Here is a 909,304-nt window from a genome sequence, read left to right on the forward strand (position 1 = left end):
TAAAAAACTAAAATGAAATAAAATAGCAGGGTCCTTAATCTGATGAAAGGAGGCTTATAACAAAATAGGCATTAAAAATTGGCACCTGCTCTCCCAGCTGAAATCGGAGGAACATAGAACACATGGTGGAAGTGAAAAGCGTGGACTCGGCATAAAGATACTGGTAACGCCGGCTCAGGGGGTTGTCATTCTCTGCCGGTGCCATCGTCCAATGCAGCGTCTCGCTTTACACCCTCTCTAGCACAGACCTGCGTAAACGAACCTCCCTCACCTCTGCTAGAAAGACTCCGTCGCTGCGTCTTCCCGATGCAGATCAGTGCGAGCGAGGCGGGGGTTTAGTGTACGCTTCAAATAAAATACGAAAATGGACCGTACCCTTCGGAAGCGTTTGGTCCATTTAAAAAGTGAGCATTAAATCAATGCTGTGCTCCCCTGGCATTCCTGAAGGATTGCTTATTGCAGCCACACCAGTGCCGGAAGAATTCATCACGACTGATGCTGCAGCAGTCTGAATGTCAAAAGAAAATCAGCAGTTTGCCCCTGGACTGTGTTGGGAGGTGTTGCTCGTGCGCTTTCGGGGGATGACCCATCAATAATGCTGCACTACGGCGGGATTCCTGCGGAATTACGCGGTGCCGAGTATCAGCCTTCTCACAAAATGGTTCATCATGATTAATGGTATTATTACCTAAACGGAGAAACTAATTAATTCAGCCTTATTCCTTTAAGCCACCCCAGCTGAGCCGCCTTCTGATAAAAAGAACTGGTACAGAAGGACTTCCTGGGTTTTGTGCATTTCTACCACTCTTGAGCTTTCATTTTGTGCAGTTTTTACCATTTTTATTCTCCTTCCGGCCATCTCCGTAGAGGCTTCCCTCAGTCACCGATGAAGGGAGGGATTTAGCAAACAAATGACGGTGGGAGGAAGAGGATGGGAGGTGGGAGGTTCATGGCTTGCCTGGGGCAGCCTGTTTTCACAAAGATGCTCAGGGAAGCGTGAGGGGGGAGCCCAGCTCTTGCACTTGCATTACCTTTTGTCTGAAACGTGATGCCACGTGCCACCATGGCCCAGTGGAATGAGACTTGGTGTGCACCATCTTCAGCCGGTCTCGGCCTGGTCAATAAAACAAATAACCAGGAGAGTGGGGGGGGTGCAGGAAGAAGCCCATCTGTAACGCAGTGATAAATCCTCAGATTGCTTGTCAAAAATATTAACTGTTTTTTAACGGAAAGATCCAGTACTCCCCTAAAAAACAAGCTTTATTGCCTACAATAAGCATATGGGGAGTCTCCATTCCAGCCTTTACAGATACCATAAATATGTAGTTTTGGTGACCCCAGGTTAGATGAAGAAAGGGCCGATGCAGGGGCACCGGAGGACAGCTGTCACCGTCCCACCTGCAGCGCCAGCACCGCCCGGCTCCAGCGGAGGGGGAGCACGAGGAGCCACCCAGACAGAACTGCGACATCCTGAGAGCTTGGGCGAGAGCAAGACACGTCGGCTTCGCTTGGGGCAGGCTGGCAAGCGCCAGGGCGAGAGCAGAGATAATCAGTGCCGCGCAGCTCGGGCTCGAGCCGAGGAGCCCTCGGCAGCGGGGAAAACAGGCGTTTATGTTTAATTGGGCTTGTACCAAGAGAAAAAAACCAAGACCTTTCCTTTACCTCCTTCAGGAGATCCCTTTTTGTCAAAGTCTTAGGAAAACAGTTGTGGTGCAGTTTTGGGGGGGATTTTGGTAACGGTCCTGTGACCGACTGAACTGGCGTCACCCATCGCTGCACCCTGGGCTCCCCATGCTGGGGCTGGGGTCTGTCCCCCCACACCCTGACGGAGCTCCCCCGCTGCTGCGGGGTGTCCCTTTGCAGGAGCACTTCGCTTCGGGAAGAGTCTAGGCCAGGAAATAAAGAGAAATGGAGCTTTGGCAAACAAATTTAGCATTTTTATTCAAATCCTGGGGAGGCGGTGTCCTGGGGTTCAGCCCAGGAACACGGAGCTCTGGGGAGGGTGCGGCAGGTTGTGGGCATCCGGGGGACCTCAATCATGTCCACCCGCCTCCGGCACGACGGCATCCCCTGGCTGGGGCCACAGCTCCTTCATACCACCGAGATTGATGCTGTGTCAGGAAAACGTGTTTCCCAGTAGCGCAATGTATTATGTGAAACGGAATAAAGAGCAGGGAGCAGGGGAGGGCTGCGACGGGCCTGAATTACAGGCTGCCATTTCTGATCACAATGTGGAAAAAGGAAGACCAAATGCTGTTTTGAAGTTTAACTTGGAAAATATTTTTTCGAGGCATTTGCGGAGAGTGTCTGTGAAGGCAAGGGGTCGTCACCCCCAGCCCCTGCTGCTGCGGCACAGCTGGAGCCCTCCCCCGGCAGCGGCTGGGACCTCCTTGCAGGTGTCCGCACAGCAATTTCTTTGTCTTCACACAAAAAACCTTCTGGTCCATTAAGCTTCCTTAATTGCTGCATTTATCATCAGCCATTTTCTGCTTGTTCCCCTCCTCATTCAGCGAGGATGTGTCAAAATAGGGATATACCCGGCCGGTCGGCCCTCCCGCCGAGGACAGGACGCTGCTTGGTGGCACCGGCGGCTCCATTGGCCGCTCAGCAGAAGGTCCCTCATCGCCACCTCGATGGTGACTTGTGCGTGGCACAGATCACAGCAGCAGGGCCGCGCTGGCCGGGTGTCTGGCCCTTTGCACTGAGCCTTGATAAATAGCCGAAAGGAGAAAAATAGAGGGCTTATTTTTTGACGCAAAACCCAACCAGCTTCATCCTCCTCGTCCTCCCGATAGGAATTCACGCAGTGAACTGCAGCTGCCAGCAGCGGGGTGAAGCCTTTCATCTCCCCCCCAGAATCATAGTTTGAATTATAGAATCATCGCCTTGTCTAGGTTGGAAGGGACCTTTCATGTCATTGAGTCCAACCATCCACCTAACACTGACAAAACCATCACTAACCCATGTCCCGCAGCACCACGTCCGCCCGGCTTTTAAACACCTCAAGGGATGTGATTCCACCACTTCCCTGGGCAGCCTGTTCCAATGCTTGACAACCCTTTTGGTGAAGAAATTTTTCCTAATATCCAATCTAACCCTCTCCTGGCGCAACTTGAGGCCACTTCCCCTTGTCCTGTCGCCTGTTACTTGGGAGAAGAGACCGACCCCCACTTTGCTACAGCCTCCTTGAGGAGCAGAGGGTGCAGGAGACACCCAGAGGAGACAGGGCCCAGCTCACACCCCGCGCATCCTGGCCAGGAGCGAGAGCACAGCCGCAGCTGGGCCGGGGCAGGCAGGTTTCTGCTGCTGGTTTGCAGAGGAGCCGTCACAATATAAGAAGTCATAATTAGCTCTTCTGCAGCATTCGCTCACCATTTTGTTAATAAATATTGTTATTTCAGGAAAAGGAAAACACCGTTCGACACTGAAGGAGGTGACCAGCTTTTCATAAATGCTCCGTTCCCCACCGCAGCCTCTCCTCCCGGCAGCGGGGGAGGAAATTGCAAACCAGAACTCTCTGCAAATCCAAATCCAAAGTGCCGGCCAGTGAGAAACACAGTGGTGAGGAACCACTTTGGGAAAGCTTTTAGGTTTCATTATTCAAAAATCTTTCATTTTGAGTGCTATAGTATCACACTCCAAAAATATTTGACTCCAAAAACCCTGAGACGAGAGCGATTTTTGAGAGAAAGGCAGTTTGTTGAAATAAGAAAGGAATGAATAATTTTAACTTGAGAGGGAATGAGCCCAGCTGAGCACCACGTCGGAGCCTTGTGCGGGGTGAGACCAAGCCTCAGGGGGTCGGGATCCCTTCCACGTTGGCTTAATGGTACCAGGAGAGTGGAGATGCTGGAAATTCCTTTATTTAATTGTACCATGAGGCAAAAATCCTCTTTGTCACATGTCCCTCTGTGGCTTGGAAAGTCCTTTCATCCAGGTCAATGGCTCTTAAACAGAAATGCAGGAAGCACCATCACCTGTAAAATCCTTCCTGGGGGCTTGCTGAATTACTGTCACAGACGTGGGGCCAGTGCAATGCTTTGGCAGGAGGATGAAAGGATTTAAGAGGGTCTCCTTAATGGCTTGTTGAATGAAAAAGCTGGAAAAAAAACCCACCTGACCTAAAGCATTTTAGGTTCCCTTCTGGAATCTGTGTTATTCTTTGCACTTCACCAATTCGAGCTGCAAGCTGAAAACCTCCTGCCTGCTTTTAAGGATGCATTCAGCCCCTTGTGTGTAGAGTCCCACAAAACCCATCAGGATGCAGGCAGCCATACCTTGCCTATCAGCCAACAAAGGACTGGCAGAAAGAGAGACAATAAGTGAGCACATTTCCTGCCATATCTCAGTAACACACAGCAATACACGCCACCATCAAGGCCTCTGTGAATATCAGCTGCCGTTCCACCGGCCCGATAACACTGACGGGTACTTGGTCACAGGCACTGAGGGCTTCTACGCCCACTGTGGAGCAAACAAAGGAAACGGGAGGAATTTCATGGGGTATTTTTCAAAACTAAGATGGCTCAGGATTTTTGGTTTGTTGGTGGACATCTAAGAAACTACAGCGTGTGAAAAAATGTCTGACAAGGGAACCTCATCTGATCGGTGGTTCACGCTAAGCCCCTTTGGACAGGGGAGGTGGTACTGCCATAAAATATACTGTTATGGCTTCCATTTAAAAAAGCACACCTTTACTCTGGGCACATACAACTGGTAGCCCTGAGAAGGCTAAAAGCCGTGGACTGCTGCTGTGGGGCTGCACAGGCTCACCATGTGTCTGCAGCCGAGAAAGCAGGGGCCGAAAGCAGTCCAGCTATTCCAGGAATGAATTCAGCTGGCTCTGGAGGTCATGCACAGCCAGATTAGCCTTCCCAGGAGCTCGGCATTTGCTACCGTGTCCTATGGAGTTTCACTGATCAAACTCTGTGGAATTTAAAGGCTGAGCCTCAGGCAGGACCCAGGTACCTGCAGGTCAGATACAGGATCGATATCTCGTCTCTGGCCAGCAAGTCGGGTCACTGGGCTGCCAGTGGCACGTGCCCAGGGCTCGGTGGAGCAACGGGAGGAACCAGCCCCCCGCCCACCTTGGTCCGCAAAATCCACGCTGGCCTATTTGGACCATTACTGACGGATCCTGTGGCAAAGACACGGTACGGTTTTTCTGCACCCTGCCTCCAGTGCGTTCACTGGATGATTTCACGCAGCCAGACATGGCCAAAAATATGCCTCTGTGAACTAATGAATTGGTTTAATTGTCTGCCAAACCTGGGAGCAGCCAAAAGTAACAAATTAAAGTTTACAATCCTGTGGTCTCATTTACAAGGGGATAATACAGCAACTGTTTATTTTGTGAGATGTTGGAGTGAGTCGGGAGAAAATTACAGCCCCTATATAATATTAATAATAATCATCATCATAAAAATACTTTTAATAGGAAACACCGATGGTTGTTTTGCTCCATTAACTTGCACTATTGTTTCAGCCCGTCTGGCTGCCGACTCAGCAGGGCAGGGGGTGTTGATTCCCCGGCGGCAAAACCGGCTCCGCAGCCGCAGCAGCGCACAGCAGCCTCACGCTGCGGCGCGGGAGTTGAACAGTCGCCACGGCTGCAGCCCCCACGGGAGAGCCTGCGGGGCCAGGGGATGCTTCATGGGGCCGTGGAAAGAGCTCCAGGGGAGGAAGGAGATGCCTGGAAGCTGCCGGGAAGACTTTATGGCCAATGTCCCCAGCCCGTCCCCCAGGGGCTGGGGAGGGATGTGGGAGCAGCAGCTCCGCAGTTTTTGGAGGACGTGGAAGCTGCACCCTCAGTGAAGGCAGCGCGGTGCCTAGGGACGGAGGTGCAGCATCAGCGCGGCCTGCGCCACCAGCAGCCTGGCTCCCGCCGACGGGGACGAGCCGGGCAGGCCCAGGGCTGCTGCTCCGGCCCATGCCACAGGAAGACCCCGCTGACAAGCGGTGTGAGCGCGTGGCTCCGTTCCTGCGCCTGCCTGGCGGGTCCCCGCGCTGTGATGCTGGGGAGGGCTGAACGCCCGGTGCTGCGGGCGCTGGCAGGGGCCCACACGCCATGAGCCAGTGAGCAAGCGAAGCCGGTGGCAACGTCTGTGCCAAGCACAGGGAATTTCAGGCTTTCAGCCTATTTCGAGCCACTGCATCAAAAACCCAGGCTACAAATTCCCTCGTGCATGGGCTGCCCAGCGCTGGGGCTCCCCAGGGCTCCGGCAGCCCGTCCCATCCAGCCACGGCTCCAGAGAGCTGGGGGCTCGTGAGAGGGGTTTCGGGATGGGGAAGGGTCCTATATATGGGAAAATTGCTGTAATGGACTCTTTTTTTTCTGCAAAATAGATGAGGCCCATAGGAAGCTCGGCAGCTGGGCAAACGGCTGTGTCGCCAAAGGCAGCTGAATGGGAATGCGAGAGGGGGAAAAATAAATAAATACATCCGTACATCCCCATGAAATGAATCCCTCCCCATTCAGCCATTTCCCTTTATTTCTTCCTTTTAGAAGCAAGGTTATCGGGTCTAACATCACATCCAAACATTTCAGCACTAGCATTATACGGGATGCTCCAAGGTCAGCGCCTGCAGCTGTAAACTCATTAGTCTTGTCTTTTGTGAGAGAAGAAAGCCTCTTCATTCCTCTCTCGCCCCCTTCCCCCCTAATTAAAATTAAAGTATTTCCTGGCCAAAAGTCATTTCTGCATTCATTCATCTCAATTCTTTTCTGTTTGGATAAACCACCCTCTGGTACTCCGAGGGTGTTATGTATACAAACTATAAACTCTTAATGGTCCTGCAGTGTGTTATGGCTGGCCTAAAGAGCTAAAGCAGGCTCCGAAAAAAGTGGTTCTTGGCAACGCCGTGTATGGGGTTCAGGCTCATCAGTCATATGCAATTAGAGATTAAAAGTGCTTGATGGACTATAGGGGAGACCAGCACGGAGGGAGATTAGGAATGTAGGAGAGAAAAGGCAAACAAAAGCTTTTATCTCGGCGCAGCAGTTGCTACTACAAAAGCAGCGGCGAGAGGACAGGCCTCGTGTTTCCCAGGCGCCCGCAGCCTTTGCAGGCTGGAGGGCCGGGATGTGCTGGTTGCGGTGCCCCATCTCCACCCGGGCGACCACCCACGTCTCCAGCGGGGCGACGCGAGGCTTCGGGGACCCCCAGGGCTGGGGCTCGGGGGGAGCGCGGGAGGAGGCTCGCTCCAATGCACAGGCTTTCAGGATGTTGTCACCAGCTTCCCAAGGATGCAGTGCCTGGCAAACCCCTCCCCAGCTGCCAGCAAGGGCCAATCTGCCCAAAACAGAGGCACCTGGGGGGGCATCAGGAGCCTGAAGGGTTTATAGGGGAGGGGAGGGAAAAGCATCCCTTCTTTCTGGAGTAAAGGAGTGCTTCCCAGTTGGGGTCCTGCTGCTTTGAAGCAGAGGAGGTTGGTTGGCACATAAGTGCTTTTGCAAGGTTTGTGACCATTTATCTGCTGTATTTTGCTGAGCGCATGGGGCCTGCTCCATGCTGAAACAGGCTGTTGGAGCAAGGCAGCTCCCTGCTGAGCCCCTTGCTGCCCGCGCACAGCCAAGGACAGGCAGGAGCAGGACACAAGAAGAGGTGAGATAAGCAGTTGGGATTGGCAGGGGTTGTCTTTTTCTTCTCCTTTCCTACCGCCTGTCTACATAGTCTCTCCAGTTCGGGGCAGGTTTAAAACATTGGGCTGATGTGAGCTATAGTGGGGCACAGAAATGTTTTTTGGTTTTGGGGTGGGGTTTTTTTTGCCGGTAGAGGAGTGTTTGGGTTTGCAGTCCAGAAAAGATGAACTTTTTTAGGCTATCCAGGGCGAGCTCAGCTAGAAAGCCCAGCTGATCTAACATTGAACACACCTTGGATGGGCCTGCCACACAATGTATTTTTCCTTGCAGTGAAACACAATTGTTTTGTTAACAAGATTTGTTTTGAGCTAAGAAAATGCTTGGCCCTCACTGGAAGGGAAACGAGCTGGGCTGGGCAGCCTTCATCCCAAGGTGAAATGTAGACCAGTCACCAAGGATTAAGCACCTCTGTGCCATCACTGTACCTGTGCTGGAGGCTTTTCTGGCAACCCTCAGGACTTGGAGCACCTTCAGGGCTCCAGTGCCCTTTGCTGGGTCACTGACTCAGCAGCAAATTAGGGGACGGGCTCCATCAGCTGAGCTGCCGATGTGGCCTGGCAGGTCTTCTATGGAGGCAAGGACACAGCTTAGCCTGCAAAATTGCGTGAGTCTTTCTTCTCTGCCTCTTCAAACACCTTCGTGCTTTGTGTGCAAGGAAGGTGTGAGACAGCTCTTCAGCGCACAGTGGTCACTGCAGTCCAATAAACTCTTTCCTGTGGTATCAGGAGACACAGGTGAGACTCAGCACTTTGTGACCTTCTTGGTGAGGCTACCTGAGAGTGTCAACCGATGGAAAACCAGGAGGCTTCCCTTCTTTCTTCCCGCAGCACATTCATCCTTCCATCCCTTTGCTTTTCCTACCCACAGCGAGCAAGAGAGCCAGGGAGGCACTTGGCCTGCCCAGCCTGAAGGAAGGAACTGACTCTTTATGGAGTTTCGTTATAGAAGTCTCAATCAGCCATTAGAGGTTCATTTAAATGGGTTTTCTTGAGCATTAATAGGTTACAGTAGTGCATTCACAGCCAACTTTCCTCAGGTTTTGCAGAAAGTGGCATAAGTGGATTCCTTCAAGTATGTGTGATTGCTCATAGCTGCTGAAGTTGATTTGAATCACTTGCTACCAAGCTCACCAATTTAGCCTGACAAATTGTGCATTATTAAATGGGGGAAGGGAACAAAGCTGTGTTCTCCCAGGGAAGAAAATGCAGGATTTCTCATCAGTGAAGAATGATTCCTCTCATCAGCACCATCTGAGAAAGGCCATAATGAACCATTTGCAGCTGAGAGCAAAAGCCTTCAGTCTTCTACATTCCTGATCAGTCCTCGTGCTCTGAAATTCTGCCTGGAGCCAGCCATGGGGACAGGTAAATCCAACCAATAGTGCTACATGTGCAGCTAAGAGTGTGCTTATATCAGTGCTCCTTGGCCACCCTCATGAGACATCAGTCCTGTCCTCCGTGCAGCTGACGGTGGCTCTGCCCGTCTGTTCAGGAGCACTTACTGACTGCAAACTGTGCATGGAAGAGGAATTCGGCCCCTCGCCCTGAGCATTTGTACTTGCTAAAGTAACAAACATATTTGGAAGGTTTTTATCTTTGATGTGTTGGATAGAAAGCATCTGCCATGCAGGAAATAACTGTCTGACTCTTCGGGAAGCTGGTCTTACTTTCACCCGCACAAGCTGCTCGCCGCTCACCTGGCTCACTGGAGATCGTGCATGAGGTCATGGTGCTGGTGCTTGGAAAGGGACTGGTCTCCATTACTGCAGTAATGAGATTACTGCTTTGCATTATATTCTGAAATGCATTTTAGGTGCTTTCAATCCAGACACCCCAGCCTCCGACCCCAGCTGCAGCAGTGACTGGGTATGCAAACAACACGCTCTATGTCTGGATGACACTGGAGTATAATTAGTGTTTTTAACGTAGTGCATAAGTACAGGGCTTGCTGGATGCCACTGCTCCATCAAGCCTGGCACCCTGCTTAAGTGTCCCAGCTTGCAGGGGGCTGTGTGATCAGGTGCCACGCTGCGCTCGCAGGCAGGCACGGGGGTTATTAATGCACTGCTATGCGACAGCCCAGCTCCGCGTGCCGGCTGCCGGCTCAGTCCTGGGGGACTGTGGGCACCGTGCGTCTTGCTCTCAGCCTCGTGGCCTGATGGATGGACCCGTGTTAATGAGCTCCGAAGGGAACCGCGTGGAGCCCTCCCTGCTGGAGGCACAAGCCTCCAAGGGAGGGAGTTAAAAGGGGGCAAAAAAGAGCAGTAGAGAAAAGGGATAGACTCCAGATAGCTCCTTGGGGGATGTGAAGGTTGTGCTTGATTAAAAGCAGTGCTTTATGAAAATGTTATTTGCTATGCTTGGAAGATGACATTCAGCGCAATAAGAGTGCACAGCAAAACTAATATGCTCCCTATGGAAAGGGCTGGTGTGTGTGCCTGTGAATGCGTCCTACCCTCTTAGCTTTGATCCCTCGTCTTTAGCAGCTGGGTTTTTCCTCCCAGTGCTGGGAGGTTCCACTTTCTCCCAAATACACAGGCATCCTTCTGCCGTGGCAATGTGCAAGCAACGACGCAGAAAGGGTCTTTGATGAGAAGACTGACAAGAGCACAGAACTGTGACTGCCTCTCCGGGACACATGGGTGACCCGTATCAAAACCTCGGCCCTCAAATCCCGTCCTGAACTCACAGGGTGTATTTGTTTTGGACGCTGTCAGCTTGGCTACACCAGCACGGCTGGAATGAGCCTTTCAGAAGGTGATGCACAGATCTACTTCCAAGTAGTTTGCACTAGACTTTGTCTGGACGTGTTTGGTTTTTAATGCTCTCCCAGAACACTTGTAAATTTTTATTTCTGCTGAGAGCAGGAGAAACTAGCTGCTGTGCACAGAATAAAGTTGATTGTCTACAAAGTTTAATGCTGTTTTCTTGCTCTATTATTTGGCCATTCTGTGTTTGTGCAAAACTGTTTTAAAGCTCACTCAGAGCTCCTGGGCTGTGCAAGGAAGAGAAGGGGGGAAAGCTATTTCTCTGCTTTGCCAAAATATACAAAAGTTTTATGTACCATGATGGAAAGTTAAGGTGAAAAGGGCTGGATCTGAGACAAGAAACATTTCTTTAATTTTCTCTACTTTTTTTTTTTAACAGGATTTGCTGTTGCTTTGAAAGCCTCCTGCTATTTTACAGGCAATAAAAAGGAGAGACTGAAAACATTTATTTCCTGAGACTTGCTCGTTTCTCAAGCTCTGTTAAACTGAGCATGCCTAGCAAAGGGAATGGGACGGCATGAGCCCAGCAGACCCTTCATCCAGCTGGGGACACCAAAGTTTGCCTGCCTGGCCCTAATAACCAAAAGCTTCGTTCTGCTTTGCAGCCCTCCTCCCGTCCCGTGTCCCATGCGGCCCTGGCATCCCCCAAGGACGGGACCTGCCTCCCCAGAGCCGCAGGAGGTCCTGGCTGCCAAGACGGCCGTGCGGGCAAGCAGGCTGCCACCTCGGTTTCTACACCGGTGACTGCTCTTGGCTCACAGGTAAGCCAGAAGATTTTGCACGGACAGGTGCTGGCTGGTGGCAATTGTGTCCCCCTGCTCAGCCAATAATGTCATCTGGCGCCCTTCTCACGGGCTGACAGGTTACAGGTAGTGACAGATCCTCCGGTCTGGCCCGTCTCCTCAGCCCAGCGAGTCTCCCCCCGTGGCACAGCCCGCGCCCAGGGCCCCAGCAGGATGCTCACCCTGCCCTTGGCTTCTCCCAGTGGGTCCTTGCTGGTGGCAAATCCAGGCCATGGACGTGGAGGCCAAACCTGCAGCTGCATGTCAGGGGTCACAGACCGTCTCAGGAGCATGTGCTGTAAATGAGAGGATGTATGAAGTCAGAAATCTTTTCACACGATTCACATAGAGTCTAGCCTTCCTTTGGCCTACAGCTTTACTTTTACTTACTGCCATTGTTTTTGGCTGAAAATTACGAAGCTAAAAGAGCATCTGTTCCAAATAATGCCGGTCAGGCTTCTGGATAACAGCTCAGCAGCTTCCTGTCAGGAGCAGTTGCTGTGGCTTCTTGATTACTCTTAAGATGTATTCAATGTTTTGGGAAGGATAAGGGAGTATAGGAAGATAAGAAATATTTGTTCATAGAAAGCCCAGATACCAAAGGCCCAAACATCTTAGCTAGGGTATGTTTAAAAACAACACAGTTGAAGTGAAATTTCTCAAGGGGAAAGAACATAGTACAGCTTCTGAAGCGCATTAAACAAAGACGATGTTTTTTAAAGTCGGCTGTCAAATACAATGTGAGCACAAAACAGTCTCAGTTGGGGGGAATGTACTTAAAAAACCTGAATCTAAGAACTCTTAATATCTAAAGATACCATCTTTATTTAAGTTGCTGCTCTCTAGGCATGAGACACCTTCTTTATTTGGTTTTGATAGGAAAATGTCCAAAAACGTGTTTGCTTCAGCTCACACCAAGGCAGGCATTAATTAAAAATTTCTGAGCTGTATTTTCAGCTAGGAAGGTAATCCTGTTTGCCTGCACACCTGAACCTCAGAGGATTTTTTTTTTTTTTTAAATATCCTGCAAAGCTTGGGGAAATGCTGTCACTGCAGCAGATCCCCTCTAGCCTGCCTGCCCTCCGCCTGAGCGCTGGCTGGCGGCTTTGGTTCTTCCACGGCCGGGCTGGCTGGGCTTTGGTTGCCGTGGCCCGTTTGCCTGCGGCGCAGCCTGTCCTGCAGCGCGGGCAGGGCCCGTCGGGCAGCAGAGGAGTGCCCGCTGTCACCACACCAGCAACTTGTCCCCGTCTCCCTGGCTTGTTCACAAGGTCACTTAAATAGCAACACGCTTCTAACTTCTCTCTCTTTAGACTAGCCAGCAGTGGGATTGGTGGCTTCGTTTTCCTCGCGGTGGTGCCGCAGGAGAGCTGCTGGGCTGCTGCCAGCCCCTGCCTGCTCCCCCGCTGCTAAACTCCCCTTGCTGGCCGGGCTCCAGCAGCACGTCTCATGTTCAGCCAGCCCCAGTCCCTCCTGAATGCTTCGGTACGATGTTTTTCTTCACTTCTCCTAAATTGGTTGAAGGCTCAACCTCATTTGTACCATTCCTCATGAATCCACCGGTGGTGTGGACCTGTGCCCATCAGAGGTGCATGGCTCCACTCAGACCTCACATGGCATCTGCCTTTCTTTTTAATGAAGTTTTATTTTTGGCAGAGGACAGGGAGGCAATAGCTGGGCGACTACACCCCTTCATACAAGAGGATGAGGCACGTTCCACTCCTGGAGAGCGGCTGGGGCTGGCATGTGCCTGCTGTCCACCCCCACCCCCCCATCCCAATCTCATCCCTATCTCATCCCTTCAGGCTGCTCCTCAGTTTTACTGGGGGCTACACCAAAGCTCCCTATCTCCTCACCTTCGTATTCTTTTCACCGCAGACTCTACATTGTAGCAACTCAGAGCCTTACGATGGGAATTCTCTATTTGAAATGTTGGACTTCAATTGGCATCTTTATTTGTGGCTTTGATTTTAACAGGAGCAAAAGGGTGGCTTTGAGCACGCATGTGAGTGGGTGCCCTGTCACACAAGCAGGGCAGAGGTGAGATGTATGCCACCATGCACACCTGAACTTATTTTGTCAGCCCTGAGTTTCAAAAATGTTAGTTTCTTGAAATTTCTAAAAATACAGAACAAAGCCACAACCTGCCCTCCCCCCGCCCCTTATCCACTCCAAGATATTTATTAGCAAAGACAACAGGTAAGTACAGCCACAAATTCTACAAAAGATAAAATACTAACTTTTAAAGAGAATAAACGGGATGTCAAAGTCTGACCCTGCTCCTGCTAAATTCTTGGCTTCAGTGACACAAGATTAAATCCCAAACTGAAGTTTTCCTTCTAAGTAGGAGGAGGGGGCAATGGCAAGAGCTGCACCTTTGTCACAGTCCGATGGCTCATTGCTGAGTTTGACTTGAACTCCCCACAGCGATAGCTGAGACTGGGGGTTACCGCGTCTGCAAGCCTGGGAGGTTATGGATGGGACCTTGCGTACCCAGATCCTGCGCTGGTCTGCATCGCTGCTGGGTGGAAACGCACAGCAGGTTCCTCGCGTTTCCTGGGGTAAGGTAGGAAGATGGGGTTTTGTCCTGATTTACTTCCCTCCTGGTCTCTCGGGTGACTGTTGCTCGTGAACATGCCTGCATGTTTTGGAGCACTATTTCTCTCCTTTCCTTTAGTTCTGATTATTCCCTGTCTCACAGTACTTTTCTGTTATCTGTTCAGATGGTTAAACTGGAGATTAAATGGAGTAAAAAGTTATTACATTGAAAAAATGAAACTTCTAATTTTTTTTGGCTGAATTCCCTTGACTAAATTATGTGGGTTTTTTATTTGCTATAGCAGGTCCCCAGGCTCCTGACTAATGTTACAAAATGTTAATGGTTTGGGTCACTTCCCTGCACTCCCCCACCCACCCCCCAACCAATATCATGGTCTGTCCACCCTGAGTGGTTGGGATTTTTGTGTTTGATTTTACTTTATTTTTTTTTTAAAGTCTCTGCTTCCCCACTGTAATAATATGAGCGCAGCTCCATTAGTGCTAGCACACATGGGCCCCGTGGTTATCCCTGGGCTGTCTAAATCTGTACCCTAAGCTTCACAGTGTGCAGATCATCAAAGAAATGGTAAGAGGGAAGTGCCAGATTGCCACAGTTGTGTGACAGGGTCACTAATTTATACGTATCTGTAAAGAATAACATTTTCTTGCAATCCCGTTGCTAAGCCTGAAGGTAGACAGCTGAGTCTTTCAAGGATAAAACTGGTATTGCAATGTTGGGCTACAGAACAGCACTGCGAGGAGTGGATTCCTGGGATGTCATGGGGGAGCCGGCTGAGGCACGCCAAGAGGCTTTGTCCAAGCTGGAGGCTGAAGGTTACAACCTCATCTGGAGTATGGGAATAACCAGAGCTTCCATGGCGGAGACCAGCCCTGAGTTAGGGACAGCCACAGGGTGGGAGAAACGCTTCGGGAGACACTTGCCTGAAGCACGATCCCCCATTAATTAACAGGAAGGTTTCCATGTGCTGTAAATTCCAAGAGGCTTTGCTTGGCAGCCCTGTCAATCATTCCCAATGCACTCCAAGAAGGGAAATTTGGCCAGTTTAATAATTCTTTGTTGCCTGCTGTGTATTGAGCACAGACCTTTGCATCTGCCCTGCTGCTAGCGTACCAGGCGAATGCTTTAGGGGGGCTGTTTTGCTTCATTTGTGGTGCCGGCACGTGAACAGCTGGCAAAGCTAAGCTGTATCCCTCCTACTCCCATGTGCTGGAGAGGTTGAAACCTTGCTGAAATGTTCATTTTTCTAACATCCTGCAAGATACGACACAGCCCTGCGTTCTGGGGCCCATCATGCACAAGGCAGCTGCAGGCAGCAAGAGGGCAGATTACAACAGCATCAGTTCAAATCTTTGTCTTTATTCCCACACCAAAAACAACCTACAAACAACCCTCCCCTGGGTTTTCCATGAAATGAAGCTCAATATTCACAAGGCAGTGAAAAGCAAAAAACCTAAAATAAAACAAAAAAAAAAATAATATAAGGGACTTGTTATTCCCCAAACCATGCATTATAAATGCAGGAAACCTGCAATTAGAGTTGCACTTTCTAGACACAGCTCAGAAAAGCCTAAGCAGAATGTGTGCAAAAAAAAAAAGGTGATTGCATGGGTATGACATCCAAGGCAACCTCAACCTGACCCTGTAGTGACCTACATAATGACCACAAATTTGTGATTTAGGCCTGATTACTTCAAACTGAGCTTCAAAGAGCTAACAGAGTGGTAGGGGATTTTTTGTTTTGTTTCCTTGTCCCTTTGCATCAGTGCTGTGGGCAGCTTTGGTGGAAGCGGCTGGACAAAGTGGCCTGGAGGTGCTGTGCAGCCGCAGAACACTTCCATGGGGACAGGGCTCTTAGCAGAGCTAAATGCAGGAGTTTGCTACCACCATCACAGGGTGAGCTCCTGCATGCTGTGCAGCTCCTGCAATGCAGCTGGTACTGGGGGGATGGGGTTCCTGGAGTAAATGGGATGCATTGGTGGACATGGAGCCAAATGTGAGGTTAATTCAGTGATTTACAGGCTGTGCCGGACCCTGCACCGAAGGCTTCTGTGCTTTATAGGAGCTGCATTCCTGCCTCAGCTTCTCCCTACATTAAAGCTGAGCAAATGGTGCAATGGCAAGCCTTAATGTTCAGATTTTGGGCACAAGGTGAAGTTAAAGATGGGGGCAGCTGAGCCAGCTCTGCTACCAAAGCATCTCCTGCCTCGTCCCAGAGAACAGCCTTCCTCCGTGCAGACCATCCGTCACAGGGAGGTGGCGGGTGCCTGAGTTCTTGTGTCACAATAACTCCACTTTTGTTACTTGAGCTTATTTGTAGCCTATATAATCATAGCAATTAGATACAACCGCTCTTAGCTGCATAGCTTAATTACAACTAATGCACATCATTTCAATTAATTTTAATTATATGGAAAATGTGAAGAGTCTGTTACTCCATTGTTAAAATCATTTGGGACAAACAAGACTAAAGTGCTAAATTTCATAAAGGACCTAGTTATTAATTTTAACTCACTAATGAATGGATGTGTCTCTAAACTCTCCAAAGATGTAGTCTCTACTTGAAGAGTCACTGCTGTAGACTTATGGATATACTGAGATTTTGTCCCAGCCTTAAATGCAAAATGGAAATGCCCCATACTGCTGTCTCAAGCAATACTTCTACAAAAGTTATTTCATGTTAATTAAAAGTAACCACCTCAAAATTAACATGCACTGCTGCTGAAATACCACTGTGTGGACACTCCTCTGACAAAATAAATGTAGGCATGACCACTTACTTGGAATAATTTTAGCTTCTAATTAATCCAACAATTTTCTAAGACATTGAAATCTACCTCCTACTAGCTCATTTCTATTTAGTCTTTGAAAGAAATGTTTAATGCTCCTTGGGCAAGTTTGGAAAGTCTTATTTATGCTATGTACTATTTTTATCTGCTTTTATAAATGCCACTCCCTTAGAAATAAAATGTTTCTGGAGTTTGCTACATTAAAAGGAAAGGAAAACATAGCAGAAACTTTGAGTCCTGTTTTAAAGCATAAAAGGGTTTATCTTATCTAGAGCAACCGGTACAGGATAACCAGTGTTATCTTATCACCACATATTGATGTCAGGGTTTAAAAGGACTTGAGGCTGTTATGCTACACGGAGCAGAACTCCTACACTGATAAACACTGATAAAGCCGCAGTGCTCTAATCTAAACTACACCTTCTTTCTGCCCCAAATACACATGAGAAGAGCCAGAAGTGTTTTTCCTAGCACAGCACAATCCTCTGAGCGAGGGTGGGCTCCTTGGCCTGTTGGTGCTGCCGGGGACGGGCCCTTGGGGTTCCTCGAGGAAAAGAGATGAAACCCACCTCCAGGACGAGCTTAGCCCATGGCCATCGCTGAGCTCCAGCCTGACAGGAATCACCTGAACCAAAGGCACAAGGTTTTGCCAACGGGCAATGTTCATGTGAGCAGGTAATGTATGGGCTTAAAACTAATTACCTTCTTCGAGTGGTAGCAGCCCACACTTGCAGCGCTGACTGTACCAGCTTCAGCCCTTCAGCAGCCTGGCTGGAACGGTCTGTAATTTCTTCAGGCAGGGACGTGCCGCCCTAAGGCCTGCACTTGGAGAAAAACAGACACCCACGGAGTGAAGCGGGCCCGGCAAAGTGAGAGCCCGTCAGATGGAGGACGCAGGCTAACAATCCAGGTTGTATACGTGGTTTCTTCTTGCCTGTATAACGTGGATGCCAGTGATTGATGTTAATGTAATTTTCCTATGTTAAGCTATTGAATCAGTTACTTCCACAGGAACAACATGGTTCCCAATTAACAACAGACTGATGTGAGAGTGCCCATGCATGGTAACGGCCTTGGGGTCCCGCTTTGCCCTGCTGCGCTCCAGCGTTGCTCACCCACAAACCCACCAGGCTTTGGGCACGGCCCGGGTTTGCCTCAGGGAGGGGGTTTCTGGAGAGAAACCCTGTGGTAAAGGCATGAGAAGGCAGTGTGACGCTGATGGCATTGGGCATGGTGGAGCCAACAGGAAACCCAGTCATGGACAAGGTCCCTGCGTCACTTCTGCCTGCACACAGCCTCTCAACGGGGGTGGTGCAGCGCGATGAGGCAAAGGGCAGAAGGCAGAAGAAATCTGGATGTACAATACCAGTAACGAACATGAAAGCTCATGGCACGGACCAAAGTACAAGGCTGAGATAGTCATGCTGCAGAGGTTCGAAATGTAGTAGTACATAGGACACCCACATAATCTATGCATGAACTCAGAGCTTGACACCTCTTGCCTGCTTGTGCAATTCCAATTAAATGTCTGTGCATTAATCTCTCTGTTAATAAAAACTCACTTGCTTGCTCTCTCTCACCTCCATTTTCTGCCAACTGCAGATAAAACACCCAGGCAGCCCTCTGCTTATTTGATCCTAAGGTGAAGCGATCAAACAAGCTTGCAACCTCACCGAAGGATCACACAGAATGAGAAAGTGGGCTGCAAGGCAGATTAGTGAAATCGCTTCCATTACAGCTCCAAGCACAGACATATGCTATCTTGGCAAGTTTCTTTTACAACAAGCCTAACTTTCCTCCCTTCTCCTTCAGTTTTGCTGTGGTGTTGAAGTCCCTTTCTCTAGGCGCTCGGGATAAAATCCCGCACTTTGGAAGCACGGCACAGCAGCTTCAAAAGGCCCAACGTTGTGCTACCAGGAGCTGCACGGGCTTCTTTTATTTGAGCATAGCTGCCCCATCCAGATGTAGATGTCACGCTGTGTATGGTACAACATGCATCGTCTCAGTGTTGCCTTGAGCTGACAGAGTGTGATTCCCAGCCGTGTGGCAGCAGAGCCACTGCTGCTACAGTCCTGGGGAACAGAGATTCTGCTCACTCTTGCCATGCTTTTTTATAAACAATAGGTGGCAATTTTACCAATTAAGTGCGTGGGGAAGCAGTGAGTTTGGATCAGATGCACACAGCAGCTGCCACAGCATGACTACGCAGCACAGGGAGGCTGCAAGCACTTAAGCAAGACAGAATTATCATAGCACAAGATTAGTTCAGATATTATAAAGCACTGTTCCACTTCCAACAGCTCCCCACCAGGAAATCTCCACCCATCCCTGCAGTTAAGATGTGTATCTGTCTTGCAGTGTTAATTGTGCTGGCCTGCCACTTTGCCATGGTTTATGTAGGCGGCCCAACTTAACAAACCCGGACAGTAAGGGCATTCCAGTGCTGGGGTAGATAGTCCAAAAATGAATAAATGGAAGTCATGTAGTTCTGCTGAACCTGTGGTTTAAAGCTTCTAATTGCTAACTTTCATCTTTTACCAGCATAAATAATAAATGTGGCATGTTCCCCATTTTCCATCACCACCACATTATTAAAGCAATAAAACAATTTCAAAGGTGTGGTTATCATAAGTTAATGGCACCTCTAGGGGATTAGCAACACCCCAGGAGACTTCTTAGTCTTAAAAAACCCAATACCCCCTGTCAGTCTCTATTAGCTCAGTCGTGTGAGAGTGTGTGCACAGAGCTCCCTGCTCATGCTATGCCACTCAGCACGCAGGCCGAGTGAAGTGACACAACTCCAGGCATAATTAGGTCAGGAGATGCTTCCAGGCAGACGATTAAATAAAAGAGAGGAACCCTGCAATCACAGGCAGCTCAGATTAAGTATACACGCAGGTAACCCAGCTGCCTTCAAGCCAGCTCCAGCATTTTTCAGCCCAATGCAGTGCAAAGGGAGCGTCTCCCCTCTTGGGGAAGGCATGGGGAGCAAGCGCTGCCACGCAGAGCACCACAGCGCGAGTGCAGGGAGCTCTCCTTGCCGCATGCATGAGAGCATGTCCTCAAGATCAGGCTGGTGGGGAGGGAGCAGATGACTTGGAGGTGGCCAGTTGCCTGCCTGGAAGCATCACTTCATGGGGTTTTGCAAAACCCTGCTGAGAGCAGAGCTGGTTGTGAGGACCAGCCCGCCACCTGCCACACCAGGTGACTCGGGAGCAGTCCCTACACACAGCTGTCCTGTGGATGTCCCTCCTCTACCTCTTGCCTCCTGACAGTCTCTGTAATCTGGGCGTGACATCATTGGGAATTACGTTAGTTTTAGTATCTGCTGGGGCGTGAAGACCAAGCTATTTAGCACATCAAAACAACAGTATTAGCAAACAGACCTTCATTTAAGGTAATTACACACGAAGGAGACTGCCTTATCTTTCATCTCCTGTTTATTTTGCTAACAGTCACCCAGGTTCTTTAAGTAATACCTTCCCTGCTATCAGTTATCAAAGCAATGATGGAGGTGGAAGACAGCTGAATGCACTAAGCTCTAACACAGCAGAAGCCTCACAGGTGGAGGGGGAGGAGGAGGTGGAGGGACAGCTGAATAAGGGTGAGAGAGGAGGGCTGTCTAGCTCTGCCTTTGTCTGTCTGTCGGTAATGTTAAGCTGGAAGCCCTGATCCTACAGGGCTTTGTACAGCCTGGAGCAGGGGTGGGGTGTGGAGGACATGTGCTGCACTCTATCATGCCATGGAGGCTTCAGGTGAGCGGGGGCATTTGCTAATTGCTATTGCAAATGATCACAGCGACTCTTCAGCTCCCCCTGTGCCCACACTTCGCTATCATCCTCCATAAAGGTAAAGGGTGCAAGGCTGGGAGGATCTAGAGAATGGGTGTAAGGCAAAGCACAATGGCCTGGAAGATCAGTATCAGGCTGAGCAAGGTCTTTAGATGCATGGTTCCATCCTCACCCATGCGAGGGTGGACCCAGTGTCTGTCACAGTCAGCGGAAGGCACTGGTATGGCCACTGCCTCAGCCAAGAAGCACACTGGGGGCTGAGCTGCTTGATCCCACACTCAGCTTTAAAATAATAACAGACAAAGAACTCTTAGGAACATTTAGATGTCTCTTTCTGTCACAGAATGGCTGGGGGCCAAAAAAAAAGTGAGTCGTGTCACAGTGATGGTGAAGCAATGGAGTGCTTGAGTTTAGGGAAAAGTATTGCAAACTGGACAGTCTTTGTTGTGATTGCTGTGAGGACTTAATCAGTCAATAGGCCAGTTGTAGACGTAAAAATCCTCTTACTGTGACTCATCAGAAGGATACACTACCTGGGTCCTGATTCTCAAGTGCATTCAAAAGAAAAGGGCGATGAAATGCCTTGAGAGCACAAGACCTTGGAATAAATCATATTGCCGTGCTCAAATTGCAAGCCTACCAGGAATAAGCGTGAACATAAGATGTAGGATCTGTCTCTCTCTTAAGAAGAGAAGAGCAGAGGGAAATGGAAGTAGCTCTCACTGAAAGCAATGCTGGGTCATGAAGTAGAAAATAATGCGTGTGCGGTGTAGCTCTCATTGCTTTACCAGCAGGGAGCACGGCAAGTCAGCTCTGAGACTCCTTCCTCTCCTCATTTCTTGGCCAAGTGAAGCTGTATACACCAGAAACACAGTTTCTCCTGCAGTCCCTGGGATGCACTGGCCGGGCACTCCGGGCTGTTTTACCACCTGTATTGTCCTTCAGTGTCACCTTTCTCATATGCTTTGAAGAAGGTGAGCTTCTGGGCTGTGGTAGCCCCAGCTGCTGGCACAGCCACAGCCTCCAGCTCCGTTGTTTTTTCATGACAGGTTGCGTAGTATTTGACCTCAGAGCATCAGCGTCAAAAGAAAAAAAAAAGGGGCATAGCTGGATGCAATACAGGAATCCTGACAAGGGGATGTGTGTTTTGGGGATGCGGTCTACATACACTTTCACCCTGAATTCAGTACCTGACTAAAACAAAGGGCAGAAAACTAAACTCTTTAAATTCATTCACAGTCTCATTTCTTTCTGTTGCCAGATGTGATTGTTGCCTTTCAAAAATTTTTATTTCTTTTATGGGCATATTTATAGAGTTATGTCCATGAATTAAAGGACAAGAAACATTTTCTGCCATTTACAACTAGGCAATGGAAAACTGATTTTGCACAGGCAGAAAATTAAATATCCAAACAATCTTCGAACAGGAATCAATAGTGGTCTGGAAGTTACTGTAAGCTTATATTTAGTAAAATAAAACAGATACTAAGAGGAAAGTCTTGTAACATTCAGAAGTTAATGTAACTATGACTGATAAGCAGAACAATTGAGTGAGTTATTTTGGTATTTATAGCTTTTTCATATGTGTCTGATGGAAACAGTAATTTAAATCCTTTTGGATATTGGCACAATCATGCAGATGACAAAAGCATGAAGTGTAAACAAAGGACTGCAAGAAGTGAATGCATTGTGTTACAGAAGGACATCCAGGAATGTGTAATTCATTCATAGTCTAACACAAAGAGTAAATTGGGATACCAGAGCACTCTGCTGACTCCACTAAATGGGAAGGTTTTGAATGCACCTGGAGGAATAATACCAAAAAAGGACCTAGATAGACTAGAAAGCAACAAAATACAGAGATTTAATGTGGAAAAACTGTAAGTAAATCTGTCTAGGGAAAACTAATCCAAAACACAGATGTTCTCCTGGAGAGAGAAATCTTGAAAGCAATCATGTTAAAGCAGACAAGGAATGACAACGGAGTTAATGGTAAGTCCCTGGTGCAACAGGCAGCACAAATCAGAGTGGGGAGTTTGTGTGCCTGTGCCGGCAGCCCACTGTTCGCCACCGCTCACTCCTGCGGAGCGCTGCTGTAATCTCTGACTCGTGAAACGCTAATTCTAGCAGTGTGATCAGCAGGGAGATAACACAAAGTGGACGCAACTCTAAGCAGTACAACAGAATTACTACAAGTTCAGAGGAAACAACTCATCTAACACATACCACCACTGGGGTAAGGTGTAAGATAGGCGATAAGCCCATTAATACTGAAACTGAAATATTAAATGTTCCATTGCATGGCAGATTTAAAAACTAAACAGAGAACTAGAGACCCAGTGACAGATCATCGCTGGGTTGCAAAGTTCAGGGTGTCCTTTGCCATTCATCTTAAAATTTCTTCTTAAAATCCTGCCCATGACTGACAGACAAAACTCCATCCAAAGGTAAGAACAGAAAAGGGTCTGACTGACGCTTTCTTAAGAAAAATTCTCTCTTCTTAAGAAAAACTCACTGGATTAAGGGTAATTAATAAAATGCCCAGATACAAGCTCTCAGAAATGTTATTCTACACTCAGGAAAGGGAATGTAAACCTCTTCTGGACGGAAAGGCTGCAGGACCCAGCCAGTGTTGGCAGCAGTGACAAGACCGGTGCTTTCCTACCAGTACTGCATGCAGAATTGCAGGTGTGGGTGGCTTGACAATGCCTTGGGCACAAATGCAAAACCAGCACATTTTGCTGCCTGCAGATGAGGTTTCACATCCCACATTGTCTCCCACGGATACTGTGAGTCCCGGTAAGGAGTGGATTAGGCTGGGTTAGGCTGCTGCTCCCCATCCACAGGAATACATGTCCTGGCCAGCACTAGCCAGCCCTGCTGCCAGCTGCAGCTTTTATTTCCAGAGATGGTTAAAATCCAATTTGGGAAGAGAAGCAGTTGTTGGAGGCACAGGGCAACGACAGGCACAGGGGAGCATTTCTTTCCTAGACATTGTGTCTAGGAGACCGCCTGAGGTCTTATGGGGGCTGGGGGAGGGATGCAGAGGGGTGTGCAGGCATGCGGATTGATGCTCAGGGGTACCCACCCCCCGGCCTCCCCCAGGGCTGCCTTCCCACAGCTGCAGAAGACCCACATTGCCATCTAGCGCCAGAGCAGCACAAGGACAGCCGGGAGGCATCGCCTTCCCGCCGGGGCCGGCCCGGGGGCTGAGCCGGGGTCGCCCCCCTGCAGGTCGCGGGTCCCTCTGGAGCCGGCAACTCCTTTCACTGCGGAAGCCTAAGGCGAGGGTGTAAATCCTGTGCTGTTCTGCCGAAGCACGGCAAGTCGCCTGAAACCCTGCCATAGATCCTGCTTTGTCCTCAGGTACGCGCAAGGGCTTAAGAAACATGCAAATAGCTTTGTTTAAGCTCAAAACATTATAGTTACTACTGAGCTCATCCTGAAAAAAAGGTGCAACTAAAGTAAGGTTCAGCAGCGATTGAGGTATCTAATATTTATATATTTCCATAGAGGTTTACATGCTGATACACCTCCCGCCTGCCTGACCTTCAGCCTGGCGGCCGCGGCCCTGCCCTGCCCCAGAAGACAAGCAGGATGGGGGGATCCGGGCTCGGTGCCCCCAGGAGCACCGGGATGCTGCAGAGGGATTTCGTTAGGTATTAATAAACTGTGACAGTTCCGGTGAGAATCGGGGTGTTAAACTTATTGTCCTGGGCAGGATCCAGCCGGGACAGCTCGGCTCTGCCAGCTGCGGTTTGCCCGCAGGGAGAGGGCGAGGGGAAGGAGCGAGGCCGAGCAGGCCGGGTCCTGCCCCTGTTCCCGCTGCAGAGGCTGGGTGTCGGGGCTGGCAGCGCGATGCTGGTCCTGCGCGGGCTGGTACAGCTGCTGATTTCCACCCAGAGGTCATCACGTTGATGTAGTAAATGTCTGCCTCCAAAAGAGTAGGTTGTAATTACAGGATATTTTCTGTGGCATCTTTTCATGCCAAGCACTTTTATATACACAAAGGTAGGTGTGTACTAAATATTTTTCAGGGGACTTCCCACCATAAGAGATTGAACTGTTAAGAGTTGTTATTATTATGTGTGCTACAAGAAGACCTAGAAGCCTCAGATGAGAGAAGGCCTTGACTGTGCTGACAGGGTACACGTTTGATACATCTGACTTGTCGGTGCAGAGCCGGCAATCTGATTGGGACGGGACAGAGGAGTGAGCAAGCAAAGTGATTCGCTCCACACCATAAAGCAGTTCAGTAGCTGACCCAGGTCTCCCAAGTTTCAGCTTGCCAGCCAGTCGTTTCAATTAAATGTTGTACGTGGTGGAATTTGTTTATTTTTTCAGACTGTGGTTATGCGCTTGTAACAAAGGGCTCCCAGAAAAAACAGCCCCTTCATGGTTTCATGAGCTCACTGATAGGAGAGAGACACTGCTCGCTCGCATTCCTTCCCATGCTGTAAGTAGGAACCCTGAGCACCACTTGGCAAAGACACAGAGGGCTGTCACACTCAGCTGGAAGGATTCATTAGTGGATCCTGAAAACTGCACCAAGCAACTTGATGAAGTGGCAATCCAGGACCAGCAAGAGCTTGTGGCCTTCCAGCAGTGTAGGTACAACTAAGCTTTGCCACGGCGAAGATGCGGTGCAGAGCAAGGTCAGCCTGCTCTTGCCACAGGAAGGGTGGCTAGAAGGGGTAAAGCTTGAGGGCAAGTGTCCTCCTTGCACATCTTGGTCTTCTGTCAAGAGACCTCATAAAGAAAAGCACCCCCTGATTGTGATCAGCTGCTCAGCCCTCACTCGAGCTTAAGTGCTCTCAAGGTCACTCATCAGGTGATGGGGAGCAAATATGCTGCTTTGGGAGCTGAAAGTTTGTGCGTGTGTTCCAAGGACTGGAAGAGCATTTCACCTACAGCCCCTGAAATTGCTGCTGCCTGGCAAGACAACATCCACTGGATCAAACTGAGGCCCTGCAAGCAGAACATCCTTTTGCGAAGGCAGGCAAAATTTTAGAGACCCTGTCACCGTAAGATCTTTTCCCCCCTAATACTAAGATCTGAGTGAAATCTATTTATTTTAGGTCTGCTGTGTCACAACAGATCCAAGAGCTGCATTTTCTCATGGAAAGAGAAAGGCTTTGTTTAAAAATATTAGCTTTTCGTGACATGTAGTCTCAGTTTCTGTACAAGCTTTTAAACTCTAGCTCTCCAGTGCAGATGAAGGACCAGCTTCTACCTCAGTGTAATTCTGCCTAAGCCCATGCATTTACACTGAAGGTGAATTTTGTCCATAAGGTTTGTGGTTCTCAGGCAGAGAAGCACTGTGCTGCAGATATTTACATTCAGCAAGGCTCATAAGCCACTGAACATCTGTTCTCTTGTTAGCAGCCTCCTCAGCATTTGCCCTGTAGGCAATAATCTACAGGACAGGTTTCCCGGCACCTAAACTACTGTAGGATAATTCTTTAACTAAATGGAAAGCAAAGCCCAAGGCCCTGGGAATTCGCTTTTGTACAATAATCTTTTGTGTGCGTACAGTGGAAACCAGAGGATTATGGAGTCAAATCATGAGAATTCAGGTCAAGTGAGAGTTGGGGGCGGGGGGGAAGGAGAAGATGACAGTGGGAAGGTAGCGATCCCAGGGGAAGTAACGTGACGCTTGCAGATAAGCCTGTTCTGCTGTCATGGTTTAATTTTACACATCAGTATTAAAATTTCTGAGCATTGCTGAACACCAACTCTCCCTTTACCGCATCAGGTTCTTTTCGTTGGTGGTTTTTTTTTTCCTCTCCTCTAGCAGCTGTGTTATTTTGGAGTATCCCTCTGTCGCAGTTATTTTCTTCTGCCATGCCTCCATCTTCTAGCTCTTTATTTTTTTGCAATCTGAGAGTTTGTGCATTTAAATCCCCTTCCTCCATTCAGCTCCCTGTTATTTTTCTCGTTCCTGCACACTTAGCCTGGATCAAGGATTTCAAAGATCCTCTAGATATACAAAGCAATTCATTTATCTCCCCTGGACATTTGCTTAATGGAAGGAAGGAAATGTCATTAAAGAAAAGCACTATGAAAAATGTGATGCTGCTTTTTCTCTTTTTGGCAAGGGATTGATCTGGATATCCAGACTGACACCCAGAAACTGCATTCAAATGCCTGCCTGCTCTTCCTACAATGCAAAAAGACCCAGCTGAATCCAATCAACTATTTAACATGATCTGGGCTGGTGTAGGCTGCTAAACTGATGGGAGGATGTGCTGTTGGGCGATGACTGCTGAGAAAATAGTGGAATAGAAGTGTTAAATGAGACATAGGAGTAAGCAAAAGAGAAAACTGCACCAAGGAAAATTCACAAGTCTTCTGCAAAACCGAGCAGCTGTACAGCTCATCTAAACGTGAGGATTTTCCTTATCTTTTTAAGAAGGCAGACAATATGGCAGAAAGGTTATGTTCTACTTGTGGCATAAAATCATGTCTCAGTTACCACGTATGAGACTTGGAACAACACACCTTCTCTGCTGCCTTTGCGAAATCTAACATGCCAAGCAAGGCAGGAGTAAGCCACTGCACAAAGCAGCTCCGCTTTCTGCTCTGCAGGGGTGGGGGGAGCAAGGGGGGTTTGAGTCTGTAGGTATTTGTACAGTGAAAGTGCTGCAGGCTGGGAAATGCATTTTGGGTGTTTTTGGGCGTGTGTGTGGTTTTTTTGTTGTTTGTTTTGTTTTGTTTTTTTAATTGTCACAGCATTTTACCACTTCCAGGAAAAGAGTATATATCTGCCCAGACAGGAAATCTTCATTTTATGAGTTACATGTGATGCTGATTATGAATTTATCCTACTTGGTGTACATGCAGTTACTCACTGTCAGGCGATTTCCATAGGTGCTATGTCCTAAGTCAGCTCCACACACAGGCTGTGCCACTTAAGAAGAAGAGCTAAGCACTTTGCTTCCCAGTCATCCTCTGCAAGAGAATATAAACTTAAAGCCTCTCACAGGCAAAAGCAGAAAATGCTTTGTTAGTGCTTGTTTTGATTGAGATTGCTTTAAGGAGTGACACAATCTTGATTGTTGCAAAGTCATATATGTGTCAGGGAAGTCCAGAACTCAGGTTGTCCAAGGAATCGTAATTCAGTCATCTTCTATATGTGCTATGAAAGTTCTGAGCTGCGTGCCTACATGCTGTTTTTCCTAATACCTTTGAGAGATTCTGTGTTCTTGCTATTTTTCCTTTGTGTCCCATTTTCAGTTGGTTAGTTCATATGTTCCAGATGAACACAGACTGCACGAAGGGACAGGGAGGGAGACAGGAGGGATAATGTAAGTCTTTGTGGGAGTAACCTACAGTTTGGACATCATATTTAAAAAGCACGGTACAGAGTACAGATGTTATGGGTCGTATTAACTTGGTCTGCAGGGAATTACATCCTGCATTGGATGAAATGTTTTGACCTCTTCTATTGAAATGCTAATGTTTGACCATTTCCTCCAGCAAAGTGAGTCTCATTATTTCTCATTGTAGCCTACATTTACCCTTCCTCCAGTCTACGCCACCCTGACCCCACAGTTTCTGCTTTTCAAATATGCGCCTAAAATTTGTCTGCTATGTGATCGTTTTATGAGGTGATATCATGAAGTATAAGTATGTGTTCCAGCTGTGTTAGTGACCCTGACTATAAACCAAGGAGGTTGGCTAAGCACACTCTTGCCCTCCTGCTTAATGTGACTCAAGACAAGAAGATGCAGTGATCCAGAGTGCAAAAGTGAAAGAGAGTGAAAAATCCAGATTAGACCCTGGAAAAAGGAAACTCTAAGTGAAACTGACTTTTTATCTCTTTGTGTCTTCATGTTGACACTACATTAGGAAGGCTGACATCAGATACCCCCAGAGGCCCAAATCCAATTTTGAATCAAATGTAAAAGACCAGCTTGTAAAGGCCAACGACGAATTGGTTCTGCCAGAAGAAAAAATTAGCACAGAAACAAGCTTATTTCCAGAGAACCCACTGAAATAACTACATGATGCCTTAATAGGGATTGTCCGTGTCTGATTTTTTTTTTTAACCTGGTGAAAGTGCAGGCTTTGAAATGACCAATCTGTATAAGGAACTCATCGAGCTCCAGATTTGTTACATGCGGTAATCTGTAGTCAAGATTACTTTAGTTAGCACTGAGATGGGCTGGCCTTTTTATTCTCTGAGTCTGTTTTAATGCTAATCCCCGAACAAATACTTACAAAAGCTAAACAGATATGTGTCTGTTCTTCTTGCTTCCAGTTACATCTGTAAGAAGCTGCAGAGATTTTGTGCCGCTTAACTGTCATGTTATTTCTTAGTGCCAAGTTCTCATATTGCTGCAGTTCTAGGCAATTTGCTGTTGCAGGAGAAGATTTAGGTCAGTGGTTTTTCAACCTTTTTTGATTTGTGGACCCCTAAAAAAATTTCCAGCAGTAGTGCAGATTCCTTTAGGAATTTCACATATGTAGAGTGTTGTCTGGCACATATGAATTTGCTTATCCTCAATCACTTTTTGCAGACTTTTTAGAAGTTTTCCATGGGCTTGCCAAGCTCTGCAGACCATAAACTGGAAACCAATGATTTAGGTGATCTCTTGAACCATTACTTCTCCACATATACACTGCTGTAAAAGATGAGAATGCCATAAAACGAGTAACATCAAGGCCACTGTTTTGGGGATATTGTGACTTTCAGTGCTTTACAGTCTGTCAAACTCGAATGCAGGGTGTTTAAGCAACCAGTGTTCACATACGAAAAAATACATGGTGATGGGGTACCAATACCCATGTTGTCCCGCTATCTCAGTGGCTTTGGATGCTGAGCTGTGGGTGTTCCAACACACCTATAAATCATAACCAGTTTCCTCCTGAGCTTTAGCTATAAAATGATATATGCTTTTTTGGCTTCTCTAAGCATAGCCCAAATACGTGTCTACAATATTATTTCTTTAGATTGAGATCAGGCGTAGGAGGAAATGTGGGATAAAGTCTACGCATAAATCAACTTTCTCCCTGCATCACTTTATGCACCATGCCATGAGAACCGTTACTTCTTTAGAACCCATCAAACCCTCTCTCCTCGCTGACTGTTATTAGTAAGCAACAGCATCCTTACGGCAGCAGGCTGAGCTCTTTAGCCTTTCTAGTGCCATTATTTATGCAACAGCAGAGTATTGCATCTTCTCCCACTCATCACTTTGTGTTGGTGAACTGGAGGAGAACAATATCCTTCAGCTTAGAAGTGAGGAAAGACTGGTGTTAATTGTTTGCACTGCTATAGTCCATACATGTCCCTGCATGCTGTAAGTATTGACCGGGTCCCTACTATAGACGGGTTCAGCACACGTGTGAAACAGGAAGAGGGCCTATATGCCAAATATCACTCAAGCCAAGCATGTGACAAGAGATAACAAGTGGGTATCAGGGATAGGCAGATGGAACAGTATGAGAAAACAATATGATAAGATAAAGTTAGGGTATTAGCCTATGGTCTGGGCATGCCATCTAGTCACCTGGTGACAGGTGCTTTTGTAGGTATCACAGCAAAAAAAAAAAAAGCTTTGAAGGATGATGATTAACTTATTTCTGTAGCTGTTACAGAACATTTCTTGAATGGAGGAATGGCAGTTTCGGGACAAAAAAGCATTTGTTAGTTGTCAGAAAATGTAACAAAGAGGTGATACAGACTGGCAATGTGGCTAATCAGAGGTGAGCTCTGACTCCTAAAAGTGAATTTACAATGGTAGGCTGGACGGACATTGGTCAAAACAGGTCTTGGAAATGAATCTAATACCTTTTTCCTTGCCGCAATAGAGAATGCTAAATCAAAGGAGGAATGTAAATAGAAAGTGATCTGGTCAAAGCAGAGCACCGGCTAGGAAAAAGAATGGAGTGAGACATCAAATGACAAAAACAGAGGAGAAAATAATGCAGCAGTGGAGATGCAAAGTGAAGAGAACCCAGTTAAGAGTTCCAGCTGCATGGATGGGGAAAAAAGATTACATATATGTTTTGTTATACAGGAAAAAACTAAAAATGTGGACATTTTTTGACCAGAAGGGCCCAGAACGAGGTCCAAGTTGAAGATGACATCTGACTTGCATTTCCTCTTCCTCTCCTTTACTTGGCATCTGTTGTAAGCCTACTGTTCCCTAGCCTGAGACCAATCTCAAGGTCATTGTTTTGATTCTACTTTTATCCCTCCCACCAAGAGGTTTATAGAGCTTGGTGTTCTTTATAATGAAAGTATAGAGCCCATCAGCCGATACTTCCAGATTTTCAATTTTCTTTTTGGCCTCCTAAGGCTTTAATATGAAACCTTCCATCTCACTGTCCATCAGAACTACTGCTCCTGAATTATGGGCGATTTCCTCTTAATATCCACAGCAGGGATTTTTAAGAAATCAAATAAAAAATAAAAAATGCTGCCCCATCCCCCAGTGTCAATGGATCTAACTCCCTGCCAATAATAAGCCAGACAACATCTAATGGGACCTTTTGTTTTTGCACAGGATGAGAAGAGAGACTCTTCCCTTTCTCAGGAGGAAATTCAGTGTAAACCAGGTGAGTGTGCAAGCCTGCATCTCCAAAGGTAATGCAAAATAAAAATAACAATGTGTGTCTAGACTATAGCATTGAGAGAAAGCAAGGAACAAGATAAAATGTTCCATTAATCCCAGTGTCTAGTCTGAAGATGATGCAATTTAGGGTGTGCTATCATTTACAAAAACAACGACTAGACTTCCAGGTATGTACTGCAGGTGATAGCTAGTTCTTATCTACTTGTCTCTAGTTCAATGCCTACACCAGACAATTTACAGATCACTACACTGTACAATATGTAAAATAAAAATAACTATCACTCCCATTTCCTTCTGTTACCTTTTCTGCCCCTACATTCCTTTTCTCCATATCCGGCTTGAAAAGGGATTTGCCCCCCTTGTGCCAGGGACAGTATTTCCTGGGGCTGCTGTACAGCAAACGTACAACCCATTACAAAGATGTTCAGCTGCGAGGGGCAGAGTACCTGGATGGGTGAGCTGCTTCCCCCTGAACTCCACCAAAGTGTGCTCTCCATCCCCAAGAAGAGCTGAAAACTTTCAGCACCTACTGTCCAGGAGGAAGACTAGGAAAGTCTTCCCTCTGGAGCCCATTGCTACAGCTCCCTATGTGGTCACAGAAACCACTCCCAGCACTCAAGGTTTTGGTTCATGAATTCATTGTGCTTCCACAGCAATCCGAAGCTTTGCCTGGTTTAGACAAGTGCTCATATTCTCAGCTGATGCAAAGCTGCTTATCAGCGACTGCAATGGTGCTCCACTGGTATATGCAGCTGAAAATTCAGTGAGGTGATTTTTTGGAATAACGAGCATGCCTTCTGCATCTCAATACAGCATTAACTGATAGCCCTGGATCTGAGATTGCCCTAATAATGGATTAATATAATATTTAGGGTTTTTTCATTCGAACAATGTCCACACTTACATGATGTTATGGATTAATTATACCGTTTTCCCTGCTAGTGTTGGCTTTCATTGCTAATCTTAAAGTAAGAGAAGTAAACTTGCATTTTAAAATGAGAGGACAAAGTAAGTATATATTGGGGAGTTTGTGTTTTAGCATTGGAGATTTCTACTTAAATTATCATCCAGCAGAGATTTTACTGTCAAGTAGAAGATAACCAGGCACTCTTTCAGTAATATTTCTAATGTGGTGGGTGAAGGATCCAGAATATCTGGACTGTGCGATTATTTTAACTGCTGTGTAGATGAAAGAAAAACATGAGCAGTGAAATGTGGAAAAGGTATATGTATTATTATATTACTTCTCAACAATTTATTTTTCTCTTGCTCCTTTGTCTGGAAACAGTGATTAGATCGATTTTCTCATGTAGTAAATAGACTTCTCGAAGAATAAAGTGGTCGCTTGTTCAAAGCAAGGTTTCTGTTTTAAGTGATAGATCTCTATTTTCTGAGCCAGTGAAACTTCTCTGCTTTAATGACATTTACAGACATCGTACTTGGGGCTGACATTCCCTGCAGACCTGTAGAAAACCTGATGACACTCCTGACCATCTTTTCTTCAGCTTTTTCTGAGTCATTTTAGTTCTTGTGTCCAGGTTTCTGCCCTTATTCATAAGCTGGTTGAAGCTACATCCAGCTGTCACTGCATTTGTAACTTCTCCCCTCCCCAAGGTCTCTCTCTTTGAAAGGCTGAGATGGATGTATTTCTCAGTCGCTCTTAAAGCTCTTTTCTGAGGGATGTGTCCTGTCTGAACTCGGCAGGGAATGTGCATGACATTAATTGCAGGACTAGTTGGCACTGTTTCTGACTTCAAGAGAGGCTCACAAGTGAACGGCTGAGAAATTTCACTCTAAAGACTGGTGCCTTTGGCTCAGGCTGGAGGGGTGCATCACTCGCAAGGTACAGTGAAATGTACAGTATGGACAGTTGTTATGTCCTTGATGTGGGTAATTTATACATTTTTACTTTCCAGTGGTGTTAATTTGGCACCCCCTGGAGGAAATATGTTTGAAAACACTTAAAGAAAGGAAATATTTTAAAAATCCCCTTTGATGCAATCGTTTTAACTAGACTGAAATTTTTCCCAATTATCTATGGAGAGGGAGTCTTCGCAGAAATATTCATGTAATTTTTCTGTAGGCAGTTTTTCATCCTGAGATAATACATGCAATTTTTTTCTTCTTCCTCAGACTAAACATGTCAATCTAAGATTGTGACTGGGGAAGTGCTGGAGAATTTCTCTGACATGAATTAAACAATCAAAAAGAAAACTTGGAATGTCACCTATAAATGACAAGAAGAACCATTAAAAGGCTCCATTTCAACCTGGTCCAATATATCAGTAAGCATTAGTATACTTTCTTATTCTCATGGCTAGGGTGGGCTCATGCCAGGTAAAATGGGGAAAGACCTTACTGTAGGGCTGTGCCTGGATTTACAAAACAGAACAAAACCATGTCTTAGAAAGTCTAAGGCTATTAGAAATACTTCCATTTTGCTAATCAAGTGGAATTCTTTGCTTTCTTAGGCAGAAATGACCATGTGCTGGGCTTGCCAGCTAGCTACAGAGTTTGATGCTCAGAAAGTGAAAAATGCCAAAGGCAAAAATTTAAACTGCTTTTCCCCTCCAGACTGCAAGAAAAGGAGGATGTAAAGAATGCCAAATGTGTATTTACACAGCTTTAAAATTCTATTTGAATGTAACTAAATAACTGGATGTTAGTGGTTTCTAAAAAGAAATGTCAACAGGGTTTTAAAATTATTATTGTTTGCTAGGTCTCATCGTGAAATACCTGGCTGCATTTACAAAGGGGTTTCAAAGAGAAGTGGGAATGTTATCTATCAGTGCTGCATCCAGTGAAGCTAACCTGTGAAGTGTGAATAATAATTGCATTATTTCTGATCTATGTTTGTCAGCTGGGCACAGAGCAGTCTCATCATTGCTCCTTCTGCCCCAGCAGCAAAGCTCAGTCATGGTCCCTGCCGACCGGACCTTCTTCCTGGCAACTGCATTGTTTCATTAGCTCCTGCGTGCATGATTTTGGTGTGTTGGTTTTATTTGTTTTCCTGGAAGGTCCTTTGCATTTCCCAGGGAGTCCTTCCTTTTGACATACTTAAACTCATTGCTGCTTAACCTTGTAACTCATGGGTAATTCAAAGGCTTTGCAGTGGACTAGTAAGGCCAGAGAGTCACAACACAGGAACTGCCATGCTAGTTTCCCCTAGATTAAAGGTTTCCCAAACACTAGCAGTGGTCAGTAGTGGGTGTCTGGATAAACAGCATAAGAAAAAGGACATAAATGATCCTTTTCCTGTTGCTTTCCCATATGATGTCTCTGGCTGTCTTCCTTTCTCTACCACATAATAAGGAAGAGATCTGGGGCTGGCCGCCTGATTCAGAAAACCCTTCGTGTTAATAGTCCACTCTCATTTACAGCATGGCAGCAACATCGATTATCTGCAGGACCGGGCCATCAGTATCTGGAAAAATGCTTGACTAAAAGGCTGTCCTTGGTATGTTTTCTTTTGCACTACATAGTTGTTTTCCCTTACCCACAGACAAGCTGCCAGCAGTAGAAAACCACAACTGAAGATGGCTGTATGATAACATTACTCTTGCTGGCTTAGGATGATCTTTAAATACTTTCTTTTCCATGCAGAACACATAATTATTAGTTTAATCATGAAACGTGTTTTCCATGTTGCATCTGCCAGATCTGATGTTAAGCATTTAATATTAACTTTCACCAGACATGAAAAAAATTGCAGAGAAAATTAAACAGCATCAGTGTTTCTGAATGTTATTTATCACAAGGTGATAGAGGGCTCCAGACGTTAATGCAACACAAATACATTTGAAATTTTACAGCAGGATTTGAGTAGCTGCCTTCAGGTCCTTTTCAATTGGACTGATTTCTATGTTGGTCTTTATCGGGAGCTCCTAAATTTCTTTTGCTAGAACCAGTATCGGAGGTGGCACTTTCTGGCTTGTATGCATCTATGCATCATGGAGTATTTTGAAACTGCTGCTATGTGTACCACTATAGGTAGGGGGAAAAAAAAAAAGCTATATTTGTAGCGGGTTTTTCTCCTGAATCTAATATATGTATACCCACACAATTCAGAGCCTGAAAATTAATTCCATCTAAAACGACCTGGGTTCTAGAAAAAAGAAGAGAGGGAGGTACATTGCTAAAAAAAATATTATTTGATGGATCAGACGGGAAAGACGGACTCTAGAAAAAGATCCTGTCCGTTCTGCCTAACTCAGGAGGGTGACAAGTGAAAAACAGGCCTGTTGAGGGATGGCTTACTTGGAGCATCATATAAAACTACCCCGAGCTGGGAGGGAAATGTCGTCAGTGTACACTGAAAGCAGTTACAGCAGTCTGCTGTTCAACTGCACATAGCAGCAGATCAGTACATCTCTAATTATTATTTGTCTGGCTGGCTAAGCAGCGCAGCATTTAAAACCTAATTTGTTGTATAATTTAATTTTAATTGAGTCTCCTATCCACACAGGACTCGTTAAGCTAGCTGTATGTTTCACTTGCTGTCTTTTTACATGGATACTATGGGAGAGCTGCAAGAGCTGAACCAATCGTTTCCTTGCACTATGCTATCACCGAGGTGCAGTAATTCCTTGGTGTGATTGCAGAGGGATCTCTTGGCAGGAATATTTGGAAAATATGTTTTCTCAATGCCACAATATAACAAAACAACTTCCTCCCTCGTCTAATGTATGGTTTACACAAAAGATTTGGTTGTTGGGCTTTTAGCTGCATCTCCCATGTGCTGGTATTTTCCTCTGCCACTCAGAGATAACAATTACTAGTCACTGTGAGCAGTAATAAAAATGAAGCACCATGACAATGCTTTTGAGCGATTGTAACTTCTGCTGATGTGCCTCTCTTCAAATGTATAAAAGGCACTTGTCCTCAGTGAGGACAAAGTTGAAAATAAGCAGGGTATTTTACAGACAAATGCTTTTGGAGGAATGCAGGCAGTCAGGCCTCAAAGAACCATTTTTTGGTTGTATTATTATTAAGGGAAGACTTACAGACTAAGGACAATAGCGCAAAGCTCTTAAGTGCGTGCATCAATTTTGACTTAACACGTGTGCTTACATTTTCTCCTGAACTGGGGCCCACGGACTGAGAACTGTGAAGCAATACTGTTCATTAGGTATCAGCTAAAACTGCAGATCCGAAACACTTTTGTATTTGAATAGTTTTGCTTGTATCAGTAGTCCCATGCAGCTCTCTCGCACAGGCTGATATTGCTGCGAGATTCATGAGGGGATCTCCAGGGTTTCCAGGAAAGGTTAAGATAAAAGCAAAATCTGAGAGCTCGAGCCTGTGAACCAAGTAGGAGTATCAAAGCAAAGAATTGCAAATGGTTTTGGTTTCAGTGTTTTGTTTCTGTTTTCATGCCTTCTGATTTAATCCAAACTTCAAAATCATTCGAGTGAAGGGGAAAAAAAAAGAGGTTCGCTGCCTCTGTCCATGTTATATGACTAATTTAAGAAGCTAACCAGCAACGAGCAGGGAGATGCAGGATAGCTCAGCTTCTTCCTCCTCTGTTTTGATGAACATAAAACTACTTGAGTCCTTCAGATGAATGCGATACAGTAATTCACAACTAAGAACATTGCTACTGATGTTGTGCAAAAGGACTACAATTCATTTGTCTAAGAAGGCACTTGAAATGGGGTGCTAATTGGCCTAAAAAGATTGTGGTGGTACAAATGTCCCACGAAAACAACAAAACCAATATAGAGAAACAAGCAGACCAACAAGCGGGTAGCAGTGATCACGTTTCACACAAAGGGGGAAGGGACCATCAAATTTCAGGTACTGGCTTTTTGGTAGCCTTTGAAGGACCTGGCTTGTATTAGCTGATTTGGGTTAGGTTGTGGGATTCTCCAATGGACAGATCAAGGGAAGAAAGACTGATGCATAAGAAGTCTTTCAGCAAACCGTGAGGAAAAAGCTCCAACTATTTGGATGGGTCTGGCAGCAGGAGAACGGCAGCTGCCGCTGGAAACCAGGCAGACGCGAGGGGCAACTGCCTGAGGTAGCCCGGCTGTGGGGCCAGCAGGCAAAGGCGGCATGGAGTGCGTGGTGGGGAGAGACGGTGCCGCTCCGCCGGACCCCAGACTGGCCTAAGGTGGGAGTAGATGTAAGCAACCGAGGGAATCGATTTGGTTTTGGTCATTTTAGCTCTCTGAGGTGGCTCCCAGTGGGATGGAGACGGTGGGAAGACATGGTGGGGATTTGGGGAAAGGAGGATGAAGGTGATGGCCCCACAGAGGCAGGCTTGGTGTGATGGGCTGGGGAGCACAGGCCCGGCAAGGCTGCAGGAGACAGGGCTGCTGGTGAGGAATTGAGGAGATCTGCCACTTCCTGATCCGTTTGTGGGGTTTTGTCGCTGTTTGGCATTTTCTTTTTTTTTTTTAGCTATTTTCCAACAACTGTAGAAGAGGGCACTGAAATGAGGTGGTCAGTGGGGCAACAAAGAGCAAAGTGATGCTTTTTAAGGTGCAGAAAGCTCTGCTGCTTGCTCTTGTCCCCGATAACTGAAGGTTCTGGTTTGTAAGAGCCCCCTGATGAGAACTGGGGCTGCCCCCTCCGGGCGCGAACCCCCACCAACGCGCACCAACTGCCTCAGCGTGAACTTTCTTTCCACAGCATGCCCCTGGAACAGCAAGTATGTTTTTATTTAACGGTTACTGCTAAACTAATAACTCCTCAACACCGAAGAGTTAAAACTACGAGTATTTTTCACTGTATGGGGCCGACTAAGAGAGCTCCCCCGGCTGCCGGCACACGTAGCTCGCTGCGAGGCCCTCGATCCGCCCGCAACAAAGATGGCGGCGAGAGCCCTGTCCCGCCTGCTAGCCGGCCCACACCCAAGATGTCCGCCCCGGCGCTCCAGCCTGGCTATGGCGGAAAGCGCGACGCTCTAGCTCGCCGGGCTCTGTGGCGGTGGCCGGAAGGCCCGCCCCTCCCGCCCTGCACCGCCTCCAATGGCAGGTCTGGCCCCGCCCCGCCCTGATCAGCTGATCGGCAATGTCTGTTGACAGGAGCCGCCTGGGCCGCGGGACGGGGTGTAAGGGCCGGCGCCGCGGCGAGGGGGCGGCGGGCCGTCGGGGGGGAGCGGGGGGCGCCGCACCCCCTGCCCGCCCCTCGGCGCCGGGGGAGCGGGGCGAGCTGGAGGCGGAAAGTTGGGGAGAGAAGTGAGCGGAGGGAGGGGAGGAAGGGAAGGAGGGAGGCCGCTCCGGCTCGCTCCCCCTCAGGCCCTGTGGGGTGGGGGCGAAGGGAAAGGGGTGGGCTGGCGGCGGGGGGCCGAGTGGCCTAGGGGAGGGCTTCCCAGCCCAGCTCCACACAAAAGGAAGCGGGCAGGGCAGGGGCCGGGGGAGCCCCCGGGGGTGTGAGGGGCTGCGGCGCGCAGGGCCCGGCCTCCGGGAGGCGGTGGGGGGGCGGCTGCCGGCCCCGAGGGAGCACTCTTTCCCCCCCGCCCCCCGGGTGCTGTGTGACGGTGGGGTTTGGGTTCGCTTTGTTTGTTTTTGTCAGATGTGAATCCAAATGGAGCAGTCGGAAGGAGGCGAGCAGAGCCAGCGGCGGCAGCAGCAGCCCTGGGGGAAGCTGATCCGGCTGGGTGCTGATGAGGCAGAGCCGCACGTCCTGCTGCTGAAAAGAGAGTGGACAATTGGTCGGAAGAAAGGTGGGACAGGGACACGGCGTAGGGCTGGGTTCGGGGGACAGCAGCGGTCCCCTCTCCTGGCCTTTAAAACAGTGGAAGGTGGACTGAAACTAGTTGGGTTTGGTGGTTTCAGCTGTTGGATGTGTTTGCCAGACCATCCCTTGTGCCTGATTTACCTCTTGGCTCTGTGTGATGAGGAAGTTTTACACTGACCTTTTTTACAAACTTGTGCGTGTTTAAAAGTGAATATGCGTTTTAAGTTGTCTGTGACAGTTTGTACAAATAAGAAAAAACAATTGTTGATTCAGAAGGGTTTCTGTGTGTCAGTCCTGTTTATGTTCTCATTTTGTTTCTGTGGTTAAATAAGTTGGAACTGCAATGCAAAATGCTTGTGCTTCACAGAAAAGCAAATGCCCACATAAAAGCCCTTAATTCTTCTGGCCATGTAAAGATTGCTAACAAATGCTGAAAGTTTCTCTGAGAGTGTATTTGAAGGCTTTATTCTCAGAGTCTAGGGCTATTACTGCTTGCCTTTATTTTAAAGGATTTAATGTTTACTCTATTTAAAACAATCATTGCAGTGTTTCATTTTTTTTTTTACTCTGCCATGACAGCGCTAATTTTCAGTTTCCTGTTCATCAGTTCAAGGTATTTGACTGACTGGTAACATTCTGTAAATAGTCTCGAACAAACACCAGATGTTAAAGCTCCATGAGAAATTCAGATAATGCATTGTAGGAAAAACGTTTTGCCTGTTTCCATTTGTTAACATACATTTAGATTGCTTGTCATTATCTAAGCTGTAGGTGAATTCTTCAAATTGCGGTCTAGTTGGGGGTTATCTTGCAGAAAAAGATAATTTTTTGTGTGTGTTCTTTTGCTTCCATAACTGTTTGCTAATGCATTAATAAAATAAGTGGTCACAAGAATACCAAGCTTTGGGTCATAAATATTATTCAGAAAATCTTCAGGAGCACTAGAAATGCTTGTTTAGAGCATTTCATCCTTCCTGCTCTCATGTGAAAGTCCAACTCCATAGAATAGAATGGAAATGTTGGCATGCTCCTGAATAAAATGTAGTCTACTTACTTTCAGTACGCTTGCTAGCATCACAAGTTGTGTGGCAACGGTTAACTCTCTAGCTGTTGATTGTTCCTTGAGTATCAGGAGTAGACTAGTGATAATTTGTCACCAACATATGTAGTGGCTATTACTTTCTTCTGGATACATTGCTCTTGCAGGCTGAGATACAGTGCACCGAAAGCATGAATGGGTGGAAGTGAATCATGTTTGTTAATTATAACTTCTGTGTAAACAAGTACTTTGAGTCATTTGTGAGACAGATTAGTGTCTTAGACAGGGAACCTTGAGCATTGCCTTGAACATTCAATGTTAAAAGGAAGTAAAAATACTAAATTTGCTCAGAGCCCTGGAGTCGCAGGTAGGAAGGTTTCGGTCATGTCAACATTGTCGTTACACTTCTGCTTATCCCTGAATCTTAGTCCTGGATTCTTAATCTCCCTTCAGCTTTATTAATGTAATAGCACTGTCAACAGAGGTGAGGAAACTTTTCCTATTTAAAAAGAAATAGAAGAAAAATACTTTAACATAGAAGGGTGATATTCTCATATTCATCAGCTGTTAATTCCTTCTACTTCCGCCCCCTATACTGTGATGAAGCAGAAGTTAAATCCAATGAAACAGTGTTGCAATGATGTGTAGAAAGAATCACAGAATCATAGAATGTGTTGGGTTGGAAGGAACCTTTAAAGGTCATCTAGTCGAACCCCCAAAAAGAGCTGGTTGCTCTGTGGTGTATGCCTCTAGAATTTAGATTGAACGCTTCAAATATGTGTGAAATTATCTCTGTGCCAATCTAGAACAGAGTAACTGGGATTTGATTTCCATCTGTAAGGACTAGGATTGGGGGGTGGGGGGAATGGGCAGAAAGGGAACTAAAACATCTTGAAATGGTTGAAATAGGCTTATAGCAGCCCATGGAGCTATCTCACTGCTTGTATTTATGTTTTGCATACTAGACTGTATTGCTGCCTATATGCCAGTAGAAGTTTTGAACTATTGCAGATGTACATGAGTCAGTTTGTTGTGCATTTATAGCCATGTAGAATGCTGATCTGTCTGTGTAATGTGTATTTTTAAGCACACTGGAAAATCTGCTCTCTTTTTAAGGTTGTGACTTATCTTTCCCTGGCAACAAGTTAGTGTCTGGAGATCACTGTAAAATCATAGTGGATGAAGAATCTGGTCAAGTGTCATTGGAAGATACAAGGTTTGTTCTTCTGTGAACTTTTACTCTTCTTTTCTTTTTAGTCTGTGAAGTAAAATCTTGTGTATTGCTTGAGGTACCAATAATAAATCCTTCTCTTTATTTGTTTCTTTTTTTTTTTCTCCTGCTTTTACATCTAGGTTTGGAGGTTTTTCGGCTCTTTCTATATATTTTTTTTTTCTCTGCAAAGGAATTCATAATCTACTGGATGAAAAATACTGTTAATGTAATAGTTCTGTAGCATGTTTCTTTAGACTTGTGAAAAAAATTATGCCGGCATTCTTAAGAGCGTGCCTCTCTTCAGACACTTGTGTAGGGAAGAAAATACCTGCAGTGATGATCTCAGACCATAAATAGACGTGGAGTAAAAATCTGTACTTGTTATGCATTTTTCTGGTATTCAAAATATCAGTAGTCTGCATACCATAGATACTGTAGTAGCCTAGCAGTTGTGGTGCGCATGTCAGATGGAGATTGGAGCCTATTCAATCCAATTTAATCATAAAAGATGTTTGCTAAATTTCTACTTTTGATATTTTAGTTTTGTTTTCTTTTGTTTAACCAGAATGATTATTTTCTCTTCTGGGTGTTTCTGTGTTAAGTTAGGGGTGTGAGAACTAAGGCCCTTAATGTGGAAAGATTTAAGCACATACCTCACTGTAGCTACTGTTAAAAAGCTAACAATTTAGTGGAACTACTTTATATACTAAAAGTTAATTACACACTTCGTCATACACTGAAGGCCAGTGAACTTGCTGTACTGGTGAGGCTATTTCCTGTAGAGTTCTAAGGCTACTGTGGGAGTACAAATAGCACTGCAGGGGTTGCGGGTGTTTTCCAATGGACTTTAGTTTGTTTTCTAATCTCCTTTATAGAATTTGAGACAGGAATTTGAATGGAACGGTGTTAGGAGGAGATTGTAACCCTCTTCAAATTCTCATCTGCTTCATTTTTGACAAAAATTTTTTTCTAAGATTGCAGAAAGCTTCTGGTTTATTACATTTCAAGAACCCTGTGACATTTGAAAATGCTTCTGTAAACGACATTATTTTTCTGCCAGGTTATTGCAGTCAGTAAAGAAACTTTTCTGCCAGCTCCCCCCATTTTTCATGTCTGGAAGGTATTTTACCCAAAGACAACATTTCAAAATATATTGATGTACATAAGTGAAGTGAATTTCACATTTGAGGTTATGAAGGGTATCATGCTGAATCCCTGCTCCAGCATCCTAGAATGCAATTAAATATATTGTTCTGGTAGCTCAGGGTTAGTATCAAATACCTGCTGAGCTGTTGACAAAAATCCCTCCAAGAATATTCTGAAAAACCTTTGAACTATCTAATTGAATGGCATGCACATTTTGGGCGGGCACTGGCAGAATGTATGAGCTCTAGTTGATGTATTTCTTGCAGTAGAATTTTTTCAAGTCCGTTCCTTTTCTGTCTCTTGATCAATTAGTAGCTATGTTGCTATTAAAAGGAGTCTTTTTCAGGGTGAGGAACTCACTTCCAGAGATTTACTTGGGCTATGCATTTCTCTTTATTTCCTTGAGTAGAACAGAACATCTAGAATTATTCAGGTTGGAGGAGACCTCAGGAGGTCGCTTAGTTCAAACTCTGTCAAAGATGGGCCACCACTGGATTTGGACTAGGTTGTTTAGGCTTTCTCTAGTCTGGTCATGAAAACCTCCAAGGACAGATATTCTGTAGCCTCTCAGGGCCCTTATTCCAGACCATAATTATGCTCATAGTGATTTTTTTTTTTTCTTTTTTTCCCCCTTGCATCCTGTTTGCGTCTTCCATGTTTCAATTTATGACCTTTGTCACCTCAGCAAAGAACTTTTCTCTGTCTTGTTAACTTCCTCATCGTACTTCTTCTCCCAGGCAAAACAAGCCTGGTTCCCCTAGCCCCGTAGCTTATGAGTCTTGTGCTCCAGCCCTCTGGCTGTGACAGTGGCTATCCACTGACTTGCTCAAGTTTGTCAAGACCTTCCAAGACTACTAGGTGACCCCAAATGTAATATTTTAGATGTGGACTAATGAGTTCCAAGTAAAGGGAAATAATAATCACTTCACTAGAGTTTCTGACTACACCCATGTTAATACAGCCAAGTGTGCTGTAGGCCTTCATCGCTGCCAGGGCATGCTGCTGACTTATGCCTAGGCATAAGTCCAAGGTGTATGATCTTATGCTTATTCATAAGATCCACCAAAAACCCTTGCTGGTTGGTCTCTAGCCTATGCTGTCGCAGGTGGTTATTTCACCCCAGGTGCCAGACTTAGGGTTTGTTCTTGTTGAATGTCATGATGTTCCCATCAGCCCATTCCTCTAGCTTGTTCCCTAAGTGCCTCTGAATGGCAGCCCAGCTCTGCCCCTGCTTTGATGTCATCCACAAGCTCGATGCGGGTGTATTTCCTCCCCATTTCTAGGTTGTAGCTAGGGAAAATAACCAGGGTAACTCCCTGCATAGATCCTTTGAGGCCTTATACTCCCAGAAGCTGTGGGATGGAATGCTCAATTTTGCAGAAGAAATGTGAGGCCTAGCTAGGATGTCTAGGAAATGGCTTATAATTGTCATTCTCCAATGTCATCCCAAATTTCAAGACATTTCAAACAACAGATCAAGCCACGTTTGCCTATCATGGTAGTCTCAGAGCATAGCTGTAAACCTAAGCGTGAGAAACTGTCCCTAGTTTCAGTTGCATGTAGCTGGTAGAATTAGTTTAGACCAATATCATGATAATACAAGCTAAAGGAATTGTAAATGATGCACAAACATTCCTGCTTTTTTTTTTTCTCCTACACACGCACACTCCCCCTCCCCCTGAGGCAGAAGGTGCAGACAGCAGAAAACTAGCAAAGCCAAATTAAAGTTAATTTTCTATATGATATATTCATGGAAAGGTGGGGCTTGTTACCATTTGCTGAATCAAGGGTCTAAATGGGTTGATCTGACTACTTGCAGAAGACTGTCTTTTATTGTGTCTTCCAATGTTTCTGCCAAATATCAGATGAGCTCCATAAAATCAAGCAGGCTGAAAAAAGATTTTTTTTGAATGTTTGAATTGGCAGTGCAGATTCCCAGAGTCCCAGAAAAATACTGCAACGTCAGCTTTTTCTTCTCTGAAGTGGAAAATAGTTTGGAAACATTGCTGTGGTCAAACTCAGATTTTTCTGGTGAAGAGGAATGCATTGAAGGAGGCGGTTAGTGTGGGACAGTTAAACTGAGTGGACCTTGTTTCTGTGTTGTAGCTAACCCAAAGAATATCATCAAACAGCCAACATTGGTTTTTATCTCCCTGGTAGCATAATGAGTTCTTGGATCTACTTTGGAAAAAATAACCATAAATTCACAGGTGAAAGAAAACATGTAGAGAATTCAAAATTGACTAAATAGAAGTTTGCAAGTAACAAAAGCCAAGGGTTTGCAAATAGTACAATAAAATATTCACAGACCCCACCCTTTTTTGGGATATGTTTTTGCTTTACTTTCCAAACCATGTACTAGTTGCTTTATGCTGCTTGAAAGAAAACAAATAATACAAGCTGTCCCAACAGAGTGGAGGCAGTAGTTGACTTGCCCTAAGTAAAAACAATTGTAAGATTCTTCATTTTGAAAAGTAAATTTTAAAGTCAACCAAGTTAATTTTTTTTTAAAGACCTCCTCTTGTTGTCTTCTAGGATTATTCTTTTAGGGATTCTAAGTACTAAGTGATGTTTCAGAGCAGGAAACTACACAAGGCTGATACTCATGTGATAGGCAAGCAGATATTCCCTTTCTGTGGGTAAATCGGGGGCTGATCTTCAGCTGACGCTGGTGGTCTGTCTGCTACTAAATTCTCCACACCCTGCAAGTCAAAACTATTTCTGTAAACATTAGAAGAATGGAGACTGACACAGTACAGAAGAGATTCTCTAGCTTAATGGAATTCAAAACTCATTTCAGTTTACAGCATATTCAGGATAATATGTATTTAAATAGCAGATAACTAGTAAAACTATTAGCCCAGAAGCTTTACCATAGATTACATTGTTTTCCTGGATGGACACTAGTAATTACTAAAAAGTAACAGACTGGCATTTTCTCAGAAGGATAACCAAGGTATGTTGCAACACATAGACTGTTCACCTACTTCAAAAGCAAGCTTGTTCTGAGGGAAATGTAGCTGTCCACATCAGTTCTGCCCAATGGTCAGGATTGGGAAGTAAAGGTAATGTACATTCATTGATCAAACTGTGGAGTCATCAACCACATCGGAATTGAGTCAAGGCCTGACTTTTTTTCTTCCACTCTTTAGAAAAGTGGCATTGGGACCTTTTGTGACATTGTTTCAAAACACAAAATTTATATCCAATAGTATCATTTTGTCTTCACCACCTCAAAAATTATACAGCCAGTTGGTATCGATTCAATATTTACTCCTAATGACTGGCCTTCATATTTGAGATTCTCATTGTGCCTTCTGCTTATTTTATGGAGACCTTGCTTTAATTTGAAACATCAGAGGAGTGTACAAATGCTGTAATTTATCCTGTGTGTCTATTTAAAAAACACCCACAACATTAATAGGATATGTTACTATATCTGCTAAATGCCTCATGCTAAATCCTGCAACTGGACATGAAAGACTAATACAGTTATCTGGGGGAGGTGGATATTTTTTCCCCTTTGATTGTTGGCTGAGATATAAATACAACTACTTCAGTTTGCTAAAGTGTTTAAGAAAAGCTTAATGGTTTTCTGTGTTAAGTGGTATCAGCTTATTCCTACTTCATTTGGGTTCATGGATGCCAAATAATTTGTTAGTCATCTGTCATTGAAGTCTGTATAACTGTGCAGAACTGAAAAGATTTGACTATTTGTAGTCAATTTGACAGTTAGGGTCTTGGGTAGCTATTTCTGCAGCTTGCCTTGTGAGATCAAGTATGACCGGTTGCTAGATGTGTAGTGATATTTTTTTTTCTTTTATTCTTTTTCCAAGAATACCTCACTTGTGTTATTGTCCCTCATAACCATCTTGTGCTTGGCAGTCATGACAAAGCAAGTCATAAAATACATTGTTGTGACATTTTTTTCCCTATGTTTAGTGAAATAATGGGACTAGGAATTGTCTGTAGAAGTTAAACCTTAGCTGTTTTATTACAAAAGAATGTCTAAACCACAGCGGATGGGAGATTTGCCTTCTGGAAAACTAAGGAGGTCAAATTTGTTGTTTCCTAGTTTTGTTAAAGAGCCTCTGACAGGTTTCAGGGATTGTTGTAAGCTTTGCTGTTTCTTTGACAATTGAAGGAGGTGCAATTTTTGCTTTTACATAATATTTTTAATATATTATCACTAGCATCATTGTTAAGTTAAAAATGAGTATAGTTTCTAACAGGCTGACTAGAATTCTTTTTTTCCTCTTAATTGCTAAACATTGTAATTCTTTTAGTAATGTCTCTGTTCTGCTGGTTGTTTGGTCTTTATGTCTTTCAGGCTACTTAACATCTGTATGCCTGAGGTATAAATGGCAAGCTTAAGATAGTTTTGCTTATAGGAGAAGTTTGAAGATAATGGAGCAAATATGAATGTCACCCAAAGATTTTTGTTTGTTTCTTGATGTTTATAGTAGCATTTTTATTTTTTTGTATCTTGTTATTTATGTTGGATTAGTTGATTCAACCATGTAGATAGTGAAAGCAGTTGCAAAGGTAGGAGCAAGAACTCATACCTTGATAAAGACTTGCTGTAGTGATTCTAAAGGGCTTTCTTTTCCTTTTGACTTTCTAATGTAATGCTTTTGACCTTGTGTCCAAAAAAGTCAACAGTAGGAAGTTCTAGTTTTATTTCGCTGTTCATTTTGCTAAATGACAAGAGATTTTTCCAGGTGGATTTTTAAAAGGCAAACAACGAGAAGGAAAGGTGCTTATTTCTAAATAACCATCCCTCTCCTCTACAGAGAAAGTGGTCTGTTTGAGGAAGGCTGTGTTGTGTAGGCACAAGTGGTGACCTCCAGGAGGTGGCGGCAGAGGTTTGCTGTTATTTCATGCAGCAGCTTGTTTTGCTGAGGGAAAGAAGCAGATTTTCTGTTCTTCTATATTTGGTACTAATTGCTGAGAATTTGAATGGCAGAAGTCTGAAATTCTAGAATGCTGCAGCTCTGAAAGAGGCTTATTGCAACTGAGCTGGAATTATTCAATACTTGAATAACTTCACTCCGTTATAAAACACCACCCGTAGTGAAGGAGCAGAGATACTGCCATTAATCAGCAATGCTGTGCATTTTCCTCTTCCTCAATTTAATTTCTTCCATGAGTCTGGGAGCTTTTATCAATATCAAAATAATTCATTCCATCTCCTCTTTTAATTGTGTATAACTGTTTTTCCACCATACTAACTTCTCACTTTTGAGCTGCAGACAATTTAAGTAACCTCAGAATTTTAGTTTTTTTACTATTTGAAGCAAGAGGGGAGAAAAATTAATGTTGTATAACATCCCTGACTGTACAGGAAAAGTTCCTTCATCACAGAATGTCTTAGGAGATTCCCAGTGTTAATTGTAAAACATAACCTAGATCTTTTTGAATAAAACTCCTATTACCCTTTCCTGTTTTATACTTAAAGGGTGGAAATTATTGTACAGAAACAGTCATCTAATTATTTTGAGACATTGCCCAAATGTCAGGGATCTTTTGTCTGTCTATCTGTTTGCCAGCTACCATCTCTTTACCAGTGGCTGCAAATGACTTTGAAGCCCTAGTAGCTCTACATTTCTGACTTTGGGACAAATTTTTTATTTGTTTCTGGATGTTTGGGGGTATTTTTTGATCCTGGCTTGCATTATTTTTATTTTTTTTTTTCCTTAGAGCCAGTGGTTTGATTGAAAGTATCTTCATTAAAAGTATCTTGTGTTTTCCCTTCCTGCTCGCTCCTATGTAATTATGAAAACATTTATGTGAAGTTACCTTTTCTTTCTCTTTACAGTACTAATGGAACAGTAATTAATAAACTGAAAGTGGTGAAGAAGCAGACATACCCTTTACAGACTGGGGATGTGATCTATGTTGTTTACAGAAAAAATGAGCCAGAGAACAGTAAGTAAATGCCATTTAAAAAAAATCATACTTAGTAATTTTTTTGAGTCATGACAGAAAAGAAGTACCAGTACAATTAAAACAGAATTACTCAATTTTAAGACAAATAATTTGTTAATGTTTAAAAACAAGTCTCTATAGAAGACGTCAGGGATGTGCCAGTTTTTACAGGAACAAGTCTGGGCAACTGTCTGAAATTGAAATGTGCCTAGAAGTAGTTTTGGAAGAATTAATGTGTGGAATGGTAACTAATGAGGTCCAGATCATATGCCCAGTGTTTCTTTTAGAAGTCAAATTGCAAAGGTAGTAAGTGATATGTTATATATCACGTTGAAGCAGTTTTTGGCACCGGAAGGAAAGGCTGCAAAAGCTTTTTGTTTTGTGTTAGTTTTGGTGGTTTTTTTTGAAGGGGAAAGAGGCAAAATGAAGGGCAGGTGGGGAAAGCCCTGGAGTGAAAGTAGAAGTAGTAAACCTGGAAAAATATTTGTGTGGCCTTAAAGACGAGTCATGCCTTGCATGCCTGTAATTCTTTTCAGGATGTTGCAACTGAAATAGCATAATTAGGTTTTAAAATTAATAAGTAAATAAAAAAAATAACGGGGGTCCTTCCTCAAAGGTTTGTAAATAAGCCAAGCCGTTGTTAGGCAGGAAATAATGTTTTTTCATGTGTTAACTGGTAGAAGTCAGGGGACGAGGTTTAGGTGTAAATTGCTCGGTTTTTGCAATGGAATGAAATTATTAAGAGATTTCATGAATGATCCGTGTTGGCATCTGTCTTAAAGATGTTCATAAATATTTGGGAAATAATAACTCTTGAGACTTTTGAGCAGAATTTTCATTTCATACCTTCCCATTTCATACCATTTCATTCAGTTATACAGGGTCATTAAATCCAACACTGACTGAAAATATTTACAGAAAGAATGTAATTACTCATTATTATGAAATAAGAGATGGGGCTCAACTTTGATAAATGGGGAGAAAGGCAATGGGCAAGCTCTGTTTTTACATATGTATTGTTGTGCCCCAGCCAACTGCTCTGTCCGTTAGCATGCAGTTCTTCATTTAACTGTGAAATGTGTAATATTTAAATTTTAGTAGAGAGCACTTGCTTTCTGGAAAAGACTTTAGATGAAAGAGGCATTTAAAATGTTAATTCTCATTAATGTATTTGATAGCTCTGATGTGGAACTTTAAGGTGAAAAGACAGTCTTTGTATGTTCACAAGCTCCGCTGTTATTGTGAAGATAATTGCATGTACTGGGAGATAGGAGGGTGTAATATTAGATACGTGTACAGCATGATATTTAATGTAAAACACAAGAGTATTTACAATTTTCGTACAGTAGTAGACATATGAATTGTTAATCTAAAAAAATTCTGGTTATGCATATACTCACTACTGAAATACTTCCTTTATGAAATTATTGTTAATTTCTGTACAGACAGATGAAAATGATTTATGCTGTCTGATGTAGATTTTAAAGGAGGCAGTGATAAGCTCTATTTGTCTGTCTGTATGGCTTGTTTATCTCACAAATCCTTTCTAAGATGGCACTATCACAGTTGATGCTATTTGGAAGAACTCATGTGAATTTTCCAGGTACTTTGTAATGAACTGAGTCACTATTTCTGTTTGGGTTAACAAGTATATGAATTGCCAAGCCTTCAATTTTGCTTTTTCAGCTTCTCCATCTTCCAAGACAAAGAGAAAATTTAGATTTGGCATGCCTATTTGGACGTTCTGAGTAGTTTTGAAGGAGACAATACTCTTAACTTTTCATCAGAAGAAGGGTTGCTACAAACTAAGGAAGTCTCACTTGCTTCTAGGTGGCTGGAGACAAAAAAAAAAAAGTAGCAAGTTAGGCGAATCTTTGGAAGTGTATTAGATTGAAGTCGGATGGAGAAGAAAAGGGATATTATCCAGTTAGTTTTATTAATAGATACTAAATTAGTTTCTGAGTGAAACTTATGGCATATCTTAACCTGTATTTTTGAGAGTTCATGTATCTCACAAAGGAATGAAATGAAATTGATCGAAGAAGTTGAGAAGCGAGCTCGGAAATAATAAGCTGCTTCAAAGATCTTTCATTGAAGTATCAGTAAAAATACAGTTTGTTCTGACACAGAGCAGATTTTAGGTTTAAGAAATTATTAAGCCTCTGGTTCCATGGCTGGCACAAGTTAAACGTCACACAAAAGCTGCTCTGCCTGATTTCCTGAGAAGAAAAGATCTTGCTGTGCTGTTCCTAATTGCCTCCTAAGTAGGAGTATTAACACTGTATTATAGAGGTGACCCCTCGTTTGTCTCTTCCATTGTCAGACACTTTGGGGAAGCAGACACTTTTGAATAGAAGTTGTTTATGTGAGATTAAGGCTAGTGAATTTTTGTTTCAAGATTCTAATCAATATTTTTTAATCTCTTTCAGATGTTGCTTATCTTTATGAATCCTTAAACACAAAGCATGATGCAACTCAAGAACCAGTAGGTAAGGAAGTAAATCAAGATCAGTGAAGAGCAGCTAAGCTCCAATGGATAACAGTAACCCTCTCGAGAGAGTTTGATTGCTTGGAATTTTGAAGCCATGATGTGGTGACTGTCACACAGATCTTTTTTCTTTCCTTTCCCCCCTTCCAACTGTAGAAGTTAATGTAGAAAACCAATGCCATGTGACCAAAGATACCTCAAGTACAGGAAGAAGTAATGATGAGACCCAAATTACCTCATCACCGTCAGCTACTCAGTCTTGCTATGAGGAACCACAGCCATCTACTTCTACATCTAACCTCTTTAATGCTTCTTCTACCTCTCTTATTGAGTCTGCGTCTGTTCAGCAGGATAATCCTTCTACATCTGGTAAGAATTGTGTCAAGTATTTAAAGTTTGATATCCCATCAACTGTTACTCTAGTTTTGAATTTTAACAGATTAATCTTTTACCCCTATCTGGGTCTTTAGCGTTTGCTTTGTTAAGTTCTAGTGAAAATACCAGGTGGATGTGTGCATTTTAACTTTCCCTCTGTGAGTAGGCAGGGTAAATCCTTGTGGATGAGTAAGGCAATTGTGAGAATTGCTTATGCTCAGAGGGGCAGAAAATGTACGTAAATCCCAAACTGTTCTGTCTTTACAGTATGGTTTGGTAGTGGAGCACTGGTGAAAACTTATCAAATCTATGTGGCTCATGTAACAAAGTAAGTAGATATGAGTGCTCGTGCTCATGCAGTCACCCTGAGAAACTACTGTAATTGTCACTGTTACTGCTGCCCATCACCAGTCCCCTTTCCCTTGCTTAGAGCTCTAAGGCCAAAATATACCACATTGGATTCCTAGTCTAGTATCCTGCATTAAGTTGGCAAGTGTAATACTACAATGCTGTGTAACTCTTAAAATAGAACTGGAGCAAGAACAGCTGTCTAGAAAGTGGCATTTGTCGACAGTTCATTGGGGCTTTTTAATCATGCTCCTATGAAAACAAAGCTTTGCCCTCCACTGTGATCCTGACCTGTTATGTGGGATCAACGTTGCATAAATCCTCTGCCTGGCATCTTTTTCAGGAAGACCTGGTGTGGATAATAGTCTTATGAATAAATACTCCACAATTTAAAGAGGAATGGGGATTTTAAGTAAGGTTACACAACTAATAGCTTGTTTTCCCCCAGGTCTTTCCAATTAGTCAGATTGGCTCAGAGTGCACGTAGTATAGCTATGCAGACATTGCTTTTTTGCTCCACTTTTTCCTTTCAGCTGGTTGGATTGATGTGTGTGCATCATCAGTGTTTGAGTACCTGTTGTTGTCACGTGTCCTGCATCTGTATGCAGCTATGTTCATGTTTCTGTTTTTATTTTGCAGGATCACAATCCTCAGTTTTCGCTCCTGTGCCTGCTTTCCCCATCTTAGAATCTGTGTGTCTAAGAGCACTGCATGACGAACATGAAAAGCTGGATATGAATACTGAAACTTCTGCAATCGCTTCAGAAATCACTGACAAAGAAAAAGCAGAATCGGATTCTCAAACAACAGGGGAGGAGGAAGGTTTGGAACCTGCGAAGAAGAAACTAAAAGGAGGCTAGTATACAACAGTATTGCACAACTTACCCTGCACACTATAATGTTACTGTCGAAAGTTGGTTTAAAAAAATTAATTGGAAACTTAAAGCTATGTCCATTTTTCATAGAAGCCCAGTGAGATTAATAGCAACATAAGGTTCTGTGCTTATTTTTCTTCATTAATATGAATAAATTCAAAATGCATATCAAACTTAGAAGGTTGTGAAAGGTTACGTTAGTAGGGGATAGGTAACATTTTTTCCCTACTCAAAATGTTATGATTTAGTACTGTAATAAATAAGAAAAGCAAAACTCCCCTCTTGCTCCCTCCCGCCTCAAGTTGAGTCAGGTCAGCTCTCATCAGTCCTTCTTCAATTTGTTTCTTGCTTCTTACTGATTTGATTTCTGGCCCAGTGAAAAAAATGTCTTCAGTAGCAGAAGCTGTTATGTGTGAAGCAAGAACCTTCAGTGGGACCATTACCAGTGAACACCGAATCAGTATATATCTTTCAGGTTTTTTTAACAGTTAAAAAAAATAAATTTACAAAAAGCTTCAAAAACTACTGTGGAATCTTCTGTCTTTCTAGATGAAGATGCTTGTCCAAATCTTCCACCAGCAGCTCCAAGTGAATGTATAATTAAAATTGGCTCTGAAGATGCAAAAACATCAAATGTGAAGCCCGATAAGATGGAAGAAACACTAACGTGCATTATCTGCCAAGAACTGCTGCATGACTGTGTAAGGTACGTATGACAAAAGCTGTAATCATGTGGTAATAATATATGAAGTTCAGTGACAACTGTTTGAAGCGGCCAGAATATTTAGGGTTTTCACAAGCCCTTCTGAGTCCGTTCCCTCCCCCCCACTCCACCCCAATCTATATGGTCAAATCAATGCTAAACAGTTTTTTTGAGCATTATGAATGTGTCTGATAAATGAAAGATTTGTGGTTTGACTCCTTTTCTTTCCTTGTTTTCATGTTTGTGTTTTCCAGCTTGCAGCCTTGTATGCATACTTTTTGTGCTGCCTGCTACTCAGGATGGATGGAAAGATCTTCTCTATGTCCAACTTGTCGTTGTCCAGTAGAACGTATTTGCAAAAATCACATATTGAACAACTTGGTTGAAGCTTATCTGATTCAGCATCCAGGCAAGTTGAACAGTGCGTGTAACAGAATCTGATGTATTTCACAGATTAGCTGCGCGATTGATGGATGCACAGACTGTTGTCTGTTAAATTTCTATATATGTGTTATTACTCTGCTGTCTTCTCTGACGCAGCTGTAAGAAAACAAGTGCATTTAATATGACAGAATAACTTGTAATGTTTCAAATACTGGGTGAGGATTGAACGTGATTTAATATGTAACGGAGTATGCTAAGAAATCTTAATTTTATTTTCTTGCTTAATCATGAGAAGGATATCAGTTTTATCAAATAGGGGACACTGACTGATTAGGCCATCTAAACTCAGATACTTCTGAAAAATATACTTGAATATAGATTTAATGAACTTTGATCGTGGCCTCTTGAAAACAAAACTTAAGTTGCCTGATACTATACTTCCATTAACTAAGATCTTCTAGAACTCTGTTATCCAAAAATAAATTTTATGGAAATGAAACACAATAATTGTAACTATGCTTATAAAGTAGGGTGGGGACAAGGGATGTGAGCTCTTGAAATTTGAATTTGGTTCTCATGCCAGATAAATGTCGTAATGAAGATGATGTACGTAGCATGGATGCTAGAAACAAAATTACTCAAGACATGTTGCAACCTAAGGTGCGAAGATCTTTTTCAGACGAGGAAGGAAGTTCTGAAGATTTGTTGGAATTGTCAGATGTAGATAGTGAATCTTCAGATATCAGGTATGTCTATTTAAGTTGTGCACTGAATTAGATTTACTTATGTTTGAATGCACAAACCCACAAACGGAGCTAGTTTCACAAACTCTGTTACTGCTGGTAGTGTTTCCATCATCGTTGCCGGAATGAATCTTATTTTTGTTTTCAGGTAAGTTCATTCTTATTGGTAATTATCTTGGCAAGTCTATTGGCTATCCTACTGAATTTTGAGCAGTCAATAAAAAACACAATTAGAACTTCCTTGGGGTCCAGCAAGATTCAGTTAATGACCAATAGTTCTATCTGAACTGTGCAAGAGCTTCATGTGAGATATGTGAAATTACCTTTTCTAATTACAAATTGGCTGTTGCTTTAGAGAAAACAGGTTTCTGATTAGAATCTTGTTGGGAGATAAAGCAGTCCATGACCCTATGAGTGCTGCTGCAATAATTGTACTTATGCATCTGGAACACTGCTTTCACCAGGTGTATGGTACTGAAGCAGCTGGTGCTTAACCTAGGGATTCCCAGGCACCAAAATATCTCCCCTTTACTTCCAGCAGCAAACATTTTTTGCTGTATGTCTAGAGGGGAACAGAAAAGCTCTTCCAGTAGATAATTATTCATAATTTGTTCCTCTGTCTCTTGTACATCTCACTTCCAGTCATACCACTCTTTTTTTTTTTCTTTCCTTTTTTTTTTTAACTACTTGGGGAATACTAGAAAATACAAAGTTTTTATCTGTTACAACTACAGTGATCTTCACAGCTGTTATGAGTTATGTAAATTTCCATATGTTACTGGATGAAGAAATTCCAAATTTAAACTTTGAAAATATGAACAACGCTGTCGAGCATAGAGATATGAGTTATATTTGCATTTGTTGTGTGTGATTTCCTATGACCTTATTTTATTCTTTCAGTCAACCATATATAGTATGCAGACAGTGCCCAGGGTATCGAAGACACTCTGTTCCAACTCTACCTGGCACAGGCCAAGAGACAGAAGCAGGAGGAATGCAAGCGCTGGGAGATGCACCATCTACATCAGCCAACTTCCCTGCGGGTCAGTGTCATGAAATCTTCTCAGTAGTGCGATACCAAAATACCATAACTCATACACCCGTTATGAACTGAGCAAACTCACTCGCACAGTAATGTGAGAGTAACACCACTTCATATAGGTGTCCTTGCAAATATGAGATTTGACCATGGTGGTCATCCAAAATAGATTGCTGATGGTTGATAGTTTTTAAACTGTTCTACACGTTGAAATATTTTGCACCACCGAGTAGTTTAGAAGTCTGAATGACATTTTTCTGCTCTTTTATAGTATCTTTGTCAAAATTATATTGCTTGCTTATTACTTTCAGATTTTTATGTTGCTAATATTCACTAAGATTCCTAGTCCAGATTGCAGTTGTGTATATTGTTCAGTATTCTTTTTTGTTTGTTTGTTTTTAACTTATCTAGCTGTCCAGGAATATGTGTGCCCTGCTCAAGGAAGTCATGTAATATGCACCTGCTGCTTTCAGCCAATGCCCGACCGAAGAGCAGAGCGTGAACAGAATCCTCATGTTGCTCCTCAGCAATGTGTGTACTTTTTTGATTTTGGCTGCAGAACTAAATCTTTCCTTATTTTTAGTTAAACTTAAGTTTACCTTGAAGAGTGTTCTTTGTTTGAATAATATTCTTTATCTGGACTCTTGTAGCGACAGAACGAAAGAATCTTCCTTTATAAAATTTATTATTCCTCTATAAAACGTATTTTAAGAAAGAAAGTTGTACTTTTTTAAAGCAAGTTTCAGGGTTCCATTGTTATTGATTTGTAAGAACAATAACTGTTGAGTTTTGCTGTGTGCAGGTCCTTACAGGGGTTTTCTTTGTTATTTTACAGGTACAGTTTGTCTGCAACCCTTCTGTCATTTATACTGGGGCTGCACTCGGATGGCGTGTTTTGGCTGTTTGGCGCCATTCTGTGGTATTGTGGACTAATATGTTTCTTATGAGTCTGCTCACTTTGCGATAATATCTGTCTGTCTTGAACTTTAGCTAATTTAAGAAATGTAATAGATTAGTTTGTAGCCCAGTCATGCAAAAGGAAACAAAGGCTGTGTCCTTACATCACAAACATAAAAAAATTCTTGAGTGGTAAGTGTCTTAACTTTGAGAGGAATGAACTTCTTGTCTTCAGACCATACTGCCTTTGAAAACTACACTTTTAAGCACAATGTTTTGCCATATAAAAAAGAACTGTGGTGTATTTCAGCCTGGTAAGAGAATCATACAAATCAATGCAAGAGCACGGAACATCTGGTGTTAACTGATTAGAAAAGAACCTTACCTTTTAAACATGTGGACTTCTGAAATTCCAGGTTTTAGACATTTTAAAAAATAAATTAGAACAGTTGAAATGATTTGGCTGCAGTTTGAAGCTAATGGAATGTGCTTTAATAGTAGCAGCATTAATCTGTGCAGATTAGTGGTAGTGTTTGTGGAGTGAAGGTTAAATTGTAAAATCTCGATGTCTTGGTTTTGCCACTGGAAGTTATATATCACATGCTTGAGAAAAGTTGAATACAGTCATTTACTTGGTGCCTATATGAGTTTGTGCACGTTATTTCAGGAAACAGAAGAATCTTCAGGAAATGCATGAGGGCTATGGGATTGGGGCAAGAAATAGTAACTTTTCTTCTTCTTGTTCTGATTAGAAATAAATCTTGGTGATAAGTGTTTAGATGGAGTCCTAAATAACAACCACTACGAGTCAGATATCCTAAAGGTACGTTTAAAAATAGCTATGTATGTTGTGTAATAATAAATGTACAAAGTTTAAGATGTACTCACTCGTGAAATGATAGTGATGTGCTGCCTAACAGTTACAGTGGCAGCACTGTATCACTTGCAGCACCTGATTCTAAAAGGTAAATCTAATGAGCCCCAAATGTTCAGCCGGACCAAAGTTGTAGTTGCTGTGTCTAGACTGGAAGTATCTGGGGGTGATAATTTGGCCCTTTCAGTCTCTGAGTAAGAGATCATTGTATTCTAGAGATGAATTCCATTTAGCATCAGCTCTTTCTGTACCATCCAAATGAACAACAATAACAAAAAACTTCCTTTCGTGCAATCCTGATGTTTAAATTCTCCGACGTGTATGTCTGACAGGTGCCAATAAGGCCAAAATTCTAGATATAACTTCTGAATTTGAGTTTAAATGACTGATAGACACACTGTAGAATTCAGATGTGTTTGGTTGTTAAATCATCAAAGAATTCTACTTGTATGAAGTGTTTGTTAGGGAAGCCAGTTTCTACACGCTAAAGTGTAACATAAAATACTAATTAAAGAGAAAATTAATTCACTAAAAATATACCAAGAAAACAAGATTTGTCAAATATTTTTCCCCAGACAAGTTAAATTTCACGCTAGGTTGCATGGAAAGTATTTTGCCCATACTATAATGGTGTTATCTAAATTAGGTAAACTGGATGAAGTCTTGATTTAAGGTAAATAATTGTGACTGAAACGCGTCTATTTGTGTTCTTTTGGCAAAAGTATGAGTCTTCTGAAAAAAAAAAAGATATTGAGTAAGGTTTTATCAGTGATCTGAAAGTATCATGGTAATTAAGTTAAAGGTATTTAATTTTTACTTGTAATCGGCATCAGCCCATTTTGAAAACCTAATTAGATCTAGATTTGGAAATATTTGAGGGTGAATGACTTGATCACTCTTCAATGTTGGAGATCTTTCGAGATTAAACACTGAAATTGCTCTTTTCAGGATTACCTGGCATCCAGGGGTTTGACATGGAAAAATATGTTAAATGAAAGTCTTTTAGCTCTTCAAAGAGGAGTTTTTATGTTGTCAGGTATGTGTTATGTATATTTGATTTTGTTGATGTGTAACTCTTTGTCTCTATATAACTCAGTAATATTATCAAGAGGTTTAAGTTTTGGGTAAATAACCGGTGCCATCGTGACATTCTTATTAAATCTGATTTCTCAAGCCTTACTCTGACATTATGTACAAACCGGTTTTCTCTTCAGATTACAGAATTACTGGGAACACAGTGCTTTGCTACTGTTGTGGCCTTCGCAGCTTTCGAGAACTTGCCTACCAGTACAGGCAGAATATTCCTGTTGCTGAATTGCCAGGTGGGGATTGCTTCGCACAGTAAGAGGGGAACAGTCGTTTAAGGGAGTTAAAGTCAGTTTCATCCTTGTATCCTTGGATTTTTTTAGTACCTTCATGTAGCCCAGTGCGAATCTCTTTGCAGGGCTAATATCTTATGCTGATTGCTTTACTTTTCAGCTGCTAAGTTTGTGTATAGTTACTGTCAGGCTCCCTAATGCAGTCCTTTCTTTCAGTATGTTTTTTCATCTGTAGAACAATCTGCATAGTGAAAGAAGAATTCAGTAAAATCCAGAATATAGTCAACAGGAACTAGTTGCTGTAATTTGATGCATTTTCCCATTTAAGTACGTGAAATGATGCGCCTCCTGAAAAATTTCACATTTTACCCGCTCTCAGCAAGGAATAAGAATGTTTTCATAAATTAATTCTAAATCTGTTTGCATTTACAGTTTTGGTATAAAATAGCATGCAAGCAGCTGTGCCTCTTTCAATCCTAAATCTGTTGGGAACAGAAGCTCTCCCAACAGTCTACTTTTAAATGTTACTTTTGTTCATCCAGTTTCTGTTGTTAGCAACAGCTTCCCTGTCTTTGATAGTTGAGAACTCTGCTTCTGCTGCTCTGCAGAGTGACAGTCAGTCTTCCTTGTTTCTCCTTAGTATTGCTTTTCATTTTAGCACAACGGCTTCCTGGACAGATGAGTTATAATGTATGTTAAAGTGGGGGACAAACAACAAACTCTATCCAAACTAATAAATTTTTCTTTCCTATGGAAATGTATCTACACATATGCCCAGTGTCTTAAACAGTGAAGTCCATCTCTGTTAAACTAAATGGTAAAATTGCAGTTGACAGCACTGAGAACCAAAGCCTTTCATCATAAGTCTGCATGAACCTAATATTCAGAATTATATTTTTTGTCCTTCATTAAGCGTTTGCTTTGTTTCTAGAAAGGTGAACCAATATAGTTTACAGTCATTACTTGCCAATTGTGTCTTGTTTCTCTACAAAGCTTGCTCTGACGATTAACCACCATTAGTAGTGGTTTAATCTGTGTCACCTTATTTAATGACTTCTGTAATAAATGTAGCATTTCATTTTCTCTTTTTGTAGTGACTGTCACATCACGTCCTGATTGCTACTGGGGGCGCAACTGTCGAACTCAGGTCAAAGCACATCATGCCATGTAAGTTAAACAATTTATAAAGTGCTTTTGAGTTTTGTTTCTTTTAAAAAAAAAAAAAAAAAACAAACAACAACAAAACCCCCAACCTTTGAAGTGCCAGAAATTGCATGAGTAACACTGTCACAGCATAAGCAAACTGGGTGAACTTTGGGTTTTTTGGTCATTTTTGTTTTTAACACAACTTTGAAACGAGCCTTTTGTGTATATCAGAAGGGTACCACTAGCACTTGTAAGGTGATGTAACCCATTGCTGACATTTCTTGAGTTTTGTTTTCCGCCTGTAATTCCCCCTTTATTCCTGTTCTTCTCCCACTGAAGCAGCTTCTCATTTGCTCATGTCTGGGTGCTTCTTAAAAACACCGTATACACAATAATTAGCCCCATGCAATTTCCATTTGAAACTGTAAGAGAGATTCTCCTATTGAAGCGCAACGTACTTTGAAGGGATAAATTGGTGGGAGTAATTTGCGACAAGAGAAGCAATAGAAGTTTGGAACATGTAACATTAGGAACCTGGTGTGACTTAGCAGCTCCTGCTTTTGGAGGAGTTTCTAGATCTTATGCCTCTGACCCAAGCAATCAGACATATGGTGAAAACGAATTACTGAGCCTGAAGAGAGATGAACACTCTACTTATCAAGTGTTTTAATACATCTAGGGAACATGGGCTTCTGGTATCTGGTCATTTATGAGAAATGTCCGTCCAAAATATATCAAGGTCCTTGGTTACAAAAAAAAAAAAGGCCACTAATAACCGATGCAATTTCATTCTTATGAAAAGATGCACATGTGGTAAGACAAATATTAAAGACTTGTAAAACAAAATAAAAATTAACTACCTAAGAGCTAACTGGTAGGGTAGAAAAATCCTTCTTGCTGTATGAATACTTCTCTAAATTCTCAGTGCAATTTAAGATAGAGGAGCTGTTACCCCTTTTGAGAAATTGCTTTAATGAATGGTAGATTCTGCAGTATCTTTCTAACGCTGCAATGAACATACACACTTAGCATAATTCCTTTAATATTTCAGGTACCATGGGTTGAAAATAACCAGTCTGTACAGCTCATGCAAGAGATCATAAGAAAGACTTGTAAAATATTCATCCCCTGCCTCTTATAAATTCAGAGGGTTTTACCAAATAACTTTCAAAAATAATTTGGGATTTAAGTTGCAGAAGTAATTTAAAGCACCACTGCTATCTGTAACTTCGTGTTACAGGACTGTCTGTTTTCCCAGAGGAGATTTTGTTTTGAAATGTTAGCGAGTTAATTCAGTATCAAAGCACTCACCAGTTGTCTTTGTTCATATTGTAATGGGATAATTCCATCTATAATGGAAATGACTCAGAATTTTTTTTTCCTTTTTTGTTTCTCCTTTTTTTTTTTCTTTTTTCTTTCAGGCGTTAGCTGTTCCTAGAACCTTACAGGCTGCTGCTCTTAGTTCCTAAAATCCATAAAAGCAAACAATCCTGTCATATCACTTCTAGATATCTGGGGTTTTTTAATTGATCTAAACTGTTTTGCTAAGTAGTTTGGTTTTGTAAGCAAAGTTTCTTTCTAATCTTTGATCTAATTCAGCAAGAGAAAGAAAATTGATAGTCTCTCTTGCATCATCTCTTCCACATGTATACGTATATACACACTCAACACCCCAGCTCCTGTTTCAGTTACGCATTGGGGGATGCATAACCCACGTAAGACAAAAACAAAGAATGAATAGTGAGATAATTTTTAGAATTGGGAAGAAATGCATTATACAAAATTCTGTTATCTGTTTGATTTGGGAAGATGGGCTTGGCATTCCCGTAAAACCTAAATAATACAGAATGAGAAAAATGTACCTTTTTCTTTCCAGAAGACGATTCTAAGCCAGTGAAAGAACATGTTTATGTATTATCAGCCTGGTTAATTCTAGTTCCTAATGACTTGTGTAATGCTGTCTACTAAAAATTAGCAGTGTCTTACAGGGCAAAATTAATTCACTGGTTCCTGTTTTAATTGCCTTCTGGGTTTGAAGTATGCAGAAGTAGAGAGAAATGCTTTTAATAACAGGTTTTCTGTGTGCATAATAAAACGAACAAGGGTTAGGCAGGAGAGATGTTGAAAATCTTGTTACAGATAACATGGTGGTAGAGTATGATCTAAACAGGTTCTGAAAAACACCCACGTTAGAGTGTAAATGTTCTGCTTTAAACTGTTTAACATTTAAAATACAACATGAAAAACGCTGACAGTTTTTTTGGTTGGTTTTTTTTTGTTGTTGTTGTTGCCTGACTTCTGAGAACTTTGTTACATTTTAATACTTTTTTTTTTTATTTCAGGAAATTCAATCACATTTGTGAACAAACACGATTCAAGAACTGAATACTTGTAGTCGTAGAGAGGGGACAAAAACCTGTTACATGCTTGTACAGTTTAAGGTTTCAGGGGATCTTCTCAGTTCCCCCATAGCAGGGACTCAGTAACTTTTGCATCAGGTAATCTGGTGTGAACTTTTTGATTTGTAGAATTTTACAGCTGTACATGAATAAGGTAGTTTTTCTTTTTTTCCAAGAAAGTCCAGCAAGCATTGCATTCCATCCTCATGACTACAGTGTCCCTGTATCACTTCAGTGAAGAACACAAACCGAAATCACACACACAAAAACCAGCCATATCTTGGGAAGACCTAAGAATAAGGAGTGTATTTGCACTACTTGTGAAGAAACTAAGAAAAATCCTTAGACTTAAAATAGAAATGTTTTGTAAAAGTATCTGATGGATATTTCAAGAGCCATTAATATTTAAGAAGGAAATTGTCAGTGTATATTTGTAACTGCATTTTGCGGTAGCCTGATATTTTGTCACTACCCTTTGCGTTTGGGCTAGAAACCACATTAATACTCACTTAAAAAAAAAAAAATCCGTCCATTAAACAGCTGTTTCAACTTAAAGCTCCTACCATATGTGCAGTGTTATACTGAAAGGAGTACAGTTTCTTTTCTTAGTTTAGTTGTGTTGATGTTTTTATTCATATTAAATTACAAATGTAATTGCACAAAAATTTGAAAATCACCTTTAAAGTTGGGGTAATACTTGAAGCAGAACAGACTTCTGCTAATATTACTTCTTTTAGTGTTTTATATCAGAAGACCAAACAGTGCTTTTGACATAGAGCAGCCAGTAGGACACACTGGTTCGTTTTTTGGTTTTTTTTTTTTTATTTCTTTTTTGGTTTGATATTGTATGCTAAATATGTACCTCTGCCATGCAGCTGTTCTCTAGCATGCAGACACTGGTGAAAATGTAGAAAAAGCTATAACTTAAAACAGAAAATAGCAGCCTTACTGGAAGGAACAATCTTACAGGAAATGATTCAGTTTGGACAAATTGTAGCAATATGGAGGCATTTCTGGATTGATAGAGGGATGATGAAGGGGAACGCTGGTGTCACTGACAAAAAAAAAAAATGTAGATTTTATTTTCATGCCTTCTGTGGAGCTCGTTCAGGAAATGTCCCAAGCATCATTTAAAGAAATAAATTTAAAAAATCCCAGCATAACCCACCACCCCCAAATTCACACGATCTGATCTCTCTCATCATATTCATTATAATCTGTTAGCTAATGTTCACAAACCTCGACTGGGACCAATTTTTCTTTTTCATCATACCTAGAAGAGCGAAACAGAATGAGAAGAAAGCATACAAAGTTACCTCTGTAGATACCATGTTGTTTTTACATATGCCTTATTTTATGAGCAGGATTTATACTGCAATGCTAAAAAGTGTACACACATTATCTTGTGATATAATGGAGCACAAATGATGCAGCACATCGTGTCTACTGGTGTCAGTGAATCAAACAACTATTTCCAGTAATGCACATCTTAATATGAATGCTAATTAGAATGATGCATTTCTGTTTAGATTTTTATTTTTTAAAAGAGCTGTCGCAAGGATGGGTCTGTTGACCATGCCCGTGTGCTATTAAAAATACACTTTGGTGTGGACTTCTCTTGTAATCTCTGGGCATTTTCTCCTGTGAGTAGGATTGAAATTGGATCTGGAATAATACTTGAAACTTCTTTTAACAACAGCAGTGTGTTTCTGTCTTTTATATTATTAACAATGTTCTGTTGCTTCTGTATTTGTATTTTATGTTTAGATTTTTTTTTAATGGTTATTGTATCTTCTCAGGACAACCATTCCCAGCTGGTTTTGATCTCATTTTCATCTCTGGCTGTGCATGTAGCAAATTGAGTGCAGTTGTGGAGATCAAGCCTTTGCACATTATATGCAGAAATGTGCTTTGCGTTCTCATTCACCACTTCCCACACCCCAGATGGGCTTTCAGCATAGACTTGTCACTGTGCTAGTGTTCAAGCCTCTTGTGCTGAATTTTTTTTGATGGTCAAGAATAGTGTGTCTGCAGTACTATGTACAACCTTGCTTGCACTTACTCAAGTTATGTTTGTGTAGGGATGTATTATGTGACTTTAAGAAAAAAAAAATTGGGGGAAAAAAACCAACAAACAACAAAACTCATGTACTTAACATCTTAAACTACCTGTGCAGTAGAGGGTCTTGAAATTCCTTTTATAAACCGCTCTTCCTTTTCCCTGTTACAGATAATTAATCTGCCTTTCTATGCATATAGGGTTGCGGTAGTGCAATGGAACGAAGGGATTTTTTTGGTCATTTATATTGTACCAGGAAGAGATGAGAAATTAACTGGTAGATGGGGAGGGTGAGTGAATCCTGATCTTTATATGCTCTTAAGTAAGTAAGAGTATCTGTCATGGGTATTACATACTCTATACATTAGACCTTTTTAAATGTATGGTTACCAGGTGATAGTTAATGTGATAAATGTATGAACTATGCTTGGTGTAATTGTTTAAATACTGTAAAGGTGCAGCATATTTTTAACCTGTCTAAAGCACACCCCCACCTCCTTTATAAGAGATACTTGGAAGCTGAGCATGAAACGTGGTAGAATAGATGTTGTGAAAACCGAGGTGATTATGGTAGAGTTTGACATAGTGGTGAACAAGGTATATAGTCTCTCTCTTTGAGAAAGCTCTTTTATAAAGAAGGTGGAGCGTAGTTCTTCCAGTTCTCTTTTGTGATTTATTTTTTTTCCTGAACTAAGAAGTTATTAATTAAAAAAAAAAAAAAAAAGATATTCACTGAAGTTGTCTGTTTCTTCTGTGGCATATTCTGTCACCACAGAAATGGATCTGTGCAACACTTTCTAATGCTCGGTCAAGCTATTGGTTATTTTAAAGTTGAGATTTTACAACTAAATATCATCCTTGAATTTGTAGTATCTGAAAATGACAGGAGTTTTTCTGTCATTCCAAGAAATTCTCTCCAACTTTCTTAAGTGTCAGCTCACAAAGGATCATCAGTATCTCTGCAGAGTGATATAAGCCAAAAACTATTAAGTAACAAGATGATTTCAGAGTGCTGAAAGCCAAAACTATTAAGTAACAAGACGATTTCAGGGTGCTAGTAAATAACAAAAGTTTACTACTCTTAAAAAAAGTGGATACCATTTTAATTTCTTGCAACACCATAAACACTGAAGTGAGAAGCATGATAGCACTATTGATTTAACAGCAGGCTGGAGAAAATGATTGTTACATTGTGTTCGTCTTTACAATGATCTAATTTGTGTAAATGATAAGATTTCAAATGGCTACTATTAATAGAGCTTTTTCTGAATAGAACTTTTCCCTTGCTGAGTAAATAGGAGGACTTTTCTGCACCCCGTTCTATCTGAGGTGGAAGACGGCGATGCCAGAGTTGTTAAGCTCCAAATAGCAGCTTAGCATCCCAGGATTTTTGTGCTGCTGCCGTTCCCACAGTTGAAGCTGGATATCCTTTAATGTTGTGGCTAGTCCATGTTGCTGTTCTTAAACCGGCTGTCATTTGTTCTGCAGACTAAAGTTAAGAGAAATTCAAACTCGTGGTTAAGTAATGTATAAGTGAAAGTGCAATGTTTTTCTGTGTGCCATAAAGACAAGCTGGTAGCCCCTAAAACTTGTAATGGTTTTGGCTTGCCCAGCACTTATATTGGTGGGTTTAAGTGTTTTGTACTCCATTATGCCAACAAATGGCTTGTAACTAATAGAGTTTGAGGAATCTACTGATTTTGGATTTATGCCCCATCAAGTGATCAGTTCTGGCACAGCCTAAGCTCTTCCGGGCACTTCCTCCGTAAAGAATAAAGGAAGATGGTAGCATAATTGCGAGAAAGAGAATACAATACATGGCCTTTTGCAGCTGGAATAGCTGACAATATACTCATCTCAACAGTCAGTGTTAATCCAAGAGCCCTCAGCGTGTCTCAAGTATTTGAATCAGCAATTGTGTAAGATAATTTGTGTTTAAGCTCTGATACTGTTTACCTTGAAGTTAATAGAAAAATCTTGGTATTTGACACTCAAAGATCAATCATTAGCTCGCTCATTCTGCAAACAAAATACATCCATTTTATATCAGTTCCTGGTCTTTAGTAGAACCGTGTAGTGCAGATGGTGTAGCCTACAGCAAGAGCTCGGGGAAATAAATGGATTCAAGTAAAAGGAGTTAAGCATTTGAGAAGAGAATGCTCAATTCTAAATTATGCTCTGAAAATCTGGTTTCTTATGGCTTCTTTAAAAATTTCTGCTGGAAGGGGGCCTTATTTTCTACAGTCTGCCCTCTAAAAATAAACCAACAGTCACTGTGTTACTGGAAGTTAGGAAAAGGAGCTCTTGGTTTTAAAAAGAATGTGTGGGGATCTTGCATTTTTTCCACCTATTTTATCTAACATTCTTTCTGCATGATGTTTGGGAGCTGAAATACCACTTACACAATTCCAAGGAATAACTTTTGAAGAAAACTAATTATACTATTTCCCACAGCAATGCTTAATATGCAAAGATTGCTTCTAAATCTGCTTTTCAGGTCATCCCTCTTTTCTTCACACTTTACCATTTTGACTTTCAATGAGGTAATTTCACCCTTAAGCTCATTAGTTTCCATAGGAAATGAATTATAAAAAATGCTAAGTGTGCCATATGAGGTTTAACATCAAAGACATTTCTAGACAGACCATGAATATATGTTGAAGCTATATTTGGTCTCTGTTGGGTTTCTTTTCAGTGCTGCTGAGTTTCAGTCGCTTGCTTTCGTTAGGTAAGTGTTGGCTTAGGACTTATCTTTTTCCCTTGCAATCCAAATTAATCTTTAATTGTTTAGAACAAAATCTAGTAGCTGACTGGGCTAGTTGAGTCAAATGTGTTTTGTTATGGCTCATGTGCCCTTTTCATAGGAAAAAAAAAAACACAAAAAAACAAAAACGCAACAAAACCAAACCCAAATAGTTGAGTAGGATGCTTTGTAACCAACTGCTCTTAAAGTAAAGTTAGATTTCTGAAAGGAAGCCTCAGTTCACGTTTTTGCTAGGAAGTTATAAATGGATTTTTCTCACTACTTTGAATCCTCAAAGTTAGGATGCATTAGCTGCGTGTTAAATCTTTTGGATTGCTTTCCCATTGAGCCTCTGTTCTCAACCGTTTTAACTACCTGACAGCAGGAAACCTGGCACACACAATTCTTGTCGGGACTCTTATGTAGCTTCACAGTTTCATTTTGAAGCTGTGTTTCAACAATGGAAAAATAGGGATTGCCCACATATGTTTGTCCTATTCAATCCATCTAACACATTGGCTAAAGGGATTGCCTACTGTATTCCAGAATAATAAATTTAAAAAAAATGTGAATGTTATTCAAATCTGGTTTTACTGAAAATAATGCTCCTCCTGTTTGTTAGCTCCATAACGCTTTTGGACATTTTTTTCCCCATGCAATTGTGATTGAAATGATTTTCCTCCTCTTCAGCAAGTGTTTAGCATGCGTATCCCATTTGCTGCCTGGTTACAGTATGCAAAACAGCGCGGGAGAGGGACTGCGTTACCACAAAGGTGCGACTGCAGCCAGAGCCCCAGCACGAGTTGTGAGGTTTTCGGTCATTCAAAAGTGGCAGCATAGCCCTCAAAAGTTACATAGCTGTTAGGAACAAAATAAATGCCGTAAGTAATACTATTTAACAACTTATCACAGTCAATATTTACAGCTAAGAGTATTAGGGTGCTTTATTCCACCCACAGCTTTCAGAATCTCTTAAATTTGTGCTATGACGCTCCTGAAGAGTCCGGGTGGAAGCTGTTTCTGTTCTTGGGGGGGGAAAAGAGGAGAATTACAAAACGGTTCCTTTTAGCTTTAAGAGGAGGAAAACATCTTATACATTTTTTGAAGGTAAAAAATAAAGCATAAGTACCTCCGTAGCGGTTAAAAAAATAAGGGACCTTCAAAAGGCAAGTCAGGAATTCAATTCTCGTGTGCGTTGTACTCCCAGCAAGGGGCTGGTTTGTGGAGCTGCTGTGGGCACCAGTTCGGCACTGGGCTCCAGTAAGTAGCCTCTGGTGGCAGGAGACCTCACCTTTGAGCCGTTGGGTGTATCGGCCACATCTGCTCCAAGAATAAGCAGCGTTGGTCAATATTGAGTATTCTTCAAGAACAGGGCCTCTCTCGACGTACGTATGTATATAGTCTGTGCTGAACATACGCTGTCTGATTTAGTGCCTGGTGTTATGATGGGCTACATAGTGCACAGCAGGCAGTGACGGAAGAGGTACACCGCGTTAAGATCTGCGGAAGGAAATCCAGACTGCCAGAGAGACCCGCCTCCGGCAGCGGTCTTCACAGGGCCAGAAAAATCTCCTCTTTGGTTACACAGGTAGCAGAGGAAAGCAAGGTAAACAACCACCTCGTTATCTCGCTAGGTTAACGAGGAGAGATCACCCAGCATATAATCCTCGGGAGGCTGCTGACTGAACGATTCAGCAGCTTTTGTGCTCTTTCCATTGCAGCAACTGGTCATGGGGCTGCTGTACTGGTGCGCACCTCGCCACGTACTGGTGCTCTGAGGCAATGGCCATACAACTTCGTCTTTCAGCAAAATAAACAAAATAAGTGTTGTTACGTTGTAGAAATGCATAGTTAAACACGCTTTTATTGAGAAAGCCACCTTTTCCAGCCCTTCAAATGTAGCTATTGTCAATAACTGAACAGGAGTACTTTTCAAAAGTAGATTTTAGTACTTCAGTCTTTAGAAATGTGGTAGGTAACAGAACATTGATATGAATTTAGTGCAGTGGGAGCTGTTATTAGAGTACTGAAGTTTTCTAAATATTTTCTTAAATCATAAATATATTAATTCTTCCCTTTGAATCATGTAGCATTAATTTAAAAAAAAACAAAACACCCACACAAAAAAACCCCCACCAAACCAAACCCAACAACAAGAGCAAAAAACCCCAACAACAAAAAAAAGCCCAACTCGGAGCCAGACTTTTGTGCTTCAAAACTGCTCGACGCAGTCTGGTAATAACGAATGCGGAGACTTGTTTGCTGTTTGTGTTTGAGTCAACTGCTGAAGGGCATCTATGGTTTTGCTTCCCCTGCTACAACATGCGAGGCTTCTGTGTCTGCCTAGCCACGTAAACACACGCGCCAAATGTAAGGCAAAACCTACAATCCCGTGTTGCCTCTCAGACATTAATGAGTGGCAAATGAAAGCCGTAATAGCAGGTGATATCATAAATAATTCAGTTAAATATTTCAGGAATCAGAGTTAAATGCCTTCACAGAGAAGGATTAAGATGACTCGATGCACACTGTAGCTGATACAGGGGAGGATTTGTACGGAAGATTTCTTTCTGACACCTGTTTTATGACATACTATTGCTTCAGAACAATGTGCCGTGTCGGCTGCAAAATACAGCTTCGTAGGGATTTTCTTTCATTTAAGAAAGCAAAATAACGCTGAGTTTTGGGCTGAATACGCCGAGTCTTGCAAAGATAGGACAATATCACCAGGAGGCAATTAAAATACTGATGGGGTTATTAAAGGCAGTAGGACTAGCAGGCTTCCCTTTGGTTCAGTGTTCCATTGAATGCCCTGGATTTGTAATCAGGGAGGCCCAGCCACTTAGTATTTCATTGCTAAAGAACGCGAGCCCTCAAAGTTTGCCCCACTGAATTTTGTCTTTTAAGTCTTGCCTGCTAAAGGAAGGGAAGTAGCTCTCTAGTCAGTGTGCGTTACCAGCAATAAATAGCTGGTGGATATAGGATCAGAGCAGCTGCAGATATCCAAGTGTCGGATGCTGGAGACTATTCCTAGTATTTCAGTGTTTTTGTACACATGCTCCTGTTGCCATGAGGAGTCACTTAAAAATGTAGTGGACTGAGGTGTTTTAAGCCTATGGAGATCTAGCAAAGATAAAGCTACACCAGACTTTTCTAGAACGAGCATCCAGTATTGGGTTGCTCAGCTTGTCTGTACGCTTCTCTAAAGAGCTAGCATATGAGATAATCGCGCTCTTTAATAGTGGAGATGCTAATGCTTGGCAAACTTTGTGCTAGAGCGTGGAAGTTATGAAATGCTTAAGTTTACAAAACTGTACGCAAACATGCATGATTGAATTCTTACCCTTGGCTTGGCAAGGCTTGGATTGTCCAGGCATACCTACAAAGAGAATTTAACTCCTAGCTCCCAACAGAAAGGCTCCAGCGATACCACAGTGACAGAGGACTGTCAGATACAGGACGTTTCAGATACCAACCACAATGTAACCATCTCGGATGACTTTCATTCAAAAGGTTTTCTGCAGTCTGAAGTACCTTTTCAGAGGATATAAAGTACCTTTTCAGAGGATACCTTTTCTTATATAAACCACATCAAAATTCCATGCAGAAGAAGAGAGGTGAAGTTAGTGAGCGTAAGGGAAGATGGCATTTGTGCTGTGCTATGGTATGTGTAGTCGTAATCCCAATCCCAACAAGTGGGAAGCAAAGACCACTCTTAAAGTTGCATCCACCTATGACCGCCACGCTCAGCTACTTGGCACAGCTCCCACTCCGATCACCGTTGCCTCTGTTTTTGTGAGCCGATGGATGTTTCAGTCTTTCTGAGGGCGTTACTGGACTGAAGCTTGGCAGAGCGTAGGAGCAGCTAGGGTATCACAGTTCTGTGCGGTCTCAGCAGTATTAGCATCTACCACTGAGGAGCTTTGCTGGTCCCTGGAAGAGCTGGGGGCCTTCCCATGACCTTTGTATAAACCAGGGGATTTTGCCCAAAGGGGCAGATTTGACGTGAAGGCGGCAGAGCTGTTCCCCTCAACAGTCAGGGCCACCGGCTGTTTATCTGGCACAGCCGGAGCGTACACAGCATTTTGCTCTGACAGATGATCTCCACATTGACTAAGATGCTCTGCTTGGACCAGAGGTTGCTGATCATCTCCTTCTTCAGAAATAACAAAAACTGGTTTGTTTTTGTCTGTTTCTACCATAAGCTCCTTTGTTTTCGACCCATTAACCAAGCTGATTTTCAGTGGGTTGGAGCTCTCTAGAGGATTTTTGGGGCTTTGGCTGTTAACTGGAGATGCTGCCCCTAGATGTCTTGAGGGATCCAAGGACTTCACGTGTTTGCTGTCAGGGGAATTGGCTAAAAATCCAAAATAAGGATTCCCAAACCTCGATTTCTTCAAATTGCAGGAGCTTAGCTTCCGCTGCCTTTGTGCCGACAGAGTGAGGGGGTAGGAGGCATTACTGGCAGATGAGTCAGAGTACACGGTCTCTGATGCTCCCTCTATCTCGGTGGCTGAGATTACCTTTCTGGTTGGGACACCTTGGGATCTCGCAGCTGGAGGAAAACCCTGCAAAAAATAACAATAAATTAGTAGAGATGCTGTGAAAAGCAGCTGTCGTGAGAAACTTTCATCCCAAGAGAACTAAAAGCTAAAATTCCTTGTTATGTTAGAGGTGAGATGCATTTTTTTTGCAAAACACTATGTTATTACCATAAAAAAAAAAGAAGAAACATCCTCTATTATCTTTGTAACAAGCTGTTGGTTTGATGATTACAGTCAGTGAGACCTAGATATCCCTCCCACACCTACAGATTCCTCACCATGCAATAGTAATACGTCAACTGAAATAAATTTAAGGCATAACCAGCAAAAAAAAGGTACATGTCAGAATGTTCAATGATCTCATCTCATTGCTCATCTCATCAATGATCTCAACCTAGTCTGAAGGCATTTTTTAAATGTTTTTCTGGACCAGAGATCATTTCTTAACCAGGTGTCAACTGCTAGGAAACTCAGCTTCTTCAGGAAAGCCTGAATGAATTACAACAGAGCTGGGTAAAAGAGTTTCCCCCGCACCAAGCAAGATGGACTGAAATGTCTATCACGTTTGCAGGTTGGCAAGGCAAAGCAGGAGTCCACGGGGAAACGTGTCCCATGGGTGAGCAGCCGGGGGCACCGGGGCACGGACCCGCCCACCACGTCCTCCCCTCCTTGCAAGACTTACGCTGTTGTCAACCAGTTTCGTGAATGGGCTGTTGGTGGTCCAGCTGCACCATTTTTTCTGCAGCTGTGGTATGGGGGCCAGGAAGTCGTGGAAAGTGCGGGCACTCCACGTGCGCTGCCTGGGACAGTGGGTGTCCAGCTGGGCGTTCCCCTTCTCCGCAGCGTCTGCCCCTGCAGCTGGGTGGGTGGAAGTCAGCCAGTCAGACACAGAGGCTGGGCTTGTGACACTTCTTTTTAGGTTTTTGTCCTGGAAAAGAGTAAATAGAGATCGTTTATAGCCTCTTTCGTTGAAAGGTTTTTAAAACACTTTAAAAATACGCTGTTGGTGCAAGTGACTGATTTCTTCAGTGGTCCTTTTCTCAGGCCAGGACACTGGAGTGCGGCTGCTCCTCGTTGCTCCTCCAGCGTGCTGCCTGCAGGTCGCTGGCGTCCCCGGAGGGTGGTGTTACCTGGCTTCCCCAGTTTCAGGTTTTGCACTGAATTGGGAAATTTCAGTTGCATAAGAAACAAAAATCCTACTGCCCTCACTAACCAAACACCTCAAATACCTACAGCTTTATTTTACTGGAGGTATCTGACAGAGCACACTAGCAAACTTCACTATAAAGCATAGTGATTTGGTAATATGGTAAAACATAATTCTTCTGCGCTGCTTGGCTCTTGGAAGGCTCCAGATGTGTCTGTCTGGGGAAACAAAACTTCAGTGGGGATGGGGCCCACTGAAAGAAATCCAGAAGCAAGCAATGAAAGAATCAGAAATCTCAAAAACGTATAATTCGGAAGGGAAGACTGAAGTAAGCGGTGCTCTTTATCTTATGTTAGGGAAGAATTAAGAGAAAAACAAAAAGAAAGTGAATAATCTGTTCGTGGTGTCTATGGTGAATAGAACAAGAGGCACAAGGCACAGATTGGAGCCAAGGAGATTTTCATTTCACATAAGAAATGCTTTTCAGCAGGAAAACACGCTTTAGCAGTAGAACCAGATATCCAGACAGGTGTAAAATTGGCAACATCGGAAGGTGAGACCACATTAAACCATTGTCACCCACTGTGTGTATAAGCAGAGTTGTTGTGACATGGGAATGAGCTGTAGATGACTTCTAAAGATCTCTTCCGTATGTACTTTATATGTGTTGATGTTGCATTTAAAATCACAATTTTTGTCTTAATATTGATGTGGGTTTAGGACCAGAGAAGTTAGAATCCCTGACTGTCCTATGAATCTCCTTTTATTCTTACTAATACATCACCTGTTATTTACATAAGCCTCCTATTCCACAACTCTAGATGTATTTTTAATTTTCAGCTGTGCGGATATGGCTGTCATGAGAAGAATGCAAAATCCACATTCCCAAAGTTTACATAGTCTTTAATGAGGGTCTGAAATAAATCCCACACTGCCCTGGATTTAAAAGTCCTGAGAAACCAGAAACTTGTCATTTGATATTTCTCTTAAACGGAATCTCTCAAGTTTCTGCAAATCAAAGAAACTATTTAGTTAAAATGTCATAATGGAAATGGATGGGCAGAGAGACAAGAAATTAGCTACTGCAGCAGAAAAAAAAAACCTCAGTAGGAAGCTGGGAGAGGCTCCAGGGTCTGGAAAAGTTTGTCTCAATATTAAACGCTTAGTCTCAGATTTGATTAAAATAATAATCTTTATTTATAAATTTATAATCCAGCTGTCTTCTCCTGAGAAGCCTCTTCAGCCTGCCTTAGGATTTATTATTCTAATGTTATTATAATTACCTCCAAACTGGTGTAAAAGCTAGCCACTAGTTTTGAGACAGATATACTGGAAGTAACTATGAAGGTGAATAATGTATTTTCCACATTTTTAAAAAAAAGTTGTAGCAAAAAATGTTTCTTAAACCTCCACGGTAATGCTCTTTACTCAGACCTTTGCATCTGAAACTTGTCATGTCTGACTAGAAGTCAGAGGTCAGAGTTATAAGTTAGCCAAAGGTGAGATGGTGACTGAAACCAAATGAGACTTAGAACTCCGCAGCCCTCCTGGAGCGCACCTCAGAAGCCATCTGAAAGCCATCCTGCCCCCGTTTCCTCCCGCTGGTCCATGCACAGAGACGTGTGTTTGCTCTCCCAGCTCTTGCCTCCTGACAGGACACGGATTTCTTCAAAAGGGTTGTAAAAGCTAAAAAGCAGAAGCCATTTTATCCCTGGCTCCTGCCCAGCAGAGCTGAGACTCACGCCTACTGGGGGGCACAAGGCCACCATTTCTCAGTAAAAAGATCCAGGTAATTTTTTTAATGAAAGCTCCTTACAGCTTGCTTTGCCCAGTCCAGCATTTTGGGTGAGGTGAGTCTGACGGCGTTATTTACTGTACTGCAAAGGCTCAGGATTTCACGTGGCTTTTCACACAAGGATAACTTCTCGGCTCCTGCCAAGGAGGCGGCTGCGCTCCAGTGGGTCGCTTGTCCGCCCTGCCTAGTGCTGGGCCACAAAAGCAGCGCTCCGTACCCGCTGCGGGCCTCCCAGGCTAAGGCAGGAGCTGGCCCGCCAGCAGCATTTTACACCCTAAAAATACACATTCAGAAGCGAAACTGCAAACGTGGTTGTATTTCTAACACCCAGTAACTCAAGTGGCCTGGAGAGGCGCCGTTTGAGTGCAGGTTTGTAATTGGCCTCCTGTGCCCAATTTCCACCCTCCTTGAGGAGAATAGTCTTCAGCTGGGGGGAAAGACCCCGGTACTTTTAAAAGGTCCATTTCCCCTTCCTGGGTAGGTTTTCTGCTCCTTAAGGGATTTGGTTGAGAGTTCTGACTGTCTTGTATGCAGTGTGGACATCATTGAGAAGGAGGCGCTACCTGAGCTAATAATGTGGTAAATCACTTTAATTCTTTGGGTTACCTTCACTTAGAACTGTTTTCACATTAAGTATTTTATTTATGTATATAAAAAAATCTCCTCTGATAGGTTTCTTGTAGAAGGGATGGAAGGATAGAAATGTTTTTCTTTAAGTGTATTTGTTCATTCTGACTGGAGTGGAGAAAAAAGGAAGGGAAATGGGTTTCCCTCCTGTCTAGAAGCTGTATTTGTATGTGATTGCCACCAGGTGAAGCTCTCTCCACTGGAAAGAAGGACCAAGGAGTGCAGGTGTCCAAGGGTGCCCAGTTTGGGGACCAACAGCTCTCTTTGTCCTGCTCCTCAAAAGGTGATGTGTTTGGGCAGGGGAATGCATCAGAGCTGCTCTCCCTTTCCCTTTTTCTGTTAATAAGTGTGGCCAACTGGAGGAAAAGCTTAGCATGTGTCTTACACCGGTGTAGGAAAATCCTGACCAGCCTGGCCTCCTGGCTAACTTCCTAATCAAGTGCAGAGATAAAAACTGCTTTTTTTTTTTTGTAAACCATGATGGAAGCATTACACGGACTGCCCTGGGACATGTGAGTTCCTTGTGCTGGTTGTTTCCCCTCTCGTGGGGAAGAAGAGAGAGGGCACTGGAGAGGAGAACGTTGACTTGGGGAAGGCTTTAATATCGACTTGTAACGGATGTGCTGTGTCAGTCACTGGTAGTGTTGAAGAGATGGCAGCCAGACCTGAGACTTCTGAGCTGTCATCTGTTTCTAAACAAATAACTGATGGGGAGTGCAGGGAAAGAGCTAAAATAAGTGAGAACTTATTGAACTGATCCAGGTTTCTCTGTGTGTATCTGAAAGGACCCCAGTGCTTTCACTTGAAGAGCTTGATTTTTTTGGAGCATACACTGTTAATTTTCACCAGCCTGACGAGAGGGTTAAATAGCTTTCTGCCAAGCTGAGGAGGTGTGTGACTCCCCTGACCACTTGGTAGTGGTGGGCAGGAGCAGGTCTGATTCCCAGGTCCTTCCAAGGGAGGGATTGTTACAAGTGATGTTTTCAATGGAACATCATCTTTGCCAATTACTATCTTTCTGAGGGCTTGGTCCTACCACCTGCTGATAGACCTCTGCATTATCGCCTTTCGGATCCAAGGTAGACTTCTGCATTCGCTCTTCTCAAAGCTGGGAAGACACTGTCTCAGGGGATCACAGCCCAGACCATTTGATGGCAGCTCAGCTTGAGGCCTAGGAGAACTGCCTGGCTCAGTCCCTGCCCTTCTTGCAAAGTGGGCAGTAAGCATACGTGGACAGATGTGACACATGCTGCCCAAGAGGGGCATCCCGTAGCTCGCTGGGCTTCTAGAGATGCCAAAGAGCATTCATTCCTACCTGTATTCTGTAGGTGGTAAAGCTCAGCCCACTGGCTCCAGGCCCAGCAGAAATAATAAACACTTCATCGCTCCCAGTCTCGGTGGTCACTGCAGATGTGGAGGAGGGGACGTCTGGGTCAGTGTCCTGAGGAGACCGTTCTGTGCTGCCTCCACAGGAAGTGACTAAGAAAAGAAGAAAATTGATAAAGGCTGCCTGCAAGTGTCCAAAACATCTGTTCCCAACTCCTCCATAACAAACCCTCATCCCTCTCTCCCCAGACAAACTAGAGCAGGCTCTGGCTGTCACACCAGCCAGAACAAAACTCAAGCCAATAGTTTGCTCTCCTGAAACTGCAAGCTTTTAAAAACAAAACAAAAGGGGAAGGGAGGAGCACCCTTGGGTCTGCTTTCTAATAAAGACAGACCCAAACTGAAATCACTCATACTAAATGCGCAGCGATGTGCTTCGGATCAGAAACTTGCAGACTTGCACGACTCATTCTTTATTTGTTTTTACTCACCCCTGTCAACATTGGGAGCTGTGCTTTTTGCTTGAACCCTAGCAATGCTACTCCCACAGGCAGCCTTACACTCCAGGGACCGCTGCAGGGCTGTGTGTGTGCACGTGTCCCCAAGGCCTGTCCATCTGGTCCAGGTCAGGAGGTCTCCTATCCTTATCCACAATCTCCTCAATGGCTTTTCCAAAGAAGGAGATGTGGAAACTGTCATGGTTGGGAGCACAGAACTAGCTTTTCAGGAAGATATCCTTTTGAGAGTTGTGTGTAATGGCTGATGGTTTAGTGGGAAACTGATGGTGTATAGCAACACAACATGAAGTACCTCCCTGTTGGCCTTCACCAAGCAAAAGGGGCAATGGTACAATTCATGTGTTGTGACTCAAAACTGCAGCAGGTGACCTTATCTGCAGCTTGGCTGGGGGGGCTCTTGTTCTCAAAACACACTGTGAAGCAAACATCCTTTAAAGCAGTCTCATCTATAAAGCTCTATAGAAAAAGTTAGCTGCAGGAGTCAAAGTTGCCCAAAGCCAATGTAAGCATTGTAAAACCCATCCTTTCTGGACAAGGTTAGGCACAGGGCAGGTGAAATTCTTCCACAACTTATGGATCTTTACAAGTTGTCTGTAGCAGCCTGAACCAGGCACACTTGCTCTGCTAACCCAGTGTCTCTGCAATGCCATGTGCTGTGACGGCTCTCGTTGGCAGCGTCCTGGAGCCGTGCTTGTGCCTGCTCCTTGCCAGAGGAATTACCCTACCAGCGAGGGGGGAGAGCAGCAAGGGATAGTTCCCACAACAAAGGCTTTCTGCTGTGAAATGGCTCTCCAGCTGTGCATGGGCGAGACAGCAAGGAGGACTGCAAGGAAGAAACGATCTGATTAACTGGCCCTGGGGTGCCCTGACCTGCTCCTGCTGCTGCCCCGCGCTTACCCGCCTGCTCCCGGCTGACAGAGTGGTTGTTGTTTTCATTCTCCCGACTTGGCACCACCAGCTGGAGCTCATTGATATCGACAGCGGAGTTCTGGATCCCGTTCTACAACTCAGAACATGCCCCAGTAAACATCGTCAGATAAACAGTGCAAGAGCCAACATGAAAGAGAGAAACAGAAATTGCTGAAGCCATTAGCACTAACCTCCTGGTCACTGCATGCGTTGGATGAGCTCCTTTTGGGGCACGTTCTCTGCCTGAAAAGGAGAGACAGCAACAACAACAACAAGCCCACAAGTGAGTTAAAGATCTACAGAAGGGAAGGTCTCAGCTGTGTTTGTCCTGCAAGGAGGGGGATCCAGTAGGTTGTGGGCTCTCCTGCCTACAGGAGCATCCAAAACACTTGCCAAGACTCAGGGCAACAAGGCCTGTAGGCCAGGGGAGAAAAAGATAGGCTCATCTAGTGGAAAGAAGAGAAGGACCTGTCGCTTTCTTCCCATGATCACTGCAAAAGCAGGAACAGAGTTCAGACTTCTGCCCAGGCTCCCCCCCACCGGCTGCTCTTGCATGTCTGTAACTAAATACTGGGACCAAAACTGTGCCTTTGGTCTGGGCAGTGAGAGCCTTATCCTGTTATGCAGGACATTTCATCTGCACAGCCGATACTGTGCGCTGGATTATATTTAGCGAGCAGAAAGCATCAGATGTTGGTCATTGGTATGAACACGTTATTAACAGAAAGCGCTCTGGCAGATGATTACTGGGTAACTGTGCCTGTTGGCTGAAGGGAAACAAAAGCATCTTAACCATTTTTTTCACATTTTTTACTAAAACTGACTCTATGAAACAACTAGTGTTGTTTACTTTTGGATGAATAAGACAAAGATGTCACAAAGAAAGGCTGGCAGTAATACGCTTGATAATGACTGAAGCAAGTGTGTTTCATCTTCGTGTACAGCAGTTCTTCACGGGGCACCGCAGAAACTCATGGGAGCATTAAGGCACTGACCAGATAGGATGGGCCCCATGTTACTCTTTTCCCTACTGTCTGTGCTGTTGGCTGGCATTTTTCTTCTTGTTGGAGGCGTTGGTTTGTTTTAAGGCATTTAATCTCCTCCATACAAGTTTTTTTTTTTTCGGTAGTGATGTGTTGAAGCCAAGATTTCAAGTCTCCAGTCACCATTTCGTGACTGTTTATTTTTAAGAATGGGGACTGAGAGGCCACCTGATGAGGCTGGCTGGAAGCCGACATCTGCTCTGTCTCGGGCATGGTGGGTTTCATTCCTTCACCATATCATTGGATCTCTTGAAAAACGCTTATTGACTGACAACTGAATTGAGGGGAGGGAAAAAAACCCCATGGTGCGCCCCCAGCGCCATTCCTAGTGAATACAGAGAAGACTACAGAAAAAGGGGAGAGCAAGTTGGCACTTGAGAATTTAATCCAGAAGAGGTCCAGATGGATAACTGTTACCCCAGGAGGCACAATGGCATTGGCCACCGCTTGAGTTTCTCTGAGGAACTTGGGGCTAAAGCAGGGAAAGCTCTTCCTTAATGCACTGGTTCTGGGAGGGGGAGTAGGGGGAGGCCTCCCAAGCAGGAGTGGTGTTGCCTTAGGAGGAAGATCAAGCCAAGTAGGAAATACTTCAGAGTGGAAAACGTGTATGTAAATATTCCCACACACACCAGAGCTCTTATTGGGCACCATTATTCAAAATAATGGATGAGCATTGTGGTCAAGGCGTTCAGGTAGACGGTGGGAGAATGATGTGCAATTCCCTGCTTTCCCCACATTGCATTTGGGGTTTTTCTTAATCTCTTCCCCTCCTCCCAGCTCTTTCTTGCCAAAACCCATGACAAAAATTCAATCAACTCTGATACATTCCTATGAAATATTCTTGTTTCAAATAACTGGCATGCTACAAGAGAATTTGTTAAAATATTCTCACCCAGGGATTAAGGAACATGAAGGAAATCTTCTCCTTTAAGAAAACAAAACTTAGCACATACTTCTTCCTCGCTGAACACCAGGCATCAGCAACCCAGACTTGTTAGTTATCTGGATGGTCTCACTTTTGGGTTTGTTACTTGAACTTTTAGCATGACTTAACAAACAAAATATTTGAGTTCTCAGAAACACAAATAAAAATGTGTTCCTCGGATTCTTGTATACAGCTATCCCACTTATAAGGTATTCATATTCTCTGGGACAAAGCTGAAAAGATGAAATATCCATTTGAAAAGTCCCAGCAACTGACAGTTATGATAAACCAGGATGGACAGGACAAGTTCTGCATTAAGGAACTGAAACACCTTACATTCATTTGGCTCTTCTCCTTGCCATTCTTTGTAAATGTTGTGCCCTATGATGTTTAGCAGGCGCCATCACTACCTTGAAATCCAGGCTGGAGTTTGGCAGAATGAACCAGAGGGAGAGTAGAGTAAGGTGCCCCCAGCAAATACAGGTTTTCTGTGCCAATATGGTACAATAAGGGGAAATAAGTCCCGAGGTTTAAATTAGGGTTAAAAAATGGTAACTGGCTGCAATGTCCCATTTTAACTTTCTCCCCTCATCAGGCTTTGGGTACTGGGTGTCTGATTCCCACTGAGCAATTTGATTTACTGTTAAAAACCAACACACATAAACATTAAGAGTTTCTAGATTTGGCCAACAATTTTTTTTTTCTTCTGTTTGGCGTTACTGCCACAGTGCCTGGAGAGCTGTGCTTGTTTGCAGGACTTTCTTTATCTTATTCTCCAGTTGAACCACATCTCCTGTGGCATGCTGCAGTGCCTTGCCAACAAGGAGACCAGTGATTTAGATTAGCGCACAGCTCGTGGATATAAAACAGTCAATGTACCAGTTCCCATCATTTAAAAGAAGTTGTAATTAAAAAAAAAAAAAATAATGCTGAAAACTTTTCAAGTAAATGAAAAAAATCAAGTCTGTTGGAAGCTTTATGAAGATTGTCCTGTGCTCCCCAGCAGGCAGCTCCAGCCAGGTCCAGGTCTCTAAACCAGCCTGATGTGTAGAGGGAGAGAAATGGAGGACACAGCTACAAACAGGGGGAGGGATTTCTGGGTTGTGCCCAACACGATGATGGCAGAGGAAACGTCTGGTTTTAGCCCAGCGGTGACGGGGATTCTCTAGGAGGGCACTGTGTGAGGAAGGAGAAGTTTCATCCCCAGGTGACGCTGGGGCTGTGGGCAGGGACTGGCAGGGCAGCATGGAGAGAGATAGCAGCACGCGATGACTTGCTGGAATAGCTGTCCATGTAGGGGGTGTAATTGGAAACAGGTCATTGGCAGGCTGTGCAGTCGTAAAATGCAGTTGCAGTCCGTGTGTTGCAACCATTGAGCAAAAGTCTGACTGCATTGGACAGGATTAAAATTAAATAAGGTGGACATGCCTGTTGTTCTTGGGGCTTGGGAAAGAAAATAAAAAATACCCCATTACTTGAGCCAGGCCTCATGGCCAAAAGTAATTAGAATTATTGGCCAACTAACAACTGAAGCTTTCATTCCCTCCCCAAACAGCAAACAAAAGCTGCAGTGTGGCAGAGACTTGGAGTTTCCCCAGAGAGCTCTGCCCTGGCTGAATGCAATGAGCCCCAGCAGACACTGCTGACGACTTGGTGCATTGGCGTGGCAGCGGGTGCCAAGCCCATCCCGGGCCATTTCTACCCCTGGCAAGGCAGAGCCTGCTACTTTTAGCTGAGCAAGAGCAGCAGATAGAAATCAGGGCCGGGGGCGGGGGGGAAATACAGCTAAACGTACTACCAGAAGAACAAGTAAAGTACGAAGAGAAAAGAAAGTGGATGGCGAGTTTAGGAGGCCAAGAGCTCGAAGGTTGCTGTTGGCACCCTTTGCAATGGCATGCTCCAGCCAGGGTGAGTGTTGTCATGCCTCGGAGAGCCGGTCGCATTTCTGAGCATGCTGTGTTACTAAAGCGTCTTCATTTCTCCCCCCAGCCCACCCCTTGGAGTCCTGATGTTTTCTGCAGTGAGGACAGGCTGTGGCTAATACACATTTGACACCTGATTTCAAGCCCTTATTTAGAGCAAAAAGCATGAAATAAAGTTTTGTGGGCTCAAACTAAAAAGTTTGGATGTGCCTAATGCAATCTTATTCTGAGCTGCATTAAAACTCCACAGCAGGGAAGTGTAGGCAAGCTCCAACTGGGGCCAGACCAATATCCTCGACGCAGTCAGTGCAGTAAAGAGGGGAAAAAAGACTCTCCCAACGCAACACAAGCAAGGTTACTCAGCGCAGGTCATGGCATTGCTTCCACATGTATCGGATCTCCCTTAAAATCAAGACCTCCCTGGAATAGCATGCAGGGAATACAGGCAGCTGGGATAGTAAATGGCCTTTCAAGAGGCTAAAGGACTGGGGATAATCTCTCTTTATATAGAGTCAATAGCTGACTGAGGTATGTCTTTTTTTTTTTTTTTTTTTTAAAAAAAAAAAACAAACAGTAGTAGAGCAATGAAAAGGCATAAACACCAGTGTTAAAAGAAGTGAGTCTAATCCTGGTCCTGCGCCACAGGACCCTGGTAGGATGTATCTGCAGTGCCCAGAACATACAAACATTTGTATGTGGGGGGTGGGGGGGGGGAATGCATTCAGTTTGTCTCCGTTGGTCATCAACAGCAGAATATTACTTTGTTCTAAAAACATCTGCCAAGGAAAAAGCCAAATTGTGCATGTGAGCAACATGGCCTGACTTTCTAAACAGGCTATGCAGAGTAAACTTCAGCCAGTGAAATCTCAGATTGCCGGTGTAATTTTTGGGTTGAATAATACTCTACTTCGTGGATAGTTACAGTGAAATTAAATAGGGGTAACGGAGCAAGCGCAGCGTACTCAACATGTGTATGAGCCCAGGCTGCTGCCACAGCGAAGGGAGTGTGTGTGTTTGTCTCTTTTGAAGATTGGCAATGGTATAAAAATAAAGTATTTGGTATCTGGAAGACATTTTACACCAGACGTTTTCCTTTAGAGCTAGCAAAAAGTTGTGGTCTAAATTAGTGTTCTGCAAGCTTGTTAAAAAGGAAAAAGGTTAGTTAGATGTAACACATGCAAGTTTAACTCTTAACTATGAAAAGCTCAGACCCTGAAAGCAGGAATTTCTATATACAGCAGGAGGGATTATATTTAAGCTTCACCACCTTGCCCGCATTCTCTTATACCCAGTAAGAGAATATATTTTGTATTTATCCAGCAAGAGCTAGAAATGCAGCCTCCAAAAGGACAAGGAAAACAAAGCTCCTCTATCAAACCAGCCTCGCTGACTGTGAACGGCCGGGCAATCCTGAGACCTTCTGGGTTGGAGGATGCACAATAGATGAGGCAGGGGATGAAGGAAGAGAGAAGACAGAGCAGTTGCACGCTGCCACTGGGAAATGGATGCTGTTACCAACACCCAGCCACCACAGTGGAGCCCTGCAAGGGACAGTATTTGTTTCAGTTTACCTGATGTTTTCGTTAAAGTCAAAACATCTGAAAAATACTGTTTGTTTTGACAAAAACCTGGGGAGCCTGGGCTCTGTTTTGAATTTGTTGGAAGGCGGGAACAAAAAAAATCACTGTTTCTACACAAATGTTTTCACTAGGGAGTTAGTAAGAAAAATGCAAACATATGCTGGGGGTGGAGAAGCTTTCTCCTGATAGATATAGATAGATGAAACGGATAAAACAAATGCAATTAACTGCAGAGGTATGCTTCTGTCACTGGCTAGTTTTAGCCATTTAACTAGTTAGCATCAGGACCTGGACATCAGCCACACAGCGTGACCAGCAGCACACTTGACTGTGCCATTTTGGATGACAACTGGGGACGGTCACAGGTACCACAGCATGGCTCTCGGCTCTTCCCTAGCAGTCAAAGGGACGTGCAGGCGACTGCTTAAAACATCACGTGCATTGGAATTAAAATGTCTGCATAGTCTCCTGGATAAAACATGCTACTGACTGGAAAATATTATTTAATCTTAATTCTAAGTGGTAATACTCTTGTTCTTATTTACTTTTCTGCAGAGCTTAGTGATGGTTAGAGTCAGACTGTGGTATCGCTGTGAAAAGACGCAGTGGCTGTCAGCTCAGCCTGCTCGGGAAACGTGGGGAAGGATGATCTTTCTGTTCTGCATTTGTCCATTGGCCAGTTAGTGTCCCAAAACTGAGATTCAAAGGCACCACTGCTATTGAAACAAAATAACGTCCAAGAAAGTCCTCACCCTTCAGGTATTTCCGCAGGGAAAAGACAACAGATTGGAGGCACAGGAGCTGTAGAACTAGGAAAGAAAACTGAGGAGCCTAGGGCAGGAGTAGTGACTGGCAGTGATCTCCTCTCTATCCACACACTTTACTACGTTTAAAGGACAGCAAGCATTAGCAGAGGAAAGGAAACATAATTTTGTTTTCTGGTCTTTTTCCTGTATGGATAACATCAGACACTTCAAAGGCTCAGATATGCATCATCTTACCTGCAAGCTATGCAGAGAGCAGAGAGCAAAGCGAGTGCAAAGAAGGCGATGCCTGTTACGATTGCCAGTATCATCATGTTTTCCTTTCTCTCCTGCCTCACAGCATCTACAGTGCCAGGGTCAGTGATGTTCTTGTATTCGAAGAGCATTGCAAAGCCTCGGCCCCGGTCTGTGGTGGTGATCAGTTCCATGATAACCTCAACCATTTCCAGAGATGAACCAAAGACCATGGTCTTGTTTAAAGGTGAATTTGGTCCACAGAAGCGAGAGGAAAACGTGATGAGATCGGAAACGTATAATACATCATGTGGACAGACATCCACTGCTGACTGTGGGCTGGAGGAGATTTCCACAGGCAATACTGTTGTGGGAAGAGTCCAGCTCTCTACCGTAACTTCTTCTCTCTCACTAGCAGCTAGGTGGGCAAGCAAGATTTTCCCTTTCAAATCTTCTTCTGTTTCCAGGCCACTGGTATTTTGCCTCCGCATTGTGGCACTACCAGCCACAGGGAATGGCAGCTCTTCTGGTTGAGCCTTGATAATCACTTTGGGTTCCTTCATCTGCTTCGACTGGTTTTCTTCAGATGCTTGTTTGGCTTCATCTTTTTTTGAGACAGCTCCTGGAAGTTCATCCAGGTGACTAGCAAGGTCCTTTGACTGATCTCCTGTGCTGCTCAGATTCTGAGTCACCTTTGACATCCAGGTTTGGAGAGAGGGTTTTGTAGTATGGAGAGCAAAGTCCAGGTTTTCTTCAAGAGAAGGCATGTCCTTATTTCCTGCTTTAGCAGGGGCTGAAAAGCCATCCCAGGGGGTTGGAGTTTCACTAGAGCTCTCAAAAATGTCAAAGTCAAAAATTTCCAAGATAAGATGGGTTCTCATGGGAATGAAAAATTGCCAAACGCAGTGTGTCCCCGGGTAGTAGTTGTTTGGAAAACCCGGTGATAAAATCAGGCCTCTTTCCATTGATTCCACCACTGCACCACAGGAATAATATACCTGGGAAACAAAACAGATAAGCTTACAACTTGACAGAGATGATATACAGGGTGCAGCCTGCTAGACCTAGTGAAGGTCCTACTTGTTTCTTGCCCTTCAAGGACTGGTATAAGATAACCTCAAAAAGGGGGAATTCATTAAGCTTGTTCAAGTCTATCTTGTACTTTCCCATTTGGAGCATTAATCTAGTATGTCTAACGTGGACAGCCAGTCTTAGAGGCTATGGAAGTGTATATGGAACAATCAACCTCCACAGAAATATAACCCTGATGAGTAATGCCTATAATTATCACTTTCTACTACTGATCATAGTAGTATCCGTTCGTGTTGCTGACTAACGTGCAACTTTTTGACCATACAAGTGTGTTGTCCTAAACAGTTGGTTGTGTGATTAAAATCTTCAGAAGTTAAAGAAAAACCGTGTCACCACAGCATCTTGAACTCTGTGTTACTTTCATTACAAAAACCTTTTAATGTAAAAAGAACCCCAACCTTGCATTGATGATTACCCATGATCCATCCACCCAACTCATCTGTTTCAAAGACATTTGGTCTTATTTACTTCAATAGGCAGTAAAATCTAGGTGGATTTCATTGGGTAAATTGCCTCTTCTTCAAATGTAAAGCCTCTCAAAATAGCGACAGCAGATATCAGCTCTCGCTAGTAAACTAGCAATCAACATGCACTTTACATAACCCAGCGAGAGTCCCGTGTGAAATTTGCTATTTCTTCTTTCTCCATAAATAGCCTGCAGAATCCAAAGAGGAAGGAAGTCCATAAATGGTGGCACCAGCTACCATGCTGCTGCTTCTCTAAAGGTACATGACTCTGTTTTCACACATTGTATTTACAACTACCATCTCCCAAAGACTGTCAGAGCTTTTTCTCAAGACTTTTTTTCCACAAATTTGGAGAGCACCGAGCCCTGTCTGCACCTTGGGCAATTTTTTCTGAAAAGGAGGAAAAATAAGTCAGAAGTACTTAAGGTCACAAGCCCTGTCTAGGGGCATGCGTTTACAAGCATTAATTGGAAAAGAAAGGGAATGCTTTGGGTTTGGTGGGGGTGGGGGGTGTTGGAAATGATTAGTCGTCTTGGTCTGTTATCTATTTAAACACAAAGGAAGCTTGGCAGTAGAACAAACAAAGCTTATGAAGTCCATATAAAGCCACAAAGATCAAAATACTACAGACTTTTCTTTTCCTCCTAGTCCCTCCCCTTGGCTCATATTGAAATGGAAAGGAAAAAAAAAAAAAAAAAAGCAATGCCAAATGTTAGAAACCTTTAAATAAAAACAAAAAGCCAGACCTGTTCTGCAAGGCATGAACTTTGTTTTCCAGCAGGTGCTTTTTGTATTTGGAGTGATTTCGGGGTGGATGGCAGGGTGGCAATAGAAAAGGACGAAAACAGCAGCGTGGGTGGAAATTGTATTCAACTTGAAATCCAAACTTTGACTTTTAGAAGTGTCATTTAAATTAAAGCTTATGTTAATTACAGTGGAATAAACTACAGGCTTCTCATTTAAGGCACCTGGGCTGGACTGTGCCTTGAAGTCTCAAGTGGAAAAGAAACCACATTCATGTGTCAAAAATATATTATTCTCTGTCTGATGCCTTAGGAGTCCCACAGCGTGTAACACCAAAATAGGTTAATAGAAATTCACTGATCTTTTCTCTAGGAGGTAAAATTCAGGGGTTTAGTCTGAATTAGCTAATTAATGGTAAAAATCCAGGTGAAAACAGGAAAACTTTACACCGCTTTAAGAAGCTATAGATCCTAACATTTACATCCATTTGCTAATTCACATCAGAATTACAGACACATTTGTCATCACTTGGATTTTACTGAAAACTAGCTGGTTTCCAGTGAATATGCTCCTCTTCCCTCAGGGAGAGGATTGCTCCTACACTTGGAAGAAGCAAAAGGGGCTTTCTATGGCTTCCCTCCATCCCAGAATATCAGTGCAGACTTGCCTTTGTCCCATGCTCCTCTCTTGAGCTCGCATTTCAATAAGATATTTTCATAGCAAAAACCAGCAAATAATGCCTAACTTTTCAATTCAACTAAAAAATGTACCCAGTTTTGGAGCCAGAAAGTGCACCAGATCTGTTGCTATTGCAGCGTGGTGCTCCTGGATGTGGGAGGATTACAGATTGGCCCAAACCTCCTTAAATTAGCAATGATTGAGGGTTGAGATTTTATTTTGAGGAATATGTGAACTGATCTAGTTGCCTTCTTTCAGACCCCGAGAAGGCGCCTGGAGGCGTTCACTGTCCCCCCTCTACTACCAGAAGACTTTGTTAACACCCGAAAGCAGCAGCCATCAGCTCAGTGCATCTTGTGGGATTAATCACCAAAGTGCTGAATGGGTAAGTGCATCCCCCCCATAAATCCCTCGCCCCCGCTCCCCGGATAGGCTCCCTTTCCTGCCCGCATTTTCACTTGAATCTGGCATCATTTGGAGAGAAACATCTTGCAGACTCTGTGCCCGTCCAAGGAGTCTCGGATTCAAACTCAAATGCCTCCTGTTCCCCTGCGAGCCATGTTGGTGGCAATATCTAGCTGCATCCCAACAGGTACCCTGCATCCCTGAACCCAGGCCAGGGGGGATTTGTGCCATGTGTGCATTCCAGAAATAGGGCTGAAAGGTCACGGCGGTGGGGGAGTTGTTCATTTATTACGGCTTGGGAGCCTGAAAAGATTCAAGACTTGCTCTGAGACCAGGAAAAAAAAATCCACAAGGGACAGGAAATACAAGACAGATCCAAGGGAGGGGAAAAAGGATTTCTGATGAATTTATAATCCACAACTGAATGACTGACAAAGCTGTTCAGTTCATTTGAATCGTCCATTACGAAGGCTGAGCTTCATGAATTAGACACAGATGTTCCCTTCTGCAGCAAGTTATAGACTCAAGGGCTTTTGACAGAGGCATGCAAAAAATCTGGCACATTTTTAATCTTTGCAAATGATAGGTTGTTGGGTTTTTTTAAAAACAACACTTGATGTATGCCCACACCAATTAGGTCAATTATGAGTAGGGAGAACCAGATTACCAGTCTTGTTCATCTGCTTTTCAGTACTTCCCGCTCTGGCGAGGAGTCTCAAATGTTTAAAACCAGTTGTGTTGAGCTGAACCTCCAGCCCGCTCTGGTCAGGCGTATCCTACCTGCCCTCTGAATTAGGATAACCGGGGAACGGCAGTTAGTAGGCTGCAGAGAAGGAGAAACTCAAATCCCAGCTATTGCTTCCTGGGCAGAAATACAATGGTTGGATATTTCAGAACACGACAAGATGTTGCATTTCCCCTTTTCACAGTACACAACCCACTCAGAAGCTTAAATCTATGCCCATTACTAAACCTGCCCTATGGTCACACATGCGCTTACCTCCTCCTGTGCTGACATTTGGACTCTCTAGAAACGAGCAGTTAATGTTGGCATCAGCTTCGAGCTACTTAAAAAACACACATGTAATGAGTTATAAGGCCTCTGCACCAGGAAACACGGGAGTAAGGAGTACGGGACAGGACCTCGCACTAGTCCCTCATAGGTTTTGCTGAAGCCCAAAAAGGTGAAGTAGTGATAAATTTTCTTCGTTTGTGTTAATGCTAGCTGCAAGTAGCTGCTGTTTGCAGCATCCTGGAGGACGCCGTCCTGCTTGCATCCCATGCACAATCCCAAAGGCTGTTTATTTTTAAAGTGTGTTTATTTCAAAGAAGAGGAAGGAGGACATCCTGTCTTGATGTTTGTCATTCCTCTGTGAGCACAATCTCAGATTCTCTGGCTTGGGGCCTGCCCAGTGTAGTTTGTTTTCTTTTATAACATACTCACCCAAGAAATATCAAGTTTTCTTTGTGCGTACCCAGCGTCAGAGTGAAAGCCTCAGCAGAGGAAACTGGAGACACACAGCAGAGCCACTAAATTTCCAAGACATCCTTGGGGGCCAAGCCACTCACTTAAGAGAGATACGCAACTGCAGGCTTGCAAGGAATTGATGTGCGAAGATCATAACCCACTTTGCCCTTGTTCTTGCCTTATGCACATCTCAGATTCTGTGCATTCCTCGCCTGTATTTCCAGTTTCAGGCAGATTTAAAAATGTCACTTCCACTTCTTTTCAGAAATGACAGAGAAGGAATAATCCACTATGTTTCAAATGGACTGAATATTTAAGAGGTGCTGCATTTATTAGTCTTTTCAGGAACAGACATGTATTATCTCCTTATCCAAGTTAAAGGGCTTTTTGGTCTTTGCTTGAAGACTGTACTAGAAAGATTTAAAACTAGAGTAATGAGGCAAGGTGAGGACAGAAGCTATTTATGCAGACTTTAGGCCCTTAAAAAAAAAATCACTCTGAAGTCAAAACACTTGGTGATGATCCTGTGTTTTGACTGAAAGTTTCTTTTATGTTTTGTCCCTTCCTGTAAAAAAAACCCAAAACCCACTGTATAAATGATCCTTTACTGATTATTTGTTTATTTATTTATTTTTAAGAGTAGGAAAGAGAGATCCCCTCCTCAGGTAGATTTTTTGCTTAATTTAAAACACAAAATCCACTGCAGCTGCCTGGTGCCAGACCAGGACTGCAGGCAGTATATGGCAGTTCTGTAGTAGCCTTATCTCGTCAGCTTAGAGCTGATTCAGCAGCAACCAGAGAGATACGCAATTAGTTTCTGGACAGAGATGGATGCAGTCTTAGAATCCAAGATTGTTCAGTCTGGATGGCTAAATTTAGCCACCTGAGCTCACCATAGTATCAGTGGGGTGAAAATCCAGCAAGCTTTATTTAGGATCCCTCACCCCTCCAAAATTAAAAACATCTTATGTGCACACATGCACGCACATGTGCGTTTCTTTCAAAGGGCTGGCAATGCTTGAGACTACCTCACCAGCTCCTTCACATTTTATTCTGCCCCAGGGACCCCTTTCAAACTCTGGCTCCACCAACGTCTCTGCAATTGCTCAAAACATGCAGGGTGAGGTATGGTATCCCGGCTACTTCCCCCTTCTCCCCTCCAAACACAGGAGGTTCGTTCCAAGTTAAAGATCACTCGGACTCACTAGGACATTTGAACAGAGCCAACCACCGGGGATGAAATATGAAGTGGCCCAAACTTTCAGCCAGCGCAGAAAGAAAATTCTAAACCTAGGGTTTTAAAAAGAAAAGGAGAAGGGCAAAGGGAAAGTGGCCATTCCGCACTCCCAGCTTAAGGGGGGAAAAACAAAATATAGACAAGACTTTACTTGCTGACGTGGCTGGAACTAGCTGCAAAGCTACCAGAAATACAATTCTTGTGGTTCCCAGTGAAAGTCCCAAGTTCTTCTTTCACAGTATTTCCAAGTTAGGGAAGTCTGAGCTTTTTGGATGCTCGTCAAATACAGGATCTGAGGAAAGACTATCCCAAGAGTAAGATATAAAACTCCAGTGTGTTAGTTTAAGAAGTGACCACATTTACTTCACTAGCTGACTGATCTAGAGATCAAAGCTGGTAGGACTTTTTCCAAGTGGAGGACAAAGTTAATCAGAGACTTTATAAAATTAGCGCTCTACTTAATTTTGCATTTTCAGCTCTTCTTTGCATGCAAGGTTTATTTTCTTTCATTAGTGTGAACTAGATACAGCAGCAGCACATATAACCTATTTTTCCACCTGGCAGCATAAGAATTCCTGGAAGTGCCTTGGAATCACCATTTCCCCCTCTGCCAAATTGTCTTTGTTGTTTAAAGCATGAGACAACAGCAAAAGGAGACTCTCTTGTCCTGTTTTAGGACATCTCTTCAAGTATCTCTGGATGCTTGGAAATAACAGAGCTGGCAGAAGTAGATCAGGAATATAACAAAATTTATTAGTTATTAGGAGGGAGTTGTGCCTGTCTCCTTTTTCCAGTCTTTGGGTGTGATTTTTTTTTTCCATATTGATCTCCAAAGGAGTTATCATCAATTATGAGGGTATCCTGCTTGCTAAGGGGTCTCCCTCGCCTTCCCAATAACCCTGACCCAACACAAACCTGCGCACACACTTTGTATTCTCTCCTTCCTCCCTGAGCAAATTCATATAAACAAGCCCTGAACAGGGCTCAGCTGTGGGACTCTGAAACTGGACTGAGCGTACATTTGCTTTTAATACATCTCTGGTATCAGAGCAGTTGCGCTCACATGTTTAAACAAGGGTCTAATATTTCTAGAAGTGAGTGCGACCTGCTGGATTTAAGCAAAACCAAAACTGCATTTTTTAACAGCTGCTCTGTTATTTCAGTGGTGGGTAGCGGCAGTTCCACCACATGAAAGTGATTACGGATGTGACATTTCCACTCTGCAAATCCCATTTTCAGGAAAGAACCCGACTCGTCTTATATTCCTTCTTGGCACACGTCAGAGAGCTTCGCAGGGCCCTGTTTTCACACCTATCACCAAGTTTTCTATTGTTTTTAATGGTTTACAGGACCTTTGAAGAGAACAAATACTATGCAGGTAGAAAGGGAAGGGGACTATGAAAGCCTATTGCTGCAGGAAATGAGGAAAATAACAGTATCGTTAGAAGAGTAGAGGGGGGAAGCAGGACTGCAGTGCAGCAATTAGAGCAAAGAATGCGAAGTCTGAACGAGACTTCAGGACTTGGAGGCCTAAATATGCCTCAGACTGTAGGCATGCTATTTTCTCTTATTCTTTCCATATGTGACTTTGCTGCAGCTGAGCCCGGAGCTCAAGCATCACAAGGAGCTTGCTTGGAAGGCACTGCTTTATTTTAATGGAGAACAGATAACCTTCTCCTTACTTTTTTGGGGAAAAAAACTACCAGGGCAGATGGTAATGTTCACATACCCTTGGACAAAGGCTCTGTCCAGGGCTGGCAGGGCTCAGGATACCCTCACCTGTGCTGGGTTTCCAAGGCCAGCTCCTGGCGCCTGCCTGGAGATGCAGCATTAACGGCGGCAGCTTGCCAAACCGTTAGGCAGACCATTGCCACAACAAATCTCTGTGAATCAAAGCAGCTGCAGAAGAAGTGGCAGGAGAAGGTCAGGGATCTCATTAGAGCCAGGAGGCCCCCCCAGCCACGGCCAGGTCCCAGCTTCACAGCTGCACTGTATTTTGATACCTGGCCCCCAAGCATAATTGCACCATGAGGTCACCATCCCTTGTCCTCCTCCATCCTCTCTGAGAACAGGAGGTGGGGAAAAAAGGATCACAAAAAACCCAAACATGGGCACTACGACAACCGCCAGGCACAGCAGCGCGCTCCTGGTTCTGCAGAGAACAACAGACCTCCTCATTTAACTCCAGAGATGCAATGCCTTTTTCTCCTTACAAAAAAATGCTTGTTCCCAGAGACACAAACAGAGGCTGTTTTCCGAACAATCACCCATGGAACGGCGCAGCTTTCCACAGCATGATCAGCAGCATACGCAGTCTGTGCATACATTCTAACTTGACATTTTGCACTTGCCTTCGGAGCAACCAGAGGAAAGGCAGCCTAGTGCTCTGCTGCTGTGGGGAGGTTCAGGTGAGAAGCAAAACCAGCTTATCCTTATTAGGCCAGAGATGCCAACCTACACTACCATAATGAGCAACAGGCAGTATTTTCTGCAGTAGCCATAGATATTTTGAGCATCTGATGCAAGATTCCTACGTAAGGCCATGAATGTAGATCACCCAGCTCTGGGAGCGGGGCTTTGCTGGCTAATGTGGCTTGTCTCCCTCTGCAGACAAAAGCCAGAGTTGTTTCCTGCAGAGGGAAATTCAGAGCAGGAGCTAGAGGTGGTCTCAACAGCCCTCTGAAAGAATATCTTCCCCTCTCAACAATGGCAGGAGTTCAGAAGGCTCAGCTACCTAAAGCGTCATAGGTGAAGTCTCAGGATATTGAAAAGACAACAAAACCATTCTTGCTCTTTTTCCCCATATCGTAAATAGGCAGAGGTTTTAGTTCTCCTCTTTCCATTCTTTAATTGAGATTGAGTCGGATTCACTTACGTCCTGGTTTGAGGGCCACAACAACCTACAAGATGTCTTGCAAGTTACAGCTATGTAAGTCTGGCTAAGCAGAGTTCTCTCTCCTTATCTGGTTCTTTCTTTGATTTACACTTTTAAGGCTAGACATTCTTAGGATGAATAGCCTTTTCTCTGGGGTTGGCAGCAGCCTGGCGGTTTATGGGTACTTCTGCTACCTGACATTTCCCCAGGTTGAAGTTACCACCACAGGAGTAACCCTGGCATTCACTGATTACTCGGTAATTGTTGTATGCCAAGGTGTAGACATGATCCTGAAGCAGATAAAATATTTGTAGGAGTGTGAAATGCAGGTAGAAATGCCCTGGAAGAGACCTAGGCCAAGGCATAGGACGTTTCTAATTTTTTTCTTTAATTTCATTGATACTCTTACATCCAGGTGCTTTTACTAGAAACTAAGTGGTAGGTCTTGTTCTGAAATCCTCTTCAGCTCTCATTGTAATATTCATTTCCTTCTTCTGATCTTGGTCTGAAAGGGACAAAAGCCAGATTGTTCTTCTACAAAACGGTTTGAAAAATCTATTTAAAATATGCAAATCCAGTGCTTGGAAAGACCCACTCAACTAGGCAGCGTTCCTCTGGGGACTATAACTATTACACTTAGAAGTGTACAAGTAGAACTATTTTAAGCAGAAACCTATCATTAGTATCTCATAAATTTGTCATGCCATGTTCATGCAACAAACGCAAGTGAGACATGTCATTATGAGAGCAGTCTGAACATTGGTTCTCCCCTTTCATCCCAACATTAGCTTCTATGGCTAAGGAAGCATACACAATATCTACGAGAACATCCACCAGGGAGTGCTAGAATTCACATCAACAACCAGCTGCTTCTTGTGGACTTTTCAGACTAATCCTTGGAGGGGGGGAAAAAAGCTAACTCTAGTGACTGGACACTCAACAGACAAATAGAAATTCTCCAATACAGATGCAAGATGCCATACCAAATAAGATCCTACATCTATGCAAAGCTGCCATCCCTGTTCTAGGCTTGGTTGTTTGGGTTTTTTTTGCAGAAAATGCCCTCATTGAAACATACAAAAAAATGTAAAGCTTTAGAAAGAGAAACAAAGGCATCATTTAGTGTGTCTCCTCAGGCAAATAATCATGAATATGATGGGACCATCATAAATAAGAGTAAGGCAGTGTAACGAAGAGCTCAAGATGCCATGGCCATTTGCTTCAGGGTTTAATAGGTCAGCATAGGTCTTTTTTCTACTAGAGCAAGTTCTCATTAACAAAGAGTACAAAACACACCATAGAAAAAATTAACAGTAAACGATAGGGCTGGTGGGAACTGACAGGGGTGATGAGGGAGTTTCTAGAAGATCAATCTGGTTTTCATTTTCTATAAATCGAACAGGCCCAAGCAGTTCAAATTAAAGAGTGGAAAACATGGTTAGATTGTTTGAACTGCTTGGTAACCAGAAGAAATATATCACAAAACAAAAGCTATAGCACTGCAGTAAAAGTTTGCTTGTAGAGTTCAGTATAAAAGTCCGTTGAGCAAGTTATGTATACTCATAGGAATCTGTAAAACTAGCGTTTCTAAATTAACTTCATAAATATAACCTCCCAAATATGCGAGGGAGATTTAAATAATGAAATCCATATGCAGCTTAGGTGCCCAAAACGCTTTGCTTGGCTTTGAAAGTACCAGAAACAGGAGAAAGGGGAACTGAAAGGCAATCCCATGCAAATTTTGCTGGCCACTTCCCAGGAAACAAATTTGGATCTTTAAAGGCCAACAAAACACACACATGTATGTGTAAACTGGCCTTGCAAAAAAGAGAGTTGTTTGTGCTTGGATTTCCAGCTGCATGACCCTATTGTTTCATCCAGACACATCAGATGTTTCACATGTTGGAAGTCTATTGTACAAACAGATGGAGAAGGAAACATTCCACATGTGAAAGCCAAAACCTGCAAATATTCCGTATCGCCACTAGCACGCTGCAGAGTTGTTACCACAACTCTTTGAGAACCAGGTTGTTCTTTCACTAAATGCGACTAGCAGGTGTGAGGGCTTATGCAGAAGACAGGGATAGTGATCCTTAAAAAGCAAACAAAGAAAAAACCCTCTCCCTTTCAGGCAATATTTTTAACTAGGCTTCTAATGGAGCCATTGCTGCAGCTGAGGCTGGCCATTCAGAGGTCTGTTTCGGTCTGAACGCGCATCCCTAGTTTTGGATGGTACACAAACAGCAGCGCTTCTCCCCACCTCGTTGTTCCAGGATTAGTCTCCTCTTGTGCACTCTGCAAAGGGAAATTTCCAAGACTCCGCCTTTGCCAGGATTTCAGAGAGCAGGATGCTTGTAAACTTTACTTTACTGCCTACACATAAGGAGAGACCATGAGGGCACAGCAGGGAGGGTGTAGAAGAAAGCAGAAAAAAGCATCAGATAGTGCAGCCAGAGGAAAAAGTAAGCACTCGGTTTGTTGTTACAGGGTCCCAACCAGTGAGCAGCTTATTTTTCCAACTAAATCTGCTTTGCAGACATCCTTTCTTCTTCCCCATTCAAGTTTCAACCAGGAAACCTGGAATAAGTTACTGTTGATTTTAGAGGCAAATCAAAGTGTTCAGCCTGCTAAGCTTGCATTTAAAGTTAGTCTTGATGAGCAACTCCTTGGGGCCCTCGTATTCAAATAGAGAGGTCTCGGATTCACCTGAGCTGCCCATCCATGCAGATCTATAATACAGGCAGGGAGACAAGGGAATGGGCAGCCTGTGCTTCAAGCCTCAGCTTCAACTAAGTCAAATCCAGAAAAAAAATCCCTTTAATAAAAACTTAAACAGTCAAAGCAGTGGAATATTTACTAACCAAGACCAGGAGAGGGCTGGATTTAGGTAGAGTAAATGGATTAGATCTCCTGAGATGTCCCGTTGCTAATCCCAAACTAAGTACGGTGCAGAGCAGGCACACCCTCCTTGGAAAGGCTGAGAAACCAACTTTCTGGGATTTGGATCAGGTTGGACGGTCAGAGGCGTTCCACCCCAGACCTCCTGTGTTCAGGAAGCTGTCCTTATTGGCATCCTTGGCACCTGACCCTTGCTACAGTCCTGCTACTCCTTAACAGAATAGTGAAACACAAACACTACGGAAACGGGTCAGTAAGAGATGAGCAAACTTCCAAAAGTCCCTTCTTCAGAGCTGACGGTAGTTCTGAATGGACGCTTGTACCAGCCCATTTTGTTTGGCTGGTTTGATGTTGCAACCTGGCTGCTAATATAAAGAAATGAGAAGAATAAAATCCTGGATGAAAATGAGATAGCGCAGCAGGTTATGGCTTGCATAATTTGCTTTTGTTTCGCCCCTTTGAACACCACCCACCTCTACTTTATATTGAAGTGTAATGGTGCTGCCTGTACTCCCCCAGGACCAAGGATTTCACCTAATTTAATACTTTCTGTAATTAGATATTTGTGAAACTCTAAAATCCTCTGATGAAAGGTCCTGTAAATGTATTACCAACTCTTCTACCATGAAAGGACTCCACCCAAACCCAAATACAGATGTTGTCCTCAACGTACATCATTACTAATCCAAGCCAGCAGTACTTATGGCCTGATTTAAATCCTCCTGAAGTCCCAGATAACTTCTGTGAGATCCAGTAGGGCCCTAAGAATTCTAGAAAGGAAATATAGGCAAATTAGCCTTTTCTCCTCTCAAAGTTGGAACCTCCTTTTCATCAGCAACGACATCAGTAAGGATATTCAAAATGAACCATAAGGCCATTTGCCACTGAGAGCTTGTAGGAGGAATTGTAATGTTCTTACATTGAGTTCGAGAACTAAGGCTGCCAGTAACACTTTTCCGTACTGCTGTATAATTGTTCCACATATTAACATAGGACTCTACATTGCCTTGTCCCTACTCCACCCTCCTTCTGCCATGGAGTTGTACAAGTAGAAAAGAATTCTTTTTCTATGTAGTACTTCTTATAGTCAAGGAAGTACCTAACCCCCAAGTTGGATATTTATTATTTATAGACCTGAGAGATCAGTGCATAGAGAGACCTTGTAATAACAATAGTGTGCAAAGGGAAGAGTTGCTATACCAGACCCGCTCTAGCTACAGTACTGCTGGGTAGACGCTCTCTGGTACCAAACATGCCACAAGTTTTTGGGTTTTGTTTTTTTTTTTTTCTAAGAAGAAGGGGAGGCAGGAAGAAAGCCATTTGAAGATTTTACCACCATTCCTGGTCTGTCATGCAAAGAAGCAGATGGGGAGAACAGTAATTGTTTGTTGGTTACCGCAGGGAAGTTTGTTTGCTGGATCTTTTTAAACCAGTGCAACAGGATTGTTTGCTTCAACCTACTTAGATAGTAAAGAAAGAAAAATGACTTCAGCATTTTCATCCCAAGGATGGTTGGCATCTCTAGTGGTACTGCGCTCTTTTAGCTCCTTCTGCATAAAGATTACCCACATCTTCTGCCACTGGCTCACTTCTCTTACCTTGGTTGCTCCTTCCATTGCTGGCCTTGGCAAACGAGAGAACTATGGTTCAGCTCTACAAAGAGAGAGTCCCATGTGCTGTGCAGGACTTGAGGCCAGCCTCGTCCATCTTCCCAGCTTTCAGCTTCTTCAGTGCGTCAGTAATTAGAATTATCAGGACTAAAACACTGTGGACATTATTGCTGCTTAGCGTGAAACTAACAAGAGAGCGCCAGATTTATAACATTCTGGCCAGACAGAGAATTAAAAAAAAAGTTACAAATCATTGCCCAGTTCCAGGGATACGTACTCCAGGAACTTACTTCGCCAGAGACTCCACGTGAACTTCAGCCTCTAGGAGAAATCCGCCTGCATTTTTCTAATTGAAATACCAGTCAGACCAGTGGCGGGATGCAAACTAACATGCATGAAAAATAAAGGTTCAATGACCCAAATCAATCATGTTTTAAGGGCACTGCTCTGGACTCAGTAGGAAATATTTTAAACAGGAAAAAGAACTAAATAGGATCATTCATTGAACTGACCTGGAAATGAGACAGAAATTTGGTAAATAACAAGTTCAGTGCAAGCCAGTTTTATGGACCAAATGTAGTGGATTAAAAAGAAAAAAAAAAAAAAGAAAAACAAGCCCAGATATTTCTTAGGCTCAAATAATGTTTCAGATTTCTGGGTACTAACGTGAACAGTGCAATAAAACAAAGCAAATCTCATGCCTTCCTTGAGCACAGGCAGTGTTATACAGCTTACTTCCAGACATAAAAATAAAAAAGTAGTTTATAGAAATCCTGAAAATGCATCTTTATTAAAATAGGGCAACCTGCAGATCTTCTGTATAAAATACAAATAATAGTTTAAAGCAAAAACAACTTCTGAAGATCAGAACCAGGTACTGTAGCTGGATTTTTAAAGCACATATGCACGAGTTAGGGAGAAACAGCTCTACTGCTTCAGGATGTGTCAATACAGCTGCTCCCCAAACTGGCCAAGCATCCAAACTCTCCGCACAGTAAATATCTGCCAAGGTACATTGTAAACACAATAGGAAGCAGCTATGGCAATTAATCAAGATATAAAGAAAATAGAAAAGACCTATCATTTTTCTACTCCTAAAGAACAAACAGTGGAGAGATTAATAGATATTAAGCTCATTGCCAACAAAACTTTCAGGTTCTTTGAAGGTGTCTTATTTGTCTCGATTGGCTTAGTTTCTTGAGACATACATAGTGTTTTACAGTGACCTATAAAGCAAAAGCTACCTGGACCTAAAAATCTCATTAAAGTGTTACTAAAATAACGCCCACACCTGGCAGCAGCTGGGATCGGAACCAGATGTGCAGTACATCTGGTAAAGAACGGTGCTGCTGCTAGCAGACACTGAGCTGATTGAGGGATATACTTTTCCAGTCCAGCATTTGTCTGGAGAGACTTGATGAAAGTTATATATTTTGCCTCCGCTTTTCTTAAGGCAGAGGTTGACCAGTACCAGACTATCGTGTGTCAATTTAAAACATTAGAGAATTTCCATATCCTTCCCCCCCGCCCCAGTCAGAAGTGCATATTTTGCTGCTCCAGTTGCATAATTCACTGATTCAGTTGCATGCTTGGTTGATCTGGCAGGAGACTAGTACAGTAGTTGAGATTCTGGATACATTGCCAATTGTGCAGCATGCTTTGTTGATCGGGGCCGTAGAATTTAATAGCTGAAATTTCATACACTTTAATAATCAGGCCACATTCTTTGCTAATTGAGGTGCATATTTTAGTAGTTGTTTGTGTTTTTTTTTTAATCCTTCACTGATCTTGGGAAGGATCCTTCTCCCTCTGAAACCAGCGGGAATTTTGCCACAGTCCTCACTGCGAGCAGGACTAAGACTTTCACTAGAGGGTCTAGGATTGCTAAGATTTCTTCTCTTAAAAGGAACAAGAAAGTCTTGATTTTTTTTCTTTAAGCAAGCAAGTGAACAGAAGAATACCAGATGAAGAATGGCACTGGCGTAGAGACCTCCTCCATAGGGATTGGATTAAACAGATAATATTTTATGGACATACAGAGACATAATTTTGACTGTGTTATTCTTTCATCAGGCTTACATTCTTCCTTCAGGATAAACAAGCTGCTTATCTGCACATCTCGTTCCATCTGATACAGACACGCAGGAGGAAACATCACACACCTTATCTTCAAATTTTCTTTCATTTGATCTAACTCCTATTTTTATATTGCTGTAGCAGTCAGTGAAGGATTCCAGAGAGAGCTCTGCTTTGCCACAAAACATGTTTCAAACATCCACACTACCCCACAGCATCCCAAAGTTCCTCCGCTCTGAGTGGCAGAGACCACCTTCCTGGATTAAAAGTGCAATTCAGTTTCCTACACCTTGTGCAGGCTTTGCCCTTGCCAAGGGAGTTTATGTTATGTTTTTATACTGTTAACTCTAAGCCAGAAGACAATTCATTTCTCATAAATCTTTGAATACCTTTTCTTCAACTGCTAAATTGAACTACATTTGAACCATCAACTTAGAGTGGGATGTGTGGTTTTTTTACTAGCATAGCGACACTACCAGAATGTAGCCAAAAAAGATAAAAATAATGAAGCCTACGCAGCATAGTGTAGTCCTTGATGAGTGAAGAGCAAGTGCAACTTACTCAAAAAAATAACAAAAACAGGGAGCTAGAGATGTACACACGTGTCTGTCTGCACACACAGATTTCACTGTCACATTTAGGAAGATAAGCAATAGAAAATGCCTAAGTTTTGCTCTGCAAAAGAAACTGTCCGGTATGTTAAGAGACTATAGACAACACGTGATCAAAGGAACAATTGACACGGCAAGAAGTCAAGTCTGGGAAAGCATGCAGGAGGCTGCGGCTTCTTCGTTAAGGAGGCAGTGTCTTTTCTATAGCGCTGTTGGTCAATACTTAACTAGTTCAGATACTGCCTGATGGGAAATCAGAGAGTCCTGATTTCAGAGTTAGAGAACAACAGAAGCTGTCTAGGAAACAGAAAAAAAAAGGAAAAGAAATCAAGCAAAAATGATACAGCTTGCTGATGCGTTCAGTGTCCCACCATCGCCACTCACACCCAAAGGCACACCACGCAGCTAACATTTGGTCCTTCATGACTGTACAGGCAAAGTTGGAACACAACCAGAACAGGAAGGATGTAATAACTTAGGGCAGCAAGCAAGTTATGTAGTTTAATAAGAGAAGTATGCGGCTGGATGTCAGAGTTGTTCATCTCCAGTAACAAATCCAACAGGAAAGGGTAAGCTTGCAGGTTATGCGATGCAATTCTGAGTTTAGAGAAGCAAAAGACAAAATTCCACAACTCAATAGGTTCAAGTGCACACCTTTGTAAAGTTAATAATACTTCAGTGCCAGAAACATGGCTTAATTAAGAAGTTCTCGCTGTAGCTATCTTCACTAGCATAACAGAGTGAGATAAAACATCTTCATTTCAACCACAAAGTCATTGCTGTGTTCACATGTGCTGTGGCAGGGAGTTGGTGTATCAGGCAGAATTACAATGCTGTTTTCCACCGGACAGAGCACCCCCCTCCTTTTTTTCTTCAGATATACGCATGTATGTAACAAAAGACATAAGTGTATGGAATATCACTTTCTTATAGCGTAGCAGCTCATGTTTTATAGATCTGAGAATCTCTACCAGAAGTGTCAAATCTTGCTCCTATCAGAGTCCACAGGAAAAGTCCCACTCTATCAGTGGGACCAGGACTGCCTGCCCTTCCCAAAATACAAGCTGGTCTGCAGTTGCTCCTAGTTGTGGGGTACTCTGAGCTTCTTCGTCTGCCTTTCCATCACCGCCCTGGTTCCCCCAGCGCTCACCCCGTGGCTCTCAGCCTGTGCCAAGATCCCTGCCCTGAGAGCTGGAGCTGTCACTTGCACTGTTTACCTGCTCCCCGGACTACAGAGGAGGTGCACAAGACCGGCGAGCGTGAGGACAGTGACAGAGCACAGGGTGTTTTGTCTGGGCTCCTTACGCCAGGCTGGCCCTCCTTAGGGATGTCTTTGGGCGAGTGCTCTGATTTCTGCTGGAAACGCTGTTCTACCGGTTTCCGCGGGGCTTGCACCGGATTTCGGGTCCGGCTGTATGGAAGCGGAGAGGGTGATCCGAAGACAGCCCCCCGCAGCACCGTGTCTCCCGGTGCCTTCTGGACTCCGAGGCGAGTCCCCAGCAAGCCCGAAAGAGGCGCACCCGACCCCCGCCGCCGTGTGGGCCCGGGGGGAGCCGGTGGTCCCGGGCAGCGCAGCTCCCCCCGCCCTGGCAGCCCCGCTGCATCCCTTCTCCCGGGACCCGCGGCGCATCCTTCGTCCCGGGAGCCCCGCTGCGTCCCTTCTCCCGGGACCCGCGGCGCATCCTTCGTCCCGGGAGCCCCGCCGTATCTCTCGTCCCGGGTCTCCCGCTACCTCCCCTCGCCCCGGCGGACCTCCCTGCCCGACGCCCGCCGAGCCCCGGGGCACCCCCTCCCCGTCGGGTTTGCCGCTGTCCGCGCCGCGCCGGGAGCCCGCTGCCGCCCTGCCCGGTGCCGGCGTGGGCGGGCAGGGGCTGCCCGGTGCCGGGGGGGTTACCTTGCCTCCCGCCCCGCCGAGGCAGAGCGCGGTGGCCGCCGCCAGGACGAGCCCCGCGCCGGGGGAGCAGCGGAGCATGGCGCGGAGCGCTGCGCTGCGCCGAGCCCAGCGGAGCTTTGCGCTGCCGAGCCGTGCCCCGAGCTGACAGCGACCCCCCCGAGCCCGGCCTCCCCGCCCCTCGCCCCCTCCCCCGGCCGCTCCCGGCCCCTGCCCTCCCCCGGGGGGTCACCTGCGGCGGGGAGCTCGGCGGGGAGCCCGGTCCGAGCCACCCCCCGCCGTAAGCAGGGTCAGAGCGGGGTGCCCAGGGCTGTGTCCTCCCCGGGCTCGGGAAGCGCCGGGGATGGAGGCAGCCCGACCCCTCCGAGCAGCCTGCTTGAGCGGACTCCCGCGGAAGACGCGGCGGGGAGATGGGGCTGCTGGTGCACCGGAACCAGCGACCGCAGCGAACCCGGCCGGGGCTCCGGTCTGCGGCCAGACGCCGAAGCCCAGCCAGGGGAGTGAATTATCAGAGGAATGGGAAATAGGAAAAGGGTTCAGGTGTTTCCAAAGAGGAAAAATCACCCCAGCTTCATCTGAGCGTGGAGCAAAGACAGGGAAGGAATACCATAGAGAGCTGGGGGTCGGTCTCTTCTCCCAGGTAACAAGCCATAGGACAAGAGGAAATGGCCTCAAATTGTGCCGGGGAGATTTAGATTGGGTATTAGGAAAAATTTCTACACTGAAAGGGTTATCAAACGCGGGAACAGGCTGCCCAGGGAAGTGGTGGAATCACATTCCTGGAGGTACTTAAAAGCCGGGCGGACGTGGTGCTGAGGGATATGGGTTAGTGATGGTTTTGTCAGTGTAGGTGGATGGTTGGACTCGATGATCTGAAAGGTCCCTTCCAACCTAGACAATTCTATGATTCTATCTCAGGAAACGCAAAGAAAAGGAGCTGCGCAAGAAACTGGTGGTCAGGGTACAGCAGCCACTTAACCTTTCTGGAGATCAGGGCAGGGGACTGATTCTGGAGGGCAGGGGACACTCCTCACTTCTGAGGTAGTTTTCCGGTTTTCCAGATGAGACCCTTTCCTGTACCCCGTCCAGCCATGCCACGTGCTGCAATGAGGGTCAGACAGCCCCGCGGTCCCCAGCAACCCAAAATTATTGTGTCCTTGCAGATGGCAGCAAACAGACATTGCTAGCTGCAGGTAATTCTTCTATTCTGTAGGAAGAGTTGAAATAATCTCTTTGAAAAGTAAAAAAAAAAAATTGACAAAATACTGTGGTTTTACACCTGGAGCTGCTTTTTTGTAGCTCAGTTGCCCCCTCACAGTAAGCAGCACAAGGAGCCCTCAGAGGTCCAGCTCTAACCGTCTGGCATGGCGGGGGGAATCTGCCAAGTGTCAGGTTGTTACAAGTTTTCTTACACCTTTCCCAGAAAATTCTTGTGTCGGACACTACAGGAAAAGGGACAATGGACTAGCCAGGCTGTTGGGCTACGCTGGCATCCCATTTCCTGAATGCCTCTTTCCCAAAGAGCAGAGATTAACCTGGGTTTCACGGAACAATGTAATCAATGGGGAAAAAAATGGATAATACCTTCACCCTTGATAATACCTTGATAATACCTTGGTGTCCAAGTGGGTGCATATGATAAGCATGAAGTGGGAGGAGTGGTGCCGAAGAAAACCTTTTTTCTTTTTTCATAAATGTATGAATGTATTTTGTATGTGACTTCCCATATTGTCTAAATTGGAAGTAATGTCTTGAATTTATACTTTTTAATGAAAGTGGGAGAGGCTGGGCCCAGGCACGGAGGCAGCAGTCTGGGTTGAGTGCACGCTGGCACTGAGCTCCTGTGTCACCCAGGGCTGGTCACCCACTCTGTGGGTCTGATGGCCTGCCTATAGAAAATAACGCTTGACTCCCAAAGAGGTGATACAGATATTCGTGTAATTCTTGCAGTGCTTGTGAGATGAAGCTGCCTGTTATCCTTCATTGTGCAAACTGGGGACACCTGGAAAAAGTAATGGCATGATTAGCTCATGGCTGAGAGGGAACCAGGAGAAGACTGTGGCTGCTCACTGCCCTCCTGGACCACGCTGTCTCCCTGGGGGATCTGCATTTCTGGTGTAGAAATAGCCCTTCGATGGAAGGACATGTAAGGAACATCTTGATAGCTTAATCGGGTTGCTTATCCTTTTTGCACTGAAGGTAGCAGATGCAAATAATTCTTTGTGTGGCCAATTTTTATTTCACCCTTTTCTTTTCAGGGCAAATTCTGTGTAAATGCTGTTCCTAGGCTATGACCTTGTCAGTTATTTACTGTGATTGCTCATGTTCAAATTTACATTTTGCTCCTTCCGGGTAATATTTTTTTGAGTTACCTGTCAACTGAAAAAGCATATATAACTACATTATGTCTATTCTGGGTAAACACATAACCCAGGAGACTCGGTATCTCCGGCAGGAGGGTTTTTTGAGAGGGAAGGGATTTTTCCAAGCAGAATGCTTCTGCCTGAAGGGCAGTCTGGTCTCTGTAGCATAGCGCTGCGGTGCATTGCTTTTCTTAACACTCACAGTTAAATCTCAGGGCAATGTCACCGTAAACGCGTGTTAAGCTTTGAAAAATCCCTGAAACAAGACATCTACTTTTTTTCCCACATGAGGCTCAGTGTGACAGAAGTAAATACAGAGATTCCATCTGCTGTTTCCTTATGTTAATGCACAGTTGTTGAGGGTGTAAGTCAAGGACCAGCTAGCAGAAAAGGGTATTGAAAAAGTGATTTTTCCTTCACTTGCACAGGGCTGGAATAACAGCATCAAAATATCTAAATGAAAGAGAGAGAACATGCCCAAGCCTAGCAATGCAGCTCTCTTTTTAAGGATCTTACGTTGCTGTTATTTGGATTCCTTTCCAGGGGTCATCTGAGTGCAGGCACCCGTAATCCTTTGGAGGCAAAGCGGCTGCTGTGAGGGCTATGCTGCTGTTCCAAGCTGTAGACCTTGAGTGCATAGCAGACACAAACATATGCTGATTTCTCATCTTTGTGTTTACTCATCTTTGTGTTTACTCCGTTCTTGGCCTAGCAAATTCTGTCAATATGTCTTTGTTCCCTTTTCTCAGCATCCCTCTGCCAGCAGGACCTGTCCACACAACACTTCATCACTATGGCTTCACAATGACTTAGCATCTAGAATTAAGGATCAAACACTCAGCAATCTGCTTGTAAGTATTTTCAGCTCAGATTGATGACTCTTTCAAACTGTGTTTTTTACGAAGGTTATGTTTTATATTTATGAGCTCTTTCCATGAGCAGGCAGTTGGACTTTGTATGGGTATGGACAACTTCCCGCAGCAGGCAGCATGGAAGACTAGCTCCAAAAGGTGTCTAATGGCCCATGGCAAGTAACAGTCATGAAGCCAGGCTCGCGGGTGGTGCACTGAGCCTGCAGGCAGGGCTTCTAATGCCCCTTCCAGGCAACATCTAGCTGGTGAGCTGGCTTCCCATGGTGTCTGGCCCAGCTACCCATGAGACATCTGTGCGAGGCAGCTGGAGGTAGACCAGGGATAGGTCTACTGGAAGAAAGGACACAAGGGTAAAAGGGACCTTGCTTCCTGCTTACTCTTTATTCCCTATCCTACACTTTCTACAGCTCCACCTCTCACATGCTTGCCCCACAGCCCAGATCAGTTGTGCCCCATTCCCACCATGCATTGGGAAGGGAAGATGAAGGTGCAACTGTGCACATCCCTCAACAGCCAAGGCCAAGCTTCTTTCACAGTCACTGAGATACCTTTAAGAAAGCAAACGTTCTGTTCTCTGCATTGGGCTCCCTGTTGAAATTCAAGGTTTCCATGTTCCCTCCGAGGACAGGCCCATGTTACCTACTGTACTGTGCCATTTTGAGGGCTCCTAAAATGCTGAAGCAACTGTTCCACGTTTCAGTGGAACAGTGACATTTATGAAGTTAGTGGACGAGACTTGTGTGTGTCGTGGCAGCACTTTCTTACTTGTGTGTGTCGTGGCAGCACTTTCTTAACCAGTAGCCCCAGGCTGGGAAAGTAATTTCCAGGAAAAAAAAAAAGTAGAAACCTACTGCTTCCAGGCTGGCAGCAAAAATCATTTATTGTGGGAAAGCTAAGCTTAAATCCACTCAAAACCAGTAACTTCCGTCCACTCTCACACACACACTGATACATGGAAAGAGAACTTTCTGATTTTAATTCTAATTTCCTTAAGTATGTAAGGCATGCTGACACCAAAACTAACCCTCCTTGCCCAGGGAGACCATAGTGGAACGTCCCAGAGAAATGAATGCAGCTCTTAGCAGTTTCTGTTTTTCAAAACAGCTGGTGTGACCAAACGGAATCCAGCTTTAAACAGGAGGAGGGCATTGGCAAGATACTTTCAGTAACAAGGCCTTAAATCTTAGTTTATTCTCTGTACTCAAGAGTTCTCATCTGCAAACCTTCTGGTTACACAACACGGCTTTTTATGCTTTCCCAGCCTTCTCTTATGTAGAGGAGAGGTTGATTAAATCCATTCTGAGCAACGCTATTGTATCAGACATGTCACACTTACATCTGCGTGTCTCCCTTGTTTATAGAAATGAGTCAGGAAAGTAACATTTTAAATACTTCTTTACGCTAAAACAGACATGCTAAAAATTGCTTAGGTAGAATGCTGTATAAATGTTTCACATATATAAATAAAATTTATCAGTAAATAAAATATACGAATAAAATATATAAATAAAAAATATAAGGCAGTCTTTAATAAAGCGTTTTTCTGAAGACCCGAATTCTAGTTCCATAGACTGTATTTAACATAAAATTATTTTTTTTCCTTGGTGGCTGTGAGAGAAGAGATGGATGCCTGAGCCTGATTGCAGGCTGCCAGTAATAGAGTTATTTATACGTGGTTATCACAGGTTTCTTTTTTAATGCAGTTTTCACAGACTGAGTGACACCAAATAATGGAAATAAGCAAGCAGAAAAACATGCAATAAGCACAGGGAATTGGAACATGGTGTTGTCAGCAGTTAGAGGAAAAGATCTTTGCTAAGGACCTATTTAGAAAAACATGTTTGTAGCTGTAATAGCTGTAACTGGAAGCACCACGAAGGGGCTCTGTGCTGTGCGGAGAGTGCCACCCTCCGCTTCTGCAGAGTATGGAGCCTTTCTCGGCTACCGGACTTTTCCTCTTTCACTACTGTAATTCTCACACACACAGAGTTACAAAAATACCCTGCTGGATGGGTAACTCTGCAAATGGTCTGTCATTCCCTGTTAATTTTAATTGTTAGCTCAGCTCTTTAATATAGCATTATATGCTTTTTCTTTTTTTTCTTTTTTTTTTTTTTTCAGTCTGAGCAAAGATGAAAAAATTTGCCTTCCCCTTTTAGGGGTGAGGCCCTGTGGGTTCCTGGAAAAGGCAATTCCTATTTAAGCCTGAGAGAGCTTACTTGGAGAGAAGGCAGCACAACAGCTCCTGCACCCAAGCCTAGCTGCGGGGTGAACGAATGCTGCGGCTGGCTGTGGTGAAAGGACCCGTTGTGGTACCTCTGATTTTTATATTTGAAGAACAAAAGAATGAGAGAGGAACTTGAACAGACTTTGGGACAAGCCATGGGTTCTTTCTCTGCTGCAGACAGACTGCAGTTTACACAAACTGGTCTCCTGCAAATTTACGGGAATCCTGCACTTAAAGGCCTCATTTGTGTGTTTGACACTTTTTCTGGCTTTTTAAACAACTACCACAGAATTCCCCTGTTGTGCCAAAACTGGTGTTACTGATGATAGCTATCTTTCAGTATGAAGGATTCTCCTTCTCGTCCAGGCAGCCCTTTTAAGCCTGCTGCAGCTGCGTGCCGTGCTTGGGTGGTAGTCTCTGAACAAGTGGTTATTCCTGTAGCTGGGGGGCTTGGTGCCGTGTCTGGTGGCAGATTAATAAGTAAAAAGAGATACTATGGAGCTTTACCCAAGCCTTAAGTTGTCCTAGAGAGACAGGATCAAAGCCAAGATTAGCAACTCATCAGTTTTGAGTTCTCTGGGGGAGGTGAAACTCCAACTTTTTACATTTTTACAGGAAAAGCAAAGCAACAGATTGAATAAAGACTAGGCGTTCAAGTCTTCCTCATCATATTGTCCTTGACATCTTCCATGGAAGAGCATCCAGTGAAAGTTACTACTGAAGAATTTGAACCATGCATTCATACACACGCGTTCTTGGGGATTCCTCTCAAATCTCACCGAAGGCTCATTTTGTTAATGGCCCTTTCAGCCCAGCTCTCCTTCGCCTGTACAAACCCCATAGATGGTTTACAAGCCCCACGCCAAACATGTGCGTCCAGCCGAGAAGGTCAAACTTCAGTTCACACTGGTGCTGAGCCCCAGCCCGTGATTGTCCGCTCATGCATGCATGGGGCTCAGGCAGCAGGACAGCAGGAGGCTGCTGGTCTCCGAATCCAAGTACGCTTTCTCCAGATACTTGTGCAAATCCCTTAGTGTGACCGTGTTTGTGAAGTTGGGAACAGTAAAAGGTGTTTCATCCAATGAAGTCTCTGAGAAGACTGCGCTGAGGCGCACGCTTCCCAGTCCTTCCTCATCACGCCCATCTCATCCCTATCTCTGATGACCGGGCTTGCTCGCCTCTCTCAGATCCATGCATTTCCACTTGCAAATAAATAGTCCTCCTCCTGAATTAGCTTGTAATGTTCTCTTCCAAATCATGCCTCGAGGGCTACCTCTGCATGATGCACGCGGGAAAACACCCAGTTACTGTCATTAGCAATGTGCCAGGAGCTACAGGTTTGCAATTTAAACAATTCAGGCACGCTGCTGGTTTGGGTTTAACTATCTTCCTGACTTGTTGAGCAGCCTCACATCTTCCTACAGAAACAGCTCTGTGGGTTCATGTTCATATTAAGGATAATTTGGACAGGTTGATAAAAGCAGAGAGGAATACCTGGAAAAGCTGACTACACACGTTTAACTGGCAATTATATTTAGAGTGACAATATGATGTTAGAAGGCATTTTCATTATGAAAATAAAAATGTTCAGAGTTTTCTGAACTCTGGGGGTGGGGCTGCGATGCCACCCTTCACAGAGACGTCTGGTTTTCCATTCCCACTCACTAAACAATATTCTGATCCATATGGAGACTCTAGCAAGTAAAATCTACCCAACCAATAAACTCTCCAGAAACCCCCAAATAATCCCAGTGTAACGAGATAAGCTACTATACTAATGGGAAAAAAATAATCTAGAAAAGTAAAGCCCACCAGTATAAGTGTAGGAGGAAACAGTTGTGTGGAACATCACCCTGATGGGATGGTTCCCAGTACCCCAGAGGATTTCTGGGATGCCAAATGACACAAAGGTGCCAAAACCACGAGGGATTGATTTATGAGGAAGGGCCACGGAGAGGCTGGGAGTGTGACACGAGCAGGACATGTCACTGAGCTCCCCCGACCCTAGGCCAGCCCCTGGTGACACCAATCCAGTGAACGATCAGATGATGACGGCTGCAAGCGGTGCATCGCTTGCACAGACAGATTTAATTGTTAGTGTAGGCACAGATTTAATTTTAATTTACGCAAGCCGGGGTCCTGCACGGAGGCCCGAGGGAGCCGGTGAGTCCCGCCCGGCCGGTCTGGCCCTGCCCCCGCCGCGGGCTCCCCTCAGGGCAGACGAGGCCGCGGGCTGGCGCTGAGGGCAGCCCAGCCCGGCCGGCGGCGGGGGCCGCGGCGGGGAAAGCCGCTCCCCTTCCCTCCCGGAAGGGTCCGTCTGGAAAAGCCGCCGCCTCTCCGGCGGGCCCGACGGCACTGGCCGCCTCTCCGGCAGCGCTAGGCCGCCGCGGTCGCCCGCCGAGGGGCGCGGGGCCCGGCCGTGCGGGGGCGGCGCGGCTGCGGCGCGGAAGATCCGCGCCGGGCCCGGCCCGGCCCTCAGAGGCGCCCGGCCGGCGGGGGAGGGAGAACCGTGTTGCACCGCCGCGCCCTGCCCTCCCCTCCCCTCCCCTTCCCGGCGGAGGCAGCGCCACGTCTCGGGCAGGAGCCGGACGCCGGGCGGGCGGCCCGCCCGTCCCAGGTCTGCGGGGGTCTCGCCGGGAAGCGGGGCGCGGGGGCGGCCGGGCGCGGCTGTAGGCCGGGGGGATTGCGCTGAGGGCTGCCGTCCCTCCCGCGGCCTTCCGGGGTGCCGGGAACCGCCGGCCCGGCCCGGCCCGGCTCGGCTCGGCTCCGCGGGCTGCGGCCCCGGGCCGCCGGGTGCCTCCGCCGGCGCGTCAGAGAGGTGTCCGGGACCCCTCGGGTCTGTCTCCCCGGCGGTGCCTCCGGTCTGCCACCGGGCTCCGCTGCCCTCTTGGTTGTTGGTGTTTTGAGCAAAGTCCGTTGTTTTTGTACAGCTCCTTTCCCTGCGAGGTTATTGCTGAGTTGCCGTGGCGTGTGTGTGGCTGTGTGTGGGGGGTGTGTGTGTCTGCCTGTGCTCAACACAGAGATACAAAAGGGCTTTGAAGCCAAAATACTCTAATATTTGAGAATGGGTTGTACAGGAGAAAACCATTTGTCGTGACCCTGATTATTAAAAGGTGTTTTATGACAAGGATAACAAATCATCCGATGTTGGCTGGATTTTGCCGCGGTGTAAGCAGTCTAAATTGTTCTTGCCTTTTGTGTGTAATTATTCTTTGTGGCCTGTAGTGTAGTATCTATTTGCTGCACAGCGGCTGTTCTTCCAGAAGTTTTATTGTAAGCTTTGTTATACAGAAAAGCTTTTAAAATCAATATCAAATCACAGCGAAGGTATTAATCTTTCTGTTTGGTGGAGGTTTCTCTTTTAGAAATGCTCCTGGTTTCTGTCTCCTTCCCGGCTCCCCTACATAAGGGTCACCTACATAATTGTCAGTCCTGCGTGTCCTGGGCCATTAGCAGCTTCAGTAAGGTTTTGGAGAGGAGTGGTGGTGTTGCTGGGTGACCAGGGCAGTTTGATACAGCAGCAGTTACACAAGTACTCTTGAGATATGGAAGGAATGTTGCTCAAAATGTTTGTGTTCATGTAAAAATGCGATTAAAATACTCGTGGCTTGACATTTTCCCCACAGCTCCCCCCTTTTTTGTTAACCGGTGGTCGTTTCTTTAGTAAATAGGAACCATAACATTTCATAAGCTGAATTCAGCTATCGGTAGCTGTTTGACCAAGATTTAGATGTTTGAAGTGACTGCGTACAACAGCTTCTGTCAGATTGTATTAGTTGGCTGGGTCTATACCCAAAGGTAGGATCTGAATGCCTGGAGAATCATTTGCAAATTCCATAAACTGTGTTTGGAAATCCTCCTCCTTACTCGCCATAGGAGAAGGCAGTGTTGAACTGCAGCCCAGGCCACGTTCTGACTGCCAACACATACTGTCATCAGTAGTTCAGGCTCTGTACAGTGATACATACTTGTTGCTCTGCAGAGAAGTAAACAGTAACGATGTAATTTAATTAAAAAAAAAATATCTGAATTCCATGCCGCATTCTAACTAAAGTTATTGAAACTTAAATGGGAGTAGGTCCTTCAAACAAAATGTATGGTATGAAAGTCCAGACTGTAATTTACAGAGCAAAATGCTCCTCTGAATACTGGCTCGCTTATTAAAGCAGAGGCCGAAGAGGCATTTCCATTAAAAGGGACCATGATCTTAAATCCGTTTTCTTGATGAATATTATCTTGTTCCACCATTATGCTGGTGTATCAATGCCACTAAAAAGTGATAACAAAAAAGCTGTTAAATAAATCACTTCTTATTCACAACAGCGGGATACATGATTGTGTTTCATTGTCTCTCCAATTATCCCATGTCCTGGTTCTGTGTGTTGAAGTTGGACTGCTGGCTTCTGTGGACACTACTTGCTTTTTAACTCATGTTTTCAAAGCTGTAAGAAATGTTTGAAAACTTACTACGCTTTGTTTCTAGAGGATGCATCTCCTTGGTGATTACAACTTTGACGGCGAGCTGTTTTCATGATCTCCTGGAATTACTGGCTGCCTGCTGCACACCAACAGCTGGTGCTCCCGGGTAACATATTGATGCTGCTGTTGCTGATGGAGAGAAACAGGACTTGGTAGTTCACTTGACAGCAAATTATTCAGAAGAAAAACTTTCCAGGGATCTGGATCACTTTTACCATGGACTCCTCATCTGTCCAGCAGGATGTTCACTTGGAGAACAGAAACAGTAATGGGGCCCCTAGCAGCTCTGAAGAACTTCTGGATTGTAAAGCCAAGTCAGATTTGCCAGTTACAGCAGATGAAATTAACAGTAAGTTACTTCATATGCACCAAATCATTTCCTTGCCTTACCCAGGCTTCTGTACAATGCTTACTTTGATGTTCAGGTGATGCTGAAGTACTTTTTTTCCTTGAGATCAGGAATTTTTTGTACAGCAGTTTTAGGCAAGTTTGGTGAAGGCTATGGCTCTGTGTATGGGAAAACTGTCTTTTGTTTTAAAACTTATTCTTTCAAAACAAAACCAAACTCTTAAGTACTACCCGCTATCAGTTGAGTATGTGCTGCTCAGGGTGTTACTCTGTATTCTGACTATGTTTCCATGAGTATATACCTGAAATTCACTAGAACTAATAGTTCTGAAAGGATTGTTGTGGAGTAAGCTCATGACTGGAGTACTTTATTCTGGCAAAAGCAGTTTTCCTGGTAAATCAAATAGGCAAAAATCAAAATGTACTCAAAACGTCTCTCTAAACTTCCATTAATGGAAGAGAGATGCTGGCATGTACTCCCCAAATTATCTCAAAATAACTTTTATATGTAGACAAGCTCTATAATAAAATAATTTTGCAGCTGTTTACAAGAAACTTAAGAGAGCGCTGATCTGAGTAGATTGGAGAATGAAACTTAGGTTGTGAGGGACCTCTATGGGTCATCTAGTCCAACCTCATGCACAGAGCAGACCTAGATCAGGCTGCTCAGGGCCTTCTCCTCTTGAATTCTGAAAATCTCCAGAGAGGGAGGTTCAACAGCTTCTCTACCCATTCCAATATTTAACTGCTTTCTTTGTGAAAATCTTTTCCTTGTATTGAGTTGAAATCTCCGTGTTTCCGCTACAGGTATCTAAGCATATGTTGGTACATAAGGATATGGTGGTAGATGGGTGGAGTGGGTGTATATGTTGCGACTGCGTAGATACACAAAAGTATACAGGTTCCTTACGTAAAAGGAGGTGATCATGTGATGAAGTTAGCCTTCCACCCTCCTCTCATACCGCAGATTTGTCATCCTGACATGAGCAAGAGAGTGGAGTCCTGAGACTTTATTTGCTTTTCTGATGCTGCCCGTTAGCAGACTGGTAGAGTGTAGTTATATGATGATTCATTGACCTTTTATGAAGCTGGAGATCACACGTTCCTGTCTTCTGCTGTGCTGGACATTGTCCAAACAATTGAATTGTGGCTTACAAATAGGTGCTATGTCTTTCTACTGTTTTCAATCTAATTGCATCTCTCCCTCCCCTGCTCTAAAAAGACCGCAGTTGTATTGACACTACTGCAATTAAATTACCTTAATTCAAGGCAGCGTTTAGATTCTGAGTGTCTCATGGCTTCAGGAAGTTGCCAGGAAACCATTCCTCCAGAATTTTGCTTCAGCGTCGCTTTTGTGTATGTATACCACTCACAGTTGTGAAGATAAAAATGTAAATAAAGTATAAACTTGATTCAGTAATAGATGCAGTTTCTGAAAGATGGGCAGAAATAATATTTCTGAATGTGTGAGGTATCTTCTTATTTTCTTGTGGCTATTCTTAGCATTAACTTCTCTTTTAAATGTAGTTTTGACAATCTTTTTGTTTTAAAATGCTCTAAACTCTGACTTAGGTTGGTTAGTCATTAAAAAAACATTCCTGTCCTCTGTCCTTCTTTGCGTCCTTGTTGCACCCATCCCTTCCATCGTGCCTGCAAGTGTTTTTTGTGACCACGTGGTAAACTAAATCAGAAATCCTATTCAGGCTAAAATGGCCTGAAAATCTCTGCGTGACAGATAAGATACTGGGAAGTGTTTCATTCAAATCTTAGAGAGCTGTTAGGTTTTGGCAACCTAAGGCTGAAAACTTTTTATTGTCACTCATATTCAGTTTCCTCATTTAGTTTCCTCTGAGCTGGTTCACTGTACAAACATCTGTGCTGGCTTAAGGGAGGATGTGCCGCAGAGGTGGGAACAAATGGTTAGGGGTGGAAATTTATCTTTTCTTCTTTGAATTACTCTGAAGTGAAATTTGACTGCACTTAAAAGGAAACCTTCTGCTTTCTTCAATAACAAAAGGGAAAACAATTAAAAAGTCCTATCTTCCTACCTATAACTTTTTCCCATGTGGCTTATTTAGTTTCAGGATGCACTTTAATGTTCACCACATACATGAATGATAATAGCTTTATTTTTGAATTCCTTTGCTTTCAGATGTTTGTAGTGATTCATTATATGGGGGGGCGGGGGGGGAGGTTTAATAGCAATATGTTAATGGGCAGGTATAAGTCAATAATTAAAGTTTTATTGAATCATTGTAATCAGTTTCCTGGCTGCAGAATATTTCTGTGTATAAATCTTAGAAACACTTAATTTTGGGAGGATCTGTTTCTCAGTTCTGGTTGCTTGGTTTGTTTTTTTCTTTCCCCCTGCATCATCTTTGAGCAGACTTTAAAAAAAACAAACGCTAAGTCTTTAGCTCTAAGAGGAGGAAAAAATAGAAAGAGGAAACTTGGTTTTTCCAGTTGCAAATACTTTGTGATCATGAATGTTTATTTTTTTCATAAAGATGTTTGAAAATATTTATGAAATCTTCCATATTATCCCAATGAATTCCAGTTACTCCAATGATACATGGTGTGGGAATGAACACAAAGATGGTGGCTATTTCAGTACCCCGCTCTTTTGAGAGCTATAATAATGCATTTAAAGTTGGATACATAGTTTTGTTGCAACAGCAGTTTCATAAAGGTAGTTCCCAACTGAGCGAAGTAGAAATGTGTGAGAAATCCAAAATATAAACCTGTGAAGTGTTTGAACTGGTTTTGAAGATGCATTTTCCTGATGGAAAAGAAAAACCCATTATTAGTAAGTGGGGATGAGATTGGTATTAAAATGGTTGTTAAGTTTCCTTTTAATTAGTAGGTTTGTTATATTGATACATGTGAGCTGTGCTACTGTACTTTTGATGAAGACATCCTATTTGAAAAAAATTTAAACTCAGTTTAAAATTGAGAAACTCTGCTTGGCCCAGGCTGGAAGTGTGATTGTGGATGCTTTCTTCCCAGTGCCCAACAGCATACCAAATAGCTGAATCATTCAGCACAGGCCTGCAGTTTCTGAGTCTTATTTGTAGTAGGTTGCCACTCAGTGTGACACAGATCACGTTGCTTACATTTGGTGTTTCGTGCTTCTAAACCAAACAAGGCTTAAAAACCCATGTGAAGTTTTGGAGATATGTTATGATCGCTTTTGAGGTCCTGCTTGAAGGCACTGTAGTAAAGCAAATTAAAGGTACTTATTCTGGTCTTTTTAAGTGAAGAATCAAAATTTCTTTATAAAATTCTTTCTGCCAGTTGCTGTCATTAGCAATTTCTGTATTCTTACAGTCTAAAAGCAATAGTGGTAGCATTGTATTTGGGTGGAGGTGTAAAGATAAATGGGGTGGCTTGCAGTGTAGCTCACAGAAACTTTCTTTTCCAGCAACCAGTATTGACATCAATGAAGTGCCAAATGAAGAGGGAAGTCTGGAGATAAACAGCAAGGTGGACACCTGCCAGAATGGGCCAGAGTCACTCTTCCCCCACTCTGCTGTATCTTTTGACCCCACCAGCAGTGCGCAGGGTCAAGAGTCGTCCCCAGGTGTGACTGGTTTCCATGACAGCCTAAGGAAGTCTCAGGGAACTAGTGCTGAGGGCATAGTTCTTAGAAAAGAAGCTTTGCAGTCTCTCAAACTAAGTCTTCCCATGCAAGAAACTGAATTGTGTAAGCATCTGTTTACGGTGGTGCCCCTGCTTTCTCTTGCTGCATAAAGCTTTTTACTCTGAGCCTGGCTCTAGAATCCTATAACATCATTTAAGCTTGGACTAAACTTCATTTTTGCAGTAAGCTTTTACTTTGATCTACAATTAATTTTCTTTCAGTAAGCCACCCTCTGCTGCAGCTAAAGCACGTGCCTTACCGTTTAAAAATTGTTCTTGCGCTGGAGAGGAATTTATGCTTTCTGGGGCTGAAGCTATTCTAATCTTCTTGATTATTAGGAGTAACAGGTGACTTCTTTGTGAAGCTTTGTTCTTGCTGCATAATCTCTTGTATGTACATGGAGAAACCACAGCATTTGCAAACTGAACAATGGAAATATGCAGTCTTTATCAGTGCTTACACCAAGGATACATTAGAACAGGGTATTCTGAGGTGCATGCCAATGGGCTTTCCTTGCATTCCTTGCTTAAGCATGAAGCATGTTGCTGATGGTAGAAGGGGCTTTTTCCTTTTGCATCAGATTTGCCTGTGTTGGAGTTTCCTCTTTGACTGTAGAGACACCTTTCACTTACAGGCTCAGTAGAGTCTTCACTCCCATTGGAGAAAGAAGAACAAATCAGACTTCAAGCAAGAAGACGGCTAGAAGAACAGCTCAAGCAATACAGAGTGAAGAGACATCAAGAAAGAGTGAGTACCACACATCAGATCTTCTACACTCAGTGTGTTGTTGATAAATTTGAAAACTTTATCCTTTTTGTGCTCCAAATTACTGTTTTCTCTACTTTGAACATTCAGTAGTTTTCTCAAATGTGAAGAAGCATTTTTTTTTTCTTCTGGACATGCAAAATTTGGTTCTCTGTTACAGTTTACCTTGTTCATGAAATTATGCATATATTTAAATATTAACATAAAAGTTTAGAGCTTTACATATAAAGTTCTACAGCAAAATAAATCTTTGATGCTAGTTCAAATGTAACATTCTGGAATTTATTGTTGACTCTTTTCTTCTTTTAGTCTAACCAGTCTACATCCAAAAACCGGCCCTCCAGCACCCTAGATCCTGAGCTGATGTTAAATCCAGAAATCTTGCCAAGAGCTAGCACTGTAGCCATGACAAAAGAATACTCCTTTATGCGGACCAGTGTGCCCCGGGGGCCAAAACTGGGTAGCTTGGGACTTCCAGCATCCTCAAAAGAGAGAAGAAGTTCAAAATCTAAGCCCAGTAAGATCCGGTCCTTGTCTGACTACAGAACTGAAGATTCAGGCTCTAGAAATGCTCCTGGGAATTTTGTGGCTACTGATCTATCTGGTGGGACTCTGAAGCAAAGCAGAAGTGGTCCAACATCGGTTGTTTCTGAGATTAGTCTGCCCTCTGACATGGATGATCGAATAGAGAATTCGTCCTTGGCAGGAGATAGCATTTCAGAGATTGATGGGAGTGAAGTGGGAATGAGGCTGGATGGAAATGAGAGCGACAGCTCTACCTACAGCAGCGTGTCAGGAAAAGGGCTGTGTAACAGTTTACAGAATGCAGAAGGCAACCACGGTATTCCATATACAATAAACGGTCAGAAGATACATCCTGATGCAATGGGGCAGTTTCCTTCCATCAGTGAGGTGCTACAGGCTGCGGCAGTGGAGCATCAAGCCCAAGAGCAAGAAGTTAATGGGGAAGTACGGAGCAGGAGAGACAGTATTTCAAGCAGGTAAAAAAGGTCATCGTACAGTGAGGCCATTATTAGGCATTATACTTTCTTGGAATAGGTAGGCTATTACTCTTACCTGCTGCTAATTCAGTTTTAACTTGCATTCACTGTGATCAGATCTGTTGTTAACTTACAGATTCTAAAAGAAACTGCAAGGTCACTTCACTGGAGTACCTGTTTACTAAGTGCATCTTTAAAGAAAGATATTTTTGCCACTGATTGTGTTTTAAATGTTCTGCTAGCAGTTGCTTCTGTTGTATTTACTTGGGAAGCAGGTGTTTGTTCACTGAATCACTGATGTGGCATTGGTCTTTAAAGTCTGAAAGCGTAGCTGTAACTGACTCAGATCAGGAAAAGGACGATAATAAACATCACTATGGCACATACCTTTCAGACTTCAAATGGTTATGAAACGCCAAGAGTTTTGTCCTAGATACGCTTATCCTCTTCAGCCCTTCAGAATGAGATTTACTTAGTCTCACAACCATATGTGTATATGGTGGGTATAACTGTGATTCAGCAAGTGAGTGGATGACTGCTGAAGTCCCTAACAATGCAGTTGTGGTTTTTATCGGTTGTTTTATATATGCATGTTTTATACAAGCTAATTGAAAATACCTTTTTTGTTTTATCTTCATTGGAATAAAGTGTAGTACCCTGAGATGTTAAGGTAAATCAGTTGTCAGCAATTATTCCAGCTTAGACTTAATTCTTACAGTAATGAGAGAGAGGAGAAGATCTTGCCCTTTTTCTCTAGACTTCTTGGCATCAGGGAATGCCATCTTGACATCAGGGAAGGAGCATAAGGAATCCCTTATAGCAAATACCTGGTTTTCCTTCTTTTGCAGAAGCTGTTGGTATTTCTCAGGCACATTAAAGCAGACAGTTGCGGACAACAGTTGTGGAGGTTTTGTGCTCCCATTATGTCTGTTTGTCTGCTTATAAAGGGATATTGCAGATACAGAATATAATTGTCAGCCATGGCGCTTCAGTAAAATAACAAATATATGGGTGCCACACTAGATTCTAGTTGCTGCAAATACAGGAAACTAACATATAAAACCTTCACGTGAATATAATTTCTTTATCTCTTTGGATGGTAACAAAGGTTGTTTCACTGTGTTCTGGATCCATCATAAAGCCAGAAAAAATGTCCTAAATTCTAGGTCACATGTAGAGTCTTGAGTACCTCTTAATTTCAGCTTCACTTTTCTTCAACTAGCTGAGTGTTGTATTCTAACCCTTTAACTGTGTATGTGATGTCTCTGTCTCCAGTGTTTCTATGGAAAGCTCTATCGCAGGAACTCATGACGAAATGTTGCAGGTTCTGAAGGAGAAGATGAGACTTGAAGGGCAACTAGAAGCACTCTCACTAGAAGCTAATCAGGTAGAAAATGAATTTGAATTCCTGTATTTGGCAAATCATATTAATATGTTAATTTTCAAGAGGCTTCTACTCATTACTTGTGGGAATTGTGTTTTGTAAAAACATTGTTGAATAAGGTTATACATTAGGAAACTAACATATAAAACTTTACAAGGTACTTTACAAGGATGCCCAAGAGGATAAATATAAAGTTAGTAAAGTCTTGAAAGGGTTTTTTAAAAAAATGTGCTTTTTTTAAAAGAGGGAAGTCAAGTTAAGAGAGATGATATATCCAGAGTAATGCTAGTGATGTCTATATAGCTGTATTTTCTCTTTGTATTGATGGATGGTATGACACTTACAATAGAAAGTGTTCTTCCTGAAGTGTGGAAACATGTCTTATTAAATATCCTAACATGGTTACTGACATATAATACTACACGTGTCTTGTCTGTACTCTCCTCTGTATTTTCTTTGACTATTTGAAATACCTGCTAGGTGAGATGTCACTTTTAAAAAATAATTTTTTACAAGCAAGTGTAAAAAAGGCTTTGCCTTAGCAAAGGCATTTTGCTCGGCATCTTCTTTAGTCAGCCATTAATATATTTTCTCTTAAAACTTCCGTATGATTTTTGGGACACAGGCTCTCAAAGAGAAGACTGAACTACAAGCCCAACTTGCAGCTTTGAACATGAAGCTTCAGGCGCAGGTGGAGCACAGCCAAAACAGCCAGCAGAAGCAGGAATCTCTGAGCTCAGAAGTGGCCACATTAAAGCAGTCTTGCTGGGATCTGGAACGAGCCATGGCTGACCTGCAAAATACTTTGGAAGCAAAGAATGCTAGTTTGGCTTCTTCAAATAATGATTTGCAGTTAGCAGAGGAGCAGTACCAAAGACTCCTGCTGAAGGTTGAAGATATGCAAAAAAATGTTCTCACCAGAGACAGCACAGGTGGGGTGATGTAAATGTCAATCTTTAAAATTTGTTATTCTGTAAGTCATTTTATTTCAACATAATTCTGAAGTCCTGGAGCAAGAAGGAATTTTAATTTGTGCTTTATTGATGTCATACTAATAAAATGGTTTGACTTTTAAGATCATTGGGTGTTATTTGTTGTCACAAAAGTGCTGCGATTTGCAATCTCCACTGACAGCCTGGAGAGGGAAGCATAAATATTTAGTCTAGTAACTGTTTGAGAGTGGACTAATGGTTTTTAGAAAATTGTACAAATACTGGTTTGTAATGATGACTCTACGCGTCAGGCTACCTGCTTCCTGATTTTTAATTAGTTCATATTTTCTGCCACTTAAGGAACTTTGAATGCTTTAAGAAGTGATTAATTTATTTTAATTTTGTCCTGCTTATGACCTGGTACTTTGGATTCTAGTGCTTCCCCTGGCTTTTGCAGGAAAAGCCAATCTTCATGTAATTGGACATAGATGTTTTTGTTCAAAAAGAAAGGAAGAAGAAAAAAAAGAAAAAACTATGAATATAGCAGTAATCCTTGAAAATGCGTGCATAAAAATAGAACAATGGAGTGCGCTAGTCCAAGTTCTTTATTTTTCTTTTTCTAGTTCATGATCTGCGACAGCAGTTGGCTTCCTTACAGAACCAGCTTCAGAAGGTGCAACTGGAACGGACCACACTGACCAATAAGCTAAAGGCATCTGAGACAGAAATCACATCGCTCCAAAATGTGCGGCAGTGGTACCAGCAGCAGCTTGTGCTAGCACAGGAGGCCCGTGTCAGGCTGCAGAGTGAGATGGCCAATATACAGGTATTATGCTTTACTTGCATATGGAAGGACTGAGAATGTGTGCCTTTTTTATGTTAGTTTTATCCAGAGGATGTTGTTCATGGGCTTGGACAAGGGAGCCAGTCTCACTTGGGTAATCTTCAGGTGGAGAGCAGACAGGGATGGTGTTTTGTTTTTTATCATGAGGTGTTAATTCACATTAAGGCTGAGGCATAAATTTAACCAAAGCACTTGCTTTTTGTGGATGAAGATCAGTAGTGCCATGAAAGTCATAGTTGAGATAAGGCACAGGTAGATCCAATGTGATCCCCCCCCCCAAAACTTTTAAATTTGTTGGCCAAATTATGACTGTTGGTATTAATTGGTGATTTTTTTTTTTTTTCCTTCCTTTAGGCTGGGCAAATGACCCAAGCAGGTATGTTGGAACATCTCAAACTAGAGAATGTGGCACTGTCTCAGCAGCTGACTGAAACCCAGCACAGATCCATTAAAGAAAAGGAACGTATTGCAGCACAGCTCCAAAATATTGAGGTACAGTTGTAGGTGGTCTTCATGAATTACGTTCTGACTAGTTTTTGTATTTAGGTTTTGCAAACTCAGGGATATTCTTGTAAAGTAACACTGAATTGTTATGAATTGATTCAAATGCTGCGTTATAAAAACATAAAGTATTTCAGAGCAAATAAATTTGCATGACATTATGAACAGTAAGAGGGAGCAAGGCCGTATGTTTCCTGTTCCAAGGTGATACTTGCATTTTCAGCTCTGGTGTTTGTTTTTAGATTAATTTTAAAGATGGATGTAAATGTTCTGCTTTGCCCGTTCAGAAACGTTTTAAAGAGAAAACATAATTGGAAGTTGAACTAAGTTAGCAAAGTGCTTCTTAAATGTGTGAAATTGCTCAGTACTGAGGTTTGTCCTTCCTGCCCTCCAGTAAGAAAAGATGAGTAAGATCTGAAGTGCAGTATGCTCACTTTCAAAGTACTTAAAACCTTAAATCCCACTGAATTTCAGTGATGTTCCTGCTTCTAAGTCTCAAAGGGCAGTAAAGCAGCAGGTTAGTAGCAGCACTCGATCTCCGGTGTTACTAATAGCAGTCGTCTAAATGACAGGAATTGCTATTTCACAGAGTAGCCACAGCATCCAAGGAATCTCTTGTTTCAGAATTTTCCAAACAGCTTAATTTTAATAAAGATTCATTTTATTTACATCTTGTTTCATCAGTTTAAAAAGGACATGGTGTTATTTAAGAGGAATTCAGATTATCACAAGTATATGACATTCGCTGTTATTCTAAGGTCTCTTATGTATATGAATGGGTGACTTCAGTAAAGACATACGGCTGTCTAAAGGCAGACATCAGAATTCTTTTTGCTTGTGTCTTTTCTCTAGAAACTTCCTTGATAATTTACCTTTTTTTCTTTTTTTTTTTTTCTTTTTCCCACCTTTTCCCTTCCACATAAATTCTAAAAGTTGATTCCTTGCTTTTTCTGTGCAGGCTGACATGTTAGATCAAGAAGCTGCCTTCATGCAAATCCAGGAGGCTAAAACCATGGTGGAAGAAGACTTGCAGAGAAAGCTAGAGGAGTTTGAGGATGAGAAAGAACAGCTTCAGAAAATGGCTGATTCTGCAGCAACATTGGAGCAAGAATTGGAACAGGTAGACTGTTGTTAGGCAAACTTCCAAGAGTTTCAAGGGAAATACTTATTTGGCTGAAAAGGCAATAGGAAATAGATACTGAGCTCTAAACTTTTTTTTTTTCAAAACCTGAAACATTACTGTGAAAAAGTCCGTACCAAAGTCACTCTGTCCTATGTGAAAAGGCTCCCTCTTTTTCAGCCGTCTTAGTAACAGTACTTTTTTGAAATTTCAGAACTACCGTCTTATAGATGTCGGGTTTTCTTAGTGAATTCAGTTTGTGATTATTCTAAGTATAGACAGGAAGCATAGATCCACATTCAAAGTTGTTAGACAGTCAGAATACCATTATATACAACCTCAGTGTAATAAATCTGCACTTCTCTATGGAGTCCTGCTATAACCTTGTAACATTACGAAAGCAGCATGTCAAGGGCTGGAATGAGATGAAGTATGTGATAGCTCAGTATTATATTCCATGTAATTACATGGCATTATCATTAATAACACTGAATATACCTTATATTTCTACTGTGTACACATTTTTCAAATAAAAATTTAGAATACTGTGAATCTTACTTCAGAATATTTTAGGTTTGTCATTCTGGTCATTGCTTAGCCTGTAAGATTACAGATGCTGCAGAATGCAATTAATAGAGCAAACAGAAGTGGCCTAGGAAAGTTAAAAAATATTTTCACCTTCTGCTCTTTTCTCCTATAAGCTGAAATATTAGTTAAAACATTTTATTTTTATTGGAGTGCATTTGCAAAGATAACATTTGTTTTGTATGACTTTTAATCTTAAAACACTTCTTAGGTCAAGTTGACTTTGCATCAGCGAGATCTGCAGCTTGAATCTTTACAGCAAGAGCACCTAGACTTAATGAAGCAATTCACTCTGACCCAAGAGACGTTGCACACCAAAGAGCAGTCCCTGGATGACCTGCAAACACAGTATGATGAACTGAAGGCCAGATTAGAAGAGTTCCAAAGTGATGCTACTTCTAAAGATGACATGATCCAGTATTTGCAGAATGAGAAGATTGTCTTGGAAGTAGCTCTGCAGGCAGCAAAAGCAAGCAAAGAGCAACTTGACCAAGGAGCAATGCGCCTTGGAGAAGATACAGAAGTAGCATCAGAAATCTTGGAACAACTCAGGCAAGAAATGGCTGTCAAGACAAGCCAGGTAATGAATCCCTGAAAGTATCATATTTAAAATAGCTGTTGCAGGGAAGTATTGCCACAGGCACATGATAGAGTCAGTTACATGAGAGGAGATTGGTACACGTGAGTTTGTGTACATCTGTAGTTGCAAGATTCAGCTAGTGGGAATATTTTAATCAATTCTCTTATCTTTCCCTATTGGTAGACTATTAGACTATCTTTACATCCTGTTACGTCATTGATGAGCTTACAGTTTAATATCCCTCGGTATTTATGCATTTGCGTGGTATGGGATGGGAAGCTGAGGTTACTTGATCTTGTTCTATCTGTTTCCAAGAGCCACCATCTTTCTAAAATCTACCAGTTTTAAAAAGTAATAATTTTGAGTACCCATCACATTTTTGGAAGTAATTTTTTAGTGTGCTCCTTTTTTGTGGCACTGTGGGCCAAACATCTTCCTTATGCAGTAATTTGGTCGTGTTTAATTGCGCCTTTTCTCTTGAAACAATATACCAGGGTTTGCTTTTGTGTATTGCTATATACCAACTGAGGCTTTTTTCTAGTCACTGAACTATTTTACAAGAACAAGCCTAATGCACATCCTTATTCTCTTTGTGGCTGTTTCAAATTATGGTGACTCTTCCTTTCACACCGTAGTTTGATAGTCATGTTTGCCTCTGTATCTTTCAGAGCATCCAAGCTCTGTAGCAAGAGCTTTCTTACTTAATCCTGGTAATGATGAGTTCCTGGTAATCTTTTGAAGGTAATAATGGACTTGATAGTATTGCCAACAGAAGTATTGAAGAACTATGGAAATATATTTAACATAAAGATTGTTTGTTTCCTTCAAAGAACCATCTGGTTTCTTCATTTGATCATCATGTATGTGTGAATGGGTGCCATCCAGATAAAACATATACACTAATGATGCATACTAAAACCTTAATGGCAGAATAAGGGGACTTCATGCATTCCTGAGGGCTGACAAGACTCACTGGGTGATGACCTGTGTGAATGTATTTCTGTATAGAATGTTGTGTTATCTAACAGTGCCATTGAGATGCCTACTCAGAAACAGGATCCTCATTACATTAGGCATTTGGTACCACCATAGCAGAAGATACTGTCACTGCTTGAAATAATGTAGAATAGGACATTTGTCGTGTAAAGCAACGTGTTTGCTTTTCTTTCCTCTGGCAGGTAGAAAATCTGCAACAAGAAAATGCTAGCCTTAAAAAACAGGTTCAAAAATTGAAGGAACAGTACCTGCAGCAGAAGGTAAGGAAAAGCAAACTATTTCAAAGAAATAAAACCAAGGAATATACTTTTTTTCACAGTGAAGGCATGTACATCTTAGGGGTTTCTGAGGACACTTGAATCAATTTTCTGTGTGAAAGAACTTTGTGACATAATTATATAGTTTTTGTATTTCATACAGTTGAATTTTTATCTGCAACTAAAGTAAAAGCAGATCCACCAACCAATTCATGCTTTCATTGGACTTCAGGGAGTTTGCCAAATGATCCACCATATAAAATCTCTCTCGTTTGTTGATGCTAGGTTTGCTTTTGCAGAAGCACTTATGAAAATCTTCAAGTGTCCTCATTTTCCTGTTTTGAAAAATGATAGTTGCTTCAGTAATTAGGGTGAAAATAAGTACTTTATTGCAGATTTTATTCTGAATTTACACAGTTTTGAGACAGTAATTTGAAATTGATATGTCATCAGTGTCCTATGTTACTGCTTAATTGCTGACTAAGCTAATGTGAAAGGTTGTTTTAACTTGTTAGGTTTCAGTTTGGGAAGGCTCTTCAAACTGTCAGTCACAGTTAAGCCCTCTTCTCATGGCAAAAGTTATTAATTATGCACATGGGATGGTTAATTTTTTACAATTAGTGTAGTTTAAAAAAGGGGCATGTAATTAGTGCAGTTCCATAAAGAATGTGAAGAAGAGTATCTTGTACTGCTGTAAACACTCTTACTCAGAGGTTTTTTATGAACTGATGATACATAGTGGTATTTGATATCTGAGCTGACATAAAAATCTTTGAACCAGAGTAAATATGTTACAAAAGGTGGTGCTGGTTTGTGTTCTTTGACACCCTCCCCCCAAACTAAAAGAATATCAGTAAGTACTTTGTAGTAAATTACTCTTAAATTTGTCAAGCTGTAACAAGAGGTGACGTTGTCCTCCTGAAACCCTTGTGTCCAAGGTGATGGTGGAAGCTTATCGAAGAGATGCAAGTTCCAAGGACCAGCTGATTAGCGAACTGAAAGCTACAAAGAAGCGGCTGGACTCAGAAGTGAAAGAGTTAAAACGAGAGCTACTGAAAATTCAAGTTGAAAAACAGTCACTTGAATCTGAACACTCAAAACTACAGAAGGAAGTATCTCAGGTTCGCCAGCAGATGGTGGATATAGAAAATCATCTTCAGTCAGTGCAGAAAGAACGAGACGATATGGAAACACGTCTACAGGTATGGAAGGTATTAAGCTTTGGACTTTGAGAGTGTTACATCCAGGATACATTGCTATTTCTTTTTACTTTGGAAATAAACAGAATGACCACCTGCAAGTTAAGGTTCTTGGTTACGTGTTTAATATTGTCTACACCTTTGAGCGTATACCTACCAAAATTCTGTAAATACATGACTGCTTATTAACATTTCATGTAAGTAAGTGGGGAGAACCACGCTACAGGAGTGGTGGACGTGTGATGTGGAAGCAGTTTCTTTGGTCCCAAAGTGAACTCTGAGAGCAAAGACCAAAACAGAACTCTCTTCATACGTGTTATGGTGGTGGCCACAGAGGGAAGAATTAAAGAAGAAAAAAAAGGGAAAGAGAGGGGAGATGGAGACCCTTGGAACACTTTATATTTATAGATGGAAGTAATTTTGAAAATTCATGCTTATTCTTTTATAATCAAATATACAGCAAACATGCTTTTGTTCTTACTCTCATGTGTGTTTTTCTTTCCTTCCTGTTAAGTCTTTGCAGTTCGATAAGGAACAAATGGCATCTCTTGCTGAGGCAAATCAGGCATTAAAACAACAAGTAGAACAAATGCAAGAAGAAGCAAAAAAGTAAGTCCGTTCTTTTAGCACAGACAAAAGAACTAGAGCATTTGTTTTTCATATTCACCTTTTTAGCAATCGCTGTTTTCCTGTTCCCTGGTCTTTCCTTTGGGAAATTTTAAATAGTCAGAGCCATAGGTTAACATCCATGGCAGAGTGTTCGTTGCATGCTACACAGGAGTTGCACTGATTCTCTTATGCATTTAACCAACAGTATATGCCATACCACATGCATATTCAAGCTAATCTTAATTACCATTCACTCGATTTTAGCCCTGACTGGCTTGAGTGTTGGCATTAATAAGAACCACTTTTTTTCTCTTCCACTGGTGATCACAGGGTTTTTATGATACCTGACATAGCCACGAAGGATCTCAGATTAGATTAGATTGTTACTCTAAATTTTGTGTTATTTTTAGAGAGAGTGGTATGTATCCCTTCATATTGGAATTTTAATAATTCTGACAAAGACCTCTTAATTATCATAAGTATTATCTTAGAATGTACCTCACCAACCTGATGGCCTTCTCTGATGAGATGGGTGATTCTGGGACAAGGGGAGAAAAGTGGATGTTGTTTTTTGTTGGAACATGTTAAAAATTAATCTTTTAGTACTGTTTCCAGGCAGTTCTTGTTTTTACCTGATGTTTTGTTTTTCCTTTCACTCCAGGGCCATCACTGAGCAGAAACAGAAAATGAAGCGTCTAGGGTCAGATCTGACGAGTGCTCAGAAAGAGATGAAAGCAAAACATAAAGCCTATGAGAATGCAGTTGGCATTCTTAGTCGTCGGCTACAGGAATCTCTTGCTGCAAAGGAATCTGCTGAAGGAGAGCTGAGCAAACTAAAAGCACAAATCACTGATAGTGGAAACAACCAGATTGCTCAAGTATGCAGATGCCTTTTAACATTTTTGGTACAAAGATACAGCTATCTTGTTATTAAATTTAGGTCTTGAAATATTATTTTACATTGAAGTGATGAAAATATTAGGAATATAAAGCTAGATAAGAACATAGTATCAGTGTTCTGAGCACTGAGAATTTCCTTAACTACATTTGAAAGAGGTGATATGGCAGGCGTTAGTTTGGTTGGTTTTTTGTTTGTTTTTTTTTTAAATTTTACTTGTCTTTCAAATTACCAATTGTAATCCAACCTCAAGAGGATGATGAGCCTTAGTGCTAAATTTACTGATGAATTTTTATTGTTGGTTTGGGGTTTTTTTGTTTTTGTTTTTTGAAAGGCTCGGCATCTGAAGATTTTTCCAATATTGTAACTCTCACTGCTTTTTTTCCCTCTTTGAGAGCTAAAAGTTTTTCAGTGTAGCCATAACTTACTCATATATGTTATGCCTGTGATAAGAAAATTCATTTATTGGGGGAAGCTCCAATTTCTTAGACCAATGGAGCAAGATGTCAAATACACTAACAGCAGTAGCTGGATGCAAGAGTGAAAAGCTCTGAGCAAGACCTTTACATTAAGCACTAGCATCTCATTTAATATTTGCTAGAGAAGTAGACTTTTTAACAAAACCAAAGTTACTTCTGTAGATGGGTGATATATTAATCATGCTTGTGATTCCTTTGTCTTTAGGAAAGGATTCAAGCTCTGGAGACAGAATTGCAAGCTGTTAGCAGCAGTAAGTTAATGCTGGAAAAAGAGTTGCAGGAGGTGATTTCACTTACCAGCCAGGAGCTTGAAGAATACAGAGAGAAAGTGCTGGAACTTGAGGATGAGGTGATTGCTTGAATTTGCACAGTAGGTGGGAAGGTGACAGTAAAAAGTACCTGAGAGGCAGGGGAGAAATTTTAGTACCATAATTTTATTCCAACAGTGCAGGAAATCAGAATCTAACAGTGTTTCTTAGGAAACACTGTGTCAGTGAGACTTGCTAATTTTGCTGCCCCGTGCTGGTTCTTCATGGTTTCATGAATCATTGTTGTACAGGGGAAGAGATGATGAGAGCGAAAAGTAGTTCCTGTATTAGATACCAGCTGTGTCTGGTCATGAGACGGTGAGGATGTATGAATCACTATCTTTTAAAACTATTTGGAGATGTGGACGCTGAGTGATTCTGAGGGCAGGGTGGTGGTGTTCAGTTGTAGAGTTGCATAAAAAATAACACGTATCTACTACTCTTGATCTGCACATGAACGGTACTCCTGGATTCTGCTTTCTAGCACGCATTTTAGTCTTCCAAAAGGAAAAAATACCTAACTGAGCTTATTTTGAAGTGTTCATTTTAAAAAGAAAAGGGAAAAAAAAAAAAAGAAATCCCACTCTGGGAAAGCAAGACATTTAATGAGTTTAGCTCACAACTTTTTTGTGGTAGTAATCTGGAATTGTTTGGCTTTGTTTGCTTGACTTGTTTTTTTCTTTGGCTATAGCTGCAGGAATCTAGAGGCTTCAGGAAGAAGATAAAACGTTTAGAAGAAATTAATAAGAAGTTGGCCCTTGAACTGGAGCATGAACGAGGAAAACTTACAGGTCTTAGTCAGTCCAACGCTGCTTTACGGGAGCACAACAACATCCTAGAAACAGCATTGGCAAAAAGAGAGGCAGACTTGGTACAACTGAATCTACAGGTATTTGACCTTTTGATATGATGCCTTAAGAAAGGCAATAGCTCATATTTCTGATAACAGGATGAAGACATCTTCACTTGTGTGATAGAAAGTTGGTGCATTTTCTCTGGGTCTGAGTCTCCTGTGTGTTGTGTAACAGCAGTAATACAGGGGGCTAAACAAGAGATCAGAAATGAGACTGCACTCAACAGAGCTGTTTCTTTCGGAAAAAAACCAGATCACACTAAAATATTTGCAATAGTGAAAGTGTGGCTTTCTTAAGTTGTTTGGAACGTACCAACTGTGTTACATATGGATTCATTGAGATGAATGATTTTTATGCCAATAGTAATACATTTGTGGGGTGTAAGCAAATGGGAATATAGGCAATGAGCTACCGTTTAACCATAGCTACTTTTAAGGTTGAAGGGTAACATGGGGAAGGAGTTATCAGTGAACAGCAGAGAGAAGTTTTGCAGTCCCTGCATAGGCTTGTGTTTATATTTCCTCCACTGGCATTTCTGGTCTTCCAGTGAGCCCACACAAAACACGTGTTTGTTTTTGTGATTTGATACAGGTTCAGGCAGTCCTAAAGCGGAAAGAGGAAGAGGATCAGCAAATGCAACAACTTATTCAAGCTTTACGGGATTCCTTAGAGAAAGAAAAGTCAAAAGTTAGAGAGCTTAAGAAGCAGGTAAAGGCTCATCTTTCATTTTATTTACTTAAAAGGTGATTTAAATGTAAAGTATTGGAAAAGTAGCTTGAAACAAAATCTCTGCTTTATAATAGACTGCGTCCTGCAGGATCTCTGTCATGATGGCCAGTGGCTGAAAGATGAGTTGATGTCTTTTCTGTTGTGCCCTGTGTTTAGCATACTCATTGACTACCAGGAAAGTTCTATTCTGACTTGTAACGCATGAGACATATCCTGAAGTGATGATACTTCATTCAAAAAATTCACAATGAAAAAGCAGTCTAGCAAACATGCTTCTTCCACTATATATAGTTATTAACTGCTTTTAGCATTAATAAGGATAACACCACCAATAATAAGTTTTGTAGACAAAAAGAGAAGTGTTAACAGCTGTCCAGCTTCCTTCTTGATTTGTTTTGTACCCCTTCAGTCTAGCTTCCTTTATGATGCACCTACAGTGATAAAACAAAAAAAAAGCTTCTTTTTTTTTTCTTTTAGGAAGCAGCAGCCAAAGCAGACGCAGCACACAACCGCCGTCACTACAGAGCTGCTGTGCTTGAGCTCAGTGAAATCAAGAAAGAGCTACATGCCAAAGAACTTCTTGTCCAAGCCCTTCAGGCTGAAGTAGACAAACTGCAGTAAGTAAATGTCTGAGTTCTTAAACAAAAGTAAATAAAACAAATTCTCTGTCAGAGACATACATTAATGAATTCTTGGTTTTGCCGCTCTGGAGTGGATTATGCTGAAATGTACCCCAGCTGAGTATGACCGCAAGATGGAAATTTGGACTCTAGGCGAATACTTGCATTTTTTTATCTGTTTATAATTCAGTTAGACCTGAAGTGCATGCTGTATTTTTACAGTTTCAGCACAGATTTCTACTCCTTAATGTTACTAGTAAGGATTAACACTCATATATGTCCTGTTATTCTTCCCTCTTTCACATCTCTGAGAAACTACATACAGGATAAATTCCATTGTTGAATATATTCCACAATACATTCAAATTCAATTTGTTTTTTTGTATAGAAGGTATTTTCTTGCATTATAAGAAATTATCAGACCTACACGAGAATGGATCTAATGTTAATTTTATTCCTCTTAAAACAAACGCAGAATTGCTGACAGATTTTGTTTGTTTTACTGTGTAATCTGTTGTTTGTAACTGGACTATACCAGTGCTCAAAGATATATATATATATTTTTTTTTTAATATTTAATAACATGTATCGGTCTCATATAAAATCTTTTTTGTTATATAACTCTTGTTGTGAATGTGTGGGCAAAGCCTTCAGTCAAAGCTATAACTAAGCAGGTTCCATGGACTGTCATGTCATTTATGGTTACGTAGCTAACCCAATGAAGTACTTGTTTCAGAGGACAGATTGAATAACTGCTGTGTCTGTTAATCCTGCTGTGCAGGGTGGAGGATGAAAAACATTCCCAGGAGGTATCACAGTTCCAGCAAGAGCTGGCAGAAGCCAGGTCTCAGCTCCAACTTCTGCAGAAAAAGCTGGATGACAAGCTTAGTGAACAGCCTGTAGTAAGCCAAGAGGTAAAAACTGCACTTTTACTGTGTTTATCCTTAGTTATGATACATTGTATGACTTCATTTGTCTTTAATTCAGCATTTTTTAATGAAGTTTTGCTAGGTTTTCTTAGAACCAGGAAGGGCTCATGAGACATAGGTAATAATATATCTCAGATTTTGTGGTTGATTGCACATACAGAGAACTCCAAATCAAATACTTTTTTTTGACTTTTTTTTTTTTTTCCTGGTAGGTGGAAGACCTCAAGTGGGAAGTAGAACAAAAAGAAAGAGAAATTGAAACGCTTAAGCAGCAGCTGGATATGAGCGAACAGCGCAGCCACAAGGAGTTAGAAGGGATACAAGTTGTCTTGCAGGTATTTAATCTAGCTGGTGGAGATTCGGATGGATAACTGTTATTGCTGTAGAGGGATAATTAAAACAATATTTTTATTGTTTAAAAGCATACTTATACTTTTCTGATATTTTTGCTCCAAATTTTAATTCATAAAAGCTTATTCACTATGTGTTTTGCAGTGTCTTTACTTCTCTGTTTCACTTTGACTGTGCTGTTAGCTTTGTATTTCCTTGACCTTACACCATTAAAATAGGCTACTGACATTTTTTTTTAATCTAATTTCTGATTTTCTGTCAGGGCAAATTGGTTTCAAATAGCAGTGTTATGTGTTTCTTTTTCAAGTTTCCCCTGGAAACTGAAAAAAAATGACAAAAACATTAGTTGATGGTAATTTTTATACCGTTTCCCCATATCACGTTGATTCTCTTCTTTTCCCATTTAGAATATAAAGACTGAGCTGGAAGTGGCGAGGGAAGACCTGTCGGTGACTCAGAAGGATAAGTTTATGCTCCAGGCTAAAGTGACTGAACTGAAGAACAGCATGAAGTCGCTGCTGCAGCAGAACCAGCAGCTGAAATTGGACCTGAAGCATGGCAAGATGAAGAAGGTATTTAAATAGGAAGAATGCATGTTGTAGGGTACTGAAAAATACTCTGCTAAAGTACCAGAACATACTCTGCTGCAGGAAACCTGGTGAAAACTCCAAACTGAAATGCCTGCCTGTGATAGAGACCTACTGATGTTCTGATACTTAAATGATACATTTGCCTGCATATTGTCCTGTATTTAACTGTACTGATCTTGACTTCACACCTTTTACTTCAGAAATCTGTGTGTTTAGCATATTATCCTACATTTACATTTTGACTTATAACAATAAAGCAAAAAAGGTAGCACTTAAATAACGAATCATGGGCAAGTATGGAGTTGATGCCTTCTTATAGTTAATACCTTCCTAATGTTCATGTGTCTTTCCTCTCCATACTGTCTAGTCTTTAATTTTTCCACAATTTCAAACGGTGGTTTCTTTTGAGTTTTCTGATTTGCTACTACCACACAGAAAATGCAGTAATAGTAGATCTCTTGCTCTTTCTTTCCCTGAAGTGATATTCTCACTTAGTGAGACAGAATTTTGTGTGGAAGCCTGCGTTTCATTCTTTTAGACATTGGTCCTGATACCTTATGCTTCAGGTTCCAGAATTTCCGAAAGGATTTCTTTGATTGTACTTATTTTATTTTTTTTTCTGAATTGTTCAACTATACTGAAAGAACGTTATTAGAATTTGTGGTGAAGGTCCAAGTCATTTGCTTTAAATCCTTCCTGTTTTATTTCTTTAGTAGGATGAGTTCTTGATTATGTCCTTCTAGATGCTGTTTATTTATGAGCGTGGCTAGCAGATGACATTAGGTTAGGAACGTTTGCTTGTGACCCATGAGACCTAACATGAACGTGCCTCTGTTTCCTGCTCTATAATGCAGATATGTACCAGTGTGTGATGTGAGACTCTTTCTATGTGGTAAAAATGACATTGAGGAAATAACTTAATTGTATTTCTGGCTCTTTTTTTTTTTTTTTTTTTTTTTCCTTTAACCAGAGGAAGGAACTGAAAGGAGAAAATAACTCTTCAAATCCTGTGACTCCAGTCAAGATTCCTGATTGTCCAGTGCCTGCTGCCTTGCTGGAAGAACTGTTGAAACCATCGACAGCTGTGAGCAAGGAGCCTTTAAAAAATCTGAACAGCTGTCTCCGGCAATTAAAGTATGACCTGTTATTTTAAACCATATTAAATAATCTTAAAAATGTTTCCAAGAAAGCAGCTGCCAGCCTAAGGAAAAAAAGATTTCTAAAATGAATTTTTTTCCTCTTACTGGGACTATATTTAGGACAGCAGGATGATTCTGTCATTGTAAATGCTTGCTTAATATGGTAGTGAAATAAGGAAAGAAGCCTTTACCATAAACTAGACAAAATGTCCATCCTAAATCATACACAGGATTTAGCTATTTCTGGTTGTTCTTGCTGGTGGAAAAGCTGGTGTTTCTCTCCCTTCACAGCATCAGAAAGGCTGCTTGTGGTAGGAGCCCAGTCCATGTGTTAATAAGAACCCTTTACAGAGGAAGTTCATTCTGCCAAAAATATGTGCCAGCCTTACATGGTTGCACCTGAGATTCTGAGCAGGAAAGCTACAACTTCAGGGAGACAGGGAGTTCAGGTTATTAGGAGAACTGAGCTGCTATTATCACCTCAGTCGATGTTTGAGGGGAGTGAGCCTGTGATAATGTCCTGTGATCGGTACTAGCAGACTAATCGCTTTGCTAAGTTGGTGTCTGACTAAAATCATAATGTGTTTATCTACTTATTTTTCTGCGCTGCTTTCCTTACCTCTACTTCCCATGTTGTCTTTTGTACCTGCAAGAGTACCATGTTCGTCAGGTTGCAGTCACTTAAGTGCCTTTACTGAGGAAATAGTGCGGCATCATCCCTGGCAACGAGTATGTGCAGCAAAAGGAGCTGCTCCATTGTTGGCCCTTATTTTTTGAATTAAGCGTATTATATTTGTTTTGCTCTTAAATTTAAGACAGATACTTCCTGTAGGCATCCTTCTTTTGTATACAGCTATAGCTTAGATAGTCTTGGAGAAGGTATCAATAATCAGAAAAGTAATTTTCTGATCTTGCATTTAGCAGATAGCTTTTTCTGCTTGTTAATTTTGGCTTTTTTGTTCTCAATATTTTCAAAAGGCAAGAAATGGACAGCCTTCAGCGTCAGATGGAGGAACACACCATTACAGTACATGAATCAATGTCTTCGTGGACTCAGATTGAGGGGCAGCTAATGGACCTTACCTCTACCAGTCCTGCAACTCCATCAGACCAGCGGGAGATTCCTACTGCAGATGAAAAGGAACAGAATTGTAGTGTTAGTGACAAGGAAGCTTTGACACTATAACCTCCTTATCAGTTGTCTTTCTTCCTATTGCTTTAAGTATGTAAACAAATCTTTATCAAAATTATTTATTTATTTCATTTTTAAAAATGGTGTTCAGAGTTGTGCTTTTGCCTGTAGAAGCAAAGGGCACGGACTTGAGAAACTGGTGTAATATTAAATGCAGAATGTGCTATTTCAAGGGTTTGTTTGAAACCTTACCATAATAATTCTGTCATGTTGGGGACTGCCAAGTGGTAAATATGGCTTATTTTGGGGTTTAGTAAGAGATTCAGATGAAGGTTTAAAATGGAGTCAAGAAGAGCATCTGTTTCCAAGTCTGTATTTGTTCAATCTGGGTGAGTTTGTGAAGGAATGTCTGTTAATTATGTAACATCAGGGTTTTGGTGTGTTGTTGGGGTTTTTTTTATCTGGGGGGAAGAAGGGGTGTGTGGTGTTTTCCCCCATCTTGGGTTGTATCTAAATCACAGGGCAAAATAAGTTCTGTTCACGTTCAGCCATTAGCAGTGGTTGAGAACTGGATGTTCCGAGCATCCTCTCTCCTCCCTCCTATAATCTCATACTCTTGAAATTCAGATTACAGATGCCTGTATTTAAAGGAAAAAAATTTCATTTGAAGCCATTTCTAGTTACAAAGATGACTTCTGACCTATAACAAAAGAAACAAGACTGTAAAGACAAGCACTGCAGACCAGCATGTGTCTTTGGCAGATTTGCCTGGGATGTTTTCTGAAGCGTTGCAGTTTTTCTCTTGCAGTTGCAGGCCAGTAGGGAGCTTTGCTTCACTGCACAAACACTTCTTGGCACCTTTTTAGTTCAACTTTTGAAGTAGACACCCTTGAAAAAGGTATGCGTGTAATATATATATATATAAAAAAAAGAAAAAATCATAATTTTCTGACTTTGAATATCTGTTTTAATATGCTTATATACTGTAAGTTAAGGCTGACCACGAGGGTTTTTTGTTACTGTCATTGTTTTAATGTTACATTTAAGTTTGCTGGTTTTTGACATACTGTACAAATGGCTTAGGGAAATTAGCCCCCAAAGCCAGAGCTTTTAGAAATGTAATTATTTTTACTGTAAAAGACAAGATTATAATGCCTATAAAATTATTATTTTTATTAGCTTTATCTTCTCCCATACACTTCCCCTACTTTTTGCACCCTCTATCGCAAGGTGTCCACCGTGATGGGAGATGTTGGTACTGTGGCAGCCCCTCTGCAGAGCACCTTGACTAGATTATTATTAAAGCAGCCCATGTCAGATTCCTTCCCCTTTGGTCCCGTTGCTCCTTGTGGCTCGTAGTGCAGTGATGAGCCTGCCCTTTCCTCATTCAGAAATTCAGCGTGGAGGTGCTGCTTTGCCTAATGTGCAAAGGGCTAAAGCAGAAATAAAAATATGTGTGACAGATTACTTTGAAGATTTAGTGACAACTCATGTACTAATGTGTTTTTGTCTTTAAAACGTAAAGAGAACAGGTCAATTATATCTGCTTTAGGTTGGCATTTAAAAAGCAAAAAAATAATAAGTACAAGTAGATTAAGTGGCTGGGGGGAAAAAAAAGGTCTAGTTCATGTGTTTTTCCAAAGAGACTGTTGCTGCTTTTGGATGGGTTTGGTTGGTTGGAGGAGAAAATAATTGCAGTTTGCTTAGCAGTAAGACAAAAAACAAGCAAACAAACACCACAAACTCACCCATATTTATCCGAAGTCTGCTTTCTTATAACTACCAATTCAAGCTCTAGTCCAGTTAAACACTTGGCACCTAAAGTATCTGTACTAACTGATTTCGTGCCCCCCCAGTTACTGGATTTTAACTTATATTTTATTGGGATCAAAGTCGAGGTTTTGAAAGTGGTGAAGGAAGAAATGCATTAGCGTGGCATTAGGTGCCCATCATACAGAATTACCAAACAAGTCAAAAGTCAGAAGCTTTACAGACTAGCTTAGACATGTTAATGTCTGCATACTGCTGTAGTCTGCTATGCCAAGTATATGGTACTGATTATCTCGCTGCTGTCATGTTCTTGAAGTTGCCTGTATATTAAGTTCGAAGAAGAAATAAATACACAGTATTGTTAAAGAACAAAATTAAAACTACGTAATGAATAATATATTCAGTATAAAAAAGTTATCACACGTTCAGGATCTTAAATAAAAAAAACCCACACACTTTTGCAGCATTAATGTTGCTATTCATTCTGGTAAATACATTGCCTACAGTTAAGAATCCATTATGTTTTAATCTCTTAAATTTGGCAGCAGTTGTATGATTAAAGGTTTTACCTGGCATCTAAGAAGCCAGACTTGTTAGAAACCTTCGTAGTTCTTCAGAATGTCTGCTCTCCTTTTTGTATCAATAATATACTGCGTTCTGTTTTCAGTGCAGTGCTGCATTTTCTCACTAGCTCCTTCTAAAGACATCTGAGCTTCTACAGTCGAGTAGCCTTAGATGCATGTGTTTCCTTTTAAAGATCGGGGAGCTGTTGTGAAGTGCTCAGATTAGATTTCTGCATTGACCCACCTGTCTCTCCCTGAAAGCACCTGGACAGTAGGTATTTCATTTTATATTCACCATGTGGGGTTTTTTTCTATAAGCAGAAGCACCATGCCATTTCCTTAAATGAAGGACAGACGATGAGACTCCAGGGTCTAAACCTGGTGAGGTACTAAGTCAATTAAGTTGCGGAAGTCACCAGGAAGCCTTCTAGAAGGAGCACGCAGCATGCGATAAAAGCAAGGTCTTGTCTTTGAAGCTCATCAGCTATGTTTCTTAATTATCTAGAGAAATAGTTGCTGTTTTATTAAAAAGCCTCACCCTGAGGCTGAGCATGCTCCCTCTACAAAGCTTCAGGTCTCTGCTGTCTAGGCAATAAAACAAACTAGTTGTAGGAATGAAAACTGCCTCCCCTCTGCCTGTCACAGCACTGCCAAATACATCATAGGAAAATCAGTGCCTCAGTAACACTGGTGTGCTTACAGAAACTGAAGAGTAACTTCTAAAAAGATTTTTTTTCCTTTTTTTTTTTTTTTTTTTTTCCTTTTTCAAGCACTGCAATAGAATGTATTTTTTGTGTCTGTTTCCTCGGTGGTTGCTACTTACTAAACCAAGGCTTGTTGATGAAGGAGAAATGTCACTGTAATGTGAGAATGTTTCCCAAGTGATGGAAGCTGGTAAATGTGGCAGCATTACTTTTTCAGATGCTGTTGGGTTTTTGAGGACTCTTGAAAAACTGTGCATTTAAAAAAAATAATCAAAAACCCAGCAAACCCTACAATGGAAGGAAAAATGTTAGTTACTGAGTCTCTGGTGTTGCTGAACATTGCATAATGCTCCATTCTATTGTCTTCCAGATTTCTTGGAAATATTTGTGCACTGTATTGGGATCAGCTGAGCCCCTTATCCACTCATGCGGTGGGAGGATCTGATCCCATACCGTTTATTCAGGCAATACCCTGGTTGAAATCTGTGAGAATTTCACAAATGTAAGGAGTAATACCTAGAATGAAGGTCCTAGTGCTCTTATTTTCATGGATTACTCATTCCTCATTAGGGGAGTGAACGGCAGAGGCCTGGGTGTTTTATTGCGAGTTATGACAGCACTGAAGGGGTGCTGGGGACAGGCAGTACTATCAATACAATTTTAACTTAAAGATGGCAAATTTCGCTACTGGTGATGCAAAAGCTTGTCATGTATGATTTAACTTTGCTGGGGAAGTGTGAATAGTTGCATGTAACTTGCTGTGACCAGAGTCTTTAAACATTTTCATGTGAAAGCAATTACAGTCCAAATTAATTACTAATGCTCATCAGCTGTCATCTGACGTGTCTCCTGCTAACGTGTAACACTTCAGTCTTGGGCAGTAGGGCGGCCTAACTTCCAATACAGATGCACAGATTTCTAGGGGAGGGAAAGGTGTTCTGGATATTGTAGAGGAAATACTGTTACGTTTTATACATGACATTCAATAATGTCTGCTTAGGCTGTATTTGTAAAGATAGAAGTTCATCGTTTCATGTTCTTGAGTGGATAACCCAGGGGACGGAGGAGTTACACTATGTACAATTAATGTTTATGATCATACAAAGCATGTTGATTATAAAAATAATGTGCATAGGAATTCCTTTAAAGGTTTTGTGCAATAAACTATTTTTGGTAAAGGGCTCCATCTTGTTTTTACTTTTAAGGAGAAATTGGTATTATCTTCTCTTTGGTTTTGGACAGTAATTTTTATGTTTAGGATTCTGAACCTGCTGTATAGCCACTTTAAGGAGAAAAAAAACCACAACGCGTCTAATGTTGATTGTGCTTTTATTTCCATTACATTTCCTTTTTCTCAGTGGGGTGAGCATGTTAGGAAAGAAGCGTAATGAACCTTATCTCCCTTGGCCTGAATTTGCCAACACCCGAAGTTTGAGTGTACAAAATGGAACAAGGCGGAGATGTCCTATTGATTCTAAGTTAGCCGATTCCCATGATGGGGAGAGAAACGGCTGCACCGCGCCTGTAACATTAAACGGGGTCAGTTGAAAGGATGTCGTCAACCTCTTTGCGAAGGCCTGACATGTTGCCTCGTCATTTAAACCAGCGACCGAGGGGCTGGCGGATGGCACAGGTAGCTAGCTGTACGGGTAAGTGGATGATGTTACACCTCATGGGGGGATGAGTTCAGATCTGTGAAGCGTTTTTTTCCTTTTAACGCACCAGGGCCTTTTGTCTTCATGGTTTTCCACCTCTGCTGGCTCATCTGAGGCTGCTGCAGCATTTGGTGTTTGAGGTTTAAAGTACAGCATCATCTTGACAGTACCTAGCATTTTTCTGCCCTGTAAATGGAAATTTTGAATTTCGATGAACACTGTATGCTGTAATATATGTAATATTCCTAATACAGGTGTATTTACAACTACGTTTACCAATACTTTGGCGGGGGAAGGGAGGGAGGTGCTCCTACATGCCCGAGTCCTGCCTTCTTTAAGGTATCTCTCCGCGCAGTATCAGCGCTTTCTCCCCACCCGCCCCGGCCCGAAGCCGCTGTTTTCCCGAAAACACGCCCCGCCGGCGGCCGCCGTCCTGAGGCGCGGGGCGGGGCGGCGGTGTTTTTCCGTCAGGCAGCGGGCGGGCAGCCCCAGCGCCGGGCGGGGCGGGGGCCTGCGGGGCGGGGCGGGGCGGGAGGCGAGAGGGAAGCCGGGAGGCCGCTGAGGTACCGTCCCCGAAGGGCCGGCGGGGAGTGTCCGTGCGGCGGGCGGGACGCGGGCCGGGGCATGGAGCGGTGGGTCGGGGCCGCTGGGGGCTGGGGCTCCCTCTGGGGAGCCGGCTGGGGCCGCTGGCCGGGCTGGGAGCTCTTGGCCGCCTGCGCGGTCATCGGCGCCGTGGGCTGGCTGCTGCGGCTGCTGGAGAGGAGGCCGGGCGGCCGCGGGGCGCCGGCGGCGGCCGCCATCTCCTCCCCGGCGCCGCTCTCCTCCCCGGCGCCGCTCTGCGCTGGGAGCCGGCGCTGCAGCGGGAGCCGCCCAGGTGAGAGACTCGGGGGAGGGCGGCGGGAGGGAGCGCTGCCTCTCGCCGGGCGCCGCCCGGGTGGGCCCGCGGCCTCTCGCCCGTCCTGGGGTCTGATCCCACGGGCGGAGCTCTGCCGGGCCCGGCCCGCCGCGGGTGGGGACCCTGCCACCCCTGTCCCTCTTTGTCCCGGCGGCCCCCGGCACTGCCCGCCCTCCCGTCGCAGGGCCGCGGGGCCGGCTGCCGCCTTGCTTTCGGTCTCCGCTGGCGAACCCTCTCCCGGCCCAGCCCGCCTTCCCTTGCTACCTCTGGGAATAGATCCGCGTTTCTCCCTCCCGGGAAGTCGTCTTGTTCCCTCCCCCCGGCTTTTCTTTCAGTCCCGGCTTTCCCGTAGTTCATTCCAAGTTGGTTTTGCGGTTCTGTTTCTGCCACGTTGTTCGTAACTGTGAGCTAATTTGGCAACAGGCGGTATAGGCAGAATATCTGATTGTATAGCCACAATTAATCTGCCGTGTGCGGTTCCTAGCAGGCGAAATATAGCCAAAGGCAGGGTATGTCGCTCATTTAATTCCTGCATCAAAAAAAAGAAAGGGGGGGAAAAAAAATCTGTATTCTTGCACGGCTCACTTGCTGAAGGATTTAATGAGTAGTGGAATAAAGTAATATTGCCATCCTTAAAAGTCAGTCATTCATTCTCTCTTGGGAGTAGTCTCAAATTTTTTTGAAACAGATTCTGCGCTCTCATTCTGATGCAGTAAGACAAGGGAAGACACATCTCTTGCCCGTTCTTCTTCCAGATTTTGGTTGATTAGGAAGAAGCCTCGAACTTGTCTTTGTTGCTAAAGCAGTTATTCATATTTGTAAAGCCACTAACAGTAACTTGCAAGACCTTGCATGCTGAACTAGAAGAGGTAGCTGCATCCGTGCTGGCTATACTCTGGACCATTTGGAGCTACGTAAAATGCATTTTAAGGTTCAAATAATCACCTTTTGCACCTTCGCGTAGCAAATGATCAAAGGATTATCTTAAAACAGGCAATTGCTGTTTCTCAGGTTTGCAAGTCACACCTTTTGTTCTGGACAGATCAAAACCGGTGATGCACTTAAAAATTAATAAATGCTTATCCATGTTAGCTGAAAGCTTAATGTCAGAACACAAACCTATTTCATGAAAGTTCTCTCTCTTATTTTTAAATAAATTTTGGTGTTCTTTAAAATTGATTACATTCCTTTTGAAAGGGTATTACATGTGCTGTGAAACAGCTGCACTGTGTGACAAAGTGTGCGTACATTTTAGCATGCTGATGATCAAAAAAAATGAACCTCTAGTGCTGTAATAAATCGGCTGCCATGGGATTTCAAACAACTATGTTGCTTTGAGAAACCTCCTGCTTCTGAACAGGAAAACAGATGTTATCATGAAAGAAGTTGGCAGGTTAGTTGAATGTCATCTCTTTGACAGCTGAGTGACTGTTGTCATTCCAACAATGTTTTTCCTGTTTTCACAGCTAGCTTATTGTGGAAAACTCTTTGTGCTACCAGTAGATCTTAAACCAAAGATTAATTTCTTCACTGTTGGTCTGCTTTGTCATTTCACTCTCTGCCTGAGTTATAACAGACATATGAAATAAATACTTTTTCTTACATAGATCAGGAAGAAGATTTTAGGTGCTAAGTTCTATCAGTACATAAGATACCAGAGAAATCATTCCCTCCTGACATTTTTTACTTAACCACAAGCCAAGAAGAAAGATTTTGCATGTGCCTGCATATTCCACGTACATGAATTATACATACATAAAAGTCTGCTCTTGCACAGAATGATTGTGCTAGTTCTGAACCCTAAAAATAGGAGCATTGCCTGAGTTAATTCTTTAAGGCATTATATTACGTTTGCTCTTTTAAAGTGTTATTATTGAGTTGTTTCTACAATAAACTCTCTAACTTCTGAGTTTCCATCTTTACTGTGTTTTTTTCAGTTATGCAACCTCAAAAAGAAAATCCTTAAAATAGCAACTTTTAATATTCTTAAAATATGAGAGGACCACATTTTATCTCTTGATTACAACATAATGGCACAAAGTTTATTTAAAACAAAAAAGGGGGAGATTAAGAATCAAAAGTGAGAAGATCTTTCACATCTGTCTTTGCAGTCTTGTGGGCAAGTCAGATAATCTTAGCACTGAGGTTGCTTGGAGGTTCAGAAACCACGAGGGAACTAGAATACTTCGGGGAGGTAGCTCAGCAGCATCCACTGTGGGTTTGCTGCAGTCTGGGCTGGTTTTTTTAAGCTGAAATACTCTCATTTCCCTTTGTTTCAGTGAGGTTCCGGTTAATATTAGTGAAATATTCAGGGACTGAGGTATGTTCTCTAATCACAAGATGTTTAAAATTGGACATTCAAAAAAAAAAAAAGAACTCTCAAAGGAAATGGGCCTCCAAGAAAACAACCCTTAAACTCACATGACTATCAAGTTGTAATTATACTTGAAAACCTACTTCAAGTTTGGCATTAACATATTTTTCCACAGTATTTGCTAGTATTAGGAATGTAATAGTTTTGAAGTCAGATTCCAGTGAAAATTTTACTTGGCTATATTGACTACTGCTAAAAGTTACGAAAACTGCTATGTGCGTTTGGGTTTTTTTAATATATGAAAAGTTTGATTCTTTACCAGTTTAATTCGTGGGTAATTTAAAAAGCAAAATTGTCATGTCTATTTTGTTAATGTGTTTTGTGATGCTACTATTGACAATACACATGGAGAAATAAGGCAGTTTAACTATACTGCAATTTGATGATGATACAATTTTGGAATTACTTCTAAGTTTGTACACTTTGACAAAATGAATAATTCACTTATGAGGATTCAGTATTTAGAGCGCTGCATCCCTGCTACGTTAGGGTGCAGCCATTCACTGTTCAAGCCTCACATTAGTTTCCCAGACGAAGGTTCTTGCCCATCAGAGCACATGTTCTGACTCTTGTTAAGGACTGCTTGCGCACCCTGGTCAGAAAGCAGGAGAGCTCATGAATTGTGGGCATTTCTCATACTGCCGTGTGCATCCATAAATGCTCTTTTGAGGAGATTTAACTTAAAATTACAGGTGATACTGACCTCATACCCGGAAGATTGCTTTATCTCTAATGGAGGAAGAGCATTATTAAAAAAAATAAAAATCAATACCTGTGTAAAAGCTGCAAATGTGTATTCTGATAGTCTTAAGTTTCATAAACTGAGGATGAAACCCGGAATTGAAAATAAAGTACTTAAAATGCCATACACACCTTTCCAAATGGGTATAACCCATAAAATGGCTAGGCGGCAAAGGAAGGGTCAATGTAAGGAGGGAATGAAAGCAAGCTGCAGGAATATGACAGCCTAATCATTTCTGTCCTAAAGCTATCATTTCTGAATTGTGTCCAGCAGGAAAACGTCACAGTCTTTGTGGAGATACATGGGCACAGTATCTCATGAAATAACCTTAAAGCTTCTTATGTTCTTGAGCTGCACAAATCCTGTATTTTTCAGCTGTGTTTTTCACGGCAAGAAATTTGTGTTGACATTGTGTTGGTTTTAGTATCTTCTTGTTGACTGGTGCAGAAGCTGTAAGTGTGTGGATTGCACGGAGGGACTTGTAGTATCATACTAGCGGGAATAATTTTCCTTGGGAAATGGAGAAGTTCTTCCAGCTCCCACTCTTTGTCAGAGAGGGAAATCTGAAAAGATCAGTTGTTCTTGACTTCTGGCTGTTTGCTTTCAAAATGGGGGCTGGGAAACAACATGTTGTGTAAATAGTTCCAGCCTTGCATCATGGCCAGAGATAGACTCCCCTGGTTGCTGCATCATGCTTATGCTTTATACTTTTTTTTATATATTTCTAGCTTTCCGTAAGCTAGAAATTCTTACGGAAATAATAGAAATGGTGGTGTGCTTGTAGCTGTAGGTGCTCCCTAACCGGAATCTCTTACTGGGGCTAACTAGTCATCACGTTCTTGTATTCCGTTACATACACAGATTTTGCGTTTCTTGGCAGGAATCAAATACTTCTCAGCCTGTCATAAATTTTCACTCATAAATATTCTGGATTGAATTTTCACTCCAAAAGAAATCTGAAAAGGACAAACAAGGATAAAACATAAGCTGTAAATGCTTTTTCAAGTAGTTGTGAGCAGAGAGGGAATAAACTCTTGGTATAAGTCTGATACCTTAAAAATGTTTTTATTGTGTCGAGATGAAAAATACTTTGTCTTCTCTGCAACTGTGATAATCTCATCAAAATCCAAAATATTGTTATGGGCCACTTTTTTGCTTGGCTTTAATACAGCAGAGAAAAAGTTGTGCTGTTCTTTACAGTTTGTTTCCTCTCTTTTTTGCCTTCCCTATAGGTGAAATAACAATGGATGCAATATTATCCCGATTGAAGCAGCTCAGCCCTGATGAGCTTAGAGAAGAAATTGTAAGAGCAGGACTGAAATGTGGGCCCATTACCTCAACTACTAGATTTATTTTTGAAAAAAAATTGGCTCAGGCATTGTTGGAACAGCAAGGAGCATCAGGAGAAAAAGGATCTGCGCTGTCAGAGGAGGCTGGTGGAAATGTCCCATCTGAGAGCAACCGGGCAGAAGCGCAAAAGGCTTTGAAAACCACAGCGGTGAATCACAACGGTCATGGAAGTGTGTCTGAAGAGGTAGACTTTGGGTACTGCGTAGGTCTGAACCCTCCAGAAGAAGATGCTGTGATGCACCTGAACTGCTCAGCTCCAGTCTGTGGAGCAGGATGTGTTGATTCACAAATTGGTACTCAGGCACCGTCCAGAGATCCTCCACTGTTCTATGGTGTTTGTCCAGTTTATGATGACATATTGGCAAGGAATGGTAAATATTCGTTTCCTTTATTTCCAGTGTCTAAATAGGCCTGTTTCTATATAGCAAGCGATATGAACACCACTGTATTTGTATTTTAAGTATTGCTTGAAGTATTTCTTTGTTTCTGTATTTATTGGATCTTCTGAGGCATAGAAACGCAGTTATAAGACATCCTGGGTGTTCTGGGATCACAATCAAAAACCTATTTATACTGTCATCAGTTGAAGCTTAAATGTTCTCTTCTAACAGATTTCATATTTTCCTTTCTATCTTAATGCCAAATGGTATCTAAAAGTATCTGTCATTTCTCATAAAAAGAATATTCATATATCATAATTTGAAAAAATTAACGTTAATACACACGGAGAGGAAGGAGAAGGATTTGATTAATATCTAAGGTTCTGTGTAGAGGTCTTAAAGTTGTGACTGGGTCGCATACATAGTTGATCTTTCTGGACAAGAGAACATGCAGAGTATTGCAGGGTGAATAAGCTCTGAGTTTGCTTTTCAGTCTGCATGTGAAATACTCGCGTGTTGAAGCTGGCCCATCTGTTAAAACGGGTGTTCACATCCTGATTGATATGAGTGGCCAAACCCTGTACACACACCACCTGATGTTAGCTGGAGCGTGTAAAATTCTTCTACTCAATTTCTGAGAGACAAAATTTAAAAGGACTTTTGATTCCTATGCCATGTTTTTTAGAGAAACAGTTTGAGACTAAAGCCGAAAGGATGGTCGGAGAATTTTGTCATCTGTTTCTAGGAACAAATCTGAGATGATTGAAATAACTCAACTTTGATTGTACTTTTTTGCAGAGAGAATACATGTTTATGAAGATAAAAAGGAAGCTCTCCAAGCTGTTAAGATGATTAAGGGTTCCCGTTTTAAAGCTTTTTCAAACAGAGAGGATGCTGAGAAATTTGCTAAAGGAATCTGTGATTATTTCCCATCTCCAAGCAAGTCCTCTTTATGTTTGTCTCCAGTGAAAATGGGATCGTTTAACAGAGGTGAGGGCCTTCACCTGTGAACAGTAGGTGCAATATACAGTTTGTTAATTTTTTTATGAGAGAAGAAGCAACAACTTCATAACCAATATACTAATAAGAGAAAAAATGTCAAAGGGTGAAGCATCTCAATAAACTGAAGTCCCTTTAGGGTGGTGGTGTTTAAGATAAGCTGTAAACAAATGTTAGATCAGAGCTCCAGAGCTTGCTTACCAAATAAAGTAACTGTGTAAATAGATATGACAACCAATATTTAATTACATTTTTTTTCTGTGAAATAATTTAGAAACGGGCAATAAAAACTTATTTTATTTTTTTTAATTCAAATCTGGTTTTACTTCTCTATAAAACGATTCTGTCACAGGAGAAGTCATCGTTAAAGTTAATTGATACTTCTCCAAGAAAGGCACGCCAAAGTTTATGTACAGAAATAAAAAAAGAAGTAGAATATGTTGGAATCCTGCCATTTCTTTTGTAAAGAACTACCACAGAAGTAAATTAGAGCCCCGGGAATCTATGGAAAGACTGCTTTTTCTGTTCTAAACATAAGTTTCAACCTTCAGTGTATGGTTTCTGTGGTCTATGTTACGATAAAGTAAACTGGTTACTTTTAAAAGCAATCATCGAGGTTCTGGTTCCCATGAATGTTGCTATTCTTGCAAAGCTGAAATGTTGGTAATGGCCTGCATGGATGTGTTGCTTAGTGGTCTGCGGATATATTTGGTAGGATTTGATTTTACTCATGGACTTCTGGATTTTCAGGTTTACTAAGACGCTGATGAAATTACACAGTATGTTAAAACTGTACTTAATTGTTAAGTAAGTTCAGAAATAAAATAGTAAACACTGACCATACTTCACAGTTTTCCCAGTTGCTAGATTAAAGGGACACAGAACTGCAAAAGCAATTTTAATATTCAGAAAACTCTTATTTATTGTTGAATTTTTCTTTTAAGTTTGGATGGAAGCAGATTGGTAATTATAAAATTTACCAGACCCTATTGAAGTCTGAAACAGTTTTACAAGATGATTAAGTCTTACTCTCCTCCATCCCTATTACTAACTGCTAGTGTTTTTAAATGTCTTGTCATTGACCTCAATTTTTTTTTACTCCTGTACATTAAAGATGCAAAGTTAATACATATTTTAGATTAAAAGCTTATTTTCATTGTCTGGATATAAAAATAGTGATCACTGAAAAGAATGTGTCTAGAAGCGTGTTAACTTGTGTTTTGACAGATGGCTTATGCTCCCCTGAGACCGAATCTGCCAATAAGGAGAGAGCCAACAGTTATAAAAGTCCACGTACTCAAGATCTTACTGCTAAACTGCGGAAAGCTGTCGAGAAAGGAGATATAGCAACATTTTCAGAACTTATTTGGAGTAACCCTCGCTATCTGATTGGGTCGGGAGACAATCCAACAGTGGTACAGGTAAAAAAAATAAAATAGAAATAAAATAGAAAAATCCAAGTTCTGGTTTAGTGATTTAGCTTTGAGGCCTGATAAGCAGAACTGGAAGAAATGTTGGTTCCTACTCTTCCTTCAAGATACCACCAGTGCAACGTTTTTCAGTGTTTATTGATTCTAGCTGAAAGCTAAGAGAAACATGGCAGTTGTCACTCTTGCGTAAGGCACCCGTCATAACTCAGAGCTCCCTTTGCTCCAGAAGACCTCAAGTAAAGAAACTGAGTCTGCAGTTTTTTAGGGGAAGAAGAGTTTTATCCAGAAGTGAAGGAATAGACTTGTCTTCATATAGTATTGATCTCCTCCAAATAATTCCAATCTTTTTTAAGTTGAAAGGTTTTAAGGAACGGGGTAGTGCCTAGGCTGTAAGTAGGTGTTCCTACAGCAGATGTTCCTGCTTACCTAGGCACCGCCATCAGATTTCAAAACATGCTCTGTATCTAAAATCCACGTATAAGGTACCATTTAGCAGATGCTGACAATCTTACTTTAACAAATTATTTCTATCGGACCAGCTTTGTGAAGTTATTGAAATTTTGCATGTAATACAATACAGCAAACTGAATTTTATATATATACACACCCATTTTCCTGCTCTCTTTATACACTGAACTTCCTGTCTCCGATTATTATGTGAGGTCTTAATATACCTTCTTTGCCACATTTTTGCCCTAGATGTCAAAAAAGACTATAGCTGAGTGTAAGAATAATGTCATTAATTATAAGAATAGTGTGTGTATAAAGACGTGTAAGTCTTTACAATATCATATAATTTACTGCAGTTCCGAATGTTTATGCACTGTTCTGGAAACATCTTTTCCTAATCAAATATTAAGAAACAAAAATCTAAATATAAGACTAATGTGTGGGAACCTTTGTATTTTCACAGTTAAATCAGTTAAGCGTACGGGTGTAAGAAAGCTGTTTAGATTTCAGTTCATTCCAATAGTTTGTCTTTTTTTTTTTTTCCAGGAAGGGTGTAGGTACAATGTCATGCATGTTGCTGCCAAGGAGAATCAGCCCGCTATCTGCCAATTACTGCTGGACACTTTGGAAAATCCTGAATTTATGCGGCTCATGTATCCGGATGATAATGATATGATGTTGAAGAATCGCATCCAATATATTGTTGACCTTTACCTTAATACACCAGATAAAATGGTAAGATTTCAATGTTTGCCAATTTCTTCGTATTATGGAAACAACCGAGCGGTGTTAAGGATGTGTAAGGGAGAAGGAAAGAGAACAGAAGAGGACACTTCTAGCAAAATGTGCTATTCATGAGTTTTGTGGGGTTTAATAATCATTATTCTACAGCATGGTGGGAAAAGATCTATTAGAAGCCCTGGTAATTAGTCATGGCATTTATTTACTTTTCCCAATCTCAAAATTAAATACGTGGGATTGACTTTATCATGTTTCCAAATGCATGTGCATTTTCCCTTTTTCCCACTGCAGGGATTTGATACTCCGTTGCATTTTGCCTGCAAATTTGGGAATTTGGATGTTGTTAACGTGCTTACCTCACACCCAGCTATCGTAAAAAATCCAAGAAACAAATACGATCAAACTCCAGCAGAAGTAAGTCTCTCCATGTCCACAACAAAACCAAAAATGTTAAGCCTAATAAATATTTTTCAAGTTCAGACATTTACTAACTACTGTAGATGGAAAGCTAGTAGTAAGGTAATAGTGTCATGATTGGAGTGTAAATCTTTGATAACATTAAAAATCTTTTGTGTTGATTGTATTTGGGGAAAGGTTCCAAATTTTGTGATTGACTGCCTTTTCTTTACAGTATCCTTTGTATGGATGTGGCTGGTTTAGTGGTTTGCTCTCCTGTGAATTAACAGTACCGGATGAGATGGGTAGAGCCCAGTAATTTGACTATTCAACATTGCAACTGATGTGATCTTATGCTTTACTAACAAACAACTAAAATTATATTAACAGGTAGTTTGTGAAAGAAGCAAGAATAAGTCTGCAGAATTGAAAGAAAAACTAAGAGAGTACTTGAAAGGTCTGTATTCAGAGTTTTATACTATATCAGGCGTGTATTTTGGCTCTTTGCTGTCTTCCCTTCTGTTTGCTTTCTGTAGCGTTTCTGTTCGCAAATGTTGCTACTGTACAGTGCTGTGAAAACCAAAAAAAATCAGAAACTTTTTGTCTTGTAAACGACATGGTCAGAACTCTTACTGTATGGGTCACAAGGTTATCCTCATCGCTCTGTAACACAGGCGGGGCCCTTATTTTATACAGCTAGCCCGAAACAGAGAGTTTAATCTAAAAACAAGCAAAAGACCTTTACAAAGCAAGAGATTTATTTGTCACACTGGGGAGTCGTGTAATTTCTTTGACATAGAACTTTTCACTGTTTGGTCACATGTGGGTTTAGGCATTTGCAAAAGGAGGTTTTGAAATTTGTTGAAGATCCTTAGGGAAGGGTTGTATGTATCCATGGAGGTATTTTTGTATTTGGGAGAGAAGGGAGCCTGTACTAAAATACAATCTGTAAGCAGGCAATAAATAGTGAAACAGTGAGTCTGAATTACAGGTCAGACCCATTGGGTATATGGGTGTATTGATACTCTAGGAAAAAGCAGCAGGCTAATGTGACATAAACTTCTTAAGAAAGCTTTTTATTATTTATTTTAGGTCGATACTATGTACCACTCTTGAGAGCGGAAGACAATTCGTCAGCTCCTATAATTGGTGCACCGTGGTCACCCGATCAGACAGACAATGGCCCCCAAAGAACTTCCTCTAAATACACTGGCAGCCCCAAAGATCCAGTGTTGTCGATAAGAGCTTTCGCAGGCCCCATGAGCCCCTCGAAGGTAAGGAGAGAACTTCATATGACTCTAATGCCTATTTTTTTCCCTTTTTTTAACAAAGAACCATTAGAAGATCCACCCACAGTTCATTGTGTGGTGTAGCTTCCTCCTGTTACAGATTGTGGCTCTCTTTTTCTTGACAATATGGATCTTCCTCTGTAGAGAAGGAGAAGCACAGAAAATTCTAAATATTTTTTATTGATGAAAACATAGAAATGTGTGGTGTAAATAAGAGGAGTGGAAGTTCAGTCAAAAGAAAGTTATTATTTTCTTTTTCCTATTGGAATCCATTCAAAGAGCACTCTTTGTCAAACCTTTAATTGTCTTACGGATAATCACTCTAACTTTCTAGTCTGAAACAAAGCTTTTCAATGTGGCTACGCAGCCGTTTTAAAAAATCTTAACTTTGTCTCATTTCTAGACATTGACACTGGATGTTAGAAGCAGTTTATCACCTTTGCTTGTTTAGTTAACATTAATATTTTTTTCTAAATGGAAAAACCGGCAACCAAGTAGTAGGTGTTGGGATAGTTTTGGAAAAGTATTGATTGTATAGGAGCAAAGTGAAGTCTTCAGTTTTCAAGAAGAACACTTAGATATCAGTTAAACATGTTATAAATTTACAGGTATTTCTGTGACTCATCTGTTTAATATGAACATCCTGGAGGTATGACGGCCTTAGAAATAGTGAATAAATACAACTGAGGACCTTCTGTCATCTAATGCTCAAATTCTTCCAGGAATGACTTTTACCAAAATTCTTAATGCTTTTTCTTCTAAATATGTTTATTGGTTAATTTTTCTGTTCACCTGACAGAAATGTAACTATATTTTATATTACCTAGTGTGTAAACAATGCATTGTTTTGATTACTGTCGGATACTTTTAATGTCTGAATGTAATTCTCAGTCATTGTTGCTGATTTGTGTCTCATAAAGGCATAAACTTCGCATTTTACAAAAATCCATCCAGTCATTCCCTTTAGCAGTTCAAATTCAAACTTCAAAATAAACAGCAAGAATATATTCTAATAATTGTAGCAAGTCTGTGGAATTAGATATATACATATAAAAATATCACCTTCGCCTCCTAGAAACCAGTGACCAAGAGAGCATTTATCATTAAATAAAATTATAATGGCATGGGAAAATTAGAAGACAACCTGTTTCCTGCTGCACACAAATGAAAACCCGGCAGACTTAGTATCTATACAGTTTACTTTAAGGTGGTTACACATTATGGTCCTTACTCTTTTAATAAGCAGTTATGAGATCAAAGGAACCAGTAATACTGGGAGGAGTAACTTTAGATTCAATCTGAGATTCTTCATGGCTGGAGTTGAGCAATGCTTGTGGCAGAACTTGAGTTGTTTACAACTAGAGAGAAAACAGACCTACAGGTAGACATTTAGCCAGCCCTGAGAGAGCTTCATATTGTGGGGGGTCGTTTTTTAAAATTAATTCTGTTTTTTTAAAGGCTGAAGAATTTCGCAGGCTTTGGAAGACTCCACCTCGAGAGAGAGCTGGCTTCTTCCACAATGTCAGGAAATCTGATCTGGAGAGAGGTCTCGAAAGAGTTGGAAGGTATCTAAAAGAGTATCAGTATAACAAATTAGCAATAGACACAACGATTAAAAGCAAAAGACTTGTCCTGAGTGTATGGTTATTACGTACTGAACAATATCTTAGGGCAAAAGCTACTGGCAGAAATATTTATGAAGTGTAACGTGGTTGGATTTTTACTGTATTTTTGTGTAAACAAAATAGCTAAAAATGTGGCTTTCTTGGATTTAGAAATAAAAAGGTATTTTAACTATAATTGATGGTATTTATAGAATGCTTTTCTCAAACATTTACTTGCCTAACTTGTCAGAAGATCTAAAATTACGCATGGCCTACTTTTTCTGTAAAATTGAAGGATTGTTAAAAAGGTAGCAGAATGAAGAGGTCCTAATACAAATGTTCTGCTTTATAAAAGCTGTGGGTTGTAGTATGTGGCCTTGCTGTTAAAATACCTTGTATCAGCAATATGTGAAAAAAAATTACTTTGTTAAAAGCCGATGAGATTTTTTTTCTTTAAAATAACCCCTCACTTCCTCCTACCTTCTCCCCATTCCCAAATAGAGAAAGCTATTGAATGGAATATCATTCAAATTATGCCTACGTCAGTGGGATTTCTCTCTATCTGATGTCTAGATACAGTCAGCTTAAAAATTGGAATGTTTATGGTGGTGACTTTAAGAATAGTAGATTAAATTTGAAAAACATCCTAGAGAAAATTAGATGATACTATGTTTGCTAAGGATGTGTATATCGCTTATGCAAATTGTTGATTGTTGCAGAATTGTGTTGCCTAGTTGCACGTTTATACTATTAATAGCTGATATAATGTGTTCAGAAAAGTTATTGTCAAACTAATATTTATGTCTTCACAAATGATTCGTTTTATTTTATTTATTGCAGGGAGTTAGCTCATGAACTGGGGTTCCCGTGGGTTGAATACTGGGAATTTCTGGGCTGTTTTGTTGATCTGTCTTCCCAGGAGGGGTTGCGAAAATTAGAAGAGTACCTGAGTCATCGGGAAATGAGCGAAAAGGCTCAGCAAGAAACAGGGGAAAATGAAACCTGCAATAGATATAAAACTCCACATCCTTCTGGTAAGAAAAGGGCAAATGCTACAAACAACAGGTTGTACCTAGGGAGAAGAGGGAGAGAAAAAGCTGGGTGCCCAGGGGAAGCAGCATTCACCTGTTGTGGTTGCTATTATTAATGTGTTATCCGAACAGTCTGATTATAGAATTGAAAAAGTAGCTAACAACACTGTGAATGAAGGAGAATTAGCACAGACCTCATTAGATGTTTGTTATCACATGAAGTACTTTATTTGATTGCAGCCCCCAAATGAAATTCCTGTAAGAAAAGCTCTATTTTCAGTATGTTTTTACTCAGAGCATTTGGGAATTCATCTCAGAGTATAGAATTTTGTAATCCACAGATACAGAATAAATAATTTAAAGGAATTAATAAATTAAATATTTATTAAAATAAAGGAATAATTCTGTACTGTTGAGGGTGAAAGCCACACTGGACAAAACCCAGGAAAGCTTTTGTACCTTCTGAGACCGCTGCCTGCCATGTGTTTATGGAACGTACACACTAGACCCAAATCTTTGTGCTCCTTCCTCCTCCTCTCCTGTGCGATCAGAGATCTGAAGGGGCTCTGGCACTGCGATAAACCTGGGCTGAGAAACCCTGAAGGATAGTTGTTGGATTAGTCATAAGCCTTTGTGCTTTGGAAGACACGAAAACTGAAGCTATTCTATATTAGTAACATTGTCCTGCCCTATTCTGCTTTATCCTGAGTTTATATAAAAGGTTGTTTGCAAAAAAGACACAGCTGTAAAGTTGTCATTTTGCATTTGTAGCTTTAGTTAGGTTAGTTCATGCTGTTGCATAAATAAAATTTGAGAGGGTTTCAATAAATAGAATAAGGCATAAAGATGACGTATTTGTTCCTAGTTTATTTGGTTGGTGTTCTGTTGAAAATCTTTATATGTATTGCTCTTATTAAAATTGTTCACAGGCAAGAGTAAAAAGAGCTGCAATTCTATTTCTGTTGGAGCATTTTTGGATGAGGATGATGATGACATGAGCTTAGAAGAAATTAAAAACAGACAAAATGCAGCACGGAATATCAGCCAACCTCTTGCGTCCAAAGAACCTAGCATTGATGCTCTTGGAGAGGCCGAGTGTGATATCTTGTCAATGGAGCGCACAGGAAACATTATAGAAACCGCAGATCACCCCAGGCACTATGAAAAGGCAGCTTCTTCCAGCAAAAATGGATTTTGTAATTCTGTGTCCAGTGAAAGGATAATTAGTGACAGAAGGCATTTGCATGGTGGAGAAGAATGCCTTGTATCGCCCGTTTCCAATTTAATGGCAGAATTTGAAAGCCTGTCATTCCAAGGACAAGAGGTTGCAGGAAAATCAAATAAAATCACTGAAAAAACTGGGAATGAGAGAATTCTGGCTGAAGGAACAAGTCATGTGAGAATATCCAAGGACCACCTGGATAAGACCTGCTATGCAGTTTCACTGGCGAGTTCTTCTGAGCCTGGAGAGACCAAGTTAAGGACAGAACACAAAATGCTATCGGAAAAGGAGAGACGGTCCATGGAATCTGGAATTCAGACTAATGAGGCCCAACAGCGTCAACAACTTTCTTCCCACAAATTTCTTTTGAAGGCTTCACCTACAAATGACGAGTCTAAGAAGTTATTCCTGCTTGGGTAAGAGTTGTCTTTTGTAACACTTACTTGTCCCCTTTGGTTTATGTGTGCAAAACAAGATGCTGTTTATGACATCACCGTCAGGAAGGTTGAGATTCAGTGATACTAAGCATTGCAGTCAGCCTTGAGTGATCATCTTAAAGTGCTTCAGTGCTTGTACAGGAGATGTACAGTTGTCTTGTGGCTCATGCCCTGAATACTAGATCTAAACCACAAGGAAGAAGAAGAGAAGTCTTTGTTTCCAAATCAGTTTCAGTTAACTTCGCTGTTTACCATTTATCCGACAGGCTTGTGACTTCATGATGAGCCTGACTTGGATCAACAAAGTGTTTACTGCACTCTTGGGATGTCCTCAGATTAAATTTTCAAACCTTTTATTTTATGAGACTGCTGTGTAATAATGGACAGCCACTTATGTGTGGGCCTGCTGGAAAAAGTTCATACAGAAACTCTGTTTATAGAGGAGCACGGGCAATTTGTTTGCTTATATCGAAAATAAATGTTTTGGAATTGGGATGTTTTATTGCCTGAACAAATACGTAGTTCTCTTTTCATCTAGTTCTGTTTATATTCTAGGGAGCAGCCCTCGAAGCTGGATAGCGATGTCTTAGCGGCTATAGAAGCGGTAGAGATTGATCCACAGAAATACCCGATTACTTACAAATGGAAACACGCGGTGCAGTCATACACTTCATCTGACAGGCAAAGGTATGTCTGCAAATATAATCAAATGAGTTGAAATAAAATTTTTAGCGGGTCAGCTGCAGAACAGCCTGAATAGCTGGAATTTCAGGCCTTGTTGCTCACAAAAACCTTGCTTTAAATCTCCAACTGTATTAACTGTTAGTGTGTTTCTGAGATTAATCAGCAAGCCTTTTGGGCTGGTGTCTGCTCATAAGGAAAGTTTACTGGTGCTGCAGTCGGATTCCTTCTGTTACACTGCAGTCCCAAATAACTTCAGTGTGTCTACAGAGACAGATCAGAAGAAAACAAAGGTCTCGAGAGCATCAGCGTTTTCCAGTTGGCAAATGTCTCGCTTTGCTGATGTGTTAGTGCTTGGATCCTTCATTGTCCTTAATGGCTGTTGTGACGTCCAATGGTAACTCATCCCTGCTGCGGATGCAGAGCAGTGATGTATTGCTGTGAGGTACTGAGGTTGTGCAGAGTGATGTTAAAATGATTTTTAATATCTTCAGCCATGGTTTTATTACCGCTTTTTTTTTTTTACCCTCTGTTACCCCAGTCGAAAGGAATCGTTGGTGTGAAGGATGGTGCGTGTGAAGCTTTTAGAGAGAAAGTTTTGCTACACAGATAATGGAAGCAGAGTGCGTTTGTTGGGATGCCTGAATATATGTTATGCCATTTTTATGTTTTATTTTGAATGCTGTTGCTTTTGGGGACCCAAAGTGACAATTTTCATACAAGTGGCTGCTTCTGGTAATTGTGTTAACATGAAGATTTATTTCCACTGTGACAAGACATTGGTCAGAACACTGAAGAGTCCCTTGCTCAGGCAGGCTCCAGTTTATATACAGTCATGATAAAGTTCTCAGAAAAGAAAGAGATGAGCCAGTGCCACTCAGCAGATTGGAAAGGGGTCAGGAACAGAAAGCCATCAAATGACCTGTACCGACTTCTGTGTTTTTCTTGTTTCTTCTGGCTTTCTAAATGCATGAAATTCCAATTATGAGAACTATTTCCTCTAAGAAGTTCTCAACATAGGTATTAAACATTACTTTTTCAAAATATCCTTTAAAGACAGAAATTTTAAAGCTCTGTCAGAGCCCGTGAGAATTTAAAAAATGTAATTGACTGGCTTTATTGGCCACAAAATTCAGAGTAGGAGTTGGGAACCAGCAGCTGAGAAGTGCAGCTGTGTTAAGTTAGCAGAGCTTGGAGCAGAGGAATGTTGTGGGAAGAGCTGAAAGAACCTGGAGCAGGGCTGAAAGAAGTGCAGATGGTGAGCGGAAGGAGAGATGCTGCCCAGCCCGAGCACCGGGAAAGACAGAAGCTTTCTTTTGTCTCTCTTATTTCAAATAGTGCGCTCGAATAGGGCCATCAAGTATAGGTTTAGAAAAAAATATGAAGCTCATTAAGATTTTTTCTGTGATTTAAAGTGGAGTAGAAACAGGCAAGTATTTTCATACACCTGATGGATACGGTGTCCTCGAACAACTTCACTTTTCAAAGTCACATTCTCTCATTCCTTGATTTTTATGATTAATTTTTTGAAAGAAATAGGCTAATTGAATGGTTTTTTTTTCATTCTTATTCCACTGTCTGAAAGGTCCAAAGTGTTCTTCTAAAGTGCTAAAATTTAACACAAGATCTTTAAAAGTGTAATCACTGTTCTATTACTGTAATTATTTGACAATGCCAAGGCTTGCTCTGGCCTTCGTTTTGCAGCGCAGCCTCTGCTAAAAGCAAAGAAATGACCCACTAGATCACTTTGTCTTTAGATATGTAGGATTTTGACAGCAAAACTAGAGATACCAGTAGGTCTGTCAGAAGATTATTTTCTAAAGGTTGTAGCTAAGCTGTGTGCGTACGTGTCTTTCAATGTTGGGGGTGTGTGGATGTTGTTTATTTACGTATTTTTAAAAACCTTATAAAATAGCTTATAGCGTGTTTTCTGTAGTGGCTTATCTTAAGAAATTGCCTGACATGTAAAAGAACAAACAGAAACAATTCACAGATGCTAGAATCAACCTTTGGTCATTCTGCCTTGCTTAAGATAAAATTTAGAGAAAAGGGAAAGGATTTTACAGAAAATGTTTTTTAATTTAACAAAGGAAATATTTTGCTCTGCTTTCAAAGGAATTTTAGGTCCTAGTTCTCACTGATTTAAGAACAAGTCTGACCCTTACTATATAGAAAAATGGCATTAACGTCTGTGGCATCCAAGCACAAAGGTTACTTGTAAAAGGGAGGGGGAATCGCGCCGGGCCCCAGCAGTAGCTGCGGCACTGACCAAGAGCAGGTCAGTTTGGATCGTGTGCCCTTTGCTAATGGGGGCATTGGACTAAAGTTGCCCAGCTGCTTTACAAGCTCCCGGTTTGTTTCTTAATGGCCATTTTGGAGCAAATGACACCTTACGGATGAGGCAATGTGTCAACACAGAATGTATTATGCTGTCGCTGTTTCTTCTCAGACCTGTCTCTTACCAGTTACAGTTTTCTCTCCGAGCGCTGCTGAGTAGAAGTACTGCTCTCCTCACTGCAGTTTTCTGAACAAAACGCAAAATTACTTTTTCTTTCTTTCAGTTGGCCAAGTCCAGCACTGAAGGCAAGAGTCAAGTCCCAAACCATCGCTGCTGGCCTTCCAAATGCTTCAGGCTATTCCGATTCAGGAAGAAATAGCCCCATAACAGGAAGTCCAGGAAAATACGGCAATGCCGCCTCGTTCTCCCCAGAGCCGGGGAGTCCTGGGCGCTACAGTCCAGCTGGTGTCAACCATGCCCTGCGAAAACTGCGTTATTTTTCAGAGCCTCCTGCCCACTAGAATATGATTAATCTTCCTGGGACATCAATTATATTTTCATTGTTAGAGTGGAGGAAAAAAAACTACAATGTTACTAAAGTGACATGAGGGTTTGTACTTGGCTATTTATTTTTCCTCAATTGAGGACAACTGTATGTTAAAAAAAAAATGAATATATGTCTTTATGCCATATACAAGATAGATTACTGGTGACATGCAAGAAGTTAGTGACAGTGCAGTTGTCCAGTAGCTATGAATTAACTCCTGTTGCCAGTAAAGCGGTGAGCTCAACCTTTACTTAGACGTGGTGGTATTTTCCTATCACCAGGTGTCATTATTGTAATGAACCTGTTAGCCCTCAGCTGCATTTCTTTTGCTTGGGTAGGCTGGAGGAAGCACAGCATCAGTGAACAGAAATCCTAGGAGGGGAAATTGATGGCAAGAAGTAAAATGTTCTTCTGCTTGCAGGGGGACTGCTCAAAGTGAAAGGCCTGAGACAAAGCCTGGGGAGTGACAGCTTTCCCTGCCGAGGATGAACGTGAGCCCTGTGTGTAAACGTGTGTGTTTGTAGGCGGCATTTGCTCTAGAGGGTGGAACGCACACGCACTTAGATCTCTGTGTGGATGTATGCACCTATTTACACAGAAAACCTCGAGTTGTTGCTTGTTCTGAGGCTGTTAAAAGCACCATGATATACTGTGTTTTAGTAAAAGGGGCACTATAGAAACTACTGGTATTCCTTTACATGTTACAAGAAATACTATAAAAATTAGCTGGTTTTTTCCCACAGAAGCTTTTAACATTAGCAGATTTTAATAGTTATTACACAAAAGCACATCAGCAATAATTTCAGCAGATTTACCAGCAAGATACCTTAATGGTCTAGTTTGTGATATATTAGAGTGACCCAGTGACCCATGATGTGGCTCCTTATTTCCCAACTGTAAAGTGAGAGGAATAAGGACTAAAAATATTTTTATTGAAATCTAAGTTTTTACTAAGTCTCTAGTCTTGATGTGGTAATAAGGTTTTGTTACAGCAGTCAATAATTTTATTCTTTAGCCTTCTGTAAGAATGACTTGTTTCGACAATACGACACTGAGATTGAAATTTTCTGCATGAAGCTTAATGGTTGTCAAGTTGCTTGACGGAAGGCTTCCAGAAACAGAGTTCTCCGGTGTTGATAGCTCTTGAGTTAAAAAAAAGAAAAACCTATCTATCCTTACACCATAATTCTGATCAGAAAATGAAAATCTGCCAAGGCTGTGCTGGTAAAAAAAAAAAAAGAGATGGGTTTGGAGTCACTGGTGCCACACAGTCGGTGAGACAGCACGGGACCGCCTTGCACGGCTGCGAGCCAGGCTCTGGTTGGAGCTGGGCTGGTGCAGGGCAAGCCGTGGTGGCCCAGAGGCCGGGGCTCAGCGCTGCAGTGGCTGTGGGGAGACCCTGGAGCGTGGTAGGGTTGACGGCTGTTTGACACTGCAGAGCCACAGACTGGACACCCTTCACTAGGTTCACAATTTGGTACAAACCTAAAAAAACCTGCACTTAATGCTTTTGCAAGCTTAATAGTGCCTTTTGTAACTTATTTTTTTTTTTAATTAAATTCTTGTTCTTTTAGAAGTTTAAAAAAAAAAAAAAAAGAAGTGGCATCCACTTACTATGGGCACAGAAAATACAGTTGTTTTCTTCTGGGCTTTCTGAACACAACATATTTTAACCTCTAAGTTTGATTATTTGGTGCGGTAGCTCTCCGCTGTGGGAGAGTGTTGCTATTTTAGAAAGTATTCTTAAAAAAAAGTCTTATTTAGCTCTTTCTTTATATTTAAGCCTATTTCCAATGCGCTGGCCATGAGCAACAGCTACTTTACACAAATGCCTGTCATTCAGTGATAGTGCAGACAAACAGCTGGGGGGCTGCGGTGTCATTTTTTAAGAGACATTCAAAAAAACCAAACATAACCTGCTCTGGTACCAGGCAGAGTAACTGACTTTTCCATAAGGTTTTATTGGGATGGGTTTTTCTGATGCAGCAGTCGCCTTGGTCTCTAACAATTGTTTTAGGTCCCAAATTCCTACAGTTTTAATTTGAAGGGTTTGGGGTTTGTTTTGTTACATGGTTGTTTTTTTTTAAGGTTAGTTTTGGGATTTTTTTAATAATTTAATGTAAATGCTGTCTTTGTCATTCTGGAGAAATTATTCAGAATGAGTAATTGCCCAGTACCCTGTGGGCAGCTGCTGTGTGCGCAGCGGCTGTTCTGCAGCCTGGCCCCTCCGGAGCCGTCCCACAGACCGGCATCCTTTTGGTAAGAGGCTGCTCTAGAGCCAGAGACCGAAACTAACGCTCGACTAATGTTCCTTTTTGTACTTTTTACCTTTGTTATGCTTTGCTTTCTTTTTTTTTAATATTTAAATGTATATTACCGGTATGTACATGTAGACACTGACACCCACCCCCACACCCCCTCTTTCACTTTCTAATTTTATTTTGGTGCAGTTGAGAAAATATTTTTTAACTGTTATATAATGTGCATTAGTCCCATTGTACCACATCTTAAGAGGTCATTTTTCTAACAATGTATTTACTTGGCTATTAAAAGAAAAATAGCAATTTATGTAGCGAATTGATCATTCATATTGTGAGGAGAGCTCCTCCACACTGAGCCTGTGGAAACACTTTAAAAGAGATTGCTATTGCTTGAATTACGTTTTCTTGGCCAAAAGTTCACTTTTAAAGGTGCAAAAGACTAGTTGTGGGTTTTTGGTTTTTTTTTTTTTAATTAGCCAACTGTCATGTTAAAAATAGAGAGTTACCCCACTTTCTATTAAAAAATAAATGAGTAGCTACAAGTGTGACACTGTGTTTAGTTTGTGGAGCACGGTGAGAAGCAGCTGGGCTGATAACCATGACATGGCAAAGCACTAACTGGTTCAGGCCTTGCTAACACAACTACGGGCATCTTTTGTGTGTGCTTGCACAACGGCATTGGGTTGTGCCACTGAAGACTTGAAGAGGAGTCGCCAACTGCTTAAGACAGGAAGTCTGAATACTGTAAAAAATTACATACGTACTTAATTTCAAATTTCATACTCCCCACATACGTACACAATTTAAATGCCACCGAAAATGCTGTTAATATTTGTAAATGCGCAAAGCAGTGGTGTGTGTCCTCTGGCTGCCCACCAAGAGCCTATTTATTGGCATAGTGCAGGGCTGGAAGGGCACATATGTGAGAGGGTATGTGCACATACCCCCCCCCCAATAAAAATACACAGAATTTTCATCTTACCAGCTTTGGTGCTCCTGTGCCACGTGACGGTAAGTGCCCTGTAACTCCCAGGCTGCCAGGAGCCAAAGGGCTGGGACTAGCACACAGCTGTCCCCTCTTGTACACTGCAGGGCTTGCACTTGTTCCTGGAGAGGATGATAATTAAACCAACTGCTATCTCAAGTTTACATTTCAGCTATTTGGAGTTAAAAAGACAAAGTTGGTAAAATGACTTGTTGCCCAAGGCAACAAAGGCTGCTCAGCTGGCAGAAACCCACACAAGTCACCGCCCAGCACTTCAAGCCACACACTCTGCAGCAGCATGGCCTACAGCTGTTCAACTGAAGACACAAGAAAGAAAGACCGACCAGTCATTTTATTCAAAACTTTTAAAAAGTTAATAGACAAAAACTGATAAATTATTCTCATTGCATGAATGAGAGACATCACCATGGTTTCCTCTTGCCCCCACAACTTGCACTACACAACAGTCATGTTTTGTTCCCTACTAGCCCCATTTTCCTTGAAATCATCCTGACGTAGCAGCCCTGCATCAACCACACACTCCACACACTGTGCCTGAGGGCTGTACTATGCCTGGGGCTGAGAAAAGCCATCCCACAGACACTTTTCCACCATTCAGGCAACAGTAGTTTTAAGCAGCAGTTTGCTCCAACACTGCAGAACCTCTGACCTGAAGTATCGCTACCTGGAACTCAGTATTCTCTGCTCTGAAAGCAAGGTATCGCCAGTACATATCAATGGGAGAAAGCACTCAAAAATGTCGCAGTTGGTAACTGGAAGTACTTGTGGAAGATTGCTGCTTTCCTTCCATCTTACTGCTACAAACTCATCCCTACATCCTTCTACAGACCAACTTTTAGTTAAAGGCTTTACAAGACAAAAAAGCATCGTTCAGAATAGCTTAAGGTACTTCCTGAGGATGGAGGAACACTTAATAAAAGTAGTAGTTAATTCTAGCACCACAGCTCTGAGGCAAATGGGTTTTTTTAACCCTCTTTTTGCTTTATGCTTACAACCTCCAGGCACAGTTTACATGAGCTTTTTTGGGGGGAGAGGGGAACAATGACACAACATATACATCCTCAACAGCTTACAGAAACTGAAGCCTTATCCCTTTGTCCTTTTAACAGCAGAATACCCTGTTTGTCGCGTCTTCTACAAGAGTTGGAACAAGCTGGCTCATCTTCAGATTTTAGTTGCAGTGTGATACAAGGACTGTTCCTTCCAGTTCCCACACCAATTGCTTTCCTGCACACGAAAAATACCCACAGGAGCAAGCTTTGGTTATAGAAATTCGGGGGGGGGGGAACTTCAGTGCTCTTGCAACTGCTGAGCACACAGACATTCAGTCTCTTTGTATTCCACAGCTCAGCCTTGGGTTTTGGGGAATACTTGAGAACTGGACAGTGTCAGGCTCACAAAGATTTCTTCTTTTCTGGACTGAAAGGCAGATATGAATATGTATGAAGGAGGCAAAGGGCTAAAGGACATTTTTAAGACAGCATCACACCCCAACATAACCGATAAAAATGTAGTGGTACTGTTGCTGAATGTACTAGTGCAAAGAGACTAGAGGCAGCTCCTGGACAGACGTCAGTTTTTCTCATTCAGGTGCGTGTGATTTTTTCCGGAGGCATGAAACCTGTGTCACCCAGTGTTCGAAGTGCCACCCTTCCATTCGGACGTATCACCAAGTGAGTTATGCTGCCATTGTTGAGAGACATTCGCAGCCAGCCTTCTGGGGGGAACTGCAATGCTCTTAAAAAAAAAAAAAAATCATTTATAAACAGTTATATTAAAATGCCACTCACAGCATCACCTTCTGCTCCAGATAAGGACAAAAAAAAAAAAAAAAAAAAGAAAAGAAAATTGTTGGTCATTCTGCAGCCTGCATGCAAATGCCCCCACCATCCGCCCTGGAAAAAAAATACTTTTCTTGTGCAGTTGATATGAAAAGGCAGCATTGATAACTGGACCAGTGCCAACAACACACTTGCATAAGCAGAGTCCAGCAGATGGGTATGATTATTGTAGACAGGATTAATTCAAATCGACAGAAGGCAGAAGCTCTAATGTAGTCAGGTTGCTGGGAACACTCTGAGCAGCCTCGTTACAAACGAGACAATAGACAGCATAGGTTGAAGTTGGTCACTGAGCCGACAGCAGCAGCAGCATAGAACCCCGCGTGGTCCAGGACACACGGAGCAGACAGCTCACACCCCAACGGTCTCCTCCACAGACCAAAGGCGTAGGTGTCAAACAGCACACTTTTACACACTCTTTTAGCCTTATCAACATGGGTAGGTATGTAACAACAGCAGAGACGAGGCAGTGAGACAGGATTCGTTCTACTTACCTATATGTGCCTATGGAAGAAATTCACCAGAGCTACTTGCCATCAGCTGTATTGTTCCCCAGAAGTGGCAAGAAAAAGTACCTTGTGCATTTTATATAAACACAGTATCACAGCAAGTCTCCAGCTATTCTAAAATTCCTAACTGAACAGCCTCAGCAGGTCAATCAATTGTAGTAAACAGCTGGAGAAAATACAAAGTTGTCTCAAACATCTTTTGCATCAGATACTAAAGAATAACTTGGGTTTGGCTCTATGACAGTCTTTTAGGAAGGCTAAGAAATTAAGTAACAGCTACAGTCAAGCTAGATTCAAAGGGAATGCTACATGGATTGCGTTATCAGATAGCCTGGAACAAAAGGCACAGGGAGAAGTTAAAGAGGGAAGAAAATGCAAACAGAAAGAAGTAGGCCGCTACTTCAGAAAAAGCCTAGGTAGCAGCAAGAAGATGTCTTTCAGCACAGGAAAGAATATTCTGTTTACCTGATCAATATTTTTAAGTATAGCAATTTTGAAGAGCTCTAAAGCAGTCCACAGAGCAGTCAAGCTAGCATTTACCTAGCTCAGCTAAATAAAGCTAACTGAAATTGTTGTAGGTATTGATCGGATTAAAGTTTAATCACATATGTCCCACTCAAGACAAATTATCTTACAGACAGGGCTTTGTTGATAGGGAAGAGGAATAAAACAGACTCAACTGACTGGATATAGAGACAGGCAAAGATACGGAACTGTTTTCTCCTTCATGAACAACCCTAATATTAGTGGAAAGATCCACTCTCCCCTCTAATCCAATACTGCGTGTTACCGCAAAAACACACTTGAAATACAAACACAACTTGAACATAATACAAAAACTTCCATTAGTGAAGAATTCCCAAAACTAAATCAATCTTTCATTATACCAGATCAAATTCACGTCACCTCAAAAAGATGCATCCAGTCAGATGTTCTATTTGTTGTCTTTTCCAACAGTCCACACAGGTATTGTCCTCAGGCTTATGGGAAGCAGAAGCTTATGATACTAAAGAGACTGTTCAGATGTAAACAAAAGGTTTTGAGCCTCACCAGTTTAGCCATTTTCACTTTAGAACTAGAATGAAAGTGTTCCAATTTTCAGATTTGTCCTCTATCTGCAAATGAACGCTGTGATGAAGTTGCAGAAGCAGCTGCTCACATTGCAGGCCCTGATTTCCAACCACTTCTAACAAGCCAAATCAACCCAGCAGTGTCATACGCCAACACTATGCCAGTAAAACTATGACCTTTCAAAGCACACAGATGAACACACAATCCAAGACGTACCTGCACACGATATAGCGGATCACGTTGGCATGGCAGACAAAGATCTCGTAGCTGTCTTCTTCCTGCTTTGCATCAGCTCTATGAATGAAGTTTCGAAAAGCAGCTTCAATTCGAGCTCCATCTTCGTAATACTGCTAATGACACAGAGTTCAGAATGAAACACAGCTCAGAGTAGCACATGCCATCGTCTGCATGTGCCGATGGGCTGCGTCTTCTATAGAGTTCTTTACAGGGATGCACCTTTGAGGCTGAATTGATACTTAAGGATTTTAAGTTATTTTAACTGTTCTGTACACTTACTGGGGAGGAGAAAAGTATGCAGTTATCTAAGGTCTATAATGAAAAACATCATCTCAGACACTGCAAGTCAATATAAAGTATATTAAAGAAAACAAAACAAATACAGAAAAAAAAACCAACCACCAAACTTTAAGTAAAAAGTTACCACAGCTTCTGGTTTCCAGTGAGAGACCGGAGGGTCTGGTTCTATAGGTGCTCCCTCTCTCAGCAGGTCAGTGCTAATTTTTTTGACTCCTGAAATATTAAACAGACATTCAGAAAGTTGTTGTTACTCCACCTACCACTGCAAACAGACCCACAACTCTACAATCAATACATTTTTCATATTCTTTCTTCAAGGAAGTCTCCCTCTCCTTCCTGAAGGCCATTTAGATACACTTCCTACCAAGGTGTGTGAATCTCTCCAACACAACTGTTCTGTCATCAGCAAGACAAAGTTTATTCCAAGCGAGAACAGCCAGATCAGCCTGGCACAGGAAGTTGAGTCTCCCCAGTCTGCTGCACTTTGAAGAAATACACTTGCAAGGATGTTAATCTAAATCTGTACGTCAGTTAATGCTTACCGCTAATTAATGCTAATGCTGCACTTTTGATATTTAATATTTATATTAATATTTTGATCTCTTACTCTGAGGAAAGAAAGATGGCGTAGATGGGGTGGCATTGTGCTTGTTTTGGGGTTTGAGGGTTGTCTGGCATTTTTTGTTTTGTTGTTTTGGGATGTTTTTTTGAAGCAGCACATTTAATAAAACAAACACAGAATGGTTAAGAGAACTCCCATTCAGTTAGTCATACCTGAATATCTGCTAAAATACCAGACAGAATTATGTACAAATACCTTTAGTTTAGATCCTAGTATGTCTGAACAGCAAGAGGAAAAAAAACCAAAACAGTAAAACAAAACAAAACCACCAAAAACCCCACAACATCCCCAAAACGCACATAAATAAAGCACTCCCATTAAAAAATCCCTACACCTTTGTGAGCATGCCACATCTTCCCCTGCTCACAGAACAGCACAGAACACAAGGGCCTGTTAACTAACACAGCAAACATCACTACAAGAACTGCAGTTCACGATCATCTTCTCTCCTGCGCTATTGCCCCCCGAGATTGAGGGCTGAGCCAAGCGTGATGACCTGCAAGTCCTTGCTTTGCAAAATGCCTAAGTCAAGAGCAACCAGCAGAGCTCTCCTGCACAGCAGTAGGTACAGGTAGCAGCTAGTCACTCAGAGGGGCAGATCCCTCTTGTATTTTTAAAGATGAACTGGAAACATGCAGCATTAGGGTTGTTAGTTTCTTTGTTAGTTTCTTCTATAGACATATTCACACAGGGATGGAAGTTGACTAAGTAACATCTCAACCTTAAAGACAAGCTTAGAATTCTACTGGAAGGAGTTTTAAGGATCAGAAGACAATGACAGATTAAGGGAATTCACTTACCTGGGAGATGTTTGCTTATAATTTCAGTTGTTTCAGTTGCTCTAGTCATGGAGGAGTGGATAATCTGATCAAATTTTAATCCCAAGCTCGCCAGCCTGTGTCCTGTCAGTTCAGCCTGCTCTCGACCTTAAAGATGATATTCATTATATAAATTGGTGACGCTCATCTAAGCACCTCACACAAACTACTGAAAAAGTTGTCCAATAGACATAAAAGGTCTCCATCAATGTCATTGTTTTTCCTTTCAAAAAGTAATTGGAAAACATTTTTATCAGAGTCACTACTTACTCAGATCAAGCTTATTAGCTGGACAATTTCAAGTCATATTTCCATCAGCAGGGTTGGGTTTTTTTATTAAAAAAAAAGAAAATAATCAAAACTTACTCAGAGACTTTCACTAAAGTATTCAATATCCCTGGCTAGCCCCATCCCCAGGGAGCCACTTCCAATAAAAGATAGTGCTGACCCAAGCCATCTGCCACCTCTGTCTTCGGGGAGCACAGAAGAGAAGACTGTGTCAAACTCAGACCCAACAGGGCGTTTTTCATAAAGGTAATGTCAGCTTGGAACAGTTAAGAACCACAGCACTTAGATACCCCAGGGAAGGCTTTACTCCATCTTTCAGGTAGGTAGGTGAAAAGGCAACAGTTAGTTTAAGTAACTTAGGCAACGCATGGCATGAGACAGAATTAAGAATATACTTTGTTACCGCTTTAAGATAGCAGCTTCCTCCTGAAGCTACCATCTCACTCCTGTTTGCACACTGGTGATTAAGACTTGGGGGGGATGAGGGGAGGTGTTTACACGAAACATTTGTCACCAGACTTCTAAAACCTCAAGCAGCATTGCACAACAATAATCCTCCCCCCCTCAAAGTAGTGTTGGCATACATATAATCAAGAAAGTGTCCACTGTTTTTTAAGTACACTATTAAGATAATACTAATTAGCATTTAAGACCTAGTCACAGGATCAATGAATTAAGATCAACACAGACAGAGGTTACCCTCATTTCATGCAACTGATAAGCAGTATTCCCAGAATCAGTGCTTAGTAGCATAAGTTAAATGTATTTAATTATAAATACTCCAACTGAAAGGAAAGTCAGGGGCAATTTTATTTTTTATAAATCAGCAAATTAACTAACAGGAATAGCTTTTAAAAAGAAAACTATCCCAAACTTAGGCATGCAGCTAAGTTTAAAAGCTCAGCCTTGAGGAATTATGTAAACTAGCGTGAAAATTTGCTCAAGGAACCTTAAGATAACTTGGAAGTTTCCTTTGTGAATTTTCTTTACAACTGAGTATGTTTAGAACTCTGTAAAGCAGATTTTAATGTCTGGATTTAGAGGATCAAAAATGGAAAAACCAAACTTATTCATGACATCTTTCTGCCACAAAGGATCCAGAAAGTGGATTAAGGTTTGGCAGTGAGACCCAGAACAGAGGTGAGTTACTGACCTGTACTCATCCGACAGCAGTAGGTGAAAAACAATTTTCTCAAAACGCAAAGTACGATGCTTCTAGAATACATACCAAGTGGGGTCAGAGTTCTGTCTTTATCAGCCCGGCCATCCAAATTATATTGAGAATGACGGATAAGGAATATGTGCCTGGTGGCTTTTGCTTTGCAGTGATCTAAGCGCGAGGCAAGTTCTTCTTCCCCAGTTTCTTCGTTTTTTTTTTTGAGGTTGATAAGAGCCAGTGGTTCACGTCTAAACAAACACATTTAAAACATCATTTTTAGATAGGGGAGATTAAAAGGCAGATAAATTTTACAGATTTTGGGTTTCCTTGAGGAATTTTACAGTCTTGCCTCAGTTCTAGATATAACTGACATACTAAAATTGACTATTTAGCCATTTATATTGCAAAACTGATTAAACCATTGTTCGAGAGATATAAATAAAAGCCTGCATTAAAAAAAACAAAAGTTAATGCTGTAGGTTAAAAGGTGTATCTGACACAGATAAATTTGCTGTTTGGCAACAGCCACCCCTCAGTTAATTCTTGGGGGGAAAAAAGCAACAAACGCAACAGAAAAAGTTAAATCCTAATGCAAACAGATGGTGTACACTAAAACACATGAAAGCTACAGTCTGTCTGGACAAGAAGATTATAAACACTAGCAGAGATTTTATATTAATTCCTGTTAATTCAATAGTTGTTCTTGGGATTTTCACTCAGTTTCAGTCACAGTAGGGTAGGGTTTTTGATAAGAAAAAATAACCACGAGCGATATCCAGGAAAAGGGGAAGAGGTGCTGACTGAACATAAGGGAAAGAAAATGTTACTCCAATTTTCTGCAGTGCATATTGAGAATTATTTTGTACTTTAAACCGGGTCATATCAGGTCTCTCCAGTAACACTTTTTTGTTGTTCAGCCTGGCATGTTTATTTATCCTTTCATCTTCATCATTCCCTCCCCTCATGCCACTTTAATCTTTCTTCCATCTTGTCACACTGCAGACAAGTCTCCCTTTCTGCACACCATAACCTTCCCTCTTGCACATCACCCAGTTGATCCGGTTCTGCAAGATGACAGCAGGCACGGAGGCTCTTCCCCTCCCTCCCCCAGTACCACAGACCAGTGCCACAGGTTTCTTGCTGCCAACACCGCACTATCATCATCAACACTGTCCAAGCCTCCCATAGATTGGTCTTCTGGTCCCCTCTCTGCACTGATCCTCTACCCCATCAATACAAATACTTTTGCTATGTCTCTCCACCTTAGAGGGTAAATCCTTTCCCTTCACCTCATACCTAAAGAACAGTTAATTTATTTAATTTGTATCAGATCTCACTTCTTCCATTATTATAATTAAACTTGTTTCTTTATTTGTTTTTCTTTTTTAAATCAAGAATATAATTTTTATTCAGTTCGAGACAAAGTAAGCTGGTCACAGAAAATTGCTGCTTCACATACCTATTTCTACAGTTCACGGCAAGATTGGCTTTAAAAAGCCTTGCATCCACTTTGCTTTAGTAAAAACCTGATTTCTATTAAGCAATGAGGCTCAACACATTCCTCAAGCTGTTGACAAAGTTCAGCAAGGCAATAAAAATGAAACAATAGTCTAATAACAAGAAGTTCCATTGCTGTTTCATAGGATACTTCTTTTGGTTCAGTAGAAACTATATTGCTGGAAAGGTACATTAGGAAAACAGAAAAAAATGTCTGAAAAATCCAAGCACGTTTACATACATTTATAAGTGTTATACACATTTGTGTATTTATAAGCCATTTGACACCTTTACACGTTAGAGTGTTTCTGCCAATGTCATCCAAAAATCAAAATTAAGACTTCAACCAGGTATAGCCAAAGTCAAACCACACCGACTGGGAGACACCAAGCAGCAGAAAACTAAAGCTGATCTGCAATAATGTATTTGCATAATACACTTCCACTGTTTGCACACTATGATGGATGGTGATATAGTACACTATCCTTAACTGCCATTAAGTGTTATCTAGCTATATTTGTTCAGGCAATTTTGACAGTGACATCAGTTATAGCACAATCTCTACTTCCTGAATTAGTTAAAAAAAAAAAAAAAAAAAAAAAAAAAGAAGTGTTACAAGAGTCTGAAAGTACTTTAGAATCCCTGAAGAAAATCAACCATTTAGCAGCACCACAAAGGTCTGGATCTGCAGTTAAACAAGTAGCTTTAGTATCTCCCTCAATGTAACTGCGTAACCAGATATACCTTCTTTAATGAAGGTTTTATTTTTATAATTAGGCGTACATAGCCCTGTTTATATGAGCATTTGATTCTGTAGCATCTCAAAACCCAAACCAGGCTGAATTATACAATAAAAATCTGTTGGTGCTTAAGTTTGGATTTACTGCGATTATACTTGAGCCTGACAGAAGTCTCCCTGGGGAGACAATTCTACCAGACGGAAGCTAAATGAGTCAAAGCTCAATACAGATCTTTGCACGTTCTAATTAAAGATCAGAAATATGTAGTTAACCCTTGGGTGATTGCATTTCAACACCATGACGAACACAATTAAGTTAGGTTCAAGGCAACATTACCTTTACAGGGATTTAAGAACACTAATTGCAGTTCCACGGCCAGCACAAGCACCAGCAGGCCCCTCAGAGCGCTCGGGTGCCCCAGAACGCCAAGAATTTCCAAGAAGTTCCAAGAATTTCCTCTCTCTTCTGCCCTGAGCAGCCCACCCGTCCCCTCGCGCCCCCTTCCCTCACCACAGCCGCCGCCAACAGCGGGTCCCCGCCGCCCCTACCTGTCCCAGTTGCTGTCCCAGTAGCCGCCGGTGCCGGCGGGTCTCTCGATCCAGCCGGGAGCCGGCGGGCAGGAGGAGGCGGCGGCGGCGGCGGGCGGCAGCAGCAGCAAACCCGGCGGCGCGGCGGAGGCGGGGGGAACGGCGACGGCGGAGCCCCCCGTCCGCGGCTCGGCTTCGCCGCCGCGGGCCGGCTGCTTGCTCACGGCAACGGCGGAGAAGAGGACGGAGCCCCCGGCCAGCCCGCAGGCTGCCAGCGCCAAGGCTCGGCGGAACGACATGGCGCCGGCGGCGCGCCGCGTGCCCCCTCAGCCCCGCCGCCGCGCGCCCCGCCCAGCCCCGCCCCTCCGCGGACGGAGCGCGGCGCGGGGCAAGATTCCTCCGCGAAGGCGGCGGGCAGGGATGGGGCGGGCGGTTCCCGGGAAGAGAAGGGGGAAGCCGGCATTTAGGGCATGCGGACGCCCGGCCTACAGCGTCGGCCTCCCCACCTCGCCCGCCCGAGGGCGGCTCCTCCCTGCCCCCATTCGGGCCATCTTGACCGGCAAAGGGTGGAAGGGATGGTCCTCGTGGTCCCTTCCAGCCCAGGGTTCTGGTCTGTGACTGACGAGGAAGCTTCTTTCAGGAGCAAGATCTCGGTTTGGCTCCAGCAGCGTTGCGTTGCGCAGGAGAAACGATGTGGTCAAAGCGGAACATTAATTACCTGTAGACCCGCCGTGGTGCTTACTGTCTTAATAACCCCACGACAGAAGCCTTGGGGAAAGAGAAGCGGAACAGAGCCCTTTTTTTTCTGAGCTGACATCCAAAATTCAGCACTGATTGCTACCTGTTAAATTCAGCAGTTTGCAAACAGTGACAGAAATGCTGCTGAACCTGGATCTCGGGATGCTGGTGTATTTTACACATTCTGTTATTCAGCCTTTGCATATTTAATTACGCATTCTTATCATGCCCGTGCACCTGTTGAAGCTTTGCCGCCATACCCACACTCCCCACACTACAAATCCGAGTTACTCCACTCCTGTGCCCGCTGGGTGGAAGGTTTCCAGCAGCCAGGTTTCAACCAGTGCGAGGGCCCCCAGAAGGATCACAGAGTCCTCCCACTCCCCCAGGCACCCAGCCGCCCGTCCTGCTCCTGCTCCGCCATCGAGACAACAGGCCCTTGGCTTGGCGGGGCTTACAGCAGAACGACGAGGATGCCATGTCTGTCCCAAAGAAAATGGTCCTTCTGCTGAAGAAGGCAAAGCACTCTCCAGCTCTCCCAGCTGAGTGTCTTTCCCCTGTCCACCACTCCGTGTCTCTGTCTCACACACACATGGTTCAGATGGAGAAATCCATCTGTCTCCAGTACAGGTCCTTTGGCTCTCGGACGTTTTTAGATCAACAGTGGCCCCCAGGGGCCAGACAACTGAATCAAAGACCCTGATGAAAATTTGCTACAGACTAGATGGTTTTTTCCCCTCCTTTATCCTCCTTGCCTGCCTCACTCTATATTTAAGCTACTCAGCCTTCTGTTTCTTCTTATACAGCTTTAAAATGTTAATTCAATTATTTTGCTTTAGTTTATCTTGGAAGTATCAGCGCTTACAATAGAGGCAGGAGCGTGTATTTATACTGTGTATGTTCCTTCTTATCAAGAGCCCAGAAGGAAAAAATTTAATTTCGGAACTTCACATCCAGTTCCTCATAAATAGCACAGTTGTTTTTCCCCAGTTCTCAGTTTCCTAGCTTCCTGCAAATGACTTCTAAATCTTTTCCCCCATAATACCTTTTCTCTTCTATCCCTCATAATTAACACTCATTCTCCATTAACTGTCCCGCTGACCTCTTTCCCAGGAGCCTCCCACTAACCTGAATCCCAGTTGCCCTATTTGACCTCCAACGACTCATGGAAGAAGAAAAAAACTGCACCAGACGCCATCGTCCACTTGGGGACAGGCTGAAGCCGGATGGGACAAATAGTGGAATTCCTGATAAATCTCTCAGTTGCTTGAATTGAATTCTAAAATCATGTGGTTCAGCTGAAACTTCAATGCTATTAAAGGTGCATCAATTGGACAAATATCCGACACTTGAGGTCAAAATCCCAGTATAGACAGAGGCGAGTTTGTCAAGTGCACAACAGTGGCACCAACTCACACCAGGGCTGAACTCAGCTCACCACCAGAAAAATTTGAGACTGTTGTTAAGCAATAGTCAAAATTGCTTCCTCAGCAAAAAAATGTATTGCTGAACATCTGGGCAATCTCATTGTGCTAGAAAATTAAAATGGGTAATACTGATTTTTTTGCCTCCATGCTGCATTTTGGATGTCATTCTTCTGTGATAACACTTTACCATCAGAAATCTCCTGTGCATATGCTCCCATTCTGCAGTTTATTTTTGCTTGGTTTAGGTAGTAACGCATTTATACAATTTATACGTAAAAGTCTTTTGAGATTACTTTAGATTTTACTCAGTAAAGCCAAAAATGTTATTTTAAATTAGGTTATGTTTACCGGTTTTGTAAAAATTGCAATTCAATTAGGTTAAAAAAATTTCTAAAAACAATTTGTCGAAAGTTACCACTAGCTTGAATATAGTCCTGCATTACATTAATAACTATTTAACTTCTTGCTCTTTTTTTTTTTTTAGATATATTCATATTGCTACTATTCTAATCCAGTTTTATTGTGTTGTATTTCATCTCTGAGCAGAAAATCCACCTAAGAGGATAACAACCTACTGATGGTACCCACTAATGGAATTGTTCTATTAGCTAAAACAGTAAACGCTTGTGCTACTGATGCCCACGGGTCCAATACTCAGGGATGGTTCCCAGGGGTTTATCCCATGCCAGTGCTAGATGCAGAGATACCCTGGAGCAAGGTGCGGAAGGTTAGGGTGGCCTCTTAACTATGTTGTGACCAGAACAATGCAAACCAGAAATTCGAAAGCCAGTACGGTTGGCAGAAAAGTCGGTACAGATGTGGCCTGACAAAGGGTGCTGCTTTCCCCTGGCAGGCAGAAACACCTTGCGGCAAGAGCAGGAGCAACACAGCCCTCGGGGTTAACTTCACTACGCGAGGAATACCAACAACTTTTGTGTTCTGTATGGGACCTGGATCACTACCTGGATGAGTCAGTGTTTGGATGTTTTACCATTAGCTACAGGGAGAGCAAGGGCAGGTCTCTAGCCTACAATTGGCAAGCAAAATTTATGAACTTTCAGGCATTTTTTTAAACAAAACAAAGGACATTTGAAATGAGGAAAATGTGGTTTTGAAAAGCCTTTTCCATGACCCCAAGTGCATTTACTCACCATGTATCACCTTTCCCAATGTAAAAAAAACCCCTAATAAATCTGTAAGTTTATTCTCAAAAAGAGACAGAGAAAGAGAGAGAGAAAAAGGAAACATTATGTCATTTGATCCAAATGTATTCAGACATATACCGTGGACTTACTCCTGGCCTTCTTAAAGGAAATACTGATGTCATCCTGGCCCGCTTCAGACCCAGCAAAATTTAAATGATACACTAGTTTAAGCTTTTGGGTTATAAAATGATGTTACTTAAGCTCACTTAATACATTTTTTTATAGAGCAAGACAAAATACTGCTTTTAAGCAACTTTAGTTTGTGTAACTTGACCAGTTAAAAAAATAAAAAATTTTGAAGCAGATACCAGCTTTCTGACCACATCAGTGAAGGGTAAGCACAACCACGCAAGTCCTGTGTTGGTTAAATACAGCACAAAATTTAGGGAGATTTTGGCATGAAAGAAAGTCTACACATATATATGTTAGCAGTGATTCAGATCTTGAATTTAATCTAAGTCTTGTGAATGACCCAGTAGAGGACCCTTCAAATCTCTTTTGGCCAGAAAAAAACGAGAGAGAAACTCATTTAGGATGAAAGGCTTGTCCCCTTCCCCAGACATACTCTCTATAAGCATATTTAAAACTAGCCTTCACCTTACCTAGAGCACAGAAAGTCTTTACATCACAGAAGAGTAATCCATTTCGTAATTTTACACTCACAGTCACCATCTTTCTATCTGAAATAGACTGAAAAAGTTTCTTTGTGCTGGGCATCACTGGTAAACTGAAGTATCTCAAATTCAGCTGTAAGGAACTGCTCTTCTTTCCTGGGACTGAATCTCTTTCCTTATTCCTTACTCCTTACTAAAGAGGAGTAAGCCTCTTTAGTACACCGTGACTAAAGTCTCATTAACACTGAACTTTTTTTAAAAATCTCCTTGCACTTCTTAAATTGTCCCCAAACGGTTGAGACTGGAGTGACAGGATAGCTCTAGGATAAAAATCTGTCTTCTGCATATTAGTGTTCCAAAGCCTTGCCTCTGACGGAAAGCATGAGAAAAGAGTTGCTACAGAGGGCAAGAATAAGAGCTTTTATAAAACTCCCTCTGGGTGGGGGTGTTACCTGCCAGGTCTTCAGTGGCGTTAGAATCACTGGGTGTGTGCCTTGAATGCTACATGGCATTGCAGATTTCTGGCAATGGATGTCACCCCATGCCCTAGAGGCTATCATGTTTTCAGCTTTAGGTGACTAACGGTTTATTACCAACAAGTCCTTCTCGGTATCTTAGCTTTCTGTTATCTAAACCCAGAAGGTTTCACTCTACCAAGCACAAACATTCAGAGTTACAAATCAAAGGACACACCAAAAATATGTTTGTGAAAGAAAAGACCAAAAAAAAAAAAAGTAATTTCTGAACTGGCAAACTGGTTTTATTAACACAGTCTCCAGCCCTTTCATTAAGTAAACATATGCAGTTCTGCCCCTAAAGTCATACTCATGAAACTAAGGGTTTATAACAGCAATACTAACACTACATTATCTAATGTAACGCTCTAATAAATAATGATGTATCATGCCAGAAGGGTTTAATTTGAAACAGATGGTCTAAGGAATAGAAACATAAGCAAAGTATTTTACTGTAATCACTATCCAGGAAACAAAAGGGGATTTGATATTATTGCCTCAAGGACTGCCTTCCCCCCAGCGTTTTTGTCTTAGGTAACAGTAATCTTTTATTTTGCTAACAAAGCACAGGTGCTGCTGAGAGCTCACAACAACGAAACAGAACTCAGGCATTTCTCCTAATCCTGATTAGCAACTGAGAATTTGCTTTAGCAACAGCATTTCAGCATTTGCTGCTTTTGCAAAGTTCAACTGATCTCTCTCTACAGCATTTTCTTTTTTTTTTCTGTTTTAGAAAAGAAAATAAATTTGTAGTTATTACAGACTTGAAAGTGTTGGCTTCTCTTGCATTTGATAGTAACAGTCACTACAAGGCGCTTAATGTTTAGGCGCTGCAGTCTATGTCCTAAACCAACCTCTGCTTTTAGGGGCACTGGCTAACCATTAAAAAATGTGATCTGCAAAATTCACTTAGCAGGAAACAGAGCACTCTTCTTGCAAAATCATTTGAGGTACTGTGACATACATAATTACAAAGCTTAGGAGATTTCTGGTTTTAATGATCCATTTAATGCTTTACAAAGATATATAAAGGCAAAATTCGAGCTCCCCCCAAGTGGATATCCTTTCCTATTTCTCTGTCAGGAGCTGTTTCAGATATTCCCTGCTTTACTTCAGAAAAATCACCCTAGGGATGAGCTTGGCACAGGCTGTTCCTTTTTTTGGAAACAAGCATTTAAATGCAGTGTTTTCACATACAAGCTGCATTGAGGCTGTGTAGGCAAAACCCTGGGATGAAATAGTTTTTGGGGAAGTGACACTAACTACAGGTCTGGAGAACCTGCAAGTTAGTCAGCCAGATACGTGACATTCTCTGCTGGCAACAGGGCAGAAATAGCAGCTGCAGCTCAGATTTAGCTAGACGAGCTTCCCAAACACCACCCCCGTTTCAGAGAGACTAAGGCCCAGACCGAGAAAAGCACTTGCTTGGACTGCACCTACCTTTAAATACATGAATAATCTTTCTGAAGTCAGCGGACCTTGTCAGTATTGTGCCAGTGTTTAAAAACCCACTTTTCAGGAGAAATAATGAGCTTAACACTTACTTTTCTCACGTACTTAACACTTACTTTTCTCTGGGGACTTTTGCAGAGGTAGCATTTTTGTATTGGGGCCTTAAAAATCCCAAGCATTGTGAGATCAGTCCAAATAGCTTGAGAAGTAAAAAAAGTTAATGGGATATTCAACTGTTTAAACACAGATGTGTGCTTACGTGTCTTATTACACATTAGTCGCACTATCTAGTAAGCTTGGTACAAAGCCAGGAGCTAAGAATTCTTTAATATTAATTGCTATTCTCTGGAATTACTGTGTGACAAACACTTCAGTACAAAATGGCCCAAGAACATCGTCCTAGGTGCTCTGCAGAGACTGTCTGAGCACAGGCTCCTTTCAGACCCTGTGTGGAAGAATTTCACACTGTGATCGCTGGGTTTATACCCCTAGGGACAATACCAGTGGAAAGATTAATTTGTCCCATTGACAGTATTTCTCAAGAAAAAAAGGGATGTAATGTACATCTACATGACTGATGAGACACAGAAATAGCCTTGCTTCTGCTGACAGAGATGATGAGTACGGCATCAGACTGAGCAGTGCTGGCTCCCGACAGCACGGTCAAGAGCCATTGCTTCCAAATAAGAGAAGTTAGTGCATTTCCTATGTCTGTTCAGGGTTTATCTTTGCCTGAATACAAAATGCAAAGTTCAGGACTGAGGAAACAGTCTCATCTCAGTTACAACAATCAGCACCTGGCTTTGGTGGAAGTATTCCAAATTTGCATTAGTATAACTGAGACCTGTCCTACAGCATAACACACACATTCCCACAATTTGCATCTCCTGACTAGGAGCGGCACATCATGATGCTACTTCACCTGAGAATGTATTTTATTTTCTGATCAACAAGTAGAAAACCATGGAGAGCATCTTCTCATATTACAGTACTCATTACTACACATGTCGTCTTTCTGTCTCATTCCCAACGCTAATAGGCACAGGACCTAATTATCCCCATTTATAAATAACTTTCTTCATCCTATCTCTGTCCAACAACGTTTTGGCAGGCATCCTCAGCAGAAGATTTGAAATTATGTCCCTGCCAAAAATTATTGCTGCTGATGAATCACAGCACACACAATTGAAAGGCTGTGGTTGCTTTTATAAGTATCTGCACACATAGATATAGATATGTAAATGTATGTATACATATGTGTGTGTATAGCAACTTGGAAATTGCTGTACATATAGATCAAGCAAAATGGCACGGTGGCTTTTTCTCCCTTCCAAATGATGTTACTGAGCTCATCCAATCAAATTTCTGATAACGTATTCCTGTACTTCCTAGGGAAATTTTAAGGACTCTCACATGAAAATCAGCCCTCTGCATTGAGCTAGGCTGACCATCACATTCGTTTAAGTTATCAAAATCACCAATTGTAAGACTCAAGTGATGAATTTATTCTTGAGCATAGAATCAGGCAGTCATAGAGCATCCAAGGAACTAGGCTTCAAAAACCTACTGATGTCAGCCCGGACTAAGGAGAGCATTGCGTATTGCTTTCCCATCCCCATGCAGGGGATTGCTACCAACAGTAGCAGAGTTAATGCTGTGCTCAAGAATACCTTTGGTCCTCTTCTCCCGGCCCAGTTTTGGGTTTTCACAACATCCTGTGGCAATTTAACCTGCTTCCTTGAAAAATTCTGCCTTGTGTTTTCATTCTGCTTTTTGGTAATTTCATTTGGTGCTCACTGTTTCTTGTACTGTGGGAAACCGAAATGCTCGTTCCTCGTTTGCTTCCTCCATGGCATTGATTATGTCATTTATCAGCTTTAAACCAACTGGATTCAAGAGAGAGTTCTTGATGTGAGATGCTCTAGAGAGAAACTCTTTGAAAAGAATTGTTTTTCTATCTGAACTGACTTGCCACTAGCACTTTATTGTTATAACCTGGTGTGATTTACCAGTGACTTTTGCCTCAAAAAGAAGAATCTATGAAAACTACTTAGCTAAAATGAACTACAGGTTCATTAGCTAAAATAATTGTTACTGTAAGTAGGAATTTATGCAGAATTCTTTTTACAATATTAGCAAAACCCACATTCAGCAGCTGTTGATGTAGCAATAGGTGAAATACACAGTATAGATTTTATGCAAGTTTTTTTGAATCTGCATCTCAGATCTTGTATAACATTTTATATCTGCAAAATGAAGCGTAATAAGCAATTTACTGTTGCTTCAGATTGAATTTATATTTTGTAATGAATTTAATATGTCATATAAAACATAACTTTGAGCTGCAAACTGGCGTGGAAAAAAAAATCACGAATGTTTTCTTTTTGCCAACTTTGACAATTTGGGGAGGGGAATTACTTTTACAATGCTTCCCTTTAGCTTTTTTGCAGTGCATCTGATAGGCACCTGGCATTGAAAGACTTGCTGCTGCTTAAAATTAGAAAATACATTTTATACTAAATGTGTTCCTCCAAGATGAGTGCAGAGAAATGTGGAATTGCCAAAAACTAATGGCTATCCTGTGAGGACACAGCTCTGTTTGAACTTTTCCCTGCTAGCCTGCTTTCAGTCCCCAGCCAAACCTGTCATAGAGCTCTGAAGATTTATGTTATTACTCTGCCTTATACCCCTGCCTTCATCAAGGCCCTGCCTACATTATAACCTTCTGTCTTTCTGCAAAATAATGGCGGGAATCTGTCTGGAGCAGGAAGAAGAGATCTTCTATGTACTTAACAGCGTGCTGCCTGACCCAGCCAATCAATCCTTCATGCTGATAGAAACAGGAGGAAATTTTTCTTGCCAGCAATAAACCCAACGGCCCTTTGCCTCTTTTGACACTGTCTATTCCCTTTCATGTCAGCCAAGGATATTTCTTTCCCTTTTTTCATTACCTGTTTTCTCTTTGACCTGAACTCAGGACTGTAAAAATGCCCTCCAAAGTCCCACACCTCTGCCACAAGGCAGAATGTCCATATGTCATCATATAGCCTCTACTAACCACTGCCCTATTGCCAACAGGTTTCAGACCTGGCCCCAGGGAATGGCCACGTGACCCACACTGCAAGTCACTTAACAATTTAAATCCAGAAGATCTTCTGTGTCATATTGCAATAACAGCTGCCAAGTGACGTGACTTTCCCAAGGTCACAGAGTAAGTCAGTGACAGAGCTGCAAACACAAACCGTGTCACCGTTGCCCAGGTCCGTGCCTCACCCCCTCTGGGTGGCAGGTAATGCATCCCAAGCGCCAAAGAGAAAGACCACAGAAGAGCTCACTGCTTAGATCTGCCCAGTGTTTGAGCTAGGAGGGAGCACAGACACGCTGTACCCAGAAAGACATTTCACAGGTCTCTGCCTCAGGCAGGCAAAGCATTTCTGGATGCACAGGTTGTGTAATGAATCCATCCAACAGCAGGATGCTCAGGTTCCTGCTGGTGATCAGTCTCTGTGGGTATATGTATAAATAAACCAAAACCAAGGATAGTACATTCCAAGTCTCTTGTACCCAAAAAAGACTTTCTCCATCATTTTGGACACAGTGCTGAAATGCACTTTTGCAGCATCCAGGGCTTTAGATATATATGGAGAGAGTCTGTATAGATATCTCTAGAATCTGTGTAGATATAATGCAAGAAAAAAATTCTTTTAAAAATACATGAAAATACATAGTGATATAAATTCTGTAAAAAAATACTATGGTATATTTTCTTACGAAGCTTTTACACATTTGGAAAAATGTAGCTATTCTGTACTTCAAAATAAGTGGAAATAAATATATTTATTTTGCCTTTACAGTTAAATAAACTCATGCAACTTCTGTTTACACATACACACACCTAATCTTCCTATCCCTTAAAGCAGCATGTGTTTTCCTGTGTTAAAAATCCCAATGATTAATAATTTCTAACTCTTTCCTGCCCCTTTATTAGAAAGGGAGTTATTGAATAGAAGACCATACTAAGAAAGGAATTATTTTGTGCACCAATAATGTTATTCCTTCTTTGATAATCTTCATGTGCTATGAACACGGTGTTGTAAATAGCCATGTCTTTCTGTACAACATTAAAACAGACACAAAGAAGACAGGAATTAATACAATTTTTTCATGGCAGCATAGCAGCCTAATCCTTGCTCTCAAGAGAAAATGTAAAAGGCTGCATGTCGATGTCGATGGCTGCACAACTCAGCTCTTACTGTGATCTGTGCCACAAGAGCACACTGCGGTGTCCCCCCTTTTTGAGGTCACTCCCAACCTACAGCTATTTCTTTTACTGTATTTCTGCTCAGTAATTTTAGTTATTATTATTATATATATACACAACTATTCCAATAAGCAGGTAGCAAAGAGCGGAATTGCTGAAGGCAATGAAGCATATGGTCTCTTGGAATGAGGATAGTGCTGTGTGGGCATTATACAGAGGGTTTGGACTAAAAGGAAATAATGCAGGAGGTCAGGGGAAGGATCAAGGCAGAAATCTTTCATATATTTACTAAAATACCTTTCCAAAGTCAGCATGAAAGACCAAGACTACTGTCAGCAACACCAATCACACAAACACCCAACACCTTTCTCCTCAAGAACATGACCTGAAATGATGCTTTCATTTGAGGTTAAATATGCCCCAGATCTGCCCTATTGCTCCTGGATACCTATGGGATGCATCTGCTTGGCTCCAGCTACACAGCTCATGGCAGAATGATAGGGGTTGAGCCTCTCACAAACACAACACATTTGTGAGGTCAGGAAGTCACATCCTGGTCTGACACGGAGCAAGGGGGCACGTAAATTGTAGAGGAGCCAGGAACCAGTGCCAGAATGCCTGAAGCCCATTTCTGTGCCTTAAGTGCAGACCGTGTCTCCAGTTGAACATCTAACTGGTACATCTCTTACTGCGAATCATAGCTTAACACTGGGAAAGTGCCAACAGGATAGCAGTGTAAAGCACGTGCATTTTGATATAGAAGACTGTGGGCAACAACAGAGCAGTTTGTACGCATTATTTCATAGTGCGTCTGAAAAACTAGTCATAGCCAAATACCACCTATTTATAACTACTTACTTGTCTGTTTTTAAGTCTGTTTTTTTAGATATCTTTCAATGCGACAGTAAAGGCTGATCCCAAGGCCAGATGGATTCATAATATTCAGGCTGCAAAAATAGGATCATGCTGTTACTCACTGAATTTACTCAGACACTGCAGTTTCTATAAGGTGAGATTTTCCTAAGAAAAAGTAGCATTGGTTCGTATTTATAAAAAAAACAAACCAACCAAACAAACCCAAAACCCAACAAAACCCCTTTCACCATCTGTTCAAATGACTGTACAAAAGAGTCACAGCTGACAGTGAAGCTGTATTCTGCTAACCCACCTGTGCCCAGGACTAGAACCAGATTATAATGCCATTTTCTGAGCTTCCACAATCATCTCTGATCCATCTCTGATGCACAGCATCTGTACCTCTGCACCTACATAACTGAAAGAGGCTTTCAACATGTATGCTCCGTGGCAGGGAGGCGTGCTTTGCAACTGGCACACACAGGAGCCATCCACCTCACATCCTTTGAAGCAGTGAACGCAGGAAGAAACCACTGCCCAGGGGCCACTTACCTGCACGTTGCATGAAAGGACAAGCCAGAAGGCAGAAGAGCACCACATTGCTGCTTCACTAGTAAACCCAAATTCCCCCTTGCTGCCTGCCACTCAAAAATGCCTACATGAAGACTAAGTTCTCCATGGTAGGGACAGAAGCTCTATTAAAAACAGAGTTGGCCCAAAACTGAGATGTGGTTATGAAATTCTATTTTCCCTTTTGTCCCCTGTTGTGGGAAAAAAGATGACAAGTATTTGATTTGCTCCAAGTCAGAGGCTTGAAGAAGTCCTAATGTCAATGAACTATAGCAACGAGCTAATTCCTGTGGGTGCCGCTCCCAGTGGCATGTTGTCTATGAGGTTCCATCAATATTAAAGGAAAAACTACCATTGGTTTCAGGGGAGCTAGGCGTGGCAGTCATGAGCTTAGTGTGCTATTGTGCCACTCTGAAAACAGGAATACGCATTTTAGGTGTCCATCTCAAGTATTCAAGGCTTGTGAATTTGGCATTGAAAGCCTTACATTAAGTCCCCATTGCTGACTGTGTGTAATGACATGATTTATTGAACTCAAACTCACAGACACTGGTTCCAAAAGAACAGTGATAACCAAACAATGGTGCTTCATTTGTATGGCAGGCTACATTTCCCTTAAACAGTTCCAGGACTTTCTCCAGTTAATTAGACATATCCTCCCCATCATTTCTTTCAGTTACCACCAAGTTCAGTGGGAGGGTTTTTTGCACTTTGTTTGAAGAAACAGATGGATAGTATGAGCCCTACGTGGAGGCTAGGAGTTTAAAGCTGTGAAATAAATTTTAGGAGGAAGTATGTCAACCTCATGGATTTTACATGGCAGATACTTCCCAAAGTCTGCTGAAAGGAATGGTTTTTAATTACTTATATTTGTAAAATTGTTTTATTTCAGAAAGGCAATACTTTTTAAAATACGGTATTTTTTAAAATACAAGACTTACCTGTGGTACCCCTTTTATTCTAAAATGCAACTCAACTCCTAGAAAAGCTCATTAACTGGCAGGATCAGCTGCATAAGTTTTGGTGTGCACTTCTGCCATATAATCCGATCAAACTGGCCTATGTCCACAAATCCAGAAATTGCTTCGATTAACGTGGACTGGATAGACAGAGTATCTTAACGCAGTCTAGAAATATTGGTAAACCTCAGCATTGCCCACAGTGCTCGCATAGCTTCGTATGCTGTCCATCTCAGGCCAGACATATTCTAGATCTAATACCATATGGATAGGCTATGTCAGTGCTTTATATTCCTTGCAAATAAATGGCAAAATTATACTGTCTGAAAAAACTACACAAGGGATGTGCGTGTAAAAGGTGAATAGGATGGCACCACAGCGTGAAATAATTTGTAAGGGAAAGGAAACATGAATAATCTTCCTTACAGTCATGAGATGAGAGTCTCTTCCACAGAAGCCTTTTCTCTCTCTAGGTAAAATCCACTGTCTGAAGGTTTGCAAAAGTCCCTGTTCCATATCTAGCTAGAGTCATGAGCATTGCATCCCTGTTGGCAGAAAAAAAAAACCACAACACTTTTGGGGGAAGGAATCAGTTTGCCTGTTTGAAAGAACTGGTGAAATACCATCAATGCCAGTGGGGCTGAACGATTCTTGTTGTCATGGCTAAGAGCCAGTTTTCTCAAGGCCACCCGTTTGAGGCAACTTCTGATGGTTCGTCTAAGCTCTCAGCTTCCCCTGAAAGACAGCTCGTCCCCTCCTCCTGCACCTCTCCTTTACAGGTCTGAACACTGGGGTGCTCTCAGGCATCCCATGCTCTTATATATTCTCCATTTTCTCCAAGCTTCCATCACTGCTTTCCCTTCTCTCTGAATATCCCTTAAAATGGTGGGGCTACCTACCAGTCTTCCATGGCCTGGAACATAACCACTGGCAGAAACACCATTTCCAGTCTATTTTATTTGCTTACATTTTAGTAAGTATTTTTGGTTTTGTAGTTTGCTGCTGATATAACCATTTTTTTTCTTCTATCAACACCGATGGGTTTCATTTAAAATACATCAAATAGGGACACCTGTAACTAGTTTTACTTGAATATATGTACACAGTTATGTATACACTATATACATATGGGCATTATATATATACATATATATACACACATATGTAAGGCACTGTAAAACGTACCATCACTTCTCTAGGACTGTTTTTAATCTGTAAAAGTAGATCACATTCCTTCATATAATTTGAAATGTCTAACCAAGACATTTTTAAAATGTTTCAGGGTTACAGAGATATCAGCTGTGAAATAAGCCTTACTTTAAAATTCAAGTTATTGTGACAAGATGAACAAAACCTATTTTGACAGTAATTCTAATCCATTTATTATATAACTGCTCCTCTTTTAAAAGATATAATCACCTGTATAAATAGTTTCCTTTGTCTCTCCTTATATTCCAAAATGTGAACTGAAACTTGTCCTGCAGAATAAAAAATAACAATAAAAGAAACATGAATACAAACTTGGATAATTTATCTATTAGTTAGAGAGAGGAAAGCCAAGATCACTGTAAGCCAAGATGTCTTTAAATAAAATGTACTAAAACAGATCATGAGCTCACATAATTCTGTTTGATGTAGCCAACATCAGTGGAGCCTGGTGATTACGTTTTTGGCCATTTTACATATAAAGTAATCTCTGCCATGTGAAGACATGGCAGCACACAAATATATGACTGGCATTTATAATGAATATGCTTGAATGGATCCTTGCTTAATGTAATTAGCCTATATATGCAAATTATAGCATCAGAAATCCTGCAGCAGCTGCTGTTAGGAGGGCTTGGCAACTGTATGTGTTGTAAGCCAGTCTTACAGATCAAACGGACATATTTTCAAAGACTAAAACCAAATATATAGATGAAGACAGACTAAAAATTGTACATCTTTGGGATATATAAATCCAGATATCCTGGATAGAACATTGCAACAAATACCTATACAACATTTTTTTCCACAGTTAAGTCTGTAGAATGATTCACAACTGTGCTGGACCGCAGGATCCCTATTAACCCCATGATTTTAATAAAAAACACTACAGGAAACTTCATTTAGTGTTGTTTTATGGACCACTTACTGTGGCCTCACAAGCATCATCCATCGATCACAACTACGAGACACTCTCTTAAAGACTCAGCATATTTTCTACTCTGCCATAAGCACCTTGAAAATTAGATTTAACCCGCAATCACTTCTTTTAATATTTTGTCACCTGCAGCTTTTGCACTGGAACTGGCCTTTCCAGTTCTACTGCTTCAGTTCACGTTTTGCACAAGTGGAAGTGAAAAAGGGCAGCGCACCATGAACCACCTCGGCAACCGAATGCATCTCAGGTATAACTCATCAGGGAAAAGCAGACAATTTAAAACACTGAAGTGACTCAAAGTTTTAAAAAATATATATGTATTACGAGAGCCACAAAAAAGGTTACAGACAGAGCTCCACAAAGCCTGCACGGATACATTCCAACAATTCAAGGTGGCAGAACAGGTGAAATACAGACCATAAAAACGGTTCGACATTAACTTTCCAGACTGTCAGAGACAGCAACCTTGACCCCATCTTTCCCACACACAAAAAAATATTGAATATATATATATATATCTATATCTATACCTCTAGTCTGGACCACAGATATAGTCCAAAGAAAACCACATTGCAATTTCCACATTAGGCTTATAGGAGAACAGGCATCATCTGAGAAACGTCCATTATAACGCCCATGAGGTGATTATCTTAGGCCAAGTTGACATAACATTATGCTTGGTTAGCAATTTTAGAACAGCAACACAACACAGGTCATTTGCTGCACATGGCTACTAACACATAGCTCTGTGCAACCCTTGGAGCTGACTTGAACCAAACTAAGCAATTACATTGGTTTTGTTTTGTTTAATTTAAAAAGAAAATGCAAATGTAAGATATTAGGGCAGTTCCTGCTATCACCTTTCTTAAAAATTCAAGACTTGAAAACTTCTTTACCATACTTGCTTACAGACACATTTTGAGACTGTATTAATGATCTTCAGGAAAATATGCCACCCTGAGGCTTTTTCCCTTGTTCACTTCAGGTTATGTCTGCATCCAGTTTTGACATCGGGGGCCAAATGCTGGTTGTATATCAGTGCAGTATTTGGCCCAGAGTTTCAAAGTCTTTGCTATTCAGACTTTCCTATGAGGTCAACAAACAAAGTAGTAAAAAAAAGAAAATATTAAGGCTTCAAGTAAAAATATTTCCTCTCTCTCCCACCCATGTAGTAAGGTACATTTAATTTCATAATACTCAATATATTATACAATTAAAGATACAGAGATCCAACTTTTCAAGGCAGATTGTACTACAATGAAAACCTGGAGCCTAAATGGGAGTGCATGAACAGGGAACAAACGGCTAATAAAATGCAATATGCAATGAAAATTGATGCATAAACTAAACAAAAACTATTGCTGTTTTTTAAATAGGTACTACAATCCACAGCTAAAAATAAAAACATGTTGAAAAGATTTAAGACTTCTGAAACATGAAATAAACACAACAAAAATAAAGAAGCTACTTTACAAGATGTGCTAACTTGTGCTGGATTTTCATGGCTGATCCCCACCTACTGTAAATTAGCATCACTTAAATGAGCTTTGATGGAGCCACACCAGTTTACAGCAGCTGAAGATCTGGCGTGCAGTCTCTGTGAAAACTGAGACTATCTGGGCAGAAGAACCTTACTGCTAGTCTGTAAACTGCTTGAAGAACTATACTTTAACATGGGCTGGATTCTGGTCCAAAATTAGACCTAGTAAATAGGTCTCCAGTCCCGCAACAGGAGCTATGGAAGCAGACATTTACATTTATGAGAAAATAGCTGCAGGTTCAGTGCCTTGGATGGAAATGAGTCTGGATTTGATGCATGCAATCTCCTGTTAGCAGTTCTGCTTAGATTATTCTTTCAGAAGATTTGAATAATTTACTCCAGGCTATGTGCACTAAATTATATGCAAACCTCAAAATGAAAAAAAAAAAAAAAAAAAAAAAAAAAAAAAGACTTTGGTACCATTGTAAACCTATTAACAAGTTGAATGTCTCTCAACTGTGGGCAAAACTACTCACAAAATATATAATCCTCACATCTGAACCTGTAATGACGCGGTGCATTCATTCTTTCCTCCCTTACCCTTTGTGAACTATGTGAAAATAACCCTGGATATTAGTGCTTTATACACACAATACTGTGTTTAGTCTTACTGAGAAATTATCTCATGAACTAATGTAGTTAACTTCAAAGGCTCTTTGGCCCTTCAAGTTCCTCAGTAGCTTTTTTTGTTTACAAATGCCGGAGAAAGAATGATCCAAGTGGAGCATCACTGGGATGCAAATCTCAAATATTACATTGGTGCAAATTTTCAGCCTTGCTTGCATGAATTTCATGTACATATTCAAAGATACATGATAAAATGTGCCCTTGTCTAGCTCCCTAGCCCAAATTCAGTGTCTTATGTATCTCCTCTTTTTCAGGGCTTACATATGGCATACATGATACTTTAAAAACAAGTAAGTCTTGTGATACTCTATGCACCAGAGTGAATTCCAGTCCTTGAGGAAATACTGCATCTTCCTGAGGAGTTAACATCAGGGTAGAGTTGCAGATTAATAACAGTTAAAGATGGAAGAAATCTATAAGGCCATCTGGTCTAGCCCCTTGTCCCTGCAGGCTCCCCTCTTACAGAAATGTTTTTGACTTGTCCAAATATAGTCTGACTGTGCTAAATAGTTAGTCTCCAATACTCTGCCTTGGAAGACTATTCCATTGCCCTTTCCCCTCCATGTTTTCTGCCGCCTTCTAAATGCAGACCATTGGTTACCAGTCACAACGCTTTGATTTACCTTTGGTTTTACATCTTTTAACTAACATGTTTGTAAAATGATGATACTCAATTTCCACTTCGTTGCTTAGCCAGTGACATGATTTTAGCCCTTTAAATCTTCTCATCAGCCAGCCCGTCCAGTCTTTTAATATATATTGCTCCGTCTGTACCTGATCCAGTTTGCCAGCATCTTTCTGGTACCATAGTGCCTCCAAATAAAGACAATATTTTACATGCCAGCGAGCAAATCTGCATAGAAAGACACTTGCTTCTCTGCTCTGCAATGTCCCTACAGTAGGCATTTAAAATATCATCAAGGCAATAAAAAACACACTGATTTCTAGTTCACACTCTCATAACTTTAGCCTATTGCAGCTGCACTGCTTTCCAGGTTTCTCCCTTTAGGCAACATAGAGCATTACACAGAGAGATGATTAACTTTCTTATATTCTCTTCAACCTTCCTCTCCAAAAAATGATGTGATATACAAGGGACATAATAAGTGTGTATTGCAGCAGATTTCAAGATTTGTCAAATCAAAAGATAAATTTTAACCAGGCAAAACTGAGGTCAATATTTGCCTCCTGGAATAATTAATCTCATCAACATACATGGAAACAAGTAAGACGTTATCAACACATCCTGAATTGCTACCAAAGATCTGGAGAGTTCTCCATTATAGTCAAGGACTGAAAAAGGATTCAACCCCTAGAAACAAATATCCTGAAAAATGACAAATTTAGCTCTCTAGTCAAAACTATTCACCAGGAAAACCAGGTGGGAAGTCGAGGTTTCATATGCTGACTGGCTCAGTGATAAATAACCATTTTTAGTGACTTTGGCAACAGTTGTTCAGGATATTCTTAATTGCACAGATGATCTGGCTAGTTAGCATTGTTCCAGATCTCAGTACTTTTGAGGTGGTAATTGAATGGGAAGGAAAAGGAGATAAGGAAAGGAGCAAAGAAAAAAAATATCCATTTGTCCCAAAATTAGCTTTGCCAGAGTCCTCATATTTGTGACAGAAGTAATGCACCCCTTTCTTGCTTTTTATAACAAAGTTGTCTTTAAATCCAACAAAGTAAATGTAGTTTTCTGGAGAAAGGAAAAGGAAATCTCAGAATGTTAAAAAGATTTGATCGACATTATTTTAAAAAGTTGTTCCCTGGGGGAAAAAACCAAACCAACCAAACAAACGGAAAATCCTTTGTCTAAAAGTATTGAAGACCAGAGGGAATGTGCTAGTAATTAGGCAGATGGAAAATTTATATCCTTTAGATGTATGCTTGGCTCAGCTACACACACTGTAAATTGAACAGATTATGACAACCTTGCTGCAGGATTACACAGACGGCACCAGGGCAAGGCAGTAAACCATGTTATTGCCTAAATCCAACAGGTAATAAGGAGGGTGCAGGGAAAGCAGCTGACAGCTGTTTAAAATATGTTCCCATCCAAACATTTCCTTTTTTATCTGTTTGGTTTTGTTTCCGAGTCAGAGAAGCCTTTAAAAACCAGAAGGAGCAAGAGGTCAGAGTGGAAGATCCTTACTGGTGCTGCGGTCCTTTTCCATGAGAGACTAACACGCGCGCGCACACACACACACACAATTTCACACACAGGGAGGCGAATGGCAGACAGTGAGAAGCTGTTGCTATTCTTTCTCCTGCTCCCACCCAGGACCAGGGAGCAGGGATGCTTTTAAAGATGACACAGCATTCATGGCCCAAGTGCCCTTGCCTTGCTCCTTCTCAGGAGGAGGAACCCGACCTGCAATGCCTGGTGGACACAGAGCAGTTCTCGCACACGCAGACTGCCCAGCACAGGGAGCCTGCTTTCCATGGCAGTGGGAAAACAGCAGTTGGGCCTCTTCCTCCTGCCGGACACAGAGCTCGCCAGAAGAACTGGGACGGGGCATGGGAAAAACTGAATGATCCTGGACTGACCGTACTTTTTCACAGCGCAACTGGTACACAACAGGTTTGTTGGACAGACGCACGCACAATGGCTTTAGCGCTCTCTTGCATGAAAGAAATCCGCTCTGTGGCTGTGGTGTTAGGTCATAGCCAGTTCCCGCCAGTTCAGGAAAAGTCTGATGGACTGTACAATTTTATTCCCTCAAGAATAAGGCTGCAGCTGGTTTTTGGCCAAAAGAGAAAGATGAAAACAGAATAAACCCAAAACAAGAAAAGGAGAGTGGCCGGCTGCTGCTGCTCCTTCTTTGTTGTTATTTGAGTCTTCACAGTGCTCCTAGCTTCATGGCTGGCTGAGTGGATGGCTCTTTGTTTTTAATTAATTTTATTTTACACTGAAATTTCATAGGTTGTTCCACCAACTCCAGACACCTTCTTAACGTTTGAGTGTCTAGCAGGGCTGACAGGTGTCCCCTGCGAACTTGATGTTGAACCCAACCTGGATATTCCTTTTGGCTGTCCATTTATTTTACTGTGAGGTGTCTTCAACTGCATGTCATCCCTGCATCGAAAGAAATATCAAAAGGTGCAATGTTAGTGACAAAAGTGTGATAGCAGAATGGCTTCATTCAGGATAAACAATTCTCCCTGTTACCCTGAGTCCCAGTGTTGCAAAATATTCAAGCATGGGAGCAACCTGGTTGAAGCCAATATATTTGATGAAAAGCCACTGAAATGAGAGAATTCATTTGGCCATTAGGTTAGTGGATCAGACCCCAGTAATGTTTGCTCATTTAATTACTTGCTTAAATGCTTTGTTGAACCAAATTAATTGCATAAGCATTTGTAGGAAGCAGGAGGGTTTAACTGTCACCACTGTTGACCTTAAGCCAAACCGTGTCTTACAATCAGAAATACAACACTCAGAAAAAACACTTCCCAGTTAAATATCCAGTTAAACAAAATTATGTTGCTCATCTCTCAAAGACCTAAGAGAGGTGAAGCATAAAACTTCGTTATGACAGAAGACACAAATGGAATCGAGTCAAAAAGCACTCTAGGATGCCTGTAATTAAAAGACCATATTCCGGATGGACTCTTTAAAATAATTTGGTTTCTTATGACCTACTGCCAGGGAGCACAGACAACATGTTTTCCTCAAAAGATCTTTTAAATCTAGGCCGCTTAATGTGTCTTGTCCCCAAGACTCACAAAGATAAAAGCCTACCAAAGAACTGTTCTGGAAGTGCCAGCACAACCGGGGCGTGCTGTATTCTCACCCCTTACTCCTGCGCACTGGATGTCTGCTTGGGTTTGCCTCAGTCTGAAGACTGGCTCATGCCAGCAGCAGTGACCAGGGGCTGAAACACCTTCCAGAAGGGAACATTTCCTGTCTGCCTGCAAACCAAGGCAGCCTGAGCTCTTTCAGACCACCCTGACTTTTTCTGGAGGCCAGAAGGTTTGATGAATTAACTGTATTCAAAAAGGCAATTTCTTTCTTTACATCTGTCTGCAAAACAAACCAAACTACCCTGGACTTTTACACAGCTCTTGATAGGCTCAGAATAGCTCCAAAACGAAAAGCACTTTTTATGTGGCAGCCTGGTCTGACAGCTATAATCTGGAGCTGAAGCAGCAGATCCCATCAACTGACACCAGCCTGACTTCTGCTACATGTTTAAGCTGCGCTTGCACTAGAGAATAGAGTTATAGGTGTCTGAACACGCAAAACATACATAAATATAAAAAAAAAATAATATTGTGTGGTTTCATAAATCACTGCTGTATCCCCAAAATATGCTGGAACCAAATTCTACATTTACCTCACTGAAGTATTATAAAAGCCCTGATTCAGTGCTGAAATTCTCCTGAAGAACAGAGTCTGCCTCCTGAAACAAGTCAGAAAGGAGCTGGGGCGTGTTAGGGGAAAGGGGAGATGGGAAAGTCATTTGTAATGTTACTGACAGAGAAAACGTGCTAGGTTTACAAAGCACAGAGTGCCTGTGGGAGCTTTACTTCACTAGGTAAAAAACTTCAAGATTATTAAGCTATTTCTTTATTTATTAATCTAGGTACTCGACTTTAGGAACTTCAGTAAAAAAGATCCTCTGCAATGGTATCACGTGTCTGCAACCTCCGCTAACATCTGATGGGATCTGTGGCTATTTTGATAGCTAGACCACTTTTGCCAGACACTGTTTTTCATTGTTTCAAAGACCTGAACTGAAGTGAATTTACAGGCCCTATATTTTAAACAAGCACAATATAAAAGCAGTGGGACCAACAGGCTGACAGCATAACCAAGAACCAGAGACTAAGAAGAGGCAAAGAGCTTTTCATGTTAGCATCTCTTCTACAGCAGCAGCTGACACATCCACATCTCAAACAGAGGGTGGAAAGGCAAAAGAAGGTCCACATGTCTTCTCTCACTGAAACAGACTCATTTCTTTAATACATATGAAGAGGAAAAAATATCTGTCTACCTCCTGAATGTCATGTCTTCCACCAGTAGACAAATCATCTTAACAACTACAATTGACTTGGAAACATTGAGGAAAAACTTGCTGGCACTAAACTGCACGAGACCTCCCTGTGGTTCTCCCACGTTTCAATAACTTTCCCCAAAATGTTGGACAATACTGGAGTGAGAAACCTGGCACCTTAACCAGAGGACAGCATAGTGCAGTAAGTGCCAGATGCAAAGAAAACCTAGATGTTTCTGATGAGCCCTCCAGGCCCCAACTTGGCTGAAATACTGCATCCTCGACAGGCTCACGTAGCTCTTTTCAGACTTTCCAAGCCCTAGAGTCTCCAGAAGAAAGAGAAAGAAAGGTAAGTGCAGGCAGAAGCTGCAGCTGAGGTCTTGTTCAGATGCCACTTACTCAGGCTCTCAGCACAGCAAATCCTCTCTCTCCCTACATTTTCTCACAGAAATGAAGGAGGCAGTGAGGCCCCAAGGCAATGCCAATGTGGTCTGTGCCTGTATCGCCAGTTCTGTACTATGGGACGCTCAACACAGCTAAATACACAGCTCTCTATGCCAAGCACAATTTCCAGGACTGGTCTCAGCCTCTGTTTCCCTTAGTGCAGGATATGCTTGAACACGCTGTGACCCCAGCTCTGCCTCTGTGTCCAAGCAATGGCTGGGTCCAGCCACCCTTCAGGCTGCAAACTAAAACGGCTCCACCCTTTTGTGCATAATGGGAGGGCTAATCTGCCTCATATCTTGCAAATAATTATGCAATTCAGCTAAGACACTAAATCACTATGACTTTTACAGTTTAATTGACCACCTCCAGTCCAAGTTACAGCAAATGTGCCAACATTTTTGTCATGATGAGGTTGCTATGAGGCTGTCGCAGAATTGAAGAGTACCCACAAACCTCCCACCCTCGCTTGCCTACAGCAAACGTGTCATCTGGGTTGTGCCTCCAGCGAAGTGCTCTGCACTTGCAGTTGCAAACGGATTCACCTTGCTAAGCAGCACCTAAAGCAGTACATACCTTTGTGCTCCCACTGATTGCACCTCTGTAATTTCCACAGTGTTTACAAACGAGACAGCCTTCGGGCCTCCATAAGAGGGTGACCTAGGCATCCCTGTGGGGGATGACGGGACCTGGTGGCCTGGGGATTTGTAGGAGCCATTGCTCACCCTGCCCTGTAGTGCTTGATGGGACTGGACATTATTATTGGCTAAATCAGCTTGCAGAGAGGTTGTGGAAGTCCTTGGTGCTCTTGTCATTGCACTTGAGAGTGAAGACACTGAGGACTGCAGTATAGGGTTCCTTGTGCTAAAACTGGTAGCAGCCATCAGATTGTCTCTAGATCCATATCTCATTGCCATGCTGCGTGGGTCTTCAGAGAGCGTGCTGACTTGCTGAAGGCTGTAAGAACTAGGGGTGTCATAGACACCTGAGTCTGCAAACACTGAATCAGGGTGTGAGTGGAGGAGCTTCTCCCTCTCCTCCATCTCTTTCCTCTCCTGGATGGATGCCATAATGGTTTTGGAAAGGTTATCATAGTGGACTGGGGAGGGGTCTCGCTGATGAGGAGCTGGACCGCCCAGCACTGGGCTGAAGCTCTGTGGTGGTTGGCGCTGCAGCTCGCTCCCCCGTAGATGGCACATTTTGGCTGATAGATATGGGGAGTGGTACCCAACGGAGCTGACCGCAGAATGGGTGATGCACTTCCTCCCCGAGGGCGACATGGGGTTTAGCAAACTGTCATATGAGAGACTCCCATTTCTGTTTGACAGGGAATTGGGAGAAAAGATGCTTTTGTAAGGAGTGGAAGCTGCCCCTTCAGACTTTATTGGATGAAGGGGCACTTTCTCTGTCCCTCTCCTGCCAGCAGATTTCAGGCTCAGGGATCGTGAATTGATGGCAAAGGAATCTATCTGGAGCGGGGAAGACTGATAGGTCTTGTGGAGGGAGCTCTTCCGATAGCTGGGGATGTCCAAGCTGGGTTCAGACTGGTAATCAAGGCTCCTGCCATCCTCTTCTATCAGAGCCCCTTGACTGTGTCCCTCCTGCATGGTGATCTAAAACAGAGGTGAATATGAGAAACAGAAGCCAATAATAGGTAAGTACAGGTTTGCTCTCCACAGTAAGTGCACGGGAAGAAAAGAGCTGGAGGTCTTCTCTCGGACTGTTAGCCCAGCTATGACACAGCTGTATTATAAAGAATCTCCTAACTCCTACTCAGCACATGGATAAGCACCTTAGAAGCGAGGAAGAGTTATTCATAGTAAGTGCTAAATAATACTGACAGTAATGGATGTGCCAATAAATGGCCATTGAGAGACCTTCTAAACTGAGACTCGGGTCTCAGTCGAGGTAAATCAGATTGTAATCTGATAATATTGCCCTTGGAAAAAGCACTTCAAGTTTTCCACAAATAGTTCTTGAGTTGAGGGATGCCTGGTTTTGTATGCTGAGTCAGAAATACTTTAGGCTTCATTTCAACACACTGGGGACCAGCATACTCTTATCCACTTTTCTCAGAGCTATGAATGTTCAGTAATTCTGAATTTCTGGGCATAGGTCTTCAAAATTAAGCACCTAAGCTTAATTAAAGCAGAGAGGCTCCTTCCCACCATTTAGACAACAAAATGAAGCAATTTTCTCTTTTTTATTGCGTGTGTAGGAGAGGCCACATCAGAGAAAGAACCGTAGGCCATAATTTATTTGCATGCATTGAAAAATATAGGACTTCACTTTGTTTTACTCTGTGAAAGTTTGCTTACAGTTCTGTTCACTTAAAATGCCATTCTGTGCTAAGCAAATAATTTTTGCTGTTATTTTTAAGGAAGAGTTTGCCGTGTTCCATAATAAATAGGCTACATTGACTCTGCAAACAAAGAATTATTATCAGTAGCATATTTAACCAGAAATGCAGTCAATGCAGTTAGTTCTTTATCTAATTTCTTTTAAAGGAAAAATTATCTAAAAAAGCCTAACTGGAAAAAATCTATTTTACTCTGAATTTTTCTTCAAGTTTTTTTCTTTGAGCTAGAAGATAGGGAAATATGCAAACCAGTTCACTATCTTCTAGAGCATGGTGCTAAATTTGGCTTTCTCTGGAAAAAGGAGACCAAGTGACAGCCTGTAAAAGGAGCAGGAGAGAGCAATGACGTAGCTTATAAGTATATTTGTGCTACTTATCCTTGTGCTCCGATCCCTCTTTCCTAACAGCTTTCTCTGCTCAAAAGCAGAATTACATTGACAGGCTGAAGAACTGATACAGAAGAGACAACATGATATTCCTCACACCAGCTAGTCTCTTTCCCTCTGTACCTTATACTTAGATATGGCTTGGCAGACAAATACATGCTATCCTATCGGCTCGCCAACTGAAATAATTTTCATAGTATTCCCACTTGACTACTAGAAAGTTGTGACTACTATAAAATTGAACAAGTCCACAAAGCTGATTGTATGCACACCAGTCAGCCTATAGTAACAACATCTTTTTAGGTTAGTATTGAAACAGAAACCCTCAGAGTGAAGATGCTGTACCCCATTACCACTTCATAGCACTGCCCAGTCTCCTGGCCTAATCGGAACCTATCCTTTATCTATAGCACATCTATAGCTATGTACTCAACGAATAAGACAAGCTTGCCTTTCATGGTGCTCTGACTTTTGGCATCATGACACAAAATACTGTTGCTTACACAGCTCAAAATTGCTAGCCGATGCCTATAAATAAACTATTTCTAATTTGATGTCAAGCCATTTTTCATGTAATAAAGTGAAGATGATAGGATATTAAACTTTTTGGATACAGTGAATGCACTGTTGTTCTTTTGTTCCCTTTCATAAGCCAATCTTTCCTTCATTAAGTGGACAAATCCAGAGAAAAAGATTTACAATTATTGCAGTAAGACTAAAACCCAAACTTGGTGGTAGCTGGAATTCCATAGCCTATCACCATTTTCCTTTTCAAAATGAGAAGGATACTAGAAAAGTTTCCTTCACCACTTAAGAAACATTCAGTCTTACTCCAGTGTTGCTGCAGTCAATTATATAATTGAAAAGGAAAATATGGTAGAGACACATCACCCCCTTCTTGTTATTGCAGGGGCGATATTGGAGGACCTGGTGAAATTAATTGTAAGAAAACTGCACTGTGTGTGGTATGTGTGTTTTAAGAGTATCTCCACTGGCGTGTGAAGACTTGGATACATATTGCAAATACACAAGTTAGACCAGTGATTTTCAAACTGCTGTTCTCAGGTCCTGAGGGGCTAAGGAATATTTACAACAAATCCATGAGAAATAAGTGAGAAAAACAAGCCTATTAGCAGTGGGCTTAGTTTTGCACTCTGCTTCCAAAGGAAACAGTGTAAATTATTTCAAAACTCCTAAGCAAAAGAGAAAACAGGCAAAATTCCAGAGCAAGTCTCTCTAATTGCTTGGACCTCAGTTTTCTTGATAGGAGAAAATGATGCCAAGTGTTAGGAAGCAGTTTTTTCCATATAACCCAAATGCACTGAGAAGGTGCTAAGGAAGGTCAAACATGAGGAATCTTCCATTAATTTTAACTAAAATATCTCTTGGGATGCGTTAAAAGTTCTTTCTGTTTTGCAAGCTGACACCCTATGGAATCACTGAGTGTGTTGTCTGTTGGCTAAAGGGTCTGATCCAGAAAAGCGCTAAGCATGCCCAGCTCCCTCTGAAGTGAATGTGAGTTGGCACCTATATCAGGAGAAGCCAATGGGAGGTGACACTTCTCAGCATCTCCGGATCAGGCCGAGACACGGGTAAAGCAGCAGTGCATGCCTGTCAGCAGGACAGACGTGTCAAGCTCAACAGAGGAAAGCTGCGAAAGCAGACATGTTTTCATAAGGAGCGCAGTGAAAATATACACTATCGCACAACAATGCCAAGTGTTGTTATTTACTTTTACACTCTGGCATTTACTAGAGCCCTGCGGTGAATTTATCTTCTGCTCCATGTTGCCCAGTGTTAGCTGACAGCAGATTCTCCCAGGCTTGCTCACCTGCTCAGCTGTGGCATGGTAGTGGACTTTGGGATTGTTGCTGAAAGCCGGTCGATACTTGTACATGGCAGGTGTAGGAGGGCTGATAAGTTTGGGTGAAAGACCACCTTCTGTAAAAGAAAAAAAAGAAAAAGGGACTTTCTATTAAAATGTGTGGACAGAAAGCTATCATCCCTAATTTCTTTCTACCCATGATCCTCTGCAAACAGATCTCTTCTGGAAAGAAGTATTTCTGCACAGAATTCCACCAAAATAAATGGGGCCCCTGTGGAAATAACAGTACGCTGCTGCCAGATCAGCAATCTAAAGAGAAGAAGAAACGAGGTATAATATATTGAGTGGGGTGACATATTTTGGTTAGTAGTAATTTTGCCATAATTTGAAGTACTAGATATTAGGGTTGAATTCAGCTACCAGCTTTGTCTGAAAAAAAGTCTTTTTAATAGTATCAAAGCTTTCATTTCACATTTTCATAAATGAAATAATTCAGTTCAAAATGCCTAAGCATTTCATACTAATATTTCTGATTCCTTAGTTCAAAGGAATTTTTCATTTTAAAATAAATCAAAAATTTAAGAAGGGGTTTAAAACGGTTTAAAAAAATCTGCAAAACAGACATGAAATATCCAACCTAGGCTTGAACGAACCACTTCAAACTGACTTTTCTCCCCCTTTCCTGCTGTTTTTCCCCTAGCTCAGAACTCCTATAAATAGACAAAAACCACTTCACCCAGATCCCATTACTGTTTTGAAAGACTACCAGAAGCCTTTTAAAGAGGCTGAAGTATTTTCTTATAATAAAAATAAAACGCTGATCATGCAACTATACCTTCACTGGTCCCCAGCTGCCCTTTTAGCTCCGAGTACTTGCTTGGATCTCCTTTGGGTGGGAGAGGTGGTTGCACATCTATGCTTGTATCCTCCAGACCTTCCAGGCTAATTTTAGACTGAAAGTGACCAAAGAATCAATCATTACCCACAACTTGGTTAAATAACAGCACATGTCAGAGTGATGGATGTACCACAGAAGAACAACTACCTATACCTACAACGCCAAACATGATTTAGCATCATCCACTGCAGACAAGGACTGTCATGTGTAAAATCAGCATTGTCGTAACAAGCCAGTATAATTTTAAATGCACTGTCCTAGTCTACTTGGCATGCTAAATAACATTATCAGCACACCAGTTAATAAGTGGTAGAAGACAATGGTGTTTTCTAGCATTTTCAGCCCCTTTCCAGGCAGTTCTCAGCAAGTAACTATCCAAATTGTGTAACGTTTAACTATCCGCAAAAATCTTGCAAGGTGGCTTCTTTTGTATTCACTGCTTTTTATATGACTAAACAAATTGTTCTCTCTATTTCATGCCAGGACAAAGAAGAGGAGATAAGAGAACTCAGCTTCTGAACCAATATTCCTTTTACTGGACCACAAGCCTTCCTGCAGTATGGCAGCTCAAAACCTTCTCTGAAGAACAGCTGACCTGGTGGTACAAGGGTTCCCGCACAGTGTTAGGTTGGCTAAAATTAGTTTGAACACCAAGAGGTGGTGACTCTTGGGAGAGAAAGTAACTATCGCAAAGAACAACCACCTCTTCCAAAAGATGCCCAGAGACATTCTACTGTAGAGCTGCAAAAAGGGCTGTTACTGGATCAAGAGCTGCTGCTGTTACTGAACCTGGCTTACTTTCAGAGGACAAAGTATATGACAAGGACTCAACCTCTACCATTTTCCCCCAAAAGTGCATTATCTCAAAGAGACAAACTCATTTCCAGACTTGATAATGCTCAATGCTCTTCAAAAGCAAGGCTGCCTTACCTTGCTGCGGTTGAGGTTGGCTTGGATCCCGTTGTCACTGATCTTCACTGTGATCTGTCGCTCAGTTAAATCAGGTCTGAGGAAAGGAGGCTTCACACTCACAGCTTGCTTTTTCTTGGGTTCAACTATGTACCTGATTAATTGTTCAACAGTCATCATTAAAATAAACAATAAACTAAGAACAAGGCATAGAGACAAGAAAATCTTCCTGCTTCCAGGCTACGATTTAAGAATGTGTCAGAATGTAGGTAGGTTAACTACACTTATTTCAATGGATGTAATAATTAAAAAGCAATAAAAAGATCAATGGGTTTTTTTCAGTGAGCAAAAGGAGAGGATGCATTAAAAAAACCCAAGCAATTTTTGAAGCACTGATGGACAAGAGCGCAGTTCACATGAAGAGAGAGAGGCCTACCACCAACAGAAGCGATTTACTAGATCTTACCTAGTTAACATGAAACAGCTTCCCTGTGGTGGAAGACAGTGACTGGGGGAATAAGACCCAGCACATGGGGAGTTAATGAGGAGAAGATGATGTGCTGTCAGTTCTAGCTTACCACACCATGACTTGTTTCTGTAGCATGTTTACAGTGTTCAAAAGAAACAGACAGGTCCATAGGAAGCAAGAAATCTAAAGGGAAATGGCTGACTTTAGATACCTAATTTCTTTCCAGTGGACTAGAATTCTGTAAGTGCAATTGGGCAGCGGCTGTACAATGCGTAAATATCAACACACACAAAAGCTTTCTCTGTTTTATCTAGTGAATAGGACATTAGGAGTGATGGCTCAGTGACTTTCAATATAGAGGACAATTCGGACAGGTCTTCACAAAACACAAACGTTATGCTTGCTGGAAGTCTGAGAATAGCCATACTGATAGTACTCATACCCCTCTCCTTACAGGAGTGTCTCCCAACTTCTAAAATCTGTCTCTCTTAAGTATCTTGACCTGATTTTCACATTTTGGTAAGTTTGAGAAGCAGCTATTCCAGAAACAGTCTTTTAGGACTTATTTGTTGCATAGCAAAGAGGAAAAAAAAAAAGCAGATAATAGTGTCAGGGTCTGGAATTGCTCAACACCCTGAAAAGGCTCAAATAAGTCATCTCGGAGCACGATTATTAACATGTTTGCAGGCTGGACAGCTCAGCACCTAGGATATTTATACTCCATCTGATCTATTGCATTAAAATCGTGATTTCAAGATGTGAAATGATAAATCCATTTTACCAAAAATAGAAAGCCATAAATAAAATCTCAAGTTCCATGATGTAGACCTCATTGAAAATCTGTTTTATGATAATGAAAGTGCCAGTGAGATTGAAAACCACAGCAGCCTTAAATTACATTTAAGTCTTAAGGAGAAATGCTGATTTTGGATTCCTTCCTTTTCTCCAGACGACTAGAATACCTGGACATTGACAGTACAGTGCAAAACGTTGTGTTGGGAATGCAATAACATACGGAAACTTACCTTGTTACTGAAATCCACTGGATAAACAAGTTGGTGAAGACAAGGGTATCAGCTCTTGATATAATTTGACATGCTCATTCCACATAAACATTTCTGGGATGAGGTTTACAAATTACATGAAGAAAGCAACTGCTTGGACAGGTTACAGCCGTGCAACAGTGGAACAGCTATCACAGAGCTCTGCCTTGAGGAGTGTTTTGGTTTACTTCCCTGTTATTTCATCAATGGTCTTTCACTATTGAGCCCAACCAAGCACATTTTCTCCCTCTGTCCCAACAACTACTCTACCTCCCTCATTCCCACTTGAGGGCACTTCTCTTACCTGGGAGCCAAGGGGCTGCAGAGCACATGTTCCACATTTCCGCAGCATCCTCGGGTAAAAGGATTCACTCCCCCACGGAATTTACCTGTCACCTGGAAACATATTCGGGACAGTGCTCAAACCTCTGGTTATATAAAAGTCATCATCCAACCCTCAGGAGGCCAAGAGCAAGTATGCCTTGCTCTGACCCTACTGTCCTTCCCAAACAGATTGTTTTGCTTTGAATGCTGCACTTCCCCTCTCCTGCTCTATCAGCTCCGCCACCTCCATCAGCTACTTCTAGCTAGGAGGCACACCAACTACAGATCCCTTCCCAAAAGGGCAGTGAGCTCAGTGCGACAGAGCTCCAAAGTGGCCACATTCACCGCTCCATGCTGCTCCTGCATTAGATTTGTGCCTGCTGCCAGACAGACATCCTGTTTTGGTCCCTTTCATTCCCCTGTCACTTCCACTCCTCTGCCTTGGCAAGTTCCCTCCAAACAAACAGGAATGTCAATTCAACATTCATAATGTTGGATGAGAGCAATGTTTCCTCCCTATCAGCATCCCATCCCTAGTGACAATCAGTACGAACCACTGCCTTACGCGGGAGGGTGCCAGGAATTCCCTAGTGATTACGATGTTTGCTTGGAAATGAGCTAGTTTAATAAAAGACAAGCCTCATTAGACTGGTGGGATCCATTCAAAGCTTCATAAGCATTATAAAGGCTTTGTGCTCTACAGGCAGATACTTGAAAGTAACCATATGGGGATAAATACCAATAAAGGCAGAGAGATTAATAGTGGTTGCCATTAAAAGCATTGCTGTTGCTGTTTGCAAGTAATGCATTCTAATCAACTCATAGTTCTCATCTAGCAGCAAGTTTATAGAGTACCAGAAATACTTTAATTACTTACACATAAAATAACAACGATTAAATGATTTTGCAATATATTATGCTGGCCTCCTCTTTGATATAACATAAAACTCTTTAAAAGGCCAAGAAAGAAACGCTGGAAGTTCTGAATGCTGGAAGAGTAACCTGATGACTAAAACATGGGCCTGGACATTTGGCACATCTGCATTCAATCCTGGGCTTCAGCTGACTTGTGCCAGATGCTGGCAAAGAACTTCATATCTCTGTGCCCATTTTCTCAAACACAATATGAAAATAAAATTTCTCTAACTCACAGATTATATTACTAATTATACCAATTACTAATTATATCAATTACTAATTATATCAATTTGGTTTCTAAAGTACTTTGAAATCCGATAGAAAGCAGTCTCTGAAGGAAGGATATTTATTTACTCTATTCAGAAACTAAAAACACCAGGATACGGGCAGATGTTGGGTTATGGGTTATTTTGATTCCATAAAAGACTTTCAGAAGCATTCAGAAAGTTCACAAACATCTAAACTCAGGCACTATGCACTCCTAAATCACAGTCTGCCTACTACAAATGCTCAAAACCTATGAACTCGGGAATGAACAAATACCAAAAATTTACAGTAAAACACTAAAAATATCTTATCACTAGCCTATAAAATGGGAAAAGAGGACAAGAATAGTTGAGCATATTGTAATCGGAAAGCTGACAGCAGATAACTAACTGTGAGAAAAGAGAATCAATACTGAGACTGCAGGAGAAAAGTGAATGTTTTAGAACAGTGGCAAAGCCAGGAGCGGATCTCATATCCATCACTCCTGGTCTGGTGCTCTAATTAGATATGCTTCCTTTGAAAGGGATCTGAAGGCTGGGCACATCCATCCTCCAGTTACAGATAGGCAGTACATATGACTAAACAGAAATTAAGACCACATTATATTTAATTTTCAGAAAATGGCATGGGAAGATAAATTAATCTCAAGTGGTTTGGTAGCTGAGGAAATCAAACCAAGCTAAGATGCATTTTTACAATAGTTATTTCAATCAAGTTAAGTGCAAAATTCTCAACCTTCCTAAATGTTAGTGTAGCCACAAACACAATAAGTTAAATTTTACTTTTTTTATTTAAATTTTTCCTTCCTCCTCAACCTAAAATTTTCACGGACAGTTTTCATCACTGCACAAAGACAAGCCTAAGGCAGACACTGGGCTATGAGACTGAAATGCCCTGGGTTTCATGCTACTATTGTTAGCACTATCAAATCCTATACTTGGCCAAAATTAATTTTAAAATGAAGAGCAGCTGATTCCAAGCAGGACAGGGAAAAGCATTTAAAGATCTGCAGCTATGGTAAGTCTGCTTTGTTCAAAGGCCATGTTAAGCAACAATTCAGGATGACTTCACATACTTTGCTTATGTAAACCTCCCACACTATTCTGGATAAAAGTTTTATTGTCTCTTGAGGGATAGGAGACAATCTCATCCCAGTTTATGAAGGCCTGGCTTCAGACACATGTTTTCAACTCTCACAGTCTGCACAGCAGCCGTACAAGCTATGTAAGCATGAAGCCATCAGCCTGCCGGGCAGCCAGAGGAGCACGCTGCTCCGCAGGAGCTAGAGAGCGCCCATAGCGTGATGTGGAAAAACCCAGGTGTGTGAGGGGTGCTTTGGAGCTGGGGCTGTGAAAGCACTGGAATGCCCACAATTAATTAGCCTTGGGAATAAAGCTGAAAATGCTGTGTGCAGCCGACTGGCACGCCGCGTGACCCAGCATCAAGCTTTCTAACTGAGCTACCCCTTACGAATGGCAGGGGTATGCTATAGATCCCATGACTAGAACTCTATCACCTATGCTATTGATATGCACACATATATAGGTCTGGAATGCGCACATAGTGGCTGTGGATTATATACATTTGAGTAACTGCAGGGGAACTAAAGTTTTACAGGCTTTTTGGCACAAGATATCATTTTGGCACTTGGTTTGGAGAAGCAAAACAAGTTAGGTCCAATAGGCTCTCTGTGTGCAGGTACACATACGCATGAGAACAAGAGAGAGACAAAGACTGTGAGACAAAGAGCTAGTTCAGACCTTATTACATGCAGCGTGGGTTAGCTGGGGGAGTTCAAAATATCAGGAGACAGGGCAAAACCATAACAATCTTTTCCTTTCTTTCTTTCATTCAATCTCATGGTTTGTTCAGTCTGACTTATAAAGTTTGAACTTCTGGGGTTGACTGTACTCACCACATAAAACCTATTTCAAGGCCATGAGTGGATTTTAAATGGTAAATAAGCCTGGGATGATCCTTTGTGGTTAGAAGGGGGAAATCCTTGCTTGTATGCATTCAAGAAAAATATCTGAAAATAAAAACTAGGCAATCTTCCTAGATCTTCACAAAAGCTCCAGTAAGACTGTTACTGCTAAGATTTGGATCATTTTTTGATTTACCCAAGCTGACTTTGCTTCCCAACTCAACGTCTTAGCCACAAACACAGAGAAAGGATTGCCTCTTACCTGTTCATTCGTTGTGCGCCCTCGGGCCACTAGAATGATATGGAAGCCAGTGAGACCAATGACTGGAATAAAGAATAACCCAGCCACACACATGACAGCCATTCTGTATCCAGGAGTTAAAGAAACTGGGATGAGTGAAGGGAAAAAGAGGCTATGAAGGAGAGGAAGAGGAAAAGCAGAGAAAAAAAATATATCTTGGAGATAGGGAGGGTGTCCCTCACCTTTAATTAGGCTAACTACATTTTATCTCAAAGTTAAGTCCATCTGCTCCTAGCCTGGGTCCTTATCCTTGAGATGGTTAAAAAATAATGTGAACTCTCTGATTCTGGCTCTAACCATCTTGTAAAGACCGTTCTGCACTAATCTATCACTAGGGGCAGCGCCCCTCAGAGCCAGGAGTTCGTGTATTACCCTAACCTGCAGGGGGACTGCTTCCAGGGCAAACTCTGCTTTAAAATACAGTAAGAGAGTTTTACAGTCAATAGTACCCAGCAGTTTAGAGTTACACCCTTTGGAAGTAAAATTTGGAGAGGCAGCATATCCTTCTGCTGGGTTGTCATGGCAAAGATTGAGATAGACAAAAGGTCAGCTGTAGTTTTGGGGTAATCGATAGCTAGACAGGTCAGATGGGTACAGAAGAAAACCTGCACTAAGCATTTACAGGGGAAGAGCAATGGGGGAGTCAGGAGAGGAGTAGGTCTCCACCAGTTCCAGGAAGACAAATCTTCAGATTCATTCTTTCACATTTTCCTGAAGGATACGTAATGGTGGTATGAGCTGCTCCCAGCTTTTCCATATGGTTTAATACAAAGATGAGCCCAAAGGTGAATACTCCAACCATGTGCGTACTTAAGGACAGCAAGAAGAGAAAAAAATAGCGGTAGTTCCTCCGTCCTATGCAATTGTTGACCCATGGGCAGTGATGGTCAAAATCCTTGTAAAGAAAGGGAGAGGCAAGGAATAATATCCAAACGGTGAAAGGAAATACATTGTCTTAGAGAGAAATCTGAACCATCATCATGTAACATCACATCAGGCCAGTTCTGCAGCTTTACAGCATGCTACACTCTGTTTTAAAGGCTCTTCTTAGGACCAAGTGGTTCCTTTATCTATGGATAGAGAAGGTACTTGAGTGTTTACAGGGTTCAAAGAAGGATATAAAAAATGAAAGACAGGCAGAAGCACTCATTTTTTATCATCCTTAGCATGAGTCAATTACAATGAAGTTCTCATAACCTAGAATGTTTTGAAAATGCAATACTGCTGCTGAATTCTCTGTCCCACATTTCTGTATTTATACGCAGATGAATAAATCCACTTTGAACAATGGACATCACGAAAGATACTTTTTTACCAAGCAGGTTCCCAAAGAAAGGCAACATCTGGATAAGACACAGGCAAAGTTCTGCACAAGTTTATGAATAGTTATGAACCCAAACCTAACTATTTGTCTCAGTTAAAGTTCGAAGTCCTTCATAAAGTCAGATCCATTTTAACAGGAGATTGAATAACGAGGGCAAGCCACAGACACCTTTCAAGTGTCTTTACACAGTTTTATAAGCATGTGAATCCACTGTCTTCAATGGGATTATTCTTGACGTGAAGACAAGATGAGGTACAAGAAATAAATCCTTCTGATTTCTGCATTCCTCAGAGCAGATATTACACACTCACAACATCAACAAATGAATTGTTTATTCTTTGTTTTGTGGTAATCCTGTTCTTAAACATTCCTCAATGGTGACAAAGGGGTTTTTGTATTTTTAAGTTTTGTGCAATGTATTTATCAAAAATTTACAAAATATAAGAAAATGGATCAGAGCTTTCTCAAAGCACATTAGAAAATGTCAGGGGCAATTCAATAAAGATAATTTCAGGCTATGTCTGAAGTGCTGACATAGTATATGTCTATTGTGCAAATCTGGTTGTATGCAGCCCAAAATATCTATCCGTTATGAAACTATTTAAGTATCCACGGCAAACACTTCAGGAAAGAAAACAAAAATCTGCCTACTTTTGTCACAGATTCATTTTTGGGTCCCTCTGGTCACAGCAGGCTTTAGGTTTTAACTGATGTTATTTCTGCAAGTGGTGTTGGCTTGTGTTGTTTGTTCATTTTTATCAAATTAGCTCAAAAGTTTTATATTTGGGAAAAGAATTTTTATTGCACGTTCTAGACTGAAAGTGAAAAGGTGTGAATTACAACCCTGAATGGATTCCACACAGCAAAGCCAGCAGAGTCACTCCTACCGCTGTCTCCAAGCTCTTCTAGATTAGACAGGTGAGTGGGAAAAAAGCATCACAAGAATCAATACGGCATGCTGTTTAAGACCATGATTTATTGATTCAGAAGTCATTAATGCTTTTTGCCTATATTCCTCCACAGCAGTCATAATTTAATTAGACAAGCAGAGCTTCTTACTTGCCCACCAGAATAGTAGAGAACATTCAACTGATCTATCAATAAAACTTCTGGAGAGCTAGCCAGAGTCACCTTGCATTCTGTTGTTTTATTTAGGTTACTTTTGGATTCTCTCCCATTATCATTTCTGCTGCAGAACTGACTCCCATGGAGGCCTTATGGCAGCATGAAATTGCAAGTGTTTATACCAGTGAGTTTTGAGCAATCTTTTTATGAGAAAACTTCATTTGTTGAAAATGAATTTTCATGCTGAGCCACTGGGGAGGGCAGAAGAAAGAAATTCCATGGGACAACTGAGAGTTTACCATCATCTAAACAATCCTCAGGATCTAGAATTAGTGAAAACATTTATGTTTTAAAACTAGGAATATATGACTCAGGTTTTCTACAAAAAATCCAGCTCTATTCAACAATTCACAGCAGTCTAAATAAATTGTGTAACACAACTTATGAATAGCTGTGGCTATTCCCCTCTACTCAGGGACCTTGGCAGCTCCTTGCTCTCCATCTTCTCAAATCCTGCATCCTTCTAAGGCCTTCCACAACACGATAGCCTTGTCCTATTTATTGATAGTAACTAGGCACAGCACTGCTTCCAGATAATTATAACTTAGATATATATTGCCTTGAAGGAGAAAATGACTGACACAAGATAAACCCAGGCAGCCTTTCTCTCACACGTAACTGTGCTGCTTTCTTTGGGACTATTCCCTTGCTTATGGCAAAGAGGATTAGGACAAAGATGGTGTATACAGCATTCCAGCTGACTCTGGTATTTTTTTCCCTTTCTGATTACTAATTCCTTTCATTTTAATGGCACAGCTGAATATATTCTAGACGTATTAAAGATTTAATCTTTCTACTGGAAAAAAATAGGCCTTGCAGGAGAAATGATCCTTAAGAAGTGGAATTTTTAGCTCAGCAATAAAAAAATTCCCTCTGGCAATATACTGCTGTGGATACAACACTCTGTACTTCCAAGTTTGGGAGTTGTTTATAGCCCCAAAGCACAACTTACTATTTGGGGGTTATTTTTTAAAAGTCCTGTGTGCCTCACCAAGACCTCAGGGCTATCAAGAAACATGGAAGTCCCATAATTCAGAGCGACCAACATTAGAAACATGAACAAGTTCAAGCACTGAGCTGGGGTGTTGAAACAAACATGGGGTCCTTCCATTGACTAGAGAACCACTTGCTGAATACCGAGTTTGGTTTTCCTAAAGCTCACGCATCGTTCTAGTTTCTCTGCTTGTCCACTAATGTAGGCACCAGTTTGTTACAAATTAAATGATGAGCCCTAAGCTCACACATGACAAGTTACAAAGGTTCACCCTGAATTTCCTGCTCTCATGAACTCTGCCTCTGCATCAACGCTTCCATTCGCCCCTTTTTTACACTGAGGATCCCTTAGCTAGTTCAAGGAAGGCATAGCCAGCATTATAAATTTTTATTCTAATTATCACTGGCAAGAAAGATGACATCAAACATTATCGCATAGGTAGTATACATCATTAACTGAGGGCTATGTTTCAAATGGTACTAATTAGTAGCAGTCCATCAACAAGGCTACAGCTATTCAATTCTAAGAACTGAAATATTGGGGGAACCACCCAACCGCATGTTTCCAGTAGTATGTGCAATCTCATCACTGAGGCAAAGCCAACATATCACGTAATCAAAAAAACTGTTACCTCAACACAGTTGTCACAGACGCTGCAGTGAGAGCAGCGTGGAGGACGGTAGAAGTGGCAGGTGGCACACCATTTCATCCGTACTTGGATTCCTTTAATCTCCACATTCTTGTAGAGTGGAGCTCGGAAGTCATCGTCTTTATCTTCATCTTCATCTGCTGCTCAATGCAAAACTAAAAGTTAGTGGAAATAACAGAGGGTAAAGATAAAAGAGTTAATCCAGACAGTGGCTTGGATACAGGGGCACTGCACATGCTCTGGGGCTTGTCAGAGAAATAAGACAGTGGTGGAAGTGACGGACTGTCAGAACGGGTTGTCCGGGCAGCAGAACACTTCAGTGATCAGGGCTCATTTTAGCATCTCACATAGGAGTGCTGTGCAGCCTCACCCCCCAGCCTCTGGGCAAAGAGAGGTGTTTGAGTCTTATCTTAGCCAGCTTTTACAACCCAAATGAATAAGATGAGCTGCAGACTAGAGTCAAAGAAGGGATGGAAATCACCCAAGCCCTTGCTGTGAGAAGTTCTGCTCGTGCATTTGGGATTAATTCAATGCTAGCCTACCAGCACACAAAGTGAAAGAAATTGCATTGACAAATACTAGAAGGTTGTGCTAGCTCAAACCCCCAAAATCAACCCAGATGACCCTAAGTGACAATGATTTGTTCAGCACTCTAGTGTCAGCCCACAATCAACCCAAAGACCTGTTGATCCAGGGAGCCTGATGCCACAGCGTGTGCCCGTGAAAAGTCCTTACATGGGTGCTTACTTCTTTACAGCATATCCCGTGCTCACCTCTTCAAAGCATACCCAGAATGCTCTTGCTTTAGTAACAGTACATAACTGGGAAGATCTCACCTCTCTCAAAGGCAGCATGGTCTACTGATCTGAGCACAGGACTGAGAGTCAGGAAGTCCTGTATTCTAATTTTCTCACTCTGTGGCCTTGAGCTAGTCAGTTAGCCTCTCTTTGCCATTAGTAAGATGAGGATGACAATATCGCAGTCATCTTATTAGGGACAACGCGGAGGGCACATGGTTTATCATCTCAGCTAAGCGCTGCCCTGTTTAAGAAAAGAGGCCATTTAAAAATAAATGCACAAAATAAAATCCAGTCTATAATAGACAAATATATATTGGGAAGAAACGGAAAAAAAATGAGAATGACGTTCATGAAAGTTCATCTTTTATTCTAGATTCCTGTGAACTTTGTTTCCTTTTGACAGAGAAAAGTCTAAGAAGTTCGCATCTATTTAACACCTGGTTAAACATTATAGTGCAGCTGGCATTGGCTGACTGGCTCCAAATTAGGTGGAATTCGATAATATTGTCCCAGTGGGACATCAATCACTGTCATTCAGTCTATATTAAATCTTCTCTAGATGTGTTATTAGGATCCAATTTCCATTTACTCCCTTCACTTAGATGAGTTTGGAACCTGGCTCAGCTACAGTATTTACCTCGCAAGACTATTCTCTGGATTAACATTTGTGTGTGGAAGTAGAGTGCTGTACTGGCACCACTCTCTGTAAGTTTCCTTCGTAGTCAGTGGGACTCTTAGTGAAAGCTAGACTCTAAATCCCTTAGGCACTTCTATAAATACGATCTGTAGGTTCTTCAATACTATTATAACCTAGCCCATGCTGTATAATACTTGTGGGCATATGAGAACAAGACACTAGAACAGTCACACCACTTAAGGTCTTATTAAAAAAAAAAGACTATGCAGACAAAAAGTCTGTATATTGTATATACCTGCATACATATAAACACATTAGTCTTGCAGAATTGACACACACTTGATGACTTTGTATAAAATAGATTCATATCAAAAATACTGGAAGCCAGTTTGTAGTTGGTATCTATAATTAGCCAGCAATGAACATTGCCAGTCTCAACCCAGGCTGTAAATCAGATTTGTTGGGGTAGCCCCAATTTCAGTGACTTAATATTTCCTTTCCTTCTCATTCATTTTGGTGTATTACTGACAACTCACTCGCACAGAGCCAATCCTGATTCATACCAAAAACATTCAGAGAGCCAAAAAACTAAAAAATGATTAAAAACAAATAACGGATCTGGGAGTTTGATTCAGGCCCTCTTCAACAATACAGAAGTGAGCTGGGTTTACTTCACCTCATAGCCCAAGTTCTATCTGCCAGCAAACTTGTAAGCTTATACGATATAGCTAGAAATGTGTTTATTTCCAGCTTTCAGTGATCTGAGCAGAAGAATACATTGGCAGAGGAATGTATCTTACTACACAGATTCTCATACTCTGATCACTGACACAGGGCAGCCAAGTCTTGTGGTTTTATAACATATCATATGATTTTCGGTGGCTTCCTTAAAGGAATCATGTGATTTCATTAGAATCTCAGCTTTTGTATTGTTTATTTGTTGTTTTGGTTTGGAAGTAAATTTGTATCAGAAATGTGCTAAGAAGCTTGAAAACCAAGAAGACTAAACCTAATTTCAATAACAGAAAGCAAACAGGTCCGTCGTACGTTCATTTTAAATCACTCCTACAATTTTTGAACTCCTTGCGCTGGCAGCTCTGCGGGCGGCGTGGGGTGGTGATAGCTTTTTTTCACATGCACACTTGTCATCTGAAATAACATCTGCTCCTCTTTCCTCCCAGCACCGGTATTTATAGTCTTTTCCATCTTTTCTTTTCCTTATCAGTTTGCTTCCTTCACACATCTGAACTCCTACTCCACCACTTTCTTCCAGGATGGTTTCCATCCCTTTTCTCATCCCTTCCCCACTCCCCTTGCTCCCTGCCTCCTCCAGACCAAGCACATACAGAGAATAGAGATATAAGGCCAAGGCCACAAATGAAGAAAAAGAGACAGAAGGAAACTCCTCCTCTTCCTGCTTTGCTCCCAACTCCCTTGTATTAAGGGAGACAGGAAGGGAGGGCAGGTGATGAGAAGCTTTCAAAGCTTCTATTTCATCTCCCTGTGTGTTACTCCTTGAAATGCAAAGTCCGAAATAAAGAACTTGTTTGCAAAAGGAAGTTAGAGGAGGCAAAGGAAGGCATGAATTTACGATATACTCAGTACTGATCACTCATACGGTGTGGTGAGTGCCCAACTGCAGGCTTTGGTCTGAGGGAACTACATTTCACAAAGATACTAGATTCCCAGACTGAGACTTTCAAAACTGACCAACTTTATTCCAGCTCTCCTCCTATCGAAGGCAAGGAGCATGGATGCTTTCGATAACCTCACACCCAACGCATGTTTAACCACTGCTATGTCTGTTGAGATAGAGCAACTACAAAGCCCAGGGAACTCGTTAAAAGCTCCAAGTGCTTAAACTGTTTTGAAAAATCTCACTAGCACCTATTTGTACCTTTAAGCACCTAAACAGTGCACCAGTTAATCTCACACAAATGACGGAATCTTGCCTTTGCCTTAGTTTACCTTTACACATAATTATTTCCTTAACTGGAGTGCTGCAACGCTTAATCAGGGGTTCAAAAACTTCAGCTGAAAGGAATGGCAGACAGACACTCATCATTAGATCCTGCTACCTGGAGAAACCTGGCATTTGCTATTCAAGGAAGCCAGCAGGACAAGTGCCAAGTTCTTGTCAGGTAGCAATTCAAAACAGATATTGAATTCAGTGAATAGAGGTGAGAAAGCACAGCCTGCAGAGAGCACAGATCCGCTGGTTTAGCAAGACTGCCTAGAGCAGTCTCTGCTGCAAACTGCATGTGAATAATTATTGGAAGAGGGATAAAATGAGGTGATAATTAGGTTGTGTTAAGAGAGATAGCTGCACTGTGGTTCCAATTACCAAAGCTGAGCGATCTTTATCCTATTTAATCAGCTGTGAATCAGTACTAATTTAAGCAGGCATATCTTTCTAAATGTATACATTTTTAGACACTCTAAGGCAAGCCTTAATCATTATCTTCTTTAATGTTCAAGGCTTTTGCATTTGTTTTAAGGCTTTTTGGAAGGTCTGCTTTGATGAAGCTATTTCAGAAAGTTTAGCTTCTCCCCTCCACTATGCTCTGCTACCTATTGCAAAGACAGTGACTTAAATCCAATGTGCCAGCATGACACAGGGGATGGCAATTGCAATCACATCAGTCAGGAGAGCTACTCAAGAACTATTCTATGCAACCCTGTGCCCTCAACTGCCAGTCTGAGCAACTGCAAGGACAACTGACACCTCCTAGCTTGGAAGAGAGATGGAGGATATCCAGCATTCTGCTACCATCCCACCTCTACTGCCAGCTGAATAGAATAAATATATAAATAAAATCTCCAAGAAAGACTGCCAGATGAAAGGGGATTAGTCAGCAAACAGTGTATTTGGATACCTGACACCTCCTTCGGCTTGTGTTTTCAATCCCTCCCCCCCAACAATCCCATTCTCTGTTACCTCGTGGGAAAACTCCAGGGTCCATGAAAGTTGCCATGCTGAAGTTTGCCAGTACAAACAAGAACATGAGCCCATTGTACACTGGGATAGCTGGGGAAATGGCTTTTGTCAACCAGGGGCACCTGTGGACAAGAAAAGTTACAGGTAAGGGCTCTTTGGGCTGTAACAGGTAGTTTCTTCCCATTCACCATCATCACATAGAGAAGCAGTCTCATCCCCTCCCACCAGCCATGCAGCAAGGCTGAATTTGCAATTTAACAACAGACATTTCCATAGAGCCAGTTTCAGTGAGCTAAAGTACACTGCAGACACCCTTTCAAAAGCTGCTTTGTTCCATAGCACAGAAAGCAATTGTTCACATGGCTCATAGGGCTTTGCAACCCTATTGCCTTATTTGCAACCTGGCATTTTGCTTTTCTGTGTAGAACCTTCATCACATTGTTGCATTCCTGTTTACCTTCTATATAGCCTTGCTGCAGTTGGCCTTACTTTCAATTTTCACTGGTGTAAAGCAGAATAGGATTCTTAAACCACTGATATCCATAGCAGGTACAAAGAGAAGCACATTCACTTCTCACTACGCTTCCCCGAGTGGTTTTCATCTTCAAATAACACTCCAAACCAACACTACAAAACCTCTCCTTGGGCTCTGCAGGTGTCAGCAAAATGTAAGAACGCAATATCGAAAAGAAAGTGAATGGCATCTGCCATGTGAGCACTTTTCAGAAACACTAGAAAGGCTTGCTGCCCACCTGGCAAATCTAACTGAGAGGAACTGAAGATAAAGGGTAAAGGAGAAAAAGTAGGAGACTTTGGAAAGAGGGTGGAGAAATGCCTGTTATAGGAAAACTGTTCTAGGTGCAAAGAACACTTCCCACCAGCAGAGCAGGGCAGGACCAAAGCAGAAAACAGCCTGTCTTACAGGCAACCTTACCCAATAAAAAGTAGTGTTCATTCACTCAGCCATTTACAACCTCTCTACATCTTATCTCTAAACATTAGACCAGATCTACTTCTCTGTTCTGCATAAAGAGGTTTGGTGTGATAGGATTGCTGAGGGGAAAAATCTGATCAAGCTCATGAATCTTGCAAATATAAATAGGGAAAAATGTGGGACAAAGAATCTCTTTGAAAAAAGTAAGACCCCTGCCTGAGTAGCTCCTTAGATTTCCACCTGCCTTGACAGCCAGGGACTCCTCCAAAGTGGCTGAGCCGACAGCCATCCAGCAGCAATATCTTGCCACCATTAGCATAAATTATACATTGGCCCACATATTCTGGATTGTATTTTGCCTGAATTACATCTACAGTTGAATTTGATTGTCTGACAGGCTGAAGCCTGTGGAAAGAAAAAAACAACAACCACCAACCAGCCTTCTCCCAAATCTAATTTACAGTGGTTTTGCTACTGATATGCTGTTTTGAACAGCTGAGAATGGTGTTATTGACCTTGAGGAAACACTGTTAAACACGCTTTTGTGGCCAGCATTAGAAGGGCACCATGTTTTCTCCTCCCATTTCTTTGTGAGCAGGCAGGAAGAGATTGTTTTGCAGCCCCATCCTCTTCACAGCCAGGCTTTTAACACTGCACTGCTGCAAACTGCTTTTAAAAGGACCTTGCCTTATGTGCTTCAATCAGCCTGGCCTGGAGTGGGCAAAAGATGGACAAATCCCACTCAGGGTGAATGAACTGTAAAGCTGAGAGCAAGTATGTCTCTGGCTGGGACCAAACCTCCAGGCTGAGTAGGGGAGAAGGGAAAAATATTTTTACTTGAGTAAGGATGCTTTGCTACAGCCCACAGAAGGGGGAGCAGAAGCATGGAGTTTCTCCTGGGACTGGTCTTATGCAAGGAAAAGGCCAAGAAATTAACACCTATTAAGAGAATAGGAAAGAGCTGAGAGCTCAGTGAAGGAGCTGAATTTCTCTATGTTTCTTTTGCATTCAGGATCTGAACCCAGGTGGTTGTGGAGCTTGGGTGAAAGAGCAGGTCTTGTAGAAGAGAAAGCTGATGAACTAGCTCAGACAGACACAACTGTAGATAGCTTGACTCCATGATGTACCTTAAGACCCTTACATTCCCCAAGAGGTGGAACTTCAACGTGAAGCTAGGTCAGACTGACTTGCTGCCGTACTCAGCTTTCTTGAAAGGAACTGCTGATGACCAAAAATCAAGGCAAGGCAGAAGTTTCTCGCTTGCCAAACAAGCTGCAGGCCTGTAACTAACACGAGTTTCTGCCAGATACTTTGGAGGAAAGCAAAAGAAATCCTGAAATAAGCAGTTATAGAATGAATTCTACCCAGGGAAGGGTTCTTCCCTCTAAATTATAGTAGAATTAGATTCAGCAATGCTCATGACTGACTTCATTTCTTCCCATGAAGTAACTGCCTACACAGAGAAAGATTATTAAGTTACCCATTGCTTGTCAAGCATGGAGGAGAGATTTCCTTGGCAATAAAGTCAAGCAAGTTGGCAAATCAAGGGACAGGAAACTCTTTCTTACAGATAACTAGCTACTCAGAATAAGATTTTAATAAGAGAGATTGTCTCAGATGATTAATGTAAGCATTTGTTAACGTTCCCATTTGTGAGGTACTTTGTCATGTTCCCAACAAATGCATCAAAATACTAGGGAAAGCTTTAGCCATAAGCTAAACTAAACAGCTCATTTAATGGGTAAATAGTGTATCTGAAAATACTTCACGGAAGTTGAAATAAAGGATAGAGTGAGTCATTGTACATATTAGCCAGAAGGTCTGTTCACAGTCCTTCTGTTTTTTCTTCCCAGAATCTTTATGCAGCATCACAGATTACATAAAATTAGATGGGACAAAAGGGGCCTCATTTATAAACTAGACTGACTGATAAAAACAGATGTGGAGATCAAGTCCTGGCTCATAACTGTAAAAAGGTCTGAAAAAGAAAATAAAATTGCTACTAGGATTCCCAAAAAAATGATGTGTCCTCCCTGTCCCTCTCCCCTAATGCACACATAATTTTAGACAAAGTAACAAAAAATTCTAATCCAAGTCTGGTAGGCTGTTTTATCCCTAATCCATCATGCAAAAGTCTGGCTTCTGACCCTCTGCACTCTCTGCCTAGAGAAGGAAGCTGCAGAAGTGTTTGAGCAGGACCTGTAGTGCGTTTCTTCTTACTTTGTACACATCTGCTCTCCCGGAGGTCACCTTCCAGCAGCAGTAATGCCAATCTATGGGATAAATCTAGCTGAAATTTTCATTTGCTTTTTCTAACAGAAGTTGTTCTGTATCTAGATAAACACACATGGACTCAAAGCTTTCTTTGGCTGATGAACCCAAAATTTCAAGAGGCTACAGTCTTTGTGTCTTCAACTCATCTCATAGGGGAATTATATAGCATGAAGGTTACCACAAATTTTACAGGGTCATATAAATTAAGTAGAGCCAAGAGCAGTGTATAATCCCCTAATGGAGCACCAACACCAGATTCTTCTAAGAAAAAAACTAAACCCCAAAATTTCTGATGTGCACTGACACCTAGGAGCAAAACCACCAAGTCCTAACCCAGAGCTTTTCTATTACAGTTTAATTATTGTCAAAGAAAGCTGCACCCTTTCAGTTTGCAGGAGCACCTGCAGAGTCACAGTCATTGCAGAGGTCACCGGCAATATCCTTGGACAACCAAAAAGTTAAATGATGGAACACAGCACTGGATGTGCTATGATTTGCTTTTTGCATAAGCAGCTAGATATGTTTGACCTGGCCCACTACAGCTCAGAAGACTCTTTCTTCCCCATGACTCAATGCACAATCAACATTTACATTCAAAGCAGATGTGAAAACAAGTGTACGATGAGTGCTCTATTCCAAATTACTTTGGATCCCTCACTTAAACCAGGAGACCTGAAGGATAATATTGCTACTGTTGTGGGTACCAGCCATGCTACATCAAGAACTGCTCAGGAGAGAAACCTTCAATGGTTTTGTTTACGGAAGAAATTAAGAGCCAGCACACGCCACTGTGGCATACTAGAGATAATTATGGATCTCAAATTCTTCTGAACGAAGCACACAATTACACAGGCAGCATTTTCCTCATAATTATACTTCTCCGACATAGAGTGACTCTGCTCATAACCCAGAGGAGAGTAATTCAGGGTGACAGATTTATTCTATTTGCTCTTGAAACCCTATCCTAATAAAATGGAAAGTTAAAAAGATTAACAAATAGGATCACACAACTTGCTAGGTGTCAGATAGAGTTACGCATCATTAGCTGCCTTCCTCTGCTAAATTAAACAACAAATAAATCCTTTCTGCTTTTTTGCTTGGTGCTTTCTAGCAAGACATGTTTGTGTCTTATAATTATAGTTCACCTATAATTAAGTAATTGAATAGGACGTTTCTCTTGAATCCTGCTCTAAATTAAGTTTTAGTGTTTTTATTAAAACCTTACACATGCTTAGAGAGGCAGTAGGCCATAGAGGATGGAGCCTGGGATTTCAAAGACCGGATTTAGGCTTGGCTCTGACATTGGCTTGCAGACTGACTGAAAGCCATGTGCTTCTCCCCTCCACCCCAGTTAGGCCTTTTGCAAATGAGACATGAACTACTGACAGACCATCTTGCCCACTGCAGGACAGAGAAGGGCTCACCTTTGATTTTGCAAATTTCAAAGCGTCTCTGTTAGGGACAGGCTGGCAGCCCTGGTGTTCACTTCGCTGGAGCCCAGCGCCGGGCACCCACCATCCTCTCCTGCACTGGGCAAGGGCGAGGCACACCACTCCTGCTGACGGGCTGTTGTGTGAGGATGTGTCTGTCATTTACCAAGTAAACAAGTCCAGTGGTTCATTTTTCACCCTGCTTGGAGCACAACAAGCATGTGTGCACACAGGCTCCCTTGAGGTGCTGGGTGCTTGGATGCCAGAGACAAGGAGCAGAACATGAAGCAGGAGACTACAACCCTTCTCTTTCTAACAGAAAGACAGTGAAATCTACTTGTGTAGTGCACAGAGAAGAGGCAGGAACCTCAAAAGTACAGACAGGCACCCAAACTTTGGATACTTACCCATACCTAATAAGAAGGCTCCAGGGACTGTCTGTTCAGCTGCTCAGCTGCACCTAATATTTGATCTGAGCTTACCACACATCCTTCCCTTCAGTCTCAAACATATGGCTGATATGCAACAAAACAACTTATTTTTGCACAAATCACAAGGCATGGGTTTATAACACAGAAAAGACAGCATCTCGTAATTTGAATCAACTTATTCCACCATTAAAGCGGTAAAACAGTAACACGAAATAGCTGATTCAGTGCATGCAATAGAAGCAGCTCAGTGAAGTAGGGATTAATTAGATAAGAGGGGTCAACAAGCAAACATAATCTGACTAAGCACTGGTACTATTTTCACTGAAAACTTTCAAACTGTGCCCGTAAGTCTGTAGCAGCCTATCCTCCTTTGATTCCTCTCCAAGAATTTCTAGACAAACCCTGACTGTTAAAAACACGTACTAACTTGTGTAAACATCTAAAGCATGTAAACAATTTCTAATCATCACCAGATCTGACCAAAGATTTAACATTTCTAACATTACCCCAATATTCAGCAACCCTGGGAGATGGACCCAGAGTCCTGAGCTGCCCAAAAGTTGCCCTGCCCTGAAAGGCACAACAGCCTGGATGGCTGCGATGACATATCAGAGGAGAGACAGGTACTGAGAGGTGAAAGTCCTCCTAATCCAGCACTGTACCAACTGGACCATAAATGAAAGGGCTATCAACTGACTGATAGCCTGACTCAACACCCACGTTTTAGAAGAATTTGGAATCAGATGTAAACATTCTACCTTAAAGCCCATTCCACCAGCGCATACGTAGGACAGAAAAGGTACAACACAGCACCCTGACGGCTGTACACCGCCCAGTCTGCACCACGCAGCAGAGAATGGCAGAGATCTCTTAGTTTTTAGCAGTGAAAATATATTTCTCAGATATCCCAGTCTGGGCGAGATTTTTCCATTTATATGCTCTTTCCTACCCTGAAATCACAGAAAAGTACCTTTCTGGAATAGTAACAGAAGTAAAAAAATTGCTCATTTTCCATTCTTTGTCACTACCGAAGATAGCTTGGAGATTACTGTACATCTAAAAATATTTTCCAAGGTGCTAAGACATATGTAGGTTTAACAAGGCATCACTGGAAACAGTCAGGAGAGAATGTATCTGAGTGTCATAACCAACATAAAACAGAACAGCAGGTCTTGTGAAAATAGCAGGAGGTTCAGGGTAGCCAGGTCCTTTGCTCAGCTCTGCCACATCAGATTTTGATAAATGAACTAATTTCTGCACCATATCTTACTCATTGGCAAGATTGCAGATAATATATTGTTGCCATAGCACTACACCCGCACTGCGAGTACAGCAGTTGTACTCATAGAAAGTGATATCAAAGTAAAGGATAACAATTCCGAATGTTACATAAAAATGGGAAAAGCAGAAGTAAATACTGGAGAATTTACTACTGAAAAACTGATTAGAGCTGAGTGCCACACAGAGCAGCTCATGCTGGTGATAAGTGGGAGACATCAAAATATCTACCCTGTGTTTACAGGTGCAGTTATCCATCACAAGAGGCAAAAAAAATCCCCCCCAAGCCCACCACCCAAACCCCCAAGAATTTCATGATCACCTTCCTAATTGAAACATAGCTGAACACTAGAGACAGGGTTCAAATCCATCACCTGCTTAACTGTGTTTAATCATTCACAAGAAGTGTGCTGGGCTGAAATTCACTCAGGTTTAACAAAAGCTGATGGGGTTTCAGTGGACTTTCCATTACACCCTGGACTCAGTCCAAAGGCTAGCGGTTCATGTCTGGCAATGTACAGATCAGAGGAGCTAAATCAATTAAAAAGTCAACTTGAGATGTAATGGTCCTTGGTGAAAAGTCTTATCTGGGCTATATATCACCCCAAAGTAAAATACACTCTACTTTTTTGACAAAGCTCCTTGAAAGCTCTGGAGCATGTTCCCTTCCTCCCTTTTAAAACAGTTTCCAAGATTGAGAAAAGATACTATTGTCATGTGAACTGATGTGGGAGAAATACAGAGAAGAAATAAGAATACCAACAACCAGTTCTGAGTGAGACAACCACAGGAAGTAAACATATCCATCATCATGCTCAACTTCAGAAGCCATCCAGACACCCCAGACCTATTGCACAGGCACAGATTGACCCTGCAGCCAATGGGCAGGACGTAGTCTTATGACCTACACACGCAACGTGACTTTACCTCACGTGCACAGTGAGCAGACAGGACTGGATTGTGCTGGACGCAACGCACATGATGCTCTCTGCATGCTCAGTAGCTGCTGGGAGCCTGGAACCCTGGTAGAGCACCCATAAAAGCAGCAAAGACATAGGTTACTGCCGGGAGCTGCATTCAGTTGCTTGCAGCAGCAGGGCTTGGGCAGGCAGGGACTGGGCTCATTTGCAAATACAGATCAAACCAGAAAAATCATTCTCTACACAGTGCTTTGAAGTTTGTGTTGTCCTGCAGTGAACTAAGGGCCTACACAGAGCCAGTTAGCACTTACTGACTGACATATATGAAAGGCCAGGGCAGAGTTTTTGTTTTGATGTATTTGTAAAGGAATATGCTATAATAGTGTAGTATCATTTGAAATGCCCAGCTTTTTATTTGTACCTCAAATTGAAGGCATCCATTGCACATTGATTCTAGGGTATATATAGGCTGGATTTCAGAGTACACAATAACATTTTTGTATCAGAAGGATAACGCTCACATCAAAGTGAAACAGTAGGTCTTCATGGCACTTCACGCATCTAATGGGCTGCAAGCAGAGTCGCCCTGAACAGCAGTAAACCCTCTGGTGCTTCATGGAAAGGAGCCAATTGCCAGTGCACGGGCAAATCAGAGCAGACTCTGAGCCCAGATTACAGCATGAGTGCACAGATCCAGAGACAAACCCCCTTATATGAAGCTCCTGGGTTTGCCTTCTCAGCCCTGGACTTTGCAAAACCTAAAATGCCACACAAGCTGGAAGAGGCAAGGACAATTGCAATCCAGGGCTTCTCAAACATGCACCAACCTTTTATCAGTACCATGCTGAGCAGCCAGAGTCAAACCCCACTTTTTCCAGCAGCTAATAGAGAGCTGAGTGTATGGGTGGTATATGGGTCACGACAGAAGGGGAGGACAGTAAGGAGTCACTGCAAAATAACCACAGCAGGAGAGACACTAGTTGCCCTGTCACACTGAAAGTTTTAAATCCATTTGATTAGAAAACGAAGGAACCGTTGCCCAGTAACATTCCTTTGCAGTTCTGTCTGCATATGGCTGGCCACCAGCATCTCTGTACTGCAACAGCTGAATGACTTCTAGCCCATTCCAAAATTCACACAAGGGAATTATCAAGCCACAGAAACCTTGCTAAATAGGAAACCGGAGAATTACCTCCAAAAGATGCTGTATGAACCAATAACTCATAACACAGCCGAGTTCTCAATGCATGTGGCTGCACTGCCCTCAGTCTGTGCTCCCGTGTGCACCATTTCCAGCAACAACCGCAGTCCAGCTGCCCAGCACAGCGTCCAGGGAGGTCGAAAGATACTTCACAGTGTCTGAAAGCAATATGCATGCTACACAAGCTGAGTTTTTCTGAGCATTTTCGAAGATGCCATGTGGAATGCAAACTTGTGCTTCTAATTTGTAAACATTAGAATTATTAAATTAATGTCATATCTACTATAGCAGTGCTACAAAGAGAGTCCCTCATCTTGGATCCACCTGAGTCTCATTTCCTTGAGTAATGAAGAACACAGTTTATTTGGGTTTTATACCACTAGTGACTCTCATGATCTTCCAGAACTCTCAGCAATCTGTAACCCAAGTTTTGGTTGGATTGATGGAATTGCACTTGCCATATTCCAAGCCTCTCTGATGGAAAAGATGCACAGGATTGCTCCTCCCTGACCAAGACCAAAGGCTGTTCCCTAGTGTTTTTCCCTATTGCTCTCATCCTTGTTAACAAGCAACGCAAAAAGGTGATGTGGGCTGCTCCTACAGAGTTGCTTTTTAAAATAAATTCAAATTATCAGCAGCTTAATTCAGACATGCTTGAAGTGATCCCAGCTACTGAAACAGAATGATTTGTACAGACTTTGCTCACCGTATTCCCCAGTCACATACTGGCAAAACATACCTAGTACACATTCAGTGGCTGAATTCATGAGACAGTTGGTGTAGCAGAAGGAAGGCAGCTCATTATAAGCATGCTTTGATGAGAGAGAGGAACAGGTAAAGAATATTATGAGAGAAGGAGAGGGATGGTGACGTCAGTGAAAAGATACAGTCTATATTACCCTTGTTGAAGAGTTAATTTGACTTTTTAGATACTCCTTTTCCACATGAGCTTCAGTAGAAACAAATTAGATTTTACAAGATACCATCCTTTTACAGGTACTGGAGAAATTACTTAAGTAGAAGACAGCATCTATTAGATTAAAGTATGTGCCACTTAAATGAACAATGAGCCAATATGCCTAAGAAATGTTCAATATGAGCTCTGAACTCTGCGATCACATCCTCAGTGGATCAGCAGAGAATCAGGTAACATAATGTGCTTTCCAAGATGCACGAAAAAAGAAAAGCAAAGGATACCAGCAGAGACAGCCCAAGTGTCTGAGCTTAATCCCAACAGCTTGTGTGTCAAGGTGCCTGTCATGGGTCTGCATTGGAGAGCAAGTTGCCTTGTTAAAATTCTGCATTGAAGAGAGTTGCAGGGGCTGCTTAGGGTAGTGGATACTAGTAGGGAATATCTTATTGGAGGACCTTATCTAACACGTGTACCACTTGCTCCATGAACTGGCAGTGAAATGCCACTCAGCCCTGTCAGAGGACCATGAAGGACCATGCAACTGCAGGCAAGGTCTGACCCTGCCACCTCAGTTCAGGTGTTTGGGGAGGGCAAGCACCCCAATATCCAGCCAGCTCTGACAAATCTGCCAGCTGCTCTGTGCAGTGCTGGGGCAGCTGGAGAGACTTGTACAAAGGAGTGGAAGGGAAATCCTGCGAGGCTGGTAACAGCAGTTAAATTTCTGCCATGACTTGAGGGAGCTGTTCAGGAAATTTACAACTAATTAAGACCAGAGGTTCTTGCAGACTTGCCTGGATCATGTACTGCCTTTGAAATCTGGAAACAATACCTGTCCATGGCCTGAATAACATGCTTCAGAGCTGCTACACAAGTTCTTCTACCTATGCAATAGCTCGCTTATGCAGGGAAAGGAAGCCAGTCCTAATCTGAACTCTCGTTTGGAGATTTCTAGACACACATGCAGCAAAATTACTGCAGTTATTGAAAGGTTTCCCTCTATGAATCAGAAAGATTAGGGATTTCATATTTCATAGAAGAGATGAACGGAACAGAGATAGAGGTATACCTCTATTGCAAGTAGATACAGAAGATAGTGTAGAAAGTGTAAACATTCTCATATATCAAGTACTGGAGCAAATATATAATAATAAAACAAAAGCCTCTCTCAGAATCTCATCTTTAATTTCCCTCTGGAATATCCTCCTGAGTGGGGTTTATGGAAACCTGAACTGGGAGCATGACATTTACACCTTATTCTCACTACACTGAAAAAGAACGTTTGCATAGCTGGTATAAGGGGGCCCTAATATATTAAGATTTCAAGCAGGATAAAACCAAATCAAAATTACTTTGGCTGAGATTAAAGAAAAGAAAAATGCAAGAGACCTTCACATTTCAACCTATAAAACAAACTTTGCATTTGGGAAGAACATGCCCCTGTGGCTACCTGCTGTAGGACATTTTACCGCTTCTCAAGCCACCAGCTGGTATCAGCCACCTCTCAAGTCAGGACATCGGAGGAGAATCATCAGTGATTTAGTCTATTCTGGCAACACCTTTAAACATAAACTGGAACAGACCTAATAACTATGACCAAAGTAACAAAAGAGAACAGGACACATCATTCAGTTCCACACCCTGCCGTCACAGACCCCATGGCGCACCACCTCACCCAGCCATGCACTATTCTGAAACCAAGCAACATTTGATACACCAGGTCTCTTGCCTGCAGGAGGGATGCCAGCAACCGCAGGGCAGAACTGGGGTCCTCCCAAACCAGTTCACAGCCCATTTCTGCTGGAGGACTGGGCCTGCTTTGGGGCACAAGGATACAGCTGAAAAATCCTTGTTTCTTCCAGCAGAGGGTAGTGGGACACACAAGTCAGCAAGCAAACGTGTAAGATTATATTGCAAGAGATGTATGCAATTCAAAACAAAACCAAGGGTGCAATAACAGTAATAAAACAAAACGACACTGCTTAGCCCAGTGGAAATGTTACAAAACTAAATGCATTCCTGCGTTTGCATTCATCAAAACAAGAAATGCATCAAACTTCAGCTTGTTCTCATTATCTCCACCCCTCTCCAATAGCATCATCATCTTCATTCCCTTTGCTAGTTTTGGGAAGCGACAGCCCGATGCAGCAGTAGGGTCACAACAGCCTTTTTCTGAACATCTCTACTAGAAATCTGTCTTCTCTTTCCCTCTATGGAGCTGTTCTTTCCTTGAGTCTCCCAGAGAAATCACTGAATAACTTTCAGGCTCCGTTTCCTCTTTTCTCCCTCCCATCATCCTGTGGCAACATACACGTCCTCATGCAGCAGAGGAAGCTGGTGCTACTGCTGCTTTAATTTGGGTGTGTGGCAATGCAAAGGCTTTCTCAGGTGCCTCCACGGGTCTCGCAGCCCGTGGGCAGATCTGCAGATAGATGTCGAAGGCTCAGAGGTAAAGGGGACACATGCAGGAGATTCACAGCTGTTCCCATCGCACTCTCTCAACGGATACCAAGAAGAGCCACTAGGGTAGACGCACATCCACAGTTTTCTCAAACTATTAAATGACGGTAACCCCCTGGCTTAGATTAAGCATTTCAGCTTTAACAGCACAAACCCAATCCAAGTCCGAAGCCGCCCCTGCCTGCACATCAACGACTGCAACGTCTCTGCTTGCCATCTAACAGGATTAGGGCAGGCTTCTGGAGGCAGCTGCTTCTGCAGGCAAAAATCTTATTCCAGGACCTATCAAAAACAAAAATGCTTTTGAGAGGCAATTAAAACCTAAAACAATCCATAGTAACTGTCACATTAACAGTCATTTTTTTATTTAAATGATGAAACGTAGCATTATCACCTTACGTCTAAACATTTCTGTCAGCTTGGACAAAATACAAAGGGAGTCTTCCAATATTTGTTTGGTGCACAGGTATTCCATTCAGGTTGACAGAAAACAAAATTACTTTGCTTAGAAAACATCCTAAGAGATGACAGCATCTTAATTACAGAGATGGGGAAATAGAATTCAGCCTGGTACATAGATTTGCTTCTTGCCGATTCCACTCTGAAGTGCAACGAGGCGGGGATCTCACCAGCAGCCATGAGGGCAGGGGGCAGCATCATTGCTTTACGGCTGTATTAGTTGCTCTACCCAAAACCCCATCTTTTTTAAAGACAGAAGAGTACCTGTTGACATAGTGCAGTGGACATAGGGCAGCTGTTTTCCCTGCTGATCCCTCAGTATTCACTAAAAGCCTACGGGTTTTGTGATTTTGGGGGGTGGTTTTTTTTTGGAAGAACCACAAAGTTATCAGAAAAGGTACAGTTATGCTCTGGGCCTGATGAATGAAAAATCTTCCAACTCTGTGGCCATAATTCAGGAACATAAGCCTGGATTATAATTACCTGAGATGCATTAAACAAAGCTTAATACAATCCCGAGTCAAAATGGGACAATTATAGCAGCTCCTGTACCAAAATAGGAGACTATGGACATGGCATTTGTCACCATCTGCTAACAATATGCAATAGGCAAACCAATTCAAGGAAAAAAAAAACGAAAAAAAAAAAACAGTTCCTTGATGGAACTTGTTTCCATTTCCAAGAATCAAAGTGAATATTCAGCTTAAACATTACACTTTCCAGATTCCCAGCTGGGACCAGAATGAGAAGCGTCAAGCATCTTATGATTTAACTGTTGAGAAATTTCCAGGCCAAACTTTCAAGCAAGAGGTTTGGATACAGATCTGAACTGTGGGATGTTTTGTCTGTGGAGCTCTACCATTGCTTCCAATAGCAATAGTTAGCATTACTATGCGTACTTTTTAAATACCCAGTTGCTCCTGAACTTTGCTGAAGTTCATAATTCATGCTTTTTTCCCCTTGATTTAATTTAAAGAGTACGGACCACAATTCTGCTTTTCGGAAAAAATATAAACATTTACTTCTTGCTGAACAGCTGTCACAGTGTAACGAAAATAATTTACTGTTCAGTTTTTCTGAATGAGCCCCTTATCCCTCCTGTCCTTCCTCCCTCGAATATTTCCTGAAAATCTTATGCCACAAGCAAACTAGTTTTGGCTTATACTAGAAAACGTCTTAAACTCTGGGATACTTTACTTTCCTTTACATTCCTCTTCAACAGCAGACAGAGTCTACCATAATGGTTAGGGGAAGTGTGGTGCTGCACATCACAGGAGGACAGCCGTAGAGACATAAGCAAAGCTCGCAAAGTTAGAACTGTGCTTTTGTCTCCTTTGATTGGGGGGGGGGGGGGGGGGGGAGAATAAAATAAAATAAAAAATAACCAGAGTATCCCAGTCACTGTGGTCCTTTTCCGAAGCTCTTTTATAAATTTGTTTTGTAACACTAACAGCTCCAATCTTCCTGGTCTCCTATGTTACTGTCAAAATTTTTGATAGGAATTTTTTTTTTTTTTTTTACATTACTACTGCAAGATCCAAGCACAGAGCTACAATTCAAATTCTGAAGAAAACTTCAAAGGAAACTCATAACTTCTCAAAATGTAGCACACTGTACCTGACTCCAAAGGGCAATAACACAGTAAAAATGAACCATGTTCTGGGAAGTTAAATCCTTGAAGTACCCTTTGGTGAATATGAAAAGCAATTTGTCTTTCAGAGCCAAAGAAGTCCCTTTTTCATGTCTTAATTCCAGGATACACATTTGAATCCTACAAAAAATATTTTTTCACTCACCTACTGGACTAAAAAAAGTCTCTTTTTTATTTACCTGAAAAAGTATAGTCAAGTAGTTACAGTAAGTGACCTGGTCAAGAGTTATTTTTTCACCAGTTTGCATACTTATTCCACAATTCAGCAAATTTTTTACTCCGGAAACACCTCACCTTTAACGTTAACTGCCCTCCTTCAGCAGTGTTGGGAAATTTTCCTTTTAAAAGAATACAAAGCTATCTCAATAAAAATTAACTGGGAAATGTTATAGCTAGTCTCAAGAGAAGTTTGCCAACTAGGGATAGACACAGATTTACTGAAAGAATGGCTGAAATCAGTGGTTATCAGCAGCAGACTATTAAGTCTTTAAATCAAGAGATTTTCACTGCTGCAGGTGGGGCATGGAGATACAGACAGGGAGTGGGGCCCATGCTCTTCCTCATCTTTTATCACAGCAGCCCTCCCAAAGCTTCTCACTTGTGAAGTTTATACCAAATTTTCTGACACGCTTACGGGCCTGTTTCCATATACTACGGTTAGGAAAAGAGCCTTTTTCACCGTTTGTTCCACAGGCTTGAATGACACTCATTTTATCAGCTCTTCAACATTTGCTGTTCAACATCAAACATAGATATCAGCAGGGTTGTGCTTGTTGTTTTTTTTACAATACCAGATCAATCAAGTAATTGACGAGTTAACAAATCTGTTTGCTTTTCATGGTACTTTGCATTGATTTTTTGTAATTAAACAAAAGACTGGATCCTGCCTTTTCCCTCAAAATGGAGCGCTGCCCATACAGGCACTTAAACTCTGCGTTTACTTTCTAAAGAATCATATTCTCTCTGCTCCTTCCCCACGACAGCTCAAGGCAAACCACAGTCCCTGGGACATCTGGAGGTTGTGGTCTGAATGAATCCCTTCCAGCCATGAACAAAAGCAATCATCTTTGCTGAATTAATAAATACTTAAGACTTGTTAGTATTTCTGAATTGCAAAACTCCGTGCTTGCAAAGGCCATACAACCTCCTTCAAAAGGTTATTAAAAAGAAAAGCAAAAGCTCCATGTTGGTTGTCTTAACTGTGCAAGATGAGAAAATACATCTGCCTTGTGTCTTTAGTAATTGATACACAGCAGCTCCTTTAGTATCCCTTGCTTCTCTTGAATTCACATAACCATGGCTTTAGTTTCTCAAGGACTTTTTGTGAATGTTGGGGAGAAAAAAGGCTAGAGATAATGACACGGTTATGCTAAAGATACAGTGAACACAGCCAGCAAGAAAAATCTAAGTATCCTCATTCTCAATAGTAACAGATGCCAAGACAGCAGAACTGGAAATGGAAATGTTTTAATCTCTTCACAATTTATGCCAGCAATACAAGGAAGGGGTTAAAGTGCATCCAGAACATCTTAACAGACCTAGAAAAAGCCTCTGTACTACCCCTCCCTGAACCTGGCTCCTTCCTCCCTTCGAGGGAGCCAGGGTGCAGCGCACAAGGGGCTGAGGGACAGTGCGGCATCTGTGCAGTTAAACCATTTCAGCAAAGCTGCGCCCTTCTTAAAAGTCAAGCTGGGTGTGCACTTCTGGCAGAAAGGCTGCCTGGGCAGCAGAGGGGAGGAGCAGGCAAGGAGAAACAGATTCACTTTCTACCAAGATTTTGTTTCCTACGTGTTCAACTCCAGTCTGAACACTCGCCTTCACAAACACAGAGGCGTTGAATTGTTCAAATTACACATAATCTTGCGTTGCTCATTTACGACAGCACAACCGGCGACAAAGAAAAGAACTTAAAGTGCTCAGCTCCCTTCAAACAGGAAGAAAGCCCGTGGTGACAGGCTAGAGAATGCTTGACTTGTTTTTCCACCACCCCACGATGCACACATACCACACTCAGTTCAGGAAACTCCAGCAAAAACTCTGCGCACGGGCTCTGAGCAGTTGTCTGCAGGAGAATTAAATCTCCAGCTCCCCCTCCCCGAGTTAGGCGTACAGATTACAAAAAACCAGAACCTCTCTGAAACATCTCTCTTGCAAATTGTTGTAATTTCCCATCCGTCTTCAGCTCGGATGACTTCGCTGGGTCCACAGGGGATGATTTACAGCATTTGTTTTGGATTAAGGCTTCCTAAACTGTGACTCAGGAGACAGAGTAAATGATCTGCAGCTGCCTCGCAGAGCCGTGTTAAATGGTGGAAGTGCCAATCCCATGTGGCTCTGCTAGTGGGTCCTAAATGAGCTTTAGTCCAGCAGTTATCACTTGATACAAAATTTTAGAAATCAATGACCATATCAAGTTGATTTGCTGACTGATAAAAAAGTGAAAGATTTGTTAGATAACCTCTATTGAAAAGAACATGGTTTGTCCAGGCACTTGTCTCCTTTTAAATTAGTAAAGTTATTGGCTGAACAAGCCAATGCAATGTTTTGTTCTATTAGTGAAATCTATTGTTTGTCATTTGCTTTTGTGTTGAAAGCTACTTCTAACACCACACCTTGCTTTGTGGGCAAACGACATTACAAACACTTGTGTTCGGCATGACATCTAGTCTAACTGCAGCGGGACTCCACAGAAGTTAGGGAAGGCAAACAGGCAAAAAAAGAACTGCATCCTCTGGGTCAAAAAAGGTTTTCAGAAAGGACATATTCATTTGCTTATTATTTCTCTGGCCACTTCTGAATTTTGGAAATTTCTGGATTTTTCAGGAGGCACAAAGTCCTTTTTCTAGTAAACAGGAAAGGCGTGTTTTACGTTTATCTTTAATGATGGCATTTTCTGTACATTCACTGAAAGGCAATCATGAAGTACCATACTAATGAGTTACTTTACCTTCCCCTCAATTTTCAGTTTTCATACTGTCACATTTTAGTCAATCAGCTGTTGCTAAGTTGTCTCCAGTGCTATATGAACTTTCCTGTATCATACTGCTCACAAGTGGAGGTGAAACCATGAGAGTCACCTTGAAATGTTTTGCTCCTTAAGCATACCCTTTCTGCAGAGTGGATACAACCTCACAGATGGATGCTGCCAGCCAGTATTGGGTAATTAGCTGCAGTCTGGTAGAAAAATTGCATTAGCATAGCCAAGCCCAACATCGATCTACTAGATCAGTGCAAATCTGCAATGCAGATGCAGAAGCCTATCCAGCCAGTTCACTTCAGGATTTTAAGTTCAGTAACTGAACTAACTCTGCCAGTTAGCTGCTCAGCACCTTCCACACTGATGAACATTCTTTATAATCTACCATAATTCTTGGCCACCGGCTGGTCTGCATGTTGAAACACCGTTGTTCGAAACAATGAAAGCAGTTGTGCCTGCAGTGTTTGCAGACTGCTGAGATACTCACAACACAGAAACTAAAATAAGCATGAAGAAACACAGTGCTGTCAGTATTATAATCATTTAGTGCTACCTCATCTCCTACCATCGCAGCTGTGTGAGAAGAAAACGGTTCAAATGAAGATACGTGCTCAGCTTCCAGACACTCCCGGTTATGCTCTATCTTAATGTAGCTCCAGCCCTTCAAAGCTTTTGCAACCAATAGCTGCAGCTCCAGGTCCATTCTGTATTTACACTTAAGCCAAATCACAACACTTACAATGTAGACTAACATAAAACAGACTAGTAGACCAACACCTCTACCTAAGCACAGAGGAAAACAGATTTTCCTGTGTATTAGTGTATTCCTTCCTTCTGAACAAAGACCTGACATGAACAGGAATGTAGTACCGAGTGCAGGGAATCAAAAAACAACCAGCCAGCACAGATGGAATTGAGCACCAGCTGGAGCCTGCTGGTCGAAAGGGAAGACAGCAGTCTCCAATCTTTGCTTTCTAGAGAAGATGGCCAGCAACACTGTCACCAACATCTGCAGGAGATGGCCCCTTCTACAGAGCAGCACCTAGAAAGGAAAACAGGACTTTTACAGCTTTTCCTACAACATCCAATTGCATCAAGGATTGAACTGGTTAAAGCACTGCTCCATGCCAGCTGATAAATTCTGTTCAGAAACCAAGAAAGCATTTTGAAAAAGGTTTGATTAGAGCTGCCTGGGGGCCTAGCAAGATGCAGGAAACTTATGTGACCCACTTGTGTTGCTGATCAGAAGCCTTTTCCCAGCAGACGGTGGGACAGCGCATGAGAACAGCCAGTGAAATTTCAGAGGAAAGCTCTTCACAGAAATATTCTGCAGTTCATTGTCTCCAACTTTCACTACCATCACCATGTAGCATCACAACTTGTTTGAGCTCTTGTCTACCAAGAATACTAAAGCTTCCTCATGCGATTCCTCTAACTTTTGCTTTGAACTTGTTTCCTTCAATGGAGCTTTTTTGTAACTCCGAAAGACTTTGCATACTTCTAATCTGTCAGGAACACTCCCTGTGCATAAAGAATTTACATGCTGTGCAGCAAGAATCTTTTAAAATTGTTCACTTTTGAACAGAAAGAAAGCTCAGAAAGAAGCCCCCGATGGAGCAAAAGTGGCAGTGATGGTAAAGTAGGAGTAAAGTGCTACAGCCATGAAAGAGAAAAATAATGTAGTTGGATCATGAAGTAGATGCTTGGAACATATGTCAAGGCCAGATCAAAGCAGCCAATTGTTGCTGTTATCTACTTAATCTTCTCTGGTGTGGAAAAGGGAGTTAGGAAATTCTGTTCAGCCAATGCAACTGTCTAAGCCAATGCCCAAGGCAAATAATGCTCTAAACAATAAGGCGTTTTGTTTAACTCTGCAATAAATACTAGATTTCCAATGACAGCTGTTTGGTTGCAATCTCCTCCTGCAATTTCCAGTCGTATTTACGTAAATGCATAACCATACCTAATCCCCCCCAACCCTCAAGTCTCATCTCCTTGAGAGAGCGAGCATGGGGTGGGAAATGGGGGGTTAAAAATTTAATCCTTGAAACAAAAAATCAGGCCACTTCCGTGAGAGCTGCCACATGGTATCTGTTTGAAAAAGTGACATTCAACAGGGGCACTGTAGCACAAGAGAGCCATTTGTAGATTTTTACTTTCAAGTTATTGAAATCTTTTCACAAGATTATCCCTCACAGAACAGTTTCATTGCAGAAGGATCTCTAGCGCAGAAAGAATTGACAGAAGCAGCTCCTGTAAAACGGGCGTTAAGAACAACTGCAAGTCAAGGCAGCAATCTGAAACCTTTGCTTTCAAAGGGACCTAGCCCTGACAAGCTAGCGCCAGCCGCTGACTGTACCATGCAATGGTCCTTGAACTCTTAGCAGCTATATTATTCATACAGTAGATTAACTTCTTATTGTTTGCCCTACCTATTGATTGAGAAAAGCTCATAAAATGCAATTTGTCTGAAAATGATACATGCAGATCCGTGCCTTTATGCTGAAGATATCAGTAAAACGAGTCAAAGCCACAAACAGTAATCTTAATTTATAGGGACATTACCCTGAAGGTACACTTATCTTCCTGTATGTACAGTAAAGTTCTATCATCTGTCTTTAGCAGCACAGACCATTAGGACCATAATATTCATAGATTACAATATAGACTATAGAAAGACAGGAGTATATTCTTGTAAGTTTTAAAATATTAATAACCCTCAAAATGCAAGCTTCTGGAAGCTCACATATACTACTTTGCCAAGCAGTGTTACCCACTCTTGCACTTTGCACTCGCACAAAACTCCGCTAACCTCTCATTCCAAGACCAGAGAAGTCCCTTGAATGAGGATGAACGAACATGGTTGGTTGCAGATACAGGAGCTGACAGATCAAGCCTGCCTTTTTCTCCACCACAAGCACTCCTACCTATGACCGGATTTCTGCATGATGGCATAGCACACTAGGGATGCTCACCAGTCACTGCTGCAGACTCCAAGGATAAAAGAGTTTTGAATCTAGCAAAATCCTTCGGGGGGCGGGGGGAAGGCATTTATTCCTATATGATTCAATGTAAAACACAACCTCTTTCAGCCACTGTGTTCAGTAGAATGAGTACAAATCTTTAGCTTGACCTGGATCTACTACCATCTACTTTTAGAAGCTACTTGCATATGGCCAGTCTAAGGCTAAAATAAATACATTCTAATGTAAGCACAGATCATTAATGGATTGGATCTATAGCTTGAAAACAGGTATTGGACATGCTATTGAAACCACAGATGCTTGAAATACATAAGGAAAAAAGCAATGTGAGCCCCAGTACAGCTCTTATACCCAGGTGCATCTTGCTTCCTCTTCCCTAATTCTTCACCAGGCACATGGCCCATTCATTGACAACTGTGTTTTCCCAGTTTGGTTTCCTGGGAGTCTCTATTGGCTGCACATCAAGCCAAATGTTCATTTTGCTATCAACATAGCCAGGGGGCTTAGAGATGCTAGCCAACCCTTGTTCAACTAGTGTTACTGTTTTACAACATGTCATGCTTGGTGATATTGAAAGGAAAAGCCAATAAAAGGAAAAAATTAATCTTGTGATTAAGCACAACACTTTGGATTGCTGGCTGCTGACACTGGCACCACGCCACCTTCTCTGACAACAAAACAACCTGTCTGCTGTCTTCACCAACAAAAGGATTTTTACAAAATAAGGGTCTCTTGCTATGAATGATCAAAATGAGCAGCTTGGCAAAGAGACCTGGCCAACCATCAATTACAGCTTTGTTCTATCCCAACTTAAAGCTGATACTGTCCAGTTCCAGACTGAGATGACCAAAGTCCTGCTCGTACAGAATTTCTGTGTGCCATGCAAGTTACAGCTAAATTCACAATTTATAGAATTTATAGCAAATTTATAAGAGAAAAAGAGTTTGAAAATTTAAGATATTTGCATGTGTCAATGCAGAGTATGGATTGTTTTGAAACCTGAATCCCCAGGGCTTGCTAAGCACCTGCTCCCTCAAAAGCAGGCTTACGAGCCATTGAAGGATTTGTGCTGGTCCTTTGGAAAGGGATTAATTCCTTTTCAACTATGAATATTTGCATAGGATACTGTGTTAGTTACGCCAAAGTCCTCTTTGATGCTTGCACTCAAGCAGAAACTGTAGTTTTTGTGATCAGTTATACAATGTTCATTATTATTCTGGCAAACGTTAAAGTTCGCTTAGAAGGTCTCCCTTAAGGAAATTCACGTATGCAAGTATACTTAGTGAAAACAGGAAAGCTCATAAGCATGGTCAAAACAGAACGCACTTCTGAATGACTTCTCACCATCACTGTGTTAGAGGAATACAACAGAAACTCTGTACTACAAACAGCAGGGTCTGGCCTCTATGTTATTTGCAAATGGAATCCCCCTTCTTCCAGTCCTGCTCTCCCTCCTTCCACACATTCTTTAGTCGACCACAAAATCTCATCACTTTATACATGAAGTATTTTCTTAAAGTTTAACAGCATAAGCGCTGGACAGTCCTTCCTAGTCCAAAAAGCTGTGATCTATGGCAAATCATGTGAATGACCATTACAACTACCATCACCACCAAAACCATCAACAACACCTTCACACAAAGTCCAAACCCAAAAGACTCTACTTTCTTGTTTCAATGTGGTTGCTGATGCTACAGTATACCCATTAGTTTTGGCAGCGTCAAGGCCACTCAGTGGAACAGTGTGATGAATGATGCTTCTTATAAAATAGCTTTCTAAAAATCAGTTCCATCCAGCAGCTACATACGGCTGTCTCACAAGAAGTGCGATGACATAGCTGCTTCCCAGTAATAAATGGTAAAGATATCACTGCTTCCCAAAACAAATGCTATCTTTATGAAAACCTCTCCATTTTTATGTTTTATTACTTTTAGCCATTCATAAACTCCATCAAAGGGGACAGGGGGAAGTCTCACTAAGAGGGTAGTGAAGACACAAATATTTTGATCAGAAGAAACATTTGACCAAACCTTGATGACGAACAGCAAAATAACAGTTTCTGGAATCAATGTCTCAAACTTCAAATGGTTGTGGCAGCCAAAAATGGTTCTGAGACATAAATCACATAATCTGAAATGGAATATAGCCTGCTCGTTTGTATGCTTCCCCTGCTGAAGTAACCATAAGAAGCTGTTCTTCAGCTCACTAGGCAAGAAAAACCATGTGTTGATAGAAAAGTTGTGTTACCTAATGCTATGAACCTATAAAAGTGATGAATAGCCCTAATGTTGATGCAGCTGGTGAGAAGATGCTGTCAGATCATTAAGCATAGCCAGGTGATTTGTCAGTGTTCAAAGACGTTGAATTTTCTGTCTTCCACTTCCTCCCTCAGGCTCCCTGCACACGCACACGTCCTCCAAAGCCATCTTTCATTACAGACTGAAAATCATATTTTTCCTCCTCTTCTCCCTATTCACCTTTAAAATCCTCCAGGTTTCCAGGGATGATTTTCAGCTCACAGTCTCCTTTCTCAGGGAGGCTGGGTTTGTGCACAAACATTTATTAGCAAGTTTAGGCTAACACACTGGACTGTAATTATCACATTCAGTGTTCTTAGGAAATTCCTTCCTGCTGCAGTAGCGGAATGCAGCCATCCTACATGTGGACTTCCCCCCCCCTCCCCTTCTGGCTACAGACAATAAATACTGCTTATGTATGCTTTTTACAGTGCAGCAGATTGGTGTTAGATTAATTCTAAAATCTATTTTATGAGATTAGTCTGATTAGCTTGGATTTCAGATCTGTTCTGCAAGACATACTGAAAATCTCTTTTCAGTTTAAGTTCTGGGGAAAAAAGCAGTGAATTCTCAAATGTATCATAACAGAGAAACAAAGCTCCTGCTAAAAACAAACCCAGAAGTGAGAGGCACCAAGGCCATGAAAAACGGAAATAGTAAAAGTACAAAGAAGCATCAGGAAAGCTCCTCCACTAATACTCTACCATAACCAATGTGCCCTTGAGTTTGCTAAATAGCACTGCAAGATCACACTGAGTTTTTTTACTTAGGTAAGCAATTCTGCTTGGGCCACAATGACTGTGCATATGAGCAACCGCCAGGGATGTTTTCAGCTAAAGAGTTCATGGTCTAATCCCACAGACACAGGTAAGAAAGTAATTGGTGCATTCTTCATGTTGCTCACAGGGTGAGCGTCCTTCTGACTTAATCATAATGCTTGAACTGAAACATCTCACAGGAGACAAAAGGAATAGACACAAAGATTATAGGGTGAGAAAAGGATCTTCAAAAACACAATACGGAGACAGCATTTTTCACACTTGTGCAACTAAGATAATTTCTTCTGGAAAAATCCACCCCTGCTGTAGGCTAATATTTTGCATACAGTGAACATAACCCTGAACAAGGAGATCTCAACTATGACACGCATAAAAGCAGATACCTTTACATTCTCAAACAAAGCTAGCTTTTGACCTGCTAGGGGAGGTGTGGAGACACAGCAATCTCATTTTTGTCTCAAGTGACTGCTTTCCTGTAATTCAGCAGCAGCTCTGCACTGCATTAATCTTACTTTGTAAATGCTCCACAACATGGACTGGCTGGGCTTCAGGACAGTCGAAAAACCTCAAGTGGAAACTGCCTGTGTTTGCTCAACACCTCATTTTCAGACCACTTGTCATCTTGGTATTAACAATGCAATGGCAGTTCTACCGTGGAACAAATTCCTTATAAATACAGATTTACAAAACTGAAATGCCTAGGTAATAAAGACAGCTGAGAGACACAAACCCACAAGTAGGATCATATTTAAGACTGGTTGCAAAATGTGACCAGACTGACAGCATACAACTCTTCTTAACATCTTTATAAAATCTCAAATATGAGAAATACACATTTAAACAATACAGCAAAGGACAAAAGTAGCATGAGAAGACTCAAATAAATGCAAGTTGCAGATACGTAGAGTATTTTATTATTGCACTACATTTTCAGGCTGCATAAATAATTGTACATATATTCTGTGGCTGTACTAAGACACTGTGACAACTATGACCTTATTGTGGCAACAAAATGCCAAGAAATCCCCTGAGATTTAGCAATATTTTCTGACACCACAATCCTGCAGCTATCTCCACAAGCAATTAAATGAAAATGCTGCACTGCCTCCTGCCACATTCCAGAGAGCTATATCGGGCAATTCAGCCTAAGAAAAACATTGAAGATTTATAACCAGTGACTGACAACTGCCAATCAGCTCTAACATACTCACTGCAACTTCTTGAAGTGGTTCAGATAGGCTTGCAAGAGAAATATTACACTGTATTCCCCTGAAAATGTGAAAAATATCTTCCAAACAGGTTCATCTTCCTGAAAAGGAAACCTATATTCTTCATGCAGAAAAAACCTGCAGTTGTGGAAGATGCCAGATTGCTTTGTGCTTTCTATGCCAACCCTTCCTGCCACCCCCAGCATATACAGAGAGACTGGGCTGCGCTGTATTGAGCATGGCAGTAGCCACCAAGAACATCCCAAAGGGGGAGATACACAGCTGAGGCCAGTCCGGTTGCTATCAACTACTTGCCTGGCTGGAGGAGCAGGGAGGCTTGAAGCTGGCTAAGACGTGCTAGTGCTGGCATACAAAAAAGCCCTGGGAAGGAAACAGAAAGGATGTGGATGTTTCCCAGGGAATAAAGGCAAAAAACCAGCAGTTAGAACTGACTGCTTCAGATTAAGTGTGTAAAGGAATAGTAAGTAAAAACAGAGGGGGATATTGAACGTAGAAGATAGAGCAATAAGGAAAAAGTACAGAGGGAAGAAAGGAAAACAAGAACAAAGAAGGTGGCAGAAAGTGTTGCAAGAAAACACTAAGCCTGTTTTCCATGGTGCTACAGCAGTGACATACTGAAGACAGTAGTGGTATTTTTTGTTCCAGGAACAAGGGAGACAATTCTCCCACCTTCATTCCCTCTACTGTGATTCTCACTCAATCAGCCCACAGTAAAAATCCTTGCCTCAGAAGGACTACTGACAACCAACTAAGCTTGTCCTTAAAATAAAGCAGGTTACTGAACATGGAAAGGCTTGGCATCGCACAAGATTGGTCACTGAATGCTGCTAGGAAGAAATCTAGTACACCGTCGAGCTCAAAGCTACCACGGGCACTTCCACAGAAAACATACCAGCATTTCAGTGGCAGGGGTCAAGGTCAGAAACACAGATGAGTCTCTGAATCATCTTTAGATCTTATAGGTTAATTCATACAAAAAAAAGATAACAAGCAGTTGCAAATTTTGGCTTTTCGTTTTTGGGGTTTATTTCTTGCCTGGTTTTGGCTCTTTGTCCACTAAGAGCTGAGTTAAGCTTATATAGTTGATAGCTGTTCTTTGTCATTCCTGAGCTGGAAGACACAGAGACGCAGCCTGTATGCAGCATCTGTGTGACAGCCTCTTCCCCAGGTTGTTCAGACAACTACTGTGTCCACCAAAGGACACGCTATGCGGGCAGCTGACACACGGGAATTAATTTTAACACATTATTCAGGATTTTGCCTGTTTTCATCATGCTTTTCTAGTACAAGCAAAATCACTTTCTGAAACTATTAAAGAACTTGGCATCAAATAAAGTGGAGACTCAAGTTCCTGCCTGGAGGGTCTATGCTACAGCATTTGTAGACTCCATCAAAAGGCAACGTTTGCTGATAGACAGCCAGACTTTTAAACTTCATTTGCTCAGGCTGTACCAGAAGCATCCAGCGCTAACACAATTCTAGCAAACGTAGCAATCATTTGTTCTGCTTGACAAAGGTCACCAGACATTAACTTCAATCTCCCACTGAAGTCTGTTTACTGAATTCTGCTTTCAGTGGCAGAACCAAAGACTTCACAATGAGCTGGGCCGCATTTTTTATAATAAGCAGTCAGGAACATCATGCCTTTCTTATACTCTGCAATTTTAAGTTTGCAGGGTATAATCCTGAAAACCAGGATTAAATTTAATATGCTTTGAATTCATATGATCTCATTACAGGACAAGATGATTCTAGACAGACTATGCACAACTGTATGCTAAATGTACTCAAGAGGCCCAGTACGTGACAACTATGCACATACCAGCAGTTCTGGCTGGAGAGGAGGGTTTGTGTAATTTTATTCAAAAATCTTTTTGATTTTAGTCTTAGGCAAAATCCAAACTAAGTGTCAAATTCTAAACACTGAAGTAGCCTGCCACTTAATGGCAACGCCCCTTAAAACTACTAGATTTTATTCTGAGGCACAAAAAAGGTACACGTTTTTAAAGAACCTTTAGCTGGTCTCTTTTACTATAGCTAAGTATCAACTTGCTCTTATCTTGCAGTAGGATTTGCAAGGTAACAGCAAGTTGATACCTTGTCTAATTCCACAAGCGCAGACGTATGTGTCTTGTGTGTCTAATTTATACATGGACATTTCCAACTTTCAAAGGGGAAAATGTGATTTAAGTACAAGATTGTCTGCCAAATTCCTCAAACAATTACAGATGTTTCTTACATGTCTGACCTAAGAAGGCTGACTGCTGAAACCTAGACTTATCCAAACCACTACAATTTCCTCTACAAGCCATTTGTCTAGAGTAAAAGGACAAGAGGAGATCTAGATTTATGGATCATGACACAAACTTATAAATCTCTGCTCTTAGTTTACGATTTTAAAAACATTTAAGTATGGAGTTTGTCAGCCGAAGTAGCTTTTGGTCCTTTAATCATGTATTCCAGTTTAATGGAGCAGAAGCGGCACTTGTGTTTCCCTGCCTTAATGTATGCTTACTGTTTCTGTTCAACGCCAGTATCTGCAGCAAGAAAGCATGTAACCAAACTTCCAGAATATTGGAAATGCAGCTGCCAACTCCACAGTGGGGAATAGCCCAGATGAGATACCTTTTCCTCCCAGCCTTAATACTTCTCAAGCCTGCAGGACTCCCTGTACACCAGAAGGCATTGCTGCTGGCGCACACCAACTATCGCTTATCCAGCCTCATAAAGAGACTGCCTGGCATGCCAGGAACAGAACGGCTATTTACAACCCACCTGTCCAACACACAGGGTCCGTAGCGTGTATCGGTGTCACTCAGAATACAGGATGGGTTCTGGTTTTTCAAACAGCTTGTCTGGATAGGTGTGAGGCAACCCCAGAACTGCTCTAATACTCAGTTTCTTATTCTGGATCAAGTTGTCCCCAAATTACTGTTGCTTGACAATTCCAAGATAAAGAACCTGTCCTCACTTTCATACAGTTTATCAAACTTCAACCATTTTGGGCGACTACTCTGAACATGTAATTTTCAATCTCTGTCACACGAATTTTTCAGCTATTTTTTTAAACAAGCGAAAGAAAAACATTTCTTGCCCAATTAAATTCCAGTAACTTTATCTTTGTGATACTATTGGTGATGATGTTTTGGGCCTAAAATTTGGCAGTGTTGCCACTGACGTTTCTTCAAACCAAAACTTTTAATCATATATTATCCCAATTTTTTTAGATGGTTCAAAACACGATTTTTACAGTGAATGAGCTATTCAAAAATCCTAATCAGGGCCCCATTTTACTAGGAGCTGTATAAACACAGCTGCTAGGAAGGGTCTGGTACAGATTGTAACATAATGGTTTGAATTCTGTTTGCAGAAGAACCTCACAGTGGCAACTTAAACATGCCAAATATGCTTCTGTGACCCCAAAAATAAGTGTGATGTGGTTTGATTAAAAATAAAGTGAAATTTAATACTCAAATACAAAGAGCAGAAGGTGGAACCAGAGCAACCGTGATTTAGTTGAAGTATATTTGCACAGAAGAGCAACACCACATGAGTAAGAGAGGAAGAAGAGCAGTTGAGGAGGAAAGACAGCTCTGAGAAAAGAGGAGCAAAAACAACCTGAGGCAAAACCAGAGTCAAGGTGGCCAGCTGAGACCTGCTGTGCCTACCAGAGTGCTGCTAGCCCTGGCCATCAAAGCAACTTAGGAACCACTAATCCTGAAGGAAGGCTCCCAGGATTTAGCCATAACATGTGGAGGGTTCTTCAGATTGTATTCTGCTTCAGTCGGGTCATTTTCCTTCGAAACTATTCACCGTCCAGGAGAAATCCAGTGTCGAGCCACAAACAGATGGGAAAATGTTTAACCACGAGCAGACTGACTCAGTGCCAGGAGAAAGCCCACATGCGGCGATTCAGAGATAAGGCACCACGAGGCTACAGGTGGAGAGGACTGTTTCAGGTGGTTGCTTCCACAGGCTCCTCTGGATGCTGCAGAAAAACACCAAATACTGGTTATACGCTCTTTCCAGTGGTCTTAGTGAGGGGGGTGGGGCACAGGAAGGTTGGTTGGTTTATTTGCTCAATGCTGAAATAGCTCTCAGTTCCAGCTACAGACAGTTATTATCCTAGAAATCATTTTATTGTCACAGAAACATATATTTGAGATAAATTTGCTTCCTTTTATTCAGTATATCTAACAGTGACAAGGAGTTTTCAAAAAGAGTTTGCAGTTGGATTGATGGACATGTAATCATTTTGTAAGGCAAGATGAATCTCTCAAACTAGTTGGGCAGAGCAAAAAACCACACTGAATTCCCCTTAGCCAAGGAAACAAAAGAATGAATTACCACATTCTACATGTACTTTAAGGTATTACAGAAAAAAAAAAAAGGACCAGAAAATTTTGCCAGATAACTGACTTCAAAGAATATTTGAATTTCAGACTGAAAGGATTTCTAGGAAAAATCTTTTTAGAATGGATGCAGAATTTGTTATAACCAACTACATAGCTTACCTTCTTGCTGGATCTTGAATTCTCATTCCTAGGAGAGAAGAAGAACATATCAGTGTTGTATTGTCAAGCTGAAGCTGGGGGGTGCTGTTAAGAGAAATTACAAAAGTATCTACTTACCTAGCCCAGTGCCTCTCAGGTGAGGAAGGTGCCTATAATTTTGATTCTTTTGATCATCTTCAAAAAAAAAAAAAAAAAAAAAAGAAAAAAGAAGGCTGCATCTCAGATTGCAAATGCTGGTGTCACCCAACTTGAACAATCAGTGTTGGCTGCTGCACTTGAAATTGCCTATGGCAAAGCAAATCATGTTTTATAGCAGATGACTTAAATCTACTGTGAGTCCCACCTATACTATACAAAAAGAGGGCAATATTCATTCAATAACCAGGTTAGGTTGCTTGAGTTTTTCTCTGGATATTTCTGTTGGTTTCTTAAACTACAACTTCCATAGACTGGACAATTTTGTCCAGAATAAATAGTTCCTTTCAAAAAATCCCATTATAGACTACGGATTTTTCCCCCCAAATTCTACTTCTACTACAATTTGCAGTCTTCTCTTGGACTTTACCTGCTGGCAAGGCAACACATCATTGCCTATTCTTTGGATCGGTCTTGCTTCCTTGTTTATAAGAAGCGGTCTGGCCTTCCTAATAGATTGCACCTGTGAGAGATTTGCCCAAGCAGCAAAATCACTCCCAGGGAAACAGTTTTTAACCACACTCCTTAATAATGATCTCTGGGATGTACTGCCCGGACTGTGGATTTTAGTATGTTGCTGACTGACAAAATCTTTCCATGAAAAGGAGCCTTTAGTCTCATTATGAGGATCCTTCTTGCTGGGATTCATCTTGATGCTCATTTTCTTTATGCAGAGATTGCTAATTTGGAGAGGGAACTCAAGATAGCCAAGGAGAATACCAGGGGTCAAATCAAGGACAGGAGACAGGCCACTTGGTAGAGTAACTACAGATCCCTGTCTTTTGCTGCAGTATATGGATTTGTACATCATGCATTGCATTAAGAAATGAGACACAAAAGCCACAAACTGTATGTTGTGTTCACTTCTGGCAACCTAAGTGGGCTACAAAGTCCAAGCCCATTAGGAGGAAGCCTACGTTTGACATACGTTTGCTCTTAAACAGCTTCTCCTTGTAATTTTATCCATACACTCCAGCATTTGACTGTATGGCTCACTTTTTAAATTCAGTTTTGAAAGGTACTAACAGAAGATATCTTATTTCTATCAAAACAGTTATCCAGATTCTCTGGCAGGACATGGGACAAGTTCATTCCACGCATAAACTGACTACAGTAAAGTTTGAAGAGTTTATTTTGCAGCTTTAATAAGAGACTATTGATGGACTTTTGATGCTCTATCACATTTCTTCCACTGCCATGTAGCTGGCATTACTTCAGACCTTTAAGCAAAAAAAAGTTTCAACTGCATTAATAAGTATGAACAAAGAAATTATTTTTGGTGTGCTTAGAGGACTGCTTACATGTCAACTAAATGTCTATAATTACTTCAACCTCTGATCAATTCAACCTCTGATAAATTTTTATCAGAGGTTGAACTTAATTAAGATTTCTGTTGACTATCCAAAGCCTTGGAGACTTCTTAACTTTGCACAATGTGTTTATTAGAGCTACTGACATAAATCAGTTTTCTTGAGTCTATAAGGAAATCCTTCTAGGATAGGTGTCAGAAGTGTTTGCCTCACAGTTCTGGAAGCTGAGGACTCCTGCTTTCCCCAGTGCAGGAAAATACAGATCTAAGTTCAAGTTTTTATACCTGCTGTGACAATGGATGTTTGTCCTTTCTATATAATTTTTCTTGCTAGAAGAGTGTTTGCGTGCATTCTTTTGTATCTGCTGAGATTAAGCTGCTCCCTACCTTAACAGGCAACAATACAAGCAAAATTCAAGCCAGTAGCTTAGATAGATGAGACTGCTTTGCTAACAGGATTTTTCAGGAGGATAATGAAGACATTTGTTTCAGTCTCCATCAGTTAAGAGCAAGTTAAAAGCTTGAAAGCTTCTCTGACTCTCAGCCACTGACAGCACACCCCAAAGTATTAGGGGTGTATGGGCCTTTACAATATGATACCATAAGTGGAAAAGATAAGATCGTGTGGACACACACAAGCACCTTTCCATTTTCATAAACTGGACAGAATCTAGTTTGATTGACTCTTTAAAAACTGACTTAAGGAATTAGCTAAAAGACTAAGTTACATTACCTTCTGAAGTACAAAAATTAAATTACAGTTGTGACACAGACTGTGTCAAGTTTTGATTCTCCCTTTGTTTAAATTCTCTTGCCAAATTTTAGTTAAAACATAGTTTAGGTTGTACTAATCTTTTTTTCATAGCAGCAGAATACAAAAATAATACTTCCCATAGTTCTTAAAATGATGTTAAGCTGGAGCTTAAAAACTTACTTTTAATGTACACCTTGTGACTGATCTTATATTTTGATTATTATCACCAGTTATTTTTGTTGAAGTAACTGTTCATTTCCAAATTAAAGAGAAGGAAAAGGTTGCTACTAAACAAGCTGCTCTTCTCAGTAATCAAGTTTACCCCATCAAAACTAAAGAACGACTCCTGAATGAATGACCTCTTACACTGAGACTCCAGCAATAACCAGAGATAAACTGACCATTGTCACAACACACAAAGTGGCAAGTCTCAAGAGTTGCCAGATCTCAGTTTTGTAAAGTGCCTCTGCTGCCCCCATTTCCCATAAATAACTTATTTACCACTCCACAAACAGAGAATGGATGCACTGAGAATTCACTATCAAAATACTTATCAAGTATGAAGGTAATAGGAATAAATCTACCTTGAAATGGTTGTGGGCTAGTTCCCACAGCTGAGATTTATGTTTTTGTGCTGAAAGACCTTGGCTCAAACCCACAAACTCTTCTGGGGTCACTGCATAAATGCTTTAAGTTTTCAAAGAGAAAGATAAGTAAAAGATTACATTCAATGGTCTGTTCTCCTTCAAAAATAACAATAATAAAAATCTATGAACCATTCTCTCCTTCCTGAGCCAAAGCTTCCCAGAATCATTCCAAATTTCCCTCCCTCCAGCCTTATTCTAATAGAAATCCCTGGTAAAGTAAAATGAGGAAATTCAGTGCTTGTTTGTAAGAAGCATTCCCTCCCACACAGCAAGTGTTTTTCTGCCCTTGCAAAAATACTACTTTACTTCTCTAAATGGGGCACTGCATTAAATAGATATCCCTCTATCTGAATAGGCAGAGGCACGAATTCCTTGTTTCTGGGGAGGAGGGCAGCCTCCTAGTGTGATAACAGAGCCTGACACGGCAGGCGAAGAACGCCGTCTATTCACAACTAATGATTTCCCCAGGTATTTAGTGACAGAAGTGCTGGAGCTGTGCAGCTCCCTGCAAGGTAAGTGTGCAGGCCAATTCCCAGCTAAGTCTGTTCCATGCAAGCATACAGTTGATCTCCTGGGAAACCTTTTTTTGCTTTGGTTCTGATAGCATCTGAAACCCTTAATGGAATATTTGACCCAGCCTTAACATAATCAGGTAAATCAGGTGAAAACCTAGAAAATGGTTACCAGAAAATTATTAATTTCAGCCTTTTCTCTGGTAGAAAACTAGTCAGAAACAAAAATAAGTTTTAATAAGGCTGAAGATGTTAGGGAAAAACATCTCCAAAGGACGAGAGAGGAACTGGAGTCATAAAGGCGAACACATGGTAGGGAATCAGAAAATTCTCCATTGGGTTCCAACTCCTAAATTAACAGTATATTCTGACACACACTGGAGAGAGACAGCATTGAGCCAATCTAATTGTTCCCTTTATGAGATGGAAACAATCTCTCACCCTTGCTCAACCTTTTACAATAATCACGTGAGCAGTCACTCCAGTCCGTCACACAAGGAGTCAGGACACCCACCCAGCTACGTTGCACGTGGCAGGTTTTCCCCACCACTGGTCTCCCTCTGCCCAAAAGAGTCAGTCCATAACATTGCAACTCACTACCCAGCTCTTCCAGGGGCTGCAGTGGATTTGTAAGGCACATACTGTCATACCTCCAAAACCACCTGCAGGACTCTGTGACTTGTGGGAAGTGGAGAGGAAAAGGTTACCTTTTGACAGTAGAAAAGAAATGCAAACTTTAATTGCCATATAGCTAGTGCCTAGCAGACGTGAGCAGTGAAGATAAGGAAAATACCTATAGCATTTCAAATTGGGTTTTAAAGAGAATTAAATCACAGGAAGTAGTGAACTGGCACTCTGGCTAAATGTACGTATCCAAAAACAGCTGAGAAGAGAAGCAGGGTAACTCATCTCAGCACAAGTTAGGTGACTTCTGCAATTCATAACTAATCTTTGGACAGCACTAACAGTGCCAAAACTCCACGTGGCCACTTTGAACTGGAAAAGAAGCCAAAAACAGAGGACAGCCGTCCAAAGGGAACACAAAAGCAGATTCCAGCAGCTTTGCTTACGGGCTCTATTCACACTGCTTGACTCTACACAATGCAGCCTGGCAGCACTTGCCTGACCAAATTAACAGCATGTCCCTAATGAGCCTGCCTGACAGTTCAGTATGTTGCCATTAACCAGGCAGTCAATGAGACTTCACAGTCCTCTCCCCACTGCCTGCCCAGATGACAGATTTGCCCCTCTTACTCACTGCCATTTCCTTAAGGACAGATTAGCGACCTGTCACAGAGGCTTGTGATTTTCTTTTTTTTTTAAATGGCATTTTCAGTTTTCAGATGAGCTACAGCCTTAAGCAAAGGGGCAAGGAAGGAGAAGAGCTCCCAGATCCTCCTAGATTTGCTAAAATTACTTCTGTCCAAAGAATTGTGCTTAATAAAAAGATGCAGAAGGGGAATACCACAGCATTGATCTTGACCCAGACACTGCTCATCTAGCAGCCATACAGGACTCCGGCAGCTATATACCATTGTGTCCTGATTCAGGGGTGGAACAACACTGTCGCTTGGTTTGCTATTTTTCGCAAGGACCTCCATACCTCCACCCACTCCAGTTCCCATCTTCAATGTCACACACTAAAAATAAGAACCATCTTACAAGCATTCCCAACAGAAAAGGAAGTGATTGGTAGTTTTGGGCCCTCTTGAACTTGGATTTTTTGATGGACACATGATTCAAGATGGGCTAGCACCACAATATTGACCTTCAAATTTGAACTGCAAAGAGGTTTGGATAGAGTTGCTCAGTATATATTTAATTACAAAGTTTAGTCTCTTGATATATGGTACAATGTAGGTTCAGAATTCTGTGGTCTGCTTCTATTCATCTCTTTCATTAGTGTGTGTTCAAGGGCTCTTACAGGCAAAAATTTCCATGAAAACAGAACAATCAGCCTAAATGACACTTCAAGATCAACTTTTCCAAGTCTCCCTAAATGTGTACAGTGCAAATGCAGCATGGGAAGCTTTCTTCCATAAATTAGAATTCAGCTGGGTTGATGTTTAAAGCAGTTCAGATACAGAGTGTAACCCTGAGGTTTTTACTAGGTTTCATCTGAAAGCTAGCTCTTCCACTGAAAGATGAAGTGTTACGATATTGCACTGCAAATTCAAAAGCAGGGCACAGGGTATAAGATAAGCATTCAAAGTGCCTGCAAGAACCAAACATAAAAGATACTGAGCACATTGCTGCTTTTGGAGATAGAATAAATATCATCGTCATCTTTCCTATGTTAGATTAAAATCTTCAATATTGGGTCAGCAACCACAAGACCTGTGAATACCGTAACAATACTTTACTCAGCCTCTAAACTTGGGTAAGCAATTGCCATAGTAAGGAGACCCTCAGCTATCCCAAACTGTAGCCCCTTTAATCTGGATTAGTTTAACTGCTTTCTAGCCTGTGGTTCTTTCATGATTTTTCAAGCACAGACAGGAGCAAGGCGCACACTTTCAAGTCGGGTGGAAATTGAAATAGCTCAGTGAAATACATAGTGATCCTTGATCATCAAAATAGGACCTGCACATCTGCCTGAAACATAGGCTTCAATACTTCAAAGCAAAAGGTACCAAGTGGTCTTAGTTTTCCAAGAAACAAAGCTTGCTGATAACAATTGCTTTTCCAAACCATGACTGTCTTTCATTTTCAAATCCTTGTTTCATCTCACTAACAAAGCAAATGTTAGTTAAGGAGCCTGGAGAATGTCATGTACAGATAGTTAAGTAGTCTCATGGAGCTATTTTACATTTTAAAAAGGCAGTTATATTCTTACACGTCTAAATGTTATGACTTCCATTAAAAAAAAAAAAATCACTCAACATTTTTATCTGTTAACACTATGAAAATAATTTTTAATTTTCACATTGGATTTTTTTTCACTAATTTCTTACTTTTGTGACCCTCTTGCACTGCTGGTTCTCCACAGGTAGGACTGCAAACCAAGGAAGTCCAGGCAGCAGTACACATTGATTTCAGCTGGTTTTGAAGTCTTGACTGCTTTTCTACCAAACAAAAAAGCACCCTTTTTTGCTTAAGCCAACTAAACAATAGTTTATTTTCACACAAGCTCAGATAGCTTACAAGAATGTTAACTTGAGTTTTATTTTTTTATTTTTAAAAGTTAATTTCTCATCCCTATTGTTTGGGGGGCGGGGGGGGGAAGGGGCAAAAGAAACATCCAAAACAGATAATATTAGTAACAAAGATATCTGGATTCAGCTTTCTCTTAGATTGTCAAAAGTGTATGTGAAGCAGTAACCTAATCTCGCTCTTGCTGATTTAACTACATTGCTTAGTATTGTCATCTTTATCTTGCAGAGCAAGATGATATGGGGGGAAATGCAGATTTCTATCCCACAGTCTGCCACCATAGACTTTAGACCAGAAAGAAGTCCTATGAGGGAGAGACAGACAAGACATATGACACACATGACACAACCTCATATGACACAACCCAACACCACGCAAAGTGAAACCTTACTTGAGAAATTCAGATCGAAAGAAGACTTGTTTAGCTCATCTGGTTTGTGTTCAGAGCAAAACTTGCTTTAATTCCTGTCCATTTTACTAATTATTCCAAAGTGACAGAATCACACAGAATCACAGAATGGTTCGTGTTGGAAGGGACCTTAAAGATGATCTCGTTCCAACCCCCTGCCCTGGGCAGGGACAACTTCCACTAGACCAGGCTGCTCAAAGCTTCATGCGGCCTGGCCTTGAACACTTCCAGGGATGGGGCATTGACAACTTCCCTGGGCAGCCTGTTCCAGTGCCTCACCACCCTTACAGCAAAGAATTTCTTCCTGATATCCAATCTAAATCTACCTTCTTTCAGTTTGAGGCTGTTAACCCGTGGCCTAACATTACGCTCCCTGATAAAGAGTCCCTCCCCATCCTTCCTGTAGGCCCCCTTCAGGTACTGGAAGGCCACAAAGTGTACGTCTGCTCAGTGTTGCTAATCAGAGTGTGCAAAAAACAATACCCACTCCACATTAGAGCCACATTTAGAGGTCTGCTTTCTAGTTCATAAAGTTTAGTGTTTCTATGAATAAGCACAGTTAAGCCCTGGAGAATATCCAGGCTTCAGGATATAATTCCTACACAGAGCTTTTGAAGCAAGACTTTCAGCATCTTTCCTCCAGGAGACAAACTAATTCCAGTGACATGGCATCGTATTTTTTTTCCCTTTAACCTGAGACCTCTTAAAATGGAACATTGTTATTGAGCAGGAACCAGCTCTTCCTCTACGTATTTTGTATGTAATGTCCTGGAATCTATCCAAATCCAACATAAGAAAGGATCCAGAAATAAAACTAGGAAAACAGAATATGAGCAGCCCTAGGCAAAAATTAATAGCAGCTTATCCTTGTTCTTTAAAATCCATCCCATGTACCGCCAAACTGCTGGAAAACCTCTTCCTTCCCAAACCCCGACTTCTCCCTGTCCCATTACAGGTTTCCATTCAAGGCCAGTGACTCAACACCTCAACAGGGAAAACAGTCCAGGCTGAAATTTATACCCAACAGGATGGGATAATCTTAAGCTCATTGCAAGGAGGAAGGAAGGAAAACCCATTAGTAGTCAGAAAGGAAGCACATTTCAATAAGGCTCTTTTGTCTTTAGAAAAGGGAAAGCAAGCAGAGAAACATGTTCTCCCCGCTGCATGGTTGTGCTTACATAGGCTTCTTACTTGGAAAATTTTTAATTTCTGCAAAAACTACCCAAAAGAAGAAAAATTTCTAAACTGCTTCAGAAAAGAAATCTCCTAAATAACAATAACACAGATCTGCTCTGGAAAAGATCTAAATATTTGCACCTTTCACGTAAACGGGAGTGATCGAGGACTGCAAGTGCCAGATAAACAATAGGTACCGATTAATTTTTAAAGTGTAGAACTTGAGCAATGATTGAACATCAGACTGGCTGTGCCTGAGTGGTTGGGCAGAGACCTGGGACACTGCTTGGCTGCTGGACCCTCTTTTCTTTTCTATCTCAAGAAGAACATAAGAAACACCAGCCCATGGCACCCCAGAGGTTTCTCTGGCTGCCTCTGAGACCCCACCAAGTTACAAGACCTCTTCATCATGCCACTGCCCAGTTTGAAATGGAGAATTCAGTAGGGAGACAGAGCAATGAGGTGCTTCTGGAAGGATGTAAGGGTAAACTCACCAGGACAGGGCCCACAGCATACTTCAGAAATGTAAGACTTAGGAACATGATGAGTCTTTGATGCATTTTTCTTCTACTATAGCGAGCAGATTCTGGGAACCGGCAAGCATACAGCCCTGGGAGCTGGGAGTAACGCCAGGCAGGTTCCTCTCCGAAATGGCATCTCCATGAGCAGCATGGGCTGTGAGACCATCCATCCACTGGCACCAAGCAGTGGCCCTGTGTGGAAGAGCAGCACTGTGCTGACATCCCTGCTTGCAGCACATGCTGGGGTAGCTTTTCCAGAGAAGTTGCAGCACCTCCTGCAGCTGTGCCCGTCCATCTGTTTCCTGCTTTTGATGAAAACTCAGCAGCTTGGTAGACTGGATTTGAGCCTTAACAAGGATTTTTATTCCCCCACCCCCACCCCCACCCCCCAACACTCTGCATTGGAAATTAGATGCTTAAGCACAGATATCTCTCAAGATCACAGAAGACAAAGTATTATGGGTTATCATATTAGCTCTCTTCCATCTGACAACTCCAAGAATAGGAGAATTATGTACCTATCACTGCCTGTCCCCACTGAACAAAAGCCACAGTACCTTTATGCTTTCATTCACAAGTTTAAGCCAAGAAGAACAAATCCTAAGCACCCCTGACTTGGGCAATCCTACACCACTCAATGGTGGCTGGCACCAGCTCAGGACCAGAGCACCTTTGCGTGCACTGCAAATACAGCTTGGCCACCATTCATGCCACCGCACATAATGTGCTCTTCAGAAAAGGGCCAAACAATAGAAGATTTGTGAGATAATGTAGTGGAGCAGAGGCACACACTGAACAAAACCTTTTCAGAGGCAGACTGAAGCCTGCCCACACATTACCAGCTACTGGCCCCCACAACAAGCGTGAACTGAGGCTCGATTGTGTAACGCAGATCAGAGGCTTTCACCAGAAGTCTGGCATACTCAAAGCTCTCTAAGTTTCCAGCAGTAGGGCTGTTAGTGGGAAGCACAGTTCATATGACCCCCCACACTCTCCTCAGGAACAATGATCTTCAGGAAGAAAAGCAACAGCCTAAGAATGCAATGGAGAGTGGGGATCAGCACTCCCGCGATAGCTAAACAGCTCCTAATAACATCTGGTGCCCCTTTGCTTTTCTGGAGGAGGCTTCTCCTCTGCATATTTCAACTCTCCACTTTACCTGAATAGTTTTTGGCTACAGGAGGTGTTGTTAACTTATTTAGCCTTATTACAGTAATTATTTACATTAGACTCCAAATCTCCTTCCTCCCAAAACATGCCATTGCTTGAGCTCAGACAAGCAAATTCTCCTCCCAGACCTGCTCCAAGTAGCTGGCTCTGGCATGGGACTGCTACCCAGGACCTGCTGATGATGAAGGAGCCACACACTCGTCTGAGCAGATTATCCCAGCCTATCCCTCCCAACCTGGTAACCAGGACGGCTTCTCCATGGAGACATCTGGGGCTGGATCTCCTGGCTCCTCTGCACAAGAAGCCAAATGCTGGCAGACTGAGCCCTGGCACCAGCCATACTGCCAGGGCACTCTGCAACATGCTCCATGATCCTTGCTTGACACTGTTCAAAAAAAAGACACCCACTACTGATTTAAGAGCACTCTAGACTGCAGTCATAGGAAGCAGGGAGAATATTTTGGCCAAGCATCTCATCTGGCTTGTTCCAACACTCCTCTTCAGGCAACTGCTGAAGAGGAGTCTGGCTACAGTCAAAGACACAATATAGGGCTAGATGGACCCACTACAGGTGAAGTAATAGTTGCAAGAAAGACACTGGAAGAGGAAGTACAAATCAACACAGACTAAATTTTTTAGGTCTTATTCTGTGAATAATTCGTCCTGCAGAACTTTGGCAACAAGGGTCAAGGCTGAGCATGCCGCAGCTTTCCCATCTGCATGCCTGACAGAACTGCTCAGCTGCAAAGCAATTCTCAACAAGAGCCTCATGAGGCTACGGTTTCTCTCTGGTCATTCAGTATTAAATATTCTGTTCAGAAGTAAAACTATTTTCAAGTTAAAGCAGGGTTTTTAATTGAAAATTATTTTTAAACCTAATGCTTTTTGGCTTGAAGCCATAAGTAGACAAAGTTCATTTATATTTATAGATCAGATTACCTCCTCACCATTCACACATTCATCTGTTTAAAAGGTGCACTTTTCATTTATACCTTCTTAGGAAAAGAAAAAAAAAACAACAAACCAAACCACAAAACAAACACCAAACCTTTTAATTTCTCTCAAGTCTTTCAATGACTATAAGTGAAATTAACATCATCCACTTGCATATGACTTAATTTCATTGCTATGTGGCATATAAGCCTCCATTCTGTAATCACATTAACTTAGATGACAGCAAGAAGTAAGGAATTAAACAGAAACCTGAAGAAACAGGACTAAGCCTGGTATGGGTTTGGGCCATCTTGATTCTGAATGTGTTGGAAACTGAGCTCACGCCTGCAGCCGCTACCGGCCAACCTGTGTCTGTGTGCATGCTTCCCATGCTTCCCCAGCTCCCCTTCTGCCATGGGTTAAGACCACATCACAGGCTGTAAAATCCAAACTACGAAACAAGGAACAGGCCAACATACTCCTTTATGACAAATAGTTGCTTTTAACAAACATTAGCTTGGATGCAGCTACATAGGTGAATTTTAAGTTTGTTTTTTTGTTAAGTAAAAGCTTGTCATCTGGATACAACAGCTCAGAAATAGATATACAACACAAAAAATGTTTGGATAGTTCTCTATTCAGGTGTACTTACGAACAAGAACAGGCTATCAGTATCTCTTCACACAATCCTTCCCCTTTGCAGTTATCTCAAAATAGTTGTTGAAACTGCTGCTATAATAAGAGGGAGCCATGTCTGAAATGGAAATATTGATTTTCAAAACCATTCATGCTTTGTCCCAGATTTTGGAAGTGGCAGTATATATGCTGGCCCAAATGTCCCCCTGCTGCCTCCGTTTCAGCCCTGGAGTGTAAGCCCTGGTACACCCTTGTGGAATGGCTGTGTGCTGAGTACACAAGAAAAAGTTCTCTGCTAAAGCTCCTTTTAGAGCTACTGTTGTTCCCCCTCACCCAGTCAGATTAAAAAATAGTTACACTGATACAAAGAAAAATATTTACCTAATGCTGTAATGTTCTCAACAATGATTGTTCTGGAAACACAATTAACAACAATGCATTGATCACTGCAAGCAAATTACTATTTTCCAAAGACAGCCTTGGAAACCACACCTGCAGCTCTCAGCACACCTGCCAGCGGCTTGCAGATGCTTGGTCACCTCCTCAACAGAGCAAACAAACCAGCAGCCACGTCTATGCCTGCAAGTGATTTCATTTGCAAAGTTACAGATGTGCCTACTCAAAAGCATGCTATAAAGGCAGCCTCCTCAGAACATTAAGCCCCTTTGCACCTTCTAAATAATTCCAGCTGCCTGTACAGCAGGGATGTTATTTGTTATCCCATCCTTAGGGATTACAGTTGAATTACTTTGCTGTATATTATCCTCCACCCAAATATTCAAAATCACACTGACTGCTTGTCTGTGCAGGAAGTAAGAGTTTCAGCTGTATCAAAGGGGAGGAAAAATCCAAGCTGTGTCTACAGTGAACCTCCTCTAACATCCCTGCCCCTACATCGTGCTGTGTGATTTCAATGTCAGCACTATTGTAGTTCAGCCAGACTGCCAAAGCCTACTTAAAAACTGAGCAACGGAGATTAGCGATGGAGTGGCTCAAAAATGAAGTTAAGCAAAACCTTTATGCATTTATCATAAAAGGATAGGCTTCATAGTCCATGAGGATATTACTTGGAAAACAATCTGCAACTGTGATGAATTTCCTTAAGCTTCTGCAAGCACAGGTCTGTACAAAATAGGATTAATTCAAAACCTTATCAGCAAAAATTCATATGGCCCAATTCACGGATCCTGCTTTACAGGGTTAAAATTTAAGCTATCTGGCATACCATGGAGGAAAAAATTGTTTTTACAACCACATTTATGATTCTCAGAGCAAAATTCTGCCCTTGAGCAAGTTTGCTATTTCATTGTTAATAATGAAACCCTAAAGGAAAACCTCAAAGGAACTAAAAGGAATAAAAAGAAATCTCAAACTATTTTTTGTATTTGTCTGTTCTGCTGACATTCCCATTTTCCCCAAATAAATATTTATTACACTTAAGCAAAAGGAGATTTAATCCATGGTTCAATTTTGAGATAATACTGGGCACACTATGGATTTTAGTTCCATCCTCCTTTTCTAGCAGTACAAACTGTAGGAAAAAACACCCTGAACAAGTGGGTTTTTTGTTGCTAGTGTAGAAAATAAAGCTTGGGCATCCTTGGGGAAGAGGCATCTTCACACGAAGAAACAGCATGCTTATGAGCCATCAACTGGATTAATCCTGCTGCGAGCAGATGGCTCTTCCTCACCCTTACAGCACGGCTACTTTGATAAAGACATCAGTAATGGATAATTCAAGTTATCAGAAGCATGTAAAAGGTGTTGACTGCGTACCAGCTGGCTTCAGGAAGTGATTTTCAACATGAGTTTGCACTATTCTGATTTCAGAACAGCCTTTTCCGATTCTGCCAAAGGCTAGTAAGATTAGTAAAAACAGATTAAGATTAGTAAGAATGGATTTATGCAAAACTAAAATAGACCTGATTTTAAACTCCGTGCAGACCTTCCCTCAGTGTAACAGAGTCTTCTTTTGAAATTACAATTTAGTGATATAAATTTGCAAAGGCAAGCCCTTGAATATTCTGGAGCCTCTTCTGTATAATCTTCCAAGCAGAAAAAGCCATCTCATCTAATCAATTCTGCTTCTCCTCCCAGCCCTCAAAATGTGTGATGTGAAGTCCCCTTCCCAAGATACAGGGTCCTGGGAAGCTGCTGCAACAGCTGCTAAACTTGAGAATCTAAAGCAAGAGATCACGCCGAAATCTGCAGTAGCCACAGTTTAATTTTCGACTAGGAGGCCAGGCCAGTTTCTCCACTTGTTAAGGAGTTCAAAGATTTCAGAAATGCATATTAACTTCAGCTAAGCTGTGATGAGGATTCCTATCTGGAAACGTTTATTAACATCTCTTTCTACTAAAGAAAACACAAGAAGAAACCAGACTTGTGAATCAAAGTATAAACAATGACATCAAGTACAAACACTGTCTTTACCAGAGATGCTGACCTCTGACCAGCACTTGGAAGACAGAAGCGCATTACAAGTCACCAATGTCTTGATGGAAGCCAGCAGTCTGTGATCTATTTGAAACACTTTCCTCACGCAACACATTGTATCATCTCCATATTTTCCAGTCTGTTTAGAATTTTTAACAGTATGAACAGATACTCAGCCTATAATGAGTTCATTTTTAAACGGAAATCTCACAGTGCAGGATAAACTGGATGCAATTCTCTGTGATACCCAGAAGAAACGACTGCTAACCTCACGCTAACACTTAAAGTAGAACAGCCTTGGCAACTGTAGCCTTGTTTGTCCAAGACCAATGCCGGGCTGAAACCGAAAAATTTGCATAGGTTGCTATTAAAAGACAGGAATGCAACTAATGGCAATTTCAAGGGCTTTATGATACTGATATTCAAACAAACCTTATTTCAGAATTTGAAATCACTGTTTTGGGTGGTGGACTTACTCAAGTAGTTAAGTTTTTCAAGACATATGACTTATACCACATGATATTCTGACTACAAATTTGGCTCATGTGTCAATAAAGCACATGTTAAACGAATTATGGGTTGGCCAACTGACAGATCTCAAAGTAGTTGACAGCATAAAGTCGCTGGGGAATGGAATTGCTTTAGTTTGGTTTTGCATTAATCAGAGCTAGCCAGATGCTCATCCAGATCCATAAAATGCTAAAATCTAGATATAAGAAATTGTTTGAAAAAAATGTTCTGCTAACACATAGATTGGCAGAATGATATAAAAAATAAAGACAGATGACCAAAAGCATGCATACATTCAGTTGATATCAGTTAAAGTAGGAAAAGCCAGAGGTAGAGCTACACCTCATACACCAAGCACAGGCAACAGACTACAGAATAGAGAAGTCTTGAGTAACGTCAGCATCCTGGCACATTAAGTGACTCAAGAGTAGCTTGCTTTGTCACTGCCACCACAAAATGAACAAATGACTAACAGCCTTCAGCCACCTGAATCAAAGGAGCGTGAACTCAGCAAGTGATTCTGTGGCACCACTGCTGTATTAAATCCAAATCTGGGTATCCAAATTTTTACATTTGTATTGGAAAATTTAAGGTGGCAGAAAAGAAGCCACCATGAAAAGAATTTAAGGGTAAAAAAAAGAAGTTTCTGTAAGAAATCTTAAACACTTTTTCTGTTGATAAGAGACAATTATAAACAACAAAACGTAATCCCTAAGGAGATCCTACAGGACACTTTACCTAGTAGGGAAGGCATAACAGGGCTCAATCCCAGAAGCCATTGCACAGTTCAAGCCAGACAAATTAGAAATATGGTAGAAGTTTAGTGGTGAGGCCAACTAGTTGCTGGAACAAAACTGAAGAAGTGAGACAGGAAACCCTTCACTTGGTGTCATTAGAGCAAAACCATAAGCTTTGCAGAAAAATGTAGTTTAACCAACAAGATGCTGAGTTCCTTGCAAAGATAAGGGTAATTCCCATGGGTTACAGATGGTGAAACAAGAAGGTTACTGCTTACTTATAGCTGTAACTTTTTTGCATCTGAGCCTGATCCTACAAATACTTTCAGGTATACTTATGGGCATACAGGCCTCTTTCATTCTAGTAAGGGTATGGAGATGATGTAAACATTAAGGTGATTTACTTTAACATGAAAGTTAAGAGTGGAATGAAAAAAGAAATTCAATCAAGGCTAAGATGATGAGATAGACAGGAGAAACATTAAGTAATTAAATTAATATTGACATTTTCTAGCCAAAATTAGCACTTGGGAATCACTGAGTTAACATTACAATCTTCCCTGAACAGTATAGGCAAAAAAAGCGATAAAAGCTAGTTTCATATTATGTATATATTTACATAATCTTGCAGTCATTCCCTTAAACCCTTGTCACACTGAACATTTAAACACAAAGTTAAATAGCTACATGTTTTCCAAATTTTACATGCATTTGAAAAGTTTCCTGTACCACAGCCTCTCAATTATGATTTTGCTCTATTCATTGTATGCCTACAATTAGGTACTAAAACAAATAAGAATTAAACAGGAAGGGAAGCAACAGCCACATAGAAGAAAACCAGCAGAACTACCTTCACTCATTCAAAAAACACAGCAAGGCAACTTTAATGTTTAGACTATTTGGCCTCAAATTTCCATTATAAAGTTTCAATTCATAATTTAGGAGCCAATACAAGTAGTCAGGTTTTGTTTACAGATGAGCTAATTCTCAGCCTTTTCTTGGACTAGATCCAAACTCTAAAAAGGGCAATAAGACATTTATTCTATTCAGGAACTTTCAAGACCTGTCAATATCAGAGATCATCATATGTTCCTTGTGCAAGGCCTATCCAATATGATCCCTTAAGGATTAATGGAAAAGTTTAAGGCTCAGGCCTACTAAATTCATAGATGTTAAAGTCAGGAACTTTTAGAAATTCAAATTAATAAAGGAGGGGCAGCAAACCAATAAAACAGCAAACAATTTACTGGTAAACCATTATTATTTTATAGTCAGCACCAAGGCTGACTTCTTTATTTGCAATTTCAGATATTCAAAATGGTCACACTTACACAAGTGAGATCTAGCAACCCCCTCAGTGAGTTAGATATTAGACAGATGGTAGATTACAGTCCTAAACTTTGTATACGTAAGTCCTGATCCAGCCTTTTTCACATCCAGTCATGTCTTTCAAATAAAAACCAGAATCTCTGGCTAAGACACAGATTGTTCTGCGAAATTAAAGACAGGAAGAAAAATTTTGTTTCAGTGGTGGCGTGTTATGAACCTCCAATCCATTTCTCTGCAGTTTCCAGTTCTCATTCAAAATACGAGTGTGATTGATTAGCCTCTCATTTCCACAGATATTCTTTGATACGCAAGCATGATAGAGGAAGAAAACATTTGCCAAAGCTGCTTGCCTGAACAAATATAAGGGTAAGCGGTTTATGGCAGACAAAAAACAATGTGCAACCATCAGTCCTTTGGTAAAAGAAGGCAACGTGAATGCTTTGCTAAGAAATTGCAGTCCTCCTCCTAGGCCCCATATAGGACGCATTTCAGCAGTCCAGTCATGCAGGACTCCCCTTCTTCCTCTCCTCTGCTTCAAAGGGAGAGGATTTTCAAAATTCTTAAGAAAATAACACTTGTATCATATCAGAGCACAAGTTCAGCAGGCTCGGCCTCCTGTTTCTGACAGTGGCCAACCACAGATGCTTAGGAAAAAAACACATAAGAAATACTCATTCATCACATTTTATCTGTTCTTGCGTCACTGATGGTAAAGCTCAGGGCAGACAGAGCTAGCAAGATTATAATTTAGCACCAACAATAAAATCTTCCATTCACATTCAAAGCAAGACATCTAAACTATCAGAAATGTGAAGCAGTTCAAGACACAAGATGAAGGGCAGGTACATATCTCAACTGTGCTTTTTTTCATAGGGCTGGATTTGATGACCCATGAAATTCCTCCCAGCAATACCAAATCACACAGCACTTCATTTTCTTTGACTTCAAGCAGTCAGATGAGTCCCAAAGAAAAACAACCCAGGATCATAGCTATATTTCAGAATAAATTTGTTTCAGGTTTGAGGTAGTCTCTTCTCTGTCATTTAGTCCCGTTTGACATTCTCAAGGTATTTCTCACAGCTCTTCTCATACATTGCTCTAGAAATATGTGTGTATATAATTCATATATAAAGAGAAAATATAAGTAAAGGCCAAGCATTAATGGGAAAAGATGTATGAACCAATAATCCATTATGCTTGTAGAGATCAGTCTATTCATGGGTGGATAGAAGCAAGTTTCCTAAAAGCTGGTGTTGAAAGAAGTGTGAAACAACTTTTGACTCAGAAATTATGTGTAGATGAAAAAAAAAAAAAAAAAAGAAAAATCCTTCCATATGCATGAGAAGGGAAAATAAGTGGGTTCTGTTAGCAACCTCATTTCATAATCACACTCTATTAGATTGCACAGAACAAAACTGAATTATTTAATCCGGTAATAGGGAAAACAAAACAAAACCCACAGATTACTTCACAGGCACAGAAGCGAAGAAGCTTAATTTCCTATTTGCATCTTTTATCCTCTCACCAATTCACCCCTTCCTTCCAATAACCCCACACATCCCTACAATAATTCCAGCAGTCAGAAGACAGCATATGCCACAAGCAGTCAGGAGCTCCGCAGATGCAGACTGACTCCTCATCCATGCTGGCCAATTCACTGGTCAGCTGCTGTCAACTGATGTGCAACAGCTGAATGCTGCTCGCATGCTGCTTTCTCCTGAGCAGAGACACTAATTTGTGCCACCCTTCTATTTCAGACAGCAATGATTTTCCAGGCTTCTAGCTCTCTTTTCAAATGTGGTTAAAGCTGACCAATGAATTCAGAAATTATTCAGCTGACAGGGCAATCGCAGAAGCTTGGCATTTCCTTAGGAAGCATTCTAAAATGAGTAAATAGCCTTATATAGTATTCAGATTCAATCTGGGCATCTTTGGTTTGAATACTGAAAATAGTAAAGACAGATAAGAAGTTGCCCAATATAAATGTCTTTTTTAAAGCAACAACTAGGAGTTTAACATTTGCAGATATCTGGGAAGTTGGGAAATACTAACATCTGAATCATTCAAACAGCACCCAAGCTCTAACCATAACATTTAATGTTTTTCACTGTTAGACCTCTGGCAGGCTAGTCCTTATCATCAAATGGTATCTAACCGGACACGGCTTGCCCTAACCTAGTAAGCTATTTCAAACCCAAGCTAATAGAATACCAGTTTCATTCTTCTTTTAAGGTGAACTTTGTTTCAATCTTTTCTGCAGAGCCAGATGATTAGAACTTGCTCGAGAAACATTTTTCAGGTTTCTTAGGCTTATTCACATTATACGTAAAGCACATGAAAAAATATAAACCAAAACTGGGCTTTCTAAAATAACACCACAAAACATGCTCAGGTATTCACATCTGTAGTTTTCACTTCTTATGCAATTATATAGTGTGCTTTGTATGTTACTAATTAGGCAACTTTACCATTCTATTGCATTTTATGTAAGGCCCGTTTATATAAAGTCTAAATCTCACTAAGCGTCAGAACTAAAAGCTCATTATTCCCAGGCAGGAAGGCAATAAAAAGATCGTAGCAGACAAGGCAAAGCGCTCCAGTGTCAATTGCCAGAGGCCCCTAACCAAGTGCCTCGGCTGCTCTCCTCACACCTGAAACAATGCACAGCGTTTTCCGGAAACGGCCCTCCTCATGAACAAAACTCTGCAAGTTCACAAACTGATGGCTGCTGCAGGAACTTGGCTTATCACTTCAGCAGATGCTATTTCTATTCTTTTTCACTGAGATGAAAGCGATTGATGGAGTCACTGATTAAGCCTAGAAACATTTTGTACCACACAGTTACTATCCCAGGTTGTCGTTCTAAGGTTTATGGCACATAAGCAATAATACAAATACAATGACAAACTATATCAAAGAAACAAAAATCATTCTTAGTGAAGCATGTGATGAAGCAGTGACAATTACTTTTCTAGGTATGCCAATTAAAAAAAATAAATCTTGGTTTTTGCCATGAATTAGGGTATGGTTTAACAATACCAAATATTTCCACCTTTTTATTTAAAAAAGATGCATGTTCAGGAGAGAATTAATGTAGGGAGGTATCAGGCACTCAGATTCTACTTTAGCTTACAGCTCAGCAAGGTGGGTATAGGTATGGAGTGAAGTTTGAACCTGGATGTTTGTTTAGATACCTCACTGTAATCTACATTCTGGCATTCTTAAAGGATTATCAGAGATCTCAAATACCCAGACACTGAGCACCCAATCTTGCCTTTCACCCCCCACCTGCCAACAGACAAGCCACATCTGATGTAACCTCCAGAGCTGCTGTTTATCATATCAGTTTTGAATAGTGGAAGTAAGAAGCAGCTGCAAATAGTTCCATACCTTGACTCCCATTACCAGAAGTGGAGGCACTCCCTCCATCCCCTTTGAGCATCCCTACTGACAAACAATGGCCTTGAAGGATGTCATTTTTGTAGAGTCAACTAGGAAATAAAATAATCACCATGCAATGAAACTTTGCATTAAGAATCTTTCCCACCGCCAAATCTACACCTCAAACAGCAACACCAAACATATTTCAGAAGACGTATCAGCTGTTGTACAGAGAACTCAGGCTCGGTCTCCTAGCAGCATCCCCATTAATAGAATCCATTTAGAATAATCTTCAGTTTCAACCCCACTGAACTTTATGGACTGAACTTCAAGAGCCAGTATTATGCAGCAATCCATAACAGATTCTTCCTCCTTAGTGTTCTGCAACTGGTATATTTAATGTCAGAATTAGTCCAAAGAACAACATCCTCATTAATTAGTTGATCAGTCCAAAAGACAGGAATAAGAACACTTTACCTTGATTACAAATTAAGTGGCCAAAAGGGGCTTGTGTTTTTGGGCTATGGTAGAGATATTCAGGGATTGTCTGGTTCTACAGAGCTGCTTCTAGAATTTAAGCAACTCTCTAATGCTAGCGTGACGCCTTTGAAATTAAAAATATACACACGTTGACATGTTTTCAAACTTGTCGGTTCCCATCTGGAGCAGCATTCACTCATCTGTCTTCAGCTTTAAAAAGAGCACTGCTCCCAGAATCACAAATGGAGAAGCACTATGTGCACGACCCTGGGCCACTCAGCCCAGCAAGGGGATCCATTTGTAAAGTGCATCTGTATCACATAGAGATGGAATACCAGAAGTCTGACCTCCTCCTCTTTCTTCCAGGCTCCCAGACAAAACTGTCTTCCAATTGCTCTCTGATGCTCTCAACTCCCAGAAGGACACATGCTCCAAGGTACATGGTTTTTAGGTCTTTGGGAAGCAGAGTACAATTGAGGGGTACTAATAATTGCAAACACCCAGTTTCCACTTAAACAATTACAACAGATCTACACAGCTGCTTCTTTCCCCACTAGGTTTTAAAGCACCCAACCCACTAAAAAGTTTTCATTCCTTACAGCCTCTCTAAGTGTCTATCCCACAGTCTTAATCATCTACGTATTGCTCAAAATTGTTTGTAACATCCCTTCATTTCAGCTCCTTCCTGTTCAGTTCTACTAAACCTCAAGACCATTGATGGCAGCTAAAAATATATAAAGGTCTTACTGTTCTCTGAAACAAATCTCAGAGCTGCCTTTTACCTGCAGTCAAGCGTGCAGGAGACAATCACGAATCTTGTTTTGGCAGCTCTGCTGTTTATTAAGCTACTTTTAATCTTCCTTTAAAGAAGGGGTTTCTTTCCTCCATTCCTCTTGTATGCTGAACCTTGAAATATTGGCAGCTTCTGTGTCAGCATCACCACTAACTTGAAACCTCTAAACTACCGCTTTCAGGGAGGGGCAGATTCTGACTGTCAATATCTTATGGTGCAAACTGCTTTCATTGCATTGCGTCTTATGCAGACGGATTTTTCATGATATCTACACTGCGCTGAATATCTTCAAAATCCACCTATTCCACATATTATATCAAATAATGACATTCTCATGGCTCTCTGGTGCTTTATATCCATTGACCATTAGACAATTCTTCAGGGCAAGGTTTATGTATTGCTTAGCATATTTTACCTCTTGTAAAGCACAGGATAAATAATGCTTATATTTAAAAAGGGATATTGTCAAACTCAGGCGCCAAAAGTTTAGTCCATTTTCAAATTTTCATGAGCTACTGATCGTTCTTTTGCATTCTTTCACTGTTTTACCCCCTCAATGTCCAACTGCACCAAGCATACGCTCACACATTAAAGACTCTCTCCTGTAAACCATCCACAGCTTCCGTGATGCAGCAAGTCAAACTCTATGAAAATCTTAGATTCTTTTAGCCAGACGTTGGATCTCAAATCTAGAAATCTGTTCATTAGTTATTTTATAGTCATCCTTTAATGTAGAAGACAAACCTTTCTGTAGTTCAATATTTATGCAAGACATTAAACAAGCTCCCTAAAGACTTTGGACAGGTTCTTTTAACTTTTTCGGTCAACTTACATAGCCAATATGTGACAGATAGAAATCATTAATACAAATATAAGTCGATATATATATATCAACTGCATTTTAGGGGGGGAATGCCTAGTTCTATGAGACTGAAACTGTAGCTTGACGCTAAAATAAAGGTGTTTCTGATCACCCTCCAGCTAAAAGGCTTGACACACTGAGAATTTCAGTTTAAGCAGGGACACAAATCACTGGTAGGTTTAAGCACTATTTACTTGGCTGCCCTGTGGAATCTAGGAAGTTACATGCTACGAACCACTCGCATGCCTGGTTGCATTGCACAGGCATAGAGGAAAGATTAAAGAGCAGAAAAACACCCCATTACAATCAATTCACCATGCACTTCCTATCCACTTAAATTTGCAGGGCACTACTTTGCTCTAAAGAGGAGGTAAAATAAATCACCAGCCACCTATACAGAATCCTCCTGCTTCTAAGATCAGTTTGAAGCCCAGCAAATCCAGAGGAGAGAACAATAGTATTTAAGCCGAAGAGTGAATCTCATCCTAGATAAAGCTAATCCACCCTGGCAGGTCTGACTTTTATCCATAGTTGAAAAGATACTTTGAAGACAGAATTTCTTGTATTTCAAATGCATCTTAATTCTTGTAAAAGACCACGCAAGGCAGGATGTCTCCCAAAACTGCGCAAGAGACTGCTTTTCTTTACAAATCAAAACTGAACCCTGGGATCTGGATAAATCTTCTGTCCAGACAGTCTTGGGGGTTTTTTGCTCATGAGTAAATCATTCCTGGAATACCAGGATAATACTGCTTCCTATTTGCTATATTTTATAAAAAGGGGTTGGGTTTTTCTCCCATAGCGGAGGGAGGAAAGGAAGAAAAGAACCCAAAAAACAGCTGGCAAAGAGTAAGAAATGTTCTTACTACTTACCTGTGCTTAGCAGGACAATTTGCTAGCACCTACTAGATCCATGTAAATCATCTGAAGTGCTTTCAGGTGTTTGCCTCTCATGTTTGCCTCAATTTACAGTAACTATCCCGTAAATTCTGTCCACCTGACTGAACACTGCCTCCCTTTCCAGACCTTTCACTCCTGTGCTTTAAGAGGGGTAAAAGCAGAAGAATGTTTCAGAACATCAACAGTGAATTACCAGAAGCATTTCTTTCAAAAGTGGCATGCTTGCTAACAGCTAATTGAGCATAAACTACTTTATTAATAGAACTACAAACTTTAGCTAGTAAGCAAAGGAGTTATTATTTTAAGAATCTTGGTTTCTAAGGACTCGCTAAATTTCCCATGTTTACCTTTACATTTAGACATTGCTCTTATGGGAAGAGACTTGGTACAGATCACATAAGGCTGAAAATTTTGTACTTCGCAGGCATGTTTCTTGGGAATGAGGAATTAGGTCCACCATTGTCCTCACCATGCTGTCCCCAAAAGGAAACAGCTGGGGTAAGCAGAAGCTAGGCAGACTGCATCTGATCACGGCTTAAAGCAGATGTTCTTTAAAACCCCAAATTATTGCATTATTTTGTGACTAGGGAAATAAGGCCTGCAGTTTCAAAATGTAGGCCAAGTTTTCAATACTTGAATGCTAAATTAAGGCACTCTGTTCTATATTGGTTCAGGTATAAACTCCAAAAATGGAATATTCAATTATGTATATGATCGATATTTAGTGTCAAAGAAAGCCCATTGGGTATTTTGTCGGTTTTACAAACAGATTTACAGTCTTACAGAAATGAAGTACAGAGATACAGATCCTCTCTGGAGAAACTGATGAATGCTCCCAGTACTCCACAAGACTGAAGCACAGCATTTGAGACTAAGTTTCAGAGCATCTGAGATGTTAAAGAGGGTTTATTTAGCCCCTTTCCAGATTTCAGGTCCAGTGAGTAGGGAGGGAGGGGGAGAAAGTAACAAAACACAAGTTTTTCATTTGTCATCTTCACCCAAATGGACATACAATATTCTGTAGAATCTTGCCCAGCCATCCTAATAAATATCACTGGAAAATGGCATCAAATTCACTCTGATCTGCTTTCAAAGTTTAAATCTCTTTATTTACATATACAGCTAGCTAACTAAGTGATAATTTTGGAGTTATGACTCCAAATGTATCACCCACTCATCTCTGCATCACCTGGAATTTCTCACCCTATGGTCTATCTCTCTGCAATCAAACAATAAAGTCAGAGCCTTTGGTCTGAACACATTAGCTGTGGCTGACAGCGATTTACTGTCTGATCAGCTTTTCCCAGATCTAAATTGATAATTTCAATTTGAGGAATAGGCTAAGATGGTTTACAAAGACAAAATAATAGCTGAGCTCTCAAGGAAGCAGAATTACTACAGAGACTCATAAGCCTATGCAAGATCTTATTTTGTTGAACTGCATTGTAAATCCACCCACCATCCCACAAAAATAACAGATTGCACTATTCTGTTTCTTGGATGAGTTTTTCAAATGCTTTCTAGTTGGCCAAAACATGCTCCAAGACTTTTACTAGCAACTTTAACAGCAGAAAAACTGACACGCCTCTGGTAGCATTGAGGTAAGTCCCAGTATGAGATGTATAATAAAGCACTCAGCTTTTCAGCCATCCAGGCAGTTAAAACTAAACATTGCCAAATAACTATCTTGAATCTGTTAGCTAAAAAAACCCTGGCCAGCAAGTAATCTGCATATTAAAACTGGATGTTAGCATGAAGCTTGAAGATTTAAAAAATATCCACAGGTATGTTTCAAACTACTAAATTTCACTAAAAGCCCTTACTTTAAGTATAGCACTCCCTGTAGATAAAACCTCCCATTCCTCTATTACATGGTATATTATAAAATGAATATACAACTTCCATTGTGCTAAATCATAAAGCATACATTTTATTTCCTGAACACTAAGGTCTGAATCATTAGAAAGCTGATCAGCAGTCCTAAACAAAACCCTTCCCACTAATACACCTTCCTGTGCTCTTCTGCGGAACCAGAATGAAGACACACTTTCAAAACAGCTCCTTTTTAAACTCATCCTCTGGAGTGCTAGCCCCAGAACGGAGCTGTCTGAAAATACAAGAGTCCTGTCTCTTCCTTGAGCTAGTCCTTCAGTACTATACAGTGTAAACTGTAAACTTCTACAGAAATCTGTTGAAGAAATAACATTACTTGGTACCTAATCAGAACATGTATTTCCTGCTATTGAGTCAGTTAAGTCTTGTGTTTCTCCTGATCAAAAGGCAGCAGCTGGTTATGATGATCTATTGACTGAGATTTGTTTCAAGCTTCGCACACTGCAGCCTCCACGGCCTAACACCTTCCCCTGTTTCATTGCACAATCAGAAGATTAATATAGCATGCAGGGGCTCTGCTAGCTTAGGAAGCTAGAGTAATTACCAGTCATTTACTGCTAATGCCTATACAAACTCTGGGTACTTTACACACTGTCAGAAAAGGTATTAATTCATGTCCTGCTTTTTTGCTAACCAGAGGCCAGCAAGCCTGCCCTGTTACAATGAAGAACTTGCTTAAATCCCACTAAAATTAACAGGTCTAATGCACGCCAAAGAGTTGAGCAAACTGAAGACAGAGTTTGCAAGAAGCACAAGTATTGCAGAGGCCTTCTTTTAATGCAGTTTTTTCTCAGTATGTCATCAGCCTTCCAGGGCAATCTAAAAAGCTGAGTACAGAACAAGACCTCTACAACATCTCCCACCCCTAGAAATCAAGACTTCAGTTCAAAGCCTTGACTACATCAAACATATACAGGAAAGAATACATGGAGATTTTGAGCCATTTCCTATTTTGTCTGCCTTTTCTCCCAATAGATCCCGAGAAGTTCATATGTACTTAGCACCGTTACACATATTGCTTGAAGAAAAACACTCTTGCCAAAGCAGAAAGGATAAATCAATCTTGCAGAAGATTTTTCTCTAGCTATAACTTTGCCTAGTATAACCATTTTCATTGCAGTCTCACCTAAAATTACCACTCGAGAAAAAAATATCCTTTTCAGAAAAGCATCGTACAAGCATATACATTCTTGAAGCATTTCAGGACTCATTGCAAACAATTTGAATCATAGCCAAGAGTGATTCTTTTAAAAATTCAATTGCTTACTTGTCCTGTAGCATCTCGCATGCATCGACTCTCCTTACAACCATCAGGGGAATTTTATCACCAATAGAATATTGAATGTAAGCATAAAGCTAACTATAGCCTGTGAAATAGCCTGAAAGCCAACAGCAAACTATTCACTGGAAAGTGTTAAGGCTAGTTAGCCAGAGAAGGGGAAGAAGAAACTGAAGCTTTTTTGTACTGCATACAAAATGTAGTTCATCTGGGTCTACTTTGCTGCCAAGATTTTATCACGGCTGAGTTTGGGGTTTGTTTTTCTCTTCAAAAGATTAGTGTCCAAGCACAGGAATACATGGTATTTGTTTTGCTGTCAAAACATAAATACCATGTGTTTCATCCAGCAACACAGTGCACTTCAAAGATTCATCAGAAATGGAAGACATATCACAGGCTAAGCCACTTGTCAAGTAGGCAGCAGAGTCTGGGGCAAAATTTCTGACTTCTAGCTCAATCTCTAAAGACTAGATTTTTATACTCCACAAGAAAGTACCGATACATTCTTTGCTCTTCCGTTGCTTGAGATTCACTCAAAGTCTCCCAATGCATGTGTTTTCTTTAAAATTTCATCCCCATCCCTAACTACGTTCTCAAAGGGAAACGTCAATGTGAAGAGGCCCTTATATTTGCTCGATTTATAGCCTTTTATTAGCTCCCCATGCATGTGATGCCAAAGGCGCTTTTTTTTGTCAAGTCTCTTAAGTCCCTGCTTAAAGCAGAAGCAGATGCTGTACATTGTCAGCACAGAAATACATGTTCTGATTTAAGCCACCCTATCCCATTAGTTATAGGTAATTTCAATTCTTGCAGAAGCTTGAATATCACTTTCTCATGGACAGGGCACGAATTGCCCAGAAGTTTAAACTCTCTTGTTCCCAAACCCCCACCTCACCATGAAATATTCCCTCCACACCTACTAGCAGCCCAAAACCAATCCCTCCCATTTCAGGGTAGGGCTGGGCAAATTCTTCAGTGCAGCAGGAGAGGATTTCCCTTGGTGGCACAGCCCAGACCACTACCTCTTCCTACGCTTCTGCTGAATGTTTGGACAAAGCCCTGTCTTTTCATCAAGTACAGCACAATTAAATCATAAGGCCATTGCACATGCTGATAGATTAGAGAATATTAGGAGTTACTTGACAAAGACTACCACTAAAATGCGTTTCAAGTGCACACTTTCCTCTACTCTTTCTTTTACATATATAAAGAGTTCCTACGCTTCCACTACATGTTCATGTCTGCTAAAATTTCTTTCTCCTCCTTCAGAAGTGATTTCTTAGTCTTTGTAGAGCACAGCCATGATAAACAGCATGTGTCACTCCTCAAGGACACAAGAAGAACAAGTCCCATTCTTTTCCAAATGCTTCAAAATCCTGTTGCCAAGTAAAGCCTGCAGCTTCAGAGCCAGCAGCACGCAGTTCCTGGATTAGCAGTTAACCAGCTCCCAGCCACTGGTAGGCAGCTTTGTGCACATACGTCCCTTGATCCCTTCCTCAGCCAGACAGCAAGTTAACAGCGCATGCCAACTTGGGTACTGTTAATTATTCTTCCTTCCTCCCTATGTCCTCCTCATTCCATGATCCAATTAAAGCTCTTAAAGAACGAGTAATTTACAGCATGATCCAAAATAAAAATATGAAAAACAACTACTGGCTACATCCAGTAACATCATGACCCTATTAGAGATTTCTTAGCTGAGTTTCCTACCCTGCATATTGTTCAGACATCCACATCTTCTTGTACTCCTGAGGACCAAAGTGAAACGGTACAGTACAAAGCATGAGCCCCCGAACACACCTGTAATACTCTGGCATGGCCTCACTTCAAGATTTTCCATAGGATCAATTACAGTAGTTCCTGTTGCCTTGGCATAATTCTCAGGTACACATGCTTGATGCTTAAATTCAGAAAAAACGGACCTCAGCCATCAAAAGTCACCCTAGATATTTTATTAATAAGAGAAAAAAATAATACCGTTTCCTTTTCCAAATCAAACACAATTCTGGAGCAGTTTCAATACTCTGTAAACACCTGAAAAGTTCAAAACATTATCTCCTGTTTGGACATGGCTTTCACTCACACATCCCTCATACGCAAATTATTTAGAAGACCATTTAGGTGCAGCAGGAGGAGGGAACAATATGCTGTGCTGGGTCAACTACAGTAACAGGGAAAGAGAAGGAAAGTAGAGAGAAATCCAGGTCCCTGCCTGATGGGTTTATAACGCACATGAGATGAGGAAAAAATTATACCATTGACTCTTCTGAACAAAGTATAATTGTCCTACTTCTGTTACGGGCTTCCTCGGTGGCTGTGTGTGTATATATATATGTGTGTGTGTCTGTGTGTGTATATATACACATATGTTAGTGCTGCATAAACCCATTGAAACACTACGGAGCGAAGTTGATTTTCCTTCTTCCCTACCCAGTCACCTTTAAACCCTTACTGAAGTGTCTTACAAGCCCCAGGAAACCGAAAGGCACCCAAAATTACATTTTCTTAAGTGTTCTGATTCCAGCAATGTTAACACAAGAAACTGGGTCCTATTGATAGCCCATTTATACCTCAACCAATGGATCTAACAATCTTTTTTAAGTGACAAGTGCCACAATGAGAGACAGGATCACTCCTCATCTCTTAGTAATACTGAGACTGCCTGGAATTGAGCTCTGCAGCAATGTATTTGAACTGATGTTTTATTGGCACAGCAAGCTATTTAAAGTTTTGACAGTTATGAATTTTGCAGTAATTTTTCCCTGCAGTATTTTCTGGTATTTTCTGCATTCCTTCCCCTCGCTTCCCACTTGCCTCCCCTGAACACCACAGCAGCTGAACAGCAAGCGTACCACAAAGCCACATTCATCTTAAACCTACCTAATAGACTCTCATGCAAGTTACTAAGAACAACGAGTGGCTCAAAGGCAATAACCTTCAGCAATGTAAAGTAGTGGTGCTTATGCAACAGTTTCCCCCTCTAAGAGCATTATATAAACAGTGCTCACCAGCCCTCTGCATTCAGTGCCTGTCAGAAGAGTGAGGCATCGGCAGCTCTTGACTCCCCAATCCAACACATCTATAAGCTAATTTTACACCCAAGACTGTTTAATCAAGAGTTATGACATGTGTGACAACATACACTAATGTTCCAGCACATCCTCTGATACAACTCAAACCTTACAAAATTCTAATTTTTAGATGCACTTCGAAGACATGCACTAATTCAGACCCAAACCTACTCGATTGCAGAGAAACTATCAGGAATATGAAATTGGTCTGGTTAATCAGGCCTATGCAGATAAGAAAACATTTTTGTAAAACATGTTTCCTAAAAACGTACTCCCATTTACAACACGCTTGCAAAACAATCTGATATGAAGGAAAAGGATAAATCATTCCCTTAACGTCCTAACTGGGCAAACTGTTTCATAGCTTTTTTCCAAGCAAGGGAGTAAATTGCCAGTTTTGTAGCTACATCTGTGGTGTTCTTTGTTAGAAATGCTCCTCCAGTATCTCAGAAAAACAGCAAGTATGTGAGAGACACAGGAGGCAGATGTTGGCAAAAACAAATTTAAGAAAAACACACAAAGAAATCCAAAACATGCAAAGTTTGGCAGATCTTATCTTTTATATACCGGTACTTTGTCATGCTCGTTTAATGATGGTTGTTCAAGAAGAGGGGAAAGCTGGGAGTATAAAAAACAATAGAAGCCTGGCCCAAAAGGGGCAGGACTGAAGTTTAAATAAAGGAGATGTAAGCTACAAGAGAATCCAGATGTGGCCTTGCTAGAAAGAACAGACAGATGCTTAACTACCACCCTTCATCATCTATTTGCTAAAAATATGGGCCAGATCCAGAAGTCTTTTGAAATGACTGGAATCGCTCCAATTAAATTCAATAGGCTTTGGATCAGATCTTTAATTGGGCCAAAAGCAAGCTCACCATTTGTTGATCAAAACCAAAGCTCAACAAGAGCTTTCAAAATATGTACTTCTCTTGGTAAGGACAGACAATTTCTAAATCTCGTCAGAGTTTCTACTGAGAAAGCAACAACCAGAGCATATTGTTGGCTGATTCACTTGTGTCCCTTAACTATAGCTTGAGAACACATTAAAAACTTTGTGTATTTTGTATTTAACGGTATTTATTGTACTGCTGTCATTAAATTGAACCAATAAATAAGAACTTATTAATACAGAGTTTCTGAATACCTGAAATTGTAAAAATCCTTTTTAATTAGTAACATACTTGGATTATCCCAATGAAACATTTTCCAAGTAGTAACCTGGACAAAAGGCTCCACTTATATATAGTGAGTTTCTTTTTATTTGTTTATAAAGCTTTACAACTATGGTCTGTTAGAGATCTTGAAAAAACAGCCTTCCCATAATGCACCTATTCACTCAATTTACAGTTCTACTAAAGCAGGGCCTTTTTTTTCCCCGCAAACACAGTCTTTGTGCTCCCATATCTAAATAATAGGGTATTACTGTAAATCGTACATGCCATAGCAAGAAACTGTTACATTTCCAACACAAAGTGAAGTGCCAAAGACTAGACAAAATATCCTCCCCAAAAAGAAAATACTGTTTAGCTTCCCTAAGAACACACAGTGAACCTTGCAGAGTGGATTGGCTGGCACAGAGGTGTCTGGTCTCAGTGACACTAACACATCTTTAGTGTGAAAGTGAAGCTATTTCTTCCACTGATATTGAACAGCAAAGTATTGCACCACCTCTACTCCTTCCCCTAGAGGAAGAGAAATAAATGTGAATGTGAAGTTTCCCTACAGAAAATGTTTTTTTAAAGTGTTCTTTTTTAAAAAATGTGCTGTTAAGCTGTCTTATTTCTAGAGCTCTGCAAGAGAAACAGCTCTTGCTATACAGGTCTTGTTCCCATGGACAAAATACTCAGACTTAGCCTCAAAAAGAGGGACTGCTTCTTACCTGCACAATTTTTGCAGCTGTTAAAACCAGTTCAAAGCTCTCCCATTGACAGATGCAAGGTGAAACAGACTGGCAACACAATTTGTCATCTATACAAAGCACTTCCAGTAGAAGAAAGTGTATTCAAAAGGATCCTCAAGCGCCAATGGGAGATTATGCCTACTTTTGCCAACTTTTGAGGGGGATCATTTCACTAAAACCAGAATCAAACCCTTTCCACACTTACGCTGTTGAATAGCAATGCAAAATAAGACAGATCGTTCCCTGGCCTTTGATCAAGCCCTTTATTAGGGATACACTGGAAAGAAGTAAAGAAAGCAGCATGACATTCCTTTTTTTTGGTGACTAAGGAATTCTTTTGTTGTTTCTCTAGACAAAAGGGTTACAAAAAAGGGTCCAAAGTTAGTCATGCACTTGTATAAAATTGTACAATTGCATCCTAATAAGGCAAACTCACAAGCAGAGAGAAAAGATGAGCTCTCTTTGGTCCACGACACTTTCAGTAACTTAAAGGGAAAAAAAAGTTTCATCAGTTAACCTACAGGGCAGAAACAAGCTACAGAAGGGACGGGGACTATAGGGTCTGTAAAGCATAACCCTGCCAAGTTTAGCTTTTTCTTGGTTCCAAAATATTCCAGTACTCCAGGGTTTTCACTAGAATAACTCATTTCAAATGAAGAATAGCATTCTAGCATTTTTATGGTCACACCTGCACACACATTTAGGAGGTCCATTTCCTGCCTTACTGTATACAAGCACAGTGAGGCTCCTGATTTTTTTATTGCTCTCCAGACAATATTTTTACACTGATGGAGAAATAAGATGTACAAAATGATTAAAAAAATAAAAGAAAAGAAAAAAGAAAACTGAAAGTTATAAATCATCCTAAATGCTGGTAGTTCAGGAAACGTCTATGATTTACAGTTAGGTAGCACAAACACTTAATGTGAAGAGAGCCACCTTTGCCAAGAATTAATTTTATAATCAAAATGCCTGAAGCTCAGACATTACAAGACCTGCAGCATTAAAAAAGTGGCAGTCATCCAAAATACTACACAGCACCCAACAGATCTTATCTTCCAGATGTATGCAAGCATCTTTTGCCTAATTCCTCCAGTCACTCAAGATTCCTGAAAAGAAAACTGGCCAGGGGAAACGCTGGTTGGGATCTTCCACTGCAGACTCCGCCTGGCAGACTCACACACGGAGAAAGAGCCTTCCTTCTTCTGATGGAAGAAGTGCAGCAGAGGAGCTGGACACTGCCTTATGGCTGGAAGAAAGGGGAGGAGATCTTGGCTTTTTTTACATTCTCTTCATAGGAAAAGGGATTTCCCATGGATAGGAACACATGAAACAGCTTGGCAGCTGGGAACAACTGACTGCAAGGAAAAGGGAGACTTTACAGTGCTGGAGACCACTCTCTCGATCATGATGTACATATACTTTAAATGCAGAGAAGTCAACACCATGTAAATGCTATTACTTAGTCTCAAAGCAGTTCCGCTGTTGCTGCCCCTCTATGCTTTCAACCATGATTTCTTAATGCTCCTCCACTCGTACAAAAATGGCCTTTTAAATACACCAAACGTGCATTGCAAACATATTCGCCTTCTACATTTCATTTTATAAGCAAAAAATGGGAAATGGGACTGATCTGTGACAAATGGCAAGACAGTCCATGTTAGCATGCTCTCCCTCCTGTGTAAATTTTTTCAGGAAAGGACGCTATAGATGTAAGGACTTGGGAAAGGATATTCAGCAGAGTGTCAACAGAAGCAGATTTTTGACACCACCAATAAATGAAATGAAAGATCTCCCCATCATCAAAGCTGTCAGCCCCTTCTGAAAAAGAAAATTATTACAAAGACACAGAAAATGTCACAGGAAGACTGGCATCACAGCTCAGCTTTGTGAGACAGTAGCATTTCCTTCTCATTCCTCTTCTACAAACAGGACTGTCAAGTTGATTGAATTCTATTAGATATGCCTCTATCCCCAACTACCTGACTACCATGCTTTAAACACAGTTAAGGTAGAGATCTAGTAAGTTTTCTTTAGGGAGATTCAGCCTCTTGCTTCCCAGATACACTGCACTCTTCTGGAATCTCAGCATTGGCTTATCAGCAAGATGGGATGAAGCCCAGAGTAAAAGATATAGGAAAATATCCTTTGTGGGTGGCTGCACGATTGACATGAGCATCTCTTCACTTCTTGAAATTCTATGATACGTCTCATCTTGTTTCCCTCAAGTTCACAAGCCAGCTTTAAATTGAATTTTATGTCCTTTCCTACTTATACAGGAAACGCACACCTGCAGCTGGTTAGTATTAGCCCATTTCCCTAGTTATAACCAAGGGAAATCATTTCAGTAGCGTAGCTGCCTTCACAATAAGAAACTAACCCATCTTAATATGGTTTATCCCTTATGCTATTCTAAAAAAAACCCTTCTCCTCCTAACTTAATTACTTGGAAGTGACTCTAAGTCCAGCTCCCTCCAGCAAGCCTGAACTTAAAAATATCTCAGTCTGGTCATTCATCAGTTGTGTTTCTGGTGCTCTGCAAGAAACAATCAGAAATGATAAACAAAGCTGTTAAGTTAGAGGCTTCTTTAACAGCAGGCAAAAAAGTTTTGTAAATTGAACTGATGTTCAAGACCCTATTAACATCGATATTCAGCAGAAACACATATGAACTCTATTTATTCTTACCCTCCAAAGTTGCCTTGTGCCATGAACAACCTCCCAGCCAAAAAGTAAAGTATTTACACTTCCAAAGCTCGGCAGTTTCCCTTCTGGATTGCCCACAATGAAGTTCACACAATAAAATGAGCCTTCCTGTATGCCAGAGGAAGGAGAGAAATGTGAGCCCTCCCTTCAGCCATTCTACATGAGATCTGATGAAAATTCAGAACCGTACAAACCAAGATAATTATTTTAAAATATTGAGGTACACTGTTACTCAATGGAAAAAGCCATTCACTTCTCTGTGTATTTGGTACAAGCTCAATGATTATTCCAGGCCGTGAAATTTTTACACTACACATTCCTGGAATTAGTTCTTTTAGAAGTAGAAAATTACCACTTTTTCCGCTAGAAAAGTGATGTTTCCTTTAGCTGAACCACTTTACGATTGCAATAAAACACTTCAGGGTGTGGTAACAAACTGTCCAATAATCACCACACCTACAAATGAATGAAGTCAGTGTGTCCCAGCACAGATTAGGTGTGGCCAGATTGGACATCATCATCATATCCTGTTGTGAATTATTACTTAATAAAAAAAAGTGTAAAAGGGGGTGGGGAGGGTTAAGCAGAGATGAACTTTAAAACAACCCTACATGTAGAGTACACAACATGGAAAGAGAAGGAAGCAGACAGAAGGATCCATCTGCATGCTTGCATTTGCCTGAGAATGCAAAGTAAAGCAAAAAGTTTCTCAAAAAATCCTCTTCCAAGTGCAGAATGTACAGACTTTTTCTTCCCTTTTCCTCCTCTTCCCTATCAAAAGAGATTAGAATATCTTTTCTTTGATGAGATAATTCAAGACTTACTGGGCTTTGACATTTCAACAAACAAATTACATTGGGGCGGGGAGCAAGCAATAAACATAAGAAACTATTATAAATGCTCCTGAATTCAAGGCAGTGCTTAGTTTAGTTCAGTTTGGTACTGGAGTTCGTCATGGCATTGACCAATTCTGCTTTTTTTTGCTGAAGCAAAAACAGGTTTTAAGTTTGTATGATATTTATGCTAAGACCATGCTCCGCAGGAGTAATTGAAAAATCCCACAACTATCGAAAATGTGGCTTGGCATCTTACAGAACACTGTGCTTCATTCTGAAAGTTTTCTTTTTCAAGAAAACAAAAGTAAATTTTGAAACCTTCAAAGCTGTCCCACAGTAGAACTATCCTTTCCTGACTGTTCATCTAGCTTCATCTAGCTAGAGTTCAAACAATCAAAACTTGAACTCTTTACCCATATTTATACAGAGAAAAGAAACAGGACTCCTACAAGAGCAAGCACCACTTAAAACTTGTGACTGTTTCACAACAGACTTTCTTAGTCTAAATGTTCTTTTTCAATATCCTAACATTTTTCATATGTTTACACTCAAATCAATGCAATAGTGTCATTTTTAACTGTCTACTTTGAGGGGTTCCTCAGAGCAATAATTATCTTTCAAAATAATTGGTCCAAACATTTCTTTCTGCCCTTTGGGGAATTAACAAGCTTTAAGCACATGGTTTGCTGCTCATGCAACTAGGAGACAGAGGCGACAGCCGTTAATACAGACAGAAACCCACAGTTCTTGTAATGCAAACCAACAAATGTTAGGATATACAGAAGTTTAAATATAAAAAAAAATAAAAAATTTCTTGTCTTCCCAAGCTCTTTCTTGCAATAGAATAAAGAAATTTTGATTACACTATTCCAGACTGGAACAGTAACCACTTTCCCAGCAGCACGTCCTCCCATTCTACTCCTGTCTGCCCTTCCCACTGCTGCCACCAACCCTCATTTGATTCCTACAGGAAGAAAGTACCTTTCTTAGTTATTTTTAAAAATCATAATTTCATCAAAGCCAAAACTTTCAAAATTTTTAACCCATTTAGCCTTCTCACACATTTTATTCTAAAAACCTTTCTGGAGTTCTTTATAAAACATGGGGAATTACATTTAGGCAAGAAATTATTTATCTTTGTCTCACAGCCTGAGATGCATAGTTTGGCCTTTTTGGGGGGTTTGGGGTTTGTTTTTTGTTTTGTTGCTTTGTTTTGTTTTTTGGTTTGGCTAATCCTTAGTTAAAATACTAGAGAAAAAAAGATACGTTAAGTCTGTGCAGTAGGTCTTTTAGGACACAGTATCCTCCTTGTTTTATTGTGCCACAAAAGCATGATGATTACTTCCCCCCCACCCCCCCCTTCCATCAGGGACTGATTTATTTAGTTGATGAATAGCTTTGCATGCAAGAATGTGAAATCCCAGTTATTTCTGTCTCAAATAGTTGCTATGCTTATGATGATTTCAAAGAATAATAATTACTTTCACCCAATCTATTTGAAGTTATAAAAAAATAATCAATTTTTGAACTCATATCTATAAAACCACAACTTATAAAGTCATAAAGGATTGCGAAAGAGTCAAACTTGTGAAATATTAAACATTCTTGGAGAATGCAGAGAGGCCTAAGGTTTTGTTCTTAAAATATAAGACTAATTTATGATACTGCTTACTGCTTAATACATCACACGATCCCCTTTTTTAGAAGTGAGATGGAACCATCCAAGTTAGTCTTGCAGAAATGTGACCACAACAAACTGGAACCCATAATTCTACTTGTAAAAATAGGCTGTGTGCTAAGATTAATACACCTCACTGTAATTCCTGGGGAAGCAAGCATTTTTCCTAATATTTCTATATGCAATAACGTTTCTTACTCACTCTGAGATCAGCTGTGATGATTTCGACAATAAAGAGAAAAAAATGCATTGAAACAACCCAGAACTATCCAAAGCAACCCAAATTGCTTAATAACCTTTAAGTTTTTCCACTTTATAGACACAATATTGGATTTCTCACCTTCCTCAAACTAATAATTGACTGAGAAAAAAACAGCCCCAAGCCCAGCTCTTGTTTTTGCAACTTGACGCTGAAAGTTCCTATTCATCATCCGATTTTTAAAATATATTAAAGTGACAACCCTGGCATAAAGGCAAGTACTCAGAAAATTGGACTGCTGGAATAAAACTGTCCATGAATCTTTAAAGTCACTGGCATGCAACAAGAGGGCCAAATTTAATATCTTTATTGTATGTATTCCCTAAAGGGATACTGCTACGTTAAGCATGCTCGCTGAGCAGGTAGCTGTTAAGTATTTCTTTTCACTGTACCCAGTCAACGTGTGGCCTCAGGCCATATTTGCTGCATGCTATGCACATTCTGTACTCAATATAGAATTGTTCATCTTCTGGGATGTTCTGTTATAATTAACTTCATATGAACATTTCGCTAACATTAGCATTTATCATTATAACACCCTAGGAGTTGTTACAACCTCTCCATCTTAGTCTGATTTTGCAGATGGAACCCAAAATGCTGTGTGTCCCCTAGAACCTGACTTTTCAGGGACCTTGGCATTTTGAAGTCAGTGAAAGCTGCAACATAGATGCAATATGAAGCTGATAGTGCGCAGAGCTAAAAGTCCCAAGTACACTGCTCTCCAGAAACCCAAGACTGACATCACTACAAGTTGATCTGAAAACAGCTTACCCAGCTACTTTCAGGCTCTTCGTCCTCCCTCCCCACCTTGCTCCCCGATTGCCCACTACAGAAGCATTGAGAAAACACCTGAGGAAGTGTTTCTGCTCTCATTTCTGACGGTATCAAGATCCAAAGCCTGGGTGAAGAGCCACATATGAGAAGTGCCCTCCCTGCCCCATGTCTCCTCCACAGCGCGCAGAGCTGCCTCCTCGGGACAGGGCAGTCCCATTGCAGGTAGCAGAGCTCCCCAGGCAGCAGACCACGCTCCCCGACGGTGAAAGATGAAGAGACTGTAGTGGTCAGCCACTGAACACAAACCTCACTGTTCTTCGTAGAGAATTATAAACCTGGCTAAGTTTAGGAAGGTCTTCAGGAGGACAAAAAAAAGCCCAGCACAAAAGCCAACCTGTTGTCCCATTTCAAGTCCCTAAGGTTTATTCTCCCTGAACTTGAAGTTTCTGATAGGGAAAACATTTTTTCTTAATATCATTCTGGTTTAGCCTAAGCACACACAAAACCCCTCAGCATGAAGCATATGTCTTGACCCAAATGGCTAGTTTCACAGAATTAAAAACTAAGGTCTTATAATGGAACTGTTGGGGATAATTATGATTAAAGTAGTTTGTCACTGCAACCTGTAATTTAAATGACAAAACAGTGATTTCATGCACAAAGGAGGCTCAGGGCATAGTTCACAAAACCTTTATGCCAACACCAGTCACAACTGCAGAGAGAGTGGTCCAGCCCTCTTTGGTACCGGTTACATAGCAAACTGCAGCGCGGAAGAACATGAGGATGAAAACCAGCACCACTTTGCCACAGGAAGACTAGTGCTGGCACACAAAAGGAGTAAAGGGCACAACAGGGGAGGGGAGAAGGTATGGTACCTTTTTCTGAAGCAGCACATGGTAAGCCAGCTTCTGCCAATCATTAACAACATCCAAAAACTGTTACAGTTTTTAGTAATTTCAGTCCTTGCTTCTGTCTTCAACATGCTCAGGCTGGTATCCATTTTATGGCTTGAAGTCTTGCTTTGCCACGGTTTTGCACCTATTCACATAGTATCCAAAGCGGCCAGGAAAGATCAGAAGAATAGTCTGTATTTTAATTCATTCAATTTCCCTGCTTTTGGAAGCTTTTCACATGGAAGTAAGGAAAGCAAGTTTAAGAGACAGGAAAGACTGTCTGAGGGCCCGAGAAGCATCTGAAAGTACTTGCTTTTAAAAGGACTACGTTACAACTACTTTTTTTATTCCAGCAGTCCAAAGCTGGGCAGCTTTCTCCTTCTAATGCAAGCCTTGGTGTCAACATAGAAAGCTTCAATTTGAACAGGTGATCTGTTCTACTTTAACAGAGCAAAATAAATAGAGAAGCTAAAAACAGTAAAAAGAGACCTTAAATCATACCATGGAGCTCCTGTCTCCCAGGTTTCTCCTGAGTTCTAAGTGCCAGAGGGAAGGGTTCCCCCGCTGAAAGTATCTATTTAAAAAGTAGTACATAGAACAAATAGTGGCTTCCTACAGCTTTAATCATCTGATTTCCAGACAAGCTTGCTACTCAAATGGAGGAATGAACAGCAGAAAATGAAAGTATCACTTCATGCCATTGTTGTGCTCTGAGCCCCAGCTGGAGCTCTGTATTCTGCTCCCCTGTGCCTGCGTGACAGTCCCAGGCCTCGCAGTTTGTGGGCCTGCCAAACAAAGCTGCTTTGTAGGGCACACTGGCAATTGGGGAAGTCCTACCCAAACCAGCGAGTGGAGAGCCAAGGCTTTACAAAAATTGCAAGCTCTTTATTTTAATTAAAAACATGCAGATCAATAGTCACTCTTTAGATATACATGGCATTGGCTTAATTAAACCAGTTGGTTCTTTTCTTTCCACAGCAATCAATGAAAACCATTTTCATTGATTAACCCAACAGCATCCTGGCTCTTAAGATTTTAGTATAACACTGAAGCACTGAGCAAGCAAGGCAGTATACATGGGAGAAGAAAAACTACGTGTTTTCCATCCATGGAGAGCAACTATTTAATTTGAAGTCGTATTTGCTTTCCAAACAAGGCCCTGCTGAAAATAACTGTGGGCCATAATATTTTTTTTATTGTTTTCAAAAGAACACTTGGCACAAGAGCTTATCAAGGCTGAGTCCTTACTCCCTTTCACCACAAAGCAGATACAAGAACAGAAAAACTTCCAGCCAAGTAAATTCATTTTTCATTAAGAACATAACTTTTTGAGGACGTGCCTTTTCAAGTTTTGTAACTAGAATATAAAAATCATGCAGTACATACTAGTGATTGAAGAAGCTGCAAATTACAACATAGAAATCCTGTCTCCATCCATACTAGCACCCACTTAAGAAGATCAGTTGTTCACACAGCCAGAGGAATGAGACTGGTAATCATTGTAGTGCAGTTTATCACTTAAGTTTTCTTTGTTTTTTACAGATACAAGAAAATGGGCCAAATATTACAAAAAAATTAATTTGTGCTGTGCACATTTGTTGTTCAGTTATGGATGAGGTACGCAAAACCACCATATTGCAACTAAATCTCTTCTTTGTATTAAATATCATGACAACTTCAGTCCTTTGCATTATTTGCTTATTCAAGACTTGATAATTCTTTCAGGATGCCACAAAGAAACATACTGGTTCCACTAAAATTCCAAATACTCCTTTGCACTACCTTAAATCAGTAAAACTGCTTGTATAGAGAAAGAACTGAAGTCAGCAACAGATGCATGAGAGTCGCTTATTTTTTCCAACATGTTTTAAAATAGCTAATACAGGGCAGGCTTTTTATATAGTTCGGCACGTGGGTAAAAAATGTTTAAGCCTTAGGACCTGAATTTTGATTAGCCTCTTCTTTTGGACTTCTGACATAGTCCACTTGTCTCTCATCACTCTGGATCATATTTCTCCACAGAAACAAAACAGGATGCAACAGGATAGGCGCTTTCTTGCTGCCCAAGGACTTCAAAGAAAGGTCTCTCAGGCATCATTCCTGGGGAGCAAAATCTCCCTGCCAGCCCCCTGAGCACCTTTCTGAAATTGCCAATGCCAAACGAAAACCCAGAACAGTGACCAAAGCACTCGCCTTTTGCTCTGCAGCCCTCCTGTGCAGGTTTGTCCTATAAGCCAGCAAAAACAACTGGTGTGAGGAACAGCACTGCTTTTTAGCTCATGAAAAGAGCACAGATTAAATGCCCAATGGTTCCCAGTCACTTTTCCCAAAAAAATGTTCATTTGGGCCTAACCTGTTTAAGCAAATACCACTTAACAGCAGGGATAGTCCAATGCACCCCAGAATGAGACAACAGCCTCATGCTTTGCCAGGTGCTCAAAAAAGGCTAGAAGCCTGAAATGGAACTTGGTACACAGGGTCATACTTGGTTGCTTCAGAAAGCTGGAATTTCTGCTTATAATAGAGTAAGTTTAAGGTGCCTATGAGACATCTCTGCAATACTACCCTCCCTTTCAGCAGGGGATGCAGGGTGCCCAGCCCCGTGGCTGTGCCTCGGAGAAGCTGCTGCTGTCTAAGTCATTTCTGTATGTAAAAAGGAAAGTAAGGAGTATTGCAGGGAAGACAAGCCTTTTGCACCATACAGCTAATCACTGTAAAGCCCCAACCAGACAGTAGTCTACTAAAGACAGCTAGCATGCACCCACAGGGATATTCCCTCCCCAAAAACAAAAACTGCAAAAACAATCTTTCACCTGTTAATAAAAAACAGGAATGTTCTTCGAAAGCAAAGGATGAGTTGCTCCAGTAGGGTTTTTATGCTTTGTTAACAAGTTATTGAATGAGCCAAAAAGACTCACTACATCCAATTTGGGCTTCAAATATTCAATATATTCCTGGCAACAACTCTCCTACGTATCGAAAGAGCTACTACTCCAGCAGATATTAGTTCCAGTTGTAATTCAAAAAAATAGTTCATTAAAATGCTGTCGTGGTATGATAATAGTGCTTTCAAAAAACTGTAAATCATTTAAAATGCCTACATTCTGTTGAAATTCAGAAGGATTTAACTACTACTGATATTAAGCAGGGCTGGCCAAAACACTGACAGACAAGTTATTCTATACCCCAAATCAATTATCTTCTCCAGCCAGCCTTAAGAGTTCATTACTAATATTAGCTTTTTGACTGCATGGGATTTAAAAGTGAACATGAGATAGACACTTTTCAGAGGCATGCTGGAAAACATTGCCGTTCAGTTCCTTCCAGCATCACTGAAGCACAATTCTCCATACTCTTATCTACGGTAGCTGCACCAACAGCAAACCATCAGTTGCAATAAAGCTTTTGCAGTGGGTTTTTAAATTTGGGAGAGCACGGGAAGAGAATGACAACTTTTCGGTATCATTCAGTTTCAGGGAGAAAGAGCTGATAAGTCCAATGCTCTGAGCCTGGAGAGAAAAAGGAGAATGAGCACCAACCCCTCACAAGCCATGAATAACTCGTCAACGGGATATTTACACGGGCAGGGAGAGCAGATGTGACACATTGGCTTTTAAAACCATTTGGGAACCAACTGTGACTTCGAGAAGCAAGTTTGACCCAAACAATGCCAATCTTGCACTATCAAGATTATCTGTTCAATGCTTAGCGCAATTTTTGTGTTTCAAAACAAACTTCTATTTTATTTTAGGCTTCAATACTTTTCTCCTTGGTGTGGAAGATACTTCTATCAAAAAGTGCAGCTTCCAAAACTGTCTTCCAGTTAATGAAGTAAGTCATTGTGCCTCAGGCAAAACGCACTTCCTTTTGGAAAAGAAGTGTGAAGAATAACAGACTAAACCCACTGCATTAGAATAGGTAGAAAGCCTGTCAGCATGCTAAAGTGCAGCGTACACCTCACTTAAATTTGCTCCAAGCACTCACAGCAGAGTTATTACTCCAGTCCACTGTAAATAACACTACTTTCTTATACTTGGGCTTCTTGCATGTAAAACATTAACCAGATTTCAAAGTTGACCAGGAATTAGCACTTCACAGGTAGAGAGCAAATTAAAATGGTTTCCCATGAAGTCATCAAGCTTAAGTACAGATGATGTAATATAATTGGTGATGATCACAACACAGACCAGGTGTTGATAAATCTGGCTGCTGCAGAAGTAAATAAATGTCGCAGTAACTGGGAGCACTCTGTATCAGGATACAGAGAACAACTGCTGCTCAAGCTTAGTTTAGGTGGCATTAAATAGGCAGCTTCTTATAGCATTAACTGTTAGTGCAAGCCAGAGTCTGACATAAATACATATTTAGAGAGCATCAGCTTTTTCTATCCAGCCATGAGGTAACTGGAATCTTAGAGAGGAGCCTCAGCTCATTAGACTGTGCTATAAACATATTTCCATCAGTCTGGATACAGTACCAAAATAAACAGAGGCATTAAAAGCAGTTCTCCTGTATTTTTAAAGGGGCCCAGGAAGGACAGTCAATTGAGTTTACACCCAATGTGTTTTTTCTAATTATACAAGGAGGTGATCTGAGAACTCCTCTATATTAAGATGAAACAGCAGATTTCACGAGCAGAGGAACAAATGCCTTCCGTGGATATGCATCCTGCGTCCTTGGGTAACATCAACCCCACCCTAGTAATCACTGCTCGCACTCTTTAGGACTTTTTCCTTTGTATAGCGCCTCTGTATACATACATATCAAAGTCTACTCTACATCCTCTTTTAGAATATTATCTTATAAACCTGAGGCACAGGTTTTCCTTCATGTTCCTCTAGCAGGCAAACAAGGGAAATCATACCTGAGACCAGGCTGAACAGTTTTCCAATGAGGATAGCAAACTTGGAGATCTGTCCAGATGTAACTGTCGAGTTCACATGAAAGCTATCTCCTCAACACTATAATAATTCATGATTTCTTTCCCATGCTCAGGCACCAAATTTCTTTTATCATCTTAAAGGTTTCAGTGCCTTTATTGAACTTGATAGAAATGGGTAATGGATTTAAAAGTTCAGAATGGAAGGAATAGACAGATGAACAAATGTAATAAAGTCTCATTTCTTTAGGAAGCCAGGATAGAAACAGTAAGAGTGTTACAAAAAATCCAGAATGCCATAACAGTCTTCCTCTAGTTTCCTGAATGATACAGTATTTGTGAAAAAGCAGGTATTTTCAGGAGGTATGTATGTACACAAGGTGATTCTAGCTATAGGCACTAGTCAGGTTTAAAAATGTACTAGTGACTGAAGGCATACCCTGCAGGGCTTAGGAGCAATAGGTAATATCTACTTACCTCTGCAAACCTTTGTCACTGAAAAACAGATGAATAATTATCACTAAATAGATGTTTGGAACAAGTGGGCAACTCCTTTCTCAGTCCAAAGCTTGGTCTTTTTTGCTATCACAGTGAGCTCACCACGAGCAAGGATCAGCTGTTCACAGTCAATGTTCAGTCTGTGCCTACATACATACAGTAGGTTTTACAGCCAAGTTTCTCTACTGATACCTAACCCTGCCTAGGGCATTCCAATTAGATGGCTCTGGGCAGTCCCACCAGATCTCTTGGCATCAGGCAAAAACAGTGCCAGGAAGACATGCTTGTACATCTGTACAAGGAACACGGAAATCATTTACAACTACGTTACCAGGAAGATCAGCCAAAGGGTAAACAGTTAAAATACTACTGTTTGGCATTATCTCTACATTAGGAGAAGCAAAAAAAAAAAAAAAAAAAAAAAGAAGCTAGCAGACCAGGGCAAGTACTAGAAGATGGACACATGCCACCTCCATTCTGGCGGGGCAAAACACATTGCTGTCACACCTACCGAGTTTAATGCATAACAGTGTCATCTCTTGACAGGTGTAGTATGAGCAAAGGCAATTATAATGCAGTGCTTCAGGCTAGGAAAAGAAAAAAACTGTGAACTAGGCTGAAGCTGTAGTATTTCTGCTCTGGAAACTCCATTTTTCACAGAGCTTTTGACCTAGTCACTTTTACTGACATTGACAGAAGATTATTATTGCTCCTTGTCCCTTTCCTGTGTACTCTCCTCTCCAAATAATAGGGTACAGCTGCCAAAGTTACCCAAACATATCCTTGGAAAACTGTGGTAAATGTTTCATATTTTGCCCTTCTACTACTTGGATGTATGCAATTTCCACATCTTTAAACCTTTTCCTGCCCCCAGAGGAGAGGCAGATATTTCCCCAGAAAGTTTGCTCTAAAAATCTCAGCCCTGTAACCAAAAACCAGCATTCAACAGGCATTAAAACCCAAATAAACCATCAAGTTTTCTATCAGGTTATCAAGAGTGACAAGGCTTTTGAACAGCCACTCAACATTAATGCAGTTGACTTTTGAGGTTAAGTAGTAATACCTGCAGCCAGCCTTTATCGGGGGGGACAGTCTACAGCCGGTGGCAGCCCTTCCAGCAGTGGGCTCACCTCCACTAGCAAGCTCGCGGGTGCACGAGGACTCATGTACTTTGGTGTCTTGCACTTGAATGAAACTCCCAGCTCGGACTCCAACAACCCCCAGAGCGTGACAGAGAACCTATTCAGGAAGCCATGCAAATGGAAGATACTTGAGTCACATCTGAAAAAGCCACGTTAACGTGACTCACAGAATCACAATAGAAATTCTGAGGAATTTCATAAATCAGAGGGAGCCATTGCTGCACTCTCATATTAGATAATTTTCCTGAAGAGAATGTTTGTTAAGAGCTACTAAAAAAAGAAAGTAGTTCACACAGAGAAAAAATTAACAAAATCCATTTTCTTCCCAACTTGTTTGACTGACCTTGGTGGTGCAGCTGGTGATGACGAAGGCCAAAAGGGCTTTTTTTGTTGCTGTCACTATCATTGCTTTGTCACTCTCTCCTTCTCCCGCATGGAAAGATTCACACAAATGTAGAACTGCTGGAACATCTACGTAGAAATTTTTATTTTGGGGGGGTTTGGGTTTACATGCCCAGGCGCCGTCAGCGGGGCTATAGGAGCTGACTCTGTGAGGAGAGGGAACCGGTTCCGGCTGGTTCCAGCGGCCCCAGCGCAGGGCACAGCCCAGCCCCGCAGCCAGGCTGGTGGGGCCTCCAGGAAAACACAGCTAAGAAAGGGCAAAAGCTGCCCAGAATGAGGAAAAAAATGTGAGAAACAGCCCTGTGAGCACCCAGGTCAGAGCAGGGGGATGAAATGCTGCAGGTGCCAGAGCAGATTCTCTGGCAGCCATGATGGAGCAGACAGATATCCACACTGCAGCCTGTGGAGAGGGCTACACTGGAGCAGATATCCACACCGCGGCCTGGGGAGGACCCCACACTGGAGCAGATATCCACAGTGTAGCCTGTGGAGGACCCCATGCTGGAGCAGTTGGGTATTTTCTGAAGGTACTGTGTCCGGTGGAGAGGAGCCCACATGGAGCTGGTTTCCTGACAGGAACTGTAGCCCACGGAGGGCTCACACTGGAGAAAACGTGTGAGGAGGAAGATGCAACAGGGAGGCAGGAGGAGGTAAAGGATTTGGAAATAAAGGAATGAAGGAATGAAGCTGAGCTTGCAAAAAAAAAAAAAAAAAAAAAAAGGGGGGGGGGCATGGAGGGAAGGTGTTTAGTTTTTGTCTGTTTCTCACCATCCAAATCTATTTTAATTGGCTATAAATTCAATTGATTTTCCCCAAGTCGAGTCTGTTTTGTGCACGATGGTGAGTGGTCTCCCAATCTTTATCTCAACCCACAAGCTTTTTCATTTTATTTTCTCCCCCATCCCGTTGAGGGGGAGGAGAGCGAGTGTGGCTGGGTGGGCATCTCCCAGCCGACCAAGGTCAACCCAGTAGGTACGCGAATGGGAGTCCACCCAACCTGTGCTATGCAGGGCTCTAAGCAGCACGAAGTCCTAACACAGCAAGCCAGCTTCATATTGATGGCCCCACCATCTGGCACTATCTAGCTGCATGGAATATTTCCAAAATCTGAGGCCATAAACTGGCAATTCTATAGGAAACGTTACAACATGAAACATAAACAAGGGTGTGTTTAAAACTGCCGTCACCACTAGCTCTGATCTTGCAAGCTTTCAACGTGACATTCACTACCTTTGCAATGCAATACTGAAGGAATGGATGAACTAGTGAGAAGTCTCACACAAAGCACAGAGGAAGCATCAGTTTGACAAAAAGAAAAAAAAATTATGCTTAAAAAAAAAATTATGCTTAAAAAAAAAAGGAGAAAGATGATTTCACCAAAAGTCAGCCAGGCAGATTTTATTAATCTTGACTGTATTCACAGGATCTACAAAGGACTACGGACTATTGTACTTCCTTAAATAATTGTTGCCAATCACATCTTTAAGTTAGAGACACCACACAGAAAGCAGTCTTACAGAAAAACATTTTTTTTTTAAAAAGGGGGAAAAATGCAAGCTGATGGCTTTAAATTCATTAAGATACTGGACTTTAAGGGAATTCAGGGAAAAGAGATAAGAATTTGAGTATGGAAAAAAAAAATTAAAAAGGGCAAAACCCCAGAATTTGTTTTCAAGACTATTTAGAGTATTTTAAATTGCTGTTGACCATAAAATGAACAAAAATAAGAGAAAAAAAAATACTGCTATATCTAAGTGCCATGTTCCCATGATATATGGAAAAGCATCATATGCCGCAATAAAATGTTTTAGCTGATCATTTCTTGTCTTTTTGGCATTCTGCTGACACACTTTTAAAAGTGTTAATTAAAAAAAGAATCAAATCAACACTACAAATTGGATAGACTTGTGCCCTACAAACAGTCTCTTCTGACCAATAATTTGTGGAGCTGGGGCTCGGCCAACTTCCAATGAATCTGTGGAGAGTTTCCAGCAAACTGTCATCGCAGCAGGATGCAGTTCTTGATAGGGTGATCATACATGGCAAGTGAAGTGATGCTGAACTGTCACTAAACAAGTCTGTTTTATTGTGCCTGAATTTTCCTTTAACGCTCATCCAAAAAATGGAGATTGGCAGTTTATTTCCAGATACACATTTATAATATAATGTACCTAAAACCTTGTAGTATCCACATGGAAGCATGCTTTTGGATTATTGTCACATTGTGGGAGAATGACAAAGAACACTGGACTAGCCATAGCTATAGAACACAAGTAGTTTTAATTTTTTTTATATTTATAAATAAAATAGGCCATGACAACAGACCTGAACGTGTAGGACTTTCCCCTTAGGGATTCTGATTTTTTTTCTTTAGTTTGAAATAAAGAATTTTAGATTTCAAATACATGACTGCATTTTAAGCGTGCCTAGTGCAGCAGCCATCCTGTGTTGATTTACTGATTATATTTTTAGGAGGCTATTTCCAAGATATAGTTAAATAAGCACAAAAATAAAGCTAATCTGCATGTAGAATACTAATAATAATTTGGAAATTCGGTGTAGATCTACTGACTTTTTACAGGTTTCTGCTTTCTGAACATGGACCTAGACAAGGCTACTACAGCAGAGAGTAAAAATCAGCAGTGAGTTAGTCTAAGCCTCCCTGGATGTACCTTCCCTCCAACAGCCTTCAAAATGCCACAGGTGAAGTCAGGGAAGTGAGAGTCAAGTGTTTTTATATTCTTGGAGAAAAAATAAAATCCCTTCTGTGTTATTGCCATGGGAAATCAGAACATCCCTTACCACTCTGCAACTTCTTCCTTAGATACACTTCCTTTGTCTAAACATTAAGATGGATGAAAAGTTAAAGAAATCCCTGCCTATTGAAAGATTAATTCACAATAGCAGTAGTTTATACTCTCCTGTCTTTCCATCCTGTCCCCTACCAATTAAATGAGGGCAGACTGATAACTTTGTCTGAAGTGTCTTCTAAAAGAGGTAATTTAATTTGAATCACTGTTTTCAGAACTCAAAAATACAAAGAGTAAACAAGACCTTTTTAAGGCTGTCACCCTAGGGAAAGGGCAGATTTAAGAGGACTCACTTTCAGAGGGTAGGCTCAGTACTTCTTGAAAATTAGAAAGTCTGACTTGAAAACTAAGGAGTGAGGAGAAGCACCTGAAGACTAGCAGCCACTGGAAAAGTTGATGGGAGTGCGTTCAGATATCTGTTGATGGCACTGGAAGGTATATAGCAATGTTGCATGATATTTTCCATCCTAAATCACTTCGCCAAATTAACTGTTACACTGCAGTCTTTCTGCTAGCTCTCCCCTTCAAGCAAAGTATTTGTCACGCTTTAAGGCTTTAACAAAATGATTCAGTCATTTCCAAGAGGAAGCTGAAGAATGTTATTCTCTTTTCTGTCGAAAAGCTCATCACTTCTAAATTATGGAACAGGATCTTGTCCTTGGGCAGCAGACAGTCCTGTTTCAGAAGGATACGGACCAGGGCACGCAGGATGATACAGGCAGCTGTAGTAACACAATCAGCCAGCAGGACCAACAGCCCTCCAAGGGATTTAAACCAAGCATGCTGTCACTTGAATACCTAGAAATAATCACTTTGCAGTGAGATTTTAACTGGCATGTCAGGAGACCAGAAGCTGGTTCTAGCTTCAGATGGGCTTCATCGCATCTGTGTAATTCTTATACAGCTTCATCAAGTTATTTAAGCAGGCATGATAAAGAAAGAGTGAGAAGGGAACTAATGGGAGAAGTATGAATTACACACAAACTGTTTAATTAACTATTTCAATGTGTAAACTCTTTTTATTTAAAAAAAAAACAAACACAAAACAAAAAACAAAAAAAAACCCCACCACACAGTACATCAATTCCTTCCTCCAAAGAAAAATCTTACAAAAGAAGAGCACAAACTGGGACTAAAAGACAGAATGTATATTAAAACCTTAAGTTTTCTAACTGAAGAGTTGGCAGAACTTGCGTACCCAGGGGAATCAATCCCTCATCAGACATGCAGGCATCCACTCATCATGCATGCATAGTATGCTGTTTTGGAGATGTAGCACAACATACACAATGGCAGAAGCAGCCCAACAGAAAAGTATTTCTAGGAGAACCAAGAAAAGACACTTTTCTAATGCCAAGTGGATATTACACTCAAAATAGCTTTTCCTCATTTCCAAAGCAGTTGAAGAAAGAAAAATAAATAACGCAACTCTGAAAGACGCAAACAAAAGCATAAAGCATACTGATCACCAAAAAGCAGGATCCAACACATCACTCCACTGAACAGGACTCTCTTGTGTTCAGAAGGGGACAGTGTAACTGGCAAATTGCTAGACATCTCTTTCCCTGTTGACCAGACCCCAACTCTGCTTACTTTTCTGGATCAAGGAAATTCAGACTAAGAATACAGAACTTCTTAGTGGGGAAGAAGATAGAAGTGTTGGTCAATGTCTTTGGAGAGAATACCAAATGTATGTGAGTCACAATAAAGACAGTGACCCACTCAGAACACTTAAGTTTCTATATGGAAAAATTATTGCATCAACCCATAAAAGCCACCCCAGCTTAACAGATGGGATTAGATTTTGAATTGCACCTCGTAACCCTGAATCCCTTTTCTCTACTCTGACATTTCAGAAGAAGGTAAAGAAGCAGCGGATCACCCTATGTGTGTATTGGGCAAAACCCCTCATCCACCTAAACAGACTGATCTGGAGGTCACCTGTCAAGAGAGAGACTGAGAACAGCAAAAACATCCAGCATAAGAGCCAGACAAGAGGGAGCCAGAAAGCCCGGGAAGACCCAGAGTGACCGTAAAGACCACTCAGAAATTACATAGGAAGTGAGGGATGTTCTGTGTAACAGGGTTAGTGCTTAGTCCAGAACCGTGTCTCTACTTGAGATGGAGAGTGGCTGTAAGTAGTTGCTTATGACACTTTAAAACCCCTGTATTTCTCCATTTCCTTCTGCTGTCAAGTGCCTCTAAAAGGGTGAACCATGCACTTGGGTTATGCTAGAAGTCAAGGGTCATGGAAGCGGCCTGCAACAGCAGCTATACAGTTTGGGGTCAGCACAAGTCCTGGGGCCAGATACTACAAAGGATAAAGAGTCTGAAGGAAATGATAGGTGAAGAAAACATGAATCTGCCAACCACCTTCCTCAGGAGCACTCTAAGGCTCAAAATTCACAAACCCCCAATATTCACCAAGGGAAGAATTAAAAAAGCCCACCTAGATTGTAAATGGAGAGGCTCAGAAGTGCATTTCTATTTTATCAGATATGAATTATAAATCAAACACAGCAGGCTAGAGAAGGAATCATTAATTTTTCAGTTCTTGAACCACAGATATCATGTTTAGCTCTATCCCACTAGCCTTTGTAATACAATGCAAGAAAAACTCTTTGGCAAAAGTAATTAGCATTGTGGAATGACATACAAATGAAAGTTTAAAGACTACAATGTTACCATTAAACTTTTAAAGACAGACAATGAAGCTTTAGTATATGTATCTCCATATTAATACATTCATGCAGATTTAAGTGTTAAAGAAACAAAAGAGTCTTGCTGCATGACATTCCCTGGCATTTGAGGATGGCCCAAACATTAGATAGAGAAGAGACTCCAGAATATCTTCAGAAGCCCTCTCTGAAAGAATGATCTCCGTTGAGTCCTGGGCTCACAGGGCATTAGCCTGGAGTTGGCACATATGTGCAAAACTTCCTAAACACCAATACTCCAGTTGTACAGTGCCTCCCTCCCTCAGTTTCCCTCTTTGAGGAACAGGGATGATAGCACTGACGACCTAATTCACACGTTACGATGCTTGAGACCAGAAGGGATGGAGACATCAATATACGGAGTGGCAGTTTGCTTCAGCTAGCTACCAGTGTAAGGAACAGCCACAGATAAAATCTTGCACTTAATGCAGAAGAAGGATTAAGCGATTTGCCAGAGAGAGTACAGAAAGCTTTTTGCAGGATTAAGACCTGAGCCCAGGCACTAGATGGTCCTAACAATAGTCTTATCCACAAAATCATTTTTAGATACATACACATACCTGAGCACTTTCCCAGGTCTGTGTCTTTTACGGCCTTGCTCTCTGACCGAGTAATGAAGACAAGATCCTTTCACCAGAAATGTGCCTATACAGGAAAGAGTTCATGCCTTTGGGGTCTTGCTAACAATTTTTAACCAAGGCAACATCAGGGCTACATGCAACGTAATACCCTAAGACAACGAGTCCTACCAGGCCAAATCCCAACTCCATCCTAGAGACCTTCATGAGCCACGGATGTAAAGTGCAAGGACAGAGCTAACGTTTGTTCAACCTCTAAAAATGAACCTAGATTGCTAACTTGAATCACAAACCTCAATCTACCTTCAAGGAGCGACCCGTTAGAAAAATAACTTGCTTCCATGTGGCCAGGTGATAAGGCAAGGGTTGCAGCAAGATCTTCAGAGGAAAAGGAGAGATGTAACGCACCATACAAGGGAGAAACCAGAATTTACCCCATGAAGGTGATCATACAGGCATCCCCAAGACCCTGCTCCCCCGTTGTGCCTTGGGAGGTTGGGGGAGAAGCCAAGTTAACAGTGTGGTTCCAGGGGGAAGTCTCCGGGCAGTGGTTCCCAAGTCTAATGCCAGACACAAACCGCACAGAGAGAGAGCACGCCCACCTACACCACTAATGGCTCCTGCTGCTTGAAGCCAAGAAACTACATGATCAAATGCAGTTTGGGTTTTGCTAAAACATAGGAGGTGGTTCAGCAAGCTGCTGACAGCAGACAAGGGTTAACCACTGGTGCTCAGCGTTATTAGATCATAACACATCTGGAGAGTCTTATTGCTAGGGCAAACATTAATCTTCAGAGAAAGCCAAACATGCAAAATGAGATCTCATAAGAAAAAATTGAAAGGGAGGTTATACACAATGAAAATAATCGCCAAATAACTTTTGAAACTGAACTGGCTGAAAAGGGGGAGAGGAAGCGTTTTTCCATAAGAAAATACCTGCCTCTCCCAGCCGACTGGGATCAGAGTAGGCAGAAAAGTTTTAAGCTGAACTGTTCAATTTTGAAGCATTTCTGTGATTAACCCAAGTTTAATTTAAAATAATGCTTGTTTATAGAAATGTCCAAGTTTTCCTTATTCCCAGCACTGTACTTAAATTGTGTTGATATAGATATTACATTGGATTATTTCCCTGAAGACATAAAAGAGAGCTAATGTAAACGCCAATTTAGTTTTAAGAATCCTAGGAGAGTAAGACTTTGTCTGACTTTATTTATGAAAGCCCTTATATATTTAGGCAGTTTCGTGTTTGCTTTGTTAAGCTCCAACTTAAAAAGTAATTTGTTCATTTAAGAATATTCTGCAATTAGTTTAGTCTGAGTGCATACAGGAGTTTTCTGCAGAGTAGTAATTTCAAAGTGGCACATACAGCCCTTACTTCCATGGGAATTACTGAATAGTCAGCCTCCATGAACACCTCCCTTCATCAAAAAGTAATCACATCATTTTATATGTGGCTTGACAAAAATCTGTATTTCACATATTCCCATCTTCATATTGGCTGCTGTGCTCCATAGAGCTTGTCCTCTTGCACGAAGGGCAGTATTTCCTAATTATGTGACTTCACACAATATTAAAGTACATAAAATCGTGTATACGTACACTGGAAACAGCTGCCTTGGTGTTTAGATCTAAAATTCAAGAGGTCTTTTTTCTGCACCTGGCTCCACTGTCCTTTGTTACTGGATGATCTCAACACTAAGCAGTAGAGTACAGATATTTCATACGGATTTCACATTTGAAGTCCACAAATTCTGTGTTTATGCTTTCACAAACAGAAAACCATGGTAACCACTGCAATACCTAAGTAAGGGTTACTGTACAGTTTATTCCATAATATCCATTCTGAGAAAAACAAAGAGTCAAATACCCACTAATGTGTGCATAATAGATTTAGAGCTCAGAATTTTAGGCACTTCGGACAGCTTTGAAGCAAGTCTAGCTAAATTGCATTAGTAATTGCAGAACAACAAGCAGTGACTAATTAAATCCTCTTTCTGGATACAGATTACTGGCTGAAGATTTATGTACTGTAGACGATGCTGTGGTGTACTCATTTGAATTAATTATTGCAATCACCAAGCAAGGATCCCCAAACCCCCCTCTCCTGCAGTAAAATAGGATCTAGGCTAACTACAGATTTCTAGTCTATGGTGTTCTTTGCAAAAGAATAATACAGAACTTCCATTAAAACCAGCAGCATTATGGTTTCAACCCCCCGCTTCTTCCTTTCAATTTCATTAGCAGCTCCCATGACAAATGATAACTAATAGTAGCTCTGTAACAGCGCAGCCAAATTGAACGTTACTTTTGGATTAGTGAGAAAAGTCTTGTATCTACTGGCTCAAATCAAAGGACAGTAAATCCATGTTCCACTTTTGCACTGGTTACACACATGTAGCACTGATTCAGTTTTTAAGATCCTTCTCCCCACTCCAGTATGCATCTATTTCGTGCTCTAAATTGGTTTATACCAACTTATTACTGTATTCCAGACATCTTCCAATGCAAGCTAAACAAAACTCACGGTTTCCCTTTGTAGGCCTTAAATAGTTTCCTTGTAGCTTATACTATATGTAAAGTAAGAACAGAAAGCCTGCTCCAGATCATCTTTCACAAGTCCCACATGGATCCCCACACCACAGGGTCCCACAGCTGATTTCAGCTAAGAAGTGCCTAGGAACAGAATAATTTGTTTATACAAAAATGCAAGTGTATAATTGGCAATTGTCCCAGGTCCCCATGAACCTCAAAATTCAGACCTCCAAGGTCACCACGTGTATCTGTCTCTCAATTTAATTTTTATTTGTGTTTTGAACAGTAGCATCCCTTAGTTTACATTACTAGCAAACCAACTGAGCTCCCATGTTGTTTGAGCAATTTTGTAGAGATTGCTTCTATTTATAAAAGGATACACGTGTGGCAGACTTGGACAAATATGGATAGTATTTAAATGAGCATCTTGAAAAGGACCTTAAACAAAAAAAGAAAAATTGCTTGTATATTTACGTACAAAGGCTGATCTAATTGAGACACTCTCTCATTCCTATTTCCATACATCCCTAATCTCCAGTCACAAGGAAAAACAGAAAGGAGGTTGCTACTGGCATAAATCACGCACTGACTACAGCTGTGGATGGCCCATGTACAGGAATAACTTCCATTGCATTAGCTCTTCTGCCTTAGATCTACAGTGAGCGTTGAAATGCCACTGTGATGGCTGCATGAAGATAGCTGCGCATCCTGCAGCTGAAGATGTCTAGCTATTTACTGCCATTAACAAAGATGATCCTTTTTCCTCTCCCAAACTACAGGAGAAAAAAATATTCCTGTTGATAATACACACTGAGGTTTTTTTATGAAGGAATGACTTTTTATAGCTTTCAGAAGTTTCCTGTTTGCCAACTTTGCTGGTCCTCTTGGAAGCAGAGATGATAGCATCAGCTAGTTAAAAGCAGTAAAACTGAACTTTCTTCCAGTGGAGAAAAAAAACCCCAAAACACCAGAAAACCCCACAACAAAAAACCAACCAAAAAACCAACCCAAAACTTTTCATACTTCAGTCAAATGGATTTTCCTGTTGGGGTTGCCCATCTTTTTATCTTGCATGACAAGTTTGTTTAAATTCTATTTACAAAAATTATATACCAAGATGAAATTGCCATGGCTTAAAAGGACATTTCTTTGTCATAACAAGAATAAATATTTTTCAGAAGCTGACAGACATGACAACTGAGATGACTCAGGTCAACCTGGCAAGCCTTACCTTTTCTGGATCACAAGTAGTGTGGACAGGGAAAACTTGCCATTAAAGATGCATTTAAGATGGAAAATGTTAAGATATCTCAGGAGGCTAAACTGCTTCACTTGAAATCACTGTTTGTTTGTGAAGTCAGTTTTGAAATTCACCTGATTGACTGAACTTTTTTGAACACTCTTATATTTCCTCTATATAGTGTCATCTGCATGGCTGTCGGTGAACATATACTTTGTGAAGCTGCTCCCTATCAGTTCCAACAATTTCTTGATTTGGCATATGGGAAGAAAAAAAAATTTAAAAAAAAATCATAAATACTTTAATAGTGAAGTATGATTTGGAAAGAAAGTTCAAGAAGAGGGAATTTGTTCTTTTTCACAATTAGCATTACCAATATCAAACGAACCCCTAGAATGGCTAGAAACAGACAAGGAAGATGAGCTCTGTGTTGCAGAGGTTTCAGAATTACAAGGATATCTAGTATGACCGTTCAGCGTGTCCGAGAGGTGAGTGGATAAGCGGAGTGGTAGCGTTTTCACGCGCTTTCATACACACCACAGTAAACCTTAACGTTCTGGCATCATAACGTCAGCAAGCAACTACCACCAGAGCTATACCCAAATCCACAAGCAGGAAGTTGTCAGGCCAAGGCCAAACTATAAAAGGGATGTAAGATCACACTCCAAGGCAGAATTTATGCTGTCCGGCATCTCAAGATTAAACAATCTGAACTACAATTTTATCTTTATTTCCTTGTTTGTGCATCTACTTATCAGCATGCAGTTCTGTTTCCTCTAGGCTGGTATAAAACCCACCTACATTACAGATGAAGCTCCATAACATCTGTAATACACATTTTATCATTTGTTCTAACTGAAATCAGAACACTGAACTGGCAGAAATGAACATCTGGAACTGGAGTTAACTGAAGTCCTTAAAATACTTTAGGTAAGAAAACCATCTTTGGATACAAGTCAAATTCACTAAAGCAAAGATGATCTTCTATTAGCTTGAACTTTACTAGTGACTAAACAAACCCAAGTCAAAAAGCAGATGACGTTTTCCACTGTTTTAAGCTACGAGCACTTACAAGTCATGGGAGGATAAGATCTAATAATCTGTTAGTTTGAGAATTCTAGGTACACGTATTTATACTTCCATTAACTAACATCCAGAATGGTTACTATATTTTTGAACTTTAAAATACTATTACATATTTATTTAAGAGCCATTCTAGTGTCGGATCATATCATTGGAGGGGGGTGTCTGTGATTTAAGAAGTGCATTTATCATAATGTAAGTGTATCTGAATTAACATAACAACTAACCTGTATGTTTAAGCCATTGCAGAAACACTGAGTCTTTGTAGCTCATGAAATACAGTAACACGATATACAAATGTGGGGAGAATACCAAAAATTTTTTAAACATTCATGAATGAAGCCGAGCTTTTCTTCTTGCGAAGGTAAATCCACTAGCCCTGCTACTGAGACATTCTTCCCTGATACTCCTTCTACCGTCTGACCAGCAATGGTATAGGCTATTTCCCTATTTTCTGTCCATCCCTGCTGTGACTTCAACTTCAGCTGCTCTTTTACACCAATTTATGACTCCTCAGCTGTTTCCTGAGGGTTAATGATATTAAATTCCCCTGTGTCACAGACTGCATTAGCGTGCCAATTGCATATGTCTGTGGTGTATACCTATGATTACCTTCCATTATGACTTCTAAGAACAAAGTTGAAGTCTCATTTTCAGTATTGGCTGAATGAGTTTTCACCTTATTTGTGCTTTCACTTCACCCAGAAAATTACCCATTTTATTATCCCATTTAGGAGAACAATATACAGCAGCGTTACTACCATTATATCAAAGAACTAGTGGCACCTGGATCTTTGCTATGAATTACACATTTCTGCCACACTTCAAAGATGCTCAAGTGGCTGCATGCTACAGAAAACACAGTCTTAAAATGGGTATTTTATCAGAAATTTCTAGTCTATGATATTCAGTTAGAGGATGAAGAGCTTTTTTCCCCCTCACTAAAATAAGCCACAGTTATTCCTTAAAGCCTTATGCTTTTAGCTGGCTGTGTAATCTATAGATGCAGGCACTGCAGCTGCTAAACTAACTCCGAGGTTCTTAGCATTAAAAACTACAGTAAGTAGCACAATTTAAACAGGTGAAGAGAACTATTAGCTCCAGAACGATAGTTCATTGAGTGATGTTACGCTTTACAGCATTATGCTTAATGACAATTAAGCTGCATTCTCAACTAATACTGAAGCTACGCAACCCAAAATAAGGTAGGAAGTTCTCAAAACTCAAGCTCTTTGAATGAACGCACTAAGGTTTACATCATAGCAGTCGGTAGTCTGAGGCATAAGAGCCCAGCCTTCATTGAAATAGGTTAAATTGTTATCTCTAACAAAACGCCTTATGAGAAATATGAAGAAAAAAGGTTTTGGTAGAAATAAATCCAGGTCTGCTACAACTGAATTGCTCTGGATTCTTGCAATGTTAAGAAGAATGGGTTCTTCCTTCATTATGGCATTTGATTTGTTCATATAAGTAAATTAACCTAATCATTATATATGACATTATTGATACATTCCTTCATAATGAGTAGCTAATGCTTGTTTACTCTCCTACTGCGACAAATTAGACCACCTACTCACACGCTTGTATTTATTATTAAAGGAACACACGTGGAGAGCTAAAAGCCTGCAATAATACAACCACAATATTTAGTTGCCTTTCCAGGCAATAATCTTGGTAGCTAAATAATTTAGTTCCCTCCCATAAAACCAGAAGGAGTATAACAGTGATACAGTGAATCCTAAATAGTTAGCTGAGGAAGAAGAATAAAGGAGGATCCATAATGGCATTTTCCCAATTTAAAGTATAAGAGTACCACTGATCAACAGCACCATGAATTAGTAGCGGATACTCTGTATTTCAAACATGCTTTATGTGCTGCTGTTCAGCAAAGGTGTTTGGACAAAAGCTAAAAATAAAGACTGTATTACTAAAAAGCTCACCCTGCTCTTCAAGTTCAAAAAGCTTTTCATCTAACAGAAGACACTCATAACACATGGCTTGAGCCCACAAACACATCCAGGGAGACAGTCAAGTCAAAGCCTCCATTTTTTTATACATGTTATTCAGAAATGTTTGCAGTGCCCTAAAAGGATTTTTTTTCTATTCAGTAAGTGGTTAAAAAAAAAAATAATTCAGTTTTTCCACATATATTAACCTCCACTATTCACCGCACTGAAGTTGCTCAAGTCCCTGACATCCCACTGAACTGATCTGCACCCAAAATTTGATATCCGAGTCCCATCCATCATCAGTTTCATGTATTTATGCACAGGTTAGTTCATTAACAGACATAGCAGCCTTAGAGCTCAATGACACAAATAAGGAATTAATAAACACACATGTAAATGTTCATCTGATAAAGTTCTTGTGTTATGACAAGCAAGCTTGGATTGTAGCAATCATACTGCTTAAAGCAATTTTAGGCCTCAACTGGTGCATATCAGAGATCTACCTAACATCAGAAGAGCTGTGCAAGTCAACACCCCTGAAAATTCAGGTCTATCTCAGCCTTGAATAATATATCACAACAAAAAGATCTTCAGGACACAAAATACTGCCTGTAGAAAAAGATAAAAAAAAAAAAAAAGGAGATGCTCAGAAAAGGGGGGAAAAAACCCACCACCACAAAAAAGGCACTAATCTCATGCATACTACTCGCTTGGACTCCAAGACAAAGACAGATTTTACTAGCACTGCTCAGGATAAAAAACAACCCAATTCCATACAAGTTTATCTGAGTATTTTTGAATGGACAGGATACTGCCTGACAACAGTTGCTCAATTATGTGTTACTTTTATTACACACAAGACTTGGCAGCAGCAGGGAACGTATGTCTGGGACAGTCCTCAAAAAATTTACTAACACTTCAAGATGCACAGGCCAAGTTACAATATGGAGAGCTCCTAAAAATACTTCATTTTGCATGTAATTATTCACTGATAACAGAGGGAGCAGAGTTAAAACTGAGATTCGATAATAGACTAAAGCCAATTGCTTCTTCCATACAGTAACAAATGCTAAAACGGTTGATGTCCAGCTGCCAAAAGGATGTTTCAACAACAACTGTGTTACCAGGAAAGTCTTACATCACTAAGCAATTTGCAGCTCTACACTGGAAGTATCATGCGGAAAAAAACCCATACAGCTTCCGAAACAACCTTAGCATACATCTATTTCTCAAGATGCAGGAAAAATAAATGCCAGTATTAAGACCCCTTTTTTTGACTGTGAAACCAATATAGTCACACCACCAGTGTCAACCAAGTTCATCACAGAAGACAACTTCTGTCTTGTGTTTGCCTGCGAGCGCCAATCTATAATTAGATGCCCAAATGATGAATGGTAGGCTTATACTTGTACCAGTTCTTGGGGCTGAAACCGTATAATATCCTGAAAGGATTTACCAGTACTTCATATCAAATGCATTAAAAACAAGCAATGAGAAATCATCACATTAAGTCAAAAGCATAATGCAGTGTCAAAACCCATTCCGATTTAAGAAACTGTTAGACAAAACAACATTTACATTTTATTCTGAAACCCTACATTGAGATTACCATACCAGTAATGACCATTTTGAAACATCAAGAATCATATCACAGCCAAACCAAGAAGGATAAAGACATAGACCCATACTCCCACTGTTAAACAGCCTCCTGCTTCTAACAGCTTCACTGAGCTCTGTTAAAAATCAACAATGGTGAAACAAGGAAAACAAAGTTTCAAAATAAGTGAAACAATAAATCTTAATATCCAATAGCAATCTTTCCACCTTCCCAAAAAAGAGCCTCGTCAAAGCTCGTTTCAGAGCAGTTTTGTAGCATCTCTCCCGAAATACCAACACCGCCTCTGCAGGGAAGCTGGTTACCCCGGCATAGGAAGGGCTGGCAATCCACATAACTCAAGTTTACATAAAGGGAGAGGAAGCAGAAAGCTAAGGCACTACACCACTCACATATTAATACAACTCCAGGAGATCTGCAAGCTGACCGCCAGAGCTCAATTTTGCATTTAAGGGAGAAGGGAATGAGAGAAGAGGAAACGGGGAGGTGGGGGGGAAAGTTTCCCCCTCCCTCCTTCAAGCAAATCTAAATTTGTTCATTAGATCCTCAGGCTTTTAGGGACAGTTACATAAAAATATGTAGAATCCGTAACGCTTAGAATAGGATTCCTTCCAGTTCCGAAGGCTCTGCCGGATAAACCCCGCAGCCCAGACGAGACCCGCGGCGGAGGCCGGCTCTCCCTCCCGAGCCAGACTCGCCCCCCAGGTTCCTCCCGGCCACCGGCCCTGCCTGCGCGGAGCGGGGCTGCGGGTAACCGGCACGGCTGATGTGCAGGGCCGGCAGCTGCGGGAGCCTGACGGGGTCTGCCTGCCGCGAAATGGTGGATCTGACTTTAACACACGCTCTACCATGCGGAGCGAGAACGAGCCTCTGCAAAGCCGAGCCGGGAGGGGATAGCGGGAGGCGGGCCGGGAGCGGGACCGGCAGCGGCGGGGCCTGGAGGAGCTGTCAAGCCCCGCCGTCTCCCCCCACCATCCCCCGGGCCGGGCGGCCCCAGCCCGGCCCCCGCCCGGGCCCCCTCCGCCGGAGCGGTACTTACGTGAAAACAAAAAATAAAGTAGTCGAACCCACTAATAAGGCAGCTGCTGTGGAGACAGGGATGTATTTAGTAGGTTTAAACCTCTTTCCAGTGCTGCTGGGCATCCTGTAGCTCACACATCACGGGGTAAATCCCAGCCGAGAGGAGGGAGCCGGCAGGACGCGGGGAGAGCGGGCGCGGGGCGAGCAGCTGACCTCCCGCACAGGAAATCCCACCCCCGCCCGCCCCCCGCCCCGCCACGCTGATGTCAACCAGCCCTTAAGGTAGCGCGGAGCCTCCGCGGGGAGCGGTGCGGAGCCTCCGCGGGGAGCGGCGCTCCGGCGGCGGGGAGCGGCCCTCACTGACAAGGGGGGGACCCAGTTTCCCCCCTCTTACGAGAAAAAACCCGAAGCTGTTTATGGAGCTCTATAACGACGGATCATTAAAGCGCTCGGTTCGGCGGCGCCGCTGCCGCAGAGCCCCCCGCCGCACCCCCCGGGCTCCCCAGCGGGCGGGGGGTCCCCCCAGGAGGGTGTTGCAGGATCGGGGCCTGCAGTAAATTGGGACGCGAGTCGTCCATTGCTCGGCGAATAAACCCCTACATTTTATTCTGCTGAACCCAGATTCATTGTATTAGGAGAACTGCTGCACTCTGCCAAATCTAAGATGAATGAGTGCAAATATAACTGAAATGACGCTACACTGTTCTTTTTAAATCTATCCATTAGCATCAGGAAGCACAAATAAGAGGTAATTTAAGGTAACATCAGAAAGTTCACCAAATCCGCTTTCTAAAAAGCACTGTGTCAATAGCTCCTCTGTTCACATTCCGGGGGCACCACCCAGCAGCAAACAAACCCTCAGCTGGGAGGAAGGGTTCAAGGCCACTTGGAAGTTTAGAAATCAAGACCAGGAGCTGCAGCTTGCTCCCTCCCTCCCGCTTTCTTCCTCAGCTAATCCCCATTTGCAGCTGCCAACAGGCAGATAAAGCAACGACAGCATAAGACAACAAAAGGTCCATTTGCAGCTTCTGTTGGGTGTTCTTAAAAGTAAGCTTGCCCTAGAAGGTATATACTCCAGTTCTGTTCTGAAAAGACATTATCATTGCCCATTTTGAGACCAGATGAGCTCCCCAGTCCTTGAAGTATTAAGAACAGAACAAGTAAAACCCAACAAAAAAGCAAGTAAGAGTCCTCAATTTCACAGTTTGCAAAAAAAATTGTGAGCATCAGCTTTCATAAAAGCAAATCCAGCAAATTCCAGCCTGAAGGCATATGGTTATGTGAAATCTCAGCTTTTGCTAACAACTGCCCCCCCCTCAAAAAAAAAAAAAAAAGAGTATTCTCTAGCCCTCTGAGAACAACTTTAAAACTGTGAAGTTTTATCCAAAAGGGACTAGATCCAGAAGACAAAATGAACTCGAGACTTAGGTTTTTGAGGCAAGGGAGGGACGACATCTACTTAAGTTATTTTTGAATGCTTGGGGGACACAATGTTTCCTATGCTTCACTACTCCTTGTCATGCCAGCTTATTGAAATAAATGATTCTTAACATCCTTGTAACTAATCAAAAGGTCAACAACTTTACAGAGAACCAGACTCCGCATACTAATCTGAAAGCCTTTGGGCACATCTACACTAGCATATTAAGTTGGATCAAGAGTGTACTTTGGAAGCAAATCTCTCGATCACCGTCACTTACCCCAGTTCGATGCATATTGCTGAGTGGTCCCAAAGTAGTAACTGCATTGCTGTTCAGTAAGACCAAGCCAGAAGATACATTGCAGGAGCACACCTAATACGCTTGGGGTAGGTGTTAGTTTAGCACCACTTCCATGACATAAGCAGAGACTTCATCACTTCCATCAGTTCAAGCCCTTTCCTCCGCCCCGCTGAAGCAACATTCTTGGCGAAGAATTTCAGTTGCAAACAGAACCCTGATTATTTTTCCACTGATATTTTTATTTTAAACCGGAAAATGTTACCATAAGAAGCATTATAGACCGTTTATGGAGTTTGGTTAGCATCCTGTAATGGACAGTAAGAGACTTACTCAAATGCATTTCTTAGAGCTTGAAAAGCAGTAAAGAAGTTACCTCCCCAGTGACAGATGTGCATTTTTAGCATGAACATGCAATTTTCCTTTCTAGGTGAGCAACAGAAGCATCCTGTCAAGCTTCAAGCAGGAGCTAGGGAGCAATAAGCACAAGTTCATTTTAAGATACATATTTGGATGTTGGTGATTTACTTAGATTTCATTCTTTTTAAGGGCAAAGCCTTTCTGGGACAGTAACATTCCTTGATGTGAATACAGGAGTTATTCTTAAGGAGTCTATTCCTACTCTGTTCTCTGCACCTCATTACTTTCAGTTGTATTTTCCTACAAGGATTCTCACCTCTCTCTAGAAAGTCTGGTTCTCAAAGACAGCTTTGCAAGTGAGGAGGATTCAGTGCTCCTGGCTCCTTCCACCCTTCAAAACGGTTTTCCCTTTATCACCCTGGCATGCTAATGCTTCTCCACAGTCTGCTCTAACAGCCCCATTTACGGGCCCAATCTTTCAAGCCACTCCTGTTCTGAAGGCAGGTACTCAGCAGCAAGCAACTTTGCATTTTTTTAATCTCCCAGTGATGCAACACTTGGAGAGGGGGACACTAAAGATAACACCGCCAGTATCTGGTATCAGGGCACAAAGAATTGCAGCTTTCACAGTAACAAAACAAAAAAAAAAAAAAAAAAAAGAGATGCATCTATGCATCTCCAAACCTCAACTGATCTTAAAGCCCATTGTACCAGCCTGGTCTGCACTGCACAGTCATCCTTTGCACCAAGACACTTTTGCCGTGCAACAGTGCAGTCACACAGAACCAGCATTTTCAAGAGAGGGCTGAGACGTTCCATTTTACAAGGCTACAGTGTTATGTGGAATCGCATCTTGAGATACTTTTTTCTGCTGCACATTGTAGATTGCCTATAAGAAAGCAGTCCATTTCTGTAATTTGGTGTCCAACAGTTCCCACAGTTCACCTCATTTCCTTCCCACTAACGTCGAAAACAGTCTGTTTTCAAGACAGCATACAGCACTGCTGAGCAACATGCAGTCTCACTATTAAAAGGCAAGTATATTTAAAGCCATGAGATGGCGTTACCGTTCAAACAGTAAGGATGTCTGAGGAGGATTGGACTAGAGCAGAATAGGCATGTCTGAGTGGCTCTCCTGGAACGCCTTTATTTCAAGGACTGTAGCTTCTGGATTCACACTACCCGATCAGTGTGCCAGAAGATCTTGGCAGCACTGAGGTAAACAGCAATGGCAGCATGAGTTAGGAAAAGATGTAATGACTACCCAAAGAACTAATACAGCAACAAAGAACAGTCTAAAAATAATCTGGCAGAGTATGTCTAGTAATTGCATGTCTTTTTTCCAAAATTTTACTTTGAGGTTTTACCCCAGATGAGAAAGGGCCAACCACAGAAGCTGTGTTGTAGGCACATGCCAGGGTACCATTCTCAAAGCCGGTAAGGTGAAAGGAAACTCATGACAGAGCAAGCATCAAGAAATTTTGATCACCATGCAATTTTCATATCTAATTGTGGCACTAAAGTTAGCTGGAAATCTTAGCTACGTGGTTAAGAAAATTATTTTATTTTGCACACTTGGAAGTGAGCACACTGAAAATCCCTGGAATCTTTTATTGGTCACTGGACAATTTAGCTCCTAGCTCGCATTAGCTGTTGTCATTAAACAATGACCAGAATAAATAATTCTGCTTTTCTTACTGGGTTTGCTTACTACAGTAAATGCATTTGCCAGCCATGTAGTACCGGTGACCTGTGAACTGTTCAAGGTCACTGGCAGGACCCTGAAGGATCAGCAATTAGGTGTTTAGTAAAAGCTGGTTTTCCCTCAAACTTGGCGTGCTCAGTACAGAGGAGATCTGGATCATCACACACAGCACGGTGCTGGCAAAAAGTCCAAGCAAGGCTAGACAGTGCTGGGTACATGCCAGGCCTACTCAGTTACCCACTGGAACTTTAATACGACAACTTTCTTTTAGTTGTTCAAGTTTATTTGTTACTAGATATATAAAGAAATTATTGCCTGATAATGACTTTTCAGTAGGCAAAATAGATATGCCACATCATTTTCTAGATTCTTCCAAAAGATATTTTCCATGGAATAGCATTTTCTTAGAACAGAACTCATGTAACATGTACTTCCTAACTGCACTGATGAGGCATGTCAAGTTGCATTTATTATGAGACTTTGGTTACTTTATTTACAGACCAGCTCCTAAACCATCCCCACAAGGAACTACTTACGTTAGAATAACGCAGGCCTCTGAATCGTTCTGAAGCGTCACCAACCATCCTGTTTAAAACCATTAATAAAGTGTAATTATCCTCCACTGGGACAGAGTACCACTCTAAATGATGCTGCTGAAACTCGGAAAGCCAACAGTGATTCATGTATCAGAAAACAAATGAAGATATTAAAACTGATACGCACTATTTATATGAAACAATGTAGCTTTAATTATACCTAGTAGAATGGTCTTGAGAAATATCCTCCAAAGAATGCAAAATATTCGGTCATTTTAATGTTCAATCCGTCTTTGTTGATGTTTACATAGCTATAATTCTTTTATGGAAAAACAGCATTAGAAAATGATATACTTTTAGCTACTTGAAATGAGGACACCCAGCACAACATGAATAGGCAAGAACTTGTGACACTCTTAGCTTCTCTGTTAACTTGTAAGTAAATTGCACATCTTGATACAACAGTTAATATCTATAGTACAGTTAATCAGATGATGTGAGTTTGTAGAGTCAAGACTGATAAGCAACAACAAAAACCTGGACTTCTCCAGCTTGAAAGCTGAAAGTAAGTTTGCGACTATAAAGTTCATTAAATATTTGCAGTAGTCGGACACCTTCCATAAAATACAGTTTGCTGTACATAACATCTAATCCAGAATTGTGATAGCACCTGGTTTGTACTTAACGTGTCAGTAAATTGGTTAAAAGCAAAACAAACTATATTCCACAAACCCCATTAAAACTAAAAAGTATTACTACAAATGTCATTTATTTAATAATATAATGTGGGTTGCATTTTCACTAGGAGACTGTAGCAAACTAATTAGACAAACGAGTCTTTCGAATATGAACAGGTCTTAAGTCAGGTTAATATCTAATGTGATAGAAGTGGAAAAAGATATTCCATACTTAAATTTGCATATTGGGAAAGTACACCAGTGGTTATAAATCTGATGCATAGCTGTCAATACTAATAACTATTCAGCTCTTAAAGTTTGGATTTTGCTCCTGTTCTTGACAGTTTTCACAGCTTCAAGAATTATTTCCTTATTATATAATTGCACAAGCCACTTCCTTGAGAGAGCACCTCGTTTTCACATGAACTAGTCTGAGAAATCACTTACATGTACAATCCCCTCTCCAGCTGATTACTTCAAACTTTTCCTCATCAAGCATAATTCTGATCTGTTGCACTTAGTTTCTGTTATCTCCTGACTCTGAAAATGATACGTTGTCAAAGATTTAATTAAGGTTAGTGAAAGACTGGTTAATTCCTCTTATTTCTATTTTAAAGAGTTAATTCTAGCTAAATCTAATTAAGACGACCTTCAAGGCAAATCCTAAATGAACCATCATAAAAGCAAAAATAAAAAAAAAAATCCTTTATACACACCTCACTAAACTAGTGCAAGTTTACACATAAACAAGACCTCAGCAATTTAAGAACACTTTGAAATTCGTTTGGCTAATCAAAATTAAGACACTAGAGTTTGCCATAGACACTTCAGAAAATACAGCTTGCTAGAAACAAGCTGGACCAGCCAGAACAGACAGGTGTACTTGGAACAGAAGGGCATAAATGAAGACAGCTACAGCGATGTAACTGGAGAGAGGCTTGGGTTTGTTTTAAATAACCACACCACTGTTCAAGTACTCAGCCTTGAAAGCTGATGGCAATCTGTACAGGAGACTAAAAAAAAAAAGCCATTTATAATGTTACTTCCCCCACAATCTCCATTTCTACACAAATAGTTGCAATTCAATATTAATAAGGTATTGAGTTTTCTGGACTCCGAATCAGATAGCCTTTTCTTTAGAGAAAAGTTGCTAGTAACATTAAACTTTTCCATTAAGTTATTCAAGGGAATACATCAAGAGATGCGGCAGCACAACGCAAAGCATTTCTGTTGTGGGAAGGCAGAGTTCAGCGGGATTCATTAGCCATGAAGCACAGCATCCACCTTCTGGACCTCAGACTCTCAGACTGGGAAGCCCATACTCCCAACTGGTACAGCTGGCCCGGGCTGCAGGTGCTCTGTCACAGGCAGGGAAGCTCGGGCTGCGGGTGCTTCCTGAACCAAATACCTCCCCACACATCTACACAGAATACCGAGTGAGAAAAGAGAGGGGGTATCTGCAAACCTCAGCCCTGTCACAGTTCTTTCCATGATGAAGGTATATGAACAAATTAATCCCTCATTTTGCAGTAAATCCTTCAAATTTTTAAATTAAACAAGTTCCAAAACGTTTAGTAACACAACTGAAAGAACTATTCAGACTTTGTCCTTTTCATACAGGTATTTCTTGAGCATGTTTTATCCAAAATAATAAAGATTCACAACATTCTCATGTCTGCACAGTGTTGAGAAGAATTTTAATTTTCTAAGTTTTGGTATCACAGAGAACTTGTGTTTGATACAAGCTACCTTATTACATAGGGGAAAAAAAATCATCATTTACAGTGTTAAAATACAGCAAATTGGGGTGTTTGCAATTTGTGAATGAGACATTTAGTATCACTAATACAAGCTTATTCCTGGAGGAAAAAAACCCAACCTAATAGTGTAGTCTTCAAAGTAATTAATACGGGATACAGAGAGAACTATTTTTAATTAATTTTTATAATAAAAAAACTTAAAAGGTAATTACAGTTAAAAAAACCCTTAAGAATATACTGTTTTGATGCTCACCAAAATGTAACTATTTTTAAGTTAAATTCATCATTCAGGTGTCCTCAGACACTCATCCATCCAGTTTTATACACACAAAACCATTAGCACCAACAAAGGCTGGGTTATTAACCCTGGCTATATAGCATCTTTCTGCACCTGAAGCAAGCAGAATTTGTACAAATTGCAGACTTTAGCACCTGACAACGCTTTACTAATCATACTGTAGTTTCCATTTTTACCAGAAATGGATTAAAACCTCTAAAGATTTTTAAATCTTCACTTGTACCTTCTGTAAGATTCAGCTATATTGTCAGTAATGCTGTTATTGAAGTTAGAAATGCTTAGAAATACTCTTCTCTTACCAGCTGCATTAACAAAACTACATTCCCCACTATTTTAGTCTACATTTAAAGATGCTAGGAGTTAGCTCGCCTCAGGTTTAAAAGGCAAAGTAGCTATTATTCAACCACAGGTGTTAAAATAGCCAAGAATACAATTTGTCTTTAGAACCTAGAGACAAATTCAGTCCCCTATACACATCCCTATAAAATGCTAAAATTAAAGATTCAGTGAATTTCTGCACTGCGTCTGAACAATGACTAAAAAAATTTCTGCATGAGCCATTTTTACTATGACACAATACCTTCAAACAGGTTCAGATATTTAAATCACACTGAAGTTATTGCCATTTTAGAAATGAGTATAAGGCAATTGACAAAATTAGTAGTTGCCCACAAATTCAGGAAGGACTGTTTTGTCAAAGGACTATTTCCATTTTTGAGCCAAGTTAGTATTTTAAGATTCTCTATTGCCCGACAAGACAGGTTAGGTTCTATCTCAATAACCCTGTTAACACAGTGAGGATGGTGGGAAAGCACAAATACCTGGTGACCCCGGCAGAGGGGACACGACACTCTAGAATAGTCAGTATACAGTAAGCAACAAAACCATTTCGAGGACATTTCTTGGTAGTCTGTTACATACGGGTAAGTTTATCATTAGAATGACTTTAACAAAAAAAAAGCATGATTTCGCTGAGATCAGTTTTAAAAATACTTACTGCTTTTTAATTTGTAGAACAGCACACCTATGGCTTCTAAAGTGACACTGACTAATCATCCTTTAGTTTAGAAGACTACGACATTCTTCAGCCAAATGCTATCCAGAGGAATTGTTTTACTGAGTGGTCCCTCATAACTTGGCTCTTTGAGATTGCAGACTTGCATTAAGCATGGTTGTAATCCATGAACTGTAAACATGGATCAGTTAACCTAAACAGGAATGGAAATGTCTTGAAATCATTTAAGCATGCATAAGTAAAGAGGGGGAGAAGGTAATAAAATTAAGCAGGAGTTGTCAATATCTAAGATTAAGACAGAGTAAGTCATTCAAGTGTTGCCTCCCCTCTTCTGTACAATGTTTGACAGTGAAATCAAACTCACCCATTTTGCTGCTTTCATCGCTTTGCCCCTGCAGGCTAAAAATGCATTCCCAGTAAGAGTTCTTTAAATAAAAAGCAAATCCTTTAAATGAAAATTTAAATTTATTTTGAAATTTTTAAATGTCATTTCTATCAATTTAGACACACTGTTTGACATTATCAGATCAGAGAATTTACAGTGACTCATGGATAAAGATTTGGCTTTTACATTCAAATGTTAAGTACTTCAGAATAGCTTTGTCTTGTTATTTCCAAACCAGAAACACTAAAGAGCATTTTATTTTGCCTTTCAACCATCTTTGTTATTAACAGACTTTTGATATCTGCTGTACTTGAAGGGGAACATGCACAACACCAAAGGAATTACTTCGTTTCAATGAAGTGAGTACCTTAATTACAGTTCCAGATTTAAGACTAGTTCATTGTAGCATCAAAAGGCAGTGCTAAGTAGAAAGACAAGATTTTTAAAAAATATATTTTCCTCAGGTAGACTGCAGAGCCTGACCTACTTGGAAAGCCTCTTTACGAAGATAGCAAGGTCTTGCTATCCAATGTTAACATCATACAGTCTTAAATTTTAGCAAGCTTTGTACAGTTTTCATAATTATTTTGGAAACAATATTACAGAATTCCATCGCTACCCTAACACTACCCTTGTATTAGTGGTTAACAATGAAATTCAATTGATCTATCAGACTTTAAAATTGTATTGATTTTATTGCTTACTATAGTTTATTTTCCTACTCTCTAGCACTAACTTGAAACTGGATAAACACAAACATTTGCAGTGAAGAGATTTGATCAATTTGCCCATTCTGGCAAGGAGAGTGCTCCTTAAGCGTGTACAATTAACTGTTCCAAAGTGAATGTCAGACTGCTTCTCGCCAAGAGGGACAGCCTCCCACCATGCATTTTAAAAGTTCAGAACCCCTCCAATTTGTAAAAACAATGCAAGCTCTAAAGCCCTGAAAACAAAGGCTACAACTTTTATGATATGCTGACACGGGGAATCTCACAGTAAGGTACTCAAACAGTTAAGATCCCTTTGTACACCCCTCAGAGTATAAGAGGCTGCTGCTGCCTTCAGTCAGCAAGCAGCACATCATGGAAGATCTGGGACCACAGCAACAACTTTGTGCTAGAGTCAAGCATTTGTAATATTAACAAACGAGGGGTGGGGGGAAGGCAGAGATTTTGATTTGCGAGAGGAGAATACTTGCTCAAGTCTCACATAATACATTTTCTCCCCCATCTTTATTTTCACTGTCTGATGGAACATCATTAATAGTGTGCCAGGAATGATCTACCACCTGATTCCAGAAGTCTGCTGCATTTCAAGAATCACAGGCACATTCCCTGCTCAGGAACACACAGCAGAAAAAGCGTGAAAGGTCTTATATTACAGTTTTAGAAGCCATATAAGAAACATGTAATCTTAATCTTCCCTGTTGGTAAAGTCTGTTAATCTAGTTAATCCACAGGTACGATGATATGTATCTCAACACCTAATGAAACAAGTGTATTCAGAAGCCTTTAAAGTATACAGAAAACTCAGTTCTGTCCTCTGATGCTGTTTTCAAGTTTGTTTTATTCACTCTTTTGGATGACTATAAATAAGTGTTTCCACTATGGAAAAGAAAGTTAGCACAGTACATTTTCATGACTGGGGAATGGATTTTCTGAAGACATCTTCATAAGGGCAAAAGCTTAGAAAAAACAACCTGAACGTTGAATTCAGTTCCTTATAAAGTCCCTTGTAAAAATTAAAAAAAAAAAAAGAAAAAAGGAAAAAGAAAGAAAGAAAAAGGTAAAGGAAAAACTGCAAGGCCCAGGATGATTTATTGCTTTTCTTCAGTTTTTTCCTTGGTCTCTTTCTTCTCAGATTCTTTGCTCTCTTCTTTTACAGAAAGCTCTTCTAGTTTTTCAGCAACTTTATCAGCACTATCATTTTTGTCTGTGCCTGCTAAGAGATTGATTAGGGAAAAAGGTTACATACAGGCAGTAATGGATTTCCCTGTTACAAGGGAAAGAGCAGAGAAGTGGAGGGTGAAGGGTGTGGGGAGAGGCAGCTGGTATTTACAATAAGAACAAAAGTAAAGAAATTCTCCACTGAGCACTGGAATGATTCATTCCATTTCTTTTACTTTGGTAATTACCTCAGATGTCAGAATTCAAGAAATACCACTTGCATAATTTACTCACTAAATGAGGGCCTAATCATAGTGACTGAGAAACACGTAACATTTGGTCAGCTTTGCTGTACCAGTAACAGACTCCATACAGTGTCCAGCCAAGTAAATGTCTCTAGTCCCTAGCTTCTTGCCTATCTTAATCAAAAAAACAAGTCAAGTTCCGCAGTTTGAAACTGGGGAACAGGAAGTTCTTAAGACCAAAAAATTACGATTTAAATATTTTTAAGAACACTGACTGCACACTATCTATACTTTAGAAAGACGGAAGTCTTTACATGGTGAGATGTCTTGTCACATAGGCAATTCTGTGAGGCAGTGCATTAATCTATTAAATAGAGAGAGACCTGTGAAGAAATGCTACAACTTCATACACATTAACAACTATAAAAATTAAGTATTCTACTTGTATGATTATATATTTGTGGAATTTGTGAAGAGGAACTGGAAGGAAGAAATATCACGGTAGTTGCAGTGTTCACAATTCATTTGTGTACTATAAACCAGAAATGCTTCTTTAGTAGCTTTTCTAAAAAAAGCAATGTCCCAACAGCAATTGTAACAGCCTTCTACAAGAAAGAAGGCAATCGTCACTCTCGTGAACTATTACTCTCGCAGACAGAAAAAGTACCTGAACTGAAGACTGCAGTTCAGGACAGAGTGAGTCTGCTAAAACACAATGATACTCCAGGGGGCTATAAACAAACAGCTAGAAAAAGTGGCATGGTACTACACTGAAGACTTTTAACCTTACCTTTCTTTGCTCTCTTGTCTACTTCATTCCTGCATTCTTCAAATTTTGCCTTGAATTTCTGTGCATCTGTTTCAGTAAAGATAGAATATTTTTTCATTAGCTTTACCTCCTTGCAACATTGAATACTTCCAATCTTGAGGAAAGATACCTGAGAAGTTTTGTGTAAACAAAACTTGTAGGCACATATAAAGTAAATTAGTTTAAAATCATACAAGATGCTATGCAAAATTCTTGAATCAAATCTTTGTGCAGAAGCTGTTTATTTTCTTTAGCAAGTCTATTAAAGCAGCTTATTTTGCTAATTACTTAAAACACAATGCCAGAAGGAGCTGTTTTGTAGTTATTGCAACCCCCAGCTGTCCCTAGCCTACAGGAACAAGAGTACATCAGAGACTGCTAATGTGACTGACTGTGTGGAAAATACTGAATATTAGCTTTGAACTACTATCCTTATCAGCTACATTATACCCTAAAAGACCTCCACATCCTTATGGTAACTTAGGGTTCTTAGCATCAAGAACAGAAGATAAAGCCTGTTTCATGAGTACGGCATTCAGATTCAACACCCAAAGGCCTGAACTATTCCTGACTACAATAGCTAAGGAAGCATAACTTTCGTTATGTTTTTGGTCTAAGCCACCATTTGATTTAACGGTTGTTCCAATAATGTTCCTACACAAGTAATACAAGCAACAACATACAAAAGCAGAGCAGGCAAGGTATTTTCTAACATCAGAACTATAAAGAAGGTAACGTGGTATGCCAGCTTGGTCTGACTGACCGCATGAGGTCACTGTTGCCCCACAGGAATTCAGAAGCTGAGAATCCAGAAACTAGACCAGGAAGTTATTTGTACTGATTCCTTTTCAAGCATCTCAAAAAGGAAAGATACTTGAAGGGCATGCTTAAGTCTATTCACCCGTCATCTGCTTACTCAGTACCACAAAGAGTAAACAGGCAAAGTGGACTAATCCCTCAAGGCAAAACTCTCAGTAAGCGAGGGAAAGACTTTTCAAAGATGAGCAAATAGTTACCAAACTCCTCTAATTTCATATTTGATTAAGAAAGAAGCAAGCATTAAGCAGGTGGATCAGAAAGATTTGACTAAACAATACAATGCTGGAGATCTGAGGACAAGGAAGCAACGAAGATATACTAAGGTCTTCCCAGATGTAGGCAAATCCATCTAGTTTTAAAATATACAGCCATTTTGTTAGCTACCTAGCATGTAGGGAGAAGAGGTGGCTAACACACTGAACTTGCATGGCAAATGGTAAAGCAGGAAACACAACAGCACTTTTCCTCTTTCACTTTGCTTCTTTTTTCAAGAAAAAAACCCTACTTGGATTCAATCCTAAGGAGCTGGGAAAGCTACACTGTCATTCATCCCTCCTAGCTGATCCATATGTAATTATAGACCTACATTCTGCTGTGGTAACCAGTGCAGTCACTCCAGAAATACCCAGTAACTAGTACGACAGTTGGGCCTGACTAGCACTTTTCACTGAGTGTTCCATTTAATCAAAACAAAGAAAATACTAGATACTTCATTTTAAAAAAAAATTGAAAAAATAATGAGATGTTCTGCTAATGCAGATGGACCAGAAGTCTCAGGTCAGTTGTTTCTTTGCTTCTAATGCAAAAATGTAATCTTAACCACAGTTGAGCACCTGAGGTAACTGAAAGCAAGCTGCATTTATTAATCTCTACCCCATAGCATCACTGCTTTTAGTTTTATTCTAATTGGCATTACACTTGCATGAAATAGCTTAAGTTAAAAAAAAAAAACTGCCTAGGGCAGAAAGCTCTACAAATATTACTGGTGGCCTAATTATTACACTGTTTGTCAACACATACAGTTAAGTGATTAACTGACTTCTCTCAGTTAAAGCAGTAATTAGCTAACACTACCATGCAGTGGAAAGATATAGCGTATGTACAGCAGTGGTTTACAGTACTATCTAGACATGCAGCGTAACATAATAGTATACAATCCATGTAAGTTCAGTGCCAGTCCACTCACTCTCTGCATTTAAAAATCTGATTGCCAGAAGTTCAGGCTTGGGGCTTTCATCTGCAAAGTCAGCATGTGTGTTCCAGACCCATGCCCTGTCGCTCCCAGCATTAGGCTTCAGCTCCATTAAGGGTGTGACTGAAAAGAAAGCATTAGAAGATGTACACAGCACAATAGTAAATGTTTTCCACACCATCCCCCATAAATCTTAACAACAGCTGACTGCAATGGTTACGTACTTTACACAGAATTACTTTTGGATAAACAGAAGACAATGGTGCCCATATATATTTTTCCTTACATCCTCAAATAAAATGATGCCAGACCACTACCCTATAAAAGAATGCTAGATTCCCTATTGTTTAGAAGCTGAGAGTTTGATTCAATTCTTGTTTAAAACACATGATTTGACACTAAGAGAGATGCAGTCACTAAGCACAACTCTGAAGAACAGTCAAATGGTTTAGGAGGAAAAGGCATCCAGACAAAGAGCACGCTAAAAATACTACTACTACAAAAATTGTTTTAAGAAAGCATTATTCCTACAATTAGTCATCAAATTTGGTTCATTTTTCTCCCACCAGTTTAAAGCACTATTACAAGGTTATTACAGAATTCTGCAATGCTGCCACATGTACACAGCATATTTTCGATCCATTTGTTCCTTCCCAGTAAATGGAGCCCTTTCCCTCTGAAACACTATAATTATTTCACCTGACTGATTGGAGAAGTTGGAATGTTACTTCTCACACTACTCTAAGACTTTTTGTATTGCACACATGAAGAATTTAAGCAGGGCTGGTTTTTTTCTCCCTGACCTCTGGGTCCCTTGTTTAGTTCGGGAGAAATCTGAAGAGTCTACTCACTTTCTTGTACGTTTTAAATTTAGAAATCAAATTACATTTTCTTTCATTTAATGTTTTGCAGAGTCCTTTTGTCTGCCTGTGAGTCGGCATAAATTCAAGAAATCTACACTAAAAGCAGGTTTCCCAGAAAAAAAAAAAAAAACACTATAAGTTTATCAATTCTGTTTTGCATATGTGCAACATTTATTTACCTAAACAAAAGGTTTATTCTTATTAGTTGGTGACTACACTGCTTTCATATTTGCCATTTCATTTACTAAACAGGAACACCTGTGTCGTCTGAATCCTCTGACTTTTAAAGAAATCTACCCAAAGAAAATAAGCATTATTGCTTCTGATTTCAGATTTATATTAAGCTACTTCAAACAAGTTATTTCAAGTTATCTAAATGTAGTTGAACTCCGCAGAACACTATACACTCTTCATATAAAAACCTGAGTATTACCAAAGCAAGTAACAAAGCATTACCAAATTAGTCTACTTGTTGCTAGTTATGTTGACTTTCAAATCTGTCTTGCTCTTTCATGTTTATTTTTATTCAAAAAGGCTCAAAGGAACAAACCTCTCCTGCTCCATCAGCTCTGAATACACATTCTTTTTGAATGAGTGAGCTGAATATACCACGTTCATTTCAGTTTAATTTACACACAGAGAAAGGCACTCACAGATTAGTTTAGCATCTCAGTATCTGTTTTCTTATGATTAAGCAACAGCTTCTACCAATTCAAAGATTTACCTCAAAGTAGAAAATTATTACGCGATTGCTTATTTCTCATTCTTTTATGAAGACAAGCCATGATACATTAACTTCTTATACCAAACAGTATTAAGGCCTAAATTTTCTACACTCTGTTAAACATCACACGAGCAGCAATCACATGTCTGTCTATCCCAGTTAAATTTTAAAGTGCCTTCAGAACACTTATCAGAGTCTGAAGTAAAAAAACCCACAACTTTAAGACTCAGCCCTGCAGTCAATCACCAAAACCAACTACAGCTTTTCCATAAGCACTCATTGTTTTTGATGCTTGTAGCCTTGTGTGCAGAGCAAGACAACTATATTTACAGTCTAATATATAACTGATGCCTGTTTAAAGACTCCCTAGGCTGCTACTAAAAAGCCACTGAGCTCTAAATCTACAATGTACAATTCTACAAGCTTATTTTTTTAAAAACAAAAATAAGTAGTATAGCAACGTATAACATACTATAATGGTTTGCACAGATTTTTAGGGTTTTGTCCCTCCTCATGAGGAGGCGAATTGTTCCCTTCTCCTTGTGTTTCAGAAGTTTTACATCACCAGTTCCTCGTTCTTTCCATTCTGGAAGGTCATTCTCAGATGCAAATCTGAATAGCTTTGCTCGCCTTGAAGAACAGAGAATTTAAGAAGTTAGCCTGCATGTAGAAACATTTATTGAAACAGCATACACGACTGAACAGTACAGTTGTTTAGGTTTTTTTTTAAAGACACACAAGAAAGAAAACAATTCCTTTTGTAAGGTTCCCTGTTCTACTTCAGCATACAAATTTAAAAAATTTAATAACAAACTACTAGGAATTATGTAATCACTATACTAAAATTCAATAGGTTCTGGACACACATTTGGGGGATGATAAACTATTTGGTCTAGGCAACCTTTTAAATTAAGGTAGCTAATTACAGGTTTTGCTTTAGCTAGAGTTCCTATATTATGAATACAACTGCTGCCTCTAACCAGCAGTATTTATTAATTCAAGAAGTTGAGCAGCTTGAGGCAAAGTCAAGAGTCTTGTATAATTCCAAGACCAATGTTTGATCAACTGTTAACAAAGTGCCTCACCCTCTAGAGTCACTCATTTCCTTTTAACTCCAAAAACCTAGCTGTTGCTATTCTCAAATCAGGAATAAAGGAAGCTTAGTGCTGCAGTGCATCAGAACATCAGTCTTTAATCTTCCAAGATGCCAGTGTGCCAAAAGAGAAACACGAGTTGTTTGGGACATTAGTCAAAACTGACCCAAGAGACAGTCTGAGCTCTGCTAGTGCTCAGAGCCTTAAGACACTGCTATAGGAAAGGAAGCACCCGCTCACACTACAGGATATATACAAAAAATATACTTTTCTATAAAAAAGCAAGGGATAGGGACTTGTAATAAGCCAGGTTCTTCATGAGAAGGTGTCAGATGTTGGAGCAAGCTACTCTAACAAATGCTCTGATGCAGATAAACTATTTTGTTCCAAACCAAGTCCATCCTTCCAAGTCCCACTGGCATTCAGTAGGTGGTTCCCCTAAGTTTAGCGATCAGAGCAACCAGCATTCAAAAAAAAAAGGATTCCTTTTTCTCCTTCACCCCTTTGTAGGCATAAAAATGAACCCACAGAGCACTGGAACTTACGCTTTTTAACTAAGAGCTTTTGAATTAAAAATTTCTTCTTTCCATCCGATTCTGCACATCATGTGTGCAGGGAGGCCTAGCAGTCAGAGATCTCACCAGGCTACTTGTCAGAAACTAAGCATCGCTTTAGTTTTCACCAGAATCTGTGTAAGGAGAACTCAAATCTCTCTTCCAAATGAGCAATACCCTTCTGCGATTAAGTAAAAGCAGTATTTTTTTAAACCTATTTAAAGCAAACATATCATGGATCAAATTCAAAACACTTCTTAAGCTTTTAGCCTACGTGTTTCTTCAGGCAGATCATACATCTTAAGCAACAAATCAACCAAATTTAAGGATAAAACTATGTTTAAGACAACCGAAAGGTACTGCCACAAATGCTCCAATACTGTTCACGTCTATTGCTTTTATTGTTTCAGTGTATCACACATCATCCTTTACAACTATGGATGCACAGCAGCAACACTACATATATGTCTCATTTTTTACCCCAAGACACTTGTTCTATACTGCCATCATACAATTTCAAACCTCTAATTATTATCCAAGTTAATGCTTTCTTTTAGGCTAAACAATAGCAAATCCAGATTCATAATATCAGCTCCCTTCTGCTGTTCCAGACTTCAGAGTTCCTTGGGGTGTTTTTTATCAGTCATACCCCTACTCAATCTCTGCCACCACAGTAAATACCAACAAGCCAGATTACCACTTCGTACACAGAGATTCCTAGCAAGTTATCTAACTTTTTATAAACATATTCAAGTTTAACCTCAATAAACATTTAGATAATATACAGAAACATTCTACTTGCATCTTAAAGAGTTCTTCCTCATCCTCTTCCAGAGTTTTTATTTCTTGCTCAGGAAGGGAAACTATGGGCTCAAACTGAGGATCATGGTTAGAATCATCTGCATTTTCAGTAGAAGTATCATGCTCCTCATGTGCTTCCTGGAGAGAAAAAAAATATAAAAAATAAAAATAAAAACCACAAAACTTGCTACATACTTAAAATCTTGTATCTATGTTTAAAATTAAAACATTTATGTCTATTCAGCAATTATATCTTAGTAACTGAAATACCGTGTAACAATAAAGAATAATTATTATAGCCAAAACCAAATGGCTTTAAAATCAACATACCAAGGAAAAAAAAAAAAAAAGGAGCTCTTGTAGAGCTAGATGTTTTAGTCCTACCACTCATGAATCGTGCAGAGGCTTGGCCTTGGAGCAATACCTCTTGGTTACAGAAAAATAATTTCTTCAGCTATTTTTTCCTATATAATGTATTTTATGCCACTAAAGCACTACTATTTCTTAGTGGCTAATGACCTAACGTTAATGGGAAAAAAAACCCACAAAATGGGTAAATTGCCAAAATACGACTTCTTATTTAGTTATTTAGAAATCTGCCGTAACATTCATTAAGCTTAAGAATTGTTTTTAGTATGTGACAAGTAAGTAAATGATAAACATCTCTAATACTTCATATACATGCACTGCTAAGAAGCATTAAAGTAGAGAAGCCTAGAAGGGAGATTCATCTGCAAGTTTAATGAGGCCACAAACAGCTATCTCAGGTCAAGGGATCTGAACTGAGACAGGTTTTTTTTGTTGTTGTTGTTTGAATAACAGAGAAAGAAAAAACGGTCTATACATCGAAGACTCTTAAATCTCATTTTCACTTTACAGATGGAAGACTCCACTCCTACAGGCTCTATTTAGAATAACCTTTACAGAGCAGGTACACACTAACGAAGCTGTCTATTTTTACTAAATACTGGGAAAAAAAAAAAAGGGTTAAGGGGGAATTAGGTAAGAAATGTTATAAAATAAATTGTGGCTACATCAGCAATATCACACCAGCTATCATTATTTTTGTGTCCCCAGAATTCCAGCATGTAAGAAAAAAGCGAGAAAGACATTAAGTCACATCTGTTTTCAAGAAACAGGAAAAGAAACATTGGCAAACTTTTACATATTGTCTCCTCCAGGAGTAAGCAGCACATCCCGTATCTTATCATCCGTCCTGCGCCTGACCAATTAATTACAGAAGCCATAATAAATGCGGAGTTCACAATAGCCACACACGAGAGAAAGCAGATCCCGTTATCACGATATGAGCCCGCGATACAGAGCACGTGGGGCTCTGCTCCCGCCGGGCCGCGGCACGAAAGGCTCGGTCAGCCGGGCTGGGGGAAGGGCGGGGAGGAGAAGAAAGGAGGGAAGCGGGGAGCGGGACGGCCCGGCATCGCCGGGGGGGCAGCCAGCGCCACGGCACCCGCGGGAGGCTCCGGCCTCCTCAGGCCGGGAAGGGAGGCCGCGGGCCGCTTCGGCCTGGCCGAGGGACAGGCCCCAGCAGCCACACGTGCCCGGGCTTCCTCAAACGGCCGGGCGCCCTCGGCCCCACCGCGCCGGGCCCTCCGACAAGGCCCAAGGCTCCTCCGCCCCGGACCTGGGCCTCACCTAGCCGCGGGCCCCCCGCCCGCCTCAGCCCGGACGCCCCACGTAACCCCCCACCACCAGGCCCTCAGGCCTCTTCCTCCCCCCCGTGCCCCCACCTGTTTCCGTTACCCGCCCGCCTGCCCACCTCCCATCTCACGGCCCGTCCGGCCCGTCGCAGCTCGCCCCGCGGCGCCGCTCCCCTCACCTTGGTGTCCGCCATGGGGCCGGACTCGCTCCGCTTCGCTCGCGCCGCCGCCTGCCCGCCGCTCTTCCTGCCGCGCGCCCCCGCCCCTCCCGCCTTTACCTCATTCCCGCAGCCCGCGCCGCCGCCGCCACCGCGAGGCACGATGGGAAACACCCACTTTCCCTCAGCTCCCGCCCCGCCCCCGCCCCGCCGCGGCCGCCACCGGCACCGAGACGGCCCCGCCACCGGCCCGCGCCGCCGGGCACCGGTCCTGGTCCCGGCCTCTCCTGCCCTCGGTGAAGGCTTTTTTGTTGTTGTTGTTGCTGCCTTTTCCCAAGGTGCTTCCCATCAGCCCTCGCGGCATGGCGGCGGCCACCCCGTGTCCCGACCCAAGATGGCGCCCACGTGCGTGACGGACGGGGAGCAGCGTTTTAGTAGCTGTTATTATTACCTTTAAGCGACGCAGCTGACCCCGCACGCAAGGAACGGTAGCGGTGAGGGGCAGGCATTTTTAAAACAATATATATCGTTTCTTCCCCTCATCTTTTTGCAGCGGTCAGTCGGGGACGCCAGGCGGGGCCAGGGTTGACCTGGTGTCCGGGCTGAGGGGGGCTGGTGGGAGCATGGCGGAGGAAGGTGATCCCAGCGGGCCCGACCACCTGGCGGCTCCTGTGCCGGAGGGTGAGGATAGGGCTGAGGCGGGGAGCAAGGCCGATGGAGGAGGGGGCGGCCCCGCGGCCTCCCCCGACGTGTACGGATACATTAAGGGAGACTTGTTTACCTCTGAGATCTATAAAGTAGAAATACAAAACCTTCCCAAATACATCGGTTTTAATGACGTGAAAAAGTTCCTTGCCAAATACGGGCTCAATCCTCACAAGATAAAACTTTTTGGGAAGCAGACATTCGCGTTTGTGACATTTAAGAGTGAGGAGGAGAGGGACAAGGCCATGAAAGTCCTCCATGGGGTTTTGTGGAAGAGCCGGCACCTGAGCGTGAGGCTTGCCAAGCCGAAGGCTGACCCGATTGCAAAAAAAAGGAAGAAAGAAGAGGAGACGGAGCAGGGAGAGGCAAAGCGTCTGGCTCCTTCCAACACCAGTGGAGAGGAGCCTCTGAGCAAGCAAATCGCAGATGTTGTGACCCCACTGTGGAACGTGCCCTACGAAGAGCAGCTAGCCAAAAAGAAGCAGGAATGTGAGCAAGTGCTGCAGAAGCTGACAAAGTAATGCCTGTTTGTAAAGCTACCGTAATGTTTACAAGTCTTGACCATATGTTGGGATATAGCTAAATTTGCAAAAATAGATATCTCTCAAATAAAGTAAGTTAGAGGTAGGTCAAAACCCAAATCCCCCAACAAAGGAAATAAAAGATAATCTGTGATGCTAGGACCAAAAAAATGTTGCAGCTGACAAAACTTGCTGTTGCTGTTCTCGGTCAGCCTGGAGAGATTGCTAAATGAAGGGGCATTGTGTTAAGGTTTGTTGTTCACAGGCCTAAGCAGAAGGATGTTTATGCCCTTAAAGTTTAAAAAAAAAAAAGGCACTGTCAAATGGCATAAGAGGTAGTGAATCTGTAGAGATGATAAATTGCTATTAGGATTTTCTGTTTTAAAATCCCCTCAAATTTTTATGCCTGATCTGTGTAGATCAAAGTATCACTCTATCTCTTGCCTCACTCACTTATGTAGATAAAATTAGCATTCTTTTCACATATGGGTACATTGATAAGTCTAGTGCATACTTTTATATCTATATTTAACTCTTATTTTTCAGGTTACAGCTCTGAGAAAGTTGGAGGGGGTTTGCCTGTTAAAAAATTCTTCTGGAAGAAATATTCTTCATCTGATAATCTGACACTTTTTCATGCCCTATACAAAAAAAAAAGAAAAAAAAAGTCTGTGCAGCTGTTTACCTCAGTTTTTCTAAATGTGTACTTTACAATTTTTGTTTCTGATTTGGACAGGGAAATAGGAAACAACAACAGAGCGTTATTGCCTTGGTTGTTCCTGCAGAAGCAGAAGTATAATAAATTGTGTTGCCCAGTAGAGGGAGTGAAAGCATCACCGTTACAGGTAACGTAATCCTAGGTAAAGTATGGAACGGGGATAATGAGTTTAAGGTTAATTTAGTTATTTCATCTTAAGAGACAGTGGATATACTAAGTATTCGACGACTTCTTTTAATGAATGATTTTTATTTTAATGAATGAATTTTAGACATTGTTGCCTTTCATGTAAATATTGTGTGGAAATATTTAAAGGAAGCAGAATAATGGTTACAGTTAAATGGATATTCTAACTTTAATATGCTGTCCCTGCAAGCTTGTTTTGTCAGCTAATACAAATATTTTTCAACAGAGGCAATATTTTGCTCTTTAACTAACAAGACTTACTAATACTTTATTGCTGTTAGTTCTCATGCATCAAAATCCATGAATATCTGCCGTATGAACCAAATGTCCTGTGTCCATTTGCAAATACGTTTAACTATATGAGGGTTGTTTCAGGAGAAGCTTGGCATGTACAAATAAGTGCTATGTAAATATCTTACATAACTTTATTTTAAATCTAGACCGAATATCGCAACAAATGTGAGTTCTTGATTGGGATTGGTGTAAATCAAGAAGACAAAACTGTGGGTTGTCGTCTTGGCAAATATAAGGGTGGTACATGTGCTGTAGTGGAGCCATTTGATACTATTCACATTCCTGCTATTGCCAAAAAAGTAGTAAAAGCTTTCCAAGACTACATAAGGTGAGCATAAGTAAAATGAGTTATCCGTAAAGGTTTTGATATCTTAATCAAAAATATTTATAAAATTAAGTATTACGAAAAGCTTAGCGTTTGTTCTGAGCTTTAAGACCTACGATATACCAGTCTCAATTTTCAGCCATTCTTTGACGTTTATGTCTTGTGTCTAAATCACTGGGTATTTCTCCCTTGCTCTCGCTCAGCTGTTCTGAGGTGGAGGGACAGATACCAGCTGAACACAGCTTTATTGCAAGCAGTGGGACGTATAAGTCTACAATAAAAAGTGTCTGTTATTTGAGATCTTCTTCCACTAATTGTAAGGAAATACTCAGAAAAAGGCTTTTTAAGAGATTTAAGAGAGGACTTTGAATAACAAAGTTCAGTTGCTTCCTTGGATGAGGAGAAGAGTCATCCTACAACAAGGAATAAAACAAAAGTTGTAAATTTAAGTAGCAATGCTTTTTAGAAAAATGAGTGGTTTCTTTTAAAAGCAATTAAATCCTCAAAAATTGAAACCTCAGAAGAATCACAAAGATGGAAAGTTTGAACTTGATATGAAGCGCAGAAGCCAATGAAGGCATTATAAAACGTTGTGTCATTCTCTGCATCCAGTGAGAAGCTGCCTATATCCTATCTATAATTTTGTATGGATTAAAATGGGTAAGAGGATTGCGTGAAGTAGGGACACGTTATTTTGCACTAGAAGATAGGATCCGTTCATCAGTCTCTCTTTTTCTTTTTTCTTAATTAAGATGTGGAAGTCATTCTTTTCTTGACAAATCAATGTAGCCTCTGTACTTAACATTTTTCATCACTTTGCATGATGAGCTGCTTTTGTTTCAAACTATTGAATGTTATGCAAAAACTAGTTCTCTGTTAAGTAACTGAGCTTCTGAAAATTGCAGGTCAACTCCTTACACAGTTTACAGCCCAGAAACCTATGAAGGTCACTGGAAACAGCTCACAGTCCGTACCAGCAGGAACGGCCACATTATGGCAATCGTTTATTTTAATCCTCAGGTATTTAAGTTGATATATAATGCACAGCACAGACACGCAGCTTTAAAATTGCATAGATTTGATTTTACGAATAGCGCATGCAAAAGAGAAATAGAATAATTACTTGCTGTAGTTTACCTTGCGTTACTCTTCTTCTATTTAGTCTGATCGGTGCAAATGAACGAGTAATTAATATGCTTATAGAAGGCATACACTAAATCATATCTTTAAGTCACTAAGATTATTATTCTCCCTTCTTTCAAATGAAACATTTAGAAATTAAGTAAAGAGGAGCTAGCTGACCTGAAAATCTCTCTGGCAAAATACTTCACAGAAGGGATGGGAAAGAGCAGTGGTGTTACCTCTCTGTACTTCGTGGAAGAAGGACAGAGGTGAGGGAGTTGACTTTGCTTTGGGGGATTTTGCTGGTGGATGGATTTTTGGTGATTGCAACAGAAAAGTAGGTAGCACTTCCGCACCATTATTTTGTCTATTTCATAAAAATATCAGCAACATTCCTAATTTGTTGAACAGTTATTTACCTTTTCCACAAGAGACTCCTGAAATTTCCTGTTCTCCTGTACTGTTCACTGGATAAAGGCAGGGAGAGTATCACGGGTGAACCCACTACTAGTTGCTGGCTGTCAAGCTGTAGAAGCATTTCCTGCAGTAGATGAACATTTATTATTATCAACAAGTAACTTCTGCCTCCTTTCTTCCATATTTTATGTGATTTTTTTAATCTCCCCATCCTCTTCCACAGAGCACAAGGCTCTCACTGTCCTCATGTAGAGACAGTGTTGGTCCTACTGCTTACATCAATGCAACAATAGTAGTAGATAGTTTCTAAAGTGATATGATAACTGTTGGCCCACCATAAATTACTGCTTAGTCTGTAGTACTGCAATTTTCAAGATGACTACAGCCTTGGTAAAATGCGTAACAAACACGTTGGTTGTCTGTTTTTTATTTTTCCTCCCCATGCCTTGCCCCCTTTCCTCCCCAGGAAATCTCCCAATCTAGAAGACTTGCCTTTGGAGCACGTGGCTGGTGATAAGTACATATATGAAGAGCTGCTTGGCCTAAAATTTAGAATTTCTCCTCATGCATTTTTTCAAGTAAGGACGATATGAAGTTGCTAATTTTACTGGATTTACATTAATGCCCTTAAGCTTGGCTAATGCTGTGTAACAAGATGTTATATACCTAGAGATTTAATCTGTTACATACTTGGTGCGATTAAATACCTTTGAGTGTTACGTTTGACTGTAAAAACAGTGAATGAGTGTAAACTTGATGGGGACATGTTGAAGACAACTTTTATTTTGTTTTTACTAGTTTAGTATCACTTGCTTCCCATTGAATGGCAGCCTTTATGTATACAGAACATGCAATATGTAGTTCAGGAATCCTGGTAGTACTAATTTTTGTTTGTTTTTCTAAAACTTATTTCTTCCCTTCCAACACTTTAAAGCCACAGCAGGCAGCCGGTATCATTGAAATGGAAAGTATTGTAATAGGAAGGAAGTATATTATCATTGTAAATACTTTGAAGCTAAACTGTATTTTCTGCTATTTGCCACAGATTCTAGGCTACGTTTTTTTCCCTGCATAGTGTGTTTTGCTTGCTCTTTAAGACAAAGAATATGCTTGCTCTAGAGGTACTGGTTTAGAAAGCTTATCGTACACTGCTTGCTTAACCATAACGTGTAATTAAAGCAGTATTACAGACAAGGTTAAAATAAAGCTTGCCGAGCGTACAGTCACAGTTATATTCTCCTGGTTTTGAATACTTACTACTTCCTGTTCAAGGAGAGGAAGCATTTTTAAAGTCTGGACTTCACTTTATAGCTTAGCATTTTGCTTACTTATTTTGCTCGTTGTCTCCTCTAGCTTCCAAACTTTGTTTTTAGGTACTGTAGAGCATGTTTTTGCCAGAACATAGATAACAAAACATTATTTCTCAGAGAGAACTGAGTGAGACTTTAGCAGTGGAATGGTGAGCTCTTAATACATGCAAGACGAGGTCAGTTATATGTGATTTTAACTTACATGTGAAGTTGACTTGTTTCTTAGAAACAAGAAAACATGCTTTCCTAAAACTCACTAAAACACATTTGCTATTTGTGAAGAAGTAGACCTATTTGACACGTAATTTCACAGGTAAACACCCAAGCTGCGGAAGTTCTGTATACCACCATCGGGGAGTGGGCGCAGCTGAGCCCAGAGAGCACCGTACTCGACATCTGCTGTGGTACAGGAACCATTGGGATTTCTTTGGCGAAGGTGAGCGAGTAACTTCTCCTCCTGGATATAATCTACTCTTAACAGATGTAGATCTTTAGTTGTGCTTACAACGAAAGAAAATACTTGATGTACTTGAAATGAAACACATTATATCTTAATTTTTTCAATTAATTTCTAATTAAATTGCCTGCAGTTTTACCGGATCATCATGAAAGCTCACCCTTGTATCGAGGAGCCTAAATTATTTTGAAACTAATTCAGTCAAAAGAGGAAGTAGTTCTGTAGGATAGCCAAAATTTACTAGAAGCTACCCACTTAGTGATGAATAACCAACATTTCTTATATCAATTTTAGAGCAGAGCCTGCTAGACCATATAAGGAAGTCTGCCCCCCGCCAAAAAAAAGTTGCCAGTGTAACTGGAGTCTTGTTACATGCAGGTTGGGATAACTGGTGTTCATCCCACAGTTTCAGTCTAAGAAGTCCTGCTTTATTTGCACAGGTCCTTTCTCTGCCCTTTTTCTGGCTGCAAGGCAATAATTCTCTGAGCAGGTACTTAGTCAGTGTTCGTGACTAGTAATCAATTGCTGATGCTATGTATAATGGTTAAATTTACATTTACATACCACAGATGCATCTTTTTCCCTTGATTCCATAGAAAGTAAAGAAAGTGATTGGAATTGAACTCTGCCAAGAAGCTGTGCAGGATGCCAAAGTGAATGCCCAGATTAATGGTTAGTTAAGCTAAAATGCTAAGATCGTTGTTTGTTAAGTATAATAGCTGTATAGCTAGTTCCTCTTTACATTATCTAAGCAGCTTGGAATTACATGTTGTTGATAGTAATCTTGTCCATTGTAAACATTTAATCTCTCTTGAAAACAAATACCACGTAAATCTGTGAGATCAATTTTCCTGTTGACTAACAGGTAGCTTTTTTTTTTTTTCAAAAATAAAACGTTTCAGTGTAAAAGTGAGATGATAAATTATTAACAGTAGCTATTTTCTGGTGGGGTTTTGCTTTCAGATAATGGAAGATGCTCAAGTTACTGTTGTTTAAATAATCTGAAAGACCAGTGATTGTTTAAATTACACTGATTTCAGGGTAGACTAAACAATTTGTAGTTTTTTAATATCTGAGTGTACTGAAAGATGCTTTGACTAGATAAGTGCTCTGATAACATCTTTTCATTTTTCTTATAGAACTGAATAATATTGAATTTCATTGTGGGAAGGCTGAAGATGTTGTTCCTTCCCTAATTAACATATTAGCACCGCAGAACCCAATTACAATTGTAGATCCGCCACGAGCAGGACTGCGTAAGTTTGCTTTTCTTTTCAGTCTGTTGTTCTTACTGGTGTTTGGTGGTGAACCTCAGCGAGCACCAACGGGATAAATTAAGCAGGAGAGTTCAGGCATAGCTGGAAGCAGGAGGGTAGTGCAGTTGTGTAGTTCACCCTGGCGTATAATCTGGCATGTTTCTGCAAGTCCGTTGGTACGCACAGAACTAGTGAACAGTTGTCTTGGTTTTGGTCACCTAGATTCGAAGGTAATTCTTGCCATTAGAAGAGCCGAACATCTGAAGAAGCTCATCTATGTATCCTGCAATCCCAGAGCTGCAATGAATAACTTTGTGGAGTGAGTATTTCTTGGATTAAGTTAACTAAGTAAATGTGGTAAGAAGAAAAATATGCCCTTCTTGGGAAGGGGGACAGTTGCTGAATTTTTATTCTTTAAGCTGTATTTCACCAGAAATAGCTGACAGCTGCTACACAGCAAGCTTGGAACTGTATTACCCAATGTGCAAGTAATAATGGAAATACAAGGGGTGGTGAATAACCCTATCATAGAGCTGAGGTTTGGGGAAGAAAAGCCTCTCTTGGAAGAGTGGCAGCAATGAACAGTATACTGAAGTGTTCATGCCATTCTTCCTCCCCTTTCCCATCAAGCCTTTGCCGGGCCCCTTCCAACAGAGTGAAAGGCGCTGCCTTCCGCCCCGTCAAAGCAGTGGCTGTGGATCTCTTCCCTCAGACCAGGCACTGCGAGTTACTGATATTCTTCGAAAGGGTCGACTATGCAAATGGGAGCTCCACTGAAGCAGCACCTGATGCCGCTCAAGTCACAACAGCAGGATACGACTCCGTGTGCATGGATGGCACCGACCCACCTCACAGTGATGGGAACCAGGCGACTTCTGTATGTGTAGATCCTGCGTTTGAAGAGCAGGAATCAACTTAACTCCTGGGAGATGCTCTCCAGAAACTACTGTTGCTTGTTAGCAGCTTCAGTAACACTGTTTCTGTAACATCCAGGTAATAAATCTCTGTACAACAGAGTAGTGGCAAGGCTTCCAAGTTATTTCATCATTTGAGTTACATTTCATTAGGTACTATACTATAAGGCCAAATCCTGCTTTCCTGCTCCTGCCCTCAGGGCAGTAATATAAATGGCAGCCTCGCTCTTTAAACAGTTGAAACAGCTTTAAATAAAGTTTCCGCAAGTCCACGCAGATACAACTATTTGAAACCAGGGCTGATTTTTAATGCAACACCGTCCTTGCTGTGGAGCAGTGAGCAGGACCCTGCAGACCGACCACAGTACCCAAGTAGGTCACCTTGCTGCAGGGATCCATAGCTGTCAGCACCAACTTTTTTCTGCTCTGCGAACCTGTCTAAACAGTGTTGTGTCTTTTGAGTGCGCTAGGAAAGATTTAGCCATCTTAAACCTTCTGTAAACCATTCTCTTGCTAAATATTCACTAGGAAGCAACAAACTTGTATTCTAACAAAAAAGCTACAATTTCCACCATTGAAATCAGTTCTATTCCAGGACTGTAGTGTCACTGATGATACAATAAAGGCTTTCTTGGCTCACTTCCTACAGTGTACAAGTAAAGCCGACATGATGTTGCTCTAGGCATACCCTCCCCAGTGAACGTGTACAGCCACAAGTTAACTGTACAGACACCAGTTGGGGCCATCCATTGTGGCAGGAAGAAGTAAGAAATTTTCTGTTTTTGAGAGGGGCTGATTTTCCTCTCATACTGTTAGTGTGTCTGCTCCGTGGATAGCTGTAGTCCAGCACCTCCTACATCACAGTGGTCTCTAGAGTCCTGTAGTAGCTTTACAAAGGGTAACCTCAGCCTCATGGAAAATGCGGTTATGGAAGAGTAGTGTCCAATTCAGTGGCTACTGAACAATGAGAAAGCAGAGTGTGACTTCAGCTTATTCAGCATTCATAACAGAAGTATACTTCTTGGACACAGTGTTTCTTTCTACCAAACCTCTGCTCTAGACCAAAGGGCCTTATTCCCAGTGTCTTCCCAACCCTTTCGCTCAGAGCCTTGTGCAGCTGAGAGTCAGTTGTATGTAATGCGAGACCATACCATAGTACTGCAGACACTCAGGTCACACAGTGACAACAAGGCCCAGCAGCTCAAGGTGCTTCCAGTGTAGGTACTGGGTGTGAAGACAAACCTGGCTGAAGCTCCTGCCCTTGCACAACTGGTTCTCCAGTCAGGATTCATCCACACTCCGTGCAGGTGCCAGCACCCAGCATTAGTTTAAGGGATGGTGATCCACACTACAGAACAGACATTAATACTGTTAGAAGGAATAACCATTTTAAATCTCGAAGTCATGGAGCATACAGGATGGAACAACAAAAAAAATAATCTACTTTCACAGCACACAGACTTGCTGTTCCCCTTCCTTTCCAGTTTGGCAGCTGTGTGGCAATACATACCAAACCCACCACCTTCAGGTTGTGTCATTTCCAACCTGACATCAGTTCAGTAAAAATACAAATTCCAATTCAAGAAAAAGTTTGAATTCAATTTCACTCCAAGTGATGTCTAACCATGCAAACACTCAGTTCCTTAGGAATAAAGTGCCTTTCTCTAAGTATGCTTAAGCTATCATAGTACTGATCACACTGGAGCATTTTATAATATCAAACTTTATTGCTCAAAACTAATTGTCTGAAAAATACACATGTAGTACTCAAAGACCAAACACACAGGATTATATGATTGTGCAGAAAAAAAAGCAAGCAGAGGCTCAGTGAAAAGGAGGCTTTATAGTTGTACCAATTCAGCACTGGCATCAAGCAGCTGCACCCAACACAACCCATACAGTGACCACTGTTATCTACTTGGGCAACGAGTTTCCTTCCGTGTTCTCACCGTCTCACACACCTCAGAATACTGTAACTGCTCATTTTATTTGGTTAACAACAGCATGGCTTCTTGCACTTCACACCTCTTCCCACGGCAAGTCAGGAGGCTATCGCTTCCTGGATTTTACTCCAGAACCAAAGTACAGTCTAGAGAATTAATAAGATAATCATAATGCTTTAAATACTTGGATGTTACAAATATATTTGTATAAAGCCTAACAGCATCACAGGAAAGTGGAAGTTTACATACGACAGTTAAGTTTATGCATAATAGTCTTTCCAAACTTCTGAGTACCCAACTACTTCATCAGTTTCGTTTAATAAATACTTAAGAAAAAGCTGGATGACTGGTGTTTAAATAGGTAGCATTTGACTAGTCACTGGAAGTCACAGTAAGTTTTCCATCAGTACCATAAAGATTTGAATGCACACGAATTTAATCCTTAAAGTCAATATACCACACTTTTGTCGAGAAGCACATAATATGCAAAGCAAAACTCTAATTCCCAAAGGATGGAACAGTTCTTAAAAATACACTCCATCCCCATAAAAATACCGATCCTCCTCTGGATACAGAAGGGATAAATAACAAATATAGTGACAAAAGCAGCAGTTGTTTTATGCATTCATACAATCAAGATAAAAACCTTTACAGCCGATTACCTAGAAAACACACAAGAGTTACAAGACAAGTTTAGGATACATCTTGAATCACACCGTAAGTGTTCATGCAGAAGCTGAAGTTAATGCAATGATCTATCCTCTATCACAGCAGCTCGTGCTTATGTGCAAATGCAAGACTGTTACACTCCAAACAATAGTAAACATTAAAACACAAGAATACTTCACAATGAGAGAAACAGCAGTTAAGTTGTTTGTTCCAGCAGTTATTGCGCTATTTTCTGGACATCTCTCCAGTTAAAGGCTGCAGCAAGGTCTAATACCATCTTTTTGTGTTTCTTTTTGTTTAGAATGCATAATATACGTTTAGGCTTTGGTTCACAATGAAATCTCTGGATGTTTTAGTTAAGGGCAACGGTCACCTTGTGATTCTGATAGTGGCAGACTGAGGTAATACAGCAATCTCTTAAACAGAATGGAAACAAATTTGTAAGCGAGGCATCTGTGGGTAATTCTGCAGGTGACCTGCAAATGCATTGACATTCTCGTTTCAGAAAAATAAGATCTACATGGGTGATTTGTCTTTTACAGTGCCATCCAAGTACAGATTTTTCTGCTGAAAACACATAAGCTGAAGTAAAACCTACCTAAAAGAGTAATGCATTTAGGCATAGAAGATATAAGCCCTGTCTTTATGAAAAGGAAACACAAAAAAAAAACCAAACAAACAATAACAAGAGAGACAAACAGTAATCACTGCTTGTCACTACTGCACCAATTTTAGATACCCTTGAAAAGATGGAGATTTATTAAAGCTATACAAAAAAAGCAGAGGCAGTGTTTTTTTGTTTTTCTTTTCTTTAGATAGGCCACTTCTTTAAGTAATATTTATGTATAGTCTTCCAACTACCCGTATCCTGTCATTACAGGATTACAACTCATAGAACTGAAAAGCTAAATATCATAATAAAAAAAATAATGGGTGAATTCATATTTGCAGAGACCTCTGAGCGTATCACTCAAACACAGAAACAGGTAAGACTCCAAGACTCCTCTTGTTTAAGCTCAAACATTATATGCAACACATTAGTTTGAGATATCAATTAATCACCAAGTATTTCCAAAATAATGGGCAAAATTAAAAGGTGGTCTTACAATACTGATGCCAATATTGTTTGTTAAAATCCAGTAGGCACTAAATTCATTATACTGCAGCGCTCTATGTGTAACATGGTAAAAAAAATAAAAAACATAACAAAAAGGCCCAAAATCAAACCAACCCCCCACCCCCCCCCCAAGCCCTCAGCTCTTGGCCCAGGAAGGCACCAGGAGCTGCAGCCGCGACAAGGAGTCGAGCTCTCCCTCCTGCAGGAGCCAGGCTGCACAAAGCCCCACCACTCCGGTGCGTGCTCCCTTCTGCAAGAGCCGACTGAAGGACCCGTGGAAACGGTTCCACAAGACGACTGACTGCAACCGCCCAGCACGGACCAGACCCACAAAGCAGCGCTTTCACTACAGCCGGAACTTTTTCTTCTGTGCTTAGTTTCATAAAGCCTCAGATGACATGGTGAGTACTGCCTCTGTTCTAAGATTGTATTTTATAATAGTTGCATATTTGTGATTTGCTTGTTTATCAGTATAACCTGTTATGGTCTCATTCTACTTATTACTCTACGTCATATTCCAAATCTACATTCTAATTTTCCTTGCAGAAGTTACACTTTTTCTTTAAAAGCTAAAAATGTAATTAAAAAAGTAAAACCAAAAACTCCTTAAAAAACCTAAATTGCTGCAGTTATTTCAGATTTCTCAGAGCTGTGTTGTTTTTGTGTTTTTAAAATTCTTCATGTATATGGTGCAAATTAAGACTTAATTGATCAAGTCAGATGCATTCTGACTCCGAACAAGTGAGAAATTGTTTTATTGCTGGGAGAAGGGAGTGGAAGGTCTTTAAACACCTCACTGGCAAAATATTTTTAGACTGTCAACCATCATCAGCTGCGTTTTGGCTCCAAACTTTGAAAACAGCCTTTCAAATTACAGTTTTTATTTTAATCAAATAAATAGGGCCATATTTTTCCCCTTTCTAATGATCTGTAAACTAACATAGGCTCTTTTTAATTAAAATAAACCCCAATAATTTTGGATATCCAGCCTGTTACTCTTAACACTACCAGGTATACTTGTTCTTTTCAAGTAATAGAAAAATCTGCATACTGTGATCTTGAAAAACTAAGCCTGGCAGTAGACAAAAAAAACCGAACAAAAGAAACAGCATTACTGGCCTAATCCTATGGCATTAGGAACGTTGCTCATCACTTTCACGTATTTGTCACCAAAGTGTCTTATCAGTGCATATTATTATGTGCTGAAATGCAACAAAACTCTTCACAAAAATAGTTTTAGGCATGTTCATACAAGAAGATGTACATAGATTTCTTTTATATATACATATATATGAATGTGTATATATATAATATCAGCTTCAACCTGTACATAGATATTCTGAATTTCATCCTTAAAACACATCCATCTTAAACAACATGGATGGCTTTCCAGGAAAAAGTGCTTGATTGAGTTTATCCTGTCTGAACATGCCTGTCCTCTGTGCATTTGCCCAAGTAGAGATCTTTATGATCAATCCTTTAAACGTACATATCTCAGAGGTATTAAAAAAAAGAAAAGAAAAAGAAAGTAGGAAAAAGTAATATTGCCCTGATGATGCAAAAAGAACAATGCATAACTGAAGCAGCTTGGATTTTAAAAGTTATCTTGCATACTGCAGCAAACATCTTTAAATAATTGTTGAAAATCTAGTTCTTCCATTTGTGTTATTGCTCCCCACTTGTAAGGTTTCTCATTACACATCAACGGTACACAGAGGTTCACTGCCGGGTTGAGCCGATTCCACTATTGTCATCTTGGGTTTCTTTCGTGTTTCCTCCTAAAGAACATGAAACAAACTCCACCACACAGTCATACAGAGACTACAACACCACCACACCATTTTAAAATTTTGAACAACTTTGGCCAAATTGATGTGTCAATCTTCGTGAAAGGCTAACTTGTCTTAATGTTCAGAATAAGTTTACCAAAGTAGGTAAAATTAAGTTATAAGCCCACTTAAAAGAGAGGATGAAAATCTCTAAAAGTACACTCTATTTCCCCCCTCCCCCCCCCCCCTCCAAATATCAAGTTTGCAAAAATTCTAATAATTGGCATGTCTGACCCATGGCATTCTTCCTGTTTATAAACACAAAAGAGCATATACTCACTCTTTCTTGGGCCAGTTTTTTCATTTCTTCCTGTAACTTGTTCAGGATGTGCAGATTTGGCTTGTTCTTTTTGGCATACTGCTGAAGTTCTATCACACTTTTATCAGAGGTTTCCTATTTGACAGAACAACAAGCAACAACAGATGAGCTTTTATTTATAAAAAAATAAAATACGTGGAGCAGAAGTTGCAGATAGTTGTACTTCCTTAAGTAATAACATATATTTACATGAGTTGGTTAAATATTAAAGAGGTTATTTAACTTCAACCTATAAGATGCAAGACGTCAACGACAGCACTCATCTTACAGCCTGGCAATAGCAAGGTACGAGAATCAATTCAGAAGAATCAAGAATTGCTTGTCAAGTGCACACTGCCTTTATCATAACTGGGAACAACACTATTATGCCAAAATAGATACCATTAAAGCTTTGTTGTAACTAAATTTAAAAAAAAAAACAAAAACCAGAAAAATACAGAAGCAAAAATACAATCACAAGGTAAGTTACAATCAAGCAAAATCATGTTCACCTGTTTAACCATCTTGCTACTCTCTCTACCATACATACGCAAAAGAGAGCCCCAATTTTTCACATGTGGATGCAGTAGCTGTAGGATTTTCTGAGAAGCTAATTGTTTCCCCACTCTTTTATTTTTGCCTGTAAAAATAATCATGAAAATGTGTGAATACTGGCACATTACATAATTAGATGAACACCAATATTTACTTGTGTTATTCAAAACTAAGGTAACCAGAGAAGAGTAGAATAAGCGTCTAACAAGCGTATAAAGCACTGAACAAGCACCTACAGAATGGACAAACAAGAACAGGAGAAGAGGAAGCTCACCCGATCAGCGGTCACAGTAAGTACTGTACTTACACCAGCCTCGCACCGTATGCTTGCCACAAGTCATGACATATTCACTCTTCTGATTTTTACCAGGAATCACTTCAAACTTTATGGATGTGTCACCCATTCCATGGTTTCTTAAGCATAAAGAAAAATCAGTATCATATACTAAGTAAAATCACAAACAACTGAAGTGTTTGCAGTTATCTTTGACAGTCATTGCATTAGAATTACACATATTAATAACAAATCTTAGAACATTAATTAATAAAGAGTTCTTTTCTAGATCAGTAAGTTGACTGGAAAGGCAAGCCTGCATAAAGGACAGACAAATATATTTGTATGTCCCACAACTAAATAATCCTAACCTCAGAAGAGAAGAGGCATAAACAGCAAATATGAATTAAAGGAAGATCGAGCATGAAGCAGTCTTACAGCCACAGTGTGCGCAGGAAGTGTGGCCAGCCCACCAACGTCACCGTTAGTGACAAACACTGTGGGTACCAGCAACCAAGCAAGTGGTGTGCCCTGACCCACACACTCGCACACAGCAGCGCGCGCTCCTTTTTCTGCAGCCTTACCTTTTAAGGCACTCATGGAGAATCTGATATGGAGACAAGAGTCCAGCTTTACTGGTGAGTTCATATACCCGTGAGTCCTCAATACTGATATGGTTAAAATACTACAAAGGAAATCAAAAGGGTTATTGAGCTTTTGTGCAAAGACGACCTTAATACTGTTCTTAACCCTCATTTCTCCTTTGAAACATTAAACAAATTCTGTTACTTTGTGCTTAATACTTCAAAAGTATTTCTAAAATCCATAATGAAGGTATTTACCAACTTCATTAAGATTCCCACACCTAATCATGTATTTGCAGACAGAAATTTAGATAATTCTTTTAATTCCAATTTTACATTATACAAGACGTTACAGTGTTATAAGTTCTTTATCATCCTCAGGACAAGCCTATTTTATTTTTTTTAACCAATTATGAAATTGAACTTAGCAAAATGCTGAGGTTTAATAAAAGATGACATAACAGCTATTGGAATGTTTTGTGTTTTATTTTAGAACAATGGAAAGAGTTATCTGCATTTTCTTAATAACCATTTCAATAGTGTAGTGTGTACAATACAGTTTTAAGTTAAAGCAAGCGTACAAACAACTCATTCTGTCATATTTCTTAAAATGAAAGCATTCCTTTCAGGCTGATCACTGATTTTTCCTTTACTCCTTCCTGATGGTCTGTTACATGCTGAATTGGAAGCGAACACACCACTGATGAACTAGCTGTTTAATATTTCCAATACCTGAAAACATAGCACACACTCTCCGCTTAAACAAACTTCCCCTTTGATTTTCTCAAAAGTCACTGCTTAAAGTCTGAAGTTTTAGCTGTCTGGTCTGGCAATAAGTAGCTTTCACAGCTAAGTGAAAACATCTCAGAAGCCTGGGCACTTTTAATTCTTACTTGGACTTCTAAGACAATCACACAAACACAGACAGCACCTGGCTTTGAACTTTTCAAAGCATCAACCAGAGGATTCTGGAAGCCAGAGGCAGTCTAGTGTCTTGGAACATGTCAGGTCTTCAGTACTTGACCTGGTATTCCAACAAGGGACTAGCTCTCTGCATCACAGAATTTTCTGATCAGTTCCAAGAGAAAAACAAGTATTTTCATTGCCATAGATCTTGCTATAAAGGAAGCGTTTCACATTTCCATCTGAGAAAACAACGTTCCAAATTTTCATTAATATTTCTGAAGTTGAAGGTGTAACGTTTTCAAAAACAGATTCCAACAATGACATCCTGCAAGCAAGAGTTCAGTACCTCAAGTTCTTCACTGTCTTTGGGCTTCTCCTCAGAGGTCTGTTTAACAAAGTCAGGAATAAGGATTTCCAGTGTAGCCCGAGCTGCAAAAAGTGATTAAACAGCTTGATTACATTTATTTTAAACTGTGATTGTAAAAAAAAAAAAACCAAAACAGGAGAATGAAGCACCCTTTAAGCAAGCCTCACATCTGCCCTAGAAATATCCACTCATACTACAGAGCAACTTCACAGAGAAGATGGGCATCTTTTTTTTGCAAGCACATTCACTTGCACTTTAAGGGGAAAAAATTCTACTTGTTCAAGTCGATAATGAAAATCTCACAACTATATAAACTAAGAAGAAACTGCTTTTTGCAAATGTCTATGGAAGAAAAAAAAAAAGATAATCAAGTTTCATTTTAAAAGTGACATAGAGCCCGTAGGACCTAAAATTAGAGAGCTGTTATCACCCCTTAGTTGTTACAGCCGAACCCCAGTATTGTGTCACTAGGGCACTCAAAACCCAAGGAATGCACAAAAAGCACGCCTGGTATTTGCCCAAATTGTAACAGAAAAATACCTTTTTTTAATGACACAATTATGGGCTGGCTTTTGGTGATTTAGCTACACTGACATATTTCACAAGTGCAGAGAGTACCACAGGTACATTATACATCTTTAAATTTGCAGTTCTTTTTTCTTGATCCTTGTGCTAAAGACATTTAAATATGGAGACTGGTAAGAAGTTCTAATGTGTCAGACACACTCTCATTTAGATCTTAATTATTTGCATATTTATTAGAGACTTACACAATTAGAACTAATTAATGAAGGCAAGTACTTGGGAATCAATAATCCAATAGTTTAGCACAATTCTTTTTTTACCTGAAAGAGAACCAAATCAACTAAAATCCTGAGGGTTTTTTTTCATTTTAAAGAAGGGCAAAGAATTATATTTTGCTAAAATCTACACACCAGGTGTTTATATAGCAGGTGACAGTATCAACATAAAACCCCCAACACGTTCTTATTGGTGTGATCATTAGAGACAAACACTCTTACAGCTACTCAGTATACATCAATAGTTTACATGTAAGTTAATATGTCTTCATGGTTTTCTATCCCAGCACACTGTTGAATTTAGGGTTGTCAGAAAAGTCTCTGCAACAGTATTTACTGCTTTCACCAAAAAGACACAATGTATACATTCTTTAACTATTAACAAAATGATTCCTACTTACTATTGCAAATATGTCATCCTCAAAGCAGAAATGAAAACAGATAAATAACTCAGCAGTTGGTATTAAGAAAGAACAAAAGTGTTACCAGCTTTATTCTTGGCAAGTTTTTTGCTGCTGGCAGTTCCTGCCCCATATGTTACTCCATCAATTATCACTGAGGCTCCGAAAGGTTCACTTGGGTTCTCTGGAAATGGAGGAGGAAAGGAAAAAAAAAAAAAAAAGCTTTTCAGAACTCCCAATGTAAAATACTCATCACAAACATGAAATACCACCACTATCAAGATTTGTTTTCTTCATTTCACCTTCAAGAGGGATGGAAATTGTTTACTCTTCAGAAAGACTAAAGAATTGCTTACTGTAATATAGCAAAAACTAACAGTTTTCCATTAACAGAGACCTACCATGTACTTCATTCTTCCAAATTAAGAACTTTTAAATTTTAAGAGATTGCTCGTGATCTTTTCCATAGATTTTGCATCACTAACACAGTGTCAATACAGGAGATACACATTCTGATATTGGAAATCCAGCTACATTATGTAATGCATATACAGGAATACCATAATTCTGAATAATTATAGATTCCACATTAAACTAAGATGCCTGACATGTAATTCCTTGGATGCTGACTGCAGGACTCAATCCTTTCAAGCCTCCTGCTGAAAAAGGTGCAATTGCTTCCTCTTCCATGAGGTACCCCACAAAAATACCCTGCCAAAAGCAAAAATGCAAGGAACATATGCTATACCGCTTTGTAAAGCAATCTCAAATGCAGCTAGATAAGGCAATCTGGCTGCAAATTACAGGGAAAAAACACAACATTAATTTAATTCCAGTTATATTCATCATATATGTAACATCTTTAGATTCTTGATTAAACATCAAGTGCATTCCCCCACAATATTTATCTACAATAAAATTCTCCCCAAGTTTTTGCTTTTCTGAGTGCCAGCATCCTTATAGTCTTAGAACAGCCTAAGTCAGGAACTACCAGACTACCTCTCACACCACTGACACAGAATAAAATTAAAAGCTGTTTAAAACCCACAAACAGATATCCATCCAGCGTTTCCCATAAATCCCACACTAGCCATGGAACAACATAGTCTCAGTAACTCTAAGTTACTTTTAGTCCAGCAGAATGACACTTCTATTCCCGTTCTTCTAATGCCATGAGCAAAACTAGTGCAGGGCAGCCAAGGGATCAGGGCCAGCCAGCATGGGTTTAGGAAAGGGAGGTCCTGCTTAACCAACCTGATCTCTTTCTATGACCATGTGACCCGCCTTCTGGACGCAGGGAAGGCTGTGGACATTGTCTATCTGGACTTTGGTAAGGCCTTTGACACCGTCCCCCACAGCATTCTCCTGGAGAAGCTGGCGAATCATGGCATAGACAAGTGTACTCTTCGCTGGGTAAGAAACTGGCTGGATGGCCGTGCCCAGAGAGTTGGGATTAATGGGGTGAAATCTTCTTGGCGTCCAGTCACCAGTGGTGTCCCTCTTCAGGGCTCAGTTTTGGGGCCAGTTTTGTTTAATATCTTTATCAATGATCTGGACGAGGGGATTGAGTGCACCCTCGGTCAGTTTGCAGACGACACCAAACTAGGTGGGAGTGTTGATCTGCTTGAGGGTAGGAAGGCTCTACAGAGGGACCTGGACAGACTGGATCGATGGGCCAAGGCCAGTTGTATGAGGTTTAATAAGGCCAAGTGCTGGGTCCTGCATTTCGGTCACACCAACCCCAAGCAACGCTACAGGCTTGGGGAAGAGTGGCTGGAAAGCTGCCCAGCAGAAAAGGACCTGGGGGTGCTGGTGGATGGCCAGCTTAACATGAGCCAGCAGTGTGCCCAGGTGGCCAACAAGTGAATAATGACAGGACCAGAGGAAATGGTCTGAAGTTGCAGCAGGGGAGGTTTAGATTAGATATCAGGAAGAATTACTTTACTGAAAGAGTGGTCAGGCACTGGAACAGCCTGCCCAGGGAGGGGGTTGAGTCACCATCCCTAGAGGTATTTAAGAAACATCTAGATGTGGCACTTCAGGGCATGCTCTAGTGGCAGAGATTGTAGGGGGTTTTTTGTGTGTGTATGTTTGGACTTGATCTCAAAGGTCCTTTCCAACCATGAAGATTCTACGATTCTATAGTCAACATTTATACCAAATCAATTCCTACCAACTGCATATGAACTTTTTGCAATCAGCACCTAACCAGTAATGTCTCCACTAACGTTAATTGTAATTTATCAATGACCTTAGAGAATATTCACACAAGAGAAAACAGGCTACGTAGCCATTGCTGGTTTCCATCTGCATTTTAACATCAATTTATACATAGACAATTCTCTTAGGATGACTGGACTAAAATATGAACCCTCATAAAATAACAATCATAACGTACAGTCACTTGGATTTACATACAGCAAATGATTTCAAAACTCTACATATCTAAAAAAATCTGCTGTATTTTTTGTTAATTGGAAGAAAACCAGAACAGAACAAAACCACAGGAATATCTCAAATTATTGCAGCTTTAGAGAGGGTACATGTGTGTCTGCAGAAATCTTTCGAGTTCTTAACCACTTCATAATCAAAGGCCTTCAGAAAGTATTTGGGTTTAGCATCTAGCTTTTTTTTTTTTTTTCAGCATTCTAGTGATTCAATAAGACAATGTGTGCCTTATAATTGGATTTTCTGGACAACAATGATAAGAAAATTAATCAAATATTAATTGTGTACAATCAGCAAAACTGTAATTGCCCGTATTTCACTGATGCATCTTTTTAGATGCAAGTGAGTTAAATCCATTTTCACTTAGGCATAGTTTTCCAAGCGAAAAGCCACATTGTTATTTTAAGTATAATATCTCTCTTATCCTCAAGAGCCACTGTTTAAGATACAGAAAATGTTTCCTAGCTAGAATTTGACTCACAATAGACTTTCAAGACATCCCCTAGGAAAAGTGTCCATCGTTTTTTTGTTTGTTTGTTTTGGGTTTTTTGGTTTTTTTGGGGGGTTTTTTTTTTGACATCCAAGCATGACATAAGCCCTTCAAAAGAACACGTGGTCAATTAAAAAACTTAACAGACTTACCACATTCAAAGAAATTGTAAACAGGGCGAACCTTTAGGACTCGTTGCATATATTCATGCAGTATGCAAACTTCAGATTTCCCATTGGGATTAATGACAAATTCTACAAAAAAAGAGAGGGGGAGGGGAAGATAGCTAAGTAGTTCCAGTCTTCAAAAGACAATTTCTACTACAAATAATAAATGACAAGCTACAAGGGGTAAGCGCCTGCTCAAATTAAACGCAGTGCTGTTGAATCGGACATGGCTAATTCACACCTTAAAGTCCATTTTCTCTGAAAAGTTATTGAGAAATAAGTTTGAGAAATTTCTATGAACAACTGGAAATGCATTAATTATGAGCTAAATCAAATATTCTGTGTTCAATGTTTGCAGTCCCACGGTCTCTGGACCTCTACACACAGCATTTTTGGCAGCTAATATTAATTAGAATTTAATTTGCTCCTAACCACATGTTCTATCTCCCTTCTAATAATAGGCACATACACTTCAAATCCACAAGCCAGAACCACTCCATTTACATCAAACTGCTTTAATATTCTATTTTTAACTGTAGGTTTTAACCTAGATCAATCTGGGATTTGTAACCAGTCCCTAATTTGGCACCAATTAGAACTGGTATAGAAGTGAGAAGGCAGTAGCACTGAGTGATGAGGCAGGAGGGTTTTCATTAACAACCAACAGTAACAAGCAGCTGAAGGTAGTAACCAGTTACCAGGACTGCAGCCTTAAACAAAAATCCTTTCATTTAGGGATTATTCTTTTTAATAGGAAGTATCTTTGGCAGTATTTTTCCTTTTCTATGTAATATGATGGATCCACAAACACAGAATTCTAGAACAAGAAGAAAGTGGACTTACTACAGTATTTTTTTTTTTTCTTTTTTTCAAATCAAGCTTAGAACTGAAGTTAGTCTTTGATACAGAATATTTGAACTCCAGGTAGACGAACTAACCTTTCTTTGTAGGTGCATCTTGCACAGACAAGGTAATGAGTTTCTGATTGGCAGGCAGAATAGGCCGCTCGGATTCTGCCTGCTTCCGCTTCATTTCACGATTGAATTGCCGTCTCTCGGCCCAGGTTCTGAATTTTTTTACAGTAACTTGTTCAAAGTCAAAACGCTTTTCAAGGTAGCGTCTAAAATCTTCCAGATCTAAGAAACACAAGCAAGTTACTCTGTCTGCTTTACCACTGAGCAAGCATGAAGTTCACTATTTCCACTGTTTTAAATATGTTACAACTATTTTTTTAGACTAGGAGCAAAAGTAGCGGCTTTAGTTCACATACGCAAGGTTAAGATGCTATTTTATAGTAACAGAACTAATTACAAGATTTCCTGTTCCTGGGTCAAATGCAAAACATTTGTGCAAACTGGAAAACAAAACAAAAAAAAGAACATTTTATTCTGTCACTTGAAGATTTTCCTAAGCCCTAACCAGCATAATACCCAACACAATTTGTAACAAAACACTAGTAATTGTTCTACTTAATCACCTATTCACCTTCAACTTACCTGAAGCAAGGTATACAGTGAGTAACAGCGGTTATGCTATTATTCCTGAAGCCAAAACTGATTATTGCTGCCTATTTATTAAACAGCATACCGTGACACACTATATAATGATGCTCCATGAATTCCATGAATATCTGTTGGCCTCTAAACAGAATTTAATACATTCTTTTTCACATAAAGACTACTAAAAGAATACCTTCCCCACCCTCCCTTGAAGTACAGCCGCTTCTCCTTTACAGGATATTTCTGCAGACATAATCAGCAAAAATAAAGAGTAGCATCCCAAGATGTACAGAAACAGAAGCAAGCTGCTGGCATTGTTTCCTTCCACAAGGAATTCCAAATGCAAGTCACGCTTACACTTGATCACTCAGTATTTTTTTCAGTAATACAGAACAGATCCTATTTAGAGAGAGAGATAGACAGGTGAACTTCACGTAGAAAATAAGTGCTTACTGGTTTTAGTTTTGCTGGTAAATATTGGTTTGGGGTTTTTTTGTTTGGTTTTTTTTTTTTTTTTAAATCTTTTGGCATGGTTTTCTGACTGAACAGGAGGCATGTAACAACAAGGACAAGTTGAACACTACAAAGGTAAGTGGTAGCCTACAACCCGTATCAGTATTCTGAGCAGCAGTAGTTTACATGGATGATACTCTCAGGTACCTAGCTGTGGTAATGCGCACATGAGCTTTTTAAATTCCTCTGTAAGTTCGGCATTGATTTTGGCATCACATCTTTAGACAGCTTTTTGTATAAAAGCTATCAGGCTTGCATAAATAAAATAATGAAGCATTTTATCCCCTTGCATGAGAGCAATTACTTTTACATAACTTATTCTGCTACGCTTGTGCAAATAAGCAAATATAGTTTAACTGCACCATTTATCTTAAGAGATCATACTGAAATAGCTACAATTCAGTCAATACAGAGACTGCATAGAAAAGCCTATTTAACGAAGTCACACAAACACACTTGACAACAGCAATTCGTATGTACGCATCGAGTGAATTGATTCGTAAACTGAGGTAAGTCTACCGGATTAAACTTCCAAAGTTTTCACATTTTTGTATGTTAAATCTTTGCATGTGGATACTCAAGTCTTCAGCAAAGATTTCCACTACATGTTTCTCCTCCTGTTAAAATCAAAATTGATTCATAAAACTGGATCTATTTCTCCAGATCTCTGCATATGAAAAACTGCAGAAAGCAACAGACCACTTGATCTCAGGCAAGGTATTATTCAGTTGCCAAGTCTGGAATAAAGCATATTTATCCCAAATGCTGTTACCCAAATGCTGTTACCCCAACTCTAACCAAGAAAAGACTCCACTTTCCATACATACCTACAGATTCATCTTTACATACTTCAACTTTGGCCTTAACTTGCCCTAAGGCTCCTTGTGCTGCATCTCCCCCTGAGGGGTCTTTGTCATCTAAAGGCCCAGAATCAGCAGCAGTAGAGTCTGGTTCTTCTGTTTGGCAGTCCAGTTCTGATGATTTATCTAGGTGCTTTACAGGTGATACTTCCCCATTTGGGGTTATATCATTGTTTTGTTCCCTTTCCTCATTTTCCTTCATTTTTTTGTAATGCAAGCAGGGAATGCTACTGAGGGGAGGATCATGTTTCTGCAAATATAAAATATAGAAGGTTTCAGTACCTCAAGGTCACGAAAAGCAAAACTCAAAACCAAAACATGTAAATAAGATGGAAGTTACTTTTATTTAGTCCAGACTCAAGTGTCTCTCTGCTCAGCAATCTTATTCTACTCGAGATCTGAATACGTCCACTCCTACGGTACCTTGACACTGTATAACATTGACACTACCCTTCAAAGTGTGTTTGCTGCTTTAGATCGCAGTTATATTCTGTTCAATTACAGACAAATACTACATGCTTTCACAAAATTCGCTGAGCTCTCTTGGGGTTTAAGCCCATGATTAAATTTCCCAAAAATCAGATTTCTGCAGATTCCTTGGATTCATGTACATCACATGCTTACTTCTGTAGATGTGGACCATAAACCACAGCTCAGGCTAGTTTACAGCTAAAACTAAATTATCTAAATACATTTCATGGTGGAATAAAACCAACATTTGGCAGCCATATGCTAGAACAACAAGGGCACCAAACAAGACCATCTCATTCACTTTAACTATCCAAACTCATTGCAAAAGTGGAAAAACAAACCATGATAAGAAAAATCATATATTTTCAGAATAAGGAGTTTATTTTGCAAGCACTTCAAATCTAACACTGGAAAGAAGCCTGCTACAATAGAAAAATAGTCAACTGTTTGCAGGAACATATCTAATTTTTAGATCTCAGTAAGTATTTAAATAACTGACAGCTCTCACCCTTATGCTTCCTGTTCCCAAGAAGTAAGGTCTAGACCAGGTAACAACTCTAGATTCTCTGTGCAGATATACAGGAATGCCCGAGTTATGGAATGTCATGATCCATCCATCTGGCAAAGGTTCTGTGGGAGGGCGGCCACGACCTTTAAAGCAAAGAATCTCTTTAAACTTGGATAGACTGCTCACAAGTATAGAAAAAGAACGAACATTTTTATTTTGATTGTTTTTCTGTCTCAAAAGATAAAATAACACTGAAACAAGACTAAAAATTTTGTAGAAAGATTTTGTTTTGCTTTAATCAAAACGCATATGCTTCTAACCCACATTAAATCCTGCAAAATTACAGATTCCATTATGTTTTCAACTGAAAAGCAGTAGTAGCCCGAATTTTTATAGGGACTGATCTGTTCATTTCAGCAGTGAATTTTCTGTTCTGTTTATTTCAGAATACAATGAAGCTGTAAAATACTCCTCTAGAGCATGTTCTAATTTTAATTATAATTCAGACTATTTTCGGTTACATTCTTCTGGATTGGTTCATATTCTCAGTTCTTCTTTATTAGTAATTTGAAACATTTACATGATGAAACTTGATAAACAAAGTGACTTTCCTAATGATTTTTTTTAACCCAGGATTGCATGCATGAAGACTTCACATAGAGCAATTTCAACAACAGAAGTTATACAACTAAAGTAGGAAGACGTTCACAGTGACCACAGTCTCCAGGAGTTTCGCGGTATTGAAGATGAACGAACAGATCATCTTTGTTCACTGCCCCACCACCGAAGTAACATTCTTCACAATTTTTCCACAAATCCACACACTAAAATACATTCCCATTACATACAACAGAGGAAGATCAAGAGCACTTCCCCCCAGAAAATCAACTTTGTTCTTGAGGAACATGAAAATTCATATCCGATAGTAAGAAACCTTCAAATACAATTCTGTAACATATTAACTATTTCACAAGAATTGCTTTCCTAAACTTCACTTGCTGATATACTTTTGTCCTACAGACATCAGCCACACAAAAAGAAGAAATCATAGATATTTGATGAACATTAAACTTACTTTTAAGTACAGTTTTAATTTTGGTCATCATTGGCTGCACACTTGTTTCTCCATCAGACTGGTGATCGCTTTCACCACCGTATTTCTCATTTTCTAGTCTCCTTGTTTTAGGTGCTCGAAGACCTTCTTCCAGGAGAGCATCCACATCATTATCAAAGTCATCCTGAAAGAGACTTCATCAGACACCATCCTTCTGGGTCTACTAATCTCCCTTTCCCCTTGCAAAGAAAAAGTATGCATTTTCTCTATGTACTTCCATAAAGAGAAAAACTAGAAATTTCCAATGATCCCAGTAAAAAATACTGAAAAATAAGAAAATAAGTTTTCATAAGTGAGAACTGATATTTTTCATGATAAAGTGAGCTGCAATTCTATAAGACGACTTTTAGATGTTAAACAAGACTATAGAAGCTGACACACAACTCAGAAGTTTGACCAACATAATTTATGAAAGGTTTCAGCCAATGTTCTGTCTCTAAAAACTCTTTATTTTTACTCAAGTACTGCACATTTGTAGAAGAGACTTTTTCAGTGAACATCTTTTCATATTTTTTTCTAGCCACTTGGAAACCTCTTGCCCACCAAAACCCTGTGGATTTACTTACCTCATATGAGTAATTCAAGGTTTCTTCATCCACTTTATCTCTTTGAACGATTGCTTTAGATGTGAACCCTCCTCCTTCTTCATCTATTTCCATCAAATTGTCGGTAAAATCTTCCAGCTCATCCAGAACTGCATATTCCACTCTCTTTTCCTGATCAATATCATTTTCATCATCCTTCTTGTCATCATTTTCACCCCCTATTCCTACAGCTTTACCATTACTACCACCAAAAGGACAAACATGCAAATCCCCATTTACATTATTAATACCAAAATCTGTATCTGCCTTATAATCCTGCTCAACTCCAGTGTACAGAACTTTCCTATCTTTGCTTTTGCAGCTTTCTGTAAAGCTAACACTAATCTTTACATCTTTAAGTAACTTAAGATCTGGGGTGAACTTGCGAACTGAAGGTGCATGACGAGCAGTTCTTGGGCTTTGGTCACTATTGTTAGGGTCTATTATAAGACGACTTTTGTAGCAGGCAGATCCCTTTGTGAGAAGCTGTGTTCTGCAGATACTGTGCGTGTCCCCAGCAGGGGTATCTGACTGTCCATCACCACCAGAGCCAACGTCCATTACCTCTGCGTCACTGGACGTTTGCAGGGGAGGTGGTGGAGGCTGTTCATTAGGCGGCAGAGGTGGGGGACAAGTATGATTCTCCACATTCATTTCTCTTGCAGGTTCTTTAGGGAGGGGTGGTACATTTTCATATTTTTCCATTTTTAAAACTACTGTTTTTAAAAAACAATGCTTTAATAAATGTTTATATCTATATTCCTAACATGCATAAGTCCATCAAGATTGGTTTATCATGTTCTATTCAATATGCAACACTGATGATTCAGTTAAGCTGACTACATTGTTCTTTTCATTAATGTAGACAGCTTTCAGAATCACTGTCTCAATTATTGGAAATCACAATGCATTCAGCTTAAATAGCTGAAGACTAAGACTGCATCTTCATTGGACACGCAGGTCTCCCTTTCTTCTTTCAACCTACAAGAAGAAAAAAAAAAAAAAGAGATCTTTGTCACAGAAAAAAAAAAAAACAGAGATAGTATCCCAGGCAAAAAGAAAAAACATCACTCCTTCCAACATAAATTTCCAGTAGGAGTGACATTTTTATAGTGAGAGAAGCAGGATATCTTGATACCCTTTTGAATGAGGCTGAAGTTAGATTGGTTTTATTGCTTGATCGGTACACTAGCACAAGAATTTGTTAACATGTACTTGCCTGGATGATTTGTTGACTCTCTCTGCTTGGTTAGCAGGAAGGGCATTAAGGGCATTTGTAGGGACCAGACTAAAAACTGTACATCTTGGGGGGATTCTCCTATGATTTAGAACAACCTGGTATTCAAGCCATACTTACCCGCACAGCAGGAAGGATAATTAGGTTATGGTTAAAGACAATCTGCAACACCAACAAGATTTTAACAACTATGGTCTTATAGTTTCTTGAAAGTTTAAGTTATTAGATACTTTTGAATTCTCAGAGGAAGTTTTAACAGGAAATGTCATAATTTACTAAGAACTCACATCAAATGACTCTCTAGACGTTTGATCTTATACTCCATACTATTATGGGACTACGTATTTGTTATGTCTGAAGAATTCAGGTCTAGATAGGTAGCAATAAAGCTCACATTAATTCTGGAAGGCATTTACAAACCAATATTTTATTTAGTTAATTTAACCTGGCAAAAATATGCAATTGCTCTAGGAAATTTTGCAGGAGGTGACTGGTGTGTGGTTTGGGTTTGTTGGTTTTGGTTTTTTGTTTGGTTTTTTTCCCCCCCCGTTTTTTACATTAAAAGGGTTCTTTCTACCATGTCTGTGATGGTTCCTTCAATTATACTTTCATCATCTGTGCAGGACTATACACACCTGGGGAAAGGAAGCATAATTTCTTACCTGCTATTTTGGTTTCTCCAAGTCCCTCCATACCACCCCAAACTGGGCCTAGATCTTCCTACTAGCTAGAAATAAAGCAGTGTTACTCTGCCTGAGACAGACAGCTGGCTGAATTTTCTCTGTTCAAAGTATTTCCTGGCAGTAGGGAAAGCCTACTCAAGTATTCTAGAAAGGTAAGCTCCGAGTCCTTAGTATCGCTGTGTAACATTTGAAGGCAACAGGGCAGAACACCTGGGTTGTCTTGAGGGACTTAGAGAAGCCAAATGTAATTCTCTAATATATCTCTACACCAGCCCAGACAGAACAAACCAACAGCAATGTGCAAACACCAACTGAGGCAAGGCAGGAAGCTGGGAAACAGGAGGCATAATGGGAGCAATTAAAATTCAACAGCATACAGAAGCTACCTACCTGGGAGCTGGAAGAAAGCAAAATATACAACAGAGCAAACTCTTGTTTTAGTGATGTGGCAATAAAGTTTTTCTGGGGCAGCAGAGTAGTTCATATTTTGTGGGTTTTTGTTTGGCTTTTTTTTAAATATTCAAAACTGACACATCACATTCAAGACACTGAGCTTGACATGCATTGGAGTATTACCAAGGAAAAATACTCCACTTTAATAAAAGCTCTAAAATAATCCCATCTTCTCTGATACAAGCATAGTATCTTCCAGAATGAAAAACAGCTCATCCACCAATAGAACCGCTTGTTTTACACATTTAAATCCATTCCATCCTACAAGATGATCATACAATCACCTGAGCAGTGATCAATTCCTTCTTCTTTCAACAGGTTCCGAAACACCTAGTGTTATACAGAATACCCCTAGAAATACTGTCTAATAACCTTCCCCCTTTCTCATCTTCAGATTAAAGAAATACGAAACGGTGAATGACAAATTATTAGGTTCACAATAAATCATTAGTGTCTTCATTGTTAATACAGAACAAAATAATCAAAAGTCATAGTATAAATTCAGTAACTCCTGGAAACCAAATGCTTAAGTAATCTAATTTTTCCACTTTAAGGGTCTTCAGAAGGCTCTTTAAAAGAGCAAACAGACCTATTTTACACAGAAATGAAATACTGAAATTGGTATAGTAGAATTTGAAAGAGCACTACCTTCCCACATGATTGAGGAGCTACCTGGTCCAACTAGAAAGACTATTTTTGACAAGTCATAAGATATGATCGTCAATGCAGTTTCCACATCCCCAAGTTGTGTCCTGCTCCTACGCTTAAGAGTGTTTTAACACCACCAATGTCAAAACCACAAGAAATTAATATTACCAGCCTAGTTTTGGCAGTTTGCTGATACTGCACCTCCGCTCTTTGTGGAAAAGATGTCTTGATTATATTCAAGCACTATTAACAATGAAATTCTTGTTGGCCTTGGAATAATGAATAGCATACCAAATCACTGCCAGGGATTGTCTACTAATCAGTACACGTACTGTGGCCAGAAAAAGTACCAAGATGAGTTTAAACTAGCTTCTGCATTTCTAGCCATAAACCTGCCACATCCCTAGGGTAAGATAACAGAGTTTGGCAGCTCCACAGTTACACTGGTCTACAATACCTTCCTATAAGCTACAAAAAGCCAGGGAAAAGTAGAGTACCACAAGTCCAATTCCCATCTACTTTCTTGCCAACCAGTGTTACAATATGCCCTTTATGTCAGGGTCTAGAAAAAACCAAAACCCACACAGAGCCAATAAAGACTTTTCCCTTAGATATCAGGTATTTTAAAAACAAAGACAGGGGGATGAAACTTAAAAGGATAAATTAGATGAGCCTGTAGGTTAAAATCAGCCAAACAGACCTTAGATCAAGGAAATCGAACAACCATGGATTTTTTTTATACATATTATACATAAAACCAGACTTGGCATACTAGGTTATGTAATATTAGAATATAAAATAAGTTAGTCGGCCTATTGTCATGCTTAACTAACTTGCCCTGAAAGAACAGATTTTATTCTCCAGGGCTCCACCAAGTTCCATCAACAGTTTCCATAAGGATTCCTCAAAAAGATATGAACACCACTGACAGCTGGAACAGCCAGTACAAAACAGCAAAGGAACTCTGGATGAACCGCTGGAAACACCAATGCAAAGCTCGTGTTCTGCAGATTACCAATACATGGCAATTTCACATTTTTAATTGCTCACTCATATTTTGAAAGCATTTCATGTCACAAAGTAAACTCAGAGAAACAGATAGATGGTAGACATCTAAGTGTAATGTAGCAAACTGCACAGGCCCAACTAAAAGCAATGTCTTGGCTTGGTTGTCTTATACATGTTCTGTGAAGGCAGAAACTAAAAAAAACAAACAAACACTTCTTTGTTTAATAAGCACCACTGCCCATTCCTGCAATCAGAACAGAGAGATGGGGGTGGTGGGGCGGAAGTACACAGAGAAAAGCATATCTCTCTTCAAGACAGGAGAAAGACAGAATCCTAAAATTTGCAACCAGCACTGCCCAAACTCAAAGAGGAAATCCCTTCACTGTACAGCACGCTGGCAGTTTTACAAGCGAGTTCAATAAAGAACATAACTTCTTCATGAATACCTGTAGCTGCAATCAGGAACAAGGAACAGCATACCACAGATTCTCTCTTCAAAAGTCACTTTTTAAGAGCAACTGGATTCCTTGTCAGAAACTGCTTACTACATGTTCAGTGAATCCCAAAAGAAAGAGTGGCTCAGAGCAAACTCTCCACATTTCTATCCAAATACAAAGTCTTCCTCATCCTCCGGCTCCAAATGAAATTCTGCTCTGCAGAGCTGCAAGAGGCATTGATCATGCTTAAAGACCCGCTCAGCTTTAACTCTTATCAAAGTGATTACTGGCTCATAATCATTTACCATCTTTTTATTATACCTATTGTATCTTTTTGATACATACAGGCCTCAAAATAGCTAACCCTATTTATTATCAACCACTAAAAAACCCCCAAAACCAAGGGGACAGAATTTGTTTAAACCAGAACAGGAAGTCTCAAAAGAAAAATACTCTGTAAGTTTACGACATACAAGAACTTGTTTCTCTCATTATCAGCTTTAGACTAGAAAGATTCTGAAGGAAACAACACTTTAAGTCATGAAGGCAGTCTAAGAAAAGGTAGTCATGGGTTAACCATAACATTATCAGTGGCAAATACAGACAAGGCTAAAGAACTTATGTACTTTATAAGATTTCATCTCATTTCAGAACAAGCAGACTACTTAATTTTGGAAAGGCACCCTCAGAAATGTCAAAGCCATCGCTGCTTTTACAGCTTGACCAGTTTTCTGTGAGGGTTTAGACTGTTTCAATTAATTGTGTAAAACAAGAAACCATTTTTTGAAAATCTGCAAATCAGAGCCTAGGAAGAAGAAAAAAATATTCTTATTTTCACATCACAAATAGTTTCTTACTTGTAAAGAAAAACAACAGGCATAAGATACCAAATTCCCCTCATTCTCTAAAAAAGCAAAATAATCCTGGTAATCAGAAGGTCCTGCCCAGAAGAACTAGTGACCTAACTGTTCATCCAGAATTAAAAATAGGAACCCTTAAGTTTAGTTACCTAAACAGAAGGGAAAAGATGTATGCTTACAAAAGAAAAATTAGAGATCTAACTCCCAATATCTGCAACTCACAACCTAAGGGAGTAAAGAAATTGAATGGGTTCACCCAGCAAGCCCTCAATCCCAGTTTATGAGGGAGGGATTGATGCCTGAATGCTGGGGGTCCCACCCTCTCAGTGGGCAAACGGACTTTATAGATAAACCAAAAGCCTAAGAAAAAGAGGTGCAAAGAGAGACTTCTACTTTTCCAGCCAAAAAAAGGTGAAGAAAGGTAGAAGAATAAACCTTTTCAATACTGAACAAGATAATTTAAAGGAAGGTGTAAGCATACTTCACTTTTAATAGAAGGAACATATGAAAAAGAATCCTGAGAGTTACGGACAGACACACCACCTTATCTTCACCATCACAACGTACCAGAACCGGAAAAAGTGAATGGCCATCCCACGCGCTGATGAAGGGCTGCCTTTTCTTCCTAACTTTGTAGAGGAGGAGACACACGGTCTTCGCCCCTGTACAAACGGGTGTGTCTAGCAGAAAACCTCCCTCTCACCCTCCCTTTACCCTAAGACACACACACGTACTGTGAGACACGATGCGGGTAGAAACTGGCGCCAGAGGTGATGCTCCCCATCACCCCACTGACAAGGAGGTGCGCTGGAGGGTAGAAAGACATGGCGTTTCCTTTCCTTCTACTACCCTGAAATGCAGTTCACGGCGGGAGCGAGAAGGGAGGCGCCTGGGGGCGGGCGGGAAAGAAAACAAACCACCCTCACCCCCCCCAAAAAAACTCTAAACAGAACAAAACACCACCTCTGAGGGAAGGACGCTCCAGCCGGGGGTAAAGGAGAAGCCTCACGGCAACCTCCACCGGGAAGGGAACCCCCCCCGCCCGCTGGAGCGACAGGCTGGCGCTGCATTCGCCTCCGCTGCTCGGGGAAAGGCTCCTCAGGGCTCCCGAAGGAGCAGCGGCCGCGCAGTACCGGCGGCGAGGAGCGCGGCAGGCCGAACGGCCCCCGCAGGCGCCGCGGCCTGTGGGGACGGAGGGGTTACTGCCCGCGCGGCGGCGCAAGGCCCACCCGTGCACACCCTCCCCGTCGCCCCACGGCGCCAGCACCCACCTGAGCCATCCCCGGTGTCCCTGCCGCTCCTCCGCGACTGGGGGGGTGGAGGGGGCGGAGAGCAAACACAACCACTTCACAAAAACCACCCCCAACTCCGCGCCGCTGCCGCCATCTTTAAACGCCTGCTCCGAGCCGCTCCAGTCTCCGCAGGCGGGACTCCGCCCTCGCCGAGCCAATTGCCTTCCCAGTCGCTTCTGTCACGAATTTGAAATCTCCGTAGCCATTGGTGGACTCCCTGGCATGTTAACCCGCTCTGCCAATAGAGACGCGAAAGGCATACGCCCTCGCAGTAGCAGGCCAATGAGAGGGAGGCGGAGGCGGGACTTGGCGGCGGGAGGGCGCGGCCGGCCGTGACGGGGCCGGGCTCCTTTGTCTGGTGCCGGGGGAAGCCGCGGTGGCGGGCGGCCGCGGGGAGGCCCCGAGCTGGTCACCGCCCCAGCCGGTGGGAGGAGTCCTTGGCAGCAAGGAGCGGTGCTGAAGGAGGTCGTTAAAGGCGGCCGCTGAGGGGAGTCGGGAGGGCGCAGGCTGAGGGAGCGGGCAGGGCCGCCCCGCTGTCGCTGAGGGCGCGGCGCCTGCGGAAAGGGCCGCTCAGGGCTTTCGCCCCTACGCGTGTCTTTAGCTAGCTGAAGAAAAGATGCCATGTTTTCCTACAAACGCTGCTATGTATCTTTAAGCAGCACAACTGCAGCGTTACCCTTTCAAACTGTATTTTACTTACAAAGGATAAATCAGAGTAGGCCCATATTTCATGCCATATGTACCAAGCAGTTCACAGAATAAGCCCCAAATCTGACTGTAGTGTTTAGACAATTCCTAAATAATTACAGGAAACATCTTACACAATTTATGTGAAGTTACTTCTAAAGGGTTAATGAACATTTACTGTTCTAATTCGCTCTAATACTTTATAATTTGCTTTTCCCCTGGAATAGAGAACTATAGTAGCTTTTATTGATACACTTAATACACTTAAATTACAGGGTTCCTTCTCTTGTCCGTCATTATTGTACTGATTTGAAATCAACATAGAATCATAAAATCATCTAGGTTGGAAGGGACCTTTCAGATCATTGAGTCCAACCATCCACCTAACACTGACAAAACCATCACTAACCCATGTCCCGCAGCACCACGTCTGCCCGGCTTTTAAACACCTCAAGGGATGTGATTCCATCACTTCCCTGGGCAGCCTGTTCCAATGCTTGACAATCCTTTTGGTAAAGAAATTTTTCCTAATATCCAATCTAACCCTCTCCTGGCGCAACTTGAGGCCATTTTCCCTTGTTCTATTGCCTGTTACTTGGGAGAAGAGACCAACCCCCACCTCTCTGCACACTCCTTTCAGGCAGTTGTAGAGAGCGAGAAGGTCTCCCCTCAGCCTCCTTTTCTCCAGGCTGAACAACCCCCATTCCATCAGCCGCTCCTCATAACACTTGTGCTCCAGACCCCTCACCAGCTCCGTTGCCCTTCTCTGGACATGCTCCAGCACCTCAGTGTCTTTCTTGTGGTGAGGGGCTGGACACAGCACTCGAGGTGGGGCCTCACCAGTGCTGAGTACAGGGGGACCATCACTGCCCCAATCTGGCTGGCCACACTATCCTGATACAGGCCAGGATGCTGTTGGCCTTCTTGGCCACCTGGGCACACTGCTGGCTTATATTCAGTCGGCAGCTGACCAACACCGCCAGGTCCTTTTCCTCCGAGCAGTTTTCCACCTACTCTTCCCCAAGCCTGTAGCATTCATGGGGTTGTTGTGACCCAGGACCCAGCACTTGGCCTTGTAGAACCTCACCCCATTGGCCTCGGCCCATCGCTCCAGCCTGTCCGGGTCCCTCTGCAGAGCCTTCCTACCCTCAAGCAGGTCGACACTCCCACCTAACTTGGTGTCATCTGCAAACTTACATCAGACACAAAATATTATCATAATACATCAGTGGTTTAATCACCCACAGTATAATAGCATTTAACTATGATAAATGTTTTTGTTTGCTTCCATATGCAATTTCAGGACATGAGAATCTGTTTTCTGATATTTCATTCATCTCAGGTCTTTGAGGTCCCCAAATACTGTTATGAAAGATAACTAATATTTTAAAATAATATTTTTAAGACCTCTGTTAGGCTTTTCATCTTCGTGTTTGACTGGATCAACATATCTAATGATATGGCGGTAATTCGTATGGACACAGTGTCATGGTACTGTATCAACACATAATGATAAGGTTACGGAAATTTGTTTGCATCTTTGCAAGCTGCCCTCAAAAACTTAAAGCAGTTTCTAATTTTTAATTCCTCATAACATGCTTCTGCACTTAAGCCATTATTTCAGAGTGTTTTTAAATTATGACTGCTTTTGTTAATTTTAAAACAAACCACTTCAGCAGGCATATTTAATAAGTGTACACTGTTTGCAAAACAGCCGTTTATATCATGCTTCAACCTTCAAAGCTGAGGGGGGAAAAATCTCATTATTAAGTACAGAATTTGAATTGATGTTGGCATTTGCTGTAAACTAGCTGTGTCACGTCACCTCATAAATTGCTAACGCTGTGACAGGAGAAGATTGTCCCTTTCAAAGGATATACGAAAATGCAAGCATCATGACTCATTTGCATCCAATTTACATGCCTGTATAACTGAAGTATTGCACTGAAAGTACCACACTCTGCAGAAACTAGGTTAATTTTTTACATGTACATAAACAAAACCGTTTCAGTTAGGATCAGAAGAGGCACAAACACAGATTTTTGTGCAGAGTTGGAAGAATTAAAGTGCCTGCAGTGCTTTGAAAGAGAAAAAAATAAGCAGTATGTTAATTTTTCCATTGTGCATTTGTTTTCAGAGAATCATAGTACTATGACTTATAGCAATGATGCAACAGCTGATTCTTTGAGACACTGACACTACAGGGAAATATACTTCTAACTTTTCATAAACAAAAGAATAACAATCCAGTAGCAAAACAATAGTTTTAGCAAAAAAAATGTTAAAATCTTGTTTAAATTTTTAACCCAGAATGCCTGTGTGACTTCTGGAGAATTAAATCTCATCTGCTATGTCTGACAAGTTGCAAATTCACCTGAAAATTGTGATCACCTGGACTTCTGATGAAAGACTTGCCAAATGTGCACAAAAACCTTATCTTCCGTCCAGACTTCTGAATTAGAAGCATGCAGGTCCACCTGCATCGTGCAATCAGGATTTACAATAGTACCATGAACTATCAATATCATGAGCAAAAAATCAGTTCCTAATGACAAGGAGATTTTCATATGCGAGATATAGGAAGTCTGGACAGAAACAATTGCTGTCAACACAAAATACAGACAACACGCCTATAAGGAAAACAACTACAAGTTTCCTAATAAAGTCAACAGGCTGCATTCATCGGAATGAAAATTAGGTGGAGCCAGTGTCTTTTTCGTATTCTTAGTTACAATGCCAGTAACTGCAGCACACACTGCGCTGTTCCAACAGTGAAATCTACTGGAAGACCAGTTTTGCTCAGCTTGCATTACTTTTATTTCAGTAAAATAATTTCTTTTGCAAAACAGGCATTTTACTTTCTGAAGATGTGAAATATAAAGAAATTAATATGTCTTATCTTTCCAAAGACACTTTAAACACTAATCATCAAGGCATAGAATAGAAAACACTAATCATCAAGGCATAGAATAGATTTCAGGTACACAACAGATTTGTGTTTACTTTATAGTATGTATTATTAACCTGATGGAAACAGTAATGACCAGATTAATGCAGCTGAGTCACTCTAGCTACAGCTGATTGTGTGCTGGTTTGCACTCAAAGATCTGGAACTATATTTAAAAAAAAACCAAAACCCAAAAAAAACCTTCTTTAGTAATATTATTAAAACAGACAAATTTTTAATTTAAGTGCTATTCAGGGGACAGTTTGTATACAGTATTCACATTTCGGCCACCATGGACCCTGAGGGGGAGGCAAGCTGGTCTCACTTTTTCCTGAAATCTGCTCTCCTCAACATAAGCCCTGTCAGTCATCACCTGACAGCCGTGGAAAGATGTCAAAGGGACCACATGCAAGCACAAAGGCTAGTAGAGATATGTCTAGTAGTAGAGACTGTGAATCCCATTTCTTCCTAGTGCTTTGACAAACAGGACATTGTTGTCATTTAATATAAGAATGTGCCAAATACCAAATTTATTCAGAGCTGACTCCTTTGAAGCCAACAATGTTGCAACATGGATAAATTTGATGCCCATTCAAGAAATGGCATTAATCTGATTAGAAATCAGCTTGGAAATGTTTGGCAGTCATTCAGAATTGCCTTTGAATATGATCTGTTCTAGAGATAGAAGTGCAGCATCATGCTGTCATTGCTGGACAGAATATCAGTAGTAACAGAGAGCAGTGGGAGTGGAAGGGGAGAGGTATGCACGTATCACAGTACTATACCGTGGGCGTATTCTTAAGCCTATTACCAGCTATAGTTCTAAGAAAGGGTGAATAAACTATGAAACCAGGAATGCCCTTCAATCCCCAAATGCTTATCTAGTCTCAGCCAAGTCAGTGAGCAAAATAGTCATCTAGGTGAGATAACAAATGAGAAAGGAGGAGGAGGAATGACAAATAGATGGAAATTGTGCACGTGATGCTCACACATTGTACCATGCTCCCGCAACCATTTACCCTATGATAGTGCAGATTAAGATGCCCAAAGCTGAAGAGAGAAGCACTGAAGTGTGTAACTGGTTTCTGTGAGACAGCTATGACCTTTGTCATTCCTCAAATTTTTCACTATCCTGCGCTTTAATAGCTTTGGTCATCTATTGCACTCTGTGTGCTGGCTCCTTTGTCTCGGAGGAGGCAGGTGTGTGGTGTTGCTCAAGCTGTAAGAGTCCCTGAAGGTAAAACAGGACATGTCTGAAGAGCTATACTAGCTTTGTTTGCTGTTTTTATTTCCTGCCAGAAAATGAGCTACAGTCTCTTCCTCCTGGCTTTTGTGCTGGGCATTGGTGGAGCTTTCCAGTATGGGTTGCAGGTCTCCATTATCAACTCTCCTGCTGAGGTAAGCATGGACAACTCAAAAAATTGAGCTCTCAGCAAGAATTTCAATGTTCTCATGCATTCCTGCCTCTATTTGCAATCACTAACTTTTTAACTTTTGCTCTCAAAACTAGACTTATTGTGGTTTCTTGGTTCTAAGAGTCTAAGTGACTATCTGTAAGGTGAAATAGGATAGGGAAGGACTGTAGCACTAGAGCTGAGGTCAGCACTGATTCCTGCAGCTGGAAAAAGAAAATTAGGGGAAGTGTTTGTCATCCTGAATGGTGGCGAGGACATTGAGTTCATGTCCATATCACCACTTTGGGAACCCTCATCAAGAATGAGGGTGTCACGGAGGTTACGAACAATAGGTCAGAGAGACCTCACAATGGGCCGCATTGTTGCGTGAAAAGGGGCCAAGCGGTTTTAGCAGAAGATAAACCCCCTTGCGTTCTAACACTCCTCACCGAGGTGGGAGGCCAGGTGCGGCTAGGTTTAAATTCTGAGTGATGCCCAATTCAGCACTATCAGTCCAATCGCGTTTAATATGTATTAAACTATTACGATTTGGATACGCTAATAGTGGACTGCACCTTCAGTCTAGTCGTGCTCATGAACTAGCACGGCCACTCTCAAGTCTTTGGTCGTGTTCAGTGAGAAACCAAAACGACTAGCTACTTAAAAAAGTGCAGTTTATTTAAACAACAGATATATAGGTTCTTAGGATTGCCGGTGATAAATACACTGTCTGCAAAGCACGTGCAAATGAAAGTATTGTTACATATACAAAACGCGCGACAAAGTTATAAACGATACAGCCTGGCTTTAAATGTAGAAAAGAGAGTCTCTAGAGAAATTTCTAAGTTTCCCGAGGAAGCACTCGGTATAATCTAAGTCTTACCCAAAGGCGTCCCTATGGGGGGGAAGAGAGGCTCAGCCCATCGACTGATCCCAGAAGTCAGTGATGTAATTCTTTATGGTGGTGTCTTCCCTGGGTATCCCCCCTCTCTCGGGCTATTTTTATACTATTTGTTATCTTCAAGGTGGAGTTTGAGTGACTTTAGTCATACATACTTTTATCATGATTGGTGTAAATTTCTCTCGCTTCACAATTAAAGGTATAGTTTACGAGAAATTCAGGGCGCAGACTCAAGAAGGAGTGGTCGCACCTTGGAGGCGGGTAGCCTTCGGGATGGAGGTGTGTTTTGGTATTATAATGACATTATAATGAGTAAAGTTCGCACAAAGGACAGCATTTCACCAAAATTTGACAAAATGTTGGCTCTGAGCATCTAGCGGGCAGCTAATTGGCAGCTTATCTGTTTCATGGTATCATCCCATTCCTGTATCCGCTATACATCATAAGGTAAAGCCACGGAATAATTGCATCCCGTCCCGTACCTCATGTAGCTTATCAGGGAACCACAGATGTTGTGTCCTTCATGCCAGCTGCGGCTATTTTCTACCTCAGAAGCCTCTTGATTTTAGACTTTTCCTTAATGTGTGAACAATGCTGTACTTTTGTATTTTTTAGCCAATTTAGTATTTATTCCACACGCATCAAGGGAAAAATCCTGATTTCACTGAAATCAGTTGAAGTCAAACCTGAATTTCACTCAAGGCATCAGCCAGGATTCATCAGGTGGACGAGAGAGACATACAGACCAGCTGGAATGGAGGGGAAGATCAGTTAGCAAAACAATCAGGGTTTAGCACATAAACAGAAGACCAACCTGCCACTCTCTTAGTGGTACTCACTGTTGATATTTAATATTGATATATTTATTCATTGATTTATTCATTGCACCTTGTTGCTAGAACAGTAACTCAAGGAATGTTAGTGGCAAAATTGCCTTTAATTTCACTGGGGCTAAGCTTTCAACCAAGGTGTCAATAGAAATGTATCAAAAAGACCAGTAAGTAGCTAGGAGAAGTAAAAAAGAGGTGCAATTATTCAAAAGCTTGTTGACTGAGTCCATTGTTTTCTGTTTTTCTTTTGAAGTACATCAAAAGTTTCATCCGTGAGACCTGGCTGAAGAGATATGGCTCTTCTCCCACTGAAGAATTGATTACTTTGATGTGGTCCTTTGTTGTGTCCATCTACAGCATTGGTGGGCTTCTGGGGTCCTTGTCTGCTGGATATTTGTCTGTTAGATTTGGAAGGTAGGAATAATGATTACATTAGCCTTTCTGTTTACACCCAGAACTGCAAAAATAAGTGACCGTGTCTTGGCAGAAACACCGCTTGTAAAGTAGCACTGTGAGCAGCCCAGAGCTGCTTCAGATGAAGGATCAGTTCAGTGAAGAAACAGAATGGCAAAATCTGCCAGTGATCACAAAGAAAGTCATACCCTCTCCCTTATAAATTTCAAAGCAAATCCAGTCTTGAGAAATCACGAGGAGTGCATGAAGTTTTAAGTTAATTTCAATCAACTGCTCACAAAGCTTGTTCTTCAGTGTAGATATTGGCTCCGCTGGAGGCATCAAAAGCTTCAACGAGCTTATCAGTCTGTGACAAATTTTTCTCATTCCCATTTCCTATTTCCCTCACTGCAGCCGATCTCGGAAGCTTGCAGTCTTTAACCACGGTACAATTCACACCACTTCTGTCAGGCTGAAGGATCGTCCATGTGAATGACACATGGACAATATTTATGCTCACATTAATTTAAATGAATTCCAGGAAGAAGGCCATGTTGTTCACCAATATCCCTGCTCTGCTGAGTGCAGCTCTGATGGGACTCAGTCGGCTGTGTGGATCCTTTGAGATGATCATCGCTGGAAGAATATTTTCTGGAGTGTGTGGAGGTAAGTTAGCATTCCTACCTATGGTATTTAATAGTTGGGAGAGTAGTGACTGAAAGTCACAAGGATTTACCAGATTGAGTATACAGATCAGATTTTTACTAAACCCTGCAGAGTGTCTGATTGCTGAATGCATTTTTAACTAAATAAGAAAGCACTTAAATTAATCATGTGTGACATCTCCATTTCTCATTCTTTTATCTTTACATCCAATCCATATAAAAAGTATTGCCAACTTGTGAAAAAGGCAAAACATGCGATATTTTAGGGGAGCATGCTCACTCAATAGAAAGCTGACCTTTTTTCCTGTTGCTGCTCATTGTGGCTGGTATACTGCCTTCCATATTGCAGCCAAAGGAATGGTTTTCAAGCTGGGCAATTCTAATTTCCAGATGCTTCAGGTTACATTCTGCCAGTGTTTTTGATCCCTGAGCAGTTGGATAAAGATAATACTAACCAGCAAAAAAAATTAAGAGAGAGGATACATATTAATTATTTCACTGAGCAAATGGAATATATAGCATTTGTTAACTTGTTGGTTTCAATCACAAAATATGGCACATAGCATCGCAAGTAGACACTGAAATATATAATCTGAGATTAAAGGGAGCAACAGTAATGCTGTATATGTGGCTGTAGGAAACATTGTAAGAGGTCAGCCTGATGAAGAACAGATTTCCCTAGGGAACATACTTGCTTAGTGAAATATTTAGCAAAGACGCAAGACTACGGTACTGGGAACATGCTTTGTGTCAGACAGACATATACTCAGCATGGTTAAAGAAGTATCTCAGAGTCTAATGCTATAGGCTTTGCCTGTAATGTTCCCCTCCAAAACACCAGACCTATGGGAGTTTGAATTGCCCTGACAGTCTTTTGCCACTACAGGTTTAGGTCTGAATATCCACCTTATGTATGCTGGGGAATGTGCCCCACGGAAGCTCCGCGGGCTGATAGCCATAACAGCTTCTACTGCCATTGCCATTGGAAAGTTTGTAGGATTTGCTCTGGGTCTCAGGTATGTGGGTCTAAGACCTGTTTAATTTATTCGGTTATTAAAATATATGCATATGTCAATGCAAGCCGGTGGATAGGCAGATCAGCAACTATTTTTAGGCATGTTTTCAGGGTACTCTAGGCAGCCAGACTGAATTAGCTCAGCCCAAATTCCTGATTTAGTTGAATGGGAAACAGAAATAATATAAAATATTTAATCATGAAGAATTACATTGCTTCCTAGCAAAGACAGATCAAAAGACAGACAATAAAAACCTTTAACAGATTTGAATGGGTTTGAAAGAAATCCATCTTTTGTAAGAACTGACCTTTACTCTTTATTTTTTTTAGAAGGAGCGGGGAATATCAGATTCATCCAAACTTTCTTGAAAATACACACAAACCAGCACACCCACTCATCAAACACACACACAAAACAAGAGACCTAAGGTGGATTCATTCTCCCCAGCACAGGCTCCTTCTGCCTGTCCCGTGCCAAAGCATTCCCAAGCATGCATCATTCTGGCCTCAGTATTCTCAAAGCTGCAGGAAACCCAGTGTCTGCTACTTGGGACAGTCAGTACCAGGCTGATAACCCCTGGATCCTGTCTTAATTGTAACCTGGGACTCTTTAGATCACAAGCAGAGGGATCAGCTACCACAGGTTCTTTCTTCAGTGCTTGTGCTGGGACACTGTTCCTCCCTGTGGGCCCTCAGCTGCCACAGGACAATTAGCCTTGCTGCACTCACTACTGAGCAACAGCTGGCAACACTGTGTAATTAAGTGTGCTGCATGCAACAGCACTCTGCTTTCCCCTTCCGCCTCATTTTTCTGGGCTGAGAAATGCTGGAGACCCCTGGGTGAGAGCCGCCAGGACACACGCAGCAGGGCAGAGGGACCGCCTGAGTCTGTGTGTGCTCACATGGCCAGTACGCATGGTTGCTTAGCTCCTCTCACTCGGCTGGTTTTGTTTCAGAGAAGTTCTTGGAGTAGATGCTCTCTGGCCTATTCTCATGGCAGCCAACGCGCTTCCTGCCCTCATTCAGCTTCTCACCCTCCCCTTCTTCCCAGACTCTCCCCGCTACCTGCTCATTGACAAAAAGGACAAGGAGGGGTGCATTAAAGGTAAGGAAATGGGCCACAAAGAGTTTGTTTTAGCAAAAAGCAGAAAATACAGTAAAGCCCCACATGAGCCTGGAAGGGAGGTACAGTTGGGAAAAAGACTCTTGGTCTTTTGTCTCTGAAACCACCTTCAGCTTTAATGAAAGACAGCCTCTTCCATTTTGATATTAGTGCTCTCTTGTCACTAATTATCTCTTTGGTTCTCCCTTACCCTCTGCCAGGATCCTCCGAGGGACGTGATCACACAGAGCTTGTATTTCCACCAATACAGATTCTGCCCTGAGCTGTCAGGGTGTGGATACGGTACCTTCTGGCTCTGTGTAAGAAAGGGATGCTCTTAACTGTCGTGCCATATCCATAAGCATTCCAGTTCTTCAGTAACCCTCACAGCAACTACTGACATAAACAGAGAAACAGCCATTGTAGGGTTTTAACTATCAAAAGAGAGAGCTCTTTAGAAGTAGGCTTATTTTTTAGTGTAGGAGTCATTTTTCCTTGTCTGTGTTTCGGTACGTGCACTAGAATTGCACCTTTAGCTGGAGGGTATTCAGGGAAGGATTGGTAAGAATTCAGGTGTGATTTACATTGAAACATTGTAAGCAGCTGTTGGCCAAAGGTGAGGTCGTGATTAAGATTTATGGGTAAAAATAGATAGCAATGAACTGGATCTGTATCTAATCTGAATCCATAACTCTAGGAAGTTCACACAAGAGTGCCTGAAGCTCAAATAAGACACTCTGCAAGGCAGGAGGTAATCCTCTGAATTCATGTCTGTACTGGTGAGCTTGGACCAGGACTCATCTTTCTCTCCCTCTCCTTCCAGCTGTGAAGCAGCTCTGGGGAGACGGTGACCATATGGCTGAAATAGATGACATGATGGCAGAGCAAAAGGCCATCCATGGGGAGAAAGCTAAGAGCGTTTGTGATCTTTTTCGTGACAAATCTGTCCGTTGGCAGCTCATCACTCTCTTCCTTGTCGCCTCATGCATGCAGTTAATTGGAGTCAATGTGGTACGTGTGCTACTTTTCTCTGTTTTCTAGATCGCTTACTGTTTCTTGGTAAAAAGCAAGCTTTGCAGTGAGCAGTAAAATGCTTACTGCAACAGTAGCTGTAAGGAGGGGATCTGTTGTTACTGTTTATTATAATCTTTTCCCATGGAAGTTTGGGACCTGGGATAAGTCAAGAACTGTGTTTTAGCAAGTGTCATCTGAAGGCATGTATACGAATTACCCTATTATGATAAGAGAATGTAAGGGGATAAAATAAAATCTCAAATACAGAACAAGTAAAGAACAGCATAACCTCCTCTGTGTCTCTGAACTCCAGAATGCACTGACCAAAATTGTTCAGCCATTTCAGCACAAACTGAGTCAGGTTTGTCATGTACGTTGACAGTGCGCTTCCATACTCTTACTTCTTTGGGTTTCTTTCTAAATTCTTTAACTTTGCACTTTCTCAGATTCCAGACAGTTACAGCATCCCGGTAATCTATGTGACAGTTACTGATATTACTCTCTAATATACCTTTTCTCTGGAAATATCTCTATCTACGTTTCAGTAGAAAGTATTGAGTATTGGAGTAGTTATTGTATAAAATGAGCTTATAAAGCTCATATAAGCATAAAAGTTTCAAAATCCAGATTAATTTTGCAAATTCAGAAAGACTTCAAGATTCATCAGACTCCTTTTTACTCCCACTAGTGAGCAGTAACTATATCAAGAAGGACCAGTAGTAACTGAGCCTATCAGCAGTGGAATTTCTTATGCTGTAGGAATGCTTACATCCAGAAACATAGTGACTGTCATAATCAATGTAAAGGCTTAAAGATGATGTAGAAAGATAATTTAAACCATTTTCTTAGTACGTACTGTCCACATTTCTGTATTCTCCTCGTCCAAAGTACACGAGACACTAAAACATGGGAAAGATGTCAGATAGAATTATAACCTGTAACATAAGACAAAGGCTAGTGCTAAAAGCAAGCAAAAAAAAAAGAAGAAAAAGGCTGTATTTGTTTCTGACTTCAAGACAGAGCTGCTAGTAAAAGCTGTTCCGCACAAATAAGGCTCATTAAAACATTGAGTATTATTTACTGAAACCAAGAAGGTTTTCTGTTTTGCTAAGGCCTAATTAGTTATTTTCTGTCAAAAAAGATAGAAGCTAGTGTAAACATTACCACATGGGTACAACCTTCACACATTTCTCTTCTTTCCAGGTTTACTTTTATGCATACAATGTCTTTAAAAAGGCTGGAATCCCCCCTGCTCAAACCCACTACGTCTCCCTGGGAATTGGGGTCACTGAGATCCTTTCCACAATTCTGTGCGTAAGTGGCTCTTCAGCTGAATTTCATTCTGCTGCAATGCATGTTTCATTTCTATCTGTAGAAGCTACTGTAAATGAAGCTTCAGGAATCAAACTCCTGCAAATCAACAGCAGTGCTTCGCACTGACCACAAAAAATCATCTCCGCACACCCTGCAATCATAAGCTTTTGTGTTCAGTTTATGGGAGGACAGGAGAGTCTTTCCCTGAAAACCACCAGACAGCCTGAGCCAGCCTTGGGAGTTCCAGTTGCCCTCTGTAGGAAGGGCAGATGACCGACAGTGCCTGTGTCCGCTTGTCAGTAGGACTCGCAGCTGCAGGATTCATGGCAATTAACAGTGCAAGCATTTCCACTTTGCTGTCCTCCCTGGATGTCCTTTGCCTGCAGAGGCCACCTCAGGCCTCCGCTGCCTGGGCAATGCTCACTGCAGCCCTGCACCTCCCCAGCTTTCCCTCACTCCCTGAAGCTCCTGGTCCTGCTCAGTCTCCCCAGATGCCTTTACTCACCCTCCTAGAGGAGGTATGACATCCCAGTCCCCGACTCTTCAGAGATCCCCTGCCTGGAAGGTGAAGGCAGCTACCAGAGCAGCAAACCAGTGCCTGCCTTTGAGGTCTGTCCTTTGGAGCTGACAGCATGCCCTCCTGCTTGCAGGGTTTCCTCATTGAGCGTGCAGGGAGGAAGACACTGCTGTGGAAAAGCTACACTGTTCTGGCCTTGGCTTTAGTGCTCCTCACGGTCACACTTTCACTGCAGGTAAGACCCCACTTATGCATTAGAGCTGTGTCCCATCTTCATGTTTTATTGTGTGGCAGATATCATTGCTATGTCCCTCCCCCTAAATCACTTTTTAGTGGGAGTAGAAGTATTTTTGGGGCTAACCATCATACTAACAGAGTTCTGTTCCCAGCCATGTACATGCAGATCAAAGCCAATAGCTTTATACAACCATGATCACTGTCAAGACTATCTCATTAAGTTTCTGGAAGTAGAGGAAACCAATGTATGTTTAACATTGACATACTTAGCAGTGACGAATGCTTCTAATGGAGCTGGATAAATAAAATTTTAATTTCTTATTTTATTTGCTATTCATTTCCTACCATAGGATTCCTTTTCCTGGGTACCATACTGCTCTGTTGCACTCATCTTTATTTTCATCATGAGCTTTGGCATTGGGCCAGGTTGGTATTTTCTACTGGAATGCTTTCATTTACTCATTCCTTCCTCACTGCAGCCTTTAGGAGAATTCCCAGGCATAGCTGTTCCACAGTTAGCATGAATCCTTACTCCTGATTCAGTGCAGGGGTAGATGTTCCCCTCCATACTGTGGTAGGAGGTAAAACTTCATTTGATATTGCATTCCTTCTCTCCTTCCTCCTGAAGAGCCAAGCAGAACCTCAAACACTTCCAGGTCAGTTAAAACCATTAACTTATATGGCAATATGAAGTGTGAGCTACAGAAGCATCTTGCAAAATTTCTAAACTTCCTTTTTTCCATTTTTTTCAGCTGGAGTATTATGCCCCTTACCCACAGAAATATTTATTCAGTCATACAGACCAGCTGCTTATGTTTTTAATGGTGTTACAAACTGGATCCAACTCTTCATCCTTGGACTTTTGTTCCCTTTCATTGTGGTAAGGAAAGCAGGGTGTTTTGTTTCAGTTCAGAGGAGGTTAGACCTTTCTTGAACCCAGAGCATACTTCCCTTTAGCAACACTTCAAGCAAAGGTCAGGGCCCAAACTAATTGCAGTTCTGATGACCTCTTTCTTTATACCCAGATATTTAGTGAAAGCATAGCAAAACCACAAAATGCTGCTAACTCTGCACAAACTGGAGTGTGACACTGGGAAACACAGAAGTGGTGACAGAGGCACCAACACTGTCAGACATAATTTGAATGTCATGAGGGCTCCCTTCTTTTCCCCCCTTGTCCTGTATGTGCATCTCCTTTGGGGTTAATGTTAAATTAATCTCACCCAGCACTAGTAAGTAGCAGGAAACTAAAGCCTTTGCAGTTTTGGACAGTGCTGACATGCTATGTACCTCCCCCAGTCTTACACTGACTGAGAAGGATGGAGCAGAAAGGAAGAGTAACTGAAGCTCAGCACTTCTCTGACTTGTCAAGCAATGACACTCAATGTCCGCTGAGCATACAACTTTCCTCCTTAAAACAGGAAAGCAGAATTAGTTCATCTTAGCACTCGGTGCCATTCCCCAGGCGGCAGCAAGCAGGATTTACATCAACTGAGACCCTGACCAAGTTTATTAGTAAATACAAAACCAGAAATTCCGTATCATAGGAGAAAGAAATCTAGATTAATTTATACGAACAGATTTTGTCTCTTTCTTTTCCTATAGGAAGGTCTCGGTAGTTTCTGTTTCATCATTTTCCTGATTTACTGTCTGTCCATGGCTGTCTTTGTCTTCCTGGTGATGCCAGAGACCAAAGGAAAGACCATGCTACAGGTCATGGAGGAGTTCAACCGCCTGAACTACCGTGGAAAGAAGAGACAGTTACAGCAGAGTAACGGCTCAGTGATGGTTGTTACTAGACTTTGATAACAAACTCTCCACTCCGTATTTTGCTCTTTTATTACTGTAGTGCCCAGAAGCCTCACTAAGCAAGAGAAATTCCATTGCTCCACAAGCAGCACAAACACATATTTTAAAAGTAATCACCTGCAGTGCAGGGTACCGGATGAACTTGGTGGTTCTCTCCAACTGCTGAAATACGAGCTGAATTAAATCCTCTGCGGAAAAAAATCAAACACAGTGTATAAAGAAATAAGGTCTTTGTCAGTCCCTGCAAGTTAGCAGCTGTGTAAACTGAAAACACAGGATCTGCTATTTTTCTTACCAAAATGAGGACTCCACAGTTAGTGGAGGAAGTGAGTGTGGAAGGTTCAGGTATACAGCATATTTGTGAATCTCAGAGGAAAAAGAAGACAGAGCTTTCACATTGAAATTATCTGCTCCTATTAACAAATCAGTGCTGCCGAGCTTTCCCAGAGAAAGAGCTTCAGTCCAGCTGAAAAGAAGTGTTATCTCTTTAATCTGGTAGAAGAGTACCTTGCCTATCAGTAGACAGAAGCAGTATGCAATGTTTCCCCCTCTTACAATTAGACTTGAGGGCAAGTACATCGTATGGGGGCAACCAGGATTTCCTTGAAGAGATTATGACCACACTTCTGTGACCTGTAGCATGGTCTTCATCCTTTTTCTTTTTTTTTTTTTTTTTTGAGGGGGGAAGTCATTGCTATGTCTGAAGAAAAAAGGTGTAATGGAGGTATAAGGTCCTGATGGAGAAGCATCCAAGCATAACCTGTCACCTGAAGCCAAACCTCTTTGCTTGGTAATCAGGTACATTGCCTAGATTTTGGAGATTCTTCTCTAAGGACAAACAGGGATATGTCAGCACTGAAAGAAAGCATGAGCAAAGAAAGCAGAGCTGCAGGAAATCATGAGTGGGCTAATCCACAGTGAACAGGTTTTCCTTTTTTATTAGCAATGACTATGTAACATGTCTTCAGCCTAGAGTTGTTTCATGTCAGAGAGAAGGAACACTGGGTTTCAGTGGGACTGAGTTTTCAAGAGTAACTGGTACTGATGAGACAAAAAAGAGTGGTGCCCCTCACTGAGAACCCAATCTGTATGTCTGAGTGTTTGCTTCTCTCTCCAGGTCTCTGAATACTCCACATTTTCATCACAAACATGGTAAAAAGGGCTTCGCTTTCTGTATTCATTTCTATGCTACATAACACACTCTTACTGTTCTTCATCCCTTGCAGTTTACTGATAAGGAAATGCAAAAGCATTGACTAGGAAAACGCATCCTATGATCATGCCTGGATTTGGTTTTCATTGATTGAATAGTCAGGGACAGAGGAGAGCCCATCTTCTGGGAGTGTGTTGTTGGGGTCAAGGAATATTGTGTCAGTCTTGTTCTGGAAATGAGATCTTCACTACTGACTGTTGCAGGTGCTGCACAATAAACTTTGCAAAAGGACCTGAATATTGAGTGCCAGTTTTTTTCACAGCCCTAACGCTGCTGGCTATTTTATCTTCACACCATCCTCTAACAATATTTGTAGCAGTGCCAAGAGCTAATGCTAAGAGCAGCGGACTTCCCCAACGCAGCCATCCTTCCTGTGACAATCATCATATTACAAAAAAAGCTAGACGAAGTTTATAGTTTTAAGGGCAGAAGACATGAATTGCACGATACCACAGTAAGAACCAACATACATTCCTTCTTCTGGTCAAAAAAGCAGGGGGAAAAAAAAAAAAACACATTTAAATTATTTTGAAAAGAAAGGATTAGGTAAGACCTTGATTATTTTAGAAGTCTTTATTGTGTCTGGTCTTTCTCCATCTTACTGGTTCCCAGTGAGGAAGCTTTTAGTGTCTTATAGACACTAAAAACTCATTTCCTTATACATGTCTTTCTACAGTATGATCTTGTCCAGCACGCCTGACTGCTTCCCTCTGCTAGTAAATACTGTCTGCAAGAGGCAAAGCGTGGTAAATCATTAACGCTGCCATAAACTAGCATGGATTAGGAATAAAGGTTAAAGAAGTACTTTTGAATCTGCAGTGTATCTATTTGATTTCCAGGAACACATAAGTGCAACACATGGCATCTTTGAAAACAAAATCCCTCCAAGCCAAGGGTATTGGGTGAGCTAAGTACTGGGTCTGGAATAAGCACATTTCTTCTAGTGTTCAAATCACCATTGCACACTTGCTCCATTCCTATGCTTATGCCTACAACTGCTATTTGCGACTGACAGCTCTGGGATACTCTGCTGGACACAGTTCTGGTCTGATTCTAGGACATAAAGTGCCTGGTGGTGGTAAGAGAGAACAGGAGAGAGGTGGGCAATCTGGCTGCAGTCTTCTCTGTGCCAGCAAAATCTTTGGCTGAGGGGAGAGCAGTGACCAGTGTTAAGTAACTGGAGATTGAGAGTGGGAATTTTTAAGAAGCAAGAGAAAACCTAAATAAAGACAGGGATTCTTGCAGTAGTTATTGAAGAGAAAGGTAGATTCTGGGGTGTTTTAGAAGAGGAAGTGAGAACACTTGAGGAGTCTGGACTGAGAGGGGAATGAATGAAATACACCACCACAGCTGACGTGGAGGGGATACAGATTTCAGGGAGAAGGAAAATGGAATAGGTGGAAAGAAGAATTCAGCTTGAATTATTTCACCGTATACTGATGTGCAACAAGGCACTCAGGCGAAGGATTTGGAAAGAGCATTAGTGGGACATCCAGCAGGAGAAAGGTCAAGGTGTGACTCAGCAAGCTCGCCCTGTGCTGCGGGGCACACAGCTCAGGGGACAGTAGCAGTCACTGTAACACAAAAAGCAAACTGTAGGAGGAATGCCAGTGCCTCCACCGGGCTCCTGAGCAAAGCTTCTGTTGCCTTCAGAACTGTAACCTCACCTTCCAGCCTCCCCTTTTGGCACTAGCCACAGACAGTTAAATCTTAGTAGTATAGAGTGAGCTATGCTGCATTCAATGTAGTATAAAATGTTATATTTAATACACATAAGCCTGAAGCAAGAATTAAGTTACACTCCTTGTAAATAGTCAAGTCTTTGGTTGATTCAAAATAATTTTTCTTAAGGTGAAAAATAGTTCTTAAAATCAAATCTTAAACCAGAACAAAATGAGCATCCTGCTCTGCCACACAGTAGGCCATCTTCATTGTTGTAGAGAGGGAAGAGTGAGGCTTCTGAGTGGTTCTGGAAACAGTGTGACCCTCAGTAAAGAACCTGGTGTTAGCAAGGACCCAATATGCCAATATTCAGGTACTTCATGTCCTGCAACTGGGAAATTACTCAAATCACATCAAGCAACTGAAAATCTCATAGCATGTAAGTAAAGAGGCATAACAGCTCAGCTACAGAATGAAGTGGCTTATCTCTGTAGTAGACTGGAGAGGGGGGAAACACTCTGCCTAAGCTGCTTGTCAGAGAGGTGAATAGGGACTCTGCTCCCCTGAAGGAAAGATGGTAGCACTGTCTGACCCTCACACACAACAGGAACACGCAGGTTTTTTAGCAGTGTGAATAAGGGGGAGCAATCCCAATACAAGAGGGATAAACATTTACTGATGTTGTAATTGGCTTGGCATATCTGGGTCTTAGAATAATTAAACCAGCAAGAAGAGTTCCTGGCCAGTGTTGCAGGAGAACAAAATTCAGCAAAACCAACATAGTTAGAATTTAACTTCTGTGCTATGATCCCAACTTCTTATAGTCTAAGCATAGAAAACATATCTCTCATCTGACAGACTTGACAAGGGCTCTCAGAGCAGGCAGGTTTTCAAGAGGAAATGGCTGGTTTCCTCTCAGACCTGGTGAGTACCAGCTTCTTGTCTTCTAGCCCTAGTCACTAACAGCAGCGTGATCTTTAAAGATTACAGCAAAGGGAATCAAACAGTCTTTCTTGTAACAGAAATGAGCAACAGGGCACATGTTGGGGACAACATGGATTCAGCAATAAGACTGACTACACGGCATCTCTAGAAAAAATAAATACAAAAGAGTGAGATGTTTTAAAGAGGACCTGGGAAACCAGGAAAGAATAGGCATTTTGAGGAATAGAGAGAAAACAGTAGTGGTGAAAAAGACAAAACAGAAAAAACCCTGCACTCTCAAGGATATTTGAAGATCTTCATCTGTTTAGAGTGTGACCTGACTAATGCCTGAAAACACATGTGCTTGTGAACAATGCTCTAAAATCTAGTGTACATCGTGGAAACACAGCATTTCAAATAGGAGTCATTTGAGTAGGGGCTCTAAAGATGCAGTTTTCTATGGGGATAATAAAACTGAAGTGTGAACAAACTTAAGTTTTAAGAGGATAGATTTGATTAATCTCTGGAAACCAGTGAACAATGTCTCTTAGGAGGCAAAGTTGAAGGAAAAAATGGATCCAAGAAAGCTGTAGCTTCTTACTAGTACAAAAGCAAACACAAACTACCTAAACAATGCTTTTATGATTTTTTTTTTAATTTCTGTGGCTAGCAGAACTAACAGAATTAAAGACAGCATCTTTTCAGGCTCTAATAACCATGAGAGGAATATAAAGGAATCCACAGATTTGTATCTTAACAATTTCCCAGCAATTTTGCTTGATTATTGAAAAATTCAAAATTGATTTTTGCATTTTAAAGGCTTCTTAATTATAGAAATGTGAAGATATAAGATGTCATAAATTAACTCATGGTCTGAAAGCCATGCTGGTATCAGGAACTTAGGGTGTGTTTCGTCATCTTTGGCAGGTTCAATACCGGAAGTTATTGCTAATGATTATGGTGCTAGGAATTGGTGGAACCCACCTATCTGGTTTTCAGATGTCTGTGATCAATTACACTTCTCCGGTAAGAAAGGCCTTCATAAAATCACATCTGTAACTGCTCTTCAGGGGCTAGGCCTTACGCATTGAAGACGCTCTAAAAATCTGTTAGGTGTTGCTATATGAGTTTATTCCCAGCTCTTTCCAGTCCCATACTGTCCACTGTCAGAGAAGTTGGCATGAATGTTAGGAGCTGTACTCCAAAGACAACTTTCCACAGAATATCAGAAAGGCTGAAAAAAATGGAAAAGCAACACTGTTGCTGCTGTGGTCTATAGCTGAATGGAGGGACAATGGAAGCTTCAGTGGCTCCTTAAACTATTATTTTTCTTTTCTAAAACCTCTCCAGCACCTCTAAAATGAAAAATTAACAATGTGTACAAACAACATATTGAAGCACACTCCTTAAAGATTATGCCATGAAGAAAAAGGTTAAAAATTAGCTGATGGAGTCTCATCCTTCAGTTCAGCCCTTTTCTCTTTCTATCCTCTACTTGCACTCGGTAACATTTCCATTTCACAAGATTCAATAAACGCTCACAATATTTTAGTGTAGGAGAGCCAGCATTGAACAGACTAAAAAGTATAATTAATTTTTGAAGTATTCTCTTACACTATTAGTCTGTATGAGAGGAAATATCAGTCCTAATTTGCAAATGAGTCCCACAGCCAAGCTTTTAGTAATGACTATTAATCTAAATTTTAAGTTGTAAATATAATGAAGAACTATTGTAATTAGTGCCTCAGTGGAATGAAAATCTCTTTTTCTGTCCCAGTACATTAAGAAGTTTATCAACGAAACTTGGATGGAGCGATACGGTTCTGTGCTGCATCAGGAGACACTCACATTATTGTGGTCCTTCATCGTGTCTATATACTGTGTAGGTGGAATGATAGGGTGTCTGTGTAGTGGGTACCTGACTGCAAAATATGGAAAGTAAGTATATTCCCCAGCAAGGGAAGCAATTAAAAATTACTCACCTAATATAATGGATGTCAGAATTCTCACTGCCCCCTTCTGGTGCAGAATTAACTCTACTCAGCATGTATAAGTACAGCTAGGTACGTTAGAGAGACAAGAATATGCAACTATTTCTGATTCCCTTTTCACAGTTTTTGATGCCATACAATTCCTATATTTTTTCTGAAATTTTAGTAAAAAATAAATCTCTGAAATTTCTTTATTGGGCAATAATGCCCCAGGGAGCCCAACAGCACTGCAGTAGTGCAGAATAGGATAGATATTCTGCAGGCCAAAGCTTTTTTTTTCTTTTTTTTTATCTTTTTTTTTTTTTAATTGATCGCACAGCCTTTTGTGCAAGTTCATTTCTCTGTAAGAATAATCAGAGTTTCAGCAAAGATAAGCAGAAATCCTTCAGGTCACATTCAGAACCCTCTCTTTGAGGGTATCCATAAAGGACAAAGCCACAACTCCCTAGCTTGAGGTGGGCCATGAAGCAAGTTCTCAGTGAAGTTAGATTTGCCTTGTTCTGGGGACACGTGCAGGATTTGAGAGGGGAGCCTTGCCCAGAAGAAAGAAGTGAAAAAGACCAATCCTTGTCAGTATTTATCGTGCAGGAATTTCCTTCAGCCTCATGGTGTGTTCACATAGTGTTAACGTGGAAAAGAGGAAACTAGCTTCTCCCTTTCCACTCCCCTGCAAAGACAACATGCCTTTTCATAATCTGATATGGTTGTCCTATGGTTGTCCTATAAGCAATGGATTTAAACATTGCCACAGCTTGGTCTGTAAATCCAGAGAACAGGGAGACATTAGTCAAAAATGAAAAAGTAAAACACGGATGATACCTGTGTGTTGTTCGCTGTTGCAGGAAGAAATGTCTGCTGGTCAATGACGTGGTCCTACTAGTAGCTATGCTGCATACTGGCTTCAGTAGGAGAGCCAAATCCTTTGAGATGATCCTGATTGGGCGCTTCCTAGAGGGCATCGGTGCTGGTAGGACTCCCCACTACTCCATGTTAATGTGACTTCTTTGGGGTGAATACAGAAATCTTCCTGCTGGGAGTACCCAGGCATGCACAGTAGCCCCAGTGGAACAAGGAACAGATTGGGAAAAGGTAAGATGAGCTGTCCTTTGCCTTCAAGAGGTCTTGTTGAGAGAGAGAGATCTGATGGATTAGCTAAACATCTTGCTTAAAGTAAAAGGTACATTTTCAGCCTGATATTGTGGAGGATATATAGCAAACAGTTCAGAAGAGAGAGGAGAGAACTACCTTTAGCTGAAGGTGAAATTAAAAGGGACCTTCTGTCTTGCTTTCTGTAGCTTTAGGTCTGTCCTGTTTCCTTTGCTTTAGGAATAAATATGAATGCCCATGTTCAGTATGCTGGAGAGATCTCACCGAAGAAGTTGCGTGGATTTGTAAATGTGACCTCCTCTGTGTTTCTTGCACTAGGAAAAGCTGTAGCAAGAATTCTTGGATTACGGTAGTTGTGCTACCCCTTCTCATCCTATTTTCTATTTATTTTTATTCTGTATGGCAGGAAAATGTTGTTCGCCCAATCCTAGAAATGGACATACACTAAGGGTGGGGTTTTACTTAGATTAACTACAGCTCTCAAAAAGGAAGCATCTATCCAATACCAGTCACTGAGGTTCCCTTGTTATTCACTGAAGAGAGAAAGGCCCTTCTCTTAAGAGAGGATGTATCCCTCTCTGGAGGTGTGGTCTCTCTGCTGAAGTTAATAAGAAAAGATTGTATGTAAACACTCTTAGTAAACTTTTGATATCTGAAATCTTCGCTAATTTCTTGATAACCTCATACAGAATGGCAGTATTGGTTCAGAAAGCTCTTGTGGGAATATTCAAACTCCATTGATCTTTAGGAAGTATTCAAATTATGAGAAAAAATTCAGTCTTGCAGTAGAACTAAAGTATTAGTCTGTTTTCCTTTCACTACCTAAACATCTTCTATTTCAATTTATCTTTTCAAGGTCTGTATGTATATTGTGTCTATTTAGCTAGCCAACCTAGTTATAGACTAGTTATAGACTGTAATTGTACTGGACTATAAACACACTCTAACATCCTTTCATAGAGATCTCTTAGGAACTGAAGACATGTGGAATGTGCTATTGTCCTTCTCTGGGTTGTTGGCATTGATTCAACTGCTTTTTTTGCCATTCTTTCCTGAGTCCCCTCCCTATCTCTTGCTGCAAAAAGGAGACAAGGCTGGTTGTTTGAAAGGTAAAATAAAACTTTAGATACTTCATTTGTTACACTGTAACTCTTGGCAAATTGAAGCTAATAGAGAGAAACAGCTTTTCTATTAGCCAAACACAGGCTTCTTGATAATTACATGATTAAAGATCTTGTAAAGATCATAGTATTGAATTATATTACTCCAGACTAAAAGGAATAATCAGAAATATTTAAGATTTACCCCTAAATACTACAGCAAGCTGAAAGCCATTTTCCAGGGCAATGTCAGCATGTTCCATTAAGCCATGCTCTAGTTCTTTCCTCAGTGACTGATGAATCAAAGCATGTACTGAACTGAAAATGTTGCAAACATCATTAAAAGCTGAAAAACACAGAACCGAGTGGATCAGATGATGGAGGAGTATGCTTTGTTCTGTCTCTTCTGTAGCCATGAAGCAACTCTGGGGAGAAGGGAATTATCATACAGAGTTTGATGATATGATGAAGGAAAAGGCTGTAACAAAAGGCATCAAAATCATGAACGTCCTAGAGGTGCTGAAAGAACCATCTGTATATCCGCAGCTGAGTACCATGCTCCTTCTTTTACTGAGTCTACAGTTCTGTGGCCTGAGTGCAGTTGAGTATACCCTATTTCCATGTGTAGATCTACTATGAAGTAATCAAAGTGCCACAATTCCAACTTGTCACTTTCCTCTGGATCTACGTTATTCCTCCTCACACAGAGCTCACCGTCAGTGAAGCTCTGTGGTATCATCACTAGTATTCTTCCTACCTTTATGGGAACTTCTAGGGTGGGAACACAAGAGATTCAACTCAGCAAAAGTTCTGCAAGGGCACTGTTGTGTTCATTCCCCAGTGGTATTATCAAAGACTCTGTAGGAGAAAGGGTTATAAATGCCCTAAGGCTTGCTACAGCCCAGAGATCTATTTATCTAGACATACATCTCTATTTTCTTTGACTTCTGCAGTAGCAGATATCCAGCTATTGCCATCCAACTTTCATTTTATTTGATAACGGAGATTTATCCATGAAACTATTTCCTTCCAGTCATTTAAGTATACAAAGTGGCTGAGCCCAATACAGCACAAGCTAGTAGTCATTCCCCTGGATGTCATTTTTATCACTTGCCTATGGGTCTCTTCTGATAAGCCTTATTTAAGCCTGTGCACTCTGTTAGAGCTTGTTCATTTTAATTCCCAGCAACGTGGGCAGAGAAGGTACCTCTGCTCTCTGCTGACAGGGAAATGGTGCCCAGTCCATAAGGAACCTTGCAGATGAGCAGCTTCTGCTTAGCAACTGGAAAACAGTGACAGAATCAACTATTTCTATGATGATGTATGGTCTAGTATGACTGAGACCTGCTTTTCTTTTTCCTCACTGCCTATCTTGTTCCTCTTCCTCTTTGTCAAAACATCTTTCTCCCCTGTCTTACAGGCAGTATGCTCCTTTCAACTCCTTTTTTTTCCTGGTCTTTCAAATCCCTTTTCTTCATCTCCATTAACATTTAGATTTTTAACACCTCAAGTAGGTATGCCATCTCCAGCAAACCCCAATAATGTACTGTTGGTTTTGCAGTGATGACAAATCTAGTTCAAAATGGTGCTGAATAAGCACATATCACATTTATTGACTACGCTTAATTTAAAAAATGTTTCTTATTTCCCAGATCACCTTTTACACCTCGGAAATTTTTCAGACAGCCAACCTGCAAGAAAGCATAATTCCATATGTATCTCTAGGAGTAGCAATCTCCGAGCTTGTCTCTGTCATCTTCTGTGTAAGTCAGATCTTTCTGGGGCTTTAAGAGGTAAAGTACATGTGAGTTGAGTCTATTATTCCTTAAAGAAAATTAATCTTTTCTTTGTGAACTAAAGAATTTTTCTGTGGCACTGCATAACTCTGTAAAGTGTTTGTTACCATCTCCTCCAAATTTTATCCTTTTACATCTTTTTTCCCATCTTCATTCTCCATAATTTCATATAAAAATCCCTCTCTTACTCATACAGATATAAATGAAATGTCATTCAAATATATCATCATATCATCATAAATATATATACTTATTTCCATATATTTGTGTATAAATACATATTCAAATGGAATCATTGCATGCTTCCATGTATTACAGTGTTTATAAAGAAGTAGCTGCAATGCCGGGCAGCAACGGTAATTCATAGCATTAGAGGTGCTAGGAGGAACTCAATAAAATATCAGACTTGGTACCAATAAGATTTGTGTTCTCCAAAGTAAAAAGAACTCAAGAAGAATGTTTGATTGGCTGGACAGCTGACAACTGGATTTTGCCATGCTTCCACTGATACGCAATTATTTTCTACTCTTCAGAGCTCCATTATCGATCGTTTTGGACGTCGGATACTCCTGTGGGGTGGTTATTTGCTGATGGCACTGATACTGGTGTTGCTTGAAACAAGCCTTCTACTGGGCGTAAGCAAATGTTTCTCTGGGGGTGGACCTGCATCAGCATTTTTTGTGCAGGACAGCAGATAGTCAGCCTTGGCTTCCATGTCCAAAATAGTAGGTCAGAATATCTTCCGAATACAAACTCATAGCCTCATCTCTTGTGGTTCACAAGAGATTTAAACATTTCTCTGAAGTTGTCTAATTCAATAAGGTAATTACGTTAAATCAGTAACAATTTTCCCCATGCTATCATTAGCTTGGAATTCGTTACTTGTTTTTCAGACCAAGGTGCAGTTTAGATCACCTCTGTAGATATGACACTGCAGGCTACTTTTGGCCTTCCACTGTATTCAGTTCAGAGAGATAAGTAGTTCTAGTGAGCATCTACTACAGGATCCAGCGTTGTGGGCTTTTTCATAAATATTGCTTCTCCTATATGTATTGATCAGCTGCACTACATCTATAATATTAAATTTCATTCTCTTCCCTCCTTTTGCCTTTGTCTAGGATCAATTCCTCTGGATGCGTTACTGCAGTGTTGTTCTCATCTTTTTATTCCTTATTGCCTATGGAATAGGACCAGGTGAGTACAACAATAAAAGCAGCAACAGGAAACCCTAGGCCATGAGGATAAGCACAGGCCATGGATGCATGGAAAGGGAACCAGACTGTGTGAATGTCTCTTCAAAAATCAACAGCTTAGTTTGGACTGAAATTGGGGAAGCCCCAATTTTTGACGAATTAATGACCCAAGAAACAATTTCTTTAACAAATTACTTGAAACGATTCAGACCCTGATGAATCAGGACCCTGTTTCCTCTCAGTGGATTACAGGTTCAAGCCAAAAAAATACTTGTTAATCAACTTGTTTTGGAGGATATGAATGCTGTTCAGTGCATACAGGTGCAACTGGTCCATCTCTGTCTTTGTCTAAGGGCAGAGGTAGCCTCTTCTAAAATACCAGAGTTTTCTCAGCTCATGTGTAAAATCCTACTCTATTAGAGAAGGATACCTGATAGCATGTATAGTCTGTCTCTTAGCATTGCTCTATCCTTTTTCATCCTCTCTTAATGTCACTCTGAACCACCTACATGGGTAATGACAGACCTCTATTAGGATGTCACTCACCTGAGACGAGTATTTACTCTGAAAGTTCCCTGACTAAACATTACTGTTCACAGAATCACAGAATGGTTCAGGCTGGAAGGGACCTTAAAGATGATCTCGTTCCAACCCTCCTGCCCTGGGCAGGGACGCCTCCCACTAGACCAGGCTGCTCAAAGCTTCATGCGGCCTGGCCTTGAACAGTTCCAGGGATGGGGCATTGACAGCTTCCCTGCGCAGCCTGTTCCAGTGCCTCACCACCCTTACAGTAAAGACTTTCTTCCTGATATCCAATCTAAATCTACCTTTTTTTAGTTTGAGGCCATTACCCCATGTCCTACACTTGTCCTAGTTTAGTTATTACAGTCTCCAAATTCAAATGGCAGCCTTCATAATTGTAAGGGCTGTACATGAGGACCATGAATGTCTTGAAAACCTAACAGAATTCCCACGGTAGCAGAACCCAGGTGTCTCCTATGGGCAACGGAGAGAAATAGGCCATCATCAGGGCCATTCATCTCCGTATTTTATACATCTTAGGTGGACATCAGGGGTGTCCCTCTCTCTCCATGGACTGTAAGAGAAGTCTGTAGGGGAATTCAGATAGAGATGTCTGTGCTGCCCAAATTTATATGATCTCACAGTATCCTGACTTACTGGGGCCGCGTTTGACCAGTGACATCAGTTCACTCACTTTGAAGAATATGGTTAACTACAACAATGGGTTTACTGTTTTTTTATGGTTTTTCCTCAGCTGGAGCCGTCGCATCCGTCATGAATGAAATCTTCACGCTCTCAACAAGGTCCTCCGCTTTTGTAATTGGTGGAATCGTCATTTGGCTAGGCCTCACTTTCACTGGAATGATTTTCCCTTTTGCTGTCGTATGTAATTTCATTCAAATTTTCCTTTGACTCTATCAATTTAAACTGGTTTTCTAGGCTGGTCTGGACAGGGAGTAGGATGAAATGCCCTGTGGATGATCAAAGCTGTGAATCCCTTGTTGCTACTGGCACATGGAGGCCATTTATGTAAAACATTTCCCTAGACTTCAGACATTCCTCTGCTGCCTCAAGAATAAATTGAAAAGATAAATAAATATTGCTTCTGTAAAATCAACTTATTCCTCATTTCACAGGGACAAATCAAGAATTTTCAAGAATCTGCAGGGGCACGTGTTGCCAGTGAAATCACTCATCTTATTCTATTTTTATCTCCAGATGCTTCTTGGTCCTTTTTGCTTCCTCATCTTTATTGGTGTCCTGATCATTTCAGCGGTTCTCATCTACCTGTTTCTCCCAGAAACAAAAGGGAAGTCAACTTCTGAAATCACAGAAGAATTCAAAACACGTCAATTTAAGAAGAAACGTCATCAGACTGTGGAGAAGAACACTACTGAAGAAAAGACATTCTGCACCAAGCTCTGATAGGCCACCATAAGCAACTTCCACTGACAAAAAGCCCTGTCTCAAAATTGAACTGAAAGCTAAACCTTAACATGGACTTTTCTCAGTAAAATGTAATCCAATAAGTAATGCACAGATAGCTTGTCATTAATTCAAGCAGTCCTATCTTATATTCATCTTTGCTTTTCATGGTGAGAGACCATGTCTCCTTCCTAGAACAGCTCTGTAGCAGGAAGACGTTATTAACTCCAGGCACTTCTCAGGACTAGCACATGAAAATAATTTTCAGGCATAACACATCAATTTTATTCCAAGTCTTTCTCCTTTGCTATCATTTTAAAGAAGCAGGATTTGTCTCTGTGTTTCTGATTTTGTAAGAAAGCTCTGCTCAGGATTAAGAGCAGGATGAAGAGAGGATGAAACATAAACACAGATCTTGCAAACAATTTTCATGTAATCTCTTGATGATATCACACTGTAAAGGACATAGTATTGATCATGAACACACCACATAAACAAATACCAAGTAGAATAACAAAGATAACTCAATTTTGTTCTGTTTTCTCGAGCTGACATCAAGTAACTGTATGTCCTGATTGTCCCTATGACTGTCAGGGATTAGCCCTGATCCCTGGGCAATTGGTACAGAAGAACTCTCACCTGCATCCTCTGGAGCAAACTGACTGCACCCTCCATGCAGTTGTAGCAAAATCTGGAGCAAGTTTCTGTAGTGTAAGCAATGCTCTCAGCCTTATTCTGGGTACCTCGTGGATGGCACAAGGGTTAACAAACATAAAACATACAGGCAGTGCTGAGAGCTAGAGGACCAGAGCCCTGGAGTGAGACAGGGAGTAAGACACTTTGAGACAGTACTGAGAGAGCAGACACTTTGAAAATTTAGTCCATTTTATAAATAATTAACTGCTCCAAGAAAGAAAAGCAGAAGCTGTGACAGCTGTACTGGCCTAGGACACATTGCACTCTACTAGTGCGCATCAGCACTGCTGTGCTCCACACCATCCCTTTACTGCCGCTATTCAGGAGTTGTTAATCCTGCTGACCACTGCAGCATCCAATCACTTCCCTCCCCAAACCCTTCTACCTTCGTATAGGACAATCAATTACTTTTCCATTTTCTGTAACAGTTCCAAATGGTGTATCATGCCTCCTGTTTAGTAGGACCACAAGTCCTATCTTTCTGCAGTTTAACCATTCACATTGATTATCATTTTGCTGGAGCACTGAATCAGTTTTGAGTTTCATGGAGTTTTCTATTTAAAAAATTCAAATAATGTGCTTGCTACTTAATAGACACAGAATAAGCTCTGATATTAAAGCACCAGTTGTGTGTTCCAGCAACTGAAACCTGTGTTAGATTTTATATTTGATCTGGTTTCACTCCCTGTATCAAAACAGGGAGCACTCATGCTACAAAATGTTCCCATTCATAGGGACGTCTCCTGTTGAGTCATTGAAATACTTAATCCATCTGCTTTAAGTGCTGTCCAATTGCTGCAAAAAACATCAGTCAACAGAAATCATATGAAGTAAACATTAACCTCAGCCTCAGAGTCAGATGATTACTTAAGCAGAATGTGCAGAAAAGGCATGACAGAAAGCACTTCCTCAGTCTAACAGAGTTCTGTCTGCCTGGGATCAGCCACCCTTTTGATAAAAGATGGAAAGATTCCTTTCAGAAGTGGTGAGTACTACAGCTGCCAGCATCGGCTGTTAATACGAAGCTGTCAGAAGAACTGAGAGGTTATCTGTTGCAATTACTATTCCTAAAGAAAATACAATACATATGCACCAAACTATTTTCAAAATAATAGAGTGGACTGTGGATGCTCTTCAGATAATCGTTCTAATTTTGTTACTGTAAAAATTAGAGCTAGCATTTAAAATAAAAAAAAACAAAAGACAGAATGAACTTTCTGGACTAAATCATCACAGAAACATTGAAGGAAGTTCTAGCTGAGAAGAGAAACTGATTTCTTAAAAAAGGTTAAAAAGTCCTCTAGTACTTAAATGGTGAGGCATTTCCACACTGTTTTCACCTGCTCCCACGCTTTCCCATGTACAACCGTGACACTATTAAGCTTTCCTAGCTAGTAGCCTGATAGCGATATGAAATTGTGCATTTGAAAATAAAGGTTTTATGGATTTGTTAATCAATTAAAGTGAAGAAGAGTAAAACCCCTGGTAATCCAGAACCTTTATTTGGCTGATCTTTTTTGCATTGATGCTTTGCATGTTCTGCTGAGATTATTTAAGCATCATAAAACAAGACGATACCCTAGAAATGTGGGGACTATGATATCACCAGTTTCTTTTGTGATGAGCTTGTACTATTCCTTGCAGATTCTGTACCAGTGGTTGTTTGTGATGCTCTTTGTGTTGGGAATTGGTGGATCCCTCACGACTGGCTTTCAAAGCTCTACGATCAGCTACTCAGCCATGGTAAGAAAAGCTTTAAGCAGATACAGCATCTTCAGAAGTCATTGGTAGTGGGATCAAAATGGAAAGGATGCTTTCCAAAATAAGCTGCAAAGTGTTTCCATTGACTTTCCATTCCCAGCTCTTACCACCCCCCTCTTCTCTGCAGAAGAAAAGAATTAAGAGCTAGACTATAGCTGCCTTTGAGTGGGCATGCCCAGGTAACAAGCACATCAGTCTCTCCATTTAACAGATGTTAACATGGGCAATCAAAATTTTCAAAAGATCTCATGTAAGGTAATTTTAAATGAGTTAATTTGGCTACCACAACCACATAACTAAAATAGCAGAGAGCCTACTGGGAGCTATCTCATCTTGTCAGCAAACTGCATAAATTATCTCATCAATTTACTACAAATTCTTTCCAACAAATCTGTCCAGATACAGCATGCCTTTGCAATTCTACATGAAAACACACATGCACACAAGCACAAAACCCTTTAATGACCAAATATGCTACATTATGTGTGCAAAGAGCTGCCGGTGATTGCGACCACAGTTTCTCTGTTCAGGTTCAAGGACAGCACTGCCAAGGTGCTGTAATAAGAACTATGAAGTCAGACAGGGAAAGTGAAAGATCTAAGAATGTATCATGTTTTGATAACTGTGTTAATTAAGTTTTATATACTAACAGCTCTGAGATAGGACTTTATCTTCTGCAGGACTGTGGACACAGGATATAAACATATCTCACTAATGTTCTCATTCCATGCTTGTTAATAATCATGATGTCTGAAACCTTAGGGGAATAACTAATTAATAATCTAAATAAGTCTGCATGTACAAATACTATGATTCATGAATAGTGCAGTTGTATCAAGCTTTCCTCTTTGTTCTGCCCAGCTATGAAGAAACTGGGTGAGGGAGAGTACCAGGCAGAAGCTGACAATCTGCAAGACCAAAAGGCAGCGATGAGAAATGTCAAAATTCTGAGTGTGCTGGAAGTGATGGAAGACCAGACTGTGCACTGGCAGCTGTGCATTTCCATTATTGGGATCATAACTGTGCAATTCTCTGGCATTAATGCAGTTGGGTATATTCCCTTCTTTGTGCACTAAAGCAACTCTTATGTGTCCATAAGAAAATTCTGCAGTTTAAGCTTCCAGGCACTATAAAAAAGTTGTATTTGGGTGAGAATCAAGCAGTCGTGAGATTTACTCCTGGCCTTCACCTGGCTCCTGATAGCCAGTGGCAATTGGCTACCGGCTTTGGATGTATTTGCCCATTCATCTACTACTGTCTATTTGGAATACTGTCATTCACTATTGAGCTGGGAAAGTGCTATATAAACGCACATTGTTATTTAAGAAGAGAAGTTTTAAATTATGGACATTTATTGTGCAATAATGCTGGAGGACAGACTGGTTTGTGTATGTTAACCTGCCCACAACGGCTCCTGTGCCCCCATACCTCATTGATTCCAAAAAGACTAACAAGGTGCTGCACGTATCCAGGATGAAATCTTATGCTTTTTTTGGCCACCATACCCTCTTCCCCCATCCCTCTGTGGCTGAGCTTCTATACAACGTGCACCTTCCCTAACAATGTTGTAATGGGGTATTCCTAATGCCTGAGTTCCCTGTTTAAAAATAAGAACAGTGTGAGACCAAAGGGAACAAATATAATATTTATTTTCTCCCATGCTGTTCTTTTCCCAGTTTGCACTGATTTCACAATGTGGTGTAATTGCAAGTGATAGTACTTCTGAACTGCACCGAAGAGACATTAAAGCCACAGAGTAGCTAACTAGATATAGACATATGAAAAAATACAAGTTAGGATCAGTGTTCACTATTGGCATTGTACCAGATCAATAGTGTATTCTGCTGTGGTAGCTTCTACTTTCACTTGTCATTTCCTTCTCTGATTTTACTCTCCTCTTTCTCTTTTTCAGATCTTCTTTTCAGAAGTCCAAAGCCTTCTGTACATACAGAAGAGAGAATTCTCTGTTGTTATCTTGGTCAGTGTCACTTTGTCTTTGCTGGTCCTTTGGCAGAAACCAGTCTCAGCAGAAGCAGAGCTGGCACATTGCAGAGGGACTGTTCATCCCTCTCACACAGCACCATACCAGGTTTAAACGCATGAGCCTTGGATCCCTCTGTCCCTCACTTACGAAGCCCAGTCAGGCTCACTCAGATTTAACTCCTGTGTCTCTTGCAAGAAGTCAGACCTTCACCAGTAGTCTTTCTGGGTACCTTCACTACTTCATGGCTTAAGGAATCTTTCCATCTCAAGCACTCATCCTCCCAGGCTGCACAAACACAATGTGCCAAACCTCAGGAGGCCTGTTTTCCCAAATGCTTACTAATGCCGCATTTCTTGCTGTTACTGATAAACCAGATAGTATATGATTAACCTGCCAATATTAATGTTTGCATGTTGCTTCAACCCTGTGACAAGGCCTCTGTCTCATACTTCTGCAAGGAACATCTCAAATTATTTTGACTACTCACCCTGCCCATCTTTTACTCAAAAGGAGAGATAAAACAAGTAAGCTAGGCTTTTTTCTCTTAGGTTTCTCATCTTTGTACTACTGTTTCAGTGTCATTGCTGTGACTGATGCCTTCAAGAAGAAGTTGGAAATTTATATGCCATCCAGCCTTACTTATTTCAGTACAGGCCCATGCATCAGGGCCAAAATCTCTGCTGTAAGGCTGCAGCTGGCATCCAACAGAACTGAATACAAGCAGTGGTAGCACCGTTAGTGTGTCAGGGTTATGCTTCTGTTCAAAGAAGGTTATGTTCTGTAAATATTTTGGCTTCAGTAGCTGTTGCTGTTGTTGTCAGGATTGCTAATAAAACTGGCTGGAAGACAGAGCACAGCCTCTTCGAGCTGCTGCCTCCTAGAGCCTTCTCATCCCATATTCTTGTCTCTTTTCTGGGGCCGGCCTGGACATAGTATCAGTAGTGACAAGCTTCATGTCAATTCCCTCATCTTCCTCAGGAAATTCACCCATTATTAACACCTCTATTTTCACTTCTGTATGTCCAACACTAAATGATGATGATAGGTGGATCTCTTGTTTTTCCGGACCACAGCTGACTTGCATCAGATGCTGACCAGGACTGAAACTAAAATGATATCAGTTTCTTTCTGTTAAAAGCATGTGGAAAAGCTTTTAAAAATACACTTTCTAATTCTGATTCATTCTTGAAAAGAAGTATTTTCCCAACAATCAGCAAAAAGGACAGGTCACTGAGAGAAACGTACCCCATTTGCTTGCTTACCAGTCCTGACATTACAGGTGATACCACACATGCAATCCATTGTTTCCAATCCAAGTTTTTTCTTATGTTCTGTTTTCTAGGTCTATCTGTGCGCTTCTGAGGTGCCGTACACAGCTGGGTTTGAAGAAGGCCTTATTCTGTATGTATCACTAGCAGTCAGTCTGTGTATTCCTTCCCACTCTGCTGTGTGTAAGATGCACTGCATCAGTGTGTTACTCAGGCTTTAGTGAGTGCTTTTTCTGCCCTTCCAGAACTTTACCACTGAGCAGTTTGGCAGGAAGACACTGCTGTGCAAGGGCTATGCTTTCATGGCCTTGGCACTGCCTGTCCTCACAGTTACTCTCTCCCTTCAGGTAAGAAGAAACTTTTAATTACTTTATTCCCATTGCTCTTTCACACCTAAAGACTGGTGCGTTTAATGTCACAGCGACAAAACAAACTGCGTGTAGACAGCTGTAAAGTGAAACTTTGCCTTCATTGTCATCATGTTCAAAGTGCTGTAAAAGGAGAAGCAAAAAAAAATAAAAAATCTTTCTCTGGTTTATTTCCAGGAAAACCTCATCTCCTTCTGCTTCCTTATCTTTACTGGGATCCTCATCAGCTCAGGCATCTTCACCTACCTCTTCCTTCCAGAGACAAAGGGGAACTTGATTATGGAAATAACTGAAGAACTTGGTGCTTTACATTTTAGGAAGAGATCTCGTTCCTTTACAGGAAATACTTCTCCTGAGAAACATGTTACCTACATGAGCTTCTAGCTGGTCAGCAGAAGGACCATACATTAAGTAAGGTCATAAAGGACCTTGATGCTTGCAGACTGCAAAACAAAACAAAGGCAACTTATTTATTTTCCATTATTGGAAAAGATATGAATATTCCTTCATAGACACAAGAGGAATTTTCATGAATGAAAGTCACTCTCATATCACCTTAAAAACCTGAGAGCAGTCAGTAATCAATAAGTCATCATAAAATAAACTACATGCTATGCTAAACTTAGAGATTTCACTTAGGAAATCTTTTTGCTTAAATGTCTTCTTTAGCTCTAGTCTCTGTGATTTTGCTATTCAGAATTTCATTTTGAGTTTTGGATTATAGCAATACAGTGTCAAACAAGCTGGCTTAGAACCAAGCCCAGCCTTGAGCTCTTTAGAGAAATTTATACGAGCCAAGTCATGAAAGTGAGTTTCAGTGTTTGTCCATTTCACAGCACCGTTTCTTACAGCTCTGTATAGAACAAATTAAAAGTTCTCCTTAACTCTGTAATAATTCCTTAAACATGAAACCATGCACAACTTCCATAGCATAACAGAGCTTTTTCTAGAATATAGGTGAAATTTATAATAGAAATGGTCAATTCTATTTATGAATCCTTGTGACATAGTGTCCCCCACACACACTTTGATACAATTTGAGAAAAATTATGTAATAAAAAGGAAACAACATTTTAAAACAATAAATAGTCAATAGCTATGCAACTTGCATTTTTGTACAATCAAAATGTTAACAATTGTTGGTGTTCAAGAGAAAATACTTAAAAAAATGCCAAATCATTCTAAGTGCTATTGCAAGCCAGAATAAACAGTATTTGCTATGCAGTTATATAGGCAAGAGTTGGAATTACACAAGTATCCAAGGTTTTATTATTAACTTGCATTTTTTTGTCATTTCTTTAGACTCACAGTATTTGCAATAAACCCCTCTGTAAATAATTCTGTGTTTTGTGAACTGAAAGTACAAGTCCCAAGGGTGAGCTTGGGCATTTACTGAGGGCTTCAGTACAACCTCATTGCCCCATCTGCCCCCACCTTGAGGTGGGGGAAAGTCCCTTGGCATGAGTAAGAGCAAGCAAAAGTCTTTGAAAGTAGGAATTACACGAGAGTCCCAGGCAAACCTCTTTCTTCCAAGTGCTGTCTCTAGCAGAAGCCATGTAGAGGTACAGTTCAGGCTTCTCTTCACAAGAGAGGAGCCTCTGGAAACCAAAGTGACTTTTCAATGGCTGCAACACTGATTTTGGAGTTGTTCTGTGTCTGTAACACTCAAAGCTGAAACCTGAGAGATTAAGATCCCAGTTGTCCCATCCTAACTCATTAGGGAATATTTACCAACTTTGGTTACTCTCACAAGCAAGTGGGTCTTACGGGTAGTGGCTGTTTCAAGCAGAGCCTTCAGGACCAGGTGCTCTATTCCAAAAGCCAGGGCACAGTATCTCCTACTGCCTTTTTACCACACTTGGTTGACAGACATCCACATAACCACCAGACAAGAAATACCCTTCCTCAGTACAATCTAACTGATAGATAAAACCAGAACAGCTGAATTAGACTTTGAAATTTGCTACTTCTACTTCAAACCCAAGAAAGGGCTGCGTGCTTCAGAATTTGCCTGTTTTTCATCTAATAAACAATATTTACTATACCAATAAATCTGAAACAGAAGACCACATACTTTACTCATTAATAAATAACAGTATCTAAATATCATACCAGCTGCTTTTTTGCTTTGTGCAGATTACAGCAGAGATACTCCTCAGTCTGTATCATAGAAGTAAAGTATTTTACTGTTCCTAGAAAACTGTTTAGATTTTTTTGCCTGAACTGCTCTCCTTTCCCTTTCCAAAGCCCTCACTACCCCCAAAGTGTAAACATCCTCTGCTTTGAAACTCTCCCCTTGCGGACTGGACTAAATGCAATTATGTCCTGAAATATTTAATCCGGCAGTGTTAACTTTGGCCAGTAGAAGTAAATATAAGTGAATGAAGACGAAATAGTAAAAATTTAACTCTAGTCCCTGAAGCCAAATGCTCACTGCCGTACCAGCAGGCAGGAGACAGAGACACAGAAGCCTGTGATGACAAAGACACATCACACACCAGACAACCAGCCCCTAGCCAGAGATGACCGGCTTCCTATCAGACCTGGTAAGTACTTGGTGGAGTATTTACATCTGTGACATTTTTGTATGCTACTAGTGTTTCAAAGAAAACAATATCAGTATCTCAGTTAAAACAACAAGGCTCCTATTCACTAGAAGCATCTCAGAAGTGGTTCTGCCCACCATTTTGAGATATTACAGAAGTTTGCATTTTATATGCTCTGCCATCCATCTTTGTCATATTTTTATCAATATGTTAATGTTTCTTAAATGTTTTCATTTACTGGAAAATATTTGCTTGCCCTCAAACATAATTTGCTTTGCTTACCTGCTGAAAAAAGAGTTTTGTTAGGTATATCACTAATTATTTAGTGCAAGAGATGATAGGCAGAGGTTTTGAAAAGCAGGGAACGGGACTAGATGTTGGCAGCTGTGGCACCTTGATAGGGATGTTTGTGGGAGCCTGCAGCATTTATATCCTGGCTATGGCTGAGTCTTGAACCCTCACACATCAGTGAGGCATCTCCAATTAGAACCATGTCTCTTTGAGAAAGAGCTCCCAGCTCCTCTGGCCACACTTAACCTCTTGTCCAGGAAAGAGGAATATGGTAGGGCACCTCTGAAAGGCTGTCAGTTTTTCATTCATTCACAGCATATTCACGATGTCCTGCTGCAAAGGCTGTGGTAGTGTAAACCTAAGTGCTGTGCTGGTTGTGTATTTTCAGACACATATTCAACTAGAAAAAAATCAAAGTGGGATGCCTGTTCTCAAAGCTTCCAAGAGATTAAGATGATCATGCTGCTCGAGACAGGCAGGAAGGGAAAGAGTCCAGAACTGCTGGTGGCAATAAGGCCTAGAAAAGACACTTTCCTCCTACAGCACAGCTTGAGCAGAACCAACGCAGAAGGGAAATTCTGCCCCAAGACTTTACCTTGCTGTTCCCTCCTCTCCACCTAGGCAAAAAACCGTGGATTTCCAAGGGCTGCCACACTGACAGAAGCCAGAGCAGAAAAACATGCTACAAGAAATATCAGGGGTTTTTTTTGCCCATTTCAGACTTCTTTTTTTAAATTTTAGCTGTTGTGGGCAATTTCAGGAGTCTTTGCCACAAAACTTGAGTTGAGGGATCACTGCCCACTATTCAAGGGTCTGAAGGGTAGCTAGCACAGCAGCTGCACTCTCAGATAAGACAGGACTGGTGTGGGCACAGAGGGCCTGTTCACTACTGTGGGCATAAGTCTGAGCTGCAGATAGCCTGGCAGATAGCTATCTCCCCGATAGCAGAGAGAAAAGTAAGACCTCCCTCCTCAAAACCACTCTCCCATGTATTAGCCCTGGATTGTGAAATTATCTTCAGATTACTACTCTGTTGACTAATTATCTAGGAGCAAAGGGAAATGTAGTGGTTTCTATAGCTAAAGGCTGCATTTTCTTGAGTGGATGTAGGGAAATCACACGAGGATGTACAATTCACACCAGGGCAAGCAGAGGGAATATGCCTAATTGCAAATCCCTTGAGCAAATGAGATGTTTCTGGAGAATGAAAGACCCATTTAAAGAATGGCCTGATGTAGCTACAAGCATAAGAAGATTTTGGTTTACCTCTGCAGGTACAGTACCAGGGGCTCTTTCAAATGATCACTGTCCTGGGGATTGGTGGAACATTCCAAATTGGCTTTCAAATTTCTACAATCACCTACATGTCTCAGGTAGGCAAAGACACATGTGGCACACTGGTTAACAGCAGCACTGAGTCTATATTCCTGTTTGAGGATGCTCTTCTCTGGCAGTCAGCAAGGCTTTAATCACAGTATTCTTCTCTCACGATTCTTTCCCATTACTATGCTATCACATAAAGCAGAACATGTCAAAGTGTTGAAAACAGAAGAAAAGAGGGACTGCAAGTTGTTGTTTATAGAACTGTTTCTCAGAAGATGCAGACTGACTGGGGTGGCCTATAAACCTAGAGCACATGTGCCTACTTCAGTGGTCTCATTTGACACTATTCTTCACTACAAGTCCGTGCCTCATTTCCTCAGATTTCAAGGACAAAAAAACAAAGAATGAACTCCTTTTAATGGCAAAACGAACACACCATACTCTATTACACTATATCTATTAGCTAATGCACACTTTTAGAGTTTATAAGAAACAGTGACTTTAGCTGAAGCAACAAAATTATGTTATAAATATAATAAAATACATGCACTGGAGTCACAGTTATTGTTAATGAAAATTCTTTTTTCTGTCTCAGCATGTTAAGGCATTCATTAATGAAACTTGGCTGGAGCGATATGGCTACCCCATCCATCAGGATAACCTCTTGTTCCTATGGTCTATCACAGTGTCCATCTTCGGTATAGGAGGTCTCTTGGGTTCTTCAGGAAGTAGATACCTAACTGTCAAGTATGGCAAGTAAGTATGTTTAAAGACAGTTTGACAATTGAATTTTAGCTTAAGGAAATGCCAGTTGAGGTTTTGAAAGTGAGACAGACTTTTAGGCTTAATCATGGCTGTAATACAGCCAGCTTAGTAGTGGTGTCAAAAGATTTTGCTGCTTCTTGCCCTTGTCCTGTGGCACGCAGTAATCAACTGTGCTGCCGGCCTGTCACACCAGACACCATTACTCAGGTTGGGTTAGTCTTGGCACAGAGGAAAGGCAGCCCCCCGGCTGAAGACCAAATGGGTTTCTTGGAGGTGCTACTCAAAATATAGCAGCATTGCGATGATCTAAGTGTTACATTAATGTGTTTCATAACAGATTTTCAAATGCAGAAACGCTTTAAGACTTTTTTCTCCTTCAAAACCCAGAAGCGTTCCCAAACTCCCAGGACTAGCTGTGTGCCAAGGCACACCATGAGTCCAGAGTATCCAGTGCTAATAGTGTGGAAGGGTTTATTTTCTCCCGGACCATATATGTATAATTTCACAAAACTAGCAAGACAATTTCACCCAAAACATCCTACACGCTAGGAGCTTGTGCCATCTCCCTTCTGATTTACAAAAATTCTTTTTACTTTCTTGCACTTACAGAAAGAAATGTCTCTTGTGCAACAATCTGCTCATGATAGTGGCAGCATCCATCATGGGATGCAGTAAAATAGCCCGGTCCTTTGAGATGATTCTAATTGGACGCTTCATGTGTGGAATAAGTGCAGGTAAGTGATTTCTCCCAGAGATCAGCAGGCTCTACCAGAATTTTACATCACTATTCGAAGTAAATAATAAAGCTTCACTAAGAAAATAAAATATTAAAGTCAGTGATCCCTTGTCAGAAGATCTTCTATAACACCCAGCAATAAAGTGCATAATTACTACTAATTTCACTGATAGCAAAGGAAATTCAGCTTTGCCAAGAGCATGAATATTCAGACCTGGAATGTTTTGATACAATATGAGACAAGGTTCTTTTTCTGATTGAAAAATATGTATAATAATATCTTAGTTTTGGTTAACAGTACTGAAAATCATATGGTATATAGTTTAAAGCTGGTATTCTCTTAAGATTCCAGAGAACCAGGCTGTTCAAGGCCATGACCATTTAATTTTGACTCTCAACATATTTCAGGAATGTTTTAGATGAAGCAGGTATTCAACCTGCTTCAAAGCAGGAAGTCCTTGGGGTTAGTAAAAAGAGCTGGGCATAACCAAGCAAATTCACTCCTGCCAGGTAGATCACATGCAGCAAAAACATCCTGTGATAGTATCAGTATGTCTTGTATTTGTCTCCTACACAAAAAGTTTCCTTTCTGTTCATTTTGGATATTCACAGGGATGCCGATTTTAACTTGTTTAATTAGAAATTAGTATCTGTTTTTCAAATAACCAGATTTTGTACATTTCTTCTCTGACATACATTTGTATTGAAGAACTACAGTTGTATTTTGAGAATTATTCACCCACAGGGGCCCTGCTGTGATCTAGAACCTGTATCATGCCTCATGCAAAGACTTTATTTTTATTAAAGAGATTGCATATCCCCATTGCTTTGCCATCCCATAAAACCAGGAGAAGAACATGTTGATTTCAAAACAGATTAAAGGAGCTGTAATCAGCATATCAGGAAAAAGCTCTTATTCCTGCACTAGTTTTCAGCATGTCTGTACTTCACTAACAGCTGGAAACAACAACTCTTCCTGTAGTCATCAAAATAATTGCTGGATGGTGGAAAAGAAATACTTGTGTCTCCTCTCAAATCATGTACAAATCAACATTGAGTATAGCCCTGTATATTTTAATCTGCTATGGATCTACCATACAGCTATTCTATAGCATCGTGTCAGAAAAGGCTGAGATTATGTCAGTTACCTACAAGCAAACTAAGTATTTCTACAGAGTGTTTAGTTATTCAGCACTTGCATACTCTCTGTCCTTTGAAACAGGCTAAGGCTCACAAGAGATACTATGATGAGGCTGCACCTACACCACAAAGGGAAAACTGTACATTTCTTAAGATCAGGAAACTGCACTGTGCAGAGAGGACAGGAACCTAACACTTTTGAAGAAAGGGTTAGAAAATCTAGTACTGAAAAATCTCATGTGTGGTTTGAGGTACGAGCAATAATTTGGTGCATGAGGCAGCTATATTCTGTAATGCTTAATTATTTACGTGAAATTTTATTGTCAATGGTTATGAATGTCTTCTTTCTTCTCTCCCATAATTCTCTTCTCACCCCAAGGTCTTTGTGTTCCTCTACATCATCAATACGTTGGGGAAATTTCCCCTAGGAAGCTACGTGGATTTGCAAACTCTACTTCCTCTTTCTTTTGGTCACTGGGAAAAGCCGTAGGGCAAATTTCAGGACAAAGGTATAATACAATTGATTTCCCACACGATTAATTTCTGTCTCCTCTACTTTTTGCTTCTTACTCTGCTTTTCCATCCATTTTTTTCTCTCCTCAAAACCAATGCAGTAAACTTTTATTCTACACACACATTTTATTCCTGCCAGGGAGCTACTGGGGAGCCAGTACCTCTGGCCCATGCTGATGGCCTCCTGTGGACTTCCAGCACTGGTGCAGCTGATCACTCTGCCCTTCTTCCCCGAGTCTCCACCGTATCTCCTCATGCATAAAGGAGACCAGGAAGGCTGCAAAAAAGGTAACTGTGGGCTCCAGGTTCCTGCTCCTCACTTGACTTTCAATTGTTTTGTGATGTTTACTCTCCCCATATGGAAAAAAATAAACAGGACAAAGTTTTTCCTTGCGTATTTCTAAAATGACTCTGTGAATACCTACTAAGTGTATTTTTGTTGTAGTCCCCACAACGAACATGAAGCTACTTCTCTCTACAGTTCTGTATTACAAAACCTTTTGCATTCAGCTGACACCACTTGTGCAGTCAGTCTGATGATAAATGATAAATGACTGTTTGCACTGCAGACAATGCTGCACTGCACAAGGCACCACTCACCTCTGGTCATTGGTTGTGTACCCTGCTTATACCCTGAGGGAAGGAGGAAGGGAGAAAAGTGGACCCATGGGCAGGGAGGGACTCACTGTTTACCCCTAAGCCCCTCTGTCAGAACAGATTCCTCTGTGCAGGAGGGGAGCAGGGCTCTGGAACACACTTTAGAATATCTCTGCCACAGTTACAGGCCATGCATGCTGTGCTGCTAGGCACGTGCAGCACCTACTCAACAAACTCATTAGGCAACAAACAAGAGACAAATTAACATGGAAGGTCTCACTCTCCTTCTCCTCCACAGCCATAAGGCAGCTTTGGGGTGAAGGCCATCACCAAGCAGAGATTGATGACATCATGAAAGAGAAGGCAACAATGAAAAACACCAAGATCTTGAGTGTCCTGGAGCTAATGAAAGAACCAGCTTTCCGTTGGCAGCTGTATGTGATAGTTATTCTGACTGCCACAGTTCAGCTATGTGGCATCAATGCAGTTGAGTGTACTTCCCCCTTAAAAGTCTCAAAACACTTATGGACATCATGGAGACATCATGGTTCCCAGGAGTTCCCTCCATTTTTCTCAGACTTCTCAGGCCACAACTTGCTGTCTGCCAGCCCTGCTACAGGGCAGCAGTAACAGACTGCAAAGCTTGGCCGGGCTCTTCATGTGACGTTCCATTGCCCGGCTCTTGGTTCTTGCTGGAGTTACCTTCCTTGGTAGTTAGGCTTATTTAACAGCCATTTTTGGAAGCTGTTACAAGGCCCCCAGAACCCACTCTTATAAATGAGCCTACCCTATATTGGCAAAATCTGCAATGTAGTTTTATGTTACTGCTGCTATTTGCCCCCCGGCTCTTAGCATCCTCAGATGTTGGGATGGCAGTATGCTCACTCTACCTTTAAAGCTAATCAACGAGCATACTTGCTGTTCTGGCAGCTTCTGCAGTTCTCCCCATCTTCCTCACAGCAGCACTTTTCTGTGATTGTTTTGAAGCCACAGTTTTGCAATTGCCTGCATGATTCTTCCACTTCTAACATCGTGGTGCAGGAACATCTGCAAAGAAAATACACAGTTGAGTCTAACACAGCTTAAACTGGAATCTTCACCATCTTAGCATATGTCCAAACAGTACCAGGCATACTTGAAAAAAAGAGATGCTTATTTTACTCCCTCACGACTCCATAACACATGCTCTTCTTTCTTGAGAAAGTAGAATACATCCTATAAGATGTTTTTGGATGGGCTCTAGAAGTGATGAAATACCTGGCTGTTTCTGAAAGCACCTAAATCTGTGCTCTCTGCAAATCTAATTACATTGCAGTGCAGGAGATCCTTTTATCCCAGCATTTTATCTTTTATCTAGCGAATGAATTAATTAATTACTTTTTATAATATTTTTGTTTGCCAATAAAGTGAATACTACCAAAAAGAGTGCAGAATTCTAGCTCACTCCAAAGCTAAGCTGCATGTTCCTTGGTTAGCAGCTCCTATCTAGGGCAGTGTCACACAGGCATGGGTAAGAAATCAGCTATTTTCTTTTCTTACTGTTTAATGTTTTTTTTTCCAGATCTATTTTTATACTTTTGAAGTCCTCCAGGCAGCTGGCTTTGATGAAAAAATGATATCCTACATGACCCTCTCTGTTGGACTCTCTGAACTCGTAGCTGCTGTAGTCTGTGTAAGTCACATTACAATGGGAATGGGTCACAATTTGTTCTTCTGGCTCTGATATCAGTGTGATTTCTGTCCTTTAGAGCTCCATCATTGAGCGACTGGGCAGGAAAGTGCTCTTAAGAGGAGGCTATTGGATCATGGGTTCACTGCTAGCTGGTATTACCGTGACTCTCTCCCTACAGGTAAGGCAACTCTTCTCATGGCAGATCTCTTTCCATTATCTATTCTATTTCTAACCTCCGCTCACAGGCAGGACCATGCTACTGAGAAAGGAAAGTGAGGCTCAGAAGTGCCAAAATAACTTCTGTGTTAACAGCTTACGCTTTGGGACAGGTAGAGGGGAATATCCTAAAGACCAAGCTTGTCTATGCATAGGAGTAAACCCTCTCTCAGCAAGTACTCTGTTGTACTCCTGCCTTCCTTTCAACATGATCCCATGAGCTCAGCAAGGAATACATAAAACACTTGGAGACTAGCACTGATTCCTGATTTCATCAGACTGCAAGGACCAAACACTGTCCAGCATAGATCAAAAGCCAGTCCTAGGAAAATGGCCCTTTCTATTCGTTCAGTTTTTAACAAGCGACAAGAAAACCCCAGAGTCTTTGCATCAGTTAATTTGAAATTTAACTTTGCTGTAGAAGGTACTGGGAATGCACATATCTGTTCACAGACTATAGACCAGGTCACTTCTATAACACTGTGATATGGCTGTATCTTCTTCACAAGCAAGTTTTCTGGGTTACCAGTATTTGTCCAAAAGCTGCTCTATAAATGCTACTGTAAAATTAACCTTGAAGCAAGGTGGCAGCAGACTTCCAGTTTTGCTTCATTCATGAAGGATCTCAAACATAGAAGAGAGAAATCTTTTTCCCTAAAGTATCGAGTCTAATATCTTCTTGAATAAGATCTAGGAAAGTTCCTTTTCAGTACCAGTTATTGAATGTATCACTTAGCAAAAGTGAAGAAAGATATGATTTGGCGTTCCCACACCTGTAAGAGTTGGGGGAAGCACCATGGGGTCAATAAGAAAGGAGGACAGGGTGGAAAAGTACTATTCAGACTTCCTTTAATTGAAGACTTCCAAGCTTGACAGCTGCTCTACACTAGCAAACCTGCTTCTCTACTCACCTAACAAAAACCTCACTGCTCTGTCCACAGGGAAAAGCACTCACAATTCTCTGCCAGTTCCCACACACTGTATATTTTTTCTTGCGGTGATAATGTTGGAAAACAAGCAGCATTTCTCACCTACAGTGATTAACAGATTTCACCCAGAAGTTTGTTACATTTTTGTGTTGTTTTTTTTTTCTCAGGACTGGTATTTCTGGATGCCATACTGCAGCCTTTGTCTGATTATCTTGTTTGCAGTTGTCTTTGGAGTTGGGCCAGGTAAGTATTCATTCAAAAGAAATAAAGGAATCGAGTCACATGAGCTTATTAATATGGCTAGGAAAATACTGCATAATATTGCATAACATTTTGCATAAGTAAATTCATTTAACCTGATCTTGTAGTCATTTAAACAGTGTGGGTCCAATCATTGGACATAAACTTCAATGCCATCAGGTTTGGGTTTTGCTAACAAGAGGAAAGGAACACAGTAAAAAGCACTCATTGGAAAAATACAGCAGAAATAGAGCAAAAGCAGATGGGTAAAATATTTTTTTTTAAATACTAAGAAAAAAGAAAAAGGAAAACCCAGAGTTCATTGAAATTCAGTGTTGTATAATATTACAACTTATCCCACACAGACAGCAGTTCAGAAGACCTACTTTTGAGTAATTCTGTTCCTAGCATATACTACTTTTTCTCTTTAATTTCTTTTTTTTTTAAGCCTATTCGTTTTTAAAATATTTGCCTTTCCGTATGGCAGGGTAGGCTTATTTTCCTAACTCAAAGCTGTCAAAGTCCTGTGACTTCAAAATGTAACCGAAATGCCCAGGAAGTGAATCCAGGAAGACCCCTCATTGGTGATCTAGCAGTATCCTGCTGGGAATTCTTGTTAGTAATATTAATTGTTATTCCATCCTTAGACCGCTTCTTTCATGAGAAGATGTCAGGCTTTCTCAAATGTTAACTACTTAATTCTTGAATCTCTCCAATAAATGTATTTGAATAGTTTACTACTTTAATAAACTGATGTCTAGCAGTTTGTAAGACACCACAAACATTTTCTTTTCTAAAACGGAGACACATACTCAAGTCTTTTGAATGCCAGTCCATGACAGTAGCATCTATTTCCTAACTGTGTAACAGTAACACTCAATCCAATGTTCAAATCAAACACATCAGCAAGTAATAATTCTTATTCTTCTTTCCTTTCAGCTGGTGCCACAGTTTCCATTAGGGTTGAAATTTTCAAGCTCTCATGCAGACCACCCGCCTTTGTGATCAGTGCAGTTCTGAACTGGCTGGGCGTCTTTGTGATCGGAACAACCTTCCCGTTCATTGTGGTGAGTGTCTTTCCCTGGGACACTCCCCAGGGGCACTAAGCTCAAGTCAGCCATGGGAGCAGAAGGAAGAGCATCAGGAGATGACAATGCCATATTAGTCTAGAGTGGCCTTGGCAGCTGCTCTCCCCTGTCCGCTTTTGCAACTGAAGGTCCCCGATTTTCCTAAGATACTTATTCAGACCGAAATATTAGTCAAAGGTCAAAATGCAAAGAACTCCCTATCAAATGCAAAACACTTTGGGACTCAAATACAAGAACTGTGCCAAAAAAGTGACAAAAGAAAAGATAAGCTCATCTTGCTCTCTTTCTCATTTTGCTCTTCCCTGCAGGAAAGACTCAAGCACTTCTGCTTCCTCATCTTTATGGGGGTACTTTTCACTTCAGGGATGTTTATCCACCTATTCCTTCCAGAAACAAAAGGGAAATCAATCGTGGAAATCACAGAAGAATTCAATAAGCTAAACTTTAAAAAGAAGCGTATTCCGTCAACTCCAAATCATGTCACAGAGAATTACACCTTCTGCACCAGGCTTTGACCGGCCGTTAGGGGGAGCCAGGTTTTCTTAAAAAAGAAGGGAAAAAAGACATTCGCTGTTTTCTGACCAGCAAGTCAGTCTAAATGCACTGTCAGCTTTCACATCTGTCACTTACAAGGTTCCCATTTTGCCAAACCAGCACCTTTCTCAAGCACTCCACTCTGGGCAGCTTAGAAAAGGAATGATGGCTGATATTAACAGGATAGACTTGTGTGAATCATGAGCATTTTGGCTTAACTTGCTGATGTGTAAATCTCCTCTTAGCAGGGCAACTAATACACATTGAAACTACATGTAGATTTTATAAACACTCTGCTGCACACAGAGAAAGGGAAGACCTCTGATTCCTTCTCTCTCTGTGATTTCTGAGTGTGTTTTTACAACCCTGAAATGGGAATAGTAAAGTTCTTGGCTTGCTATCTCTGGCTAGGGTTCAACGCATAACAGATTAAAGAAAAAATTTAGTGGAATAGGAGAGTAATTCTTTGTTTCTGTAGACACAAATGAATAATCAAGCCTTGCCAGGTTCCCATGCATACTGCCATGTTGTGCTTGTGCTGTATCTAGTTTGACAGACTTCAACCCTTTTGGATTGAAGTTTTCCATGTCAGCAGCCATCCTTTCTTTGACTTAAATTTAATTTTTTGCTAAAAAATCAGCCATTTGATTCTAAGTTCAGACTTGTTCGTGAAAAAGTATGGGGGAAAAGTTCCTATACAACTCTTCCCAATGAATAGTGCCTTTCAATGGCAACACAGCTAAAGGACACAGGGGCAGAATCCAGTCACCATAAAACACAAGCACCTAGAGTCATTTTAGATACTCTGTGCTATCTTGCCCATCACCATCATCATCTTGAGTCTGTAGCTCCTCTTCCAGGATCACAGTTCTCACAGATGTCTCATAGGCTGTGAATCCCATAGCAATTTAGCTGCTACTTGCCTTTCTGTGACTTTTGGCTACCTGGACCAAATTTACACCAGAAGAACTGCCCCAGATTGGAACTCCTGACTGTAACAGAACAGCTGTTGCTTTACTGTTCCTCTTAAAGAAATCTGTGCAGTAGCTTACTGTACATACAGCAGACTGTCAGCAAAAGCTCAGTCATGTCTCCATCTCTTGGATACATGCAGGGCTCCTGCCTAGGGTGTATTTCTCCATCATGACTAAGAAGTGATCACATATACTCATATTTCAGGGATGTGCAATCAGTACAGACTCTTCAGTTATTGTTCACTGCAAGTGTAGATACTGATTGACAGCCGTAGAGATGACTGTAAATATTTTATGCCAGACTCATACAGCTAGGTAAGACTTGAGTAAAAGTGGGAAATGTAATTCCAACATAAGGAACTTCTAAGGTGTTCATTTAAGCATTTCCAACAACAATTTATGGTTTATTTTACAGTCTCTCATAGGACTTCTGCCAATTTTTACAAGCATGTCGTATGTATAAGGATAAGGAAACAAAGTGAGAGAATATGTTAAAACATATCATATGCAACTTTTCTAACTTCCAGATTTAGTGTGGTATACCATACCCAATGATCTCTGTTGTAGGAATGGATGCAATATAATTTTCTACACTGATCTATAATCAACATCTGTGCTTGAGTTCACATACTGCAGGCTTTCAAACTGTGAATGATCTTCAAGGCAATCTGATATCGAGTTCCTAATTCTTCTTCCTGCTATACATAGTTAAAGGTAAAAAGAGGCTGTGAGCCTTAAAGGATAGCCTGATCTTGTAAGGTACCACAGGCATTAATTGCACCAGAAACTTTTTTAAAATATGCAAATTCATGGGACTTTTCTTTAGAAGGTGTCTAATACTCTGCACGTTTTCCATTATTGAGAGGCTAACACAATCCTAGTAGCAAAGCAATACTTTTAGGAAGAACAGAAACAAAGCTAAGGCTCACAGTAGAGCACACTACACAAATTAAAATCCAATCTCTAGATTGCACAGTATAATAAGTGGTTTTAACTCTGATACTGCTTTGAGTGGCATAGTTACATCAACTCAAAGAAGGTTATTGAAAATATGAATTCAATTGTTCATCTTAACTGCTGCTTATTTTTAATTGGAAATGTTAAACATAATAAAAATGGCACATTGCCTTGTAACAAAACTTCTGGCCTCCACAAATGTTTCTTTCCCAATATCAGGACCTCCCTTAGGGACAGATGACTAAAAAAAAAGTTATTGGTGTGCGTACCCTTCCCTGATTGGGGTTTTTCATCATTCCTCTCTTTAGTATTGAAGGACACCTAAGACTTCTCACTAAAAGATAATCTACAAAACATGAATTGTCCTTAAAGTCAGTAAAGCTCAATAATTCTGTAGTGTTCCATATACAAATACACATACACATACATGATTAAAAACTAATAGTTGTTTGCATACAACTACCAATATAGAGATGAAATCTCAACTTTTTGAAAACAGAGTTCTCTTTTCCTAACCAGTCATTCTGAAAACATCTTTCATTCCATTACAACAATACCTGAAGTCTTTGGAAACATAAGCAGAGTGGCACCACGTAGCATTGCTGGAGTGACTCTCTAGTGAACCACTCCTCTGATCTCAGTTATTCATTAGATGTTATTAGGAAAGCCTTCCCCATAAGACCCTCACCAGGAAGTGACCTGATGCCCTACGGAACATTAATGTGACAACAAAGCAGAACAGCTATTTGGACCACAGGTCAACCTTCGCCTGTGCTCAGTGGAGCAAGAGCTGTATTCTGATAAGTCTGGTCAAGGGATGAAACAGCAAAAAGTCATGGTTCAAATATACATGGGAGGTGACAGAGACAAAGAGGACAGTCATTCAGAAGTTTCAGGAGCACTACATGTACATTTTCTTGCAAGACACCAGCTGATAGGTAAGATATGTCTCAAATACTGACTCTAATTGAGGCAGATATAAACACTTAAAAACCGAATCAGTGAAATGCTATCAGCTAGACACACACACCAAAAAAACATTATCTAGTTGGCCTCTATCAAGGAAGGCTTAGACAGCTTTGCATATGTGTCACATGTGACTGTAAAATTGCAAGACAGATGACTAAATGGCCTGATGTTGGGAGATTTCTGCTAAGTAGTTGTTAGCACTAATTATGAAGCTGATCACCTAATAAAGGGGGCCTCAGCACAGTATAAATAATAAGAGCACAGAAGCAGTACAGAAACTAAGCAACATAAATGCAAAAGACAATATGCATTAAGGGCATTATGGGAGGAAGGCTTTTAACCTACCAAAAGCAGAAATCCAAAATTAAAGCACAAGAGCAAAGGGTAAAAGTTACAATATGTATAAAGTATATCAAGTAGAAGTGGGTGAAGTAGAACATAAGAAAACATGTGCAACAGGCTGCATCTGAGAAGGAATGCCCCACACTGGTGGCTACCTATTATTGCCTGTTTGTGCATTTTCCCAATATCATCTAAGCAAGGCAGATACTAGCAGCTAACATGGCATTTCTTTCCTTTGTCAGATGCACATTATGTTGTTTCAACTTTGTATGACTCTACAGAAAAGGAGATTAATTTTTAGCATCAAAGCAACAGTCTCATTTGTGCTCTAACAACAGTTTATCTGCTGGAGAACCTAACCTGGAAAAAAACCTGCCATGAACCCTCATCAAACATCAACAACAAAGTCAACTTCATAATAAGGACCACAGAACAATGAGAGAAATGGCCAGGTGGTGCTACATGCTACATTTCAAACATAAGCTAAAGAATCTGTGAATATTCTTTGCATGTGATGTATTTTCTAGTAAATATGACTGATTGATTGCATCTAATAAGCCTTTTATGATTTCTTCATCCTCATCTTCTTTAACTGAAGTGTATATGGCAAATGAAAACTAAGCCATTTACCAACTAAATACATATGAATTAATTACAAAAAAAATAAAGTTAAAGCCCTGAAGGCAGAGACATCAATCAAGCTATGGAGGTTACAGGACAGTTTCAAAGCAATCTTTTTTTCATCACAGACACAGAAATAAATATACTGACTAATGGAAATGCCAGACAAAATTGTGCATGATGTTGAATCTTCCTCTCCCAGCAAAGGAAAATCAGCTACTATTAAATATTCAGCTGGTCAAGCCTGGTGTGCTTTAAGTTTGCACCCCATTCCAAAATGATGGAGGATTTCAATTCCTCTAAGTAATGATTAAGTTACGATATGCTCCAGTTGCTGTCACATGAAGAGAGAATAGCTCTTTCCTATTATATGTCAAAGTCCTACAGTTCACTGTCCAAGCCCCACCTAAGATTCCTAACAGACAACTTTGTCTTTATGTTTCTCAGCTTATACTGAAAACTAAACAAGTTATGGTTATTGAAATCCTGTTTAAAATGGATGTCTCAGTTCCCTGTCCCCCAAGCACAAGACAGAGTTGATGAAGAATACAGGTTCCCCTCAAGGGACACAGTATTGTTTACTCGGGCTAGATAAAACCATTGGTTGAAATATTTAATCCAACAATTCTAAACTTTGTACAACAGCTGAAATATGTGTAATTAAATCAAAACCCTTTGAAGTAAAATTTAACTTCAGTAACATGGGACTAGTTCACTGACATTGCTGTTGCATAATGCGAGCATTTGGTTCTTTTGGCAGGTACTAGCCAGTAAGCAACAGGAATTGGCTCTTTCATAGGAGATGGCTACCTTCTTCTCTGACCTGGTGAGTATCTGGTCACTTTTTCTCAGGGCTCTGACTTATAAAGGACAAAGCTAACATAATACTAAAGATCCAGACTCCTTAAAGATTGTAAGCTCTTTTGCGACAAGACCATCTTTCTCTTCTGCATTTAATCATCACCAAGAACAAAAGGGCTTGGGGCCATGAGAATCATGTTGCATGGTCTTTTCCATGCAACAAGATAAAATAAAATAAAATATGGATAAAATAAAGATAAGATACGATAAAATAAAATAAAATAAAATAAAATAAAATAAAATAAAATAAAATAAAATAAAATAAAATAAAATCAAATCTAACAAAAGTTCTGGCAGTTCTACCCCTGACAATGCTACTGTATTTTTGTCTTCTGAATTACTGAAAATAATACTAATTATTAAGCACTCTGATTAACTCCTGAAGTAATGAATATATTAACTGTACTGCAAAAGGCTAAGAAATTCATTACATAAGCTTTAAAATAAATGACTTTCTTCATTTCATCCAAAGATAATTAATATCATTCCTCAGGTGTTTCCATAGTCTTAAATAGGGAAGAAGTGATAACTATTTCTTGCTCTATTTCTCAACGGCCAGCGAGAAGCTATTTTGCTTTCCTTTTTAAGTATCAAAATTGTTAATTTGTAAGTCTGGTGCAAAAAAAAAGGAAGAGTGAGAAGGTGAGTTCTTAATTTGTTTTAATGCTTTTGCCAATTAGCAAAGCCATTGAATTTGAGACAGGATTTTTAAGGAAATTTAGTCTAGTGGCCCATAGCTTCTTGTTTCTTGTCATGTGATAACTTGGGAAATCCAGCTGTGGACTAATTAAGTAACAAACTCTTGAAAGATGGTCCTAAGAACTGTAAGAAGGACCATTCTTCTAAGTATCTGCCAGTCCGGCATTATTCACACTTGCATTACTTTGTTTCTGCCTGATTGCATTTTCTACTAGCTTCACTTCATCCAGGCACCGATCTCCAAAAAGCTGTGAGCTCCTGAAATTCATATCTAACATGAAAAGAACACAGAGCACAGTGTCCTCTATACAGACATGATGTTACTGTCCCGGTATGTGATGTGCTGAATAAAAGAGGAGAGGCAGTTAATCTCCAAAGGACGCTGCACAGATCCTGATGGGCCTAAAATAACAATTGTCCTCGGTTTGGTCTGCTAGGTACAGTCCAAGCTGCTTGAGGATAACTCCATCTAGACTTGCAGGCACGTGGAAACAGGACAGATTATCAGTGGTATCACATACCTCAAAAAGGTCTACGTCGTTACATGCTATGTTTTTTCTTATTTACAATTAAAATTATTTAATTCATCAAAGCAGCCAGTGTATCTCAATCCTTAATCCTTGACCAAGGAAATTTTAGCCAGACAGTATTTCCCTAGCCTGGAAGACGCCAAGCTCTTCAAGATGCAAGCACATACTTTCTTGGTTAAATAAGTAGAAAAAATAAAATATTGAGAAAGGAGAAATGAAATCCCAAGTCACTCAGGAAGATTTTTGTTTTAATGCAACTACAGAGGCTATTCCAAATTATTCTCTTTGTAGTCCATGCCTTTTTGAAAAAGTTGAATGTGAAAAGGATCTTTTCTTTATTATGCTAAAAGATATGACACAGTCAAAAATGAAAGCAGTAAGTACAATAAAAAGTTGTTGATTTTTAATGCTGTACTTTTGTGGCATAACATTATGGTTTGATGTACCCAGATTACTGCAGATTGCAGACAAGGAAAATGATTCCCTCTTCCAGGACTGCCAACCTGTCAGATACTGCAGGCATACAGTGAAAGCTGCACTATCAGGAACGTCTTTTAAAACTATTTCTCCTTGCAAGCAAAGTGGTGGATTATCACTCTTATACTAGCACATAGTCTTGCTATGGCACTGTGGCTGATGATTTCACTTTGGCAGCAAATTAGAGGGATCTTGGAAAAATGTTTAAATCCAAGAGGATTTGAAGTGGACAATGCAGGTTTCCAGAGGGAAAGGGCAAGTGTGCAACAAAGACCCCGGCCCTGCACAAATCTAGACTAACGAGAAGATGGTGGAGCATTTTACTCTTCCTTTGCAGGTTCAGTTCCGGGGATTATTTCAAATGATCTTAGTGTTGGGAATTGGTGGTAGTTTCCCATATGGATTCCACATTTCTGTCATCAACTACCCTTCTGTGGTAAGTAGCCGCCTCTCTGAGGTTGAAAACAGAAAATGGAGAGCCTGAGCTCTCCATTCTCCCACAAATCTCAAATTTACTGAGCATTCAGCTGATAACATTTATGCCATTTCTTTGGCTAACAGTAACATCAACTGTTAATCTCATTTTATTTTCCAGCACATCAGGAAGTTTATTAATGAAACCTGGATAGAGCGACATGGCTCTCCCCTCCATCCTGAGACAATTATGCTGTTGTGGTCCTTCATTGTGTCTGTTTATGGGATAGGAGGATTCCTGGGGAGCCTCTGCTGTGGCTATTTGACTACAAAATACAGAAAGTAAGTGTTTCTTGTAACAGCTCAATAGCCAGAAAGTACAGGGAAATACCAAGGTGAATGCATAAACCTCTTGGTTGAAGCAGTCTGATTGAATCATAGAATCATAGAATTGTTAGGGTTGGAAGGGACCTTAAAGATCATCTAGTTCCAACCCCCCTGCCACGGGCAGGGACATCTCCCACTAGATCAGGTTTCTCAGAGCCCCGTCCAGCCTGGCCTTAAAAACGTCCAGAGATGAGGCTTCCACCACCTCTCTGGGCAACCTGTTCCAGTGTCTCACCACCCTCATGGTGAAGAACTTCTTCCTGACGTCCAGTCTGAATCGTCCCATCTCTAGTTTTAATCCATTCCCTCTAGTCCTACCATTACCCGTTGAAGACTAAACAGTTTTGGTTTGCTGGTACATACACGTCTTTCAAGTAGCAAGCAGTCTTTTATATTGTTTATCTGCCCTCCCCAGTGAACTGTACTTCTGTAAATGCTGCATTCATCAAAACATTGCTGGATCAGTGCCTCTGGGAGTAGCAGGATAGTGTAACTGCCTTGTGTTCTCTTCAGGATGCCCTATGACTCTCATAAAGATCTCCCAAGCTCTACAAACCCCCAAAAAGGAGCTGTGTGTTTTGTGTTTGTGACATGTTATATGCAGTTACTCTAACCACCTGGAAACCAGGTGTGAACATGTGAAAATGTGAACAGAATAGAAAAAAAAAAAAATTGCCTGTAACTATGCTGTAAACATACAATCAGCACCAAACCAAATTGTCCAAGAGACATTTCTGTTCTTGGCAATCCATTTCACTGAAAGTCAGTTCCTAAGTATCTTTCTCACTGGGTGGAGAAAGGATTCCTCACCAGTCTGGTCTGTTCTCAGTGCCTTGTGTAACACCACTAATTTCATTTTCAGAGAAATTGGCAAACTTGGTGTGACCCACTTAAAGATCTGCTCCACAACCCACTGATCCAGAGGCCCCTCATATGGGTCTCAACAAACCACCTTAGCCTGCCTGCAATTGTGTTCTTTCCTATCAGGTAAGTGCCCCCAAGAAATTTCTTGTGGGACACTGCCTTATCCCACATGCAGAGGGCCTCCCAAGATTGAAAATAAGATCATACACTTCTCCCACGGGTTGTTTAACACATGATAACCTAATTGTTGAACCACAGTCTTCTAAACACAGGATCTCTGTGAATCCTTAATGCGTGCAAGTGTCATGGCAAAACAACTGAGTGCAAGACTTTGATTTGAGCTTGAGACATGAGGGTTGTGAACATACCAGCTCACAATTCACACAGAGTGTCTTTTGAAATATGCTTCTGAAAAGTCTTTCTGCCATCTCAGATCACATCCATTTAGCCAAGAGTGTCTTTAATATGAGCTATTCTAGAGTGGGAGCCATGGACGCAGATTATTTCTGAGGAACAACCTGACACTTTATGAGGAGTTCTAGCCATTTAAAAATCTTGGTGACAAGCTGGACCATTCCTTTGATCTCTTTTCCCTCTTGTACTGTGGAAATGCTGATGAGGTGTTCCAATTGTTTAAATTCTAACCTAAGAAATACTAATGAATTAAAATCCAAAGGATCTTGACATTTTAAAGAATCACTTTGCCTATCCAAAGTGAAGATTATTTCAGCCATTCCTCAAAATAGCAGGAATGGCTGTACCATGCTTCCTATCACAGCAGGATTAGTCAAAAGAGTACAAGAGATTCTCATTTCACAGTAAATTATCATGGGCTTTTTTTTTTGTCTTTCAGAAAAAAGTGCCAAATGTTAACCAACCTGATCATGTTGGTAGCTGCCCTTTTCATGGCCTTCAGTAAAACAGCCAGATCTTTCGAGATGATTCTGCTTGGACGCTTTCTCTATGGCATTGGTACAGGTATGTGCTCATGCCTTGCTGTCCCAGGATTGTCTCTACAGGTATTGCCATTCTTGGAGAATGATTTCTAAAGCAAATATACTAGGCATTTCATAAAAGTGAAAGACACCATCCCTTTTGCAAGAAATTTTAATCCAAATACTAGAGTGAATGGAAACAATGTAAAAGAGGATGGAGTCAGAAAGCTAAGCTTTTCTAAATATTTTAACAGTCATTTATCCTTCTCTTTGTTAAAGGTTTTTCTCTCAATATACATCCTCAGTATGTAGGAGAGATTTCACCTAAGAAGCTGCGTGGATTTACCAACTCCACAGTTGCTGTTTTTCTGACACTGGGAAAACTCACAGGACAGGTTATTGGACTACGGTAAATTCTCCAATCTTTCTATGAGGTTACACTAAAAGTAGTAGAAATCTTTCTATAACCTTATCCTCTCACCTAGTCAGTGACTGAGAAGCTCTCTCATCTTCCCCAAAACAGGCCTTCACTTATGCCAGAAGAAAAGTTTTGACCATATTTGAGGCAAACATATAGTTTTAAATATAGGAGACAGAAAATCAATTACTCATAATCTGATTTCTGCTTATTTCCACACCCTTTCTACTAGGGGATTTCCCCGTCAAAATTTCCTACACTTATATGAAAAGTCTTAGCAAGATGTTTTGGTCCTGTGGTCAAACAGTGGTCAAATGAGTCTCATCGGCTCTCTAGACATTATATTGGATCCTAATGATATTTAGAAAGTTTTTCAAAATGCCAAATAATTCCTTTAAAATTGTCTGAAATAAAAATAGCTAAATTTGTGAAATTTGCCAGATTATCAATTCAGATTTTTGCTTCACTGCACCCTCGAATGGAATTTGAACAATCTTCATCACTCAGAAAAATTTCCTGAACATTCATTACATTATTTCAGCATAATTTTGTTTCACATACACTTTCCAGGGAGATTTTAGGAAGCGAAGCTTTGTGGCCATGGTTGTTAGCATCTAGTGGACTTTCAGCATTGGTTCAACTGGTTACTCTCCCATTTTTCCCTGATTCACCATCCTACCTCCTGATACAGAAGGGTAATGAGGAAGCCTGCAGGAAAGGTAGAGTGTGTACTTTCCTCACTTACTTCACTTCATTTGATATGTTAGATTGACAGCCTCTATAGAAGACAAGAAAGCAGGGCAGAGCTGTACAGCACAGTGCAGTGCCATCGAGTAATAGCAGAGGCAGCTCTAAATAAAACAGTTGAGGTACCTATGGCAATACGACTGTATTAACCTGGGGCTTCACTCAGTTTAATAAAGTTAAGACAAGAAAGACAGGTATATATTAGCATGTCTAATGTTTCCCACTTTAGTGGGAGCTACTTTATTTCTTTCAAGGAAACAGTTTAGACAGTTCATTTTTTATTAAATAAAATGTACTTAAATGTTTAGTTTGTCTACAATTAAGTCAACTCAACATTAGAAAGTTATGCTACACTCACAGGCAACCGAAACAAAATTTTTCCATCTGCCGGCTGCCCTAGACCCAACCAGATGGCAGAAGCAGACAGAACCAACACCGCTACCAACACCAATGGACAGGCAGGCTAAAGGGTTTAACATATCCACTCGCGATGGAGCTACACTGGTAGAATAATCCACTCCCCTCTTTCTCCCCAACAGCCATCAGGAAGCTCTGGGGGGAAGGAGACCATCAAGCAGAAATTGATGACATTATGAAGGAGAAGGCTGCAATGACGAGCACAAAAACTTTGCGTGTCCTCGAAGTAATAAAAGAGCGATCTTTGCGCTGGCAACTTTACATCTTGATGACTGTCATGACCACCTTGCAGCTTTGTGGAATCAATGCAGTTGAGTGCTCTCTCTATCCCCAGAACAAGAGACAACTCTAAGCAGCATTACAAACCCCTCTAAGTCAATGCTATTACACCAGCTTAGAACTGCATCACAATAGCAACACTTTTTTCACAGGTGCATTTCTTCTCTGCATTTTTCAGATATACTTCTATTCTTTTGAAGTTTTCCACACAGCCAAGTTTGAGGAATACCTTATTCCATACGTGTCCCTGGGAGTTGGGTTATGTGAATGCTTATCCTCTATATTGTGTGTAAGTCTTTTCAGACTTGAGTTTGAAGGAAAAATTTAATGTAGTCAACAATTGTATTTTTCCTTACTTGTAACTGGGCTCAGGGAAGATTTGCATAACCTAAGACACATCTTCCTGCTTCTGCGAAACCACATGCAGGATAAAAGGCAGCTCTTTTCCCAAATTATTGGCATGACTGTATGTCTTTAGACTCATTTTTATTCTGTAAAATAATTTTCTGATGTTCTGGATTAGATGTGTGTATGTATGTGTGCACAATTGGATATATACCAGCACACAAGAAAGGGAACTCTCTAACAACAGCTGAGAGTTGACTAATAAACACAGCTAAATGAAAAATGAATTAGCTTTGAAGAAGCTAGCCAAATTCATTAGGAATTAAGAGATTTTGTAATGACATTGATTTCTGGCTATTACTCGGATAAGTCTTCTGTGAAGAACATGTGGTGAAGGGAGGAATTATTTCATTTGAGAACTGGCATTTATGACCCGTGTTTTCTGCTTTTCAGAGCACCCTTATAGACCGATTTGGGAGGAAGGTGCTGCTATGGGGAGGATACACGCTGATGTGTTCTGTGCTAGCACTCCTTACCATGACCCTGTCACTGCAGGTAAAGAGGCAAAGCAGCCTTCTGGCTACTTACTCAGCATCAGCCCACCTTTTGGTCTTGCCTCACAGGATACCTACAAAAACTTGAGTCAGTGGCAGAAAATAGAGAACTCTGCTATACTGTCATGTATCTAACAGTTTGATATCACTGGTTTCTCACTTTTAGCATCAGTATTTCTGGATGCATTACTTCAGTGTTATCTTGATCTTCCTATTCGTTATCTTCTATGGAATTGGACCATGTGAGTACTTCAGTGGCAACTTTGGGAGGAAATTTTGTATTGTACTGCTTGGTGACACAACTAGTAGAGGAAGAACAGACTAGTCCCATGGTAAAAAGTTCTGGAAATTAAGGAGGAAAGGGCAGATATATACAAGTGGGAGACAGAAAAAGAATACAGACACCTCAAATTTTATTGCTGATCACAGATTCTAAATAATTTCAAATACAGTATCATCTTCTCCAGAGGAGTTGAGACAGAACTTTCAGAACAATTTTTAAAATACTCAGCTAAAATCAGGATTCTAGGCATTGCCAGGTATATTAATCATCTTTATTAAGTTAGCAAGTTAAGCTTTATGCCTAACAACATTCTTCAGGTGGAACTGACCTCAGGAGCCAAAAGGGGAGCTGGTTTTATAAATTACTGTGCTAATAATGGCTACCAGTGCAATATGGAACTGCACAGATCCACTGGCACCAGAAAAAGGATTCCAGTATGTACAAGAGAAACCTAAATTAACAGCTGAAAACCAAAATTAACAGTTGTAGTCCCTTTCTGGAATCAAGGCCTTTCACCTTCGTAGCAGGGGCCACCTGCCAGCAGGCCACCTATTCTGCCTGTCTGCCATTTTCTACCACTGTGTAAGTAGACCATTGTGAGGCTCTTCGGCAGGAGCAATGAAACGAGTATACCTGGTTTGTGTTTTGCTTTTGTTTTTCAGCTGGAGCTACTATATCTATTATGGTTGAAATCTTCAGCCAGTCATTCAGACCATCAGCCTTTCTGATTGTTGGCTGCATCAACTGGATGGGACTGTTTGTACTTGGGATGATTTTTCCGTTGATTGTTGTAAGTGACTCTAACTGGATCCCTCCCTCCAAGCTAATCCACTTCTGAATGCTGACAGGGAGCAAAATAATAGCAATAAATTGCAATGACATGCAAAGCTTAGAGCTCTGTCCCTGTACCAAACCTGCTCAGGAATCCCCCAGGCCTGTCAGTGGAGCAACAATTGGACTCGGGTCAAATGTGGCCGGTGGAAACTCCCGGCTTAATACCCATCCTGGTTTGTGTATTGAGCACACATTTGAATTTTAATTACTAAGACACAGACTTGCACCCAAGGGCAGGGAAATAGTAGTGAGATTCTTATTTTCCTTACAGTGTCTCACATTTCTGCTTGCAGGATAACCTTGGACCCTTCTGCTTCCTCATCTTTTTGGCAATCCTTGCTTTATCAGCAATTTTCATCTACCTGTATCTCCCTGAGACCAAGGGAAAGTCAATCATGGAAATAAAAGCAGAGTTCAACAAGCTGAACTTTGGGAAAAAAGAAACCTCAGTCACTGAAAATAAGTTTCCTAAGGAGCAGGTGTTCTGCACCAAACTATGAATGTTTAGAGGAGAAATTTGCATCTCTTAGAAAAGACAGGAAACAATGTTGCAATAGAACTAAAAAGGAAACATTAAAAACAGACTGCAAGCTCTTGTGTCTTACTCCTTATTCCTTTTTTCTTTTTTTTTTCGTAATACAGATATGAGATTCATTATGCTAGACTTTTTTTTCTTGATTATATCTCAACATTTTCACAGGATATTTCACCACTCCGTTTTAAGATCTACTGGATATAAAGAGATTTTTTTTCCATTAAAAAAATGCTGTTACGATAGTCTACCTTATGAAGTTTTAAAACATTTCGTTAACAGTCCATAGGGCCCAAATCCTGCTAGAAGAAAATACATATAGGCTCTGCTCAGAGCCCTGGATCACAGACCTCAGTTGGTCTCCCTTGTTCCCAGGAGTCCTGCCCAATGCCACGGGTACCTCAAGTTTGTAATTGGGCTTTCCTAAATGAGACCTCACTAGCTCTAAGCACCTCGTAATCATGAAACTGCTGACAAATAGCTCAGAGTATCAGAAATATGGATGACCAAGTGAAATAATTTAAGAAGGCAAACCAAGGGAAGGAAGGATTAAGAAGGCCAAATGATCATCAGTCATGAGGCTGGGAAAACACAGAAGTCTAAAATATTTGCTTAGCAGTCCGATAGAGGAAAAGCCAGACATGTAGTTTAAGGTGACCCAAGCAGACACAGATTCAAAACTCATCACAGTAAATTAAGAAAAAAGGTTCCAGTCATGATAATAGAAAAAAAACATATTGAAAGTGAAATTGTCCTGTCCAAACAATCCTTCTGGAGATGTAATAGAAATCTCAGTGCAGAACACCCTAGTAACTCTATGCAGGGAGAAGGACCCGCCAGAGATATTATTGTATGCAAAAGAAGTAAAATGGCTGCTATGAAATAAAGCACACTCCCAAGAGCATCTGTGGTGTCTAAGGATCTGATTTCCAACCTGGTACATCAGCTTCTGGGAATTACATCAGATGTTTTCAGAGAAGAAAGAGTTTGTTTTGGAAATGTTTTTCCTGTTATGTAAGCAAGCTGTGAATAATGAGTGATTATTTTACCCAGCAGAAAAAATAGGTTGTAAAGTTCATTAGAAATCCAGTCTAAGTTTTTCCAAGTGATCACTAACAAGTATAGTATGATTTCTGACTAAATGCTTTGGATCATGCCACCTGCTTTCCACTAATCACTGAAGAAAAGATTCATCAATATTACAAACAGCAGTTCCTCTCCTTACAGATGGAGCTGTCACTTGAGTTTGCTTTTAACACTTTGACATAGGAAACATGCCCTGAAAAAACTGTTTGTACAAATAGATTTTATTTCTGGATTTTTTTCAGGACTCTCATTATTTTCAGAATGCTTTGAATACAGGAGACTCAATCCACTAATACAGGCTGTAGGTGAACACTGGCACATAGTAATTCATCTCCTGAATTTTATTTGCTGACTCTTTACAGAGAAGGAGCTGACTTAAAATCAAGATACACAACACAATCAACTTAAGATGTTCATATGGAGGTTTTCTGCATTTAAAAGTATTTGTTTAAATTACACAGTTGCAGTACAAGCATTCAGTGCAAGCTATAGAAAGCTCTCCCTCTTTTCCGCAGGCTGGGGAATGCAGTGAATAGAAAAGTCCTTAATTCACAGAAACTACTGAGCATAAAGAGACCCATTACCTTTAACATGGAGAGCTTAACAAAACTTTTATTTTATCCCCATCAGCATTTTCAACCTGCTTTCCCCACACACATCTCACTGCAAACACCCCCTACCAAATGCCACATAACTCTAAATCACTTGTCTCGTGTAAGATTCTACTAGGTAGCAAAGAGAACTCATCCCAGCTCTGCCACGTACTCCACTCTGGATAAAACCTCCTCATTTCAGAAAGTCTGTGGATTTCCTATCTCTCAGGAGATCCTGTTGACTGTTATGGGACTACTTGCACAACAAAGGAGCAAGTCGAAAACAAGCCTCCTCTGAGTATGTAGAATGCAGTGCTCACCACAGTGGAAAATCAAGACCCTGATTTTAAGGCATCTTTGTCATGACTTAGGCACAGTTCGGGGAAGGTCTCACAACATGCGCTACTGGGGCTTTTCTGTTACGGTCTGTTCCACAGAAAGAGTCCCAGACCTCACAACTGAGGCGTCCATCTAAATTTTTTTAATAATTATAAGACTTGCATAAAGAGGCACATTATATTTCTCTCACTTTCAAACACTCCCTGAAACACTTGCTTTTTCACTGGTTTTCACGATCAGGCTGTACCCAAATATGAAGTGTCATTTTGGATGCTTTGATTTCCAGAGTGCAAAAAACCAACTTTCCCCGCCTAGGAAAGCTGTACATGGATTATCTGCATTAGCAGCCAGGAGCCTGCAGATGGCACAGGCAGCCTCGCCTCTCCCGAGGCACTCCCAACCCTCAGGTGCACATGAGGAAGGTGCCACTGACTATTTAAAGGCTCCTGAGGTGCTTACTAGCATAGTGGGGTAAGCTATCTTGCAGGTGACTTAGAAGCAAAGCTGTGAACAAGGTAAGCTGAAAGAAAACCCTCTCGTGATCCAAAGATGCCCGAGTTCATTGTTAACACAAATATAAGCAAGGATAAAGTTCCAGAGTCTTTCACAGGGGAGCTCACCCAGCAGTTATCAAAAGCAATGGGCAAACCAGCACAGGTAAGTCCAGATGCTCAAATGTTTTCTTTTAGTCAGCTGTGCCTATACAATGAGCTATTTCTCAGTGATAGCCTCTATAAACTAATATACCTAATGACTCACTAGTCTTCTCTCTGTACGAATGTCAAATACTTGTTTGCTGTAACTTAGCTCTGTTGAGGTCTTGAAACACTTTCAGTATTTAAACTAGCTTTGTGTATGATGGTATGGTATTCCATGTAGGTCTCTGTGCAAGTCAAGACACTGGATGTGTGTGAGTATGTATATGCAGGTATCTCTGTGAATACCTCTCAAGAATCTCACTGACTGAAAGCAGCCTCACTCTCTAACTTCCTTGCTGGGTCCTGCTGCATATGTGCTTGTTATCTGCCACCAAGTTGCCTGTAGCCTAGTGGTTACAGCTGAACAAAAAAGTAAGGCATTCAGTTTACTTGGACATCTAGCAAAAATACCTATGTGATGTCCTGCTACTTGTAGTCAAAATACCAGAGTGGAAACCAGCTACCTGCTGGTTTTGTTACCAGACTGGGCGATTTCTACCTGCAAACACCATGGCAATATGCTACTGAGGTGAAGTACTGAAATACTGTCATGAAGGGTCTTATAAGGCTTTTATTTTCTTAATTAATCTTGGAAGGTCACTAGTCACTCTATCAGTTGTTTACTGAAGACTGCTGATGAATATGAAAAACAAAGTGAAAGCTTCTATGTAGAGCTTTATAATGTGAGCTACTCAGTTGCTGTAGCAGCAGTAACTTAACTGAGTCAGCTATAGATTTTTAGCAGCTTGGTGAAGTTCTTTACGTTTTCGCTAGCAAATAAGTGTTTTCAGAAAATGTTTCTTATTTCACTTCGGGAGTGATGCTTTGAAACCCTGGAAAGAATGAAGTTCTGGTGCCAACAGAAAGGATTTTTAGGGCTTCCAGCAAACTTATCTGCCCACTGGGACACCTGAAGTTCTTGAGCAGATCTTTGCTCTTCATGGAAACAAAGTGCTCTGAAATAGTAGTCACCCTGTTCTGCTTAAGATGGCAACAGAGATCTATGAACCCCTTAGCAACTGTTTTATGATTGCCACAGGTGGAAGCATACTGAGAAGGGAAGAAGGTGGAAAAATAGACCCAAAGTTAAAAAACAAGCGGGATATCTGAAAATATTAGGACAAACTTTGGAATGTCTTGAAAATGGTAGGAAGAAAACTCTGAGCAGTTGGCATGGTTTTGTCAAAATCAGGCACATTTTAAACAGTCCCACAGTAGTGTCCTATGCTCAGATCTAGCCAACACTTCCAGTAATGACTCTCTAGACTGAGATGTGCAGATGACAATAGCTTGTATGTGCAGGAGATGGTAAGAATTCAAGAAGATAGTAAGATCTCAAGACAAGAAGCTTTCTTTCAATAGCTGTTTAATAAGTCAAACTACACAAAAGACAAAGAATAGTTCATTAAAGGAGAAAGGATCTGGGGAGCTATTATGGGTTACAATATGAATAAGAGTTAAGACAATGCTTTGGAGTGGGGCAATTTCACTTTTGTTGTGTACAAGGTGGAAGTAAGCCTCAGCAGGAGTACTCCATCTAGCCTCAGGCCCTTTACTTTGAGAAAGAGGTAGGCAGATTAGAGATGCACCAAAGGAAAAACACTAAAGAAATAAGATAATGCAAGGATCAACAGACATTCTGTCTCTTCTAGAAGAGAAGGCTGAAGAGGGAAGCTGTCATTGAAGAGATGGGAACTTTTTTTTTTCTTCCTCAGTGGCCTAAGGCAGGAAGAAGCCAGCTTCGCTTGCAGCAAAATTTCAGCCAGTTCTTGGAGGAAAATCTTAAAAGTTGCTGTGACTTCCAGTGAGGTTCTACATTGGATTTGTGCTATGGATCCCACCAGTGGTGGGATGGTTAATAGTACTGACATTTCTTTGACCAATTTGAAATTCTCAGTTCAGCAATGATAGTTAGAATACTTCTATTTGTTGTTGTATGGCTGTAGACCTTCAAAGACGGTCACATGCATCTAGATGTTCTCATCAAATTGATTTGATGTAGAGTTAAAAAGCCAATCAACCTGGAGAAACCTGGTTCTATTCTGCTTCTTCCAGGTAGATTGTTTGCCTGATAAAGGAGACCCTCTTCTCTAGGGACAGTAATGGAGCTCTTTGCAATCAACCAGTCTCATCAAACATGTAGGAATTCACGTTTCAAATTCTGCCAAATTTAACCAGAGTTCATATCTGAGGGAATAGTCAGAAGCATTTTTTTGGGCTTGTATAAGCCTTGTCTCCACAGAAAGCAGGCTTAACTGTAAATGGGAGTAAGAGTAATTCATTTCTTTTTTTTCCCCCAACACATGCAGTAATATAATGAAATTCTTATGTAGAACTGATCTGTTCTATTCCTCTTCAAAAAAAACCCACCATTTTTTATCAATCTAGCAAACAAATACTTGCTGTTGGGGAGGAAGAGGGGGAGGATATTGGTGTGTCAGCTGGTGGTTCTTGCATAACAGCTCCCAAATATAAAGCTAGAGGCCAGGGCTGGGACGCAGCTGGAACAGGTTTGTGCAGCAGTGTGGAAGGGATACGTAATGGGACTTAGAAGTATACAGGGAACAACAAAGAGATTTTTTGAAGAGGACATGCAAGCTTTTCATGACAACGGAGGCAATAGTAAAGGGAGAGTCTCTTAGTTATAACACAGAAAGAAGGAAAGGATTAGGATGGGCTGGAATGCAGAGCCTTCCTCTCGCAGGAAATAGTACCATTTGAAAAAAATACTGATTTTTATTTTTAATCAAATAGGTTTGTTTCTACTGCAAAAACTGTTTCAAACTGCTCTAGAAGAAAATAATGCTAACTGATTTTATTTTTTGCAAAAATAATCTGCTTCCAGGGTACATGTTAAAGGCATATATGTACCTACATTTGTAGGCATAAAGTTGAGACCATAAGGTATCCAGCCAGGGGAGAACAGAGCCAAGCAACTGGTACTTCAGCAGGATCTCTTTGGCTTATCCTATACTGCTGTGGTCTGATGCACCATGTACCCAAACAAGCTGTAAATGATGGCAAAGGCTAATTAACTAGACAACTCCTAGTACACAGGCTAGCTTGTTTTACCAAGAGGGTTAATTGCTACTGAGTTCCAATGATGTGCTGCTAATAAACGTGGGTAAGAACAGAAGCCAGATGGATGCCAAAGGAACTGATCCCTGGATTCCCCAGTGTGTGGATCTGACACTGTGTATTAGTAGCAGGGAAAATTGCAGGCTGGTCATTAACATAGATACTTTATTCTATTTTTCCTGCTATCAAGGACAAAAGTAGGATTAGGCTGTATTTTGTTTAATGAAGGGGATGTTGATTTAAACCTCTGCTGTGTCAGTTCACATTTACCTCAGCAGTGAAGACTGCGGCAGGAGCCAGTGAGGTGCAAAATCTCTCTGGAACGTAGGGTGACAGCAATGCAATTGCACACCCCCACTGGCACCCAGCCTTCCCACACAGGCACGGAGAGACTGGTGGTTCAGAGGAGGTTCTGTAGGTACCACAGGTCACTGAGCTCTCGCAGCACCTGAATTTTCTACCCAAAATTCAAAGTCAACAAAGCTGATATTGCAGGGTCCTCCTTCCAACAGTGTACCTGGGCTGAGCATCCCCATCTTTCTGTATGTAATTGGCACACTGGGAATGAAGGTTGCAAGACAGCAGGCAGGGAAGGATCTTTGTCGCAGAGTAACTAAAGAACAAAAGTGAAACTATTTATGTTTCGGTAAGTAGTGAAAAGCATCTCTGAGCGCCTGGCTCTGCTTGCTCTCTTTTTTTAAATTTTACGTGCTGCTAGTATTTTTAGTTAAGAATACAGCCATTCTGCAATAGATGAAAGAATTATGATGGTAGTGCTTGTTCCCAAATGGTATGTCATGGGAATGTGATTGGATTTCACACCTTCTCATCTTTGTGACTTGCAGGAAAATATTTAGGAAGTCTGGAAGTGCAATGTAGTACATGTAGCAGAACTTCAAAAGTGTAACTGACAGGCATGCATGTATTTTCACTGCAGTTTAGGTACAAAAATACCTTCCTGGATTTTCAAAACTCTTCTAACATGGCAAATGAGAGTAATATTCTTTTCTTCTTGTAACAGTACCTAGCAGTACAAGTATCTCCTGACCAGCTGATGTCCTTTGGTGGCTCCACAGACCCCTGTGCTATGTGCTTTCTCTACAGCATCGGCAAGATAGGGGAGCAAGAGAACAAGGTCTACTCCAAATTGCTTTGTGACCTGCTGAACAAACAGCTGAAAATACCATCTGACAGGTGAGCTTGTACAGCAACTTGTCTGACATGACTTTCCACAGACTGATAAAGCTATTAATCCCAGACCTGTCCTTTCTTCCTCTGTTAACTCTCTACTTGAAGAGGCTAAATGCCAAGTCAATAGAGCAACTCTCCAATTAAAAAGAGGAAAGGAGCAAGTGCACAAGCTGCAAAGCCAATGCCCAGAAGCAGTAAAATATCTTTTAGTTAAAATGATGGAGGCTCAGGCACTGCACGTATATACAAGAGCCAGGTACAGACACGATAACTTGATTAATTAAATTGATAACTTAGTAACGTGTACCAACAATTCCCTACTGCCTGTGGGTACAAGTGGAGGTCTATTACAAAAGCTTCCACTTATATATAAGCATTTCAAGTCCTTTTCCTGAAGGTACACATATCTGTTACAGAAATGACTGTAAATAAAACACAGCATCCTGAGATCTCCTTAAAACAAGAAGTAGAAAAATACCAAGAACTCCAGAATGCAAGTACACAAGGCCTTAAAGTGGGGGGGGGGGGGGGGGGGGGGAAACATCACACACACACCACACAATCCTCGAACATGCCTGCCAGAACTTGCAAAAGGAAATTGTAACTCGCTGAGATGCAGTGCAGGCCTGAGAAGTGTGAAGCCCTGGGGGTCAGCCTACAGTGTGGCTGTGTGTGTCCTGCTGCAGGAACACCCCAGCCAGCCTGCAGCACTCTGTGCGCAGCAGCTAACGGTGGCTGTCTTCCCTTTCAGAATCTATGTCAGCTCTTTGAGATCAGTGCTGGCAACGTAGGCTGGAACAGCACCACCTTTGCTTGAGGTGCCCTCGGGTGGTAACAGCTTACTCCTGAACGTGGCTTTTGAGCACTGCAGCTCCAGACATGTTACCGGTATCTGGCACAAATGCAAAAGGCAGTGGTACCTTAGTCACTGCTACATGCTGCTGTTTAATATTTTATCTGCTGCTTAAATAAAAGTAAAAATCCAGCAGGAGCCTTATGCGTGATGCTGTCTTTTTATTCTATAAAGGTCTGTGGTTGAGATGGAAAAATTCTTTCTTGAAATACTATTAACAGAAGCTTTTCTTTTTTAAAAACAATTCTGTTCTTTATGTGAAGATAGCATTTGGGTATGCCTTTGCCCTGTTCATGCTGGATAGCCTGGCCAAATGTAAATACAGCTATGTTGACCTGATTTCAAAATATACTTATGTTTAAGTCAATAGATGTGGCTATCAATGTGGCATACGGCCCTCTCTTCAAAAGGAGGAAAGACATGATCGTCTCTTATTTAAAATGGATGGATTGCAGACCAGATCTTAACACCACATGGGCCTCTATCTGCTTAACAGGAAAAACTCATGCTGCAAGAATCCTCCAGGGCTCAGGATAGGCAGAGGGAGTAAGTGGAAAAAACCACGGTTCACTGTTCTGCCCTCCCCTCTTCAGCCATTGAACAATTTGCAGTGACAGTGAAGATTAGAGCACAGCTCAAAATGAGGCAGAGGCACAGTGAGCCATTCCCAGAGGCCAAAGTAAGGAATTACTTACAAAAGGAAGACTTCCATATAAATATTTATTATTCAAGCCCTGGGTCAAATAAGAGCATTTGCTTCCAAAGTGAAAAAGAAAAAGTAAAACAGACCTGTTTCTGGAATCTCTGAAATTAGCTATATTGTGACTTTTTTTTTTTTCTGAAAGAACAAAGCCCTCTCACCCTCTTCTGAGCTCTATTGTGAACATCCCATTTTGTCCCTATCACAGCTTTGCTTTGCAGCCACAGTCTTTCAATACAAGCCTGTACCTCAACCTGCAAAGATGCTTTGTTGAGATAACAAATGAAAGCTGCTTTGGTGAATCAAAGCAGCACAGCCAATGAAGCAACATGCTACTTAGCATCTAAATACAGTATATTGTATTAAATATTTTTCATTCCACTTAATGCCTTGCAGAGCTGCCCAAGGAGGATGGTATGAGGTAGGTAGCTAGCCTTTTGGCAGAATTGCTTGTGGAGAATGGCTAGGAAGCCCCTAAACGCAGCAGGATCTCCCATGGGAAGGCAGTTTCCTTCTCCGGAAATCAATCTGCCTTCTTCATAGAGCTGCCTGCTCAAAGAATGCTGCCTCTTCCTGTTCTTAGAGCCACAGCACCAGCATTCTCTGATGTTCTCCTGGTTCTTCCTCCCTGGTCCTGTTGCTCTGTGCTCAGGTTTTGACTGTGAGGCAGCTGGGTACGTACAACTGCAACTGGTGAATACCCCAGCCATGCTATTTGCTGTCAGCCTCCACAAAAGGCTTCAGCCTGATCCACATATCTTCTGAAGCCCTTCTATGTTAGATGCTTTCGGGGTTATTCTCAGAGCATCCAAATCCTGAAACGTGTGTTCCTAAGTTACATCATGGCACAAGGACAATTAAGACCACCTCCTTATACTGTCTAATAGGGAATGTAAAAGCTTTCTTTGCCTCTGGCATATCATTAGAATGCTCTTGGTATATTTTGGTAAAACATTTTACCTTTTGGTTTTTTTACTCTTACATATGTTTCTTCATTGTTTGTATTTTAATTACAGGCACTTGTGTTTTAAAACAGATGCTATTTAACCAGAAAATGTATTATGAGTGCATGTGTGTGGAGCAATCACTTGAGGGAGGGCTGTGCACAAGTACACTGGTATTTGGTTAACTTCGAAAACCGAATCTTTAGAAGCTATGAAAATGTATGCACTGCTTCTTCCTTAGGCAAGAGGGCAAAGGAGAAGGAAACTGCGGATGTCTCTCCTTTGTGTAGCAGCATGGCTGTGGTCTACCACTTTGGGCCTGGCAGGCCATAGAGCAAGCACAGTGGTGGTGCCACAATTCCCACCCCACCTCAATGCAATAACTCTGGGATGCAGGAACGTGAGAGGAATAACTGGCTCTATGCAATGGCAGGGAGCTGATATAAGTTCTTAATAGCACTGTTGAGCACTTAAAATAAATGCTGCAGTCCTGCCAGTTCTCAGTGTTGTAGCCTGTGCCACTCCAAAGCGTTCCCATACAATACCATCCCTTACTCTTTGTTCAGGGCTATCTGTGTTCACATGTGTAACGTGTATGTATGGTCAAGCCTTCTAGCAGCAGCAGCAGTGCTGGGACTTTGTTAAAAATGAACACATGCTTGATTTCTGTGTGTAAAATGTCTGCATGGAGAGGGCTCTGGGCCTGATTCTCCCTAATCTTCCTATGAGTCATTTCAAGCAGCGCAGCAGAGCTGTGCCACAGTTACGGCAGTGAGCCGTGCCCTCTGCAGCCTACGTGCATCGCATCACACAGCCCAGCAGAAGGCTCATCCCTCGGGCCGCCTCTCACTTCCGAATAGACACGCACCATTTCAATTCTTAGCAAAAAAAAGATCACTTCTGCCTTTATCCAGTAGAAAATTACTATATGAAAATGAGGATGCTGAGGAGTAATATGTTTCAATTTGACTGAAAAATATCAGAGAATAATTAACATGCCACCAAGTCTGTCATTTCAGCTTACACTGTGTTAAAGCTATGCAAAAATTAAAACAAAAATGTGCAAAGGTGCCTTTATTTTGCAAAAGAAAACAATTCCCTTTAGAGCCAGGTTTAGTATCCCTTTTTGCAACCGCCAAGCTAAGGGCCTGTAGCTCTTTTTGGCTCTTATCCTGCAAAATCCAGTGGCAGTGCTACAGCGCTAGTACCACATGCGCTGATACCAGGTTATGTATGAACTGCCCAGCGTGGCAGCAGTCAGCTCCGGAGAGGAGCCTACAACATATCCTCAAAAAACGCACAATGGTAGTAACAAAGCACTGGAATAACGGCGGAAAGGGGGGGGGGCCATAAACAGCAGCAAGGGCCGCGGACTGCTGAGGCCGCCTCCCCGCCAGCTGCCTCCCCCGCCCCGCCGGGCGCGGCCCCTTTAAGGCCGGCGCGGCCCCGCGCGCACTAAAAGCGCCTCCGCCGTCGCCGCCTCGTTCCACTCTCCCGCCGCCGGTCCCGTCGCGCCGCTCCGCTCCCGGCCTCGCCGCCCCCTGCCGCCGCCACCATGCCCATGTTCGCTATCCAGACCAACGTCTGCAAGGACGCCGTGCCCGACAGCCTGCTGGGCGACCTCACCCAGCAGCTGGCCAAGGCCACCGGCAAGCCCGCGCAGGTGAGGAGGGGCGGGCGGTGGGGCTGGTGCTGCCCGAGGTGGAGGGCCGCGGCCCGGCGGCAGCTAGAGCCTCCCCGGGATGGGGCGAGCACGTGGGGAGGGCCGCGCGGAGCGGCCGCGGGGCTGCGCCCGTTCTCTCGCCCACCCGGGGCGGAGGGGCCGCGGCCGCCCACGGGGACGGCTGCGGGCACAACGTGACTGCGGGCCCTGCTGCTCCGGGCGAACAGGCCTCTCCCCGTTCATCCCCCGCTCCCAGCAGCCCTCCGAGGGAGCCGCGGCGGGCGGGCCTCCCGCTGCCTCCGTCTGCGCTGCAGTCTGTCCCCAGGCCGTGCGGCTCCCGGAGGCCATGGGCCCGGCCAGCCGGTGCGACAGCCTGGCCCGCAAGAAGGGCGATGCTCGAATAGCCAAATCACCGGAGCTGTGCTTGTGCCCGGGAGCCGGGATTTCAGGCGCGGAGCTGGGCCAGCGGTGCGTTTGGTAGAAGGGGCTGGTGGCTCCCAGGCTGGCAGGTCGCTGGCAAAGCGGAGTAACAGATATGGGAGCTCTCCTCCGGGATGCTCCCGGTTATCGCAGGATCGGATACTGCCCCTCTTGGGACAGACTGCTGCAGCCTGAGAAGTCAAAGCCTGATAAGGCTGAATTGCAGCCAGGCTCCCAGACAGGCCGGGTGGCTTAGTCAGTGATTTGAGGGTGTGAATTCTGGCACGCAGATAAGGCCTTTATCTCCTGCCATGTGCTCTTTGCCCTGTGCAGGAGCAGTGCTACCTGCAGGAGTACCCATCTCGCCCGAGGCTTTGCACAAACACAACCTTCGTTCCTAAAGCTGAGAGCCAGCTTGGGGGATCCCTGCAGCATGCCTGCCACACCACCCATGTGGGCTGCAGCCTCCGAAGGGTGCAGAGGGCCACACTGGTGTGCTGCCTGGGCCACAATACAGCACACAACTGCGCTGTTTAAAGTCGGTACCTAAAGCAAGTTTGCATCAGGAGAGGGAAGGTTAGATATCCTGTAACTGTTTGTTCTCTTATCACAGTACATAGCTGTGCACATCATACCTGATCAGATGATGTCCTTCGGGGGCTCCACTGATCCCTGCGCGCTCTGCAGCCTTTACAGCATCGGCAAAATAGGAGGGCAGCAGAACAAGACTTACACCAAACTCCTGTGTGATCTGATCTCTAAGCACTTGCATGTATCTGCAGACAGGTAAGGCTGGAACATGATGTTATTAACCTTGTTTATCTGGCTCTCTGAAACTGCTTTGAAAAGTTCATTTAAAAACACCAAAAAGTCAGGAATAAGCCGATGTATTTGAGAAAATACAAAATGATCATTTGCTGAGTTTTCATGTCCAGTTAAGAGTTTGATGCCTGCACCTTCTGTTAAATGGCTTCCTGTTCTCAGAGTAGGGAAAAATCCCAGAGGACTGACAAAGCTGTACAGCGTGCCTTTTTTGCCTCTGAGGTGTGATGCCTTGTTCTCTGGAGAGACGATGCTGAAAGCACAAGGGAAGAGCAATAACAGGCTGGAGCTGACAGGCAAAGTAGAAACCAGCAGGCTGTGAACAGCTCCCTTGCAGGCTGTAGGGCCTTAGGAGAGTGTTTGGTGCAGCAGTGAAGGATGGGAAGAACCTGCTGGCACTGATGTGCTGGGGTTGGAAGGGAGAAGAGCAGAGCCAGCCCTGAGGGCCTGCTTGGCTTTCATAAGTCTGTGTGTCTGTCCGACACGTGTGAAAGACTGCAGTGCTTGAAAACAAAGGGTTTTGATCTCTGGAAATTCTTTACAGGCTGCTAACCAAAAGCTGTCTGACCAGACCCTGACTGGAGAAGAGTTTATATTTTTTTAAAAAAGAAAAAAGTAGAGTTCCAGGTATTCCAGTGAATATTGACTGTTGGAGGCTCTGTCCAAGAAGTTAGCTAGATCTCAGTAAAAATGAAGCTTGACATTTCTTCTGGGGAACAGGAAGCACCGTCCAGTGTCCTGTTGTCCTTGCCTCATTCATTACTTATATAAATGAGTTAATAAGGTTATTGTTTGTGTCTCCTGTATGTCTTCTGCAGGGTGTACATCAACTACTTCGACATGAATGCTGCCAACGTGGGCTGGAATGGTTCCACCTTTGCGTAGAGCTCTCCCATCTGTCTGAAAAGGCTGCTCCTGGCCCTACCCTCCTTCTGCCCCTTTGCAGAGACCACCGCACAGATGGCCCTGTGTTGCATTTTGTGCACTCTCACAGATTGATGGCTCCCTGCTAGCGTGTTTAAATATTGCTGCTTCAACATTCCTCTGTTTTCTTTGTGTAGAAAACAAATAAAGATTTAGAAGTAAGCTGTGTGGTGTAGGCTTTGGCAGCTTGGCGATTGGAAATGTATCTCGCTCTGATTGCTGAAGCAAATGAAGGGAACACTTTGGGTTTGGTTCCATTTCTAGGTGTGTATTTCACCGTACACTTAGACTGAGTGGCAGATGCCTGACAGCGCTCCAGGGTCGTTTTTTACCTTGCTGTAGGTACCTTCAGGGCTTCTTGTTGCTCCGAGTTTCTTTTGGCTGTGTCCTCCTTCGCCACAGCAGAAGCAGTCCTTGGGCCAGCCCTGTGCCTGCTGCTTCGGAGAGGCTTTCCTCTAACAACGTAGCAGTGAGGGAGAAGGGCTTTTGCTCACCAAGGTGAAATGCTGCTATCCACATTGCTTATGCTGCCCTCTAGGCAGCCAGGGGTGGCCCCCGGTGCTATGGGAGCTGTGCTGGGGCCTGTGGCTGCAGCGGTGAGCCTCTGTGCCACCTGCTAGGCCGTCCCACAGCGATGCTGCGCTCTCCTGCGCCTCGGTGTCTCAGGGATAGGCTCCGGCTGGGGGCGGCCGCGACTGAGGCGCCTTTCTCCCCTCAGCCTTTCCCTCCCCGGCCTTCCTCCTCCTCCCGCGCTGCCCCCTCCATTCCCCCCCTCAGCCGCCATTTCCCCAGCCCTCCCCTCAGGGGGCGCGCGCGCGCGCGCGGCGCTGCCCCTCCCCTGCCGGCAGGCGGCGCGCGCCCGCCCCTGCGCCTTCTGGAGCCTTCCGCCCCGCGTGCTCGGCTGACGTCATCTCCGTGCGCCCGGGCGGCGCGGCGTGGCCATGGCGCTCTTCTGCATCAACAGGTACCGCTTGCCCTGGGTGCTGCCGTTCTCCAGGCTCGGCCCGGCCCGGCCCCGGGAGCTGCGCCCCGGCGTCCTCCCGCGGCCCCGAATCGAGCTGGGGGGGCTGGGCAGGCTGTGCCTGAGGAGATTGTTGTCTGGGCTGTTTCAGGTACGGCGGGGAGGAGGAGCAGGAGGGGGCCGAGGCCGAGGAGCGGGCTCGGGTCCTGCTGGAGCGGCTGCAGCAGCAGGCGAAGGCCCGGCAGCTGAAGAAGCAGCAGCAGGAGGCGCGGCCCGAGGGAGGGGAAGGGGATCTCCGCGGAGGAGCCGGCCCAGGCGACGCGGGGCTGAGCCCCGGGGGCGAACCTGGGGAAGGGGCAAGGAAGAGGAAGGGGGAGAGCGAAGAGCAGGCCGGTGCGCAGCGGCAGAAGAAGCAAAAGAAGAAACAAGGGCCTGGCCGCTCTTCTGAGGAAAGGGCGGATGGTGAGGAGGCAGCAGATGGCAACACTCCATCGAAAAACAAAAAAGAGAATAGAAGAAAGTCAAAAGTGCCACAAGAGAAGACTGAAGCAGGTAAGGATAAACCAAGGCCATAGGATTTCAGTTCGTTGTGGTCAACGGTTCTCAACAGAAAAGTAGAAACGAGTTGCCCTTTGAGTAACTTTCTGAATTTAACCGGTGGTAAATTTTGTTTTCCTTTGCTTAATATATTCCCAAAGTAATTCCTTTTTTTAGAGGAAAGCCTCATATTGCAAACTTTGAGGATTAGTTTAGCGTAAGGGAAGGAGAGAAGCATGTCACCCCAGTCGTCAGTTGCCTCCGTACCAACAAAGCAACGTTTTGCCTTTGCAATTGGATTTAGGAAGACAGAGGAGCTTGCGCATGTTGTTGCTTAAGTCTTACGTTGTAAAACGTTCCTTACATCCCTTTTCTGTAGCACATTCTGACCTGTAGCTTTGTACTCCTGTTACCCAAATTCCAGATTCTGAAGAAGACATCAGCCAACAGGAAAACAGAAGCAACCTTAACAATAAGTCTTCTAAAAGGAAGAAAAGGGATGAGGAAACAGAGGGAGCTGAAGCAAAGAAGAAAGACAACAGTGGAAGAGCTGAAGGTGATCAAACCAGAAAGGAAGAGCTGTCCTTAGCAGCCTCAGAAGAGGCAAATCCTCCACCTTCCAGTTTGATGGTTCTTGGAGACTACGACACAAAGCCAGTGCAGAAGGTAACTAGCTTGACTGAATTTTGATTATGGTCAGGAAGCAACATGCATCTTACCAGCTTATTTCATGTATAGTATTGCCTGTTTGACAGCAGAAATGCTTTGTTATTCTCTTTTCCCCCACCCCAGGTTCAGCCCTTCTTACCACAGTGGCTTGCTCAACCCAAACTAGTGCAAAAAAGTATCAAAGATAATTTAGTTCCAATCAGAGATGTCCCAGGAATTCATCCCAGGCTGTTGAAAAAGCTGCAAATGAATGGGATAGAGTCCTTTTTTCCAGGTATCTTGGTACTGTGTTTGTGTCTTTCTAAACTGACTTAAGTAGTTCCTGCGGTCTGTTGCTGTATATTTTATGTAGTTAGTGAAGTAAAATATAGAACAAAAACAAGTTTAATGTATCAAAGTGATCATACCATTTTTAACCCTTCACTTTCAAAGCTTTACTGCTCTTCTGGATACAGTAGTTCTAGCCTAGCTAACCCTGTAGTTAACGTTTGTTTCCATTTTTGTTCAGTTCAAGCAGAGGTGATTCCCGCTGTTCTGCGGAGTGCATCCAATGGGTATTTGATGGGGCAGGGAGGATATCGCCCCAAAGACATCTGCGTCTCAGCACCTACTGGCAGTGGTAAAACCCTGTCTTTTGTCATACCCATAGTACAGGTGAGTTTCCCCACAGTGAAATATTTGTAGGGAAAATTCTGGGGTTGCTTTTGTTCAAGGGAAACCTGAACTTAGAAGTAGGCTAAAAAGGCAATGAATCTGTGGCTGCAGAGCAGCAGATTTTTAGCTCAGAGCTGTCTGAGGGAGCTGTATGAGTCCCCTTCATCTCAGCATCCCACTTCTTTTCTCAGACAAGTGGCATAGCATTAGGAGTTGGGAGAGTGGAAGGGGAGTAAAATGGAAACATAAAACTCCATGAGGATGTGTCACTCCCGTCTGTTCACCAGGTTAGATACAAGAACCCCCTTCTTTCCCCGCTGCTTTCAGGGACTCATTTGTCCTTTGTTTTTGCAGGTTCTGCTAGATCGAGTAGTTTGCCAAGTACGAGCTCTGGTTGTTCTGCCCACCAAAGAACTAGCACAACAGGTATGTGACTCTTCACCTTCTCTCTGAGCGGAACTGGACCACAACAAAGACTGGTGCAGTCAATATTTTGCTTGGCTGTTCTGTGAAGCAGGTTGGAGACCTGTCGGGATTTGATGTTGTTAGCATAATGGAAAGTATTATTAGAACTGATTTTGTTGTGGCTAACAAAGCCTGTCTCTTTGCAGGTGAGTAAAGTGTTCAACATTTATACTGATGGGACAGGTCTGAAGGTCGTTTTGATTACTGGCCAGAAAGCTTTTGCAAAGGAGCAGGAGATGCTTGTCCAGAAAAAGTAGGTTAAAAGGTCTTTTGATAAGGTTTATAGAGATTGTAAACAATTTAATCTCAGTAAGCAGAGGTCAGAATATAGGCTGTTGCATCACACCATCATGCAGTAATGATTTTGGAAAGTGGGTTTATATGCTAGACAACTGGTTGTTCTGTCTTTGTCAAAGTGCCTGCTACTACCCCTTTTTTGTGATTTTTTTTTTTTTTTTTTTGGTGTTTTACTAGATTATTTTTTTTCCAGCTGAGTAGAGTCCAAATGTTTACATTATACACACAGGTACAAATGATTGTTACAGAATTTTGCTGCAACTAAGTTTTTTTTTTTTAAGAGCAATGAAGAATGACATTTTGTTTAAAAGAGGGTTTGGTGTACAGCACTGCCTTTGCATGCTTTCCAAAGTAAAGTGCATATTGGAATTTTATTATTTCTTAGCTAAGTGAAAAGTAGGAAAATCTTAAGGTCTGCTGCCAAGGATCTCTGTTACATGCTTTATGGTGTAGGGAGAAGCTTACTGATGGGCTGCTTGTTTTTTCAGAGTGACAGGCTACTGCAGCCTGGCTGATATTATTGTGGCTACACCGGGACGGCTCACAGATCATATTAACCAGACCCCGGGGTTCAGCCTGACACAGCTTCGCTTTCTGGTGAGTCAGCTCCACAGGTCTCCCATCTTAGTGCAATGTCTGTTGCAGCTGTAATTCCTGCTTTGTTCTTGTATGGTACATAAATATATCTCTGTTGGAACTGTTGTATGGGCCTTGTCTACGCTCTAGATTGCTTGGGCAGCGGTCTCAAGATGAGATGTTTTATTCCAACTCATGACACCCAAGTATCCACCCACTTCCCCTTCTCTCTTAGCCTCTTGCAAACACAAACTCAGAGTAAAGCCTTATCAATTAAGGTTGGTAAATTATCAATGCATAGTAGCTTCCACCATATGGGAGCGTGCAGAGACATAGTTGCAGTCTTATTGAGGGTAGGGAGATTTTTATTTCTTATTCGGAGATGTGGATTGAATTTATGTGCAAATGAGTTTGGGAGTAGTGTGAGTGTCAGGCTGGCCGCTGAGCCACTGAAACAAAAGCAAAATTCAGTTTTGGGGTAGAAACTTCTGTTTTCATTTGATAATGCTAATATTACAAAAGGAAAATAAAAGCTGCCTAATGCTAAACAGTATTTAACACATAGTGGTTTTCATCCTTGTGAATTGAGATCATAGATGAAGCTGACCGTATGATCGATGACATGCACCAGAACTGCCTGAACCAAATTGTCAAAGCTGCATTCCAAGTGGAAAATGACTCTGGCTCCAACATGCTTTTTCAGAGGATGAAACCAGGGCCTATAACAGCAGCCAGGTAAGTTGCCAAATGCATTTCTTTGAACTGGTAGTACAGACACCAGCACTTTGATGCCACTGCCCTGCTTCCTAGTACCCCCTCACAGGGACTCCCAAAGCTTGCTTACTCTGAGAAATAGCTGCTGAAGCTGCTTTTTCAAAGCTTGAAAAAGTAGGCAGTGAACAGCTGATAGTAGAGGGTGTCTTTTAGACTGAAGCCTAAGTATTGTATTCTCCATTCTTCCCTCAATAAGACGAAAGGAGCATCGAAAGAATACGCAAATATTGTAAGTCTGTGATTCATTTGCACAGTAACTATAGTAATGCCCTCTGGCAAGCAGAGTAATAGATTTAAAGGAAAACTCTTGGAATTATCTATCTGCAGCTGCTGTTTACATACAGCGTGGTAGAGGTGTGCCAGAAACTGAGATTAGTGACCATGGGAGGAAGTGACTGGAATGAGGACATGGGTAACTAGGATGCAAGGATGTGTGCATGGGTAACAGATGCAGGTTGTGCAGTTGAGAGCGCTGATCAGTTCCATCTGTGAACTTCATAAAACAAGGGTGGAAGAGGACCTACAGGAAAGGCCCAGGGCAGGAAAAGAGCATCAAAAAGAGTTAATTGCTTCCCTCATAACATCATCTGAAAGTACTTGTGGAGTGTCATGATTTTGGCTCAGTTTCTGTGTGCTACTTGTTTCAGCTCTTGCTATCCTCAGATACCCTTACAGAAACTGCTGTTTTCAGCCACGCTGACACAGGACCCAGAGAAACTGCAGCAGCTGGACTTATTCCAGCCTCGCCTCTTCACATCTGTATATTCTGAGAAAAAAACACTTGGAGATGGAGCAGAGACTGAACAAGATACTAATAAGAAATACACACTCCCTGAGGGGCTATCGGTATGACATTAGTTCTCTTAAACAAATCTTCAAGTATAATTTATTCAACTGTGGAGTTTCTAGTTATATTTTTACCCTATAAACAATTATGTCTTTGCTATGATTCTTTGCATTAGAGGTGCTGGGAAAAAGTAGTTCTGGGAGTATTTATGATCCAGAGAGCTCTACCTTTGCATATTTGTTTTCTCATTATTTAGTGTTCATTTGTATAAGACTGTATTTTTTTTTTTTTTCTAATTAAACTCTCTTCATGCAGAATTAAGTTTACCAGCAATGGGGAGTAGAGATATGGAGTGATACTAATGTAGTAGCACTTAATCAGCTGTCCATCTCAAAGCATGTTGTACAAATATGTATAATGCACTTCAAAGCATGTTACCCTGTCGACAAGAAGGCAGTACATGCTGTTACTCGCTGTGGAGGAGCGAGAACATTAAAACAGCACAGGTTTCCCATCTCCACCTTTTGTTTTATCCTCCCAGACTGTGACTTGTTCTAAAGGGGGTGGCATTGTGGGGTCTGGTTTTGCTGCTGTTAGTTGCAAAACATCCAAGCCTAGGTAGGTTGTGGAAATCTAGTAGGTTTCAGAGAAGATGGCCATGGCAAGAAGTAATTTTTGTCTCTGAACTTCTTCCCTGTTGACTGCAGCAATGTTACGTGCCTTGTGACCTGAATTCCAAGCCTTTGCTCCTCTTGCATTTCATGCTGAAAATGAAGTTTACCCGTGTGTTGTGCTTTACCAACTCCAGGGAAGCTTCTCACAGGTGAATCTGTTAATGAAATCACTGTAGTAGGTATCTGTCAAGTAATATTACAGAGGTAATGAAGTGGCTGTTTCTATCTTGTTTACCTACAGATTGTTCCTGCTTGTTCAAGCCTTTGGTGGAGTCACTGTGGCTGAATTTTCTTCTCGGTTAACTCCAAATGAGAGACAGAGAACCATGAAGGAATTTGAACAAGGAAAAATACAACTGTGAGCATTTTAAATAAGTTCCCTGCACGTCTTCCAATGTAGGCTATTTCCAGTGTCTAAAGCTGGGTATAACCAAGAACACAGTTAAATGGGGTCCTCTGTAAAACAGAGTGTGCAGGAATCAACTTACAGAATGGGTGTGAGACTAGGACTTGTGACTTTTGAATTGTTTACTTTGCATGTAACTTGGCCTGTTCTAATCTAGCTGTAATCTGAATTTCTGGGTGTTATTTTATAACGAGCACTAAATGTAATTGCTTGTTCATATAGTTGCCCAAACACAGAGTTCTGAAAATATTAATGTCTGTGCTTGGGGTCTGGCGCTTATTAAAAGAAAATGGGTGTTGGTGCTAGAACTATACATAGTATTAGTGCTTCCTACCAAAGAAATCCCTGATCAGACTGGCATACAGATTTACCTTCTGTCCATGTGTGTGGTTTGCTTTGTGATTTCAGTGACTATATAGGATTGCATCTGTGGAGTGTCTCTTGAGAGGAAAGTAAATACTTATCTTCTGTATTTTGTTTTTATCCAAACCCTGTGTTTACATTGATCCTTGACTACTGGAATTTTGCACCTCGCTGTCTGCATTCAGTGCTGTTATGGAATGTTCAGATAGCTTACAGGTTTGTAACCTCCCGTGTGATGGGAGCCATCTGGCTTAGTGTTGCATGCTTGGAGAACCTGGAAACACCCAGTAACTTCTTATGCACGACAGTAGGTGACAAACCTGTAGTGATGCTTGGAAGTCTGTCAGCAGCTAGTAATGCCAGTGACAATGAGGAGTGACTTACAATGCTGCTGTCGTGCTCAGAGGTCAGGGGCTGGCTGCCCAGTTTGAGCAGAGATGAGCCGGAGTTGTGCTGTGTTCACTTGTTCCACTTGTGTGTGTAGTGCAAGAGATGTAACATGAAAATGACTATATATACATTTAAACCTAGGTTAATCAGCACAGATGCCACTGCACGAGGGATTGACATTAAAAGAGTGAATTATGTAATAAACTATGATGCGCCTCAGTTCATCAGGACATATATTCACCGGTAAGACAATCAGGAGCAAAAGGAAGATGTTTAAGCTTGGTTTACTTTGAAATATTTAGCAAAGGTGACATGCACTTAAAAGGGTTTTTAGCTTTAGATTTTTTTGTTTACTTTAATATGCAAATAGCTTTCTAATCAAAATTAAGCCCATAGCATCACCAGAGTAATGCAGTACTGAAACAGAGAACTAACACCCTGTTATAGAAAATGTATTTTACAGGAGCTAGAAATACTGTCCTGGACAGTATTGAGTTTTGTGTTTCTAGATGTTCGGAAAACAGCAGCGGGTCAGCAGCTGTGAACGAGCCCTGGAGATGTTCATCCTTTGTAACATGTGGCTAGTCCTGTGCTAACCTCAAAAAACTCAGAATCAGAATTTCTTAAATCTGGAGAATTTCAGAATCAGACTCTTGGAGCTGATAATGGCAGTGACTACATGGCTAAACCGACTTGACACTAATTTTTCTGTTTTCAGAGTTGGAAGAACGGCTCGTGCAGGAGAAGTGGGTGTCGCTTTCAGCTTGGTCCTTAGAATTCAGGTATGTCATTGGTGTGGCATTCATTTGATAAGGATGTGCGGAGGGGCATAAGGAAGATAAGGTTCATACTACTTCCCACCTTTTCCAGTCAGGTGAGCTTTGGACTTGGAAGCTTCAGTTATTTCCTGACTAGACAGCACTTCCAAAATGCGTTCATTTTTCTAGCTGAGAGGCAGTGGGGTGTCTCATCTCCTGTGTCTGTTTTGTTATGCAGGAACGTCGTTTTCTGCGGATGTTGAACGATGCCGGCATCCAAGATGTAAAGAAGCAGCCAGTGAAAGGCAACTCATTAAAGCCCTTGGTGCAGCGATATGAGGAAGCTCTGTGTAAGCTTGAGAAGACAGTCAAGGTAATTGAAATGGGGAAGAAAACAAAAAAATGGAACTACAACTTGCACAGTTTATTGCAACTCACAACTAGCAGAAGTATTAGTTGTCTGGGATCCTTTTCTTTAACTGAGACACTTCCATTTCAGTGTGAAGGCAGCATTTTTGGTTGCATCATTATGAAATACTCAGAAAGGGTCAGGAGGGGAGAAAGAGGTTTTCTGTTAAAAGAAAGGTATGCAGCATCCCTGGATGTATTTAAAAACCTTGTAGAGGTGGCGCTTAGGGACATGGTCTAGTGGTGCACTTGGCAGTGTTAGGTTTACAGTTGGACTCGATCTTAAGGGTCTTTTCCAACCGAAATGATTCTGTGATTTCTGGTGTTTCCTTTTCTGTTGTCCCTTTCTCTTTACCTCTGGAGCTGGGATTTTGGCAACTACCCAGAGCAAGGCAAGCAAAATGCAGAAATTAAACCTTTTGTCATTACATGGTTTTAAGACTAATTTACAGCCATGCTGACTAGACGCTGGGGGCATTCCAAGCCAGGAAAGCATTTTCTGCAGGCCCTCTTTTATACACCAGCAGGAAGCTTGAGAGCTTTCAAACAAAAGCCAGGTAGCATTTAACTTGCCAGATGGGTAGACTAGGGATCCATAATAGACGCTGTGCTGTATGATTTGGGCAAGTGTTCTGCTGTGTAATTGGAGGACTCCTGATAAGTATCTGTCCTTGAAAAATGATGGTTTTGAATTGCAGACTAGCAGTGTTTGAAAACTGGGGCAGAAAGGGTTATTAAATTGTCCCATTACTCACCAAAGTCCCTTCTGTGTGACTCTGAGACAAGGGGCATCTTCATTCACCTTTTCAACTTTAATTTTGAACAGACCGAGCGAGCAAAGAAACGAGCCTGAATGGATTGAAGCTGAGGAGGTCGCGTTTCATGGCACTGAAGCTGCTGAGGTCATGGACTACTACCCAGCATGGTAACAATGAGACGTGGCCCCTGAGTGGTTGGCTCCTCAACCTTATTATATCCGAAGTCGGCTATCACAGGCCTTGTTCCCCTTTCAAGGACACTTGCGAACAGAGTTCACTTACTGGTTTAAAAAAAAAAACAAAACAAACCACTAAGATACAGCTGCCTTGAAGAGGACCTTGCATCATAACCTGCTGGCATATGTAAAACTACCACCAGTGAAGTCATTACACAACTCTTGAGCATGGGCCTGAGGGAACTGCTGGTCTCCAAAGGTGAGGGCTGTGCTCTTCTTGCCTCTGAACAGGGACCCCTAATGGCTCTGTTACTGCACAAGCAGCTGTATCTGCAAATGCATAAGCACCTATACAGTGCCTATAGTGGAAACGTGTTTGAAGAGCTGCTCTATGCTGAAGTAACTTCAACTTTTAAATAAACTCTGTGTATATATATATATTTTTAAAACTGTCTAATAAAGATTCCTGAGTATAGGGACGGAGACAGCGTTGAAAGGATTTTTCAGTTCTATAGTCTTGTGCCTTTCTTGTCATTTTCTTACCTATGTTGTTTTCTTCCAACATTCAGTACCGGTGGTAGCAGCAGGTATTATTAAGTGCTAGATTGGCATTAATGCAGACTAAAATGTCCGATGTCTAATAGGAATATACTGGAGTCAGCCATAAATCTGTTTTTGACACATGCCACTGATATTTTTAGCTGCCCGTGGCAGAAGGCTTAGAGCTACTGCATACCTGGAGCCTGTAACTACCTTCCAAGACCTTCAGCAAGAACTGTCCCAGTTCTGGCTTATTACTTTGTAAAACAAAATAAATATACACTAGCATTAGCAATGCATTATTGTAGTGAAATGAAGGGCTGGGAATCTTGGAATGTCAGGAGGGGTGGTTGCATCTCTTAAAGATAGGAGCAACCTGGGGTTGTTTTATACCAGTGAAGTAGCGTGTGTCTTCTTTTTTCTTCTTTTTTCTCTCAAGTAGTTCTTGCACAGCACGGGTGCCTGGGCTGGTGTAAGAGTAGCAGAAGTGGAAAGTCTTAGGCAAAAGCTGTGAGCTCCCATGAGCAGTGCAAGGAAAGGCTGAGAGATCTGGGTCTGTTTAGCTCGGAGAAGAGAGCGGAATCTCATCACTACTTAGAAATATCTAAAGGGTGGGTGTCAAGGGGATGGGGCCAGACTCTTTTCAGTTGGGCCTAGCAACAGGACAAGAGGCGATGGGCACAAACTGGAACACAGGAAATTCCATCTGAACATGAGGAAAAACTTTGAGGGTGCCAGAGCACTGGAACAGACTGCCCAGAGAGCTTGTGGAGTCTCCTGCTCTGGAGATATTCAAAACCTGCCTGGGTGTATTCCCATCCAGCCTGCTCTAGGTGAACCTGCTTTGGACCCCCAAATGTCCCTTCCAGCCCCTACCATTCTGTGATTTACCTCGTGTGAACCTACATCCTATCAGCCTAGCTCTGACTTTCCTTACCATTAAGCTATTAAGGGCAGTTATTAAGACAAGCCGAAGTTCAAACAGGAGGTGGCAGAGCCTGATTGGGACCTTGCCCTGGAAAACAGCCTTCGCCCCAGCCCTTTGACACCGCGCCGGGGGAGTCCTGCTCTTCACGACGGTCCATCGGGCGAAGACCCGTGGCCGGGACGAAGCCGGTAACGGGGCGGGGGGGAGCTCCGGGGCGGGGCTGCTGCTCTCCGCCCCCGGGACGGGCCCGGTGCTGCCCCGCCCCTCCGGAGCGCGGGGCTGGCGGTTCGGGCCGGGACCGGAGGAGCCGGGCGGCGGCAGGATGGGGCTGGAGCTGTACCTGGACCTGCTCTCGCAGCCCTGCCGGGCGCTCTACATCTTCGCCCGCAGCAACAACATCCCCTTCGAGTTCAAGCGGGTGGAGCTGATGAAGGGTGAGCGGGGCCGGGGGGTGGCGGGGCTGGGGGGGGTTTCTCCGCGGTCCCCTGGGTGAGCCCAGCTGCTCCCCCACCACCACGCCGTCACCAGCCCCGCTGCGACCCCGGGCTCCCCTCGCCGCTCCCGGGGAAACGGCTCGTTACCAGCTGCCCTCTCTTGGGCCGCGGCGCGGGTGGGACCGGGTTACTCATCATCCCCATCAGTGCGAGAGGGTGGGGTGCCCCGCCAGCTGCAGAGGGCTCTGATGTCGAGACAAAAACAGGACGTAATTCTCTAAACTCTGATTTTTAAGTAGCAGTCTCGGTGCCTGCGCTCCTCTGCAGCAAATGCAACTCTACAAAGGTGTGTGATATCTCTTGATTCGGCCCCACCCCAGCAGCAAATGGGCCTCTGAAAGAAGGACGGCTTTTCTGAAATGAAGCGCTCAGGATGTGCTAGATCTGAGGCTATTCCTCATTTAGACGGGAAACAAAAAGCAACAGAGAAGTTCATGTATGGGCGAGAACAGCTGAGGTGTGCGGTTCTTGCTCTCAAATTCAACTTCCTTAGAAAACTTTGCGCTCCGGTAAGCAGCAGCAGTTGCTGCAGAGCAGTTTTTCTCCTGCTCTTAGCAGGGATTAACAGCCCCTTGGGAAGGATCCTCATGCCCAGAGCCCACGGATGTCCCCCCAAGTACAGGTAGGGCAGGACATCCAGCCACCTCTTTGGGGGTTTCATGGTGTCAAGCTGTTCGTGGTCAAGTTATTTTGAGAGGGTTGAGGACAGGATTGCAAAGACAGCGAAGGCAGTGGAGCGAGGCAGTGCAGCCGCCAGGGATCTGAAGGCTGAGAAACGAAGAAGGGAAGGCGGTTTACTTTGTATTAAAGCTAAGTGATAACTGGTAGGAGCCTGCCCAAGAGGTTGTCGTGTTTTTACCAAAGGATGCCCAAAGATCTGTACCTTCTTCCGTTGTAACTGAGGCTGGTAAAAGCTGCCCTTCAACTTTTCTAGAACTGTGCTGTTTTTGAGATTGAGGTAACATATTGGGCATAAAAACACCTTAGTAAGTAATGCTTAAAAACAACAAAAGATGAGAAGGCTCCTGGGGCTGAAATTGATAAAGGCACAAAAGAGTTCCAGCCTGTGACTCAAAGAAACCTCAGGCGTGTTGTGGCTTAGTCTCTGGATGTTCCCCTGCACACCATAGCTGTGCATTGATTGCACCTTACTGTGGCTTTCTTCCGACCTGTCTCAGTATGAAAAAATTTTGCTGTTGTTTGCAGATAGGGCTCCTCTTGTGTCCTTCCCCAATAGATAAATTGTTGTGGTGAGACACTGGCGCAAAGGAGAGGAAACTGTCAGGCAAGCAATGAGAGCATCAAGGAGAATGGAACAACTGAAATACAGGTTTTGGGGAACTGAGAGGAAGGAAAGTGAATTAAATCACAGTTTCCCAGTGATCTGTGCCCCATGGCATCAGCATTTGCTTTTGGTCAGTGTATTTAGAATGGGTAATTTGGTTTATGGGAATGCTAGAGGTGCATCCCATACCCGCAGTGTGTGCTCACCTCCCGCACCGTGGGGAAGCACTCCGGGTACCTGCAGCTGAGTTAGCTCAGCAGCCAGCTGCTCAGCAGACAGGTATGGGCACACTGGCCGCCAAATGAACACTCACTCGGGGATACAGTTCGAGGACCCATCACTGCATGGTCTATAAGGACCAGGTGAAGAAACATACACTCAGATCTGAGCTGATGGCTTAAACATGTGCCCTCAGAAAAGCTCTTGGGCCCCGGGTAAGGTAGGTCTCAAGGAAATGGGTGGAAAGAGTGAGAATGGAGAGAAATCACCCGACACTCCATGGACATCAGAGGACCTGGAAATCTGCACACCACGCATAGGAAATCCCAGTCTCTTTTTGAAAAGGGGTGGGGGAGACAGGCTAGGAGCCAAGTGACAGGCGAATAGTCATAAATCAGGTTTGTCAAGTACTGGGAAAACTAAAGCCATTTCCAGAGCATTTCCTCTAGCACAGATTCTCGGGTGACTCACACAGCAGGACATGGCACGGCGTTAGACACTAGAGAAACTTGAATACAGTGGTACACACATATGACTGAAGCCAGGGGCTGGAAAAGGCTGTCAGGAACAAGTCACATAAAACAAGGCTGCTGGGACTGGTTTCAAATGTAATGGAGCACGCTGAGACCTCAGATGAACAAAGCATCTTCTCCTGTTGTGTTCACTCTGCCTACCTTTCAGGGGGATGCTGAAAGATAGCTTAAAAGCAAACTCGAATCTATATTTGCTCTGATAAAAGATATGAAAAAAACCACATAAAAAGCTGATTGAGAGATCTGTAACGAAGTACCCATGGCTTTATATGGAATCACAAAAATCTATTTTCATCTGAGGACTAAAAAGAGAGTTGAATATAAATTACGTTATCTTCAAGAAAAAAACAAACAAAAAACCCCCAAAAAACTAAACACCTTACTTTCTCACTGTTGTTGTGGTTCATATTTCTGATACTGAGATCTCTTTCCTCCAAGGAACTCGGTGTTCACTCTGGATTTGTACAGGACAGGTACCTCGAGGCACAAACTTAGAGCTGATAAAGCCCTGTCTTGACAAGCAGTGTTGGTATGAAAGGACTGTTAACCATTCTGACCTTTGTTGAGAGGTTGTTCTGGTATGCAGGCAATAAGCAAGTAAGCTGACGTCATACAGCAAACCCTGTGTTCATCCTGCAACACTTCTTGATTACTTATAAACTTAAACTTAAGACTGTATTTGTGCAATCAAACCCAGAAACTTGAGGCCAGGTTGTCCCCACAGCCTCTTCAGGTTTTTGCAGACAGGTCCTGAGCATCACTGCCAAGTAGAACTTCTCGTTTCCCTCCTCAGGGCAGCACAAGACAGAGGAATTCCGGAAGGTGAACGTCCTGATGAAGGTGCCAGCGCTAAAGGATGGTTCTTTCACCTTAGCAGAGAGGTGAGGCTCAAATACACTCAAACCCCTACTGCAGTATTTTTTATCCTAAAATGCTTGGATTCTGCCAGTGCACCGTTTGGTCTCCATTGGGACTCCAGCCCAGGTAGTTGTTTGCCTCCTTCCTGTTCCACTTGTACATAAACCCATGTTTCAAGAGAAGCTTTTTCATGTAAACAACTGAAATGGTATTGATTGTGGAAAAATCTGTGAGCTGCTGCTTGGAGCTAGCTCGCCTGTAGGCAATGTTTCTAAGCCAAAATACCTGTCTGTGCGTCCTCCTGCTCTCTGCCTTCAGCTGGAGGCTGTAGTTCAGTGCAGCAAATCTGACATGAGGCATTCACTGCTGGATGGCCAGATAACATAAAGCTCGGATTTGGTATAAACTCATTCTGTGACTCATATTTGTCCCAAAATGTTGATGGGGTAACTGTAGCAGCAGGCCACATCTGTCTCACTGGGCTGATGTATCAGATAATTGCTGTCCACAAGCAGCTGCTCAAGCCAGCACAAACTCTCTCACATGCTGTGACTTGCTGGCAGTTGTGTCTCCTGCACTTCTCCCTGACTCCAGTGAGGTTTGCATTGCTGCTGGTCCAGCAGTGCAGAATCTGGGGGAAGAAGAAAGGATGAGGTGCTTTAATCTCATGATCAGCTCACTGGTCTGCCTTGCTCTCTGGGCAGCATTGCAATCCTCCTGTACCTGGCCCGGAAATTCAAGACTCCTGATCACTGGTACCCATCTGACCTGCAGAAGAGGGCTAGGGTTGATGAGTACCTGTCATGGCAGCACGTCAACATTCGTGGGAAGGGGAGCAAGCTGTTCTTAACTAAGGTAAGACCATTACATACCAAAACCTAAGAGTTGTGAGTGCAGTGGCCCAGGAAGTACCTCCTGTGTCCAGGACCTTTCTAAGCAAATGCACAAGCCAGGTGACAGATAGGAACAAAACTAGATCTGGAATTGATTTGGCTGCTCAGCCAAACCTAACTGAAGTGGCCGGAATACTTCATGCTGCAGCCACAGCTCTCTGCACGCACTGAGATCCAGAGCAAATTTGTCCTCGGTGAGCAGCCAGACACAGCTCACTGCCTTCTGCCCAGTTTCATGGAAAGAACCAACCTCCCAGTGGAAAACAAAATGCAACTGTTTGCAGATGATGCAGCCTTCCCTTGAGAGGAGACTCTCGTGGTTGAAATTTCAGACTTTCTAGGGAGGAGACAAAGACAGGCAGGAACTAATGACTGACATTAATGTTAATCTGCGAAAGGAGATTAGCGGTACCAGTTGTTCACGTGCATTGGCTGATGAGAGATCCTTAGAAGAAGGCAGTGGGAGGGTGTGGACTAAGTTTAGAGAGAAATATGTAAAAACTAACGTGTTTCTTCTCCCTGCCAGGTGATGCTGCCTCTCCTCACAGGCCAGCCACTTTCTCCAGAGAAACTGGAAGGCGTTACTGAAGAGCTGAACATTGTCCTGAAGCAGTTTGAGGAGAAGTTCTTGCAGGACAAGCCCTTCATTGCAGGCAGTGAGATCTCCCTGGCAGACCTTGTAGCACTGGTGGAGCTCATGCAGGTGAGCATCAACCCCAGTGCTCCTGGATACGTAAGCTGGGTTGTGGGCAGGCCAGGCCAAGGCGTGACTGCTGCACCAGCACCTCTTTAATGGCAGATCTTTCTCCCTGCACTTAACTCCTTAGTGAAGTTAAATCTTGTTCCTTTTTGACTTTGACCATAATTGAGTTTGCTAGGGAACATCTACTTTGAGACAGTTCTCTCTACAGAATTATGGACCAAATTCCTCAGAAAAAAAGATAAATTACAAAGTAGGCAGAGAAAGTACAAGTATTTGGAAGAGATGTGTTGGTGTGTGTGGACCTCTGTGTTCTGCATTAGGCAGTTCCTGGGTTAGCCATGGCAATGCTCTTTCACCGCATGTCCCAGGGGATGGCAGCTGCTGAGGATGACACCACTTGCTTCCTACTAGCTAAGAACCAGAGATGAACTCCACCTAATGTGACAGCTGTTTGCTGCCTTGAGCCAAACGTATAGCTGTGCTTCAGCCTGGTCCCATCACGGGCACACGTGCTGTTTGACTCTCTCGTGTTCTCTTGATCTCTCTCTGCAGCCTGTAGGTGCTGGCTACAACCTCTTTGAGGAGAGGCCCAAGTTAGCAGAGTGGCGCAGGCGGGTGGAAGAAGCAGTGGGGAAACAGCTCTTCCAGGAAGCCCACGAAGGGATTTTGAACATCAAGAACTTGACTGCTGATAAGATTGCACCCGAACTCCTGGAGCATTTCAAGCACCAGCTCCTAAAGCAGGCCAGCCAGAATTAGGGGGTTATACTCTAAGTAAAATGGATTTGTGCAGGCTTCTTGTAGTATTTCAGCATTTCTTCTAAAAATCATACAGAAACACCGTTCCACAAAATGCACTTCAAACACAGCCTTTCCGCAATTTATAGGGGAAGAAAACTACATCTTAAACAGACTGCAGTGAGCTGCTTTCCCCTTTTGTCCACTACAGGTATGTGAGCTGTAGCCCTATAGGCTTTTCTATCTTGCTTCAACACCGCTGGATCTGCTTGAGGACAGAGGTGATTTGGTGGGAACTGAGGCCAGTCAGAACGGCCCTTTCCATCCCTGTTTTCAGTTTTCCAGGTCACAGCACTATAGAAGGGCCAAAGGTTTCCTGAGGGTATGGCAGAGCAGATCTGTCTGAAACATGGAAAAATCACTGAAAATGGTTTTCACTTTGCCACAAGCTCAGTTGGAAGATTTTTGCTCTTTAGTAAAGAGACAGGTCAGGACCTAGCCCTTGGTGGGGACCCTGCCAGGGCTCTCTCAGAACACCTGGCCACTAGAGGCTGCTGTGTCACCTGTGGGAGCAAAAGGACCCAGCGCCTAGGAGCAGGGGGGCTGTGCAGGTACCCAAGTGAGGCCTCCAGCTTCTGGGAAGGACAGGGTTAGTCCCATGAATAAAGATCCTCAACCACAGACTCATGCCATACTTTACAAAGAACGGCCTGCGCAACTGAGAAAAGCTGCTTTTCTAGGTGAAGCTGCTGCCAACCAGTCTCCCCCTGCAAACCATATCAGCCTCTTGTCCTTTCCCCAGAGCAGCTTTGTCAGTTCAATGGAAGCTGTTCAAGCCAGGCTCTCTCCAGTGGCGAGTGCTGCCGTGGCTGGCCCAGCATTGGTGGCAGAGGGAGCTGTGCTGGGCAGCCCTGGGGGGAGCGGAGCGCACAGTGTATGACCTGAGTAATCCCTCAAATACAGTTAATGTTCCACTAATCTTCTGTCATATGAGATTCTCCAGTAAAGTTAATGGTTACACTTGTCACATGTTGCAGCTCTGTTTGCATTTGTAATCAGGATTTGGAAGGAAGCGGCCACTCATTTATCTTCCACACCTGTGCAGCATCCTTCACAACCTCCTGTCTGTGTCCCTTTGTACCCTTCCTGCCTTCCTGTTCTCTCCTGTCCCTGTGACCTTCCATTTCCAGGTGTGAGCCATGAGGAGGGTTACAGTTTGCAGAACTGGCTTTTCCCTCCTTGTTAAGCTCTGGTTGTATCTGGAATTCTGTTTGTCTCTGCTGGCTGGCTACACCATCCACAGAGATGGCTTCATAGTACACTGAACGTGAGATGTCAGTCATCTTAACGCAAGTCAAGATATTACAGTGTTTGGGAAACCAGTCTTGCGCATCCTTTCAGCTGGACCTACTGGTTTTGGGGAATGAGCCAGATGACTCTTCTGTGTTTGTTTCCTGACTAAACCTGCCCTTTAGTGCAAAGGGGCACTGTGAACCACAGCTTGAAACACACATCTCTCTGGGCTATGCTAAAGCAGCCAAGCGGGCCAGTCCTTTTCACTTTCTGTTCTTTCAACCTGCAGGCAACCCTAAATGTCAGTGGTGAAGCAGCAGATTTGCCCCCAAACCCTTTCAGTTTCAGTACCAACACAGGCAGGGATATCTGTCTTCTTACCTGATTTTTTATTGGTAAGTTTATTGAGGAGAGCCTATGGCACTCCAGCCAGTAAAGCTGGTGACAGCAGCTTTCTTTTTGCCCTGAGAGTGCTTGCATGGTTGGCGCCTGGGCAGCAATGCCTGTAGGTGCTGCTGCTCTGCAGTGCTAAGCCTAAAGAAAATGGCCTGTTTACGCTGTACTGCCAACCACTTCCTTTGCTCTGTAACCTGCAGCTTACCACAGCCACCAGCTGGGCTTCTGCACACAGAAGGTCCTTCTTTTCTGCCTCACCGCAGCTGCCCAACCTCACTGCACGCTCTCCTCTTAGCACATTTTTACTTTGTCTAACTTCCAGATTCCTGACCTCCAATTTCTCCCTTTTTTGTAGAGAGCAAGCCTCCTCCTACCAGCACAATAAATTCCTCACGCAGCTTCTGTTCAAGTAGAAGCAGAGCAGAGAAACCATCAAAACCAAGAGCCTAATCTATAAAGTATTAATCTTGACAGACCTCAAACTGGGCTTGGTAGCAGAGCCCTTCTTGATACACATCTCCCTGCAGAATCTCAAGGTAGGGCTGCTGTGCTTGCAAAAGCATTGCGTGAGCCAGAGCAAATAAAGTGTCGGGGTTTTTTTTTCTTATTTATGATACTTGCAGGACAAGAGCTCCTTGTAAGACAGTGGTGAGCCAATTTTCTGCTTGTTTGAATAAGGCACAAGTTCCTTAAACGTCACCCATTGTGTATTCTTGCAAGGATGGCTGCCTTGACAAACAAGTTAGAACTATGTTCAGAGCTCGCTGTCTGGTGCTCCTGCGCTGCCAGTGACGCAAAGGATAAACACACAGATCAGCTACTGTCTCACTCCAGCACAGTCGTGGTGACAGGAGATTTTAAATTGTTTTCCCCCTGTCTTCTCTGATCTAACCCCATTTGAACTGTAGGTTCACTCTCCCAATGAAGCTATGGGTGCACTGACCAGTAGCATTTTGGGCCGTTCTCTGCATGCAGGACAAAGCACCTCCCCAGAGTAAGTCCTTGGATGGTAACAGAGTTGTACAACAGATAAAGCTGCCTTGCTTGTTTTTTTTGCTCTAAATTATGGAGATAAGGGATCTTGTCCTTGTACTTTGCTTTTTGCTGTCTTTCCACCTCCCCCATTTTGTTCATTTGTGTCATTTGATCTTGGCTGGTTCCAGCTCCCAGATTCAAAGCCCCAAGAGCTGCCTGCCAAAACCCAACAGGTTGTGCAAGAGTTTTGCCCGCCTCAGTGCAAGGTCTGTTCAGTGTCCACTCCCCTTTGCTTGAGTGTGGAGAGGGGTTATATCTCCAGTGACAGTTTAATGTGCTGTTCTGATTCAATTTCCTCAATTTTTACCAAGGGCTACTTGGAAATAGGTGAGAGACTGTAATTTCTAGAGTAAAATGAAGCTGGGATACACAAAATGGGATGAATGTTTAAAAAACACATCCACATCCTGAGACCTTTTCTAAATAATTAAGAAATAAACTGCAAACAAGTGCATTTTTTCTGTGTTGTTCCTGTTTCCAAAAAGCTGATAGACAAAGGACAGGGAGGAAAAACGGCCTCTGAGGTGATGGAGACAAATGAAAATACAGCACCAGAAGCACTACCCTAGAGCCAGGAATAATACAATCAAATGCCATATAACACAACCAGATAAAAATGTCTTTGGTTTTGTGGGCTGTGCAGTGCAGGCAGCAAACTGGAAAAAACTTAATGACAGAACATTTCCAGGAGGCACATGAAAAGATCTTTGAAGTCCAGCTAGGACTAATGGATCAACTGAACCATAAATAAAGGAGCAAAGCGAACCCACGCTGCTAATCTTGCTGCCCACTGCTGAGATCAATGTACACTTCTCATGATATTTCAGAATAGGGACATGCAACCATTTTGAAGCAGAAAGACTTCTCGGACTATTACCTGTGCAGAGCCACATTCACACTCCTTTTCCCTACTCCTGTAGCGTTTAAGATTCCTTTGCACTAAAGTAGGTTGACATGAACTCAAGGACCTGCCACAATACTCTACGAGTCTTCATTTCCGGTGTGTTGGTGCTGCGTGCAGGTGCTCTAGAGGGTAAACTGTACTGCAGGGAAGCTGAAGCGTGCACGTACACAGCCGCTCTCCCTATTCTGGCCAAGAAACTGAAAAAATCCTATTGTGCAGTTCTAAATCTGAAAAATGACTCTGAAAATAGGTGCGTGGTGCAGCGAACACAATACTTCATGTGGGGATGCAACTTGTTCACCAGACGCTGGCAGACTGACCAGTCTAACAATAATCCCCATTCCCAAGATGTTCTCAGAGCTGAAGTCTTGGCAAAGCGCTATAAAATGAAGCACCTGAAAGTGTTCCAGTTCGTAATTTAACCAGTCAATGAGCTGCTGGCTCAGCATCCAAACCTTTTCGCCACCTTTTTTCACGATCTGTTCACAAGTAAAAGAGCAACTGATCCTCCAGTTCCCTCTCCCTGAGGTTCCTGTGGCTCTTTCCAAGGATTTGTGCGTGACATACAGCTCTCTGGCACAGCACTGATAAAAAGGTGTCAGCTGAGCCGAGGTGGGTTTGACTGAGGGTGACTTTGCTCTGAGTGGTTTGACTGCTCTATCTTCCAGAGTCCCAGAAGTCCCTGTGCTCAGCCATTTCACCTTCCCCGAGTCACAGCTGTGAAACGCTGCGGGCTCCGTGCAAGGGCTTGAATTCAGTCTGAGCTTTAGTTCTGCTCCGCTTGTGTGGAAATCTGAAATGACAAATACCAGGGAGACAGGAAAGTCATTTCACTGCGAGTACGCAGAGGTAATGCCTGCAGAGAAGTCCTCCGCGCTTCACTGCCACTCAGGGCGTCACCTCGCAGGGCCGTGCAGACTACGTGACCAAAGAATTACCTTCTGAACTGAGAATCATACTGAGATCCAGCGGTGCAAGATTAATGCTGGCTTAGAGATGTCCCACAAGGGCCCCGTTTGTGGTGTGACACATCCTCGCACGGACACGTTACAAAAACAAGTGTTTACCTTGTGAGAGCTGCAGTGGGGTGCTGTGGGAGAGCGGGCTCCCGAGCCCCTGCTGTGTCAGCCAAGGCTGTGGATGGGAACGAGGGCTCCTGCTCCCTCAGCACTTACTACCAGCCTCTCTTTTGGTAATTTATGAGTAATGGTAAATTACCATTACTCGCAGGCTACCTTCTTTTCCTGAAGCAGGCCTACAGGCACAGTCCCACAACCTTCGTGGGATGGGGAACCCTGAACCCCCGGCTCCTGCCGTGCACTGCTGCCCCTGCGGAGAAGCCTCTGCCGGCATCCTCCGGCATTTTCCCGTCCTCGCCCCGCAGGAGACTTCAGCCCTGAGACCCCTCCAAGGCGCGGACCCCGCCACCCCCACGGTCCCCGCCTGCACCAGGGAGGCCGGAGCCCCGCGCAGCCGCCGGCCGCCGCCACCTCCCCTCAGGGCCGCCGCCGCCTTCCCTCAGGGCCGCCACCTCCCCTCAGGGCCGCCGCCGCCTTCCCTCAGGGCCGCTACCTCCCCTCAGCGCCGCCACCGCCGCTCCGCGCCCGCCGCAGCCCGGGGGAGGGCACCTCCCGCCCGCGCACGGCTCGGCCCCCGCCTGCCCGCGGGGGGCGGCTCCGGGCGGCGGGCGGACTGAGGCGCGGCAGCCTCCCCGCGGGTCGGGTCGGGCCGGGCCGGGCCGGGCGGCGGCAGGATGGGGCTGGAGCTGTACCTGGACCTGCTCTCGCAGCCCTGCCGCTCCATCTACATCTTCGCCCGCAGCAACAACATCCCCTTCGAGTTCAAGCACGTGGAGCTCTTCAAAGGTGGGACGGGCACGACCGCCCGCCCGCCGGCCCCGAGCTGCCCCGGAGGCGGTGGCGGGCGGCGGGCGGCGCGGCCGGGGCGGGCTGCAGCCCGCCGGGGGCCGCGGGCTCAGCGCCCCTCTCTTGGCTCTTGGCAGACTCGGTGCTGGGGAAGAAGCAGGCGGCGGGGAGCGGCGCGGAGCAGCCCCGCGCAGGTGAGGCGCGGTGAGGGAGGGTCCCCCCGCATCGGGCACCGGCACCCCCCACCCCGGTGCGACCGTCCTGTCAGGCGGGCCCGTTCCCGCGTCCGGCGGCGGCCCCGCGGGCGGGAAGGGGACAGGCCCCCGGGCCTGTAAAGCGATCCCCGGGCGGGGGCTGTGGGGGCCGGGGCCGGGCTGAGCGCCCGGGCGCTGGCAGGGCCCCGCGGGGCAGAGCGGCCGTCGCTCCGGTCGCGCGTGGCCGTTGCTGTCGTGGCCCCAGAGGAGCCTCTTTGGCCTCCTCCGTGCAGGAGCAGTAGCCCGGCCGTCGCCCCTCCAGCTCGGCTCTCTGGACAGCATCCCACCGCTGCTGCTTCTCTGGGAACGGAGGAGCTATTGGGCCGGTTGGGGCCGTTCCCATTGCCAGCTTCAGTTCAGTCCGTCCCAGATCGGTGGAGATGTCAGATCAGTGGAGGGTCCTCTCCCCGCTAAAGCAATGTCAGCCCATGTTTCTGGACACTCAGTCCCAGCTGAAGGAGGAAACGCTTGAACCCTGGCAGCCAGCAAAATGCTGGAGCTAGTGGAAGCAGGAGATGACCCATTTATGAGAGGGATGCAGAGGTGCAGAGCTCACAGGAGGCTTTTCTGGGGTCTCACCCACATGTCCTCTCACGACAGGGTCCCATCCTGCCCGGGGAGGTGAAACAGGTCAAGCCTGCCCAGACTTGCATTCCAGAGCCAAATCCATTCCCAGTCCCTGGAAGCTCTGCTTGGCCCGTTGGGAGGGAAGGAGTAGCTCCGCAGATAACCTGAATGATTTTAAATACATGCTCTGCCGAGGGGCCTGGATACGGTCGTTTAACCATGCAGCTCTTATTCCCAGGGCAGTCTCATGGCTGTGCTGCATCTATTTTTGTGGATCCCCAAGGAATGTTTCTCCAGCCATTTGTAGCAACTTAGTCACAGTGACAGTCGAGGAGTGCTCTGGGGACGGTGTACTTTGCAGAAACACTCAGCTGTTCAGTCTTGTCCAACTGTGTAAGATGACTATTGTCCATTTACATATTGCATTTTCCTAGTAAATTGTTTCTCTTTTGCCTAAGGCAAAGCATACTACTTGGAAATCCCTGGCTGCGGAGATGATTAGGCAGGGACGTGATTGGCAAATAGACTGATTTTTTTTTCCTTTCTACTTCAGTAAAATCTTGTCCACTGCTCTTTTTACCTACCAGTTAAATCTCCTTCCCTGCACTATGACTTATGCTTAAGAATTCTTCCTGTGTGCAGCCTGCCCTGCTTTTTGGCAGTGTATACTCTTCTTATTAAAGTTATTCCTCAAAGCCTAGCAATACACACAGTGTGTGTGTGTATATATATATCCTTGGAGAACATCAAGAACTAATTAAACCAGATGCAACTGATGTTAAACAGTACCATAAGTCAAGTCAACATCACAGGAATGATAAAGATAGCCCACCTAATACCACTAAACAAAAAGGCTAGCTCTGCTTGCTGGAAGAGAGACACAAGCTTAAACTCTGCTAAAGGGCAAATACAAATATTGGTCTCTATTTTAATACAATAAGCAGTCGGTCCTAATGAAGCAGCATGGAATTAGTGTTCACACCAGGCTTTTACCAGTTTGCAGGTCAGTGGCAGAGTCTCGGCACAGGTCTGTTATGTCTGTATGCAAAAACCTGTATGAGCCAAAGCAAATAAAGTGCCATCTCTGGGCTGCGGTGCGGGCTGTGTAACAGACAGTGATGTACTGTCCAACCTGTTGTGATGACATGTTAGTCCCATCAGGGGACTAATATGTTCAGTATTCCTGCTAGGACTGCTGCACGATGAAAGCAGACTGAAATCTGATTCAGGCTGCCCTCACCCACTGCTTATTTCTCATATCGTTGTTTCTCAGTTGCCTGCTACTTTGGATAATAAACAGAGACAGCAGAAAAACCGGACAGCTAGGTCTGAGAATTCACTGCTTGTTAGTTGTAAATGTTATTGACTTGCAACCTTCTACTGCATTTTTGCAAAGACCACCTGAACTCTACAGATCTCACCAGAGCTGGGTGTGTGATGACCAACAGGCCTTTGGAGCCCTTCTAAAAGCACAGGACCAAGCACCTTCCCAGAGCAACTCCTTGCACGACAGTAGATTTGCCTCACTCTTTTTATGATATAAATCATGGACATAAGGCACCTTGTCCTTGTAGTTTGCCTGCTAGCTTGATTTTCAGGAATATTTTTTATTATTATTCAAGTTTCTCAGTTATTAGGCTTAACTTGCACTTTCTGTCTTATTTAATTAATAAGAGCCACTTTCTGGCTCTTATTCTTAAGAAGCTCATTCTTCCTACCTCTCCTGACAATGCTGCCTGGTTCTGCTGTGCATGTGGAACCTCTTACCCAGCTAAGCTGGAGGCCACTCTCACCGCAGGTAGGCACAGACATTTCCCAGTGAGATCAAACACGTGGGTTTGAATTCCCTCAGACAGCAAATGGACGTGAACCTTAGTCTCTGATGAAGCTACTTACACTGGAATTTAAAAAAAACACTTCTCAGAGAAGAAACAAGGTAGAGGCTAGTCAGCTAGAAAGGAGAACAGGGCAATAACGTTTGCTCTGATTGATTTGTCTCATTATGTGAAATCAATATTGGGAAAGTAGTCTGTAATGTGTAATGCAGCAACCTTCCTTTCTCCCACCCGTTCCCAAAGCCAACTGCAAATAAACTTGATAGTCCAAAGGCTGGTTTTATTTCTTGGAGACTATTTCCTGGTTTTATTTCTTGGAGACTTAAGAGTGGCTGGAAAGCTGCCCAGCAGAAAAGCACCTGGGGGTGCTGGTGGATGGCCAGCTTAACATGAGCCAGCAGTGTGCCCAGGTGGCCAAGAAGGCTAACAGCATCCTGGCTTGTATCAGGATTAGCGTGGCCAGCAGGAGTAGGGAAGTGATCATGCCTCTGGCACTGGTGACGCCTCACCTTGAGTGCTGTGTTCAGTTCTGGGCCCCTCTGTACATACAAGAGGGACACTGAAGTGCTGGAGCGTGTCCAGAGGAGAGCTACCAGGCTGGTGAGGGGTCTGGAGACCAGGTCATATGAGGAGAGGCTGAGGGAGCTGGGCATGTTTGTAGTTTGGAGAAGAGGAGGCTGAGGGGAGACCTCACTGCCCTCTGCAACTACCTGAAAGGAGGGTGCAGAGCAGTGGGTGTTGGCCTCTTCTCCCAGGTGAATGACAGGACCAGAGGAAATGGTCCGAGGTTGCGGCAGGGGAGGTTTAGGTTAGATATTATGAAGAATTACTTGACTGAAAGAGTGGTCAGGCACTGGACCAGCCTGCCCAGGGAGGGGGTTGAGTCACCATCCCTAGAGGTATTTAAGGAAACATCTAGATGTGGCACTTCAGGGCATGCTCTAGTGGCAGAGATTGTAGGGGCGGGGTGTGTGTGTGTGTGTGTGTGTGTGTCTGTGGGTGTGTGTCTGTGTGTGTGTGTGTGTGCGCGCGTCTGTGTGTCTGTGTGTCTGTCTCTGTGTCTCTGTGTCTCAAAGCTCCTTTCCATGTTTGTCCAGTAATAGAAATACTATTAGACATGTATTAGAAATAGTGTGACCAGCAGAAGTAGGGAGGTGATTGTCCCCTTGTACTCTACACTGGTGAGGCCACACCTTGAGTATTGGGCACCTCAATACGAGAGAGATATCAAGGTGCTGGAGCGAGTGCAGAGGAGGGCAATGAAGCTGGTGAAGGGCATGCAGAATAAATCTTATGAGGAGCGACTGAAGGAGCTGGGACCGTTTAGTTTGAGGAAGAGGAGGCTGAGGGGAGACCTCATCACTCTCTACAACTACTTGAAAGGACACTGTAGAGAGGTTGTTGCTGGTCTCTTCTCATAGGTAATTAGCGATAGAACGAGAGGGAATGGCTTCAAGCTGCAACAGGGGAGGTTTAGACTAGACATTAGGAAACAATTCTTCACAGAAAGAGTAATCAGACATCGGAATAGGCTGCCCAGGGAGGTGGTGGAGTCACCAACCCTGAATGTGTTTAAGAGTCGTTTAGATGTGATGTTAGGGGATATGGTGTAGGGGAGAACTTTGTAGAGTGGGGTTGATGGTTGGACTCAATGATCCCAAGGGTCTTTTCCAACCTAAACGATTCTATGTCCTAAAGCAGACACTGCCACTGCTTCCTGAATGGGAACAAGTAGTTCTCGGGGATGTAGATCACTGTCTGTTAGTTAATGGCCCTTTTTTTTTTGACAAAGGGATTTTTGTACAAGACCTTCTGCTGGTCATGCCAATTTGATCAGGATTTGCACCCTAAATGTCATGTATCCTTCTAGAGAGCACTTCAAACAAGCAAAGCAAACAAATTCCTCACACCTTTTCCTGCATAGGTGTTCCCTGGACTTTTGTACAATTCCCTGACATTTAACTGCTGACTTGGCAAGTCCAGTGCCTGCAGTGGGAAACTGAAAACCTGGTTAGATAATCAGCTCCTAATGCCTCCAGACTCCAAGGGACTGTGGAGTTTAAACTCTTATGTGATAGCGTCTTCCTCCTGCATTTTCCTGACAGAGGTAGGTTCTGTGCAGAGCCAGGAGTAACACAGAGCTAGGAGTAACACAGGGTAGAAGTGTTTCAACTTCCCTGCCCCTAGCAAATGTCCACCGTGGCAGAACAAGTTATTTTGTGAGCCTGCTGTTGTATTGCTGGCATTCATGTTTTTCCCATCCCAGCAAAAACTCTGGAAACATCCTCATCTGCATGTCTGCCGAGGGATCAGCAATTGATAGCATTTGCTTTCTTTGTAAATGCCTAATTCCCTCAGCTCTTCAGAGACAAATAAACAGGAAAAAGATTTTGCTTCTTGTGTCCAAAAGCCAGCCGAGTTGTCTTTGATTAATTAGCCACTGCAGTGATCTCTGTAGGCAAAAGGCTTTTCAGTTGCTTTCCATCATTACTCCATCCTAGCTAGAGTCAGCCACATTTAAAAACTGCAGGAAAATTACTTTGGTTTTGGTGTTGCCTGTGGGAACAGGAACAGGAGTAGCAACCATTTGCCCTCCTTAGGATGCTCTGTGTGCAAACTCAGCCTTTCCAAACCTTGCTTCCTTGGCAAATGCTAGGTATTTTTTAGTTGCTCAGTTGTCTTCATCCTAACTTCTGTCTTTTCCCCACCAGTCTCTAAAGCCTTAGGACACACTGTTCTCAAGTTAGTTAACTGTTCCTGGTTATCTGCAATAGCGTTTTCAATGCCAGCACCTTCAGCATGGTATCTAAATACCTCCTGTGGAGTGGTTTTTCACTAAGTTTTGTAAGTATTGCTGGTACCTGAGTCAAGCAACAGAATTCCTGTATAAAAACATGAACTGCGCCATGCCACATGCCAGGCCTCAGCCGACTGCCCTCTGCAGATAGCTTTTACACTGACTCTTGAATCTCATTACCTTTTAATTGTGAATTATGACCATATAGGGAAAACCTAACACAGTTCACTGATTGTCCAGTTGGCTACAGGTATTTCATTTATCATTCACTGGCAGATACACTTCTAACCTCTCACTTGTCTGATCATGTTCTCAGGGCCATCAAATAGCGAAGGGGCCGGCAAAATCAGCCTCTTGAAGAAAGTACCAGCACTAAAGGACGGAGACTTCACCCTAGCAGAATGGTAAGAACTCAGTCCTTAGACTTCCTTGGGTACCAGTAATCTGCACAGCATTTAGGAGATGTCATTCCTGCTGAATGATTAAGTATCACAGAATTTATGAACATGTCACTCATTTTTAATAGTATAACCTCGTCTGTTCTGTTCCCATTTTCTGTTTGAATTATCTTTCAGAATGTAAACAAATCAGCTGACTTAACTTCTTGATCTTATCCTGAGTGCAGTTACCTCAAAATGGGATTGCAAACATTTCTGGGAAATGTTTGAAGCTTATAAAAATCCTTTTTACCCTAGGAAAAAATTCTGTTTATCTCAATTAGTCATAAAGGCCAAGTGAACACCTACAGAGGTAAAATTTAGGTTTTACACTATAAGATCAATATGGATACTGGTTAATGGTGTCATAATACTGAAATAATCAAACTATAGTAGTATCAGCACAGTAGGAGGGTCTGCATTTTCTTCTGTTTTGTCAGCACAGGATTTTCTGTGGCGTCTCTTTTTGTAGTCACAGCCTACATATTGTTGCAGATGACTAAGATTTTTTTCCATCTGACTTCTCCTGCCAATTAGTGAAAGTATAACATCTGGACAAACACAAAAAGATTCTGTAGGCTCTCCCTGCTGGGACTTCCACTGACTTCAGTGGAAGCTGCAGGCTAGAGACAGATCTGATGAAAAGGCAAAATAAGCCATTAGAGAGTTTCATTTAGTACACAAGTGCATAAATGTGCACAAGTCTCAGAGAGATGAGTCAGAACATGCGAGGAACAAGTGGGGTTAACATTGCTGACTGATAGGTGATTATGGAGGTTTATCGTTGGTTTACCCCAGCACTGTCTAGCAGTAGTCTGCAACATAGAACAGTGCTGTGATTTTCCAGCAGGTGAAAGTTTTAATGGGAATTAAGGTGATTAAGTGCCATCTCTGATGTCACCATGAATTAGATGCCTATATATGGTCCTAGACTCCATTGGAAATCCTGATCTGAATGCTTTTTAGTGGAAGCAGCAAGTTCAGAAGGGGCAGGAGAGGGAGTTTAGGCGAAAGCATTCTCCATCGTAACTGCCTGACCCCTTTCTTGTCTCTTGTTAATGTCTGAACAGCACTGCCATTCTGCTGTATCTGAGTCGAAAGTACAACACTCCCGACCACTGGTACCCATCAGACATACAAAAACGAGCCCGAGTAGATGAATACCTCTCATGGCATCACGCTAACATCCGGGCTAATGCTCCTAAGACCATGTGGATCAAGGTAAGGAAATTGAATATTAAAATGCAAGTAATGTTTTCCTGGCAGAATATTGAGCATTTGAGCAGACCTAATTCGGAGAGAGTTTGTCACACTGAAATAACAAACCTCGGCCATTCCTAGCTGAGAGGAGCCGTCAGAGAGGGAGCTGTTCCTAATTGCTCAACATCAGGATCTGGCAAAAGCACCTGTGGTCATTTTGGTTTTTTTCCTGAACGTAGGTCTGGTACAGAAGGTCTCAAAGCCCAGCAGACTTTCATTGCCTGGATTTGTGAACGAATATATAACAGATTGGGTATTGCTTCCAAGGGCCTCCCCCTCGCTGCACAGCTGTGCAGAGTGTCCACATAGGCAGAAGTTTTGCTTCTTTGGCGAGCGTGTGCTTTGTTGCTGGAAGCAGAAAGGCTTGCATTTTTCATACAAGTCCCTGCAGCCCCATCAGGGTGGAAATCCAGAAGGAGCCTTCTGCTTCCAGCACACTTAGGTACTTCTCTGAAATGGGCTCAGGGATAGACAGAGTAGAGACATAGAGTCAAGGACAAAATTTCTTTTTTTGGTGTGGTCAGATCAATTTACATTTAGGCAAAATTAACAGAATCACCCCGAAGCAGAAGATCATTTAGTATCAGATGATTTTGCTGGACACCTACTTCTAGCCAACTCACCAGACAGTTAACGCAACTATCCTTAGAGAGGCCCCGGTGCAAATATAGCCGTGAAGGTACAGCTGTGGTATGGAATTTCAGATGAAATCAGGGTTGCCAGTAAACAGGTAAGAACTTCACTTTTCCTGTCTAAAGTTTGCCCTTGTTTGTTCCTAGCAAAGCATATCAGGACTCATTTAGCTTTTTGATTTATTGACATTGGAATTTTTGGCTAGAGAGCACAGAGAAGCCATTCAATTATGAGTCAGATTCATACAAGAAGCAGTTTCTTCTAGTCTCTGTAGGCTGTTATTGCAGTGCTCCAAAGGAAAGAAATCCGACTTATTGCTGCTGCTGATTAGATAATCCAGGTACAGAAAAGGTCCGCAGAATAGTTGAAAATAGGGAAACGTAAAAAGCCACGATGTAACAGAAGGCATGTTAGCTAGATGCGGGAGAAGATAGACTGCCCCAAGATACAGAAAAGGAAGAAAATGCTGTTGCAAGTGATTATACCCAGAGATCCCATCATGCAGAATTGGAGCCACTTATGAAGAGAACTGGTCATGAATTTTCTGATTAAATAGATTCCACATGTATTTGGCAAAAATCCTGACTTGGATTAAGCAATCTCAACTTGAATATACTAGCAGTAAGTAGAAATTCAGTCCACTCCCAATGATGGAAATTTGTATCTTTAACTTTGCTTCTCTAAATAAACTCTATTTCTTTAGCTGTGGTAGGTGGAGACGGCATAGTTGTGAAATACTGCGGGCTCTAACGGTGTGTACGCCTCTGTGAATGGTGACAAATCTTACAGAAGGGCAACTACCCCCTCTGCCAGCAAGTCCATGGAGACAAGGACCACACTTACATGATTGCTCTGGAAAATTTTTTAGTGGTTTAAAGAATGATGCTTGGGAGGCCACAGAAGGGCTGATGCTCACCCACTCACAGCCTCGCTGGCTGCTGTCACACAGAGGAAGCCATTTCCTGCCTCTCCAGATAGTGTTGATGCATTCCAGTCCCTCCTACGCTCCCTGCCACAGCCACCACCATGCCCATCATCCTACAGGACAGGCAGCTGCCTGCCTGTCTGACTGCCTCCAGCACCCAGTTACACAACAGGGTGGATAGCAGGGGTGGCTGGTGGGCAGGCGGCCTGCTGACCCATCTTGGCAGGCTGTTGAAACCAAGGACATAGCAGGGGTGACTGTGTCAGAGATTTGTCTTCCCTGGAGCTGTTGCCTGTTTTGCCTTTGTAACACACCAAAATGGGGTGGGAGGGCACAACTGCCAGGCACAAACCGAAATGAATCCTTGATTTTGCTCTGCACATTGCTCCCCATGAGCTGGAGGTTACTGTCATGGCAGATCAGCTGCTTAGGACTGCTTGTGTGCTCTCTGTCCATGAGCTACCTGGAACTGCAGCAGTCCATGAAGCTCTAACATTATCCCCTCCTACGTCTTTGCTGCTGGATCACTGACAATCATGAGTAGATCATGGGGTGTAAGTTGAATGACTACCACCAGATGCATGAGAAGAGGTCCAGTGGTACTCTTAAGTCCCTTCTCTCCTCAGGTGCTGATTCCCCTCTTCACAGGGCAGCCACTGCCATCGGAGAAGCTCCAGGAGGTTATGGAGGGGCTGTCCACTTCCCTGAAGCAATTTGAGGAGAGGTTTCTGCAGGACAAGGCTTTTATCATTGGGAGCGAGATCTCTCTGGCAGATCTTGTGGCCATTGTGGAGCTGATGCAAGTGAGTGCTGGAGTGTGGTAAGGAAATCTCAGCACAGGGGAAAACATGCTGCTGGGCAGGGCGGGCTGCAGCATGTGGTAACACTTCACTAGAAAGAGGAGTGAGGACATATCTCAACAGAACTGGCCTAAGACAATGAGGAGAATATGGGAGTGGGTTCAGAAAAGCAGTTAAAAAAAAAAAAGCTGTCTGAAACCGATCTCTCTTGTTTCTCTTCTCTAACAATACTTCTTCATCCTTTATAGTGACTTTATTTTTAACCTACAGAGAAGGAGTTAATATATAAAAGTGAGAAGCAATACCAGACAGGCCTGATGAAATAAGAAAATTATATTGGAATATTTTTATCATACAAGAACATTCTTCTTCAGATGGTACTTGTCCATACCACGTCTGGAAGATGCAAGACTGAATCTCAGACAGAGGCAATCAAATTAAGCCTGTTACAAACTGGTTGTTCTCTGCCAGACCAACAGCGCCTGGATCCTGCAGCCGAGAAGTGATTCTTTCTCCCAGTTCTGTATCCCAGGGACTAAAAAATAGCAGTTCTGCTGCTCTACAGCATTGTGTTCCAGAGAGTGGCACAGGCAGAAAGTAGAAGGGGGGTAGATTATGTCAACTAAGACATCAGTTCAATTAAACGCTTAGCATTTTGTGCTGTGGTTTTGCTGTATGATACAGCACTTCGTACTGCGGACTGTGCAGTTGTTCCTGGAACTGTGAGCCCACCACATTTTCAACGCTGTAGCTGAAAATCACAAGCAGTGGTAATCATCTCTGCTGCTTTTAACAGCTGTGCCGACACTCAGGAATTGACTTGTAAATACCCTTTAAAATATAGGCTAGCTTCTGTGTCCCCCAAATGGATATACCCGACCAGAGGAGATTTCCCTCCTTCCTAGTGCTCCTCTTTGAGCTCTTCTTCCATTTTTTTTCCGCTATGTGTACCTGCAGGTACACTTTTGGTGCCTGTTGTCTGGGTGAAGAAGTGACTGCCCAGTGCCTCACTGTTGCTCTCTCCCCCTTTCTGCAGCCTGTTGGAGTCGGTTGTGACATCTTTGAAGACAGACCAAGGCTGATGGAGTGGCGCAGGCGGGTGGAGGATGCTGTGGGAAAAGAGCTTTTCTTCCAAGCCCATGAGATGATCCTTAATATCAAAGAACTGAGCAACATTCAAATTGATCCACAGCTGAAAGAGCATCTGGCACCTGTGTTGATGAAGATGATGAAATGAATTAACCTATCTTACCATTTTTCCTGCCCATTTTTTTTAACTTCTTCTCTGACATCCAGTTCTACATGTAACTGGAAAGAGCACTGTAATTTTAACACAGAAATCGCAGAGTGTTTCACCCCACACCAGGCCTTTCCTGTATCTTTGGGGGTGAAAGCTGGGGAAGGTTTAAGACTTGAAACACTAAATTTATAAAAAAGGCTGAGGCCCTACAGGGTCACTTAACATGTGCATCTGGCTTTTATTTCAGTGTCAGTCTTCTCAGAGATGGTAGTGACACGAACGGTATTTCCTGACAAAATTTGAGCCAGCCTGCAAACTGGGAATATTAGAGAACTGTATAGGATGTGCGTTGTTTTCATGTGTTTTTAATGTTTGCAGCTCCTTCGCAAGTGGCAAGCTCTGCAAAGTGTGCCTGATCCTCACCTTCCCAGCACATGTCTGCACAGACAAGTAAAGCACAAAACTACAGGCAGCCATAAAAATGAAAAAAGTCCTTGATTTTTTTTATTTAAGTTTCTTAGTGCTGAGGCATCTTGCTTGGCTGACCATGTACATTCCACACTTCTTCTATGTCCCTTTAAGGTTCCTGTGAGAAGTTTCTTCATATTAATCTACAACCATGAATCTTCGTAATTCTTCAGTTTAATCGCTACTCTTCATCTCTGCAAGCCTGGGTTTCGCTGGTGCTCGGTCTGCCAGTACATGTGTCAGGGGCTGTTGTTGGAGATTGGTGCAGTAAAGACCAAGCAACTTCAGAAAGCTGAAGGTGGTCACAACCTTCAAATAACTGCCTACCTAACGTACTCTGTTGATATTATATAGGGAATACACTGAAAGAATGCATTCACAGTGATTTCTTGAAATATGAATGACAGCAATCAAATTGGTTTTTTCTGTGGTAGTACTGTAATAGCAATCCACGTTTCTCCTAGAAAACGCAGAGGGGGAATAAATCTAGACATGCTCTTCTGAGACTGTTGTGGATGGAAGTTCACCAAGTAAGTCATCCTGTGCAGCTGAAGTAATAAGAGAGATTTTGTGGCATTGAGCAACATATGCATCACAATAAAAGGGCAGAGAGTTGTTTTGGACCTTTTGGGCTCTTTTTCTTGGCTGTGTTTATTTCTGGTTAGCTGTAGCTCAAATACAAAACCCTTTTGTACTGCAGCACAATTTATGAGAGAATCCAAACATTTCCAGTTTCTTCAGTTGAAAATTGCAGATTGTAAAGGATGCAGAAGCTGGTGGAATATATATCTTTGCATGTTTCCGTTCATAAGTAGCTGTTTCCCTTGAACCTTACCCTGAAATCCTCGCCCAGGAATGCTTCCTGTAAGGAATAAGACAAAATGAGTAAACAATTCAGGAATGGCTTCTCTCGCTGATCAAATAGTTTCTTTCCAATACTACCATGTCTTGGCTAATGACGTTTCTGCTGGTAAGTTCTATAAACTTGATGTGTTCTGGTGGTGTTTTTCACTAAGGTTTCAGTTCTAGATAGTACTGATTTAGTCCAGAGCCTAGGGAGATCTTTAAATTCCCTGTCTGGAAAGAGATTTCCATTGTATACTTTGGCTTGCATTAGCAGGAAATTTTGTTTTGTGATCATGTTCTCTAGAAAGACAAGAGACCTGACTGAAGGCCCTCGCTTTTAATGAACCAAAAATATTAGCAACAGGCATACGTTTATTCCCACCCTTCCTTTATTTTATTCACAAACAGTAGCTGAATAATATGTTTTTATTGATGATTTATTCACAAAATATTGTTTACAACTGAGTTAAATTTTAAATGGGAAGTGGTTGATTTTTTTGATAATTTTGAGAGTGGAATTGCTAAGTGGATGGTGACACGTGCAAATGTCTGCAGGAGGGAAAAAACCTACCATGATTTTCCAAAGGCTGAGCCTGTTTGAGAATACTTGCTGCTGGTGGTATCCTCTCTTGGTGGTATGTTCATCCCCCTACAAGCATTTTAATTGCCTGTTCCAAGACAGAAACAATAAAACAAATGTCTATAGTTTAAAAACTCTGGGAGTCCGTGAACAATCTGCCATTCATGTGGTGAACCACTGAGAGCAAAGAACAATGCATATCATTAAAAATTTTGTGACAGCCCCATGTCCTGTTGTAATTGTGGATATCTGATATTTGAATCTTCTCTTTTCCTTTTGGAGGCTTTCTGATATGCTGGTTTCTTGTCACATGGAGTTTTTTGGCCTTGGAATTAGAAGGGATTTTTAGTATTTGAAGGAATGAGAGAGAAAGATGGATCCTAAATGGCATCTTACTTGGAGACAATGACTCCTAGAAATCAGGCAGTGGTGGGCTTGCACCCGGGGTTTGCAAGGTGGCTGAGTACCCCCACTGCCTTCATTTCAGTGACAAACTTGGGATCATCTCTCCTATTTACAGGATTATGTCTTTCTCAAAATTTACCCTGGAATCTAGCAGTTTTCCTGGGTTATTTCTGCTGCTGCTTTCCTGGATTTGAAGGGACCGTCTGTATTACCACTTACCACCGCAAGCAGCCACCCTCTGCCCGCCTGCCGTGCCCCATCCCCTCTCCATCCCCCCTCTCCGGCTGGGTCTCTCTCTTCACAGTCTCTCTTCTAGAAATCTTCCAGCCCTATTGCTGGCTGGGTTGTACACACCGCTCCTGCCAGCATTGTCTTCATTAGCAGCAGTGAGGGCCAAGCAATTCCCCCAGCAAAAAATGAGCAATGCCAGCAGTTTTCATTAGGATTGTCTAGAACCATAGAAAACCAAAAAATGGCATTATACAGGGCCAATTTTCACAACAGTGCTGTGCCTTAAACAAGATGACCTTTTAATCTATCTGGTTCATAACTGTTTGCTGTTAATGAGCACGTAACGCTCACTGGACAATAGCTCAGCTTCTGAGAAACCCCTCATCTGTACATTAGACACCTCTGCTCTGTAGATTAGACTGTCCCTGTGAGCCAGCCTGCTGGGGTCACTTTTATCAACCTCGGAGCTCAAAGTCCTGATTGCAGAAGCTAGTTTGGTAATTATATATAGGGTAACAAAATAAACCTCTCTGACTTGTCTTTTAATTTCTTGTAGTGCTGGTTGTTCTGAGAGATCACTGTTCTGTTCTTAACCCGCCCTGTCGAGACAGGCACGGAGGTGTCTGTTGTGGTGACCAAAACAGACTTCTCACTGGCAGTAAGGACTTATTTTATCCTTCTGTTGGTGAGATGCGATTTTTTTGCTCTCCCAGTCTCTAATACATGGATATGTATTATGATATATATGCAGCGATGCACATGGTTAAAAGCAAGAGCCCCGAAAGCCAGACGATGCAATTGGGGTAAAATAGAGAAAAGCCAAAGCCCGTCCTGGGGCTGGAACGGCTGGAAGGACCAGATGCCCACGGCCTTGCTGCGGGGACGGCGCAAGGCTCCAGCTGCCCCCCCCGCCCCGCGCCGGGCGGCCCCGGGGGCGGAGCGGGGGCCGGGCCGGGCCGGGCCGCGCCGGGCAGGCGGAGGGGGAGGCGGTGCGGGGGTGCTCCGAGCCGCGGAGCCATGCCGTTCGTGGAGCTGGAAACCAACCTGCCGGCCGGGCGGCTGCCGTCGGGGCTGGCCCAGGAGCTGTGCGCCGCCGCCGCCGACATCTTGGGCAAACCGGCGGAGGTGAGCGGGGGGGGCCGGGGGCGGCCGGGCCGGGGCCGGGGCGGCGGGGACTGACGGTGCCTGTGCCGGCAGAGGGTGAACGTGACGGTGCGGAGCGGGCTGCCCATGGTGGTGTCGGGCTCGGCCGAGCCCTGCGCCCAGCTGCTCGTCTCCTCCATCGGCGTGGTGGGCTCGGCGGAGCAGAACCAGCGGCACAGCGCCCGCTTCTTCGACTTCCTCACGGCCCAGCTGGGCCTCGGCACCGAGCGGTGAGTGCGGGACCCGACCGGGGGGCGAGTGCGGGCCCGGAGCGGGGGCTCTGCCCTCGGGGCAAGGACAGCGTGGCTGCCCTGGGGCAGGGAAGGGGGAGAGCACTTCTGCTGTCAGGGTTATGTGGTGTGTGACTACATGACACACAGCAAACTAAAGCACAGAGAGGTGTTCAAAGTGATGGTGACATAGTTTTCCAGGCCCTCCATGAGATTCAGGTCTAATAAATGTCCAAGACTAGATTGCAAACATTGAGTGCTGAATCACAGACGCACAGTTAGGTCCAGATAAAACTGTGGACTGGTTGGCACTCGCTGTACAGTCTGGGAAACACTGTTCTCTAAAGATGAGTGGTTCCAGTTGGTGTAACTGGTGGAAAACCCAGTGGGAACTGGTAGAGCGTCACAGTGTGGTCGCCATGCCAAATGCTGGAAGAAGGCTGTTCCTGAAGGTAAGCCATGCCCCTCTCTGCCCCATTTTCCCGTCTCCCCCAGGGAGCACGTCCCTGCCTCTTGGGTCCCTGCTGTCAGGGTAAATACCCAACAAGATTCTGAGCTGCTTGGGTGCTTCAGAAATGGACAAGTGTCCCATATAAACAGTGTTGAAATTCAGTCTGCTTTTCAGTTTGTGTGGATGAAGTCTGGCACCTGTTTGTATGCAGCTTATCTTTGCTTCTGTCAAATCAATACTGTGGAGTGTGAGCCAGCGAGAGCTTAGCGCAGATTTTCTACCTTGTTGCAAACTGGGCAGGGATAATATTTAATAGTAAAATAATAACATTTCCCATCCACTTTATTTGTGCTCTTATACCCAAAAAGGATTGTCATCCGCTTTTACCCACTGGAGCCCTGGCAGATTGGCAAGAACAGAACAGTCATGACGTTCCTGTGATCCCTCAAGCAGCCGGTTGGAACAAAGCAATGATGAAGACAACCCAGAGATGACCAGCTCCATCTACTTGTTTCCTCTTATGATCAAATCTGTGTAGCTCTGCACCTTCACTTGTATGATTCACTTTTGTCTTTGCATCCTGTGCGTACAATGCTCAAGAGTGGGGCAATCATCTGTACCTGCACTGATTTTACTAAAACAGTTCAGTATCTTTGTCTCAAGCCTGTCTTGTAGCCCGTAGGCTCTCCCGGTGCCTGTGGCTAAGCCACTGCAGTCTAGTGATGGCCATATGTGAGCCTAGAAAAATCTCTTTTGTAGCAGCAAAAAATTTAATGCCAGAATACATTTGGCTTTATTGAGCAACAGCGAAGTTCTTGGGTTCATCCAGATTTCCTCATACTTTGCAAGGCAGAAAGATCCTTCCTTCTGTTTCCCTGTGGCAGCAGAAGGGCCCCAGCCTGGCTAAGAAGAACTGGGAGTAAAATTCTTCTCTTTTCAAACTCCCCAAAAGCCTTTTCTGGAAAGAGAGGTGATTATTGGGAGGGGAGTGTATGCTTTTATATCATAGTTTATTTAAGGGTCATGTCAGATTTTGTGCTCTGTGCTCTACCATTGCTACCCTTGGTGGCTGCTCCTGCAAAGTGTTATTTGTCCACAAGCAAGATCTTCACGGCTGAATGTTTCTGTGCAGATGACAGCGTGTAGAGGAGGGAGTCGCTTGTGAAGAATTGTACTGTGCCACAGGAAAATATTTTGAAGGTTCTGCCACTACCAGCTTTAATTCTTGTCATTCACTCAGTTGTTCAAAATACCTTTACTCCCCCTGCTGTTACAGGGAGTTTTGGGGTGATACAGCATCTCACTGTGTGCTGTGGATGGTGTTTTCTGCTCACTGTCCCAGCAGGGAAGTGTTTTATTTTTTTAGGCCCCATATGCTCCCTCACTTTATAACTGGAATACACATGGCATTTTATTAGAACTGACGCATGGTACTTTTTATGTATAATGTTATCTTTGCCTTCCACTGATAATGAAAACATTTATCAGTTTCCTTTCCACTTTGTGACTTGGTCAGGTCGCAGATGGAGCTCAGAGGATCTGCGAGCATGCCCTTGGGACATGGAGGTCCATGGGAATGCAAGGCTGAAGGATGCTTCTGCACTCCTCTGTCATTCTGAGTTTTTGTCACTGGAGTTTATTTATGACTTGAGGTCTCAAGATAGTTGAAAATATTCCTTCTACTTAGCATTTGAAGTTAGTTGTTCCCGATGCGTAATAAACATCATCTGTGTTTGCAGACTCTGTCAGGACTATAATACCAAACACAAATTTGTGTATCAGGCTAGGGATGCTACACATTATCTGATTAATAAAATTTATTAAAGCCTCTTTTGATAAGTGTCAGTTTATTGGCTTATAGTGTTGGGGTTTTTTGACTCTCAGTGCTTGGAGACAAGTATCATGGCTGCCCAGGTCCCTGCGCTATCTCAGGAGGTCTCTTCCACTAAAAGTTTTTGAAACTTGAGTAACAAACAGGTAAGTGAACTGAGTCTTGAGACAAACGTGTAATCAGGAGTACTCTGTTGCAGGGAAGAGGGTGGACAGCTCTGGCTTTGCAAGAGGGCTTGGCCAACTTGAAGGCAAATACTCTGAAATGCAAAAAATAATATCGCTTTAATTCTGATCTGCAGATGGCTCATTTCCTGGAGGTCCTTCTACCTCGTGAAGGAACAAGCACAAACTCTTGCCAAAGCCTTTGCTTCCTTTAGAGAAACCCTGCTCTGCCCTGTGCCCCAGCTCTCCTTTTTTGGGCTGTGTTGGCCACTGCTAGGCACTGCTGCAGACTCGGTGCCGTCCCCTCACCCTTGGCTGCTCCCCGTGTGGGCTCTTGCTTGGGAGCAACTTTCCCAGCACAGCAGAGCTGAGCAGGAAGAGATAAGGAAGGAGAAGGAGAGCTTGGAAAAGAGTATCCCATACAAAGATGTCTGAATAAAATGGGTTGTCAGCGTGACTTTCCCACTCGTTTCCCTGTTTTGTCTGCATTCTGGTGTTATCTGACAAAACATCCTAGAACAGTGCAAAATGACGGTGAAAGTGCTGGGTCAAGGACCATCTTGAGAATTCTATGGTTCGTGGACTTTGAGGTTTTGTTGTAAGAGCAGTTAAAATATTAATCAAAGAATCACTTTGTTATGAATTGTTTGTGCCTCGGTCTGAGCCAACTGATACTTTTTTGCTGCTGGGGTCTGTCAGCACAGAATGGGAATCTGAGAGTCCTACGAGCTTGCGGCTGGCTGTTTTCCTTCATAAACTGCTGATGCTGAATATACTTTTAATGTTCATGTCAATCGGAAGAGACGGCCTATTTTTCCTCCACTGAGCTAATGTTAGAATAGGTTTGTGCAATATGTAAAGGCTCAAGAAATATAACCTGCAAAGGGGCTATGGAGGCCCTTGAAACCCACCCTAGGGCACGCACACACAAACCAACAGAAGTGGGAAACATTTTCTCACACCTCTGTTGCTTATGTTTCCTAGTTGGAGAAAATCAGATACACCCCCCTTATCTAGGGCTCAGCAATAATAATATAAAATCCCTTTCCTTTGAACGCTATGTGCAGATTGTCCCTCTTTCATGGGATGGAGGCTGCTTGATGTCTGGATTTAGTATTTCCCAACTACAGTAGATCTTATTACTGTTGTACTGACTCTGTAACTTCCCAGGCTTAACCTCCTAAGGTTAACTAATATTTCTGCTCACAGAAATGACCTCTGTTGTTTGAGAACTCTGTATAGGCATATTTGCAAATTCAAAGGTAACGACCCAATTTTGAACACTCTGTAACCATTTCCTAGCTTCAAACCTTTGAACTGCAGACAATCTTTCTGTGTATTTACAGAAGCGAGGCGCCGAGGAGGCTGAAGGGCAATACTGACAGAAAAGTATTACAGAATCGCCATAGCTTTGGAAGTTAATTCTCCAAGCACAACAGTGTGCTGCTGCTGTTCATGGCAACCCTGTTCTTGTTGTCATGATGGAAAGAGTGATAGGACAAGAGGAAATGGCCTCAAGTTGCACCAAGGGAGGTTTAGACTGGATATTAGGAACAAATTTTCCCTGAAAGGGTTGTCAAGCATTGGAACAGGCTGCCCAGGGAAGTGGTGGAGTTGCCATCCCTGGAGGTATTTAAAAGATGGGTAGACGTGGTGCTGAGGGACATGGTTTAGCGATGGTCCTGTCAGTGTTAGGTGAATGGTTGGAGTAGATGATCTGAAAGGTCCCTTCCAACCTAGACGATTCTATGATTATTTTCTCCCAGAAATGGGATGCCGGAGTTCATATATTCCGGACAAAGAGGACTGTTCTTCATAGTGCTAAACGCAGATTCAGCAAAATGCTGAAGCACAAGCTTAACTTCATCAGTGTGATGTGTCCTGTTGTAACAAAGGGTGTCTTTAAACATGTGGGTCTATCCTACAGACAGGGCAAGGCCGGAGCATGCCCTCGGAGGTCAGTCTCTGCTCAGTCTCTCCTGACTCAGTGCGGGCACCAGGAGGGCTCACATCGGGCTGCAGATGGCACACCTTTTCTTCAAGACTCGCTGCCATATGATCACCTTACATTTAAATAAAATGATTCCCAGCAGAAGCTGTCACTGTTTTGCTTGGATCACTGCCTCACACCGTCCTGCCACCACCAGGCAGGGATGCCTCCCCTAACGCCCAGGGGCATAAAAGCACGTTCCCATCTAAAGCACCACAGCAAGTTTGAGGGAAAACCATTAACTTTGGGATGATTTCCAGGCCCATTAAAAAGCGAATCTGCAATTTATTTAAGCCATTGCACACACACCCCTCACAGAGGCCTCAACTCTCGCCCGCCCCTCCCCACCTCCCTGTCTCCAGCGTTCCCATTGGCTGTCTAAGGGGCGGCTCCTGGGCCAATGAGCGGCCCCTTTATTGGCGCGCGGGGCTCCGGGGGCTCGGGGGCGTTGCTGTGGAGACCGCCGGTGAGGCCGCCTCTCCGGGGAGCCGCCGCTCGCCTGAGGGAGCCGGTCCGGGAGCAGCGCCGGCATCCCGGGGGCGGCCCTGCGAGGTGAGTCTCCCGTCCGCCCCCGGCCCCGTAGCGGGGCCTGAGGGGCTGCCGGGGCTTTGACCCTGCCCTTGTCGCGGCCCGTCGGCGAGGGCTGCCAGAGCCCGGCCCCAGGCGGCGGAGCCTCGCCTGCTCCCCTGCGCCGAGCCACGGGCAGAGGCGAACGTGGGCTCCCTTCCCTCTCCCGCCTCCTCCCGGCCCTTTGTGCCACCCTTCGGGGAGGGGAGCTTGGGAAGCAACGTGAGGGGCGTCCCCGCTCCTCCTCGCGCAAAGTTACCGTGTTTCAGGAAAAACGGCTTTTGCAAAAATGCGGCGGAGGTGATCTTTGCAATGTTAAAAGCAAAAACCCAAAACAAAAGAAAAAAAAAGAGGGTTTGTTTGGGTTTTTTTGTTGGTTTTTTGTTTGTTTGTGTGTTTGTTTTTTAAACAAATGTGTATTTGCAGTGTATGGATCCCAAGTACTGCAACAAAAGCCAGGAAAGTCTAGGTCACTCCCTTTGTTTCTTATTTTGCAGTTGAGACTCACAAAAGCTGTGGGAACAAGAGCTGATATTTGAAGTTTTCCTTAAGTTTTGAACTACTAAGATAAAAGAAGATAAGATTTGAAGGCAAAAGGCTTTACGGAGGTATTGTTGCCTTTTGAGGATGTGCTCGCCTGTCATAGACCCAGACTTACAGCTGAGATACTCCTGTAACTGAAAAAATTTAAACAAGTTTGTAATACTTTATATTAAAGACTAATTTTATTTTTTTCCTACCTAATTGGTGGAGCTGTGTTCCTCAGAAAGAGCTTGTAGTGACATACTTAATTCCTAGATGTTATGACACTATTGTAACTCAGTCCACAGTTAGATTTGCAACCAGTTACAATGCCTGGTTTAAAAATAAATGAAACGACCCCCCACCTGCCCGACACACCGATTTCAAAGCTCTGTGGAGGCAATATGCTTGCCCTGTTTTTCAAAAGCATTATACTGTTCTGTTAGGCTATGCTCTCTCTGCTTGTGAGCAGCAGATAGGAGAGCTGCCAAATATTTGTTACAAGCTTTCTGTATAAATAAAAAGTAGAATTAAAATTGTTTCCCCACCTCTTCTGTAGTTGCAGTTTTGCTGGTAGTCTAACCACGGAAGTAAACTCTTGACTGTAGTCTCTATCCTGTTGACGTCCTCTGCCATCTTGAGCAAGATTATGTGGATTCAGCAAAAGACTTGAGCATATTTCTGAATATAGGTGCATTTGTAAGTAAACTTAAAAAAGACTCAATTTAAATATGTAATTGCTTTGGGATCATACAGTCTTATTTATTTAGATGTCTCAAACGTCTGCATTTGCTGTCAAAACCTGGGGCGTTCAATATTTCTGAAAGAGATAACCATTAATCTCTGCGCATATATTTTCTTCCTATGCAAAGTAGACAAGGAATCCTTGTCTTGAAAGAGATTTGAGGTTTTAATAATGTTTATTTAGTGACTTAAAGAGAAAAATGCTTTATTGCTGTGCAGTTGTCAGTCTGATTTAGCTGCAAGTGAGTAAAGTAAGTGGTGCATGTGTAGGCAAAGCATCATTGCTGAATGAATGAAATTCCTGTCAAAGCATTATTTTCTCTGCATGCACAACTAATCATGATGATGTATAAATTAATTCAGCTTGTACTTCAGAACTCACACTGCTTCCTGCTGTGGTTAATTCTGGACTTACTCTTCTATTAACGTGGTTTCCAATATTAAAGACTGTTTTTAGCCTGTCTTGCATGTGTCATCTTTTTGTTTGAGTTGATGGGAAGGTTTTATCACATAGCAGTGAAGCTTTTCTAAAAACTCAGCTCAGAACTCTCTCATATTTTTTGCCTTCACTAATATAATGTCTCAAACAGTTAATAGATTATAAATTATGGGTTTAGTTATGAGGAAAAATGACTTACAGATTATAAATGTGTATTTTCTGCTTTAAACTTTTTGTCAGTGATAAAAAGACTGGAAATATTAGTATCCTTCCATCAGAATGAAGAAATACCAGTTAGTAAAAGTTCAGTTTCTTTTGTTTGCGTAAATCTAATAGATTTAAGTGCATATGCAGTAGCTATAACTTGGTTTGGCATGAGAGGTGGTCTGTAGAAGTTGGCCAACATACTCAGAAAAGACAACTGTATTATAAACGCTGATTCTATTCTAGCCCAGGTAGCAGTAATGAAAACACTTTTAATCAGTGGATTTTCCAGGTGCAGACAGCATTTTGAGCAATGGGTTGACTGGCCACTATGGCCTGCTGCAAAGTCAGTCTGACACGGATAACTTTCCTTTTTTTTTTTTTTTCTTTCCTGTTCTGTAAATATTTGTAGGTGCTGTGGTTCCTAGAGGTGAGAGAGCACTCTGGTTTGTGCTATAGTTAAAAGGTGCAGGAAAACTTCCATAATTTTTTTTAAAGTAATTGAAGATAAACTCATGAGTTATAGTGATTCATGCTCATAAAACGTCAGTGTTCAAGAAGCTTTTTTCATTTTAGCTTTTGTCATTAAAGGGGTTCATGTTGTAGTGTTGTTAAAATAATGTATGTTTACTAAATATTATATGGTACCTGAATAACCTTATAGCTATAATTAAATTGCCAATACTTTCACGCTCCCTTCACCCCCAGGACTAGCATTTTGAAAGCCATCCTGAAGTAATGAATGTCCTTAACTTTGTATTTTATTTTCTGTTAAAATTCACTTTAATGTTATTGTTCCTGTGTGGTAGGGCATGTGTGGTAGGGCAGTTTATCTTTTCGTGTGGGGTGGTGGTGACACAGGACAGTTAATTAGTTATTGATTAAAGTATTCCCAGTCTGTCTTTTACTTGTGAATGCTTTCTTTATGGACAGAATAAATATGCTAATCCTGTTTGCTTTCCAGACCTGTTTGTGTTAGGCCCTTCCTCCTAATCCTGGAGAAAGACAGTGTGAATAGCTGTGAACATGGTAAGGGCTTATTGGGATGTTTTTTGAGATGCTTTGGTAAAATAAAACTGAAAATTTTCTCTTTCCCCAGGACTCAGAATAAATTGACGTAATGAGAACATTGCTTTTGGAGTGATTGTAGTTACTGGTATATTTAAGAATTGGAAAAAAATCACTGTAATGCACATGTCTGTTCTAGGGAAGCTGTTGCTTGCAAGACACTTGAAATTTTGTTTGTTTTAGCTGATTTCAGGGGGGAAATTGTTTTGATATTTTATTATTTTCAATTAGCAATGACTAAATTTGTTACAGTTCTTGTAACTTTACTTAGAGATCTCTCAGTATTTTCCATTCACCAAGTAAATTTAAAAGAAAAAAAAAAAAAGGAGAAAAATCCAGTTTGCAAAGTGAAACTGGGACACAAGTAGATGTAACATTTCTTGTTGCATCTTGACTGCCATTCTAGATTCGAATCGCAGCACTGAATGCAAGTTCCACAATTGAGGATGACTACGAAGGTACCTTCAAAAGTCATAAGACACAGACAAAGGAAGCACAAGTAAGTAAAACCACAACTTTCTTAATGAAGTTTTGTCTTGATGGGAGTTTTGTCCTCTCTTGTTGCAGAGATTGTTCAACCATAATTTTTTGTTTTTAAGAAAGTTGTGTTACTATCTTATCTCTTGAACCCTCCTTTAGCAAGCTAAAACTTCACTCAAATGAGTTATATTTGGTCAGGAAAGCTAATCTTCTGCCATACAGTCTGTATGTGAATTGCTATATAGCAGAAAGTATTAAAAGTGTGAAAACACTGATATTCATAATAAATATTAGTATATTGCAATAAGTATATGTAATAAAGTTGCCCTACAAAATAGGTTCTAATTTTTTTTTAACTGCAGGAAGCAGAAGCTTTTGCTTTGTACCACAAAGCCTTGGACCTTCAGAAACATGACCGATTTGAAGAGTCTGCTAAAGCTTATCATGAGCTGCTTGAGATTCGTCTTCTGCGAGAGGTCAGTGACCTATACGGAATTAAACTCTAGAAACTATTTTTATTATATTTTGTATTATTTAATTTCTTACTGGCTAATTAGAAATGTCAGTGTTATCAATTGGCAAGTTGTTTGCTGTTCTTTTTACTTGTCTAACTCCTAATGCTTGTATTGCATTTATTTTATGATTTGTAGGCAGTTCTTTCTGGTGATGAGAAAGAAGGGCTGAAACATCCAGGCTTGATGTTAAAATATTCCACCTATAAAAATCTAGCACAACTGGCAGCACAAAGGGATGACTTAGAGACAGCCATGGAGTTTTATTTGGAGGTACAGTACAGCTGATATAAAAGACCGTAGCCTCAATATTTGCAAAAACTTGCTAAAATATAGATGTACACCTTTCAGTATCTGTCATTTAAATGTATATCTGAATTCTGTGTACTACCTGGTGTTACATGTGATATAACTGGGCCACCATTCAGTCAAACTAAAGCAGTGCCAATCCCTGTAGACAAGTGTATATGTGCGTCTGAAATATGAATAATGTTGTTTGTTATGCTTTCTAGGCTGTAATGCTAGACTCTACTGATGTCAACCTATGGTATAAAATTGGTCGCGTGGCAATAAAACTAATCCGCCTACCTTTGGCTCGTCATGCTTTTGAAGAAGGTCTCAGGTGTAATCCTGATCACTGGCCTTGTTTAGATAACCTTATCACAATCTTGTACACACTCAGTGACTACACAAGTAAGTACAGTACACCAAAAAAAATTCTCAAGGTATGTGTAATTTTACACATCGGTAAAAAATTGTAATGATGCAGTCATATAGGAGAAAGTGTATCTTATGTAAGCAGTACTTTAGGGTATGATAAAGACTTTTACTTCATGGTAGGGTTTTTTTTTATTTCATTATAAGGTATGAAGGTCTGTATCAATTCTGGTTACCCTACAAATAAATGTCTGTGGTCTCTTAAATCAGACCCTCTGCAAAGTTTCCCTGTAGACTGTTCTCTTGCCTTTCAGTGTATGTTGATTTTTTTCTTTCTAGTCATTTCCAGCTACATAGTTCCAGGACTTGAGTATAAAACTACAGTCCAATTCATAGCCTAGTATGATCAATTGTAGTTAGAACAGTTGATACAGCTGACCCTAAGATTTTACATTTGAGTAATATGCTGTGGATAAACTGATTCAAAGGAAGTTTAGGAGAGAAGTTGCAAGATGTCAGAAGTGTTGAATCTGATCCTTTAGCTTTGTACTGCTGGAATGGTCCTGATTCTCTGTACCTAATTGCCCACGCGAGCGAAACCCTGGTGGAATACATTGCTTGTTACACTAGTAGAATCTGCAGTTAAGACATTTGATTACATGAAAATGGTAAATGATTGTGATTCTGCTTTATGATTCTAATTTCTTTTGTGCAGGAATGGAGTCTTGAAAGTAAATAAAAGATGTACTGCAAAATTTGTTTAAACAAATTTAATTATATTCTTTTTCTGGATGTAATACTTGGGAAGACATAACAGGTTATTTTCACTGTATGCATGTAATTATTTGACATGTTACAAAGCTATTGGTCTAATTTATGTAAATTCATATTTAGCTGGAATTCAGTGGTGAATATGCAGCCCAGAAATGGGAGCTTTTGAATGAACCATAGCAGTGATTGACCATTCAATTTCTGTTTCTCTGTCAGCATGTTTGTATTTTATCTGCAAAGCTCTGGAAAAAGACTGTCTATATAGCAAAGGATTGGTTCTGAAGGAGAAGATCTTTGAGGAGCAGCCTTGCCTCCGGAAAGATTCTTTAAGGATGTTCCTCAAATGGTGAATGCTATCTTATACTAAATACTGAATTTGGAGTGTTAAATTTTGGGTTTGGGGGAGTTCAGAAAAGCTGGTGAGATATAATGCTTTAAGCTTTAACAATATCTTGCTCATCTGCCTTCTAAATAATAAATCAATGTTAAGTGTTGGTGCTGTTTACAGAATGTTCTTCAGTAATTACTTTTGGAGGGAGGTAGGAAGAGGCAAAAAATCAATTTGCTGCTGCTGCTCACCTATTTTCATACCTAGATCTCTAGTAGTCATCTGCCTCCATTTTATTTTACTTACTGGCAGCTGATATCTGCAGCATTCATTTTTGTTTTCTTTTCCCAATTGAAAAAAACAAACCAAGCCACTTGTTTTTTGATTCTGGATTGTGATATCTCTGAAAAAGTGGATTATTTTTCACTTTCAAAAATTCATACCTAGAGTCTACAAGAAAATTTTCAACTCCAAATTTTATTTTTGATGACATGAATTCCTCAAAATAGCACTTTGGAATGAAAGGAATTTCTCAGCCATACGATTGTTTTCTGAATGAAAAACTTCTGTCCAGGAAAGAAAACAAAACTTCCTGCTTTCCTTTAATGTCTCAGTGTTTGGAAAACAGAATAGGACAATCTTCCTTTATCTTTTAATTTTTAAGGCAGAACAAAGATTTTGGATGGTGAATGCTTCTATATGCATGCTATAAAGTTTGTAAAATAATGTTATTTGAATGCTTGTTTTAACACTGTTTGTTATATTATAGGAAGATATCAAATTAATCTCCCCAGGCTTTTAAAAAAACACAACAAAAAAAACGAACGAACAAACAATAACTTTAATTTGTCTTCATTTCTTATTATTTCTTAGTGACATGTCTATCCATAATGTAAACGTGAGTGCAGCTGAATCAGGAAGAATCATAGATGAAGCACTGGAGCTACGTAAGAAAAGACAAGCTCTGCTAGTGCGTGACAGAGAACCAGACCTCAGACTGGTCCAGCCAATTCCCTTTTTCACGTACGTCTTCATATTTTCCCTTCCTTAAAAGGTTTCTCTGAAACCTTTTGCTGACAACCGTGTTGCACTTCAGATTTCTTCAGAATGCTTTTTTTTCTTGTAAAAACAAACAAACCCCCCAGTGTTTTCATATTTTATGAGTTTATAGGTTGGTTTGGTGTGCTTATGATTTTAGCATAAACCCCGTATCTATCAGTTTTCAACCTTTGAATTAAAACCAGTAATGTTAAAAAAAAAAAAAAATCATGACGAATGGTTTGGCAGCCATTCCAGCTGAGTTATTGGCTTTTTCATAGATGACTAGTTTGTACATGAACTTCAAAGTAAGTTTAGCTTTTTAAAAATGTTTTTACTATTGGGATGATGGAAACTGGGAAACAAATTACAGTTCTTTATTTGCAACAATATATAAGGATACTAACAAGTTGTTTTATATGTCTTTATTAAGGCATAAAGGATTGGGTTTTGCTTTGGTTTTTTATTGGACATATTTTTCTGGAATATTAGTGGGCTCTGCATGTATGTCCTATTGCAGAGAAGTTGCTTCTACTCGTGGATAAGGGTGAGATTTTTTTTTTTTAATCGTCGATTGAATGCAGAACCTGAAAATGGCTCCTCTGACACTACCTTTTTTAGGGTTCAGTATAGAGTAATTTCCTCAGCTACTCCATAGGCCTTTTTTTGTTAGAGGCTTTTTTTTGAGATAGGTGAGTTATTGATTCCCATTTCCTTCCTACTGCAACCAACTCACCAGTTTCCTCCTGAAAACTTGCTGACTGCCACATTTTGTTCTTGTTTTTCTGAGTGGTGTATTCTAGAAGGAAAGCTCCTAAGGACCTCTGTTCCAGGCCTGAAATTGTCAGTGGTCCATATGACAGGAAATACAGAAAGATATTCTCCATCTTTTCTAGTTGTGGGACAGATTTTGACACTCAAATGTGTATTCCTTTCCCACTGAAAAGCTGCTCTTCCTACCTCTAAGCTGTTGGAGAAAACAATGTTAAATGCTGCTAGGTTTGTAAATATAATTTAGAAAATAATGTGATAAGAATTAATGAAGTTGTGATGCTATTGTGTTTCCATATGCAGGTGGAAGTGTTTAGGAGAAGCTTTACTTGCCATGTATCACCACCTCACAACATGTGATCCTCCTCGACCCAGTCTGGGAAAGAGAATTGATCTCTCAGAATACCGAGACCCAGTTCAACATTTGACTCTTTCTCCTACGTCCGCTCCTGTCAGTGTTATTCAGCCAATTCCTGTCAGCACTAATCCAGTGGTGCCAGTGCCGGAACCTGTATTACCTTATACTCCAACAACACCCAACTTTCCAAGTCACAGTCAGAATTCATTGGAACCAGGAGCTACTGTAGGTGAGCAAGGTACTTCAGTTTAAGATTCAAGATATCTTTCCTACTTATCTGGGTAATAAAAGCACTAGAGAATTCGTTGGGAAATACTGTCTCTAAACTGCATGTTAGTGGACTCAGAACCTTTTCAGCATTTATATAACATCTGGTAGAAAAAGTGAAGTGGAACTCTATAAAATTAAGTTCTGTTAACCCTTCACATTAGAAAAGGAAGGCCACCTAAACTCTCTGAAAATCATTGATTCCTGACTAAGCCATAGGACAAGTGTTCAGGACAGTGGACTTTTACTTTCCTATCTAATGGAATCGAGAGTCGGGTTGATTTGTTGTTCTTGCACTCCAGTGCAGGAATATCTGCCCTCTTCTGGTTTTGTGCTGTTGACTCATAATTCAGTTTTTCAGTCTTTAAGGTTAGAAGGATTGTAGCTCCATTCCAGCAGTGGTGGGTATCAACCTTTTAATGTTTTGAAGAGTCTTGAGCTCCTTAGAGTGAATGAGCTGTCATAGAAAAAGGTGGCTGGATTATTCTTCTGCTCATATGTAACTTTAACATATGAGAGAACCAAACTGTCAGCTATATTTATTTGAAGTCTGTAGCAAGAGGTTTGAATATTTTATGCTGTAACTGTATATGTATTTACATATCTATGACTAACAAGGAGTTACCAGTATTTTGTTGATATTCATGGGAATTTACAGGTGTTTCTGGAGTTAAAGGCAGTCTTCTGATTCCTATTTCGGAAGCTTCTTGAAGACTAAAATAATGAATCCTAATGAATAATGAAATGCAGAATTTCCAGTGAGTCTGCTTCTTGCCTCACACAGCATTTTTATATAAAATGCCATAGCCAGTTTATAGTGATTTTTTTAATTTTTTTAAGTTGATTTTTAAATTTATGACATGGTCTTCAAAAGGAAACCAATGAATCTCAAATGTTGCTGTAGAATAAAAGTAAGTGTCAGCCACCAATAAGTTGTGGTTTTGTTTTTTTTAAGTAAAAAAGATCATCTACTTTTTGTTTGGCAATTTAATCTGTTGGTGTTTCTTTTTTCTTTTTTTTTTCTTTTTTTTTTTTTAATTCTGTTTCTAGGTGACATATCTGCAGGTGATAAATCTAAGAAAGGTGTGAAACGAAGGAGAATTACAGAAGACAGTGGTGAAACAGCAAAAAGGAGATCTGCTAGAGTCCGGAACACCAAGTGTAAGAAAGAGGAGAAGGTTGACTTTCAAGAACTGTTGGTGAAATTCCTTCCTTCCAGGTACTGTACAGCAATAACTTTTCATTAGGAGAGTATCAAGAGCTAAGTAGAAGAAGCTGTTGGGGGTTTTGTTTGAATTATATGCCTCAACCTTAAAACCAGTAGACCCATGTTATTTTTTTGAAGCAGATGTGATGCCGTGTCTTCTCATAAATTTAATGAAACTGTTTTTAGTGAAAATTATTAAAAACTAATTGAAAAATAAGAAAGCTTTTATTAATGTGAAACTGAATTAGAGGACAATGCAGATGTCAAAATGGATAAGATAAATGAGGTAATCTTGGTTTGTACAAAATTTGGAAACTGGATGTAAATCTCTGAATTTGCTTCAGTTAATGTACTTTCACTGTTAAAATAGGCACAGTGTGCCATGTTTAGGTTTCAGTGAAAGAAAAAATGAAGATTTTGTTGATACTATGGTTTTTGCCCCTCTTTCACACAGATTAAGGAAATTAGACCCAGAGGAGGAGGAGGACCCTTTCAATAACTATGAGGTTCAGTCAGAGATCAAAGAGGAGAATTTCCAGCACGTTGGACCACATAGAATGTCATTTGATTCTACAACATTTATGGAATCTGGTAAGGATTTCATTAGAAACCCATTCTTTCTCTCTTGTTTCTTCCATATTGGATGCTTTTATATTTTCTGCATTTTCCTATCATATCTAGAAGGTACAGAAGTATATGTTATTTTAAAAAGTATAATTTTAGAGCATAGAAATATCTCAGTTGGTAACAGGTGTGATTTTTTTTTTTTTAAAATCTGCTTAATTACTATATGTAAGAGCTCTGTTGTGTGGAGTTTCTCATTTAAACAGATTGGAATACAATAACTTAATTCAGCATGTATGCAACACAGGAGAACTGCTGCAAGATTAGTGCATAAAACACTGTTGAAAGATACTTGTTTCAAGTTATGATCTGCCTTAACCTTAAACACATAACGGCTTTGTGTTTATCTGCTTTCTAGAAAAACAGGACGTTCATGAATTCCTGCTGGATAACCTGAACAATGGTGGGATCTTGGAGCTGATGATGAGATACCTAAAAGTCATCAGCCAAAAGTTCCTAGTGAAGTGGCCTCCTGGCTTGTGTGAGGTGGTCCTTAGTATCTATAATAGCTGGAGAAAGCATAGTAGCAGTCTTCCCAATCCATTACTGAGGGACTCAAGTAATCAGCATATCAAGGTAAGAAAACACTTTTCCTTGTACTTCTATTTGCTGCTGTGTTGCCAGAAGGTACCAGAAGTACCTAACTGAAATCCAGCAATTAGATGTAGGTTTTACTTAGCTCTGTCTGAGGAGCTGCTTCTCCTGACTGTTGCATTTTCACAAACTGTGGTATGCTGCAGATCGCATAACACTTTGTTCCTGAGCTCCTGAGCATACCTGGGTGATCCTATATGCAAGTGTACCTTATACGTGTGTGTATATATACACATGCATATAGACATAATATGAATACTGTAACCATAAATATATTTTACTCCTTTATACTGGTGTTGCTCTTTCCTCCCTCCATTTGTTTCTGATACGACACAAAGTTTTGCTTTGCCATCAGGTGAGTAGAGAGGCTGCTCTGTTCACACTGGCTGATTGAGGGTCAGCATTTCTGCTCTACATAGAGTAAATACAGTTTAGTTTTAAAATAACCTGCAATTTACAGTAAAACAAAACAAAACCCAACCGAAAACAAACAAACAAAAAAACCAAACCAAAACCAACACCATCCCCCCAGCATCACCATTTTATTGCCTTTATAAATCTGTAGATTTCACAAATGCAAACAGAAAAAAAGTTAAGGTCATGAAATTAATGTTAAAAGGGCTTTGTGATACAACATGATTCTTCTTGGATTATAAAACCAGTACTGATACTTCTTGTCCACTGAGCCTGCCTATGTTATATTTTCAGTGTTAGCAATGTGCATTCATTTTCATGACTTTGGTATGCAGTTTGAAATATTTTTTGTCGGATCAACAGTATTTCTACTTTTTTTGCAAATGAAAAATAAAATCTGTAAACTATGTTCCATTCACTTAGTTTATAAATCAAACAAAAGTATTATATGTAGCAGATGTTAAATTTTTTATACATCCTGTGACTTTTGTATTTCAGTATATTTTTCATGTATACATACCCGTTTTTAAACAAATGTAAATGTATTTATAAATGTATTCCCTTGGGTCTCATTATGACTGCATAACTGCTTGCTTGTATGTAAAATTTAAAAAGTCAAGACTTTGTAGCTATACTATTAAAAATCACTGTCCTCATGCTCGTCTATTCTCTTTCATCCTTGAATTTATTTTAAACTTGATCTGCAAGCTATCCTGGGCGTAATAAATTTGGGTTTTTAAGATTGTAAAGGGCTATTCTGGTAAGCTATATGGACTTCAGAATCTTTTCACAAGGACCTGTTTTTTTATAGCTGGCCCTGTAGCCCTTATTACTGTGAATTTATCAGGAAATAGTCTATTCTTCGCTGCACAAAACTACCTGGCAGAGATCCATGGTGATGTGATTTTTAATATACTCCTGAACTTTATCCAGCAAGCATTAATAAACTGATAAGACTATGGTACATACTCAGTGTCATGGAGATAAATACTGAAAAAATTATAGGATATAGACTTTTTATTTCTCAAATATCAGTACTTCTACTGTATTCTGGGAACATGCTTTTAGCATGATTTAGCAATTTAATACAGTTTTATCTCAGACAGATACAAAAATAAGGATGTCACTTTTTTCTAACATCAGGCAATGCTGTTGTGACTACCTTCTATGAGCTGAGATTTTTATTGTTTTCTGATGCTCTTTCTAAGTATTGTTTGTTTTGTACATGTTGATTTGTAAATGCTATTATACACCTTTAGACGGAGGAAGAAGTAGTTATAGCTTGGGAATAGAAATCGCAAGAGGACAAGATGAAGGTTTTCTTTGAAATAAATTGCAAATTTATTGGTGTATTTTTTTTTTTATTCTTCTATATATTTCTTCCTTTGTATTCTTTTTTGATATCTCTGTACTTTTTCTGAAGGATATGATGTTGATGAGCCTTTCTTGCATGGAACTCCAGTTAGATCAGTGGCTACTGACGAAAGGGAAGAGCTCTACAGGTAAGAACTGGATGTTACTTTCTTCGGACTCTTAAAAACACTCAAGGTATATGAAGAAATGTTTCCAGGAATTTGTTGGATTTTTAGAGCTATCTTTTCTTAATGAATATCTTTCAGTTCTCTGTTTTATTGGTCTATCAGTTGTTTGCCTTAAAGTAGATAAGTACTTTTAAAATACTAAGATATGTGACTTTTTTCATGGGATGCTAGTAACTTTATGATAAAACGTAATTAATTGATTTGCAGTTTCTCCACGAAATTGCCCTGCTGTCTCTGTGAATGGAAAATTTGGTCCTGACTTCCCAGGAACTCATTTCTTGGGAGACCTGTTGCAGCTGTCGTTTGCATCCTCGCAGCGAGATTTATTTGAGGAAGGCTGGATGGAGTTTGTCACTCGGGTGTATTGGCTGAAAGCTCGCTTTCTAGCACTGCAGGTTTGTTTTAAGTTTGATTTAATAAATAAAACTTTTCCCAAATTAAAATTGATGTTGTTCAGATTTGGGAATCTCAGCTCATTTAAGCATGTGGATAAAATAATCTCAAACCATAGTGATTTCATTTTACTCTTTAATATAATTGACTATCCCTAAGGGTAGAGGTGGCAGTGAAGTAGGTCTCACATGCTAAGCTAATATTTCATATGTTTAATGTGTAAATCTGTTTAAATTAGCTTGTGTTCAGCTTAAAAAAATATATATTTGGATCAAAATTACTTGGAGTAATATTATGTAGCTGCAGAACATGGATTTTTTTGGGACCTGGACAAGCGGGTACTATCAAAGTCACAGACATTCCAAAATGCAGCTTTCGACTGGTGCCAACAGTATGTTTAATTACTCTCCCCTCTGCTTTTTCAAGGTAGCATGGTTCTTTTGGAGACATTTAAATTAATATGCAGATTTTGAAACAGAGGGTTTTGAACATATCACTAAGGGAATAATTTGAAAGAAATATTATTTGATCCCAGACTTTTTTTCCCCTCCAAGTGTTGTTTCCTCAGGACATCAAAGAGTTTGTGTATGTGTCAATTATGTTTAAGTCAATTGTCAACTAATAATATGAGTCAGTTTCATAAGTGTGGCCTAACCAGTCCCTTCCATTTTTATTTTTTGCATATAAGGATTCCTTTCTGATGAACTGACTTGAGGAAAATTGAAAGTTCCTATATGGATACTGCCATTTTTTCTTTAGGTATACAGTTATATTTTGCCTGTGTAGCTTGCGTTCCTCTCCTGACCACTCAACTTCAGTATCTACTTCAGTTGGCCAGAGCGAGTAGAATGCACTCACTTTGCAGAATATAAGAATGTTTCTTGACTCAATGTTTTTACTGGCAGAAATGGAAGACTTATTTCTACTGTTTTGCCTTTCCATGTTTTTAAAGGAAAGGGATTTTAGCAATCCATTTTAATCTTTCAAAATCCATATTAATCTTTATTTTAATTTGAGATTGTCAATTGGATTTGGTTTTTATTTGGGAGGATGTGCAGTAATCACACTGGCAGTGCCTGCATTGAATTTAAATGTTTTCTACATGCTTTAGAAACCCTTGCTGCAGACAGGACTCTAGGGTTTTTTGTTTGTTTGTTTTCCTCTGTACTGTTTCTGTAGGGAGACATGGAACAGGCACTCGAAAACTATGATATCTGCACTGAAATGCTCCAAAGCTCCACTACAATGCAAGCTAAAGCTGGCAATGAATGCAGCATTGTAATACGGTTACCTAATCTACATGTGGATTCTGTTGTCTCTTTAGAAGAGGTAAGAATTAATTTGCAGGTGTGTTCTCCTACTATAGAATAATTAAAACTCAGTCGAATGGGTGAAGTGTTACATAGTAGGTGTTTTCTTCCTGGTTTATATTCCTGGATGTCGCTGTAGCGTTCACATAGCTTTATAGCTAAACTACTAGGAGAAATGTCAGTAGTCAAATGTATGTGAAGTCAAAATAAAAGTTGGATCGTGCCATCTGTGATGTTTGCAGATTGAAAAGAACCTAAAATCTCTGGAGAGATGCCAGTCTTTGGAAGAGATCCAACGATTGTATGAGGCAGGAGATTATAATGCAGTGGTGCATCTGCTTCGTCCAACATTAAGCTTTAATGGTTATGGCAGAGCAAAACATCTGGAATTTGTAACATCCATACCAGAGAGACCAGCTCAGCTGCTTCTCCTACAGGTTTGTGTCTTAAAAAATCATTTTTAGTAAGGGAAATGATCTTTAAGGTCCCTTCCAACCCAAACCATTCTATGATTAAGACTTATTCTTGAAAACAGGATGAAAGGATTTCTAGAGTGGGTGTTAACGGTTAACAAGTCTTATTTACAAAGCAAAACCAAGTATGTAAATGATCCGAGCAGCATAGGTTTATTGACATCGTTAGCAATATGCCAGCTTTTGCTAAATGAATATGTCACTAAAGATATAATGTGTCTGAGGCCTACATGAAATGATCAGAAAAACTGTAAATTCAAATAAACTTGAATCATTTGTAGAGACATCTTATGGATGCATTCATGCTATCTGCATCTGCAGTGAATACTTCCTGCTTTTGCTGATGTTGACTATATGGTGATTTACAACCATTGTGAAACTTAAGAGTTATCTAGCATATGAATGATTTTTATGATGGTAGTGTATCTGTCCTGCATGAATGACAAACCATTGATAGATACATCCGGTATAGTTGCTATAGATTTAGTATATTTGACACTATGAAAATAAGGGTACAAATAAGCTCAGATGTAGGAACAACTTGACCCTATCATTCTCTGAGCGGGGGGAAAAAAAGGTTTGCACAAAAAACGACTGATGCTCTTTTAACTGGACTGAAACAAATCCTACAGCCTCCATCCCATCTCGTGACCCAAACTTGGCAGAGTAGGAAGAAGCAGGGGGACGTTGCTATAATCCTAGCCTTATAGCTGCTGTTTTGTTATTTATGAAGTAATAAAATGGTAGTACAGGGTTATAAAGATCCAAACCCTGTTTCTGTAGGGCCTCTATTCAACTGCATATCATTAGAATTTTAGACCTAACGCCATCCCTTTCCTGATTTTTTTTTTTCTTGCATCTCTTATTAAAGCAGAAAGATTCAGTGATGACTTTTTTGAAATTTCAGTCCTACTTCTGTATTTGTCATTCAGGGTCCATGTACCTTCTATTGTTCTTTTTTTAATGTCCTTTTTAAAGGTGTTCTAATTTCATTGAAGTAACCCCATTAACTGTATATAGTGTATTGCTTTGCCCTGCTGTGCATTCATGGCTTAAAATAAACCCTTCATCCCTACAATAGATTCTTTTTTCCATATTTACATTCCCTAGGACTCCCTGCTCAAACTGAAAGATTACAAGCAATGCTTTGAACGCTCAGAAGTTGCCTTGAATGAAGCAATTCAACAGATGATTAATATGACAGCAGCCTCTGCTAAAGAAGAGTGGGTTGCTACGGTAACACAACTGCTCACAGGAATAGATACTTCATTATCATCAGTCAACAGCATCCTGAAAGACTCTTCTGTAACACCAAGCCTCGTTCGATTAACAAACAACCTGATTCAGGTAACCTGCTCATTTGCACTAGGAGAGAGGTGTTGCGTGCTACAGACCTTCAGGCATGATACAGCTGCTGTGTCTGAACTGCCACCCACTCACAGGAATGTTTTGTGTTACATTTTTGTTGGGGGAAGGTGAGGGGAAGATAAGCATTAGCTTCATAGTCTTTATTTTTGTTTCAGTATCTTAGAGATGCACTGAGCACACCTGTGCTAGGATCAGTAACAGCAGGTACCTTCAGACACCAAGCTGCCCGAAATAATCAAAGGATTGTAGTAAAGATACCCTAAGTGTTGTTCCTTGGGTTATTTGAAATGGTGATAATGCGAAGACTGACTGAGCTGGCTGGATGCAGTTTGTAAGACGGCACTGATCATGGCTGTGTGTGCTTTGGGCTAGAAGACAAGATACCGTAAGCCTTATGAACATGGTGGAGTTGCTTGAAAGTGCTGGCCAAGCTAAGGGTTTTTCCAGTAAAAACAGAGGGTGATGAGGACAGGAAAAAAACTGATGTGTGGACTTTTTCTAGCACTACAAATACAACTAATTTTAGCCTTTTAAAGAAGGTATTTTCAAACCTTAAAACTACTGAATGACTATTTTTCAGTCCAGGTAACAAAAGGCATACTCTCAGTCCTGTTAAGAAGCTAGTCTAGTTAATGTCAAAATTCAATGTGCTTGTAACTCTCAAATCTCCATTTACTTCAGTAAAAGCCAAGGACATGCACTACTCACAAAATTATACTGTCATTTTGTCAATTTGTATGTGTGTCACTATCTTATGGAATGTAATGGAATTCTGGAGAACAGAGTATTCTTTGTAATATCCTAAATGGTTTCTGTAGTCATAATAAATATGATTCTTTATCTACCTAAATACTAATAAAAAAACCTGTTGTATGAGTGAAAGAATGTGAGAAAAGTGTAGGACTTCAGAAATTTCTGGCACGTGGCAATAAAATGGGCAGTTGTCTATGAGAAATGCTAGGACAATGGTTCCATGACACAGCATTGTGTTGCTCAGAATTTTTTCATTTACGTCATTTATATGGCATCTATTAAGGATTCTAGTTGGTCTTTAACAGTTGTTTCAAGAACTGGTAAAGAATTCAGGAATTCTTTTAACTAAGTTTCTCTTCCTTGCTGGGTTGTAGATAAATTTCTCGTGCAATAATGAGGCCTACTAGCACTAAGAATTTATGCTGCACATTTGCATACTTTGAATTGTTTGTATGTGGCATTAACAGAGAAATAACTAGATAGAAAATGACAGTGCAAGAGGAATGTCAGGGTAGGAGAAATGATCTTCTACCCTTCCGCATACCACTTGATCTTATTTGTAGAACTTTTACCGCTGCTCATTATGAGACTCAACTTTAGATTATTTCCTTAGGATAAAATGCATTACCAACTTTGCATTGTTTAAAAAGGATTCACAGCTGATGCTTATTTTGTAACACTTTGTGTGTATGTCTGCTTCTTTATTAGATCATAGACTGCAGCATGGCAGTCCAGGAAGAACCAAAAGAACCGTACGTCTCCTCAGTTCTGCCATGGATTATCCTGCACAGGATCATCCAGCATGAGGAAGAGGCCTTTCGATCCCTTTGCTGCCAGCAGCAGCAGCAGAACCAGGGAGAAGAAGGTGGGTTAATTTTTCACTTGTATATATTGGAGCTGAGCTCACAACCATCTAGATCTGGAATATAAATAAGAAAATACTTGTCATCTTACCCTGCCATCTGAAGAGAGTAGAGAGGTATGTAAACATCACTTTCTTATTGCTGAGGAAAATTCTTTTTGCCAGATGAAGCATTGGCTAGTTGGATTTAACTCAGTTCTGTGCTATTTAAATATTTACCAACTTCTTTCTTCCAGTAAGTCCTGATACCCCTATGTTGCCTTCTTCACTCATGCTGCTCAACACTGCGCATGAGTATTTGGGAAGAAGATCCTGGTGTTGCAATTCAGATGGCGCTCTTCTCAAGTTCTATGTAAGTGTTAGCATCATAGAATAATTTAGGTTGGAAGGACCTCTGAAAGTCATCTGGCCAACCCCCATCTCAAAGCACGGAACAACTTCAAAGTTATATTAGATTGTTTATTGTCTTGTCTTCATGTTAAGAATGCACTTTTAAATCCACTTTCCTTCTCCCAGACAAACGCATGAACATTTCAGTCAGTTTAATCTGAATAGCAAAGGCTTGTTATTCCAGACCCCTGCCCATTGGTATGCTTTCTAAACAGGACTTTTTTGTCAGACAAGGCATCCCAGTGGGATTCCATATTCATCTTCTCTCAGTGATTCTAAATAAGTTGCACACTTCACAGAACTGAATTTGTCAAGTGTTATGTAAAGTTTGCACATTTTCAATATAGGTAAATACTGTTTAACGTGTAAAAAAGAGCATATTTAACTATCATCCAGGAAAATTCAGGTTTGAATTTTGCAGTTAACTTGGTTATTTGTTTCTTCCAAATCACAAGAGTAAAGATTTGCAGGCCATCATCTATCCTCAGTTGCACATCTGGAATGCTATTATCTCTCACAGACCTGAGTGGTGTTACCTGGATTTGGTCCTGGCGCTTTGGCTGTTCTGCTGTTGATAAATTTGACTTGTTTGATTATACCTGCATTGATCCTATACCACAGACTGCAAAAAAAAAATCTATTTTTTTTTCTGTTATTAACTAAATATAACTTCAAATATACATATAGAGTTCATCTACTGAGAAAAGATGATGAGACTGAAGAATTACTTTAGGCCTTTGCTTCCCTGTGTCTGAAGGGTGTTCTCTGCACTGTTGTTCACGTGAGTGTGTTAGAAGATGTAATATGCTCCAGAAATGGGTGTCTGGGCAGTAATGCTGTAGCATTATTAGATGAAAGGAGATACCCATTTGTTTTTGACCTTTTTAAGATTATTCCTTGAGGTCTAGTTCTTATACCAGAAAAGAAATTTCCCATGGTTGAAGGAGAATATTTCTGTGTGTATTGCTGTTTCCTCACTTTATCCATAGCTTAGAAACCGAAGTGCAGTGAGCTTTTCACTGTGCAGAGTACTGACAGTCGGGATAGCCTGGCTGTTGGCAAACCCCCGATAATGCGGTACCGTGGCATTCATAAGGCAGTGCTTTACAGGGATATTTCAGTGGCACTTTACAGATTCAGCTTGACTTCATTGAGGTTTATTACCTTCAGCCAAGAGAAAATCATGATTAGTTCTGCATAGAGCTACTCGTGAATCTCTTAATTTCCCTTCTCAGCACTCCCTGGAGCTTATTAGCCACAGCTCAGTGCCAGGCCCCATCTACCTCTGCATTTGAGCAGCAGTGTGTCTAGGACAGTAATTCAGACAGCTAGGAAGGATGGCGCGGAGAGCCCGAGGGGTTCTGCAGGAATCAGCTTACCCTGGTACGGCTGGAGCTAATGAACAGTGTTTGAACTGAGGCTGATTCAGTGTAGGACTATTAGATTATCTCTGCATCCTACTCTCCTCAGTCTCCCTGGTATTAGGAACGTAATGCTGATACACCTGAGTTGCCTCTGCATGGGTCTGCCTTGGGTCCAGAGGGCTTATTAGCTCAGGCTCTGTGCTTCATGAAAATAGATAGCCTATTTCCAGGCTCGAGCTTGCCCGCAGATGCAGTGCTCCTAAGTGATGAATCTAAATTGTGTCTGTACAGTGTGCCGGTATCCACAGCCTGGGGAGTCTGATAGTATGCCCTGTGAACCTGGATAAACTACAGATAATTTAGAGTTGTGAATGTATTTACAGCTAGATCTTTGCAAATGTCATCAGATACTTTGAACAAAATCTACAATTTTCAGGGTCAGAATTGCCCAATTCTTAAACTAAAATATAGTATGGTATTATTGAGCACAAGAATCTAGTTTTCAGAGACAAGAGGGTGTTGGAAGGGTAAGGAAAGACAAAGATAAAATGGGATGAATTATTTGAAGAGAAAAGCAGCTTCAAGAATGTTGAACAAAAGTGTGTTTTTATAGACTAGTATTAAATGATCACCTTCTGTAGTTGAACTGTCTGCTCAAGTACATTGTATCCCCTGTGTCTGAAGACGGTGTGCAAGAGGAGATGTTAATACTTAGTTAAGTCCTTTAGCAATAGTCAAAGTCTGAGTTATTAAGAACTGGGTTACTGCCAAGAATTTAAGAGCTGAATAAGAACACAGAAGATTGTTTTGAACACTGTTCAAGGGAGAATTCTGTTACTGGTGTTAGATGTGATTTTTGTTTGCAGCTGTAGGAATATCATGCCTTTCTTACAGTATCCTGTGATGTTTACATCTTCCTTTCAACTTTTTATCTACACTTTTTGCAAATTTCAAATGTTCACAAATTCTTACGGGAAAAGTAGTAGAAATAAGGTGTCTGCTGTGACTCAAAGATGATTGCTGTGACTCAAAATTTCATTGAAATGCCTTCTAAGAATTGTCTTTACTTTTATTTTTCAGCGTTTGGTCGCTTAATAAATGGTACCTTGTTCTTAGCACACTGATCTTTTAAGCAGAAGAGAATTAACATCTTATAGTTAATTCCATCACTTACAAATGAGCTTCTTACATGTAGAATGACAGAATTTTGCCTCGTGATGATGTGCAGTGTTTGTAGTGTCAGGAAAGTCAATCGTGATGAGAAGCTTCTTGTAGCATGCATCGTATGCATAAATAATTGAGTTTACAATCCTAGGTGTTGAAAAATGATAAATGATAATAGACAGGCAGCTGAAGTACTGTAAAAGGAATATGATGAGCTTTTATACGAATTGCAAATAGGTGAATGTTTTGCATGTTAAATGTATGACTGCAAAATGTCAGTTGAGGAACCTCCTAAGTTAACCACTGTCTTGAAGAATGAATGTGGCTGGCTTGGAGAAGTCAGATTTTACTAAAATGAATAAACAAAAGTTGATGCCTTCCATCAGAGGAAAAATGTTAAAGGAAATTACTTAACAGCTAATAGAACTCTCCTGGTAGTACACAGCTTCCTAAAACTTGAGAGGCAAATGACAGGGGAGAACTTGATATTTTTCTGTACCCTTCAGTCTCACAAATGATAATTACAGTAGAAGCATTTCTCTTCTACCACCTCAAATGAGTTTTAGACGTAGCAGGTGCGCTTTGATACTGGGGATACACACAAAACGTTTTAGTGTTGGGTGTGTAAGATACTATTAATTTCTGCTTAACACATTTCATTTTTTTTAATTTAAATTTCATAATGGAACATGTTAGAATTGATTCTTAAAATTCAATGATTGTGTGTGGGTTTTGTTTTGGTTTGAAGTAAAGATCCAAAATCACACTATGCAGATTATTGTTGGGGAACATATTTTTATTGACTCTGAAATGTCTTCCTGGGTATGTTCTTTTTTCGTTTGCTTTTTAAGGAAGCTTAGTGAAAATTTTCAAAGAGTTACCTTTTGTCGTTTGGCATGTCAGTTGCATTCAGAGTAATAGCATCTTCCAAAATATGCTACTGATGGGTTCTTTCTGCTGTAATCTTGAAGTTAAAGATAGAAACTTGCTACAGTGTTTAGTCATTTGGGATCAATCCAGCCACTTTCCTTGGTGTGTAGCCATCTGTATAATACTATTCATACTGTACAATTCTATATCCCTTTTAGCCAGATTTTCATTAGCTGTCCCTTCGTTTTCCACAAAGTCCTCTCCATCCCCTTTTTTACATGCAGAGGAAATTGATGTTTGTGAATTCGGGGAGAAATTCTTCTTTGCCTTTTCCTTATTGTCAGCGTGGACAAACTGTAGTGTTTATATTCACAGAAGCAACTCAGTGTGTAGTGGAAAATTTTGAATGATCTTAACTCTGAAACATTAAGCTGATACCTAATCTCACTGATTAAAGACAAGAGTTCATGAATTAACATAGAAAAAAAATAAAAGCATGTACTGCAGTTACAGTGCCATTGAAATTACTTGTGTGAGACTGGTTTACAGAAATATGGATAATATTTGGTTGTAATTGTGGAAAAATGCATGTAGTTCCTTAATGTTCTCATCATCTGCCTTCAGACAACTGGGTAGCTTAACGCAGTCTTCAGCTCGCAGATGACTTTATCATTGATATTTGTGGTGTTCTAGGTTCAGGTACTACAGAAAGAACTTGCAGCATCTACTTCTGAAGATACTCATCCATACAAAGAAGAGCTGGAAACAGCCTTGGAACAGTGCTTTTATTGTTTATATGGTTTCCCTAGCAAAAAAAGCAAAGCAAGATACCTAGAAGAACATTCAGTACAGCAGGTAAGATATGTATTATTTAATGTCAGTGGAATATCCTGAAGTGCTGAAAGGTATACCCTTGTTTGGTTTTAATGCATCTTAATATGTTTTGGAGAAAGATTACTTTTATTTCCTTGTAAAATTTACGCATTTTACATATTCTAGAAAACAAACTCATTTAAAAAAATATGGAAGCCTTTATGAATATAGAGGGTCAGATACTTGAAATGAAATGCTAGTATAGTCTTATTCACAGTAGTCTGCCATTTTGAAACTATTGACAAATCAATTTTATTGAGCCGTGACTTTCCTATTTTCAACAGAGAAGAAGTTCGAGTTTGAGGAAAATTAGAAAGGAAAAAAGTCAGCTTGAGAGAAGAGAACTTAAACAGCCAGCCTTGCAGTTTATGAAAGTGAAAAATGTCACTGTTAAAAATTATGGAATTAAATTATACTATAACTTATTTTGAAATCTACAATGGTAAATATCCGGTAGCTGTTCGTGAGAAATATGTGAGATTCAGTTGAGTTTGGGAGAGAACAACTTCAGAGTGCCTTGGGAAGAGGGTTGTAGTATTAAGGAAGGGACAACAAAACCAGGTCAGCAATCCTCTGTCTTGAAACATCACTGATTTTGTTCAAAAATCTCAGATGATTTTTGTGTTTACTAAATGCAAGTGATCGTAGAATTTTAAGTGAAAAAGAGTTTCGTACAAGCAAGACAATTGTCTGGCTCCTTTGAACAGACCTTTTTAAATACACAAATACTGTTATGTTATTACTCAATATTTGTAAATTCTCTCACTTAAACTTACCTGTTAGAAAATCAAGATAATGAGAAAATGGGAATAACTAAGAAAAAGGGAGGTATAAGGAGATTACCCTGTGTCACTCTAAAAAAATAAATCTGTTAAATTTGGGCATTTCTGGATCAGAAAGTTCTTCTTGAAATCATTGGCAAATTGATTTTTAGAAACGCAACTTCCCCATTTTTAGTACAGAAGCAAAATTTACTGTAAAGAATAAGATGAACAATAAAACGAGGAAAAACTTTGTCTAACAGAAGAGAACTGTAAATTTTAGGATTTTTTTTTTACTGTTTTCAAGCAAGAAAAGTGAAGGGAAAATGAGAAATAAATTCTTAAAGTACCTTTCTGTAGAGAGTTTGAAGATTTTTCTCTCAGAACTTTGTCTTATTCCCATTTCATTTATTCTTCTTACTTGAGTTTGAAACTGAAGGTGTAGAGCTTTTCTCCTCCATATTTTACCCATGATCCTCAGTGTCACTCAGGATGCTTGCAATTGATTCTTGCTTATAAACAACTTTTCTGAGCAACTCTTCTAAGCAAGTAGAATGACTTTATTTTTCAGTCACGTACACTAAGTTACAGCCCAATATCTTAGTCTCTTAAATCAGTGAGTAGTGTGCTATATTTGTAGCATAATATTGTGCCGCAAAAAAGCAGCATAAATTAGTGGCTCCTTTACCTGTTTCATTCTTGAGAGGTTTATTTCCTGTTAGCGTAGTATCTATATTCTTACAAACTTAGAAAAGCCATAGAAACTCGTCATTAGTAGACTTCTGAATTTTGCGAATTTGAAATAATTTTTTTCTCCTCTCATCTACTTCCCTCTTCAGGTTGATCTAACATGGGAAGATGCTTTGTTTATGTTTGAATATTTTAAGCCTAAAACTCTTCCAGAATTTGATAGTTACAAAACCAGTACTGTGTCTGCTGATTTGGCCAACCTTTTGAAGAAGACTGCTACAATTGTTCCTCGAACAGACAAGCCTATGCTGAGCCTAGATACTGTGTCTGCCTATATTGAAGGAACATGCAGCAAGGTATAATTAGTTGCTTTAAAAAAAAAGAAAAATTGAAAGGAGTCAGAAGTTATTGTTACTGTTTTTATGTTGACTTTGAGATGGTTAGGGGAATGATTTATTCCATGATGTTGGATTTCCTCAGGTAATTTAAATGAAATAAGAATGACACTACGAAAGCTTTTAGGCTTGGAATGGCAAAATGTAATGTTGATTAATATGGAGTCAGTATGAGATGTTCATTAGTGTTTGTAAGTGCTCTGTGTATCTGTGGAATGCTTTCACTGTCTTCATATTCAATACCTTCATATTCTGTGATGAAAAGGCTACTTTCACTACAAGGAAGAAGCAAGTGTGCAGCTCATTTAATATGAACACTTTATTTAATCTGAACTTTTACATATTTATTTTTTTTTTTTTAATTTTCAGGCACCATCTCTCCCAGATGGTGCAGACTATTCTCCACCAGTGGTGACTGAGTTGTACTATCTTCTGGCAGACTATCACTTCAAGAACAAGGAACAGTCTAAGGCCATTAAATTTTACATGCACGACATTTGTATTTGTCCAAACAGGTTGGTGTTATTGAATCCTGTTGCATAGCATTCATTCTTCTCACTTCTTTCAGTTCGGAAAAGCAGACAACAAAAGATACTTCTTTTGGTTTCAGAAGTTAAAAAAGCCAAAACCAACAAACTTGAACCTGCCTGCAATCCATTATCATAGGTCAATTGTATAACTCAGGGCATCTCTAAAACAACCCAACAAACAAAACAAACCCCCAAACTTAGTGTTAAATATTTAGTTGTTTTGAAATTAAAACCAGAAAATGAAAGGGGGGGCAGGGAAGCTAAATTAAAATCAAGAATAACTGGGAAGGGCAAGGACTGAGTCAGTGTTTCTCTTTTGCACCTTTTGTTTTTTTTGTTTTGACGTGCTCATGCACGACAAGGAATGAAAAATGTCACTGTTTAATAGCATAGCTATAGCACAAACAGCATTCTTTAGTGGATTAGCTGTTTAGGCTGACCTCTTTCTAAAAGTATTGATCTTGCTGCTAGAGAACTACTCAGAGAATACAAGCTCAAATAAAGTATTTAAGTGATATTTAAACCAAAACACCTTGTTTCTTGATACAACTTACTGAAATACTAGCAAGATTGAGCGCTCTCATCTTAAAAATAAGGCATGTTTTGAATAACAGTCTTCTAAAATGAAATTAAATAATCTTTAAATTTACTGTAGGGTTTGCATATTAGATATTGGCTATCATTTTAATTCTCCTTGAAGATGATATATCAGCCTCAGTAACAAACCTCCTAGTTTGACAGATTTGAGACAAGAGAACTGTTTCTAAATCCAGTCACGTACCAGAGACAAAAGGGAAGGTGAAGGCACAGAGCAATTTTACATGTGAAATCTACAGAGGAAATAGCTGCAGCGTAATGTTATTGAATCTTCCAGTCTGGGAGCTGCGATTAGCAGATTGCTAAAACTTTTGTTTGAAGCTTGATGAAGAAATTACCATCCCCTACCCCCCACCCCCATTTTTCTGTAGTTTTGATACTTTAGAACCTAAACTCGTAGATAAATGAGTGGAATGTATTTTTACTCTAATGTGTGACATTTTGTTGATCGGAAGGTGCTTTATGTGGTAGCACAGTATAACCCAGCCATATGAGATGTTACTTCTTCAAACGTCTGTATTACAGTTCCCCTTCCATTCCCCTCAGGAATCTGAATATTGAGGTCACTTGACCCAGAAATGGGTTTTCAATTGAAATCAGCAAGAAATTACAAGCAAAAATGTGAGAATATTATGATTATTCCTTTGGTGTTAGAATCATAGCAAAATTGAAAAATTCCAGAGCTGTTGACCCCAGATGTTAATGTGAGACTATAAAATATGGAAACTACTCTTCAGACTGTATTGTCAATGATCTAATAAACACAGGACCAGATCCTGAACGGTCCCCTTAGTAAGCAATCTTTATTGTTCATCAGAATTTTCCTACATGAATGCATTTTGGGTTTTGTGACTTTGATGTTGGATGATGATGATGATAAAGACCATTCACAGTTTAGTCCAGCAATACAAAATGTCATAATGGCTGTCTGCTGGCCTACAGAAATAAAGGCTGGCAGTGTTTGGACAGGACAGCATGGTTACTGAGAAAAGAAATCAGTGGGAGTGCTGCCCTTAGAAGTATATACATCCTGGTTTTGCATGGCAAATAAACCTTGTTGTTTCATGTGTGACAATTACTGGGGACAGTGCTTTATTAGGAAACCATTTTTAATAAAATCAGTATGTTTAGGCTATACAACAAAATGAAGATTGTCTGTGCCTGTGCCATTCAGTGTAATGTTTAGCGGCGAAATTGTTCATGTGTTGTGTTCTCACTTGCATAGGTTTGACTCGTGGGCTGGCATGGCTCTGGCTCGGGCAAGTCGTATTCAGGATAAGTTGAACTCTAATGAATTGAAAAGTGATGGCCCAATTTGGAAGCACTCTACTCCTGTCTTGAATTGCTTCAAGCGAGCCCTAGAGATTGACAGCTCTAACCTCTCCTTGTGGATAGAATATGGCACTATTTCCTATGCCCTGCATTCTTTTGCGTCCCGACAGCTTAAGCAATGGAAATCAGAACTCCCCCCTGAAGTTGTGCAGCAGGTGGGATCTAACTAAGAGCAGCATGAAATTTTTAAATATTTTAAATTATCTTTTCTAATGTAATAACTTTTTAAATTAAATAGTGACATGCTGTATACCACATATTAGACTGTATGGTTACTTGGTAATATGGGAAATGCTAATTCATATAAGCTGATGGTGTCAAGCAGTATTTAAAGGTTTTTTTCTTTCTTGTGTAAAATTAGTTTGAGCCTGATCTTTGAATTATCTTTCAAAGGTGACACAAAATTGTTGTAACCTTATGGAAAGAGAAATTATATTTACCTTACCTTTCTGTAAATGTCGTACAACGTTTTGAGGAAAAGGTGAAATGTATACATATTTAAATAGCGAAAAGATCAGGCATTACTCTGATATCTATGTCTATTTGTCATCTCTTGTATCCTAAAGACATCCTCCCACTTTTCTACGTTTTTGGGCTATTTACTCAAACAATAGATAAAAATGAGGAGGCTGATAGAATTTTCGTAGAAAAACTTATTACGAATTCATTAGCTTTTTATGCATGATGACTATGAAACAGTTGAAGTTACTATGTAGTTTATTGCTAAGCCAAAATAAGCAATTCCAAATACTCTCTGACAGTGGTAAGAGTTGCTAGGGGAAATACTTTGTCTTTTTGGACCAGTAAACTCTGTCTTGCGGCCTCTTGGCTATGAGGGAATGGCTGAAGAATTCAAGGGGTAATGCTGGAGTTATTTTGTATTATAAGATAAAAGGTACAATTCAGGGAAGCTACCTGAAGTTATGGATTAAATCAGTTTATTTAGGACTACTTGAATCTTCCTTTTTTCAAGTGAATATATTAAAAAGGCATAATTTCCTAAAAAAAGCTCTATTCTAATAAAAGATCAATTAGAACAATATAATCTCCCTTCCAGGAGATATCTCTACAGGAATGTGTTTCTCATACATAAAATCCTTATTATTCTCTTCTCCTTACAAAATATTTGGGAAAGGAAAGGCTATATTATAATTCTTGAAGTGCAGCAAGTGCTTAGGAAACTGTTATAGCCCAACAATTTAAATTTACAAACCTCTTCAAAGAGAGAAAATTACATTAATGCATCTTTTGACCTAGTTTTTTATGTGACTTTATTGGCAGCTAACCTTAATTTATGCTGCTGATGTTAATTTCTTTGGGAGGAAAAGAATAAAATATTCTTGCCATTTTCAGCTCAAAATTAGATGTATTGCAAGCCAGATAAAATACGTTTCTTCACAAATGATGGTGGTCCATAGTGGCTCTATCAGACTTTAGTTGCAGAGCAAAACAAATATTTTTTTTTTCTTTTAAGAGTTAATATAATTACAGCACTGAAAAAGCAGAAAAAATACTTTTTGTAGACATGTATATTGGTTTGTTATTTTACAGATTGGTATTTATATGCATGTTCTTACACTTCTGTCTTACTGTTTTGTTCTGGTTATTTGCGTCAACAGTTACTGGAACGAACAAAAACCTATTTATAAACACATTTTGTGGGTCGTCAGGATGTATTTGATTGCTTGGATATGTTCGGTGTCTTTTAGGTTGAAAATGTTTTAAATGATGTACCTTGTTTATGCACTTTTATATGCCGGAGTGTATTTTTAGAATTTTTTATCCCAGCCACAGTGAATTCATGTATTCTCAACACTTCGTTTGATCACAGATGGAAGAGCGTCGAGACAGTATGTTGGAGACAGCCAAGTTGTGTTTTACGTCAGCATCTCGCTGTGAGGGAGATGGCGATGAAGAGGAGTGGCTTATTCACTACATGCTGGGAAAGATTGCAGAGAAGCAGAAACAGCCTCCTGTTGTCTATCTGCTTCATTACAAACAGGCAGGTCATTACTTGCATGAGGAGGCTGCCCGATATCCAAAGAAGATTCACTACCATAATCCACCAGAACTTGCCATGGAAGCGTTGGAGGTAAAGAAAGTTAAATACGTAAGCTTGAAAACCTTGTTCTCTACAGATAATGGAGTATCAGTTATTAGTTCATATTACTTGCCCAGAGGAAGCTGTGGCCGCCCCATCCCTGGAGGTGTTCAAGGCCGGGTTGGATGGGACTTTGAGCAACCTGGTCTAGTGGGAGGTGTCCCTGCCCAGGGCAGGGGGGTTGGAACTAGATCTTTAAGGTCCCTTGCAATCCAAACCATTCTGTGATTCTGTTACTATTAGGTATATGTACATGGTGCTCTGCATCTGGGAACATTTACAAGACTAACTTGGAGAATGAAATGGAGCCTGTTATTCAGGTTGATGTTGCTCTAAGGACAGTTTACGTTTAGAGTCTCAGTATTGGACAGAGAGGCAGAAATTCCACTTCTGTATTTTGCTGCACACAGTTCATTAGTCAGTTTTTCTCAAAATCAAACGTGGATAGGTTTCACAAGCATCTCATACCTATGGAAGCATAAGTTCGTGCATGAGTTGGAATAGCAGTCATAACATCTTTGCTGTCACAGTGTTGTCTGGTAAAAGTAGTGGATCTAGAACATACCCAGTGGTAACTTGCTTCCAAGCAGACCAGGTCTGTTTCATTGTTGTATTCCATAGGTTGCAGTTATAAAATTTTTACAGTGTTCAGATCTTGTCATTTACAAGCAACTTTCAAAGGCAGGAAGAGTGTTATTCAGGTAAGTTTAGGTAACAGATGACTGTCTTTACTAAATCCTGCAGTTTCTACAGAAAAGAGACTATTTGTAATAGGTTGCAGAGCTATGAATTCTCTACTGACTGAGTGGACTTTGGTGTTTTCTAGGTATACTTTCGACTTCATGCTTCTATTTTAAAACTTGTGGGGAAACCAGACTCTGGAGTAGATGCAGAGATACTAGTTAGTTTCATGAAAGAAGCTTCTGAGGGACCATTTGCCAGGGGTGAGGAGAAGAACACCCCAAAAGTTGCAGAAAAGTGAGTGTATTGGAAACGTCATAAGAACATGTAGTCTCCTTTTGTTCTTTGTATATGTCCCTACTATGTTAACACTTGTTTTTTGCCTTGCCCTTCCCAGGGAAAAAGCTTGCATCATTGATGAAGACTCTCACTCTTCAGCCGGAACAGTGCCAGGCCCTGGGACTTCCCTCCCCTCATCCTCCGGTCCAGGTCTGACATCCCCACCTTACACAGCCACTCCAGTTGACCACGATTACGTCAAATGTAAAAAACCCCGTCAGCAGGCAACGCCGGACGGTACAGTCCCTGTTCTCAATACTGGCAGCACAGGGAGGTGCTCTAATCATGGGGGGTTTGACCAGGAATGATCAAACTGCTCATTTCAAGGAGGGTGATGGGTCTGTGGTAACACGGGCAATATTGAAGCTCATTACCTCTATAAATTCAGTGCTTTAAATAGAATCAATGTACAGTCAGAGCTTTAAATACAAAATTCAAAGTTGTCACTTGCCACCTATCATTTAGTCAAAATGGGAATGTCGATAGGAGGAGTTTGTTAGGTGATTTTTTTTTTTCTTTCTTTTTCCTCTGGAGCTAAATGTCTGAGCTTATTAGGAAAGATGTGGGTTCAGTCTTTAGAAGACTGGACACTGTTTCAATGCCTGTGTTAAATGACCAGGTGAAAATTTGAATTGTGGCTGAAACAAGACAAATTGTTAAAAAGGCAAGGCAAAACAGTATTATCCTTTTTTGAAGGAGGCAAGTGGCAACTACTTTGAATATATTGTGTATCAGCACGAAGTGATTTGCATGACAGTCCAGTAGACTTCATCTTTTAATTTTTCTCTATCACTTACAATGACTGGTTAGCAGCTCATCTCTATAGAATATGAAGTGATATCATAAATAATTGGCTTATAAATGCAGAAGGTAGGGTGGTATTACAGTGTTATTGAAGACTTTGCAATATCCATATATAATAGAAATTAAGTTACTATTTAAGTAACCTGACATTATTATTTGGCTAGGAATTTGATTCTTCTCTTCTGGCCATTTGTTTATTCATCTGGATCTATGAGCAGGAGGAGTAAAATATCTGCAATGTATAGCTTAGTGGTGGTAGAATGTGGCAGCCCCACAGGAATGCTCTGCTTGATATGAATTTATTTCTGGAGGGTGGGCTGCTTCCTATTGTCATTTTCTGAAGAAGAGTAATTTGTAAATAACTTTGACATAGTTTTGAAAGAAATGTTTATATGCCTGAAACTCTGCAAGGTGAATTTATTCCTTTTCCCCAACAAATAATTCTTGGTGAAACTGACAGAAGATCCTTTGTTTCTTTCACTAAATTAAATAGAGAAATGTTCATTTTATTCAAGCTTACATTTCAATCGGGAGTAATTCATTGGACTGCTTTGGTATCATATGTAGTGTGTTAGTGTGAATGGGTTATGTAGTGATCGGGCTCTTATATTAGCCTTCTCATGTCTTTTGACACAGAAAACACAGAAGGGAGCAAATATTTAAATATTTCCTAAATAATATTCCCCACGAGAAGCAGTTCTGCCTCAGACTACCTCTGCTTAGGTCCTGAAGACTGTTGAAATGTTCCCAGGAGGTACATAAGTTAGACAAATATTCCATTATGTTTTGTTAGTACCTTCACTCAAAGTAAGATATTATGGACTGTGGCATGCTAATTGCCCGATGGGAGCAAAGCTGGCTGCGTAGCAAACCCTGAAGGTGCAAGCTAAGGAACGTCTACCTCTGCCGGGGCTGAAGTAGCAGTTCTTGGGAGTGCTACCTCAGCCTAGCTAGGACTAAGCTTTGCTGCTGCCAAAGCAATTCAACATGTCAGCCGCTGAAAGAAGCGGAGTTACGGTGATCTTTAGGAAGTCTGTAACTGTGACAAGTAGAATTGTGAAGTACTGCATCATTCGTAATGTTTTGGAAGTTGCTGGCACAACTAAACGCTGGATACAGCATCTTGAAGAGCCCCTGGAAACTGAAATATTTGCCTTGGGGCCGTTACAGATGGAAGGAGAGCTAACAGGCTGAGCAATGCTCAGAAGTCTTCCACTTTTATATTATTACATATATCGTGCTCCTCTGCATGCATTTGCATTTTACTTGCGTTAAAATATATACTTTTGAAGTAAAATGCTCTTGACATCTTACACATAATCACATCACTGAAGAAAACCAGTGCCTGCATTTCCATTGTACTGTTCCTAAAAATAGCAAGAAAATATCTATCACTTGACTACTCTTTATTTTTTTTTTACCATTCTGACAGCAAACGAAACTGTCTATGTTGTTGTTCACAAAATGAATCATTTGGCTTAAATTCAACCCAGATATTTAATCTTTCTGAGGCCTGACAATACTTTAATTACTCTTATATCCATATTGTTCATCATATATGACATAAACAAAACAAGAGCATTACTTACTAAGGTCTCTTCATATGTTACCACAAGCAAACACGTTAGTTGGGATCCCTGTCACTGCAGACCTGTGAGACCTCTTTTGACCTTTTCTGTGTGCTGTCCTTCAAGAAAGCATGACCTGTGAGCAAAGAGAGAAGGAATTGGGATGGTTTGGCGAGGGAGGAGAAGACTAAGGGGAGACATAACAGCAGTGTAACCTAAATAGTGTTGAAGGCTGTACAAAGAGGCAAAAACCAGAATGTCTGTGTCCATGGGAGATAGGACAGACAATATTAGACTTAAATTGCATTTTCAATCTGGACATTAGAAAATAGTCTTAGCATAATATTAGGAAATACTATTTAGCAAAAAAAAAAAAGTGAAACACTAGAATACGTTCCTGGGGATAGTATAACACTGCAACACTTCAGCACTGGAAGTCTTTAAACAGTGGTGATACAACCATCTGCCAGGAATGATGGAGATGTAATTTATCCTGATGGAAAAAGGAATGGACTAGATGAATTCCTGCAGTTCCTTCTAAGCCCTATTTTTTCTATTAATTTTACGTTATTTATGGGGTTTTTGGTTTGTGGGGTTTTTTGTTTGTTTGGTTTGGTTTTTTTAACAAGATATCTAACAATGTGCCTTCTAGTGCAGGAAATTATCTCATTACAAGCAGGAGAGAATTACTGTACAGCCAGACATCTTTTCTTGAAAATATTGGGACTCTATCTTCAAGCGTTCATGTGTAGCTAGGTAAACCTGTAAGGGCAGACTTATTTCAGATACGTTATATTTAAATGTGTCATTGTACTTCTGTAGCTCTCCAGCATGTTTTACTGGTGGAACTGTTAAAGTTGAGAGCATTGAAAAGCTTTATATCCAGGGAATGCTGGTCTTGGTTTTAAGTCATATATTTAATGGAAATGGGAGAAAGGAACCAGTAAATACAGCTTGTAAAGTAACTAAACTTCTTTTTCCTCGTGGCAGCTGTTAGCATGTATCTCCTTCCAGGAGACAGAAGTATTGCTGAGTGGCAGCTGTTATTTGCTGGCTGACTAGCTGCTGTCATGTGTGTAAAATAGGCAGCTTCCTTTCTCTTTTCTTGTCCTTCCGTTCAGCAACATCTTTTCCTTCCTTCTGTTAATCCTATCTTTCCTGTCATCACCCCTGCCTGTTGCTGTTCTATAACCCTTCAAAATGAAAACTTGCATTTGACAGTAGAAGCCTGAGGTTTAGACTCTTTTTATTTTCCAAGAGCAAAGTAGGAAACGAACAAACAGGAACTCAGCAGGGACCAAGACTATCGTTACCTGGGATGTCACCATACTTACACAGCTAAATGGCCAGTGTTATATACCAAACCAGACATGCTTATTGTCCTCCTTTATACAGGCTGGATGTAGGTAGTCAGTAAAGACCAATTGTTTAAATTCACCTAATTGTTGTGCTAAGCATTAAAGTTAGTTCAGAAAGCAGTTATAGTATTAAAATAAAAAAAAAAAATCTGATTGAGAAATCTGTTTCCCAAAAAGTGGACTGAGAGATTGTTGTGAGGTGTTTTTTGCTGTAATACGTCTTTGTTGTGTTGATATTCAGTTCCATATTATTGTGGTGGTATGCAGATGATGTATTTAGAATCCATTGCTGTTGCAGTGTTAAAATGTCATATTGTTTTAAGTCTTCATCCATGCCATGTAGTGTGTTGTGTGTAGTTAGACATAATCGTCCTTTTTTGTGTTTGTCTTTGCCTGATTGCTTTTGCAACCAATATTGCCCGTGCTGCCTCTAACCTTTTTACAAATCTCTGTTCCCCAGGCATTCTCTTCCTGCTTTTACCTGTCACGGCTTGCTTTTAATAATTGGCAAAACCTGCATGATAAACTCACTGGGAAAGGCTCCTTGCTTCATGCTGTGGGAGAAGTCTCACGTCATAGTTCGTTGGTCTGTAATTCTGCAAATGTTATGAAGATGCACAGTTTTTTGTAAACGGGGGTTCTCAACATCCTGATGAGACAAAGGTGATCCCTGAGAAACTTTCAGCACCAGGTTGTCATTCATGCCAAACTAAATAAGCTTCTAAGATGGAATGGGTATTTCTGTGCATAAAAAGAACGTCCACATTACATTTTGGAACATTAGAATCTTACCCTTCAAAATTCTCTCTATCGGTTTAAAATGAAATCTTCTGGTCTGCAGTACATATCCTTTTCTGGCACATGGTACCAGATATTCATGGGGACCGCATACTGGACTACATGACTAATAAATCAGATCCAGTTTATTGTAGTATGCTCCACTTTTACCTTTCCCCAATTTAACCTCTCTCTGATTAGGAAAAGTATCACACTGACATTTAATGTGAGATTATGTAAAAAGGATTTGACTAAATAAATGGAACAGTGATGAGATACTCTGTTGCTCTGCACTTGAAGACAGAAGAACAATGATATAGGACTGCAAGTAACCAAAACATTTTCAGTGTTCAGTGCAGCCACACAAAACATAGACTCTCATCTTTGACTCATGTTATAAGAGAACTCCCTTTAAACCTTCTGAGGACTTGCTGTCCTCAAGAAATCAATCTGCTCCCATGCAAATCTCTGCAATTCTTTTGTTTTTGATAATGTGGAAGTGCCTTTTGATACAGATCTGAATGTTGTCTTCTGTTATGGGTGGAATATGTTTCAAGAATGAGAATTGTGTGATACATCAAGTTTCTCACTACAGACCGATAAAGAAAAATGCACATATGTACAAGTAAAGAGAAGAGGGGAGATATGGTGCCAGGCAGGCAGGACAAAGAGAGAATCTGTGCATCCACAGCCCACCTCTATTGCATGAGACAAGATTTTTTGGTTTTAATAATATATAGTTAATTATTCATAAGCTCTGAACTGTGCAGCGGGATTTTTCTTTACTGTAAATTGAGTTAGCATATGGATATAGCTCTTCAGAAAAGCTTTCTGTGCCACTCATTTCTGATTTTTGACTTGTAGCTTATTGTTTATCACATTTCAGATACCTTCTTCTAATAAGTGGGTGTACATTTTCCTTCAGTTATTTAAGACAGAAAAAGTTATTATTCAGAAAAAGTGAGTTATACCCTGTTGGCTCTCTGAGCCTGTTACCTACACCCACATGCAGATGTTTCAGAGGCCTTCTCCCACCTCCTTTTAATTTCCAAAAAGTTTCAAAGGATGCGAGGGCAGACAACACAATTCCTGAGCTGCATTGTGATTAATTGTCAAAGGCGGAATACCTCATTCATACAGGCACCATGAGGCTGTACTTCAGCTCCCCTGAGATAAATAACGTAAGCTTGTACCATGGGAGATGTTACCTGGTGAGCATACTTAGCGGCAAGAGCTCTGTCGTTAGGGTTGTATGTCTGCTAGGTCAGGTCACTGGCACTTGAACACATCACTGTCTCTTTCTTCCCTCCTTCAGCCCTATGAGTGGACACAGTTTAGGTAACAAGGCTTACAGTGTGTGGTCCACAGGGCTTACGGCCCATCTGAAGGGGAGAGGCGTAAAAGAGAGCATCTCTTTTTCATTTTAGTGGCCAGCCTAGCCCAAACCATGACAGGGAGAATGCTGGCACAGGACAATGGCTAGTGAAGTATTGAGCCTTTTTTTTTCTCGGTTGTATTTTAAAATTAAATAGTCATTCAGATTCCCCAAAGTTTAACACAACTTTTTACTGTTAATTGGTAGGCATGCAGGTATTGTGCCTGATTGCTAATGGAGCAGTGATAATGACACGCTAATGGCTTTTTCTGGTGTGGAGGAATAGCGTGGAATAGGGATTTTTGAAATCAACACAGTAAAACTATTTCACTTACAATATGATTAATCTTAAGATGCTCTTAAGCATAGAATTAGGTCAAATGGACTACAGATATTTTTCTACTATCAAAGCCAGATGTGTTTCAGTAATGATAATTACTTAATTATCCAAGTGACTGACAGGATCTCACTGTGATACAGTAAAGGTCTTGTCAGTACAGATGAACATACAAGTTCTTTCTTCCCAGTCACATTTTTCCAATAAGAAATGCTTTTTAACTAATATCTCGAAAAGTTAACAAGATTCTTCCTTTTGACCTTTTTACATCTTCTGTCCAGAGCCGCTCTTTTTCACCTATTGACAGAGTAGGTGATACAGTCTGACATAGCAGGCCCTGAAATGTCACAAGTTGCGTACATTATGAGGAATGAGGTTAAAAAAAAAAAAATTTGCTTTCAAGTGCTATTTCCTTAATCTTTACAAATAAAGAGAAAATACTTGACTTTACATCAAATATAGATTTCAGCTCATCAGGTTGTTTGAAATCTTCCTAAAACTTAGAAGTGGTGCAGCCAAGTAACGAAACAAAATGTAATAATACCAAAGAGACAATCTAGTATCAGGACATATTTTTAATAGGAATTTTGTTGCAGTTGCTTATGCACAGGTTAGTAGACCTTTTTCCCTACTCCCTTCATTTCCACTACAGGTAATAATTTTGGGACATTAATACCCAGTTGTATTTTTATCTTAGCTTTTGAAATAGTAGGAAATTTTACAGGAAGGGACCTCAAAAGAATATTTAGTCCTTGATTTATCATTTGCTTGTAACTGAGGGATCGCTTTAGCTTTTTGGAAAAGCTTGCCTTGTTGCTATTGCCAGATGGAGGAACTAAGAAAATACCTTAGATAAACAAAATATTAAGCGCAATAATTCTTTAACTCTTAAATTACTCTGACTTGCGTTAAATTGTCTTTGCAGCAGAAGTTATTAAAAAGCACTGGTGCTCTCCTTGGATTCGCATCTTTCAAAAAGACAGCTATCAATAGCAGTTGGGAATTTGGAATTAATTCTTATGTCTCACAGACTGCATGATTGGTCTTTGGCATGAGGTTGAGTAACACTAATGACTGTCTCAACTACAGTCAAAAAGGAAAAGCTTTATAACACAATGAACGTAAAACTATATGCTGTGTGTCTGTCTAGTGTGTGTATATGTATATAAAAGATACATTTGTGAGTTAGAAGAGCATAATACTTTCATGGATGAAAAATATGTCTTTTTTTGTCTCTTTTTTTTTTTTTTTTTTTTTTAAAAAGCAGAGTTAGGATGCGACTTAGTGTAGTTGTCATGCGTTCTGCATTACGTACTGCAGCACTTAGGTATGGAGAGAGTTTGGTTTTTTTTTTTTTACATTAAGGTACATCTTGTGTAACCTAACAAATGATAGGTATTTGTCTACCTGTCCTTGAAAACCTCCAGTGATTCCATAGGTTCTCTATGCAACTTTTTAACTGTATGTAACAGTTAAACTAGAAATTAGGAAAAAAAAAAAAAAGAAAAAAGGCTATTTTCTTGCTGTAACTAAAACACATTGCCTCTTGCTCTGTACTTAGTGAATATGAAGAGCAATTATTGTATTTTTATTTTGGTTAATTGTATGTATTTGGAAATTCTCCCTCATCTTTTTGAAGATAAATAAGTCCAATTCTCCCAATGTTTTTCTTATATACCATCTCCTTAGTGTCTCATCATTTTTTCTCCTCTCCTCTGATTTCATTCTAGTTATTCAGTGTATTTTTTAAAATGCGGGTCCCAAATACAGACACCATAATTAAGCTTAATTTTCATTAGTGTTCAGTAGAACACGAAGACCCGTATGTATTTTTTTTCTGTGGAGTTACTGATTATACATTCAAGTGTGCTAGTTTGCTGAATTGCTTTTACAATAGCATGATGTTTTGGCCATTTCTGGTTTGAGAATCGTTAATTCTTTACTGGCACATGTGTATGTATGTGCTGGGATACACACACATTTTCTACTACTGATTTTGTTATCTTTTAGGTGCTTATAGGCAGATTTATTTATGCTCAGATAATTCTGTGGAAGATGAAGGCTGGCTGGCTAACAGCTTTGACCTTTTATCCTTTGTAAAGATAGGTATTACACTGTGTTTTCTATTCCCTGGAACTTTACCCATCCTCTGTGACTTCTGAGAAATTAATACGACTAAGTGGTGGCTGCTGCTAATTTCTGAAATACTCCAGTGTTTTTCATCAGGCCCACTTAGTTTGAAAGCATCTACTGCATTCAAGAAGTATCTAAAATAATAGGAAGTTGTCTCGATAGTAGTCTTCCTCTGTTTTTCAGTGATTAAGGAGCCCAATGTTAAATATCATTAAGATTATTTTTTTAATATAGTTAATATCTTGAAAGAAACGGAGAATGAACGTACATACCTAAACCTACACTCATTTTAGTAAAAGCTTCGGTCAAAATAGCTAGCTAATTGTAAGGAGGTATTTACACTTGTTCCCCATCAGGAAAAGCTTCCCTGTCGTGCATACATTTGAAATGTAACATGCTAAATCATTGTCCGTCTTTGCATACTGAGAAGTTAGTGTCATTTCCTAGTGATCTGGTATCACTCTCATACTGGCCTAGCAGTCCTTGATTTACATTCTAATGCTTCATCTGTCATAACCCACACATCAGAGCTGACCTCCAGGCTTATGACAACGTTTGGATGTTTGCTTTTTTTTTTTTTTTCCTTCCCTAGACGAGTAATTCAGCCTCTGCCACAGATGCAGAAACTTCCTTTAAAAAAAATATCAAGGGAGCTACTGTAAATGTTTTTCCTGATGCCAGCTGGGAGTTCAGTAGTATCCATTTGTACCACAGAAGGTTATTAAAGCTTTATAAATGAGTTATTTAGAGCTTGACTGACCTCTCTTCAGAATCCTACTCTTCCCATTCTTTATAATGATATTCTTTCTGTATAAAACTTGTCATCATTAACCAGCTATATAACTTCCAATTAGGAAGCAAATACTGTTCCCCCATTCTTTTTGCAAGATACACTTTTATTAAGATCTGTTCGCTGAAAGGGAAGGTTTTCTTTGTGTGGTAGTGAAAAGCCTACGGAGTGCATCAAATTTAGTTTAAATTTGTTGGAATCCTAATAAGCAGAACCTGATCTGCAAGCTAAAGGTCTGCAGAGGGATTTATCTTGATAAAAGAAATTCATAGGAGGCCCTTAGCTCTCTCCTGAACAAGTGCATTTCAGATGGAATAGAAGAAATGTAATTAAATTATCAGCTCATCTCAAAGCAAGGGCTTTTGCTTTTTTAATTTTCTTCCTTGATCTTATCAAGAAAATTAATGAATAAGAATGCAGTGGAACTACCTAGACAATGGATGTAACATGCCTCTTGGTTAAGCTATCCCTGTATCTTTAGCAGAAACTGGAGATTAATCTTTTGGGCTGCAGATTTAGAGAGAATTGACTGTATTGGAATTTTTTCTTGAACACTGAATTATGTTGGCACAATATTACAGAAAAATGCCACTTTCCCATCTCAGTGGGAATATGCATGCATCTTTCTGTTGCAGATACTAAGCTGCATTTTGAGTCGTGCAGGGTTCCCTCTGATAACCCTTCGTGTAGAAGAACTTGGGTTATATCAGGCAGGTTTCAGACATGGGGGGAAGGTTTTAACTTGCCTGTTTATTCTGAGGTGTGAATTTTATCCCCCATGATAAAGTCGCGATCCCGTACAACTTTTCCTGTGCTGTAACAGCTATGAGCAGATTAACAACTTAGTTGCGACTGTAATGTACTCGGCAGCCAGTGTTCACCACTCCTTGATGGATTGTTTATTTGCCATATCAAATCACCTTTCAGAACATTTGGTGAACAGCATCTAACACCTGCAGGATAGATGGCATCAGTGATCACTCCTGTAAGTCTTTGCCCTCTAACAGTACTGATTTTTGTGTCCTTCACAAGTAATTTTTACCCGTATGGTTGTTCCTGGTTTTCTCTTGTCAATTGAGCTTTGTTTGTGTCTGACTCAAAACTATACTGTGTGTTTTTCAAGGTAAATGGCCCAATAAACCTGGGAAATTTTACAGGGCCATAGTAGCTGCAATACTGCGTTCTCAGCTTAACTGCTTTTGAAAGTTGTGCATCATTGCTTCTGAATCAAATTCCAGGATTATATTCTAGGAAGAAATGTCGGGGGGCAGGGAGCTCTCTTATTACATTAGTGTTAAATAATACCTAGTGAAAGAAGACTGGGGTTTTAATTTCTTAGCACAAACAGGTGAGATGAAAATGATAAGTGAAGTAGACAACTTAGAAGAAAATAAATACTTCTAGACAACAGAATTGGTGGTTGTTAAGGATCCTGTATTGCACTTGTAAGAGGTTTGCAGAGTGGCTGCAGTTTTATGTTGCTGTTGCCAAGATGCAAGTAACAGCTTGCTGAGTATGAAATGGTGCATTCCTTCTCTATCTCTTTTGCAGAGAGGAGTCAGGATAGCACTGCAGCGGTGCTGTCTGACTCCAGTTCCACACAGGATATGTTTAATGAGCCTGCCAGTTCTCAAGACAGCCTGAGGAAGACTTACACAGAGAAGAGGATTTCTGCTACCTGTGCTGATACACTGATGCCCAGCAAGGAGACCCTGGGATCTACAGAGGAAAAGAGTATGCCCGATTTATAGATACTGTCAGCTGGTATATTCTCATTAAAATGTTTCTTCTGGCATGCAGAAGCCCTGAAATATGGTGCACTGTGACCGAGAATTTTAACTAGGCGTTACGGCTGCATGTATGTGTAGCTTAAAATTAGAACTTTACTTACGTGGCCATCATCCCAATTTGTACTACCTGTTAAACCTTAGAAAGAAAAGAATAATGATAAACTGCTGCCTGTGGTGGCCCTTTCACTTGCTTGCCTTGTTTAAGATTGTTATTTAATCTTTCTTCCATGTTTCAAATCTGTAAATAATTGAAGGAGTAGTTATTTGAAGACAATCTCAAACAAAACATTTTTTCTTTTCCCCAGGTATGGATGCCCTTTTTGTTCTGGCCCGGTAGCAGATTGATATTCAGTACATAGAAGAGCACAAATAGTGGAATTAGATGTTTTATTCCATTGGATACTTTATTTCAGTGGAGAAGTGGAATTGCTCTCTACAAAATTTTTCCATATATAATAATACTAAGTGTTCTGTATTCCAGTGGAAAATTGTTCGAAAAACCATTAGCTGGATTTTCCCATTATCTGATGTTTGTACAGTTGGATATGGCAGTAGATAGAGAGGCTGGACTTCAGCAGGGAAAGACAAACAAGACCAATGTATAAATTCTGCCCACCTTTCTGGGTTGTGGCCCTTTGTGGGATGTTAAAAGTCTTTTTTGCCAGATCACGCTATACTTTAGTCTTTTCCAATTGCATAGATCCAGAAACCATGGTATGTGGGTAGCCCTGATTCACTTCACTGATCTCACTAGGAACAACTGCCAACTAGTCATATTTTGGTTTCTTGCTTTTAAGAGTATTTTACTTCAGTCTTGCCTAAGCTAGGGAAGTCTGTGGTGATGTTTGCATCAACATGATGAAATGGATGCCAGTTCCTGGTTTTGTAAAATAGTACTTACATAATCACTTAATTCAGTAATCTTTTGGGTACCAGTAAAGACATGGCTCTTTGTCAGGTCTGCAGTGAGCTGTGCTACTGTCATCAGTTGTCTGTCAGAAAGACTGTGTGAGGGATTTGGTTTAGTGGTAACTTGGCAGTGCTAGGTGGCATTTGATGATCTTAAAGGTCTCTTCCAACCAAAACGATTCTATGATTCTATGAATGCATTCTTACATTACTGACATCTATTTAGAATAAATGTTGTTTTTTTCTATAAAGCTATCTGTAGAGTAAAACTATAATGGATACATAGATTGCGTAAGCAAATTTTGAAAAATTTCTGTTCTGGGAAACGTTTGACTTGAAGTTCAGCCTTAGCAGAGAAAAAGGAGGAGCTTCGTACTTGAGGATCAAGTATACTTTAGTATATCTCTAGCCTGCAAGGAGGTAAGATCTAATGTAAGAGGCTCTTTATTCCAGCAGAGACAAAGACACAGTAAACTTCCATGACTAAAAATCAAAGTTAAAAAATTAATCTGCGTGTAGCATACATGTTTTCAGCAATAATGACTAACTAAGAGGACGTGTGGAAGCTCCCACTGTCACAGATGTCTTCTGAAGTAAGATTTTTGTATCCTTCAAGAAAAGATAGGTCAATTGAACTATGAATTACCAAGTTAATTGCAAAAATATTTGGATGGGACTGTAGGTCTACATTATACAGAAGGCCAGGTTAGGTGCTGCTAATCCTTCTGTCTGAACCTAAATTGTATTCTGGAATTATGTTCTAGGTAGGTTGTTAAGAGTAATACATCTCACTTTGGCAAGATGGCTTTAATTTTCCATTCTTTCTTCCTTTCTTTGCAATAGAATTTTACTGAATTTATGCTTTTATTTTGTTGTTGTCCCCCCTCCTCCCCCGTCTTCCAACAGTATATAAAACCCTGCATTGTGTAAGGTGGGCTGAATTATTATTATTGCTCAGGGAAAATCCCAAGTAAAGACAATGGAGAAATCAGTATGTGGCTCTGTTTATTCATGAGCTGGAGATTTCTTATTCATTAAACATCAGGAATAGTCATAATTTTTCAGGAACCACTCAATAATTCTGTCTGTGTTTTAGTGAAGTAAAGGATTACCATTCGTTGTATTTAATTTTTGTCATTTTGTATATTATATTTGCCATTTTATAATTTTCCCTGTCACTTTTGTCTTCTCTTAATGTTTCAGTTGCAGGAAAATCAGAAGAGCTGCTGGAGAGCTCAGAATCTTACCATCCTGCTGAGCCTCCTGGCCAGAAAATTCTGTTGGATCCTCAGTCTGCTTCTGGCAATCCCATCAAAGCTGCAATCCCCCCCCCCTCACAGTGGGACTGTAAAAAGAAGGCTGACGCTTGTGGAGATGCATCTGAATTTCCTCATGGTCTTCCAGCAGACCTTGAGGAACAGCGGAAGTTCCTGACAGAGCAGTGTATCACCTCCTTCTGTTTGTGTCTCAGCCGCTTCCCCCAGCACTACAAGAGCCTCTACAGATTGGCATATCTGTACACATACAGCAAAACACACAAGGTGAGCAGACCACTGATACAATAGCTGACTAGCTGTGTTTATTGCCCAAATAAACAAACTGTGTTGTCATTTGTACTAATTCAGAAGTCTCAGTGTTAAAATACAACTGGGAAGTTTGTTTAATGCAGTTTGGATTGGGAAGTCTTCAGCTCCTAGATTGTCCGATTCATGTGTGTGAGGCTAGTTGAGTAGAAAATTTCTTTTTTTACTAATGAACTAAGTAATTTTTTGTTGTTCAGCAGAGAATTACCTTTTAGATATGTCACATAAATTAAGACGTTCTCATAAAAATGGCAGCAATTATTTTTTTTTTTTTTTTACTGAATAAGCGGACTGAATAGTGTCTTGGAAGCAGAAATTCATCAATATTGGTGTAAACACATCATGTGACACAGGCGGACTTTCTGGGTATCTTGGGTCTTTGACCGTAGATTGAAGGTTTTCTCACTGGCAGAGCACAGACGTCATCTCAAGTGAAACAAAATTATTTGCTGTTTAGAAATCACTGAGTGAAAGTCAGTCAGATCCTACTGCTCGTGGGCTGGTGATTTTGGAGTAAACAGGAATATCAATGTCTTGGTGACTGTAATAGAGTCAGTTCCTTTTTGAGATGAGGACAAAATAACTTGCTTGCTCCAGCAGGGCCCTTACATATTCTTCATAATAAAATTAATTTCAAAAGCTTTCTGCTATGAATTATCATCATTTTGGTTTTAACATTATGTCATTCTTTATTTTACTTCTGCATACTTCTGTTATTATAATCCTTTGTCTTTCTGAAGTATCAGTTGGTAAAATGTGTATGAATAGCAGGTTGAAATTGTCAGTGTTATTTCCCTAATTGTCATAATTAAGGTTTGAACTCACAGTTTTTGTATTTGGAAGTCTTGCGTTACGTCATATGCTGCACTGCGTGGCTTCCTGAATTCTCTTCCCCACCAGTACTGAAGCTTGTGTGAATAATAAGGAAGGGAAAGTAATGGAAACAAATCATACCCCTTGCGTCATAGTAGAAAACATTTCAACAGTACTGCTTCAAATTGAGCAGTAACATATCTTACCGATCTACTGAAAGGTGGTGAATATTCCATTTGGCTGTACTGTGATTATCCAGAAAAATATTACCATTTTTTTAAAGATAGCTTGTTTTGAAAACATTCTTATGCTGTTTGTATGTGACAGTTGTTAATTTTTCCATGGAGCTAATCATTAATAGGAGCTGTAGATTCCTGCAATCTGTCATTACTGTTGCTGAAAATTATTTTGTATCAACATTCAACAAAAAAGGCTGCCTGTTTTCAATTTATTGGTTCAAATAGCATGTCCTTGCCTGAGGAACTACTTGCAAAATATTTTCTTCTATGTTTTTTTTTCCTGATGAAGCCTTCTCTTTTGCTTTTTGTATCTCTTTCCCTATATAAATATCACCTTAGTGATTTGTAATGTTTTTCTTTATGAAATACACATTGTTGTCTAAAGCTACCTCCTCTTAGAACTCAAAAAAAAAAAAAAAAAAAAAAAAAATCCTGCCTGTTTGAGCCTAGTAGTTACCAGGTTGCCTTCAACTAGCATTATTGCATTTACCTGTCCTTTTTTATTGCTTCTCTGTATAACAAACAACTACTTAACACTACAAAAAAAAAAAAATCTTCCTACTGATTTATTTATACTACATACTTTCATGAGGTTGTGATTTTCTTTTGATAACTCATTCAGGTTCTTTTGTAGAGCAATGTCAAATGTCTCTGTTTTAATGGTGCACTACTATGTCTTTAGTGGGAGTTACACTCCTGAACAAACTTCAAACACAAAATGCAGCTATGCATTTCCAGCAATAACTGGAATAAGAAGTATGCTTAGATATACTGATGATACACCTGATTTAAAAAATGAGATCAATTATATCAGGTTGAGTTGCTGTGGGGACAGAGTGGATTACTGGTAAATTTTAGAAAGCCGAAATTAATTTTTAAATGCATATAACCATCTTGGAAAACTCAGCATTTATGTACCAGTGCCAGGAATTTGTATGAAGAATTTAGACTGATGGCCAAAATTCACGGTTGGCTGGGAAAGGAGGGAATTGGCAGGTCTCCATGGTGCATAGAAAAACAAGTTTTCCATATGCAATCTGTTTTCTCCCATTTTACAGTATTACCGGTTTTGCTGTTGTGAGATTAGTAAAAATAGTTGTCGAGTGCTTTTTTTAACATCCTTTTCGAAATCTTTCAACATCTTGTTTGGCTACATGCTCTGCTTCCCCCCTTCCCCCCGCAAAATCCTGCTTACTATGTGGAGGCTATTTCTCTTTGTTTTATTTTGTTATCAGAGCAAATTGTACATAGCTTTTTTTTTGTTGGAATAAATATGCAGGGAAGTAAGGATAAATTTTCAGAAGCTGAAAATTCAGTGCCAGTTTGGGCAGTAGTTTTAGTTTCCCATTTGCCTTGTCTCTGTCTTGAAGTAAAGTCTTCATCCTTTGTGATTTTTTTACCTCCAAAATGAGTGTTGGCACAGTTGGTAAGGAAAAGATAGGACTTGGCAAGATGCTGCTTGTCAGTATAACTAAAAAGTTTTGTGAAAAGTATTTGCCTTATGGTCCTTATGGATCAGTATGTAGAACTGGTCTGATATTCTGCCACCATCAGAGTGCCACGAAATAAACATTTTTGCTTACATGATTTTTTATCTTGGAAAAAAAAAAGTACTCTGTAAATCCCAGAAGAACCTGCTCACAGATATTGTTTGTATGACTGAGGTTTTTAAAGTTTGTATCTCCTATTATGTCCATTATTAACAGAGTCCTTAATGGGGAAATTAATGTCAGGTATAATATCGTAGCGTGACAATTTAGTCAAAGTAGGCGTAATACATGCATGTAAAAATTACAAAATTATACATATGTAGGCTTAATATATACTTGGAGACAGGCATAATCTGTAAGCATAACGGATGTAAGCATTTCAAGTAGCAACAGTTCAGTAATAACATTTCATTCAAAAGGCTACCCTTTGAGGTCAATAGTGTTTTGGGTTTTTTGCTTTTATTTGATGCAGGAGCACTAGGGTTTTTTTTGAGACAAAGCCTTCTAACAGACTATAAAAGAAAACAGAGGGAAGGATTAAGATATAGTGGGATGTTTTGTACACCTCTCTGCAGCTCTTCGTGGAGTTTCCAAGTTAGGTAAAGGTGGTTTCTGACACCATGTAAGGGGTGTCTATCTCAGGTGACTCAGATTTCCACTTGGTTGACCATAAGAGATTTTCCTTTTCCAGTTTAATAATGCTGGTAAACGTTTTTGCAAGTTCTTGTACCCTGTCAGTCATCTTGTCTTTGAATCTTGGGGTGATGAAGATGTGGGAGGCAACAGCTGAACTGGAAAGAGTACTTCATAATTGCCCTGAGTCAGACAGCTAAATCCAGCATTTCAGACTGGCAAGCAGTGTGCCAGGAAGAATAAATCCTTTTTGCTATGTCCTGGATCCCTTCACCCACTCCTAATAACTTCATCAGCTAAAAACTAAGCAGAGCAGACTCTGAAATCTAATGAGTTGAGACCTGCTCAGACGTATTTACTGAGAATAACAGATCATGCTGATTTAAGGAGAAGGGTAGTGGAAAATCTGTAACGACATCTTTTATTCCTATTAGGTTTGATTGTGTGAAGTTACCGTGTAATTGCCCCATTTGTCTGAATGATCTTTTTCTCCTCCTAGCTAGGTTACTGTCATCATCTTGTTCAATAAAAGCCTATGAATTATGTGTATCAAATACATGCCTATGGATGGTCAGTATAATGTACACAGCAAATCACCACAGCATGATGATACAGCTAGTGATCTCTTAACATTTTCATTATAAAACTTAGATTCAGGAATACATCCATAGCTAAAATTTGTTTTGGCTGGGATTTTATATTTAAGCTTTGTGGTGGTAGCTTTCTTGAGGGTTTTGTTTTCCTTTAATTTTTATGTGATAGTTTTAACTGTAAGATTCAGATTGCCACACATTAGGCAATTTTTTTTACTTCATTTTCACACTTGGAATCTACTTAAGTTTCAGATGACTATGATTGGCATAAAATAAAGCATTTATATGCCTACGTCTTGGACGTTATGATAGGCTTATTTTTGCTGGATTCTGATTTTGTTCAAAAGAGGATGACTTTCATGGAAGACCAGATTTTTGTAGGTTCTTTTCCATGTTGTATTTTCTTTTGTATGTATTTCAAAGTATTTTGCAGGCTTAGGTTAATAGGATTACAGAAATACATATTACAAAAGAAGTACCGTAGGAAAAAGTTAGCATACAGTTAAGTTTACATACTTTGCTTTCTTCAGTCTTAATTAAATTTGACACTCAGTAATAATAATTAAATTTACTGGTTCCCCCAACTAGCCAGGAAGTACCTTGTGATGGTATGAGTGAACATGTATTTGTTCCATACCAAAAGAAAGCTACCAAAATCCCCTCGACTGTCGTACACTATAATCATGAAGGTCCTGTATAATACCTGTATCAGCTCTCTGAATGAAGGATTTTTGACATCCGTAAATATCTGGTTAGTATTTCCAGTGTTCGGCTCTCATATGAATCCGTAATCAGCATTTTGCTAGAGGGGATGCTCCAATTCTAGTAAGACATTGGAGATTTCTGCATGATTACTGTCATTAAGACAAGAGCACTTATGATTTAGCAGGGCTTTCACTGTTTCACCAGAGTCTTGTAAAGAAAATAATCTGGAAGACAGGACAAGAACTTTTCTAATATCCCCCTTGCCCCCCCCAGCCCCCCCACCCCCCAAAAAAACAAAAAAACAAACAACAGCAACAAAAAAAACCCCAAACCAAACATTACAACTGGACTATACTTCTTGGATGGACATGATTTAATCAAATATATGATTCACAGAGGCATATTTCCAGCCCACAGAACACAAATCAGAATTCAGCGTTCTCATTTGTCTCTGTGAAACAAATACCTTCCTCTTCCTTTTATCTGTTCTGTAGTGAAGTTACCTCTAAAAAAGCCAGTGTAATATGACTCAAATGCCACTTTCTAATACTGAAATAAAAAATGAAGTAAAGCAAAACTTCTGTTGGTGAAACCTTACAATTAATAATTGTCCCATCTGTTAGTAATGTTTTGCCTGGAGCCAACAGCTGTCCCTAGTTCTCAGCTACACAGGAGATGCTCATGCATTGAACTCTTTGAGGGGTACTGCTTTTATGAATTTTTGATTGTTGTCTATCATTTAGTCTCCTACTGATACTTTCTTGTTAACTCACTGAGCACTATTAACCAAATTTGATGACAGGCATGGAAATTTCCAGAGATGTTAAGTGAAATTACAGGGAAGGCAATGGCTGGGTAGATGTAAAAGGCCTGAATTCACCGCCCCACTAAAAGGTGGCTGCAGTTTAGGCCTAAAGGTTGCCTCTGCTGCTAGGCCTGGGGGCTGGCAGGCGTGTCTCGTGGGCAGTTACCCCGAGGGGGGAGTTGAGTTTTGGGCCCCTCACTTTGTAGTGACATTGGAAACTTTGGAAAGACATTGAGATGCTGGAGTGGGTCCAGAGAAGGGCAACGGAGCTGGTGAGGGGTCTGGAGCACAAGTGTTACGAGGAGCGGCTGAGGGAGCTGGGGGTGTTTGGCCTGGAGAAAGGGAGGCTGAGGGGAGACCTTCTCGCTCTCTACAACTGCCTGAAAGGAGGTTGTAGCAAGGGGGGGTTGGTCTCTTCTCCCAAGTAACAGGCAATAGAACAAGGGGAAGTGGCCTCAAGTTGCGCCGGGGGCGATTTAGATTGGGTATTAGGAAAAATTTCTTCACCAAAAGGGTTGTCAAGCATTGGAACAGGCTGCCCAGGGAAGCGATGGAGTTGCCATCCCTGGAGGCATTTAAAAGATGGGTAGACGTGGTGCTGCGGGACATGGTTTAGTGATGGTTTTGTCAGTGTAGGTGGATGGTTGGACTCGATGATCTGAAGGGTCCCTTCCAACCTAGACAATTCTGTGATTCTATGAAACTGGAGGGACTGAGGGACAAGGGAGGGCTGGGGGGGGTGGTGGTTAAGTGGGGGGCCTGATGTGTGGAGGAAGGCCACAGGATACCCAGGACAGTGGGTTCCACTGTTTGCTGAGAAATTTTATATTTTTATATAAAAATTATTTTTATATTGAACAGTACAACATCTTTTAACAGCTGTTAACAAAAAAATTAAAGTGTTTTAAATATACCTGTAGTTCAGGTTTCTGTAGGTGACACTATAGTTCAGGTTTTTGTAGGTGACAGGAGCTGGCGGGTAGATCTCAATGAAGAGAAGACAGGTTAAAAAAAAAAAAAAAAAAAAAAAAAACAAACAACCAAACAAAACCACCACAAACCAAACTTGATGATATGAGGCTGGATTCAGCAGCTGTTGGGGGCTGACAAGTCTGCTAGGACTGATCAGTCTGGATGCTTGCTCTGCGAAACAAGCAGGCTTCTCTCTCCTGAGGGGTGTCTTCTCCAAATTGCAAGCTTCTGCAAATACTGTCAGAACAGCAGTTACATGGAAACTGAGAAATGACAATGCAGGTTAATAAGTAAAAGCCAGTGAGCACTTTGTATTTCTACCTGTGGTGGCATTTCCGTCCCCTGCCTGCAACTCACCTGCCCCATTTCATCCGCAGAACCTGCAGTGGGCCCGCGACGTGCTGCTGGGCAGTGGGGTCCCCTGGCAGCAGCTGAAGCACATGCCTGCTCAGGGCCTCTTCTGCGAGAGGAACAAGACGAATTTCTTCAATGTAAGTTTATACAGCTGATAAACACACCCATACTTTCTCAGCCCTCCTTTTAACACCTGTTTCTCATTTGAATGGTTTAGGAAGGGATGGTAATGTGAAATTCAGCAAAGGCGCATTAAACATGAGTGGCTAAAGGAAAGGCAGAATTGTATTATAGAGATATTAACTGGGATTTTCCTGTCTTGAAGGAAACCACATTAGAAGGATTATTTCTGATGAGCTTGAAAACATGGGGCGAGAAGCACCAATATTTCTTTGTTAGGCATCATTTACCATATACTTGATGCTTGAGCCCTCTATAAAAATTCTAATTCTGTTAATCTTAATTATCCTCTTGTTTACTGTTTCTCAACTAGACTTGTGTTTCTCATGACAAAAAAATAATGCTAGTTGCTCTAAGAAGTCTCTGGAGTTGGAAGTTTTCTCGTATTCAGTTGTTGTAGCGTGGCTCAGCAGACCAAGTATTTCCGAGTCCCACAGTGGAGTAGCAGCACTATTGTATAGACTGTCCCTGTGTCTGTGATATCTTCTAGTCCACAGGAGTGTCTGTGCCTCTCAGTGACATAGGACACAGAATGCTTCAGAGACTTACATGAGCATTTATCTGTCACATTCCCGGCTGTGACTGTGACTTAACACATTGCTATTGTCTTCAGTATCTCTGGCTTTTCTGTGGTATGTTCTGGGGTTTTGTGCCTTCTGCTCTTTTGTGATACGATTCTGTAGCTGTTTTGCAGCTTGCAGCATGTGGCAGGAACCTGGAGATGTTCTGTTTGTTTTCTGGACTATGTATCTGTTACATGGTTGCCTGTGATTGCAGTGACAGAATTTTATGTCTCTGCTTTCCCATCCGGTGCTTCTGTTTTAGTATGTTAATTGTAAAGTTATTTCCATTTTATATCTGTTAACATCTATCTTCATTTTTTTCTGTATGTTGTGTTAATTAGCACTTCGGTGCAAAGTTCTGTTAAGTATAAGGTAAGTGCTCTTCTCTGATTATAATCCCTCAGATGGGTTGAACAACTAAGGAAACAGTGGTTCAAAATTGTATCATGGATCGGTTTGCAAAAAGAGCTTCTATGTCATTCCATCTTTCTGGATGGAAGTTTTGATTAACAAATACTGTCAGCCTGATGTGTGGTATAGACCAAACAGTTGATGACTACATGGTGTTGTTCTGGTTATTTCCCTGCAATATCTGCCTGCTTTCCCTGCAAGAATCCTGCAGTGTTGATTGACTCTTCAAGCTGGTAAATACTTTGGCTCGGATCCAGATAATGCAAGTATTCTTGTAGAAGTTAATGAAATTACTCAAATGCTCCAAGTCAAGTATGAATTTTGCATGATCAAGGCTGACTTGTTCATCATTGCAGGGTTAAGTGTCAAGAGTATACTATGTTTTCATACATGAGGAAGATGAGCAGTAGGGAACTGAGCAGTGTATATAAGGGCGTGTTTCTACTTGAAAATGTGAATTACCACATTAAGAGAGATCAGTGGTTGACCTAAATCATGTCTAGTTTTTGAATGCTTATGCTAGATAATTTAATTTAAAGATAGATTCCACTGAATCCCTAGGTGGATGTTTCCAGCATTATTTCAAAAAATAATCACTGCTTATTCTGCATATTGATCTTTTTATACTCTGAAGGATGAAAAGAGCTGGTATAAATACTACACAGCTGTATAATAATTCTATTTTGTAAATCAACAAAAACTTGATTCCCGTAATTTAAAATTATTAATTTCCTTTAATAAAAAATAAAATACACTTTGAAATAAAAGATAACCTTCAACAAAAGGTATATGCTAGCCCAATGCAATATATCGGCAATACTGTTAGAAAAGCGAGATTTGTGAAAATGATGTTCTCAGCTTGAACTTGGGTCTGCCAACAGAGGAAGACAATGTTAGTCTAGAGTCCTCCATGTAGACAGCTACCTCCAGGCTTGAGAAATTTCAGTTCGGGAGCTCAACTCCAGTGCGTCTCAGCTATGGTCATAGTATAAGTAAAGTAGCACACAGAGTGCCTCAGAGAGCAAAACAACTTGTTGAGGCCTTTGCGAATCAGTGATGACATCTTGACTTATTGCTGCACACACGTAGGTTAGTCTTCTGTTAACAGGTACAGTGTACATTATGAGTTTAGCATGATAAAATATTTTGGTGGTCTCATTTCCTACCCAGCTATATTTTCAGAATCCTCTTCAAGTAACACTCTGGGTGGAACATGTGGCAGTAATCCAGTGCAGATGACACAGACATAGCACAGTGAGAAAATCCAGACCAGAGAGAGAAATGGCTACAAGTGCCCATGAAAAAAAAGCTGTTAGTGTCATTTGACATTCCAGAATTGGACAAACCTAAACCTGTGAACAACTTGGAAAATAATCATTCAACACTGTGTTGACCTTGTCTGGGTTAAACCTCAACTAGTTTGTTCTCATGCAAAGCTCCTTGCCAGGCGGTGGGTAAGCAATCATACTGCACCATCTGGGTCAGCACTCAGAATACAGACTTGCGTGTCATCCGTTGCATACAGATGGTGTTGCAGCCCACTGTCCCAGCTAGTGTCTTCACATAGAGTCGGGTGATAAAACAGAAATGATAGAGCTCTACAAAAGTAAGTAGTTGCATCTAATCTTAGAAATTAAATGGCCAACCTTAAGATTTTTCTAAGCATATTAATGTCCTCCAGGGCTATTTTCAACAGAAACAATTCCTGAAGTGTTTATTTGCTTCTATGAAATGCATTTGTTTTATTTTTGAGAACTCTTTGGCCTTCATGACACAAAAGAGTTAAATGAATGTCTAAGTGGCTTTCTGTAGCTACTTTACTATTGGAATACCTTTTTCTTCTGGAGCAAGTAGCATGAGTGTTTTTAATCTCTTGTACAGAAGATTCAGGGTTGTTGAAATTATAGCTGACTCAATTTTACAAGTACAAACAACAGTGTGCAAGAGAGAAAGCTAGCAGCTCAAAGACAAGTAGGGACTGTGCCAGCCTGTTCCTCACAGACATTTTATAAATCATGCGTACTCCTAGTAGAATTATTTACGAAATGTTTATGGCAGCACTGTATGAAAAGAAATAAACCTGGGTAAAGCTGTCTCTTGTTAATTTTTACTGCAGAACTGCTGGTCTTAATCTGTGTGTCACGGTCTGTTGTCTAATTTGTTAGCTGTCACTCAGCTGCGACTGAACTCTCTTTGAATTCATTTTTACCATCTTCAGAATGAGCAAAAAAAGCATGTTCACTTAGCCCTGATTTCTTCTCATTTGACATATTAGAATAATGTCAGGATGCACAGAACTTCCTTTTTTCAGTTCTAAGAAAAAAATGCTGACTGCATTATTGTACCTATTTGTTTCCCAAACAGAAAAGAACGGCCCTGACTTTCTAGGACCAGAGTTTTTTGCACATTCATGGCCCTGCTAGTGATGGCAATCATTGTATGAATGATTATTGCAGTTAGACGTACAGGAGTTTTAGCTACGTTCCTATAAATGAATGCCAGGTCTTTTTTGTTTGCCCAGTTACACATTTCTCTATAACCTGCATGTTCAGGTACACTCTAGCTTTTCTCCTCTTCTTTATCTCTGTGTGCGTGTAAATATATAGAGGGACTTTTTTTTTTCCTTAAGGAGGGCTACAGGATGGTTTCTATAGTAACTAAATTAGAAATTAATTCACCAGGAGGAAAAAAAAAATCCCAAAACACTGCTTTATATAGTAGGGCACTTTTTTTTTATATATTCAGATTTCATGCCACTATTAATAAAACAAAGTTAAACTTTGTGCACAGATGATGGGTATTCATCAGTCTGTGTGTGGGTGGTGATTGTGGAAGAAGCGTTTTGATGGTTGAGCTCAGTGTACCACTAGCTTCTCCATATGGTTTAATGTGCAGTATTTGTATTTTCCTAGCACATCTTCTTTATTACAACAGATTATTGTTACCACAGATCTTGATGTCCATCTTTGGTAACTGTTCCCCACATACAAAGCTGTGCATGCGTACAATATACTGCAGTGCATTCATGTGCTTGAAGTCTTGCTGCAAACTGTTAAGGATAATTGTTCTATTTTTAATTCCAAAAGAAACACAGTATGTTTATTCTCTGCTGTATCCCTGAAGCTCTTCATTTAGTGATCTGAGTAAGCAGGGTCAAATTAAGGTAGCAGCGTCCACTGGGAGCCAGCAGCTGAGAAAGCACAGTGATTTCACTTTAATTTGCCATTGATCATACCAGGTGTGACTGGGCACTGGCAGAGCAGTTGAAGAAGGAAGTCTAAGTTTGGTGCTGCAAGTTTCTAGGGGTAGCCCTTATTATGGCATGGTGATAACCAGCGGGGGCTTTCCCTGTCCCTGTGTAGCAGGTTCTTTACCTAATTGTATTTCAGGTTGAGAGTTATGTCTCTCCGTCTTACCAGAGGAAAGCTGATTCTGAAAAGAAGAGCAAGGTGCAAGGGCTGACTCTTGTTCTGGGGTTCTGTACAACTAGAGCCATACAGGTGAATTTGAGATGTAGGAAAAACGACTGTTATGAAGTCCCTAATATAGGGGACTGTTGAGGGAGTTGGAAAAAAGGCGACATGCCTCAGCTTCCCTGGAAGCCGGGCAGGTATATCAAGGAAGTTTCATTATATGCCTGAATTGTTTTTATACCTTCCCTTAGGCATACATTACTGGTCACTGTCAAACATGGCGCTGAGTGGGGTTTTCTTTTGATCTGGTACAGCCTCCTCTTGTTTCTCTCCCAGCTCCTGAAGTGTAACCTCAGCATTAATGATCCCCATGACTTGAATTAAAATGAAACACTCGTTACAGAATTTAATGTCTCTGTTAGAGATAATGGGCTATATATCATCTAAGGAAGAGGGAAATCCATTAGGGTGGTCTGAACCTATTCTAGACTTCTGTTCTGCCCAGTCTGAGGTTGCTACTAATGCTGACCCGAAGAACCCCCAAATACCATGCGGGGCCAAGGATGGCTCTTCAAGGCTGGTTGTGGCAACTTGACTGAAGCCTCAGGTTCACTGTTTCCTACCATGTACTGGAAAAGCCTGAAACGGGAGGCAACAGCAGACTAAAAGCACTTTCCTAGAAACTTTTACTGCTCTGCTTTCCTTCCTGTCCTTGGCTGATGATAGATCTGGGTTACTCTCCTCCTGCTCATAGCTGGTGTGTATCTTTTCAGTTGGCAAGTGTGCTTCCAGCTCCTAGACATCTGCTATGTGGAACATGAGTCTTCTGAGAAAAATAGTGGCATTTGAATCAGATTTGGGGAAAAGGGAAAGAACTTGAAGAAAGTTACTGTGCCTCCATGTGAGTTGAAATTGCGTCTCACTGTGGTGAGAGTTTGAGTTTAATCATGTGTGGGGGCTGTAAGAGAATGGTTATGTTTTAGCTTGATCATGATTGGTTGTAACTTTTTGAAAAAATATTGGTCTTTTTAGTGCTGCTGACACGTTACGTGAAAATGAGTACGAGAGGATGCCAACTCAAGTTTAAAAATAAATAAAGAAAAATCACAAGTGACATCCCAGAAATCACAAGGGTTTAGTTATGCATTTTTGCCCTTCTTGCTTCTGAGTGTTTTGCATGCTGTTTTTATGCAACCACAATGGAACAGAAACCATAAAGGAATCATTAAAAAAAAAAAAACCAAACCCACAACACCCTTTTTGATTCGAGCAGCTAGATAACGCTTGAAACAAGTTATTGGACTTAGCACCATTTAATAGGTGGTATACAAAAAAAGTGTCTAGAAAAGGTGACCTCCACCAATAACACTAACATTCTGTGTAATTGCATAAAACAAAATAATAATGAATACCATAATGACAACACTCCTAATAGTCTAAGATTTTTATGCTTTTTTTTCATGTTTATGGTATGCAGACAGGGGCATCTAGTTAGAGGATGGTTAAATCCCTACCTACTTTAAAAGATAGAATTGTCTTTAATCTTCTCAGGAGATGGCCATATTGTAGCAACGAAATATCTGTGTTTGCACTGTGCAGGAAATAGGCCCTGAAAGAACGAACTCTCTGCTTTGTAAATGTGACGTTCAGTAAATGCAGATTCTTACTGCCAGCTTTCTACTGACTATGAAGTTTTCAGATATTAAGTAAAAAACATGCTACATATTTTCCTCATGTGCTAGGAAGAGCAAGCTACTTTATGAAATGATTTGACAATTTAAAAAAGGCTGTCAGCAGCGCATTAGTGTGCTGTTAGGAGGCACTATGCTACAGGGAATCTTTGCTGCAGAGGCGCTTGTGTGAGCCGAGGCTGTAGGGTCATCCCGTACCTCTCCTTAAGAAGAGATAATGGAGACTTTGCTGTTCTGCATTTGGGCTAAGTTTGAGCTAACTTGCTCCCTGCCTGGCTTGCTTCCTCAGTAATTTTAATGAGTATTTCATCACTTTTCCTACGTTCCTGCATAATGTCATTATAAAGCTATTGTTCTTCATCTCTGTGAGGAAACCATTTCTGGTGTGGTGAAGAGATATTTGTGTGGAAAGCTGCAGAGGAATAAATAAAAAACCCTCCAGGAGTCCCTTCTGAGCCAAATGATTGTGTAATCCTATGCCTTAATTTGTAAATACAGCCAGCTGTATAAATGGTGGTTATTTTATGGTTACAGTGTAAGCTAAAGTTTGGAAGATTGAAGAGTGAAACCAAATCAGTGTCTTCCCGTCCTCTGTTCCTTGTTTTTCTTCCTTTTTGGTCTTTGTTAATTTTCTCAATTTTCCTTCACTATATCTTCTGTGGAGCAACACCATGTCACAGGCGCGGTGCTCCCAGCACACATCACTGAATGTCCATTGAGCCACAGGATAGAGGAACTCGTTCTGAAAAAATCATTGTCTCACCTGCAGATTCAGGAAGGCATATGTGCGTTGTCAAATATAATTCATATATTTGCTATTTTTGCATCAAGGCTAGAACCTTTTTTTTTTTTTAAAGAACGCTTAAATTTTGGATATTGGTTACATAAAATGCATAATGACAAAATGCATAAAATGCCCTTCTGTCAAACCATGACTGAAAGTTAATTTTATAAAAGTGAATGTATGGAAAGGAATTAGTGTTTCTTCTGACTCCATTAAATTTACTGATATTAATGTCTTTTTTTGAAATGAGCTGACACTGTCTATGTGGAAAAAGGTAGCTTTTTGAGAATCCGCATATTTTAGTCAAGTAAGCATATTAGTTTCTATTGTTTTTCTTGTCTAGCATGGTAAATGGCTTCCAGTGGGGGAAGGGGAAGCGGGAAATTGTGATACTAATTGCCCCTACTATATGAATTCAAATTTCATTATTTCTTTTCTGACTTTACCTTTGATAGTTGTTTTCCTTCTTTGTCCCTTGTTTTTCACTTGTAAAGTGACTGTAATTCTATTCGTACACCTCCTGCCCAGATTTTCTAACATTTTAATTGGAAGACTGCTTTTAGTAGGTACAAAGGAGTTTGTTCTCTTATTCTCTTGCTTGCTCTTGTGTGTGCTCACTCTCTTATGCAATCTTAACATCAACTCTGAAAACAAAGGTGAGCAAGGAGTTAACTGTGCAAGTGAAACTTTCATAGTGATTGGATTAAGACCAGAAACTCAGTAAGCGATGAAGTCTTAAAGTTGCCTATAAAAAGCTAGATAACTTTTTCAACCTCTGCCCAACATGTTATTTACAGTTCTTCACTCCATCCTCTTGGAAAAACAGAACTCATCAGTGAAAAATGTCCGTCGTTCACAGAGTTTTCTGTCTCAGTATATACATGCTGTTCTTTCTGGCTGACTTTGCAAGCTTCCAAGACCCAGCTAGTAAAGATGCCAATAAATCTAAATCCCTAGAGATAGAAGCATGGGGTTTTGAACTGTCGTTTGTGCCAGTGGATATTAAACAGCTATTTTTTTCCATTCTGTTTCCCTAGGAAAAGTTTCTTCTCTTGTTGAGTAGATGAATTTCTAGACAAAGGTAAGCTAGGGAACAAATAACCCTGAAATAAATGAAGTTACGGCTTTGTAGAAGAGAGATTGTCATGGAGGTTGTAGTGTGTTACAGGACATAAAGCATTTAGTTTTAAAGCTGGATCTTAAAAGTTTAACAGTAACCATTTCACCCACCCTAGACAGTTTTGAAAGATGAAGGCTTGCTGGAATACTGTGTGATGACTGTCCTTTTACAAATGTGCAATGAATAAATCCATAATTTGATTTTTCCATCTGCCAGTTGTGTATTAGATATGGATGGGAGAGCTACCTTTAGACACTTGATGGGGTTAGTTTTAAACTTAAGTTAAGTTAGGTTCTTGGCTGTTAAGAACAATCTACATAGGATTTTTTAAAAACTAAATAGATTTTTAAATACAGTATGAGAGCAGAGTTTGAAAGGTCATGATCCATGAAAGGTCTTTAAAATACATGGGTTTATATTATGTCTGCTGTCCGGTTATCAGACTAGTTTTTGCAGCTTCTTACTATGAGTTATTGGTCTTAGTTTTATCATAGAAATAAATGGCAAGAATGTTTTATGTCAGCATAGACTGCTGCATAAACAAAACAAAGGAAACAAAACCAGAAAAGAGTAAATTTGGAATCTTAGAATAAAATCTAAGATATAAAATTAAGTCTTTTTAACTAGCTGGCATTAGCATTTTCCTTTCCCCTAAAAATTCCTATAGCGTCTGACTGAAAGCTTTGACGTAACTCCTTTTAATATCAGTATGTAGAGTTCACACAAGAATGTTGAACAGACAAGTATTGTGTCTATGTCGGAAGCCATACCTTGTTGTCTTTAAATACCCTCTCCTTTTGTTCTAAAACTGATAGCGTTACTCTGTGGAACATAAATTTAATGGAAGTATAGCCAGAATCAAGACATACTCAGAGCAATTTTCTTCCACACTTCTTTCTTAGATGAAACTATGTGTGATATAACAAGAATGAAGTATGGGTTTTTTTCATGAGCTGTTTCTATCAGTTGTATGTTAAAAGAATTGTGTGACATTAATCAAGGCAGTTTCTTGTTTTATATACCTAATTTCGTAGGTATTTCCAGGACTGCTTTTGAGGTAGATATCAGCCTGTATCTGATCTTGCTCAGTACAGCACTTGTCTGTTCCACATTGCAGGTATGACAGATTTTTTCATTCCTGTATCTTGACTGTGTAAAAATACCAATCTCCCTCTGAAGGTTAAGGGAGCCAAATGGCAGTGAGTGAATACAAAACCAGCTACCATCAGACAAACACCTCATACTACCTTTCTGAAACCCTGTGACAATTTAATTCTGCGTCTGTGATGGTTTTAATTTACCTGGCATTATGGTGATTTATTAGAATTTTAATCCTCACAGAAAGAAGAAAATTAATAGTGAAATTAACTTCATTTTATTAAAGCAGCATATTTCATGAGAAATATTCCTGGAATTACAGTTCTCAGCAGAAGGATCTAAGTATTTTTCATGGATATACATTGCCTTAGTATAAAAATGAAAACAGAAGAACGTGGGATGAGAGCAGCATGATACAAGCCTGTGTATACATCTGTGCAAATGGATAGCATTTATAGATAAATATTTTTAATTTAATGGCTACAGCAGGATATAATTGGCTAAATTAAAAAGGTTAAGATGGAGACGATAAGATAATATGGCAGATGATGATAGGTAAGAACATATTTTGTTGTTATGCAGTAGCTAGTGTGTGATGTACAGTTTGCTAGCTGACTGCGGTATCACTGTGTGGAGCTTAGATGAAGATATTGAAGCAGGAGTTCTCTGAGTAATAGTACTCCATCTTTGGCAAAATTCCTCAAGTTAGAAGAGTAAAAATGTTGCATATTGTATAGTGTATTATTGTTCCAGACTGTTTGGCTCCTGTGGAGGAGGTAGGATTTCCTGGCATAATATGAACACTTTGGAGTTTGCGTGGTAGCTACTATGTGAAATAGCAAGGGTTGACCATTTAAACAAGGTGACTTTCTCAGTCTCCTGAAAGGAATTAAAACAAAATATGATTGAGCGGGTGAGTGAAAGTAATGAAGTCTGTAGTAGTCAGTATTTTAGCTTGCTCCTCTGAACACTCAAATGTATTACTGTGATCCAACAAGGAAAGTTCCTATAAGAGCTTGAGTGAAAAATGGCTTATTTCCAGGAGCCTGATGACCTTTGTTCATTTCAGTTCCCTACAGTCCATCTCCACCGGTTTGCTTACTCACCTCCTGTCAATAAACAATTTCACAAATTTGGCTTTTATTAAGTTGTTACATTTTTCTATAGGCTAGAGGAAGCAAAATCAGAAAAAACACAGACCGTTCACTTGAAGCACTTCCTAACAGTTACTCACAATGAATTATGAATTTTGCTGGCTATTTGGTTTGCTGACACAGGATAAAAATCAGAGTTGAAAACTCCTAGCAGGTCATTTTCTATTAAAATTTTTCTCTCTTTAAAGCTGCTCCCTGTGTGTACGTTCAAAGTGTATCAGCACTTCAGCTATGATCTCCTGCTTATTAGACTGGAAGTAGTATGAGTCATTAATATAATGGCATTTTCTTAAGTATTCGGATGTTTGAGATAATTTAATGAGCTTGGTGTAACAGCTAAAATGATTTCTCTTTACACATAACCTAGTTTGTTCCTCCTGCCAGACTGCACTAAGGGTTTAAGAGTATTTGTTGAGGTTTGTTGCTTGTTTTTTCTTAATTAATGGTATAACTATCCATTACAATATTGCAGGGTCACTGAGCTCCACTTATTCCAGTGATACTGACTCAGACTAAAGTATTTCCAGTGGGAAAAATTTGGAAAAACCTGAAGATGGGCTAGGCATTTATGTCCGAGTAGCTCATCCATGGAGAATCGTGTAGCCATCCCAAACTCTGACACTTTAACCCTGTCTTCTATCATGACTGATCTGCTTAATATAGAGTACATATATGTTTGTAATCCATGTGTGTATCACAGCTAGGGGCAGATTCAGTGTTAAAAAACTTCAATAGGATCATAAATCAGAGTTTATAAAGAAGTGGGGATTACAAGTATAGTTGTATACAAAGGTGGGACTTTCAATGTGAATGCAGTCCAATGATTTCAAAAGCATTTTCTTTGTAGCATAAGAGAAAATACTCATAATAGGAATGTAAGTGTTGAAATAAAATGCACATTCCAATTACTTTGTAAGCTGAAATACTGACAACGGGATAAACTTAATCTTTAAAAATTATATTTGGTAACACAGAAAGGTGATGTCTTTTCTAACAAAGTAGTTGTTCCAGCAGGCTCAAAAGAAAAACATCCGGCTTTGTTTGTTTGCCCTTAGTCTAACAGCTCTGTACTAAAGGTCTTACTGAAAATTACTTCCCAACAGGTTTCAGATCAGGATATTTTCATTGTCATTTTCTTTCCACTAAAGAAGAAAGCAAAAGTGTTTCTCTGAATTAATTATATTAAAGTGAATGTTGCTTTTGGGACCAAAAAAAAAAAAAAAAATCACATTTTTTAGCATTTCAAGTAAAGCGTGCAAGTACATATACAGCCTCATTTTTTTGAAAGTAAAGATAATTCAAAACAAAGCTGAGATTTCGGAAGCTTAAGCTTTTACCAAATTTTTTTTAAGAAAACCTTTTTTTTTTTAAATTGCAACAGCAAATAAACAATCTTCCATATAGCTTGTAAATGAAACACTAAGGTATAAAAGTATTAGAAGCTGTTGAAAATTGAAATTAACAATAGCTGGTCTTGTTTTTTATATTGCAGTTGATGAGAATGAAAAACTAAACAATTAGTGTTTGATTGGCATATTTATTCCTTATTAGATCTTCCTTTGCACAAATCTTGAAGTAAACATACTGCATCTCCTCCATATCTTTGATAATGAGATGTTCTTGCTGCTTTGCAATAACAGCAAAGCAAGAAAAATAGTTTGTGAATAATTTTTTCACTTCAAGTAAATGAGAATTCACCAGTTAGTGCCATATACAGGAGGAGTTACTCTGCAGCCTTTGCCCCCCAGAGTTCTTGTGGCCGTTGTGTATGAAGGGGTTTTGTTGTTTGTTTTTTTTAATCTTAATCTTGCAACAGAATCCCAAAAACAATAGTATAGAAAGAAATAAGGAATTTTCACCTTTTCATAACTGGTCTGCAGTCATTGAAGCACAATCGATCCGTGTATGTATCCCAGAAAGGAAATACAGTTTTCTCCATTGAGTGGTGGGGGGAAGGAAACACGTAGGAAAATTAGTGTTTGTTTTCACTGTTATCAGTGAAGTTGGGTCCTGCAGGCGGTGAATTCTTGTCTTGCAGGGATTAAACATGAGCAACAGTAAAAGGACTTTTTGAGTTTTTGAGCGTGCAAGTGTGTGCATTTATGTGTATTTTAGGAGAAAGAACAGTTCTAAGGTTGAAGACGAAAGACATTTTAAGACAGGAAAAAAATGAAAGAACTATTATTTTAAAATATATTAGGCAATAAAACTAACCTTAATAGGAAAGAAATGTTATCTTTAACAGTAGTTAACTGGCTAGAGGACTTCGTGCTACTCCTGAGACTGACTGAATTCCAAAACTCAGTCTTTGGTGAGAAGATAGTAGCACAATTAGATACTAATGCACTTTCTTCAAGTATATTGTTAGTTTATTCAAATATCTTGTAGAAGTACGTTGCTGCTATTTCCAGTCACAAGAAAATAGTGGAAATTAGCTTCAAGATGCATTTGCTGTACTTCACTGATGAGGGACTGCGCAGCGAGTGTGTTTGAACTGGAGAAAGTTTAATGGCTCTTGATCAGAAAACGTGCTCGGGTACTCTGTAATGCTACATTGCATTACAGAATTTCAAGTGAAGAAATTTACAAAAAAAGTCTTGACTACTTTGGAGACCATCAGTATCTGGACCAGAAATTTTAGGTCAGTTCCCATGCTGAAATTCAGAAATACCAACTACCACGTCATAAAAGTTAGGATTTCAGCTTGTGCCACCTGGCACCCAGGCACTTAAGAGAGCAAAAAGATTTGGATTAGGGAAGAAAGGAGGTAAAAAACAGATAGACAGACAGGACTTAACTGCCTTACACATTTCATACCCAGAGGGTTCTCAGCCAGGATTTAGAAATCAGTTGATGTGACCCTGCTGCCAAAGTGCAGGGGAAAAGGGGAGAATAATTTTAAGCAGAAGGGTGGGTTGCTTTTTTGTAAATTAGTAATCAGTGAGTATTGCTCTCTTCCTGAAATCTTTGCTAGAAATCATAGACGGTGTATTCTGGGCACGGCGTTAGTGTGACAGTGTAGGCAGGTAAACCATTCATATGTAGGCCTATTTTCTGGGTTATTTTGTCACTGTCTTTTCAATATGTCACTTTTCTCCCTTCAAAATCTGACAAGTCTCTGCTTGCTTTTTGTGAATAATTGAGCCAGAATAAAATTTCCTGCCTCTCTATGTTCTCAAATCGATAAGGTAAAGCAAAGCAAAGTGTCTTTCTTCCTGAAAACTTCCGTCTGAGAGCTGTCTCCAGCGGCAGACTGAAGCTGACAAAATGAAAGGCCCACCAGGAGCTGAGTCTGAATCTGAAGTCTTTTAAGCATGTGGGCAGCAAGGTGAAGACAGCAAGATGATATACCACAGATTTCTGTTCCAACTCTCCTTTCAGTTTCTCTTACTCCTGTTGCTACCTTTTGACATATTCCTCTCCTGTTTTTCCATTTGCATTTATTTTCTTCTTCCATTTGCCCTTTTAAGAACAGCAGTTTAAATGTAGTGTGTGAACAAATAATTAGGTATTATTTTACATTTGTTTGTCTCTAGACAAAGGCAGCATATGGTCCATATGAAATTCCCAAAATAATAGCTTTATCCATAGAAATTCCTGGTTTAAGGAGGAGTAAGTCAGGTATAAAATGGTATTGGATTGGTTAATACTCTTTCACAATGAAAGTTGTGGTTTTTAAGTAAAATAGTGTCAGAAAGGAATGAATTACCCTTACTCATTGAATACTGAAGTGAGGCAGGTTTTGAAAAGATGCAAATCCTCTGAAGGTCCAGATTTGGCACTTGCTGATTTGTTTCTCTTTGAAATTCAAAGGGAATAAAATTACCTCTCAATAAACAAGAAATATAAACCTGTATATAAATAGGATATCATCTTCAGATAATAAAATTGGTGAACATATGAAATGTGAAATATATTTTTCTCCCCTCCCTCCTCTTTGTTTTCCTTAACCTCTATCTTTTTGTTACCTACTGCCCACTGTGTGGGTTTAGTGCAGGTTTGTTGTTGGTTTTGGTGGCAGCAGCCACTTCTGCTGCTCAGCATTAGTGGTCTCCTTGCAGTAGTTTCAGCAGTGATGCAGAAGAGAAATTCCTCTGGAAAATACTTACATAAGACCACAAAATTTACTATTCGGGATTAGACTGGGTTTTCTAGGCAAATATGCTGATCTGGTCACTATTGTTGTCTGACTGTTTGCAAGAAAATTAAAAATATCTGAGTTAAAGGAAGCAAATACTGCTGCTGAAGGAAGAATACTTTCTAGTTCCTGTAGGACTTCCATTGCTCTGGAAACTTGAGATTACTTTTATCTCTACAAGAAAAAAAAATGCCATCTGGAAGTGAAAACAAGGTTCTACTTCCTTAAAAACAGAAGATGAAATCTACTCTTCCTAAGTGGAAATAGAGTTCATGCTAGGATTTACAATGCGTATCCTGAACTGAAGAAAATAATTTGAAAGTGGAACAGAATTTCAAATATATTGACCTTAACAAACTCATATGCCGTGTTTGCAAGGAAAGCTAGCACCCTTATCTCGACAGCGCAGAGAGGTCTGGAATCTTTTTTAATATTCGTTATTCACCCCAGAACATTTCATCGAGAAATCCCAGTGTGCAAAAGTTAAAAATGCTTAGAAATGTAAAAACATTTCCATCTGGCTTCTACTATTGTGACATTGGAGAGCATGTCCTAGAGCTCACATCGCATAGGTGATTCTGGCTGGCATTCCTCAAACTTATTTGGTTGTTACTGATTTAAAGATACAAAAGATTTAAGAAAAAAAAAAAAAAACCAAAAAAGAAAGCACTTGATGAAATGAGACTCTTAAAGAAGGAAACACACAGTGAAATATAAACTTGCCACTTTTAAATGGTGTGGAATAGTGCTTTTTCCCTCCTCCTTTCCCATCAAAAATAACTAAAAGGCAAGTATAAGACACGGTCTTTGAGAATTCACAGTTGCACCTAGGATAACTGCTCTTCTTTCTCAGAGATGGTTTGCTGAACTGAAAGTGTTCATTATGAGTATTTATTTTTAAAAGGACAAATGTTAGGTCATCTTGTTGACTCTGGGCATGTTTCAAGTTCCCTGTAATTGCTCGGTCAGTCTTTTTCCCATCCATTCTTCCTTGCCAAAATGCATAGAGTCTCATTGTTTCATTCTTGTATCACCCAAATTAAGCTTAAAAAGCAGTGGATGTTAGCTGTTCCTACAGCCCTCACTTGCACTGGGTCTCCAAGTAATTAAGTAATTAAGAAAATACTGTATCATCTTTTACCCCTAATCAGCCAGAACACTTGAGAGTGTCCCAAATACTGCGCTGTGTAAAAATGATTAATAAAAGGCTTTTGCTATTACATAGTGTTATGTCTGAACAAGAATCCGGGCGTAGTTGTGCCAGCCATCTTCTGCAGCAGCCATTTCACCAGCCAGCTGGAGCAGGCGGCAGCGGAGCAGAGCTTCCTAAGCCAGAGCTGTAGCTTGGAGGTGTGCTGATGTGTGCATCCGAATAATTCGAGGTTATTTCTGACATGAGCGACAAACATTTACTCTGTTTTTGTGAACACCAAGTAAATAGTTTCAACCACTTTTTGTCACAACAGTACAGGATTTAAGGCATCTCTGTAACCTGTCTCCGAGATCCAGAATGTTTCTGGTTCCCACAGGTGTAGGGGATGCCACTAACACTTCACTCAGCCTCTGCATTTTTTTTAACCTTAGGTAGCTAAATTTGAATTTTGCTTAGTGGCACCATAAGTTACAAACACCTACATGTGCAAATAGTGCAAAATTCATTCTGCTTGTGATGGTTCAGACAATTGAGTAGTGTGTGGTGTGGGAATACGTGAGGCAAACCTGGGAAATGTCATGGTGATTGAGAAAAATGCTAATGGAGAGAGAACATAAGAAACTTTTGGAACTGGGTGGAATCGAAGATAATCTGTGGTGAAAACCATATCCTTTTAAACTCTAAAGAGACATGTTTTTTTCCTTAATTTAAGTTGGTAATGGACCTTTACCAAATAAACTGCTGTAAAGCAATTTGAAATCTAGGAACTAAGTATTATAATTCTTGTTTACCTTTTATTGTCATTTAAAGATGTGTGTGTTCTTGCTGCTTTTTATGGTACCATGACTGTTCATTGCAATAGCTAAAAGGCATTAATTAGAAAATTAAATCCTTACATTGCCATAATTAGGGCTTAAAGGTATTTAGTTGTGTAGAACTTTTATATGACGTAATTTCCAATCTAGTGAACACCCAGTCCTTGGGCTATTAACTTTAAGCATTTTACAATGTATTTAATTCCAGGTACAACAACTACTTAATTTGCATAAATAAATGACAATACATAGGGAAAAACTCCAGTGCAATAGAGGAGATTGGAGCTCTGCTGTTAACAGTGACTAAATGAGCAGATGGAAAAGGGCAGGTCAGAAAGAAGCCTAATTGCATGAATGCATAGAAAGTAAGTATTTGTTTCAGTTCTGTATGTAAAACATAAATCCGTGATATGCAGTCAAAAGATTAAAGGTTAATGGATTTTTGAAATAATAGTGCCAAAACTGCATTGTTAATCAGTATAGATGGGGTTTTGCCTTTGGTAGCAAGATGTATGAGGTGTTGAAGACATGGGTTATTTTAAAGAGTGGTGATGCCCATGGTGAAATCTTAGCTTTAAAAGAAAAAAAGCTGACCCTTACTCTTTAAGGGGAGAGATAAACATAGGATATTGTTGATAAATGTAATTTTATAAAAGATAAATAGGATAGCTAAATTATTCTTTAGCCATTTTTTCAAGATGCTGTTAAGCATAAATGTATAAATATAAAGCACGCAAATAAGTAGGAAGGGGCAAGGTATATGGGGCTTTCAGTGTGAGAAGCCTCAAATTGATGTGGTAAGAAAAGAGGAACGTGAAGAAATGAAAAGAAGGGTAAAAAGTGGGTGAAATGATGGCAAAGAATGATAACTTTAGCAACTGACTTCTGCATAGCGTGTGGGGAGACTATTGCAGTTGCGGCGCAGGCTATTAAACCTGAGGTGTTAGTAAATAGGATAGATTTTGAGCACTTCAGAATAATCCTAACAATTAGGAGGGTAAAACCCAAGCCAAGCCCCTGCAATGCTTAGAAAGGCAAGGAGGAAGTCAAAGCAATTGTGCTGCCTGCAAAAGCGAGAGGAGGAACAAGTACAGATAAAACGTTGAGACGTTTGTGATGAAGGTAATCAGGAGTGGAGCCCGGATGAGTGGCTGGGAAAAGAAGATAAGTTTAGCTGTGCTAAGCTGAGATTGAGAAAGTTGCATCAGACAGTTTGTGGGGCAGGATTAGCTGGACTGAGGTTGGCCATGGACTGGCACGCGTTTTGGGTCTTTTCATATGGGATTGCCTGAATGCATCGAAAATATGGAGAGGGAAGTATGGGGGGAGGGAATGGGCGAAGGGTAGCCCTTTGTTTTCCCCTTCAAATAGTTTGAGAAAGGGAGAAGGATGTAAATGAAAGAGGAGGCAAAGGAGTGGTGAAAGAAATGTGCCACCAGCACCCCCTGGTATTGCAGAAGCTGGAGATCAGTTTAAAAAACCCAGGGATGGGGGAGGGGATGCTCTGACAGTATAAATACAAGGAAAGGGTGTAAAAGGGTTGTCCTGCTGCTCAGTGAAAGGTGTTTCAGCTGTAGTGTGGCGTGGTGCGGGGGTGAGCACACGCCTGTCCTGGCTGCCTGTGGCAGAGGCCCCACGGCCACCAGCAGCCATGGCTGCAGCTGCTGGCGGGCGGCTGGCAGCCGGTGGCAGGAGGCCTCTGCCTCTCTCCTCCGCTCTGAGCATCCCGGCGGGCACCGCCGGCTCAGCACCGCGGGGAGAGGAGGGAACTGGCCACGCTGGAGAAAAATAGGTCACAAACCGGCCTTTGGTGATGGTGAGGTGAATGAAGGGCGATGAAGCGGCACCAGCGGGGTTAAACCGGGTCAGGGAATATTTTGGGAAGGTTTGGCGGACAGGTGGGAGCAGATAACTCGCTTGTTCTTTTTTTTATTAATGCTTGCAAACCGACAGGAGCAGCTGTTTACTCGCTTGCCCTAAGTGGGATGGCTCTGAGCCAGGCTCGGTAATAATTGGGACCAACATCCTATGTCAAACACCACCGTCCTCCGGCAGGAGAGCGAGCAAACAGCCCCAGCCCTGCACGCCGCCCCCAGTTGCAAAGAAAGAGGAGGATTAAAAAAAAATATAAAATAAATAAATAGCCGCGGCGGCAGGAAATCTAAGGTATGCGGTTTCCAGCGGTCGGGCGAACTCCGGTGCGAGAGGAAGCGTGAGGCGCGGGGGCGGCGGGGCCCGGCCCGCCCGGTCAGGTGGGGGCGCGGGGGCGGTGCGGAGCGGAGCCGAACCGGGGGGGGGACCGGGCGGGGGCGGGCGCGCTCCGGCGGTGCGGGCCGCCGGGGAACTCCGGCGGAGCCATCCCGGTAATGGTGAGTGCGGGGGGCGGCCCCGCGGCCGTGGGAAGAGGCCGCCCCGCGCGGGGCGGGCGGGGGAGGCCGGAGGGAAACTTCCCCCCCTTCTCCCGGCGCACAGCGGGGGAGACCGGGGCCGGCGGGAGGGAGGGGAACGAGCTTCTCGCTCGACGGAGAAAAGGCTCCGGTGCTGCTGGCCGCAGCCAGGGCGCTGGGCTGCGCGGTGATGCCCCGGTGGGGGGGGGGCCGGGGGGAGCCGGGCGCTGTGGCGGGGGCGGCGCGGGGCCCTCCCCGGTAGGGACAGATGCGATGTTGTAGTAAGTTTGCTTTCTCTCTGCCGCCAGAAGCACAAATAGCTGCTGGCTTCCCTAAATTGCAGTGCGTTTCTCAGTGTGGCGAGCCTTCGCCCCTTCCCGTCCGCCTTGTCCGCGGGTGTTAAAGCCCTTCCACGAGCCGGTCGTTCCCCGCGGGGAATCCCTTCCCCGGGGCCGGGCTGCGCGGGCTTCGGGCGCCCGCGGGTTCACCCACAGCGCCGAGCTGGCAGCCAGGCGGCAGATGTGCTCTGATGACATTTACCGTCGTGGTTGGGAAATACTTGATTAGTTCTCTTCGCCTTCGGGTAGCGGCTGTAACAGATCTGCTTTGCTGCACAGAGGAAAATCCCGAGAGCAATGGGAAACAGAGGAGTCGACAGAAGTTTGGAAGGGGGGACGAAAGGGTGAGGGATTTTTGTTTTCTTGTGTCTGTATTGTTTGGAATTTCTCGGTCTCCTTCCTCCACCCCCTTAGTGGGATGAATTATTTAGCACCCTCGTTTTTAGTTCAGCCCTAAAGCTTGCAAGGGGAGGCTTTCATGTCTAGAAGAAAAAAAGAGACGGTAGGTCTGTAAAAATCATGTCTGGCACAGAGCAACCCAGCTGTGATCTCTGGTGTGCACTCTGCTGTTCTGCCTACGACAGCCAGGCTCACGCTGGAGATTCCCCTTCTTAACGGTGACCTAACAGAAAAGCCTGTTGTTCAGTATCTATTTTGCATGAGCTACTATGCTGTAGCAGTCACGGCTTCATTCAGCTAAAGAGAGAGAGAGGATAAGAGGATTCCAATTTAATTAGCAGTTTGTTAAAACCAGTCAGCTTTGTCTGGTCACATGTTTATAATTTTAGAACGTATGTCTTAATTGCAGTAAATTCTGGTGGTGTGCATAAAGCAAGTGCTACATGCTGTTTGCGGCATTTGCTGTGGCAGCTTCATGTTTCTCTTTTTTTAATTTACTGCAGCATGTGTTTATTTGTGCAATGGCAGATTTTTGTGTGTGCTGTGGGTATTTTGCATGAAGGAGATCTAGGAACTAAAGCATATGCCGTGGAGGTTTTTATTACCCATGGAGCTGCAAGATGTGTCTTTTTTATTGGAGCGTATTCAGGTTGACATCTTGAATATCCAGATATTGTTCTGGTTGTTTTCAATAATAGGACTTTTGTGTGTTTTTAGCATCTTTAATCGGAGTCTGAAATACTCTAAATGTTGAGGCCTTCTTCACTTCTCCTCCCCCTCAATGATTACTCTGGTTGTTCTCAAACAAATAATTCTTGTCTCACAATATCCCTGAAATCAAACACCAGCAGACTGCACCCTGTCTTCTGCCTAGCTAACTGAGTCACTGCCATGCCTTGTGCTAGATTAAGCTGTTATAGTATTGCCGCTGTTTGAATATTGAAGATCCCCTGTGTATACTGTGATTTACGTTACTGTAAATAGGGTAATTGAATTCTAGCTTCTCTGCAATGTCTTGTTCCTCTGGTGTTATCAAAGATCAGTCAAGTTTAGTTGGGGTGCTAGGCAGGCTGCTGCCTAAATGTCTACTTGAATTAGACGTTTCCAGTAACTCTTATAATTGGATAAAGTATTACTTTTGCTCATTTGTTTGTAAACCCTGTATTGCTGAGGAAGCCCTGGGAGTCCCTGAAAGCAACATAGTATTAACGCATATTCCCACCCCCAAACCAAAAAGGTAAAATAGTTGAATAACAGAGTTAATGAAATTCTTTTTTGTTGCGTGAATTCCTGTATCAGAGGAGAAAAGATATTCTGAGGTTAGCTATGGGGTGTATAACAGTAAGAGATTTTTTTGCCTTTTATAGCAGTCAGGACTCGTTCAGGGCCTCCACTTGCTGGACAGAGAAGGGAAGTGTTATATGGACGCTGCAGTAGTGGGGGGAGAAGAGGTAGTGAAATGAGTTATGTGTCAGCTCCTAATAATTTAAGTTGAAGATCTTAATTGGTGAGGATGAAACGTGCAAACTCACGTAGAGCTTTAGTTGTTTGAGAGGAGTGTGTCTTCTCCAAGGCTTGACTCCTTTTTACCACTGCACATGTCTTTTTCTGGTTCATAACTGCTAATATGGGGTATTTGTTTCTTATTACTGGTTTTAAATAAGCTGCTTCCGGCCCTCAGCTTCAGCTGACAAACAGTTTGAAATCCAGGATTCGTACTTCTGTCATTCCTAAGCCAGTATGAAACCTCAGACAGAACTGTGACCTTCAAATACGTACTAAGTCGTGTATTTGTAAACACATATCTCTATAAAACTGGCATTAAAGAAAAGGAATAGGGAAGCCTAGTCAGATCTTGCAGGATTCTGATTTAAGATTAGAAGGCTTTTACACTAGCTCCTGCTGTCATTTTACCTCTCTCAGGACACTAGAGGAATTTAAGTTTTTGTTCAGTTCAGCTCTCCATTTCTTTTGTTCTCAATGTTGATGAAAGATGCAAGTATTTCTCCGTGCTTCCAGATTGTGTGCACATACCGAAATACCAGCCGGTGATGGAACATGCCATTCTTGTCGCTTAAATGGCTCTTAGAATTTCATGGCTAATAGTGAACAGTTGAGTATATTTTTATTTTTTTTAGTACCATTCCTGGTATGTGTGGCATTTTATATTTTGATCCTGGTTGGTAGTACTTGTTTATATTCATGCTATTAAAAATATTGACAGTTCTCCATTACATTCCTGTATACAGCTGTCTTCAGTTTTGTAAATAACTTCACAGCCTGTTCAATGAAATTTATTAGCTTTTTCCATAATCTAGATTTGTTCCTAAGTAAGCTGCAAAGCCCCTACCTATGTGTATTTTGAAGGCTGTGTCTCGTAAGCTGTTAAGCATGAGTCTGAGGTCATAACAACTCTAATGAAAATTTGATGAAACATTGCCAGTACCCAGCCAGAGGTAGTCATTACAACTACATATTGATATGTTGCCTTCTAATGATGACATAGCTCTTTCCTGACCAAGCTGCGGCATACACAGTACACAAATCTGTTTGGTTTTGTGTTGCATTCCCTTCAGCCTACTTACTTCTTTCATACTTACCAGGTTAGTTGAGAGAAGCTTTGCCCAACAGGTTGCCGAGGAAGAATGTACTCTTTTGAAATGTGGTTCGCCAGAGTTAGATGATGTGGCTGCATGATCACTCGCAGTGCTCTGAGATAAGAGAAATTCATGTGTCTGAACAATGCGTCTTAGCTGAAAGGAGGTTTCTAGGTAATTTTATATGAAGATGAAATTTTATATCAAGATGAAATTAAGCTGAAGGCTCTTCTCTGGTAGTTTTAAAGATTATCACTTGATTGTATTTCATGAGCTGCCGTGTGATACTGCTTTAGAGAGTTTTCTCTTTTCAAAAACTGTGATGGTAACTAGTAGGAAGGTTCTCTGGACCTTTTGATTTATATTCCTTCAGGCTCAAAGATTTCTTTCAGCAGGATCTCCTAATGCCATGTACTCCAGTGATTTGGTGCTGGCAAGAAAGAACATTGAGTGCTTGATCAGTATTATTTAATGAAATGATAGCATTTTTCTGCGTGCTACTCATCTAACCTGAGCCCCTCTAGCTTTTGGTATTTTCTGAGATTTTGTGTCTCACTTGGCGATATATTTGTAACACATACAGGTGGATTATGTTACTTTTTCTAATCGTTTTATGAATATGCTGAAGTATTTTGCAAACACTGGGATTTTATGGTTTCTCATTTTCATATTTCAGTGTGTGTGTCATTATGCAGAAGAGAGTCTAAAAGCTGAAAGACACTCTGCCGTCAGTGCAGGGATGGTGGATGTCAGCTGTGGGGTGGGAGTGGGCAGTTAAGCATTTTGTTTGCTTAAAAGTAGGGGATGTAGGATTGAAGAGCAGGTTTTGTTGGCATAAAAATATTTTGGTAAAATAACTTACTAGCTCTCTGACAGCCTAGTTTAAAATACTCAAAATCAGCTGAATCTTGTATGTGGAGACTGTGTTGCTGTTAAAAGGATAATCACTTATACTTTATGTATTGGGTAATCAGTAAGTTACGTGTAGAACTTGTATATACAAAGTAGGTGAAAATGTGTTTCTTCAAATCCTGTGAAATCCTTCAAGCCTAGTGAAATAGTAAAAGGTGGGATCCTGTACTATGAGATCCTTACTACAGTTCTTCAGCATGAAGAATCTCCGAACAACTTATAATTCTACATGAACAATGTTCCGAATTTCAATAATTAGCATACCTCTTAATAGTACAAAGTTCTTGTTTTCCTTTTCTTTCTAGTATCATGTATACTGTACTAGATGATGGAGGTGAATCAGTGAAAGCTGTTTGGAGATAGACAGCTTTAGGTACCCATAAGGCAAGTAGGTAAGATTTAGCATTTTTCCTTTGCTGCACTCATCCACTCAACTTGACAATTAGCTGATCTTCTTGTGAAAAATCTGTCATCTTTTGTTGTAGCAGCTGCCTTGGCCCATTTGGTCATTCTGCATATCCTTTTGAACATCTGTCGTATGTTTAACTTACTCTTCATTTAAGCATTGGCCTGTTGTTATTCCCAGAGGAGTGGAAAGGCTACCTTTTGGAGAGTGAGACATTTGAGACTTATCTTCAGACTTTAACTCTTCTGTCCCTGCATTAGATTGCTAGGTGTTTCTAATCTCTCTTCTTCATACCTAGGCTTTGCTATGATGTACAACTCTTGTATTCATTGAAGGCAGGAGGGTTGTCACAATAGCATTAGTAATACACTGTGCCAGGTTCACTATTTTTGGGTGTTACTGGGTGTAGGCAAAAAAGATAGCTGATAGTTCTGTGTTCTGAAGCATTTTTCGATTTTCTTAAAATTAGGCTGAGGTAACTTTCCCTGTGCCAAGTACAATCTAATACCAGTTAAAGTTCACGTATGCTACTATCTGTTTACTTTGGAACCTCTGGGAAGATGGGGACAGTCACTCTAGCAACAGAAATGTAGAGGTCTAGGTAAAAAAAATCTCACAATCCTGAAACTTACCCTTCTCTGGGAACCGATGGCTTCTCCCAGCTTTGTGTTAGCCCCAGTTCTCTTTCTGGTCCTGCAACCCCTCCTTTAGGAATGAGAATGAATAGTGGGGCTCAACCTTGGCATCCTACTGATAGAGACCAGGACTGCCTGCAGACTTGCCAGTTGGCAGTTATCTCCCCTAATGTTTGTCATCTTTTATGACTTACACGTCATCCTTTGTGTTCAGGGGAGGTAGTCGTTTCTAGCATGTAGCTCATCACATCCTAAGGTGGAGCCTATAGTAGTTCAGGTGAGCCACAACCCCTAAGTGCCTTTTTCTCTGTGTGAAAGGTTCCTAGGTAATATCATTAAATGTGCGTGTCTATATCTTAAACATGTGGACTTAGATTAAATGAATCCTGCATGTTGTTGAAAAATGAGACTTTGCTGTTTTCTGCAAGGGGCTTATGCAGTAGCCTGCACACTTCCAGGCAGATGGATGGACTGTACCAAGGTTGTTTGATTAGCTTTGAGTACCATTTGCATCTGATGCCAGGCAGTCTGCTTGTAGCAGATATGCAAAAAAGATCTAAGCAGAAAAATCCTCTTAAAACAACGAAAGGCTGTCTGTTAGTCAACACCAGAACCCCTGTCACTTCCTAACCGTTTATTTTGGTGGTAATCTTCCTGCGTCTAGCCCCTGAGAATGCCTAAAGAAATGCGAAATCCTGGTAGAGAGTTTTCCTGTCGAGGGTTTCATATTCTCTCATTAGGTTTCTGCATAAAGTTATTTGCTTAATAGAAGATCTAGAAGCATTCTGTATTCTTTGGATTTCTGTGCTTTATATCCTTCCAGAGAGGATTCCAGGCTCTTTCAGACAGGGACAGGACATAAACCAAAATGTACCCCAAAAAAAGATACTGAAGTAACAAAGGCATAATCAGAAATTCCAGCACAGGTGAGCGGACACCTTTCTTGGAGTTTTCTTTTGAGTAGATAGAATGCCTGACTAAATCTCTGATGACTTCCCTTCTGCATTGCTTCGGCAAACCTGTTTCTCTCCTTTTTAAACCCCAGATTGGCTGCAAGACACAGTGAATGAAACTTACTGCTGATAATTTAATTCCTTTCCTAACCAATCCCTTTTTCTCTCTTTCCTAAAATACAGCTGGTAAAAGGCAGCAATTTCCGGAGGAAAGACAATAAAGTCTTTTTATCAATAGCTGACCTTCCTGCTTAAGGAGTTATCTATCTGTTCAAAAGGGAACCTTTTTTCATGTTGGTAACAGGAAAAAAAAAAAAGGGGTTTCCACAGCTATATCTTCAAATCCACCTTTGCTTTAGCACCCCAGATTTGCAGAGTAGAGAAATGAGGAGCTAGGCAAGAGGGAATCTAAAGATTGTTTCTTAGAGTACTCTGGGGAAGGATACTCCACCAGTGCTGTTGGTGTTAACCTGGCAAAGTAGTGCAGGGAGCAGTTGTCTTCATCCAGGGGATGATGTATTATGCACACACCTCCTGCGTTTCCTGGATTTTCAAGTGGGTGATGTCTGCCTGAGGCACACCGTTGCAGAGCTCCGGAGGTAAGGCAGCTGTGTCATTGCTTGAACAGGATTGCACCTTCAAAACAGGTTTTAAGAGAGCAGCCTGTCGCTCCTTCTCACTTTCTTCTCCCTTTCTTTCCATTGTAGCCATGGAGTACAATGGATTCTTTATTTTGTTTTGTTATAATCTAGTTAGCTATTTCCCTTTAAAAAGTGACGATGTGACTTTCTGTTGACATCAATGTGAGATCACATGGTACATGGGAACCGTCTCAGTAAAACCTCCTCAAGCCTCCTGACAGGGTGAACAAAACCTTCTAGATTCTGCCTGGCAAATGGCCAAACCCAATGTTTTGCAAAAGCTATCCTTAGACCTCAGTTTCTGTTTCGCTAATTTCACCTGAACTTGCAACTCATTATCTTAACAAGGCATTTCTGGTTTTATATAATTGCTTATGCAGCGAGGAAATGACTCCCTTTCCCTGCCTCGTGTGTGTGTGTGTCCCTGACTCACGCTCACACGTAGTCGTCTCTCCAAGTGGGTATGGCTTCGGTGTTCTTTTCATAGCGTTAAAACCAATTTAATGTCAAATCAACTGTAAAATGATGGTTCTAGAAGTTGAAAAATCTGAAATTTAAGACTCTGAAAATATTTTGTGTTTTGAAAGACAAATAAGAGTTGAAAATTGTCCATTATATTTCTTTATCAGCGTATGGTAATTGGACCATGTGGAGCATTTTCATTTGTCAATATTTTGCATGCTGCTTGCTTGCTAAAATAGTGCTGCAGAATTCCACAGTCCTTCCAGAAAGCAGACATACTGTTCATTCACTTCTAAGAGTGTGTGCATTTAAAAAAGAAGAAAAAAACTGAAATAGACAATATTTACCTTGTAGTCGAGGAATTGTAATCCTGCTTGGTTACGAGTTACTAAAAGGAAGTTGCTGCAGTTTTGCCTTATTTCTGTTTCCTTTTCCAGGCTGATAAAATGTAACTTATGTTAGCATACTGTTTTTGATCTTCTGTTACTATACAACGTGAACAAGAGTAACAGCAGACAAGAGGAGTGCTGCTTAAATACTCTGAAAAAGTTTGTAAGACTTTTCTGAAGTTGGCTAGGTTACTTACAGAAAGCAGGGGCTGCCTTTTCTTTTCCTTGATGACACAAGTCCCTGCAGCTAATAACTTCAATATTCTGTATATAGCTGCTTTCATTTCTTAATTCTTTTGTACCCACTCGCATTCCTGTTCACTGAGGTGGAATTATTCCACTGCATACTGAGCAGCAGTGTGGATGAAATGAAGAATTGACGAAGAAAAATAATAGAATTATCAGTAGAAAAGAAGAAAAGCTAAAATCAGGTGACAGAGTGAAACAATAAGAGATACGGGAGCACTGGATGAGAAGAGGTGATTTACTAATTTGCTAAGTCGGGGAGGGGGCAGCAGTTTTAATGGTTACACTCAGCAGGAAGTCGCGAGCCGTGCAAACACACGCCAAGTTGAACACAAAATAGAGCAATGCTTAAAGAGAGGAGTAGGGAAGTTCAAGGCTCCATGCTGTACTTTTTTATCTGAAAAGAGTGAGATTTTTGAATCCTATATGTTGAAACTATTCAGCTTGAACCATATTCCTTTCCCTTTCAGTCCCCCAGTGCAAGATCTTATGTTGACCTAGATAACTGTGAAGAGAGGACATGAATAAAGCTAGTAGGACTTCTGTATGTTGTGCTTAACTCTGTATTAAAACGTAGACTTAAAAAAATGAAAGTTTTTAGGGAAATGTGAGCTTTCCAGAGATTATGCAATTGTGTTCAGTTCAGCTTCTGCTCTTAAAATATTGTGTAGGTTTTTCCATTATTAATCGGTGTCTTCTCCCCACCACTTTATTAGTTGATTTTTTTTTGTCTCATTTTATAACAATCTTTAAATAATATTTAAATTAGATTTGTTTTTAGTAAATAGGACTGTCTTAATATGACATTACTGAGATTGACAACTACCGGTTGAAGAAGTGTTTGTTTTTGCTTTGGTCACTTGAAGGCGGCAGCAGAATTGAGTTTGTATGTGGTGCAGCACTTCTGGGACCCTTGGAAAAAAAGAAAAAAACGGGAATTGCGTCATAACTAATTGGAGATCTTTATTTGTAGCAGTAGTTGTTTTATGTGTTTGCTTTTTATATGTGAATCGGATCATCTGAAGTATGACTAGCATTTCTCCATTTCGTTAAGAAGAGGAATCATGGAGCACTGAGAGAGTTGATCTCTGCTTAGAAAATGGCTTACTCCAAAGCTCTGCAGCGTCAGCAGCAGCCATCCCCAGAGAAGTTTGGGTTTTGTTGAGAACTGTCAGCCTTTCCTCCTCAGAGAGGCATTCCTAAACCCTAGGGAATCCCCTCCTGTAAAGTTCTGGAGTAAGCAGCATGGAGGAATAATAAGTACTTCCTTCCTTTCTATTTTCGGTGACTGAACTAGAAAGTATCCACTATTGCTGTAGCATGTGCTCCCAAAGCCGTGTGCAGGGTGGTCCTCTTCTTGCCCTCCTCCCTGAGCCTTCAGCTCTTCTGCAAGGGAAGGTTGTGCAGCAAGTTTCAAGCTGAAAAAGATTTTTAAAGTGTCACCAGGAATATGATATACTGAATTCATTATTCAGTTTCGTATTTAATGTAAAATTCAATATGAAGTTATGCACAGAATTTTCTTGTACTTCCAGATTTATTTTTTCTAGCAGTGCGTATCAGGCTTGATTCCCCCGCCGCCAGCTCTTACAGGGTGTTTGTTTAGCCAGGAAGGCATGGAGAGCAGCTTCATGTTTTGGATCTTGAGAGGCATTTTGGAATTGTTGGAAGCGTCTCACTGCTTCCTCTGGTTTTGTGTAAACAGCTTTGCTGGCTGTGGCAGGAGGGAGGAGAACCTTTCAGCTGTGGAACGGTGGCCAGTAAACAAAAGCGGTGCATTGGACTTGAAATCCTTCTGGTAGCCCGAGCCGGAGGCATTTTGTCGGGTGGCCCGAGTGGTGATGATCAGTGACAAAACCTTTCAAAGAACTGCAGATATTTGTCACAAGGATCTGCACTCCTCTGTGTGTGTACTTCCAAGGGAGGTACTTTGCTAACAAATCTGAATTTTCAAATGATGATATGAAAGCCTTAATATTAGTCAAACTGAATAATGTTTTCCAGTCTCCTCCCCAGCCATTTCGTGACAAGCTTTACATTTGTATCTTTCTTAAGTTTTGCTTAAAAAGCTGACTGCTAGGCTATTTAAAAAAAAAATAAATAAATTGCAGTACATGATCAGAATTCACAAATATTCTTTCGGAAGGTTATTGACACTTAGGAAGGAAAAATTCATGCCTGATGGGCTTAGTTAAACTTCTCTTTGGGAGAGGTTTGAATGAGACTTTCTTTAGTCTCTGACTCAAATTGCAGTCTTAAGAAGAATTCAACATCACTCATTAAATATATTCTGATAAACTCACTTTAATATCAGTGTTTTGCATATTGCTTAATAAAATCACAGTGGGTAGAATGAAGGTTGTTCTGACTCCTTGTGGCAGGTTTCTTTCTGCCTTTGACTTGAGGCTGCATGCGAAACAGGCAGGTGTGTACATAGGACAGTAATCTTATTTATCGCTGTTCTGCATTTGTAAAACTGCAAGTCGACACACGACAAGTCAGTGACTTGCCTTTTAAAATGAGACCTTCTTTTGTAATTCCAGCGATAAAGTAAACTTAAACACCTATAACGTGAGTTGTAGTTTAAGCTCTTCCAATGTGTTCCGTTGTAAAAGACAAAAGAGGAACATTCCCCAAAATATGCAAATTTGTTTCTGTCAGATGGACTCTGTCACTTTCATGGCTTTCTAGCTGCAATTAGCATATCTGCTCATTGCAAATAGTTTTACTGCATTATTGTGATTTCCAGGGTAGCATTAAAAAAAAAGGACATGTGAGAAGGAGCTGCAAATTATTTTCAACTGACTCCAGGTACGGTATCCAACAGCTCCCTCCAAGTGATCTGCATAACTCAAATGAAGGATGAGATAACGCTGAAAAAGACCAGGAACCTACACATTGGCTGTCTTCCATTCCTACAGTATGCATCTAAGTTGAGCATAAATTGTTTTGTATAGTTAAATTGGCTAAGTAGGTTGTTGCAATGTAGTGCCATTATGAGGCATTCAGTTCTTTTTAGATTTGGCAGCAACCCAGTTTACGTATGTGCAGAGAAGCAAAAAATACCAGCTTCAGAATGTGTATGTTTCATCTGTAGCATGAAAGGAAAATCACTGTATACTTTGGGTGAAGAAAAAGCTTCTCTATTTAAATAAAGGATGAGCTGTGTTATGGAACCGTTACCTACAAGATCTGTATGTGCTTGAGAGCCACTGAGCTGCATGAGCAGATAAGAGCTTGCCACCGAGCTGCAGAAGGTGCTTGTGGACGTTGGTAGTTGGGGATAGGAGGAGGCAACAGTTGTGCCTCAGGGGTCAGTTGTGGTACAGTTTTAGGTACTTCCTGGAAAAGGGAAGCTACAAAAAAAAGTTCGAAAGAAAGCTTCAGGAAGCAAGAGGAACAATGTCTTTCTTTGTGATCACTAGGGAGTAAGAGCAGAGAGCATGAGGAAAAGCAAGAGTAAGAGAATTTGGCAGTACAGTCTGTGCGTTGTATCTAGTTGAAGTCGTTGTTTCCTATTTAAAAACACTGGTATTTGTGTGTTGTTTTTTCACAAGTTCCTATACATCCTGTGGAGTAGAACTGCAGATACTCTGAAGATATGCAGGGGGAGGGTCTTTTGTAGACAGGCCGGTTACATATCTGCTTCTTTTGTGGCCAAATGTCATTTATGATTGCAGTAATAATTTCGTTTGCCTCCACCTTGTGTTAAGTTCTGAAGGATTTTACTCACACTGAAAGTAAAGCTAAAAATAGCGAAGCAAGACCTTTAAACAAGGATAAAAGAGTAAATGTTTGTATATCCTGCTCTCTGAACAGTTTTGGAAAGCGAAATTCATTTTCAGTCAGGTACTTCTGTCAATGAGACTATTCTTTCCTGCATTGTCACAAAATGGTATACAGGACCAGAGGATTTTCATCTTAAAGAGCTGCTGCAGGAAAAGTTTCAGGACTGAATAAAGCGCAAAGGGTTTGCACTGATGTAACAGCAGTTTTTGTGAATGGTCATTGTGTAAGTTACATATTAATGTGCAAGCATAGTAACATTTGCATTGCGTTTTTTCAAATATGATTGACTAATGTGTTGACAGCATCCACGTTAAGAACCTGAAAAAAATTCTACTTGGATTCATTAGGCATTGCAAAATCTGAGCTGAGTAACTGTAATGAAATTATATTTTCTATCAGTCTCCAGCCTTGGTCCCCAAAGATTGCCTTGTCCCAGAAATTTAATTAGAAGGCTCAGGATCTATGCACAAGTACTTTGAATCTGCCCCTGGAAAATGGATACTGCTGAGGAAAGTGATTCTTCCTATCAGACTGGTTAGTGCCATGTGAACACTGATGATATCAAGGCAGTAACCAAGTTCTAAGATGTTCAATAAAAGATTATTTGAAGATAGAAACTTGCTGTGACTGCACAAGAGTAGCAGCTTTAAGGCCAGGAAAACTTATTTTAGGTTACTCCTTGTTTTTTATGGTAGTTGAGCTTTGGCTTAGGAGGGCAAGTTCACAGACATTTAAGAAAAATGCACAATATAATTTAGGCTTTGCTTGTGGTTTTTTTTCTGGGAATAGTTCAGAAGCGTATTTAGAAGGTGTGCTGTGGCTTCTGCAAGCCTCCCTCTTTTGCTACTGGCAGAAATTGGTTGACTTTAAATCCAGATCTCCCTGTCTGAAGGACTGCAGCATTTGTTTGATCATTATTCCCCTAACCCTTAGTGAAATTCAACGTGCTGCAGAATCCGATCCATATTTTAAGATTTCTGTCCTTTTCAGTTGTGTCCTTCTTTATGGGTTTCCTCTTTTCCTTTCTCTGCAGGGAATCTGGCGCATCCCCGTGGATGAGATCGACCGCCCGGGCAGTTTTGCATCTCATATGAACCGCTCTATTGTCTTACTGCTAAATGTGTTGTCACAACTAAAGGATTACAACACCTTGCTCAAAGTCTCGTCTATGCTACAGAGGACCCCTGATCAGGGAAAGTATGATATATTTATTTTAATCCATTACTTTGTAAAGCTTTAAATATATTTTGTTCACTGCGTAACTATTTTATTTAAAGTCATTCTTAGTTTAGGAAACAAGTCTTTTAACAGATTTTCTTGGGAATATAGTGGAATGATGGTTAATTTTTCTCAGGATTACAATTCCATAATAGAGTCTGGAATTTCTCTGCATTTCTCTTGAAGCTTGGAGCAGCCACAGCGCAGCTGCCTTAACAGGCTCGCAGAGGTTTTCTGTCATGTGGAGGGATTCGCTGGTGGAACAGAGCACTGTGACTTCTGCACCCCTCTGTTGGCCTCTTGCGTAAGAGCGATGTCCAGCGAGGGAGGTCACAGCCCAGGCATCCTGCCTTCCTGTAATCCTGAACAATGGTTATGTGCCTATTGGCAGCTGATGCTATTTAAAAAGCTTATCCTATTTAGAGGTGATCTAATTTTAATTGCATTAGCCGTATTTAAGAAAAAAGAAGCCATTTAATGTGAGCTATATACAGACTCATATCAATGGGAAGACCAAAATAAACATCTAAGGAAAACTTTGAAGTGATTGAAGTAGAATACTAGTAGCTTGCTGAGTGGTAAATGTTGAAGTTAGTCTCTGGCAAATGCTTAAGAAATTGAACTGAATGAGTGATGGCAATAAATTGGAGGCATTGAAGGTTTCTTCATGTGTTTTTGAGTGTGAGTGAATGTGAATTTGCGTAGATCGTAATATGTCTGGGAATATGTCACCACATGTTCAGCAAACTTCAAGCCAAAAATACTTTGACTTTTAGCATATCAGAAGTACTGGACCATAGAAGGTTTAAATTCTGTCCTAAGCAAGCCCACAGTTGTACTAAAAATATTATGTTATTTATAAGTCTAGACTGAATTTAACAAACAAGTAATTTGACATGTTGGATCAGTCAGTGCCAGCCATGGTGAACTGCAGTCATTACAGGAACTTACAAATGCAAATATTCTGGGTGTGTCTGGTATATGCCTGTAACAACCCTATTTTTAAAAATAGGGCATTTTCCACCAAACTTTAGTTATTACTGAACTGATGAGGAGTCAGGTTTTTTTTTTTTTTCTGTGAAGCAAACCATAAAATTACCAATTTATTGTAATACTGTAGAGAGAAAATATGTGTATTAAAAATGTTGGCTTTTTGACTGAAAATAATACCTTTCAAAATTATTTATGTGATTTTTAGCCCTCTCATTAAAACCAGCCAATTCTGAAGTAGAAATTCAGTTTTCCATCAAACTCAGTTAGGTGGAGTTGATGGCTGAAGCTGTTTTCCTTGAAAGTGGACTAAAGCATTATGTCAGAATACACTGAAGTTACAATGCTCTAGTAAATTAAATGAAGCTATAGAGTCAATAAGCTTTACACATATAATATTATTTTTTTTATAATACTAAATAGCAAAAAGGTTATTATCCCAACAGTGTTTTAGATCTAAAAAACCTAGATTCAAAGGCAATTGATATGACCAACGAGAAAGGATTTGCTGATGTCCTTAATCTCGCATGCACGGTTTATCCAGAACATGGAAAACACCTGACGGTTCAAGATAGCTTTGTGTGACTAATTTTTTTTTTTTTTCAAGAAAAGGTTTGAATAAAAAACTGGTATTTGAGGGTCACAGAAAGCTTGATATATCAAAACTCCAGTTCTGGTTCTCCATTTTGCTCTGTATTTGGCTTTTGTTTTGTTTTGGAGTTTTGTGGTTTTTTCATTTTCCTCTTCCCTCTGTTTGTAGATAGTGCTGTCTTTTGCTTCATGCACGTCATCTTTGATGATTGTGGGGAGGGGAGGGAAACACAGTGAAAGTGTTATATTTCAATATGCAACTGTGTATGTTTTGGTTTCTTCTAACTTGTTTTAAAATTGTTGTGTTGGATGTGGGGTTTGTTGTTGCCGTGTTGGTTTTTTTAATGTCCTGGTGCTTGCTTTTAAAGTGCTGTAAACTTTTGGCAGTTAGCTTAATTTCTGTTATCTCACTGTGGCACAGGAAGTACTTGCGTGATGCAGATCGCCAAGTTCTGGCCCAACAAGCATTTGTGCTTACAGTGAAAGTGTTGGAGGACACTCTCAACGATCTGACGCAGGTAAGGCAGCAGCGCATTTAATGGTCGTTGATTTAGTAATTAGATTTTTCTAGGTTCAGTTTACTCATTCCTTAGATTTCCTTAGACTGAAAGGTTGCATTATTATCACTTTGTTCTAATACCTTTTGTTTATATGCAACTACACAGAAAACTTTCTTCCAGCATTGTTGTTTTTCGTTTTTGAAATCCAGTAACAGAGTTGTTGAGAATGGATTGTAGTAAGTCTAATTTAAGTCCCTTAAATTTTAAATGATGGTCATTACGTGGAGTATAAGAACAGCTACATTTTTGGGTGGGATCTGTTGGAAATTTCCTTTTGAAATGAACTAAAATTCCTCTTGCAAAACAAAATCAGACAACTAGGTATTACATGCCTAGCCATTTTTAACAGCTAGTCCTTGACAGCATCACACCTGCTGTTACATTTAATTGTAATTTTTATTTAATATTTAAAAGTCATTTAGAGACTAATCAGTTTCGAGGTTAAGATAACTGGAAATTGGAAGCTTATTTGGTAAACACATTCAAGGAAGAACTTATTCCTAAGGTTTTTCAAGTTAACAGAGTATAAGCTTAGCAAATTAAATTAAAACATCCTTAAGAACACTGGAACTATGTGTATGACATAGTTTGTTCATAAATCCAGATGGAAGAATTGTATCATTGTCGATTTTTGAAAGGCGAGATGGTGTACTGAGATTTTCTACCTTTGGACTGTCACCAAAGTAATGGTGCAAAAATTAAAATACTATAGGGATTTTAGCATATTTCTTGATATACTAACAAGAAGTTATGTAAGAGGAACCAAAGGGAAGGTTCTTAAATTTGAGGTTGGTCTTCAGTTTTGATTTCAATACATTAGAAGAGAATTTTGTGCTATTAAAACCTTGGGTGTCATTTAGTTGGATCCCATAGTATAGACTGAAGTAGCGGGGGAAAAAAAATTAACATTGCAGCTTTGGTTCAGCCTGTGCTGTTGATTTCTCTGTGGTGTTTTCACTGATTAAAATACTTTAATTGTAAGACTTGTGGCTTGGTTTAATTAATATTCAGGAACAAACAAGAATGAACATGAAATAAATACATTTTCTTCAGCAGAGGTAGTAATGTAAAGGTATCGACTCATTGTCAATATTCATGGTAGTCACAGCTGTGCTCAAATGGTTTCTGATTTCAATAATAACACAGAAGAATAACTTCTTTTATTAAGGTTTCAGAAGATCAGAGTTCCAAGTCTTCTAACCTTGCTTCAGGAAGGATGACAACAGACGTCTCTAATAAAACTAGTGCTGAAGAGGGGAAAGATGTCCTTCCCAAAAAGCCGGTTTTATCAGATGGAGTGGTACATGGTACTGAAAATGGAGTAAAGGAAGTGACCCAGGGACAAATTCCCAATGCTATGGACATATTGGAACAAGAGGACAAGAATGACAAGGAAATTAAAGAACTCCCTAGGCCTGGCTCAGTTGAGCCTATGGATCTTGATGGATATTCCAATGACCCTGAAAAAATTGATTCTTCATGTAAACGCAGTGAGCCAGACCGTCTTCAGTCTGGGAGGAACTCAAAGGAGAGAGCTCCAGAGAGCCGGACTCCTGAACTTTCTTTGGAAGAGCTAAGTATCAGCTCAAAACATCAGCAGCAGGCAGCTAAAGGAATAGTTCAAGCAGTATCTATAGAAGAACCTGTCCAGAGATCAAGCAGAAAGAGGAAATTACTTGAGGATGTGGAGTCTGGGAAAACACTTCTGCTTGATGCTTATCGAGTGTGGCAGCAAGGTCAGAAAGTCATGGCCTATGACCTGGGTAAAATAGAGAAGATCATGTCTGAAACATACATGCTGATTAAACAGGTAAAATTAATCATTAATTATAATTTCTCTATGTGACCTCAGACGTGATTATAGAGTAACAATAATTGCCAAACCAAGCAGTATAGAAATGTCCCTATTCCTGTTCAAAAGCTGGGGAGATAAATGTCTCCCAAAGAACCACTTTCTTGACAAGACCACTGAGGGGGGGGGGGAGTAGGACCCTTCATGTTTTGGAACTAAATTTCTGAAATCAGTTAAGAACTATAATGCCAATTAGGCGGGATTTGTTCATGGTAAATGTTAGTTTGAATTGAGAGAGTTGTGTATCTTTGAATATATACTTCTCGATAACTTAAGGTCACTGTTCTGCCACAGAAGTGCTGCTTCTCCCCCTTACTCCCATGCCCTACATCCCCGTTTCATCTGAATTTAATTGGATTTATAGATGAACTAAGTAATTACGACTTCATTAGTTGTGATTTTGTGTTCAGGTGGATGAAGAAGTAGCACTTGAACAGGCGGTCAAGTTTTGCCAGGTTCATATGGGAGCATCAGCACAGAAACAGGTAAGCTCTGTGAAGTCCCTGGCTGCTTGTAACAAGCTTTTATTACTTAGTGTGTACAATCAAGTCTGTCGTTGAGTGTTTGTGGCAATTAGAAATATCTGCTTCCCTTGTATTGTTATCATCTAAGATAAGTGGGGCCACATTAGTGTAGGAAGCTCATCCCTTTTGTTAGGATCATTGCTACTGTTTATGTCAGGCTTGAAGAACAGTTTGCGTGCCCAGTAGCTTTTGGGGAGATGCCAGACAATCTTCAAATTGAAATTTCTTAATGTCCACGTTATTCCTTAGCATTTCATGGATAGTAATTACTTCTTTCTGATCCTTAAGAGCTAACAAGCTCATCAGCTCTTCCCTGGCTAACGTTGCACTTTGCTCCAGAGGTACCAAATATCTTTTCTTTCAACTTGCATGGTTGAGAATCTGATTTTAACTCTGTTATATTACTCACTTTGTTTTTAGCTTGTAGTTTCTGGGTTTATCCAGCAAACAGTTATAGAGCTTTAAAGAGATGGTTATTTATCAGTCCTTAATGTGAAATCAAAGCCAAGAAGAAAACTGGATGAATGATGTCTTTAGTGGTCCTTCATTTTGCCAGCAAACCATCATTTGAAAGCCCCAAAGTATTTATAGTTTTGTACTTTCCATAATTTTTGCCACCAGCACGCAATGAAGCAGTTACTCCACAGACTTTGTCTGGAAGATAAAATACATTTTGAAGAAAAATCTATATTCCTAGTTCGTATTTTAATACGCTTGGGGCTTTCTGCGTGTTTTATGCTATGAAAATGTAGTCTGTGTTAGCGATTGCTAGTGCTCAAAAAGTAATTAAAATAGTATTTGTCTAAAAATAATCGAAAAAAATCTGTCAGAGTGCAGCTTAGAAACTTTCAGTTGTCTTTGAGTGTTTCACAAGTGGTGATCTGTATCGTGCTTACGTACATAAAACAGGAAGCATCTCGAAGTTTTTCTACACAAGAAAGGTAGATAACTGTAAGAATATGTTGAATTGCCTTCAGTACTGATTTACAGTAGAGCTCTTTCAAAAGTGTCTTGAACAAACTTTATTTATGAGTTGCAGAATTTTATTCTCGTTTTCTACAGTCTGTCTCCTCTGTCCCTCAAGTATCTCTTCTCCTATTATTTCATCTTCCTATCACGGAATCACAGAATTTTCAGAGTTGGAAGGGACCTCTAGAGATCTAGTCCAACTGCCCTGCTAAAGCAGGATTGCCCAGAGCACATTACTCAGGACTGCATCCAGGCGTGTCTTGAAAGTCTCCAGAGAAGGGGACTCCACAACCTCCCTGGGCAGCCTGTTCCAGTGCTCTGTCACCCTCACCATAAAGAAGTTTTTTCTCAAATTTGATCGGAACTTCCTATGTTCCAGCTTGTGCCTGTGTCCTGTTACTGGGAACCACTGAAAAGAGTCTGGCTCCATCCTCCTTAAACCCACCCTTTAGATACTTGTCAACATTAATAAGGTCTCCCCTCAGCCTTCTCTTCTCCAGGGTACAGAGTCCCAGCTCTCTCAGCCTTTCCTCATAAGGGAGATGCTCCAGTCCCTCAGGCATCTTTGTTGCCCTACGCTGGACTTTCTCCGGTAGTTCCCTGTCTCTCTTGAACTGGGAAGCCCAGAACTGGACACAGTATTCCAGTCGTGGCCTCACCAGTGCAGAATAGAGGGGGAGAATGACCTCCCTTGACCTGCTGGCCACACTCTTCCCTATGCAGCCCAGAATTCCGTTGGCCTTCTTGCCAACAAGGGCACATTGCTTGCTCATGGATAGTTTACTGTATCCAAGACCCCCAGATCCTTTTCTTCAGAGCTGCTTCCCAGCAGGTCTGCCCCTAACCTATATTTGTGCCTGTCATTCTTCCTCCCCAGGTGCAGGACCCTACACTTGTCCTTGTTGAACCTCATTAGGTTCTTCTCTGCCCAGCCCTCTAGCCTGTATAAGTCACGCAGGGTGGCAGCATGGCCCTCTGGGGTGTCAGCCACCCCACCCAGTTTGGTATCATCAGCGAACTTGCTGAGGATACACTCAGTCCCCTCGTCCAGATCATTGATGAATACATTAAACGATACTGGTCCAAGTATTGACCCCTGGGGGTCACTACTGGTTATAGGCCTCCAACTCAACCCTGCTCCATTAATCACAACCCTCTGAGTCCTGTCACGCAGCCAGCTCTCAATCCACCTCACTGTCCCCTTGTCTAGTCCACACTTCCTCAGTTTCCTAAGGAGGATGTTATGAGAGACAGTGTCAAAAGCCTTGCTGAAGTCAAGGCAGATTACATCTGCTGCTCTGCCCTCATCCAGCCAACCAGTTACAACATCATAGAAGGCTATGAGGTTGGTCAAGCATGATTTACCCTTGGTGAATCCATGTTGACCGCTTCCAATAACTTCCTGCTCCTGAACGTGCTTGGATATGACATCCGGAATGAGTCACTCCATTACCTTCCCAGGGACGGAGGTGAGACTAACCGCTCTCTAGTTCCCTGGGTCCTCCTTCTTGCCCTTTTTGAAGACTGGAGTGATATTCGCCTTCCTCCAGTCCTCAGGCACCTCTCCTGTTCTCCATGATGTTTCAAAGATGATGGAGAGTGGCCAAGCAATAACATCTACCAGCTCTCTCAGCACTTGTGGGTGCATTTCGTCAGGGCCTGTGGACTTATGGATGTCCAGTTTGGCCAAGTGGTCTCTAACCTGATCTTCCTCTACTGGGGAAAACTCTTCGTCTCTCCAGACCTTCCCCCTTGCCTCCAGGGCCTGGGATTCATGAGGGACAGCTTTAGCAGTAAAGACTGAAGCAAAGAAGGCATTCAGTAGCTCTGCCTTCTCTGTGTCGTCCACCACTAGGGCGCCCATCTCATTCGTTAGTGGGCCTACATTTTCCCTAGTCTTCCTTTTTCTATTGATATAGTGAAAGAACCTCTTCTTGTTATCTTTAACCGTGGTGGCCAAGATGAGTTCTACGTGAGCTTTGGCCCTTCTAATTTTCGCCCTGCATAGCTTCACTACATCTTGGTATTTTTCATAAGTAGCCAACTCCTTTTTCCAAAGATCATAAACTTTCCTTTTTTTCCTGAGGTCCAGCCAAAGCTCTCTATTTAGCCAGGCTGGTCTACTTCCCTGTCTGCTCGTTTTTTGGGACTTGGGGATGGCCTTCTCCTGAGCTTTTAAGAGTTCCTCCTTGAAGTAAGACCAGCCTTCCTGGGCACCTTTGCCCTTCGGGACTAGCCCCCGAGGGACACTCTCAACCATGCTCCTAACAGGCCAAAGTTCGCCCTTCGGAAATCTAAGGTGGCAGTTCTGCTGGCTCCCCGCCTTGCTTCACCAAGAATCGAAAATTCTGTCATTTCATGATCACTCCACCCAAGATGACCTCCAATCTTTACATCCTCTACAAGACCTTCTTTGTTAACAAGCAGCAGGTCCAGTAGGGCACTTTCCCTAGTTGGCTCCCTCACCAGCTGTGTTAGGAAGTTGTCTTCCACACACTCCAGGAACTTCCGGGACCGTTCCCTCTCTGTTGTGTTATATTTCCAGCAGACATCTGGTAAGTTGAAGTCCCCCACAAGAACAAGGGCGAGCGATCGCGAGACCTCTGCCAGCTGCTTATAGAATATTTCATTGGCCTCTACATCCATAGGCCCCCTTTGGGGGGGTCTGTAACAAACTCCCACCACGATGTCTGGCTTATTGCCCTTCCCCTTGATTCTTATCCATAAACACTCAACAATGTCATCATGCACATTGTTAAGTTCTTGGTATTCAAAACAGCCCCTGACATAGATGGCCACCCACCATCTCACCTTCCTTGACTATCCCTTCTGAAGAGTTGGTAGCCGTCAATCACCGCACTCCAGTTGCGCGTGTCTTCCCACCACATTTCTGTGATGGCAACTATATCACAGTTTCCCTGCTGTACAGTGGCCTCCAACTCTTCCTGTTTGTTGTCCATGCTGCGTGCATTTGTGTAGATGCACTTCAGCTGGGCTAATTGCCTTGCCACTTTATTGAGGGTACAAGCCCTTATTCCCACCTGTCCGTGCTCAGACATTTCTGCAGTTGCCAACATATCACTACTCCTCATGTCTTTGCTAGCACACAGGTCATCATCTCCCACCTCCACTGCGACAACAGGCTGCAAGACCTTGCTAGAGCTTTTACCCACCAGTACTGGCATGCATCATCTCCTGTAACTTCATCTTCTCATCATGTGTCTTACCCAGTAGAAGCGTACAAGGAGGGGTAGACGCTATGACTAGTCTAGAGATACCCACACACTGCATTCCAACTTGCCAGTTACCAGAAAAAAAGTATTATGGTTACAGGGAGGAGAGTTGCCCACTTCTCCATCACTTGATTCTTTCCCTTTGCCTAGGTGCTAATTGTCATAAAAATGGAAGGACAGTAAAAGCCTTCCAGAACTCCTTCCTCCATATTTGGATGAGACTTTTCTTCTGTAAAATACAGCCATCTATTGCTTTGCAAAAACATAAGCTTCTGGGGAGGTACATCTCTGATGTTAGCAAGTTAGGTATTGGAATCCTTTTCACATTAAGACAATATTTATCTTTTTTTTCAAAATAAGTGCATTTCTTAAACCTCCAGATAATTCTTCTAGTTTCTGAAGCAAATCCAGTACCTATCACCAGAATGCTGCCTCGGTTCTTTAGATCTTTTCAACCTAACCTCAAATAACGCACATCGCCTTGTCCTCCCTTCACTGTGTTAATGTACATGAGAAATGCTTCTCAGAACTGAAGCGCAATTGTGTTGGAGATGCTGGTTAATAGGCAGAAAAACTTAGAAGGTGAATCGTCTGTATTATATAGAGTTAAGAGGTCTTCCTTTTAGGTTTTTCTGCCTAGTGGAGCTGAAGAAAATTGAGGCTGTAGGTCAACTTCTGTAACAAGGTTTAGTGCTGTCTACTCTGCAGCTGCAGGCAAAACAGATATTTCTGTGTCTTTTGTGAAAGTTTCCAGATATTTTTTTGTTTCCGTTTGAGAGATGTGCCTTCCAACGGAGTCTGAACCTTGTGTTTTCATGCACTATTCTCTTGAAAATATGGATACTTGTTCTCATCTCCTTTCAATGAATATTGCTTTACTGGTGATTGTTGCCTTGTCCAGGAGGGTAGGGGAGGTTCAAAACCTGAGGACAGACTCTGTTATACGGCATTTGTTCTAGATGAGATTATCTTCATGCTTAATTTCTTCCTGAAATGGTGTTAGTTTTAGTTGTCTGGAGGCACGCCAACCTATTTTTTCATGTGCTGCATAAAAAGTTTGAGTCTTGAGTATCCATAAAGGTTTCCAGTCATTAATACTGAGATTAAAGTTATCTAACAGTGCATCTAGTCAAAATGTGCCTTTGTACAGTGCGTCTCCTAGCAGAGTAACAGGAGAGGATGTAAGAGTAAAGGGAGTTTTTCTTTATTAGATTTTGATGGAAGTAACTTTCTCCAATTTGTGCCCCTCAGGAAGTCAGTAACATTTTTCCATTGAACTGTAGAAATGAACAGAAATGTCAAGAGGGGTATTCTAGTGGAAGTGTTTCTTTGCTCATAGTCTGGTATTTAAGATATTAATATTTTTTTTTATAAAGAAATCTTGGCTCAGCATGTTAAGACTTTTTTACTTCATCTTGGGGGGAAAAAGCAGGAGTCATCACACAGTGATTTATGACTTCAAAATAAAAATAATTTGCTAATGAGCTTCTTTAAAAGGTAATGTTGGAGTTTGCTTTTTGGATGTACTCACCTTTTCAAAAACTACTAGACAAACTCGCATGTATCAGCCAAGTTCCTTGCTGGGCTTTCGTGAAGATTCTGGGTATGCAATTGCTATGCCAGCTCTTCCAGCAAAGTCAACAGTTGCTCAGGCGGATGGCAGAACGTTAGAATGGTGAAAAACCTGCATACAAACTAATTCTGAAAGTAGATGCGATAGGTGAGCTAGTATTTGACTGCACTGGAAGGGATGAGATTTCCTGTTGAATCACTTGAAATAAACCATACCTCTTAATGTGCAGCACTTTGAAGCCTGTAGCATTCCCTTTTAGGAAGCGGTCCCAGCTAATGAGATTTTTACATACTGCAGTCTCATTTTCGTCTGTTTCTAGCAGGATCTTGTAAGCTGTGTGAAGCTGCCCTACTGCTAGTATAACACTATGAATTAGTGTGGAGACACAGGAATGGCCACTCTTGTAGACATCTGTCTGTTTTCAGCAGACTGAATCCTGTTTTATTTAAATTTGGCAAGTAGGTGCCTTCTGTAAACAAATGATGTCATGCATAGAGCTGCCGCAGCCCAGAGAAGTGCTTTGTTACTGGATAGTTTGAGTAGGTTCACAGGGCTCTGTGGTTCTTCAGTCACTTGTCCCAGGAAATTGACGGTTAAAAAACCAAAAGTGAACACAAACCCCACCTTGATGTATGTCTTTCTTTGCTGCTGTTGTATTTTACCGTTCCAGGCAGTGTATGGTTTCTTTATGAAAGTTTTCACTTGTTACTAAAATTAGGAATTATATGAATTATGAGTTTCCAACTTTCTTCCAGACCAGTCAGAGTTTTTAACCTAAATATTTAACAATTCCGTTGAAATCTTATTATATGCCTCTTCAGGCTTAAGCAGGAAACAATACAGCAATCAGTAAACGGAATTTGACAAAGTGGGTTATTACGCTTTTGTGATGAGATCTGATCTTTTAAAAGCTTAGTAATACTGTGACCCTTTCACTTGATTTCAGAAATTCTCTGTAGTCCTCATGACTGCAATGTTAACATGTATCGAGCCAACGAGACTCTAGCGTAGTCTTCTACAAAGTCAGCTAAATGCATGGGGAAGTGGCTTGGAAAAGTTGGCTCCCAGCTTTGAAGAAGGCAGAAAAAGATTTTACTTTATGAATGATTTGTGCGGTGTTTGTATTAGGCTAGGTTCAGTGTTACTGTAATAAGTATTTCATGTTAAACCATAATGATGAAGTACAATCTGAGCTTGTAACACCATCTAATGTGAAAGTGAAATGGGAGGTGGGAAGACTAAAACATGTGCATTTTTTTTTGTTTTTAATGAAAAGGAAAATCCTTTATGGTGTATGGGAACAGAGTAGCATCAATGGAGGAGACTCCAGTAATTGATATAAAAATGTATTCAATATCAGTTGCTGGGAGATTTCTTTCAGTATTCCAAAATAATAGTAATAATAATGATGATAGTAGTAATTTTTAAAAGTGATGTATTTGTCAAATTCAACACATTTTAGGTCAAAATCTAGAGTGGTGATGCAACATTCTTAAACACTCGTATTAATACTGTTGTTTCTTATCGTATCCTCAGAGTTAAGAGGACAAGGGCGATATTGCCTGATCAGTTTTCAGTATTACAGAAGATTGCCCAGCAAACACTTTGAAAATAAATACCATTTTATCTGTTACAACAATATGATCATCAGCCCTTCAGAGAATTTTGTTTTGCTGCTTGTTGCATACTTAACTGTTCTTGTAGAAGTTGCTGAGTTGATCATAGGGCTAATGTAAGGACTAACCTAATGTAAGATGAGGATTTAACAAAATATCTTCCCAAATATTCACACTTTCTAGTGTTGCCTATTGACTCCTTAGCCTAATGCACTGTTTTTAAGAAAAAGAGACTAAAATTCCAGAGACCACTTAAATTTAGTTCAGACTATGGCAGCTTCCGAAGAAGTGTGTATGAGCACCAGTAATGACCCATCAGGAGTGGGGTCATCACTATAAAGACATTTAATTGCTTATGCTAGTGTTTAAAGTCATGGAGTAGTCCTGCAATTGGAGAAGGTGGGAGAGCATTAGCCATCTCATCTGATAGGCTTTTGGTAACTGAGGGAAGAAAGTAAGTAGTTCAGGTTGAACTTAGGAATTGTGATGGTGCTGGAGTTTTCTGAATTTTGTTGTTGTTGTTTCAAGTAACATCCTGTAGAAGACGTGATAGTGAGTCATAGCGTAAGAACACAGCATGGTTAAACCAGCACTTTAAAGTAAGAACAGCTGCTAGAAGAAGTAAGCCTGCTTCCTTGGTGGCTGCTCCTTCCTGTGCCGTGGTATACGTTCCGCTGTGCTGGCACAGGTACTTGTGTGGCTGTGCAGCACACCGGGCTGGAGAAGAGGGGGAGCTGAAATCATTCCTTTTTTTGTTGTTTTCCATTTAAGTTCTTAATTGTGAGCAAGACTTTTAAAATACACGTATCAAATAGGCTGAAACTGCTATCCTGTAGTGGTCACTGTGTCATTAGTAGATAAATTACTAAAGTTACACTAGAGATTAATTCATTTTGTGGTCAAGCGGCATTTTGAAGGATGCTTGTTCTTTTCTTTGATTTTCTCAGTCTGAGAATGTTATCAAAAAGATTTGCAGAGATCCTGAAAGCAGTCAGCTATTGCTCTGAGTTATAAGATATATTTTTAGTCTTGCCAACTATGATTTTCACGTGAAATTAATGGGCCCTGGAAATGGAATACCAAGGAGGCCTTGTTGAGGGAGAATGAAAGATTAAGAGGCAGACTAGTTTGACTTCGACATAGCATTATACTTAAATGTGTGGTCCTAAGGACCAAGGAGAGGATGTGCTGGCAGAAACCAGTTTGTGAGGTTTCTAGATAATTAGAGAATTTCTAATAAGCCATTCCACTGACTGCCTAAAATTGGTCATATTAAATTCGTCGTTTTATACGTAATGATGATGTCTGTGATACTGTTAAGGACGTGTCAGCATGGGAAGGCTATTGCAGCACAAGCTAGGATACAGCTTCGTAGTACACAGAATGTTCTATTAATGCATGTGGAGATACTTCAGTCTAAGAACGCATCTGTCTTTTTTTTTTTCTTTTTTTTTCTTGACTTGCAATTTGAAAAGGTGTTTTTATTACTGTGGACTTAATACTAAAATTGCAGCTTTTGTGAGTGTTGAAACTGTCACGACAGGTAGCCTAAAGAGGACAGGCAAAACTTTGTGTGTTAAGCTATACTGTGTATCGCCAATCCTGAGAACTGAATTTATCTAAAACAAATAGCTTAAAACATTGCAGACATCAACATGGCACAGAGGGCTGGATTTAACATCTCTAAAAATACAAGAGTGTTCAAAGGCGAAGTTCCAAAATGCCACTAAGTCTCTGCTCCTGTGTTGAGACCCTTGAGAATATGGGACTGTATGCAAGATAGCCCTGGTAATGGGTAGCGATGTAGCAGCTGAAATTTCTATTGGCTCCTCATGGTATAGTATATCATCTAAATGTCATGAGAAGGGACTATTTCAACATTGTTGAGTTATTTAAGACTCACTGCTGCCTTAGCCAAAAAAATCCTTGCTCTGGGACCAACTCCATCCCTGAAGAGGGAGGGAGGGAAAAGAAAATTTCAACCATCCTTTCCTGCTCCGGCTGCCAAACCTGGAGCTTTCCCCGTGCCATTCTGACTGATCCAATCCTCCCTTCCACCCTCCGCTTCACTCACCTCTTCCAAACTCTCACATCCATGACCACGTTCTCCCACTGGCTGATGCCAAACTCCGAGTGCTCTTCTTGTTTCCCTTTCTAAACCTTGCAGTCAAAACTCTTCAGCAGCTTTCAGTGTCAGATCTAATTAAACATGATGCTTCATGAAGAAGCTGCCACCAGAATCAAAACAAGTGAATTTTATTATAAACACAAAGGCACAATCAGGTTATGCAAATCAGCTGTGCCTTTCAGGCTCCTGGCGGGCTGCCAGCGTGATCCCTGGTTTTTATAAAGTTTTGCTGCTTCTGTGATATAAAAGCAATATTTGTTGAGGAAAGGCAGTGTTTTAGTGCTGCAGTTCCTGCCCTTCTCTAGTTACGAAACAGGTAACTGAGGTCTAGTTTTCTCCTTTCACCAGTGTTTAATGCTTCCCAGTCTTACACCCCAGCCTCGTACTGGAGAGTTTGAGAGGATGGTAGGTGATGGACTGGCTGTGTGGGGACTGCAGCTGGAACTGCATGCAACCTCAAACGTGCTCAGATTAACTCTGGAGCATCAGTCTAGTGATGTTACAATCTCTATGTTGGACCTTTTGGTGAGTGTGGTATTTTATTTGGAACAGGAAAAATTGACTTCTGTGACTGAAGCTAGAGGGCACTTCAGTGGATTTTCCCTCTTCTGCTGTGGAATGCAGTCAGCACTGCAATGACACAGTCTTTTAGGCTTTTTTCTTCAAGGAGAAAACTCGAGTGACTTGTTTGAAGTGCCTCGAATGTCTAGAGCATTTTCTTCTCGAATTCTCACTTTAAATAAAAAAACAAAACAAAACAACCCACAAAACAACAAATCACTGAGCTGTTCTCTTCAAGAAACAGCTAAAAGCCTTCCATAAAGGGGAGTAGATAAGTAAAATATTAAATAATTAGAAAATAATCATCTCTAGTTCTACCTCATGTGTTTTCCCCTCCCTTTTTGTTCCACCCACACGCTGCTAATTTTCAGCTTTTCTTCCTGCACATCAAGACGTCAGAGACTGCTTACAGAGAAAGTTGTTTTTCCTGAGTTATCTGTATGCTTTATTAATGCAGCAAAGATGACAAGAAAGGGAGGGGGAAGGAGGAGGTGGGGATAGGAGGGACAAAAGGACAAGCTCTTTCATGGTCTCAATCCTACCAAAGGGTGACCATTTTGTTCACTATTGCATTTGCCAGTTGCCATGGCATCCCTCTCTCACTCTATCCTGGAGGTGTATTCTTGATATAATTAACAGCTCTCCTCCTTCTGTCTCCTGCAGAAAGCAATCATTAAGTGAACATGAAGGAAAGAAAAGTCACTTTTTATCTTTTACTTTGTCTGTCAGTGTTTTTCATCGCACTGCCTTACCTCTCTTGGCCCAATAATGATGTTTTTGTATATGGAAGCATTGCTGGAATATGGCTGCCTGTATAGACCAGGCCATGAAGCTTCTGCATGCATTTGTGTAAATGGAGGATTCTGTTAGGCTAGAGCGCGGTTCAATCATATAAAACTGTAATCTTACAAAATATAAAGTTCTTCAGAGTCTGGATCATGGATATTGCTGCTAGTACGAATGTACCTTGAAGACGACTTCCAAAGGAGATTTCTTTCAATTATTGCTGCAGAGAAATGGAGAGGAAAAATTATGAATAGGCTTAGTTTAATTAAAACACAATATTGAACAGAAATTGGAGCGGTAATACTGGGGAACGTGGAACGTGGCCGGCATAGTGTTCAGCCAGTTTGTGTGACAGCTTTTAGGCTTTGTTGTGAGGCACTGGTAGTCTTTTAAAAGGGCGCACCTCTTTTTGTAGGTGGATTCAGAGCACTGCGTGCTAAACTCAAACATGGGAATAACTTAAAAAAAAAAAAAGTTATGTAAGAGTTGCAGTGCCAGCATCTTTCATTAGGAAAATTCTGTTGGGAAGACCGGCACTTTCCCTTTCTATGGAACAGTTGATCGTTACTTTTTCCCACAGCCCCAGAGCAGTGAGCCGTTCCAGAAGTAGTATCAGTAAGGTTCCTGTAGGATTTCTTTGTTTTTCAAAATGTGTTTTGAAAACAACAATAAATAAAGTAAAAATAAACCCTTGGACAGGTTTTCTGGCTTACAACCTTGCAGATAGTCCAGGAAGTATAATTTTCTGATATTTTATCTTAATGCTCAATTTCTTTTTCCTGCTGCTCTTGTCTTATTACTGAAGTGCCTCAACTGGGAAACTATAGGGAGCTATTTTTTTCCACTAACATCTGTGAAAAACTTCTGTACTTTTGACGCTACTTTTCTTGGTGCAAGGCTGTGCCAGTGCTGGCTTTCCTGCATTTTCTTTACTACATCCCTTTGAGGAGTATGCTGAAATAGTCAAGGTTTTAGCAGATGAAGAAACTGATTTGGACCCCTGTGTAAGTCAGAAATAGTCACAGTTCACCCAAACATGCATGCTATTATTCATTTAAATTTTGGCTTTATACAGACTTCATAACAAAGAACATTTTTAATAAGTATTTTAAAGAAGAGCAAATAAGATGGCAGGTATTTATGGAAGTCATGGACTGTTTTTCTCACCGTCTCTGACATGTCATTAGGATATTAATAAGCGTTAAATGTTTCTTCCATCTACTTTGATAGCACAGTCAAGAGAAAAGTCGTACTGCACGCTCTTCTCTTCAATGCCTCATTTTGATTTTAAAAGTCCAGAAGAAAATCCGATCTTGACTAGATGAACCTGCAATTACAATGAAGGATGTGAAGAAGGCAGATACCCACGTTTTCATCTTCGTTCAGTTGTATGCACTTGTTCAACAAATAGCATCCTCATCAATGTAAGAAAAGATTAATTTCCTGTTGGTGACTAAAGCCACTTTGTAATATAGCTACTGTTTTTCAAATGCAGTGGTGGTAATAGAGCCGCTCAGCACGGTGAGGTGGATGGGGCACAGGGCAAGGAGAATTTCTGTAGTTCTGACTTCGTGCCACAACAAAGTAAAAAACTAAAAAAAAAAAAAAAAATCTCCTAATGAGAAACCACATAAAACACTAGTAAAGGATTATCACTGCTTCTCAGTTTCCCACTATATATTTGTGGAAAATAATCTTTATTGTGCCTTACTGCTGGTGTGGCAGTAGAAATAAATGAACATTTATTCTACAGAAGTAGAAAAAAATGCTTCCTGTAATGAGTGTTTTCTGTGTTTATCTCTCAAATGTGGTGTTACAAAGTATAGTGATTTCCTGGCGGCAGTCACCTGCAGGATGATGAAATGTGGCCCTGTAAGTCTTGAGCAGTAGAGTTAGTGACGTTGCCCTGACCTGGGTGTTGTGAATAGCTTCGCTTACTGGTCAGAGGTGCTGGAACTCTTGCCCTTACACTAAAACCTAAATATTGTAGAGGCAAGAATGTGTGCACGCCTCATGGTGGTGCTTCTCTTAGTTTTGTGCTTATGGCTTTTGGGTTTTCTTCAGTTTCTGTGTCCAGTAAAGCATATGAAGCAGGTTTAAATCCCTTTTCTTGGTGCCATGTGAGTGGCAGAATACACAGTAGCCAACAGTGTGGTTTTTTAATACTTTGGCTCTTATTTTAAAGATAGCTTTCTCCTGCTTTTTCTTCTACCCACCCTCTCTTTTGAGAAAATGAAGTCATTGAGAGGCTTTTTTCTCCTTTAAAGATCTCTCTGTTTCATTGGGTTGAAAAGAACGTGTCTATTTGTAGGAGCCTTAGACAACTCTTCACCAGGTCACATCTAGAAAGCTCCCTTTAAAGCCACAAATACAAAAATCTTCTTTGATTGCCATACTTTGGTATAAGGCTGCACTTTTTGACTACACATTAGAATTTTTAGTCATGGTTTTACTGAGACAGAAACATGATGTTACTTTCAGCTTTATTCTTTTGCACAAATAAATTGTCACTCTCTTTATGAGGCAGGTTACGTAAACCACAACTTCACCTGGAAGAGCCAATTCAAACTAAAAATTGATTTATTTTTCTTGTCCCTGATACGGCATCTTCATTTTGAGAGAAATTAAATTTGAATTTGGTTCTGTCTATGTATACCACTAAGGATTGTTTCAGTCTCAACCTTTTTCTCTCTGTGTGCTTGATCATCTGCTTATAAGAAAACCTCCCTCTTTTCCATGTTTGGCACTGCCTCCATGCCTAGTTAAATGCGTTGTGGCCAACCACTGCGATTCTATCTGGCAGCCGGTTCCCAGTGGCATTCCTTAGAGACTTATACCAGGCCATCACCCTCTCTAACACCTTGGATGATGGGATGGAGTGAACCCTTGGTGAGTTTGGGTGACACCACCAGCTTGGAGGGCATGGTCAGTATGCTGGAGAGCAGGGCTACTGTTCAAAGCAACTTCAGTAGCCTGGAGGATTGCATTGACTGATTGCATTGATCAGGAACCATCTGAAGGTTCAACAAAGAGAAATTCAAAGTCCTGTACCTGCAGCAGAATGACCCCTCTGTAACATAACTGGCTGGGGAACGGCTCTGCCAAAAAAGATTTGGAGTCCTGGACAAGAGGTTGAACACGGGTCAACGGTATGCCTTTACGGCAATGAAGTCATAGGGAGCTGTATCGCTTCATCCTGGAGAGAGGACTAATTGAGGGTGGGGGTATGGAATTGCTATCTTCAGCAAAGAGGAAAGAACTAGATGAGGGACGCCATTTAAAGTTGCAGCAAGAGAAATTTGGATGAAGTGATAGGAAAAAAATGTTCACTGTGAAAGGTGGTAAAGCTCTAGAACAGGGGCCCAGAGAGGTTGTGGAATCTCCATCCTTGGAGGTATTTGGAACTGGGCTGGACACGGGCCCTCGATAAGCTGATCTAACTTTGAAGTCAGCTCTGCTTTGAGCAGGAAGTTGGACTAGAGACCTCCAGAGGTCCCTTCTAGCTGGAATTACTCTGTGATGTGGTGCTCCTTCTCTCGCCAATCGTTTTTCTTCTGAGTGCCATCTAAATATTCCTGAGTTCCTTTCCAAATGTCTTCTTTCTGGCTATGCAAATAGCTGTGCGTTTTTATAGAAATACAGTTTGAGGTGCAGATATATTTTTAACAAATGCATACCTAACTAGTATTTCTGCTGAAAAAATTTTGGATGCCATACAAGCACAGAAATTTCAGGTTCTACATAATGTTTTATGTAAGTTAATGAAGTGCATGGGTGTGAAGGGTTTTCCCTCTAAATCACAGCTGAAAACATTTCCTCTAGCGATCTCACTTCTGGCTTAAGGCTTTCTTCTGAGGGATCCCTCAGGTTGTGATCCCATTGTGTGCATCTGGAGACCTTTAGTTTTAGAACTGATGCTTCAGAACTTGCATCAGAAGCAGAATAGAGCTTTTTTAATCCAATATGGTAACTGTTGTGAATATAGCTGGTATATTCTATTTTTTCTGTGAGCATAGAATCTGGCAGGTTTTAATCATATGCTTTTTAGAGATTGATTAATCAAGTTCAGGAACATTAAAAATACATTCCACCAATTATTTAAAAAAAAAAAAAGTACCTGTGTGCTTTCCACCTTTGAATTTTAAATATGTAATTTCTCCTTCTGAAACTTACTGTGTTCTCTGTGTGTGACACCCATCTACAAGAAGGGTCGGGAGGAGGATCTGGGAAGCTACAGGCCTGTCAGCCTGACCTCGGTACCAGGAAAGATCATGGAGAGGATCATCTTGAGTGAGCTCTCGCAGCAAGTGCAGGGCAGCCAAGGGATCAGGGCCAGCCAGCATGGGTTTAGGAAAGGGAGGTCCTGCTTAACCAACCTGATCTCTTTCTACGACCATGTGACCCGCCTTCTGGATGCGGGGAAGGCTGTGGACATTGTCTATCTGGACTTTGGTAAGGCCTTTGACACCGTCCCCCACAGCATTCTCCTGGAGAAGCTGGCGAATCATGGCATAGACAAGTGTACTCTTCGCTGGGGAAGAAACTGGCTGGATGGCCGTGCCCAGAGAGTTGGGATTAATGGGGTGAAATCCTCTTGGCGGCCGGTCACCAGTGGTGTCCCTCAGGGCTCAGTTTTGGGGCCAGTTTTGTTTAATATCTTTATCGATGATCTGGACGAGGGGATTGAGTGCACCCTCAGTCAGTTTGCAGATGACACCAAACTAGGTGGAAGTGTTGATCTGCTTGAGGGTAGGAAGGCTCTACGGAGGGACCTGGACAGGCTGGATCGATGGGCCAAGGCCAGTTGTATGAGGTTTAATAAGGCCAAGTGCTGGGTCCTGCATTTCGGTCACACCAACCCCAAGCAACGCTACAGGCTTGGGGAAGAGTGGCTGGAAAGCTGCCCAGCAGAAAAGGACCTGGGGGTGCTGGTGGACGGCCAGCTTAACATGAGCCAGCAGTGTGCCCAGGTGGCCAAGAAGGCCAACAGCATCCTGGCTTGTATCAGGATTAGCGTGGCCAGCAGGAGCAGGGAAGTGATGGTGCCTCTGTACTCGGCACTGGTGAGGCCTCACCTCGAGTACTGTGTTCAGTTCTGGGCCCCCCTGTACAAGAGGGACACTGAAGCGCTGGAGCGTGTCCAGAGGAGAGCGACCAGGCTGGTGAGGGCTCTGGAGACCAGGGCATGTGAGGAGAGGCTGAGGGAGCTGGGCATGTTTAGCTTGGAGAAGAGGAGGCTGAGGGGAGACCTCACTGCCCTCTGCAACTACCTGAAAGGAGGGTGCAGAGAGGTGGGTGTTGGCCTCTTCTCCCAGGTGAACGACAGGACCAGAGGAAATGGTCCGAGGTTGCGGCAGGGGAGGTTTAGGTTAGATATTATGAAGAATTACTTGACTGAAAGAGTGGTCAGGCACTGGACCAGCCTGCCCAGGGAGGTGGTTGAGTCACCATCCCTAGAGGTTTTTAAGGAAACATCTAGATGTGTCACTTCAGGGCATGCTCTAGTGGCAGAGATTGTAGGTTGTTTGGTTGGGCTCGATGATCTCAAAGGTCCTTTCTAACCATGAAGATTCTATGATTCTATGACTTTTCTGGCATTGTAATAAATCTTTGGTTATCTAGGACGTTAGGGCCCAATTTGATTTTACATTTGACAGCAAAACTCTTTACTTCTATTTCAAACACTCGTACTCTGTCACCATGGTTAAAATGAGATTTTCTTCATGGTAGAGGTAGGAGACAGGCAATTAAACAGTTGAGGATTCCATTCAACCATATCTTTTACGGTCCAACAAGTTTCCATTAAATGGAGACTGTAAAGAGATGAAATAAATGCATTCTGTGGCCTCACAGGCAAGAATACTTTATGTGATCGCTGATAAAAATTATAGAGAAGATACTCGTTTTATGGGTACTTTTGTTCCCTTCTTTGGTGAATTTATGTCACCCTTCTATCTTCTGTCTATATAATTAACAACACTGCATTAAATTCTTAGCTCTGGCTTTGGAGAAAAGCGTTGCTTTTAGTGCCACTGTTCAATGCTTAAACAAGAGCATTGTTCAAGTTGGATGCCAATGTTACTCAGTTCTGGACGTACTGGAAATTTATGATTTGGGGTTAGGCTGATGACTTACTTTGCAAACAAATACATGTTTCTGCTTTCTCCATTTCTTCTCAAATCATTCACTAAGAATAATTTCTTTTAATAATTTGAAGGTTCTCTTAAAGTGCTGCAGATCTGTTTGTTCAGGTCAAGGGTTTATCAAGATTTTTTTCAATGAAAGAAATGTATCTGTTCACAAGAGTTTGTAATTCGTGCTTAATAATGGAGTTCAGAAAAGTATGTTATGTTGTGAGGGATTTGTTAAATAAAGCATTGTAAATGTGAATATGAATAAACGTTCAAGTGCTAGTTTGATAAATAGACTGTAAAGAACAGAAAAATAATCTGTAAAGGAGAAAGATTTCTTTATAATAGTGATTGATTTTTATATTTGTTTTAGTGAGAGTGTTTTCTGTCTACAAAAAGTTGTACTGCCTGCAGTTGTCACTGAAGCAGGTAGCATATGCAGAATTTCTGGCACATATTTTCTCACTGTCTCTGCCTGGCCTTTTTTGTTTTATGTAGTCCACAGGAGAAACGCCCACAACCCCAAAGCATACAAAGGACAACAGAGAGAGCTTCTTCCCAGTGACGCCAGCCACACTGCATCCTACCCCAGTGAATCCAGACACTGTGACTCCTGAAAATCTCCTGAGGTTGAACGATCTGCACTCCAAGTCCAAACCAGCCTCTTCCTCTTCCTCCTCCTCATCCTCAGCATCTTCAGTACCTCCATCCCAGGAGTCACAGAGAGACACTGAGCATCTCCGGAGTCAAAATGCAGAGACTGCTCCCAGCATGAGTGATCTCGCACGTGGTAAGTCTCAGGGAGACAGAACATTTTGTCCCTCCCTTATCAGTTTGCGAAGACCATGTGGCGAGTCAGTGCCTGAGTTCTGATACTGGTTCATTTTCTGATCACTAGGCCACATTCAAAAGGCTACACAAACAGATTTTGTCTTGATCCTGAATTCGGCACATCTACGTAATTAATACATATTTTAATTACTAGGATAGATTAAAAGAGTGACCACTGTCTATATAACTTGCCTATGAGATCATGGAATAACAGCCTAAACATAGTCATATGTTTTAAATAGAGAATTTAAGTCTCTAGTAGCATAAAAACATTTGTTTTGTTGTCTTCAAAGAGGTAAGGATTTAGTTCTTTAAAATACCTTAAATCTTTAAAAAAGTTGGAAGTGATTGCAATTGAAATAAACTGGTGGACAGCCTACATCTGACTTACAAGTGTCTGATTAACATAATAAGATGCATAGCTATCACTGCCCTGTATATGTGTGTGGAGATACATAACACTGAAAATGCCAGGCTTCTACATGGTTCGTAAAGTTAGTGTATCACTATTACTTTTCACATTTGAGAATAAAAAGCATCTGGCAGGACTGGAATGTTGGGAATATATTATTTGTAGCCCTAGTATGGTTCTGTGCAAGGTTAGAGTACAGAAAAGGATTGAAGAAACAGAACAAATGTTACTTATTCTCTTGCACAGTCGTGTGATCCGTTGAGGACTGTGTTATGTACTTGGTTGTATGCAGTTTGTTTAGATGAGGAAGGAACTAAAGGAGAATGCTGTCTTTTTGTTTACTGCTGTTATGGCAGGCCGGCTTCTTAGCAGTAGTCATAGTCACTGCAAGGCAGTACTGCTCCACTTTGGGGAATGAAGTAAGATTAGACCCAATTTCAGATTTGTCTTGGGTGCCCAAAAGAGACGGTTGTGTGTCTTTGTGGGACACTGCATGTGTTAAGGTGGCAGAGCACCTGTCGCAGCCTGTGCTTTCTTGCAGCCTTATCAGGAACGCTGAAAAAGCATCTGCTGCTGCTTTTGCGCACTCCGTCTATTCACGAGCTTGGGTCCCAACACTACTCACAAAATGCCATAGGCAAATTCATGGAAGCCCAGATAAAGTTATGAAGGGACCATATACATAGAGGCATTGTGAAAAGTGACAGATGAGGTTACAGTGGAAATAGTGCCCAGATTTGCGAGGCTTGATGGTGCATAATATTAACTAATGATTAATAGACTCTGATCTAGTCTGTATGTTTTGTTAATCTGGTGGTGTGACTTCCTAAATTTTGGTCTGTATACTTCTGGTATTTCATTTCTTTCCACATCTAATCAGCCTTGGTATCTGAATGCACATAATCTTCTGAATTCATCACCAACGAAGAACAAATTGCTAATCTCCGAGTACAGGATAAAATTGAAATTTAACATGCAGTATTAGCAGTTGCATTATTATCATCTAATTTTCCTTTTTCATAAATCCAGAGAGAGATTGTCTTGGGAGGGGAAGAAAGGAAAGGGGAATGATAAGGAAGGAATGGCTTAGTCCATGTGTAAGCCATGTTTGTTATTGTCCTTATGAAGCTAAAGAATGGAGTTGCATGGTGTCATAAGATATCTTGGCAGGCTTGTTCAACAGGGGGTAATTCAGGTTTGTGCCTAGACAACAAGGGAGAAAAAAAAACGAATCCTCTGTGAAGTTGCTGTACACTTACTAAGGAGACTGGTAGGAATAACAATGCAGATAAGAACTCACACATTCTTTTGGTTTTCAAACAAAACTCATGAGTATTTCTGACGTGCTTTCCTCTCTGCAATTTCCCAGGCCACATTGCAGTGATTGGAACGTTTGTTTTAATCTTTTGACTTCCTAGGTTTTGTTAGGGTTGTAAAGTTATATATTGTTCTTTCTTCTTTCATGCTTTCTGTACATCGTCTTGGTTGAGTGAGATGGAAGGGTTAGCTGCCAGAATTACACCCCTGAAACTATGTCTGAAGATCAAGAGGCTCTCTCTGCAGAGCTCTCATTCCAGTGCTGAATGCGTGCGTTGTATCTGGCTTTCTGGCTCTCAGACCTACCTGACAGGTCATTTCTCTAGCTGAGAGAGACACCAATTACTGCTGTGTCCTTTCTTTTTCATTTCTTTTTATTTCTCCTACCTCTGCATCCACCTCCTCTAAAAAGAATTATTTATAATTCTGTTATAGCCCTTTTTCATCTGCCTCCCATCAGCTCTGTTTCTGTAAAAAAACTCCTCCTGTTTTTAGAGTAATCTGTTTTTATCTTTTTTGTCTCGTCACTTCCTCCTGTATCTATTTGTTCATGTGAAAGTATTCCACATCAGAGAGTATTAGCTGCTATCATTTTCTGTGATTTCATCCAGAAAAAGGAATGGCTTTCCAAGCAATGTTGATACTATGCCACTCGTTTCTTAGGTAAATATTTTAATGAGATTCTGTCTAGTACATGATAACTGGTACAGAATAGAGCGTGATGAAGTCCAGCAGCAAAGTGATGATAGTTTCAGCATGAGAGCTCCCTACGTTTGGGCATAAATGCACATGGGACTGTTAGCTTTTTTGGCTCAACCTAAAATTTTCTCTGGGGAAACTACAGTAGGACAATTAAGATAAACCCTCTCCGGTCTGTCATACTGTTCCACTATTACACTGTTCTAAATTGCTGAAAAATCTTGACGTTTTCTTCTTCTTTGCTGTCCTTATTCTAATAATGATTCTTACAAGGAACAAACAGGAAAGCATTCACATATGAGTTTTGATACCAAGAGAAGGTTTTTATACTTGGAATTACTTAAAGTTATGTGTTTTGCTTAAAGCCACCTATTTACCAAATTGGAATATAAAATCAGAGTAGAAGATTAACACTCCCCCCCCCCCCTTAAATTTATGCCCATTTGAGGCCTAAGTCTTTCAGTATAAGAACAAGAACGTCATGATACAGCTGTCCAAATTTATAAATTCAGAGCTAAGGACAACAATTCTTTCTGTATTGTGCAGGGAAGCTGCACTCCATGAGCCACGTAAATATCCTGCTGTAATTTCAGCTGTTTGTTACTTAGGCACAACAGGGCTAGTAGATGTGTAAATGTGTTTCAACCTGTAGAACTTTTAGACTTTCAGAAGCACAGCAAATAAATGCAAGTGAGGACAGTTGTGTGGAAAGGTAAGTAGCACTATTGTAACAGTGAGCGATGAAGTTAAATTGTTTAAGTGTGTCTGTGCAGGCAGCAGCGGACTCCCTAAACGACATGTGTTCAAAATAAAGAGAGTTTTGAAGTGCTAAGTCCTAAGAATTCCATAATGATGTTGTAATATGGCAGTTCATCCTGTAGGCTTTTAACTGTCTGTCAGTCATAAGAGTACTTGTAGGTGTAAAGAGCCTTTTTGACCAGAACTCTGTGGCTTAGTTTATTTTAACAACTGATACATGACCTTAGGTTGATACTGAGTTCTCAGAAGACTGAGGCAATTTACATAAGGGAGAGGGAAATACTGCAAAGAATGTCAGCTCTGTAATTTTGCATTGACAGCATCTGTCTTTGTATTAAAATAGTGCATGGCACAAGGGTTCTCCTTGATTCCTCACAATTTCCAGATATCCAGACATAAGTTGACATCTATAATCCCTATTTCTATCTGAGTGAAATGATGGAGATTGTAAGTTGTCATCTTTAGTTGAGTTTAACCGCATACTGATCTCAGTGTCTTCTGAGCTTGCTTATCATAAATTTCTAAAGACAAAACACAGGTTTAAGTGCCTGTAATTCAGTGTACTGAAAACTTTCTGCTAACACAAAATGCCCAAAGTATTTACCTTGTTGGCCATGCCTTATTTTAACTATGGATTTCAATTAAAACTTTCAGGTACTTTTTAAACAGCTGGAAGTAGTAACATTCAACCCTCTTATTTGCAGTCAGGGTCTTACCTGTTTTTTCTGCTGAATTCAAAATCATGCTTAGAGCACAGAGCTGCTCTCAACAGACGGCTCAAAAACAGCTGAAACACAGAAAGAGTTAGGCTGGCCAAGGACCTTATGTGAGCCTTCTTCATATTGCAGTGGCCTGGCATGAGGCTTCTCTCTTAAATGCACATGTTTTAGAATCACAGAGTGGTTTGGGTTGGAAGGGACCTTAAAAATCATTTAGTTCGCCCCCCCGCCTGCAGGGACACCTTCCACTAGACCAGGTTACTCAAAGCCCCAGTCAACCTGGCCTTGAACACCTCTAGGGATGGAGCAGCCACAGCTTCTCTGGGCAACCTCTTCCAGTGTCTCACCACCCTCACAGTAAGGAAGTTCTTCCTAAGATCTAATCTAAATCTCCCCTCTTCCAGTTTAAAACAGTTACCCCTTGTCCTATCACTACGCTCCCCATAAAGAGTCTCTCCCTATCTCTCCTATAGGCCCCCTTTAGGTACTGGAAGGCTACTGTAAGGTAGTAGCCCCAAAGCATTCTCTTCTCCAGGCTGAACAGCCCCAGCTCTCTCAGCCTGTCTTCACAGGAGGGGTGCTCCAGCCTCTGATCATCTTTGTGGCTGCCTCTGGACTCACTCCAACAGGTCCATGTCCTTCTTATGTTGGGGGCTCCAAAGCTGGACGCAGCACTGCAGGTGGGGTCTCACAAGAGTGGAGTAGAGGGGTAGAATGCCCTCCTTTGCCCTGCTGGCTACATTTCTTTTCACGCAGCCCAGGATACGGTTGGCTTTCTGGGCTGCAGGTGCACATTGCCGGCTCATGTTGAGCTTGAGCTTCTCATCCACCAACACCTGCAAGTCCTTCTCCTCAGGGCTGCCCTCAATCCATTCTCCACCCAGCCTGTATTTGTGCTTGGGATTGCCCCCTACCTAGGCTGAAGGACCTTGCACTTGACCTTGTTGAACTTCATGAGGTTGGCACAGGCCCACCTCTCAAGCCTGTCCAGGTTCCTCAGGGTGGCATCCCATCTCTCCAGCGTGTTGACTGCTCCACACAGCTTGGTGTCATCAGCAAACTTGCTGAGGGTGCACTTAATCCCCGTGTCCATGTCGCTGACAAAGAAGTTGAACAGCACTGGTCCTAATACCAACCCATGAGGAGTGCCACTTGCCACCGGTCTCCACTTGAACACTGAGCTGTTGACAGCAACTCTTTGAGTGCAGCTATCCAGCCAATTCCTTATCCACCGATTGGTCCATCTGTCAAATCCATGTCCTTCCAATTTAGAGACAAGGATGTTGTGTGGGACAGTGTCACATGCTTTGCACAAGTCCAGGTAGATGATGTCACTTACTCTTCCCTTATCCATCAGTGCTGTAACACCATTGTAGAAGGCCAGCAAATTTGTCAGGTGCAATTTGCCCTTGGTGAAGCAATGTTGGCTTGTTTTCCATGTGCCCTAGCATAGTTTCCAGGAGGATTTGCTCCATGATCTTGCTGGGCACAGAGGTGAGACTGGCCTGTAGTTCCCTGGGTCTTCCTTTTTTCCCTTTTTAAAAATGGGGGTTATGTTTCTCCTTTTCCAGTCAGCGGGAACTTCAATGGACAGCCACAACTTCTCAAATGTGGTAGATAGTGGTTTGGCCACTTCGTCTGCCAGTTCCCTCAGAACCCGTGGATGCATCTCATCAGGTTCCATGGATTTGTGCATCTTCAGGTTCCTCAGATGGTCTCAAACCTGATCTTCTCCTACAGTGGGTGGTTGTTGTTCTCCCGGTCCCTGCCTTTGCCTTCTGTGATTTGGGTGGTGTGGCTAGAGCCCTTGCTGGTGAAGACTGAGGCAAAAAAGTCATTGAGTACCTCAGCCTTCTCCATATCCCGGATAACTGTGGTGTTCTACTCTGTTTTCTTGTGTCACTTGTATGCAACTTTCATTACTTTATCCTTCATTTCCCATGTTGACTTATCCTGTTTTTCAGCAGCTGTCTTCCTCAGTTCCCAAGGCCGAATTCCTCCAAGGCTTTAGAAACTCTTTAAATACTTGTAACCCCATGCCTGTTGTACCATCTAGGGGTAGAAGCTCCTATCCACCCATCAGTGACTGTAGAGTCACTAATAGAGATCAACTGGGCTGCCTTCAGCTAGCTCTGCATTGCAGCTCCCTGATCTCTTGCTGCTTCAGCCTCCTTGGCATTGGTATTCTCACTGCCCCTTGTCTGATCCTTGCTTTTCATGAAGCTTTTTGTTTTTCACGGTGAGTGCACTCTGAAAACACTGCTGAATGTCAGCAGGGGGGTTCCTGTTTGTGAATGACTTCTTAATTCCTTTTTGCCTAGTGCTCAGACAGTACCAGTCAGTCCTGTCTTTTCCTCTTCCTTTTGGAAGTACGCTGATTTGCATTCCTATCACAACAAATTCATTCCAGAAGGGTTTCTCAGTACACTTGATATCTATTTCTGATCTTTACCCTTCAAATTTCTTAAGTTTCAATTTTTCAATCCAATGCTGTGTAGAAAATCCTTTGAAATTAAAACTGTCATTGTTTTTATGTACCCATGCTAGATCAGTAAGACTAGGACAGGAGTGGCAGCTTCCCAGCTGTGGCCTGTAAGGTGATGGTACGTAGCCAGGAGTTCAGTGCAGTCTGGACGGGTTTGTGGTCCAGGAGGCTCTCCAGCCCTGTGCACCCTTAGATCCCCGTGAAAATCCCGGGAACTCACTGCCCTCTGGATATCTTACGCTAATGGAACACGTCTTCTGGAGATCTCTTGTAAAAGAACATGGTAATGATGCTATATTATTACAATATGTTTTAGTTTCACTAGTTTTAGATTACTGCCAGCAGCATAAAATTTACATATATTCCTGCACAAATGAAGACTGAAGAGAGATCTAGTTGTAAGCCTCCTGCACAGGCATTACGTTACTTACAAAGTTCTTAGAAAATCGCGGGGTGTCATTACATTCTTTTAAGAGATTTTTCTGACAGCTGCTTTTCCTAATTTGCATTGTGCTTAGCTGGCTGTCAGGCCAAAGAAGGATAAAATACTGCCAGAGAAGAAAAGGTCTTATGACTTTCATCAGATAACTAGTACATAAGATTCAGAAGCAGCAGACTGTAAATAGGTGACTGTTACTATCCCCAGGTGCTCCTGTGTGATGTACTCCAAACGATATGTGCTTGCTGCGTCAGATACTAAAACACGAATATCAATTAGCTGTATTTTTATAATGCCATTTGAAAGTTCATGTAGTTGAATATCAAACTGTTGTCTTTTTGATCTAGGCCCATCTTTTTTTTTAAATTGAAGCTTTGTTTTGTTTTGAAAAACAAGAGAGAAAGTTAGTATTGAACTTCATTGAACTTTATAGGGCTTTTCTTTACCAACATGCAGACCACCTTTCTGTACCTCTGGGAAACTTGGAAGTGTCAGGAAATGTTTTTGGACAGGGGAACTCCACTGTCTCTGCTGTTAGGCTGGCCCCAGTGTGGCTGTGGTAGGGACCTGGTAGCTTGGGACTTAGTATGGGCCAGGGACTATTTCCAGACGGCACTTTCAGAGCAGCCACCTGGTTTAAATTTTTTAATTGCGTTGATGTTGTTCTGTGATAGCTGACCTTGGCCTTAGGATGCATTTTTGGGTATTTCTCATATAATTGTACAGTAGACTCTGTGTTCAGGACCCTAGCGATAAATATAGGCATATGCCATGCTATTGCAGTGCTAACTTCTGTTCACCAGACTGCTTGAATATCTTTCATTTCAGGGGGCAATAGAACTTGTGTTCTGCAGCTTTTCACCTCCAAAATTACTCTGACGCATAATTTTTAACACATGGCTTTGTGTGTCAGCTTTGAAGTAATTTCCTGAATTTGGCATTTCAAGTCAAATACTTATTTCTACAGCTATGACTTGGTAGTGGTTTTTTAGAAATATATTTCATGTCAGGATACTTGGAAATTAATTTAGAGAAAGAAAATGCATATACCGAGTATACCTACTGTGTCCTGTGATGAACTAAGTAGTCTCACTGCCTGCTGTGGTGTAGGACCTCCTGGCAGATACAGTTTGAGGGCTGATGCCCCCATTATTTCTGTAGGTCAGCATCCTAAATCAAACTGCGTTCAGCTGAACCAACCTGTGTTCCAGTGCAGTCTTTCCATTGACTTAGTAGTCCAGTGTACGAGGAAACTCTGAGCTCCTTCAAATTCAAGCTTTCCATGGCCTTTGCAACTGCTGTATGGGGAAAAAAGCTGTATTAATTCCCAGCACATTGGAGAGCGAGGCAGATGGAATACAGAAAATTGTTTTCACATTAGCACTATTCTTTGGAAATGTGGTAGGATATTTACTCCACTGTGTCAGGGAGCCAGAGATCAGACCCATTTCATTCACCAGGGAAAAAAAATATAAACCTTGTAAATGAGTAATAGTCAGTTCTGTGAATAATTGTACGTGCAATGGGTGGACATTAAAATACAAAGTAAACCGGTCGTTACTGGGACTAGTAAAATAAGTATTTCTTAGTGTCTGTAGGCACACAGAATTCAATCCTTACTCTTCTGAAGTGGTTGGAAGGTGAGGTAGTACAGATTTGCTAAATCGTAGTAAGGTATTTGCAGGTGTTTATCTTGACACGCAGAAGTGCTAGGGAAGGTGTTTTGCAGAGGGATGAAGGCAAGTGGTGCAAGTGCTTTATTTAAGCACTCGAAGCTGTTGTCTGTTCATTTCTCCAACCATTTGCTTTTGAAACCATGTTAGTATTCGGTCCTGGAGTTCAAAGCTCAGCTCCTTCTTTTTTCCTATAATGAAATGATGTTTTGTGTATGCACTGTAAGTTGCTTGTATCCTGTAACATCTGTGCTATAATACTTGACACTGCTTCCCTCAGAAACTGGGAAACATTTTTTTCCAGTTGCTAGTCACATTTTCTGGGCTTATCTTTCAGTTGTCATGTAATAGGTTTAGTGCATGACTTACAGGATTTTTTTTGAAATTCCACATAAAATGTTTTATAACACTGTAATGTTAATGTCTCTTATACTTGACAGCATGACAAAATCAAATGATTAAGTGTACAGTGCAGTGCAGAGACCAGAGCAGCTGTTTACTGGTTACAGTACTACTGCTTTTAAACTTTCTCCACATCTGCAAATTGCCAAGTGAATATTTTTTATGGTGTTATTTTTCATTTTATACACATCAGAATAGCAAAGTAAATTGTCTCAAGTATAAAAATGGTTTCAGGATTTGTATAATCTATATGTTTATAGTGTGTGGATATATGTATATAGTGTATTCTCTGTATAAAGTGAGACCGAGAGAGAGAATATTAACTGTGATGAAGTCATGAACCCAGGCGCCCGCTATAGGCATCTGCAAACACTGGTTACCCTGGCAACAAGTGGAAAGAGGTTGGAGAGGAAAGCTGGAGTAGGTTGTTGCATTGAATTGTTTTCAGCTTGTTTCTTCCTCACTAAAGCAGGGAGATGTTGAAAGGTATGATGTCCCTCTTTCTATGTGTATACTATTTTATATGTATTTAGACAGTTGTTGGGAAAGGGAAGGCTAAAAAAAATACTTGTAATTCAGCTCAATTGGAGATGAACTTTTCAATATAAATAATAATATGCATTGCAAATCTGTGGGTTGTTTCTACGTGCTTAATTTTTGTGTGTTGTGTTGTAAGGTGAGAGTGCTAAATGGATCTCCAGAGTACAATACCTGTCCCATCTTCAGCCTGGAGACAAGTGGCTATTGCATATTACGTTTTCAGAAACTGCTTTTATTTTAAACTGGGTTTGTAGAGCTAATGTTTGAAAACCTGCCAGAACAGTACAAGTACTAGGTATTACCAAAAGATTTTTTAACTGATATTAAACCTGAGCTTCTGAACACCTTCAGAATGTGCTGTACTTATATTCTTGTGCTCTTGCACTTGTGCAGAATATTGTGGCTCATGAGTTAGTGGAGTCTTTACCTCCCTGGGGAAAGTTTTTATTAGAAAAACTAGGACATTATGTTCAGGGTTATAACAGACACAAGACAAATATCAAGATACTCTCTTCAGAAATCTGTTTTAGACAAATAATAGGAGATCCAACTGTGTGTTTCTTCTTGATTGTCCTTCTCTCTTTTGCCCCTTTTTATCTGTAATTAAAAAAGATATAATAAATATCAGTGCACTATATTAAAGTATAAGTAGTATAAGTTATGATATATACACCTGAAACAACCAATTCTTGTTATTTACAAGAATTTAAAAAAATGTTTTTGTTCATTAACTTTATTTTTAACTTAGAAATAATGCCACTGTGATGACTACTACAAAAAAAAAAAATAAAAATTTGCATGGTCCTAAAATAATAAAGTGTATGCTCCAGTCAGGGGATAGAATTCGGTCACTGTGTATTTAGCACCTTTGACAGCAAGGGATTGATTAACAGACGGTGGTTCTTGATTTCTCATGTACTGAAAGATGCAGCCTAATAGAATATTAACAAGTAGCGTTTCCAGAAGTGCAGTGATAGAAATACACACTTAGTGTGCCAGGCTCCTGCCCTTTCATTTCTATTCACTTCTACATGAAAAAGGGCTGTCACATAATTTTATTGAAATTAAATCTAATTTTACTACACTATAAAACTGGATCTACAAAACTAACAAAAACAAATACGATATGTAAGATGGAGATGCTTATGAGTATGATGATTGCTCATAAAAGAACATAGACCGATAGCAGTCTTGTAGCAAAAAGAAAGCTCAGAAGAGCTTTTGTCAGTGGGGCGTAATTTAGTTAAAATAAAGCACAGCAAATCAGCTTAAACAATGATATATCTTATAATTAAACAAAGATTCTAATCAGCATAAGAGGTAGAGTTTTGTCATTAAATGATAATGCAAATCTGAGCTCTTATTCTGAATGGTGAACTAATAAGTCCCTAATGTAATTTAGCAGTTGAGTACATACGAGCTGCTCTCAGTTAGCAGCATAGTTGAGGCTGTAGGATTTGCAGTTTATTTGTATATAGTGTTGTATCTGCTAAATTAATTGCTGGTTTTGTATTCTTGGTTAATAAGTGTATAAGAAAGATTCTGTTAGTACTTACCCTACATACTTAAGACTGTGAGTTTGAAGTGCTGGAGTAAATTAAAAAGGAGTTGACTTCTTAGCTGTCTTGTAGGGTAGTCTTCAGAAATCATAATTTTCAGCTTGCTTTTCTTCAAATCTTGAAGTAATGTTTCATTTTGTCTTTTGATCAAGTGTCTTGTAGCCATTTCAATGTGGGAGTCTTCTGGGTTTAGACTACAGCTTATCGTCAGACGCTAGCAGCGTAATGGGATATGTGTGTATTGGCTTCAGGCCACGTTAGGGCTGATCCTTCTTCGTAAGGTCTCTTGTACTTTGTCAGCACGTGGTTAAATCGTACGTGTATCTGGTATAAAGGGCAGGCAAATACAGAAAATGATCCTTCAGCTCTCCTCTGCTTCTTAAACAATGGGAAACAATGAATTATGATTTTCCTAGTCAAGATTCCTGTAGTGAAGTACTTCCTTCTGTGTTGTTTTTAAGCTGATTTGGTCTATTAATATGTGTATAGATGCAGCTATTATTTTCCTACTTCCAATGCCGTATTTTGAAGTATCCATAGAGAAATGTGGAAGAGAGTGCTGAGAATGAGAACCACGTTCTTCTGCATTAGACCTTTCCATTTTGTGCTTGATAGTGAGTGGAACATCACAGAACAGAAGCTGCTTGTGATTTGTGCTGTAGTGTGTGACCTTTCCTTTTCGGGAACTATTGGAGAATTCTATAGAAGCAAACTCATTTATCCTAAGGCGTATATTGGCTGTCAGCTACAAGTTTAGATGATGGGTTCTTTTCTTTACCAATGAAAATTAGTGGATGAAAGAATTTACAGCCTGCTTTGGTAAGCCTTTTTTTGTACAAATTATTCAAGAACCCTAGAAAAAATCTAATTAATTTAAAAAGTTGCATCTTTCAAACTGCATTGATCTGACTTTTACCAAGCTGTTAAGCTCTAATGTTGTCTTAAGCATTTTCTGCAAGGGGAACTCTCGTACTGTAGAATATTACCATGGTAAATTCCAAGTTCTTATCTACATTGGTGAAGATGGAGAAGTGTTTTCAACACTTGAGGGGGTGGGAGTATATTTCCAATAAGGAAAAGTTGAAATATATATTCCTTTTTTAAGACATCATACTGTCAAAATCCTAAATTAATTTTTAGAGCAAGTTAGACAAGCAAGAATATACATTGCATCTGCTGGCCTGTGATAGCTGCCTGTGCATGCCTTAGCCTGGGTAAATATAAGGTGATTCAAATTAGATGAGACAGCCCTTTGTTTTTGAAGGATATGTTCATTTTTATCAGAGAATGAGAGCTTGTTTGTGTCTCCATAGCCTTGAAAGCCTTTCAGCTGCTTCGGTCTGCCCTTCCCAGAAAGGGCACCAGTAACTCTCAGTAGTTCAGTGAAAATGACTCCTGTTATGTACAATATGCAGCTCAGTGTGTAAGAAAACCAGTTTAACACTGCATTAATTTAAAAGCAGATACAGTTGGTTACATAATAAAGAGATTGTACACACACTTACAGGGATTCTGAGTTGTAAACATCCCAAGTTCTCAAATAGCAGAAGATGGAAATTTTACACTAATATATTTATAGAGATACAGTGGAAATATCAGATTTTGTCCTGCTACTGGATGTTCACAGTAATTAATCTTACTTACCAGTAAGCTGCACTTCAGCATAGCATGTACCTGTGGTTGCAGATTAGAGAAGGACCTATTGATCACAGCTGGCTCATCATTAAAGTGATGGATTTTGCTCTGCGTGTGTGGCAGGTGTTTCAGCCCTCGCTCCTCCAAAGGAGGATGGTCACTTGCATGTGTTTTTCTTGCAGATGTGCAGAGATAACAAAATGTCATATAAAAGAATTTTTCATATGCTTTTTAAATGACATTTATTTTTTTTAAGAGTCGGAATTGGTGGCACCAGCTATGAAAAAGCTGGTATTGCCATTTTAACTTGCCAATATTTAATTTCACTCAGTCATGTTACGGTTTACAAATAGAGCAAGGGTTAAAAAAAAAAATCTGCCAGTTGGTTAGGCAGCAAAAGGATTGAGGCTTAGGAGAGAGATCAGGATGTCTCTTAATCTGTTAATTATATTTCATTACTAAAGAGGAAGAAGAGCTTGAAGTGCCTTTGGAGGGGCTTGGATTTCAGCAACAGGAGTCACGGCTTTGTCAGCAGATGAAAATGGCTACTGTTGCACCATCGCCAGAGCCTGTTTGCTGGCAAGTGGAGTCGGTGACCAGCACAAATTCGGGACATGTTTGTACCCAAGGTAGGAGCTTTCTGTGCTTCAAAGAATTCTGGGAATGGGTGGTTAGCTGTGGATCACTCTGTAGGGACTGATTGATTGGATAGTTGTGATTCATATTCCTCAGTTTCTCTGCCTGCCTTCCAGTCAAGTATTCCAGAGTTTAGGGGCATTCCTGGCAATGTCCCAGCTTCCTGGGAAACTGCCTTGTCGTCCCTTAATGGTTATTCTCTTTGGTGCATGACTCACATATGCTAAATACCACGGCAGCAAAGCCAAATAAAAACCTCCCAGCACCAGACTATCATGCTATATAGTTTGTGCATCCTTTAAAGTAGAATTTTTCTTTTAATTGAAATCTTATATGGGGCAATGTGACAACACTTTGGATTACACTCTTGGAATATTTAGCAGAAGGAAACAATTTTTCACAAAAGCTGACTCAGTCTGTGTAAACATAAAAAACAGCATTACAGCAGTTAAAGCTTTCTGTCCCTCCGCTGCCCCCTTCCCAAGAGAAGTAGGAGTTAGTGTTTTAATTGAAAAAATGTAAAACTTGGTATTTCAGGTGGGCATAATCTAGGTATTCACGTTTGGGCTATCTTGTTTTTTCTTATTTGAGAGAGGCAGATTATCCTGTGTCTGATTACTGCAACATTTCTGGTACTCTATGCCGAAATGATTGGCTGCCCATGGAGATGGGTCACTGATCTTGATGGAAAGCCGAGCCTCATCTGTTGTGGCAGTTCTTGCGTTCTTGTGTACAGTTGAGAACACACAATTCAATTGTACATCCCTTAGTAGTTAGTTCTACTGCTGGTTGTTTTTCAGGATAGCATCAGGAAGCTGGTGTTTTATTTTGCTGTGCTTAAGTGGCCATGTCAGTTCCGGAAATTTGCAAGAGATGGATTTGACAAGACTGAAACTGAAAAAACATATATAAACACCTGTCCTTATTATCAGTCTGAGATACATAAATCAAAATACGAGAGTCTAACTTTTTTTAAAACTATTTTTGACTCCATATGAAGCAGCATTGTTAGTAAGGAATCAAGAAAACTTTTAAGGAATTCTCAGCTTTTAATGTGAAAGCATTGTCTTCTACTGGGTATTGTTGTGTATTTTGTAACGTGCTAGTGCCTAGGGAAGGGCTGGATCCCGCTTTACTTCATGAGATGAGCCCAGACTGAGCAAGTTTGCACTGTAAAGACCACAAGCTGGGACACTTGGGAAGTATGTGGAAACGATGAGAACTAGTGTGGGAGACAGTAGCACAAGCACACCAAGGAGGTTTTTATGGCAGGATTTGAAGAATGTAATGAGGAAATTTTGACGGGTGTTACCATGTATTTTTCTTAAATTGTTGAGGAGTTGCTATCTCAATAATTAAACAGGCAATGCTATAGTGGAAGAAATTAAGACTCATAAGTAAAGCTAAGTAGGTTTATTTGTTGCATTACAGGATGGAGAGGCAGCTAGAGAATGCGAAGATAAGATGATTGCATCTGAAACAAAAAGTGGGAAAATGGTGATTGTAATAGACTTCTAACTAAATGTAGATGGGTCAGTGCTACACTACCACTTGTTGTGCTTGGTCAGATTGAGTTTCTGCTGTCCAGTAGGGTTTTCTTTAAATTATTACTGATTTCCAGTTGTCGTTAAAGAATCTTGAGGCACTTTCTTCTTCTGTTTCTGAGCCTTAGTTAAAGCAAGACTTGAAGAAAGGCCTTTTGAGCCAGCCATATGTCTAACAATGAACTATTCCCTCTTCTTTGACATCTGAAATCCTAGATAGCTTCCTAACATGTTTTTTCTTATTATTTTCTGTTTAGCCTCCAGTTCCAAGCCTGAACTCAGCTCCAGTTCACAGACTTTGGGAAGTCAGCAGAACAAGACAGATGGCACCCGAGTAAAAACTCGCATTCTGCCCAACATGCCAAAGCTTTTCATACCTTCATCTGTCACCAAATTTCCACCTGAGATCACTGTCACTCCACCCACTCCCACCCTCCTTTCTCCAAAGGGCAGCATTTCAGAAGAGACCAAGCAAAAATTAAAGGTAATAAAAAGGAAACAGTAATTTTTTAGATTTTTGTTTAATCTTAATTCTCACGTCAATAAAATATTTGTATGAAAGGAGCAACAGTTCCTGTCCCCAGCTCATAACCAGAGATAGAATAAGTAGTGGAAGAAGATGCTAGCTATTATCAGCAGAAGCCAGTTCTATAGGACTGATGAAGTATTGGCCATGGGTGAAATCGTAGCTGTCCTAGTCTTTAACCCTTTTGAGGGACAAAATGGGCAAGGAAGCTACTGGAGCCATTGCAATTCTTAGGTTAGTGTAAGCTACCAGAATATTAACGGTGGGGAAGCCTACTGGTAAATATTACGCTGTTTCACATTAGGATGCCGTATCTTTTATAGAAGTAAGAGAGCTATTGAATGTGAAGGAATAGCAACCAGGTGGCTTTTATCCCTGTGATCATGGGTTTATCCTGACTATTTAGCAATATATTCTCTCTCTCTCTTTTTGGGATCAGTCTGCTATTTTGTCTGCTCAGTCTGCAGCGAATGTAAAGAAGGAGAGCCTTTGTCAGCCAGCTTTGGAAATCTTAGAGACCTCAAGCCAGGAGTCCTCACTGGAAAGTGATACTGATGAAGATGATGACTACATGGACATATGAATGAATTCTGGCCATCATCAACACCAACCATATAACCATTCTTCTTGTTGCCAGCATCTCTGGCAGTCGAAACATCTTCGTTGGCATTACTCTCCATTTAATCGGCATCATTGTGTTCTTCACTTTCATTACCTTTGTTATCATCACTACCACTTGTATTGCCTTCAAAATCTTTGCCATTCTCCCCATCATGGTGCTTGACGGAAAGAATGATTGTTTATCAGGCAGTTAATTAATTTGGACCACGCTATCACCTTTGACTTCAGTAGATGCAAGGATGTTTTGAGCTGCGATTCACATCTCTCTGCTGTTCCTGCTTCTTCAAACCAGAGCCTTGGGAGTCACTCCAGTATCTCTTTTCTATAGCATTTTCTTTCTTTTAGTTGTCGTTTTGCATTTTCCCCACTAGTTGAGTTTTCCTCCCAATAGTTCAACAACCTAATGTCTGTCTAGCCATGCCATGATTAGTCCAGCAGCTTCTTTTAAGGTGAATGGAGTAGGAAAAAATTGCTGAGCTGGTAGAGGTTTTAATTGCATCTAGAAAGTCTATGGCTTTTTTGCAGCGCGAGAAGGGTGAGCTGAGAGCATGTCAGCTCCTTAGCGCTGCTGGGCGCTTTGTTGGAATTTGACTCAGTGACAACAGGCAAAGAACCAGCTTTTCCAGAGAGACAGAGAGGTTGGCCTCCTGTTTGTGCTCATTTCACACCAATGTATGAGGTCCAGCAAAAATTATCTACCTGAATGTTGGCTTAAAGAACTAATCTTTCCAGAATTGTCTTACAGTCCTTTCTCTTCTAATGCCTTGGACAAGCATTTTGAATTGGGGGCTAGATGATATTTTTATGGTGGTATTGAAAAAACTTGAAAGGTTTCAATACCATTTCAGCAATGTCTGTTTTTTACAGAATGACACGAAAAGGTGTTTTTTATCTATCTGCAGAGGGACTGCTCACAGTTATTTATATGAGAAAATAATGGTAACAAAGATCCTTTTTTTTTCTACTAAATGTTAACTTTGTAAAATAATGAATGCAAACCATGCAAAAAAACCACATCACACTATATATACACACGTGCGCCCACAGACATATATATGTGTGTGTACATATATATATGTATGTATATGAAAAAAGAAAATGCGTACAGCTTGCAATGTCAGATTTCTTTGTGTTTGGGGGAGGTCGTTTTCTGTAAAATGCAGAGCTTTGTATAAACTTTTGGTTTTTTCTAATAAAGTTGAAATGTATTGTTGTCTCTGTTCATCTGAGGGGGCAAGGTGCCGTGGTTCTGGAAAAAGTACTCCTCCTCCCTTCCTTTTCTTTCTTGGATAAGAAGGTAGCAGAGGAAGGGGATGGGGGAAGCCTCTTCCTTTTCTGCTGACTGCCAGAGCTCTTCAGATGGGTTTGGTCTTGTGCGACCCAGAGCCCGGGTCAGCCAGCGTTGCCAAGATTGCCCGCAGCGGGTTCGCTTCCCCATTGAGATGTGATCTGAATTGTTTTTCACCGATCTGAATATCTTTGAATGCTGATGAGCAGCATAAGGGGTGGACAACACATAGTGAATGGGATCACCTAGAATATTTGGCTGTACAAATTAGCATTTAATCCACTATTACAGTGATCGCATTCATTCACTCTAAGAATAGTGAACAGACCCTGGATGAAAAGAAGCAGCGTCAAACCCTGTATTTGAAAGTTTATTCTCATATTCTGCATTATTTGAACAAAATGTAATTTGTAAGCAAGTGAGCATGTCTGCTGGCTGTATTAGCAACTGTTTGTGTAAATTGTTCACTTACTACAAGTGATAGGTGAGCTGGATGCACCTGATATGGAAAAGATCAGGTAATTGAATGGTAAAAGCAAATGGGTATTTTCAATAGTAATATGTTTTCAGTGTTTGCTCTTTAATTTGGTGTAAGTTGTTATAAATACAGTGTATAGCATACCATATAGTCACTGACTGGCAGTAAGCTAAGGTAGCTTTAGATAATCAGGCATGATCTTTATTTTTTTAGAAGATGGCACAGGAAAAGAGAAATCAGCTTCTTATGAGAAATGGAGCACGACTCAGAGGATATACTTCTAAATACAGCTTTTTCACCCAAATAGAGTAGACGCATAATCTTTTTGGCTAATGTATATTATTAAAGGTATGGCTGACCTTAAGATTGTATTTAAATTTTTAGGTTTGCACATCTAGCATGGGTTTGATGTATGAAGACAGAGCATTTGATTTTTCTTAATTAACTTTGGTCACTGAAAAAGGTTGTTTCCCTTTATTATTCTTCAGGATTCCTTGGCCTTAGGCATTTGCCTCCTGCTCCCGCCCCCCAAAGCTTGCTAAAATGTCTGATCTTGAGCTTTCTTTTGACTTCTAGTCCTTCTTTTTAAGAAGGATTTAATTTTTTGCTGGTTAAGGAAAGCTAGAATAGTAAGTGTATCTGTTCCTGTCAGCAAAGAGAGCTGAACTTTTCTGATCTGCTCTAAACTCATTTTAATCTTCAGACTACATAAATATGCAACTTGTATTATCCTATATTAAAAGGTCTTACTTGTTTTTCCTTTTTATTTGTCTTTTAATCTATGATCTTTTATTTACACTGTGCTGTTGGGTAGCTCAGGGACTTTTTCTCAAGCTCAAGAAGTTACTGAGAAGGAGCTACACAGGCCACCTCCTTCAACTGCTGCCCTTCTGCTAATGAATTGTGTGTTGCTCAGCTACGGGCCATCTTCTGCAATGGGTATTACTGCTGATTTTACACCAAAGGGGTCGTTCTTCTTCTGTGTGTGTGAAATCGTCTCTCTGTAAGTACAGTTTATGTAGTTCTTCAGTTCAAGGAACCATATTCTGGAGTGCAGATACCAAGACCACTGGAGGCATTTACATATGTTTGTCTGAATCACCATACCCAAAGGTACTTGGCGCAAGAATTTCAAATCCTTACAAGCAGAAATATTCATTTAATACAGCATCTTCTGAAGCCTCGCAATATAATTTTGTGGAATTTTCAAGAAAAAACATTATGGTAAAACTGCAGTTAGCTATTAGTTTAATTGAAGTAATTTCTTTGATTTCAGTCGAATCCTAGTTGTAATAGTTTGAAATCCAACTATAGGCAAGGTCCAACTTTCCAACTCCCCCCTTTCAGAGTTGCAGATCAAATGTAAACACAACATCTATCTTCAGGATTTACTGGGTAACTGTTTCTTCTGAAATCTCAAGTGTTCCCTGGTACCTTTCTAATGTGCCAGACAAATAAATGGCAGCTACTGAAGTATATTGCTTTTGTATTTTTTTGGTTTGGTGTTTCCCTGTGAAGCTATAGGGACATGAATGTCTGGTGCCTAAAGGAAACTTAAAGGTAAGATGTGTGACCGAGTGGGGGTGGAGGGGAGGCTTTTACTTCTTTTTTTTTTTTTTTTTTTTCCTGCCAGTAGTAGATTAAAAAGTCAGTCCTTTTTCACCGTCGGAAAGCCAGAACTGTTAAGACTTCCAGGCAAACAGCAAAAACGTTTTTGTTCCAAAGCAAATGGAAACAAATTATTTTGAACTGGATATTGTGAGTAATTTGTGGATAGTTGATACACTTTCTGTGCTGTTCCTGGGTATTGTTTTTACACGTGATAAGGTACCTTTCACTGATCACCGTTGTTAAGGTGTGTAGTACTGGGATTTGCCTGTGTTTAATGCAATTTCATTACCTGGCACAAGGATTATATAATCCACGTATAGTTAAGACCATCGAGAATTTATCTCTCTGAGGCAAGGACTAGTGTTTTACTAAGAATTAATTTTGTTGGGCACAGCTGTTGTTAATGGCTTCTGCCCACTGTCTCAGAAAAAGCTAATAATGTTCCATTCCACAACCGAAATACCAAATCAAGGAAGATACTGAGTATCTTTCCTAATTCTATTGTGTACTAGGGTTTGTCAGTTGTTGTCTCTTGTTTTGGGTGTTTTTTTTATTAGAATGAGATTTCTTCATGAATAATGAAATTAATGTCTTTTGCAGCCAAAATAAACACCATATGGTCAGGGAGAAAGGGACCAGGAAAAGATGAGGAAGCGTGGCAGCCGAAGCTGATTAGGAGACAGAATGGACTGAATGGAAACGGAGGGCCCAGGTGAGAACAGACTAAGTCGTACCATCCAGGGTGGGATCACACCATTGTTAACAACGCTCTCGTTTTGGCAGTGGTGTTGATATTTCAAGGAAGCTGAAAAGTCCGTTGCGTACATGCAGTGTACATAGCTTGTGTGTACACTGTTAGACACTGCGCAAAGCTCATTTCTGTTCCTGCAGGTGCTTGTCATATTCTTTAAGGAAAAGGGTGGTAGGGTAGATGAATTGGGATGCTCAGAAGAAAAAGCAGCAAGCATAAACCTTGTGATCTCTTAGTCACATAAGGCTGGGATGAAGAAGCTTTGTTTTTGCAGTTGAAGATGATGGTAAGAACTTCAGTGTAGGTGTTGAGTGCTAATTGCCATCCTTCCCTTTCTTCTACTTCATGACTAGGAATCCACTGATGCTAAGCTTTGAAGCGTATATCAGGATTTTGGGAGTAACCTTGGGGTACTGTACCACAGGCTGCCGAGCCCAAGTTATGCCTTTGTGAGAACTTCCCTGTGGGGGACTCAGCTGTTGTTGCAGGGCACAGTGTAACAGGTAGCATTGTGAAAGGTAACAGACCAACATCTGAGGGTTGTTGGCTTCTGGAGGATGACTTATCTTTGCCTGAATGGCTCTTTCACATTAACACTTGGAGACTCCATGCAAATCTCACCAGAGATTTAAAGACACATCTCTCCTTGTTCCTGCTGCTGCTTATCTAATGCGTGTATGAGGATGGCAGCCCATCAGCAAGTGCTTGTTAGCCAAGTCCAGAACCCCCGTTCCACAGTCTTTAAAGCTGTCTTAGAGCTCACCAACTTCTGTGCAGCATTGTTCACGTAATGTGGGTATCCTGCTGCCTGTGGATTTCTTTTGGCCACAGCTGACCCTTACAAAACACTTGGGGCTTTAGAGACTATATATGGTACATGCATGTTTGTTTGATTCCCCCACTCGGTACCACAAGCCATCTATATAAAGCACATGAGCTTTAGGACTTCAAGCCACGTCTTTCAATGCTTCAGAGACTCCGGTGCAGGCTCAGATGCAACAGCACAGTAGCTATGGATGTCAAGGGGCCTTTCTGTATATTATCTCAAAAATATTTTTCTATCCTATGGATGGACTTATTCTTAATAAAATGACATGTATGAATAAGAACAAGGCATGTGGCAGGTCTGGCTGGAGAGCAATCTCAGGGCTGTGAGTCCATCTCTATATAGCTGTGTGTCCAAAGTTCATCCTGTGTCATCTGGGAGCTACACTGTCTGCTCTGGTAGCACTAGAGGGGGCCCTAGGACAGAGAAGAAGAAGAAAAAAAGAAAAAAAGGGTAAAAAAAAAAGGGGGGGGGGAAAAGCCAACCCTCACCCCACACCAAATCCTAAAATGGATGACCAGGATCTATCTTTAAACTTCTGAAAGACTAAATTTCGTTGCTGTTTTTGACCTCACGAGCCTCAGAAGAGCCTTCTGCTACTGTACCATATGTCCTCTTCGTAATAGATAGTCTGATTCAAAGCAGACGGAATGAGAATCCTCATAGTCTGTTTACAGGATTCTGTCCCATAACAGGAAAAAAAAAAAGAAAAGAGCTCACTTTGTTAGCATTAATATTGCAACTTAGCAGGAAAAGAGTTCCACTATATACTTGCTTTTCACACAAAATCTATTTGCCCCATAACTATGTGTTTCCTTTTTTTTTTTAATTCCTCTATAAAAAGCCTACTGGGTGTTTTCCATTTTCTTAATGTGCATCATGTTATAATGGGGGAGACAAAGTATGTTTTGACAGTTAATCTTGTGTAAAAGGACTCTAATGCTTTCGGCTTTGTCAGTGTAAATCCTGATTAGTTCAGTCCTAGTTCATTGCAGTGGTGTGGGGATTGTACCCATCTAACTGAGCCCAAGAGTAGTGATAAACATGCAACTCATGGATCTGTAGTGTTTTGAGATAGTTTTATTAAAGTAAAATTCTAATTAGGGACAAAAATGTGTATGAAAATGATGGAAGAAATATGTAACTTTCAAGCTTGGAAAAAATCTTGTATAACAGTCTGTGTTATCTAAAGTAGCCAGGAGGTGAGATCAAGTTCTGTAGGCATGGTGCAGAAGTGCACATGAAATGGGATGGTGAGATGGAGTTGAGGCCACAAATTGACTACAGAATCAGAAAAATAAAGTCACTTGTACCAAGGGGAGAAGTAAAATCACGCTTCTGCCTGCATTTAGGATTTATCTGCGCGATTAAATGATTGTGTCTATAGCTTGGTACAAAAGCATTCCATTATACAATCCCAGTGGGAGGAGCACGTCGCAAAGTCTCTCTAAGTACATTGTCTTATTGAAGGAAACTGCCTATCTGAAACCGAGTCAACATATATGGTAAAAAGTAGCTTTTGCTCTCAGATTAGACACTGATATCCCCCTCACAATTTTTATTTCTCAGCCTATTTTTTTTCTCTCCCTTCTCTTTCAGAGACCTTGCAAACAACAGTGAATTCCAGTATAAATGGAATATAAACAAAGTTCGTATATGGTATAAGCATATGAGAACCACTTTGGAATGGTATTCATTTAATTTTAGTTAGAGTGATATTATTCTAACTACAAGGGAAAAGCCGTGTAGCAGGCCAAAGGCACTTTAGACATAGTGCTTCCTGGGTGAATACTCAACTGTTATGTATTCCTACAGTTAGCTTAAGAACCTGTCTACATATTCACATTCTTTTCTTTTTACTTCTGTGAGGTTTTTGACAGATACGGAGGGCTGTTCACAAGAAGTAATATGCAGCTGAGTTTTATTTGCAAATATGCATTGCATGAACTATTATCTAATATAGCACTGAACACATTCTGTTCAGTAATAATTAGTAAAGGATGTTGTATGAGCTGAAAAGCTTCATGCGTTAGAAATGTTCTTTGGTTCCTTGTAATGTAAGTCACACCAGAGATTTAATTTCCTTAAGTTACACACTAATATGTATGAAGTCTCATTTTTTTTGTTCTAAATGCGTGAGTATATATAAAATGTAACTCATTCTATAAGATTGCAGTGATCATTTTCTTTTCCCCTTAAGAGATGGCATTAGATGTATTCTCAAAGAATAGCTTAGTTTGTTAATTGAGCCGACATATAAAACCAGCATGCTATAGGAATGTCAGAAAGCTGTAGTTTGAATACAGAAACGTGTCACTTAGGAATGCCTAGACTGTATATTAGATTTCCATTAAGTTAGAGTGGGTTAGAAAAAAAAATTCAGGTTTAGAAATTCATAGTGGAAGTTACTGAGCTTACAACATCAATTTGCAACGCTATGCCCTCAAGTAATCAATGCAAGTTCAAACAAATAACAGTGCTGCTATGACGTTCCCAATAGACAGCACTGCTGGAAATTCTTCCTATACTTAATAAGTAAATAGGCTTTCCTGGGCGCAAAAGAAGGAGTTTGATGTGTTGTCTCACAGCAAGCAGCAGTGGTACAAGGTGTTTTTTCAGTTTGGCTTTCACAAACATAACAGCAGCTTGGGATTGCGTATCGTAAAGTATTGCTGCAAAAAGAAGTGCTGGAGTTTCTTGTTGATAACCTGGGTCCATGGATCCCCTTGCTTTGCCAGCACAAAGAAGCCTTTAAATTCTGCCAGTGCGGTTAGAACTCACCATTGGCATCTAGGCAGTGCTGTTGGACTGCTCACGGTTTAACTCTGAGAAGACGGAGACTTGGCTCTTCTCTGTAGAAGCCAAACAAGCCGAGCGCATTTACTGGTAAACCCTTGGATGCACCGTGATGCTTTTCATTGTCTCTAAAATCAATCTTTCAAATGAACTGAGCAAAGATTCTCCTACAATGGCAAGTTTTACCAGGCCTATACTTTTATTTGGAAGTTGTTAATATAGCGGGTTTTCTCAAGGTAAGAAAAGAAAACCAAGAAAGCAATGCAGGATTGCTGGAAAGCCTGCAGCCTCTGAGTCATTTTAATCCCTCTGTGTCTCCCAGTGCCTCCCCCTCTGCTACAAATGGGTCCCTGTCGCGCTGGGTGGCAGGTGCTGGTGGCTGGTCTGGGGCTGCAGCCCTCCGTCCCTCTGCAGGAGCAGAAGCAGGAGCTCCCCAGGCTGAGCTCCTCCGACATGTGTATTGGCAGCTGTTATGGGGCAGACACAAGGTCTTTTAACAACTGCACATAATTCAGATGACTGCTCTGGAGATGTTACCGTCTAAATTAATGAGCTCGCTTTTTGACAACTGATAATTGAGTTAGAATGTAAGAAAAAGTAAATAGCATGTGCTTGTACGCACTCCTGATGCATTTGCTTTTTTAATAAGATGAACTTGCAATTTTGGTGAAATTCAGAAATACTAATGTTACCATTATAATGCCCAGTTTGTGTGTATGGTCATATTTCAGTAATGACAACTCAGATACAAAGACAGCACGGTGCAGCAACTGTCCTGTTACTAGTACTACGAAGACAAACAGAAAAGTAGCAGTGAAGAACATGAAAATATGGAAATGTTATTCCCAAGTGCAGAGAATCTGCTGGAGAAGAGGGAGAGAGGAGGAGGACAATGTTTCTTCTAAAATATGAGCCTGATTCAACAAGGTACTTAAATATAAATGACTACTGCCAATTTCAATGAAGATAGCAAAGGGCATCATCATCAGCTTATATTTCACTATAGGCTTACATGATATACAATTTCTTTAGTGACCTAAGGTATTTCTACAACCAAAATTTCCGTAGAAAATGGATGCTTTAAAATAGATAGACTTAACTTGCGTAGTACTTGTAAACTCAGAAGTTCATGGTTAACCACTAAAACATGCAAAAGACGAAAGAAAGGTGTAAGTACCTCTGCTAGTAAAAATTTCAGCCCAGATGAAATTTGTGGGCACCTGAGTGACTGGGAAGAATAGGCTTGGATATATGGTAGGGTGTACAAATAAAATGACAATGTAATGTGAGGTTTTGATAACAAATCAATCAGAAAACAGGAACAAACTATAGTTTTAAAATTCTGCTACATTCATTTGAGAGCAGTACTAAGGAAGGCAAAATTCCCCAATTAATTCTCCCTGAAATTATAATGGCTATAGTATATAGATGAACTTTGGAGGGCAACTGGTGTTACCTACCTAAGTTCCAGGAAGGGAGGCCATAAAATAAAGTTCTGTTTAGTGATACCTGTCTTGGTGTGATCCCCAGGACAGGGTGTTTTGTTAGGAATATTGTTGTCTTTAACAGCTTTTCTGCCCCATCCTCAGTGATTGCTATTGTTCCAGCAAAGAAATCCTGGTGGCTTTCAGAAGAGCGGCAGCAGAGCTAGTGATATTTACCGAATATGATGGACTAGAAGCTGGCGCATTCTTGGTGTTCTCTGTCTGGGCTTTGTCAATATTCACTTTCTGCACCTATTTCATAACACCACCATTGATTTATTGTTTAAATCACAAGGGTCAAAAGAACTGAATTGTGCATCAGAGCTTTCCCACTAGCTGGTCAGTTTTTCAATTAAACATTTCTCTTCCATTTTCTATCTCCATAAAGTGTAAACTATTTGTCCAAAAAACCCCTTATCCCACATGGCCACTGAATGTGATGCTAGGACATTTTTATATATCTTAAATTGTTTATAATTTTATCTTGTAACATATTTTAATTTAAATGGTGGCTTTTTTTCATTTTGAGTGAATAAATATTAATATCCACTAGGAACTGCTCCCATAGTTGAGTTAAACAAGAGCAATACAGAAAGTCATCTGAGTTTTTGTCATGGTGAATAACACAGAAGTTTCCATACGCAGAATTGTGGAGAAGACTAGCGAGTGTCTGCTCATGTAAGTGTAGAACATGCTTAGTTTTTTGGAGAGCCTTAGCTCTGATTGCTGAGAAATTGGGATAATTCAGTGCAGCAAAACCAAGTCTTTTTTTCTAATCAAGACTTACTTGGATTTTTCAGTTTTTCCATTCCCCAGTTGAAATTTCCTGTGTCTTGTAACCATTTAACAATATGTTACTAACCATCCATTATGTCCTGCCTTACTCTCTTATAGATGAAAGAGCCATGTAAAAAAAGAATTCGCCAACCCCTGTGACTGAATTTGAGCGATAATGTCAATGGAATTAACACATTGCCATTGTTGAATGGTCTCCTGTGGCTATATAAACATCAAGGTAACACATTTCCAAAGCAGAAGACATTACTGCTGTGATATTGTTGTTTTGAGAATAGTTTTTTACTGCTGAAGTACTGATGTAGATTTAGTATTTTGCCTGGTGGAGGATGATGTTAAAACAAAACAAACAAAAAAAAAAAAAAAAAAAAGAGGAAAGGTTGATTTTGCCGCTTTTATTTTTGCTGAATTCTGGTTTATTTGCTGAAGAAAATCTATTATATTGCTTGGCTAAACATGGAATGAGAGTGCAAGTACGTTGAGGTTTATTTAAGATGACCTCTTGTTGGCAAACACATTTAAATGATAGCTCTCTTAAGGGACTAATTCCATTTCTGAAGATCTTCTGGAAAAGCTGGGGCAGAACTCCCTCCAGGAAACCCAGGATTCTTCAGCCTGGGGAGAGGTTGCTTGAGAGCAATTGTCTCCTGCACTAGCTTCATCCATTAGCATAACTTTCATCTGTGCGAACAGAAGTAGACTGAGGCTTAAATACTTTTGGTGTATTGCTGAGTAAAATATAAGATGCAAGTTTCAGTTTTAACTTTGAGAATGACAAACAAATCACAAGGGCAGGCTAGTCAGAAAACTTTTTAACTGTGATAATCCCAACGTAGGCTCATTGTCACTGTCTCACCTAACGCAAGAGAGGAATAACTAACATGGATGTTGCACAGAAACTGTTTGTAGTTCCTCGTGTCACAAGACCATTGTAATGGCTGCACTACAGAAGCCAGAGCTGGTCAGTTAGGACATGTAGGTAACAGTAACGAGTTCATTTATTATGAGTTTCCTGATCCTGGTTGCATATGGAAAAAGAACATGTATTTCTGCAAGTATATTTTCATTTGACTTCAGGCAGAAAAAATTCAGGCAGTAAGTGCTAAACTAGAACCTAACAAGTTCCCTTCCTAAATACCCCTCGCTTTGTGAGTTTTACTTCTCTGTAATCGCCTTTAAACAATGAGTCAATGGATTTGCTGCATTTCTACTAATCAGAGACCATAATCCAGGTATCGAAAGGTGGGAAGTCAATCTCAAGGCTGGCCTCAACAGGCAAAGGCAGACATACTCCCCTCCAGAATCCCTGAGATGTACCCACTGCCTCTACCAGAGCTAAATCAGTTCTGGAAAAAAGGACTTTAGTTTCAAAGCTGAATGTGGCACTTTCATTAACATTAGGGCTGAAACAGAAGAGAGGGAGGTATTGTCCATCCCAGTTGTTTGTTGCAAGAACAGCCCTGGGTTGGATTCCTCAAAGGAGAAGACTACGCAGCACGGGGAATGTTCTGTTTCTGGAGTGCTTTTGGGTAACAAGGGATAGAAAAGAAAGTTGTGATGGAAGGAGGGAGGAGCTGCCCATGGCAGGAGTTTGTCAGGGCATGGAAAATGACTTGGTGAATCATGAACACTGTGCATGAGTTAAATAAACTAAGTGGACATGGTTTGTGTAAACTGGAGTCCTGTTTCTCCCTTGAGGGCTGTTTGAAGCTCTCTGAAAGCAGAGAGGAGAACAGCTAGTAAACTTTGTGCTTCAGAATTGCAGAGAAAGTGCTTCTTTCATCCATGGATCAATCTTTTGTCAGCCCTAACACAATGGCTGATGGCTTTAGTGTGTCTCCGCTAGCATCCAAAGGCACTTGGGAAATGAAACCCAGTGGCTCAATAAGTTGACACCTTTCCCATCACTCTGGCCTAGGCCTGGGAGTAGGGCAGTGCTCTGCCAGGCTCAGCAACATTTAGATTGCAGTCACTCCTCCCTTGGGAGCAGAAATACAGGATTTTATTGTTGTTAATCCTCAGCTGGGTACAAAAGATGATGGCAGGACCCTGAGCCCAGCAAGATGATACCAATGGTACAAGCATGCACAGCTTGTTACATTTTTTTTTTCTTCACTGTGTCTTACCTTTCATTTTTTCCCTTCTTTCTTTGTGCCCTCACTTTTCCATACATTTTTTTCCCCGCCAACCCACTTGTTTAAGTAAGAGACTGCCCTTCTGAAGAACAGGAATTATGGAGCCCTTCTGCACTCCTTCTCTAGGGTTCTTCAGGAAACCTGTCTGCAGATGGCTCTCGGCACCAGTGCCAAAACAGGCATCAGCCTTGCGATAGCTGCAGCTTTGGCCAGCAGCAAATAACAGTGGTGACGATGCCGGGTAGGAGAAAGCGGTCCATCATCTGAGTCACCTAATATGTTTGTGATTTTATCACCTCAGACTGTAGTGAAGTAGTTGTGTATATATATACTGTGAGGAGTAAACATCTAGCAGAAAATCTGGTGGGGAAAATTCAGGATGATTGCTGTAGTTTATTTCCTTCTAAGTGACGCTAGGTCTCCACTGTCAAGATTCTGAACAAAAGGCAGGCCTAACCTCTGCTCAGGGTTGTTGTTGAGGTTCAAACTTGAGCGTGAAAGATTCATTCTTTTTGCATTTCACTTGATTTGCTCTTTGACTCCCTTCTGGGTGGTCAGTGTTTCAGTTCTGGAACCATCTTTACCAGTTTGTTTTACAGCAGACTAACAGAATGAAGCCCTGCCACTTTCCTCCTCAGCCATATGCTATTTTCACATATGCATCCTATGATTATATTTGGCTGGAAACAAAAGCATCACACTTACTGCAGAAAACCATATCAACAATCTATATTGTAGCCTCCCTAATATTACCATGTTTTTTATAGGTGGATGTAGCTGAACATCACTGTCTTCAAAAGAAAAGTTGAAGTGATACTAAACAACTCTTAGGGGAAGATCTGGAGGTGGAGACAAGGAACTGCAGAAGTCAGCAGTTCCTCCCTTGAACCAACTCCTTGACAATATGATGTGAAGGGAGAAGGAGTAGTTCCATCCTCGTGAGGAAATACAAGACAAAGAGGTCAGAAAGACATAATGGGAGACCACAAATGGGCTTAGATTTCAAATTTTTGCCTCAGGTTTCTGATTATCTAAACCAGACCTTCTCTGTCCTGTAGAGCGCAAGCACTCATTAACTGGTAGGCTCCCTCTGGTCTGTGAGTAGTTATTTGAAAATGAAGTAGAATACTAGCAACTTCTGCAAAACCGTAGCTGACTGCAGGGATGCAAACAGGTTTGATACAGTTGTCCAGTCCTGATTGCTTACGTTGTCTCTGGCTCCAGTTCATTTTGCACTTGGTGCACAAACACCAGCCCAGGTTCCGTGCGGTGCTGACCAGCATGGATGCCTGCACCTTACCCTGGAGCGTGATAGCTGCCTTTACATTCCTAGAAGTGATTCTTATGGCCATGACAGCCTACCACAATTACAAGGTGACCTTTTTAATCTCCTTTTTTTCACTCCATTGATCTTTCACTTTGCATGCAACAAAGGAACATCTCTCAATGCAAAATGTGCATAAGCAGAGATGAGCAGAATTTGGACTCTAACACTGTTAAGTTAGAGACTATACAATTTAATTAATTTAAGTTAGAGTATATATACAATTAGTATAATTGATCATTTTTCCTACTTTAGACATAATAAAAACCCCTAGAATTTTGCAAGGGAATTTTGCCACAGCTTTGTCCAGTAGAAGCCTTTGAAACCTCTTACCATTGCAGTGGGATATTCCCCAGAGTGCAGGAGTATTCTCAACATTTCTTCTGAGATTGCATCAGGTTAGCTCTTGATCACCCAGAGTTCACGTGGCAGGAACATCATGGAGAGGCAGAAAATTAAACGCTGAATTGTCCTGTCCCTAACAAGTTTATGGGAAACGTATCTAAAGACTTGCTTGATCTTGCTGCCTGTTTTTCCCTCCTAATAATTTTTTACCTCAGTCTCCTGATTTCAGCCCAACTTGGCAGAAGTGTAGAAGTCACACAGATGTGTTAGGTCCTATGGGTTTCCTGATAATGCTCTCTCTGAGGGAATGGCTGCAATGTGAGTTAACATAATAGTAGACAACACAGTATCCAAACAGGAAAGTTCCTTTTTTAAATGCCTGAGTCATGAGAAAAGGATTAGTTGAAGCCCAGGATGGGCCACAGGGTACATGTAGTAATGCACAAGTGTGAATATTCCTTGCACCCTGTCATAATCTGTTTGGTTTGGGTTTATACTTAGTGTTAAGAGGAAGGAACTGAGCAGCACCAAGCCAGCAGAGCAAGCTAGCAGCGAGAAGCAGTGCTTTGAGCTCCCTGGTGGTGAGTCCAAACCTGCATTGCAGGCAGACTTAACTCTCCCCAAATCTGACCCAGCAGTAGCTCCCTGCAGAAGCTTAAACCAGTAATTGCAGTATTAGGGGGTGGCAAAACCAGTGACCTTGTTATTGGTAAGCATCTAATCTGTGCTCAGAAGGAATGCTTGCTCTCAAATATGACTTCAGTTTCCTCCTGCACACTCCCCAGCACTCTTCTGAGCAGAACTTAAATATTTCTGTTGAATTACATTATATTGTTGTTTGTGTCTACGTTTGGTTGGCAAGCATAGCTTGGGTTGTAAAGAGCTGGTCATTTAAAAACAGTTTTGCCATTACAAAAGCAAATATTATGTTTTTAAGAATGGTACCTATTATGTGTGTGTAAGTGATTGCTAGGGTAGAGGGGAGAAGAAATCTAATTCATTTATGCCTAAGTAGGTGAAATCCAGTATTTTCAGTATAAGGTAGTCATTGCACGCATCTATTGTCCTGAGTCCAAGTGGAACTTGTCTGTATAATTGTTTGGAGAGCTCAAAGCCATGGGTCATCCCTTGGGTTTCTCAAGGAATTGCAGCCAATGCACTTAAATCATTCAAGTGCCTGATGTTCTTAACAACTTAAAAGCATTTGTCCACTATAGTAGGGCAAATTTTTAATTTATTTTTCTAAACACATCTATCCAAAATGATGCTAGGCTTTTATATTCACAGCAGGGAGCATTGTGAGGTTTAAATATCCCTTTAATCACTAAGGATGTAATAAAAACAAGAATTGTTCTTTGAGCTGCAGAGTGTTACCCAGGGAAAAATCTACTCTGGAGCTTACAAATGTGAGCTGAAGAGACAAACTGGGCAATAAAATCCACAACTACGGACCAAACCGGCTAAAAGTTGGTCTGTAGCTGCCCATCAGGAGCTGAGACTCGGAGGGGGGAAAAGGCCATTCAGCACCTCTAGAGCCATAAGAGCCAGGTCATAAACATTTCACAATCTGCTGGGTAGGGGGAGGGAGGCCGTGGGTCTCTGATCCTGCCTGGAGTTTATATCCTGGCCTGTGACTGCAACAAAGAATGAGTATGAGGAATTTGCCAATATGAGAAGAATGGAGGAAAAAATCTAGACAGATTAGGGATTGCAGGAAAAAGTGGTAGCTGTGTTTGATTATGTCCATTCAGGTACACTCCTGACAGCCTCATCCCACTGCAGGCTTCAGGAATCCATGAAATCTGACAGGTGCTTTTTTCTGTTGTCAGTGATGTTGAAGGATTCTTACCTGAATATTGTTACTGTGGACACCAGTATCATTTTGCTGCCAGGTGATGAATATGTTGGGTGAGAAAAAGTATGGCTCAGAGTTTATCCAAGGACTTTCTGCTTAAAATGAATACGTATTTCCAGTTCTTTGTTTCCTATAGATTATATATGTCCCATCATAATGCTCTGTATCGGCTTTCAAAAACTGTCTTGCAGGATGTATTGCGTGAATCTGTCTTGGCATTCATTTTGGTTTTATGGGAGATCCTATAAATAGCTCAGCTCAGACTCTACAGGTTAGTTAGACATCCTGTGGGTTCGGATCCCTTCTTCCTGTGAGATGTATGCACAGTTCTGTGTATCCTATCGCTATATAACTTCTATAGTTCTTTTTTAGAGAAATGATAAATTGTAATGTAAAAGGAAAAAAAATGGTAATAAAATCTTAGTAAAATGAAGCATGATTTATTGTAGAATGCTCTGAATCAAAATCTGCTACATATGGTTTAATTGATCTGTTCTCTCATGCTTTCTGGTAATGTTAATTATCTTCCTCAAAAAGTTCTTTAGAGTCAATAGTGATGTTGGAGGAGCGGAGCTCTACTCAACTCTGTAGAACTCACAGCAGTTTTTGTTCTTAAATTCCAAAACCTTTAACAATTTTCATTTGCTCTTTGAAGATAGTTCCTTTGATTGGGAATTATACTGTTTATTGATTTCCTGTTTTGATTAGAACTACACTGCGATGAACAGTGTATGGAAATCTGCTTATGAAACTGATAGACTAAATCTGTGTTGGCAAAACAAAGTAGCTTGCAAACTGGCTTGCATGATTGAAGTCTGGCTTTTTATCTGTTCCTTTCGTGGCTTTACAAATGCTTGCACACCAACAAAAAAGATCTTTTGCAGAAACCAAAGTAGCACGACAGTGTGTCTGCAATCTCCAAAGCCCAAAAGGTTTAGATACAAGATTCAGGGTTTGGGCTGCTGCTTTTTCTTTAAAAGATCGGCTTTTTAACTGAGGTTGCTGTAGCACTGTCAGCTGGGCCTTCCATTCACCAAAATCCATTCTGCTCAGGAGTTTTTGTCTGGGCTCAATTCACTGTGAAGTAAACTGCCAGCGGTTTTTAAGCTCTTCATGATGCGTCTCTTTACATATGAGTGTGTGCACATGTGTATAAATATAAATGCATATGGATGTTAAGCCAGAGCTGTTTGCTGCCTATTTCCTAAGGCTGATCCTTTATGGCTGCTGGTGGAGACCGGCGGGTTGGGACAGGGCTGCTTGGCCCCAGGTGCGGGGAGGAAGAGCCTTCCCCGGCGTAGGAGAGCGCAGGCAGTGATTGCAGCGCGGTACTTGGTGGCCCTTCCCTGTGCTGTGTTGCAAAGCCGTTGTTGCTGCTGTAAAGTCCTTTCAGTATGTGGTTTTTTTGTGGATTTGAGCGGGACAGAGTGCTGAGCTGTGTCTGGGAAACACAATGGGTTGACAGGAAAACAGTGCACCTAACATCAGGAGTATGTGAAAACTTGAAAGGGCTCTAGACAGAAATATTTTGCATTTGACTCTGGACTGTAGCCTTTGAGGCCAAACTCAGCCTTCGGTGTTAAGTGGCTGCTAAGTATTTCGCTTCTTGTCTCAATGCTAACTAACTGCTGGGAGAAGGGTGCATATTCCAGGAGGGCTGGGGAGGGCGGATATGATAAAGGGGAGACAGGAGAGCATCCTCTTTTCTTTAGTTCGGGAGCACAGAAAATAAATGGCCAGATAACTCAATCCACAAACCTGCAAGAGGAAAACCCTTGTGTTAAACTTAGAATGTACAACTTTTCATTTACATGAGCCACTTTCCCACGTTCTCTTCCAAAACAAATACAGCCTCCTTCAGGGTGGGCACAGGGCTGTGTCCGGTCCCCACAGCACACTGCACCTCAGCCCAGGAATCCTGTTAGGAATTAGCGTTGAGCTGTTACCAACCGGCCCTCTCCAACCTACTGGTTTCTTTTGCCAGATGTGATTTTTTTGCTCTCTGAGAGGACAGAGAAGATTTGGGGGTGATACAGCGTGGGGCTCCGCACGTGGTTTTCAGCCCTACAGAGGTCTGCTTCTGTGGGGCCCCTTCTAGGGCTCCCAGGGTAGAAACAACCGCGTGGCAACGTACATACATGTAACATGCCTGAAGACACCAGACAACTTCCCAGGAAAGCAATTAAACCCAGCTGTAAAAAGGCGGGGGGGAAAGCCATTTCCCACCATCAGAAGAAAATACTGTGTTATGTGAGCTGCTGTAAGGAGCTGGGAAGGAACCATTCCTTATGCTGCCACATACTAGGAAATGATAGGTAGTACTTCCTCAGAAAATCTCAAAACGTTTTGCAAGCTTTTACCATTCCTGTAGGCACCCACCGAGACTTGCTCATACAGTCCTGCCCAAATTCAGGCTGTGCCCATGCCGTCGGAGCTCAGCTGCTCTGTCCTGACTGACGCTGCTCTGCTCCCTCGGTCAGTTCAGTGCTGTTCGAGGAGTGGCGCTTGTGTTTCTTTTTTGTCTGTGTGAGACATTGGTCACTAACAAGAACAAGGAGTCACATGCTTCGAGGCTGGCACAGCTGTAGGAGCAATAGTTATATCAGACTTCTTCTCTGGAAAAACATGGCTTTTCCCTATGGCCCTGTGTCCATAATCAGGCCCCATTTGCTTCATAACAAGCTGAGCCTGTATTTTAAGGGGCAGATTCATGGATTTTGAAGCCGTCTGGAGATTCTGAGCCACTTTGTGTTTTTAATTAAGTATGAAAATAAGTGGCTATCATTGTATGGGTATCTGTTTGTTTTATTTTGGATCCTTTTAATGACACACTGTCCTTCCATGTTTTCAGTATTCAGCCCATTGCAGGTGGCAGAGTATCCTTCATAAAGAGTTGCGAAAACGCTCGGGGACTGTGGCCTTCATGTGCCAGGTGGGAATCTCTAAATGCATCACATTTAAATGACAGTAAGGCTGTCTTCATGTTTCAGAGAAGAGTATCTCTTAAATACAGTTTACGCTTCATGTTATTTTTTCTCGCTTGTGCAAACTCAGGCAGACAACACTGTTTCACTTACGCCCAGTTTTATTAAAGCTGATATAACGCTTTCTCACAACTGTGTGCACAGAGGGAAGCCTGCAGGGGTAGGATTGCTGGCTAACACACTGGAGTGCTGCTACAAGACTGGCTCTTTCAAAAGATCATTGTTACTAATCTGGATTTATGTTGCCAGACAGTAACTTTATGCCTCACACTTGAGCTTGCTTTCACTCTTAGGGCAGAATGCTATCCTGGAAGTTTTGCCTGGGCAGAGCAGGTGAGGTTTAGACTGGATATTAGGAAAAATTTCTTCACTGAATGGGTTATCAAGGATTGGAACAGGCTGTGCAGGGGAAGTGGTTGAGTCACCATCCCTGGAGGTATTTAAAAGATGTGTAGATGTAGTGCTGAGGGACATGGTTCAGTGGTAACTTGGCAGTGCTAGGTTAACGGTTGGACGTGATCATCTTAAAGGTCTCTTCCAACCAAAACGATTCTATGATTCTGTGATCCTGATTCAGCCATTTGCAGACTCCGATCCTGCTAGCTGAAGCCTCCTGCTAGCTGTCACACGTAATCTGTTCTCCCGCAGTCTGAGAGCCCCAGCTGCCAGCCAAAGATGGCAAGATGATCACAGCCTGGGAGAGCTCTCAGTTCAGAAGGTAGGAATGGGGGCTGGTACGTGTGCTGAGCGGTTCCCTACAGGGTCCTGCTGACTCTTAAGGGTTAAAGCTTCACATGCAGGAGAAGTGCCAGAAAACATTTGCCTGACTACAGAACCCAGAGGGGAATGTTTCTTTCTAATCACCTCCTCAAAGAGATGCAAAGCAAAAGCTCTTGGTCTCTGCTTTTGTCATCGCACGTCCCCTCCCTTCTGCGCTGCCCTACCTTCAGCGTAGCGGGAGAGCCTACTGTTAGAGCTGGGCACAGCAGGATTTTTACCTGCTCCTGGGAATGAGCTTGGAGCAGAGCTGTGTATGTCACTGACTTACACATGTCAGATCCACTCTCTCTCCCATCCCTTTCCACCCCCCCAGCCGCCAATTTGCCCGTGAATTGTTAGACACCAGCACATTCACCTCTGACTTCCCAGCAAACTGCCTGAGGGCACTCCGTGGACAGACAGACAAGGGGGTAGTGTGCTAAATTCCCCCTTTGCTAGTAATGAATTTCCTGGGGATTGTTCCTGTTAGCCACGCTTTCCAGCAATAGTAACAAATTCACTTTTTTTTTTTCACTTTTAAAAAAGTGCAACTAGAATAGCTGGGAGAAAGCTAGTTGTTAACCAGTCATGGGTAATTAATGACTCCACCTTCCCCATCAATCAGCTGGGAAAAGCCAAAAGGATTTGAGTACTTGCAGCAAATGTTCGTTCTCTAGACATGCTGAAACACAGTGTGCAAATGAAGTGGCAGCAGGAGACCATCTCATAGCCTTGCAGGGAGGAAGCAGTAAGTCATGATACACGTCCCACGCTCTTGTCAGGTGAAGAGTCAGAAATTCCCAGTGCTGCTGCTGCTGTTGTGCAGTTTCATACTGTGTGGGATGTTGATCCATCTTGCTGCTAGCTTGAATATGACCCAATTTTTGTTCTATTTTTGCTTTTCAGATTCTGATTATGGTTGTCTTTTACGCTTTTTACAATTAAAATACTAGCATTAAAAAAGTGCAACATGGCGCAGATTTGATGCTGGCTTTCCTTTTGTAGCAGAGCAGAAAAGCATTTCTGTATCCTGGTTTTTTTTTGGGTCCGGTAGTGCCTGTGCAAGTACAAGCAAAGGAGATTTGACCTTGATACCATTCAGCTGATCTTTTATCTTCCAATTTGTTTTTCCACATAAGTAATCAATAATCTCCAGTTAAGCTAAGCTACAAGCTGATGTTGCTCCACCACATGATAGTCTCCTCGACAGTGGTACTGAGACTCCCCAGTTCTGGGTGTCCCCAAGTTAGCTGAAGGAGAAGAGTCTGTGGTCTTCTGTATGATCCAGTAGTTTTAAAGGGACGTCAAGAAGGCTGGATGTGGTTCTTCAAAGGTGCCAGGAGCCAATGCACCATCTCCTGCTATAAAATCCTCCTCAGGACTTCTCAAACTCTCCAACCCTTTTCTTTTAAACTTTCTTCATTGCCACACTAAGCATGGGCTTTTGTCTCCCTGCCTAATACCGGGATGCCTAAAATTAAATATACTCCTGAAAAAGAGCCAGTCCCTCCTCTGATTAAACTCCTTTGTCCTTTTTGCATGTCCTTGCTTTGCCTGCTCCAAAAGGCAGCAAAAACAGGACTAAAGGGATATTGTTTGGTTACAGAAACTAAGTAAATTCAGAACATGTTTTGCATGTTAGGTTAAAAATCAGATGTCCCAATAACATCACAGACAAAATTAAAAAATGTTTATTTCATTGGGAGCAAAACTAGACCATGAATCAACTGCAGCCTAATAACAGTGCTCTTTGAAAAGACCAGAGCTCCGAAACGTCCTGTGCAGGATCCAACACTGTCCCACTGAGACTGATATCCTGCTTTTGACCTCCTCTTTTTGAACATCTTTGACCTTTAAATGTTAGTATAGCCATTTCTGTATATGAACGCATAGAAGTCCCTTCTTCACCAAGGTGCAGTGGCTGTTTTGTGCCCTGAAGCATGAGACTTGATTACTGTCTCTTAGCACTTGTAAGCACAAAAGCTAATGGTCACACTTCCAGAATAAACTAATTAAGCGAAAATGCTCAAGTCCTTCAGTTTGTACTCAGCCTTCCCTTCAGTGAGAGCAGTGCCTTGAACAAGGCCTAAAACCAGTGTCTGATCCACCATGAGACTCTTGGATCACTTGCACTAGCACTGGAAGGTGCCAGCCGAAGGAGTTTGGAGCCAGTAAAACGATACGCTTGCATGCCTGTCTCATTAAGTAATTGCAACTTTCACTCATGAAGCTCAGCTGAAAGAATACTGCCTGTAGAGCAGCCTTGATTCTGAGCTTCAGAGCAGATGTGATGCCGCAGTGAGGACCCTGCCGTGGAGAAACAGTGCAGTAGGAAAACTAACTGTGCAGTTAAAGGCTGCGTGAATACAGAGCTTGGGTAGGTAAGTAATGTTGTATCATCAAATGTGTTTCTGTTAGTGGAGAAGACATCTGTTGGTGAATGGATGCTTTGCTGCAGCATCCCAATTGTGAGGGCAAACTTCACCACAGGTTGTTAATCACCCACTTGGGAAGGAACAAGCTCAATACAGTCCTGATTCTGATACTGTAAATCAAGAGTACAATAATTCTATGCTCTGGAGATGAAAATCATACCAAATCCATGGAGTAGCCAGAAGGAAATTTTTCCTGCTTGCTGTTTAAGGGATTTTTTTTTATTTTGTAGGTAGGTCTTCAACTGATGTTTTTGGTCTTCTCTCTATTTGTTTAAAAGTGCGTTAGCAGTAAATCAAGGTGCATTTCCTCTGTAGGGTTTCCTGTATGTCAAAGCCATGTTAATTCTCTTTGATTTTCTTCCCTTAGCCCCAGCCATTGCTGCAGATCCTTCCTCTCTTTGTCCTGTTGGACATCAAAGGATTACAAGGGGACAGCCCTGGCAAGAAGCTCCTCCCTGCTCATTAGCCTCCATAAAACAGGAACTCACCTTGGCTAGCTGCGCTTGGAGTCCCATCCTCATCCCGGTCACTCTTGACACTGGATCTCAGAAGGGAAGGGCTTTTGCTTGCTTCAGGAAATCAGACCTGCTTTTGAACTGGACTATTTTGTCTTCCCTTGTAAGAACTCTGGTGGCTGTCTTGTCCGTGCAAGCTCCTAGACTACACAGTACATGGAAAAATGCAAGCTTTACCAGGTAAGTAAAGGACTCCCTCCTTTTCCTTATTGCGTGGAAAGATCCTAGAGTGTACAATCATTTTAGAAAGACAAGAAGTGCTCCTGAAGGGTTAGCAGCATTTATAGTAATGTGTGTGTGGCTGGAGAGGATTTATAAAATGGTGGTGTTTTTTGTAGGAATAGATGACAAATTGTGGTTTTGAGTGTTCTTTGTGAACCTTAGAAGATCTTTTGTTAAGATAGTGAAGGTTTACTCACAATTGAGCACAAAACTCCCTTACCTGTATCACCTTGTGCAGTGTGATTGTTCACTGAAGCCTAGAGGTGTCATTTGTGTATTGTCGGCAAGGTACCAAAGGTTGAAGGCCACAGAAGGTTTGGAAATATTTGTTATGATGCTAATAATAGTTCTGGTACAAACCATCTGTTTTTTCTTTGGTTTTTCTCTGCCCTTTGAAAGTCTAAACCCCAAGCAGGCATACCTCACCTCTACCAGATTCATGCCTAAACACAGGATTTTTGTGATTTCCTTAGGGTTTTATTTATGTTTTTCTTCACCAGTCCATCTCATAATATGCTGTTAACCTCTTCTGAGTGGGGTGCGATCAGATTGGGCACAACGACAGATACACATTGGGAAATGAAGGGCCAGTCTAGAAGCGCAGCATTTGTCAGTGTAACCGAATCCCAAGTTTAGTCTTGGGCTTTACTCTGCATCGGAAGGAAACAACTATTTACTAGTTTAGGTGTGCAGTTCCACATTAGAAGTGGCTGGGTATTCTCCGCTTCCTTTCTCTACCTCTGCAATGTGCTGTTTCATTCATAAGCAAAATACACGTGCAATGACTCAGATAATTTTCACTTTTCACCGTTGTTTTGGGTTTTTATGTAGCAGTGCATACTGTATTGATCTGATTCATACTGATTTCTGCCACTTCAAGAGAATTTTAACTTGAAAGCAAGAGAGCAACAACAAAAAAATCACAGACTGTAGTACGGTATTTTATCACGTTAAAGATTCCAACTACTGCAGAAGTCACCTCATTTTCTTATTGAGTTGTTTCTGGTGTATGATCCCACACAGCAGAAATTTTCCATGATGACTGGGTGCATTTGACAGGTGAAGCCATTTCATTTGTAGAAACACCATACTTTAATTATGGCCAAAAAGCTTTCTGGTTCTGAGAAAAGATGTTTCCTCCAGACAGTCGGGGTGTTTCTACTGACATTTATAGGATTAGAGAATAGGGTTTTTTTTTAGGTTGTTGGCAAGATTAATTTCTCAGATAGCTTTATATATTGATGTGCATTTCTTCCCTGTGGCCACTGGACAGCTCTTAGTGTTGGACTTCTTCACACAGAAGATAACAACAACAAATGTAATAGTAACTGATTTTAGTGAAGGTAAGAAGCATACCTTTTGCCTTGCTGGAGTTTTCCCAGTATTGAAAACCCTGTCCTGTACTTTGTGTCTGAGTCTGCAACAGATTTTATGGCATCATAACATTGTCTCAATAAATGACAATTAATTGAGGGACTGCTTTAGGTGAATGGTTTATACTCCAGCGCCTTCTGTGCAAAGATCTTATCCCCCCTGCTGAGCATTACTGAATTGACTCTCATTTCTCTTTCTCTTCTCTCCATCCCCAAGACAGGAGAGCCTGTTCTGTACAGCTTATTCTAGATACAGGAACTGTGGCTAAACTACTCTTGCTTGTATAAGGACTTTTAAACCAAGCATGGAATAGTTTGAAGATCTCTTAATTTTCAGTGCCTTTATCATAGCAGCTATCTTCCTTTTCAACCTCATCTTGGCATAAATAATATGTTTTAAAATGTGCCACATGCGGTGTTACCACCACTGTGATAATAATAATGAATACTTTTAAAAAAACTTACAACTAAATTTTTTGGGAAATATTTAAATCTCTTTCAGGTAATACTTGAAATAAAAAATAAGTTACATAGAAGAGGAAACAACAGAAGTACAGATCTAATGTTTTCAGTTCAGTGCTTGGACACCCTGCCACAAACCTCTCCGTGCTGTAGCTCCAACACGGCAGCATCTTTGTGAGGGAGATGCGTGTGATTCTTGGCATTAGTTACAGAGGCACAAACTAGGAGTGAATTTGAAGTGCCTGGCAAGCCAGCCCTTGGCTCTGCAAAGAAAATCCAAAGTGGATCCTACAAGTAGATCCACCACTGCAGAATCCCACTGAAGCCGCTCTCACACGACCGTGTAGTCAGCTGTGTCGGCTCCATTAGCAAGCTCACACCCTTCCTGGGGTCCAGAGCCCCATGCAAGCTGTTAATGTCCTGTTTTTCAGCCTCAGACTCTGCATACAAAACCTGCAGGGTGAGAGACATTGCCTACATTTTAAAATCTTTGCTGCAATGTTTATTGTATGCTCAGCTCTTTTCCCCTGTCTCCTGTAGCATCTCACACTTACAGGTGTGTTGTGGACTCATTTTGTTAAAAACCAGACTATAACATCTGCCTTTGATTTTTAATTCGGTATTGAACTCCTTTCACTTCAATTCCTCTTGATTTTCTTGGAAGTCTCCCCTCAATAAGGACTCCGGAGATCTGCCTTGTTGCAGTCGCGTTTAATAGCATTGGAATTTGCTTACAAAAATGTTAATTGTAAAATTAATTTGGGGAAGGAGTGAGCATCTGTCTAGCTAATGAAAATCTGTTTGCATGTATTTGTGACTGGATGACTCCTGTGGGAAATCAGCCCAATTTTATTGTAACTCCTTTTGATACATGTGCTGCACTGAGCTACCGAATGCATCGTCTCCTGGCAGCTTTCATGTCTTTGCAGGAGGATATGGGGGAAGCTTTAGTAAGAAGATGTTAACAGGCTAATCTTAGTGAGCAAACTAGGTGTCACTTCTTAGCCAGTTCATTAATGTTGGATCAAAGCAGAGAAAAGGGTCGAGGATATTTTTCTTAAATGCCTAAAGACCTTTACAAACTCACAAAATTACGTTTAAATGTTTTTGACTTCCTAATACTGTGGGAAGAACCCCTTAGACTCGCATTGGGTTGTTTATGTGGAAAGATGTCGCTTTCTGAAAAAAGCTGATTTCTCTGGAAATAGATGTCTACTTTTCATGCTTGTTCTTTTGAAGACATAACTCAGGAAGCTGTAACAAGGTGGAAATTCCCTTATATCTTATATGCTCTGAATAAGATCTGATCAGGCTGAGAGGCAGAAAAATCTCCCTTGTAAACAAAGCCAAGTGTGGCTGATATCGTGTCCCCCAGCAGAAGTGGCCTGCCGGCACTGAGCTGAGCGCAGCACTGCTGCTGTGGGTGCCCATGAGTCGAGCAGGTTTATCCACACCTCGTTCAGGCTGCAAGGCGGTGTTGGTAAAGCCTTACTGGGTATGAAATCAGGCCACCAGTAGCTATACCAGGTCACGTTTTTGACCTAAAATGGAACTGTGGGGTTTTTTGCCTGGGCCTTTCAGTATGGCAGCAGCAATCTTGTGCGTGTTACAATGTTGTTAGGAGCCCCTATAGAAGGTTTTTAATCCAAACAGCTTTACAGAGGTGGTGGGTACCATCAACACCAAAGATGGTTCCTCCAGAATAGTTTCCCTTTCCTCTTCCCCAGGACCATAGTTAGTCGTCTACCTGTAATAGAAAGTGGAGGCGTATTGCAGGCGGCTCCTCTGATGTGCCATGGTGTGTTACTGAAGAGGCAACTTCCACCACCGTCACAGGCTCCTCAGTTGTCTCCAGCTCCAAGTCCAGTTCAAACCAGCCGCCCTCTTTTCAGTATACTCCATGGTCTGGCTCTTTCACCTCACTTTCTTGCCTTCACTTACATTTGGGTCTCCCGTTTGTCCCTGCTTTGTCCTCTGAAGAGATTTTTCACCTCTGCTACCACCTACCTGTCTTTTTCTCCCATTACCCACGGGTACACTCAAAATCTTTCCAATGCTTTCAGCTTTCATTTTATTCTCTCGGTAAAGTGTTTTGTGTAACCCTGATCATACCAGAACAGGAATGAAAATGGATGGTGGCTACCTGCCAGTATGAGTTTTGGAACAAAGGAAGTCAGGTTGAGTTTGTGCAACACACAAATCTCTACGAAAGAACTTAACAGCTAAAAAGAAACCTCTTGGAAAAGCCTTTTGTAACAAATGTAAGTAACTACTACTACTGCTACTACAACTAAGTAATAAAAAGCCTTTGAAGGAAAATAATGGGTTTTCTCTAAGAGGTGTATTGTGCACAGACTCCCTAGTTCTCCGCAGCACCAGGGACCTTCATGGGTGAAATCACAGCATTCAGCTCCCTGAGCTGAACCAGCGCAGTGCACTGCACAGTGGTTTGGGGCTGAGACGTACCCTGGCCAGATGGGAAGAGTGACGGCCAGATGTACGGACCCCATCTGTTACAACAGCATGTGAAATTCATTAGCTCCCTGCACCGGAGGGTACTGGGAAGGCTAATGTGGGTGTTGTGTCTCAAGGCCCTGTCTCAGAACAGGAGAGGCTGCTCCACGCTGGCTCCCCTCCTGCCTGTCTGAAGTTACCATTTTCTCTCTCTCTTGGTAGACGTGAAAGCGCCGTGTGAGGCACTTCCTTCCCCCAACCTGGAGCCCTACGCGCAGAGTTCCATTGTGGTCACCCTGGAGGACATGGGTCTCTGGATGAAGTTTCATCAGATAGGAACTGAGATGATCATCACCAAATCTGGCAGGTGAGGGCAGTGGGACATCTGCCCACACCACATCCCTCCAACCTCTTAACAAAATCTCATTTTTTGAATGGTGGCCCTTAAACTAGTTTTTTAGCCAATTATGTGTGTATCTTTGCCTCTGGCAGAAGAATTGCACTTTCGGGATGTCATAGAAGTCCAAACTGTGAAGGGCAAAAGGTCACTGTGGGGCTGATGGGCTGAGAAATCTCCTGTACTCTTATCTCAGCACTTAACACTGAGTGTTTTTCCTGTCCCTGCGAGGTAGCTCTGGAAAGTGCCCTGGGCTTCCTTTGCCTCCGTCACAGACAGCAGCAGTTGGGCAGTAAATGCCTGGTTTTGAGTCTGTATTTGCAGACAAGAACATGGCGTAGAATAGTAATGATATGTGCGTGCAGACTACTCTGAAGTTTAAATGAGTCATGCATTGTGGAGCTTGCAGTGAAAGAATATGAAATTGTGAAATCGTAATGTATTGTGTCAAAGCTGCTGTGAGCTGAAATAATCCCTTTGGGTAGGGAGGTAGGTGTCAAAGCTTTTTTGCAGAGTCAGAAGATGAAAGTGGTAGCAGGGAGCACTGGAACAGAAAGCTAGATGTGTTCTTAGACGAGAGCACGTTTTCTACCCACGCTAGAAAATGTTCTAATCTATCCTCCTATCCTATGATAGCTGCAGAAGACTAGGAACTACGTGCAAATTCCAAATATTTTCTTTTAAGTTTCCCACTGTGGTGTTACAGAAGTACAGAGTGGTGTAGCAGAAGAACAAAAGCAGTAACAATGTCAGGCCATCAGTCACTGCTGCCCTGTTAGTGCCTATTCCACCTAAGCCTATCTAAGTAATAGTAATAGTAATTCATGTCTAAGTATTAGACAATACATCAGTAAAATGGTAAAAATGTTCTATAGCTGGCCTGTAGAAATACTGCTACCAGAACATTGCACACTAGTGAGTAAACATTACCTGCTGCTGGATGATTAGACAATATCCACTTCATAGAGAAATTCTTATACTGTATATTTCATCTCTCCTCCAGACGAATGTTTCCACAATGCAAAATCAAAGTCTCTGGCTTAATCCCATATGCCAAGTACCTCATGCTGGTAGATTTTGTGCCAATGGACAACTTCAGGTACAAGGTAAGTACTTTAAATAATAGAAGTTATGCTGTCCTTCCATCTTCATTTGAAATAGATTAATCTTTATGCTTCACTGGCCAGGCTGATAAATAAATTGTCTTTGGACAAAGTTCAGAAGTAATTGGTGGATTTTATGCCTCTCTGGAGTTATTTGTCAGTTTTGCTCGGGGAGCGGCTGGAAAGGTAACTAATTTTTATTGTAAGCAGTACAGTTTTAATCATGATTAATGTCAGACTTCTCTGGCAGCCATTGGGAGACAGGGAGGAAAAATGACGCCTAAACTTGGAGCTGTTTTGGTAACATGATTATGGCTTATAAGAGAGAATCTGCTTCTTGTCAGGACTGTGCTTCAGAGGAGTCCACTAAATAAACAGTGAAGCAAAATTGCTGGAGTTTCCCTGTAATGAAAGGAAACTTTTTTAAGCTCTAGATTTCTGTCTTTCCCTTCACAGTGGAATAAAGATCAGTGGGAAGTTGCTGGAAAAGCAGAGCCCCAGCTCCCTTGTCGCACCTACGTCCACCCAGATTCCCCAGCTCCTGGCAGCCACTGGATGAAAGAACCCGTCTCCTTCCAAAAACTGAAGCTCACCAACAACACGCTAGATCAACATGGGCATGTAGGTTGTAGCTGGCCTCTGAGCTGTGCTCTCTCGGAAATCATTGCAGGTGGATGTTAAGGGAAATAAGTGAGATTTGTGAGAAATCGGATCATGTGGAAATTAAAACCCATCCAAGTGCCCTCTCTTCCTTCCTAGCCTAGCCCAGCCCTTGTGCTCTCTTAACTGCCTGCGAGGGAAGGCTTTAGTCTGTACTGTCACCATAGAGGCATGGTGACACCAGTCCCAGCCAGGCATCCCTAGTTTGAAATGGATGTCCTGGGAGTCTCTACAGGAGGCTTTGCAGAGCGTGTTGGCAGTGGTTGCACATGGAAACTTTCTCCTTTGTCTGTCTCTGTGCCAGATCATCCTCCACTCCATGCACCGTTACAAGCCTCGCTTCCACATTGTGCAGGCAGATGACCTCTTCAGTGTCCGCTGGAGCATCTTCCAAGTCTTCAGCTTCCCTGAGACTGTCTTCACTTCTGTTACTGCCTACCAGAATGAGCAGGTATAGTGGGCAAGTGCTGCTCTTGGACACGTTGCTAAATAATCTGTCTTTAGAAATCTTGCAGAGGAAGGTGTCTCATTCCAAGCTAGTCACCCTGGGCACCTCTGATGGACAGTGGAAAGAAATAGGCACATTATGGTTCCTATGGAACACATCTACTCTGGGATGAGATGAACCATGCACCTTAATTGTAATAAGTGCGCTGTCAGTGATTAATAGAATCCTAAATGCAGTAAAAAGTATGGGCAAAAGTCCAGATAATAGATACTGACCCTGTCTATTTCACTAGTCAGATGAATCCCACACAAATTCCTGCTGACCCTGGCAAAGTCACTTCTCTCTTTATGTCAGTGCATGCCCAAAACCCTCAGACAAGCTGTTGTGATAAGTACTGAGGTGAAGGTCTTGAAACAGTAAAGAACCCAACCAGTCACCATGATACTGAATCTTGTTCCTTTTATTTTAAGATTACAAAGCTCAAGATCGACAACAATCCATTTGCTAAAGGTTTCCGCGAGCATGGGAAGAACACTCGAAGGTAAACTGTTTTTCATCTTTATTTATAATTGGAGTTCACTTGTGAATTTTACCTCAGGCCATTGAGCAAAAACTGTACCAGCTAGCTCTGCAGAGCCTGCTGCATTGTGCACACTGCATTTGCCTGTGTCTGGGAAGGATGTCCCCTTGTGCAGCCTCCTCCCAAGAGACCTGGGGAGTGGAAGGGCATATAGGATTTCCTACAGGAATCGTAGAATCATAGAATCTTCATGGTTAGAAAGGACCTTTGAGATCATTGAGTCCAACCATACACACACAAAAAAAATTCCAAACCCCTACAATCTCTGCCACTAGAGCATGCCCTGAAGTGCCACATCTAGATGTTTCTTAAATACCTCTAGGGATGGTGACTCAACCCCCTCCCTGGGCAGGGTGGTCCAGTGCCTGACCACTCTTTCAGTCAAGTAATTCTTCCTAATATCTAACCTAAACCTCCCCTGCTGCAACCTTGGACCATTTCCTCTGGTCCTGTCGTTCACCTGGGAGAAGAGGCCAACACCCACCTCTCTGCACCCTCCTTTCAGGTAGTTGCAGAGGGCAGTGAGGTCTCCCCTCAGCCTCCTCTTCTCCAAACTATAAACATGCCCAGCTCCCTCAGCCTCTCCTCATGTGACCTGGTCTCCAGAGCCCTCACCAGCCTGGTAGCTCTCCTCTGGACACGCTCCGGCACTTCAGTGTCCCTCTTGTACAGGGGGGCCCAGAACTGAACACAGTACTCGAGGTGAGGCCTCACCAGTGCCGAGTACAGAGGCACCATCACTTCCCTGCTCCTGCTGGCCACGCTAATCCTGATACAAGCCAGGATGCTGTTGGCCTTCTTGGCCACCTGGGCACACTGCTGGCTCATGTTAAGCTGGCCATCCACCAGCACCCCCAGGTGCTTTTCTGCTGGGCAGCTTTCCAGCCACTCTTCCCCAAGCCTGTAGCGTTGCTTGGGGTTGGTGTGACCGAAATGCAGGACCCAGCACTTGGCCTTATTAAACCTCATACAACTGGCCGTGGCCCATCGATCCAGCCTGTCCAGGTCCCTCTGTAGAGCCTTCCTACCCTCAAGCAGATCAACACTCCCACCTAGTTTGGTGTCGTCTGCAAACTGACCGAGGGTGCACTCAATCCCCTCGTCCAGATCATCAATAAAGATATTAAACAAAACTGGCCCCAAAACTGAGCCCTGAGGGACACCACTGGTGACCGGCCGCCAAGAGGATTTCACCCCATTAATCCCAACTCTCTGGGCACGGCCATCCAGCCAGTTTCTTCCCCAGCGAAGAGTACACTTGTCTATGCCATGATTCGCCAGCTTCTCCAGGAGAATGCTGTGGGGGACGGTGTCAAAGGCCTTACCAAAGTCCAGATAGACAATGTCCACAGCCTTCCCCGCGTCCAGAAGGCGGGTCACATGGTCGTAGAAAGAGATCAGGTTGGTTAAGCAGGATCTCCCTTTCCTAAACCCATGCTGGCTGGCCCTGATCCCTTGGCTGCCCTGCACTTGCTGTGAGAGCTCACTCAAGATGATCCTCTCCATGATCTTTCCTGGTATCAAGGTCAGGCTGAGACCTGTGTTCCCTTGCAAGTTGGAGTTAGGCTGGAGTTTGATGTGTAAATGGCAGTGATAACAGGCGACCACAGTAGATCATTGTGTCTCTTTGAGATCAGCTGGATTCTGACATTTGGAGGCTTCTTCATCTCCTTTCCTAGTATGCAGAAAAGCATCTCTTCCAACAGGAGATTTTGTCTGCAAGAGGGAAGATGGATACTAATACCAGCAAGATCTTCTGTCTGGTCTGAGGGCAGTTAGTGGATGAGACTTAAAAAAAAAAGCTTAAATGCAACCATTAATTGGCAATAGACAGGGGAAAAAATGTTTTTTTCCAGGTGGAAAATGTTATGAAAATAACTGAGATTGTATTTTGTGTTATTTTACGCCTGAAAAAAAAAAAATCTCATTTCCTGATGAAAAAGGCCAAAACTGACTCTTTTCTACTTAAACTTTGAAAATGTCATGGATTTTCTTTTTCCTCCTAATAGGATCATTTCTGACTAAGCTTAGACTCATTTTCCATTTAGGGAAAAGCTGCTTTCAAGTGAAAGACCCAACCTACTGTACACCTACCTGTGTGTGTATTATGTATATCCAACATAGACTACACTTACAAACTCAGTGCCAAAGCCTCTGGTGCTGAGTTTCCGTGTTGACTGTGCCTTTTGTGCCAACATGAAGCGGGCAACCCCTTTACCGATTTATCCCCAGTCTCCTGTCAGGTGGGGGCTCTTGCTGGAAGTGCACACTGGTGGCAGATGGCATGGCTAACCCTGCAATTCCACTATGGCAAACGTATTCCCCAAGGACCCATCAGGGTGCTTTGCTAGGAGAGGTGTAAGTCACAGAATGTCACAGAGGTTCGTCCCATCTTTCTGTCTTCCAGGGCTTGCCCAGCATATTTATCTAGGAAAAAAGTTTACATACAAGCTACCCCCACATCTTGTTTCTTTCCAGGGAAGGACGAGCCAAATGCCAGAAGCCTAGTCCAGCCAAGGGCCAGAAGAGGAAGCTACCTGAGGAAAAGGAGTCCGGTGCTGAGGAACGTGGTAATATTGATCACAACAAACCCAGAGAGTTCATTCCAAACAGTGCCTGGGCCACAGGAAGGAAAAAAAGCAGCCAACGTAGCCCCCTGTCTGGGGAGAGTGGCCTGGGTGGAGTCCCTAAAGAGAGCTGTGCATAGCTTGGAGTCTCTGACTCTCTGGGAATGATCCACAGGAGCCAGCTCACAAGTCGCTTGTCATTACTGACTACTCGTCAGCTCTCTCAACAGCCTGGCCATGCTTTGTGACCACCTATGATCGTAGGCTGTGCTTTCATAATGTTTCTCTTCAATAGCGATATGAGCTTGCAGTATCACCCGTTGCTTTCTTGGTTCTCATCAGTGCAGTTGTTCCAGCAATGCTGTTTGTGCAGCTGAGTTGTGGTGCAGATGGGGGAACTGATACCATTAAAAAAAGAAAAAAATCTTTACTCTTTCTGTTCAGTTGTTTTTAAGCTTGGTCATTCCTTGCTCCAGTTCACAGTGCTGCTTGCAGTAGCACAACTAAGGAGAGAGAACAGGGCAGGAGCAAACACCACAGTGTAAGGACAGAAAAAAGCTGCGAAAGGCTAGTCCCTTAAGGCAGTATGACTGCAGAAGAGGTATTAGTGTGTTTTCTTCCACCATCCTGTGATTAATGCAGCTGCCAATAGACCATTGTGAGCTCTGGCTCCTTCTTCCCCCTTCTCATTTCTTTCCATTCTTTCTTTTCCCCGCTGTGAGTCAGATTTTGAGAAAGATGAGAATGCAGATGTGAAGGAAGAGAGTAACCCCATCGTGGTCAGCAGCGGATACCCCTTCTGGGTCTCGGAGCAGAATGGCAGCCATTCCTTTCCTGCAGCATCACCAGTGCCAGCTGACCAGAGGGAGGGTCTGGCCAGAGAGCAGCAAGTGCCTACGCCGTCCTACCAGACATATCGGTGAGTCCCACCTCCCAGTGCTCATGTCCAAAGCCACTCTTTAACTGATGGGATTCCTCATCTTCTAATGGATATTTCCTAAGAAAAACAGCCAGTGGGAGTGAGGAAGGATGCCTTTCTGTTGGACAGCATACCTTGGCGATAGGTGCTAGATTAGCATGGAGATAGCTCCACAACAAAGCCTTTCTGTGTTACTTCAAACCCACTGATTCTGGGCATACTCATGTCTTAGTAGTCCTCTTTATTTCCCTGTCCTGAAATGCTCTCCTAGCCAGCTCTATGTACTGCAGAGCTTGCCTGTCCTTTGAAGGAAGCGTGTTGGAGGAGTGGCAGGACTCCAGTGATTTTTATTTTTTTTTTCCTCTCCTTCTTATCATTGCAAATTCAGGCGTGAGTTGTAGTGAGCCTAGACTAGAACCGAGCCAGAACTAGAGTAGTCTGGGTTTGCCTTCTCGGGATTTAGTTTTTCTGTGTGAGTGACAGCAAGGCTTGGACTAAAATCCATACGAACAGTAAGATGAAGCAGTAGGTAAGGGGAAGAGTGCATGCTAAGAGCTTGCCCTGCCTTTCCCCAGGGGAGCTGTGTGGGTTTTCAGTGGTTTTCCGCTGCGGTAGGTTTGACTCGTTCTTCTCTCTGCCCTCGGGGTTCAGGTTCCACGAAGCCGGGGACAGCCAGCAGCTTCCCACCCGTGACGCCATGGCCTTGAATGATTTCCGGGCAAGGTGCCACCCCTTGGATCTCACCACGGTGCCCGAGCATGACTCCAAACAGCTCCCAGAGGGCTTTACCAACCTGCCTCCGCTCCCCCCACCTCTGCCTCCTCCTCAGGACTACACGGGAGTGGTGAACATGGCTCTAGACTCTGTTGGGAAACCCGGGGCCCGAGCGCCCATGTACAGTCCTTATGGCACCGAGCAAGGCCTTGGCCAGTGGATGGTGCCTTCCCACAGCCAGTACAGGGCAATGAGCTACTCGGCCTTCTCCACAGAGTACAATACACAGGGGGCTCCAGGACATGCCCACGGGACCATGGCAGAGTGGAGCCAGTACCCTCTGTTCCCCTATGCCTGCTGGTGAACAGGGAAAACCCTTCCCAATGAAAAGACTGAAAGAAAATTGTAAATGAGATAATATTTGCTCTGGAGTGTTGATCTTGAAGCCTTGTCTGCACTAGGCAAAGAGGTATTGCTGCACGCAGTAGCATGGGACACCTTCTGTCTCCTTGCACAACAACCCTCACTGCATTTCACAAGCAATGGCCAAACTGGTGACTGCCCCGGCCATGTCAGTGTGAGCCTGGATGTATCAATGTGTTTTGCAGCGTTTTTCTTCCCAGCAGGAGTAGGAAAGCACAGGAGCTGTGAGAGCAGTATTTAAAGAGCTGACAAACTCTCAGTCCCAGACTGTTTGTGTCTCGCATTTGGTGGTTTCCAACATCCTTTCCTTCCAGGATTCATGTGCAAGGACATAGGGGCTGAGGAGTTTCAGTAAGCCATCCAGGTGGCCAAGAAGCTGTAGAGAATTATTGCAAAGATGAGCAAAACAAGCTATCCCGGTGCCCCCTTGAGCAGTTTCCTCACTTAGTATAGTCAGACTAAAGCTAGAGTCTTGCCTTTCTTCCAGCAGCATATGGGAGTAAAATACACAGCAACGCCTGTGTGTCTGGAGGGAAGAATTTGTCCTGTGCAGGAGAAGTGGCAGCAAGGCTGAGTGTTGTGTCTGCGTGTCCCCTGTGCCCATCCCTCTTCTGTCACCCCTAGGTTTGAGGTTAGTGAAACGCTGCTCTTTCTGCTGGTGGTGGAGGGAGGTTGTTCACAGAATGCAGGGGCTGCTCTGGGGATTTCCATAGGGCTGTGGTTGTCAGAAACAGGGCCACAAACACCAGTGCTGGCTGTGTCACTCTGACCTCTTCCTTTCGAGGGAAATGAACTCTTTCACTGTGAACCTCTTCCTTTTTCCACCCCCTGCCACTCCTGGAGAATATAATTTATAGTTGTGGTTACTGTGCTACACTTGGAGCAAGCTTAGTCAATAGACGGTTCTCACCAGCCCGGCATTGCTCGTCGGGCATATGCTTTAATTAATACCCTGTAGGCATGGAGCTGCGTGCTGCATTGCTGCTGAGCTCAGCACCTCCCAGGCTGGTCGGCAAAGTCATCTTGCCGCTCTTTGGAAGTCTGTAGGGATCTGCTGCCATGTTTCGTTATCAGAGCAGTTTCACCTCCCTTGCCTCTGTGGTCCCATTGTGGGGAGGAGCTGTTTTGCCAGGGTGCACGCTGCCTTGCAGAGAGGATTTCTCTTTATCTTTGTCTTGGAAGGGGGAAGCATCCCTGTTTGCCCAAGTGGCAGAATGGCCCTGGTAACGGGGTCTTGTTTGAGACAGGCTCTTTGCTTCTCAGGGAGGGTAGACATGTTCCTATGTGTTATTTAGGGAATGTTTTCTTGTAACGCTGTTAAAAAAACAAACCTGCTGTGTGGCCTGTAGCCATCAGTGGGCAGTGAGGTGTGTCATTTAGCATGTATGCCAGATGGTTTTCTCTGTGTGTGCATGCGTGCGTGTGTGTGTGTAGCAAGATGTTGTCTGTGAGCTGTGAGCAGACCTGGGCAGGTTTGTGACCACCGGTGCATCAGGACCGGTGTGCAAGTACACCGGGAGAGGCTGCACACTGGTCTGTTCGGGTACCAGGCTGGCGCTGTGCGTGTGCATAGCATAGAGATGTCGAGCCATGTTTATTATTGTTAAGATGACTTTGAAAAGTAGCCCCACAAATTTGTGAAACTCGACTACAGTGACTACTTCCTTATTTAAAGAGTATATTGCTAACTGCTTTTGTACCACAATTACGATACGTAGAGAGCAGCCAAGTACTTCCCCTCAGCTTCATAGGATGGGTGTGAGATGTGCAGCGCTTAAATAAAGGTCAGGCTCCACCACAGTATATGTACATAATACCCTATTAACCTCTTCTCTGATAGCACCCTGGCCAGTAGTTATTTATACCTGCTGTGCTCGACACGCCTGTGGATGCAAGTGACTCAGTAAAATGAAATCTGGTTGGGGAAAAAAATGTAAAGGAGATTGTTTTTAAGCCCAGAATATTGTGATTTCCTGCTATCTAAATTCCAGCTGCGTAAAGGCAGGTCAGCTGTAAAAGGCTGTCCTCTGTGGATGAGAAGAATATTCTGTCTCTCACTGTTAGTGGCTGATTTTGCCACCACTGTTTCTATGTCTTAGAAATGAGGTGAGAAGGCTGGCCAGGGAGTTCGGTACCTTGACCTGTGTGCAGGGACCCTGGGAGAGGTACTTTCTGTGAGGCTGTCCTCCTGGTACCCTGCCGTGATCGCTGCCAGTGCCATGCTAACAAGGAAAGAGAAAGTAATACATCCCCCACACAGGCTACTTGGTTAGATCTATTTCTTTATGTTTGAAGTTGGGTTGTATTTCCTTCTGTCACTGGGTGCTAATGAGGATGAAAACCACGCTATGGTGAGTATGAGGAACTGAGGAGAACTGGGCAGCACAGGGAAGCTCCTGTGCAAATATGGGTGTAATGTTCTTTTTTTCAAACCTTCAGAATAGCTTTGCAAGTGCTGCTGCCCCATGGGCCTGTTGGTGGAGCTGGTTTGGCAGACAGCTCTGCACTGGGGTAAGACTCAGCCTTGTGCCTAGGACAAGCCATTAATTACTCATCAGCCTTCTGTTGCAACAGGACTCCTTGCCCTCCTTCAGTGAATCATCCGTCTTATTAGAAAAGTACCTTTGCTTTCCTCGCTCGCCTATCTCTGGTTAGAGACTGCGGCTTGGCTGGTTTGTGAAGCCGTTGGAAATTTTGCCCGTAGGTGTGTGCTTTGGACTCTGCTGCCGCCTCCTCCCTTTGCAGTTCCCACTGTCTTGTTTTCTTCAGCTGTGGCATTTAAAAGTCTGTGTGAGCTCGACTGAAACACTGTTTTTGCACGCATGTGAGATAATGTAATGCCTCTCTGACAGCTTCAATAAAAGGAAATGAGACATACGGAAGGCAGGCCATTAAGAGCAATAAAATAAACTCTAAAGTGTGTTTTTTGTGCATCTCTTTCAAGCACACCAGTGGCTCCACTTTAGTCATGTTACCTGGGGCCAGTTTGTACACGCATGACACACACTGTTGATCTCAGCGTTCATTGTTCTCCGCAGTGTATTCAGTGAGCCCCCAGTTATCTGCTTGCATTGCTAGATGTGACTCAGTCTCTTGCACTAACTCTTTGCAGGAAATTGTTTATTTTCTCTGCGTTTTCTGCTCCTCTTCTGCAGAGGACTTACATAAGGATGAGGGCAAATAAACTATAAATGGGATCTAGGTAAATTTCCTATGGGAAATAAAGGTCTTGATTTATTTTGGTTTATCCTGCTGGTTTTTGCAGCCTTAAGCTTGTCTGACACTGCTTCAGTGCAGATGGGAATGGCAGAAAAATGCTTTCTTGCCAGTGCTACAGTTCTTCCACAGACAGTTGTATCCCAGTGAGCAGCCACAGAGTTCCTGTGGTGCTCCTTCCCTGCAGCGCAGCAAAGTGCCCACCTTTCCCCACAATTCGCAAAAGATACATCCAGCCCTCCTAGGGGTGCAGGATCCCCTCTCGCCTGGCCCAGGATGTGGCCTTTGCGCTTGTATCCACTCGGTCACCCTCTGGCTCTGCAGAAGAAGCTACCAGCTGGTTTCAGTAAGAGCTTATTTGATTTCCAGGCACTGGAGGGAGATAGATGTGCTCAGATGGAGAAAACTAAACTTGGCATCTGGTGCATCAGATCAGCATCCTTGCCCAGGCTGAGACAGCATCCTCATGTGCATGGTAGAGGGCAGGGTCTCCCTGTCCCCGCGGGAGCTCAGTGAGGGCCCAGGGAGGCTCCTTGCCTGCAGAGAGGCACAGGGACATCCTGGAGAGCAGCATTTCTGTGTCCAGGTGGCCTGAGGCCCTTGTAGCTGGACAGCTGGGCTGAGCCGGACTCACTTCCTTCTGGGTTGACCTGACTGCGCAGCACAGGGATGTCTGTCATTTGGTCCTTGGTGAGCCTCCCGGGAGACTCCTCCAGTGCATTTTCTTGGTCAGTGTATGTACTGGGTCACCTTAAGCAAATCCAAGCAAGCAGTGCAACCCCCCCTCCAGGAATAATAAAATTCTTCAAGTCAAATGGGTTTTTATTGCAGAGCTTAAAAGCCACTTAATTCGCAAGCCCCAGGTTGGGATCCCATACGGAGCCTCTTAGCAGGGGGGATGCAGCATTTGGCTGACAACAACAAACAGCAGCCGTCACCCGCCGTGCGGGGCTGGACCGGCACAAAGCCAAATACCTCCTGCCTGGGAGCTGCAGGCAGCTGCCAGCCCCCCTCTCCTGCTCATCAGTGGCCAAATGTGTGGGCTGCAGGTGTCTTCACTTACCTGCTTCCCCGCCCTCAGCCTGAATTCACTTTGGGAATGGCCAAGAGCAAAGAGAGAGGGGGTGAAACTGTCCAGGGCCAGCTGGAGAAGGGAGGACAAAAGGTTTTCCCCAAAGCGTGGTGAGGGGGTGCTGCGTCCCACTTTCCCCCTCTGCCCTGAGCGATGCCAGCCCCAAAGCCCACCCAGAGGCTGGGTGCTCGGAGACAACTTTGCGGCTGTCCTTTTGCAGCTGTATGGGGTGCCTGTTTCTGCCTGTTTCTCTAGGGCTTGACTCTCGGTTCCCTGGCTGCAAGAGGCAGGCGCGCTGCTGGCAACTCCAGGTAAGCTGGTTTCACTGTGGTGCTTTGCAGAGATGTAGTAATGTTTAAATGTGGCTCCTAGACGTTACAGCAAATCCGGGCAGGAGAAGCCCAGGCAGAGGTAATGCAGCTGCTTGCAGGTTCACAGGGCAAAGTGAAGCAAGTCGGGAAAACATTTCGCCTCTGTGGCCCATGCTCCCCACAGTGTGCGCTGCCCAGAACAAATGCCGAAGTGTTCTTGGGACCTGGGCCTGAGCAGCAGCATCGGACAAAAATTTAACCAAGGGTGAGGAGAGGCACTGCAGCTGTGATGAGCAGTGGTGCTGCTCAACTTGATTTAGCGGTGTTCCTTTTTTTTTTTTTTTCCAAGTCATGTGAGTTTGGTTTATGGCATGAAGTACTTTGCTGTAGGGTGCCTCTGACACTTCTGTAATACTCCATTTTTTTTCTTTGAATGCGCAGGTGTACAACTGCAGTGTTCCTGCCCAGACAGCACCATGCTTGGTGAGTGTAACGGATGGATTTCATTTCCGTCTCCTACAGTTCTTTGGGGACATGCTGAGATTTTCATTTCTTCCTCTTCTATTTTTACTGAAAAGGGAAAATTTCATGCCTCTATAAAGGGAGTGTGTAGCTAGCAATACAGGACAGGCACACTGTCAGTCATGCAGCCAAGCATAAAACAGTGCTCAGTTTTGGTATCTCTGCCTCTCATTGTAGAAATAAGACTGTACATGTAAAACACAGTAGCTGTTCGCAGCAGAGACCTCCTGTGTGCTGGCACTGTCACTCCAGCTCCCATCTGCAGGGTCACAAAGCACCGGCACCTGGGAGCTCTGTGTAACATCCTCGCTGGGAGATGGTGCGTTAAGGGTAGATGTGAGTGGAAATGCTGCTGCAGAGTAGAAGGGGATGAGTCAGGCCTGATTTCTGTCGCACCACGGGGTCTGTCCCCGTGCTGGCTCTGTTCATGCTGAGCAGCCAGCCCTCTGCTCGCCCACAATCTGGTTTTGGCTCTGTTAAACCGTCTAGAAGGGGCTCTGTGGAGACAGAACAGCTCGGGCACCACCCAGCAGCATTCAGGTGAGGGGGAATTGAGAATTGCTGCAGATCCAGTAAGTGTAAATCATCCCTCCCATGTCCTTCTGGGCATCCCTGGTTGTTATCCAGGGATAAAAGCAATGAACAATTGAGCAGTGGAGGGGATGTGATCAAAACCACCCTGTTTACCAAAGGGCTGTGCTGAGCATTACACTGACATAGGCTGAATGACACTAATGCGCTCCATGGAGAGCCCCTGGGGACACAACGGCATTTTGAAAATCACGGATGAGAACACAAGGCCAGGACAGCAGCACGGTTTCCAACTCATGAGGCTAGGCTGGCAGTCTCGCGTGGAGCCATGCCACATGTTTCTCATCCCTCGTTTCATCCTGTCCGTATGTCTGTTAATGGCCCTGTCCTGCCTCCATCCTCAGGGACTAATTGCCTCACACTTGAGCAAATGTGCTTGGTGTTTAAAAGGAGTCTATCGATTTGTGCGTATTCCTGAAAGCCTCACAGGGCCCCGTTTCCTTTGAAGTGTAAAAGCATCTGTCTGTCTTTGCTTCTCCAGCAGTCTCCTGCTCCATTTGCATCTCCTCTCCGGCTTGTAGGGGCAGCCCAGGGAGTCCTCCCCCGGCCCCATGCAGCGCTGGGGTTTGGGGCTGCTGAGAGGGCTCCCTGCCACGGGGAGACGGGACTTGAAGGCAAAGGTGTAAAGCTTCGGTCTCGGCCGGGGGTGAGCCCAGCTTGCAGCTCTGGGTGCGCAGGATGGAGCTGTTTCTGAAGGCCAGTTTCCAGTACTTCAGACTTTGGGGTGCTCTCGCTGCGCATTTGTCTGCAGTGGGTGCGTTGATTAGGAAGGAGGGGAAATAGCCCCTGGCTTCTTCCCACCGTGGTACTTAGCTTCTCGTGCCAGACAGCACTGGTTGGTAGGATGGTGGGAAGTAAGGTCAGACCTGGGCTGCTTTGGATAATCCCCCATCCAGGAGCTGAACTGCACGAGGGAGACCAGAACCTGTGATGATGTTTCTTTGACATACATTTGAAAAAATGCTGTTGAAACACAAATGAGTCCCTGCTCTGTATGTGGACAATTTGGCCTGTGATTCTCCCCATCCCACCTACCCTGGACAGTGGGACTGGCCCTGGACATGCTGCTTGTCCCCACCGGGGCATTGTCACGTAAGCACAGTCTTACAGGAGTGACTGTGCTTCTGGAGCCAGGACTGAAAGCTTGGTCACTCCTTGGTTATCCCCAGGGTGGTGGTGAGAGGACAGTACAGATAAATCCAGGCCTGAACTGCAGGGGCTGCCTGTAGCCACTGCCATCCAGCACCTCCCAGATACGTGCGTTGGGTTTCCTATTTCAGTGGGGCCTCAGCAGAGCAGCGGTGGCACCTCGCTGTTGGAGGCAGTAAATGGGCTCCCATCTGGTTTTAATGATCAGTAGCACTTTGGTGCTTGTTTATTCCCATGTTTTATGCTTCAGCAATAAAATACTGCTTCAGTTTGTTCAATTCCTCCCGGTGCTGGATGGAGAGGAGTTCACAGACTCTGATGAAGCGGTCCCAGCGGTACGCAGGGTGTTGTTTTTTTTTCTAGACAGCTGGGCAGGATCAGATGATGTAGTGGCAATTAGTTTGAAATACAAACATCAGCGGACAGTATAGAAAGTAGGGAGCTCATGGTGTGCCTAGCAGAGAAATCTTCTCCTTGGATTAAAGGAGACTTTTGTTTATGGAGCTGGAGCTCTGCTCCCTTCTGTCCCCCACAGGGCAGCACAGAGCTCTTACATGGAGTCTGATGTGGAGTTAGTCCCAACTTTAAAACCAGGTACTGGAGGAAATTTTGGTCCCAAAGTGCTGCCCGTGGTGGTCACTCAGCTGCAGTGTTGTTTTAACCCTCCCGTCCTGTTACAATGCTGAGATGGTGGTGGAGATGGCCGACGTGCTGGCAGGGCCCCGTCTCGCCGTGGGCATAGACCAGCTCTGCTGCAGGTTCCCAGCGCTGCGGCGCTCAGGGCAGCTACGGTGCGACTGGCAGCTGTTGTACAAAATGCTCTGGAGTGAATACAGTCTAATATTAAATTAATCTAAGGAGGAAACTGTTTGTAAGGGGCTGTGTGGATTTCTGATGTTGCTCCCTCTGCCTAGCATGCTCATGTTACCTTCCTGGTGTGGCCGGGAGTGGAGAGCCCGTCTGCCGGCAGCTCCGGCCCTGAGGAACGGATCGTCCTCCGAAGGGACGAGCAGTAGTGCTTTGAATGTCTCTGGCAGCAGATATCTGGGGATCTTGAATCATTTCTGCAAATGCTAGTTAAGCTTTTCAGCACGTCTAAACGTGACTCTGTCCCGCGGGGTAGGTGGGGACACTAAGGCAAAGAGAGATTAAAGACAGTAAACCACAGAGGGAAGAAATGGGCTCTTTGTCTCCCTTCTGACTTTTATGGAGACTTGGAAACCTTTTGCTTTTCCATCTCCCATTTGTCTTCTATGCAAATAGTAGAGGAACAGTCTCCTCCACTTTATTTCCCAACAGTATACTCCTTGGAGGATCTTTAGCTCTTACGTCTAAAGAGCATTGATTTTCAGCAGAGAGCACCTTTTTCCCAACTGTTTGTCAAAGCTTGGAGCTATAGGTGGCAACTAGAGAGAAGGATTCCAACAAACTAATTAACTCCCGAGTTGTTCAGGGTCTGTTCCCTCAGTGCCACTGATGTTGCATTTGTGCTAAATTTCCCTGGAAGGTCTAATGTTGGGGGAACGATTAAAGGAAACTTCTTTCAGGCTGGTTTTATGCATCAGGAGGAAGAAAGGTGGGCAGCCGCTGCTCCATTGGGTTATTGCTTTCCCCAAGGCTGTACACGCAGCCACTGATGGAGCCAGGACCGGTTTCAGGCTGATGTACATTTGGAGTGTGCCAGTGAGATCTGTTGGGTCCCAGCGATGTGTGACGTAAAACCAGGCCCGTCCCTCAAACCCCACCAGGTGCCCTCTGAAATGGGGCTCCGGGTTACACCAAATGTGTCACCTCCAGCTTCCCAAACAAACACGGGGTGTCAATGTGGAGGGAAGGGACTTCTACAGAGCTGAGCGGGTTTTGCCATCAGCATGTCAGGAAGGGCTGTCTGCTCCTCCCGAGGGTGAGCCTGGCCCCTGGCTTTCAATTGCAAATGAAGCAAACAGCAAAGTGTTTACAAAGAAACCTCCCAGGCCTCTGCCGTGGCCCAGTGTCTTGGCCCTGGATTCACCCTGATGGTGTAAAAGCTCCCAGAATCAGGGCAGAGCTGTGTCACGGTGCCCTGGAAAGAAGAAGCCCTGATCCCTATGGATGCTCCAAGTAGCCTTATGCCACTGGAGCTGAGCAAAGCTCCGAGCGAAGGCAGGCAGGCACGAGGTGCCACACTCATCCTCACACTGCTCCCAGCCCAAAAGAGGGGACAGCAGGCAGAAATAATGCTGTGATTCCCGGGATTTGGGGTTGGGACAGCCTGTGAGCTGCGGCACGAACTCCTCGAGTCCAGACTATAAAGTACTTCACAGGGCCGTCCCAATTGCCTGGCCTATTAGTTTTATGGAGGGGGATATTGTAAAGATGCAGTTGATCTCCTTCTACCATGGTAATGAAAATATAACCATAGCGGGGAAAGAAAGCCTGGTAGGGAGCAGTGGGAGCCCGTGTTTGGGCGCTGGGGGTCACCTCCCTGTGGGCCCCCGGGGTCCCCGGGCATCTGTCAGCTTCCACCGTGTCTGAGCGGGGCTGGCAGCCGCCCATGGGTGCGCTTTGGCGAGGAGAGCCTTTGTCCCCTGCCCCAGCTGGGTGTTCCTCCCGGGCACCGGAGCAGAGGATGGAGCCGGACGGCTGCACAGGCAGGGGCACAGTGCCACCCAGTGACTGCGTGTGACCTGCCAGGGGACAGCTGGGGCAGAGCTGGGGCAGCCTGCGGTGGGTTTGCCACAAAGGTTTTGAGGTCTGGAAGCCACAGCAAGGGCGTCCCAAGGAGATGGAGAATATGAGGAGACCCAAGAAACTTGGCGCGTTGCTGCTTTGTGATTGAAGCGCGTGAGGGACGAAGCTCCCGCGGCATGTCTGGAGCGGGGCTTTGGCGTGACCCGTCTTGTTCAGGTGCTGACGGGCGCTGAGTCAAGGGCAAGTTGGGGCTGAAGCAGCTCACGTTTTGGGAGGGATCCTGGCAGCAAAACAAGCGAAGGAGGAGGTGGTTACCCAGGACATGCTGCTCTCCATGGGAGGACGTGTCTTTGCGCTGGGGCAGCGTGGCTGGTCCCAGAGAGACGAGGCTGCCGCAAGGGCTGCCTTGGAGCTGCTCAGCCTCTGCCAGGCTGGGGCTGGGCTGGGAGGGACCCCTTGTGTCAAGGTGTCTTGGGCATTAGATGACAGCCACGTCTGGTGGCATTCTGACTCGCACCCCAAGGTTAATGCAGGACCCTTCCTCCTTTCTGCCCAAACCCTGCCTACATTCCTCGCTGGGTCAAGCCCTGTGTCAGGTTCCCAGGCTACAGCAAGCACCAACAGGCGGCCTGAATGGTGGGGGAAAGGGAAAGGAGCCAGGTACAGTGGGGTGCGGTGTCAGCAGCTCCCGAAGTGGCTCCCTGTGCTGTAAATTGCTGCCCCAGCAATGCCCTGACATGTTTCCAGCAGGGACTGTCTCTTGGCGGAGGCACAGACTACGGCTCTATTTTGGGTGATGACTACAGAGCCCATGGAGCATTTAGCGGCAGGGAGGGGTGTTAAATCAGCCTGTCCTTCTCCAGGTACATCGTCTCCTCCCTCTGCTCCCCTCCGTTTTCCATAGCTGTTTCGATGCCGTGCTGCCGCTGGGCTGCGGGACTGCAATGTGCAGCTGAAATCAGGGCACTGCAGCGAGGGAGGCACGAGCCCTGCACGTCTGGCGGATGGAAGTCCTACATCTTCACTGCCCTGTCAAGGACTGTGCACGCTTTCTGTTCCTGGGCTGCTCTCCCATGTGTCTTTATTTTTGTCTATTTAAATTTAGGCCAGCGTTGATACCACAAACACCGCTGTGGAGGTCTGTGGGCTACCATTGCTCTACAGCACAAACCCTTGCTAGAAACCCGGGCTGGAGAGCTATTTCTATCCTATCGCCTACCGCTGCCTCGATCAGATGGTCTCTAGTGATGGTGACAGTGGGTCACTCAGCCCCATACAGGCAGGAGCTGCTACTGAGTACTGGAAGTAACCTTTCTGTTGCTACTGGGGTATGTTCTATAGTTTGGGATGGTTTCAGCCAGAGGTTTCCAATAGTGCTGGTGTCCTACCTGCGGGTCAGACCTGTGTTAGCCCATTCAGCAGAATCCCAGACTGGAGCCAGTTTTAGCCTTTCTCTTTCAGACTCCCCACGATGTGTCCCATGTCCAGGCCAAGATGCTATTTCTTGCAGGGAAATTATCTTTGGTTTAGATCTAATTCTCCAAGGTGCTGAGTAGCCACAGCTATTCCAGGTAGTCGGGGGCAGCGGGAGGTATTAGATTCTTAAGGGATATGACTCTTTTGTACATCAAGACGACCGAGTCTGATGAATTACACCTCCTTTGTGCCTCGCAGTGTGTTAGGCTGGATGCTCAGCAGGAACCCAGCCCAGCGCTGCGTGTGTGTCGGTCGTCGCTGCAGACTCGGAGCCAGAGCACCAGCTGCGATACCTGGAAAGAGAAAAGCTGTTTCTCTTCAAGGTCAGTGGATTAATGATATCCCTGGTCACAAGGCGAGGGCAGAAAAGAGACAGTCCAAGATTACAGAAATGGATTCAGCGTGTGGAAGTCCCCAGTGAGATTCCCCTGAACTACCTCATAATCCAGATCAAGTTAGTAAAGTAACATAAAATACTTTAAAAAAACATGGGGTTAGAGTCTAGAAATACACAGTGCCATTACTTTACAGTAATGAAAAATGGGCAGGCTTGATTTTTATGTTTTTAATGACAAGTTAAGGATAGTGGCTGCGCTCTAAGACCTGTCTGGGTTTGTCACTTCTGTCAGGAGCATCCCCAGGGATTTCGCTGCCTGGCTTGGCTGCCGAGCGCTGGTGGGCTGAACAGGAGCAGAGTGCCAAGAGTTTCAAACCAGCTCCTGTTGTTCGCTTATGTCAGTCCCTTCTGTCTTTTCAAAATAGCATACTCTCCTCTGACTCACCGCTCCCCCCGAATTGGCCGAATCTCGGGTGCAGGCAGCCTGGGGAAGGCAAAGCAGCACGTCCAGCGCTGCTCTTCTGCCCCCGCCGCCCTCTGTGTGAGAGCTGTTCTTGCCCCAGGCTCTGGAGAGGATTCATTAGATGGCGCAGATGGGGAAACATGGTACAGTGGAGGGGTCTTAACAGTCCCCGGGATCCATCCTTTCTCTTGCGCTTTGGTGCTTAATTTGTAGATCAAATGCAAGATTACAAGTGGAGGATTTCTCAGCGCTGACTTTCAGCTGCCCTTGTTGGACCAGCCAGGACGTACAACGCAGGAGCTGGTTCCCTACGGATACCCCAGATTTAGCTCTGATCCCGATTGTCTGGTGCGCCAGCGGCGGGTTAGACTAATAACTCGTGCCGGGAGGGTTCTGGTTACAAAATGCTTGGAATGAAGCGAGCAGGTGCTGGGAAGGTTATCTGAGGAGAGCGCTGCGTTGATTCCCTGTTGCCTCTCGTTCCCCCTTCCCTGCTCAGATGCAGCGTGGATGGCGTCTTCCGCAGGTGAGGCTGCGTCTCGCACATGAGAGGCTGCTGGGTTCCCCAGCGAGCCGCCATCACCACACTGATCAGGGTCAGTAGCTCCACTTTTAGCTCCGGAAGTTTGTGCCAGTCCGGAGCAGGAGCCCCTGCGAAGCGGAGATGGGTCCGAGTCGCAGTGATGGGTGCCATGGAGGGTGCTGCAGCTGGAGTAATGTACAATTATCAGTGCAACTTGGGCTGTAGACAAGCTCTTAGGGCTCAAATTTCGGAGCAGGAGGCTCACTTTGGGCCAGCTGTGATGGGTTCTTGCCCTGCTGCCTGCCTGTCCCTCTCGGACTCGCAGTCCTGCTGCAGGAGGGCTCAGCTGTTTGCACAGGCACCGCCAGAGTTTGCAGCTCAGGGTATTAAGGTAAGCTGAAATGGGAACTGCTTTACCTTACCACGCTGAGCTGAGCTGTGTGACTTGTGGTTCAACAGCTGCTACGGGAACAGCTGCTCTGCCCTCTAAAAAAAGGCAGAGGGGACAGCGTAAGGGACAGAAACCACTACAGCAGCTCCAAGGTGAGCCATCTCTGCTGGTGAATACAAGCCTGAAGAGCTTTCCTACGTGCAGAGTCCACACTGTTGTAAATTATGTAAAAAAATTACAAGGAAATGTGTTCTTTTGCTGTGGCAGCATTTTAGTTGAGTGTACTTAGGCATTTCCTACTGGTGTAAGCTCCAACAGGCATACCTCTGGTTGAATCTAAAGGGGTGTTTATTATTGCACTGGATTAGAAATAAAACCTTTAATTTAAATGCGGGTGACAAACTGGTAAGCCCAGCTCATCCCAGCTGGCTTGCACCTAAAAATTAAGGCTTAGGCTGGCTGGTGTTGGACTGGCCTAACTAAACTAGTTCAAATTTAAATTAGCGAGAGCCTGTACGCAGGTAAGGCAGAAATAAAGCAGCTTGAGTTACTGCTTGTTTCTCGTTGCCTTTGACTTTTTGCTGAGTGAACTTGGCTGTTGTGGGAGCTTTAGGTAGCTGCTGAGCTGGGCACCCCTGCTACAAAACCCGGGTCCTGACTGCAGCCAGGGGAGAGCCGTGCCAGCCCCGGGAGGAGTTGAGTGTTAAGAGCCGTGATCCCCAGCTGGAAAATTAACCTGGGAGGTTGGCGCTGGGGGCAGACAACACAGAATCAGCTACGGGAGGGCAGGAAGCAGCCTGCATTTTAAAACGCAGGGACAAATCACAGTTCCTTGCAGCCCCCTTGGACTATGGAATTTGTCCTTTCCAATAATTGGAATGTTCCACAGTAAAGCAACCCAGCAACCCCCTCCTAGGTCAAGTGGTAGAAAGGAGTTATTTCTAAACAAGGGAATGTAGATTGTTTGGCCTTTTATCAATACAAAGTGGTGCAGATTTATACTTGGTGGCACGTCATGCATTTTGAGGCACACAAAATGTTCTTCTGTACAGAAGACAAGTATTTTAGACTTCCCCCAGCCCCTGTCTGTGAAATCACTTCATCTCCCACTCACCGCCTAATGGAAGCGCGTGTAAATGCTGCAGTTTTGTGTGAGAGAAGCCTGGATGGTGGCAGGACATCTCACGCAGTCACGGTTGGTGGCCCAGCCGTGGGTGTGCAGCACCTCCGTTCATTTGCATTGTACATGTCTTGCCACAGAGAGGAACAGTGCTGCTGCTGCTGTCAGGGTTGTCATTTAGTTTGTAGGAAGCAGACGGCTGGTGGAGCAGGGGACGCTTGGTTTTGCTGGGTAAATAGTAAAGCAAGAGCTACTGAAGATGTCACGAGAAGCAGCTGCAGCAAGGGGCGAGTACTTCCAGCTTTTGCTAGAAAGCTAAAGGCACACAAGGTAGTTTTAAAAGCGATTATTAAGGCTGCTGCATGCACCTTACCTTTCTTGCTTGTGTATCCGAAATACTACTGTTTTTCTCTGAAAAGTAACTTGCCAAATGTGAATATTTGATGATAAGACACTATGCAGAGTTGGCTATGAATGTTTATTAACATCACATGGAAATGTGTACTCCAGAGAAGACAAACACCAGGCTGTGAACATACCTACAGAGTCCAGGGGAACAACGCAAGCTTTTTTTTTTTTGGACGACTTTGCAGCAGTTGAGTGTCCGATGTTCCTCTTAAGTTTTTCTCCTACACAAGATAATCTCAAGTTTCAACACGTTGTTAATGATTTAACTGAATGATCCCAAATATTAAACAACCCTTAAGTTCTAGTTAGTGCTCTTTTTGATTGGGATTGACTGTAAAAAGGCAAAAGACAACCTCCTGTTTTTGACTTGCAAAAGTAGATATTTGACATATGACGCTGACACCTTTCACCAGTGGCTAGAATATCAGCCATTCCACTCTCCAGTACCTGCACAGGTTACGCCTTATTTACTCAAACAGTAACAAGCTAAATTCAAACCATACACATAAACCAGTCATTCTTACAAGCACAGTCATGGGTATCACAGTAAAATAAGGTCACGGTTTCTACAGAGACCTTTAAAGGCCTTGGCAAAAGAGCAGCGTTAAATACAGTGACAGGAAGAGCACTGACGTGCCGGGTGTGAGGGTGGAGGAGACAGTGATAATCTGGCTATAACCAGAGATGCATCTTTTTTCAGGTGAACCTGCAGAGCACAGCAGTGTAGTCTGAGAAGAGGCACGAGGAGGGAGCAGGAGAGGATCATTCAGCCTGGCAACAGCCTTTTCTCCTGCTTAATTCTTCCTTTGATTCTGGAAAGCTTCGGTTGGCACTCTCATTCACCCACAAAACAGGGCATCATAATGACAGAGTAAGGACTTAAATAATCTGCTAATATCATGACAGTTTTAAGACTAAAGACAAATAATACTGTAAGTTGAGGCAAGTTTTATTTAGACTGTACAAACAGGGCACCGGGGGGAAAAAAAAAATAAAAAAATCAGTGGCTTGATGTTGGGACCAGTTCTATGAAATAAGTGGAGTAAGAAATTAAAAAGGCACTAATCTTAAGAAAGAACACTCCATATATTCTAAGAATATAATTCATTTAATACTGTTAATCTTATAGCACAAAAAATAAAACCAAGCTATGATCCCCAAAATAAACTTTAAATGCTTACACTCAATATTATTGCCTGAAGATCATGGTCTTTAAATTACATATTGTGTTTTAAAGTTTACACAGTGAAGACTGTCTCAAATACAAGGCCACCTTTCCCACTGCAGTAATTGGATCCTTGTCCCAAAACACACTTTCATTTAACGCAAGTAAACAAAAAATGACAACTATACAAGAATGCTTTCACTGGTCCCAAAAGGCAGTCTTTTAGGCAGGTCTCACTTTCAAATGCAGGTATTGAGGAAAATGCTTGAAAACTTGACTAGAAAACAAAGGCAGCCCTCTCGTTCCCAGGATGTTAATACAATATAAAAAATATTTTACAGGCACATGAAATGGCACAAAGAATGCTGTTTTTCCCTTTACAAAAATAATGCTCGGGCTCTTCAGAGCCCCAACGCAAACAGGATATTCCCTTTTGTTTATTCTTTCCCAATTTGTAAACAATCATGAATTAAATTAGCGCTTATCCAGTGATGGACACTGATTAAAACAGTTTTCATTTAAACTTTCAGACTGGTCAGAGGCTTCAATGTCTATATACACATGTACACAACAGGAGGAAGTCGAACAGTGAGCCTTTCATGATAGTTAACTATTGTGGCACCGGGTAATTACACCAGCTCCTAGTTCAAAGGCATGGACAACTTTAATGGTGCATAGATCGAAGCCATCGCTTGTAGGCTCCCATGCTTCATATTAAGTATACCTTACACGCCCAAGGAACATTTACACTGACAGGTTATCACTCAAATTTAAGAGGCTTCATAAAGCAACAGACGGCACACATGTAAGCAAGCAACAAGCGATTGAGAATCCAGAGTCCTTCGAGACAAACAGAAACTGATCAAATGCAGTCTTTATAGGAAAATACTTGTCTCGTAGTAAAATAGCAAAGACATATTTTGCAGCAAGGTTACAATCAGCTTAGGCTGGTCAGTATGCTACATTTAAACCACATTTAACATACCTGAACCACACCGCTGCTACTCAGAAAAACGCTGTTCGTCCATGGCCCAAAACCAGGTTCACAGAAATTTAAGAATTCTTGTCTTTCTTTGCATCAGATGCCACTACACACAAATTTTGCATAGTTTTGAAGGTAAAATATTTTGCTTTCCTGCAGTATCAGAACATAATTAAACCTAAAACAATGCTTGTGTTCAAAGTGTATACCTTATTCAATAAGGGGATCAGTCAAGATGTTTATTTCAGTGAAAAAAAAAAAATAATCAAGGTCAAAAGCTGTGCTCAAGATCTCAAATCTCACAGTATTTATTTACCATGCAAAGGAAGAATTCTACAATCAGTCTTCTGAAGAGCTGCCTGTAACTATGTCAGGTCTGAAATCAGATTTCTCTGCAGCAGACTGAGTTTAGTGCAGTTTCTGTATTCAAAAGATGACTTTCAGTAGTACAATCTATGTAGTAAACGTACAGGTATAGTTGGGACACAGGAAAAACATGACCTTCTTTAGTTAAGAGAGCTGCATAGCTTTTCTCTGCAAGACAAAAATGTCAATGCCTATTGTCAAGAATTACTCTTACAGCACCAAACACTTCAGTCAATGCTACTCTACTTCACAGTTAATTTGGTAGTAAAATGCTCTACAAGAACGTCTAGACTGTCAGCCACTTGATCAATACTACAGAAAATAGCTAACAGATGAACAGAGAGACTTCTTTAAAAACCCCGACATTTTTAATGTCTCATTGCAAATGCCATTTTTTGCATTTCTTCAGTGCCTTCCAATTAAGGATCTCATGGCACTTTCACATGAGCTAAGAACAACGTGCTTTTATTAGGATCAAGCAACACAAATCAACAAGAAAACATGCTGGAACTTAAGACAACAACTTTTATATAATTTGACATTTATAAGAACTGGTGAGATTCTGCGGGTGTCTGAAGTTTCTCATTTTGCTACAACGGACAGCCTTCAAAAGTTGAAAAATGGGGGCTGCTGTTTTCCTGTCAGCTTCCACACCAGACATTTTTCTTCAACCAGGCCGTCTGAAAAGGGAGGTTGTGTAGTTGTAGTCTTTGCAGACGTGTATTCTGTTAATTCAGTGTTCCATTATTTTTAAAAGAGCATTCCAGTTCACCTACAAAACACATTTAAAGAAGGCAGCAGAGCCTGTACCTAAGCTTTCATATCCTGTACACAGGCTAAGGACTTAACCTGCATGGCTTGAATTGTATTTATTTAGCTCTAGCCATATAGTTCCCTACTGTAAGTACAATTACAGCAGTATAGCTTATGTACAGAAAAAGGGAAAGAAGCTATACTGATAATAGACACCTTTGTGGCCTCCTCCAGCCTGGGCATTAATTTATCACATGGGGAACCCAGGCAGCTGACCCCAATTAACCATTTTCTAGAGGGTGCTGGGAGGGGGAGGGATCTGGGACATATATAAACCAGAGCCAACTCATTTGGAAAGGTTAAAAAAAAAAAAAAAAAAAGATGGCAGCATGCAGAGGCCTTAGGATTCAAGCAAGGAAAAAGAGGGAGAGGAAAAAAAAAAAGATGAAAGCAGCACTGGAAAAGAAGCAAAGCAATGTGGAGACACCCTAGAAAAAAGGTACTGTGTTTGAAAAGAAGCTTTCAACAAGCTGGGGCTGGCATAGCTAGGAAACTTTGGAGAGGTAAGGGAGCCTGCAGAGAAATGGGTATAAAAGGTGTACGTTTAAATAGGAGGATTTTACCAGTACTTATCAAGTTCTTCTGTCCCACTCCTTTCCTACCTCTTCACACGATGGCAACCTGATCAGTCTGTCTACCAAGTAACAGCTTGGTGACAAGGACTTCTATACTATAAAACTACAGTTTCAACACTGCAGAAGAGCTGTATGTAGACCAGGCCAAAGTGTTTCCCTTTAAAGCTCACTTTCTACAGTTAGTGCTTGCAAAAATCAACTGAAATGCGTTAAGTATGTCAAAACCAGGTTACAAGTATCAACCCCTCCTAAGTTTCCTTATAAATAAATGTCTTGGCTTCAATGCAGCTCAATCAATGGTTATTTGCATTTAACACACACCATTTCAGGAAGGTCAACAACAAGCTTAAGAGTTAACAGAAAAGAGTAGCTTCTAATACAACTGCTTAGAATACATAAGCTTCAATTATTGTCTTTTAAAGAGACCATCATTTTAAATGTACTACCTTAGGACAGGTTCTCTTAAAACTAAGTCTTCTTCAGTCCTAAAATTGCATTTTTATTGTTGCTTTTTGTTGGACAGTAATGCACAAGTTGCATGTTTGATCTAAGATTAGGGCTCTTCCTACTGAGCAAGCCAGAAAAAGTCCATGGGAGTCTCAACAGGAAAGGTTTTCTTCCCATACTTCTCTGCTATATACTGGTTCAGTCTTCTCCAGCTTAAGGCCCAATAGAGTTTTAAAAGTGAAACTAAATTCTGGATGACGCAACTATGGTATGAAGGTCAGGCAGTGACTTCAGTTGAATGTATTCCAAATGTATATTAAAAGAACCATCAAACTGCAGCAAGCTGGAAAATGGGCAATGCTAGCAATGTGCCATTAAGTCATCATCCCACCTCAAACAATGCTAATGATAGCCAGGAAAATGAAGCAGCAGTGTAAATTGGGCAGAGGGAATCATTCGTTCTCATCTGGGTTTTGAGGGTCAAATATTTTGACATGTGTGAATGGGAAGAGCCCTTTTCGACCATTGACTTCTCCTTCCCACTGACCGTTTATATTCATCCTTGTAACCTTCACAATATCTCCAACCTGCATAGTTTAAAAAAAAAAATCAGAAAAAAGTTATCAAACATGGGAATTTCACTTTTGATACAAATCAAATGAAGAGGAACAACAAATACAAGCCCATCATAGAGGAAAAAAGCCCCACCTTCTTCTTGACTTAAGGTTCAATTGAAAAGTTACTTTTACTTAACTAAAATACCAACATTTTACTGCTAAACATGATAATGTTGTCTGCAGTCTTTTTCAGACTCTTAACTAAATGTATATTTACATATTCAGACAAATTGCTGAACTACACCTTTTCCTGGAGGAAATCTTACAACTTAATGCAAAAATATATATTTAGCTTAGATATAAATTAACATCACTAAGCTACCATCTGTAATGAGATGCAACATCCATTCAAAAGAGCACAGTACTCATACTGGTTTTAGCATCAGCTGGCTTATTTCAAAGGAATTCTGATTTTTCAAAGAGAGATTCCTATGGCAAAGAGACCATTACTTGAAGTCCTAGTTCTGACTATCGCTATCGCAATCTAAGAAGCTTCTGTAGTTTCTAAAATAATGGTACGCTTCCAAAGCAGGCAAAAGCAATCTTGAACTTTTTTTTTTAGGTATTAGATGCACAGATTCTAGCTTTATTTGTTGTTTTTACCTCTACTTCCTGCCAAAGAATTTGAAACAGGAACAAAGACATGAGCTAAACTATGATCAAGCAAGAAACATCAGCCCAAATGATGATAAGTTATACGCTTATCACTGTTCAATACCTGTATTTAATTAGTATTAGCAAAATACCCAATGTGACGAGTAGCATTTAAGACTGACTAAACAGTCATTTCTCCCTTAAATTCTTCAGAATAACTGAACATGTGGTCTGTTGCAGCAGATCTCTAACTTTACACCTCCCTTCCTGTTTACTTCATTTACTCTATGTGGTAACTACAGTAAATATTAGAAAAGTGACATTAGCAGCTAATAACTAATTTCACAAAAAGTAGAACCAGCCTATGACCAATGGCAAACAGTTAGTAAGTTTCTTCCCTAAACTAGGTCCCAAGCTCTTTGTAGTTGAGTCCCAACTTACCAAGCCACTTCTGTGAAATCCAAAGGTAACTAGCTTTGATCTTCTTATTTGAGGAAAACCCTAGATTTTAGTCCTGATACAGTATGTGTAACAATTTGTCTACGTTATTTAAATAGTATTAAAATTTAGAACTGATGCAGATAGTTTAAGAACCTTGGCCAAGGGCCTTAGATTAAAACTTTTCAGGTAAGACATGTATATTTTTCCTTTAAAGAAAGAAACCCCGAGTTTACAAAATAGTGTGCCTGTCCTAGATGATTTGAAGCCCGTTTAAACCAGTTACCATTACTCCAATAAATATTTTTGAAGATAATTCAGAAGCAAGAATCCTTAAGTGAAGTTTAAGATACTGTAATAAACTCATTGGCAGTCGCTCAGTGTTATATCTCTTAAAATAAAATTTCTCAAACTTCGAAATTCTTTTCAGAGATTTAGGCTTTAGGTTGTATATTAGAATGAAATTAGATGTTTAAGCAAAATGTGTTGCTTCCCCCACCTCAAATTTGAGACTGTCACGCTTGGAACAATTGTAATCTTGTGCTTTTGAGAGAGGAGAAAACCCTCTGAACTCCCATAAGCTCTTGGGATATAACCGAGACTGTATTACTTTCTTAAATGGACATCTTTAATTATGCTGTTCCTAAACTCAAACACAAAGCCAGCATATACTATTAAGTAGTTATGCACTGCCCATGATTGTTAGCACATACATAGAGCATTAATTTGACGGGTTTTCATCTCTTCACAGACTACTACAGCATGCTTTAATTGCTTATTTGCTAAAAAGCACAATTTCTCAGACTTTTCACTGAATAGAAAGGCTAGAGAAAGCTTTAAATAGTAACAAGATGACCTAAACAGGAACCTAACAAATGTCTCTTTAGGAAAAGGCTGATAACATCTATAAATACTCAGTGTTACATTGCTAGATTTAAATAACCCTTGAAGACAGATCCAAGTTCTGTTTTAGACCCAAATTCAAGATGACGCAACCAACATCAACAACAGTTAAAACCTAACAAGAAGCTGCATTTGCACCACACCTTAAAACCAATCGACTCTCAAACACTTTACTCTTATTCATGGAAGAAAAAAAATAATAATCTGTACTACACTGGATCAAAAACATAGACTTGCATTTTCTGAGAGTCTGACAATTTACTTTTGCTCACGTGCAGTAGAGATCAATCCATTATTCATTCTGAAGCTCTAGAAAAAGATATCCTTCAATTTGACTCCGAAGATCTCTACAATATGAATAGGTTTGCAAGTCTTGCTTCAGCTGAGTGAAAAAAAATACTTACAATATAAGTCTATTGCATTGCAACAAACTTCCATGTAGGTCAACAACCTAAAATGTTCTTTAGACTGCTGGGTGGGCAAAATTGCTACAAATCAGTATCTGCCATTAAAGAGTGCTAGCTGACAAAAGCTACTCAAAAAATACTCCCATATGCCAAGAACCACTAGAATAGTAAATTGATTTGTAATAATTGTATTTTTCTTGAGTGTTGTTTTTTTTGTTTGGTTGGTTTTTTTAATGAAAGCTTCTGAACATCCACTTCTGCAGTTCCCCTGAAAAGATTAAATGAAACAGAATTTTGAAAAAAGATTTTTGGAGAAGGAGCCAATAGATAGTCATGATAGAATAATTCATGGATCTTATGTTAAAGACCTCCATTTTGACAATGTCTAGAAGAATCTGGTTAAGTAGTCCCTCTGTATTTTTCCCCGAAGTACTAACTAAAAGCAATATTTGGTAAATGCATCTATAATGTGGTCAGCTGAGGTGTGATCTCCCACTAAAATTATTTAACACACTTTTTTTTTTTTTTTTTAAGAGAACATTTTAAGCCAGTCAGAAGGACTGTCTTATGATTAGGCACAGGACAGAGTCAGGAGATCTGGTTCTATTCTCATCTCTGCCACAAACTTCCTGTATGACTCCGGACAGCTCATGGCCCTTATCTATAAATTAGGATAACGCTTCCTTAGTCTCAGCATCTCTCAGATAAGTTAATTCACTTGTAAAGCATGCCAGCATTGCTGGATGGAAGTATCAACTGCTGAAGTGAGTAATACTTCTGAAATGCAGCCATTTGGTTCCACCCAAATGATAAAAATCAAAATGTATTTTAGGTAGCATCCTTTCATTATGTCCCTGTTACAGCATGAATTCAAAGCCCTGGGGAAACACAAGCTGTGGAACATGCCAGTCAGAAGGGTTACTTCATTCACTCTACTCTCCCATACCTGTCTTCCATTTGAAGCTGATTCATACACTGCAAAAGGTTTCCTGCATGCCATTTTAGTCACACAGTCAACCAATTCCACATGTTTTACAGATATTCCAATAATTATATATTAATAGTTCTACGGTTGATAGAGTTCTGTAATATAAGTTTAAGGAAATAAAAATGCATTAAAACTCTAAATTGTCATTTTAGCCCACTGGGTCAATAGCTGTAGAAAACATACTGTGCTCTGGAACTTATGGGATGCTGAATTTCAGTCATTATCCTAATTAGTGTCACAACTTACCTTCTTTGGTAACGCTAGCACTAGTACCAAAAATGAAACAACTGTTCAAACCAGCTGCCTGTTCTGAAGAAGAATAAATAAGGCTCAACTCTAAGAAATTACCTGATATCCCATTGTCCCCAAAAGTTATAAAGCTGAGCTACACAAAAGAGGCAGAGTTCAGTTGCACTGCAAACAGGACAAAGTGACACTGAAGTAGCCCGTAGCTTTAGGTACTGAAAGATTCAAGAAACCAACAGGCTGAAAGCACAGCTTAATTCCTTCATTTCTGATGTTGTTGCTCAGAATAATGGTTGATGTCCAAACCAGAGAATCAAGTAGTTCAGTGAAAAGACCTTCAACTATTCTTGAGACATGAAAGCATGTCAGAGGGCAGCAGAGAATGTTGAAGTCCTACATGCAATTAATCTAGCTTAGCCTAGGAACAGAGTAAAGCAGTAGAAGTTTGCATTTCAAATATAGCTAGGACAATTGCCAGAGCTGGGGTTGCAGCACTACAGATAAAGTGCTGCTTTTCATTAAATGATGGTAGCCTGTCTCCATCTGATTAAGCATGCTGTCCTGATTGTACAGAATTTGGGGCTCAAAACTCCCATAGAGTTCTTGAGCCACAATGAACCTCACTGCAGTACAGGATCTCCTCTAGGTGATCCATGTCACTTTCAGTTTCATCTGAAAGCAAACTCCGCAAATAGTTCTGAGGGTAAATGTATATTAAATTGTGAGGCACTCAGCACTATCATGATGGGAACCATCAACAACTTCGACTGGAAAAGGAAGCTACGAAGATTAAGATTGCACACAAAATCTCTGAAATAATTGGGAGTTGTATTTTCAAAGGTAGCATACTGAAAAGTTGGTGCATGTTAGCACAGACACAGGAATCCTACTGCCAATGTCACTTTCAGTTCGATAGTTATCAGAACTAAAGCTCCCTGATTGACACGTCACAAATACAGGCTCAATATTTTGCTTAAAATCTAGATCTTGTGTCTTGGATGCATTTTAATGCTTAAAACAGCAATACTAAGTTTCTTTGGCTTAAGAAAAGCACAATGCTTGCTGTCTAGTGAAAGAAGTAGCCTAATTTCCTAATTAAGAAAGTTCTATTACTAGCACATTTTGGCCTACTTGTCTCAACTTTCCTTTGAAGAGGAGAAAAGTTAACTGTAACCTAATTGTAACAAGCTCAAGAGAAATACTTCAAGTCAGTTATACAATTATGGTCAATGGGTATTTATTTCACCAAAACATTTCAGTGACAGGTTAACTCTGTCAGAGCAAACATTCATGTATATGTCTAATATATCATGAACAGATAAACTACTTAATACTATAATGCTGGCACAGAGGTAGAAAAAGCCATCATTAGTATAAAAGATTTGCTATGTAAGTGAAGCTTTTGTTTTAAAAAAATAAATCTTCAGATTCCATAACATTGTCATGTTAAGGTCTGGAGATGAACTCTAGGACTACTACAGCCTTCAAAATGGTCTATGATGCTTGTTACAGCATTTGCAATATATTTAAGGACGATTTGTAAATACATGGCAGACATAAGTCTAGTGGCTGCTGATGGTCCCATTTTCTGGTTCCTTACACCACTTCATTCCATTTTATAAGTGAATTTAGAATTTGTTGTTCATGTCCTGAATCAACCTTCAAACAGTTGACTAATTTTTAAGGAAATTATCCACCAACAGTTTATCTACTGCCTATGCTGGACATAAAGAACTTTGTTGTATAGAAGTTAGCAATCAATCTACTACTTTGGATCCAAACCAGAAGTACCCAACTATCAAGAGATAAGCTCCTTTAAAGTAAAACATACCAGGATTTAGCCTGCTGGGCACTGCCTAGTTGTCACGTGCTGGTTAGAGCATGCCAGTTTAAAACAAGGCCTCATTAGCATATTATTGCTGGCTATAAAACTACAGGTTATTAAATGCTGAGAAATTTTAAGGTAGACTTTGCTGCTCTTTATCATAGTAACAGTGCCAAAGAATCTCTGCTCTTACAGAATTCATCACCTTCTTAAAGTTCTATCCTGTATAACCTTTGAACACAGAATTGCCCTCCTAGTTTTCCCAAAGAAAAGCAGGACTGAAGAACAGCAGTACAAAACCCTGTCGTGTAGAGTGCTAGTCCCAGTAAATACAGGAGACTGTATCCCTGTCCTTCATATTCCTTCCTCTAGAGCACCAGAAAGGAAGGAAATGCTTCTTGGCTAAAAGCACAAAAGTAAAGAAACAGATCTGGGTCGTTGGGTTTTTTGTTGTTTCTTTTTTTTTTGGTATGTGTGTGGGGGGGGTTTGGTTGGTTGTTGGTTTTTGGTTTTTTTTTAATGCAGTACCCATGAAAATACTACACACATTGGTAGTAAAGTTAGTTGTAATGAGGAACTGCAGACTTCAATAATTTCTTTAAAAACATTAAATCTGAACTGCCAAGGTAACTAACTCAACTAACACCACTGTACATAAATCTTAGAAATACATATAATTTATCATAGACTTTACTAATTGAAAGTAGTGGTGCAGGGAGATGCTCAAAGTTATATTTATACCAACTGTATGCTTTGAGATAGTAGCTATACTAAAAAATTTTATTTTAGCCTACAAACAGATTACTATTCCATTTTTTATTTTAGAGAATAAAAGTAGAGCATATAATGCAGTACAACCAAGTCAACATTTAGACGCTAGTCACTTCAATACTACCAATAAGAATGCTAAATAATTTTAGCCCAGCAAGGTCCAAATTGTAATAAATGCCACATTAACTAGTATCCTTACAGGAACAACACTGTAGTTGCCCTTAAAGTGTCACACTTCAAATACTATTTAAAAGTTAAAACACTCCATCGTTATCTAACCAAACAGATCTTGTTTCAGATTTTCAGTATTCACCTGTTTCACAAATTACATTTTTAATGTGAGAAATGTAAAAAAAATACCTTCCTCACAAAACAAACTTACCTGTAATGGGCTACGAATCTTTATCTTTCCTTAAAGAAAACTTCTGACAGCTTATGTAAACAATAGCATGACACAGAAAAACTAGACTTGGCAAGCAGAGAGCTTGTCCCATTTTCAAGCTGAACCCAGGAGAATGACATCCCTCCACTTAAAAGGAAGTCAAGCAGATTACTACGCAATAGCTTTATTTACTCCAGATGGTGTTCTCTTCCTTTTAAGTACTGTCTCTGAGCTGACCACACAAAGCTAGAGCCAGCAAACAGATATTTTGGTCTATATTGTTTTATCACTTTAAATGAGATTACACAGTAATTATACTAAGAAGGTGTTCTACTGGTACAACTGAACTGTGATTTAGAGTGCACCTATACTAAGGTGGAGTACTGTCAAATACTATTATTCTGCAAGAGCACCATTAACTTTCTTCCCCAAAATATTCCCATAACCTGTTCTTTTTCTACCACTAGCTAATTTCAGCGCTCTTACAAAATAGAAGCTTCAAACGGTCCACATCATTTAGTGAGATGTAGAGCCCTGACAAGGTTGGGATTAAATACCTCATCAGGGCCCAGCAGGTGTTACGCAATCTGAAGGAAGATCATGAAAAAAATTTCAATTTTTTTCTTTGAGTAGTACATGTGACAAAAAAAAATATTGCTATAATGATGTTGATAAAGCTCCCTATGCATGGATAGATATGGAGAAGCTGTAAACACTGATTTAAATGAAAATGTAGATCAGTTCCCAGAATTCTGTTTCTGAAGCCTCTTGAGAAGCCACAACCTGTCTCAGGTGCACTTGCAAAGAAAACAGACTACATCAGAAGACAAAATATGCCAGTGGTGGGAGACACAAAGACATGAGGCAATAAGTGATTAGAACTCAGTGGAAGAGTCTCTCAAACAAAGCTTCTGCAATTTGAAGCTTCAGAACAATTCAAGCCTACGTGTTAGTCACAGAATTAATCCTACAGGTACACTAGACTAGGTAAAATACAAGGTTAATTAGGCCACTAAAGAGCAAGTCAGAAAAATCTGTTTGTGAGGGCCATCCTTCCAAGTGGTTCTGCTACCCTGCAGCAAAGCAAGTTCCCTGAAGTAATTCCATGACACATTGATAACATAACAAAATCAATCGCTTGCCTTGCTTTGTTTTCAGAAGCATCAGTAGTTTTGGCAGGAATCTTCTGTACAGTGCAGCTGGCAGTGAATTTACACTTTGCTCTATGATAATTTTCACATGCTGGTCACAAATAACAAGCTGCTAGATTTCATAAGATTCAAGGAAAATCCAGTGATACATATTTAACTTTTAACCCCGTAAGAATAATCATCTGTAGAGGTTTTACAAATACAGGAGGAAAAACACTTGGGGCAACTATTATGAATAACTGGAAGTCACAAATATAACCTTTCAAATTTCAGTCAGAAGTATCAGCTATAGGTAACAGCTTTAGCTTGCAAAGTAACTGAGCAAAAACAACAGGAAAAGTTCAAAAATATTTTTAAAACCACTGTTATTTTACTTGCTAAAATGCTGTTGCTTCCTTTGCTTGTTTCCTTGCATTTGCTCCTTGAAGTATTGTAGCATGCTCAAATTTCATCTTTGAGACTGGCACTTTTTGCAGGTGAGATGTTTTTGAACTATGGGTTAACTAAAATAAAAAATGCTTTGGCAAGCGCAAGAACTTATTAAAGGTTCAACTCAAGTTTAGAGACTACACAACAGCCTTTCATTTAACCTGTTGCCCCCAGTTTAGATCTTAAGATTTCTCAAAATCCACTTCTGAAAACCAAAGTTAAAGGGACTTGAGTACTTCTGATGTATTTGTGCCCAGATTTCAGCACCAGATACTGAAGTGCATCTCATAGTACAGTTGAGGATCAGAAAGACCATGTTTATCAGCAATCCTTGCCTTTCTCTGAAGGATGCTACTGCCAGTTCTCAACCTGGAATACTGCAATGATTAATGAAACGTCTTTCCTTCACCAAGATTAAGTGGAGAAGCAAAGTCATCCTCTCACTAGCACTTAGTTCCAGAGCAGGATGTATACACTCCACTACCCTTGTAACGTAATGTTGAACAGGCAAGAAGAGAAGGTAAATACAGGTCCTGAAGTAACTTGGTCACTTTTCTTAAAGGAAGTGGTATAGATGAAGCAATTTGTGTAGATCTTTCTTCAGAATGTAACATAATTTCTTTGCAGTCCCTTGATATAGATAAGCAGACTCCACATGAAGTCATCCACAACAACTTTGCCACTAACAATTTTCAGTTTCTTATTTTACAAAACAATTGAAAACCATATGACTTGAGAGGAAAAAAAACTTACCTCTAATGCCAACGCAGTCTTGTCATAAGCACAGGGTACTCTCTTTTGGATAGCTTTGGCATAGACCGGTCCATTCTGTGTTGATGGCAGAGGATTGATCACTGCTCCAGGTGTATTGGATACCGAGGGAAGGGGACTTGCGGTTTGAGGTTGAGCATAAGCATGGGCGGGTTCTGGAATACCGTAACTGTTGGAATTCCTGTTTCCATGCTTCCCATGAGTAGATCTGACTAGCTTTTCTACATAAGGAACAGGAATCATCCCAATCCGACCATCCTTGTTTCTGGCACTCCACCACTGTTCTTCAGGCTTCTCTACAATTACCAGTATCTCGCCCTTTTTAAATGGAAGATCCTCAGCATCATTGCCAGGAAAGTCATAGAGAGTCCGAACACATTCCACATTTTCGTCTGCAGTGGACATAGCAGGGGCAGATCCAGATCCCATTGGTGGACTTGGATACCTAAGTTTAAAAAAGATTTGGTATAATCAATAGCTATTGTTTTCCATTTCCAGTAACAAAGCTAAGTACCAGTTTTACAGTAGGAGCACCAATTAGAGGAGAATTACTTACTCAGCTTTGTAACAAAAGTATTAGCTTGGTAGCACTGTGAGGCATTTAATGAGTAACTCATGCTCTCGAGCAATTAGCGTAAATACCCATATTAAACCCAATAAAAAAAACCCTGAAACCTGGTAAAAATCTATCATGGATGCAGAAAACTGGGAGGAATAATGCAAAAATCTTCATTCACCTGTTTTAGATTCTTGTGAGGAACTATAGAATAAAATTAATTCTATAGCTTAAGTTATAGCTATATATAGCTATATATAGCTATAAAAACAAATAAAAATTATTTGGGTGACTTGGGATGGAGAGGCTCTTGGAGAGCTAAATAATCCTCTTCAGTTCATCACATCTGTATTTTTAACTTTAGCATCCACTTCTAAAGAATTCAGTAATTCTAAATGCCAGACTTGAGGGACCATAGTGGAAAAAGGGAATAAAAGTAAGAGGAGGGTATGATAAAAACTTATAGTTTTCTAACTAAAAGGTAGAAGTCCAATGTTGTCTTTCTGATTAGTGTTACAGCATCTTTCTAACTGAATCCTACTACTTACATGCAGAATTTTGGGGACAACCAGTCACATCTATACAGAAACTCTTTTCTTTAAGAAAAGAGATAGGCAGATCCTGTTATTTTAGAAGACAACAGTTTTTCCTTCTTTTCTGGAAGGTAATATGGAATTGAGCTCCCTAATCTTATTTTACAACTTCTACTCTCAAAGGGTTGTTATAATAGAACAGCAAAATTATTAGTTAAAAAGCACTTATCTTTACTGCATATTTAAATACCTAATAACCTAACGGTGACATCTTCATAAAAGACAATATGAAATACATCCACCGGTAAGAATGGAGTAAGGAACGAAAAAGCTAACCATCTAGAGATATTTCTTTGCCTTATTAACCATAATATTACCTTTAATTTAATCACATCATTGTTTATTAGTTTGCCCATCACCTGTCCAATACAGTCATTTCATTGTCTGTGATAACCCATAAGATCGTTCATCAAATAAGACTATTTTCACTGCAGTCTATTTTCACCATAAACTTTACACGTTCTATTCACAGCAGCTGTCAAAAATCTTAACATATATAGGCCATAGCAGATACTTATTATCTAAGCTACAATAGCAAGCATGCATGTCATTAGCCTACTTCAATTCTCTTTTGCTGCTTGCGAAATAAGATGGAAGTCAAATCCCTGTGATTTTTGCAAGGTATGCCAGAAGCCTTAAACAGAAAGATACATGCTTCTTTAAGACACCCTGCAGCAGCTAAAGCCAGGGGAGAGGGGGAACCCTTTAGAGAGCAGTCACTGTGCATAAGCAAGAGCTCAGGAACATCTGCAGTGATGGTCAGAGCTCAGTATTGACACAAAACAAATAGAAAGCTTAAAACAGTTGGTTTTCAACTGGTTATGAGTTTAAAATGTCATCTCCAAGGGCTAAAAGTGTTGTATGGCTATATACATAAATTACTTAATCCTACCACAAAAACCACCTCTCCATACTACTTTATGAAGTTGAAAGAATCAACAGCCTTCAAAAGCTCAAGCACTTGCGTGTGATGTTCCCCTGAAAATACCAGAGAAATAAGAATTGTTCTGAGGCACATAACCTGTCCACCCCTATTCTAAATCTAGTTCATTAACTAAAAATAAACATATCCAGAAATGCTACCTCTCATCCTCCCTCTTGCAACAGGAAGTCTCCTTCAAACAGAATTTCAAACCATCAACCATGTCACTGATTTTTAAGAAGAGTTCAGAATAAAAATCATGCTAAGGAAAACCACCTAGTCAATCCTATTTGTTGCTTTATAAAAAAGCTTGTCATTTCATGGTAGGCTAGGTACCATCTGTCTCTGTATGCTGAGAGAACAATATGCAATCAAAACCTTGAAAGTAAAGTGGTACTGTAAAATGCTTATAAAATCTTTCATGCAAAATTCCTAACAAATACCAAGTAAGCAAGTGGAATCTGCTAAGTTTTCAAGTGTTTTGAGAAAGCCAAGTCAGTCATTGCCATAAATGATTAAGAACAAGTTTTTACATCCAGAAAGGCACAACAGCATCCAGATTAAGGAGAACAGAGATAAGATTGCTTCAGTGTAGACTTTTTTCCCTCCCAACTGTCCAAAAGTTTAAGCATGCACATAACACTGGGCACCTCCATTTAAGGGTTCCTGCAATGGTGACAGTGATTTTTTTTTTCCACCTACATATCTCTCTAGCCACAGCACAATCACTACACAGAAGACTTCTCAGCAACTTCAAGGAGTTCTTGAAGCTAGTGCTTTCTGTCACACCCCTCCCATCACCTGACAGCTTTACAGAAAGACTTTTTGACCAGTTGAGTTTTTCAACTTGACAAGTTATTGTCAACCTTTGACAGGTTACTGACTGGCCGATGCCAAGGTTAAATTGTGACTGTAAACCTCAAAATTATTCTTCCCCCCTTAGAACTTTCTAATCTGCAAAATTTAGTTGTTTTCTGTGCAAAACATAGTAAGATTTGAAACTGCAGAATTTAGAAGCAAAGCAATCTGAATTTCTTTTTTTAATGTATCACTATTTTTCTAGCGTTTATTTCACTTCATTCTATCCAGGAAGCCCAAAAGCTTTGAAATAAGATACTGGGAAAGGCTTTATTAATTAAAAATAAGGAATATGTTCTCAAGCTTTTGATAAGCAGATTACTGATGTAAATTGCAGGTATGTCCCATGTTGGGAACAGGACAAAGAATGATCTCATAGCCAAATCACATTTTCCCATCCTCCTAGAATAGCATTTCTCAGTGTAGTGCATGCAGTATGCAGATACAGATGAAAAGTGCCACAACCAAACTGTGAGAAATAAATACATGTTTTACATTTTTTTGGGGGTGGAAATGCCACTCTAGAAGTTTAGAAAATGCTGTTCTAGAATGTATTAAAGCTGATTTAACATGGTGAAGCAGTCTAATCACATAAAGGCCTGTTCTGTTGTAATCAGTGTGGATGCAGGGGCAGACAGCAACTTAAGCTCAGTGGCTGTACTTCAGTCACTGAGGATAAGACTTGTGAACCAGCTTCTCAACCACCCTAGGAACAGAAGGACAATACCAGAAGAAAAGGTTGACACAAAGCACGACCACACCCTCTTGCAATGCAATTACAGCCAGTGGTAAAGAGGTACATGGCAACTTTAAATATGTGTACATGCACTATAAGGACAGGACCTGATTTGACTGAAAGAGCAAGCCATAATGGTCACTGAGATCCAGAGGGCTAAGGACCACTGTTAGAAACCGTTTCACACAAGGGCCGTAACCAAATGTTTCCTTAGTATACATGGCGTGGCCTTACATCCAATGTTAAGATCCTGGAGCTGCTAGGTTGGACTAAGACACCCTCCCTCCTTGCGCCACCTCGAGCAAAGATGGCAGTGGGTGGGGCGGAGGGAGGGTGGCACTCACCTGGGCGCAGGCTCGATGAGGGTGGTGGTGTCCAGGTAGTGGATCTTGTAGAACTCCAGCAGGGCGGGCAGGTGCTCAAACTCCTGGTCGCCGATCTTAAAGCGGCGGTTGGGCAAGGAGTTAATGATATAGTGGGAAACCCGGGAGTTCTCAGACACCGAGAGCACGTAGTCCCCCGGGCAGGTGGAGGAGTCCCGCACCAGGAACATGCCATGCCGCTGCCCCTGCAACCGCGTCTGCGCCTCCGCCCGAGACACCGGGCCCACGTACCAGCTGGAGCGGTCCGACGAATCGAAACGAGCGGCAGAGGACATGGCTCCGGGCAGGGAAGGGGAAGGGAGAGGGGGAAGGAAGGTGAAGAGCCCGAAGGCCCTAGGCAGAGGGAGAGACCCGGAGAAGGGAAGGCCTGGGCAAGGAGGCCTGGGAGGCGGAGCGGGCTGGGGGCTAGGAGGAAGCGGCTAGCGCTCAGCCCAGCAGATAGGAAGCCCAGGGAAAGGGGAATAAGGGTGAAGCAAGCTCCGTGCCTCTAGAGGCGGAGGACCGAGGAGCGGCTGGGGTGGGGCTGGCCAGACGCGGCGGTCAGGGCCCCCGAGTCTCCCTCAGCGGCGGGGTGTGCAGGGCATCCTTCCCGCCTCTCTCTCAGGCCTGCGGCGGGCCCGGCCGGGCGGGTGGCGAAGAGCAGCGGCGGCTGACAAGGACAGGCAGCCCAGGAAGGCGGCGAAGGTAGCCTGCTACGGTGCCTCAGCGCCGGAGCCAGACGGGGAGGGAGGGGGGGCGGGGGAGGCAGAAGCGCCGGGCTCCCGTTTTCTCCTATGGGTTCCCTCCCCTCTCAGAGCCGAGCACCAAAATGGCGGCGGCGCCGGGCAGTAGGAGTTCTCCAGAGACACCGCCCCGCGCATGCGTGCTGCCGCGCGCGCCATGGAGGGGCCGGGCGCGAGGAGGCCGGGGCAGTGCCCGCCTCAGCGAGCGGGCGGCGTCGCTGAGGGAGGCGGCAGGCCGGGAGGATGGCCGCGGTTCGGTGCCTGTGGGGAGCGCCCTCTCCTTCCCCAGTCCCTTCGGGCCGTTCAGACCTTCCCCGGCGGGTAGGGCCGTCCTGGCTGGGGGGTGAATGAAGGTGAAGGGCCCCACTGGCGAGTTGAGTACGGTGGGGTGCGAGACCCCTGTGCTTTCTGCAACCCCTCAGAGAGCAGGGCTGTGCTCCTCACGCACCGCTTTACCACAGGCCCGTCCCCCCCCGAAAAATTCGCCTGGACCTTGGGCTGAAGACATCAGAGGGTGGCTCGCCAACACACCTCCTCCATCTTCTCGCCAGCGCTCTCTCAGCACGTCCTCTCTGCTCGGGTTTGCCATGGCACCCTGAGGCACACTCTGCTTCCCTCCAGGGTCCCTCCTGCCCTGCCTCAGCCTGCCTTGGGCCTCCCTCCCCTCTCCACAGGTCGTAGCTCAGTGGGATGCCCCACAGCAAGGCCCCCTGGTTTGGAGGCACAAGTCACCTTCCCTGAGGTTTCTTTGTTTTATTAGTTGATTATTTTTTTAAGGAACAAAATGGGCCGCTGCCATAATCTCCTCTGATCTCGAGGTAACTTCCTACGTGCTCTAAGAGACGGTTTCCTGTCTCATATAGCCTTGTTCCCAGATGAGGGGGGTCAAAGCCCTGTCTGTCAGGGCGCGGGCGGGAGGGAAGATGGTGTTGCAGCCGCTGAAGAGGAAGGAAACCCCGGAAAGGACTCAGCAGGCCCGAGGGGCTGGGCGAGCGCTTGGCGGGTGGTGCAGCATGAGCGGTTTGAATTTTAGAGGGAGGTTGGCGTCGGGTGACCTCAGCGTGGGCCTTTGCATGGTCTGACTCACGTTTGGGAGGGCTGGTGGTGGCAGTCAGCGTGGCTGCCTGCAGTAAGCAAGGGCGTGACAAAATAACTGCAGTCGTTCCCCAGACATGCTAGAAACCTTTGCAAATAGTGTGATTTTTAGCTCAGCCTCATGACTCTGTTTAATCTTGCTTTTGTTTTTTATTTTTGCTTTGGGGCTGGCAATGTGAAATGAAGCAGCACTTGAAAACAAAAGCCATTTAAAATGGAGAAATAGATTTAAGATGACTGTCTTGAAATGCCTAACTGGACTTTTGTGCCGTCTTATTCCAGTTTTGCTGTCTTCTTTCATGCTCTGCCTTTTCTGAAAGCTCAGTCACAACATGGTCATTTTTTTTTCTCTTTGTTCTTCTTCCTACATTGGCAGCTAATGCCAGCTGAGGTGTTTGGATTGGAACATATGGACTGTGTCTGTGTAGACATTTAGCAGAGTTCAAAAATGGAAGACTCATCCAGTGTCATCTTACATTTAGACAAAATCATCCAGGAAAGTCTTATAACATCACTAACACGAAAGGATCTTAAAGTAGGTCCTGAATATATGTACAGGTATCACTTTACCAGCCGCTGAAGTACAGCCATCTCCTGGGTGGAAAACAACAGCTGTTTAATCGTGTACAGCAACACTAGCAAAACAGTAGACCCAGAGATGAATAATACCATGTGAAAATTCACCTACATACAAAAATATTCATCCATTGCTAGGGAAGCTTACACAGTAGCTATACCGTTAGTAGCTATACCATTCCTACTGCTTTAAGTGCTTGCATCTGCCAATGAGAGTCAGTTTTAAACACATGTAGATAGGCTACAATAGATTCTGAAGGTTACTATGTTTTCTTCTGTCATTTGAGCAGATTTGGATCACTTTCTGTTTGGTCATGGCCAAAATAGAGATTAAAAGATAGTACCTGAACTTGCAATAACAGGCTAAATAATGTTTAAAAGTAATTACAAAAGCCACAAGTTAGCAAAATTAGTAACACATAGTATATTAAAAGGAAATAAAAATTCCTATTGCTGCATTTTATTGAATTATAATTTTTGGTATAATAAAAAAATGTAGTAGGTCAAATACATAGTGATTTTGCTTCAATTTTGTATGCATAGTACAAACATCTCAAAAGAGTTGAAACATGTCAGGAATAAAGAGTATTTAATTATGAAGCAGTTTTTGTGCAGTACTGCATGGGGCTGGACTGATGCTGGAGAACCAGCACACCCACCTTCCCATCCAGAGAGGATTCTAAGGCATGGAGAGGCTTTCAGTTTGTAACTGGCACAATTACCTGTTCTGAACTTGTATTCATGCAGGCTGTGTGCATCCTTCAAGTAATTCCCCCCTCAGTTTCAATAACTGGTTGAACTAGGCCAGGTCTTCTAGGTAAAAGATCCCACCTTCTTACATATGAGAAAAAGATGACTTGTTCAAGATGATTAATATTCTCTTATCAGAGTAGGCTTCAACTTCTAGACTACAGACAATCATGTCAGGTGTATTGCACCCGACAACTACATTTGGTTTAGGAAGAATGGAGAAATATCTATGGTACCACTTCACCTTTTTATTACATATAAACAAATTTATGCTCTTTGTCTTACCTGTTGGCAGCTTCCACCCTCAGAGCATGGCCAAACAGTTGTAGCACAACTGAGGAGGTGGGGAGCTCTTAAAGTGCATCAGCTGCTGATGAAATAAAAACTCAGTTGGCAGAATATTCCCTTGAGAAGATCCCGTCCCTCTTTCTCCATGCCCAGCTGCTCCTTCTTCCTTTTGCCAGAGGCTTCTGACCCCATCAGTTGGGCTGAATGCCAAAGAAATTGTACATGTGACTGGTTTCTCAGTAAGGAGAAGTACATTTCTGTCAAGGGTATAGAATGAGAATCCTTATTTGTTTCAAATCAAGTACTGGGTATGCTTCCAATGCAAAATTAATGACCCTAATTTAAACCATGAGGAAATGGGAAAGGATATGTTGGATTTGGAGGTAGACAGCTGGAGAAGAAATACAGTAGTGAAAGCAGTTATGAAACAAAAACTGAAGCAATTACAATCACTTCACCAAATGTGGAAGCCTGAAATACTTTAGGATACAAGTCCACTAATTACAAGTCTAGCAAATATGCCTATACAGCTTTACCTCTGTGCTGGCAGGAAATAGGAAAATAGATCATCAAGAAACCTAGTTATTATTTTTCTGGACTTCCTAATGTATCAGCAATTTAAGTGTTGGTATTTTGATCACTCGGTTATGGAAGAGTTGTTTGGCTATTCACTTAGAAACCAGAAATAACTTAAAGCTTTCTTAGTTCATTGTCCATCTGTCCACAATGTCTTGTGCTATACTGTCTCTGAGGACTTGCTGTAAAAAATGAATGCTTTTTACTGTAAGACTGACATATTTAGGAGATCAGATAATTTATAAATTAAAAAATATGGAATCAATCTAGAATCCCTATGAGTACATGTTTTTCTTAAGATAACACAAAGTTTAAGTGGGCTCTTGAAGGCTAAGTTCCTGAAGCACCAATCTTGATAGGAAAACTGATCAATAGTAATTATAGCTCTGTATATCAATCTGTAATCTCTCCTGCAATTTCTTTATATAGGTAACTGTAGTAAACAAGAACAAAGCTCTTTATATCTATCTGCTGAGTTAGATAAAATGCGCAAGTGTATAGCAAAGCAATTTTATTATTGTTTAGCCTATGTGTTAGCTTGAAAAGGTACACATAGGACTAAAACAGCTACTGCTAAATGATTAGGATGGTTTGAGCTAAGCTAAACTAAACCCTGTGGGTTTTTACCTAAACAAAACACATGCAAGTAAGGTAGTACATACCATAAACAGTCACAATATGCTCAGATGAAAAGAAATTTTGGGGGTGAAAGCAACAGAAGTTTTGTTTCTATCAAATCAAAAAACGTATACCTGCCCTTGGGATTAGTTCATGTAACTTAGGGTATTACACCAGTAACTGGAAAAAAAAAAAGAAAAAAGAAAAATAACGCAGCACTTCTCTCTAAGGTAGATGGTCTGCTTTAAGGGCAAGTAATTTCCTTATAACTGCATTCTAAGCCTTATATTTATTTTCTGTACACAGCATCCAACTGCAACATTTAATAAATAATGCAATCACAACATTGCTTATATTGATAAATGGAAAAACAGATCACCTGACCATCTAAAAATCAGTATTCAAACACAGAAGGAGTGATAGAGTAGAAGCTGGAAAAAAAACCCCATGAGTTTTCTCAAGATGTTTCTTTAGCTTAATGACTCATGAATGTCTTACATTCTCCTATGTAATCTAAGAATTAGCCTATCAGCTTCGTTATTTGTAATAGTAAGTAATACCCTCTAGTGGTATACATAGGAAAAATAAGCCAAAGAATGATTACTTTTTTTTTTATCATGAAAGAGGCTAAATAACATTTTCACTTGTATAACATAGGATATCACTGTTTTGTTGAGAAGTGGTAGTTAAAATGGAAAATGCACTGCAAGCATTAAACTTGCGTTAGATTTCTGAGTTCAGTTAGAAAAACTGGGTCTAGCATATGACTTGGGCCATTAGAAGTCTTGAATTGCTTGTTGTTTGCAGACAAACCAAATTGCCACTGCAGCATTTGCAGTCTGGAAGGAGTGGTTCTAGTGATGTACAGGTCAGAGAGGTCTTTCCTTGTATCTGAGGGCTACATTTAATTTCTGCACATTAAAAGTAACTTTGTAGGCAAAATAGGAATACTCGTCAGTCTCCAATATTGCAGTGTAATAAAGTCTGTATTTCCAGACTCCATGTGCACTTCAGAGTTCATTATAAACAAATATTTTCTGAAGAAGCTTATATACAGGGTTTTCTGCAGTTACCAGGTCCTTTGTTTTATTTGCCAATTGGCAAATGTTCAGAGATTGAGGTGAAAACTGACAGTGCTGGAGAAAAAAATTCAACAAATGCCCCTCTTGCCAATAAAAAGCTGTTGAGCTTATTAGAAGAAATGTGCAAGTACTCTTGCATCTTTTCCAGGAGCCCAGTCTACTAATGTAGAGTCATCTAGGTCCGTTTTGAAATCATCTTTGTTTCCATAAACAAAATATCCCTAAGTAATGGTAATATCCAGGAACTTCTTCCGTTTCTCTAAAGTCAATGTGCACGCTATTTGTCATGATGTGATGATACTTGACTAGTAGCATATCATTCTGATTGTCACTTTGGTTTTGCCCTTCTCCTGCAACCCCCATTATTGCTACGAGATTTAAAAGCCTTTGGTAGTTTGTCATGATTTTCTGGTGGCACCGCTTACTTCCTGCCCTTCTAAGAGGAAGGATCCCATACTATTCAGGTATCCCACTGGTTCATACTTTAAATCAGCTTCTAAACTAATGTTAAGCAAGATGGTAGGCAGAAGCCGATTATTTTAAGGCCTCATGAAGGAAGGATTTACTATGCCTTATCTTTCTGAGCTATCATAATTCTGTATTACGATCCTGGCGTTAGTTAGCTACTGCAGGGTCCTGGACCAGTGTAATTTTCAATACCTCTAGTTATCTCCTTATTGCTTTTTTTCTTATGTGATGGCAAGCCAATCTGTGCTCTCTTTATCTTCTTCTAAAGCATATAATAATAGAATGAAAAAAATTGCCCATCTCCCAAGCTGGTGTAACTTCACTGATATTAATGTAGTACTACAGGATCTAATTAAACTCATTAACTTTCAGACTTCACATCATGGTTAATAAAACTGAGACAGTGGTTAAAAAGAAAAAAGTTCTGACAAGAATTTATTGATTTATGCTTGTGAACAAATGTGTCTCACAGTTGAATGATGAGATTGTCATACTCTGTACAGAAATTTTTCTAGAAATCTTCTTTCCATTGTGTTGACAGAACTTGCTGTATAGAAGTTCAGGAGTGGGTGTCAGTTCACAGACTCTAACCCAGTTACAAAGATGGTTGCATGCCCAGATGAGATGAAGGTTCAGACTTTCTTGCTACTGTTCCTGTTTCCGTATGCTCAATCTTGCTGAAAACCCAATCAAGCTGTCTGACACCTGGCACAGGAGGAAGACACGAGGTGTCACCTTCCTATGTTAAGCTGGCTAGGAAGTTTTATTACCAAAAAGAAAAGCAAAAAAAAAAAATCTCAAGAAGCTCTTTCAAGCTAAAAGCTGGAAGGGAAGAAGCTAGTCAAACAGAGCCTTCTGTGCCTTTTTTTCTGTCCATGCTGAAGGTTGCGAAAAGTCTCCTTTAAAGCAAAAGAACCTCTATACTTTAACTGGGATAAAATGGCAGTTCTGTGGTTACTTTAAAAACGCTGCTTTCTGGCAGGTGGGCAGATACTGACTGTAAGTGGCATTTTGTGCAGAACACTTGCAGATGGGCAGTTATTGACTGTGAATGGCATTTTGTGCAGAACACTTATTTTTCAAACCTTTAAATACTGATTTACATATATAAGAAAGACATATAAAATATCTAAGTATTTTCTTGAAGCCTTAATTTCCTCATCCACTGGCAAAAAATAAATATTTAAGTTCTCTAATCTTCACTTGAATTGTCAAATTCCTCCCAGTCTGATACGCTCATAACTTCCGATGGAAAGTCAAGGTGATACTTCACACGGTCTGCATGCCATTCTGAGAACCATTTCTCTGTTTCCATTAAAATAGCCCTAGGCAAAGTGAGGACGCAGGCAGCCATCCCAGAAATATCATCTTCCAGCTGGGGTCCTTCCTCCCAACAGTCTCTCTCTGCATCGTAAATGTGGACATAGTCCATGCGGATTCCTCTGTTGTGGGATCTGCCTCCCAAGACATAGATCCTGTTGTCTAAAACTGCAATACCTGGCTCTCCATGTCCTGCAGGTAGTGGACATACATTTGTCCACTGATCAGTGCTTGGCCTGTAGCAGGCAACCTGTAAAAAAAAAAGAAAGATTAGCCAAAATCGAACTTGTATCTTAGTGACAGAGCCTGGCCATATGGCAAACTATTTAGGAAGCCATGCAATATCATCAGTCTTTTGACAGGGTGTTGATAATGGAGAGAGCATATCACTACGTAGTAGAAGTACAGTAAGTACAGTACTCAGCAGAAAACTGTGCATAGTTGCCATATAGCTTTGAATCACAACTTTTGACCCAGCTGCTGGAGTAACAGCTGTATGTCATTCAAAAAATGTATACAAAAGTGAAAGAGATAGGGAAACATGCTAGGATAAGATCAGACATAATGCATCTGTTTGCATTAGGAAAAAACGTGTCAGAACTTACAAATGTGACAAATCTGCTAAGCTGTCTCTGCACCATAAACACATGGGAAGTTTTAGATTTCATTGGGTACCTACTTGCGTAACTACTTTATTTGTAAGCACCTTTTTATCATTCAGATACGCTTTTCAATTGGATTTAATTCTGCCATCTTCATTTGCTTTATAATTGTGTCTTCTTTTCATGTCTGTAGCAGTTCTAGAAGCTGGAATAAGACTCGAGAATTCTCTCCAGCCATCACTTATCATCAGGTACTGTATTTTTAATTATACAACTCTGTATAAGTATACAGTATATTTAAGTATACAACTGTGTCCTGCAATTAAACATTGTTAAGTCAAAAGTCCTCGACTTGGAAAAAATGCACATGAGAAGACAATGCAAAATAAATTTGATGTGCTACTTATGAGGTATGTGCATCCCAGTGAATGTTATCCTTCAAAGAGATTTTAAAATTGGTAGGAATTTCAAGTGCTAGAGCTTTAAATGCTTTGTGAGTTAGACAATGCATTCGTTCAAGACAGACAACAGTAAATAAATCATTGCAAATTCTGCAATTGAGTGGGGGAGAGCTGGTGCAGTAGCTGTTGCTGGGCAGACAGTTTTATTTGCATACTTAGTAAGAGACAGACATTACGTCAGAGTGCAAGCATCCATAAGAAAGAGACTCTTCCAAGAAAGACACAGGTATGACGTGGTCTCACCTGATGAACATCCCTTCTGTAGCCAGAATCGTTGTTGCTTCCTCCAATTACATAGAGCTTTCCTAGCAGTGCAGCCATCCCATGCCAAGCACGTCTCACTGGACCATCTGCTAAAACATCCCAGCGGTCAGTCTTTGGGTCATAACATTGTAGCTCCTTCAAATAGTCTTCTCCTCTCCTCCCACAAGTAATATACATCTTCCCATCCAGTGCTGCTCCAGCATGTGCGTATACCTGTAGTACCACAAGGAAGCAAGAGGATTTATGCACTTCTCACAGTTTCAAAGTATGGAATAGACACTAAGGGAGTGACATTCTTCATGAGTTACGCAGGTATCAACATCTGGAAGGATTTCCTTATAGACAATTCCTTTCTAGGTGATTATGCTATAAGTGTGAATTTCTGAATGAAATACAGTAGAATTTCTAAAACTTCCAGAACTGTCGTGGGTTCTTATTCTTTTTTGTTCCTTGATTAGAAGATCATTCATACTATTACTTTTCTCCCTAGTCTACTTGGAAGCCTTTCTGTTGGAGATTATTCTTATGCAAGCAGTGTTATCAAGAAGGTAAGATTTCCTACTTGGAACTCAATTGGATCTTAAGGCTTTTCTCAGCATTGACACACATTTATTGTTTGTGACCTCATGCAAGCTGTTTATCCTCTGCATCCCTTTTGTAAAATGGCAGTAATATTCATATTTTTAATGTGTCTTGAGATTCTTGATTAAGAGGCATTATGAAATCACAAATATTATTTTGTGCTGGTCACTTGACTGAACGCTTTTAAAAGGTGTAGTAGAAATCAACATAGTTTCTGGAAAGGAAACTCAGGATTTTAGTTTTCTTCCCGAACCAAGATTCATCAAGCAGTTGTTTGTATTTATCTTACTCCTTTGCAACACTTTTAACTTGAAAATGGAAATTCTTGCCTTTTTTAACAGTATTAGAACAAACTTTTCCACTCATAACCCCAATTCCCATGTCACTACACTATTTTCTCGTTCCTGGGGTCGCAACTGCTAGTTTGGCAATTGCTGTTCTAGAAGGATAAATGGTACTGATGACAAAAGATAGCTATTACTCACATATTTCAAATGAGTAATGGTCTTACATTAGCTGACTGAGATGTGATTCTGCATCACATCAGCTATTGTCACTGGAACTTCTTACCCAATCTCAGTTCTGTGTGCAGGAACTAAGTAGGCTATAGAAACTGATGTACCTTCTTACTGAGCCATTATCTCTTCTGATCAGGAGTAAAGCATGTTGTCAGGACTGTAAATGAGAAGCTTGTACTACTGTGGCTCATAGTTTACCTGCCTAGGAGAAATGGGAACTTCCTGTTCCCAGAGGTTTTGCTCAATTTTAAATGGTTTTAAGGATTAACATGATAAAGGTGCAGGGGAAAACAACAGGAAAACAGGGAAAAATAAGCATTTAACCTCAAAATGGAATTTACATATATTATTATTCTCCTTTCTTGATATTCATTTATCCCATATGCAGAGGCTACTTTTTCCCATCTGAATATCAGCAAATTAAAAGCTACACGTGAGAAAAGCATCTAAAAAGCTGAAACAGGAATTGGGGAACTGTAGTAGTGTGTGTGGCTAATGCACTCCTTACCTCCTTCTTCAGAGGTGTCACATATTCCCAAGTGTTGCTTTTAGGGTCATACCTCTCCACTTCCCTCAGGTCTTCATGGTAATCGCGGCCTGCGACGGCATATATATAGTCGTCCACAACACAAACACTGAGGTCGGCATGCTCTTGCTGTAGGGACTGGATCTGGAACCATTTGTTGTGTCGCGGGTCATACCTTGTAAAAGAATGGGATCAAAGAAGGTTATTTGTACAGCCACAGAATCATTGCTGGAATACCAGACAGCACCACAGATGTGGGTTACTGTACTGTCTTTGGCTGAAATTGAGCTCAGCTGTAAGTGGAGTGAAATCTGGCCTTGTCAGCATTTTATTATTAGCAGAGTTGTTTTATTCTATTTTTAGAAGATGTATTTTAGCTGATATAATCATGCTATAAAAGCCTAGGTTTTCCATTATCTTATACACTGCTGTCAGGTTATACATCAAAGTCTCTGCTTGCACAAAGCCATTCTACGAAGTAAAAGAGTCTAAAAATAGCACAAAGACTGAATCTGGATCTTCAAGAAGCCAAGAAGGGCATAAATATGGTGTATTTTCCTCAAATATCTGCTGCCCAAAGTGAAGCTCATGATGAATTTTCAGGTCAAAATATCTATCTGGTCTGGAAATTTTCGCTACAGAGAAAACTGGTTGTGAAGTGAAACTACACATGACAAAATAAGGGCAACTCAGCTAAAACTAGTAAAAACAACCACAATGTAAAGACAAAAGGGTTTGTATCTGTTTTTGCAATGTAATGGGCATTAAGATCTAAAATTGATCCTTCCTCCTGCGCTTTTCTCTGGCACAGAAGCATATAAGGGGACCCTGGAATACTGCTATTGTGCACACAAATTCTTGATAATCAACCAGTAAAAGCATTTTATTTAAAAATCCTTTTTGTCAGCTAAATCCCTTTGTATTGGGACCAAAACTACACACAGAAGACTTCTTGAAAATTCTAGCTTCAGAGCATCTAGAAAATCCAGGGTTCTAGGGACCCCCAGTCCATTATTGCTTCCCATGCCTTTAATACTTGCCCCCTCCAACAAGGCAGAAAGGCAGCACATGTAATACTCTTGAATGAGTAGCTGTTTCTACCCTGTCAGGCTTGGCTTTGTCCCATAAGCACTGCTGTAAGCTTCCTGTTACTATCAGGCTCATTTCTTTATTTCTTGTTTTCTTTCAGTGAGGCTGCTGCTCAGTTCCTAATCTTTTGGCTGGCAAGCATGCAGACTGCGCTATTGGCTTACTGACTCAGAGATGGGCAACAGGGTGGTAATAAAAACAATAGCAGGATTATCCTTATCTTACCTCCAACACCTTGACTCTGCTCGAAAACCACTTACATTGTTGTCTCCACCAATTAAATACACAAAATTATTGAGAACAGCGATCCCCTGGTTGGACATTCTGGGAGCTAGTGCAGCTGTAAAATGCCTCCACTCTCCCAACAAGGGGTTCAGATACTTGGCTTGATCACTGAGGACAATGGATGGAGTAGAATGCATCCCTCCAAATCCCACTACACACTGGAACTCTGATCTCAGCTGTGTCTGGGAGCTCTGAAGAATTGGCTGAAGACATTCATTCTTGTGGTACATTAATGCATCTGCAACTGTATCTTTTAAAGGACATGGATTTAATTTGTCATGAAGCCTTTGCAGGATCTGGGGTTCCATCAGAGGAAAACGAACTGTCTCAAGTAGCTTAAGGGGCTCCATCAGGGAGACCTGATCTGTCTCCAGTTGCTCTGGAGAATAATGATAAAAAAGTGCCCCTTCATAAACTTCAAACTCATAGTTAACCTCCAAACGGTTGCTGCTGAGAAGGGAGTAGACCTTCTGCAAGGGTAGCTGTCGGTACACTTGTGTCCTTGAGAAAGCTGCAAAGTTCTTCAAAATGTAGGAGTCCAGTTGATCACTCAAATGTCTCAAGTCATAATGGTCAGCTAGTCTGTACACGTCGAGGATGTTCTCTTCATCTACCCAGGACATGAGAAAATCACAACAGAACTTAATGACTTCTGGAATCTGCAAGAGAGAGATATTTTTCATTTCCGACACTACTTGCCTCCCACTCAGGAGACAGGTGACAGAAGCCTGGGATGACTGTAAGAAAGTTGTCCACAAGATGACTGCTCTCCTCACAGCCTGATCACCATGTTCACTGGCACCCAATTCACCTTTCTCCAGAGAAAAAGAACAACTCAACATGGGTATGTAGATGAATATAATATAGATCTTCTAGCCACATCATACTGCAAGCCTATGAATTTGGCTTCAGGTGCAGCAGCAGTGTGCCTTCCAAGACACATGGGACACCAAACAGCCGGGCTGCCTGCTTTGTTAGCATAGCACCAAGCTGCAGGCTGCCTGGGAGGCAGTCATGTAAACAGAAGGCATGAAGCACATGGTGAAAGCCAGGTTTTTGCATCCACTCTGTAATTGTTCTTTCAGAGCACTATAGACATACTGTATCAAAGACTGTATCTCTAGCAAATATATCTGTATCATTCAAGAGCACAGGAAGCCATTTGAAAGGAAAATTAATATTTACTGTTGTCTTCTGAATATGATTTGAAGTTGTATCTAGCAGGAGGGACCACTGGCAAATAACTAACTGCTGTCCAAGAGCCCCTCTGCTAATAAGGTGGTGCTAAGCGTGTAGAAAGCAACCAAAGCAAGCACCCAGAAAGTTCAAGATTTAGTACCAAAGCCTTGTGCAGCAATTAGCTGTAGGGGAAATTTGGGAAAAAAATCTTGTCTTAAAGGCACATGAACTCTGCACTTAGTGCAGAAACCACAGTGATAGGATTTCCTGTAGTGATGGGGCCGGGGGAGATTATGTACCTGTGGACTCAATCTGGGGAAGTTCTTGGCAGGCTTGAGCAGCACAGCAATTTCTGAGCAGCAAGCCCTGTCCATTACCATAGGCCAGAGGTATTCTATTCTAGGGAAGCTGTCATAAGCAGATCACTGTAAATGAGTGCTGTATAAAACAGTCCTCTAGCTGAAATGGTAAATTTTTATAAGTAATAAAAGCATTGGCACAAATGAGATATGCATGCACTCATTCATTGTTCCTACCCTTCCGTAGTTAGTTCCAGTGGATACAGCATCTCAAAGAAATTCTTCTCATCTGACCCATGCTCTTTTTCACCCCCTAACCCTCCACTTAACTAGATATCTGTATCTTCTCTTTCTTTCATTGTTGCTTTTGCTTCTTGCTTCTTTTTTGTCACATCTCCCAGTACCTCACCTGAAGCTGACAGGCTGCGGCTAAGGTTTCCTGTACACTGTTCACACTGAGTTCCAGCTCAGAAGTGTAAATGAAGTTCAAGATTTTACACATTGCATTGTAGGAGATGCCATGAATATGGACTTCTTCTTGTTCCATCTCTCTCAGTCCTCCTGCAAACATTCCTCTGTAAAAAAGACAATGGCACATGCTATGGCAGATTTGCATTGAAGCTATATTCAGTTTGCTTATATTATGTTGTCCTGGGAACATAAAAAATATTCAGAAAGATAAAATCCTAGCCAGACTCTTTTATGGGATTACCTCTTCTTTAAGCCAAGGATAGAAAGAGCACAGGCCTTTAGGACCTAAGAAAAAAACACTCTTCATTGTGCAGGAAAACAGTAGGGGGCATCTGAAAGGTATGATTCACAGCTGAAGGACTTAAGTACAGATCCAGTACATATGGATAGTCAATGGGCAGAGGCAGATACTCTGGGTGTGGGGCAAGAGGAAAAACAGAGGAACTTGGGACTGTAGGAATTTTTTCTAAGCTAGAGCAGTTCTTCCTCCAGTTAGAAATTTGGCTTGATTGCCTTGAGATTTGTTTGTTTGCTCTATGAAAATAAAGTCAGTTCAAGAAACTGCTAGTCAAATTGACCAGGGAGTGCCTGATTTAATGGACAGTGAGTCACACTACAGGCATGTAACAGAGGAGTGACCCACTTCCAGTGTCTTTTTGTGTATTATGAGGTGATCACCACAATGGACAAAGTCTTACAATGCTAAGGATATGTTAAAAGCCACCCAGAGTGCATTTATGCAGAAGACACCTGTTCAGATAGTCTCGTCTCTTTATATACCTCCAAGTACCACACGCAGTGAATTTAGTGGAGGTAAGCTCAATGTGCAGGAACAAGAGCTTTATTTCTGTAGAGACATAACAGGGAGATGAATAAAGCCATACTTAGTATTTTGAAACACATTCAGCTCCATCTTACAGGTCTAATTTTACATCCAGAAGAAGTGCGCCAAGACAGAAGATTTGGATGATTTGGGTAACATTCAGACACATGCTTGTTACTGCTGTACTGAAGTGTACCTGAAATAGTCACAGGATGCAGCTAGAAGTATGCGATGAGCCTCAATAGGTTTCTCTTCCACTACCAGAACTACATCGAAGAGGATGCTGCTGTCTCGGAGAGATACCAAGCCACTGAGCAAGGCCTGAGAGTGCTCTGCACTGCGGTATGTGTTGCTGGTGCGCTGCTGAAGGGAGGGCTCGAGTTGAGCTTTGTGTGGCTGAGTCAGCTCCTGATCCTCCGCCATCCCAGGCAGAAATGCTCAGCCACCAGCTGTAGCAGAATGAAATCTGTGAGACAACAGAATCAGCAAAGGTTTGTACCTTTTGCTTTATGAATGGTCCTCTGACCCCTGCCTGTCACAGTTAATAAATCAAACCAACTCTTCAGTCAATGGAGAGACGGTTCCACCCTGAAAAAATTACTCTGAATGATGACACTGGAAATACACAGGTGTATGTCAGCACACCAAACTGGCAGAACATGGTTTTTCAAGCAAATATTCTGACTCTTGGGTTTTCAGTCTAAGAGTCAGAGTATGTAGCATGTAGGAATATTTTTTTTCTTAGCAAGAGTTTAACTTCCCAACCCATTACCAGAACCTAGTTCCCTTTGCATTTCTGCATAATTTATAACAAAGAACAAGACTGACATAATTTTTGCCAAATTCCAAGTTGCCTAATATCCTCTGATAACTTTGCTGCAATATAAACTGCACCTTCACTCCTTCTCTTGATATTTTACCCCAGAATCCGAAAGCTCTCATCTCTCCCTGTCTCGTTTTTCATTTTCCTTAGCTGAGCACATTTCCATTTATCATTCTATAAAATACTATATGAAACTGTGGGCTTCAAAATGAGTTTCTTTGTTGTGACAACTTCAAGCTAGCATGCACAACTGCTTTTCACTTCGTTATGATTCCCTGCAGAGAGAGGGTATTTCCTCCAGTGTAGGCACTGTAGAGGGCTATCCTGTAACTTTTTCTAGGGCTGCCATTGACGCTGTAGGAAAGTCCCCTCTGGCACATGGGGAAACACCTGTAAAAAGCTAGCTGGAAGTGACTGTATTTCATGTCTATGGTTAAGCTCTCAAAATCTCATGAGTCCTCTTCTACCATCCTGTAATTTACCCTTTCTATTGTCTTTGAAGAATGTCAGACGTTGTAGCAGTTAAAGCTCATAGACTCTATCCAGTTGTCGGAGCGCATTAAAAAAAACCACATTAGCAAAAGGAAATAACTTAGCTGATATGGCTGCTTAAGACACAGTTATGCAGCCTGGGAAATAGCTTAGTGGCACAAGAAATAGTCACAAGGGGTTATCAGCAGTCAGAGAAGCAAAAGCAGAACAAACCCAGCAAATCCAAACAAAGAATAAGGAAAAGGAACCACTGTTTAATTGTACCAGCCATAGACAGTGAACGCAGCATTGGAAATCTCTCAAAGTACCGCAAGGTATTCTGTGTATGGTCAGTGAAGAAGGAGCTATCTGGATATCAGCAAGAAATATGAAAATGTTTATTTTTCTGCCTGAGACAAGTTACCCTACGCTGTCCAAAACAGAAGGAAGCTAGGTGACATGGGATGGAAAAAAACCTGAAAAAGCATATTAATGGTTGTCTGTTCTTTGCCAGAAAAACGAAGACAACCAGCTCAGAAGAGGAGCTCTGATGAGACAGCCTTCTAGGGAGCACATTCAAGTTGATTATACAGAGGAAACTATCCATCATCAGCTGAGGAGATGAGTAATGGATTATTTTTTGTGATAGCTAGATGCTTTCCTAGAACTAAGATGACTGCTTGTGAAGCAGACAAAACATTACTGTATCATTTGATTTGCTCCTGGGGAATACTAAAAGTGATGGATTGAGGCAAGGGAGATAATATATTAAGAAAGGCAAGTGAAGGAGTGTTACTAGATGTTGATCAGAAATTTCACATTTCACTAGAAGGAAATAAATGTACCAAAACCAAACTAGAGTGAGATATGGTCCAAATGAGGAACAGATTCAGATAAACCGTGGTTTAATGTGGTTAACACTCCAGAGTTAATGTGGTTAATGCCCCAAAAAAGGCTGCATCTTTTCAGCTATTTAGAGAGCTATATGAAAAGAAGTCTCTATGAAAATAAAATCATTGCATCAAAAAGCAGAAGTAAATGTAACAAATGAACTATTTTCTGAATTCAAAGACTTTTGTTGGGTAGTGGAAACAGCGTGACCTTTGATACAGTCTTACAGCATGTCATATCTTGTAGACATTGGTGAAAGAGAGACTAGGGAGAAATAAGTGAGATATATTAAACTACACGGGCCATTGAACCTGTGTAACAACTGTTAGCAAAGAACTGTATTGTAGGAGAAGTGGCTTCCTGAGAGAGAGAGAGGTACGTGCAGAGTAGAGTGGGGAACCTGTATAATCACGACAAGCCTTTATTTAAATCTACCTTTAATTAATATAACTGTGGACAGTTACTATTCAGAATACATTCTGTATCCAAATAATCTTAAAAAGGAATAGAAAGGGGGTGAAGCTTTCAGCAAGTAATGCCCCTAGGCGGATCCTATCTTACAAATATGGTAACTAGAACCAGGAAGATCAAATAGTATTATGAAAGAGAGTAAATTTAAAAAAAATCAGAAATAATTAGAGATTCTGAAGGCTGTATGAACATTAGTATCTACAGGACTTTCAGTGACAAATGGGGCTGTCTTGGAGATCTGTAGGGAGTTAATCTCTCTGCTAGTTCTACTGGACATGGATTTGAATTATCCCACAACTGTTAGCAATAGCTGAACAAGCTGGCCCTTTTAGCAGACCTGTGGTAAACCCAGTGTGGTCAAACATAGATGCTGGGACTACAGCTGAAGTATGTTTGAAGAAGTATGAAGAAGTTTGACCATCCTCCACAGCTGATTTTTGGCTAGTCAACAGCTGAGCCAACAGATATTTTGTTATGCTCTATTTTATGAATTTTGGCAGTCCCTACTTCTTGTTCTCAACTTCTGCTCCTGGATTGTATCTTGGCTATCACTAGTGGGCTGGACTGTCCTCAGGGTGGTCACTCATGCATGTATATCAACACAAGAGCTGTCTTGTGTGTTTGGAGCACAGAGACACTATGATATGGAAATTCAACACTGTAGCTATCGATGAGTATTTTGCCATCTGTATTTATCAGCTGCCAACCAGTTAGCTGCATGTTGAATACCAATGTTGCTGTGGAAAAAGTGTAGAATACTACTCAGCAGGTACAGTGTACATGGTCTAAAACTTGCCAGCACTCATGAGCTCTTTTTGTACACAGATACATGAAGTTTCTTAATTACGGTGGCTACTCTGAGAACCTATATCCTGGTGTGTGTTTCTCCCTGTTCTCCTAAATCAGGCTTCAAGGCTCGTAAATAACTATGAATGCCTATTATTATAGTTTTAACCAGTGGTAACACACTTCTTTAGAAAAATTCTCACTGCTTATTTTTATGAATTCTTGCCTACTTATAAAATTAAAGGTAAGCATTTATGGTTTTAATCTATGATGTCTGACTGGCATAGGTGGTTAAGTCCTCTTTAAGCCAAAAGCTAAGGAAAGTCTCTTAACTCATACCTAGGTACTCTCAGGAGCTGGTAGACAAGACCTTTAAGACAAGGCAGGTGTTGGGGGTGGCCAGCAAGATTCACTTAGCTGATTACTGACTGTCCTCAGCTTTGTAATAGCTGTACAAGGAGCAGCTGGGGCTGGATGGGTAGGAAGTTACAACGAGTAGTTGTTGAATCAGGGTTAGTGGAGTTGTGTTGTGGGCTTCTTTGAAAGAAGTGTGGTGGTTTTGGCATTGAAGTTTTCCGGATTAAATGCAGAGTGCTTGGTGAGTTTAGCGTATCTCTCTGGATGTTGTTCTAAATGCTGACTACAAATTTGCTGTGGAGTGATATTGGTGTTGGCACAGCACCTTGCTTCTCGGGCTGTGTGGTCTAACTTTGACCTTTCTCCTGTGTCCTTTGTGCCTTTGTTACTGTCTGGTACCCCAAACAGTAGAAGTGTGCTATTTTATGTGTGGTGTACCAGATGGGTGGGGGGGAATGACTGTTAATGTACCTAGGAATTGTTATGCCTTCTAAGTGTCCATCAATCTTAAAAATAGCAAGGAACTTTATTGAATAAACTCTGTATATTTTTAGCTGAAAATAATTTAACCCCATCTCCTCAAACTTCTATTGTGCTTAATCTTTATTGTCCTTTAAAAAAACAAAAGCTAAATGTAGTACAAGCGGTACAGCTCTGAATGGAGAGACAGAACAGGTTTGTTCAGCTTCTTGCATGCTGCGGAAAACCTCTGTTTACTCTTTTTCCTTCCTGACCACTTAGAAACTCTGCTGCTGGCTTTTAAGGCTTGAGATGCTATTTTCACAGACTGGCATATCTGTCCCTGTAGATGAAGGAGTTGTAGGCAGGCCCTTGTTAGCTAATGTAAATGCACAGTCCTTTGAACCATGCAGCTAAGTTCCCTCAGTCCTGAGCCTCTCTACCAGAAGGGGGCTTGGAGGATGTTATTGAGGCCTCTCTGTTCTCTTGCTTCTCTTACTGAGAAACTTGCTCTATGACTGAGCCAAGTTCCTAGAAATCTAAGTAATACTTCTCCCCCCGACCCGGCCTTGTGCGTGTTTTTCTTTGATGGTCAGCTGTTAACAATGGGATTCAGTGGCCGAGTATTGCAGGACTGACCCTAAGGTGGAAGAGACAAGGAACTCCTTCTGTTCACTCAGTTTCTTTAACAGTAGCAAAGATAAGAAGTATCGTCTTATATGCTGTGGGATGTTGCCTTCAGAAATAAGGTAAGGCAAGTCCTTGTTCTAACTGCGTTGAAATTGCAGAGAAAATCAGACTAGAGATTTTCTTAGCTGGCTGCACAAGGTACTTGAGACTGAAGTTACGTATGTTTGCGTTTATCTTTTAGAGGACATGGGTTAATGTTGTGATTAATTTTAGGGTATTACAATTGAGTGTCCAGTATGTTAAGAGGAAGAAGGCGGTCAGTAATTGTATGTGCATTTCTATAGGCAATGCTAATGTAGGAAGACCTGCACTGTTTGGTCACTTCACATCAAGGAGTTAAAACAACAAAACAAACAAATCCCCCATAAACAGCAAAACCTTCAGACAAGAGGGTTGTAGAGGGCAGAAAGACAAGACTGCTCTTTTTCAATAGACTGAAATTTTCTGTGTTGTGTATCTGGATTCCATTTAGGAACTGTGAGAAAGCAGCCATGCCTTGCAATGATAGACAGGGAGGGAGTATGAAGGATATCTAATATTTCCTTCTATTCTCTGTACTATATTCAAGGTTTAGTGTGGTCTTTTCTAATAAGCTATGAACACGGTGGAAGCTATGGCATCAGTGGCTTGATGATAGCTCAGTGTGATTGTCTTGTATTCAACCTCCATTGCAACAACGTGCTTCTGCAGATTACTTGTACGAAAAAGTGCAAGTCTTAGTGAGGTTTCTGACTATTCAACTATCTGTACATGAAAAGAGTTGTGGTTCATTTTTTTAACAAAATCCCTCCTCTAATCAATGACAGAATACTTGCTTTCACAGCAAAGGTATGTGGTTTATGACTGAGGAAACCTCCTGGGACTGGGCACTGGGACAGGAGGAATGGACTGTGGCTTGATCATTCAAATGGCAAAACAGCAAGAGACTGGTATGCTGGCTTGCTCTTGTGCTCACTGAAAATTCTCATCCTTTTAAGAACACAGGGTATAGGAATGGAATAGCTGAACTAGAAGGGGGAAAGGAAAAGTTAAAGGCACGGTAAAATAGATGTGGTGGAAGAGAATGCAGTGTCTGTACTACCTAAGTTTTTAAGTGCAGAGCAACTGTTACATGAAGGTGTTTGTGTGGTGCTCCAGTAAAGAACATTCTGGGGAGTGGGAATTCATATGGCTTACAGCATGGCTTTCCGAGATCGAGAACGGAGTCCTGCTTCCCTGAGAAATATATCTGTGTTGTACCTGGGAGCGCTTCCCAGCAGCTGGGTCAGGGCACATGTCCTGGATGCATCCTGCTGCCATTATAGATATACTCAGCCTTTATCCTCTTTGGAGATATGCTGTGCACTGATCCTGTGCTTTAAACATAGTGTAGATAATTTACAGTGCTGAAGTCTGTTATTGGTGTTGCACAGTATGATACTCGCCTAGACAACTATTCACCCCTTCTACGACTAGCATCTATGTCATACACTGATGCTTACTATCATCAGTGATGACAGCCTTGATTCTCTACTATAGAGAAATGGCTGGATACAGGAAGGATTACCGAAGTTAGTTTCTATGGAAACTCAGACATTTTTGTATTGAAGAGCTCATGGCTGTCAGTTACATCTCTACAAAGATGTGTTTTATGCAGATAGTGATATTTTCTTGTGCATCAGCTGTGCCCAAAATAAACTAGAGCTTGCTGGTGTCGGGTATCCAAATCTGTTTAGCTTACTGCCATATGGACAGGTGGTTCAAGCTTGGTGGGGAGCCCATGCTTTCTTAGAATTGTGGAATAATTTAGGCTAGAAAGAAACTTGGGAGGTCTCTAGTCCAATCTCCTGCTCGAAGCAGGGAAATCTTCAAAATTGGGTCAGGATGCTGAGAGCTTTGTCTAGTCAAGTGCAGAATCTCTAACCTTGTCAATAATAGGAAATCTGAGTGCTTAACCATCAAATTTGTTTTCTTCTTTATCCTGTCTGAATTTCTTTTCCTGCAATTTGTGACACTTGCCCCTCATCTTTGGCACTGTGCTCCACAAAAGAAGAGTTTGGCTCTACATTTCCCTGTACCCATTAGAGAGCTTAAAAAATGGCAACTGGCTCTCCCCTTAGCCTTTTCTTCTCTGGATTGAACAAACCCAGCCTTCTTGCCTTACATGTATCTCCTTGTACATGCTCCTGCCCTCTATGGTGGTCCTCCACTGAACTCACAGGTTTGTCTTTCAGCATGGACCTCAAAGTTGGGCAGGGTATTCAGGTTTTGTGGACTTATAAGTGCTGAACAGAGTGGGAAATAATAATTTCCCATGACCCCAATTTCCCAATTTCTTGCTAACACAGCCCAGTATGAAGCTGGCCCCTACTGGAGGAATCATATTCAGCTTTGCTCATCAGGACCCTCAGGCTCTCTTCTTGTAAAGCTGACTTCTAGCCAGGCTTGTCTCCAACCTGCTCTGATATATGGAGCCATGCATGCACCCAGATGCATGACTTTGCTTTTGCTATTGAAATTTATGTGGTTCCTCTTAGTCCATTCTTAAAGCTTGCTCAGTTGCAGCTCTGTTCTCTCTTGCAGACCAGCTTCTTCATAGCTTTTTTCTAATACAGAGCAACCACTATGGCGTGCTGATTGTGATCCAAATACATTAGGCCCTTAAAAGTCTTAGTGCATTGAAGGATGTTTAAAATCTGTGCCCTAAGGCTTCCCACACCTTCATCTCTCCCTAGGGAGCAACAAGAACTAGGATCTAAGCCAGGCTTCAGATGAAAGCCTGACAAGAAGACAAGATACAAGACTACAGCAGGATGCTAGTTTATGCTGACTCTCAGGGGTTGCAAATGCAAATAGGCAGAACCTGGCCACATACCAGAATTTTAACAGGGCAGAGGGCAGGCAAACAAATAGATCAACTAGTCTGGGAGAGCGCAGAATGGGGAGGCAGCTGGGTGCCTGCCAAAATACTGCAGAAAACAGATGTGATGCCACAAACAATGTAAACTGAAAGGCAAAACTATTCATTCTAACTAGAGTGCAAATACTGGCATAATTCACTAACTATACCATAATTTGTAATAGGCCCTTGTAAGACTCTGCTACATAGGTGACAACTGAGTACACCATTAGGCGTAGACAAGACTTTAAGCCAGTTTCATGCTTTTTGAAGAAAAAACAAAGAGAAGAGGGGTGAAGGAAAAGCAGAAACTTTTCTCAGCAGTGCTTCTTTCAGAATTATCCCTCTATGCATTCACAACCGTGCAAAAAAAATTAAAATCTTCTTCCTGAAATACCACTTCACTTTAGGAACCTTCTACAAATAGGGGAAACAACCCAAACAGCTCCTTTGACCGAGGTCCCCACAAAAACAAAGAAACAAAGACACAAAGACAGACATCTGATAGTATACAATATCTCAACATTAGTTTTGAATGCTCATCAAGTGATGAGATGCTTTTGAAAGGTCTATACACACCATCTTTCTTTAAGTCACTAATGGAAATACACAAGCACATCACTCTGGGCTGAACTTCTGAGCCACTTTCAGTTTCTAGCACTAGCAGTGTACTTGAAGTGAGGGCATAGTTTGGAAAACAGCTTTTGCAAACTATGCTGTCTCACAAACTTTGGCATTCCTTCCTTTCAGAAGCAAACACCAGTTGTGTTTGTTTTTCCAAGTCTATTAGAAGTTATTTCTAGAGCACAGAGAGAATAAAACATCTCATATTTAATATGTATATGACAAAACTCCTATGAAATGTATCTATGTTTAAATACACAAAAAAATCTTTTTCCCATGAACAGTAGCATAACCTACAGAGTATGAGCTTTCTAACTTGAATCATTTTGCCTTATCTATGAGTAACTTGCAACTTACCCAAATTCATAAATTGTAAAGTTTTCTGTAGAGTGTTTTTGGGAGGTGGCCTGTGGCCCAAATGTTACCAAGAAATTGTAATATGGAAGAATCGTCATGTTGTCATCCCCCTCCCTGTAACTGATACATTTTCCCATCAGGAACAGGGAGTGAGCAGTGTTCTCTGCAGGGGATGGGACATCATTAAAAGAGACAGCCCGACTGCAGGCTAACCCTGTGACGAAGAAGTGAAAGCCATTCAAACATGCTTGTGGTTTTACTTTCCCTTCCCCTGCTGAAAATGCCTTTGCAGGCCCTGAAACCCGCTACCCCCCGCCCCCGGCTCATCCCGCCCCCCGTGCGGGCAGCCCGGGCAGCTTTGCGCAGGGACGGAGGTCTCGGCGTCGGCCTCGCCAGGCCAGTCCTCAGGGGCTCCGTGCAGGCAGCAGGGCCTTGGCTGCTGGGGCGGCCCCCGTAGCTTCGTGCGGGCGGCAGGGCCTCGGCAAGGGGCAGCCCTGGCCGGCAGTGGGGCCGGCAGACCGAGCGCCGGTACCCGCCGCGCTGCCCCCAGACCCGCTCTGGCCGTCGCACCCGGCAACCCCTCGCCCGTGTCCCTCCCGCCCGCCGGCGCCCCTTGGTTTCCCTGCGGGGGGACACCGCCTCACCCGCTCGGGCCTCGTCCCGCCGAGCCGGGACAGGCTCTCGCCGGCTGCCCCGGTACTCGCTCTGTCCCCAGTGAGAACAGGTAACGCCGGCGCCGGCTGCGGGGTACCGCCTCCCCGGGAGCAGCGGGCGGCCCAGCGCTCCCTCTCCCCCCTCCGCCGCTGTCCCAGCCACCTACCGAGAGCGGCGGCGGCTTCCGCCTTCATATGCGACCCGGAAACGGCGGCGACGGCGCGTGACACGCCCGCCGGGCGGGGCGGCAGCGGCCGGAACCGGGGCGGGCGGCGGGGGCGAGAGCCCCCAGCGTCACCCGGGCACCCGCCAGCCCATGGGGCCCCGGCGGCGCAGTGGTGTCCCTGAGCAGGGTGTGCCCGGTCGTGCGGCGGGGCCTGGGGCTGCGGGCGGCGGCACCGCGGCGGTGCCGGCGCAGCAGGTGGGGTGCCCAGGGCGGGACTACGTTTCCCAGCGAGCCCCGCGCCGGCGGGCACCTCTCGCGAGAGTTGGTGGGTCTCCGCTCCGGGACTCCATTTCCCCCAAGCCTTCAGCGCACCGGAAGTGGGTGCGCGACGCTTCCGCGGTGGCGTGCGGCGAGGCGGCGGCGGGGAGCGCGGCGGCAGCGGCGGGCGGCGCTCGCGGTGGAGGCAGGGATGGACGTGACCGGGCCCGAGACCGACTGGCGCAGCACCAACTTCCGTCAGAAGCTCGTCAGCCAGATGTGAGTGCGGGCTGCGGCCTCAGCGCTAAGTAGGCCTTAGGCGGGCCTTCGCTGCTGCTAGAGGGGATTCGGTGGCTCCTGCTGCCCCCGGGGCCGCCCGCGCCCGGGTGGACGCGTCCCACGCGTCTTCGCTCCTCTGCGAGTCCTTCCTGGTTCTCCTCTTGCTGCCCGGGTTTGTCCGTGATCCCCGGTGTTTCCTCTCCCCCGGGCCCTTTCGCCGTCCCCTGGTGAGGGGGCCTCGTTAGCAGGACTTGCTCAGACCCTGTGCGGGGGTAGCCGGGCCTGTTCTTTGACTTCATTTCTCCGCACCGCCTTCCCTTTCGCTTCTCTCTTCCCCAGGAATACTGGCTTCTCGTCCGGCTTGACAGCATCTGCTTTAGGGTCGATTCTGGCAGTGCCCATAGTGTTGCCAACTTTGACATATTCTGTCCTATGAAACTCACTGTTGCGATCTTGCATCTCACTTTTTTAGGGCAAAAATGAAATAAAAAATGTTGGTGACTTAATTTTTTTGTTATTTTGGACAGGGATTTGCTTTCTCACTTCTAAAGCAAGCATACTCGTAATTGGTATCTATCTGGTGCTTAAAAGGCTGTTAAAAAAAGTTCAGCTTGTTGCCTTGTCAGTTGTTTGTGAAACAATCACTTTACTTGAATGACTTTGCTGCTACGCATGCTTTTTCTATTTTATGGAAGGCTCTTTTACCCTACAAAAGATGGTTATTACAGAAGTGAAAGCACTGTTCAGTGCTTCTGAAGTAACAATGAAATCCTTATTTATGTTTGTGTGAAAAGCTCGATTTTGCCTTGTTGCTTATGAGAATCAATATTTAAAAACGGGCTGTCTTTTTTTTTTTAAATGATACATAAACAGTATGCTGTTTGACTGCAGGTGGTTTTACTGCCTAGCTGTAGGCTTAAGGTGCTGTCTCAGAATTAAACTGTTATGGTATTCATTAAAGAAATACAATCGTGTGTCTGTCAAAGCCGTGCAAACTTTCTTGGTGCTCGGAACTGATGTTTTACTTTCTAAACTTTCTGCAAGGTTATTCATGTTGTTAGATTAGTCCCTTGCTTTTTCTTCTCCTCCTCTTCGACTCTTTCATGAAAACAGGTAAACTAAAGTGCCCTCAAATGCTGTGTAACTTTGAAGAAATAAATATGAGTAAGCAGATACAAACCTTAACACAATAAACCTTTGGTTTTGTGTTTGACCTGCAAACTGTAACTGTTTTATTCTCTCTGAGCAGGAAACGCTGCTGATAAATGTTTCAATGGAAGCATACAGCAAGAGATTAAAAAATTACTACTACTGACTAATAAAATCTTTAAGGTTAATGCCATATGAAGAGATGACAGTAATCCTAAACTTTTTATTCTTGCTGTGTAAAAGTAGAAATAAAATGTCCTCAGTTTGTTGTCTTTTACATATGTGCGCAGATGTCTATATATAACCTGTGTGCTTTTTGTTACAGATGTATTGACACAGTCTTTTTTTTTTTTTAAGATTGTGTCTGTATGCGATATTTCTTCCTTGCACTCCATCCAGTTTTATAGTATACATCGTGTGTTTGTATTCACTATCTTGTTTAAAAAGCAAACAAACCTGTTACTGGCTAAGTGTACAATGACTGCAGTGGATTTTTTTTTTTTTTAAAGTGATTAATATGTGCTAGATATCAGAAAACAATTTGGCTTGGCTTCATGTTGGTACTTGGAATAAAGTGAAGCTAGCCAGAAGTAGAGTTTATAATAGATAGGTTTATTGAATAATAAATGGAAGCAATATATTGCCTAAAAAGACTGGAGTTCTGTATGCAATGAATTTTTATTTATTTCCATGAGCTTCCAGTTTTACCATTAGTGAGGTTTACGTAGGAGGTAGAAGAGGGAGGTAATTAAAATAAATATCTGGTGAATCATCTGAAAGTTTTCTTAATTTGTGGGAAGGTTGTTCCTAACAGTTACGAAAATACCCTTTCTTATATGTATATATATCTTCCAGTTCATCCTGCAAGTAACAAGTGATATTTGTCAAGATAAATATTAGCACTTGGTCTTAAAAGTTAAGTTAAACATTCACATAACTCATTTTGAGTGCCTTGTTATAGCTTCTGGATACAGAAGTCTTAACGTGTTGCTATTTCACCCTTGGGTTTCCTTTACAACACTGACTGTAAGTTTGGGGTTTTTTTATGGTTTGGGTTTTTTTTTTGGTGTTAGGTTCTTGTGTGACTGCAGGTCCAAGCAGGACTTTCATACTGTTGCTAGATGAGCTCAGATGACTGAGTCCAGGGAGCACCTTTGGCTTGTCCCAGGTTGTTCTAGGAGACAGCGGTGATGTAGGAGTGTGACTATATACTTGTGCTTACCTTTATTCTGGCCCTTATAGGGAGCAGACACATACTGGTGCTTTGGGAGTCTCCTTTCTAAAGGCCATTCCTTAATATGTTTTTAAATGTTGGTATTGCCTAAAGGACAAATCTGAACTGGGTTGTGTGGTAGGAAACTCAGTATGCAGTTGAGTACAGTTCCTGCCCCAAGCTACTTCTAGGCTATGTTAAAAGGGAATCGTGTTGAGTGAAGAAAAGGGATGTAACTTAAGTTGTGTGATGGTCCATTAGTTTTGTGTTCAGTTTTTCACTTGAAGTTTTGATATGTATATTCTCACTTAAGATTGAATAGGTTCAATAGGATAATGGTTCAGCTAGATGAGAAGAAGAGCATGCGTGAACAGACATAAGGATGGGAATGTGGAGAGCACATGAAAGGAGGTAGAGGTGGAGACCAAGGAACAAGCAGGCAGGAGATGAGTGGATCAGCTAAAGTTGTTTTGTTAGGTTTTTTCGGGTTTTTTTTGTGGGAGGGTTTGATAAAAGGAAGATCATCTGCATTGCTGCACTCCCTGACACACTTTGCAAAACCAGTTCATAAAGCAGCCTTAATTTTATATTCCAGCTCAGGTTGTCTGATGACAATTCAGGCTCAAAAGGCCAAGGCGGCAGATGTTTCTCCCTTCCTGGGACTGTAGATAGTGAGGGATGAGTTTTATAAATGCTTACTTTGACACAACTACGAACTGAAGAAGCTACTGCCTCTGCAGTACCTCTTCATTGCAAGTGTTTGGGTTGCCATGCAGTCACCCTGTTGGGGAAATGTCTCAAAGTTAAAAATAACTCAGAAAAAGTGGTTATTTTAAACCTTGGTTGTTCTTCACTACTGCTGATGGTGCAGCCACACAGACATAACTTGGCAGGGGCAGCTTCTTACCTAGACACCTCCACTGGAGGATATCACTTGTGCTGGAGGATGTGCTTGTGAAGCTATGAAGAGGTGATGATGTGTGTAGAGGGAAGGGGTTTGGTTTTTTTTACCCCTGCAGAATTGGAGAGAAAGGTAATGGTAGAACAAGGCTTGAGGGAGGCTGGATGGTCCTTTGCTTCCCTCTCTGTAGCTGAAGGTGGTGTTCTGGGGACCAAAGCCCTTCAGGTCTTTATGTGTTCTGTCAAGCAAATGTGAATAAGTAATACAGATGATTCTGCTTTGGGTCTTCTGCTAGTCTGTGTTGTTATGTGAGTATTGCAGCGTTGAGGTTTGGTATTGATGAAACTTGTTACGTCCACTCTGTCACTAACAGCAATGTTGTGTGGGACAGCATCATGTGCACAAAATCAAGTAGTGAAATCTTAATATATTTGTTGATGTTTACTTGGAGGTTTTTAAACCTTTTAATATGGATAGATGTGCCTAAGGGCCTATCAGCACACCCCCCCGCCCCCATTGTTTTAAGCAGGAGAGGTTTGTTGAACTGATTGTTATAGTGATGAAATAGTCCATTTCATGAAGGAGCATTTGGTGATGCTTAATGTGGTATTGGCTCTGTAACTCATTGCCTTTTTGTTTCATTGGAACGACTGATTCGTGCAGTTGTGATGTGAACTGGATGGGGAAGCTGGGATAGTTTTGAAGGAGAACGTGTTTTGCCAGATTTTTTTCAACTAGACCAGCTGGCCTGAGTGAGAGGTTGCACATTGTTGGGCTGGAAACAAGCTTCTTCGAAATGGACGAGGAATTCCTGAAGCTGATGTTGGTCTTGAATGCTTCATCTTGTGAAGCCACAGCTTTGAGTGTTCTGCATGAAATGAAAAAGGCAGAGTTTTAGCCCACATCTCATGATGTGTTTAGTAAGTGCTTATGAGGCAGACGAAGGTTGAATTGGCTGGTACCATCTAGTTTTCATAGTTTTGTTGAGTTTTGTGTTCTGCAAGGATATGATACATTATTTGGTATCCTTAAGTCTATGTTAAAGCTATGACTTTTTTTTTAGTGACTTTCCCAGTCTTTTAGCGTAAATATTTATATATTGATTGCAGATGAATATGTGAACAAAGAACAAGTTGTATGTTTTGTTTGTTTTTTTTTTTTTTTCTTCCTCCTAGTCTAAACCTGTATTGGAATGTTAACAGATATGACATGGAGTGCTTGGAGTGGCATTATTGGTAATGCAGATGTAGCCATTATAAAATGTCTTTCATGTTGTGTAACATCAAAAGGAAAGGGTAGCTACATATAAAAGTAGTTAACTTCTTTGTTGTGTTTGTTTCCTAAGTTCTTGATACCACATTGATCACTGTCTGTATGACATCCGCTCAGTACTACCTACATGTTACATCCTTTACTTCCCTCTGCATAATCTTTTTCCTGTTTTCTGCCTGCTCAGTTCTTGGTGCTCTCCAAAGGAGAGGCATTGTCATTGTACTATGGGACTGAGAAGTCAAGGAGGATTCAGAGAGTAGTGTGGACTTAGAGGCAGCCTTTCTGAAAGGGAAAGCACTGAAAAAGGGAGGTGTCAAAAAAGAAGTGGATATAGCTTCTTCCTCTGCAGCAGCGCTTCTATATGAGCAGCTCACCTTAAAGCTAGTTATTCTGTATTATGTTTGGATTCTGATTCAGTTTTCATTCTGAATAAATAGCATTTTTTTTGTGTCTACCATACCACATGAGCAAGCTACCATGAGACAGCCTTGCAGCAGGTAGCTACATTCTACTGTCTTGTACTTTGCAGGCTACAACAGGTTAGCTGTATGCTGCTAGTTTGCAAGGTAAGGGTGCGAGTTGTGGCAGCCTAAGCTCCTGCATTTTAAGGCTATAGCATCTGCTCTTCTCACTTCTGTGACTGTGTTACTGAGTTAATTCAGGAAGCTGAACCAGCTTACTGCTCATACAAGCGCCGTTCCTGCTGCATGGGAGGTGGTAGAAGTTCAGGGGGAAGAAAACGGTAGTCCCCCTTCAGACTGGCCAAAACTTTCAGGGATCGCTACCCTGACAGGCATTTAGTGTAGGGTAGCTGCTCGTGCAACAGCAGTTACTGAGAAATAAGTTGCTGAGATGTTAATTACAAGGTGAAAGTATTTCCTGGTAACTTGTTTGTGGAATTTAGACTGTAGCTTCTAGGCTGCTTTAAAACCGAACAGGTTTGGCAGTGAAGTGAAATGTTTCCAAGAATGAGAGTGCCCAGAGGATTTGAATAGGGCTGTTCACCTGACTGAACTCCTCGGTTTAGGACATCTTTATCTTGTTGCATGTTTCACAGTTGAATTGCTTGCTACTTTTTCATGAACTGAGAATACCCCTTGTTTTCCACCCATATCCTTAGCAATGTGTGGTTTTCTGTGTGTTTGTTTTTTGGTTTTGGTTTTTTTCTTGCCTTTTCATCTTGCATGTTCAGTATCCCCGACCAGAGGGCAAATCTAGATCCAATTTACTAGAGGTGTGATGGAGGACTCGTCATGGGACAGCAAGTCCCTGTGGTTCTGGCTGGTAAATGGGAAAGTACAGTAAGGGAATTGAAGGCTTTTAATTACCAAACCTGTAATTTTTCTCCCCTCAACTTTCCATCAACAGGGCCTTCTTTTCCTCTTATTGCTTCACCTGCTGCTTTCATGTCGGTTATCCACTCCCTCACTGCACCTCTGCTCTTCTCTGCCCCTGATCAATGCTTCCACTCATTTTCTCGTTCATTGGTCAAACCTCTATGACTTTAGGCATTTATTTATTTTTTTTTTTAAATTCTTCCACCTTATGTTTAGAGGATTCTTTTGAAAATGCCTGAAGCTAAGCAGGCTGAAGCCCGTTGTTTGCCAAACATGGGTTACATAATTCCTGTCATTCAGCTTTCCTCAAATGAACAGGTCCTGGTATTTTGTCAAAATAATACATCAGTAGGTAAAATGATGACTTGCTTAGCAGTTACTCTTGAATTTCTGCAAAGAAGATTTGTGTTGCCTTTTAGAAATTAGTTGGCTTTTTTCTCCATCATTTGAAGAAATTTTGAAGGGTGGCAATTTTAAGTAATATATGTAGTGGTGTTTCATGTTTGTTTGTTTTTAAATCTATAAATGAGAGAGGGGTAAAAGGCAGTTTTACAGACCTTCCTAACTACAGAAGTTGTTTTCTGATGTCCTCAATTAATACCCAGCCTTGTTTTTCCCTCTTGTTTTGCAGTGATGACGCTATGAGGAAGGCTGGTGTTGCCCATAATAAATCCAGCAAAGATATGGAGAGTCATGTATTTATGAAGGCCAAAACAAGGGTAAAGTACCTCTATTTGTTTCCAGAAGTTACTGGAGTATCAAAAGAAATTTGGAACAACCCGCAGAAACAGAAAACTCAATGCATTTAGTTATCTCTTTCTGTTTAAGAGTACATAGTTATGCAAAATTTTTAATTTGTATGTGCTACTTTTACCCTGAGGGGAAGTGAGGTGTTTTCCATCCAATATATGCATCAAACTGGACTTCAGTCCAAGATATCTGCAACACTTAATGCGTATGTGGGACCACACTTAATTCTTATCCAAAGACTTGGGTGTAGTGAATTGCATACAATTTCCTTTATCTACAGTGTAGCACCATTCCTTATGACCAGTTTGGTGTCAGGAGAGACTAAGATATCAATGAAAAGGCTGTGTCAGGAGTAAGACCAAGGGAAGTGCTGTGGTCTCTGTGAAAGTCTGGTTATCAGGTACAACTCTAGACTCTACCCAAATGTAAACTTCTTTCCTGGAGCAGTGTTAGAAGAAACTGTATACTGTTGCTGTCTCCAAATTAGCCAATTCTGAGATAAAACTTCTCTTGGTCAAAGTTTTGTAATGATGATGTCACAAACTTATGTCATCCTCACTGGTGAGTTGGTGTTTCGTCGGCAGGAAGGCTGTCTCAGCCCTGTGCAGTTTCTCTTACACATTATGAAGCGCGCTAATAAAATGCTGCAAAGAATATTTGTCTTTCTGCTTCTGATGCTTCTATCATATGTTAGTCTTTAAAGTTGTTAACTTGTAGTTGTAATACTAACTTAGCTTAAAAAAAGTTCTTGTAGTATGAATGTGACATAGTTGAAGAACTGAAGTCAGTCAGTGTACCATGTAAGCAGGTTCAATCCTTAAAAAAGGAATTAGAGTGGATAAGAAGTGGAAAATGGATGTATTGGTTTATAATTATGTTCACATATTGTGATCCTGGTATTGTAACTGTCATGAAAGTTCTTTCCAGTGAACTTTGTGGTTTCCTGGCCTTCTTGTACCATCAACCACAATGACCTATTAATAAGAATATTGTCGTTCAGTTAATGAACAGGCTGTTCCTTGCAAGAGAACTCCTCTGAAAAGCCCACAGCCATTGTAAAGTAAATATGTTATGTTGAGGAAGAATACTGAAGAACCAGAAAGTCAGGGTTGCAATGTTTTTATTTCCTATACTAAAATACTAATTTTTTCACCTTTAGGAAGAATATCTTTCTCTTGTGGCCAGACTTATTATCCATTTTCGAGATATTCGTAAGTAATTGTTTCGGTTTGGCTTTTTCTTTTCCCCCCTCAGTAATGGGATTGCTCATCCCATCCTCCCAAAAAAGTAAATTTTAGGGTTTGTGCGTATGGTTCTGCATGTGACAAGTTGCTTTAAAATATTTTTCCTGTAATATACATGCCTATTTCTAAGTAGTGTTTCTTTTACACATCTGTCAATAATTGAAAAGTGTTTGAGAAATTATTTAAGCTTACTACTTTTTCCACCTTCCTAATTTTTTCCTGTATTTTTGCTTTCTTAACATTGTTTATGTAGCATTCTGGTTACCAAATCGGCTTAGATGAATGTGTTTTGTTAGAACTATAGTAGACTGATTTTTAAAATTTTTTAAATTATTATGTAAATATATTTCTTGTAGAGAATATATCAGAAGGGCTAAATTTACATGTGACAAGATTAACAAAGGCAATTAATTATTCTTCCTTTGCAGACAATAAGAAATCTCAAGCCTCAGTCAGTGGTAAGAGCTCCTTTTTTTTTTTTTTTTTTTTGCCCCCCCCCGTTTCGTTTCTAAATAGAATAGCTTAGAAATCAGGGCTGTGGTGTACTAAGGATAAGAAGGCTGTGGATTCCCTAGCTGGAATATTGAATGCTGATGGAGGAGACAAAAGGTAGCATGGTAGTCTTGGAGTTGTTCAGTGATGCGGGTGACAGGCTTGGACAGTCCTTTGTATGTAACGCAGGAGACTTGTTTGTTTCCCTGTTTGTACTTTTGTTAGCTCACAGCCTTAAGGTTCTTGAAAGAACAGGAGTTCTGCTGAGCAGTCCAGGTTTCTCCTTGTTACCAGCTTTGGGTTCCTCATTGTGTTGCAGCAGAGGTACACGTGTTTGTTGGGTGTACGCATTCTGCCATATGACTGAGGTTAAATCTGATCATGCCTTCTGCCTCAGTGATAATTCTTACAGCTGTGTATGTTAGGAACATAGTATGATCCTTTATTTTTATCCCTCTGTAGGCTAAATATGCAATGTCTGTGATTGATTAACATCCAGCCTAGACACTTGGAAATTATTTTATAAAGTATTAAGAAAGACGGGATGTTGCGTTCTTTACCTGATTAATATTGCTTTGCGCCCCATGTTGTGTTTTGCCCTCTTGAATTGCCATTCCTTTGTTGACTTCTCTTTTCTGAGTGCCCAGGATTCAAATTATGACAATTGTCTTGAAAGGCACTGATTTTATCCACTGCATAATAAACTTGATGTTATGGGGGAACTGTGTAGCAAAGTACTTCCTCTGGTCTGAGCACTGCTTCTCCATGTTGACCTCAGGAGGAACAGGCTAATTGGATCCACAGTGGAGTCTTGATTTTTGAGGTTACGAGCTGTATATCCTCATGGAGTTTTCTTGGCAGCTGGTTTTGACTTGCATATAAATTCAGAGGTGGCTAATAAGTTCCTTTTCTCTAATATATTTAGAATCTATTTGGAACTTTGCCAATCTGAAGCAATTGAAATAATCTCCACTCTGTTTACAGAGCGGCAGAGATGTGCGAGAAGCTTCTTGTGGTCTTACAGGCAGAGCAGTGAATGCTATATTCTCGGGGTGTTGCATCTAGTCATGGTCTGAAGCTGACAGATCAGAGAGTGGATGATGGAGAACAGAGGATTTTGGGGAGGCAATTGCATGGCTGGCTGCATATTGGTAACTGTTTTCTTTGTAGATCCAATGAATGCCCTGCAGAATCTAACTGGGGGTCCCCCAGCAGGGGCGCCTGGAATGGGCATGGCTTCCCGAGCTCAAGGAGCACCGATGAGTGGGATGAGTGGCCTTGGTCCAATGGGACAACAGATGAGTCTTCCAGGGCAGCAGCAGCCTCCTGGAACCTCGGGAATGGCCCCTCATGGTATGCCTGGTGTCTCTACAGCTACTCAGCCGAGTAAGTGCTTGGTTTGCTTTAACCACTGAAATTGTTAGATCAGCTTTTCAGTACATAAATCTTTTCCACAAGGAAGGGGTGCTGAAGAGATTTCATGCTTCTGGCTAAATCAGCCAAGTGAACTGCAGGAAGAATTGATTTCAAATACTGCTACCTAATGGGATAAATGTATTCCAGTCTAGCTGTCATATGAGAAAATGCTTCGTTCATCCTACAAGATGTCAACATCAGAACTTTGCTTTTGTAGAGCTCACCCATGTTTTCTAAGGGTATGGTGCTTCCTGCTGGTGACCTCTATGTATATTTCCTCCTGCACTTTTTTACATTCTTTACCTAGGTTGCTGACTCAATATAGGCAGTGAGAATTAACGGCTGGTAGTAGGAAGTGTCATTAATTCTGCTGCTAATGTGCCTCATCCATTTGGGGAAGGAAAAGTATATGCTGCTAACAAATAACATTAATGTACTTTAGGGATTATCTTCAATTATTATGAGTTATGCTGGGTAACAGTCTCTCGCACTGTTCGGGTCTCATGTTTTAAGTAGAGTCTACCTTCTTTTTAGCCCAACTTCAGCTTCAGCAGATAGCTCAGCAGCAGCAGCAGCAGCAACAACAATTCCAGCAGCAGCAGGTGGCTTTGCAGCAGCAGCAATTCCAAGCCCAGCAGTCAGCCATGCAACAACAGTTTCAGGTCCAGCAGCAGCAGGCGGCAGCAGCTGCAGCGGCCCAGCAGCAGCAGCAGCAACAGCAGCAGTTGCAAGCCGTCCAGCAGCAGCAACAGCACATGCTGAAACTGCAGATGCAGCAGCAGCAAAACCAACAGCAGGTGATGACAAACAACTACAATGGCAATTGAGGTGATCTGTGGTCAGTTACTTGTCAAGTAAGGCTTGGCTTGCGTGGAAGTACTTAACATCAGCTCTGCCAGTTATTAATGCGTTTCCACTTTAGGGTAGGACTTCAGTTTAGACTGGCAAGTTAATTGGCAATAATATATTACATTCCTAGAGGAAAGGCTTAACAGTCATTTGGTTGCTTTCTTCTGTCATAGCAATAGACAACTAAAACCTTTGTTTCTTTGTCTACTTTAATAGTAGATATTAAAGATACTAAAGATGTCTTTAAACGTATCTGATAAATATCAGGGTAGTCTGTCATTCTAAGAAAACGGATGTGGGAAGGAACCAAAAGCACTCTAGAAATAGTGGCTGTTTTATTGTTGTGTGAATTACACATTGCCACTTTAAAAAAAAAGTATCATCCTTAGGCACAAAAGCAGAAGAGGAAACTTCAGCTGTCATGTTTTAGTGCAGTTTCTGGTAAATAGTGGTGCTGATGCAGGCTGCTTACATTTGAAGAAGTGCTTTTGAGCCCATTTGTACAGGGGAAGCTGATGGACTTCATCTTTGCTTTTGAGAACTGTTTTAGTAGCAAGACAAGCTTGTAATATTGAAACCATGGGACGTGTGCTATGTAGAGTTGAGATATATGAAAAGTGAGTGGATAAAAAGTTTGGGCTTTCCCTTTGGGCTTAAAACCTCAGGCTGGTGTACTAGGATTCTCTTTGCTCTTGGTTTTGCTATAAAAATAAGGCTGCTATCGCGTTGCTGGAAGCTTTAGCTATCTGGCTTTTCCTGCTTTTCAGATGCAACAGCAGCAGCAGCAGCAGCAGCAACTACAGCGAATTGCCCAAATGCAGCAGCTGCAGGCAGCACAGGCTATGCAGGCACAACAGCAGCAGCAACAGCAGCAGCAGCAACAACAGCAACAAATACCACAACAACAGATACAGCAACAGCCACCTCAACAAGTAATGCAACAGCAGATGCAACAGATGCAACAGCAACAACAGCAGCAGCAACAGCAGCAGCAACAACAGCAGCAGGTTGCTCAGGCACAACAGTCTCAGCTGCCACCACAATCCCAGCCTCAACCTCAGCCCATGGTATCTCAGCCACAGGCAATCTCAGGACAAATTCCTAGTCAGGTTATGCCTGTTACTCTTACGCCCCAGCAATTAAAAGCAATGCAGGTAAGGGCTAGTGACCAGCTGATTGTTGGTTCATTATGATACTCTAGAGAAATAATAAAACCATTTATGAAGCTAGTATTTAAAAATAATTTCTTGTCTTACTCTTGAATGGACAAGAAAAAAAAAGAAAAAGAAACAAACTCTGGTTAAAGGAAATATCACCTCCATGATGTTTGCTGTTCTAGGACATGAGCAAATGCTTTGAAGTGCCTAATACATGTGACTGGAGCCAATGTTGGCTCTCTAGCATGCTGGCTTTTCTTCTGCTGCCATGTTTAGAGTTTTTGGTCAAAGGTTAAGATACCATGCCTTGAAGAGAATGTGAACAAGACAATAGTTTTATGGTGTTGAACCTCTTGCTGGGTCATCCTCTTGATGGTGCAGCTTTTTGAACTGTTGCATTACAGTCAGTTTTTTCTGTGCTGTTGAGCAGAAGCTCAGATGTAATCCCAAGACCTGCTTTTCTTTGGGCCTAGCTGGGAAGGAGTGTCAGCCATACTTGAGAAATTATTCACCCCACATGCATGAGTTAATATATCCACTGTGTGCTCCTGCTAGCTAAGCTAGGACTAGTGAAATGTCATGTTCATCACACTGACAGCCATAATGAATGTATAGACATTTGAAATGTTGGTCATTGGTAGGTGCTTAATACAGTGTGCTTGAGGGAAGTCAGTAGTTACATGGTTAACTATGTTTGCCAGAAAGTTGAAATATCTAGTATTGTTGTAGGAAGACCTGATAGAACCGGAAAGAAGTTGCAAGAAGAAATCAAGTCTTGGGTGCACAGTCTGTAGGAAGACAGTTCCAAATGTTAGAAACATCGGAACTTGCTTTCATAATGAAAGCTCAAAAAGTCTTTAGAAAGAGTATGTATGTGAGGCTGATCTTGTCTTCACACCCCTTTTGAGTGTAGTCAGTGTAGTTGTAATAGAAGTGTCGTGCCCTGATCAGGTACATATGTTTACTTCATTCTTCCTTTTTGTACTCAAGGTAAGAGCTCAGCTGGTCCAGCAGCAGCAGGCAGCGGCAGCAGTGCAAGCAGCTCAGGCCCAAGCTGCTCAGATGGGAGCTTCAGGGCAGGTAAGGACCCAGGAGCCAGCGTCACTAGTTACAGGCCTGTAGCAAGTGCATGCTAGAGACTAGCATGGAGGTGGGTTTATGGTGGCTTTCTGATGAGGGGGTCTAGCATTGGTCCTCCCCTTTATAAAGGGTATATGGGCTTTTATGCTGTTTCTCCTTTGCCTGGAGTCAGAGGCAGGATTTCGTTGACAATCTCTCTGTGCATGCTCTCTGTCTCAAGTAGGTAAGATTGTTGCCTGTACTGACACAGGAATGCACAGTCAATAAGACGGCCTACTGTGGTCACACTACAAGTCTGATTGTTGGTACCTGGAGTGTATCACCTCTTCCTTTGTTAAACTTTCTTAGGTGACTGCTTTGTTGTGTAAACTGATTTCTGTACTGTGAATCTTTGCCTGCTATCTTTACTCACATGTGATTTACCTTCCATCTCTATGTATCAACCATAAAAATAGTATAGACAGTGAAATCTCTTTGCACTCCCCTCTTGTTCCTTTCATCTTTTGCTCTTCTGAGTGAAATGGGCAGTATAGATTGCTCTTGTTCTGGATGTGAATTGTGAAGAAAAAATGGCATGTGTCACAAGTGCAGAGTTACATTAAAAAAAAAAAAAAAAATGCTGGGTGAAAGCTTGTTGTCTAACACAATTTTCTTATCCTGCAATACACTTGTAGCCCCAGTGATTGTTCCTTGATGTGTGTCTGGTATGAAGGAGACATGGGGGAAAAAAATTGGGAATGGCTTGAGCTGAACCTCTCATCCCATTTTCCACAAGAATATGAAATAGTCTTTCGTGGCTTACCTCTGTAGTGTTTCATATTGAGGCATTTTACAGACATGGGTAAGTACAATTATCACCACTTTGTAGATGAAGAGACTGAAGCAGACAGGTGAAATGAGGTTTACTAGGATTAATGGCAGAGTTCTTTTCATATACCCAGACATTCCATGTCTACATGCACCATTTCCCCTTCAGCGCACAAGGGATACTATAGTTGTAGTGAGACATTTGGAAGCTTTTTACGTGGACCGTGGTAACAATTGGTTGTTCAAGATGCATCTCCCAGACCTGTATCAGGAATAGTGCCTTGTACCATCATCGTACATCCTTGTTGGTGGCTAAGTTCCGTTTCTGTATTGGTCCTTTTGCTTGTGTCAACACAGGATGTGAAAGTTGAGCAGTGGTAAGTACAGTTGGTACAATACTGGCAGCGATGCAGAATTCTCTTTCTACAGTTGAAATGTGAATTAAAACTTCTGTTTATTTCTTAAATAATTTCCAGGTGGGAGCTGCAGGGACTTAGGCTGACTGGAAGGAGACTCTGACTTTTTTTCTTTTTACTAACTTAACGGTGCTCTTTCAACTCCTAAGCAGATGGATTGTGCTTATGTAGTCAACTTAATTCTTGCCCCATTTAGTGAATTCATATGCCAGTGGCTTAACAGCATGGTGCATTTGAAAAGTTTCAGGTGATAAGATGGTTGACAGTGGGTTTTGTATTGCAGCTTTATTCAGACATATAGTAGACTCAGGGATTGCTCTTTATCTATCATGGATGGAGTTTAGAAAATTCCACCTACAGATTTTACTCCATTTGTGTTCATGCCATTGCAATATGAGTCCACTAAAATTCATTTAACACTGTGAAGTCCAATAATTAAATGGGTTTCTTGTACTTGTGTAAATACTCTCTGTATATAATCTTTAGTTTTCAGATTGTGGCAGTGTACAGTATTACAATGCAGCTTCGGTATTGAGAGTGTATATGGAATTTCCTTAATCTATAAGAAGTTTCTTTTAAGAGTAGATTTTGGTTTGTATTTAGTAAGTTTTTCACTAGCGCCAGCATTTTTAATAAATCTGCCTTGATTTCTTCATTTGGTTCAGGGAAGCTTTTGTTATAAACAAACCCTATCCTAATCTTTGCTTTTTACATTTAAACTTAATCTCTAGGGGCTTTCAAACTTGGAATTTTGGTTGTTATGGCTGTGTTTTTCCTTTTCCGCAAAGTTTCTGTTCATTCTTCCTACATAAAAGTAAAAGCAATCCCAGGTTTAAACATGGATCCACCTGAGTTTTGAAGTTGTTCTCTGAAGTTGTAAAGACACTATGCATGTCAATGTTCCCCTGCTTGGGTGTCTAGTCCTTGTGAGCATGTAACTCACAGGTGAAGCTGATAACTAAAGTGAGTAGTGTCCTAGTGACCACAGAGTGCCACACAAGTGCTTGCAGCACCAAGAGAAAATCTGTAATGAACTGGAGTTAAGTATCAATAAAGTTTAAATCACTGTTCTGGTGCAACTCCTTCAGGTGCTCAGAATGCAGATTGGCTGTTGCTTTTAGAAAATCAGAGCTGCCGTTAGTGGAGTGACAGCGGCACAGTACTTATATATGCTTACAAGAAGCTGCATATTTTTGGAATTCTGAATCTTTGGATTTTAGGTGAAAGAAAATTACAGGTTCAGGATTCTAATTGTTATATTCTACTTCATTTTTATCAAATACGGGTTTTGTATCTTACGGTGGAGGTAGATTCTCTTCCTCTGCTTGCCCTCTGTTTTTATGGGGTAAAATTCTTGATTCTGTAAGTTGAGATAAATCAATTTCACTTGCAGAGGAGGATTTGCCTTCAGTTTAAATCTTTTTTAAAAGAACTTGAACACTTCTGGTTGTCTTCTGTTTTTAGACTGACAAAACCTCTTTCATTAATCTATTGCTTTGCGTAAAACAGATGCAGTCTTGGGAACCACCTTTCCTGAGTCCTTTGTCACAAGGTCACAGGTTTCATAAACATAAATCAGCTGGAGAACAGGAAAAATAGACTGCTTTTGTTAAGAGAGTGGAATTTGTGTCATTTTATATGTACACTTCCTTTCCAAAGCACACATTTCAAAATGCAAAAAATCAAAACCAAAGTTGCATGCACGTGCATACGTGTTTGACCAACCACAAAATAACAAACAGCTGAAAGCCTTTGAATTGGAGTTTGTCATGTTGGTGTTCAGTGGTTTGCCAGGCACTTAAACTGTGAATATGCTTCTAATTTCCTTGACCTCTGAGGAAATAATCTGAATCTTCACACTTTGGTGGTGTGGCTTGAGAAAACAGGTCCAAGATGGGATTTGTGGGTCACCATAACATCCCTGGGTTCACACACCCCAGACATCCATGTGCATTCACGAGGGTCTAAGATGGGGTGATTGTGCCTGGAAGGATATGTTTATTTTTTTTTCTAGCAATGTCCCTTTTTTTTTTTTTCCCCCCTTTTTCTTTTTTGTTAGGGTTGTGTTGCTTCACCAGCTCTCATGTTGATACTGTAGCTCTTCACTGCACTTTGTAGCATCCACCTGTGCTTTGTGCCAGTGCTGGGTTGTTGTGTTTGCTTGTGGTGGCTGCTGCATGCTGTGTGTATACATGCGCATGTGTGTATGATGTCTGAAGCGCTCTCATTTGTTGCCCTTTTGAAATCCTGTCTCTGACCATCCCTCTTTGCCTGGATGGAAAGGGACTGCATTGCTCTGATGTTGTGAACTAACAGCTGTGCTGAATTTGACACTGTTTTCTTTATCAGTTATTGCTTTCCTTTTTCAGTCCTGCTGTGTTGTATTTAATTTTATTTATTTTTAACAGTTGTAAGCACATGCATTCTCTGACTTTCTAAAGACATGTTGCTGGCTGCTTCAGTCCATTTACATAGAACACTAAGCAAGAATGCCCCAAACCATTTACTGAAAGGAGACTTCATTAACTCATAGGTTAGTTAGGGCCTGTGTAGGTTCCTTGGTAATATGTATGCTGGAAAAAAAAGTAGCCCAGAGAACTTTACTGTAGATCTTTGAAGTACCAAACAGAAGCTCTTTTACTGATAAGTGAATCTGCCCAAATACTACCTCAAAAATATGCTATATTTTCCATAAATTCTCAGCATATATGGTGTAATATCAAATTTTAAGTAAGAGAGAGCTATACAGATATGTATGATTAAATCTGTGTGGCTCATGCAGGCTGATGGTTCTGAAAGGCACTTCTAGACACTGCAGAGTAGCGTAGTCCTAATACTATTTTAAAATACAAATAGATTCTAATGCTAACCTTCATCATTTGTCCTAAATGAATGTACTTTAGGGTGTGCTCAGTCTATACATCAGAAGAATCAAATAGTGCATGAACTAGCTTGAGGCAGATTGTGGACTCAGAATATTTTTAGGACAGTTTAGTAATAGAGGAATGGGTATTTGTCAAAATGATGGAAATTGCAAGGATATATTTGGCTTATTCTGTAGGTTATAAAAGGAAGGAAATAGCTTTTTCAAACCCAGAAGTACTTTTTGTTGTCTTTGTCATTGTTATACTGTCGTAGGTTAGGTTGGTCTGAAATTTGCTCACTGTGGAGCATTCCTACTGATAGTTGCTGTTGAACTGTCTCCCAAATTCTTTTGCAATGAAATATGCAAAAATATGCAAATACTGCTAAATTCTTTGAGTCCCCAGCGGGGGAAAGCACATCAGAAACCTATGGCATTATGTAGTTTCTTATATGGAGCATTCTTGACAACAGTCTTGGAGTACTTACTTCCAAGAATTCTGGAAAGTCAAGATGTCAGGCAAAACTTAGGAAAAGCCCTTCATGCAACTGATAGCATAGTCAACCCTTGACCCATGAATCTTAATCTACATATCAGCTCTCTCAAGATAAGTAGAATTCACTAGATGCTTTCTAAAACTGGATAAAAAGGGGATAAAAAGGAGTTTGATTTACAAGCTAGCATGGTAGGTTAGCCTTTAGAGAAAAGCTCACTAACCTGCCCTTCATGCTCTTCTTCCCCCTAATTCCTGGAGGTTGCATGTGCTTCTCATCCTGCCAGTGCACTGCATTTCTTGTTTTGCGATTACTTTTGTCTGTTGTCCCTCTGTCCTCAAAGATGATCACCGCACCTATGGCCCGAGGTGGGATGCAAATAAGACCACGGTTCCCGCCTACCACCGCTGTGTCTGCTACACCGCCAAGCTCCATTCCTTTGGGCGGACAGCAAATGCCACAGGTATTTACTGAGTCAAAGCACATTGTGTCAGGAATTGTGCAAAGCGTTCAATACGTGATTGTATAGCACTTGCCTTCAAGCAAGGGGAAGTTCACTTTTTCATCAAACAACTAACTTGCTGGTGTTACTCAGGGTATTGGGCTGTTTAGGTTTTTTTATGGATCTTTTTTCTTTTTAAAGAATAGGTTTTCTGAGACCTTGGGATATCAAATAAAGCATTTTTAAAGCGGTATAGATCTTTAAAACATTTATAATGTTCATAATTGATTCAGGTCTCACTTTAGAACTCCGTGGTTTCTCTTTAGTCTTTGTCTGTGCTCCACGAGTGTGCATTCATGAGAGTGTTGCAAGTCAGTACTGCATTGTACTGGCTGAGTTGTGTCTGGGACCTTACTTGTCATGTGTTCATACTCTGTACATGTGCTTCTTTCTTTAATAGTAAACTTGGCTCATTTCAGTTTGAGTAGTTTCTTGGGATGTTATCAGGGACCAAGAAAAATGGAGCTGTTCTCTTCTTTCACGGTTGTGTAGGAGGAACTGCCGGAAGGATTCCACTTGTACCTGCATCAGAGAAGAACCTGTACAGGCAGCATGGCAGCACCTCTCCAGCTGTTGCTGGAAGTTCCATGAGGTCAGAGTGCTGCATCTGCCTGCTGCGGGTCCAGATCTGCTAAAGACATCACAGTCATGTTTTGCAAGCAAAATGTGTCATTGTGGGGGAGCAGGAATGGGGAGAACCAGAATGAGATAGAATTGAGTTTTTACCAGTAAGTCACAAGACAAGGTACTGGTCTGCTCTGCAGAAGTTTGCTGAGCCTGATGTGATTGGTGTTGGTTTAAACATGTATCATATTATGATGGTGGAATAGTGTTTAACTGCTTTTTTTCTATCTGTTATTCATGAACCTCGTATCTTGTTCTTCTAGATGCTGATTTTCAAATTTAATAGCAGGTGCGGTTTTAGTTCTTAATACCACTGCATTTTGTTCCTAGGTTTCATGACAGTTTCTTCACTTTTTGCATTTTACTTCCTTTGCAAGCTGCTTGTGGGGCTGTGGAATGTCTGCAACTCTGCTTCCTAGTGCTGCTGCACCAAGTTCAGTAGGCACAGCCTTTTCTTCTCAGGAATTTGCTAAAGTAGATACAGTGACCAGAAAGATTCTGTATACCTAGGCAAACACATCTGTTGTTGTTTCTGGTTTAAGATGGATGGTCATTTCAGTCCTGGTCATTGCTTACATGTTAACTGAAATAAAACCCAGGCATAGCTGTTGAGTCAAAGAATTTAGTTTGAGCCTTATTCGCTGTGGCAGTTTATATATACTGAGAAAATCATCTCCCATATGAAGTATTCACAATGTTTAGTTTGATGATGAGAGCTTCCAATAGATATTTAAGTATTAGATTGGCTTATATTTATATTTGAGTCATAACAAAAGACCCCTAGTTTGAGCATTCAGTGCCATAGGCCAATCTTTTAGTACTGTCCTGTCTGTGGTTATTGAGGAGCTTTGATTTCTGACACCAAGTGAATTGGTCATCAAGGAGCGCTCTCAGTAGTGTGCCAAGGATTGTGAAAATGATGTAGAAGACTGAACAACTAGAGAAGGCAGAAGAAGAAACGGAATTTCTTTATGAACAAAGTGATTGGAGTGAAAATGGCTCCAAAGCAGGTGGTAGGATGAGGGAGTGAGTCATAGTTTAATGGTGGTGGGAAGCATGTTTTTAAAGCCAGTCTGACATGCCATATACTTGACAGCTCTGTATCAGCATGAATATCTAGTGCTGTCTGCCAAAACATTTTATTCAGGTTCTAGGTGGATTAGAAATTAGAAATGTTGTAATGTGCGCCTCTAAATATCATAAAATGCTTAAATAATATTGTCTGTTTGATATAACTACCTTGTCATAAGAGCCCTTGCAGCTGTTCACAGTAGGAGTAAAGGGCTGTAGCATATATCTGGTTATTAATTACTCATTTAAGAGTCTGTCATTTCCTTAACTACTGTTTCATTAGGCTTGGTGATAGGTAATTCAGAGTGTCTTTTCTCTTTAGAAAAGCATCTTGGTATTGCACTGGAGGAGAATCTCTTTCAACAAAAGGACCAGATGTGTTATCAGTTCTGTGTGGCTATTTATTATTACCTCATATGGCATAAATGTCAGTCTGTCCTTTTTTGTCACAAGGCTTCATTGATTCTGCAGTGGGATTTTTTTTTGGTTGGGTTTTTTTTGCTATTGCAGTCTTTTCAGTCCAAAGGATATATTTACTGATATGGCATTGTATTCCACAATCTCCGGGTCTTTTGAATTGCCAGAGAATTAGAACTGACTTGTTTTTTTTTTTAGCTGAAGTTTGTTTGTGCCTGAATAGTTACCTAACATGAACTATAATCAGTATTAGTGGCACTTTTTGAACAGCTAAGAGAAGTTTCGTATACCATATTTGGATTGGCTCAAGAAACCTGCTGATCTTGAAATTTTAAAACATTAAACTAATACTCAGCTTTTGCTTTGGCAGTTAGATAACTAATGTGCTAATACCAATCATTCTCCTGTATTTCTAGTGTCAAAACCTTCCCAGTTCTGTCCACAAATTTATTGCAGTCTGCAATAGTATGAGCTTCCAATTTATTGTTGGCACAGAAATCGTCAGCAAACTGAAAATATGGGGGGGGAGGGAAGGGGATAAAACTGAGTTAATACTAAAATAAAGCAAGGGATACAGGCCTGACTGGGAATATGGAAACCTGTAGCTGAACTTTTTTGAAATTCTGCAGAATTTCATTTTTTTCATGTCAAGCAGTAACCCAATTTGCAATGGAGTAGGCAAGGCTGTGCTTACTGGCTTAACACTAAAACTGAAAGTACAGTAGTCTAAATGCTTTCTAGAGTTTTCCCTTAGACTGAAAATGTTTCTACTGTTCCTCCTTATTACCCATCACTTCCTTGTTGCAGTCTCCTTTTCCTTGCCATTAGCTTCTGCATATTGTACACTCTTGCTACCAGGAGCTGAAAAATTTTTGCTAGCCTTATCTAGTCAGTTCCTTGCCTGAGACTCAGTAAACTGGAGGTAGGTCTCATAATTAAGTTTATCTTCCAGCATGGTATGCTCTAAACACTAAGAACAGCTTCCATTTGGTGTGTATTAAGTGCAAAATTTTGTCATGCAAGCCTAAATATCTTTTGGGCAAGACTTTAGAAAATTAGGGCTTGATCAGGTCACTGCAGAGTTGCCAAGGAAATTCATGTTCAGTGGGGTGCGATAGCTGTCCATGAATATTCTTGTAAATGCAGAAACTCTCATCCTGCAGTGAAAAAATGTGTACTTGCATTTCCTTATGCGTGTTGAAGATGAAGGGTGTACAAATGGTCAGTAACCATGGCTAAGGTTAAATAAGGAGCTAAATGAGTGTAATGGAGTTAAAGCTCCAGAGGGAGGGGTTTTTTTGTCTCTTGGGGTTTACTGGGTATTTTTTTTTTTTTAAGCCTTCTTTTTAGTGGGAGTCAGTTCGAAAGAGTATTCCCTAGAAGTTGAAATGTCATTAAATTGTTAATCCGTATCCTGCAAACAGGATAGAAATCTAAAGCTGAAAGCATCTTTAGATCTATTCTACAGAGAGACATCTGAAATTATTATGTAGCAAATTAACTGCTTTCAAAGAAAAGTAAGGCAGTAAGTTCAGAATTACATACTTCTGAGTGCATGTTTTTGAAAATGTCTCAATTTTGCTGAAGTTTAGATATTAGACTTGGGTATTCTGAAATGAAGCCGGTGGAGAGCAAACCTGTTGCAAGAAGGAAGGCTGTTTGCCTATGCATGTAATTAAATGAGAAGGAGTAATGCAAAAAAACCCCAAACCCTAATTCATTCTATGCTTATGTGTGCAGTAGATGCTGCATGTTATCTTTGCTTTTCGGCAACATTAGTAAATTAATGTGAAGGGACCTTAGTGTTGAAATGGATACAGAAGCTTAAATTGGGCAAAAAACCTAATGAAATCCTTCTTCCTTCCTTCGCAAAACACAGAAATTTAAGTTTTCAGAAGTAATTTTGTGTAACCAACTTGAAACACTTAAAAGGGGCCTGATTTTCAGGAAGTGATGAACCACTCAAAAGTGGTCTTAGTTTGACTTGGTGAAAAATGGGTGCAGCATCCATATGAGTAAGTTCTAAATCACTTGCTGTTCAATAGAATGTTAACTAGATTGTAAAAAAATTAGGGAGTGCCTTTTGCAGTGTTCATAGAATCACAGAATGATTCGGGTTGGAAGGGACCTTAAAGATCATCTAGTTCCAACCCCCCTGCCACGCTTCCTTCCAACAGTGGTGAATGCTTCATTTCTTTGGGAGGCAGATCATGCTTTTCAATCTCAGAAATGCTTTTCCAGCTGTTGAGGAGGAGATACGCTGTTGAAGAATCCACCTCCTATGAAAAACAGTAAGCACAGTCTCAGTATTTGTTGATTGTGGAGAAAAGGAAGATGTAATGGCTGATTTAAAACATCATTTCAGCCTCACTTTTCTAGATATTATCTTTGTAGGAGAGGCTGTGAAGGTAATGGTGTTATTGAAGATTGAAAAAAAAAATCATAGTATGTCATTTGATTTTTAAACTATATTTAAATGGATGATAAACTAATATCTTCAAGCTTAGTAGTTTTACGTTTGCAACTAGCTGGGGATTGTTTGGGCTATTTTTTTTTTATTTAGTGGAGTGTGACCTCTTGCATAGCTGTAATGTGGTATTCCAAGCAAAGCATTTCCTGTCATATTCAGTGTGTACTTGCAAAAGCAGACCTTGCAATACTTACTTCTTTTTAATGTGCTAAATATCATGTCCTCTGGAAACAGTTGGATAATTTAGATTTAAGGAGTGAGTGAAGGACAACACCAAATTGCGGTGCCCGTGAAGTGCCTGGGACTTTTGGATTTACTGGGACCTTTGTTTAAAAATGGTTTAGACTGAGGGAAACAGAGTTGTTAATTCATAAAGGTGCTAATCAATGATTTACAGAGTGGATGCATGAGTTACTGCCCTCTGTGGGCTAATTCAGTTTATCTGTGTATGTACTTATTTATAGCCTCAGGTCATAAGAACTCTGCATGTGCCTTAAACAAACATGATCACTTAATAACTGCATTACTATACCATGCTCCTGGCCATGATTTTTTTTTTTTTGGTTGTTTGGTTTTAAGCGATCAAGGGTAAAAAATTCCATTAGAACAAATGCGAGAAGTTGCTATAATTTGAGCATCATCTGGCTCTGACACTTTAAAGCGTACAAAATAAATTTAGTTGTTACCCAGAATTTGGTGCTGTTCTGGAAACATTCTTATCCGTCTTCTTGTCCTTCAGGCACAGCTCATCATTCTCCAAAGGTCAGAAAGCTACTTCATTTTTTTTTCCACCCAGCCATTCAGTTTGGAGTGTTTTGTCTCCACCCAGATTTTCAAAGCTGAGTATTTAAACAAGATGGTGGTTTGGCTTACTTAATTATTTTTATTTTCTTCCTCCTAAAGAAAGCCAGTTGGGAAGCTACAGTCAAGTCTGACAGACCTTTGAAGACTGTAATTAAATTGTCAAAATAAGGAGGGGGTTTTATGGCTGTTAATTCTCCAGTTAGAACTGTCTTTTTTTTTTTCCTGCTCTTCTTTACTCTAGTTCTAATAAAGTACAGGTTTTTCAGATGGCACTTCTGACGTTTTAATTGCAACATGATGGTTTGGGAAATGAAAAACAATTATTATACAGTTATTCAAATTACGTGCAGTTTTAATGGTTATTTCTAGTAAAGCTGATACGAAGTACTACCCTGAGAGCCTCAAGAGTGAAACAGGTTGGACCGTCATTATGGGGAGGAACAGGAAACTAACACTTTCATTTCTTGTAGGCCTGAGGATACGCTTCTCTCCATAGGTAAAGCCTTTTAGTTAAGTTCCCATCCCGTACTCCCTTTTGTTGTTATTGATCTTATCTTCTTCCACATTTCAGGTCAGCCAGAACAATATTACCATGATGTCATCCCCGTCTCCTGTCCAACAAGCTCAAACACCCCAATCAATGCCTCCGCCACCACAGCCGCAGCCATCTCCTCAGCCAGGCCAGCCAAATTCTCAGCCAAACTCAAATGTCAGGTGAGCTAGACTGCAACTTTTGAGGACTTTTGTCAACGCTGTTAAGGGTGAGGTTTTCAGAAGCATTCAGTGTATCTTACTCTGTTTCCAATGAAGTGAATGAATTTTAACTTCAGTGAAAGCACAGGTGGGATTGTGCCGAAGACACTCTGAAAATCCTCATTTTAAGTAAAGTCTACTGGCAGAGCTACAGAGTGCCATAGCGATGCTTGCTAAAAGGATATCTGCTCACAGGCTGATCATGCTTCTTTGTCAGATTCTGAGAGGTTTGATTTTATGTTTATTTTTCAGCTCTGGCCCAGCTCCATCACCCAGCAGCTTTCTCCCCAGTCCATCTCCACAACCATCCCAGAGCCCAGCAGCTGCACGAACACCCCAGAACTTCAGTGTCCCATCCCCAGGTCCTTTAAACACTCCAGGTAAATGATCTGAGAGCTATACTGCAGACCATGAGTTGGTGTATGTTTTGGTAACTGTAATAGTTCCCAGGAAGCCCGTTATTATTTCACATGATGTAAACTTTAAAGAGCTCTACAAAGCAGCCAGCATTGCAAGTAGTGAACGTCACACGCACCACCTAACGCAACAACATGGATATCTCAAATCCAAATCAACCAAAACCTCTTTTTTCATCACTGAGCTATGTAACGGGTTTATCTGACTTCCCCAATCTTTTGAAAAGAAGAATGATACTTAATTTAATGGAGCAAGTTTATAGAGGCATAATGATTCCTCGGTTCCATGCAGGAAGGAACCCTTAGCAACAGCATGCAATTGTAAAGGATGTAACCACTTAATCACGGATGGCAGGCTGCTTTGCTCCAAAACATCTTCCTAGGGGTACTCTGACACTTGTGCTCTTCTCTCTCCCAGATGTAATAAGCAGTTTCTGATACTGTGAGTGGAAGTAACATACTGGCTCCTTCTCATACCAGTGTTCTGTGCTCTGCAGTTTGGAAAGCACCGACTTAAGGAAAACTGCAGCAAATTCAGTGTATTGATTTAGTGCTTAATGCACCAGAGTGATGGCAAAATGAGGACCTAGAAAATGGGTATATGAAACTTTGGACCTTTTCAGAAAAAAATTGTATTAAATGGGAATTGCTGTTCTGTCTACAGAACATGTTATTTCTGCACAAAGATTAGAGGGTTGGACAAGCACTTAAACTGAGGAGGGCATCCAGTTGTGGATTTGGATATTTGACGTGAGCTACGCTTTGAGAGTGCCACATTTCAGATCTAGATTCTGAAATGTGAGAATGCTGTTCTGCAGTGTCTTTTATCATCTCTGTGACATGCAGTCTTTACTTCTTGCCAGGAAATCCAAATTCTGTCATGAGTCCAGCCAGTTCTAGCCAGTCAGAGGAGCAACAGTATCTGGAGAAACTCAAACAGCTATCAAAATACATTGAGCCACTCCGGAGGATGATCAATAAAATAGATAAAAATGAAGGTGAGGTTCCCTATATTTAGTCATGCATTTCTCTCTGTCCATTATCTCTTCTGATGAAAGCAGCAGTACCTTGCCTTTTGTGATGGTTTCTGTTCTAGGGATTAAACATGAACATCAGTTGCAGTGAATGTTAGTTGCTCTTTTTTTGCCTATGACTGTAAGGATTTTACTGTGAAGCAAAATCCTTAAATTCTCATCACTTTTCCTTTTCTGATGTTTTTGAGACGCATAGAGCTTAGACAATGGATATACTTATGATTAGATGAAAGATCTTTGATCCTCACTACTTTCTTCAGTGTTGGCTCATGTTTTCACTTTTAGCAGTATACTGTATTTCTGTCTGCAAGTATGGAAGTTATTCGTGTAGTCAGTGTTTGTGTCTCTGATATTATTTCAGATAGAAAGAAGGATCTGAGTAAAATGAAGAGTCTCTTGGATATCCTGACTGACCCTTCCAAACGGTAACTCTTTTTACTTTTGTCTAGGCATCAGATTTGCCAGCTTTTCCAGAAATTTGTTGTTTAGCATCCAGCCATGTTGGCATTGAAGCTGGCTGTGGGACTCAGGTAGCAGAAACACTTCAGCCAAGGAGACCATTTTGTGGTTATGAAATTTCTCCTCTTCTGCAGGTGCCCTCTAAAGACACTGCAGAAATGCGAAATTGCTCTGGAGAAGCTGAAAAATGATATGGCTGTGGTACGTAATGCTTTGTGCTAGCAAGAGATAAGGAATTAATTCCAAAAGGTCTTATGATTTGGCAAGATAATTTTTTTGCATTTCTTGTTGCTCATGTTGTTAAGACTTCAAGTAAGGTTGGACAAAATAAGAAAACAGGAAAAAATGGGCAAGCATTTACTTCATGTAAGTCACCTGTATATATCTTTTAACTGAACTTTCAAATTTTTCTGCTTTGTGCAAAGACTTGAGTAATTCTTTCTATGAACTTTTGCAGCTGATTTCAGGACAGACTTCCTAAATGCAGACTGCTTTTTTTTTTCCCCTTTTTTTTTTCCTCTCAGTTTTGAGAATCGTTTGCATTTTATGCATTGGAAGTTTTCTGCTATAAAATTTTGCAGAATCAATAGATCAATAGTAGAGACTTCATTTTTGGTGATGATTAAAAGAAAAGGGGCTTCTCTTGTGTTTTAGCCTACTCCACCACCTCCCCCAGTGCCCCCCACCAAGCAGCAGTACTTGTGTCAGCCACTTCTGGATGCTGTTTTGGCCAACATCCGTTCACCAGTCTTCAACCATTCCCTTTACCGTACGTTTATGCCAGCTATGACTGCAATTCATGGACCACCGATCACGTATGTATCATTGACCTGCTGTCTGTCTTAAATGTTCATTATTTAAGGAAAAAATATTTATTTGTGGAAACTATTAAAAGAATAAATGGGTTTATGGGTGGGTGTGAGTTATATCTTTTGTTTTTACACCTGTAAAGTATTTGACAAATGCAGTGTTGGCATAACACTTTCACCTAGTCCATTTGTGGACTGTATTTTCCACAGGGCCCCAGTTGTTTCCCCTCGAAAACGGAAATATGAAGAGGATGAAAGACAGACTATACCAAATGTCTTACAAGGGGAAGTTGCAAGATTAAATCCTAAATTCCTGGTGAACCTGGACCCTTCCCACTGCAGTAATAATGGCACAGTTCATCTCATATGCAAGCTAGGTAAGCAAGAAAAAACTAAGGGACAAATTCAGAAAGAAGTGCTGAGCTTGATTGTAGAAATTGAAGAGTTTTTTGCTGACAGTCTTGAATCTTGCCAACCTGTGACTTCTGCGTGAAGTCTGTACTTACCAGATTCATAGCACTGCTTAGTCATGATGTTCGGCACAGCCTGCTTCAGGGTACACCTGGAGATTTTGTTCATGCTGATTGATCCTTTCTTTGTGCTGAAGTTGCAATTGGTAATCTCATTTAGTGTCTAGAAAATTACTTGTTGCTAGCAATAATCTTGATTCCTGATTTGAGCTATACTGATACGTAAGAATCATTCTGCCTCCAACAACTAGGACAGAGCTAGAGAAATGCTGAGTTAATTTTTGGGTCTACTTCAATTTGTACTAATGATTACCGGCAATGATGTATGTTTAAAATAGAAATTCAAATTGCATCGCTTTTTCATCTCAGCTGAAGAAGCATAAAGTGTTATAGTCTATTAGCTTATTTTGCACTTGGATTCCAATGGGGAAAATGGATTCTTTCCTCCTCCCCTTCGTTTAAAAAATCTGAACTGCTTTTGTCCTGAATATTAGTACATAAGGCACTTAATTTTGAAAAATGAGGTGTATAACTTAATGAAGTTCAGCTGATGAAATGTTGAGATTGGCAAGGTGAAGAAATATGTGAGAGATGGAGCTGTGTTTGCCAGGTTCTTCTGAGAATTTAAGAGTGTTGTTAAAATGAGAACGAGCCCACCTTCCAACAAAAATGGAGATTACAGCCTGGTTCCTCCTTGGGGTTCAGAGGCTAGAAAACAAGCTGAATTATGCACAAAACCCATCTCTGTCCAGCAAGGAATGCTTTGTTCTGATGGGAAGTGTGTTTGCATTCTAGATGACAAGAATCTTCCAAACGTCCCACCACTACAGCTCAGTGTTCCAGCGGACTATCCAGATCAGAGCCCTCTGTGGATAAAAAACCCTAGACAGTATGGTATGAGGATGCTAGCGTGACATTTGTTGGGCATGTGTATGCGGTAATAGTGGGGAAATGTCAGCACCTAATGTTATTCTTTTTTTTTTATATATTATTTTTATTATAACTCCATTTATCTGTTCTCTTTCTTTTCCAGCAGCCAATCCCTTTTTGCAGTCAGTGTATCGGTACATGACTTCAAAACTATTGCAACTTCCAGACAAGCATTCAGTCACAGCACTCTTGAACACCTGGGCACAAAGTATTCGTCAGGCCTGCCTCTCTGCTGCATAACATCTTACTTTCTAAATCGTGAAGCAAGAAAGAAGGTCTCAACAGCTGGCCTCTTCCACATGCCACTGGAAAATCACATTTTGGGGAGGGTACTACAGAAGAAAGAAGCCTTATGTTGTTTGGTTTCTAGGTGTCAGGTTCGGTAGAGAACCTGATGTTAGATTTAGCTTTCATGCTTTTTATCTTCTGCCTCTGTGGACTTTTGCCAGCATTTTCAAATATACAGAATGTGTATATATGGTTCTTGAGACTGTATTAGGATGAGTTTTTATTGTCTTCTTAGAGAAGAAACTATTTGTGGACTTCCATCAGGGAGTCTGGTATAAGAGGGAGTAGGGAGAGAATGTCCTAATTTGCTTCAAAGTTTGCTCAGTGCCAGTATTCCTTTCACACTGTATGTTTTGTGACCTGATGCTGCCCCAGAAATAAATTGGCTGCAACTACAATGAGCTTGCAAATTTCTCAGTGGTTGCGGGAATCTTTTTTTTTGCCTATTACCTTTGCCCAGAGATGGGATAAATTACAGCCTTTGAAGGCATCCCTCAAATATGTGAGATAGATAAATCTGGATGATTATACTTTGGGGTGGGAACCAAATACAGAAAAAAAAAATGTATTTTATAGCTTATTTTAAACACTACTTTCTATAAGCAGTTTTTGGTTGGCATGGACCACGTTTCTCACTCCAAAAGAGTGAGGTGTTTAGAAAGAAGAGATATTAATGTGCACACTGAGTTCCTCTATAAACTCAGTAAATGTGTACCTGAAGGTGTGTGGGGGGAAACACAACAATATAAAGCCCGTATAACACAAATCAATCCAGCAAGCTCGTAGCTGCATTTCTTCTTATACTAAGAGTCTCTCTGTGGTGTCTGGCTTCCTTTGGAAGTTGATGCTGTTCAGTGAAAATGCTTCTATGCTACATACGTTTGTTTAAACACAAAAGGAAAATCAACATAGCTCAGGAGTAGAACTGACAACTAATATTTTGTGCCTTAGGCAATGATGGGCACTCAAGTCAGTCATCAGCTGCCTTATTGTTGGGCACTTCTAATGAAAACATTTGCCACAAGTAATTCTAATTTCATGCATAGTGTGATTGTTTTATAAGGTGCTCACTCCTAATTTCCTCATGCAGAATAATTTCAAATTTCAGATGTTCCCATTATATCCCGGTCCATCTCCCTGTATTGCACAGCAAACCTTAAAGAGCAGCTATGACTTTCGTAAATCTGTGTGGTGTCATCAGTTTTAGGATGTTCTTAACTGTGGGTACTTAGTAAGCACTGACTGAGGCAGCAGAATGCTATCAGTATTTTGTACATGAATTATCTGTTTGTTTCTATTGTAATAAATTTATTATTATTCCTGTGTTGGATGCTAACATTATACTGCTCTTCCCATGTTGATCCTTAGATACTAGTTGTGTTGTGTCTGTTGGATGATGGTTACTTTGTTCTATGGTAAGGGAAAACTTGTAGGCTTTGAAGGTTAGAGGAGGAAGGCATAAATGGCTCTTCATCCCATGCAACACTGTCTTTACTGTTCTTATAGCAAATTGGAAGACCTGCTCAGGAGTTTGGCAATGGTGTCTACAAATGAAAGATGTCATTTTCTAACCAGTACTGTTACATGGCCGACTCTTTCCTTAGGGCAAAAGAGCCAGCAGCACCAAGACAGTTTGTAATCTGTCTTGATAGAAATAAGAATAATAATAAGAAATGGGGGGGCAGGTGGGTGTTAATACCCCATTGAGCACAGTGGCTACACAAGAGGTGCAAACATATGGAGAAGTGGCTTATGGAGGTAGAAGGCATAAACCTGCCTGGACTGGGGAGGCGTCAGGCAGGGAAGAGGAGGTTTAAGCCCAACACTGGGCTGTGAGATGCCACTTGTGCTGCCCTGTCCCATCTTCTTTGTTTTGTGGGTTTTTTGTTTTGTTTTGTTTTTTTTTTTTTTCCTATTGGTGCAACTTCCTATAAATGTCTTGGTCCACTTGCAGTTTCTATTGCCTTTGTAACTTCTCTGCCTGTAAGCCCTACAGCTAATTCTTTTTTTAGAACAGTGCAAAAGGCTTCAATGCAGTCATTGGTCAAACAGAAATGTTTCTACATATGGCACTGTTCATTTCAGTATTATAAATACTGATAGCTCATTCCCCCCTTCAAAGGAAAAGGCATTCGCTACATTCCATAGGAACACTTTTATAAAAATAAAATTTACATTGATTATACTCACTCTACAAGACCACATCGTTGTTTATAAAACTCCATTAACTTTAATATTAAAAAATACTTTAGGAAGATCTGATGTGATAATTCAAACATTTTAGTCATTGAATCCCAGGCTCATCCTTAAAACATTTATTTTTACAAGTGTAAGCTCAGAGAAGGAAATCAGTGTTCATGTGGTTTCCATCCTTCAGAGAAAAAAGTCATTATTACAGCATAAAGAAAATATCCAATCAGGATAACGAATGTGCAGCCTATTGGCCCAATGTAAAACCAGGATGCAATGAAGTAGATCATTAGCAAAGAAATGAGAGTCCTGTAGCTAGCCAGAAACCTCAGACTGATTCTTGGTCCCCAGTTCTGGTTTGTTCTGTCCTTCACCACGGGACTATACCTGATTTTCTGTATGAGGTGGGGGTTGGTAAGATGATAGCGACAAAGTCTACCAACAAAATCTTCCCTGGAGCAAAGCGCATCCATCTGATCAGCAAACTGAGGTACGAAAAGTTTAAATATTAGTATTCTACTGCAAATACTATCATAAAGTGTAACTTATTTTACAGTTTTCTTCATTTATAGGATGAGGATTATAGGAAATAGAGGGGAAAAAATATCAAAACACACTTTTGATAGAAAGTAGAACTGCTTTAAGTGCAGACTTGCCTTTTATCTGTCATACCTATAGGAAGAAAAGGATTTGGTTTTCCTGCTTTAGAAACATTTATTTTGAATGATATTCCCTTTGTTTGTCAAACATTAATAAATAACATTTTAAATGTATTCTTTATGTTTTGTGTAGGAAAAGCAGAACTACAGGTATAGAAGCTGATACTATTAGGAAATATCCATCTAGACAACAGTAAAGGAGACAGAGCAAGAACATAGTGTCATATATGCGCAGGCACAGTGAAGAACAGGAATTTGCGACAGAAAATATAGAAGGAGGCGGTGCTCTACTTACCCTTTCGTTAAGCGCTGAGGATAAACGAAATAGGAGGCGGACAAGAGTGGCATTTTCGTAGCTTCGGATGGGCTGAAGTTCAGTATCTCCTTGATACTGCACCTCAAATCTACGTAAGCCGTTTATGATCTAGAAACAAGAAAATAAACCCTTTATTTTGTAGCTCCCATTTGAAGTGCCTTTATACAGGCATCTCTCCCTTGCCCCAGATAAATTGCACTTCTCTTGATGTAGAATAACAATTTGTTTTTTTAAGATCCATCTAGGGTAGCTATATGAAATCTTTCTTCTCTTACCTGGTACCTGCCGAGGGGTGTAAGAATGAGGCCATCCTCACTTTCAATGCAGTCTGGAAGTTGTTTTTTTCCATTCTCATCTTGAGCTGTCCCACACTTCATCATCATCTGGGTCAGCTGGGCTTCATTCAGCTACCCAAGAATAAAACAGTTCTAAAGCATGTGTTTGATCTGCCCCCTCCTGTTTTGTTTCCTTCTCCCTTCACAAACTCCTTAGCATTGTAACCCTTTGACAGCCAGCACAGATACCATGAACTGCTTAACAGCACCTCAGTTAGACATTAAAAGGAGATAAAAGTCTCCAGAATCCTTGTCTCTGCTCATCAAATCCAACAGAGGTGTTCTGTTTTATGTGTCCCTTATGCCTCGAGGGTGTCAAATAGCTGCCTTCTCCTAGGTCAGTTGTGTGGCAGACAGAGAAATTAATCTTCTTTTAAGTTTAACCAAAGAAATAGCCTACTTCATCCATTCACCTATAGCTGCAGTTACATGTTGTATACCTCTTTACATTTAGAAGATACTGGACTGTTTTTAAAATTTAAGCCATGTCTTGCCTGTTTGTAAACATGAGAAAAGGTACAAGAGACAGGTTTGATTATAAATTATAGGCCAGGACAGTGCTCACTTGAAACAAAGTGGGCTTAATATTTAAAAATTAAGGACATCTAGTTCTATCTATATTGAAAGTGGTTTTGAAGTGGTCAGGTAAAGTCAAGCCTGAAAGATGTTTACAACAAATTTGCTAGCAGGGTCTCTGGCTGTCTTTGTGACCCCACAATGTACAACAGTGACAGAAGTACGTTTAAGGAATCCTGACTCTTGGTCACACTGCCACATAGGGAAAGTTCTTACGTACCTTAAAGATTTGGCACAAGTATTCCAGTGCCTTCTCTAAATATTCATCTGTTTTTTTGATGCTGTCTTGCCCAATTTCATCAAGGTCATTGCCTGTGTAGGAACCATTCATCTCCGACGGTGTAAATCTAAACCACGAAAAGAAGGACTGGCTAGCCGTTGTCTCCGCAGAATGGTCTGATATGGATTTTGCCGTCTGCTGCGCCTGACAAATTAACTGAGCCAGTTTTAATACCTAAACCAAAGAAAATGAATTGTGTGGGACAAAGATAAAAGACTACTAAGCATCAATACATGGATAAAACTGTGCCTTGATACCTGGCGGTGAGAGCAAACCCAGCAAACTCACTCTCTTAGTTCATATGCACTTATGCTAAGACTGTTGGTTGCGTTTCCAATAGGGCAAAGGTAGTTCTCTGCTGGTGAAGCATTTAAAAAACTTTTTCAGGTGCTTTTTTTCCTTCCTGCGATTTTTATCTGACTTGCTGATGGGTACTAATCAATACAATGGATCAGAAGTTCACAGTAAGCATGTTTGAAAGAAAATACTTGCAATATACTACTCCAAGGCAGCAGGCTGTTACATTAATTTCTTATTTAGCAAAGAGCAAGATTTTTACAGCTGTGCTGGATTGAAACCTGTCAGGTTCCAGAATTCACCATCAGTAAACTTTAACTATAGTAGTGCAGGGTGTAAAGTTTTCCATTCTTAACTTCTCGTAATATGAATGCTCAGCATTGAGCAAACACCTGTCAAAGCAGAAAGATGCGCGACAAAAAACTTGTTGCTTACCAAATTTCTGACTTCTGTGCCAAACATCTGTTTATACTGGAAGTCCTGTCCTTCCAGGCTGTAAACATGACTCTTCACTTTAAATGAGGCATCTGTAATAGCTGGAGGCCATGATGAAAAGAAGCTCCCGCCAAGTGTGGAGGTCATAAAGAGTCGGTGTTGACGATGTGGAATAACAAGTTCTGGCTCCAGGAATAACTGTTCTCCTGGAATTCGAGAAAAGTAGTGAAGATGGTTACGTGATACTCCCGTTTCTGTCTGGGGAACGTCTAGGCACACAGCATCTTACATCTGCTGGGCAACTTGCGTTTAGGTGGGCAGGTAGTTTTAGGAGGAAAGAGGCATTAATTGCCTTTTTTTTCATTTAATCGTCTCTGCCCACAGCAGAAAATGTCAGAGTGCATTTAAATGCAGACCACGCAGACAGCATTTTAAGCCTGTAACTTGTTTTTCAGCAAAGGCAGCGGATAATCATGAAACTTAAGACATTGATACTTGTGAAATCTGGCCTCTCCCAAAATTACTGTATCCTAATTATCCTGAAGTGTATACATGACTAGCTGTTTTGCTAAGTATAGATACCTATAGAGACATAAGAAGTTTTAATCCTGAGGTAAATAATCAAGTAAGACGAGTGTAAGAAAAACTGACTTTACTGTAAACACACAATATTGTGTTCTTTATTCTTTGAAGAAAAGTTGTGGAATGACATTTAAATGATGGTGGTTAGAAAAGAACTATAGACATATTAAACCTATATGACAAACATTAGTGAAGACACAAGCTTTTGAATGGTACAATAGCATGGACAATGGGAGTAAGTCTATTCACCTTCTGAAGTAAGATGTAGCCATTGTGAAGAAAGATTGAGACAGGACAGCATAAGATGTCAAAATATCCATTTACCTTTCAGGATCATTTCAGCTAGATTGGGCTGAGCAAAGACCTTGGCTACTCGGAACACCATGAGAGCATTTTTTGGACTGACCAAGTCTGTTCGAAGAGCTCTGTTCAGAAATCCTACAAACAGCTTAGTATACATGAGCAGGTTTTCTTGAATGAAGGCAGCCCTGTCAAAGTGAGTACAGGATTTGTGAGTACAGCTATTTAAATAATTGGTTTTTTGTCTTCTGCCAAATGAGTCATTAAGGGAATGTTTTCCACTGTCTCTGGAAAGATGGTTTACTTGCACTGAAACAAAAGAATATTCCTCTCAAAACAAAAGCTTGTTAGAAATCATCTCTAATCATGTACAGGAAGCAAATTCAGGTTGGCAGATGGTTCTTGAAATCCTGCTGTTTTATTTGGGATCTGCATAAACTTGAGGTTTGGTTCAGATTACTCACAGCTGCTTTCCTTCTTACCATTTCTCTGATACGCTGCGAGGTAAAGACTCTGTACTTTGTGGTGGCTTTTCCGGAGCGTACCTCCAAGGCTGCAAGTAACTTAACCACATCTCAAGAACCTAAGCAAAATCACACATAAAATCACGTGAGCATCAATACTTTTTGGAGAGGAAGACAGAAAGGCTTTTTGGTTTGTTTCTTTTAAAACTAGTGAATACAACGTTAATGACACCTAAAAGTTTTTTAGCAATAAAGTGCTCTCTAGTAATCTGAGTATCTTTGAAAAAGAACAGGGAAAAAACTGTGCATGTTCATTAGGACTAATCTGGATCTTCTGTAATACCCAAATGAGATGGCACTCAAACAGCTACTACAAAAAAGGAAAACTTAGTTGGTGGTTATATTTGAGGTGCATTTAACAGCTCTGATAGTGTTCACTGAATCTCTGTTGAACTGAGTAAACAAGTTGCTACATTAAAATAATTTCAGCTCTTGTCTTCTGCGTAGACGGACCTACTACCCTGAAGAAACACAGTGGAGTCCTGATTGCAGTGAAGCCAAGAATAAATTTGCCACTTTTCTTCTGACATTCTGCCTTACATGTGGACCTCAAACACTGGGATATAGCTAACTATAGGTCTAGTGAGCAACATCTAGACCTGTTACATTCTGCACTCAAACTCCTACATTAATTACCAAGAGTCGTGGTCTGATATATTTCTTTTCCTGCTTGCAGTACATATTTGCAGTATCTATTGCAAAATAATGTTTATTACTTTTGGTTATGACCTATTGTATTAGATAGGATATTAAGAAATTAGGACCTAATAAGAATGCATCTGTTTTCAGAGTAATACCTACTTCTTTCAATCAATAGTAATTTTCAGTGTCAGAAAAATCAGCCAACAACCTGTAGTAATTCTCACCAAGATCGATTCAACTTCCTTCTTACTTCTAATTGGCACTTTCTCTAACATTAAATGTACATATTATATAGAGAATTTCACTGCTCTAGAAAAAAAAAGAAGATTTAAAGACCAAGAAATAGTTGCTAAAAGGCAATAACTAATTACCAGTTATGTTGAGTACAGACTTAGAAAGAGAAGCAGGTACATACTGCTCTGAAAGAGGCATCCAGAGGCCAGTGACCAAAACAGTGTTGCAGAAAGATATAAAGCTTCTCCTGGACAAACCGAGGAATTACAACCCTGCAAACAGATTCAAAGACAGTCACATGTAGAAACTAGCAGCAAATTTTAAAAACAAAAAGCCCAACCCCACCAACGTACAACCCAACATGCTTCCACAAACGCAGATACAGAGAGTTCTTCCTTAACTGAAGCTGATTCTAGCTACTGAATTTCAACTGAAATACATAAATACAAAATTCTGCACTAAGCTTGGCCAGAATCCTCTAGTAGCATTTTCTTTTCTTTCTTGTGCCAAGATACAGACTAGAGCAATAGCAAGACATCCCCCCTCCTGAAGCTGTCGTGTCCCCCCCAGTCTAGTGCATGTGAGAAACACAACCTATTTGCTATCATGTACTTTTAATAATGTACTTCTGTATTTAGCAATCGAAACAACCTAATTCAACCTCTCAGGGAAAAGCTCTGTATGTTTCAGAGACTGGCTGCTCATGTACCTACCTTTTAAACTCCTCTAGTGGGCTGGCTGTGTGGGAGTGGGCTGAAGGGGAGAGAGGCTCTGGTTTCAGGCTGTTGCTGAAAGCATGTAGATGTTTCACAAGCAGCCTTACCACTAGCACATGCTCTTCAGTGGGCTTAAATGACTCCTAGATTCAAAGCAAATGACAGGAAGACAATGAGTATCATATGTTAAATGTCCAGGAGATAGTTCAGGAAAATTATATGCTCAAATCAGATATCAAAATACAAGAAATGCTCTCTTCCTTATAGGTTCTTCACTGTAGTTGGAGCCACCTGACTCTAGACAGACTTTCTCCTCAGGACAAGTTGCAGCAATCATCTGACATCAGTTCACTAAGAAACAGTAGCATATTTTTGATAATGTGATTGTAAGAAAAAATATCTACAGTACTCTAATGAATTGAATTTCAGGCTAGCATTAAGGAACAGAATAACTTGTAGATTTCAACTTACCCCTTCCTGAAAAAAGAATATTCAGCCTTTCATTACGGTTATAAGTTCATTGCTGTGGACAGCACAACAGATGCTTTGTTTATGCTCTTGACTGGCTTTACTGAATTCTCCTTCCTATGCTGGTACTCATCTGCCTTATAAGAAAGAATAATTCTAGAAAGAGTTATGGTAAGAGTAAGAACTGCTTCAAGTCCTGCGTGATCCTGTTGCTTCTGGTATTATGGGTAGAAGCAGCCTGGGTGGGAGTAGCAGAAGGAGCAATGGTGGGCCACAGTGATGTTACTAATAAATGAGTGAGTGTATGATATAGCAGGGAGATGAATGAGGTAAAAAAAGAGCTAGTTCTCCTGGATGCCCAGCACCACAGCTGGTCTGCTGCAGAATCTGGGAACAAAGCACTAACTCCTTTACTACTGTAATCTGCTTTAAGAGTAGAGAACTAAACTCAATCCACTGCTGAAGGCAGATTTTAAGGTATCGTTTGTATTCTAAGTTTCACAGCTCTCATGTTTCTCAGAAGCTGGGAAGAATGTACACGAAACACAAGTTACAGCTGCAAAAAGTTACAGCTGCAAATATAACAGAAGATGCTGGAAGAGCGTGTTAGACAATAGCTGCAAGATGTTTCCAGGGTTCCATGCTGAGGTAAGATGCTGAATATGACTGCAGGGGACTGACAGGCATTTTTATACAAAAAGCTTCCACTTCTGAAATCCAATCAACAGTATTTCCACTGCTGGGGGTGGGGAGGGAGTGTGTGTCTGTATCATTTCCACTGCTGGGGGTGGGGAGGGAGTGTGTGTCTGTATCTTTTCTCTGCAATGCCTGAGGCAAAGCAGAAGTGGTTTTACAGTCTCTGAAGATTTTTAATACACTGTAAAGTACGCTCCAGGAAAAGAGTCAAAGCTTGATGATGATATAGTCATGTAGTACAGGTAGAACTGAGCCTCTTCTAAGAGAGTGGATAACCTGTTACCAGTTCTAATGAAGGCTAGTTTTGTGTTCGTGACAGCTCCTGGTAAGTCAGCATGTTTTCTACAGTTCCGAGGAGAGCTTCTATATGAGGGCAGAACTCTGAGAAGTTACTTGGTCCTAGGAGTTTAGACTGGGATCTCCAAAAGCAACTAGAGAGGCTGAGTACTCTGCTATAGGCCTTGAAAGGGCAGAATTGTAAAAAATTCTAGGCTCCCCCTGAAGGTACCTTTTGAATTTACAAAACCACCAGTACCACTATTTCAGTACATCGTTTCAGGTGATGCTAGTAGTTTTTCCACTTAGCAATTCTTATAATTTCCTCTTCACCTGGATCAGCACCATTAGAAACAATACTGGTTTAAAAAGTATTTTTCCTCACAGATGTTTTTGTTGTCAAACTTTAGCTTACAAGATGGAGATACACCATTCTTTTCTTAAACACATTAATTAGATAAATGTAATAGTAAAAAAGATTTAAAGACAAGTAGTAGTTCCTGTTTTCCTTTCTAAGCAGTACCTTGAGGTATCATAGCACTTAGTTAAGCAAAAAAAAAAAAAAAGAAAGGATTAAACAGCAGGAAAATTCCATGTAGTGCTAAAGAGCTTTATAGTATAATAAGAGCTTTATAGTACATATGCTCAGCCCTCCCCTCTCCCAGAATGAAGACCCAATGAATAAAGGGCTGAAGTAGGAAAAGAGGAATCAGCAATCTGTTCCAACAGGAATGTTTTTGCATGCACATTTCCTGAACAATCTGCAAATGTACCACTCGTGCTTTTGCAAAACTGAACAGTCAAGTTCACATTGCCACTACAAATTTAGTACTAACCAATGACATTTCACTGGCTAAAAAATCCTAGATGTTACCTACCTTAATTTTAGGGGACAGCCATGCAAATTCTGATCTCTTCAATGCAAGGTTTGCTGAAATGACTGCTGTGAGGGGCAGAAATCTGCCATCGGTGAAGCCAGTTTTGGTGTCAAAAAAATGTCAGCTATGCTGATAAACCTCTTTCTACAATGCATTACAACAATGCATTTCTAAAAATGGAGTTCCCAATTAGACCTCATAATATGCTAGATTTTAACTTTTTTCTCCAAGACCTTTGCTAATACCTCTCAGTATCTGTTTTCACTGAAAATTTAGTAAATCTCAATGCAGTGCCCTTAATCAAGTTGTAAACCCACACCTTAGCAGAAAAAGCTGTTGTACAGCTAGCACCAATACACTTTGCAGATTATATGATGGAACAAGATTTTTTAAAAAGGAAACAAAATGAAAAGATGATAATACTTGGTATGCGTGGAGGGCCTGGTAGCTGGATTGGGCAGGACTACCGTGGTGTTTACTGGAGATACTGAGTCGGTAGTGGAGAACCTCCAGCTGAGACAACAGAAACAAAAAGGAAGGGGAGGAGGGAAAAAAGGAGAGAAGAGAGCAAGAGAAAAAAAAAGTGAGAATGAGCCCAAGGAAGAAGGGTGGGGGGAAAAAATGACCATCACAAATACAGTCAGGGACAATGTATCACAATAACAACTGCAGCCACAGTATCCTCTTCTTTCTGGTGTTCAGCAGATTGATTCCAGAGCCTTTTATACCCTTTATCAACTTCTTTGAAATACAATTGGGAGCAGGTGTCAAAAAAGTATAGCTGTAAGTGGCAGTGGCGGTTCTCTTTGCTGACCGTAGAGCAAGTACTGGTAGGGCATATGGAGCTTTTGCCAAATAAACTCCCTGTTCCAGAAGTTAACTGAACTGCAGCAACAAGGATTTACACACTGTTACAGTGTTTCATTAAATAACAGAGTAAAGGAGTTCAATATTCTGCAAGCTTTTTCAATACTATTTTGAAAACTGTCATTTCTTCCCATGCTGCTGGAGAAGGGGGGTTTGTATACTGGGAAGAAAATCCAAATTGATACTTTCTTCTTTCCAAGCAACAGGAAGAAAAAAGTTTGGCTATTTGTAATCACTGTGAGCCTGTCCAGTAAGTTTCTGATTTGGAGAGATCCTCTGCCTCCTTCTATTTAAAGGCCATTTGGGAAGGCTGCAGGTCTCGTGAATTTCCTCAAAAAGGGAAATTACTTTTACTACTAGAGAAACTTGAGGTGTATAAAAAGGCAAAAGACATATATAACATCAGTGTTATATGCTGATGCAAAAGGCATCTTGCCTTAACACTTGAAATCTCTGCAAGTCTCAGACAGATCCCTTCTTGGATGAATAAGGTAGAGTATTTTTTGACAATGTGATGGTGAAGAGGATACTGTAGCAACAGTGACACACATGTATGAAATTAATGAAAAACATAAAACAAAAAATGTACACTACACAGATCCCAATGACTATTGTCAGGCGTCTAAACTAACTCTCCAGATCACACCTCTGCTGTCTTTGAACAGCCCCTACCCAGTCTCCTCTAGTGCCAGTTTGGTATCTTTTGGTTTTACACTCTTCGAAGAGTGGCAGGATTGTTACTGCAAGCTCCCCAGCAGCTTGAACACATCGTCTGCTTCATAATCAACTCCCCTGCCACAGGAATCAGCAATCTAATGGGCGTTCCACATGCAGTGCTGGGGTCTGTGGCACCTGGCATTGGAAGGTCAGGAAGCATTACATAAAGTTTTATCAAACAACTTCTTTTTAAGGGTTCATTGTGATTACAGCAGAAGGGAATGGGGAAAGAGATGCTGCACGCTTGGGCTCTGGATGATCTGAGAAAGAGAAAGTGAACAGACAATGTAAAAGAACGGGAAAATAGTTGAGTTAATGGGGAAAACAGTGAAACTCAGTGTAGCAAGTAGTATCAACCTCAGGTTCACACCTGACCCAAAAAGAATTCAAAGCAGTAGAAGTAGTACATCTTCTCAAAAGAAATTATTTACTACTCATTCTCATTCCACCCCCTTCTACTTGTAAAGAGAAGTCTGTGATAACATTAACAAGGTTTAAGAAAAATCTATCATTCCTTGAGGCACTTCGCAGGCAAGTTACACATCTGGGATCTGGCTTGGCCCATCAAAGCAAACAAGTCTGGCTGCTGGACAAAGAGCAAGTTCTGTGGAATGTCATCCCACCTTCCAATACAGGTATGTAGCTATTTCAAGTCACTGATGGTCAAACAGGCTAGATCCAGGGATTAATGATCACTAATTACCCCTCCTTCCAAACGCACAGAAGGCTAAATGGAATCAAGTGAACCTGCGTAACTATTAATAATTTTAAGAACAAGGTTTAAGGTGATCTTGCGTTTCCAGTCAAGCCCTTTAACCCTCATGTTAAAACAAAACTCTGAGCAATCTTATCTAGTTGAAGATGTCCCTGCTTACTGCAGGGGGGTTGGACTAGATGGCCTTTAAAGGTCCCTTCCAACCCAACACATTCTATGATTCTATTCTATGATTTCTGCATTCTCATTTGAGGAACTATCATGCAGACTATACTCCTTCAGCCCACCCTGTGGCCAGTCTACAAAGTTTAGTTTAAGCATCACAGGTTCATGAACAGTCCTGTCCCCAACTGCTCTGGAACCTGCAGGAGGGATTCTTCATCCATTTATAGATGTCATGGGGAATTCCAGTTGCCTATTCAGGCATTTTAACTCCCAAAGAGCAAAGACTTCCTATTTTACACGCTCCCCATCAAAGATGAAACTAAAATATTATTAGGGGAGTTATGGCCTCATGTTGTGGCTCAACACACCTTGTGGAGGATCCAGAAGTGATGATTTTAGAGAACTTTAAGATCTACCTAGGCCCTATTTGACCATAACATTCATAGTCATTGTCTAAATTTTTGCTCCCTAGTGTTAGAAAAGAGCATCTGAAATACAGAGGGTGAACAGAGGAGAGAAGTTTAAAGCAGCCATTATAATTTCTGGCCTAAGCACAGCGCTTGATGCACAGAGACTGAACAGACAGACACACCAAAGGTACTTCAAGCAAAGCCTTTCCATCACAGGTGCACAGCCATGCTGCTGGGAGTCCCAAGTGGAGACTTTGCAACATTAGTGAGTTTGCATTTTGACCTCAACTTTAAAAATAAAAGACAAACCCCATCCCACTTCAGCTCTCCAATGTTTTTCCCCTAGCAAAATATAAATATGTTTGTTATTTTATAGCCTGTGGAGCAAAGGATCAGAATATCTTGGTCAATCAACTCTCTTATTACTCCTTCACACAGGAATAAATCCTGAGTGGCTTTTATATTTCTCTCCCCTTCTGTGGAAGTCCCACTGTGACGCAGAGGGAATTCAGAGGATCAACATTTTCTCCTTTAAATTCCCTTTACACGTATAGTGCTTTGATCTTAGCCTCACCAACACTTACTTAGTTTTTACATGCAGTAGATTGTTGGTGAACAGACCACCACAAACTGCTTAAAACAGTGTATTATCCGAGCAAGAGCTTGTAAGATATTCTGAATTCTGTAGCTACAGAACTGCTTCTGACACCATTATGGTGAAAAGCGTATTTTGGAATATGGAAAAAAACCAGTTTATTCACTTAAACCTGAAGGACAGTTTAGTAAGATTTCCTTTTTTAATTTGGATTTATGCTAAAAAAAGTGCTTACCAATCTTAGAAATTATTAATTGGTATTTCGGTAACAGTTGCTATCACTGCTGAAAATCAATTTAGATAATTTTTAGCATCCATATTACCCCAGTGGGATTTAATACTATGGTTTTATAGTGGCATCTTCCCCATCATTGGTACTTTGATTATTGGTGTTCAGATTGTTGTGACCATCCCACAAACTCGTCTTTCACAAAAAAACCCAAACAACAAAACAACACAACTTCTGCAATGAAGGCAAATCTGGATGACACACTTATTCACAACATTCTTCATAACTGGATTAGTAATTCTGATGCTCTCATGTAGGTACTCTGATAAGTTATTTCTTTCCTTTGCACCAATATGCCAAAAAAATTCTCCACAGAATAAGAGATTACCACAAGATAAGAGGTCAACCGTCAGATGATGCTCATGAATTAAGTACAAACTATTACCTTGACATGAGGGGACTGCATTTTCTGATACATTTCCAGTGAATAATGATGAAGCCACATTTCAACAAAGATCTGAAAAACAAATATTTGCTCAGCTAGGGAAAAAGAAATAATCCAGGACTTGTCAGTCACAAGCTAGATATAAGAGAAGGCCACAGTATATAATTTGAAAGCTAAGCTGTACTTGTAAACAGACAGTTAGCACCTGCTAAGCATCAATAATTCAGTTCAGCAACATGGTAGGAACTTGCTTCAGAACAACTGTTAAGTCCAGATTCTCCTTTCCCTTCCCTTTAGGTTGAACAGAACCAACTTCTCTGTGCTCAACCTTTGCTTAGAGCATAGAATTGATGTTAGATGAAAGGGAGGGAAAGGGAAGGAAAAGAAATCAGGTTTAGAAACTTTTCTGGAAAAAATTACTCAAATGCTTGAGATCAGTTGTTAGATATGCAGACTAGAAAAAGATATTAAGTGCCTTTCTAAACTACAGCTTAACGTTTCACAGTGCCGCTTTGTTTCACTAACAGAAAGCAACAGCTGCACTGCTCAATTCCAAAACCAAGCTAAAGCAAATAGCGTAACTGTCTCTGGTTTAAAAAGAAGAGATTCCTCAGCATCAAGAAATGTTGTGGGGTTTTTTCTTCCTTAAATCCAACTTACCTGAAGCAGTGTTTCTGATCTCCAGATCTCCTGGGAAGCTGGGTCAGCATTCACGGAAGGCTGATGGGCAATGTGCCGTTTCAGCAAGCTGGTGTGATGCATGCCATAGGAAGTGAAAGGCACTGGTGGAGACCTTTAAAGACAAATGAATGGAAATACTGAGGTCAGTAAGGCTTAGTACAGGGAAATATATCATTGCTTTTAATCACTGGATTATAAAATGGAAAACAGTCTTTGAGAAGTAAAACTTGCACGACTGATTACATACCTTAAACTTCTGCAAGATGTTATAATTACTGGTCACTTTAACTATAAACAAACACTGTATCACTATGCATACTGCATTAAACCAGTGTAACACAGACCTGATGATTTTATACTTCCTCCTTTTCAGTTTATTTGGTTTCACTCTTCCTTCCATATTCATAATTCATTTGATCTGCATTTTCCTACGTACATGCTAGGGCTCAACAGACCATCGAAAATTATATTTGAAATGTATTTAAAAATAGAAAATAGAATGGCTATTTATTTTTACGTTAGTATGAAACTGCTAATATTGATAACATTTTATAATTTTGAGTAGCAAAACCAATTTTGAAAATGTGGACTTTCACACACTAAGCCATTACAAAGAACGAAAGACTGGGTTCTTGTATTGGAGAATTTTCACTTCAACTTTGCGAGTTTGTTTGTATGCCATTATCACATAGACACACACAACTCCAGTAAGTGGTCAAAAATCTTCCATGCTCTTCCTTCCAGTTGTGGCTAAATAGCTTCATCTATTACCATGCATAATGTCACCTGAAATGCAGTCACTCGTTATACAATTTGATTACGAATGTGTCTTGGTTTTTTATATCGGGAAGTTATGAACTAAGAAACCTATGAACTAAGAAATCTATAACTACAGACATGGTCCTGACGCAGCAGTTTCAAAGAACTGCAGAATAGGTAATGAAAGCATTACGCAATTAAGGATGGCAAGCTCGCAACTGAAACAAAATGGCCAACTGCCAAGTTGTCTGGCTTTATAGCAACATTAATGAAAGTTGCAAGTGTCCTTATAACAGTGGTTAATACCAGTGCCATCTTTACCACATACCATATGTATCTGAAAATAGTAAAAACTACTGTGAAGTTACAGTCAGATCTGTCCTAATCCAGTTGCAGGGCACAAAACACAACTGGAGCTGCTGAAAGGATGAATTTTTGTTGCTTTGTATGTGCCTTTTCTGCTCCAATAATAGCTACCTTTCAGACTTCCAAATGAAACCTTTATGGTAAAATTAAGTGAACCTAAGTCTGTTTAATTTTTGTAATTATATAATAAGTACAAGGATCATGAAGAGCAGCAGTATTTTCTACTTGTTAGATGTTTCATTCCAACAAGCCGTATTTTGTAAGCACTATTCCCAATTTGCCTCTGTCACTGCAGTCATTACCTGGGAGTTGGGGAAGGGATGGCTCCCCCAGGACTTGAATAAGGTGGAGGAAGGACACTTCCTTCTGTGGGTAGGAAACACTTCAGGTACGTGTCGACCAAGATGAAATAAGCACTGTTGGAAGGGCTGACATGATGGGTGACAGCTGAGTTCTGAAACAGACACAAGGATATACTTGGAGTTAAGTACTGTTACTTTAAGGCACTGCTAGGGAGTGTCTGCTACACAGCCAGAGCCATTTAGTATAAATAAGCAGAAGCCCAGTGGTTATAAAGGGTAAACCGAAAATGAAGACACTTTGGAGCAAAGGTAAATTACCTAACTGTAAAAGAAGTGTTGCTGTAGTAGTGAATGTAACCAATTAGGAGAAGAGTTGTCATGGTTCGGGCTGGACTGGCCACTGTCTCTACTTCTGTCTCCAAGGAGTTATACAGCACAGGTAACAACAGGGAGAGGAACCAAATAACCAGACACCAGAGCACAAAACTGCAGCTATGACTGTCTAAATGGTGTTATTGGACAGAGGGGTAGGAAACCCATTTGGAATCCATTGGCTGCTCCATGTTGGCATGTTGTTGGACAAACTGCTTACTGGTATATCTAAGGTGGGTATTTTGTTTATTATCCAGTCTTACATCATCAACCGAACCAAAGCAATAACAAATTCTAGAAGTATAAATAAAACTACTGTTAATTTAGCTGGACAGCATCTCAGCAAGCCCTTAAAGCATTGTGAAGAAAGGCTAATACTATTTTAAGAGAAAAATTGTGAATGGTACTTACCTTCTGTGTAATCAAACTAATTGCAAAGTAGAACATGTAATATTCAAATGGATCTGGTAGAACAGAGTCAAGGATCAGACAATAAGAAACAGGTACAGCTGTTAGATATCTAGGGATGCTGATGAGACATTGAATTTTTATTTTGTCAATGCTAAATTAACTTGCTAGAGCTTAACAGCAGATTTGGCTTTGCATTCTTGCTTTCCAACCTGACTCAAACATCGGTAACTGAGGTTTTCTCTATGTGACAAGGTGTGTTTGCATTATTCTTCTTAGCACATTTCACCATCTCAAACTGAAACCAGTGCAGCTGCAGCTAGACTGCTTCCAACAAGTACCCTAGCTGCAAAGTTAACATGCCCTTTTCCTATCATATTATATAAACTACGAGTAGTTACGAAAACAAAAATTGTGAAATACAGGATCTACTGAAACTACTGGGAATTTTGTTGTTGACTTGAATAAGGCCAGAAATTCCCCCACAAGGGTTTATAAGAGGAGGATAAATTTATTTTTCATTGGAATCTAAACATTTCTAATCAGCCCAAACTCTTTAGCATGACTGTGATTTACCATGGACACACAATGAACAGACAACAGAAATGCTCGCAATCTCTCAGTTTTAGATATTTAAAAGGAATTAAATATACAACTGTTAAAAGGATACTAAGAGCCAAATTCAAACCTAAACCACCAGATGAAGGAAACTGGACTTTGTTGTGGTATAAAGAACATTCAGGTAAGACTTGCTCTTGTATTGAAGCCTTCACGGGGCCCTGAAAGATAGAGTAATGAAATACTAATCAGGCTACTCAGCACACAATATGTTTTCAGATAGTGAAGTTCTGCTGCATTCCAGCATTCTGGGATCATATCTACATTCAGCTCAGTGGGATTTTACTGCATTGCAGTAGTTCCTTGTATAAATGATAACTGCCAACTTCCTCACTGAATATGAGCATTCAGTATAAGAAAAAAACCAAACAAACAGCCTTCACCAAGACTTTGCCAGCTGGAGTGGGAGCAGCAGAAGACCATTTGCCTGATGGCTGATGGTTTTTTTAGGGTAACTGAGCTGTGGACCAGCAATTACTATACACTCAGTTGATGTTTCCTGTTGTTAAAGGCTGTGGAACTATCTGAATCAGTTTCTAGATAGCAGGTAGCTGGTAGTAATGGAAGAAACATAACAAAACAACTCTGCAGATAACACATTTTTGTTTGAAATGTCATGCTTCATATCCAGGATAGCAGTCAGTCTTCAAACACAAGGCCATAAAGTGCTGCCAGGGATGGCACTGCTCTGTGACGACCCTGGAAAACTATTTTCAATCCTGCAACTAGTGGCAACCAAGATAAAGCACACAACTTTCTCTGGGGATGGGATAAGAATCACAACGCAACTTTCTTGGCTGAACAGCACAAATGTCTAGGCACTAACAACCACCATCTCCTACAGACTTTATGGCTGGGAACTCTACTCCTCTAGCAACCGTTTAAAGAAATGAGTATGCTTTAAACCTGTAGCACTGAGGATATACCTTGGCCTATATTGATCTGTACATATAAAGTGTGCACAAAGTTCCAATAGCTGCAATAACAACTACATTATCTTCTTACAAATTTTTCAGTTACTCACTGGAAGATATGAGACTGGGAAATCATATCTATACTCTTCTGCTTGGAGTTTGTACACCAGCTTCATCATTGGGCCGCTGCAAGCAAGCATCAGAAAGAAAATCCATGGTAAGTACCCTCTCCTGTCTCACTTTTGTGAATATATGTTTGCACAATGGAAAAAGGTCAAACACTGGTTCTTTGTTCCCTGTACATTTATTAATCTGTGCTGAAATGAATGAGTTTACCTGGGATCCAGGAAATCCAAAGCCACAGGATATTCAGTAGGATTTGTTTTTCCTTGCAAACAGCGAAGATTCCAGCCTACGATGATGCCATCTAGGCTACCAAAAATGCTCTCCACTAGCCATGGGAAGATGCCATGTAGTTCCTTTAGGGAAAACAGACACAAATAGTTAATGTGTACAATTCGTCATCTGGGCAGTAACAAGAGTGCACAAAGATACTGTCTGCCAGCTATTAACAGTACACGATTAGTTATGATTATTGCCAGCTTACCACTGTCTGGGCAGAGCTTCCATTCAAAAGATTGTATTATAATATGGCAGTAACAGGAAATCTATCCTGATTTCTGATCCCACTAAAGTTGCAAGGATACTGATCAGCACTGCATGCAACTATTGGTCACGTTTTCAAAAGTTGTTTTCCTTGTAAATCGAGGCTGAAAGTTATAAATGAAGTGCAGTCAACTGAAACAATCTTTTAATGAGTAGAAAAGGCTCTTAACTCTTAGGAAATACTGGATTCCCACTGTTTCACCTGGGGTCCTCAAAAGTCTTGATGAGGGAAATCGCAACAAAGAAAATAGTGATATGAAAAAAGCAAATGCTCCAGAAATACACCAGGCAGTGCATTTCTGAAAGGGCAGGGACTGCTCACCTTGGCAGGAAACTCCTCAATGACCCTCTCCAGGTCGTGGCACCTCTGAACGAAGGGTTTGTTCACACAGTCTGCCTTCAACGTGGCCTGTTACAAACCATACGGGAAATCACATCACCGTTGCCAGAAAGGCCGATACTTATCACGGCCATGATGTAACCCTCCCCCCCCCCAAATTACGCCGCTCCTCCGCTGCAGCACTTCTGTTGACATGCTGAAGTTACACCGACCGACCTTATAACTTCACAGGCACGCAACAGAGCCGGCCGTTAACCAGAAACCGGCAATCCCTGCCCGCCGCTCGGTGCCCCGCCGCTCGGTGCCCCGCCTCCCCGCTCGCCACCCACCAGCAGGAAGCTGGGCTGCTGCAGGTGCGGGCCGGCCATGCCGCCGCTCCCCCCGGCCGCGGGGCCGCGCTGCGGGAAGAGGAGCGGAAGCTGCCGCGAGCGCTTCCCGCCCGCGCCGCGGCACCGGCTCCCTCGCGGCCGCCGGCGCCGCAGTTCTGCGTCACCGCTCGCGCCGGGCGCGCGGCCGTGACGCCACCGCGCCCAGCGGGGGAAAGGCGCTGTTGCCATGGTGACGAGGCCGCCGCCATTCCCCCTCCAACATGGCGGCGCTGAGGGAGCGCCCTGCCCGCGGCCCGCGTGGCTTCAGCCCCTTCCCGAGAATCTCCGTGGGGGGATGCGGGGGTTTCTTTTGCGGACGTATCTGGAGAACTGTTAAAAATGAACGGAATCGCCAGGCAAAAGGGACGGCGGTCAGACAAGCCCAGGGCAGCTCGGGGTTGGGTGGTGGTGAGGGTGAAGCCATCGTTTGCTCAGATAACTGGTGTTTGGAGAGAGCATCTTGTGAGCGAATTGAAAGCAGTGGGGACAAAGACGCGCCTCGTTGATAATACATACTTCCTGACCGTTCAAAAGGACAGTTGTCATCCAAACTATGGGTGAATGTAAAAACAGGGTATTAGAAGAACATCACAATACTATGAAGGAAAAGTAAGAGGTTTTAAATAGAAGTGTATTAAATGGTCAGAAAACCACATCAGAAAATAGGCAGCTATGACACGAAGCTGTTAGAAATGAGAGCTACGTACATCAGTTGAGCAATAGGAAACAGTAATTACATGTTTCACGTTAAGAGAATTTATAAGGGAAGCTGAAGTCACCAGGAAAAATACACGTTTACAGAGGTAAGGATAATCGCTTCTCAATTTGAGAATCACTTCTCAATGTGAGAGCAAAATAAATCCTTATGGTGGTAATATCCCACTGGTAGATGCACAAAGTAAAATTAAAATTGCTAATAATGCAAAAGAGTTTGGTACATGCCTATAATTCTTATATAGAAGGAAGCAAGATGATATATTTAATCACAAAGCCCCAGTAATTTGTGTGCAAGAAAAATAAATGGGCAGGAAAACTATGAGCTGCTCATTTTTTTAAAAATTGGGAATTTTGGGGAAGTTCCATAAAACCAAAGGAATGCTCATGTTATGCCAATATTCAGAGAGAGAATTCCAGTCAGAGGTCTAGAAAAGAATAATTATTTTATTAAATACTAAAGACAGCTATATAATTAACACCAGTAAATGTGATTACAGAAAATAATCTTGCCCAGACAAGTTTGGTTTTGTTTGTGACAAGATCTACAGGGTTTGTCAGAAAAGATCAGTGTGGGTAAATGTAGATTTTCCTGATCATTTTGATTCTTTTACGTGAGGAGGTGCAGGAATAGTTGAATGAAATGGAACGGTTTAGGTTGTGTAGGAGGCCAAACAAAATGCTGTGGCCTCATACTCCACTGCTGTCATTAATACTGAAACAAAGCGTAAAAAATTGTGTTAGAGAGAATGACAGAGGAATTCCTTTTGTAACATCAGCTCTGACCCTGCAGGTGACTTTATTCATCCAGTTTAATAGGATTATTAACCAGTGTAAAATGATTCAAAACTTACATAAAAGTTTACAGGATCAGAATTAAAAATGGTACATTATTTCTCGGTATTGATCATGTGCTTCCATTCCAATCTGCTTTTCCCAAACTGGATCTCAAAACTGCGTTTTGATCTCGGCAGCCAGTAGAGGAGGGAAGGCAGCAGCTCCAGTGGCAGTAGAGCAATCCAGTTCCTGACTGCTGAAAAGACAAATTAACAGATGGCCCCATTTGGAATTCTACCAGGCAATTGATTTGTTTATTCCTTTCCTTTTTTATATTATGTATGGTTTTTTTAAACAAACGTCCAGTATTTTGAATATAGTAAGCTGGTAAAGGATGACAGAAGAGTTCTTTGACATGTATAAAAGTGTGATTGAATAGAACTGTTAGAGCTATGTTTGCTGTGATGCATATACATATTTGAAATACGGGCAATGTTTTAAAAGTGTATTTTCAGATGGAGTCTGTGTATGACAGTGATTGAACACTTTTCTTTGAAGGGTCGGTCCCTCCTCAAGGTGGGGATAAAGAGCTATTTTAGCTCCACAAAAAGCTGTTGGGACTTGCTGGCAAAGCTTCTGCAATGTGTTTATTTAGCTATAAAAGTTATGGGTATGATTTCCAGAAGTTAAGGAAACAGTAGACCTCATGTATGTTCAGTAGGTCTTAGAATTGGAGAAAGAAAACAACAAGAAATAAATGACCGCGTGAAGAAGCGGAAACAGAACAATGGAGGTGCTTGGTAGGGATGGCTCAGCAACACTTGTGCACATTAATAAAATAGCTGCATGAGAGAAATTTATCAAATTATTTTAAGAACTAGGGGAACCGCTGAGGACAACTGTGGAATGACAGTCTATTTATATTTATAGGTCTGTTCTGGAGCCTACTGAAATCAATGGTATAGGTCCATTATCACCCGTACATATAGCATTTTCAAATGTATCTATCACAATTGTATGTGTATTTTTTTCCATTTTGCAGATGGAGAGACGGAAGCCCAGACTTACCTAGGTTTCCTTTTTCCTTTTCTCCTAAATTAAAGCTGTCTTTAAGCCACAGCAACAAGAAGGGCTTTTTTGGTTTGTTGGTATGTTTTTCCTGAGAGGAATATTCCTGAGGTAGTGGGAGACTGAGCTGTTTTATGAACGTATGAATTCCATTCAGTAATCTGCTTTGGTGCTTGCTATGTGTTTTTATCAGTCATTGTGAGAGAGGTTTCTGTTAGGCAAAGTAGTACACAGCTGAAGTGACTAACTTCTGCCATACTAACACTTCTCCTAGGTAGCTTCAAAGGTAACCCAGTATTTTGCCACCTTGGTGTAATCACTACAGCATTACAGTTTCAATCAAACTCTACAGAGGTAATTAAGCTCATACAATTGCCATGAAGATGAATGACTCAGTAGAGCGCAAGCAATTTGTGCGTAGGAGAGGGAGCTAATGCAACATTCATCACTAGAAAATCCACTAAGAAAAGAGACTAAATCCTCCGATGGCAGCTTGCACCATTACTGCTCCTCAGGTTAAACATCTGGGATATGTAAGAAACCAGACTTGTGTGGTTCTGGTACTCGCAATATTGTCTCTGGAGCTCATACAGCCTTCTTTTCTGAAAGCAGTACTAAAAAATTTGAATTAAATCATATGGGGCCTCCACTGCATTTTACACACTTCAGTGGGAAGTTTGGGTACAGGAAGAGTTTTATATCAACGCTTTAGTAAGTGGCTTACCCACTTTAAAATGAAGCAGTATTTGTAGCGAAAGATGCCATGTTTTATAAAGCCAATGGATATCAGAGGGAGAAACAGACAAGCTTTTGGGCACTCCAGCTTCTCTTGAGGTCTGACTCAGATGCAACAAACAACTCCACACTGGGAACAAGTTACTATAATTTTAACCTGATTAGGGTAATCAATGAATCTGAGAGAAAAAGATGAATTAGAAAGAATCTAATTTAACAGCATAGGTTTCTGATAAATTGGATAGAGCTTGTTGCTTGTGCAATTTAATCTCTTCGTGTAAGGACAGGTTAGAGTGTCATAACACCAAAGAACTCTGTCAAGTGTTTTGTTTTGGCTGGAGAATTGTTTGGGTGTTGGTATATTAGGGGTGGATGAAATGATTAGAAAACATATAGTCTGTTCAGCTGTGATGGGAGCAAAACCAGACTACCCGTTAATGAGAATTCAGCTGGAACAGAGCCTGGAGTCACATAGGTGAGAAGAAAAGGGGAATTTTCAGAACTGAGATACTTTTTCTGGTCCAACTGAAGCAACTTCTTTTTCCAAAGCTGTCCAGCTCATGCAGACATCAACATTATACTGTCCCTAACATGAACAGACCTGCTAAGGCTGTAAGTCAAAGTTTCATGTGGATAAATATGAGACTTCCTTTGTAGCCTGAGGAAACATTAACCCACTCATTGTGTATAACTGCTTCTCTTCTGAATGAAACTTCAGCAGGCTCTCAGGATATGTTTAACCATTGCAGGGCAATGTATCTGTATGTCTGCCTACTTTTAGTGTACTGCTCTTTGAGCAGTCTATTGTACGTTTCATTTAATTAGCCAGGACAAATATTTTAAATATTAAACTTTGCTCTCAGGTTAAATACATACCTAGTAGCAGGATCTTACAGAAAACTAATAGATTCTCAAAGGATAAGACTTTTTGTGGATTCCTTTCTGGATTATAAAAATTTATCCTTAAGAAATATGAGACTACTGCAGTTGTGCACTACTGATGCCAGGACAGTCTCAGACAGAAATGGAAGGCTTCATAGAAATATTGCTCTAGCTTATCTCTTATGTTGTGGCTCTTTTATTAGATCAGAGAGCATTTTCTTTGTCTTTTAATATAAAGTAAAAATTGCAGTAACTTTTGGTTTGAAAAGACGCAGAAGCAGAGGACAATAGTGCATTGGAATGGCTACCTGCTGAGATGTGTAATCTCCAGGGGTTGATGGAAAGCAATAGGACAGCTCTGCAGGGAAAAGTGTTCTTTCAAGTCTTGCACCATATATAAGAGAGAGAGAGAAAGAAGACAGAGGTTTTTTACATATCAGTTAATTTCTATTGGTGTATATGCATTAATTTCTCCTAATAATTTCTGCAATTTTGTTACATTTTTGCCTAGCTTCTGCAAAGAGAGATTGCTTAAAATGTTGCCTGACAGCATATCAGTAGTCCCAACTCCAGTTTGCCTCCCACAGTCTTGTCTGATTTAATAAGCAGTGTATTTTGTGCCTTTTTATGTGTACTTCGAGTTTTGCAACTTTAACAGTCCCATTTTGAAGATTTTCTTCTCATATGAAGTGCTAGAAATTTGTTTTTAATTAAAACTGGATTTGTTGCATAATCACATGAATCCAGGAGCTTGAGGCATAAGTAATAATAAGATTTCAACACTTGGGATAAAATATGAGTACTGGTGGAAGAGCATATAAACACAATGCGTTATGCAGGGAGCTACAGTAACTCTTGAACCCAGTGTCTGAGGAAGTTTGAATATGGTGAGCGTTACTATGGAAACTACTTTCTGAGGTTTGCTTTATTAATATAGAGGTTGAAGTCTAGGGTTTGGGCTTTGAGAAGTAAAGCAACACTTAATGTACCATTTTCCATTCTAGTTGCTGGTGATCCGTATTCTGATTTTTAATTTAGCAAAGTTAGCCTGGGGGGAAAACCACTTTGTTCCATTTGCGAGAAGATTTTCTTGTTGATTTGGAAGGAAATGACACTTCAAGCCGGTAACTATGGTTTCATTTTGTTTCTAGATATTTCCCCAGCAAGATCTTGATGCAGTAAGATAAGCATTAATTCCTCAGTATTGATTAATATTTGAAGCGTGCAGTTAGAGTTCTGCTTGCTATTTATACTTTGCCAAATTGACATTCCTGTTTCTCAGTTCACCAGGTTTCTGCAAAATGCCATTGACCACAATGTCACCTTTTCTTATTTGAGTTGCAGTTCTACACTCAGGGCTAGCTGTGGGCACTGTGAAGAAGGAGGATTGCCTTTGTCTGCACCTCCATCATACAACTGGATGTGCATACTGCACCATGTAATACTAAGGGGAGGAGTGAGCTCTCTATGAAACACTCTTCTGACTGGGGACTTTGTTACAGAGCCCCAAATCGGTCTTTAAATTCTGTGCATTTCCAGCTGTAGAGCCTGGGCCTTAGAGAGAGAATCTGACTGTCAGGTAATCATTGTCCTCATTTAGAACAAATGTCTCTGTGTGTTCCGACACATTTTCTAGTGTCTTCCGTAACTGCATGATATTCAACAGTGTCCCTCAACAAAGGAGACGGTGACATTCCTTGCTAGGCTGTGCTGTGTACCTGCAAATGTGATTGCTCTTTCTGTGTGCCTGAAAGGCAGCTTCTCTATCTAGGGGATGTGTTGTAGCTGAGTTTTCCCAAGGATCCTATATAGCCGTCACCATGGCAAGATGTCCTTGGATTAGTTTAGCATTCAGGTCCTTTTATAACTCCAGGACTCCAAAAAAACCCTAAACAAGTAAATGCAGCTCTAAGCTGCTTAATAAAATGAAATATAATAAAGAATAAATAATAGCCTTAGGAAGGGAGGCAGTTCAGAGCCATAATATGGATGGAGTAAGCCATAGCTGGTTGGTTTTGTGACTGCTAAAGTATTTCGTGTTATTTTTATCCTTCCAGTTAAAACCAGATACTGCCGTTCTTAAAGAGCAGTGAATCTATTTAATGATACCTTTAATAATCTCCTCTTTCCTTTTGAAAGCAGTATTTGGGAAGCAGAATGTCTCTCCCACTAATGGCTGTCTGCCAACAGGCTTTCATCTTTATCCTTTCTGATTCTGCAGTCATTTACCCATGTGAAGCATTTGCTCTTAGAACATGCAGTTTTTAGCTCCTGGCAGTCAAGATGAAAGAAATCAATGTAAATTGCTGGGGTGAGTGGCCAGGAGGTGACAGTCGAAAGCCTTAGGTATTGGGTGCTTCAGCCTGACAAGCAAGATGAAGTATGCGTGAATGGAAACTTGCACAGAGCTCATGAAGGAGGATGGGTTACAGTGTGGGTTGCTAGGAAAGCCTGGTGCCCCAAGGCTCACGGCGTGATGAAAGCAGTTCCCAGAGAGTGTGAGAACAAACCACGGTTTTCCCTCCTGACACCTTTGCCGTGGGAGCAAATAAAAAAAAGAGCAAATAAAGAAGATACCCTGATTTAGAAAGGAATTATTTCTTGAGACTCCTGTAAGAAGCTTCTGTGAATATTGGATGGGGCTCTGGGTCTGCAGAAACCAGTGGAAGAACCTGAGTTGATCTCAATACTGGGAGATCATTGTCTTCAACACTATTAGCCTGTGGACCTTTTAAGATAAGGAATAAGGAAGCTAAGTATTCTCTGTCAGAAGTTTCCTTAAGTAAAAGCATCTGCTATTGAGCAGCTTAACTTAGCTTGGAAATAGTTTTAGGAAGGGGAGCCTTGAAATGGCTTCTGGAATTTGTTCGCTTACGCTGATCTACACCACTGTGATTTGGGACTGGGATCCCTGATATCTGAGGGAGAGACACTTTATTTTGACTCTGCTTTGGTACTACTAGATCTGAGTGCTCCTAGTCAGGGGAGCGTTTATGATTCTAGATTTTTTTAAAATTCTGTGTGGCATCCCTAAGAAACTTTATATGTTGCACATCTTGCAATACAATCATGGAAGTTGGCATTACTGCTGGTCAGTTGAAAGGATGTGTGGAAAGGACTATGAGTAGATTCTCTGCATCCCGAGACATCTTGCTACTAGAAGAATATAGATTCAGTTACTATGAGACTACCAGTGAAATACTGGGAGTATATGTGTATTTGACCTAGAAATGAACATCTGTCATAGATAATCACTTCATATAAGTTTCAGTATTGTCTTTGAGCTTGGATTCTCAATCCTTTTGAGTTTGTGAGATGGATGCTGTTGATTTGACTCTGTCTCTCCCCTCAGCTGCTCCTCTAGAAAACTCAGCACTGCATTTGAGAACTTCTGGTGTTGATTCAGCTTTCAAAGATTTACACAGGTTTATTCTCCACTCTCTTTTCTTTATTTGACCTAACTATTTGTGTGGGAGAGCACAGATTTGCATGAAGATCTTTACAGAAATGGCCTGGACATTTGTATTCAGGCAAATACATTTTTGAAGATAGTTTGGATTGATATGATCTGTAATTTCTTTTCAGAAGCTGGTACTTTCTTGTTCCCTGAAAATGAAAGATGGATGTGTTTCATTGCAGTACAAGAGAAATTATGTTTTGAAGCTGCTTTTCTAATGGTGGTCATGTAACACCACTTTTAATGCATCAGATTTCACATTATCTATTATTTGCCTTTTTTTTTTTTCCCAAGTGCCCAGGTCTCTAAGCAAAATTTTCACAATAAAATTTCACAGTCGTATGAGACTAGTACTTGCATAACGTTAGAATGGAATTAAAAGTTTCTGCTTTGTATGCAGAGCCAAGCATTCAAGAGCATTTGAAATGTTGAGATGAGAGAAACTGTCTTGGAACAGGCTGTTCTTATCCTGAACCATATTTCTTGGTGTATTTCCAGAAGTACTGAACATAATTGTGAAATGATACCCAGAATTAAAATTTGGGACCCAGCAGGACATGACCTGTTCTTCTATTACTTTGCACCCTTTGGTGTTAGAGCCAACCTAAAGCAAACTGTCAGCCAGTGTCACCAGGCTCATGCCTGCCGTGTGTGAAAGCAATGACACAGAGCTAGCTGGAGCAGATAACCAAAAATTCATCTTATGCACATGAAGTTCTCAATTGCCAGATTTCCCAGGTTGAAGTTTATTTTGTAGCATGAGACCAGATTTAAAATAAACCCTGCAGTTCTTCACTAAGTGTCACCCTGTACTAAATGTAGGGAGGTTAGTGGGATAATATCAGGTGCAGGATGGTTTCTGAGGGCTTACAGGAATATTATAAAAATGGAACATCACATTGTTCTGTTCTCCAACATACTAAAACTTTATAATCGTGCATCTGAATATGAAATATTGGATAGTGAATGTCACAAAAGGTGCCTTTAAAATTATTCAATGTTATCGAAGCAACACTTAAGGAACAGCCTGGGGAAGTTCTCTTAGCCTTTTTCGTGTGGGTGTCCTCATCTCACAATCTATTAACTAAAAGGAATATTAATTTCTAAATGCACTGAGGCACTGATGGCTCATGCATAGATTTTCTCATAATACAACTCACTTGATAGTGCAGGGTACTCATCAAAGCATTACTAGAGAACAGCAGTAGCTTTGCCATTGAGGACTGTTGGGTCCATCTCCACCTAAACTTTAACAAGTTTTGTGGTATATGCCATTGCATAAGACTTGCTGCAGACACAGGGTTAGGGTTAGGAATCTAAGGAAGTGAAATCCTAGATGTGCAGTCGGAGAGGGGCGCTCAAAAGGGGTTGCCAAAATACTTGGAAGGCTCTTAGTAGGGTTCCCTCAACACTATGTGACCTGGGGATGTGGCTGATCACAGAATCACAGAATGGTAGGGGTTGGAAAGGACCTCTGGAGATCATCTAGTCCAACCCCCCTTCCAGAGCAGGGTCACCTAGAGCAGGTTGCACAGGAACACGTCCAGGTGGGTTTTGAATGTCTCCAGAGACGGAGACTTCATCACTTCTCTGGGTAGCCTATTCCAGATCCTGGTTTAGAGATCCTGGCTTAGAGCCCACTCTAGGTTTAGAGTCAAGATTAGGGCTCTGAGAATGAGAATTCAAGACATGTAGTAAGTGTGGAGTTCAAAGGGATACCAAAGTAAAGTGAGTGCTCCTACTAGGGCTCTCCCCTGAGTGATCCTTTGCCTGGGGAACTGGAATGCCGCATGGATAAGTGCCAGCCTAGGGAGGTGAGGGGTAGGCCCAAGTGGCTCTGAGGCTGGGACAGTGGAGACCTCCTCAATCTGAGCTTTATACCCTTCTGGCTCCTTCTAAGTTGTATTTCCTGTGCGAAGTGTGGATGGTGTGCATGCCAGCACTAGGCTGGGCACCACAGTGCACTGGAAGTGTAACTAGAACCAGAGGTATACTGTGCCTGCACAGTAGCCCTCGATGCCTGGCGGGGATCCACCCAAGTCAAAGGATTAGGGCTATCACTGCTAGAGAGGAAAGAAGACGCCATGACTATTTTCCCCTAGCACAACCAGGGTTAACACAATACAACCTCAACACCCACTCATTTTTCTTGGGACAGAGCTACTCTCCTATGTAAACAGAGATTAAGTTCGTTGCATCCTTCTAAAGGACCTTGCTATCAAATTGCATTTAGAATTGCACAGAGGTCCAGGGAGAGGGCAGGGTTCCCAGTTTCACTAATGAACTTTGTTTTCAAGCCTGCATCTTTTTTTAAAAAAACTCTTCTCTATTTCCCAGAAATGTGTTCTGCTTTTCAGCCTTTAGTATTCATGTCTCACATATCTAGCGTGCTGAGAGACTCCAGTTCATGCTTCTTTACTTCCTGCCCTTGGTAGTTTAACCTCTAGGCATTCACATTGCTTTATCACCATCCTCGAACTGTGGTTTTGTGATTCCTTACCTATTGCCAGCCATTTTATATTGCTCTCTGCTGTTCTCGAGTATTTGGATTTAACATTCCTGTTACTTCTGTAAAAGGAAGTGACTAAACACCAAGGAGCACAGAAAAGGTGACTCTCTGATGTCAGATTGCATGAATGTTGCTGTGTATTGCAGAGCTGCTGGAGTGCTAGTTCTTCAGCATATGTAAAGCTGTGGTCATATGCATTTCTCCTTGTTAGGGAGCTCCTGGCAGTGTCTTGAAAAGCCAGCCCCTTGACAAGAATCCCTTTGCTTTGTCCACATTCTGGCTAGAGCATAGTTAAATCAGCCCTGAAGAAAATCACAAGTTCACTAGTTATCTTTTAAATACTTCCATTTCTTTTATATCATTTTACTATTGCTGACACTTTATGGCTGATCAGAGATGCCAAATTACAACCCCAAGAAAAACAAAGCTTCTGTTCTCTTACAAGAACAATATTTGCAGGATGAGAATTCATGCTGTGCTGTCACAAATAAATAGGCATCAGCTGGGAGCAAGGAGGAGACTGAGGCTAGTTCCAACTTTTAGCCTTGTTATTGAGGATACTACTGTGACAGTAGTTTTAAAAATGTAGACACCTGTCCTGTGCAGCAAGTAGTCACTGTTAATCCCCACTTTGCTGAATCAGTGAAGAACCACCAATGTAACTGCTTGGACTCAAAAGCAAGTTTCGTCTTTAATTTCATGTGGAAGCTGGCTATTATGGATAGCAGCTCTTAACTATAGTATGACATAAATATTATTCTCTGTCGGAAATGATTTCCAGTCCATCACGTGTTTTCAGTGAGACACATATGTTGTCACTGCCTCTATTGTGATTATCAGTTCATCAGTTAACACCTTTAATCTCAGTTGACTTCAAGTGTCAACATAAATATAACTGTGATAGGAATTTGCTTTTGGGTTTCTAGTGAGTTGTGGGAAATTAAGTTTATCATTTGTAAGCTGTGATTTGAGATGGTTCCATGTTTCTGTTAACTGTTCTGTTATGGCATATTTGCATTTATCAGGAGATACCATTTAACTGGCCAACACATCCATGAGGCATGAGCTAAACATTAACTATAGGTGCAGGGTTATGGTTGAACAGATAAAGCGTGTGTTTTTGGATGACTAAGTGATTACTCAAATCTCCCTTTTTCTTTCTTCTTATCAATGCCTTTTTAGTTCATATTCCAGGACTCCTGCTGGGCTGTGACTGTACTTCAACTTGTTTCTCAGAAAAGCCCCTAAAAGTTGGCTCAGTTGCCTAAAGGGTCCTTCATAGTACAGGCAGCTCTTTTGCTCTCAGCGGATTTCTTTCTCTCTGATTGTTCATTTAGAGTAACATTCCCAAAGCCTTTATTCCAGGTCCTTTCATGGGCTCCTCCTTCAGGGATCAAAATGCTGCAGACTGGAGGGTGTTAAAGGGGAGTGGGTTTCAGTAAAAGTATTAGTGCTGCTTTGAGAGTGGCTTTTTCCTGGTAACCTTATTGTCCTGGATTCACAGAAGGTGCAGCAGGAGGTGACAGGCCTGACAGCACAAGAGTCCCCTCAAACAGAGAAGAGACAGTGATCCTTTCAGGTTAAATACAGCAACTTTGACAGGTCCTGTTTTTCTAAAGGGGAGACTTGCCACTTGTTCCGCTGCTGGAATGACAGCAGTCTAGGGGCCCTAGGGTGAAGAGCCTGAAGGGATGCAGCACAGTGAAGATGTGGACTGTTTCTCTATAAATTCAAGCATAACCAGGTGGGTTTAGAGGCACTGGAACATGACCATTGGTGTTGGCAAACTTGCCAGCACATTCCTAATAATGAGTTTGGCCTGTTCCAACCAGCAATTTCCTCAGACGTATCCTGGGTGTGGGTTGGCAGTTAGGGAAGTCAAGGAAGTAGTCTCAAAAGGCAGATTGCTGCCGCCATTCGGTTTTAGAACTAACCTGGACATGGCTGCTCCGTACCAGCTGACTTCCACGCGCCCAGTTAATGTTCTACTATAGATGTTATTATAGAGCCCAGAACGAACCAAGTCTCAGCTCATGTTCAAGCAGTGCTCGATGCTGATGGAGTGATAGCCGTTGGGTGTTTTAAGTGGGTCACTCCCACTCTTTCTTCATCTCCAAATCCAGAAACTGGTCTTCTAATAGGGCCTAGAGGAATCACAAGATTGCCTTTGAGACTTCGAAAAGGAAATACAATTTTGCAGATACTAAGGCAATAGTTAATTGGTAGGGATAGCTCATTGTTGCGTAATACTTAAGCTGCTTTATTGTGGTGTTATGGCTTTTGGAATTGTAACAGCATTAAAAAACAGATAAAAACCACGCAGTTTCCTTAACTTTCAAATAAACAATAAGTTTTTATGTATTCAGTGTTTTGCTCTGAAAACCTTCAGCATCCAGTAAATCAGAAGCTGGATGAAATTAGAGAGCTTCATGAAACTAAATTATCAAGGGCTACCAGATATAAAGACTGCACTTGTTGCTCAGGAAGTTTCTGAGTTGCAAGTATTTGGAGACTGGGAGAGCATTTAGGGGAAAAATCATTACATGTTCATTGCTATATTCTTCCTGCTATAGTCTTCCCTGGGCATCCACTGTATCCACTGGGATACTGAGCTATGGGGCTCTCAGTTTGACCCATCTGTCTGGTTTTGTGTTCATATATAAATATAGTCAACATCTAAGCCTGTTGTATAGAAATGGTGGAAACTGAATGCAAGCAAATGAGACAAATATTCTTCAGATGAAACAGTATATATGACCATGAAACCAGGACAGGGCTGCACTAAATGTCTTTACATTAGAATGTTGAACTCTCTTTTTTTTTTTTTAATATTTTTTCTCTTTCTAAGCAATGTCAGGAGAGCAGAGAAGTTTTCTGAATATACGCACTTTTGCTTTTACTGAGTTTATATTTTCAAAATGGCTGTTTGTTTGGCTTTGGATAAACAAACCTCTAAACACTGTGTTGGGCAATCTTGGCCACCAATGTGTGTGTGATGTATGTGTTTATGTGTGTGTCCAACACTGTTCAGGCTGACTAAATTTCAGTGTCAGGAAAGGAAATATAAAACTTGCACAGTCTGCTGAGAGACTGGGCTTGCTCTGTAGCAAATGTCAGACCTCGAGGAAGAAGCAGAAAAGGGGAAGTCTGACTTGGCTCCAAGGCTAATAAGTGGCACCTTTTTAGCACTTGACATGAAAATAGAGACTGACATCCAGGAACTGAGCATCACTTGTCTCTTCTCAGTCACCCCAGGCTGGGGAGAGTGGGAACAGGCAAATGAAGGAAAGAAAAGTGGTGGTTGCCTTTTGGCAGGAGCAAAGAGCCTGCTGAGGGTTGAGTCCAGAAGAAGCGTTTCTTTTGGACTTGGAGTACCCCTTGGTGATGGCTGCCTGGGTGTGAAGGACTATGTTTCCTCATTCCAGATGCTGGGCAGAGCTACTGAAATAAAGAAATGCCCCTGCGGCAGAGGCATGGCCAGGAGGGAGTTACCAGGGAGGGAGTGCCCCAGGCACCAAGTGACCAAAAAAAAAAGAGAGATGAAATTTTAATAATAAGGCACTGCTCATGCTTTTGGGCAACCCAGAGGATGTCCATAACCAATTATGGATTCCACATGGGTTTGGGGACTGCATGCTTTATGGCGGTGTTAATGCTATGCAGCACTCAAGAGGCTGCACCAGGGGTTGCCATCTGGCAAGGTTGTGTGTACATGATGTGGATCTCAGGAAAGCAGCATGGAGGAGGACAGATGCTGTCTATGTGATGGGAGCACCTGCAGTCACCTGATAGGAGAGCTGTGGATCTCAACCCTCTGTAATTCATCCTGGGGCCTGAAGTGACAGAAAGATTGGTCACTACTGGTGTACAGCATCCAAAACACTGCCTGAACTAAGTACTAAAAGTGGAAGTATTGTGAAAGCTGCTGGTGCAGACAGGGAAGAGGGCCAGAAAGGAAACCAAGATACAATTAGTCCCATGCCTGTGGCACCTGGAGTTGGGTTTTGGCTTCTTGATTTCCAGAGAGGATGATGTGTGAGGCTGAAGGACCAAGTCCATTTCCTTTTTGTTTCAGCGCCATTCTGACTGCTAGCATGAAGCTCTGGAGATGCACGCTGAGATCCTCTTTCTGTGCTACAAAGCTTTCAAATTAATTTAATTTTCATTAAAATAGTAACCCCTGACCGGTCACTGCTGGAAGTCGTTTAATCTGCAGCAGACAAAACCCAGATGTTTCTGTGTGCATTATTTACTTTATGGCCTTTCTACACTGACCCTGGTGCACCATGTAGAAACTGGTCTGTTTTTCTTTTGTTAAATGCTGCTGCTCCCATCTGTGAGTAGCTCTGCTTTTTATGAAAAAAAAAAAAAAAAGAAAAAAGAACATCTCTAGGTTTTCTTCAGTCAACCTTTTTTCACCTTTCTTTTGATGACTTCTGTGGAAGTCTGTGCATTACTAGTTTAGGGTTTGAATCCAGAGAAGGCCATGGTGAGTAAAGCAGAATTAAAGCAAATAGATGAAATATACAGTTCTGGTATAGCTACTGCCACATGATTTGGAAAGGGACTATGTCATTGTTGGGACTTTGATTTCTTTACCCAGCAGGAGTCTTGCTCAGGACTGTATTTTTTAATGTTTGCTGTTGCACTGTTCCACTTGCCAAGAGCACTCTCATGGGATTTGCAGGAGGTGGCAAGCACCGAGCTGTATTTACTGCTCTAAATGTTTCTGTGTTCCATATCTCTGCTTTTTCCATTTGTACTATCTGTAGTTAACAGGTGTATAGGTTCTTGCTGTCTCTGAAAGAATATTCAGCATGTATTTATCAGCTCAGATATTTTTAGGCATGTTCCAACATTGTCTTGGCAATTCTGTAGTACTATGCATAGCATCCCATACAGCATTCACCAGCCTAAGTGCTGGTGTGAGTAGCAAATACAGATTTTGGATATAAAAAAAGGGAGGGAATGGGAGGGCTTATGAAAATTGCAACTGTCTAGAATTTATTGCTAATAATAACTTACTTGCATTTTCCAATTTGATAAGCTGAAAATGTCTTACTCCAATATGACAAAAAAACTAACCAGCTGTTGTGCAAAGAAAGGTCTTAAAATTAAATACACAATTTAGAAAAGAAGGGAAGAACATGCATGAAATTCTGAAAACACCTTATTCTCTTGAAATAAAAATATGTAGCACTCATCCAGCTCAGCTCAGATATTCTTACACTACATGTTTAACATCAACAAAGATTAATATTCCAGTTCTGAATGTGGGGAGGCAGGGTTTTTCTCTATTCCCATTGCTCATTCTCATGAATGAGCAACAGTTGAATATTTGTAATTTCTACCCCACATTCCAGCTGAGTAAATTCTGGGACTATAATATCAGTGCGTCCCTAGAGGAAAGGGTGTAAAATTTTGAAGGAAGAAAGACGCCATTTGCAGTGATCACTGTGTGGGAAAGTGGTTAAGGATAAATAGTAGAACAGCTCCAAAGGGAATTGTGCAAGAGCCTGGAAACACCATTTCTTGAAAGGATTTGAACACTGGGGAATTTCCAAAGTAAAACAGCAGTGAAAGATGAGCAGGGAAAAAGGACAGAAAAAAAACTCCAGAAGACTGAATTTCTCCCTTCCTGCATATTGCTGCTCCACTTTCTGGTGAAGAAAGCAAACACTTTCTTGTATTCTTGCACAAGAAAAGGGTTGTATCACACGAGCTCCCAGGGCCATTCAGAAGGAAGGGAAGTCATTATGAAGCAATGCTGTTATCTCTGGGACCACGACAGAGCTATGAGACTATGTCTGTGTTTGCACAATCAGAAAAACCCTCTTTTTTTTGCACCAGGACATGGCACGGGCTGTTTGTGGAGCTGCTTTTTTCCTTTTGTCAGCCTCTTCATTCCTTTGCTTGTGAACTACATGAGGATCACAAGGGCGGTTAAGAACCTGCTCTTACCCCCTTCCCATGCAGAGAAACTCAGCTTGCACTGTGTTTGCTTATGCGCTCGTTCTCGTGAGATCCTTATTGACTTCCAGCACTCACACATCTGGCTTGTATTTCCAGGATTTATCCTTCCCAAAGATCTGGAAGTGTGGCAGAGAGCGGGCAGCAGTGCTGAGTGCTTAGGCTGTGTTTAAGCTGGAACTCATGGGAGGGGAGTCTATGGCAAGTGTGAGTCTCTCCAGCAGCTTGTGGCTTCCCAGTGGCACGTCCTGGTCCCTTCCTACCCTTTCTGCACCAGCTGCACAGGTTCTCCCTCCTTCCCCCTTTCAGCACCAGCTGTGATGCTGGTGGATGTCACTGTCTCCAAATGAGATGATGGTAGGAAACTGCAAAACTCCAGTGGGGATGCTCTGTGTGTGCTCTCGTTTCTCAGGAAGAGCTGCAGGGATAGGCAGAGAAGGGGCCTGCTGTCTCCAGGGGGAAGTGGGATCTGTTTGGCTCTGTCTGTTCTCTGATTGAGCATTCCTGCTCATTTTGGAGAGGAGATGAAATCCAGATGTCTTTATTCTTGACTCAAAGATTTCAGTGTGGTTAAGCACTTTGGAAATGCTTGCTGTGCAACAGTACAGCTCTGTCATTTACCTGGGAATCCCAGAAAAGCCTGGTCTCATTTTCTTTTCAGTTCTCATTTAGGGGATTTTTAAAAAAATATTTCCCCTCCTTGCTCCTCTTTCTGAGAGGATGAGGTTGTTTTCAGATGGTCTCTTAAGACAAAAGTCCCTATTGTTTCTATGTATCACGAACTTAAAAAAAAAAAAGCAAACAAAAAAAAAAGGAGAGTTGTACTAGCTGCACCAAAAACCTAATGCAGACATAACATCACAATTGCTTGAGGCTCAGCATGTGCAGCCTATGGAGTGCTTGCCCTCTATCTCCTGTGTGGTGTTAGCGTGTATCGGCTGACTGTGTGAGGCAGGAGCATGGACCAGGGACCCACAGTGTGTGGGGATGGCAGGGGGTAGGAGAGGGGGGGATATTTGGTGGGGAGAGTCACTGCTTTGTGGAGACGGAGTTAGGAACCAGGGTGATAGGGGCTGGAGAAGCAGGTAGAGGGCTTAGGAGAGGACACAGAGGCAAGCCTGTGGGTCTTGCCAGTATTTATTCATTTGCATATATCCCTCTCCACCATGAAGAACAGCCCAGCCCAACTCCAAGCCCAGGTCTTTCAGCCTCCCCTGGCAATGGGTGTACTGAAACCAGAGGAGTTTCCAAAGCGTCTGTGTGAGGTTAAAGAGGACAGCTCAAGCTGACCTAAGGATTCACCACTGCCCAGGCACGGAGATACCTCTGTATTTCCCCTCTGCACTTGTTGCAGCTCCTCTCACCAGAAATTTGACTTTTAACAGGCTCCTTTTGTTCAACTCCTGAGCTCCCAGGGCTCAGCTCTCACGGCAGATCGCATTATTTCAGGTGCTGCCTGAAATAGAGGAAAATAACTTCCCTTGATCTGCTAACCACACTCCTGAAGAAGTCCAGTATCTGCCGGCCAGGTTTGCAGCGTAAGCGTGTTGTGGTGCATGGTCAGCCTGGCTCCTGCTGCAAGCCTAGGCCCTTCACAAGAGAGCCTGTGCTGAGCATGGCGTTATTGTGCCCAGGGGCAGACCTTTGCCCAGCTCTTTACCAGATTTCATGAGGTTTTTCTGTTGAAGATCATCAAGGTCCCTGTGGATGATGCTCTGCTGCTCGTCCTGTCAGCCACTGCCCTTAATTTAGTTTTAGCCAGAGATTTGATAAGAGTGCATTTTTGTCCTCATTGTTTTCCTTTTTGGCTTGCCAACTGTGTTTCAACCAGCACACCCTTTTCAGAACATCCTTCTACGGCTCTTGGCATTAAAGAGCTCAAGATTTGGGTATGTTGCTTTCTTCACTCTGTGAGATCCCTGGCAAAATCATGCATCAGCTTCCTCAGCTGATCTGCTTCCCTCATACGTTCAGAGTGGCTCGTGCTGCCTCGTGCTGTGCTCTGTGCAGACCAAGGGACCTCCAGGCTGCACAGGACCCAGCGAGCAAACCCTGATCCGGGCAACTCTTGAACTGAGCATGGCAGTGAACCATGATTCCACTGATTGTGGCTCACTGAGATCTTACAAAGCATATGATGGTAGCTGTGTAGGTTGATACATATAGGTACATGTGCATTTAACTATAAATATGTTATGTTTAGGACTTGCAGTGAGTTTAGTACTTTCATGTGAGTTAAAACCCTCCACGGATATCCTTTGGTGTCACTATCATAATACTTTGGCCTAATTTAGTCAATACAGAGTTCAGACAGAGTTTACTGTTGGTATCTTTGGTTGCACACAAAGCTCCCTTTTGTTTTCCAGTGTCAGTACTTTCAGCCGCTATAGTAATTATATTAATGAGGTTTAGTCTTTAAGAAAACATCTCCTGCTGGATTTGCTCCAGAAGAGCACTCAAGAGTTAAAGACTGAGTCAGAAGGTTTCACTGTTAATCTAATCTTGAGTGTAGCTGCACTGTAATAGAAAGAATAAAATGCTGATGCCGTGCCTGGGTATGCTCATCAAATAAAGTTGATGGAGAAGAGTTTCCCTTGAGCAGTGGTCTGTGCCGTGTGTCCCAGTAAGTAAAGCCGTGCAAATAATTGACTTTCAATACGTTGATCAAACTGAAGAATAGAGGATTTTTAGGTTTGGGTTTAACAGAGCATTTCTTTCAGGCATTACTTTGTAACCAGCAGGAAAGTTAATGTAGGAAACTTCAACAAAGATATAGGAGTCCCTGAGATTCTGCTGGGTCCTTTTGTAGATTTCAGTGATGTGAGAAATGGTGCGCGTCCTGCAAATGTCCTGCTCAAGTGCTTTCGCTTTGTTCGTGCTTGGAGCCCACAAAGAAAGATCTCTCACAGTGTGAAACTGAAAGTTAGTGTGGCTGAGGAAAAGAGTCCCAGAGTAAGCGTTGGACTGTTAATACATGTCCTCTTCAAGACGTAGGTTTACCCACTTCCAGTCACCTGTTACTGCCCTGCTGCGCACTCCTAACATATGGGACTGCTTGTGATCATCCTCAAACTCTTTCAGGGCTTGCAGGAAGAATCTGTGTAACCAATACAGCTGCAGCCAGAAGTGTGTTTTCAAGATTTAAGATGAAGTATTGCCAAGTTTCTCAGCTGGAACCAGGAGAGTTGTTCCCTGGCATTCTTTGAAATTAACAGGAAAACAAAAAAGCCTTGATTCAGAAGGTACTTAAATGTTAATCGCAGTGGAACTTAAGTCCATGAGTAATTTTAGAGTATGTTTCCCTTTCTGATTTCAATAGAAAAAGAAGCAGAGTTTAGTTTTCCTGCGTCAGAGGAGTTTATAGGCTTCACTTTCATTCTGAATTCTGAGAAATAACAGAAGAGAGACAGACATGAATGAGAAGTTATTCAAAATTTCCGGTTTCTGAGCATCTGTTTTTTCAGATGTCTGAAAACTATACAAACTTGATTTTTGTGGGAGCCCTCGATAAAGAAAACTTGTTTGTGTGCAAAGGAAAACAATGTGCAAAGGCTAGTATTTCTCAGCTTCTGAAAAATTGTACTGAGACAAATGGATCATGAGCACCAAAATCTGTGGAACTCACAGCCATGTCTCTTAGAAGATTTGAACAATAAATTCCCAGCATGTTGCTTATATTTTTATGATTTGATTATCATATAGAGACAACTGATATTCCTGGGTTATAAATAAACATGACTGGAGGAGAAGATGAATGGTGTATGAAATACATCCAGTTTGGCCTTTGGTTGCATTCTCTTGGAAACTTTCTTGAACACTTGTCCAATGGTTTGAACTTAATTTAGAGTCGGGAAATGCAAAATGCACTTCTTATTTATTACAATAAGAGCTTGGTGACTGTAGACAGTGCTCTGCAAGCAAACACCAGCAGAAGGAGGCATTCTCTCGAGTATGTTGCGATGTAATTTGAACAGTGTAAAGACAAAGGCAAAGGAGGATGCTTAGGACGCTAGCATGAGAATGCCTCGGGAGTTTGGTGTATGTTTAGGGTTCTTTTAGTTTATATTTTTAGAAGATGAGATAAAGAGTGATAAATTGAGGGTCGTTATCTTAGTTAGCTTTTTGCTAACTAACTTTGCTGAGTAGAAATGTCTGGCTTTCTGTCCAATGATGTTCTTTTCTTCCCTCTCAATCAATGGAAAGCGTCACTGAAGAAAAGGAGGCATGGAGAAAACACAACGCTTGAAATGCTGTTCATGCCACAAATGTGCTCTTTTGCCACAGACAAGGCAGCAACCTTGTTTTCTTTAGTCTGGCCCCAGACTGTCATGAATCCTGCTTCAGCAGGGAGATCTCTGTCTTCTCAGAAGATGGCTCCTTGATTTGCATCTCCGACTTTATTCTGCTGAATGAAAAGCATGTGTACAGCATATGTAAATGATGGTGCTCTTTGGGAATGTCTCCTCACCTCCAGGATCCTGAGGCTTGTTATGAGGGCTGGCTTTCAACCAGCAACCACCTTTTTTTCCTCAAACATGACTGATACCAATCATCTGAAAACAGCTTCACTGTCACGAGAAGTAGGCTCTACAGACAGTAGCTCAGTGTGTCAAGAACATGTTGGAGCTTGAGGTAAAATTACGTTACCTTAGTGCAATACACTGCTGCCAAAAGAAGCAAAGGTGCACACTGGGCACCTTCGGCAAGGCTGAAGGTGAAGCTCCTGGTGCCTCCAGAGCCTGCCCTGGTCCCTTTGCTCACTAGATGATGGGATCAGACTAACTGCCCTGTGTACTCTCCCCACAAACTCAGCCCAGTGGCTGAGGCCCATCAACACCTCTGCAATAACCTACCTGCAAGGGGAATTTCTTCCCAACTCCTTCACTTAGTATTTATGCTCTGTGCTTAAAATCTGAGAATTTCTATCTCTTGATGATTTCTTACCCTCCATAAGGTAGCTGTGGTGCTCACATCAACCTTATCAATGCCTGTGCTTCAGATGTTAAATAATTTTCAATTTTGGTCACTTGATTGAAGATCTGGACAAAGATGTAACAAGACCCCAACAATATAAAGGACAATTTAAAGATACTGTGCCTCCTTATTAGTTAATAAATGCTGAATCTCTTAATAATTACAATTCTAATTAAAATATCCTTGAGTATATCTTGGCCTTTAAGGGTCTTTAAATGCCTGAGCTCCTTTTCATGCAGCATACAAAGCCCTTCATGCTCACAGTGGAGGACTAGAGAATCCGTGCAGTGCAGTGCTATGTTTTGCGATTTATGCCAAGGCAAACTATGTTCCCAGACAATGATGATAAATGTGAAAGTTTTGAGAAACAAACAAACAGACAAATAGAGGTCACAGTCCTGAGCTCTAGCGTGAGAACAGCTAAGCAGCCTCTCACATGGGAGTGTCAGTGCAGACTTTGTATAATATGGTCAAAGTTGAGTGTTGCACCAACATGACTGTAAGGGTTATACATTGAAAGAAAGAAGTAGGCTCAGTCTTCATTTCTAAGTCTAAAAGACAAACAGGTTTGCCTATCGGGGGTATCTGTTGGAATAGATCATAACCATGTCTTGGCCTTCCCATGACACTCTCTCTTACCTTTCTTGCCTCTTCCAGGTCTCCTCCTTGGCAGCACAAAGGTAATTTTCCAGATACAGACGTTTGATGTGCTGAGTTGAAAACCAAATTTGATGGAAATTTGGAGACCGCAGTTGAATTCTCCATGGCATATGGTGAAAGCAAATGGGCAAAATCCACTTGAGCCTTGAGTCTATTGGTACTGAATGGTCAGGGTTTCCAGCCCTGCTATGAATTTACAGGAAAGAGCTTTCCCAAAAAACACCAGAGTGATGATTCTTTAAGTGTAATAGAATAATTTGTCAAAAATGAAACACAAAAGAAACACAAAAATGAAATGAAGTCATGTAGGGATTGAGAAATTTTACAAGGTCAGCAATGTTTTGCAATGGGGTGAAATGAAGAGTCACATTAGAGCTGTGGTGGCCTGCTACACATGCCAAGTATAGTCGCCAAATCAGACAGATGTGGAGACCAAGAAATTATTCCCCGGGGACCATAGTTTTATCTTGGACAAACCCATATATTTTTCTTGGGCTATTCTTGCTTCCCCAGCATAACCTTACGGGAAGATACAACTACAGAAAAAGACAGACTAGTCTATCAAATCCTTTTCTTGAGATATGATACATGAAATAGTATTACTTAGCTACGAGATAAAATTTTGTGGGTACAGGCTCAAAGTCTGAAATACAGGTGTAAATTTGCACAGGTGAATTCCCCTTCTCCAAAATCTAGCTGGGAAAGAATCACAGATAACATCTTTTAGAAAGACAGCAGGTAGATGTGGGTCATATCTTTCACTTTTTATGTGCTAGGAGAACTGTATAATGAAGGGGCTCTTACAGAGCTAACTAGGGCCATTTGCACTGTGTAGCAATTCATGCTGCTCAGCCCTGTTTCATGCTGCTGTTCGGAATCAGGTCTGGTCTTATTTAGCAGCCCTTCACTCCAGGGTGCTGTGGTTGCTGACTGGTACAGGCTGGACCCCAGAGCTTTTAGCTTGTAATGTTTTGCAGAAGTGCAGAGGTGTGCTGTTTTATTCAAGGTATTCTGTTTTGCTCATTTGCAGAAGATGTATGGTGCGGACACTGGCAAGATTTAGTGATGAAAAAAGTAAAAAAGCAAGAATATAATAAACTATGAGGTAAAGTAAAAGTAGATATGAAGGTTCCAGCTTTGTATTTTGTATGTAGCTTTTACTTCTTTGAGTAGTCTTATGGAAAGAAAATACCCCAAGTTTGCTATGTAGGATTGATGTTGTAATTTTACCAGTGATACACCATGTAGGCTGCCTTTCTTTGGTAATTTGCTTTATGTGGCAAGAATGTCAAGACAGGGAGGCTGTGTGAAGCCGATAAGCAGTGTAGAAATTTCACTTTGAAGTGTTCCAGCAGTGAATGTGTTAAATGTTCTCATCAGAGCCGCTAAAAAAAAAAAAAAGGCATATGGTGGACATGCCAGAAAAAGTTTACTTTATAAAAGAGAGTGAAAAGCCTCTCACATGTAAGAGAGCAGGAAAGGAAGAGCACACCATTTCCTTTTTAGCGGCTTTTAAATGTAATTCTCAGTCGCAGGGGGCAGAGCCCACTTCAGTGAGACCTCCTTCCCAAAACTGCCGGGATCTACTTCCACCCTGAGCAAAGCAAGCGCCTTCGCAACGGAGGAAAAGCCTCCCAGCTGCCTCCAGCGGCGCAGGAATAGACATGTCCACGGGGAAGATCTGTTGTCTGGTGCTGCTGACCCTGGGGGTGCTGGCAGTGGTGGTTGTGCTCGTGGTCATCCTGACTCAACCCAAGTGTGGTCCTCAGCGATACCTGCACGGTGCTGTGGCTGCTGACACCGAGACCTGCTCTGTCATCGGACGGTACGTGCACAGACCTCTCAGTTTTTCAGATTACATGTCGCATATGTCGTGGACTCAGACTGCCAGACAGGTACATGTACTAACTACAGGAGTAAGCTGGGTGTCTGCCCCGTCCCTGCTTCTGGGGCTGAGCAGCAACGCTGCTCCTGGGTGCTCTCCATCGGCAGGGGAGCTGCTCAGAGAGCAGATGGAGCCCTGCCTCTGTGGTTGATGCTTATTTTCGTTATCGAATGTCACACAAATTTGCAGCTCTGCAAATCCCTGGCCTTTTGGAAGGTACAAATATTTATAGGATACAAATGCAAGGTTGTTTTTAAGTGGGGAAGGAGGAAATTAACTGCTTACTTCATGGCGGTAAGTCTGTTTGTTAGATAAATGGCTTAGAAATAAATTAAGGAAGAAATGAGATCAGCTAGCAGAGAGCTGCAGCTGGGCTTCAGCAGAGGCAAGGAAGGCAGGCAGGGTCGGGGGGGCTGGGCATCCCAGCCTTTAGGGTGTGTGCTTCTGGACTAAAGCCTGCAGCAGGTGTGTCTGCTATCAAGAAAGACATTCTGTATTGTAAAGCAAAGAGCAAATTTAATTGAAATTCAGCCAGGACAGTATAAGTACAAAAGACATACTTAAATCACTTAGAAGGAAACAAACAAAAAAAATTCTTTAGCAGCCCATGTTGTAACACATCAGTTTATCTAACAACTTCTCTCTCAAACATTTTGGCTCTTATGTTATTATTTTACTATTACTGTTACATCAATTCTTAAACACTTGTATACAGGAAAGTAGAAGGATGGAACTTCACAAGCTACATGTGATGCTGAATGCTCCAGCAAAGGATGCTGAAGGTGTGTGCTCTACCTTGTGGCTGGAGGAGTGAGATAAGATGTGATGCCATTACACCATGTCACACGTGGTTCTTGCAATGACATGCTGACATGGCGTTTGTGAGTAGTTGGAGAAAATGTACAGCGGCTGCATGCATGTTAAGGAATGAGATGGGGTTTTTTAATGCTAAACTACAAGTTAGTTCTTCAGACGGTAGAAGAAATATCTTTTAAATCAGTATTAGTGGAAACAGAGGAAAATACGTTATTGGACTACCCAAAGAATGCTGGGAAAACCATAGCGCTTGTTTTGCAGCTACTGTAATTTTAAACTTGAAGTAGTGTACAGTCAGCTGGAAGGTGCTGAAGTGAGAGCCACAGAAATCCATGATCAGGTTGACAACTGAGAGGCTTTGGCTGGCTGGCTACTGTTGCTGCTCAGCCATTAGGCGCTGATGTCCCCACCTGTGAGCTGCCACTTCATTTGCCACTTAACTTCAGCAACAAAGTGAGAGTTGGGCAAAGCCAAGCACAACCCTAACTCCTTCCCAGACACTACCCAGCCAGTCAGCTGAGTGTTTTTGAGATCACAACAATGCTGTTGAGTTCTGCTGTTCAAAAATAATTAAACTCCCAAAATCATGAGACTTAGGAGAGAGGAAACAAGAAGAAATAATTAATCTTTTTCTTACTAAGGAATGTATTTAGGTCTTCAGCCTTCTTCTGCAGTTATGCAAATATTTGCAAATTTTTTACACTGGATGTTTGGACTTGGAATGATGTAAAGAGTTGAGGCGTTAGGTGAACAATCATGAATGGCGAGATTCCCAACGGCACAAGAGCTGAGACCTGTACTGCCATTCCCGAGTCCCTGCTGGGCCCTTTGCTACCCGTGCTGCTGCACTCTCTCTTTGGCCTAATCACTGCCTCACCCCTAGCCCTGTGCCTGCCCCTTCCTCCTGCTATTTGAGCCTGTGCAGTCACTACTTCTGGTCTTCTCAGCCTACCAAGACAACACCTTCACCCCTGCTCCCAAATTGCTCAACCTTATGGGCTTTCTTCTGCTCTGATGCTGCCTCCACATCTCAGCCACCTCACTCCTCTCCCGTCTCCTTTGTGCTTGAGGCAGGACATGGCCACCCTCGTTGCTTGTGGTCCAGCCTGGGGAGCACGGAGTACTAAGGATAATAATTTCCTTGTTTTTTCCATGCGTTTTTTTTCGATGAAGCTGTGCTTAGCCTCGTCAGCTCAGGGTTGAAACAGGCTGATTTCTGCTATCATTGCTTAGAAATCACAGGAGAATTAATCTACCAAAACTGGTTAATTCATTGATAATCACACATATATGCATTTTTGCATCTATAAAAATAAGTAAAAAAATGTATATGATCAACATGATCAAATTTTTAATGGTCAGCTTTTGTTTGGGTTTTTTTCCCCCCAAGCAAACAGCTTGGCCAAATTAGAGTGAATTGTTTGAACTGGAGGCAGACTACATCTTTGGCTTTGTACTTGCACACTGCAAAGCCTCCTAAGAAATTTTCTAAAGGAGTTTGAAAGAAGTAAAATAAGATAAACAAAAAAATTTCCTCAATCTAATGTTTTGGTAATTGCTGAATGCTTTTAGTGGAAACATACAGAAAAGAAAAGAGCGACTTCCACAGCACCATGTGAAAAAAAATTAGGCTTGGTGGCTTGGGTATGGCAAAGCTACAATCAAATGAAAACCACATGTTGTAATTGAACCTGTCAGCCTGCCTGCCCGCCCCACTGCTGAGAGCAGGAGTCATTGCAACCAGTCCCTACAGGCATATCACAGAGAGATTCAACAGCGCCGGTTTGTCCCTGCTCTCCCCCACTGCTCCCACAGACCCTCTCTCTGCTGGGATCCTGGGCTGCCCCCCCGCAGCGACCCCTTTCATCCTGTAGATCCCCGCTCAGCTCCCAGGAGCCCGTGCTGGGGATGCTCAGAGAACAAGGCTGGGCATGAAATCAGTTGCACTGGTCTGGCACCTAAAGTCTTGGAAGCTAAAAGCAGTACCTAATCTCTGACCTACTTACAAATTTTATCCTTTAATTAAAAAATCTTGTTTACTTTTTTTTTAGAAAACAAGCAACTCAAACCACATGCTCTGTGAGTTGTCACTGGCAGTAATGAAATTCCTAGGGCATGACATGATACTCTGTCGGTTTAAGATGCTGCTGTTTAAGACAGAATCTTTGTGTGCTCCTAATAGAGCTTTCAATTGAACTTATTGAGAATAACTGAACGCAATGTCTTGCCCGAAGAGCAATCTTGTGTTTTAAGAGGGTTGGTGGGTTGGGGAAAACACCTCAGAGCCCTTGTATTTCTCTCCCTGATAGTTCAGCTGTGATATAGCTCTATAATTCGTTAGTACAAGCAGGAGATGGGGGACAGATCCACAGCCCCTGTTTGCTGCTCTTTTTCTTCAGTCCTGCTCAGATGTCATCTTCACGCTTGGGTTTTCCAGCTCTGGAGATGGTGTTTGTATATTCTGGGGCTGTGTAAGATTGGACTTTCTGAAATTTTTATGCAACTCTTTGGCTCCCTGCAGAAAGTGAGCAATCTCAGCAAGCCTCCAGTGTGTCATCATCCTTGTAGCAAGGTCCTGTTCTTGATTTGTTCTTAGCCATCAGTGCCCAATTCTCTGGTGAACGAGGTCAGGTCTTTCACTGCAAATATTTTACTGCTGGATATTGGGGACTGAAAGCAGTATTTTGCAGCCGTGTGGTCCAGACAGAGGCCCCGTGCTGGAAAGAAATTTGGCCCTGAATGAAATGAAACACTTTAATGAAGAGGGGATGGGAGGCTAAGAGTCAGAGAAGTTTTTAACCTAAGGATATGGATTTGGTACCAAAGTCCACCTCAGTAATTTGTCCTCATGGAGACGACAGAAGGTGATTGCCCTGACAGCAAGTGGTACCCAAACCCACCTTCACCTCCCACTCTGAACCATTTGTTCCCTCCTGGCAATGGAAGAGGCTTTTGCCATCAACCATGCAAAAAGCTTTATATTCCCTACCAGTGTGCTGTTTGAGTTCTGCCATCCACTGCTCTGCGTCCGTTTGTTTCCCAAATGGCAGAAGCAAGAGGCAGCATAAAGCCAGGGAGAGATTCAGGAAAAGTGCTCCTTCCCAGGGATGGGATTTGTGCAGCGAGGCGAGCTGACCTGACCTGGCCCAGCAGCCACCTCTGATCCCACTTCTCCAGTGTAGCCTAGCATAAACCCTGGGAACTGGCTTTTTCTGAAATGAACACCCATTTGGGGGACAGGGTGGTGGGGAGGGTGAGAATGGTGAGAATTTAACACTCAGAAAATGTCTGTGGTCCTGGGAAGCTCAGTTCTAGGCAGAGAATCCTTTTCAGTGATGGCTCAGCAGCATTTCTGAGGAATGTTAATATCCCAAAGGATTTGCCTTCCCTTCTTCCTGTATTTTAAATTTGGCAACTGGCCCTTTTTTACAGAAACAGCTGTTTCTTTTGCTCTTCATAAATCTTAAGCAGGCAGCTCCTATAAAATGGGTGGTCTCCTCCCAGCCCCCAGCTTTCCTTAGCAGAAAAAAGAAAAGAATCAATATAATTTAATACCTTAGTCTATACCTCCAGTGTATTTAAAATGGCTTCAGGGCTCCTTGTAGCCCAGAGCAGAACAGCAGACTTGGGCTGCAGCCCCGCACAGCCCATCTTTGCTGTGAGGATTGTGTGAGAAAAGTGCTACCTTTCCTGGGAGGGCAAATCCCTGTTTTGCAGCTGCTGGATCGGGACTTGGTTGTTAACATCCTCTTCTGCTCCTGAACTTTATGGAAAGCCGTTAACGGCCAAACCCTAAAGCTGAAACTGCGTGGCAGGAAGGACATAGGACAAAACATGTTGTTATCAGATCTTGTCAGCTGTAGCACTAAGATATCTCTAGAGATCTGATAAGGTACCACACTTTGACTGTGGGATCATGTGTCTCTCCAGGGTTTTGCATTATAATTAAGCTAGTTATAGCAGTGACCCGTATAAAGGAAGCGACATAATGGGACAGGGTGTACACTGCCAGTTTAGCTAGATAGGAAAGACAAAATGGCCCTAAATTCCCCGGGCATCACTTCCAAGAAAGTGGCAGGGCTCTGGCTGAAAGGGGGTGACCCAGGCATGGGAACCTGCGTGCGATATGCCAAGAGCCAGCTCAGAGAGTGGGTTTTTTTTTTGTTGTGTTTCAGTCTGCAGAGGGGCTAGAGGGAAAGCTGTCAAGACTGGGGGCCAGTCTGCAGATAGCATAGAACGGCCATGGGCCCTGGACCCTGCGCTGATGATAGGGGACGCATATCAGGCCTCCTGGGTAAAACAGCAAAGCAGCACAAAAGAAAACTTAATAACCCTGATGAAGATTTGGTTTTACCTTTGCTGGGTTCAGTTGTTTCTGAGCTTGAGCTAAAAGCCCAACTGTAAGGTTTGCTTTTCCTTAGCTACCACCGTACCTGTCCTGTGTCACGGGACACCTCTGTGCTGGGGTGCAGGTGAAAAACTTGGCAGGCACATGCAGCCCCACAGAGCCAGGGAAACAACATCACTGTGGTGTGCGAGCCCTCCAAGATGTATTGGTGAGACTTGGGGCTGGGAGTGCTTCTTGACAGGCTGGGAAAAGAGCCAAGATAATGCCTAGTTTGGGGGAGAAATCTCAGCTCCCCTTCCCTCTAACCCCTGCCCTCCAAAGAAGCAACAGACAAAGGACACTGCTCAGCATCACACAGCCCATTCCATGCTGAGATGGTCTCAGATACCGCAGCTGTGCTAGTGGATGGGAAGCCTTAGCTCTCCATCTTGTGGTGCTCACTGAAAGGCTGCAGGCAACTGGAAAACTCTCCTTCCCTTGAGCAAGAAACAGGTTTGACTATGGGTTGTTAGATGAGGTATTTGCCACCAGAGGTCACAGTGCCACCTGCCACCAATATAGACACAGTAGACAGGAATGGAAAAATTCTGGATTATCTGGAAATTCTGTTTTTCTTGTCATCTTGTTTATATTGCAAAAATGTGATTAATGAGGGCTAGTAACCAAGGACAAAGCAAAACACGCTTTGCTTTTCCATGAAAAGGTGTCCCTGTGTTGGCTGCTGGTGTTATCTTTGCTCTATCTTGCATTAACACCAAGGAGTTGCAGCCAAGAATCAGGGGCGCACTGTGGTAGGCACAGAGCAGGAACAATAAAAACTACCTCTGGCTTTCCTGCCTTCCTGAGGCATGCACAATGTCAGTGTCTTGGGCATGACCCATCTGAAAACTATGGGGTGGACTAGCAGGCTGGAGTAATCAGTGATCATAAGTAAAAAAACACCCAAACCACTTGATTTGCCTCGGCCATGCCAGGCAGGATGCGTCCATCCTGGCAGTGCTGCAGAATTCCTCCCCACTGCCCAGTGAACATCCTCCTCTCACTTGTTCCGTGGTGGTCTCAGGAAATCTGTGTCCCTTTTGCCAATGGCAGTAACAGTCCAGGTCTAACTCCCTGGAGAAGTTTGGAGAAGTTTGCTTTAGCAGTTAGATACATCTTTTCTGCTGAGACTCAGACCTTATTTGTCCTCCCTGATCTCAGTGGGAGCCAAGGGCACAGCTAAAAACTGGAGTTTAGGTGACTGGTGTTATCCTGGCTCCATGTCTAACTGGGAGCGTTGGAGGGAGCATGGACAGGGTCATGCTAAGATATTCTCAGGGTTGTGTGCTTTGTGCATGTGGCACTATATTTGCAGTAGTTAAAGGGTACTTAGCCCACAATGTCACTTTTATAAACAAGTACTTGGGAACGCTAAAAGATTTTAGCATCATCCAGAAACAGGCCATCTAGGTGTACAAATATTAAATTAATAAATTGGTTAACTGTGGTCACCCTTTAGAGCATGCTAAGCTAATGCAGTTCCAGTGCAGAGCATGCTGGCTTGGTGCAGGTCAGTGGTGGTGGTGGAACAGCTCATCTTTTGGAGCAGGTAGACAACTATCACCAGGTGACACAAGAAGGGACGGGTTCTTTGTCAGGGAGTGCTCCTCCGGGCACAAGTGTTTCTGGGGATGTGGTGAGGGGTGTATGGCACTGGCTTCAGAAGGAGAGTGGCAGAAGGGTCCCTGGACAAGAAGCAGTGCAAGATGTGCAACCGCTTATGCAACCATGAATGTGGCTGGGAAGTTCGGTGAGGATCTGGTGCTTTTGGGGCTTTGGGAAAATGACAGAAATGTGGCTGATTTACCATGTTAAGGCCTTAATGCATTGCGTTGAAATGGATACACTACAATCTCTAAAAGTTTCTTCATAAAGTTGCTTTTCAGTGCAAGTTATCTCAGAACCATGGTTTTCCCTGGCACCAGGCTTTGTACATGTGCTACCCCACAGCCTACAGTCCAGGGGCTCCGAGGAGCACTGTCCAGGCCAGTGTAGTGGTCCTTCCCCCCTCCTTCCCCAAATTTCTAACATGCTTCCTGGGCCTTCTGCAGGGGTAACTCAGTTTCTCACGAAGGCCTCGTGTCCTTCCCTTCTATTGTTAGCAATTAAAAATCTTCAGCTTCAGAAAACCACCACCCAGGGAGCTTGGTGTGGTAAGAGTCTTACTCCTGCTGCAAGGAGCTGAACGGGCGAGCCTGAGCCTCAGACCCCATTTTCAGAGCTACAGCAGGGACCAGCTTGCAGCTAGAAGGCTAAACGCCATGTACACCCCAAATAGAAAGCCCGGTGGTTCCCTACCGTTTCTTTTCTACGCGCATGTCCACATGCCATTTCCTTACAGGCAGTGGTTCCAAAGGCACTTAGAGAAACAAAGGAAAGCCACAATCAGTGTGTGCTGGCAGCATCCTGTTCCCAGCCCCAGCAGGTTCCAGCCACATCAATGGATGTAAAATAAACAGCAGCCCCTATATGTGCTCTCTGTTCCTGTTGCAGCTTCTGGGAGCAGTTGCACTCCAATTAATTACAACTATTCTGCATTCCCTTCTGGCTTTGCCTTATCTAAGCAGTAGCACAACCCAAACAGTCAGAAACTTTCCTAGGAAATACCAGTGCTGGGTACTCGCAGGCTGTGCAAGGAAACCCCACCCCAACACGTTTCCACTGCAAGGAAAAGATTTGGTTTACAGCTGTGCTTGAGGGAAGCATTTGTTGAGACACGTTTCTCTAGACAAAACTCATTGCTGCCAACTGCACGAGGCTACCTTAATGCTTGTGCGTTCTTTGGTGTGGCTGCGCCTAGGTAGAAACAGTTGAGGGTTTTTTTTCCCTGTTTTTTTTTCTTGTTTTTTTTTTTTGGCCTTTGGAGATACAGGGAGGGGGTGGGATTTTCACGCTAATATCACACAAGCCCAGGAAGGCACATTGTAGGAACAATGCATTAAGGCCTGAATTTTGTGCTAATTGACATGTTAAATCTCAGGGGGTTGCTTCATATGAATCCATTGTTCCTGCTTCAGTGCCCCTGTCCTGTTGACCAGCATATGCCTTTTTATTGGGAATAGTAGGTGGGGAGCTAGAAATCATTTGTTTGGCTCCCAGCATGTGGAAAGCTCTCTCCTCTGCTGGGAGCTTCCTCCTGCACGTCTGGGAGCCCTTGCTGTCCCTTTTTGTCAACAGCATTTGTGGGCAGCTGCAGTTCGCTCTGTCCCATCACTCTTTGCCCAGAGGAAGACCAGCCTTTCACAGGTTGGGCCCCTGGCGGCTCTTCCATCCTGCAAACTCTCTCTTTCTTCCCACGAATTTTTTTCTTTCTCACTCCCACAAAGGAAGGCGCCTTTCTGTGCCCTCACCCCCCACATTGCTGCCAATAGCTTCCTCCGACTACTAGCTGCTCTTGTCAAGCCAGGGCTGCCTTGCAAGAGCTCCAGGGAGACATTTTCCTACGGATCCTCCGTTCCATCATCCCGGGATTTTAACATTGTCTTTTTTCCTCCATTTCAACCACAGGGACATCCTGAAAAGCGGAGGCACAGCTGTGGATGCTGCCATCGCTGGCTTGATCTGCACCTCGGTGATGAACCCTCAGAGTTCAGGCCTGGGTGGTGGGGTTGTATTTACCATCTATAACGCCAGCACAGGTATGGGCCAGCCCTCGCCTTTCCATGGTGCCCTGCCTCCGTGCAGACACCCAGCTGCTGTGGAGAAGTCAGAATCCTTCATGTTGTCTGAAAGCAACTGTTTGAATATAAAAGCTGCATCCTCTGCTCACAAACCATACTTTCGCTCTTAACCCAAAGCATCCATTACAGAGAGGGCATCTTTTCACAGCAAGAACATGGCGGGGGGGAAGGAGCTTTGGATTTAAAATGAACTGACTTTGCCTCTCCTTCACCCTCCAAAGCAATCCCAAATTGTATTTCCAAGCCACATAGCTGCCAGTGCAGCAAGGTGTGAGCGGTGCTGTCTGAGCTGCTGCTGGGCTGCCGTGGAGGCCGAGGGGAGTGGAGAGAGGCGCCTGTGCTGGCAATGAGTGCAGCAATGTGGGGCAGGTGCTGGCTCAGCTGAGCCTTTGGGCTGGGGCTGCAGGGGCTCATCCTGCACCAGCAGCTCAGGCAGTGCCTGCCAACATGGGGGCTGCGTCGCACGCTGCCCTCGCTGGCGTGGGGAGCACTCCCCAAAGCAGCAGTGACACTTCTTCGCTGTAGGAATCTAAATCTAGCAATGTGCAGGGCCTGCCGGGAAGCCTTTCTGTGTTTGGTTTAACCCCTAGTGTTGTGTTCTTGCTTCTATGTTTTTAGCATTGTTTTCTTTTGACTGCCTTGGCTCCCAAAAGCCCCCAGAGCTTATAGATCTAAATAGTAAAAACAACAAAGAACACAATAACAATACTGTAGTCTTAAAAACCCTGCCAAGTAGTCTTACAGGGTCACGAGTCCCTGGAAGTGCTTGGGTGTATCTTATGCAATAGCATGATTTGGCAAAACACCTATATTTTTTTTCTTTTTTTCCCTTTTGGCAGAGCCATGTAACTTTGTCTCCTCTTAACAGTCCTCTTCTGCTACCTGAATTACCCTCTTCACAGAGCCGCACATGGCCATGCACGGCTCGGGTGCTTGGTACACTCGGTAGCACTGGGGGCTCCTGCAGCTGGCTCTGTGGCCTGGGACAGGAAAAGATAACTACAAGGCAGAGGTGGTGAAATAACAGGGTAGACCTGAAATACGAGTATATAGAAGTGGGGGGGTTTGTTTGTGGTTTTTTTGTGTTTTTTTTTTTTTCCTTTCAAGCTTATTGATACATAGAGAATCTTTCAGTATGAGCATTCTGCTTACAAACATGATGGACATGCCCCACCGTCACTTGGAAAATGGCCCACCACGGAGCCATGTTATGTCTCTGAGACATCCCACCTGTAGAGGAAGTGCAGGAACCTGCAAATCAGATGTGAAGCAGCAGTCCCAGCCCATGTCCCAGGCCCAGGAGCCCTGGGGGGGATGACATTAGCTGGCTGGAGACAGGCCCTGGCCTTGTCCCTGTACCTTCATTGCCTCTAGGTAGGCACTGCTTGGTCTGCTCCAAATAAATGCATGGGAGCAAACAACAATGTGTGCCGACTGCAGCCTGACCCTGCGAGTGTGCTTGACACATGTGGCACTTCAGGGCAGTTCAGCACGGTGCCCCGGGCTCTGGGCTTGCAGCCCGTGCCATGCTCACGGCTGGCTGACGTGTGATGTTCACCTGCTTCAGGAAGACAATGTTATGCATTTCCCTCTTCTCCTTTCTAGGAACAGTCGAGGTGATCAATGCCCGCGAGACAGTCCCACAAGTGTTTCCACATGATTTGTTGTCTGGCTGTGGTGGTGGTTTCCCCATTGGTAAGGACACAGACCGAACCATGAGGGCATGCAGTGCACAAAGCTCAGGGTGGGGGAACCTTGCTGACTTTATCTGAAGTTCTGTTCAAATGCTAGTGCTCTTTCTGGATTGACTTTTGCAAAAGTAAAAAAAAAAAAAACCCAAACAAACTAGATGTGTAAAATTCCTGTTTTGTAGTAACATTGGCAACCTGACCATTGAGGGGGTGGGGAGCAGAGCATGTAATTTCTCTTCATAGGAAGTCTGCAGTTCAAGACCAGATTTCCCAAAGCACTTATTTCCCGGCAGTTCTTACAGAGAAAAATAAGGTCAATAGCTACTCAGACTTTCTGGAAACAAAAGAACTCAATCATCTAGTACGCTTGCCCGTTACATTAGGAAAGCAACCTGGCAGCATCAGTTGAGTTGCTGGGCTCCAGCTTAGCTCAGCTCAGCTACCACCTTGCTCCTGTCTGAGGAGGCTCCATGTGCATTTGCTGTTACCGTTTTGGCAGCAGGGACTTCACTTTAGCAGCACATCTTGGATCTCTCCGCATTTCTTGCTGCATTCATTCTACCTCCCTAGCACATTTTCTCTTGGGGAGTGTGCTAGTTCCTGGAGGAGACGTTCTTATCCTTGGAAGAAGAGCCTGAAAAGCAATCAGGACCAATTCTGGTTGGAACGGACAGTTGGAGGTCTCTGCTCCAACTCCTGCTCAAAGCAGTGCTGTGAGAGTTAGCTCAGGCTGCTTGGGCCCTTGTCCTGCCACATTTTTGAGCTTCTCCAAGGATACAGAGTTTCACAGCTTCACTTGTTCTAGCCTTTGACCAGGCTCCGCATGAGTGCTTCTTCTCTTATGTCCGGCTGTCAACTTGCTGCAACATGTGCCTGTTGCCTTTTGTGCTTTCACCGTGCACTTCTGAGTCTGGCTCCAGCTTCTCTATACCCCTTCTATTAGGTAGTAGAAGAAATATATGAATAGAAAAGGGAAATAAAAAAGCTAAGCTTGCTTTTAGAAGCCTTAGTCCTGCCTCCAGAAATGCACACTTCCATTGGAGGGCTTTCAGAGGTGAAGCAGGGCAATGACTTAGGGGGTATGACACTGCTGTTCTGCTCTTCAGGTTCCCGCTGGATTGCTGTACCAGGAGAACTTCGTGGGTATGAAGAAGCCCATAAGAGATATGGCCGCTTACCATGGAAAGCCCTGTTTGAACCAACCATCAAGCTCCTTTCAGAGCCACTTGCCATTTCCCCAGTTATGGACAAAATGATCCATCACCCAATCTTTCCCAAGTCAGGAAAAAGCCTGTGGTAAGACCCATAAATTAAATTGCAGTGTGAGGACTCCTGTTCCCTTAGCTGCAGACTGTTCCTCTGACATGCTGACATGGAGCGCAGGCTGCTACTGCGGCTTCTGTTCAGTAAATACTTGCTATGGAGAGGGAAAGAATAACAGAAGTATTTTTTAGATTCTTTTTTCTGTCAGCAACATATTTTTTTTGTAATTTAAAGTGGCTTGGCACAGCAAAACTGTCTGCTAAGCATATATGCTCATGAGGAGGAGCTGGCTGTACGGGGCCTGCCTCTGTCTGTGTGGAAATCGTCCCCTGACAGCAGAAACTCGTTTGGAGGAACCCCACAGACCTGAGCCAGGGTCAAAGTGTTAGGTCCCATGGGGGAGACTTTTCCTTAGTAAAGAGTGCCTGGTGCTGTGGGTAGCAATTGGCTGAGAAAAACTTTTCTCCATGTAGGCTGCAGTATAGCACCACTCAGAAAGTATACGACATGTAAACCAAATCAGCTTGGGGTAGGAAAAGAGCTTGGAACTGGGTACAGAATAAGCACATGTTGTAAACTGATGGATGTTCTTCTTTATCAGCCCGCTGATATGTGATGGTCAAAGGTTTTTGAAGCATGGAGAGACCTTCAGGTGGCCAGCACTGCAGCGAACACTGAGAGCCGTAGCAGAAAACGGAGCTACAGCGTTTTATGAGGGACAAATAGGAGAGGCCCTGGTGGAGGACATTAGGAAGGCTGGTAAGTAACAGCTATAGTTAATACTAATAGACAGGCCTTTTCCCAGCTATTGGCTAACTGTGAGTCAGTACCAGGGGAAAGCCAGCATATTCCATTTGCATGCCACTTGGGACTATACCTGGCATGGGAAGAGGCGCCACCTTTCCCCAGCTCTTGTAAGTCAGGCCCAGAAGCAGGGCTGAGAGCCACCTACTGCTCTGGCATTCACCCATAGTGCTCATGCACTGGCCTCTCCAGCTCCCCTAGGCTTTGTGATGTCCTGGGGTTTGGCAGTAGATGACATTGCTGTGCTTGGTGGAAGAAATTCAGAGAATTACAAGGATGGCTCTGTCCACACCTCGTAGAAGTTAATGTGCTAATGCCAACTACTCGTCTGGTTTTCTGTTGAAGGGTCCAATATCTCACTGGAGGACCTTCGGGCATACAAAGCAGAGGTGTCCTCAGCTCTGAACGTTACCCTGAACAATCACACCACAGTGTTTTCTCCTGGACCACCCATGGGAGGTGCTGTGCTCATGTTCATCCTCAAGATATTAGAAGGTAAACTCCTGAGGGAAAAGGGGCAGCGAGAGCTTTGCAAAGAGTGTTGCTCTAGAGCAGTAGAAAAGTAATGGGCAGAAATGGAGGTGGCGAGCCACAATGGGCACCAAAGCAGCAGTGTGACCATGCTATGCAGCAGGATGATGAACTGGCTCGTTTTTACAGTGGATCAGCATTGCCATAGCTGCTGCAAAGGCCAGAGGCTACACGATTTTTCCAAGGCTTCAAGAGGATTTGAAGTCACGGCAGAAATTATTACTTGATTGTTTCTGTGCCCACATCCTGCTAAAGCATAGGGGGAACTTGATAAGAACTGGGATGGGAAAAGGAGTTTCCTTTCAACTGTTTTTTTACAATTCTTGAAACAACATTTCCTTGGGTCTATTAAAAAAATTATTTTATCCTGCTCCATAGAGTATAAACTCCATGAAGCATCATTGGAGACACCCAAGGATAAAGTGGAAGCCTACCATCACATTGCAGAGGCCCTGAAGTTTGGCAATATGCTGAAGCCCCTTATGAGTGACCCAGCCTTCTCCAAAGCGCAGGTGAGCTGGCATGGTGCATAAGGGCAGCCACAGACACCCCCAGCATTGGCAGGTTCTACACTGCTGCTTAGCAGAGAGGAAGCAGGGAAGCCTATTTCCTGCTTTTTTTTTTTTTTTTAAACCTGCATTGTCACCGACTCATTTTAACCTATGTGCTAAGCCCTCAAGCAGGCTACCCTAGCGCCCAGACTATCCTGCCTGCCAGCACAATGCTACAGCACCAAACGATGCTTTGACACCCTCCTGCTTTGCAGCCACGGAAGGAAAGAAAATACTTAGAACTGATAGTAAAGAGCAATGCTGCTCAGCTGGCCCAGGCAGAGGCAGGAGTAGGTCATTTACTTTGTCTGCAGTAACAGATAATGCACACGCGCATGCTCTTGCCAACGCTGAAGTGCCTGAGTACTGAGCTTGTTTCATTTTCTGTGGTGAGCCTGGGGATCCAGGCTGGGGCTGAATACTGCCAGTGCAGGTCCCCAGGCTCTGAGCACTGGGGCTGAATCCCCCCAGGCTTCCTTGTGCCCACAGAAAGCCATGCCTATGTTTTGGTGACACGAGCTCAGTGTCCTTGCTGTGATTGCAGGTGACAGTGGGGACCATGCTGTCTGACAAAATTGCTGAGCTTGTTAGACAACGAATAGATGCCCGTGGTGACCATCCACTCAACCATTACAACTTGTTAGACTCCATCTACAACCAGCGATACAAAAGTATGGGCACAAGCCACATCTCTGTGCTCGCTGCAGATGGCAGTGCTGTGTCCGCCACCAGCACCATCAACTTCCCGTGAGTAGCCAAGGGGTTGGTAATTGAGTCACACAGCTCATGTATCAGGTTCACAGTGTACCTGCAAGGGCTGTTTACCACGAATGCAAAACCCTTGAGCCTCACTGATTTAGGCAGTCTCTTATTGATGAATGCCTTTGTCATGTGACAGCAAAGGTCTTGGTGCATCAGCTCAGAAGAACATCACATCTCACAAAGATGTAACAACTTGCTGAGCTCTGCTGAGTTTCTGTGGGTTGGACAAATCTCCACATGCCCCACTAACAGGGAGCAGACCTCTGGCTCCAGCGCAGCAGCACAAAGACCTTTTGGACACCCTGTCTGGGGCAGTTGCAGGCTGGGAGGAGACAGAGGTAACCCACCGGGTGCCATGTTCAGTTAATGTCATCCACAACAGGAGAGCACTGGGCACTGAAAGGCTACTTTTTCCCCCCCCTGCAGGTTTGGCTCCTTTGTGTATTCTAACCAAACCGGGATCATTTTAAATAACGAACTCGCTGATTTCTGCATAGCAAACAGAAGCATTAAACCAGGTGAGTATTCTCACCCTCAAAATAAAACACAGGGCCAGGCGGTGGATATGCAGGGACTCTCTGTAAACTGCAGGTACTCTTCCCTTTGCTAGGTCTGGATGAGAGCAAGTTTGTTTTAGACTAACAGAGGATAAAGCCCTGTAGCGTGTCTTGTCTACTCACATATGCCCTTACATGGAAACATGGGAGTTTTGGTTTCTGACCAGGGAAAATGGAGATTAAAAAAAAAAAAAAAAAAAAAGCGGAAGCTGCTTGACAGGGAGGAGGGGGATGAAGCAAAGAAACTACTGCTAAGACAAGCTTTTTTTGGATCATCTATGAAAAAGTATATAGTTGCTGCACAATCACTAATGCAATAGGCTTACACTGAATTCTATCACACAGCGGTGTTGATGCAGGGACATTGCTCTGTGAAATAAGCTATCCCTGATGCAATCTCCCTTGGGTCTGCTGTGAGAGAGGCCATCAGTACTGCGATGGCAGGATTGCTGCTAGTGATTCCTCAGCTGGGTTGAAAGAGCTGCAGCAAGTCCTGAATGCTTGTAGGATGCTCTGCACCAAGAGATGCTTCCTATTTAGCCTGTGCCATTAAGGTCCAGTTTCTTGTGAGATGGGGTCTCAGCACAAGCAAGGTAGTTTTTCTTAAAGACTTGAGCTTCTTGAGGAATAAGCAGAAGCTTAGTTTTCCATGGGGAATGCAAGAAGGGTGGGGTAGATAAACTTGGGTGTCCCTCCAACTCCCTTAAGAGCCACATGGGAAGGATAATACTCTCTGCCTCTGCTCTAGGAGAGAAGCCTCCCTCAGCAATGGTGCCTTCCATTCTCATCTCCAAGACAGGAGACATGCTGGTGATCGGAGGAGCGGGTGGGGCCTGGATTATCAGTGCTACTGCTATGGTGAGTGAACAGGAACCGCACAGTAACGCCTTCCACCGAGCAAGGGGAGCACAGAGCACACACTGTCCTGAACAAAAGGAATTACTTTGCCGCTGCTAGCATTGCTATAGGGATGGCAGCAGTGAAGAGGGCCTGCTGCAGACTGAGCCTGTCCTCACCGTCTTACCTCTAACATTTCTGTGGCAAGGACAGGGGGTAGCTTCATCTCTGCTGTTGAATTGCACTTCCACCAGGAGGGACCAGGAATGGAGGAGGTGGGAGAACCCACAGCAGTCACTGGTTCTTTCAGCCCTCCCGAATTTCCAGCCATGGTCAGTGCCACCTGTTCTTTCTACTCAGCTCTCCTCAGGTCTTGACTCCTTCTTGCTTTGTTTTATTTGCAATTTAGTCACGAAAGGCTGCAGGTTGGAGGCCAGAGCAAGTGCCAGATGCCTCGCTCAATTCTTTTTTGAAAGAGAAAAAGTTAGAATAATTAAATAGCAAGTTGAGGAAGTTATTAGGAAGAGAGGCACTGCCCAAAACCTTGGGCCCCCAAAAATAAACTGATAAGCTATGTGATAGAACAAACAAGAAAAACAGAAAACCACCACCACACGTATGCACAGTAATGAAAAAGAACTTGCTGAAGCACAAAGTCTAACAAACATCTTGTTCAGCAATGAAATAAAAGCAGATAAGGCCACAAGAGGAAAAAGATAAAAGATTTCTTTTTATTTTTTTTTTTCATCTTTCTTCAACTGAAGAGAAGCATGGGAAAGGAGTCCATGCTAGGACCCGATCTAAAAACAAAAGGAACAACCATCAATAGAAAGATACAAGATCCATCAGTAACTACTGAATTCAATGACGCCGCTTTAGCTCAGGGAAAACATTAGGGGAAGTATCATTGTGTGCTCACCCTGTTCTTACGCTTACCCTGAGCATCTGCTGTTGGTCACCATGAGGATGGGAGACGAGGCTAGTAGGACTTCCAGTCTGACTCAGTGCAGCCTTTCTACAGCCCACGTTTGCACCATCCTCCAGGCAGGATTTGCAGTAGAGCTGGTCTGCCTTTACCAGTGCAGAGGATGGCAGCATGTGACCCGGGTTCTTAGTCAGTATCTCCAGACGGACAGTCATTAAGGGATTTGTTTCATTCCAGGCGATTATAAACAAGCTGTGGTTTGGCTACGACTTGGAACATGCTATTTCAGCTCCCATCATGCATACTGACGGTGACAATATCATGTTTGAGGATCATTTCAGTGAGGTGAGTGGCCTCGCTTGGCTCTTACTGTTTTCTCCTTTTGGTGAGAAGGAAATTGCTTCTGTAACTCTCCTGAATAATCTGTATTTTTCTTTTAGCTAACCTCCTTCTTGCTTAAATCTCACTTTCTTAACCTGACCCCACATCCACATCCTTCATTTTCACACGTGGCAATGCTAAGACCTCAGGCCCTTGCCCCATTCACTCCATTTCCTCTTCTCTCCCCCCTACAGGAGGTTAGGCACAGCCTGCTGGGAAGAGGACATAAAGAAAAGAAACCTACATTTGCAATGAATGTTGTGCAGGGAATTTCCAAGGAAGGAAAATGCATCTCTGCTTACTCTGATAAAAGGAAGCTGGGGAAGTCAGCTGGATATTAGCATGACATGCCATCACAACACCAGAGGAGACAACTAGATTCAGAACATGCTTTGGCTTGGACATGCCAATATTGCCTGTTCCCATCAGGATGCCTCCTAGAGTACGGGCAGAACTTGCGAAGTCACCCTCAGGCAATAAAAGGACAGGTCAGCCAGCCTTGTTTAAAGCTATACCCTTCATTACTTATGCGACATATGGAAAAAACATATTTCTTGAGCACGTCAGCTATTCAGGATAAGACAATACAAAGTGGGAAAGGAAAATTGGTCCAAAACCCACCATGAAATGACCCAGCTGTTATCTTCCGTTCTTGCTGGAGAGTCTCAGCTAAGAGCGGAATTGGTTCTTTTCTGTGTCTGTTGCCACAATAAGCTTATTATTACTGGGGCTCAGCAATGCGAAATAAGGAACTATTTTGGTTATGAGGATTACAAGGACCTGTAGGGTCAGCATTTTAAAATCTTAAGCATCCAGGCTTAGAGGGTGGGTTGGAAAAGGGAAGGGAGCAAAACTCCACACTCTCCCTCTTGTTTTTCCCATCCAAAGAAGCCCTTCTTTTCCCAAAAGTGGCAGATGACAGCAGCACATCATAGCACAAGTCTGCTGCCCTACCACCCTCTGCCTTGGGGATGCAGAGGACCCCACAAGCTCAGAGTAACTGTGCCGAAGCTTCCTTGAACCCTGCACATGGGTGATTTTGAGAATAAGCCTCCCATGGAGCAATGTGAATTCCCTGCTCCTGGGACGGACAGGCTTCAGCTTAGTGGCTTCAGCTTAGTTCCCCAGGTGCATCTCTCCCTGTGGCGAGAGGAGTCCCAATCTGTGCCAGTTCTCCTTCCTCAATGCCAGCAGAAGATAAGTCATTTGGGGAGGCAGGTGAGGATTGCGGTGGAAGACGTGTTGGTTTTGGAAGCTTTATAAACTTTCTTCAAAAAGCAAAGGATCAGAAGGCTTCATTTGTAGCCATGAGCTCAGCCTGGCCACGCAAACACCAGGACTGCAGAGACGTGATGCAGCACTATCAGGCATTAGCAGAATACTTTCCTCCTATAGCTTAAGAACATGCTCCAACTCCCTGTTTACCACAGTTCGTCTCTAGTGTTCCCTTAAGATCACAAGGAGGAAACTGTAGGACTACTTAAGAACTAGCACAGAGAGAAAAAACTTCTGGAGGAGAGACCTGAAATCATGCACCTGGACACAAAAGGTCTTTTTTAGTTATGCCATAACCTTGCCCTGCTCAAAATAGCCAGGAGAATCAAACATTCAGAAAAAAAAGAACCCAACCCAAACAACGAAACCCCCAAAGCTCTTCTTAAACACCCAAGGGCAAGTTCCCATGATCCCCAACGACTCCATTTTCTGAAAGCTTTTGAGCTGCACTTCCCTATGGGCACAGACAGTATTGTGTGTTTCTGAAAGCAAAGCCAAACCAGAGCAAGGCGCTATCGGAGCCCTCCCCCTCGCATGTTAGTTCATAGCGCACACACAGCCCATGGTACTCTCAGTACACAAATAAAATCCCTCTGTAAACACCATAACAAGTATTTGAGCACACACTATTAAAAAACAAACCAAAACAAGGCCATCCACACACACCCTTGCAAACAAGGCCAGATAGGCTTTAAGTCTACGTTCTTACCCAGGAAGTCTGTCCAATAAAGCCATCAGCTTGTTAAAATCTCAGCCTTCACTTGCGTTTTAATGATGGTCTGAGTGAAGCTGACTAGAGCCAGACATATGTTTTCATTCAGAAATTGTACACTAAGGACTGTAGTGTGACCGCAGCTGTATCAGAGCTTAATGAAAAAGTATTTCTAAGTTACCGGATCGTAACCGCAAGCACTTAATCATGTATCTGGAAGACAAGTTACTTACGTATAGAGCCAGCTCCGTGCACTTCCTCATCCAAATGGCACTTATCTTAGATCACCTAGTTCAGGAAGGACTACTGTTTTCTCCATCAGAGCTGCTTACTCATTACAGTACTGCTGAATGTGAACAGAGACAGGGAATAGGCCTAAAGTTTGATGGGGGGGCAGTATTTATGTTCATTTGGAAGGAGTTAGACTGGGGTTTTTTGGTAATCATATTCAATCTACATCATTTGCTGAAGTTTTCTACTTTCATTAACTCCTGTACCTCAGCTACCAGTTCCTGGGTGCATTGGTTCTAGTGTCAGAAGTAACACCCCAACTACAGAGTTGTCACAGGGGAAGCACTTATGGGCACCAGACACCGTCTGTGGCTCACATTTCAGGACCAGACGGACTAACTAGACCGGATGCTGGCTTTAGCAAGATCTGTAGTTATTTCTAGCAAGCCCAACTGAGCTTCGAGAAGCAACCACAAATGGCACTGGCTGGAGACAGGGAGAGCAGTTCTTGCTTCCCTGTTAGGCTTCAGGGCACCCTTCAGCAGCACCCTGGGCCATACTCTATTATGTGTCGCTATCAGAAAAACCGAGTCACCAAGCCTCAAATTACCTTCACTTCTGACATACCCTAGGGTAAAGCACACCTCAGTAATCCACTCCATCACCTTTCCAGTGCAGTAGTATCACAGCTACTTCCCACCACGAAGACACGGGAGTATTATCTGTAGTCCAGCGCTCACTGCAATTTAACAGCTTTGCTACTAACATTGAAACTGAGCCAATTAAGCAGTTTTAAAGGCCCTCACAGCTTTAATTTGCAAGACAGAAAGAAATGAGAGTGCAGATCTCTCACTATGGGAGAGACTTCGAGTCCTGTAGGCCTCACTAGCAAAACATCTGGTGAAGCGGAGGGGTTGTACCTCCCGTAGCTCCTCTGCGCTTGCCCTGAGAGCTCCTCACCACTGCTGAAATTTGCTTGTGTCAAGACCTTCCAGTTTTGTCCATCCCCATTCATGCTCAGGCCAACAGGAGAGTATTATTTTTGTACTTTTGGACTTTTAAAGCATCACTGTACAGAGTCTGCTCTATTTTCTAATGAAATCTTTAAATTATATTTTTAATAAAGTGTTTTTAAACCTGTCTGGGAATTTCTCCTCTGAAACCGTTCCCTAGCCTAACACACAAGCAGTTGTTTGAGAGAGGACTTTAATGCAGGTGTTTCCAGCAATAACAGTTATTCGTTCTGGAGACTTAATACACCACTGGAGAAGCTGAAGAACTGTGCGGACGACTGCATGTGCCACTTGTCCCTCACAGCTTGGTTGTGGCACTTCCCTGTAGCCCTTCCAGAGGATGGACAGTTGACGGATGAAAATTGTGGTAACGTTAGACTGAAGAATGGGGGAAAGAGAACTCCCCAGTTCATGGTCTGGATTGCCTTTTAACAGTACTGCTCCCTTTCACATCATCTGGAATCGATCATGGCAACAAGTCGCGTTCTCTGTACCCTGCCTTGTGTCCGGCAGCTAACCGCTCAGACATCATGTCCCTACTCAGAAGCAGAGGGGGGAGGTGGCTGCATTCAAAGGGGTGGGAGAGGAGCAGGAAGAAGTCTTTTCTTGTGGCTGAAACACTCAGACAAGCTGAATGGCCTGCAGGATACAATTTACAGCATGAGCCATTGACTGACATTTGCCCATTGATAGGCAGACAGCCTTCATGGGGTGTGAGTGGTATCAGAGCAGGTGGCAGGGTGCATGCCCTATGCACAGATGTGTCCAAATGAGATGTGGATAATTACAGCATACAGAAGTACCCATAGTTTTTTGGGTTGGTTTTTTTTGGGTTTTTTTTGTTTGTTTGTTTTGTTTTGTTTTGTTTTAATGCAGGATATAAATGCAAGCCCAGCTTAGTTTTAAGAAATCAGTCCTCTGATTATACGGCTAAAACAAACTAACAAATAAATTCACTTCTGCAGAGTCAAGAATTCAAATGCATTTATAACAATAGTTTCCAACAGAAGTGTTTTTAGCCATGGCAGAATCTGAGCTTGCCACAAGGGAAGTTTTGTAACAAAGGCTATAAATAACAGGGGAGTTTTCTGACTAGCTAGAAGAAATTCAGGAACAAAACTAAGACTGCTGTATCACGAACTGTTAGAAGCAGCCCAGCAGCAGTTACTCAAACTTGTTTCAGAAGGGGCATGTTCACCCAACATCATTTCCCAGAAAACAGTTACCTTGCAGTATCAGAACCCAAGCATTTTCTGCTGTAGTTCTGACTAACTATAGTGACTGTAAGGTTTCAATAAGCTTATTTTTCTGTGCAATCATTTTGTTTATTTCTCAGATCGCACTTGGCCAAGAAAGAGCTCAGCTAGTCCTAAATCCAAAGGGCCAGGAATTTCCAACAAATAGCAGCTGCAACATGGATTTAAACAGCAACCTGCCACTGAGTGGCATCTATCATGGAATTACAAGTAGAAAAGTCAAAGTCTCAGTTCAGCAATAAAAGGATACAGGTTTGGCCCCAGACTAATCAAATTCTTAAAGGAGACCAATGACTCCAGGTATTTAAAATCACTGCCTTATCTGCACCTAACATCATCATCAGTAACAGCTCAGGGCAAAGGAGCACCGAGCACATCCCAGGCAACTTTTGTTAAAGCAACTCATTTAGTGGAAGTGATATAAGCAATAGATATGTCAAAGTTTTGACTCTCTGATTTAAGCATGATCTAGCTATCATGTTATTCCTTGCAACTAGACTCTCCTCAATTCCAGAAACTATTCCAGAAACCTAAGAGAGGGTGTCTGATGCCTAAAATTTCCGCCTTTCATTTTCTCCTCAATGCATTCTGTATTTTAAGGTTCTTAGAAACTGACAGGACATTTCAACAAGCCAAATAGATGAGTTCAGTTACTGTTACTTGTGTTTCAGGGATTTCATAAACATCCCTAGATCTTGACAACATCCGGAAACATTCAGTTTTGATCTTGGGCTAAGTTTATCTGATGTGACGTATTAGTCCATGTTGGCAGGTGAACACCAATACCCCCTGAAGCATCGGAACTCTTCGCTGTTACATATCAGATATAGCTTTCTGAGAGACCATGAATTGTCTGATTAATGGTAACTTACCTTCAAACAAGAGTAGCTGCAGTGTGCCCTTTTTTAGAGGTTTCATTTCCTCAGATTCTGGTAGTTCAGGCCTGCAGTATGATGTATTAAAAAGCAAATTAGACAAAGCCAAGCCTGTTTTGTATATTTAATGTCTTTTTTTTTTTTTTCTTTTTTTTTTAACTCATAGCTTCATCAAAGGAGTGAAGAAAAGAGAAAAATCTCAGGAGAGCTTCTTTCATGCAGACTCTCACCATTCCTTTTTGCAGTAGCAACTGTGCAGGCAAGAAAAATGTGTGACTCCGTATTTATTTATTTTAGTTGTGCTCAGAGTTTTACAGGTAGCATCTTCCCTTTAGACCTTCTCAACAGAAATATAAAAACGTTTGAAGCCATTTCCCCATTTACCCACTCATCTCCAATAATCAACTGAAGTGAAAAGCAGAAACATCTCTTGTTAAAAGAAAGAGCGGTGAGTTTGTGAAGGCTTATCCCAGTCTAGAGCTGGGCTTCCTGCTATGGCACAGATCTATTAGTTTGTAACTCAGAAAACCCAGTCCCCAGAGTCCTGTAACTCCCATCTACTCAACAGGCAACACATCTCTTCTCTAGCAGTGACAGGGACATTGCCGGTAGCTGACGCTGTGCAAGGGAAACACTTCCTGCAGCTTGAGTGAGCTGGACCTTCTTCAGGAACTCTGGGTACCCAATCTGTCTTCATGGGATGGAGAGGAGGCAGGGAACAAACTCTTCAAGGCAGAACAGACTCTTCAAGTAAGTACTGCACATCCTGGTAGACATGCCTGTCTTAGCAGGCTGCTGTAGCATGAGGCATTTCGGTCATGGCTGTAGAGAACTGTCCCAGCTCTGTCAATAGAACCACAGGTAAATTTGTTCTCTTTCCTGTGAGAAGTCCCTGAGTTGCAGATCTAAAGGATCTTCCCCCCAAACACACCTCAGTGTCACTAGACCACTGAAAAAAGGAGCTGAGCCACATCAGTAGCCTGCAGGGAAGCCACCTTTCCGGGAATCAGAAGCTGCAGCCCATCCTTCATCTGTTCTGAGAATGGCCTGCACGACCGCACCGCCGCTCACCCGTGTGGTATCGTGTTTTCTCTTCTTTAGTTGTTCTTCTATACCCTGGAATGCAAAAGTGAATGAGGACAACAGGAGAGAGAAGCTATACGTGCACCGTGGTCTGCGACCTGCATCCTCCACGGCTACCCAAGTGTTCAGTGCCTGTATTAGGTAGGTCTAAAACTACAGGCTGTTCCTCCTCTTCTCTTTGCTTTCTTGGGATGCCCTGCTTTTGAAGAGGTGGAATTGAGAAGATGTAGCTCAGCCTGGGCTACCAATATATTCCTGGTCACAGAACTTTCTGTCTCCGATATTGATATACCAACAGCCAGAATCATGTTTGTGAAACAGGAGAAAACACAGGACTTGTAGAGAGCAGGGCATCCTTCCCACTGCAGGCAGATACCTCAGCTGTTATCTTAAGAAGTTTGTTAAAGGAGGATCTTCTGCATAATTTGATGAAGAAAACTGCCTTATGTAGGAGTGTTTTCCCTAATATAGAGAGATGGGATGAGATACGTACAAAGACTGCATCTGTCTTGGGCCTCTGGGATGGCCTCAGGGTGAATGAAGCTGCCAGCTCAGGTGAGTGGTATGGAGACTGAGGCTGATCAGCTCTCTGACAGCACTGTAGACCTTTACTGTGAAAATGTTTTCAAGTTTGTCCTCAGATCCCTCTGTGCATCCTCCTTTGCTAGCTCTGTGCCAGTGCTTCAGGATTCTACGATGGCATTACAGCATTGGTGGATAAGGGAAGAGCAACTGACGTCATCTACCTGGACTTGTGCAAAGCATTTGACACTGTGCCACACAAAATCCTTGTCTCTAAATTGGAGACATGGATTTGACAAATGGACCACTCGGTGGATAAGGAATTTGGATGGCTGCACTCAAAGAGTTGTGGTCAATGACTCAATGTCCAAGCGGTGACCAGTGATGAATGGTGTTCCTCAGGGGTCAGTACTGGGACTGGTGCTGCTCAACATCTTTGTCAGTGACATGGACAGTGGGATTTAGCGCACCCTCAGCAAGTTTGCTGATGACACCAAGCTGTGTGGTGTGGTCAACATGCTGGAGAGAAGGGATGCCATCCAGAGGGACCTGGACAAGCACAAAAGGTGGGCCCGTGCCAACCTCATGAAGTTCAACAAGGCCAAGTGCAAGGTCCTGCACCTGGGTTGGGGCAATCCCAAGCACAAATACAAGCTGGGCAAAGGATGGATTCACAGCAGCCCTGAGGAGAAGGACTTGGGGGCGTTGGTGGATGAGAAGCTCAACATGAGCCGGCAATGTGCGCTTGCAGCCCAGAAAGCCAACCGTATCCTGGGCTGCATCAAAACCAGTGTGGCCACCAGGGTGAGGGAGGCGATTCTGCCCATATACTCTGCTCTGGTGAGACCCCCACCTGGAGTACTGCATCCAGCTCTGGAGATCCCAACATAAGAAGGACATAGACCTGTTGGAGCAAGTCCAGAGGAGGCCACGAAAATGATCAGAGGGCTGGAGCACCTCTCCTATGAAGACAGGCTGAGAGAGTTGGGCTTGTTCAGCCTAGAGAAGAGAAGCAGCCTTCCAGTCCCTAAAGCGGGCCTATAGGAGAGATGGGGAGGGACTCTTTATGAGGGAGTGGAGCGACAGGACAAGGGGTAATGGTTTTAAGCTGAAAGAGGGGAGATTTAGATTAGATGTTAGAGAGAAATTTTTTACTCTGAGGATGGTGAGCCCCTGGCCCAGGTTGCCCAGAGAAGCTGTGGCTGCCCCATCCCTGGAGGTGTTCAAGGCCAGGCTGGACAGGTAGGGGGGTGGAACTATGACCTTTAAGGTCCCTTCCAACTACAACTGTTCTATGATCTATGATTCATTGGGAGGTTACACAATAAGACAAGAGTTTCCTGAGTCACTGGATTTAGACTGCTGAATGGCTTGGGCCCTGATGTGGTTTTCGCAAGTACTATTTTGCATGTACTTTGAGCCAAACAACATTGCAAGAAGATACATACCTTCAGTTTCAGATGTAGGGTATGCTTGAATGCACTAGGCTTCAAAGCCATATGACAAACTAAAGATACACTTTGAACAGCTTATTGTGACACAGTACTTGACCTGTGCCAGCTTTAATACTGCTCACCGAGGAACACTTGGCAAAGCTTCATGATTTTCCACAAGCGCGTGCCTTCCCAACACTAGGAACCCAGCACCATACAAGAAGTTCACACGCACCCCAGACTGTAGCTAGACAAACCTCCTCTATTTGCTGCTCAAGCTCTGTGATATTGGGAAACAGCTGATCATGAATTCTGGGTTCTTCCACTGCTTTCTTCACATCATAACCAAACCAGATGGAATTGATGATCGTCTGTGAGAAGCAAAAAGCCTTAACGTTAGTTACATGTCTTCAAGCAGGCTTGACCCTTGTAGCAACATAGGCAGAGATGTCTAAAGGATGTTCACCAGAGCACATAAAAAGTGCAGTTTCTGGTTTCTGCTGCTTTCAGTGGTTCCCCTCTTGGCTAAGCAAAACACAGGTACATTGCAGCAAGTCAGCTTGTATATGTTTAGGTGGATTCCCACACACAGAGACCATGAGTTACTAAAATTAATACAGTAAAAGGATCAGATTCTCAAACTATTGTTGGTGTGTTTATGCTGCTGTGATTAAGCTAGTGCTAGCTCAGTTAGACACACAGCAGTCACCTCAGCAAACATACAGCTACAGCTTCCCGCTACCGTGCAACTGGTTTCCTTCAAGCTGGCTCATCTCTACGTGCTTAAATTGCAGGTTGGAGCTGCTGGCAAGTGAAAATAGCCTCAAGATCAAGGGCTTAGAAAGCTGCTTGTAGGGGTTTTTACGGAGACTTCTCCTCTACCTCAGCCAGAAAGCAGGATCCAGCCTGGTGCTCTGAACTGCTGTGCGTGCTGGCACAGGAGACAGATTTCTCCTGCAATCATTTTTGGTCTAGCTGGGCCTTTGAGTGGCTGCCACAGAGAGCCTGCCCATCAGATGGCCTGACGCCATGCCTGGCCTAAGTTCTTATTTAGCTTCTCTGCGGGACTTTCATCCAAAGTTTAGGATTTTGGATGGAAACGGCTCTAAATTGGATAAAGAGACTAGTTCATGGATATCCAAAAAACAGAAGTCAAAGCTAAACTGAAGTCACAAATCTTCAGCAAGTACTAAGAACAACTTGTCAAAGGAAAAGACCCGGAGTCAATAAAGAAAGTAGTTTAAGAGACCCTTTGTAGCTCTGGCAGGAATTGGTGTTGGAGGTCTGGCCCTCAGAAGGCCAGGCAGGAACCTCCCTTCAGGCCCCTGGCAGGGCAGGGAGCCACAGCCATGGTCATATCACAGGTGGAGACTTAAGCCCCTTACCCCAAACACTGCCTCACCAACACCTTGTTTTTGCCTCACCCTTCTTCCCAGTTTACCCATATCATCGCATACCAGCGCTGTTGCTGTAGTTATTTTTGTTCCTCCAGAAGCACCAACCACCATCCTGACCTTTTTCGTTTTATCCACCAAGATGGAGGGGCACATAGAGGACATCGGCTGTTTACCTGTTGGGGACACAGATGCAACAGAGACTCAGCTTTCTACCTGCAGCTTACAAACTGCCAGCTCCTAAACCCAGAGCCTCAGTATCCACCTTTCTGACTCAGCTCACGTGTCTTGTGCAACCCTTGGGGATCCCACAATCCCCTGCACCCATCTCCTCTTGCTCCTGCAATGCAAAGCTTAACCCTAGTCTTTCACACAGAGGCTGAAGGTGCCTTCCTCCACAGTCCTGTCCCAGCTGGGGTTGTCTGTGATGCAGCTCCCTCCGGTATGCCATGGGACTTCCCTTGCTGTCCTTTCACTTCCCCGTCCCTCTCCAAAGTGTGGGGTACAGGAGAGTAGCAGAGTCCCGGCCTGCTTTAGCAGCAATGAGATGGCTCTGCAGGAAACAGTGGCGGAGCAGGCAGGTTGCTTGGGTTAGGTATGTATGTGAACTGGGTCTATCCAGAGCTGCCCTACAGCTCCCAAGGCAGCAGAGGGAGAAGGCTGGACAGTGCCATCCAACGCTTTGCAGTCAGCTCCTGCCTCCCTCTTAAATCAGTTCAAAGAAATCTTTTGCAGCCCTAAGTAATTTTATTTGACACATACTGAGCTTCCTGGGAAAGGATTTCTGGTTGTTGGAAGGAGGCATACACAAGAGTTTTTCTTTAGATGGCCTCTCCTCCTTCAGGGTGCACCAGGGGTGGCTGGTTACGTGCTTTTGGCAGGGATGCCTTGCTTTCATCCCTGTCCTCTGCAGAAAGCCCCAGATCTGTGCCTGATGGCAGACATGCTGCAGCCTACCTTGCAGACACCATAGCATTAGCATGCAAGATATAGCCAAAAGAATGAGTCAGGAAGGTACTTTACAGCTACCTGGTGCTATGAAATTTGCTGGAGAAGGAGGGATCCCAAATCCATTGATTATGTAAGGTGAGCTGAAGTCATCCATCTCATCATTAAATATGATTCCACTCACGTTGGATCGTACATCAGAGCCAAAGCTAGAGAAAACAAGTTGGCGCAGACATGTCAAAACCAGAGCAAATCCAGGAGGAGCTTCAGGTGAATTACTGCAGTGTGAAACCTGGCATTTGATTGGAGTAACTCTCCACTCCCTCCTGTTGTAAAGGGCATTCTGTCATGCCTTGGGGGAAGGAAGCAGTTGATACCATGAGTGCACAGCTACACAAAGAGGACAGGCAGCCCACAGCCCTGCTGTACAGCTCACCTGCAAGGACCCCGAGGGGAAAAACAGCACAGTAGCTAAATACAACGAGCTCCCCTTCCAGATGGGCAGTACTGCACTCCGTTCAGAGGCAGCATAGCTCAAAGGCTGGCACCTTTGGGAGTGACTGGGATTTTGCTTAGATGTGTCAAGCTGGAGACATTTTCTATGGCCAAAAGGACCTTCACCCTCCAGCTTCAGGCCATATGCACAGAACACAGCTCTTCCTGACAGCACTCGAAGCCAAACGCTGTACTTCCAGGCCAGCTGTATTAGTTCAAATTCCTTCCAGAAGCCTGGGAAATCAGAGCCAGCAGCAATACCACTGCTTATGATAAGATCCAGATGCAGTGAATATTTTCTTGGTGGGTGAACTCAACATGAGAGCGGACACATCTTGTCCTCTGACCCAACCACACGGGCCTCAATGTTAAGAGCTGACCTGCAAGCTCAGCAGAAGTGCCCAACAACAGTGCTACTTATCACTACCCCACCAGAGATGACCGTTCAGTTATGTTTTATACCAACCACAGAACCACCACTAGGAAGATGGCAAAGGCCTACATGGAAGTAATGTCTGAGCTCATACTATTGGTTGATGGTGCTGGTGGCGGACACAGCACTGCCATCATCAGCCACAATGGAGAGGTGGGATGTACCGGCATTATCTCCAGTGTAATATACTGGCTCATAGTAGTCAACTGGATGCGAAGTGTTGTCTGTGATTTTCCTCCGGAGACTATCCGCAAAGAACTCGGACGTCATGTTTCTGATCGCCTGTCAGAGAAATCCAATGCAGTTACTCAGCAGATTAAGTTTAAGAGACATGTAGTTATAAGGCTGATATCCAATACTTCAGACCACAGAAGAGTGGCAAATCCCAGGAGTGAGGCTACAGTATTCCAGCAGGGGCTCTCCTCCTTCTTGAAAGATGGACACTTTACCAAAGAGCATTTGAAGCAGTCACAGAAGCAGCTGTTACAATGCACCCCTTTGTGTAGAAAGTTAATCAGCATCCATTATTGTAGATCTATGGAAAGCTGTCCTCACACGGCTGTAAGGCGTAGGCAAGCAGTGTTACACTTGCTTCAGAGATGAGAGGAAAGGGATCGGGTTGAGAGGACCGGGCCAAGGAAAGCTCTGATCATTGCTTGGTAAGTTGCAAATTCGTGTCCATCAAGCTGGGCTGGGCTCAGATCCTGCTGCTTTTGCAGAGTCACAGAAGTGAAAGCACAAAGTGAGAAGTGGGGAGAAGCAGGGTTCCTGCCTCACCCATTCCCATCCATTGGTCCATTTACTATAGGCAGGACTGTGGTTAGAGAGCCACAAGGGTGCTGGGCATGTCATCTAGTGAATAAGGCTTCAACACTATGAAAACAGGGAGGGTTAGCCCTAAATATACTCAAATGCTCCTGGTGAACTGAAGATTTTGCTTTTCCTTACAGCAGGAAGGTTTCCTCCGTTTATATCCCTCCCAGCTCAGCCATGAGTCACATAGGACTTCACTTTTTGATTCAGAGATGTTTCAGTACCTGTCAATAGCAGGTGGCACAGAGCATCCCTGACAAAGTTTAGTCACCCAAAAACTTTAAGCCATGTTCCAGTCAACCTTGGTGGTGCAGAAAGAAAAGGCTTTTGCCAGGTACCTCTGTAATGTTGACAAATTTTGGGTCTCCCAGTAAAGTCCTCTTGGCGTAGGCAAAGCGAAAGGCCTCCACAATGCGGTGGTAAGTCAGACCTTTCTCCTCCATGGTTTTGATGCTGTCAGCAGAGAAATTATATCCTGGCAACAGAAGACAAACGATTGTGAACTTAAAGGAAAGTACACGGTCAACGGACTGCTAATAAACCCGTGTCAAATGGTATAATCTTGAAGCCTGGTCTCTACAGAGGTGCAGTCACTGGGCTGTCCTAATTTCCACCTGGAGAACACAGGAGCTCTGGTAGGTTTGAGCACTGTGGGAGTCACCAGCAGGATTTGTACTTGCAGAGATGTTTTCCAAAGAAGCCTCAAATACAAATTACTTTTCACCCATTCATTTATCAGGGAAGTGCCCCAATCAGGAGCATATTTTTCCTCTCGCACCTGTAGTTCAAGTAGGAAGGCAACATCCCTGAGTTTACAACAGAAAAGGAATGTTTCCACATCTCTGATCCCTTCTCGGGTCTCAGACTTCTCACCTGGTGGAGGGCTATCAAGGGAGGCCCAGCTCCCAAAACAAAAAAGGCATTGTCTTTGGAGCTCTCCCAACTCCTGCTGCCTGTAAGGCACTGCTCAGTGGCACTCTCACCTTTCAGTATGTTGAAAATGAGGGCTAGTACGGGGCCACTTAGGGGGGCACTAGGCGTGTAGAGAGTAAACTCCCCAAGTGTGATCTCTATGGGGTCTTCAATCACTGTCGCATTGTAGTCCCGCAGGTCATCCAATGTGACAATACCCCCTGGAAAAGAGAAGGAAGCTATAGATGTAGCTTTATGTGATCTCTGGTGGGAAGAGGAGGTAATAGTCCACCACCATGCATCACAGCAAGGGCAGGAAGGAACACAGACAAATCCAAAAAGTTGCAAGGTAAGGAAAGCAAAGATGGGTACACAGGAGATGAATTTATTCCTTCATAGATACAGCTGAGGCTCAGATAGCCTAAGCTTGAAGTTGGACTAATTTACTGCAGCCAAAAGTCTGGTGATTTTTTTTTTTTTTTTTTTTTAAGGACACCAGCAATGTCAGGTAACAAAACGTCATTAAGAGTCCTGTTTACAGGAGGAGGATGCAGCTTTTGAGTGCAGATGCTTTGTGCTACCCCACAAAAAGAATAATTTGTATGTTCTATTGCCTCTCTTATCAGAAGGGAGAAGACAGTAATTAACCATCACAAATAAAGCCAGTAAATTGACTTACACGAGGTTGACTGAAGCTAGCCAATGCTAGCTAGTAACGATAGGATACTACCACCACCTAGTGGCACCGAGAGATCAAACGAGCTCCGAGTTTACAGGACCATGTGTATAATGTTTTAGGGAGAAACTTGTTGGAGTCAAGGCTCTGTAAACAGAATGTATCTACTAAGCTATATCCAGAAACGCACAGACTTGTTAGACTATATGGTACAGAAATGCACAGTATATACTATCCATTTCTGACTAAGTTTCAAATGCATCCATTAAAGTGCTAATGGCTTCTCTTGGGTGTCCTGTTGTCACAGATCTCAGAGGTGGCATTTCAGGCAGCAGGCTTGACCCACTTCCAAGGCTTCTGCAGGTCACCAGCTCCTCCCTAGATGCTGAGCTGCAGCAGTCAGGTCACTTATGCTGTTTGGACAGACGTCCTGTTTCTCACCTACACTGCGGATGTCATCGATGATCTGTTTTGCCAGGCTTCCTGTGTAAAAGGCATCTGCTCCTTCACTGGCTATAGTCTCGTATGTGTTGGCTAGTTTAGGCATCTTGATGATATCGCCCTCATGCAGAATTTTCCCTCCTCTGCAGAACACTTCGCTAACAGAGAAAGGAGATTGAGAAGATCAGATCTGAGACAAGTTCAAAACTATGTGTACCTATACCAGCTGTCACAGTATTTGCGTGTTCATGCTAGAGGCTTCTTGAGAGAAGAGAAACTGTCCGAGCCGTGCCCTAGGGGTCCTGATATCTTTCACTGGGACATAAAAGTGAACAGTGGTTTCTGACCTGGGATTCCACATTGCTCAGAATTTGCTCAGTGAAGGCCGCAGGAGGGAGTGTTCATTTTTTTCACCAAGGCAGGCCACCCTCCCTAACTGCCCAAGTGGCCAACAACTGCCTCAAGATGCCCAGGAGGGGCCATAGTCCTTGGACTCAGGCAGTTCCATTCAGAGCACAGATTATGAAGCTACTAGGCTGAAAGCTTCCAGTGAGTCCAGGAGAATGCGTTTTGATCCCTGTTTGTCAGAGCACTGAGGTAGACAGTTTCCTGTCTAGCTCCTTCATCATGGATCATGAATGTGCTGCTGTGGACCTGCCACATGGAAGTACAGGAGATAGGCCCAGGCTGTACATCCCAACTGGATTGGAAACCAACCTGCAGCTGGCAGAGATTGTAAGGAAAAGAGAGGATTAAGTGTGATCTCCAGTAGCGCCGGACATAGACACCAAGGGTTTGACTATAAGAAGAAGCAGAGGATCATTTAAAACCCTTCATGTTCATGGCCATTGCCAGAAGTGGATCAGAGGCACTGTTTGAGGAAGGCTGACTGCAGAGTAAGAGATGACCCAAATTCCCTCTGCCTGACAGCAGATGAGATGTTCAAGGAGACTCTGCAATTGCCTCAAACACAGGTAAGATTAGTTTGGTGCACTTACAGCATGAGGAAAAGCTGGGGATTCAGAAAATACATTGCCATCTGACAGATTTATCCCAGCAGGTACTCTAATTCCACCTTTGCTCAGACAAATGGACTTAAAGAGCAGAAATTATCTCCCTTTAAAGGTTGGGACTGAACGTTCCTAAAATTGGCCACATGATTTAGCACCTTCAGATAGCTGGAATAACATCAGCAGGTACAGTGAGTACAGTCCCTGGAGGGGAGGCACACTCCTCACAGATACTACATTACACAGAGACTTTTCAGCTAGGATGCAGTTACCCCAAATTCCTCTGCACAGAACAGCAACTGCTCTACCTACCACAGTGAGGGATTGCTTTCAATTGATTCCTCTTTTGATTTGATGGCTGCTGCAAGGCCTTTCCCAATAGGGAATCCTTCTCTTGCCAACTTAATGCTGGGCAGAAACAGGTCTTTCCATGCCAGTTTGCCATGACGTTTGTGAGCCAGTTCATACCCACGGATTTCTCCTGGAACAGCAATGGACAGTCCTCCTGGAGCAGATAAGGAATGTATTAGTCTTCCATAGCAAGAAAAGAAAGCAATTAATGGAGTAGGAGGTACAGCAGACTTCTCTGTCAGCCCTGTTTTTAGGCAGGGATTACATGTAATATGACCAGCGCAGCTTACACGTACGATGCTAACAGAATTCTGTCTGACATTTACGCCCACGTATTCTGGACTGTCGAAACACCTCTATCCTCCTGCTGGTAACTCAAGTTTTTGTGTCATTTCCCCTCAGTAGGCTCTGGACCAGAGAAAACCTGCTCAGAACACAGAAGCTGTCATACTGCCTGCAGTTTCCAGTCCTTCAGAGAACACACTACGGTAAGAGGACACAGACTGTGCACATACTTAAGCCAAACATTTTGTTGCAGCATTTTAACTACAATTGCAATAGATTGTTTACTACATTACACAGCAATGCAGCAGTTTGCTTCAATCCTGTTTTTATTGGCATCTCCCACTTCTCAAACCTCCTCCAAGCTGCTGTTCCTCCTTGGTTACAGGAGTGACCATGAAGAGAATTAGTTAGTTTTTTTTCTTTCTATTTTTGATTAGAAAATACTTCCCTGAAAGGATATGACTACTTCTTCTCTGGAGCCCGTGAACCATTAGTTCAAACCACCACAAAAGGTATTTAGGGAGGACACTTGAACTGACAAGAACTAAATTGACCCACAAAGATTTATTCAAAGAAAGATGGCAGATACGGAACAGGTCATACTCAGTGCTTTGGATTCACCTGCTTTGTCATGAAGTGAAAAGCAGAAACTGCTGAGGTGACCAACTAGTTTGAAGGACATTATTTTTAACTTCCTTGTCAGGACGGAGTTTGCAGATTGTCTAAAGCAGAGGACATTTCTAGGTGAGAAATCCTGTAGATATGCAAGAACCTAACCATAAGAAGTATTCTTAACTTCGACATGTTAGTAGCAGCTAATGTTGGAGCTACGTGGTCCCCTCAAAGCAGTGAAACAGCCTTTGCCGTACCTTTCAGAGAGAGCTGTGTGTTGTTCCCAAACATGTCCTCCGATGCTTTTTTTGGAGCCACCTCTCTTGCATTAATGATTTCCACTTTTCCTTTAATGATAAGAGCAAGGAAGATGATGTTTACCTCTAAACTCAACAAACAGGCATGGTCTCTGCTGAAGAAGTCTGATGAATGTGAGCCAGTTTCTTGGCAATTATTTTGAGGACAGCATGTTCCCCCAGAGGCTGTGAGAGTCAGTCTTTTACCTTCACTCAGGTAGGATAGATCACCTGCTTTAGAGAAACAGTTCTCAAACTGTTACAGATGCGTATGGCCCTGTCCCTTACCTGTGCTGCTGTAGATGGTAAAGAAGAGGCCCCCTCCAATGCCCATACTGTGAGCATTCATGAGTCCTACACAAAGCAGAGCTGCAATCGCAGCATCCACTGCTGATCCACCTTTCTGAAGGATGTCCCTGTGTAGCAGAAGAGAAGGCATCATATGGTGACATGTTACAGTGTCTCAGTTACCTGTGAGCAGTGGATTCATCTCGTCAGTGCAGCTATAACAGATTCTCTAATGCACTTTTGTCCACACGCAGACTATAGGTTCCTCAGGAACAGGAAGTTTTGAGCTTCTGTCACCTTAGAAAACAGATCCTAATGGTCTAGGTGCAGACCAGCCCAGCCCTCATTACAGACATATCCAAACTAGCTTGAAAACACAGAGATGTGTCAAAGTACATGGAGGGGACAGATGTCCCAGACACATTCATTACACATGAGAAATAGCAACTCTCTGAGGAGCCTGAAATCTGCAGCACTTGCATCTCGAACTGGAGGACACATTGGTAAATGGTTTTTAAAAGGAGCTTGAAAAGCATCTCTTGTTCCCATTGTTCATGCATCTAAGGAATCTTTGCCTGCTACATTGTCTTTGAGCAACTGCAGTAACATTGGTCAGGCATGGTAAAAGCCCAGGTCTTATTATGGCCTCCTCTTTCTACAGGAAGGTTGGAGATTAGCTGTGCTGGGCAACTGCCAGACTTGCACCTGAACATCAGGGAAACAACAGTTTTGTCTTGCGCAAGAGCTGTCAGAGATAATGAGAGTCAGAGCACAATTAGCGGGTACCTTCCAATTATTGAGCACTGCCCCGCGTCTGTAGCCACAGCTGCCCTCTTATAAGTGTGCGTGTCCCCTGAGTCAGAGCGCAGCCCGAAGAAAAGTCCCAGGAACAAGATGAGCCCCAGCAGGACTGCAGTCAGGACTCCGGCCACCACACAGCGCTTCTTCATGTTCCTGTGGGAAGAGACAGGATTGTCAGCCTCACTGCTTCTGGGGCACATGGGAACTAGGGAGCAGATGATCAGGCACGAGAGCCCATCTAGCCCCCAGCGGCCGACAGCTCTGCATGTGGAAGGGTGGTTTGGGAAGGAGTGGCCAGCGGAGGCATGAACCCAGTTCTGGCCTTGACAGTTACATCAGGGTGATGTCCTGTTTTGAAGTGAAGTAGAATATCAAGAGGAGTGGCGATGTTCAAGATGTCCTGCTACTATTACCTTTCAGTGGCGATAGAACAACCAATTGCTCTTTGTGACTTTATGCTCTGAGGATTTCAGGTGCTCAGCAAGCATTTAAGTTACTGCTCTGCTTGGGAGGACAGGGGCCCACTGTCAGACTGGATTTGCTCTAGTTCCCAAATCAAGTCAGCAATACCAATCAGAGTTTTTACCAGATTCCCCTCTCCAACAAACACTGGCAGGCTGTTTACCTCCTTCGTAACATGATGGAGTCAAGGACTGCATCCTGCCCACACCCCCAAAGCAGGCTGGCTTTGCCAGGTGAGCAGCCGCCTGTGTTGATCTCTTCCTCCCTGCTTCATAGCCACATGGTGAAGCTCTATATATATGACTTCTTCCCATCTTTCCAGCTCTTGCTTTTTAGCAGGTTTTCATGAGTTGAACTGTGCACAGTGAACAGCTTCCTCCTCCCCTGAACCTCTCACAGAGACAGTCTCCCAAATATGTCCTCACTCAGATTCACATCAAGACCTTTTCTATGGGTACTGCCAGTCTCATTTCTCTATACCCCTGTCACCTCTGTGCAGAACAACTGTTCGAACTCCAAAGCTTTTATCAGCTTCCCCTTTATCCATTACTGCCATCCTATTTGCAGAGTGATCTACTTCAGTGAGCAGCCCTGGGACTCCTGGAAGCCCTTTGGAACAGCTCTGAAGTATTATAGTACCAGCTACGAAAAGGCCCCAAACCAGCAACTATTACTTGGGTAAGAACCTGTCTTATAGCAGGTAGGTAACCTCATACACCAAAACAGCAGCAGATTCATAGGTGAGAAGAAAAAGCCAAGGAGCAGAACATAGCTAGTGTTAGTCATGACTCACATTATCTTCAGAGGAAAAGTTAAAAAAAAGATATTTGACTTAATATAATCTGCTTTTAAATACCATGCCTGTGGAGGAGTCTCTGTCCAGGAGGTTGTCAATGACCAGAGCAAAGCACATCCTTGGCCAAAGGTGTTTGGCACACCTCAGTGTGAGCACAGCACCGCCTCCTGTCCAGGGCCCTTGGCCAGAGCATCTGTCCAATGAGCCTGCCACTTCTAGAGGACAATGGCCAGCACTCGTGTCTCCATGTTTCCCAGTCCTGCACACAGCTGCTCTTGGGGTGCACAGAGTTACAGTTCATCTGTGAGCAAGCATAGGTCACCAAGGACCTCTCCGGTAAGCATATTCCAGATACACATCAGAATGAGTTGAGAGCTATTGAGGGGATGGACAGTCACTGCCAGCTTGTTGGGACTGACAGTTCATGAACTACAGCTTGAACCGCTACTCTTTGACCCATTTCCCTTCCCATTACAGGATTGTTCCAGCAAAAAAGACCTAAATTCATCATATTGCCTTCAGGGGACCAACTTCCCCCGTGTAGTGCAGCTTTGGGTTTTCACCGTGACTACTGTACTTGCGCAGTAGCCAAGATGCCCTTTACCTTACCAAAGCATCTGCCATCCTCAGAGACAAGCCAATCCATGGCACTGTGGGTGAAGAGTGGATCCACCAGCCCCACCCTCTGTGGATGTTCAACAGCCCAAACTAGAGAAAACTTCAGCAGTCAGAGCAGCACTCGGTGCCTTGCAGCAGGATTAGGGAGCAGTGAGTGTGCCAGCATTGAGCTAACCAGAGGAAACAGGCCAGGCAGCCAAACCAAAACTATTCCCAGAGGGAGGAGATTAGCAAGCACTGCCCCCTCAACCTCACCCCCACTCCTGTTATTTAAATCAGGAGATATACATTTGCTCTCCAAGTCCTGTATCTGTGAGTCTCAGTCTGAGCACTAAAGATGTCCATCTCCAAGTAAAGTGGCTCAAACCAGGGTGTAAATCTACTGTATATGCCGTTCTGTAAACAAACATCAACTGAGGGCAGTAAAAGGTAAATGGATGGAACCTCTTTCCAGGTTCTAGAACTTGATTTACACTCAACTACTTTTAAAAGAGACTAGTGGCGTGTTTGCAGAGCAATGACTGTGCAGGGAAACAGAGAAGCCATTATGTCCCCAACAATAGCTCACACACAGCTTCAGAGTTTAAAGACAGTTTTGTTTGTTGGCAGAGAGAGTTCAGCTTCAGCACTGGCAGTCTCCTCCAGGCTTCACAAGAAATGCCATGGGATCTTTTATCTGCGCCCCAGCTAGGCAGAAGGTACTTTGTTTCATCTGAAGGCTGCTCTATGCTGGGCTGTCCTGCAAGCCTGGGGTGACTCAAGCCCCGTAGCTGGTATGTTAACCCGTAGGCTCCTGGCAGGGGCTGTGCAGTTCTCCACAACTGCTTGCCTCACTGCTGGGCTCCTGTAAGGATTTTCTGCTTTGTCAGGCAAGTTGTTCTGAGAGCAGGAGAGGAGAAGGGAAAACCTCAGATGGTACCTCTGCTCTCATCTTTCACCTCCTCTCTGGATTCAGATGACACATGTGAGCACCTCCTAGACCCATGGGCTGGATGGACCCATGGACCCAAGGGCTCCATGCTGAATGCCCAGCTGCCCAGTGAGTGTACAGGCCTTGAAAAGAGCCATCCAGCCCACTTCATACGCCTCAGGCACAGCTCCTGGCCTGCTGTCAGACCCCGGTGATAGGATAAGACATGCACCGTTGGGGGCAGGAACAGGCACACAGATTGCCATGAAGAAGAGACACTGATTGCTGGGCACTGCTCCTGCACTGCATTGTGGTATCCTATTGCTCTCTGGGCTGGGTCTCTGGGACCCAAGTGGGGCCAGAAAAAGTGAATGCTCTTAACAAAAGTGTATCTGTGCAATCTGTCAGATTGATCCTGCAAAGGAAGAAGCAGATGTACGAGCTAAAGATCTGAAGCTTTCTGTTATTCAACAGTACAGAGAACGAACTCAGCTGAGGATAAGCCTCTCCCCCTGAACTGCCAGCTCAACCCCCATAAGGCCCATAACCTATTCAGGCCTGACCATAGGGGGAAGCATCCCTTGCACAGTCCTTACTGCCTTCCTAACTGGCACAGCAGAGAGCTGAATGGACATCAGGAGATGGATCAGGAGCCCGCAGATATCCATTCTCTGACCCACGTCTCCATACTTGCCCTGTGTCCTGGGTTCCTTGGCAGGAACAGCTGAGCTTTTGCACTCAGCTCTGAGGTCAAGCCCCCACTATGATTTATTGCTGGGAGTGGAGCAGCAGCTGCAGCCACCACCTGAGCTGGCTGCCCATCTATTGTCTGCTGGGGTTGACTTTAACCTCCACATCTCTGCCAAATCCAGCTGTTTGGAAGTTGGCTAGCACTTCAGTCACACAGCACTTCATTGCAGCTTGGCAGCAGGGGCTATAAAACCAATATGATTATTTCTCACCATTATAAAGGTCGAACAACCAGTCTTAACCATGGAATTTAAAATGTAGCCTGATACATTAACCTTAATTTATATTAGGAGAGGGGGAGGGCCAGTAAGTAGCAGAGCTATGCTTGTACAAGTGACCCCATTGAGCTGTATTCAGATGTGGCACAACATTCACAACCTTACTTAACCATGACACTGTTCTTGAATTAAAAGAACCCCAGTGCAACAGGCTGTCTAGTGTCAGGCAGGGGATACAGGGTCTGACATCTCTGCCAAGAGGGCTGGGGCGCACTGTAGAGATGAGGAACCTGCCACAGTCAGGGAAAGCGCCAAGAGAACTGAAAGAGGAGGAAGAGGAGATGTACCAGCCAGAAAGCAGAGAAGCAAGAACAGTGGGATACCAGAGGATGACAAAGGAGTCCAGGTATGGTCAGGCATTGCCTTGTTCTTGAATGAAGTAGTGAAGGAAGCATGCACTGACAACACCTAGAACTTTAACCCAACAGGCTTCTGCTTTAAACCCATCTTGCAATAGCTGCATACCTTGGCACCCACTCCTAAGAGTTCCTCGTACTCCCACCCCCAGCCCAGTAGCCAATACCCAGCCATTAGCTTTGAGACACCCATCCTTACTTTCCCCAGGCAGCACACGTTATGCAAGGATAGATTGGACATCTTGAATCTTGTCACAGGACATAGGCTATGCTCTTCTGATAAAACTCAAAGTCTAATCCATAGAAATAACATTGCATATTTTAAAAAAATAATAAAAATCAGTTGAAATAATGTTTTCACACTCTTCTGCTGTGTCGAGTGAACTGTCAACGACTTTTGAGTGAGAATGGATGTAAAGCCAACAGACGCAAGATTGCCAGAGGGCCCCCAGCAGTATAAGCCAATAGAGGCATCAAAAGAGCAGAACCAGGCTGCTAGCAGAGGCCCAGGGGCTGTTCACTGATCCAGCATTATGTGACAACGTAACAAAGGTGCCTACAACTGATCACACAGGTGGAGCCATCTCTAAAGTCTATATAAAACTATAAGACAGCTGCTTGCACTAACACCATACTTCAGGAGCAGAATCGATCACTGACATCCTGTCTTGCTACAGGTGTAGGTACTGTTCGACAGGACAGGCTGCTTATTCTCAAGGGCTGTTCCCAGCATCCTGACAAGGGGCCAAGCCATATTCAGAGGTGAAGGAGGAGTTATCTCCAACCATTATCACAAAGATGGATAGGTGGTCCATGTCAACCACCAAGCTGGTGCTGGTTCCCCACACCATTATCGTCTTGCATTCCTCCTCACTGGGACCTCGCTGAGAGGTCGTGAATGAAAAAAGCAAATTATTCCTTCATCTGTGGGAAGCCCTTGCACTAGGAGACTGCACGCGCACCCAGTTTCCCAGAAGACAGTTTAAATCCTCAGGTATAACTGTGCTAACCATGCATTCCCTCACTTGTCAGTAAGAACAACTGACAGCAGCTTCTGCTTTCATCTGGAAGACTATCCAGGGTCATCAGCCTCTGAGCAGCTAATTAGCTGGGGTTATCTGCTCCAAGAAGGCTTGCACTAAAGAAAATAAGGACAAAACCAATACAGAAAGTACACTGGGACTCTCCGTGGCTATTTCTGGTGAGTTCAGCTATTCCTTCCACTTCCAAAGGGAGAAAAGTTTCCTAGATTTGTTTGCTGTTCTGAGTTATCCGTTTTGTACTCTGCTTATATACCTGTTTTCTAGTAGTTCTGTAAGATTTAGCATGACTCTGGCTAACTAAGTAGGGTCTTTGCCCCTTTCCTACTAAACCCGATTGTTATGCCCTCTAGGACATGTTATGCTTTCTCACATGCCAAATCCAAAGTTTAGGTTGCCCATTCCCCATCATCACTCCTTCATTACTCAATCTACAGTTCTTAGGTTCTGGCAGGCTAATATATGCTGTAATTACCCAAAGGCCAGGGGATAAACAGCTTACACAACTAGGATTGTGTAAAGGTTACAAACATCAAACCTGCTTCCTGCCTACCAGGTTATAGGCTCTCCAATTGCAACGGGGTCTTTGCATCTCACCACAAATAGTCCCAAAGCAGCAGTGGGTGAGCTGGCACAGGCTGTACATACGTTTATTCTTGGACTGAACTGGAATGGCTCAGATGCAATATTTCTACCCACTAACTGGTTTGTGTTAGCCCAAATGGTAGAAAACTCTGTAACTTTGTTAGCGATATGTTCATGCCTGCTCTTCTATGGCTTTGTTAGGAAACACATAAACTGCCTGAGCACTCTCCTTTTGAGAGCAGTCACAAAAGAAAAGGGTTTGTTTTCTTGTGCCTTCTGTCCTGTACTAACACACAAAGATCTGGTCCCGTATAAGCCTCTCCGTGCAGCCTTGCCCTGCAGTTACTGCAATAAGACAGGAACTTAAGCCATTTGAGATTCCGATCTACAAGTTTACATGCTAAATATTTTTTCCCCTCAGGCTTTTTACTATGACTTATAGTAGCAGTCACCAGGACGCCTCTCAACAGGACTCTGGCTCTGCTATCAACCACACAGGCAGACAGAATCTCCTATCAGGTACTGGTCTTCGTGGTGACTAGCAGGCATTTTTTCCATAAGTATTTCTATCTTATCCACACGATGCCTTCTGGAGACTATAAACAAGTTATTGACAACCACCTCTTGTATCTAAGGAAGTATTTCCCATTTCAAGTCTTACGTAGATTTCTTACATAGAAAACTGTGACTCAAATATTGAAGTATCTGGAATTCAAAATGAGCATAGTCAATAGTCTAGTCAATTCCAGGCCACACAATGAGATAGGAGATACATTCTGGTATTAAGCTGGAACTTAAAACTATGAAGTTCTTGTACTTACCCATCTCAAGATATTTAAGTTGAAGTCTTATGCAGTCATCTCCATCAGTGATAGGGGAACCAAAGCAGAGTTCAGCCAAGCCATGAAGAAGCCCAAAGAGGCTTCCAAATTGAGATCTAGGCACTGGTCCTGCCCGGAGCATGGGGACAGAGCAGTCCCTGGAGAAAGGCAGTAACTCCATTCAACTCAGTTAAAAGCCTTCCTTGTAGCTAGGCCCTCGATGTCAGTTCCTGTCCAGCTGGCCTGCACCCTGTGTGACTTACCGCCTCCCTCCCCTCAGATGCAGGTTAAAAGCCTTTAGCACCCTCTTTGTTAAGCCCTGGCATCGAGGGCTTACGTGCATACAGATCAATTTTAAGGAGAGAGGTCTCAGTGCAGATCAGTGGTTGCTACTCATTGCTGTGATGCCAAGCCAGAGATAATTGACACTGAACAGAACTGAGAGAAAAGTCCCTGTTCCAGCTGGCTTTCAGGTATGCTGTTCACAAAGAGAGCTACTGTAATCAAGATTTGCAACTCCTCCACAGGCATTAGGTTTTCTGAAGCCTACTGGGATGTAGTATTCTGTCCAATGTAGAGTAAACTATGAGCTCACTGAGAAAGAGACAATGATTTCCTCTTGAAGCAACTTTTTTCCCCAAAAAGCTTTCATGTTTTCCTCCAGAAAATTCAGTGTCAAATGCAACATTTTTTATTTTAAGACAGTTCAGCATAAACTATGAAGTGAAAGGTAGAATAAATGCAGAATACCACATTTCACATGGTTTTCTCAGTGTTTTCTAGTTGGGGACCTCCCAGAAATCCAGGACTGGCAAACTCAAACTCAAAAGTGCAAGTTTTAATGAAGTTTTATAAACTCATTGAGAACACCACTGTTACATTCAATCCTAATTTAAAATCAAAATGCTTAATAGTTCTACTCTCCCAACTGTTGCCAAAGATGTTTTCAGATGCTCCTCGGCCATTAAACTAGAAGTTGTTTATTAGACCTGAGCTTATTCAGACTGGTTAGTCAGGTCCTATCATTCTCTTTTGGCAAGCTTTCATCTGATATATTTAAAAAAAAATAATATCACATTGTCCTGTGTTTCACGGAATAAGAAATCCCACAAAGCATTTCCAGTGGAATGGCTTAATGAAGGTAATTTCTAATTCCCCCTTACCTCTCTAGAGTATTTGCAAGTCCGTCCTGTCCTTTTGCACAGGATATATCTTGATATCCTTTGAATATCCTTCTCAGGCAGCAAACCCCTTTCTAGAGACAATACATCCTTGTAGCAGTAACTACTTATCTTCCCTTAAAAGCTCTCTGAAGCGTACTATACTATTTGATATTTGTAGTGCTCTGCTCTTGGAGATTAACCCATTGAAACTCATTATGTCTGAATTCACAGTACCAGAGGAATGCATAAGTAATCATTGACTAGGTGAAGAGTCAAGAACCCACACATTTTAAAGTGCATATTTTAGCATCCATAACAGTTGTATATCACCAGCAGAATCATTCTGTGTTCTTGGATTCAATTACTACATGGTGCAAATATGAGTTTTCCCACACCTCATCGCTAGCTCTTAAGTTCTGATTAAACAACTGAGCAAATATGTCATCATATTAAGTAGAAGTGCTCCCATCTCCACCCTCACACCCCTCTTGTCTAACCAACTGGCACCCTTGTGGTTCAAAAAGACTGGATTTTAGCTGTGTCTGTACCTTGCAGCTTAAACCCAGACACCCTGACAGATTCAGCTGTGATTACATTTGGTGGGAATAAACTCTCTGCCAAGCGTGAGTGACTGCCTGCAATGCAAAGGCACCTCATCAGCTCACATATTGTTCTTCAGCAATCACAGCTACACACTACCTTTAATTGTCATTGGTTGTAGTTTGGATTAATACTCCAGTTGCAATGAGAAGATGCAATGCCTGTTTGCTACCCCTGCTCCCACAGCAGCACCCTCTGGCAGGGAGGATGGCAGAGCAGGAAGGTAAGGATGAAGAAACCTGCCCCCCGTCACTAAACCTCACTGAGGCTTTTAAGCAACAATCCTATGTGTCTGCTTGTGCCAAGTCTAGAAGCACAGTTGCAGCTCAAAGGTTACAGCTCACCTGCTGTTGAACAGTGTAGCATAAACCCCAGCAGCAGCCCAGACGCAAGGTAATGAGCTGCACGAACTGCCTTTGGACTCAGGTACTAAAGCTTATGCCCCTGCTAGAAACCTCAGACCCAGCTTTGAACACAAGAGCTGAATGCCCATCCAGAATGCAGCACAGGCAAATCACAGCTTGCCTGAAACTTGGGCACAGCAAGGATTTAAGCCCCTGTGTCCTCTAGCCTGATTTTTAGCCAGAAGGCTGTCCTGTAAACACTGGATGAAGCAAAGTCTGCCTGGATGCCAGTCAGCACTGCTAGATGCTATCTTTTTGACCTACCAGGGTCAGTCAAGTGATTAATGTCTCAATTCCAAACCTGTCCAGTCCCTCTGCCCCACTCCAACCTTTGATACACCAGATCTTTACTTACTTCAGAAGGATGGTAGCTATACTACAATGACTCATTAACAAAGTTTGTCCTGGCTCCAAGAGTAAAAGTTTTTGGGAACATGAGCCATATTTCTTCTACTTAAAAATACTTCTTCTTTTCTGCAACAGCAACAAAATGGAGTCCTGTAACATTTACGTTTGGTAAAATCAGTGTTATAAAACATGAGCATTCCAGCCTTGACATATTTGTAAGGGATTTATCATGCACCCATCTTTCAAAAAGGACTTTCAAATATCCCTTTCAAGACATTGCATCAAGAGAGCAGGTCCCTTCAATTATGTTGCTATTGTCCAAGAGATCTTGAGCAAAAATGGAAACTTTTTGGAAAGTACATACTGGCACAGAAAATATTCTGCAGGCTCAGAAGTATTTTATGTATCTGCTGTTTCTACTGTCCAGTCTGAAACACACATTCCGAGTCCAGGCCTTATTCAGTTACTAACACATACCACTCTCACTGTATCTAATTTATTGATGTGAGACCCGTGATGTTCCATAGAAAAGATTGTGATGGGAGCTGTTCCAAAACAACTATCCTCTGAAAAAGCAGTGTGAAAAGATATCTGCCCTCTGCCCCAAATGAACTGAACTGCCCTTGCAGTCTGTCACACCTTTAATACTAGACGATGAATATTTTATAGGGGAATTTAAGATGCAATCTGCTGAACCAAACCCTTTTCTTAATTTACTAACCCCATAAGTGTGATTGATACTAGGTTTTATACTTAATAGCAACTTTAGGACTATAAAGTTGCTAAAAAACTATGAAACTATGTCCCTGAAGTAGGTCAGAAGAGTGTCTCCCTGCCACCACATTTGTCTCTGAGGGTGCAACGTGACACTGAAAGGCTGCTAGCTGTAAGAAACCCCTGTTCTAAATCATAATTATCCAACCGTTATTCTTCACCACTTGCTGAAAGGTGAGTTTTATAACAGTGAGACACCAAAATTAAGCAAATTCCTGTGTCCTTCTTCAAGGGCAATGCAGTCTCATCTGTGGCATGTTCTTACCAGCACAGAGCTGGAACAAGTTGGATGCTCCTCAGCAAGTTACTCTTTCACTTATGCACACGTAGAGTTGAGAATGGGGTCAGAGAAAGTTATGAAACCTGAAGTTAGTATTTCTAGTTCTGATAGATGAATAGGTTGCTATGTACAGGTTGCACTGTGCACAACTACCTGATTTCAGTTGTACACAGTCTTTGGGAACGGTCAAGGAATTTATATAATAGTCCTGTTTAAACTCAGCCTTGCATGGCTCAAGCAGCAAAGCCACACCTCAGACAGAAACATGTTTAACGCAGGTGCATTGCTGCCTTGTTAATCTCAACATCTCAACCCATTGCAAAAAAAAAAAGAAAAAAGTACCTGCAGGGCTTGCCACCTCTTTCCATTTGTGATGTTCATGGCATGGTCATCTTTAACATTCTACAAAAATTGGCATGCAGCATTACATTGAAACATGAGCAATGGAGTGAAATCTCCATTTGTTCCTTCTTCTAAAGGAGTTCATATCTGCCAGCATATGAAGCAATGCCTTCCCAGCTCTTGTAATAGAGCTTGCAGATACTGAAAAGCAACAGGTGACCTGAAGCCACTTCTGGGTAGTTTTCCTTTTTGCTTCTTCCCCCACCCCGGATTGATTTTTTTCCATAGGAATTTCATGAAGCAACACCAGCAACGACTCACACAACACAGATCACGCAATCATATCTACTGTTCAGGCTCCTCCTTTTTGTGGCAGAACATGCAATCAATCCAAGGTCTCCAGTTCCTGATGTTTTAACTAATGCATTATTGGAATAGAAGCTGTTACAAGCTGTCCTCATTTTGCAGGTCAGGCATTTTTTCCATGAGGAAGTCATTCCCCTCTAACAGAGCAATGTTGCAATCCAATACTACCTGAACAGAAGCATCAAATAGTATCTTGAGAGCCCAGTATCATAGAGATGTTAATAAGCACGTGAGGCTTCTTGCCACTAAATAACAGTTTCCTTTCTGACCCTCCCTCCACTCTTTCACATTTAAGGCAACCAGTAGAAGTTAAGTACCAGCTGCAGGGGTAGCAGGCAGTCCTAATTTAAGTTGAACACCACATAAGAAACACTGATGCAAACAAGAGATCACTGTGGAGAAAGCTCTGGAAAACAAGTCACTAAGGGAGACTTTCAGAGCTGAAACTAAATACACAGAGGTTTGTCCACAACCAAAGCACCTCCTTCCCCTCCAGTGAGAGTTGCTTCCGCTATAATGCACCTGCTCAAAGAGGAGGAACCCTCTAAACCCACATGTTCTCATTTCATGAAGTCTGGCTTCCCATAATCATCCTCAGGTGCACACTCCTCCCTGGGGCAAAGGTAAGCAAAATGAAAGATAACTGGTAAATGGGGTGGTTTATTAACCCTTTCTTGCCAGCGACACGGTCCAGTTCTGGTTATACTCTTCTACCCACACAGGTAGCTGAAGTAGTGTTACTGGGACTGTTTTGGTGTGACAGCTGATGAGGCTCCTCGGTGGTCAGAGGCGTTGTTGATTGCTGTGCAGAAAGAACAGTGATTTACCTTTAACAAAGACCACTGGGATGTGTTTAAAGGGGGACAGTTTTGATAAAGCTTTTTGAGGTTGTAGTTTTCTGACATTGAGGATTCACGCTGCTGGCATATTAATAAAACTGTTATGATCCCAATGGGTTCTGATTCTTCTACAGTGGTTATAATCCTAATGATATTCCAGAAGTAGAAGAGAGAGAAATCTAAAGGAGATGATGATTAGACAGTGGTATAAGATACTCAAATTAATTATGACAGGTATACGCATATGTAGATTATATAGCTTAGGGTATAAGAAGGGTCAGTGCAAAAAGCTATTTCCTGAGCTTACCTTGAAAGGCTATTTTTACATTTTATGTGATCTTTTTCTGCCAGATAAAGAGGACGTATGCATGAAAAAAGTAACAGCTTACTAGCGGTATTCTGTTTTGTAAGAGCACTTTCTTGATTTTGATAATAAAGGATGTTAACCCTTATTTCTTATTTTCTGTTCAAATTACTTTTTATAATAACTCAGTACACCAAAATGAGAATAATGATGGTAGCAAGGACCAGTTCATCAAACCTTATCTCATTTCAAGTCCTATCCGACAATAAATGCAAACATTCTACTTCTCCCTTCCAGAAAAGGGTGACTGTTCTCTGTTCAAGGTCTGTCTTTTTTATCACTTTTCCTCAATTTATTATCTTTCTGCTATCTAGTCTGAGTCTTTACTCATAAATTTTATGTCAAGCCCCACAGTTTCCAAAACCTACACCAACCTGTACCATTTATTTATCAGCTTTATGAAGACCTCTTATCTTTGCAAAGCCTTTCTGCCAGGCCACTAAAGGGCCTGTGTTCTTGCAGCTAACAGAGCTGCCTTCCCCTGCAGCAGCTCAGCAACACAGTCCCACACAGCTTCCCCTCAATCCCACCATCCTGGAATAAAACAGGGGAGGGGGCTACTGAAGGAAGAAGTGGAGGGAAAAAGAGGGAATAACATGGGGGAAAGAAGAAAACCCAAACTGGTGGAAGGGAAAAACAGAGGAAGAGGGAATGAAGGAGGCAGATAGGAGGACAAAAAAAGACTAAAGAGTAGGGAAGGGGGAAACTAAAGGGCAACAAACAAACAACACCTACTCTTAAGGCTAAAGGCTTCCGCAGTTTAGCCTGACTGCTGCAGTTGGACCTATCCTTCGCATGTACATTGAAGCTCTCAGATCACAGATGAAGTCTGGACTTTCTCAGTGCTCTGCAGAAGGGTTTATTTAATGTTATTGACATAGGAGGTAACTATTTATTTTATAGACTATAGAGGACTTGGACAGGAAAAACCAGACAAACAAAAAAACCCCCTAGATTTCAAAGTAATAAATGAACTCAAGGCTGCATTCACTGAAGAGATTTCCACAGACTTCAGAAGAACTTGGAAAAGAGCTCAGTTTCCAACTGAAAAAAAATTTGTAGCTACCTGCTTAAATTCACCTGCTTTTGCTAAATCAAGACTGTCCTAATTGCCATGGAGCTGGTTTGAATAACTTTGCCTCTCCTGAAGCAGCCATGGTCTGACTCCTGCTCATTTTGGACAGCTGGATCAGGAAATGCAGCCCAGAACCTTGCGCTGGATTAAAGAGAAGAGCGCTGGTCCTGGAGAGCCCACCTTTGACATGTTAGAAGGGCTTCAGCACAAACAAAGCAGTTATATTGGGACTGAGTGGATTTTCGGTGCGGGATGCTATACCTCTTCCACTGGAGAGCTAACCAGAGCCGTTGGCTTCAGTTTTAGTAATCAACATGAGATGGAGATACCATACCATAGCACAAGAGCAGGAGCAGGTATTTGTTTTCCAAGTATGTGTAGGAGAGGGTCATTTTTTTGCTCTGGCAATGAGCACACAGTCCCCTGGGTGCTGTTCTGGTCATTCATGTGTCTAAATATTAATTTTCCTGGGCAGAATCTGTTCCTTCTCACACAAATACAGTTGCCCTTGATAGTTCCTTGCAACAGAAATTTCTTTACAATGAAATAAATGTAGCCTGCTTGGTTTATTTCAGGACCTTTTTTTTCTGCTTCATAGGCCAGTTTCCCCATACATGACTAATCCCCTGACACGCTCTGCTGCCTGCTCTCCCTGCTCTGCATCAGGAGCTGTGCTCTCTCCCACAGCACTGCCCTTCCACTCTGCTTCTGGAAGACACTCCCAGCATCATCCCATTGTCCCTGCAGCTTTTCTGGCTCTGCCTCTGCCTCCTGGCCTTCCCCCTTGCTGCCAGTGCTTGATGTCCCATCCCAACAAGGTCTGCATTTTCCAAATTACCACTTAGAAGCACAGAATGATGTGGAAAGAGAAGGTATGCAAAATCTATGGATTTCAGCCCACTCCTTAGACCTAGCTTTGGCTGAAGAGGACTACTTGCCAGGAGGACATTGACTTCTGTAAGAATTTATCATCTTTAGGACCCCATAAAATTTGCCTTCCAGTGTTTGTATACCTCTGGTGTCTCAGGTAGTTTTAAGAGTTTTTCCTCCGTCACATTGCTAAAGTAGCACTTCTCTTATCAGCGTGCCATACCACTCGTACTACATGCAAAACCAAGGTCAAGTTGTGACTCCGTCTTATGACCCTACATACCAACATTTCCACAGACCTTTTCAACCCAATAAGGAGTGAAGACCAACATCAAGTTGGGTGGTAGATAGGGTACATTCAAAGGGTTGGATGGGCCATGCAGAGGTGAAATATCTTGCCCAGTGACGGAGATCCCAGGTCACTAGACTCCCAGCTCCTTTCTCTGATCTCAGCCTCCATCAGAAAACTCAATTCCTCTTGAAACCATCAGTTCATATACTGCTGATGCTATCAAGCCGTGGTGTTAAGTAGCTCCCCTAAGAGGTGAATCAGTGGCTGTTTTCAGACTGCCTGGACAGAGATCCTGCTGCCTGTGACCTGCTCTTCCTTAACTGAGAATCCAAAGTCAACACAGTAGATCAAGACCTGGCAATCCCTATAAAAGAGAAGCACTTGCTCTTCAAACATGAGCCTGAAGGCTTGTGAAACAAAGGTACACTTTAATAAAGTATGATTAAAGAGCTGGAAAGGTACGTAATAAAGGCAAAGAAACAACTCCTCTATTTCACACCCCAATCCAACCAAAATATGGAGATAAGATAAAATCATGATGTTTACTCACTACTTTAAAAGCTCTGTTCTCCCTGGGTGCAGTTCACCTTCAGCTGGTAACACCAAAAGAAGGTGCTTCTGCCTTGCTCTCTTGCCCCTTGTTCTTCAAGTGTTCCCAGAAGCCTTTCAAAAGCAAGATTGGTCACACAGAGCTGAGTGGTAGCAAGACTTTATATATGGGAGTGGTCAGAAAGGGAGGGTGATGTAATGAAGTCGTATCTTTGAGCAGTAAAGGCATGCCACCCTTCCCCCTCCCTGTCCCTAAAGAATTGCTGGCTCACAGGGCAAGCTGAGAACAGAGTGGTCAGACACTTTCCGTGCCGTACTTTCTCACGGTAAAGGGAACAGCATAGAGGGTGGAGAGTAAGGAAAGATCAGAATTGAATGGAGCCGATACTTTGATGTTGGGTAGTCCCAGGAGTGAATCCGTACTGGCAAAGTAGTTTCTTTCCTTTTCTTCATGCACTGAACAATGCTCTGCCAGTTGCTGGTTTTGCCCACAGCACAAGCCCTGACAGCAATGACACCCTCTGCCTTAGAGCACTGTTGCCCCCATACCCACCCTGTTCGTGAAAATGGCATTCCTTCTCTCTTTGAAGTTAGCTGGTGCTGGAGTACTGCCCAGCTCCATGGCCACCGAGGCTGGGAGCTCTGTGGAGGAGAAGGAACACGCATCCCATAAAAGGTGGTGTCCTGGACACTGACCTGGGAAGCTCTTGAGAGGCACATCCTGCCCTTCTCCATTAGAGGAAGTCTTGTAGCCTGTGAATGGAGAGGAAATCTCTCAAGGATGTACCATTGCTCTCCAAAGGGAAAATAATTCATTTCCAACTTCCTTCATGATAGTTTTGTTGATCTTTCACTGAAGGGCTTGTTTGACCGTGAAAAGCCGTGTCATGCATTAGGATAAGGTTTGACTGATTCAGAGCATATCAATTACTGGTCAAGTATCTCTGGAATAGCTGTATAAAGGAGATGCCAAGTCTAACAGAAGATGCGCATGTCTTCTCAGCTGAGGCAAGTGGAAAAGGCAGGAGCCAGCACAGGCTTTCACAAAATGGAATTCATAGAGTTACTGTCACCTACCAGCAATGGCACCAAGATCTGCAAGATCATGCGACAGCAGCCAGATAAATGCCACCAGCTCATAGAATCAAAATCCCGCACAGACAGGAACCTCCATGGCTAGTTCTTAGGCTTGGGTGGGGAAGGGAGATGTGGGAATGACGCTTGCAAGCAGAGCTGCTTGTGCAATGCATAGTGAACTGGACTGGAGAATGATCTTACTTTTTCGCCTTCCCAGGTTGTTTTTCATTCAGATAACTCCCCTGTCCTCTTCATGTAACACTGCCAGCCTAAGTAAGGGAGCTGTTTAAAGCACTGTCAGAAGTGTTCCTGTACACCAAATCGTGGTCCGAATCTCATTTTACCCTAAGGGATGGGCCAGCTTTGGTAGTGTCAAGGGACTCAAAAGCAGATGTGTATCTGAGTTAGATCCCCTTCTAACTACTAGGGAGGCTGCATAAGAAATTTTTTTCAGATCTAGGACAAACTAGCTTTCTCTCACATACGTAAAATTTGCTCACTATATTTGCACTCCCCTGCAAATTACACTAACATGATCTCAGTAAACTACTTCCTCTTGTTCTGTTGCTTTGGAGGGGGCCTGGCTTTGGACCTGTCGGGATGAAACTAGAAACAATTAACATTGAATTGTTCTGATATCCTCATCCAAAGGAGAAATCTTCACCCCTGGCAGGCATTTTTCAGTACGACCACAACTGCAGCAGACCCCATCCACCCCAAGGAAAGCTCCTTTATTTGCTCAAGGTGCAGCATGTCTTTTACAGGACAGTTTGGAGACAGCCTAAACACACCAGGTGGGTGGCAGAGTGAGCTCTAATCAAATCGTAAGCACAAAGAGGAAGGACAGAGTCATAATAGGTACCTTCCCCTATTTCTCCACTGATACTTATGGTAAGAGAGAGAAAGACCCAGGGGAGACCGCATAAAGCTGCCTACCAAATAGCAACCTCCAGTACTTACCGCCCCTACAAACTCCATAACCTGTCCAGATTGCCAAATTCTTATCATCATCACCACAAAATTCATTACTACTTAACAGCATTTTTAAGCTACTATCAGGGTCAGGGAGTCTTACAGACCAACACGTGAAAAGCATTCATATCCCCACTTCAGAGACAGGGCAACACAGACAATCTGGCCCAGGGCTCCAGAGCAGGTCAGTGCCCAGGCTGGAATAAGGAACCTTCCCCTCAGATTCTTTCAAGCATGTTGCTAGACGTCACCTCTCCTCCCTGTCATGGGTCTGATATATACAGTAAATCCAGATACAGTTGGAAGGGACAAGTGCAGAGGCTGACAACGATTTAACTGCACAGTGCCTGGAGCTCCGCCAGCTGTTGTTTTCACTGTTTCTCATGGCTTTGCCCCCCCCCCCCAACTGCAAACAGAAAATGAATAAAACATGAAGGTAGCACCGTCTCCTTGTGAAAAATGACAGCAGATTAGATTGCAGCAGAGGAGCTGGGGAGAAGTTCAAAGTGTTTGCTACTTAATGGAAAACTTGGGGATTATTATAAAAAGTTGTTGGGTGACTAATTGCTGTTAAAGTCTAACCAAAGCAAGAGGGCCCTAAAACCAGAGGAACAAGGACTTTTCCCAGGAAGAGCCAAGGTCCACCCTACAGACCTCCACAAATCTTTTTTCCATTATGCCTAAGAACCAGTGGGACTTGGAGACGTGAGGCTCAGAAGTTATTCCTGGACATGAACGAACACTCACCCGAGGCTCAGCCCCACAGAGATCTGTGTGTGCAGCCCACCCAAACTTTGCCACGAGAGCCATGTTTCTCAGGAAGCCACACAACTTCTTGTCCCTTTCTCAGCAGTTTCTGCTGCAGGATCAGCTCTACTGCTCTTGGAGCAACAAATGAAACTCTCAGCATAAAATTCAGCACATCCTGGTAAGCCAGAATCAGTCCTGAGTTACGTTAGTATGGCAAGTTTTCAACCAGACCATTTAGCAGCTCCTGCCTCATAGCAGGGTCAGGGCTGCAACCTCTCAGAGAGGGACAGGGCAAAGCAGCAGAGGCAAGGAGCAGTGCAGCCATCCCCACATCTGCTATCCCTACTTGTCAACCCGCATCCCCAGGCCTCTTGGTGCCTGCCACCACCACTGCACACTGTGGGGCTGCTCAGCTGATGTGGTGGTGGAAATCAACCCATCTCTGAGGGTGCTGCAGGAGCAGAGAGCCACTGATGGCTGTTCAGGTGCTGCGTGGGAAGAATTTTCACTGGATCACTGAGAAGGCTTTAGATACAGTGCGAATTTGCCCTGAGTGTGCAGGGGCTACATACTTTCCAATTACACCTCCCCCAGGCTCCAGAGGGAAAACCCACCTCTGGGATGAACACACCTATCTTGGAAATTGTGAATGGGCTGGCTGGGCCGGAGGGCAGAGGCTGTACCAGCATGGCTCCTGGGAAGACCCGCTTGCCATAACCCTGGGAGGAGTATGCATGCCACAGAGGCTGGACACACAGCACCGCACAGCGACCAAGCCTGCACAGGAGCTCAGCCCTCTCAGCTCGGCCCCTCCATCCCGCACGGGTGGGCTGCTCTGCGTTTGCTCCACAGCCTCTCTGTGTTGGGACGGGGCAGATGCTGGATGTTTTCCCCATCTGCTGAGCCCACACCTGCTGCCATTTCCACTGCCAGTGGGAATCACAGGTCCCTTTACCACATTCCAACCCAGTCTCTGGGGAAGGCTTTGTTTGTTTTCCCAATGTGCCAGGGCTGCAATGAGCTGGCAGAGCAGGCAGCAGGCCAGTCACACCTGCGTTGCACAGCACAAAGGGATATGAGTGAGCAACCTGCTTTTAACACCCACCCTCATCCACCTGGGACCCCTGATGACTGCTCCCAGGCAGGGAGAAGTGGCAATGGATGGAAAGTCACAGAAATTTCTCTGGCTCTGCACTCTCAACGATCAGGAGATCTCCCACAAATCGGGACAAGGGGCACCACAAACATAGGCAACCCCTGAACTATGATAGCTGCAGCAGAGACTGTCATCAGGCACAGATGGACATTTGCAGGGGGGCAAGTGGCCTCCGCTGGGAAAGTCCCTCATGGTCCCCTGCAGATGGAGGCAAAGGGGCTTCCCACAGGCTGGGGCAATATCCCCACCCTTATTCCTCCCCTAGATGTCAGGTGTACGTCCCCAACTCTGGCCCTCTGATGCCTGAGGAGATGGTATAACCATTTTTTGATACCAGTTGTGCCTCTGTTTCCCCTCTTGTCCCCTGCACAGTTGCCTTGCAGCACCGGGGAAGAGGGATGATTTGCAGGTGAGGTCAGCCCTGGTGTGTAATGGGTGTCTGGGGGAAACAGACCTTGGGGATGCAAGGGGCTGCTCACCCAGGAGTGATCCTATGGCCAGAAATCAACTTTGAACTCCAGCAGGGCAAGGCTGTGCAGAGACAAGAGACTAGATAAAAGAGACTTTTTTTTTTTTAAGAGAGCAGGAAGGAGCGGAGGAGAGAGGCAGAGTCCAGGGCTCAGTCCAGCTGTTCAGATCTGAGGCTACCAGAAACGCTGGCTGCTCTTGAAAGGGCTTCCTGCCTCCCCCCACGCCACCCCGGCTGCCTCGCTGGCCTCCGCCACAGAGAGCCCACCAGCCTCAAGCTAATTTGGGCTTGTGAGGGAGAGCACAAAAACACAATGGCGACAGGAATGAAAAGCAGTGGGGGGAATGACACCCAGGAGACTCATCCTTACCAAGGAACAACATCATATCAAAGGAGAGCTGCGGAGACTGGGAAGAACCTTTTGTAAAACCCACAATTGAGCCAAATCCTCCAGTTTTCACATGTTGGTCCCCTAGGAATCCCATCATGAAGACTGCCTCAAAGAGGGACCCCTGTGCCAGGTCAGGCCATGTGCCAGACATGCTGCACACACAGTACTAACGCACCCACTGCACAGTCGCTGTTTGCCCTCTGTGCATGCTTTTTAATTACAGTTTTTGTTTGCAAAGCATCTCTTATAGAAAAGACAAATTGCACTACTCTCAGCTTATTAAAATCATACTCAGAGTTTCTCAACTGCTAATTACAGCAGGCAGCAATGTCACTGTAATTAAAGCTGGGATGCATGTTTGGGGAGCCGGGAGCCCAGCTGTCACACAACCCCTTCCCTGCACCGCTCTAACCAGACGGGCTGGCCAGAGCCAGGCCCAGCCACCACCACGAGCTCAGTCCTGCCCAGGTCTTGGCCCCCTGCGATACCCAAGCACTGCCGTGCCACAGTGGAAGATAATGCATGTGAGGCCAAACACCTCCTCAGCATAGGGAAGGAGTCCCCTGGACCAAACCTCCCCAGGTTACACCTGGGCACCCACATCGACTCTGCTGCAGGGGCTGGGTGAAGGGAAACAAGCGGCCTTGGGGTTATGGCGCTGAGGCTTGGGGAGTGAAAGGGGGTTCACTCCTGTTTCTGCTGCTAAATGATTGCAATAAATCACATTGCATGTCTGAGCCTCCACTTCCTTGCATGTAAAACAGATTTTGGGCTTACCTGTTAATTAAGGGGCTCTGGGGACAAACTGCAGAAAGGAGTCTTGCTGGCACCCAGCTCACACACACACTTTAAAGCCTGTGTAGACTGTGGCACACCAACACACTTGGGAGCAAACTACACAGGGGAAGGCGTGAGGCCCTAGAGACTACAAGTCCCCAAAGAACTGAGAGACAGCAATAAAGGAGCTTACAGACCTGCGAGAAGCTGGGAGCTCGCTGGAGAACAAACCCTGCCTCTGCACCGCTCGGTCTCGGAAGAGCAACTGCAGGTGTGCAAACAGCCACGCCGGCAGCACAGCGAAACAGCAAAACACCTGTCCTGAGCTCAGGCACCTCAGAAATACAGCTCTCCGCTGCACAGCTGAGACCAATTCAGCTTTGGGCAATGGGGGCTTGACACCAGCACTGGCCTCCCACTGCTGAGGGGATGCTTTGGAGAATATCACCTCCAGGAAGATGGAGCGCTAATTAGGGAAAGCAGATAAACACTGCATCTGTTCCAAGATGAGTTTCCTTCCCACTGAAATCCTCACAGTTTCAGTGCTCAGCAGGATGCAAACACATCCTTAAATGGCTTCCTGGAGCCCTGGTTTCAAAGATCAGCCCCTTCAAAAGCAATAAAGTGCCAAGATCAATAGCAGCCCCAGGAAAGCTCTGAGCATGCCAGCTCCAAAACCACTGAGCTATCACTACAGCCAGTTACCTATCAGATGCTAAGGGGCAATTCTACTTTTTCACATTTGAAAATGCTACTGAGACTTCCTAGGCAATCAGGCTTCTTTAAGTACCAAGGAAAAAATGAGCAGGAAAATTTACATTTCAGAAACAGCATGACATGCTTGTGCAACGTATCCCAGAGAGGCAAACCTGCAGAGCTTCATGAGGAGCAAACAAGCAGATACAGCTCACAGGCAAAGAGGAGCAGAGCTCACAGACTCCTGGATGTGATCCTGAGAAAAAGAATATGTTCATCTGCTCCTTGAATGATTTTACTACTAACTCCCTGAAGTCGCTAATAAGAAGTTCTGTGAAGCAGGTATCAGATAATCATTTTAAATCCAATATAAGTTACAAGTGAAGAACAAATGATCAAAACTTCCTGTGGAAAAAGCTGAGTGGGATGCCCTATGAATGCCAGAGGCAGCATGTTCAATGTATTTACTTGTGTCCCAGTAATGAAATGGCAGAAGTTAGTGTATGAAGCTAGCAAAGGGCATCAGGAAAATTTCAAAGACCTTGTGGAAAAACTTGAAAACATCTGTGAAAAGGGCAAATAAGAGTAGATGAAATTCAATGCAGAGAAATATGTAATGCCTGGCTGTCATAAACCAATATGAAGGATAGATATATACTGATGGGTTTGAGTTAGCTTTTTTCACCACCATTAAATCTCTCATACAGATTTGTGAAAAAAATGCAGCAAGAAGGAAGCAAGAATTTGTTACCTCCTAATTTGTCCCCTCTTATTTAGAGCTTATAAATGAAACTGGGTCTGTAAAGAGGAAAAGTATTCCTTTGAAAAGGATAAAGAGGACAGAGGCAGTGTTAAGAATCAAAGCTGGCAAACCAAGCTACAGCTATAGAAGTTTTTTGAAAAAATAATAACTTAGTACAAGCAACTTACCTAAGAAACGGCGTAAAACAAAGATTATGCCTAACAACCCATAGCATATTGAAAAACAGTGTTTTACAGTCTAGGGTGTTCACTTAAGTAAAGCTAACTGTAGCTCGCCTTGGAATAGCATTGAAATCTATCCAAATAGGAGAATTCCAGTTCTGACAGAAGTCGGTATTTTCATCCCTTAAAACACGTGTGCAGCGTCAGAGCATGCCACGGGAACACAACACCTGAAAAGCAAAGGCAGGGTTCCCGAGAGCTTCAAGCCTTCCTCTCCCTACCTGGAGCCTCTGGCAGCGAAATATTGCCCAGCCTCATCTCACCTCCAGCCTCTGAACAGAGTCACTCTCCCCGCTCCATCCGCCCCACAGACACACCTGCGCGCTGCGATCCTACCTGGAGCTAAGTGGGATTTTCCATGCAGGCGGTGCGGCATTTCAGGGGTCCTCCCAGCACATCCCTGCCTGGCCCAGGGCTTGGCGCCTGGCCCAGGGAAGGGAGAGCCTCTTCTCCAGAGCAGCCGGGCTGTTCCCCTGTGGGTGAGAGGCTGGGTCAGTCCCAGTTCTTGTACTGGGCACTAGATGGCACAGATGGGAGGGAATTCAAAGGTAGCCAGCCTGCGATCTGCGGCATTTCGGACAAGGGGGTCTGCCAGTTGTCCAAAGGAGGCAGCTGCCATGGGGGATGCGCGGCCAGCAGCAGCATCCCACGGGTGTATCCCCTCCATGGGCTGCCCCCCTTGGCACTGCCCTGCTGCATCCCCTCAGCATCCCATCCTGTCCTGTCCAGCCAAAGGGTCGCCTGTGCTGTGCTAAAGCTGGATGGCCCTGCAAGGTCCATGGCCTGTGACCATGCCCCTGCCTCCTGGACATGATCTGCTATTCCTTATGAAGCACAGGCTCGCTGCATTGGGCACACAAACACCTTGTTCATGAAGCAGCCCTAAATTTGGCTTGAAATGCATCAAAAAGAGGGGGGAAATCTTCCCTGGGATCGACTGTCCTGTATTGCTGTGAGGCTGCACCATAGGTGTCAGCCTGCAGGATAATAAATAGCACCTGACACCAGGGAGCACAGGGAGGGGATGCTGGGGGTCAGACACCTTGTCAGCGGCCCCTCGGGGTTCAGGGTAGGTCTGGGGAATGGCACCCGGGCCTGTGGGATGATGGTGCAAAGAAGGGAATCACCTGGTCACTGCTCTTAAAATAATCTTTCACAAGGTAGCTCCTCTAAAGCAGCTCACTTTTCCTTCTGGTTTTCTTCTTTTTCAGCACTGCTACCTGCAATCACTGAGGCAGGACCTGTGCCCTAAAGCCTTCCCAACCTCATCTTCCTCAATTTCTTTAAGGCGTGGATGAAATTCCTTACAAATGAACTGTGTGGACTGACGCGATGAGGCAAACATGGGCTAAGCCACACAAAACTGCTGCAGTAAGCACAGAAAAGGCCAAAGAATTTTTTATCGTGAGAAAAAAAGTAGGGGAAGGTGGAAGGCTGTGTATGGCGTCTGCTTTTCTGACATAAGAAATTCACTTTACTTCAAAGGTTAACACAGTTAATGCACCTGGTGAAGATCATAGGCTCTGACAGCCTGACTGGAAAGGCTCCATCCGTAGCACCGCACAAGGGACAGTGTGTGCAAAGACGGCACTGAGGTGAGCAGCAAGCTTTGTGCATGAGACGGAAGTGTCACACATGGGTGCTATCCAAACCAAACCTGAACCTGGCAAAGCCCAAAAGAGCCTTTGTGCTGAGCAGCTCAATGGTGCCAGGTATTAATGACACAGACAAGACTCCTGGGAAAAGCCTGTTTGCTGAAGGGAGCAGCAGTGGACACGCTATGCCCCAGGCCCCTGGAAAAGATCAAGGCGGGCAGCATAACCCTTTCCCGTCTGTCTGCTCATGGCACTGCCCTGCAGACTCCGGTGGGTCTAGGGATCACCTAAGTTTAAACTCCACAGGGTAAATCCCTCAGGGTGTCTTAGGTGAGGGACAAAACATAAATCAGATGCCAGCAGTGTAAGATCCAAATTCTTTGATAGTGTAAACAGGGCAGTAGGTCAGTTTGGCTCAGTGGCTCTTATCTTTCAATGGCTGGAGGGGGTGACACTGGTGACCTGGGCACAAGCTGGAGGGATATTCATGCTAGGTTCAGGGGGCAGCTCCAGTCCAGCGTCCAGAGGCTGGCTGAGCAGTACAGAACAGCCAGAGAAGCCCCTTCAACATTGGGCTTTCACCAACAGACTTAGACACCTGCTTCTGATCACCTAGCTAAGTCTAAATGCCGTGTCGCTGGCGTGTAACAACCTGGCTGTGAAAGCTTTCTGGGCAGAGGAGGAGGTGCTTCAGAAAAGGTTTTTATGCTCCAATTGCCACCTCAAGCCCTGCTTCTTGTACTCTTCTATGACTCTTCAAGTACTTGGCATTTTTCAGCTGAGAGATGTCTTTTTATCTTTGGATATAGACGGAGAAAAACTAGTCAAGCTAGAAAGAAATAATAACAGCTGGTCACTTTTCCAGGCCTATCAGGAACTGTAAACAAGCCTTTAAAACTGTTTTAAAAAGTGCTGAGGTCTGTGGGGAACATGAAAGTTTTAGTCAGTGGTGTCATCCTCCACAGCAGACAGACATCTTATGTGGCACCCTGATGGCTGGACTTGCTTCACTCTGCCAGAGCCACGGAGCTTCCCATGCAGACAGCACTCAAACCAGCCGCCAGCATTTCCATGCACTGTGCCTGCTCAGATCAGACCTCCACAGTTTGGCTGTCTGGCCTCCAGCCCCTGGAGGCCTGTGGCTGCTCTCGGCGGTTTAGCACTGCTGCTAAGATGCTTAGAGCCGATATAATCTGTGCACTTAGTGGTTTCAAGCTCCAAAAGAAGCTTAGCAGCACCAGGTGCTGCCTTCTGCCTCTCATGTATGGGCTTAAGGTGGTTTAATTCTTTTATGAAACTGTAACTCCAGCCCATAGCCTTAAACTGCGGAGGTCTCTTCTAAGCCAAGTTTTCTAAAAGCTCTTTAGAAATACGAGACACACAAAAAAGGGATCCCAGAGGGACATATTATAAGATCATGTGTTTCCGCCTCTTAAAGGCTGGAAATGCGAGATCCCCACGGCAAGGTGCATTTTAAGTCCTTGCGAGGCTTTCCTCCACTGTTTCTCCTGTCTTAGATCAGCCTCTCAAATGGTCTAAGGTATGGTAATACCTGGAGAGATCCCAGGACCTTCCCCTACACCTCTCATCAGCCTTGTGAAAGCATCAGCAGGCAAGCAGCCACCGCTATGTCCCAAAGACAGGTGTCTCAACAGCAAAGCAGCCCCCTGGGACCCCAGACTGCCCCTGGACGTGCCGCTTCACAGCATTTGCTTCATTAACTGCATTTGCTCTGCCTTTTTTTGTTTTTTTGTTTTGTTTTATTTTTAAACTTTACTGCCTCCCTTTACAGGCTGATCAAAAGCACAAGGTGTTACAAAAGAGACCTTGCACTGTTGCCTCAAAAGGCCTCCTGCCGGTCCCAGTGATTCTCCCTTCCCTTTCTGTGGGGCTTCTTGTGGGTCTGCCAGGGGAAAGCAGGCAGCTGGGGAGGACAGGAAAGGTGTCTGGAAAGCACGCACAGGACTAGGCAGCAATGGAGAAGTAGAGAGGGTGGAAAGAAAGAGCAGGGAAGTGCGAGCTTAGGGTAGAATGTAGGAAGAGTCAGGGCTTCCCATCACCTTCCTTAAAAAGCCCACATAGGGCTGGAAGAAATACCCCACGCTGGGGGTGTGTGATACGCTTCCTGAGTGGGACGGGACGGGAAGGGTAAGGCCTTTGTGCAGAGCCTGGCTGGCCGCAAATGCTTCCAGAGCTGTGACGGGTATCTCTGGTGATGCTCTCAGAGCTGCTTGCTCTGCCTTTTTGCCAAGCACTACAGCCACTGCAGCAGTTCAGTGCAAGACTGTGTGTCCAAACCTCACAGCATCCAGATGTACAGTCCAGCCTAATTTAATCAAGATTAATCTAAATGAAATGGGTGCAGCATGCTTCCAGAGTGGAGGTAACAGAAATCCTCCATATACCTCAGATACCTAATTAATTCATCACGAACGTAATGGAAGCTCAGAATTCTCCCGTGCTAAGAAGTCAATTCTACGTGTCACTGGAGAGGACTAGTGACCTTCCCTGTGCTTGCAGCAACGTTGTCCAATTTAACTCTGACCACAACATCACAAGTCGTTAAGATTCTCTATGGAGGCAATATACAGGCCAACAAATCTGCTTTTATGGGCCCTGCTAGAACTTGATTAATTTTCACAATAATGAGCAGCCCGGTGTCCGTAATTACTTAGCAGAACTCTGTCATTTCTAAACCCCATCACTGCACAGATGCATGCCTCGGATGCACAACACCACCAAGCAGCCTCATGGGCTGCAAAGAGAGCCTCAGCTGCAAAAGCAAAGGCTTAAGATCTAATTAATATTACATGGGATATTGCTACCATTTCTCCATCAAGTGCGAAGTCTCAGCAGTACCTGGCCTGCAGTTGCTACTGCCAGCACTGACGCTGCGGGAACTCCCAAAGACCACAGTCCAACTGATGCTGCGTTCATCTTTTATCTCCCCACCTCCATGTACTCTGCACAACCATTAAGGGGCTTTCTTCCCCGAAAATGCACTGTCATGGATAGGTGGACCTTCTCCAGGTCTGTGCTGCTTTATTTACATGAGTTTACAGATGTTTACAGATGAAGCTCCCCACATACATTTCCCCTTGGACAGATCATGGGCAAACAGCAAGTACTTTTGCCCCAAGATGTTAATGAATTAAACCTGGAGCTTGGACTAGGTCTTTGCACACATCTCTCCAGGGCTACAGCTCCCTTCCCTGCAGGAGGCTTGGCTTTGAGGGATCTTGACAACAAGCTCAGAGTCACAAGAAATAACAACTTGTGAGTTCAGACAAGCTGGTTTGCAGGCAAACAAAAGATGAAGCTGTGAAAGTGTGAGGCAGTCAATGCAGTGTCTGGCAGCACAGCCTCACCACCGCCTTAATCCTCTTTCCCTTCTTAAATGCTAAATTAATCAATTAAATTTCCCAGCAACAACAGTCAAAAATGTAACGTTCATCATATACAAGGCAAAAATAAATTAGGATTGTCATTTGAATCCAGCTTGACCAGCATACAGATCAGAACAGCCTCAGTGAGTGTGTGTACGCCTGGTTCCTCCCAGGCAGGGGCAATTGGAATTGCAGTCACACCATGAGCACCACGGGGTATTTCAAGGAAAAGGGCTGTGGCACGAGCTCTGCTTGCAGCCATCCAGCTCTGCAGCCTCTGCAGGGAGTGCTGTGGTGCTGAGCGCTGCCTGAACAGGGCAGAGGCACATTATACAGCGCAAACTCAACCAAACCTCCAGTTGTGTCAGGGAGGAAGCCACAGCCTTCCCAGCCACAGTACATGCGCCCCATCTCCCAGTCTAGCACTACATATGCCACAGGACCTATAGGGAAGAGACAATACAAAAATGAAAGGGGCCCTGGCAACCTCTGACCACAACCGCCAGTGTGAATTTGTAAGGGCTGAGCAATTACTACCCCTTCCCCAGTCTACTGAGGGGCAAACCAAGTCACAGGGGGCTAGTATGCTGTGCGATGGCAAGAGCAAGCCAGGAGTGTGTTCAATGAAAGCATCAGCCCACGGCTCAAAAGCAATCAAAAAAGCGAAGTGAGTGCTAGGAGACAGAGCAAAACTGCGAACCTCACCGTGCTATCAGATAGCTCCAGGGTGCACCTGCATCCCCATGGCTGTTGTGCCAGTTGGCTAGAGGCTACAGCAGGACTAGAGGAGGGGCAGGGAGCTAGTTAAGGATGATCTAAGGTCTGAAATGGCCACAAGACCAAGACTCTTCAACCTGGAAAAAGGACACCTGAGAGGGACACAGCAGAGGTCTGTCATTCAAGAGCAGCTTAGAGAAAATGAATAGGTAATGACTGCCTGCTGCCTCTTCCAATATTTAACCTACAAAACATCAAATGAAAACGGTAAGTGACAGATTCAGAACAAAGTAAATATTTATTCACACAACACATAGCTGAACAGTGGAACTCACTGCCATAAGATGCTGTGGATGCCCAAAATTCGCTCAGGCTCAGAAAAGGTTTAGGAAACACCTGTAAAGGACTATAAAATGCAGGAAATTCCCAAACTACAGATGGCTGATAGTGAGGAGGGTATTCAGGAACACATCAACCTGTGTCTCCCTTTCTTATGCTCCTCGCTAGGCATCCTCTATTAACCACTGCCAATTCAGGATCCCCGGGGAAAGAGACCTGGTGTCTGATCCAGTACAGTTGCGCTTCTGTTCCTGACACTGACCTGAGCTCTCCTCCTTGCCCAAAAGGCCAGGAGCTGGGAACATTCCCATTACTGGGCATTGGGATGACAACAAGGAGATGTGCTCACAGCACAGAATTTGAGTGAATCTAGAGAGGATCTCTGCTTTTTATTTTTCCTGTTTCTTATCTTAGGAGAGATTTTTGGTAAAACTCTAACTGAGCCTTGCTGCACCCAGCTAGTTGCAGTTGGCAGCACCATATACATCTGTGCCGAGGTTAGAAGCCAGTTAATATCCTTCTGAGAGGTGTTAATATATCCACAGGGATGGGGAGGAATCCTCTTTCCAAGCCTCAAAACCACAGCTTGTGGTCACTGTGGGAGGCCCTGCAGACCCCACTCTGTCCAACCCAAAAAGCTCACGAACTGATCTGTCTCCCTGTAGAGTTTTCAGGTGTCCTTGCCACCACAGCAAAGAGAAAAGGGAAGGTGAGGACACTGCTGTTGATTGATATCCCTCAGGTCTTGCATCCTCACCTACTGGCTTAGTCTCTCCTAGGGCTGCATAGGACCAGAGGTCTCTGACAGAGTCTACTCTTCCCAAGCAGACTCCTGCCTCCTCCCCCTACATGCAGCAAACCTTGACGCTCTTAGCTATAGAAATACACCCACTGGCTGTCATGTGTCCTTTGAAAGTGCTCACACTGATAGGGCAATGTTCATCTCTTAGTTTACAAAGAGCTGCCAGCCAGCCATTCTCCTTCAGTAAAATCAAGCATTGGTGTGTTTCTCATTAGCTCCTATTATTCACACTGTTGTAGTATTTCCAGTTTTAAAGCTCACAGCTAAACTGCTCCCGCAACTGTTTGTTTGTTAAGAGGATTTGATCTGTGGTGGGATACTTCCAAGTTACACACAGAGGAGAAGGTATCCTGGTAATGGTGTTATCCTCTGAGCTACTTGCTTGCCCTGCATCTCCCATCGCCTGGGAACAATGCACACGGTCTCATCCCCCCCTAAGAGTAAACTGCAGATTATGTTTTCTTCTCCTGACTCTCAGAGATAAGGTGTGAGACAATGCAGCCATACAAAGCCATTCAGCTTTTAAACTGATCCTGTGGTTACAAGCCCTGCTATTGCTGCTCCTCCTTTCAGCAGCAGCTCTCAGAACAGAGCAGGCAGAAGCACAGATCTCAGGCAGCCTGTCCAGTTGCCAGAGAGCTGGGAAAGGCGACCATGCAACACTCCACTGACACCTTTACCCATCGCTCTCAGCCAGGCAATTTTTGTCCTTCCCTTTGCTCCCAGTGACACTCCTATAGCCATAATGCTGCACCTCATATAAGTGATTTGTTTCTTGACCCAGCCTCTCTCAAAGCTCTCCGACCAGATCCTGAAATCCTTACTCAGCATCTACTCCCTCCAAATGGGATTAGCCTGAGTCAGGCTCAGCGATATCTCAGGATCTGTTGATGCTAATTTATCTCTCACAGGTGCTTAGCTAGAGCAGGGAGGGGAATAACAGGGAGATGGACAGTCAGGGCTTTTGTCTGATGAAACACTGAGTAAAACTCTGAGAAGGGCTGTCAGAATTTGGCCTATCATGGTTAGAGACCCACATAAACACTGTGACAAAACTGATGCATTGGCCAGACTGCTTTAGAGTCCAGCCCCGTTTTGTCCCTGTCTCTTCAAGCCAGACTCAGGTCACCCATAGAGTATTTGAAAGAGGCTGCAATGATACAGGGCACCCACATCTCCATCCCCATTCACAAATCTGAGGAACACTGAGAAGGAAAATGAACCCTGCTGGGTCTGTACAGCAAAGGGCCATCCCTATTCCCCCAAAGTGAGGACCTGATGGCCACAATAACAGATTCTCCTACAGATGCATTGGGCGATACTTGTCTAATGGATGCACACGGCAGTGGGAACCTCAGGCTGTTCCTCTAGCTGTGTGCCCTGACGTTATAGCTACCAGACACTCCTGCTCTGTGTGCAGGACTTGTAGTCCATCACAGGCACCTGGGCTCAGTGTGGTGATAGTCCTGAACAGAAGTGAGCCCATGGCTTCAGCTCCAGGGAGCGGAAGGTCAGACTGAGCCACTGGTTATACTGGAAGCATGACTCAGCTGCCTGCAAAATCTCAGTGGCTGGAAATGGGATCCAGGCTTTGTTTTTTACCATCCTGTTGGATGGCAGTGATTCTGTCTGAGGAAAAGCATGTGCTAAACTTGCTGTGCACTGCTGGGGGAGGGAGGGATGCATAAGAGGAAAACACTTCTACCCACAGCAGGTAAGGAACGGTGCCAGCATCGTACAGATCGTACAGCATCGTGCCAGTCACAGACAATGGGTGGTGGGCAAAATTGCTGCCGCTTTCTAGATTCATAAAAAAACCTCCTCTGGGTCCACAGCAGACTGATAGAAAACACAGCCCACAGAAGCAATCACAGCCAGATGGTGTGTTTTGAACCACTATTAATCTTGACAACCTTTTGCAGCGTTCAAAGAGTTTGCCCAGAGAAGACAAGCTCCCCAAATTTCCTGGATTCAAGGCGCGGTCCCGGCTGCGTCCGCTCCTCTCTTTGTCTCCTCCACCGAGCATCTCCCGGCAGAGCAAACCCGGGAGGAGGAGGCGCCTCCGGGAGCAGAGGCAGCAGGGGCTGCCCAGCCGCTGGGGAGGCGGGTGCTGGGGCAGGGACCCGAGCAAATAAAATACCCCTGGGGCGTTGCTCCTCTGGGAGCACCGGGAATCACCAGCCGCGGAGCACGGGGAGCCGGGGCGGGGCCGGCCGGGCGGGGCAGCCCGGACCCCCCGCCTCCCTCGGCGCCTCCCCCGGCCCAGCGCCCGGTGCTCGCCCGGTCCGGAGCGCGGCACGGCGGCATCGCGGCCATGGGCTCCCGTCTGAGCCGGCAGAGCAGCCTGGAGGAGGAGAGCCCCGAGGAGCCCTGTGCCGGGAGGCTGGAGGGCGGCCGGGGCGACTTCCACCTCTCCTCCCTGCTCCTCCACCCGCAGAAGCTGCCCGGGGTTCTGCGGAAAGCTTCGCCGGCGCCTTACGTGCGGCGGGTGGGGTGGCTGCGGGAGATCCAGGCCACCATCCGGGAGCACAAGCGGGAGCACGCCGTGCACATCCTCAGGCTGCTTAGGAAGGTAAATGCCGCGGGCGAGCCGGGCCCCGGGGCCGCCACCCCCGGGGCAGTGCGGGCAGGACAAAGAGCTGTGCGCGGCGCGGGCGGTGCCGCCGGGCCGGGGTCTGCAGCTCCCCCCACCCGGCGGTGCGGGGCAGGCAGCTGGGGTTTACAAGCCCCCACCTCCTCGGCGGTGTGGGTTTGCAGCCGCTCCCTTGGCGGTGCGGGCCGGGCTCTTTGTGCTGCTTTTCACCGCTCCATGCCCCGGTGGTGCGGGACCCACCCCGCTCGGTCCCCGCCGCGGCAGGAGGGAGCGGCTGCGGGAGGCGACACCCGCCCTGGCTCACTGCCACCTCCCCTTGTCCCCTCCCGGGCCAGGGAGAGAGGGGCTGGGAGGGAGCTGGGAGGAGGGCTGTGCTGCACACAGGAAAAAGGGTGTCCAAGCCTCAGCTGTCCCCCATCCACACCCCTCCATGCCAGCCCCAGGACTGATGCCCCCCAGAGAAAAGCAACTGCCACCACGTCCCATTATGCCCACCCAGCCAGGTTGGCCAAGATCTGCCTTTGGGAGAACCCAAAATGGTTTGGGAGAGGATCTGTGGGACAGTCTAGGCTGAGAGGAGAGGTAAAGGGGTCAGTGTATCAGTGGGAGCTTGTTTCTGTCTGACGCCATTCAGGAACAGAAAAGCCAGTGTGCAGGCAGCGTGGTGCCAAACTGATGCTGAGGACAGAGCCCTGCTGCTGGAACAGAGCCATCTCCTCCATCGCTCAGTGCTACCACCACTTTCCAGGCAAACTCAGCTCCCCCAAACTGCAGGCAGCTCTGCAATCAGTAGCACAGGAGACAAATCCTCCCTCTGATTTGGACATAAAACACCATCAGTTCTTAGCTTATCTTGTTGCTTCATTAGATAATGACCTACATCTTGGGAACATACTGAGTTTCTCAACATAGTGGCAAATAACCTTTGGGTGTATGTTGGAGCAGGGACTGGCTTACTGGATGCTTGTACAGCCATACTACCAGCTGCAGGGAGCTGCATTAACAGCTCTGTCTCTGCTCTGAATGTCTTGGGCTTTACAACACACCCAACAGTGGTGGTCGATGCCCTGGGCTACCAGCAAGTTGCACACTCATGAGTAAGAATTTACAGGACCAAAAATTACATCTCTGCTTTTCCTGTCCACTGCCTTAGCATTCACATGAGCACCACAAATACTCTTCTTGCCATGCATGTAGGCAGGTGAACCCCCAGCAGAAAGCCTGTATGTGTGCACAGGTATGGCAGAAAAGGGTTGAATAAGATTTCAAAGACAATTTTGGAAAGGCATTATTACAAGAAGCTTGCGAAGAAAGAGAGGCAACCACTCACTTCATGAACGTGGTGATGTAACGTGAACAGACTTTTGTAGGGTATGTCAGAGGCCAGAACTACAGAATGTCATTTTCTATAGTGCTCAGCACCTCTCCTTGAGACTGAAGCGCTGAAGTCCCCCACAGACATTGTATGTCTCCAGAAGGTCCACAGTTTGAATGCTAAGTCACAGGGCCATGTGGAATGGGGGATTGTTTCTAAGCCCTCCTTTCAGTGCAGCCTGCCAGCTCCTCTCAGGATAAGCTGAGCACCCAGCTTCCCCACATCCGCCCTGAGAATTGTCCTGAATGCTCACATTTTGTCCACTGCCTTTCCAGTTCCCCTTATTATTCCTGGTCCCCATCTCTGCCTGTCCATGTGGAAACAGTGACCCTCTGTTCATCTGCTCATGACAGAGCAGTAGGACATGCGTGCTGTAGCACAACACAGCCTCCTTCTGCCAAGTAAGATGGGAACCCATCCAACACCACCCCAAAGCCTCTGGTTTGTTGTGTGCTCAGAGATTTCAGAGACAGAGGGCTACACCACTAATACGTACCACACACCCTTCGACAACTAAACACAATTGTCCGCCAGTTTGGTGTCACATAATCAGAACCAGTCCTCCTCATGTGTCCAATGTCAGCTTCAAAGAGTACTATGATCAGCCTTTTTTCTCATTTGCAAATTTTCCTCACTCAACTAAATTCATCCTTTAGCTTGTCCCCCAGCAGCATGTCCTTCCTTACGCAGACTGGCTTACCTTGGCAGTAACGTACTCTCAGGAGTCACAAATCAATGTGTCCCAGGTGAGGGTCTGTTTGTTACCTGTAAAGAGAGAGACACTGTGTTCACTCTAGTGGATAGTGAGGATGTTTAACACCAATACCTCATCACCGTGCCTTGGACCAGGGTGCGAAAACCCCAGAGAACGCAGAGCAATGGTGGGAGCGGAATCACAGCCTTCACAAATGAGCAGACGTGCTCAGCCAGGAGGATGCAGGCTCCCAATGCGTGCTGCCTGCTGCTCCCAGCAGATACAGATCTTGCCCAGCCCTGCAGATGTACCCCACAGGATGTAATTGTATCTGCCAGTGTTTTTTGACCTGCAGACTGCTCCTAGGATGTTGAAAGGGTGTAATAACGTAAAGAAAGCAAGCCAGCCAGAAGCACATCCACTAAGAGAGATGTGAGATCCTAGCATTTTAGCAGAGTACACAGAGAGCAACTGCAAACCACAGGTGTACACTCACGTAGACTTGCATTGTCCAGGAACACTCAGACAGCTCCATTGCACATCCCCTTACCAGTCTCAGAAATAGCCACCTGCCAAAGACAGACCAGCTTTCCTGCTCGTCTAAGTGGGCATCACTCAGCTGAAAACAGGGGAAACAATAGACTTACACCAGCAAAAAAGTCTAGTACAATCTGATTTTCCTGTGCTGGGACAATGGCCAAGTGTCAGTCATTTTTAAGATAACAGCACTAAGCCAACTGAAGTGGCAAGATTTATAATATTCTGCTGTCTGCAGCCACTCTTTAGGTGGTACAAAATTTTCCAAGAAATGAGGAGGGGGAAAGGGAAACCAGTAAGATGAACCAGAAAATGCCCCTGGACAAAGAATTTATAAACTATCAATGTGAAGTGAATATTTACAGTTATATTATTTATAAAACCCTCGCAGGCAGCATTTATAATGGGAATGCAGATTCATCTTAATGGTATAGCTCCAATTGGGGGAGTTTAATTACTGCTGTGACATCCACTGCTGCGTGCCCAGCCATGCCATCCTCTCGGCAGCTTTCTTCATCTGCGCCTATTACACTTGGTGTAGGAGGCTCCATTTCCCTGAAGCCTCGCAGTTAAGGGAGACATTGGCATGATGCCTTGGTACGCTTCTGGCCCATGTCCAGCTGTGTCTGTCTGTCCTTCAGGACTGATCCACCGCTTGGGTTCCTTGGATGCTTATGGGTATCATCCGTATACAGACGGTGATGGGGCTGTAAAGCATTCTATTTATTCTCCCTTTCTCCACCAGATCTGTAGCCAGGGTCTGTTTGGTGGTGTGCTCTCTGCTCGATCCAAGCATATCCAGAGCAGGAAAGAGTGGATACAGCACTGGCTTTGATTGTTGCTTAGGGTTAAGATCACACATCTCTGCCAGCTATGGCTCCATCCCTGCTGCTGATGTATGTGTATACACCCAGCTTTTTTTCCTCCTTCTTTTTAATCTTTTTTTTTTTTTTTTTTTTTGAGCTCTCCATGCATCTTTCACTGGGTGGTGCCTGAAGCACACATTCAGTGGAGCAGCACGAACATATGGGGCACCCATTTGCTTATTCATTTCTCCTGGCAGCAGCATACAGAATGGGCAGAGGACTTGTTTCCTCCCTCAGCTGAGCCCTCCTTGTCAGCTGAATCAAACCCAGCACTATCCCTCTTAGGGAGCTTTTTTGTTCTACATTTCTACTGGGATATTTTTTTTTCTGCCCTCAGGGTATTTTCATGTGAGTATGTGACCTCTGTTTCCCAGATGCATTTTTTTTTTCCACAGCTCTGTGGTACCTCCTGATTGTAATAACTGACACATATTAGATCTTAGCTTTCCCCTTAGCAAGAAACAGCCTAGTTCTTTGCAGTATCGTCCATCTGGCCCCTGGAGAGGCTTTTTTGTTCCCAAGGATGCTGAGTTTTCTTCCAGCACATCCAAGGTGCCCCACATCCTGGTCCATGTTGCGTGGATCACAGATGTTCCCCTAGCTCATGTGGTGGAAGATGGGAAGAGGACTCCCCACAACCATTGTGCAGAGCTACCTATAGATGTACCATTACAGCCAAAAGACAACACTTCCAGTGCTTAGCGCTTACTGAGAAATTTAAAGCAGTTAAACTCATACTGATGGGCAGGACTTTTAGTCAGCCAGGCGCCACCAGGGTGGCATGGCAGTATCTGAGTACCTGAGAAAGGTTTGATTCTTCCAGAAAAGCTGAGATTGGAGTAGCAGGTTTAGAGCCAGCCTTCCTGCTTGGCTCCTTCAGCAGATTCACACATAGAAGCTGACAAAACTGTAAGTTTCTCTGGAGCTAATTCTCTGGAGAGAAATGATACCACTCTCACCTTCCTGTGGTAGGTGGAAACAAGGCGGTCAGTCCCTAGGCTGGCTAGCTCAACTTAACACTGCATCTCATTCAGCGCTCTGGCTATCCACATCCCCTATCACAGTAATACTGGGTCAGACACAGCTGCTTCACCTTTCCTGTACTGAGCAACCATCTGGCACCTCATGGGATCTACTTTCTGGTTTCTAGACATCTCATGGTCATAGCTCCAAGGAAGCCTGTGTATCTCACTGACTGTGGTTTGTTTTTTTTTTTTTTGTAGGACCTGGGACTTGAAGGAACATTCCTCAATGAAGTGCTCTACAAAAATGCAACTTTCCTCAACTTGGTGGATCCCATCTCCCATGATTTGCTGATGAGCCTCGCTAGAGATCTGCAGTGTCCCAAAAAGGTGAACCCTTCCCTCAGCTCAACGGACATTTTGCAACATAGCACTGATGCAAAGAGCCCTAACGGGGTGACTGGTGCTGGGTGGTGCTCTGCAATCCTTCAAAACCAGACAGTGTATGCCCTTGGAGTAGTAGCATATAGAACGTTGTGCATATTTCTGTAGAAAACAGTTAAAACTACTTCAGAATGTGAATGCAGCTGAAGGAGGGGGTGGTTATGTGCATAGAAATAAGAACTTTACTTTTTGCACCAGTAGTAAACTTGGTGACAGGGTACAGGCCAGATAAAAATATATGGGGTGGATGGTGATGCTATATTCACTGGTATGCCCCAGAGGTTCAAAGCAGCTAGCTTATGGGGCTGCAGAGGGGAACAGAGATCTCTGCACCTCTGCCCAGGCTGGTGCCTCTGCAGGAGGAGGACAAGAACCTCTCTCTTCCCAGGCCCTTTGCCATATGTAACTACCCTAACCCAGCACTACACCTCCCCTATAACCTCCCAGATCTCTGAGTAAAGAATGGTACTGTAGGAATATATTGCAACTCAGGGTTCAAGAAGCAAACGCGTTATGCACACAGTATCCCTCCACTGCTCTGGCACTTCCCTGCAGAGAACAAGGAGAGCAGAGACAAAGAGAGGCAAGGCTGAGTGCAGACAAACATCACAGATACCACAGACCCACTGCAACACCTGTATCTACTTCTGTTAGTCTTTGCCACCACAAACACTTGGATTTGCAATACATCCATTTGCTCATCAGGCTTGGGAAGTGTCATGTTTGCTTTATAAGGAGAACAACAGAGTGAATTTCTTTATTCAAAGAGAGATATTAAGTACACACAGCTCAGAGCAAACAGCAGCGCCCTGGGGAATGCACTGAATGCCTGGTGTAGATTAGTGGCATTTCTAACCTTATTCTGCCATCTCCTGAGGCTCTCTGATAACAATTAACCAGTCAGGTCTCAATAGCCAAGCTACATTTAGCCAAAGTTTAATCATCATCAGGCTGCAATGCAGCCTGAAAAATCTTATTTTCAAGTATGATTTTTGTGGAAATTTTATGAGCATCTAAAAAGGAAGGGGTTGGGTTGCAGCAGTTGTACCTCTGAACCATACTTCACTTGACTTCATCTCCAGCCGTTCTACCAGACCATCTCCAATCCCATACTGTGCAGTGCCCTTCAGGGGAGGCACCATGGGGGGACGTTACCCTACTCCAGTACCCAGGTGCCTAGCGGATAACACACTACAGTTTTTATATACCTGCATATACCACCCCCTCCTCTATTTTCATGTCTTGTAGATGCACATGCTTATCTGCACTTACACATGTAGCATTGTATAGATAAGATTTTCCCCATTCCTAAGGAAGATGTTGAGCACCCGAGCTGCCCCTCAAAGCCAACAGGAGTTTAATTAAGGGGTTGGAGAGACTCAGCGCCCTTCCCAGCACAAACATCGACAGACCACGTCCCCTCTCCAACCCTGGCTGAGCATCTGGTGGGTGTTAACTGCATTACAGGCAAGCAGGCTGAGTGCAATTCCCAGTCTGCCAGTGGAAATTAAATCAGTGAGGACACAGAAAGGAACAGGAGGGTAATTCTCAGTTGTGAGCCAACAAACGCTTGCGGAGCGTTGTGCCAGCTTCTGTGCTGAAGCCTGGTGTGCACGTGCACCCACTTGGAAAGGTTTACTGTTGGAGGTGACAGCAGGGTGCCAGTTGCAGCCTTGCCAGAACAGTAGTTGTCTAGAACAAGGCACCTAAGCCAAGGGTAAGGGCCAGTCCCTGTAGGGTTCCTAGGGGAGCTGGGACAGGGATCAGGGGGTGCTCAGCTGAGCACTGAGGCTGGGATCCCTCTCCACTCGTACAGCAGAACGGCCACACGCTGGCAGAGCATCCCTGGGGAGTTCAGCTGATTCAGTGACTGCTTAGGAAAATCACAGTGCAGCTGTTGGCCCACAGTACAGCGCTTTAACCGCTTGCAATAAAGAATAAATTAGCATATTCCCCGACAGCTTTACTATGTGTTTACCTATCAAATCCCTAAATGCACATGTTGCACCACAGCTGGAGGGTTGAGGAATGGGAATGCAGGTGTCTGACAGCATTTGGAAAATATGATAGAGGGAGCAAAAACCCCAGCCTTCAGCAGCTGCCATTTGCCGTTCTGCTTCACCAGAGGAAGAGAGGTGCCATTCAAAGTCATGGCGATAGAGAACTCATGGTGCAAACATAAACCCAGGAAATTGGCAACTTATCTTGGTGCCATCTTTTCCTGATGAGTTACTGCAGAGGCTGGAGGGAACTGCTGGCATTGGGAAGCTCCCAAACTCAAACCTCCAGGAGCAGAATGGACTGCAAGGAAATAAGATGGAGTAAGAACTTGCTGGTTCCCTGTCCCAGCAGCTCCCAGCTGGGGCACAAGAGGGAACACAGTTGAGGTGCTACTGCAGGAGGAGCAAGGATGTCCCAGCGCACATCTCTCCCAGCAAGAAGCACCTTGGGGATGGGGCAAGGGTGCTGACTGCTGAACCTTCCACAGGAGGGGAACAGACAATTAGTCCAAAGACAGTATGCAGTTAGAGTTTGAGAAGCATGGCAGCAAGGTAATTGATAGAAATTTAGCATAGTCCTGTAGCACGAGTTGGCAGCTTGTCTGCCCAGCTGGGGATGGGTGCTGCTGAGGATACCGCATTGAGGAGCTGACACTCACGCTGTCCCCGCACTAAGCTTTTTTGAAAGCAGAGATCTTTCGAAGAAAAGAGCATACAGGGTCCCTGCACAGAGCCCTTCTTGCATTGTCAGCCCCCCCTGCCTTCCTGAGTGTTGCCTGGCCTGGAGCTGGAAACCCTGCCGCAGCTCTAGAAAATAACCCCCTCTTCTGAGCCCCACTTCTTCCTTGGTAGGGTGTGAAAATGTATCCCCGCTCTGGGCAGGAATATGCTGGCTGAGCTGTGGTCCTTTCTGGCAGTGTACAGCTACTGCTCCTCCACCCCAGGAGGAGATGGCATGTGGCACAGAGGCATCTCAGTCCTTCTCACCATTCCTCTTTCATCCTGTCTTCATGTCCTCCCCTATATATATTCCCCTGCTCCACTACCATCTCTGATCCTTTCCCATCTTCCTCTGTCTTCCCCCTTGATTCCTGTTCTGCTGTGGCGCACACAGAGGCTAAGCTGTCCCTTTGCTTTCAGGAATATGACCCCTGGAAATCCTCAGACAGGATCTGCAGGCAGCTGATTTACCACCTGACCCCCCACTCAAAATGGCACCGGCACGGCATGCCCCGGAGGAAGTCCCAAGTGTGGTAAGGAGCCTGTTGGGAACAGTGTGGATGGGCATGGAGGGGAGTCTGCCAGGAGAAACTGTGCTGCAGCCAAGCACCATCCCAGACTACAACTACCGCCCTTCTCAGACAAGGACAGGGCTGAAAGCCTGCACGGCAGCCTCTGCTCAGTCTCGTAGAAAACCTCAGCCAAACGGCACAGGGTCAGTGCCAACCCCCCATTCCCCTATCTGGTTTGCTATTTATTCCTTTTTATGTAGTCTTTACAGTTCCTTAACCTTTCCCTAGTGCATTGAAATCAATCCCACGGATTGCACAGCACAGACAACCCTCCCGGCAGGGTTTGCAGGGTGTTTGGCCCTAGGAGCACGGCCAAAGCTGGCAGCCTCACAGACCTATGTGCTGAGCTGGGTCCCAGCTCCGCATCCCACTTTGTCCTTGTTTATGCCAGTAAAAATTCCCTGCCTGTGGGGAAGGTCTCCCTAAGCTGATCACCCCATTTGGTAGGAACCATTTTGGGGTGGCTGACAGAGAGGTCACCATCCTTACTTACCTCCCACTTCTCTGCTAGGACCAGGCATAATGCAAAGCCTTTCGCAAAAGGAACTCGACTGAAGGCACATTGGCTATAGACAGCTACCGCATGGCAGCTGCTTTCTACTACTACAGACATATATTCAGACACCCACACTTGTTCTCTCCTTGACACTTGCTGGCTTTTCTAACCAGATAAAGAGCAATCCCTACTTTTAAATCCACCCCTTCTCTCCTCATTTTCTTTGAGCAAAGCCTGTTCCTGTGACACAGATCACCAGAGCTGAAGAAAGGACAGAAAAGTGACTAAGAAAAGAGGAGCTCATGTCCACCCCATTAGCTTCATAGGAATAAATGCAGGATTAGGACAAATGAAATGCTAAATTGGCAACACTCTGAGAATGGCCTTGGGCTTTTCTAAGACTTTCAGAGTCTTTGGTGCATGTGCCTGCAACTTAAAATCCCCCATGGGAATTGACATTTCCGTTGTACCTTTCATTCTGACTCAGAGGCAGATCCCCAGTGCATCTTAAGGAATAAAAACCCTAATGCCATGATTTCCAGACCATCTGCCTCTTATACCTGTAGCCCCACTTTGCCACTGAATCTGAGTGCTCTGCGAGTTTCAGTGTTCTCATCCCCAGCACCCCACGGGGCAGGACTCTTGGTGCCAGTTTGCAGGTGGGAACCACAGCACAGAACAAGACCGAGGGATCAGAGCTGAGCGAGTCCTTTTCCAGACATACTCAGTTAGAATGACATTTTCCCTGTGGGATCCTGCAGAGCGCTGGAGATTCAGGATTTAGAGAGCAGGTCTGACCTCATCCCTGTCCCCTCCCAAGACAGAGAGGTTTAGAGATAAGTGCTGGAGACAGGGAGAGCTCTATAGAATGTGGCTGTCTCCATTCCTTTCCAAGCTCCCTTTTGCTGGAACCCAGCCTGATTCTGGTTTTCTAAGTAAAAAATCCCTCCCTGCCACAATTAACTCAACCCTCTGCCTCCATACTCCTGTTTGCAGGCAGGATCAACCTCTTCTCCAGGTTGGAGGGTCAAACTGGAGTTGTTCCCTCTGATTGCACATCCGGGAGAGAGCAGAGGACTGCCTGCTCCAACCTCATCACTTACTAACAACACACCTGTGGCCAGAGGAAGAGCTCTGGGCCCCATGAGCCCAAATCCCACCAGAGGGGTCAGGCCCTAAGTACTGGCCAGGTACAGAGCATCTGTGAGCACAGGCAGGGAGAGGGCAACAAGGCAATGTGCGATGGAGGGAAATACAGGTCAAAACCGGGCAGCCCTGCCTGGCAGCCAGGCCCAGATGCAAGGTGTTACATAAGGCACAAAATAATTTTGATTAAATATTAAACAGCAGGGCTTCCTCTTTTAAGACTGGAAAGGAACTGGTTTGCAGTTTGCGGCAAAAGGCGCCTGCAGAGTTGGCATCTGAGGCCGCTGCAAGAAAATGGATGTTGCCAGTAGCAGGAAGGCAAGAAATAGCTGCTTCATTTGGAGACACCAGGGCCTAATTTTGTCCAGAGAGACTGTTTTTACCTGATCTGAATTCTCCACTTCCCTTTGTCTGCTAGTGGGAGTATTTTACCATAATCTCTGTTTCTGAACCTGTGCCCTTGGCTTGTACCCTTCCTGCCATCAAGGTCCTGTAAAAAGCATCGACGTAGCAGCAAGACTTTGAGGGCATTTCTAAAGTCTAGTGGGGATTTGGGACAGCGGGGAGGAATCAGTGTGTGGGGACCACATTCAGGCACTGAATTCTCCTCTCGCTTTTGCAGTCTCCTGGGCTTTGGCTTCTGGCTTTCACAGAGCTGATGCAGGACCCCCTTGTTCTCTTCTAAAATGCGATTTCCGCTTTCTGGCAGCATGTCAGATGAGTCCAGGAGATAATTAGCAAGCCCAGCCATACAGAGAGCTTAGAACATCTGCCAGGTTTTAATTACATTTGGGCTGTTATGGAGATGCAGTATGGGAGATGGAAAGGACCTGCAATGCTGGAGCTGGATCATGCATCAGGTATTTCTCCCCGCTGCTAAACAGCAAACCAGCAGGTCAGAAACAGACTAACTGTAGTTAGGTCCCCATCTACTCTCAGTGGGAACCAAAACATCCAGCAAGTACAAACCTAGGCCACCCATGAACTGATAAAGCAGAAAGGATAAGGTACATTTCTTAAGCACTCCTATTTCAATACACAGGCCAGAACAGAAGTGTGGAAGGAGGAAGCTTACTGCAGCACAGTGGACTCGATGCCACAGCAGCTGAAGCAAGTAGTAGAGATCCAGCCCAGGCTGCGTCTGGTCTCTCTGCTTGATTAAACTGTCAAAAGTGATGCTGGAAGGCAGTTTGCCCTCTGCATCCATGCCTGGGGTTCTTGACAGTGGCTGTCTGCCTTGTACAATGAAGGGTTAGCAGTGTCCCAGCTGTGCAGTCACCCAAAGAGACAGTTTCAGCTGCCCGGGTGATACCCAGACAAGTTTGCCACACTGACAGCAAGGGGTTCAATTCTTCTTCCCTGCAAAATCCTGTCTCAGGTCTGCAGCTTTCAGCCAACAGCCTGCACCCCACTTGCAGCTGACCCTGCTTGGGTTGACTGCCTAACCAAACAGGGGAGGCGAGCTCTTGGGGGACTTAAATTAGAACCTCAAAAGCTAGAGGATAAGATTCCTGCAACAGGGACCGGCATGACTTTACTGCACAATTTTCAGTCCCTTACATCCTAATGAAAATTCAGTTTTAGTACCATTTTACAGTCGTATAGGTCACTCACACTTAATGATCAGAATACATCCTAGAGTGTTTTATAACTCCAGCTTCACTTTCTTGTTAAATTGACATTTATAGTGTAAAGCATAATGGATTAAGAAATGCTCTTCTACACAGACATAAGCTTTTTAGGCTATCAACACCACTTCTGTGGAATTTTGACAGGTGCAGAATTTTTGGATATTATTAATTCTTGTTTTCAGATATCTTGAGGCTGCCTGCAATGCTGAATCAAGGAAAACTGCATGTGCTAGTGCAAGTGCCACCATCTACCTCCAGAACAGGGCTGGACGCAGAGGGTATTACTTTCTGAGGGCAAGACACCCTGAATGCAATTCAGAGTGGAGAGGGAGAAGGGTATCAGGTGAAGACAGCCTTTTTCTGGGGAGCTGGATCACAGGCTAGTACTGCAATCAAGAAGCTGTGGATTACAATTGAGACCTCTTGGCAAAGCCATGTCAGGGAACCTCACGTATCTTCCACTTGCATCATACCCAGAGCTGGCTACTTCAGTGTTAACTACTTCCTTTCTTGAGAGCAAAGGATCAAACATGAATCCACAAAGCATGCAGTCAGTAAACACAGAATGATCTTGACAATCAGGGAGTTCCTGGCACAGAAAAGAAAAAAAACCCACCAGATTTTTCACACAGTGACTGGTTCTGGAAGAGCAGAGGCAGTTGTGTGTATGGAGTTAATAACTCCCGCACTGCATGCGTCTGGGCTTTCCTTTTCACAAGTTTCACCACAGCTTTACTTTGCTCATTTGAGTGAATTTCATCTTGGCTAATCCAAAACTGGGTGGAGACGAGCATCCCTTCTGGGTTTATTGCTCTGTTTCTCAGTTATTGATGTGCATTGCTCAGACATTGCGGCATTAGACGCACTTCTAAAATACAATGACAGCACTAGTGTCTAGAAGACTGCAAGGAAACAGCTCTAAAGGGCTTTGGATCTTTTTTTTTTTTTCCTTCCCTTGAAAACACCACTCAGGGCTGCGGATGACAGTTCTGGCAGATTAGATCCTAGCCTTCGCATGGCATGAGGTGAATAGTAACTACAGCTTCATGTCACCCTTATGCAACAGGATAAATAAGCACCATCATTTCTGCTTTGGAGAAAGGAAGCCAAGTTAGAGAATACCAGTCAGTTAACTAAAGCCACATGGTAACAGTCGTATGGGAGTACAGGAACTGCCCCATACACTGTTTTAAAGAAGCTGCTGCTCACAGACATGTCAGCTGGACAGACATGAGCTGGTGAGTAATTGTGGAGAGAGGCAGGAAATGTCTCCTCATCTTTTAGTGCAGAGAGCTACAAACACTACCCACGATCAGGGTTCCCAGCAGCATTGAGAGGCAAGTACATCTGCAAAGGTTGTTGGAGGTGGTAGAAACGGTCGTCCAACAGCTTGTCTAGTGCCTTGTCACAGATCAGAAGAAAAAGTCCAAGACTAACAGGCAGGAGAAGCAGAACACTTTGACAGAGATAGACAGTGAAATAATGGAGGCTGGTGGCAGATTAAAAGGAATCAGCAGAGACCTCGTGCCTTTATGACTCTTACACAGTTGAAAGTCTGACAGGGATGTCCCTGCTCATTGCAGGGGGGTTTGACTAGATGACCTTTAAAGGTCCCTTCCAACCCAAACTATTCTATGATTCTATGACATAGGCTGATAACATGATATTTACAGTGAGGAGGTAGCATTATTCCCTGCTTTGCTAGGATAGACCTAAATAATGAGGGGAAACAGCTAGAGGTCTTGGGTGGAGCACATGACAGCAGGAGGAAGACCAAGGGTTCACAGGTGTCTGGAACACACCTGCAAGGACAGAGTGAAGATGACAGCAGAGCCAGGAGGAGCACAAGAGGCCCTCAGCTGCATCAACACCTACAGCTATCCATGTCCCACCCCAGTTGCAGAGGGAGCATGGTAGGAGAAAGGCTTCCTTTGCGCTCCCTTCCCACCACAGCAAGGGATCTCCCCACAGCTGATCAAGAGAGCTTGGGCACATGGATGGAAATGTGTCTAAGGGAATTCTCCTGCAAGTGGCCTGTTTGCGCACTGCCTCCACCTTCACAGAGGTGCTGGGCCCAGCCTCAGAACAGCTCAGGCTGGGTTAGTCTAGGTCAGTGCTTTTGAGCCTTCTCTTTCCTTTTTCATGTCTCACTAGAGGCAGTTAAAGCCAGCCCTGCACAGCAGCACCCTGTGCCACAGGGAAACAAAGCAACCAGATTATGCTAAGTAGGCAATGAAAAAGCCCAGAATCCATCCCCTAAATCACTGCTTAAAGCAGAGAAGCCATCCAGATGCGCCTGTCACTAGGTTCTATGCAAGGAAGAGCAGCCAAGAGATACCTGACACGTGGCTAATTAGCCACTATTGGCAGTACCTGTTAATGAAGGAGGGGATGCACAGTGTTGGAAGTCTCTGGCATTAGGAAAAAATTATATTTGGAGGCAAACTAAATGTGAAAATAAGAGAAGGAGGGGGAGAAAGCTGCTAACTGCACGGAGAGACAGGCAAGGAGTAGTGGGCATCCCCCATTACTGAAATCCTATCTGACTCTTACCGTCTCCTCCCAGCCTCTATCCATACCATGGAAGACAAGGAAATGGGGCTAGGACTCCAGGAACCTGAACATTCTGGGGCCGATCAAGCTCCTCCAAACCCCACAAAGCTAACAAGAGGCCAAGCACCGCTGTGGCTGCTGCAAGTCCCACCAGAGCAACAGTCAGAACAAGAACACCTCTTCCCTGCAGCCAAAGAATTTAGCTGATGAGCAAGAAATTGAAGGGATTCAGTACTAAAAAAAAAAAAAAAAAAAAAGCGCTCATCTCCCTCAGCTTCATGGACTCAAAGAAGGACCTGGAAGAAGGCCTAAGGGTTACGTCCCAGAGACAAACAACTAGCAATTAATTTCAGGTCCCCTAATTGTTTCATCTCAAGACAGCTCTGAATTTGCTTACGTTAGCTGAGTTCCCAGGAGGCAGGAACAGTGACTGTGCCTTATGTGGGGAGAGGAAGATTTTTATCCCAGAAAAAACACAAGGGAGGCACAAGATAGTTTCATCCCTTTCCTAGTCCACATTTCTGATTTAGAGACAGAGCTCTTTCTTCTGACACCTGCAGGTCCCTCAGACCCCTATGCTGTCTGGACCGATCCTGGGTGGCTCTCACATGGCCAGGCTCATGGTGCAGCCTGGGGACTGCTGGCCGATGCCTGCTGAAGAGTAGAGTTGGCACCTAGGGAAGGGATAATTGGCAGCGAGGGTGGAAGGAAGAAGACTGTTTGCATGTCAGTGGGAGAAAGGCCAGACCCCAAGGAGGGAGTTGTGAATGATGCAAGGGAAAACTTGTTTCATATGAGATAAACAAGGAGATGTGCCTAGAAGAGCTCTCATCCCCCAGCAGGGATAAGGGTTGCAAGCAAGGCGCTGATTCCTTATAAACAAGAGGACAGGCAGGCACCATTCCTCACTGGATGCTGCATCTAGCTCCAGGTGGGCAGTAGGTGATTGGCTGCTGATTGCCCTTGCTTGTTACTCAAAGTTTCACAGGATTCCTCACTTGCAGCCATTTCTCCAGCATCTGAGGGAGTGGGGGTTTGTTTCCTCTGTAAGCTTGCTGCAGATAATACAAACATAGTCTGCTTCCCTGCATCCAGGGTCCGTATCCTCGTTAGATGCAAATCCCCACAATTATAAATCCACACACAGCACCAGTTGCAGTAGCATTAGGTTAATCCAGCCTCCAGTGCTTTGCAGTCCTCTGCCCACAAGTCCCATGGGCATCAAGAGCCATGTTGCTAAGTAGCTGTTTTGTCTCACACAAAGAAAAAAAAAAAAGCTTCTGCAGCTGAAGCAATCTTTAAGCCTATTTTACTTGCAGAAATTAGGCAATAACAGATGACCCATTTCCCTGGAAATAAACCTGGCATTTTCTCAGCTGCTGCAGAAGCGTCTGAGAGCCTGGGGTCCTGTGTCTCATGCCCACTCCCCACCCCCCCACCCCAAGAGATATCGAGATTAGCAGAGCTCAAAAAAAATACCAAGTGTCAGATAATTCAGACTAAAGCATCTACCCATGTCTCCCTGTCCCTTTTCTGACAGCAGATATATTTACCTCTAAAGCGATAGAGAAGGAGTGGTCAGTTACCCTGTGCCCTGCCCCAGAGATGGTATTTAGCTGCTCAGGAACACCAAGGAGAAGAGCTGCCAGGGTTTAAAGCACACGCGCAGCATCAGGTCTCATGCTTCAGCACTTACCAGAGAGCCGAGGGCCTGGCTGCAGCATTAGGGGCTACGTCCACCAGGGCAAGGCTTCTACAGACACATCCCTACAAGAGGCATTTTTACAGGCAAGAGAGCAACTTAAACACAGGAGCAGCACACAGTGCTGAGACAGGAGGCCCAGAGTCATCCTGGCAGGTACAGCAATGAGGGCAAAAGGAAGCAGCAAAAAACGCAGGAAAGGAAAGAAAAACAAGCCAGCCAAGGAGGGAGGGCGGGCCCTGGCACAGGACAGGAGGCAGGATGGTTTAAGCACGTTCAGCCAGGAGCAGCCCAGTCTGGAGAATCAATTACGGGAAGATAATTTGTCTGCTTGATTAAGGCCTCCTTGGGGTATTGGCTTGTTGCTGGGGGGAGCAGCAGAAGGTACCTGCTCTGGTCAGAGCACGATCCATGACTTATTACTGCAGTCCCTGCATAGGAGTCAACAGCAGGGGAAGCTTAACAGGCAGAGGCAGACAAGCACATTGCATTTGTCCTTCTGATATTTTCCCTCACTTATCACTGTCTGCACTCAGAGCCAAGTCACTCAAAAGAGGACCCCAAGAGCCATTCAGTCTTGCCTGCTGTTAAGAATGCTGCTGTTACAGACACAGCAGAAAAACAGCACCTGAATGCTGAGGGCCAGCAGAGGGAACAGTGCTGGCTCAGACATGCCCTCCAGTGGTCCCCACTCCAGCCTGGTTCCCATCCCAAACTGGAAGCTCTAAGGCTTGTTTCTTGTAGCTTTACAATAGGAAGGTCAGAGGAGGCTTTGCACAGACTCAGATAAGGCTTGGGGCTGAGAAGGGAGGGGGGGTATCCCTATGCTTACGTCTCCTTTCTGCTCCCCCCAGGATCTGTCATGGGTTGACAGCACTGGGCAAGAGAATGTCCAGGAGCCATAGGCTGCATTTGCACAAAACAGTCACTGAAGTAATTACAGGCTTGTTTATCCTGTATCCCCTCACATCCCCAACAAAGTCTTACTCTAAACCAACACAGGCCAGAAAAGACTTCCATCTCATCTCTCATACCAGCCCCTACTGGATTTAGGTGACTATTTCCTCTGTGCAGTCAAGTTTACACTCAAGATTCATTTCTCCCTGCTTTATCCAACCATTATGAATGCACACCTCCACTGTGCATTTGGTGCTTCATTTTGCTGGAACAACAAGTACTCCGTATCAGACACCCAGATAAACATCTAGCACATCTAAAGGGATAACGTTGTGCCGGGGAGACCTGAGACTCATCCAGGCTTGAAGCCACTCCCTCGTAGATTTTATACAAGTTGAACCCTCTTCTATGGTGGTGTGCTACACCACTGCCAGCAGTTGGTGATAAATTATGCAAAAAGAAAAAAAAGAAAAAGCACACATTTTCTCCCCCAAGAAAATTGAAGAAATACAGCTCCCAGGCAGCCTGGGCTGGTATCAAGCATCCCTTGGATTAGCAGGAAAAGGGAGACTAGCCCAGCGCCATCCAGGCTGCAATATGCATAATTCACAACTCCTGCTACTGCAGCAGCAAAGAGAACTGCACTGCTGCTACAAGCAATGTGGTTGATTAATTCTTCACAGTCCTGTCTCTGGGGCCCTGATATTGGAGAGTTATCAAGTACCATGTTCAAGTGAAGGCCCTTTGAAGAACTCACTAGTGTGCTTTCAGCCCAATTGTAATTCACCAGTACAACAGTCTCTGCTGTTCGACATACAGACAAGCACTGCGCCCCTTATCCCTCCCATGATCCACTGAGGAGTTGTCTGGGTTACGTAAAGTGTAAACATTTAGTAAGTAACACATAAGGCTCTTTTAAACCTTTAGGTCTGAATATAAGTTATTCCATACTGTTATTACCTCTCTACCATGAGAGCTCATTAGCTCAAACACATGGTTGCGGATACAACCTCCGCCTTGCACAGCGAATTCCCACAGGAAGCACAAGGACACATAGAAGTAGCCTGAACAAAGTACTGCTAAACCCAGAGCAGGAATTTGTGGGCTTGAGAATTGATAGGGCAGGCCACAAGGTCTTTCCACTTCATACTCCTACAAGGAAGCACAGCTATAGGTTTGTCAGTGCTGAATGTGTCCATGAAAGGCTGTTGCCTGCAGTGTTGCACATTTATTCACTTGTATTATCACATGTTCATAGGGGATTATTAAGAACTGAAATTTGCTGTGGAAGTGAAGCTATAGAGGCAGCATCACATCCTCTCCACAACTGCAGAAAGGCCTGGCAACGCTAAAGCTCATAGCAACATTCTCACCTGCCACGGGAGCTCCTGCGGTGCTGCAGCCTCCTCCAAGGAAATTGCATGTCCCCATGTACCCATTGCTCTCAGGGACTGGCTGTGCCACAGGTGTGCAGAACACTACAGAGAGCCAGATAGGAAGAGTGGGGACCTTCAAATTGGTGGTTAATTCTTAACCCACCCTGCTCCTCCCAAGCTCAACAAGGCGCTTATAGTCCTACTGAGCACATGATGAATGACACTAGAAGGGGTCCTACTAGAGCTCCCATATCCTTAAAGCCAGATGTGCCTGAAAGGACAGCAAGACTAATACCATTTACAATAAGGGATTAGGCTTTCATATGTTACACCAACACACATTTCTACTCAATCTTGCAACGTATCCCCACCAGCTCCTATAGCCCCACAGCTCCCACTTCTTACAGCACTCTCACAAACCCACAGTCCATCATAAAACGCCACATCCCACTTCTTTTGCATACCCAACAGCTACATAGCACAGCTTTACCTCCTGTACAGTTTGCCTACCTCCTCCTCACTCCACTTGCCAGGCAGACAGCAGAAGAAATGGCTGAAACTACCTCTCTAGATTTCTTTTAGCACCCTTATGCCCTCCCCGCCTCCTCACAGCTGCAGCAGATCCCAGATGATCTGCTGACCACAGAGACCCAAATAGGCAGCCACTGGTACTGCTTACTGACTAAGTGCTGCTTGGGAAGGCTTTTAAAGGGACATGCAGTAAATCTGCTCCTGGAGTACAGTTTGCCTACAGATTGTTTTCCTGATAAAATATCCATTTCTCAGCCTTTTAACACTTCTCTCCTCTGCAGTAGCCCTGCAGCACAGTCTGTTTGCAACAGACCTTGGCATTCACCTGGCGAGGTGGCACACAAACAGCCCACTCGCAGCACAAACCAGTGCACTCAGAAGTTTGCTTGACTTGGTTACTTTTGGCTTCCAAGCGTGAGCGTCTGTACATGCACATACAGACAAACCCTTTGAAATGGGCTAGTGGAAGACACTTTAGCATCCTATGTTTAGCCAGTTCTGGCAAAGTGTATGTGTAAGTGCTGAGAATACATGGGAAAGCCCCAGGACACAGTCTGCCCAGAGGCACAGTGCAAACCTTGTGCTTGTTTCCCAAATGGGCTCCATTAACCCTTTGCTTAATGTTCTAGCCCATGTTCTTAATAAGTTCTCCCCTATGCCAAGTGATCTGTCACATGGATATGATCCCCTTAATGATCTCTCTCTATATCCCTTTCCATCATTAGCCTGAAGACCAGCCTGCAAAAGAAGGTGAGCCAAGACTCCATGGATTTGTCAGGGATCCCCCTGACCATGCGTGATGTCCACCGCATGGCCTACTACCTGCAGAACAACGGGGACCGCCTCACCTCTGTGGACCTGAGCTTCACTGAGCTGAATGATGACATGGTGCGCCTGCTGCTGCCCTTCCTCTGGGCACTACCCAAGCTCACTCACCTGTCTCTCAATGGCAACCGACTGACACGGGCAACCATGAAGGAGCTGACTGACACCATGAAGGACATGAACAAGTTCCCTTGCCTGGCCTGGGTTGACCTTGGCAACAACGTGGACGTCTCCTCCATGCCTCAGCCATTGCTCGTGGGCCTGCGCAAGCGCCTCAGCCAGCAGACCACACTGCCTACCATCTATGAGGCGCTCGACTGCGACTCGGAGATCTCCAGCGGGCATGAGGGCAGCCAGCCAGAGGATGAAGCAGCAGGAAGCACCCCACCACGTGCTTTCTCTCAGCAGGGCTGCGAGAGGTGACTGGACAACAGGCTGGCACTGGCACACTGAAGCCACCCCAAGGAGACCTCTTGAGTACAAACATCAAGCAGAGGGCCAGCTTTACCGGCTTCCTTTGGCTCTTTCCTCTCGTCTTCCCTGACATCTCCCCCCAACTTGCTGTGAGACAAAAGCCTGTCATCCCCCCACAACGTGCTCCGCTCCCTCCCCTCACTGCCAAACCCATCGCCCACATTCCGGAGAGGAACCAGTGACTTACAGTGAACCTGGTGCCCAGGCAGGGTCTCACTGGAAGACGGGAAAAGACCTGTCGGAGTCAAGAATATCCTCCAGCAGCCATTGGGTTGAGGGAAAGGGATGGGGGGGAACCTAAAACAGAAACAGGCTTGTAGTTTACTTTCTTTCTTCCTTTTCCTATGCACCTTGGGACCTGCAGCCCTGAGTGTGAAAGGAGGTACCCCAAGAGCCTAGCTGTTGTGGAGCCCGGCAGTGTGTCTCCCTCTTGTGTCTGGCTCCTTTTGTTTTGTTTTTTTCCTATTGTGTGTTTTGTATTAACGTCTGAACAAAGGGACTTGGTCAGAGACCATTGGATTGCATAGGCTGGGGCGGACACATGGCTTGGAACTGCAGCATCAGGATATTTGCTGTGTGACCGGGGTGAGAGGGAGGGGAAGGAGGTATGTGTTGGTGGGAGCATGGGGGATGGGATGAGTTGGGTTGGGATGGGAGGAGGGGGGAGGAGAGGCAGGGGGAACAGTCTTGTGGATTAGCAGGATTGGTTTCAAAAACTGTGCTTTTGTACTAAAATTACAAGTTCCAAGTGAAATTGAGGAAAAGCAGACAGCTAAGCGCATAACTGTGGCACTAGAGGAGCAAGCGGTGAACGTGCCAGAGGTGGGCACTTCCCAAACTAAAGCGCAAAGCTTTGGCTCCTCATGGCCTATTGCATACCTCGTAATACAGACATGACATGAGCAGCTGCATCACCATTTCCAATGCTCTCCCAAAACCAAGCCACCGATGCAATATTTCTAGTGTTTTCCACATTGCTCATGCTCTATGTAAACATAATAAACAGTTCTCTTGGACATGAGCATGAAGCACTACGGAGTCTGAGTATCTGGGTTGTTCACAAATTGAGCCAGAGCCCAGACGCTGCAAGAATGAGGAGGAGTCCTCTTGCAGTGCCGGAGCAGCATGGGAGAGGACCAGCAGGTACCTTTCCCGTTGGTGAGAGTGGTTCATTCCTCTAAGGAAAGTGAAACATGGGTGTTCATCTGCACTGATGCAAATAAACTGATCAGACTTTCACTTATCTGTCCCCACAGGAATTCAGAGAGCAGATATGTTTTTGAAAGAGTTAAAAGTTAAAGAAATCAGACATATAAAAAAACCCATATAAATCCTGACCCTCCTAAATTAAAAATGGTAACTTTGCCTGCCTTTGCTGATTCTCTCTGGGAGTCTCAACACACATAAGCAACTCTCATATACTAAGCCACACAAATCCACATGAAACACATACACCTTCCATGCTCCTGGCTTCCTTGCTGATTTTACAAGACATTGCAAGAAGCAAACCAGTGATACTTATCAAGTGATTTATCCCCTTTGGACCAAGAGTGTGAGGGCATTGAAAGGTATTGGTGTCTCTGATCAACTGCCAAAAGCCCCCAATAAATCCAGTCCCCTGAGGAAGAAAGCTGGGTTTAGAGACACCGTGCTGAGTATTATAACCTGACATTGCAAATGCTGGACCCAGTTCTGTTTGCACTCCAGTCACTGGAGCAGGACCTCATAACCTTCATGTTGTTAACTTGCAAACAGAAGTGTTGTAAAGTCTCTGTCCTGCTGACCAAAAAAGGCAGAAGATAAAACAAGATAAAGCAAATGTAGCTAGGGCCAGGTGCTAGCTGCCCCATCCCAGCAGAGGCGGAAGAAAAAAGCCCCAGAGATAGCCAGAATACAATGTTTGTCCAGGAGGATGGGGAACAGGGCATGCAAATGTAGCCAGGCCCCAGCACAACCCAAAGTGGGAAGGGAACACATGCTCCCCTGCACACTCGTCACCCAAACCCACTTTTTAGCCCTTCTACTGAATCTGGAGAAACGGAGTAATTTCTATGACAAAGACTGTGTTTGGGGAGCACAAGGTTGTTTTTCAAAAGACAAACCAGAGCTGCTCAAGTGTCCATTCCCATTACTGGGGGAAGGGCTGTGCTGGTTCCAGAGGTCACCGCCTGCCTCTCTTCTCACAACTCATTTTTCCCTTCTCAGTGCAGTATCTGTTTCCTCCCCTGCTGTGGAAGAGATGGTATTAATTTTTTTTCTTTTTCTTCTTTTCCTTCCAAAATACCTTTCAGCAAAAATGAAAAGCATTTCAAATGTCAGCAAGATCTGCTTAAACTCTTACAGTCTAAGCAGAGCAGCACTCTGTGCCAAGAAGAAAACTCGGGCATGAAGCATTTAAATGAAGGCTTGGAGCTGCCTGGTGAGTCAGTGGCATATCTAGGAAGAGGGAGCAGGGGTGCTGAGCGTTCCGTCTTTGGCTCTGAGCACTGTCTCTCTAAGGCTCTGCGTCAAGGCATCTTCACAGCTTTTCCATAACAGTGGGATGCCCCCAAAATGAGGCAAGACCCCCAGCGTGCAGCCCAGCACCGATGGAGCTCTTCCCTGCAGAGTCCCTGGCCCAGCCCCAGAGAGGATCTGTGCAGCCTGTTTCCAACCCTGCTGAAAGTTGTGCGTTTGGTTTGAGCTGTGCTCAAACATCCTCAGCAGGATGGAGATGAGACATTCAGCCCCTTGCAAGGGAATTCTGTGCTAATCACTGTCAATGCCTGGCTGCCAGTTGGGAGCTCCGGGAGCTGGAGATAAAGCATGGCTTGAAACAGACTGGTTCAGCTGGGCAGCTGTGGGATCCATGTTTATTTCTCCATATGTACTAAATTGCTTTGCCATAAAAACCTCCCCATGGAGAACTAGTTATGAATAAATACATGTAAATGCAAATTATGAGGTCCTGGCCTAGGAAACTGCCACTGCTTCTTGGATGAATTCTGTTGGGCTGCAACTTAGCTGCGGAGAAACTATCCCAGCACACCCAGCTGATCCCTGCCAGCTCCTGACTGCACCGACAGGTGAAGAACTCTCAGGAGCACAGTGGTGTGCTTCCAGCTCCAGAGCTGCGAAGTGTCCTAGTGCCCCCCTACAGAGGAGAAGGCCTGGCAGCCCCAAATCCAGAGGAAGCTATTTTCATAAAAGCCAAGTTCACAAATCAGAGAGGATGACACAACCCGGATAAGCCTTTCCTTGCACTGAATGAGAAAGCTCAGGGCTCACAAAGGGGATTAAAGGGATGAGCTGCTAATTCAGGTCTCCTCACTGATACCCAGAGGGACCAGCTTTGTTATGCTCCTAAATCAGGGGATGCCTGCCCCACAGTGAGCCTCTGTCTCCTACTAGATAACACAGCAGGAGAGATGGATCCCTGTCATACTGAATACTTTCCTCAGTACTGTACTTGCTGGTATAGGGCTGCAACCTCAGCTACTTAAAGCAGCACACACACCTCAGTATCAAGACTCATACAGCCGGCTATCTCCAGCATTTGCAGTTTCCCAGACGGCCTCCCTCCCTCCCTCTCCATGCAGGATGCAGACGGTCAGCCTGCGATGGGACCCGTGTCATCTAGCAGAGAGGAAGCTGCAGCTGCACAGGGTAGTATCACAGCCCCTTCCCCACCCTTGACCTCCCACCAGGTGATCAGTCTCACAATAGATCACCTGGGGCCAGATAGCAGAGGGAAGAAGGAACAGGCCAGATGTTGTCAGTTACTCAAACAGAAACGCACTTGTTCCCTCCCTACCTAACTGAACAACACCTTCCCCAATCCTCCATCCTTTATTTTACCTCAGCCTCTGACCATAAAACCCAGGGTAACCATCTTAGCAAGCTCCAGGTAGTAATGTGCCTAGCACAGAGGTCACCACAAGCTTCCCTCAGTCCTGTGACTCTGTCTAAATAACTGGTAATCATTTTGTTGCAGTAAGGTTGCAAAAAGCAGCTGGAAGCACAGGCTTGTCTGATCTATTTTTATTTCACACACTTCAAAACCTGTCAAGGCCCTTCTCTTCTGCACTGCAAAGGCTCCTTTTTCAACTTACAACTCACTCTGCATCAGAAGCACTTGGAAGATGAAGGAGTTTGTACTGATTGGGGTAGACTGACAGGCTCCTTAGCGGACAGCTGCTGACAAAGATGACAAAATATAAATTGTTTCATCTTAAGAAAGCAAACAAGTGAGGATTAAACGTTTGCCTTTAGAGATCGCCCTGGCCACCACCAGAGCACATTTGTTTCACAGTTCAGAAGAGGCAATGGTGTGTCTCAATACGAACTCCTACCACTACACTATCTTGACAGCGCAGCAGGTGTAACAGCCTTCACGGGCAGCTGGCAGAGAGCCCAGCCACCCCAGCTCTGAGCGGCTGGGGACAATTATCAATGGACAAGAGAATCTGTTTTGCAGTTTACTGGCATTAAACAAGTGCTCTTGAAATAGATGCAATAGCTGGTTTAAGGCTGCCAAGAGGTAGTTCACAAAACAAAATAGACCGGAACACTTTTAGCTGAGGCCAGCGCTCTGGGAAGCCATGACCGCATCTTGATCTACTTTGAGACACTAAGTACTCGATTATGAATCTCTTCTGTTCCTCTCTGACTTGATAGTATTCCGGTTCAGTGATGCTGATTCAAAACCCACAAAACACAATAACCACACAGTAACTCTTCCCCAGGAGAAGGGTGAAGAGGAAAGTCAGCTTTCCTTCCTTGTGCATTTACTCCTTGTCCCAAAGCCCAGCACTCCCCCTGCTGCATCCAAACTGGCCTCAAATGCAAGTGAACCACAAAAAATCTGATGTTTCCTCCTACAGCATCAGGTTTATTCAGCTTGCATGCAGGCATGACACAAGGGTGGAGGATAGGTACTTTGCTGCTTACTGATCAGCCAGTTCCTCCACTTCTGGGAGGATTATTCCTCCCAGTCCGTTTTTGAGGCAATCTGCCCCAAGTTGGATACAATGATGGGAAGCATTTGGAAAGCTATCGAACCACTACATTATTCAACCTGTAACTCCCCTGAAACACATGGGGTCTCATTAAGCACAAAGATGGCACACAAATCTGGACAGAGGCACTTCCCCAGACTAAGAGCAGCAGCTGCCTTTAGGTCTCCGTGTCAGACTTCTGAGCGGAGCTTTGTTCTTCATCCCCTGAAATCTTCTGGTTTGCAGAGCCAACAGTTTAACGTGTGCACCTTTGGATGAACTCTGCTGCAACTGAATAACTGAATAAGTCAGAACCAAAACGCTCATTTTACCAACAGTTTTTTGGAGTTTTAGTTTTTCAGAAACTGCAATTGAAAGAGAACAAAATGGAGGACACCAAAGGAACAGCTTTGACATGCAACCAGATACTCAGAAGCAACAGCCCAGAGGGTCTCTCCACTGCAAGGTCGCCTCGCCAGGGTCTCAGCCCTGGACTGTCCCATCCCTCAGCTCCAGTATGAATATGAGTAATTTAGAGAGGACTGGCCTGTGCCTGTGCCAGTCTCCCACTGGTGGTGCCCGAGCCTCCTGCCTGCCCACTGCTAACAGCACCAGGACAACAGGGGTGATCGGCCATTTTGTCACCCTCTGAACTGAAAGGTCAGGAGCAGAAATGGCGGCTGCATCGCCTCGGTTTTTGTACTGATGTGCTGTTTCTGTCCCCTACCAATATTATTAGGTCACTGAGTTGCCTCTAAATGGGTGACGCTCACTGACTTTCCAGAAGACCATAATGGAGACTCCCTTGTGGTAAACACACAGAAGGGCCTTCTTTAAAAGGAAGGCAGGCAATGCCTGGCTCCTACGTGCCTTGCCTGCTGGCAGAAATTAAGCCAAGCCAGAAAAAGGCACTCCCTACCCACTAACCTCAGCTGTCCCAGAGGAGAGAAGACATTTTGCCATCCTGGGGCAGGTGCTCTGGAGCTGGGTGGTCACTTGTCCTCTGCAAGCAGGGAGAGCAGGGTGCCTCCACCAGAACACCTCTGTGTGGTACATGCAGCTGGCCCTGCGCTGGGGGCCCAGCCCCTGGGGCTGGCGGTGGGGCTGCGGGGCTCTGTGAGGAGAGGTCGGGGCCGCCCCTGCTGGGCACAGCCGGTTCTGGCTGGTTCCAGCCGGTTCGGTGACAGCCCCACTGCCAGGCACAGCTGAGCCCAGCTTTGAGGCTGGTGGCACCTCTGGGAAAGTGTATTTAAGAAAGGGCAAAATGCCACAGGGCAGTGAGGGGTGAGGGAAAAAAGTGTGAGGGAAAAAAGTGTGAGGGAAAAAAGTGTGAGGGAAAAAAGTGTGAGGGAAAAAAGTGTGAGGGAAAAAAGTGTGAGAAACAGCCCTGCAATGCCAAAGCCAGACGAGGAGGAGGAGCAGGGAGACAACGTGCTCCAGGCACCAGAGCAGAGTCCCCTGCAGCCCGTGGGGTGACCACGGTGTAGCAGGGGGACAGCCCTGACAGAACCTGTTATGGCCACAATGACCACATCCCCACCCTGCCATTCCCCATCCCCCTGCGCCGCTGTGGAGGGGAGGTAGAGGAGTCGGGGATGAAGGAGTGAAACTGAGCCTGGGAAGAAGCCGGGCAGGGGGTGTGTGGGTGGGTGGGAAGCTGTTGTTTTAATTTGTCTTTGTTTCTCACTATCCAAACCCAGTTTAACTGGCAATAAATTAATTCTCCTCAAGTCAAGTCTGTTTTTTCTGTGACAGTGATTGGTAAGCGATCTCTCTGTCTTTATCTTGACCCACGAGCATTTCCATCTGATTTCGTCTCCCTGCCCTGTTGAGGAGGGGGAGCGAGAGTGGCTGGGTGCCCTGCGCCTGTCCAGGGAGACCCCCCCCAGGTAAAACGACTGGAGCCATGGCTGGGGTTGGGGTTCAGAGGGAGACAGCCAAGATGTAAAACAGTATTGGGGATCAGGGTGCTAAAGTAAAGCTACGGCTGCTACTAGAATTATCCCCAGTGTAACCCTTAGACCAGGGGATTGGTGGGTCTCATAGCATTAGTTTCAGCCTAAGAACAGGATCATGTTGCAAAAAGACATAGCGGAAACACACACTAAAGGCAAGGCTTAATCGGGGCTGCAGAAGTAAAATGAGGGCTGCTACTTGGACCCTCCCAGCAGTCTCTAGCCAGAGGCTTCAGCACGTCCCAGGGTATTAATCTCAGCCTAGGTTCAGGATTAGACTTCACGCATTTGGAGTCAAATTCTGACATGAAAAACCTCTAATGAGTTCCCTGGAGCTTCACCCACTTTTTCCATGTCAAATCTGGCTCATTAACTAGAAAAAAAGCTTGTAGTGAAAAGACAAAACAAAGACAGCACATCCTAATAAATACCTGGAGAAAAGGCAGAAGCAACATTTCCTCTATGTGCATTCATCCCTCCTCTTCCCAAACCACAGCGCTCCCTACTGCTGTACCCAAACTGTCCTCAAAAGCAAGAGATGAACAAGACTGCAGGCAGAATGACGCACTCCTGCCTGGTTCTGAAGACCTCTCTGATGTGCACTTTTATATGGTGTTCTTCAAAGAGCAACAATATCGGCTAACAACTGAGCTTTGCAACAAAAGGCTTGCTGTGGAGCTGTTCCAGAGACACATGAGACTTGTGCAGAAAGGAGCTCATTCAATTGTGAAGCAATAAACAGCAACACCTTTTTGTTACAGAAGAGTAAAAATCTCTACGCTTCAGTTCTATTTCTCAGCTAGATATTGTGTCAGGGGGAAAAACCCCTCTATTCACCTTGCAGTCTACTTGAGATTTTAGAAGACTGTAAAGATACCAATAAGCAACCTAAAATGTCACCATATGGGTCTATGCGTTGTCACATTCTCAGCTCCACAGCATGTCTGCTGAGGGCCATCAGCTGCAGTACTCCAGAACCTCTAAGAGGCTGTGGGCTTATAAAGCTTGTGGCCTGACTTGTGTTTCTAATGAGGGCTAAATGCTGCCAACTCACCAAAAAACCTCATCCTCTTTCCCCAAAAAGCCCGAATGCAACCTTGACAGCTCCTACTTTTAGACGACAAATCTCTGCTTTGTTATCTACAGATGTAAATCGCAGTCAACGGATTCAAAACTGGAATGCAAAGCCAACGTGCATTTGTGTTGCAGAGGTCTGTTCCCTACTGCCAAGTGGGGTGGAGAGGCTTCTACCCTGAAAACAGAACCAAGTCTTCTGAAAGAAGGATTATAAATAAGCGTAATCCTCTAATCATCATCTTTGATTGCACCTGGACAGAGGGGTTTTCAAGGTGTTCTTACCACAGTATCCAAGATCATTTGATCATTGATTTATCTTCCCCATATCCTTGCAAGGAAAGGAGTACAACTATTTTGTCAAGGAACTTACCTGTAAACCTCCAGAACAGAGGCAGAGACTGTAGCCTGTTCTCCAGATTCAGTCTCATGTCTTTCCCTGAAAGTGCTTCTCCAGAAAGACATTTTTCACTTTTACGTATAGTGAGTAAACATGTTTCCCAGAAGCACAGGAATCTACAGCAGCATCAGACCTGCAGCTGTTATAAACTTACAGGTAACATTTTTTTATTCTCCAGAAGGGAACATCAGTCCATGTCCTTTAAGGATGAAATTAAGGGAAGAATTAAGGAAGGAGAATGAAAATAAATGAAGGTAGCACAGATTCAGTAGGCCTTGCTGGAATTGCCTAACAAGGAAGATTGATGTTTGTTGCAGGAGAGCAAAGAAATCAGAAAAGAAGGTACGAAACAGCTGTAACAGACACAACAAAACTGCATTTTCCAGATGCCACTGAGGGACTTCAGCAAAGCAGCCTAAATATCCTAAGTATCCACTCCAGTAAGCCACCACAAAGTGGTCTACTGTTCAAGAGGAGACTGATGTGGGAGGTAGTGCTCAGAGACCATCACTTCTGGGATGATCCAGCAGTTAGAGCAGTCACTGGGCCTCTGGAGACTTTGTCCCAGAGCTCCAGGAACACTGTTGGGCTGGTCACTTAATGATAGGTATTGAAAAGTACTTAGATGCCTTGCTCGTTGGTTTCAGGAGGAGTTGTGGGCCCAAATCTGTCTTCAAATCCTGGTCTGAACCTCTCCATGGCTTGGTCTCCATCTCCCTTTGTGAAGTGCAAGGTGACAATGACCTTGTACCCTGTAACAGCTTTGTAAAGAAAAACATGTGAAAGTGATGGTCAGGCACTTCAGAGCAGGGAGCCATGAACAAGCTGAAGAGACAGTTCCATATAACAAACTATTTCCCTGCAAATCCAGGCATTGCCATTGTCTTCCCTTTGCACCGCCAGCCCAGTGCTGTTGATATTCCCACTGAGTGCTCTGTCCCACTCCCTGTTAACATTTTAGGCACTGTGGGAAAAAACGTGAAGAGTTTTGCCTCACAACAAGCAGTGGTTTGCTCTGGAGTAGATGTACTAGCGTCTCTCCACTGAGCTGGAAATAGGGCAACCCCCCAACCGGACAACAGATTTTAAGTCCTCAGGCAAGGGAAAATGAAGAACAAATTAAATTTTCGCTGCAAGCAGTTCACTAAACAAAAGAACAATAGCAGCATTTTTCTGCCATTCTTTTCATTTCTCCCAGCATAACTACACATCTTCTGGATACAATCTGTTTCTTTGCCAGGGCTTCAACATTCTCCCCTGAATTAATGATGCTGGAAAATCTCCACTTTTCATAGACTCCGATAGTCTCTGCTGAGCAGCAGAGGGCTGCACAATACTTGCTTATGCAATGACTGGTCCTGTGCCAGGAATAATAGCCTGTCTACTAGGAACAACCAATTCACACACAAAACAAAAATACTTTTCTCATTAAGCATGTGAATTAAGTGAAGTAAAACCACCCCGAACCTACTGGTCATACCGCACACTACTGTCAGCCTCCACACCGAGTTAAATAATCCCATGCCTACTCTTTGAGGAACAGTTAGCATGAGCAGAGGAGGGTGGCACTTCCCTGTTCATTACCTCCAAAGTACTCTTGACACTATCAAGAACTATTATTACAGGTCCAGGCAACAACAGGACACCCAGAGTAGTTAATGTGCAATTTGACCTGGGAAAGTACTTGCAGACAAGCACTGCTTTGGCTACTTCAGGCACCAGCATGCTGTAATCATATGGTAGCTCTTTTGTCCACAGGCGTGATCTGTCCCTGAGCGGATGAGGAGGTGGAGAACAGTATCATCTTACTTGCAAAGTAATCTGCAGCACACTGCCCATATCAGCATTTGTTTCAAGACTATTCTGGACCATGCTTTAAACGTGGTGTGTCCGTATTTCCTCCCAAAGAAACACTGAAGGCAGGAGGGTCCCATAAAGTTAGCTTTATCTAATGTGAGAAGAAGACGACCAGGTCTTACTGTCTGAATCAGCTTAGCTGCAATAAAGTGCAAGTCCAGATCTAGGTTTTTGCCTCTGTCAGGATGGAAACATCAAAGAACCCTGGGAGAACCCTTCCTCCATTTTGACCCATGGCTGAGAAATAAGCAACCAAATCATTGATACTTTCTTGCAGACCTCAGAATTCCACCCTTTGCTACCTTACCAAACCATTACTTCACTGGGACGTCTGGCTTCCATCCTTGCTCACATTTTACTGGGAAGAGGAAATAGGACATCTCTACTTTAAATGGAAGCTCACAAGTTTAAGTAGCAAAGGGCTACACACTGGACAGTTATCCTGACCACCAGCACCAGAAAATCTCATTTTCCACTCCATTCTGCCCTTCTAGAAGAGGTTTTCTGGAGGGCATGGAAGATCTAGGGGCCACATCCTTTTACTTCTCCCTTTCACTGGCAGAGATTAAGAGGCTACTGCCTCTCCCGCAATTTTAAGAATTGGTATAAACTCAGTTCTGTTACCGTGGAGAACAGGGCTTTTACAACATGGAATGTAATGATGCTCAGAGAAGAGACACCATAGCTTGCCACTCATCTCCTCTACACAGCATCTCTTCCCAGCCTCTCTCAGCTGTAACCCAGTATCTTGCAGACTGATATTTTGCAGAGCACCCTTGGAAAATGAACTAAAGAAAAGTACAGCTTTAGGGTCTCATATAAGTTAGACACGCCTGGAGAGCAGAACTGCACGTGCATGGGATGAAAGCACCTGGTCAGTGAGGAAAAGTTCTACAGTTCTGTGCAAAGCAATTTTTTCAAGTGATATGTTCCCCAATCATTTATCTCTTCTCTACTGTTATCAGGCTCTCCCCTCTGTTTTTGTACCGGAGCACAACCTTGGTTTTGACTCGGGAAGACTGGGTGAATTTCTGCCTGCACTTCCCCACACACATCATTTTGCATGGCTGCTGTGTGGCTTCTCTGGCCCACATGAGTACTACAGAGGCATCTACACGGATCATATCAAAGGGGCAAGTTCATGTCAAAGCTTCAGGCCAGTGGCTTGTGTGTCTCTGCCAAAAGCAGGAGCTATGGTGAGCCCTGAACCCACTGAACAGGAAGAGGTTTACAAGCCCACACACAAAGCAATGGCAAAGAATGAAAAGAAACACTGCAATGTGTGACCAAAAAAAAAAAAAAAGATGACAAATAAGGGCTATTAAAATCAGACAGCTGCATCTATCCGTAGTATCCTCCATCCCAGAGAAACAGATCAATTAAGCTGCTGAACTCCAGGAATCTGCACGACCTACCTAAGCGCATATGCCCAATTAGCCAAGTACCAGGGACACTCACATCAGGGAACAGCTGGAACAGACTGGGTGCATATGAAGCCAGCACTTTGGGAACACTGAAGAGGAAAGAAAACAAGCTGTGCGTTTTCATGCTAGAGTTGTAACAGTACTGAGCATATGGATTTTACAGCAGAAGTCACATTTCTTGCATTTTTTCCTTCCAGAGGGTTCCGGTTTCCTGTATTTCATTCTCTTACCAACAGAGCCATCTAGTGGATGAGGCATCATTTGTTAGAAGGAAATTCTGATTTATCCCATGGTAGGTAAAAATACACACATTGTACAAAGGCTCTTCAAAGCAGCTTATAACCAACAGGCGTATCAGTTAGTCTTGTCAGATTTTACTCGACTAATAAGAAATTGCTAAGTGATATGTTTGTCTTGGCTGGGGCTTAAATTCCTACCAGTGTGAACCTTCAAAATTTTCAACACTAATTCACAATATCTTTCTTTCTGAAGAGGGTAAACAGTTCATCCTAGATTCAGCCTCAACTTGAATTTGCAGTGCAAAGCTTTTAATTTATACAAAATCCAGTATCTTCTTCAAAGCTGATGAGGATTAGAGATGTTACATGTTTTAAATAAAGCCTAAAAACTAAGGCAACACCGCTTGGAAAAAAAGGTTTTTAAAAAAGTTTCTTTTTGCGTGCTCAGTGGACAGTCACAAATATAGAGGGTGAGAAACATCGGAAGGGGTAGAAACTTCTTAAAGCAGATATGCTGCAGTTTGTTCTGTCAGTCAGACCTGCTGGGGAGGGCTCTTGTTTCTTTCCGAAATTCAAGGTTGTCCGCCTGCCCTCAGTGCTGCTGAACGCCACATCAACTGCTTCAGGGAAGAAAGGTCTCAGTGGAGAGAACAGAAGCCTGGCATTGCACAGGAAGAAGGAACAGCAACTTTAAAAACCAATAGAAAAGGTAAGCCAATCATCGTCAGCGGAAACAATCCCCAACAAACCTGTTACTGCCAGGCAGTTTTAATTTGCTTAAATAGCATTTAACCATTATACTTTTTAGGGTGCCCTTCGGTGTTTCAAAGCCTTTGCCATTCCAGTAGCTGTACATGTTCAAAACAGGTGCCATTCCTCCCTGCCCTCTGCAAAAGAAGCATGTAACCTTCAGAAAAGGCTACATGATACTTATCAGGCAGAAGGAAACAGTGAGGTGCAAAGCCAATAGGCCAGATTTGCAGTCTTGCCAAAATCTTGAATCTCTTCCAAAAAAATACTTTTAGTCAGGTCCCCCATCTGTGACTTACTTCCTTTTCCACATATTAATATTTCTTTTTGGAGGCTTTACAGAAAAAGGAAGCAGTTTTGAGGGCTGAGAAGTACCAGATAGTCCCAGCAAAAAAAAGAAGCGGCAATCCTTACTGTTAGTTTCCTCAAGAGGTTACAGGGACACCCAAGAGAAGCCAGACACAAAGCGGTTCTGGCAAAGCGATTGCTCTTTGCTCAAACTGTGAGTACGCCTCTTGTCTCTCCTGATACTAAACAAGGTAACGGTGACTTCTGTCACTCACTGTACATTAGCCACAGCCTTTAGCAGAACAGCTTGCCACATCCTTCAACACACACATGCTCCATCCGACACTAGTTTATATTTATGGCAGTTAATTGTTGCACTAATCAATCTCAGATTTCTATTAGGTGTTTGCTTTGGAAAGAGAAGGCAGTTCTAGCTGCTGAAGAAGCACCCTATAAAATCTCACAGCAGACACTTGCCTCAAGTTACACAGAAAGCAATCAGGCATCATGCCATTCCTGTTCTGCCTGTAGTGACAGTAGTGCAACTCCACTGTACAAAAATTCCTACTCAATTAGCAACACAATCACAAGCCCGATGGGTTAAAAGCAGTAAGACCAGTTAACAGACTGCAAATAAAAGACATCTACTTCAAATGGCCATACTACTACCTACTAGGAAAGTGGACTCCTCATATACCACTCTATAGCAACAAGCAACACCAGCAGATGTCAACAGGAATATCTGTTATTACCTACCAACCCATTTCCAGAGATCCCAGGCCTCAGGACGGGATACTATAAGCAGACAGTTCAATTCTTACCATGAAGCTCATGGTACAGCAACAGGATGGAATTCTTTTTTCCTTTGTGTCTTAAAAAACATCAGTCTCAGTGGGCTTCCAGTATAAAGACTCAAAATGGACTTCAGCTTCATGTTGATTTTAAGATGTCCTTTCTCAACAGTCTTGAGAAATTCAGAAGCCTTTACTTAGGCAGAGGGAGAAAATTCTGTGAAAAAAAGAGAGATGTCTTCTCTCCCATAAGAGCTAGAACCAAACCGATTATTAAAGTTCCAGAACATACAAACAGCTGTTATTATTAGTGATTAGAAAGGTTGTAGTTTGCATACAGACCAGTTTTATTTGCCCTTATATTACACAGATACACTCTCAGAGGGAAACAGCCTGATCAACTGGTATCAGTCACCAGTCTCCTTAGAATGACTGTGGATTTGAAGAATGACATTTCCACGAGAAAGCGTTTCGTATCATTACTAAAGCCCTAGAGTGGTCATTTCAAGTTGGAAACGATCTCTTCAGGAAAGCACTCGTGCTATATGAACATGACTCACGTGCCATGTTTTGAAGCAGGGCTTTATGAAAACTGTTTTGTCTTTTGGATGGGTTCCTGTGTCTAGGCATACAAGAAACTAAAGTGTTCTTATAATTTAAGCTCAAGCACATCTTAAACACATTTTAAGGAGGTTCCTAATACAAATGCTTAGGATCATTACTACCCAGAAGATGTAGCAGGGTTTTTCTAGTGATGTGAGACCAAATACAGCTTTATTTACAGACAAAAATTCAACAAATTAATACATTAGTTCAACTTTCATGTCTGCGCACAAGGGAGTCTTCACAGCATCATAGCAGAAAAGCAAGACTAGGTATCTGATACATTTCCAGACTGATAATTGACTGTATGCAAGTATGTGATTAGGTACAGAAGCGTTAACATTCACACATTTCAAGCCTTTAAGTCAGTAAGTCAGCCACACTATACTTTTAGAAATAAAGTTACAACTACATTTGGCTTCCTCCAGATCAGCTGATGATCTTTATGCCTGTGTATAGATGTGAAGACCAAAAGCTAAAGTTGATCCTCCTACGCTTTGTTCAAAAGATTAGCATTTCTATTGAGTTGTATTTAATGGATAACCCCTTATATGACTTTCACTATACACCTGCACTACTTTTCAAATTTACAAAACACTTCAAATTTATCCTTGAAAATGTCTGGTTTATATTCTGTCTTCTTTTCCCAGGTAGAGAGAAAAAAAAACAATCCCACAAACAAGTGAACCACTAAGAAAGTTAGAATAGAATTTTTCACTGCAAATATAGACTCAGACTATCAAAGTTGTTGTGTTCCCAATGAAAAATTCTCCCTGTATCCTAAGAGAAAAATAAGAAACGCAAGAATACAAGCTCCACGTACAGCTCTGAAGATGGACCTCTATTGTAGATCCGTATAAAGCAAAAGAACATAGTGCTTTGCTTCTCAGGAAGCTGCCTGTTTGGCAGTACGTTCCACAAATGTAGCTGCTAATATGACTTTAAAACATAATACCTTAAAATTCTTCATCAAGAATGCCTTCCAATTCTTTAGAGAATGAACGGCAACAGGACTAAACAAGAAAACCGCAACATTAAAAGTCAATGCATCACACAAATATAAAGTAGTCAAATCTAGATGTAAAATCCACTATTTTCCAGACAAAGCTATTTTAAGCTTGAAATCAACCTACAATGTATTTGCCCAAGAGGAGTCCTGTCATACAAGACCAGACAAGTTTTTGTCAGAAACATTTATTAAACAAAACTGATACCAATGCACATGTAGTCAAGTTAATACGCTCTAATAAAAAAAAAAATGCACGTCGGTCAAGACCAAGATTATCTTCGCTTCTGGAAGATGTTGCCACGGCCCATACCACGGCCTCTTCCTCTTGCAGCCACTGAAGAAAGAAAACAGCAGGGATGACATGGATTTGACATAACCACATATTTATCTCAACAACCAACAAAGAAACATAAACAACACTCAAAGTCTCCTGCTTAGAAGCAAGGAAGCGAGGCTGTCCTATGAAGTTCAGGAAGTGATGTAACAGGAAAAAGCTTTCTGTGAGAAGAACCAGAACTAATGGTTACACAGTCTTGTTACTTAGAACAGATGCAGTGGAATATTTGTACACTTTATGTTCCTTCTAATCTGACGCACAAATTTGTAGCCAGAGATTTAAAACCTCACAGTCTTCCAAGACTTTGCAACAGAACTCAGTATGTTTCAGCAGATGTTATTATTCCCCCACATAACTTTAGCAAATGCTGTAAGGTTAAGCAAGGACTCTGCAGCCCATGACTATTACTTAGTCTTGATATAATTAGGCTGTTCCCCTGAGAAAGATACAAATGAGAGTGAACTATAGAATGGCTGATAATTACAGCTTCCCACTACTTTAAGTGCCTTCTTAATACCTGAATTTTACAAAAGCTCAATAAGAACACCTAGATCCTTCCCTAACTATTCCAAACAGCTAGCGGACACAAACACTGGAAAAAAGATGACAAAGTTTTATATAAAGCCTCCTTTCAACACGGCTACTCACTATATCTAAATTATTGTAGCATCAATATTACACATTCAGGTAATTGGGCAGTTTCAGTCTTGACTCCTACCATAAGATGAAATACACAGAAAAACAACATATGAACCAGTAATCTTTCAGTTTCTTACAGCTTGTTTCCTCAGTGATAGAGATGACAGTTTTCCAGCTCTTCTGCAGCAAAATGGGGGGGAGGAAGGGGGCAGAAACACAACCATAAACAAGTTGTACGCACCTTGAGCTTTGAGAATAGCTGCTTTTCCTCGTCCAGCTCCAGAACCCTGGTTTTTATTCTTCATGCTCTTTAGCATAGGAGCGTTCTTCAACATATCTGGTAAAATAAGAAACCGTATCTTGCTCCCTCTGATGTACACCTGTTCAAGCTGTGCCACTCGTCCATCTCTGTATGTCACCGTTATGTTGGACATCTGGAAAATAAAGATCAGTCAGTGCTCACAGGCCTCTAACACAGTTCTGTATTCCTTCTCTTGCCTGCAGAATACACAGCCAAGATTCAAGTACTACTGGAGCGCCAAAGACTTCCCAAGGATACTGCTTTCTCAACTGGAGCTGTGACACAAGGCATCCAGGACCATTTAGCCATACTTCTAAGCCTGCTACTATTCAAGCAGGTCCAGGACTTTTGCTTTCTCCCCAGTTTGCAAATTAGTTTTATCAGCTATGTTAGTTTGGTTTTCTCATACTGAACCAGTTTCAAGAAAGCTGTTCTATTCCTAACTATTAAGGAAGCATTTTGATTTCAACAATGACTTGCCTAAAGTCAATAAAAATTAAACCCTCTTGGGATGACTAAAGTAACATGCATTAGAACAGCTTCAATTTCCTAAATCAAGGGTTTATTCTTACACTCAGTGGCTTTAAATAAAGAACTCCAGCAGAAACGTTGTTCACAGAACAGAATCTTGATATTATTGACAGGAACATCTAATATAATTGACAAGAATGCCCAACCCAATCCGACTCTAAAACAAGAATAAGGTCTGGCCTCTTTGGCACGCTCAGTAATCCTGAACCCATTTCACTATGGTAAGACAACACACGTACAGCAGTACAGTTTTCTTTATCCTAAGACTAAAAGCAACAGTCTTTTAATCAAGCTGCCAATAAGCTAGCTATCAGCCTTTCCAGACACATGTCAGAAAGCCTTGTCTCCAACCTCCTGAAGCAGGTATACCTGACAATTCATGTTGTCTTCAGCTTCAATAAGTTTGCCTCGGTAAACTTCTCCTGTATTGGTCTCACATGTCACAATATGGCCTTCAGCCTCATGCAGGACTTTAATTGGCACTCCAATCGACATGTTTGCAGTGCTGCGGTTCTACACCTGAGACAAGAAAAAACAAAGGACATAATTACAAAGAAAGTTGTAGACTAAGCTTTACCTACACAATCTATGATCTTTCACAGTGTAAAGCGCTGATTTTCTCTCTTGCCCAAACACACCATATGCTTTGACACTACATTAATAAAACTTAAAAGATCAGCAAAATTAAGTCTTTTCCAAGTTCATTCTGACCTGGGAAATTCACCTGTAAATACCAGCTAATTGACCACCCGTGTAGCCAGGTGCACCTCAAACGGAAACAGCCCCAGGTGCACCCCATAACGGTACAGCCAGCCTGGCCACCTACGAGCGCAGCTGCACCTGTGGTGAGGACAGCCACCCTCGCCGACCGTTCCTCCTAAATGACAGCCTCTACCGTGAGGGAGCCGAGCCCAGCCCACACACCACACCACACCGCACCGCACCCCCACACCACCCTCCTTCGCTTGAAGGCCCCCCAAGGGCAGAGGGGGGCCCAGCCTGGCCCACCCCGAGAGGCCCAGCAGAGCCCCCAAGGCCTGCGGCCGCCCCACCGCGGCTTCGCCCCCTCAGGCCCAGGCACCTCAGGGAAGACGGAGCAGCTCGGATGCTTGCCCAGAGAGCGAGCAGGGCCCGGGAACACCACAAGACGCCGAGGAACCCGACCCGGGGCCGGGCCGGCCCCACCGCCACTCGCCACCCACCTCAGCTCGGTCCCGCGCTCAGCCGCTAATGGCCTCCTGCGCCTTCCCACCCTGCACCGCGCGCCGGAACCGGAAGGCACCGGCGGGAGCGACCCCTTCCCCTCCCCTCCCAGCCCTCCACCGCCATCGCGCCCGGGGCCGCCGGGCCGCGCAGACCCGACGCCACGGTTCCGCCGCAGTCTTGTCCCGCCGGCCGGGGACAGCCCCCTCCCGGCGGCGGTGCCCCTCTGCCGGGGCAAGGCTGGCTTCCCCGCGCGCCCTCGGTGCCGCATCCCCCACCCGCCGTATCATGCCCCTGCCCACCGACACACCCCGCCGCCCACACCGCGACCACGGCGCGGGGCAGACGCCCCGGGGCCCGGCCCCTCGCAGCCCCCGCCTCCTCCCCCGCCCCCGGGGCCGGGAGGAGCCAGCGCCGCGCCGAGGCATGCCGGGCCCCTGGGCCGCGCCGCCGCCCAGGCCGGCTCGGCGGGGCCGGCAGTGAGCAGGCGGCAGGCGCCGCCGCCGCCGCCATGAAGAGCCCCCAGGAGGCCGGGGAGCCGCCGCCGCCAGGTCAGTGAGCCCCGGCCGCGTCCCGCAGCCCTTCCCTCTGCCGGCGGGGAGCGCGGGGCGGCCGGGAGGAGCCCTCGGGGGGAGGGGGCGGGCGGCCCTGGCGGAAGGGGCCGGGGGAGGGAGCCCGGGCACGGCCCTGCCCGCGGCCGAGGGGTCTCGCCATCCCCCGGGGAGGCCCTGGCGGCCCCTCCGCCCGCCCGGAGCCGACGGTTCTGCCAGCAGCGGTGTGGAATCGCCGGCTCCCGGTGTGAGTTGTTTGCGCCGAGGAGCCGGCGGAGCGGCGTTGTCGGTGCTGTTTACAGCCACAGCCTGCACGGGCTCGTATCCTATCTCGGGACAGCCGACAGGCATCGGTGAAGAAATCTGGGTGTGTTGGGAAACAGGATGACTGGGAGCTGAACATCCAAGAAGATTAAAGTTGTTACCCTTTGAAGTCTTCACGTAGGAAACGTGCACCTCTTCAGTTAATCTTGGGACTTGACAGAGGCTCTGGGTATTAACAGAAAAGGGACAGAATCATAACACGCCAAGAAAAAATGATGACAAAATACTTACAGATCTTGGTTAGAGGAGAATCTGAAAATTGCGTTTTCTTTTTTTTTTTTTCTTTAGGATACTTAATCTATATTAATTAAAAAGATTGGATATACTAAAGGGTATGCCAGTCTTCAAAGTCATGATTAAACAGTGGCGCAACTATGAAAAGGTATTTGAAAAGAGTCCAGAATATCTGTATTGGCTTGTCCTGACAGTAGGCTTATAGCTTTTTTTTAAAATAAGATTACAAACAACACTATAAAACTTCTTAGATAAATAAAATTACATCAAAAGTAGACCAGCCCACATGACGTCAAGTACGTTTTTATTCCCACCTTAAAATGTAGCTGACCTTGTATTAACAGAACTTTTCAAAGGTCTTTTTGAGACCAAAGGTAAGGTTGTTGAGAAAAGCCCTTTATGATTAACTCACTTTGACTGGTGCTGAAGTAACAATAATAGGGACAACTCTTCATGTCCTTTGAGCGGTAAGGAACTTTCTGAAACTGAAACCACCACATCGCCAACCCTGTAAAAATAAAAACTGAGGCAGAAGGATGGAGTTACTTGTATTCTGGGACTTTTTGGTAGAGATCGTTCTTTTTCCCGCTCCCTTTGCTGAGTTATTGACTAAGTTAATACGAAAGGCCAACAGGTGCCACTTGTGGAGCTTTGTTAACTGAAAATTACTCCATAAATTACAGTCCCTGAGGAAAAAGACATCCGTAGAAAAGGCTCTGATCTGTGTGACTTGTAAGAGATCAGCACCTAGAGATCTTGGTTGTGTCTGTTTTCTCACAGAACTCCTTTTGTGGCATAGAAGTCCATGCAGACACAAGAGAAGGGATGAATACCTGTGCCTTACCTACTGTTATTTAGGAGGGGGGGATACAGCTTCATAGTTGGCGGGCATGTCACCCCACCAAAAAGAATAAAATCAAACTTTCAAGGAGAAGGGGGTGGACCATATGGCAGAGTGATCCAGGATAAGGAGTATGAGGTTAAACCAAACGCTTAAGCGTACAGAAATACCAAACTTACATTCCCCTAAGAAAATAAAAAATACCTGCCAATTAGATAAAGTAAAAAAATCTTTCTAAGCTTCTGCCACTATAGTGCTGAGGACAAGCTGACTTTTAATGCTGAGGTATGGAAAAAATACTCCTGTATGATCTGTGTTGTTGCATGACATCTTTCGTGTTTTACTCACAATGGGGTGTTTCCACTACAGTTGACTGCATCCAGCTGAAAGTGCCGGTCATTCAGCAGTTGTACCACTGGGACTGCGGGCTAGCCTGCTCCAGGATGGTGCTTCAGTAAGTGGCTGTTTTGGTTTGAAGGGGTGGGAAATCCCATCCCATGGGAGAGGGGTAGCGGGAAGCAACACGCAGGGAGAAGAGGTGCGTTGATGCAGCTGTGAGTTTAACTTAGTCTTACGAGAGCACGTATTCTCAGGTACCCTTGGAGAATTACTATGCCTGGCACAGCTCTCCAGCAGGAGCAAGGGGAAATATAAACCAAGATGAACTTAAGAGCCTTTTGAATAATTGACTGTTTTGACAGATACAAAATATCTGATCAGCTCTAAGAACTTTGCAGGTTGGCATGCATAAGCTAATAAAAAGTTATCCCTCTTTCCTATTGTTCTAATTCAGAATGGATACTTAGCACAACAATTCACCTAATTCCTTTCTGTGTTTTCAAGTGATGGGTAGGTGCATCCCAGTTGATGAGTATATACTACCTCTGTCCTGCTGAGCCCCCAGTCTGTGGGATGAGTGGTTTTGTTCCAAGAATGGTTTCAACTTCAAAACAATGCACTGTGTTGCCCTTTGGGTTTTTTTGGTTTTGTTTTGGTTTTTCTTTTTTTTTTTTTTTTGAACTAGTAGCTGTCCTGCTGAACTCCTCTTTCCTTCCACAGAGGAACATGAGCTTAGGTGCAGGAGAAATACCTATTTAGATGTCCACTTAGTAGATATGAAGCAGAAGATTTTCATTTCTCTCCATCCCTTCTGCCAAGACGTTAGTCCGTGTGCTGGTAATTTCCCATCTTGACTACTGTAACCTCTGCCTCTTTATTCCCTTTACCTCTTTGCCACTCCAGTCTGCCCAAAACTCAGCTTCCAAGATTAATCTTCTCACCCTGCTGATCTGACCTTGTTTGCCCTGCATCCTCAATTCCAGTCCTTTTTTTTTTCCCATTTACTTCCATTTGTTTTCTAACTTCCAGAACTCTCTGTAACTGCCTTTCCCCCCTCCTTTGCAACCTGTCCCAAGCCTGCTCCTGACTTCATCTCCCCTTTATTGCCTTTTGTGCCATCAGTGCCTAAGACAAGCTTCCTTTGAATATTGACCGACTTCCTTTACAGTTCCTCCTTTTGAAATCCACCTATTGCGTGAAGCAAGTTTTAGTCTTTAACACTTCTTTCTGTGTTTGCTCTAATATGCTTGTACATTTAGACTGTAAGCCCTTCAGGACAGAGTTCTATACTTGCTCAGTATAGCTTGCCTATTGTACAGCACCTGTACACTTCTAGCACTATAAACAGTCAAGATACTCATACATTTCCAATTAAAAGAAGTCAGCAATAAATCCAGTTAAATATTCCCTACTCCCTTCCTTTCCCTTATATTTGTGGCTCCTTTGTGGGTTGGTTTGGTTGGGTTTTTTTTGTTATTTCTTAGCCAAACCATTTGTTTCAGTTTTTACGTCCTGTGATGTGGAGGCTTGGGCTACAGCACATGTTTTGCTTCTCCTAAGATCTGTGCTTCCCTTCCCCTGCCTTTCCTAATACCATAGGTACCTGAACCATTTGGACAATGATGAATTTCAGAAAGCCATCCAGGAACTCCAGTTAACAAAGAGCATCTGGACTATTGACCTGGCCTACCTAATGCGGCACTTTGGTGTTAAGCATAAATTTTGCACCCAGACGCTTGGAGTGGACAAGGGCTACAAAAATCAGGTTAGTATTCTCATCTACTGGGAGACAGGAGACAGTTTTAAAAGCCCTGTGTGTCATGTTATAAAAGCTCTGCTGTGTCACTGACAATTAACCACAGTTCCTGTAAACAAGGTTTGCCTATTGCCAGAATTTGCACTAATCAGTTCCAAAGGCAAAGCTAGATTCGATCCCACATATTTCACATCTTTGATTCCATAATACGAGTTGTTTAAAAAGTTTTCACATAATGCTCATAAAAGGTTCCAGCCTATTTGACAGCTTTGGAGACTGAAGCCGTCTATTTATCTACAGAACAGGTAGAGCCTGGGCAGCAGCAGTGCTAGCTTCCACACTTTCCCCACCACCGTGCCTCAGCCCTGACCTGGAAGAACCACCTCTAGAGGTGAGAGGGGAACTTGACCCCCATGGCCATTGAGAGCTTGGCCTCTTTAAGATTGCCAGGGGGCCAGTGAGGGCCTATGGTGGCGATGGCTTTTCTAATGCAAGCTCCCGCCCAGTACGAACAAGACAGGCTTCTTTCATGCAGGCAGCTGAATGGCCACTGGATGGAAATTACAGCAATAACGGACCAGCGGTGAATTTAAACTTAGAATTTACAGTAGGAATCCTCATCCTGTTACCAGTGACCTACGGGAGAGATCTCTCGTCCCATAGCCAGATCTCCAATTTACGCAGCCCCTGCTAGCAGGGATTTTAAGTAGTAGATTACCTAAGGTAAACTTCATTCCAGTTCATAACGTCTGTTGTCTCCACAGTCGTTTTACAGGAAGCACTTTGACACAGAAGAGAATCGAGTGAACCAGCTCTTTGCACAAGCCAAAGCCTGCAAGGTGCTGGTGGAGAAGTGGTAAGATTATTGTTTTCTTTCCTTTCTCTTTGGAGATTCTGTGGGCCCCATGCTTTTCTTGGATTCACACAGCTAAAATGGTAAAAAGAGACCGAAATCAAGCCTTGAGCCTTTTTTTGGTGAATTACAGCGTCTTTCTACTATATCTGTCTCAAAAAAAATGTAGACATCAGGAGTTAATAGTGAAGTTTGAGGAAAAACAGTCACGACACAGAGTAAGTGATTTGAAAATGCTGACAGGAGTTGACTATTGTTTATGTTTTGAATTTGATTATCCATTAAAATTACCCAGTAGGGAGTGCCTACAGTGCTCTAATTGGCCATTGTTGGAATTAAGGAGAGCGCTACGTGGGCACACAACCCATTGTTCCCAGAGCTATGCAAATAGTATAGCTCTCTGTTCCTACACAGACGCACAAAGAAAAAGCTGGCATACGAGCTTTTGCCAAAGGGAGGATGAAATAAGGAACCTCTATGAAAGAGCTGCAAACCCAGGAGAAGAGGAAAAACTGCAGAAATGTTTCACAACTGACAGTGATATTCTACATGGGAAATAACTAAAGTCCATGTTCAGCTGGAATTGCATTCCTTTTGATAGCGAAGCTGGATTTGGATCTCTTGTTGAAGTGGGGGTAAGCAATCAGAAGTAAGAAAAGAAGAGAGGGTACAGGGCAGTCACAACAGCATTTGAATGCTGCAATGCAACTTTCGTTTAACAGAATTTTTAAGTGTCCTTTTTAACGTACATGGAGTCTGTATGGCACCATCTGTTTAGCAGGACAAAAGGGACAGCCAGTCCATCTTGCTTTAGCAATCTTAAGATCGTGGCCTTGATCACAGCAGGGACAGAGGGCACATCTACCTGTGCAGTACTGAGGCTGGGGCATCAAAGAGGAGAACCAGTACTGGAAAAGGTTAAAAAGCACCTGAGTTCAGTTAGGTAGTGCACACAGCCTGGACGTGTGGAACATATCCAAGGGATGAGTTTCTAATGCATATAGAATACACCATCTGCCTCAGAGAAGGACAGCTTTTAACAGATGAGATTATAAATTGTTTGGTTAATAGTCATTCTCTGTAGGAGGTACTATAGAAATAAAGCCTCAAGAACATCAGGTAGTCCAAAATTGCAACTGGGAGAAACATTCCTGTGTGACAGAGGCAAATCTGGGCATGTCTTAAGTTGGTTAGTGATTATACAATCTTTAACCACTCAGTTGATAAAGATTTGGTGCTTCAGAGATAAGCTTTTCTAAGAGCAGGAGAGAACACTTCACTTATGATTTCCCCACAACAGAAGTCTCTGAAGTTATTGAATGAGGTGCCAGCTCCTTTAATACTCTTCTCTGGGACACCTGATACATTCTGAGATTACGTTTATATTACTGCAGAATCCAGAGCTGTTACTCCACACTTCAGTAGCAGTAATGAGATCAAAAGGCCTTAAATGACACAGGTTTTGTCAGGCTTTGTCTGTAGCAAAGCCTTCAGGGTTTTATCAGCAAAAAGCTGTACCTGTGATACATAAACAACCATGCCAGCTGCAGTCATAAGTACTGTCCGTCACCACACACTTCATTGTATACCAGTGTCTTTCCTAAACTTGTTAGTAAGCAGATCTGATGTTTTTTCTGCAGCACAGTAACTGTTCAAGACATCCAAAAACACCTGTCCCAAGGTCATGTAGCCATTGTCCTAGTGAATGCAGTCCTCCTATTGTGTGATCTTTGCTCAAGTCCTGTCAAATACTGCTGCTTCCTCCCCATTGGACAGAAGTGCTTCTGCAGGAATCCCGACTACCAGGGCCATTTCATTGTGTTATGTGGCTACAACAAAGCCTCAGGGAGTATTTACTACAACAACCCTGCCTATGCTGACCGTGAGTAGCCTGTTCCTTTTGGGTGGATTCTCAGCCACCACATTACTAACATGTCTGTAATGCAGAGCCACAGCTGGGCTTCCCCTAATAGCCTGTATGTATTTCAGGCATCACTGACCAATATGTCAGAAGGGGTTTTGCCACATTAATTAAATCAGTGCTGTGATTTACTTAAGGCATTAACATACGCATTCTAGCAAACATGTCTGGCTTCCACATGGGTTAGTTAGAGATGCTGAACTGTTCAGAAGAGAACAGGATGGCCAATTTAGTACCTATTTACAGCACTACTTCAGCAAGCACTGCCTTTGAGGCAGAAAGACCTGAGTAAAGCTGTAACCTGATAGGTCTAGTCTGTGTACTAGTTACTTCTCTTTGCAGAGGCTGCTAGACCCAGTATAAGAGCCTTTCACAGGCAAATTCTTCTCAATTTTTAGTAACATTTTCTTCCTTCATAACAGGAACATGCTGCACCAGCATCAGTAACTTTGAGGAAGCGAGGACAAGTTACGGCACTGATGAAGATATTCTGTTCATCTACACAGACAGCTGACGTCCACGCCTGATACTTGTGGTCCTTTCCTGTGCAGCCTGCATGGCAGCTGGCTGCTTGTCTCAGGACTCCCCCTGCAGAGACCTTCCTCCTGAATTGCAGTGGGATCTTAAACAAGGGAGGCTTTATAGACATTGATAGGACTATATTGCAATGCTGTCTTTACCTTTTTTTTCTGATGATGTATCTGATTTTGCAATGTATGTATCCGTTTTTTGTTTGGGGTTTTTTTCCCCCCTCATTTTCAACATCGCATATTTGACAGCAGTTTTAAAATACAGGCTCAGAGCCTTTGAGCTTATTTTCAAATTAAACACATGAGATAAAAAGCACCAAATTTATGAACTTTAACACCTGGTAATACATGCATAGGTTTAGGTAAACAAAACCAGAAAAAAAAAAAAAAAAGAAAATACCTGTTTCTCTCTCTCTGTCAAAGCATCAAGGGTTTCTTCATCCTAAATCTAGGGATTTGAGGTTCAGTGGGGTATTATGGAAGGAAAAAATACTAACTTAAATCACTTTTAAATAACAAAAAAATACCTTGCTGGCTCATCAGTATTGTCTGCATTGTAGGAGTGAAACACAATTACTTAAGGAAGCTTCCTATGTACCAAATTCACCTTACACAAATTTAGCATTTATGCCACTATATTAAATTTTGACTCGTAGTTCTTGGTATTGTTCCTTGTACTACAAACTCGGTCTCTTTTAGCTAAATCCTCTAGAATGACTCCTCAGAGCTCTGTATTGCCCCAAAAGTTTAAGTGAAGATATTTTATTTGTACCTAGACGTTTTCATTGCTCTTTTCAAAAACCTCTGAATGTTATGCCACCCACATGGGCCAGTTTCCACAGACTCCATTCTAAATATAAAATATAAACTTACTAAGCAAATACAGAAAATTATCATCCATGCTAATTATATTAATTTTGTGTATAAATTATAAATACCTGACAGCATATACTGGATTGTAACTAAAATGCTGAATCATAATTTGAGCCAAATTTAGCTATTGTTACTAGTTCAGTGACCTTCTAAGAAGAGCTGAAATCAATTAAGAAAAGAAGGAATACAAATGTCTCTGTTACAAGTAAGAGGCAGTAACTCAGACTTTTTAGCTCTTATAATACAGCTGTATTTGGATTAAGTTGGAGTTACTGTATTCAGACATGATCAAATGAAATTTTTAGCAGCCCACACATAATCCTTTCATGGGTTTAATTACTTTGCTGAGGAGCACTGTTAAGTGTAAGAACCAAATTCATCCATCACAATTTCCTACAAGTCTTGATCTCAAGTCCTGCCTACGTTGAAACGGGTAGAAAAATCAATACTGATGTGACGCTAGCAAAATTTTATTTTGCACTTAAGACAGAGATCCCACATCTTTGGCATGGTTTTAGGAAAATTACTGTTCAAGTTCTGGAACTGCGTGGAATAACAGTAAAAGGACATTGTTACTTAGTAGTGGAAATAATACATAGGAATCTACTTTTTAGCATGGTAGCAATTTTTTCTTAGAGAAAATAGTTTATCATCAGTTGACTTACTAAAAAGTATCTGGAAAGTGTACAATAAGTACACTTAATAGAATCAAGAGTGCTCCTTTGTACAAAGGCTAAAAATAGTAACAGACATTTCAAAAGCAGTAGCCTTTAAAAAGTTCCAAACAGAAAGTACGTGACAAAAAATTTTCAGTATATCGAATTTTGCTTATCATTGGTGAGGTTGGAATACATTCTGGCACTTATACACGCAAAATGAGTAAAAGTTAAGATGTGATTTGTGAGCAGTAGAACCAGTACATTGCTGCCACCAGCAGTATCCCAGAAAAAAGGTACAAAACCTATTTACAAGAAAAGGCCTTCCCACTCCTCCACAGTCAGTCACCAGAAGGCTACTGATCTGGGAATTTTTATGTCCAAGTCCAAATTAATGATGTTTGATTTAGAGAGACTGTATTAGCTATGTTACTAATTAACAGGTATGTAAATTACAGGTTGATAGAGTACGTCCTTAACCCGTTCATTTTCAGGTAGGTAGTTCATTCCATACCATTAAATTGCCAAAGGATTAATTTTAGAGCAGGCTTGGTTAGCTAAATAAAAACAATTCTTACAATAGGCTTGTAATTGACATTTAGCCTCTTACTGGTTCAGTTATCCAAATGCAAATCTTGAGCTTATACATAAAACATGAACTTAAGGGCATGCTTAAGTGTTCTGAAGTGCACAGATAGGTATAACAATATTGACTATTAAATGTTTGGTACCCAGGGTTTAAATACTTCAACAAAACTGAAAGATAAAGAAACAAAGCTGTTTAAGCTAATGCAGACAAAAGGAGAGCTTCACCATTGCATCAGGATCTCTTGCAGCCGCCAAATGGAAGATGGCTATGAGAGATGAAAACATGAGGAAGAACCAAAAGCCAAGTGAAAAGACTGAGTATTTATATGACACAAATTCAGATTAAAAAGAAGCTCTCTGCGCAAGCATTCAGAACGTCCGCATTTTCTGAAACTGTTTTCCATTACAACATTGTCTATCAAAATACTCATTCTGAAAATGTTTTGTCACTTTGTTTCCTTCATGATGTCAATAGCAAAGGAAGGGGTATTTTACATGCAGGGATTTTATACATAAATATATTTTTATTTGTAATTAAGCCATTCTCAATAAAGGTTTAAAGTCACAGATAACCCTGTATCAATGTAGTGAGTGCATTTATTAACTAGCTTATTATGAAAAATGCTGGAAAAATCTTTAGAGGACGTTATATACTTAATGGCAATGGCATAGATGAAATTTTAATTTGGAAAAAATTATCTAAGAGTTCAAATATTTATTTCAGCTATAAATTCATAGTTGCTAGTCTGTAAATTGTAGTCATTCTGCACTTCCTGAACACATACTGCATCACCTGAATCATACAAAACAAAATTTCAATACACATCAGTAGCTGAGAACAGCAAATGTGCTGCTATTATGTATGTTCAACAGCTGTTTTGTGTACTCTGCAACCACCAAGTATCCTACTGGAGTGCAGCTCCAGGGAAGTAGTTTTTGTTACCCATCCTGATCCCTAATAGCATCTCCATGGCTTTCTGTTCACAATGAAAAGTAAGGCAACTGCACCAGCTTTGCCTGTGCTTTAGCTGGCGTTTCTATTTTTGCCTCACAACGCAGCACTGAGCTTCTGAAGATATTAAAAGCATCTGTCTGCAGCACTACTTTTGCACCTCATGGAGCCCATCAAAGACATTGGTTGAACTGTGGCTGTAATATGTAGCATAAAGTGAAACAAAGAACCAGTGGTCTTGCTTTACAGCACCCACAAATCTTCAAACAACTAGGACATGTCTGGCACGTTACTTAGCTCTAACATCAAATAGTTCATAATTTAAAAAAAAACAAAACCAAAAGAGATGAAAACAATTTATGCCTCCTTTCCCCCTAAAGTGTGCATTTGGGTAGAGGGTAAAAACTGGAAAGCAGAAGTAAATGATTATATATAAACTTTTATGTCCTCTGAACCCATCATTTCCACCAAACTATATCACAGTACTGAATAAATTTCATCATTGTTTTATGTTAATGTATTCCTACTGGATATATTTCTACTAAGGAACAAAAGTTTGGACTCATTAGTGTAAATGACAAAAAAAAAACCCACAACCAAGAAGCCATTTTTCAATTATTTTACTTAGCACAGTTTTAAAACCTATTATTTAGATGCCGGTTACAGGAAATTAAAGTGACAACATTAAAATAACAACTTGCGATCCACAGTAAAGCTATCATCCAACAGTACCTTTTAATTTGTTACGTAACATTTGACTGTAATGAGATGCTCTCTCTTACTCTTTGATTATATTGGGGATAAAATAAGGCTGGACTGCTTCAGTGAGCTTCTCTGCATACATTTCATATCTACCAGTCATCTGGAAAAGAAAAATAAAAGCTTCAGTTCTTTTAGTGAGCTATGAAAGTATGTCAGTAGAAAATATTTATATCCACCATTTTTTTTATGATGATATATTATTTAATTGCCCCAAAAGTAAAATCATAATTGACTCAAAATGCAAGACCTCCAGTGCCTTAGCACAAACTGATATACTTTTATAAAATAACTCATATTGTGTTGCCTAAAACTGTACTTCTACCGAAAAAAGAGTAGATCTAAAAAGTAAAACTTCAAAATTAACACCTTCCTGCTTTGCAGCTCTCCTTCACTGACAGTCACTTCTGCTGACTAATTACTTAAGGCTATTTTGGTTATCCTAGATAGCTGAAAGTTGAATGTGAAAGGTGGACTCACTTTCTTATCCATCAACAATACTCTCATTTAAGTCAGTTATGTAAATGAAGACAAAGGAGTGTATCTGTAATTATGTCTTCATAATGTGGCCTTGACAACTGATGAACCTTGCTGCCAGCAATAAGTATGCATATGTGTCACTGACGGTATTTGGGTTGTTCTTACTTTATGCATTAATGACACAAAATACTATCATTGCTTTGGGTCATACAGTAGCTGGAGGCTGGAATATAGCACTTCTCTTAGTGCACTATCGTCTTCTGAAGTGCACAGCCTTCAACATTGGCTCTGAGAGGGGCAAACTACTTCCTTCTTGCCACAGTGAAGTGAGGACAATTTAAATATTTTGCTGCTGTAAGTTTAGCAAACACTTTCTACTTAACATCCCTTTCAGGCATCAATGAATGCAAATTGCAGATACCAGAGCAGGTTAAATAGGTTCCTGCTTGCTATCAAGGGTTTTCTGCAGTGGATAAAATGATGACTTCATACTTCCTCATTCCCCTCATATCAAAAGCTACCTCTGTCTTGGCCACAAATGAGAGGAAAAGGAAACAGATATCCCCTGTCGTATAAACAAAAGCCACAGCTGTGCCTTATGTGCCAAATGACCAACAATGGCAATCCACACCACCAATGTAAAGCTAAGGTGCTGAAAGCACAAGACTTGAAGACAACAAAAAATAAGCAATTCTATACAAAACAGCTAGAGGTCAGCGTTTTGCTTTTACTGTTTGTTTTTCCTAATCAATACAATTGCTTTTGTTCAGATACCCCTCCTAAACTGTTATAAGCAATGCTCCACGTGCTTCCTGACACACTCTGCAATAAGGGCCTCTGATTTCAGTGGCAAAGCAAAACTAAATGCCTGCCTGACTTAAAAAAATTGGGAATCTCTCAGCACACTTTAATTCCACCATGTCAACAACCATATATGTACCAAACGCATTTGTAAAATAACAAGTGCAATTCTGTCCAGATGACCTGAAATTACTTTTTGTCTTTAGTCCATATGTATGGATTGGCAGCATTACCAAAATTCAGCTGTAGCTAAGAAATGAATATGTTTCAACTAAGAAGTTTATTCAGCATTTCAAATCCACAGAAAATTTGTATTTTTACATCAAATTGAAATCAAAACACATTATATATTGCACTATATTGTAATGCACAAGGTGGTTCCAAATAAACCAGCTCTTTAAAATAAATGCTTACAATAACATTATGTGCAAAAATTGACACTCCTTGCAAATATTTGCTTATTTTAAATACTAGTTTATCACTGAAGAATCTACATATATTGTGATGGTTGCTGGCCAGGAGTTCTGGTCTACTTTGTTAGGATCAGATTAAAAGAAGAAACTAGAGGGTAGTTTGTTTAAAAGAATAAAAAATAGAAAAAATCTGGTCTACTAAAACTGTATACAATACAGCACACCATATACCTGGTACTGGCACAACTGAAGGGTTAGCAAACTGCAGTGCTGAGGTGGCAATTTCTTAAACCAGCACTGCTGTTGTACAAATTAAATCAAAATTACAATCTCATAACAGATGATCCAAATCAGATTTATCTCAGACCGCAAAAAAATAGTAATAAATAAGTTTGCTAAAGCCGTGTGGAGACGCTTGCAGTCCTCTTAATCTGATTTAGATTAATTCAAAAGCGGGTTAAGATGCTTCATAGATGAACGTGCACAGTTCTCCCTCTGTGGCTTCAGCACGTCCACAAATTTAGGGAGTTCACACTGCAAGAAGTTTGCACACAGAAAGTTCTCAGAAGCTTAAGGATTCTTGTTGTTTGGGGTTTTCACTAACTTTCACCAAAACTGACAAGTAAGGCCTATAAGAATATAAAGAACTACGATATTAGGTCAGATCAAAGGCCCATCTCAGCTCAGTGTCAAATGCCTACATACCTCGCACAAAGAAACCACACACACTTCTCCTAGCAGTTCTTGGAGCTCCTGGCAATCTGCACTTAAGGACCAAAGGCTAAGTTCTTAATTTAAAAGCTATTAGCCTAGTTTCCCTGATTTTGGCTATTCTTTTCTGAATCCATTTATGCCTTTGGCCTCCAGAACATCCTGTTAAATTAGTTCAACAATTTAAGCTTTGGACTGTTAAAAAAAAAAAAAAGGCTGCCTTTTTTAACCATTGTAAGATTATATGATCATTATGAAAGCTTGTTTGTTCTAATATCATATGTAGGTTTGTTTCCTTACAAGGAGGCTTACCTTAAAATTCCATTTGTCACTGACTTGCCTGCAAAGATTTAGATCCATCTCTACCACCAGAAGTCCATCCCGAGTGCGAGAGAGTCCTGGGGTCCTACTGCCGTCTGGTGCAGCTACGTAACTCGAGCCATAAAAATGGCCCAAATCATGGTGTGCTTAAAGAAATTTTTAAAAAGCATGTAATGCCATCTACAAATAAGTATACAACTTAACATGCAGTGTCCCATAAAACCTGGCTCAATTTCTTGTGGTTGCTCACTCACTGTGCCTTAAGCAAGATATCACCCTGAAGAGTCACAGCACAATCCTAAGGTAACTGCAGTTTCAACCTGTAGTTACTTTTATGCACATTACAGGTTTCAAATATATTGAATTAACAGGAAAAAACTCACTGCATTGCTTTTTAAATAATGTATTATTATGCTTTCCCATTATTAAGTCTCTGAACTGAAGTAAAAGCTTTGCTTTCATTGTTTTTTATTTAGCATTTAAATTAATTCTAATTGTCAAATCACACATTTCCAAAACAGCTGACAGAGATGCACCCATTCAATTTTCAATACAAAGTCAGAAGTGAAAACACTGGGATTTGAGGCACAGAAAAAAATATCTTACTTCATATTGCACAACTCCAAGTTGTGCCAATAATCAGCCACATCTGTTGTACTACTAAGCAATGGATACCACTGACCTTTTTGATGCAGCTGCTACAAACACTTAATTCCAAAACTAGCTAAAAAAAAAAAAAGGCTCAGGCTGACTCCAGATTAAGCCAGAAATTCTGATGGTTATCAGAGGACAAATTACAGCGTTTCAACACACAAGTGAAGTACATACAAGCAAATCTCATAGTTGTCTTTGAGAATGCTCTTCTTTAAGCATTTTTTATTTCCAGCAAATCTGTGAAACAGGGCAAAATGACTTGGCCGGGAATTCAGCTTAGGGCCTGAATCTTAATCTTAAAACTACATATAAAATATCATGCACACACTGAAAACACAGGCTAATTTGTGGGATTTCTGTCTTCCGGTCCTACAACACTGCATTGACTCAAAAACTCTTAGTCCTCTGAAAGCATATCGAAACCTTAGGTATGAATTTCTGGTGACCACATACTGTGGTACCACTACCTTTAATAGGAAGCGCTGCTTCTCTCCAGCTTACAAAATAGCAGACTTAAGTAAGGCAGTCACTAACCACCATTGCTGGCATGGGACAGACACTTGCAGGAGAGCTATTGTTTCTTCAGACTTTCTAGTTGACAATTATTAGCAACCACTGAATGTGATTTCTGAACATACCTTCTCCACCATCTCCGGAAGTAAAGGCATTCTTGTAGTATTCCTGTGAAATAAGAGGAATCCATAGGTGGCAGTATAATTCCATTTCACTCAAGAAATCCTTGCTAGTCTACCATATTTAGTATGGAAGTTTATATAAATCTATTAAGAATTTTTCTGGCATACTATCAGCACTGTCTAGAGGGAGCCATCAGAGGGGCCTAGTTTCTGTGATGGATAGGCTAGAAAACAGGATCTTTTTCTATCACTGCCTGTTGTTCATACGCTTTGGGGAACATGCCTCGTGTCAGTTTCACAAGTCTGAAGAAAAGGCAAAAGAGGAGACATTTAACCAAACACATCTGAGTGGACTGCAAAAGAAGGCAAATGTATTCACATAACTGCAAGAACAAGTCCAGAGTTTTGCACAGAACCTTATAAAGTAGGGTGTTTGGACTAATCTGAAAGCAAGAATGACCTATTTTGTGCAAAATAAATTTTCATTATAGAATTTCAGTGTCCAGAAAGAGCTAGTATCTGTACAACAGCAACCAATTCTGTACCACTGACCTGAAGTTATATATTACTTTCAGTCATTTTGGCTAAAAGAATACTGATTTCACCATAGAAACTAGGAGAATTAGCAAAAGGGTGGGTGCCTATTACAAAGAGAGCAAGTCAAGAACAGGAAGCAGCTGCAATGAAAAAGTAGGCTGCCAGCAACAAGGCAGCTCTCAATCTCTTTATCACTATCCATCTTCAAATCACATTATAAACACTAATACCGTAGTTATACAGTGGAGGAATCTATGCACTCTAGTGCTATTCAGTTCGTTAGCTTGAATTAACGTATGTTAAACTTATGAAAAGAAATAGCAAAGTGAAGATACATACCGTTCCTACCCTGTTGATGGGACATGTGAAGCAGTGATTAGCTATGGCAGCATTTCTTGCTTCAATTGGCCACAGTGACTCGCTGGAATACACAAAAGAGGCGGCAGGTATTCACTACTTGTCTATTTCAGAGCTAAATTTAGATTATGACTGTCTCAGACTGTACATTTTCTGTAAAAGAAGCCAAAGTTAGGTGCTAAGAGTGATCTTGCTCTTACAGTCAAAATCTCCCCACAGATACAGCCAAGCACTACAATTATTTTCTGCTCAAATACAGGTATAAACAATTCTATCTGACAACAAATATGGCTTTGCCATGGCAAAAAAAAAAAAAAAAAAAAAAAAAACACATCTCAAGATTTTCAAAGCAATTAAAGCATACAAAGCTCTACTCTGCAAATTACATAAAAGATTTACACATGTGCTTTCCCATTCCATTAGTTTTCAATATACCAAATATCATTCTGCAGCAAAACTGTAAGAGATTCATATGAGTTGCCTCCTTTTTCCCCCAAATGGTCGAGGAGTGGCTTTTGCAGAAGTGAATGAAAAAAAATTAATTACGGGAATAATAAAAAAAATGAAAGGAAAAGAAAAAAAAAAATCAATTTCCACGAAAATTTCCTATTTCTGTTATTTCAACCACAGTTTTCATAGCACTTTCCAGTAAGTCATTTTCCCATGGTGGGCTGATGAAAAAGAAAGCATGTTTAACAAAAGCATCCCAATAACTTCTCAGTAATTCTCTACTAAACCAGTCACTAAATTTACATAAAACCAAGAACTGAGAAATAAAAAACTCCATCTCTTTTACAAGCCTCTACCTCTTTTCCAAAGGAGATTTCAATTCTGACTGATGTTTCAAACTGAAACAGTCTTCTTTTTATTAGATGGTTTGATACACAAGGATCAGACTAGTTAATAGGAGGCCTGGAAGTACTGAGAGCTCCAAAACAAAGGTGATACAATTTGTACACTCCTGTGACAGCATGTACCTGCCAGATCCTGAGTACCAAGACAAGGTTGCAAGCATCTGACTCATTAATCTCCCAGTCAGGCTCAAGAATCTTAAGAGATGGTCGCTGGACTGACTGAAAGGACTTGGTTTATTGCCTCTTTTCTCAATTGCTTTGAGTCTGGCAGCCAACTCTTCTAAGAAAAAGGGATTTTATTGAAAAGCTCCAGCAAATTACAATTTCACAGAAGACAGACAGGGAAAAAAGGCTATAGCCAAGAAACGACCCCAGAGACAGTTTTTACTTAGGCCTCAAGAGTCCTCTTCCTGCAATAAAAATTATATGCTTAAAAACAATCGAGTGAAAGCCAATAATTAGGAGAGCCTGAAGCACCCAGAGTACCAATGAAGTGCTATATGACAACAGGGTAATTTCTGTTTGCTCTCCTGTTAATGGACTATAAGTGGACAAACATCACAAATATTATTCTAGCAGTGACATAAATGCCCCAAAAGCACTGCATATTCATTCAGCTCTTTTTCAAAGGACATTTTCCAACATTACTCAACCTAAATTATCTTTTATACCAAAAACTATTAAAGGCAGTTTGAATGACAGAATACTACATCTAACCTACAGTTCTACACTCCAGGTTTGTAAACTCATGGTTCTCTGCATCTGAATTGGCTGTGGGTATGAAAATTTTATGCCTCTAATCTGTTTTTCATAATTTCTACCCTATTTTGAATGCCCATTTGTCCTCAGAATTTTCTAGCTGGTCAGCAGCAAAAACTGGACAAACACTCTTGGACCTTGTTACAGAGACAGAGAAACTCCAAATTTACATTAAACAGGTAAAGAGAGGGGATTGGATGAATCCTGAAGAAATGGAAAATGTTAAAAAAGATATTCCTATTACATTTCTAACCCTTCTATCATCTTGTATACCCAGTTAGCAAGTCTATATTGCCTGAACATTTCATACACTAAGGTTTACAAAACTGACACTGGAAAAATCTCTTCCTCTAGGTTTAAAGAAATAAAAATGAAAGTTATCTGCAATTAGCCCACACACACAAGCCCAGCTGAAGGGAGAGAGAAGAGAAATGAGAAAGAATTTTTAGTATTATAAGAGATCAGTATGTCTTCTTTTTTTGTCTGCTACTCGATATTATACTTGTATTATGATATCATCAGTAACAATTAAACATGCTCCCGTTAGCTTCCTAAAACTTATCTTTGGAGTTGGAAAGTCAAAGACAGTTCAGCTAGCCCAAAGTACGTTTTTTTAACTCACAATGGAAATGTTTTTGTTCCAAAGAACTCTGCAAAGCCAAACTTCCCTCCCCTCGCCCTGTACAAAGCCAGCCACTTATGCTGAAAAGGGTTACAAATATTAATAATTAGGCATAAACTACCATCACTTCTTCAGTCATACGTATGTAAACATCATATAACAATAAATTACTTTTCAGAGTCTTGTTAGCAGGAAAAAAACACCCAAAAAGAAACCAAAAAGAAACAGCACAGTTGTTCCACCATGTGTTAAGCTGATGTGTAGACATGTTCTGGAATCCCACACTTCAATTTACAAATAGTCTAATTTGGAATGTAAAAGTATCGAGTAGTACAGCAAAGAACAGAATACAATGAGAATGAATGGAAGGTGTGGTGATTTTGTCAAGAGGAACGGTGTAAACCACTGAAACCATTTCTACAAGGTTTCTACCTAAAGAAAGCTCCCTCACTGGCCCCAAAGAAATGCAGTTGTTTTGCATCACATTATAGTATCCCAAGCAATACACAGCCTGTGTCAGACAATGCTTTAGAAGCATGACACATTCAAAGGTAATTATATTAAAATGTGACCGATGCTGATAGTGTAAAGGCAAAGAATATTCAAGATCTAATCCACAAATTAATCATTATGAGCTAGCTAAGAAATATATTTTCTTAGCTCACTGAGCTGGTTTTCTTTTTTCTTTCAGGAAATCAAGTCAGTAGAGTGCAATTAATGTCAATCTGCAGAAGATTAATCTCAAGGGAAACAGTTTACACTGGTTCAGTCTGGTTCAAGAGCCCTGATAATCACAAAATTGCCAACAGTTTAGAAAAAAAAAAATGTTTGTGAGAAAAGGGTTTCTCAGCCTGGCTCTGAAACTGCAATTCGATACCATACTTACTGGCTCCTAGGTGGACGATGCAAGCTGGCAAGCTAAGCCTGAACGTAAATTACTACTGCCTACGATAAAGCAAAAATATTACATAGATAATCTAAATAAATTCTCGTTAGTTTTCAGAACATCAGCTGGATGCTGGTTAACTCTGTCTCAGAGACAAAAGACCTGCAGATGTACAACTGAAGTTCTGGAAGAGAATTAGTGATTATGAGCAGACTGGTAGCCCAGAACTCCAGATGGCAAAAAATGCAGACTCCTTCATGAAGGCAAAACAAGGAGGTGGTACCTCAGTTTCCAAGACCTCAGCAAGATGCCCCTGAAGCCCCAGCGAGGGGCTCAGTTTTTCAGTTAATCCAGAAAGCGTGCAACAGCCTAAATTAGTTTGCATTTTACCTGAGCGTTCCAATAGTGGCTGAAGGGTTGAAGATGATCTCTGCTCCGTTCATACTAAACATTAGCCAGTTCAGAGGGTGATGGCGCCCATAGCATATATTCACAGCAATTGCTCCAAACTGTGTCTGAAACACTGGGTGTCCTGTATTTCCTTCCATATAGTAAGTAGACTACAAGTGAAACAAAAAACCACAAATGTAGACTTCTTAAAAAAGTGAAAAGAAATACCTCCCACATTGCTTTGACACTTCCCAATTTCTGATTATCACCTTCAATTTGTTAGACCATAAGCGAGGACACCTTTCATTTAGTACATAGCTGCACTGTAATAGGTATATAGCAAAAAGTGGCTCTTAGGCTGCTGAAATCAAATTCAAGCCCCTTTCTGTTTCCCTTCACTCATGTTACACTTAAGCATTGTCTGACTTTGACACAAACACCTCTATTAATGCTAGAAACTTCTACAGAAGCTTAAGAGGCATCCACAAATTGACAAACTTTAGGGACCTCTCTTAGTACTTTCCCCACATAAGAAAATTTTCCTAAGTCATCATGGTCCTTTGATTCTGATTAAACAGATGATGAACACTGTTTAAAGAACACGGAATTCCTTTACATTCACCTGTAATGACATGCAGTAATTTTATGAATGTTATAAGGAAGTGTTAGTGTATAGCTAAGATTGATTATTTGAACTTCTTATATGCCTACTGCTCCAAACAAACAGAAGGTTTGAAACTACCACCAGGAAAATCACAGGGTAGATCTAGAGAACACTCCTTAAAGAAACTGGAGCCAACTGTTGGCTTAGAAGATCCCATTTACCATATGCTGTGAACTTTCACCTTATCATATCAAACATTTCTAAACACTTAAAAACGCATTGGTTCCTGTAAAAGGCACTAGTAAAGAGAAGCATAGAGCATTGTTAACAGCTATCAAGAAAAACATTTAAGGAGATATTCTAAATGAAATGTGCAGAAACAGTTCTTCCCAGATACAAGAAAAGAAAAACATATGTGTGGAGTCACTGACGGTTGCCTGCTGAGTGCTCAGTAGTAATCAAAACCCCAAGAAAATCTCAGGCATCAACAGGAAGGGTATTGAAACATAACAGAAAACATCGATTTGCTGGTTTATAAGAATTCTGTGTGCCCGTGGCTTGAGTACTCTGGGCAATTCTAGTGTCCGCATCTCAATAAGGATATACTAGACATGGAATACGCAAAGGCAACTGAAATGACAAAAGGGATGAGGCAGCTCCCTTGGGAGGAGCAACTAAAAAGGCTCTTCAATGTGCAGACAGAAGGCTGAGGGAGATATTACAAACGAGATTTACAAAATCACAAAGGCAGTGGATAAGACGAATGACATACAGAAAACCCAAAGCAGTGGCAGTAGTGTGCATTGACTGAAATTACACTCCTGTACCTGTTTTCAGGCAAAGTAACTTTTTTCTTGCAGCAGTGCACTTCTGAAAAAGCTTCTTTGTGAAAGCAGGTATTATCACGAGGTTCAGAAGGGATTAGACAAAGTCATTGATAAAAGAACCACAGATAAGAAATGAAACAGACAGTAACATACCATCCAACATCCCTAATACAATGTCTGTGGATATCACGGGAGTACAGAAGTTGCAGAGTGGCCAGACTTGTTCCTAATAGTACCTTTTTGTGATGATCTGAGAGACAAAAAAGCAAGGTACATAATCCACCAGCCTGACACAATGGGGCGTGCCTCTTATCATATAAGAAAGTTGCCTTGTAAAACAATTCCCTTTTCATTGAAACTACCTGTCCATTTTAACAACCACTGCTGTTGGTCTTGAAGGAAGCAGAACCACATCAGGCCTAAAGCAAGCAGTTTCAGCTGGAGAACAAACTAGGGCCGCATCAAAGTGTTGGAGCATGGCATGATAGACACAGGAAGATCATCTTCTGAAACCAAGAAAGACTAGAGGTTCAGTATGCCCAGTATATCTAATATCTCATGTTTCTTATTTATTATCAAGGTCTCATGAATTTGAACAGTCCCTTGGGCACTGATTTTTACCTCCTTTCATGTCTGTAGAAAACATACCACATGGTGGGCACTCACACAATCCTTTTTCAAAACAATTCCACTGATTGACTGTATTTCCATTTTTTCTTCTATTCTCAGCTTTCTTTTATTACAGTAGGAGAAGAAAAACAAAAATGCTGTTGCTTCAGGGAATTCATCAGTTCTTAGTTCTTTATTCCTTACCAGAGGTCACAATCATCTCCACAGCAACCAACTGTGATGTCTCAAGAAGGATTGATTTTTGTTTATTTATATGCCCTCACACACACGGCTGAATAGGTTATAGACCAATCTCCTTCGCCTCTCCATTTAGTTCTCACCGATTCAACAAGCATGATTTCAACAAGGCTCCTTTCCCTATCTGCTCTACAGAGAAAACCCACAAAAAATAATTTCAAATTCCACCCTTCCTTTGGGGGTGAACTGTTGATAAAGAAAACAACATTAGAGTAACAGAGATGAGCATAATCTTTCCCTGAAGTCTTGGTGGTTTCTAAAATACTTCTATCAAAATTGCTCATCTTGGAAGAATGGACTTAATGCTTTGCTAACAAAATCAGCTAAAAAGACAGCACAGTTTTGGGTAAACTCTACTTGCTTCTATACTACCTCTATAATGAGGTAGATAAGACAAGGAATGTCAAATCATTATAGTATACCTGTAAGGTATAAAGAGATTGTTCTGTGGTAATCCTGGCATTTAGGATAAGAACTAACTCCTTTTAGGAATCATGCAAAACTCATAACGAAACTCTATTTATACTTCACATTGAAAAGTAAAAATATTTTCTTTTTTTCAGATGCCTTTCATTACAGTTTCATAGCTGGAAACAAGGAGTTTCTCGTAATCTGTTGCTGATCCAGAAAATAGTGTCTGGAAAACTGAAAGACATCATATTTTAGCACAAGCAACAGGAATTTATTTTTTGTTTGATTACACAAGGAACAAATCAAGAATGTGGAAAGTAACCAAAACTCATTTTTATTAGTGCTTGTATTTTATATGGGTTTGTTAGTTACTGTTTCACTAGCTAAAAGACAGATCCAATACAACAACATTAAATATCAAAATAATTACTAAATATCAAAATAATTACTAAAGATTTCAGAAGTCAACACTGGTGGCTGACAGGCCTGTGCCAGAAATCCATTGTGTAGAAATCTATTAACAGCCCCCTCTGAAGAAACACAAATCAGCCCGATCAGGCCTGAGAGCCCAGCTCAAAACTTCCAGAGGTTTTTGAACACGAAGTTTCAAGATATAAAAAAGATTTTAAAATTAATAAAAAACCAGTTTGGATTCTGAGGCCTCAGTTTAGCGACTGGAGCATTTGGACTGGGAACAAAAGCAACTGCAGCTATATAGCCCCCAGTGCTCAGAAGAAATGCCTCTGTTAATTACCCACTTTAGCTGACAAGGAGAGATTTAGTTAGGTAAGACAATGTATTTTTAGACTTAGGTTAATTTTTAATCCTGATCTTTCTGCTTGTGACAATTCTATGGATGGATAAACACATTTCAGATCTACCAGTTTTCTTCTGATGTGGCCTTTGCTACCAGTTCAGTTTCTGAAGCTGATTCTGGAGGACAGTCTGAAAACTGCTGGGGGCTTCAGTGGAAGTAATGTGATAAGTAAATAGAAGATGCCATAAACCAGCTATTCAGTTAGAAACGTTATGAATTAAGGGATTCTGCTCAAAGAAACATCAGCAAAAGAACTGTGATTTCCAAGACAACCTCACAGAGAAACAGAGATCAAGACCATAAATAATGCTCACACATGACCCATGAAACAATTGCCTTCCAAATTAAAATAAGTTCAACATGCACACATGCAAAAACTAAGCCAATAACGCACAACTAATGTAACAAAGCCGTGACTTAGTGAATTTTCTTTTAGAGATCCTCAATACTTTTGTAGTTTCCCTCAGGCCAAGGAAGAGTACATGACAAAGACTCAATGTTATTTGTCCTTTAAGAGTCATCAATCTCTATTCTTGATAAATTAACTTACTATAATTTCACGTGAGAAAAACTGATTTGACACTTAAAGAATCACATTTTCTAGAAATACATTATATTTCCTGCCAATGTGACGCTGATACAACACATGCTGTTACGAACAAGAGCTGCAAAGTAAGACTAGCTTGATAATCACAACACTGCATCTTACCTCATTGAAATCTCCAACTCTTGGAATGTGATTTTTCCTACTTTTGCCAAGGACAGCTCCAGAATTAGAAATGACCACTGCAGCATTCCACAGAGTTCCCCCATGTATGTCATCTCGCTCCAGGATTGGAGATACCACAACCATGTTGTATTTCTTTGCCAGCTATACAAATGAACACAATTATTTTATTATACACAACCCTGCGGTAATTATTTTCATTTTTTGGTCATAAAGAAGAATTTTAAAAAGTTTTCATCTGGTACATTACTCTGCCTGTTATCAACGGTTAGTGCTTAACCCACACTGGCATGCCCACATCACCACAGTTTCTTCATCAAAGATGGATACATTGCAGAGAGCTTTCCACCTGCATCCTTCAACAAGAAACGCAAGGTAACAACAGGAAAAAAGCATCCTAACAGCAACAGTCAAGCTACAAAGCCCACCTCTATCTATTCAGAGGCAGAAGAGGAGATAGATCTCATCCCATTCTTTCATTCTGGTATAGCACATAAGTAGTATACCAGAATAAAAGACACCATGCCAAACCTGGGGGGGAGAAAAAAGGTAAAATAGCATTACATGTTAACTATAAATGTTAAATAACATACACGTGAAAAATATAGCAACTTCTGGCTACCAGTTTACTAGCACATTGCCTTTTCCTTCAAATCACTTCTCTTTCTTTTATTTCTCCAAACTTCCATAGTGTCATTAATTCCACAGTGAGAAGCAACACACACCTACCCTAGATCAGACTAAAGATATTATGCTGTCTACAAAAGCTTAATAGGTCAGTGCATATCTAGGCAAATCTGACATCAAAACAGTGTTTTGTTGTTTCGATCACTTGTAAAAAGAAATAATTTAAATTTCTTATTAAAAAAAATTTGTCAGAAAAAAAACCCAAAAAACTCTGTCACCTTTGCAATCAACAATCTCCATAAAAATAAGAGTCAGACAATAACAAATCTCCTTGGGTCCATAAAAAGCCCCCTACATTTTGTGTCATTTCACAGGGAGATGCAAAAAATGTGAAAGTGTTCTCTGTTCAGAAAAGGCTAGCTGTTCTACTCACACCTTCATACAAGCATTGTTTAATAAGCAAGAAACAACTTCTAAATGGAAATTAAAAAAATATTTGTATGAAGAATTGTTCCTCTCTTGTAAAATTCAGGAACAGTTAAATGGGCAGTTTCATATGCCTTCCGTGATACAAGGAAGTCTACAAATGCAAAATTGTTTAAAAAATAAATATTGAGCACAGTTGTTGTCCATTTATACTTCACTCAGTATCATAATATTTGTCAAGTAAGGTGAAAATTTATTTTGATTATTTCAGTTTTCTCAGTGGTACGAGATGGGTTCATAAAGAAATCCATGCGAATCAGTGGCAGTTATGGGCTGAGGCTGGATGTGAGGTTTTTTTGCTTGACTGTTTTTTTACCTCTTGACAGAATTTTGTTGTTGGCCCATCCTCTGCTGACTCAGCAAATTCAGTCCAAGGAAGCTTCTCTCTTGTACAAAAAGCAAAGGGCATGGCTAGAAAACACCAATGCAAGACAAAATTTACAAAAGTGTTCATGTCACTCAAGAAATGCACACTGTATGCATGAATACAGATAAAAAAATTAAACACTTAAGAATGATTCAATTATTTTCCTTGTTTAAAGGCAAAAGCTATTTAAAACTATTTTTAGCAAGGGCAAGGAGTTTTGCACCCATGCGGAGCAAAGTAGAAGAGAAAGAATGCACTTCATGAAGTCTTACCAGAGGTAAAAATACAAAATACACCCCAGTCACTAGCATACACTTTCTGTGAATAACCTGTTTTCACAACTCGGGCCTTCATTTTGTTTTTTCCCTCTCTTAAGCCTTAAAGACTCCATTTTAATTAGATTTTTTAAATTTTCATATCTGTCTAGAAAAAATCCTAAGTTTTAGAAGAAAAAAAAATGAAGGAAGGATGACACAAACAAGGGCCACACATACAAATATCGCTGTTGCAGCGTACACCAGTCTTCAATATAACGGACTTCATATACATCTTCCACACAGTTCTGCTAACTAAGACTGTTTTTTCCTTTAGAAAGCAAATCAGTAAAGTCAGCTGTTGTATCTTGGAATATCTCTGCTGTTTACTTAGAAGACATACTTCTAGTACAGGATACTTGTTAAAATAGAAGGAACTTGACCTCTGACAACCTAGAAGGAATCACAGAAAATACTCACTCCAAGCCTCCTGGAAACAAACTATGTTGACCCCACATATTGCAGCTACTTCCACAATCTCCTCAATTCGTTTGTGCAGTGCAGCCACCTGATTGCGAGAAGTGTCATGCTATAAAAAAAAGCTGTATGTTCAACTCCCGTGTATATTAATAGCCTGGTTTTACAAGCTTGTTCACATTATATTTATCTCATTCTATACTTAGTCCCACTGCTTTCAGGGGGAATAACTCAAGGAGTTATCATTCCTGAGCACTGATAACAGAAAGAGAGATGGATTTTTAAAAGCATTCAGATGCTGAAAATAGAGAAAGCAATCCAACGGAATTCTTATTTCATGGTTACAACACTTAAATATATGGCAACTCATTGCTGACTGACTTGAAAACAGCTAAAATTCTTAACAGAATCAGCAAAACTTATAATTTTGCTGCTCATCATAAACATCCTAAAGAACAATGCTAAGTAAATGTGAATTCAAAGTCAGATACTCTGAATCTTAAAATATGAGGCAAGGACCGTCTATCTCCTGGTCATCTCTGAATCCTGCTCACATGTGTGGATCTTGGACACTCTATAGATGTTATTAACTCCAAACTATTTTCTAAATCTCTCTGTCCAAAGAGCTAATTGGATTATTACCAAGAAAAAACATCAAAGCATTTATTACTTAGTCAAAAAACATTGTTTCAAAGTACTTTTTTCTTAAGTATTCTACTTAAAGATAAGCATAGGTGTAGCACTTTGCATTGATACTTTCAGGTGTCAATAAGAAAAAAAAAAGGGATGCAAGACAAGTCAACAGTCACCTACAAACTCAACAACTGTACACTGATTTACAGAAATAGTTAACTAGTCATTTATAAGGTAAAATCATTAATGTAACTGCTAGTCTTTTTAACAGATGCTACAAGGAATCCACAAACTTGATCCATATAGGGAATTAATTACTTGCATCTGTGACAGGTATCTTTCCAAAACAAATTACCTCAGAAATGTTCTGTCCTGTCACTGTACAAAACTACTTGTCCAGGAGATTTTATAAATGTGGTCTTTTCTTTCACTTTTTTCAAGCTACTTTTAGGAGGCTACTTCTATATGTCACCTCAGTGCTTTTGTGTCCAAGATGCCAGGATATGATGGTTACCTTGTAATAAGATTTGGTTTACTGCTGTACAAAGAATAATGAACACAACTTTATTAATCTGTGTTTACTCTAATGGATTTTTCCGTAATGGAACATTTCTCAATTAAAACGAGAACTGCACCTGTGGTTCCCATGGGTTGCCATCTCTTTTGATTTTGGGTAAATGATTCTCTGTTACATTTTAGAGGCAAAGGATTTTCATGTACAAAAACAGTGACTAAATATTTAGCTTTGGAAAAACTGCAATCAGGTTGGTCAATTCACTAGGTAAATACAAGAGATGTTTCTGAGAAACAATAAAACCGAATGTGTCATTCGAATTTCTCACAGTATACTATATTAAGCTAGTGATGGGTCCTATATTGCCAGACAATCACCAGAGATTTCATGCTGGAGTTTCTAACATCAACAACTAAGGCGTGTTATCTCCCAATCCAGTAGAAGAGGAGTTACAGACAAACGGCCCAGATCCCAGTGTGTGTACCTGGACTGCCACAGCTGTGTCTGTGGGAAGTGGAATTTTATTTTGTACCAGTCCTACTCGAACAATACGCGGCCTCCTCAATTGCTCTGGAGCAGCTTCAAATCCATAGCCCTGTAGCTCAAAATCTCTTTCCTGAGCTGCTGATAGAGCAGCAGGTGGCAAATTAAGTTTTCTGGATTGAACAAGAAACAATGACATTTCAACATGAGACATTCTCCTTTTCTGCTCTGCATGCAGTGGATCAAAATGATCACAAATACTGCCTACCCCTGCCGAGACACCCAAGCTCCCATATGCAACTATCAGACAAGGGAACAGTCTGACAGTACCCTGGTCACGTGCAAAGCTCGCTGCTCTCCTCCATGGCAGTGAACTCCCAGCATCATCCTCTATAATTGTGATTTCCAGCCACTATTACCTTGCTATGGAAATCAAGGAGCACATATGTACAAACTTTCAAATGTAACCCCCATATTATAAAACGCTTTCCTTCCAACGTATTTTTCCTCATGTTAGATCCCCACTTTTCCAGCTCCCTGACCCCGAAGCCACAACCTTCCCAAGCCCCCCCTCAAAATTATCCCCCTCAGGTCTTTCGTTCCAGTGTCAGCCACCTTCTCAAACGACCTCTCTACTGCCCTGCTCCCCAGACTTGGATTACCTCCAAACTACCCCGGCTACCTCACCACGGCCTGACCTCGCCCGCAGCACCACAAGACCTACCCTTCTTTTTTTTCAGCCCAGCCCTGTGTCCTGCTCACCCGGCCTCAAACCGACTCCTTCCCCCTCAACTCCCGGGCTGGGCATCCCCGCGGAGCCCGAGGGGGAGGGAGGAGGGAGACAGACGGCAGAGGGAGGCCAGCCCGTCCTAGCAGCGCACCTTGCCTCGCCCCCGTAAAGGATCCGCTTCACCTCGGCCAGGTCCTCGGGCGGGATGTGCTGCTCCAAGCACGACTCCACCGACTCCAGGCCTCCCGCCATAGCGCGGCGCCGGACGGGACGGGACGGGACGGGACGGGACGAGGCGAAGCGAGCCGACGGTTGGGCACGCGCTGACCGTTGGGCACGCGCTGACCGTTGGGCAAGCGCGCGCCCCTCCTTCCCCCGTGAACTTTACCCCTGGGCGGCCCCCGCCGGCACACGCCCCTTTCGCCTCAGAGGGGTTTCGGCGGGCGCCGCGGAGGGTCCCCGCCGTGGCACGGAGGGGTCTGGGTGCACAGCGCGGCCCGGGAGGGGGCACGGACGGGTCTGGGCGCACAGCAGTAGTGGGGCCGGTCCCGTTCCGTTGTCGCAGGGCTGGTGGGGGATGTGCACCCTGTGGCCTGGTTGCTAACCCTGAGATATCCCTAAGGGTTAAAAGACGCATGGATGATGTGACCTTTCCCACCTATTTGCCACTTCTGGACCAACTCCTCAGCCTCAGAAATAACTTATCTAAAAGCAGAACATCCTTAGGAGTATTTTTGTAAAGATACCATTCAACAAAAGGGCTTAGAAATAGGAAAGGTGTCATAAAATGACAATGGTTTTCATTGTGCCTTTTAGTTGCAATAAGACTTTGAACAGGAGCCAATAATAAGCAATAATTTTGTCTTCAACATGGATTTGAGGCCCAATATAATTGGAAATGCGTCCCAAAGCCAAAGTTCATGCCAGACAAAGGATTGAACAAATTAAGACCTTTATCTGGGACCAAAAATGTGCGTCTAAATAAAGGATATTTTCTTCTGCGGGTACGAAGTGGACACCCCAGTTTAAACCGGTTATTCACACTGAACTATTGGCTGCACCTTCCGCTTCAAAATGCTACTGAAATTCACAACGTGGTAACTAGTTTTCTCATTCAGATGAAGCACTAAGTCCAGGGATGGCTACACATGGCTAAATATATCACACCGAGTTTAAGCACTGCTTTATGTATCTTGCGGAGGATGTAACAACATTCAGCACTTCGCATTCGCGGTTGTTAGGTATTTTGAGTTAAATATTAAGCCTTTCAGGCTAAATTAAAAAAAAAAAAAAAGTCAGGGAGAGAGTGTCTAATATTTAACTTTAAACAGAAAGTGTCCAGGGGTAGTCTGGTTTCATCGAGGCCTTTTGAGATACGTGATTCTTTTGCTCTAATCCACTGTTTTTAACCCAAGAAGTTGCAGCAACGATGCGTGTGCCAAGTGCACCGGGGCAGAGGCGGTGCTCTCCCGCCCTGTAGGGGCAGGAACTCCTCTGAGTAACTCCTAAAGAGCACACTAACTCCTTTAGGCAGCAATCAGGAAAATCCTTTAATCTTTGTGGGAATTTTCAAGATAAACTACAATTAGGGATGATGGTACACTATAAAGCAAAAATGGTAAATTTGAAAGTGAAGAAAAAAAAACCAAAAACGTCATTTGAAAGGAAGGAACTTTTTTAAAGTCTGGATAGCTAGTGTATTGTGTAAGTATTTGCCCTGCATTCATCAGTGTAGCATCTCCCTGCTCATGACCAAGAGCCTAAAAACCTATTCTTAAGAATTATTTTTCTTTCCCAAACATACTTCCGAAGGGCAATAATAAGCAGTGACCGATACTTACATGGTATTTTTCATTTGATGAACCTAATTTGGTTTAATGGCCAATTTTAAAGGTATGTATCAGTAACATTTTGTTCCGTTCATGGCTGGCAGATCGTTGAACATTGGAGAATGGGAGATCAATGCAAAAATCAGCTGACAATACAGGAGGGAAATCAGGAGACCAAGTAAGTTCATTCCCATATCAGCATACTCAGGATGTCAGCTAACAGATAAAGCATTTCTGCAGGACTCGCAGAAACAAACAGAAGGGCTTGAGCTTCTCTGGGAACTGTTCAAGTTCTTTTCTGCCTGGACTGCAAATTAAAGGGAAAAACAGCAGGTCTATTTTGTATCCAGCTCCTGAAGAAGGTCACATAACTGAACTTTTCTCTTCAAGCTTCTATTCTTAGTGTGAACTTTCACTGACTTCTCTATTGGTGCCTTGTTTGTTTGTAATTTAGTAAATTGTACTACATGTAGGAAATGGACTTCATGGCAATAAAACTGAAGCCCCTGAAAAGAATACTCACGAACAGTCGAGACCTGAAAAAACAGTACATTTCCTGTGCACCGTATCAGCCATCCTGCAACAACGCAGTGAGGTCCAGACTGCGTGAATAGGAAATGACAAGCCTAGAATTACTAATAACGATGAAAGGAGATCAGGCTATTCCATAGGGACTATGCGTATATAAAGGTATAACTCTAGCCAACACAATAAACCTTCAAAGCACAAAATGTTAATGTTGAGCAGGAAAGTAACTTAATAAAGGAAGATGCCTTCCATATCCCAGACAAAGCATATTAGAGAGTGTGGATTTAAGTCTGAATGTTCCACTTCAGTCATTGCAATTATCTGTTAAGTATGATGCTTGAATCCAGCTCCCAGCTCTGGCTTTGACTTCTTCAACCCCCTGTATTTAAACTTCTTCCCAGTTCTGCATTACCTGGACCAAGTAACTGTTTTGGGAAATAGCTGAACCTTTTGATATGAACCCGGGCTGTAATAACTGGTTTAGAGGAAAATAAGCTGGGTATAGAAGTCAGGACCACACAGTGTAATCTGAACAGAAGGCAGTTCTTGCGCGCTTCTGTGCTGAAACCCTGTGTTGCACAGATGCCATCTCAGAGCTAAAACTGGGGTTTGGTAACACTGGTCCACACACTCTGTGCTGCAAGACTGTTCCCAAGAGTTCCTGTAAAACCCCACAATAGCACCCTGGCATTAGTCAGAAGCACCCTGGAGATTGAATTTAAGAGCCAAATATCTAGAGTTCAGGCTAAAATTGGGAAAGACCCAAGAAAAGATTTAAACAAACAAACAAAATCTTTCCACTGTAACCCAAGATAGGAGCAAAGGCTGAACAGCATCATGTATCAGAGCTAGTAGGCCCGACTGTAGGCAGCATTTCTATCTTTCCTTCCTAAGTGAGTCGTATGTACATATACTCCCTCTGAATCACCTCGCTTCTTACAAACCCTGCTACTGTCACGCGAATCATATTTCCAGACACTTTCTTCTGCTGTCATTCCTTGAAATGGGTCACACAGAGTTCCCCAGAGCAGCTAAATAGATTAATAACTTTTATCCCTAATGCAATAACTGTCTTGGATCACCCACGGGGTCATGCTGCTTGTTATTAACACCTATCAAGGGATTTAGGTGGACGTGGATCCAAACATGTCCTGCAAAGCCACATGATATTGATGCTCTAAACTTGCTTTTTAGATCCTGCAACACCCTTTCAAATGACCTTCTATGCTGTACTTTTCCAGTGGCCACAAAATAACGTACTGAGTTGTACTGCAAAATAGATCGCTGAAATAAATCTTTACATTGCTTCACCTCAAATACAGACTCCCTTGCTTCATGCGGAGATATAAAACAATTATCTCGGAACATACCTGATTCAAAACATTTCAAGTGTAAGAGACGGGCAGTGAAGGGTAATTAGCATAACACACATTGTAAGAGAAGAGACAGGTCTAAAATACAGGGGGAAGATAAAACACTAGCTTCCTGATACTTAATATACAGCTAAAAGAAGGAAGACAGTAAACTTCCTTTCTGTCCTGCTTTGGTTTATACATTGAGACAAACGAGCTTTAAGGGTGCTGCGATTAAGGAAAACCAACATTCTCAGTTTTAAAGTCACTCTTTGTACCATGACCTCTTGCTAATAACACTTAACTTCGGTGGGATTTTGGGGGTTTGGGTTTTTGGGGGTTTGGCTTTTTTGTTTTGTTATTTGTTTTGTTTTGGGTTTTTTTTGCCTTTGCACTGGTTACAGACAGAGAGCTCTTTTCCAAATTCTACTTAAATCTTTACAAGTATTTTTATCAGTTTTAGAAATGGGTCTGTACGTAAAGCAAAGTTGAGGATTTTTATACGGATGGAAAATTCTGGTCTGTGTTTAGATTCCCTGCCTTTCCCACGGACTCTGCAGAAACCACAGGTACAATCACCTATAGAGTAGGAGAGCCAAATTATAAACCTCTTATAGTTGGCTTTGTGTCATCTGCTCTTGGCTTCCTGCCGTTCTGAAGGCTGGGTGAGGGGAAGTGGCTGAAAACTGAGGAAGTTTATTGTTGACACTACGTTTTGTCTGTTCTCAGGCGTGCCTGGGACCAAAGCAGTCCCTAACTAGTCCCAGATCCAAGGAGCGAAATGCAAGTTTTCAGACACCTTCACCTCCTTCCTCGTCTGCCTCCCTCCCTCACACAGAAAAAGTCCAGCTCACAGTTTTCAAAGAGTTAATGTACCTTTGGAAGAGTCCTTCTGTTGTTAGCGCTATTGTCCCAGCTAGAAACATTCTCCTTGCTTGCCTTGACTAAACCACACCTGAAAATGTATCTTTAAACCAGAAGAGATTCACAAATTGGCCACTTCTGTCAATTAGAAACTTCATTCTTCCCTGGAATATGGCTATCTCCCTGGTGCACAGGAAGTGCATTAAAGAAGTAATAACACTCATAAAACACATTTAATGATCTAACATTTAAGAGCAGCGTTCTTGTTCATTACTGTAACTTTCTGCTAAATTACCACCAACAAGATTGCTCATGGGCTCAAAAGGTCAGTGTTATTTTTGCTGTTGAAATCGTGGAGTCTGGGAAACAACTGTGTGTAAATTGCTGATAAACTGGAACAAAGACAGAAGAGAAAAACACTGAACATATAAGAATGCAAGTAAACCAGCAGGAAAGGAGGGGAGGGGAAGAATCTCACGGACAGTTTATTAAAAGAACAAAAGAATAAAATCTGGCGCATTTGTTTTCCACGGGTTCAGGAAGCCTGGTCTTTAAGCACCTACTATAAATAGAGTGTTCTAATTCTTCATCAAAGCGGGTAGTAGTCTATACCAAAATGAATGAATTTTAGGTATATTCTGGGAAGAGGAAGATGTCCCTGCCCTCATAGTAGGAGAAGGATCTTTTGTTTCAATCCTTGCAGAAATTAGATATTTCAAAGTGTAAGAGCTTGAGAGATGGCGCAGACTCTGGAACATGATGTTTCTATACTGCCAGCTTCCTGGCAAGAATACTGTTAGAGAATGGAATTAGCAGACATCTAATTTAGGATTGAATAACCTGGTTTTGAGAAAGATGATCTTGAATTTATCGCATGGCTAAATTGAAAATCCTCAAGGAATTCCCCTCTGAGTGGAGGTTCTATGTGAACTCTAAAGACTTCGAAAAAGCATTTGATAGGGTTGATAGGGATATATAGAAAGAAATGGGAACTTATTTAAAATTCTGAAAAGGACTATTTTAAGTCATTTAGCTCTCTATAAAGGATTTGAGTGTAAAGAAATCCAAAAAAGCTACCTCAGAGACATCCAAGTTATAAACAAATGCAGAATACAGGAGCCTTACATTGCCCCTAAGGAAAAAAAAAAGGAAAAAAAAATCACTGAAAAATTATTTCATGCAAAACACTGTAAATTGTTTCAGGCAAGGTTATTAAATGGCCCAAACCCCATTATTTTATAGGTGAGACAGCTTTGACAGTAACAAAGTAGTATTAAATGACCCAATACACCACTCTGGCTGTCAATTGTATGGGTTTGGGTTCGATGTTACTCAAAGCAACTCAACAAGGAGGATGAAGAGGTTTGTTTCTTCAGCCTGCCCGCTGAGCTGAGTGCCTACTGAGTAACTTGTAGGGTAGGCACTGAATATTCTTCAGGCAGGTCAAAGCCTGCACACAGCAGTCAATAAAGGGCCCCATTAATCTTTAGTTTCACACTTGGCAGCACAAAAGAAATAAAAACATCCCCTAACAGTCAACATCTTGCATTTCTGGGAAGGCATTCAAGCTGTGAAGCAAGAAATTATAATAAGGCCTGTCCCTCACAAAGGATGAGACCCTTCCTACCATGAGGATTATTACGGAAAACCTGTTAGAACTCTACATGTGGGCAGTGCCAAACAAGGACCTCCAGTGCAAACTGCATGGACTTGCCCAAAGACAGAACTTATTAACATGCTTCCCTGTTAGTCTCTCACCATCGATATTCAACTCACAGCACCCACAGACCAGAAGTAACTGGGGCTGCGGTATGATTTGGGTGGAGGGAAGGGAAGAAAAAAGGGAGCATCTGTGGGATCACTCTACTGTAACATGAGGTGGGAGCACAGTTTTATCCTAAGAAGTGGGAAAGGGGGCTTCAGCCCTTCAGTTGAATTTGTCCAAATGAAATGATACATACCCCCAGGCACTCGGGAACCCAGACTCTCAAAGTTTCAGGCATTCAGGGATTTTAATATAGGAGGACTTAGATTGACACACAGCCTGGAAACTTCTGCTTCAAAAGAATTCAATCTGCTTTAGATTTATTTCTAAGTAACACACTCGTATTCCGAAGTGAGAATATCCACACAAGGTGCTAACTAGAAGTGATATTTCACTTGAACCGCAGACTCCACTGCAATCTAAATCAGTTGTCCGCTGTAAACAAGCCCTTTTTTCAGAGAAGTGGGAAGACGACAAAGCATAACATCTTTTAAGAACCCCTCATGGAAGGGACGCTGTGAGGCCTCAACGGCACATTCGTGTAGCGAAGGCTGATATCTCTGGCTCATAGCAACATGTGAAATTGGGCAGACGGTTGCAGCTGCACTTGGCAAACAAATAGTAGTAACCTAAGCTTGACACTATAAATGATGGTTATTGAACTAGTGTCTTCATGAGAAGGCTGGATGCTGGCAAAAGGGCATGATGAAGACAAAATAGAAGTTTAATTAACTTAACGGGAAAGCAAATGTCTCCTAGATAAAAGGAAAAGAGCCATTTCTGAGCCAAGTATTTAAAGGGTTCTCAGACCTTCCCAGGCCAAAGAGTGTGTGTAATGCCGACTTCCTTCCAGCTCTGTCTGTGCCAGAAATAACTCGTCAATGGACTATATCTCATTAGTGCACCTTTTACCAAAGCCACTCTTGCAAAAGAAAGTGATACTTGCTGCTGACATGCTGCTGGCAAATGAGGAAGAAGGAAGCTGCGTTTATGAAGTGTAACACATTCCACTGTCCTTCTGCTGGAGCACATACGAATGCTCGCGGACTCGTAATGGCATGAGCTAAAGACTTTTAAAAGAGAGAGAGAACGTGTGCATGCCAGGGCAAGAGTGGATCCGCAGCGACCAAGGGGAGAAGGGGAGGATTGAATGGCCTCTCCACGATCTTAGGTATCTTCAGCATCTCTCAGAGGCTCTTAGCAGTTTACATCGCTGATACTGTCTTTTGTGCCTTGTTGTTCCTAGCCATAGCCGAGCGAACCTGGAGTCCTCTATTATGGTTGTCACACAACATACTGAAGTCTGGCCAGTTAGGTTGTAAGCACAGGAGAGACTTGCGTGTTGCCTGAAGACACAATCCGTAACTCTTGACCTGAGAGAGGCACTGAAGGAATCATATTACCTATGTGGTTATACTGTGGTTTGCCTGGCGTGCTCCAGTTCAGGATCTGTGCTTTAATTTAGAAAGAAAAGTACATTTCTATCTTTCACGGTTTCAAAGAAAATAATTCACACGTGAATAGAATGGGGCAGCTGAAATAGCGTCTGCTGAAGTCTGCAGAGAGCCTGAATCAAAGCTCTGGGAAGAGTAATTACCATCCACCCAGGTATCTCACTGGGCTCCAAAACTCAAACAATGCCTTTATGAAGGGAAAAAACAAAACAGAAATAAAAAGTCCATGTTAACCATTTAATTGCTGGACAGCAGTCTACAGAGACTGGAATTCAAACTAGTTGGACTGAGATAAAAAGACAAGATGGATTAGAAACACAAAGGCAGCAGTAAGAAGGAAGGGAAGAGACTGTGGAGGACCTACTGGTGGAGATAATTTTCCTGCTGAGAAATAGTTACCATACCAATAATTTCTGAGGAAATTTCTAACAGTAACTGTAGGAGGGTTTTTGTTTGGTTTTGGGGATTTTTCCGTTTACCAGCTAGACTCCATACTGGACCTTTGGTCCAACCTCACAGTGCAGAGTTCTGTGGGTCCAGAGGAGAAGACAGAACTGAATTTATAGCCCCAACTATCATTAAGGATGGAATGTAGTCCCTTCCAGGAATGAGTAAGACACTCCTCCCACAGACAGAAAGGGGCTTTTATCTTTTTTCTTTTACACACAAGGCACCCTCCTGCCCCCCCACTGCACTGCATGCATATAGCCATTTCCTGAAACATTTAAAATTTGTTTTCCTTAGGTTATTTGTGTCTACAGCCACCAGCTGGTCTGTGTCAACGCTGATATGTTCAACATATTATTCCATTATCCTATTAGGTTGAACATGGCCTTCCTCCCATGAGAGCTGTTAAAATATCAGTCTTAAAGAAAAGAGACAGCTTTAGTCCCACTGTCACCTCCTTTCTCCTGAGTAACACACTATCCCCAGCGATCGTATGGCATATAGCTAACTTTTTAGCCTATCTTGATATTTTGTGTTCATACATGCAAGAAATGATACCTGGCCATTTAATATCCATCTCTCTCACCGAACAAGCTACACCCATGTATCAAGTGGCTGAAAAAAAAAGCTCTGAAGGCTTGAAAGAGACAGTGCCTGATACTTTCTTTTTTCAAATTACAATTTTCTATATTGTATTATAGGACTCTATAATTTGAAATTATCCCTTCCTCTCCTCCATCAAGATATCAGTCATATTTCCAAAACTGCTCTCTTGATCTTAAAAAGTCTTGGAAAACATCTCCAATTCAGGTCAACGACATTTAAACTGAGCAAATGGTCACCTTTGGTTTTCCTCTGCAGGATCCTCAAACCCCTGGGAATGGGAGAGCAGAAATTCCTGGCTGGTTTCCATGACCCCAGGGACTGAACATTCCTTGCTTGAGGAGCCTTCCCAACCCCTGCAGCAACTATAACTAAGGCAGCTTGTATCTGCAAAGATGATTCAAAATACGCCATTTAAAGTTGGTAGGGGTAGAAGGCACTGGGAGAAGAGAGAGAGGGAGAAAGAGACAGCACCACTGATGGGATGGAGGCAGCCAACACACAAATAAATGAGCCTCCATCAAAGATATGTAGGGTCTCCTGGGGGAATACTTAAAATCACGGGCAACAATATGAGCACTAGCTTTTGCTTCCCTCCAAGAAGCAACTCTGGGTGAGAAACACCCTGAGCAAAGGACCCTTCTCCTTTTTACACCCCAGAAAGAAATGGTTTTGGAAACAATACATAGCCCACTTCATTTGTATGCCTGGGGATTTCCTGCATTTTCACAGGACCTAAGAGATAACTGGTGAGGGAACAGACATCCCCAGGGTCACGTGAAATGGAGGGAGACGTAACACATGCTCCCTGGACAGATCATCTGCAAGACATGGTTCACACACAGATGGACAAAAGAGGAGAGCAGGGAATGCGCGAGTGTGGCAGGGGTGTGTGATGGATAACTAGGGCATGCAGGGATAAAGAGCTGGGGTAGCACATTGTCCCATGAACTGCTAGCCCAGAGCCTCCGTACCAAATCAAATCTCTAACTGTTCAGATAGGCTATTCATGGCACTTGGTGACAATAAAGGAGCTTTTTTTAACTTTATCAGTGGTAGCAGAAAGAAAGGCACTAACTGGCAAAAGGCAATGCTGCAGTACATCTTCCCCCAATACACACTCTACTTGATTCGGTCTCCAGAGCAAAAGGGAGGCTGCAAAGGCTTCATACCCGTGTTTTACCACCTGCTTACTCACCTTTTATGTTTTTTGTTCCACAATGGGAAGCAGTCACAAACATATCACCCACAAACATATTGACACTCAGACCATGCTTTTGCCAAGAAAGGTTGGACCAAGTGATCCTTGAGGTCACTTCCAACCTGGTATTCTATGACTCTGTGATTCATTTCCTCCTGGTGCGGCGTAACGACAACCACCAGCATCAGCTCAGTTCCAGGAAGTGAATAAAATAAAATAATTTTTAAAAGCCTCCATCAATCCAGGCTGTGCCCAGGGAAGCTCCTCTAGCACAGCCGCCTCCTCTTGTGTTAATCAGAAAAGTCAGGGAAGAACACATATGTGCTTACCTCCCCATCCATCTCCCCCTCCTCAGTCTGACTCAGCAGAGCATTATCAGGCACTTCAAGCAGGTGAAAGTGTGCGAGTAGGCTCCATATGGCTCTTTCAGGAGGCACCAAAATTCACAGTTGTCCCAGGAAGGCTGTGTTCATCTCTATTACTGCTGCATCCCCTCCAGTTGTATTTTTTTATGATCCTGTAAGATAAGGGTTGTGCGTTCTCCCCAGAGAAGTGGGCAGTGGTAGCTGAAAATTAACAGACATGCACGTAAAACATAGGAAGTTAATGAATAAACTGATATTCGGGAAGAATGGTAGGGGTTAATATCAGTAGCTCCCATTGGGAGTGGCTGGGGAATCACCGTTTACAGGTGATGGCAGAGGGGGTTTAAAGATGTTTATGCTGCGGAAGCAGCCACCGTGAGCCCAGGTTCCCAACAGAAGAGAGCAGCAGCGGTCCTGCTCTTACTGTGTCTGCTTACTGTGGGGTGGGACAGCTGGGGGATGCCAGAGCATCTCTTTCATGTGCTGTGACTCAGACCATACCCAGCCCCTTTTCTAATACACAGGGGTACCATTTTTCATTTCCTTCCTCGCTGGATTCCTTTTGTCACCATAATCCAGATGTTCAGGCTTAGGGAGGGAAGAAGCAATTATACCAAAGGACTGCTCAGCACTGCAAAACAACGCCAACTTAGGCTGCGGTCCTGAGGAGTTGCAACACTTATGAGATTCACTTGGACTTGCATTCAGTGTACAAAAATGCGATACACTGTCACATCTGCTGGTCCGTGCTCTTCTGTTCACATTATGTGCTTAATTTCTTAATTTGTTAGCTACTACAGGTCTTCAAAGCTTCTTTCTAACATCATGTAATTTTCCACCATAAGCAAACCCGCTTTAGAAACCGCTACCAAACTACCTGGGAGGCTTTGTGTACACAAAGCTGTAGTTTTCGGTGCAGCAGTTCTCCCCAAGGCTAAAGGCACAATCTTAGTGGAAGGATTCCTCACTTCTTACAGGTACAAAGAACCATTCTCTAGTCATGCTGAATCACAAGATCTTGAATTACCAGTCCTAGAAGAATGCTTGCTTACAACACAGTGATTTATCAGAATGATGGAATAAAAAGGTGAGAGAAGCAGCAGCATAAAAATACCCACCGATCGACCACAGTTTCAAAGTGTTAGTGCCCAGACCCTGGAGCCACAGGTTATTGGACAGAGACTGGAAGCAGCAATAAGGGTTGCCTGCAAATGGGATTCATAACTATTGTGCAACTTAACCCAGCTATCGTGAAGATGGATGGATGTAGCATGCACGTGTATTGCTGTCTGCACCAAACAATGGCTAAAATTGGGCAGGGGGAAAGAAGACATAGAGCAATTTGCAAATAATTAGTATGCCTGTGGCTTTTCTTCACCTTTCCATCTCCTCGTGCATTAGACAAAATATTCATGTCCCAGGCAATAACCCTTCCCAGTTTGGACCTGCGCATCCCATTCTTTCCTCCTGCCTCTGATTCACCTTTCCTCACCCACGTAGGCTTGACCTGTATGTTCTCACTTACTTTCATACACTCAAACAAAACTTCTACAATGACTACCATTTAATCTGTCGGCTGCCTGCTTAAAATTCACAGCTTCCATATGGTCTGGATGAACTCAGACACACGACCAAATTGGTGCTTGTTCTCTCTGTTACTCCTTTGTCTTATTTCTATGTCTAATATTTTTACACTGTATTCTTTTTTAGCTTGTTCAATGTGTACAGCTGCTAGCAGAGCAAGGGCCAAATGTAACAACAAAACAAATATTTAAGATTGTTTCCTTTCTTAAATGCAGAGAGCTCAGTTTAACCCACAGAAAATGTCTCTCTGATGGTCCATCATCAGCCAGACACAGGAAGCACCGAGGCGGCTGTTCTTGGGCCTTTACGGAGAACTGCAGCACAGTGTTTCTCATTCGTGCTATGGACTGTTGTGCCACATCACCTCACTGTCTGATCAAACAAACAACAGAGGGAAGCATTGAAAACCATCTAATGCCCGGCCTCTTAGGATGACTTACCTTGTTTAACAATGAGCCCTTTGGGTTTATTGAGCCTCTGCGTCTTGTGCATGCTGGGACATGTGAGCGGTTTAACTGAGGTGAAGAAAAATAGCACTTTTATGAGTTGCCAGGCCAGTGAACAGTCAGAGCGAGAAAGTCTTGTTGCTCCTGACCAGAAGTTGCTCACCCTTCAGGGGCATCTAACCGAAATACCGTAACAAAAGGTTGATTATGTTACAGCTGAGAAACGCAGGAATGTCTTCTTGAGCACAATTCCAAAATGTGGTCTGTGTAGAGAGCGAGCTGGGGGGGAAAAAACCAGAAAGTAAGCTAGCAAAGGGGAATACCCTCCAAAAGAAGGAGGTGGCCTCACAAACATGAGGTGAGAGGCCATATCGAGCTGTCCAAGGCAAAGAGAAGAGTTGCCACCCGGCTTGCTGCGAGCACTCTGTCCAGTTCAATTAGTCAGAATGTTTTCAGGCTACATGAGAACAAATAAGGAACTGGGCTAATAACCTTAATAAGCCCAACATTCAGAGTAATTTAGAGGCACTTTTGCTCTTTAGTTGCTTAATTGCTTTTAAAAATCCCTTGTGGTTGTCCCATTCCCACCTGACTTCTTAGCACCTCCCTAAGAGCCTTAGTCTTGATGCTGAGTCAAGTAGTGTCACCTTGTGGAGTAGTGTCCTGGTGAAGACAACTGAGTCTCTGTCATTGTCTCATTTAAGAGAGAGGAAACCTGCCTGAAGTAAATGCCTGGAAAAGTCTAGAGAAGAAGCTGCTTTACAGACCTGAGTGTTCTACCCAAAACTGAGCAGGATTTTATTTCCTCTGTCTTCCCGCAGGATGACACAGCACACGTGTTACCTAATCAGGGTAGACCTCTGGCATGAGTGTCTCCCAGTCTAGTCCATCCTCTGCTGAATACCAAAACTGAGACGTCCGTCCCTTCTCAGTGGTATATTACGCTGGGTCCAAACCTGAATTCAGGTTCACACACAGGTTGTGACCACAGAAGCCAGCAGAGCCACTCACAGGGTGCTGTGAGACACACTGCACCTCGCATGTTAACAGCAACGACTGTATTTGATATGAGTCCTTTACAGAGTCACCTATGGGCTGAACAGCTTCCAACGCCAACTCCACCCTGGCAAAACACTTAACCTGAGCGGGGACAGAATTAGCTGGGAGCCTGAAAGCCCACAGACAGCAGAGGGAGCTCTCCCTGCTCCCTGTCCTACCGCTCAAGCATCCTGTCAAGAGTTTGACAACGAAAAATAAAAGTAAAAATGACCCACAGTGGTCATCAGAAAAAAAAGAGAGGTACAACTATACACACGCTGCACTTGCAGGACAGGCTCTGCTGAATTATTACATCAAGTTAGATTCCCAAATCAGGGGCTTAAGAAGGGCTGTGTTTTGGAGGTTGTTTCCCCTGCTGTAGGGCCTGGCCGTCAACAGCCTGCACCAAATGCATCAGGACAAAACACAGCGATCAAAACACGCATTTAGTCCAGATTCTGGTTTGTGTCTAGAGTTTCAGTGAGGATGTGGAGATGGCAGTGAGGTCTGGACTGGACTGCTGGGGCCACCAGTTTTGGTTCCACCTTTCCTGCTGTGCTGCTGGAAATCCCCACGAAGGCTCCCTCCCACCTCTGCTCCGTGACAGCCTCCAACTCTTGAACGTGTTGAACTCAGGCAACACTGAGCTCCCCCGAGAAGTGCGGAGACCTCTCGGGACAGTCACTAGACAAGACGGCCATTTTGTGAGCTGAATCCCATCAATTTAGTGGCTGTAACATTTCTGCAAATACCAAACATCAAGGAGCTAAAGAAAGAAAGAGTCAGGGGTGAAATGTCAAGTTTACACTATTGAAATGCAAGGCAGATGCTTCCTACTCTGTTTACTGGCACATCACCGATGGTTTGGTGTCTGCAGTCCTGACAACCCAGTGTTTCCAGATCTCTGAGGAAAAACGCAAGTCCCCAGGTTCCAGACGTTACCTTTTCCCCACCACGTGCTTCCCAAGCTAGAGGAAAAGCAATTGCCTCTACTCTGCAAATCCAACTTGCTCAGTAAAAAACCCAAACCCTTTAGACAGACCTTTTCTGCTACCCCAGCAAGCAGAAGGAAATGCTGTAAATAAGTGGAAAGGCTCAGTGCTGCCGCTATTTCCTGACTCCCAGCACGAAATGAGAGCACAGGGGTCTGTGATCAAGGAGAATATTCCTGAAGAGAACCTATCATAGAAGGAGCGAGGCTGGAGGCCTTCCCTCCACTTGAACACCAGTGCCATCTGCTTCCTTGGCTAAAGCAACCTGCGTGTGTATAGGAAAAGTGCACGTACTGAAGGTTAACTTGTGGTAGCACCTGGAAATCTAGGACAAAGAGGGGAAGAAACCAGGAAAGAAACAAAAAGCAAAACCAAAAAAGCAGAGAACAGATGCACAAGATTAAATGGAAAGAATACCCAAAAAAAGTGAGGCGGAGAGGAAGAGTGCAGCCACCTTCCAAACGCAGCACAGGTAGAAGCTGGGGAGACGGGGGGTTTAGACAGACACAACAAACCTCAGGATTTACTGTGACAAAAGGGTTTTCCTCTATCCCTCCCATCATCTCTGCCAGCCGTCCTGCCCTGTTCCCCCCACCCACCCATGCAAATTCACCTTCAGTTACCTCAGGAACATTCATTACAGGAAGATGCCCTGAGTGTATCAAATTAGTGCCTTACAAAAGCCCATTCAGGAAACATCCATGTGATCCTTATTCAGTTATCAGGAGGGGATGGAGTGGGGATGCCACCTGAGAAGGGGTTTTATGCAAACACAGGTCTCAGGATGGATGGGCTGGCAGTGAGCTGCGGTCACAGTGCAGAGGGACCACATCCTGCCTGCTCCCTTCTGAGCACTGACATCGCCTCACATTGCTTTCATGCGCTAAAATCGTTGTATTTTAGAGTTGAAAAATTTTGAAGCCTAGGTGGGAAGTGCTGGGATGAACAACTGGGCCAGGAGGTATCCGCAGGGGATACTCCATTTTCACCTACACGAGAGACCAAGGACAATGAGCCTCAGATGCCCCTGGAGTGTGTTTTAACCTCAGAGCTTTGGTGTGAACTTATGGCATTGGAACAAGCAGCTGAGGCACTTGGAGCAACAAGATCATAGCACTCCAAAGTGTTCCCCTGTAGCTGGAGTTGGGAAAACGTGAGACTTCCATGTCTCCTCCTCCACAGACCTCCACAGAGGTCTTGACTGCTGCAAAATCTACCCATTAGTTGAAACTGTGCCCATGACACACTGGTGCCTGTTTTCAGCAGGTTTTCTTGGGTGCCGTACAGAGATCTCAGCCAGAGGGCACCGCCACAGACTGATACCTCTGCTCCTTCAGGCGGGGTCTGGGAACGTGGTGTCTCATAGAAATGCCCTGTTCTCCTGCTTGTGTTGCCCCAGGGAAATGGGATGTAACACGTTGCCCACAGCTGTGAGCAAACAAGATTGTCCACACGGCAGCTGTAAGGCAATGGGACTGAAGAGATAAATTCCTGTCTCTGACAACAGCTAATGGGCTCCAGGCAGACTGGCAGCTGCAAAGCGCCCAGTTCTCTGCTCTGGTTCAGCTGACCAGGCACCTCTGGGACTGTACTTTAGCTGGTGAAGAAGAGAGGCAAAACAATTCTGCTTCCATCTATTTTTATACTGCAGATCCATCTGCTCCTCTCCACAGCTGGCAGGGCCTGGAGCTCAGCTTAGATCCCCCCAACAAAAGCCTCTTTATGAGGAATGGGAATCCCCCACCACCATCGGCACCATTTGTATTGGATTGCCCAGGCAGAGGCTATTTTGGGCACCACAGGTGGCTTCTCCGTCTTGCTGAGCACAAGGATGGAGGTAGCAGATGCCTCGCCACAATACCTCCCAGCCATACCATCAGGGATAAGCTCTGAGCAATGTGGAGGCCCTGATACGCCCACAGGACCCGCGGGATGGGACACAAAGCAGAGGCCAAGAGGAGGAGTTGAGGGAATGGGTTTCACAGGTGAGACAGAACAGAGCTTCCACCAACACAGAGACCCTCAGAACTGCTTTTGAGACAGAAAAACAACCAGGTGGAGCAGAGCTAATCAGTCTCCTGCCTGAGCAAAGCACTAATTCACCCCACATCTAGACCCATTCCATTCCATTCCATCTTCATTCGGACCCCGTATCCTAGAGAGCGACTGCTACTCTGTCTGGGCAAAGCAGAAACCTGTTTTTTTTCTCTTTTCCTCTCTGTCCAGGCAGTAACTTTCCTTTGTGTTAAGGCTCGAGATCTGCTTGCTCCTGTTAAGAGAGAGCTCCAAGCTCTGCACTTCCCCCTGACACGCTCGCAGGAGAAAGCTGTCCCAGCCTCTCCTTTCCCTGTTATCTCATTGCATGGATGCTATTTCCTGTGTTTATTTTTCTTGTCTGGCTAGCTGGCCTGGAGGGTCTCACCTGCTGGAAATCTGCCATTACTTCTCCATCTGCAACACTGACCAAGGATCAGCAAAAAAATAGCCTTAAGGTCACTTCTAGTTTCCTTAGGATGCCTGACTACCAGCAGAGGCCAAAGGCCACAGATGTTGAGAGTGAGCAGGTTCCCGTGCGTCTTACCTGGAAGCTGACATCAGCAGATGCATCTCTTTAGGAAGCAGAAGGGGGACACGTGTTTTACAGCACTGGGATTTATCCAGCGTAGAGAGAACACAGACACCTGGAAAACACCAAATACATGGCTACGTGCACAAGGACCTCCCTTCAGAGAGAGCGAACGTGTCCATGCAGCAGACAGAGTGCAGTTGCTTCCAAGACCTGATTGACATGCAGGCTTCAGCATTCGGTGTCATCCACATGTCACTGACATCCTGACCCCAGGGTGCAGCCTCGTGCTTTTGATGGGAAGAAAGCACTGAACTCTCCCCGGGAGGATCATATGTCCCACACAGTGCTTCCAGATCAAGTGCTGATCGAAAGATCCTCCTGCAAGGGAATCAGAGACTGCTGTTAGAGAGCACATCCCTCCCTCCAGCCGCACCGTGAAAATCTGCAAGAACATTGTTTGCTACAGTTCTTTTGAAAGTCTAGGTATTGCTGAACCACGGAAAGGGACAGACAGCCCCTGCATCTTGGATAAACTTCTCGTGCTGCCCGGGTCTGGCATATAGCAGGAAAGAGGGGATCATCTGCAAATGCAGAATTTAGGATGGGAGAGAACTTGCATGGGAAGCAAGTGCTCAGAGAAAGCAAGCTTCAAAGGTTTCTGATTAAAAGCCTTGATTCCCAAGCATTGGTTCAATCCATAAGGAATAGGGGACCTTGGGTTTAATTTAGTTGCAGACGAATGTTACATGGGGTAGTTCTGCAGACTGGAAGACCTCAGTGCAAGTGAGGGATATTACTGTATATTTCCCCTGGAAGGCAATCAAAATGCTATTTCTCATGAATTCAGAAAGGACGCAGCTGTAGACCAAGCAGCTGACTCTGAGCTTTAGTTGTGGCATTGAGTTACCAATGGTGAGAGAAAAGACTATTTCTGTTTTTCTAATGCAACCTTTAGCATTTTGATCCTTCTGGAATTAGAGGATGATCTTGAGGAGGGTCTGAGATTTTTTTGTCTCCACCCTATTCTGTTAGTGCTTTTGGCATGAATATAAAGAAAGGCAGGAAACACTTGGAATACTGGACCGTTCCCAAATGGCAGGCACCTCAGAGACGAGGCAGCCAGTGGTGCTTTACTTTAAGGTGCTGAGTGCTCATGTAGCCCAGCACCCCGGTGCCAGTGCTGGGGGCTCTTCTCTAGAGACTCTGCCTTTGAATGAGCCACAATCTTTGTGAATTAACTGCAGCCCTGTGGCCTCTCCGGGACCGGGAATGCAAACATTTGCCCTCTTCTCCCCAGTGTCTTTCGGCTCTGCAGAATAACTTCACAATCTGATGTGCTACCATCACGGAGCAGCTTCAATTTAGCAGCACATGATTCCCAGCTGTCTGCGAAGGAGCCCTGTATATCACAGCCCCGGCCACCAGGGCTAGCTCGGAAAACCTGACTGTGATTGCTCCCAATCGTGGTTAACAGAGGAGATGGTACAGCAGGGATTCACCCGGCAGCGGGCAAGTCTCAGAGCTACCATTCCTGTCACCTCCAAAATTGGCCACATCCTCTGGATGATGGAATTGTTTAATATCACAGGATCCAGCGCGCATGGCAGGGCTGCTCAAAACACACTAATAGAGGAAGCAATACTGTTCAATGCCAACTTAAATGCTTGATGGGTTACGCAGTAATGTGAAAGGATGGGAGTCCTCTTTGCCCCAAGATTCACACCACTGCAAGCCGCATTCTTTCTTTGCAAGACATTTCATTTCTTTTTATGGCCCAGCGGTAAAAGGTTGTATCAGCATGGATTCAAAATGACCTTCATCCAGCCTGGATCAGCATGGTCAGGGATGCCGGGCCCAGTGCACCTGCCCTGCAGAAGGCCTCAGCATCTGCCACCGTTCAGCCCTTCAGCACACCTCCAAAATAGGAACTTGGCAAACAAAGCTAACGGAATGCATTGCTAAGCAGAACATTCTGCCGAGTCCCAACACCAGGACTGCATGTTATAGGGCACTTGCCAATTCCTGAGTCAACTTTATTTATTATACACTAGAAAGGTCATGACGAATCTCAAAAGATAAAATCTGTGTCTGTCAAGCCGCCTTCCTTATTTTCATTGGCCCAGACCCTCACGTTCCACACCAACAATAACAGGACATGGGTTCAAGAGGCACCATGAGTGCAGCTTACCCTGAGATGGCCCAGGCTTGTTTTGCATTCTTCTTAGAACTGATCCAGGCTCCTCAATTCTCTTTATTAGGACTTTTTTTTTTTTTTTCCTGGATGCAGCCGCCACACTGCACAAGAGCCTTACATCCCTGGGAACCCCAAAGCACAGGCACAAGCTTTTCCAGCCCAGATGATGCCAAATGTCCAAAGGATACCGCTGCAAGTCCTCCAGCAACACAAAGTATCAACTGGGATATGCTTAACTTCCATGCAGAAGTAATATCCTGGACTAATACCAGCCCAAAAGACATCCCCATGACCTCATCAACAGCTGAGGCAGCAAGATCCCCCGTGCACATGGATTTTCCTCACTGTCATTATGAGCTGTTATCTAAGCTCCTTGCCCCAGGTAAGGCAAAAATTCAGAGCTGCCGAGGGCTCTGTGTAAAATCTTTGGCAAACACAGCCTGAGCAATCGCAGCTCCAGTGCTGTTGGTGTCCAAGCTAGCAGGTTTAAAGACTGCCCCGGGCTCTGTAGAAGTTGCAGTCACCTCTCTGGATTGCAGTAGGACACTCCCAAAAACCACAGTCCCAGGTTTGGAGTTCAGTACAAGAGGCTCAGACCACACAGTATGGATCTGCACTCCAAATAACCTCATCTTTACGCAGTTTATTCTGAATCTGCAGATTGAAAGCTCTTTTCCCAGTCCTCTCCTTTCACTTGCTGAAAAATCACCGTGCTACTCCCAGACCCAAATTTGGCTTAGATCATTTTCTTTGACATGATGCAAGGACTCCAATTCTCGACATGAATTTCTGATTTTCTGAGATCTGGGTAGTACTTTCCTATCACGCTGCAGGATCTCAGCAGTGAGCACTGCAGTCACACAGTAGAGAAATGATACTGCTTGTAAGAGTGGGCATCTTACAGCCAAAACCCCTCTGACAGTTCCACCCACTGGGTCATTTCTGAGGAAATCTCTCCAACATTCAGAAGTGTCCCCCTTTTATCTCACTGAAGGACACTGAAGAGGCGATTGGGAAGTCAGGGAGGAAAATAGCTCCACTTACTATTCAGCGAGACTCCAACCTGCAGCGAGTCGCATCATCTAACTTCAGGTGCTTGTTTTCCGGATCAGAGAGGTGGATTCCTCCCGGGATCACCCTGAGCTGGCAGAAGTCTCTCTCCCTCCCATGAATGGACACACGGGGAATCCCACTCCTCACTTGCTCACTTCGGTCAAATGCAAGACAGTGGAAATCTTTCCTGTGAAAGTAAATTGCGAGGTCCACAGGGCCTCAGAGCTTTTAAGTCCCTGAAACTTCTTGAAACAGATGATGGTCCAGAGCACAGCAGGCACTTGTATGTACTATTCTTAGCAGCAAAGGCTTCCTGTTTGGGGGCAGAAGTGACAAGGATGATCCTGCTGCTTTAAATACTGTGAAAAGCTTTTTAGCCAAAAACATTATCCACCCATTAGTAGGGAAAACACCATCCTCCATGGGCCCATCCTACTTCACCAGAAATGTCATCAGTTCCCCAGCGCTGCAGTGAACGTTACATTATTGAGCTATATTATCCTCAGACAGCTCTTAGTCTACAGCAAAAGCCCTGCAAAGTCTAGTTCCTCTGGGTGACTAAGCCAAGGTGCGGATCTCTGAGCAGAGATTTCCAGATCAGGCCAATTGTGTTGTTAAACTGGGAGCTCTCTCTGTTCTTTCAAGTACTCGCTTTCTTCCCAGGGCCAGGTACGGCCATTGTTCCCCTGGGCTCCTGCAGGCGCCCATTGTTCCTCCGAGCTCCTGGCCTTTGATGCTGCAGAACAAAATGCACAGTGTTTGTGAAAGGAGGGAAAAATCAGAAAGCTTTTCAATTACACAGTTGGTCGAACAGCTCGGGCACAGCTGGCCACCGAGCACCAGGGTGCCGGCACCTCTCCACAAAGTGGGGCCTCCAGGGAGCCCTCCAGCCCAGCTGCAAAGTGAACCCAAAGGGGGAATGAACTGTACCTGATGGTTATCTGGTGAACTTGCATTTCATCACTTCCCAATTCCAAATGCTCCTGGATTGTACAGACTTTCGCTAAACTCCTCATACACACATTTAGTAGCTGCAGCTGGAAAAAGCTGGAAATTATTCCTGCTTCATCCTGTCAGCATTGCTCAGAATTGGCCTGAGAGACATCACAGTAGCATCTAGTTCAC

General features: G+C 42.1%; 31 protein-coding genes, 2 long non-coding RNA genes and 1 other non-coding gene across 69 annotated transcripts; 21 read left to right on the forward strand and 13 right to left on the reverse strand.

Moving 5' to 3' along the window:
- The first annotated feature begins 37,904 nt into the window (after positions 1 to 37,904).
- Positions 37,905 to 64,804, forward strand: CHFR (checkpoint with forkhead and ring finger domains). Of its 2 annotated transcripts, none has more exons than XM_063350842.1 (18): positions 37,905 to 37,960; positions 38,427 to 38,577; positions 40,747 to 40,846; positions 47,808 to 47,917; positions 50,347 to 50,406; positions 50,562 to 50,774; positions 51,768 to 51,983; positions 52,553 to 52,709; positions 52,961 to 53,115; positions 53,674 to 53,836; positions 54,734 to 54,876; positions 55,284 to 55,403; positions 55,708 to 55,791; positions 56,522 to 56,592; positions 57,592 to 57,679; positions 57,858 to 57,965; positions 59,057 to 59,129; positions 61,451 to 64,804. In XM_063350842.1, exons 2-18 carry the CDS (start codon positions 38,439 to 38,441, stop codon positions 61,491 to 61,493), a joined length of 2,043 nt encoding a protein of 680 aa, XP_063206912.1. In that variant the 5' UTR covers positions 37,905 to 37,960; positions 38,427 to 38,438; the 3' UTR covers positions 61,494 to 64,804. The 2 variants fall into 2 exon arrangements, with proteins under 2 accessions (XP_063206912.1, XP_063206911.1); XM_063350841.1 differs by having other exon boundaries at positions 37,952 to 38,089.
- A 2,693-nt stretch (positions 64,805 to 67,497) lies between these two features.
- On the reverse strand, positions 67,498 to 101,828 carry LOC134522774 (mucin-17-like). 2 transcript variants are annotated; one of them, XM_063350839.1, is made up of 7 exons: positions 101,699 to 101,828; positions 83,647 to 84,641; positions 77,367 to 77,418; positions 77,164 to 77,266; positions 75,738 to 75,901; positions 71,536 to 71,781; positions 67,498 to 70,877 (listed from the first exon to the last, which is right to left on the reverse strand). In XM_063350839.1, the coding sequence occupies exons 1-7, from the start codon at positions 101,774 to 101,776 to the stop codon at positions 70,140 to 70,142; spliced, it is 2,376 nt and encodes a 791-aa protein (XP_063206909.1). In that variant the 5' UTR covers positions 101,777 to 101,828; the 3' UTR covers positions 67,498 to 70,139. The 2 variants fall into 2 exon arrangements, with proteins under 2 accessions (XP_063206909.1, XP_063206910.1); XM_063350840.1 differs by lacking the exon at positions 101,699 to 101,828 and adding an exon at positions 97,106 to 97,281.
- A 7,660-nt stretch (positions 101,829 to 109,488) lies between these two features.
- On the forward strand, positions 109,489 to 138,641 carry GOLGA3 (golgin A3). 2 transcript variants are annotated; one of them, XM_063351011.1, is made up of 24 exons: positions 109,489 to 109,774; positions 111,641 to 111,985; positions 115,406 to 115,687; positions 116,259 to 116,371; positions 116,699 to 117,390; positions 118,666 to 118,777; positions 119,400 to 119,706; positions 120,330 to 120,532; positions 120,905 to 121,042; positions 122,010 to 122,171; positions 122,968 to 123,336; positions 124,515 to 124,592; positions 125,528 to 125,791; positions 126,303 to 126,397; positions 127,059 to 127,275; positions 127,980 to 128,123; positions 128,774 to 128,971; positions 129,528 to 129,644; positions 130,143 to 130,282; positions 131,067 to 131,199; positions 131,427 to 131,549; positions 131,973 to 132,137; positions 133,126 to 133,289; positions 134,273 to 138,641. In XM_063351011.1, the coding sequence occupies exons 2-24, from the start codon at positions 111,853 to 111,855 to the stop codon at positions 134,478 to 134,480; spliced, it is 4,557 nt and encodes a 1,518-aa protein (XP_063207081.1). In that variant the 5' UTR covers positions 109,489 to 109,774; positions 111,641 to 111,852; the 3' UTR covers positions 134,481 to 138,641. The 2 variants fall into 2 exon arrangements, with proteins under 2 accessions (XP_063207081.1, XP_063207083.1); XM_063351013.1 differs by having other exon boundaries at positions 115,406 to 115,564.
- Positions 138,642 to 139,704: 1,063 nt separating this feature from the next.
- ANKLE2 (ankyrin repeat and LEM domain containing 2) lies at positions 139,705 to 161,179 on the forward strand. The gene is made up of 13 exons (XM_063350742.1): positions 139,705 to 139,992; positions 144,362 to 144,850; positions 145,658 to 145,849; positions 147,086 to 147,279; positions 148,285 to 148,473; positions 148,771 to 148,893; positions 149,266 to 149,332; positions 149,968 to 150,149; positions 151,623 to 151,729; positions 152,609 to 152,802; positions 153,729 to 154,437; positions 155,014 to 155,145; positions 157,701 to 161,179. The coding sequence occupies exons 1-13, from the start codon at positions 139,743 to 139,745 to the stop codon at positions 157,936 to 157,938; spliced, it is 3,066 nt and encodes a 1,021-aa protein (XP_063206812.1). The 5' UTR covers positions 139,705 to 139,742; the 3' UTR covers positions 157,939 to 161,179.
- A 364-nt stretch (positions 161,180 to 161,543) lies between these two features.
- On the reverse strand, positions 161,544 to 171,198 carry PGAM5 (PGAM family member 5, mitochondrial serine/threonine protein phosphatase). Of its 2 annotated transcripts, none has more exons than XM_063350744.1 (6): positions 170,862 to 171,198; positions 168,146 to 168,324; positions 166,612 to 166,737; positions 165,314 to 165,402; positions 164,869 to 164,999; positions 161,544 to 162,968 (listed from the first exon to the last, which is right to left on the reverse strand). In XM_063350744.1, exons 1-6 carry the CDS (start codon positions 171,137 to 171,139, stop codon positions 162,818 to 162,820), a joined length of 954 nt encoding a protein of 317 aa, XP_063206814.1. In that variant the 5' UTR covers positions 171,140 to 171,198; the 3' UTR covers positions 161,544 to 162,817. The 2 variants fall into 2 exon arrangements, with proteins under 2 accessions (XP_063206814.1, XP_063206813.1); XM_063350743.1 differs by having other exon boundaries at positions 164,869 to 165,002.
- A 13,313-nt stretch (positions 171,199 to 184,511) lies between these two features.
- ZDHHC8 (zinc finger DHHC-type palmitoyltransferase 8) lies at positions 184,512 to 302,831 on the reverse strand. 3 transcript variants are annotated; one of them, XM_063350995.1, is made up of 14 exons: positions 302,625 to 302,761; positions 242,126 to 242,182; positions 242,009 to 242,036; positions 241,163 to 241,482; positions 213,281 to 213,402; positions 208,888 to 209,045; positions 205,536 to 205,708; positions 204,775 to 204,877; positions 201,384 to 201,475; positions 199,589 to 199,721; positions 198,596 to 198,713; positions 197,767 to 197,876; positions 193,767 to 194,803; positions 184,512 to 190,825 (listed from the first exon to the last, which is right to left on the reverse strand). In XM_063350995.1, the coding sequence occupies exons 5-14, from the start codon at positions 213,345 to 213,347 to the stop codon at positions 190,654 to 190,656; spliced, it is 2,163 nt and encodes a 720-aa protein (XP_063207065.1). In that variant the 5' UTR covers positions 213,348 to 213,402; positions 241,163 to 241,482; positions 242,009 to 242,036; positions 242,126 to 242,182; positions 302,625 to 302,761; the 3' UTR covers positions 184,512 to 190,653. The 3 variants fall into 3 exon arrangements, with proteins under 3 accessions (XP_063207065.1, XP_063207066.1, XP_063207064.1); XM_063350996.1 differs by lacking the exon at positions 242,126 to 242,182 and having other exon boundaries at positions 302,625 to 302,750; XM_063350994.1 differs by lacking the exons at positions 241,163 to 241,482; positions 242,009 to 242,036; positions 242,126 to 242,182 and having other exon boundaries at positions 302,625 to 302,831.
- A 9,774-nt stretch (positions 302,832 to 312,605) lies between these two features.
- Positions 312,606 to 322,032, reverse strand: RANBP1 (RAN binding protein 1). Its single transcript, XM_063351236.1, has 6 exons — positions 321,883 to 322,032; positions 320,047 to 320,183; positions 318,069 to 318,226; positions 316,004 to 316,132; positions 313,981 to 314,046; positions 312,606 to 313,000 (listed from the first exon to the last, which is right to left on the reverse strand). Exons 1-6 carry the CDS (start codon positions 321,895 to 321,897, stop codon positions 312,876 to 312,878), a joined length of 630 nt encoding a protein of 209 aa, XP_063207306.1. The 5' UTR covers positions 321,898 to 322,032; the 3' UTR covers positions 312,606 to 312,875.
- On the reverse strand, positions 313,764 to 313,896 carry LOC134523124 (small nucleolar RNA SNORA77). The gene has a single exon (XR_010073226.1). It is a non-coding gene; the product is annotated as a small nucleolar RNA SNORA77 (small nucleolar RNA).
- A 44-nt stretch (positions 322,033 to 322,076) lies between the features above and the next one.
- TRMT2A (tRNA methyltransferase 2 homolog A) lies at positions 322,077 to 330,188 on the forward strand. The gene is made up of 11 exons (XM_063351235.1): positions 322,077 to 323,083; positions 323,824 to 323,932; positions 324,432 to 324,613; positions 325,516 to 325,630; positions 325,886 to 326,001; positions 326,616 to 326,727; positions 327,773 to 327,895; positions 328,513 to 328,588; positions 329,056 to 329,172; positions 329,395 to 329,491; positions 329,803 to 330,188. The coding sequence occupies exons 1-11, from the start codon at positions 322,485 to 322,487 to the stop codon at positions 330,089 to 330,091; spliced, it is 1,935 nt and encodes a 644-aa protein (XP_063207305.1). The 5' UTR covers positions 322,077 to 322,484; the 3' UTR covers positions 330,092 to 330,188.
- Positions 330,189 to 331,710: 1,522 nt separating this feature from the next.
- On the reverse strand, positions 331,711 to 355,223 carry DGCR8 (DGCR8 microprocessor complex subunit). Its single transcript, XM_063351234.1, has 14 exons — positions 355,081 to 355,223; positions 348,466 to 349,464; positions 347,861 to 348,023; positions 346,786 to 346,928; positions 345,774 to 346,056; positions 343,873 to 344,070; positions 342,920 to 343,021; positions 339,915 to 340,013; positions 338,608 to 338,690; positions 337,356 to 337,456; positions 336,805 to 336,911; positions 336,455 to 336,582; positions 335,925 to 336,038; positions 331,711 to 335,593 (listed from the first exon to the last, which is right to left on the reverse strand). The coding sequence occupies exons 2-14, from the start codon at positions 349,186 to 349,188 to the stop codon at positions 335,510 to 335,512; spliced, it is 2,328 nt and encodes a 775-aa protein (XP_063207304.1). The 5' UTR covers positions 349,189 to 349,464; positions 355,081 to 355,223; the 3' UTR covers positions 331,711 to 335,509.
- A 4,569-nt stretch (positions 355,224 to 359,792) lies between these two features.
- Positions 359,793 to 371,498, forward strand: LOC134523057 (solute carrier family 2, facilitated glucose transporter member 11-like). Of its 3 annotated transcripts, none has more exons than XM_063351479.1 (12): positions 359,793 to 359,935; positions 360,035 to 360,133; positions 362,114 to 362,274; positions 362,795 to 362,919; positions 363,805 to 363,934; positions 364,890 to 365,038; positions 365,859 to 366,046; positions 367,253 to 367,363; positions 368,014 to 368,115; positions 368,468 to 368,543; positions 368,870 to 368,997; positions 369,723 to 371,498. In XM_063351479.1, the coding sequence occupies exons 2-12, from the start codon at positions 360,038 to 360,040 to the stop codon at positions 369,921 to 369,923; spliced, it is 1,467 nt and encodes a 488-aa protein (XP_063207549.1). In that variant the 5' UTR covers positions 359,793 to 359,935; positions 360,035 to 360,037; the 3' UTR covers positions 369,924 to 371,498. The 3 variants fall into 3 exon arrangements, 2 of the variants coding, with proteins under 2 accessions (XP_063207549.1, XP_063207548.1); XR_010073198.1 differs by adding an exon at positions 368,746 to 368,773 and having other exon boundaries at positions 359,878 to 360,133; positions 369,723 to 369,861; XM_063351478.1 differs by having other exon boundaries at positions 359,878 to 360,133.
- Positions 371,499 to 373,610: 2,112 nt separating this feature from the next.
- Positions 373,611 to 391,193, forward strand: LOC134522824 (solute carrier family 2, facilitated glucose transporter member 11-like). 4 transcript variants are annotated; one of them, XR_010073140.1, is made up of 17 exons: positions 373,611 to 373,725; positions 374,653 to 374,751; positions 375,503 to 375,663; positions 376,559 to 376,683; positions 377,043 to 377,172; positions 377,784 to 377,932; positions 378,336 to 378,523; positions 379,576 to 379,686; positions 380,253 to 380,354; positions 380,838 to 380,913; positions 382,189 to 382,316; positions 382,653 to 384,540; positions 385,200 to 385,298; positions 387,229 to 387,294; positions 388,643 to 388,701; positions 388,814 to 388,915; positions 389,114 to 391,192. XR_010073140.1 is itself a non-coding variant. In XM_063350988.1 (12 exons), exons 1-12 carry the CDS (start codon positions 373,702 to 373,704, stop codon positions 382,857 to 382,859), a joined length of 1,500 nt encoding a protein of 499 aa, XP_063207058.1. In that variant the 5' UTR covers positions 373,611 to 373,701; the 3' UTR covers positions 382,860 to 385,168. The 4 variants fall into 4 exon arrangements, 2 of the variants coding, with proteins under 2 accessions (XP_063207058.1, XP_063207059.1); XR_010073141.1 differs by lacking the exon at positions 374,653 to 374,751 and having other exon boundaries at positions 373,667 to 373,725; positions 389,114 to 391,193; XM_063350988.1 differs by lacking the exons at positions 385,200 to 385,298; positions 387,229 to 387,294; positions 388,643 to 388,701; positions 388,814 to 388,915; positions 389,114 to 391,192 and having other exon boundaries at positions 382,653 to 385,168.
- A 140-nt stretch (positions 391,194 to 391,333) lies between these two features.
- Positions 391,334 to 403,617, forward strand: LOC134522823 (solute carrier family 2, facilitated glucose transporter member 11-like). 3 transcript variants are annotated; one of them, XM_063350986.1, is made up of 12 exons: positions 391,334 to 391,482; positions 393,048 to 393,146; positions 393,783 to 393,852; positions 394,471 to 394,595; positions 396,117 to 396,246; positions 396,390 to 396,538; positions 397,146 to 397,333; positions 398,409 to 398,519; positions 398,596 to 398,697; positions 399,832 to 399,907; positions 400,844 to 400,971; positions 401,301 to 403,617. In XM_063350986.1, exons 1-12 carry the CDS (start codon positions 391,413 to 391,415, stop codon positions 401,505 to 401,507), a joined length of 1,455 nt encoding a protein of 484 aa, XP_063207056.1. In that variant the 5' UTR covers positions 391,334 to 391,412; the 3' UTR covers positions 401,508 to 403,617. The 3 variants fall into 3 exon arrangements, with proteins under 3 accessions (XP_063207056.1, XP_063207055.1, XP_063207057.1); XM_063350985.1 differs by having other exon boundaries at positions 393,692 to 393,852; positions 401,301 to 403,614; XM_063350987.1 differs by lacking the exon at positions 393,048 to 393,146 and having other exon boundaries at positions 391,354 to 391,482; positions 393,692 to 393,852; positions 401,301 to 403,615.
- Positions 403,618 to 405,082: 1,465 nt separating this feature from the next.
- On the forward strand, positions 405,083 to 415,025 carry LOC134522822 (solute carrier family 2, facilitated glucose transporter member 11-like). Of its 3 annotated transcripts, XM_063350982.1 has the most exons (13): positions 405,083 to 405,220; positions 406,150 to 406,215; positions 408,294 to 408,392; positions 408,552 to 408,712; positions 410,475 to 410,599; positions 410,836 to 410,965; positions 411,545 to 411,693; positions 412,261 to 412,448; positions 412,596 to 412,706; positions 413,216 to 413,317; positions 413,483 to 413,558; positions 414,262 to 414,389; positions 414,727 to 415,025. In XM_063350982.1, the coding sequence occupies exons 2-13, from the start codon at positions 406,192 to 406,194 to the stop codon at positions 414,931 to 414,933; spliced, it is 1,500 nt and encodes a 499-aa protein (XP_063207052.1). In that variant the 5' UTR covers positions 405,083 to 405,220; positions 406,150 to 406,191; the 3' UTR covers positions 414,934 to 415,025. The 3 variants fall into 3 exon arrangements, with proteins under 3 accessions (XP_063207052.1, XP_063207051.1, XP_063207054.1); XM_063350981.1 differs by lacking the exons at positions 405,083 to 405,220; positions 406,150 to 406,215 and having other exon boundaries at positions 407,818 to 408,392; XM_063350984.1 differs by lacking the exons at positions 405,083 to 405,220; positions 406,150 to 406,215; positions 408,294 to 408,392 and adding an exon at positions 409,620 to 409,744 and having other exon boundaries at positions 408,573 to 408,712.
- Positions 415,026 to 417,516: 2,491 nt separating this feature from the next.
- Positions 417,517 to 421,957, forward strand: LOC134523015 (macrophage migration inhibitory factor-like). The gene is made up of 2 exons (XM_063351375.1): positions 417,517 to 417,640; positions 421,781 to 421,957. Exons 1-2 carry the CDS (start codon positions 417,533 to 417,535, stop codon positions 421,955 to 421,957), a joined length of 285 nt encoding a protein of 94 aa, XP_063207445.1. The 5' UTR covers positions 417,517 to 417,532.
- A 3,902-nt stretch (positions 421,958 to 425,859) lies between these two features.
- Positions 425,860 to 428,438, forward strand: LOC134522839 (macrophage migration inhibitory factor). The gene is made up of 3 exons (XM_063351029.1): positions 425,860 to 426,110; positions 427,144 to 427,316; positions 428,171 to 428,438. Exons 1-3 carry the CDS (start codon positions 426,003 to 426,005, stop codon positions 428,235 to 428,237), a joined length of 348 nt encoding a protein of 115 aa, XP_063207099.1. The 5' UTR covers positions 425,860 to 426,002; the 3' UTR covers positions 428,238 to 428,438.
- A 765-nt stretch (positions 428,439 to 429,203) lies between these two features.
- On the forward strand, positions 429,204 to 438,412 carry DDX51 (DEAD-box helicase 51). Of its 2 annotated transcripts, XM_063351599.1 has the most exons (16): positions 429,204 to 429,240; positions 429,389 to 429,789; positions 430,199 to 430,440; positions 430,567 to 430,717; positions 430,952 to 431,097; positions 431,452 to 431,523; positions 431,709 to 431,815; positions 432,348 to 432,456; positions 433,025 to 433,170; positions 433,857 to 434,055; positions 434,704 to 434,819; positions 434,912 to 435,028; positions 435,971 to 436,072; positions 436,548 to 436,611; positions 436,826 to 436,960; positions 437,822 to 438,412. In XM_063351599.1, exons 1-16 carry the CDS (start codon positions 429,218 to 429,220, stop codon positions 437,846 to 437,848), a joined length of 2,157 nt encoding a protein of 718 aa, XP_063207669.1. In that variant the 5' UTR covers positions 429,204 to 429,217; the 3' UTR covers positions 437,849 to 438,412. The 2 variants fall into 2 exon arrangements, 1 of the variants encoding a protein (XP_063207669.1); XR_010073221.1 differs by lacking the exons at positions 436,826 to 436,960; positions 437,822 to 438,412 and having other exon boundaries at positions 435,625 to 436,072; positions 436,548 to 436,593.
- Positions 438,413 to 439,593: 1,181 nt separating this feature from the next.
- LOC134523110 (glutathione S-transferase theta-1-like) lies at positions 439,594 to 446,100 on the forward strand. The gene is made up of 5 exons (XM_063351601.1): positions 439,594 to 439,831; positions 442,722 to 442,809; positions 443,491 to 443,641; positions 444,206 to 444,382; positions 444,935 to 446,100. Exons 1-5 carry the CDS (start codon positions 439,720 to 439,722, stop codon positions 445,139 to 445,141), a joined length of 735 nt encoding a protein of 244 aa, XP_063207671.1. The 5' UTR covers positions 439,594 to 439,719; the 3' UTR covers positions 445,142 to 446,100.
- Positions 446,101 to 450,392: 4,292 nt separating this feature from the next.
- On the forward strand, positions 450,393 to 462,452 carry LOC134523109 (glutathione S-transferase theta-1). The gene is made up of 6 exons (XM_063351600.1): positions 450,393 to 450,613; positions 450,751 to 450,807; positions 456,383 to 456,470; positions 457,574 to 457,724; positions 459,948 to 460,124; positions 461,158 to 462,452. The coding sequence occupies exons 1-6, from the start codon at positions 450,502 to 450,504 to the stop codon at positions 461,356 to 461,358; spliced, it is 786 nt and encodes a 261-aa protein (XP_063207670.1). The 5' UTR covers positions 450,393 to 450,501; the 3' UTR covers positions 461,359 to 462,452.
- Positions 462,453 to 464,840: 2,388 nt separating this feature from the next.
- Positions 464,841 to 467,545, forward strand: LOC134523023 (D-dopachrome decarboxylase). Its single transcript, XM_063351402.1, has 3 exons — positions 464,841 to 465,016; positions 465,089 to 465,264; positions 466,084 to 467,545. Exons 1-3 carry the CDS (start codon positions 464,909 to 464,911, stop codon positions 466,154 to 466,156), a joined length of 357 nt encoding a protein of 118 aa, XP_063207472.1. The 5' UTR covers positions 464,841 to 464,908; the 3' UTR covers positions 466,157 to 467,545.
- A 2,576-nt stretch (positions 467,546 to 470,121) lies between these two features.
- CABIN1 (calcineurin binding protein 1) lies at positions 470,122 to 593,512 on the forward strand. Of its 6 annotated transcripts, none has more exons than XM_063350894.1 (39): positions 470,122 to 470,252; positions 470,765 to 470,875; positions 471,349 to 471,488; positions 473,141 to 473,205; positions 473,651 to 473,743; positions 474,087 to 474,200; positions 474,375 to 474,509; positions 474,749 to 474,929; positions 475,881 to 476,010; positions 476,866 to 477,015; positions 478,105 to 478,397; positions 479,477 to 479,645; positions 480,088 to 480,224; positions 480,616 to 480,833; positions 482,689 to 482,767; positions 483,014 to 483,201; positions 484,379 to 484,528; positions 484,752 to 484,946; positions 486,093 to 486,329; positions 487,812 to 487,968; positions 488,202 to 488,317; positions 492,447 to 492,608; positions 494,227 to 494,433; positions 494,842 to 494,987; positions 496,825 to 497,086; positions 498,763 to 499,023; positions 499,859 to 500,010; positions 500,111 to 500,289; positions 510,746 to 510,928; positions 513,097 to 513,434; positions 520,104 to 520,217; positions 551,788 to 551,951; positions 553,975 to 554,071; positions 555,282 to 555,923; positions 556,376 to 556,450; positions 573,985 to 574,276; positions 587,421 to 587,585; positions 589,394 to 589,620; positions 590,102 to 593,511. In XM_063350894.1, the coding sequence occupies exons 4-39, from the start codon at positions 473,203 to 473,205 to the stop codon at positions 590,243 to 590,245; spliced, it is 6,555 nt and encodes a 2,184-aa protein (XP_063206964.1). In that variant the 5' UTR covers positions 470,122 to 470,252; positions 470,765 to 470,875; positions 471,349 to 471,488; positions 473,141 to 473,202; the 3' UTR covers positions 590,246 to 593,511. The 6 variants fall into 6 exon arrangements, with proteins under 6 accessions (XP_063206964.1, XP_063206968.1, XP_063206967.1 ...); XM_063350898.1 differs by having other exon boundaries at positions 500,111 to 500,202; XM_063350897.1 differs by having other exon boundaries at positions 478,105 to 478,388.
- A 748-nt stretch (positions 593,513 to 594,260) lies between these two features.
- Positions 594,261 to 628,177, forward strand: LOC134522968 (T-box-containing protein TBX6L). The gene is made up of 12 exons (XM_063351276.1): positions 594,261 to 594,372; positions 598,765 to 598,960; positions 600,412 to 600,532; positions 612,517 to 612,844; positions 617,398 to 617,542; positions 618,576 to 618,678; positions 619,132 to 619,296; positions 619,640 to 619,786; positions 620,254 to 620,324; positions 622,842 to 622,933; positions 623,657 to 623,849; positions 624,501 to 628,177. Exons 4-12 carry the CDS (start codon positions 612,829 to 612,831, stop codon positions 624,925 to 624,927), a joined length of 1,359 nt encoding a protein of 452 aa, XP_063207346.1. The 5' UTR covers positions 594,261 to 594,372; positions 598,765 to 598,960; positions 600,412 to 600,532; positions 612,517 to 612,828; the 3' UTR covers positions 624,928 to 628,177.
- A 13,489-nt stretch (positions 628,178 to 641,666) lies between these two features.
- Positions 641,667 to 657,924, reverse strand: CRKL (CRK like proto-oncogene, adaptor protein). Its single transcript, XM_063350548.1, has 3 exons — positions 657,115 to 657,924; positions 653,088 to 653,550; positions 641,667 to 644,170 (listed from the first exon to the last, which is right to left on the reverse strand). Exons 1-3 carry the CDS (start codon positions 657,426 to 657,428, stop codon positions 644,036 to 644,038), a joined length of 912 nt encoding a protein of 303 aa, XP_063206618.1. The 5' UTR covers positions 657,429 to 657,924; the 3' UTR covers positions 641,667 to 644,035.
- Positions 657,712 to 668,924, forward strand: LOC134522679 (uncharacterized). Of its 2 annotated transcripts, none has more exons than XR_010073099.1 (4): positions 657,712 to 657,837; positions 665,444 to 665,501; positions 666,466 to 666,523; positions 668,791 to 668,924. It is a non-coding gene; the product is annotated as an uncharacterized LOC134522679 (long non-coding RNA). The 2 variants fall into 2 exon arrangements; XR_010073100.1 differs by lacking the exon at positions 657,712 to 657,837 and adding an exon at positions 658,051 to 658,693.
- KLHL22 (kelch like family member 22) lies at positions 663,736 to 681,512 on the reverse strand. Of its 2 annotated transcripts, none has more exons than XM_063350544.1 (7): positions 681,375 to 681,512; positions 671,944 to 672,196; positions 670,863 to 671,028; positions 668,916 to 669,634; positions 667,584 to 667,776; positions 665,955 to 666,188; positions 663,736 to 664,898 (listed from the first exon to the last, which is right to left on the reverse strand). In XM_063350544.1, the coding sequence occupies exons 2-7, from the start codon at positions 672,168 to 672,170 to the stop codon at positions 664,521 to 664,523; spliced, it is 1,917 nt and encodes a 638-aa protein (XP_063206614.1). In that variant the 5' UTR covers positions 672,171 to 672,196; positions 681,375 to 681,512; the 3' UTR covers positions 663,736 to 664,520. The 2 variants fall into 2 exon arrangements, with proteins under 2 accessions (XP_063206614.1, XP_063206613.1); XM_063350543.1 differs by having other exon boundaries at positions 671,944 to 672,213.
- Positions 681,513 to 681,730: 218 nt separating this feature from the next.
- On the forward strand, positions 681,731 to 712,539 carry MED15 (mediator complex subunit 15). Of its 3 annotated transcripts, none has more exons than XM_063350540.1 (18): positions 681,731 to 681,911; positions 688,415 to 688,502; positions 689,693 to 689,744; positions 690,206 to 690,235; positions 691,440 to 691,655; positions 692,220 to 692,482; positions 693,302 to 693,688; positions 694,682 to 694,771; positions 699,695 to 699,814; positions 705,811 to 705,953; positions 706,245 to 706,372; positions 707,272 to 707,406; positions 707,804 to 707,867; positions 708,036 to 708,102; positions 708,556 to 708,716; positions 708,921 to 709,087; positions 709,976 to 710,074; positions 710,214 to 712,539. In XM_063350540.1, the coding sequence occupies exons 1-18, from the start codon at positions 681,844 to 681,846 to the stop codon at positions 710,348 to 710,350; spliced, it is 2,415 nt and encodes an 804-aa protein (XP_063206610.1). In that variant the 5' UTR covers positions 681,731 to 681,843; the 3' UTR covers positions 710,351 to 712,539. The 3 variants fall into 3 exon arrangements, with proteins under 3 accessions (XP_063206610.1, XP_063206611.1, XP_063206612.1); XM_063350541.1 differs by having other exon boundaries at positions 710,217 to 712,539; XM_063350542.1 differs by lacking the exon at positions 699,695 to 699,814 and having other exon boundaries at positions 710,214 to 712,538.
- A 151-nt stretch (positions 712,540 to 712,690) lies between these two features.
- On the reverse strand, positions 712,691 to 730,853 carry SMPD4 (sphingomyelin phosphodiesterase 4). Of its 3 annotated transcripts, none has more exons than XM_063350537.1 (19): positions 730,701 to 730,853; positions 730,354 to 730,440; positions 729,702 to 729,844; positions 729,476 to 729,551; positions 728,504 to 728,612; positions 727,837 to 727,889; positions 727,054 to 727,205; positions 725,606 to 725,738; positions 724,946 to 725,017; positions 721,226 to 721,315; positions 718,482 to 718,627; positions 717,950 to 718,040; positions 716,851 to 716,951; positions 716,393 to 716,556; positions 715,487 to 715,692; positions 714,695 to 714,928; positions 713,839 to 713,970; positions 713,543 to 713,671; positions 712,691 to 713,073 (listed from the first exon to the last, which is right to left on the reverse strand). In XM_063350537.1, exons 1-19 carry the CDS (start codon positions 730,737 to 730,739, stop codon positions 712,747 to 712,749), a joined length of 2,484 nt encoding a protein of 827 aa, XP_063206607.1. In that variant the 5' UTR covers positions 730,740 to 730,853; the 3' UTR covers positions 712,691 to 712,746. The 3 variants fall into 3 exon arrangements, with proteins under 3 accessions (XP_063206607.1, XP_063206608.1, XP_063206609.1); XM_063350539.1 differs by having other exon boundaries at positions 712,692 to 713,073; positions 730,588 to 730,705; XM_063350538.1 differs by lacking the exon at positions 721,226 to 721,315.
- A 22,722-nt stretch (positions 730,854 to 753,575) lies between these two features.
- GGT5 (gamma-glutamyltransferase 5) lies at positions 753,576 to 774,913 on the forward strand. 2 transcript variants are annotated; one of them, XM_063350547.1, is made up of 13 exons: positions 753,576 to 753,590; positions 754,021 to 754,310; positions 763,081 to 763,211; positions 764,859 to 764,948; positions 766,051 to 766,240; positions 766,809 to 766,966; positions 767,357 to 767,506; positions 767,921 to 768,054; positions 768,638 to 768,840; positions 769,282 to 769,373; positions 770,161 to 770,270; positions 771,412 to 771,519; positions 771,750 to 774,913. In XM_063350547.1, exons 2-13 carry the CDS (start codon positions 754,150 to 754,152, stop codon positions 771,894 to 771,896), a joined length of 1,674 nt encoding a protein of 557 aa, XP_063206617.1. In that variant the 5' UTR covers positions 753,576 to 753,590; positions 754,021 to 754,149; the 3' UTR covers positions 771,897 to 774,913. The 2 variants fall into 2 exon arrangements, with proteins under 2 accessions (XP_063206617.1, XP_063206616.1); XM_063350546.1 differs by lacking the exon at positions 753,576 to 753,590 and having other exon boundaries at positions 753,924 to 754,310.
- A 2,190-nt stretch (positions 774,914 to 777,103) lies between these two features.
- On the reverse strand, positions 777,104 to 812,350 carry GGT1 (gamma-glutamyltransferase 1). Of its 4 annotated transcripts, none has more exons than XM_063351222.1 (14): positions 804,594 to 804,715; positions 789,696 to 789,863; positions 788,910 to 789,037; positions 788,583 to 788,672; positions 787,390 to 787,582; positions 786,068 to 786,225; positions 785,022 to 785,171; positions 784,377 to 784,513; positions 783,320 to 783,507; positions 782,379 to 782,506; positions 781,413 to 781,525; positions 780,213 to 780,326; positions 777,849 to 778,033; positions 777,104 to 777,760 (listed from the first exon to the last, which is right to left on the reverse strand). In XM_063351222.1, the coding sequence occupies exons 2-13, from the start codon at positions 789,857 to 789,859 to the stop codon at positions 777,890 to 777,892; spliced, it is 1,707 nt and encodes a 568-aa protein (XP_063207292.1). In that variant the 5' UTR covers positions 789,860 to 789,863; positions 804,594 to 804,715; the 3' UTR covers positions 777,104 to 777,760; positions 777,849 to 777,889. The 4 variants fall into 4 exon arrangements, with proteins under 4 accessions (XP_063207292.1, XP_063207294.1, XP_063207291.1 ...); XM_063351224.1 differs by lacking the exon at positions 804,594 to 804,715 and adding an exon at positions 796,327 to 796,450; XM_063351221.1 differs by lacking the exon at positions 804,594 to 804,715 and adding an exon at positions 812,201 to 812,350 and having other exon boundaries at positions 777,105 to 777,760.
- An 8,472-nt stretch (positions 812,351 to 820,822) lies between these two features.
- LRRC75B (leucine rich repeat containing 75B) lies at positions 820,823 to 847,364 on the forward strand. The gene is made up of 5 exons (XM_063351450.1): positions 820,823 to 821,275; positions 825,992 to 826,120; positions 829,315 to 829,427; positions 840,524 to 841,702; positions 843,389 to 847,364. Exons 1-4 carry the CDS (start codon positions 821,018 to 821,020, stop codon positions 841,044 to 841,046), a joined length of 1,023 nt encoding a protein of 340 aa, XP_063207520.1. The 5' UTR covers positions 820,823 to 821,017; the 3' UTR covers positions 841,047 to 841,702; positions 843,389 to 847,364.
- A 6,071-nt stretch (positions 847,365 to 853,435) lies between these two features.
- SNRPD3 (small nuclear ribonucleoprotein D3 polypeptide) lies at positions 853,436 to 859,861 on the reverse strand. Of its 3 annotated transcripts, none has more exons than XM_063350585.1 (4): positions 859,785 to 859,861; positions 858,641 to 858,790; positions 857,681 to 857,873; positions 853,436 to 856,797 (listed from the first exon to the last, which is right to left on the reverse strand). In XM_063350585.1, exons 2-4 carry the CDS (start codon positions 858,764 to 858,766, stop codon positions 856,736 to 856,738), a joined length of 381 nt encoding a protein of 126 aa, XP_063206655.1. In that variant the 5' UTR covers positions 858,767 to 858,790; positions 859,785 to 859,861; the 3' UTR covers positions 853,436 to 856,735. The 3 variants fall into 3 exon arrangements, with proteins under 3 accessions (XP_063206655.1, XP_063206654.1, XP_063206653.1); XM_063350584.1 differs by having other exon boundaries at positions 859,777 to 859,853; XM_063350583.1 differs by lacking the exon at positions 859,785 to 859,861 and adding an exon at positions 859,474 to 859,549.
- On the forward strand, positions 859,828 to 870,379 carry GUCD1 (guanylyl cyclase domain containing 1). 2 transcript variants are annotated; one of them, XM_063350582.1, is made up of 6 exons: positions 859,828 to 860,025; positions 861,794 to 861,878; positions 863,363 to 863,528; positions 864,284 to 864,375; positions 866,013 to 866,254; positions 866,716 to 870,379. In XM_063350582.1, the coding sequence occupies exons 1-6, from the start codon at positions 859,986 to 859,988 to the stop codon at positions 866,805 to 866,807; spliced, it is 717 nt and encodes a 238-aa protein (XP_063206652.1). In that variant the 5' UTR covers positions 859,828 to 859,985; the 3' UTR covers positions 866,808 to 870,379. The 2 variants fall into 2 exon arrangements, with proteins under 2 accessions (XP_063206652.1, XP_063206651.1); XM_063350581.1 differs by lacking the exon at positions 859,828 to 860,025 and adding an exon at positions 860,657 to 860,731.
- LOC134522694 (uncharacterized) lies at positions 860,034 to 864,375 on the reverse strand. The gene is made up of 3 exons (XR_010073101.1): positions 864,238 to 864,375; positions 860,996 to 861,106; positions 860,034 to 860,514 (listed from the first exon to the last, which is right to left on the reverse strand). It is a non-coding gene; the product is annotated as an uncharacterized LOC134522694 (long non-coding RNA).
- A 117-nt stretch (positions 870,380 to 870,496) lies between the features above and the next one.
- Positions 870,497 to 888,258, reverse strand: UPB1 (beta-ureidopropionase 1). Of its 2 annotated transcripts, none has more exons than XM_063350579.1 (10): positions 888,047 to 888,258; positions 887,167 to 887,338; positions 885,539 to 885,647; positions 884,754 to 884,848; positions 883,307 to 883,468; positions 879,072 to 879,241; positions 875,543 to 875,624; positions 874,670 to 874,712; positions 873,369 to 873,523; positions 870,497 to 870,754 (listed from the first exon to the last, which is right to left on the reverse strand). In XM_063350579.1, exons 1-10 carry the CDS (start codon positions 888,145 to 888,147, stop codon positions 870,671 to 870,673), a joined length of 1,173 nt encoding a protein of 390 aa, XP_063206649.1. In that variant the 5' UTR covers positions 888,148 to 888,258; the 3' UTR covers positions 870,497 to 870,670. The 2 variants fall into 2 exon arrangements, with proteins under 2 accessions (XP_063206649.1, XP_063206650.1); XM_063350580.1 differs by having other exon boundaries at positions 885,539 to 885,626; positions 888,047 to 888,256.
- Positions 888,259 to 909,304: the final 21,046 nt, after the last annotated feature.

Source organism: Chroicocephalus ridibundus, chromosome 13 (genome assembly GCF_963924245.1).
Source record: "Chroicocephalus ridibundus chromosome 13, bChrRid1.1, whole genome shotgun sequence".
Lineage (NCBI taxonomy): Eukaryota > Metazoa > Chordata > Aves > Charadriiformes > Laridae > Chroicocephalus > Chroicocephalus ridibundus.

Excerpts from the sequence above, each read along its gene's own strand:
- CHFR (XM_063350842.1), top strand. The coding sequence starts at position 38,439 with ATGGAGCAGTCGGAAGGAGGCGAGCAGAGCCAGCGGCGGCAGCAGCAG. Across the intron at positions 47,918-50,346 it reads AAAAAATGAGCCAGAGAACA|ATGTTGCTTATCTTTATGAA; the intron begins GTAAGTAAATGC and ends AATCTCTTTCAG. Across the intron at positions 50,775-51,767 it reads GGATAATCCTTCTACATCTG|GATCACAATCCTCAGTTTTC; the intron begins GTAAGAATTGTG and ends TTTATTTTGCAG.
- LOC134522774 (XM_063350839.1), bottom strand. The coding sequence starts at position 101,776 with ATGCTCCGCTGCTCCCCCGGCGCGGGGCTCGTCCTGGCGGCGGCCACC. Across the intron at positions 77,267-77,366 it reads ACGCATGCAGTGACCAGGAG|AACGGGATCCAGAACTCCGC; the intron begins GTTAGTGCTAAT and ends TCTGAGTTGTAG. Across the intron at positions 75,902-77,163 it reads TGTCAGCCGGGAGCAGGCGG|TCACTTCCTGTGGAGGCAGC; the intron begins GTAAGCGCGGGG and ends TTCTTTTCTTAG.
- GOLGA3 (XM_063351011.1), top strand. The coding sequence starts at position 111,853 with ATGGACTCCTCATCTGTCCAGCAGGATGTTCACTTGGAGAACAGAAAC. Across the intron at positions 123,337-124,514 it reads TGGCTGTCAAGACAAGCCAG|GTAGAAAATCTGCAACAAGA; the intron begins GTAATGAATCCC and ends TTCCTCTGGCAG. Across the intron at positions 133,290-134,272 it reads AGCTGTCTCCGGCAATTAAA|GCAAGAAATGGACAGCCTTC; the intron begins GTATGACCTGTT and ends TATTTTCAAAAG.
- ANKLE2 (XM_063350742.1), top strand. The coding sequence starts at position 139,743 with ATGGAGCGGTGGGTCGGGGCCGCTGGGGGCTGGGGCTCCCTCTGGGGA. Across the intron at positions 150,150-151,622 it reads GCCCCATGAGCCCCTCGAAG|GCTGAAGAATTTCGCAGGCT; the intron begins GTAAGGAGAGAA and ends GTTTTTTTAAAG. Across the intron at positions 151,730-152,608 it reads GGTCTCGAAAGAGTTGGAAG|GGAGTTAGCTCATGAACTGG; the intron begins GTATCTAAAAGA and ends TATTTATTGCAG.
- PGAM5 (XM_063350743.1), bottom strand. The coding sequence starts at position 171,139 with ATGTCGTTCCGCCGAGCCTTGGCGCTGGCAGCCTGCGGGCTGGCCGGG. Across the intron at positions 165,003-165,313 it reads ACTGGAAACCAGAAGCTGTG|CAGTATTACGAAGATGGAGC; the intron begins GTAACTTTTTAC and ends CTGTGTCATTAG. Across the intron at positions 162,969-164,868 it reads ATCCGCTATATCGTGTGCAG|AGCATTGCAGTTCCCCCCAG; the intron begins GTACGTCTTGGA and ends TTTTTTTTTAAG.
- ZDHHC8 (XM_063350994.1), bottom strand. The coding sequence starts at position 302,728 with ATGCCCAGCAGCACTGGAAAGAGGTTTAAACCTACTAAATACATCCCT. Across the intron at positions 205,709-208,887 it reads TCTGTGACAACTGTGTTGAG|GATTTTGACCATCACTGCCC; the intron begins GTAACAGTTTTT and ends TTTCTTTACAAG. Across the intron at positions 199,722-201,383 it reads TGCAGCCCCTTGGCTCCCAG|GTACATAGTTGAACCCAAGA; the intron begins GTAAGAGAAGTG and ends ACAATTAATCAG.
- RANBP1 (XM_063351236.1), bottom strand. Across the intron at positions 316,133-318,068 it reads AATCTGTGCAAACCATTATA|TCACACCCTTAATGGAGCTG; the intron begins GTATGTTATACG and ends CTTTCTTTTCAG. Across the intron at positions 314,047-316,003 it reads CAGATTTTTAAATGCAGAGA|ATGCACAGAAATTCAAGGCA; the intron begins GTGAGTGGACTG and ends TTACTGAAACAG.
- TRMT2A (XM_063351235.1), top strand. The coding sequence starts at position 322,485 with ATGGCGGAGGAAGGTGATCCCAGCGGGCCCGACCACCTGGCGGCTCCT. Across the intron at positions 326,002-326,615 it reads TTCGTGGAAGAAGGACAGAG|GAAATCTCCCAATCTAGAAG; the intron begins GTGAGGGAGTTG and ends TTTCCTCCCCAG. Across the intron at positions 329,492-329,802 it reads GCAATGAATAACTTTGTGGA|CCTTTGCCGGGCCCCTTCCA; the intron begins GTGAGTATTTCT and ends TTTCCCATCAAG.
- DGCR8 (XM_063351234.1), bottom strand. The coding sequence starts at position 349,188 with ATGGAAAAATATGAAAATGTACCACCCCTCCCTAAAGAACCTGCAAGA. Across the intron at positions 346,057-346,785 it reads TGGGAACAGGAAGCATAAGG|AAACATGATCCTCCCCTCAG; the intron begins GTGAGAGCTGTC and ends TTATATTTGCAG. Across the intron at positions 343,022-343,872 it reads AGATGCACCTACAAAGAAAG|AATTTGTCATTAATCCCAAT; the intron begins GTTAGTTCGTCT and ends CTTTTTTTGTAG.
- LOC134523057 (XM_063351479.1), top strand. The coding sequence starts at position 360,038 with ATGAGCTACAGTCTCTTCCTCCTGGCTTTTGTGCTGGGCATTGGTGGA. Across the intron at positions 360,134-362,113 it reads TTATCAACTCTCCTGCTGAG|TACATCAAAAGTTTCATCCG; the intron begins GTAAGCATGGAC and ends TTTCTTTTGAAG. Across the intron at positions 365,039-365,858 it reads CAAGGAGGGGTGCATTAAAG|CTGTGAAGCAGCTCTGGGGA; the intron begins GTAAGGAAATGG and ends CTCTCCTTCCAG.
- LOC134522824 (XM_063350988.1), top strand. The coding sequence starts at position 373,702 with ATGGCTGGTTTCCTCTCAGACCTG. Across the intron at positions 375,664-376,558 it reads CTGACTGCAAAATATGGAAA|GAAGAAATGTCTGCTGGTCA; the intron begins GTAAGTATATTC and ends TCGCTGTTGCAG. Across the intron at positions 379,687-380,252 it reads TTGTCTCTGTCATCTTCTGT|AGCTCCATTATCGATCGTTT; the intron begins GTAAGTCAGATC and ends TCTACTCTTCAG.
- LOC134522823 (XM_063350985.1), top strand. The coding sequence starts at position 391,459 with ATGACCGGCTTCCTATCAGACCTG. Across the intron at positions 396,247-396,389 it reads GGGCAAATTTCAGGACAAAG|GGAGCTACTGGGGAGCCAGT; the intron begins GTATAATACAAT and ends TATTCCTGCCAG. Across the intron at positions 398,698-399,831 it reads CCGTGACTCTCTCCCTACAG|GACTGGTATTTCTGGATGCC; the intron begins GTAAGGCAACTC and ends TTTTTTTCTCAG.
- LOC134522822 (XM_063350981.1), top strand. The coding sequence starts at position 408,264 with ATGGTGGAGCATTTTACTCTTCCTTTGCAGGTTCAGTTCCGGGGATTA. Across the intron at positions 408,713-410,474 it reads TTGACTACAAAATACAGAAA|AAAAAAGTGCCAAATGTTAA; the intron begins GTAAGTGTTTCT and ends TTTGTCTTTCAG. Across the intron at positions 410,600-410,835 it reads TCTCTATGGCATTGGTACAG|GTTTTTCTCTCAATATACAT; the intron begins GTATGTGCTCAT and ends TCTTTGTTAAAG.
- LOC134523015 (XM_063351375.1), top strand. The coding sequence starts at position 417,533 with ATGCCCGAGTTCATTGTTAACACAAATATAAGCAAGGATAAAGTTCCA. Across the intron at positions 417,641-421,780 it reads CAATGGGCAAACCAGCACAG|TACCTAGCAGTACAAGTATC; the intron begins GTAAGTCCAGAT and ends TTCTTGTAACAG.
- LOC134522839 (XM_063351029.1), top strand. The coding sequence starts at position 426,003 with ATGCCCATGTTCGCTATCCAGACCAACGTCTGCAAGGACGCCGTGCCC. Across the intron at positions 426,111-427,143 it reads CCACCGGCAAGCCCGCGCAG|TACATAGCTGTGCACATCAT; the intron begins GTGAGGAGGGGC and ends CTCTTATCACAG. Across the intron at positions 427,317-428,170 it reads TTGCATGTATCTGCAGACAG|GGTGTACATCAACTACTTCG; the intron begins GTAAGGCTGGAA and ends TGTCTTCTGCAG.
- DDX51 (XM_063351599.1), top strand. The coding sequence starts at position 429,218 with ATGGCGCTCTTCTGCATCAACAG. Across the intron at positions 431,524-431,708 it reads CCAAAGAACTAGCACAACAG|GTGAGTAAAGTGTTCAACAT; the intron begins GTATGTGACTCT and ends GTCTCTTTGCAG. Across the intron at positions 433,171-433,856 it reads GGGCCTATAACAGCAGCCAG|CTCTTGCTATCCTCAGATAC; the intron begins GTAAGTTGCCAA and ends TACTTGTTTCAG.
- LOC134523110 (XM_063351601.1), top strand. The coding sequence starts at position 439,720 with ATGGGGCTGGAGCTGTACCTGGACCTGCTCTCGCAGCCCTGCCGGGCG. Across the intron at positions 442,810-443,490 it reads TCTTTCACCTTAGCAGAGAG|CATTGCAATCCTCCTGTACC; the intron begins GTGAGGCTCAAA and ends CTCTCTGGGCAG. Across the intron at positions 443,642-444,205 it reads GCAAGCTGTTCTTAACTAAG|GTGATGCTGCCTCTCCTCAC; the intron begins GTAAGACCATTA and ends TCTCCCTGCCAG.
- LOC134523109 (XM_063351600.1), top strand. The coding sequence starts at position 450,502 with ATGGGGCTGGAGCTGTACCTGGACCTGCTCTCGCAGCCCTGCCGCTCC. Across the intron at positions 450,614-450,750 it reads GCACGTGGAGCTCTTCAAAG|ACTCGGTGCTGGGGAAGAAG; the intron begins GTGGGACGGGCA and ends GGCTCTTGGCAG. Across the intron at positions 456,471-457,573 it reads GACTTCACCCTAGCAGAATG|CACTGCCATTCTGCTGTATC; the intron begins GTAAGAACTCAG and ends ATGTCTGAACAG.
- LOC134523023 (XM_063351402.1), top strand. The coding sequence starts at position 464,909 with ATGCCGTTCGTGGAGCTGGAAACCAACCTGCCGGCCGGGCGGCTGCCG. Across the intron at positions 465,017-465,088 it reads TCTTGGGCAAACCGGCGGAG|AGGGTGAACGTGACGGTGCG; the intron begins GTGAGCGGGGGG and ends CTGTGCCGGCAG. Across the intron at positions 465,265-466,083 it reads CTGGGCCTCGGCACCGAGCG|GATTGTCATCCGCTTTTACC; the intron begins GTGAGTGCGGGA and ends ATACCCAAAAAG.
- CABIN1 (XM_063350894.1), top strand. Across the intron at positions 500,290-510,745 it reads TCAGCAGGCAACGCCGGACG|AGAGGAGTCAGGATAGCACT; the intron begins GTACAGTCCCTG and ends TCTCTTTTGCAG. Across the intron at positions 555,924-556,375 it reads CATACATGCTGATTAAACAG|GTGGATGAAGAAGTAGCACT; the intron begins GTAAAATTAATC and ends TTTTGTGTTCAG.
- LOC134522968 (XM_063351276.1), top strand. Across the intron at positions 617,543-618,575 it reads ATCATCACCAAATCTGGCAG|ACGAATGTTTCCACAATGCA; the intron begins GTGAGGGCAGTG and ends TCTCTCCTCCAG. Across the intron at positions 619,787-620,253 it reads CTGCCTACCAGAATGAGCAG|ATTACAAAGCTCAAGATCGA; the intron begins GTATAGTGGGCA and ends TTTTATTTTAAG.
- CRKL (XM_063350548.1), bottom strand. The coding sequence starts at position 657,428 with ATGTCCTCTGCCGCTCGTTTCGATTCGTCGGACCGCTCCAGCTGGTAC. Across the intron at positions 653,551-657,114 it reads CTCATCGAGCCTGCGCCCAG|GTATCCAAGTCCACCAATGG; the intron begins GTGAGTGCCACC and ends TTTTAAACTTAG. Across the intron at positions 644,171-653,087 it reads AGACTGCGTTGGCATTAGAG|GTTGGAGATATTGTGAAGGT; the intron begins GTAAGTTTTTTT and ends TAAACTATGCAG.
- KLHL22 (XM_063350544.1), bottom strand. The coding sequence starts at position 672,170 with ATGGCGGAGGATCAGGAGCTGACTCAGCCACACAAAGCTCAACTCGAG. Across the intron at positions 669,635-670,862 it reads CCGCAGCCTGTCAGCTTCAG|ATTCCAGAAGTCATTAAGTT; the intron begins GTGAGGTACTGG and ends TCTCTCTTGCAG. Across the intron at positions 664,899-665,954 it reads ACAGAAGGGATGTTCATCAG|GTTGCCTGCTACAGGCCAAG; the intron begins GTGAGACCACGT and ends TTTTTTTTACAG.
- MED15 (XM_063350540.1), top strand. The coding sequence starts at position 681,844 with ATGGACGTGACCGGGCCCGAGACCGACTGGCGCAGCACCAACTTCCGT. Across the intron at positions 692,483-693,301 it reads AGCAGCAAAACCAACAGCAG|ATGCAACAGCAGCAGCAGCA; the intron begins GTGATGACAAAC and ends CCTGCTTTTCAG. Across the intron at positions 707,868-708,035 it reads CTGACTGACCCTTCCAAACG|GTGCCCTCTAAAGACACTGC; the intron begins GTAACTCTTTTT and ends CCTCTTCTGCAG.
- SMPD4 (XM_063350537.1), bottom strand. The coding sequence starts at position 730,739 with ATGGCCGGCCCGCACCTGCAGCAGCCCAGCTTCCTGCTG. Across the intron at positions 728,613-729,475 it reads TCCCAGTCTCATATCTTCCA|GGCCCCGTGAAGGCTTCAAT; the intron begins GTGAGTAACTGA and ends TCTATCTTTCAG. Across the intron at positions 713,074-713,542 it reads CCTCAGCGCTTAACGAAAGG|TTTGCTGATCAGATGGATGC; the intron begins GTAAGTAGAGCA and ends TTCGTACCTCAG.
- GGT5 (XM_063350547.1), top strand. The coding sequence starts at position 754,150 with ATGTCCACGGGGAAGATCTGTTGTCTGGTGCTGCTGACCCTGGGGGTG. Across the intron at positions 754,311-763,080 it reads ACCTGCTCTGTCATCGGACG|GGACATCCTGAAAAGCGGAG; the intron begins GTACGTGCACAG and ends TTTCAACCACAG. Across the intron at positions 769,374-770,160 it reads AAACAGAAGCATTAAACCAG|GAGAGAAGCCTCCCTCAGCA; the intron begins GTGAGTATTCTC and ends CCTCTGCTCTAG.
- GGT1 (XM_063351222.1), bottom strand. The coding sequence starts at position 789,859 with ATGAAGAAGCGCTGTGTGGTGGCCGGAGTCCTGACTGCAGTCCTGCTG. Across the intron at positions 784,514-785,021 it reads CATTTTCAACATACTGAAAG|GATATAATTTCTCTGCTGAC; the intron begins GTGAGAGTGCCA and ends TTCTGTTGCCAG. Across the intron at positions 781,526-782,378 it reads AGCAAATTTCATAGCACCAG|GTAAACAGCCGATGTCCTCT; the intron begins GTAGCTGTAAAG and ends TGTCCCCAACAG.
- LRRC75B (XM_063351450.1), top strand. The coding sequence starts at position 821,018 with ATGGGCTCCCGTCTGAGCCGGCAGAGCAGCCTGGAGGAGGAGAGCCCC. Across the intron at positions 821,276-825,991 it reads TCCTCAGGCTGCTTAGGAAG|GACCTGGGACTTGAAGGAAC; the intron begins GTAAATGCCGCG and ends TTTTTTTTGTAG. Across the intron at positions 826,121-829,314 it reads ATCTGCAGTGTCCCAAAAAG|GAATATGACCCCTGGAAATC; the intron begins GTGAACCCTTCC and ends CTTTGCTTTCAG.
- SNRPD3 (XM_063350585.1), bottom strand. The coding sequence starts at position 858,766 with ATGTCGATTGGAGTGCCAATTAAAGTCCTGCATGAGGCTGAAGGCCAT. Across the intron at positions 857,874-858,640 it reads AAGACAACATGAATTGTCAG|ATGTCCAACATAACGGTGAC; the intron begins GTATACCTGCTT and ends TTTATTTTCCAG. Across the intron at positions 856,798-857,680 it reads AGCTATTCTCAAAGCTCAAG|TGGCTGCAAGAGGAAGAGGC; the intron begins GTGCGTACAACT and ends TTCTTTCTTCAG.
- GUCD1 (XM_063350582.1), top strand. The coding sequence starts at position 859,986 with ATGAAGAGCCCCCAGGAGGCCGGGGAGCCGCCGCCGCCAG. Across the intron at positions 860,026-861,793 it reads CGGGGAGCCGCCGCCGCCAG|TTGACTGCATCCAGCTGAAA; the intron begins GTCAGTGAGCCC and ends TTTCCACTACAG. Across the intron at positions 863,529-864,283 it reads ACAAGGGCTACAAAAATCAG|TCGTTTTACAGGAAGCACTT; the intron begins GTTAGTATTCTC and ends TTGTCTCCACAG.
- UPB1 (XM_063350579.1), bottom strand. The coding sequence starts at position 888,147 with ATGGCGGGAGGCCTGGAGTCGGTGGAGTCGTGCTTGGAGCAGCACATC. Across the intron at positions 875,625-879,071 it reads GCCACTATTGGAACGCTCAG|CGAGTCACTGTGGCCAATTG; the intron begins GTAAAATGCAAA and ends TGTGTATTCCAG. Across the intron at positions 870,755-873,368 it reads GTGACAAATGGAATTTTAAG|ATGACTGGTAGATATGAAAT; the intron begins GTAAGCCTCCTT and ends TTTCTTTTCCAG.